The sequence below is a fragment of the Ambystoma mexicanum genome, chromosome 3q (genome assembly GCF_040938575.1).
Source record: "Ambystoma mexicanum isolate Mex_15411 chromosome 3q, UKY_AmexF1_1, whole genome shotgun sequence".
In the NCBI taxonomy this organism is placed as follows: Eukaryota; Metazoa; Chordata; class Amphibia; order Caudata; family Ambystomatidae; genus Ambystoma; species Ambystoma mexicanum.
Window position 1 is genome coordinate 591,032,175 of NC_090926.1, and position 1,153,433 is coordinate 592,185,607.

The following is a 1,153,433-nucleotide window of genomic DNA, read 5'->3' on the forward strand; positions in this document are numbered from 1 at the left end:
AGTCTGCGCTTCTGGATTCCAAACAAATGGTTTCTTGGCACTAGTCAGAGCCGCGAGGGGAGCTGTCAAGCCAGAGAAAGAATGTTTGAAGCACCGATAGAAATGTGCAGATCCCAGGAATGACTGCAGTGTTTTGATGTTCGCGGGCACAGGCCAGTCCCAAACCGCTTTACCTTGGAGCGACTCATCTGGATACCATGAGCCATCAAATCATAACCCAGGAATTCCACTTCTGGAGAAGAAAAAACACATTTCTCCGCCTTAACATATAGCTTATGATCTTGCATGCGTTGGAGTACAGTGCACACATGTGTTGCATGTAGTTCACGAGAGGAGGAAACAAATCAGAATATCATCAAGATAAACAACCATATATTGATTGATGATGTCCCTAGCGGCCCTGAGTGGGCTTGAGGCCAACAAGCTCCCCACACTAGCCTTAAAGTGGGAGCCCACCTCCTTTAAATATCTGGGTATCACGATCCATCGAGACCCCAATACGGAGCACGCTCTCAACACAGTAAGGGCAAAGGAAGGCCTAGCGAAATCAATGGACTTTTGGGGCAGGCTCCCGCTTTCGGCGGCTGGCAGAGTGGGACTGCTCAAAATGGTGGCGTTACCCAGGCTACTTTATCATTTTACCAACGTGCCATACAATATACCACATCAATTCTTTAACGACCTGCATAAGCTCTGCAGGAAATTTCTGTGGCAAGAAGGAAGGCATAGAGTCGTCCTGGACACGATGCAGAGACCCTATGACAAAGGCGGCCTGAAGGTTCCCAACTTTGAACTTTACTACCTGGCTGGACAGCTAAAACATGTGATCCAATGGATGGCGGACGACGCCTCTACAGACACCCGCCTGCTGCAACCGGGAATCACCCAAATGCTACTAAGGGACCTGCTGTGGGCCGAGTCAGGCCATAAACACCGGTATCCACAATTGGCCCAACTCGGAATCCAGATTTGGAAAAGAGCCTGCAGAGCTATGGACTTGAAAGACCCTTACTCCCCACAGATTCCGATAGCTGCAATCATGGCAAACAGATCGGAGAGTCGGAAAATAATAAGGTACACATGGGAGTAATGCGGCGTTGCCACCGTGGGGGACCTGGTGGACGAACAAGGCATCCTAAGCTTTGCTGAACTACAGGAATCCTCAGGTTTACACACGGGACAGTTCCTGCTACATAATGCTGTGGTAAAAAGATTAGCCGCCCGCTGGCCATCAACGGAGAACTTAGATACCGGCCACAAAATGATTGAACGCCTACTGGCGGCAGCTGAAGGGGGCCATGAGACCTCTAGGGTCTATGAAACACTGCTCTACAACACTGCCCAGCACAACCTTAAGTGCAAGACGAAATGGGAAACGGAACTTGGACAGCAATTCACAGACGCAGAATGGGAAACCATCACTAGTTACCACAAAAAAGTATCTAGAAACGCCAGGTTTCAATTAATACAATTGTACATAATGAACAGAGCGTACCTCACTCCGGGGGTCATCTCTAGATTCAGCGACGCCAACACCATGGGATGCCCCAAGTGCTACGAACCCCAGGCAAACATGACCCATATGTTCTGGGGGTGCCCCGCTATACAAACCTTCTGGGCACAAATCAAAACCAGAGTTGCCAAGGCCGACATCACCCTGGAAGTGCAAACACCCATAGCATGCATTCTGGGAAGATACCCCAGGAACAGTAAAAATAAGCCGCTGAATAGGCTGAAGGACCTAATGTACATACTTGCGAAACGACGCATCGCCATGTGTTGGAAATGCCCCCAAGCACCGAGCTTAGCAACATGGTGGGAAGACCTCCGTATATGGACACAGGCCGAAACAGTAGCCTGGGAGATCGCCCAACGTCAACAGGGACAGGACACCTCTAATGATCTACTACAATGGGTGGAGCTCACAGTGACGCTATTCAGCCCCAAGATGGTGGCCTCTTCGAGCGAAAGCACAATCTTTGCAGAATGAAAAGTGGAAAAAAACATATATACCTTATGGTGTAGTTTGCAACGGTCTTGACGGGAGAGAGGGTGGGAGGGAGGCTAAGAAGGGAGGGAGGGTTTCCTAAGGGAGTTATATGAGGCCGGGTTAAGGCCCTGTTGGTTGTATTGTTATATAATGCAATAAATACATTTTAAAAAAATATATATATATTGATCGATGATGTCATGAAAAATGTCGTTCATGAATGCCTGGAAGGTAGCTGGTGCATTGCATAGGCCGAACGGCATGACCAGGTATTCAAACAAGCCATACTTGGTTTTAAAAGCAGTCTTCCATTTATCACCCTCTCTCGTGCAAACCAAATTATAGGCGCCTCTGAGGTCCAGTTTGGTGTAAAAGACTGAAGAGCTCAATCTGTCTAGCAGCACTGACATCAGAGGCAAGGATACTGATTCTTAACAGTTGTGGCATTTAGTGCTCTATAGTCGAGAAGAGAGGAGAGGCTGCCATTGTTTTGGATGGATGGATGAAGCCCATGGCAAGGGCTTTGTCAATGAAGGCTTTGAGAACCCTGTCTTCCTTCAAAGTGAGAGAGTAGACTCTGCCCGATGGTATCTTAGAACCCAGTACCAAACCAATCAGGCAATCATAGAGCCGATGTGGAGGTAGTGTCTCTGTTTTTTCCTTGTCAAGCATATCAAGGAAAGTGTGGTACTCTACAGGTATGCTAGAACCAGGCCTGGTAGTGACCGCGCTGATGAGCGACAATGTGTTGATCATGTCTCGACAGGATTTTCTTTGAATAACACTATGAGTAGGGAAATAGGTATCATAACACACTGAGGAAGGACACTGGACCTGTCTAGAGGCCCAATCTATGGCTTGATTATGATACTGCAGTGAAGGTAGGCCTAACATGACCTTAAACTGTGGGACAGTGATGAGATCAAACGAGATGAGCTCAGTGTGTCCGCCTTCAGTGTTCATGTGGATCTGGGCGGTCTGCTGAGTTACCAGACCCGAGACTAGAACAGTACCGTCCTCAGCCCTCACAGATTCTGGTTTGGATTTCAGAAGAGTTGGTATACTGGAGGTTGGAGGTAAGAGCGTATTGTAGATCCATGTAATTACCTGTTGCTCCAGAGTTAATGACTGCCAAAGCAGTGAAAAATGTGGTGGAGGATATGGAATAAAAACACAAGAAGGGAAAAAGGGGCTGAGGAAACGTGAGATTCCTAGCTTTACACATATCTCTCAATTGATCAACAGTTAAAGTGACTAGGGTCTCCTGTCTGTAGCTTTCCATATCAGTCATGATAAAACAATTGCTTGTCTAGTGTTGCTTAGCCTTGTGAGGGTTATTTGAACAAAGGTAAGAGTAGCACTCTAAATGTAGCAAGTATACTTTATCCTCACCACTGTACACCAGTGTTAGGCAGAATCACATGCAGTACCGTTGGGGAACACTACATGTAATTAAGACTACAGGTGTCAGTACAATTTCACCTTTGGTACAAGCCTATACTACACAGCTATGTGGTAGCAGTGGCTGAGCAGCCAAACGTATCTCAAGAGTTGAGTGAGCAGTAGAACAAGTTACACACAGGGCCAATAAATACAGTGATTCAAACAAACACTTATTCAAGGTTTCTTGGTAAAGGAATATACATTTATTTACACAGTCAGTTTGAAAACATTACACTAGCAAGAGCACCTCAATATCATACACTAATAAACCACAAATACACAACCAATAAGTTACTGAACAAGTTCAGCTCCCCTAAAGTGGGAGCAAAATGGCACTTCAGATACTTTTCAAAGTGGTAAAAAGACAAGGTTATAAGAATCAGCAGCACAAATACTTGCATAGGCAGGGGAAAGGGTTTCAGTAAACTACAACCAGCAATTCAGTTCATAGGCCTGGGCCAAAGTCAATGGTTCAGAGTCTTTGTATTGGATAGCACAGTTCTGGTAGTAAACGGTTAAGTCTTTGCCACAGATCTTAGAAGAGTTTGGCTAGTCAAAAGTTAGATGAATGTTAAGGGAAGGACAAGCCTTCGAAGTCGAGAAAGTTTCACAAACTTCCACCGTGGCTGAAAAGATTTCCGGACCGCGTTTACACCGTACCTTAGAAGTGAAGAAGAGCTGTAGCTGTGGAAGTTGTTCCTGGCAGTTCAAGCAGATCTCGCTGTTCCTGAGCTTCAGTCGTGGGGACAAGAAGGAGGACGTCAGAAGGATCCTGCACTGCCCAGGGATGAGGCCACAAGCTTAACAAAACGTTGGTTCAATGTGTGAGTGCCTTAAAGTCCACAAGCTGGTTTCCTTCCCCCTGGGTATGCGGTTTTCAACAGCACTCTGAAGAAAATTCGACCAGGATGGGGACGGTGTCCAGGTGGCTTGCGAGTTGGTTATTCCCACCAAACTCAAGGGAAGAAGTTAACCTTGAAGGGCTTCTCTCTCGATGGAGTTTCAGGCAATTCGGACCTGCAGCAGGGCTTCACCGGTCATCCAGGAGTTGCAGCAGTCCTCTTCCTTCAGCTCGTCTTCGGTTCTTTCGTTCCAGTGGTCGACTGCGCTTTTCAAGTCCCATAGACCTGCTTTTAAACAGTTTTCCCCCATTCATTCCAGCCTGGGTGTCACTGTCATGCCGTTTGCAAGAAGGATGCCCTGGCGTCTAGGAAGCCGATGTCAACTTCTCCGCCATTAGAATGTTCCACCTTGATCTTTTACTTCCTGTTGTGTCACTCTAGTATTTCTGCTTACCTGTCCCCTGCTTCCGTATTTAACCACACCTCCTTCTTTGGTTCAGCGAACAGGTTCAGGGACTTTTTGCCATAACGCTCCGTATCCCGCACTGTGCTTTGTTTATAGCTTTGCTTAGTTTCGCTGCCTTAACGGTCCCAGTCCGGTACCGATACTTCACTCCCCACGTTCGTTTTTTTTGTCCTTTCAGCCTGCGGCTAGAAGTTCCTTTTCCCTTATTTTTGGCTTTATTTCCCGTCTGTATCCTTCCGCTTATACTGTTTCTTCCTGCTAGTCTCTCCCCTTTCTTTCGGCTCCTCGGCCCCTCCCTCTCCTGTTCGCTTTCCTGCACTGTGACCTATTCTTGGGTTTTCCACCTCTTACCTCTTTCTTCCCTTTTCTTTCTTGATTTACTTCTGTCTTCCTTTTTCTCTGGCTTCTTTTAGCCGTCCTTCTTTCAATCCGGGTTTCCTTCTCTTTGGAATCCCGATCTGCCGGTGTTCCACTTACACCGCATTCAGCTCCTTTCATCACGTGATCCTTACTGCGGTCACAAGATCCCTCGCTTACCTGGAGCTACAATACACCTGGAGTCAGCCTTTACTTGGAGTCAACACTTACCTGGAATCAGCCCCTGTCTGGAAATACAGCTACTCTGCAACAAGACTCAACCCTCAAGAGAGGTTTTTTTAAGCACCCGCTTTTTTCCTCTCTTCGTGGCTTCTTCGGGAAGAGGTCCCTTGCATTCCTGTTCTATCAGGGAGACAGGGTGGCTTCTAACCGCAGAAGGCCTTTTCTCTTCACTAAAAAGAAAAAATCAAGGAGAAAGGGGCGAAGACACGAATCATCTACAGAAGATTCAGGTGAGGAGGAATGGGTTCAGGCTAAAGACAGTTCTAGTTCCGAGGAATCCTGTGATAAGTTTGACAATCTTGACAGTTTGCAACGCCATACCAATCCTACAATGGCTACAGCTGAACAGGTTCAGGAACTACTGACTGCTGGTCATAATCTCACTCAGGAACTCCACACCGTAAAGGCTGAGAACGTTGTTCTTAAACAACGGGTGGACAATCAAGAAAGAGCCTGCACGGAACTACCTCCTATCTCCTTGGCCTCAGGTAAATACGATGGGCTCCCCGCACAAGTTCAAAGAATTCATGGATGCATGCATTATACACTTCACCTTCCGACCCCAAACATATGCCTCTGATAAAGTTTGCATAGGGTTTCTCATCTCAAATCTCACTGGAAACGCCTTGGCTTGGGCAACACCACTAGTTACCAGTGCCAGCCCGCTGTTACAAGATTACAGTGGATTTACTGCTCAGTTCAAAGAGACCTTTGAGAGACAGAAAATAGCCTTGGTTGCCAGCGAACAGTTGCTTGACATCCGTCAAGGTAACTCCGATCTGCTATCCTACATCTCTCGTTTCAAGCGAGTCGCTGCAGAGACCGAGTGGCAAGAGACGGCCCAGTATGCCATATTCCACCGGGGCCTCAGACAGGAGTTGAAAGACGAACTGGCAAAGGTTCCCAGACCCGCAACCTTGTCAGAATTGTGGTCAACCGTTCTTCAGTTGGATTTCCGCCTTTCTGAGAGGCGGTCAGAACGACGAAAAGGCCGAACCCTTCCAATATCCTCAGAGCCCTGTTTTACCACTTACTCCTCATTTCACCAAATCAAGGAAGAATCCATGCAGATTGGTACCACAAGGGGGCCCGTTACTCCTGATGAACGGAAGAGAAGGAAGGACAAAAATCTGTGTCTGTATTGTGGATCTAAAAAGCACTTGCTAAGAGACTGTCCGGAGGTACCACCACAGCGGTCGGGAAACGCCACTCCTCGGAACTAGTAGGGACAAGTTACCGAGGGGGATTGCCTGGTCCCTACGTCTCAATGTCAGTTACTTCTGTTTCATCCACTGAGGACAATCGTTTTATGGTCCTGGCCATTCAACTAACCCTTCGCCAAAAAACCTATGACGTCTTGGCGTTACTGGATTGTGGTGCAGCAGGGTGCTTTATGGATATCTTGTGGGCAGAGAAGACCGGTATCGAACGTCTTGAGAAGGACGAAGACCAAAAGGTGGAAGGGGTGGATGGCAAGTCCTTAAGTTCCGGTCTGATCACCCATACTACACCTCCTATGACCATGAAGTTGTTGCAACATACTGAGACAATCCAGTTTGACCTCATCAGAGCTGCCCACTTTCCAGTTATTTTAGGGGTTTCTTGGCTTCGCAAACACAACCCTACCATAAACTGGAAAACCAATCAAATGTCCTTCTCATTCGACTATTGCCTAAGAACATGTGTTCGTGAGACCAATTATGCCACTGTCCAGGCTATTACTGATTCTCCTACAGCATCCAATACCTTGGGTAGCCATACCATTCCCATCGACGTTGCCCAGTACAGCGAAGTCTTCCAAGACAAAGAACCCCAAGAGTTACCGCCACACAGACCCGAGGACTGCGCCATAGACCTGGTTCCAGAAGCCCTGATGCCGTTTGGGCGTATGTTCTCACTTCCCCTTAAGGAAAAAGAATTACTCAAGAAATACCTGGACTCCAACCTGCAAAATGGTCTGATCCAACCTTCACGCTCCCCTGCCGGGGCGTCTTTGTTCTTCGTTCCGAAAAAAGACACAACAGAGCTAAGACCTTGCATCGACTACCGAGGTTTGAACAAAGTTACTACCAGAGATTGGTATCCGATGCCATTGATCAAGGAAAGGATGTACTAGAAGCCATGCAGGGGGCCACTGTCTTCTCCAAGATCTGCCTACATAGGGCATATCATCTATTACGCATTCGGTCCGGAGACGATTGGAAGACGGCCTTTAGGACCCCTTTCCGTTACTTCGAGTACCGAGTGATGCCCTTCGGCCTGGTTAACACCCTGTCTGTGTTCCAGAGATTTATGGATCATGGTGTGCAGTCAATAATTCGAAAACATAAAGTCGAAAGTCATAATCTCGAAAAAAATAAAGTAAAAAAAATAAGTCGAATCATTTTTTTAAAAATGTATATATTTCTTTTGGGGTCCGGGGGTAAAAAAAAGGGGTAAAACAAAAAAAATGAATAAAAAAGAGGGTTTGGGGGGAACCCCCCCATTTCGAATAAAAAGCAACCTAAAAAAGAAATTTGACATTTTTTTTTTCGACTTTATTTTTTCGAGATTATGACTTTTGACTTTATGTGTTTCGATTTTATGACTATAAACCATGGATCGTACCTTCTCCGACCTGTTGTACCATTGCGCAATCATCTACTTGGATGATATTTTGGTGTTCTCAAGATCCCCCGAACTACATTCACAACATCTTCACCAGGTCATTCAAAGACTTAAAGACGCTCACTTAAAGGCCAATCCAGACAAATGTGTATTCCAGGTTTCCACAGTTTCCTACCTGGGGTTTATCCTGTCTGCCGAAGGCATCCGAATGGACCCCCGCAAAGTAGAAGCCATCTTACAGTGGCCAAGCCCTAATTCAGTAAAGGAAGTCCAGAGATTTTTAGGACTGGCCAATTTCTACCGCAAGTTTATTTCTGACTTTTCTTATAAGGTTCTGCCCATCACCAACTTGTTAAAGAAGTCCTCATCTCCATTTGCATGGTCCGACAGAGCTGAGGCTGCTTTCCAACAACTCAAAGAAACCTTTTGCTCTGCCCCGGTGTTACACCAGCCAGACCATGGTCTGTCTGTTATAGTGGAAGCCGATGCATCATCTGCAGCATTGGGAGCAGCGTTGTTACAAGTACATGAAGGGATTGAATATCCTGTGGCGTACGTTTCCAAAACTTTGACACCTAGTCAAAGCCACTACTCAGTGATCGAAAAAGAGCTTCTGACTATGAAGGTAGCTTGTGAAGAGTGGCGACATCTCCTGCAAGGGGCTGTTTATCCTTTCGAGTTATGAACAGACCACAAGAACCTAAAGGTTATACAAAACATGGAGTGCATCAATTCTCGGAAGGCCCGATGGGCCCATATTTTCTCCCAGTTTGATTTCGTGCTGACCTATTTACCTGGTACAAAAAACCTGCTTGCAGACGCTCTTTCCAGAAGGCCCTCTCTGGGAGATCAACCTGAGCATCAGCCAAATCTCATGTTACCCCAGAAGAAGGTGATATGTACTCTGAATTCTTTCCTAGAAGGGGTACGCAAAGCTACTGCTAACCTCCAAAAACCCCCTTCGGTTAAACCTTCAGAGGATCTCATTCTACAGGATGGCTTATATATCTTCAAACAACGTTTGTATCTACCAGACCCTAAATCCTGACAAAGCGTCTTAAAATGGTGTCATGATAATTCAGTGGCAGGACATAGAGGGGTTAAAAGCACTCTGGACCTGCTCAAACTTCAGTTTTGGTGGTCTGGAATGGAGAAGGAGGTGAACGACTACGTGTTGTCCTGTCCAGTCTGCTCTAGGTCAAAATACAACAAGAAAATCCACCCAGGAGACCATGGAAGGTGATCTTAACTGACTTTATCGTCAATCTACCCCCCTCGGAGGGTTGTTCATGTGTTATGGTAACTGTGGACAGTTTTACCAAAATGGCACACTTCACTCCATTGGCCGGACTTCCTAAAGCTGCGGAAATGGCTTCCTTATTCGCCAAAGAGATATTCCGGTTAGATGGGATTCCGGAGAAAATTATTTCTGACAAAGGATCCCAGTACGCCTCACGCTTCTGGAAAGAACTCTGTAAAAGATTGGGGATAGAAAGAGCTATGTCCTCAGGTTTCCACCCACAGACGAAAGGCCAAACGGAACGGATCAACGCCTTACTAGAGCAATACCTTTGTTGTTTTGTTAACTCTCAACAAGACAACTGGGTGGCTTTATTGCCCACAGCAGAATTTGCCTATAACAACTCTACTCATAGCGCCACCAAGCTTAGCCCTTTTTTTGTACTTATGGTTTTCATCCACGTTTTTTACCAACTATTACTTTTCCTCCAGCTGATACTCCATCCATCGATGTTTTGCTTACCAACATTTCCAAAGCTCACAAGAAGGCATTTGAATGTCTACAAGACAGCAAGACTCGGTACTGCTCTTCCAGTAATCTCCGGCATCTTCCTTCCCCCCAATGGCAAAAGGGGACTAAAGTTTGGCTGTCCACGAAGTATCTTCCCTGATGTTTACATCCCTCCAAACTTACCCCACGCTATTTGGGTCCGTATACCATCCAGGACAGGATTAACCCAGTTTCCTACCGACTTCGGTTGCCCGACTATATGAAGCGCATTCATCCAGTATTTCATACCTCCCTGTTAAAGGAGTACCGGGAAGAGAGATCAAACACCGAAGGACTTGCCTCCTGAAGAGTATGAGGTCGCTGCCATCCGGGATTCCCGATATAAGGGAGGTAGTCTGGAGTATCTCATACATTGGAAGGGGTATTCACGATCAGAGGATTCATGGGAACCCGTGTCACACATTCATTCCCCTCGTCTGGTGCAAAGGTTTAATCGTTTGCAACCTGGCAAGCCGGGTGGTGTGTCCCTCAGGAGGGGGCATACTGTCATGCCATTTGCAATAAGGATTCCCTGGCATCTAGGAAGCCGATGGCAACTTCTCTGCCATTAGAATGTCCCAACTTAATCTTTTACTTCCTGTTGTGTCGCTCTAGTCTTTCTGCTTACCTGTCCCCTGCTTCCGTATTCAACCACACCTCCTTGTTTGGTTCAGCGTGTTGCAACTTTTTGCCTTAACGCTCCGTATTCCGCGCTGTGCCTTGTTTACAGCTTTGCTAGTTCCGCTGCCTTACCGGTCCCAGTCCGGTGCCGATACTTCACTCCCCACGTTATTTTTTTTTGTCTTTTCAGCCTGTGGCTGGAAGTTCCTTTTGCCTTATTTTTGCCTTTACTTCCCATCTGTATCCTTCCGCTTATTCCGTTTCCTCCTGCTAGTCTCTCCCCTTTTTTTCGGCTCCTCGGCCCCTCCCGCTCCTGTTCGCTTTCCTGCACTCCGACCTATTCTTGGGTTTTCCACCTCTTACCTTTTTCTTCCCTTTTCTTTCTTGATTTCCTTCTGTCTTCCTTTTTCTCTGACTTCTTTTAGCCGTCCTTCTTTCAATCCGGGTTTCCTTCTCTTTGGAATCCCGATCTGCCGGTGATCCACTTACACCGCATTCAGTTCCTTTCATCACGTGATCCTTACTGCAGGCACAAGATCCCTCGCTTACCTGGAGCTACAATACACCAGGAGTCAGCCTTTACTTGGAGTCAACACTTACCTGGAATCAGCCCTAGTCTGGAAATACAGCTACTCTGCAACAAGACTCAACCCTCAAGAGAGGTTTTTTTAAGCACCCGCTTTTTTCCTCTCTTCGTGGCTTCTTCGGGAAGGGGTCCCTTGCATTCCTGTTCTATCAGGAAGACAGGGTGGCTTCTAACTGCACAAGGCCTTTTCGCTTCACTAAAAAGAAAACATCAAGGAGAAAGGGGCGAAGACACAAATCATCTACAGAAGATTCAGGTGGGGAGGAATGGGTTCAGGATAAAGACAGTTCTAGGTCCGAGGAATCCTGTGATAAGTTTGACAATCTTGACAGTCACTCACACAGCAGGGTGGCTGTCGTTGCCGGACAGCCAGCTGGCCAATCACGCCAGAGTGCATTCAGATCTCCTAGGAGACTAAGCACAGGGAGTTTCGGGCACCTCCCTCACATTCTGTCCATCCCAGACAATCAGGCGCCAGAGGAGGGCTTCAGCACTGAAGCCCGCCAAAGGCCCATGAACAAAGGGACCAAACCTGGTTTGGCGCATAGAGACAAACACAAGAAGAACCTTTCCTAAAAGAAATGGCGAAAAAAGTCGACCGCAGTCTGTTTTTACAGATAGGTCTTGGGCGCCATATTGAAAAAAATGGTTGACCCGATTTTTAGCTACCGTTGTTAGCGGTCGGGAAACATCATGGTAGTTGGTTCTAAACCACTGCCACCAGCCATTTAAAGTAGAAAAGGGTAACGTTTGAGTGTTACATGAGTGTTTTGACTCAGGGGAAGCTAGGCAACCCCTCCAGCACTCTATTGGAAGATAGTGTGTGCTGGGACTGTAAATTTAAAGAGACTAGTAAAGTCAATTTAACTTTACATGCTGTGGGAGACAGTAGTCAGTCCCAGAGAAGGTATTTAAACCTTGGGAAGTCTGAAAGACATCCCTGTGCCACTGCACTGAAGGTGCTGTGTGACACATGGAAAAAGATGATGCCTCTGGAGTTGTTTTAAAACTCCATAACCAAAAGAACACAAAAGTAAAACACACATAAAAATACATGGAAGAGTGGGAATAAAGGCTCACACTCTTCCCAGGTAAAAAAAATAAAATCCTAGAAATCCAGCAGAGTTGCTGGGGGTCTCAAAAGGTAAGGGAAATAAGCACATTCTTGAGAATTCTCCCCAACAATAACGTGGGGCCCTTGGCCTTTCCTATCCTCGTGGGCAGCCCCCCGGGCATTTCGCAATTTGTGATCCAATTCTTGGGCTAACCGGTTACTGTTGCCCTTTTCACCGATCTTCCAATACACTGCCACCGGCATCATGGCCTTCTCATGCCACTGCTGCTGCATTGCTCTTTTCTCGGCCCAACTCTTGCCAGGCCAGCCGAGTGGATCTATATCTTAATTTTCGAAAGGGGGCGGTGGACAACCAATTCTCCTCGAGGCATTTTATAATTTTGGGTATTATCGCCACATCGGGCCCTACTACCAGAGGTTCAGGGAGCACAGGTAACACGGCTACTCTTACTTTCAACTGTTCCCCAGCCAACTTAACCCTGGCATTCTGGATAGGATATGCTTTCACATCCCCATGCACACACCGGATTGGGATAGTTTCTTCCCCTGCTTTCACGCTACCTACCAATTGTGCACTGATAGCAGTTTCTAGACTTCTGGAGTCCAGCAGTGCTCTTGTAGGAACCCCCTCTACATCTGCTTCACCTAAAAAGGGGTACTGTGGTCTTGCTGTGAGTTGCTGCTCCTCCGGGTAACTCTTCTTCTTTATTAATTTTGTCTTGTGTAAATCCTAATCCCTTAGTTATATTTTGAGTGATAAGACTAGTTTCCGCTTTGGGTTCGACGCTGGGGTGATAAGGATGAAGTCGTGAATCAACCTTGGATCTTACTGTATCCCGCTTTGGCGGTGTAGTCTGAATAGTCTAGTTTAAAGTAAACCTGTTCTTGTCTCAACTGATTTTCTTTCCTATTTCACGGCTTCATTTTACCCAAATTGACCCTTTTTCTATCTTGCATATCTCATCCAGTTTTTTAGCTAGAGACCTCTTTTCACTTTTGTCTTGTCCCTGTGATATATATCTTTCCCCCAGTCCCAAAACAGAGTATTCCACTCGTTTTTATTAAAAACTGTTTGGGTAATATAAAGCGGGAATTTGCGAAAATTGCAAGTTTTCCAATGTGTCATTTGGCTGCAGCATGCTCTAAACTTTCCACTCCTTTTCGAATTGTATGCCTTTTGCTGATCCATTGCCTTGTGATTGTCAATGATATAACATACATGTATTGTGCTAAGACATATGTATATTATCATTTAACCACACATTAATAAATTATTTGTAAAATTTGAGTGTTATTTTAGGCCTTTGCTAAGGGTTTAAAGTCTGTTTTTGCCTCTTATTCTGTTAGGGAAGGTCGGATTTTGATTATGTTTTCTGCCTCTTATCCCTGACTACCTACTGCTTCTTTCTATCTGATTATTTGTCGGTTGAGGGAACATTGCAGGGGGAAGCCTTAACTTGGGTGCTATCTATCCTAATCCCAAAAGTGTTCCTATTTCACTGTGCTTTGAATATGTGCATGTAGGAGGTTAACCAAGTGCATTGCTTCCTTTCCCATTGTAAATATCACCCCATTGGTGATTGCTGCCCCATAGTAAAAATTGTATGATTTCTTTTGAATTTTAAAAATAAATAAATATTGTATTTTCACCAACCGGCCTGGTTCATGGTCCATTGTGACACGGGGTATTTGAAAAAGAGGGTGTGATACGAGTTGTGTACCATCTCAAATTGAATTCGCATAAAATAAAGAGAAAGGCATATCAATTGAGCGCTACATCCTAGGCTGAGACCAAGGTGTGTGTCACCTGATTGAAATCCTTAATAAATTTGGGGGCTCGTGCCGGGGATTGAGTTTGGTTGCCACCCGTGGCAGTCTAACACAGCAGACTAACCTGCAAGGTAGTGATACTTTGTATGGGTGGTAGGCACCCCGGACAGGTAGTGAGGGACAGGGCAACTCCTGATCATAGTATGATGACCTCTATACTGAGGGACTCACAACAATTTAATCCTTTGCGCACTGCTGTCTTCATGGCTGCTGGTTCACATGTGCCGGAAACCATGAGGCCATCAGAATTTAACAGGCCAAGCATAATGGAGCTGACAGGTCAGCGACCCCCAGAAATTGATAGAAGGGCGTCCCTTTGCAGGTACAAAAATATAAAAACTGATGTCTCTGACAAGGAAACCTCCTATGAGGAGAGAGTCAGGGAACCAGACCTGCAGGAGCACTACCTTCAAAGGGACCAGTTGGTTCCATTTGCTCAGGAACAATAGGAAAAGAGGCCCCATAAGAGCATCCTGAAGACCACACCCAATCAGGGCAGTGGGGGGATACTCTACCAACACTGGGAGCAGGGAGGAGTCAGAAAGACTACTCTCCTGTACGTCGCAGGAGTGAGGACACTAGGCCCCACCATTCTGCAGGCCCCTCTCAAACCCACAGAATCAGGGAGCGCCTAGATGATCAGGAGGGGACCTCAAGCAGCAGCGCCTCTGAGTCTGAGGGCAAGTGGACTCGGGTGCCTAAGCCTAAGAAGGCAAATAAACTCAAGAGAGGTATGACAAAGACCCCATTAGGCAGATTAAGGCCATTAGGAGTTTCATAACCCCATTCCACAAAAACGCAAAATATTCAGCCTGGGAACACTTGCAATTCTATGAGCAGATGATGGGCACTTTCCACCTGAAAGACAACCAGAACTGCATAGAGTATGTTAAATGGACGTTCTCTCCTGAATACTCCAGCTTCTTTGCTGGACTGGAGGACCAGAAACATTCAAGATGGTCCACCTACAGGACTTCATGGTCCATGATGCACCGCGGTGTAAACTCCGCGGTTCTACCAACATGGCCAACGCTTCCAGAGCGCTGCACACCAGCCTCTTCAGGCTGCGATCGGCTTCCTAGAAAAAGGCCACGCCTCCGAAGCACCGCGCTTCTCAACGCTACTGCTTGGTGTAGCTAGACGTGCGTTTCCGAAGTTCGCTTCGCTCTCTCTGTTATATCTTGTTTCCTTTCATCCTTCCTGGTATTCATTCATTCCTTTCCCCTTACCTTATTCGCGTGGCTATTCTCCTAGAAATTCCCCGTGCTCGGAGTCGGAGCTCCGTCTCCTTTCGAGCCGACTCGTCTGCTTCCTGGTTCCTCACCCGGAGACTGAATGCTTCCAATTGGAAGGCTATAACATCACGCTGGACTCCGAAGACCGGCATCCAGGGTTATACAAATCCCGGACATTAAGAAAGAAGGAAGCTACGTCCAAGAACGTCACAAGAAAGGAAAAACAGGTGAGAAGGGGAGAAACTTGTGACAGGACGGCCATCTTGAAACACTTTTCTGCCCACAGAAACCCCCAAGAGGCTCGCAAGGCGGCCTACAATCTGCAGTGCGGGGAAGATAAGGCCCCACGAGAATTTGTGCAGGAGCTAAAACGCGCCTTTGCACAAACCACTAGGAGGGTGCGCACAGATAGCAGGGAATTTATAACTACCTTCTTTCATGCGCTCCCAAAGTATATTATGACCCAGCTGGTGAGGGACTTCCACGATAAAAGATCTCTGGACTGGGTCATTGAGTAGGCGACCCGCATTTATGAAGTCCAAAAACCTACAGAAAACAAAAATCAGACCAAAAACCCCAAGCCAGCCAACACCAATGCTGCTGCTAAAGTAGCGGAGGTGAAGTTTGCCCCCATTTTAGACCCAGAGATGGGTGAGCCTAAAAATGTACCTACACAAAATCAGCAAAATCAGAGACCCAGAAGGTCTTCAGGCCAATCACAAACCAGTGGCCGTCAGGGAGGTAATTCCACCAATGGGACCCCAAACGCCCCTGATTATATAAATTCCAGATACAAAGACAACCAACCAATCTTGGGGTATGTATGGACTCCCCCAGCCCAAGGGGGTGATCCAATCAGGTAAGTACCGCCCCTGGAAACTTCCCTCCTAACTTCCCCCAGGAGGGCAGTAATCCCCCTATGCTGGGTTAAGTTCCTTTCCCCGGTACCCACAAAACCCCAACCTGCAGGACAACCCTCCTTTATTTCCCCGCTTACAGGAAACCAGACAACCCAATCCGGGAGAGGGGGTCGAAACGGGTGTCCCAACTGGAGCGCCAGGTCCAAAACCTTACCCAGGATCTGGGTTGCATGTTGAGGGCTCAACAGAACCCTCAGGTGAACATGGCAGCTCAGAACCCAACAAACCAAGGGTCTGGCACCCCAGAACAATGACGGGGAGCGAACCCTGACAACTCACCGGTTCCAGAGGAGGAGGCACGGGGGGAGGTGGGTGTAAAGCCCTAGGGGAAGCTTCCTTCCTCACTCATGAAAAGCCCCTGGATACCGAGGAACCGGAACAAAAATCTCTTGCCCCTGAAAATCTGCAACCCAGGGAACAGCGGGTGGGCAGGAGAAATAAAGACAGCAAAAAGGCCCATTTTGTGGAGGAGGTTAGTGTCCTCCAGTTTGAAGGGGAAGAATCCTTAGAGGATTCCGTAAAAGAAATCTTCTCCTTCAGGGACGGGGAACCCCTGCCAAAGAAAAATGGGTCAGAAGAGATCTAAATGAAGACTGGGCAGATGTGGGGACTGATTCAGAATCGCCCATCCTTGAACCCCAGAATGAGCATCCAGAGAATCAAGTATTGAAAGAGGATTCCCAAACTCCCCAAATCAATTCTGGTGACTGCCTCCAAAAAGGGGGACAGCCCAGAATCAGAAAAGAAGGAGCCCGAAACTCCCCAAATATCAGAATGCGAAATTTTGCTTTCAGATTCCCAAACCCCAAAACAGAATTATGCCCAAACTACCCCTGTATCGGAGTCTAAAATAAAGAAACTGACCACCCAGCTTAGCCGGAGTACCCATTACCTTTGCCCATTGCAGGAGAAAGCGGGAAGATTTGATACCCCGGTCCAAGTGCAGGGGCAATGCACATTTTCAGCACTGATGGACACTGGATCCCAAGCCACTCTTTTGTTAAAAGGGCCTTTGATCAGCTAAATTCAGGAAGGGGGAGAGATACCAGATCCCTCTCAACCCTCTTCCTGGACAACTGCAAAACTTCGACGGGAATTAAATTCCTATCTAGGGGAGAGTGGATTTGGAAATAAAAATTGGGCGACACAAAGTGAAACACCCGGTCATAGTTGTGATTCCAGAGGGCACACCCTGTCTACTAGGGAATGACATCTTGAGCAGGTACTCCCCCCTAATAGACGGTGTGAACAAGCTCCTCTGGACTCAGACAAACAGGCCAATCAAATTAAACCAGAGTGTCAACCATGTTTGTTTAAATGACACATGCAACATGGTTGAACAAAAACCTGATCATATTGAGTTTCATTTCCAGAACAATCAAATACCTGCCGTACCAGTAATTGCTGTAGGACAACAACCGGGTGATGGGAACTCCTCTCCATTCCTGAAAACCAACCTTCCTTCCAGTTTCAAGTGGCATTCCACACTGCAAGGAAATACTTTAAAATTATATACCAATTCACAATCTGAAAATCCCAATTCTATAGTCAGAAGTGATGAGAAACCAGCTCAAAGTTTAGATGACATTCAGAAAATTAGAGAACAGTTGTTCATCCCTATTCAGTTAAATGAGGGGAAGGAGGCTGTTCTTGCCCAAGTGTGCATGAACAATGGTAAGATCTCAATAGCGAAGCCATGTTCCGAAAGCTCCCAAAAGATCCAGCCATTCCCACATTTAAATTGATCGATAAGTGGGAAATGGGCCTATAAACTCCCAATTCCAAACATCTCCTGCCTAGCAGGTGCATGCTCAAAATTGCTATAGGTAACAAAAGCATAGAACATAATTGTTGGGTTGTGCGAGATGTCCCTGCTTCATTCTATTTAGGCGGTGACATTCTCAATCGTTTTGCCATTAATTTGGCCCTGATAAATTACAAAGCCTGTTCCCGACTAGGGGGAAATCCCATGGACGTTGATGATTCTGAAAAAGCATTACGGTCAGCCCAATTGCTGCCGTATGCAGTTGAAGTTCAAATTGGAGAGGAGGTCACCATTAGGGATGTAACGGTATAACTGTATACCGTTAAAGATACCGTGAACCACTTAATTGAACAATAATAACCGTCACATTGTTTATACCGTTATACCGTTCATACCGTTAAGTGTGCTTTTCAATCTGATTTGGAAAGGCTGCAGTAAGCAATTGCTGCGCAGTCTTGGTTTTGCACTGTTGGATGTGCCGTCTGCCAAGTAGTTTCAGTTGGAGCAGTTTTTAATGCCATTCCATAAACCACACGTGCCTTACACAAAATCAATATGTTAGCAATAGGAAGAATAGATACCGTGCCAAGAAGGAAAAGGGTTTACTTTGGGGTGGCGGCTTTGGGGTTTATATATTTATAATGGATAATGTTCTTTAAACATATGGCAATGGGGGATTTCCCTGGTTCTATCATTGAATTTACATATAATAAGTCACACTGCGAAATTCACTCATCTCTGTGAGTATTCACTGCTGCCATACCAAAGGGTAACATGTCAGTGATTACTGAACACCTTTTGGCCCGCAAGTAAACTAAAGGCTGTAACGTAAAGAGAATGTGTGTGTGTGTGTGTGTGTGTGTGTGTGTGTGTGTGTGTGTGTGTGTGTGTGTGTGTGTGTGTGTGTGTGTGTGTGTGTGTGTGTGTGTGTGTGTGTGTGTGTGTGTGTGTGTGTGTGTGTGTGTGTGTGTGTGTGTGTGTGTGTGTGTGTGTGTGTGTGTGTGTGTGTGTGTGTGTGTGTGTGTGTGTGTGTGTGTGTGTGTGTGTGTGTGTGTGTGTGTGTGTGTGTGTGTGTGTGTGTGTGTGTACAAGCGTATACTACCATCAGCCTCCATTGATCTGTGGCATGCAGGTTATCAAGATGGCAACATGTTCATCTTCACCAGTAGCCAGTGGGGAAGCAAAAAGCCTAAATGACCACTTAAGAAAAGCTATTCAGTTTGCTTTGCCAGTTGCAGCAGGCCTCCACCCCACCCCCTCCTCTCCACACGTGTGTTTGTGTTTGGAGGAAGCAAGGCATTTCAGTGGGGAAAGTATGTTGAAAAGCCCAATTCTGGCCCTGGGTGCCTGGTTTTGTTTGTGATGATACATCTGTCCATTTATGACCTTTTAGAAAATATTTGTTAAGATCAGTTAACTCCACCTGCTATACCGCGATAACCATGATATACCGTCATTTGGCAAGAAGGTTATCGTACCGTCATAAAACGAATACCGTGACACCCCTACTCACCATCCAAAGATGGACCCGACTATTCCCACTTGAATTAAAAATTAAAAGAGGACAGAGGACAGAAACTGCAGAATCCTGCCGCATATGTACACCTCAACGCCCATCTCCAACAGCTGGTCAATGTAGAACACAACACCATTCCAATATTGATGGATAACAGCGACCTTAGGAGTATCACTCTGGGCGCAGGCACCATTATTGGAATGGCGGTTGATGACCAAACTTTTTCCATGGATCTAGGTAATGAACTGATAGGGCCAATTCCCAATGACTGTTTTGACAATGATAGTGACAATGACCTACCACCAGACAGGATCTTTACCTGACAAGGGGGGAATTTCCTGGTGTACTCATTCTGCCCTTACGGTGAGGAAGAGGTGACCTGTGACATCAGACAGGATGAGGTGATCTTCCATGTCCAAAATGACAGCCTCTCCTACCTGAAATCCTCTGTCCAGGTCAATACTCCAACCAGGGACCTCTCCACCTAGCTGGAGGAGGCCGCTGAGATTGCCAAACCGGAAGTCTTTCCAGGCTTTAGGCAAATGGTTGAAAAGCGAGTCAACCTAGCTGATGCCTGTGAGACTGCGGAGCAAAAGCAAAAGTTGAAACAACTGTTCTTAGATTTTCAAGATCTCTTTGCGGTGAACTCTTATGACTGTGGTCGCACTGAAATCCACACCAAAACAATTCCCACGGACCCTGGATTTACTCCAGTGTTTGTGAAGCAATACCGCTTGCCTCTCGCATCCATGGAGTCCCTGACAGAAATAATAAAAAACCTAGAGTCACGTGGGATAATTCGTCTAGTCCACAGCACCTTTAACAATCTGGTACTGGGGATTTTAAAACCGAATGGCCAGTGGAGACACTGTGCTGACCTTAGGGAGCTAAATAAAAAGGGGCCACAAGTCCTGATAGCCTCTCCCATACATTGACCAGGGGCTGGCCATGATCCAGGGGTCAAAGGTATACACTGCCATTGACCTGACCAATGGGTACTGGACCGTGCCTGTCAGTAGGGAGGACCAATACAAGCTGGCCTTTACCTTCGGGGGGCAGCAGTACACCTAGACCCGCACTCCCTTCGGATACATCAACTCCAGCAACAAATTCAACATCTTCCTACATAAGGCCATGCCCGACTTCGGTGAAAGGGGTAACTTGGCCTATGTGGATGATGTTCTGTTAAAAATCTCATCTGTGGAGGAACACATAGCAGAAATCTGTTATGTTCTGACACAGTTGAGGGTTGCTGGAGCAAAACTATCCTTCCAAAAGGCACAGTGGTGCAGGACCCATGTCAACTTCTTGGGGCATGAGATAACTCCTGAGGGTCTCTGTCCCAGGAAAAGAAAGTGGAAGCACTCCTAAAACTAAAAGACCCCACAACTCTGCGTGAGCTAAGAAGTCTCCTTGGACTGACTAATTAGGGTAGGACGTTCATTGAGGATTTTGCAGAGGTCACAAGACCCCTGATCCATCTATTGAGGGGGATCAATTGGGAGTTGCATCCAGAACAAGCCGAGGCAGTAAAACAACTCAAAAGAGGCCTCTCACAAGCACCTTGTCTAGCTTACCCTGCCAAAAACAAGGAGTTCTTCTTGGAGACAGGGTTTTCAAATACATGCTTGACTGCAATATTATATCAAAAGCATGACAAGGTCAATAAAGTCATCTCCTGTGAGAAGCAAGACTTTATCCTCTGTGGAGGAAAAATTAAACGATTGTGAGAATGCACTCCTGGCAACTTTGTGGACATTGAAAAATTACTCATTTATCCAGGGAGAACACATCATGGTAGAGACTGCACACCAGCCTTTGCAATACCTCCAAAGTGGCAGAATCCAGGCCGAAAATGTGAGTAATTCCGGAATTACTTCCTGGATTCTGTCAATGCAAGGCTTTCTTGTGGAGCTCAGATATGGCCAAAACAAGAAGAGTCCCGTCGTGCAAGGTCTGGCTGACTTGCACGATTGTGCCAGAGAAAACTGTCTCGAGGACATGAGTCTTAAGACCCAGGACAACATGAAGGCGTACCTGAATTCCCCGCACAAAATCTATGAAGAAGACAAGTGCGAGGGAATGCCCACAGTTTATGTGGACGGGTGCTCCTACCATGTTGACAACAATGGGGAAAAGGAACTGGTGGCCGGCGTTGGGAATGCCTGGGTGAATGATACCCGCAACCCTCCACCGGGTACAAAATCGGTCCCCATAGTAGTCATGTGGTGGAGTTGATAGCAGTTCATCATGCCATCCTCACTGCCGCCCAACACCAACTCCATGAACTGGTCATAATCACCGATTCTGATTATGTCCAGAACGGGTTTGTGGAGCACCTGGTTAATTGGAAAACCAGAGGCATGCTATGTGCTAACAACAAAACGCTTAAACATGGCAAGCTAATCCAAAATATTGATGATCTGGTCACCTCTAGTGGGATGACCATATATTGGAAAAAGATTAAGGGTCATTCCAGAATAGAGTGGCAAAACAAAACTGGGAATGACGTAGCTGACCAGCCGGCCAAAACAGACCCATCCAGGGTGACCTCCTTGAGATCGAGTCCCTGTTGGGGGAAATCCATGTCACTGTTATCACTAAGTCCCAGACAAATGCTCATAATGATCTCTCAACAGCCCAGTGGAGTAAGGAGACCCCAGATGCTGATTTAATCACAGCACAAAAGGGGATCAGATGATCAGTACATTTTATCAACACATTGAGGACCCTGAGAACTTTCTCCTGACGGATACCGATTACATTGGGAAAGAGGACCTCAAAGTGTTGATGAAATGTCCAAAAATGTTCAGAATCCAAGACAGTTTGTTGGTAAGGAGATCCATATCTGGCTGTGACCAGTGGGTGGTCCCTACCTCATTCTGAAGCCTGATGCTAAGTCACACCCATGATGCGGCCACAGCCAGTCATCAGGGGTTTCACACTACTTTAGAAATCTTGCGGGAGGTTTACATTCTGGCCACACATGGGGCAGGACCGCGACCAATATTTGAAGGGGTGTCTTGTGTGTGCACAATTTCATCCAACTTCACTCACACACCGAGCTCCCCTCCAGAAGAGGAGGATGACACTGCCTTTGTCAGATTTACAAGTAGATTTCATCGAGCCCATGATTTGCTCCTCTAGGGGGAACAAGTACATGTTAACCGTAACATGCTTGTTTACCAAATCGGTGGAATGTCTCCCGGCCCCAAATTGCAAGGCAGAAACAGCAGCTACCCTGATGATCAACCACATCTTCTCGCATTTTGGCCTACCCCAAAGGATTGAGTCAGACCGAGTTAGTCACTTCACCAGCAAAGTGATGACAGAGATGTGGGAGATACTTGGGGTAAAAAGGAAACTTCACATTGCATAACACTGTCCTCTAGTGGTGGAGTTGAGAGATACAATCAAACAATTGTGAGCATTCTAAAACGGTTTGTGGCAGACTCTGGGACAGGTTGGGACATCCGATTACCACTTGTCCTGATGGCCATCAGATCTACACCTTCTTCTGCAACTAAGAGGTCTCCATTTGAGCTGATGACTGGACGAAGGATGGTGCTACCTCAGCATCTGCTCTATAGAACACAAGAGCAGACACTGATAAACGCCTCCACAAATCATGAGTATGTTGAGAATCTAAGAAAACACCTTCAACATGCTTTTGCGTACGCTCAGCAGAATCTGGAAAGATCTGCAGAGGGTATGAAGACTCAATATGATTTCAAAACAACCAGAAAGGAATACCAAGTAGGAGACAGGGTCTACTTGTACAATTTCCAAAGGAACCGGACCAAAGAGCGTTCATTTTTGCCAAGCTGGTGTGGTCATTTTGAAATTGTAGATAAAATTTCACCTGTCGCCTACAGAACCCGCATCGCCAAAGGCGAACTGACAGAAGAGAAATGGATCCATATTAATCAGTTAAAACATTGTCACCCTAGGCACGCTTTGCCGCTTATTTAGGAGCCAAGAGAAAATCAAATAGAGGAGACATCTGAAGCATGAGAATAAGAAAAAGAAGAACCAGAAGGGAACACATAGATTTATAGGTATAATTATGTAACAGGGAGTATTTTTCTTCATTATCAATTGTCATTATTGAATGCATGTGTGTCCCACTGCTGTCATCCTTGCGGGGGCGCAGTCAGTGGGAATTGTAGTAACCGGTTTGTGTTTGTTTCATAGATTCGTACTGGTTGCACCTTTATCACCAAGGAGGACCTCCCCGGGGACTGGGACAGGAAAGAGCCAAGGAAAAGCTGGAGGTGTCGCTCAACACCACAAAAGAAGACCTCAGGGAAAGCTGTGGGTGTCGTTCCACGCTCCAACAAGATACAGTGGGAGGAGTGTGTCATACCGCTCCCTGATGGAAAAATTACTCCTAACTGATGAAGCCCACTTTGCCCTACTCTCCCTCGACAAGGATCTCAGAAGAGTCAGGGGGGAGGGAATTTGTGGGCTACATTGACCCACTGAACAGAATTTCTCCATAACCTAGCTGCACTTCAGCAGAAACAGCAAAATGGCTGTGCTGGCTCCAGTGATCACCATTGCACCAAAACTGTGTTTTGCAGCAAAAAAAGATGGCTGCACTGTTTTGCCAAGTGGCATTGGGCAAGATGGAGCAGGAAGCACCCTGAGAAAGGCTACTAGGGTGTGTTCTTGTTTGTCTTAAAGAAATGGAGTGAAAAGGCAGCGCTGCTTTGCTGCAAGCCCAAAATTCCCATTGAAAAAGGGAATATGTCACCTCTAAAATGATGCCTCTCTGATGCTATTTTTCTCTGTTTTCACCAAACTGCTTTTATCAAAAAGACCATGTCACGCCTAGCCATATTCACCTTGTGCTCCATCAAAAAACAGCCTTGTTCCTGAATGACAGGCTGTGCCAGCCAAACCTGAGAAAATCAACAAAGGATTTCCTTCAGCTACTCAGGAAATGCTTAAATTGTGCTACAAAATGTCACAAATCACTGCTTGAAAAGAAAATCGGAGCTTTCTGTGCACATGTCAATTTCATGGAGACCCTTGCTTGGTACAGGCTGTTGGGTAAAACAAGCTGGCTACAGCTATAGAACCATATTGGAAAGGCAGATGCAAAAACCGGCTTTGAAAGGAATATGCCCGCTTTCACCACATGTGTCAAAATGGGCCTTGGCAAACTAAAGAAGAACATGCCTGTTGGAAGGTACTATGTTAAACAAAAATGTCTCCCTGCCTAGCAATGTGAAAGGGGATTGTGCTGTGAAAATACATGTATGTGATGTTCTATTCAGCAGGTTTGCTTCCATGTCAGAGCATAAATAAATTACATTAAATCAAACTGCAGTGGCTGCATGGGGGGATGTCAGCCCAAAAACAGGATTCTGCTGAGAGGATACCAGAAACAAAAGGCCCCTCACAGTAGATAATGGCACACAAGTGATAATTGCTACTTGGGGCAGACTTTGGTCTGGGATGAGCCCTCTGACAATGGAACTTCTAGGATACCAAAGTGCAAAGTGAAATATCACACCTATTCGTGACTTCCACCAGAAGCTTCAAAGGAAATCTCTTTGACAACCCTGGGGTGAGGGGGTAACCTTGGAAATGCATGCCCATATATGGAGAACAATACTGACATTTGCCTCCAAGGACTATGTTATTAATAAAAATGTTAAGACTTTTATCTTTGCCACAGGACTTTGCAAAAATGACAGCATTTAGCAGTTTAAATGTGATTTTGTGGACTTCAATTTAAGACATTGTAGCTTCCACTGACACCTTGGGAATAGAAATGGCAGAGAATTGGGTATTATAAGGAAAGTATCCATGATGCCATTGGGAATTTTAATACTTACATGCCTAATGATAATCCACACCAATGGATAAAGTTATGGAATTTTAAGGAATATAATTCTCACTGAAAAGTGCAAAAAACTGGTAGAAGAAGACGAAACAATGTCTCACAGATGGCTGAGTTGGACTGGCATGGTCTGCATAAAATATGTAACCTGTTTATGTAATTTGCTAAGAGACTTCAACTGTATAAATGTACCATTTCGGGCAAAATCGTATTTTGGCTAAAGTAACTGTGGGAGGTTTTGAACATTACAAAACTCACATCATAAATCTGGCATCCTGCCCTTGAAATCCAACAAGCTGAGAGTGAGGCGGGGACTAGCACCCCTGACCAATCCAGTGGTTTAGAGGCGTGTTTAGCTAAGCTTGCCCAGCCATATAGTCTATGATGTCACTATGCATTATAAATAGGAGCCCCTAGCAGAACTAAAAAAAGACAGACACTCTCTCCTGAATTTCTTGCGCCAGCGTTCCTGATCTCCATTCATCTTGCTGATTCCAGATTTTCCCTACAAGGCCAAAGCATTGCTGACCCTACTCCAGAGCCCACTGCAAAACCAAAGCGTAGCTGATTCCTACTCCAGCAAGGCAATTGATCCACAAAAAACCCACTAATATCCCATTAACAAAAAGGGGAAAGTGGCAGTACCTTTTGCATCCTGAAATCAGACCGGCTTGCAGCCCACTAACTGCATGCCCGCTGCAATCCTGCCATCCAGCTGTCCATTGCGTCCGGCAGCCAGACCTTGCCAGCTGTCTTTTGCCAGGAGAGTCCATTACCTGGTGACCCGAGCCCTGGAGACCAGAACCTGTTGACTGTCCAAAAATCCCAAAAGCTCAAAAGTGGACTCTGAGTATAATCCCCACCCCACAAAAACACATAGCTACCTTGCCTTGCCTATACTTTATCCTACTCTCTAAGCAGTCATAGTTATAGCCTAGTAACTTGTTGAAACTGTTAGAATTATCCGTGTACCTGTCCTTCACTTTCTAAAGTGCTAGCACCATCTCTTTATTAATTTTGTCTTGCATAAATCCTAAACCCTTAGTTATATTTTGAGTGATCAGACTAGTTTCCGCTTAGGGTTTGACGCTGGGTTGATAAGGTTGAAGTAACAAATCAACCTTGGATCTTACTGTGTCCCTCTTTGGCGGTGTAGTCTGAATAGTCTAATTTAAAGTAAACCTGTTCTTGTCCCAACTGATTTTCTTTCCTATTTCACGGCTTCATTTTACTCAAATCAACCCTTTTTCTATCCTCCATATCTCATCCAGTTTTTTAGCTAGAGACCTCTTTTCACTTTTGTCTTGTCCCTGTGATATATATCTTTCCCCCAGCCCAAATACTCCAAATCAGTGTATTCCACACGTTTTTATTAAAAACCATTTGGGTAATTTAAAGCGGCAATTGAGAAAATTGCAAGTTTTCCAACGTGGAAATTCCATTTGGCTGCAGCATGCTCTAAACTTTCCACTCATGTTCGAATTGTATGCCTTTTGCTGATCCATTGCCTTGTGATTGCCAGTGATATAACACACATGCTATTGTGATAAGACATATGTATATTATAATTTAACCACAGAATTTGATTATTCGTGGGTTGAGGGAACATTGCAGAGGGAAGCCTTAATTTGTGTGCTATCTGTCCTAATCCCAAAAGTGTTCCTATTCCACTGTGCTTTGAATATGTTCATGTAGGAGGTTATATACAAATGACTCGGAGTCAGAGGCTTCCTTATCCTGTCTTCGCCTTACTGCTTTTTAACACCATTTAGACAGAAACTAATTATTTGACTTACTTAATCCTATGGTCTGAGTCCCTATGTCTAACTAAATGTCCCTATATTCGCTAATTGGCCCTCTCTACAGGTAAGGGGCTTGCCCTCGGTGGTTACTAATATTACACCTGTCAAGGGTACACAAAAGGAGGTGAAGTCTATCCCTAACCTTGCTCACTACTTTCCTGTATGCTAAAATGTTGCACACATCATCAAGGTCGATATTTTTACTTTATTATCATCTCCTTGGATCTGTGTGGCTTACAGTACTCAAAGCCTTGATTTTACTAATCAAGGAATTTCTAAATCCAAAAAACAGCTACCAATCTTGTTGGGGCTGCTTATCTTAAAAAGATGCTACTATGTCTGTGCCATGTCTACCACTTCCGTTTGTATCGAACACGGGATCTAGGTCATCACTCCTGGATCTGGTGTCTACCGGTTTCAGCAGTATCTCATTACTTCCTGCTTTCTTCAGGACATATACTGATTTTAGCATTAGTGGTCTCAATTATTAATAACAGAACAGCAGAGCAGAAAAACAACAACAACAAGAATGGTGACTATTCTTGTCCTGTGTGGCCACATTTATAGGTTGTGGATCCTTTTTCCCAATTTTCCCAATTTTCTGTAGGCCGTGGCATTCTGGTGTAATTCGGGTATCTGTAAAACATTCATATATTTGTTTTATATTTATTTTGTTATATAGGAATATCCTTTTTGTCTCACCACTGCTTACATGGTGTGTAACTGTATCTTCCAGGGTCTGTAATTTTCTATTCTCCAGTTCTTTTCATCTCCCCGCCCGTGTACGTGGTTATGTGTATGCCCGGATTCTGCATATAATTATAGCACCAGTTCTATGTGTATCCACTATTCTTATAGCCTGTGCCCAGTCCCGCTATATTTAACTTCTGTTGCTCTTACCTAGCGTTCAAGTTCACATTCACCGCTCTGCTGTCTCTGGTGCGGCCGCCATTTTGGAAAAGCTCCTATTTATATGCACAGTGGTCACGTGATTGCGGGTCATTCGGTGTTTTGTATCGCTATGAATCTAAGTAATTTGTTCTCTCAAGTAATGCCTCTGATTCCTACTTCTAAGGGTTTGATTTCTACATCACGTTGTCCTGTTTTTTGCCTTGTTTGCGGTGTTTGTGTCAACTAGGCTTATGAACTACTGCTGACTCTAGGTGTCATGGGAAATGTAGTTTTTGGCAAGGGCTATTTCGTTTTTTATCTATTAGTGCCAAGGATCTCCTCTTAGTTACTTGGTGCAATTCCAACACTTAAAAGCCCCCATGCTTAATTTTCATCACGTTGTCCTGTTTTTTGCCTTATTTGCGGTGTTCGTGTCAGCTAGACTTATGAACTATTGCTGACTCTAGTCATGACTCTAAAGTCATGCTTCTGCTCCCTTGACCACTCTGGTGGACAGCTACTATATGCACCACCAGTAGTCTGCAAGATCACTGTGGTAGCATGTGTCCTGCACAATGTTGCAACACGGCGTGGCGTACCGGTGGACATGGTGGTGCCCCCACATCCCCAACCACATGCACCTCCGCTGCCCATGCGAGGGGAAAGGGCACGAGGTGAGCCTGCCCATACCCAGCTTGTGGCACAATTTTTCGCCTAAAATCCAACCCCTGCAGAGTGCACACAGCCCTGGCACATGCCAGACCACAATAGATGATGACAAAGGGACAAACATCTGTCCAAGCCTTACCACCCTGTGAATGTGGTCTCGGAAGTGCCACATTGTGTGCATTCCCTAGCACTAAAAGCAACACAATCTGGCGTGTACAAAAGGGACTCATGGAAGAACGAGCTTTCCAATCACCACCATACCAGAGCAACCATCTAAATGCTGGTATGTCACCCAAACCCCCACACAATTCATGTCACCTGTTCCACACAACTTTCCATGGCATGCAATTCCCAAGCAGAGAAACAAATGGCCAACACATAACACCACTGTCACAAAGTGATCAACAATCAACGGACCAAGTCCATGATTCAACCCACCAAGTCAACTAAATCCAGTAATGTACACAGGAACAACAATTGGCCAGTACAACATACAAGACACGCAGCACCCAGCAGTGAAGCCCTCCTCCCGTGACCACACACAACTGCACTCGTGCTACATTGTGCAGAGACTTGCGCATGCCACTCTTGGACATACAAAGGGATCATCAAATTGTATACAGCTATAAGGCCAACACCAATGAAGACAGACAAGCAAATACATGAAGTTAACACACCGACAAAGTATGGGGGTAAATGCACAAACCAAAAGGGACAAACAATCATGATTACCACTAGGGATGTTTACACATGTTGCACTTGAGACTGCCTACAGATATCATGGAAGCCCATTGCCAATGTGTAAGTTACTTTCACACAATGCACTCCTTGCGAGCGCATTGAAAGGGGAATCAGGAGGCGCACATGTGTCTGGACCCCAGGGCAAAAACAAGAAGGGTACCAACACGAGACAAGAGACAATCCTGCATGGGTCTGGCTGGAAACCACAGTGGATGCCTTAGGATGCCACAGAAAGCAACACACTGTCACATAAATGCACAAAAGACACAAAAAGAAAAAAAAGAGAAAAGGAGAAAAATGTACACATGTGTGGATGATACGTGAAAAAAAAACCCTCCATGGGTTAATAGGCTGCATGGCTATCAGGGATCAGGAGACCTGTCGCTGCTGTCGTCATACTCTGGTGGTGCATCTGAATGTGGAAGTGGCGAGGGAGGATCACCATGTATGGCCCTGGTCTGGTCCTCGATGGCAGTGGCCATGCGGGACTGAGATGTCTGCAGCTGTAACCTGATGGCTCTGAGGTCTCCATGCAACACCTCACGGGATGCACGTAGTTCCTCCGTGATGGCACGAGTCATCAGTTGCAACTGCTCTTCAGACCGCCTACTGCTGGATGCCCCAAGTGCAGCCAGTATTGTCTTGCGGGACCTATACTCCAACCTCAGGGCTTTCCTGTGTGCCTGACCTCTGCAGCCAAGGATGCGCGCAGATCCCTCAGGTCCACCCGTCGGCTCCTGTTGCTGGCCAGCATGTTCAGCCTGTGTGAGCCTGCTGCTGGTGCTCCACCTGTCTAGCCGGGGGATCATGAAATTGGCCACCCTATCCATGCACTGAGACAACATTTCCTGTGAAGCAGCCTGTTGTCATGCAACAGCATACATGGACTGCTCCCACACAGTAAAGCCAGTCAATGCATGGCCACCGCGTACCCCACGCCCTCCCTGGCCAAGGGAACCTGGCCCTTTATGTGAAGATGCTGCCTGTGGCTGCAGGACTGAATCCCTCCCCTGATCAGCTGGACCTGGCCCAGGAATCAAGACTGTGGAGTGTGGCCCTGAAGCCATAACCACCACAGATGGATGCACCAACACTGACTGGCCTTGTGAGGGGTTTCCCCCCTTCAGATGCTTGGGATGCAACAGGATCCACACTCCATGAACTCACCTGCAACATCACAGGGGCATCCATGTCTGTTTCACCACCGGAGCCATAGGCTTCTTCAGAGGCTGACTCAGACTGAGTCACGTCCAGGATGGCTTGAAAAACCAGTGGATTGTCATGGGCTACCACCCCACATCCTCCACTGGTGGTTGGTCGTGGCTCACTATGCTGAACGTCCTCCACCTCCTCCTCTACCTCCAGTGCCTCATCACCTGCACATAGACAGAAAAACACATGATTAGTCATGGAAACAGCGTGGACCATACACATAGCCACCACAATGTCGACATGCAAGACATCAATCTACCCTGCACAATCTCACACACATACGCAGTGTCAATGCATGTGATGGACAGCATGAAAGAAGACATGGACATATGTGGGAAGGGCAAAAGCACATTTGGTGCATGGTGCCCAGCACCTGCTCCAACCATGAACACACATGCCACGTAGCATAGCCATGCCTTGATCTGTTAAATGTATCAGATGTAACATGTATACCACTGTCACAGAGCCATGAATGAGGGATGTGACATAACATATAATACAAAAACTCCATACACACAAGTCCCAAGGTGGCAAGGTGCAAGGCTGTAGTGAAATGTTGAATGTGGACACACATGTCCCATGAGTCCATGTCTCATTGACATCAGTCAAGTCAAAATGCACGTTGGAGGTGATTCCAGTGGATGTAAGTGGGAGTGGCCCGTGCACCACAGGTGAACGTCACACAAATCAAACACAACACACTGACAACCCATGGGAATGTAGCGGCCAGGTGGAAGTGGAAGTGCATACAACATGTGTCAATAGCATGAAGAGGGTTGTAGGTGTACATCCAACCTCCCCCAAATGTGGTGTATGGCATGGATGCAGTGCACGTGTGAAACTGTCATCTCAGAGGCCTGTGCCTGAGGACAGAGTTTGGGCAGGTGACTAGTGCATTCCATCATTTATTGTGGACGTCAGCACGGGTGAGGAGTAGTGAAAGGACAACACATGTCCAATCACCATAAGTGGCACCTGACCTGGATAAGGATCACCTCCAGTCCAATTCAGGCACAGAGCCCATACCAGAGGGAGGACACTGCCAAAGAGAAACCCTCACCACCAAATGATTGCACTGTGAGAAGTGATTGACCCTGAGTGAACAGTGAAGGCATGATCACAGTCCATGATAGGTAAGCCAATGTGGAAGATGGATCCGAAGTAACTGTGTCCACAGCTTCCAAATGTCCCTGTGGACATTGCAACGTGAAGGAAATCAACAGCCGTACCCTTTGTGGCCCAATGCCAATATCACAGTTCTATGACGATACAACACCTGCCCCTAAGACAAAAGAACAACCTACACAGTCTGGCTTCCGATGAGTTGCCGAGCACAGTGAGTAGGAGCCCATATAATTTTGCTAGAGGACTTTGCAGTAGTACACCACATGTATGACCAGTCCCCTGGAGACTGCAGGCTACCGTGGGGAGGTGGGTAAAGGGAGGCCACCCCAGCAGAGGTTCCGCTGGCAGGGTGAACATTTAGAGACGTCAGAGATGAGCAGAGAGAGGGACAATGTTGAGTTGCATATGGTCACAGCCCATCAGACATCATGGGTCTGATCAGGAAGAGGGCCAAGAGATGCCAGACAGAGGGTGTAATTGGAGGGTTGAGCAGGTGTGCAGATGTCCATTGTCAGGGAGTGCAGCACATCGTGTATGTGTAGGCTGCAGGACAAGTATGTGTCAGACCAACATGACATGGTGCACCCATGATAGTCATGTGAATGCATGCAGGACTGGCAGACAATCAACACACAACCATGATGCAACATACACATGTCCTTGACACACACCCATCACCACTCACCAGACATTGCCTCATAATTTGGAAGGTCCCCCATGTCCTGGATCAGCTCTGCATCAATCATCTGACTAGCGATGTCCTCATGTGGAGGGAGTACTTCTTCCTCCCCTGCTGGTCCACGTGAGGTAATTCCAGCGCTTCATTGCCTCAGAAGCTGTGCGCCTCTCAATGCCCAGGGCGCTGATGCGATCGGCGACACACTGCCAGTGGGCCATACGCTGGGCGGTGGGGGTGATGACATAGGTGTGGCTGCTGCAGTCCAGGGTCAGGGGCCAGAGGCAGAGCAGCTCGCTGTGGAGGTGCCTGTGCCTAATCCTGTCCCTGGTACTGCAACTGCAGCAGTATGCACCTGCAGGCATGCCCCATGCTGTACCCGTCCGCAGGTGGTGGATGTATCCATGGAAACGGATCTTCCACTACCTGTGGATGAAGCAATTTGTGACTGGGTGGAACCGGTGCTAGCCGGTATTGCGGGACGCATAGGCAGCATTCGTGATGATGTGCAGGCTTTCAATCGGGGGTTTGCACATCATAACAATGAGGTCTGTCGCCTCATTAACTGGCTAGCGCAGTTCATGGTCACGAATGTGCTACGTTTTCTGGCTACTGCTGTGACCCCCTCCTCCTCTTCCTCTTCAGTGCGCTAGTCGTCCTCCCTGCCGTCTTCCGGCCCAGATACCACCAGGGCCCCATGTGTACCTGTCCCAACCCAGGCGGCCATTCTGGTGGAGACCACATCCCTGCCACAGTCAGGAGTCGACAGAGGATCAGCAGAGGTGGGCACCGGAGCAACAGGACCAATGGCAATGGAGGAAGTTCAGGCACCAAGCAGCGGGGTGGTGGGGGGGGCATGAGTTGGGGCCTGCCTGCAGGTTGCTGTCACTGGTGGGGGGGTATGAGTCAAGGCCTGCCTGCAGGTTGCCGTCACTGGTGGGGGGGGCATGAGTCGTGGCCTGCCTGCAGGTTGCCGTCACTGGTGGGGGGGCATGAGTCGGGGCCTGCCTGCAGGTTGCTGTCACTGGTGGGGGGGCATGAGTCAGGGTCTGCCTGCAGGCTGCCGTCACTGGTAGGGGGGGACATGAGTCGTGGCCTGCCTGCAGGTTGCCGTCACTGGTGGGGGGGACATGAGTCGGGGCCTGCCTGCTGGTTGCCGTCAGTGGTAGGGGGGGCATGAGTCGGGGGCCTGCCTTCAGGCTGCTTGTTGTGCTAAGATTTAGACAGTTAAGATTCTACTTTGGAGCTTGAGCTTACCTTAAATATTGATGTCCGTAGTTTGTTGCTCTCTCCGTTTCGATTGCCGTTAGTTGTGAAACACGAGTGTCACAGGTTTCCCCCCTTCTCACCTGTCTATGTTGCCTGATGTCCTCTTTAGGTGGAGTCTTCTTTCGTATGGTTCGGGACTTAAATAAGCCTGCTCGGCCGTCCTCGGCTTCCAGATTACGTTCAGCTTCGATGTCCAGGATCACGGGAAACTCCGGGAGTATTCAAGAAGGAATAGGGGGGCACACGGAAGCGAAGCAGGGATTCCGGGAAGTTAGGAAAGAGGGAAGAAGTCGGGAGAAGGGAATCCAGGGGCCAGGGGATAGCAAGTAACACTAGAGAAGGTTCGGAGCACATGTCCGATCAAAGCTAGTAGCAGCGTTGAGACGCGCAGGGCCACGGGGGTGTGGCTTCTTTATAGAGGACGCTGCGTAGAATGTGAAGACTGGCGAGCAGCGTTCTGAGCTTGCTGCCATGTTGGTAGTATTATGGAGTGTAAGGCCCGACGTGTCTGGGACCAGGAGGCCCAGAAGGGGCGAGTTCGATGGTTCATGACAGCATGCCTCCTCCGGAAACTCGTTCCACCGGGTTTGCCCGGGTGTATGAGATGGAACCTTCTGAGTAGCCTGGGGGTATTTAGATTTGAGATAGGTTCCCAAGTGCGTTCACTGGGGGGATATCCTTTCCATTCCACCAGGTACTGGAGTTTGCCACGTCTATATCTAGAATCGCAAATCCTGGAGACCTCATACTCCAGTTGGTCATTGATGAGTACTGGTTTGGGCCGAAGGTTAGTTCGAGAGGTCTGAACATATGGCTTCATTAAGGACGTGTGAAAGACTGGGTGGATTTTCTTCCAGGAGTCTGGAAGCTTGAGTCGGTAGGCCGCTGGGTTGAAGATTTCCTTTATAAGGAATGGCCCATAATATAGAGGAGACAATTTATTTGGTCGCAAATGCCGTGGTAGCAGTTACGAGGACGGCCAAACCTTATCCCCTATTGTGTAGGAGGGGCTTGGTCTTCGTTTGGAGTCCGCATACAGTTTGGTCCGGGTCCTGGCCTTTTCTAATTGTTCTTTGGCTTCTCTTTGAACATTAATGAGCATTTCAATCCAGGAATCGACTGTTGGAACTGGTGTAGGATGAGGAAAGATGGAGAGTAGAACTGAAGGGTGGAATCCTTGGCTACAGAAAAAAGGACTGGTCTTAATCGCAGAGTGGTCCGAATTATTATAGACGAATTCTGCCACTGGTATTAAGAGGGACCAATCGTCCTGGACCTTGGTAGCGAAGCAACGGAGGTATTGTTCCAATGTTTGGTTTACGCACTCTTTGGCTCTGTTGGTTTGGGGATGATATCTTGAGGAAAGAGTGCGTTGGATTCCTAGTATTTGGCAAAGATGTTTCCAGAACTGAGAAATGTATTGGGGCCCTCTGTCTGATATGATCTTGGAAGGAAGTCCATGAAGTCGGAATATGTGTTCCAGGAAATTTCCAGCAAGTTCTGACGAGGATGGCAGTTTAAACAGAGGTGTAAAATGGGCCACATGGGTGAACAAATCAATGGTGACCATGATGGTTGTGTATCCCCTGGAAGGTGGTAATTCCACAATGAAGTCTGTTGCTATGAATTCCCAAGGCCTTGTTGGAAGTGGAGGTTGCTGCAATAGACCCGCTGGTCTCTTGTTGTCATGTTTGTTTTGATTACAGACAGAGCATGCCTGGATATACCTTTGTACATCAGCTTTCACTCCAGACCACCAAAATTGCCTTTGTATTAATCGGAGGGTATTGGTAATACCACGATGCCCGGAGTAAAGAGTATCGTGACAGAGGTTTATTATCCTTTGCTGTAGTTTTTGTGTTGGGATGACCAAGGCATTGTCTTTGAACAAGTATCCATTTTTGGTCTTCAGTTTCCACTGGTTCTTGTCCGAGATATCTTTCCAGAGTTCCGAGGATTGAGTCTGAATGCGGACTTCATCTAGGAGGCTGGTCGCCTGGGCTACAATTATTGTGTGGGGAAACATCTTGGGAAATGTTCGGTCATCAGGAGGTTCATAGTCAGGGCGCCGAGGCAAGGCGTCAGCAATTACGTTTTGTGTTCCCGGAACATGGTGAATCTGGAACTGGTATTGGGCAAAGAAGAACGCTCAACGGGCCTGACGGCTGTTCCTGCATTCCAGGGCCCGTAACACTTGGAGATTTCGATGGTCTGTCCGAACCTGGACAGGATATTTAGCTCCTAGAAGTAAATGACGCCACTCGATGAAATCTTGACGGATGGCTAGAAGTTCCTTTTCTAAGACTGAGTAATGAGTTTCACTGGAAGTCAATGTCCGAGAAAGATAGGCAATGTGATGTTCCAGCCCGTCATCGAGTTCCTGTTTCAGAACTGCTCCGATGGCATAGTTAGAGGCATCTGTTTCCACTAGGAATGGTCGATTTATATCAGGTTGAACCAGGATGGGGGCTTGTGTAAATTCTGTTTCCAGGCATTGGAAGGGCTTCTCCTGGGCTGGGGTCCAATGATAGGGAGTATCTTTCTTCAACAAGGAGATGATCGGTTGAACAATCTCGGAGAAGGATGGTATAAACTTCCGATAGAAATTGGCCAAGCCCAGGAAAGATTGGATCTGTTTTACGGAGGTGGGAGTTGGCCAGGATAATATGGCCTTAACCTTGGATTGATCCATGCCTATGCCATCTGGGCTAAGGACAAATCCTAGATAGTGAACAGTGGAAACATAAAAAAGGCATTTCTCGGGTTCTGCTAGAAGCTTGTGTTCACGTAGCCATTGTAACACTGATTTAACATGTTCTTCATGCTTGAGAGGATCCTTAGAGAATATCAAAATATTGTCCAAGTAGACAATGACGAAAAGAAATAGCATATCCGAAAACATCCAGTCCATAAAGCGTTGGAAGATTGCTGGAGCATTAGAGAGTCCAAAGGGCATGACCAAGTATTCGTAATGACCAAAGGGTTTTCTGAAGGCTGTCTTCCATTCGTCACCTTCTCTAATACGAATCAAGTGATAAGCACCCCTCAGATCCAATTTGGTGAATATTACGGCTCCTCTTAAGGCTTCCAGGATATCTGAGATCAAGGGTAATGTATAGCGATCCTTAAGGGTGCACTGATTACGACCTCGATAATCAAGACAAGGTCTGAGTTCCTTGGTGTCTTTTTTAGGAACAAAAAATAATGAGGCTCCATCCGGAGACTTGGATGGGCGTATGGTGCCGTTTTTTAGGTTGGTATCTAGGTATTCACGAAGGGCCTTTTTCTCTGGTTCAGACAGGATAAACATCCTTCCAAAGGGAATCACGGCTGAAGGTTCGGTTTCAATAACCCAGTCCTCAGGCCTATGGGGTGGTAGGGCTTGGACAATAGCAGAAGAGAACGCATCGGCGTATTCCTGGTAGGTTTTAGGAAACTGGATGATGTTGGAGACCATAAAAGGGTCTTGCTGAGTTGTTGAACGTTCTTCTGATGTTGTCGGTGAAGGATCCTGGAGCATGTGACATGCAACATTCGGAACCTAGGAACAGGGAACCAGCTGTCCAATTGATGTATGGGTTGTGTTTTTTGTAGCCAGAGCATTCCCAATACCATTGGGTAATGGGCAGATTTTATGATGTCAAACTTTATCCTTTCTCGGTGATGGTTTATAGCAAGCTCAATTTCCTTAGTCTGAAGGGTTATGGTTCCAGAAGAAAGAGGTCTTCCATCAATTGCTTCTACAGGTTGCAGGACGTTCCGGGATTCGTAAGGAATATAGTGTTTAAGGACCCATTCCTGATCTATGAATATTCCCATGGCCCCACAGTCCACTAGTGCCAGAATGGGGTAGGATTCCTTCTTGGATGACGATAGAAAAGCCTGTAAGAATACCAGGGAGTTTTGTCCAGGAGAGTTCAAGGATGGTATTGATGTGGAGCCTGCATCTCTCTCCCAAAACTGAGCTCCATCTAGGATCGGGGGCTGGCGTTTCCCGAACGCCGTGGAGGGGCTAATGGACATTCTCTGACTAAATGCTTGTCCGAGGCACAGTACATGCATAAGCCAGTATGGATCCTACTCAGCATTTCTTGAGGGGATATGGGTCCACGGAAGGCCCCTAGCTGCATGGGTTCGGGTTCATTTGTAGGAACAGGAGAATCTTCGGATTTTGAAGGGCCCACAAGAGGATTTTTTTGGATGGTTGACTTGGTCTTCCTTTTCTCTGCCTTCCTTTCCTGGATGCGGAAATCTGTATAGCAAGATCCATAAGTGCCTGGTAAGAACTAGGACGTGCTACCCTGGCTAATTCATCCTTAACATCTTCATTTAGCCCTCTTCGAAAGAGGGTGAAGCAAGCTTCAGAAGGCCAACCCGCTTCTTTAGCCAATTGCTTGAATCGAGTTACGTAGGTGAGCATGTCCTGAGAGCCTTGCTGGAAATCGAGTAAACGTTCTTGAGCACTAAAGACCTGTTCTGGGCGGTCAAACATAGTCTTTAGTGCTTGAATGAATCCATCATAATCATCCAAAAGGGAATCTCCGGTGTTAACTAATGGTGTGACCCAGGCTAAGGCATTCCCGGAGAGGTGAGAAATAATAAAGCCCACTTTAGCCCTAGGGGTGGAAAAATAATAAGGTTTAAAGGTAAAGTGGACCAAACAAGAATCCAGAAATCCTCGGAGGGTCTTTGCACAGCCGTCATATTTGTCAACAATGCCGCCCAATAGCACGCTGTCCTTTGAGGCAGAGTCACGTGAAAGTACCAATTGTTTCAGCGCGGCGTTCTCCGCTTTCAAGTTCTGTACTTCGGTCGATAGTTCTTGCATGCTACGCATAAGATCCTGGATGGCCGCTTCCATGTCTGTATCGACTTTGATCAGGTGGCGTCTCAATCTGTCACAGGTTTCCCCCCTCTCACCTGTCTATGTTTCCTGATGTCTTCTTTAGGTGGAGTCTTCTTTCGTATGGTTCGGGACTTAAATAAGCCCGCTCGGCCGTCCTCGGCTTCCAGATTACGTTCAGCTTCGGTGTCCAGGATCACAGGAAACTCCGGGAGTATTCAAGAAGGAATAGGGGGGCACGCGGAAGCGAAGCAGGGATTCCGGGAAGTTAGGAAAGAGGGAAAAAGTCGGGAGAAGGGAATCCAGGGGCCGGGGGATAGCAAGTAACACTAGAGAAGGTTCGGCGTACACGTCCGATCACAGCTAGTAGCAGCGTTGAGACGCACGGGGCCGCCGGGGTGTGGCTTCTTTATAGAGGACGCTGCGTAGAACGTGAAGACTGGAGAGCAGCGTTCTTAGCTCGCCGCCATGTTGTTAGTATTATGGAGTGTAAGGCCCGACGTGTCAGGGACCAGGAGGCCCAGAAGGGGCGCGTTCGATGGTTCATGACAGTGAGAGCGTTGTTTATATTTGGCGTAGTGACATCATGCGTAAAAAACATAATGACGTCACGCTGTGCCGCCATATTGAATTGGGATGAATTTAGACGGTTATTTGTCTGTTACTGGAGTAGTTGCTTCCTCTATTATATTGTCATGATGCCTACCCCAGGCATCCGGACAAAGCCCATCAGCCCCAGGAGCAGGCATTTAGACATTTAGTAAAACCTCAGCAGCCCCGGCTAGGGGCTATCTGGGTTCAGTCCTGGTGCCTTAGGCGCCAGGCTCATAGTAGAAATCAGTCTGGCGCCTAAGGCGCCAGGCTCATAGTCATTACTTACCTCAGGCAGACCATGCTGCAAATGACTCCAATCCAACATGAAGCCTGAAAGGGACTATTTTTCTACAGGGACTATTTTTTACTCGGGTGTGGTTCTAGGGACTTCTTACCTGGGACTACTTTTGAGGCTATTTAAACCACACCCGACGAGCAACACACGCTTCGCGTTATCTGCATCCAGCAGCGTAACGCTCACCGTACCTGCAGCCTGCATCCAGTCTTCTTCCTCGCCCGCCTCGAATCCGGAGCTCCTAAAACAAAGAGGAAAGAAAGGGACAAGGTTAGAAAACTAACTTATTTCTATTCCACACCTGATTCTGGATCCATCACATCTCCGGACCTGTAAAGAACATCATTTCTGCACGCGCCGCACCTTCAGCTGCAGCGCTGCGCCATACTCACCAGTCTTCACAGCATCCTTCGGGTCGGCGCTGCCTCCATCATTTCTTCGCCGAACTTCGGCACCGAGGAGACAAAAGAAAACCACAAGGTGAGCCGAGGGAACCAACAAATATAATTCTTACCACCATAGACTCACTTGATTTACCACCGGAGGCATCCTTTTGTGACTCTCCATATTTTCACGTGCCGCATCTGTAAAGAGAGACAAAACAACACGTTTTCCACGTGCAACATTTACCGGACAGCGCCGGGTAATACAGACTCTTACCTGAGCGCCACCAGCTGCCACAAGAGCATCTTTTCATGAGCCAGCAGCAAGACAAGAAAGGAAGGGGGGAACAAGAGTGAACATCGGACATATTGAATTCTATGAACTTAATACTTTTTGGTCCTCACCAGGAACCTCAGAGTCAATACTCTCCGGAACTCTCCCGATCCTTCAAACCAGTGAAGTAACTGGAATCGACGCGCCCCTGCAAATACACGCAGGATGGAGAGCTCATCTTTCAAGAATATAAGGTGAGATTGCTGTGAGGGCATTCCGGAGGTGATTAGTTGGGGAGGACTGTGGGGGTGCCATCACTTGAATCCACAAGTGGCTAAATCCATCTCTCCACTTGCAGGAGAATATTTCTATGGGTTAAGCAGACAAGATTAGGAGGGCAGATCCAGTCAGTCATCGCTGCACTACGCATCACGTGGGTGGAGACAGCAGCTGTCCGGGTCCGACCGACGCCCCTGTGGGAGCCAGGTGAGCGTGACAGAACGCGAAGCCTATCTACAAATCCCCACCCGGGCGTTATGGAAACCTCAGAAACCGACCAACTAGCCCTATTGTTAGGGGAACTTAGGGCAGAAGTGCACTCCGCGCGCCAAGAGACTAATGCCCTCAGGAGAGAACTGATTGTGTCAAAGGAGCACACTGATGATCTTGCTAGACAATTACTGCAAAACCAAGCTGGGCAAACACCATTACCTGGATTCCGAGGGAATCCAACTCCTGTTTCATCGAGCAATCCTGTGCAAGTGGTTCTACCAGGGAGCATTCCTTTAGCTCCACCTGAACGTTTTGCTGGGGACCCAAAAAAGTTCACTGTGTTTATGAACCAATGCCGCTTGCACTTTTTATGCAGACCTGGAGCTTTTCCGAATGACCAAACCAAAGTAGCCTTTGTACTATCATATCTTAGTGGCAGCGCAGCGGATTGGTTAATTCCATTAGTTAACCAGGATGACCCTCTTCTTCAGGATTTTCAAGGTTTTCAATTGAGCATGGAAAGACTATTTGCCAGACATTCACAGGGACAGGCCCTGGATAACGAACTTTTATCATTACAACAAGGTAACCAGGATCTACTAACCTATATCGCCACTTTCAATAGGTTAGTGGTGGAAACCGGATGGCCAGAGGTAAAACGAATTACATTATTCGTGGACTTCGGGGTGAACTCAAAGACGTTTTGGCCCAAGTTGTGAACCCACCTCAGGATTGTGCAGAATATATAGACTTAGTGGTCCAGTTATACCACCGACTTCAGAATAGAAAGGCTGATCGAGCTAAGTTCGAGAGTCGGGTATTGGTTAAACCCAATGTAACTCTCAAGGGAACAGATGTATTAGAACAGATGCAGATCGGGGGGGTCAAGGGACCCTTAACTCAAAAGGAAAGAGAAAGAAGACGGCAGATGCAATTGTGTCTGTACTGTGGGGCCTCAGGATATTTTCTACGGGATTGCCCAATAAAAACATCTAAAAGAGTAGTCAGAGTTGCTGATAAAAATCAAACAGAGCCTGATTCGGGAAATGACCACACCCGACAAGCATAGAGGTCCGCTTGCCGAGCTTGAATAAGGATACTCAGACCTCGCACTTCATCATACCAATGGTCCTTATAGATCCAAGGCAGCCATCACGTATGCACGCAGTGAGGGCATACATTGATAGCGGGGCCATAGGAAACAATGTGGACCACGAGTTGGCTTCTAGGATGAATCTATCTCTCTGCAAAAAGACCACTTCGGATGTCATCACCACAGTCGATGGGACTGAAATTGCCTCTGGGCCTGTAACTCATTCCACCGCAGAGATGACACTATTGGGTCAGGATGGGCATCGAGAGACTATGGTGTTTGATTTAATCAAAGCCCTGCAGTTCCAAATAATACTGGGAATACCTTGGTTGGAAACACATAATCCTTGTATTGATTGGTGAGAGAAAAGAATAACCTTCCCGGATTGTGCACATACTTGTTACCCGAAAAAACCCTTGAACCAAGGCCTGGCCACAGTCGCTACTCCAGTCGTGCAGTTACCTCAGGAATATCAAGAATTCCAGGATGTTTTCCAAATGGAACAGGCAAACACCCTACCACCTCACAGATCATACGATTGTCAAATCGATCTCATACCCGGTGCACAACCTCCATGTAGTAGGATCTACGCCCTTACGGAACCCGAAAACCTTCACCTACGAAAATACTAGGACCAATACCTTGCTAATGGCTTCAATCGTCCATCCAAGTCCCCTGCATCTTCAGCTTTGTTCTTCGTGCCTAAAAAGGAAGGTGACCTCAGAACGTGCATAGACTACCGCACATTAAATCAGATCACGGTTAAGAACCGATACCCATTGCCTCTGATCCCCGAATTACTAGACCAAGTAAAGGACGCTTGCATCTACCCTAAATTAGATCTCCGAGGGGCATATCATCTGGTACGTGTAAAGAAAGGCGACGAATGGAAGACTGCTTTTCGCACTAAGTACGGGTTATTCGAATACCAGGTGATGCCCTTCGGGTTGTGCAATGCACCAGCAGCCTTCCAGTATTTTATGAACGATGTCCTTCGTGAACTCATTGACGTCTGTGTTGTTGTATACATAGACGATATTCTAGTGTACTCCTCTTCAGAATCAGACCATGTGAAGCACGTTCGTGCAGTCCTTGAGAAACTACGCCAGCACAAGTTATATGCAAAATTAAATGCGTTTTTCATGCTACGGAAGTTGAATTCCTTGGATTTATCCTGACTCCAAAAGGAGTCCGAATGGACTCTCGAAAGGTGGATGCAATCCTCAAGTGGCCATCATCCAGTTCAGTTAAAGGGGTACAAAGCATGCTCGGATTTGCTAATTTCTACCGCAGATTCATTACGGATTTCGCACATGTTGTACACCCTATCAGAGCACTTTTGCGAAAAAACAAACGCTTCTTGTGGACCGAAGAAGCTGAAAAGGCCTTCCAAGAGCTGAAAGCAAAATTCACGTCTGCACCTGTCTTAAAGCATCCACGCCCCGAACTTCCATACATAGTTGAAAAGGATGCATCCAGTTTAGCCATGGGAGCTGTCCTGTCCCAGAAGGATCCTGAAACCGGTCAACTTCACCCAGTAGCATTTTGGTACAGAAAGTTCTCGGCACCCGAGTTAAACTATGCGGTTACCGATAAAGAATTATTAGCCATCAAATCCACCTTCAAGGCTTGGCGGCATTATCTTCTCTCTGCCAGACATACCATTACGGTAATCACCGATCACCGGAACTTGCAGTATTTAAAAACAGCCAAGGCCCAATCGTTGCGTCAACTTCGATGGGCATTGTTCTTTGCCGAGTTCGATTTCGTGATCACTTATCAACCAGGTTGTAAAAATGGCAAGGCAGATGCCTTATCCCGAATAGGGATGGGAGAAGCATATGCGAACCCGGAACTGGTGCCTATAATTTCTGAACAAACAATTCTTGGCATAACCACTCTACAGACACTAGAGCAGAGGTCTTCAATCTGTGTATTTTTTTCTGCCGCACTGAACTGAGCATGTGCAATGGGGAGCCACTGGCTCCCATGCACATGCTCAGCCAGTGCGATGTGGTGGGGGCGTGGCCATGGAAACAAAAAATAAACGCAGCCTGGATGCGCGCTTTCCTGCATTTGGATCACGCGTCCAGGCTGCGTTGTGGTGTCCTGTGTTCCCTGTTGTTGCTGCTGCTGCCGAAGTGTGCGAGTGCGAGGTAAGTCACCCGTTCCGGCTTTATTTTTAACACGGCTCCCCTGTGGCAATCTGCCACAGGTGAGCCGCGTTATTAATGCAGCACCGGTCCCCCTGCGCCCTTTGTCCCTGCATCCCCCACATTGGGGGGCATGCATGGAGGAGAGGAGGCGAGCGGGGGACCGGAACTGCTCTGCCGGTGTTTTTTTACAACGCGGCTCCCCCATGGCAGATTGCTGGACCCACATTGGGGGGCATGCATGGAGGAGAGGAGGCGAGCGGGGGACCGGAACTGCTCTGCCGGTGTTTTTTTACAACGCGGCTCCCCCATGGCAGATTGCTGGAGCCCAGCAATCTGCCATGGGGGAGCTGCGTTATTAATGCAGCACCGGTCCCCCTGCGCCCCTCTCTCCCTGCATCCCCCACATTGGGGGGCATGCATGGAGGAGAGGAGGCGAGCGGGGGACCGGAACTGCTCTGCTGCTGTTTTTTTACAACGCGGCTCCCCCATGGCAGATTGCTGGAGCCCAGCAATCTGCCATGCGGGAGCTGCGTTATTAATGCAGCACCGGTCCCCCTGCGCCCCTCTCTCCCTGCATCCCCCACATTGGGGGGCATGCATGGAGGAGAGGAGGCGAGCGGGGGATCGGAACTGCTCTGCCGGTGTTTTTTTACAACGCGGCTCCCCCATGGCATATTGCTGGAGGCCAGCAATCTGCCATGGGGGAGCTGCGTTATTAATGCAGCACCGGTCCCCCTGCCTCCCCCAATAGCGATAACCCCACATTCAGGGGGAAACGGGGTGCAAAGCTCCTGCTCCCCTGAGAGAATTGAGGGCCTCTGCCAGTGGAGTAACTTTGCTTAAAATGTTGGGGGGGACATGACATCTGAAGAAAAGGTGCCCCAGCTAAATGAATGAGGACAAAAAGGTATGCCATGAAAGTTGGGGGGACAAACACCCCTGCCCCCCTAAAATTACACCCATGGCCTCTGCCCCCAGGTCTGCCAGGGGCATCACTACTGGCACACCAGAGGCCCCCCCCCAGAGTCTTTCCAAGAGCCGCTGAAATAATGTAAAATGGAAGTAACACCAGGGCACTAAACCCACAATTAGCAAGAGTGCTTCGGGGCACCACAGCAAAACAGGAAGTAGCATTGTTCCCAAGTACTTTAATTTTCCGCATAAATTTGCTGGACTTCCAGTCCAATTTATGCCCACCTGTCCATTCCATGCACCCCCAGTCCCCTCTCCAGATATTGTAGTCCGAAGCGTTCTAATCTTGTGGCTGTGCAGTAGACAAGGAAACCACAAGCAGAAATTATTAAACTATCGAGTGATGAAAACATTAAGGGTCAGGTGGGCTCATGAATTAAGTCGCTTGCAGCATCAGATCAAGAGGGATGAGTTGAGTCCGCTAGATGTTTTTAAAAGAGGGACTGGACCGGAGCTGCTCACCTTTGCTGTTGTAAACCACTATCTGGGGGAATGGGGTGGCAGCGCCATGCGGGTCATGTATTTGAATCAGGGATTTTAACCCTATCTACTTCTGGGGCTGTACCTAACTCTGATGCATTTTACCCAAGAGCTGGGTTTAGTGCATGCTCATCTAATCCTAATTTGAAGGCTCAGGAAGACCCATATATCATTGTCTAACTGTTCTGTTTTCATTGCAGCCGCATTGCTCCAAGCGTTAGTCTATCAACCAAACTACCTGTGTTCCGGCAAGAAAAACCCAGTGAAGCAGTTACCCCAGTCACGCAGGTAAGGATTTATTTTCCCTGTGTGCCATTGGATGAGTAAATATGCTGATGTTTTAAATCCACCCTGTGCAAGGTTGCACCTGCAACCTAGTCCGGGGCCACACTGCAAAAAGAAATTAGAACTGGGCCTGCATGATCTGAATAGTAATTCTTCTGAGACTTGTACCAATGTATTTTAATCCAACCAGTGTTTCTGACCCATTTTTGGTTTTTTAAAATCTCCCCTCCTTTTTTTCCCCACCCCATATTTCTGACCCTTTTTTGCATGGGGTGTTTCCCATCAACCCCAACATTTTCACATGGCTCAGTTCAACTCTTTGCATGTGGTGTTTGCCATGTTTATGCTTTTTTTGAGGAGCATTTTTACTTTTTTAAAACCGTTTGTAATGTTTCGACAGGTTCAGGCTCCTTTTCTCGATGGATCGTTTTCTAGTGCACAAAGATGGTAGGGATCTGAAACGTAAAGCGGAAGGAGAGGTGGGAACAGACAAAAGAAATGCAAAAACACGGAAATATGATCACTCTTATTTGGACTTTGGGTTCACATGCATCACAGTCGCTGGGGAAGTGAAGCCGCAGTGTGTGATTTGTGGTGCTACATTAGCAAATGACAGCCTGAAGCCAACAAAATTAAGGCGAAACCAAAACATTAAGGAAACCAAACATGCCGATTTAGCAAAAAAGACCAGGGATTTCTTTGTACGGCAGCTGCAAGGCATGAAAAAGCAAAAGGAGACTGTTAAAAGTGTGGCATCCGTACCTGCAAATGCTTTGAAAGCATTTTACCACATTTCGTACTTTCTTGGCAAAAACAAGAAGCCTTTTACAGATGCTGAGAAAGTGATTCTACCAACCATTCTCGCTGTCAACCGGGTAATGCTTGGTGAAAGTGCAGCAGAGAAATGCAAAAGTATCCCTATGTCAGACACAACAATTTGCCGCCGTATTGCTGACCTGTCCTCTGATATCAGTACAGAATTGATAGCGCGCTTGAAAGACAGCCAGTTCGCCCTACAGTTGGATGAGGCCACTGACATATCAAAAGAAGCTCACTTGATTGCCTATGCGAGGTACTGCCACGGAAAGGAGATGTTGGAGGACTTCCTGTTTTGTAAGCAAATTAAGGGCAGAGCAACTGCACCTGAACTCTTTGAAATTTTAAACAACTTCCTAAGTTCCAACTGCCTAAAGTGGGAGGCGTGTGTTGGTATTTGCACGGATGGTGCTCCTTCAATGTATGGTGCTAGAGCTGGGCTAAAAGCAAAAGTATTGGCAGTAGCTCCACATATTGTGTGGACACACTGCATGATACACCGAGAAGCTTTGGCTGTGCGCAATATGGGGCATGAACTGACACAGGTTTTGACTTCTGTTGTAAAGATCATACATTTTATTAAGATGCACCCCGCAAGAGCCCGTCTGTTTGCCACCTTATGTGCAGAAATGGGAGCTGACCATGATGCTTTGCTGTTTCACACAGAGGTCAGGTGGCTATCCAGGGGAAAGGTTTTAAATCGCATCTATGAACTCAGAAACAAAGTGAGACACTTTCTCCTGGAGTTAGACCAGACAAAGGCAGAGCCTCTGTGTGATCCACGCTGGCTTATACTGTTGGCTTATCTTGGCGACATCTTTGAAAAGCTAAATTTTCTAAACCTCTCCCTGCAAAGCACAGAAACCACATAATTTGCCATGATTGCAAAAATATCGGCATTCAAGAAGAAGCTGGAGCTTTGGAGGAGGAGGGTTGATATTGGCATAGCCGATGCGTTCCCATTATTAGAAGATGCTCTTGAGGAGACGGAGTATGATCTTTCATGTGTTTCTGAAGTAATTGGAAACCATTTAAATGCTCTCAGAACCAGTCTCGAAAAGTACTTTCCTGACGACAATTGCAACATGAATGACTGGGTGGTTCAGCCTTTCCTAGCTGACGTAGGAGCCCATCTCCCAATACAACTCCAGGAGGAACTAATGGAGGTCCAAAGTGACCGCCTACTAGAGAGCCAATTCAGAAAATTGTCTTTGGGTGCATTTTGGCAACATGTGTCTGCAGAGTATGCAACTTTATCGAAATGTGCAGTCAATGTACTTTTACCTTTCAGCACCTCATACCTGTGCGAAATTGGGTTCTCTGCACTTGCACCCCTAAAGACAAAATATCGGTCAAAGCTGGAGGTGGAAGAAAGCCTGCGGTTGGCTATTGGAAAAATTTAACCCAATATTGACAGACTGGCTGGTGAAAGGCAGGCCCACCGTTCACACTAGTTCTCCAGTATGTCACTGTCCAACTTGCAAGTGACAGCATTGACAGTACGCTGTTGTACTTCAGAAACAAATTGTTACAGCACTTGCATAGCAAATGTTACTACAGGACAGCAATATTGGGTGTTTCCGTTTGTGTGAAATAAATATCCAACACTATTTTTAGTCGAGTCCTCTGTATTATAGCAAAATAATCGGAATGCTTTGTTCACAAATATTTGTCCTCATCTGATTTGAATCCTTGCAAGCAATGATTTTGAAACAACGTGGTGTTTGGCATGCACTCCTTCGTTGGGGGCACCATTGTACTCCAGCGCGTGATAACCGTTCGCAACCGAGTACAATTTTGGAGAACATGTGTATAGGTGGGGCCTGAGCCAGAGAAATTTTTCTTAGGCGGGGCTCGGGGTCAAAAAGTTTGAAGACCACTGCACTAGAGGATATTTAAGTAAAGATCCAACAACTCTTCGATCCAACAGCCCTGCAGGACTGGGTGAAGAAAGGCTCGGACTACTCAGTCATGAATGACCTACCTTATTATCAAGGGCGACTATTTCTACCACACAAGGAACTACAAGAACTAGTCATCTCCAATTATCATAACATCCTGATGGAAGGACACCCAGGTATCGCAAAAACTGAAGCTAAAATTAAGAGACAATTCTGGTGGCCCACCTGGCGAAAAGACGTAAAGTCATTTGTAATTTCTTGTGGCATTTGCACCCAAAACAAAAGTCAGAAGAAAAAAACCAGCTGGCCTCTTACAACCTTTGGATATTCCACCTACACCATGGCACACCTTATCGTTAGACTTTATTACAGATCTACCTCCATGTAATGGATTTAACAGCATTAGTTATTGAGGATCTTTTTTCCAAGATGGCCCACTTTATTCCTCTAAAGGGATTACCTTCTGCTTCAATTCTGGCCAAGGAGTTCCTCGAAAACATTGTTCAAATACACGGATTTCCTTCCGCATTGGTCTCTGACCGAGGTAGTCAATTCATTTCACATTTTTGGAAGAAATGTTGTCAACTGGCGCAAATCGACGTGAGGTTATCAACCAGTCACCATCCCCAGACCAATGGTCAGACGGAGAGGACCAACTAGACCCTTGAACAGTACCTACGTTGCATGCTACACCAGACCGAAAGTAATTGGAAAGATATTTTATGGATTTCCGAGTATGCATACAATAACTCTGTACATTCAGGAACCGGGCAAAGTGTAACGCTCACCTGATTCTCGCAGAGGCGCCGGTCTTGACTGGGCGACTACCGTATCTTCAAAGGTGATGTGTAGCACCCGGTTGGCTCTTTGGGCTGGACCTCTGTGCACTGTATGCCTGACGTGTAGAGTAAGATGTCTGCAGATAGAAAATATGGGGTTAATGAACTGGGGTTATTGGGGTGTCCCTATCTCTTTCCTCTTCTCCTCTCCTGTAGACCCCCAAAGGTTAACGCTCTCACCTTAGGTAAGTGAATGCCGAACTCTCCATCTGCCTCGGGGCAGGGTGCTGTAGCCAGTTTCTTCACTGGATAGGTAGCGCAGGCCTCTTGACTTCAGAGGACTGCTGTCCGTCGTTTACTGCACGAACTGTAAGTTTCGAGTCATTCAAATGTCTTTTTAAAGTCTTTAGTAATGATGTCTCTTGTTTTGCAGGGTTCCGGCGATGGCGGATGACGGGCTGAAGTGAGTTGAAGATGGAGCCCGTGTGATGAATAGAAGCGCCTGGAAGCACGTGAGTAAGCGCTTGATGCCTGCTTCACGATGCGCTCCAACTGTCTTTTTATTTTGCAGGTACGAGTTCGGAGCGGCTGCAGGGTGCCGGAATACCCACTGGATTAGATGTGGAAAGGAGTAATGGCACGTGAGTATTAAAGTTCCCCAATGTCTTTAAACGCACCTTGTTTTGTCTTTCAGATGCGGATGCAGCGCCGAAGGCCTCCGGAGCGTGCGAAGAGTTGGTAAGCTTTTGTCTTTGAGATGCCGGAATGCAGTATGAAGACCTCCGGAGCGCACGAAGAGTAGGTAAGCCTTTGCCTTTCAGATGCCGGAATGCAGTGTGAAGACCTCCGGAGCGCACGAAGAGTAGGTAAGCCTTTGCCTTTCAGATGCCGGAATGCAGTGTGAAGACCTCCGGAGCGCACGAAGAGTAGGTAAGCCTTTGCCTTTCAGATGCCGGAATGCTAACCTGTTCTTTCTTGTCTTTATAGGTGTTGCTGAAGACTGGATTCAGGATGGTAAGCCTTTTTCCTTAGGCCCAGGACTGGATGCAGAAGACACGATGAGCGTCCTGCTGCAGAGGGTGCAGAATAACGCAAAGCAAGATTCATCCACCGGGTGTGGTTTAAATAGCCTCCTGTAGTGCTTAGGTGTCTCCTTCCACAGCCACGCCTAAGTAAGAAAAGAGTTCCTGGTAAGAAAAGAGTTCCTGCCTTCCAGAAGAGTTCCAGTGTTCTAAATCTAGGGAGTGGCTCCAGCCCCACCCAACAGGAAAAGTAGTTCCAAACAGAAGAGGATCAGAGGCTCAACTGGCAGGCAAGTAAGCAGCATGGTCTGCTGCAGGTAAGTCCACCCAAGCATTATGAGCCCGGCGCTTCCAGCGCTGGGACTGGGCATATTTATGAGCCTGGTGCCACTGGCGCCAGGACTGGGTCCAAAAGGTCCCAATTGGGACTGGTTGGCACTCGGAACCTGGGTTATGGATCTGCTTCCAAGGGAGTTGGGAAAACCCTGACCTTTTGGAAGCAGAGATCATGACAGTACCCCCCCTCAAGGCCCCTCCCAAACCGGGCTTCTCCGGGGGTTTTGGCTTGTCAAGAAATGTTCGGTGAAATCTTTTGATTAGGCGAGGAGCGTGGACATATTCAGCAGGTTCCCAGGATCTCTCTTGGGGGCCGTAGCCTTTCCAGTCAATTAGGTAGAATAGTTTAGATGTGGAGATCTTGGAGTCCAGAATGCTTTTGACTTCAAACTCGAGTTCTCCATCCACTAGGATAGGTTTTGGAGATTTGGTTAGTCGGGTTTGAGGTTGCACGGGTTTTAATAGAGAGACGTGGAAGACCGGATGTATCTTCATGTGCGGGGGCAAGTCCAACTTGACCGCTACTGGGTTTACTATGGTAGTGATGGAATACGGACCAAGGTATCTTGGGTTGAATGTGCGTGGCCCTTTTAGAGATAGATATTTGGTGGATAACCAGACTTGATCCCCTACTTGATAGTGAGGGGCTTCCTTCCGATGTTGATCTGCTCCTTTCTTGTATTGTTCTTTAGCCCTTTGAAGGTGAGAAACAGCTTCCTTAAAGGCTTGGGTGATTGTAGAATGCAGGTAGTCTACTGCTGGTGTTTCAAGATCTTGGAGGGGATCCAACTCCGAGGTTCGAGGGTGACTGCCGTACAAAAGAAAAAACGGGGTTTTCCCAGTTCCCGAATGGACAGAGTTATTGTAGGCATACTCGGCTATCCAAAGGGTATCTTTCCAAGTTTTTTCAGTTTGTTGCAGCATGCAGCGTAAATACTGTTCCAGAGTTTGATTGGTCCTCTCGGTTTGTCCGTCGGTCTGAGGGTGGTGACTGGTCGATAGTCTCACATCAATTTGAGCCGACCGACAGCAACTTCGCCAAAAATGAGAAATAAATTGACTACCTCGATCCGAAATTAGAACCGAAGGAAAACCGTGCAGTCGGACGATGTTTTCGAGAAATTCTCGGGCCAGAGTTGCTGCTGTTGGCAAGCCTTTGAGCGGAATGAAATGCGCCATCTTGGAGAATAAGTCCACGATTACTAGAATCGTATTGTATCCGGAACATGGAGGTAGATCGGTGATGAAGTCCATAGAAAGCGTATGCCAAGGGCGAGGTGGGATGTCAATAGGGCGTAAGAGGCCTGCTGGTCTTTCCTTTTGACTCTTGTTTTGGGCGCATACTCCACAGGACATTATAAAGTCTCTGATATCTTTTTTCCAAGACGGCCACCAGAAGTAGCGCTTGATCTTTTCTGAGGTCTTGGCTATACCGGGATGACCTTCCATTAAAGAGTCGTGATAACAAGAGATTACTTTTTTCTGTAAATCTGTGCTGGGTAGGTATAATCGTTCTTGGAAATACAATAAGTTGTCCTTTACTGCAAAGTCCTTTCCCTGCAGATGCCAATTCTGTATATCTGCTGGAGTTACAAGTTGCCTGGCTTTATCCTTAACTTCCTCTATGGATTCTGTGGCGATTACACCCAGAATTCTTTGCTCGGGAATGATTGGTACAGGTTTAGGGTTGATCAAGTGTTCTTCCACTCCCATCCGAGAAAGGGCTTCGGCTTTACCGTTCTTTGTACCAGGCCGATAGGTAATTATGAAGTCAAACTCGGCAAAGAATAATGCCCAACGGAGTTGTCTAGAGGATTGGGCTTTTGCGTTTTTCAAATATTGCAGGTTTCGGTGATCCGTAATCACAGTAACGGTGTGTCGGGCCCCCAGCAGATAATGCCGCCAAGCCTTAAAGGCAGACCTGATAGCCAGAAGTTCCTTGTCAGTAATCGTGTAATTGACTTCAGGAGGCGAGAATTTGCGGGACCAAAATGCCACGGGATGCAACTGATTGGTTACCGGGTCCTTTTGTGATAGAACTGCCCCCATGGCAAGGCTTGAAGCATCAGTTTCCACGATGTAGGGGAGTTCGGGGCGAGGGTGTTTTAAGATTGGTGCAGAGATAAATTTAGTCTTCAAATCCTGGAAAGCTTGTTCCGCCTCGGTAGACCATTCAAAACGTTTGTTTTTCTTTAACAAGGCAGTGATGGGCTGGACTATTCGAGAGAACTCGGGGATAAACCTGCGGTAAAAGTTAGCGAAGCCTAACATGCTTTGCACACCTTTTACGGAGGATGGTGATGGCCATTTGAGAACTGCATCGACCTTCTTTGAATCCATACGCACTCCGCCAGGTGATAATATGAATCCCAAGAATTCAACTTCAGTCACGTTGAAAACACATTTTTCCAACTTAGCGAAAAGTTTGTGTTGACGCAATCTTTCGAGGACCATTTTCACGTGTTTCCGATGTTCAGATTCCGATGAAGAATAAACCAGGATGTCGTCAATGTAAACAACAACACATACATCTATGAGCTCTCTGAGGACATCGTTCATAAAATATTGAAAGGCGGCCGGGGCATTGCAAAGTCCGAAGGGCATGACCTGATATTCAAATAGCCCATACTTGGTGCGGAAGGCCGTCTTCCATTCATCGCCCTCTTTTACTCGTACCAAGTGGTAAGCTCCTCTAAGATCCAGCTTTGTATATATGTATGCTTTTCTGACTTGGTCCAGGAGTTCAGGGATCAAAGGTAACGGATATCTATTCTTAACGGTGATCTGGTTCAGGGAGCGATAATCTATACAAGTTCTAAGGTCTCCTTCCTTTTTTGGAACGAAGAACAAAGCTGAAGAAGCAGGGGACTTGGAAGGACGAATAAACCCATTTGCCAGGTATTGATCCAGGTATTGTCGAAGGTGAAGGTTCTCAGGCTCGGTGAGGGCATAAATTCTACTACAAGGAGGAGTAGATCCAGGTATCAGGTCTATCTGGCAGTCATAAGACCTATGAGGAGGTAGAGAGTTAGCCTGATCCTTCCGGAAAACATCTTGGTATTCTAGGTATTCGGGAGGTAACTGGGGAGTCTCTGAAGAAATTGCAGCCAGTGCAACACCAGGTGGAGGGTGACAAGTAGAGACACATTCTGGAAACTGGACCGTTCTTGCTCGCCAATCGATCAGAGGATTGTGTTTCTCTAACCAAGGTATTCCTAGAATAATCTGAAACTGAGGGGCCTTGATCACATCGAACACGATCTTCTCATGGTGTCCATCTTGACTTACTAGCGTCACTTCTTGAGTGGTATGCGTTACTGGCCCGGAGGCTATCTCCGTACCATCCACCGTAGTAATGACGTCCTTTACAGCCTTGGGACAAAGAGTTAGATTCATCCTCAAAACCATTTCATGATCCACATAATTGCCGATGGCACCGCTGTCGACGTAAGCTTCAATTGCATGTAATCGATCCGGATTATCAGGGCTAATGAGGACCATAGGTATCACGAAATGCGAGGTCACGGAACTGGTTTTTACGCTCGGCAAGAGGACCTCTATTCTTGTCGGGCGAGGTCGTTTCCCTGCTCAGAGTTTGTAACTTTGGTAACTGCAGCTCCTACTGCCTTCTTGGCGGGTTTCACCGGACAGTCTCGAAGAAAGTGCCCTGAGTTTCCGCAATATAGGCATAATTGCAACTGTTTCCTCCTTTCCCGCTCCCGTTGTGTTAGAGGACCTTTCAGACCCCCTATTTGCATGGGTTCCCCGGAGTCTACTCCTTTGGAAGGAGTTGGCGGTTTGGAAAATACTCGAGCATCAAACTTGGAACGATCGGCCTTCCTGTTCTGCAGCCTGTGATCTATTTGAACGACCAAGTCTATGTAATCCGAACAGTCTTGTGGGGGATTCACTACTTGGGCTAAAACGTCTTTGAGCTCTCCACGTAGACCTCTATAAAACAGCGTAATCCTTTTGTCCTCAGGCCATTGAGTTTCCACTATTAGTCTATTGAAAGATGCAATATAAGCCAAAAGGTCTTGATTACCCTGTCGCAACGAAAGAAGCTCATTGTCCAAGGCCTGCCCCTGTGAATGTCTTGCGAACAGTTTTTCCAAACTAAGCTGAAAGGCTTGAAAATCATGGAGAACCGGATCATCTTGATGAACTAGAGGGATCGACCAGTCTGCCGCATTGCCACTAAGGTACGAAAGTACAAAAGCTACTTTAGCTTGATCAGTTGGAAAGGCTGCTGGCCGGCATAAGAAGTGCAACCGGCACTGATTGATAAATACTGCAAACCTCTTTGGGTCACCAGAAAATCGCTCGGGCGGAGCCAGAGGTACATTCCCAGGTAGGTTGATCTGCACTGGATTCATAGAGGATGTTGAAGGAAGATTTGCCCCTGATGCGGTTAACGGGGTCTGTCCGGCTTGTGACTGTAGCACTTGTCTAGCAAGATTGTCTGTTCTCTCCTTGGAAATAATTAGTTCCCTTCTTAGAGCATTCGTTTCCTGACGAGTTGCATGCACTTCTGCCCTTAGTTCCCCAAGTAACCGGGCTAGGGGGTCAGTATCCGAGGTTTCCATAGCGCCTGGGCGAGAGTTTTGCGGTAGGCTTTGCGTTCTGTAACGCTCACCTGATTCTCGCAGAGGCGCCGGTCTTGACTGGGCGACTACCGTATCTTCAAAGGTGATGTGTAGCACCCGGTTGGCTCTTTGGGCTGGACCTCTGTGCACTGTATGCCTGACGTGTAGAGTAAGATGTCTGCAGATAGAAAATATGGGGTTAATGAACTGGGGTTATTGGGGTGTCCCTATCTCTTTCCTCTTCTCCTCTCCTGTAGACCCCCAAAGGTTAACGCTCTCACCTTAGGTAAGTGAATGCCGAACTCTCCATCTGCCTCAGGGCAGGGTGCTGTAGCCAGTTTCTTCACTGGATAGGTAGCGCAGGCCTCTTGACTTCAGAGGACTGCTGTCCGTCGTTTACTGCACGAACGGTAAGTTTCGAGTCATTCAAATGTCTTTTTAAAGTCTTTAGTAATGATGTCTCTTGTTTTGCAGGGTTCCGGCGATGGCGGATGACGGGCTGAAGTGAGTTGAAGATGGAGCCCGTGTGATGAATAGAAGCGCCTGGAAGCACGTGAGTAAGTGCTTGATGCCTGCTTCACGATGCGCTCCAACTGTCTTTTTATTTTGCAGGTACGAGTTCGGAGCGGCTTCAGGGTGCCGGAATACCCACTGGATTAGATGTGGAAAGGAGTAATGGCACGTGAGTATTAAAGTTCCCCAATGTCTTTAAACGCACCTTGTTTTGTCTTTCAGATGCGGATGTGGCGCCGAAGGCCTCCGGAGCGTGCGAAGAGTTGGTAAGCTTTTGTCTTTCAGATGCCGGAATGCAGTATGAAGACCTCCGGAGCGCACGAAGAGTAGGTAAGCCTTTGCCTTTCAGATGCCGGAATGCAGTGTGAAGACCTCCGGAGCGCACGAAGAGTAGGTAAGCCTTTGCCTTTCAGATGCCGGAATGCTAACCTGTTCTTTCTTGTCTTTATAGGTGTTGCTGAAGACTGGATTCAGGATGGTAAGCCTTTTTCCTTAGGCCCAGGACTGGATGCAGAAGACACGATGAGCGTCCTGCTGCAGAGGGTGCAGAATAACGCAAAGCAAGATTCATCCACCGGGTGTGGTTTAAATAGCCTCCTGTAGTGCTTAGGTGTCTCCTTCCACAGCCACGCCTAAGTAAGAAAAGAGTTCCTGGTAAGAAAAGAGTTCCTGCCTTCCAGAAGAGTTCCAGTGTTCTAAATCTAGGGAGTGGCTCCAGCCCCACCCAACAGGAAAAGTAGTTCCAAACAGAAGAGGATCAGAGGCTCAACTGGCAGGCAAGTAAGCAGCATGGTCTGCTGCAGGTAAGTCCACCCAAGATTATGAGCCCGGCGCTTCCAGCGCTGGGACTGGGCATATTTATGAGCCTGGTGCCACTGGCGCCAGGACTGGGTCCAAAAGGTCCCAATTGGGACTGGTTGGCACTCGGAACCTGGGTTATGGATCTGCTTCCAAGGGAGTTGGGAAAACCCTGACCTTTTGGAAGCAGAGATCATGACACAAAGCCCCTTTTATACCATATATGGACATCACCCTCGAACTTCAGAACTAGATTCACCTCAGCATTTAGAAATGCCTGCAGTTAGTCATTTGCATTCTACTATTACACAAGCCTTTAAAGAGGCAACAGAACATTTGAAACAAGCAAAAGAGAAATATAAGAAAAATGCTGATCAACATAGAAGTGAAACTCCACAATACCAGATTGGGGATCAAGTTTGGCTGGCTACAAAACTCATACCTCTGAAGGGAACTCAGACTTTTAACCCTAGATATTTGGGACCTTACACTATTAAGGCCATTATCAACCCGGTAGCCGTCAAATTGGAATTACCCTCTAATATGCGCATTCATCCTGTCTTTCATGTTTCACTTTTAAATCCAGTTCAACCAGGAACAAGATTAACCAAACCACCCGACCCCATCTTGATAGATGGAGAACTTGAATTCGAGGTAAAAAATATCCTGGACTCAAAGATGGTTGAATCAAAACTTTTTTATTTAATCGATTGGAAGGGCTACGGACCACAAGAAAGGTCATGGGAACCTAGTGACCACGTCCATGCACCTCGGTTGGTGAAAAGATTCCATCAGAACTTCCCAGACAAACCAGGGCCCAGGGGAAGAACAACTTTAGGAGGGGCCTTGGGGGGAGTGCTGTCATGATGCCTACCCCCAGGCATCTGGACCAAGCCCATCAGCCCCGGGAGCAGGCATCTAGACATTTAGTAAAACCTCAGCAGCCCCAGCTAGGGGCTATCTGGGTTCAGTCCTGGCGCCTTAGGCGCCAGGCTCATAGTAGAAATCAGTCCTGGCGCCTAAGGCGCCAGGCTCATAGTCATTACTTACCTCAGGCAGACCATGCTGCAAATGACTCCAATCCAACATGAAGCCTGAAAGGGACTATTTTTCTACAGGGACTATTTTTTACTCGGGTGTGCTTCTAGGGACTTCTTACCTGGGACTACTTTTGAGGCTATTTAAACCACGCCCGACCAGCAACACACGCTTTGCGTTTTTCTGCATCCAGCAGCGTAACGCTCACCGTGCCTGCAGCCTGCATCCAGTCTTCTACCACGCCCGCCTCGAATCCGGAGCTCCTAAAACAAAGAGGAAAGAAAGGAACAAGGTTAGAAAACTAACTTATTTCTATTCCACACCTGATTCTGGATCCATCTCGTCTCCGGACCTGTAAAGAACATCATTTCTGCACACGCCGTATCTCCAGCTGCAGCGCCGCGCCATACTCACCAATCTTCACAGCATCCTTCGGGTCGGCGCTGCCTCCATCATTTCTTCGCGGAACTTCAGCACCTAGGAGACAAAAGAAAACCACAAGGTGAGCCGAGGGAACCAACAAATATAATTCTTACCACAATAGACTTACCTGATTTAACACCGCAGGCATCCTTTTGTGACTCTCCATATTTTCACGTGCCGCATCTGTAAACAGAGACAAAACAACACGTTTTCCACGTGCAACATTTACCGGACAGCGCTAGGTAATACAGACTCTTACCTGAGCGCCACCAGCTGCCACAAGAGCATCTTTTCACGAGCCAGCTGCAAGACAAGAAAGGAAGGGGGTAACCAGAGTGAACATCGGACATATTGAACTCTATGAACTTAATACTTACTGGTCCTCACCAGGAACCTCAGAGTCAATACTCTCCGGAGCTCTCCCGAGCCTTCAAACCAGTGAAGTAACTGGAATCGACGCGCCCTGCAAATCCACGCAGGATGGAGAGCTCATCTTTCAAGAATATAAGGTGAGATTGCTGTGAGGGCATTTCGGAGGTGATTAGTTGGGGAGGACTTGGGGGGTGCCATCACTTGAATCCACAAGTGGCTAAATCCATCTCTCCACTTGCGGGAGAATATTTCTACGGGGTAAGCAGAAAAGATTAGGAGGGCAGATCCAGTCAGTCATCGCTGCACTACGCATCACGTGGGTGGAGACCGCAGCTGTCCGGGTCCGACCGACACCCCTGTGGGAGCCAGGTGAGCGTAACATATATAGATATTGGTGACCCTTTTTGGTTGATGTTGTTTATCTACAACCAGCTGGTTTTGCTCAGTTGTTGTTTGTTATTGAAATTGCTGAGGTTTTTATGTTGCTTTTATACTTGGAGGCGTTTTACTAAATTATTCATTTTTAACACTAAAGGTGTTTACCTTGTGTTATGTATACCTAGTGTTGTGTAAATGTGTCATTCCAATAAAAATTCTCCTCAATTAGTATATGTTAATATGCTTACCCATAATCAATCAGGACAATAATAGAAAAAACATGCATAGATCAATGTAATGTTCATTTTTTGAAAAGTTTTTCACAGAAAACGGTGCATCTCTTGGTCAATGTTCAAACCAGTATGGCTTGTGTCCATACTGCATATCCAAAATGCCTCTCTTCTGCATAGTTGTATTTCCATGTTGCCTCCTCTTGGTGGGGTCCAAATTTTCTCAATTCCAAAGCATTTTAATTGCGTGATTTCTGATTGCTTGTGCCGTTCCTGGAAGTGTGTGGCAAGAGGCGATCTAGTGTCTAGGTTGGTGATTGCTCTAAAAATGTTCTCCTATCCTTATTTTGAGTTTTCTGATCGTGCTGCCTATATATAGTCTGTGGCAGGGACATTCTATGCCATATAAAATGTACTTGCTGTTACAATTGATGTGGTTCTTTATAGTTGCCTTAGTTCCGTTAGGTTTAGAAACGTCTAATTTGGCATTGATCATGTATCTGCAGATCTGGCACTTGTCATAAATCTGCCCCCGTCTCACCTGGGATTGCTTCTTGCTCTGTTCCACGGGAGGATTCCTCTTGTGGACGGATCGGGTCTTGTATAGACTCGCTCGAGTCTCGCCCGGCTGCAGAGCGCGTTCAGAGTTCCGGGAAGGCCGCTGTTCCAGGATGTCCAGGAAAGTAGGTAGCGGTCGATAAGAATGGGGATTCCAGGAGTCGAATAGAGGGAAATGGAGAAGGAAGGAGGAAGGAAACCAGGATCTTGGATAGAAGATTCGCCGAACAGCACACACACGTCAAGTCACTACCTAATGATAGCGTTGAGACGCGCGGGGCCGTGGGGGCGTGGCCAATTTATAGGATATGCCGTGTGCGACGTGAAAGCTGGTGTGAGGCAAGTCGCTTGTTGCGGCCATGTTGGGAGTAACAAGGAATACAAGCCCCGGCGCGATAAGGACCAGGAGGTCCAGAAGGGGCAAGTTCTATGGGTCATGACAGCACTTGCCACACCTGTAGTTTCCTGTGGTTGGTGATTGGAGCCATAGCTTTGGGTCCTGGTGTTGGGATTTCTTGAATTTTTCGAATTTCATGTTGTCAAAAAACAAAGGGCTCAATATTTGTTTCAGATTTTTACATTTCCAAAAAAGTGATGCTCGGTTGATTGTCCAGAATTGTGTGCATGACTGTATCTGCACATAGTATATCCAGTTTTTTGTAGAATGTTCTTGATTGTAGAATTGTTTGTACTGTAAGTTGTTATACATCTTATTTTGGTTGATTCGGGTGGTGTTTGTGGTTTAGACTTATTTTGAAGGAGATCAGATCTCGATCGTCTGGTTGTTTTTTGAAGTATTTTGCTTAGATGTTTGGGACTGTATCCTCTTCGTTCAAATTTTGCAATTTCTGTGGTTGCATGCTTGCTGAATTCCTCTTGTGTTGTGCAATTTCTTTTTGTCTGTATTAGTTCTCCATATGGTATACTCAGAAGCGTACCAAAATGTTGACCTGACAATTGCGAAGGCCGAAAATGCAGACTTTTTTTTGGTCCCCCCCTTACACCACATATATATGTGGGGGGTATAGAATACAATATTAATATGGAAGGGTGCAGGGGGTCTCACCCCTAATATATATGTGGTGTAAAGGGTTAAAAAAAAGTCACCATTTTCGCCCATCGCAATAATCACATAGATCGTATATTCTGTGTGGTATGGTACAGATGGTTACTAGAGGCATGTAAGATACTGTTTACGGCGGTTGGTTTGGTATACAAAGTGGTGTGTATGGTGTGTTCTTTGATATAAAGATGAAGATCCAAAAAGTCTATAGGTTGTTGGTTGTAGTTGATGGTTAGTTTCAGATTGTTAGTGTTATTGTTCAAGTATTTGTAGTAGCCCATGAGTTGCTTTTCTGTGCCATTCCATATGATAATAATATCATCGATATATCTGCCCCAGAAGGCGATTCTATTGTGTTGAAAAGTCTGGATGTTGCCACGCGTATTGTGTCTCAAAGTGTCCCATATAGAGATTGGTGTATTTTGGGGCAAATTTTGCTCCCATCGCTGTCCCTTGGGTTTGTTTGAACAAATGACCTCCAAAGCAGAAAATGTTGTTTGTAAGGGTGAAATTAAGCATCTCTAGAATCATTTGGTTCTGGTCGTGAAAAGATATTGAGCGTGCTTTTAGAAAATGATTGGTGGTGAGAATTCCTTTTTCATGTATTATACTTGTGTACAATACTGTGACATCTAGGGTCACAAACCAATAGTTGGTTTCCCAATGGATGGTTTCTAGTTGTTGAATGGTATGAGTAGTGTCTTTGGTATAGGAAGTTAGTCCTGCTGCAAGCGGTTGTAAGTGGTGATCTATGTATTGTGAGATTCTCTCTGTCAGTGAGCCAATGCTGTTTATTATTGGGCGACATTGTGCTAAATCTGAAAAAGGTTTTGAATTTTTGGTACAGAGTATATGGTTGGGAGTATTGGATATGACACACTCATGTACAGGTATTCTTCTTCCATCAAAAGACCTTGAATATTCCAGTATGAGCTCATGAGGTGCCAATCCTGCTGTAGTTCAGTTATTGGGTTTGAAGTAAGATTTTGATAGCATTAATTGTTGTTCAGTTGTTCCATAGCTATTTTCACATAATCTTCAGTCTTGAGCAGGACAACATTTCCTCCTTTGCCTGCAATCTTGACAGTAATTCTATGATTGTCTTTAAGTTGTTTGAGGGCTTGTTGTTGGAGTTGCCTGAGATTTTGTTTGATTTTGGGTGTGGTTCCCTTTAGATAGAGTTGTCTTAGTTCTTGTTGGCTCGCCTTGAAGAACAGATCTATGGTGTTGTCGGTTTCCAATACTGGGACAAATCGAGATCTTCGTTTTAACTTGGTTTCCTGAGAGAGTCCCAATGTGATGTCTTGTTCTACTGAAAAAGATTCCATGGTGTGAATGTCCTCTGTTTCGTCCAGGTTCAATAGATTAATGGTGTTTTCCACATGAGTTGTTGATAGTTCAGAGCTTATTTCTTTGCTGGTGGGTTTGCGTTGAATAGGGGTATTTAGAAAGTATTTTTTCAGTTTAAGTTTCCTGCACAAATGGTATAGATCAAAAATTGTCTCAAAATAGTCATAAGTGTTGGTTGGACAAAATGTTAGCCCTTTGTTAAATACTGTAATTAAGTGTTTGGGCAGGTCCTGCTTTGTTAGATTAACTACTAGGTTTTCTTCACTCACGGTTGGTTCTTTGATCTTGTTTGCATACCATTGTTTTTGTTGGTTTGATCTTCTTTGTTTGTTGCCTTGTCCTCTTTTTCCCCTCCTGGTGCTTTTTTGTTTTGAGTGTGTGTCGAAGTATATCCCCGTTTTTGATTTTGCTTAAAGTTTTGTTGAGTTTTTTTTAATTGTTTGTATTCTTCTAAAAAAGTTGAAGAGGTTTATTGGGATGGATAATGTTCCTTGATCTTGTGATCCTGATGTGCTCTTTTCTATTGAATCGTGGTCTAGATCGCTCACTCAGCCTGTTTCTGATGAGGATGGTGTTGTTTGTTGAGGTTTTGTGGTCAGTGTCTATTTTTGTGGTTTTGTACTGGTGTTTTTTTCTCCCCAGTGTTTTGTTGGATGTATATACTTGTTTAAATGTGTAGTCTTGTTCATCCCTGATGAACTGTCTTTTTTTCTTAATTTTGACTTCTTTTGCAAATCTGTCTATGATGTCAAGTATTTGGTAGTTCTTGAATGTTTTTTCCAGTATATTAAGTGACTCTGTGTTGTCTTTGATTGTGGTGATATCTTTGATGATTTGATCATGTTCATTTAATGTATGAATCATTTGTCTTGAGGTGTTGGTCAGTACGTCTTCCCAATCCTTGAGACTCTTAACATCTTCTTCATCAAAAGGTGGAAATATACAGATTCTAAGAGCTCTGGGTATTCGTCCTACTTGTAAGTACTGTTTTAAAGTTCTGATTTCCCACCAAGGTGATAGTTTTGATTTGAGCAGTTTCTCTTGTTGTTCAAATAGTTTCCTTAGAGACGGTATTGTTATGCTGTTTGTTTCCGATGTTGGTTTAGAGAGATTTGAAAATAGTGTTTCCGCCTCCTTGTCTCGGTTTGAAAAATTCCTTAACATTTTCTTTTTTTAAATGTTTTGTTTGTGTTGTTGTCTGTTCAAAGATGTCCTGGTTTTTATTATTTTAACATTTTATTGGATGATGCTGCCTTGTGCTGCTTATATGACAAACTAACATATGAAGACGGTTTTGTCTTTCTTGAGTAGGTTCATAACAGAAAAACATCCAAGACATGGATATGATTTTTTATTAGTATACCCCTGAAGAATGTCGAATAGGTGAGCAACATCAACAGAAACATGTTGGGTCTTGATGTATAAATTGTATATACATTAGCAATAGGGTTGAGCCAATAACCTTGCATGTCCTCTCATTGTTATATGAAAATTCTCTTTGGACACTTCTTTTGGTCATCTAATGTATGGATTGTCTAATTCATGTAGTGTGCTTGATTGTTTTATACATGTCAAAAAAATTTTGGTGTAATGTGTGTAAATTATATGTGAATACATATTGTATTTGTCATCGTTGAGGCATAGAGTGTAGGGCCATACAAATCTGAATAGATTGGTAGATAGAATTCAGTGTGCATTCAATCAGCATGCCTCACCCACACAGGTGTAAAGTGCCAACCAAATGGAGATTAACACTGTCTAACTGCAGCACTTAGCTGTGTACCACTTGATGTTTACTTTCTGTCTCCTAAAATATCACTTTTTTTATTTTTTATTTTTATTTCTTGCTTTTTAACCATTTAAAAGGTTTTTACAAGTGTCTTGTTGTCTTTGAAGATTTGATTTTCCTGTTAATCACCTCACCACTTATGTGAAGAGAAGTCACGCAGAAGACTTTGGGCGGTTCATGACTTAGGTGGGGTCTGGAACTAATGCCGGGGTGTTGATTTTCTTTGGTGCTGCGTCTAGAAATTTCGCAGCTGCCATGGTCCATCTTGAGGATTCTCCAGACATTAACCGACACCAAATCGTTGCTTCATATATTACCAGTGGATCGAATATAAGTGGTGTGATGTAGGCTTCTCTTTCCTTGGTCAGTTGTGGGCAGGTCGTAAGGAGGTGCTTTATTGTTTGCAGTTGTCCTTGATTATTACAGAGGCGGCAGAGGCTAGATGTTGCCAGTCGTCTAAAGGCTTGAACTTCCCTAGTGTGAAGTTGATTTAACCTGGCTCTCATGAAGAGCTTTCGCAGCATTTTGTTTGGGAATTTTTCACAGTACTTTATTGGTTGTTTTAGCTTGTTATAGACTGGCGGCAGGTGTTGCAGCAGTTTGTTTTCCAAAGCTTTGTCATTTGTGGTGATCCAGTCTTGGAGTTCGATCTTAGTTGACACTCTAACTGGGTTGGAGTTGTTCTTCAGTACAGGCAAGATCTTCTAGTTTTCTTTGAAGGCTTTTTACCCAATTATTAAGAGGTTTACAAGTTCCACTTTCGATTTCTGCCGCAATTACTCGGTACACTGGAAGAGTGTCAGTTTGTAGGATCTTCCTTTACAGCTGCATAGCGGTCTTTTCCACCACTGCCACTAGTGAAAGTAGGCCCAGTTCGTGCCGGACTGCTGCCATAGAGGTTGATTGCGGAAGGCCAAGGACCGATTTCCACAAGTATCCTTTCAACTGTAGCCAGATCGAGGCAGGTATGGTTAAGGAGGCGTTCATGCCATATGTCATGGTCGGGATAAGTTTTGACTTGTAAAATAGTATAGCCGGAGAGAGTGAAAATATGCCAAATTTTTTGTCTACCTCTCTTGTCTGTGCGGCGAGGTTTCTTATTTTGTCCCATAGACATTTTTGCATTTAACATTTTATTGGATGATGCTGCCTTGTGCTGCTTATATTACAAACTAACATATGAAGACGGTTTTGTCTTTCTTGAGTAGGTTCATAACAGAAAAACGTCCAAGACATGGATACGATTTGTTATTAGTATTAGTATACCACTGAAGAATGTCGAACAGGTGAGCAACATCAACAGAAACATGTTGGGTCTTGATGTATAAATTGTATATACATTAGCAATAGGGTTGAGCCAATAACTTTGCACGTCCTCTCATTGTTATATGAAAGTTCTCTTTGGACACTTCTTTTGGTCATCTAATGTATGGATTGTCTAATTCATGTAGTGTGGTTGATTGTTTTATACATGTCAAAAAAAAGTTTGGTGTAATGTGTGTAAATTATATGTGAATACATATTGTATTTGTCATCGTTGAGGCATAGAGTGTAGGGACATCCAAATCTGAATAGATTGGTAGATAGAATTCAGTGTGCATTCAATCAGCATGCATCGCCCACACAGGTGTAAAACGCCAACCAAATAGAGATTAACACTGTCTAACTGCAGCACTTAGCTGTGTACCACTTGATGTTTACTTTCTGTCTCCTAAAATATCACTTATTCGAATGCAAGTAAAGCGGAAATTGTTGTTTTCCTTCCAATCTCTAAATCTGGGTCAATATAAAAAAGAACCAACCTATCCAGATGTATCATCAGTGGATTCACTGTCTTTTGGTTTTTATTATAGGGACAATTAGCTCTTTTCCGTTTACGAATTTTATTATAGGTTCTATTGCAACCTCCCATTAGCCCATTTTCCATTTTGCCCTTTTTCGCCGACATAAAAAATACGATGCTGGCCTCCCTTTAAGGCACCGTCTGACAGTTTTGCAGCGTGCTTTACTGTGAGCCAATTACCGCTTGTTGTTTTTGGCACATGACTTGACCTTAGACCCCGCCTCATAGGACTCCAATCCAATGGACCAACGCGCCGACTGTGTCTGAACATCCGGCGTGCGCACGACCCCCACCCCCCCTCCCTCGATTGCTTTCCCCCCCTCCGCCCCCCACCGTGCGCCGCCGCCCTGCGTCACTTCCGGCCGCTGCTACCGAGGTTGCTTCCCCGAAGCGGAGCCGAGAGAGGAACAACAGCCGCCATTTTGTTTGTGTGCGAGCGGCCGAGTCGAAACGGGCAGGCCGGGCCCCGGGCAGCCGTGGACGGGGAAAGGGTGCAGCGCGGAGCCCGCGGGAAAGTAAGGATCCCGCGGGAAGGCGCCTGTAACTGACAGACATGACTCGCCGCACCCCCCTCCCGGGGCCCAGATAGACACCGCCGGTAACAGGATGGTGCCGCCCCCGGGGGAGGCAAGCGGGAGGGAGCGCCGCTGAGATCCAGGGAGGGGGGGAGCAACCAGCTCCAAGTCTTGCAGAAGCCGCGATCTCCAGGCCTACACAGATTATTCCCCGAACAGGCCTGCCTTCATAGACCTGTAAGAAAGACCCCAATGACTGCAGAAAAACAACCCCCCGGTAATGCACCTGGAGAAGATCATATCCCCAGGCTTTCATCAAGAACATACGTTTTCAAGCATAGCCTCGTATTAAGGAACTGTCATATCTGCAGCAGGAGAGTCATTGCTTTACCTGCAAGTAGTCCTGCACCCTGGTCTCCTCGGTCTGCCGGGTGAGAAGAGACGGCCCTGCTTCTTGATGAACTCCCTCAAACGAACTGGGTGAAAACATCCACCATTTGGATATCAGAAGGGAATACGCATAGGCCTGGATTAAGGGGAGACCGTGAACCAACTTTTTACCTGGCACCTGATCTTCATCCGCGGCCGTGGCAAGATACTGTACCTACCAGACACCCTGGAGCAAAAACAGAACACCTATAGGAACTGCAGCGCACTGGGTACACGGGAGGACACCATTGACCGAACCCCACCGGTTTCTCTACAGTTAGACGACTCCAACCCCCGTGTTTGCCAGGGAGTGGATTGTCTTTTTACATAGTGAGAAAAGGAGCCTCCCTTTTACGCTGCAAGGGCAGCTTCTGTGGATCGAGGATGGCGGATAATGTGGTGGAGCAAGGCCCCCCCTCCGCTAAAAGGCCGAAGCTCAGCTCGCCCGCCCTGTCGGGCTCCAACAGCGACGGGACAGGTGAGGATATGACACTTAACCTAGCCATTGACAACTGGTTGAAGTCTGTCAAATGCTCCATACGTGACCTTTCGTGTAATCATTTCAAGTAAATAATTATTTATGTCATCGTTGATCATGTTGCCATATATCAGTATTTTCCACCTTACCTGAGACCAGGTGAAATCATCCCCACTGTGACCTATTGTAAATATCCTAATACTTATTCCCATACACTCCTCCGTTGTTATTCCAGCCCGACCCTAAGAGCCACGGAATAGCTACGATGGAGGTACTCCCATTCATAATCTGCCCCCGAAAGACACCGAGCAGTATAAAAACACGCTCTATTATTGTTTTGGGCACCCAATTCTGCTTCAACCGGTCCACGTGTAAAAACGCAGTACGTATGAATATACGTATATACATCTAAGTACTATTGAGCATTTCAAAAATACATCAGTCCTAAAACCGGGTGATCTGTAATGGAATATCGTTAATGAAGTTGGTCATAATGTTCATATCACGTTCATTCATTCCGTTCTTTGTTATCCGTGCTAATCCAGATCACCTTCACGCCCGTTTTCGGTGGTTTCTCTAAAACACCATAAGTGGTGGTGTTGTAGAAGTTTTCTACTACTGTTTAAATTATTACAGAATACCGTAGCTTATCTTCATCGAATGGCCAATGGTGATTGAACTGACGACTGAATATCGGTGCACCCTGTCACGTCAAGACCCACCGGGTCTCGCACAACATTCTAATTTTCTATACTCGCACCTAGCAATTTCATCTATGTCGCTATGGCTGAGCACACCCACATTAACTCGGTCCATGCACCCTGGGAACTCGTTGTTACCGCCTGTCTTTACACCCAAAGCCTTCGGTATGTTGTAAAATGCTAATGTTGTTCATCGTGCTCACTTTTTTGTTATGATTTTCGCGGGTCACTTTGGCATGATTTTTAGTCTTTTACTTCTGGTATCTATCATTTGCTTTGCGGTGAAGATTTATTGTCTACAGGCACGTGCTTTCTACGTAGGTTAACAGTTTGGGGCGTCTAAAATAACTTCGCACGAACCCCAGAAATGGGGGTGGGATTTGCCTTTTCCTGTTTGGATTTTTTTTTTTAAAGGGCGCCTCTCGTATTTTCTGACAGTGGGACGTACCTGTCATTCGGAACTTTTGGATGCTTTTGTGTACATTTTCAACTCGCTTTCATTTTCTAGCATCTTAGTCTGACACCCACACCCTCCTTGCGCCCCGCATCATGCAGACACAGGTTCCTTTTTAATATCTGTCAATCTTTACTGCTGCCCCTACAGGAATTAACCTGGCAAAAAAAGGACCATCTGCCTGTGATGTCCACCCCTCGGGTATAGGCCATGTAAGCATGTTTCAGGGGACCATGTCTGCATTATTATCCCTCCACTATCAACACTGGTCGCCACCTCTTGCCAAAACCTGCTGGTGACGGGGCAGGACCAAACCATATGGGGAAAAAAAATCAGCAATCTCATGTTCGCATCTGGAGCAATTCATGACTCCTGCACCCTTACGTTTCAAGTCCTATGGGAAGGTCCAGCAACAGCTCTGTGCAATACATACAGCTGAATAAGGTTAATTCTTCAACGCTATACCAGTGCCCACAACCATTCCGTGAAGGTTCGTCTAACATCCTTCTCCCACACTCTTCCAGTGTTCTCCGTGTACACAGCAGCATTTAATATAATCTGGAAACCATGTGTCCGCCCTCTGCTACATTGTACAGTTTGCCTAGCACCATATCACCCTCTATACCTTCTTTGAAGATTGCCCATCCCCTTTGAGTATTTTAGAACAAACCGCTGTTACTCTCCTCCACGCGGTTAGCACATCTTGTTCTGCTCAAAACATTTACGCGTCAAAACATCTAAGACTCAAACTTAAATCTGCACTCTCCTGAAGCTCTTCCTCTTGAGCCTAGGAGGAGCAACTTGTTTCCTATCGCACCATTCATCCCCTGGATTACTCTATCCATACCACCATTGTGTATATATACCGCCCTGTCTGTGATTTTTGTACAGTCCCTGCTTGATATCGACATCACTCAGTCGCTAGTGTTTGGGCATTGCCACAACTGTAATTTTTTTTTCTTCTTCTGGTTGACCTATTTTATCAGTAACTCAGTGGCTCATTGGAAATTATTAAAATGTTACAGTATATTTCACCTGTTAACCCGTTTGTATACATACACAACTGTTGACGATCTTGACTATCTGGGTGTCACATACACAAATTATGCGGATGGCACTCAGATACTCATCCCCATCACTGGTGACTGCACTGTAGACAGTAGGACGCTCAATGACTTTTACCTCACTCTACAAACCTGGATGGCGAAACATGGGCTCTGCCTTAACGACGATAAGATGGAGCTGCTCCTCCTCCTGTGGTCTCCAGTCTACCTGAACAAACTGGATGTGCTTTTCGCATCCTTCAATATTGACGGTAATATAATTCCAAGTCTCCAATGCTGTGAAAACGCTGGGAATCTACATTGATTCACTTGACCCCAACTAGAGAAACCAACGCCCTTGGCCGCCTCCTCTGCTTATACCTGTAAGCTCATCACTGCCTGCTGTCCTTACTTGACAACTGCATAACAATAGCAAGGGCACTTGCTCGATTATTGTAATGCTTTCTATCTTGGCACCTCACAACTAAATGCGGGTCATGCAAAATGATGCCATTAGAGCAGCAATACATCTCCCTAGGAATCAACACCTTTTGGACACTAGAGATACTCTAAAATGGCTTAACACCAACTAAAGAATTGCTTACAAATCATTGTCCCTTACACACAAGTGCTTATCGAACCAAGCCCCTATCTACCTCTCCAAAACGATCTCCCGCCACACTTCCACACAGCCTACTAGAATAGCCCAGACTCATTGCGTCAAAATACCTCACTTCAAACTACAAAGAGCAGGCAGGGTCAGTTTCCCAGTCCTCACTGCTAAGAAATGGAATGCCCTACCTCAATCCCTAAGAGAGTAACTTTCTTAACCACTTTTCCTGCTAAAAGGTCAAAGCATGGCTCCACGAGCAGTACATTAACTCAACCGCATAACTGTCATGTTCCTGTACATACATTGTATACCCTATTATTAAGCCCGATATTTGTAACTCTGTATAATACAACTGTACTCTGTTGCTTTCTATTGTAACTTGTAAACGCAGCTCCCAGATGGCTCGGTGCGCGGTACAAAATAAACTCAACTACAAAATTCCCAATTAGAAAACTTTGCCTTCAATATTGATGATCCTGGAAGAACGAGCACATTCTCCTTGATGGATTTATAGCCTGTCCGGTATTTTCTGTTACAGATGTGTAGACCCTTCCTGTCATTTTAACTTCAAACTGCCTTTAAAGTGTCATAAATAACCGAGGGGGATGGGGGCGGACAAAACAGAACAATGCACAGTGATTACCCAGGCTGCTGGGTAGCAGTGGCAAAGTTGGTACAGATGCACATTTTCTCAAGAAATGTAAGGTTTGTGGCAAAGATCTGCTGGTTGGTGCTAATTGCATCACCACACTTGATTTCCATATAATCTGTGTGTGCCACTCTTGTAGCTGCATATATTTGCCATTTCAAAGGATACCCACTTGCGTGTTAATGGAAACATGTGACATTGTTACTACCTACCTGGGCATCTCTGCTTCGCCACCTTTTATCGCACAGCTAGATACCAGAAGGAAAATGCACTAGCTTTTGTACTTGCATCTGGTTATTGCTAAGATAGCATAGTTATTTAATTTCTATGCTTTTGTGCATCCCTAGATAGGTGCTCCTGTTGGTGTCCTCAGCCGCATTTCTTAATTTGCAATCACCACAAGCCATTGACTCTTTGCGTGTAAGAAAGTGTGCTGTGTTTGTTTATAGAATTGTGGCTTTTTATGGCTGGGTAGTAGCTTGGAACTTTAAATTGTACACCAGGCAAATAGAATTGAGAGGGCAGACATACTTTTAGGGTCTCACTCACTACCCTAATTAAGCTGAGTGACTTTCCGTTAGTACATATTACTTATTTAGGGTCTGTGTACAGTAGCTTGTTTATGGATAGAAGATGCCCCACAACCAGCCTCTGCAATACTTTAAACCCGAAAAGGCCATTCCCGAAAAGGCCATTCCAGTTTTAAATGTCTTTTTTTGGCTTTGAGTGAAATGGGTGTAGTATTGCAGAGTCAATGCATATAATATGAAGTAGTTTGCACACAGAGGGCTGTAAGTGACTTCAATCCAGCAATCCAACTAAGTCAATGTCTAGTCTGGGATGCCCAATGGAAGCCCTTATTAATATATTTTTATGTCAAATTGTTTGAATCTGGATGATAAACCCTTATAGAATCCCCCTGACCTCACTGAGCCAAGAAGAAAGTTTGTTTTGCAAATTAAAAGATTTATTTGAGGAATAAAACAATATATATCACACTTTTATGAATAAATTAATAATTGATAGTACACTTATGAATATAATGGTGATCAACAATGGATAATATTAGAATAATTCTTTGATCACTTAGGAGTTGGTATAGAAAGAATAAGGTAGCAGAGAATGCTTTCAAGGGAATGCAAGATGGGAAAGAATGCAATCGGAAGATAATATAATCACTTTTTCCCCCTGTGACTACTCACTCCCCCCCCCCCCCGCCCCCTCCATGCAATATGGAGAGATGGAAAGGAGGGCACACAGGTTTCCAGAATACAATCGAATGCAGTTCAGTTCCAGTCCCCCCTACCCCCCAGCAAGTTTGGAGAAAACCGGGATGATTTTAAAACACAGGCCAAATGCTTTGAAATGTGGTTGCAATGGATGAGAAAATATGCTAAAAATGATTTTAATTCACTAAAGCAGATTCAGGATAAGTGATAGCTACTTTGGATTAGTTCAGGTCAACACTAGCAATGGTTCATGAATGATATCAGGTTGAAAACAAATTTCAGTAGTTGCAAGCAAAAAGCAGTTTTGGGTTTGTTGGACAGCTTAGGATCTTAGCTTTAAAAGGACAGTTAAATATTCCTTCTAGTACGTGCGGTTAAAAAGATATGGACGTTTTTGTGGACAAATAAAGTCAATCTTTCAGAATGACAGATGACGCTTTTACAGATTTGAAATTGCAGGATAGACACAATTCTAAATGCAGTTCTGGACAGGTTGAAATAGATGGGATAAGATTACTGTAGACTAAGAGATTGGTTCTGTACAGTTCTTGGCTGGATACTCGCTGCTAGTTTTGGACTGGACTGGGCCGGGCCTGGGACGGCACTCCCGCCACCGGACGGTCTCTGGCACTGGTTCTGCTCACAGCGTGGCCCAAGTGATGTGCCGTGCCGATAACAGACGTCTGGTCTGGGTCTGACTGGTTCTGGCACAGAATTCTAGCCAGAAGCAAAACGGCTCGCCCGGCTGTTGAATAGTTTATTTAGGTTGCTCGATTCTGAGGCCTGCTGAGAAGAGTACAGCTTTTTGGGTTAGGCCCCTGCTTAATGTTCCTGAGTCTGATCTCAGGATCTATCTGGAGTCTCAATCTGGAGTCTTCTGGCAAAGTGCTGCGCAATAAATCGGTTGAAGAGTGGAAAGAGAAGTCCCTATCTCGGTTTCAGTGGTTCCTTTTATGTGTTTCCAAAGGGGTGTGGAGGCTGACTTTCCATGCCCAACCCTCTGCGGATCCTGATAGGTTAGAGGATTTTCTGTCCTCTGACTGGAGAACGGAGTAGTGAGTCAGAATGAGTCATCAGGTATCATCTTTATGGCTGAGGAAAGCCCCTTGCATTTACTTAGAAAACAATTTTTCATAACCAAACATGCTTCCCAGATACACAAGTAGTTGTAATTACATGTACACATCGCAAATTAATTAAGACTGGTCTGTGTTCAACCCTGATCTTTCTAAGAGCTTGGGTTCAGAAATGACAACTTATTTGCAATTTTAGTGAGTTTCGCAATATTGGGTTTGCACCAAACCTTACACAGAGGTACACTCGCTCTCTGCGCATATTACTGTATGTTTTCATTTTTTCTAGTATACACAGTGTCTACAATATTAATAATTACGGGGCTTGGCATCAGAACATCCCACAGCGTCCAACTTAGTCTTGTACAGTGAATGTATTTTTCATATTAAGAATCCCCAAATTGTACTTTTTTGCCAGCTTGGTAAAATTTGTTACAAGCAATTCTAACATACATTTGCTCTCAATGGAATTCACATCTCAGTCTGGTCTGCCCCTAGAAGCTTGGCTTGCCGCAGAGGTCGCATGTCTTGTTTTTCCCAGAGCAGTGTTGACAGTTACACCCAAATCAGCATATCCTATTCAGCTAAAATAATCCATTGTCTTGTGTTCCTGCTAGCATACCAGGGTGCCACTCTCCATCTGATTAACAGGAACATGCAATTTCCTGCTGTTGTAGAGGCCAGAGAAGAGTAGGTGTGAAAGCTTCCCAGAGACAGCAAGCCTTTTTAAAGTCTTAGCTAACTCAGGGTTACTGTTTAGCTTCTGAAATACAGGTCTCCTGTCAGAATTTAGGTCGCCGGCGCCGGTTGGTGGCGAGCACCGGTACTGCACCTATTTTTGACTGCTGTTTACCAGTAAGCAATACTCAAAATATACTTTGTTCAAATATAGATACACTTCTGTGGACCTCAGATTCATGTAGATGCTTGCGGGAGAATGATGTTGACCCCCCAACAAGGAGGTGGGACCTTTTTTATTGGTTTTGGTGAGCCATGATTTTAGCAGTTTTGACATCAAATAAAACGGATTTTGAACAGCTGCATATTCCTTTGCACTGATTTTGCTGTGTGCAGCCGAAGGATGGGGTCTGGCAATGGTCTCCTGTATTAACACTGACGGAGGCAAAAGAAGATGGCAACCTATCTTTCAGATTTTTACTGCACATTTTCGGATGATTTCTGGCGAGCAGCATGATTTCCGGTGGCCACTCTGTTTCTGCTGCCAACGATGTTGTAGGGCGTGGATGCATGGGTGAAAACATCCCACAGGGCAAAGATTCAAGGTACTAGCCAAAGTCACTTGTCAATTCTTATTCGACAGGAGTCCAATATCTCAAGCCAATGGCTAGTGTTGTGGCAAGTGCACATTTTGCATCCTGGATCGTCCAAGGACAACCCCAGCATGGTGAAGAACCAAATACAGACATCTTGGGGGGGGGGGGGGGGGGTGGAAAGAAAAGTATTGGCGCCTGCTTTGGCCATCGTTTTGTTGACTTTGTCAAGTCATATTGGGCGGTATGAGCTACATAGAGATGCTGTATTATCTGGATTCCGCTGAAGTGATAGCGGTGCATCTCCTGTAGTGTCAAGAGTCGATCCGTGCCAGCTGTCTTGTCCATAGACAAATCAAGGTGGAGCTTAATTGGCTGTGCCCGAACAGTCGTTTGGGTAGGTTATAGGGGCTGATAAAATGCTTGAAATACACCATTACGCCCGCAAAGGTTAGTCTGCCGTCTGAGTGGCTGATAGCCGCAATATTATCAAAACAACATGCTCATAGTAGGAGCATTGACGGCCAATGCCCTTGTCATCCCCTTTGCTCTAGCAATGAGCTGACTTCTCAAGGAATCTAATTTAATGGTCCGCTGCGAACCTAAAGTTCTACAAGTGAAACTGTCAGACTGCATCTGTGGATGATTCATATTTTTCCTCTTAGACATTAAGAGGCATAACGCTTAGTCAGGGTTCACCAAAGAAACTGAAGAATTCCAGCCTTGTTTCAAATAAATATACCCCTTCTTGATCCCCTTTAATGTCTCCCAAACAAACCTTCAGGCCTGAATGAGGGGGGGTATTGGTTGCAAAGGCAGTGATTTTCTTGACGCCTCCGAGAAAGCCAGGCCATGAACACCATCTTCTTGAAATCTCCCAACTCGCCTCACCTGCCCCACAGCGCATCAAAGCTGAGATTGGGTATCCACAACTGGTGTGTGATCCGGTAGTGTTACAGAACCCTCCGCCCAGCGTATTCCCAATTGGATGTGAACAAGAAGTCTATCCTTGAAGAAGAGCGGTCGACTGAATAAAAAGTATATTCCCTGCTGTAAGGGTGACTTGCATGCCACATGTTCTGCAGTCATGACACTTCTGTATATGGAAAGAGTCATGACGGGAGGAAACAAACTATTCAATACACACTCGCCAAGACGGATGCACTAGGACGCCACATCAACAGCACTCCCACCCTGAACCTTTCAAAGCCACAATTGACCAGTGCCACATTAGATAACAAGAGAATAGATATTACCAACCCAGTCCCACACATGAAGAAAATGTTCAGACGCACCTATCACTCCATACAATGATCACTACGATACAGCTGGATCAGCGCAGCACCACCAAAGTGAGACAGCCCACAAGGAATCGGCAACAACCCAACCCACAGGGATACAACTAACGGAACCAGATGTACCTGAATCAGGATACATACCCCACTAACCAAATCCTCAATCTTTTGCATACTTGACACACAAAGCCACACAACCATCTGTCTCCCAGCAATCCGCACGCACGTTACCACACAGCATCAGCAACACATAAACATCACTTAAAGCACTTGAAGTCTCGTCCGATACTAGCACCAAAGCTCGGCACTCGGTGTATACCGGGCTGAAGCTGCCAAAAGCACACCACTTCTCCCCTCCTCCCGACTAACCCTACCCGTCCTTTCGGTTTACAGATCCGCCAGAGCACCTTGAGACCAATTCCGTTGGTGACAGTGTGCTATATAAGTACCTATAACATATGCCTCATGACTGGAAGTGCTATTGGAATCGGCTGCATAATCCGTGTGCACTGTCTAGATGTCTGTTGGGAGCCAAATGAAAGTAGCCGCCCACTATACTCAGAATTCTAGAAGGTGTTGCATCATGTTTCATTAAAAAAAGGACAGATTAATGTTCGGGTCATATAGGGAGACTAGCAGAAACATCTGTGTTAAAAGCAACTCCGCCACCATCACTAATCTACCCTCTAGGTCTGTATCTGCAGAGCACATTTAAACTGCAAAGCTTGGGGAATTAATGTTGCAGTTTCCCAGGACTGACTGCAAAAAACGAGCTGGTCCCCCATGCAGGCAGTGTCTTGTTTAAGGTTCCTAAGGTGAGGCATTTTATTTTGATGTGGATAAGAGAGGGCTTTTTTTTTTAAAGGGGTAATCTAGCCTTCAAACATAACTTTAAAAGCATTGGTTACCAGAGTTCAATTGTCTGTAATGTAACACCCTTTTGAATATGTAAAAAAATTGAATCGTGCAACTATATGGACCAACTGAAAAATCAAGGCCGACCCATTCATGGCGCACCACACACCTCACTACCCCCACCCAACTGAAAACAAGCAGTCCCTCTGAGCCTACCACTGTGTTAAATGAGAGGTTTTAAGAGAGCAATGATTTTGAACCACTCAACAAGCGACGAAGTAGTTTACCATAATGCTGAGCAGAGACTTGATTTAATAAGGGGATGGTGTGAACCAGTTCGGATTACCCTCTTCAGCCGTTATCCTCTTGTTCTTGTTGTTGGCGATAAGACTGAAGCTTTACCCATCAAGGTTTTCTCATAGCCTTTGCCCTCAATGTCGAGTCTGTCCCTATACATCGGTGGTGGGTGAGGGGACAGGGAGAGACTGACCCTGTTGCTCTGGGTTGTCCTAAAGACACAATGAGACACTTCACGCTGTGTCCAGTTTTCTAATGGGAATCATTTATCTTACTTATCCTGTTTTATAGAACTCAAATCATTTTGAAATATAAAATTTCTTTTATGCACATGCTTGTAGATGCTGCGCATCTATGTTTGTGAGACGCACAGCATCTACAAGCCCATATCCTGTACGATGCATCGTGGGAACTATCAGGGTCTTGCTTCAATAAAGGAAAGAAAAAGAAAGATAAGAAAGGGGGGGGGGGGGGGAAAGAGAGGCCTCCGGCACCTGTGTGGGGTGCAGTGCCAACCTACTGAACCAGTTTTTCTACTGGTGCGAACTGTGGTACCAGAGCAAAGGGGTTTTAACACACACCTGAAACCTGTTGCCCATGTTAATCTAGGTAAGTGTAATATCGGAAGACGCACTGGTGTGGTAAAATTGACCCACGCGTTAATGTCCTTTAGGTTGTCACCTCTCAGGTTTCACATGGAAGCAAAGGAAAACTGGTAAGTACACAAAGACACGACGTTCAGACAAGCAACCCTGGATCCCCACACAGCCAGCTCCCTTCAGTCAACTCTCCAAACGTTAACCCTGGAAAACACACACACACACACACACACACACACACACACACACACGCCACATTACAACACTTCTCCCTCCATCAGCAAACACACAACACAAAGGAACTGAGTAGTGACCAGCATACACTACACACACCCCTGACATTTCCTACCAAATGGCCAACAATGGCAGAAAATACCCAGAGCCCATATAAGGGATAACTCAACCTAATGCAACAACCAAAACCCGGACCTCACAAAATGCCAGGACTGAACACCCTACAGCATCGTACAACCACATTGTATGTCTATCGCATCTGAACGCTGTGATGCAGACACAAACCATGTCTGACACCTCAAATGCTGTGAACAACTGCAGATGAAGACACTCGACCTGCACTCCACATCCTCCTTACCCACAACATCGTAATGCCCATTGTAACCAGGACCAACGCCTGCTGCACCTCACCGTCAGACAGGCACACTCTCAAACTGAAAACAAAACTGCAACTGCCTGTCATGGGCTGCCCTCCAGGACCCCGGACCTGCCACACCCGAGAGAGCACATCCTACCGACCTAGCCATCAAGACACCAAACACCTCCCACCCTGGGCTGCCCCCCAGGGCCACAGGCCAGGCACGCCTGAGCACAACCACAACTCCCATGCAGTGAAAAAAAAACAACCAACAAATCTCGCCGAACAACAAACTCCACTACTCCACCCATAAACTCATAACCATTTCACACAAATAACAGCCACACTGCACCTTAAACATCCCATGACCAATGCTGCGGGAAACTACTCGTGTGCCTTAACGCTAAAAACCACGGGCCTGAACTATGGTACCCCTCCCCCGGCATGCCATAAAACATCGACACTTGAAAACTGTAACATAGTCAGTGCCACTTCCTGTAACCACACCATAACCCGTAGTTCAGGCCGTGGTCGCAATGAAAAAACACATAGCCCACCCCTGCGATGCAACCGCAGAAACTCGTGTCCCCACAACGGACTAAACATACAGAAATACCCTTAAACATGACTCGCCACACAAACCCTGCACACATTCACTGCACTGTCACTACTTCTAAACACTGGCACAATCGCGCAACTCTCACACACACATGCGCACTGGCTCGTGACTTGAACGTTGCACACACTTGATTTCACACAGTGGTCAAAAGATCTTCCCACACATGGATGAAGAACTGGACACCTCAATTATTATTGTGCTGCTACACCCCAGGAAGCAGTACTCCCAAAACCACCATGTCCCATGAGAACAAAGAAAATCGTCCCCTGTAATGCAATAAACACTCCAATTGTGCTATTCAGTACACCAATGATGAGCCCTCAAATCCAGTAACCTGCAGAAATGAAACATACTCTGGTGAAGGAAATCTCCATAAAATATCCGCTATTAGAACACCCAAACTCCTCCCTCATGCCTGAAAAATGGATTGAATTGGGGCAGGGTTGATCCCCCCCCTGGGTGGTCACTGTAGCCCACTACAGTGACCACCCAGGGGATCGACCCCGCCCCCCCCCTGCATCCCTCCAACTAATTACCGGGACAGGGACACACTATACGCCCTAAAACAAAAGGCCACAACACCAACCCTAACACGCAGACACAGCGGCCTAGACGGCTACGCCCCTAAACCAATCCAGGAAATAATCCTATCCCTCTAACAGCAGGGCCACAACATGATGCACAAGACACGGGCACGATGCAGTCCTACCTTGACCCAGGAACTATTACGGCTTGCACCCCCCAGGGTCCAGGAACTCTCCCAAAACACGGTCCAGAAAGCTCCACTCTTGGGAAGCGTTGCACTCCTCCGTACTCGACGAGCCTCTACACTTAGGTCGATCCACTGCTAGCCGACCAAAATGCAGTATTCTCCCAGACACCATTCCGGAAGGGATCACTTCTCATATGCCCTGAGCCGGGCAGCGTCCACACGCACACCAACGACCGTTCCTGCGTGCCAGCATTGCTGGGGTTGGCCGCGCTGACCTCATATCACCAAACGACTCCGTAATGTGGGCCATCCCTTGACTGCAAGGAAAGTCCTGTCCCCTGACACCGAGCAGATGTACCTCGTGCGTAGCTCTCGGGAGGCAAGACACATCTTTGTCCGACCTCTGGGCGTGAAACTGATCGGGAGGCGCACAGACCTTTCCTCTGTTTCTGTGTCAGACGTGCTTCTGACGTTGCTTAAAGGTGCCGGCTCCGTACTCTCCTTGGCATCCTCCTCAGACTCCGACCAGACAGGGCAACTGGTCAGTCCTACCCCGCCAGTCCGCAAGATGGCACAGCCTCAGCGTTCCACTTCGCTTTGCTGAACCACGCTGGCTCCCAGCTGTTCACACGGCCGGGACAGCGACACACAGCAGGCTAACTCCTTTGGTTGTCACCTCTCAGGGTTCACATGGAAGCAAGGGAAAACGGGGAAGTACACGAAGACATGACGTTCTGACACCCAACACTGGATCCCCACACAGCCAGCTACCTTCAGTCAACTCTCCAACCGTTAACCCTGGTAAATAGACATTCCTCACTGGCTCTGACATACAGCAGGCACGCATTCACGCCACATTACAACAGATCTCCTGCTACCTAAGGGACACCATAGTTATAAAACATGCACGCATCACATGCATAAAATAAATTCTATGTTTTAAATGAGTTCTATGAAATGGGATAAATAAAGTAAATGTGATTCCCGTTAGAACCAAACACGCTGCATACAGCGTGAAGTGTCTCGTCTCTTGTGCAACCCAGAGCAATAGGGCCTGTCTCTCCCTGTCCCCTCAACCTACATAGGCAGTCTACCACTAATGTCTATGGACGGACTCTACAGTGGGTTCAGTTAGTATCGTTGAATGGCCAGTAAGCTTGTAAATCACTACTAAACAAGCATGAATTGATAAACGTTACCTGTACTGTTTGAGAATATTAGGGATCGTGTACAGGTTACACCCATCCCATGGTCCTTTGTCTTTACTTTCTCATAGCCTTTCCGGGGCAACTGTCCAGAAACTGGCTTGTGCCAGAAGGGTTTGTAAAGTAACATGCCATGTTGCAGGTCTAAACTAGCTCGGTATAACCTTGAATACTGCAACAGTGTCTCTCAAAGGATTTTCCTGATGCCTGCACTACGGCCGTGTAATCTGGGTGGATGACCGTGGCTCTGATAATTGTGATCGGCCCTTCTCTTTCACCCTTCTTGAGACCGCACCTGTCTTTGTATCTTCACTATAATCGACCTCTTTGGCGCACAGGAAGTGGCAGAGGACTGTATTGTATATGTTCCAACTTGGTATTGTTGGAAAATGCACAAACTTGCCCAAAGATGCCTTTCCTATCTTGCTCTACTGACGGAGAGGGTGGCTGCAATTCTGTGCCTGCCAGCAGAATTTTAGTGTAGCTGCCCCAGCACCATAGTTGAGTATCGAGATACATAGGAAACCCCAAAAATAAATTGCGATTAACCTTTGTTTCACATGATGGATTTGGCTGAAATGTAGCCAACAAAAAGTTAGTTGCGGGCCCTGGAGACTGGAAAGTTTGGGAAAGATCAAGTAAAAAATAAACTTATTAAGAAAGGCAAAAAAATTGCTGTTTCGGCTTTCCATAGAGGAAAAATAACATGGGCACAGATCGTTTTGATTTCGTTTCCCAGAGGGATGGGAAGTTTTGGGGGTGCTGTGGTTATTCCGCCCAGTAGTTTTTAAAATATTTGACATGGAGGCGGATGCTCCTTCTCTCAAAATTATAGCAATATCTCCTATGGTGCTTTGCAGGAGAAGATGGAAAGCCAAAATGTTTTTTGTTCGATGCTGGAGAAGTTATTACAGGCACATCTGCGACTATGGAAATGAAAAGAGAAAAAGAAATGCTATTTGGTGGGGCGGGGGAAACAATGCGATGGCATCAAGCTTGAGAGGGTGGGGGGGGCTAAGAGTACACGGTGCAATTGTGGAAGAGGGCTGGAAGCTAGGTTCAGAGCAAGTTTTCTCAAAGCTGCATACATTTGGTGGGATAACCAGGTTCTCTTTCATAGCCGCGACCAGGGGGTTAAGTGCATTGTGTTTGGAGGGGGAGGGCAATTGAAGGAAAGGGGAGTTAAAGGGGGTGGGGTGAGCACACCAAAGGGAGGGGGCTCTTGGTGAGTGCCTGGGAAGCAAGAAAAACAAATTCACTGTTTTTATGGATACCGGCTGTTCTTCCAAGTTGGCAGGCACATACCACAGGTATTTGTAGTGAAAAGGCGACAGTGGTTATGGGGAAAAAGTTAAACCAAGTTTTTAAAATATTGGATTTTTACAGCTTCAGCCATGTCCACTGCTAGTGGCCCTTTTAATGTTTTAAAATATATAGTGGCCACGGCTGAGGCGTGCTCTATGGCCAGGGCCGAAGTGGGCCCAAATGACATGCATATAATGTCCATGGTTAGTGACCCGTAGAAAAACTATGGTATAACAAAACCTTTGCAATTCAGTGGATATGGGAAGTCATGGACAACTTTACTCGGCACATCCCCGTTGATGTCACCCCATAATGCCAGTCTGTATGTCATTGTGACTCCCTTCCTTTAGAATATGTACGTGCTTATGGGATTTTCAACGGGAATGTGCAGAGTTAAGCTACTCATGACTTCCCTCATCTGCCTAATTTTGGATGGTTTTATTGCATTAAGTCTGCTCAACTGTACTTAAAGTTTTTTGTGGTTGTGGGCCCTCGAGCACCAGCCTCAGCCCTCTTAATGTATTCTTTAATTCCTCGATTTGTTACAGGCTTGTCAATGGGGTTAATGACCTCGAGTGGATTGTTGTGCCGTTTTTTTTTTTTTTTATGACCCTCTGTTTTTCCTTTTGAATATTTTTTGTGTAGGTTTCTAAAACGGGCTGTTTGACCATTATTACTAGCTATATCGATCTAACTTTAATCTACAGTTCCAGAAGGGGTTGCTGTCTGTTGCATCTTGTCTGGTCCAATTTGCATGTTAACTCCACTTTTTCTTTATTACTTTTTTGCATTCCCTGTGCGTGCAGATATATTTTGAGCAAGGTTCACTGACTCCTTGCGTTTTAGGATAGAACGGTTTCAATTTTTTTTAAAAAACATTGCCCCTCCCCACCCCCCAAAACCATGTATCCTTCTGTTGCACTTTTCTTTGTATATTTTTAAAACGACATTTTTTACTTGTGAGCCTATTGTTGCTCTGACTTTTTTACATTTGTCAACATGGTTTGTGTGGGTTGAAGGTTTTTTATAGAAGACGTTGTATCCCTGGAATAGCGAGCATAGATGAATGTGTCTATACTGTCTTCTATCCAGCGAAATGTGGACATTGGGGAGGAGTCTGGTGTTCGTTTTCTTTGTAGTAGCTATTCTCGTTTGTTTGTTCAGGGCTGTTATAATGAACAGAACCAGTTGACCATGCTTTGAGAGTGGCAATTGCTCTTCGACAATTGCGAACCATTTCAAAGGGGGCTCTGAAAGCATGATCTATTATGCTGCTATCATGAGTCGAATTTGAGGGTAAACTGAGAAAGTATCACCCTTTGTTTGCAGACCTACACTCTTGCACAGGGCCATTACTTTTTGCTATTTGTTTTAATGGTGGTGTCCTAGAAATTTCTGTGTTCATCGACTATCCTGGTAGGATGTATGCCCTGAGAAATGGGTGTTTAAAAGAACATGCAGTCCTGAACCCTTACTGGGGTATGAATGCACACGGAAGATTTTTTTTTTTTTTTTGTTCCTGTCTTTGAAGCTGGTCAGTAGGATCCACCTCACCCGATTCACTGGTTTCTGTGGTGGAGTGTGGTTCCGGCTTACTAGCAGTCTTGTTCTATCTTGAGGATTTCTGCCTCTCTCAGAGAAAGGGTTCCCCCCCCGAGAGGAAGTCACCATGCCCAACTAAGGGACCTAGCTGCATGGCATAAATTAGTGTCAACAAATTGATTAGCAGAGTTTTAACATATCTTGATTAGCAAACACTTGTACTAATATTTTTAATGTCTCCAGAAGTAGTTTGCATTTAAAATGAGCATCAATACAGCATTTGTGTGTACCGCTGAAGTAGGATATATTAGTGAACGAATCAGGCCTTGCAAATTCTTTAAAATTTCACTAGACCTGCAGGTTAAGTAATTTAGTTTACCTACTCGACCTAAAAGAAATTGCCTCAACCCATAGCAACGGGTGTCACAAAATGTAAATGCGCACGCCACTTTGTTTAACACACTGCTGCCAGCTATGTGCAGTGAAACGTATTTGACATTTACTGGAAAAAAGTAAATGTGACATCCCCTGCAAATGATACTCGCCCCTTCATAACAATCTACTTGACTATGTGAGTGGACTTGGCGATCTTTGGCTGAGTCTTTTTAAAATGTAAAAGGTTAGCTGTATGAGTGGACACAGATATGATAGTATTTAATGCAATCATCGTAGATCAAAGTGAGTTCTGGAGGCAAACTACAGTGTGTGGTATTGCAGTAAATGTTTCGCTGCACAATCTGGATGGAACAATTGATCATTTTTTGCGTAACATCGAATTACCCTTGTGTATTGATTTATGTAAGAGACTAAGCTGTGCAGATGGGATAGCAGGCAGAGATCTGGTACAGCTATGTGCAATATTGAAGTTTGCTACCATCTCTAGGGTAACTGGTATAAAACCGCTCGTGTTGAGCACCAGCACAGATAAATGCAACCAGAAAAATCTAGTACTAGATTCGACATTAAAAGCAGTTGACCGTGTGATCATGTTCACTTTCAAAAGTGTTAACTATCAATGTGGTACATCTTACAACAAAAAACAAATCTATTTGACACTGAGATTCTGATCCACTAACCTAAACTTTACTGTAAACCTGGGGTCTTGGGTATTACAACTTATGTGGCAAGATCATCCAAATGTAAATCCTAAAGCCTTGGTGCTCAGTGTGCCTGAGTAATGCAGAGAGAAATGTTAAGGCTCCCAATAAAGATGCCCTGTGAGAAAAGGGAATCCAATAAAGGGGGACACCAGGTTACGACACACTACGGCCAATCCTGTTTAAATAAACTCAATAAAAAGGTATAGAAGGACCGCTTCTCTCCATCTCTGAAATCCCTCCATTGCCTCCTGGTGGCTGAAAGGACCAAGTTCAAGACCCTCTGCATCGTCCACAAGGCTTTTTGGGGCCGGTGCCCGAACTACATCCAACTCTCTCTTCCAAAATATCCTCCTCCTCGAGCCCTTTGCTCAGCTACCTACAACTCTGAGTGTAGAGTAAACTGGGCGATGGCCAGCTTTTCCAGGAGTTTGCCCAGGAATGGAGTAGTAGAGATCGGGTGATGAGTTTGCCGGACATGTGGGATTGGCTGAAGTGTTTATAAGGAGGGAGGGGTTGCTTGTGGTGAGAGGGTAAGATCCAGCGGTGAAAGAGTGATTGCAGAAATGGGCCAAAGCTGGAGCGTGGATGTCAATGTGGTCCTTGATGTTTCTGGAGGAGCAGAGGGCCACCTGTTTGGATAACACTTTGATAGATCGCACTTGTTTAGAAACTTGTCAGGTGCCTGACAGTAAAGAGAAGGGAGATTGAGAGGCAGCCAGAGAGGGGGACGAGAGAGGTAGAGGGCAGTGACCACATGATGTCCTGGGTTTTAGTGGTGAAGTGAGAAGCCAGCGCCGTACAGCGGGCCTAGCAGGGAACAGGAGAGGTGGAGACTGCAGAAGGATTAGCCAGCTCCTTGCAGATTTTAGAGTTTCCCGTGTTCGAGGCCGCAGCGATGCAGGCTTGGATGTGAGCGCTCTTCTTGGACAGGACCGAGTCTGTATTGCTTTTGGAGCAGACGGCAGGACAGTTTGTCAGAGGCTGTGCCCGCGGCACTCCACTTCCTCTCAGCCACTCTGCACCTGCGTTTCAGAGTGGCGAGGTTGGAGTCGTACCAAGAGATGCACTTGGAGGTAGGCTTCAGGTGGGGGCAGCAAAGTATGTCCAGAGTGTTGGAGGTGGAAAGATGCAGGTTAGAGAGGGCTGTGTTGGTGTTAGTCAGCCACAGGAGGTGCATAGTAAGTAGAGGCAAAGGCATCCAATAACGTTGACTGAGAAGGTAGGTGGTAGTGCTGGTGTTGGCTTTGCCTGAGGGACATTTTCGGGTGAGAGGAAAGCAGAAAGTGGTCAGTCCAAGAGGAGTCGTGAGAGGGTTAGTTGGGTGGGTGTGGGGGGTATGTCTGAGGAAATGAAAACCTTCCAAGGTGTGTCTGGCAGAATGTGTCGGACCAGAGGGTAGAATGGAGAGCGAGCGAGTCACATAGGTTGCGGAAGAGCCCAGAGGAGGGATTGGAAGCATCTAGCTGCATGTTGTGGTCTCGGAGGTGAATGTCATGATCTCTGCTTCCAAAAGATCAGGACTTGCCCGACTCCCTTGGAAGCAGACCCATAACCCCGGTTCCGAGTGCCAGCCAGTCCCAATTGGGACCTTTTGGACCCTGTCCTGGCGCCAGTGCCACCAGGCTCATAAAGATGCCCAGTCCCAGCGCTGGAAGCGCCGGGCTCATAATGCTTGGGTGGACTTACCTGCAGCAGACCATGCTGCTTACTTACCTGCCAGTTGAACCCCTGATCCTCTTCTGTTTGGGACTACTTTTCCCCAGGAGCCACTCCCTAGGTTCAGAACACTGGAACTCTTCTGGAAAGCATGAACTCTTTTCTTACCTAGGCGTGGCTGTGGAAGGAGACACCTAAGCACTACAGGAGGCTATTTAAAACACACCCGGTGGATGAATCTTGCTTTGCGTTATTCTGCATTCTCTGCAGCAGAACGCTCATCGTGTCTTCTGCTTCTGATCCTGGGCCTAAGGGAACAAAGGCTTACCATCCTGGAATCCAGTCTTCAGCAGCACCTGTAAAGACAAAGAAAGAACAGGTTAGCACTACGGTCTTCAGTGGCAGCGCATCTCTTACCTGGTCCATCGGCTGTCACCAACGCCTCGCGCTGCATTCCGGCATCTGAAAGACAAAGGCTTTCCTACTCTTCGCATGCTCCGGAGGTCTTCGCACTGCATTCCGGCATCTGAAAGACAAAAGCTTACCAGCTCTTCGCACGCTCCGGAGGCCTTCGGCGCTGCATCCCGCATCTGAAAGACAAAAGAAGGTGCGTTTAAAGACATTGGGCAACTTTATTACTCACGTGCCATTACTCCTTCCCACGCCGAATCCAGTGGGTATTCCAGCACCCTTCAGCTTCTCTAAAGCTCCGAACTTGTACCTGCAAGATAAAAGGGACAGTTAGTGCGCATCGTGAAGCAAGCTACAAGCGCTTACTTACGTGCTTCCAGGCGCTTCTGTTCCTCACGCGGGTTCGATCCTCAACTCTCATCAGCCCGCCATCCGCCATCGCCGGAACCCTGCAAAACAAGAGATATCATTACAAAAGACTTTTAAGACATTTGAAGTGCCCAGAACTTACCGTTCGTGCAGTTAACGACGGACAGCAGTCCTCTGAGGTCAAGAGGCCTGCACCCTTATCCAGTGAAGAAACTGGTTACGGCACCCTGCCCCGAGGCAGATGGAGAGCTCGGCGTTCACTTACCTAAGGTGAGGGTGTTAACCTTTGGGGTTCTACAGGAGAAGAGAAAGGGAAGAGGAGAGAGGCACCCAATAACCCCAGTTCATTAATCCCATATTTTCTATCTGCAGACATATTACTCTTCGAGTCAGACAAACAGTGCACAGAGGTCCAGCCCAAAGAGCCAACCGTGTTACACATCACCTTTGAAGATACGGCATTCACCCAGTCAAGACCGGCGCCTCTGCGGGAATCAGGTGAGCGTTACAGTGAAGTTGTGAGGTAGAGAAGAGATCAGCCCATTTTGAGAGGAATAGGGCAACCTGCCCAGGTGGCCCGTAGATGGTGGTCCCAGTTGGAGAAAGGACAGGTGGGAGGTAGGGGAGAGGGAGAGACTGCGTAGGAATGACGGGGGAGAGAGAGAGAGAGAGAGACTGCGTAGGAATGACGGGAGAGAGAGACTGCGTAGGAATGACGGGGGAGAGAGAGAGAGAGAGACTGCGTAGGAATGACGGGGGAGAGAGAGAGACTGCGTAGGAATGACGGGGGAGAGAGGGAGACTGCGTAGGAATGACGGGGGAGAGAGGGAGACTGCGTATGAATGACGGGTGAGAGAGGGAGACTGCGTAGGAATGACGGGGGAGAGAGGGAGAGAGAGACTGCGTAGGAATGACGGGGGAGAGAGGGAGACTGCGTAGGAATGACAGGGGAGAGAGGGAGACTGCGTAGGAATGACGGGGGAGAGAGGGAGACTGCGTAGGAATGACGGGGGAGAGAGGGAGACTGCGTAGGAATGACGGGGGAGAGAGGGAGACTGCGTAGGAATGACGGGGGAGAGGGAGACTGCGTAGGAATGACGGGGGAGAGGGAGACTGCGTAGGAATGACGGGGGAGAGGGAGACTGCGTAGGAATGACGGGGGAGAGGGAGACTGCGTAGGAATGACGGGGGAGAGGGAGACTGCGTAGGAATGACGGGGGAGAGGGAGACTGCGTAGGAATGATGGGGAGAGAGGGAGAGACTGCACCATACAGGGGGCAAGAAGGGAACGTGAGGGAGGAAAGAAACGCAGCCCAAAGAAGAGCACCACAGGAGGTAACAAGCAGGTGAGCACAGGATCAGTGTGGACAAAAGACGGGTGTGTGTGTGGGGGGGGGTGGGGGATGCCGTAAAAACACCCAGATTCAGCTGTCCTACAATGAGGGGGAAAGGCGTAGTTTCAACACAAACAGCATTGTAAAACAAAAAGGAAAAGAAAACTTTCCTAGAGAGATTGCCAGGCAATACAGTTCAATACCTCACGAGGAGTGGATCAGTTTACGGGGCTGCAGTGATTGCTGCACCCCCTAACTCACTGCACTTATTTTGACGGCTGCATGCTTCTTGCTTCCCCGGCTGACACCAGCAGCCACCGTCTGGAGCTGTTTGAAGGGGAAGCTGTCCTTTGCCTCAGGGTCCTTCACCGGAAGGCGGTTGCACCAGGCAGTGGGGCTTCACTGGATGGTCCATTAAAGTAGAGCTGTACCCTCAGTCAGGTGCCTTGGGAGGAAAGAGGAAAAAAGTAGGGACTTCACACAAACGGGCTGCCATGCAGTGTAAAGCGAAGACTAAGTTCACCATCAAAGTTAACTTCAAATGAGTGCCGGAGCACTACAATGGAACTGATCACATCCAGCTGCAAAGTAATGCCGCATTGGCAAGGATAAACACCACCAGTAACTTCAAACGAGGGCAGTTAGCCCAATCAGCCGTCTGGGAAGGGATGGGGGTAGGGGGCAAGGAAGAGAAACAGGTAAGGATTGCACAGAAACGGGGGGGGGGGGGGCCCTTCTGTTCGATCTCCACTCTGGAATAAATGAGGATCGTTGTTCCTTCTCTGTTCATGGTGTATGTATGGATCCGTGTGATAAATTAATAGTCTGTAGTTGGGATGGTACTCTGCTGTATGTTGTGCCCTTTCTGTTCCTATGTTGGTTTATTTGCGTTTGTTTTGGGGGCGCCAAATTGCTGCTACTCTTGTTGATTCATTGCTCTGGGTGTGCCTTGTTGCAGTGGTTTGTCTTAGAGGCTCTCGATCAAGGACTGTCTTTCCGTGGCAGTGTGAACTGTGCATCCCTGGTATTCTTGAGAAGTCTTTAGTGCTATCTCTTGGTTAATGCTTTTATATGGTGAAACAAACTAAAACCAAAAAAGTGATGGGTGGAAGGTTTCAAATTAATCTGAACTACTGGCACTGCTCTGGGCAACCTTCCCGTTTGGGCAACTTTAGCCCGTCTGCACATGGCTGTACCTTTTTTCAATTGCACAATCAGTCAAGTACTGCCACAAATGGGAGCAACCCTGCCAGAACTGCTAGGCAGGTCCCCTCTGCATGGTGGTGTGGAAGGTTGTCCGAGCAGTGCCCTTGGTTCAGATTAATTAAAAACCATCCAACTACCACTTTTTGGTTATAATTTATATGTGAGGGCTGTGGTCTCTTCTTGGGAGCAGACTGGAAAGTTTTATCTTGGTTGATCGAAATCTGCTGCTGGGGCGTTTGAGAAGTTCTTCCATTGCTCCCATTTGTTGCAGATCTTTGCTCCCTGTATGCATTTCCCCACCCCACTATGTGACAAAAAACGTAACCTCAACCAACTTTCCCTGATTTGTAGCCTTCTGGGCCCAAGTGCCACCTTCCTCCTTTTTATATGAACATGGCTTGAACCCACACACTAATAGTTAACAAAGCACTATAGGAGAAAAGAGAAATGTGGCTTGGTCTCCACAATCGAAATAAAATCGAACCCGTACTTCCACAACATTCAAGGATGTGACGCACAATTGGTTTGCATCTGGGTGCCACTGATATGCAATTTCCTTTTTTGGGTTCCTCTATTCCTCAAATAATGTCTCCCATATCATACACACACCTCTCCATATGGCAACCAGTCCCCTGCCACATCTACATTAATTATGACAAAACTCGTCTCTCGTTATCACTCCATTCCTGCTGCTTGTCTTTCTCCCTCTCATCTTTCACATATTTTTCCCACTCACTGATTCAGAAACTGCTGGCCCCTCTTACTTGTGGTCTCCCTACTGCTTACCCTGTGAACCTCTTATGTCTTCCCTTGCCCCTTCGGTGGATCCTGCCCTCATTCCCGATTTCACCCGTCTTCTGATTACATCTTGCCACATCTTCCTTTCCTTTCTTATTTCAGCATGGCATAGTAACTTCTCTTGACCCGGCATCACCTGGTAGCTTTGCCCCTTTATTCAAAAAAGTCATGAGCATGTGGTCTACGATGTTTTCTTCCTATCGTAATCTTTATTCACTCCTTCCTTTTTTTAAATTGGGTTCTCTCTGTCCCACTCCACTGAGTCAGCTGCCCTTCATTTTACCCTTCTTTCTACTTGCTCCACTGGCTATCTTGTTTACTTACTCTTTTGGATCTATCTGCTTGTTTAAAAACGGTTACTCATCCTCTGGTATCTTCACTGTCTTCTCTTGGCTTTTCTGGTTTTGTTAAGTGGTTCAAATCCTAACTGACGGCTTTTTTTTTCTTCTCTTGGTTTGATAGTATTTCTCCCCCCCCTCCCCTGCCCCCCTGTCCTGTGCTTCACTGGATTCACCACAAGGTCTGACTTGGTCCTCTGTTCTCACTATTCTATTCCTCTATCTGAACACATCTTTGTCTTTTCTTAGTTAACGACATGCACATCTCCTCTTTCTGACTCTTCACACGGTTTCTACCCTTCTCTCTGCCATCAAATCTTGGCTGGCCTGTCACCAACTTCACCTTGGTCCTGCTAAAAACCGAGCTAGTCTTCCTGCAAATACCTGACCTCCCTTCCAGGCTCCTTGGCTCTCATACCCCCTCCCCCCTTCATCTCTACCCTTATCACCCACTGCGAAAAACCTGTGCATCATATTTTTAGTCTTCTCCATCCTGCTGCATCCTTGCACATCTCTCACATATCTAATACCGCTGACAAGTGTCACTTTCATCTCTCTAACATTCGGCATGCTCGCTCTTTTCACTGCCAATAAACTCATCTTCTCTCATCTTGACTATTGCTCTGCTGCTTGGTCTGCCTATCTCTTACCTGACCACTCTATGCTCAGTCTCTAATTCTACTATACACCTCCTTTTCTTTCTTCCCACACTTCGATTACTCTCTCCTTCCTTATTCTACTTTTCTGCTTTTCCCACTATTGTCTACAAATGTATCCATGGTCTTGCCCCCTTTATCTCTCCTCCCTCATTTTTCTATACATTAATTTTAATTTGCTGTTTTTCCAATCTCCGTTCCTGCTCACCACTCCTGCCCCTCCATGTGCTGCCTCTCGTTACTGTTGTCTTACATCTTCTAAATGATACCCTCCCATGCCCCATTTGCTCTGCTGCCCCTTTTTGTTTTCTGCGCTGGTCTTAAATCTGACCTGCTCTATAATCAAACTGATTATTGTGATTGTGGCGCTGATTTATTTGGATGGATCCTTATATAGAAGACACACCCATTTCAAAAAGCCTTGACCAAGTCGCATTTTCTCCAAGCAATTAAAAAGAAAGGCCCATTCAATATGGTCAAACGCTTTTTTGGCGTTTATGGATACCACAGCTGCAGCAGTCGCCTGTGCATGCCCATGTTCAATTGTTAGTAGTGAGCACCTCATTGTCAGCTGCAGACCTCCCGCTGACAAAGCCAACCTGATTATTATGGATCAACGATGGTATCGCTGGGTCCAGTCTTTTAGCTAGTATTTTAGCCAAGATCTTACAGTCCGTCTTGATTAAGCTGATTGGCCTATAATTGGCACATTGAGTATGTGACCTGTCCCTTTTTTTTTGTTCTTTTTCTGGTAGCAGTTATCAAGGCGTGCTGCATAGTATTAGGCACCAATGCTACTGCTTCCTGAGAGGCAACTCTTCTGGTACTACTGATCCTGAACATATATGTGGGGATGTGTGGGTGAAGACAATATTCAGGCTCCTGTGTCTCCCTTTTCTTGCAATATGTTTATTTCACTTGAAGTGTTTAAATGGTTTTGAGGAGTAAAAGTGGCCAGAAAACAGTTTCTGTAGGTTTGAATGCAGTGAGATGAGAAAATGGGCTTATGCATTGGCTATGGTTTACTAGGAAGAGATGGGTAGCACAGTACTCAGAGATGGCTTTGATCACCTAATTGCATAGCTTGGGGTAAAAACATATGCCCATGGCGAAGTGTTATCAAAACATTTGAACATGGAACCCAAACAATGTTTGTTGTAAAGAAAGGATGGCCAATACAGACCAGACTAATGACCGACATAAAGATTTGATTAAAGCAGCGCCTTGCTATCTGAAATTGCTCAGGAAGATTACTTGGATTGCCTCAAATCTAACTTCTGCTTGAGATGCAAACTATAACACTGATTTTGCCCATATAACTGGGTCTGTCACAAATAACCCCCAATCCACTAGGCTGCTTGCACACCAAGCTTCGATTGTGTATCTCAAATAAGGGGCCTGAAATATTTTGGCACAAAGAAATTGTGCACACCCTCGCGCTGCTCTGCTATGAGCATCTTGAAGTACATTGATTGTTTGCACTTCTAGGCAGCACAGAACATGTTCTTTCATTTGGTGGAAAGGGGGGTTGGGGCGTTGTCACAAATGGACAGAAAGTAGATGACGCTTATTGCAGGACTTGGGGAGGCGGTGGGGGGCAGATGCAGGAGCAACATGCAGAGGAACCCAAATACCTGTGGGTGCAATCGTAAACAAAGTCGGTGTGCACTGCTAGGATTTGAGAAAAAAACACTGCACAAAAGCCCTTAAGCAAATTTGATCCTGCTCCTGCACGTTAAGTTCTAACCAACCATCAGGAACGGTAAATGTGAGGAGGCTGCAGAGCTCCATGCAAAGCGGAATGATGTATATTTTCAGTTGTATGAAGTGGCATTCAGGTTTTCGTTGTGAAAAAACATTCCCGTCTTGTTGTTAAAGCCTATCTGAACCTGTTAATTCATGTAATTGTTTTTTTTTTTTTTAAAGGATACCTTGTTCATTGGTTGCGCAGAAACATTTCTCCATTCATGACTTGTACATGATCTATAGACTTTTGATTTATAACCTTTATATGGGTTCTCTGATAGGATTGTACAGCAAGCCCTTTGTTTTAATGGTCTTTCATGGGAGTTCCTTTTCAGCATAGTTTTCTCAGGCATCATTCAATTCTTGGTTCTTGGATTGAAAGATTTTTGATCTTGTACTCCTGATCATCATAGACCATGGTTGGAATGCTCACAGCAGACTTGCTCCCGTGATTGGGTCTTGTATTGCACTGTTATATCACGGAAGGGTGCCCCTCCCAGACAGTGTATATAATCAGTACATTATTGATGGGGTGGACTATCTTATACATATTAGTCCTTTACTGATGTTGGGTATCTGTATTGTTGCCACTTGGGTCAGTTCTATGGTCTGATTTGCTGAAACAGCACTGGGTTTTCTCTAATGCCACCCCTTTTCTTTTATGTTTGATTTGTTCCAAATGGGTTGACCAGTAGTGCAGCATGGAAATTGTGAGTTATGGTGCATCACAGAAGCGGTTTGCACCATTTACAGTAGTCTTGTAAGGCATCCAGAAATTGACATGGCGAATTAACCTGCAAACTAGAACTGGATAACCACAAATTGAAATTGTACTCCCTTTGTAATTACGCGAAATGTCTTAAGGGTTGGATTTTTATTGCTGTGTTTTCAAGTTATTAGATTTTGCTGTGCATACATTTTAGATGGTTGAAGTTTCTGATCACAAATCATTCAATATAATAAGGCCAGCTGTACTTTTGTCGGATGCAGTCCTGCATTTCTCTCCTTGCCAGTGGTCGAAGTGTAAGAGAAGTAGTGGAACTATGTTCCCTGCTAGCCTGCCCAGCTTCTCTCAAACCCCATCGCCCTGCCCACTCCCACACACAATACAAACCCCCAAAAACATTTGCCTGCTGTTTAAGGGAATGTTCAGTGCAGTGCACTGAATTGTAAGTTTCAACCAGTTCCTACACTGTTTTACAACGAAACCGTTCCGGACCGTTTTCTTTTTAAATTAAAAGTATAGGAGCTGTAAAACTTAATTTAAAAAAAGTAGAGGAGCACCACTCCCGCTCACTTCGACAACTGCTCCTTGCGCACTATGGCTCTTGCACCCGGGCCTTCACACTACTATAGTATATAGTGCTTTGCATTAACCTCCAGGCGGATGGAAAATTGAGTGGTTGCCTGTAAGGCTAAAGCATTTTAGTGAATACTTTTTAATCATCGTGATTGCTAAATGGGTGGGCACTAGTTAAATGATCATTGTTCTTAGCGTGGAAAGTTGTTATTGCTGACAACTTTTATTTTTCGGATCTTTGTATTTGAATCTCATTAGCTTTCTTGTTTTTTTCATTTTACGATGTTAGCTGTGCAGCGTTATTTTTTTCTTTGAGTATTTTCAAAATATTGGTGGATTTGTGGCCTCTCACTGACCCTGACTGAAAAAAGTAAAGCTTATGGGAACGGTTACTCTCCCTCGTTAGTTGCGTTTCTAGGAAAGTTGCGACTTTTCACCTGCATGTGATGTCGCTGTGCCTGCTTCATGTTGTCTTGACCACACTGTAGATAGCCCCTAGTCTCTGCTGCCACCCTTATATTTTGGGTTACAGCTTCGTTTCTCTCGTTTTTGTATGCAAATGAAGCCATCCTTTGTATACACCCGATACCATTGCTGTTTTGCTAATTTTGATTTTTAGCTTTGGGATTGTCAGCTCATTGATGATCATTGCTTTGCATCTTCATATAGCGATGGGGTGGGTACACTTTAACATACACTGCTACCACCCCTATGACTAGCTAGCTTTCATTTTCTTTGGAGTGCTTGGTATAGACATTTAAGTTTGCAGTATGCAAGGTTTAGTTTAGTTGGCCCATGTACATCATGTAAATGATTACTACGACAGCAACTGATTTGGTGGTTTCTCAGAGCCACGAGTTGTCTGGGGTCTGCCATTGGACCCATTCCTTTTGTATCCAGAGCAAAGTCTGATAGTCGAAGGAATGGGTGAAAGGATGAAAGAAGGAAAGGAATAGACGCTAAATAGTTGTAGCAGGAAGGTGGGCTTGTCATTTTTATTTTTTTGCGGGGGCGTGTGAGACATTGATAGTTTCGAGTGAGTTGTGTTGAGGTAGAGCCTTTCCAAAGGTTGCCAAGTGTAGATTTTTGTGACTGTTACATGGAGCACTGCCACTGGAGTACTATGGCAGCAGAATTTATTATAGTTCTGGTTTGATCTGAAATCCAAGGCTAGGCTGTCTAAACCCGCGACTGCCATGGCTTGGATGTAAGTAAACTGATTCTGGGCAGATGAATGAGAGGACAAATGCGAGAACTGAAAACTGAAGATTGAAATCAGATCTTCAGTACCAGACTTGCAGGGAAGAGGTCCACAGGGAAGGCGAAGAGGTGAAGCTAGTATGGCAGTGATGAGGAGCACCATGTTGCCCTCTCCATATTGACTGCAGGGTTCGAAGTTGATGGTAGCCAGGAACAGTTTGTAGCCTAGAAGAGCCTGGTTAGCTTGACACCAACAGCTACGTTTTGGCTTCTAAAGCCAACTAATGGTGAACAAAGAAACACCTATATGATTTTCTCTGTGCATTTGGGACAATCTATAAATATTAGGAGAGATCTATACAGCATTTAGAGGTGAAGGTCACATACATGGACAAAATGGTATATTTCCATCTTAGTGAAAGGTAAGATTCTTAAGTACTAGCTCCTCGTTCTGCAGTGTCCCCTTGTGGTCACTGGTTAATGCTTGGTAAACGGGTTGCTTTTAGGTCTGTTTATCAAATCTCAATTTCAATCCCTTGATTGTTCAAGTGGCCTGAGGCTGTTCTGGATTTAGTGCATGAACATGTAGGCAGATCATCTGGAAAATGACCAACAATGGTAAGGATCATGTTAAGTGCAGCCATATCCTTGGGTGAGTGAGGTGGGAGCAACATTCTTAATGAGGTTTGAGTGTGCAGATTTATCCCACCTGCCACCTCCTTCCCATTGCCTGGCACCTACTTGCCCTAACTTGGCAGACTCTTATATACCCTTAGTAGTTCTAATTTTAAAATCTGTGTGTTTTGTACTATAGCTTCATCAGCCCAGCCTGCCTAGTCAATGGTGAGGTATTATGGGAGCCATAGTCCAGAATATCTGGTGAGGTATTATGTGAGCCATAGTCCAGAATATCTGAACAGTCACAGGTTGCAGACGCCTGTAAGATCTGAATACTTGCCCCTCCCCCACCCTGCCTGGGGGTCTTACACCCCACACTGGCGATTACAAGTATACTTGTAATGTAGAACGGAAAATGAATCGTTGATACTGAAAAAGAATTCTTATGTACACCTGCAAATTTATAACCATCAGGCAACCCTCATGCTGACTGAGGCACAAGCTTGTGGCACATGAGACGGTGTGAGAAAGGTGGCTTGGCAGTAGCACTAAGGAAAAGGTGTTGATGCTACAGTTCCAGGGGTGAATGTCCAGTAGACTTATTGCCTCCGTTTTCGTAGATTTGATTAAATGGGAGTCCCTTAATTTTCTAAATCATTTACCTGACTTTGGCGTTAGCAACCCTTTACTGTTTGCAATTGCACTTCAACATGAGTTGTGACTTCTAAAAGTACTCATCTATGACAAAACTTTGGAAGAACTGGACAGCAGACGTTTGTTATACTGTAGCGCCAATTAATGTTGGCTTAGGGTGGTCTTGCTGCTCATCTATACCCACATTTATATTGTCTGCCCAATATGTTGAATGAACTGAGAAGAATACAATGTTTGGTAAGTTCCTGATGTTTTTGTTTTCCTTTTTATCCTTGCGTCAATGAAACATACATTGCTTAGCAGGGTACACTCAACGTTGTACTGTGAAGAGTTAATTGCTCCTTGAATTTCTTGTATTGATATTTTCCATTCATTTTGTTCAATAGCTCAATATTCCTCGTTTTTATCAAGGTAAATTATATCAACATCTGATGTTTACACTTCTTTTGTTTAAAACCTGTACACGTTTGCGTGTTTCACAGAGTGGCTCTTTAGGCGAGTTTTGAGAAAAGGCTCTGGATACATTGGTCTAGACGGCGTTCTGCTCCACGCTCAATCTTGAATACTCCTTGCGGATTGATCGTGGAACGGAACGCTGTCTGAACCATTGTATCCAGAGCTTGATGGTATGGCCACATATGATCTACGAATGAAGTTATTTCAGTGTTTTGTCTACTGATGAAACCCTAATTTGTGAAAACATTTGGCATAGGTTATTAAATGGGAGTCAAACTTCGCTGATTTAACTCTGGTCCAGCGCTTAAGAGAGATTCACTCTTTTGGGAGAATGTACACATTATTTTTTGGGTATTGGTATATATATATATATATGTGTTTTTTTTTTTTAAAAATTGTTTGTCATTTCTTGGGTTACATACCAAAGAATCCCCCACACCCCTTTCCCCGCGACCAGCAGTACCTTTAGTAGTGTAACAAGACTTTGGTAATGCATTCATCTTATGGTCCATACATTATTGGGACCTTAGGCAATGTCTAAAAATAATATTCTGTTGGCATAGATACATTCGATAGTCCAGCAATATGCCCCAGTCAGACCTAAACGTACTACCATCCCCTTGTAAGTTGTAGGTCACCTATTCCATGGCTAATATTTTCCAAGTTTGTATAGCCACCCAATGGTAATTTGTTGCCTACTCCTTCTTCCTGTTCCGTGCTATCACAAGTTTGGCCGTTGGCATCAGAATGGAAGAGGCAGGTCAATGGGGATGGGGTAATGGTACAATCCAATATTTCAGATACGGTAGCACATACCACCTCCCAGAACAGGGAGATGCGCGGACAGGACCATATCATGTGTATATAGTCCGCGGCATCCGATCTACATCTTGGGCATATGGGAGGATGGTATTTCCACATGTTATGTAGTCTGATCGGAGTGTAGTGGAATCTATTGAGTACCTTAAATCTAGAGTTAAATGAGATTTAGTGTGTACGGGAACACGTGGTCCCAGCGTTGCGCTGTTATTTCAATCCCTAGATCCCCACCCCAGGTGTCTGAGGTTAACGAATGAGGGGGCTGCCCTAGTCTGGAGGGTGCAGTACAATCTGGAGACTTTTCCCCTGAGGGTCGTGGTATGCAGGATTTCTGACTTATTGAATCATCCGGACAGATCGAGGGGAAGTCTGGGCACCTATTCTTGAGAGAATGGCGTAGGCTGCCATAGTGGAGCTAGTGGGAAGGCCTACCTCACAGGGGTTCTGGTAGGTCAGGCCATTCAGGAAAGCTACCATAGGTGAAAACATCCAGATGGTGCCGAGGTCTGTATTAGACCAGAAACGTGGTGTTGTGGCGTCTACTCGGGTATATTCAGGGTGGAAGTTCCGGAGGGGAATGTCGCCATGGAAGGGGCGTGGGGTGCTGGCCTGTTTCCACAGTTTATTCATAGCTAATGCTGTGGATCCGGTGGTATCAAGGGGTTCAAATTTGATGCTATGGGAGGGTAGAACTAAAGATCTGATATCCTGACCATCTATTGTTAGACGTTCAAGTTTAACATGGAGGGGGGGGGGATTGGTAGATTCGAACCAGTGTGATGCGAAGTGGGCCCTAGTCGGGGGCGCCGAATCCACCCCTTGACATTGAGGTGGTAAGGGTTTTCAGTTTTGGACGGACCGCTTCAGAGTGCGATAAAAAGGTGTTAATGGTTCGGGTCAGTACTTTAAAGAATTTGCGTCCTGGCCATAGGGCGACATTCAGGAATTTGTCTGAGTTGGGCAGAACTATCCTCTTAAGGATGGCGAGCTTACTGTCCAGCGAGATCAGCAGCTTAGCCCAGCCTGTGCATTTTCGGATAAGGGTGGATAAGTATTTCCCAAAGTTAGCTTTGTACGAGGAGATCTGATGACTTGTACAACTATCCCAAGGTAAGTAATTTCAGATTGTGACCATGTCAACCCCAGAGGGTCAGGGGGGTGGCTTTGGTCAATGGGAATAATACAGATTTGGAGCAGTTTAACTATATGCACAACTTAAAAAAACATTTACCTGCACTGAGCGATCTGCTGGCTGCACTTCTCCCCTTCTATTTCCCTGCACTTGTGGGATCTAAATGACACAAGGCCTAGTAAGATCATTTTGTCATCTTTCCCCCTCCTTGTCGCGCCTTGAAACACTTGTAGGCACGTTATAAATGCTAGATCATATCTCTCTAAACTATGAAATGAATACCACAAACTATAGTGTAAATTAGCAATTGTAAACCATTTTACCAAATGGTTGTCTAATCTTTCAATTCCTTAGGAGTGGGGGCCTATATTTGTTGTTTAATGGTACTCCACAGTTCGCTATGTACATTGGTGTACAACTTTGCAAAGCTGCCTTATTTTTGTAGACACTTATTTTTTTTTTCCTTCATCTCTTCTTTTACCAGTTTTACAAAGGGCCTTATGCCTCCATCAGTATGCGACTAGCCAAGAGTACCCTGCATTTCACCCTTTTGTTAAGGGAAAGTTGCTTAGCAGGAGCATCTCCTAATTTTGAATAGCAAGCTGAAGAGCAAACAATTGGTTTATTTTGGGCTGCCTGACCCTCGAGTGGTGCTGGCTAGTTTACCAAATCGCAGCACCTCTTTCAAGGTGTTCTAGTTTGTAAGTGTAGATCTCTTCAGTGGTGGCCACTGAAAAGTGTTAACAAATAGCATCCACTATATTTTTGAGCATGTACTGGGTTCCATAATGGGTCATTTTTAAGATTCTGATTCCCTCATGTTTTCTTAATGCGGCCTCCATGGACAACTGGGGTGTCACCTTTTATTAGGTTGAGTCTGATGGTGTTTTTTGATGGGGCGGGGGAGTGGTGGTGGTTGCATAGGGCGGGGGCTGGAACCTGCTTGTGGAGAAAGTCTGCCTTCTTAAGACTCCTCTTTGTTACGAGACAAGTACGTTTCAGAAGACTGGCATTACGTAAACATGAATCCTGCAATGAGATGAAAATTCTTGCTGAGCTGGAAACTCAGGCTACGATGGGGGAATTATTTAAGCTAAGAACTTCCTGTAGAAGGGCAGCAATATAAAAATGCTATGACCTCGACTAGCTGGCTGTTGAATAGTGACAAAGCCAGTGCGAACTATGAAGAGGTTCTGGATGATTGACAACTCGGTAACCAATTGAGTGGGTGGTACGGAGTACAGTTCTACCCCGGAACAAGTACAAACTGGTATCCTTAAACCAGTTGTCTGTCAATTCTGCGAGAGGTGGGAAGTTTTCCCAATAGGGTGGAAGATATTCAATTCACGGTGAAAGATCTGAACCAGAAAATGAGAAATAAGTGGATTAATTGGTCAGATTTCTTTCAGGCGTGTAAGCAAATAACCCCACTGCATGTTCTGATTTTGTTGAACCTGTTGAGTGCTTCAACCCCAATGTTACACGGTTTCATTGTAAGACCTGTGACAGATAATTCGTAATCACCATGTACACTTGACGAATCTTGGTCTGGAATTGGACGTGTATGTGGACAAACCTGACCCAACTGTGGGAAACTTAAATCTTAATGGTCAATCGTCGCTCAGTAATATAACCTTGCAGTGGGGGTTGCAAGCCTTGAGGATGTGCACCGGGTCTTAAAATGCTATTCTCAAGACTAACTCGCATTGATGCCGTTCTGTGGTGTCCTGGAACACTCTGGGTTTGAGGCACTGCTGGGCTCGAAGGAATCCTTAAAATTGGCGCAAAACCTTATATTCATACTGCAGGAAACTTGGTTGATGACTGAAATTTATGTTGATGGTTATTGTAGTTTTCAAACGCTGGCCAGAAAGGGAGTGGTGGGTAGTCCCTATGGGGCTAATAGTGGGTGTGAAACATTCCTTTTTGGCCCATAGGGCGAATGTCTCAAACTGCAAGGACTACATATCAGTAGAGGTTAAGACTCTGATTAGATGCCACGCGTTGGTTATTTATGACCGTCTGGGTGGTGACTCCTCGGAGGCTAACTTTTGACACTTTAGCAGAATTGCTAACGTGATGGATCAAGGGAGACAATGATGACTTTGTGTTGGGAGATTAACGCGCACTGCAAAACTAATTTGAAGAGTGTGAAGGTTTAAGAGTTAAAGTGCGGTGACACAGTGAATTTCTAATATGCAGGGACGGAACAAGCTGAGGTATGTGGGCGAATGGGATTTAAGGATGTTGAATGGCCGTACGAAGGGAGATGGCTCAGGGATTATAATTGGGAATTGGGAAATAAGAGGGCCGCTTTGTATTATTTGTTAGCTGCCCTTCAACGAATCCAAGTTATGAGTGTTAAATTAAATGATTTTAGCGATCGCACCACCAATCCTGTCTCCCTTAGCCTAAATGGGGTGAATGTCCAACGGAAAGTTGAAATCCATAGAAATTGATTTTTTATTGAGAACTGGTTTCTGAAGCTGTAGTGAAATTGCTGTTCATTGGACCACTAATATCGTGTGATAGTAAAGGAAGTATGGTGTTTATTATATTTTAACAACGTCCAAGACCAGATCCTGGATCTCCCATTGGAAGGGGGAGGAGAGCAGTTCTTTTCCATTCATCGATTGACTAGGAGCTGGATAAGAAAAACCCTTTACAAAACCGCCAAATACTTGGCTATTCTTGCAAAGCCAGTAACCAGGACGTTAGGGGCAGGGACAAACCCGTTCCGATAGGTGAAGGACCTTCGGCTGATTCAGGGGCTTCCAGGATCGCAAGGCAGCCCGACCGGTCTGGCAGCAATACACCCAAAACAAAGGCTTCTTCCAGTGTCCGCCCCCATCTCAGGCACCTGCCTCGATAAAGAAGCAATGACTACCCCATCAAGGTCCACAATTCTCCGGTGTGGGGGCAGGCTGGCTTTCCATATTCAGTTCGGGCGGACTCTTTGCTTTTGCAGATCAATGGATACCATCAGTGGTTTTCGTCTACCTCTTCCTCCGGAACCACTTTATTCTCCTCTCCCTCCCTCAAATCGCGACATCAGCACCCCTCCCAGAGATTTGCTCGCATGTACAAAGTGCGGCAGCGGAGGAAGTTCCCCCCCCCCCTCTCAAAGATGCTTGAGGTTCTACTTGCAGATTGATGCAGAAAAAGAACCAAGCACACCTGCGAGTGTTCTGGATCTGTCCTTCCTGAACATACTCCTACTCTGCCAAAAGTGAAAGAGGGTTATGCCGGCTCTGCTAGCAGTCTTTGTTGAGGAAATTGGACATGCTGTCTGGGCGATTGGACATTCTTTCTGGGCTTGAAGGATGCATACCTGCACGTCGCGATTTGGCAGCCTCATCGCTCCTTCCTATGGTTCCAGGTGATGGGCTTGCATTTCCAGTGCACAGTACTCCCGTTTGGGCTCCACTCGGCCTCATTGCTGTTCACAAGGATTATGAATGCAGTGGCAGCATTACTCATGTCGGAGGGACACCATGTATACCCATACCTCGACTGGCGAGCGTGAAGTGAGCAAAGTTCAGGCTCTTGTGGAGTGGATGCGGAACCCTTACCTTATACTATGTTCCATCGAGACCGCACCCCCCCCCCCCTGCGTTTCTTCCCAAAGTGGTGGTGGTTCATCTCAATGAGGAGATGGCGATATCGACTTTCTTTCATAGCCCAAAGAAAGGGTCAGAAAGGGTGTTGCAATGGCATGAGGAGGGCCCTTAAGTTCTACTTAACCGTACTAGAGGCTTCCATATATCGAAGGTGCTATTCATCCCTTTTGGAGGGTCTAGACCAGGCGGTAAAGCATCAAAGGCCTTCTTAGCCACGTGGATGGTTGCAGCCATTCAGGGGGCAGTCTTCAAGTGTCAGGAAAAGGAAATTCCAGCAAATGACCTTGCTCCTGCAGTGAGGGCCAAGGCAACGGTGGTTGCATTCCAGAGGCACGTGCCCTGGCAAACGATCAGCAGAGTAGCTACATGGGCTACCACCTTCAGCATTCTGCAAGCACTGTTGCCTAGATGGCAGCGCAAGATCAGACGCGGGCCTTCAGGCAGGCGGTCTTGAGGAATCTGTTATCATGGAGTATGTCATCTCATCTCCCAGGGGTGTAAATCAGTCTGTTATTGCCCATGCATTATAAGGGGACGGAAGGTTGGAGTAATTAGAAGTTACTCACTGGAGTGACTATTCTAGTCCACAGTCCCCTTTCCTCCATATGGCCACCATCCTCCCCCCATTAAAAGGTACGCAGTTGAGCATTTTAATCTGACTGACGCATCAACGGGGACTGAGGTGTGGCGCTGGCAGGTGAAGTCGAGGGAGTCCATGCTCCCGTGACTACGCCCCAGCGCCCGACTACATTTAAAGGGGTAAATGTTTATTTCTTTTGATAAAGGTTAGATCCTGTCCCTAGCGAGGGACGCTCATGCAGTATGGAGGAAAAGGGACTATGGATTAGGAGTACTTTAGTCACTACAGTGAGTAAAAATGTAACGCCCCCTCCCCCTGCCCCCCCTCACCCTCCCAGCCAGTATCCTGCCAGTTTTGGGGAAATCCACCAGATGTGTCCAGTCGCCAATTCCACCCCCCCCCCCCCCCCTCCTTTAATCCGCTGTAGGGCATCTTGGTATTCATGTGTAACCACGCCAGTATATTGTGCCATTGGGTCATAACCTTCTCCAGCATGGGGTCTGGCATGGATTCACATGCTCATGAATATTCCCCGTCAGGCTGGGAATCCTCGGTAAAGAAAAAACCAGTATCAGTTTCGTTTCTGATCTGTCTTTCGTAGTAGTAACCAATCACTGATCTCTGCGTCATACTGACCACAGCCAATGACTGCCCTCTACCTAAGCCCCGCCTCTGGCAGCCATCTTCAGTTTTTTACCGCACGTTCAAGTGTTGGGATCCTCGTGCTATTGCTCTTGAGCGTTAGTGCTATTTTTAACGTTTTTTCTCAAAAACTTCGATTTTTCGGTCAAAAAGAGCCTCAAGCTCCACCGTTTCTTCATCCGATCAACGGGGACCCGTGTCGGATTCGTCTACGCCCCTCAAGGGTGAAGATTTCGTCGAGCCACGCTTTTGGAGGACTCCAGAAGTTTCTCAGGCCCATCTCGGACATGGCCCAGGAGAAGGGAAGCTCGACGCCCGGAAAGCTGTTCAGGGTCTGCCCTGGATGCCAGCTTCAGAATGTCTTTAAGGAGGACAAACACTCCTTTTGTCTTTACTGCCTACATGAGGACAAAACGCAAGTGGAGAAGGACTGTGCGTTTTGCAACAATATGTTGGAGCGGACCATGAAGGACCGCCATCAACGTCTCGCCAACTGGCTGGAAGGGAAGAGCCCGTCGGGCGAGAAGAAGAAATCCGAGCGGTCTTCTAAGACCTTTGAGGACGCCCCGGCGACGGGGGTCCAACACAAGGCCAAGCACCGCGTGTCCGCTGGCACCGGGAGCGCCGAACGGTCGGGCTCTACGGGTGCCAGGCAGGGCGCATCCTCCCCGGCACCATCAACCACGAGTCACCGCTCTGGTTCGGGTAAGAGGAAGGCCGAGCACCCGGCGAAGCTCCTGGAGAGGCCCCGGTCGAGCTTGAAGGCCTCATCGGAGGGAGAGCGAGGCAGTGTCCCTCCCCCAAGGAGAAGGCGGTGAGCGCACCTAAGGTGGTGAAAGCCTTAATCCATCTGGCCAAGGCCTCTATCGAGACAGTCGCGGCGACCTCGGGGCTCAGTCTCCCTGCCACCGCGGAGGGAGTCCTCTTTTATGCCCATCGACAGGACCCCCGTGAAACCTCCGACGGAGAAGAAAAAGAGGGGGGGCAGGAGGTCGTCGTGGATTCGGCCTCAACCTCTGAGGAAGAGCTGATCGAAGTCTTAAGCCACAGCGTTGGCGTGGAAGAAGACCAGCCCGTGGGGAGGGATCCCGACGTAGGAGACGACGATAACGTCGAGGGTGCCGACGAGGCCCCTGACCGCCCGTCGGACTCCCCTCAACCAGCGCCGCAAGACAACTCGGCGGCCATTTTGTTGGCTATACAGTCCTTCTGCTCGGAGATGAGGACGAGACTGCCGTTACCACCAGCGGAGGAACCGCTCCCGACGGTGGACCCGGAGCCAGGCCCTTCTGGGAGCCCTCCCCCTAAGAGAAGGATTCATCCTCCACCTCCTTTTCAGCCATCGCGCCCTGTTCAGCCCTCCTCCCCGTCCACCACTCGTGGGGATGATACGGGGACTGACACGGCCGCGACGGGTACGGACGACTAGGTTTACGACGAGGATCTGCCGTCGTCACCTCCCACCCGGGCTTCTCTGCCCGGAAGAGAAGAAGGAAGGTTTCCTTTATCAACGGCGCGAGGCCAAGAGGAAGACGGTCCTCTCTGTGCCTCTACTGGACGATATTTGGGATGAGGGCCTCGCCCTCCTCAAGAACCCATCCACGACGCCGGCTAGAAGGGATTGGTACGAGAAGAAGTACCGGGTCCCGGACGCGGCCCCCTTATGCCTCCGGGCACAGCCGACCCCGGACTCCGTCGTCTCTGCGGCGGCCAGGAAGAAAGCGGGGGACGGCGAGTGAAAGAAATTGGATACGATGGGACGCAGGGTCATCTCGTCTGCAGCGACGACGATTAAGGCGGCCAACGCCTTGGCTATCGTAGCCCGCTACGACAGGCAACTGTGGTACAAACTGGCCCCCCTGCTGGACTTCCTACCGGACGACAAGAGGGCGGATGCCCTAGAGATCTTGCAGGAAGGAGAGGTGGCGTCGGACCACGCCATTAAGATTGCGACGGACATCACTGACACTGGATTTCACCACTTGGGCAACGGCGTGTGCCTTAGGCGGCGTGGATGGCTCAAGGCTACTGACTTCCGTCAAGACGTGCAGACCAGAGTTTTGGACATGCCGTTCGATGGAAACAACCTGTTTGGGAAAACAGTGGACGATTCCCTTCAAGCCATCAAGGTTGACACTGAGACGGCCCGGGCTCTTGGGGTTCTCCAGCAACGGCGGCCGCCCTTTCGGAGCGGCGGAGGCAAACAGGGTGCCTCCAAAGGTTCCGGCGGCGGATTTTCTACCTACCGTCAATCGGCCCGTTCGTCGTCGCAGGAAGCTTACAGGGGACGAGGCAAGTCAGGCGGACCCCGCCGTCGTCGTCAAGTTGGCAAAGCCTCGTCGAAGCAGGACTGAACCGGCCGTGGGGTCGGGCCCCCACCGAAGCACCCCGGTGGGAGGCCGGCTGGCGAGCTTCGTCAGCGTGTGGTAGTCCATCTCCACCGACCGTTGGGTGCTGGACGCCCTAGCCCAGGGTCACGCGCTCGAGTTTCAAAAAAGGTGCCCCCGCGTCCCCCCCCGGTGACCAGGAAAGAACATCACGTCCCTCAACTTCTCTTGGAGGTAAAGGCGATGCTCAGGAAGGGCGCCATCGAGCTCGTCCCAAAGAGGCTTCGGGGCTCCGGAGTTTACTCAAGATACTTCCTCGTGAAGAAGAAGACGGGAGGATGGCGTCCCATCCTGGACCTACGACGACTGAACAAATTCATCAAGGCACAGAAGTTCCGGATTGTCACCCTCCAACACGTCCTGGGTCAGCTGGAGGAGGGCGATTTCCTGTCGTCGTTGGATTTGGAGGATGCCTACTTCCATATTCCCATCCTAAAGGGACACCGAAAGTTTCTCAGGTTCGTGGTCCAAGGGCGTCAGTATCAGTTCAGAGCCCTTCCCTTCGGACTAAGGTTGGCACCCAGGGTGTTCACCAAGTGCCTCGCACCGGTGGCGGCGCAGCTGCGCCAAGAGGGGATCCACGTCTACCCCTACCTGGACGACTGGCTCATCCGAGCCAAGACGAGGGAGCTTGCCGTGGAGCACACGGCAAGGACCGTCCAACTTCTCACGGACCTGGGATTCTCCATAAACTACGCCAAGTCCCACCTGGTGCCCGCGCAAGACACACTGTTTCTGGGAGCGAAGCTCGACAGTGTCGCTTCTGGCCTCTCCATCGGAGGAAAGGACGAGGGCCATTTTGGGCAAGGTGCAGCGGATGCTGGTTGCGGACGCGGCCAGAGTGAGGTCCATCAAGTGCCTCCTCGGAATGATGTCTTCTTGCATTTACCTCATCCCCCTGTGCAGGCTCCGGATGCGCCCGTTGCAGGAGTTCCTGGACGCGTGCTGGATCCAGACGACGGGCAGCTTCGAGGAGAGGATCACACTCGACGAGGGTTTCCGACGAGCAATCCGGTGGTGGGGCACCCGCCCACATCTGACTGCGGGAATGGACTTCCAGACCCCCGGCCACCAGGAGACAGTGACCACGGATGCCTCCCTGGAAGGGTGGGGAGCGCACACCGAAAATCTGCACGCGAGAGGCCTTTGGCTCCCGACGGAGAAGTCCCTCCATATCAACGTCCTGGAGCTCTATGCAGTGTTTTGGGCCCTCAGGTCCTTCCTTCCGTCCCTCAAGGGCAAGGTGGTGAGGATCTTCACCGACAACACCACCACCATGTTCTACATCAGGAAACAGGGCGGAACCAGGTCCCCAGCCCTGTCCAGGGAGGCGCAGGATCTGTGGCATTGGGCCGTCGCCCAAAGGATGTTTCTGGTGCCGTTTCATCTGGCAGGGATAAAAAACACCATCGCCGACTCACTCAGCAGGGAGCTGCGCTCGTGCCACGAGTGGGAACTACGACAGGATCCAGTGGCCGCCTCTTCCGACGGTGGGGGCACACCCCAGATCGATCTGTTCAAGTGCTCCAAGTGCCGGAGCTTCGCCAGCAGGTTTCCCCAGCCGAGGAGCATGGGCGATGCATTCTCGTTCCCCTTATACACGTTCCCTCCATTGCCATTGCTGATCCAGCTCAAGAGGTCACGGTGCAGGATGATCCTCGTCGCACCTGCGTGGCCGAGACAGATATGGTTCCCGGACCTTCTGGACTTGTCAGCGTCCCCGTCAATCAAGCTGCCAGTGGACGCGGATCTTCTCTCCAGGGAAGGAGACGCCATCCTCCATCACGACCCGAAGTCGCTGAACTTGCAGGCCTGGCTCCTGCAGCGTTAGAGTTTGGAGGATACGACATACCGGCCGACTGCGGAGAGGTTCTTTCAAAGGCCAGGGCGTCCTCAACTCTTAAATGCTACGGACACAAATGGAAGAGGTTCTCTGTCTGGTGCCACGCACAGAAGATTAACCCTCTGCGGATTACGGCTCCCCAAGTACTGCCGTACCTACTGACGCTGGCCAAAGCTGCACTGGTGCACGCGTCCATCAAGATTCATCTTGCTGCGATCTCCCGATACACCAGAACCACGGGGCGGACGTCTTTGTGGTCTCATCGTCTGGTGAAAGAGTTCATGAAGGGACTGTTCAGATCATTCCCGCTGGTGAAGGCTCCGGCCCCGGCGTGGGAGCTCAACGTGGTGCTGACCAAGCTCATGGAACCTCTGTTCGAGCCTCTGCACTCGGCTCCGTTGAAGTTCTTGTCGTGGGAAACAGCGTTACTTGTGGTCATCACCTCCGCACGACGGGTGGGAGAGTTCCAGGCCCTTTCCTGCAAGGCCTCATACTTGACTTTTCACGACACGAGGGTAGTGCTCAGGACGCACCCCTCCTTCATGCCCAAGGTGCCGTCGGACTTCCACCTCAACGAACCCTTGGTGTTGCCTGGTTTCTTCCCGTCGCCTTCGTCGCCGGCTGAAAGGACTTTGCACTCGCTGGATGTGGCTAGAGCGCTGAAGATCTATGTGGACCGCACAAAGGGTTTTCGGAAGACGTCACAACTCTTTGTGAACTTTGGACCTGTCAATCAGGGGAAGGCTCTCTCGAAGGCTTCCATTTCCAGATGGCTCTCCGGCTGTATCATGTACTGTCATCGGTTGGCAAACCGACCCCTGCCTGGCCGTCCGAGAGCCCATTCCACCAGAGCGATCGCAGCTACCACGGCGTTCCTATCTGGTGTGCCCTTGCTGGACATCTACAGGGCTGCTAAGTGGAGGTCGACGCACACCTTAATGAAATTCTACTGCGTCGATCGGGATTCCAGGGAGGAGTCCAGGGTCGGCCAAGCAGTGCTGCGCAACCTGTTCGCCTAAGGTGAGCCTGGTGAGGAGGTAAGATTTGCTTAATGTTCAGTTTGATGTGATGCTTAATGTTGAGCCTTTGCCACCTCCCGTGGTTGTGCATGTGTGTACTGCTATGTATTCTTTATTCATGAGCATGTGAATCCATGCCGGACCCCATGCTGGAGAAGGAACAAGTTACTTACCTGTAACTGTTGTTCTCCAGCATGGGTCTGGCATGGATTCACATGCGAACCCTCCCGCCTACCCCTCTGCGGCTCTTCACTTGGTCATACTGCCACTTCACGTGCTACCAAATCTGAAGATGGCTGCCAGAGGCGGGGCTTAGGTAGAGGGCAGTCATTGGCTGTGGTCAGTATGACGCAGAGATCAGTGATTGGTTACTACTACGAAAGACAGATCAGAAATGAAACTGATACTGGTTTTTTCTTTACCGAGGATTCCCAGCCTGACGGGGAATATTCATGAGCATGTGAATCCATGCCAGACCCATGCTGGAGAACAACAGTTTCAGGTAAGTAACTTGTTGCTTATCCCAAAATTCCCTAATCTTTATGGCGCGTGACTTTGTGAATGTTCATAGTTGCTCCCACTCCTCCCATACTATATGGCATTTGTAACATGCCTATACACAAGTGTTTCAAGGTGCGCCGAGGCTGGGAAGGGGGACCAGAGGGAGGACAAAGAACGATCTTACTAGGCCAAGTGACATTGAGATCGTGCAGGGGAGGGGGCAGGGGAAAGGGGGGGCGCAGTGCTGTACATGGGATCAAAACAATAAATGGGGGCAGCCCGCAGGAAATCGGCAGGGGAGAAGATGAGAGAAGGCAGAAGCAAAGGGGAAGGTCTTGAGCTGTTCCAGAACCGAGATGGTTCTCCAGGTTTCAGAAAGACAAGGAGGCTGTTCCAGAGGGAGGCCCCAGCCGAAGGAGATCTACCACCAACTCGTTGCTTGGAGAAGCGACTGACCATGAGGGAGTTGGAGGTGGTGAAGCGAAGAGCTCTCGTTTGAAGGTATTTGTGAAGAGTGTTGTAGGTATGAGGACCCAGGCTTGGAAGGCCTTGTGGACAATGCAGAGGGTCTTGAACGTAATCCATGCAGCCTCCGGGAGCCAATGCAGAGATTCAGTGCTGGAGAGTTACATTCCCTGGGCTTGAGGCCAAGGACAAGCCTCACAGTCCTGTTCTGGATGAGAGAAGGAGGCAGATTTAGAAAGGCTGTTGCACTAGTCCAGCCCAGAGAGAACCGGAGCTCTAGAGACAGTGAGCTTCTGGGGAAGGCAAGGCAAGGAATGGAAGACTACCTCTGAGGTGGTGAAATTGGTAGTTTGACTTCTTAGAGACGTCAGAGATGTGAGGAGAAAAGGAGTGTGGAGTTGAAGATGACCCAGAGGTTCTTGGCCTCACAGGTGGGAGTAGGAAGAGGGCCCAGGGAGGCCTCCCAGAGAGTGACTGGAAAGGAATGTGCAGGTGTGCCGATGAGTAGAATCTCCTTCACCGGCATTGAGGCAACGCTTGTTGGCGGCACACCACTCCTGGATAGCAGGCAGTCTGAGATGTGATAAGAGGTGGCAGAGGGGTGTCTGACAACAAGCGGTCATCCGCATAGCACTGAAAGTTGGAGCAGAGAGTGGCAATGCGGTCGGCGAGATGTACTAGGTATTGGTTGAACAGCCAGGGAGAGAGGTTATCACAGACGATTGAGCAGGATGGCATGGTTGACTGTGTCAAAGTAAGAAGAGAGATCGAGTAAGATGAGGCCGGAGGGGAGATTGGAATCAAGGTTATGCAGCATGTCTTCACGGATGTTCAGGAGAGCAGTCTCCGTGCTTCTGGGTGCTCATAAGCCAGACTGATGGTCATGGAGACAACCATCAGTTTCAGTGTGAAGAGTAAGCTGGGATATGGCCAGCTTTTCCAGGAGTTTGCCCAGGATAGGAGTGATGGAGATCGGGTGATAGTTAGCCGGACCGGATGGTTCGGCTGAGCGTTTCTTGAGAAGAGGGTGTACAAGAGTGCTTCGGGGGGGGGGGGGAGAGAAGGCTCCAGTGGCGAAGGAGTGGTTGCAGAAGTCAGCCAGTGTGGGAGCAAAGGTGGTCCTTGGTGGATTTGGAAGAACCGGGGGAAAAACCTGTTTTGACAGGACTTTCATAGATCTGACTTGTCTATAAACCTAGTCCGGGGAGAGCAGCAGAAAGTAAGAGGGAGGAGAGGTGGCCACAGTGGGGCCGGAGGTAGAGGAGAGGGTGGACAGGATGTCCTGGTTTTAGAGATAATTGAGAAGCCAGTGCTGTGCAGAGGGCCTGAGAGGGGACAGGAGAGGTAGGGACTGCAGCAGGATTGGCCAGCTCCTTGCAGATTTTAGAGAGTTTGGCCAAGTTGTCGAATGCCGCAGAGATGCAGGCTTGGATATGGGCTCTCTTCTTAGTGCGGACAGAGCCGGTATTGCCTTTGAAGCAGGTGGCTGGCCAGTTTGTCAGAGGATGCACAAGAAGCTAGCCATTTCCTCTCAGCCACCCTGCACTTGCGTTTAAGGGTGACGAGGTCAGTCATACCAGGAGTTGCACTTGGCTTTGGGCTTCAAGCGCATCCTCATTACATGTGCAAGAACATCAAGAGTATCAGAGATGGAAGAGTGGAGCATGTAAAGGGCTGTGTCGGGATGTGAGTTAGCAGGAGGAGTAGGAAGGTGAGAGAAAGTGGTGGCGAAATCCTCAACTGTCATGGGTCGGATGACCGAGAAGGTAGGTGGCAGTGCTCGAATTGGATTGGCTTCAGGGGTAGAGGGGGACAGATGGGAGGAAAGGAGAAAGTGATCACTCCAGGAGAGTGGTGGTGAGGGGGATAGAGAGGAGGAGGAGGAGGGTCTGAGGAGATCAGAACATCCAGAGAGTATGGTCTCCCCCAGAACGCGGCCCCATTTCCGCATATAAGAGCAGTTCATGTTGGGGATTCCGTCCACTATTGGTTTGTATAGTCTGGAGATGAGACGTTTATCAAATGGATTAGAGATGAGGAACTTTTCAAATTGCGTCAGTGGTCTAGTAGCTGCCCATCTATTGGGTGGGGCCCATCAACCAGTTTGAGTTGAAGATACTGCATCTGGCCTCTCACACCCCAACCCCCTCTCCCCCAGTCCCAATTCTTACAGCCAGAGGATCTCCACCAATGGGGCTCCCACCACTGCTTTATCTATTTGTGTCCAACGTTTGTCAGATTCCCCAGTGAACCAATCTGACCTGAAATTGAGCCGCTAAGTAATAACCGTGAACATTTGGAGGCCCAATCCTTATGCTTTTAGCACCGTCCGTGGAGCGTTGTTAGATATCCAGGAGAAAATAATTTTATTAAGTGTTTGGATCCGGGATTGGGAGTGCTTGAAAATAATAGAGAATCTTGGGAAAGACCACCATCTTAATTGTGTTTATTTGCCCGAGACTGATAGTGGGCCCCATTTGCACAGTTGCAGCTTAATTGTTTCCAACAACGGCTGATAATTCGCAGTGTACAGTCCCCCCCAATGTCTTTGTTATGGTTACACCCTAACAGTCTTGCCTTCAGGGTCCCACCCAAATTGAGTAGCCCCCTTGGCGTGCGCCAACCCTTGCCCTTCAACTGATACATTCAAGATTTTGGATTTTGTAAAGTTAACTTTCATCTCAGTTATGGTCCCAAATGCTTTGACTTCTCTGATCACCCAACGCGAGAAGCAAATGGCGTATTCCATCACCTTGTACGCCCCGTCCTCCAAAGGGATGCCCTTAATGGACACTGTCGTACGGATCCTAACTAGGATTGGTTCAAGGTGTAATGCATATAGGGGGGTTAAGCACTGTTTGGTGCCTCTACGCAGCGGTATTGTCTGGGAGATTTGACAGTTTATTAGGAGACAGACCACTGGGTTGCTATAGTTTGCTCGGATCTTGTTCCGAAACTGACCCAATCCCATCCTTTCTATGGTTCAGAACAGAAGGGACCACTCAACCCTGTTGAAGGCTTTTTTCGGCACCTAACGAAAGGAGGGCCGCTGGGACCTTCCTCTGGGATATTTTTTCTGTGAGGTGCTATACCCTCCGAATATTGTCGTACGTTTGACGTTGCTTAATAAACCTTGACTGATTTTGGTTGGACAAACTTCGTAAGAATGATCTCCAATCTGTTTGCTAGGACTTTGGTGTACTTTTTTTTGCATCCGTATTATTTATAAGGGCAATTAACTTAAAGGATCAGCACATAGTCGAAGCCCAGCTTTGCTTCCTCCAAGGTATAAATTCGTTTTCAAAAATTGATTTAGCAGAGTATGCTAATTGCATCTTTTTTGATTAGCACGGGCCCATTTTATTAGCAATTTTGTATTAATATTAATGTCACCAGAAGTTGACATGAAATGAGCAACAATACAGCAATTTGGCGTACTGCTGAAATAAGACATTAGTGAGAGGAGGTAGGCCTTGCAAATTATTTAAACTTCAGTTAGACCTGCAGGTCAGGTAAATTAGTTTACATATTTACCATGAAGAAATGCTTTCTACCCATAGCAACGGAGTACAATGCATTTAAAATGTGATTTCTGTAAAACGGTGCATTTCAGTACAAACCCACTTTGTTTGGAACACTGCTGCCACCCAGAGGTTAGCCATGCACATTAAAATCTTTGATATTTACTGCTAACAAAGTAAGTGTTGCATAAAAGTTTGAAGCATCTCATGCAAATGCTATTAGCCCTTCATAAAATCTACTTACTATGCATGTTGGCGAAACGACTTTGCGAGACATATGAGTGTCTGTAAAATGGAGGTTAGCTGCATGAATGGACACAAATACATAAGATGGAAAGACTCAGTTTAGCCGGCTGTCTGCTGCGGGTGGGAATATATAATACAATCCTAAAGCTAAACGAGCTCTGTAGGCAAACTGCAGTGTTTGGTATGGCAGATCTGTACATGTACAGACTGGATGGAGCTATAGATCACTACTTTGCGCAAGCATGTAGTTTGCTTTGTATGTTCCAAGAGGCAAATATTATGCAGAATGGATTGTGTAGCAGGCAGAAACTGGGCAAACTATGTGGAATATTGTAGTTTGTGGTCATCTCACTTTCAGGGTAGCTGGTATAAAGCAACACAGTGATAAATATAGAATGCCATAGAATGTCAAGTAGTATGGGTTCGCTCATGGGAGCACCAGTTGCAAGATGTCAAAAGTATTTGATCATGTGATCATTGTGACATGTACATTTTCAAAAACGATCACGGGTCAATATAATGCATCTTCAACAAACAAAATGAAATAGTTGACACTATGAAATTTAGATGCACTAACCTAAACGTTGCTGTGAAGCCTGGAGATGCATTGGTTTACAGTATCCAAACTGAAATACATTAGAGTAATGGGATTGCATGATTGTCTTAAAAGAACTATATAAAGTTGACACATAGTGGTATTTTCCAGACAGGATATTGAAAGCTTAATAAAAGTATTGTCCTGATTACTTCTGGTTTATCATTTGAAAAAGAAAAATATTTTCTTGTCTAGCACTCCCACATGTGCCTTTGGCACCACTAAGAGTGGAAGAGATAGTTGCTCTCCATTAGCACTTGCAGTGAACAGAGAAGAGATTGAAGAGAGCGCCGAGGGCGAGAGTTATGTAGGCTGAGCTGTGCTTTAATTGAAAAGGGCAACTTAAATAGCTAACTTTGCTACACAAGTAGCCATTTGAGTAGGAAACCTACAGAATTGCATAGCAAATTGCTGTGCGATATTGCTTATTTTATGCCTTCACCATTGTCGGTGTGGTATGACCACGCTTAATAAGAGTTCCATAATTGGGGCCCAACCGCGATTGAAAGGTCTTGTTAAAATATGGCCGGGAAACCATCTGGGCCATGGGTTTTCTTTTGTGGGAGGCTGCTTATCGCGTCCAGCATTTCTTGGGTGGTATCAGCCTCAAGTGATTCCTGCTCCACTGGGGTGATCTTTGGGAGCGGTAGTGAGTGCAAATATAGCCTCTGCCGGGATTGATCAGGATGATCCCATGTGTATAGGGAGGAGTAGTAGGCCCTACACGGCTCGATTTCATGGGTAGTAGTCAGTTATCCCATAGATCATTGATCCACCAGATTACCTGTGAGGACGTTCTGTTTGAGCTGCTGGGCTAGCAGCCAGTCAGACTTATTGCCTTTCACAAATTTCGGCCTTGTGCAACATGCTTTTCTCTGCCTTTATCGTCTGGAGCAGGTCCAGTTTTCCTCTGTTCCTGTATGCCTTGGCCCGGCCCCAGGGTCAGTCTCCATCTTTAGCATGACCATTCACAAATCCTGCTCTAGTTCTTCTTCTAGGGCGTTTACTTTCACCGGAGTGCCCTCATCGCAATTCAATCTCCCCCAGTTGTGGCCTTAAAGGCAACCCATTGGGTGCTATTTCGATACCTTTTGGAGGAAGAATTGGACACAAAGTAATCCTTGATTTTGCTTTTCAACTTTTCACACACCACGTCTACGAGCAATTCCTATTGAACACTCGGCTCCAGAGTCCCCTCTCGTGTGGGAGGTCAATCATCGTAATTGGGGTGTGATCTGATAGTGTCATGCTGTGCAGGTCCACCCCAGTGATTATACCCAGCAGAGTTACTGATGACCATATGTAGTCGATCCGGGAGAAGTGTTTATGTACATGCGAGTAATGGTTGTAGGCCTTCTTCCCCGAATCAAGGTCCAGGCGTCTTTCAGGGCTAATGGTTCGATCCTCACTTTGAGAGCACGTGAGGGGGACATAACTGCCCATCTTAAGTAGTGGTACTTCTAGCCCTCTGCGGGTCCCACGTCAAGTTGAGGTCTCCCATCACGAGGATCTACCCCTTTCCGAACGTCTCCTGAGTCAGTGAGGGTTGTCTTCAGGAAGCCATCTTGGCCGGAGTTTGGGACATATATTGCTGCCACCGAGAGCGTGGTCACCTCTATTTGGATTGTAAGGAACAACTATTCCCTGTTTTTTAAAGTTGGGAGTAAACTGATTTTTTTTAGGCAGTAAGCCCAATTCCCCATGAAGTATTTTATAAGCGAGTAAACCTGTTTTAACAGGAAAATGGAAATGTATTTGTTTAGAAGTACTAATTTGTACCTAGTTATTCATGCACACTTAAAGATACATAATTACTTCCGTTCACGCAGGTATAATGGTACTTTCCGTAGTACCACGAGCACTATTGGGCCAAACATATCCATGGAGTTGTTAGTGGCAGTAGGGGCACATGATTCAACGTGTTTCCTATTTTTGTTGTAAGTATTTTACTCACTATTTTTATTTTCTGGGAGTATTTGCCTAGTTTTAGGGAGTTAAAGTGGCCAATACACCCCTTATTTATCTGTAGGGCTGCTTGAATTATTTATTGAATATTTATAAGGCGCACTCTATACAGCAAAATGATGTTTCTAGGCACCACCAGACAAAGGGGTGGGTGTACAGGGGAGATGAACAGACCTACTAGGCCTTGTGACATTCGGATCATCAAGTGCAGTAACAGGAAGTGCAGGGGGGGGTGGGAGAAGAGGAGAGAATCACGGCACACCTTTGAGGGTGCCATGATTGGCCATGTCAAAGGACGAGGACAAATCGAGGATGAGAACATGAGTTGGAATAAAGATTTGAGAGCAGGTCTTCACTGGTGTTCAGAGAGCAGTTTCTGTGCCTCTGGATGCTCTTGCCGAGGAAGGGGGTAGTGGAGATGGGGCGGCGGTGAACTGGGCTGTAGGTGTTTGCAGATGGCTTTTTTAGGGGAGAGTGCACGAGGGAGTGCATGCTTGAGCGATGGTGGGAAGACGCCCAATCACTACGGAGGTGAAAAGGGCTAGGACTGCTTTGGGAGTGTATGGAGCAAGGGTGGGGTTTCCCTAGGTGGAAGGGGAGAGCAATATGTCGGTGGCGGTCTGCGATGAGTACAGCCTGTGTGATTTGCGCTTTGCTTAAAGGGGACGACAGGGGTGTGCTGACAGGGTTGTGTTAGCAGGGCGGTTCATGCTGCTCTGAGGGAGGAGGTGATGTGTGTGTTGGGTGTCCGAGGGGGTGGAGGGAAGTGAGGCAGTAGCCAAGGGATGGTGCAACATTGCAACGGGTGGGGGTGAGTGTGGGTTCAGTGGGGATGGGTTGTTTATAATCCAGGATGAATGCTGGGGTGTCGAGATGGAGGTTTTGGGTGGGTTGCACGCCAGCGAGCTGCCCGAGCTGTAGAGCGGGGAGATCTAACGATGGCTACAGCAAAGGAAAACAACTCAGAATTGACTTTGGCACAGCAATGGACACCCTGAATTAAGTTTGGCACAGTATTCTGAACTCCTAGATGTGGCTACCTTACACAATTTAGGCTAAGTGCGAAATATGGCTACCTTATACAATTGAGGCTAAATGCATGTATGCATATATTAGGAAGAAAGAGTGGTGGGGTTTTACTGGAGGACAGTAATGGCTGTACTCCCCACCCAGACTGCACTTACCTTATTGGCCGCTGCTGGTTGATTGCGGCAGGCGTCCCATTCAAACACAAAGTGGAGCTGCTCAGTCAGGAGCTACCCTTTGCCTCTGAAAGAGGCAACACTGTCCAATCAGAGTACAGGGGCGGTATATATGTGGGGGGGGTGGGTCATCAGAAAGAGGGCATGGAGGACAGGGTGGATGGGAGAAAAAAATGCAAAATATTAAAATAAGTCTGAGGGAAAGAAGGAAAAATCAGAATAAGCCTACCTACTGGATGGCTTTACTCACCCCTAAGCACAATGGTAGGATTGTTGTGATCGGGTACATTGTGCAAGTAGTTAAGCTCTCCTGGGTGCATAGTTCTCCACCCACCAACCGATCCTAACCTACTAAAAGTAGTCTTGAGTTTGACTGATCTAGCATGGCTTCTATTACACGGTAAGTGTCTTGTAAGTTTGATTTCACTTTACTCCTACGTCCCGTCCCCTTTCCTCCATACTTATGGGACATTTCTCCATCCTGTGGGACGGGACCGGAGCACTTTGTAAAAAGCTTCCAATTTTTTTTCAAAAATGTGTCCCTCTTTCCTGCGCGGGGCCCGGCACGTGGCCGTAACCCCGCTCACCTTGGCTCCGCATCGCCCATCGGTCCTTTTCTCCACACGATCGGGGCCGGACGCACTTGCATCCTCGGAAGTTTTTCTTCCGTTTTTCCCTCTCTGGCTCTCGCTAGCGTTCGTTTACTAGTCTGTCTTTTAAACTAGATTTTCCAGACTGTTCGTGTCAGTCTTGCTTCGCAAGGGCGGATCCCCACACCGTTGGGAATCCTGTTTTTACTGTGACTCCCTTTCGGTCCGGGCTCTTTAACGTCGGTTGGATCGGTGGGAGGAGGTGTTCGGTCGGACTCCTCCTTCGCGTTCATCGATGAGAAGAAAAAACGCCCGGTAAGTTCTTTGATTTTCAGAGCACCCCGGCTGGGGGATACCTTCCCGGGTTCTTCTCGAGCCGGGAGGGGCGTCGATCGCTCTGTTACCGGGGTTTGCCCTGAGGTGCCCGTCGGGCCTAATAATTCTACCGGAGTTTTCTCCGAGGGTCTCCGTAAGGGGCCTGTGTTCACCGGAGTACACTCCGAGGCCCCTCCTGTGGGGGCTGTGTGTAGACCCAGTTCTACTGAGTCGTGGGGTACCGGAGCTTGCTCTGAGGCCGTTCTTTCGGCTTCCCTCAAACAAAACCGGGGTACGCCCAGAGGTCGTGGCTGGGCTTGAGGTTACCGAACGCATGTTTGAGGCCCGTGCTGGTAAGGCTTCTACCGGGCCTAGGTCCAAGGTTCCTTGTACAGAGGCTAAGGCTACCAACAGTTCTGAGGGGCTGGGCAAGGCCCTGTCGGTGACAGCCCACCGTTCACGCTCTTGTGGTGACACCAGATCTGTTGAGGGGGCAAAGAAGGTGGTTTCCTCTTTTACCGGCAGTGCCGAGGCTCTTCCTTCGAAGGCTCAGTTGGCGGTTGGTATGTCGCAGAAACATTCCAGGCCTCATAGTACCGGCTCAGCCGAGGTTCCTTATTTTGAGGCTAAAATTAAGACCCCTAATTGTTCGACGGGGACCCCTGCCTCACTTCCTCATGTGCAGCAGTTCCCCTCAGATGAGGACAAAATGGCGCCCGTTCCCGCCACGACCACAGTGGCCATTTTAGGTACTACCCCTACAACTAGGCCATCGGCCCCTTGTGGTGAACCTAAGGTTCCTTATGCGCATCCTTACTGGCCAGTTTTTGATTGGAACGCCCGGATGCCTCTTCCGCACAATGTTTGGTTGCCTGCGGGGGCGGCTCCCTTGATTTATGTGGCTATGTCGGCGGAGGGGCCGGTGTGGCACCCGTCCCCGTGCGCCCCCGGATTCGTCCACCTCATGAGAGGCCTCCTCTGGTTCCGAAACAATCTCCTGAGGACGCCTTTTTCGGTAAGTTTCAAGCGCTTATGCGCACCGATCCCATGAGGGAATATTTCAAGGGGCTTTTCAGGGAGATCTGTCCACCCGCGCTTCCGGCTCCAACCGTCCCTCTCGGTGGTTCCGCCGGCGCCTCCATTGCCCGGGGTGCCTCCCCCTGCGCTTCCGCCTGTGCCGCCATTGTCCCCAGTGGACAAGGCAGTGCCTGATTTGCCTCAGCAGGAACCGGACCTGTCAGATGACCCTCAAGGTGATCAGGCAACGAGGACCTGCCCCGCTCTACCAGAGCTTTCCATGACCGGGTACTGGACATGATGAGCTTCTTGGATGTTCCGGTGCCCGAGGCACCTGCTCCGCAGGAGGGTGTGCTTTCTCGGGCGTTCACCTTGTCTCCTTTGTAGCGTACCGGCCTGGTCTTGCAGAGGGACGTTCTGGCTGACGTCCGAAAGCCACACTCGGGACTTATTGTCAATAAAAAGATTGACGCGAGGTACAGGCTACATTCCTCGGAAGAAGTGGCCTTGTCGTCTTGTCCGCCTCCCTCCTCCACAGTGGTGGCTGCGGCCACGTTGCAATCCAGACCTGCAGCTTCCTCCTCCGCGACGGCGACTCGGGTCTTGGGAAAGGAGGACAAGCTCCTGGACTCCCTAGAGAGGAAAATCTTTCCCAATTCGGCCTTGCAGCTCAGGCCGGCCAATGCAAAATTGATCTTGGCTGGAGCTAACATGCGGATGTGGGTGGAGAGGTCTGTCGGAGTTTGAGGAGCATATCCCGGTCGAGAAGCTGGAGGATTTCAGAGGAGGCCTTTCCGATGCCAGGGTCTTGGCCCAGGATCTCCTGGAGGCTGCGGCTCATCACGTAGACACCTCGGCTCGGGGTCTGATGTTGGGGGTTGATACCTTGCGGCAAGCATGGCTGCAAGCCACTAAGTTTTCAAAGAGGTGCAAGACAAGGTCCTGGACCTTCCATTGGATGGTAAGGAGCTTTTTCACTCTTCTGCTGACGTAGAGCTCAACCAAAGACAGCACTCAAACGGCTAAATCTTTGTCAGTTCTGTTTAAACCTCCCTGCAAGACTCAAAGGCCGTTGCTGCAAGGTCGACCTTCCTCTGGTTTTGGGGGCTTCCTCGACTGCAAAAATCGCAGAGTGGATACTCCTGCAGGGAATAACCACCGTAGACAACAGCGTACGCGGTATTTCTCACGCTCCTCGGCCTCCTCATCAGGTTCAGGTGGCACTGCCACCGATAAATCTGCCAAATGAGGGTTTTCCGTGCTCGCGTGAGACCCCGGTGGGAGGACGCATTGCGTCTCATTGGGAGGCGTGGCAGACCATCACAGAAGACAGATGGGTCTTTTCAGTCGGGCGGGCTTCCGCTTACCTTTACCCTCTACCCCACCCCTGAACCCTCCTTTTCAGCTGTCGGGCTCACCCTCCCTCAAGGCCGAGGTTCAGAAACCTCTGCTCCTCAGAGCTGTGGAACCCATTCCTCTTGGGGAGCGTGGGGAGGGCTTCTACTCCCGGCTGTTAACGGTGCCCAAACCCAACCAGGCTGGCCTGCGCACCATCCTAGACCTTTCCCAGTTCAATATTTCCTTAACACAAGAGAAATTCAAGATGATCACGCCCGGCCAGATTCGCTCCTCGTTGCAGGCGGGCGATTGGGTCAGCGTGGTGGACCTTCAGAATGCGTACATGCATATCCTGATTTGGAACCCACACAGGAGATACCTCTGTTTCTCTCTGGGAGAGGAGCACTTCGTTTCGGGTGCTTCCTTTTGGCCTCAGTTCGGCGCCGCGTGTCTTCACGAAGATGTCGGGGACCGCGGCCCATCTTCGTCTCCAAGGTATCCATGTGTATCCCTATTTGGACGACTGGCTTCTACACAGCCCTCGGCGGCAGCAGGCAACCTTCAGCTCCTGTTCCATCTTTGGCTGTCGGTGAACTGGCGGAAATCCTCCATGACGGTCTCACAGGACCTGACTTTACAGGGTTTTCGTTGGAACACGGTAGACTGCCGTGTGTATCTGACCGGGGACAGAATGGCGGACCTGTTGGCCACGTGTCAGATGTTTACGCAGTCGGAGAGCATGTCGGCCTGGTGGTTCCGAGGCTGCTGAGCGTCATGGCCTCGTGTGTTGCTCTTCCTCGTCTTAAGATGAGGCGGACTCAGACAGCTCTTCAGCGTTCTTGCGTCCGGCTGTGGATCCGGATTCCAAGTTGATAACGATTGCGGCTTCCATGAGAGTGGACCTGGAGTGGTGGTCATCTCCCAGCAACCTGTTGGTGGGTGTGGGGTTTCAGGACCCAGCCCCTACGGTGACGATCACGACTGACTCCTCCCTTCTGGGGTGTGGTGCGACGTTGGATCATCTTCAGGTCTTGGATCTCTGGTCGCCTCAGGACAAGCTTCTCCACATAAATGTAGAGCTTCTGGCGATCTTCCTAGCGCTCAGGGCGTTCAGACCAATCGTTGCCAACAAAGTGGTCCGCATACGCACGGACAATGTGGTGTCGATGTATTACATCAACAAACAAGGGGGAACCAAGGCTTCCCCCTCTCGTGGACCTGTCAATCCAGATTTGGGAGTGGGCTGTACTTCATGGTGTCTGGCTGCTTGCAGTGCACATCCCGGGGTCAGCTGAATGTCGCAGCGGATGCCCTCAGCCGGCTGACAGTTGTCAGCTACGAGTGGGAGTTGAAGGCGGGGGTCCTCTCATGGATTTTCCTGCGTTGGGGCACACCGTCGGTGGACCTCTTCGCTATGGTGGTAAACAAGAAGCTTCCTCAGTATGCCTCCAGAGGGGGGCTGGGAGCCTCCTCTCCTGGGGATGCTCTCGAGATTCCATGGCACAACATGACAGTTTACGCCTTCCCGCCTCTGCCTCTAGTTCACTGAGCAATTTGCAAGTTGAAGAACTCGGTGAACTGTTCCCTTCTGCTCATAGCTCTGTGATGGCCGGCCAGGTTTTGGTTCTCAGAACTTCTACACCTGTCTGTGTACCCGCCGATCAGGTTACCAGTGACCCCCGATCTTCTTCACCAGGGGGAACAGCAGCTGTGGCACCCCTCCCCACATTTGCTCAGCTTGGCGGCATGGTGCCTGAGTTCAAGTCTTAAGAATATCTTAACTTGTCTGCGGATAACATGCGTATTATCCTGTCAGCCAGGAAACTTTCGACTCGGTCCCAGTACAGGAGCAAATGGCTCAGGTTTTGTCATTGGTGTTCAAGCAAGCAGTTGGACGCAACGGGGGCTACGATTGACACGGTGCTGGCCTTTGTATCCTTCTTAGCAGAGTCGGGTGTCCATGTTCTGTCCATGTTTCTACAGACCAATGATCTTACTCTGTGTAACCCAGTGGTTAAGAGGTATTTTGCAGGCTTGACACGCCTCTATCCTCCAATTCGTAGTCTGCGCCCGTCGTGGGACCTAAATGTAGTCCTGACGGCGTTGTGCCACAAGCCGTTCGAACCAATGGCCACGGTGGACCTCAAGTACCTATCCTGGAAAGTGTCCTTTTTGGTCGCCGCTACGTCGGCAAGGCGGGTGAGTGAGCTCCAGGCCTTGTCGGTGGAGCACCCCTTTTTGGTCTTTCACAAGGAGTCCTTCGGACAAATCCTGCTTTCCTGCCGAAGGTGGTATCTGTGTTCCACCTGAACCAGTCGATATCCCTGCTGGTCTTCTTTCCGAGCCCTACCTCAGAGGCAGAAAGGGTTCTGCATTGTCTCGATGTTAGAAGGGCGCTTAAATTCTATCTGGACAGAACATCCAAGCTTAGTAGTTCTTCTCAACTGTTTGTGACCTTTGGTAATCCTCAGGGTAAGCGGACATCTAAGGCGACTATTTCCCGGTGGATCGCCGCCTGCATTAGTCTTTCACCGTCCAAGGGCTGAAGCCTCCTAAGAGTATTCATGCACACCTAGTGCGGGGAAAGGCAGCCATGGTTGCTTTTCAGAAATGTCTCCCGGGAGTCCATCGCTAGGGCAGCTACTTTGGCCTCCCCGTCTGCTTTTTTGTAAGCATTATTGTCTTGACATGAGCTCAAGAGCTGATGCTCAGTTTGGTCAGGCTGTGCTGAAGAACCTTTTTCAGTAAGGGCTATTTCCATCCACCCGTAGTTCCTGTAAGGAGTGCTTTGGAATCTCCCTTAAGTATGGAGGAAAGGGGACGGGACGTAGATGTATAATCAGGTTACTCACCGTAGTGACCACCTTACTCATAGTCCCCTTTCCTCCTTACGCCCGTCGTCCCCTCTAATAAGGTTCCTCTGTTATTGCTAATCGGTCTTTGACCTGGCGATAGAAAAGGACTGGTTGGCGCTGCACTGGGTGCAGGCTTGACTACTACAACAGCCTTTCTCAACCTCCATGCCCCTGCGCCCTCTGCAACTCATCCAGAAGACTTATCCTTTGCCTCAAGCCCAGGGACCGCATCTCTCTGGTGCTGAAATCCCTACACTGGCTCCCCGTGTCTGCGAGGATCAAGTTCAAGACAGTCTGCATTGTCCACAAGACTTTCTAGGGGCTTGGGACCCACTTATCTTTACAGATGACTTACTAAATACTGCCTGTCCCGAACCCTCTGCTCATCGACCTCCAACCTTCTGCGAGTGAGCTGGTTATCTAAGAGATTTGGAGGGCGATCATTATCCCGATTAGGGGCCTCCCTCCGGAATAGCCTCCCTGCCATACTTCGTCTTGATCCTGATCTTAGGTTTCTGGAAACTCTTTAAGACATTACTTCCTTCTCTCTCGCTCTACCCTGATAACCCCTTTCCGCTCTGTCGCTCTCTCCCTCCTTTCCACACAGCATGCCGACTGGCCGCGCAGTCTTGTATTTTTTTGGTTCCTCACAAACTTCCCCGTATATATTTGCAGGGCCTGAGAAATGGGCAGAGGGACTTGTATGGGGATGGTTATGAGGTGGTACAGTAGTCGGGGTTGCGCTGACTTCTTAAGCATGTTAACTGTACCCATCCACGCAACATTCAGCAGACCCCAGTCTACTAATTTTGTTTTTTATGGTTTTCAGGAGTGGCAGGTAGTTTGCTCCTGCCAACATTTCCAAGGAATTTGTGAAGTGAGTGCACCCCCATGTATTTTATATCCTTTTCTGCCCATCTGTACGGGTGCTCCCTTCTAATGGGGGACTGTCAAATATAATATTTCGGATTTATGGGTGTTAATTTCTAACCCTGCTACCCCCCATAATTCCTGCAGTTCGCCCTCCAGTTCCTTCAGCGACTCTTTGGGGTCCTGAATCTCTAGCAGCATGGCTTCCGCAAAGGTGGCTACTTTGTGTTACGTACCTCCATAAGATATTCCCCTCATCTCCCTGTTAGTGGACCCAGTAAGGGCTCCAGGTGAATCGCGTACAGGAGGGGAAACCGAGGTCAACCCTGTTTTGTATCTTGCTGGACTTTGATGGCGGGAGACAGCTGGTCTCTTTTGCCAGTCGTATCAGTGGGTTCTTGTAGTTATCCTCAATTCTGGACAAAAACCTCTCTCCAAACCCCATCTTCTGCATCGTGAGTAACAGGAATTGCCATTTGACCCAATCAAAAGCCTTTTCGGCATCCAGGGCGAGCAGTAGGGCGGGCGCTCTGCTTTTACTGGCTTTGTCTATAAGATAGGCAATCCTCCTTGTGTTGTACCAGTTTGCCGGCCCTTTATGAAACCAGACTTTGGCTACAGGGTGTTCCTGTATATCCAGACTTGGACAATTGGCTCCTATGCAGCCCTTGTCCTCGGGCGGCTTTGAGCAATCTCCAGTCCCTCCTTCAGCTACTGTTCCATCTTGAGCTGTTGGTGAATTGGCGGAAATCTTCCATGACTTCTCCCAAGACCTGACCTTCCTGGGTTTCTGTTGGAACACAATGGACTCCAGGGTGTATTTGACGGCAGACAAGATTGCCTATTCACCACGTGTCAAATCTTCACCCATTCAGAGTACATGACGGCTTGGTGGTTACAGAGACTTCTGGGGCTCATGGCCTCGTACATGCTTGCTATTTCTATGGCGCGTCTCAAAATGAGGCGTACGCAGCTAGCTCTTCGGAGCTATTGGTGTCAGGCTTCGGACTCTGATTCCAAGATCCCAGTTCCATCCTGCATGATGGCGAACCTTCTATGGTGGTCCTCGCACCCCCATTTCAGGAGCCCTGCCCACAAGTGACAATTAGCACAGACTCCTCTCTAATGGGGTGGGGCACAACGCTGGATCATCTCCAGGTCTCCGATCTATGGATGCTGCAGGACAGGCGGTTTCATATAAATTATTTGGAACTCCTGGCTGTTTTTCTGGTGCTGAAAGCTTTCTAACCACCCATCTTGAACTGGGTAGTCTGCGTCCGCACGGACAACTCCGTCGATGTTTTATATCAACAAGCATGGTGGTACCAAGTCACCACCTCTTGTGGACCTTGACATTCATACTTGGGATTGGGCCATCCAGCACGGCATTTGGCTGCTGGCGGTTCACATTCCAGGGCAATTCAATGTGAGTGCAGACTCACTCGGCCGACAGTCAAGTCAGCTGCGAGGTGGGAACTGAACATGGAGGTCCTCCAACATCTTTCGCCAATGGGGCTCTCCAGATGTGGACCTTTTTTGCGACCGCTACAAACGGAAAACGTCCTCTTTATGCATCCAGGAAAGGTCTCGGGTCCTCCTCTAGGGGATTCTCTTCAGATTCTGTGGCACAACATGAGGGCATATGCCTTTCTGCCTCTTCCTCTGATTCCTCGGTCACTCTGCAAGCTCAGGAATGCGTCAAATTGCACTCTCCTGTTCATAGCTCTGTGGTGGCAAGCCAGATTCTGGTTTTTGTAACTTCAATATCTGTCGATTTGTCCTCCGATCAGACTGCCATTGTTTCCGAATCTGCTTCACCAGTGCGATCAGCAGATGTGGCACCCCTCCCCACAATAATTCAGTTTGGCGGCTTGGTGCCTGAATTCAAGTCCCTAGCGCAGTTTAACCTGTCCGAAGAGAATATGCGCATTATCCAAGCGACCAGGAAGTCTTCTACGAGGTCTCAGTATAGGAGAAAGTGGCTTTTATTTTGTTGTCATTGGTGTTTAGCTAAGCAATTAGACCCCAGACATGCTACGATTGACACTGTCCTTTCGTTCATTTCTCATCTGGCTGCTTCGGGCATTCATGTCTTGCCCTGTAGGACTTAGTTGTTGGCTATTGCTGCCCACTGACACCTGTTCATTTTTCTTTGACGAATCCAGTCATTTAAAGGCATTTCCCAGGTCTATTACATCTTTTTCCACCTGTGTGCAATCCTCATGAAAGTGGGATTTAAATGTGGTCTTGACCGCCTTAGTCCATAAACCATTTGAACCCATGGCTACGACGGATCTGAAGTACCTTTCTTGGAAGGTTGCATTTTTGATTGCAGTGACTTCGGTGAGGAGTGTAAGCTCTGTCCGTGGAACATCCGTTCCTTAACTTCCATATGGATAAGGTTGTGCTCTGCGCTGCTTTCTTTCCTTCCTAAAGTAGTGACTGATTTTCATTTGAATCAATCTATAATCAATCTATATCATTACCTGTCTTTTTCCAAACTTAGATGTCAGACGGGCTCTCAAGTTCTATTTGGACAGAACATCTGGACTCAGGTGATCCTCAGCTCCATGTTACGTTCGGAGACCTGAAAGAGAAACCTGCTTCAATGGCTATCATCGCCCGATGGATTGCCTCCTGTATTTCAGAAGCTTATACCATTTCAGGGCATTCAACCCCCCGAAGGGCATTCATGCCAATCTTGTACGTGGCAAACTAGCTGCTGTTGTCTTCCAAAATATGTTCCCTGGGAAACCATTGCCAAGGCAGCTACGTGGGCTTCCCCATCAGCTTTTTGTAAGCAGTACTGCTTGGACTTGAGCTCCAGGGCTGATGCTCAATTCAGCCAGGCTGTCGTTAAAAACATTCAGTAGGGAAGTTCCATCCGTCCTGTATTACCTTCGAGGAGTGCTTTGGAATCTCCCACAAGTATGGGGGAAAGGGGATGGGACGTAGGACTACCTTACTTCTAGTCCATAGTCCCCTGTCCTCCATATACAAGCCCGCCTTCCCCTCAATATGTATCCTCTATTATTGCTTAAATGGTTGAAGACCTGGCGATAGAAAATGACTGAAGGGCGATACGCGGGGCAGAACTCGGGAGGGTGGGGTTTACAGCAGCGTGCAGTACCATGCATACAAAGGACAAACATTTTAAATTTGTTATGCTTTTTAACAAAAAGTGCTCTGGTCCCGTCCCGAAGGACGGAATGTCCGACAAGTATGGAGGAAAGGGGTCTATGGACTAGGAGTAAGGTAGTTCCTATGGTGAGTAACTTTGTTAATTTATACACCCCTCTAGACATTAAACCTATTTTTTTTTCTCTTTTGCATCCTGCATTTTCATGGTGCCCATGTCCTCTGAGGATGCGATTCCTTCAGTGGGCCCTCCGATTTCAATGGTAACAATTCTTCAGCAGGATGACGGACCACCTCCAGGTCCCAACAAGGTTGCACAGGATCTCCTGTGGTGGCCCTGCAAGGAGAATGTGTTGAAGGGAGAACCTTTTTGGCAACCATGGCCGGAGATAACGGTAGTTACAAACTCCTTTACAGTTTGGGTTGTTGGTTTCTTATCTAAGGTGCTATCCATGTTTAAGCGCTCGCCTGAGCAAGGCTCTTTAATTTTAAACGTACTATTGGTATCCAGTTCCTGAAGGGACCGACTAACATGTTCCCTGCTGGTTCCTTGTATTCCGGTTTGGGACCTTAATTTGGTGTCCCATTGAGTCTCCATTAGTGTCTGCTTAGGATGCTGACTGCCAGCAATCAAATTGGCTCATAGGGTGAGCGAGCTTTAGGTTATTTTGAGGGTTCATCCTTCATTTCACCAAAACAGCGAAACAAACACACAGCCTCGCCCAACAGCACATGCCTGTCAACATGTCAATGGAACTGAAGCTGCCAGCAGCACATCACTAATCTTTTCTCCCGCTCGGTCCTACAAGTTTGCCCCCTCTCTCCCTCGCTTGGCAAGAACCCATGCAGTTGGCAACAGTGCACAATAAAAGAATCCATAACACAACATTTCGAAGGGATTGTGTCCTCCGACGTATTCCTTATCTTTGATAATTCGTCTCCAGCTTGCTGGCCTCGGACATTTTTTTCTCAGTAGAGGGCGCTGCGCATCAGCATCAGTCAAGTTGGTGTCCCTCGATAGCCACCGTATCGGCGCCAACGTCACCATGCCCATAAATAGCCACGCGCAGCGTCCGCTGCTCAGTTCCGTTTTCCACGCTCCATGGTGCCTCGGAATATCGTTGCTCAGTTCTTCAGTCAAATAATACTTCATTATTCCTCGAATACCGACTCATACTCGATGGCTTCCTCATCCGAACCGACGACTCCACGGTCCGGCTTCAAAAAATGTCGAGAATGTGGAAAGAATGTCGTGGACAGATCCTCACAAGATCAGTTTGTGGTGCCTGGGAGCCGAGCACCACTGTTCGGAGTGCGAGGACTGCATGTCCATGATGGCGAAAGCCTTGAAGGAGCGTAAGGGGAAGCTTGAGAGAGGTAAGGCAGTTAAAACTTCTTCGAAAGTTTCCTCAGCAGTGTCAAGACATCTGTCGTCTCGCCATCACAAAAGACATTCTTGTTCTAGGTCTCGAAGTAGTTCCCATCACTCTTCGAGATATAAGCATTCAAAAAAGAGACGACGAAGATCCCCCTTCCTCGTTTTCTTCTTCTTCCGTTTCCCCAAAAAGGGTCTCCTGCCCCACAAAACATAGCGCTCAGGCTAAGTGGGAGGAATTCAGGAAAAAGATGCTTAGCGTCTTCGAGAAAGCGGCCTCGACCCCCTCGAAGACTGCTGAGGGTGATACCCTGGGTGAAAGACCCGAAAAATCAAAACGCCGCGAGTCGCAGCACCCGGCGAAAGAAGCTACTCGAGCGCCATGAACCCTCGAGCAAAGGCAAGGTCGCGTCTTCGACGCCATCGTTGAAAGTCCCGTTGACGCATAGATTGGCGTCTTTGACGCCATTATCAAAGGGTTCTTCGACGCACAGGTCAAGGACAAACCCACACCCACCTCACAGCCAGAAAGGACAAACCCACGGCCACCTCACAGCCAGTGGCCATACCCAGAGCCTCGATCACGAGAATGTCGACAACCTCGAGTAGAATTCTGATACTCTCGAGTTCCTCGAGGTCTCTACCAACTTTCTCGATGCCTTTTTCGATGGCTTCGAAGCCTGTAACGTCTACGTTTTCTCAGCCAATTATGACGAATTTAGCCCCTTCTGCCCTGGAAATGGGATTTATATCAGTCCCAAGATCTGATCATCCCAGAGCCTTATCTATTTATGAAGAAGGGAGAATTCGGATCAGGAAAGACCTTTTGAGGTGCAGGGATCTACAACTCCTGTACCAGAGGAATCTACCTCTGAGGAAGGTAGGTTAAAAGACCTCCAAGAATCCTTACATGAAGCAAGTGGGTTGGACACTTCCCTAGAAGTGGAATTTGCCAAACCAGACCCAGGGGAACATGCTGAAACCCCTTATAGAACCTTGATGGCAAGTTTATGGGGTGGTCTACACCCTCACCTGCTTTTCAGCAAGACTACCTCAGACATCTTGGTTAAAGGTCCGCAGGAGGATCCTGTGGTGCCATTTCATGCGGCATTACAAAGGAAAATATTGGCAAACTGGGAAACCCCTGAGGTTACCCCGGCGGTTAAAAAATTATCAGCCAAATATAGGGTGTCTACTGCTGACCCTGAATATTTATCCAGACACTCCACTCCGGAGAGTCTGGTTGGTCAGGCAGCAACTTCATCAGGTAGTAAATCAGCGTACCCTACTGTTCCACGGGACAGGGCTGACGAGAGAGATGACTCTATGGCCAAAAAAGTATTTTCTGCATATGGCCAAAAAAGTATTTTCTGCATGTAGCATGGCGTTGAAATCCATCAATGCTACTTGTATGCTCTCAAGGTTCAGCCACACACTTTGGGAGTGTGCTTCATCAGCATTTGACTGCCTCCCGGAGGGAGAAGAAAGGGAAGCGTTTCTAAACATCATTAAGGATGGTAAAGACGCAATGTGGGAATCCCTTCAAACTGGCATCTATTCTGCTGACAGCATCAGCAGGGCCATGGCGGCAAGTACAACAACCCGGAGGTTTGCTTGGTTGCGGAAGTCTGGTTTTGCTCCAGAACTGCAAAGCAGATTCTTGAATATGCCCTTTGACGGCTCTTCTTTGTTTGGTAAGAAGGTGGATGACAGTTTAGAACAACTACAAACATCAAAGGCAGCAGCAAAATCCCTGGGAGCTGCAATCCGTCAGACACCAGATCGTCCCTCAGGAACATCTTGGAGAGGTTAGTCCTTTCGCTTCTATTCCGCAGTCGGAAGACAGCCGGTTCAAAGGGGTCAGAAAAGATTCACCCGAGGTGGACGGGTTCAAAATACAAAAGCCGCGGCAGCCACAGGTGTCTCTTTACCCTCGGCATCTGCATCCGCCGCCTCCAAACCGCTCTGAGGACTCTCCTCACAAGACACCAGTAGGGGGCAGGTTAACTCAACATCTGACGGAATGGCAGGCTATTACGTCAGATGCTTGGGCATTGGAGACAGTTGCCCAAGGTTCCTGCCTGCCTTTTCTACGCATCCCTCAGTCATCCACCGGGGAACAGCTCTCTGAAAGTTCCAGATCTGCTCCTCTTGCAGAATATTGTAGACCTACTAGAGAAAGGTGCCATAGAACCGGTACCTGTAGCGGAGAGGAGCAAGGGCTAGTACTGTGCCCCCCCTCGCCCCCCCAGTTCCTCAGGAAGGACAAGTTCAAGATGGTAACTTTCTCAGATCCTTCAGGCCCTCGAGCTCCAGGACTGGCTGGTATCTCTGGACCTCCAGGATGCTTATTTCCATGTGCCAATCCATCTCAAACACAGGAAATACCTGAGGTTCGCAATTGGCAGCTCTCATTATCAATTTTTGAGTTCTGCCATTTGGGCTGACTTCCGCCCAAGTTAAAGTCGGTAGTGGCTGCAAGTCTAAGGAGGGGAGGGATTCATGTCTACCCTTACCTGGATGATTGGCTGATCAGAGCTGTAGCTCCGGAACAAGCTCAGATCCAGCTAGATTATGTCTGCCACTTCCTTCACAAACTGGGCTTCTCCCTCAATTTAAATAAGTCACAGATGATACCATCACAGAGACTCCAGTTCATTGGAGTGGTCCTGGACACTTCCCTGGGAAAAGCCTCACCACCAGAGGTGAGGGCTCAAGATATTCTGCAGATGGTCAACAAGTTTCTAAATGCCCAACGTCTCCCAGCCTTCGACTTTTTGAGGTTGCTAGGCCTCCTGGCATCCTGCATCTTCCTTGTGCCAGAGGCTCGCCTGAGAATGAGATCTCTTCAGTGGGCACTGAACTCAGTGGTCGCAATTCTCAGGGAGAATTGACAGACCTCTTTCAGGTCCCGGACAAGGTGGCTCGAGACCTTCAGTGGTGGGCCTGCCAGGAAAACATCTTGAAGGGAGAACTGTTTTGGCAACATGGCCGGAGATGGCAGTAGTCACAGATGCCTCACTCATGGGGTGGGGAGCCCATACCAACGACTTGACCATCAGCGGTCGTTGGTCTCCATCGGAGTCCAGACTACATATAAATAACCTACATCATATCATATATCAACCTGTTAGAGCTGAGAGCAATCAGACTAGAGCTGAAGGCTTTTCTGCCATCTGTACAGGGAAAAAATGTCCGATAATGACGGACAACAGTGGCCATGCACTACCTCAACAAAAGAGGTGTAGGATCACTGCCACTGTGCAGAGAGGCAATGCAGCTCTGGTTTTGGGCAATTCAAGAAGGAATCTCTCTATCAGCAGTTCACCTAGCCGGAGAGAAGAACTTGACGGCGAACGCTCTGAGCAGGCAGGGCACAGTCTCCCACGAGTGGGAACTAGCTCAGGAAGTCCTTCAGGAGATCTTCGCCCTTTGGGGAATCCCTCAAGTGGATCTGTTCGCCACCAGTACCAACAGGAAGTGCAATCTGTTTTGTTAAAGGGAATTTCCCCCGAGAGGAGCTCTAGGGGACGCGTTCGTAGTGGACTGGGAGTTTCCACTCCTGTATGCGTTTCCACCAGTCCCTGTCATTCCTCAAATGATCAGGAGGTTGAGAAGATTCCGGAGGACAATGATCCTAATTGCCCCAGACTGGGCCAGGAGAACGTGGTACCCGGACCTTCTGGACATGTCCATCTGCCCTCCAATTCGCCTTCCACTCAAGGAGAATCTTCTCTCACAGAAGGGAGGTCAGGTTCTCCATCCAGACATCAGAACCCTCAACCTTCACGCTTGGCTTCTGAAAGGTTGAGATACAAGGGTTGGGACCTCCCTGATGACTTCATGCAGGTGTTGCTTTCGGCCAGAAGGCCAGCAACAAAGTCTTTATACCGCTGCCGTTGGAACAGATTTTGCAGCTTGCGTAGAGAAGAGAATATCGACCCCTGTTCATGTGGTACACCAACAGTGTTATCCTTTCTACTCTATTTAGCAAATTCAGGCCTTCAAGTTGGCACTATCAAGGGCTATCTCGCAGCGCCATCAATCTTCAAGCGCACTGCAGAGGAGCAATCGTATTTCAAATTACCCATAGTAATACAATTTCTAAAGGGATTAACTAATGTCTATCCTCCAAGACCATTCCAAGTTCCCTTCTGGGACTATTTCTTACATTTCCTGATGGGTACTCCTTTCGAACCACTACTCTTGTTCGCTTAGATTTCTCACCCTTAAAACTGTTTTATTAGTGGCACTAACATCTGTTAGAAGGGTGAGCGAATTACAAGCGCTCTTGTAAACCCCCTCATACAATATTTCATAAAGACAAAGTTGTCCTACAGGTAAAGCCTAATTTCCTCCCAAAGGTGGTTTCTGAATTCCACATCACTCAGAAAATTACCTTAGCTTCATTCTATCCTCCCCATCCGGGAAAGAGGAAGAAAGGCTACATAGGTTGGACCCAAGGCGGGCTTTAAGCTTTTACATCAGCAGACTTGCTAGGATTTGGCAAGCAGACCAACTGTTCGCAGGTTACTCGGGACACAAATTGGGACTACCGATAACAAAACGGACCATTTCCAGATGGATTATTTTGGCCATTCTGGAATGTTACAAACTAGCAGGGAAAGAGCCTCCTCCAAAAATCTTAGGGCTCATTCAACCAGGGGTATCGCAGCCTCTTCGGCCCTCCAGAGGGGGGTTCCGGTTCGAGACATATGTGCGGCTGCCACATGGTCGTCCGCACGTACCTTCACAAGATTTTACAACAAGATTCCTCCTAGTCCAGAGATTAGGTTTGGCAAAGCTGTATTACATTCTGTTCATTCCTAAAGGGAAACATGGCGTTTTTACTCCCACCTTAATTACACACCACTGCTATGGGAGTCTATCAAGGATAAGGAATACGTCGGAGGACACAATCCCTTCGAAGAACAAGTTACTTCTTACCTGGTAACCTTCTTTCGATGGGATGTTCCTCCGAAGTATTCCTTATCGCCCCTCCCATCCATCCCCGCAGTAATACTTCCCTTGTGGTTGCAGCTTACGCTCCTTCAAGGTCAATAACCAATTTATGCAGGACTTATCTTATGCTACAAAACGGAACTGAGCAACGGACTCTGCGCATTACTTTTTATGGGCATGGTGACATCGGCGCCTATACCGTGGCTGTCGAGGGACACCAACTCGACGGACGCCGATGCGCAGCGCCCTCTACTGAGAATTTATTCCGAGGCTAGCAAGCTGGAGACAAATTATCAAAGATAAGGAATACGTCGGAGGAACATCCCATCGAAAGAAGGTTACCAGGTAAGAAGTAACTTGTTCTTTTGCCTAAGGTGGTGTCAAGCGTTTCACCTGGCACAAAGTCTTGGCATCTTTTTATCCACCGCTGCATCTTTTAAGGATGAAGAGGCTTCATAGATTGGATCCCAAAAGAGCGCTGAGCTTTTACACTAGCAGGCTCGCCAAGGTTGGACAAGATGATCAGCTCTTTGTGGGCTATTCTGGTCAAAGCCTGGGACAGTTTGTTAAACAGCCTGTCACTGTGGATCGTTTTGTGTATTTTCAAAAGTTACTCTGGCTGGCAAGGAAGTCCCTGATGCTCATGAGCGCATTCCACAAGAGGGGTAGCTGCTGCTTCAACTCTACAAAGCTGGGTGCCAGTGCAGGACATTTGCAGTGCTGCAACCTGGTCTTCGCTGCACACCTTTACAACACATTACTGCCTTGATGCGGTATAGGGTCAGGTGGCTTAATTTGACAAAGCTGTTAATTGCAGCGTAGATCAGAAGTAAATTCTCTTACTCCTTCATCCTGTCACCTTTCCTCTATACTTTTGGAACATTCTGTTCTTTGGGACGGGACCAGAGCACTTTTTGAAGCATCATAAATGTTGTCCTTTTTATGTGGGGCCACTGTGCGTGGCTGTAGCCCCACCTTCCTTAGCCCCGCTCAGTGCATCACCCTTCAGGCCTTTTCTCTGCGTGGTCTGGGTCTGACACACTTGCATCATTGGGATCTTTCTTGTTTTCCCATCTTGTCCTTTCGTATCCTGTTCTTCTTGCGGGTGGCACTTCACGAGGGCGTATCCTCTTTCTCTTTGGCAAGAGTGCTTGGACCTGGAACATCGGTGGGATTCCTGTCTTTGGATGCCTGTCTTCACTGTGACTCTCGATCCTTTCAGGCACTTCAGTGTAGGCTTGTCGGCTGGTAAGATGTGTTCCATCGATTTGCCTTTGCTTCGCCTTCAGCAGTTTGAGAAGAGGAACAACCCCATAGGTTCTTTACTTTTTAGGGCACCCAGGCCGGATGATTCCTTCTTCCTGGGGTTGTCCGATGCTGGGAGTAGCCTCAGCGGCTCTAGCCTTACCAGGGTCTGTCCGGAGGTATCCCGAAAGGGATGTAATCTGTATACTGGTGTCGCCTGCGAGGATCCCCTTCAAGGGGATACATGTACTGGGTCACCCCCGAGGTATCACGTACAGGGACTAGTGGTACCAAAGATTTGCTCGAGGTTCCCCAGTAAGGGGCTAAACTTAACTGGTATTTTTCCTGAGGTTCCCCGGAAAGGGGCTAAAAGTACCGGGGTAATTCCAGAGTATCCCCAAATGGGGGCTATAAAAGAAAAACCACAGGACTGACGGTCCCCATTCTGGGGGTCTTACTGAACTAAATTCAATACTGGTTCTGCTGAGGGAGCGTATAGGTCTGGCTGGCAAAGGTGCATGGTGTTCGAATGCAAGTGCTGGCGAGGTTCCCTCACAAAGGGTTAAATCGATTACAAGGCTACTAAAAATACTGTCACAACAATGGTTTCAGATAGTCCTGTGACGCGTGTTTCTTCTGAGAGTCACAAAATGGCCGCTCAGCCTGCAGTTTCGGAGGCGTCCATTTTGTCGGGCCTGGCCAAATCCGCCAGCTTAATGAGTTTGTCAGGAGGATACTGGATAGTGACTGCACCTCACCTTTCTTTGCCCGAGCTGGATAACGGAAATCCTTTTTCGGCCGGTAATCGACTGGAGTGCATGATTCCCTTTTCCGCCAACCATGTCCGTCCGTCATCATTGGCTCCTCCTGAATTTTGTTAATACTGTTGGGGATGGGCCATCTTGGCAGCCAATTTCAACAGAGTCGTGGAGGTCTGGTCTGTTGGATGGGTCACTGCCCGCCCCTCAGTGGATGCTTTTTTATTGCAAATTTCAAGCCCTCATGCACTCAGACCCAACAAAGGTGTATTTTAGGGATCTGCAAGGATTTGTGCCCCAAGCCTCTAGCCTCAATGCGCTCCTCCACTGCATCAGAATGTGCTGACTTTCCTCCTCAGTTTCCAGCAGGGGGGCCGCCTCTTCCGTTGCCAACTCCTGTTGTGCAGCCTCCAGAACAGTGTCCGATCTGCCACATGTTTCGGAACAGCCTGCATTTTCCACCAAAAAGGATGAGGATGTGTGTGAAGACCACGACGACCTGCCCTTTTCTGCCAAGCGTTCCATGACAGTGCTGGATTTGTTGGCATTTAGAAATTCCAACTCCAGGACCCCTTCACAGGCTGGAGCTCTATCGGGGTCCCTGACCTTATAATCACAGGAGCGCTCTGGTCTTTTTCTACAAAAGTACGTGCTGGCAGAAGCGCGCAAAACTTTGGAGAAACCCCCATACGGGGCATCACATTAACAGAAAAATTGATGCTTGTTGCAAACTAGTCATCTGAAGACATTACTTTTGGTTTCCTGTCCCCTTCCTTGTTCTACAGTAGTGGCGGCTGCTGCACTTCCAAGCCTTCTTCCACTATCGCGTAACAAGGGTTGTCTGAAGACAAGAGCCTCAATAGTATTTGCCAATGCGTGGCTTCAGCTACGTCAGGCAAATGGATACTTGCCGCAGCTAACCTCAAATTATGGAAGGAATTGTCTGAATGTCAGGACTGTATTTCTCAGTAAAAGCTAAAGAACTTAAAAGGTCTTTCTGATGCCAGGGTGTTGGATCCGGGCGTGCTTGTGGAAGTGGCACATCATGTGGACACTCAAGCTCAGGGCCTCATGATTGGGATTGATGTGTACTCCCAGACGTGGCTCCATGCTACCAGGTTTTTCGAGGTAGGTTCAAGAAAAGGTGCTTGACCTGCCTTTTGAGAGCAAAGAACGTTTCCATTCCTCCACAGATGAGCTAAATCAATCAAAAGATAGTACCCAAACAGCCAAGTGATCTGTTTTTAGTAAATCTGCTCCTTTCATGCTGTCCTATCCTCAGAAATCAAACTCCTGATGTTTTGGGGAGTCATGCCAACCAGATCATTCCTCGACTCAACCAAAGTGGCGTTTTTTTCTCCAGGTCCATGGCTGCTTCTGCTACAGTTGCCCTCGCCTCCGAGAAGTCTGCAAAATGTTTTTCATCTGTCCCATGAGTCTTCGGTGGTAGGACGGATTTCTTATCTGAAGGTGTCTTCTAATATGAAGGTGTGGAAGACCATTACCAGTAGGTTTTGTCTGTCCCCCATGTAGGCGTTGGGCTACCACTTCCAGATAAACCACCTTTACAACAGACCAGGTCTCTCTCTTTGGGCCGAGGTACAGAAGCTCCTGGACGTCAGTGTGCTGGAGCGTATCACTCCATCGGAACAAGGGGAGAAGTTTTATTCCCGTCTGTTGTGCCCAAACACAACCGGGCCGGCCTGGACACTATTATAGATCTCTCCCATTTCAACCTTTACCTTCCTCAGGAAAAATTCAAGATCATGCCCAATCCGATCATCCCTCTTGGGGGTCGATTGGCTCTGCGTGGTTGATCTCCAAGATGCTCACATGCATATTCCAATATGGCCTCAACACAGCAAATTCCGTTCCTACTGAGCAACAAATGAGCATTTTCAGTATAGAGTCCGCTCCTTTAGTCTCAGGTCTTTACGAAAATGATGGCTGTTATTGCAGCATTCCTCAGGCTCCAAGGAGTCCATCTATCCATTTTTGGACTGGCTGCTTTGATTGTTGCAGTCTGCGGACAGTGACTCAATCTTCAGTTCCTTCTCCAACTGCTGTTCAAACTTGACTGTCGGTGAACTGCTGAGTCGCCCGGCAGTTTCCCAGGGCCTGATTTTTCTTTGTTTCGCTGGGATACCATCAAAGCGAAGATTTTCTGACATTGGAAAGGATTAGATTTCAGTCACGTGCTGCCTGTTTCTCAATTCATCCCACAAGTCGGCTTCAGACCTAGACTCCTGAATGATTCCAATTTCCTCGATTATGGCTACAGATCTCCAGTGGTGGTGGTTCCCACACCAACCTCTCGGTGGGAGCCCTCACCACAAGTCACGGCAGACTCCCCTTCTGGGCTGGGGTGCTATGTTGGATCACCTGGAGGTTTTCAATATGTGGTCATCCCAGGACGGGATGACTCGCATCAATTACCTCGAGCTCTTGGAATTTTTCTGGCGTTGAAATGTTTTTGGCCTGCCATCTTTGGCAAGGTAGTGTGAATACGCACAGACAATTTGTGAACCTACTGGGAGGTACCAGGGCTCTGCCACTTTTAGACCTAGCCGTTCAAATTTGGGAATAAGCAGTGCAGAAAGATGCAGGCAGTACACATTCTGGGGCGGGACAATATTGCAGTGGATTTCCTCAACCGTCGGTCTGTGGCAAACCACGAGTTGGAGATGAGGTTTTTCTTCACGTTTTCTCGCCTTGGGGCACTCCGACAGTGTACCCGTTTGCGTCATCGGGCAACAAGTAGCTTCTGAGCTATGCCCCCAGGGACTTTCCTTGGGGGTGGGGGGGGGTTCTTTTTGTTATGCAGAACTTGTCTGCCCTTGGGGCTCACCTTAGCACAGATTGCTCTTTCACTGACAAATCTAGTCATAGGGGCATTTTGCTTGGCTGCTTCACCTTTTTTCCCTCCGTTCAAGCCACCACACCCTAAATGGGATCTCAACGTTGTCCTTACTTCTCTGTCGCAAACCTTTTGAGCCACTGGCGACTACATAGTTCAAGTTCCTAACCTGGAATGTGGCTTTCTTAATAGCTGTTAAAAGCCCTTTCTATTTAGAATCCCCTTTTGATTTTTCTTAAATATATGGTGGTGCTACAACCATCTTACTCCTAGTATTTCAGGCTCGTACCCTTTCTGCTCCCTTTGATACTAAGAGGCCTTAAGCGGGGATGCCCACTGGCACCCCTGTTGATTTTAATATTCATCTGAGTTAGTGGTGGCCCTTAAAAGCGTACGTAATGTTCCCCTTTATTATGCTAATGAGGCACTTCTTTGAATTACAAATGCAGAGGATACAGTCGTCATTCACCAACCGCCAATAGGGTTGCAAGGCTCTTTAGAGGCCTTCATTATTTATTCAAAAGAGCTGGCACTGAACCTCAACCTTACAAAAAAAGATGATTGTGGGAAGAAGGGCAAATCGAGCGCCACCATTACATTGGAAGCTAGCTGGGGTATACGTAGAACAAGTGGAAGAATACAAATATTTGGGGGTGAGTATACCGAGAATGACTTTTGTCCACATATACCAATCTATTGGTAATAAAGTAGGGAAGAAAAGGCTGGTATTAAGACGTGCCCTAAACTTCCATGTAGGGCGCTCTATAGAGGCGAAGATCAGTGCATATAGGTGTGCTATTGTCCCGAGTATCTTGTATGCGCACAATTCAGCGCAATTGTCTAGGTTTACAAATGGGGGTGGGATGACCGGAAGACTATACCCACAACTGTGCAGATCATTTTGGAGGTATGTAATCAAGAATTATCTTTTGGTAGCCTTGCATCTGGCTGATTACCTTATTTTCACTGTGGACCACTTTATCTAAATCAATCCAGTCCCCAATGAATTGGAGCCTTCCAACTCTGTTCGATCCAAACGTAGGTTAGCCCAGTGTGCACCCCTCACAACAGTAAATGGGCAGAGGATGCCACTTGGGGAAAGCGAAGGAGAATAATTTAATTGGGTGGTCACCTTCCTGCATCGGGAGGGCATGTTCCTTTGACTTTGCTGCTTTCTCCCCGATTGCGAAAGTAACTCACATTTTGTGGTGCAGGTGGGCCTGCTACATGATCTTGACTGCTCCCTGGTGTCCCAACGGTTTCTGGCACTCTGACCTGCTGGCTCTCACAATATCCTCCATTGTATCTCCTACTATGGTGCAACCGCTTATCATGGGCAGGAGACCTCGTTCTTTGTCCCTTCCCTAAATCAGTGAGCTTAGCAGACTGATCCTGAAGACCAGGACATGGATACCTTTTGTTTTTCCAAAGATGGGACCTCTTAAAGGCAGCTCGGAAAGACGCCACTAGAAGTCAATACACCAGCAAATTAGAGCATTAAGTTGAAGTTCGCCTGGCTCTTGAGTGCCTACTACATGGCAGGGCCTGTACATGTATTCATTGTTTTAGCAAGCCAAGACATTTTAATGGTGTTTAAAATTGTTTCTGTATGTTCTGCCTCCTCCTTTTGATCATATGCCATTTAACTCATGGCATATGTTAACTATGTTGCAATGGAAACTGCTTTTCTAGTGTCCTTTACCCCAGAATGCAGGGTTAGCTAACTGCAGGAATTTTGTGAGAAATGAGGAAGGGGCAGTAAAGATTAGGAAGGCAGACAGGGCACTGACTACCTCAAGTGTGCAGTATTTGTATTTCAATGTGGAGATCAAGTTCCTTTCTTCTCACCAAGATGGAGTCCGAGTGCACACTGCACCCAAACAGATTTCTCAAATTCTGTCTTGAAGAGCAATGGACGTCATTCCTACAATCCCCTTTTTGGTCACTGGTTGTGCTACCCCAGGACAAAAACCTGAGGCCACTATCCCCTGCTGTTTCTCCACAAGGAAAATGAACCCCCACGAAGCGCTTAATGCCCATCTTGTCCTAGCAAAAGCAGCTATACTGGCATTTCAGAGGCATGCCCCTCAAGGGGACACCTGTAACACGCCAGGCTACGTGAGCTACTCCACATGCCTACTACAAACATTACTCCTTAAAATTCTGATCTAAGGCAGACGCCAAGGCTGTCCTTTGAATCATGTTTAGCACGTTCCTAATGCTTGTTATCCATCACCTTCCTCCACCCTCTAAAAGTGGGGTGCTTTGCAATCTCTCAGGTATGGAGTAAAGGCAGTGATGTAGGAGTAAGAAGTTACTTTGCAGTGCCGGTTGTCGCCTTGGTTTCCTGCAACTCCCACCTACCACTGGGTTTAATTATAACCCACTCTATTTATGCTGATGAAACTGGGGCCAGGAGCATGTGGGTGGAAGTTACATTCAGGTCTCGGCAACAGTTTTTATTTTATATCTAAATGCTGTTTTTCACCACTCTGGTGTTGATCCTTCCCGGGGATGACACAAGTTTTGAGGAAAGGGGCCTACGGACTTGGAGTACAGTATTAACTATAGCATGCAACTGTCAGTCTCCTGCCTGTTCTTTACTACCATCATACCCATCTCATGCTTCACCTGTGCTCCAACAGCATTAATACGTCATTTTTGCAATGGTTCTTCACCTTGTGGAATTTGTACCCTATTCCAGGTCTTCTGCTCCACCACAATGTTTTTGTAGCAAGAAACGCTGCTGTTTAAAAAATAAAATAAAAACGTTTGTTATGCTCCATTTGTGCTTCGCCTTACCACCTCGCTTATTACCCAGTTGCCTATTTGCCACTTTTGGTACCCAGTTTCACTTCTGCTACTACAACACAATCCCTTGTATCCCATGATTTTAGAGCTGCAAGTATAATCTTGTGAATTGTGAAGACTAAGCCCTTTTATTTTTCTTTGTTGCAGATTTTGGTTCTTTATTTGACCTGGAGCACGACCTGCCAGATGAGCTAATCAACTCCAATGAACTGGGCCTGACGAATGGTGGGGACCTGAGCCAGCTGCACACCAGTTTGGGCATGGCACAGGATGCAGCTTCCAAGCATAAACAGCTGTCGGAGCTACTTCGAGCTGGCAGCTCCACGAATATTAGCATGGGAATGGGTCCTGCAATGGGGGGGGCTCCCCAGCAGAATAGTCCTGGCATGGGCCTTCTCAACAGCATGGTGAAGAGCCCAATGTCCCAAGGGGGGCTCAACTCGCCGGGCATGGGGATAAGTGGTGGGTCCAGTCAAGGTGGGCAGGGCATGAGTGCTGTGCAAGCTGCAGGATTGATGTCTGGTGTCAACAGTCCAGGGAGTCAGTCAAGCATGGCCATGAACTCTAGTATGATGGGTGCAGGGAATGGACAAGGCGTGATGCAAGGACAGGTTCTGAACGGCTCCCTTGGTGCTGGCAGAGGACGTTCCAACATGCCCTACACAAATTCTGGCATGGGCAACACCGGTAATCTTCTGGCAGAGACACTGCAGCAAGGTTCACCCCAGATTGGCCAGACGGGACTCAGAGGCCCACAGCCCAGTGGCATGAGCAAGGTAAGGAAGAGGTTGTTTTTGTTTAGTCTTGTTACCATGTCCACCTTAAATTCGAGGAGACTAATGAAGCAATCAAGAAAGCATTTGGGCCCCAGGACTGGGACACCCAGTGTTGGTACATCACACTCCATTGAAAAGGGACACATGCCTGATCAGACAGCAGAGCCTCCACACTCTTCCAGAAACCGCATTACTACTGCTTTTATAGTGCAGAGAGAAGGGACTGATAGAAGGATGAAGGCAACATAGCCTATGTACAAACTGGAATGGCATTTGTATAGCCAATAGTGTGCATATTGGGAGAGTGGGACATAGAGTTGCAAGATTCTTTTACTTTAAAAAATAGTATTCATGCAGCTTGTTTAGCAGCAAGCAGATGACTCTGGAAGCCACAGGAAAAGGAAGGCATGAAAATCTTAGCTCTCTTGACCTCGTTGTTGGTTATAAACACCTGATGAGACGCATGTACTAAAGAGAATGTACAGGGAACTGCATGTCAGTTGCTCATTTCATCTATGAATGCCAGATATTGGGGTGGTTTTATATTCCATGTAAATGGTTTAGCCCCACTTGATTGCAGCACTGAGCACAACCCTTTTGTATTCTTCATGCTCAAGGCGTTTGGACCAGTTTCAGTGGAACACACCACACTTCACCTTCCCCTTTTTAATCTGAACAGAAGACTATTTAGCCCTTCTGAAGAATCCAAAAAATTCTTCGTACTGCTTTTTTTCGCAAGTGTATTTTATAGGATGCTAGTATTTGACTGTCAGTCCGAGGCATTTTCACCAAGATCTCTGATTACAACCCGAATATACTTCCATTCCACAAACCACCCCTTGCCCAAAATAGTGGATCTGGGGTGAAGAGCAGATTGACATCACACAATGTTACAAATACAACTGACGCGTAGCATCTGCAATAAATCTATTTCTAGATGGGTAGACTCTTATACCAAAGGGTAAGACAAAATGACAGTGATGGGTGGGCGCGGGGGAGATGGTGTGTGGAGATGGTCAGTATGAATAGTTTAGGAGGCTAGGGTTCAGGACCGAATTAAGCATCGCACCCCATACTTGTGTGTCGTGTCCCCTTTCCTCCATCCTTGTGGGCATCCTCTAACATGGGAACATTATCGAACTTTTGGGAGCGAAAAATTTAGCTTCCCCTTTAAATTTAGTATAGCGTGCTGGGTCGCAGCCCTGGGAACGCCCTGTCCTTTGGCGCCTCACCTCAGTCCCTTTTTCTGCACAGACTGTCAGACCTGGCAGCCAGTGCAGAGACTTGGCTTTCGCTTTTTTCCCGGTTCGTCTGATTTCACTTCAGTGCCTTGCCTTCCCCGGCGCATTTCGGCCGCAGGAGGATTCATGAGCTGTGCCTCATAAAACTGCTCGTTCCCGGCCTCAGAACCCTATGCACTCTGCCTTGAGTGCTAGGGGCTTGACCACCGCTGGGACTCATTCGGCCTGCAGCGCTCTCGGTCACAGGGCGGTGAAGAATAGTTTGTCACTGTGGAGGGAGATCTCCCTCCCCCCACCTTAAGGATTTAGTCTCCAGGGCCTCTTGTCAAGACCAGATAGGCCCTCTTTTCAGCACAGCTCCACAGCGTGGCGAATCTTTACCTGGGGTTCCTCCGATTCAGGTTCTTTCAGGCCTGAGGCCGTTAAGGCTATCAGCTCCCAAACCCAGGGGCTCTACCAGGCTGTACTTGGAAGGGCGATCAACTTAATCTTAAATCCTGTCCCTTTCCTCCATACTGCTTCGCGTCCCTTCCTAGGGACGGGAGACAACCTTTTTCACCAGAAAAACCTTCCCCTTTAAATTTAGAGGCGTGCGGAGGGGGCACCCTGCGAACATGCACTACCCTGTCTCCGCCCCCCCCCCCCCCGTGCCAGACCTCAGTCCCCTTTTCCGCATCGATGGGAACAGGCTGATTACACCAGTGCTCCTGGGTTTGGCCATGTAATAACACATGCTCTTCCCCGTATTCTGTCTTTTGTCATTCAGGTACTTGGTCCTCCGGCATCGCGCTCCTCCCCCGGCTAATGTCGACTTCAGCGGGCTTCAGCAGGTGTCCAGCCTGTGAGGGGCTCTTTCCTACGGCTGGGAAGGTTGTACCGCGTGCCACGCATTGACTCCACGCGGACTGAAGAACAGGCTGGTGGAAGCTCTTCGAAAGGTCGCCTCCAGAGAGATTGAGGCCCAAAGGAGGGCTGTTATTTTCCATCGCACCCCATAAGGGCGACTCCTTCCCTAGGAAATGCCTGACTGGGAGGAATCTCTCGTGTTCTGGTACCAGCACACATACACCGAGGCTAGTCCAGCTATCAGCCTCACGGCCGAGGGAGGGGGGGGTGTGTCTTCAGACCCTCCCGGGCACTGTGCTGAGGGATCGCAAGGTTCTTTTACCAGGTGTACATCCAATGGGCCACGCCATAGTACCGGCTCAATGTCTGAGGGGGTGCCGGCACGCAGCACTACATGCGACACCTCAGAGGGCAATACGCCTCCCAGGCCTACGCCTGAGGTGCAGGCTAGGCCGCTCGCGCCACCACCAAGAGTCTTGGAGGAGGCTGGGCCCAGGGAGCCAGGCACCACGACTTTGGCACATGGCATGACAAAATGGCTACCGTGCCAGACCACATGGCTGCTCGTCCGATGCCATTCCTAGGAACAGAGCAGGCCGGTGAATGAGTTTCAAGGTGGCACTGGTGTCAACCAGGTACATAGCCTACAGTTTATCCATCAGCAGCGCAGGGCAGGTTCTCCCTGCAACCCAGCCATTGTGCTGTGTGCTCCAGCAGCCCCCAGCCGCTCCGTCAATATCTCCTGCCACCTTCAGCCTCCGAAGGTGGGTTCTTCGAAAGGTTACTGACACTGATGCGTACCCCCAGATGGGCGCCATCCTGCGGGATGCAGTCAGGGACTTGCTCCCTCCAGGTCGCTCCACCAGCGCTCAGTCATTCCTCCCATGGCTTCGGCGCCACAGGCCCCAGCGCATCGCCCCACCCCCCTGCTGACTTCTTTGATTCTGGCTCCCCTGCCTCCCACAGTACAGGCGGTTCCACACCAGCCTCCGCAGCAGCCTCTGGTCTCCACACCGCAGCCAATGGCTCCCAGCACTCCTCCACGTCCACTCAGGTGGACACAGACGAGGAGGACCCTGACGCCGTCATCAACGAAGGCCTTCCACGACAAGTTTGCAGGTTTGGCAGAATATTTGGGCCTTCCTCTAACCGAGGTAGAGCAGCCCCAGGAGGGGGTCCTGGCAGAAGTCCTCACCCTAAGACCCTCTAACAAGACTGTTATCCTGATGCAGGAGTACGTTGTGGCTCTGGCCAAGAAGGGGTGGCTCGAGCCACACTCAACCCAACCTGTTAATCTGGGCCTCGAGGCCAAGTACAGACAGACAGATGGAAGGGGATACACTCTTGCTGTTGGTGCACCCTCTGCCTTGTTCTTAAATGATTGCTGCAGCGTCACTACTAGAAGCCTCAAATATGATCTCGCAAATGGTCTGGAGTAAACGTAAAGCACTGAAGACCTTGGGGTCCCGCCTGGTGGAATTATCCTGTTAAGAAAATTACCTTTTTGAATTCGCTGCCACAACCAGAAGCAACGATAATGCCTATATTGGAAATTAAAGGTGTGTTGGAGGGATACGGACATGGAGACGATTGGGCTTGACTGGAAGGGGCGATGCAGATGTTGAAAAAGGTGAACCAATTGGCACCTTTAAAAGAAAAAAAATAATCAGGTAACATTGAACATGTGGCTTTCAGAAATTGGTAGGAAATACCACAATATCCCTCAAGTTGGCAAACATTATTGCTTTACAAGACACTATGGCGGTGGGCTCCTTTAAACTATTGGGATTTTCAACATACTTTGAGCCAGCAACGCTTGGCGCAAAGGGACAGCCAAAACGAGGCCTTGCAGTGGCCATAGATTTAACCTGGGATTGCTCTCATTATGAAGTAGTGGTTGATTCACCGGATCTAATGGCTACTTCACATTGTTACCTCACAGCCCAAATTAATTCTCCTGTGTACATATTTTATGAAAGCCAAGGCAAGGCACACAATGACCCTACAGGCTGTTATGGATACCCTGTTAGGCAAATATGAGAATGTTAATGTAGTTGTGGCAGGAGACTTTAATGCAAATAGTGTGCCGTCTTGGCTGACAGTTAAAGGGAATGACCAAATCCTTGGGCGTACAAACCAGAAGGTGGTGGAACACCTTCATGACTGGGATGTTAGTGCTTGTATTCCAACAGAAGCACACTCAAACGATTTCTTCACCTGGAAAAGAGGAAACGGGATATCATGGATGGACTAAATCTTCCTCTCCCAGGAATTGAGTTGCATAAGTGGCTGCAGAACTACCGGAGACGATTTGGGAAGTGACCATCTACCCAATAACCTTAAGTTACTTCTGAAAGTTGAAAATCAACATCTTGTCCCTGCTCTGGCTTTCACTTTCGCAACGAGGTGTGGGAGAGTTATCAGATGGAAAGGGGAAGATCCAAGTAGGTTACCAATGTAAGGTGAAGTTAATTAGGAGGGTAACCTCAATAAAGAAAAATCAAGAGGTGGTAGGCACAATTGTAAAAAGACTACGCCAACCTTTGGGCTTTGATGCGAGGAACCGTGGGGGGAAAAACCTCCCTATGATAGGTAACTGCTACATTCCGGCACAGTTGTGGGATCAATACTCACAGCAGAAATGTGCTATATCGGAAAATGAGCCTAAATGGAACATAGAAGTAGAGGGGATACATATGAAAATGGTCTGCTCCTGGGAGGATGTCGCCTTATGGGCAATTCCTAAAGCTAATCCCTCTGGAGCGCCAGGACCGGACAACATCCTGCCTATTCTCATAAAGAAGAATGGGGAAATCTGGGCCCCTCCTTTATGACGGCTCTTGCAACATGTATGGGTAACACATGATGTGCCAGATACCTGGAAACAATCTTTAGTAGCCCCCATACACAAGAAGGGGGACAAACTAAATCCTTCAAACTACAGGCTCATCTCATTGCTGGACTCTTCCAGTAACATTTTCAGAACCTTGCTGTTGAGGGATCATAACACCCAAATTAACAAACGCAATCTCTTGTCGAACTGTCAATGGGCTTTCGAGCAGGGATAGGTACCCCTCTAAATTCTGTGGGCACAGTATACATGTTATGTTAAAGGTACTTATTTAGCACAGTCACCAATGGAATTGGTCCCCAGGCGCTCTGGCGTATCTGTAAACAAGAGGGTGGGTAGGGTTCGTTGGGTGGCACGTGGGTAGGAGAGCGAGAGAGATGGTGTGCTGTTGGTAGCTTCAGCTCGGTATACACCGGGTGCTGGGCTTTGGTGCAAGTTACGGATGTGGTGAGACCTTGTATGCTGGATGTGTTGATGCGGTGTGGTAAAGTGCATGCGGATTGATGGGAGAGAAATCGTTGCCCAAGTTTTATGTGGGTTTAGTATGCAGAGATTAGAGGCTTGGGTTAGTGGGGTCTCTATCTTGATTCTGATACTTTTGGTTCCGTTTGAGTTGCATCCTTGTGGGTGGGGTTGTTGCTGATTACTTATCGGGCGTCTCGCTGTGGTGTGTGATTGTGCGTCACGATCCAACTCTATTCTAGTGAGTATTGTGTGGGGTGATGGGTATGTCTGAACTTTCCCTTTGGGTGGGAACTGATGTTGGTACTAGCTATACTCTTATCTATTGCGACAGTGGTCTGTTTCAGCTTGGAATGGTTCAGGGTCAAGTGTGCTGTTGATGAGGCCTCCTAGTGCTTCCGTCTCGGTCAGCCTGTGTATTCAGTCGTTCGTTTCCTCCTATCATGTCTATCTCTTAATTAGTTCTTCGATTTTCCGTGGGGTGACTTCCTTAAGAGCTATTGTTTGGTTGTTGTTTGTGTGTGATGGCGCATCATCCTTCCCGGTGTATCTTGATGAGCATTGTGCACTGTGAATTCTTATTCTGTCTGTCACCCTCTGGTTTGGGGCTAGTGGATGGGAGTTCCCTATTCTCTAGCTATCTGCTGTTACTAGTTGTGTTGGGAATGGCTATGGTTTAGGGCCAGGGTGTTATCGATGAGTCTTCCTGGTGTTTCCGTCTTTGTCTTGCTATGTATTTGGTCTAAGGTCCTATTACGGCTGTCTCTTGGTTAATCGTTTGGTGTGTCGTGGAGTATTTTATTCATCTTTTCCCCGTCGATTGCTTGGTGTGGGTCAGGGTCTGTCTCTTCGTTCTTCAATGTTTTAGTTGTGTCCCCCTGTTGGCGGTCTTCTAGTTATGATGTGAAAAGCCAAGTTTTTGAGTAGTTTCCTGGATAGTAGGGGGTTTCTTGTGTTACGTATGTACTTTGGAAGGTCGTTCCAGGTTTCTGTGTTTGGTGAGAGGAGGAGGATCCAGCGAGTTTTCTTTTGTTGTAGCGTTTCGGTTCCAGGCCGATGTCATTGCTTGATCGGAGCGTTATTGTTGGTTTATGAAGATGCAGTGTCTCTCAAAAACTCGGCACCTTGATTGTGTACTGCTCTGTGCGTGATGCACATTGTTTTGAATTTTATTTGTTGTTTTATTGGTAGCCAATATAGTGTTTTTAGCACTGGTGTGGTATGTTTTCTTCGGGCTAGTTTCAGAAGCAGTCTGGCTGCCGCATTTTGTATGCGTTGTTTTTAGTAGTTCAGGCATATCTGTATACGCTGTTGGCGTAGTCTACTCTAGAAATGATGAGAGCGATGATGGTGGTGGTTTTGTTGGCGAACCGTAGGATCCTCTTTGCCGCTCGCAGGAGAAAGAAGCATTTCTTGAGTATGGCGTTTACTTGTGGCTCTAGGGTGAAATTATTGTCCATCAGGACCCCCAGGTTTTTTACAATCTGCGAAGGTGCCGGGGTTGTCCAAGTTCCCTTGGCCAAGGGATGAGGTGGTTTTCGCCTTCACTCTTTGTGACTATCATTGGTTCCGTTTGATTTTTGAGGCTGTCCATCCAGTTGAATATATCGCAGAGGCAGTTTTGTAGCGTTGAGTTTATTTCTAGGTTGTCTTATATTTTGGAGATAATTTGTGTATAGTCAGCGTAGTTGTAGCAGGTGAGGCCGTGACTTTTGATGATTTTGATTAGTAGATATAGGAAGATGTTGAATAGTAGCTGGGAGAAGGGTGATCCTTGTGGTACTCCACAGGTGGAACCTCAGGCTGGATTTGAAGGGTTTCATCCATACGGTTTCTGTTCTGTTTGTTAGGAAGGATTTTATCCATAGTAGGGCGGTATCTGTTATTCTGAGTTCTAATCTCTTTATGAGGGTGTCGTGATTAACTGTGTCAAATGCTGCATATAGGTCTAGAGGCAGAGCTGTTTGTGTTCATTTTTAGGTCCCATATTGAGAGGAGAGCTGATACCGTTTGTCTCATTGGTCTGAAGCCAACTTGTGCCTGGTCTAGTAGGCAGTGCTCTTCTATGAATTCTTGGGTCGTTTTGTAAATGTACGCTTTGAGCAGCTTGGCTGTCTACGGGATGTTGGAGATGGGTTTCTAATTGGCGAGGTCCTCTACGGTTCCAGCTGTATCTTTTGAGTAGTGGCCTGATGTATGCTGATTTGAAGGCTTGTGGCACTTTCCCAGTTGCATTTGAGAGGTTGAGGATGCTCCTGTGATATTCCATGGGTGTTCTTGTTTAATAATAGATTTGTATATGTCTGGGGGCAGGGGTCCTCGCGAGACCCTGAGTTATTGCTTTGGTGCACCAGTTTGACAAAGGTCTCTACTGATATTTCTGGAAAGCTTTAATTTATTCGGGTGTTCCTCCTGGGTGTGGGTCGTAGCAAGATTGGGTGGTCTGCTTTGTATGGCTTGTTGGATGCTGGTGATTTTGTTTTTGAAGTGGTCTGCAAGGTCATTGAATAGGTACGTAGATGAGTTGGTGTTGCATCCCAGTGGATTTTTAATTTATGATTTTGAAGAGTTCTTTTTGGGTGTATGGTGCTTCAAAGATTCGGTTGTCGTATTTTCTCTTCGCTTTTTTGTATTTCCCTTTTGTATGCACGATTGTGTTGCAGGAATTTCAGTTTATTCGCAGTGTCGTTTTAATGAGCAAACTCTGCAAATCAATTTTTGAAAACTAATTTATCCCTTGGAGTATCAACCTAAAAGCAGCTAGATTTGAGTGTCCTGTATAGTTGTAGAGAGGTCTACACCTAACTGTGCAATTTGAGTGGCCACAATCGACCTGACTAGTGACTTTGAAATGGCCAGCCGAGGGAGGCTGTGGCAAAAGTTGTCGGTTGGGTTGCCATTCCATCTAGTTAGGTTGCTAAGATGTTAATGTGGAGACAGAAATAAGAGTAAGCCTGGATAGGGGTGGGGCCGCGAATGCACCGAAAGACATTCTTGGGGCTGAGGCAGGGCTGTGTGGTGGCACCAACTCTCTACAACGTATATACTGCAGATCTGGAGGGAGTGTGGAAGGGAGGCATTACCAATCCAGTCAAGCTATATCCAACCAAGGTTAAAAAAGCTCTTAAAATAGGGTTGGGGGAAAACAGAAGATTAATCAGAGAATATTCCCTCTACAAAGAATACTCTAATTTGGGGTACAAAAGGGAGCATGTAGCTAAATATATACTTATCTTTCCGTGCTCCAGAAGAGCACTGTACCTTCGCTTCAGATTAAACCTGCTACCCACATTGGAAAGAGTGAATAGGTGGAAGATGTGGGGCAAGGCAACAGGAGCTGCAGATTGTGCTGGAAGGAGGGATGGATAAAAACCTTGACAAATCTGGTGATGGGTTGCGAGTCCCTGAGGCAAGAAAGGGAGGTACATTTTGACTTCAAAATAGGTAATGAAGCATGGTTGTGTAGCCTGATGGGTGGTCAATCGCAGAGCTTGATTTTGGTGTTATGCGATTTTTCTCTTTAAAGCACTAAAGAGGCTGAAAGAAGCTATCGTGGGTACATAGTTTGTACCATTAGTCCCAAACGCCCAATGTTGGTGTCCAACAGGCTTTCCTTTTGGCTAAATCTATTGTCTCTTGTATGATACACCGTTAAGTAGTACTAGTAGAATTGAAAATGTATTTGTTTTATTATTCACATCTTCTGTATTTTTGTGTACTAAATATTTTTGACCTGTATTGAGTTTTTTATAATTTTGTTTTGTGCTTTGTATCTTAACATATGGGAATATAAAACACAAAGTGCACCCAGCCCGTCGGGCCTGGGTTAAGTGTAGAGAGGTTTTAGAGGTTGTTACTCTAATGGAACGTATTCCAAGTGCAGTAGTGCCAGGCAGAGTGCAGAGGCCCGGAGGCAAATGTAGGACTGGCGGGGGAGCCAGGGACCTGTGAGGCTCTTATGCTGCACCAGGTGACCAGTCGGCGAAACTGTGTGCAGAGTTTAGGAGGATAAAGGAGGAGGGAAGCGGGAGAAGAGAAAAAGGAAATTAGCAGGGAAGAGGAAGGTCTTGAGTTTCTGGAACTTGAGGAGGTCCGGCTCTAGACCGATTGAGGCACAGAGGCTGTTCCAGAGGGAGGCACCTGCAGAGGATGGAGATCTAACCCCAAATCTGTTCGACGAAACTGCTCACCCGCAGAAAGTTGGAGCGGAGGGCTCTAGGAGAGGATTTAGGAAGAGACTGTTGTAGATGGTGAGGGCCCCACTAGGCCTTGGACATATCGAACTCTAATCTACAGCTTCTTAGGCGTATTTTCCCTTATTGCACCTATCCACATGGCTTCTTGGCCATCATCCTCTCTCGGGTAGACCACACAAACTGCCTCGATCTCGGCGTTCCAGCTAAGGAAACTCCACAAAGAATGCAAAACGCGGCAGCTTGCCTGCTCATTAACCCACCCCCCAGAGAACACATCAACCCTACGCTAAAAATCATCCATTGGCTTCCGATTGGTCGACGCACTATCTTTTTAAAGCCATCTGCATCTCACACTGTGCCATCCACAACACAGGTCTGGAATTCCTCCAACAAAATCCTGACCTACCAGCACTTGAGGAATCTGATCTTGCACAGCATATCGCCTCTGGATCCCACCTTACAACTCCTCCAGACTGGGCAGATCCACATTTTCCGCCCAAGCGCTGACCATCTGGTACTCCCTAGCATTACACATTCGCAACATGGAAAATCACCTGAAATTCGGAAAGGCCCTAAAAACCTGACTCTTCCCAACATCCTCCTGAACTTCTCCCCCTCACTAAATTACACTGCTGAACCCAACATTCCTATACAATTACAGCTCAGATGCTGGCAGCATTGGGAGCGGCTCACTTAAACTGCCCTCCCCATGCACAACAACACCCCTACCCAATAATTACTGAATGCAGCTAGCAACATTCGCTGTGGCACACTGCAATAAACTTTACTCATCCCCCAACCACAGGATGGATAACCTCTGCATTGACATCGGCTCATCTTGACAAACTACTGCCCCATGCACATCCTACCCGACAAATACACCATGGAAGCCAGCAGCATTCGCTGAGGCACACCGCAATCAACCTCACTTGCTGCTCAGACCATCACTCCAGAGAGACCATGAATAAAGAGACCAGATGCCCCCACCGGACAAAGGACGCTGCAACTGAACTACATTAAAGCATACGGTGCGTCCAAACATCCATGCATTGTAGAATGCAGCTACGGCTATGCCAATCCGCTCTAGCAGCGCACATAACTGGCCTCACTGAAACACCTGATGTACCTCAACACCTCTGCCACTAGCATACAGCAACTACCAACGAAAAGAAAATTCAGTATAGCTGGACACATGGAATCTTCAACAATAGCATTCGAGGGGATTGGGTCCTCCGACGTATTCCAGATCTATGACGGGTAATCCCCACAGCTGTGCTGCTTCGGAAAATTTTTGGCATCAGCGTCGATGACGTTGATATGCTGTCCTCGAGGGCCTCCGTTGAGCCGACGTCACTGTTATAAGTAGGATGCACGACGCCCGTAGCCACAGTTCAGTTTTTTCCGTGAACGTGTTCGCTTCGGAGAGCTCGGCTCGCCTCGGTTCTTCTGAGTTCTGTTCTTTCGGTTCTTCAAACCTGTTAGTTTGTGACGATTTCCATGATGTCTTCATCGTCTTCTACCCCACAGCCGGGTTTCAAGAAGTGTCGGGACTGCGTTTCCAAGATGTCACTGACGTACCCGCACAACGCCTGCCTCTAGAGCCTCGTTGAGCACCATGCCACGGACGATTGTGACGATTGCCAGTTAACTTCGAAGGCCTTGCTGGAGTGTATGAAGCTTTGTCGGTAAGGTGGCCAAGCCCCGGAAGTCGAAATCCACTGGGCTTTCGACTGACGATTTGAGGGTCGACTCTGCATCGTCGGCGTAAGTCTGGGGGGAGGGGCCTCGGTCCCGGAGTGGGTCCCGCCATTCCTCTGCCTCTTCGAGGCACTCACGGAAGCGGCGTCACCGGGCGCCTTCCCCTTCCTCGTCCGAGGACTCCACCCGTCGGCGGGTTGCTTATCCCAACAAGCATTCCACTCTGCGGAATGGGATTCATTTCGGCAGGAGATGTTGGTGATTTTTCAGTCACAGGGCTCCGTTCGGTCCGCGTCGTCGAAAGACGCTGGCCGTGACCGTGCTAGAGCCACCACTCGCAAGCCTTCGGGCTCAGGTGGTCGGCGCAATCATCGAGCACCTTCGAGTTCTCGATCGGCCAAGGTGGATCGCTCTAGACATGCCCGCTCCAGGTCCCGGTCCTCGACGCCCTTGAGACCGTCGGAGCCTGTGAGGTCTTTGAAGAAGACATCGACGCCTTCGGCACCGAGGTCATCGAGGGACTCTCTTGAGGCTCCGCCTCCTAGGAAGCCATCAGCGCCCAGCCTGTTGAAGGACACGCTCGGGGATCTGCCCTCGAGGACTGTGTTGAAGCCGTCGGCGCCACGCTTAACGCCGATTGCATCGACGCACTCGACTCCATTCGAGGCTGTTTTGTCAGAGGCACCCCGTCGCACGGTGGAACCCCCTAGAAAGGCTCTGGCCAAGTCGAAAAAAGGCCTGTCCCTTTTTCTGTGCCCCATTTCAGCCTCTGGATTATATTTCTGAGGTGGAAGAAGGGTCTGAGGAAGGTTTGGTTCCTGATGAGGTACCAGAGGAGATTTTGTCTGGTCATAGCCAGATTGAAGACCTGCGTCAGTCGCTGCACGACGCCAGTGGTCTGGACACCTCTCCGGAGGTTGAGTTTGGTAGGCCTGAGCCTGGCACGCATGCAGAGTCCTCGTACCGGCCCCTTATGTCGAGGGTATCGGAATACTTGGGGTGGTCTGCGCCACCAGTGGATTTTCTGCAGGATGACCTGACGGATATCCTTGACCAAGGTCCACCAACTGACCCGGTACTGCCATTCCATATGGCGTTGCAAAGAAGGGTGGCGGCGGCTTGGGCTGCTCCGGAGAGTCTCCCGGCAGTGTGCAAGTCTTTGTCGAAGAAATATCGTCCTGCCAGTAGCGACCCAAGCTACTTGACTACGCACCCCACTCCGGAGAGTTTGGTGTTGCAGGCAGCTACGGCCCCGGCAAAACAGGCGTTGTACCCTACCATCCCTCCTGAAAGGGGTGACAAACATTTTGATGGCTGGGCGAAGAAAGTTTTCTTCAGGGGGTATGGCTTTACAGGCGGCCAACTCTGTGTGTGTCATAGCACGTTTCACTCATACTCTGTGGAATTGTCTCGTTGGCAGCTGAACATATTCCCAAAGGGAAGGAACAGGATGGCGTTTTTTGCTCTTGTTCAGGATGGCAAGGATGCCATGTGTGAATCCATTGGGTCGGGACATGGTAGATTGCGGCAGCCGGTCCATGGCGGCGAGCACCGTAATGCGCAGATTTGCGTGGTTGCGGAAGTCGGGGTTTGCTCCTGATGTACAATCCCAGCTTCTCCACATGCCCTTTGATGGTGAACCTCTTTTGGCAGCAAGGCTGACGAGAGCCTTGAGAGGTTGCAGACCTCCAAAGCTGCAGCAAAATGGTTGAGCGCTGCAGTTCGCCAACCTCCGCCTTTTCGTCCCAGGGGACAGCAATGGAGGGGAGGTTCCTTTCGATATTACTCATCCTTTGGTAGATCGAGAGGAGCTGCAAATCAAAGGGGCCACCGTAGGAGTACCAGAGGTGGAAAGCAAGGTACTCGAGGTGCCAAGGCCGCTCGGGCAGTTGCCGCTTTACCCTCAGGCAATGCTGCAGCCGCTTCAGCTCAGTCATGAGGCCATGTCCCATGGTTCGCCGGGTGGGGGGGAGGGGAAGGCTGGCGCAGCATCTTGTAGAATAGCGTGCCATTACTTCAGATGTGTGGTTTCTTGAGATCATAGCCCACGGCTACTGTCTTCCTTTCCGGCAGAGGCCTTGCGACAATCCACTGGGGAATCTTTGAAGAATCCGGATCTGCTCCTTGCGCAGGAAATACAATCCCTGCTGGAGAAAGGCACCATGGAACTGGTGCCTGTAGCGGAGAGGAACAAGGGATGGTATTACCTTTTTATTTTTTAATCTCGAAGAAAGACGGAGGATTGAGACCATCCTGGACTTGAGTGGTTTGAACAAGCTCCTCAGGAAGGACAAGTTCAAGATGGTTACTCTCTCTCAAGTCTTCCAGGCCCTTCAACCTCAGGACTGGTTGGTGTCTCTCGACCTGAAGGACGCTTACTTTCATGTGCCGATGCATCACAAGTACCCGAGGTTCGCGGTTGGCAACTCGCACTTTCAGTTTTGGGTCCTGCCGTTCGGATTGACCTCCGCCCTGAGGGTTCTCATCAAGCTCATGGTGGTGGTGGTGTCAGCGTTTCTTAGGAATGGTGGCGGGGGATTCACGTCTACCCCCTACCCGGACGATTGATCAGGGCGCGCTCTCCCGAGCAAGTCTTGGATCATCTGTCCGTCACCTGTCACTCCCTTCACAACTTGGGCTTCTCCCTCAACTTAAAGAAGTCCCATTAGACGCCAACCCAGCGGCTCCAGTACATCGGAGCAGTGCTCAACACATCCCTGGGGCAGTGTTTCCCTCCCTGGGTGAGGGCTCATCACATTCATCAGATGGTGCACAAGTTTCAACATGCCCAGAGTCTCCCTACATTTTTGAGGTTCTTGAGGTTGCTCGGCCTCATGGCATCCGGCAGTCTTCTGGTGCCAGAGGCCAGGTTGCGGATGAGATCTCTGCAATGGGATCTCAAGATGCAGTGGTCAGTCCTCCGGCAGGATGTCGGACTCCATTCAGGTGTTGCCCTCGGTCACCCAGGACCTTCTGTGGTGGGCCGTTGACGGCAATCTGATGAAGGGTGCTCCATTTTGGCTGCCCTGGCCGAAGGTGACGATTGTGACCGACGCTTCCCTCACGGGATGGGGAGCTATGCCATCGAGTTGACAGCGGTCGTTGGTCTCCGTTGGAGACCAGACTCCATATCAATCTGTTGGAGCTGCGGGCCGTCGGGCTTGCCCTGAAGGCTTTTCTGCCGACTGCGAGGGAAATGTGTCCTGATTCTGATTGACAACACAGTGGCCATGCACTACATCAACAAAAGGGGGGGGGCAGGGTCACTTCCTCTGTGCAGGGAGGCGATGCAGCTCTGGTTCTGGGCCATTCAGCAGGAAATTTCGGTCTCGGCAGTTCATCTGGCCGGAGACCAACGAGACGGCGGACTCTCTTAGCAGGCAGAGCGCAATCTCACGAGTGGGAGCTGACTCGGGAGAATCTTCTGGAGATCTTCGCCCTTTGGGAGACCCCACAAGTGGATCTCTTTGCTTCCAGTGTCAACCGAGTGCGAAACGTTCTGCTCGCGGGAATTTCCTCCAAGAGGAGCCTTAGGGGACATGTTCATGGTGGAGGAGTCCTTTCCACTGCTGTACGCATTTCCTCCAGTCCCCGTCATCCCCCAAGTGCTGCAGAGGTTACAGAGGTTTGGTTCCCGTATGATCCTCATTGCTCCGGCATGGGTCTGGAGAATGTGGTACCCGGACCGTCTCGACTTGTCCATCTGACCTCCACGTCGTCTTCCCTACCGACGATCTGCTCTCACGGGAAGGAGGGGGAGGAGGGGGGGGTCAGGTTCTCCATCCAGAGGTCAGATCCTTCACGCGTGTCTTCTGAAAGGTTGAGGTATAAGGATTGGGACCTCCCTGAAGATGTGATGGAGGTGTTGCTTTCGGTCAGACGGCCTGCAACAAAGTCCCTGTACAGGTGCAGTTGGAGAAATTTCTGCGACTGGTGCAGGGTTAAGAATGTGGATCTTTTTTCACGTGACATTCCTGTGGTTAGTTTTTTTTTTTTTTTTTTGCTTTCCTTGGCCCACAAGGGCCTGCAAGTGGGTACCATTAAAGGTTACCTGGCGGTGTTGTCTATATTTTAGCGCTCGTCTGAGGAGTGTTCTTATTTCAAAATTCCTTTAATTTCTCAGTTTCTGAAAGGGCTCCCTAATGTGTTTCCTACCGTCACCTTTCCAGGTGCCCGGTTGGGATTTGAACCTTGTTCTAAAATTCCTAATGGGTGCTCCATTTGAGTCTTTAAATTCTTGTCCTTTGAGACTGTTAACCCTTCAAACTATATTTTTAGTTGCGGTTACTTCCGCTTGCAGAGTGAGTTAGTTGCAGGCACATTCTGTTAAGCCACCCTTCAGTGTTTCATAAGGACAGGGTTGTCCTTAGAGTCCGTCCTTCGTTTCTTCCGAAAGTTGTATCCGAATTTAATTTAAGCCAGAAGGTCATTCTTCTGGCATTCTATCCTTCACATCCTGGTAAGGACGAGGAGAGGCTCCATAGGTTGGATCCTAGGAGAGCTTTAAGTTTCTACTTTTCACGCAGGTCCCGGGTCAGAGTGGACGATCAGCTCTTTATTGCTTATGCTGGAAGGCGTTTGGGACAAGCTGTTACTAAGCAGACTTTGTCTAGATGGATTATCTTGGCAATTTCTGAATGTTACCACTTGGCGGGTCAGGACCCTCTGTTAGGCTTACGAGCCCATTCTACTAGAGGCATGGCTGCCTCTAATGCCCTGCAGAGGGGTGTTTCTATTCGTAACATCTGTGAAGCAGCCACTTGGGCTTCGGTCCATACTTTTGTTAGACACTACTCCCTAGATTTTATCCATGTTCAGGATATGGCCTTTAGCAAGGCGGTACTTTACTCTGCAATTTAATTGGGCATTCTAAATTTCTATATTCTAAATTCTTTTCCCTCCTCCATACATTGGTACTGCTTTGGGAGTCTGTCATAGATATGGAATACGTTGGAGGACCCAATCGCCTCGAAGAACAAGTTACTCTCAACTGATAACGTTCTTTTGATGGGGATGGTCTGACGTATTCCATATTGCTCCCTCCATACCTGCCCTGCTACAGAATTTCTTATGCGATTGCAGCTTACGTTTCCGCAAGGCTTTCTGTGGTCACACTGGCAGACGATTGGTGCCACACGTTCTGGGGGGGGGGGTGCTATAACTGAGGCTACTGGTGTCGTGCGTCCTACTTATAACATCCGGTGGCGTTAGCTCGACGGAGGCCCTTGAGGACAGCATATCGGCGTCATTGGAACAGGACGCAGACGCCGAAAATTTTCCAAAGCAGCACAGCTGTGGTGATTACCTGTCATGGATATGGAATAAGTCGTCGGACCATCCCATCGGACGTTACCAGGTAAGAATAACTTCCTCTATCCCAAACCACCAACATCTTCCACCCACGTGCCTGTACTTGGACTGCTTAGAGGGGCCTAGCCAGCCACTTAAGTCCTATGCTGGTGAAATGCACACTCTCATCTCTTGAACTAAACGCTTAGAACCTCCCACATTGACTGCGATCACTGCAATGTGCATTGAGACCATACAAATGGGGGGAAAGAGCGCTATATAAATAGCCGAAAACAATACTATGCCGAGGGATGTGAACTTGATCCTTGCAGCCACGGGAAGCCAGTGGAGGGATTTCAGCGCTGGAGAGATGTGATCCCTGGGCTTGAGGCCAAGGATAAGTCATGGGGTTCTGTTCTAAATACTTCTGAGAGTAGAAGTAGGAAGATTGAGACAAACTGTAGAGAACCAGGGCTCTGTAGACGGTGAGCCTCTGGGAGAAAGTGAGAAAAGGTCCTGAGGTGCAACTGGTAGTGGGACTTTTTAAGAGGTGTCCGAGATGTGAGAAGAGGAGGAGAGTGGAGTTTAATATGACCCCCAGATTTTTTGCCTGACTGACTGGTGGGTGAGGGTGGAGGACTAAGAGAGGCCGGCCATGTGAAACCAGGAGCAGGGGCCCCAATGAGGACAATCTGTCTTACCTGCATTATGGCAGAGATCATTAGCACTACATCAGGACTGAATTGCAGACAGTCTTGGATGAGTAAGAAAGGCTTGCAGAGAACATATCCTCAGGGGAGAATCTTTTTGGCAACCATGGCCGGAGATAACGGTAGTGATGGATGCCTCACTCACAGGGTGGGAAGCTCACGAGTTGACAATCAGCGGTCGTTGGTCTCCATCGGAGTCCAAACTCCACATCAACCTATTAGAGCTGAGTGCAATCAGACTAGCTCTGAATGCCTTTCTGCCCTCTGGGGAAAGAAATGTCCTGATAATGACTGACCACACGGTGGCCATGTACTACCTCAACAAAAGATGAGTAGGGTCACTACCACTGTGCAGAGAAGCAATGCAGCTCTGGTTCTGGGCGATACAGGAAGGGATCTCTCTATCGGCAGTTCATCTAGCCGGAGAGCAAAACAGAGCAGCGGAAGCTCTGAGCAGGCAGAACAGTCTCCCACGAGTGGGAACTCTCTCAGGAAGTCCTTCAAGAGATCTTTGCCCTTTGGGGAACCCCTCAAGTGGATCTGTTCGCGACCAGTGTGAACAGGCAGTGCGAACAGTAATGCTCAAGGGGAATTTCCTCAGAGGAGTTCTAGGAGACGCATTTGTGGTGGCCTGGGAATTTCCACTCCTGTACGAGTTTCCACCAGTCCCTGTTCAACCTCAAGTAATCGGGAGGTTGAGAAAGTTCAGGAAAACCATGATCGTAACTTCCCCGGATTGGGCCAGGAGGTGGTAGTACCCGGACCTTCTGGACATGTCCATCTGCCCTCCAATACGTCTTCCACAAAGAGGATTTTCTCTCGCAAGAGGAAGGTCATGTTCTCCATCCAGAGGGAAAGACACTCGACCTTCATGCATGGCTTCTGAGAGGCTGAGATACAAGGATTGGGACCTTCCGAATGACGTCATGGAGATTCTGCTTTTGGCCAGAAGGCCAGCAACTAAATCTCTGTACCGGTGTCGTTGGAACAAGTTCAGTAACTGGTGCAGAGATGGGAATGTGTACCCTTTTCAGTGTAATATTCCCACAATATTGTCTTTTCTGTTATACTTGACTAATCTAAAAGGGAGTGGGAGGAGGCCGACAGGCGAGGCCGACAGGCGAAGCCGTCGAGAGAAGGCCAAGGGAAAAGGCCTCCCCCCCCCCCCCTCCCTCTCCGCAGCTCCGCTGCGAGGGAGACTGCCAGCGATCCAGAAGTACGGCCCCAAACAGCATGAGAAGCCCTCATCCGCTCCCCGTCCACGGCCGCTACCCGCCCAGCACACATGGTCCGTGTGGGGGCCCGGCAGCAAGATGGTTGCCCTGGTTGCCTAGGTAACCAACATCAACATGCCCTTGCCCGGGAATACGGACGAAACGCCCGCGAAACCCAGCATCCTGAGCCAGGCCTCTCACTGGTGCACACAGCCTGCCAGCCCCTCCCCTCCTGCTTTAAAGGGAGTGGGAGGAGGCCGACAGGCGAAGCCGCCGGGAGAAGGCCAAGGGCAAAGGCCTTCCCCCCTCTCTGCAGCTCCCGCTGCTCGTCGGCACGGCTGGCCACATCACTAAAGGTAAGGCTGCAAGCATGAGCCTCAACGCTTTCACACACCACCTGATGCCACCCCTACCCGCTGCAAGGAACGCGCGATTTAGATCGCGCATAGCCCTGGCCCCTCACACCTCCCTCGCTCCGCATCTCCACACGCGGAACAAATGCCTGGGGGGGGAGAACATTCTGCCTTGCGCAACATCTGCCGATCCAGGCCACCATGCGCCACCCGCCTGCCCTCCGTCACATGCCTCCTGCGGCTACTGCAGCACCACAACGCCCTCCAGTAGCAACGCTACTAGCAGATGCTGCCCCCACCGATGGCCATAACCCACTCCAGGCTGGTGTCACACCACCTCTTGTCTCTACCATACCCACAGAGCAAGCGCTAGTTGACGTCTTTGCGCCCACTGTTATTGATGTGCCTGATGCCCCCACTGCTACCAAACTGCTTGCGCCTGATGCGCACACTGTTAGCACTGTGACTGTTGCCCCCACTGCTACCAAACTGCTTGCGCCTGATGCGCACACTGTTAGCACTGTGCCTGTTGGCCCCAAGCTTGTACATGGATCTGTACCTACCACTTCTCTGAAATGTGGCCTGGTCAATGCCCGATCTATCCCAGCCCATGCCCTGGATATTCATGACCTCATACTCAAAAACAAGACAGACCTCCTTATTATCACTGAAACCTGGCTGAATGAAACCTCGGGCCCAGCCCTCGCCATCCCAGATGCTTATACTATCCACAGGCAAGATAGACCCCTCACGAGGGGCGGCGGAGTAGCTCTCATCGCCAAAGAAAGCCTTGCTATTAGAAGAACAGAAGGCAACCTTGGCCACAAATGTGACTACCTCCCACTCAAAATCAATCTCTCCCCTAATATGACTTTGGCCCTCCACATCGTTTATCGCCCCCGGGGCCTATCACTAAATTCCATGAATCCCTTATTCACTCCCTCTCTGGCAACTTCAAAAAGACATCCAAAGTCCTACTCGCAGGTGACCTTAACCTTGGCCTTAATGAGCCCAACAACGTCCACGCAGCCACCTTGGAAAAAGCCCTATCCACCATAGGATTCATGCAAGCCATCTCCCTTCCCACGCACTCCAAAGGACGCTCACTGGATTGGTTTAGCCACCACAACGGCCCAGTACTTATTACTGAGAACTCACCCATACCGTGGTCTGACCATCACTACATCCAATTCAACATCGTTACCTCCAAAGAGCCCCCCTTGCCCACTATCCCCCTCCCTCCAGGGCTCTCCAGAAGCTCCCGTCAACTCACTGCAGAAAACATTACCCCACTCCTGAAAGTGCCCGCACTCCAGGCTCCCTTCTCGCAGGACCCAGAAACCCTTGCCAGATCCTTCAAGCTAGCAATCACCCAAGCAGTTGACGCTATTGCCCCCCTCACTCTCAGGAAAACTAAGAAAACCAAGCACACCAATGCCTGGTTCACCCAGGATCTGCTCCAAAGGCGTGTAAAGAAACGAGCCGCCCTTGCAGCCTGGAAAGCCAACCCCAATAATGCAACCAAACTAGCTTTCAAGACCATCTCCAAAGACTATGAACTAAGCATAGTCCATGCTAAAGCAAACTCCTTTAACACTAGGATAGCCAACGCCAAATCCGACACAAAGGAAATCTTCACCATTTTTAGGGAGCTGGAAACCCCTTACACCCCAACACCCACCCTCCTAAAGGATGAGAAATGGTGCAACGACATCCAATCGGCCATGCTTAACAAACTAAATGCCCTACAAACAAAAATCCAAGCTCACCAAAAGGCCCTTACTCTCCTAATTGCCACTCAGAATAGCAAACAGAATAAAGAGACCAAAATCAAATCCTCCCGGTATTCAACTTCAAGGACGTGACGGAATCTGAAGTCATTTCCCTCCTAAAAACCATTAAACCATTTAACTGTAAGGGCGACGCCTGCCCCTTTCAGCTTATTAAGGACTGCAGCGCGACACTTGCACCCTTCCTGACAGCATGCATCAATGCCGCCTTCCAGTCTGGCCATGTCCCATCTGACCTCAAGGAGGCCTGGGTACGACCGCTCCTCAAGAAGCCCTCCCTTGACCCTGCGGCACCAGGGGACTACAGGCCCATTACCACTGTCCGCTACCTGCTTAAAATTCTGGACAAAGCAGCCTACCGGCAAGTCCAGAAATTCCTTGAGGATCACCACCTTCTTGGCCTTCGGCAGTCTGGCTTCAGGCCACGACACGGCACCGAAACTGCCCTCCTCGATTTTAAAAAATCAAATGGACGACATCAGAGACGCTGGTAAACCAGCGCTCCTTCTGCTCCTTGATTTACCGGCCGCGTTTGACCCCGTGGACCACAATACTCTTTGCCATCACCTCTCCATCGCAGCAAACTTCTCCCCTAATGCATGTGCATGGATCACCTCGTTTCTACAGGAAAAGGCCATCAAAGTCTTCTCCGACTCAGCATGCTCTTCCCCTAGTCAGATCAAATGTGGGGTGCCTCAGGGCTCCTGCATTGCGCCCACCCTCTACAACCTATTTACTTGGCCCCTTTTCAACCTTCTTGACACCCTGGGTATCTCATATACCAACTACACTGATGACACCCAGGAGCTCATCCCCCTCACAGGTGACAGAGGCAGATAGGATCACCCTCAACTCCATCTACTGTACCATCCAAGCCTGGATGCCTGAAAATTGACTATGCCTAAACCGTGACAAAACTGAGCTTCTGCTCATTGGGTCACCTACCATCCTGGGCAACCTCAACAAGAACTATCGCTCCTTCACCATCGATAATATACCCATTGCCGTGTCCCATACAGTAAAAACTCTGGGTGTCTACCTAGACTCTAATCTCACCATGAATAGACAGATTAACGCCATTGCTTCCTCTTCAGCATACCACTCAAAACTGCTTAACGCAGTAAGACCCTTCCTAACGACACAGAACTGCCTTACTATCGCTAGAGCCACTATCGGCTCAAGACTGGACTACTGTAATGCTCTCCTCGGAGGCACCTCCAGCAAAAACATTGTCAAACTCCAACTTGTCCAGAACAATGCCCTTAGGGCTGCCACTGGATTCCCAAAAAAGGACCACATATCGGACCGAAGGAGACAGGTTCACTGGCTTCCTGTCAAACAGAGAATCATCTTTAAAATCCTCCATCACTCACAAATGCCTCCATGATCTGGCACCCCCCCTACCTTGCCCAGCGCATCGCCTTCCCCACTTCCACAAAGCCATCTAGGCTAGCCTACACCAACATGATCACCAAGCCCAAAACCTGCAGAGTGCATGCAGGGGGCTCCAGCTTCCCAGCCATCGCTGCCACCCACTGGAACGCACTACCTTCACACATTAGGGTAATCGACTCTCACCTGGCCTTCCGCAAGGCCATCAAAACCAGCCTGTTTGTCTGAAATGTCAGGCGCCGTATGCCCATCTGTACTCTGTAACCTAGCACATATGATGTAACCAAGTAACCGCATGTCCTAATGTACTCATGCCTACGTACACTTTCATGTAAACAGCACCTCAATGCCTTGGTGCTGTAGTGCGCTTTACAAATGTAATATAAATAAAATAAATAATCTGGGGCTCCATGTTGGCACGATAAAGGGCTATTTAGCAGCGCTATCTATTTTTAAGCGCTCCTCAAAGGAAGAATCTTACTCCTAAATATTTAGTACTAAAGTTCCTCACATGCATCCCATTTGAGCCTTTACATGCTTGTCTGTTAAGGCTCCTTACTTTAAAAAACATACTTTTAGTGGCAATTACATCAGCCCGCAAGTTAAGTGAGTTGCAGGCACTTTCTAGCGGGCCTCCTCACACCATCTTTTATAAAGATAAGTTTGAATGGATTGTGTCCTCCCAAGTATTCCTCATCTTACATATGGAGAACGCTCCGTGCCAAGATTACGAATCCAGGTACCCATAGAACCTGGATTCGCTCCAAGGGAATGGGCTCTGGATAACCTGGTCAGGGAAATTTGTTTACGCTTCCCCCTTTACCCCTCCCCCCAACTCCCTTACTCAACAAGATTAGATTATGCACAAGATGCAAAAAGAGCCAGTCACCATAATGGTGGCCCCCATGTGGGCCTGCCAACCCTGGTTCTCATCTGATGGAGATGTCCTCCCCTCCAATGAAACTGCCCTGCCTGTACAACATGTTGTCCCAGAACAGGGCAGACACACTGCACCCATGCCCACAAATTGTGAATTTAGCAGCCTGGCTCCTGAGGTCATAGAGTTCGAACACCTTCAACTCCCTCGGAGATGTATGGGCATACTCGGGGAAGCAAGAAAACCCAACACCCGATACTTCTATTCCAGTACTGCTATTCCAGTAAATGGAAACTCTTTATCTGGTGTAATGCCAAGGGCGTCAATCCCATTGACTGCTCTCCTACTCACATTGTATGGTACCTGACCCACTTACTGAATTCAGGCCTGATTTTTAATTCCCTAAAGGTTCGCCCAGCTGCTCTCTCAGCCTACACTACGTCACAGCAAAAGGTGTTGTGGTGGAAAATACCAGTTATTGAGGATTTTATGGTAGGGGTTCACAGGATTAACCCCCCCATTTCAAATCCATCTCCCGGATGGGACTTAAATGTGGTCTGATAAGACTCATGGGGTCCCCCTTTGAGCCGATGCACAAATAAAGTCTAAAAGACCTTACATAAATAACAGCATTCCTAGTGGCTATCACTTCTATTAGAAGGGTTAGTGAACTGCAGGCCCTTTCATTACTAGACCCTTTTGTTAATGTTCAGAGATGGTGGTTCTACGCACCCTCCCTCGATTTGCGCCTAAATTGATTTCCAAGTTTCACGTGAACCAATCAACAGAACTGCCCACTTTCTTCCAGAACCCCAGTAACCTGGCCGAAAGGAGCCTACACACGTTAGATGTGCGCAGGGCAGTCATGTTCTACCTTGAAAGGACAAAACCACAGAGGAAAACAAACCAATTTTTCGTTTCAGTGGTAGCTGGCAGAGAAGGGGATCCTGTCTCTAAGTCAGCCATCTCAAGGTGGATAGACACACTCTCTTGCTAAGAGAACTGCTCTTCAAGCCTAGAGCACATTCTACTTGCGGCACTGGGGCTTACATAGCATTCATTGAAAATGTTCCCCTAGAGTCCATTTGCAAAATGGCAACCTGGAGGTCTGTACACACCTTTTCAACACACTATTGCCTAGACACTCATTCTAGGTCTGATTCTCAGGAGGGACAAGCCTGCCAAAAAGTGGAACACAGAAGAGAACACAAACGCCATTTTAGAATCAAGTTTTGGCAAAAAATACCAACCGGAGAATTAATATTAATTAAATAAACCGGCGGTGTTCGAGGCTACTGTAAATAATTAAATAAAAATAGTAGCCTAAAACAGTGGGAAATCCCATAGGAAAATATTTGCGGTTGAATATATAGTATCCACTGCCACCAGCCCCCGGGGCAATTGAATTGCCCCAGCCAGTACGTCCACAATATGATGGTTTGTACTGGTTCTGGTCAGAATTTAAGACTAGTAAAGTCAATGGTGACTTTACATGCCCTGGGAGACAGTAGTCAGTCCCAGGGTATGGAGTCTATACTGGGGGGGTCACTATGACACCCCTGTTACTGCACTGAGGGTGCTTTGTAACACACATCACAAAAACACATGAAGCCCTATGGGGTAAAAGACCCCATAGCCCATTAAACACACCTAGATTCAAAAACACACTCAAATCATGTCCAAGTGTGAGGGTAAAACAGTCTCACTCTTGGCAGGAGAAAAAAATAAACCCCAAAAATCCAGCAAAGCTGCTGGGGGACTCACTATGTTAGGAAATTCAGCCTAAACAGAGAATTCTCCCTAACACCGCACATGCAGTTCTGGGAACCGAAATATGTGGGGGCATCCATCTTGTCCCCATCAATGCACTACAAGTCCAATCCCCAATGTTATCCTATGGGAGTGAGTGAGTCTCGTGCCACAAGCGCCAAGTCTGACTCCAAGTGGGTCTTTGGAGGGATGGAGAGGCCCTTGAGGGCCATGTAGGTGATCGTGGCCTGGCTCCAGCCCGTCATCTTGGAGGGCCTTGGACATGAGGGGCAGGAATCATGACAGACGTTTAGGGAAACCATATGTAGGTCAGCCATCAGCCAATCCCTGTTCGAATCCCTAAAATAAGACCTTTCAATGACTTTCCCATGAGTGTCAAACCGGGCTTCTCACACCACCATCTCAACCATCCCATTGAAACCAAATGTTTTAACTGAACCCCCTTGCCCACTCACCCATCTGTTCCATAAAATCTTAGCCATCCACCGCTGGGTTTCAAGAACACCCAGGATGATGGCTATTTCAGTCCCCCCCCCCCCCTTATTTGTGTAATGTCTGAGTGTCAAAGTGTGGGTCCTATTATCTTTTGCCAATTGTTTCGTGAAATTGTCCCCTCTTAAAAGCACCTGGTACTTGCTTGCAGTTTCATTCTGGACGGCTCTCCAACTTTTGCTACTTTATTCCTCCCCTTCGGCTGCAGGCGTGCCGATCTCAGTAGTTTTCTTCCCTGACGGTAGGGCTGCTTACCTATCCTCCAGACCCTTCTTTGGTCCAGAGGGGTGCCCCCCCCCCCCCATCAAGTCGGCCGTTTCCTCTTCCTTGGAGATCGTGTTTTGTTGCCCATGCCATTCAGATCGCATAGCGCACAGGAACGACCATCGATAGCAGGTCTTGTTGAGCGAAGCCAATTTGTAACCACTCGTAAGCGCTTTAGTTTTAGTGTTGCTTATGCCATGTCTTGGTATAGAGAGAATGGGGTGTCTCTAAATCTCACTGGTTCCTGTTTATGGGCTTGCCTCATTATTTCCTCCTTCGTGGGGTTAGGTTTCTATTTATTTGGAAAGCGTACACCCGGTGGGTACAGCCGAGCACTATCTCTGGCTCATTCTCTGTTCCCAAGAGGGTCTGGAACAAGCTCTTCACATATTAATGCAAGTAAACCTCTGCTATTGTCTACGGAACCCCCCTGGATCCGTATGTTCAGTCGCAATCTGTTCAGTCTCTTTTTCTTTTGTCCAAGACTACTTGGGTCTGTCCCATGGTGTCAATTTGTTGCGCCAGCCCCTGGTCACATAATGGCGTCTTGTTTGTCCACTCGTCTCTCCACCGTCATTGCATTTTTGTTGTGGTCTGAGATGGCCTTTGTTAGGTCAGTGGTGCTCTCTTTAATGTCTAACTCGCACATGGCCATCGGATCTGACCTACTTGGGGAGTGGGGGGTCGTCCTCAAAGTGTGAAGAGGGTATTTGTTTAATATTTATATCGCACACCAAACCCAGAGGTAGTAAGTGGATTTGGACATTGGTTTGCTGCTGTGTGCATCTTTGTGGATCTGCACACTGCATGAGTACTTTAATGTCCCCTGATTGTGGTCCCTTCTGTTCTGCTGGTTGTTTAGCCGCCATGCTGGATTGTAGGGCTTTGCAGGGCAGGGAGAAATCCTGCCTCTGCAGATTGCAGTGATCTGCTGGTGCCTCCAGCCTCCTCACTTAGTGTCACTTCTGTGATGTTAAAGGATTTTTGTACTGTGCACTATCACCACCGGAGTGATTGGCTGGCGGTTCTGAAAGAAAGGGAGGGTGGGGGAGTTAGTGGGGATGAGCTGGAGAAGTGCAAGAGAGCAGTGATGTGCTGTTGGGGGCCTCAGCCCGGAATTCCGTCAGCTGGGCTTTGGGTGGTATACTGTCAGAAGACGTTCTGTGCTGTTGTGCGGGTCTGTGTGTTTTGTTTGTTGCAGTGTGGTCAAGTTTGTGCGGATTGCTGCAGTGTAAGTTTGTGGTTTGGTTAGAATTTGAGGTGTATGGAGAGGGTGAAGTTGTTAGTGGGTGAGTGAGTGATGGTGAGGCATCCTCCCTCGCTACTGCATTATGTATGCAGCGCTATACATGTTTTTTTCTGCGTGGCAACCAGTTTGGCAGCTTTCTTGTCTGCTCTCCGCTGCCTACGGCTGTGGGGGTATTCGCTCCCACCCTCGCCAGTGGCACCGGACTCATCCACGAACTGCGCAGGCCCCCCAATGTGGGTCGCTGCATTTCAGTCCTGGATTGGGACCATTGCCATTTTTTCTTAGTGGGAGGGGAGATTCTCTGCACTGGTGGCCTTTCCCCTCCTCCCAACCTCGGGCGCCGTCCCTGGTCCGATTATGTATAATTCTTAGCCCCACTCACTGCAGGGGTGCTATTTTTTCTCCAGGCACTCGCAATCAGTGTCTGGGAGCTCGAACGCAGGAGGCGACCCACCTGCGCTCCTCCAGCTCCGAGCTGCCTTCCATTTTTGTCCGCCGCAGGAACCTTCAACGTGCCCGTGCCCCAGTTCCGGCGCAGGGAGTAGCTTGAAGGGCGGGGAGCTCAGCGGAGCAGCATCTGCTGGTGTCTGCTGCTAGCCATGCCCAATGAAGAGGAATTTTATGTTAAAATGCACACTTAGATTTTCTTTAGTAGTTACACTTTATAGTTTAAATATTATTTTACTCCCCTAAAAATGCCTCAATTGGTTGAAGGAATTATTTAAATTTGTGCTTGCTATAAAAACAATCTTTGAATTCCCAACTTCAAAATAGCTAATTAAATGGTCACTCCAAAGCCATATTTAATTACCTACCAGATAGTATCTACCTTTTCTTGATTGAAAGTATATTTTTCGGCCCTGTTGCTTACATATACTTGCTTGGGTTAGGCTTGGCGGACCATATGAAATCTCAGGTTTGTGATGAGCATGCAGTCTTGAATGCAACCCATAGGATTTATCAAAGTTATGTATTCGGAGGCAGTCCTTTTGGTAAACTTGTTTATCCTCCCTTTCTAGCGTGCTACATATGGTGCTTGTCCGGGCACTATTCTGGACTTTGAACTAACATTAAAACAATTATCCTCAATTACGTCTTGCTTTATTCATTTGGGAAAGCTTATACACTTGTTTCCTTCTCATATTCAGATTACCATTATACATGCTTTAGTTTCATCACACCTAAATTCAGAAATGCCATTTATTTACATCTTCCCAATCACTTGCTGAATTAACTGCAGAGTTATCGCAATGAGGCTGTAATGCTTGTACTCTCACCGTTTCAATCGCATCTCGCCAGGTTTGAGCTAACGGCACTGCCTGCTTATTAAACAAAGGGTACTTTTTTAAAACCGATTTGCCTTCTACATAAATCTGGAATACCCCTTTGTTCTGGAGGCTTAAACGCTAACCTGCAAAACAACTTGGATTTAAGTCCTCATTCCTCTTTTAGGACCCTCTTTGTAAAGGAGCAAAAATCGGGTCATGCTTTCTATGTTCCATCTTCTAATTATTGGAACCCCCCCACGCCCCCACCGAAGAAATAATAAATCTTATTGAGGAAAGATCTTAAAAACGCTTAATTCTTTATTTGTCTCTTGTGAATTGCTACTCGCTTCTTGAGTCCATCCTTAAATTCTTACATTTGGCGACTTATGTCCATTTGAAATTGCAGTTTTTGTTATAGTGGCCTGACACCTTTTTGATTGTTTGCACTTTATAAAACCACCTAACTATTTTGAAATGGATATCTGCCTTAACATTTTTGGGCTTACTAGCTCCGTAGTTTGTGGCTTTCCCTTAACAGTTTATGCTGGCTTTTTTTTCTACACAGAGGATTCACCCAGCTCCATTGGCTGTCCTCTGAATTTATCCCCCCCATCACTGTTCCCACAAAATAACTAGAGAAGACACAAAATATCTACAATCGGGATAAATAAGAATGCCATCTTAGTCATTGGGCGGCCAATGAGTGGAGAAAAGCTTCATCCGAATACACATCCAATATGGCAGCCGCTTCTGACTTCTGCTTGAAGATTGGCTTACAAGAACGTGTCATTTACTCTGCGTGGGTGGCCATGTCCAAAACCTTCTGTTGCTTGTCCCAGATGTGGAAGCTGATTAGAGCTTCTTGCATTGCCACAGAGCTGTTAAATTCATGGCAAGAGCAGCCCCTTTCCACTGTGTAGACCTGAATGTTGTCTTACTGATAGAACCGTACCTGGCTGTCTCAACCAGATAAATTCTGGTAATCCTAATGCTTGAGCAAAGCTTTCTACGAGGTTGATGGAATATTAATGTAATGATTCGTCACCAGAATGAAAAAGGGTTGCCCAGTGTACAATGTTAAATTGCCTTGATGTGCTCAATGCAGGGCACCAGCGTAGTGTCCTTTTTTGTTTTTATAATCACTCCCGCCCCCACACTGGAGAAACACTTGTTAAACTGTTTCCCACCAAACAACCATAAACTGGATATGCCAGGCTTGTGGCTGGTAGGTTAGCACACTATACATTGGGTCGCATCAGTTTCCCTGATAAGTTCAGAGTCCAGTTTCATCCACTATGGCTCTACAAGGTCCATTATGTCCTTAAAGGATACCTACTGGGGGCAGCTTGTTCTCTATTCTAATGGTCACGTTGGTGTCTTTGCTTTTCTGATTTTGTCGTAAAAACAATTGCCAAGTATGCCTTCCTCGTGCAGCTTTGGTGTTCGCCTCATTTGGGGGGGGGGGGTTTGCGTGTCCCGAGAGAGCTGGAGTGTCTGTTACTACTTTTATTTAGCATGTTTGTGCGTAGTGTTCCGTCCTGGTGCACAAAGAACCACTGTACATTCATGAGCTCAGTGTTTGGTCCAGGAGGCAGGGAACTTTTTTGTTAACTCTGTATAGGCCGCTTAACCATCCTTCATTACATCGAACCTCCATTTCCCATAGAATTCTGAGACCGGTTTCTTATACGCCATTACACCGTACAATAGTCATTGCTGAAGAAATCGCATAACCTGTGGATTATTGCATCACCCCTTGGTCTATGTCTTTTTGTTTGTACAGCTTCCCTGCCACTTGCGCAGGATCCTTTGCAGTACCCATGTACATCTTTGTGCCCCATGTTCAGCCTCCTAATGGGCCCCTTTTTGCTCTGTCCCCTGTAATGCCGCTTGTCTCGCCTGTCTTTTGCAAAGGCCTCATGTCACACCAACCACTTTAACATCGCATTGCCCCTATTCATCCTATCCAGAACAGCCTTTTTTCTATCGCCCTACCCCACACCCTACATCTTGTACAATCCCACCCTGACCCCTTAAATTCCACCATCTACCTCGCATGGCCTTCTATTTCTCCATTTCTCTTCCAAACACAATTATCCCTTCCCTCTTTCTGGACGTGCCCCACAGCATGCATATGCCGACGTTGATTAGATTAGGATGTTCTTGCTTCGTGGTAGTGCATAAAGTCATGCTGTTAAATTTGCTATTTTACAAAGTTTTTTTTGTTTGCAAGGGGGCGGTGGTCAGATATTGGCTGCCCCATCCTTCAAGTATACAAACTTACTAGCAGGATTTTATTGAAACTACCCCGTATTACAGCAGCACTCGGTTGCACTGGTTGCCTTTTGGTTGGTAGGATCAAATTGAAGGCATACTAGTCCATAATTGTATCCATCAAAGTACCAATATTAGAAGAAATTAATTCTGTGTCCCTCCGTACTTCGATTAGCTAAGGAAACTGTTCCAGGGGCATCACACGTTTGTGAGATGTTATGTTAGCGGTACTTGTATAGCGCACCGTCACCAATGGAATTGGTCCCCAGGCGCTCTGGCGGATCTGTAAACAAGAAGGGGTGGGTTAGGGTTAGTCGGGAGGAGGGAAGGAGAGTGGGAGTAGTGGTGTGCTGTTGGCAGCTTCAGCTCGGTATACACCGAGTGCTGGGCTTTTGTGCTAGGATCGAAGGAAGGCCTCGAGTGCTGTGGGTGAAGTTTGTGTTGCTGCAGTGTTGTAAAGTGCGTGCGGATTGCTTGGAGAGAGATGGTTGTGTGGTTTGTGTGGGTTTAATTATGCAGAAGATTGAGGGTTTGGTTAGTGGGGTCTGTATCCTGGTTCAGGTACTTATGATTCCGTTAGAGTTGTATACCTGTGGGTTCGGATGTCGCTGGTTCCTCGTGGGCCGACTCGATTAGGTGGTGGTGCGCTGATCCAGCTGTATCCTATTGAGTATAGTTTGGCTTGGTGGATGCGTCTGAACCTAATCTTCAGGTGTGGGACTGGGTGGGTGATATCTATTCTCAGGTGATCTAGTGTGACCTTGGTCGGGTAAGGCTTTGAGTGGTTCAGGGTCGGGGTCGTGTTGAAGTGTTGTCCTAGTGGATCCGTCTTGGTGAGCGTGTGCATTCAGACGTTCGTATCCTTCTTTCCTGACTGGTTCTTTGATTTCCATGGGGTGAACATCCTTGGGACTGTTTAGTTGTAGTTTTGTGTGGTGGGGCATTGTGCTTCCTGCTTTGTATTGGTGGACCGTGTAGTGATGAAACATTCTGTTTCTCACCCATTGCATTGGGCCCGTGATGCAGTGCTTCCTTTCCCTCTCTGTTTGTTCTAAGGGCAATTGGGGAAGGTCATAGTTGGGTCCTGGTCCACTTGATGATTTCTTCTAGTCTTTCTGTCTTAGTTTGCTATGTTTACTGTCTTTAGTTGTATTGCGACTGTCTCCTGTTTGGTCCTTTTTAGTATGCCGTGGGATATTTACCTCAGCTTTTCCCATTGATCGGTGCGTATTGCGGTTGCTCTACGTTCATTGATGTTTTTAGTTATGTCAGTGCCCCTGTGGCCAGTCTTTCTAGTTATGACGTGAAGAGCCAGGGTTTGAGTAATTTCCTGAATAATAGGTGGTTTCTTGTATTACGTATGTACTTTGGAAGGTCGTTCCAGGTTTTCGGGGCTTGGTGAGAGGAGGAGGATCCTCCCAAGTTTTCTTTTGTTGTAGGGCTTTGGTTCCAGGCGGATGTCCATGCTTGATCTGAGCGTTCTTGTTTGTTGATGTAGGCGCAGTTTTTCTCTTAGGAACTCAGCGCCTTCGTTGTGTACTGCTCTGTGCGTAATGCACATTGGTTTGAATTTTATTAGTCGTTTTATTGGTAGCCAATGTAGTGTTTTCAGCGCTGGTGCGGTGTGTTCTCTTCGGGGTAGTTTCAGAAGTAGTCTGGCTGCTGCGTTTTGAATGCGTTGTAGTTTTTTTAGGAGTCGTTCAGGCATGCCTAGGTATAGGCTATTGGCATAGTCTACTTTGGACATGACAAGGGCGATGATGGTGGTCGTTTTGTTGGCGAATGGTAAGATTCTCTTTGCCGCTCGCAGGAGGTAGAAGCATTTCTTAAGGAGAGCGTCAACTTGTGGCTCTAGCGTGAGATTATTGTCCATCAGAACCCCCAGGTTTTTTACAATCGCCGAGGGTGCTGGGGTAGTCCCGAGTTCCCTTGGCCAAGGGATGAATTGGTTTTCTCCTCGCATTTTTTTTGTGACGATCATTATTTCAGTTTTGCCTGGGTTGATTTTGAGGGAGTTGGAGTTCATCCAGAAGAATACATCGCAGAGGCAGTTTTCTAGCGTTGAGTTTATTTCCGGGTTGTCTTGTATTTTGAATATTATTTGTGTATCGTCAGCGTAGTTGTAGCAGGTGAGGCCGTGGCTTTTGATGATTCTGATAAGTAGATACAGGTAGATGTTGAATAGTAGCGGGGAGAAGGAAGATCCTTGTGGTACTCCACAGGTGGATTCTCTCGGGCTGGATTTGAAGGGTTTCATCCATACAGTTTCCGTTCTGTTTGTTAGGAAAGATTTGATCCATAGTAGGGCGGTGTCTGTTGTTCCAAGTGATTCTAATCTTGTAATGAGGGTGTCGTGGTCGACTGTGTCAAATGCTGCCGATAGGTCTAGGAGTATCGAGGCAGTGCTGTTGTCCGAGTCTGCGTTGATTTTTAGGTCGTCCCATATTGAGTAGAGCTGATTCCGTTCCTCTCAGTGGTCTGAAGCCAACTTGTGCCTGGTCTAGAAGGCCGTGCTCTTCTATAAAACTCTTGGGTCGTTTTGTATATGTACGTTTCGAGCAGATTGGCTGTATACGGGATGTTGGAGATAGGTCTGTAGTTGGAGAGGTCCTCTACATCTCCCGCTGTATCTTTGAGTAGTGGCCTGATGTATGCAGTTTTGAAGACTTGTGGCACTTTCCCAGTTGCAATGGAATAGTTGAGGACGTTCCTGTGATATTCCATGGGCGTTCCTTGTTTAAGAATTGATTTGTATGTCTGGTGGGCATGCGTCTTCGGAGGACCCTGAGTGGTTGCTTTCATTCACCAGTTTGACGAATGTCTCCACTGATCTCTCTGGAAAGCGTCATAGTTTGTTTGGGTGTTCCTCCCGGGTGTAGGTTGGGGTTGTGGTCAGATCAGACGGTCTGCTTTGAATGGTTTGTTGGATGTTGGTGATTTTATTTTTGAAGTGGTCTGCAAGATCATTGCAGAGTTTCGCGGACGGGGTTGGTGTTACATCCTGGAGGGTTTTTGATTTCGTTTATGATTTTGAAGAGCTCTTTTTGGGTGTTTGGTGCTTTCAAGATTCGGTTGTCGTAGTGTTTCCTCTTTGCTTTTTGTAAGCCCGGTTGTGTTGTAGGAATTTCAGTTTGTTCGCCGTGTTTTGTTTTCTCCAATCAAGTTATAGTCTTAGTTTTATTTTTTATTTTTTTATGTTTTTTGCATGGTGCAAAGTAGTGGGGTGAACCATTTTGCCATAGACTGTTTATTAGAGAAGCAAAGGGTTTGTCTTTGGCGATGTTGTCTATAGTAGTGATGATCCAGGAATGCAGCATGGCAACCTTTTTGTCCAGGTCAACTTCTTCCATGAATGTTGGGTGTAGTTTGTTTAGCTCCAGGAGTTCATGCAGGTTGGAGTTTTTGATGGTTCTACAATTTCTTCACCTGGTTTTTGTTGTTTTGTCCGGTTGATTGTTAGCCTGGTCATTTTGATTACCAACGGGATGATGAGGTGGTCGCTCCAGGGTATTTGAACGAGGAACAGCTTTGTGTGCAGCTCCTGTGGAAACCTGTTCCTTTTTTTTTTTTTTTTTTTTTTTTAACTGTGGGCCATATGTAACGATCTTGTGTAGAACATTTTAAAACCCACCTTGTATACTTCTTCACACTACCATCTTTACAATCTCATTTTCTCAGCCATGCATGGGACCATTGCCACGTTCGCAGATTTGTTATAAAGGCCACTGGCCTCTTATGTGCGTCAGTGATGCCAAAGAACCACCATGGGTCATTGGGCCTAGGGATCAACTACCAGATTGGATAAAAGAACCAGAGTGGCAGTTGTCGGAAGTCTAATACGACCAATGCTATCCTGGGCACCTTTGTTTTTCCTTGTATGGCGCTAAATATTGAGTGCTCTGGAGCAGCTGCTTTGTTCTTCCCGTGATTTCCCATGTCCTGGGTGAGATGCTGGTGAGTTTTCTTTTGTCTCAGACAATCCCGTTGTGCAATTTTCCGTTGTCTTGACTGGTTTGATGCAGTGATGCATTTAGTGGTCTTAGGGGTTTTTAATATTACTTTCCCTGATTTGGCAGCAAGTGATAATGATTCTATGATGGCTCATAAAGCATTTTAAAGAAATGGGAGTATCAGTTTGTTTCTTCAGTGATGCAATTGTGTATGTCCTCTTGTGACATCTAGGGCAACCCATCTTTCAGAGGTCAATTTTGTGCTCTTCCATGAGTGTGCCTTTCATAAACTGAATTTTCTTGGTTGTGAAGAGTGCCTCTATTTCTTGAATCTACTTTACGCTTGTAGCAACAGGTAACGTTTAAACCATGTGTCCCCGTAGCCTTGTAAGGTGCTCCCTTGAAACAACTTTTGGCAAAGGCTAGAAGTGTGGCTTTTGTGGACATAGAATACGCTTGCCAGATACTGCCACAATATCTGTAGCAATGGCTGCGAAATGAGAACCGGAGCACGTGAAAGCAGTGCTTAAAAAATGTCAAAACTGTCAGTTTTGCCATTGCTTGTTTTTAACAGGACTTCAGAGCCAGGAAATCATTTCTGCTTATAAAGTGGCTGCAGGCCCATCTGGTGTAGATTTTAATTACACAAGTAGTGCATTTATAGCTGTAATTCAGCTATTCACTCTGGAGACTACTGTTAGGAAAGCTTCCTCTTTACTGCACCTTTCCTCCCATTTCTATGGACCCCCAAACTTTTTGCTTTTATTTTTGTATCTGAACTGTTTTATTTGCAGTGCAGTGAAGCCTTAAGCTTCACTGCGCTGTCTTTTGCTCATCTATTAAGGGGAAACTGTCATGTCCTTCAGGCTGTCCGTACTGGGAAACATGGTTTCCCTTAGTCTTTTTTACTTTACTACTTTCAGTAACTTGTCATCACATGTGGTAACTTTGATAAATGTTAATGCATTCTTACAATGCAGTACAATGGGTTACACGTTTTTGTTTTGCCCTAGACTAACTCGGAGGATTTTTGGTTACTCTAGGTGTTCTAAATGGACAAGCTGGTGGCAGCTGTGACTTTTTACAATTTGGTGCATTTCGTTTTTAGCCTTACCGTGTTTGGCTTCTAACTGTGAGTAGTGTAAAGCAGAGGCTTTTGTCTGGCTACTAGAGGGCTATGTGTGTTTGCTTGTTTGCTGCCAGCAAGTGGGATGCGACTGTCTGGTCCCAATCCACAAACTGGTGTGAGTGGTATGCATGAGTTTTGGCACCGGTGGTCCTGATTGGACCACTGTTGGGGTGTCTCTGGGGCAGCCAATCTGTCATTGGCTAGGGGGAGCTGCTGCTCTTACCTGGCTTTTAGTATAAGAGGACGACCTCTGCACCCACTCTAGAGAGATCCTTGAAGAAACTGAAGGAGCCAAGACTCCTGTCCAGCTACAAGACTTGCAAGGAGATCGTGGACCTGTCGGAAGAAGCCTTGGTGACTAACCTCTGCTGCTGCCCTAGTAGAGCGCTGTCCTGTGAAAGATCTCCAGCTGTCCTGTGGAAGATCTCCAGCGGTCCTGCGAAGGTGGTGTGACCCTTGGAGTGGAGGGGGAACAACCATTCTCGGCGTTAATGCAGAGTCCTATGAAGAAGAGCCCCAGGACCGCCTTGTGGCTGACCAGCTCTGGGGACTGTGCTGCAGACCTCAGTGTTCTGAGTTGAGGTCTGGAACTTTGGGGGTGGGGGGGGGGGGTTGGTTCTTCAGTTTATGCAACTATACTTACCTCTGCGAAATTCCGTGGTCCTAGCGTTAAGGGGGCCCTAGATAGGCGGGAAAGTCTGCTTACCTGCGTCCATTCCTGTCCTGAGAGGTGCCCTGCATAGTTTGGCTTCATTCTTCAAATGGAACACCTTGCACCAGCACCATGACTCGCAAAATGCTTTCTCCAGCATGGGGTCTGGCATGGATTCACATGCTCATGAATATTCCCCGTCGTCAGGCTGGGAATCCTCGGTAAAGAAAAAAAAAACAGTATCAGTTTCGTTTCTGATCTGTCTTTCGTAGTAATAACCAATCGCTGGTCTCTGCGTCATACTGACCACAGCCAATGACTGCCCTCTACCTAAGCACCGCCTCTGGCAGCCATCTTCAGATTTTTACCGCACATTAATGTGTTGGGATCCTCGTGCTATTGCTCTCGAGCGTTAGTGCCATTTTTTCACGTTTTTTCTCAAACTGTTTTTTTTTCGGTCAAAAGAGCCTCAAGCTCCACCGACTCTCCATCCGATCAACGGGGACCCGTGTCGGATTCGTCTGCGCCCCTCAAGGGTGAAGATTTCGTCGAGCTACGCTTTTGGAGGACTCCAGAAGCTTCTCAGGCCCGGACATGGCCCAGGAGAAGGGAAGCTCGATGCCCGGAAAGCTGTTCAGGGTCTGCCCTGGATGCCAGCTGCAGAACGTCTTTAAGGAGGACGAACACTCCTTTTGTCTCTACTGCTTACATGAGGACAAGACGCACGTGGAGGACTGTGCGTTTTGCGGCAATATGTCGGAGGGGACCATGAAGGACCGCCATCAACGTCTCGCCAACTGGCTGGAAGGTAAGAGCCCGTCAGGCGAGAAGAAGAGGAAGAAATCCGAGCGGTCTTCTAAGACTTTTGAGGACGCCCCGGCGACGGGGGTCCAACACAAGGCCAAGCAGCGCGAGTCCGCTGGCACCGGGAGCGCTGAACGGTCGGGCTCTACGGGCGCCAGGCAGGGCGTACCCTCCCCGGCACCTTCAGCCACGAGCCAACGCTCTGGGTCGGGTAAGAGGAAGGGCGAGCACCCGGTGAAGCTCCTGGAGAGGCCCGGTCGAGCTCGAAGGCCCCATCGGAGGGGGAGCGAGGCAGTGTCCCCCCCCTCAAGGATAAGGCGGTGAGCGCACCTAAGGTGGTGAAGGCCTTAATCCATCCGGCCAAGCCCTCTATCGAAACTGTCGCGGCGGCCCTGGCTCAGCCTGTGGAGGCTACACCAGTGGTGGCGACCTCGGGGCTCAGAGTCTCCCTGCCACCTCAGAGGGAGTCCTCTTTTGTGCCCATCGATAGGACCCCCGTGAAATCCCCGGCGGGGAAGAAAAAGGGGGGGGGGCACGGCGTCGTCGTAGATTCGGCTTCAACCTCGGAGGAAGAGCTGATCGAGGTCTTAAGCCACGGCCTTGGCGTGGAAGAAGACCGGCCCATCGGGATGGATCCCGACGCAGGTGACGACGACATCGTCCAGGGTGCCGACGGGGCCCCTGATCGCCCGTCTGATTCCCCTCTGCCAGCGCCGCAAGACAACTCGGCGGCCATTTTGTTGGCTATACAGTCCTTATGCTCAGAGATAAGGACGAGACTACCGTTGCCGACGGAGGAACCTCTCCCGTCGGGGGATCCTGAACCGGGACCTTCTGGTGTTCCCCCGCCCAAGAAAAGAAGGATTCACCCTCCACCTCCTTTTCAGCCGTCGCGCCCCGTCCAGCCCTCCTCCCCGTCCACCCGAGGGGATGATACGGGGTCTGACACGGCAGCGACGGGTACGGACGACGAGGTATACAACGAGGATCTACCGTCGTCACCTCCCACCAGGGCTTCTCCGCCCGACGAGATTGGATCGTTCCACTCCATGATCGCCAGGGCATCCGAGCTTTTCCAACTCTGCCCTGAGGAGAAGAAAAAGGAAGGATTCCTTTATCAACGGCGCGAGGCCAAGAGGAAGACGGTCCTCGCGGTGCCTCTACTGGACGACATTTGGGATGAGGGCCTCGCCCTCCTCAAGAACCCTTCCACGATGCCAGCTAGAAGAGACCGGTACGAGAAGAAGTACCGGGTCCCGGATGCGGCCCCCCTGTGCCTCCGGGCGCAGCCTACCCCGGACTCCGTCGTCTCTGCGGCGGCCAGGAAGAAAGCGGGGGGGGTTGCGGCCTCCACATCGACTTCCCCACCGGACGACGAGGGAAAGAAATTGGACGCTATGGGACGCAGGGTCATCTCGTCTGCAGCGACGACGATTAAAGCGGCCAATGCCTTGGCTATCGTGGCCCGCTACGACAGGGAGCTATGGTACAAACTGGCTCCCCTGCTGGACTTCCTACCGGACGACAAGAGGGCGGATGCCCTGGAGATCCTACAGGAAGGTGAGGTGGCGTCGAACCACGCCATCACTATTGGACGGACATCGCCGACACTGGGTTTCGCCAGTTGGGCAACGGCGTGTGCCTTAGGCGGCGTGGATGGCTCAAGGCTACGGACTTCCGTCAAGACGTACAGATCAGAGTCCTGGACATGCCGTTCGATGGGAACAACCTGTTTGGGAAAACAGTGGACGATTCCCTTCAGGCCATTAAAGCGGGACGGCCCGGGCCCTTGGGGTTCTGCAGCAACGACGGACGCCCTTTCGGAGCAGCGGAGGCAAGGGCGCCTCCAAAGGTTCCGGCGGCGGTTTCTCCACCTACCGTCAAGCGGCCCGCTCGTCTCAGGAGGCCTACAGAGGACGAGGCAAGTCTGGAGGACCCCGCCGTCGTCGCCAAGGAGGTCAAGGCGGCAAAGCCTCGTCGAAACAGGATTGAACCGGCCGTGGGGTCGGACCCCCACCGAAGCACCCCGGTGGGAGGCCGGCTGGCGAGCTTCGTCAGCGTGTGGGAGTCCATCTCCACCGACCGTTGGGTGCTGGACGCCTTAGCCCGGGGCCACGCGCTCGAGTTTCAAAGAAGGTGCCCGCACGTCCCCCCCGTGGCCAGGAAAGAGCTTCACGTCCCTCAGCTTCTCCTGGAGGTAAGGGCGATGCTCAGGAAAGGTGCCATCGAACTCGTCCCAAAGAGGCTTCGGGGCGCCGGAGTTTACTCGAGATACTTCCTCGTGAAGAAGAAGACGGGAGGATGGCGCCCCATCCTAGACCTGCGACGTCTGAACAAGTTCATCAAGGCGCAGAAGTTCCGGATGGTCACCCTCCAGCACGTCCTGGGTCAGCTGGAGGAAGGAGACTTCCTGTAGTCGTTGGATTTGGAGGATGGATACTTCCATATTCCCATCCTAAAGGGGCACCGAAAATTCCTCAGGTTTGTGGTCCAAGGGCGTCACTACCAGTTCAAAGCCCTCCCCTTCGGACTACGGTCGGCACCCAGGGTATTCACCAAGTGCCTTGCACCGGTGGCGGCGCAGCTGCGCCGCGATGGGATCCACGTCTACCCCTACCCCTACCTGGACGACTGGCTCATCTGAGCCAAGACGAGGGAGCTCCCCGTGGAGCACACGGCAAGGACCGTCCAACTTCTCACGGACCTGGGATTCTCCGTGAACTACGCCAAGTCCCACCTGGTACCTGCGCAAAACGCACTGTTTCTGGGAGCGAAGCTCGACAGTGTCCCTTCTGGCCTCCCCGTCGGAGGAAAGGACCAGGTCCATCCTGGGCAAGGTACAGCGGATGTTGGTTTCCGACGCGGCCAAGGTGAGGTCCATCAAGTCCCTCCTCGGAATGATGTCTTCTTGCATCTACCTCATTCCCATGTGCAGGCTCCGGATGCGCCCTTTGCAGAAGTTCCTGGACGTGCGCTGGATCCAAACGACGGCGGCTTCGAGGAGAGGATCACACTCGAGAGTTTCCGCCGAGCGGTCCGGTGGTGGGGCACCCGCGCGCATCTGACGGCGGGCATGGACTTCCAGACCCCAGACCACCAGGAGACAGTGACCACGGATGCCTCCCTGGAAGGGTGGGGAGCGCACACCGAAAATCTGCACACGAGAGGCCTTTGGCTCCCGACCGAGAAGTCCCTCCATATCAACGTCCTGGAGCTCCGTGCAGTGTTCTGGGCCCTCAGGTCCTTCCTTCCGTCCCTCAAGGGCAAGGTGGTGAGGATCTTCACCGACAACACCACCACCATGTTTTACATCAGGAAACAGGGCGGAACCAGGTCCCCAGCACTGTCCAAGGAGGCGCAGGACCTGTGGCATTGGGCCGTCACCCAAAGGATGTTTCTGGTGCCGTTTCATCTGGCAGGGATAAAAAACACCATCGCCGACTCACTCAGCAGGGAGCTGCGCTCGTGCCACAGTGGGAACTATGGCAGGATCTAGTGGATTGCCTCTTCCGACGGTGGGGCACACCCCAGATCGACCTGTTCGCGACGGCGACGAACTCCAAGTGCCAGAGGTTCGCCAGCAGGTTTCCCCAGGCGAGGAGCATGGGCGATGCTTTCTCGTTCCCCTGGGAGGGCCTGTTCCTCTACGCGTTCCCTCCTTTGCCACTGCTAATCCGGCTCGTCAACCAGCTCAAGAGGTCACGGTGCAGGATGATCCTCGTCGCACCTGCGTGGCCGAGGCAGATATGGTTCCCGGACCTTCTGGACTTGTCAGCGTCCCCGCCAATCAAGCTGCCGGTGGACGCGGATCTACTCTCCAGGGAAGGAGGCGCCATCCTCCACCACGACCCGAAGTCGCTGAACTTGCAGGCCTGGCTCCTGCAGCGCTAGAGTTTGGAGGATACGACATACCGGCCGACTGCAGAGAGGTTCTTGCAAAGGCCAGGGCGTCCTCGACTCTTAAATGCTACGGACACAAATGGAAGAGGTTCTCTGTCTGGTGCCACGCACAGAAGATTAACCCTCCACGGATTACGGCTCCCCAGGTACTGCCGTACCTGCTGACGCTGGCCAAAGCTGGACTGACACATGCGTCCATCAAGATTCATCTTGCTGCGATCTCCCGATACACCAGAACCACGGGGCGGACATCCTTGTGGTCTCATCGTCTGGTGAAAGAGTTCATGAAGGGACTGTTCAGATCGTTCCCGCCGGTGAAGGCTCCGGCCCCGGCGTGGGAGCTCAACGTGGTGCTGACCAAGCTCATGGGACCTCCGTTCGAGCCTCTGCACTCGGCCCCGTTGAAGTTTCTGTCGTGGAAAACAGCGTTTCTTGTGGCCATCACCTCCGCACGACGGGTGGGAGAGATCCAGGCCTTTTCCTGCAAGGCCCTGTACTTGACTTTTCACGACACGAGAGTAGTGCTCAGGACGCACCCCTCCTTCATGCCCAAGGTACCGTCGGACTTCCATCTAAACAAACCCTTGGTGTTGCCTGTGTTCTTCCTGTCGCCTTCGTCGCCGGCTGAGAGGACTTTGCACTCGCTGGATGTGGCTAGAGCGCTGAAGTTCTACGTGGACCGCACGAAGTGTTTTCGGAAGACGTCACAACTCTTTGTGAACTTTGGACCTGTCAATCGGGGGAAGGCTCTCTCGAAGGCTTCCATTTCCAGATGGCTCTCCGGCTGTATCATGTACTGTCATCGGTTGGCGAACCGACCGCTGCCTGGCCGTCCGAGAGCCCATTCCACCAGAGCGATCGCAGCTACCACGGCGTTCCTTTCTGGTGTGCCCCTGCTGGACATATGTAGGGCTGCTACGTGGAGGTCGACGCACACCTTCACGAAATTCTACTGCGTTGATCGGGATTCCAGGGAGGAGTCCAGGGTCGGCCAAGCAGTGCTGCGCAACCTGTTCGCCTGAGGTGAGCCTGGTGAGGAGGTAAGATGCTTAATGTTGAGTTTGATATAATGCTTAATGTTGAGCCTTTGCCACCTCCCGTGGTTGTGCATGCGTGTACTGCTATGTATTCTTTATTCATGAGCATGTGAATCCATGCCAGACCCCATGCTGGAGAAGGAACAAGTTACTTACCTGTAACTGTTCTCCAGCATGGGTCTGGCATGGATTCACATGCGAACCCTCCCGCCTACCCCTCTGCGGCTCTTCACTTGGTCATACTGCCACTTCACGTGCTTCCAAATCTGAAGATGGCTGCCAGAGGCGGTGCTTAGGTAGAGGGCAGTCATTGGCTGTGGTCAGTATGACGTAGAGACCAGTGATTGGTTATTACTACGAAAGACAGATCAGAAACGAAACTGATACCGTTTTTGTTTTCTTTACCGAGGATTCCCAGCCTGACGACAGGGAATATTCATGAGCATGTGAATCCATGCCAGACCCATGCTGGAGAACAGTTACAGGTAAGTAACTTGTTCCTTAACCTGCAACCCCTGGGAATCGAGGGGTGCGGCTGATTGGGGGGGGGGTGAGAAAGTGACCACGGACCTTCTTCAATCGACCTGTCAAATCTCATTAAGAATGAGTTCGGAGTGGGGGGGTGAGTTTTGGCAATACTTACCTGCACCCCTAACTACCCTTTTAAAATTTTGATAACTTTTATCAAACATTTCAAACACTTTGGCTTTGCCATTGCTTGTTAACACAAGCACTCTGAAAGTTGGGAACACGTTTATTAGATTAACTTGTACCCTGACACTTGGAACTGTTCACTATACCCCAGAGACCCTACCTTCATTTTTTTCTAGCGTCATAAACTGTGTGGCACTTTGCTGTACTTTTGGGCACACGGCCCCATACATTTTAAGGATGGACCTCCTGAAGTTATGGTTGATTCTCAGTGGACTTGTAGTGCTAATACTAATTGATACTGTTCCTTTCAGAGACTCTCTGAAGAGGTCTTTCTTTTCTGAATTGTAGGAGCGTGTGCACAAGTTTAATGCTGACTGGGTGGAGGGTCCAGGGTCTTGGGGCATAGTCAGAGGGCTTGTTTTCTGGTCCTTTACTTTTTTGCAGTGGTGGATTTCAAGTCTGCACATGTTCTGGTTTCTGGTTGTGGGCTGTCCACCGGAGATGCAGAGTTTCTCTGTGAGGTAGCTGGGTGACTGGAGGGTGACTGCCTTTATAGTTTGTAGATTATAGATTGTGAGGAAGAGGATCAGAAGGATCCAAGTTACACCGGTATGAAGCCGGGTATACACTTACCCAAAGCCAGACGGAATGGCAGGTGTCAAGAAAACGCCAGTCACCTGAGGCGAGGCAATGCACAATGACATTCAACGGAGGGACGCCTGACAGTGGAGACACTGCAGCGATACCTGACTGGATGCTGGTGCGATTCCTCATAGCAGAGCCAAGGATGTGAATGATGCCCACAAGGGTCGATGACTGGAATAAATCCCCGAACCACACACAACATGCCGTACTCTAACGGCGGAGTTCAGGAAGGAAACGGAAAGACTGTGGAAAATGATGTGTCATGGAAATAACAGGAGATAACACATAACGGCTTGTACTCTTACATAGTGCCTCTGCTTCAAGGGGGTATCTGAGTGTCCGGCTGCTCTCACGTGCATGTGGAGAATTTCGAGGAAGGATGGCTCCTAATTGGTTGATGGCTGGGGAAATCATATAAAAGGCTACTGGAAGATGGATACAATGTTGCATATCGGGCACTCAATTGAGGGAGACCATCCAATTGCGTTTGACATAGGAAAGCGACATAGACTGTGACCTTTCTGAGTTTCAGGTATGTATAACCTGCATCACGTCTGTGAATAAATGCTGCAGGCACAGCCAGCCGTCCATGCACTATAGAATGCAGCTATGGCTATGCAAATCCAGTCTAGCAGCCCGCATAGCCGACCACACTCAAACCCCTGACGTGCCCCAACACCTTGGCCATGAGTATACAGCGACAACCTATGAAAAAATATCAGTCTACCTGGGCAGTCACATGCACTAGCACTCTATCATAAATCACCAACAGCACACACCCGTGTGCCCGACTGGAGCCTAGCCAGCCCTCCCAAGCCCTAACCTTGACGCAATGCTCTCGCTGTGTAGGCAAGTCAACGCCATCTCTTAATCTGCAGCCCACACCACCAAGCTAATGCCTGTAAGACCCTTCATCTACGCTGACAGTGGACTCGCCGTAGCCTGTGCACTTGTGCGATCTAGACTGTAGCACTATAACATCTTGTTTGCAGGATCCTCTGCCTGCACCATGAACAAATTGCATGTCATGCAAAATAATGCCCTTGGTATGGAGTCACTAAGACTGGAGCACCTCTCTGGCCAGACGGATGGCGCACTGGCTTGCGGTCCGCAAGCAGAGCTTATTCAAAACACACTGTAACGCACCCACCCCAGCCCCACCTCTCTCTCTCTCTCTCTCTCTCGAACGCTGCACCTAAAAACAATCTTGCAAAAACTCATCGTCCAGACCTATTCGTACCACCTACATTCACTGCCTAACTATTCTGAAATGTAGGTGCCAGAGAGTGGGGCTAAGCTTTCCGGTCATTGCAGCCAAGAAGTGGAACACCCTACCCCATAACCTAAGAGCAGAACAATCTTGCTGGACTTTCGCCAGCAGCTTGACTCTTAATCACACAGGAGGCTTCTACGACCAAGCTCATTTCTGAAAATGACACTTTGTCTGAATAGTTTCTGATAACCTTTCTGTATTTGCCAGCATAAGTATGTAATCTGCAACCAGCACCTAGATGCCCCAGGGCTTGGTGCGCTTTACAAATGAAAAAATAAACCTGTACAAATGGGGAAAGGGTGCTATATAAATAAATGACCAATACAATACAGATCTTAACTTGCAGGGTGACTGGCAGCAAGAGAAGAGAATGGAGGACTGGTGGGCCTATTCGAATTAAGAGCAGAGATGCAGCTGCCCCCTTAACCATCCAGAAGAGACTGGAATTGCTTGGGAGGGTGGAGTACACTTTTGTAACCCAACTGAATAAAAATAACTTTCTGGAAAAAAATGAGTGGTGGCAGCGGTGGGTTGCGACAGTATCATGGAGTGACTACTTGAAGCATTAACAGATGGGCAGCAGCAGTTACAGCAAATCATGAAGGTTCAATCGCAGCAGCCAATTGACAGGCTTTTCAACAATCCATACAGTTACAAGGAACAAAGCTGAAGATGAACAGAAAAACAATTCTTCTGCTGGCCGATGCTGTCTACAACTATGAGCCAAACCATGCCTCTATCCTCCAAGTACAAAGATGGTGTAGACCAGCGTCATTCTTCACTAGCTTCGAGAGATTTGCCTGAAGTGCCTCACTGGCCACTGGAGCGATGGCACCCCTACTATCGGGGACTATGCAAGGAACGCATCAGACTGGTAATTCTAATGGGGACATGCCATACGGAGAAATAAAGAGCCTTTCTAGATCGATTGTGGATGGATGAAGAGACATATTGGCTCTAATTCCAAGCAACCAGTCTGAAGCCTGGTGAGACCCCTCAGCAACTATACTGCAGAGTGAAGGATCTAGCAAGAAATTGTTACAGCCTCTGTCTGCCGCTGTACAAGAGGTGCATGACTAAGTCTGAAACTATTTTTAGATGCCTTTCCCAGGCTGTTTTCAGCGGTGGGTCATACATCAGAGACCCAGCTTGGCCGATGCGATCAACATAGCATTGACCTAGAAGACGGCAGGAACCAGTAATGTTTTTCCCAGGAGCACAAGGCTGAGCAGTACATCTAACGACCGAACCCTTCATGGTACGATCACTACGACATGGCATACTCAGAAGGAAGGGCAACGAGAAGTCATTTCAGCCAGAAAAGAAGGTGGGAGAGAGGGGAGGGAGTCTGATCCCTGAATCGCCCCAGCAGGCCCTACATATCGACAGCCAGTGTTGTGGCAACTGGGGCATATCGCCCATGTGTCCTACCCGAAGGGCTGCAGACCTCTGCTTCTTGCAGAGAGGAACTTCAGCAACCTATCCTGTAGACGTTGACTGAACGCTGACCTACGCGATGTTGGACAGCCAGTCGGTAGACTGCTATAGCCCCACAAGTGAGTGGTTCTATTGTGCACCTTGAGGATTATCTACCCATTTGTTCTCTACACGGGAATAATAATAAATAATAATAATAATAATAATAATAATTAGGCTTTTATATAGCGCTACAAACCCTCAGGTATCTGAGCGCTGCTTATTATTACCCACGGTGTGTGGTGCTCATTTATCGACCTCGGAAGGATGAAAGGCTGAGTTTGGCCCCGCCGGGATTCGAACCTGCGTTAACAGGCTCTGCACGGGTGTCAAAGCGAGCGCTCTACTCGCTGTGCCACTTGACCGGTTTTATCATATCTAACCACTTAATGTTTTATCATATCTAACCAAAGTGGTACACTTAGCGGAGCAGGCTAAGATTATGGACCTTAAGGCTGCACTTTTTCCTTCCTTGCACACTCCAGTGTTGGTAGGGTCCAATATGCCCCATTTGAAGTAGGTGGTAGATTTGGTTAATGGTGTAAAGAAGCCCCTTATTCCACAGAAAGGGTTGAATGACACAAGTTTAGATCACAGAAATCCAAGCTGGAAACTAGAGCATGTGAACAGATGTGGAATCGAGCTGTGTATGTCTCTCGACCAATAGATTGGAAGTTGGAGAAACGTGTGACTTCTGTAAGGACAAACCATAAGACCCTACGTTAATAGGGGCCAGAAAGGTGGCAAACAGATAAAAAAAAACCTTTGAGAAGGCGACAACCATCACATTTCATCACAGGCTATCACGTCACCTTTACAAAGCAGAGGATGAAACGGATAAAGAACAGCTGCTACTATCCAGGCCACACCATCAATTGGTGATGCAGTTAGCCCACAGCCACCCATGCAGAGGACACGCAGCCTCCCCAAAAATCCAGAAGAATGTGACCAAGTGCTTCTATTAACCTGGGGTATTCAGAGATGTAAATAGATATTGCAGGGGATGCCCCGCATGCCAAGCAATCAGTGGAACAATACCAGCAAAAGCTCGACTCCAGAAAATATCCTTGGCGATGGGATGAATATAGAAGGCCAGTTGGATCCAACCATCAGGGTGTTCAAATTACCTGTTGGCGATTGTGGGTTATGCCACAAGGTACACCTAAGCTTTCCCGTTGAGGGGTACCTCAGCAATACAAATATGATCAGTTAATTCCTTTCTTTTCACAAGTGGGATTTACTGACACAATACTCGCCAACCAGTGCATACGTTTCAGGTCAACAGTCATGACCCAAATCTGTCAAAGTTTACAAATTAACCAGATAAGATTAGTGTATCTGATGACACGGTCTGGATCGCTACAACACCACAATTAAGCAAATTCTAAGAGTTGGGGATGCAAAGAATTGTGATTGAGCTATACCCCTTATCCTGATGGTACACTCCAGTGTCCTGCTGGATTTTTCCCATTCGAGTTGCTATTTGGTAGACCACCACAAACCTTATTGGATGATGTGAAGGAAGAGTGGGAGAAAAATTAGGAATTGTCACTCGGAGGACCTCAAGAAGCACCTAGACGGCTTACGAACATTTCCCCACGAAAATCTGGGGAAAGCCCAAAATGCACAGTATAACGAAGTGTTGGATGAGGACTCATAAAACTGGCGATAAGTGCTTGTTTTGTTGCCAATAAATTTAGCCCGCTGGAGGGGGACCGATGTGGCAACAGTCAACTATCGAAGAAGCTGGACAGGAAAGAACCAGAGAAAGTGGATCTCGTGAAACTACTAAAGGAATGGATAGAGCGGAGGACCTTGACATTAGTGACAACATATCTTGACGAGGAAAAACAGTTTGCGAATACCAGAGATTCAATCTGGCGGATGTTCAATGGGGAATGAATTGAACGCTTGATCAGAAAGAAGGGGGTGCTAAGGAAATATACCACTACTTTCTGCACTGTACTGGGTAACACAGTACTGGCAGAACACGTCATCAACACCAGGCCAGATAGTACGGCTTAGACTTGATCGTATACCGGAAGCCAAAAGATAGGTGGTGAAGGATGAAATGGAAGCAATGTTACACAAGGATATTATAGAGCCATCATCAGCCTCTGGTGTTCTCCCATTGAACTGGTACCAAAGTCAGATGGTTGAACCAGGTTTTGAATGGATCTTTGGCAATTTAACCATATTTCAAGGTATGAATTGTACCATGTTCCTAGAGTGGATGAACTACTGGAGAAACTAGCATCCGCCCGCTAGACCAGTACCATCGATCTGATGAAGGGATAGTGGCTGATCCCTTAAACTGCAAGCCAAACAGAAGACTGATTTTTGCCACCCCTCTTGGCTTATATCAGTTCAATGTCTTATCGTTTTGGTGCCCTGGGGCACCTGCAACTTTCCAGCGATTAATGGATCTGGTGCTGAGACCACACAAGGAAAATGCTGTCACTTATCTAGGCAGTGGGCTTTAGTGAGTCCTGGAGAAGTTGCGTCATGCATCTCAAAGTAGTGGAAGCATTGAGGTCGGCAGGTCTGCATATAAAATCCCAAGAAAAGACAGTTGAAACAAAATACTTTGGATAGGTTGTTGGGAGAGGGATTATTCAACCCCAAGCCAACAACGTAGGAGTGATCGAAAAAATGGCCATTCCATGGAATGGACAGCCCATTGCACTGTCCAAACTTAAAGAAACCCTTCTTTGTATAAACGGATGTATCCGGGCAAGGCATTGAGGCAGTTGTCTGATTGGTTTTCTCAGTAGGAAGTTGCTACAGCTTGAAACTACCTATTACACCGGCTACCAGGAATGCCTTGCTATCAAGTGGGCGGTCGAGGCCCTTAGGTACTTTCTGCTGGGACAACGGTTCACTTAATTTACAGACCATGCCCCGCTTCAATGGCTGGCTAGACACAAGGACTCCAACCACATGGCATTGCGACAGTTTCTGTTGCAACCCTTTGACTTTTCATGATTCATTAGCTGGACAAGTTAGATAGTGGCAGACTCTGTCCAGGTTTGACCCCATGCCTGATCTGCCTGGAGTTGGTGTGGGGGTTGTGAGGAAGAGGCTCAGAAGGATCCGAGATACGCTGGTCTGAAGCTGGGCATACGTTAACCAAAAGCCGGATGGAATGACTATGCCGGTCTGAAGCCGGGTATACATTTACCAAAAGCAAGATGGAATGACGGCTGTCAGGAAAATGCTGCAGTCTCACCTTGGGTTAGATATGATGGCAGTGTGGCTTTCACTGGAGGGACAGTGGAGACGCTGGCGAGATACCCAATTGCAAAGCTAAGGATGTGATACCCACAAGGGTTTGACTGGAATAGATCACAGAACCCTGGCCGGCTGTACCCTCAATCGGCGGAGTTCAGGCCAGAAACTGAAAGACCGTGTGAAACTGTGTAGCATGGAAATAACAAAGAAAACAGTATAACGCATACCGGGATGTACTCTTACCTGGTCAATGCCTCAACCGAAGGGGGCTTCAGAGGGCTGGGCCACTGCCGCGTGCATGCCGAGAACACCAGAGGAGGGAGGATGAACTGCAGCCATGTCTGGGGCGGGGGGTGGGGCGCCGAGGCAGAACTTGATCTGTACATGGGGTACAAACTATAAACAAGGAGGCTCCTGATTAAAAGGCTACCGGAAGATAATTACTGGCAGCAAGAGAAGAAAATGGAAGACTTGTGGGCCTATTCCAATTAAGTGAAGAAGCAGCCCTTTATCCATCCAGAAAGAACAGAAGACGAATTGCTTGGGAGGGTGAAGTAACATTGCTGTTTTGGAGTGCACCGGTGTAACCCAACTGAATAAAAGGAACATTCTGACAAACATCGAGTGGTGTCCATCTCACAATGATACAGCAAGACTTGAAGGTGATTTGTGCGTGCAGTGGGAGCCAGTGAAGGTTTGAGGGTTGGGATGATGTGGTAGTATCTGCGTAGACCCGTGCAGTTTCTTGTAGGACAATTATCATGGGAACAAGAGGGCTGACTGGTGACTTTCGAGGAGTGCATTGCCCCATCCAGGTGGGTTAGGGCCATTGCTTGAATGGTTGATATAAAGCTGTCCGAAGGGAGGAAGGGCTTGCCTTTCAGAAGGATGGAGAGCTGATGCTAAGCTTCCTCAGTTTTTAGCTGTGGGTCTTCCAGGAGAGGTGTTTGTCGTTCTGGAACCCGAGAGACTAGGGCGCAGGAGATGAGCTCTGGTGTGAATGCCTCAAGTGTTCATGGTTGATAGCCAGGCTGTTTCTCTGGGTGTTCGTTGTTGGTGAGGAGTAGAAATTCAGTCTTGGTGGGGTTGAGCTTCAAGTATACACTGGACATCCAAGACTGGATCTGCGAGTGGCAGGTTTTGAGGGTATCTGATAATGTCCCCATACATAACATTGCTGGGAAATGCCACTGGCGACATAAATGGTAACATTGTGTATGGAGACAGGTTGTGGGGATGTCCCCTGCTCCCCTTGTAAAAAATATTTTGGGGGTTGCAGGTGTGTCCCCACTTGTTCAATGTAATTGTCTCTGCAAAGACAGCAACTTTTTTGTCTGGAGAAATTGTTGCAGGGACATTACATGGAATCCTTTTGAGCCTATGGATGTCCTTGATGGAGTTGATCTTGAGGTATAGATGTGGGTGTGCATATTGGTGGATGTTGGGTGTCGCTGAGAGGGCTCATGTATAGATTGAAGAGCACTGGGGAGAGGCTTGGACAATGCAGGACTCCACAGGTGAAAGGAACCATGCGGGACTCCTCAGGTGACTAGTAGCATTGGTGGTCTAGAGGAGTCCATCTGAACAAATTGCTGGAAGTTGGCGAGGTAGGACTTAAACCAGCATAGGATAAGGTTGCCGATGTAGGATGGCCATAGGGTGTTGTCGACCGCCCCCCCCCCCCCCCCCTCCCTGCCGCCCTCCCCCGGTATGGTTGCTGTCTACATGCTGCATCTGGGTCTGAACCTGGATTGTTAGGTTTCGAGGAATGTTGGTTGGTTGGTTAGTTCTTTGGCTAGCACCAGGTCGGATGCGGTCCTGGTGCATCACCAGGTTTTCTCTTGTCTAATGATGACTCTCTTGCTGAAGTTGAGTTTTTGTATGTATCAGGGTGCTGACTGTTTCAGCTTGCAGGCGCATTGTTTCAGAGGCGCTTGTCAGTTTTATGGAGAGGTTGGCGTTGAGTGCTTACAGTAGTGTTGCGGTTCGGTTGGGGTTCTTCAGTCCATGTAAGGTGGAGGTTGGCAGTGTCTTCTGTGATGACTTCCACCCAGAAGTTCTTGAAGCACCTGAACATTTGTTGGATGGTTTTCTGCTAGGAATGCTTAACTATGGTGGTGTGCAGGATGTTGAAAAGCACAGCCTGGTGGTCAGACCAGTTAAGCGAGAGAGCTCTGTAGTGAACGCAAGACAGTGCAGTGATGATTAGGTCGAGGATGTGACCTTTATCGTGGTGTGGATCTTTTGTGTGCTCTGAGGGTGTCTGAGGCTGGTGAGAGCTTCCTTCAACAGTTTGGTGGCCTTGTTGGTTGGTAGGTTGAAGTTGCCTAGGATGATGTTGGCTTGCGTGAGGGACATGGTGGTGACCAGGTCGGTGAAGTCTCAGAAGAAGGCAGTGTTGGGTTTGCATGGTCTGTAGATGAGATGGAAGGTGACTGTCTTTTTTTGTAGAGCCGGAGGTGACAGGAGAGGACTTCCAAGGAGCCAATGTTGCTGGAGTCCAGTCTGGTGCAGGGACACAAGGTCTTGTGGATGACTGAGGCCTTGCCTGTCTTGGTCAGCAGGTCAGTGTTGGATGCTGTAGTCGTCTGGGACACTGATGTCCAGGATGTGGGTGTCGGCCAGGTCTTGTTGATGAAGATGGCGTCAAGGTTGTGTAGTGATGAGGTCAGTGATGTCTACTGCATGGGTAATAGCTGAGCGGACATTGGCGAGCATCAACATCTGTGTTGTGGACTGTGAGGGCGTGGTTTGGGTGAGTCTGCATTGCTGAGGGAATGTCGTTGTTGCCTGGGGATGGAGGGAGAAAAAGCATGTTGCCTGCTTACTTTTCTCACCAGGGGCTCGGGCCCTGGGTCCTCCCGATCCAAAACAGGAATTCCCTCTTCATCTGCCCTTAACTTCGGATGCCTGGGCCTCTTTCGTATTTTATTTCTCTTGGATTGAATATTGACGTGGTTCTCCCCTTTTCCTAGGGTGTTCTACACTGTTCCTTCATTCAGCTTTTTAATAATTCTTTCTTTGACCACATTTAGAATTCAATTACTTCCAGGTTAACTTGGTTTCATTTCTACTGAGACTAGTTGCTTGTGCAGTAAGATTCCCTTTAGGCCTTCTGTACTTTCCATGCTCCCTGTTACCTTTGTTCTTGAAGGAAAATCTCTTTGGGAGCCCGCTACATGCGGGACCATCTGTCTGGTCCTGTACCCTGGGCACCTTCTCTACTATTGCGTCTCTACTTGCGCTGCCTCATTTCATCGCGCTGTTCTGGTTTTGCAGCTTGATTGGACACCCTGTGACACTGATGCCGTAGCTTCTCGCTTGTGGTCTCGCCACCACCACCACCTGGGCTCCTACCTGCAAGTTCCTCTCACTTTGGGTCGGGCATCACGCTCTGCCACATCAGGCGAGTTTGAACCTTGCAGGCTTCTTGGTTTCAGTCTTCTCCAGCTACTACCCTGCTTGGCACCTTCCCAGCCTTGTGTTTGCATTCCTCTTGCTTGTCTCAGAGTGCATACTTCTCATCAACGTACTTGTCCCAATGCACTGTATGTACTGACTTCAAGGGACATGTTCTTTTTCCGTAAGATAACGGCGTCTATTCTGAGTTTCCTCGTCCCAGTCTTGATACTTCAGTTTCTGGTATTTTAAAAATCCCATGTATTCCAAAGTATGTCCAGTTATATAGATTTTCTCATGGCAGCAAGAGTCCTTGTCCCTTAAGGCACAGTCTCTCCCGGTGACGTCCCACTTGCCTCTACCCCTAGGGAGGGTATTGCAAAGTGCGCTCACCTCTGTAGCCTCACGTGTGGAGGGGTTGGGGGAGGGGCCCCCTCTTGGGGAGAAGGGATAGATTCCCAGGATTTGTCAGAGCTCTCCCTTAGGATGTACGTTCCTGATATTTCGGTGGATATGGCGAAATAAGGACCACTGTCTAATCTGCCACCCGACCACTCTTTGAGCCGCACTTTGTCCATGAGTGGAATAGCAATCTTTGGTCCCTGCATAGTCAAAGGTTGAAGGTTGTGCCCTTTTTTTAAATGATGTCCCATGCTACATCTGATGGATGAAAGTCCTACCACCTAACATTAAACTCTGTTTTGGGGGGGAGGAGCACTAAACGTTGTTCTGTGTATGTCTATAATTGAGATGGTTAGTGACTTTTATGGCTGACTAGTAGCTTGATTTCTGCCTCCCCCGAGTTGCACCTTGTGAATGCCATCTGTCCCTACTGGGTTTTCAAGCCTAGGCCTAGTTCCTAGATTGTAATTCATTCACATGTAGAGCATCCCGACTGGCTGTGGCTAGTTGACTCTGTCCTACTTCATAGTGGTGATTGCTATCTTCATGAGGCTAGTTGTGTGCATCATGTGGTCCTGGAGGGCAGTGGTTTGCTTGAATGCAAATCTGGGGGTTGAATATTTGTCCCCAATATTCATGTTGCAGTTGATTAGCTTGCTTTTTCCTCTTGCTGTCATGTTTTGGGCCTTTATCCAGCCTCTTTGCTAGGCTACCCACTCTTTAAGTTGTCTAGTTTCTTTTGGTATGTAAGAAACTGGCAACAGGTTTTCCCCATGAGTGAGTTTTGGTGTTGGCTCCCATACTTGGAGTGAATTATGGTCCTTTTCTTTCTTGAAGTGTGTTGTGGTAGATTTTTTTTTCTACATCTAGAAAATGCAGTGCGCGTCTATTGTTTTTGTAAGGAAATTTGAGGTCTGTTGATCCAGTTGCAAAGGTTTGCTTGTTGATCAGACTTCATTTGTGGACTACAGTTAATGTATTTTACCATGGAGTTTATTTAGTCACAAGCTGATTCTGTGAGAGATTACATTGATTGCAGAGGTTGACCACACTAGATGCCAATTCCATCCAACCCCAGTGCTTGTCCTTGAGGTCTCATATCCAGTTGATATTTCAACATCTCTAAATGCAAATAAATTATAGCTAGTTCTGTGAATTGGAAAATAATGGTCATTTGGATTTTGTCATGGAGTGCCTCCTATATCCACCGTGACCAATATTTGTTGTCCATTAAATATTTGCAAGGCCAAGCAATAACAATGCTGAAGGTAAATAACTTAAAGGGTTAATTGTCATATTGAACGAAAGTTCTTCTACTCTATTAAGTTCTTCTGTTTGTGGTAATTTTTAAGCTATAGATAACTTTTCTTTGATTAGGCTGCCTGTAAACTGGACATGAGATTGGTAGGTTAAAAAGAGGGTCAGAAAGACGGCACCATGTCAGATATCAAAGGTAGTGCTGAAAACCTACAGCATTTTATGAATTTAAGTAGGCCTGGATCTAGGCTGATTTGGATTAATAAGGAGTTTACAAGTACTTGCATCAAATATCGTATGCTTCTGGAACCAGGGATCCCCATCCTGCATGACTCCAGTCTTAGATTTTTGTCTTCAGTCCTGAAACCCACAAGCCCAAGGGAGAAAGTGTCTAGGTGGCAGTGTTGGGAAAGATTTCTCTATACTGTACCTTTCTTTCCATTTTTATGGACCCCCCAAACATTTTGCTTTTATTTGTTCTGGAACTGTACTGTTTACAGTGCAGTGAGGCCTAAAGCTTGACTACACTGTTTTTTGCTCATCTGTTAATTGGAAACTGACATGTCCTTCAGGCTGTCGCTACTGAGAAACAGTTTCTTAGTCTTGGGACTTTGTTACTACTTTAAGTAACTTGTTACCACTTGTAACATCATTGTACAATGTATCTTACAATGCAGTACACTAGGCTGTGGATAAAGGTTCTGTTTGCCTCTGTTCGCCGCGGAGAGAAGCGGGCGCTCTCCCTACCCAGCCTACACATTCAGAAAGCTTCTTCTGGTTCACTATAGGTATGCGCGCAGCATATGCCCCAGGCAAGTAACCCAAAGCGATCGCTTCAATCATCACCATCACACACCTGACATAAGGTAACTCTTTGCACAACGGGCCCTCGCCTAGTCCCCTATCGCCCCATGCTCGACCTAATCCTCTATTCCGGCATTTACTAGTGTTCACATGTTCTTGTCCACCCTGTATGCTATACGTTGTGCACCCTATCTCGTCGATCCATCCTAAACCTTCGTATACCAAACTCACCTGAACCTGCCTATGCCATTGCATACTGTATTCTTACTGTTTTACTGTATTCTTTTGATCCAGCGTTTACTGTACTCATTTGAATTAACCTACGCAACTGCATACCGTCTTCTGAACTAGCCTATGCCATTGCTCACCTGACTTGTTGAACTAGCCACGGCCATCTGATGCACCTGAATTTACTTGCACTAGCCCATGAGATCTAGTGCACTTGATCTAGCTGGGCAGCTATTCGTTCCACGCACTGCCCTGATTCGGACAACTGTGCCCTTGTTGCATATCTGAGACATGACATTTACTATGACTAAGATCCCCACCTATTCTGTGCACACCCTCATCAGATCTGCCCTCCTCGCCTTAACTACTATGGCAGCCATCTGCAACATCTCCCCTCTAGTATGGGAAGTGAAAACCACTGCAGCACACGTAAAAGCCATCCTACCATACATAAGAAAACCACTACCCCCTTGCAAACTAATTGAACCCACATACTTCCTACCGCCTTTCATCCCCAGTCAAAAGCTAACCAGTAGCAGGAGTAACTATGCAAGTTTCTTCTGAATCCCAACAGATTCTGCGCTCTACCAACACCCGTCCGCGCCATACACTCATGACTGGAACGCTCGGATGCCCCTACCGCACAATGTCTCACTTCCTGTGACATCGGCGCCCTTGATTTATGTAGACGCCAGTGGGGGAAGGGCCTTCTTGGCAACCCTCTCCCTTACGCCCCTGGAATTACTCCGCTCATGAGGCCTCCTCCTGTTGCCCCAAATCGGCGGAGGACGCCTTTTTTGGCAAGTTTCAAAAGCTGATGCGTTCTGACTCCATGGAGTACTTTCGAGGCTTTTTAAGGGAGATATGCCCGCCTGTGCCGATGGTCCCAGCTGCGGTTCCTGTGGCTCTGCCGGCGCCGGCCTTACCAGCTGGGCCTCGCCCAACTCTTCCACCCCTGCCTCCGTTGTCCCCACTGGACAAGGCTATTGTGGTGCCGGATGTGACTCCGCCTGATCAGGACCTGTCGGACGATGTGCAGGGCGATCAGGACAGTGAAGACCAGCTCCGCTCTGTCAGAGCTTTTCACGACTGGGTGCTGGACATGTCTGTTGGATGTTCCAATACCCGAGGCACCAGCTCCACAGGAGGGCGTGCTTTTGGGGGCGTTCACCTTATCTCCTTTGGAGCGTACTGGCTTGTTCTTGCAGAATGACATTTTGGCCGAGGTCCTTCAAGTCTTAGAGAAACCACACTCTGGACCGTTTGTCAACAAGAAGATTGACGCACGTTACAGGCTCCATTCTTCGGAAGAGGTGGCCTTGGCGTCATGTCCGCCCCCCCCCTCCTCCACAGTAGTGGCTGCAGCCACTTTGTAATCCAGACCTGCGTCATCCTCTTCTACGACGGCTACACAGGTTCTGGCCAAAGAGGACAAGCTTCTCGACTCCCTTCGGAGGAAGATTTTCGTTAACTCAGCCCTGCAACTGTGTCAAGCCAATGCAGAACTGGTGTTCGTGGGGGTGAATATGAAAATGTGGAAAGGTCTGTCGGAGTTTGAGGAGTTTATTCCCGCTGAAAAGCTAGAAGATTTCAAAGCAGGATTGTCGGGATGCCCGCGTCTTGGCACAGGATCTGCTGGAGGCTGCGGCGCATCATGTCGGCACCTCGGCCAGGGGCCTTAAGCTTGGTGTGGATACCTCTCGTCAGGCTTGGCTGCACGCCACCAAGTTCTCTAAGGAGGTGCAGGATAAGGTTTTGGACCTGCCTTTTTATGGCATGGAGCTCTTTCATTCTACAACAGACGGGAAGCTGACCAAAACTAAGGACAGCACTCAGACCGTCCAGTCCTTGTCTGTCCTGGTAAAACCTCCTTTCAGGACAGAGATCGTCGTCAAACCCTCGGCCGTCCTCTGGTTTCAGGTTTTTTTTAGATCGGAAATCCCATAGGGTTGACACCCCTTCAGGAAATTGACGCCGAAGGCAGCAACAGTCGGTTTTCTCCTGCTCCTTAGCCGCCTCCTCAGGTTCAGGTGGTGCTGCCACCGAGAAACCAGCTAAATGAGGGTTTTCTGTACTCGCACAAGACCCCGGTGGGAGGGCACATTTCATCTCTTTGGCAGGCGTGGCAGACCATCACCGAGGACCGGTGGCTCTTGTCAGTCACGCGGGCTTCCGCTTAACCCCTTCCCGTTACCCCCACCCATCAATCCTCCCTTCCAGCAGTCGGCGTCACCCTCCCTCAGAGCAGCAGAGATTCAGAAGTTACCTGATCTCAGGGCGGTGGAACCCATTCCTTTAGGGGAGCGAGGGGAGGGCTTTTATTCCTGGTAGTTTACGGTGCCCAAACCCAACCAGGCTGGCCTGTGCGCCATCCTATACCTTGTGATTGGCTCAGCGTGGTGGACCTCCAGGATGCGTATCCTGATCTGGAATCCGCATAGGTGATACCAACGGTTTTCCGTGGGGGAGGAGCACTTCCAGTTCAGAGTGCTCCCTTTTGGCCTCAGCTTGGCACCACGTGTCTTTACAAAGATGTCAGTTATCACAGCTTATCTTCGGCTTCAGGGTAATCATGTGTATCCGTATTTGGAAGATTGGCTGCTGCGCAGTCCCTGTCCGCTGAAAGCCTCGAGCAATGCTCAGTCTCTCCTCCAGCTCCTGTTTCACCTTGGGCTGTCCGTGAACTGGTGGAAATCTTCCATGATGGTCTCTCAGGACTTCACTTTCCTGGGTTTTTGTTGGAACACGATCGACTGCAGAGTCTACCTGACCGCGGACAGAATGACGGATATGTTGGCCACGTGTCGGATGTGTGTGCAGTCGAAGGGCATGTCGGCCTGGTGGTTCCAGAGGCTTCTGGGCCTCATGGCCTCGTGCGTACTGTCTCATCCTCTTCCTCGGCTCAAGATGAGGCGGACGCAGATGGCTCTTCGGAGTTCTTGGCCTCAGGCTTTGGATCCGGACTCCAAGATAATATCGATTCCAGCTTTCATGAGAGTAGACCTGGTGTGGTGGTTGTCTCTCAGTAACCTGTTGGTGGGTGCAGGGTTTCAAGACCCTGCTCCGGTGGTGACTATCACGACAGACTCCTCCCTTCTGGGGTCGGGTGTGACGTTGGATCTTCAGGTCTCTGACCTCTGGTCACCCCATGACAATTTCCTTCATATAAATCATCTGGAGCTTCTGGCGATCTTCCTGGCGCTCAAGGCGTTCAGGCCGTTCATTGCCAAAAAAGTGGTTTGTGTCCGCACGGACAATGTGGTGTCCATGTTTTACATCAACAAGCAGGGGGAACCAAGTCTCCTCTTGTGTATCTTGCCATTCAGATTTGGGAATGGGTGGTTCAGCATGATATCTGGCTGGTGGCAGTACACATCCCGGGCCAGCCGAATGTCATGGCAGATGCCCTCAGCCGTCAAACAAGGGTCAGTTGCGAGTGGGAATTGAAAGCGGAGGTCCTCTTACAGATATTCCTGTGTTGGGGCACTCCAGAAGTGGACCTGTTTGCAACATCGGCAAACAAACTTCCTCTGTATGCCTCCAGAAATGGGCTGTGAGCCTCCTCTCTGGGAGATGCTCTCGAGATTCCATGGCACAACATGGGGGGCCTATGCTTTTCCGCCTCTGATTCATTGGGGGTGATGGCCGGCTAGGTTCTGGTTTTCAGAGCTTCAACTGTCGGTGTGTGCACCGATCAGGCTTCCGCTGGTTCCCGATCTGCTTAACCAGAGAGATCGGCAGCTGTGGCACCCTTCCTCACAATTGTTCAGCTTGGTTGCATGATTCCAGAGTTCAGATCTTTAGAACATCTCAACCTGTCTGCTGACAACATGCGTATTATTCAGGAAGCCCTCGACGTCTCAGTATAGAAGCAAGTGGCTTCGGTTCTGTCACTGGTGCTTAGCCAAACAGCTGGACCCCAGGGTGGCTACGATTGACAGTGCTGTCATTCGTCTCGTCTAGCAGAGTCGGGCATCTTATCTTTGGGCTGTGGCAGCCTACCTATCCACGGACCAGTGCTCTTTTTCGCTTTGTGGGTCTACTGCATCTTCACCGCCCCCCCCCCCCACCCCGTTCGCAAACCGCATCCGACGTGGGATCTGAACGTGGTTCTTACGGCCTTGTGCCATAAGCCTTTTGAAAACAATGGCTACGATAGATCTTAAGCACCTTTCGTGGAAGGTGTCTTTCTTGGTCGCGGTTACCTCGGCAAGGCGTGTGAATGATCTCCAAGCTTTGTCGGTGGAGAATCCTTTCTTGGTTTTCCACAACAAATCCATCTTTCTTACCAAAGGTGGTTACCGATTTCCATCTAAATCGGTCAATCTCGCTGCCTGTCTTCTTTCCAAACCCGGCTTTGGAAGCTGAGAGGGTTTTGCATTGCCTGGATGTTGGAAGTGCTCTTAAGTTCTATCTGGACAGAACATCTGAATTTAGGAGTTCTCAACTATTGGTGACCTTTGGTAACCCGCAGGGCAGCAGGCCTCCAAAGCGACTCTCCATGTCAGGACTGCTACAATCTTGTCTGGCGCAGAGGCAGAGAAAACTCCTGCCTCCCAGTAAGGTCTTGGCACCTGGACCTTGTAGGAACCAAGGGGTAACCGCGACCCGCCGGGGAAAGAGGTTAGGGTCTGTAGATTGGATGGGTAGAGGGTAGCAGGGTAACCGATAAAAGGGTTGGGGAGAGGTTGTGGATGGGGAAGGGTAAGTAGGGAAAAGATGCTGCTCAGCTCCTGCCGCCTTATCCACTGGTTCAGCTTATGGTGTTCTCCGCCCTTTCAAACCACCATCTCACTAAACACTTTGCCCAGCAGTTATGAAGCCTTTGTGGTAGAGCCTCTTTGAGCTTTTGCCTGGAGCTCTAACCACTGCTTATTACTTGTTACATCTGGATAAACTTTGCATGTACCCCCCAAATTCCTCACTGCATTACCTTCATGCAGTTCTAAAAGGTACTTGCTATCACACACATTGCACCATGTGAGATTACAGATTGCAGTGAAACAAGAAAATGCATTTAGCTGCAGATCGTAGTCCTAGGTCCTTTAGTGCTGCACGGGAAGTCCTGAATGTTCTGCGATGAAGCTCTGCTGGAAAATACCAAAAATAACAATGAGCGAGGGCCGAGCTAATTCTAGCGTTCTCAGCACTCTGGTTTCTACCCCAAGTAACGGGTAATCATGAGTGGAACCTGCGCGCAGTACGGGTTAATTTCACCCGAAGCTCCGCACACATGTTTCCTGAATGTCTCCGTTTAAGGCATCGGAGAGCGTGCGTTTCGGGTTGCTTTCACCCGGAACGTTGTAAAGCATTTAATTCTGTCACTCCCAAGAATGCATTCAACATGCAGATTAGTGTCTGCCATGCACTGCGGTCTCTACCTCTAAGTAAACATGCCCTCAAAAGGATTAGTCTTCTCTTCACACGTGGGTTCAAACAAGATGGCACTTATCTGTATTCTGGCACGGGGCCTGTGAAGTATTCAGCCGTGCCGAATGCCCTGCGCAGGCTTGCCCTGGGCAGAGCGCTGGAAAAGAGGTCCGTTCCCTTCTGAAGCCGGAATAGCAAGCAGGAGCGAATGGGCGCGGCTCGCGCATGCGCAGTTTGTCTGGCGTGGCTCTTTCCATCCCAGCGGGCTTGTGAAGCACACAGCCTGCTGGGAAATGTAGTTTCCTGATGTTCATTTGTCACTGAGTGTTCTGCCTGCAATAAGGATGGAATAGCCTCCTTATGTAACAAATATAGGGCTTGTGCAAGGGGTTAGTGAGACCAGGGTGTTTCTGGGGGGGGGGGGTTTGCATGACACACATAGTACTATTAACATGCCTAGCCCTGACACTCCAGATGGATTGCTGCCTGTATTCCGGAGTCCTACACTATTCAGGGTCTCCAGCCTCCTAAAGGGATTAATGCACATCTGGTACGGGGAAAGGCAGCGGCTGTTGCCTTTCAAATGTATGTCCCCTGGCAGACCATCGTGAAAGCGTCTACTTGGGCTTCCCCATCGGCTTTTTGTAAACATTACCGCTTGGACCTGAGCTCCAGATTTGATGCTCAGTTTGGCCAGGCTGTGCTGAAAAACCTTTTTCAGTAGGGGGTTTCCATCCACCTGTAGTTCCTGCGAGGAGTGCTTGGGAATCTCCGATAAGTATGGAGGAAAGGGGACAGGACTTGGGAGTATAACCAGGTTACTCACCGTAGTGACCACCTTACTCCTAATCCATAGTCCCCTTTCCTCCATACGGCCGCCCGCCGTCCCCTCTAATAAGGTTCCTCTATTATTGCTTAAAGGTCTCTGACCTGGCGATGGAAAAGGACTGGTGGGGGATGCGCTGGGCGGAGCTAAGGTCAGGGTTACGGCCGCGTGCGGTATCCCAGGTAAAAAGAGGGACACATTCTTTAAAAATGTGGTGCTTTTTACAAAGTGCTCCCGTCCCACCGGACGGAGGAAGGTCACAAGTATGGAGGAAAGGGGACTATAGACTAGGAGTTAAGGTGGTCATTCCGGTGAGTAACCTGGTTATTCTGACTGGAGCCCGCATATGAAATGTTTGCGGTTCTCTGGAGCCCGCGGATGAAATGTTTGCGGTTCTCTGGAGCCCGCGGATGAAATGTCTGCGGTGCTCCGTGGGAGCAGAACACTTCAGTTTCAGTTAATCCTTTTGAGCTCAGCGAGACGCACAGGAAACTACTCTGAGGGGCCCGTAGCAGTCCCTCAATACCAGATCTTCCAAGGTTCCCCATTTTGGGCTAAGGCTGACCCCATTTCTGCTGTGGCTTCTAATACCAGGGTTCGCCCTGAGGCTTCTCCATCTGGCGCTAGCTGTACAGAGTCTTGGTCGAGGCCCCTCTCGAGGTGGCTATAAAACCAGGGTTAAACCTGAGGTTCCCCTGCTTGGGACTAAATTGATCACCAACAGAATTGAGTCCCTCATCGAGGGTCCTGGCTGTAAGGTATATCCCTAAGCCTTTTTGCCCGTGCAGCCGTGGTGATACCAGTTCTGTTGAGGGGGTGAAAGAAGGCGGTCACGTACCACAGACCTTCCAATGCTAAGCCGAGGATCCTCCACTAGACTAAATCTGGGGAAACCCCTGATGTATCGAGTAAACACCCTTGATCTTCCAGTATCGGCTCTGCCAAGTTTCCTTGTTTCAATGCTAGGATTGCACGCAAGGCCCCGGACTTCCCTGTGGAGACTATTGCTTCACTTGCTCCTGTGACACAGTTTGCCCCTGGTGTGTGATAATGGCGGCCCAACCTCCGCAGGCCATGGCAGCCATTTTGAATAACTCCATTAGAGCGAGGTTTTAAATCAACAAGCAGGGCACCACAGACTCTCCTCTCATTGTGGAATTCGTCATACAAATTTGGGCTGGGCCATCCAGTATATGGTTTGGCTCCAGGCTCCACACATCCCGGGTCACCTTAATGACCGCAGACTAATTCAGTCGCCAGTCGGCATTAGTTACGAGTGAGATTAACAGCAATATCATCTCCAACTTTTCCAGAAATGGGGTATGCTTGAGGTGGTCCTCTTTGCAACTTGTGGGTCAACATGAAAGCTTATGCTTTCCCCTCATTGCCTCCTTTCTATTGGTCGCTCTGTAAGCACATCAAACCTTTGCCGAAGCAGCTAGGTGGGCTTTCCCACCAGCTTTTGGTAAGCATTACTGCTTATACCTGGGCTCCAGAGCTGATTCTCAATTCAGCCAGGCGGTTCTTAAAACCTTTTTCAGTAAGGAGGTTCCATCCACATGTATTTCCTGTGAGGAGTGCTTGGTAATCTCCCAAGAGTATGGAGGCAAGGGGACGGGACGTAGGAGTATAACAAAGTTACTCACCGTAGTGACGATCTTACTCCTAGTCCATAGTCCACTTTCCGCCATACGCACGCCCGCCGTCCCCTCTAATAAGCGTCCTTTATTATTGCTTAAATGGTCTCAGACCTGGGGATAGAAGAGGACTGAAGGGCGTTGCGTGGGGCGGAGCTAAGAAGGGTGGGGTTATGGCCGTGTGCAGTACACTGCATAAAAAGGACACCTTTTCAATTTGATGATTTTTTACGAAAAGTGCTCAGGTCCCGTCACACAGAACAGAATGTCCCCAAAGTATGGAGGGAAGGGTTCTATGGACTAGGAGTAAGGTAGTCACTACAGTGAGGAACTTTATTTTACAATGTATAGTTTCTTTTGACCATATGCATGTTACAATTTCTTTATACCAGCTACAACCCTCTCTCCTATGATATGCCTGGCTGCTCTATCCATGCTACCAACACATTCTCGGGTGGTACAGCCTTCTACTGAGAGTGGATCTAATGTACTGCCTCAGGTATGGTTTATATGAAGATTGGTAGGACTTAAGAAAAAAACTATCATGCCACAATGTTATCAAATATTGGGAAAGACGCTGTAAGTAATCGATAGAGGCACTCACTCAGGTGTTTAACTTAATCGATGACTCCACTGCTCCCCTTCAACCTACACATCCCAAGAAATACTCCATGGTTTTCACCAATACCAAAAGCCTTAAGCAGCCATACTGAAAGGAACAGCCTGGAGAAAAACCAGAAATGTAACCACCTTGGAGTATGCAATATCTGCAATGATATAATAGTTTATTTATATAGCGCCTATACAGTGTTTCAAAGTGCTTTAAGGCAAGGGAGGGAACAAGGGAAAATACAATGACATTCTTACAGGCCATGAACAGTAAGGATGTGAAATTAACTATCATACTCGGCCTGACGACATTTCAGATAGTGCAAGAGCTAAGACATGGATAAGAAAGGGAGTGGGGAAGGAAATGGAAACACAGGCAACTACTGTACTAGGCTTGATGACATTTCTGGTAGAGCCGGAGAAAAACAAGAGTTGAGGGAGAGGGGTGCAGAAAGGTAGGGGAGGAACAAAAAAAGCGACTATCATACTAGGCTTGACGGCATTTCAGATAGTGCTGGGGGGGGTTTGGGGGGGGGGAAGGGGTGGGGGGGGAGACAGACGAGGTTGCTATCATACTAGGTCAAGGGACGTTTCTGATAGAATAAGTGCATAGAAGAAAGTAAGGGGAGGAGATGGGGGTGGGGGGAGAAGGGAAAGGAGGAGAGAAGTTAGCAGTCAAGAGTGGAGAAGTAAGAGGGGAGAGTGAATACAATTGCAGAAGTCATTAGTAACACAATGTTGCAGGCCAGGATACAAGGTGAAGATGGGAACAACATGATTCAGGGACACCATGAGTACAAGATGCAAAGTAAGTCCAGCATGAGAGTTGAGAAAGGGTGACGCACCGTGAATGAATGAAGTCCATAAAAGTAAAATCCAGCATTGGTCACAAGACGATGGTGAAACCAGAATTTATCAGGACAGCCTCCTGCAAAAGTAGGCTTAAGAGGGATGAGGGGTGAGCAGGGTAGAAGAATCGAGCAAAACAGGCAACACCTCTGCGCGAGAATGGTGGGGGCACAAGGGAACATCACGGGGGGACCAAAAGGGGGTGAGGCTGACCTGTGAGGACAGAGGGAGTAACACATTTTGGTGCATGCTTACCTGCTGTCTCAAAGGGCAGATGGGTCATCCTTCCTCTGGCCTGTTAACACTCAGAAAATGTGATGCTGGGTATGAGGTGTTGGGTCATCTAACCCCCAATCCCTATGTCCAAGCTATATCATGACATCGCTCTGGTAATAAACAACTAGAAATCCTGTTGCTCTTGAATAAATATTGGAGAGTCAATTGTGCCAAGGAAGTGAACTTTGTCCAATCTGTCATGAAGAAAATTGACAGAACTCTTGCGGAATGTGAAAATGTCGTGGTGATGCTGTGGGGATTTAAATATCCACTTGTGGAATGAAAATAGTATACCGAAACGAGTCGGTGAATTAAAGGATAGAGCCATGGAATGGTTATTAGAAACAGGTGCGAGAGACCTACACATGTGGAATGGACTGTCCTGTGGGGATATACCGGGGTCCTGTACTTGGCATTGTGCACCGAAAAGATAGTGTATCAACAATTTTGTCTCTGGCTCTTTCAGAGACAAAATAGATAACTTAAAAATTGTTCCTCGGTTTGAAAGTGATCATGATTTGGTTATTAAACGGGTCACCCCAAAATTGAGACAAATAATCCAGTAGAAGTGACCTGGGCCAGGAATATAGAGTAAGGGTGTTTAAGGATGATCTCTCATATGTGCATGTTATATGAAGAGTCAGGTGACATGAACTCTCCTTGTGTTGAATATTATTGTATGTCAAAAAATTCCAATATTAACAATCGTCCAACTAAGCACCCCTTCGATCCAACCATTAGGAAGGCCAAAATTCAACTTTGTGCAAATATTAGGGATATTAAAAAAAAAATCAGTCCATCATACCCATGAGCTTTGTCGTTCGTGGAGGAAAAAATATAAAAATTGGCATCAAAAGCCAACGTTTGCAAGCGGCTGCTGAACACATGCTCAGTGGTATGTCGTAAAAATACCAGGGATTTATGGGAACTGCTCAATAATGGTCACTTTAAATCCCAGAGTATGATTGGTGAGCAAGGCCAGCTGGTGTGCCCACTTTTCCAACTTGTTCACAGATTCTTGTGATTCTGTGAACATGGCTGCCAGGTGCACCGCCCCGCCTTGGGACATCCAGGTGGATAGGAAAGATTTGGAAATGTGAGTTAGAGGGCTCAGCGACCCGAGAGCCGCTGGTCCCGACGGTATTTCAAATCTGATGCTTAACCTCCTGAGGACTGGAGTAATCTAGTGTTCTGTCATGATGCCTACCTCCAAGGAGCCAGGTCCGACCCAGCGACCCCAGAGGCAGGCATCATTTCCCCCAGGGGAGTGCCAGCGGGCCCAAGCTGGGGCCTTTTGGACGCAGTCCTGGCGCCTTAGGCGCCAGGCTCATGTTGGACCTCTGTCCTGGCGCCTTAGGCGCCAGGCTCATAAAGCTAGACATGTGTTCAAGTGTTTTCATGTGCACTTACCTGATGCAGACCATGCTGCCACATCCAGGCCCTCTTGAGGCCTGAATGGAACTACTTTACCTGTGGGACTACTTTCCACCCGGGTGTGGTCGGTGAAGGATACATACCTGATCGGAGGAAGGATACACACTTGGGACTTCTTCCAAAGCTATTTAAACCACGCCCGATCAGCAACTCACGCTTCGCGTTGTTCTGCTCCTCGCAGCTGGACGCTCACCGTGTCAGCTCCTGCATCTGGACTTCAGCCACGCCTGTCAGCATCCTGGGTCACCTGCAAAGGGAGACAAGAGACCTTACCAGCTAAATCTGCACCACGGAGACATCACCGACGATCCTGAAAGGGAAGACATTATTTTTAAAAGCATTTCGTTACGATTGCTGCAGCGCTGCATTTCACTCAACTTTCCTGGGTTCCTCCATTTTCAGCAGCGATCATCCGGATACACAGCCACTTCCCAGAGCCTAGAGAAAAAGACAAGAATAAGAGGTGAGAAGGAAGGGAATAAGACTTACCTCATTTCATTTCGGGTCTTGCCGCTTCCAGGCATTTTCCGGACCCCGGCCCCTAAGGGGAAAAAAGACGTAAACATTAGCGCTTGCTGCAAAAAGACAATGAACATTATTATTAAGCTTGGACTTTTGAACTTGCAACAGAACTTTTACAGAGCCTTACCTGAATAGTCAAGCTTACCTGAACTCCCATCAATCCTCAATCCAGTGAAGTAACTGGGTTTCAACGCGCCCCTGCATCAGAAGCAGGATGGAGAGCTCATCCTTCCTGACCCTAAGGTGAGACTTCACGGGGAATCGTGGAAGGGTATCGTGGAGGGTTGGAAGAGAGTGGGAGGCTTGATCATAACTCAGTCAGTAGGTAATACTCCCTTTTCACGCACAGGGGAATATTCCTGCGAGCCGGAGAAGCCAGGGTAGAGGGCCCTTCCTGTCCATCTTCAGAGTCCTGCGCTTCACCATTGAAGAAGCATCAGCACTCGAAGCCAGACCTGCGCCTCCGTGGGAATCAGGTGAGCGTTACATGTTCTTGATCATTAGACAAATCATGGAAACAAAACAAATTCCAACCACCTGGCGAGAGACTCTCATTGTCCCAATATACAAGAAGGGTGATCGTGCTGATCCCAAGAACTATCAGCCAATTGCCCTCTTTGACTCCATAGGACTCTTTGCCGTACTTTTTACGTTATTTTACAAGGTGGGCCAAAAAGACTGGAAGAATCTGATCCCTGTCAGACTGCGTTTAACGGGGTGGGCACTGGACTGAATCTCCTCATCATTGGGATACTTAAGCAAGAGGCTTTGAGAATTGGCACTTGTGTATATATGGCCTCAATGGATCTTGAACAAGCATTTGATTGCGTCAACAGATCAAAACTTTGGGGCAAATTAAAACCGTGGCATTGTCCCTCAGATCTGTTAGACGCTATTTGAGCCTTATATTCAGAGACATCAATTCAGATAAGGCTGAATTCTTCAGGAGTCTTGTCTGAAAAGATCTTAACCCAGCGAGGCCTAAAGCAGGGATGTGCCTTAGCCTCTTTTTTGTTTAATTTGTACATCTTTGACTTGAGTGATTCCCAATATGAAGTGGGAGCCTTTCACCTAGGATTAATGGTGTCCAATTTCTGTGGATCATTTATGCGGAGAACATCCTATTTATGGATCCTACGCAAGTGGGCCTGCAGAGGTGTATTACATGTTTCATGGAGTATTTAAAGCAAAACATGAAAATCATGGTGTCTAAGGTCTTTAACATGTCTGCTCTTAAACGCCAAAAAATCTAGCATGGTGGGCTTTAGGCGTGTAAATTGAAGTGGTACAAACATTTGTGTATTTGGGCATCATAATTAATAGAAACATTGACCGCGCCCATTATCTTTCACTGCATTTAAAGACCATTCGGCTAGCAGTTCGAGCCATGGCAATGTCATGCTGCCATTTAAATTTTCTCTTTCCCCCGTGCAAACATTTAATCGCCAAAAGGCAATTCCGATCTTAACAGACGGAATGCTCAAGTTATCTTGGAAAAGGGTGGGCTCTTCTACAAGGCCTATTCTGGCGCAAGGTTCTTAGGATACCGAAGTCAATAGCAATATCGACCATACGACACAAGCTTAGACTGCAGTCTCTTGAGTCGGTTGCTTTATTATGGAAGTCCATCATGATGTATCGAAAATATACGATGGCAGAGAAAGGCACTCCATTGGAAATACTAACTCTACCAGTTAAAGGTGACTCTAATACATTCAAATTACGGGTGGATATGAACACATGGTGGATAGAGACAAGCTAATCTGCAATCCAACCAAATGGCAGATTAAATTCCAAGAATCTGATTGGATAGAAACCATACGAAAACGAAATTTAGATGTAATAAGAACTTGCTTAGAACTTGAGCGAAAAGGCTTAAATAAACCTCTACAAAATCTATTAGAATTTACCACCTATCACTATCAGGATTTATTGATTAGTTTGATTAAATTTACTTGCCACTGGTGAAGTAAGACCGGGCAGAAATTAAATAACACATGAGCAGTCATATTGTTGATTTTGTGGCTCACAAGCCCAACCTGAGACTATCGTTTGGTAACCGCTTGCTCAGCTCTAAATCAGTTGCGCATTAAGTACTTGCAAGTTCATAGTCCCCAACATAGTACTTCCCTAGATCGGTGGCTATGGGTCTGGGAGTGTATGTATAGCGGCACTCACATTTCTTGATCTCACTCACTTATGTCTAATGAAACATGTGAATAATTTGGCCGGAGGAATGTAATTTGTCTTGGACAGTTTAGTACATCTTGTGGAGTAATCAAAAGTGCTGTTGGTTTTAGATGTGAAAGTCCTGTGTAAGGCCTCGAAGTTTGATGGTGAATTATGTGATGTATTTTGATGTTTTGAAGATGAATGTAGATGTTCTGTCTTAAATGGTTCAGTAATCTTGATTTTAAATGTAAACTGTAATAAAATTATTCAGAACAAGAAACAACCTGAACAGGACCCAGAGTGGGAGAAAGTTCAGCCAACAGATCAGGGGCCTTGGCTCTCACCCACTCATACCCAAGACATTATTTGTCTAGACCTGCCTTCAACTCAACAAAGGCAGTCATTGCCAATAGATGACCAAATGGTATTTAATGCCATCCTAAAGAGAGCCGCAGATTACTTTCAGATCGCTACACAGTAGGCTGTCCGGGACTCGGACTTCGTTGATGACCTTCTCAAATGAAAACTCTCCCACTGGCTGGCTATTCCTCTGCTCAACTCCATAAAGAAACTCCTACCTCCTTCTTTATTGTCCCCTTCCCTCACAAGGGCAGTCACCCCTCGGGTTGAGATGTTTTTTGCTTCCCCCCCATCTGACCCTATGTATATTCGAGGTCATGCCATACCCGACTCTCTGGTTGTTACAAGCACCAGAAAGAGCGGGGTGCCACTGTCCACAGCGGAGACTCCCCAGATAAGGATTGCAAGAAACTCTATGCCCTCAGCAAACGTATTACCACGTCTGCAGCTTATTCTAACAGGATCGCAAATAATATGACCCTTCTTGCTAGTTACAGCGACATAGAATGTGGCCTGCTCCAGGAAGGCCTCGAAGAGGTTCCTGAACTCATGCAATCATGCCTGCTTGCGGTAGTCACTGAGGGTAGATGGGTGACCCATAATATTTGAAACACTATAGACGCTGATGAAACTGCAGGACGCACTCTGGCACAAGGGACTCTCCTCAAGAGACACGCCTGGCTGAAAAATGCGTGCCTCAAACTAAAGACTCGGGCCTCCCAGATGGACCTGTAGAGGAGTAAAACTTATTTGGTGAGGCTGTCGATGACACCTTGGAGACAACTAACAAAGAATGAGACGCTGGAAAAGCTCAACCAGATTACAACCAAGCCTTTCCAACAGCAGGGAGGTACTAACTCACGGTTCCTTTCGAGGCCAGTCCTTCTCCCGATCTCCCCATGGTCAATATGTTGCTTGAGGCACCCCATGGTCCTCCAGGCAAGGCTTATCTGGCAACAGCCAATATCGGCAGAGGACAGCGCAAGGGCAGAGGCAGGAACTCTACCACAAGGGGCTCCCCAGCCTCTGCATTAAAGTGACTCGCCAGTCTTGGTCTCCTCCCAGGTTTCCTTGGTTGGTGTACGCTTGTCATAGTTAATTCACGTGTGGGAGGGGAACACTTCAGACCAGTGGGTGCTCAAGACAGTCGCCCACGGTTATTGCATCGAGTTCCACCGGCCACCTTGATACCCACCAAAGAGCAGACTCCGATCACCAGCATACCTGTAAATCCTGCTGGAAGAGGTGCAAATCCTTTTGGAAAAGGGTGCCGTAGAAGTTCCCCATGTAAACAAGGGTGTATGTATTGGTGTAATTCCTTGTACCCAAAAATGATCTCACCATACGCCCTGTGTTGGACCTGCATGCAGCGAACAAATGTCAAACCGCAAAAATTCAGAAACATTGCAGGAGGTAATCCAACTGCTGGTGCAGGGTTATTACATGGGCATATTGGATATGAAAGATGCATACGTTCATGTTTCAATGTTGCCAGCACACAAAGTACCTAGTTCATGATAGAGGACACACTATCAGTTCAAGGTTCTTCCCTTCGGCATCACCTCGGCACCAAGGGTGTTCACGAAGTCCTGGCGCTAGTAGCTGCTCACTTGCACAGGCAGTCTCCAGTCTATCCTTACCTCGATAGCAGGGGTTTTGTGCGGACATGCCTACCAAATACCCAGAAGAACTTGGATCTCTTAAGCCTAGGCTACTTGATCAATGAGAAAAAGTCCCCAGCCAAGTAAAACCTTTTCGGGGGCTCCAATTCGGACCAAACACTGCCTAGTCTTTCCTCGACGAGAGGGTTCAAAACATGCTGTCTTGTTGCCTCACTATGTAGCCAGTCACAAGATGACCTACGTAAAGCCATGCGACTGTTAGGAATGATGGCCTCCTGCATTTACCTAGTTCCACGTGCTCGCTTGCGCCCCATGCAAGAGTGGCTCTCGAGCCAATGGTGTCAGGCCATCGGACAATGGGATAATCTAGTGGTAGTGGTTGTCTCAGCAGTCCTTGGTCAGTCTCTGCAGTGGTGGTCAAGGAAAAACCTTATGCAGGGGAAAACCTTCACCACCCCTGCAGTAGAAGCCATTCTTACCACAGACTCATCTCTGACAGGCTAGGAGGGTTGGGGGGGGGGGGGTCCCCCTCTCCTTCAACAGTGCTCAGCGTGTGGTCCCAGCAGTAGCATCCAATCACATAAACTTGTTGGAATTGCTAGCAGTGTTCAATACCCTGAAGGTTTTTCAAATGCGCCTCAAGGCGAAGACAGTCCTAGCCCTCACGGACAGCACTACGGCCATGTATTAAACAAGGGGCACTTGCTCTCTAGGGCTGTCCAAACTGTCCCAGAACATTTGTAAATGGGCTCTCAAACACAAGATGTTCCTCGTGTCACAACACGTTCCAGGGCGACTCCATCTTCTGGCGTATCTGTTTATGATTTGATAGTTATATTTCACACTCTGAACTGTTTCAAGGACCTTTAAGAATGGAACAAATTTTTTCTCATGTTCCTCCCTCCTTGAAGCGCTTTAAAACACGTTATTTGTATAGCGCCTATACACAATGTCAGTCACCCCTTCCAGGAAGCTGCCATGCCATTACAACATGCTATCTCAAGACAAGGTAGAGACCCTAGATCCATGCCCTCAAACTCTCAACTTAGCAGCCTGGCTCCTGAGTTCATAGAGTTCGGGAACCTCAAACTCTCTCAAAGATGTATGGACATAATCAGGAAGGCACAGAAACCTAACATCAGACATTGCTACTCCAGCAAATGGAAACGCTTTGTCATCTGGTGTAATGACAATGGCATCCATCCTGTTGATTGCACACCAAAACGTATTGTCCTGTACCTAACTTAGTTGGATTCAGGTCTGGTTTTCAATTCCCTAAAGGTCCACTTAGCTGTGCTTTCAGTGTACACTGCTTCCCAAAAAAAGGTTTTGTGGTAAAATCCAGTAATTAAAACATTTATGTAAGGGATAAAGAGGATCCATCCCCCTATTTCAAACCCAGCTCCTGGATGGGACCTGAACGTTTTACTTACCCGAATAATGGGGCCTCCCTTTGAACCAATGCACAAGGCTAGCCTTAAAGCACTCAACTACGCGATCGCATTCTTGGTGGCGATCACATCAATAAGGAGAGTTGGTGAACTGCCAGCCCTTTCAGTTCAAGACCCTTTCATCCAAGATTAGGTGGTCCTGCGAACTCACCCAAGATTTGCACCTACATTTATATCAAAGTTCTGTGTAAACCAGTCCATTGAACTACCCACGTTTTTATCAACACCTCACTAACGTGGCAGAAAGAAGCCTCCACACAATAGATGTGAGGATAGCAATTATCTATCTATTATCTGGAAAAAGCAAAGCCTCTAAGGAAAACAAACCAGTTCTTCGTTTTAGTGGCAGCCGGTCGAGGAGGTGACCGGTCTCTAAATCGGCTATCTCCAAAGTGGAACGTGAACTGAATCACTGTTTCTCTTGCTAAGAGACCTGCCCTTCACGCCTAGAGCACACTACTCTGGGCACAGGGGCTACCCTAGCATTCATTGCAAATGTTCCTCAAGTCCATTTGTAAAGCAGCAACCTGGAGTTCTGTACACAACACTACTGCAGTTTCGACACATGCTTCGACAAGCAGCCTCAGTCGACTGCAGATTTCGGCAAATTCCTCTGTGAAGCGATGGCAGGCTTCTTCCTACACCAGACTTTAGCTTTGTAGTAGGTAGTCGGGATACTGATTATGTTCACTAATTTTATAGAATGCATCTTTTCACGCCCCTTGTACACTGCTTTTTTCTAGCTGCTTTTTATTTTACAAAATGGAGAGAACACCCTTTAAATTATGTTGTGTAACAGAAAATGGCCATGGAAGCACACTCCTAGTGTTAGCATTGCCTCCTCTGAGAGCTAGAAGGGTGTTGTGCGTCAGGCAAACTCTTTAAGCCTAAGGCGCTCAGATAGTGGCACACCAGAAGTTGGGCGGCCTACACTATGATGGCTGAATTACGAGATCACCCCCTGGTGTCTTTGAATCAGATCCGAAAGGCCACAGCAGCTGCAGCTCCAATCAGGATGCCAAAGACATTTTAGATAAGCCTTCTTGCTCCCGCTTATCGGTCCCCAGCCCCGAACGGCAAGCCCAGCGCGCTGCTAGGGGGAAAACATCTGGCGACAAAGACATGCACACCACAGACATTAACACACAATGCCTAGCCGGCTTTTGACAGGTACGCCGAAAGGCCATATGGTAGTGGAAGATGCAGCAAGGCCTACAGATTCCACGCGCCACAAGCCCGCAACACTAATGCCCCCCTAGCCAGGCATGGGGGGGATAAAAGTGAACCAGCTCAGATTACCGTGCTTTCCAAACCTTTGACAGAACATATTTTGCTATTGTCGAAACACAAGTTACTCAAGTCGCCTAAAGGGAAACACTTGGAAACGTCTCAGGAACACCCTAAATCAGCACCAGCTACCCCACAAGAGGTCCCTATATATGCTAAGGTCACCTACCCCATGTTTGAATCTTTACAAAAAAAGTCAAAGGGAAGATACAGAAGCTATAGTGTTCCCATTAGCAGAAACACCTAAAACTGGTAATTGGACTAGAGAATGGTTTGAGGACACAATGGATACGGTTTCATTCTTTCTCATTTATGGACAAATCACCTATTGGACAAAAAAATACTTTATTGGGAAATGGGGAAAACTCAGTTTAATTCCCCCAGGCCTTTTATGTCTCCAACACATATGGTAATTGACGTTACTGAGCCACCACAAAACGACACATTACAGGACTCTCAAAAATCCTCTGGTATCAAGACCAGGATGATTACCAAGGGACTCAGTATGACCCTATAGGTGCTGAACCAGATCCTGACATTTCCTTTTTACAGTCTCCTAATGTTGCACTGGAACCCAGACATACTCCCCACCCCCCCCAAATTGATCAGCTCTTATTTTACCATCCTTAAGAGTTGCAGATCCCTTTTTAAAATCCAAACTCAGGACACCGTTGAGGACACTGATTTTGTAAATTACATTCTGGACTAAAAGAAAGTGGTCGGGCAATACCTTTTCTACAGTCAATTAAGAAAAGGATTGCCCCGCATTAGTTTCACCTTCTCTAACATGGGCAGTGAACCCAACAGTTGCGGCGAATGTTTTGCCTGCACCATCAGACCCCTGCTACATTAGGGGCCATGTGAAGCCAGATTCTTTTCACCACAACAAGGAAAATGCTGGGGCATACCATTGTCCCACACTGAAGCACCACCAGACAGAGCGTGCAAGAGACTATATGCTCGAGGCAAAACGGTGACCACTTCTGGGTCTTGCCCTACTCGTATAGCCAACAACTCTACACTACTTGCCAGTTAAAATACTGCTCAGTGAGATCTAGTACAAAACCATCTGGACTCCGTTGCTGGGACGATTAAGTCCCAGTTACTTAAAATTACTAATGATGGAAAACCGGTGGCGCACAATTTTAAATACCCTCGATTCAGCAGACCCCTCTGGCAGAATCGTAGCTGAGGGGAACACCCTTGGTGGCTTTGTAATTCGGTATTTAAACAAACTCGGGCAACACTAATAAACATGCCCATAGAAGACTGTCCTCTTTGGAAAGACTGTAGATGATGCTTTAGAAACCACAAACAAAACATGAAACATTGGTAACACTAGAGCCAAATATCCAACAAACGCTTTCACTAAGGGTAACTTCAATATCCAGCATTCATTTCGGAACGAAGGGTTCATAAGGTCCACTTCATCCTCGTGGTACAGTCTTCCTCTTTTCAAACCAGCCAACAAAGGGGTTTTAAAAGGGGTAAAGGTCGGGTCAGAATTCCAGCCTCTATAGCAAGCGTGCACAACATATAGGCCGCATGCCAGATGCGTTCTTTCAGATGATCCATGGCCCTCCACGCCAGAGTATAGAGGCACACTTTATACGTAATTTCCACTCAAAGTTGGAGAGCAAACTCAGCAACACAGAAATAAGAGACTGACACCTTCATACTAGTTTATTTATATACATCGAAGTCGAAATAAAATCACCAAACCAAGTGAAGGAAAAATATGTAGACATTGCATAATTTGTACCTTGAAAAAGAAATGGGGCCTTGAATTTTGTACAAAGTGAATGGCAAAAGTTTGCATGCTTGCCTTATGTGAATTGCCAACGTCTTGAACAGTGGCTTTTTCTTAAACATGTTTAAAATCTTCAAAAGCACAAACTAGGGATAGCAGTTTTTTCTTCAGATAATATTTCATTTATGATATTGTAGTTATGATGCAGCATGGCAGTTGACTTGGAACATGGTATTAGGCAAACAGTACCCCTTTGGCTTGGGGTTATGTTAGTGTGACAAATCGATTCCCCCGGGGTGAATATCGGTTTCTAAATCATCAATCAGCCTTGCACCAGAATGGATCTGAACAGATTTGGAATAAACAAGCATACAATTAGAATTTTATATACCTCCTTGTCCAATTTTGGTAATCTGGATGGGAACGGCAGGTATCTCCTCGAAAGGTCGTCTCTTTGGTTAGTTGCAACACAGCAGAAATACAATTACCCAATGATAAATGGGACTGTCCAGTCAAGGTTGTATCAAATATCGACTTTATTATCACAATTTATAATCTTAACAATATGTAATAGAACCCCACCCTGTACAGGAATGCAGAGGACAGACCGTTTCGAAGTAGGAAAAGGGGTACACTCTGGATACTGACAGGAGGGTAGTCAGTTTGGTTAATAACCACAAGTTTTGTTAGGGTTTCTTGGATTTAGCACAAAGGGGGAAAAAGGTCTTATAATGTCTCTATGGTGTTTCTGGGAAGGAGCATGGGTGGTGCTCGACAAGGTTTAAGTTGGTTTAAGGGCGCTTTGTGACAGTTCTAGACTGGAGTCAGCTGCGGCTATCAGATGGGCAAGAAGGTTTGGCTAACGGCTTGATGAAATGCTGCAGGCGGCTTACACTGAGGCTCTGGAATCGTCTGCGCTGATTGGCTTTTCTAAATCACTGGTCGAGACGTCTTGGATGTCTAAGCGACTGAAGCTTGACAGCAGGCCCTTTGCAGTCAGTTGTGGATAGAGGAACTTGACAGGCTCAAAAATGTCCTTTAATGCAGACAGCGATAGATGCTAGTTGTATTAGTCCCAGCTTCAATGGGCTTGTCCTTTAAGGTGGAGGGCCCACAGCTGTGCAGTGTTGCCGGCAGCTGCCTTCTCCTTGATGGTACGTTCTGAGCACTTCTGCCACTTCCTGCCCAGGGAACTTGCTGTAGAGCCTAGCAGGGCACGCTCTGCTGACTGGGTACCTGTTCTGAAGTAGCTGGTGGGTCCTCGGAGTTCTTTTCTCCCTCGGTTCCCTGGGAGAAGTTCAGGGGAGGGATCTTGCTTCCTATGCACTTGCGTGTTCTCAAGCACTCCCTTGCGATACGAAGTTCCATCTTCCTGTCTGTTGTGTTCAGATTCTCTCCTCCCTGTGTGGTTCCTGTTAAAGCGACAGGCCTCCCTTGAAGATGAGACCACTCTCTTGCTCCTGCAAACCACATTCTCGTAACTTATGGGGTCCCTCGATACTGGCCTACTGTAACAAGACCCAGGCATGACTGTTTACTGCCATCAATACTGAGTCGGAAGCTAGCTTTATGTTGACTGGCAACCCAACAACCTTTCATGTTTCTCCTTTGTTCTTCTCTGCAGCCAGTCTGTGTGGGCCTGTTTGAAATACCCCCTGGTATAATAACTGCCATCAGCTGCAGGGCCTAACAGAAGGGCAGGGTGGTTCCATGGAGCCGTTGTTAATCAGACAGACGATGACTGGGCAAGGCTGGTCCTCCCCCTTCCTTGGGGTTGCCATCCTGCGCAATCTCATTCCAACTAAATATAAGGGGCACAGACTGTCTGCAGGCGGTGTCCAACCCTTAGTACACTGGTCTATGCCTTGTGGTGTAAGCATAGGAGAATGTGTGTGGATTAGCCCCACACATTTTCATGACCGATCTACCATCATTGCATTTAATTAAGAATTTCAAAATAGCCCAGGCAAGCACACTCCTACCACGCTGATGGTCGAATTCCTCAGTCGGCATCCTTGTTTTGGAAACCACAGGCCTCCAGACTTACTCTGACAAACCTTGTTTTCATAATGTTCCATTGAAATTATACAGTATTTTCTCAGAAAACTAAGACCTAGGAAAAGTCAATGAGTACATTTCAGAATGCACCTACTCGGTCATTAAATTTTTCTGGTGCAAAATGCCTACACTACCACCCATTTATTTAGACAGTCCCGCCCACCACAGTAGACTTGTAAATTACAACCAGCCCCCCAGGAAAGCAAGTAGAAAAAACTTGCCTCTATCCTCCAACAGCAAGAAGGTATCCAGAGCATCACCTCATGTTACAAGAGTAGATGCAAACACTACCATGGAAGGAAGCGATGGAACTGGTTACACTTCTAGATGTAAACAGGTATGTATGACATATACTTCCTTGTTCCAAAAAAGTATCTAACCATGCACCTTGTTTTAGAGCTGTGTCCTGCAAACACGTATGTTAAGCCACAAAAATTCAGGACAGCAACGCTTCAGGAAGTAATCCCTCTTTTAATACAACGGAATTACATGGCAATATTGGACATATTTCAATGTTGTCAGCGCACAGAAAGTATGTAATTTTCAAAGTAAGGAAAAGAACACTACCTATTCAGTTACCCTTCGGCATAGCCTCAGTGCCACATGTTTACAAAAGTACTTGCGTTCGTAGCAGCGCTCCTACGCCACCAGTCCAACCCAGTGTATCCTTACAGAGACTACTGGCTAATAACGGGACACTCCTCAAATGTGCCTTCAAAACACTCAATCTTCTTTTTTAAATTAGGCTTCTCAATAAACGAGAACAAATCTAGTATTGTGTCCAGTCAAGTGAAACAATTTCTAGGGGCGCCAATTTGAACACAAGATGCTTCTATCTCCGTGAACGAGAGGGTCCAAAACATGATATTTCAAATCCCACAGTTTGTAGCTGGTTGTCGGGTCACTGTGCAAAAGGTCATGCGCCTTCTGGAAATGTACCTTTTTAGATGCCATTTGTAAAGCTGCTACTTCACCTTCTCACACCTTCACACAGCATTGCTGCTTAGATACACATTCACAAGGTGACACACCTTCTAACAACCCACCACCTTCTCCAGGTACTGCTCGCTAGTCTATAAAAAGCATGTGATTTTTAGAAGATCCACAAGCCCCAAAAGGCACAATTACTTAACGTAATCATATTTCTGATGCTTGTCTGCTTAGATTCACATGTCCTCCCCCTTAACCTCCAATCTTGGAGTTGAAGGCACATAAACACTTTTTTACTTCCTGTACTCACGTGTACACTTCATGCTCCATGTCAGAAACAAAAATATTTGAGGGACCTCAGCGCGTGAAGCACCATTGGTACAGTACACGCCCCACTAGGGATAGTATTACAAACACGCCCAGTCGACACCCCTTTTCGAACTTCGAAAACAAACTATGCAATACTCTGCACCTACCACTTGATGTCGGCCTATGAAACACATGATACAATCATCTGAAATAAGATCACGGTAAGTATTGTGTGCCACAACATAGTTGGGTATCTGTAAAAGAGCCCTAACACTTGGTATAAATTGCTTACCTGTAACTGTAGATACCCGGTGTTGGTGTCTTTTTGTAAAGCTGAACATATGCATGCCTCCTTCCCTTCGAGGCTGAGGTTAATTCATATGCAGTGTGACTGTGTCAAGATTCAAAGTTTAACTGTAGGCTTAAGCATGTAGGCTGGCAGCATTAGGCGTAGGTAGTTGCCCAGCTGTACATGAGCTCATAAAGGATCAGAAGTCTGCTGGGGGAGGCGGAGTGTAAAATGAAGACCAACAATGAAGATGTTCCGGGAATCACAAGCAGACTGATAGAAATATTCTCAAGTATCAGTATATCAAAGACACCATTAAAGGTGATCTGCACTTACAGGTGAGTAAATAATTTTTCAGGGGTGCAAAGAGCAACCAGCCTCCCTTTTTGGGCACCCACACGCTGAGAGGTTAAAGCACTCTTGACACAAATCGGCACTCTTCGTGTGCTCTTGGATGACAACTTAGAGCTAGGTTTGTACTAACTGCTATGTTTATAATGTGCCTAATCGCCACTGTTGTAGTTTGATTGCCTAGGCTTATCTGTGGAATGGTGCGCTGTGCCCACACTTTGGTTTCCAGACCTTATTCTGCTAGAGCAAAACAAATTGGCAAGGCGAATATAAGCAAATGGGAAATTGTGAGGAAAAAAAGCTATAAGCCGAGGGAGGGAGGGAGGGAGGAATTCAAAGGGCAGAAAATGATTTGTGATAACATTGGGTGTATATCAGTCCTGTTCTGTGAACCATAGTTTAGCAAGAGCGGATATGTTATTCAATGTTGATGGTTTTGTTGTGTTCCCAAGGCAAATCTGGATAGTTTAAGTTGGTACTCAAAGTAATATTTGATGCATTAAATAATTGTCCCGTCATCTCTATTTGTGCTAAGCCAGGTAAACTCCAGTGTGCTAATTCTGGTAGTGCCAAACCAGAGCCAACAGTGCCAATAGACTGTAAAAAGGTGAATGCTGTCTGTTATAAAATGTAAGGCAATGAACCAATTGAATGAATACGATAAACTGAAGAAACTTGGCACCTTGATGTCAAAAAGGTTAAGGGTGTTTTCTGCCACGTTGTTATAGGATACGTATGGTGCATTACTTGGGAATAGGCTATCTTACAATAGTTGAGTATCCATCTATATTGTAAATATGTACCTTGCACTTGCTGGATGTATAACAAGCCAGCTAGGTAAGGAGAGAAGGGGTCAGATGTCTGTCCTTTACACAATAAGCACCTTTTTATGTGTGATAAAGTAAAGTCTTTTGGCTAGAGGTCGGACAGGCTTTAAAACCTGGGGGTGCTAGTGTGACTGTTTAACTTATGCACAGGGAAGAGCACATGCCTAATTTCGATAGAGGCCCTGAATGTCAACAAAGGGCTAGGTTTTGCAGTACGGAAAGCCGGGAGGAACAAGGGCACTTTATTTTTTTTATTTAAAATGTATTTTTATTTAAAATGTACATATCCTGACCTATAACCAGTAGCCTGCCAAAACTACCCTGTAACCCACCATAAACCACTTCCAGGGGCCCGAAAATGGGCTTTCCAACACATAGTGCTGGGCATACGAATAATGACTCTCTGATCGTGCAATTGTAACTTACTCGGGTCCAACCTATGAATCTACCTCAGTCCCACTACTGCGAAACATGAGGATGGTCACTGCCAGTTCAGCCAGACCCAGAAGGTATCCAGGAACAGTAGGCTCTGAAGAGTACACTATACATTCCAGACACTCGCCTCTCCTACCACTATGCTCACTCTCCACTTTACACCAACAAACAATAGAGCCTAACAATACTCTATCAATTTCAGCCTAGCTGCACACATACAAACAATTCTCCTTGAACACCTCAATAACCTGTTTGAACGCAGCTATACCCTGTCTCTGCCTGTCCGGGCCATAACTAAGCCGATGGGCCTGCCACGCTGCCCTAATCGCCTTCAATACCAGCATTGCATATCCGGGTAAGCCACCACTGTTCCTCTACCCTCCTCCGTATTACTTTCCAACAGTCATCTCAGCGACTGACACTGTACTCCACCCCAGCGCCACAAACCCCTGCCACCTATCGCTTGTCGCGGAAAACACTATTGAGTCGATATAGCCGATTATTGCACCGCCAGGTGTAACCAGCCTACATTGTACTCTATTAACCCATTATTCACGTGCGCAGGACTCCAGGCCCACCACTGCCTCGCTATCCACAGTATTTGCATCTAGCATTGGCTGCATAGCACGTCATTCTGCCTTGTACTAATAACCTTCACCAACTCGAGCTGCATTGTACTAATTATTACTATCGGCACTGTAGCTCGGGTAGCCAACTCTGCTCCAACCTTTTCCTTCTAAAACTGGCCCTGCACACCACGATTGGTTTTCTGCAACAGACACGCCCCGCACCACGTTATCTGCATTTTGCCATTGATATTCCTGCATAGTGTTCTGTATAGTGCCATATATTTGCCCCGCATTGAGTATTCTGCCACACACATGCCCTGTATTGTGTAATTTGTACCCTGCCTTTCATGCCTGCAATTCAGTGCAATCCCAACTTTGATCCTTAACTCATGTGGCTTCAAGCGCCCAGCCATTCTTGCACTAGCAGCTCCTTGCTGTCACTATGCAGTCATTACTCTGCCCTTTAGCACAAAAATCTTATCATATATCGGACCCTAGTTTAAATCACTAAGTGCTCAGCCATGCGCTTCCCCTTTACAGCCTGTATCCAAATATTCATCATGTCCACACTCATGTCTACCAAGAGCAGCAGTAACCCTCTGCCATCAGACATGTACGGTAATTCCAATCTGATTGCCATGCATCCGCTTATCCATGTCCTTGAGCTTACCTCCTTCGGACCGCATAACTCTATCAGGATTCCTACCACCATGTCTCCTTGTAGCACCTGCAGCCACACCGCTAACATCGCTGAGCCCACACACGGTTCGCACACCCCCGTAAGCACTACCTCAACACTGTCCACAAATGGCAACTAAACTCCTACCAACATCTCCAACTCCATTTGATAACCCTACACCTTCCATACCCTGCCCAAGGCATAATCAACCACTATACCCAGAACTAACATTCCATGCCTAACAACAAATGGAAATCTTAGACTAAGCTCAAGATTACCGTCGAGACACTCTCCTCATAATTAGTCACACCACCAACTCAGTCAGCCCCTCAAAACAAAAACAGCGAACGATGCACCCTCACCTAAAGACTAAAACACACAATCCAAATATAAATTGGACAACACCCACTCCTCAATCAAAGGGGCTCTCATCAATGCCAGATCACTGCCAGCCCATGGCCTTGACATTGCTGACTAAATAACCACACAAGCTCGACTTCCTAGCTATTCGAGACCTGGCTCGATTCTGCCTCAGGACCCTCACTTGCTCTTGCTGTCCCAGATAAATACTCCATCATCCGCAATCCAATCTAACCAAAGGCAGTGGTATTGTCTTTATCTCAAAAACATCACTTGTCCAAGGAATTGCTACCAATCGGACCTTGCCTTCAGTTGAACCATTATCCATTAAGTTACCTACATCACCCTCCTGCACAATTACCATCCACCTCATTTATAGACCCCCGGCCTCGCCTCAGTGTTCGAAGATGACGACATCTCCCTCCTCCTATCATCCAGCACTAAAACCAACTCACGTCATCCTTATGGGTGATATGAATCTAGGCTTTCAGGACCCAAACAATTCCAAGGCACTTGCCCTCGCCAACAAAATCACCAAACTAGGTTTCCTACACAGCATAACAAAGCAACTCACAACAAAGGCAGAACCTTAGATTGGCTCGCTGACCTCAAATTACAACACCACTATTGTCCAATTAACCTTGTGCTTGGTCAGACCATCACACAATCTCTTGCATCATAAAGGATGATATTCGGCCCAACCAACAAATCTTTGCTCCACCCTTGAATACTAGAAACAAACGCAATAGAACGTCAGAGTACCTATTATCTCTACTCCAGCCAATCATCAATCCCTCAACAACACTCCTAAACCCAACTGCCTTAGACCTCTATAATCACACATTACTTAATGATATTACCACCGTTAAAATTGCATATATCTAAACCGCGAGCGCATTCACCCTGCAGCTTAGATCCTTACACAAACTCAAAAGAAGTGCAGAAGCCCTCTGGAAAAGCCTACAATCAATAGCCAACAAGGATCACTAAAAAAATAATTATAATGAGCGCTTCAAAGCCAATTCCAGTACCAAGGAACGTTTCAACATTCTCAGCTTTGGTGCATGGGGCAGGTGATTCTATCTCTTGGTGCACCAATATTCAGAAAGCTCTACACGATAAGATTTCCATGCTTCAAAGTAAAATAGAATCTAAAAGCCACACTTGCACCAGATCCCCTCAACCCCCCCCCCCCCCCCCGCCGACACCCGACATTCATGCCGCATCTATTTAAATTCTCCCCCTCTATCAAAGAAGTGTTTAGGACATAATCATGAAACTAAAACCTTCTAAATGGCAGGGGGAGATATTTGCCCTCCTCCTAGCATTAAGTAAGCAGCTAAGGAACTTGCCCCTTTTATCACATCCCTTATCAATACATCCTTCAGATCTAGCATTGTACCCAATAACCTAAACGATGCCTGGGTACTTCTGCTACTAAAGAAACCTACTCTAGACCCTAGTAATCCATCCAACTACAGACCCAGCACCACAGTACCGTTCCTATTGAAAATGTTGGATCGAGCAGCATAACTGCAGATTCAACATCTAGAAAGGAATAATCTTCTTGGTTTCAGACAATCGGGGTTCAGACCTAGACATGGGACTGAAAACGCACTAGATTCAAGCCTTAAAAGACGAAGGCAAATTAGCCCTTCTACTAGATCTGTCGGCAGCGTTCAACCTAGTAAATCACAAAGTCCCATTCAACCATTTAAAATTTGCAGGGGTCTTCTCAGACAAAGCCAATACTTGGATCCAGTTGTTCCTAAATAACCGATCTATGAGGGTCTTTGCACCATCAGCTTCTGCAGAGTCGTCACCTGTGGAGACCCCTATGGTTCATGCATGTCCCCTACTTTATATGATGTGTTCACAAAGCCTCTGTTTGATCTTCACTATCTGGGTGTCACCTATACCAACTAAGCTGACACCCAGAGTCTCATCCCCATCACTGTAGACTATGCAATTAACATAACACTCAATAACATCTCATCATACAAGCCTGGGTGGCCAACCATGGACTCTGTCTTAACGGCGATAAGACAGAGTTGCTCCTCGTAGGGTCTCTAGCTAACCTCAACAAATCAATTTACCTCAGTCATCATTGATGGTAACATGATCAAAATCTCAGAGGATTTAAAATCCCTCTGCGTTTACATAGACTCCGCTATCAAGTTAACACGACAAACCAATGCAATTGCCGCCTCCTCGGGCTATACTTGCAAATTAATCACTGCCCGCTGACCATCACCATCGCAAACTGTATCGCAATAACCAGAGCCCTAGTCATATCAAAACTGGACTATTGTAATGCGCTATATTTAGGAACATTCCAACAGAACCTAAACAAAATGAGTCATACAAAATAATGGCATCAGATCAGCTATGAACCTCCCATGGGCTCAGCACATTTCTGAAATCGGATGCAATCTGAATTGGCTATCCAAGCAAAGAATTGCCATCAAAACCCTATCACTTACACACAAGTGCCTTGCCAATAGGGCGCCCTAATATCTGACGAACAGCATATCCCGCGACATATCTGCCCGACCTACGAGATCCGCTCAGACACACACTGCCTTACGATCCCCAGGTATAACCTACAAAGAGCAGGATTTGATATAAGGCATTTGTAACGTGCCTATACACAAGTGTTTCCATGCGTGACGAGGCAAGGTAGGGGAACAGGGGGAAGATGGACAATGATCCTACTTGGCAAGGTGTCATTCACATCGCACACGTGCATGGGGAAGGGGAAGAGTGTAGGGGCGAGGGGAAGAGTGTAGGGGGGAAGGAGAAGAGTGCAGGGAGGGGGGACAGTGCAGTACATGGGATAAAGAATAAGCAATGGTAGAAGTGCGGCCAGCAGGTGGTAAAGGTAAGTGTAGACAAGGAGGGATTAGCTTCCGGTATTAGCAGCCAAAAGCTGGAACGCTCTCCCTTTAACACTTAAGATCTGAACCCTCTCACCACCTGTTAAGGACGAATGTAAAGCTATGGCTGCACGAGCATGAATGCAGTAGCTTTGTGGAACCATCCATATTGAAAATGCTCTGCAAGCAGCACTGCAACCAGGTTTTGTACAGTTCCTTCATATCTAACTATTTGTAAATTTGTAATTTTGTAAGATAAAGCCCCAACCCGGCCACACCAATGTACCCTTTTTATGCGATACTACATGTATGCTAATTTTGTAAATTGTAATGATAAATGTATGTAATGATGTAAAATGTAAGCAAAGTGCCCAGATCCCTCAGGGCTTGGTGCGCTCTACAAATAAACTAAACCCCACGAAAAAATCGACCTACCTGCACACGTGTGCTCGGTCGATTTGGGGGCTGTACTTTATGCATGCCAGATAGGCTTTAAAGGGTTGCCAAATGTCATTCTGGTTCCCAGATGGCTGCAAAGAGGCCCATTGTTCTGTGTTGCTGGCTCGAGGGATGGCACACACCCATTGTTTGTTCGGTGGTGTAGTGGTCCTTGACAGATTGCATCGCAAGAATCGGGCACACGTTAACAAGCTTTACGCCCCCCGCCCCACTTGATCTTTGAACCCATGAAAGACATTCCATGTGGGTATCTTGTAACCTGATACCAGTTATGTTGGCGTTGAAAAAACACTTGTCCAGTACCTTCCTAGTTTACAGCAGCTTCATACCGTTTGAAAGTAACCTACACTATCCCCCCTCCCCGCACCTAGGGCAACAGCCTGCAATGGTTTGGGTAAAGAGTTTTGGGGCGGTGTATAATGGTACCTGTGTAAAACTTGGAGCTGTTAGGTGGAACTGGGAGTTGTCAGACTTGTCACCCCAAACCTCATCTGTGATCTCAACATTCATATCAAACGCCCATTTGCAACGGAGTTTAGGGGGGACATCACCTGGTCTTGGATTAAATTATACAGAGAAGACACAATGCCCCAGGAGCCACCCACATCCAAAATCGATCCCAGCAAGGGGCCCCCTTCTGGTTCAACAGGGAAACTCGCCAATGTCCCTTGAATGCTCTACGGATGCTGATATGCTGAAGCCATTGTAAAGATTTGTACTTTGTGTGGGTGTCCCCTGCAGAGATAGTTCCCATCGACAAATGGCACCTATTGTGCTAAAACCATTCTGAGGCCAGCAGCGCTCAGTAACCACATCCACTCTGGGAATAGTCTGAATACAATTCCATTGCGGGAACCTCCCATGATAGGGATGAGTTACCCCTATGAGTTTCAACACTTTACACCAGGTCGAGGCCCTAGCGCTCGCAGGGCCGTATGTTGAGGTTGGGGGGGGGGGGGGGTGTCTGCAAACCTAGGTGGGACTACCAGAGACCTACCACGCTCCCCATCAGCAATTTATTTTTCACACGCTTGACTTTAGGGATAGCCATTTTCCTGGCGAGCCAGAAAGTAGTGTACTGTACTGAGCGATCGAACATAAGAGACAAACTGGGGAACAAACCTCATTTCTCCAGCACTGCATACATAAAGTGCCACTTGACAGTCAAAGGCTGTCTAGTGTGGCTGCAGCGGCCTGGGTCTCTGGACCGATTTGAGAAAATATATTGCTCAAACTGTGCAGGTTGAGCGCAGTATAATGCCCAGGTATGAAGCCCGATTGGTTGAGGTGAACGATGTATGATATATAGGTTGTGAGGCAGGTAGCCAAAATCTTGGCAAAAATTATAACATCTGTTTTTCTGGAGAGGGGGCGGTACGAGCCACACTGTTCAGGTCTTCTATTAGGCTTCTGTACCACTGTGAACACTGCTTCCCGCATGGTGCTAGGAAGCTTGCGCGATTAGAGCGCTTCCACCCATACTTTGAGACATTGAGGCACCATGAGGGCGGCCCTAAAATGTTTATACAATTTGTCACTAAGACCGTCCGGGCACAGTGCTTTCCCAGTAGGAAGTGTATTGATTGCTCAAGAGATTTTCTCCGGAGTGATGGGGCGATCCAGCTCGGCACTGGCTCCCAGCGATCACTGTTAGTGGAAGACTTCTCAGGAATCAGTCGATGTCGGCATCCAAGCATATGTCCCTATTCATGTAGAGGTCTAAGTAGAATGCTTAAAATACGCCATTAACCTTGGCCCGTGTGTGGATAAGGTGCTAGGTTTGTCCCTAATCGGATGCAGCAACCATCCCTCATCTGGCGGACCACACAAGCAAGCAGCCTGCCTGGGCGCTCACCCTCACCATACCTCCTCATAGTCAAAGGAGTCTGCAAAAAACTTCAGCTCTCACAGCGCATGCTCTATAAACTTATCTAAGGCCACCTTGCGAGATTGGAAGGGCGGAAGGGGTCAAGGCGCCGACTGCTGCCGCTCCAAACAGCAGATTCTCATCACTATCCCTTATATCCCGTCTAATGGTTTTGAGGACTCAAAATTCCATGGACATTGCAATACCTCAAATGTAGGCTTTCTACAAGGTACCCACCGAGGCCACGGACCCCACATTTGTCTGAAAGAGCTTTACATGCTCGTAAAGGTTGGTTTCAAATGCGACGTCTGGCAAAGGCTGTGATTTAAATCGCCAGTGAGCCCAGTATATAGGGAGATCCAGCAAGGCAAAGGATGAGCAGAACCGGGGAGTTATCGGAGTATGTCCTGAGTAGCATGTGCGCCTTGGTGATCCCACCCGGAAGTGACACGCAAGTGGGCTGTTGGGCTGGGAGGATTTTTCTCAATCAAAGTCAGTTTTTTGTCTGTTTGGATCCCGCCTCCCGCACACAGCATTTAATCACTGGTACTAGCGCACAAGCGCGCACCCGGAAGTGGCACGCAAGTGGGCTGTTGGGCTGTTTGGAGGAGCGGAGGCGGAGAGAGACGGCTTTACTCTTTTGTTTTTGGGGTAAGAAGTGTACATAAAAAGGAAAAAAATATATATATACCCCCTATAGAACATTATGGCAACTGTGTTGCGCAACAGGAAAGTTTGCGCTATAAAGACTCCCGGGCCTACATTGGCCGTTGAAAATAGCTAGGACTCTTGAGTGTCGTTACAGAGATAAAATCTAGTATGGATGTGCAAGTACCATACGAAACCACTCCAATGCGAGATGGGCACAAAGATCAGAAATCTGTGATCCCCCTCCCTGGGTTACTACTATTCAAGAGGAGAACCTAGAGGGGGGAAAAGTGGAGGAGGATGAAAGGGAAAAAATGGACGTCATTAAACAGGAAGTGGAATTTCCCTACATGCACTCGCAAAAAATGGGAGCTCAATCTTTGGGGGAGGAGGATATTTCCTTTGTGCCTGCGGGCCTGTCATTTGATATCCAAATTCCAATTCAATCAAGTGTTCTGAGTATAAGAGATCCACTCAGTCAAAAGCTGACTGAGGGGGACAGAAAATCGGTCAGAAGAGAGGTGTCTGGTCATTTGGTCGAAAATAAATGGTCGAATGACCATTTGATCGAATCAAAATGGTAGAAAAAAAGGTTGAATTTATTTATATATATATATTTCTGATGTTTGTTAATCTGCTTAGAATCACATGCTGTGCATAGGTCCGACATCCAGTGGTCACTGCAGAGTATTGCATTTTGTTTTTCGTAGTCGAAAAGGGACGTCGACAAGGCGTGTCTGAAATACTATCCCTATAGTGACGTGCGTTGTACCCACAATCCCTCACGCGTCGAGGTCCCTCAGATTGTTTTTTTACGCCCAGCTACTGGTCGCCTTTACACGGAGCTCCTTGAGAGACATTGCACATTCCATCTCCTCGACCTTTGGTCGTTTTTCCTGTTTAAATATATAACATATCGATCCCTCACTCGACGCAGTTGTGAAGCTGTCTCCGCCGAGCAAGATCTTCGACGGAGGGGGCGAGCGGAGGAGATCCTTCGGCGTTGCCGAACACGTGGCCCGGCCTCGCAGGCCAAATACAGTAGGGAGAGTGGGGTCGTGGGACATCTCTGGTTCTTTTCTGAGAATGCCTTTCCTTTTCCCCTTCCTTTCCCTTGGGGTAGTTATCACGATTTATTGCCTCGGCTATGGAGAGGACACCCTTTAGGTTTTGCCCGCTTTGCAAGGGCAAGTTTACTTGGAAGGACAAGCATTCACGGTGTAACCGCTGATTGCCCCTTGATCACAAAGGAGGGTTGCACGGCTTGTCGGCTTCTGAAGCCAAAGACTCTAAAAGACCGTAGAGTCAAGAGGTGGGCGGCCTACGCTAGGTCGAAGGCCGATTCTTCACCCGCCGCTGCTACCACCGACAGTGACGAGGAACGTGATAACACGACCTCCGCTACGGAAGTCGTACACCCCTTTAAAGAGCGCTCGCGCTCTTCGTCGTCTGTCCCCGGCCCTGACGGGCTCGGCTCACGCCCTGCTTATGGGGTTGAACACCCCGGCGACACTGACGCACACGATACCACACATAAGCACACAACCCATAGCTCTTCTTCGTCGAAGACGAAGAAAGCATCAGCGCCCAAGGAGACGCAGGTTCCACCGGCGGCCTCCTCGGACCGTTCAGGTTCGAAGCCCCTCTCGCAACCGCAGCCGCGACCAGCGACTGGGCTTTCGGCAAATAAGGGTGCCACCCCCAAACCATCGGCCGGCGCGCACCAGCAGAGCGCACGCCGCCGTAGAACGATCGACACCCGTAACATCGAAACCACAGCCCTCCGCTGACAAACGAGTCGCAGAGAGCTTGTCGAGGATCGTTGTAGCCGACGCCCAGAAGCGTACGCCGAAAGACATGTCGAGCGCTACGCAGAGGTCGAAAGACACGCCGAAAAAGCCCGAAGAAAGACAGGGACTACCCCCTTCAGTCGGGGGGACCCCCAGCACGACGGAAGGCTTTTCGGAAGGCGACGGGACACTTTCCTCGACGTTATGGGAGAGGGCGAGCTGTTTTCAGCTAGATTACACTAATTTTCCCCCGCTAGACCGCTCAGGGGTACCCCATGAAACCATGGAAAGGCTCCATCTCTGCATGGAGAGAATGGAGAGGTTTATGAAGACCCAGAACTCTCCCACTCCCAAGAGAACAAGAGAAGGGCCTCGGGAGGACCCCAGAGCCAAATATCCGAGACTAGTCAATCCCCAGCAGGACACAGACTCAGACTTCCATAATGTGTATGACCTCACTGGTGAGGATGAATTTGTGGACAATGAAGAGGGACAGAACCAGGAGGAAGGTCTGGAAGACAGCCCAGACATGGTAGGAGAAGGAAATCCAGAAGGACCTTCTCATCCCTGGCAATCCCCATCAGTATATTCGGACACTGATGTCCTGAACCTAAATCCTCCTGACAATTCACCTGTTAGAAACACGTCTCCCATTGACGATCAGCCCACATTCAATGCCCTGTTGCGCAGAGCAGCAGCACATTTCGAACTGGACACTGGGGAGATCTCTCCTGAAATAGACTTTGTGGAAAGAGTAATTAAGGAGAAACCCCCAGTCAGCCAGACCATTCCCCTCCTCGCTTCAGTGAAGAGAAGAATCATCCCTTCGCTATCCACACCCGCACTAATCAGAGGAGTTAATCCAAGAATTGAAAAACTTTTCACTCCTTCACCCTCAGACCCGCTGTATATCAGGGGACATTCCATTCCGGATTCCCTTGTAGTAACTAATACAAGGAAGAGGGCAGGGGTGCCGCTGTCCACCAGCGAGGCACCAACTGACAAGGAGGGCAAGAGGTTATATGCCCTTGCAAAGAGTCACATCCTCGGCTGCCTTTTCGGCAAGAATTGCGAACAACAATTCTTTGCTAGCTAGCTACACGGACGCGCAGTGGGCCAAACTGCGCAAAGACGCCGAAGAAGCGCCGGAACCACTACGTACACGCCTGCTATCAACTATTGGCGAAGAAACACAGGTCAACCAGAGTATTGTAAAAAACTCTCTGGATGCTGCTGAGACAGCGGGACGTTCCCTGGTTCAGGGAATACTCCTAAAACGCCATGTATGGCTGCGCAACTCAGGGTTCAAACCGGAGACACAGGCGTCTTTATTAAATAAACCTGTTGAAGACTCAAACCTCTTCGGGAAAGCGGTGGATGAGGCTCTGGAGATGGCTAAAAAAGATTTCGATACTATCAAAACTCTTCACCAGATCTCTAAGCCCACTACCAGACACGGCTATGGCAACAAACGCTTTTTTCGTGGCCAACGCCAACAGCAGAATCAGCAGCAACAGTACCCTGCCACCAGTTACCAGACCAATAGTGGGCAGTACAGCCAAAGAGGCCAGCGCCGGGGCAAAGGGAGAGGTCGGGGGTCCACCCCCAGAGGCTCCCAAGCCCCCAACAACACTAAGTGACACGAAGATTCGCGTCCCCTCCCATGCAACACCGGTCGGGGGCTGGATAACATCCTTTCTTCCAGCATGGGAGGGAATAACGTCAGACCGCTGGGTACTTTCCACCGTAGCCCACGGATACTGCATCGAATTCAACATTTCCCCAACATACAGACCCCCCAGGGGACGACGCATGACACCGGAACACCTTGCCATCCTTCTCCAAGAAGTACAACTACTGCTGGAAAAAGGAGCCATAGAGGTCATGCCTCTATCTCAGGTAACGGAAGGTATTTATTCAGTGTACTTCCTTGTACCCAAAAAGGATCTAACCATGCGCCCTGTATTAGATCTGCGCCCAGCGAACAAGTTTATCAAACCCCAGAAGTTTCGTATGGTGACCTTACAGGAAGTGATCCCACTGCTATCACAGGGAGATTACATGACAACATTGGACATGAAAGATGCATACTTTCATATTTTAATGTTGCCAGCGCACAGAAGATACCTCAGGTTCATGATAGAGGGCAAACACTACCAGTTCAGAGTGCTACCCTTCGGCATAGCATCAGCACCAAGGGTATTCACAAAGGTACTGGCAGTGGCAGCGGCCCACCTGCGCAGGTTGTCCATCCCAGTTTACCCTTCCCTCGACGACTGGCTCATAACAGGGGATTCTTACGAAACATGCTTCTCCAATACCCAAAAGACCATAGACCTTTTGTTCCAGTTGGGCTTCTCCATCAATGAAAAGTCCAGCCTAGACCCCAGCCAAGTCAAACAATTCTTAGGGGCTCTAATTCAAACAAAGGACGGCCTCGTCTTCCCCTCCGAGAGGGTCCAAAACATGCTGTTTCAGATCCCTCAATATGTGACCGGTCGAGAGGTGACGGTACGCAAAGCAATGCGCTTGCTAGGCATGATGGCATCGTGTATTTATTTGGTACCTCACGCGTGCCTGCGCATGCGTCCTATGCAAGAGTGGCTCAACAGCCAGTGGTGTCAGGCCAGCGGACTATGGGACGATCTAGTGGTGGTCTCGCAGGCCTTGGTTCTCTCGCTACGGTGGTGGACAAAGGAAAACCTGGAAAGAGGGAAACCTTTTGCCACACCCGTGACCACAGACACATCCCTCACAGGATGGGGGGGGCTCACCTATCCCATCAGACTGCTCACGGAGTGTGGACTCCGAACGTAGCATCCAAACACACAAATCTACTGGAGCTACTAGCTGTGTTCAAGGCGCTAAAAGCCTTCCAGGAACACCTACAAGGCAAGACTGTGTTGGTCCTTACAGACAGCACCACAGCCATGTACTTCTCCAGCATGGGGTCTGGCATGGATTCACATGCTCATGAATATTCCCCGTCGTCAGGCTGGGAATCCTCGGTAAAGAAAAAAACAGTATCAGTTTCGTTTCTGATCTGTCTTTCGTAGTAGTAACAAATCACTGGTCTCTGCGTCATACTGACCACAGCCAATGACTGCCCTCTACCTAAGCCCCACCTCTGGCAGCCATCTTCAGATTTTTACCGCACGTTCATGTGTTGGGATCCTCGTGCTATTGCTCTCGAGCGTTAGTGCTATTTTTTCACGTTTTTTCTCAGAAACTTTGTTTTCTTTTCGGACAAAAGAGCCTCAAGCTCCACTGACTCTCCATCCGATCAACGGGGACCCGTGTCGGATTCGTCTACGCCCCTCAAGGGTGAAGATTCGTCGAGCTACGCTTTTGGAGGACTCCAGAAGTTTCTCAGGCCCATCTCGGTCATGGCCCAGGAGAAGGGAAGCTCGACGCCCGGAAAGCTGTTCAGGGTCTGCCCTGGATGCCAGCTGCAGAATGTCTTTAAGGAAGACGAACACTCCTTTTGTCTTTACTGCCTACATGAGGACAAGGCGCACGTGGAGAAGGACTGTGCGTTTTGCAGCAACATGTCGGAGCGGACCATGAAGGACCGCCATCAACGTCTCGCCAACTGGCTGGAAGGGAAGAGCCCGTCCGGCGAGAAGAAGAGGAAGAAATCCGAGCGGTCTTCTAAGACCTTTGAGGACGCCCCGCGACGGGGGTCCAACATAAGGCCAAGCACCGCGAGTCCGCTGGCACCGGGAGCGCCGAACGGTCGGGCTCTACGGGCGCCAGGCAGGGCGCACCCTCCCCGGCACCATCAACCACGAGCCAACGCTCGGGGTCGGGGTAAGAGGAAGGCCGAGCACCCGGCGAAGCTCCTGGAGAGGCCCTGGTCGAGCTCGAAGGCGGAGGGGGAGCGAGGCAGTGCCCCCCCCCCCCCCCAAGGAGAAGGCGGTGAGCTCACCTAAGGTGGTGAAAGCCTTAATCCATCCGGCCAAGGCCTCTATCGAGACAGTCGCGGCGGCCCTGGCTCAGCCTGTTGAGGCTACACCAGTGGTGGCGACCTCGGGGCTCAGAGGCTCCCTGCCACCGCGGAGGGAGTCCTCTTTTATGCCCATCGACAGGACCCCCGTGAAACCTCCGACGGAGAAGAAAAAGGGGGGGCAGGAGGTCGTCGTGGATTCGCCCTCAACCTCTGAGGAAGAACTGATCGAGGTCTTAAGCCACGGCGTTGGCGTGGAAGAAGACCAGCCCGTCGGGAGGGATCCCGACGCAGGAGACGACATCGTCGAGGGTACTGACTGGGCCCCTGACCGCCCGTCGGATTCCCCTCTGCCAGTGCCGCAAGACAACTCGGCGGCCATTTTATTGGCTATACAGTCCTTATGCTCAGAGATAAGGACAAGACTGCCGTTACCAGTGGAGGAACCACTCCCGTCGGGGGACCCGGAACCAGGCCCTTCGGGCAGCCCCCCTCCTAAGAAAAGAAGGATTCACCCTCCACCTCCTTTTCAGCCGTCGCGCCCCGTTCAGCCCTCCTCCCCGTCCACGACTCGAGGGGATGATACGGGGACTGACACGGCCGCGACGGGTACGGACGACGTGGTGTACGACGAGGATCTGCCGTCGTCTCCTCCCACCCGGGCTTCCCTGCCCGACGAGATTGGATCTTTTCACTCCATGATCGCCAGGGCATCCGAGCTCTTGCGGCTCTGCCCGGAGGAGAAGGAAGGTTTATCAGCGGCGCAAGGCCAAGAGGATGACGGTCCTCGCCGTACCTCTACTGGACGATATTTGGGATGATGGCCTCGCCCTCCTCAAGAACCCATCCACGACGCCGGCTAGAAGAGACCGGTAAGAGAAGTACCGGGTCCCGGACGCGGCCCCCTTGTGCCTCCGGGCACAGCCTACCCCGGACTCCGTCGTCTCCGCGGCAGCCAGGAAGAAAGCGGGGGGGGGGGGGTGCGTCCTCCACGTCGACTTCCCCGCCGGACGGCGAGGGAAAGAAATTTGACACGATGGGGCGCAGGGTCATCTCGTCTGCAGCGACGACGATTAAGGCGGCTAACGCCTTGGCTATCGTAGCCTGCTATGACAGGGAACTGTGGTACAAACTGGCTCCCCTGCTGGACTTCCTATCGGACGACAAGAGGGCGGATGCCCTGGAGATCTTGCAGGAAGATGAGGTGGCGCGGACCACGCCATCACGATTGCGACGGACATCGCCGACAGTGGATTTCGCCAGTTGGGCAACGGCGTGTGCCTTAGGCGGCGTGGATGGCTCAAGGCTACTGACTTCCGTCAAGACGTACAGACCAGAGTCCTGGACATGCCGTTCGATGGGAACAACCTGACTGGGAAAACAGTGGACGATTCCCTTCAAGCCATTAAAGTGGACACGGAGACGGCCCGGGCTCTCGGGGTTCTCCACAACGGCGGCCGCCCTTTCGGAGCGGCGGAGGCAAGGGCGCCTCCAAAGGTTCCGGCGGCGGATTTTCCACCTACCGTCAAGCGGCCCGTTCGTCGTCTCAGGAAGCTTACAGGGGACGAGGCAAGTCAGGCGGACCCCCCCGCCGTCGTCGCCAAGGAGGTCAAGACGGCAAAGCCTCGTCTAAGCAGGATTGAACCGGCCGTGAGGTCGGGCCCCCACCGAAGCACCCCGGTGGGAGGCCGGCTGGCGAGCTTCGTCAGCGTGTGGGAGTCCATCTCCACCGACCGTTGGGTGCTGGACGCCCTAGCCCAGGGCCATGCGCTCGAGTTTCAAAAAAGGTGCCCGCGCGTCCCCCCTGTGGCCAGGAAAGAGCTTCACGTCCCTCAGCTTCTCCGGGAGGTAAAGGCGATGCTCAGGAAGGGCGCCATCGAACTCGTCCCAAAGAGGCTTTGGGACTCCGGAGTTTACTCAAGATACTTCCTCGTGAAGAAGACGACGGGAGGATGGCGCCCCATCCTAGACCTACGACGGCTGAACAAGTTCATCAAGGCACAGAAGTTCCGGATGGTCACCCTCCAGCACGTCCTGGGTCAGCTGGAAAAGGGCGACTTCCTGTCGTCGTTGGATTTGGAGGATGCCTACTTCCATATTCCCATCCTAAAGGGACACCGAAAATTTCTCAGGTTCGTGGTCCAAGGGCGTCACTATCAGTTCAGAGCCCTTCCCTTCGGTCTACGGTCGGCACCCAGGGTATTCACCAAGTGCCTTGCACCAGTGGCGGCACAGCTGCGCCGAGAGGGGATCCACGTCTACCCCTACCTGGATGACTGGCTCATCCGAGCCAAGACGAGGGAGCTCGCCGTGGAGCACACGGCAAGGACCGTCCAACTTCTCACGGACCTGGGATTCTCCGTGAACTACGCCAAGTCCCACCTGGTACCCGCGCAAGACGCACTGTTTCTGGGAGCGAAGCTCGACAGTGTCCCTTCTGGCCTCCCCGTCGGAGGAAAGGACCAGGGCCATCCTGGGCAAGGTACAGCGGATGTTAGTTGCCGACGCGGCCAAGGTGAGGTCCATCAAGTCCCTCCTTGGAATGATGTCTTTTTGCATCTACCTCATTCCCATGTGCAGGCTCCGGATGCGCCCGTTGCAGGAGTTCCTGGACGCGCGCTGGATCCAAACGAGGAGAGGATCACACTCGACGAGAGTTTCCGACAAGCGATCCGGTGGTGGGGCACCCGCGCGCATCTGACGGCGGGCATGGACTTCCAGACCCCAGGCCACCAGGAGACAGTGACCACGGATGCCTCCCTGGAAGGGTGGGGAGCGCACACCGAAAATCTGCACGCGAGAGGCCTTTGGCTCCCGACGGAGAAGTCCCTCCATATCAACGTCCTGGAGCTCCGTGCAGTGTTTTGGGCCCTCAGGTCCTTCCTTCCGTCCCTCAAGGGCAAGGTGGTGAGGATCTTCACCGACAATACCACCACCATGTTTTACATCAGGAAACAGGGCGGAACCAGGTCCCCAGCACTGTCCAAGGAGGCGCAGGACCTGTGGCATTGGGCCGTCGCCCAAAGGATGTTTCTGGTGCCGTTTCATATGGCAGGGATAAAAACCATCCCCGACTCACTCAGCAGGGAGCTGCGCTTGTGCCACGAGTGGGAACTACGGCAGGATCTAGTGGATCGCCTCTTCCGACGGTGGGGCACACCCCAGATCGACCTGTTCGCGACGGCGACGAACTCCAAGTGCCGGAGGTTCGCCAGCAGGTTTCCCCAGCCGAGGAGCATGGGCGATGCTTTCTCGTTCCCCTGGGAAGGCCTGTTCCTATATGCGTTCCCTCCGCTGCCACTGCTGATCTGGCTCATCAACCAGCTCAAGAGGTCACGGTGCAGGATGATCCTCGTCGCACCTGCGTGGCCGAGGCAGATATGGTTCCCGGACCTTCTGGACTTGTCAGCGTCCCCGTCAATCAAGCTGCCAGTGGACGCGGATCTGCTCTCCAGGGAAGGAGGCGCCATCCTCCACCACGACCCGAAGTCGCTGAACTTGCAGGCCTGGCTCCTGCAGCGCTAGAGTTTAGAGGATACGACATACCGGCCGACTGCAGAGAGGTTCTTGCAAAGGCCAGGGCGTCCTCGACTCTTAAATGCTACGGACACAAATGGAAGAGGTTCTCTGTCTGGTGCCACGCACAGAAGATTAACCCTCTAAGGATTACGGCTCCCCAAGTACTGCCGTACCTGTTGACGCTGGCCAAGGCTGGACTGGCACACGCGTCCAAGATTAATCTTGCTGCGATCTCCCGATACACCAGAACCACAGGGCGGACGTCCTTGTGGTCTCATCGTCTGGTGAAAGAGTTCATGAAGGGACTGTTCAGATCGTTCCCAGCGGTGAAGGCTCCGGCCCCGGCGTGGGAGCTCAACGTGGTGCTGACCAAGCTCATGGGACCTCCGTTGGAGCCTCTGCACTCGGCCCCGTTGAAGTTCCTGTCGTGGAAAACAGCGTTTCTTGTGGCCATCACCTCCGCACGACGAGTGGGAGAGATCCAGGCCCTATCTTGCAAGCCACCATACTTGACTTTTCACGACACGAGGGTGGTGCTCAGGACGCACCCCTCCTTCATGCCCAAGGTGCCGTCGGACTTCCACCTCATGAACCCTTGGTGTTACCTGTGTTTTTCCCGTCGCCTTCGTCGCCGGCTGAGAGGACTTTGCACTCGCTTGATGTGGCTAGAGCGCTGAAGTTCTACATGGACCGCACAAAGTGTTTTCAGAAGACGTCGCAACTCTTTGTGAACTTTGGACCTGTCAATCAGGGGAAGGCTCTCTCGAAGGCTTCCATTTCCAGATGGCTCTCCGGCTGTATCATGTACTGTCATCGGTTTGCAAACCCCGACCGCTGCCTGGCCGTCCGAGAGCCCATTCCACCAGAGCGATCGCAGCTACCACGGCGTTCCTTTCTGGTGTGCCCCTGCTGGACATATTCAGGGCTGCTACGTGGAGGTCGACGCACACCTTCACGAAATTCTACTGCATCGATCGGGATTCCAGGGAGGAGTCCAGGGTCGGCCAAGCAGTGCTGCGCAACCTGTTCGCCTGAGGTGAGCCTGGTGAGGAGGTAAGATTGCTTAATGTTGAGTTTGATATAATGCTTAATGTTGAGCCTTTGCCACCTCCCGTGGTTGTGCATGTGTGTACTGCTATTTATTCTTTATTCATGAGCATGTGAATCCATGCCAGACCACATGCTGGAGAAGGAACAAGTTACTTACCTGTAACTGTTGTTCTCCAGCATGGGTCTGGCATGGATTCACATGCGAACCCTCCTGCCTACCCCTCTGCGGCTCTTCACTTGGTCATACTGCCACTTCACGTGCTTCCAAATCTGAAGATGGCTGCCAGAGGCGGGGCTTAGGTAGAGGGCAGTCATTGGCTGTGGTCAGTATGACGCAGAGACCAGTGATTGGTTACTACTACGAAAGACAGATCAGAAACGAAACTGATACTGTTTTTTTCTTTACCGAGGATTCCCAGCCTGACAGGGAATATTCATGAGCATGTGAATCCATGCCAGACCCATGCTGAAGAACAACAGTTACAGGTAAGTAACTTGTTCCTACATCAACAAGCAGGGGGGCACCCACTCTCCAGGACTGTCCAAACTGTCCCAAAATATATGGAAGTGGGCTCTCAAAACATGTTCCTACAGTCACAACATGTACCAGGGGAACTCAATCTGCTGGCAGACAAACTCAGCAGAGATTTCCCCCTGCCCGAAGAGTACGAATGGCGACTGCACGAAGACATCGTCTTCGACGTCTTCACACAATGGGGATTCCCAGAAATAGACCTATTCGCAACCCTGGAGAACTCGCAATGCCTAAGTTACGCCTCCAGGTACCCCCAGAACCAATCCAAGGGGAACGGTCTGTTGATGCAATGGTCAGGGAAATTTGTTTACGCTTTTCCCCCCCCCCCGACTCCCCTTCTCAACAAGGTGGTGCACAAGATGCACCAGGAACAAGTGACCATGATACTGGTGGCCCCAATGTGGGCCTGACAGCCATGGTTCGCTCACTTGATGGAGATGTCTCTATCTCCCCCAGTGAAACTCCCCTACCCGTACAACATGCTGTCACAAGACAAGGGCAGGACTCTGCATCCATGCCCCCAGAACATGAACTTAGCAGCTTGGCTCCTGAGATCATAGAATTCGGACATCTACAGCTCCCGCAGAGATGCATGGACATCCTCAGGGAAGCCAGAAAACCTAACACTCGCCACTGCTATTCTAGCAAGTGGAAGAGATTTGTCATCTGGTGCAGAGCAAAAAGCATCAACCCGATTGACTGCTCTCCCACACATATATTGTTCTATACCTGACCCACTTATTGGATTCAGGTCTAGTGTTCAATTCCATTAAAGTCCACCGAGCGGCACTTTCTGCATACAACACTTCACAACTCAAGGTGTCGTGGTGGAAGATCGCTGTTATAAAGGCCTTCATGGAGGGATTAAAGAGAATACACCCCCCGATAGCTGACCCAGCTCCCGGATGGGACCTTAACGTGGTACTTACCAGACTCATGGGCTCACCTTTCGAACCCATGCACAAAGCATCTATTAAAGACCTCACTCTTAAGACTGCTTTTTTAATAGCTATCACCTCCATCAGGAGAGTAAGTGAACTACAGGCTCTTTCTGTTCTAGACCCCTTCGTTACAGTTCAGAGATAAGGTGGTTCTACGCACGCACCCAAGGTTTGCTCTGAAATTCATCTCAAAATTCCACGTAAACCAGTCTATAGAACTGCCAACGTTCTTTCAAAATCCTTCCAACTTGGGAGAAAAAACTCTGCACACACTAGATGTGCGCAGAGCGGTCATGTTCTACATGGAAAGAACCAGACCACTGAGGAAGAGTAATCAGTTCTTCGTCTCAGTGGCAGCAGGAAGAGAAGGGGATGCAGTTTCAAAGTCCACTATTTCTAGATGGATTGTTCAATGCATCACTCTCTGCTATACTCTTGCTAAGAGAGAACTGCCCTTTAAGCCAAGAGCACACTCTACTCGAGGCACGGGGGCGTCCATAGCATTCATTGCAAATGTTCCCCTTGAGTCAATCTGCAAAGCGGCTACCTGGAGTTCTGTGCACACCTTTACAAAACAATACTGTCTAGATGCACACTCGAGATCTGACTCCCAGGTGGGACAGGCAGTATTAAGACATCTTTTCTCTACTGTTCCTTCTCATAACCCACCGCCAACTCCGGGTACTGCTCGCTAGTCTATGCACAGCATGTGATTCTAAGCAGATTAACAAACATCAGAAGACAATGCATTACTTACCGTAAAAGCATTTCTGATGGTTGTATCTGCTTAGATTCACATGCGCCCACCCTTCCTCCTCGCTCGGATGGAAGGAACATAGACTTCCTTTTATATCTCTCTTTTCTGTACTCACTCACGTCTAGAAGGCTCTCTCAGGGCAGAAAAATACAAACAGAGGGACCTCGACGCGTGAGGGATTGTGGGTACAACGCACGTCACTATAGGGATAGTATTTCAGACACGCCATGTCGACGTCCCTTTTCGACTACGAAAAACAAAATGCAATACTCCGCAGTGACCACTGGATGTCGGACCTATGCACAGCATGTGAATCTAAGCAGATACAACCATCAGAAATGCTTTTACGGTAAGTAATGCATAGTCATATATTTTAGTTTTGGTTGCTTAAATATTTGTTAATAAAGAAAAACAGGGGTTGGGGGGGGGGAGAGACCCCCACATAAAAAAAATAAAGAAATTCCACCTTTTTTTCCCGACCATTTTACATCGATCAAATGGTCATTCAACCATTTGGTTTTCGACCAAATGACTGGTAACCCAGAAGAGATAAATATTGATGTATCCATGATGGGACAGGAAGTAAGAACGGAATTGGGAAGCGAGCTAGGCTCTCAAGGGGCACCTCTACGCCTGTAAATGGGATTGATCAAGTGCACCTATTTAATGGTAAATTTCCGTTACAATCTGCCTCAATATTTACTAACATACAAGAGGGCTGGGGAGTGGAAGACAAATATGTTAGAGGCGCAGGTGGGCCACATACCAAAGGGGAATCTGCCGATCCCCGCTCTGCCAACTCACACTGATACTGCCCCAATTTTAGGAGCTTCCCTCACAAGTTCCCCCATTAATGATAGTAATGCCAAATTTGAGGAATCACTGCCAGTAATATCTAGAATATTAAACCTTCTAGATAAAGGCCATGAGTTTACCCATTGGGAGATGAGACGTGAAAAGGGTTGCTCTGGATATCCAATTAAAACTAACCAGTGTGGAAGGTTTTCTCATGGGCAAAGATGATGGGATGGAATCCTCAAAAAAGACAGATCACACCAATTCCTAAAATAACTAACTCCCAAGGATCTCAAACCTTGGATGGCGGAAAGGAAGCTCTGAGCTATGCCACTGTGATACCTGTGGGGATTGCAATGAACCTATCAAAAAAAAAAAATTGATAAAAATGAACAGAAATTTGACTCAGAGGGGGGAAAAAAGGATCATGGAGGTCCTGAGAGCTATCAGTGAAAGTGTTATCACTAGAAAAGGGCATGTTAGAGTTACCAGGCAAACTTGCATCTATAATGCCTTTGAGACCGGCAAGGTCTGTCCAGGATGAGGACCCTAATTTCACGGTTACCCCAGACAGCCCATCCGTTCTGATAAAACTGATGGATTCTGCTGATGGTGTAGGAGTCAGAGATGATGATGCAAAAAACCAAAAGGGGAGGAGGGGAGCCCGATGGGAAACGGCTTCTTCCTGTCAAGGAAACAAACGATTGGCTCTAAACGCAAAAAAAAGGCTGATGAAAAGGAGACTGACCTCTAAGCCAGAAAACCTTTAAGAAAGAACCCAAGGTACCCTCGAATGAAGTTGCACTATCCGATTTAAGACAACTTAACAAGGAAGTAGGATGGCCTTGCAACTAAATGTTGCTGATACCTCGCAATCCATTAAGGGAAAAAATGTTTTTCAAGGAAAAAATGGGGAAAATAAACATGATTCAGAGGGGAAGATATTAGACCAAAGGCAAATGATAAGACGGAAGGAACCGAGAATGAGAAAGTACAACCTCCACAAATGGATGGGGAAAACAAAGAGATAAAAAAAGTCACAACTGTCTAATGTTTACAAGGTTCTGGAGAAGTCGACATACCGACAGGTATTACCACAAGATATCCAACGTTTTGGTCTAACATCCTACGACCTCAGCAGAATCTAACAGATTAGGTTTTTCCTCCCTACCCCCAGCTCCATACTTTGCACCCACAGCAATGGTGACTGTAAAGACCCTTGGGGTGGATGCAATTGAGGCGAAAATGAACTCTAATTCTGGGATCTCCCTACTGGATGGAACTAGTGCCCAAAACTATCCCTGAAGGAAGTCCAACAACCCCGGCCTGGGGTGGGAGGGGTAATTGCGAATCTCCCCGACACTATAAAAAAGATCATGATGGTCCTCCTTCCTGACCTGTCACGGTTGTGTAATGGGGGGGGGGGCATGAGATAAAGGAAAGTCGACCTCTGGTTATGAATGAGATACCTACCTCTTCCTCATTCAGGGGAGGGGTGGGGGACACAATGTGAGCAACCTGAAAGAGACCCCTTACAATTGCCTGTGGGACATGGGGATTCTTACCCCAATGGTCCCCTGGATATGTTATGTTATTTTGCATTTATATAGCGCCTTAAATACCATTTGTATGGTCTGAAGGCGCTGGTAGGTTGAACGCCCTTGGGAACCGAAGTTCAGGTCAGTAGAGAGTCCAAAAGTGCGTTTGCGCACCAGGTATGTGTGCAGCTGGTGCAGAATTCAAGTGGTAGCTGCTTCTTAGCTGTAGGTGTGGTGGTTGAGAGATCAGGTGTATGTGTTCGCTCTGGTCGGCTTTAGCCAGAACCAGTGTGGCTGCGTTAGGCCTGAGGAGAGCGCCTGGCTGGGGGTGTGAAACCAGCAATGTTTACTTAGAGTGATGTGGAGTAAGCGGGAGATGTAGATATGAGAACAGTCATAGTATCTGTGTTCTAGATGAGTGGTGGTGTAAGGGAGAGAGGAAGCGTGGGGTGTGGTATGATGTATGTTTTCAAGTGTTTCCTTCATTCCAAAGCATATTAAGTATGTCACGCTGTTGAAGTCTCCGCAATATGAGGAATCCTACACAATATGAACCGGCAAGACCCTTGCATGTGAAGGATAGCAATTTAAGGAGAATAATGTGGCGAAACATCTCATTTCCGGAATACCCAAGTATCCTCCTTTATAATTTGTGTGACATTGGAGGCCCATACTCGCTGAATAGACCACGCATTTTGTCATTATTTAATGAGGTCCCCCGACTTAGGATGATTGGTTCAGCGGATATTAGTCTGGTGGATTTTATCCATCCCTCTCGCTATGACCATGTCTGTATTATTCCCAACTCCCAAAGGATCTTTGAAATGATTATTCAGGAGACGGAACAATTCAATAGAATGGGTTACGATATCCTGATCTTCAGTAATGGTTGGGAGAAAGGAAATGGAAAAAGTAAGTACTAATCTATGTAGGGATGAGGCAGATGCACGAAAAGTAAACACACTGCCTCTCAAAGGAGGGGATGGGCAGGACTTGGTTTGGCTAGGCCAAACACTTAGGCAATCAATATCTGAAATGCAAATAATGAAACAAAAGCTTTAACGTTACTAAAGTAGTGGACCACAGAAAATTCCTTTCATGGAACTCCAGGGGCCACTCGAATTTGATGAATTCTTGGATCTTATGTGCAAAACTTAAATCTTTTGATCTTATCTGTATAGATGAAACGTGATTGACTGCCCCGATACAACTTGATGGTTTCATATGTATACATCTTTTAGCTAAAGTGGGATTACGTGGCAGACCCACTGGAGGTTTGCTCGTTGCAGTCAAACTTGAGCTAAGTACACGCATTCTAGAATCAACTGAAATAATGAATTTTGCAGTTGTAGTGGAATATGGAAGTGATTCTCACTTTGTTGTTCTGAACATTTATTGGAACTCACAAGTACCACTGGGCAATGCTGTCGCGCATTTGGACAATTGTTTATCCGCCATGTTTATTAAATACAGAGGAATTGACATCATAATCTCGGGTGATTTTAATTCTGAAATCAAATATGGTCTAGGGATTGGGAAAAAGATGGGCGTATCAGCATTAAGATCAGCATTAAGGTCTACGCTGAATGCGGATAAGGGGGTGGTAGTCGCTTGGGCCATTAAGCAAATATCCATTAACATTGAAATTTGGAGGAACTTGTGGGGTTTGGACCATGTTAATGGCCTTTTCAATTCCTCTGTGTATGAGCACACATGGTCGAATGGCCTTTAGAAATCACATTTTGACCATATTTTCATGTCAAAATTTTTCAGTAATATGTTCAGAATTCCATATTACTGACACAAATATGAGCGACCACAGATTTGTGGAAATCAAAATGGTACTAAAGACTCCCTAAACAAAGTATAAAGCAGATACACTCGATAGTGTCATGCGGTGGAAATCGCATAATTTGGCACAAAGGAAGCGTTGATAAACTCAACAGTCTTCATCCAAGACTATGACAGAATGTCTGTCAAATTAAAACCAAGTGCTATTCGGTCATGAATTCTACTGAGCATATTAAAAACTTGATGGTGAGATCAGTTAAACCAAGTAAATATGGCACTCTGAAACCTATTCACATACGTATGACCCTTTGGTAAGGCAAAAAAAAAATCTTGCAAATCGTCAAATTAGATCTATTTTGAAAACCAATATGACAGACGGATAAAAAGATTCTACAAATTAAGCAAAAAAAAAACTGGTTGAAAAATAAGTGTCCTGCAAAATAATGATAATCTCAATATGCTTGCAGCTCTAAAGGGGACTTCGGGCCGTGAAGTTTGGGGGGCTAATAAACGCACTTGAAAAACAGATTTATACTTCAATCGGCTAATGTACAGGCGGATACCTGGGGAAAACACTTTGCAATTCTCTACAAGGGCAAAATGGCTATGACGCGTTAACTTTTGCTCATAAAAAGGGCTCTTGGGGCTTCGACTTTACGATTGAGCATATTGAATCCCAGATCAAGAGGGCAAATAATTCAAGAGCGGCCAGCCCTAACGGGCTAACAAATACCCTGAAGAAAACTCCGGAATATTGGGCGAAATCCCCATTTATCCTCTAACTCTATTATACAGTCCAAGACATTCCTCAGTCCTGGACGATATTGTATGTCGTGCCCATATATAAAAAGGGGGATAGAACTTGCCCGACAAATTACCGTCCGATCTCAATGCAGGGTTAGCACTACAGAGAATAGAGGAATGGGCGGAATACAATCGCATCCTACCCTTACAGCAGTTCGGTTTTCGTAAAGGGATGGGAACTGAAATAGGAGGACTGATTATTTGTTTGCTCTTAGAAAAGGCATGTAAAAAAACTGCATCCCCTATATACTTGGCATCAGTAGATCTGTCGCTTGCCTTTGATAAGGTGGACAGGGTGAGACTTTGGACAAAACTAGCCCAAATGGGGCTGCCGTCTCCTCTATTGACCGTCCTCATCAATCCCCATGACGATTCGGCAATTCAGGTGAGACTAAACATGTCTGGTGATCGTTAAAAAAAAATCCAAACTAATAATGGTCTCTGACAAGGGTGTTTATTTGCCCCTACTCTCTTTAATCTTTATACTACTGATGCGAATGCCCCCCTTACGACCTTTTCTTTGGTTTCTCCGAAGATTGAGGGAACGAAAATGTTGGAACGCCTATGCTGACAACCTGCTTTTGGTCGATAATACCCCAGTGGTTTTACTTCAAACTTACGGCACTAACAATATATGTGCAAGAAAATGCATTGGTGATAAATGAAAAGAAGTCTGTCGTGATATCCTTTACCTCCAGGACGAGAATTCCAAAATACAAATGGCGAATAAATACATGTCTTCTAGTAAATGTAAGATCATTGTGCTACTTGGGATTCCCTGTATTTGGGACTATATCGATACACTCTTACTGTAACTCTTATTTGGAGAAAACAGATAAGCTCATTCTCCAAATGAGGAAGATCTCAGGCAAATATAGTAAATTCTCTCATTCCCTTCATTAGGTTCTATAACCTGAAAGTTGTACCAAAACTGACATACGGCATGGACCTTTTACTGTTTGAAACATCTCGTCTGGTACAAAAAATTGAATCTAAGATCTGGCGGAAAATTATTTTTTACCTGCCCCAGAGTGTTCCTATATCTGCAATTCGCTATGAATAAGGCCTTATCTCAATAAATGAGTGAAATAGAAAAAAAATGGCACTATATCGGAATCTAATGGTATCTAAAAACAACTCCCTTTTATTCACTACTGGGAGATACTTGGAAGGGGAATTAGTGAATCAGTATGGATGCTGAGACTACAGAAAGATTGTGTAAATCTCCTTAATACCACCAATGTCTCACATGAAATGCTATTTGTTAATCCAATGGGTGTGAAAAAACGGTTGCAATGGTCAGACTGGGTCACCACCACGGAAAAGGTGGCTGCCTCTAAGATCTATAAACAACTGGTCGCAGAGGGAAAAAAGCTAGGTGCGTTGGAGTCCTATCTAGTCACATTTCCAGATCCTATAAGGAAAGCCATCTACTTCCGTTTCAATGTCCTCCCTACTGGGGAAATTCTCGAGATTAGATCGGCTACGGGCCAAAAAATTTCCTGTCGCTTTTGGCACTCTGCTTACACGACCGAATCACTTGAACATCTTCTTTTACACTGCGCAACAATAGTCAAACAGAGAATAAATGTGTTTGGAAAATGTGTTCATGACCCATCTAGGGTCCATAATGAATTACTATGGTGGTACATGCTACATGGAAAGTCAAATTCACTAAAGCTAGCAGTGGTCACCTTTTTAGTAGAAGTGTGCGGTCTGGCAACTTAGAAAGAACAAACTAGTACTGTAAAGAACATATGTTAAGAGCCCTAATTATCTACTGAAGACACTTTTGGGCCTTTCTCTCTCACGCTCTAACAATATGTATAAGTCTTGAAATATGGAAAACACAGTAGAGGGATTCTAAAAAGAGAGAATAAAAAAAGAGGATATCTGTAATGCAATATGGACTGTACTTTATATTGTGTACTGTCTGAATTTTATAATTGGAATAATGTAATTGTTTTTAATACCGTGAACATTTTACTTTAAATTTTGTAAAGGTTTAATTTGCATAAACCAGATGCAAATAAAAAAAATATCCCACCCAGAAGCACATCGGAGATAATCCAGAGGTCTATATGGGAAAAGGAATAATGTACGGAGGAATAGAACGAATGGGCACTGTTTGGGTTGAGAGCCCTCCACATATCCACCACACCCAGATCAGCCATTCTGTCCCGTATCATTTGTGCGGCCTTAGTAAGTGCCTGATATGACTGGCCCAGTCTATCCAAGGTGATACCTTAGATCGTTTGTTTGGGATAGGTGACTGGGTTTGAGGTGGTAGTGACAGGATTTTGATACATTGATCCGACAGGTCTGAGTCAATAGTGTAGCCAAGGTTTTTGACTATTTTGGAGGAGTGTGGGGGGGGGAGGGGCGGCGGAGAGCGGCGGAGGGCGGTTGCCAAGGGAGGTGGTCCATGGGAGTGGTTGTGGGAGAAGCAGTATTGCTGCACACCATGATTTCAGTTTTATCTGGATTCAGAAGGAGGTGGTTTCTTGTCATCCATCAGTCAATATCACTGAGGCAAGCTTCAAGGTCAGGACGTGGGTTTGGGCTTGTTTTGGGAATTCTTAGGATAATTTGGTTGTCGGCGTAGTTGTAACAGGAGAAGGTGTGCGCACGGATGATTCCTGGTAGAGTGGCCAAATGGAGGTTGAAAAGGAGAGCAGAGAGGTAGTTGTGTTGCAGCGAAATCAGTTGAGACAAAAGGGGCGAGTTAATCGATTTGTTTCCTGTTGCTGAGGAATTAGGAAATCCATTTGAGTGCCGAGCCCCAGATTCCTAGGGAGTGGAATAGTTTACGGTGTCCAAGGCTGCTGACAGATGAAGGAGAATCAGCGCTGTGCAACCCTCAGTCTGCCGCGACCTTGAGATCATCCCTGATCGAGATCAGGGTGGTTTCTGTTCCATGGTGGGGCCTGAAGCTGGATTGCGCGGCGTCAAGTAGTTTGGATTCTATGAAGCGGTTGAGTTGGTAGTATGCAGCCCTGTCAATGAATTTCACGAGAGATCTGGTGTTGGAGATTGGCCTGTAATTCTCAGGGTCAAGGGGGTCGAGGGATGCCTTTTTTAGAAGCACTTTGACATGTGCAGTTTAAAGGCTTCTGGAAAGGTGCCAGAAGTGAGGGAGTAGTTTAGTATGGACCTTGCGTGTTCCCCTGTGTCAGTAGAGGCTAATATTTCTTTCAGAAGAGGCGGGACAGGTGTCAAGGGAGAGGGGGGATACAGAGAGCCTGCTGCTGGATAGTGGATATAGGAACTGGTTTCTCCAGAAGGGTTGGAAAGCGTTGAAGGCTGGCAGTGTGGTTGTCCAGGCAACTGTTTTGGGAGGGATAGGGGGTGATGGAGGGTTTGGTGTTAAAGGTTGCCGTCCTGTCAAGTGCAGTGTTGTAGAAATGTTGCAAGAGGGAATCGGAGCGTTTATGTGGGGGTGGTTTGGACAGAGGTGCAAGTAGGTTTCAGGAATTCGGAGAGCTTGTGGAGTTCTTTGCTGCTGCTGCCGCCCCAATTCAGCATTTGCTTATTGTAGGCCTTTTTTGGCCTTTCGGATCTTGGATTTGTAAATATGGTGGTGGGTTAATATAGATCTGCTGAGAGCGGTTTTAGATGCTCGCTATTTTAGCTAGTTATTTTGACTTTTGAAAGTCTTCAGGTGGGGAGTGAACCATTTGGGGGACGATCCTTTGCGTGAAGCTGCGGGCGTGATGGTGTGAGGAATTGGTGATTCCTTCAGCCAGGAGTCAAAGGATTTGATGGTTAAGGGTCTACCGCAGGACAGCGTCGCTGGGTGGGTAGTGGGGGCGTGGGGCAGAGTAACAGCTTCTGCTAGATCGGGGAGTTCCATGACTTTGTTCCAGCATTTGTGATAAAAAGTGAGGACAGGGGGAGCCGTAGGAGGCGGCGCTGGTGTGTGGGTAGAGAAAGATGGCAGTGGTCTGTCCAGATAAGTGGTTTGGGACTGGATATAGAGCAGAGGTCCTAGGTGCTGAATATCACATCTGGGGTGTGACCACCTGAGAGAGTTGGTCCAGTGGTATGTCGGGAGAGGTTGAGAGCCTCAAGACTGTTGACCAGAGGTTGTCATGGGGTTGTCGCTTATCTCGAACCAGATATTTAAATATCCCAATAGTGTGATGTGATTTACCTGAATTGTAGCTATTGAGTCGGAGATTGTTGGCAAAATGTCATATCCAGGGGGTCTGTATACGAGTAGGAAGCTGTGAGTGAGTGTTGATGGTAGCAAGAAGGGATTGCATGTCTTGGTTTCAATGAGTGATGAAGAAATGAGGTTATAGATTGCTACTCCACCACCTCTGGAAGGTCTGTTGTGGGAAATAAGCCGAGGGAGGCCTTGTGCGCGACTGGGGCAAAGTCGTCAGAACCAAGTTTCAGTGATAAATGAGAGTTCATGATTGTAAGAGGATAGGTCAAAGATGCAGTATCTGTTTATTTGTCACAGAGCTGGCATTGAAAAGGAGGCATGTGACTTCATGAGGGGATTTTCCTGATGCTCGTTGTTGGGGGTGCTCTGTGGACATGGGTGAGGAATGAGATGGGAGGCGTGGTCGTATCAGTTAGGGTGGTTGAGACTGACTGGGGGTAGTGGGGTATCTGGATGCATATACTCTGTGGGTCGTGTGAGTGGGTTAGGTCGCTGGGGCGCGGGAAGATTAGGTGGGCATTGGTAGGTATGTGAGACGTGAGGTGGGAAGGGTCGGGGTGGGGGAGTGGTGCATGTGTGGGGTGGTTGGGCAATTTTTTTGTGGTTCGAGTCTGGGGTGCACCAGGGGTTTGGGTATAGTGGTCTAGAATAAGGGGATGGAGACTGGGGGAGAGGGGAAGGGTCTGGTAGGGGTGGGATCGGATGGAAGGTTTGATTGATGGAGTAGTGGTGAAGCATAGAGGGTCGAGTGAGAGGGTCGGTCACCCTTTCCGCGTTTTGTGGGTTTGACTGCCAGATGGGTGAGGGGGAAGTAGGGTCAGAGGGAGATGTGGATGAAGCAACTATTTTAGAAAGGGCAAGACATGCTACTTCAAAGGAAGTAGTGTGAAGAGGGAGGTCTGTGGGCGGGGGTCGAGTAGTAGCTGAGGGTTGAGGCGGAGTGGGCGGTCTGGGAGTGGGGGAATTGTTAGTGTGGATGGGGGTGCGTCAGGTTGTGTGAAGTTTGCAGGTTGCGGTTGTCCTCCAGGTATCGCGCTGTCAAGGAGACGCTGGGTTTTCGAGGGAGAGGTGTTTGGGGGGGGTTCAGGAAGTGTAGGGCTTACGTAGAGGGCAGGGATGGGGAGCGTGCCGGTACAGTGACTGTTGGAATGACATGCGCTCCATGAGTAGGTGTGTGCCAGCAGATGCAATATTGGTGTCTAGATTTGGGACGACTGGATAGTGGGAGAACTGGCCTAACACGGGGGTGCTGTATGAAGTATAATAGCAGCAGTAACAGGAGCACAAAGGCAATTACGTAAGGCAGTGTAAGTGTTTTGGTAGAAGGACTCGACAGGAGGGGTTGCAGTGTATTTCGTCAAGATTGCGCACTTCAGATGGGCAGCAGGTGTTGGTCTCCTACCTTGTTGGTTGCTGCTGGTTGACTGTTGCGGGCACCACAGGCTAACATGGGCCAACACGATCTGAAGCTGCTTATTCAGGAGCTGCTGTCCTTCACCACAGGGCTGTACTGGCAAGAGCTGCCCTCGGAAGTGTACTCGGAGTGGGTTTCAGATGGCCAATCAGGGGAGGGGGAAGGCTGGGTGGCGGGAGAGGAAGTAGAATGGGGAGCGCTTTTGGTGAGGGGCTAAAGAAATATCAGGCGGTCAAAACGGGGCCCAGGGAATGTTGAAAAGGCGCACGGAATAGTGAAGCGAATTGCGTAGAGTTCCTGGTGTAGTCCGTATTTTTGTCTCAATTCCTATTAAACTCCTCGCATCCAGCAGACAATGCATGGGTCTACTGCAAGAATAAAAACTCTTATGGCCCTGCACAAAGAGCATGATTTTCTCTTGCTCAGTCGGGTTCCCAAGCCACCACACATTCAAGTTCACCCATTGTGCCTGCATCCTGCTAGCAGTCTCACAAATCTGCATTTCTCCTCTGGAGCACCTTGTCAGTAGCTGACCCCTCACCGACTGCTTATAAAGCAGATCTCTAGATCATTACCAAGTGCTATTTGAATCTTCAATAAAACGTCCTCCCACACCCTCTCTGTCCCCGACCCCAATCGGGAGGATCGTTCCCTTAGAATAACTCACCGACTGAACACTGCAACATTTTATGGGGAGGCCACTGCACGGTCAGCGAGCCAGGACTCATAACATCCATTGAAAACACAGTACGGACAGAAATATTTCTTCTACATCAAAAAAAGTCGAAATAAGGATCAGGGTATAGATTCCCAACAGCACCTGAAGTGGCCATTTCGGACTAGTAAAGGTACATGGGGCAGAGCCCCCCAAATGTCACAGGACTCATTGAGATGCACTTCCTGAGGGGCGTAATGAACATGCAGGTAAAAAGTAGGTTCATGGCCTGTTTACATTCAATGTAGAGCATTTTTCATGCCCAGGTCTCTGAGCCTCTTCATGGCCATGAAGGTTTTCCTCTCCTGCTGTACTGCGACAGACTGGGTAGATGGGCAATCTACTAGATCCTAGGAGTTTGCCTTTCTCATGAGCAGCCCTCAGGATCGCATCTGCCTCAGCAGTTAAGGCTATTATCGGGCAGGGCGGTGCTCCAGGTTTTGGCTTGGCCACAAAGTATTGATGGGCACGCTCAACAGCAAACTGCAGTGACAGCCTGGGCAAGTCGAGCAAGACTAGGATGGTGTACTCCACAAACTCTTCCATATATCCCTCCAAGTTGTTCTCCAGGGCACTGATTATCTGGATGTTATTGCGAGTTGATCTGGACTCTAGCTCGGTCTTTCTGGTGACCGACTGGACCTGCTTGATCAAGGCGGCTACATCTGCCTTCAGTACGGGGACATCATCCACTACTCCTACCCTACTTTCTGCCTCCATTAGACGCAAGTCTGCCGTGACTTGATGGAGCTTATCGTGCCATTGATATCGTCCAGCTTCCTGTGAATAGCAGAAAATCCTTTGTTCCTGCATGCAGGCCATCGTATGCTGCAACTGGGTAAGTTCGGGAGGCTCCACACTTTCTTCTGTAGACCTCATGTTGGATGCAGGAGCAGGTCTTGAGGGCAGCTTTGGCGTACATGGCCATGGAGCTTTGCTTTCTCCCAGCCCCCTTAGTAATGTCTGACCTCGGTCTACCGTAGCAGCACCGCCGCAGTGAAGCATAGACCTGTACCGCTGGCAGTCTGGGGGTGACTGGCCTCAGAGCTGATGGACCGCCTTATAGTTTCAAGCAGCCAGCGAAGAGGGGCAGAACTCCAGTGCAGATACACAAGGGCAGTCTCCCAACGTGGTAAGCGGTGGCACAGGGTATGTCTCTTATGCAAGGCTCCCCCAGCGGTTATGGGCCCTATTATGTTCAGCACTCCCTAGGGTGCAATCTGTAGTTTTGTAGCGGCAATGTGCAGCAGTGATGTTGGTGCAACGCTGCGCGAATGGGGCGCGAGTACCCGAGGGGACCCACACCAGTATTACACGGTCTGGGGAACAAGCAAGGCAGATCAGGATCTACACGTTCTCAAGCTCCATGTCACACAAGGTTAGGAGCGTTCCAAACTGTAGGCACGTGTTCCTCACTCCAGGCATGGAGTTTAGGAAGTTTTTGGAAGAGCCCCAGGTTCAGCCCTGGCAGGTTCCAGCCAAATCCCTTGCATATGCAGGACTGCGCAGCAGGTCGCGGTGCCTCCTCTGGCAAATTACCAGCCACTTTGATGCTTGGCAAGCGCCCGTCACTAGCGCTGCCGGCTCCCGCAAATTAGAGAAGGATAATGCGGATATGCCAGCCCTCCGCCGGTAGAGGCCGTGGCTCAAGCCCACAGACAGCTCAGCAAGTCCCACACGGTCTGGCCCGGTTCACCGCTCGCCTGCCTCCCACACGTCCTCCACTTTCCTTCACTGCTTCCAAAGCGGCAACACAGTGGTGGGAGGGCAGCAGCAAGTCTCTGTATGAAGCCCTCACACGCGTTGTACCCTACAAGGGGTCACAGCATCTACCTCGCAGCAGCGGGCGCATTCAGCCACCATCTCCACTGCAGATGTGTGCCCGGCCCACAGGCATTGAAAGTGGGTCGGGAGGCAGATTTAATGGGTTATCTGCCTCACTGCAGCACAAGATCGCCACCCAGCAGCAATTAATGACATATAGAAACAGTGATCGGCAGCTGCAGGCCCTGGGTTGCAGGAGCTCTAAAACAGAGCTGCCATTCTGATCTGCGCACAACAGCACCCCCTCTGCCCAATCATTAGGGGCACTTTTAAACCATAGTGGGTTTTGAACATGGCTGTTGGGGGCAAACTTTGGGCCATGCTTTCGGGGAGTTATTGAAGCCTGCTATGAACTTCCTGGCGATTCTAGTTTTGTGGGAAGGCAGGTTTACTCTTCAGCAGAGTCTTGGCTTTTCTGAGGGTTAGTCGCCATACTTAAACATTGTCTACCCTTCCCAACTATGTGGAATAGTTTGAGAGTTCTGGGTTATCTAATGGTTCCAGGGCTCCGGGCAGGACAATAGCTTGAAGCTTTCAATATAATTCTGGATTTGTTTGCATTAGCATAGTTGGTATGTGCAGTACTAGTACTGGAATAAAAGCTGTTGGTGGCCAAAATTGAGGTGAATTGATAGAACTTTGTGTCAAGTTATTACGGGAGCTGCTAAAATACTTCCTTATTGTATAAAGCAGAGACTCCCCTAACAGGGTTGTACCGTGTCTTATTCCACAATTTGTGCATTTGAGGCTATTTCTCTGTATTTCAGATGGGCATGGTGAATGCCTCCAACCCATATGGCTCTCAGTACAACCAGCCCTCAGGGCAGCAGATGGGACCAGGAGCGTTGGGGCAGCAGATGCAGAACAAGACCGGAATGCAAAACAGTTTACCACAGTTCAGCTTGGACAAGAAGAATGTCCCTGGCACGGGCATGTCAAACATGGTGAGTACTCGTCAATGTGCCGTCTCACCATCTTGGTGACAATCTGGTTATTGCCGTTGTTGACTCATACCATCATGTTGGCTCCCTTTTCTGTTAGCAGGTATTGTAAAATTAGTATTTGTCCCTTCAGCCATCAGGGTTATGTTACTTGGCTGCCACGTGACGCCATAACAGCAGTAGTTATGTCCACTTTTTGAACTGTACATAATCTTGTAGCTCCATAGTACACTTGTAGTTTCTAGCTTCTATTCGATTGTAATGTATAACATGATATGCTCCACATTGTTCTCCCCCCTTTAGGCTCAGCAGCAGTCTCCTCAGGTCCAGCAGGCTGGCTTGGTTTCTGCTGCTCCAGGTCTGGGATCTGGAGCGCCCACCGCTGACCCAGAAAAGCGCAAACTCATCCAGCAGCAGCTTGTGCTTCTACTGCATGCACACAAGTGCCAGCGGCGGGAGCAAGCAAATGGTGAGGTACGGCAGTGCAACCTCCCACACTGCCGAACCATGAAGAACGTCCTCAACCACATGACTCACTGTCAAGCCGGCAAGTCCTGCCAGGGTGAGTGACAGTTTTACTTCTGCATCATTTTGTCACTCCAAACTGAACTTAAAATCAGTTAATTGATAAGAAAAAACCCTATTTGGTTTGTGCATTTATCCCTGTTTTTTCGTATTCTACCACAAAAGGATTTTTTGTATATTGTTTAAGCATTATACTGCAAAGCGCTTAACAAGTAAATGAAATAGTACAAATTGATTGGTTAGATAAAAATCAATTAGGCAAACCAGTAAATGCGTTTTGAGACTAGAACTGAATAAGGGAAAAGGGGATTGAGAACGAAGGGGAGTGCGTTCCAATGTTTAGGGGCTAGTTGGGGAAAGGGACGGTTGCGAAGTATAGAACATGGAGGACGGGAGATTACAAGTAGAAAGGGGTGTCAAGGGGAATATAAAGAGATCAAGGAGAGGTATGTAGGAGGGGGCAAGCTGTGGCGACACTTGAATACCAGACAAGGTTGGAGTATATCAATTTTGTTAGATCAGCTTTAGCTATTGTGCCTCCAGAGTAGTGCCTCCAGGATTTGCTGATTTTTGTAAATTCTTTGTACCTCTGACTTTAAGCCGGAGCACTGTGGAGCTAGTCAAGTAGCAAAACCCAATGGGCATCAGGCAGTTTATTTAAGTTCCACTTTTGTGCCCTCTGAGGATTTTGTACTTGCAGGTTCATTGTCTCAATACATTTCTTGGGTCTCCATTAGTAGTTGAATCTACCTCTGTAATCCAATCGTAGGCCCCAGCAGGAAAATTCATGGGACTATTGCATGGTTAGGGGAGGAGGCACAACCTTTAAGATTGTCCTCACTCCTGATTTCTCAATATCTGATAGAATTTTTGCCATTTAAAAGCTTTTTTCACTAGCATTCCTTCAGTCTTCCCATCTGGTTGTCTGATAATTCCTGTTCTCATGACCTACTGTGTCCAGATAGTCACCCTTGTGTTGCACTTAACTGGAGGAGGAAGTGTAGATACATTTGGCAATGAAGGACTGAAAAAAACAGTGAAATAAAGTGGAACAGTTTGCTTGTGTAGCACTTTCTGCTGTAGTTTTGTTTCAGAGCACTGAGGGAGCATTAAGTGGCTGAAAGTTCAAATGGGATGTAGACTAGAAAATAGCAGGGAACAATGGGGTGTTGTCATTTAAGTCGCATATATGTTTCTTATGCTGGTGTAGAGGTGCTACAAAAATGTTTTGCCAGGTGCCCAGCCACACTGGGTGACTAACTCTATCCTCTATGCATCCATCTTGCTCTGTTTCTTCTTTCTGTAGCCCAACTCATCAAAGTGTGCTTTGTGCATCTCGAGAATCTGGGAATGATGGTGGAAGGGCCTGGGATCTCACCTCAATTCTTTCTCTTGTAGTCCTTGTGTGCAATTTTAGGATTTTCATGGCTGGTACTCCTGACTTTTAAGCCTCACAAATGACCCTTTGTTTGGGCTTGCGGACACCTAACGGGCAAAGAGCTTGAAGGCCCTTTGCCTTACTTTCAGAGAATAGCATTTTTAAGATATTCATTGGGCAATTACAGATAGATCCACGGTTCCTGACTAAAAGCACCATAATCTGCAGCACTGTCTGCTGATTTAGATAGACTGGCTCTCCAGGCCCACCAACACGTCCGCAGAAAGATGTCCTAAGGTTCCAGCCAGTGATTCCTAGGAGTATTCATTACCTTAGATTCCTGTCTTTCTGGTTGGACTCTGAAAAACATCAGACATACATTTAGGAAAGGTTTTCTTTTTCCGTTTTTTATTTCTTAATCCTGCCTGAATAAAATATTTTTCAAATGCCGTTCCCAGAAAGGGAGTGTTCCCCATTTACAATGTTGATAAGGAACAGAGAAGGTGAATTAATGCTAAATTGCCTAGCAAAGAGAGATAGTAGAGGCATATTGGTGATATTGAACAAGCAACAGCCACACAATCCAATTGCATTCTTGAACAAATCTGGGTTGCACATTTTTTAGGAGGTATGCAAAAAGATCCGTTACCATTTTACTTGGACCTAATCTGTGGTCATTACATTTTGAACGCGATGAACTTGAGCAAATGTTGGGCTGCTTGACCTCCAGGGCTTGTGGTCCGGAAAGGATTATCTAAGTGTCTATAGATAATTGATATTATATTCGTATGACTGTATAACAACAAATTGAGTCACCACATGAGCGCCTGGAGTCTGCCCCTGGGTGGTAGTGGTGTGTGGTATAAGTCAGCACAACCATTTTCCTAAGCCAATTCTGCTTGCACCAACATTTTAATGTTTGGCATGAAGGAAGCCATCTTTGTGCTGTATTATCACTACTAGAAACCGGTAGGAAAGACTAAAGACACCTCTGCATGAGATCTATTTTATTTGCATTTATTGCACAAAGCCTGGGGGCATCAGGACACTGGTTACAGGTTAAACATTAATGATACATAAAATGAGCATAAACAAGTGGAAGGGTCATGGCAGATGGGGACTGAACAAGGGCAGGTAAGGTGTTTGCAGGCTCAGGAGAGCAGCGATTCTTGAGAGCAAATGGCACAGTTTTAAGATGTCTCCTGAAGGCTGTTGGACTGTTCAGATCTTAAAGTAAGGGGAGAGCATTCCAGTTCTTGGGGGTGGTTACTATGAAGCCAGTACCGCCTGATCTCTTCCTCCTGAATCTAGGGATGGCCAGCTGGTGGGGGGGTATGCAGAGCGGGTAGGTCTTGTTGATTGAGATATGGAGAATTTTTTTGAGGTATTTTGGCGCAGAGTTAGTCGGACATTTGTGCATGATGGCCAGGGATTTGAAGATGCACTTTTTGATGGGTAGCCAGTGAACACTCATTCGAGTGGATTGTCCTTCAACGTATTCCTTATCTTAGATGTATTCCATCCAGATTTGCTGCTCTTCGGAAAAAAATTTCAGCAGACAGCACCGTGCGTCGATGTTGAGTTGATGGTCCCTTGAAGGCCTCCGTCGAGGGTGACGTCATCGGGTGTATAAGTAGCACGCGCGGTGCCCGTTAGCCTCAGTTCCGTTTTTCCACAGTATACGTTGCTTCGGAGATTCGGCGCACCTAGAGTTCTGTGAAGAATAGTAAATAAACGAATATGTCCTTGTCATCGACGCCGACCCCGAGATCGGGTTTCCAAAAGTGCAAGTCGTGCGGTTCAAAAATGTCGATCACAGACCCGCACAGAGTATTTGTGGTGCCTCGGAGAAGGCCACGACATCGAGGCCTGTACGAAGTGTCAGGTGATGACGGGGAAGGCCTTGCGAGAAAGGAGAGGAGAACTACCGGCAGGTTGCAAACCCGACCGTAAAGCCTTTAGCGCTGAGGTCCCGTGAGGAGAAATCTCCTCGATGCGAAAGGCATCGGTCCAGGTCCCGAAGCGATTCCCATCACTCGTCTTCGACGAAAAAGTCGAAGAAATGACGCCACAGGTCTCCCTCCACCTCGTCCTCAGAGGAGTCCCCAAAAAGGATGAAATGCCCCACGAAACATTAGTCTTCCGAAGAGTGGGATGCATTCAGGGTCAAAATTATGGAGGTGTTTGAGAAAATGGAGCCTCGGTCCGCACCTTCTTCGGAAGCCGGCCGGGAGCGGCATCGCTCCGACACTCATGCGCCTTCGAGCCCGGGTGATCGAAAAAGGAAGGATAGAGAACCTTCCAGGACGCTAAGCGAAAAGGACCGCTCGAGGTCACCACCGTCCGAGACCTAACGCACCTCGAAGGGCAAATCTTCAAAGAGTACCTCAACGCCCTCGAAGCAAACTCCATCGGCCACTATTTCGTCGACGCCATTGACCCCGAAGCACTCGGCGCCAAAGGCTCCAGCCTGGCCAGGCCAGCCAGAAAAAGGGAAAGATGGGGTTACAAGACCTGTAATACACTCGGAGCCCTGTAATACACCTATTCCTCCTCCCCCAGAGGTTTTCAAGCCTCTCCCTAGGAAGGAGTTTTTCAAGTCCTGGACCTCAATTTTTGAGGAACAGGAAAGATCTGATGAGGAGAATGTACCTTTTGGGCTAGAATATGGCACCCCAAATGTCCCAGAATGCCCGATTTCAGAAGAAAGCAGAATGAGGGACTTGGTGGAATCATTACAAAATACAAGTGGCATTGACACATCTCCTGAAAATGACTTGGGCTGGCATGCTCTCCGGGTTCTGGTCTGCCAATCATACCTTCAGATATTGACAAAGGTAGTAGATTACTTAGGATGGGCTAGACCACCAGCCCAATTCATCCAGGATGATTTGACAGATATATTGGACCATGGTCCCACCAAAGACCCAGTACTACCCTTTCATGTAGCCCTGCAAAATATGGTGGCCAAGAATTGGGAAACTCCGGATTCTATTCCTCCAGTAAATCCCTCACCTCAAAATACCGCCCTGCCAGTAGCGACCCCCGCTATCTATCCAAACATCCCACTCCCAAGAGTCTGGTCATACAGGCAGCCACAGCTTCTAACAAACTTGCGTACCCTTCTATCCCTCCAGACAGGGACGATAAGTGTGGATGGCTGGGCACGGAAGGTATTTTCAGCTGGGAATATGGCTTTAAAAATCTGCCAACTCCACATGTGCCTTGGCAAAGTTTTTTGTACGCTCTGTGGGAGTGCATCGCAATGGCGGCGGAGCACATACCAGAAGGGGACGAAATGGAAGGGTTCCTAGCCATCGTTGGAAATGGAAAGGAAGCCGTGCAGGAATCCCTTCAATCTGGATTGGACAATGCGGGTAGTGTAAGCAGGTCCATGGGCACTAGCACAGTAATGCGCAGATTTACTTGGTTACGGAAGTCTGGTTTCGCACCGGACGTACAGAACTGCCTTCTGAACATGCCTTTTGACGGGTCTCACCTTTTTGGCAGCAAGGCTGACGAGAGCCTTGAGAGGTTGCAGACCCCAAAAGCAGTTGCCAAATCTTTAGGGGCTGCTATTGGGCAACATCTGCCTTTTCGTGCGCCAGGACAATCGTGGAGGGGACGATCCTATCGTTACTACTCATATGGAAAGGCGAGAGGAATGGCCAGTCAAAGGGGCCAGATAAAGGCTACTCACGGTGGACGAGCAAAACGTGCAAAGCCAGCTCCAGCTGCAGCCTCTTTGCCATCATCGGCTGCAACAACCGCCACAAACCCACTTTGAGGACTTGCATCACAAAACACCTGTAGGAGGCAGGCTGTCATAGCATCTGCAAGAATGGCGAGCCATTACTTCAGATGTTTGGGCTCTAGAAATAATAGCCCAAGGTCACTGCCTTCCTTTTCTAACGCAACCTCAAAGCAATCCACCAGGGAGACAACCTTTGAAGTTTTCAGACCCGCTCCTACAGCAGGAAGTTCTAACGCTGCTGGAGAAATGTGCTATAGAACCAGTACCTGCAGCGGAGAAGAACAAGGGATGGTACTCCCCGTATTTTTTGATCCCCAAAAAGGACGGAGGACTGAGACCCATCTTTGACTTCAGAAACTTGAACAAGTTCCTGAGGAAGGACAAGTTCAAGATGATTACCCTTTCTCAGATCCTTCAGGCCCTTCAACTTCAGGACTGTTTGGTGTCATTGGACCTCCAGGATTCTTATTTTCATGTGCCGATTCATCTCAAGCACAGAAAATACCTGAGGTTTGTAGTTGGCGACTCACTATCAGTTTCGATTCCTGCCATTCGGATTGACCTCCGCCCAAGGGTCTTCAAGTTAATGGTAGTGGTGACAGCGCACCTCAGGATAGGGGGGATTCACGTCTACCCCTACCTGGATGATTGGTTGATCAGGGCACGTTCTGCTGAACAAGCACTGGATCATCTGAAAGTCACCTGCCACTTCCTCCACAGACTAGGCTTCTCCCTAAATTTCAAGAAGTCGCAAATGACACCTTCATTACATAGGAGCTGTATTAGACACATCCTTGGGAAAGAGCTCGCCTCCCAAGTCGAGGGCTCAAGACATTCTTTAGATGGTTTCCAAAATGCCCCAAATCTCCTGGCTTACGACTTCTTAAGGTTGCTCGGCCTCATGGCATCCTGCATCTTCCTGGAGGCACGTTTGAGGATGAGATCCCTTCAATGGGCTCTAAAGACTCAGTGGTCCCAGTTCTCAGGTCAAATGACAAATCTTCGCCAGATTCCGAACAAGGTTCGACAAGATCTTCTATGGTGGACTTGTGCAGAGAACATCCTAAAGGAACCTTTTTGGCAACCATGGCCAGAGATTGCAGTAGTGACGGGCGCCTTACTCATGGGGTGGGGAGCTCATGCCAACTATCTGACAATCAGCGGCCGTTGGTCTCCATTGGAGTCCAAATTACACATCAACCTTTTAGAGCTGAGAGCAATCAGACTAGCGCTGAAAGCTTTCCTGCCATCTGTCAGGGGAAAGAATGCCCTGATAATGATGGACAACACAGTGGCCATGCATTATCTATACAAAAGACGAGGTGTAGGGTCACTACCTCTGTGCAGATGGGCAATGCAGCTCTGGTATTGGGCAATTCAGGAGGGAATCTCCTTAATGGCAGTTCATCTAGCCGGGGAGGAGAATATGACGGCAGATGCTCTGAGCAGGCAGAGCACGGTGTCCCACGAATGGGAACTGGCTCAGGAAGTCATTCAAGAGATCTTTGCCTTTTGGGGAATCCCCCAAGTAGACCGATTTGCGACCGAAATCAACCGGAAGTGCGAAAGGTATTGTTCGGGGGGAATTTCCCCCGAGAGGAGCCCTGGGAGACGTGTTCATGGTAGAGTGGAATTTCCCACTATTGTACGTGCCCGCAAACACCCCCCGCCTCCCCCCCCGCACCCACCCATTCCCATCATTCCTCAGGTCATCAGGAGACTGACGGTTTGGGAATCGCATGATCCTAATTGCCCCGGATTGGGCCAGGAGAACGTGGTACTCTGACCTTCTAGACATGTCATCTGTCCCCCGGTACGTCTTCCTCAGAGAGAGGACCTTCTCTCACAAATGGAGGGTCAGGTTCTCCATCCAGAGGTCAAAACTCTCAACCTTCATGCTTGGTATCTGAAAGGCTGACGTCATGGAGGTGTTGCTTTCGGCAAGAAGGCCAGCAACAAAATCTCTATACCTATGCCGTTGGAGGAAGTTTTGCAACTGGTGCAGAGAAAAGAATGTCGATCCTTTTCTATGTTCTATCCCGGAAGTACTGTCCTTCCTCTTGTCCCTAGCGCATAGAGGTCTAAATGTTGGTACCATTAAAGGTTATCTTGCAGCGCTTTCCATCTTCAAGCGCTCGTCGGAAGAATGCTCCTATTTCAAAATTCCTTTGGGAGTGCAATTCTTAAAGGGACTCACTAATGTGTTTCCTCCTTACCCATTCCAAGTGCCAATTTGGGATCTCAATGTGGTTCTAAAATTCTTAATGTGTGCTCCTTTTGAGTCATTGAAAACTTGTCCATTAAGATTACTGACATGGAAAACAGCTTTCCTAGTTGCTTTAACATCTGCAAGAAGAGTGAGCGAATTGCAGACACTGTCTTCTGGGCCACCCTATACTGTGTTCCATAAGGACAGAGGGTTGAGGGTTAAACCCTCATTATTACCTAAAGTAGTATCTGATTTTCATTTAAGTCAGAAAATGTTTACCCGCATTCTATCCTTCACCCCATCCTACTAAGGAGGAGGAAATATTGCACAGGTTGGCTCCAAAAAGAGCTTTAAGCTTTTACATCTCTAGGCTTCTCAAACGTAGAGTGCACAACCAACTGTATCGGTTACACTGGAAGGAAACTGGGTCAATCGGTGACAAAACGGACAATATCAAGCTGGACTGTGCTTTGCATTTCAGAATGCTACAGATTAGCACAAAAAGACCCACTAGAAGGGTTAAGGGCTCATTCTACCAGAGGCATCTCCTCTTCGACAGCCCTTCAAAGAGGTGTTCCAATAAGGTCCATTTGTGAAGCCGCAACTTGGTCTTCACTGCACACCTTTTCAAATTTCTATAGTCTGGATGCTTCCCAGTCTAAGGAGCGGAGTTTTGGTAAAGCAGTACTAAATTCAGCCATCTTAGGACATTGAAAAATCTAACCCCTCCTCCAGAGAAATTATCCATACTGCTTTGGCAGTCTAGCTAAGATGAGGAATACGTTGGAGGACACAATCCACTCGAAGAACAAGTTACTTACCAACTGGTAAAGTTCTTTCGATTGGATGTTCCTCCAGCGTATTCCTCATCGCCCTCCCAGCCTACCCCTCTGTAGATTTTTACGGGTTATTGCCAACTCAACTCTCGCAAGGCTGATACCGGTCAGCCGGCACAATCTACACAGTACAAAATCAAAGATAAAAAGGGGAAAAACGGAACTGAGGCCAACTGGCGCTGTGCGTGCTTCGTGATGACGTCACCCTCGAAGGAGGCCTTTGAGGGACCATCGAATCGATGCACAGCGCCCTCTGCCGAATTTTCTTTTTCCGAAGAGCAGCAAAGCTGGATGGAATACATCTAAGATGAAGAATACTTTGGAGGAACATCCAATCGAAAGAACGTTACCAGTTGGTAAGTAACTTGTTCTTCTTGCTGCTGAGATGTTAGCGTCTTGGTATGTTAAGAGCTGCTCTGGGGGCGATGATTTGTAGTTTCCTGATGTTACGCGAGGAGGTTTCTATAAATGCGGTATTATAGATGTCTAACATTGAGCCTAAGATGGCTCTAGCAATAGTGACAGTTTTCCGGGGTCAGGAGTGGCCTGCAAGCGTTAATACATTTCGCAGTGTGGGCGGCAGAGGAGGTGACTGCATGGACCTGCTTTGAGAGGCACATAGTGGAATCCAGGTAGACACCCAGGGTCTAGACTCTTAGAGACCGGGATGGAGATGGCCTCAATGATGAAGGCTTTGTTGTAAGGTCTGAGCTTGTAGAGGGAGGTGAGAGCCAATCAGTAGGATTTCTCTCATTTCATCATTGAGGCAAAGGTGATGAGAAGCCATCCAGGCCTGGATGATGTGATAGATTGAGTGAAGGTTGAGAGAGTCAGTGTAGTTTCCTGTCGGAGGGAGCAGGATCTGTGTATCATCCGCATAGTTTGTGTAGGCAATACCTTTTCCTTCATTATAGGGGAGTATTGTTTCCTTCTCCAGCAAGGTTCCCTCCTGCATTCATTGTAGATTACACTTCACTGTAGCACCACTCTGATTGCAGGTAGGAACTGAATGCCCCCTGAATATCCAATGTTGGTCAAATCCATTTGTAAGTGAAGCCTGACCTTTTGAGGCTGAACGGGGCATACATGTCCGAAATCAAGAATGGCAAAAGAAATCTATGGAAACAAATGGCAACAATTCATGCAAGGAACTCCACAAAATCCTATGGTAATTAAAGTCCCCTGTCAAACCCCACCTATCATGCAAGCATTCTGAGACAGACTATCCAACCACTCTCCTAACATTGCGCTTTTAAGACATCACACCATCACCTCAAAACTAGCTCTGATCACCCCCTGTCCCCTCAACCTCCTGCCCTCCATCAAACCCAACCCTTCCCCTCCTTACCAGCCTGCTCTTAGTTTACACCCATCTCCCAGAATGAGTTCTACAACCTACTAGCACTTAGCTGACCCTCTGGCTTTTCTGGAGACCCATGCTCACCCTCCCTTCATAAAGACCCTTACCACCTGTGCAGGCAGTTTCCCCCCTCTTCATCAATAACATCCCCCTCATCTGGCATCTTCCCAGAGGCCTTCAAAACCGGTCACCTTTCTTTTCCTCCCCCGTGCCCTATCACAAAATGGGTGTCCCACAATGAGCCTGCCTTACCCCTCCTTCACATCTACCGAAGCCCACTGCCAGCTCTCATCCGCTCTAATTTTTAAAAATAACAAGACTCTGGCCTCCCTCCAGAACCTCTTCCCTTGGCCTATGGATGACGACCAACCGCCATGTCTTAAACCTAGGCAAATCGGTCATACTTTTATGCACCAAAACCTCTCTCGTTCCTCAACTGATAACCTGGCCACAAGCCCTGGGAGCCCCACCAACTGCATCCACCTGTGTTAAAACCTTGGATGCACCATGGTTGCAGACCTATCTCTCTCTCTCTCCAAACACCTCCATATCCAAAACTTGCCCTGTACCCTTATGCCTACTAAAGTACTAAAATACCTGTACCTGGATGACTGGCAGATATGTGACCGCTCGCGGGAGCTGGCCGATGGATGGGCACACACCTCCACACCCACCCACACACACATGTCCGGCTATTGACAGATCTGGGATTCTGTCACCTGTCTGAAGTCCTGCTTAACACCATGGCAGAACGCGCTGTTCCTAAATGTGAGACTCCTTACGGTGTCTTTCCTGGGGTCATCCTCGGAGGGTAGGCTAGCAGCCATTGAAGGAAAGGTGCAACAGCTGTCGTCGACAGAGGGCCGCGCTGCGGGCCATCAAGTTGTTAATGGGCATGTCGTCCTGCATCTACATCATACTTCTCTGCATGTTGCAGATGCGACCCTACAGGAATTCCTGGACGCCTGCTGGCTTCAGGTGTCAAAGCTGCTGGAGAAGGATCTGCATATCAACTTCCTGGAGCTGGTGGGGAGGGAGTGGGGGGCGGTAGTGTTCTGGGCCCCTATATCGTTGCTACCGTCGCTGAAGGGCAAGGTGGCGAGGATCTTCACAGACAACACCACCATGTTCTACATCAGGAAGCAGGGGGGGGGGCTTCTATCGCCGGCCCTCCAAGGAAGCACAGGAATTAAGGCACTGGGCTTTAGGACAGGGGATGTTCCTCATCCCTCTCCACCTGGCAGGAGTGAACACCATTGCAGACTCCCTCAGCAAGGAACTGCGCTTCTGCCACGAGTGGGAGCTTCATCAGGATCAGGTGAATCACCTGTTAGTCAAATGCGGCAGACCCCAGATCAATCTGTTTGACGGTGGCCAACTCCAAATGCCAGACGTTTGCCAGCAGATTCCAACAGCCAAGCCTGGGGGACTCGTTCTCCTTCTCATTGGAAGGGCTCTCTATACATGTTTCCTCTCCTGCTACAAGTCATCAACACACTGTTCATGCAAGATGATACTCATCGCCCCAGCGTGGCCGAGGCAGATGTGGTATCTGGACATTCTCAGCATGTCTGCGTCGTTTCCAGTCAAAGTTGCTGGTGGTTCCGGATCTTCTCGCCAGAGAGGGAGGTGCAATCCTTCACGACCCGGTATTGCTGAACCTGAGGGCTTGGCTCCTGAAGCCTTAGAGTTTGGAGGTTGTTGACAGCAGACTTCAGGGAAGTTTTCGCCAAGGCCAGTGCGTTGTTGACTTGACTGATATGGCCATAAGTGGAAGAGTTTTGCTACATGGTGCCGGTTGTAGAAGATTATCCCTTTTGAGGGTCACAGCCCCACAGATCCTTCCATACTTGCTATCCCTGGCAAATGGCTGGGCTGGCGCATTCCTCCATCCTCCATCGTGCATATGGTAGCTATCTCCTGCTACACCAGGTCCCCAGGGTCCCCAGGAAGATCTTTGCTTTGGTCCCACCGACTCATCAATGAGTTTCTCAAAGGACTTTTCCGATCTTTCCCACCGGTGAAGGCTCGTACCCCGGCGTGGGAACTAAATGTGGTTCTGACTAGGCTCATGGGAGGGGGGGGGCGGAGGGTGCGGCCCTTCGAGTCTATGCTCAGGCCCCACTCACGTTTCTTTTGTAGAAGACTGCTTTCCTTGTGGCAATAATCTCCGCCAGACGTTTGAGATCCAGGCCCTATCCTGCAAGAAACTGTACCTGACTTTCCATGAATCTAGGGAGATGCTGCACACACCCCTCTTTAATGCTGAAGGTTCTGTCGGAATTCCACCTCAAGACTTTGGTGTTCTGTTTTCTTCTCGAAACCTTTGTTGCTGGCAGAAAGGGCACTATCTGTACGTTGCTCGTGACCTCAAGTTCTACATGACGCGCACCGAGTTGTCGGAAGACTTCACATCTATTTGTGAATTTTGGTCCGGTGATTCCCATTTCAAGGTGGCTCACCGGCTGCATCAGGTTTTGTCATCAGTTGGTGAACCGACTGCTGCCTGGCCTTCTGAGAGTCCACTCCACCAGAGCGATCGCTGGGTCGTTGGCGTTCCTGTCTGGTGTGCCCCTGATGGACATCTGCAGGGCTGCTACATGGAGGTCCACACAGCTTCATAAAGTTCTACTGCGTTGACAAGGATTCCAGGGAGGATCTGAGAGCGGGCACACTAGTGACCTCCCCCAGCACCCTGCCTCATGCCTGTCCTTGGGTTGCTTACAGGAGCCCGCCCAGCCCACCAAACTCCTTATCTTCCCACCAGAAGCGCATTGAGACTATAATAATGGTAGTATACGCTATACAAATGACATCTACAATATAAGAAATAAAAGAAAGGACTCTACCTGTTTCATGAGCAATACTGTGGGTCTGCAGCAGGTGCTTTTCATAGGCAGTCATGGTCCATATTTTGTCGGCAAACTTCGATTCCAGTGACACACTGGTGCAGTTGGATACCAATATATCCTTGGGACGAGCAATGGATTGAGTGATTTTCCAGATCAATGGTCTGTGTCATTGAAGCTGAAAGATGAAGTAATCGCAGTAGGCAGAAATTCTGCAAGGCAGGGTTCCCCCATTGACCTCAGGCACAGAATCCAGTCCCTGAGGCTGTGGTTGGTTTGAGGCGACCCAATTAAGATTGATAGAAAAAAGCATGCAAAGTCGCATAAGATGAGGGAGATGAAACTAGGCCACCTGCCTGATAAACTGCGATAAAATAAAAATGGGTCCGTTTGGCACTGAGGTTGAGTCCTGGCAGCAGATGTCTTCTGGATCTAGTGATGCAGGCACGGTCCATAGCTTCAGAGATGAGGCCCTCAAGCAGGAGTGGTGATCCAGTTCCTATGTTACTCCCAATGGCTGCAACATGTTTCAGGTTCTGAAAATAAGGAAACCATGTGCAAAAACGTTTTGAAGAATGTTTGCAAAATACATGCCTTTGGCTATTTAAAGATTACATGATGGATAATAAACCATGTTTACACGTGAGCGACTTGGTATGTTAATGTCTGAAGATGGATAACTGCGATTTTTCATTTTTGTGGTAATCGATGTTTGTTGAAACTCATTTTGATCTCAAATATTTTCCATTGCAGTGGCACACTGTGCCTCATCTCGGCAGATCATCTCCCACTGGAAGAACTGCACTAGAAATGACTGTCCCGTGTGCCTGCCGCTGAAGAACGCTGGTGACAAGCGCAATCAGCAATGTAAGATGATGGCTCGAGTTAATTGGGTGTTGTGGGCATCAGTACTGCTATGACGGGTGAAGGTGTCTGTTGTGCCATCATGGTAGACCACAAGACAAACCCTGACTTTTGGGGAAACTTTTCTTTCTGGGCCAGCATAGTTCCAGACTCCAGGATGACCGAGTCTTTATTTGAATCTGAGTTACCTGCATGTGCCACTCAAGAATACATTTAGTCTGAATGGGGAAACATTTTGCTCAAACCTTGTGTTGGAAGGGTTCTCATGGACTTTGGTTGTGCTTTTCTTCTCTCCTTTACAGCGTTACTAGTGGGAGCAGCGGTTGGACTGGGCAGTGCCAGCTCGGTGGGCGTGGGGCCCCCCAACAACCAGAATATAAACACCACTAGCCAGATCGACCCCAGTTCCATTGAGAGAGCCTATGCAGCACTTGGGCTCACCTACCATGGGAGCCAGATGCAGACGCAACCCCAGGCTCAGGTGAAAGGGCAGCCACCTGGACTGTCACCCCAGGGGATGCGCTCCATGAACTCCATGGGTAAGTCAGATATAATGTCTTGCTCAACATGCACCTAGTGTACCTTTGCTTTCTTGTCTATGGATTTTTCTTATTGCGGTCCACACCACCTATGCCAATGTTATCTCTGACTGCAGTTCAGTTGTCCATACATGCCCCTTTTGCATTCATCTTTGCCGTTATTTAGCCCTTTCTTTGGTACAATTCTCCCTTTGTACTTCTAATGGGCTGAGCATAATTCTCCTCTCTCCAGCGCTTGTATGTTATCGCTATATGTGATGAGTTTGAACTCTCCTTTAAAGGAGGAACCCAAAAGAGAAGCACACTACTCTTGTAAAAAGTAAAGACCTTGGTGTGATGCTGCAAATGCATCGGAGGGACAGGGCTTTTTCGTGTATGTTCTGTTATTTTCTGCCCAGGAGTCCATGTGGGACTCCTGTCAGTGCAGCTCTTCCTCTTTTTGGTTTGATGAACAGACTTTTGGGGTACCCTTATGGCACCCATGGGTGGGGGTACAACCCTGTACCCCTAGTGTATGTTTTTGGGCACCTTTTTGTGGCCCACAGAGCAGGGTACGGGCTAGTGGCAGCTCCATGCTGAATTGACAGGTGCCCTGCGCATCCTCCATCAGTGGATTCCTGATGGGAAACAAGATGGCCCCGTGGCCTTGTGCTTTCTATCACCTGTTATCTTACTTTTCCCGAAGTCCTGGGAAGCCCTGACTGTCCCTTCACCCTGACTGGGTGTTGCGTGGAAGTTCCATATATGGTGTTGTGAGGAAGTCCAGGCCAGACTGGCTGGAGCTTTCCCAATGACTGTATGTTGTGGGTACGCTCGTGGGATGGGACCTGGGTGAGTGGAGTGTGACGAATACACCTTCCATTTTAAGGGTGTCTAGTATCTGGTGGTTGACACAATGACTGAGATAGCCTTCGGCGAAACTGGTATGAATGCACTGTGTAGTGCTGAATGTCAGAGTGCTTGTCCGAATCAACATTCTGTGTTGAGTCTCTGGATGGAGAAGAATGGCCTGAATGAACTTTAAAGCCCACTGGAAGAACTGTTGCTGCTGTCCTTCGCTAATCTGAAAGCTGCTGGTCCAAGGGAGGACCTGGTTAGGAGACCCCTTCCCGAGCTACGAGGGACCATCATGCACCAGCTGATCTTTGCCAAAGCTCCCTGGCCGTCAGACCCTTGAAAGGCTGCCGACCGGAGACTGGGACCGCCAGGAATCGCAAAGAAAAGCGCCTGGACATTGAAGTCCATCACCGTTGACAACTGCCGCAGTGCTCCTTTGCCTACGAACATTGAAACAAGGACTCCCTTGCTCATCCTTGTTGACAGCTTTCGTTCTGCTGGAGAAAGTGAAGGCTGCCGACGACCGAGGAGAATCCACAGGTGGGTTTCCCGGCACCCGAAAACTGCAGAGACGCTGATGACTCCACGCCCTTGCTTGACCAAAGTTCTTCATTGACTCCTTGCAGCAACGAACACTCATCGTTTAGGTGCCCCGCACGTCTCGGCTTGCTGGACGTTTTCGACCGATCACCAACGAGCACTGCAAAAACTGAAGCTGCTGCCGCAACAATAGGTTTCACCCTTTTTCCTCATGGGATTTCGATACATCTTTATTTACAGGTTGCCCAGGTGGATCCTCATACAGAACTGCCCCTGCTGGTAGGGGCTCAGTATTCTGCCCATTGTTCTAACCAACTGCTTTCCACCTATGTCTATTGTTGGTTCCTTTATTATTTGATTTGTGACATTTAAACTAAGTACAGTTGATGCACTTTAATGAAATCTGATTGTAATTGTGGTAGCAGGTAGAACTGTGTATGTTTGCCATTGTAGATCAACTGTGCACAAAGTGAGTTATTGTGATTGTGTATATTACCTTGAACCTTAATTATGTTGTGTTGACATTCCTTGGTGTGTGCTTGGGGAATACACTGTATTTGAGGAGAGGGAGAGATCTAGTGGAAGCTGCACAGTATTAGTTGTTTTCGAAACTCCAAAGGGAATGTCGACAGGGTGTGCCAGTAATGCTATCCCTAGTGACGTCCACTTATCGAGGTCCCTCATATATTTTTCCCCGCCATACTAGACAGACGCGTATAGAAGAGTTCCTTTCGGAGATAAGCCATTGAATTTGTATAATTATGATAGAAAGAAAAATGATCCTTTCTTTGACTGGCGTAACGCTACGCCGAGGAAAGGGAGAGAATACTTCCGTCGGAGACCATCGTGATGGACCATACGGCCTTGGAAGGCTGCCCGGGCCTTGGCCCAGACAGCAGGCAGAGAGGGGAGGCCATTGTTGGGAGGCCATTTTAGAATGCATATTCTCCCCTTCCTACACTGTTTGCCCAGCTGTCATCCCCTTTAACCAGAATTATGGAAAACACGAGTGTTTTCCATAAGTGCAACCGTAAATTCCCCTGGGTGGACAAACATTTAGTTTGCAACTTGTGTCTCCCGAGAGACCACGTCGAAACGTCTTGTCGAGTGTGCAGGCTCTTCAAGCCTAAAACGGTGAAGGACCGGTCCACTAAGTGCTGGGCCCACTACGCCAGGCAGATCGAGGCCATGGAGGTAGGAGTCTTCAGCGATGGCAGCGACACTGCACTTTCGGACGGCGAGGGCACCAGTAGCTTCAGCTACCCAAGTGCATGCCCCCGACCCCGTAGGACAGGCCGGCGGCCATGTTGTGGGGACTACACCCGGCGGTGGAAGCGCTTCAAAAGCACACACCACAAAACACATTGGCCCCAGTCGACATTCGATAGATGAGTCGAATACTCGACAACATTCGACACCCCGTGAACTGTCCACAGAGTCCCGGTCCTCTGGACGATCTTGTTAAGAACGCCACACGACAGGGCTCAGGTATTGAAAGACAGCAAGGGTGTTGCATGAAAAACGCCTTCCCCTTTGCCCCCCACACTCTTACGTTCGTTCTTCATCTAGTAAAACGTCAGGCCTCAAAATGTCAGTTACACACGCCTCTGTGCCCCAGGGTGGGGGGAAAACCTGATAAGAAATCCTCTAAAAACCCCCATAGGGACATGAGTCCTACTAGGGACAGGCCTTCACAAAAGGGAATCTTATCCAACCTATAGAGAAACCTTAAGACTCTAGGCCAAAGCTTATACCTCCTACTAATGAAGACATGGGTATTCCGACACTGTATTCCCAAGTTCAAAGGAATGGTTTTCGCAGGATATCGACAGTTGTGCGAAGAATGACCTTTATGGGGATTACTTGAAAAAAATCCAGATTACCATTAAGCTTTCAGACCAACCGTCCCACCGCAGCCCCTTCTGGCTCTCAACCTCCTACCAAGAGGGCTCGTTCTGATGTCCCAACACAGGGCAGAATTATAGATCTATATGACCCTGAAAAAGATCCAGGCGACCAGGATGATCTTTCATTTGTGGAAACATCTGACCCTCAATTTATGAGGACACAGGCAAACTTTATTATGGAGAGGACCTGTACCATTAGGGGAACATGTACTCCTTAGATTCCCTTTTTATTCAGGACCCTCCAGTGGTAGATTCCCCTGTATACCATCAACCCCTTCTCAATGAAGTCTTAACCAAAGTGGCAGAACATTTCCACATTGACACAAACGAGGTACAGGAAGACTGACTTCTCTGAACAATTGTTGAGAGACAGTAGGGTAGTTGATCCCACTGCTAAAATCTGTGCAACGCAGAATCCAACCACCTTTGGAGGCACCGAATCTCACACAAGCTGTTAACCCGCGTGTGGAAAAACTGTGCCTGTACCCTCAGACCCCCTATACATAAGAGGCCAGTTAAAACCAGACTCTTTGTTGGTTACCACCACACGACAGAGCAGGCACACCCCTTGCTTGCTCCGTGGCTCCTCTGGATAAGGAGAGCAAGAAGATATATGTAATGGGCAGAAAAGTAGCCTCTTCTGCAGCCTACCAGACAAGAATTGTGAATAATGCTACACTTTTAGCAAGTTACAACTGCCATAAGTTGGAGGTGGTTTCCCGCGTTAATCTCATCCGTACCTGAGCCACTTAAATCTCAATTAGCCGAGGTGGCAGCAGACTGAAAAGCTGTCTGCCCGTCTCCCCAAGTGAAATTTTGACGTGCCTGACAATGCAGGGAGAGTTATAGCAGAGGGTACTATTATAAAGAGGCACGCATGGCTTCGCCAATCTGGCTTCAGGCCAGAAACACAGGCCACCTTAATATGCTAGTGGAACCTGATGTGCTCTTCGGCAAGGCTGTAGAAGACGCCCTTAAGACAACAAAGGATGAATACAACACTCTTAAGTCTTTAGGTCAGCTCACGAACAAGCCCACGGGGCAAAGAGGTAACGGCTTTTTTTGCCGCTTTCGGGGCCAAAATTCTCAGAGGGGGAATCGGGATACAACCAAGGCCAAGGTTCCTATGGCAACAACCAAGGACAAACCTTTCAGGGCAATCCACGAGGACAACGTAGAGGTCGTGGTAATCTGGGCAGGGGCCCAGCTCGAGGTGGCACCCCACCTCAGAGCAAGTGACATTCCGCTCCAGGTACCCTCCCATGCATCTCCAGTGGGAGGACGCATTTCCAACTTCACCCACGCTTGGGATGGTATCACCTCAGACAGATGGGTGCTGTCCACAGTAGCAGGAGCTACTGCATTGAAGAAGTTCTATGTCCTCGCGATCACCCCCGATACAAAAGGCACAGTCAGAAGAACATCAGCGGATCCTTCTAGAAGAAATAACAGTGCTTCTATTATAGAACGCCATAGAAGTGGTCCCAGCCAACCAGGTAAACAGGGGTATTTATTCAACTTACTTCCTTGTGCCCAAAAAAGATCTAACCATGCTCCCAGTATTAGATTTGAGGCCTGCAAACAAGTATGTCTAGCCACAAAGGTTTTGCATGACTACGCTACAAGAGGTAATCCCGCTTCTAAAAAAAAAAAATTACATGGCAACACTGCATATGAAAGATGCACAGAAGATTCTTGCGTTTCAAGATGGCGAACCTGGTTACAGACTGGGCAGCCCATCGCCATTGTGGGGCACCTCACAGGGACAGTCCTTTTTCCAATTTTCAAAGCTGCTCCAAAAAGTCCAGCAGCAGTGGTAGAGCCTCCTCAGCCAGAGGCTCCACTCTGCCCAAACAATGACACCCCGCTCCAGGTCCCCTCCCATGCCACTCCAGTTAGAGTTTGCATCTGTCAATTCACCAACGCCTGGGAGGGTATAACGTCAGATAAGTGTTTTAGCCACCGTGGCAAGCGGATATTGTATAGAATTTATTCAAAGGCCATCCAACCACCCGCCAAAACACAGAAAAATTACTCGAAAGGTGCATGTTACTGGAGGAAGTTAAAGCCCTGCTGGAAAACGACACCATAGATATCGTACCAGCAAACCAGGATAAACAAGGGTATTTATTAAATGTACTTCCTTGTGCCAAAGAAAGACCTAACAATGTGCCCGGTACTAGACCTGCGCCCAGCACACACCTATGTCAAGCCTCAAATTTTGCATGACAACGCACAGGGGATTATTCCTTTCTTAAAACGGGGGATTACATGGCCACATGGGACATGAAAGATGCATGCTTTCATATTTCAATGTTCCGAGCGCATAGGAAGTATCTGTGCTTCCAGATAGCAGGAGAACACTACCAGTTCAAGGTGCTCCCTTTCATCATATCCTCGGCCCCAGGGGTATTCACAAAATAATAGAAGTGACACATCTACACAAAGTTGATCCCAGTGTACCCTTATTTGGACTGGCTAATAATGGGGGTGTCGACTCAAATTTGCAAACACAAACCCAAAGAACAATCAACCTTCTGTTCCTATTGGGATTCTCCATCAGCGAGGAAAAAATAAATCAAGTCTCGTACCCAGTCAAACAAAACAATTTGTGGGAGCAATCGTAAAAACAGAGGAACGGCTAGTATTCCCGTCAAACAAGAGTTCAGAACATGCTGTTGCAAATACCTCGCTATCTAGCCGGTTGCCAGATAAAAGCAATGCGCCTGCTGGGAATGATGGCATTGTGCATTTACCTAGTTCCACATGCGCGGCTGCGCATGCTCCCAATGCAGGAGTGGTTAGCAAAACAATGGTCTCAGGCAAGCGGTCAGTGGGACAAGCTAGTGGCTTCTCTAACCTTAGTACAGGGTCTTCGCTGGTGGTCCAGGGACAACCTGCTAAAAGGAAAACCCTTTCACAATACACCAGTTCAAGATGTACTAACTACAGATGCCTAACTCTACAGACGGGGAGCCCATTACCTTCACTACATAGCTCACGGCCTGTGAAAACACACCACAGCCCAAAACCACATCAACCTACTTTCTGGCAGTTCTCAAGGCTCTGCAGGCTTTTCAGCAGCATCTAGTAGGCCAGGCAGTGTAAGTGCCCACAGACCCATTGTTAGGTAGAATTCTCAGACATTTGCTAATTCCCTGCTACCTTGGAGCACCCCAGCTCTTTTGCTGGACTTGGACTTTGTTTTTATCCAGAAGAGAGTGACCTTTTTCCCCACGCATGCATTTTTCTTTGATTTGAACTGTTTTTTAGTTTTGATGTCCGACAAACTCCATAGACAGAAGCGTTTTACATTGTGATGCACAGCACCCCCACTGCAATGGCATAGAGAAATCCTTTGAATTTCTGCTAAGGTTTACTGGCTTATTAAGGCTTATTATTTTGTTATATATATAAATCCTTGAAATATGGTAAAACGAGGAGAGAGGCGCACTCCAGTTCCCTGCACAACCTTCTCAGCCACTGGTGTTCTCAGACGACCGGTTTCTGTGCTCTTGCACGTCATCAGGGAGGCAGTCTTAACTTGCAGCTCACAGCAAAGTGCAGGTGATGATAATCAATGATTTCTGCTGCAAGGGCTTCTGGTAGATGTAGTCATCAGGTTATCAAGGAAAAAGCTCACGCCCAATCCCACAATGGAGAAGGGGGTGCAGGGGGGAGAGTAGCCTGCAGTGAGGCACTCCAAAGCAGGGCATATATCACCCTGGTGCAGCACCCTATCAGGTCTTGAAGATTCCACCCTTCAAAATCCTGGAAATATGGTAAAACGAGAAGAATATATAAAAAATATTACTTGCTTATTAAGCTATCCAGCTTGGAGCAGGCACCTTTAAACAGGTGGCTCTCAGACCACCAGATTTTTCTTCCAGCATCCATGTTCCAAACCTATGTCTGCCTTGATAAAGACTTCGGTCGAAACACACGTCCGCTCCTTGTTTCACCCAGAAGGCTACCATTGCCAGTATTTATCATGTTATTTAGTACATAATAAATATGTACAGAAACAACCCTTGACTGATGTGCCTACATTCCTCAACCACGCACAACTAGTGCTCAGATAACCGCACAGGAAGTGCACATCCACAAACTGCCAGCCCCAATTAGTAAAAAGGTTTGTCACCCCCCCCCCCCCCCTATACCCCCCGTACACAAACTTCTGAGAACCCTTGAGTTTGGTTCTATGACAAACCGTGTGCCAGGCAACATCCATTTTCTGGACTAAAACAGTGCGCAGGGGACCGCTAATTCCCAACCCAAACTCTATCCCTTCTGAAAACATGACTTAACTTACCATTTATAACATTCTAGACCCAGCACACACTATCTTACAATAGGGTGCTGGAGGGGTTACTTAGTATCCCCTTGGTCTAGTTTCTCATCTAACATTTGTTACCCTTTCTACAATTAATGGCTGGTGGCAGTGGTTTACTTTTAACTACCATTGGGAGTTTTTACCGCAGGCTGCATTCCCAGCTGCAGTAAAGCACCCATGGGTGCCCACTTTGTCGAAATGGCCCCAGTCGTCTTTTTTCACCATTTCTTGCTGGAAAGGTCCTTTTTGAGATTTACTCCAGTATGTCTGGCAGGGGCAGGAAGTGAGGGACGGTTGGTTTGCCCGATGAAGCCCTGCTGCCGTGCTGAAGCTCTGAATTCACCTCGACTAAAGAAGCCCTGCGAGGACTAGTTTTATCCTTGGGTTGCTGGCACCACTCAACTGTGGACTCGTTTGGACATACTCTCGGAGCTGGCTGTACTTCTGCTGCTGCTGCAGAAACCGAAGTGCCAGGTAGTGGACCACCAAATGGAGTGCATCACTTTTAAAACAGACCCAAGCTGCTGGAAGATCCTCTGGACTGCTAGTCTAGTAAGCAGGACTGACCAAGCCTGAACCACCTAACAGAGTGCTTGAACCCGAGATGCAAGGAAAGTCCAGAGTGATATCCGTGAGACTGCATTGGTGCTAATTGCTGATACGTGAGGAGCTGAAACCGTGACTTGCTGCTGAATAGAAGTTGGTCCTTTTCTACCGCTGACAGTTGCAGGAGCCCCAAGAAGTCCTCCCTCTTGTCCCCATGACTGAGGCCCAGGAATGGGATCTACAGGGCACACAGGAACCGAAGCAAGCTGGAACCATTTCTTCTAACCAAAGGTACTGTGCAGTCTGAAAACTTACCTCTTGTCTTGTAGCTTTACTTGATCTCACTTGGGACTTACCTTGGTTTCTGCTTGCATCTTCTACCTCTCACAAGCGTCCCAGCTTGTGACCCTACATCGATTCTATTTTTTTATTGTAAAAAAACTATTTTTACAAAAGACTTGAAGGGAAGGAAGAGAAGAGAAAATAGCTCAAAATGAAGAAAGTAGAGAACTTCTGACGGTCACTCCTCCCGCAAAAAGAGCTCGAAGATTCTGGGTAGCCAAATTGTTCATGTAGCTTCTCGTTGAATCTCCAGGAGCCCTCCAGTTTCCTCATCTACACCAAGTTGACCAAAGAAACCCACCACGGCAATAACCCAGCTGGTCTTTTCCCCTTCAGTAGGCGCGCCCACCAGTCATCCTCGCTGTAAACATGGGGGTCCTTGAAGAAGTGGCCTAGCCAGATATATCTAATCTTCTCAAAGCCCACACATTCAAGTAGTAAGTGCCTTCTTGTCTCCACGTGGGTGGAGGCAGTACAGAATCTGCATTTGTTTGATACGGCTTTCCCCTCTTATAGCCAAGATTTAATTTGTGTTTACCAGATTCAGTCTGATACGCAAGAAGGCTCGACGAGTTCGCTGTTCAGGGCATTTTACTAAATAGGGTATCACCTCCTTTTAGTTTTTTGCGATTCCGTGGGAGATCTTCAAGCAGTTTGTACTAGTTTGCTAGATCACCTGTCTCAATCCAGTCCATTTCCAATAGCTTTACATTTGTCTTTGTAGGATTAGATAAATTCCTCCTCCGTACTTCCAATCTTTTCAAGCAACAGACGGTTTCAGGACCTCCATGTAAGTAACATCCCATTTTGTTCTTTCCATTTCTTTTTTAATGATTTTCAGAATGAGTTTTGCAAATGGATCAATTACCTTTCTGAATAACATCATGGAGTTTTGTTCCATGAGAACTTTCATTGAATTTAGGCTTAATTCTCTCCTTATTGCAACCATGGGAGTAGATTTTGGCAAGTTTAAAACGTTCCGCCAAAAATGGCCTTAAATCTTTGACCATAGATTTGATGGTAGTGCAGGCATTGCTTCAACACCGTAAATTACTGTTGGGAGGACTTTAGCCTTGTAGAAATTCACAATGGAGAGAAGTGAAAAATGGCCGAACCTTTGACTATTTTCGACTGGCTGATCAAGGGTTTGAGTTAGTCATACAGATGTTCCTGCATCGAGAATTCAAACCTGCTATTTATTCAGTATAATTCCTAAATATTTAAAGTTTGTTACTTTCTCCAGGCATGTTCAATCTGCAAATAGCTTGATGTTATTTTTAGGGTTTCCTCCTTTTTCAAATGACATTGCTGTTTTTGATTTGTTTAGTTCTAATTTGTTCTTTTCCAAGTAGGTGAGTAAATTGTCTAACTGCCTCTGCAGGCCCACTTGCGTCTGATCTATTAAGATAATGTCTTCTGCGTAGATTACTCTTGAAATTTTCTTGTTTCCTAACGATGGAGGAAAAGTTCTGATCGAGCTCTGGGTGTCCATGAAATCCGATGTATATAGAGTGCAGGTGCCAGGGGGAAACCCTGTTTTACCCCCGGGTGGTGGGAATTTCTCTTGATGGGTCTCCCGATCTGTTAAGTCTGACTCTTATTGAAGTTTGGGAGTACAGTGCTTTTATTGGCCCCAAGTTTGCATTTGGGCAAGGTCGATTTTCCAGCTTTTTCCAGAGAATTTTCCCACTCTAACTGGTCAAAGGCCTGTACCAAGTCGATGAATATTAAGTACAGCCGCGGATTACCTTTTTACTTTTGCTTTCAACGTGCTCAATAACAGGATATTAACCGATGTGCCCAGACCTCTGATGAAGCCTGTTTGTAATGGGTCAGAATTTTCTATTTTGTTTATCCCACCCTTGTAGGTTTTCCAAAGCTATTGAAGCAAAGATTTTTCCTATCGTATCGAGCAAAGCGATATGTCGATACTGGCGTGGGTCCTCTTTATTTCCTGTTTTAAAGATTGGCACAATATGTGCTTTTCTCCAAGATGATGGAATGTCTCTGGCCTTTACTGCTCCCTTTAAAATTGTACTGATAAAAGGTGCCCAGAATTCCGGATTCCGTTTCAGTTTGAGGTTCGGGATCCCATCTGGGCCTGTGGCCCAGGGGGGGGGTTGTTCAAATTTTTGATTTTTACCTAGATTTCCTCTGTAGCACACGTGATCATCCATTTTCCTTCCCTTTTTGCGTTAGTGTTGGCAAGGGTGAGTTCTGATTTATACAATTCCTTGTAATGGGAAACACACCTTTCCTCTGCAACACTGTTTTGCAACTACTCACTGGTTTCTCCTCCGGTTGTTTGTATGAATGTCCAGAAATCTCTAGATTTTTTTCTGCTCAGGAGCGGAGCATAGCTTCGGAATCCTTTTCATATAATATATGCTTATGGTTTCTCTCCGATGCTCTCTAACTTCGCTGTTCCTGCTTCAAGATCGTTGTATCACTTCCCTTTTTAGCTTGCCTCTTAAGCTTTCTCAGTTTTAACCTTTCTGCCACTAATGAGGCGTTGTACACATGTGGTTTCGGTTTTTGGAACCCTGTTCTTTTTTTTTTTTAGGTTTAAAAAATTCTAGCAGAGGCTGGGAATCCAGCTCTGTTTGTTGGTTTGGACCCCTTGCCAGCTGGATCAGTTATTTCTGTTAGCATTTTAATAGCTTTTTCATTTAGGCGCAGTCGATTGTTCCCATTTGAAGCTCCAAGGCTGTCATTTTTTTCTAGGGGTCTCTGGGCGGATTTCCACATTAACAGCATGTTAGGATAGCTGTTTAGCGTTCTTACCACTTCAAACTTGTCAATTAATAGCAGTAGTTCCCTTGAGACAAATGTGTTTATCACCATCCCTCGACCGTTACTTTCCGAAGTCAGCACTATAAGGCCTGTTTTATGTCTCGTACTGTGGAGGTTGTGAAGATCATACGCCTCCATTACTCGGGTCCATTTCTTTCCTCTTTTGAACGATGGTAAGATTTTGAGCCTTGATTCAATCTGCTGATCCTTTTCTTCGCAGAGTGCGTTCAGATCACCGGTAATTATATTGTGTTCGATCTTTTGAGTTTATTTTTTCAAAGATGTTTTCCATTGATTGAATGTAGGCATCGTCCTTTATTCTACTTTTTCTACAAAGACTTCTAAATCCTTGTGCAAGACTTTTACTTACATGCAAGAAGTACTTCAGCTCACCTAGACTTTTGCCCAATTGAAATTGGCTGGCCTGGCTCCCTGAATTGACTTCGCTACTCTGCGTGTTTGACTTTCCCTCCAGGAAAGGGTTAACTTGCTTTGCATTGGGGGGGTTCAAAAGTACTTACCTACTTCAGAATATTTGTGTGGTCTCTTTTTTTATTCTGAAATCTTTGACATTATTGGCTGATTTAAAGAAACTAAGTGTTTTTTTGCAGTGTATTATTGTTACTATATTTCCCCTTTTGAAGGCTTATTCAAACTGACTGTTAAAGTTTTGATTAAACAATTAATGTATTTAAGTGTTTGTCACTGAATCTCTAACTCCCCTACTGCTCACATTGACCCATCTTGAGATAAGCCGGGCTGCTCAGCCACACTAGCAACCTGTGTAGTACAGACATATACCAAAGGTTGGGTGCCTATTGCCAGGAGGTCCAGGTTATTGTAGTGCACCCAAAGGGTACTGCTCCAAATATTGCCTAACAGCTCTAGTAAGAGTGGAGTAGACCAAGAAGGAATGAGAAGTAAGACTGTAACAGTGGGATTTGTTGCTGTTAAGTCAAGTTTCACATATTGCTGTTTTACCTCGATTTCTGGAGCCCCACTCCCCCCAACCACCTTTTACTTTTGTTTCAGCCTTCTATCCTGACTTTCTGCCAGTGAAGTGCAGCCTTCAGCTGCGCTCCACGGGGCTTTTGTTCATCCTGGGGAAACTGACTTGTACTTCTGCCAGTCAGTACTGGGAATTGTTTCCCTTAGTCTTATGACGTTGCAACTGTATTTCAGTGCGCACTGGGGTCCTTGCGTTTTCGGACCCTAGACAGCCCTTAAGGATTTTTGGGTAACTGGACAATGTGCCTAGGAGTAGTATCGTGGCAGCAGAAGCTTTTTGTGTATTTTTTATGCACTTTTACGATAAGTGCAGGCTTGTCATTCGTCCTAGGCAAGTTGGTGCCCGAAGGCAAGTGCAGGGGGAGGGTGGATGCTGCAGGTGATTGGACGTACGGCCATGACCCAGAAGGGCACAGGCCACCAATCAGTTACTGTTGGTGTTTAGCATGCGAGGGAGGGAAGGAAAAGAGTAATGTCTTGAGGTGCTTGTGGAACTTTAGTTCCGGCTCAAGGCAGAGGGAAAGGGAAATTGTTCCAGAGGGAGACAGCTGAGGAAAGAACGGTCACCCTTTCTCTGCTTAGAGAAGCACTTGACGAGCAGAATTTGGGCCGGAGGATGGGAGTAATCCGGAAGGAGAATATTTGGTGAGAGCAAGTTGCAGATAGTGTGGTCTCAGGACCCAGACAACCTTATGGATGATGCAGAGGGATTTACATTTGATCCTTGCAGCAACAGAGAGCCAGTGGAGAGATGGGGTGGAGAGATGCAGTTCATGGGCTTGAGGCCAAGAATAAGTCTTGAAGCCCTATTCTGGATTAACTGGAGGGGGCAGAGAGAAGGTAAATTAAGGAAGAGGCTGTTACAGTAGTCCAGCTTGGAGAGTACCAGCGCTCTGGAGACATTAAGCTTCTGGGGAAAGGCTAGCAAAGGAATTTTGGTTCTGAGGAGGTGAGTTTGGAAATGGGCCTTCTTGGCAAGGTCCAAGATGAGAGAGAGGAGTCGAAGATGACCAGGTTTCTGGTTTCAGAGGGAGGGGCCATGCCCATTCAGGGTGGCCAGAGTGAAGGGAGACAGGTGGGAGCAGGAGTCCCAATGGGAAGAATCAGCCTTGCTGGCATTGAGACAGGTCATTGGAGGTGCACCAGGATTGGATGGCGGACAGGCAATCAGGAATGACAGTGGGAAGAGATGCAGAGTGTAGTCTGAAGAGTTGGGTGCCTTCTGCATAACACTGGAAGTGCAGGGAGAAAGTGGAGATTGGGTGAGGAATATGGGATAGATAGATGTTGAAGAGCCAGATGCACCAAGAGGACGAGAATCCTGCCAACAATTTCCCATCTAGTGCCACCATTAATGGGCGAGGAGAGAGTGGAGATCAGATGTTGAGGTAGAGGTCTGGAGGGGACAGTAAAGAGGTTGTCTGTGGTGATTGTCTGGAAGTAACGCTGACATAGGTGTCTTGCGATGGCTAAGCCAGGATAAAATGAAAGGAGATCTTAAGCTTTTTTATTACAGATATTGTGAGGGAGGATAGGTAACAGTATAGCAGTTTTCTGGCATGGATTCACATGCTCGTGAATATTCCCAGTCAGGCCGGGAATATTCTGTAAGAAAAAAGAGCATTATTGCTTTAAAAGCTTGAATACTGCCTTTTGTCTTGTTATCCAATAACTGTAGGCTGGATCATACTTCACCCATCCATTGATGGGCTCCCCGAGTCCAGCCCCAAGTGATGATCTTCAGATTTTTACTGCATGTTTCGTGCAGGGAGTCCTTGAGGTTTGCTCAGCTTTTTTTTGTAATATTTTTTTTCTATGAGAAATATTAATTATTCAGTTCCAGTAACGGGGCTCCATTGCCAGTGAAGTTCGACGTCTCCACATCGTGTTAACTCTGGGAGGCCTAGTGAGGCCTACTTTGTGCCTTGCCATGTTGGAAGAAGGCAGGAGAAGTCGGTTCAGGCTCTGCTCCCAGTGTGGCTTGGACATCTACGTGGAGGAGTGTTAGGCAAGATTGTGTGCAGTACCCTTTGGGAGACGACAGCACCTTGTCCTTCTGGCAATGGGTAACCCAACCTTTGGTAGCCCAACCTGTGTGGTACAAGTCTGTACTACACCGGTTGGTAGTGTGGCTGAGCAGTCAGGCTCATCTCAAGAGGGGTCAATGTGAGCAGTAGGGTTTTTACACAGATTCACAGTGACAATTACTCACTCTTGCACTCAAGGTTTCTTGATTAAAACATTTTTAATTTAGTCAGTTGAATAAGTCCCCTTCAGAAGGGAGCAATATATAAGTAAAACAAAAATACACTTTGAAATACACATTCTTTCTCTAAAGCAGCAAGTACCCATTTGGGATGGTATGCAGATGGTTCCTACACCCTGAGGTATGGTATGATATTATTTATAACGTGCTTAATACCCAGAGGATTCTAAGCGCGGACCCGGGGATCGAACCTGTATCACTCAGTCATCTTGCTTCCAAGGCGAGCATGTCACTGAGCTATCCTCTCGGGACCCCGTGACTTAAATAACTGGGGCACTGTGGACATTAATATATCACTGGTACATTTAGAGCAATACTGAGTTTGGTGTCAAAAGGGTTTGGGAATCAAACAAAGGTTAAACAAATATTCTGAAGTAGGCAAGTACTTTTTTAACCCCCAATTCAAAGTAAATGAACCCTTTCCTAGTGGAAAGGTAAAGCACAAATTCACAGGTAAGAAAAGTATGTCCGGGAGCCATTTCAGCCAAAGTTAATTAAGCAAAAGTTTAGGTGAGCTGAAGCACTTCTTGCAGCCAAGTAATTGTCTTGCGCAATGTTTTCAAGTCTTTGTAGAAAAAAATAGGATCACTGTAGGGCTGGGAGGCTTGAGGGGCAAAGCTGCAAGCAACTCTGCAAAAGCAACCAAGACAAGCCTCAACTGAGAACAAGCAAGGCTACACAACAAGAGTTAAGGCCCCTTAGTTTTACAGTACCTTTGGTTAGAAGAAATCGGTTCCAGCTGGCTTTTGCGCCTGTGTAGTTCTGCAGATGTTGTTCCTGGGCCTCAGTCTTGGGGACAAGAGGCAGGACGTCTGGGGACTCATGCACTACAAATTGAAGGAAAGCGGCAGCAATGGGCAAACTTCAAATCGGGCAACACCGTGGTTCTCGGATACGGTCCACTTTGGACTTTCCTCGCATCTTGGGTCCAGCACTCTGTTGAGGTGGCTCAGGCTTGGTCAGTCCTGCTTCCTGGAAGTCCGGAGGATCTTCCTGGAGCGCGGGTCTGACTTAGACACTCACTCGATTCTGGTGTTCCTCTCCCTGGCACTTCGGTTCCTGCAGCAGCAATGGAAGTACAGCCAGCTCCGAGAGGATGTCCACATGAGCTCGTCGTGGGTTTGATTTAGTCCTACCAACCCATTGGGAGATGTCCTTTGCAGGTCTTCTCTAGTCGAGGCGAATTCAGAGCTTCAAAGCAGCAGGGCTTCACTGGGCAAACCAACAGTCCAGGAGTTGCAGCAAGCGTCTCTTCCAAGTTCTTCTTTGTATTCCTTGGTCCAGTGGTCGACTGCCTTCCAAGCAAAAACTCTCGCCTTTTGTGCAGGTTTCTCGCATTCATTTGCAGCCTAGCTTTCAATCACAAAGCAGGGTGACTGTCCTCTGAGGACAGCCCTCCAGCCAATCGCCCTTGGGTACTTTCCTGTAACCAAGGAGACTGAGCACCGGGAGTTTCGGGGCACCTCCTCGCTTCCTGCCCTGCTAAATATGCTGGAGCCAGAAGCGGGCTTCACTAGTGAATCCCGCCAAAGGCAAAACAAAGGGACCAAACCTGGTTTGGCGCACAGAGTAAATCTCAAGGACCTTTCGAACAAGAAGCGGCAGAAAAAGACCAGGGCCATTTTGATAAAATGGACACATATGGGTTGCAATTGCAGCCTACGGTAAAAACACACAATGGTAGTCAAAAATAAACTGCCACCTGCCATTATTTGTAAAAAGGGTAACATAAAAATGTTACATGAGAAGCTAGACAAAGTGGCTAATAAGTGACCCCTCCAGCACCCTGTGGTAAGTATGTGCTGGCTCTAGCAAGCACCAAGGGTATTCACGAAATGCTTGGTCCCGGTAGCGACACATCCAAGTATCAAGGGCATACCCATTTACCCTTACTTAGATGCCTGGCTTATCCGGTCACGTTCTCAGAGCCCAACACAACCCACAGGAAGTTTATTAACAGCTTGGATTCTCTATCAATTATCTGAAATCCTGCATAACGCCACCAAAGGACATTCTGTTTCTATGGTCCCGGCTCGACATAGTGGCATCTCTAGCTTTTCTCTCGGTGGGCCGAGGGCCGGTCATCCTTTTGAAGGTGCCTTGCCTATCCACCATCGGTTCAGCAACCATCCTCCCTGCTGAGCATGTCATCCTGCATACATCCTGCATACATCTGATCCCATCCTGCAGGCTGCAAATGAACATGTGGCACCAATCCACGAGCGGAATTCGGGCAATCCAACCAATGGTGGGAAGTAAGTTTGCACCTAGCTCGGGGGTCCACATTCCAGATCTCTCAGTTCAGGCAACAGTCGCCACAGATGCCTCGTTAGACGGCTTGGGGTCGGGGGGAGGGGGGGAGAAGTCGGGGTCCCACGCCAGAGGTCTTTGGCTGGTGGAGAAGAATCTGCACTTTCACTCTGGCAGCCTGAGGTCAGAGGTCACAGGCCCTAGCCTTCAAGACCTCTGTGAGGCCATCCCTTGGCTGCATCCTTAATTTATTATTTGAATCCAAAAGCCATCTGTGCTCTGTGTGCCTGCCCATACCTCCTAAAACGTCCTTGTTGCTGTCTATTCCCTCCTGCATCCATCCCGCCCACTTCCCCTCATTAGCTGCTACTGCGGCAACCGGTAGACCTCAGTGATTGGAGAAGCCATCCCACTCTAGACAACCACCCATGGCAGCATCTGCCAGTACAGCCCCTGCAGTGAAGGACCCCCAGGCAAAGGACAGCAGCTCCTGAAAAAGTAACTCCAAATCGTTTTTGCCCTGGGAGTCTATGGAGCCGCAGCCGCCAACCAGCAGCGTCCGAGCGAGCTTGTAGGAGACATACACCGGATCTCCTGTGACATGTAGAATCCCATCGCAACCCATTTTAAGACCCCCTTCTGAGTCACTGCTGTTAGTCCAAACTCTAAACACATAATGCCTAAGTAATTGACCCAGCAACTTATCCTGCATCTAATTTACCCAACACTCCTAGCATTATTGCATATTGCTGCATTTATTGTTGTCCCCCTGTTAGGCATTCTCCCTCTTTCCAGGTGGCCCAATTCTAGGCGCTGATGATTCATCTGGGTAATTGCAAACTGTACTCCTACATCTACTGTTGTGTCATCTTAAAGAACCCCCCCCCCCGCTCTCTCCGAGTCTCCCATATCTAGGCGCTCCTACTACACCTTGGTTATTAGTCTGTTACATTTACTGTTACCCCTGTATTAGGCTTTTCTCAGTCTACCTAAGCATCCCAAATCTCTAGGCACTGCTATTACACCTTAGATTACTGCATCCTCTATTGTCCCTTGTTAGCTTGTCCCTTTCTGCATCTATCAGATATCCTAAATCTAGGCACCACTACTACTTAATGTAGGGTCTCTGCATTATCACCCGTTACATCTGCGGCTTCCCCTCTATCAAGGTCTAGCCAATCCCAAGTGCTGCCCTTGTCCTGAACTCTGGGGTGGAGATGTCACATCTACAAAGACCACCTCCCCGACCCCTGGTCACTCCTGTCCGTTCTACACCGCATTCACCCCTCCCAGCGCAGAACCTCAGTTCTAGCACCGAACTTCATGAACTTCCCCTGTATCCCACATCAGGTCGTCACCTACAGTTCTTGTCCTGTACAATGATGCACAGATCTCCCCGTCTGCCCCCCAATCATCTTTCCAACTATAACTCTTAAGATCAGAGGAGCACTCTGGCGTGCCAAACACTACTCTCCTCAAACCCTCACCCCGCACACCTCAACCCACCCAAACACATCCACATCCCCCTCCTAGCATCTATTGAGAACAACCCCACACTTCCTGCTCCTACACCCTGCCCAATCTCAAATTCAGAAGCCAGAGGAGCTCTGGCTCTCCCAACATCAAGTCCCCCACCACACCATCCTTGTGCCCACTGAGGAACCCCTCAGCCTACCTTGCATGCCCACTCTCCCTCACTTGACCCCCCCCCTGCCCACAGGCCCCCCTCATATCCCTTTCACGTCTCTGAAAGTAGTCAGTCTTGCCCTTTCTAGAACACTAGCTTCATCCTTATCCCCCTCTGACCGACCCTCCTTCCTACCCTCTCCCACACACATATGGCTCCAAAACCCACAACGCTGAAAGAATTACTGTTCCTCTCCCTCGATGCTACATAACTCGCCACTTCTCCATCGGTCCCAGCCTCTCCCTCCCCTACCCTCAGACCCTCCCCCACCCCCCTCCAAATCCTGACTCTTGATTTCTCACGCAGTACACCTAAACCCCAGCACCCTCCAGACCTGAACCAGAAACATCCCACCTAACCCCCACACCTCAAGTGCTCCACTCACCACCCTCCCAATCCCCCTTACCCTCCCCACTTAGTCTCATACCTACCAGTGCCCACCTACTTTTCCCGCACCCCATCGATGTAACCCTCTCACTAAACACTCAAAGAGCACAGGCATCCAGTCCACCCTCTACCCCCCCACCTCAGTCAAGCCTAACTACCCAGAATGTTCCTACACATCCCCCACCTGATCGGGCACTTGTGTCCACCAAGCACTCCCAGCAATGAACGTCACGAAAACCACCTCCCCCTCACAAAGTCACATGCATCCTTTAATGCCTGCTCCGTAGCAAGAAACAAACACAGCATCATTGACCTACTATCCTCTGACAATCCCAGCCTCATTTCTATCACTGAAACCTGGTTCTCAGATTTTGCGGCAGTCGCGCATGAGCCCCCCCCCTTCCCCACGGCTACTCGCTTGTTGCCCACGATGGACCCGCTTCCTGTGAGTCCCTCTACTCATCTACAGACCCCCTGATCACGACAAATATTTCGCCAACAATCTGACTGGATAGCTACCATTCAGGTAAATCACCCAACTCTTAAACTCCTGGGAGATTTCAATATCTGGTTCGATATGCCCAACAACCCCATGACCAATCCTCTTGTCGACAGTCTTCATGCAATCGACCTCTCCCAACATACCATTGGTCCAACTCGCTTTGGTGGGTACACCCTTGATGTGATCTTCAGCTCTTATGACCTGGTCTCTATATCCAGTCCTAAACCGCTTAGCTGGACAGAATACTTTGCCATCCCTTCCTCTATCAACACACCAGGCCCTCCACCTAGAGCTCCCCCTACCCCCATTGCAGATGCTGGAACAAAGTCAAGGTACTCCACGACCTAGCTGAAGTCGCTGTCTCCCCTGCGACCCTGTCCTGTGGTAGATCCCTAACCATCAAATCCTTCGACTCCTGGCTTAAAGAATCACAAATTCCTCACCCCCTTGCGCCCCGCAACCTCACACAAAGCACTGTCCCCCAAATGGTTCACGCCCCATTCAAAAAAACATAACTCTCAAACCCAAAGTGCGCATCTAAAACCGATCTCAGCAGATCCATGTTCGCCCTTCACTACTGTAATTACAAATCTGTGATCTGAAAGGCCAAAAAAAGCCTATTACAATAAATAAATTGTGAACTGTGGCAGCAGCTGAGAACTCCACAAGATCATCTCGGAATTTGTGAAACCTACTTGCACCTCTACCCAATTGACTCCCACACAATCACTCTGATTCCCTCTCGCTACATTTCTACAACACCGTACTTGAATCCTTGATACCAAAATATCCTCGCTCACCCCTACACCGACGACGCCTGATCCATTGCCCCGACGTCCAGTTTACCAACCTTTGACTCTTTCAGACCCATCTCCAGAGAAAAGTTCCTTGACCTACTATCAGGCAGCAGACCGTCGGGGTCACCCCCCCCACCCCAGCCTACCTCTGTTCTGAAAGAAATACTCTCCTCTACCTGCACAGGAGAACATGCAAGAGCCATACTAAACCACTCGCTCACCTCTGGCATCTTCTAGCATCCCTTGACCACCTTAACCCCAAAAATTACAGACCGATCTCCAACACCAGATTTCTCGCGAAACTCATTGACCGCAATGCATACTCCCAGCTCAACTGCTTTGTAGAATCCAACAAACTCCTAGACCCCTGTTGGGCAAGACTGTATGCAGTACCCATAGAGTGCACTACAACAACCCTGACCTCCTGGCAGTAGTAACCCAACCTTTGGTATAAGTCTGTACTACACAGGTTGGTAGTGTGGACGAGTAGCCAGGCTTATCTCGAGAGGGGTCAAATATGAGCTGTAGGAGGGTTGCACAGAAGTTCAGTGAGAAGTATCCAAGCAAGCACTTAAACACAGGGTTTCTTGATCAAACAAGTATTATTTTTTTTACCAGTCAGTTAATGTAAGTCTTCTTCAGAAGGGAGCACTGTAAAACACCTAAATATACTTCAAAATTACACAATCTTAGTTCCGAATCAGTAAATACCCATTTGGGATGCCATAAAGCAGAGACCTACACCCACAGGTGACTTCAATTGCTAGGGTGCTGTTGACATTAATGCATTACTGTTGGCATTCAGAATTAGTTAAGAGCAAGTAAAAAATAAATGATTATTAGAACAAACAAGTTACCACAAATATTTCTTAAGCAGGCAAATACTTTCAGATCCCCCAATAAGTCATTCAGTTACAACGGGCTAAGCCAAAGTCAATGGGCACGTTTTTTTTTCTTGAGGTATGCTTTTGGTTCCAGGTGGATTTTGTTGCTTGACCTGAGGAGTCTTGTTGGCTTGTAGATTTTCTTTTGTAGGAATTTGCGTCCTTGGTTGCTGATTGCCCTGTTATGCACATGTTTTGAAGGTGATGAGATGATTGACTGGGATCCAGTGTAATGTTTTTAGGGCTGGGGTGATGTGGTCTCTTCAGGATAGTTTGAGGAGCAGTCTGGGTGCTCTATTTTGGATCTGTTCTAGTTTCTTCAGGAGGTATTCTGGTATTCTGAGAATAGAGGCTGTTTGCATAGTCGATTCTTGACATGAGGGTGAAGATTGTGAGTGTTTTGTGGGTGAAGGAGAGGAAAGGTAAAGGTAAGATTCTTCTTGCCATGAGGAGGATGAAGCATTTCTTGATTATTGCATTTATTTGTGGTTCTAAGGTTAGGGTGTTCATCAGCACTCAGATTTTTTACTTCCTTAGATGGTGGTGGTGCAGTTCCCATTTCCGTTGCCCTTGGAATGTAGGTGTTTTCTTGGTTTTTGGATATAATCATGATTTCTGTCTTTCCTGGGTTGATTGTCAGGTTGTTGGCGTTCATCCAGCTAAAGACTCGATTAGGGTTGAGTGATGGGTTTGAGTGTCTTTGATTTTGTAGATGATTTAAGTGTCATCTCCTTAGTTGTAGCATGTAATTTTGTATTTTTTGAAGACTCTGATTACTGGAGTCTGGTAGATGTTGAAGTACAGTGGTGATGGTGAGGACCCTTGTGGTGCTCCAGTCGCTAACTTGTGGGGTGGATTTGAAGGGATTTATCCATAATTTGTTCCGTCTGCTAGGAATGATTTAATCCAGAGTAGTGCCATGTCTGTTATGCCTATGTCTTGTAGCCTTTTGGTTAGGGTGTCATGGCTAACTGTTGAAGGCTGCGGAGAGGTCGGGCAGAATCAGGGCTGAGGTTGTGTTGGAGTCCGCATTTGTTTTTAGACTGTCCCAGATGGATAACCTCTTGCGGGTCTGAAACCGACTTGTTTGGTCTAGCAGGTGGTGTTTTTCTACATGTTCTTGGGGTTAATTTGTATACGTAGGTTACAAGGAGTTTTGCTGGGTAGGGAATGTTTGAAATCGGCCTGTAGTTGGAGATGTCTTCTATGTCGCCACTTGTGTTTTTTAAAAGCGGTTTGATATAAGCTGATTTGAAAGCTCTTGGTACAGTTACTGTTGCTAGTGAGATTTAGGTTTCTGTAGTATTGTGATGGCATTCCTTGTGCGAGGATTGATTTGTAGATGTCAGGAGGGCAGGGATCCATGGGGATCCTGCTTTCTTGCTGTTTTACCAGCAAGACGAATGCCTCTGCTGATATTTCAGGAAAGTTTTGGAGTTTGTGCTGTGGTTCTGTGCTAGGACCAGTTGGTTGAAAGTTATGGTTTGTTTTGTATGACTGGTCGGATGTTGATTTTGTTCTTGAAGTGGTCTGCCAGGTTGTTGCAACGTTTCTCTGAGGGGGTTGTGGTGTTGTCGCAGCCTGGTGGGTTTCTCATTTCTTCAATGAACATTTCTTTTGGTGGCATTGGTGATTGTCATCATAATGCCTACTCTTTGCCTTTTTGCGTTTCCTTCTTGTATGCACAGATTTGTTTCTAGAAAGGTTTTTTTGTGTGGGTTGTATTCTTTCCTCCATTCCAGTTCCATCTAGTCTTTTTTTTTTTCATGGTGCTTAATAGTGGGGTGAACCATTTTGCCATTATCTTTTTTTTTTGATGGGGTGAATGGTTTTTCTAGGGCGATCTTTTCAATTGTATCAACAATCCATTTGTGTACTAGCTCCGCTGTCCCGTCTAGGTCAGCCAGCTCTAGTTCTGTAGTTGAGGGTTTGCTCCTCTCCAGTTGTTTGAATAGGTTGCTTGCTTGCTTTGATGGTTTTCCAGTTTCTTTTTGTGGTGGTTGTGTTTGGGGGGGGCTGGATACAGACTTGGGTTTGTAGTCTGATCACGAATGGGATGCGATGTTCACAATATTTGTATCGGTGTTGCCGTGGTGATACGTTTTTCCTTGGCGAAAATTGTGTCGAGGGTGTGTCCTGCAGAGTGTTACCCCATTGACCAGCTGTCATAGTTTCGTGGTTGTAAGTTGACAATCGGTGAGTTTTGGGAGTTGGCGTGATTTGCTTCAAATCAGATGAAGTCCCCCAGCATAATGAGATGTTTGTGCTTGATGGCTACGTTGGTGATGGCTTCTATGAAGTTATCAACAAAGGTTGCACCGTATGTCGGTCTGTACACCAGGATGAATGTGATGTTAGTTTTTGGGTTCGCTGATGGTGTATGACCAGGTTTCACAGTTGAAGAGAGGTTTGTGTTTATTTTCAGGTGTCCTTTGAATGCTATTGCGAGGCCTTCTTTTTTTTTTTCCCTGTTTACTTGAAGGCATTTCAAGTTGATTGGTTGGCAGTTTTGGAGTGTGATTTGTGTAGTTGTCGTCCAGCCATGTTTCTGTGAATAGGATGTCAATGCCATTGTCATAGCGAAGGTCAAAGATCTGTTTTTTGTCATGGATCTTGCTTTTATTAAATTGCAGTGGAGTTTAGTGGTGTAGTTTGGTTTGGGCTTTATATTTGGGGCCGTCTTCTGATCGGTGTTGAGGTTTTCTTTCAGGTTGATCTCTGGTTGAGGTGTTGGTGCAGGTGCGTCTGTCGTCGAAGAGTTCTTCTAGGTTCTGTCTTGGGTTTTTGTTTTAGTAGGTTTCTTCTTCCAAGAGTTGTGGGGGTCGAGTGTAAGTTCCTCTTGTTTTGGTGATGTAAGCTGTTATTGTTTCGATTACGTTTTTGTTGTCTAGCATTGTCTGGTCTTCGGCCTGGTTGTTTAGTTGTCTGCTGTTGCTGATTCTCGCGTTGGGCTGGTTCGTTCTGGTGACCGGTTGTTTGCCAGTAAAGTAGAGGGATTTGTCTCTTCTCTCAGCATTGGTTTAGTTGTCATTTCTGTTTGTGGGAGTGTTCTGCAGTTGTGAATCTTTGTTGCTGTTCCGGTGTTTGTGTTCTTTCTGCTCTTTTTCTTTCCCTTGGTATCGGTAGATTGCGTGGCATTTTGACCTTCAGTTGTTTTGGGCTTTATTTTGTTGGTTGATGACGAGTAGTTTTTTTTTTGGTTTGATCTGGCTGTCTTGTGGTGTAGTCCTGGGTGTAGGGAATGTCTACATGAGAAGTTAGACACAAACGGATACTAGGTAACCCCTCCAGCACCCTATTGTAAGATGGTGTGTGCTGGGTATAAATAGTTAAAAATATAAGTAAAGTAAATTTCACTTTATTGCTTTGGGAAACAGGAGTTTATCCTAGAGAAGATATTTAAACCTTGGGGAAATCTGACTTCCCTGTGTCGCTGCACTAAAGGTGCTGTGTGCCCCAATGTAAAAGATGCCTATGGAATTTCAGACTCCACAACCAAAAGAAAGTGTTCAAAATCACATTAGAATACGAGAGTTTGGGGGGGGGAAAAGGGCCTCACTCTCTCCTGGTTAAATAAAATCAAGTCCTCAAAAACCGGCAAAGTTGCAGGGGTCTTCAAGTTAGAGGGAATTGGCACATTTCTGAAAATTCTCCCTAACAACCCCACAATATCGGGCTTCAGACATCAACATGGAACTGAAATCACTCTGATCTCGATCTGGGAGGATCTCCAGGGCATGGCAGACTGAGGGTTGCCCAGCGCTGATTCTCTTCGATCTCTCTGCAGCCTTTGACACCGTTAACCACTCAATCCATGACCGCCTCCACTTGCTAGGAATCCGTGGCTCGGCACTAAAATGGATTACCTTTTTCCACAGCAACAGGAAACGTATCACCTTCCTCTCCACTTTTGTTTCAACTGCTCGCACTGTGACCACTGGAGTGCCCCAAGGCACCTGCCTCTGCTCTCCTTTTCAACCTCTATCTGATCTGTCTACCAGGAATTATCCTTGCGCGCAACCCCTCCTGTTTAAACTACAGATACCCACATTTTCCTAAAAATCCCTAAGACAAGCACAAACCTACGTCCCGACCTTGAAGCTTGTCTCTGTGATATTGACCAATGGATGATAAGTAACCATCTCCTTTTGAACCCTGATAAAACCGAAATCCTGGTGTGCAGCAATACTGCCCTTCTCCCACAACCGCTCCAATGGCCCCCTTCCCTCCAATATAGTCAACATAGGCTGCACTATGGACTCGGGCCTAACCCTCTCCCGTCAGATCAATAATCTTTCAAAATGCTGTCACTACCACCTCGAACTTCTTAGACCCATTTTTCTTTACCTCTCCTACCACTACAGGCTCGCTGCTGTTATGTCTATCGTTATGTCGAGACTGGACTATGCCAACTCCTTATACCTGGGAGCTCTGGCATACCAACTCGGCAAACTCCAAAGAGCCCAAAATGCTGCTGCCAAACTCGTCCTCGACCTGGGACACAGACCACATATCACCCGCTCTCTGCAACCTCAACTGGCTCAGTCGGTCAAAGTGCCACCATCAAGACCCTGTGCATTACCCACCAAGAAGTGCACAAGACAGGCCCAACGCACCTAAAAGAGAAGATAAAACCCTACCTCCCTTCTCGCACCTTAAGTTAAAGCGCCGCCCTGTTTCTAGATATTCCTACCGCTAATTCTTTCACAGTAGGAGGATCTGCCTTCTCAACCTTGGCCCCAACTCTGTGGAACCCACTCCCCCCACTTATTCCACACACCCAAGATTACATGGCCTTCCGGAAAGCTCTAAAAACATGGCTCTTTCCATAAATGCGTATTAAGATCTAAGGCTGCGGAGACCTTGCACCCTGATTATTCAAGAGATCCTGAGCAATGAAGCCTCTGAATGCGACCATTACATCACTAAACTTTATTCTGTACGCAACAATCACAAACATGTACCTGAAATCCGAATAACAAGCTTGTTGGACCAAAATACTCCAACCAAACACTCACCTCTCCTATCACCATGCTCACTCTCTATAACACACAATTAGAACGCAGCTACACCCCCTCGATCAATTTCGGCCTAGCTGCTCACATATGAACAAAACTTCAAGAACACCTCAACATTCTGATAAAACACAGCTACATCCACGAAAATCGGCCTAGCTGCACATGTCCTACATAGGCCTAACGCAGCCAGAACTCAGTCTTGGTGACCAACCTCCAGACTGCACACTTTCAACTGATATCCAATACCACCCATCGGGCGAATCTAATCGGCTGCGCACATAATCAGAGCACCCGGGCCCCCTACGACACCTATTCTCTCGACTGACCTGGACTACGGTCGCCAAGGGCGTTCAACCTACCAGCGCTTTGAGGTCATACCAATGATATATAGAGCACTATATAAATGGCAAATTACAAATTAATGTGCTGGAGCTTCGGGCCATGTTCTGGCCCTCGAGTACTTCTTGCCTCTGCTCAAGGGTCTAGTGGTAAGCATCTTCATGGATAACACCACCATGGTGTTTTAAATCAGGAAGCAGGGCGGGACCCAACCACCTGCTGTCTTTGGAAGCGCAAAGCCTATGGCACTTGGCGATCCTTCTGAACTTGTTTCTCGTGACTTTTCACCTAGTCTGCATAAAGAACACCATAGCGGATGCCTTCCAGCAGGAACTTCGGCCTGATCATGACTGGCAGATGCAGCAGGACCAAGTAGCCCTCCTGTTATGCCTGTGTTGTCTACAAATTGATCTGTTTGCCATGGCAGCAAACTCCAAATGCAAGCAGTTCTCCAGCAGGTTTCCTCAGCCAGGGAGCTTGGGGGGCACCTTCTCACTTGGATGGGAGGGCCAATTTCTGTACACCTCTCCGGCTACGTGTCATCAACACGATGAAGCGATGCCACTGCAAGATGATCCTCGTTGCCCCAGCGTGGCCCTGCCAGATATGCTACCCGGACCTGCTCTGCCTATTGGTGGTCATGAAACTGCCTCTTCTTCCTGACCTACTCTCCAGAAAAGGTGGAATAATCCTGCATCACAATCCAGTGTCATTGAACCTCAAGGCATAGCTCTTGCGGCCTTAGAGTTTGGCCACTACGACCTTCGTGTGGAATGTAAAGCTGTTCTTGCCAAGGCCAGCGTGCTCTCTATTCTATCGTGCTACAGTCACAAATGGAAACGTTTCAGTGTGGTGCAGGACTCTGGGCATCACACTGCTGCATGTCACTGCTCCTCAGCTCTTGCTGTATCTGCTCTCGCTGGCCAAGTCTGTTTTAGCCCACACCTCCATTAAAGTGCCTCTGGCAGCGATTTCGCGATGGACCCATTCACCTACAAGTCATCTTTGATCACACGGGCTTGTCAAGGAATTCATGAAAGGTGTCTTTAGGTCTCTCCCTCCAGTAAAGGCTTTTACCCCGGCATGGAAGCTGTCCTCACCAAGCTCATGGGACCTCCATTTGAGCAGCTATATCATGCTCCTTAAGTTTTTAATGGAAAGCTGCGTTCCTGGTAATTTTCACTTCGGCCAGGTGGATCGGGGAGATTAAAGCTCTATCCTGCAAAGTCCCCTACTTATTGCAACCTACCAGGGTGGAACTCTGCACGCACACCTTCATGCCTAAAGTTCCGTTTGAGTTTCACCTTAACGAACCTTTGGTACTTTCTGTCTTCATGAATCCTGTTTTTGCGGCTGAACGGTCACTGCACATGTTGGAAGTTGCTCATGCCTTGAAGTTCTATGTGGCCTGCTCGAAGGATTTCCAGAAGGCTTCTCAGCTCTTTGTGAACTTTGGTCCTGTTAATCGGGGGAAGTCCCTGTCCAAGGCTTCCTTATCCAGATGGCTCTCAGGCTGCATCATGCACTTTCATAGTCTGGCCAACAGACCCCTTCCAGGCCAGAGGAGAGCCCAGTTCACCAGAACCATCGCTGCTACAATGGTGTCCGTCTGTCGTTCCCCCTCATTCCCCTCCTCACCCCCAACTCCCCTGGTGTTCCCCTGCTGAACATTTGCAGGGCTGCTATGTGGAGATTGAGGCACACCTTCATGAGATTCTGTCAACTGGGATTACAGGGTCTGCTAGGCAGTGCTCGGCATCCTGTTTGAGTAGTCTCTATTCCAGGGGTAAGTGTTGTGCTTCTGTCGAGTCTTGCCACCTTGTGTGGTTGTTTGTTACTTCTGTGAATCCATGCCAGACCCCATGCTGGAGAAGGAACAAGTTACTTACCGGAAACTGTTGTTTTCCAGAATGAGTCTGGCATGGAATCACATGCAAACCCTCCCTCTGTCCCAGCTGTGATTCTTCTGGGTTGATACTGGCACCATGCGTGTTTCCAATCTGAAGATGGCCACCGGGTGCGGGACTCGGGGAGACGATCATCATTGGGTGGGTGCAGTATGACCCAGTCTAGTGATTGGATAAGAAGACGAAAGGCAGTATTCAAGCTACTCTTGGGTCCCGTCCCCTCCATACTGCATGGGCGTCCTTTCCAAGGGACGGAAGACAGAACCTTTTTTTTCTCCAGGAAAAAAAACGTCTGTAAATTTAGAGGCGTGCAGGGGTGCGGCCCTGGGAGCATGCACTACCCCGTCTATGCCCTGTGGCAACACACCTCAGTCCCCCCTTTCTGCGACGATGGGAATAGGTCAAATTCACCAGCGCTACTGGGTTTGTCTTCGTCCATGTAATTCCATGCGTGTATACTTCCCCTCTTCTGTCTTTTTTTTCCTTCCCAAGAACTCGCCCGCGCGGGATGTCTGTTCAGAGTCCTCATACCCCTGGCTCCTATACAGCCCCAGCTTCCTGCTCCAGCCCCCTAACCGATCGTGCAGATGGTTCCGTACCAGCCTCTGCTGCAGCCTAAGGCTCTGTTCTCCATTCCCCTGCCTTCGGCTTCCAGCACCCCTCCACCGGTGCCAGACCAACTGGACCCCCAGGTGGACATGGATGAGGAGGACACAGACACCCCGTCGTCAACCAAGGCCTTCCACAAACGTCTTGCAGGGATGGCAGAGTATTTGGGACTTCCTCAACCAAGGTTGAGCAACCAGCAGAGGGGGTCCTCGCAGAAGTCCTTACGCTGCGTCACACAGCAACAACTGGCATCCCGATGCAGAAGGACGTGGCCTCCTTGGCCAAAAAGGGCTTGCGCAAACCCCACTCGGTTCAGCCAGTCAATTGACACCTGGACGCAGAGTACAGGCAGATGGTGGGGCTGGGGGGGGGGGGTAACTCTTGCTATCGGCCCCCCCTCGGCTGCACTCTTCGGAGATCGCAGCGGCATCACTATACTCCAAGCTGCCGTTGGCCTCTGCCTCTTCCTCTGTGGCGCTGTTAGGCAAGCAGAAGGCCTTGGAGGCGTACAGGAAGAAGCTGTATTCCAACGCGTCCCTGCATCTTCGTCAAGCCAACGCGTATGCCATGCTGGCAGCCGTTAACCAGAGGCTTTGGCAGGAAATTGCGGATTTCCTCTGAGCCAATTACGATTCAAGGCGGGACTGGCAGAGGCCAAGATGGTGGCTCAAAACATCATGGAGTCCACCGTGGCCGACATCGTCTCTGGCCGGGCCATCTGCATTGCCACAGACATGAAGAACAGCCTGGCTCTGTGCGACTAAATTCAACCTGGGCATCCAGGAGGAACTCATATTAGACCTTCCGTTTGAAGGGGGTGACCTCTTCCACCCCACCTTGGACGAGGAGCTACACAAAAAGAAATCACCTCGGCTCCAGAGTCAGTGAAATCCAGGCGCTGGTCGTCTCGCAGCCATATGCTACTTGTCACAGGGGTAAGGTAGTCCTGCGGACACACCCTGCATTCCTACCTAAGGTGCCTTCTGCATTCCATCTGAATGAAAAAGTAGTACTGCCTACGTTTTTTGCTGAGCCTAAAGACGAGGCACAGAGTTCAGCACTGCCTTGATGGCAGATGTGCCCTGAAATTATACTTGGACGGGACCAAGGGCTTCCGCAAGTCAGATGCACTTTTTGTCACCTTCGGCAGATCAAGACTGGGGTATCAGGCCTCAATAGCCCGTTTGGTGGTCTCGGCCATCAAAGAAGCTTACGAGGGACAGCATAAGCCACTGCTGGCCAACGTGCACGCCCACGGGGTCAGAGCCAAGGCAACGGCAATTGCTTTCCAGCGGCATGTCCCCAGGCAAGTCATAACAAGGGCGGCCAAAAGGGGCACGCCTTCGGCTTTCTGCAAGCACTACTGTTTGGACGCAGAGTTTAGATCAGACGTGGCCTTTGGACAGGCGGTTCTTGGAAACCTATTGGCTTAATGAGGGTCTGCATTCCACCCTGGGGCTACTCTCAGTTGTAATTGCCCATGCAGTATAGAGGAAAGGGGATGGGACGTAAGACTAAGTTACTCACCGTAATGACAAATGTACTTGGCCCTTAGTCTCTCTTCCTCCATATGTCCCACCCCCCTCCCCCCACTCCCCTAATGAAACTGGTGTCATTAGGCAATGTTAATCTATCGTTGACTCGTCTATGGGGGACTGTGGTGTGGCACCAGAGTCAGGGCAGCGCATGCTCCCAGGGCCTCAACCCAACGCGCCTCTAAATTTAAAGGGCAAGATGTAGGGGTTCCGCCTCCCGTCCCTTGGAAGGGACGCCCATGCAGTATTTAGGAAAGAGGACTAAGGGTGCATTAGTCACTACGGTGAGTAATTTATCATTTTTAAAGCAATACTGCTTTCTTTTTTCTTACTGAGGATTCCCAGCTTGGTGATGAGGAATATTCAGAAGCATGTAAATCCATGTCAGACCTATGCTGGGTAACAGTTGCAGGTAAATAACTTGTTCCTACTGTTGGTTCCCGTCACCTTTTCTCCATACTGCATGCAATCTAACATAGAATTCCATTCTCACACGAGCAAGCTGACCACATTTCAGGAAATGCTGGAAGATTGTGAAGTTGGCATTAAGAAACATGTAGCACATGCTATGATAGGTTATTTATAACGTGCTTAATACCCAGAAGTTTCTAAGCGCAGACTAGGATCGAACCTGTTTCTCCGTGTCGTCTTGCTTCCAAGGCGAGCACATTGCCCGCTGAGCTATCCTCCCGAGACATGACAAATGCCTTTTTAGTGGAAACCTCTTGAGGGCAAGAGCAGCTTATTTCAAATGCGAAGGACCATAGTATATCTGTTTCGAGGGGATTGGGTCCTCCGACGTATTCCATATCTGACAGTAATCGCCACAGCTGTGCTGCTTCGAAAAATATTTCGGCGTCCTGCATCAATGACGTCGATACGCCGCCCTTGAGGACGGCCGACATCACTGGATGTTATAAGTAGGATGCACGATGCCCGTAGCTGCAGTTCCGTTTTTTCCGCTAATGTGTTGGCTTGGGAAATCTCAGCGCGCCTCGACTCTTTGGAGTTTGTCGGTTCTTCGAACCTGTTCGGTTGTAAGAAGATGTTTTCCTCTTCATCCACCCTGCGTCCGGGCTTCAAGAAATGCGGTGACTGCAGGTCCAAGATGTCGGTGACGGACTTGCACAATGCCTGCCTCTGGTGCCTCGGGGAGGCCCACAACACGGATGATTGTGTCTGCCAGTCGCTTACGTCCAAAGCCTTGCGGGTGCGCAAGAAGAAACTGTTGGTCGGTAAAGTGTTCAAGCCCTGGAAGTCGAGGTCCACTGGGCTTTCGACGGACGATTCGAGGGGCGACTCTCTGCAGCGTCGTCGTAAGTCTAGGGGGTCTTGGTCCCGGAGTGGGTCCTGCCACTCCTCTGCCTCTTCGAGGCACTCCCGGAAGCGCCGTCATCGGTCGCCTTCCTTGTCCGAGGACTCTGCCCGTCGGTGGGTAGTTTATCCCACCAAGCATGCGACTCCGGAGGAATGGGTTTCTTCGGTAAGAAAATGCTGGTGATTCTTGAATCGCAGGGCACCGGTCCGTCCGCACCTCCGAGTGGGGGTCAGGCGTGACCGTACTAGAGACACCGCTCGTACGCCTTTCGGGCTCGGCTGGTCGGCACGAATCACGGGAAAGGTCCCGCTCGGACAAGGGGAATCGTTCTAGTCATGACCGTTCCATGTCCCGGTGCTCGACGCGCTCGAACCGTGTGCACCTGTGATGTCTTCGAAGAAGACGTCGACGCCTGTGGCGCCGAGGTTGTCGAGGGACTCTCTTGAGGCTCCACCTCCAAGGAAGTCGTCGATGCCATCGGCGCCCAGGCTGTCGGACACGCTTGGGGGCTCCGTCCTCAAGGCCTGTGTTGACGCTGTCGATGCTGTCGGCGCCGCGTTCGGCGTTGATGCCGATTCACTCTATGCCCTTGACACCTTTTTGAGGCTGTTTCGACGGGGGTACCCCGGGGTACGGTGGAACCCCCTAGAAAGGCTCTGGCCAAGCATGGCTTTGTTCCCCATTCTGTGCCCACTTTCCACCATCTTGATTACATTTCGGAGGTGGATGAGGGCTCTGATGATGGCATGGTTCCTGATACGGTGCCAGATGAGATTATCTCGGGACATAGTCAGATTGAGGACCTGCGTCAGTCACTGCACGACGCCAGTGGTCTGGACACCTCTCCAGAGGTGGAGTTTTGTAGGCTTGAGCCTGGCACCCATGCCGAATCCTCGTACCGGCGCCTTATGTCAAGGGTCACCGAGTACTTGGGGTGGTATGCACCCCCAGGGGATTTTCTTCAGGATGACCTCCCGGATATCCTCGACCAAAGTACACCAACTGACCCGGTACTGCCGTTCCATATGGCTCTACAGAGGGTGGCGGCGGCTTGGACTGCTCCGGAGAGTCTCCTGGCAGTGGGCAAGTCTTTGCCGGGAAAATACCACACAGCCAGTAGCGACCCCTGCTACTTGACCAAGCACCCCACTTCGGAGCGTTTGGTGGTGCAGGCGGCTACGGCCGCAGCAAAGCAGGCGTTGTATCATACCATCCCTCCTGATGGGGACGACAAGCGTTTTGATGGTTGAGCGAAGAAAGTGTTTTCATCAGGGGGTATGGCTCTTCAGGCTGCCAACTCCGTATGTGCCTTATCACGTTTCAAGCACACTCTGTGGAATTGTTTCCTTAGCGGCTGAATATATTCCCGAAGGGGACGAACGGGATGGTTTTCTTGCTATGGTCCAGGATGGCAAGGATGCCATGTGTGAGGCCATTCAGTCGGGTTTGGACACGGCAGATTGCATCAGCCGGTCCATGGCGGCGAGCACCGTAATACGCAGGTTTGCATGGTTGCGGAAGTCTGGGTTTGCTCCTGATGTGCAGGCCCGGCTCCTCAACATGCCCTTTGATGGTGTCCATCTTTTTGGCAGCAAGGCTGACGAGAACCTTGAGGTTGCAGACCTCAAAAGCTGCAGCGAAGCCGTTGGACGCTGCAGTTCGCCAACCTCTGCCTTTTCGTCCTAGGGGACAGCAATGGAGGGGAGGTTCCTTATGTTATTACTCATCCTTTGGTAAAGCGAAAGGAGCTGCTAGTCAAACGGGCCACCGTAGGAGTGCCAGAGGTGGAAAACAAGGTACTCGAGGTGCCAAGGCTGCTCGGGCTGTTGCCTCTTTGCCCTCAGGCAACGCCGCAGCCGCTTCAGCTCAGTCATGAGGCCATGTCCCATGGTTCGCCGGTTGGGGGAAGGCTAGCGCAGCATCTTGTCGAATGGCGTGTGGGTTCTGGAGATCATAGCCCATGGCTACTGTCTTCCTTTCCGGCCTCACGACAATCCACCAGGGAACATCTCTTTGAAGAGTCTGGATCCGCTCCTTGCACAGGAAATTCAATCCCTCCTGGAGAAGGGTGCCATAGAACTGTTGCCTGTAGCGGAGAGGTACAAGGGATGGTATTCCCCTTAATTTTTGATTTCAAAGAAAGAAGGGGGATTGAGACCCATCATGGACCTGCGCGGTTTGAACAAACTCCTCAGGAAGGACAAGTTCAAGATGGTTACTCTTTCTCAAGTCCTCCAGGCTCTTCAACTTCAGGACTGGTGGGTGTCTCTCGACATCAAGGATGCTTATTTTCATGTGCTGATCCATCCAAAGCACAGGAAGTACCTGAGGTTCGGGGTTGGCGACTCGCACTTTCAGTTTCGGGGTTGGCGACTCGCACTTTCAGTTTCGGGTCCTGCCGTTCGGATTGACCTCCGCCCCGAGGGTCTTCACCAAGCTCATGGTAGTGGTGGCAGCGCATCTCAGGAAAGGGGGGAATTCACCCCTACCTGGACGATTGGTTGATCAGGGCGTGCTCTCCCGAGCAAGTCCTGGATCATCTGTCAGTCACCTGCCACTCCCTCCACAAGCTGGGATTCTCCCTCAATTTGAAGAAGTCACATTTGACACCAACTCAGCGGCTCCAGTACATCGGAGCAGTGCTCGACACGTCCCTGGGGCAGTGTTTTCCTCTCCAGGTGAGGGCTCATCACATTCAGCAGATGGTGCAAAAGTTCCAACATGCCCAGAGTCTCCCTGCGTTTGAGTTCTTGCGGTTGCCCGGCCTCATGGCATCCTGCATTCTTCTGGTGCCAGAGGCCAGGTTGCGGATGATATCTTTGCAATGGGCACTCAAGCTCCAGTGTTCTCAGTCCTCCGGCAGGATGTCAGACCCCGTTCAGGTGCCACCCTCTGTCGCCCAGGACTTTATGTGGTGGGCTGTCTAAGGCAATCTGAAGGGGGCTCTATTTTGGCTACCCTGGCCGGAGGTGACAATCGTGACTGACGCATCCCTCACGGGATGGGGAGCTCATGCCAACGAGTTGAGTCAGCGGTTATTGGTCTCCGTCGGAGACCAGACTCCATATAAATCTGTTGGAGCTGAGGGCCGTCAGGCTTGCCCTGAAGGCTTTTCTGCTGACTGTGTGAGGAAAGGATGTCCTGATTCTGACGGACAACACAGTGGCCATGCACTACCTCAACAAAAAGGGGGTGGCAGGGTTACTTCCTCTGTGCAGGGAGGCGATGCAGCTCTGGTTCTGGGCAATCCAGCAGGAAATTTCGGTCTCCGCAGTTCATCTGGCCGGAGAAGAAAGACAATGGACGCTCTGAGCAGGCAGAGCGCGATCTCTCACGAGTGGGAGTTGGCTCAGGAGATTCTCCTGGAGATCTTCGCCCTTTGGAGGACCCCTCAAGTGGATCTCTTCGCCTCCAGTGTCAACCGGAAGTGCGAAAGGTTCTGCTCGTGGTAATTTCCTCCAAGAGGAGCCTTAGGAGACGCGTTTGTGGTGGAATGGTCATTCCCACTGCTGTACACGTTTCCTCCAGTCCCCGTCATTCTGCAAGTGCTGCGGAGGTTACCGAGGTTCGGTTCCCAGATGATCGCATTGCTCCGGCATGGGCCAGGAGGACGTGGTACCCGGACCTTCTCTACTTGTCCATCTGCCCTCCACGTCGTCTTCCCCACCAAGACTACCTGCTCTCACGGGAGGGGGTGAGGGGGTCATGTTCTCCATCCAGAGGTCAGATCCCTCAACCTTTACGCTTGGCTTCTGAAAGGTTGAGGTATAAGGATTGGGACCTCCCTGAAGACGTGATGGAGGTGTTGCTTTCAGCCAGACGGCCGGCAAAAAGTCCCTGTACCGTTGCCGTTCGAGAAAGTTCTGCGACTGGTGCAGGGTTAAGAATGTGGATCCTTTTTCATGTGACATTGCTGTGGTTCTGTCTTTTTTGCTTTCTTTGGCCCACAAGGGCCTGCAAGTGGGTACCGTTAAAGGTTACCTGGCAGCGCTGTCCATATTCAAGCGCACATCTGAAGTGTTCTTATTTTAAAATTGCTTTAATTTCTCAGTTTCTAAAAGGGCTCACTAATGTGTTCCCTCGTCACCTTTCCAGGTGCCTGGTTGGGATTTGAACCTTGTTCTCAAGTTTCTGATGGGTGCTCCGTTTGAGCCTTTGCATTCCTGCCCTTTGAGACTGTTAACTCTTAAAACTGTATTTTAGTTGCGGTCACTTCCGCTCGCAGAGTGAGTTACAGGCACTTTCAGTTAAGCCACCCTTCACTGTGTTTCACAAGGACAGGGTTGTCCTTAGAGTTCGTCCTTTCTTCTGAAGGTGGTGTCGGAATTTCATTTAAGCCAGAAGGTGGTTCTTCCGGCATTTTATCCTCCTCCGTATCCTGGTAAGGAAGAGAGGCTCCATAGGCTGGATCCTAGGAGAGCTTTAAGCTTTTATATTTCACGCATATCCCGGGTCAGAGTGGACGATCAACTCTTTATTTGTTACGCTGGAAGGCGTTTGGGACAAGCTGTTACTAAGCAGACTTTGTCTCAATGGATTATCCTGGCAATTTCTGAATGTTACCGCTTGGCGGCTAAGGACACTCCGAAAGGCTTGCGGGCCCATTCTACCAGCGGTATGGCTGCCTCTACCGCCCTGCAGAGGGGTGTTCCTATTCGTAACATATGTGATGCAGTCACCTGGGCTTCGGTCCATACTTTTGTTCGTCACTACTCCCTCGATTGTATCCGTGGGCAGGATCTGGCCTTTGGCAAGGCGGTCCTTTACTCTGCAATTTGATTGAGCATTCTAAATTTCTATCTTCTAAAAAATGTTTCCCACCTCCTTACGTTGGTACTGCTTTGGGAGTCTGTCATAGATATGGAATGCGTCGGAGGACCCAATCCCCTCGAAGAACAAGTTATTCTCTTACCTGGTAACGTTCTTTCGATGGGATGGTCCGATGACTTATTCCATATCGCTCCCTCCCCGCTACAGAATCTTATGCGATTGCAGCTTACGTTTCCGCAAGGCTTTATGTGGTCAGACAGGCAGACTGGTGCCACACGTTCTGGGAAAAAACTACAACTGAGGCTACGGGTGTCATGCGTCCTACTTATAACATCCAGTGACGTCGGCCGTCGGAGGAGGTCCTCGAGAGCGGCTCATCGACGCAGGACGCAGACGCGGAAAGATTTTCTGAAGCAGCACAGCTGTGGTGATTACTGTCATAGATATGGAATACGTCGTCGGACCATCCCATCGAAAGAACGTTACCAGGTAAGAGAGTAACTTGTTCTATTGGGCTTGACACACCGCCCACAAGGGAGTTTATGAACTTGTATTGTATTGTTATATTTATAAAACGTTCTTTTCCCACTTGTGGGCCTCAATGCGCTTTTTCCTTGGTTGAACGCTCTTGGTGACCGTAGTCTGTCGGAGAGTTCTAGGGGGCTATTTTAAGTGCTGCATGTGTGAAAGTTGCCAGTCTACGACTTGGGTGGCTGACGAGGCTTGACTAAGCAGCCCGAGAGGTGTCAGACACATGGGTGTTGAGGGTTAGAGATTGCTATTGTTGAGTTTGTGGGTCAGCTATACCAAATTCCTTTCAGATGGTGGGCACTACATGCAAATGGTAGAGGTGTTGAGGGAAGTCTGGTGTTTGTCTGGACGGTTATGTGTGCACTAGGCCAGATGTGCTTAGATGTAGGTGTATTCGGTCATGCATGGATGCTTGGCCATGCCTGAGGCCTGTGTCCATGCTAGTTGTGAGATCTACGTACCGTAGATTCGAGAGTCCTGCATAGTGGGAGAGAGGCCTACACCAGACAATGCAATTGAGTACAAGGCTAAACAAGCTAGAGCCTACACTAACAGTGCACTTTAAGTAGAGGGCTAAGCTGGGAGTCCTTGAGATGAGAGTCCCGGGTATCCCCCCTGCAGTATCTTGAGCAGCAGGTGAGTGCATGTCATCAGTGGCCCTCATAGGCATGTTCCATTCTTTTGCCCTTGGCTCCAGCCCCCTGACACGGCCTCCGCACTCTGCCCCTGTGAGCCTGCTTCACTCTCGCCTCCCAGCCCGGCCTCCCCTGATTGCGATTGGCTATTCAATTTCCTCGTTGGTATACCCATGGCACAGCTCCCTGCTAGCTCGTTCAATCTTGAGCAGCAGGTGAGTGCAGCCACTCAATTTCTAATTGCGGACCACCCACTCTTGCTAGGCGCCCACCATTCTCCCTCTCCCTCCCCCTTCCACTTGCTTGTCTCGTTGATTGGCCGCCTCCTGTTGTCCCTGATTGGCTGCTTAGGTGTTTAAACACACCTCGCCAAGGCAGACTCCTGCCTGGCAGCCCCTTCGGCTAAAGGCCCCAAGGCAAAGGGCAGCTCCAACAGAGTTGGCTCCAGAAAGTGTCAGCAGGTGTCCACAAGGTAAGCCAACGACCAGCCGTCAACCAACAGCAGCCAAAAAGTGAGTGTGGCCTGGGTAAGGAGTAGAGCAATTACTCTACGACGGAAAACCCTACCACTCAACATTACCCTAACTCAGAATTGTGAACATTAGCCTGCCCAAACCATACTAGATTGTGAATGTTATCAATGCTGCACTTAGCTAGAATTGTGAACATTAGCCAACGGCGACCCAGACAGGACAGTGAATGTTAGCAGTGCCGCATTTAGCTTAAAATTGTGAACATTAGCCTGCGCCAGACCAAGACAGGATTGCGAATGTCATCAATGCCACACTCAGCTTGAATTGTGAACATTATTCAGCGCCAACCCAGATTAGACTGTGAATGTTATCAATGGAATTGCGAATAGTAGCGTGTGCCACACCTAGATGTAATTGTGAATGGTAGCATGTGCCTCACTTGGAGATGAAATCATGAACATTCATTATATATTACGTCAAGATCCCTACTAAAAACGGAACTGTAAATGTCGGCATGTACCACAATTAGATGGAATCGCAAACGGCCTGAGTCACTTCAAGATATGTCGATCACAGCCAGAGTAGGTTCTTGATGGAAGTGCGAATGTTGGCATGTCCCTTAGTTTGGTTGAGTAGCGAACATTAACCTGAATCGCATCTGTATAGAAATGCAAATGTTATCACGCCCCACATGTGCATCACTGTGTACCCTGTTTTCCTGTTCCCCATGCTGATGCTATATATCCTGTCTCCGTAAACCCAGGCTACTGTGTCGCTGTGTTCCCTGCCATCCTTTTCACATGCTTGGTCTCGGGTGTTTTAAAATAACCATCACATCACTACTTTTACTCTCTACTATATGTTAATGTTAAAGGACCTTTGCACCGTGCACTATCACCACCGGAGTGGTCCCTGACGCTCTGAAAGAGGAGGGGAGGTTGAGATAGTGGGAGGAAGCAGGAAAAGTGCAAGAGAGCAGTGATGTGCTGTTGGCGGCCTCAGCCCGGTGGGTCTGTTGGCTCGGCCTGGGGTGTTTGCAGCCGGTAGTCGTCGTGTACTGTTGTGCGAGTCTGTGTTTTTGTTTTGTTGTTGCAATGTAGTGAAGTCTGTGTGGTTTGTTGTGCTGTAGGTTTTGGTTGTGTTTGGTTTGGAGTTTGAGAGGTGTATGCAGAAGGGGAAATTGTTAGCAGGGTTGGTTAGTTTGCATCTCTATCCTGAATTGAGGCGCTCGGCTTGCGTAGTCTCCCCTGATGCAGCTCTGTCCTGATCTTGGTCCGACTGGCATACAAGGTTCCTTACTCCTCTGGCCCCCACCTCAACATGCTCTCTCATAGCCCCCCCCGTATCCTCCCTTCATACTCCTGTGGCCAGTGCACCTGCCAGTGTCAACATCTCGGGTAGTGTGGTGATTTCTAATATCTCGACAATTCCACAACACTGTGGTACCTGGCGGTAACTAAGGGGCGGGCGAAAGTGTTGGTGGGATTATTTGGGGTAGTTGACTCAGTCTCTGTGTGTCGCCTGTGTTAGTCTATCCGTTGTCACCAGTGCGGGTGCCGTGGGAGCCACCCTGTCGGGTCGGGGATGTCGGTGTCCTTTCCAGTTTAGTCATCTTTTTTCCAGTTTTGGTTTTCAGATTTAGTCTATGCTGTTGAAGAGCCAGGTTTTTAGTGATTTCCTGAAATTTAGGTGATCATCAGTGTTTTATTTCTTTTGGGATGTTCCAGGTTTTTGCGGCTAAGTGGTAGGAGGTGCCTCCAAGTTTTTTCTTAAGGTATGGTTTGAGTTCCAGGCGGATTTTGTTGCTTGATCGGAGGGGTCTTGTTGGTTTGTAGACTTATTTTCTTTTTTAGGAATTCTGCTCCTTGTCCGCTGATTGCTGTGTGCGTTATGCACATTGTTTTGAAGGTGATGCGATATTTTACTGGGAGCCAGTGTAGTGTTTTCAGGGCTGGAGTGATGTGGTCTCTTCTGGATAGTTTGAGGAGTAGTCTTGCTGCTGCATTTTGGATCGGTTGCATTTTCTTCAGGAGGTATTCTGGTATTCCGAGGTAGAGGCTGTTTGCATAGTCGATTTTTGACATGATTAGGGCGACAATAGTGAGTTTTGTGCGTGAAGGAGAGGAAAGGTATAACTGCTTGCTGTGTGGAGGAGAAAAAAAGCATTTCTTCACTGTTGAATTTATTTGTGGTTCTAGGGATAGGGTGTTGTCCATTAGGACTCCCAGATTTTTTATTTACTACCTTCGATGGTGTTGGTGCGTTTCCCATTTCCGTAGGCCACGGGAAGGTGGTTTCGTTCTCTTGGTCTTTGGATACGATCATGATTTCTGTCTTTCCTGGGTTGATTTTCAGGTTGTTTGTATCCATCTAGTTGAAGACTTCTTTTAGACAGTCGTTTAGGGTTGAATGGTCTGCATCAGTGTCTTTGATTTATTTTGTAGATTATCGGAGTGTCATCTGCGTAGTTGTAGCATGTAATGTATTTTTTGAAGATTCTGATGACCGGAGTCTGATAGATGTTGAAATATAGTGGGGATAGTGAGGATCCTTGTGGCACTCCAGTCGTTACTCATGGAGTGGATTTGAAAGGTTTGATCCATACAGTTTCTGTTCTGTCTGCTAGGAATGATTTGGTCCAGCGTAGTGCTGTCTGTTATGCCTAGGTCTTTTAGTCTTTTGGTCAGGGTGTCGTGGCTAACTGTCAAGGCTGCAGAGAGGTCAAGCAGAATAAGGGCTGAGGTATTGTTTGAGTCTGTGTTAGTTTTGAGGTCGTCCCAGATGGATAGTTGTGCTGTTTCTGTTCCTCTCGCTGGCCTGAAACCGATTTGAGCTTGGTCCAGCAGGTGTTGTTTTTCTACGTGTTCTTGGGTTTGTTTATATACGTAGGTTTCTAAAAGTTTTGCTGGGTAGGGGATGTTGGAGATCGGCCTGGAGTTGGAAAGGTAATCTACGTCACCACTTGTGTTTTTCAAGAGTGGCTTGATGTATGCTGATTTGAAGATCTTCGGTACCGTCCCTGTTGCTAGTGATAGATTTAGAAAGTTTCTGTAGTGTTCGGCTGGCGATCCTTGAGCGAGGATTGATTTGTAGATGTCTGGGGGACAGGGGTCCATGGGTGATCCCGCTTTCTTCCTTCGTTTTACCAGAATTGCGAATGCCTCTGCTGATATTTGGAGTTTGTGCTTTGGTTCCGTGTTAGGTCCATTGGGGTGTGTGTTGTGGTTGGTTGGTCGCTTTTGTATGGTTTGTCGGATGTCATTGATTTTTTTAAGTGGTCTGCCAGGTCGTTGCAGATTTTTCTGAGGGGGTTGGGGGTGTTATCGCAGCCTGGGGGGTTTCTCATTTCTTCCATGATGCTAAACATTTCTTTGTGTGTGTTGGTGGCATTGTTGATTCTGTCATCGTAGTGGCTTCTTTGCTTTTTGAATTTCCTTCTTGTATGTGTGGATTTGTTTCTGGTACAGTATTTTTTTCCCTGGGTTGTATTCTTTCCTCAATTCCAATTCCCTCTTTTTGTTTTCCTTTTTCATGTTTAATAGTGGGGTGAACCATTTTGCCATTGCTTTTTTTTTTGATGGGGTGAACGGTTTTTCTGGTGCCATCTTGTCTATTGTATTGATCCATTTGTGCCGTATCTCTGCTTTCCCGTCTAGGTCCGCCAGCTCCAATTCTGTATTTGAGGGTTTCGTTAATTCCAGTTGCTCGAATAGGTTGCTTTCTTTGACGTGTTTCCAGTTTCTTTTGGTGGTGGTAGTGAGTTTTGGATGTTGGATGTAGCCTTGGATAGGCAGAGTGATCACGAATGGGATGATGAGATGGTCGCTCCACAGTATTTGTGTCGGCGGTGCCGTGGTGATTTTTTCTTTGGTGAAAATTGCGTCTAGGGTGCGTCCTGCCAAGTGCGTTGCTCCTTTGACTAGTTGTAGTTTCATGGTGCTGAGTTGTTCAATTGGTGAGTTTTGGGGGTTGGCGTGGCTGTCTTCAAACCAGATGTTGAAGTCCCTCAGGATGATTAGGTGTTTGTGGTTGATGGCTAAGTTGGTGATGGCTTCTATGAAGTTATTGATGAATGTTGCATCGTATGTTGGCGGTCTGTATACCAGGATGAATGTGATGTTGGTTTTTGGGCTCGCTGTTAGGTGTATTACCATGGTTTCGCAGTTGAGGATGTTGAGTGGTTCGCAGGTTTTATTTTCAGGTGTTCTTTGAATGCTATAGCGATGCCTCCTCCTTTTGTTTATCCTGTTTATTTGTAGGCATTTAAAGTCGGTCGGAAGGCAGCTTTGGAGTGTGATTTTTTAGTTGTCGTCCAGCCATGTTTCTGTGATGAACAGGATGTCAATGCCGTTGTCGTCGAGTAGGTCAAAGATTTCTGTTGAGTGTATTGACATTGCATTTTTGCACACGTACTTACCTAGTCAGCGTAGTTGAACCATTGCTTTGCATTTCAGGCCAACTCCACTTCTGCCCAGAGTGGAACCTTACCACGTACCAGTCAGTGCACTCACACCCCTTCCCACAGACGGCTAGGACACTGGGTTCACGACATGCGGCCACTGCCAATTGTCAGCTACCTTATTTGCGCTATCATAGTAGGACTCACCCTTACCACATCCTTTTGTTCCCCTACTTCCAGCATTGCTAAAATGTATCCACATCACTCCACCTCACTTTCACACCATGTTCGTCAGCAACCCATATCTCAATGACCCCGCCTTATGGCTCCAACACTTCACCACTAAACCTACACCTAATCAACCTTGCTTGCTCAAAGATAGGAATCTCCGACTTGGATCTAGACTGCCTCATGCCCCTCCTGCCCCTGGCACTCGACATTTCCACACCACCACTACCCTCCCTATTACGCAGAAGACACCACCCTCTCACAGCACCATCTCCACCAAAGAACTCAAGGGCGCGCCCTCATTAATGCCAGATCTATCACGGCCCACGCGTGGATATCTCTGATCTTATCACTGCTCAAAAACTCGATTTTGTGGCCATCACCGAAACTTGGTTACACGCAGCCTCTGGCCCACTTCTTGCACTCGCCATCCCCAACGGATACTTGATTATTAGAGCGGACCGACAACCAACCTCCAAAGGAGGTGGATTCGCATTCATATATAGAAATAACATTACACTTGGAACTATCCCTAACACTGAGCTTAGCTCGGCAGAATCCCTCTCCGTGAAACTTACCCTTTCCCCGACCAACACTGCTACTCTCCACCTCATCTATAGACCGCCAGGACTTCTTGGCTCCTTCCCATATGAGATCACGGCCATTCTGACTGTCAATACAAACCCAACTCTCAGGTACTGCTTCTAAGCGACCTTAACCTTGGCCTATCCGACACCAAGGACCACCTGGCTTCTGAGGTTGCTACTACACTAGCTAACTTAGGCTTCCAGCAACGTATAGACAAACCTACCCACATCAAGGGCAGAACGCTCGACTGGATAACCGATCTTAATTGTAACACCGCCATAAGTGCCAATTATGCCTGCGCCTGGTCTGACCATCACACCATCTTCCATATACCAGCGACCAACCCACACACCATTCTTACGATAGCGCCTGCTGTCCCCACAAGGAACAAAAAAGACATTACCAGGGATAAACTATTCCCTCTCATCCTTCCCATCTTGAATGATTGCGTGTCCCATTACGACCCCACAGTCCTAGTAGATATCTTCAATGAAACACTGCTTAAAGCCATTGACAATATAGCGCCACTCAAACTACGGAAAGCTAAACAACAAGCCCACCTGAACTCCTGGTTCACCCCGCAGTTACGAACCTTACGTAAAGAAAAGCGTAAAGCTGAATCACTCTGGAAGAGCCACCCATGTGACTCGAACAAAGTCACCCACCCACAACTACAAGGCTGCAATCCTACAAGCCATAAAGGACTTACTATTTACGTATTTCCCAACACTAAGGAGCTATTAAAAATCCTTAAAGAACTGGAATCCCCTTCCCCTGCTCCTGATACTTGCATTAAAGACCGCAAGTAGTGCAACAACATCCAAAACGCTCTCCTCAACAAAATCACCACCTTGCAAACAAAAATTAACGCCAAACAAACCACCTTACTCAACAACCCCCCCCTACCAAAACACCCATAACCCCCTTGACCTCCTTTTCTCACACCCCTTTTAGCTTTACCCCACTCACCATCCTCGAGGTCGAAAACATCATTCGCAACTTAAAACCTTCCAACTGCCAAGGCGACTCCTGCCCAGCATTTAAGGAAGCGGCACATGACCTCGCTCCTTTTTATAACCACCTTCATTAACTCCTCATTCTTAACTGGAACGGTACCCAATAATTTAAAGGACGCATGGGTTATCCCTCTCTTAAAAAAAGACGACTCTAGACCTGAAACACCAACCAACTACTACCGTACCGTTCTTACTCAAAATACTTGACGGAGCAGCATACCTGCAGGTTCAGAACTACTTGGAAACCAACGACCTCCTCGGCTCAAGACAGTCGGGTTTCAGACCTAAGCACAGGACTGAAACGGCTCTTAGACGTCAACACCCAAATTGAGGACATTAAAGACAACGGTAAACTGGCCCTTCTACTTCTACTGGACCTATCCGCGGCCTTCGATTTGGTCAATCACCAAATACTATGTCGACATCTGAAGTCTGCCGCCCACTTTTCAGACAATGCATCCAATTGGATCAGGTCATTCCTTGACAATAGACACATGAGTTTTCTCTCCGTCCTCATCGGCAGATCCCACACCAGCCCCTTGTGGAGTCCCTCAAGGGCCTTGTGTCTCCCCAACTCTCTACAATGTCTTCACCAAACCACCATTTGATGTGGTTGACCATCTGGGCGTCACCTACACAAATTATGCCGATGACACCCAGATACTCATACCCTTCACTGGTGACTACATTGCAGACTCCAAAGCCCTCAATGACATCTACCTCGTCATCCAAGCATGGATGGCCCAACACGAGTTGTGCCTCAACGATGACAAGACTGAGCTTCTCATCTTAGGTACGCAACAGAGACTCAACAAACTGAGTTCTCTATTAGGTTCCTTTAACATTGACGGTAACCTAATTAAAGTATCCAAAGATACTAAAACTTTGGGCATTTATCTGGACTCCTCCTTGACTCCCACTAGACAAACCAATGCAGTAGCTACCTCATCTGTTTACACATGCAAATTGATCTCAGCCTGTCGCCCATTCCTTAACACTCAGAACTGCATCACCTTGGCCAGGACCTTGGTTATGTCCAAACTGGACTATTGCAAAGTTTTGTACCAAGGCACTAACTAGGGTAATCTTAAACTTCAGATTACCCAAAATAATGCCATCAGAGTGGCCCTCAATATCCCTCGTTCTGCTCACATCTCAGAGACCAGGAAGAACGTAAATTGGCTTTCAGTCGCCCAAAGAATCTCATTTAAAGCACTGGCCCTCATATACAAATGCGTAAACCATCAAGCCCCAACGTACCTTGCCTCACGATTTACACAGCATATTCCATCGCAAGCACTTGGAGCTGCACAATCCCAAGGTCTTGCGATCACTAGATTCAAGCTCCAATCTGCTGGAGGTGCCAGCTTCCCAATCCAGGCGGGCAAGTTTTGGAACACCGTACCTCTTTCTATCAGAACCCTACCTTCATTCAACCTATTCAAACACAAAGCCAAGCACTGGCTAGCCACATCTCACTAACAATCATTCCTCTGATCATGGCTGGCCCATTGGGTCCCTGTTATGCTCTGCTCCTTCACTACTGCTTTGTGTGTTGTGTTGCTCTGAATTGTAACGCCATTGTAGATTTTGTTCACAATTGTAACCACTGCAACTATGTCATGCCTGTAACGTTCTTCTAAGATATGCGCCTGGTTGCCCTTGGGCCTGGTCTGCGCTATATAAATATAACAAATACAAATACAAATGGATCTTGCGTTTATTAGATTGCAGTGAAGTTTGGAGGTGTTGTTTGGTTTGGTCTTTGTTGAGGTTTCCTTCCTGGTCGGTCAATTGTTGGACTGTGGGATTCGAGGTGTCAGCGTCTTCGAAGAGTTCTTCTAGATTTTGTCTTGGGTTTTTTGTGTTTTCATCGCATTCGTCTTCCGGGAGTTGTGGTTGTTGTTTGGAGGTTCCTCTTGTTTTGGTGATATAGGAGGTTATTGCGTTGGTCGTCTGTTTGCTGTTTTTGTTGGTTGTCCCTCTTCTGCTTGCTTGTTTTAGGTTGTTTGAAGTTGCTGCTTCTAGTGTTGGGTTGGATTGCGGTGGTGGCCTGCTGTCTGCGAGGTATGGAGTTAGGTAGAGGGATCTTTCTCTTCTGAGTTGCCTCGGTTTGTATTCCTGTCTTTGGGGGTCCAGTCTATGGTTGATCTTCTAAGATGCTGTTCTGGAGTGTTTGTTCTTTCGTCTCCGTCTTTTCCTTGGAATGGGTCGTTTGCGCAGCATTGTAAGATTGATAGTTTGTCTTTGTTAGGTGACGTCTAGTTGGTCCTGATTATTTGGTTTGGTTGTCTTGTGGTGTAGTGGAAGGGGGTGGTAAGGGTTATTAAGTTGGGTGTTATCGGTGGGTCTCTTTACTGTCATCTCCCTGAGCGCGGTTTACTGTGGTGAGCAGGCTGCGTGGGTTGGGGAGGGTATCTGTTGGTTGGAGGGTGGCTTGGACGGGCACTGTTTGGACTTTCGCCTTGTGATGCGAGAGGCCCTAGTTAGTGACCCCCCACCGTAATTCACTGGTGACTTGAGTTGGCTAGATTTGAGTGAGCTAGATTTGAAATACCTGTATAGTGGGAGAGGCCTATCAATGCAGTCTGGAGGTCACACAATACAATTTGGGCACAGAGGCCCTGCTATCAATGCAGTTTGGGGCAGTGGGTGGTGATTACATTGACCGACATTGGTTTTGCCTAGTGGTCTGGTATCTGGGGTAGAGTTGTACCTCTCCCCAACCCAAGCCACCCTACCTTACGGGTCCTTGTAGTTGCTGGTTGGCGGCTGGCCACTGGCTTCCCCTGCGGACACCTGCAGACACTTCCTGGAGCTGCCTCTGTTGGAGCCGTCGTTGGCCGCAGGGTCGTTGGCCGCAGGGTCGTTGGCCGCAGGGTCGTTGGCCGCAGGGTCGTTGGCCGCAGGGTCGTTGGCCGCAGGGTCGTTGGCCGCAGGGTCTGCCCTGTGAGGACCAGTGATGAAGGGCTCACCAATGCCCAATCAGAGCAGGGATGGGCGGGGTTGGGAGGCAGGAGGGGAACCGAGACCAGGAAGAGGGTGGGCGGGGGACGCTTCGGGGCCTGAGGGCCTGCTTTAGGCCCCAAAAATAAACAAAATTCACGAACTCCCAGAGATGGGCTTCCTCACCTTGCACCGGCTGCCTGCAAGTAACATAACTTCTGATGTTTGTTAATCTGCTTAGAATCACATGCTGTGCATAGGTCCGTCATCCAGTGGTCACTGCAGAGTATTGCATTTTGTTTTTCGTAGTCGAAAAGGGACGTCGACAAGGCGTGTCTGAAATACTATCCCTATAGTGACGTGCGTTGTACCCACAATCCCTCACGCGTCGAGGTCCCTCAGATTGTTTTTTTCCGTCCAGCTACTGTTCGCCTTTACGCGGAGCTCCTCGGGAGACATTGCAGATTTCTTCTCCTCGACCTTTGGTCGTTTTCCTATTTAATATATAACACATCGATCCCTCCTTCGACGCAGTTGTGAAGCTGTCTCCGCCGAGCAAGATCTTCGACGGAGGGGACGAGCGGAGGAGATCCTTCGGCGTTGCCGAACACGTGGCCTGGCCTCGCAGGCCAAATACAGTAGGGAGAGTGGGGTCGTGGGACATCTCTGGTTCTTTTCCGAGAATGCCTTTCCTTTTCCCCTTCCTTTCCCTTGGGGTCGTTATCACGATTTATTGCCTCGGCTATGGAGAGGACACCCTTTAGGTTTTGCCCGCTTTGCAAGGGCAAGTTTACTTGGAAGGACAAGCATTCACGGTGTAACCGCTGCTTGCCCCTCGATCACAAAGAGGAGGGTTGCACGGCTTGTCGGCTTCTTAAGCCAAAGACTCTAAAAGACCATAGGGTCAAGAGGTGGGCGGCCTATGCTATGTCGAAGGCCGATTCTTCACCCGCCGCTGCTACCACCGACAGTAACGAGGAACGTGATAACACGACCTCCGCTACGGAAGTCGTAGACCCCTCTAAAGAGCGCTTGCGCTCTTCGTCTGTCACCGGCCCCAACGGGCTCGGCTCACGCCCTGCTTATGGGGATGAACACCCCGGCGACACTGACGCACACGATACCACACAAGCACACAACCCATGGCTGCTCTTCGTCGAAGACGAAGAAAGCATCAGTGCCCAAGGAGACGCAGGTTCCACCGGCGGCCTCCTCGGACCGTTCAGGTTCGAAGCCCCTCTCGCAGCCGCGACCAGCGACTGGGCTTTCGGCAAATAAGGGCGCCGCCCCCAAACCATCGGCCGGAGCGCACCAGCAGAGAGCGCACGCCGCCGTAGAACGATCGACACCCGTAACGTCGAAACCACAGCCCAAAGCTGACAAACGAGTCACAGAGAGCTTGGCGAGGATCGTTGTAGCCGACGCCCAGAAGCGTACGCCGAAAGACACGTCGAGCGCTACGCAAAGGTCGAAAGACACGCCGAGAAAGCCCGAAGAAGGACAGGGACTACCCCCTTCAGTCGGGGGGACCCCCAGCACGCCGGAAGGCTTTTCGGAAGGCGACGGGACACTTTTCTCGACGTTATGGGAGAGGTCGAGCCGTTGTCAGCTAGATGACACTAATTTTCCCCCGCTAGACCGCTCAGGGGTACCCCATGAAACCATGGAAAGGCTCCATCTCTGCATGGAGAGAATGGAGAGGTTTATGAAGACCCAGAACCCTCCTACTCCCAAGAGAACAAGAGAAGGGCCTCAGGAGGACCCCAGGGCCAAAATCCTGAGTCTATTCAATCCCCAGCAGGACCCAGCCTCAGATTTCCATAATGTGTATGACCTCACTGGTGAGGAACAATACTTGGAGGAGGAGGATGAATTTGTGGACGATGAAGAGGGACAGAACCAGGAGGAAGGTCTGGAAGACAGCCCAGACATGGTAGTAGAAGGATTCGGAGAAAATCCAGAAGGACCTTCTCATCCCTGGCAATCCCCATCAGTATATTCGGACACTGATGTCCTGAACCTTAATCCTCCTGACAATTCACCTGTTAGGAACACGTATCCCATTGACGATCAGCCCACATTCAATGCCCTATTGCGCAGAACAGCACATTTCGAACTGGACACTGGGGAGATCTCTCCTGAAATAGACTTTGTGGAAAGAGTAATTAAGGAGAAACCCCCGGTCAGCCAGACCATTCCCCTCCTCGCTTCAGTGAAGAGAAGAATCATCCCTTCGCTATCCACACCCGCACTAATAAGAGGAGTTAATCCAAGAATTGAAAAACTTTTCACTCCTTCACCCTCAGACCCGCTGTACATCAGGGGACAGACATTCCATTCCGGATTCCCTTGTAGTAACTAATACAAGAAAGAGGGCAGGGGTGCCGCTGTCCACCAGCGAGGCAACACCTGACAAGGAGGGCAAGAGGTTATATGCCCTTGCAAAGAGAGTCACATCCTCGGCTGCCTTTTCGGCAAGAATTGCGAACAACAATTCTTTGCTAGCTAGCTACGCAGACGCGCAGTGGGCCAAACTGCGCAAAGACGCCGAAGAAGCGCCGGAACCTCTACGTACACGCCTGCTATCAACTATTGGCGAAGGAACCCAGGTCAACCAGAGTATTGTAAAGAACTCTCTGGATGCTGCAGAGACAGTGGGACGTTCCCTGGTTCAGGGAATACTCCTAAAACGCCATGTATGGCTGCGCAACTCGGGGTTCAAACCGGAGACACAGGCGTCTTTAATAAATAAACCTGTTGAAGACTCAAACCTCTTCGGGAAAGCGGTGGATGAGGCTCTGGAGATGGCTAAAAAAGAGTTCGATACTATCAAAACTCTTGACCAGATCTCTAAGCCCACTACCAGACGCGGCCATGGCAACAAACGCTTTTTTCGTGGCCAACACCAACAGCAGAATCAGCAGCAACACTACCCTGCCACCAATTATCAGACCAATAGTGGGCAGTACAGCCAAAGAGGCCAGCGCCGTGGCAAAGGGAGAGGTCGGGGGTCCACCCCCAGAGGCTCCCAAGCCCCCAATAACACCAAGTGACGCGAAGATTCGCGGCCCCTCCCATGCAGCACCGGTCGGGGGCCGGATAACATCCTTTCTTCCAGCATGGGAGGGAATAACGTCAGACCGCTGGGTACTTTCCACCGTAGCCCACGGATACTGCATCGAATTCAACGGTTCCCCAACATACAGACCCCTGAGGGGACGACGCATGACACCGGAACACCTTGCCATCCTTCAAGACGTACAACTGCTGGAAAAAGGAGCCATGGAGGTCGTGCCTCTATCTCGGGTAACGGAAGGTATTTATTCAGTGTACTTCCTTGTACCCAAAAAGGATCTAACCATGCGCCCTGTATTAGATCTGCGCCCAGCGAACAAGTTTATCAAACCCCAGAAGTTTCGTATGGTGACCTTACAGGAAGTGATCCCACTGCTATCACAGGGAGATTACATGACAACATTGGACATGAAAGATGCATACTTTCATATTTTAATGTTGCCAGCGCACAGAAGATACCTCAGGTTCATGATAGAGGGCAAACACTACCAGTTCAGAGTGCTACCCTTCGGCATAGCATCGGCACCAAGGGTATTCACGAAGGTACTGGCAGTGGCAGCAGCCCACCTGCGCAGGTTGTCCATCCCAGTTTACCCTTACCTCGGCGACTGGCTCATAACGGGGGATTCTTACGAAACATGCTTCTCCAATACCCAAAAGACTGTAGACCTTTTGTTCCAGTTGGGCTTCTCCATCAACGAAAAGAAGTCCAGCCTAGACCCCAGCCAAATCAAACAATTCCTAGGGGCTCTAATTCAAACAAAGGACGGCCTCGTCTTCCCCTCCAACGAGAGGGTCCAAAACATGCTGTTTCAGATCCCTCAATATGTGACCGGTCGAGAGGTGACGGTACGCAAAGCAATGCGCTTGCTAGGCATGATGGCGTCGTGTATTTATTTGGTACCTCACGCGCGCCTGCGCCCTATGCAAGAGTGGCTCAACAGCCAGTGGTGTCAGGCCAGCGGACTATGGGACGATCTAGTGGTGGTCTCGCAGGCCTTGGTTCTCTCGCTACGGTGGTGGACAAAGGAAAACCTGGAAAGAGGGAAACCCTTTGCCACACCCGCGGCAGAAGCCACTCTAACCACAGACGCATCCCTCACAGGATGGGGGGCTCACCTATCCCATCAGACTGCTCACGGAGTGTGGACTCCGAACGTAGCATCCAAACACATAAATCTACTGGAGCTACTAGCTGTGTTCAAGGCGCTAAAAGCCTTCCAGGAACACCTACAAGGCAAGACTGTGTTGGTCCTTACAGACAGCACCAAAGCCATGTACTACATCAACAAGCAGGGGGGCACCCACTCTCCAGGACTGTCCAAACTGGCCCAAAATATATGGAAGTGGGCTCTCAAACAAAACATGTTCCTACTGTCACAACATGTACCAGGGGAACTCAATCTGCTGACAGACAAACTCAGCAGAGATTTCCCCCTGCCCGAAGAGTACGAATGGCGACTGCACGAAGACATCGTCTTCGACGTCTTCACACAATGGGGATTCCCAGAAATAGACCTGTTCGCAACCCTGGAGAACTCACAATGCCAAAGTTACGCCTCCAGGTACCCCCAGAACCAATCCAAGGGGAACGGTCTGTCGATGCAATGGTCAGGGAAGTTTGTTTACGCTTTCCCCCCCCCCCCGACTCCCCTTCTCAACAAGGTGGTGCACAAGATGCACCAGGAACAAGTGACCATGATACTGGTGGCCCCAATGTGGGCCCGACAGCCATGGTTCGCTCACTTGATGGAGATGTCTCTATCTCCCCCAGTGAAACTCCCCTGCCCTTACAACATGCTGTCACAAGACAAGGGCAGGACTCTGCATCCATGCCCCCAGAACATGAATTTAGCAGCTTGGCTCCTCAGATCATAGAATTCGGACATCTACAGCTCCCGCAGAGATGCATGGACATCCTCAGGGAAGCCAGAAAAACCTAACACTCGCCACTGCTATTCTAGTAAGTGGAAGAGATTTGTCATCTGGTGCAGAGGAAAAAGCATCAACCCGATCGACTGCTCTCCCACACATATTGTTCTATACCTGACCCACTTATTGGATTCAGGTCTAGTGTTCAATTCCATTAAAGTCCACCTAGCGGCACTTTCTGCATACACCACTTCCCAACTCAAGTTGTCGTGGTGGAAGATCCCTGTTATAAAGGCTTTCATGGAGGGAGTAAAGAGAATACACCCCCCAATAGCTGACCCAACTCCCGGATGGGACCTTAACGTGGTACTTACCAGACTCATGGGCTCACCATTCTAACCCATGCACAAAGCATCTCTTAAACACCTCACTCTTAAGACTGCTTTTCTAATAGCCATCACCTCCATCAGGAGAGTAAGTGAACTACAGGCTCTTTCTGTTCTAGACCCCTTCGTTACAGTTCAGAGATAAGGTGGTTCTACGCACGCACCCAAGGTTTGCTCCGAAATTCATCTTGAAATTCCACGTAAACCAGTCTATAGAACTGCCAACGTTCTTTCAAAATCCTTCCAACTTGGGAGAAAAAACTATGCACACACTAGATGTGCGCAGAGCGGTCATGTTCTACATGGAAAGAACCAGACCACTGAGGAAGAGTAATCAGTTCTTCGTCTCGGTGGCAGCAGGAAGAGAAGGGGATGCAGTTTCAAAGTCCACTATTTCTAGATGAATTGTTCAATGCATCACTCTCTGCTATACTCTTGCTAAGAGAGAACTACCCTTTAAGCCAAGAGCACACTCTACTCGAGGCACGGGGGCGTCCATAGCATTCATTGCAAATGTTCCCCTTGAGTCCATCTGCAAAGCGGCTACCTGGAGTTCTGTGCACACCTTTACAAAACACTACTGTCTAGATGCACACTCGAGATCTGACTCCCAGGTGGGACAGGTAGTATTAAGACATCTTTTCTCTACTGTTCCTTCTCATAACCCACCGCCAACTCTGGGTACTGCTCGCTAGTCTATGCACAGCATGTGATTCTAAGCAGATTAACAAACATCAGAAGACAATGCATTACTTACCATAAAAGCATTTCTGATGGTTGTATCTGCTTAGATTCACATGCGCCCACCCTTCCTCCCCGCTCTGATGGAAGGAACATAGACTTCCTTTTATATCTCTCTTTTCTGTACTCGCGTCTAGAAGGCTCCCTCAGGGCAGAAAAATACAAACAGAGGGACCTCGACGCGTGAGGGATTGTGGGTACAACGCACGTCACTATAGGGATAGTATTTCAGACACGCCTTGTCGACGTCCCTTTTCGACTACGAAAAACAAAATGCAATACTCCGCAGTGACCACTGGATGTCGGACCTATGCACAGCATGTGAATCTAAGCAGATACAACCATCAGAAATGCTTTTACGGTAAGTAATGCATTGTCATATCGTAAACCAAGAGAGCCTGCGCTAAAATTGAGAATCCTCGTAGGTCGGCAGGCGGCCCCGGTTTCGCTGCGCTGGGGGGGGGGGGTGTCTCTCCATCTAAAATGAACCAACTGAGGGGGCTACTCCACGATTCGTTGGGGGTGGGGGGGCAAGGCATGTAAGGCCGTAGGTTCCAGCCTATTGTATAGAAATTATCCGTAATGCAAGTCCTCTAGGGCTTGTTGGACCTAGCTTGGGGAGTAGGGATGTGAGGGTATTGGAGGGGGTGCTAGTGGTGGGAGTTTCCCAGGGTGACCGTTGCGGGTTAACAGTGGCAGTGAATAGTTAATGATGTGCGTGTGCTAGCCAGGGCCCCCATCTAATTGTCTCTCATGTGGACTGGTGGGCAGGGTTTTGCAGTGAGTGTGATGCGAGTGTATCCACAGCGAAGGCTGCTGGCTTAGCTTGGGTGTTTGTAGGGTTGGAATGTTGTGGGAGGGATCTTGGTGGATCAGTAAAGCCACAACCAATGCTGCTGGCTTACCTGGAGTTCTAGACGGCGGGCAATGTTGTTGAGGAGTGTGATGGTGTCACGTGAAGCTGCTGCGAGAGCTGCCGGTCCCAGAGTTATGATCGAAGGTGGATATTGGTGTAGTATTCACGGGGTGCAGTGGCTTAGAGTATTTGGAAGAGCCAGGTTTTAAGGGCTTTCCTGAATTTCAGGTGGTTTTCGATGTGAATGTGTAGGGGGATGGAATTCCAGATGATTGGTGCTTGGGCAGAGGAGGAGCAGCCGAGTCTTATGGAGTTATACAGTGGGATCACTAGGCAAAAAAAATGTATTGCGAGATCTGAGGTTCCTGGAAGGTCGGTAAGGGACAATATTGTCTCGTAGGAATTCAGGACCAGTGTTGTGGATTACGCGATGGCTGATGCACATGGCTTTGAAGGTGGTGTGTCGAGCAGTGGGGAGCCAGTGGAGGACTCTCGGGGTAGGGCTGATGTGTTCTCTGGCGGGAAGGTTAATGAGCAGGCGTGCTGACGCATTTTGGATTCTTTGGATTTTCTGTAGTTAAGATGCGGGGACTCCTAGGTAGAGTCAATTTGCATAGTCCTAGCGGGAGCGGATGATTGAGTTGATGGCTGAGAAATCGTAGGGATAGGTGAGGTAGGGGGAAAATCCTCCCGAGGATACGTAAATGAAAAACAGGTTTTGGATATGTTGGTTGTATTTGGTGAGGGATAGATCTCAGTCGAATTTCCATCCAAGATTTTTAACCCCATTTGAGGGTGCTGGTGGTTGTCCTAGTGATTCGGGCCAAGGGATAGGTTGGCGGATGCGGGATGTTTTCCCACAGAGTAGGATTTCAGTTTTTCTAGGGTTGAGGATGAGGTGGTTGGTCGTCATCCAGTGATCAATGTCAGAGGCACAATGCTAGGTCCGGGCCGCCGGATCCTTTGGTATTTAGGATTTTGAGGATGATCTGGGTATCTGTGTAATTGCAGCATGTATGGTTGTACGAACGGATGATTGTGGGAATTGGTTGTATGTAGAAATCTAAGATTAGGGGTGACGTGGATGCTCCTTGGGGTGGGGGGTCACCTTTGCAGACTGGACGTGGTATGGATGTGAATTGGTTGAGGTCCATGATTTGCGACCAGGTAGAGATGAAGGAATAGATCCACGACAGAGCTGTGTTTTTGATTCCTAGTGTTTGTAGTCTAATAAAATGTGATCGATGGTATTGAAAGCTGCGGACATGTTGAGAAGGATGACTACCACACAGCCGTCTGCATCCCAGATGGAGACTAGAGAGGCTTTTGTTCCCTTAGTTGTCTGAAAGCTTATTGGGCTGGGTCTAGGTTATTGGATTCAGCAAAATGGCCAAGCTGTATGTAAACCGCGCGGCCAGTCTTTTTAGTGATGGTGTGTATTGGAGATCAGTAGTTTTGGGGAAGAAGTGGGTCAAGCATTGTTTATTTGAGAATGGGTTTGGTGTAGGATGCTTTTAGGCCTTTCGGGAAGGTTCCTGAAGTGAGTGAGTGGTTAAGGATTGCATCAGCGACGTTGCCTGCACAGGTGGCGCTTAGTATTTTCTTGAGCAATGTCGCTGGGCATGGGTCTTCCGGGAAGCCTGATGGGCGGCTGGCTGCTAACAGTGAGAGGAAATCTTGGCGTCGGGGAGCCGAGTCTTTAAAGTTTCCACTCATTCAGTCAGAAACTGTTCTGAGAGACAGGCAGTCCTCTTTTGTTGTCTTTGCTATAAAACCACAGACCGCGGAGTCGGAGCTATAAAAGCGACCGCGGAGTGGGCCGTAGAGTCAGGGAGCAGAGTCTTTGGGTCTTCAGCCTCTGCAGGCTATGCAGCTTACTGGTCTGCATCAGCCTCTCACCTTCACTTTTTACCAAACTTTTTCTTGGTCCCCGGATTGGGACATGGATTGTGACACGGAACGGGTCCGGGAGGACACCTCCTCCCAGCAGTGCGAACAAGGTATCCCAGAACAGAGAAGCTGGAAAACGCGAGCGAGAAGGGGAGCAGCCAGAATAACGCGCTGTGCCGACAAGCGGCGCCGAGCAGACGCCTGGTTCCATACAAACAAGTAAGCTATTTTGGTAAAGTACATTAAGGGAAGCGTGCAAAATGGCGAGCGGGAGACTGCAGGGATTACCCTTTGATCCTGCTTGCTGGCCCAGGGGCCATTTGCTATATATTCCCTAGCCTCGGGCTTTAAAGCTTAGCAAGGGTAGGGGGGGGAGTGAGAAACCTACTGCCCGAGCTCTAGGGAGACAGCCACCCAAGCCAGTGACATCACCCCCTCCATATCCTGGAGCTCTGATTCGGCTGGTTTACAGAATTTCCCTCGGAAGTGATTGGGACTCTGCCGGGGCTCCCTGGGACAGTCGCTGCACTCTGGGATGGTCGCCTCATATGGGATGCAGCCCACCAAGGCCAGGAACATTACCCCTGAGTAACCTGGAGCTCTGCCAGGATTGCATTACAGCTTCTCCCTCCGGGAAAGGTCGGGGACCCTGTCTGTGCTCCCTGGAGCTGCTGTGGTGCTTGGGGATGGTGCACCCACATGGTCAACGGATGTCCAAGGCCGGAGACATCACCTCCAACCGTCCTGGAGTTCTGGCTGGGCTGCGTTACACGGGTCACCAAGAATTCCAGGATGGTTGAATATGATGTCCCCAGCCGTGGGCATCAGTTTACCATGTGGGTTGACCATCCCCAAGTGCAGCGCCAGTACCAGGGAGCCTTGGCTGGGTCTTCTTCCTTTCCCAGAGGGAGAAGCTGTAACGCAACCCTGCCAGAGCTCCGGGGGTCGTAGGGGAGGGCGGTGTCCTATACCTGGCCTTGGGCAGCTGACTCGCATGTGGATTGAACATCCACAAGCCCAGCGGTGGTTCCCGGGAGGCCCGGGACATTCCCTGTACATTCCAGGAGGGAGAATCTGTACCACATGCCAGCCAGAATACCAGGATGGTCGGAGGTGATGCCTCTCGGCTTGGGAGCCTTGTTTACCATGTGGGTCGACCGTCCCCAGGCCAGCTGCAGTCCGGGGAGTACCGGCAGGATCCCCATTCCCCCCCCGGAGGTGACATCTGTAATGCAGCACAGCCAGAGGTGCAGCCTGGGCTTGCGGACGGTCCACCCACATGGGAGACGGCCGGTGGGGGTCAATTTGTGGCCTGACACCGCAGTTCTGTCCCTGCCCACCAAAATATCTCCCTAGACGGCCCACTCCCACCCACACCAACAATCTAGCCCCAGTCACCCCACTGACAATGGGCCCTAACCGTAGAATTACAAAATATACTACTCGCATAATGTTGTAGCTGCTCGCGTAGAAAAAGCTGTAAACGAAACAGAGCATTTATTACCTATGGTCACCCCAGCAAAAACAAATCATTACTACTCTCCAATCAACACCCCTTTCAAACAATGCCTGGTAGTCTACTGATCCTCACCCACCAGTAAAAACACATTTGACCCTTCCTAGGGGCAGATTACAAGATTGCACTAGCAATCTGCCCTCAGGGAGGGCTTCATGAGAGCCCCCCCCATCCATTTGGGGTGGGGGGAGAGGGCCACCCCTTTCATTTTGGCAAAAATCCTGGTTGTCTATTGGCCCCACACCCAAATCTCCTTTATTTTTTTGAAGTGGGGGCAGATTATCACCCTTCAGGCCCCGGGGGGGGGCCAAGCCTGCAGCCCCATCCTTTAGGAGGCCTGTCCCATCATTTCTGGTGCCCCCCCAAATGGATGGGGGCATTTCATGTAGCCCTCCCTGGGGGCAGATGCCCCTTCTTAGGAGCAGAAATCTACATGAGGTGGCCCCATCCACGTGGGGTGAGAGGGTTACCCCTCTTTCATGACCTAAAAAATCCTGGTGGTCTAGTGGTCCCCCCTAACCTCCCAAACAAAACATTTTTGTTTTTTTTGTTTGAGTCCCTTCCCTATGGACATATGGGTACCCATCTGCCCCAGGGGGGCCCAAACCTGCAGCCTCATGCTTTGGGGGGCCTGGGGTAGAGGGCTGCTTACATAGTAAGCAGCCCCCCATGTCGCAGATCCCTGGTGGTCTGGTGGCATTGATGGGTGCGGATCGAGCGCTCTGCACCCAATCTGTGCCCAGCAATGCTTCCAACAAAGGTGGTGTTGGAAAGGGGTGAGGTTCCCCTTTCCAACGACTCGTCCCTCGATCTGAACGGCACAATAGTGCCGCAGATGAAGGGAGAGAAAGGTGGAAACTCACCTTTTATTTTCACTGCGGTAGCCGCAGTAAAAATTACTTTGCTTCACGTCAGCCCGCATTACCTCTTCCTCACATAGCCTGTGGGTTGGATTTCAGCTTTGCACACGTCCAACGCCATTCCAGGAATTCGGGGAAGAACGAGTGTCAAGGTGGGACTAGACTGGGTGGGAGTACAGCTGAAGGCTGTGCTTCTCTAGCAAAGTCAGTCAGGGGGTTCTAAACAGCAGCAAAAAGTTTGGTGGTTGACACGTGGAGGGAAAATTACATGCACATGAAATCTTTCCTAACACTGCCCTCCTTCCTATGCTGCTGCCGCTCATTGACCTGTTTGATGTTGCCTGTGTTGCTGCTAGGCCGCCTGGTGAGTTAATTGTGCTTTGTGCCGTCTCCTCTCTCGCTCTTTCCCCACCTCCTTGCCCTCTCCTTCTCCATTTCCACTATCTACTGTTACTCCATCACTTATCCTACCCCTCTTTCGAAGTCTGGTAGGAAGACGTTCAAGGAAGATCTGATCTCTAACCAAGGCCTGCCCATCAGTGACACAGAAGTCAATGCTTCTTCCAGGCAGACTTTCACCGACATACTCTGTTGCTCCCTTTCTGGATCTATGGACTTCCCACATGGGCCCTGCCCTCTCCCCTTTCTTTGTCCCCCATTAATGGTGGTTCCAGTTGGGGAAGTACTCTTGACATGCTTATCTTCTAGGTGCTTATTGTCGATCAGAATGGCACTAGCCTGGCCAGGGCTCTCGACCCAACCTCCTCCTTGATGGGTGTCTTCTGTCTCTGATCAACCTTCCTCCCTTCCCATGCCTCTCTCTGCCACCCCCCCTTGTCACTTCCCCTTCACATACTGGCTTATCACATCTTTATAACCCTCCCCGGAAGACCTTCAAAGGTGGCAACTGGCTTCACCAAGCTGTCAACTCTCGCTCTGCTGTTAAACACTACTGATATCGGTCTCCTTCTTGAAGACTTTGATGTTCTCGCTCTTACTGAGACGTGGTTCACGGCCAGCTCGATCACAGCTTTTGACACACTACTCCCTGAGGTCTACAAGATCCTTTCCAAGCCCAGCCCTAACCGGTCTGGAGGTGGAGTGGCCTTGATCTTCCTTTAGTGGGGCCCTGCTACTATCATTCCCACTCAGACCTATTCTTCCTTTGAATACCTCGTCTGTAGGCTCGGTGTCTCTCCAACCACCATGACTCTCGCCACCATCTGCAGGACCCCTGGTCCAGTCTCTTTTCCTCTGAGTGGTCTGACCACTTCTTGCCTCCACCTCAGACTTCAGTTTTAACTTTGACTCTCCTGATACGGCCACTGGATGCTTCTGCAACCTCTGACTTTTTTTTTTTCTTTTCCCTCACCATTCATCCCTCTGGTCCAAAGCACTCAGCAGGACTTAGCTTTGAGGCTCTCATCTGGGCAGTCACCCCCCCCCCCCCAACCCCCCCATCTCCAACCCTCTTGACTACACCTCTCCTCGTCTGACCATGTTCGATCACCAACACCCTGGACAATCCTGCCCCATCATGAGGATCCGCATGAAGCCTGCCTTCAAGTGCAACAACTGGTATGACTCGGACCTAGCCTCAAACAAAAGTGCTGAGTTGATTTGATGTGGCGGGCATCAGGCTCATCCTCTGACTGGCCTGACGCCTGCTCAAAAGGCAATACAGCCTCTCCATCCACTCGAAGACTAGGGCCCATAGCCAAGCCTGCATCTGCATCGGCCATTCACAACACAGGCAAATAGTTTAAAATCTGCAAGGAACTTGCCAATCCTACTGCAGTCTCCACTTCTATTTTGCTATCCCTGTCCCTCTGTACTTCATTGGACTTGCACTTCTTGGCCACGTTGTATAGATGGGAAGAGCTGGAAGGAAATATGGGCACATTTAACTGGTGGTGCTTGATTTCAACCACTGGTTCCATGTTGTCAGGAGCTCCATTCTGGCCTTTCTGGGTCCGGCTAGGGCCTTTTAAGGGTAATGGTTACATTGGTGTTCGAGGCAGGAACCCTCTTGGGCTGGGCACTTAAGGGAGTACATTTACATGAGCCAGCCTTTGACTAGCCTTCTCACCATGGGCTGCAGCTACTGTCATTTTAATAGAGGGCGTCATGTGAACGTTGGGTCAACACAGGAGTTTCGTCTAGTGAACAGATTAGATGTCCAGGTCTAACTTTCTGTTTATTGTGTACACGTGTAAAGGGGGTGTCTACCTGCTCTTATATCTGCTTCAAAGGATCTTGAAAACTAGACATTTTAAAGCAAAACAGTATTCTAAAACCTCAACTTAAAACTAGCTAGTAGAAAATGAAAATACCATCATATTCACCTCTCACCCCCTTGCATAGGAGTGAATGAGTACATACATTCGGAACCCCTAAAGATACTAGTTAATGTGCACTTAGCATTGGGAAAAGATCACATAGATCCCAACCGAAGAAGACATTAAACATGTTTGTATAGCTTAAAAACGGACATGGCATTGCATTACATAAGTGTACCATACGCAATCTAACTTTTTGTAGCACTTCAGGGCATAGGTAACATACCTCGCAGACAAAGGAAAGCATGCCATCGCTAGGTATCCCAAACAAATGATGATGCATCCCAGCAGAAACCACTGCAAAGGTCTGCACATGCGAAGGCCATGCGTCTTCAAAGGCAAGGGAATCCATCCCTCGCACGCTCTGCAGATTGCCGTTTCCTTTCGTTAAGAGGTGCCATTTCTTAATTAACACTTATCTATATTGGCCAGAGGAAGGAACATTTGGGTCCTGTTTTGGTGGGTGTGTCATCCTTTGAAAAATAACAGGTGACGTCCATAAATGGAGTTTTATTTATTTTACCTTGCCAAACTGTACGCTTGTCCTTCTTTTCAAAGTGTTTAAGTACACAAGTCATGTCATTGGCTTACCAATGGCCAGAGTGTTGATTCTTCCATGGTGTCATTGTGAGCCAGACCATGTTGAAGCCCTACCAAGAAAACCGATGGCAAAACCCTGGGGCCTCCAAAATTAGGAGTTGTTGATTGTCAGAATTTGCCAATTTTGCAACAGATTTCTGAAAAGTGAGCAAAACCACTCATTTATTTGGGGCTTTTCCACCGTGATGCCATGGTTACCAAATTACTTTTTTACCATAATGTGCTGGCTGTCTCCCTTATGGTTAATATGTATTCTATGTATAGTGCACACTTGTACCACCCATGTTGTGTCTTAGGGAGTCTGAAATACTGTGATTGGATGCTGCTAATGAGTGAATGTAATGTTTTACTGTGTCTAGGTGGCCCTTCCAACCCCCCCCCACCCCCCCCACTCCAACTTCCGCCTTTGGGCTATATATTCAGTGTGTATCACCAATACGGGTGTCATATGTTAGTAGGAGGTGTGGATTGGATTTAAACTGATATCTTCAGTTTTTCATCCGTAAGCCGTTTCAGTCAATCTTGTGAAAGTGTTGCGAAAGTACTTGATTTAAAATGTTAAATGTTAAAGGTATCTGTACCGCGCACTGTCGCCAATGGAGTTGGTCCCCAGGCGCTCTGGCAGATCTGCAAATGAGAACGTGGGATGGGTTAGTAAGGTGAAGAGGGAGTAGGATAGTGAGAGGAGTGGTGTTCTATTGGCAGCTTCAACTTGGTATACACCAGGTGCTGAGCTTTGGTGCGAGTATCAGATTGATGGCAGTCCTTGTGTGCTGTTGATGCAACTTATTGTTGCAGTGTTAAGTGTGTGCAGGTTGTTGTGCGAGAGATGGTTGTGTGAGTTTTTTGAGTGAGACAAGTATGCAGAAATGTTGAGCTTTTTTTTGGTTAGTAGGTTATATATTTAACACGTTAACATTTACAATTCTTTCTGAGTGGGGCACTTGCTAACCTTCACAATCCCATCAAGAAGTAACTCAGGCTAATGTTCAGAATTCTATACAAGACATGCTAACATTCCCAAATCCATTTAAGTGTGGCACTTGCTAGCCTTCATAATTCCATCTATGTATGGCACATGCTAACTTTCACAATCCTAGCTAGGTGCGACGCAGGCTAATGTTCACAATTCTAGGTGTGGCACTTGCTAACCTTCATAATTCCATCTATGTGTGGCACATGCTAACTTTCACAATCCGGTCTAGATGCGGCGCAGGTCAGTGTTCACAATTCCATCTAAGTGTTGAATATGCAACATGCAACTGTCTCGATGTGACGGACTAATCTTCACAGTGCTCTCTAGGTGTGGCACTTGTAAACATTGGCAATTATGTTAGTATGTTATGCAAGGCAACATTGAGAGTCCAGCCATGAATAGATTTAGGCTGGTGGTCACACATCTCTCTAAATGTGCATGGTGGAAGTCAATAGCACTCTACGTTGTAGGGGAGAATTCTCATAAATGTGCTAATTCCCTTCATCTTAGAGACCCGCAGCCACTTTGCTGGATTTTGAGGACTTGATTTTTTTTTACCTGGAATGAGTGTGAGCCTCCCTCCACCCCATACACTCGTATTTTGATGTGTTATACTCTTGTGTTCTTTGATCATGGGGTTTTAGAGAACTCCCATAAGCATCATCTTTCATGTGTTACACAGCACTCAGTGCAGTGACACAGGGAAGCTTTTTAGGCTGTCCCAAGGTTTAAATACATTATCTGGGATAAACTGTTTCCCAGAGAAAGTAAAGTAAAGTAAAATTGACTTTACTAGTCTTTTTAAATTCCTAGACCCAGCACACACTATCTTACAATAGTGTGATGGAGGGGTTACCTAGTATCCCCTATGTCTAGAAACTCACGTAGCAGTCAAATGCTAGCCTTTCCTATCAAAATGGTTGGTGGCAGTTGTTTTACAAAGAACTACCATGATTTATCCCGACCGCGAACACCGGTAGCTAAAAATCATGGGAGCTATGTTTTTCAAGATGGCGCCTAAGCCCCCTTTGTTTGAACAGGTCCCGGTCGTCTTTTTTCGCAATTTCCTTTTGGAAAGGTCCTTCTAGAGTTTGTCTCTGCGCGCCAAACCAGGTTTAGTCCTTGTTTCTACGCCTTTGGCGGACTTCAGGACTGAAGACCGCCTCTGGCGCCACGAAGTGAAGGAGGTGCCCAAAACTCCCTATGCTTAGTCTCTTAGGAGACCCAAATGCACTCTGGTGTGATTGGCTGGCTGTCCGGCAAGGACAGCCACCCTGCTGGGTGAGTGGCAGCTAGGCTGGAATGAATGGGAGAGCACTGTTTAAAAGGCGTGTCTCTTGAACTGAAAGGCAGTCGACTACTGCAACGAAAGAACCAAAGACCAGCTTGAAGAGATCGGCTGCTGCAACTACTGGACCATTGGTTTGCCCGGTGGAGCACTGCTGCAGGTCTGAATCCGCAAGTTCATCTCGACAGAGAAGTCCCTTCATGGACGACTTCTTCCTTTGAGTTGGTGGGACCAATCAACTCGTAAGCCACCTGGATTGCATTCTCTGAGCTGGTTCGGATTAACCAGAAGGAAGGACACCAGCTTGTGTGCTTGAAGATCAACCGGAATTAAAGATTTGCCAATTTGTCCGCTTTGTGACCCGTCCCCATGCAGTGCAGGAGTCCTCTAATGTCCTCCCTCTTGTCCCGCCGACTGAGGCTCAGGAACATCGAGATTGGCAGGAACTGCCAGGAACAAAACTCTTCATCTGCATATTTTTCTTCAATACAAGGTACTGTGAAAACCTGACCAAGAGAACTTACCTCTCACCGCGAAAGTTTGTGGAACTTTGGCAATTTGCAGGCCAAGTCAGCTTGTGACCCAACAATAAACCTTTCTTCTGTGAACTACTTCTAAGAACCGTGGCAAAGACCTTTCCGTTTTAAATACCAGAACTGTTTTTACTTAAACAAGACAATAGCCCATTGACTTTGGCCTACCTATTGCATTGAATCAACTCATCTGGTGAACTCTTTGCAATGTTTTAGAGTAACTGTAATATTAGCTTTATTAACTTATGCCTTTTTGCTCCTACTTCAAGGGAGCTCAACTGCTTAGTAATCAGTACTGTAGTATAATTTTTGTGATATTGGTTGCCTCATTTAGTGAATGCTTTTATAAATTGTGTAATAAATTAAGTGTATTACCAAGCAACCGTGAGTAGAAGTGTCTATCTGAATACTTGTCATTTTAGACCTTTGTGTAACACCCTTAAAAGCTCACATTCCCTCTTGAGATGAGCCTGGCCGCTCAGCTCGCTACCAAACACTGTGTGGTACAGACTTATACCAAAGGTTGGTTTTGCTTACACCTGTAGTCCTAGTTGTGTGTAGTGGTCCCAGAGGGTGCCGCATGCAAACTGCCTAACGCACGTTATGGAAAGGTAAGGTGGAGTGGCAGGGGCTTTCTGGAGTAGAGCAGTTGCTCGATACCCCAACCATGCCACACTTTGTTTTTGTCTGTTAGCTGCTGCCGTCACTGGCTTCACCTGCAGACTCGTCCTGGAGCCGCCAATGAAGTAGCCGCCCTTTGCTCGGCCCTTAGCTGCAGGAGCTGCCGGTGAGAGGGCTGACCTGGAAGGTTTAGTTAAAGGAGCCAATCGGACCGTGGGGGAGGGCTTGGAGGTGGTGTGAGGGAGGTGAGGGGAAGCAGGGACACGGGGCGAGCAACGCTGCTGGCTGGGCCCGGGGGGCTCAAGGATTAAAACAATGCCCAAATAACGGCCAGGAGGGTTGGGGCCTCATCCACGCTCATGGTCTCTGGTTAAGTTAACCATGTGGACTAACTTGCATTTCTTACCAGCCCTCGTCCCTCTTGAAATTAAGCCTGATCACTCGGCCATTGCGACCCATTAAGAGCGGTTTGGCTTCCCTTTTGCATTCATAGTTTCAATGTTGGGTTACATAATTGCACATCATTCATCAGATGGCTGTGTAAACCTCTCCCTAAAAAGTAGCAAAAAGACCTAATTAAAATGGGTGCAATATTGAGTTTTACAGACTTCAAAACTTCAAAACAAAATCTTCTGAGATCCTCCGTTTGAAGCTAGAAGCCATTATATATAATCCCTAAATGCATAGAATCTCCAAATGCTTGTGTGCTCTTTATGTCCTTTCTTTGAAGCCTAACTAGGTATGGTGGGTGATAGGGAACTCTTTCCATCTCAAGCTAGGATGTGCTGTTTTAGTACCTTTGGCTTGGCACCTTGCTTCATTTCCCTGCGCTGTAGTCTTTGAATTGTAATACGCTTGGACTCAGTTTGCAGTGTTTGATATCCATCTCCTTATTTCTCTTTTACAACAGGTGCCAGTCCTCACGGCGTGAATGGAGGTGTTGGGGGGCCATCTTCCGGTTTGCTGCCAGATGCCATGCTGCACTCTGCCATGAATTCACAAAGGTACGTTGATCCTTGTAACCTAATTTCCGATTCCTTTGCACGTTTGCTGTCCCTTTTGGGTGTACAAAACCTAACTGCAAGAAATTGTTCTGCTCAGTTATTTTTCATTTCAATTTAATTGAGTTTAGAGACAAGATGTATGTTAAAATATATGTTCAGAACCATCCCTGGCGAAGGGTTCTGAGATGCTCCCTAGTTGAGGATGGTAACCAACCCTTGGGGTTTAGCCAGACTCCAGCAAGGCACTGTTGTAAAGATATAAGGCAAGACTTCAGGTGCTATGGGGCGGTGTAAACGTACAATGAGCTGAACATGGATCACTCAAGTAAACAGTTGGACAGAAGTGCAAGAGTACTATTATATTTAGGCATTCAGAAACACTAAGCAGGTAAAATCTAAGGTTATTAACTATAACTCTAACCCTATAAACACACATGTACACAGTTGATCACAACTGGAGATCACCCACACTTCACACTAATAAACAATTCAGTAATGAATAAACTGTATAATTGTAGGCAGTAAATTAAGAGACCGTGCAAAGCCATTGAAACATATACCCTGCTTTATAAGGCCTTTATCACTTAAGAAGTCCTTCCCTGTTAGGTAAATGGGCCTAGTGCCTCACTCAGATTCAGGTAAGTATCTGTTGTGTGAAGTTGTAAGTCACAAGGCAAGTGCTATGAAGCCAACAGTTAAGTAAATGTAAATCATCCGGAAGCACAGCACTTAAAAGGTTGTACAGGTAAGTAAACCAATTTAGACATACTCTCCTAATCCAGCACCACTGTTGGTTCCTTTGACGAGGATCTTTAGCCAGAACTGACCGATCATTAACAATTATGGGAGTAAATCCAATCCCTTAGTCCCGTCCACTATCATTCAGGGCTTACAAAATCTATTAGCCCATTTGCATTGACAGAGATCGGCATGCGTTGACTATGGGGTTGTTTGAAACTTTTGACATGTACTGCAAACAATGGCAGAAATTGTCAAATATGTTTCACTGTGCACAAGTGGCAGCATTGCACTATATTTTAAATGTGCTTTTGGTGACATGCGTTTTTAAGATGAATTTATAAACTGGTCTGGTGGACAGTGTTTTAGGCGGCCACCCTAGTTATTGTCAACAGGGGAAATTCTGCGAGTTTAGCCAAACCAATCAAGGTAGCATGGAGAAGTGGTCAAGGCTTAATTTCAGGAGGGGCGAGTATGGTCAGGGGTCCACACAATGAGAAATCGGGGGTTACACTAAGACAGGCAACTATAAAAATACTATATTATAGGCCAAAGAACACTGTAAAAATGACTTGGAACAGGTAATATCATACAACACTAATAGTATTAAACATATATACAATCAGTGCAGAATAATAAATGTACCCCCACAACGCCTGTAAGGTAAGTAATACATTTTCTGATGGATGTTAATCTACCTGGAATCACATGCTGTGCATAGTCCGACATTCAGTGGTCACTGCAGATTATTGCATTTAGTTTTTCGTAGTCGAAAAGGGGACGTCGACAAGGCTTGTCTGTAACACTATCCCTATAGTGACGTGCAGTGTACCCACAATCCCTCATGCGTTGAGGTCCCTCAGATTGTTTTTTTTCAGCCCAGATATTGGTCGCCTTTACGCGGAGCTCCTCGAGAGACATTGCAAAAACATTTATTTGACCTTTGGTCGTTATTAACTTATAATACTTTACATCCCTCCTTTGGCGTCGTAGCTGCAAAGCTGTTTTACCGCCGATCAAGATCTTAGACGGCGGTGCCTTCGGAGGTTGTTTGGCGTTCGCCGAACACGTGGCCTGGCCTCGCCGGCCAAATACAGTAGGGAGAGTGGGGTCGTGGGACATTTGTTTCTCTTTGAGAATGCCTTTCCCTTCCCCCTCCCTTTCCTTCGGGGTTATCACATGCAATCGTTTCCTCAGCTATGGAAAGGACACCCTTTAGGTTTTGCCTGTGTTGCAAGGGCAAGTTTACCTGGAAAGACCAGCATAAACGGTGTAACCGTTGCTTGCCCCTCGACCACAAAGAAGACGGCTGTGCAGCCTGCCAGCTTCTTAAGCCTAAGACTTTAAAGGACCGCAGGGTCAAAAGCTGGGCAGCCTATGCCATGTCTAGGTCTGATTCCTCACCCGCCGCTGCCGAAAGTGACGAGGAATGTGATAACCCGACGTCCGTTTCGGAAGTCGTAGACCTCTCTAAGGAGCGTTCACGCTCCTCGTCTGTCCCCAGCCCCGACAAGCTCGGCTCACGCCCTGCTTATGGGGATGAACACCCCGGCGACACTGACACACACAAAAAACACTCCCATAAACACACGACCCACGGCTCTTCCTCGTCGAAGACGAAGAGAGCATTAGCGCCAACAGACGCAGGTCCTACCGGCGAGGACCTGAGACCGTAAGAGTCTTCAGCCCCCCTCGCAACCGTGACTAGCGACTGGGCTACCCCAGATGAGGACGCTATCACTAAACCGCCGGACGACGCGCACCGTCAGAGCGCCCGTCGGCGTAGAGCAAGCGACGCCTGTAACGTCAACGTCAGAGGTACCCTCGACAGACAGATTAGTTGTCGTGAGCCTGGCGCGGTTTGTTTCCACCGATGGCCAGAGACGGACGGCGAAAGAAACATCGATCACCGCTCACAAGGCCCAGGAGACGCCGAAAAGGTCAGAAGGAAGGCAGGAATTGCCCCCTCTGTCGAGAGGGACTCCTAGCCTACCAGAAGGCGATGGGAACCTTTCTTCGACGTTATGGGATAGGTCGAAGCCTTTTCAAACTGAAGGCCCTGCCTTCCCCCCTGACCGCTCTGGAGTACCTCAAGAAACCCTAGAGAGACTCCAGTTTTGTATGGACAAAATGGAGAGCTTTATGGAGACTCGGAACCTTCCAACACCCAAGAGATCAAGAGAGGGACCTCAGGAGGATCCCCTAGGCTGTTTAATCCCCTCCAAGAGGATGTAGATTTATGACCTCACTGAAGAGGACCCCCACTTTCAGGAGGATGACGAATTCTTAGGCAACGAAGGGGAACAAAACCTAGAGGTGGAAGGTTTTGAAGATAACCCAGATATGGGTGGTGGGGCTTCGGAGAAGAATCAGAAGAAGGCGCTTCACAGCCCTGGCAGTCCCATCAGCGTTTTCAGACCCTGACGCCCTAAACCTGTCCCCCCCTCCCACCCCCCCAAGGACTCGCCTATTAGGAATACGCCACCTATAGCTAATCAACCTACCTTTGATGCACTACTACGCAAGGCAGCAGCGCATTTCGAAATCGAGACTGGGGAAATTTCTCCTTACATAGACTTTGTAGAAAAGATCATCAAGGAGAAACCCCGTCAGTCAAACCATTCCCCTCCTCGCCTCAGTAAAGAGACGAATTATTCCTTCGCTATCTACACCCGCGTTGGTCAAAGGGGTCAACCCGAGGATAGAAAAATGTATTCCTTCCCCATCGGACCCGTTATACGTCAGCGGCCACTCTGTACCAGACTCCTTAGTAGTGACAAATACAAGGAAAAGAGCAGGGGTCCCGATGTCAACCAGCGAGGCACCACCAGATAAAGAGGGTAAAAAATTGTATGCCCTAGGAAAGAGGATTTCGGCCTCGGCTGCCTTTTCCGCAAGAATTGCCAACAACAACTCTTTGCTGGCAAGTTACGCAGATGCACAATGGAGCAAACTACGTAAGGACATCAAGGAGGTACCGGAACCCCTGCGTACTCTGCTTCTGGCCAGTTACTGAAGGGACCTTAGTCAACCAAAGCATCATTAAAAATACTCTGGGTGCTGCAGAAACGGCTGGCCGTTCCCTAGTCCAAGGAATCCTCCTCAAACGCCATGTGTGGCTATGTAATTCAGGTTTTAAACCTGAAAAAACAAGCATCCCTAATTAACAAACCTATAGAAGATGCCAACCTCTTTGGGAAGGCGGTGGATGAGGCACTAGAGACCGCAAAGAAGGATTTTGACACCATCAAAACCCTAGACCAAATTTCAAGGCCTCCCAACAAACGTGGTTATGACAACAGATGCTTTTTTCGAGGCCAACGCCAGCAACAGCAGCAGCAATACAGGTAACAATACAGGTAACTTGTCCTCTAACCAAGGCACCAGTGGACAATACAACCAAAGAGGACAACGTCGTGGCAAGGGAAGAGGTCGGGGTCACACCCCTAGAGGTTCCCAAGCCACCAACACCAAATGACTCGAAGATTCGGGTCCCTTCCCATGCATCGCCGGTCGGGGGGCCGGTTAACATCCTTTCTTCCAGCATGGGAGGGTATAACATCAGACCGCTGGGTACTATCAACCATAGCCCGCGGTTACTGTATAGAATTCAACAGTTCCCCTACGTACAGACCCCCAAGGGGACGACACATGTCACCAGAACACCTCGCCATCCTTCTTCAAGAAGTGGACCAACTACTAGAAAAAGGAGCTACAGAGGATGTGCATCTCTCTGGTAACGGAAGGTATTTATTCAGTGTACTTCCTTGTACCCAAAAAGGACTTAACCATGCGCCCTGTACTAGATCTGCGCCCAGCGAACAAATTTGTCAAACCTCAAAACTTTCGTATGGTGACTTTACAGGAGGTGATCCCCCTGCTTTCACAGGGAGATTACATGACACTGGACATGAAAGATGCATACTTTCATATTTTAATGTTGCCAGCGCACAGAAAATACCTCAGGTTCATGATAGAGGGCAAACACTACCAGTTCAGAGTGCTACCCTTCGGCATAGCATCAGCGCCGAGAGTATTCACGAAGATACTGGCAGTGGCAGCAGCCCACCTGCGCAGGTTGTCCATCCCAGTATACCCTTACCTCGACGATTGGCTCATAACAGGGGATTCTTTACGAAACATGCTTCTGAAATGCCCAAAAGACTGAAGACCTTTTGTTTAAACTGGGCTTCTCCGTCAACGAGAAGTCCAGCTTAGACCCCAGCCAGATCAAACAATTCCTAGGGGCTCTAATTCGAACAAAGGACAGCCTTGTCTTCCCCTCCAACGAGAGGGTCCAAAACATGCTGTTTCAGATCCCTCAATATGTGGCTGGTCGAGAGGTGACGGTACGCAAAGCAATGCGCTTACTAGGAATGATGGCGTCCTGTATTTATTTGGTATCGCACGTGCACCCAATGCAAGAGTGGCTCAACAGCCAGTGGTGTCAGGCCAGCGGACAATGGGACGATCTAGTGGTGGTCTCGCAAGCCTTGGTTCTCTCGCTACAGTGGTGGTCAAAGGAAAATCTGGTAATAGGGAAACCATTCGCCACCCCCGAAGTGGAAGCCACTCTAACCACAGACGCATCCCTCACAGGATGGGAGGGGCTCACCTATCCCATCAGACTGCTCACAGTTTGGACTCCGAGCATAGCATCCAAGCACATAAACTTACTGTAGCTACTAGCTGTGTTCAAGGCACTGAAAGCCTTCCAGGCACACCTGCAAGGGAAGACAGTGATGGTCCTCACGGACAGCACCACAGCAATGTACTACCTCAACAAGCAAGGGGGCATTCACTCTCCGGGACTGTCAAAGCTGTCCCATAACATCTGGAAGTGGGCTCTGACGCATGCTCCTATTGTCACATGTACCAGGGGAACTCAATCTGCTAGCAGACGAACTCAGCAGACACTTCACTCTGCCCTCGGAGTACGAATGGCGGTTACACGAAGACATCGTCTTCAACGTCTTTACACAATGGGGATTCCCAGAAATGGATCTGTTTGCAACTCTGGAGAACTCCCAATGCCAAGATTACGCCTCCAGGTACCCCCAGAACCAATCCAAGGGGAACGGTCCCTCGATAACATGGTCAGGGAAATTTGTTTACGCTACTCCCCCCTGCCCCCCAACCACCCGACTCCCGTTCTCAACAAGATAGTGCACAAGATGCACCAGGAACAAGTTACCATGATACTGGTGGCCCATATGTAGGCCCGACAGCCATGGTTCGCTCACTTGATGGAGATGTCTCTATCTCCTCCAATGAAACTTCCCTGCCCGTACAACATGCTGTCACAGGACAAGGTCAGGACACTACATCCATGCCCTCAGACCATGAATTTAGCAGCCTGGCTCCTGAGATCAAGGAATTTGGACATTTACAGCTCCCGCAGAGATGCATGGACATTCTAAGGGAGGCTAGAAAGGCTAACACTGGTCACTGTTATTCTAGCAAATGGAAGAGATGTCATCTGGTGTAGAGGAAGGAACATCAACCCAGTTGACTGCTCTCCCACACAAATTGTTCTGTACCTGACTCACCTACTAGACTCAGTGTTTAACTCTATTAAAGTCCATTTAGCTGCACTTTCCGCATAAACCACTTCCCAATTTAAAGTGTCATGGTGGAAAGTCCCAGTTACTAAAGCCTTCATGGAAGGAGTGAAGAGGATCTACCCTCCCATAGCTAACCCTGCTCCCGGATGTGACCTAAATGTGGTACTAACCAGGCTCACGAGGGCACCCTTTGAACCCATGCACAAAGCAACACTTAAAGACCTCACTCTTAAAACTGCTTTTCTAATAGCCATCACCTCCATTAGGAGAGTAAGTGAACTAAAAGCTCTCTCTGTACTAGACCCCTTTGTAACAGTTCACAAGGATAAGGTGGTTCTACGCACACATCCTAGGTTTGCACCAAAATGTATCTCTAAATTCCATGTCAACCAGTCAATAGAACTACCAACGTTCTTTCAAAACCCTTCAAACTTGGGGGAGAAGAGCATGCATACACTGGATGTTCGCAGAGCCGATATGTTTTATATGGAAAGAACTAGACCATTGAGAAAGACTAATCCGTTCTTTGTCTCGGTGGCAGCAGGAAGAGAAGGAGATGCAGTTTCAAAATCCACTATTTCTAGATGGATTGTACAATGCATCACTGTTACACTCTTGCTAAGAGAGAACTACCCTTCAAGCCAAGAGCACACTCCACTCAAGGCACCGGGGCTTCCATAGCTTTCATTGCAAATGTCCCTCTTGAGTCCATTTGCAAAGCGGCAACCTGGAGTTCTGTTCACACCTTTACAAAACGCTACTGTCTAGATGCCCACTCTAGATCTGATTCCCAGGTGGGACAAACAAGATCTGATTCCCAGGTGGGACAAGCAGTATTAAGACATCTTTTCTCTACTGTTCCTTCTCACAACCCACCTCCAACTCCGGGTACTGCTCGCTAGTCTATGCACAGCACGTGATTCTAAGCAGATTAACAAACAGGCAATGCATTACTTACCGTAAAAGCATTTCTGATGGTTGATTCACATGTGCCCACCCTCCCTCCCCGCTCGGATGGAGGGAACAAAGACTTTCTTCTATCTCTCTTCTCTGTACTCACTCACGTCTAATAGGCTCCCTCGGAGCAGAAAAAATGCAAACAGAGGGACCTCGACGCGTGAGGGATTGTGGGTTCACTGCATGTCGCTATAGGGATAGCGTTACAGACATGCCTTGTCGACCCCTTTTTGACTACGAAAAACAAAATGCAATACTCCGCAGTGACCACTGGATGTCGGACTATGCACAGCATGCGACTCTAAGCAGATGCAACCATCAGAAATGCTTTCACGGTAAGTAATGCATTGTCATACCACGAACAGGCCACAGGAATTACTACACTATTTTAGAAAGTCCAACCCAAGTTGATCAGGGTCTCGTGCAAATATCTGACTATTTGGAATCGTCCTCACTTGCGGTTGCTTGCGGAGGTGCGACTTGACATGTGCAGCTTGACCTGTCCATCACTCTGATGGGTCCTTTCCTCCTTGGGCTTCTGCAGCTGTCTGGTCGTTTGTTGTGCTGCATGAGTCGCAAATTGAAGAGGATTCAGCTGGCTTATGTTCTGGTTGCAGTCTTGCAGATCCTGGGTTCCTGGGCCTCAGTCATGGGGACAAGGGGGAGGACGTTTAGTGGACTCCTGCACTGCAGTTCGTAGGGCTGCAGCTATGTCTCAATGTCTAAAGACCATCCTAGATCTTCGTCCAGCCGGAACTCGGCGAAGCACCGCTCTGGCTCTTCCAAGAAGTCTGCTTAACTGGAGAAATCTGAACACGTGGAGGACTCGGTTCAGACAACGAGAGTGTCGTTGACTGATGTTCCCTTGTCGACGGTGGTGGTCCGCCCCATCCACGGCTGTTGGTGACAATGGGCTGCCGCTGTTGTCAGCGCAGATGGATTCGGAGGGCTTGCTGCCGACTGGAGGACCGTGGCAGTCTGCCGACTTTGGGCCCATGCTTCCAGTGGACATTCTACAACAGGAACCGGCTGCGTACTGTTTCCTTGGGACTGGAGGAGGAACAGGAGCCGATTTTCGATCCGTCGCCTCTGGGTCTGCAATGTTTATGCCTGTCGATGTGGGGTGGGGACTCGGCCGCCCCTTTACCTGTTGGTGAATCAACAGTCCCTACTGTTATTGCAGGTGTTGAATACGCTCCAGTCATCGTTGGGGCAACTGGATGCAAGGCATCCACCTCCGCCGAGCCCGGTGGCTCTGGTGATTGTGCCTGGTGAGGCCTTTAAGCTCACATTACCTCTTGAGATAAGCCTGGCTGCTCAGCTCGCTATCAAAAACTGTGTGGTACAGACTTGTATCAAAGGTTGGTTCTGCTTACACCTGTAGTCCTAGTTGTGTGTAGTGGTCCCAGAGGGTACTGCATACAAACTTTGCCTAACAAATAATTATTTATTAAAGTCAGTTTTTAAATAAGCCGCCTTTAGAAAGGCAAATATGCAACAAAATACACTTCAAAACATACTCATTTAGTTTCAGTTAAATAGATGCCAGTTTGGGTTGTTACACACTTGCTTCCTACACCGCGAGGTGATAGCTAGGACACTGGACATTGATATATCATTGACACTTAAATGCAATACTGGAGTTATGGAAAAAAGGCATAGGTTAGAGAAGGAAACAAAAATTAACACGTTCTCTGAACAGGGGAGCAGTTTTCAATCCCCCAATGAAGTATGTTAACCCTTTCCAGCTCTACAAGTAACTGATGTATGACATTTTGAGGGACAGATGAACACAAAGTTAGAGGGTAAGAAGAGTTTCCAGGGGAACCAGGACAGCCTATGTCAATTGAGCATAGTTTAGGGGAGCTGAGACATTTCTAGAAGATGGCACAAAAGTCTGCACAATGTTAGTTTGTGGTAAAAAATCAGTGTTGTACCACAAGCTGGGAGGCTTGTGAAAAGAAAAGATGCAAGCAACCATGCAAATGGCAGCAAATGCAAGTCTCTAGAGAGCAAACAAGCTACACACAGCCAGAGGTCAGTACCCATAGTTACACAGTACCTTGAGTCTGAAGAAAAGGGTCCAGCTGGCTTCTGTTCTGTTGTAGTCCTGAAGATCCTGTTATTCCTGTGCCTCAGTCGTACGGACAAGAGTTTGGACGTCTGGGGACTCCTGCGCTACTGTTTGAAAGTCAGCTGCAGCAATGGGCTTACTCCAGATCAGTGGCACTTCGCGTTTTCAGCAACTTGTCAATAGTACCACTGCGGTTCCTGGACGCCTTGTGGGCTCTCCTTGCTTCTTGAGTCCAGCACTCTGTTGTGGCTCATTCTTGGGTCGTCCTGCTTGAGGGAGTCCTTAGGATCTTCTGAAACTCTGGTCCAGATTAAAGGCAATGCACTCGTTCCTGCTGTTCCTGTGCCCTGGCACTCAGTTCCAGCAGAAGCAAAGAAGTCCAGCCAGCAGGAAGAGGTATTCGATTCGAATTCGTCTTGGGGTCAGCTGGTCCCACCAACCCAAGGGAAGAAGTCGTCTGTTCTGGGCTTCTCTAGTCGCTACGAAAATTGGAGCTTCGGCACTGTAGCAGGACTTCACAGGGCAAACCAAGGATCCAGGAGGTGCAGCAAGCTTCTCATCCAGTTTCTTTCTTCGGTTCCTTCATCCAGTGGTCGACTCTGCCTTCCTTTCAAAAGACCTTGCCTTTTATGCAGGTTTCTCCCATTCATTCGCAGCCTGGCTGTCACTCACAGCAGGGTGGCTGTCCTCAAAGGACAGTCAGCCAACCACCTTTGGGTGCATTCCTGTAACCAAGGAGACTAAGCACAGGGAGTTTCGGTAACCTCCCTCACTTCCTGCCCTGCCAGACACGCTGGAGCCAGAGGCAGGCTTCACCCGTGAATCCCGCCAATGACAAAACGATCAAAGTACCAAACCTGGTTTGGCGCGCGCAGGGTAAAAATCAAGAAAGACCTCACAAGCACGAAATGGTGAAAAAAGGCCAGTGCCCTGGGTGCAATACTGCAGCTGAGGATTCAGCCTTGAGGTAAAAACGCACAATGGTAGGAGAAATAAACCACTTTGAAGAGATGCCTGCTGCAACCTCTGGTTCGTTAGTGTACCCCGTGAAGCCCTTCTGCTGTCCTGAAACTCTGAATTTGTTACGACTAGAGAAGCCGTGCAAAGAGGACTTCTCCCCTCGAATTGGTTGGACCAAGCAACTCTAAAATAATCCACCTGGACATCCTGTCGAAGCTAGTTGTGATTAAACTGCAGTTGCTGCCTGAAACCGAAGAGCCAGGGAGGTGAACACCAGATTGTGTGCGTTGCTTTTAAGTTGGCCAAGAGCTCCAAGAAGATCCTCCGGATCCCAGGAAGCAGGCCTGAGCCACAGAGTTCTGGACCCCAGATGCAAGGAATGCCCATCTCAACAGCCAAGAGTCCGTGTTGGTGCTATTTGCTGACACACGAGGAGCTGAAACCACGAATTGCCACTGAATAGAAGTTGGTCCTTTTCTGTCGCCGACCGTCCCGTTGCAGTGCAGGAGTCCTCCCTCTTGTCCCCACGACTGAGGCCAAGGAACACAGGATCTGGAAAGCTGCACAGGAGCAGCAGCCAGCCAAAGCAGTTTTCTTCTAACCTGTAAAGTCTAAGGGAACTTACCTCTTGTTGTTTAACCTCACTTGTTCTCATTTGAGACTTGTCTTGGTTGCTCCTGTAGAGTTGCTATCAGCTTCTTTACCTCACAAGCCTAATCGGCTTGTGGCCCTACTTTGATTTCTTCTTATTCTACAAAGACTTCTAAATCATTGCAAGACTTTTACTTACCTGCAAGAATTGCCTCAGCTCACCTTGACTTTTGTCCAATTGACTTTGGCCTGGCTCCCTGAATAACTCGTCTACCCTCTGACTTTGTGTTTAGCCCTCCTCCTTCCAGGAAGGGGTTAACAGTCTTTGCATTGGAGGTTACCAAAAGTACTTGGCGGCTTCAGAATATTTGTGTGATCTCTTGTTTTATTCTAATCTTTTTCTTTAATATACTCCTAAATTTTGATCTAAATGCAACAGTGAAATATTAATGTCCAGTGTCCTAGGTACTAAAGTCACCTGAGGGTCTAGGAAGTGTCTTTGTGCCATCCCAAATGTGGATTTACTGATTTAGAGAAACTAAGTGTATTTTGGAGTGTATTTGTGTTACTATTAGATTTCCCTTCTGAAGAAGGCTTGCTCAAACCGACTTATACATTAATACTTGTACATTCAAGAAACCTTGTGTATAAATGTTTACTTGAATACTTGTCACTGTGAATCTGTCTAACTCCCCTAAAGCTCACATTGACCCCTCTTGAGATAAGCCTGGCTGCTCAACACGCTACCAACCTGTGTAGTACAGGCTTATACCAAAGGTTGCGTTCCTATTGCCAGGAGTTCAGGGTTGTTGTAGTGCACCCAAAGGGTTCTGCGTAAAATCTTGCCTAACACCAAGTATCCCCCAGCACTCCATGTAAGATGGTGTGCTCTCGGTCTACAAAGAGAAAAAGGTAAACTCAATTTCACTTTACTGCTCTTGGAAACAATAGGTTATCCAAGAGATGGTATTAAACCTTAAGAGAAATCCAAAGGACTGATGTGACACTGCACTGAGGGTGCTGTTTTATAATACAAAAGGTGATGCTTATCGAATTTGTCAGACTCCAAAACCAAAAGAAACGGAGTTCAGATCAGATAAAAATACACGTGTGAGTAAAAGGTCTCGCTCACTCAGGATAAAAATTAAAAGTCCTAAAGTGCAGCAAAAGAGCTGGGTGTCTCTAAGGTAGAAGGGAATTGACACAGAAAATGTTCCCTAACAGACAAATGCTTTGTGTTTACTTACCCCCCTGACTCCAATTTTGCACAGAGGACCGGATGGGTCAACTGGGGGTTGCTGGAAAGTTGCTGAAAGAGAACTTGCCCAACACATGTAGACACTGGTAAGTCCCACCAGTCCAGGGGTTGAGGAACTGTGCAGATCAGGTAGTCCAACAGGGCCTCACTGGGTCAGATGCAGGAAGGCATGCTTGGGCTGTTCAGGCGTCTTCAGATCGGCTGCTCTACACATTATTCTTGGCTCCAACACTAATCTAAAGAAAGGGCTGCATGTGTCCTTGTAAAGATGTGCCAACACGGTGAGCTTATTTTAAACTTTAAGTTTATTGGTGCGGGCCCGCAGGCAAGACCTCCCACAGCTACACCGCTAACGGATGCTGTGTCACACGAACCAAGCTCGTGAAAGTAAACAAAGAGAATGGCTTGTGCGACACCGCGTTCTGACACATAATCACTACATATCTCTGTCCTTAAAGAAACAGAAATAAATTAAAATCATAGATAAAGAAATGGATTAAAACAAACCAATCAAAATAACATATAAGAGGAAACAACCACATAATCCTACAATTAACACCCGAGGATGTGAAACGCAGAGATAAAATAACTTGCAGTAACTCAAGACAGTCTTTCATCCAGACAGGCTTAGATCTGGACCTCTGAAAACAACCCAAACTGTTTTGTACACACACATCCTCCTCCCTGCTTACCACACCTTCGTCATCATCCTCCTCCCTCCTTACCACACCTTTGTTGTCCTGGCCTCCTGCCTCCATTCCACTCCTCACTCCATGTGCTCTAGCAATCTTCCCTTTCGACCAGACTTCTCCGCCCTCCAGGATGACTACCCCTTTCCTAACTGCAGAAATTCTGCAAGGACCTATGTACTTGCTGTCCAAACATTTGTTGACCAAACTTGGATTCTTCACATACACCAACTCTCCCACTTTCCACTCGCGATCTTACGAGAATCAAAACTAAACTTATTCTTGTCCTGGCTCTCCTTGATACATTTCATAATTTGCTCTGTCCACTTGAACCACTTTGGCTATTCCTAACCATCCCAGACACAGTTTTGTCCCTGGCTCTCTACCTTTGAGGGATACAAAAGGTGAAATCCTAGTCACCGAGTGCGGCGTGGTCACATAATTCCACGTCATGAATTTCAACATCTCTCGCCACGGCTGTTTCACTCTCATAGCCAACTGCAAACCCTCTTTCAAAAAACGTATTAACTCTCCACCAGGCCATTGGCCCTGGGGTGGTACATTGCCGTCTTGACGTGCATAATTCCATAGCTACTGAGAAACTTTTTCATTGCTAGTGAAACAAGCTGAACCCCATTATCCGAAACAAGCTCAGTGGGCACACCCTCTCTAAAGAAAATCTTCTCTAAAAATGCAATGAGTTGCCTAGCCGTGACCTCCCTCATCGCTTCCCATTCAATCCATTTTGTGTGAAAATTAACCAGCACAAACAAAAACCTCAATCCATCTCCCAAACCCATAATGGGTCCCATGATATCCACAACAACTTTAGACCACGGCTGCTCTGGCACTGTATTGGGAACTAAAGGAGTTTTCCTTGTCACTTTTCCTTTGTCACTCATTTGACACTCAATGCAGTCCTTCACCCACATCCGCCATTTTGTCAATTTGCGGCCACCAGAAATTTTGATGGAGTTTCCTCTTCATCGCCCCTTCCCCTGGGTGACCCTCATGAGCCAGCCTCATTAGACTCTGCCTGATTGACTCTGAAGGAACCACACATCGTCCTCTCCTCAGTCTGTCCTCGTGCATGTTCAGCTCTTCCTTGACTTCCCACCATATGTCAAATCTCTTATCCAAACTATTCTTATGGGGCCATCCCTTCACAGTCCACTCTTTAATTAATTTGAGCTCTTCATCGGAATCTTCCCCTTGCAACCACTTCTCTTGAGCAACTGCCTCATTCACTTCAGCTACCACCGCTTCTGCCACTGTCTGATCCTCCACAATCTCTATCACTTAAAGGCATCCTAGAAAGGCAATCTGCTACATTTTTCTTCCCAGGCAAAAAACTCTAAATCAAAGTTGTACTCTTGAAGACCCAAACCCCACCTGCTTATCCAGCCCACCTCCCACTTTCAAACAACTGCACTAATGGCTTATGATCAGAGCGAACTACAAATTGTCTGCCCCACAAGAAAAATGTAAAGTGCATAATGGCCCAGAACATGGCTAGTCTCTCTCGATCACTGAATATTTGGACTCCCCCACCTCCCCCCGACCCCCTCAATGCTCTTGAAGCAAAGGCAATAACTCTCCCTATTCTTCTTATCCAATTGTACCAATGTAGCCCCCAACCCCATCAAACTGGCATCTACAATTAGAACCGTCTTGTCCATGGGATTGAACCTTCCAATAGATGGTGCCTTACTGATTGCTTCCTTGATACTTTCAAAAGCCGTACCACACTCTGGAGACCCCTCAAACCTCGACCCTTTTTTTGAGTATCATTTTTATGGGAGCCGACACCATAGCATAATCTTTAACAAATCTATGGTAATATTCAGCAAGGCCTAAAAAAGACCTCACCTGGTCTTTGTCAGTCGGCACAGGAGCTTTTTTCACTGCCTCCACCAAACACCTTTTCGGCCTCACCCCCAATTCATCGATCTCATGTCCAAGATACTCCACTTTCTCTACCGCAATCTTAAACTTGTCTCTCCTCAGTCATACCAGCTTTTGACAATCTACTCAACACTTGCCTCAAAACCTCATCATGTTCAGACTTTGAACTCGCAAACACAAGCACATCCTGGAATACCACAATGTTCTTCACACACTCCATAACTTTGTCCATCACCCTTTGCAATACAGCCGCTGCCGAGGCAAGGCCGAATGGCATTCTCCGATATTTAAAAGTACCAAAAATTGTAATGAACGCCGTCAGATGCTGGCACTCCTCCTTCAAGGGAATCTGATGATAAGCCTGAGAAAGGTCAATCACGGAGAATACCTTGGCCTTATCGAGAGTCTATAATCAGTGACAGGTTATCGGCAAAGGGCGTCTGTCCACAAGAATGTTCCTGTTGATGTCTCTCATATCTACAGTCTTATATCTCCACGTGCCTTTGCTGCTACAATGACCGACAACCATTCTGAACTCACACTTTCTTCAATAATTCCTTTCTGCAATAAGGACTCAATCTCAGTTTTTAGTTTCTCTAAGATCATGAGGTATCGGTCTCACTTTATGCACTTTAGGGACTGCTCCTGCTCTCAAGCGAAACTCATGTTCAAAATCTCTAACCATCCCCAATTCTCCTTGGAAAACTGTCGGAAACTCTTATCACTTGTCACGAATCTCAGCTACTGAATCTGGTTCCTCGGCACTTGCTTGTATTCTGATCCCAAGTTTGCGCTGCTCCTCCCAGCCTAACAAGGACGAGCCTTCCTGTGTGACATATACCTCTGAATCACAGCTCCTGCCTTTATACTTAATAACAGCTTGAAATTTGCCCAATAAGTGGATTTTGACATTGCCATAGGCATATGGCTCTATTTTGTGCTCATTCAGCTCACTCGCACTTCCTTGTAAACAAACCTCATATGTCTTCCTTGATATCAGAGTCCATGGAGAGCAACTATCCAGTTTTAAAGCCACTACCCTTCTATTCATCAGAAATACATCAGTTGGTGCACTACGCTTGCTGGACACTTCCGAAATCTCCAGTACATGTTTGGCTTGAGGTAGTTGAACAATATCTGCATTCTCTTCCTGCTCCGAGATCCTTGCACCTGACCCAATGCATTGCACTTGCCCTGATTCTCTACACACTCTGGCGAAATGTCCTTTCTTTTTGCACTTCAAGCAGAAAATGTTCCTTGCGGGACAAAACGCGCTTGTAGAGATGACGATTGCTGCCACATTTGTAGCACTTGACTTTACTCAAATTCATTTTCTTGAATGCCCTCGCTGTCGCTACCTCACCCTCCTGTTTATCACCCTTCATTGTGGACATGTATTTGTGGGTCTGTTCCATGCCTCGGGCAGTCTCAATTGCTACTTCCAGTGACACATCCTTGGTCAACAACCTCTCCTGTATCTTCATGTTATTAGTGCAACATACTAACTGATCCCGAATTAGTGAATCGGTGAGCGCTCCAAATTCACAAGTGTGACTTAAGGATCTTAATGCTGCTACTGGCTCCTGTGGGTCTTGTACCCTCTGAAAGAATTTGTCTTTCAAATGTTATGTTCTTCTTCGCCTCAGTGAATTTCTAGTTTTCTCTCAGTTATAGTGTACTGGTCCACATCTCCTTGACCCTCTAGTGGGGGCTGAGGCAATCCATTGTAGACACTACGACCTTCAGTGCCCAGATTGTGGAGAAGCGCTTCTTTCCTTCCTGCAGCAAATTTGTCGCCCCCAATTGCCACTAGGTAAGTATCAAAAATCCTCTTCCACCTGTCCCATCTTATGGGCGGTGCTCCTGGTTCAGATAAAAAGGGCGGAGGCGGGGCCATGCTGGCTGCAGCCATGATGGATTCGTAGTGTCCTGCTAAACTAGCAGTGATGTTATTAATATTGCTTTCAACTACCACACTTAAAGTGAACATGTGTCAAATCCCTTCAATTCTTCCCACTGCGTTAACTGGAGATGAATTTCAATAATTGCAAATTTCCAATAGTGTATCACCTCGTTTTGAATATCACTGGCACAGCACGTTCAGCTGCACAATAGCTGTCTCTTAATCTACCGGCAGGTTGGGCTTTTTTTGATGAACTTTGTTGCTGGCTCGTGGGCGGTTCAGGTAACAGAGCTGTAGCCACGCCCAAAATGAGTGGACCGCCCCCCACGTCACGCGTCTGCTCCTCACTGCCTCCCACTGCCCCTCCTCACCTCGTATAGTGTAATGAGGTGTGGCAGCTGAAGGACGTTGTCACTCCCCTTGCTGGGCCTGCCAGGAGCGATCAGCAGTTCGTCAGGAGCATTCTCCTGCGACGCGCTTCTCTGCTGTCAAGCCTGGGGATACGGAGGACTTTCCAAGTCGTCGGAGGTCCGTATGCGACGGCGATGCGCTTCGCCACGCAGCCTCCAGCCGTGCAGGCCCTCAACAAACTATCTTGTTGTCAATGTAAAGATGTGCCAACGCAGTGAGCTTATTTTAAACTTTTAAGTTTATTGGTGCGGGCCCGCAGGCAAGACCTCACACAGCTACACCGCTAACGGACGCCATGTCACGCGAACCAAGCTCTCGTGAAAGTAAAAGAGCATGGCTCGCGTGACACCGTGTTCTGACATATAATCACTACAGTCCTCTTATCCAAAATAGTCTGGCAGCAAGTCCAAGCTCACCAATGGTAAACATCTGAACCATTCAAACAGCCAGCAGTGGTCCAATCGGGGCCACTGTTGGTTTCACTCTGGTCCCACATCCAGACTTTCAGATACCACAGATGTGGAGTGAAGCATGACAGTCCCACACCCTTCCTGGGCCACATAAAAGTATCACTAGCCTGTGAAATCTGGGGCTTTCCCGAGCAAGTGCATGACTGTATTTTGGATTTCCTGGCAAGGCAGAAAGGCCAAAGAATATATGGGCAATGAACAACCGAAAATCTCGTGGTGTGCCCATTTTAGGGCTCTGCCCACTTTTAGTAGCCGTGCGTGGTAAACGTGAATGTGCACATTAAAAACACAAACCTGATTAAAATATAGGCTGATACAAAAGGTTCCCCATTGCACTGTATTGTCTGTGTGCAAACCTACCTTAACAGTACTGATGGTCTGAAGGACAGATCAGTTACCCCATAGCAAAATGAGCAACAGGTCAGTGAAGCTGAAGGCTTATCTTCCTGTAAAAAGTCAGGACACGTTCAAAATGGTAAAGCAAAATGTTTGGGGGTCCATAGAACTATTTTGCTATGGGCCAAATTAATGAAATGGAAATGTCCTATGGCCCTTCTTAACCCAATAATGGCCTTACGTACGGACACCTCTTTTAGAGTACGCCTTAACAAACAAGGCATATTATCTGACAGCATTCCAACGACAAGGGGTGTTAAGCAAGGCTGCCCATTGGCTGCTGATTTGTTCAAACTATTTTTGGCAGATCACCTACTATTCCTGGAGCAAGCTCATTGTTTTCCTCCACGTCTAAACGGAACTCCAGTTCGGTATATTGCCTATGCTGACGATCTCGTTCTGATCGATAGAACTCAAATCGGCCTTCAACGTTTGTTAAGTTGCCTCTATGAATATATAGTCGCAAATGAATTGGCCATTCTCACAGATAAAACTAAAATTGTGTCGATTGGTTCGCTATCGAGTAGAAGAGATCATGCATTTAAATGGGCGGTAGGCGGTCAACAGTTAATGTCTGTTAATTCGATTCGCTATCTAGGCATCGAATTTAACAGTTCAATCGGAGAAGTCCAATGGCTAATTGCGTTGAAATTGAAAGCAGTAAGACTGGCACTGCAAGCAGCCCAGATCAATAAAAACTTTGGCAAATTTTCCTTATCCCCGGTGATAACCTTCTATCATCAAAAGGTTATTCCTATTTTAACGTTTGGTGCTGAAGTGGGATGGAATATCATTGAACAAAATGGAAATACTGTAGAGGGTCTTTTTTGGAAACTGGTTCTCAACCTCCCGAAGTGTATTCCAATTATAGCATAACGTCACGAACTTTCGTTAAATTCCCTTTTTTCAAATGTGGTCTGGAAGTCCATCTCGCTTTGGCGCAAGATGAGAGAAGTGGGTGGAGCGCCAGCGTATAGAATATTTACTGCCTCCGATGATTCGAAAATTAGTAACCTGTTGGCCCAATGGAGCTCTAGAGTGCAAGAGTGGATTGCAGCAGCTGACATTAATAATTTCGACCTGTTTTGATGCCCAAAAGTGGCAAAAATAAAATGTGAAACTTGGGCATGGATTATAAATGTTGAAAGATACTCAAATCTCGATCTTTCTAATAAGTTACGTACTGTTAAAAAAAAAAAATTAAACTTTCAACAACTTGACCTCCTTCAGTGATACAATCGTCATTATCGGGAACAATTTCTTCGTTTCCGTTTAAACACGCTGAATACGAAATAAATTCTTTTTCAAAGAATGCAGCCTGCTATAAACAACAATCTGTGTCGATTCTGTGAGGTATCGGTTGAATCTTTGAAACACCTGATTCTAAGCTGCCCAGCAATTGTTGATCTGCGTTCTGTTCACCTAGGCGAATATGCCCCCGTCGAATGGTGACATGATCACCTGGTGGTGTCTGATATCTTCAGGCCAAAACATTAAACCTGTTTGTGCGATTGTAAATTTTATGAACGCTCTCCTGAGATTTCCTCTAATCAGAAGGGGTGCTAGGCTGATGCTCGAAAATGGCAGAGTGATTAATGAACTGCCTAGTGCGTAATTGTTTAATTTGTTAAGTCGAATGTTTAGTTGACTTTGTCTGTCTGTTTGCTTGTCTACTAAGTGTACTGTATGATACGATGATGCTTAGAAGATTTTTGTTGAAAGCATAGTAAGACACGATGATGATGATGTGTTGGATGTGTAGATGATTTGAAACAAGTTTTTTTTTTTTTTTTTCCATCTTGACGATGGTGGGAGAAAGGAGAAAACTGTAGTTTTTCAATTTAAAAAAAGAACTATTTTGGGAAAGTTACCAAAATTTATTTCCCAACATCCTTCCCTCATGTTAGTAATAAAAGGATGATTTGTTGCACTAAAGTGCAGTTCTACACCTTGGAAGTAATTTACTTTTGGTGATCTACGTTATGTGCTTGAAGTTAGTTTTTTAATTGTTTGCTTCTTTTTAAGCCCAATCATGTCTGAGAGTGCGGGAGTGGGCAATCTGGGCTCCATGCCCACTGCAGCACCACCATCAAGCACTGGGGTACGCAAGCAGTGGCATGAAGACATCACGCAAGACCTTCGCAATCATTTAGTTCATAAATTGTAAGTATTTGAAGATGGTGGATGGAGCGTTTACATTTTTATTTTGCTGGGATTTGTACCACACAACACTGCCTTTTTCTTGATCACCATGCAGTCGAATGAATCTGAAATGGGGGAAAAAGAGGAGTTTTTGGGGAGTAGAGGGAAAAGACATGGTGGTGTTGAGCTGTTCTGTGTAGAACAAGAGCAAGTGGCCTCTGTGTGGGCGTGTTCTAGGTGCATAGTGATTCGTACACCTGAGGTGTTGGTTTCCGATCTGGAAACCTAGTCTCTGGCCATCTGTTTTTTTTTGGTTAGTGGACAGGTTTGAGCAGAGTAGTTGATTCCTTGGTATGTTGATATGATAGGATATGGCATTTGTAACGCGCCTATACACAAGTGTTTCAAGGCGCGACGTGGCAGGGAGGGGGGGAACAAAGGGAAGACCGACAACGATCCTACTAGGCCAGGTGTCATTCAGATCGTGCAAGGGTAGTGTTGGGCGTTCTTTAGAAGTTTGCATTGTTGCGCTTGGTGTGCATGTTGTGAGGGTGGATGAATCATGTGTTTAGTGACTATGATGGCATGTTTTTCGAGCAAATCTACTTTTTATGCGGTTGGGGTGAAACTTAGAGATGCGTCATGTGTGAGGTTACTATGGATGATTTTGGGGGAAGGAGCCCTTATTAGCTGCTATAGGCAGGAGGAATTCTGATGCTCATTGTGGTTGAATGGGAAGATTGAATGACTCGGATGCACTGAACATGAAGCCTACGAAACAGATCTGCTTGCATTGGACATTGATCACATTACTATATTTCTGGTTTCAATGGCTATGCAAAGCACATCAGATCAGGGCCCTAGCTTGTTTGGGGGGAGGGGATTATTGAGTATTTCTTAATTTGCATTGTGCTTTAGAATCAGCAAGAGACCGGTGCAAAATGTGAGGGCAGCACGATTCTAATTGCCTTTCGCCCACTTCTATGGGTTAGGAGGGAGAATACAGTGCTGCTAACAAGGTAGGTGATTGCCTTTGCAAAGATTGATCCTGTTCCCTTGCCGGTGAAAACAAGCTGTAAGATGTACTACTATCCACTACTGTCTAATTTGTGACCATGCTAGTCACAGGCCCTGATTATTCTTGTTGTCAATTCGATATAATGGTTCAGCACCTTGCGTCAATCTTTGGGATTAATATCAAGAAGTGTTGTTGACTGGGGACACTTGTTTAATTGCACACAATTCTCTTCCATCTTCCAGAGTACAGGCTATATTTCCAACACCAGATCCTGCAGCACTGAAGGACCGGCGCATGGAGAACCTTGTGGCCTATGCACGAAAGGTGGAGGGCGACATGTATGAGTCTGCGAACAGTAGGGTAAGGCTTTGCTTATGCACAATGAGCAACATCGCGGCCACTTGTGGGAGGGACTTGGGACAGATTTGTCATTTCTTTTAATAGAGCATAAAACAATCTGTTAGAGAGCACCTATAGGGAGCAATTAAATCTTAAAAGCAAATTTGTTAACATTTAAAAAAGGAAACTTCTGATGGATTTTCAGTATCAGCACTCGACGGATTCTGAGAGGCAACCCTACTCCGATGAAAGGGTTTGGATATGAATGTCTGGCCAAACTCTTATCTGGATAGTGTGACTGAGCAGCAAGGCTTAGATTAGGTGGTGCGAGTCGTGAAGGGCATGGTTAAGCACAAATCAGTGTACGGTCGCCATCAACACAACTATAAATCAGAGATCCGTAAGGCCAAAGAAGCCTACTGCAATGACATACATTTTTTTTATTGTAAAAGTAGATTTATCACACCTTTTTTACATATATCATCTCATAGTCTTCAGTTTCCAGTCAAACAATTAACTCCACTTCATCGCCTGAAGAAAAACCCATCAAATGAAAACATAAGGTTGAGCAGTTGCTACTAACCACCGATCTAACTATCCCCTTGATTTTCTTTACAGCCTATCACCGCAGTTTGTTCCTCAGGTGGTTTTAGCATGTTATCAAAATAGTCAACTACTGAACATGTCCACCTAAAACCCCCACCCAATGTCATACGTGACCACCACGTGTCCATGTCGTCATTTAGCAGGGCAAGATTCCCTAAAAACAGAGACCTCTTTACTTTTAATGCTCCACATGCTGCGCCTAGATGTTTAAGAGATTCCACTTCCTTGGCGCAATATCGGTACAAATTGTCACTGACATCGGAATGATGTTTTAAGAATCCCATTTCCTTTGTAGCATACAAATTCAATCTTGACCATAAGAATTGGTTTCGATGGTAACGCAAGGGAAACATTTCCATGTATTTTGGCAGGCTGTTTATGGCTCTTACCTCGCCACCAAGGTTTATAGCTGTCACAAATTTGCCTCCGTCTTGTGTTGCGATCCAGTCTCTTTCCAACAGTTTTCTCTTTACAGCACATGGGTTAGTCAGTAACATGTCCATATCGATGTTCAAAATGGCCAACTGAGCTTGTATTTGAGTCCATTTCTCAAGTAGCCCTCTGTAAGGCAGCCCTAGTTTGGGGGCAAATAGCTGATAGTCTTGTTGCTGGATTTATTTGAATGTTTCTCCACATGGCGATTGATTTGCGTCAGCATTATGGAGTGGAGTAACTGCAAACTAAGTTTGTAGCCGATTCAAGTCGTGGAGACCCCCTTTGGTAAATGCAGCACTTTCCGCCAGAATTGGCCTTTGAAGACTTCCCAAAAGGTATTTCTGATGTTATAGTCAGCCTCACTACCAAATGTCATTGTTGCCATAACCTTTTGTTGATGGAACATAATGATTGGTTTCATGGTAAACTTACCATAAGCAGCATGAACCTTCGTTCCTTGTAGAGCGAGATTTTTCGTCCATTCTTTAGGTCTAGTATCCAATGCTGCTCACACCTTGACATATTGAAGAAGACACCCAAATACCTAATGTAGTCTACTCTCTCGTATTTCTTCAGCTATGTGCCACTAAAACTGCCGCCCTTTTTTGCCCCATTTGTTGCCAAAGGCCATGATTTTAGATTTGGCCACATTTATCTGTAAGTTATTTTGCAGATACATTAAGTCATTAAGTAATCTTTGAAGTCATATTTGTGTGGTGTCCATTAATACAAGGGAAATGGCCCACACAATATGTTGATAGTTAAAACTTGGCGGAAAGGAGTTCGTTTTTTCAAAAGCAGTCTTTAGGTCTGCCATGTAAAGTTTGAATAATAGTGCTGCAAGTGGACAAGCTTTTTTAATTCCCTTCTCAGTTTCTATGCTCGCAGATAGGTCTCCTTCTGCATTTAAGCACACTTATATCGAGGTATTGGTATGTAGCGCTTTCCAATTTGCTCCAGAGCCTGTCTGGTTATACTTTATCAAAGGCTTGAAGTAGGTCAATAAAGGAAAGGAAGAGCTTCTTGCCGTCTCTCAAAACCTCAAGCTTTAACCGATTTTAATATTGCGAGGTTAAGCTCCACTCGCACACCCTTTGTGAATCCCGTCTGCCTAATGTCTACCCATACTGACCTCTTCGGCCCATTTTGCAAGTCGTTTCTGCCGCAAATTAGCAAAGATTTTGCCAATTACATCGAGGAACGCAATCGGCCAGTAGTCGTTCGGATTTGTCTGGTCTCCTTTTTTGAAAATCTGAACGACCACCACCAAATGCCAATAGGGAGGAATTGTCGCAGAAGCTCCAATCTGTGTGAACAGGATTTGTATAAAGGTTTCCCATTGTTCCTTGTTCTTTTTAGCATTAGATTGTTCAGCCCATCAGGCCCAGCTGCACCTGAATTTTTCCACTTACAAATGGCCTCAGAACGTCTTGTTTCAATTGACCATGGTGGTTTAGCTTCGCAGCTGTTCTGGAGAATTGCCATATTTGGAGCACTGAAGGCTGCAGAGTGATTCTGTTGCTTGCCGGTAAGATAGCTCCGCGGGTTGAGCGGCTGCTGTTGAGATCTGAGCGTGATCTGCAGGTTTGAATCCCAGCAAGGCCAACTCAGCCTTTCATCCTTCAGAGGTCGATAAATGAGTACCAATTTCGGTTGGGTGATATTGTATGTAAATGTGCTCTGTAAAGCGCTTTGGATTAAGGCGCTATATAAATGACATTATAATTATACTTCAGCATTGATGGACATTGTCATGTGCTTTCTGAGATATAACCTTTGTTAAGAATTGTGCAAGTATCTGCTGTGTTTTGCAAAGATTGTTCTAAACATGAACTCTCATCTCTTGGTCTCAGAGCATCTTGAATGCAGTAAGCCAATTCCGATAGGCTTGACTACATTTTTTAATTGCAATCCCTGTGCTCGGGTTTTGGTTTGATTTTAGCGCTCGAATGTCTTGCCTAATTGTTTTCTTTTTCTTGTCCACTTGTTTACTGAATTGATGTCGAGATGTGGTCTGCCTTACCTTGCTCCAGGTTTTGAATTTTGGAACTAATAGCAGTGAAGTATAGCTAATAACTGCCTGCCATGTCGTTCACTGCCGCTATTTTCTTGCACAATGGCTCCGTGTCACTTTGGTTGATCCGTAATCGATAAAGTCCCATGTTTATTTGAAGGGAATTTTCTATACGTCTTGATGAGCCTGTGGATTTTCAGTGACCCAAGTCAAATGCAGCGGATAGTGATCACCATTTGCCATGGCTACTACTTCAAAGAGGTTTATTTGGGGAATCGGATCTTTTGAAACCATATATAGTCGATTACTTTTTGATTTCGTTCATCTGCCATTTTGGACGGGCAGGCATATCACCTAGAGTATTCCCATTTAACATCTCGCAGTTCCTTGCCGTTAAATCTTGTACCCAACGTCGACGTCGCTCAGCATCCTTGCTAGTCGATTTGGGGACTGCAGGTTTTAAGTCTTTCCTAATCAACCCATCTGAAATTCAGTTTGCCGCATATGATCAGGGCTAAATCTGTATAGGAACAGATACAGGCATCAATTAGCCAGGTGATTGCAGACAGTCATTTGTTACCATCACTGGCTTCTTATATGTATTAATAATAAGTTTTGATTGTTTTACCTCTTGTTCTATAATGAAGTCTTGCACAAAAAGGTTTGGATTTGATGATTGTTGGGGAGAATTCTCAAAAAATTGCTAATTCCCTCCACCTTAGAGACCCCCAGCAACTTTGCTGGATTTTGAGGACTTTTTTTACCTGGAGTGTGACCCTTTTTCCCACTCATGTATTTTAATGTGATTTTATACACTGTTTTTTTTTTGGTTATAAAGCCTAACCAACTCAATAGGCATCATCCTTTCAATGGTGTCACACTGCACTTTCAGTGCAGTGCCACAGGGAAGTCTTCCTGATTGCCCAAGGTCTAAATACCTTCTCTGGGACCAACTACTGTTTCCCAGAGCAGTGCAGTGAAATTGACTTTACTTAACATTTACATTTACTAGACCCACCCCACCCCATATTCAAATTGTGCTGGAGGGGTTACTTAGTATCCCCTGTGTCTAAATGCTCATGTAACAAATGTTGTTACCCCCTTCCTCAAAGGACTGGCTGGTGGCAGTGGTTTAGTTTTGAACTACCTAGGTTTGCTTTTACCGCAACCTTCTACGGAACCGGTAAAGTAACCACAGGAGCCATCTTTTTCAAAATGGCGTCTAGCCATCTTTGCTAAAATGGTGCCCGGTCTTCTTTATTCGCCAGGTCTTTGTTGGAAGGTCCTTCTAGGGAGTTTTTCAGTGTGCCAAATCAGGTTTGGTCTTTGTTCGTTTTGCCGTTGGTGGGTTTTCTGAGAGAAAGCCGCCTCTGGCGACCGTGTGTCTTGGGTAGGCAGGAAGTGAGGAAGGTGCCCGAAACTCCCTGTGATTAGTCTCCTAGGAGACCCAAATGCACTCTGTGGTGATTGGCTGGCTGACTGTCCAGCAAGGACAGCCACTCTGCTGGGTGAGTGACCGCAAGGCTGGAATGAATGGGAGAGAACTGAATGAAAGGTGAGTCTCTTGGCTTGGAAGGCATAGTCGACCACTGGAACGAAAGACCGAAGACCAGCTTGAAGAGGGCTGCTGCTGCTACTCCTGTACCGTTGGAGAAGCCCTGCTGCAGTTCTGAATATTCAAGTTCATCTCTACAGAGAAGCCCCTTCAAGGACAACTTCTCCCTTTGAGTTGGTGGGACCAATCAACTCGACCCGTAAGCCACCTGGATACCATTCTCTGAGCTGGTTGTATTTTCCAGAGTGCTGCAGGAAACCGAATAACCAGGGAGAGGGACACCAGTTTGTGTGCTTGTCTACAGCTACCCGAATTGAAGATTTGCCTTTGCCAGCTTTTTGAGCAGTCCCTGTGCAGTTCTGGGGTACCCAGATGTCCTCCTTGTCCCCATGACTGCGGTTCAGAAACAGCGAGATCTGCAGGAACTGCCAGGAACAGACTTCTTAAGCTGCCTCTTTTTCTTCATTGTAAGGTACTGTGAAAACCTGACCGAGAGAACTTGCCTCTAACTGCGAAAGTGCTTGAAACTTTGTAAACTTGCAGGCCTAGTCAGCTTGTGACCCAACATATGAATCTTTTACGAACTACTACTGAGAACTTTGGCAGACTTTTCCATTTAACTACCAGAACTGCCTATCCTATACAAACATTATCCCATTGACTTTGGCCTAACCTATTGCATTGAATTGACTCCCCTGGTGAACTCAAACCATTTGTACTGTCTAAGAGTAACTGTAATCTTTTTTTTTATTAACCTATGCCTTTTTGCTCCTACTTCAAACGCTCTGAATGCCACTTTACTCCTCCTTCAAAGTAGTTTAAATTCCTCAAACTGATAGTGTGAAGTAATGAAGTTTCTGATGTTTGTTAATCTGCTTAGAATCACATGTTGTGCATAGGTCCGACATCCAGTGGTCACTGCGGAGTATTGCATTTTGTTTTTCGTAGTCGAAAAAGGGGACGTCGAAAAGGCGTGTCTGTAACACTATCCCTATAGTGACGTGCGTTGTACCCACAATCCCTCACGCGTCGAGGTCCCTCAGATTGTTTTTTTCCGCCCAGCTTCTGGTCGCCTTACGCGGAGCTCCTAGAGAGACATTGCAAATACTTACTACGGACCTCGGTCCTTAATTATACTTATAATATTGTTAAAGATCCCTCCCCTCGACGTTAGCTGTGAAGCTGTTTCTCCGCTGAGCAAGTTTTCGACAGAGGGGAAGAGACGGAGGAGATCCTTCGGCGCTGCCGAACACGTGGCCTGGCCTCGCCGGCCAACATACAGTAGGGAGAGTGGGGGTTCGAACTTTTATCTTCTCTTTGAGAATGTCTTTCTTTCTCCCCTATCTTTCCCTTGGGGTTGTTCTCACCAGTTATTATTGCCTCAGCTATGGAGAGGACGCCTTTTAAGTTTTGCCCACGCTGTAGGGGCAAATACACTTGGAAGGACAAACACAAGCTCTGCAATCGTTGCTTGCCCCTCGATCATAAGGAGGACAGCTGCGCGGCCTGTAAGCTCTTGAAACCAAGAACTCTTAAAGAACGAAAAGTTAAGAGGTGGGCGGACTACGCTATGTCGAAGTCAGTTTCCTCACCCGCAGCCGCTGTTATAGAAAGTGACGAGGAGGGTGATAACTCGACGTCCGTTACGGAAGTCATTAACCCCCAGAAGGAGCGCTCGCGCTCCTCGACGTCCGGCCCCGACGGGCTCTGCTCACGCCCTGCTTATGGGGATGAACACCCCGGCGACAAGGACGCACATAGACCCCATAGGCCTAAGCAGACAACCCACGGCTCTTCTTCGTCGAAGACGAAGGATCCATCAGCGCCGAAGGGGACGCAGGGCACTCTGGCGTCTACCTCAGACCGTAAGGGTCTCAAGCCCCACCCGCAAACGCAGCTGCGACCAGCGATTGGGCTTTCATCAAACACGGGCGCTACCTCAAAATCATCCGACGTAACGCTCCATAGAGCGGCCGTCGAGGAACAACGCGTAACGCAGGCAACGTCGACACCAGAGCCCTCTACTGACAAACTCGTTGTCGAGAGCCTGGCGAGAATTGTTTCCGAAGACAAACGTAAGCGGACGACGAAACAAACGTCGAATACCGCACAAAAAGCTATGGCAACGCCGAAAAAGCGCAAGAGTAGCCAGAAACTGCCCCCTTCATCTAAGGGCACTTCTGAACTACCGGAGGGCTTTTCCGAGGGCGACGGAAAGCTTTCTTCGACGTTGTGGGAGCGTTCTAAGCGTTTTGAAGGTGAAGACACTGATTTCCCCCCTCTAGACTATTCAGGGGTCCCCCATGAGACCCTTGAAAGACTCCATTCTTGTATGGAGAAAATGGAAAGGTTTTTGGGAAGCCAAAACCCACCCACACCCAAAAGACCAAGAGAATGGCCCCAGGATGACCCTAGGGTCAAGATTCCTAGGCTGTTTCCCCCTTCTACAGACGCATATGACCTCACTGAAGAGGAGCAATACCTCCAGGAAGATGAGGAGTGTTTGGGTGGAGAGGAAGAACATGAGGAAGAGGGGTTTGAAGAAGATCCTTACACTAGTGCAGGAGTTTTTGAAGAAGATACAGCTACCTCGCAGCCCTGGCAATCCCCATCAGTGCAGCCTTGGCAATCCCCATCAATGCACTCAGACCCTGATGTCTTTCACCCTTCTCCTCCCAAGGATTCACCTATTGGAAACACCTCTCCCATAGATGACCAACCTTCACTTAATGCACTATTGCGCAAGGCAGCAGCTCATTTTGAAATAGACACAGGGGAGACTCTTCCTGACATAGACTTTGTAGAGAAAGTTATTAAAGAAAAAGCCCCTGTTAGTCAGTCTATTCCGCTCCTGGCTTCTATAAAGAGAAGAATAACTCCTTCCCTTTCCAATCCTGCCTTAGTCAGAGGGGTCAACCCTCGGATAGAAAAGCTCTTCAGCCCTTCGTCCTCTGACCCTTTGTACATCAGAGGACATTCTATTCAGGACTCCCTCGTAGTTACTAATACAAGAAAAAGAGCGGGGGTACCACTATCCACTAGTGAGGCACCACCTGACAAAGCGGGCAAGAAGCTCTATGCACTTGGGAAGAGAATCACGACCTCCGCCGCCTTCTCAACTAGGATTGCAAATAACAATTCCCTACTAGCTAGCTATGCAGATGCACAGTGGAGCAAGCTGCGCAGCGAAGCAGAGGACGCACCAGAACCCCTGCGTTCACGCCTGTTAGCTATAATCTCAGAGGGAACTCTTGTAAACCAGGGCATCGTAAAGAACTCCTTAGATGCCGCAGAGACGGCTGGCCGTTCCCTGGTTCAGGGAATACTTCTCAAACGCCATGTCTGGCTGCGCAATTCGGGATTTAAGCCGGAAACCCAGGCTTCCCTGATAAATAAGCCCTTAGAACAAACACATCTGTTTGGGAAAGCAGTTGATGAGGCCCTAGAACATGCGAAGAAAGAGTTTGATACCATCAAGACTCTTGACCAAATTTCTAGGCCCCCTAACAGACGCAGCTATGGCAATAGACGCTCCTTTCGTGGCCAACGCCAGCAGCAAAACCAACAGCAATTTTACTCTGCTACCAACTGGCCCTCTAACCAGGGTAACAATACCCAGTTCAGTCAAAGAGGCCAACGCCGTGGCAAAGGAAGAGGTCGCGGCTCCAGCCCCAAAGGTTCCACGCCCAATACCAACAAATGACCCGAAGATTCGGGTCCCCTCCCATGCATCACCGGTCGGGGGCCGGCTAACATTGTTCCTTTCAGCATGGGAGGGAATATCGTCAGACCGCTGGGTATTATCCACCATAGCCCACGGATACTGCATCGAATTCAACGGTTCCCCGAAGTACAGACCCCCACGGAACCGGCGCATGACACCGGAACACCTCACTATTCTTCTTCAAGAAGTAGAAGAGCTACTGAAAAAAGAAGTTATAGAGGCTGTCCCCCTATCTCAGGTAACAGAAGGTATTTATTCAGTGTACTTCCTTGTACCCAAAAAGGACTTAACCATGCGCCCTGTATTAGATCTGCGCCCAGCGAACAAGTTTGTCAAACCCCAAAAGTTTTGTATGGTGACCTTGCAGGAAGTAATCCCACTGTTATCACAAGGGGATTACATGACAACACTAGACATGAAAGATGCATACTTTCATATTTTAATGTTGCCAGCGCACAGAAAATACCTCAGGTTCAAGATGGAGAACAAACACTACCAGTTCAGAGTACTACCCTTCGGGATAGCATCTGCACCAAGGGTATTCACGAAGGTACTGGCAGTGGCAGCGGCCCACCTGCGCAGGTTATCCATCCCGGTATATCCTTACCTCGACGACTGGCTCATAACAGGGGATTCTTACGAAACATGCTTCTCCAATGCCCAAAAGACCGTAGACCTTTTGTCCCAACTGGGCTTCTCCATCAACGAAAAGAAGTCCAGCTTAGACCCCAGCCAAATCAAACAATTCCTAGGGGCTCTAATTCAAACAAAGGACGGCCTCGTCTTCCCCTCCAACGAGAGGGTCCAAAACATGCTGTTTCAGATCCCCCATTATGTGGCAGGTCGAGAGGTGACGGTACGCAAAGCAATGCGCTTGCTAGGGATGATGGCGTCATGTATTTATTTGGTACCTCGCGCGCCTGCGCCCAATGAAAGAGTGGCTCTACAGCCAGTGGTGTCAGGCCAGCGGACAATGGGACAATGGGACGATCTAGCGGTGGTCTCGCAGGCCTTGGTTCTCTCGCTACGGTGGTGGACTAAAGAAAACCTGTTATTAGGGAAAACTTTTGCCACACCCACAGTGGAAGCCTCTCTAGCCACAGACGCATCCCTTACAGTTTGGGGGGCTCACCTATCCCATCAGACTGCTCACGGAGTGTGGACTCCGAGCTTAGCATCCAAGCATATAAACCTGCTGGAACTACCAGCGGTGTTCAAAGCACTGAAAGCCTTTCAGGAACACTTACAAGGAAAGACAGTGATGGTCCTCACAGACAGCACCACAGCCATGTACTACCTCAACAAGCAAGGGGGCACTCACTCTCCAGGACTGTCCAAGCTCTCCCAGAATATATGGAAGTGGGCTCTCAAACACATGTTCCTACTATCACAACATGTACCAGGGGAACTCAATCTGCTAGCAGACAAACTCAACAGAGACTTCCCCCTGCCCGAAGAGTACGAATGGCAATTGCACGAAGACATCGTCTTAGACGTCTTCACGCAATGGGGATTCCCGGAAATAGACCTGTTTGCAACTCTGGAGAACTCACAATGCCAAAGTTACGCCTCCAGGTACCCCCAGAACCAGTCCAAGGGGAACGGTCTGTCGATTCAATGGTCAGGGAAATTTGTTTACGCCTTTCCCCCGACTCCCCTTCTTAACAAAGTGGTGCACAAGATGCACCAGGAGCAGGTTACCATGATACTAGTGGCCCCAATGTGGGCCCGGCAGCCATGGCTCGCTCACTTGATGGAGATGTCCCTATCTCCCCCAGTGAAACTTCCCTGCCCGTACAACATGCTGTCACAGGACAAGGACAGGACACTGCATCCATGCCCTCAGACCATGAACTTAGCAGCCTGGCTCCTGAGATCATAGAATTTGGACATTTACAACTCCCACAGAGATGTATGGACATCCTCAGGGAAGCCAGAAAACCTAATACTCGCCACTGCTATTCTAGCAAGTGGAAAAGATTTGTCATCTGGTGTAGAGGTAAGAGCATCAACCCGGTTGACTGCTCTCCCACTAACATTGTTCTGTACTTGACCCATTTACTGGATTCAGGTCTAGTCTTCAATTCCATTAAAGTCCACCTAGCGGCACTTTCTGCATACACCTCTTCCCAACTTGTGTTATGGTGGAAGATACCAGTTATCAAGGCCTTCATGGAGGGGGTAAAGCGAATATACCCTCCGATAGCTAACCCAGCTCCCGGATGGGACTTTCTAGACTCATGGGCCCTCCTTTCGAACCCATGCACAAGGCAACTCTTAAAGACCTCACTCTTAAGACTGCTTTCCTAATGGCTATCACCTCCATTAGGAGAGTAAGTGAACTACAGGCTCTTTCTGTACTAGACCCCTTCGTAACAGTTCACAAGGATAAGGTGGTACTACGCTCACACCCAAGGTTTGCACCAAAATTCATCTCGAAATTTCATATAAACCAGTCAATAGAACTACCAACGTTCTTTCAAAACCCTTCCAGCTTGGGAGAAAAAAGTCTGCATACACTAGATGTACGCAGAGCTGTCATGTTCTACCTGGAAAGAACCAGACCACTGAGAAAGACTAATCAGTTCTTTGTCTCTGTGGCAGCAGGAAGAGAAGGAGATGCAGTTTCAAAGTCCACTATATCTAGATGGATTGTTCAATGCATCACTCTCTGTTACACTCTTGCTAAGAGAGAACTACCCTTCAAGCCAAGAGCACATTCCACTCGAGGCACTGGGGCTTCCATAGCGTTCATTGCAAATGTTCCCCTTGAGTCCATCTGCAAAGCGGCTACCTGGAGTTCTGTGCACACCTTTACAAAACACTACTGTCTAGATGCACACTCTAGATCTGGCTCCCAGGTGGGACAGGCAGTATTAAGACATCTTTTCTCTACTGTTCCTTCTCATAACCCACCGCCAACTCTGGGTACTGCTCGCTAGTCTATGCACAGCATGTGATTCTAAGCAGATTAACAAACATCAGAAGACAATGCATTACTTACCGTAAAAGCATTTCTGATGGTTGTATCTGCTTAGATTCACATGCGCCCACCCTTCCTCCCCGCTCGGATGGAAGGAACATAGACATCCTTTTCTATATTTCTCTTTTCTGTACTCACGTCTAGAAGGCTCCCTCAGGGCAGAAAAATACAAACAGAGGGACCTCGACACGTGAGGGATTGTGGGTACAACGCACGTCACTATAGGGATAGTGTTAGACACGCCTTGTCGACGTCCCCTTTTTCGACTACGAAAAACAAAATGCAATACTCCGCAGAGACCACTGGATGTCGGACCTATGCACAGCATGTGAATCTAAGCAGATACAACCATCAGAAATGCTTTTACGGTAAGTAATGCATTGTCATATTTTTTGTGTGATATAGATTGCCCCCTTCTAGTGAATGTTTTATGACTGACTGAAATAAATTGAGAAGTGTTTTACGAAGAAACCTTGAGCGTAAGTTTATTTGACTACTTATAATCATAGACCACTGTGTAACATCCTTACAGCTCACATTTCCCACTTGAGATGAGCCTGGCTGCTCAGCAATGTTACCACAAAAATGTGTAGTACAGACTTATACCAAAGGTTGGTTTTGCCTACACCTGTAGTCCTAGTTGTGTGTAGTGTTCCCAAAACAAACTTTGCCTAACACCCCTAGAAACTTGGCTGGATTTTGAGGACTTGAATGTTTAACCTGGAGAGAGTGCAACCCTTTTTCCCACTTTCTCATGTATTTTAATGTGATTTTTAACTTTCTTTTGGTTGTGGAGTCTGACAAACTCCATAGGCATCATCTTTTACATTGTCACACAGCACCTGCATTGCAGAGGCACTGGAAGTCTTTCAGATTGATTTCCCCACGGTTTAAATACCTTCTCTGGGATAAACTACTGTTTCCCAGAGCAGTAAAGTGAAATTGACTTTACTTACATTTGTAATTTTCTAACAATTGGGTGCTGTAGGGGTTACTTACTACATCCCCTTTGTATAGCTTCTCATGTAACATTTATATGTAACAGTTTCCTCGCTGAATGGCTGGTGGCAGTGGTTTGCTTTTTACTACCACTGTTTTATTTTTTTACGTCAGGCTGCATTCGCAGCTATGGTAAAGCACCAATGGGTGCCATTTTGACAAAAATGGCCCTGTTCTTCTTTTTTTCACCATTTCTTTGTTGAAAGGTCCTTCTTGAGATTTACTCTGCGCGCCAAACTAGGTTTGGTCCCTTCGTTCATTTTGCCTTTGGCGGGAATTCATGAGTGAAACCCGCCTCTTGCTCCAGGGTGTCTGGCAGGGTCAGGAAGTGAGGGAGGTGCCCGAAACTCCCTGTGCTTAGTCTCCTTGCTGGGTGACTGACAGCTTGGCTGGAATTAATGGGAGAAACCCGCATAAAAGGCGAGGCTTTTTGACTTGGAAGGCAGAGTCGACCACTGGACAAAGGAACCAAAGCAGAACTTGAAGAGGGCGCCTGCTGCAACTCCTGGACCATTGGTTTGCCCGGTGAAGCCCTGCTGCTGTACTGAAACTCAAAATTTGTATCGACGGAGAAGCCCCTTGTTAGGCAAAGTTTGTATGCAGTACTCTCTGGGAACACTACAAACAACTGATTACAGGTATAGGAAACCCAACCTTTGGTATAAGCTTGTACTACAGTTTTGGTAGCGTGTTGAGCAGCCAGGCCTAGCTCAAGAGGGGTCAATGTGAGCAGTAGTGGAGTTAGAGATTTACAGTAACAAGTATTCAAATAAACTTACACTCAAGGTTTCTTGAATACACAATAAATTTATCAGTTAAAATAATCCTTCTTCAAAAGGAAGCAATATAACCGTAACACTCGAATACACCATGAAATACGGACCTTTTTAAAAAAATTTATTTACACAATCTATCACAAATCATAAGACTATCAACATAGAAATACACTCTTATTATCTCTAAATCGGCAGATACCCTTTTGGGATGGCCCACAGACGCTGCCTACACCCTCAGGTGACTTCAATTGCTGGGGACATTAATATGTCACTGTTGCATTTAGAATCGTGGAGTAAGATGTCAAAGGAAAAGATTTAGAACATGCAAGAGACAACAAATATTCTCAAGCAGGCAAATATTTTTGTATCCCCCCAGAAAGTCATTCAATACAATAGGCCAAGCCAAAGTCAATGGGCCAAAGTCTTATATGGGATGAAGCACCTCTGGTAGGTAAATGGAAAAGTCTTTGCACAATGTTTTAGAGGTTTTTGAAGAAAAGAAGAATCAAGTGTTGGGCCACAAGCCAATTAGACTTGTGTGTAGTAGAAGGTGCAAGCAACTCTAAAGTAAGAGGTAAGTTCTCTCAGACTTTGTACAGTACCTTCAAAGATGAAGAAAAGATGCAGCAGATGACTGGGTCTCAGTCGTGAGGACAAGAGGGAGGACGTCGGGACTCCTGCAATGCACTGGGATGGTTGAAACTTGCAACCAGCAAACTTCACTTACAGTGGCTAGTCAGTGTTGCAGCTCCTCATGTCTACCGCAAATGGCAACACTGCGGTTCCTGGCTGTCGAGATGGACTTTCCTTGCTTCTAGGGTTCCGCACTGTTTAGGGGGCACAGGCTCGCTCAGTCCTGCTTCCTGGGAGTCAGGAGGATCTTCCTGGAGCTCTGGGCCAGCTTAAAAGCAATGCCCACAATCTGGTGGTCCTCTCTCTGGCTATACGGTTTCCAGCAGCAACTCTGTGGAAATTCAACCAACCCCGTGGCTTACTTTGGAGTTGATTCCAAACTACAACACCTCCAGCCAATTGATGCTGCTTGTTAGGCAAAGTTTGAATGCGAACACCACAAACTACTATGACTACAGGTATAGGAAACCCAACCTTTGGTATAAGCTTGTACTACAGTTTTGGTAGCGTGTTGAGCAGCCAGGCTTATCTCAAGAGGGGAAATGTGAGCAGTAGTAGAGCTACACAAATATTCAGTTACAGGTATTCAAATAAACTTGCACTCGTTTTCTTGCGTAAACCATTAATTTATCAGTCAGTTATAAACCTTTCAGAACGGAGCAATGGAATATACGCATAAATACACTTAAATACTGTACACTCTGAGTTTCTGAATCAGACAAGACCCTTTTGGAATGGCCCACAGACAAACAAGGGGGCTGGGGACATTAATATCTTACTGTTGGCATTCAGAACACTCTTAAAAAGTTGGTAAAAGGCAAAGGTTATTGGAACACAAGAGACCACACATTTCTTAAGCAGTGCAGATGCTTTTAGCGTTCACTAGAAGAGTTATTCAATTCAGTAGGCTAAGCAAAAATCTTGGATAGGATAAAGCACTTCTGGTAAGTAAATGGAGTAAGTAAATGGAAAAGTCTTTGCACAAGTTCTTGGGAGTCCGATTGAAAGAATCATCAAATGTAGGGCCACAAGCTGATTAGACTTGAGTTGTGGAAGTTACAAGTACTCCTGCAGCAACTCTGAGGAAATTCAACCAGCTCCGAGATGGGTGTCCAGCTGGCTTACTTGAGTTGATTTGTCCCACCAACTCAAAGGGAGAAGTCGTCCTTTCAGGGACTACTCTGTCGATGCAAACTTGGCATTTAGGCACTGAGGCAGGGCTTCACCGGGCAAAGCAACGGTCCAGGAGTTGCAGCAGGAGTCTTCAAGCTCTTCTGTTCCTTCGTCCAGTGGTCGACTCTGCTTTCCAAGCCAAAAGACTCTCCTTTTTTTCAGTTATTCATTCCAGCCTAGCTGCCACTCACCCAGCAGGGTGGCTGTCCTTGCCGGACAGTCAGCCAGCCAATCATCCGAGTGCATTTGGGTCTCCTAGGAGTCTTAGCACAGGGAGTTTCGGGCACCTCCCTCACTTCCTGCCTACCCCAGACACTCTGGAGCCAGAGGCGGTCTTCACCCCTGAAACCCGCAAAAGACGAATGAACAAAGAGACCAAACCTGGTTTGGTGCGCAGAGAAACTCTAGAAGGACCTTTCCACAAAGAAATTGCGAAAAAAGACCGGGACCTGTTTAAACAAAGGAGGCTCAGATGCTATTTTGAAAAACATGGCAACCGCGATTTAACTTTTTCCGGAGCTAGGAATAGTGTGCGGTTGGGAAAAATCATGGTAGTTTGTTGTGAAACAACCGTCACCAGGCATTCTGAGAGGAAAGGGTGACATTTGACTGTTACATGAGTATCTAGACCTGGGGGGGATACTAAGTAACCCGTCCAACCAGCACTCTATTGTTAATGTTAAAGGACATTTGTACCACGCACTAGCACCACCGGATGGTCCTCTGGTGGCTCTGAAAGAGGAAAGGAGGGAAGGTAGTGGGAGGAGGCTGGAAAAGTGCAGGGGAGCAATGATGTGCTGTTAGCGGCCTTTGCCCGGTTGGTCTGTTGGTTAGGCCTGGGGTGTTTGCGGCCAGTAGTCGTTGTCCAAGTCTGTGTGTTTTTTGTTGCAATGTAGTGAAGTTTGTGCGGATTGTTGTGCTGTAGGTTTGTGGTTGTTTGGTTTGGAGTTTGAGAGATGTATGCAGAGGGGGAAATTGTTAGGAAAGATGCCAACTAACCAATTGCACTGACTTGAGGTGGTGGGCTTCTGTAATCTCCCCAGATGGGTTCAGGAGCACCCCTGCGCCTCTGTCCTGATCTGGGTCCTTCCGGCCTTCAAGGTCCCTTTAACATCTGGCCCCTTCCTCCCCCAGCCTCCCTCGCAGCCCTACCGGTCTTCCCTCCCCACTCATACGGCCAGTGCACCTGCCAATGTCCACAGCTCAGCTATTGTGGTGATTGCCAATATCCCAACAATTCCACAGCACTGTGGTACCTGGTGGCAACTAAGGGGCGAGTGCGGGTGTTTAGTTTATTATTTGTAAGGCGCGCCTTGCCCTGGAGCATCAGGGCGCACAAGACAAGAATATGCTCACCTTTGTTACAGGTACATCTGCATGGTCATAGTACAGTATGCAATAGAAAAAAAGAAAGGAATATGTACATGTGCGTGGTCATAATACAGTATATAATAAGCAAAATATGTACAAGGCAGGAACTAGGACCAGAAAGCAGGTGAAACAGGTGAGGGTATACTTAAAAATATAAAGGAAATATACAGTGGAATAAATACAGTAATATACATTGGTGTAAATGCCGACTGAGGTAAGGTACTGGGGCATGAAGGTGGATCGCCAGTGGGGACAGTCGGTTCCAGTAGGTCAGAGTAATTAGTTGTCATTGGCTCTCAGCCACTTGGTCACATTCGCCTGAATTTCAGGAAGGGCTGGGGTTCTCTTGTGTCATGTGGTGATGAGTTCCATAGCTGAGCTGCTTTGACTGCGAAGCTATGACCTCCAATAGTGGTGCGTTTAAAGCGAGGGACATGAAGGCAGTTCGCATTGGCCATTCTTGTAGGTCTAGATGAAGTTCTCAAGTGTAGCCTGTCCATGAGGTAGGGTGATGCCATGTTATTAAGACACTTGTGAGTAAGGGAGGCGATTTTGAGTTGGATTTTGTCCTGAGTGGATAGCCATTTATAATCTCTTCTTATAGAGGAGATATGCTCTTTTCTGTTTATCTTGAGAGCAGCTCTCAGGGCATTATTCTGGAGGACCTGGATTTTGTGGATGGTCTGTTTGTTAGCCCCAATGTAGAGACCATTACAATAGTCCAGTTTGGACAGTATGAGGGCTCTGGCAAGTATGATGCAGCTGTCTGTGGAGAGGAATTGTTTGCTGGCTCTAATGAGTTTGCAAGTGTATGCCGTCGTAGAGGCTAGGGAATTAACTTGCTTGACAAAGTTTAAGGTGGCGTCAAGGTAGAAACCTAGGGTCTTGACTTCCTTTGCCACCTGGATATTATTACCGTCTATGATGGAGCTTGCATAGTCGGGGTTGAGTTTAGTTGTGTGTGTCGGGGTGCCTAGGATTATGAGCTCGGTTTTGTCGTCGTTCAGGCATAAGCCATGAGTGGCCATCCATGCCTGAACGATGCTGTAGATTTTATTCACTAAGGCCAGGTCCACGACGTAATGGCCTGAGAGCGGGAGGAGGATCTGGGTATCGTCTGCGTAGTTGGTGTAGGCGATACCCAAATGATCCATTTCGTCGAAGAGTGGCTTTGTGAATATGTTGTAGAGGGTTGGTGAAACACAGGATCCCTGGGGCACGCCGCACGTTATGGGGATCGGGTCAGCAGAGGCTGATGGAGAGAAGACTCATGGTGTGGTTACTCGAGAAGGATTTGATCCATATTATGGCCTCTTTGGAGAAGTGAGCAGCCGAGTCTAGGTGGCTACATAAGACTATATGGTCGACTAAATCGAAAGCTGCTGAAAGGTCTAGCAGGAGGAGTAAGGCTGCTTGGCCATTGTCCCTATTTGATCTATTTGGGCCTTGAGGTCGATAAGGGCAGTCTCGGTACCATGCTGTGGGCGGAATCCAGATTGGCGGGTTCCGAGCAGGTGGTTGGATTCAAGAAAGTTTTGTATTTGCATGTATGCCACTTTGTCTAAGATTCTTAGGAGAAAGGGCACGGTCGTGATAGGCGTGTTGGGTGGGATTAGGGTGGGGTTGTTGACTCTATCTCCATGGGTGTCACCTATGTTCCACTCTACCCGGCGTCACTCGTCCGGGTGCCGTGGGAGCTTCCCAGTCGGTTCTGGGAGTTGTCCATGTCCACTCTAGTCATCCCTTTTCCTTTCTGTTTTGGTTTTCAGTTTGAGTCTGTGGTTTTGAAGAGCCAGGTTTTTAGCAATTTCCTAAATTTAAGGTGATCTTTGGTGTTTAATTCTTTTAAGATGTTGCAAGTTTTTGTGGTTAAGTGGTAGGAGGTACCTACAATTTTTTTCTTGAGGTATGGTTTTGGTTCCAGGTGGATTTCGTTGCTTGACCTGAGGAGTCTTGTTGGCTTGTAGATTTTCTTTTGTAGGAATTCTGCTCCTTGTCCACTAATTGCCCTGTGCGTTATGCACATTGTTTGAAGGTGATGGAATGTTTTACTGGGAGCCAGTATAGTGTTTTTAGAGCAGGAGTGATGTGTTCTCTTCTTGACAGTTTGAGTAGTAGTCTGGCTGCTGTATTTTGGATCAGTTGTAGTTTGTTCAGGAGGTATTCTGGTATTCCGAGGTAGAGGCTGTTTGCATAGCCTTGACATGATGAGGGCGACGATAGTGAGTGTTTTGTGCGTGAGATAGTGTGGTAGGTCTAGGAATTTAAAAGACTAATAGTCAATTTCACTTTACTTACTCTGGAAAACAGTAGTTTATCTCAGAGAAGGTAGTTAAACCTTGTGAAAGCCTGAAAGGCTTCCCTGTGTCACTACACTGATGGTGCTGTCTGACACCATTGAAAAAGATGCCTATGGATAAAAACGGAGGTATAACATATATCAAAATACATGAGAGCAGGGGAAAAAGGGTCACTCTCTCCAGGTAAAAAATAATCAAGTTCTCAAAGTCCAGCAAAGTTGCTGGGGGGTCTTTAAGGTGACGGGAATTAGCAAATCTTTGAGAATTCTTCCTAACATATCCTCTCACACTGCTCCTGTAACATTTCTCTTACAGTGACGAGCATAACTTTATGGCTTGGTTCAGTGGACGTGTTCTAACAACTTTTGTGAATTTTATTCGCAGGCTTTCAACCCAGCTGCGGTAATGCACAGAAGGTTCACCATTCATCTAGAATGATGACTGTATTCTTTTTTCAGCATTTTTCGTTTGCTTGTCGTTTCTTGGTCCTTCTGCCATCCTGGGAGGGGAAGGCCGGGTTTCTTTTTTTTTTTGGGGGGCGGGAATTCTCCGTGAAGCCCGCCAAGGCTTCTGTGAAGACCAGAAACGAGGGAGGAGTCCAACTCTGCAGCCCGTTGTCTTTGGGCATGCCTGCCTGGAATCAGCCTTAACTGGGAGGCTGGCTCTCCTGAAAGAACAGCCACCCCCCAAAGTTTGAATGTAGCATGTGTGCTGATTGGCTGGGTTCCTTGAAAATTATGGCCTGGATCTGGAAGCTGAAGACCAGTCTACTACTGGAGCTGAATCTGACAAGGAAGGAGAAGACAGCTGTGGCTGATTTCAGTGACTGGAGATGCCTGCTGTGTAACTGCTGGCTGTGCTGACCCCTTAAAATGACCTGCATTTCGAGTGGTCCCATTACGAGCTGCGACCTTCCTGGGCTGCAAACTGCCAATACCCTGGGACCTTGAGGCTGAGTGCTGTGCAACCTCTTCCCGTGAACAAATCTTGTTGAAACTTTGCTCCTCACCATAGTGCTGGAGCAAGATAGCGAGGCAAATCAATAGGATAACCATTCTTTATTTGATACTTTGTCAAGAGTGCCAAATCCACAGAGCTGTGAGAAACACTGAAGAATCCTCTGCTGGTAGCCTCTCGACTGCTGCTGCAAATTTCCCCTCCAGTGTTCGTTCTTTCATCACCATGACCAAGAATCCACAGACCGGGTCCTGTGCCGCTGCATCGTGAAGGCATTCATCTGCAAGCGCTTATTCACTGCTGGGGTACTGTGTGGCTTGAGGTAATATTTACCTGAAGTCTTGGTGGCGCTCCTGTGTGGCTTGGATGGTTATTCGTGTAGTTAGGAGTGCGCTCATAGCGTTCGCCCAGGCCTACTGCTGGATGGCATCTAGGGTGTTTTCTACTGACTGACTATTCCCGCTGACTACAGCTGGTCCTTGCACCACTGGGATCTCCTTTCTGCCTCTGAGAACACTCATGAATAAATTAGGGAAGGACTGCTAAAGTATAAGTAAAATATAACAAGTGTTGCAACGTATGCACTTTCTATGTGTTGGTGCTGTAACTGTATATTCCTAAAATAGAATAAGTTAGAAGTGTTACATAGTTAACTGTGAATGGCTTGATGCCATTCTAAAAAGTATTACAAAGTTATTTACTTTTGAATTGTGTTCCACTAATTTAGAATATAAGATTAGTATAACAGTATTTTTGCTTGAAACAGAAGTAAAACAGTTTGCTAACAATAGGTTCTGCTTATCTTGAATTGCATACTGCAATTCCAAATCTGGTTTACAGTTGGTTTACTTACCAAAAGTATTGGTTTTTATATTGTTTGACTTATAGTACTCCTTTCTTTGCATGTGTATATATAATATAAACAGTCAATTTTACAATACATTGGTGTATACGTGTTTCTTTGGAACATAAGTGTGCTGCAAGTTCTTTGAACCTTCCTACAGCCCTCTGTCCTTCCTAAGATGAACCTGACTGGTCTGTCATTGCTACCATATTACTAAGTGGTACAGGCCTGTGCTAAGAGTTGCAGTTTCTGTATTGCCCATGGTATAGTTTTTGTGAAGTACGTTAGGGTGGACTTTAGAAAAACTGTCCAGTGGCTAGTTGGGTAGCACATCGGAAAGATAGTGTGAAGAGAGTTTCGGCATCTGGCCATAAAAATGAAGCCTAGAAAGCAAAATGTTTAGGGAACCCATACAGTGGGTCTGACGAATACCAAATACAGAATTCTGTCCTAACTTTGTCCATATAGGTGCAGTGAATAATCTCTGAAGACATTTCTTTCGTGCGTTAGTCCAGTTTGGAGTCCTTACCCTGTCTTATTTTTTTTTCCCTCAGGCTGAATATTACCACCTGTTAGCTGAGAAGATCTACAAGATTCAGAAGGAGCTGGAGGAGAAAAGACGTACACGTCTGCAGAAACAAAACTTGATGCCCACAGCCCCTGGCATGCCAACATCTCCAATGAACCCAGGAGCAGGCATGGGTCAGCCATCGCAAGGTTTGCCAGCCAGTAAGTACACATAAGCATTGGTGTCAATGTTTTAATTCACCGTTTGGAAGGGTTAGACCATTCATCATCCATGGGTCCGGCAAAGTGGGTGTGATGGGCCCTAGTGGTTAGAGGAGCTACTTCCCTTGTGATGCCAGCCCCAGAGGTTGCGCATGGAGGATCTCACAGGACGACATCCCCATTTGCTGAACTCTGCAGCTTGACTTCGTGAATAAACCCGAACCTCAGTCTTGAAGGGTTTTAGATTGACAATAGCCACATGCAGCATCTCTGGGGGAGAAAAGCACATGGTCCACAGAGCATTAAGCAAGCCCACCTGGTAATCGTATTTGCAGAAGGGATACTAGTTGCACCCTGCACTTGAAATCGAGGATGGCGGGCAGCAACTGAATCATGTGGCTACCCTGACAAGGCTTTCTAATTCTAAGATGGTTATCCTAGTTTTGAAACTCTCTGCCTCTGGAGCTGCAGGCTGATAATTAGTCCATAGATTTGTAGCAACCATACATGGGTTAGTTCCGACACTTACGCCAGTCCATAGACGTCATTGAACACACAAAGGTGTCGCCATGCATGTCCTCCTCCCTTTCCCCACTGCAACTGGAATGAAAAGGGGCAGTCTGCATTGAAGTTTGGCAACAAGGAAGCCAACGTAGACAAGTGTCGAATGTAAGGGTAAAGGAAGGAGTCTAAGGGGAGGAAATGGAAGCAGTTGGACGAGAGACCTGGAAGGAGGCTGCGGAGTGGGCAAGCAAAGGATGGTACCAAGCAGTAGTGAGCAAAGAACATCGGGAAAGTTATTTTTGCAGCTTTCCTTTTTTCAGTTGGTCCTCCCTCCAAAACTGCTGATCTTTTGTGGACCAATATGATTTTTGAGACGTATTTTGTGTAATCTCGCTCCCATTTATTACCTAATTTTGTTGTGGGTGGGATCTGTTTTGTACTTAAGGGCCTACTTGTGAGGTTTTACAATATCCCCCATTTGTCTATATGATAGCACTATATCCTCCCAAATGGATAGTAGAGCAAGACTAACCCTGTTTCCCCTTTCTGGTGGCTGGATGGGCATTTTTCCCATACTCGAGGCCATAACAGTTTGGTGACATTGATGCCTTTTTAAGGTGGTTCATTTTGGATGCACTTCTGTGCTGCTTCTAATTTGTTTACCCCATGGCATTTGTTGACTACAGTACCTAAAATGGCTTTTCTTATTGTTTACAGATGAGTAGAAAATGGACCTTCATTGTAAATTTCTTTGTAGGCTCTGGCCAGAGCCCATGAAGTAGTGCTTGTGTAGAACTGATTTAGGGTTGTATAAGGGCTACAGACGGCGCCAATAAACTTTCCAAACCATGTTCCAGCTTATGAGCTAACATGAGCGTCTTGATTTCTCAGCTGGCCAGAGTTTGAATGTTGCAGGTCCCCTTGTTTGGGTATGATTTTCATAATTATGATAAATCTTACTGACCTGCGTCAACCCCAGAACATCGTGCTTAAACTTAACTATTTTATCTTGTCCCAAGGTGAGTGGGAATCTTTTTCCCCCCTCTCACCTAGTCTTTTACACTTTGTTTTTTTTTTTAAATTGGTGGTCTTTTTATCCCTCAACATAGCGTGATATTGTTGGGTAAGATTTTACCGTAGCGCTTATTCACCTCTTGTTAGAACCCCAGAACCTTTTGCTTTACTGGTGGATTGTATTTCCCTTTGCCACAGTGAGTGGGAACCTTTTTCCACACTCGCTGATCCTTTCACTCTGTTTTATGGATGTTTTTTTTTTAATTGTTTGGCAGAACTGCATGCAGTACCCTCTGGGACCACTACACAATTAGGACTACAGGTGTAAGCAAGACCAACCTTTGGTATAAGTCTGTACCACACAGTTTGTTGGTAGCGAGCTGAGCAGCCATGCTTATCTCGAGTGAATGTGAGCAGTACAAGTAGTTACAGAGGACTTTCCATCACAATGGTTCAAGTAGACAATTATACTCAAGGTTTCTTGGTAAAAGACTTATATTAATTTATTACACAATCATTTAGAAAACATTTCACTAGCAGAAGACAACTTAATAATATATACCAATACACTTGAATACAAAACTCTAAGCTTTTTAGACAGTTGGCGCTCCCCTGAAATAGGAGCAAAATGGCAGTTCATTTACTTAGCAGTGAGCAAAAAAGACAAAATTAAGTAGAATAGATTACATCTACTTGCTAGGCAGTGCAAATAGTTATAGTTCACCAGAAGAGTTAATTTCAAGTCAGTATGCCAGGCCAAAGTCAATGGGCTGGAATCAAACGGTAAAGTCTTTGCAAAAGTTCTCAGAAGTAGTTTAGGCGAAAAAGGATAATTTGTGGGGTCACAAGCTGATTAGGCCTGCAAGTTGGGAAAGTTTCACAAACTTTCATCGCAAGAGTGCCGTTCTCTCAAACGGGTTGGCACAGCACCTTTGTATGAAGAAACAAATGCTGCTGAAGTCGTTCCTGCAGATCTCGCTGTTCCTGAGCCTCAGTCGTGGGGACAAGAGGTAGCACGTCGGGACTCCTGCACTGCACAGGATTGTTGAAGAAGGCAAACAAAATTGAGTCACTTCAGTGCCAGTAGCTGTAGATTCAAGAACACAAGTTGGTGTCCCTCTCCCTGGTTAATCCTAACCAACCTTCACAATGGTATCCAGGTGTCTTAAGAGTTGATTGGTCCCAGCAACTCTAAGGAAGAAGCCGTCCTTGAAGGAGCTTCTCTGTCGAATGGAGTTTGGCAATTCGGACCTGCAGCAGGGCTTCACCGGGCAAACCAACAATCCAGGGGTTGCAACAGCTGTCCTCTTCCAGCTCGTCTTCGGTTATTTCGTTCCAGTGGTCGACTCTACCTTTCAGTCCACAAGACTCACCTTTTTAAACAGTTTTCTCCCATTCACTCCAGCCTAGCTGCCATTCACCCAGCAGGGTGGCTGTCCTTGCCGGATAGTCAGACAATTACGCCAGAGTGCATTTGGGTCTCCTTGGAGACTAAGCACAGGGAGTTTCGGGCACCTCCCTCACTTCCTGCCCACCCCAGACACTGGGGCGCCAAGGGCGGACTTCAGTCTTGAAGCCCGCCAAAGGCACACTAACAAAGGCACCAAACCTGGTTTGGCGTGCAGAGACAAACTTTAGAAGGACCGTTCCAAAAAGAAATGGTGAAAAAATGCCAGGACCCGTTTAAACAAAGGGGCTTAAGGCACCATCTTGCAAAACATGGCTCCCGTGATTTTTAGCTACCGGTTTTCACGGTCGGGAAAAATCATGGTAGTTTGTTGTAAATCCACTGCCACCAGCCTTATCAATAGGAAAGGGTAGCATTTGACTGCTACGTGAGTGTTTAGACACAGGGGATACTATGTAACCCCTCCAGCACTCTATTGTAAAATGGTGTGTGCTGGGTCTATGAATTTGGAAAAGACTAGTAAAGTCAATTTCACTTGCATTCTCTGAGAAACAGTAGTTGATCCCAGAGAAGGTATCTACACCTTTGGGAAGTCTAAAAGACATCTGTCACTGCACTGAGGGTGCTGTGTAACACAAATAAAAAAGATGCATATGGAGTTGTTTAAAACTCCATAACCAAAGAAAGAAACGCAGAAACCAAGCAGAATTAAAAGGTTCAAAGCCCCAAAGTGTAGCAAAAGAGCTGGGGGTCTCTAAGGTAGAGAGGAATTGGCACATTCGGAGAATTCATCCTATCGTTCAATATTCAAACTTTTACACACATACATTACAAAAACCTAAAATTAACGGATCATATAATTTCAAAACAAAATACTTTCATCATTTTAACACAACATATTTACATCATATTCTTAATACAAATTACAAAATTCTAAAATCTCACATATTAGCAATTCAATAGCAATCTAAAAATCAGTAGGAAAAAAGGAAGCGAGAAAAATAAAACATGGAATGGGAACATTTAGGACAAGTATCTCGACTAAGTCAGACCGAGCTCGTCCCGCATTCCTATCACCGCTGCTGTCAAAAATACCTCATTGCCTCTGCTCAATCTATACCAGATTTCCTGTGCCAGATCCATCCTTCCCATTGTGTAAAATCTACTCTGCACATTCTAATTCTTTCTAGTGCTGCGCATTTGACCATTAGATGGAATAAGGTCTCCTTTCGCTATTTGCGATAGCGATGCCTATATATTTTCAAATGTCTGAACTGAGCTGTTAACTAATATTTCTCCTGTAGGCAATGGGTTGAGACGGAAGCACAAGAATGGACTCCTTATTCTGGGACACGGGAATTGCTTTAAATATGTTGGTAATGTTTCTAATGGTTTATCATTTCTGGCCCAAGTAATGTCTAACCATAGTGATGGTCTCAATCCAGTCAAACTCTTAACCTATTTTTAATTTGAGTCCAGATTTTCATGTAATTCTCTCCTGCGCTTATTAAATTCAGATAAAATGTCAACAGTATTGGCTATATTCATGAGAAAAGGGGAGTTGTGTGACTCCAAATCATTCAAATTTCCAAAGGTTATTACTCATCGGAATAAATATTTTTCCATCATTCAGGTATTTACATTGGAACCAGTATGCAAGATACAGTAACCCAAATTCAAATCTAATTGCATTGGTGTCCCCATGGTAAGGTTCAGAACCCTTTTCCATATGTGGCCCTCTGTTAACCCACTGGAGAGTTGGGCTCATCAGGTTAATTTCCATCCCATACATAATCTTCTGGACCACTTTACCTACATAGTAGGTCAGTAAAGGGTTTGTTGAAAACATACAATTTACTGTGCATCTTCTTCATTTGGTTAATCAGTTGCACACTGTTCATTATTAGCTTGATGCTGCCCTCATGAGAAGTTTAGTCCCATAACTGAAACCCTAAATAAATTGGCTCCCTCTGGGGTACTATCTTAATATTACCTGCCAGTTATGTTTTTCTCTGGCCATCTTTGGGTGGGTTAGCTGAATAATCTGGCACTTTTGATTGATAACTAAGCCATTTGCTTCAGCATAATTGGTCATTTTTGTTATCAGGCGCTGTAGGCCTACATCTGTAAAATCTAAGGCCTACAGGTGTATAATCTAACAGAGCCAGATCATCCACATAAGCCAGCCAGATCATCTGCATAAACCAGCCAGTTTATTGTTCTCCCCCCAATTTAGGCGAGACCAGGCCAATATCTTTCATTGGCCTGGTAAAAGTCTTCCATGAAATGGTTAAATAGGCATGGTGCAAATATGATTCCCTGCATTAACCCTTTAAATGTTTTAATTTGTGCTCATAGTACGCCTTTAGAGTTCAGTCTTATTTTAATGGAGGCTTCTGGTGGATGTGTTAAAGCATTCCAAATAGCAATGCAGGATTCCGCAAGCCTTTAACTTCTTCTACAACAGTTATCTGTCGATGAGATCAAATGTTTTATAGAACTGTATTAAAGCCACAAATACCCATTTCTGGCTACCTCTGTGACCCTTGACAATTCTATCCTTTAATGCAGATAAGATTAAGCGATTCAACCTTGTTCCTATCCCCTTTTGAAACTGTTTGTGCTTTGGGTAGGAGCTTTTTTCCTCTCATCCAATCATTCAGTTTCTCCAGGACAATTGAGGCAAATATTTTGCTATCCGGGTCCGGCAAGTCGATTGGACGGAAATTCAATGAATCGGACTATTCTCCTTTTTATGAATCAGCACTATAATCGATTACATCCAAGATTGATGGAGTCTTGGGTTTCCAAAGGATATCCTTAAATAGATCCAGTATTACAACCCATCATTTTACATTTTTGAGCACTGCTTGCCTAACGTACCCAGGAAATCACACTACCATCTCTCGCTCAGCAAACCACACCGCAACAACAAACACATAAACTGCATCAACAGCACACAAGGTCTCACTCAGATACGACATCTACACCAAAGCTCAGCGCACAGTGAAAACCAAACTGAAGCTGCCAACACCAGACCACTCTTCTCACTCTGCTTATCCCTCTTAACCCTAATAACCTAACACCCCACCACCCTCTTTTTACAGATCCGCCTGACCGCCTGGGGACCAACTCCGTTGGTGACAGAGCGCTATATAAATGCCTTTAACTTTGCGTTGGATAAACAAATCAAACCACATGCTGCCGACCTACACTTTGACTATTATTTTTTCAATGTCTCGTGCCTCAAATTATACTATCCATGGTTTACCGTTAGCAATCTTGCTGGACCCTTCAAAGCATATACTATTCATATTTGTCCAATATTTAAACCACAAATCCTCAGACACGCCCGTTGTTTGCAATTCACATTGGGGATGTTCATTGTCATTTATTATAGGCCAAAATTGCCTTGATCATTTTTTGAGTACCTCCAACATCTTCTCCCCAGTTTTATTCATAAGTTGTCTATGGCCCCTTAGCCAATGCTTACAGGTAAGTTGGATTTCCTTATTTTTTGTTTTTTTTTTGTTTTTGGTCCTATAATTTCCTATACTGTTCATTAATTCTGAGTTTTTTCAGTTGGTACTTCATACCCCCCTTTTTTATTTTTTAGCCAGACATCTTTGTCAAGAGTATTTGTGCCAATTGTCTGTTGCACATATTTTGTTTGGAGTTTACTGATCCCAGAGAAACTCATTGAAGTGCTTAACTGAGCAGTTATCTACTAGGGTCTCTCTACGAGCAAGCTCCAGATAATTCAACTTCTGATGCTTGTTAATCTGCTTAGAATCACTTGCTGTACAAATGGTCCGACATGAAGTGATAACCGCAGAGTATTGCATCTTGTCTTTCGAGGATTGTTAGGGAGAATTCTCATAAATGTGCCGATTCCCTCACCTTGGAGACCCCCAGCAACTTTGCTGGATTTTAGGGACTTGATTTTTTTTATCTGGAGTGAGTGTAAACCTTTTTCCCCACTCTCGTATTTTGATGCGTTTTACTCCTGTGTTCTTTGATTATGGAGTTTTAGACAACTCCATAGACATCTTTTCATTTGTGTCACACAGCACCCTCATTGCAGTGACACAGGGGAAGCCTTTTAGGCTGTCCCAAGGTTTAAATATCTTCTCTGGGATAAACTACCGTTTCCCAGAGAAAGCAAAGTGAAATTGAATTTACTAGCCTTTTCAAATGCCTAAACCCAGCACACACTATCTTAGAATAGAATGCTGCAGGGGTTACCTAGTATCCCCTATGTCTAGAAACTCATGTAGCAGTCAAATGCTACTCTTTCCTCTCGAAACGGCTGGTGGCAGTGTTTTTACAACAAACTACCATGATTTTTCCCGACTGCCAACACTGGAGCCATGTTTTTCAAGATGGCGTCTGAACCTCACTTGTTTAAACTGGTCCCGGTCTTCTTCTTTCGCCATTTCCTTTTGGAAGGTCCTTCTAGAGTTTCTCTGCGCCCCAAAACAGGTTTGGTCCCTTTGTTCCTACGCCTTTGGCGGTCTTCAGGACTGAAGACCGCCTCTGGTGCATGAGTGTCTGGGGTGGGCAGGAAGTGAGGGAGGTGTCCGAAACTCCCTGTGCTTAGTCTCCTATGAGACCCAAATGCACTCTGGCGTGATTGGCTGGCTGACCGACAAGGACAACCACCCTGCTGGGTGAGTGACAGCTAGGCTGAAATGAATCGGAGAAAACTGAATAAAAGGAGTCTCTTTGCTTGGAAGGCAGACCACTGGAACAAAAGAACCAAAGACGAGCTGGAAGAGGACGCTGCTGCAACTCCTGGACCGTTGGTTTGCCTGGTGAAGCCCTGCTGCAGGTCCGAATTGCCAAGTTCATCTCGACAGAGAAGCCCTTCAAGGACGACTTCTCCCTTGGAGTTGGTGGGACCAATCAACTCGTAAGCCACCTGAATATCATTCTCGGAGCTGGCTGTATTTTCCTCAGTGTGGCAGGAAACTGAATAGATAGGGAGAAGGACACCAGTTTGTGTGCTGGACTACAGCTACTGGAATCAGATTTGCCTTTGCCAGCTTTTTGACGAGTCCCAGTGCAGTGCCGGAGTGCCCCGACGTCCTCCCTCTTGAGGCTCAGGAACAGCGACCTCTGCAGGAACAGACTTCTTCAGCTGCATCTTTTTCTTCATTGTAAGGTACTGTGGAAACTCGACCGAGTGAACTGTCCTCTGAGAAAGTGCGTGAAACGTTGGCAACTTGCAGCCTAATCAACTTTTGACCCGACTTGAATCTTTTACAAACTACTTCTGAGAACTTTGGCAAAGACTTTTGCGTTTAACGTCTAGAACTGATTTATCCTATACAAGACTTTAGCCCGTTGATTTTGGCCTAACCTATTGCATTGAATCAACTCCTCTGGTGAACTCAAACTTTTTGCACTGTTTTAGAGTAACTATTTATTTGTTTTATTAATGTATGCCTTTGTGCTCCTACTTAAAATGCTCTGAATGCCATTTTGCTCATCCTACAAAGTAGTTTAAATGCCTCAGAACCTGATCTTGTGATATTCTGAAGTATATTTTGTGTGATATAGATTGCCTCCTAGTGAATGTTATATAAATGACTGTAAAATAGTTTTACCAAGAAACCTTGAGTATGAGTCTATTTGAATATTTGTTATTATAGACCTCTTTGTAACACCCTACAGCTCACATTCCCTCTTGAGGCAAGCCTGACTGCTCAGCAGCACTAACACAAAACTGTGTAGTACAGACTTATACCAAAGGCTGGTTTTGCTTACACCTGTAGTCGTAGCTGTGTGTAGTGGTCCCAAAGGGTACTGCACACAAACTTTGCGTAACAGCAGGCTCCTTGGCAGCCAGAGCGCATCCGGTGTCTCCAGCCACTAGTCAACGCTCAGGATCGTCGTCCATGAGACTATACGGGCAAACTCAAGGTGGCCCCGCAGACGGTCGAAGAACTCCAAAGCCAATCTGCCGGAGAAGGTCAAAGGGGAGCGAGGCTCTGAGCCTCCCCCTAAGGAGAAGGCCAAGCAGGACAAGGGACTGGTCCTCATGAAGGCCCAGGTACACCCGGCAAAGGCCCCACCTTCCATCAAGGTGGCGGCGGCGGCGTCCCTTTGGAAGGCCGCAGAGGCAGGGAATCTTCATTCCAGCCCATTGAGAATGAGAAGACCCCGGAGAAGATGCCGGCCATCTCCTTGACTGTCCCCTCTGGACGCAAAGAAAGGGGGGGGCAGGGGGAGGCACGTAGGTCCTCCGGGGCACGGCTATCCCATCTGAGGAGGAGCTCCTCTACCTTCAGACCATCCAGGAGGACAAACGTTGGGATCATGCCCTACGACGAGGGCGCCGATTAAGGCGACAATGGCAGTGATGACACCGATACCGTTGAAGGCGACGGAGAGCCGCAGATTGACAAGGGCCTGGGCGCTCTGCCTGCACCCAGTTGATTATTCCATGTCCGCCTCAGCTGCCACCTCTGCGACAACAGCTGCCTAGAGACCTCTCTGTGGACTCTCTACTCTACATACTCCGGTTTGAGATACAGATGAGGATGCCTATTGACCCGCAGCCACTCCCGCGGCCTCTCCTCCCCCGAGGGATGAGACCGAGCATGACATGACGATGGGCACAGACGACGGTGGGATGGGGGAACCGCCCATCGCTGCCTCCCAGATCCTCCCAGCCGGACGAGCTAGGCTCATTCCACGCGATTATCTCCAGAGCTTTTCCAGCTCGCTCCAGGGGATGAGGGCTTCTTATACTAGTGCCACAAGGTGAAGAGATCATCCTTTCAGTCACGCTCTTGGCTGACGTTTGGGACAAAGGCTTCTCTCATGAAGCTTCTACGGCACCGGAGAAGAGGGATTGCCTTGAGAAGTAGTACAACGTGCTGGACTCTGCGCCAAGTGCTTGCAGGCCCAACCGTCACCGAACTTGGTGGTCTCTGCAGCTGCCAAGAAGTCATCGGGTGCTTCGTCCTATGCAGCGTCCACCCTCCGGACAGCGAGGGGAAGAAGTTAGATGCCATGGGACAACGTGCTACCTACTCTGTGGCAACGACCAAGGCCGCCAACGCCCTTGCAGCATGCTATGACCGGGAGCTGTGGTTAGATTGCTCCCATTCTGGACTTACTGACGAAAAGAGGTCGGAGGCGTTGGAAATTCTGAGAGAAGTCAAATTGGCGTTGGACTATGCCATCACGGTGGCCAGACATTGCCGACACAGGGTTCCACCAGATGGGCAACAGCGTTTGCTTTAGTTGTGGCTGGCTGAAGGCCACCATCTTGCGGCAGGACATCAAGACAAGGGTTTTGGAGATGGCATTTGACAGACAATCTGTTTGGGAAGGATGTAGATGAGCCTCTCCAAGCCATCAAGGTGGACACAGACTGCACATGCCCTGGGCACGCTACAGCAGCGATGACCGCCCTTTCAATCTGGAGGAGGCAAGTCTCTCCATTCTTCCAAGGGTTATGGCGGGAGCTCCTCTTCGTACAGCCAGCCCTCCCCCTCCTCGGTCCAAGAGGCCAACAGGGGACGTTCCAAGGCTTTCGAAGGACGACGTCCTTGCCAGGGACCCCAAGGCAGCCCGTCTACATCCAAGCAGGTATGAACCGGCTGTCATGTCGAGCCCCCACCCATGCACCTGGTGGGAGGCCGGCTGGTGAACTTCATCGGCGTGTGGAAGACCATCTCCACTGACAGTTGGGTGCTGGATGCTCTTGCCCATGTTCACACCCTGGAGTTTCAACGAAAGTGTTCCCAAATACCACCGGTGACCAGTCAGGAAAATCACTTCTCTCAGCTGCTGCTGTAGGTTCGGGCCATGCTAAAGAAGGGGGCGATAGAGCTTGTCCCAAAGCGCTCCGGAGTGTACTCAAGGTACTTCCTTGTGAGAAAAGACCAGGGCCTGGGGGCCCATTCTTGACCTCGGACTACACAAATCAAGACGCAGAAATTCCAGACAGTCACTTCAACACATGCTCGGACAGCTAGAAAAGGGACACTTTCTGTCATTGTTAAACCTCGAGGTTGCGTACATCCACATCCTAATTCACAAGGGCCACCGCAAATTTCTGCGCTTTGTCGTTCAGGGGAAGCATTACCAATTCAAGGCCCTTCCCTTGCGATTGAAGTTGGTGCCAAGGGTCTTAGCCAAGTGTCTGCGCCGGTGGCGGCGCATCTGCAAGGAATCCACGTCTACCATTACTTGGACTGGCTCATCCGGGCCAGCTCGAGGAGCATCGCCGTTGACCTCACGGCGAGGACCGTCCTCCTACTGGCGGATCTAGGATTCTCTGTGAATTATGCCAAGTCATGCTTGACTGCATCGCAGGACGTGCTGTTCCTGGGATCCCGGCTCGACGCAGTATCATGCCTGGGGTCACCGTCGGAGAAGAGGGTGGCAGCCATCCTGGGCAAGGTGCAACAGCTCTGAATATTGCCACAGTGGGGGCCATCAAGTCACTTCCCGGCATGATGACATGCATTTATCTCATCCTACTCTGCAGGCTACGGATGCGGCCACTGCGGGAGTTCCTCGACGCCCATTAGGATTAAAGTGTCTGGAAGCTTCCAGGACAAATTGCTCTCAACGAGGGGTTCCGTCGGGCGATAATATGGCGGGGTGTGCGCTCTCATCTGACCAGAGGCATGGATTTCCAGGCCCCACCACATCAGGAGACAGTAACGAAGGACGCCTGGAGGGATGGGGAGCCCACACTGGAAGTCTTCACACCAGAGGCCTGTGGCTGACGTAGGAAAAGACGTTGCACAACAACGTTCTGGAGCTACGGGCAGTGTTTTGGGCCATCAAATGGTTCCTGCCGTCCCTCAAGGGAAAGGTGGTGCAGGTCTTAACGGACAATACCATCACAATGTTTTACATCAGGAAATGGGGGCACCAAGTCCCCGGCGCTCTACAAGGAGGCGCAGGATTTATGGCACTGGGCCGTCGCCCAGGGGATGTTCCTTATCCAGTTTCATCTGGCAGGAAGAACACGATTGCTGACTCCCTGAGCAGGGAGCTTCGCTCTTGCCACAAGTGGGAACTTCGGCAGGACCTAGTGGAGAACCTGTTCCTCAAATGGGGCAATCAATCCGAAGATCAACTGGTTTGCGATGGCTAATAACACCAAGTACAGAGGTTTGCCAGCCGGTTTACCTAGCAGGGTAGTATGGGGGGACACATTTGCATTCCCTTGGGCAGGCCTCTTTCTGTATGCATACCCTCCATTGCCACTTCGAGTAATCAGTTAACTCTAACAGCGCCAGTGCCTCATGATCCTCGTTGCCACGGCGTGGCCGAGGCAGATTTGGTACCCGCATCTCATCATAGTCTCCACCAGTCAAGCTGCTAGTGGTTGCGGATCTTCTCACCAGGGAAGGAGGTGCCATTCTTCACCACGATCCAGGGCCTCTGTACCTGAAGTCCTGGCTCCTGCAGCGCTAGAATTGGGTGGCTACGATCTACCGGCGGACTGCAAAGAAGTTCTCGCCAAGGCTAGAGCATCATCTACTTTGAAATGCTATGGACTTCAGTGGAAGAGATTTGCTATTTGCTACCGTGCCCAGAACTTCGACCCGCTGAGGATCAAGGCTCCTCAGGTACTTCCATATTTGCTGACATTGGCCAAATCGGGGCTGGTCCACGCCTCCCAAGTTGCATCTGGCGGCTATCTCCCGGCTATCTCCTGCTACACCAGATCCCCAGGGCGACCATTATTGTGGTTGCACCGATTGGTCAAGGAATTCGCCAAGGGACTATTCCTCACGTTCCCACCAGTGATGGCTCCGGCCTGGTGTGGGAGCTCAATGTGTTGCTTACAGGGCTCATGGGTCGTCCGTTCGAGCCTATGCATTCTGCACCACTCGTGTTTTTGTCAAAAGAAATCTGCTTTTCTCTTGGCTATCACATCCGCACGACGAGTGGGGAGATCCAGGCTGTCTCGTGTAAAACAACTTACTTGACTTTCCATGAGACGAGGGTGGTACTATGGACGTACCCCTCCTTCATGCCCAAGGTGCCATCTGACTTTCATCTCAACAAGCCCTTGGTTTTCAAAGACCTGTGTGTTTCCGATGCCTTTGAAAGGACTTTGCACTCGCTGGATGTGGCTAGAGCACTGAAGTTTTGTGGCCTGCACAGTGGTTCCCGAAAAGCTCTCGGCTCTTGTGAACTTTGGTCCTGTGAACCATGGGAAGGCCCTGTCCAAGGCTTCCATTTCCAATTGACTCTCCTGCTGCATCACCCATTGTCACAGGTTGGCAAACCGACCGTTGCCTGGCCGTTCGAGAGCCCACTCGACCAGAGCGATCACTGCAACTACAGCTTTCCTGTCTGGTGGGTCCCTGCTGGACATCTGCAGGGCTGCTACGTGGAGGTTGACGCACACCTTCGCGAGGTTCTACTGTGTCAACAGGGATTCCAGGGAGGAGTCCAAAGTCGGGCAAGCAGTACTGCGCAGCCTGTTTCTCCAGCATGGGGTCTGGTATGGATTCACATGCTCATGAATATTCCCCGTCAGGCTGGGAATCCTCGGTATAGAAAAAAATCTATCAGTTTCTGATCTGTCTTTCTCAGTAGTAACCAATCACTGGTCTCTGGGTCATACTGCCCCCAGCCATTGACTGCCCTCTCCCTAAGCCCCGCCCCTGGCAGCCATCCTCAGATTTTTACCGCACGTTCAAGTGTTGGGAGTCCTCATGCTTAGCTCTCAAGCTTTTGCTGCGTTTTTGCGCTTTTTCAGGAGATTTTCTCATTTTTTTGGTTAAATAGAGCCTCAAGCTCCACAAGCTCCACCGTTTCTACTTCCGGTCAACGGGGATCCGTTTCAGTGTTTCTATGCCCCTCAAGGGTGGGAACATGTCGGAGCGGACCATGAAGGATCGCCAACTCCGTCTCGCCAACTGGCTGGAAGGTAAGAGCCCGCCAGGCGAGAAGTAGTAGTCCGAGCGGTCTTCTAAGTCCTGTGAGGGTGCTCCGGCGACGGGGGCCCAACAAAAGGCTAAGCACGGCGAGTACCGAGAGCGCTGAACGGTCGGGCTCCTTGGCTGCCAGGAAGGGCGCACCCTCCCCGGTGCCATCGACCACGAGCCAACGCTCTGGCTCTGGTAAGAGGAAGTCCAAGAACCCGGCAAAGCTTCTGGAGAGGCCCCGGTCGATCTCGAAGATTCCGGCAGAAGGGGGGGGGGGGGCGAGGCTCGGACCCTCCCCCCCAAGGTGAAGGCCCCAGGCATACAGAAGGTGACGTTGGCCTTAATTCACCCTGCTAAGACCTCGATTGAGGATGTTGCCGCGGTCCTGGCTCAGCCTGTGGAGGCTACGCCAGTGGAGACGCCCTCAGGTACTAGTCTCCCTGCCACTGCGGATGGGGGGAGTCTTTCAGGTCCATCGAGAAGACACCCACAAAGTCCTCGTTGGAAAGGGGGGGAGGGGTTGGTGGCCGTCGTGGATACGGACACGACCTCTGAAGAGGAGCTCATCCAAGTCGTGGAGGAGGCCCAGCCCATCGGGAGGGATCCAGATGAGGGTGACGGTGACGCAGACGAGGCTCCTCAAGAACCCTCGCTCCCGTTGTTTCCGGCGCCGCATGACACCTCGGCGGCCATTTTGTCAGCCATCCAGTCCTTATGCTCGGATATAAGGACTAGGTTGCCCCTTCCCCGACGGAGGTGCCTGAGCCAGACCCGACGGAGGAGCCGGAGCCAGGACCTTCGGGGAGCCCACCACTTAAGAGGAGGACGCAGCAGCCTAGGCCTACTCTCCCGCCTCTGCGGCCTTCTCTACCTTCCCCCTGGTCCACTACCCACAGGGATGATACAGGCATGGACACGACTACGACGGGTACGGATGACGACGGAGGCGATGACGGGACGTGTCCCCCGTCGCCCCCTGCCCAGGCGTCCCCGCCCGACGAGATTGGATCCTTCCAGGCAATGATCTCCAGGGCATCCAAGCTCTTCCAGCTCTGCCCCGAGGAAAAGGAGGGGTTCCTTTACCAGCGGCGCAAGGCTAAAAGGAAGACTCTCCTCGCCGTACCGCTTCTTGATGACATCTGGGATGAGGGGCTCGCCCTCCTCAAGAACCCTGCCACGACTCCTGCGAAGAGGGACCGGTACGAGAAGAAGTACCGGGTCCCCGACACTTCCCCCTTGTGCCTTAGGGCGCAACCTACCCCAGACTCGGTCGTTTCGGTGGCGGCCAAGAAGAAAGCGGAGGGGGGGGGGGGCGCATCGGCCTCGACTTCAACCTCCCCTCCGGACGGCAAGGGTAGGAAGCTGGATGTGATGGGACGACGGGTCATCTCATCTGCAGCGACGACCATCAAGGCAGCCAACGCCCTGGCCCTCGTAGCCCGCTACGACGGAGTTGTGGTTCAAGATCGCCCCTCTGTTGGACTTCCTTCCGGATGCCAAGAGGGCTGAGGCCCTGGAAATCTTGCAGGAAGGTGAGATTGCCTCAGACCACGCCATTACGGTGGCTACGGACATCGCCGACACCGGTTTCCATCAGTTGGGTAACGGCGTTTGCCTGAGACGACGAGGATGGCTCAAGGTGACGGATTTCCGCCAGGACGTTCAGACCAAGGTTTTGGACATGCCCTTCGATGGAACAACCTTTTTGGCAAGGCGGTTGATGAATCCCTTCAGGCGATCAAGACGGACACGGAGACGGCCCGTGCACTGGGTGTGCTCCAACGACGTCGGCCGTCCTTTCGGAGCTCCGGAGGCAGACAGGGTGCCTCCAAGGGAGCCGGCAGCAGCTCCTCTATGTACCGTCAAACGGCAAGGTCTTCGTTGCAGGAGCCCTACAGGGGACGTGGCAAGTCGGGTGGATCCTGCCGTCGTCGTCAAGGTGGTCAAGGAGGCAAAGCGGCCTCCAAGCAAGATTGAACCAACCGTCGGGTCGGGCCCCCGCCGAAGCACCCCGGTGGGTGGCCGGTTGACGAAGTTCGCCGGCGTGTGGGAGTCCATCTCCACCGACCGTTGGGTGCTGGACGCCCTGGCCCTGGGGCACGCCCTCGAGTTCCAGAAGAGGTGCCCCTGCATTCCTCCTGTGGCCAGGACGGAAAATCACGTCCCTCAACTGCTGTTGGAAGTACGGGCGATGCTCAGGAAAGGTGCCATCGAGCTCGTCCCAAAGAGGCTTCGGGGCTCCAGAGTTTACTTAAGATACTTCCTCGTGAGGAAGAAGACAGGAGGATGGCGTCCCATCCTGGACCTGCGACGACTAAACAAATATATCAAGGCACAGAAGTTCCGGATGGTCACCCTCCAGCACGTGCTGGGGCAGCTGGAGGAGGGCGATTTCCTGTCGTCGTCAGACTTGGAGGATGCTTACTTCCACATCCCTATTCTAAAGAGGCACCGAAGGTTCCTCAGGTTCGTGGTCAAAGGGCGGCACTACCAGTTCAAGGCCCTCCCGTTCGGATTAAAATCGGCGCTCAGGGTGTTCACCAAGTGCCTAGCACCGGTGGCGGCGCGGCTGCGCCTGCAGGGGATCCACGTCTACCCCTACCTGGACGACTGGCTCATACAGGCAAGGACAATGGAGCTCGCCGTGAAGCACACTGCGAAGACCGTCCAGCTGCTCACGGACCTGGGGTTCTCCAACTTCCAAAATCCCACCTGGTCCCGTCGCAAGTCGGCCTGTTTCTGGGAGCACAGCTCGACACAGTGGCGCGGCGGGCCTCACCGTCGGAGGAAAGGATAAGGACCATCCTAGGAAAGGTGCAACGTCTACTGGCCACGGATGTGGCCAGAGTGCGGTCTATCAAGTCCCTCCTCGGAATGATGTCCTCCTGCATTTATTTGGTGCCCCACTGCAGACTTCGGATGCGGCCCTTGCAAGAATTCCTCGACACCCACTGGATTCAGACGGGCAGCTTCGAGGACAGGACCCCGCTTGACGAAGCGTTCCGTCAGGCGATACGATGGTGGGGTGCCCGTGCTGATCTGACAGCGGGAACAGGTTTCCTAGCCCACCAGGTGACGGTGATGACGGATGCCTCCCTGGAAGGTTGGGGAGCGCGCACCGGGGGTCTCCACGCGAGAGGCCTTTGGTGCTCGGAGAAGACTCTCCACATCAACATCTTGGAGCTCTGCGCACGCTGGGCCCTCAGGTCCTTCCTTCCTTCCGTCCCTCAAGGGCAAGGTGGTGAGGATCGTCACCGACAACACCACCACGATGTTTTACATTGGGAAGCAGGGCGGAACCAGATCCCCTGCCCTGTCCAAGGAATTTCAGGATCTGTGGCATTGGGCCGTCGCCCAAGGGATGTTTCTGGTACCCTTTCATCTGGCAGGGATAAAAAAAAACATCGCCGACTCACGAGTGGGAACTGCGCCAGGATCAAGTGGACCGACTCTTCCGACGATGGGGCGAACCCCAGATCGATCTCTTCGCAATGGCAGCGAACTCCAAGTGCCGGAGGTTCGCCAGCCGGTTTCCCCAACCGAGGAGCATGGGCGATGCTTTCTCGTTCCCCTGGGACGGCCTGTTCCTTTATGCATTCCCGCCGTTGCCGTTGCTACTCCGGCTCGTCAACCAGCTCAAGAGGTCCCAGTGCAGGATGATCCTCGTCGCACTGGTGTGGCTGAGGCAGATATGGTTCCCGGATCTTCTGGACTTGTCAGCGTCCCCGTCAATCAAGCTGCCAGTGGATGCGGATGTTCTCTCCAGGGAAGGAGGCGCCATCCTCCATCACGACCCGAAGTCGCTGAACTTGCAGGCCTGGCTCCTGCAGCGTTAGAGTTTGGAGGTTACGCCATACCGGCCAACTGCAGAGAGGTTCTTGCAAAGGCCAGGGCGTCCTCAACTCTGAAATGCCATGGACACAAATGGAAGAGGTTCTCTGTCTGGTGCCACGCACAGAAGATTAACCCTCTACGGATTACGTCTCCTCAAGTACTGCCGTACCTGCTGACGCTGGCCAAGGCTGGACTGGCGCACGCTTCCATCAAGATTCATCTTGCTGCGATCTCCCGATACACCAGAACCACGGGACGGACGTCTTTGTGATCTCATCGTCTGGTGAAAGAATTCATGAAGGGACTGTTCAGATCGTTCCCGTCGGTGAAGTCCCCGGCCCTGGCGTGGGAGCTCAACGTGGTGCTGACCAAGCTCATGGGACCTCCGTTCGAGCCTCTGCCCTCAGCTCCGTTGAAGTTCATGTCGTGGAAAACAGAGTTTCTTGTGGCCATCTCCTCCGCACGACGGGTGTGAGAGATCCAGGCCCTTTCCTGCAAAGCCCCGTACTTGACTTTTCACGACACGAGGGTAGTGCTCAGGACGCACCCCTCCTTCAGGCCCAAGGTGCCGTCCGACTTCCACCTCAACGAACCCTTGGTGTTGCCTGTTTTCTTCCCGTCGCCTTCGTCGCCGGCTGAAAGGACTTTGCACTCGCTGGATGTGGCTAGAGCGCTGAAGTTCTACGTGGACCGCACGAAGAGTTTTCGGAAGACGTCGCAACTTTTTGTGAACTTTGGACCTGTCAATCAGGGGAAGTCTCTCTCGAAGGCTTCCATTTCCAGATCGCTCTCCGGCTGTATCATATACTGTCATCAGTTGGCAAACAGACTGCTGCCTGGCCGTCCGAGAGCCCATTCCACCAGAGCGATCGCAGCTACCACGGCGTTCCTATCTGGTGTCCCCTTGCTGGACATCTGCAGGGCTGCTACGTGGAGGTTGACGCACACCTTCACGAAATTCTACTGCGTCGATCGGGATTCCAGGGAGGAGTCCAGGGTCGGCCAAGCAGTGCTGCGCAACCTGTTCGCCTAAGGTGAGCCTGGTGAGGAGGTAAGAATTGCTTAATGTTGAGTTTTGGATGTAATGCTTAATGTTGAGCCTTTGCCACCTCCTGTGGTTGTGCATGTGTGTACTGCTATGTATTCTTTTATTCATGAGCATGTGAATCCATGCCAGACCCCATGCTGGAGAAGGAACACGTTACTTACCTGTAACTGTTGTTCTCCAGCATGGGTCTGGCATGGATTCACATGCGAACCCTCCCGCCTACCCCTCTGCGGCTCTTCACTTGGTCATACTGCCACTTCACCTGCTACCAAATCTGAAGATGGCTGCCAGAGGCGGGGCTTAGGGAGATGGCAGTCATTGGCTGTGGTCAGTATGACGCAGAGATTAGTGATTGGTTACTACTACGAAAGACAGATCAGAAACGAAACTGATACTGATTTTTCTTTACCGAGGATTCCCAGCCTGACGGGGAATATTCATGAGCATGTGAATCCATGCCAGACCCATGCTGGAGAACAACAGTTACAGGTAAGTAACTTGTTCCTTACTACCCCCATAGGGGTCAGAAGCACGGAAAGAATAGAGGCAGAGGCTCCAATTCCAGAGGAGCGTCAACTTTGGGTCAGAAATGACCAAGTCCAGGTCCCCTCCCATGTCTCCCCGGTCGGGGGGCGATTAACATCTTTCCTCAAGGCATGGGAGGGGATAACCTAAGACCAGTGGGTCTTAAAGGTCGCCCACAGTTACTGCGTGGAATTCACCCGACCTCCACAGTGCATACCGCCGAAACATCAATGCCTTTCACTGGAACATCTGCAGAATCCTGATCCAAGCGGTGGAAGCACTGCTGCGAAAGGACGCCATAGAAGCCGTCCCGATTCTTCAGGTAAACGAGGGTATCTATTCAGTGTACTTCCTTGTACGCAAAAAGGATCTCACCATGCGTCCTGTTCTAGACCTTCGCCCAGCGAACAAGTTCATAAAGCCCCAGAAGTTTTGCATGGAGGTGGTCCCATTGCTAAAACAGGGGGACTTCATGACCACATTGGATATGAAAGATGCATACTTGCATATTTCAATGCTGCCAGCGCATAGAAAATTCCTAAGGTTTGTGATTCAGGACAAACACTACCAGTTCAAGGTACTCCCCTTCGGCATAGCCTTGGCGCCAAGGGTGTTTACCAAGGTCCTGGCAGTGGCAGCGGCACACCTGCGCAGACTTTCAGTTCCAGTTTACCCTTACCTCGACGATTGGCTCATCACGGGGGACTCGTTCGACGTTTGTTTTTCGAACACCCAAAAAACAGTAGACCTACTGTTCAGCCTGGGACTTTCTATCAATGGAAAGAAATCCAACTTAGTCCCCAGCCAAGTAAAACAGTTACTGGGGGCTCTAATTCGTACGGAAGACTGTCTAGTCTTCCATTCCAGCGAGCGGGTTCAGAACATGCTCTCACGTTCCTCAATATGTAGCCAGTCGAGAGGTGACGGTACGCAAAGCTATGCGTTTGCTAGGGATGATGGCGTCATGCTCAGATAGTCACTGAAGGACAATGGGAAGCTTACTCTTCTCCTTCTCCTCGATCTCTCAGCGGCTTTTGATCTGGTCAACCACCAAATACTCTGCCAGCATCTCAAATCCGCAGCCCACTTCTCCGACTCTGCCAATGCCTGGATCCACTCATTCCTGAGCAATAGATCCATGAGGGTCTTCTCACCGCTGGCATCAGCGGATCCCTCCCCCATTCACTGTGGGGTTCCTCAAGGCTCCTGTGTATCCCCTATGTTGTATAACGTATTCACCAAGCCCCTCTTCGATGTGCTTGACTATCTGGGTGTCTCCTACACTAACTACGCGGACGACACCCAGATACTCATCCCTATCACAGGAGACTACACAGCTGACAACAAAGCCCTTAACGATGTTTACTCGGTCATCCAGGCCTGGATGGCACAGCACGAACTTTGCCTTAACGATGATAAGACTGAGCTCTTACTTTTAGGATCAAATCATCGGCTCAACAAACTAGACCAAACCTACAAGTCCTTCATTATTGACGGCAATGACATTAAAGTCTCCAAAGATACTAAGACGCTAGGGGTCTATCTTGACTCCTCGCTTTCTCTGAACAGGCAAATAAATGCTAACTGTCAGCTTCGGCCTATACCTGCAAACTTATCACTGCCTGTAGACCCTTCCTAAACTCCACCAACTGTATCACACTCGCCAGAACTCTTGTTATGGCCAAAATCGACTACTGTAGTGCTCTCTACCTAGGGACCAGTCAGTCTAACCTTAATAAATTGCAAACTGTACAAAATAATGCCTTAAGGGCAGCCTTAAACATCCCGAGACGCTCTCATATCTCCTCCGTCAGATTGGACTTACGCTGGCTCACGGTAAAACAGAGAATTGCCCTGAAAACCCTAGCTTTGACTCACAAATGTCTGAACAACAACGCCCCACCTTACCTGTCCACTCGCTTCTCACGCCACACCTCCACTCGGCCTACCAGAGCAGCCCAAACTCACAGCCTCATCGTGCCTAGATGCAAACTCCAAAAAGCTGGTGGGGTGAGCTTCCCCGTCCTGGCCTCCAAACTCGAACACCTTGCCCACACCCATCAGTATTGAACCATCATTCCACTCTTTCAAGAACAATGCTAAAACATGGCTGCTCTCCCAAGACTCATGAGACCTTGACACAGTCCAGACTCCATGTGGGGTACAGAACTGAATATACATTTTCTCTCTGTTCTGTCCCTGTATTATACGTTGTTAATGGTACCCTTCGGTACATGTATATATGCTGTATATATTTGTAACTGACTAACTACTGCTTTTTGTAACATGTTTAAGAGTATGCGCCCGGTTGCCCCTGGGCCTGGTTTTTTGCGCTTTATAAATAAAATCAAATGCATATACTTGGTCCCCCACGCGCGGCTGCGCATGCGTCCCGTGAAAGAGTGGCTCAACAGCCAGTGTGTCAGGCCAGCGGACAATGGGAAGATCTGTTGTCTCGCCAGCCCTAGTTCTCTCTCTGCAGTGGTGGTCGAGGGAGAACCTCTTGTAGGGGAAAATCTTCACCCCTGCAGTGGAAGCCACTCTGACGACAGACACATCTCTCACAGGGTGGGGGGCTCACCTGCTTCAACAGACAGCGCACGGAGTGTGGACCCCTCAGATAGCATCCAACCATATAAACCTACTGGAGCTACTAGCAGTGTTCGAAGCATTGAAAGCCTTTCAGGAGCAACTGCAAGGGAAGACGGTGCTGGTCCTAACCGACAGCACAACAGCAATGTATTACCTGAACAAACAGGGGGGCACTCACTCTCCAGGGCTATCCAGGCTGTCCCAAAACATCTGGATATGGGCTCTCAAACACGAGATGTTCCTGATATCCCAACATGTTCCAGGGGAACTCAATCTTCTGGCAGACGTACTCGGCAGAGATTTTCTTCTGCGAGAAGAGTACGAATGGCGACTGCACGAAGACATTGTATCCAGCGTCTTCGCAGAATGGGGGTTTCCAGAGATCGACCTGTTCACTACTCAGGAGAACGCCCAATGCCAAGATTACGCCTCCAGGTACCCCAGAACCGATCCAAGGGGAACAGTATCTGGATAACTTGGTCGGGGAAATTTGTCTACGCTTTCCCCCCTGACTCCCCTTCTGAACAAGATAGTACACAAGATGCACCAGGAACCAGTCACCATGATTCTGGTGGCTCCCATGTGGGCCCGCCAACCTTGGTTCGCGCACCTGATGGAAATGTCCCTCTCCCCACCAGTCAAGCTGCCCTGCCCGTACAACATGTTGTCTCAGGACAGGGGCGAGACTCTGCACCCATGCCCACAAACTCTGAATTTAGCAGCCTGGCTCCTGAAGTCAGAGCTTGGACATCTGCAACTCCCTCAAAGATGCCTGGACATACTGAGGGAGGCAAGAAAGCCTAACACACGTTATTGCTATGCCAGCAAATGGAAACATTTTGTCATCTGGCGCAGTTCCAAAGGCTTCAATCACACCGATTGCTCACCTTCACACATTGTGTTATATATAACCCATCTGTTGGACTCTGGGGTAGTCTTCAATTCCTTAAAGGTTCACCTAACAGCGTTGTAAGCCTACACCACGTCACAGCAGAAGGTGTCGTGGTGGAAAATACCTGTGATTAAAGCCTTTATGGAAGGGGTTAAAATAATTTATCCCCCCCCCCCCCATCACTCACCCAGCCCCTGGGTGGGATCTAAATGTGGTTTTAACTAGGCTCATGGGACCCCCTTTTGAGCCTATGCATAAAGCTAGTCTGAAAGACCTGACTTACAAGACAGCCTTTCTAGTAGCTCAAACTTCTATCAGAAGAGTTAGTGAACTACAGGGCCTCTTGGTCTTGGACCCCTTTGTTACAGTCCACAAAGATAAGGTAGTTCTGCGCACTCATCCCAGATTGCGCTGAAATTTATTTCGAAGTTCCATGTGAACGAGTCAATCGAACTACCCACGTTCTTCCAGAGACCTACTAACATGGCCAAAAGAATCCTTCACACACTAGATGTGCGCAGTGCAGTCATGTTCTACATGGATAAAACTAAACAATTCTTTGTTTGCAGCTGGTAGAGAAGGGGATCCTGTCTCTAAATCGGCAATATCAAGGTGGATTGTCAAATGCATCACACTGTTACACTCTTGCTAAGAGAGAACTGCCCTTCAAGCCTAGAGCACATTCTACTCGAGGCACTGGGGCATCCATAGCATTCATTGCAAATGTTCCCCTAGAGTCCATTTGCAAAGCGGCAACCTGGAGTTCTGTACACACCTTCACAAAACACTATTGCCTAGACACTCCTTCTAGGCCTGGTTCGCAGGTGGGACAAGCAGTACTAAGACATCTTTTTTCTACTGTTCCTTCTCACAATCCACCTCCAACTCCGGGTACTGTTCGCTAGTCTATGCCCAGCATGTGATTCTAAGCAGATTAACAAGCATCAGAAGACATGCATTACTTACCGTAAAAGCATTTCTGATGATTGTATCTGCTTAGATTCACATGCGCCCTCTCTGCCTCCCCGCTCGGGGTGGAAGGAACATAGACTTCTTACTACTTTCTCTCTTCATGTACTCACTATAGCCTTGGGCTCCCTCATGGCAGAAAAAATACAATCGGATGGACCTCGGCGCGTGAGGGATTTTGGGTACTACACACGTCACGATAGGGATGGTGTTTCAGACACGCCTATGCCGATGTCCCCTTTCGGTCCCCGAAAGACGAGATGCAATACTCCGCGGTTACCACTGGATGTCGGACCATATGCACAGCATGTGAATCTAAGCAGATACCATCATCAGAAATGCTTTTACGGTAAGTAATGCATGTCTTATTCATGACCGTGAACACCGTTAGCTAAAGATCACGGGAGCCATGTTTTTCAAGATGGCGGCTGAGCCCCCTTTGTTTAAATGGGTACGGGTCTTTTTTCGCTCTTTCTTTTTGGAAAGGTCCTTCTGGAGTTTCTCTGCGCGCCAAACCAGGTTTGGTCCCTTTATTTCTATGCCTTTGGTGTGCTTCAGGACTGAAGACCGCCTCTGGCTCCTGAGTCTGGGGTGGGCAGGAAGTGAGGGAGGTGCCTGAAACTCTCTTTGATTAGTCTTCTAGGAGACCCAAATGCACTCTGGCGTGATTGGCTGGCTGACTGTCCGGCACGGACAGCCACCCTGCTTGCTTGGTGGTAGCTAGGTTGGAATGAAAGGGAGGAAACTGTTTAAAAGGGGAGTCTCTTGGACTGAAAGGCAGTTGATCACTGGAAACAAAGAACCGAAGACAAGAGGACGGCTGCTGCAACTACTGGACCGTTGGTTTGCCCGGTGGAGCCCTGCTGCATGTCCGAATCGACAGAGGAGCCCCTTCAAGGACGACTTCTTCTTTTGAGTTGGTGAGACCAATCAACTCGTAAGCCACCTGGATACCATTTGTGGTGCTGGTTAGGATTAATGAGGGAGAAGGACACCAGCTTGTGTGCTTGAAGAACAGCAACTGGAATCAAAGATTTGCCAATTTGCCAGCTTGGGGATCCGTCCCCATGCAGTGCAGGAGTCCCCCGACGTCCTCCCTCTTGTCCCCATGACTGAGGCTCAGGAACAGCGAGATCTGCAGGAACTGCCAGGAACAGAAGTCTTCAGCTGAATCTTTTTCTTCAATATAAGGTACTCTGAAAACCCGACCGAGAGAACTTTACTCTCACCGCGAAAGTTTGTGGAACTTTAGCAACTTGCAGGCCTAGTCAGCTTGTGACCCGACATACAAACCTTACTTCCGTGAACTACTTCTAAGAACGGTGGCAAAGACTCTTCCATTTCAAATACCAGAACCGTTTTTACTTGTGCAAGACACTAGCCCATTGAGTTTGGCCTACCTATTTGCATTGAATTAACTCCTGGTGAACTCAAACGATTTGCACTATTTTTAAGTAACTATAATATTCGTTATATTAACTTATGCCTTTTTGCTCCTACTTAAATGCTATTTTGCTCCAACTTCATTGGAGCTCAACTGCTTAGTAATCAGTATTGTATACTTTTTGTGTATTGGTTTCCTCAGTGCTAAGCAGAATTGCATGCAGTACCCTCTGGGACCACCACTTACAATTAGGACAGGTGTAAGTAAAAACCAACCTTTGGTATAAGTCTGTACTGCAGAGTTAGTGGTAGTGAGCTGAGCAGCCAGGCTTATCTCAAGAGGGAATGTGAGCCGTACAAGAGGTTGCAGAGGTCCTACAATCACAGTGGTTCAAATAGACACTTGCACTCAAGGTTTCTTGGTAAAACACTAATTTATTACATAATCATTTAGTAAACCTTGACTAGAAGGAGGCAACTTAATATTATACGCAAACACACACTTCAATATCAAACCAATAAGTTTCTGAACAAATTAGGCTCCGCTGAAATAGGAGCAAAATGGCATTTCAGTTTCAATGGAAGTAAAAAGGCACAAGTTAACAGATCACAAATACTTTCTTAGGCAGTGCAAATAGTTTTAGTTCACTAAAGGACTCAATTAAGTTCAATAGGCCTACGCCAAAGTCAATGGAATAGGGTCTTGGATAGGAAAGAGCAGTTCTTGAAGTAAACTGTAAAGTCTTTGCCAAGTTCTCAGAAGTAGTTTGTACACAAAAAAGAATATGTTGGGTCACATGCCTGCAAGTTGCGCAAGTTCCACGAACTTTCACATTGAGAGTAGCGTTCTCTCAATCGGGGTGGCACAGTACCTTAATATGCTGCAAAAGATGCAGCTGAAGACGTTGGTTCCTGGCAGTTCCTGCAGGTCTCACTGTTCCTGAGTCTGTCATGGGGACAAGATGGAGGACGTCTGGGGACTCCTCCACTGCACGGGATCGTCGGAAAACGCTGACAAAATGGTGTCACTTCAGTTCGAGTAGCTGTTCATCAAGCACACAAGCTGGTGCCCTTCCTCTTGGTTAATCCTAACCAGCTCTGAGAATGGTATCCAGGTGGCTTACGAGTTGATTGGTCCCACCAACTCAAAGGAAGAAGTCGTCCTTGAAGGGGATTCTGTGTCCACGTGAACTTGGCAATTTGGACCTGCAGCAGAGCTTCACCGGGCAAACCAACGGTCCAGGAGTTGCAGCAGCTGCCCTTTTCCAGCTTGTCTTTGGTTCTTTCGTTCCAGTGGTCGACTCTGCTTTCCAGTCCAAGAGACTTGCCTTTTAAACAGTTCTCTCCCTTTCATTCCAGCCTAGCTGCCACTCAGCCAGCAGGGTGGCTGTCCTTCCCGGACAGTTAGCCAGCCAATCACGCCAGCGTGCATTTGGGTCTCCTAGGAGACTAATCGCAGGGAGTTTCGGGCACCTCCCTCACTTCCTACCCACCCCAGACACTCAGGCGCCAGAGGCGGTCTTCAGTCCTGATGCCCGCCAAAGGCATAGAAACAAAGGGATCAAACCTGGTTTGCGCGCAGAGACAAACACTAGAAGGACCTTTCCAAAAAGAAATGGCGAAAAAAGACGACCGGAATCTGTTTAAACAAAGGGGCTTAAAGCGCCATCTTGAAAAACATGGCTACTGCGATTTTTAGCTACCATGTTCGCGGTCGGGGAAAATCATGGTAGTTAGTTGTAAAACCACTGCCACCAGCCATTTCGATAGAAAAGGGTTGCATTTGACTGCTACATGAGTTTCTAGACACGGGATTCCAGGTGACCCCGCCAGCACTATGTAGGAAGATGGTGTGGGCTGGGTCTAGGGATTTAAAAAGACTAGTAAAGTCAATTTAACCTTACATTCTCTGGGAAACAGTTTATCCCAGAGAAGGTATTTAAACTTCTCGAAGTCTAAAAAGACCTCCCTGTGTCACTGCACTGAGGGTGCTGTGTAACACATGAAAAGATGCCTATGGAGTTATCTTAATGTTCCATAATCAAAGAACACGAGTAAAACACACATCAAAATACATGAGTAGGGAAAAAAGGCCCACACTCTTTCCAGGTAAAAGAAATCACGTCCTCAAAATCCAGCAAAGTTGCTGGGGTTCTCTAAGGTGAAGGGAATTGGCACATTTTGAGAATTCTCCCTAACACTCATTTAGAGAATGCTTTAAAAATGTTATGTTAGCGGTACTTGTATAGCACACCATCGCCAACGGAATTGGTCCCCAGGTGCTCTGGCGGATCTGCAAACAGGAAGGGTGGGTAGGGTTAGTCAGGAAGGGGGGAGGAGGAGAGTGGGAGAAGTGGTGTGCTGTTGGCAGCTTCAGCTCGGTATAAGACGAGTACTGGGCTTTGGTGCTAGTATTGGGCAAAGGCCTAGAGTGCTGTGGGTTAAGTTTGTGTTGATGCGGTGTGGTAAAGTTTGTGCGGATTGCTGGGAGAGATGGTTGTGGTGTTTTGTGTGGGTTTAAGTATGCAGAAGATTGAGGGTTGGGTTAGTGGGGTCTGTATCCTGATTCAGGTACTTATGGTTCTGTTACAGTTGTATACCTGTGGGTTGGGATGTTGCTGGTTCCTCATGGGCTGACTCGCTTTGGTGATGTTGCGATGATCCAACTATATCCTATTGAGTAGGCTCAGTCGCACCTACCAATCCAAACTATAATCTTCCGGTGTGGGACTGGGTGGGTAATAACTATTCTCAGGTTATCTAGTGCGACCCGGGTCGGTTAAGGCTTTGAATAGTTCCAGGTCGGAGTTGTGTTGATGTGTTGTCCTGGTGGATCTGTCTTGGTCAGCCTGTGTATTCAGACGTTCGTATCCTTCTGTCCTGACTGGTTTGTTGGTTTTTGTGGCGTGAACATCCTTGGGACTATTGTTTAGTTGTAGTTTTGTGTGGTGGGGCATTGTGCTTCCTGCTTTGTATTGGTGGAAAGTGTGTTGTGATGTAACATTCTGCTTCTCACCCATTGCATTGGGGCCTGTGGTGCAGTGCTTCCTTAACCCCTCTGTATTTTGTCCTTGGGGCTGTTGGGGAATGTAATAGTTAAGATCATGGTCCTCTTGATGATTCGTTCTAGTCTTTCTGTTTTAGTTTGCTATGTTAATGGTCTTTGGTCGTATTGCGGCTGTCTGCCGTATGTCGTGGGATGTTTACCTTGGCGTTCCCATTGATTGATCGGTGAGTATTGCGGTCACTCTACGTTCATTGATGTGTTTTTTTTGTTATGTCAGTGCCCCTGTGGCCAGTCTTTCTAGTTATGACTTGAAGAGCCAGGTTTTGAGTAATTTCCTGAATAATAGGTGGTTTCTTGTATTACGTATGTACTTTGGAAGGTTGTTCCAGGTTTTCGGGGCTTGGTGAGAGGAGGATCCTCAAAGTTTACTTCGAGGGGATTGGGTCCTCCGACGTATTCCATATCTGACATGTAATCACCACAGCTGTGCTGCTTCGGAAACTTTTTTTCTGCGTCCTGCGTCGATGACGTCGATGCGCCGTTGTCGAGGGCCTCCTCCAACGTCATCCGATGTGATAAGCAGGACACACGACGCCCGTAGCCTCAGTTCCGTTTTTTCCGCGAACGTGTTGCTTCGTGAATCTCGGTTAACGCCTTGACTCTTTGGAGTTCTGTTCTTCTCGGTTCTTCGAACCTGTTCGTTTTGTGAAAATCCTTCGTGTGAAGATGTCCTCTACTTCGTCTTCGACCCCGCGTCCGGGTTTCAGGAAGTGCGGGGTAGTGTGGGTCCAAGATGTTGGTGACGGACTCGCACGACGCCTGCCTCTGGTGCCTCGGGGAGGCCCACGACACGGATGACTGTATCGACTGCCAGTCGCTCACGTCCAAAACCTTACGCGAACGTAAGAAGTTGTCAGTAGGTCGGGTGTCCAAGCCCAGGAAGTCTAAGTCTGCGGGGCTTTCGACGGATGATTCGAGGGGTGACTCTCCGCGTCATAGTTGGAAGTCTTGTGGGTCTCCTTCTAGGAGTCTGTCTCGCCACTCCTCAGCCTCTTCGAGGCATTCTCGGAAGCGCCGACACCGGTCGTCTTCCAGGTCCTCTTCGGAGGACTCTGCCCGGCACGTCGCTTACCCCACCAGCCGTGCAACGCCGGAGGAATGGGCTTCCTTCGGGAAGAAAATGCTGGCGATTCTTGAGTCGCAGGGTACTAAGCCTTCCGCGCCCCCGAGTGGGGTCGGTCATGAGAGGTCGAGAGACACCGCTCGCAAGAGTGGTCGGCACGAGTCACGGGAGAGGTCCCGTTCGGACAAGGAGACTCGTTCTCGACGTACCCGGTCCAGGTCCCGGTCCTCGACGCGTTGGAGACCGCATGCACCTGTGAGGTCTTCGAGGAAGACATCGACGTCTGAGGCGTCGAGGGCGTCGACTGGCTTTCTCGAGACTCCGGCTCCGAGGAAGTCGTCGAAGCCGTCGACGCTCAGGTCGTCGAGGGACACGCTCGGGGCTCCGGCTTTGAGGGCTGTGTCGACGCCGCCGATGCTGGAGGCGCTGCATCTGACGTCGACGCTGATTTCCTCGACGCCGATCCTCTCGGCGCCGACGCCATCGACGCCTTTCGTGTCGGAGGTACCCCGTGGCACGGGAGAACCCCCTAGGAAGGCTCTGGTTAAGAGCAAGCACTCTCGGGTGCCTTCTTTTCGCCACCTGGAATATATTTCAGAGGCGGATGAGGATTCTGATGGCCTGGTTCCTAGTCAGGTTCCAGGTGAAATTGTCTCGGGCCATAGTCAGTTTGACGATTTGAGACAGTTACTGCATGATGCCAGTGGACTGGACACCTCTCCGGAGGTAGAGTTTTGTAGGCCTGAGCCTGGCTCTCATGCCGATTCCTCGTACCGGCGCCTTATGGCTAGGGTTTCTGAGGTCTTGGGATGGTCTGCTCCCCCAGGGGAGTTTGTGCAGGATGATCTAACGGACATCCTTGATGTTGGTCCCCCAACTGATCTGGTACTGCCGTTCCATATGGCTTTACAGAGAAGGGTGGCGGCGGCTTGGACTGCTCCGGAGCGTCTCCCGGCGGTGGGCAGATCCTTGTCGCGAAAATACCGTCCAGCCAGTAGCGACCCCTGCTACTTGACCAGGCACCCCACTCCGGAGAGTTTGGTGGTGCAGGCGGCCCCGGCAAAGCAGGCGTCGTACCCTACCATCCCTCCTGATAGGGACGACAAACGTTTTGATGGCTGGGCGAAGAAAGTGTTTTCTTCTGGTGGTATGGCGCTTCAGGCGGCCAACTCCATTTGTGCCTTGTCTCGTTTCACACACACTCTGTGGAACTGTGTTGCATTAGCGGCTGAACATATTCCCGAAGGGGACGAACGGGATGGTTTCCTTGCTATCGTCCAGGATGGTAAGCATGCCATGTGTGAGTCCGTTCAGTCGGGTTTGGACTTAGCTGAATGCGTCAGTAGGTCCATGTTGGCGAGCACCGTAATACGCAGGTTTGCCTGGTTGCGGAAGTCGGGGTTTGCTCCTGATGTGCAGTCCCGGCTCCTCAACATGCCCTTTGACGGTGAACACCTTTTTGGCAGCAGGGCTGACGAGAGCCTTGAGAGGTTGCAGACCTCAAAAGCTGCAGCAAAGTCGTTGGGCGCTGCAGTTCGCCAACCTCTGCCTTTTCGTCCTATGGGACAGCAGTGGAGGGGTGGTTCCTTTCGCTATTACTCGTCCTTCAGTAAAGCAAGAGGAGCTGGCAGTCAAAGAGGCCAACGCAGGGGTACCAGAGGTGGTGCCAAGGCCGCTCGGGCAGTTGCCTCTTTGCCCTCAGGTAACGCCGCAGCCGCTCCCATTCAGTCATGAGGGCTTGTCCCATGGTTCGCCGGTTGGGGGAAGGCTGGCGCAGCATCTTGTAGAGTGGCAAGCCATTACTTCAGATGTGTGGGTTCTGGAGATCATAACCCACGGCTACTGTCTTCCTTTTCGGCACAGGCCTCGCGACAATCCACCGGGGAACCTCTTTGCAGAGTCCGGATCCGCTCCTTGCGCAGGAAATTCAAGCCCTGCTGGAGAAAGGCGCCATAGAACTGGTGCCTGTAGCGGAGAGGAACAAGGGATGGTATTCCCCTTATTTTTTGATTTTGAAGAAAGACGGGGGGATTGAGACCCATCATGGACTTGAGCGGTTTGAACAAACTCCTCAGGAAGGACAAGTTCAAGATGGTTACTCTCAAGTCCTCCAGGCCCTTCAGCTTCAGGACTGGTTGGTGTCACTCGACCTCAAGGATGCTTACTTCCATGTGCCGATCCATCCCAAGCACAAGAAGTACCTGAGGTTCGCGGTTGGCGACTCGCACTTTCAGTTTCGGGTCCTGCCGTTCGGATTGACCTCCGCCCCGAGGGTTTTCACCAAGCTCATGGTGGTGGTGGCAGCGCATCTCAGGCAAGGGGGGATTCACGTCTACCCCTACCTGGACCATTGGTTGCTCAGGGGGGGCTCTCCCGAGCAAGTTCTGGATCATCTGTCCGTCACCTGCCACTCCCTTCACAGGCTGGGCTTCTCCCTCAATTTAAAGAAGTCCCATTTGACGCCAACACAGCGGCTCCAGTACATCGGAGCAGTGCTTGACACTTCCCTGGGGCAGTGTTTTCCTCCCCAGGTGAGGGCTCTTCACATTCAGCAGATGGTGCACAAGTTTCAGCATGCCCAGACGCTCCCAGCGTTCGAGTTCTTGAGGTTGCTCGGCCTCATGGCATCCTGCATTCTTCTGGTGCCAGAGGCTAGCCTGCGGATGAGATCTTTGCAGTGGGCGCTCAAGACGCAATGGTCGCAGTCCTCCGGCAGGATGTCGGACCCGGTTCAGGTGCCGCCCTCGGTCGCCCGGGACCTTCTGTGGTGGGCCGTCGAAGGCGACTTGATGAAGGGGGCTCCATTTTGGCTACCCTGGCCGGAGGAGACGATCGTGACGGATGCATCCCTCACGGGTTGGGGAGCTCATGCCAACGGGCTGACAGTCAGCGGTCGTTGGTCTCCGTCGGAGTCCAGACTCCATATCAATCTGTTGGAGCTATGGGCCGTCAGGCTAGCCCTGAAGGCTTTTCTGCCGACTGTGCGAGGAAAGAGTGTCCTGATCCTGACGGACAACACAGTGGCCATGCACTACCTCAACAAAAAGGGGGAGGGGGGCAGGGTCACTTCCTCTGTGCAGGGAGGCAATGCAGCTCGAGTTCTGGGCCATCCAGCAGGAAGTTTCGATCTCGGCAGTTCATCTGGCCGGAGACGAAAACGTGACGGCGGACGCTCTGAGCAGGCAGAGCACGATCTCTCACGAGTGGGAGTTGGCTCAGGAGATTCTCCTGGAGATTTCCCCCTTTGGGGGACCCCTCAAGTGGATCTCTTCGCCTCCAGTGTCAACCGGAAGTGCGAAAGGTTTTGCTCGCGGGAATTTCCTCCAAAAGGAGCCTTAGGAGACGCGTTCGTGGTGGAGTGGTCATTCCCGCTGCTGTACGCGTTTCCTCCAGTCCCCGTCATCCCGCAAGTGCTGCAGAGGTTACGGAAGTTCGGTTCCCGGATGATCCTCATTGCTCCGGCGTGGGCTTGGAGGACGTGATACCCGGACCTTCTCGACTTGTCCATCTGCCCTCCGCGTCGTCTTCCCTACCGAGACGATCTGCTCTCACGGGAGGGGGGTCAGGTTCTCCATCCAGAGGTCAGATCCCTCAACCTTCACGCTTGGCTTCTGAAAGGTTGAGGTATAGGGATTGGGACCTCCCTGAAGACGTGATGGAGGTGTTGCTTTCAGCCCGAAGGCCAGCAACAAAGTCTCTGTACCGTTGCCGTAAATTCTGCGACTGGTGCAGAGTTCAGAATGTGGATCCTTTTGCATGTGACATCCCCATGGTTCTGTCTTTTTTACTTTCTTTGGCCCACAGGGGCTTGCAAGTGGGTACCATTAAAGGTTACCTGGCGGCGCTGTCCACCTTTAAGCGCTCGTCTGAAGAGTGTTCTTACTTTAAAATCCCTTTTAATTTCACAGTTTCTGAAAGGGCTCACTAATGTGTTCCCTCCGTCACCTTTCCTGGTGCCCGGTTGGGATTTGAACCTTGTTAAGTTTCTTATGGGTGCTCCGTTTGAGCCTTTACATTCTTGCCCTTTGAGGCTGTTAACTCTGAAAACTGTGTTTTTAGTTGCGGTTACTTCCGCTCGCAGAGTGAGTGAGTTACAGGCACTTTCAGTTAAGCCACCCTTCACTGTATTTCACAAGGACAGGGTTGTCCTTAGAGTTCGTCCTTCTTTTCTTCCGAAGGTAGTGACGGAATTTCATTTGGCCCAGAAGGTTGTTCTTCCGGCATTCTATTCCTCCTCCGCATCCTGGTAAGGAAGAGGAGAGGCTCCATAGGCTTGATCCTAGGAGAACTTTAAGCTTTTATGTTTCACGCATGTCCCGGGTCAGAGTGGACGATCAACTCTTTATTGGTTACGCTGGAAAGCATTTGGGGCAAGCTGTGACGAAACAGACTTTGTCTCGCTGGATTATTTTGGCCATCTCGGAGTGCTACCGCTTGGCGGGTAAGGACCCACCGGCTGGCTTGCGGGCCCATTCTACCAGGGGTATGGCTGCGTCTACTGCCCTGCAGAGGGGTGTTCCTATTCGCAACATCTGTGATGCAGCCACCTGGGCTTCATTACATACATTTGTACGTCACTATTCCCTCAATTCCATCCAAGCACAGGATCTGGCCTTTGGCAAGGCGGTCCTTTGCTCTGCTATTTGATTGGCTATTCTAAATTTTGATTCTAAATTCTTTCCCTCCTCCTTGCTCTGGTACTGCTTTGGGAGTCTGTCATAGATATAGAATATGTCGGAGGACCCAATGCCCTCGAAGAACAAGTTACTTTCTTACCTGGTAACGTTCTTTCGATGAGATGGTCCGACGACGTATTCCATATCGCTCCCGCCCTGCCTTCCCCGCTGCAGAATTTCTTTTGCGATTGCAGCTTACGTTCCGCAAGGCTTTGTGTCTGACTGGCAGTTGACTAGTGTCACACGTTCTGGGGGAAAAAACTACAACTGAGGCTACGGGCGTCGTGCGTCCTACTTATCACATCGGATGACGTCGGACGAGGCCCTCGACGACGTCACATCGACGTCATCGACGCAGACGCCGAAAAAAGTTTCCGAAGCAGCACCGCTGTGGTGATTACATGTCATAGATATGGAATACGTCGGACCATCCCATCGAAAGAACGTTACCAGGTAAGAAAGTAACTTGTTCTTTTTTTTATAGAGCTTCGGTTCCAGGCGGATGTCCATGCTTGATCTGAGTGTTCTTGTTTGATGTATTCGCAGTTTGTCTCTTAGGAACTCGGCGCCTTCGTTGTGTACTGCTCTGTGCATAATGCACATTGTTTTGAATTTCATTCGTTGTTTTATTGGTAGCCAATGTAGTGTTTTCAGCGCTTGTGTTCTCTTGGGGGTAGTTTCAGAAGTAGTCTGGGTGCCGCGTTTTGAATGTTTTGTAGTTTTTTTAGGAGGCGTTCAGGCATGCCTAGGTATAGGCTACTGGCGTAGTCTACCTTGGACATGACGAGTGGGATGATGATGATGGCGGTTGTTTTGTTGGCGAAAGATAGGAACGGTAAGATTTTCTTTGCCTCTCGCAGGAGGAAGCTTTTCTTGACAAGAGCGTTTACGTGTGGCTCTAGCGTGAGATTATTGTCCATCAGAACCCCCAGGTTTTTTACAATTGTGAGGGTGTTGGGGTTTTCCCGAGTTCCCTTGGCCAAGGGATGAATTGGTTTTCTCCTCCATTTTTTGTGACAATCATTATTTCAGTTTTGCCTGGGTTGATTTTGAGGGAGTTGGAGTTCATCCAGAAGAATACCTTGCGGAGGCAGTTTTCTAGCATTGAGTATATTTCCGGGTTGTCTTGTATTTTGAAGATTTGTGTATCGTCAGCGTAGTTGTAGCAGGTGAGTCCGTGGCTTTTGATGATTCTGATAAGTAGATACAGGTAGATGTTGAGTAGTAGCAGGGAGAAGGATGATCTTTGTTGTACTCCACAGGTGGAATCTCTCGGGCTTGATTTGAAGGGTTTCATCCATACGGTTGTCTGTTATTCCAACTCCTAATCTTGTTATGAGAGTGTCCTGGTCGACTGTGTCAAATGCTGCCGATAGGTCTAGAAGTATCAAGGCAGTGCTGTTGTCCGAGTCTGCGTTGAATTTTAGATCGTCCCATATTGAGAGTAGAGCTCATTCCGTTCCTCTGTGGTCTGAAGCCAACTTGTTCCTGTTCTAGTAGGCCGTGCTCTTCTATCAACTCTTGGGCTGTTTTGTATATGTACGTTTTGAGCAGCTTGGCTGTATGCGGTATGTTGGAGATGGGTCTGAAGTTGGAAAGGTCCTCTACGTTTCCCGCTGTATCTTTGAGTAGTGGCCTGATGTATGCAGTTTTGAAGGCTTGTGGCACTTTCCCAGTTGCGATCGAATGGTTGAGGACGTTCCTGTGATATTCCATGGGCGTTCATTGTTTAAGAATCGATTTGTATATGTCTGGTGGGCAGGCGTTTTTTGGGGGACCCTGAGTTATTGCTTTCATTCACTAGTTTGACGAATGTCTCCACTGATATTTCTGGAAGGCTTCGTAGTTCATTGGAGCGGTCTGCTAGATTGAAAGCTTGGCTGTTCGGTGGTGTTGCTTCTTTGTGCTGGTTAGGTGAAGGTCCGTGAAGGTTTCTTCGTTGAATTGGTCAGTTAGGTTCATGTTTTGGGTTGTTGGTTATGAGATTGTCGCCGTTATGTCCGGTATGGCGCGGCTGTCCTGTTCTTGTGATGTATGGGGTTGGACTCTAGCCACATTCTTTTTGGGTGTTCCGTCTTTTTCCTGGTTGTCCCGGGATGATGTTTGTTTCTTGATGTCTGTGTCGTTGGGGTATTCTGGTTCTAGGGTTGTTGGAGGTATGGTGTGAGATGTAAGGAATTTTCCCTTTGGAATTCTTTCCTGGTTGTTTTGGATTTTGGCGTAGTTTCCTCTATTTAAGGTCGTTGCTTTGGTGGTAGGTTGGATTTGTGTGCCTGTGTCCAGTGCGGCCTTGTCTTGTGCCTTTCTCGGCGTCCCTTTCTGGTCCTGGGGCTTTTTTGTTCTCAGTGCGGAGGAGCTGGTTGAGTAGTTGGCTGCTGTCTTGTGGTGGCCATGCTGGTATTTCTTCTTGTGTTGGTAGGATTTGGTGCTTTAGTGTTGTCTATTCTTCTGGTGGGTTGGTTTCTGTATCCTCCGAGTGCTGTCCGGTGGGGTTTTGGTACTGGGCGTACTATTGTCAGGGTTGTAGGTCAAAGTACAGTGCTGTCTATGTAGGTCTCTCGGAAAGGGTGAGGGCGGTAGAACTATTTTATCACGGTCTGGTCCTCGCTAGGAGTATGTTAAGGTGGTTAAGCTAGGTTTGTGCTTGAGACTAATTCTGACTATGTTCTTGAGTCTCGTATGGTAGGAGGGGCCTTAAGGAATATTGTAATCCCTATGAATCAAAGATTGGGAGCTGAGTCTTTGCTAAATTTGGGAGACCTGTATAGTGGGAGAGAGGTCTATCAATGCAATCTGAATATCATACAATACAGTTTGGGGACATAACCCCTGATAAAATTGGGAGACCTGCACGGTGGGTTGAGATGCCCCCTAATGCAATCCAAATATCACACAATACAGTCCAGTGACAGAACCCCTGCCAAATTTGGGAGACCTGTATAGTGGGAGTGAGGCCTATCCATTCAATCTTAATGTCCTACAATGCAATTTTGGAGTAGTCTCCATAATAGTTTTGGGAGACCTGTATAGTGGGAGGGAGGCCTAACAATGCAATCTGAATATCACACAATGCAATTTTGGGGACATAACCCCTGCTAAATTCGGGAGACCTGCATAGTGGGAGAGAAGCCCATCAATGCAGTCCAAACATCGTGCAATGCAATTTTGGGGACCGAACCCACGCCAAATTTGGGAGACCTATAGAGTGGGAGAGAGGCCTATCAATGCAATCTGAATATGATGCAATACAATTTGGGAGTAGAGCCCCTGATACATTTTTGGAGACTTGTATAGTGGGATGGAGGCCTATCAATGCGATCAGAATATCATAGTATACAGTTTGGGGACAGAACCCCTGATCAGTTCAGGGGGACCTGTATAGTAGGGGAGAGAGCTATCGGTGCAATCTGAATATCATGCCATACAATTTGGGAACAGAGACCCTGCTAAATTTGGGAGGCCTGTTTATTGGGAGAGAGGCCTATCAATGCAATCTGAATATCATACAGTTTGTGTACAGAACCTCTGATAGATTTGGGGATTCTGTATCGTGGGAAAGGGGCCTAACGATGCAATCGGAATGTCATGCAATTCAATTTCAATTAAATGGTTGTGTAATAAATTAAGAAGTGTTTTTCCAAGAAACCTTGAGTATGTGTGTATCGGAATACTTGTTGTTGTAGACCTTTGTGCAACACCCTTACATGCTCCCATTCCCTCTTCAGATAAGCTTGGCTGCTCAGGTCGCTACCAAAAACTCTGTGGTACAGACTTATAACAAAGGTTGGTTTTGCTTTTCTCAAGCATGGGGTCTGGCATGGATTCACATGCTCATGAATAGTCTCCATCGTCAGGCTGGGAATCCTCAGTAAAGAAAAAAATCAATTTCATTTTCGTTTCTGAACTGTCTTTCTACTAATAACCAATCACTGGTCTCTGGGTCGATAGGCTGGAAATATGATTCCCTCCGGAGTGGCAGGGAAACTCTAGGCCCGGAAGTAGTCTCCACTGGGGTAGCCTCCACAAGCTCTGCCAGGGCCGCCATGACTCTTTCATTTAGTCCTTCGCCGGGTGAATCAGGGCCTTCACGACCATGGGTGTGTCTGGGGCCTCCACCTTCGGGGGAGGGTCACTGTCTCGCCCCCTCCTTGGCTTTCTCTGTCGGGATCGACCAGGGCTTCTCCCGAAGCTTACCCGGGTTCTCAGACTTCCTTTTCCCCGAGCCAGAGCGTTGGCTCGTGGATGTCAGTGACATTGCGCCCTGCCTGGCAGCCGAGGAGCCCGAACCAACAGCGCTCACGGTGCTTTGCCTTTTTTTGGGCCCCCGTTGCCAGAGCACCCTCAAAGATCTTAGAAGACCGCTCAGACTTCTCACCTGCTGCTGGGCTCTTCCCCTCCAGCCAGTTAGTGAGTCAAGTCTGACGGTCCTTCAATGTCTGGACGGACATTTTCTTACACAACGCGCAGTCCTCTTCCACGTGTGAATTGTCGTCGTGAAGGCAGTAGAGGCACCGGGAGTGCTCATCCTCCTTGAAGATATTCTGTAATCCACATCCTGGGCAGATCCTAAACAGCTTGGATCCAACCGGCGTCGGGTCTCCTTTGTCCCGGACATGTTCACGGAGGCTATGCCTCAAAGGCTTTATGGAATCCTCCAAGAAGAGAAAACGTGATGAAAATTCGCCCTTGAGGGGCGTAGAAAAATTCCAAAACGGGTCCCTGTTTATCAGAAGAAGAATCGGTGGAGCTTGAGGCTCGAATTGACCGAAACAGAAGAGTAAACTCTTAAAAAGCAAAACGCAGTAAAAGCTTGAGCTATAGCATGAGGACTCCCAACACTTCAATGTGCGGTAAAAATGTGAAGATCGCTGCCAGAGGGGCTTAGGTAGAGGGCAGTCATTGGCTGGGGGCAGTATGACCCAGAGACCAGTCTTTGGTTATTAGTAGAACGACAGTTCAGAAACAAAACTGATTCTTTTTACTGAGGATTCCCAGCCTGACTGGGAATTTTCATGAGCATTTGAATCCATGCCAGACCCATGCTGGACAACAGTTACAGTTAAGTAACTTGTTACTTTTACTATAAAACCTTGAGTATAGGTGTTATTTGGATACTTACCATTGTGAATCTGTTACATCTCTACAGCTCATATTTACCCCTCTTGAGATAAGTGTGGCTGCTCAGTCACTCTACCAACTTGTGTAGTACAGACTTATACCAATAGTTGGGTTACCTATTATCAAGAAGACAAGGCTGTTGTAGTCTCCCACAGGGTTACTACATACAATCTTGCCTAACGATGTGTGTGATAATAGTTGTGTGATAATAGTTGTGTGATAATAGTTGTGTGATAATAGTTGTGTGATAATAGTTGTGTGATAATAGTTGTGTGATAATAGTTGTGTGATAATAGTTGTGTGATAATAGTTGTGTGATAATAGTTGTGTGATAATAGTTGTGTGATAATAGTTGTGTGATAATAGTTGTGTGATAATAGTTGTGTGATAATAGTTGTGTGATAATAGTTGTGTGATAGTTGTGTGATAATAGTTGTGTGATAATACATAACCTGAGGTTTTCATTGCTTAGAGCAGGGGACTGAGACCTGGTCTACGCTACCCATGACCACTACCTATCGATTATGCTGGCTAGGGTTGTTTGCATAACATCTGGAGAGCCAAAGTTTGCAGACTTCCCTGGCCTTGAAGATTTACAAAGACCAAATAACTATTTGTCTACCTTTTTGGGTCTAACTAGAATTATTTGAGTGCTTGGTTTGTCTTTGTAGGCCTAGGCACTCCCACAACCTTCCTAAGCCTTTCTGCTCTGCTACACTATCTTGACTGTTTGGCTAGACCTCAATGTCCTTCCTGTGTCTTTGCTAATCTTTGTCTGTGGCTTCCCACATATCTGTTTCTTGCTGTAGCTCAGCCAAGTGAAAAGATCCCCGAACACGAGTATGTCCCATTCACTGTGGGGTCTGAACAGGACTGCTGTCTCGAGGGGCGCTAACCATCTGTATTGTTGCTAGTGTCTGAGAGATCCCATTCATGATGGCGATTGACTGGTTAGTTTTCTTTCAGATGGTCCTCTTCCTGACCCAGGTATGATTCGGGCTAATGTACCCAGTCAGATGATGAACCGCATTCAGAGCCAGCAAGGTAAGCTTGAATTGACATGTCCTTGCAGCATCTCTGTTCAGGTAGTACGCCAATCCGATCAACCTTGACTACATTCTTATGTATGACGTGACCCACCTGTATCCACCACATGATTTTGCATGTCTTTGCCTTCACCATAAGTCTGTTCATGATTTTACCCTGTTGACCTTCAACCAAGATACCTTGTATGCCTTCACAGCATGTTATGTCTGTTCCTGAATCTGCTTTCTTTTTCATAATTTTGAGGGTGAATGTCCTAAACTGATATTTGTTGGGTAGGAATTGGTGCAGTCGCACTGTGAGACTACATAACTTATCTGCATGGTATTAGGCAAACCACCTTTTGGTATAGGTCTGTACTACAAAAGTTGGTAGTGTGATTGAGCAGCCAGGCCCATCTCAAGAGGGGTAAATGTGAGCTGTAGAAATTAAATCCATAAATACAAATAGCCAAGTAACCCACTGAAGGTTTCAGTTATAAATATCAAAATTTCAGACAGGCTTCCGTAGGGCCCATTCCATGTCTCTACATGGCCTTGTGTTTAGAATTATGCAAGAAACAACTTGGGTCTACCCCTGAAGCTTCTATGTATATAGCATCTATTGGCCAGTCATCTGCCATTGAGCGTGCAAGACTTTGGGGAAATTTGAAAATGCTGGGGCATTCCAAGTGGTTTATTGGAACTTGTTAGGACAGTTTTTCTGAAGTCCAACTAAGGGCTTGGTAAAGATTTAACTGAGGCAGTACAAGACTCCACTCTTAGCGTAACGCTGTTCCACCTAAATTCAGGGTAGCATAGACAGAGCAGCCAGACTTATCTTGAGAGGGCTGTAGAATCCGTACAAATGAAATTGTAACGCATGGTTCAAAGAAACACAAACACAATAATTGTACAAATATCTTTTTACATTTTTTATTTATTGATTTCATTTTATTGCAATTTTTACAATAAACTCAATCCCATAACATTCCTCCTCGCTCCCTCCCCCGAACGTCTCAAGTCCATACAGTTTGTATTTCCTTTCATCAGAATCTCTTCTGTGACCTTAAATCGTTTGCCTTTGGGTCTTTAAATCTTTAGCTCTTTCTCAATGATCATAGCTTTCGGTTCCGATGAGCTAGTCATATTGTAGAGCTGTTCTTCACCCACACAAGTTTTGAGCGGACATTTTTTTTTTAAAAACTTTCTTTATTAGCATTTTGCTTAACTGCAGAACCAACAATTCCCATACCCCCAAACACCCCTCAACCCGGTACTCCTACACTGGTGCAGAACTTAACCATGACAAGGCAAGCAACAAATGACTTGCAAACCTGATGCTATTAGCGCGAACGTGGCACTAATCTGAACTCGATGGGTTCAGTAGTTCATGGACAACAAACTCAGGAGGCTTAGGTTCCAAAAGGCTATCTGTCCAGCTCCTTGCGTCCCAGTATTCCCCAAAATCCCATGCCCATGATGGTCTCAGCTCGGCCACCAAAGACGTGAAATCCCCCTCTATGGGGAGGGCGCACGCACGGCCCCCTGCGGGGAGCATGGTTCAGAGCCCCCCCCCCCCCCTCTTGGCTGCCTGAGGAGATATAGCGTGTATGCATCCCATATATGGCGACCTCCCCAAGCACTCCTTTGCATTGCGCCCCACCTGGTCTCCATGTCATTGCAGTACAAAATGTCCTCGGACCACTGGGCCGGCAAGGGGCTCCGTTTCTTACCCCACCCCATAGCTATTCTGCTCTTTGCCAGGATGATAAGCAGACCCGCCAGCTTCCGAGTCTCTTTAGGAACTTGTTTAGTATACCCCTGCAGCGCCATCATGGGGTCCGGTGTGAGCTGCTGCCCCATAATTTCCCCAATCACCTGAAGCACATGCATCCAGAATTGCTTGAGTTCCCTGCACTCCCATGCCACATGGAGAAAGCCTGCATCCTCCTGTCCACATCTGACACAGGCACTGGACCTCTGGGGGAGGTATTCTTTCAACTGGGCCGGAGAGTAATAGTATTGGTGTAGGAACTTGAAATGGATCCATTTAAAATTGTATTGATTGCACCCCTATGGACCATTTCACAACAGTAGTCCCATGTGATCTCTGGTATTTCCCTCTCCAATGTCTTCTCCCACATCTCCCGTGGTGACCTCACAGCTAACTGTCTGTTTCCCAAAACCATTGCATACATCCCAGAGACTACCCTCCGCCCCAGTCCCCCCCTATCACCTTGTCAAGCATTACCACCGCTTGGGGTTGCAAAGGAAAGGACGGAAACAGCCGCTGCAGCGCCACCTTCAACCTAAAGTACAAAAACATCCAGCGCTGAGAGAACTCCTTTCTTCCTCAGCTGAGCGAGGGATATGAACTTCCCCTCCGGGAACAAATCTCCAAACTCAGTTACTACCAACCTCTTCATCAACGCCACAAACCGAGCTTCACTAGTTAGGGGAACATCCGAGATAAATATGACTGGGAGCTTTGGTGAAAACAGTATACTGCCCCCTAGGCTTACGTTCCAGACTTAACCAAGCTCCACACGTCAATTCGATCGGATTTCGGGTTCTCTGTGGGCGGTTCGGAGCAGTTAAAATAATTACCTCAATAACGCTCGAGATGCAATAGATCTCTCTATTTCCACATGCCTGCGCTCAGCCGCCATCCCATACCAATACCGGAGATAACTTGCTTGCACCACATTGTAATATAATTCAAAATCTGGCAGGGCCAGCCCCCCTTTCCGAACAGGTGCAATGAGTTTATCCCGCGAGACCCATGCCTGCTTGCCAACCCAGATAAATTTCAACACCATCGAACGGAGATCTCTGAAGTATCTCCCGGGCACTTTTATTGGTGCATTAAAAAACACATACGGAATCTGGGGAGAATAGACATTTTGATGACAGAAATCCTCCCGAGCAAGTTAAGGGGGAGTGAGCCCCACCTCTGTAACGCCTACCTGGCCGACTCAAGTGCCTCCCCATAATTACTGCGGTAGACCACCCCCTCATCTCTAGCTATTGTGATTCCCAGGTATCTGGTGCTAAGTAGGTCCCACTGAAAGCGCCACCTATCCTGAAACCTACTCAATCCGTCTGCCAGCGGAAATATGACGGATTTGCTGGGATTCACTAACAGCCCTGACAGTTCCCTGAATTGTTGAAAGTCTAGCATGATCGGGTCCAGGTTGACTTCCGGTAGTCGGATGAACAAAACCATGTCATCCGCATAAAACAAAATTACTACTGTGTGGGTATGGAGCTGAATGCCCCGGTGTAGATACCGCTTTCTAACCATTTCAGCCCACGGCTCTATTGCTAGGGCAAATAACAGAGGGCATAGGGGGCAACCCTGGCGTATCCCCCTCTCAAGTGGGATTAGTTCGTTTGTCTGCCCATTCACCCTTATTCTAGCCTTTTCCATATAGTAGTGACACTAAGGAGATGAAGGACCCTCCCAAGCCCAAACTTCGCAGCACCGCGAACAGAAACAGCCAGATCATCTCTCAGCAGAGCCGCCATGAGCCCAAACATCCCCCGCAGCCCATATGACCTCGACCGTTCGGGGAATAAATCCCGCCTGATCAGCCCTAACTAAGGTTGGCATCAGCGGCGCCAATCTTGCTGCTAGGATTTTGGCCAAGATTTTATTCAGGTTAATATGCGATATCGGACGATACGAAGAGTAGTCCTCCCCGGGTTTCCCAGGCTTCAACAACACAACCACTACTGCCTCCCGTAAGGAGTCCGGCAACCGACCCATAGACAGCCTCTTGATATACCCGTAATAAATATGCTGCCAGTTTGTCAATATAGAATTTATAAAATTTGACTGTAAAGCCGCCAGACGCCGCCCCCCCCCCTCCCCAGGCAGCTCCTTAATGGCGCCCACTACTTCCAATGTCAACGGCCTATTCAACCACTCTCGCTGCTCCTCTGAACACCAATATAGCTCCATGGTCAAGATAAGCATTCATATCTGTCAGACTAGACCGCACTTGGGTGGAGTATAGGTGGCCATAACATTTTTGGAATTCGCAGAGTATTGCCTCATCTTCAAAGTGATCTACCCCCCGCTCGTCTGTGATCACTGCAACTCTGCCCCCCCCCCCTTTACGCATTCCAATGGCTTTGGCTAGCGATCGTCCTGGGGCCTGACCCTCGCCATATCTCCGGGGTGCCGCTCTGTCCCATCCATACTTAACCGCCCGCTGGACTAGGGCATGAAACTCCTGAAGCTTCCGCATTATGCCCCCTTGTTGGGCCTGAGACTGGATGGGGGCTGCCTCCTGCAAGATACGTATCTCCTCCTCAGCTAGATCCCTTTGTATCACTGCTTCTTTTGCTATACATTCACCCCTAATCACACACTGAAAACCTTCCCATAAGGTGCCCACCGAGGATACCGACCCCTCATTAAGTTCAAAGTATTTATGGCACCCGATATTTCCTCCCTAAAAACGACGTCTGTAAGCTCTTCACTTTTGAATTTCCACTGGGGCCTTGTCCATGCACGCCCTCAAGTGAATAGTCAACAGAACGGGGGAGTGATCTGAAAGGGTGCGAACCAGAATTTCCACCCCCAAGGTCTGACCCATGAGCTTGTGGGATACCAGAAAATAATCCAGCCGTGCGGCTGAGTCATGTGGGGCAGAGAAGTGTGTAAACTGTTTTCCCAGCGGATTTCTCACCCTCCATACGTCCTGCACTCCCCACACAGTGAGCATACCTTGGATCCGGGCAGAGCTTCTGCTGCGCACGCGTAGGGCATTCCCCAGCCGATCCGTGGTCGATTCAAGCACCGAGTTAAAATCTCCCGCCCATAGGATTACTCCCTCGGCGATAGCTCCCGACTGCCTTTCGACCCAGTCTAAAGATTCCGTAGTGTCGTGATTGGGGCCATAGTAACAGATCGATGTATACAACCTCCCCTGGATGACCCCCTGCACCACCAGTGCTCTGCCTTCTTGATCCTTCAGGATGTTAGTCTGTCTAAACCCCACCAAGCTGTGCACCAATATGCATACACCCCTAGAATATGAGAAATAGGAGGAGAAATACCGCTGACAACCCCAGGTTTTACCAAAGTGAGACTCTGATTCTAACGTCAGATGGGTCTCCTGGAGAAAGGCCACTCCCACTTGGTGTCGTCGCAGATATTTTAGAACTTTCCGGCGCTTAGGCAGACTGTTAAGGCCTCTGACGTTCCAGGTCATGAATTTAAGTGTCGCCATTATTGAACAGCACAACGTACACCTTCCACTTGTCTCCTGTCCTCACAATTACCTGCACCCTCTGTACCGTTAAGTTCTCCCCCCCCCCCCCATTGAGCGGACATTGTAACTTAACCTCGTTCTAGTCTGGAGCCAGCCTTCCCTGACTCCATTCGAGGGGATGGCCTTAATCGTCCGCCATATAGTTGGTGTCTCATAAGTTGATTGTTTTTTCTGTCAGTCGGAGGATCTTGTTTATGAAAGAAACCGCTCCCATGACCCACGTTGTACTATCCCTGTTGATCATGGCCGACCATCTGCTCTCTGCATCTAATGTGCTGAGGTTGCGCAATAATTGTGTGAAGAAGAGTTTGTACTCTGTTCTCAACCCCAAGCACGACGTTGGTATGTGTCGAATAGTTTCCACCTGTCCTGGAGTTTGGCAGAATACATTCATTTGTTAAACTGACTCCTCGAATTGACTTAATCTTATTTGTCAGGATCTGGTTGAGGTGCATCCTCAAAGGTTTCTCTATTTTCTATTGGTAAATTTTACGAGGTAGGGCCGGAGCTGATTAAGTTTTCGGGTGATCGATGGAAAATCACCCACAAGTTTGTAAGCCTCCGCTTTTATCTTCTGTGCGGATCCAATTCAATTTGTGGAGTTTCTTCTTCACACTCATCCGGCTAGTCCTATAAGATCTTCTGTACAGGCTAGTTGTTATAGTTTCTTTCTGCTACGTTAGCCCACTTTATCAGCATCGGGCAGGTTTCTTTTAATGACTCCTGGTTAACAAGTTTCAGTATCTTTACAGTATCTGGAGACAATATTCTTCTGAACAGTATCAATTCTTTACTTTCCACTGCCGCTTGCAGTGAGGAAAGGCCCGATTCTCTATGAATTACGCAGATTGGTGTTAGGCAAATTCAGGATTTTTTTCCAGATCGATTCAAGCCTTTTACCAGAATTTCAGTGGGATATCTGGTGTTGCTTCCGCACCATAGGTAAGTGTAGGCGTGATTATTTTCTTTATAGAACTTGATTGCTGCCATCATGGAAAAACAAACATAATTCTTATCCAGCATTTTTGCCTGGGTTGCTAAAGCTTTCTTTCCCCATCAGTGCTTCTGGGGGGCAGGGGTCCTCTACCAAGCTGTTGCCGATGATAACTCCCAAGCATTTAAATGTCTGCACTTTTTCAATTTTGTTAGGGCCCAAGGTCCATGTGAAAAGTTCTTTGAGTTACCTTGTTGGAATGCCATTATTTTAGTTTGTTTGATTTATCTCCAACTTATTTTGATTCACATATCTCTGTAGGCTGTCCAGCTGCTGTTGCAGTCCTATTTTGGTCTGGTCGATCAAAACCAGATCAGCGTATAGCAATATGGGTACTTTCGCCTCACCGATTGTAAGAGGGAAGGTTCGCAGCTGGAGTTCGAAGTGCTGTATATCTGAAATGAAGAAATTATAAATTCCAGGGGCCAGTGGGCATCCCTGTTTTACTCCTTGTGATGTTGGAAATGCAGAGGATAGTAAGCCAGCACGATTTGGACACTTATCTTTGTGATGGTGTGCGAGGCAATTAACAGATTCAGCACTTCGTCCGAACACCTTGTGTTCAATTTTTAGCAAAGCAGGTTTCGATCCACCCAGTCGAAAGCTTGCGTAAGATCTACAAATGCAATAATGATTTTCCCTTTGCCATGGTGTGCTTTATTTTTTAGAAGGTTCAGTACCATGATGTTTGCCGATGTCCCAATAAATTTCATAAACCCAGTTTGAAATTGGTCAATTGAGTCTGACTCCCTAGTCCAATTATTGAAAAGACCCAAAGATTTTACCGATCACATCTAATAATGTGATCAGTCTGTAACTTCTTGGGGTCGTCATTATTGCCTTTTTTAAATACTGGCACTATTGTTGCCATTTTCCATGACTCAGGAATTTTTCTTTGTGCAGAAACTTTTTTTAATAGGGCGTGGATGAAGTGGGCCCATTCGTTTGGGAATTCTTTTAACATGATATTCATAAGACCATCCGGGCCTGGGCTCTGGACGGGTTTAATTTCATGATTTCGGCCACAATCTCGTCATCTTAATGGTCGAATGGCCACGGGTTCCCTTTGTCCACTGGTGTATCTGATTGGACCAGCTGAGTTTCTCCCGTGTAGAGTTTTGTGAAATGTTCTTGCCAGGTATTGACGTCATCCTGCCTATAAAGGCCGCGCGCAGCGTCCGTTGCTCAGTTCCGTTTTTCCGCGCTTACTCAGTGCCTCGGAATACCGTTGCTCAGTTCTTGTCAGATTAATCCTATTTACCTCGAGTCATTCGATCCGTACTCGATGGCTTCCTCGTCGGAACCGACAACTCCTCGATCCGGCTTCAAAAAATGCCGAGATTGTGGGAAAAAGATGTCGTTGACTGACCCTCACAGAGTTTGTCTGTGGTTTTTGGGAGCTGAACACCATTGTTCGGAATGCGAGGACTGTATGTCCATGACAGCTAAGGCCCTGACGGAGCGTAGGGGGAAGCTGGAGAAAGGTAAGACTTTTAAAGCTTCTTCTTCGTCGACGAAGTCGAGACACTCGTCTCCTCGTCACCATTCGCGCTCCAGGTCTCGGAGTGGGTCTCATCACTCCTCGAGATCGAAGCAATCGAAGAGGAGACGTCGAAGATCCCCCTTCTCCGTCTTCCTCTGTTTCGCCAAAAAGAATCCCTTGCCCTACGAAACATAGTTCCCGGGCTGAATGGGAGGAATTCCGCAAAAATATGATGAGCGTCTTCGAGAAAGCTGCCTCGACCCCCTCGAAGACTGCCGAGAGCGATGCTCTGGTCGAAAGACCCGAAGGTCAAAAACGCCACGAGTCGCAGTACCCGGCGAAGGAAACCTCTCGAGTGCGTCTCGAACCCTCGAGTAGGACTATGACCTCAAACCTTCCTCGAAGGTTCCGTCGACATCGTCGACGAGGGTTCCGTCGACGTCGATGTCTTCGACGTTGTCGAAGGGACCTTCGACGCACGGGTCTGTCGACTCGACGCCAGCTTCGACACCGGCGTCGACACCAAGAAAAGTCACGGTTACGACACACCCAGTGACTATCCCCAGGTCCTCGACATCGATGGCTTCGAGATTGTCGAGTAGAATTCCAATTCTGTCGAGGTCTTCGAGGCCTCCGCCTTTGTTTTCGACGCCACGCTCGAAGCCTTTGGCGTCGACGACATCGACGTTTTCGAGGCCGATAATGACAAGTTCGGCACCCTCTGCCTTGGAAATGGGATTTACTCCCTTTATGAGTTCAGAACAATTGAGAACTATGTCCTCAATTTTGGAAGAGGGTGAATTGTCTGAACAGGAAGACACATTTGAGTTGCAGGGACCTGTAACCCCAATTAGAGAGGAATTTTCCTCTGAAGAATGCAGGTTAAAGGATCTTCATGATTCCTTACATGAGGCAAGTGGGTTAGACACTTCCCCTGAGGTGGAGTTTGCTAGGCCAGACCCGGGGGAGCATGCTGAAACCCCCTATAGAGCCTTAATGGCCAGGATCAGAGTTCATGGGGTGGTCTGCACCTTCACAATCTTTCCAACAAGATGACCTCACGGATATTCTTGATAAAGGCCCACAGGAGGATCCTGTGGTGCCTTTTCATAAAGCTCTTCAGAGGAAGATCATGACAAACTGGGAAACCCCAGATGTCGTACCAGCAGTAAATAAAAAACTGTCTACAAAGTACAGGGTATCTTCTACAGACCCGGAGTTTTTGTCTAAACACCCATCCCCAGAAAGTCTGGTGGTACAGGCAGCATCCTCTACCGATGTCAAGACGGCTTATCCTACCGTCCCACAGGACAGGGACGATAAAAAATATGATGCTATGGCAAAGAAAGTCTTTTCAGCATGTAGCATGGCGTTAAAATCTGTTAATGCTACTTGCACCCTTGCTAGGTTCAGCCATACACTTTGGGAGTGTGCTTCTACAGCGGCTGACTGCATCCCAGAGGGAGAAGAAAGGGATGTGTTATACAGGACGGTAAAGACGCTATGTGCGAATCCCTCCAGACGGGCATTGATTCGGCTGACAGTATCAGCAGAGCAATGGCGGCAAGTACATCAACCAGGAGATTCGCTTGGTTGAGAGTCTGGTTTTGCCCCAGATGTGCAAGCCAGGCTCTTGAACATGCCATTCGATGGCTCTTCTTTGTTCGGGAAAAAGGCGGATGACAGTTTAGAGAAACTGCAAATTTCAAAAGCAGCAGCAAAATCCCTAGGAGCTGCAATCCGTCAGACTCCCTTTCGTCCCACAGGAACCTCTGCGAGGGGCAAGTCCTTTCGCTTCTACTCCGCATTCGGAAGAGGTAGAGGACGACCGGCTCAAAGGGAACAAAGAAGAACTACCCGAGGTGGACGGGGTAGATATTCAAAAGCCGCAGCAACAGCAGGTGCCTCTTTACCATCGGCATCTGCATCAGCCGCCCCAAAACCACTCTGAGGACTTCCCTCACAGGACACCTATAGGAGGCGGGTTGACTCAACATCTGGCGGTATGGCAGGATATCACGTCAGATGCTTGGGCATTGGAAACAGTTGCCCAAGGTTACTGCCTGCCTTTCCTACGTATACCTCAGTCATCCACCGGGGATCAGCTCTCAGAAAGCTCCAGATCCGCTCCTCTTGCAGGAAATTTTGGACCTGCTAGAGAAAGGTGCCATAGAACCGGTACCTGTAGCGGAGAGGAACAAGGGCTGGTACTCCCCTTACTTTCTCATTCCAAAGAAAGACGGAGGACTGAGACCCATCTTGGACTTGGGAGAATTGAACAAATTCCTCAGAAAAGACAAATTCAAGATGGTCACTCTTTCTCAGATCCTCCAGGCCCTTCAGTTCCAGGACTGGTTGGTATCTCTGGACCTTCAGGACGCTTATTTCCATGTGCCTATCCATCTCAAACACAGGAAATACCTGAGGTTCGCAATTGGCAACTCTATCAATTTCGAGTGCTGCCATTTGGGCTGACCTCCGCCCGAGGGTCTTCAAGTTAATGTCGGTAGTGGCTGTAAGTCTAAGGAGGGAAGGGATTCACGTCTACCCCTACCTGGACGATTGGTTGATCAGGGCTGTTTCTTCGGAACAAGCTCAGATCGAGCTAAATCACGTGTGCCACTCCCTTCACAGACTGGGCTTCTCCCTCAATTTAAAGAAGTCACAAATGATACCATCGCAGAGACTCCAGTTCATAGCAGCGATCCTGGACACTTCCCTGGGAAAAGCCTCGCCACCAGAGGTGAGGGCTCAAGATATTCTACAGATGGTTACCAAGTTCCAACATGCCCAACGTCTCCCAGCCTTCGACTTTTTGAGGTTGCTAGGCCTCATGGCATCCTGCATTTTCCTAGTGCCAGAGGCTCGCCTGAGAATGAGATCCCTCCGGTGGGCACTGAGGACTCAGTGGTCACAATTCTCAGGGAGAATGACAGATCTTCAGGTTCCCGGCAGGGTGGCTCGAGACCTTCAGTGGTGGGCCTGTCATGAGAACATTCTGAAAGGAGAACAGTTTTGGCAACCCTGGCCAGAGATAACAGTAGTCACGGATGCCTCACTCACGGGGTGGGGAGCCCACGCCAACGACTTGACCATCAGCGGTCGTTGGTCTCCATCGGAGTCCAGACTACATATCAACCTGTTAGAGCTGAGAGCCATCAGACTTGCGCTGAAGGCGTTCCTGCCAGCTGTACAAGGGAAGAACGTCCTGATAATGACGGACAACACGGTGGCCATGCATTACCTCAACAAAATAGGAGGCGTAGGATCACTACCCCTGTGCAGAGAGGCGATGCAGCTCTGGTTTTGGGCAATCCAAGAAGGAATCTCTCTATTGGCAGTTCACCTTGCCGGAGAGAAGAACTTGACAGCGGACGCTCTGAGCAGGCATAACAGTCTCCCACGAGTGGGAGCTAGCTCAGGAAGTCATTCAAGAGATCTTCGCCCTTTGGGGAACCCCTCGGGTAGATCTGTTCGCCACCAGCCTAAACAGGAAATGCGACCTGTTCTGCTCAAGGGAATTACCCCCGAGAGGAGCTCTGGGAGACGCGTTCATAGTGGACTGGGAGTTTCCGCTTCTGTACGCGTTCCCACCGGTCCCTGTCATTCCTCAAATGATCAGGAGGTTGAGAAGATTCCGGCGAACCATGATCCTAATTGCCCCGGATTGGGTCAGGAGAACGTGGTTCCCGGACCTTCTAGACTTGTCCATCTGCCCTCCAATTCGACTTCCACTCAGAGAGAACCTACTCTCACAGAAGGGAGGTCAGGTTCTCCATCCAGACATCAAAACCTTCACGCTTGGCTTCTGAAAGGCTGAGGTACAAGGATTGGGACCTCCCTGATGTTTATGGAGGTGTTGCTTTCGGCAAGGAGGCCAGCAACAAAGTCTTTATACCGCTGCCGTTGGAACAGAGTTTGCAGCTGGTGTAGAGAACAGAACATCGACCCTTTTTCATGTGGTACACCAATGGTTTTGTCCTTCCTACTATATTTGGCAAATTCAGGCCTTCAAGTTGGCACCATTAAGGGCTATCTCGCAGCGCTATCCATCTTTAAGCGTACTGCGGAAGAACCATCCTATTTCAAATTACACTTGGTAATACAGTTTCTAAAGGGGTTAACCAATGTTTATCCCCCAAGACCATTCCCTATGGGATTTAAACTTAGTACTAACTTTCCTGATGGGCACACCTTTCGAACCTCTCCATTCTTGTTCGTTAAGATTCCTTACCCTTAAAACTGTTTTATTAATAGCACTTACATCTGCTAGAAGGGTGAGAGAATTACAAGCTCTTTCTTGTAAACCCCCTCACACAATATTTCACAAAGACAAAGTTGTCCTGCAAGTGAAGCCTAATTTCCTCCCAAAGGTGGTTTCTGAATTCCATATTTAGTTTTTACATCAGTATACTAGCCAGGATAAGACAGGCAGACCAGCTGTTTGTAGGTTACGCAGGTCACAAGCTGGGGTTGCCAATAACTAAGCAGACCATTTCCAGATGGATCATTCTAGCCATTCTGGAATGTTATAAACTGGCAGGGAAAGAGCCCCCTCAAAACCTTAGGGCTCATTCGACCAGAGGTATTGCAGCTTCATCGGCCCTCAAGAGGCGTGTCGGTTAAAGACATCTGTGCGGCCGCTACATGGTCGTCTGTCCATACCTTTACACGTTTTTACAATTTGGATTCCTCCTCCAGTCAAGAGACTAGGTTTGGGAGGGCTGTACTGCATTCTATTCATCAATAGAAGACAGCGTGAAGTCAGTACTCCCTCCTCCGATAATAGAATACTGCTATGGGAGCCTATCTAAGATGAGGAATACGTCGGAGGACACAATCCCTTCGAAGAACAAGTTACTTCTTACCTTGTAACGTTCTTTCGGCGGGTGGTTCCTCCGTATTCCTCATCGACCCTCCCATCCATTCCCGCAGTTTTACTTCCCTTGTTGTTGCAGCTTACGTTCCTTCAGGGTGATTAGTTTAGTTCAGAAAGTATTATTGTGGGCTACAAAACGGAACTGAGCAACGGACGCTGCGCGCGGCCTTTATAGGCAGGATGACGTCGATACGGCGGCTGTCGAGGGACATCGACTCGGAGGATGTCGACGCGCAGCGCCCTCTAGAGAAAAAAATTTCCAAGGCCAGCAGAGCTGGAAGGAGATATCTAAGATGAGGAATACGTCGAAGGAACATCCCGTCGAAAGAACGTTACAAGGTAAGAAGTAACTTGTTTGTCTTTTTGCCATAATCCAAGTTTTGTAGGTCTTACATGCGTTCTCTGCTTGTTTTTTATCTCCTACTGATCTGAAGCTGCAGCCGCATGTTTTAAACGTCTCATATTCCTCCTTTTCATCACCAGTTCCCGATCGTATATTTGAGACCCAGATCTTGCTGACTTATTAACCACGCTCCACGTTCTGTTGAACGGGTCTAAGAGCGGTCTAAAGTCAATCAAGGCGGTGTTGGTTTTCTCTCTCTTGCTTGGTTACTTGTGTACTACTTTTTTGAGTTTGAAATCTAGAGATATTCCAATCTAACGGTTTGTCGTTATTCAGTGATTTGTCATACCATTGGCTACTGGCTTCGATGGTAGGGCTAGTGTCAAAATGATTAAGTTGTGATCATTACTGGATGTTATGACTGTATAGTTTTTCAAGATTAATAGCAATTTGTGTGTCATGAACATATGATCTCAATCCGCCCTCTGGGAGCCTCTTTCCCAAGTCAGGATTTTGCTGGTGCTACTCTACTCTGCTCTTTCTCTTTCAGTTGGTGCATATCCCATGGCCGCTTAGCTTCCGACGGAAGCCTTCCTCGTTAGTTTGCTTTGTTGTTTGTTGGGTTCACACTCTCGTTTGAGGATGTCTGGCATATTGCGTTCAAGTCTCCACAGAGCACCATATGAGTGACGTTGTGGTTTGCCCAGGCCTTTTCTATTATCTTGGCAATTGTGTCAATAAAGCTTTTATCCAAATGGATTGTGTCCTCCCACATATTCCTCATCTTGTGATAATTCGTTATCTCCCGCTTCGCTGCTTCTTCCGAAGCAGCGAAGCTGGAGATAACGAATTATCACAAGATGAGGAATACGTGGGAGGAGGAACATCCAGTCAAAAGAAAGTTACAGTTGGTAACTAACTTGTTCTTTGATTTAGTATTAGGATTCCAGTAGCATGTTATGATGACAATATTTCCCAAGTCTCTTGTGTTGGTGCTGTCGACTTTGATGACCCAATTCATCAGGATCACCAGACAATACAAGTCAGCAGAGAGAATCTTCTGTAGGGTCAGTCCTGATCCTGCTTAGGCCAGAGAATGGATGACCTTTGTCTCCTTTTGCAGCTGGAGCAACGATTACTTTGTAACATTCCAAACAAGGCGAGCCCAGCAACCAAGGTTCCTGGAAGCATAGTACATATTAAGCGCCCAAGTTGACGTCACTTGCTCTTAAGTGCTTGAATCCTCTGGTATTCCATGATACTAGTTTAAAGTCCTGCTTTGTAGATTGACATCGTCCAGTTTGTTGGTCCGCTGGATCCTTGAACTTTTTAGTCAATGTCTTGGGTGGCTATTTCTGATTTCCAGCCAATGCTTCTGCGAACCCGGACCAATCTTCTTCCTTAGCCTGTTATGATAGAGTACTTGTTCCGCCTCCACTGTTTTAGGTTCACCTTGTGGGATGTCTATATCGAGTTTGATGTTGAAATTTGTTCTGGGGCCACTGGGGACCCTCCCTGTATCTAGAGGATCCATGTATTTAACTGGCATCGTGTTTTTGGAGATCCTCTCTGCCGATAGTAAATCAATTATCGGTTCCCCTTTGGAGCCGGAGCGTTAAGTTATTTTGAGAGGTGATTGTAATTTTTTTTGTGCTACACCACTATTAAGTTGAAGCAGAGGATCCTCAAGTTGTCTGTGGCGTTGATCATTCCCTTCACAATTGTGGATGGGATATGTAGGAAGACCGTGTCTAAGCGATGCATAATTCCAAATTCCAAAATCCTCAAATCGTCTGACAACTGGCGCCGCGACGGTATACATTGAAGAATCTGCATTAAGGTTTTTCTGTTGAGAATCAGCTTTTCTCTGTTGCTCAGCAGGCTTTCAAACTTAAATGTTAGTTTGCTTTCTTGTCCTGAATTTTGTCGGTTTGAGCGATAACTGTTCGTTGAGTGTTTCCTCCTCTGTGGCGAATATATACATAGTTTTTTTTTGAGTGGTCATTGACCTCTCCTTTACTGGTCTCTCTTTTTCCTGGCCGATGTAATGGCTGTCGTTCTGTTATCAGGTGTATTGCTATCGTTTCTTTGTTGTTTCAAGCTCTTATTTTTTTCATTCACTCTACTTGATGTAAATGGGACTCTTCTTTGCTTGTTAGATATCCTGGATAGCGTAGACACTATGGAACTATGAGCATCAGTTTCTGTGATCCTTCTTTCTGACAGGATCATAAAGTGTGGACTGCTGTTATACGTTTTTTATCGGAGGCGTCGCCCTATTGATTGCTGGGACTTGGTTCAAGTTACCTTGGGTCATACCTTTCACTGAAGGGAAATCCGACTGAGTTTTCTATTGAATATTGCAAAAGCTCAATCAAATCAATGGATTCTTCAGACCCGTTGCTATGGTTCTGGACTGTGGGTTTCACAGAATCCTAAGCTCTGGAGTCCAAGGATGTGGCTTATTATTATTAGTTGAACTGTTCTAGCTTTGCAAGATCTGTTATGCGTTACTACCATTCCAGTTTTGACATTATGATGTTGTCATCATACTTGAGCTACTTTTCACTTGCTCCCTTATTTGATACCTTTTTTTAATGGTGTCCTCGTGTCCCTTTCTTTTGTTGTTTTTGATGGAGTATTCTTTATTTTCGCACTCTTGTTCAAGTTCTTAAGAGTTGGCTTGTTTACTTTCCTAGGCATCAGATCTGTCGTTCCACTAGTGGAGTTTGAGTCAACCTTCTCAAGCGAAGTTACAGTTCCTTCCAGAGAGGGTTTATTGAGGTTATCGCCCCTTTCTGCTCATTCGATTGGGGCTCTAGAGTTTGGAGGGTTTGTTTTCCTTTCGAAAGGGCTTGTTTATGAGCACCTGTGGTGAGGTCTATGTAATCACTCCTGGAAAATTGTTCCTTCTCATGACGTAGGTTAGGGAGAAGGTTGAAATCCATTGTCTGGCAACCCCTTTCCGCTTGTTGCGGCCTTGTTTAGTGTTGTGACTTGTCCATAGCTGTAATGTACCCCTCGAGAAATATCAATTTAGTCTGCATCATGGCAATTAGGGTTGTGTTGTCCTTAATTGCCTCGTTCAAGCCTTCGTATTTTCAGAAAGGCGCCAATGCTATAGTTACTGTTGACATAATAGATAATAAGTCCTGTTTTTTTGAGTTGTCGTTTGTTTTGTTCTCGAGTCACCAGATCTATCTTTAGGTTGAGGGGAGAATATGTGAGCGTCGTAAGCCTCCAGACTCGGCCTCTTTCTCAGGCGGCGGCCTGAGTCTCTGGTGGAATATTTGGGAGTTGCCGGTTGTAATAGTTTACCATCATTCTGTAGTAAACTACCTATAGATAAACATTCCTCGGGTATCAATTGGTCGTATTCCCTTCCTTGGCTCTCTCTAGTGATGGAGGTGATCGGAAGCTCACCTCTCCCGGGCCTCGATATTTAGGATTTGATGCAGTATTAGCCAGGGCTCGCGATTTGATCTGTATATTCCCAATCGTCTGTTTCAGGACCCTTCCCAGTGTCCAGTCTTACGGTATCAGTGTTGGAGTCTATACTCTTTGCGAACGGGGGAGTGGTTGTAATCATCCCTGTTAAGGAACTCCGTGGGCCTTTGGTTATCCCCTGCCCCCCCTCCACCAATATCTGGTTTGAGCTCTGGTTCGTATATGGTTGCCTTTAGTCTGTATTTCTATTCTGGGTTTTTTCCCTAGGTTGCTCTTTCCTGGCATATCCATACTTGGGAGGGTAGCCCTGCAGTCCAGTGATCTTTCTAGAGGGCCACCAGACTCCTCGTTCGGCCCTCTTCCCAAGTTCTGTGTTTTTGGCGTGGAATCCAGGGGTGAGACTCTAGGCAGTTGTGAGGGAGTGGTGTCTTGATCCTCATAAGCCCCTTCCAAAATGTCTGCATCTGAAAGTTTGTGCGGTGAGTCTTTGAATAGCTCTTCTGCATTTACCTTCTGTTTCAAGAAGTAGTTTATCAAGCTTTTGGAGAGGAGAGGCCCTTTTGGTTTGATTTTCCTGTATGTTCTTTTTGAGGGCCGGTGTAGATCTTCCCGTCCAATAATTCACTCTTTTTCAGATGCGTCATCCGGGGGCAGGTTTTTTCGTGGGGTTGCTTGTTAAACGTTGCCCTTCAGGTTTGTTTTTTGACATTCCCCAAGTTCCTTTTTTTTTCAATTTTGGGGTCCTTTTCGTTATTTTTGTCTGTTTATAGAGAACAATGGGGAGTATAGGATTTGATTGCACATTATTTTGAAGACGTTGGTTCCCTCTCTGATACGATACCGTGGTCTGTTGCGTCCAGGATTGTGTATCCCCCGTCGGACTCTAGGACTATAGGCATTGCCTTGGTTGTTGCTCTTGTCTCACCCTCATTGTTCTCTTGGGGATGGTCTGATGCTGTAATTGTAGTTTCTCCCAAGCTTACTGATACAGGGGCATAGGGTTCTTTCATCAACCCTGTCTTTTCAGTGAAGAGTTCAGGGAGATTGAGGTAGAGGCAGTGTTCATCATGGCTTTCACCACAACGTAGTTTCGAGGGATTATGGCAATGCCACTCAATGGCCACCTCCTGCAGCTGGACGCCAGTAGGTGCCTTGCACAGTAAAGGCTACGGGGACCGGGACTCAAGATGATGGTCTCCTCCTCTGTACCCTCTCAGCACGTCCTTCCCACACTAGGCGCTGCTCCCTCTGCACCCCGCAAAACGGTGGGCAAAGTCCAAGATACGCCCCTGTGCCAGCATGAGCTCCACCCCAGTGTCTCAAGCAGACGAGAGGGGGCTGAGAGGAGGGGAAGGTAAGTGGGCGGGAAGTACTGTCTGGGGACTGCGGAGGGGCAGTAGAAGGTGTGGTTGAAGCCCTGACAACAGGCATTGCAAGTCTTGACCACTAAGAGTCCTACCTTCTGCCCGCTCCTTCAACTCCTTCTTTCTTCGATTCTGTTGTCCTCGCATCTCCCATGGACCAACAGAAAAGGTGTCAACAGCGTCTTATTCCCTCGCTCTAGTTCCTCTTCAGTGTTAGTAGCTCCGTAAGAGGCAGCCCTCATCCATGCCTCGATAGATCGTTGCGTAATGATGTTTTGTTTGCCGGCAGAGTTTATAGAGTGCAGAGTTTACAGACTGTAGTCGCATGAGACGTACCAGACTGTAACTCGCCGTAACTCCGGAGCCTCACTGCGGCACAGAGGTTTTAGTAGTGTAGGTCCTCCACAATAGTAGCAATGGCAAACCGACTTCAGCAGGTAGAGACAGGATTCAGACTTTACTGCCAGACTGTAACTCGCCGTAAATGGTTTATTTTAAAACCAGTAGGCCCAGATAAATCTAGTTGTAAATGGGTACTATCACGTTATATGTAATCACAATTATAAAAACACAACACTATGCTTGGAAGTACACACCAAAACATAAACCTTATTTAGAACACCTAACCGTACTTCAGGGAAGTCAAACCTTTTCATATACATTCAGTATAGATCGCACCTATTCTTGGGGATTAAAAACCTATGGTTACTTTCAGATTACATTAAGTAATTTGAGGGTAGTAGAACCCTACCAGTTTTACAGTGATGCTCAGTAACAAATCACATAATCATTCAACTGGACAATATACGTTTTGGGAATCGTGGAACACTTATTCAAGCTTCAGTAAAACAGATAACTACTTTTGGGATAACACACCGATAACGCAAGTTAAGTAAAACCCATATACTTTTTCAAGGAGCTATCGGCAACTTGGGGCAGGTATCAACCGTAGACTCGTGTCTGTCTAAAACAGAACAGGGAAATCAAAACCCAGTATTACACTATATTGAATGACTGAAGGTTATTCTAGGTAGGTAAAACCTAATGCAGACTTATTCTGGACAGGCTAACCGCAAGTCGGGGAAGCAAGACCCCGTTGGGGTACACTCATACAATTATCCCAACAGGCATAATCTAGTGAAACCAATATTAATTTTGGGAAGAGGCACAACCAAATCACAGGTGAATAATATACCCTTACATCTACTTTGTTAGAATGGCAAAACAGTTTCTAAGGAAAGAAAGATGTTAAACATACTTTTGAGAATAATGCATCACACATCCTAAGTAGGAACTTTTTTTAATTGTTCACTCTGAGTTTACCAACCTACTCTTTTAAAATTAAGTAACTTTTAAACACTTATTTTCTTGGCAAAAGGCCCAATCCCTTAAGTCTTTCCCTCATTCTTGGAGCATGGGTGTTCTCAGTGGCGAAAGGGGGGGGGGGTCACGAGGGTCTAGTGTGCAACAGTCTCGGGTTCTTACGTAGCAAAAGCCAGAGTTCCTCTGGAAGACTGGGTACACGGGTGATTATTTTACTTCTAGAGTCAGAAGAAGGGCCCAGGGGCTTCCCAGAAGACACTAGCAGGATTCTAGCAGTGAAACTGGGTGCACTGGACGAAAGGCCTCGCCATCACAGAAACAGCCCCACAACTACACAGGAATCCCAACAGACTTAAGGCAAGTACATACCCAAGCCAACACAGTACCTCCGCATTGGAAAAGATTTTGCAGCAGGAGGATTTCAGGGTCTGCAGCCAAATACCCGGTCAGTGGATTCCTTGTCGTGGTGACTGAAAACTGGACCTTGGAAGGGTACTTTGCAGCAGGGATCAACAGAGAAGGCTCTAGACAAAGTTTTCCTCACGGCTGTATGCGGTTCAGTGGATTTGGCGCCTTTTACAGGAGCACAGAAGAAGACAGAGAATCACGGTCAGATTCTTGTCCAGAGTGCTGGACCTTTGTTTATAAAGTGCACCACACTATATGGCTTGAGGTCCCAAGGTATTTGGTTATTGCAGCCCTGCAAGGTTGCAGCAACATGTGGAATGGCTCGAAATGCAGGTCTTGAGTCTAGTGGGTCTCACCAGGCTCTGGATCAGGGACGTCATTTCTGGAGTCCCCATTTCGATTGGAAGGAAGGGCTATAGCAGGCTCGGGGTTGCACAGCAGGGTCGCTGGTCATCTGAAATCGTCTCGGCTACCTTTTCTTAATCATCCTCTTCGGTTTTGGTTCCAGTGGTCGACTTGTCTTCAGCTTTCAGGTTCTGAATATTTAACAGGAACTGCAGCACAACTTCTGCATTCTCGCCCTGCATTTTACATCAATGGGCGGTCTGGCTGTCCAATCAGGACAGCCAGCCCCCCCCCCTCCCCCCTCCCCCTCAGGGATTTGTCCCCATTGAGGCAAGGAGGTAGACAAAGGGCTGTGCAGTTTTGGACTCCTCCCTCGCTGCCTGCCTTCAGACTGGAGCCGGGGTGGAGGGAGTCCAAGGGACTCCCAGCGAAGATAAAAATCATACAAAGGAATTTCCTGTGAGGGAGAATAAAGATTTTCCATAATAACTTACTAGAAAGTCTTAATTCTATTAAAGACTCGGAGGCGAGCATTATGCTTTTTCTTTTATTCGGCAATAAAGAAAAGAGCTCAGCAGCAACATTTTTGTGCACCGAAAGTGAGTGTGCCATGAGTAATGTGCAGAAAACAGGTGCACCAAATATATATAATAAACATAGCAATATAACAGTAATATCTTAACATAAAAGGTAAGAGTCTCTGAAGAAAACTACATTTCCCAGGGAGCTTGGCTCCAGTTCATTTTGAGGCCATCAACACGTGACCTAGTCCACCAATCGTAGTTCAGATCCCTGCATAAACAGTCCTAAACATGATGACACTTCCTCTTTCTGGGCTGCGAACTTGGCTTTCCATAGTAGGAGATAATTGTAGCTAACTTGAAGAAGAACTTGTCGGGCCGAGATCAGGCGGACTTGTCTGCAGGCGCTGTCAAGAAAAAGGAAAATTTTAGTCTCTTGTATATGACCACCCTAGATCCCTTATCAGCGTGGGAGAAAATCTTGGAGTTATTCCAATAGGGTACATGTAAATTTCAGAACATTAATCTTTTCATTACATCTTTAATTAACATCAGGTAACATATTTTCTCGCCGGGTGGGATAATGCTCGCCTCCGAGTCTTTAATAGAATTAAGAATTTCTAGTAAGTTATTATGGAAAATCTTTATTCTATGTCAAGACCGGAGGCTCCCATTATGCTTGTTTAAAGCTTACTTACCACAATAGATGCCGGCTGATCTACTGGTTTTAGGTACAATTGTTTGAAAACTGATTCACTAGCCCAGTCTGCCATCCTCATAACTTCTAGGCAAACTCCTGCCTGAAATGCTTTAGAGGCCATGGCTCCTCTAACTGAGAGGGCTCCGAAATGCTTGGTGTCTATCCCTGCTTGAGCTAGCGTCCACCGGACCCAACGTGCGAAGGTCAGTGCTGATATTGCTTTGTGCGGTTTACGCAGAGCGATCAGTAGCTGCCCGTTAGGGGAGGTTCTGAGTGGAGCCGTCTTTTCTTCATATAACCAAGTAGAGCTTCGGTTGATCTCTAAAGGCGGGATAGGAAATCACCCTGGAATTGCACTTTGTTCTTCTATGAATATGGAATACAATGCCATCAGGAGAAAATCTTCTGCCTGCTAGATCTAGAGCTCGGATGTCTGAGACTCTCCTGCAGGAGACCAAGCAGAGTAGAGAGTTTGTCAGATAGGGCTGTATGCGATAGTTCTTTGTTATTAGGCCATGCCAGAAAAAGGTTCAGTATTTTATTAACGTCCCAAAGCTTGTCATAGTGAGCTGGATTTGGGATGGTAAGCCTTACACCCTTGAGCAACCTGCAGACGAGGTGGTGTTCTCCTGTTGGTACTCCTTGGATAAGGTCATAACCTTCGGAAATTGCTGAACGGTAGGCGTTCACAGACCTGTAGGCGAGCCCTTTTTCCGCTAGGGATGCTAGAAAATTCAAAATCTCTTCTATAGGTGCTGAAATTGGATGTAATCCTTTCTCACGACACCAGGAGCTCCAGATGCTCCAAGAGTTGGAGTATCTCTTCCGGGTACTAGGAGCCCAGCTCTCGTCGATAAGGTTGATCGCTTTGTGAGACATGCCTGGGACTCCCATCTTGACCTGAAATCCTCCAGGCTGCTAGGGTCAGAGATCTGTTGAGGAGGAGAGGATGACGTTGACCTGATGGATCTAATAGGAGATCCGAAAACTGGGGTAGTAGGATTGGAGAATCTGTAGAAAGTTCCAGAAGAACTGGATACCAAGTCTGAGATGTCCAGACCGGCGCTATAAGGATCAGATTTGCATGCTCCTGACGGGCCTTCGCCAGGGTCCTCGCTATCATAGTGAAAGGAGGAAAGGCATACAGTATTCCCTGGGACCATGACTGTAGTTATGCATCTGTTGCAGCTGCTGCTGGGTCCGGCCTCCAGCTGTAGAAAGCTGATAGAGTTGAGTCTGGAAGCAATGAGGTCTATGGACATCGGACCCCCGATCTCCTGAATGCGGAGGAAAATCCGTTGATTTTCCAATCGTAATCTGTCGAGTGGCGTGAGTACTAGTCCGCTACTGCATTTGAGAGGCCAGGAAGGTACTCCGCTGTAACTGAAATCTGGTGATCCAGACAGAAATGCCAGAAGTCTTTGGCTAATTCTGCTAGGGGTCTCGACTTGGTGCCGCCCAGATGGTTGATGTATCTTACCGCTGAGATGTTCATCTTTAGTAAAATACAGCAACTCGCTTTGTCTTTGTCAAAAAAGCGCACTGCAAAGGAACCTGCAAGAAGCTCTAGACAATTGATATGAAGGTCCAGCTCCTGTGGGGACCAAGTCTCTCCCGTGGCTATGGGACCGCATCTCGCTCCCCAACCGGAGCGACTGGCATCCGACTCGATGTTGATAATATCTGGAGCGGAGCCGAAGATGGCTCTGCCGTTCCAGGCTTCCATGTGAGAGAGCCACCAGTTGAGCTCTGTCCTTGGTTGAGGAGACAGTGTCAGGAGTTGAGAATAAGAAAGGTTTCTCCTTAAGTGTTGGCCTTTTAATCTTTGCAGCTCTCGATAGTGAAGAGGGCCGGGAAATATTGCTTGGATGGAAGATGAAAGTAGCCCTATCACTCTTGCTAGTTCTCGAAGGGAGAACATGTTCTTCTGTAAGTCTGCGTATTTCTCTTTTGGTAGTGAATCTTGGCTGATGGGAGTCGAAGCTGCGTATTCTGTGTATCCACTATGAATCCTAGAAATTCCATATTTCTGGATGGAAGTAGAACTGACTTCTCCCAGTTTATAAGAAAACCTAGGCTGTGCAGCAAGTTTATTGCCAGTTCGGTTTGTTTCTGAACTAACTCCTGTGATTGGGCCATGAAAATGTCGTCTAGATAAATTATGAGACAAACACCTTGCTCTCTTAATTGAGCTACTACAGTTCTTAAGAGTTTGGTGAATACCCAAGGTGCCGAAGAGAGTCCGAATGGGAGACTTGTGAATTCCCAATCTCGGTTTCTCCAGGAGAATCTGAGCTAACTGATGTGTGTTTGATGAATTGGTACTGCGAGGTAAGCGTCTCTTAAGTCTAGGCGCATAAGCCAGTCGTTCGGTCTGAGAAGATCTCTGAGCATGTGTATACCTTCCATTTTGAAACGGCGGTAAAGGATGAACTCGTTGAGCGCTCTGAGGTGTATGACTGGGCGCACTTTTTGCTTCCTGCGTACCAGAAAAATGGGACTGAAGAAACCTCCCTGACTTGAGCAGGGGCGAATCGCGTGTTTCTGATGGAGACTGAGTATTTCGCTGTCTAAGGCGGTTTGGTCTGATAGAGACATTACTATGGGAGTGGGGCGACAGGTCTGAACGGGCGGTGTAAAAAAACTCTAGGTGTAGACCCCGAGCTGTGTCCCTGACCCAGGCATCTCCCGAAAAGGTATCCCACGCATTTGCAAACATTCTTAACCTCCAATAGGTGTTAGTGGCGCTGGCGCAGTTATCAGTACACTGACCTGTGGGTTTTTGCTGGGCTGGGTATCTGGCCGCTCTCCTCCAGGGACGCCCTCTACCATGACCTCTCGAGGGGAAGAAAGTGTCGGGGCGTTCTTGCCAGGAATTATGCTGACCTCGAGATTGTTGAGGTCTCTTGTCGAAAAAGTAACGGCCGGAAGAGCGACCTCTTCCTCGTCCAGCCCTGGAGAAAACCTTGGTTGCAAATACTTTTTTTTTTTATTTAAGCCTGTGCTTTGTCTAACGCCGTGAATGTCCCGACGAATTTTGTCATCTCCTTCATGAAAGGGTCTCCGAAAAGCTGGCTTTGCGCCGTTGGGCCGGATTCTGTGTCTGCCAGTTTGTTTAATTTGGCATCTATCTTGTATGGGATGCCTTTCCGTCGCTCTGAGATGGCGCAACTGGCGTTGCCCAAGAGGCAAATAGCCCTCTGAACCCAACCGGACAGTATCACTGGGTCGATGGGGTCCGATGAGGAGATGGCTGTATTCGCAAGATCGGAGATTTTTGCTAGTGAACCTGCTATGTCCAATACTTTGTCCTGGCAGGCTTTCCAGGCGCAATCAATACCCTTCCTGGGGTCTTTAACGTTTTTACCCAAAAAGGTAATCATTTTAGAATCGAGCTCTGGGGTCAAAGCTACTTTATCCGCAATGTCTACGTGCTGAATGTCCACGACCAGTCTGGCGCGAACTTCTTTATCAAGCGGCTTGCGCAGCCTAAGGTGGATGTAACTTGATGTCTTGGAAGATGGTTCCCAGTCGGTGGACCTGGGGTGTATTAAGTCTTCCGGGGTAAATGTACCTTCAGTAGAAGGTTTGGTCCTGGTTGTGTCATTAGGGATGGGGTCTGCCGCAATCCCTGACGCAGAGGGTCTTGAATCCTCGAAATGAAATTCCTCATCTGAAGAGTGAGAAAGATCAGCGTCATAGATGTTTTTGTTATGATCTTCTTCTTCCGAGCCCTGTCTGTGTCCCTCCGGGCTTGAGGGTCTAGTTCCCCTGGTTTCCTCCTCGGGGTAAGAGGGTAGGTGGGAAGGGGTTACTTTCCTATTCATGAAGGCTTGTTTCAGCCTTGAGAAGGCGTCCGTTACGGCAGCTGTGGCATTAGATGGCTGGCTCAGGGGGGGGGGGGGGGGGCGTCGTAGAGCTTTTGCGAGCCGGTATACATCCCCCTTCTGTAAGGTGCTTCCTTTTGTGTTCTCTTCCTCCCAGGAGGGGAGGTCCCTCTGAAATGCTCCTCCATAGTATCTAAACGATTTTGTATGGGAATGAGCATATCCGTTCCAGCTTTCTGAACACTGGTCTCCACAGAGGATCCCAGAACCTTCTGAAAACTATTAGCCATTGCCACTTCATCTATGTAACAGTGATCTCCCTCAGACCAAGCCTGATCTGATTGAGGCGAGTACTGTTCTGCCATTATAAAATAAATACACCTTACTCACTTTTTATTTTTCACCTTTTCTTTTCTGGGCTTCCGAACGCCTTCTCTCACTGCCCAGTAATGTTGTTTCAGTTCAGCTTTGTAATTGTTCTTAAATGCTGAATAGAGAATTTCTTTGCTATATGTGCGGTGAAAATCAGCGAGAAGAAACGGTCGCTTTTGTCTGAGGAAAAATTCCGGCGCTCGAGCTGCAAGAACCGTTATATTATAACGGGCATGCGCGCTCGAGTGCCGGAATGTAGAGGAAAGGACTTAGAGAGCAGGAGCTCCCCTGGCGGCCTGCATGCGGTGCAGCGTGGTCCGACTAGGCCGTGCCGGATCCCCAGTACCTCAGAAGCGCAACGATGTTGCGGCGAAGCCGGCGCGAGCCGTCGGCGAATCCGCTGGACGAGCGGAATAAATAACTGATAAGTTGTGACCATGTGAAGCGGTCTCCGAGGTCAGAGGAGTGACGTCGGAGCCAAACATAATTGTACAAATTATTATAACATTTTTTAAATGAATATTAAAAGTAAAATTCGTATAAGTCTATAACTATGCAGTAAACATATTATGACATTTTGTAACGTTATCTTTTAAATGATAAAATCATGACGTAAGAGGTGCTAAACATGAAGTACTTATCTCTTGCTGTGAGCAGCAAAGAAAGAGGAAGTGTCATCATGTTTAGGACTGTTTATGCAGGGGATGATCTGAACTACTATTGGTTGACTAGGTCACGTGTTGATGGCCTCAAAATGAACTGGAGCCAAGCTCCCTGGGAAATGTAGTTTTCTTCAGACTCTTACCTTTTATGTTAAGATATTACTGTTATATTACTGTTACATTGCTATGTTTATTATATATATTTGGTGCACCTGTTTTCTGCACATTACTAATGGCACACTCACTTTCGATGCACAAATATCTTGCTGCTGAGCTCTTTTCTTGTCGAATAAAAGAAAGAGAAGCATAATGGGAGCCTCCGGTCTTGACATAGAATTCTCAGAAATGTGCTAATCCCTCTCTATCTTGGAGACCACCAGCAACTTTGCTGGATTTTGAGGACTTGAATTATTAACCTAGAGAGAGTGAGACCCTTTTCCCCACTCTCTCATTTATTTTAAATGTGATTTGAACCCAGTGTTTCTTTTTGGTTGTGGAGTGTGACAAACTCCATAGGCATCTTTTACATTGTCACACAGCACCCTCAGTGCAGTTCACCAGGCTCTTGTAATGTGAGATATAGTCTCAAACAAAAGGCAGTTATGTTGCTTGCCCTGGTTTTGGTAATAAATCGTAAATTCAATTCCTTCTCCATTATACCAGCTTTAAAATTCTAAGTGGGAAAAGTGATTCCTGTCGGAGAGAATTCTCAGAAATGTTTTAATTCCCTTCTACCTTAGAGATCCCTAGCTCTTTTGCTGGACTTTAGGACTTTTAATTTCTATCCTGTAGAGAGTGCAACCTTTTTCCCACTCATTTTTTTTTTATTTGAACTGTTTGTTGGTTTTGGAGTCTGACAAACTGCATAGGCATCCTCTTTTTACATTGTGACACACAGCACACCTTCAGTGCAGTGTCACATAGAAATCCTTTGGATTTCTGCTAAGCTTTAAATACCGTCTCTTGGATAAACTACTGTTTCCAAGTGCAGTGAAGTGAAATTGACTTTAGATTTGTAACTTTCTAGACCCAACACACCCAATCTTATAATAGGGTGCTGGAGGGGTTACTTGGTATCCCATTGGTCTAGCTTCTCATGTAACATTTTGTTACCTTTACTCGATGAATCGCTGGTGGCAGTGGTTTACTTTTTACTAACGATATGTTTCTACTGTGGACTGCTATTGCAGCTGCAGAATTGCCCCAGTCTTTTTTTCGCCATTTGTTGGAAAGCTCCTTTTTGAGATTTATTGTGCTAGCCAAAATAGGTTTGGTCCCTTGGTTCGTTTTGTCCTTGGCAGGATTCACTGGTGAAGCCCATCTCTGGCAAGGTAGGAAGTGAGGTAGGTGCCTGAAACTCCCTGTGCTTAATCCCCTTGGTTACAGGAATGCACCCAAAGGTGATTGGCTGGCTGCCCTCAGAAGACAGCCACCCTGCTGGGTGATTGACAGCTAGGCTGCTAATGAATGGGAGAAACCTGCATAAAAAGCGAGGTCTTTTGCTTGGAAGGCAGTTGACCACTGGACGAAAGAATCGGAAGAAGAACTTGGAAGAGATGCTTTCTGCAACTCCTTGACCATTGGTTTGCCCGGTAAAGCCCTGCTGCAGTGCTGAAGCTCCGAATTCGCTTCGACTAGAGAAGCCCTTCAAAGGACGACTTCTCCCCTTGGGTTGGTGGGACCAATCGACCCCAAGACTAACTTATCTGGAATTCCTCTCGGAGCTGGCTGCACTATACATTGCTGCTGCAGGAACAGATTGCCAGGGAGAGGAACACCAGAATAAAGTGTATCGTCTTTAAGTCGGATCCAAGCTCCGGGAAGATGCTCTGAACTCCAATGAAGCAGGACTGACAAAGCCTGAGCCACCTCAGCAGTGCTTGACTCCAGAGGTGAGGAAAATCCGTAAGGTATCCTAGAACCGCGGTTGTGCTATTTGCTGAAATCGCGAAGTGCTGCTGGTCTGAAGTTTGCCCATTGTTGCTGCCGACGTTCAATTCGTAGTGCAGGAGTCACCAGACGTACTCCCTCTTGTCCCCACGACTGAGGCCCAGGAACAGGATCTGCAGACCTACAACGGGAACAGAAGCCAGCTGGAACCAATTGCTTCAGACCAAAGGTACTGTAAAATTAAGGGTTACTTGCCTCTTGTTGTGCAGCCTTCCAAGCTCTCAGTTGAGACTTGTCTTGGTTGCTTTTGCCGAGTTGCTTGCAGCTTTGTCCATCACAAGCCTCCGAGCTTGTGGCCCAACAGTAATTTCATTTTCTACAGAGATTTCTAAAACATTGTGCAAGACTTTTTACTTACTTGAACTCACCTAGACTTTTTGCTCAATTGACATTGGCTGTCCTGGCTACGAGAGACACTTCTAGCCTGTGACTTTGGGCTTTAACTATCACTCCAAAAAGTCTCCCATTTCATAACTTGTGTAGCTGGAAAGGGGTTAATTTTTTGCATTGGGTGGGTTTAAAAAGTACTTACCTGCTTAAGAATATTTGTTAACCACTGTTTTATTCCCTAACTTATTTTCCTTTTACCAAACTCAGTATTGCTCTAAATGTACCAGTGATATATTAATGTCCTACTTATTTAAGTCAACTTAGGGTGTAGGAAGTGTCTGTGTGCCATTAGTGTCTGTGTGCCATTTCAAATGGAGATCTACTGATTTATTGAAACTGTATTTTTGGAAGCATATTTTAAGTCTTATATAATGGCTACCTTCTATGGATGGCTTATTTAACTGACTGACAAATTAATAAATAATTGTTAATCAAGAAACCTTTGGTGTAAGTGTTTGAGTACTCGTCACTGTGAAGCTCTTATAACCCTTCAGCTCACATTGACCCCTCTTGAGATGAGCTTGGCTGCTCAGTCACTCTACCAACTTGTGTAGTACATGCTTATACCATAGGTTGGGTTAACTATTGCCAAGAGAACAAGGCTGGTCTAGTCTCCCACAGGGTTACTGCATACAATATTGCCTAACACTACACAGAAATATATTCCTTACATCTCAATTAACATATTGCCAACTAATTAAATCCCCTTACATCAAGTTTTTCAGGCCTCACTGCTGCTATTTGAACTAGCCTACTGCTTTCTAGGCATCGATGCTGAAATTTGAATTAGCACACTGCTGCTTTTTAGGCCTCAATGCTGACATTTTGATATAGCCCACTGGTGTCTTCTAGGCCGTACTGCTGAAATCTGTTTTAGCCTACTGCTGCTTTATGGCCACCCTGCATACAATGCTGCCCATAGCCACCAGAAAAACTCTACGTCCTCCCACCACATTGCTCACACTTCTTATCGCACTCTATGCTCTCACTCCTCACCGCACCCCCCCACCCTCCCTAAACAAACACCACTCAGCCCTGCCTCCACTCCCATTCAATGTACAGCCATGAATACCTCATCAAAAACCGACACATGACTTGCACCACCCTGCATCACAACTATATGCAGACTGGAAAGACTGAGTCCGCACGCTAACTGCAGAACTCTGCACGCAACCCATCTCCACAGCAATCAAACGAGAGACTAGGCTCTCACACCACCTATAAACACCACCCTCGCCCTGAACACCTGAACACCTGAACACATGCAAACAATCACCCACAAACTACAACAGGCCCATCACTGCCACTACACCCGCATCACCAGACGTCACCATCTCAAAAAAATCGCATACACCACACATCAAATGTGCGCTCATCAATGCACGCTCCCTCTCACCCCATGCAACTGAGATTCATGACCTTATAACCGACAACAACATTGACCTACTAGCCATAACACAAACCTGGCTCCATGAAGTATCAGGCCCTGCTGTCGCACTTGCGCTACCACCAGTCTTCACCATCCTTAGACAAGATAGACTAGCCCAAGTGGGAGGCGGAGTAGCCCTCATCCACAAAGAAAGCTTCCACCTTCGACTCATTAGTCACCCATGTATCAGCAACTCTGACCTCCTATCTGGTAAACTCACACTGTCACCCAACAGCACCATCAACATAATATACCGACCCCCTGACCTCCCCATAGACTCCCAGGAACACCTCACCCACCTACTCAGTAATAACATTAAAAGCTTCACCAAGACCCTCCTGTTAGGAGACCTCAAATTAGGATTTAATGATGAAGACAAAAACGCTGTTACCTTCTCCAAGGAACTCAACGACTTAGGATTCACCCAAAAAGTACTAAACCCCACTCACTCCAAAGGCTGCATCCTAGATTGGATAGCAGACCAGAACTGCCTCTCCACCATCACCTCCAATACCATCCTGCCATGGACCGATCATAACTATCGAATTCACTATCCCTATCACTAAAAACGCCAAAACTCTCATCCCTGCTACTGCAGCACAATTGGGAAGCTCCAAAAAACTCAGCAGACAACCTGCGCCCTTACCTCAACATCCCTGAACTAGCTCCCCCCATTCGCCAACGACCCGAACACCCTAGCAAACATAAAGATCACCAAAGCGATAAATGAGATGGCACCTCTCGAATCCAAAAAGATAAGAAATCGCTACACACCAACTCCTGGTTCACTGAAGAACTTCAGTCACTGCGCACATGCAAAAGAGTAGCACTGAAAAATTGGCAAACCAACCCTAGTGTCACCACTAAAAACGAGTTCAACCTCATCTGCCACAAATACAAAGCAGCCATCACCTCAGTCAAAGTTAATGCCTTCAACACACACGCATCTCCAATGCGTAATCGCACTCCAGAGAGATCTTCTCCATATTCAATGAGCTCATCTACCCCGATGAAATAGTCAAAGATGAAGCTTGGTGTGCAAGCATCCAATCGGCCATGCTACACAAAATTGACCTCCTCAAAAAGAAAATTAAGGACCATTGCAAAGCCCTACCCCCACAGACGGGTACAAAACCAACCAACCCAACTCATGACTCCACCAACTCTACCAAACCGGAGTTCTCCTTCAGGGACATCACTGAACAAGAAGTTCTAAACCTCCTCAAACCCTCTCCCTGCAAAGGGGACATATGCCCACCCAAGCTCATTAAAGACTGTGCAGACCGCATTGCTCTTCACGGCCTTCATCAATGCGTGTTTAAAATCGGGCATCATGCCAGCCAGCCTCAGAGGCCTGAGTCCGCCCACTACTAAAAAAAAACGACTTTAGACCCTCTACAACCTAATAACTACAGACCAATAACCACGGTGCCTTTCCTCCAGAAAATACTGGACAATGCTGCCCACTGCCAAATCCAACACTTCCTGGAAACCCTCTCCATCCTATGGACTAGGCAATCTAGATTCCGGAAAGGACACGGCACTGAAACCGCTCTGGTAGACCTTAAGAACCAGATCACACAAAGGAAAGCCAGCCTTGCTGCTCCTCCTAGATCTCAGCCGCCTTCGATCTGGTTGACCACAAGACTCATCACACCTCACACACTCAGCCAACTTTTCCAAAGAAGCAGCTCTCTGGGTCACCACCCTACTCGAAGGAAGAGCTATGAAAGTCTTCTCGGATATAGCTAACACCACACCTACCACAATCCACTGCGGAGTACCGCAGGGATCTTGCACAGCACCCACTTTATCACGATCAACAGGGACTGTACCGAAGTTCTTCAAATCAGCTTACATCAAGCCACTCTTAAACACAAGTGGTGCCGTAGATGACCTCCAACTACAGGTCGATCTCTAACATCCTCTACCCAGCATAACTTCTAGAAACCTACGTATATAAACTAACCCAAGCACACATAGGAAAACGCCACCTGCTGGACCAAGCTCAAATCGGTTTCAGACCAGTGAGAGGAACGGAAACCACGCTATCCATCTGGGACGACCTCAAAACTAACGCAGACTCGAACACTACCTCAGCCCTTATTCTGCTCGACCTCTCTGCAGCCTTTGACATAGTTAGCCACGGCACCCTGACCAAAAGACTAGAAAACATAGGCATAACAGACGCAGCACTACGCTGGACCAAATCATTCCTAGCAAACAGAACAGAAACCGTATGGATAAAACCTTTCAAATCCACCCCACTAGTCAACATTTGTGGAGTACCACAAGGATCCTCACTATCTCCACTATATTTCAACTTCTACCAGACTTTGGTCATCAGACTTCAAAAAATACAACATTACATGTTACAACTACGCAGATGACACTCAAATCATCTACAAAATCAAAGGCACCGATGCCGACCATTCAACCCTAACCGACTGTCTAAAAAAAGTATTTGACTGGATGGATGCCAACAACCTGAAAATCAACCCCGGTAAGACAGAAATTATGATCGTAACCAAAGACCAAGAGAACGAAACCACCATCACATGGCCTACGGAAATGGGAAAAGCACCAACACCATTGAAGGTAGTAAAAAATCTGGGAGTCCTAATGGACAAAAACCTAACCCTGGAGCCACAAATAAATGCAACAGTGAAGAAATGCTTTTTCCTCCTCCGGGCGGCAAGAAGAATTCTACCTTTCCTCTCCTTCGCGCACCAAACACTATTGTCGCCCTAATCATGTCTAAAATAGACTATGCAAACAGCCTCTACCTCGGAATACCAGAATACCTCCTGAAGAAACTGCATCGGTTCCAAAATGCAGCAGCAAGACTACTCAAACTATCCAGAAGAGAACACATCACTCCAGCCCTAAAAACACTACACTGGCTCCCAGTAAAACATCACATCACCTTCAAAACAATGTGCATAACGCACAGGGCAATCAGCCGACAAGGAGCAGAACTCCTACAAAAGATAATAAGTCTACAAACCAATGAGATCCCTCCGATCGAGCAACAAAGTCCGCCTGGAACTCAAACCATACCTTAAAAAACTTGGAGGCACCTCCTTCAACCACTTAGCCGCAAAAACCTGGAACAACATCCCAAAGGAAATAAGAAACACTGAAGATCACCTAAAATTCAGGAAATCACTAAAAACCTAGCTCTACAGCACCACAGACTAAACCTGGAAACCGAAACTGGAAAAAAAGGATAACTAAACCGAAAAGACACGGACATCCCTGACCCGGGAGAGTAAGGCCCACGGCAGATGGACGGGTGACACCGGATAGACAGGAACACAGGCACACACTGAGTCAACTAACCCAGACAATGATATGATATGATAGGTTATTTATAACGCGCTTAATACCCAGAGTTTTCTAAGCGCGGACTCAGGGATCGAACCCGTGTTGCTCCGTGTCGTCTCGTTTCCAAGGCAAGCACGTTGCCACTGAGCTATACTTCCGAGACAATCCCACCAGCACTTCTCTCGCCCCTCAATCTAAGCACCGCCAGGTACCACATTGGTGTGGAATTATCGAGATATTGGCAAGCACCCCACTACCTGAGAGGTTGTCATTGGCAGGTGCACTGGCCACAGGAGTATGAATGGAGGTTAAGGGGAGCTATCAGAGAGCATGTTAGAGGCGGGGACTAGAGGAGTATGGAACCTGTATGCCAGTCAGACCCAGATCATAACAGAGCCGCAACAGGGGAGACTACGCAAGCCGAGCGCTTCAATTCAGGATAGAGACGCAAATTAACCAACCCTACTAACAATTTCCCTTTCTGCATACACCTCTCAAACTCCAAACCAAACACAACCAAAACCTACAGCTCAACAAACCGCACAAACTTCACTACATTGCAACAACAAAACAAAAACACACATAGCCTTGCACAACAGTACACGACGACTACCGGCTGCAAACACCCCAGGCCCAGCCAACGGACCCACCGGGCTGAGGCCGCCAACAGCACATCACTGTTCTCTTGCACTTTTCCTGCTTCCTCCCACTAACTCAACCTCCCCTCTTTCAGAGCCGCCAGAGCGACAAAGGGACCACTCCGGTGGTGGTGATGCGCGGTACAAATGTCCTATACAACCTGTATACGAAGCCCCTCTTCATCAAGCTTGACACATTTGGTATTGCGTATACAAACTACTCTGATGACACAAGTACTTCTACCCCTCTCAGGATCATACTACGACGCCAAAGCACTTCACACAATCTACTCCACTATCCAGGCCTGGATGGCGGTAAATGGACTTTGCCTCAATGCGGACAAGACAGATTCTGATACTAGGCCAAAAAAACACCTTAGCTAAGCTTGACAAACTGTATGCCAATTTCACCATTGACAATTCCACCATCCCTGTCTCTACAGCAGTCAAGACGCTGGGAGTGTACCTAGACTCTTCACTAACCATGACCAGGCAGGTCAGCGCTATCACCTCTGCCTCTGCACATACCACCAAACTAAAACGCCATAAAACCATACCTATCCAAACCCAACTACCTATCAATAGCTAGAGCAACCATTGGAGCACAAACTAGACTATTGCAATGCCCTTCTGGCAGGCACATCCGCTAAAAACCTCAACAGGCTTCAGGTCACACAGAAAAACGCCCTCTGTGCTGCCTTAAGCATCCAAAAAAGGGAACACATCTCCCAGGTTGGACAGTCAGCTCACTGGCTCCCGGTCAAAGATCGAATCGCATTCAAAATCCTCAACCTCATACATAAATGTCTCACCCTCTCCGCACCCTCATACCGATCTGAGACTATTTCTAAATCGTAATCTACATGTCCCACCAGGACACAATACACAAACCAACTCCACATCCCACGTATCAATAGAGCCAGTGCCGGTGGCTTAGGCTTCCCCTATATTGCGGCTAAAGCCTGGAACGCATTACCTACAGACATCAGAGCAGAAATGTCATTCCCTGCATTTCGTAGGAAACTCAAGATCTCACTCCTTGTGCAGTAAAAATGTAACCACCTCTGTAAATATGTAAATATCACACTGCCTGTAACTTTCTTGTATGATCATGTATTTGTAACCAAGCCATGTATGTAACAAACGCCACAATGCCCTAGGGCTGCTGTGCGCTTTACAAATCCAAATAAATGAATAAATGAACAAGGCATTATTGGACCTGAAGTTTCTGGGTATAGATTCTCCAACAATAAAGATATCATTTAATCTACTGAACATTTACTTTCCCTCTGCACAGCGCTAAATGAAAAAGCTGCCATCAGTGGTGTAACGAACACATTTGGCATAGATGTGTAAGTGGGAGAGACATCCCAGACGCAATAGCGGTAGCAGACTTTTTCAATTCTCCAACTAAAAATGGATATATAAATATAGGGTGTAGTTTAATCTATTCAGTAGTTTATTCTACATACAACGGAACCTAATATTGAGGGAAACCTTACGTGTGTGAGAGCACAGCGTCGTCCACAGTTCATTTGAAATCACAATCAATTTCATCCGCCCACTTCTTTCATGCTTTAGGAGGCTGATTGGGGACTTTTGCTATGAGCATCTTGTTTGCTACGAGCATCTTGTAAAGAGAAGAGACCACCCCTCGGGCACCGTGTGAATTCGCTATGTAATGAACTTCGGGTGTATCAGGGGGTTCGTCCCAGTAGCCCGACCACATGGCACGGACAAAAGCACGAAGTCTAAAGTATTTTATCATTTCAAGTGCCGACGCTGAATGTCCCGAGCGCCAGGTTTGCAGAGTAAGGAATTCTCCCTTAGGAAACTGGTGCCCTCCACTTGATATCCCCGCGCCTGCCAATGCTGAGAAAGGAGCCTATGTGTAGGTTTGAGACCAGGAAATCTCGAGATAGCAACCAGCTCGCCGCCTCCTTCATTTTACTTCCAAGAAGCAAGTGAGTGCAGCCGTCCCCATTGCGGCCCCATCTGCCCACTTTAAAATTTTAAAAAGTGCCCCAGGCCTTGTGCGCCTCTGTAGCCCCCGGTGACCATTTCCTGGTCTCCCCTCTCCCTCCCGCCTCCCAACCCACCCATCGCTTCCCATTGGTTAATATTATCCCGTTGTTTCGGGTCTAGCAACCCACTCGCCGCCACCTACCTTCCTCCCGATTCCACCCCCACCCTGCGATTGGTGCTATTGACTGTCTTAACCGACCTTCCCTGGGCAGCCCTCTGCCCGGCAGCCCCTGTGGCTGGGCCTCAAGGCAAAGGGCGGCTCCTACAGAGCCTGCTCCAAGATGTGTCTGCAGGTGTCCGCATGGGAAGCCAGAAGCTAACCGACACCAACAAAAACTGTAAGTGTGGCAATGGTGGGGTGCAGAGCAATTATTCTACACCAGAAAACCCCTGCCACTTTACCTTACCATCCCATAAAATAAACTGCCATAGACTTAGCCCATGCATACCTAGAAAGCTGTGTGACCACCAGCCGGATATCAACCATGACAGGGTTTGAAATGTTGCCTTGCACTGCATCCTAACATACTAGTCAATGTTAACAAGGGTCACACCTGGAGGGAATTGGGGACGCTGGCCTGCGCTGTATCTGGACAGAATTGTGAATGCTAGCAGGTGCCACACTTAGACGGATTTCCTAACTTCGCCCGGCATCATATCTAGATAATATTGTGAAGGTTAGCGAGTTCCACACCTAGATGGAACTATGAAGATTATCAAGCACAACACTTAAAAGGAAATAAGAATGTGGGCATGTCCCACACTTGGATGGAATTGTGAACATTGGCCTGTGCAGTATCTGGATAATATTGTGAAGATTGGTGAGTGCCACACACAGACTGAATTGAGTAGGTCAGCGGGTGCTACACTTAGACAGAACTGTGAAAGCTGGCATGTTAAATGTCACATAAACAACTAACCTATATAAACTCAAACTCTCTGCACACTTAAAAAAAAACTCACACTACCATCTCTCTCGCACAACAAGCTGCACACACTTCACCACACTGCAACACCACAAGTCGCACCAACAGCACACGCTGACTGACACCGATCCAATACTCGCACCAAAGCTCAGCACCCGGTATCTACCGAGTTGAAGCTGCCAACAGTACACCACTCCTCTCACTATCCTACTCCCTCTTCACCTTACTAACCCACCCCACCTTCTCATTTGCAGATCCTCCGGAGCACCTGGGGACCAATTCCGTTGGTGACGGTGCGCTATACAAGTACCCTTACATAAGTACAAGTAACACAACATGCAGTAGTGTGGCCGCAGTGGGGTCGAATGGCTAGTCATCCTTATAGGTATTATGCAGGATTAACGTCTTGGTGTTCAATTTGACCGCAGCAAGTCTCTCCAGTTTGACATGGGGAGGAGTGGTTGAGTCGGATAACCAATATGTGGCATATTGGGCTTGAGCGGCGATCCAAATCAATTTCAGGTTGGGGCCTGTGAAGTCCCCCCCTCTCATATGGTAGTCATGTACCCATTTTTTGCGAACCTCCCCGGCATACCATAGGAATTGTGCACATGCTTTGTGTATTTCGTCGAATAATTTATTTCTGGGCCAGACCGGTACGTTCGCAAAAATATAGGTGAGTTTGGGAACCAGTATAATTTTCACCAAAGACAATATCCCAGCCCATGTGAGCGGGAGGGCGCGCCATCTCTTTTTTTTAATGTCTACATAACGTGCAGCAGTAGTGTAATTATCAGTTAGCAAAGTAGATTTGGATTGAGTCCTGTACCCCTAGATTTCGGATTACCCCCGGCGACCACCGGCGGGAGTATTCGCATGTGGGCTGTTGGGTTGTTCTGGTGAGCGGGAATATCTGTAATTTGGTGTAGTTGATTGTGAACCCAGAGAAATTGCCTATCCAGATCACGTCCCTTAGTCATGGGGTCCAGATTTGTGGACGGGTCCTTGACCTATAGCAAGACGTCCGCATATAACTAGATTATCTCAGGGCTATCTTTCAGGCGTATTCCCTTTCTGGCGTGCCACACTCTGATAAAGTCCGCCATAGGTTTGATGACCAGCGCGAAAAGGATGGGGGAGAATGGGCAACTCCGTCTGGTGCCCCTATGCAGTGCGAAGGATGCAGAGGTTTGGGAGTTCACCAGGACTCTCGCTGTGGGGAGTGTGTACAGCAGTTTAATATGCATTATCATGTTGGGCCCACGCCCATTCTCTTCAGAACTTCCCACATGTACTGCCATGAGACCATATCAAAGGCCTTTTGGGCATCCAACGTAACCGCCACTGCCTCTGCACTCTGGTCAATTCTGGACAGTACGTTAAAAAGTCTCCTGATGTTGAGAGCAGTGGATCGCCCAGGGACGAATCCACCCTGATGCTCTTGGACTAGATGGGGCATTATTGGGAGGAATCTGTTTGCTATTTTTTTAGTGAAAATTTTGTCTAAATTCATGAGCGACAGATGTCTGTTGGATCTGCATTCATCGCTAGGTTTGCTGGATTTCAGAAGTACGGTTGTGGTTGCTTCGTGTAGGGTAGGAGGGAAAATAGACTTGCGTAGCGACTCAGTCCAAACCTCCAGCAGTTTAGCTACAAGGAGTGCTACATGCTCCTGGTAAAATTCTGAGGTGAGACTGTCCTGCCAGGGGGCCTTGCCCTTTGGAAGCCTGGTTATGGCCTTGACAATTTCGTCGAGCGTGATCGGGCTATCAAGTTAATTTCTAGTCGAGTGGGCAATGCAAGTCAGGGATATGGTCCATTAGCTCACGTATGTCCTTTGCACAGTGTGATATGTACAGGTCAGTGTAGAACTTGGAGAATACTTCAAGTATTTGCTGGTCCACCTAGTGCAAGGTACCATGGGCGTCCTTGATGCACTCAATTTGGGACCGACCACCCTCCTAACGGACCAATCCTGTCCTACCCGGCTTTTCGCATTCTCCATATTTCCTTGCTGCCCGAGGGTGTATTGTATTTCTCGCAGGGCATGTGACTCAAACGTCTCCAATTCATCCCTGATCTGTGCCAATTTACTAGGGGTGGCTGTCGCACAGTCTTGCTCCAGAGCGTACAGTCCAGCCTCAGACCGATTAGTCGTTCCTTATTGCTTTCAGTAGCCCACAGGCCCTTGAAATGGACACGCCTCTTATGTACACGTCAAAGGCCTCCCAGCGCACCCTAATGTCGTGTCCTGTTGTGAATTGCATTCAAAGAACGTCTCTATCAGACTGGATCTCGGCTTTGTATACTATATCCATTAGGGCCTCTGACTTAAAACGCCAGGCAGAGCGGTAGGGCGGGGAGGAACCCAACACCAGGGACAATGTCACCGGGCATGGTCCGATAGTGGGAGTGCGAGTATCTTAGCATATTCGACTTTGCCGGTTAGATCCCCAGATGTCAGGAACAGGTTGAGATGAGCCATCGTGAACCGATGAGTAATATGTACATCTCCACCTGCTCTGGCCTCTCCGCCTGACGAAACTGGCTCCTTCCATGCCGTGATCGCCAGGGCATCCGAGCTCTTACAGCTCTGCCCCGAAGAACAGAAGGACGGTTTCCTCTATCAATGGCGTGAGGCCAAGGGGAAGACGGTCCTCTTGGGGCTGTTATTTAACGACCTCTGGGAAGAGGGGCTGACGCTCCTGAAGAACCCGTCCACGACCCCTGCTAAGAGAGACCAGTACGAGAAGAAGCATCGGGTCCCGGATTCCACCCCCATGTGCCTTAGGGCGCAGCCGACCCCTGGATTCGTTCGGCTCAGCGAGGGCGACGGCTTCAACTTGGACCTCCCCACCGGACGGCGAAGGGAAGAAATTGGACGCTATGGGACGACGGGTCATCTCGTCAGCGGCGACGATTAAAGCCGCTGACGAGATGACCCGTGGCCCACTACGACGGGGAGCTGTGCTTTAAGATAGCTCCTCTGCTGGACTTCCTCCTGGGGGACGAGGGCTGAGGCCCTGGAGATCCTGCAGGAAGGCGAGGTGGCGTCGGACCATGCCATAACGGTGGCCACGGACATTGCTGACACCGGCTTCTGCCAGATGGGCAACAGTGTTTGCCTTCGCCGGCGTGGTTGGCTCGGACGTGCAAACCAGAGTTTTGGACATGCCTAGGCCGACACGGAGACAGCGCGGGCCTTGGGAGTTTTGCATCAACAGCGGCTGCTCTTTCGGTACTCCGGAAGCAAGGTGCCTCACAAGGATTTGGCGGCGGCTCCTCAACGTACCGCCAGGTGGCCCGCTCCTTGTCGCAGGAGGCCTACAGAGGACGCGTCCAGTCAGGAGGATCTCGTCGTAAAGGAGGCCAAGGCCGCAAGGCTGCTACCAAGCAGGACTGAACCGGCCGTAGCTTCGGGCCCCCACCTAAGCACCCCTGTGGGAGGCTGGCTGGCGAAGTTCGTCAGCGTTTGGGAGTCCATCTCCACCGACCGATGGGTGCTGGATGCCCTGGCCCGCAGGCACTCTAGAGTTTCTAAAGAAGTGCCCTCGCATTCCACTCGTGACTAGGAAGGAAAAGCACGTCCCTCAACTGCTGCTGGAAGTAAGGGCGATGCTGAAGAAAGCCATCTAACTCGTCCCAAAGAGGCTCAGGGGCGCGAGTGTACTCGCGATACTTCTTAAGAAAGACCAGCGGCTGGCGACCCATCCTAGACCTTCGTCGTTTAAACAAGTACATCAAGCCCCAGAAGTTCCGGATGGTCACTATCCAGCACGTGCTGGGGCAGCTGGAGGAGGGCCACTTGCTATCGTCGCTGGACTTTTGGAGGATGCCTACTTCCACATCCCCATTCTTAAAGGACATCCAAAGTTTCTCTGATTCGTAGTCCAAGGACTGCACTACCAGTTCAAGGCCCTCCCCTTCAGATAGAAATCGGCACCCAGGGTATTCACCAAGTGCCTAGCACCAGTGGCGGTGCGGCTGCGCCTGCAGGGGATCCAAGTCTACTCCTACCTGGACCTACCTGGACGATTGGCTCATCCGAGCAAGGACAAGAGAACTTCCCGCCAAGCACACAGCGAAGACCGTCCAGCTGATCACGGATCTGGGATTTTCCATCAACTTCGCGAAATCCCACTTGGTTCAGCCGCAAGTCGCACTGTTCTGCGAGCCAGGCTCGACAGTGGCACGGTTGGCCTCACCATCGGGGGAAAGGACAGCCATCCTGGGCAAGGTGCAACAGCTGTCGACCATGGACGTGGCCAGGGTGAGATCCATCAAGTCCCTTCTCGGCATGATGTCGTGTATCTACCTCGTGCACCTGTGCAAGCTGCCGATGCGTCCACTGCTGGATGTTGGATGCAAACGGCGGTTGGATGCAAAAGGCCGGCAGCTTCGAAGACAGGATCTCGCTCAACGAGACCTTTCGTCAAGCGAACCGATGGTGGGGCACCCCCGTGCATCTCACGGCAGGTATGGACTTCCGGACCCCAACACATCAGGAGACGGTGACGATGTCCTGGAGCTCTGAGCCGTGTTCTGGGCCCTCGGGTCGTTCCTTCTGTCACTCAAGGGCAAGGTGGTAAGGATCTTCACCGACAACACCACCACGATGTTCTACATCCGGAAGCAGGGAGGCACCAGATCCCCAGCCCTATCCAAGGAGACTCAGGATCTGTGGCACTGGGCCGTGACCCAAGGGATGTTTCTGGTACCCTGCCACCTAGCAGGAATAAAGAACACCATCACCGACTCACTCAGCAGGGAGCTACGCTCGTGCCACGAGTGGTGGCTGCAACAGGATCACGTGAATCTGCTATTCCAACGATGGGGCAGTCTCCAGATCTACTTATTCGCGATGGCGACGAACACCAAGTGCCGGAGGTTCGCCAGCAGGTTTCGCCAGCCGGGGAGCATGGGCGATGCCTTTTCATTCCCCTGGGACGGCCTGTTCTTCTATGCGTTCCCACCGTTGCTGCTGCGACTCATCAACCAACTCAGACGGTCCCGGTGCAGGATGATCCTTGTCGCACCGGCGTGGCCGAGACAGATCTGGTTCACGGACCTTCTGAACATGTCCGCGTCAAGTCAAACTGCCGACGGACGCGGACCTCCCCTCCAGAGAAGGAGGCGCCATCCTCCACCACAACTCGGGGTCGCTGCCCTTGCAGGCCTGGCTCCTGCAGCACTAGAGTTTGGAGGGTACGATATCCCGGCGGATGCAAGGAGGTGCTTGCAAAGGCCAGGGCGTCCTCAACTCTCAAGTGCTATGGACACAAATGGAAGAGGTTTTCTGTCTGGTGCCGGGCACAGAAGATAAATCCTCCATCAAGATCCATCTGGCGGCTATCTCCCGCTACACCAGAACACCGGGGCGCTCATTCCTGTGGTCCCATCACCTGGTGAAGGAGGTCATGAAGGGACTGTTCCGATTGTTCCCGCCGGTGAAGGCTCCGGCCCCGGCGTGAGAACTCAACGTGGTGCTGATCAGGCACATAGGCCCGTCATTCGAGCCTCTGCATTCGACACCGTTGAAGTTCCTGTCGTGGAAAACAGCGTTTTTTGTGGCCATCACCTCCGCACGAGTGGGAGATCTCCAGGCCCCCATACCTGACTTTCCACAAGACGAGGGTGGTGCTGAGGACGCACCCCTCCTTCATGCCTCCTGGAGGAGGTGTGCGTCCTCAGGTGCTGTCTGACTTCCATCTCAATTAGCCCTTGGTGTTAGCGGTTTTCTTCCCGTCGCCGGCCGAGAGGACTTTGCACTCGCTGGATGTAGCTAGAGCGTTGAAGCGCTGAAGTTCTACGTGGACAGCACAAAGTGTTTTCAGAAAACATCACAGCTGTTTGTGAACTTTGGACCTGTGAACCAAGGGAAGGCCATCTCAAAGGCCTCCATTTTCAAATGGCTCTCCGGCTGCACCATGCACTGTCACCGGTTGGCAAACCGACCGTTGCCCAGCCGTCCGAGAGCCCATTCGACCAGAGCGATTGCTGCTACCACGGTGTTCCTATCTGGTGTGCCCCTGCTGGACATCTGCAGGGCTGCTACGTGGAGGTCGACGCACACCTTCACGAGATTCTACTGCGTCGACCGGGATTCCAAGGAGGAGTCCAGAGTTGGCCAGGCTGCGCAACCTGTTCGCCTGAAGGTGTGCCTGGTGAGGAGGTAAGAGATGCTTAATGTTGAGCCTTGCCACCTCCCATGGTTGTGCATGTGTGTACTGCTATGTATTCTTGTTTCTGATGTTTGTTAATCTGCTTAGAATCACATGCTGTGCATAGGTCCGACATCCAGTGGTCACTGCGGAGTATTGCATTTTGTTTTTCGTAGTCGAAAAGGGACGTCGACAAGGCGTGTCTGAAATACTATCCCTATAGTGACGTGCGTTGTACCCACAATCCCTCACGCGTCGAGGTCCCACAGATTGTTTTTTTCTGCCCAGCTACTGGTCGCCTTTACGCGGAGCTCCTCGAGAGACATTGCAGATTACTTCTCCTCGACCTTTGGTCGTTTTCCTAATTAATATATAACACATCGATCCCTCCCTCGACGCAGTTGTGAAGCTGTCTCCACCGAGCAAGATCTTCGACGGAGGGGACGAGCGGAGGCGATCCTTCAGCGTTGCCGAACACGTGGCCTGGCCTTGCAGGCCAAATACAGTAACGAGAGTGGGGTCGTGGGACATCTCTGGTTTTCTGAGAATGCCTTTCCTTTTCCCCTTCCTTTCCCTTGGGGTCGTTATCACGATTTATTGCCTCGGCTATGGAGAGGACACCCTTTAGGTTTTGTCCGCTTTGCAAGGGCGAGTTTACTTGGAAGGACAAGCATTCACGGTGTAACCGCTGCTTGCCCCTCGATCACAAAGAGGAGGGTTGCACGGCTTGTCGGCTTCTGAAGCCAAAGACTCTAAAAGACCGTAGGGTCAAGAGGTGGGCGGCCTACGCTATGTCGAAGGCCGATTCTTCACCCGCCGCTGCTACCACCGACAGTGACGAGGAACGTGATAACACGACCTCCGCTACGGAAGTCGTAGACCCCTCTAAAGAGCGCTCACGCTCTTCGTCTGTCCCAAGCCCCGACGGGCTCGGCTCACGCCCTGCTTATGGGGATGAACACCCCGGCGACACTGACGCACACGATACCACACATAAGCACACAACCCATGGCTCTTCTTCATCGAAGACGAAGAAAGCATCAGCGCCCAAGGAGAACCAGGTTGCACCGGCGGCCTCCTCGGACCGTTCAGGTTCGAAGCCCCTCTCGCAACCGCAGCCGCGACCAGCGACTGGGCTTTCGGCAAATAAGGGCGCCGCCCCAAAACCATCGGCCGGCACGCACCAGCAGAGAGCGCACGCCGCCGTAGAACGATCGACACCCGTAACGTCGAAACCACAGCCCAAAGCTGACAAACGAGTCGCAGAGAGCTTGGCGAGGATCGTTGTAGCCGATGCCCAGAAGCGTACGCCGAAAGACACGTCGAGCGCTACACAAAGGTCGAAAGGCACGCCGAAAAAGCCCGAAGAAAGACCGGGACTACCCCCTTCAGTCGGGGGGACCCCCAGCACACCAGAAGGCTTTTCGGAAGGCGACGGGACACTTTCCTCGACGTTATGGGAGAGGTCGAGCCGTTTTCAGCTAGATGACACTAATTTTCCCCCGCTAGACCGCTCAGGGGTACCCCATGAAACCATGGAAAGGCTCCATCTCTGCATGGAGAGAATGGAGAGGTTTATGAAGACCCAGAACCCTCCTACTCCCAAGAGAACAAGAGAAGGGCCTCAGGAGGACCCCATGGCCAAATTCCCGAGACTATTCAATCCCCAGCAGGACAGAGCCTCAGATTTCCATAATGTGTATGACCTCACTGGTGAGGAACAATACTTGGAGGAGGATGAATTTGTGGACGATTAAGAGGGACAGAACCAGAAGGAAGGTCTGGAAGACAGCCCAGACATGGTAGGAGAAGGCTTCGGAGAAAATCCAGAAGAAAGACCTTCTCAATCCCCAATCAGTATATTCGGACACTGATGTCCTGAACCTTAATCCTCCTGACAATTCACCTGTTAGAAACACGTCTCCCATTGACGATCAGCCCACATTCAATGCCCTGTTGCGCAGAGCAGCAGCACATTTAGAACTGGACACTGGGGAGATCGCTCCTGAAATAGACTTTGTGGAAAGAGTAATTAAGGAGAAACCCTCGGTCAGCCAGACCATTCCCCTCCTCGCTTCAGTGAAGAAAAGAATCATCCCTTCGCTATCCACACCCGCACTAATCAGAGGAGTTAATCCAAGAATTGAAAAACTTTTCACTCCTTCACCCTCAGACCCGCTGTACATCAGGGGACATTCCATTCCGGATTCCCTTGTAGTAACTAATACAAGGAAGAGGGCAGGGGTGCCGCTGTCCACCAGCGAGGCACCACCTGACGAGGAGGGCAAGAGGTTATATGCCCTTGCAAAGAGAGTCACATCCTCGGCTGCCTTTTCAGCAAGAATTGCGAACAATTCTTTGCTAGCTAGCTACGCAGACGCGCAGTGGGCCAAACTGCGCAAAGACGCCGAAGAAGCGCCGGAACCTCTACGTACACACCTGCTATCAACTATTGGCGAAGGAACCCAGGTCAACCAGAGTATTGTAAAGAACTCTCTGGATGCTGCAGAGACAGCGGGACGTTCCCTGGTTCAGGGAATACTCCTAAAACGCCATGTATGGCTGCGCAACTCAGGGTTCAAACCGGAGACACAGGCGTCTTTAATAAATAAAGCTGTTGAAGACTCAAACCTCTTCGGGAAAGCGGTGGATGAGGCTCTGGAGATGGCTAAAAAAGAGTTTGATACAATCAAAACTCTTGACCAGATCTCTAAGCCCACTACCAGACTCGGCTATGGCAACAAACGCTTTTTTCGTGGCCAACGCCAACAGCAGAATCAGCAGCAACACTACCCTGCCACCAATTATCAGACCAATAGTGGGCAGTACAGCCAAAGAGGCCAGCGCCGTGGCAAAGGGAGAGGTCGGGGGTCCACCCCCAGAGGCTCCCAAGCCCCCAATAACACCAAGTGACGCGAAGATTCGCCTCCCCTCCCATGCAACACCGGTCGGGGGCCGGATAACATCCTTTCTTCCAGCATGGGAGGGAATAACGTCAGACCGCTGGGTACTTTCCACCGTAGCCCACGGATACTGCATCGAATTCAACGGTTCCCCAACATACAGACCCCCGAGGGGACGACGCATGACACCGGAACACCTTGCCATCCTTCTCCAAGAAGTACAACTGCTGGAAAAAGGAGCCATAGAGGTCGTGCCTCTATCTCAGGTAACGGAAGGTATTTATTCAGTGTACTTCCTTGTACCCAAAAAGGATCTAACCATGCGCCCTGTATTAGATCTGCGCCCAGCGAACAAGTTTATCAAACCCCAGAAGTTTCATATGGTGACCTTACAGGAAGTGATCCCACTGCTATCACAGGGAGATTACATGACAACATTGGACATGAAAGATGCATACTTTCATATTTTAATGTTGCCAGCGCACAGAAGATACCTCAGGTTCATGATAGAGGGCAAACACTACCAGTTCAGAGTGCTACCCTTCGGCATAGCATCGGCACCAAGGGTATTCACGAAGGTACTGGCAGCGGCCCACCTACGCAGGTTGTCCATCCCAGTTTACCCTTACCTCGACGACTGGCTCATAACAGGGGATTCTTACGAAACATGCTTCTCCAATACCCAAAAGACTGTAGACCTTTTGTTCCAGTTGGGCTTCTCCATCAACGAAAAGAAGTCCAGCCTAGACCCCAGCCAAATCAAACAATTCCTAGGGGCTCTAATTCAAACAAAGGACGGCCTCGTCTTCCCCTCCGAGAGGGTCCAAAACATGCTGTTTCAGATCCCTCAATATGTGACCGGTCGAGAGGTGACGGTACGCAAAACAATGCACTTGCTAGGCATGATGGCGGCGTGTATTTATTTGGTACCTCACGCGCGCCTGCGCATGCGCCCTATGCAAGAGTGGCTCAACAGCCAGTGGTGTCAGGCCAGCAGACTATGGGACGATCTAGTGGTGGTCTCGCAGGCCTTGGCTCTCTCGCTACGGTGGTGGACAAAGGAAAACCTGGAAAGAGGGAAACCCTTTGCCACACCCGCGGCGGAAGCCACTCTAACCACAGACACATCCCTCACAGGATGGGGGGCTCACCTATCCCATCAGACTGCTCACGGAGTGTGGACTCCGAACGTAGCATCCAAACACATAAATCTACTGGAGCTACTAGCTGTGTTCAAGGCGCTAAAAGCTTTTCAGGAACACCTACAAGGCAAGACTGTGTTGGTCCTTACAGACAGCACCACAGCCATGTACTACATCAACAAGCGGGGGGGCACCCACTCTGCAGGACTGTCCAAACTGGCCCAAAATATATGGAAGTGGGCTCTCAAACAAAACATGTTCCTACTGTCACAACATGTACCAGGGGAACTCAATCTGCTGGCAGACAAACTCAGCAGAGATTTCCCCCTGCCCGAAGAGTATGAATGGCGACTGCACGAAGACATCGTCTTCGACGTCTTCACACAATGGGGATTCCCAGAAATAGACCTGTTCGCAACCCTGGAGAACTCACAATGCCAAAGTTACGCCTCCAGGTACCCCCAGAACCAATCCAAGGGGAACGGTCTGTCGATGCAATGGTCAGGGAAATTTGTTTACGCTTTTCCCCCCGACTCCCCTTCTCAACAAGGTGGTGCACAAGATGCACCAGGAACAAGTGACCATGATACTGGTGGCCCCAATGTGGGCCCGACAGCCATGGTTCGCTCACTTGATGGAGATGTCTCTATCTCCCCCAGTGAAACTCCCCTGCCCGTACAACATGCTGTCACAAGACAAGGGCAGGACTCTGCATCCATGCCCCCAGAACATGAACTTAGCAGCTTGGCTCTTGAGATCATAGAATTCGGACATCTACATCTCCCGCAGAGATGCATGGACATCCTCAGGGAAGCCAGAAAACCTAACACTCGCCACTGCTATTCTAGTAAGTGGAAGAGATTTGTCATCTGGTGCAGAGGAAAAAGCATCAACCCGATTGATTGCTCTCCCACACATATTGTTCTATACCCACTTATTGGATTCAGGTCTTGTGTTCAATTCCATTAAAGTCCACCTAGCGGCACTTTCTGCATACACCACTTCCCAACTCAAGGTGTCGTGGTGGAAGATCCCTGTTATAAAGGCCTTCATGGAGGGAGTAAAGAGAATACACCCCCCGATAGCTGACCCAACTCCCGGATGGGACTTTAACGTGGTACTTACTAGACTCATGGGCTCACCATTTGAACCCATGCACAAAGCATCTCTTAAACACCTCACTCTTAAGACTGCTTTTCTAATAGCTATCACCTCCATCAGGAGAGTAAGTGAACTACAGGCTCTTTCTGTTCTAGACCCCTTCGTTACAGTTCAGAGATAAGGTGGTTCTACGCACGCACCCAAGGTTTGCTCCGAAATTCATCTCGAAATTCCACGTAAACCAGTCTATAGAACTGCCAACCTTCTTTCAAAATCCTTCCAACTTGGGAGAAAAAACTCTGCACACACTAGATGTGCGCAGAGCGGTCATGTTCTACATGGAAAGAACCAGACCACTGAGGAAGACTAATCAGTTCTTCGTCTCGGTGGCAGCAGGAAGAGAAGGGGATGCAGTTTCAAAGTCCACTATTTCTAGATGGATTGTTCAATGCATCACTCTCTGCTATACTCTTGCTAAGAGAGAACTGCCCTTCAAGCCAAGAGCACACTCTACTCGAGGCACGGGGGCGTCCATAGCATTCATTGCAAATGTTCCCCTTGAGTCCATCTGCAAAGCGGCTACCTGGAGTTCTGTGCACACCTTTACAAAACACTACTGTCTATATGCACACTCGAGATCTGACTCCCAGGTGGGACAGGCAATATTAAGACATCTTTTCTCTACTGTTCCTTCTCATAACCCACCGCCAACTCCGGGTACTGCTCGCTAGTCTATGCACAGCATGTGATTCTAAGCAGATTAACAAACATCAGAAGACAATGCATTACTTACCGTAAAAGCATTTCTGATGGTTGTATCTGCTTAGATTCACATGCGCCCACCCTTCCTCCCCGCTCGGATGGAAGGAACATAGACTTCCGTTTATATCTCTTTTCTGTACTCACGTCTAGAAGGCTCCCTCAGGGCAGAAAAATACAAACAGAGGGACCTCGACGCGTGAGGGATTGTGGGTACAACGCACGTCACTATAGGGATAGTATTTCAGACATGCCTTGTCGACCTCCCTTTTCGACTACGAAAAACAAAATGCAATACTCCGCAGTGACCATTGGATGTCGGACCTATGCACAGCATGTGAATCTAAGCAGATACCGTAAAAGCATTTCTGATGGTTGTAAGTAATGCATTGTCATTCATGAGCATGTGAATCCATGCCAGACCCCATGCTGGTGAAGGAACAAGTTATTTACCTGTAACTGTGAACCCTCCCTCCTACTCCTCTGCGGCTCTTCTCTAGGTCCTACTGCCACTTTACGTGCTACCAAATCCAAAGATGGCTGCCAGAGGAGAGGCTTAGGTAGAGGGCAGTCATTGGCTGGGGCAGTATGACCCAGAGACCAGTGATTGGTTATTAGGAGAAAGACAGTTCAGAAACTAAACTGAAACTGATGTTTTTCTTTAGAGGATTCCCAGCCTGACAACAGGGAATATTCATGAGCATGTGAATCAATGCCAGACCCATGCTGGAAAACAGTTTCAGGTAAGTAACTTGTTCGTTCCTGCCGATCTTGCTGTTCCTGGGCCTTATCATGGGGACAAGAGGGAAGGATGTCTGGGGACTCCTGCACTGCACAAAAAGCTAGCAACTTGCAATTCATCGATTCCGGTAGCTGTAGTAAAGCACACAAACTGGTGTGCCTCTCCCTGGTTATTCGATTTCCTGCAGCACTCTGAGGAAAATACAACCAACTCTGAGAATGGTATCCTGGTGGCTTATTGTCGCGTTGATTTGTCCGACCAACTTAAAGGGAGAAGTCGTTCTTGCAGGGCTTCTGTGTCGAGATGAACTTAGCGATTCAGACCTGCAGCAGGGCTTCACCGGGCAAACCAACGGTCCAAGAGCTGCAGCAGCCGTCCTCTTCAAGCTCGGTTCCTTCGTTCCAGTGGTGGTCTCTGCCTGCCAAGCCAAGAGACGCACCTTTTATTCAGTTCTCTCCTATTCTTTCCAGCCTAGCTGTCACTCACCCGGCAGGGTGGCTGTCCTTGCTTGACAGTCAGCCAGCCAATCACGCCAGAGTGCATTTGGGTCTCCTAGGAGACTAAGCACAGGGAGTTTCGGGCACCTCCGTCACGTCCTGCCCACCCCAAACACTTGGGCGCCAATGGGGGGGGGGTCTTCAGTCCTGAAGCCCGCCAAAGGCGAATGAATAAAGGAACCAAACCTGGTTCGGTGCGCAGACACTCTAGAAGGACCTGTCCAAAATGAAATGGCGAAAAAAGATCAGGACCTGTTTAAACAAAGGGGGCTCAGGCGCCATCTTGAAAAACATGGCTCCCGCCATTTAACGCTGCCGGTGTTCGCGGTCGGGAAAAATCATGGTAGTTCGTTTTAAAACCACTGCCACAAGCCATTTCCAGAGGAAAGGGTAGTATTTGACTGCTACATGAGTATCTAGACACGGAATATTAAGTAACCCCTCCAGCACTCTATTGTAAGATAGGGTGTGCTGGGTCTAGGAATTTAGAAAGACTAGTATTTATGCAGCACTTACTTGTACCATGGGACTGCATACACTGGCGTAGTGCCTGATGCAAAAGGCGGATGCAGCACAAACCCTGGGCAAGCGCGTCTGCACCTCCGTCTCAGAAGCAGTCACAAGTCTGTGATAGTGTTCTCCTGGCGGCAGTGTAGATGATCGTAGATAACCTCAATCTGTAAAAGTTATGAGTCCAGGATCAAAGGGATGTACTGGGATTCTGTCTATATCCGTGATGTAGGTAGTTCTGTTAGTTGTGTAAACGTTTGCCTTTGATGCTGGACTCATCACTCTTATTGATTGAGGAGATTATCTACGATCATCTACTTTGGCGCCAAGAGAACACCATCTAGATGGCGATTGCTCCAACATAAATCAAGATGTCATCCACGCGGGTTATAACGAAACATTAACTTAAGAAGATTATCGAATAGCTGTTGGATCTAAAGACTAAGCGCAGAGGGGATTTGTCCGAGAATATCCATACTCCTCCAACATTTTGTATTTAGGAGATTGCGTTGCTCACCCCATCCTTATGCGAGGCAACATAGTCGGCAGTTGAACTCTGTCCTGATGAAGGTCTGCAGAATTGAAGGTCAAGAGATGTGATGCCCCATTTAATATCAACCTAAACACGTGTCGACTCTTAAATCTTCTTAACAGATATAGAGGGATACACTTGTAAAATAGAATGGGACTAAATGTTTTATGTATTTTGCTTTGTATGATATGGTGACACATGACACTGTTTTTTGAACATATTAGCGAGTCCATGTGCATGAAGAGTGTGAATAAACATGAATGGGTTATTATTGATGTGCCTTTAGATAAGAATTTTTTGTTTTATTGACTTGTGATGAATTAAAATCATTATCTGTGAACTACTGAAACCTAAGACTGAATATATTGTCATCTTTCATCTATTGGTCCATCTTTTGTTGTAACAGTGTTAAGCCACAACCTATGGGGCGAAGCAATACCAAAGTCAATGGATGTAGAAGAGTGCCTTTAGGGAGCGAGGACGGCCAAAGTAATTTGGACAGTCTATGGGTCTGAACTTTTTGGAGAGGTCTTGCACAATGTTAGTTCAGAAAAATTCCCTGTAGGGCCACAAGCAGTTAAGCCTGTGTAAAATAAGTTGAAATCAACTCATGGTAGGTGCAAGCCTCAAGTGAGACAGCACGACTTAAGTGAAGAAGGTAAATGCTCCCCACTCCCAACAGTACCTCTGGTTAGAAGAAAAAGGTGGTCCAGCTGGATTGCCTCCTGCTACAGCCAGGCAGACCCTGGTTACTGAGCTTCAGTCGTGGGGACCGGAGGTGTAGGATGTCTGGAGGGCTCCTGCGGAAGTACTCGGGAAGGTAGTCTGCAGCTACGGGCTCTTTTCATTTCAACGGTACTTTGTGGTATCAGTGCTTGGTAAACACCAGTGATGCAGCATGCTGGAAATCGGTTGGACTTTCCTTTCTCCCTTGGTCCTGCACTCTGTTGAGGGGACTTCTGGATCGGGATTTCCTGCGTCCGGAAGGTCCTTAGGAGGTTCCTGGGGCTTTTGGCTGGATTCGTTCCGCAACAGATGTTGCAGTCTACTTTGGACACTCGATCCCTGGCATCGGGCTTCTGTAGAAACGAAGAGGCACAGCAAGTCTGGTATGGTGCCAAGGGGAGTTTGTCTCGGTGGGGGGAGAGGGGGGGTTAGTTGGTCCCACTAACCCAAGGGGGAAAAGTTGTTCCAGCGGATCTTCTGTGTCGAGGTGAAATAGGTCAGCACAGCAGCATGTCTACACCGGGCAATTGAAGGACCAGGAGGTTGCAGCGTGCTTCATTCACGGTTTCTTCATCAGATGTTCCTACAGTGGTTGACTCTGCCTGTAGTCCCCAAACCCTTGCCTTTTAAGTAGGTTTCCCCCATTCATGCACAGGCTAGGATGTCAATTACATAGTAGCGTGGCTGTCTTTTAAGGACAGCTAGCCAATCGGGACTAGTTTCATTCAGGCATTCCTAGAGACAAAGGACGGGAATTTCGGGACCCTACATCGCATCCTGTCCTTTCAGACATAATGGAGCCAGTGCGTGCTTCAGGGCTGAAGCCCGCCAAAGGCAAGACAAAGTGCTCAAACCTGTCAACGCACAGAGTAAAACCCAAGAAAGACCTCAAACAAAAAATGTCGAAAAGGGACGACCGGGCCATGTGACAAAATGGTCACCCATTGGTTCTGTACTGCTGCTGAGGGTTCAGTCTGTGGTACAACAGCACAATGGTAGTAACATTTAAACCACTGCCACCAGCCATTTAAAGTAGTGAGAGTAACATACAAATGTTAGTCTCGGGAGGATAGCTCACCAGCAACGTGCTCGCCTTGGGAGCAAGATGACACAAAGCAACACAGGTTCGATTCCCAGGTCCGCGCTTAGAAACCTCTGGGTCTTAAGCTCATTATAAATAGCCTATCATACCATATATACATGAGAAGGTAGGATAAGGGGCTGCTAGGCAACTCCCCCCAGCACTCCACATAAAATGGTGTGCTGGACCTACAAAGAGAAAAGGTAAGTAAAGTCAATTTCACTTTACTATTCTTGGGAGCAGTAGTTTACACAAGAAATGGCATTTAAACGTTATGTGAAATCTAAAGGCTTTCTTTGTGACGCTGCACTGAAGGTGCTGTGTCACCATATAAAGTAGATGCCTATGGAATTGGTCAGACTCCAAATCCGGAGGAAACACATAATCCAAAATCAGGTCAAAACATGCGAGAGGGTGAGCAAAAGCGTCTCACTCCAGGGTAAAAAAAAGTCCTAAAGTCCAGCAAAAGAGCTGGGGGTCTCGAAGGTTGAAGGGAATTAGCACAGAAATGAGAATTATCCCTAACAAGCGCCACATTCTGAATTTATATATATGCATAGTGTGGATTTAGTGGTATTGCTTGCCTACCATTTTCATAGGCAAAGTGTGTTCATGCCTAATAACATAGTTTTTGTATACTTTCATGCCTAACTTGCATTACTAGAGTGGTCTCTTTTTGAACCAATATGCCTGCCCCACATTCACCTAACTCTAGGCCTTACTCCTCAGCCATCTACCTTCATAGTTTGGCTAGGCCTTGGTGTATGTTGCCTGTTCACTAGCTAAGGTTGGCCTCTCAATCTTCCCCCAGCGTTGATTCTGAAAATCCATTTTAACACCATTGCAGTCTAATTTCTTTTGAGTGATATATTTTTCTACCAATAAGTTAGATGGTTACATGGCCCCCACCAGAGGGTTGTGCAAACACATCCCTAAAATTGGGATTTAGTGGCATTTTGAGGTAAAAAAAAAGATGGTGCACAAGGAATGCCCTGGATAAATTTACAAAACACGGTTCACTGGGCCTGTACTATGCACTTTAAAATAAGATGAACAAAAATGTTAATAGAAACAAAAGAAATGGCAATGCCAATTGCCCCTGCTGCACTTTACTGGTAAACATAAGGGCTGACCAGTGTCTCCAAAATGAGTTGAGCAAGGCATGCAAAACTAGTCTTTACTTGCCTCGAAAGTCAGGTCCCTGTTAAAGCTGTTGGGTATGTTTTTCTAATGTTCAACTGGTGTGACTTTCCAAGACAAATCTCTTAGTATTGGGGACCCAATTCTTAATATAGGTCTGTTCTACACAAGTCTATACTCTTACCTTAGGGGGTAATGTGAGCTGTAGAGCAGTACACTGAAATCAGGAAACACAAGGATCCAAGTAAACACTTATACACTTAGTTATATTAAATTATTTATATACAAACACAAGAGGCAAATCAGACTAAAAAAGGCAGCTAAAAATAACATACAATGGAATGAGCTTTCTATGCTCCACAGTTCAGCACATGGAGTGACATCAATAAAGGTCATCAATAGCATATATCTTTTATATAATCTATATCCTTTACACATTTGAGTTTGGGAGGGAAATTTTGAGTTGGATCGAACACACTTTAGCAACTGTCTTTTCTCCCAGAGGGATGCAGGTAGTCTGTTTCTTAGCAGAAAAAAAGTATTAAACAATTTAAAACCTATGGAGGAACCGGCACCGCCGAAGCCAGAAGGGTTGAGAAGAGACGACTTCAGGGTACCTGGATAACCCAAGTCTAGTGGAGAGTTCTAGTTCTGATGCAGTTCAGAGAAAGTTAATTAGTTCTTGAATTCCAGGAGCGCAAGAGGAGCCTATGTGATGGTGCACAAGCTGCACGGCCTGCACGAGTGAATTGTTGTGAACTCTAGATGGGTGAAAACAGCACTTCCCAAGCCAGGAAGCACTGGAAATGGCACAAGGTAGTTGCACCCCAAACCCCACAGTACCTTAAAGCTGAAGACCATTTTCCAGCTGGCCTCCTTTTTGATGCAGACCCCAATTCTTGCTCCTTGGTCATGGTGATGAAAGGGGGACCTTTGGCAGGCTTTTGCGACCGGTCTCAGGAGATGGTCTCGGCAGCAATGGATTCCACTCACATAAGTGGCTTTGTGATTTTGGTGCCTTTTTCTCGGCGCCAAGGATGAACAAATATCTCCAGTTGGATTTTTCTCACTCGGTCCGGATCTCTGGTGAGGGGACTTTTACTCAAGAATTCCTGCTTCTGTAGGACCCCAAGGATACCTGCGAAATTTCTGCCGGATTCGTTCTTTGGAAGACTATGCTCTTGGTGATGGTCCAGGTATCCCAGGTTTTGGGATATTGCAGCCCAGGAAGGCCCCCGCAAAGTCGGTGGTTAATCCATTATGAAGCAGGCCTGGAGGCTAGCTGGTCCCACCACCTAAAGGGAGGAAGTTTTCCTAACCGGATCTTCCCAGTCCCCTTCAAGGCTTCACCATTGCTTTCCTGGTCCTGGTCGGTGCTGCTGTCGTCGCTGCTCGTCCTTTTCGTTGGATGTCCTGTTCCAGTACTCGACTCTGCCTGTAGTCCCAAATCCTCAACTTTTATGCAGAATTTCGTTACTTCAGTCATACAGCTGTCAATCACCTGGGGGTGGCTATACTCCGGGACAGCCACCCTGTTAGAGTTGGTTTCAGCCAGGCATTCCTACAAAGGACAGCAACGTTTTGGGCTCCTCGATCACTTCCTGCCTTCTCACACGCTGAAGCCTGCCAAAGACAAAACACACAGGACTCAAACCGAGTCTATACGATAAAGTAAAAGCCCAGAAGGAACTGAAGAATGAAAACTGGCGAAAAAAGACTAGGGCACTTGTTAGGCAAGATTGTTTGCAGTACCCTTTGGGAGATTACACCAACCCTGTCCTCTTGGCGATGGGTAACCAAATCTTTGGTACAAGTCTGTACTACACAGGTTGGTAGTCTGGCTGAGCAGCCAGGCTTATCTCAAGAGGGGTCAATGTGAGCAGTAGGGTTTTTACAGATTCACAGTGACAAGTATTCAAATAAATACACTCTAGGTTTCTTTATTAAACAATTATGAATGTATTTAAGTTGAATAAGCTGCCTTCAGAAGGGAGTAATATATATGTAACACAAAAATACACTTCAAAATACACTTTTAAATACACGCTCTTAGTTTAGCTTAATCAGCAAGTACCCATTTGGGATGGCACACAGATGGTTCCTACACCCTGAGGTGACTTGTAGAACTAGAATACTGTGAATATTAATAATCACTAGTACATTTAGAGCAATACTGAGTTTGGTGTGAGAAGGGTTTGGGAATAAAACGAAGGTTAAACAAATATTCTGAAGCAGGTACATACTTTGGAACCCCCCCCCAATGCGAAGTAAATTAACTCTTTCCTGGAGGAAAGGTAACGCACAAAGTCGGAGTTAAGAAAAGTCTCTCAGGGAGCCAGGCCAGACAATCTTAACTGTGCAAAAGTCTAGGTGAGCTGAAGTACTTCTTGCAGTAAGTCTTGCACAATGTTTTAGAAGTTTCTGTATCAAATGAAATCACTGTAAGGCCACAAGCTGGGACACTTGTGAGGGGCAAAGCTGCAAGCAACACTGCAAAAGCAACCAAGACAAGTCTCAACTGAGAACTAGCAAGGCTACGTGATGAGAGGCAAGTCCCCTTAGTTTTACAGTACCTTTGGTTCGAGGAAATTGGTTCCCGCTGGCTTATGTTACTGTGTAGGTCTTCAGATCCTGTTGTTCCTGGGCCTCAGTCGTGGGGACAAGAGGGAGTACGTCTGGGGACTCCTGCACTACGAATGGAAAGTGGGCGGTAATTTGCAGTTTCAGCTCCTTGCGACGCTCGCAAATAGCACCACTGCAGTTCTCGGATACCACTATGGACTTTCCTCTAATCTGGGGTCCAGCACTCGGTGGTGGCTCAGGCTTGGTCAGTCCTGCTTCCTGGGTGTCCGGAGGATCTTCCTGGAGCTTGGTTATGAATTAGTCACTCACTCGATTCTTCTGTTCCTCTCCCTGGCACTTCGGTTCCTGCAGCAGCAATGGAAGTACAGCCAGCTCAGAGGATTTCCAGAGGAGCTCGTCCTGGGGTCGATTTTGGTCCCATCAACCCAAGGGAGAAGTCGTCCTTTGCAGGGCTTCTCTAGTCGAGGCGAATTCATAGCTTCAGCACTGCAGCAGGGCTTCACCGGGCAAACAACCGGTCCAGGAGTTGCAGCATCCGTCTCTTCCAAGTCCTTCGTATTCCTTCGTCAAGTGGTCGACTCTGCCTTCCGAGCAAAAAGCCTTGCCTTTATGCAGGTTTCTCCCATTTATTTGCAGTCTAGCAGTCAATCCCACAGCAGGGTGGCTCTCCTCTGTGGACAGCCCTCCTGCCAATCACCCTTGGGTTCATTCCTGTAACCAAGGAGACGAAGCACAGGGAGGTTTGGGCACCTACCTCGCTTCCTACCCTGCTAGACACTCTGGAGCCAGAGGCAGGCCTCAGTTGTGAATCCTGCCAAGGACAAAACGAACAAAGGGACCAAACCTGGTTTGGAGCGCCAAGTAAATCTCAAGGACCTTTCCAACGAGAAATTGTGAAAAAAGATGAACGGGTCCATTTTGACAAAATGGGCACCCATGGATGCTTTACTGCAGCTGCAATTGCAGCCTGCGGTAAAAACACACAATGGTAGGAAAAAGTAAACCACTGCCACCAGCCATTAATGGTAGAAAGGGTAACATAATGTCACATGTGAAACTAGACAAAGGGGATACGAAGTAACCCCTTCAGCACCCTATTATGAGTGTGCTGGCTCTAGAAAGTTATAAAATGTAAGTAAAGTCAGTTTCACTCCACTGCTCTTGGAAACAGTAGTTTCACCAAGAGACAGTATTTAAACCTTTGGGAAATCTAAGACTTCCCTGTGCCACTGTACTGAAGTTACTGTATCACAATGTAAAGCTGATGCCTATGGAGCTTGTCAGACTCCAAAGTCAAAAGAGAAACAGTCCAAATCACAGAAAAATACATGAGTGGTAAAAGGGTCTCACTCTCTGTTACAAATTAAAGTCCTAAAGTCCAGCAAATGAGCCTGGGGTCTCTAAGGTAGAAGGGAATTGACACATTTCTGAGAATTCTCCCTAACATCACTTTTGGTAAAATGGTCAGCCATGGGTGCTGTATTGCAGCTGATAAATCAGCCTGCTAGTTCCCTGTAGTAAATGTAGTAAAAAGTAACCACTGTCACCATCCATTTAAGTTGGTCAGTTTAACAAAAAGTTACTTGAGAAGGGTGGTGTGTGCTGGAGCCACAAAGGAAAGGGTAAAACAAGTAATCCTACTATTCCTGGTACTGCAATTCTCACAAGAAAAGGTATTAAACCTTAGAGAAGTCCAAAGGACCTCTCAGTGGCACTGTACAGAGGGTGCGATGTGGTGTTATGCAAAAATCGGGTGTCTATGGAGTTCATCAGACTCCATAAAATAGAATCCAAAAATCCTAGTAAGTGAAAATAAATGCGTGAGTGGTAAAAAGTCCCACTCGCTCATGAGTTGAAACATTAAAAGGTCCGGAGTCCAACAAAAGTGCTGAGGGTCTCTACGGATAAAGGGAATTAGCACAGAACTGAACATTCTCCTTGACACAAGGCATAGCCAAATGGCTGGTGGTTCCATTAAGGTCAATGGAAGGAAAGTTGCCCAAAAAAAAAACTTTTGAAGCACTTGCTTGTAAGGTAACTCTCCTGTCAGAATACACCAAATCCACAGAACTAACCTCCCTTGGTCTCTCTTCATACTTTCTGACATAGATAGACCTTTTTTCTTAACTGTGATTGCATTTTCTCTTCTAGGAAAAACTCTTTACTGACCTCTCGTCTTTTATCCATCAATATTTGCACATTAGTTGTCCAAACATGTACACAGGTTACTCCCCTGTTAGTGTGGTGACTTCTCTCATACCTTTTCTTATAGAAAGTTTATATTTTTATGAAAGTTTGTGGGCATATTTGGTATTCATGAAAATGTGTACTGTACCGGTTGACCACCTCACTCCATGGGCTGAGTTATACCTGTGCAGATGTGCCACCACTTAGAGCCTTGTGAGCTTAAGGTAATCATTGGTACCATGAGTCATGAAAAAATACCTAATGACCCTGACCACAGGTCTTACCGAAAATGTCCAGAAGAGCAGGTCACCCCACACCATGATTATGATTTCTGTATACTTGAATGAGGAAAGCTTGATTGTATAGTCAAAGTAGCTCGATTTGTTTAAGATATGAATATGTATTTGCCTGCCTGCGCCCACGTTGCAACATTAAGTTTAGATGCACATGATGGAGAGACTTAATTTTCCTCATCACCTTCCTCACCCCCCCCCCCCCCCCCCACCCCGGCATGCACGTGTTCCCATCAACTCCTACTAGCCAGATTCCACTTTCTCCCATTGTCTTATTGCTATGCTCCTGCTTTGCTAGTCTAAGTCTCCTGTATTTGTTCCTTTCAGGGATGAGCCAATTTGGACAGATGGCGATGTCAATGCAGTCTATGGGACCCCGGACGGCAGCTCCTCTTCAGCACCCTGGTTTACAGCACACTGGACCCCAGCACCAAGGGCCGATTGGGCAGGTGATGCCCATTACCCAACAGCAGGTCTGTTTTTCTGACGGAGTGACTTTAAACCTAGTATCCATCCGGTAACCAGAACACATGTCTTTGCCACAGGCCCATTGATTTGCAATTATACACAGATAACCAAAGGGTCATGATGAAGCCAAAAGCTAGTCAGTTAACAAAATGTGCTGGACAAGCGTGCTTTCTTCCTCTTCCTATTGTCAACTGTTAAGTAATAATTGGTGCAGTCACACTGTGTGAGACTACATAAGACTTATATGCTTGGTATTAGGTAACCTACATTTTGGTATAAGTCTCTAGTACACAAGTTGGTAGTGTGACTGAGCAGCCAGGCCTATCTCAAGAGGGATAAATGTGAGTTGTAGAGCGGAAATCAGTCAATACAAGTAACACCTACACTCAAGGTTTGTTATAAATAGTTATTTAATTAACATTAATTTTAAATAAGCATTTTTTTAAAGGCAATTTGTTGTGACAATTCAAGTAAGCTTTTGGAAATACTTGACAATGAATAAAGCTGGTGAATATATGGATATGCACAATACACTTCTCCACCATGAAGTGACTTGAATTACAAGGAGAGTATCTGCATTTATATATTACACCAATACTTTGTAAACACATGGTTGCACAACAAAATGGTTGTTGGGTAAAGTTTGAATGCAGTACCCTCTGGGAACATTACAAACAACTATGACTACAGGTATAGGCAACCCAACCTTTGGTATAAGCTTGTACTACACCGTTTTGGTAGTGTTGAGCAGCCAGGCTTATCTCAAGATGGGAAATGTGAGCAGTAGTGGGGTTACACAAAGATTCACAGGTATTCAAATAAACTTACACTCAAGGTGTCTTGCATACTAAACCATCAATAATTGATCAGTCAGTTAAAAAGCCTTCTTTAGAAGGGAACAATATACTAGTAACACACAAGTACACTTCAATACTGTACATTCTGAGTTTCTGCATCAGACAAGGCCCTTTGGGATGGCCCACAGACACAACCTACACCCACAGGTGACTTAAATGATAAGAGTGCTGGGAACATTAATACCTTATTGTTGGCATACAGAATACTCTTTAAAAGTAAGTAAAAGGCAAAGGATATTAGAACACAAATTTTTACAAATATTCATAAGAAGGGCAAATACTTTTAGATAGCAATAGAAAAGTCATTCAATTCAGTAGGCTAAGCCAAAGTCAATAGGCCAAAGTATTTGTATAGGATGCAACACTTCAGGTACGTAAATGGAAAAAGTCTTTGCACACGTTCTTAGGAGTTTTTGAGAGAAAGAATAATCAAATGTAGGTCCACAAGCAGATTAGACTTGAGTTGTAGAAGTTACATGCACTTCCACAGTAAGAGGTAAATTCTCTTAGACTTGTTTTACAGTACCTTAGTAAAGAAGAAAAAGATGCAGCTGAAGACTTCTGTTCTGGTACAGCTGATCTCACGGTTCCTGGTCCTCAATCGTGGGGACAAGAGGGAGGACGTCGGGGGACTCATGCACTGTATTAGCACCGTCAAAGCTGGCAACCGGTGTTAGGCAAAGTTTGTATGCAGTACCCTCTGGGAACACTGAACACAACTAGGACTACAGGTGTAAGCAAACCAACCTTTGGTATAAGTCTGAACTGCACAGTTTTGGTAGCGTGTTGAGCAGCCAGGCTCATCTCAAGAGGGGAATGTGAGCAGTAATAATGTTACACAGAGGTCTACAATCACAGGTGTAGAAATAAACTTACACTCAAGGTTTCTTTGATAAATACTTTTCTGTTTGTTAATCTGCTTAGAATCACATGCTGTGCATAGGTCCGACATCCAGTGGTCAAAAAGGGGACGTCGACAAGGCGTGTCTGTAACACTATCCCTATAGTGACGTGCGTTCTACCCACAATCCCTCACGCGTCAATGTCCCTCAGATTGTTTTTTTCCGCCCAGCTTCTGGTCGCCTTACGCGGAGCTCCTAGAGAGACATTGCAAATACTTACTACGGACCTCGGTCCTTAATTATACTTATTATATTGTTAAAGATCCCTCCCCTCGACGTTAGCTGTGAAGCTGTTTCTCCGCCGAGCAAGTTTTCGGCGGAGGGGAAGAGACGGAGGAGATCCTTCGGCGCTGCCGAACACGTGGCCTGGCCTCGCTGGCCAACATACAGTAGGGAGAGTGGGGGTTCGAACTTTTATCTTCTCTTTGAGAATGTCTTTCTTTCTCCCCTATCTTTCCCTTGGGGTTGTTATCACCAGGTATTATTGCCTCAGCTATGGAGAGGACGCCTTTTAAGTTTTGCCCACGCTGTAGGGGCAAATACGCTTGGAAGGACAAACACAAGCTCTGTAATCGTTGCTTGCCCCTCGATCATAAGGACAGCTGCGCGGCCTGTAAGCTCTTGAAACCAAGAACTCTTAAAGAACGAAAAGTTAAAAGGTGGGCGGACTACGCTATGTCGAAGTCAGTTTCCTCACCCGCCGCCGCTGTTATAGAAAATGACGAGGAGGGTGATAACTCGACGTCCGTTACGGAAGTCAACCCCCAGAAGGAGCGCTCGTGCTCCTCGACGTCCGGCCCCGATGGGCTTGGCTCACGCCCTGCTTATGGGGATGAACACCCCGGCGACAAGGACGCACATAGACCCCATAGGCCTAAGCAGACAACCCACGGCTCTTCTTCGTCGAAGACGAAGGATCCATCAGCGCCGAAGGGGACGCAGGGCACTCCGGCGTCTACCTCAGACCGTAAGGGTCTCAAGCCCCACCCGCAAACGGAGCCGCGACCAGCGATTGGGCTTTCATCAAACACGGGCGCTACCTCAAAATCATCCAACGTAACGCTCCATAGAGCGGCCGTCGAGGAACAACGCGTAACGCAGGCAACGTCGACACCAGAGCCCTCTACTGACAAACTCGTTGTCGAGAGCCTGGCGAGAATTGTTTCCGAAGACAAACGTAAGCGGACGACGAAACAAACGTCGAATACCGCACAAAAAGCTATGGAAACGCCGAAAAAGCGCAAGAGTAGCCAGGAACTGCCCCCTTCATCTAAGGGCACTTCTGAACTACCGGAGGGCTTTTCAGAGGGCGACGGAAACCTTTATTCGACGTTGTCGGAGCGTTCTAAGCGTTTTGAAGGTGAAGACACTGATTTCCCCCCACTAGACTATTCAGGGGTCCCCCATGAGACCCTTGAAAGACTCCATTCTTGTATGGAGAAAATGGAAAGGTTTTTGAGAAGCCAAAACCCACCCACACCCAAAAGACCAAGAGAATGGCCCCAGGATGACCCTAGGGTCAAGATTCCTAGGCTGTTTCCCCCTTCTACAGACGTATATGGCCTCACTGAAGAGGAGCAATACCTCCAGGAAGATGAGGAGTGTTTGGGTGGAGAGGAAGAACATGAGGAAGAGGGGTTTGAAGAAGATCCTTACACTAGTGCAGGAGCTTTTGAAGAAGATAAAGCTACCTCGCAGCCCTGGCAATCCCCATCAGTGCAGCCTTGGCAATCCCCATCAGTGCACTCAGACCCTGATGTCTTTCACCCTTCTCCTCCCAAGGATTCACCTATTGGAAACACCTCTCCCATAGATGACCAACCTTCACTTAATGCACTATTGCGCAAGGCAGCAGTGCATTTTGAAATAGACACTGGGGAGACTCTTCCTGACATAGACTTTGTAGAGAAAGTTATTAAAGAAAAAGCCCCTGTTAGTCAGTCTATTCCGCTCCTGGCTTCTATAAAGAGAAGAATAACTCCTTCCCTTTCCAATCCTGCCTTAGTCAGAGGGGTCAACCCTCGGATAGAAAAGCTCTTCAGCCCTTCGTCCTCTGACCCTTTGTACATCAGAGGACATTCTATTCCGGACTCCCTCGTAGTTACTAATGCAAGAAAAAGAGCGGGGGTACCACTATCCACTAGTGAGGCACCACCTGACAAAGAGGGCAAGAAGCTCTATGCACTTGGGGGCGACCTCCGCCGCCTTCTCCACTAAGATTGCAAATAACAATTCCCTACTAGCTAGCTACGCAGATGCACAGGGAGCAAGCTGCGCAGCGAAGCAGAGGACGCACCAGAACCCCTGCGTTCACGCCTGTTAGCTATAATCTCATAGGGAACTCTTGTAAACCAGGGCATCGTAAAGAACTCCTTAGATGCCGCAGAGACGGCTGGCCGTTCCCTGGTTCAGGGAATACTTCTCAAACGCCAGGTTTGGCTGCGCAATTCGGGTTTTAAGCCGGAAACCCAGGCTTCCCTGATAAATAAGCCCATGGAACAAACACATCTGTTTGGGGAAAGCAGTTGATGAGGCCCTAGAACATGCGAAGAAAGAGTTTGATACCATCAAGACTCTTGACCAAATTTCTAGGCCCCCTAACAGACGCAGCTATGGCAATAGACGCTCCTTTCGTGGCCAACGCCAGCAGCAAAACCAACAGCAATTTTACTCTGCTACCAACTGGCCCTCTAACCAGGGTAACACCCAGTTCAGTCAAAGAGGCCAACGCCGTGGCAAAGGAAGAGGTCGCGGCTAAAGCCCCAAAGGTTCCACGCCCAATACCAACAAATGACCCGAAGATTCGGGTCCCCTCCCATGCATCACCGGTCGGGGGCCGGCTAACATCGTTCCTTTCAGCATGGGAGGGAATATCGTCAGACCGCTGGGTATTATCCACCATAGCCCACGGATACTGCATCGAATTCAACGGTTCCCCGAAGTACAGACCCCCACGGAACCGACGCATGACACCGGAACACCTCACCATTCTTCTTCAAGAAGTAGAAGAGCTACTGAAAAAAGAGGCTATAGAGGCTGTCCCCCCTATCTCGGGTAACAGAAGGTATTTATTCAGTGTACTTCCTTGTACCCAAAAAGGACTTGACCATGCGCCCTGTATTAGATCTGCGCCCAGCGAACAAGTTTGTCAAACCCCAAAAGTTTCGTATGGTGACCTTGCAGGAAGTAATCCCACTTATCACAAGGGGATTACATGACAACACTAGACATGAAAGATGCATACTTTCATATTTTAATGTTGCCAGCGCACAGAAAATACCTCGGGTTCAAGATAGAGAACAAACACTACCAGTTCAGAGTACTACCCTTCGGGATAGCATCTGCACCAAGGGTATTCACGAAGGTACTGGCAGTGGCAGCGGCCCACCTGCGCAGGTTATCCATCCCGGTATACCCTTACCTCGACGACTGGCTCATAACAGGGGATTCTCACGAAACATGCTTCTCCAATACCCAAAAGACCGTAGACCTTTTGTCCCAACTGGGCTCCATCAACGAAAAGAAGTCCAGCTTAGACCCCAGCCAAATCAAATAATTCCTAGGGGCTCTAATTCGAACAAAGGACGGCCTCGTCTTCCCCTCCAACGAGAGGGTCCAAAACATGCTGTTTCAGATCCCCTATTATGTTGAAGGTCGAGAGGTGACGGTACGCAAAGCAATGAGCTTGCTAGGGATGATGGCGTCATGTATTTATTTGGTACCTCACGCGCGCCTGCGCCCAATGCAAGAGTGGCTCTACAGCCAGTGGTGTCAGGCCAGCAGACAATGGGACGATCTAGTGGTGGTCTTGCAGGCCTTGGTTCTCTCGCTACGGTGGTGGCCAAAGGAAAACCTGTTATTAGGGAAAACTTTTGCCATACCCGCAGTGAAAGCCACTCTAACCACAGACGCATCCCTTACAGGATGGGGGGGGCTCACCTATCCCATCAGACTGCTCACGGAGCGTGGACTCCGAGCTTAGCACCCAAGCATATAAACCTGCTGGAACTACTAGCGTCGTTCAAAGCACTGAAAGCCTTTCAGGAACACCTACAAGGAAAGACAGTGATGGTCCTCACAGACAGCACCACAGCCATGTACTACCTCAACAAGCAAGGGGGCACTCACTCTCCAGGACTGTCCAAGCTGTCCCAGAATATATGGAAGTGGGCTCTCAAACACATGTTCCTACTATCACAACATGTACCAGGGGAACGCAATCTGCTAGCAGACAAACTCAGCAGAGACTTCCCCCTGCCCGAAGAGTACAAATGGCAATTGCACGAAGACATCGTCTTAGACGTCTTCACGCAATGGGGGTTCCCGGAAATAGACCTGTTCGCAACTCTGGAGAACTCACAATGCCAAAGTTAGGCCTCCAGGTACCCCCAGAACCAGTCCAAGGGGAACGGTCTGTCGATTCAATGGTCAGGGAAATTTGTTTACGCCTTTCCCCCGACTCCCCTTCTCAACAAAGTGGTGCACAAGATGCACCAGGAGCAGGTTACCATGATACTAGTGGCCCCAATGTGGGCCCGGCAGCCATGGTTCACTCACTTGATGGAGATGTCCCTATCTCCCCCAGTGAAACCTCCCTGCCCGTACAACATGCTGTCACAGGACAAGGGCAGGACACTGCATCCATGCCCTCAGACCATGAATTTAGCAGCCTGGCTCCTGAGATCATAGAATTTGGACATTTACAACTCCCACAGAGATGTATGGACATCCTCAGGGAAGCCAGAAAACCTAATACTCGCCACTGCTATTCTAGCAATTGGAAAAGATTTGTCATCTGGTGTAGAGGTAAGAGCATCAACCCGGTTGACTGCTCTCCCACTAACATTGTTCTGTACTTGACCCATTTACTGGATTCAGGTCTAGTCCTCAATTCCATTAAAGTCCACCTAGCGGCACTTTCTGCATACACCACTTCCCAACTTAGTGTCGTGGTGGAAGATACCAGTTATCAAGGCCTTCATGGAGGGGGGTAAAGAGAATACACCCTCCGATAGCTAACCCAGCTCCCGGATGGGACTTAAATGTGGTACTTTCTAGACTCATGGGCCCTCCTTTCGAACCCATGCACAAGGCAACTCTTAAGGACCTCACTCTTAAGACTGCTTTCCTAATAGCTATCACCTCCATTAGGAGAGTAAGTGAACTACAGGCTCTTTCTGTACTAGACCCCTTCGTAACAGTTCACAAGGATAAGGTGGTTCTACGCACACACCCAAGGTTTGCACCAGAATTCATCTCGGAATTTCATGTAAACCAGTCAATAGAACTACCAACGTTCTTTCAAAACCCTTCCAGCTTGGGAGAAAAAAGTCTGCATAAACTAGATGTACGCAGAGCTGTCATGTTCTACATGGAAAGAACCAGACCACTGAGAAAGACTAATGAGTTCTTCGTCTCTGTGGCAGCAGGAAGAGAAGGAGATGCAGTCTCAAAGTCCACTATATCTAGATGGATTGTTCAATGCATCACTCTGTTACACTCTTGCTAAGAGAGAACTACCCTTCAAGCCAAGAGCACATTCCACTCGAGGCACTGGGGCTTCCATAGCATTCATTGCAAATGTTCCCCTTGAGCCCATCTGCAAAGCGGCTACCTGGAGTTCTGTGCACACCTTTACAAAACAGTACTGTCTAGATGCACACTCTAGATCTGACTCCCAGGTGGGACAGGCAGTATTAAGACATCTTTTCTATACTGTTCCTTCTCATAACTCACCGCCAACTCCGGGTACTGCTCGCTATTCTATGCACAGCATGTGATTCTAAGCAGATTAACAAACATCAGAAGACAATGCATTACTTACCGTAAAAGCATTTCTGATGGTTGTATCTGCTTAGATTCACATGCGCCCACCCTTCCTCCCCGCTCGGATGGAAGGAACATAGACATCCTTTTCTATATTTCTCTTTTCTGTACTCACTCACGTCTAATAGGCTCCCTCAGGGCAGAAAAATACAAACAGAGGGACCTCGACGCTTGAGGGATTGTGGGTACAACGCACGTCACTATAGGGATAGTGTTACAGACACGCCTTGTCGACGTCCCCTTTTTCGACTACGAAAAACAAAATGCAATACTCTGCAGTGACCACTGGATGTCGGACCTATGCACCGCATGTGAATCTAAGCAGATACAACCATCAGAAATGCTTTTACGGTAAGTAATGCATTGTCATTAATTCACGTCAGTTATAAAACATTCTTTAGAAGGAGGCAATCTGATAATAACACACAAATATACTTCAATACTATTTCAGAATACTTTTCAAGAGTAAAGGGCAAAGGTTATTAGAACATTAAAGGTTACAATTATTCTTGCAATGCAGATACTTTGAGTTCACCAGAAGAGTCAATTCAATAGGCTAGGCCAAAGTCGAAGGGCTAAAGTCTTCGATAGGATAAAGCTGGTAGCTAAACTGAAAAGTCTCCTAACACGTTCTTGGAAGTAGTTTGTAAAAAGGAGCATCATATGTTGGGTCACAATCGGATTAGTCCTCAGAGTTGCAAAGGTTTCAAGCACTTTCACTGAGAGGTAAGTTCTCAGTCTTGTTTTACAGTTCCTTACAATGAAGAAAACGATGCAGCTGATGACTTCTGTTCCTGGCAGTTCCTGCAGATCTCGCTGTTCCTGCGCCTCAAGTCGTGGGGACACTGGAGGGCATCAGGGGACTCCTGCACTGGGACAGGTCAAAAGCTTGCAACTGGCAAACTTCAATTTCAGCTGCTGCACTGGTGAGGGGGGGGAGTTCAGGCTCAGTCAGGCCGACCTTGGATTCCGGAGGAGCTTCCAAACGTTTTTGGCCAGCTTACAAGTAATGCACACAATCTGGAGTCCCTCTCCCTAGCGCTATGGTTTTCTGCAGCACTGTGAGGAAATGCAACCAGCTCCGAGATAGGTGTCCAGGTGGCTTACTTGGAGTTGATTGGTCCTACCAACTCAAAGGGAGAAGTCGTCCTTTGCAGGGCTTCTCTGTCTGTGAATTAGGTGATTCGGACCTACAGCAGGGCTTCACCGGGCAAACCAACAGTCCAGGAGTTTCAGCAGCCGTCCTCTTTAAGCTCTTCTTCGGTTCCTTCGTTCCAGTGGTCGACTCTCCCTTCCAAGCCAAAAGACTCGCCTTTTATTCAGTTTTCTCCCATTATTCCTGCCTAGCTGCCACTCACCCAGCCAGATGGCTGTCCTTGCCGGACTGTCAGCCAGCCAATCACCACAGTGCATTAGGGTCTCCTAGGAGACTAAGCAGAGGGAGTTTCAGGCACCTCCCTCACTTCCTGCCTACCCCAAACACTCTGAAGCCAGAGACGGTCTTCACTCCTGAACCCGACAAAGGCGAATGAACAAAGAAACCAAACCTGGTTTGGCATGCAGAGAAACTCTAGAAGGACCTTTCCACAAAGAAATGGCAAAAAAGACCGGAGACGCTATCTTGAAAAACATGGCTCCCGTGATTTAACGTTACTGGAGCTACAAATAGTTTGCAGTTGGAAATAATCATGGTAGTTTGAACACCACTGCCACCAGCCATTCGAGAGGAAGGGGAACATATGACTGTTACATGAGTATCTAGACATAGGGGATACTAAGTAACCTCTCCAGCACTCTATAGGAAGATGGTGTGCTGGGTCTATGAATTTAAAAGACTAGTAAAGTCAATGTCTCTTTACTTACTCTGGGAAACAGTAGTTTATCCCAGAGAAGGTAGTTACACCTTGGGGAAAGCCTGAAAGGCTTCCTTGTTCCACTGCACTGAGGGTGCTGTGTGACACAATTGAAAATGATGATGCCTATGGAGTTGATTAGGCTCCATAACCAAAGAAAAGTTAAAAAGCATATCAAAATACATGAGTGGGGGAAAAGGGTCACACTCTCTACAGGTAAAAAAAATCAAGTCCTCAAAATCCAGCAAAGTTGCTGGAGGTCTCTAAGGTAGAGGGAATTAACACATTTTTGAGAATTCGCCCCAACAATGGTTAGGGAAAATAAAAAGGTTAGAACAGATTCTTAGAAAGGTGAGGGCAACTGAATCCTCCAATTAAGTCTATGCAAGCCTTTCCCAGCAGTAACAGTATTCAACAAGCTACAACCTATGGAGGGACAAGCAATGCCGAAGTCAATGGATTTAGAAGAGTGCCTTTAGGGATCCAAGACAGCCATTCGAACAAAGCCAATAGTTCTGATGTACTTCTTGGATCAAAGTCTTTCACAAAGTCAGATTGTTCAAAAGGAAATCACTGAAGACGCACAAGCTGTTAGGCGTGTGCAAAGCAGAGTTGAAATCAACTGAAATTTAAGCAAGTACAAATCTCAAGTTAGACTGCACGACTTAAGGCAAGAAGGTACGTAAGCCCAAACAGTACCTCTAGTTAGAGTGGTCCAGCTGTATTACGTCTTGCTACAGCTATGCAGAACCTGGTTCCTGAGCCTCAGTCGTGGGAGAGATGTCTGAAGGGCCCCAGCGGTGGTACACGGGAAGGTCGGCAGCAACAGGTTCTTTTCGATTCAGCAGCACTTCACGGTTTGTGTTTCGCAAACAGCACTGATGCAGAACAATGCTCTGGTTGGACTTTCCTTGCTCTCTTGGTCCTGGACTCTGGTGAGGGGGGACTCTGGATCGAGAATTCCAGCTTCTGGAGTGTCGAGGCCCCTGGAGCTTTTGGCAGGATTTGTTCAGCGATTCGACGTTTTCACTGTTGACACAACAGAGGCACAGCAAGTCGGGGATTGTGCCAAAGTGGAGTTTGTCTCAGGGTTAGTTGGTCCCACTAACCCAAGGGGAAAAGTCTTCTGCCAGAGCTTCTGTCGAGGTTAAAAGTCAGCCACAGCTGCAGAGCTACACAGTGCAATTGAAGGTCCAGGAGTTTGCAGCGGTCTTCTCTGCCCAGTTTCTTCGGATGTTTCTTCCAGTGGTCGACTCACTCTAGTCCCAAAACCCTTGCTTTTAAAGCAAGTTTTCAATTCATGCACAGCCTAAGCTGTCAAGCACACAGCAGAGTGTCTGTCCTTTCAGGACAGCCAGCCGGCCAATCAGGACTGGTTCAGTTCAGGCACACCTAGAGACAAAGGACAGGGGTGTTTCAGGAGCATCCCTCACTTCCTGCTCTCCCAGACAGACTGGAGCCAGGTGCAGTCTTCAGGGCTGGAGCCCACCAAAGGCCTCAAATCTGTCTCAACGCACAGTGTTAGAGAGAATTCTCATAAATTTGCTAATTCCCTCTACCTTGCAGCCCTCAAGCTCTTTTGCTAAACTTTGGGACTTTGAACTTTTTAATTCTGGTTGTTTTCTGTGTTTCTTTTAGTTACGGAGTTTTAGATAACTCCATAGGCGGCATTTTATGTGTTACACAGCACCCACAGTACAGTGACACAGGGATGTCTTTTAGACTTCCAAAAGGTTTAAATACCTTCTCTAGGATTAGCTACTGTTTCCCAGAGAATGTAAAGTTACATTGACTTTACTAGTCTTTCCAAATTCCTAGACCCAGCACACACCATCTTACAATGGAGTGCTGGAGGAGTTACATAGCATCCCCTGTGTCAAAATACTCATGTAGCAGTCAAATGCTACCCTTTCCTATTCAACACGAACACTGGTAGCTAAAAATCACGGGAGCCATGTTTTTCAAGATGGCGCCTTTAGCCCCTTAGTTTAAACAGATCCAGGCTGCTTTTTTTCGCAATTTCCTTTTGGAAAGGTCCTTCTAGTGTTTGTCTCTGTGCACTAAACCAGGTTTGATCCCTTTTGTTGTTGTGCCTTTGGCGGGCTTCGGGACTGAAGACCGCCTCTGGCGCCTGAGTGTCTGGGGTGGGCAGGAAGTGAGGGAAATGCCCGAAACTCCCTGTGCTTAGTCTCCTAGGAGACCCAAATGCACTCTGGCGTGATTGGCTGGCTGACCGTCCAACAAGGACAGCCACCCTGCTGGGTGAGACAGGCTTGAATGAACGGGAGAAAACAGTTTAAAGGGCGAGTCTCTTGGACTGGAAAGCAGTCGACCACTGGAACGAACGGAAGAAGAGCTGGAAGAGGACTGCTGTAACTCCTGGACCGTTGGTTTGCCCGGTGAAGCACCGCTTCTGGCCCGAATTGCCAAGTGCATCTCAACAGAGGAGCCCCTTCAAGAACAACGTCTCCCTTTGCGTTGGTGGGACCAATCAATTCGTAAGCCACCTGGACACCATTCTCAAGGCTGGTTAGGATTAACCAGAGGGAGGGATACCAGCTCATGTGCCTGAAGCTACAGCTACTGGAACTGAAGTGACTCCATCTTGTTTGCCTTTTCGGCTATCCTGTGCAGTGCAGGAGTCCCCGACGTCCTCCCTCTTGTCCCCACGACTGAGGCTCAGGAACAGTGAGACCTGCAGGAACTGCCAGGGCACCGACGACTTCAGCTGCATTTGTTTTTTCATACTAAGGTACTGTGCCAACCCGATTGCGAAAACGCCACTCTCGCAGTGACATGATTCTTTTTCGCCTAAACTACTTTTGAGAACTTTTGCAAAGACTTTACCGTTTGATACATAACTGCTCTTTCCTGTCCAGAACACTAGCCCATTGAGTTTGGCCTGGCCTATTGACTTTAATTGAACTCTTCTGGTGAACTGAAACTATTTGCACTGTCTAACAAGCATATGAGATCTATTCTACTTACCTTGTTCCTTTTGCTCACATCTAAGTAACTGAACTGTCATTGTGCTCCTATTTGAGGGGAACTCAAACTGTCTCAAAATCTTAGTTTTGTGTTGAAGTGTATTTGTATACAAGTGCCTCCTTCTAGTGAAATGTTTTCTAAATGATTGTGTAATACATTAATGAGTTTTACCAAGAAACCTTGAGTATACCTGTCTACTTAAACCACTGTTATTGAAAGTCCTCTGTGTAATTTCTTGTACTGCTCACATTCACTCTTGAGATAAGCCTGGCTGCTCAGCTCGCTACCAACAACTGTGTGGTATAGACTTATACCAAAGGTTGGTTTAGCTAACACCTCTAGTCCTAATTGTGTGTAGTGGTCCCAGAGGGTACTGCATGCATTTCTGCCTAACAGAGTAAAACCCAAGAAAGTCATCTCAAACAGAAAATGGCGTAAAAAGATTGGCCATTTTGACAAAATGGACACCCATGGGTGCTGTATTGCAGCTGAGGGTTCAGCCTGCAGTACAGAAGCACAATGGTAGTAAAGATTACACCACTGCCACCCGCCATTGAAAGTAGTGAGGGTAACAAAAATGTTACATGAGAATGTAGAATAAGCAAGCACTCCAAACCAAGCACTCCAAACAAGATGTGGTCTGCTGGACCTACAAAGGAAAAAAGTAAGTAAAATCAATTTCAATGTACTCATCTTGGGAACTTCACCCAAGAAAAGGTATTTAAACCTTATGAGAAATCCAACGGATTTCTCAGTGACACTGCACTGAAGGTGCTGTGTCACCATACAAAAAACAGATGCCTATGGAGTTTTAGACTCCAAAAACAGTGCAAACACAACATTCAAATCAGCGAAAAACATATGAGTGAGAAAAAGGTCAGTCTTACTCGGGTCTTAAAATTAAAAAGGTCCTAAGTCCAGCAAAAGAGCTGGGGGTCTCTAACGTGGGAGTAATTAGCACAGAAATGAAAGTTTGCCGTAACATGAATTTGCTATAGCTGCCTCGCAAACATGAGGGACAAGAAAGAACATTGGAGTACCTTTTCTTGTGACTTGCAGGCTCATTCCTATTCAGAAAAGCCTCCTGTCTGACATTAGTGGGGTCCATGGAAGTAAGCAATTTCAGGTGCCTGGTAATGTTGTTCTCAAAGCGCTCCATTAAGATGGGTTTTTAGAACAAGCCCTGGGGGAGTGCTGCGAGCCACCATATTTAGTGAACAAGGATAAGGAGACTTGGGCCTAGCCAAACTTTCAAGATAATTTAGCTCTGCAGTAAGGGTCAGACTTCAGGAGATATGTGGTATTACACTAAGACACTTACAGAGAAGTCCAATAAATCAAATTACAAAGCAAGTATACAAATCACAATTTCTTTTAGGTCTTAACAGTCTCTTAGCAATTCAAATCAGATTTGGTCATCTGCTTAGATTCACATGCTTTGCATAGGCCACCATCTAGTGATTAGCTGGGTGTATGACCTATGTCTTAGAAATCAAAAACACTCGACCGGGGCTTTCCTGTCACTGTCCCTATCCTATGTGTATAAGGACCCATGATCCTTCACACACAGATTTCTTGAGATTGCTTCATTTTTATCATTGGTTGGCTGCAACTGTGGGAAGTACAAAATCAATCTTAAGACGATCAACGTCAAGGGAGAACGAAGCCTTCAATACAGTTCATCCACAACTGCCTCTGCTACAGGTAGTTGATTTACAAAAGCTACACGCAATCCCCGAGACCCATTGAAGTTCTGCCCATGGTTGAATAAATGGAATGTCAGGCTCAGTGTTCAATAGTTTTTTTTTTACCCAGGCATTGCGTTGAAGATCACTGCTGGATCTGCACCATTCACACTGGCAGGGTTGTTAGGCAAGATTGTGTGCAGTACCCTTTGGGTGCACCACAACAACCTTGTCCTCCTGGCAATAGGAACCAAGCCTTTGGTATAAGTCTGTACTACACAGGCTGGTAGTATGGCTGAACGGCCAGGCTTACCTCAAGAGGGGTCCATGTGAGCAGTAGGGTTGTAACAGTTTCACAGTGACAGCTATTCCAATAAATACTTACACTCAAGGTTTCTTGACTAAACAGTCAGTTATATAAGCCTTCTTCAGATGGGAGCAAAACATATAACACTTATAATACACTTCAAAACGCACTTAGTTTCTCTAAATCATATGATACCCATTGGGGATGGCACACACACTTCCTACACCCTGAGGTGACTTAAATAGCTAGGACACTGTGGACATCGATTCATCACTGGTACATTTCGAGCAATTCTGCATTTGGTGCAAAGGTTAGATATGGGAATAAAACAAAGGTTAACAAGTAATTCATATACTCCTACGTACCGTCCCCTTTCCTCCATATTTTTGGGACATTCCGTCCTGTGGGACGGGACAGTAGCACTATTGTAAAAAAAAAAGCCTCAAATTGAAAATGTGTCCTTTTTACACTGTGTACAGCACGCGGCCGTAAACCCACCCTCCTTAGCTCCACCCATCGCCTTTCAGTCCTTTTCTCTGCGCGGTCAGGGCTGGACGCACTCGCATCACCGGGAAGACCTTTTATCTTTCCCGTTGTCCTACTCTCCTGCTCCGGTTCTGCAGTCGCATAGTCCTCCGTCTATGCCGGAGCGTCTGGGATTTGCCACTTGTTCTTCTTGTGAGCGTCGCTTCGCTAGGGCAGATCCCAATTTTCTCTGCTTGGAGTGTCTGGGACTGAATCACCGTTGGGACTCGTGTTTCTTCTGTGATTCCCTTTTGGTCCTGGCACTTCAATGTCATCTTCGTAGGTGGGAGGAAATCTTCCAGAAGGTTCCTGCATCGCATTACCATCTGACAGAAAGAAGAGACGCCCGGTAAGTTCTTTACTTTTCAGGGCACCTCAGCCGGGGACTCGTTCCCGGGGTCCTCAACGTCCGGGAGTGGCTTCAAAACTCTGCTACTGAGGTGCCTCGCAGGCCTAATAGGCATACCAGGGTTTTCTCCAAGGGTTTCCGCAAGGTTCACCGATCAGATGCTAATAGCCACCATAGTCTTGCCGAGGCCTTGGGTACTGGAGTTTGCTCCAAGGTATCCTTGTCTGGAGCTTCCCACACAGACACCGGGGTGCGCCCTGAGGCTTCTGTTGAGACTTTCTGTACCGAACCATGGTTCCAGGCCCCTCTCGAGGGAGCTGTTAAGACCGGACTCTTTTCCGAGGTTCCTCTTAACGAGGCTAAGGTGTGTACCAACAGAACTGAGGCCTGTAAAGGCCTTGCCTGTGAGGTGGATTCCTCAGCTTTCCCGCGCTCGCGGAGGTACCGGTTCTGTTGAGGGGGGCACAGGGAGATGTCGTTGACCGTAACTCCTGTTACCAGCGTTGCCGAGGTTCCTCCTTCGGAGGCTAATTCAAGGGACAGTATATCCAGTAAACATCCAAGGCCCAATATTACCGGCTCTGCCGCAGATCTTTGTGTCGAGGCTAAAATTTCAGTCAAGTCCCCTGACCAATCTGTGGAGTCAACTGCCTTATCTACACATGTGACGCAGTTCTTAGATGTTCACAAAATGGCAGGCTTTCGTGCGTGGTCTACGGCGGCCATTTTGGATTCTTCCCTCACCCACATGATGGTCAGCGGGTGCTGGGAACTTTCTTTTTGGTGGACAACCTTATCCACGCGACAGTGTGAATCCGTTCCGCCCTTCCTATGACTGGCGTACTCGGATGCCACTACCGCATACGGTCTCTTCCTGGCAGCCTCTCCATCAGAGGATGCCTTTTTCGGGATGCTTCAGAGAGTTATGCACTCTGACCCCAAGAGGGAGTACTTTAAGAGACTTTCTTGTAGCTCTGTCACCAGGGTTTTCCCTGAGGTGCCCCAAGGGCCTAACGGGCGTACCAGAGATTCCTCTGAGGGTTCTGACGGACCTGCCAGTACCGGACATTGTTCCGAGGTTCACCATCACAGTGCTAAAGTTAAGCCCAGTTCGACTGGGTGCTGGGGTACCAGGGTTCACCCTGAAGGCTCTGTTTCTGGAGTTTCCCTGCTGTATCCAGGTTAAAACCTGAGGTTCCTTTTGTGGAGACTAAAGTCTATATCGACAGATCTGAGAGGCCTTCTCTGAGGGTCTTGTCGGTGAGGTATTGTCCTCAACCGTCCCTCGCTCAGGGTTGTGGTGGTACCAGTTCTGTCAAGGGGCAAAGAGGGGGGAGGGGTCATGGACCGCATTCCCTCTGTTACCGGCTAGTCCGAGGTTCCTCCGTTGGAGGCTAATTTTGAGACTGGTTCGAAGATGTAGACTAAGCATCCGAGTCACCCAGTATCGGCTCTGCCGAGGTTCCTTTTAAGGCAAAAGTGTTAGGTAAGCCCCTGACTCTCCTGAGGAGGCAATTGCCTCAGCTGCTACGCATGTGACGCAGTTCTTTTCAGGTGGCTACAAATGGCGGCCCAACTTGTGTGGCCTACGGCAGCCATTTTGGATACCTCCCTTACACATACGTTAGCAACGTCTGGTGCTGGGAGCATTCCTTTCTGCAATAGTAACCCGTTCCCACCTTCTTTGACCGGCGTGCGTGGGCTCTGCTGCCTCATATTGGGAAGTTTCAGATGCTCATGCACTCTGACCCTATGAGGACGTATTTCAAGCATCTTTTCACTCCTTTTCCACCCCATCCCCGGCAGCTCCGAATCGGTTTTTCTTTCAAAACCTGAGGTGATAGGCATGCGGACCAGTCTTCTGTTTCCGCCTCGTTGGGATGAGCCTTAAGCAGATGAGGACGGTGATGAGCAGCCCCGCTCGGTGAAAGTATTCCATGACCCGGAGGGGCTTGTGTAGCTTTGTTACCAGGGATTCCTTTGAGGTGCCTCAAGGGCCTAATGGGCGCACCAGAGTTTTCTCCGAGGGTCCCTGTGACTTGTCAAAACCGGACGTGGTTCCGAGGTTCACTATTTGGGTGCTAAGGTTCTGCTCAGTTCGCCTTTGGCTCTGGATTCGGGGGTTCGCCCTGAGGTCTCTGTTTCTGATGCTTGTTGCACCGTGCCACTACTCGAGCTCCCTCTTGAGGGAGCTATATGTCCCTCTAAATACAGTACTGACTGAGTTGAGGGATCCTCTAAGGGTCCTGTCGGTAGAATATATTCCTCAACTGTCCCACGCTCGGGGTGTGGTGGTACCAAATCTGTCGAGGGGGTTAAAGGCTATCAGCAGCAGGCCTTCCAGTACCGGCTCTGCCAAGCTTCCTCCATTGGAGGCTAATTCTGGGTCCGTTCCTAGGATGTCCACTAAACATCCTAGATCTGCCAGCAGCGGCTTGGCCGAGGATTTTTATTTATTGACTTTATATAGCGCTTTAAGCCAAAGCGCTTTAAAGTATAACGGGTACAAAAGAGAGAAGCATATTTACAAACATGAAACAAGTCATTGGAGCAATATGTAGAAAAACTTACTAGGAGGAGGAAGGGGAAAGGGGGGGTTACGTGATGGGGGGGGGTTACATGTCATTTTTGTGGTCAGGGAAGGGGGAGTGATCTGGTGTCCTCAGTACCCCTAAGTGGTTTCAGTGACCAATTTAAGGTCATTAGAAAAGAGGGAGTGAGGGGAAGGGTTAGAAGGGGGGGAGGGGAGGGGGAAGTCAGGGGAGGTGGGGGAGTTAAGGTCTTTCAGGGAGGAGCGGAAGGATGAGTAGGTAGGGGTGGAGCAGATGGAGAGTAGTAGAGCGTTCCAGTGAAGGGGGGGGAGAGTTGGAACGAGCGGAAGCGTGAGGTAGAGGTCTGTGGACCTCTACCTCCTCAAAGCTAAGTGTTTCAATGCAAAGTTTTTCTCAAGTCCTCTGACTCCCCTGAGCGAACAGTTGCCTAATTTCTCCTATGACGCAGTTCTCTTCAGGTGATGAATAAATGGCGGCCCAGCCTCCTTGGGCCACGGCAGCCATTTTGGATATCTCCCTTATACCAACTTTCATGTCGACTGGTGCTGGGATCTTTTCCTTTGGGGCCGAGCAGTTTTTTCCACACTGTGGGCAACAGGGGCCCGTTTGTTGGTCCTGGCGGCAGCTTCAGCTAAGGCCCCTTGTACAGAGATTAGGGTCTCAGACTTGGCCCTTCTCTGGGGTCAGGGGGTTTCAGGGTCACTGTGCGCATCGATCTGAAACTCCTTTTGGTAGCCCCAATTTAAGCGGCAAGGTGGTTGGTTTTTCTCTCTCATCCTACTCTACAGGGACAGGTAATCTACCTGCCGACAAATCACAAAATTATTTTTTTTGTCACACTACACTTGGGTGGGTGGACGAATCTCTGGTGGGGTTTGTCCATCGTTTAGGCGGGTTTTCGCATGCCCTTTACTCCTACCCCACCCTTCAAACCTCTTCTTCCCGAAATTCAACTTGATCACGCTTTGCCAAATAAAGTCCTCTTTCGAAGGGCAGTTGCCTCAGTGTGGTGGTCTTCCAGGATGCGTAAATGCACATTCTGACTTGGAGCCCGCATATGAAATATCTGCAGTTCTCTGGAGCCCCCACCGGACAACACTCGGTTACATAGCCAACCCACCTCAAGAAAAGACCACACTAAAAGCACCCAAGCTTACCAACACAAGATGAAACGCCAGCCAGCACCGCCATCACAATACACCACAGTGAACCACCCAACAGGCATATCCGCACAGAGCACCAAAATGCCCCGGACCAGGAAGGGGCGCCGAGAAAGAGCACAAGACAAGGCCACATTGGACATAGATGCACACATCCAACTCGCCTCTAAAGCAACAGCAAATGAAAAAAACACACTGCCAAAAACTAAAACGACGAGAAGGAACGGCCAAAGGGAAAAATCCTCATCTCACACCTTACCTCGCAACAACCCCTGAACCTGGATACCTTGACGACAGACACAAAGACACACAAAGAATAGCCAGAGACAAAAAGGAAAAAGACGGGAGCACCCAAGAAAAGTGTGGGTAGACTCCGACCCCATATATCACAAGAACAGGACACCATCAACACCCACGGCACACCGAACAAAACGACAAAGCTCCAATAAGCAACAACCCAAACATCAAGCTAACTGACCAATTCAACGAAGAAGCCTTCGCGGATCTTCATCGAACCGGCATGAATAGAGAAGCACCGCTATTGAACAGCCAAGCTCTCAATCTAGCAGACCACTCCCATGTAGATACAGCTTTCACTGATCTTCATTCTCCCCCATTCAACCGCAATAAAGATGCACTGCAACCAAACCACTGAAAACCAAGCAAAACCACACCAAAAAGATCCACTGCAACCTAATCCATGCTATGTCAATGTCCAAACATGCCACGGAAATATACGATCTGCTCTGCGACGAAACATGGCTAGACGACAACTACAAGATCACCCTCAACTGCCTGCCTGAATACTTCAAATGCTTCCAAGCAAACAGAAAAACCAAAAGGGTGGGTGGGGGGTGGAACTGGCGATCATCCACAAGGAACACCTGGATATCAAATTGGAAGACCCACTAAACATCGATAAATGCAAATCCTTAGTCATACGCCTATCAGTAAGCCCCAAAACAAACCTGAAATTCATACTGATATACAGACCATCAACCTACGATGCAACCTTCGTAGACGCCTTCACAGAAGCAATCGCCATCGTAGCCATCAAACACAATCACCTGATCGTCCTCGGAGAGTTCAACATCTGGTTCGAAGAAGAAACCACGACCATACAAAAATCTCTTAACCAGCCAACTAGCAGCAATGAATCTACAACAACTAGTCAAAGGAACGACCCACTCGGCAGGGCATACACTTGACGCAATCTTCGGGAACAAACTCCTTACCACAGCACCCCCAATTCAAATACTCTGGAGCGACCACCTCATCATCCCCTTCGTAATCAAAATGACTACTCCAGTAAACAATCAATCCATCCACCAATCACCATGAAATGAAACTGGAAAACCATCAAAAACACCAACCTTATTGAACTCCTGGAACTCATCAAACCACACCCATCGTTTATGGAAGACGACTACCTGGACCAAAAAGTAGCCCTGCTGCACTTCTGGATTGCAACAACTATAGACAACATCGCCAAAGAAAAACCTTTCACTCCTTCTCATAAACGGGCAACAGCAAAATGGTTCACCCCACTGCTCGGCACCATGAAAAAGGAAAAACCGTAAACTAGAACTTGATTGGCGAAAACAAAACAACGCAGCTAATAAGTTTAAATTCCTAAAACACAACCGCGCATACAAAAAGGAAATACAAAAAGCAAAGAGGAAACACTATGACAACCGAACCTTCAAAGCACCAAACACCCAAAAAGAACTCTTCAAAATCATAAATGAAATTAAAAACACTCCGGGATGCAACAATACTCCAACTCAGTCTATGAAACTATGCAGTGACCTTGAGGACCACTTCAAAAACAAAATCACCACCATCCAACAAACCATACAAAGCACACCACCCGATCTGACTACGACCACCACCTATACTCAGGAGGAACACCCGAACAAACTACGAAGCTGGAAGCTTTCCAGAAATATCAGTGGAGAAATTTGTCAAACTGGGGAATGAAAGCAATAACTTGTGGTCTCCCGAAGACCCTTGCCCGCTAGACGTATATAAATCTATCCTTAAACCAGGAACGCCCATGGAATATCACAAGAACGTCCTCAACCTTTCAATCGCAACAGGGAAAGTGCCACAAGCCTTCAAATCTGCATACGTCAGGCCACTACTCAAAGATACAGCAGGAACCAAAGAGGACCTCTCCAACTACAGACCCATAGCCAATATCCCATACACAGCCAAGCTGCTCGAAACAACAAACATACAAAACGACCCAAGAATTCATAGAAGAGCATGGCCTACTAGACAAGACACAAGTTGGCTTCAGACCAATGAGAGGAACGGAATCAGCCCTCCTCTCAATATGGGACAACCTAAAAATGAACGCAGACTCCGTCAACAGCACTGCCTTGATACTCGTAGACCTATCAGCAGCATTCGACACAGTTAATCACGACACCCTCATTATGAGATTAGAAGGACTTGGAATAACACACCGCCCTATTATGGATCAAATCTTTCCTAAACAGAACGGAAACCGTATGAATGAAACCCTTCAAATACAGCCCGAGAAATTCAACCTGTGGAGTCCCACAAGGATCATCCTTCTCCCCGTTACTATTCAACATCTACCTATATCTCCTCATCAAAAGTCACGGCCTCACCTGCTTCAACTACGCCGACAATGCACAAATCTTCAAAATACAAGACCACCTGGAAATAAACTTGGCGCTCAAACTGCCTCTGTGATGTATTCATCTGGATGAACTCCAACTGCCTCAAAAGCAACCCAAACAAAACGGAAATGATAATGGCCACAAAAAAATGGAGGAGAAAACCACTTCATCCCTTGGCCAAGGGAACTCTGGACAACCCCATCACCCTCGCCGATTGTAAAAAACCTGGGGGTCCTGATGGACAACACTCTGATGCCAGAGCCACACGTAAACGCTCTCCTCAAGAAATGCTTCTTCCTCCTGCGAGCGGCAAAAAGGATCCTACCGTTCCTATCATTTGTCAATAAAACAAGCACCATAATCGCCCTAGTCATGTCAAGAGTAGACTACGTCAACAGCCTATACTTGGGTATGCCTGAATGACTATAAAAAAAACCAACTCATTCAAAATGCGGCAGCCAGACTGCTTCTTAAACTGCCCCTAAGAGAACACACGCCAACGCTGAAAACACTACATTGGCTACCAATAAAACAACGAATAAAATTAAAAACAATGTGCATCATGCATAGAGCAGTACACAACCAAGGCTTAGAGTTCCTGAGAGACAAACTACGTCTACACCAACCAACAAGAATGCTCAGATCAAGCATTGACTTCCCCCTGGAACCGAAACCCTAAAAAGCACATACGTAACACAAGAAACCACTTAACATTCAGCAAATTACTCACATTGGCTCTTCATGTCATAACTAGAAAGACTTGCCACAGGGGCACACTCGCAACCAAAAACATCTATGAATGAAGACGGACACCAAAGCCCCTAAGGAAAAACCCCAAGACGTACCAAATGTTTAACCGAGAGACAGCGATAATAGGACCGCAAGACAAAGACCAACACCAGGACAACCCATCAATAGGACCCTGACCCTAAACTATAGCCATTCCCAACAGACCTAATCACAGCAGACAGCTAGGGAATAATAAACCCTATACCATTAGCTCCGATCCAGAGGGTGAGAAACAGAATAAGCACCCACTCTACACAATGCTCATCAATATACAGCGGGAAACACAATGCGCCATCAGGCACAAACTACAAGTAAACAAAAGCTTAAGGAAGTCACCCCAGTCATGATGGGAGGAAACTAACAGAATACACAGGCTGACCAAGAATGATGGACTAGGATGCCTCATCAACAGCATTCTGGGCCTGAACCATTCAAAGCTTCAACTGACCAATGCCACATTAGATAATAAGAGAATAGATGGTACCAACCCAGTTCCGCATCCGAAGAAATGGTTCAGACACACCTACCATCCCATAGAATACTCACTGACACAGCTGGATCCGCGCAGCGTCACCACAGCTAGACAACCCATAAGGAACCAGCAACAACCCCAACCACAGGGATAGAACTCAAACGGAACCAAAAGTACCTGGACCAGGATACAGACCCCACTAACCCAACCCTCAATTTTCTGCATACTCCTCCCACAGGAAACTCGCACAACCATTTCTCTCCCAGCAATCCGCACACTTTACCACACCGCATCAACACATTGAGCACACCTACAGCACACAAGGCCTTGCTCGATCCGATACTTGCACCAAAGCCCAGCACTCGGTATAGACAGAGCTGAAGCTGCCAAAATCACACCACTTCTCCCACTCTCCTACTCCCCTCCTCCTCGACTAACCCTACCCACCCTCCTTGCTTACAGATCTGCCAGAGCGCCTGGGGACCAATTCCATTGGTGACGGTGTGCTATATAAGTACCTTTTTAACATTACATATGAAATATCCGCGGTTCTCTGTAGGAGCAGAATACTTCAGATTCGGGTACTCTTTTTGCTCTCGGCTCAGCGAGATGCACCGGAAACTACTCAGAGGGGCCCCACAGCGGTCTCCCAATACCATATCTTCTTCCAAGGTTCCCCATTTGGGGCTAAGGCTGACCATAGTTCTGCTGTGGCTTTGGATACCAGGGTTCACCCTGAGGCTTCTCCATCTGGAGCTAACTGTACCAAGTCTTGGCTCGAGGCCCCCCCTCTCGAGGTGGCTATAAAACCAGGGTTCAACCTGAGGTTCCCCTGCTTGGGGCTAAATCGGTCACCAACAGAATTGAGTCCCTCATCGAGGGTCCTGGCTGTAAGTTATATCCCTAAGCCTTTCCACACGTGCGGCAGTGGTGGTACCAGTTCTTTTCAAGGGGGCGAAGGAAGGCAGTCGCATAGCACAGACCTTCCAGTACCAGCTCTGCGGAGGATCTTCCACTAGAAGCTAATTCTGGGGAATTCTGACGTATCTAGTAAACACCCCAGATCTGCCAGTACCGTCTCTGCCGAGGCTCCTTTTTCAAGGCTAGGATGGCACGCAAGGTCCCTGACTCCTCTAGGGAGACTATTGCTTCACTTGCTCCTGTGACGCAGTTCGCCCCTGGTGTGTGATAATGGCCACCCAACCTCTGCGGGCCACAGCTGCCTTTTTGAATACTGACCTTAAAGTGAGGTTTTACATCAACAAGCAGGGTGACGGACTCTCCTCTCCTTGTGGATCTTGTCATGCAAATTTGGGCTGGGCCATCCAGTATCTTGTTTGGCTCCAGGCTCCACACATCCCGGGTCACCGCAATGTGACCGCAGATTAATTCAGGCACCAGTCTGCATCGGGTACGAGTGTGATGAAGAGCAATATCATCTCCAACTTTTCCAGCAATGGGGCACGCCAGAGGTGGTCCTCTTAGCAGTTTGTGGGTCAACATGAAAGCTTATGCTTTCCCCCCCTCATTGCCTCCTACCTTTTGGTCGCTCTGTAAACACATCGCCGTTGCCAAAGCAGCTGTGTGGGCTTTCCCACCAGCTTTTGTGAAACATTACTGCTTAGACCTGAGCTCCAGGGCTGATGCTCAGTTCGGGCAAGCTGTTCCCAATACCTCTTTCAGTAAAGGAGTTCCATCCACCCGTTCTGAAAGGAGTGCTTGGTAATATCCCAAAAGTATGGAGGAAAGGGGACGGGACGTAGGAGTATAGCAAAGTTACTCACCGTAGTGACTACCTTACACTCGTCCATAGTCCACTTTCCTTCATACGTCCGCCCGCCGTCCCTTCTAATAAGTATCCCCTATTGCTTAAATGGTCTCGGACCTGGCGATTGAAAAAGGACTGAAGGGCGATGCGTGGGGCGGAGCTAAGGAGGGCGGGATTACGGCCGAGTGCGGTACCCTGTGTAAAAAGACACATTTTCAATTTGATGCTTTTTTTTACAAAAGTGCTCCGGTCCTGTCCCACAGGCACGCGGACGCTGAATCGAGACAGCGAGGCCCAACGGAGGCCGCAGAATGTCGGTGTGAGGGGCCGTGAGCAAGAATAAGCAATCCACAATGTATATTTTCGCCAAAACGCAACATTCTCCTGCGGCCATCGCGCCCAAAGGCTCGATGGCACCAGAGGAGGGCACCACAGTGGTTGATACCCATTACATTTTAGAGGCCATCACAGAGCTGAAAGACTCTTTGGGGGGGGGGGGGGCTGCGATGTCAGACCTGCGCACTTCCCTGGAGGCTAAAATAGACGCAGTGGTCATAGAAGTCTCCCTGCTGAGGCAGGATGTCAGGGGACTGGCGGAACGAAGCAGCCTGGAAGGTGCAGTGGAAACCAACACGGACACCAGCACTAACAACGCAAAGGAGATCCATGTACTCAAACAGGTAGCTAACTTGGAGTCTCGAGCAGAGGAAGCAGAAGGGAGAGTTAGGAGGAACAATATTCGCGTTATGGGCTTGCCGGAGGGCGAGGAGGGACAGGACCCGACAGACTACGTCGAAAACATACTCCTACAGGGAATTGGGGCTGGCAAACTCTCGCAGGGATTCGCAGTGGAGCGTGCACATAGAGCCCTTATGAGGAAGCCGAGACCAGGGGCCCCTTCGCGGGTGATAATCGCCAAAATATTGAACTACAAAGACCGAGAAAATACTGGAGTACTTCCGAAAAGGTGGAGCAATCGAAATGGCCTCGAGCACCATCATGGCGTATCCGGACTACACTGTTGGTCCAGAGGCAACGGTACAGCTATGTGGCAATCAAAAGAAGGCTGCACGCGGGTGGGATAACATATATGCTTCTGTACCCCGCGAAATTGAAGGTGGTGCACAAGAGTAAAACGTATTTTTTTGACACTTCGGAAGAAGCAACGACGTGGCTGGATCTGCAGGGCTGCCCGGAACGAGACACGGAAGAGACCCAAGAGGGACACGATAAGTGACTGGGATACGGTATGCATACTGTTAAGGCGTCGAGTGAGCACCCCAGGGGGTGCCTAGATGAAGATTAAGAACAATGGGCGCGGCTGTAGGAGGCTGATATTCTGATAAAATACCACTGATTGTAACGGATTTGAAGGACTGGAATATAGTAGCGTGTACATATATGCATAATTGTATCGCAATGTGTAGTTAACCCGAAGAGACATAGAGCGGCAGGGCGAAAGCACCCTACCCGCCGAATTATAGTTGTAGTAGTAGTAGGTTGGCCTCTAGGGCGGCCTCAACCTGCGGAGCTTCCAGTACAGGCGAGAGCCAGAAAGAGCTACATGCGGGGGAGCCTGAGATCCAGGGATGGAGCTGGGCAACAGTTGGGGGGGGGGGGGGGTGTGATGTTGGGGAGGGGACTGGAGGCGGGGGGAACGGGAAGTTTGGTGTGTTTTTGGTTAAAGGGAATTTAGAATGGGAAGCGAGCCTATACAGATTGGATTGGAATTCAAAGTGAGACTGCACCTGGGGGAGAAGGAACGGAACTGGTACAGGCCATGGGGGACCTTAAGATACTTACATGGATCGTGCGGGGGCTCAACAGCTACTTAAAAAGGAACAACGTTATGTTGTACCTGCGCAGGCAGAAAATAGATATTGCATTGCTGCAGGAAACCCACCTTACACGAGAGAGGATGGACACGATCGCTGGGAAGTGGAAAGGAATGTTGGTGGGCTCATCGTACTCTGCTTATGCAAGAGGAGTTCTTATTTGGTTGGCGCCACATGTCCCTTTTCAGCGATTGCAAGCGGTGGCTGAGACAGACGGGAGGATGGTTATGCTGAGGGGACTGGTGGAGAACAGGGAGATGAGCATTGTTAACACGTATGCCCCGAGCCAGAACACAGCGGTGTACATTAGAACATTGAGTGCGAATTTGAGCCTATGCGTAGGAAGCGCGATGATCTGGGGAGGGGACTTCAACTGCGTATTGAACCCGAGGGAGGACAGATTGGGTGGGAAGATGGATAGACCGGCCGCTGCAGCCAGGGCGTTACAGACATTGCTGGATGACTTTGGTTTGGAGGATGCATGGAGAGTGAGGCACCCCCAGGAAAGGCAATATTCACATTATTCTGCCCCACAGCATTTATCAACGAGGTTGGATTATGTCTTCACATCACCCGAAATGATAGCAAAGATCGCACAAATGGAGTACAAGGCCAGGATCCTTTCGGACCACTCGCCCCTGATTCTCGCATGGCAATACTGCCCCCGAGAGCGAGGATCACGACATGTCGCCTATGAGCGGAAGTGTTGCGAGACCCCTTTTTTAGGGAGGACTTGAGGGAGGAGATTGTAAATTATTTTGAAACAAATACTGGGAGCGTGGATTCCGCTGGAACACTATGGGAGGTCTTTAAAGTTGTCATGAGGGGTGGGTAGCCATAGCGAAATTCAAGGGCCTACAAGGTGGGGTTTTAGCTGAACGGCAGGAGACGGAAGAAAAATTAGAAGAGGCCTTAAGGGGCGGAGACGATACAGCAGAGAAGCTAGAATTGACACTTGGGCAACAGCAAAAATGTGCAGAATATTGGGAGAGATTGTGTAACCTTAATTATAAAAAAATACAGAGACAGCATGCGAGAGGTGATAAACGGGGGAGACATTTGGCGTAGTTATATAAGAGTGAGACCCCCAGAGTCACAATCAGGACTATAGAAGTTAAGACGGTAACGTAGAGGACACCCAGGAGGGAGTTAATGAAGAGTTTGTGGATTATTATAAGGTATTATACGGAGATGACGGGGAAGTAGTTGCTTTATGATGGAAGAAACGCTTGAGGACATGGGGTTGCCCAAGATAAGTGAGGAGGAGAGAGGAGAACTAGACACCCCGATCACCTTGGAAGCATTAGGGGAGGTGGTGAGGCAGCTGCCTACTAGCAAGTGAGTTTTACAAAGTATACATGGAAGAGGTCCTCCCCCCACTGTTAGAGATGTTAAACGAAGCGTTCGAGACGGGGCGCTTACCAGAGTGACAGAGAGGCAGTCATAATACCGCTCCCCAAACCTAACAAACCTGGGCACAGCTGTGGTTCCTATAGACCCTTGTCAATGCTGAATCAAGACGGCAAGATATTAACTGCTGTCTTAGCAAATAGACTGAAGAAGGTTATTAGCAAATGAATACACCCGGATCAAACGGGCTATGTCCCTCATAGAAACATTTCCAATAATCATAGGCGACTCCATAGAATCATTTAGTTTGGCAGAGAAAGAGATGAGGAAATGGCAATTGTCTTGGGATGCAATCAAGTCCTTTGACTGCGTTAAATGGTCATGGCTGCTTGTGGCCCTGAAGCACTACAGGTTAGGGCCTGGATATGTAAGGTGGGTGAAAATTTTATATAGCGAACCGCTAGCTAGAGTTAGGATAGGATCTGTGATATTGGAAAGGTGGCAGCTCAGCAGGGTACTAGACAGGGATGCCCGTGGTCTCCAATGATCTAAATACTGGCCCTGGAACCTCTAGCAATATATCTGAGGCAGCAATGTGTCACCATAGGCATTGAGGTGAAAGGGGAGCGGCATCTGATCTCCCTATATGCAGATGACATGCTGCTGTACTTGCTATTCCCAGAAGAAAATCTCCAGTACATCCTAGAAGTGCTGGAGAGATACGCTGTGCTGTCTGGTATAGCAGTGAACCCCCAGTAGTCCAGCATGTTCCCATTAGGGGGGTACATGGGGATTCCAGCGGAGCGGCTACCTGTATTGCAAGTGCTGTGGGCGGTTAGCACATTTCGGTACCTGGTGATAGATATATACCACACCGTGGAGGAAGGGCATAGGTGCAATACAGAAGTAGCCACTAAAAAAATTCAGAAGTGCATGCAATTTTGGGCAAAGCTGCCCTTGGCGATGATGGGGCGGGGAGCAATGCTAAAGATGGTGGTCCTGCCAAGGCTCCTCCACTACTTCGGGAACATACCGTACCTGATTCGTAAGAAGTTCTTCACCAAATTGAACAGCATGTGTAGGGACTTTTTGTGGCATGGCACGTGAAATAGAGTGGCGTTAATGAAGCTACAGAACTTCCATGACAAAGGAGGGATAAAGCTGCCCAACTATGAGGCGTACTATGTGGCAAGCCAGTTATAGTATGTTTCCAAATGGCTCTCTGACGAAGAGACCTCGGAATTTAGGCTGTTTGGGCATGAATGTGCACCTTTTTATTTGAAAGATGTGGGTACCCAGGGCGGAAATGGTGGGGCGTCCTAAAATGATGCTATTGGGGTGGAAGGTGTCGCGCAGGGCATGTCAAATGATGGAGAACCCGTCCCCATGCTCACCGCAGATACCACTGGTTGCATTGACTGGGGCAGACGCGCAGCTACGAATGATACTCAGGAACCACTGGGAACCGGCTGGGGTGGCAACAATGGGTGATATTTGGCGGGAGGGCTCTAGTATTACTTTTGAGGGGCTGCGGGGAGAAACTGGGTTGCACGAGGGCCAGTATATTACGTATCATAGAGTGGTACAGAGGATTAAGAGAACATGGCCTGAAACTGTGTTGGAGGAAGAATCAGATGCCACCATAGACATGATATGACATAGCTGAGGGGGGTCATGAGATTTCCAGATTGCATGAAATGCTGATGTCTAAAGTGGAGAAGGAGGTCACGCAGTTGAGACTAGACTGGGAAATGGAGGTTGGAGCCCCGATGGGAGACGGGGTGTGGGAACGGGTGCAGGGGTATCCTAAGGTGTCTAGAAACGCAAGGCTGAAACAGATTCAGCTGTACGTAACGCATAGGGCATATATGACGCCTTGGAGGATATTGAGGTTTGAAAATGCAGGACGGCAAGCATGCCCCAAGTGTGATGAGAATACGGCATGGTGCATATGTTCTGGTCATGCTCGATCAGAGAGCGTTTCTGGAGGGGAGTGAAAGGGAAACTGGAAGAAAAAGGGGTCGAGATTGTAGTGGATACAGTGTGGGCCTGTCTGCTGGGGGGGTTCCCCAGACCACAGAAGCTCAGGCATGTGAGTAAGCTGAGGGATCTGGCTTATGTGCTTGCAAAGAGGATTGCCATGGAATGGAAGTCATGTCTTGTGCCAAAGGTAGAGGTGTGGTGGAGGGATTTGCAAAAATGGGCGGAAGCCGAAACCAGGGCATGTCAAGAAGCGAGTAGCACAGGGGGGGAGGAGGAGACTGAGTCCCTGATGGCCTGGAAATCACTGATAGCCGAACTGTTTGGGTCATTAGATGACCCGGCGGAGCCTGTAGAAGGAAACCGAACCACAGGATGCGAAAACTGAAGATTTAACGCAATAGACTCGTAGAGGGGGGTGGGATAAGGGAAGTAGTGGTTAGAAGTTAGTGTAATGAAACTGTTGGAACATGCACTGTTTGTTTGTTTTGTATTGTTTGGTTGTTTTTATAATTCAATAAAGGGTAAATCATAGTCCAGGCCCACTCTTGGAGAGAGCAAGGTGGAATGTGCCCAAGATCACACAGTGGAAATGCACTCAGTCTTTGCAGAAAAGTCAAGAGGTTGGATCAAGTCAGAAACGTAATGTTAGCAGGTCTGAAGTCACCCCAGGATAGAGAGTCAAGGATTTACAGGACACCTTGGACAGTCTGTACCGGGCGGGGGACAGTACCTGAAATGGTGAGAAAGCACCAGCGGGGGCAGTTGTTCCTGGCAGCGCGTGCAAGTCGGGGCTTCGTCCAGAGGAAGAGTATCTCGACGTGGAGGAAAGCTGGAGGTCGTTTCACTGCCAGGGAAGAAACCAGCCGCGGGGTTTCACGGTTAAAAGGTACGACCGTTTATTCGCGGTAGTGGTGAAGCGTGGCTATCCAGCCGCCGGGGTGCTTGGCACGGGCGATTCGACCACGCGACGATCCAGGAAGGCGAAAAAGGCGAACTGGTTGGTCCCACCATCTCAAAGGGAAGAAGACTCTCCTGGAAGAAGATCTCCTCTGTCGGGAAAGTGGTGAGTTTCGTACAGCAGGGCTCCACCGGTGGTGTCGCCGTTGTAGATGGCTCAGCTTCTCCCCTCTTCGGATTCTTTAGGTCCTGTGGTCCACTTCTGAAGTTTCAGTCCCCAAAGCCCTGCTTTTATGCAGAAAACCCCCCATTCATCAGCCTAGCTGTCACTCAAACATGCTAAGTGGTGAGCCGGGTGGCTCACCACTGGGCCAGTCACACAAGAGTGCGACTTGAGTTGCCAAGGCAACTCAGTCCAGAGTGCCTAATCCCCCCTCCCACACATCCTGTTGACCCCAGACAGAGTGGCACCATTTGGAGGGCTTCTGTGGCGAAGCCCGCCAAAAAATGGAACAAAGGGCTCGACTTGGGTTAGAGTTTCAGAGGCGAACGCAAATGCCATTTTAAAACAAGTCCTGGCAAAAAGACCCAACCGGGGAATAAATATTAAATAAATAACCCGGCGGTATCTTTAACATTGCACCAAAAAGTGGTGCGTTTAAAATGAATGGGAAAATCCCATAGGAAATATTCCGCTGGAATATTTTGCTTGGTATCCACTGCCACCAGCCACAAACTCGACACGGGGGGGCGGGGGCACTGGACAGTGCCCCCTTGGAAAACAGACCCAGGGGCAATCGAATCACCCCTACCAGTAATTCCACAATATGATGGTTTGTACTGGTTCGGTTCACAATTTGAGACTAGTAAAGCCAATGGTGACTTTACATGCCCTGAAAGACAGTAGTCCGTCCTAGGGTATGGAGTCTATGTTTGGGGGTCACTAGGACATCCCTGTGTTACTGCACGGAGTGTGCTGTGTAACACACATACCAAAAACACATGATGCCCTATGGAGTAAAAGACCGCATAGCCCATAAAACACATTACCTAGTCAAAGGACATTCTCAAATCATGCTTAAGAGTGGGAGAAAGAGTCTCACTCTTAGCAGTAGAAAAAAATAGACCCCAAAAAATCCAGCAAAGCTGCTGGAGGACTCACTAGGTTTGGGAAATTAGCCTTAACAGAAAATTCTCCCTCACAGTTTTGATGTCTCCGTTCAAAGTAGTCTTTTGCCCATGACAATGTTCCAATATAGAGAGATCAATTTCCAGTTTTCAATGCAATAGTGATCTGAGACCTAGCTCGAAGCGCAGGCACCAGGATGGAGTACTTGCCAGCAGAGCGAGAACCCTCTTCCATAACCGTCCCTCAAGCATACTCCAATCTATTTGCCAGAGCCTTGGCTTTGCCTTCAGGCCATAGAGGATCACATGGACGGCCTTTGCCATGTAGAATTTTATTAATGGTACTATGGAGAATTTGCAGTATGTGTTTTAGTTTTATCTGTGCCGTTGTGCAATTTTCTCCACTATATTCTGCTTAAACCTTAAAGGCGGAAGACGCATAGACTTTATAACCCAAATAGGTCAATACCTCCACTCTTGGAATAACTTCCAGCACCCAGTTTGTAAAGCAGATCTTTTTCTGTGGGTGCCTGAAGACCATTACCCTTGATTTCAATGGATTTATGGATAGATTATTTAACTGTGCGTACTCATCCAATTTGGTCAATAGATGCTGCCCATGTATCAGCGTCTTGTACTGCAACAAAGACGCCCGCATTGACCACCCTATGGCTCCTGACTCAATTTACCTCGGGGCTGACCAATGCAGACGACTCCAGAAATTCGCCCATGTCTGGCAAAAACAAATTTTTAAAAAAGAGGGGCTCCCAGGCACCCCTGCCGGACAACTCTCTCCATTCTAATCCGCTCAGATAGATGACCCTGGTTGTCGAGACGTACCCTTAGATGTGTAGCCTTGTAAAGTTCTACCAACGTTGATTAGTGTTTCTGGAATCCCACATCCCCTAAATTTGCTACAGAGTAACTCCCTGTCCACCTGTTCGAATGCCTTGGAGAGGTCAATACAGGCACCATATAGAGGTGCGTGGTCTTTTTCCACGGTGTACTCGCTTGCTAGGTTTAGAACTAGACCATTCACAACAGTGGAGAGGCCTTGTCTGAAGCCTGTTTAATGACTGGGTAGTACTTGTGCCTTTTCGACCCATGATACTAGTTCATTTAGAATGAGTTTCCTAAATATCTTGCTGTCAGTGTCAAGGAGGGTGATGGGCCGGTAATTTACAGGATTTAATCTCCCCCCACACCCCCCCCACCCACCACCCCCTTGAAAAAAGGTATTACTAATGCAATTTTCCAGGAGGTAGGAAAAAGCTGCCTCCTAAAGATCTTACTCCTACGTCCTGTCCCCTTTCCTCCATACTTATGGGACATCTCTTCGTCCTGTGGGACGGGACCGGAACACTTTGTAAAAAGCATCCAAAAATATTTTTCAAAAATGTGTCCTTCCTCTTTCTTGCACGGGGCCCGGCACGCGGCCGTAACCCTGCCCACCTTGGCTCCGCAACGCCCATCAGTTCTTTTCTCTGCTATTTTGGGACTGGACGCACTTGCATCTGTGGAAGATTTTCTTCCTTTTTTCCTCTCTGGCTCACGCTAGCAATCGTGTTCTAGTCTGTCGTTCAAACTAGACTTTCCAGATTGTTCGTGTCACCGATGCTTCGCAAGGGCGGATCCCCATCCTCTTTGTTTAGAGTGTTTGGGTCCGGATCAACGTTGGGACTCCTGTTTTACTGATATTCCCTTTCGGTCCGGGCTCTTCAGCGTCGGTTGGAGCATTGGGAGGTGGTGTTCCGACAAACTCCTCCTTTGCATTTTCGAGCGTTCATCGACGAAAAGAGACGCCCGGTAAGTTCTTTACTTTTCAGAGCACCCCGGCCGGGAGACATCTTTCCGCGTTCCTCCCGGGCCGGGAGGGACGTTGATCGCTCTGTCATCGGGGTTCGCCCTGAGGTGCCCATTGGGCCTAATAATTAGACCAGAATTTTCTCAGAGGGTCTCCATAAGGGGCCTGTGGATACCGGAGTACATTCCGAGGCCCCTCCTGTGGGGACTGCTTGTAAACCCAGTTCTGAGTCGTGTGGTACCGGAGTTTGCTCTGAGGCCCCTCTGTCGGCTTCCCTCAAAAATAAGACTGCGGTTCGCCCCGAGGCCTCGGCGGGGCTTGGTGTTACTGAACGGATGTTTGAGGCCTGCGCCAGTAAGGCTGTTACTGGACCTGGGTCCGAGGTCCCTCGCACAGAGGCTAAAGTTACCAACATTTCTGAGAGGCTTGGCAAGGCCTTATCGGTGAAGGTTGTTTCTCACCGTTCACGCTCTTGTGGCAACACCAGATCTGTTGAGGGGGCAAAGAAGGAAATTTCTTTTACGGGCACTGCCGAGGTCTTTCCTGGGAAGGCTAATTTGGCGATTGGTATGTCACAGAAACATTCCAGGCCACATAGTACGGGCTCTGCCGAGGTTCCTTAAGTTAAGGCTAAAGTTAAGACCCCTGATCCATCGACGGGGACCCCTGCCTCACTTCCCCACGTGACAAAATGGCGCCCGTTCCCACCACTACCATGGCAGCCATTTTGGGTGCTACCCCCAACAGCTACGCCATCGGCCTCGGGTGTAGGGCTTGGTTCCGTGGGTGAACATAGGGTTCCTTGTGCGCATCCTTATCGGCCAGTATGATTGGAACGCTCGGATGCCCCTTCCGCACAATGTTTCGTTGCCTGCGGGGTCGGCACCTTTGATTTATGTGGATACGTCGGTGGAGGGACCGGTGTGGCACCCTTCCCCGTTACGTCCCTGGAATTGTCCTCATGAGAGGCCTCCTCTGGTTCCAAAACAGTCCCCAGAGGACGCCTTTTTCGGCAAATTTCAGACGCTCATGCGTACTGACCCCATGAGGGAATATTTCAAAGGGCTTTTTAGGGAGATATGTCCGCCCGCACCTCCAGCCCCACCCGTTCCTCTGGTGGTTCTGCCCGCGCCTCCCTTGCCTACAGTGCCTTCCCCGACTCTTCCGCCTTTTCCCACATTGTGTCTCTTAAAAACGTGGACAGGGCAGCGGCAAACACAGTTCAACAGGTTCCTGACCTGTCGGATGACGTGCAAGGCGATCAGGACAACAAGGACCTGCCCCGCTTTTCATGACCGGGTACTGGACATGATGTGCTTCTTGGATGTTCTGGTGCCCGAGGCACCCGCTCCGCAGGAGGGCGTGCTTTCTGGGGCGTTCACCCTGTCTCCTTTGGAGCGTACCGGCCTGTTCTTGCAGAAGGATTCTGGTCGAGGACCGCAGGGTCTGGGAAAAGCCACACTATGGACTTTTCATCAATAAGTAAATTGACGCACGATACAGGCTACATTCTTCGGAAGAGGTGGCCCTGTCTTGTCCGCCCCCCTTCTCCACAGTGGTGGCTGCGGCCACTTTGCAGTCCAGGCCTGCAGCATCCTCTTCCACGACGGCTACTCAGGTTCTGGGAAAGGAGGATAAGCTCCTTGACTCCCTTGGGAGAAAGATTTTCGCCAACTCGGCCTTGCAGCTCAGGCAGGCCAATGCCAAACTGGTGTTAGTGGGGGCTAATATGCGGATGTGGAAAGGTCTGTCGGAGTTTGAGTTCATTCCGGTCGAGAAGCTGGAAGACTTCAAAGCGGGATTATCAGACGCCAGGGTCTTGGCCCAGGATCTCCTCGAGGCTGCGGCTCATCACGTAGACACCGCGTCTCATCACGTAGACACCTCGGCTCGGGGCATTATGCTGGGGGTTGATACCCCACGGCAGGCGTGGCTGTATGCTACTAAATGCTCGAAAGAAGTGCAGGACAAGGTGTTAGAACTTCCGTTTGATGGTAAGGAGCGCTCTTTCATTCTACAACAGATGTAGAGATGACCAAGACCGAGGATAGCACTCGGACAGCTAAGTCCTTTTCGTTCCTTGTTAAAGCCCCTTTCAAAACCCAGAGACCGTTGTCGCAAAGCCGACCCTCCCCTGGCTTTACGGGCTTCCTAGACCGGAAATCTTGCAGAGTGGATACCCCTTCGCGGAGTAACCGCCGGAGGAAACAGACTGTTTTTCTCCCACTCCTCAGCCTCCTCCTCAGGTTCAGGTGGCAATACCACCGAGAAACCTACAAAATGAGGGTTCTCCGCGCTCACATGAGACCCCGGTGGGATGACGCATCGCGTCTCATTGGGAGGCATGGCAGACCATCACCGAAGACAGATGGGTCTTGTCAGTCGCTTGGGCGGGCTTCCGCTTACCCCTACCCCACCTTTGAACCCTCCTTTTCAGCTGTCGGGCTCGCCCTCCCTCAAAGCCATGGTTCAGAAACTTCTGGACCTCAGAGCTGAAGAACCCATTCCCTTTGGGGAGCGAGGGTATGGCTTCTACTCCCAGCTGTTTACAGTGCCCAAACCCAACCAGGCTTGCCTGTGCACCATCCTAGACCTTTCCCAGCTCAATCTTTTCCTACCCCAAGAGAAATTCAAGATCACGCCCGGCCAGATACGGTCCTCCTTGCAGATGGGCGATTGGCTCAGCGTGGTGGATCTTCAGGATGCGTACATGCATGTTCTGATTTGGAATCCACACAGGGGATACCTCAGTTTCTCTTTGGGAGAGGAGCACTTCCAGTTTCGAGTGCTTCCTTTCGGCCTCAGCTCTGCGCCGCGTGTCTTCACGAAGATGTCGGTGATTGCGGCCTATCTTTGTCTGCAGGGTATCCATGTATATCCGTATTTGGACAACTGGCTCTTACGCAGTCCTTGCCCGCTGAAAGCAGCGGGCAATCTTCAGTCTCTCCTTCGGCTCCTGTTCCATCTTGGGCTGTCGGTGAACTGGCAGAAATCTTCCATGACTGTCTCGCAGGACTTGATTTTCCTGGGTTTTCGCTGGAACGCGATCGACTGCAGAGTGTACCTGACCGGGGACAGAATGGCGGAGTCGGAGAGCCTGTCGGCCTGGTGGTTCCAGAGGCTTCTGGGCCTCAGGGCCTCGTGCGTGTTGGCTCTTCCTCTTGCTAGTCTCAAGATGAGGCGGACTCAGATGGCTCTTCGTAGTTCTTGGCGTCAGGCTGTGGACCCGGATTCCATGCTGATGATGATTCTGGCTTCCATGAGAGTGGACCTGGAATGCTTGTCATCTCTCAGCAACCTGTCGGTGGTTGCTGGGTTTCAGGACCCAGCCCCTATGGTTACGATCACGACGGAATCCTCCCTCCTGGGGTGGGGTGCGACGTTGGATCCTTTTCAGGTCTCGGATCTCTGGTCGCCTCAGGACAAGCTCCTCCACATAAATCATTTAGAGCTTCTGGCGATCTTCCTAGTGCTCAGGGCGTTCAGACCGATCATAGCCAACAAGGTGGTCCGCATACACACGAACAATGCGGTGCCGATGTATTAGATCAACAAGGAAGGGGGAACCAAGGCTTCCCCTCTCGTGGACCTGTCCATCCAGATTTGGGAGTGGGCTGTACTTCATGGTGTCTGGCTGCTTGCAGTGCACATCCCGGGCCAGCTGAATGTCACAGCAGATGACCTCAGCCGGCGGACGGTGGTCAGCTACGAGTGGGAGTTGAAGGCGGGGGTCCTCTCATGGATTTTCTTGCATTGGGGCACACCGGAGGTGGACCTGTTCGCTACGGCAGTAAACAAGAAGCTTCCTCAGTATGTCTCCCGAGCGGGGCTGGCAGTCTCCTCATTGGGGGATGCTCTCGAGATTCCATGGCACAACATGAGAGCTTACGCCTTCCCGCCTCTGCCTCTAGTTCGAGCAATTTGGAAGCTGAAGAACTCTGCGAACTGTTCCCTTCTACTCATAGCCCCTTGGTGGCCGGCCAGGTTTTGGTTCTCAGAACTTCAACACCTGTCGGTGTATCCGCCGATCAGGTTACCAGTGACCCCCGATGAAGGGGGGAACAGCAGATGTGGCACCCCTCCCCACAATTGCTCAGCTTGTGGCATGGTGCCTGAGTTCAAGTCTTTAGAACATCTTAACTTGTCTACGGATAACATGCGTATTATCCAGGCAGCCAGAAAACCCTCGACTAGGTCCCAGTAGAGAAGCAAATGGCTCAGGTTCTGTCATTGGTGTTTAAACAGGCAGTTGGACCTAACAGGGGCTACAGTTGACACGGTTTTGTCCCTTGTATCTTTTCTTAGCAGAGTCGCAGTGTCCATGTTCGGTCGTCCAGAACTTACCTTTCAGCGGTTTCTGCTTACCTTTCTACAGACCAATGCTCTTACTACCTGAGTAACCCAGTGGTTAAGAGGCATTTTTCAGGTTTGACACTCCTCGATCCTCCAATTCGTAGTCCTCACCCGTTATGGGATCTAAATGTGGTCCTGACGGCGTTGTCATAAGCCTTTCGAGCCAATGGCCACGGTGGACCTTGAGTACCTGTCCTGGAAAGTGTCCTTTTTGCTCATCGTTACGTCAGCAAGGCGGGTGAGTGAGCTCCAGGCCTTGTTGGTGGAGCATCCCTTTTTGATCTTTCACAAGGATAAGTTCGTCCTACGGACGAATCCTGCTTTCCTGCGAAGGTGGTAACTGAATTCCATCTGAATCAGTCGTTCTCCCTGCCAGGCTTTTTTCCGAACTTCTCAACTGTTTGTGACTTTTGGTAACCCTATTGTATTTCTCGGTGGATCGCCGCCTGCATTAGTCTTTCAACGTCCAAGGGCTGAAACCTCCTAAGGGTATTCAAGCACACCTGGTGCAGGGCAAGGCAGCCGCGGTTGTTTTCAGAAATAACCATTGGGAGTCCATCGCTAGGGCAGCTACTTGGGCCTCTCTATCTGCTTTTTGTAAGCATTATTGTCTTGACATGAGCTCAAGAGCTGATGCTCAGTTTGGTCAGGCTGTGCTGAAGAACCTTTTTCACTAAGGGGTATTTCCATCCACCCGTAATTCCTGTAAGGAGTGCTTGGGAATCTCCCATAAGTATGGAGGAAAGGGGACAGGATGTAGGAGTATAACCAGGTTACTCACCGTATTGACCACCTTACTCCTAGTCCATAGTCCCCTTTCCTCCATAAGCCCGCCCCCGTCCCCTCTAATAAGGTTCCTCTGTTATTGCTAATAGCGCTTTGATCTGGCGATAGAAATGGTCTGATGGGCGATGCGCGGGACGGAGCCAAGGTGGGTGGGGTTACGGCCACGTGCCGGGCCCCGCGCAAGAAAGAGAGGAAGGACACATTTTTGAAAAACATTTTTTGGATGCTTTTTACAAAGTGCTCCGATCTCGTCCCACAGGACGCAGAGATGTCCCATAAGTATGGAGGAAAGGGGACTATGGACTAGGAGTAAGGTGGTCACTACGGTGAGTAACCTGGTTAAATTTATATAAGCTCGACCACAGCCTGCTATCATTGTTGAAGTCCGGCCATTCGGACCAGCGGCTGTCGATGTTGAGGATTTGAGGATATCCTCACAGATATCCTCTTCATCAAAGGGTAGGCGCCAATGAGTGTTCAATTCTGAACTGGAGACCCCTGGGATTCTCAAAGACCTTCGAGAGATATGCCACCCAGCTTGATTCAGGTACTAAATTGCAGTGTGTACTGTTGGTTTGGGGCTCTAACTGACTTGTAACAGACCCAAAGTATTGAGTTATCTTCATTCATTAGCTGCAGCATAATTTCCCATCTTTTTGTAGTCTTGCTGCTCTGTGGTTACGTGACCAATGCTTACAACTCACTTGCTTGCCTGGCCACTTTGTAATTCTGAGTCACTGAGGCAATCTAGTTTTTTTTAAATCTCTTAAGCATTTTCTGTGTGCTTTTTTTGTTTATTTTTGGCAGGATAACTTGTGACGGCTATGTAGATGTTTTAGTTTTTTCTCTGATGGTTCACTGAGAGGTAAGGTGGACCAAATACATTTGACAAGTTTGTCCGGCTGGCATTCAGCCTGCCAAGTATGGTTGAGGATCTTCAAACGGTTGTTCAGATTTCTCCCCACCTGACCATGTTTTACCAGCCTGATTTTCCCTTTTGTGCCATTAAGACGCTGGTTGTGTACCATTGCAGGGGCAGCTAACAAATCTGGAAAAGTTGTCTCCAAGCGTCCCCTATGTCCCCACAGTCGTCCTTAATTACCAGTTTGGATGAACTAGAGAGAACTGGAGAAACAAATATATAGTCCAAGACAGACAAGGATGTGTCTCTATGCCAGGTGGCAGTAATACTGAAGTCCCCCCTCAGAGGACCCATTCAATGTCTCCTTACCTCACGTGACTCCATCTCTTCCTCGCTCTCACCTTGGCTGGCTACCTTTCCACTTACAGCTAAAATTTTACTTTCTCTGCCTGATCTTCAAATCCCTCCATGGTCTTGCTCCTCCTTATCTCTCCTCCTTTTTCTCCTTCTACTCCCCCTCTCGTTCCCTTCATTCCACTGACCATTTCATTCTCACTGTACCTTCTTCCCCCTGGTTCCGCTCCTTCCAACTCCTTACTCCTCTGCACTGGAACTCGCTCCCTCTCTCAATCCGCTCTACCACGACCTTCACCTCATTTCGCACTTCCCTTAAATCCCTCCTCCATTCTCCACCTTGAAAACTCCCACTGCCCTCTCTACACCCCCTTTTTTCCCACTCTTCTAATTCCTCTCTCCCCTCTCCTACTACACTCTCTCCCTTCCATTTTCCCTTGTCCAATCCATCTCCTACCCCCCTCCCCATACCTATTCCCACTCCCCTCTCCCTCAGTTAATTGCTCTTTGCACTGTTTTGTTGAATGATTCAAGATGTCATTTTTGCTCCCAATGTTATTTGTTATTACTCTGTATTATGTTGTTGTAAAGTGCTCTATAAAAATAAAATCAATCTTCAGATCCCATGAATCTAGGATATCTTGCCAAATGTGCCCCTTTTTTGAGGTTTTTCCGGAACCTGACCTATTAATCTTCTTTAGAGCCTGAACACATTCTGTGGTCAGGTCACCTGCGAGGACTGTTATCACCTCCATCATCCAGTTTAATTGTTCCCAATAATGAGTCCAGTCTTGATAGGAAGTCTGTTAGTTTGGAGCAGGCGGGGTTCCAGTAAATATTAATGATGACCCAAATGTGGTCCGGTAATCTTGCAGCTTAGATGTATTCTACAAGCCCAAATACCCATAGCATCATTAAAGATTGGTGTAACATTTTTTTCTGCTAGATTGTTTTTAATGCCATCGGGAGACCGCCTGATGGTCTTCCCTTCGGCTTTTGTAGTGCTGGTAGACCGTGGAACGTATAGCCCTATGTCTATGGGGTTAACCAGCCATGTGTTATATCATAAAGATCAAACAAATAATCCTGCATTCTGATAGCTTTAAAAGTACAGGAACCCTGCATGTTCCAACTCACCAAATAGACCCCTATTTCTAAAGCTGCTGTGACCCTACTCAGTTTGTTGAATATTTGGGACAGTATTTCCGGTAGGAGTGACAAGGTTTTTTCCTGTAGTCACTCCACTAAGATCTTTACTTCTTGTGATGTGCTTTCCCTCTAAGATTTCTTCTTCCCTTTGACGATTGTCTTTTGCGGCCCCCTGAGAAGTGGAGTCCCCTTGGGAAACTGTTAGGCAAAGTTTGTATGCAGTACCCTTTGGGACCACTACACACAACTAGGACTACAGGTGTAAGCAAAACCAACCATTGGTATAAGTCTGTACCACAGTTTTTTGTAGCGAGCTGAGCAGCCAGGCTTATCTCAAGAGGGAATGTGAGCTTGTAATGTTACACAGAGGTCTACAATCACAAGTATTCAGATATAATTCAACTCAAGGTTTCTTGGTAAAACACTTAATTTATTTACAGTAGGTAAACATTCACTAAAAGGAGGCAATCAATATCACACAAAATATACTACACTACTTCACACTAACCGATTCTGAAACGTTTAAACTACTTTGAAGGAGGAGCAAAATGGCATTCAGAGCAGTTGAAGTAGGAGCAAAAAGGCATAAATTCATAAAACGAAAAATAGTTACTCTTAAACAGTGCAAAGAGTTCACCAGAGGAGTTGATTCAATGCAATAGGTAGGCATAAGTCCATGGACTAGTGTGTTGTGTAGGTAAAAACGGTTCTGGTATTTAAACGGAAAAGTCTTTGCCACGTTTCTCAGAAGTAGTTCACGGAAGAAAGGTTCATATGTCTCATCACAAGCTGACTAGGCCTGCAAGTTGCCAAAGTTCCACAAACTTTCGCGTTGAGAGATGTTCTCTCGGTCGGGTTTTCACAGTACCTTATATTGAAGAAAAAGATGCAGCTGAAGACTTCTGTTCCTGCAGATCTCGCTGTTCCTGAACCTCAGTCGTGGGGACAAGAGGGGGGGGGGGGGGCAATCTCACCCCCGCTTGGGCCGCTGCATGCAATTTGCGTGCTTTGAGGGCTTATTTCAACTGCTACCTGCAAGCAGAATTAGGCATCCACCACAGCGCTGCACGTGGATCCACCGTCCTAAGATGGCCGCCAGGAAAGCAAAACACCTTTAGCGAGTACCACTGAGACCCACCCACCCACCCTCCCCGTACTCCGGATTGGCCAGCCATCACCTCAACTGGACCAACCAAGAGCCAGGAGGCATAGCCGGACCGCAATACGAGGGCCGCAAAGTGAGGACATCGCCTGTCCCGTGCCTGTCCAGTACAACCAGTCGCCTTCACCAGAGATCCTGCCCAGTTGCCCACATATCCTGCACCTTGTGCCAACTTAGAGTAAGTACTCTGCAGAACCGCCATCACATTGCAGACTAACCACAAGAACCGTCCCATCTAACTATAACCCTGCACGTCAAATGCCTGATCGTCGGCCGGCGTGCAACACCCCCAGGCTCCGCACAGTACTTTGAACCTTCTCTACAACCAGCCAATGCATAACAGTCCCATATGCAAAACCATTATTAGCACTAGGCTGTTATCTGCATAACTGTATTTCCTCTTTGGCATACTTGTTAATAAATGCTTTATACAATGCCTGTTTAATGCTTAACACACTGCCCACCTATACTGCACTATGAGTAGCCAATGAGAAGTAAGCGCACTTTCCTGTAGATGTCTATTTGAGTGAGACTACCAGTCTAACAGACTTGCAACTGTATGCCGCCAACACTGCACCTTGCAAGCTGCTGCACTTTAATCTCCCTATTACTATGTCAATGCTGAATTTAGCCTTATGCTCCTCCCACTGAACCCATTTGAACTCAGCCTAACGAGTCTGTTGTACTTGCTGTGCCTCTGCTGAAACTAGACCATTGAGCCTCCTGCCTGCCTTTTCTGCTTATTGACTTGTTAGCCTACAGTGTTTACACCAGTTTGCCCAACTACCACCAACTTGAAGTATTATCATTAAACAGCGCAATTATTGGTTGCTGCATTATGGTCACTCCCAGATCACACCGCAACCTGGTTGTGCCTTACGTTCGCCTAGTAACCCTGCTGTGCCTTATGGTCGCTTAGAGACCACATTGTAATTTTGTTGCACCTTTTGTTCGCTCACCTGCACTTCTGCCTCCGCTACTCGCCAGTTACATTGACATCCCCTAGAATGCCTTCTAGCCCACTCAACTGTTCCTGCCCTCCTCAGGCCAGGACCACCCTACCCAACCTGACTGTGCACCCCACCACCCACAACCCCTCCCAACATACAATCATGCTCCTAGCTACCACCACCACGCTACTCACTTGCCTTGCAACACTCACTGCACTCCAACTCTACATATCTATCCATCCCTTCGCACCCACACCACTTAGCCCACTCCCCACACAACTCGCTGCCACACAAACTCACTCACCTTGCGCAGACGCACCCTCTGCACTCAGGACTGCAACAATGTATAGACTGGATAGACTTGGAGCTCGCACACAGACCACTAAATTCAGCACACAACCCCCCTCCCATAGAATATAGAAACTAGACTGAGCTCCCGCACACCGAATACCCACTTTCACACAAACAACCACCCACTAACCAAACCACCCCCATATCACCACACACAACACAACAGACACATCCACCTCCCATGCATCCACAAACAAACTTCACACACCTCACATCAAATGTGCCCTCCTCAATGTCCGCTCCCTCCCAGCTCATGCTTCTGATATTCATGACCTCATAGCCAACAACATTGACCTACTAGCCATCACAGAAACATGGTTACATGAAGCATCAGGACTCACCGTAGCACTTGCACTACCACCCCGCTACATCATACTCAGACAAGACAGAACCGAACGAATAGGAGGCGGAGTAGCCATTTACAAGGAGAACCTCCAGCTCCGACTTGTCAATCACTCCTCGACCAACAACTCCGACCTATTATCGGCCCAACTCGCACTATCACCCAACAGCACCATTAACATTCACCCACTATGCCGCCCCCCAGGCCTCAGCCCAGACCCTCAGGAAAAAATCACCCACATCCTCAGCAATAACATCTAAAGCTCCACCAAAACCCTTCTACTAGGAGACCTCAATTTAGGATTCAATGATACTAAAGACAAATCTGCAGTCACCCTCACCAAAGAACTTAGTGACCTAGGTTTCACCCAAAAAGTAGAGTCCTAACCATGCCAAAGGCCGCATTCTAGATTGGATCGCTGACCACAACTGTCTCTCCACGATCACCTCCCAACTCCCCACTACCCTGGACCGACCACAACTGCATCGAATTCTCTATTCCCATCACTAAAAAACACAAAGCTCTGACCCCAGCCATCGCTGCACAAGTCAGAAGCTCAAAAGAACTGAGGATAGCCTGCGCCCATACCTCAACATCCCCGAACTACCACCCCATTCGCTAATGACCCCAATATTCTAGCTGACATCTACAAAGATGTTACTAAAGCCATCAATGAAATAGCACCACTCGAATGGAAAAGAAAAGAAATCGCTACATTCAAACTCATGGTTCACCGAAGAACTGCACTCAACACTCTCCCAAAAAAGAGCCATTCTAAAAAACTGGCAATCCAACCCCTGCAGTAGCTCCAAAAACATATTCAACTCAATCTCACCAATATAAAACGGCCATCACCACTGTCAAAGCCAACACCTTCAATACACGTATCTCTAATTAGAAATCACATTCTAAAGAGATCTTCACCATTTTCAACGAGCTTATCTCCCTCCCCCCTAATAAACCAGAGGAAATAACCAAAGATGAAGCCTGGTGTGCCAGCATTCAAGCTGCCATGCTACACAAAATTGACCTTCTCCAAAAGAAAATCAAAGACCATTGCAAAGCATTACCCCAACAGACCGGAACCAAGCCTACCAAGACCCCACCCACCTCGTCCAAGCCCACCATACCCGACTTCTCCTTCAGGCACATCACCGAACCTGAAGTCAATCTACTAAAAAATCTCAAACCACCCCCCTGCAAAGGCGATATCAGTCCACCAAAACTCATCAAAGACTGTGCAGACTGCTTTGCGGCGCTCTTTACAGCATTCATCAGTGCGTCTTTTAAAACGGGCATCATCCCAGCGAGTCTGAGGCCTGGGTCCGGACCCTCCTAAAAAAAAAAAAAAACATACTCGACCCTCTACAACACATCTACAGACCAATAACCACAGTGCCATTCCTCCTGAAACTACTGGACAAGGCCGCGCACTGCCAAATCCAACACTTTCTTGAAACCCACTCCATCCTCGGGACAGGCAATCAGGTTTCCGGAAAGGACACGGCACAGAAACCGCCCTGGTGAATATAAAGAAGCAGATCACTCAAATCATGGACACGGGCAAGCCAGCCCTTCTGCTCCTTCTAGATCTCTCAGCCGCTTTCGATCTGGTTGACCACAAGACCCTCACATCACACCTCACTCTGCCAACTTCTCGAGAGAATCAGCCCTCTAGGTCTCTTCCTTCCTAGAGGAAAGAGCCATGAAAGTCTTTTTGGACATTGCCAACGCCACCTCCATGACAATCCACTGCGGGGTCCCTCAAGGATCTTGCACTGCACCCACCTACAACTTGTTCACTAAGCCTCTTTTTGACAAACTCGACTCATACGGTATCACATACACGAACTACGCGGATGACACACAGGTACTTCTACCCCTCTCAGGCTCATACCACGAAGACGCCAAGGCACTCCACACGATCTACTCCATCATCCAGGCCTGAATGGCAGTTAATGGCCTCTGCCTAAATGGAGACAAGACTGAAATCCTATTAGGTCAACAGAGCACCCTGGACAAACTGTACGCTAAGTTCTCCATTGACAACTCCACCATCCCGGGAGGATGGCTCAGCGGCAGCGTGCGCGTCTTGGAAGCAAGACGACATGAAGCAACAACAGGTTCGATCCCCGGGTCCGCGCTTAGAAACCTCTGGGTGTTTAAGCGCGTTATAAATACGTAACTAAGACCAAAAAGAAAACAAACCCAATTACGCAACTAAGAAAAACAAACAATTCCTGTAACAGCGCCTCGATGCCTGCGGGCTGTGTGAGCGCTTTATAAATGTAAAATAAATAAATAAAATAAAATAAATCCCCGTATCCTCAGCTGTAAAGACACTGCGAGTATACTTAGACTCCTCACTATCTATGACCAGGCAAGGCAGCGCAATCACCTGCTCTTCGGCGCATACCACCAAACTCTTAAACGCCATCAAGCTATACCTCTCTAAACCCAACTGCCTCTCCATAGCTAGAGCAACCATTGGAGCCAAACTGGACTATTGCAATGCCCTCCTAGCAGGCACATCAACAAAAAACCTAAACCGACTTCAAGTCACTCAGAACAATGCTCTCTGGGCCGCTCTCAGCATCCCAAGAAGAGAGCACATCTCCCATGCCAGACACTCAGCCCAATGGCTCCCGGTCAAAGAGCAGATCACGCTCAAAATCCTCACTCTTACACACACATGCATCTCTCCGTCCCGTCCTATCTATCAGAGACTATCTCCAAACCCTCCTCCCGTCCCACCAGAACACAATACACCAACTTACTCTACATCCCACGCATCAGAAAAGCCAAAGCCGGTGGCCTAAGCTTCCCCTACATTGCCGCCAAGACCTGGAATGCCCTTCCTGCAAACATTAGAGCGGAAACCTCACTCCCGAGATTCAGTAGGAAACTGAAGACCTTTCCTTGCCCAATAAGATGTCAATCATCAAACTATGTAAATACACTGCATCGCACATTTGTACAAATTTCATATCTATCACTGTAAATAACATATTGTGTGTGAACTATGTATTCTGTGTAACTAAGACATGTCTGTAACAAGCGCCACGATGCCCCCGGGCTGACCCGCGCTCTACAAATCTGAATAAATAAGAGGGAGGATGTTGGAGGGGGTTGGGAGGTTTAGGGGGGGGACAATACACGGGGACTAGTCAAACAAGCTGGCAAAATTTAAAGATCTTCGGTTCGAGTAGCTGTTCATCAAGCATACAAGCTGGTGTCCTTCCCCCTGGTTAATCCTAACCAGCTCCGAGAATGGTGTCCAGGTGGCTTATGAGTTGATTGGTCCCACCAACTCAAAGGAAGAAGTCCTTGATGGGGCTTCTCTGTCGAGATGAACTTGGCAATTCGGAACAGTAGCGGGGCTTTACCGGGCAAACCAATGGTCCAGGAGTTCCTGCAGCTGTGTCTTCAAGCTCGTCTTCGGTTCTTTCGTTCCAGTGGTCGACTCTGCATTCCAAGCCAAGAGACTCGCCTTTTAAACAGTTTTCTTCCATTCATTCCAGCCCAGCAGGGTGGCTGTCTTTGCCGGGCGGGCAGCCAGCCAATCACCACAGAGTGCATTTGGGTCTCCTAGGAGACTAAGCACAGGGAATTTCCGGCACCTCCCTCACTTCCTGCCTACCCCAGAAACTCTGGAGCCAGAGGCGGGTTTCACTCTGAAACCCTGCCAAGGGCGAAAAGAACAGAGACCAAACCTGGTTTGGCGCGCAGAGAAACTGTCTAGAAGGACCTTCCCACAAAGACCTGGCAAAAAAAGACTGGGCACAATTTTAGCAAAAATGGCTAGATGCCATTTTGAAAACGATGGCTCCCGCGGTTACTTTACAGGAGCCGTAGACTGTCGCAGTAAATGCAAACCTAGGTAGTTCAAAACAAAACCATTGCTAGTCAATTAAGGAAGGGTTAACGTAAAATGTTACATGAGCATTTACACACGGGGGATACTAAGTAACCCCTCCAGCACTCAATTGTAAGATGGGGTGTGCTGGGTCTAGCAAGCACAATTCTAAGTAAAGTCAATTTCACTTCACTGCTTTTGGAAACAATAGTTTCTCCAAGAGAAGGTATTTAAACCTTTGGGAAATCTAAGACTTGTGGAGTTTGTCATTCTCCAAAGTCAAAAGAAACAGTCCAATTCACAGAAAAATACATGAGTGGGGAAAAAGGTCTCTCTCCCCAGGTTAGAAATTAAAAGTTCTAAAGTCCATCAAAAAGAGCTGGGTGTCTCTAAGGTATAAGGGAATTGGCACATTTCTGAGAATTCTCCCTAACACAGCCTCTGCTGGAAGTGTGTGGGTACTTCAAAAGACCTGAACGCCCTCAATGAGCAGGAGGTATTGGTGACGGTTGTGACTAGGGACAATACCTTTACGCTGGCATTTTTGATGGACCTTCTCAGGACCCTCTGCTGGGCTGATTTCCCGAGCTTGGCACTCTCAACCCAGGGGCTACCTGAAGTGCCCTCACACACCACATCTTGTTTTACCGACGCTGGAGGAAGGCTTAACTGAGGTTGCCCCTTAAACCAGAGGTTGCTGCTTACAGCCATGAAGTGAGGTGGCAATGTGTTTTTTTGAAAATTCAGAGGGAGTGGTGATTGAGGCACATTTCTGAGAATTTTCCCCAACACCGAGGTGCTTCATGCTGCTGAAGAACTGATGGCTGAAGGTTGGGGTGAGCTACCAAGTAGTTTATTATCAACTGAGGACGTAAATGGACCTACTGGGGCTTTTCCGATCTTTAATTTACCATGTACTAAGAAAACCAAAACACTGCATAGGGGAGCGAAGCCTAAAGAAAAGCAGCTCACCCTAAATTCTCCCCCAGTAATTTTGAGAAAGCCCTCAAACAAAAAGGGCGGAAGTAAGAACGCAGGGAGAAGCTGCAAACAATTCCTGGGGAAAATGATTAACTCCATGGCTCTCTAAGGGGAAAAGATCCATGATAACTTTGCCTCCTGCAATCGCAGCTGAGCCGGCAGGTGGGGTTATGATGGAAACGAGGCAGGCAAGTGATCTCTATGGGGCCTGTGCTCCTCACCCTGCAATGGCGAGGCGGTTCAGCAATTGCAGGTCCTCAGTGGGATCAGCCTCCGGCAATTCCTCTGACGGAAGAACTACGGGCCAGGCCCCTGGCGCTACCACCACCACCACTACTACTCCTCAGGAGGACTTTCCTGAAGTCTCAGGCTTTACTACTATGGAAGATAGGTGGCAAAGCCCTCTCAATGGGCAGTCTATAACACCGCTGAACAAAGATATAGCTTCACCCCGAACATTGGTTGTAGAGTGGTCCCTCAGTGACCTGTGTCCAGTTAACACTGAATAGATCTTGTGTTATGAGGCTTCTGACCTATTCCATCTCAAGAGCATCTTACTTCAGCCCACATTGTCTAGGTGGAATTCTGTAATAATATCAGGCTGGACAAGGTCATCCTGCATTTTGGGTCCCGTCTGGCATTGGACCAGGTCTTACTAGCATCAGACAAGCTGCAGATCTGTTTTTTTTTCGGTTGTTGCACCCGATTTATCTAAAAACCTGCTGGAGTCTAATGTTCCAAATAAACCCCCACCCCTCTCCAGGTATGATTAACAATTCTCTCCCTTCCTCACTTTTAACAGTAAAATGCCCAACTGGTGGGGATGGGGGAGATATGTCGTCAATCACATATCTGAAGATGCAGAGTCATCTAATGGTTTTGATTGGAGTTGGGTGGCTGCTTGTTTAAATGCTCGTAAAAAGTAGCTGGTCCCTGTATCAAACAGGGACTCCTCTGACACTCATGTGTGTATCTTGGAACTCTAGGGCTTTGACAATTTGTTTCTCGTCAGGGATCATTAATATTTGAGGTGATATGTTCTGTATACAAGAATCATGTTCGAGAACTCCTCCCTCAGTTGACTGCTATGAATGTTTGTTTAATCCCGCCTATAAAGGAGAGAAAGGGAGACCGGCCTCTGGTCTGCTTTTTGGGATTTATAATGACCTGAAAATATCAGCTTCCAATTTCGCATTTGTTGGGTAAGATATTCACAGAACTGGTAAATCTTCTTGACCTGGGTGAACGCCAGAACTTGTTTGCTTTACTAGTGAGATTTTTCCTTAATACCTCTGTGTGAGAACTTTTTTCTACACCTACAGAATCTTTTACTCTTTTTATGGGTGTCAGTTTTTAGAATCTCCATGGTGTCTTTTCACAGGCTCCCCTTTTAACTTTCTCTTGATAACCTTGAGTGAACTACAGTTCCCAAGGGTAGAAAAGATCTTTGGATCCCTTTTACATTTTATTCTGTGAAGCCAGCACAACCCACTTTATGTGGACTGCTGGGGAGATGCAATTTATCCCCTTTCACATTAAAACTTACTATTCTGTTACATGGACAAGCTTACTTTCAATGGCTGGTGGCAGTGATACCTTGTATTACTTTGATGCACCTTTACCGTGGGCTGTGTGCACAGCTGCAGTACAGGTACCTAAGGGTGCTCATTTTATCAAAATGGCCCTTTTTCTTTTTTGGCATTTTAGTGTTTGTTGTCCTTTCTTGTTCCTTCCCCTGACATCCAGCGTGCGAAAATCCTTTCTGTAATTTTTATCTTCCGTGGGAGTCCCCTAGACTCCCCACCCTGGTTCCAGTCTGTCTGTGAGGACAGGAAGTGAGGGAGGTGTCCAAAACCCCACAGCCCTTTGTCTTCCTCCTTGCCTGAATAGGCACAAATCCCAGTCGGGAGCTGGCTGTCCTGATTGGACAACCAGACCGCCCCTTCTTGTAGAATGCTGGGAGAGAATGCAGAGGTTGTGCTGTAGTTCCTGTAAAATACTGCAACCCTGGAAGCTAAAGAGAAGTCGACCACTGGAACTGAAACCGAAGAGGATGGTGGAGACTATTTCCAGCGACCAGAGAGCCTGCTGTGTAACCGGAGCCTGCTGTAGCTCACGACGACCCCGACCCAGAGCCTGGTGAGACCCACTAGACTCAAGAAGACCTGCATTTTGAGCCACCCCACACGTTGCTGCGACCTTGCGTTGCTGCAATACCCCAATACCCTTGGACCTCGGGCCACTGTGCAGTGTAGTCTTTCGAATCTTGCTGAAACTTCGTGGGCATCCTGGTGGAACTCCAGAGACACGAATCGTGTCTGGAAAGTCCCCTCAACAGAGTGGTGGACCTTTGTAACAACGAGAATTCAACCACGATTTTCTGTCTTCTGTGCTCCTGGAAAAGATGCCAAATCTGCAGAACTGCATTCAACTATGAGGAAAACCTTGCCCAAAGCCGCCGTCATCGATCCCTGCTGCAAAGTTCCTTCTGATGTCGCCTTTTCAGTCACCACGACAAGGAATCCACTGGCCGGGTATTTGACTGCAGATCCTGAAGCCCTTCTGCTGCAAAAATCTTCAATGCTGAGGTACTGTGTTGGCTTGGGTATGTACTTAACTTAAATCTGTTAGGTTTTCTGGGTAGTTGTGGGATATGGTCTGTGATGGGGAGGCCCCTCATCCAGTGCACCCAGTCTCACTGCTAGAATCCTGCTAGGGTGTCTTCTGCGAAGCCCAAGGACCCTCTTCTAACTCAGAAGTGAAGTACTCGCCCATTTGCCCAGTCTTCCTAAGGAACTCTGACTTTTGCTACTTAAGAACCTATCCTGACACTGCCTGTTGATCATTAGTCCTAGTGACCCCCCTTCTGCCACTGAGAACACTCATGCTCCAAGAATAAGGGAATGAATTTTAAAAGATTGGGCCTTTTTCCTAGAAAAGAAAATAAGTGTTTAAAAAGTTACTTACTTGTAAAAGAGTTGGTTGGTAACTGTTATTCTAAGAGTGAACCGTTAATTTCTTACTTACCTTGGATGTGTGATGCACTATTCTTAAAAGTATGGTCAACATCTTTCTTAGAAACTGTTTTTCCATTGTAGTACAAAGTAGATGTGAAGGTATATTACTTTTGGGAACATGCACAACCTAATCACAGGTGAGTAATTTCTTGGCTTCACCAGATTAATCCTGCAGGGTAATTGTATGAGTGTCCCCAACTGTGTATTGCATCCCCTGACTTGCTGTTAGCCTATCCAGAATAAGTCTATTAGGTTGTTGCCTACCTAGAATAACTGGGTCATTCAGCAAAGTGTAACATTAGGGTTTACTTTCCCTGTGCTATCTAACCCACAGTCTGTGGTTCCATCTGTCCCTTAGAAGTCCTACATCATTCACATGTATAGTTGGGAAAGATCTAAACTGGACTCTTGTGAGATTAAAAAAGTGTATGGGTTTTACTGATCTTCAGTTAGCTGTGTGCCATCCAACAATGTTACCAGAGTTGCTGCTTATCTCAATCTGTGTTTCACTAATCTAAAAAGCACCTCCAATTGAAAATTACATCCATAGGTTTTACTCATCTAGTAGAACTGTTGTAACAAAAGTATTTATAGGTTTTTACTGTACCTGGAATAAGTGTTCCACTATTCACAAAGTATATTGTCCAGTAGACTGATTATGTGATCTGTACTGAGTCACTGTTATGATATGGTCAACTGGTAGGGTCTACTGCCCTTCATTACTGAATGTAATTGTGAAAGTAACCATTGGTCTTTACTCCCCAAGAATAGGTGTGACCTATACTGAATGTGTATGAAAAGGTTTTGACTTCCCTAGAACTACTGTTAGGTGTTCTAAATAAGGTTTATACATTGGTCTGTATACCTTAAAGTATAGTGTTGTTTTTATAATTGTGATTTCATATAATGTTAGTACTTATTTTCCCTAGATTTATCAGGTCCTACCTGTGTTTAAATAAATAATGTATTTTTTACGTACATAGTGTTTCAGTGTTTCTTTGTACCATTTGTATTACTATTTCATTTGTACTGATTCTACAGCCCTCTCCCTCCTAAGATCAGCCTGGCTGCTCTGTCTACGCTACCCTCAACTCGGGTGGTACAGCCTTTTAGGGAGAATTCTCAAAAATATGTTAATTCCACCCTTCAGCACTTTTGCTAAACTTTGGGACTTTGAACTTTTCAATTCAATGTGTTTTCTGTGTGTTTCTTTTGGTTATGGAGTCTAACCAACTCTATAGGCATCTTTTACAATTGTCACACAGCACCTTCAGTGCAGTGGCACAGGGAAGTCTTCCAGACTTCCCAAGGTTTAAATACCTTCTCTGGGACCAACTACTGTTTCCCAGAGCAGTAAATTGAGATTGACTTTACTTCGCATTGTACTTGCTAGACCCAGCACACCCTATCTTACAATAGAGTGCTGGAGGGGTTACTTAGTATCCCCCGTGTCTAAATGCTCATGTAACATTTCGTTACCCCTTCCTCAATTGACTGACTGGTGGCATTGGTTTTGTTTTGAACTACCTAGGTTTGCATTTACCACAGCAGTCTACGGCTCCGGTAAAGTAACCGCAGGAGCGATCTTTTTTAAAATGGCTTCCAGCCGTCTTTGCTAAAATGGTGCCCGGTCTTCTTTTTTCGCCAGGTCTTTGTTGGAAGGTTCTTCTAGAGAGTTTCTCTGTGCGCCAACCCATATTTGGTGTCTCTGTTCATTTTGCCCTTGGTGGGGTTTCTGAGAGAAAGCCGCCTCTGGCGCCCGATTGTCTGGGGTAGGCAGGAAGTGAGGTAGGTGTCTAAAACTCCCTGTGCTTAGTCTCCTAGGAGACCAAAATGCACTCTGTGGTGATTGGCTGGCTGAATGTCCGTCAAGGGCAGCCACCCTGCTGGGTGAGCGACAGCTAGGCTGGAATGAATGGGAGAGAAGTGAATAAAAGGCGAGTCTTTTGGCTTGGAAGGCAGTCGACCACTGGACGAAGGAACCGAAGAAGAGCTTGAAGAGGACAACTGCTGCAACTTCTGGAACGTTGGTTTGCCCGGTGAAGCCCTGCTGCAGGTCCAAATCGCCAAGTTTGCATCGACAGAGAAGCCCCTGCAAGGACGACTTCGCCCTTTGAGTTGGCGGGACCAATCTACTCCCAAGTAAGCCACCTGGACACCCATCTCGGAGCTGTTTGCATTTCCTCAGAGTTGCTGCAGGAAACCATGGAGCCATGGAGAGGGAAACCAGATTGTGTGCGTTGCTTGTAAGCTGGCCTAAAGCTTTTGGAAGATCGTCCAAATTCCCACGAAGCAGGACTGACCAAGCCTGACTGCCAAACCCCCCAAGGCCCCACACCCTCTCCCTGTCCCTCAGTTGAGTATGGGACTTCAGATGTGAGGAAAGTCCACCTTGACCGCCAGGAACCAAGCTTACTGCTATTTGTTGTAACGCAAGGAGCTGAAACGTGAAACGGCCACAAAATAATGTTTGCCGGTTGCCAGTTTTGACATTGTCAGTACAGGAGTCCCCTGACGTCCTCCCTCTTGTCCCCACGACTGAGGCCCAGGAACAATAAGATCTGCAGAGCTGCACAGGAACAGAAGTCTTCAGCTGCATCTTTTCTTCTTTACCAAGGTACTGTAAAACAAGTCTAAGAGAACTTACCTCTTACTGTGGAAGTGCTTGTAACTTCTGCAACTCACAATTCAATCAGCTTGTGGCCCTACATTTGAATCTTTTTATCAAACACTCCTAAGAACCTGTGCAAAGACTTTTCTGTTTACTTAACTGCTGCATCCTATACGAGGACTTTTGTCTACTGACTTTGGCTTAGCCTATTGAATTTAACGACTGTTCTATTGCTATCTGCAAGTATTTGCCCTGCTTAAGAATATTTGTAATTTCTTGTGTTCTAATAACCTTTGGCTTTTACAAACTATTGAGTATTCTGTATGCCAACAGTAAGGTATTAATGTCCCCAGCACTCTTGTTACTGAAGTCACCTGTGGGTGTAGGTTGTGTCTATGGGCCATCCCGAAAGGGCCTTGTCTGAATCAGAAACTCAAAGTGTACAGTATTGAAGTGTATTTGTGTGTTGCTAGTATATTGCTCCCTTCTAAAGAAGGCTTTATAACTGACTGATAAATACATTATTAATTGTTTATGCAAGAAACATTGAGTGTAAGAGTTTATTTGAATACCTCTAACTATGAAACTTTGTAACTCCACTACTGCTCACATTTCCCCTCTTGAGATAAGCCTGGATGCTCAGCACGCTGCCAAAAGTATGCAGTACATGCTTATACCAAAGGTTGGGTTGCCTATACCTTTAGTCCTAGTTGTTTGTAGTGTTCCCAGAGGGTACTGCATTCAAACATTGCCTAACACAGCCTTATACTAAGAGTGGAGTCTTGAACTGCCTCAGTTGAATGGTTTTATTAAGCCCTTAGTTGGACTTCAGAACAACTCTCCTGGCTCCCTGCAGACTTCTATTCCATTTGACTTTGAGTCTTACTGTCCCTCATAAGAGATGCATTGGTTTTAAACTAATATTGTTGGGAAAGTTTTTTGTCTAGACTTCATAGGAAGATTAAAAGTGCTCACATGCTCTTAGAACCTGTTTGACCTGTTTCCTTCCTCTAAGCTTTCCTTTCTGCCTACCTCAGAATCTACTAAGTGTACTAGTGATATATAAATGCATTTACTGTCCTAGTTAGTGAGGTCACCGCAGGATGTTGGAAGTGTCTAAGAAGCATCTCTAAAGAGTATCTGCTAGCCTTGTACTGATTCTGAAAAAGTATTTTGAAGTGTATTTAATTGTTGCATTTATTGCCCTTTTTAAAGAATATTTATTTAAAAACGACAGTTAAATAATTATTTTAACTAAAAACCTTGAGTATAAGTGTTATTTGGCTACTTGTATTAGTGGTTTTCATTGCCAAAGCTCACATTTCCCCCTCTTGAGATGAGCCTGGCTGCTCAGTCACACGAGCAATTTGTGTAGTACGGACCTATAACAATAGGTGGTTACCCAATACCAAGAGGACAAGGGTTGTGTAGTCTCCTACAGGGTAACTACATCAATTCTTGCCTAACACCTGCAATGGCCCCTGGGTCAATTGGAGTGCAGGGAGTGAGGAAACATGCTGATTTTGCCCCCTCCCTGTCATCATAGGGTTCTGTGATTGTGAAAGTACTAACCCTATCTCTCCCTGGCATAGCCTTGAATGGTGATGTCCTGATCTGGTAACCTCCCCTGTCCTTCCTTTATGTTGGCTTGAAAGAGGGTCTCTTAAAGACTTTCCTCTTGTTCCAAAGTATAAGTAAACACTAAGGGCCCGATTCACAGAACGTTTTCCTATGGGATTGTGCCATTATTAAACACTACAATGAATCGGGCCCTTAATCAGCTTCTTGGATCAAGCCAACACTTGTGTAATGTTCCTAAAGAGACTGATATTTGTATTTATTTGTTATAGCCTCCTGAAAAGACTGTTACTCTGAGGATACTGGCACCCTTCTTTTCTAGCTAGGGAAGTACTTATGCCTTAATTTTAAGGTTGTGGATATTGTCTGATAACTTATTTATTCTAAACCTAACAGTTTTCAAATGGATGTATCTGGTTCAATTTCTTTATTCACTTGCTTTGCTACACTTAGAGTACATTGAACAGTAATTCTTAACTGTATTAAAAAGTGGAGTGTTAATGCCCTTAGCAGGGCACAAGGTGAATATGTACATTTTAGGGAATGTCTGTTACCTGTGATTTTTTTTAAATATTTGTCTAAAGACCAGTTAACTACATTTGTATACATTCTGCCTAACTTGTAATTTTAAGGTGGCTCTCGTCTATTTAACTGAGCCCTTCACCGCTCACGCCCTCCTGTGTAAGCCTTACTGCTCAGTCACACTGCCTTGATAGTTTGGCTAGACATTAGCGTTTGTCCCTATTCATCAGCATAGTGTGACCTCTCAGAATCTGCCAACAGAGCTGATTCTGAAATCCATATTAACCTTTATGGGAAGTTGATACTCATTCTAATCACTGAACTTAATCTCAATGGCAGCTTCTCTCTCCTCAACAGATTGGCTTTGCACAGCGCTTGCAACAACCTGGAGTTGGTCAGACCAGTGGGCACCCCCAGTTTTTACAGCAGAACCAGTTTCAGTCGTCTTCACCAGGATTGAGTGCCCAGAGCATGCAGAGTGCCCAGAGCATGCAGAGTGCCCAGAGCATGCAGAGTGCCCAGAGCATGCAGAGTGCCCAGAGCAGCAGCCAGACACCAGTGCAGCAGGTAAGGACTGAACAGTCTGTTTTCAACTCTCGCCTTGTGCTGTAAACGCTCATTTCTTCTTTACCAGTCGTATTAAATTTGTCATCTGCGTATGCGGTTGTGGATTATGTATTTTGCTCATCCAGTTGCTTCATCCCTCTGGACATAGACCATCTCTTTTGACTAGCACGATGTATTATGTTGAGTGCACAATTTAAAGAATATCCTATTCTAAAGTTCTGTGAATCTTGCTTCCTTGATGTTGATGGATCACACAACCATGCTTGATGTAATTTGTTTTCTGATGTTTGTTAATCTGCTTAGAATCACATGCTGTGCATGGGTCCGACATCCAGTGGTCACTGCGGAGTATTGCATTTTGTTTTTCGTAGTCGAAAAGGGGACGTCGACAAGGCATGTCTGTAACGCTATCCCTATAGTGACGTGCGTTGTACCCACAATCCCTCACGCGTCGAGGTCCCTCAGATTGTTTTTTTTCCGCCCAGCTACTGGTCGCCTTTATGCGGAGCTCCTCGAGACATTGCCAAATAGTTTCTTCGACCTTTGGTCGTTTGTTATTAATACCAATAACGAAAGATCCCTCCCTCGACGCAGAGCCGTTTCTCCACCGAGCAAGATCTTCGACGGAAGGACGAGCGGAGGAGATCCTTCGGCGCTGCCGAACACGTGGCCTGGCCTCGCCGGCAATACACAGTAGGGAGAGTGGGGCTTTGTGGTCTTTCTTTTCTTTAAGAATGCCTTTCTCTTTCCCCTCCCTCTCTTTCGAGGTCGTAGTCACACCCATTACCCTCAGCTATGGAGAGGACGCCATTTAGATTTTGCCCGCTTTGCAAGGGTAAATATACCTGGAAGGATAAGCATAAACGATGCAACCGTTGCTTACCCCTCGATCACCAGGAGGACGGCTGTGCGGCCTGCAAAATACTAAAGCCCAAAACTCTAAAGGGCCGCAGGGTCAAAAGGTGGGCGGTCTACGCTATGTCTAGGCCTGACAACTCGCCCGCCGCCGCCGCCGGGTGTGACGAGGATAGTGACTACAAGGCCCCCGTAACGGAGGCTGTAGACCTCTCAAAGGAGCGTTCACGCTCCTCGTCGTCCGGCCCCGACAAGCCCGGCTCACGCCCAGCTTATGGGATGAACACCCCGGCGACAAGGACGCACACAGAAAAACACCAAAGCACATACCCCCAGGCACACATTCGTCGAAGACGAAGACAGCCATAGCGCCAACGGGGACGCCGGGCCCACCGTCTTCCACTGACCGTAAGGGTCGTCAGCCCTCCCCGCCACCGCTTCTGCGACAGGCGACTGGGCATTCTAAAAATAAGGGCGCTAACACCAAAATTTCCGGCGACATGCATCGCAAGAGCGCTCACGTTGCCAACAAGGACTCGACGACCAATGACTCGACGACCAAGGACTCGACGAGCAAAGGCTCGACGCTCCATAGCGCGACGGCGACCGAACCCTCGGAAGAGAGAATGATCGCCGAAAGCCTCGCGCGCATAGCATCGAAGGACGGCCAAAGACGTACGGCGAGTGAAACGCCAAAAACCGCGCACAAGGCTAAAGATACGGCGAAGGCGCCGGAAAACAGATCAGGTCAGTTCCCGACGCCGTCGGAAGGCCCTAGCCAGCAAGAAGGCTACTCAGAAGGCGAAGGCTCTCTTTCTTCGACGTTATGGGACAGAACCAGACAATTACAGGAGGAAGAAACCCCCTTTTCTTTCCCAGACTGTCCTGGCCGCCCTCAGTGGACCTTTGAAAGGTTCCAGACCTGTATGGACAAACTAGATGGGCGCCCTGTCTTCTGGGATGAACATGAACCTAAGAGACCAAGGGAGGCACCCCTTGAGAGTCCAAGGGCTAAATACCAGAAGTTTTATAACCCCATACAGGCGGACATACTCTTACAATCCCTCTGAGGAAGACGCCTTCTTCCAAGAGGAAGATGAGTTCACCTATGTTGAGGACCAACAAGAAGAGGAAGGTTTTCACGAGGAAACTAACCTATGTGAGGAAGGATTCCAGGAAGACACAGGCGAGGGCGACCAAAATCCCTGGCAGTCACCGGCTAGGTCGACTGACACAGGCAGTAGCAGTATATAGCCATCAGGTCTACTGAAACTACACCAGTCAGGAACCCTTCGCCTGTCGATCAACCCACCTTCAATGCACTGCTGAAGAAGGCAGCAGCGCATTTCGAAATCGAAACTGGTTACGTCACCCCAGACACCGATTTTGTGGAGAGGATTATCAAAGAAAAACCCCCCACTAGCCAGGTTATACCTATCCTCGCCTCAGTTAAGAGACGTATTGCACCTTCTCTTTCCACTCCTGCATTGGTGAGAGGGGTCAATCCGAGGATTGAGAAACTGTTCTCTCCCTCTCAATCAGACCCATGATATATTGAGGGTCACTCAATCCCGGACTCCCTGGTCGTGACCAACACCAGAAAAAGGGCAGGAGTCCCACTATCTACTAGCGAGGCACCCCCAGATAAAGAGGGGAAGAAGCTGTATGCTCTAGCCAAGAGAATCACCACCTCTGCAGCATTCTCTACCAGAATCGCCAATAATGCCCTATTGGCAAGCTACGCCGATGCTTAATGGGCTAAGCTCAGACAGGACATCGAACAAGCTCCCGAACCCCTAAGCACTTGTTTACTGGCTACAGTTAACGAGGGCTCTCTGGTCAACCAAAGCATCGTCAAGAATACCCTGGATGCAACAGAGACGGCGGGCCGCACTTTGGTACAAGGAATTTTACTAAAGCGTCACGTCTGGCTTCGCAATTCCGGATTTTAGGCGGAAACACAAGCATCCCTTATTAATAAACCCATAGAGGAATCCAACCTCTTTGGGAGAGCAGTGGATGACGCGCTGGAGAACGCGAAAAAAGAATTTGATACTATAAAGACCTTAGACCAAATTTCTAAACCTCCTAATAGGCGGGGATTTGGTAATAAGCGCTTTTTTCGTGGACAACGCCAGCAACAAAACCACCAACAACAACAGTACTCTGCCAGCAACTACCAGAGTAATAGCGGCCAGTACAATCAGAGGGGTCAACGTTGTGGCAAGGGAAGAGGCCGGGGTTCCACCCCCAGAGGCTCCCAAGCCAACAACACCACCAAGTGACGCGAAGATTCGCGTCCCCTCCCATGCAACGCCGGTCGGGGGCCGGTTAACATCCTTTCTTCCAGCATGGGAGGGAATAACATCAGACCGCTGGGTACTTTCCACCGTAGCCCGCGTCTACTGTATAGAGTTCAACAGTTCCCCAACATACAGACCCCCGAGGGGACGCCGCATCAGACCATGAACTTAGCAGCCTGGCTCCTGAGATCATAGAATTTGGACATCTACAACTCCCGCAGAGATGTATGGACATCCTCAGGGAAGCCAGAAAACCTAATACTCGCCACTGCTATTCATCTATTCATCTGGTGTAGAGGTAAGAGCATCAACCCGGTTGACTGCTCTGCCACGAACATTGTTCTGTACTTGACCCATTTACTGGATTCAGGTCTAGTGTTCCAATTCCATTAAAGTCCACCTAGCGGCACTTTCTGCATACACCACTTCCCAACTCAAAGTGTCGTGGTGGAAGATACCAGTTATCAAAGCCTTCATGGAGGGGGTAAAGAGAATACACCCTCCGATAGCTAACCCAGCTCCCGGATGGGACTTAAATGTGGTACTTTATAGACTCATGGGCCCTCCCTTTGAACCCATGCACAAGGCAACTCTTAAGGACATCACTCTTAAGACTGCTTTCCTAATAGCTATCACCTCCATTAGGAGAGTAAGTGAACTACAGGCTCTTTCTGTTCTAGACCCCTTCGTAACAGTTCACAAGGATAAGGTGGTTCTACGCACACACCCAAGGTTTGCACCAAAATTCATCTCGAAATTTCATGTAAACCAGTCAATAGAACTACCAACGTTCTTTCAAAACCCTTCCAGCTTGGGAGAAAAAAGTCTGCATACACTAGATGTACGCAGAGCTGTCATGTTCTACATGGAAAGAACCAGACCACTGAGAAAGACTAACCAGTTCTTTGTCTCGGTGGCAGCAGGAAGAGAAGGAGATGCAGTCTCAAAGTCCACTATATCTAGATGGATTGTTCAATGCATCACTCTGTTACGCTCTTGCTAAGAGAGAACTACCCTTCAAGCCAAGAGCACATTCCACTCGAGGCACTGGGGCTTCCATAGCGTTCATTGCAAATGTTCCCCTTGAGTCCATCTGCAAAGCGGCTACCTGGAGTTCTGTGCACACCTTTACAAAACACTGTCTAGATGCACACTCTAGATCTGACCCCCAGGTGGGACAGGCAGTATTAAGACATCTTTTCTCTACTGTTCCTTCTCATAACCCACCGCCAACTCCGGGTACTGCTCGCTAGTCTATGCACAGCATGTGATTCTAAGCAGATTAACAAACATCAGAAGACAATGCATTACTTACCGTAAAAGCATTTCTGATGGTTGTATCTGCTTAGATTCACATGCGCCCACCCTTCCTCCCCGCTCGGATGGAAGGAACATAGACATCCTTTTCTATATTTCTCTCTTTTCTGTACTCACTCACGTCTAATAGGCTCCCTCAGGGCAGAAAAATACAAACAGAGGGACCTCGACGCGTGAGGGATTGTGGGTACAATGCACGTCACTATAGGGATAGTGTTACAGACAAGCCTTGTCGACGTCCCCTTTTCGACTACGAAAAACAAAATGCAATACTCCGCAGTGACCACTGGATGTCGGACCTATGCACAGCATGTGAATCTAAGCAGATACAACCATCAGAAATGCTTTTACGGTAAGTAATGCATTGTCATCTTAACCAATCCTGCTAGCTATGTGCTTAGTACAGCTTAGCCCGATTTTAAAACATGTAAAAAGTGTTTACCTATGACTTGGTCCGGTGTACATCAAGCTGGAAGCCTCTTCCATCAACCTAAGTGTCCGGTCTTCCAAGTTGTGCATGTGGATTCAATTGCTCTGTTTTTCTTTCAGCAGGCACAGATGTCTAACCAATCTCACCCGGCTCATTCGCCCATCATGGCTTCTGGGCAACCTGGGAACCAAATACACTGCCCTTCGCAGCCTTCCATGCACCGCAACTCCCCTTCCCCTGCTCCCAGTCGCACGCCGACCCCACATCACACACCACCTGGGCTGGGTGCGCAGACTTCTCAGGCACAGAGTGCACCTGCTACTTTAACCCCCCTGCAGGCCATGCCTTCAGCATCGCAACTGCAGCAGCATCCTATGCAGACTCGCCTGACACCCACACCACCTCATGGACCAGTCACACCATCGTCTGACTCTTTGCTGCCATTGCAGCAACCACCACCACCACACCACCAACCTCAGCATCAGCCACCCCTTCAGCTCCAGCACCAGCCACTGCTTCAGCAAATGCAGCAGCTGCAGCAGCACCCACCTCCTCCGCAACATCAACCGGCTTTGCAGCAGCATCACCAACCCTCGTCACAGCAACTGCAGCAGAACCAGACTCCACCACAGCCACTGCAGCACCACCAGCCACCATCGCTACAGCATCAATCACAATCGCAGCTTCAGCATCAGCCAACAGCACATCAACTACAGCATCAACCATCACAGCAGCATCAAGCACCATTTCAGCAGCATCAATCTCCGTCTCAGCAACAGCCAACACCCTTGCAGCAGCTGCAACCCCATCGCCCACCGTCACAGCAGGCGCAATCTCATTTGTCACCACTACAGCAACAGCATCAAACCCCCACCCAACATCAACCCCAACCATCCCCTCTACAACAGCCTCTCAAATCACCACTGCAGCAACCACATCAGTCCCCACTTCAGCAGCAGCCACATCAGTCCCCATTACAACAGCCACATCAACCAGCAATTCAGCAGCACTCGCCAATGCAGCAACACCAGATTCCGATACAGCAACAGTCTAGGCCCCCATCGCAGCCACGGCCTCCATCCCAGCCAAGGTCACCATCTCAGCCACCGTTGGTATCGGTACCTACTCCACCACCAGCTGCGCACCATCCCAACTCACCAGTAAGCATTGGCTGTCTTTAAAAAGTGTCTTGTTTTATAATGTTTTTCTTTTAATAATTGGCAATCCTTTATTTTTGGATTTTAAATCCGACACAAGTGTATGGCAGGTGGTGTATGGCCACTAAGAGCTCAAGAATAATAGTTGCCATGGCTGGGGTTTGTGCACATTGTGGTGACAGTGTTTCCAATAGAAGTGAACTTTAGCATCTCAACTGTGATGTGTGGTTTTGCAGCGGCAAAATTGCAGCTGGAAGTTGTCCCCGAATTAAAGGCAGATGAAAGTGTTGGGGGTACTACCAGAGTTTCAGCAATGTGCAGCAAGGTTTGTTACATGATTTGAGAATGGTATGATGCTCATTCTTGAATATTGTCCCCTAGCTTTCCCCGTCCACTACAAACATGGATGGACCTGTTTCTAATCCGCCGTCTACCAGCAGTACGGAGGTTAACTCTCAGCAGACACTGCCAGAGCAGGAGGTGAAAACTGAGATTAAACAAGAGGAAGAGGAGCCAGAGGCAGAACCATCCGAACCAGAGGTGGAGGAGAAGCCAGAGGTGAAGAATCCCTTACCCCTGAATGGGAGTATCATATATTTTCTAAGTTGTTTGTAATAGTTGTATGAACCACTTTGCCAAGGATTGCCTTCAGATTTTGGATGCTGTGGGGTGTAGGCAGCGGAAAGTTGAGACGTTTTATTTCGTGCACTGGGTCCTTCTCACCTAGTATTCATGTAGGCTTGATCTGTGGAGTCTCTTGCTTTGTGGTTTGGGTGAGAGTATGAAAGCGTACCAGCCTGTTATGTTAAATATTTATCACTACAGTGATTTTGTGCCAAGAGTTTGGATTATACATGACTGACTTCCTCTGAGAACATTTATTGTGGTTGCTGGCTGGTTGGGTGAAGGCTTAGCTTGCCCAGTTAGATGATTGAGGAGTCTCGACTCACACTTTGAAATGTGCAAGTGAATCGTTGGGTTTGCCCATTTGAGGGAGCCTCTCAGTGCTCTGTTGGTGTGAAGAGCCCTACTGTTTGACTTTCTCTTCTTTTCGAGTGGCCTCTGAGCTTCATTGAGGTGATTTGTGTCATGAGATGGTGTGTGTGAGTGGTAGAGGCAGCTTCTAAGATGAATAAAGGACATATTGTGCTGATTCCAGGTGAAAAGCGAGCCCCCAAAGGACGAATGCAAAACAGAGCCCATGGAAACAGAGGAGAAGAAACCCGAAGTCAAAGCTGAAGCAAAGGAGGAGGAGGAGGAGGGAGATGGTCCAAGCACGCCAGCCACTCAGTCTTCCCCTGCACCTGCAGGCCAGTCAAAGCGAAAAAGTAAGGATGTATTAGTCTTGGTAATACCCATTGGTACCTGTCACTTTCAGTTCATGGTATTAAAGATTCTTAACTTTATGAAATGTTTTGGCTGCTATAATAGCTTTACATGTTATAGAAAATGTCTCTTTGCTGCACCTTTCGTTCCATTTTTATGGACCCCCTGAACCTTTTGCTTTTATTTTTTATCCTGACCTGTACTTTGTACCACTACACTGCCTTTTTTTTTCATCATCTGTTATGGGGAAACTGACATGTCCGACTGTCAGTAATGAGGAACATTGTTTCCCTTAGTCTAGTTACTTTATTACTTTGGTAACTTTTATCATTGTAGGACAATGGGGTTCACTTTTTGTTGTGCCCTAGACTATCACTCAAATGATCTTTGGTTACTGTAGGTGCGCTAAATGAATAAACTGGTGGCAGAGTGACTTGTTACGATTTGTTGGTGCTTTGTCACTTTTATGACCAAACATGGCCATGCCACAAGGTTGTTTGCTTCTCTTTTGGCATCTTGACTTTTAGCAATCTTCCTAGCCTGTGAGGCTAGGAAAATCCTTATATGGACTTCCTGTGCCCGGGAAAGCAGAGGCTTTTGGCAGGCTACTGGAGGGCTGTGTGTTTGCTGGCAGTTTGTGGGCTGGGACTGTCTGGTCCCAATCCGCAAACTGGTTTCAGTGTGTTTCAATGTGTCTGAGTGGTATGCATGAGTGTTCCCCCCAGTGGTCCTGATTGGATCACTGCTGGGGTGTGTGGGGCTTGTTCTGCTATTGGTAGTGTTAGGCAAGATTGTATGTAGTAACCCTGTGACGGACTACACGAGCCTTGTCCTCTTGGCAATAGGTAACCCAACCTTTGCTATAGGCCTGTACTACACAAGTTGTTAGTGACTGAGAAGCCAGGCTTATCTCAAGAGGGGTTAATGTGAGCTGTAGAGGTGCCACATAGAGATACAGTGACAAGTATTCAAATAACACTTCTACTAAAGGTACACCGCCACGCTGCCCCCCTGAGATGTTTGTGGCCCCGCCCCCTCACTCGCCCCCCGTATATGGTTGTCCCCCCACCGCCTGTGATGGTTGTGCCCCCACCCCCTGCCCCCCCGATGGTTGTGCCCCTGCCCCCGCGATGGTTGTGCCCCGCTCACCCTCTCCTACATGATAGTTGCCCGTCTGTGCGCAACTCCCCCCTCCCCCAATTCTTGTTCTACCCATCCAGCACTACTCTGAAAGGTTGTCTGGCCTAGTACGTTGGTCGCTTTTCTTGTCATTCTCCTCCTCCCTCACCCCCTCTTGTTAAATTCCGGTACTACCTCAATTGCCGTCAAGCATAGTAATTGTAGCCGACTGCCTCACTCATCCACCTGCCCTCTACTCCTCCCCTCCCTTTTACTGGTCATTAGCACTTTATCATTTGTCTTGTGACCTTTGTGATAGCTTGTTTATCTCCCCCCCATTTACTAGTCCTCTCCTCCCACTTCCCTCCCCCCTCCGGCACTACTCTGAATCGTTGTCAGACCTGGTATGTTAGTTGCTTGTGTTCCTCTCCTTCTCTCACTTCCATTCCCCCTTCCCCCACCCTCCCTTTGTTAATATTCCCACACTACATCATTTGTCAGGCATAGTAATGTAACCACTTGTTTTCTCATTTCCCTACCCCCCGCAATGTTCCTTGTGCTAAAATGCCGCCAGTCTGATTAAGATAGTTATTTTTCACATTCTGATTTGTTTCAAGGACTTGTAAGAATGTAACTGTATTCTCCCATGTTCACTCCCTCCTTGAAGCACTTTGAAACACATTGCGTATAGGTGCTATACTAATAACAATCAATTCTTATTAAAATAATTAATTTGTCAGTTTTAAAATAAGCATTCTAAAGAAAGGGCAATTGGCAACAATGAAATACGCTTAAAAAAATATACTCCTTCAGTTTCACCTTGTGGGCTCTCCTTGCTTCTGCGGTCCAGCATTGTGTTGAGGTGGCTGAGGCTTGGGTTGATCTTCCTGGAGCTTGGGTCTGGCGCAAAGGTGAAGTACTTATTCCTGTCCCCTGGTGCTCAGAGTAAAACACCAGAAATAACTTAAAAAAAAGAAATGGTGAAAAAAAGAAATGGTGAAAAAAGAACAGGTCTATTTTGACAAAATAGGCACCTATGGGTGCAATACTGCAGCTGGGGATTCAGCCTGTGGTAAAAACGCACAATAGTAGGAAAATCAAAACACTGCCACAAGCCATTAATTGTTGTAAGGGTAACATAAAAAATGTTACATGAGCAGGTAGACAAAGTGTGTGCTGGGGGTCTACAAAGAGAAAAAGATAAGAAAAGTCAATTTCACTTTATTACTCTTGGAAACAGTAGGTTATCAAAGAGAAGGTATTTAAACCCTAAGAGAAATCTAAACAACTTCTGTGATACTGCACTGAGGGTGCCTATGGAGTTTGTCAGACTCCAAAACAAACTGAGTCCAAATCAGATACAAAATACATGAGTGGGAACAAGGTCTCACTATAACCAGGATACAAATTAAAAGTCCAGCTAAAGAGCTGGGGGTCTTTAAGGTAGAAGGGAATTAACACAGAATTTAGAATTCTCCCGAATAGAATGCCATTATTGTCCTAGTTAGTGAAGTCACTTCAGAGTGTAGTAAGTGTGTATGAAGCATCACTAAAGAGTATCTACTTGCTTTGACTTGATTCTGAGAAAGTATTTTGAAGTGTTTTTATTGTTGTACATTGCCCTTTTTAAAGAATGCTTTTTTAAAAACTGACCATTAAATAATTATTTTACTAGGAAACATTGTCTAAGTGTTATTTCGATACTTGTATTGGTGGATTTCATTGCTACAACCCTTCAGCTCACAATTACCACTCTTGAGATAAGTATTGGCGCTCAGTCACACTAACAACTTGTACAGTACAGACCTATACCAATAGATGTTACCTTATAACAAGAGGTAAAAGGTTATGTAGTCTCCCACAGGGTTACTACATCAATTATTGCTTAACACTAACTTTCTAGGGTTTTGAGATCCCTTAATACTTGAATCCCTTTTGATTGGATGTAAAGTCCTACTTATCTTGGCACTCTACAGGGCGGGCGTGGGACACTGGTGTCTTGGTGAGTACTAGTGAGAGTACTCCTTTGCGTACCCTGTGGGTGGTGGCTGCGCCTTCATTTTCTGGAAGTCTACTTAAGACACTTAAGTTTCGATTTCAAATGTTTGCGTTAGAAAATAAATGTTCTCTGGTTTTCTATTTCTGTGACTTATGTGCTCCTATTCCTTGGTCCCTTATGGAGGAAAGGGGATGGGACGTAGGAGTATTCCCTGCAGTAACTGAACATCAGTACTTTACCTGCACTAGCTGGGTGTACCCTCCTGGCTACTCGCCTTTTCCCTCGGGGAACCTTTTGGGTCACGTAAAAGACTATGAATGATTTAGTACAGGCTAGGCCTAGACTTCTGAAGTTGTATATGCTACTGGGTGCCTTGCAATTATAAGGTCTACGCATTGATGTGTGCTTAAAAAATACATTCACTAATGGGATAGCAGTTGTCTGAATAACTACTTGTGATTCTAAAGCTGTTGGTAACCCATAGTTGGTTACTATTAGGCAATGTTTGTATGCAGTATTCTTTGGGAACACTACAAACTCTCGACTACAGGTATAGGAAACCCAACCTTTGGTATAAGCTTGTAGTACACAATTTTGGTAGCGTGTTGAGCAGCCAAGCTTATCTCAAAAGGGGTCAATGTGAGCTGTAGGGGAGTTGCACAGAGATTCACGGAGACAAGTATTCAAATAAACATTTACACGCAACGTTTCTTGAATAAACAATTATTCATTTATCAGTCAGAATAAGCCTTCAGAAGGGGCCAATATGATAGTAACACACAAATACACTTCAATACTGTACACCCTTAGTTTTTAAATCAGTGAAGACCCTTTTGGGATGGCCCTCAGGTGACCTCAATAGCTAGGGTGCTGGGGAATTAATATCTTACTGTTTGCATTCAGAATACTGTTATGTTGGTAAAAGGAAAAGGTTATTAGAACAAGAGACCACACACATTCTTAAGCAGGCAAATACTTTTGGATCCCTACAGCAGAGTCATACAGTATAACGGGCTAGGCCAAAGTCAATGGACAAAAGTCTTACATAGGATGAAACACTCTTGGTAGGTAAGTAGAAAAGTCTTTGCACAATGTTTTAGAAGTCTTGGAAGAAAAGAAGAATCATATGTAGGGCCACAAGCTGTTAGAATTGTGAGTAGTAGAAGATGCAATCAACTCTACAGCAAGACGTAGGTTCTCTCAGACTTCATACAGTACCTTTTGAATTGAAGAAAAGATACAGCAGATGACTTCTGTTCCTTTGCAGCTCTGCAGATCTCACTTGTCCTGGGCCTAAATCGTGGGTACAAGAGGGAGGACGTCTGGGGACTCCTGCACTGCAATGGGACGGTCACCGCTCGCAACTGCCAATCTTCAAATCAGCGGCTGTTCAGTGTTTCAGCTCCTCGCTGTTAGGGAGAATTCTCTCTTTAGGCTGAATTTCCTAATCTAGTGAGTCCCCCAGCAGCTTTGCTGGATTTCTGGAGTTTGTTTTTTTGCTCCTGCCAAGAGTGAGAGACTTTCTCCCACTCTTGGACATGATTTATGGTATTCCTTTGACTGGTAATGTGTTTTATGGGTTATGGGGTCCTTTACTCCATAGGGTCTCATGTGTTTTTCCTATGTGTGTTACACAGCACCCTCCGTGCAGTAACACAGGGGTGTCATAGTGACACCCCACCATAGACTCCATACCCTGGGACTGACTACTGTCTTCCAGGGCATGTAAAGTCACCATTGGCTTTACTAGTCCCAAATTATTAACAGAAACCAGTACAAACCATCATATTGTGGACGTACTGGTCAGGGCAATTCTATTGCCCTGGGGTCTGTTAGTCGAGGGGGCACGTCTCCCACCCCCATGATCGAGTTTTGGCTGGTGGCAGTGGAAACTACTTTTTATATTCGCCCACGAATATTTTCCTATGGGATTTTCCCATTGTTCGATGCTACCAACTTTAATTATTTAATTCTCATAGCCTCAAACATACCGCCGGTTTATTTAATTAATATTAATTCTCCGGTTGGTATTTTTTGCCAAGACTCGATTCTAAAATGGCGTTTGTGTTCTCTTCTGTGACTCCAACCCAAGTCGAGCCCTTTGTTCCACTTTTTGGCGGGCTTCTCCACAGAAGCCTCCAAAAGTGGTGCCACTCTGTCTGGGTACCACAAGGGGTGTGGGAGGGGGTTTAGGCACCCTGGACTGAGTTACCTTGGTAACTCAAGTCGCACTCCTGTGTGATTGGCCCAAGTGGTGAGCCGGCTGGCTCACCACTTAGCATGTTTGAGTGACAGCTAGGCTGAGTGAATGGGGGTTTTCTGCATAAAAGCAGGGCTTTGGGGACTGGGACTTCAGAAGTCGCCACATGACCTGAGAATCCGACGAGGGAGAAGCTGAGCCGACCTGCCACGACGACACCACCAGTGGAGCCCTGCAGAACCGACTCACCACCTCCCGACGACAGAAGATCTCCCTGCTGGAGAGGCTTCTTCCCCTGACTGGTGGGCACAACCAGTTTACCTTTCTTTCTTCGCACCCCAGCCCGGTTTGTGGTCGAACTGCCCGTGTCAAGCACCCAGGCAGCCGGATAGCCACTCACCACTGAACCGCGAATCACCGGACCGCTCCTTGTACCTGAGAAACTCCGCGTCTGGTTTCTTCCCTGGCGGTGCAACGGACTCCTGTCTTCCTCCACGACGAGATCCTCTCTTCCTCCGGACGAAGCACCGACTTGCACCCGCTGCCAGGAACTGCCGCCCCCGCTGGAGCGTTCTCACCACTTTAAGGTACCGTGTCCGCCAGGCCTCCCTTTCTAAAGATTGCTGCAAGGTAATAACCCCTTAACCTTCTGGACTGGGCTGGCCGCCTTGACCCTCTAACTGGTCTTTCTTTCGTCCAACTCATTTTTGAACCTTTACAAGACTTTTGTGCAGTGCAACCGTGTGACCTTGGACACATTTCCTTTGGATCCTCTGAAAGTGGATCCGGCCTCTTGAACTCTAACTTCACGGTTTTACTTTGCCTTCCTCTCTTGTTATGTTCTGATAAAAGTGTTGGGATCTGTTTCAACTTGTGTTCTGCTCGTCTCTCCCTTTTTTTTTTAAAACAAATTATTAGAGTGCCATCTACGTTAAGCGCTCACCGCTGTCTGAAAATAAGTGGGGCTTTACTTAAGACTTGTCTAATATTCTTTTAAGGGAGTGTATATCTTTTAGTGACCGTGTTTTTGAATTGCTTACTATTAGTGCCTGTGTGTTTTTCTAGATGTAGTTTTAAATAATTATATCTCTTTTAGACCAAGCCCTGGTCAGTGTTTACTTGTTCTACTGTGTTCTCTTGACCTATTGTGAATACTCTGTATACTGCCTAACTCTTCTTGAGGGAAGTCTGACTGCTCAGCCACAGCTACCAAGTGAATCTGTGTGGTACAGACTGCTACCAAGTGGGTTTACTGCCAAACACCTGTAGTCCTAAATCTTTTGCAGTGGTCCCAGAGGGAACTGCACAGGTTTCTGCCTAACACTCAAGTCTTACGCAAATAGCAAAACTGTGGTTCCTGGCTGTCAAGATGGACTTTCCTTGCTTCTGGGGTCCCGCATTCTGTTGGGGCTCAGGCTCTGTCAGTCATGCTTCCTGGGAGTCCGGAGGATCTTCCTGAAGCTCTAGGCCAGCTTAAAAGTAACTTACACAATCTGGTGTTCCTCTCCCTGGCTATATGGTTTCCAGCAGCAACTCTGTAGAAATTCTAGAAGCTCCGAGAAGGATGCTTACTTAGGAGTTGATTGGTCCCACCAACTCAAGGGAAGAAGTCGTCCATGCAGGGTCTTCTCTGTCAATACAGATTTACAGTTTCAGCACAGCAGCTGGGCTTCACCAGGCAAACCAACGGTGCAGGAGTTGCAGCAGACGTCCTCTTGAAGTTCTTCTTCGGTTCCTTTGTCCAGTGGTCGACTCTGCCTTCCAAGCCAAAAGCCTCGCCCTTATTCAGTTTTGTCCCATTTATTCCAGCCTAGCTGTTATCACCTAGCAGGGAGGCTTTCCTTGCCGGACAGTCAGCCGGCCAATCGCTACAGAGTGCATTTGGTCTCCTAGGAGGCTAAGCACAGGGAGTTTCAAGCACCTCCCTTACTTCCTGCCCACCCCAGACACCCTGGAGCCAGAGGCAGGCTTCACCTGTGAGTCCCGCCAAAGGCAAATCGAAAAATGAGACCAAACCTGGTTTGGAGTGCAGAATAAATCTCAAGAAGGACCTTTCCACAAAGAAATGGAAAAAGACTGGGCTGTTTTGACAAAAATGTCACCCATGGGTGCTTTACTGCAGCAGAGAACGCAGCCTGCGGTAATTGCACACCACGGTAGTAAAAACGAAACCACTGCCACCAGCCATTCAGTGAGGAAAAGGTAACATAAAATTGTTACATGAGAAGCTGGGGATATTAGGTAGCCCCTTCCGCTCCCAATTGTAAGATAGTGTGTGATGGGTCTAGGAAGTCACAAAGGTAAGTAAAATCAATTTCACTTTACTGCTCTGGGAAACAATACTTTATCCCAGAGAAGGTATTTAAACCTTGGGGAAATCTGAAAGACTTCCCTGTGCAACTGCACTGAAGGTGCTGTGTGCCACAATGTAAAATATGATGCCTATGGAGTTTGTCAGGCTCCATAACCAAAAGAAACACAAAGCTCATAAATCGCATTAAAATACATGAGAGCGTGGGGGAAAAAGGGGTCTCGCTCTCCGGGTTCAAAAAATCAAGTCCTCAAAATCCAGCAAAGTTGCTGGAGGTCTCTAAGGTGTAGGGAATTAGCGCATTTCTGAGAATTCTCCCTAACAGTTAACCAACTGAGTCATATATGTATTTTTACTTGCCTTGAAATATTTAAAGGGCGCTTTGGTGTAGTATTGTAATAAACTATCACTTGTATAACTTGCCTGTGTGGGTCTTTATCTTGCACAGTCTTAAGTGTAAGCCGTAGTACATAGTGCCCCTTTCCTCCTCAGTTCAACATTGCTGCTCTGCCCGTGCTAATTAGAAGACTGCTCTCAACTGGGGGTTGTGAATAACTTTGCTAATTCAAAGTTGGCTTTTCCAAGGCCTGCTACGGGTAATTTATGATTTTAATGAATGGCAAACTGTCTTCCAACAGATTCATAGTTAAAGCGTAGTTCAAGTTGCATATAACATGCTCTCTCCAGCACTATATTCGTTCTGATGCTTTCTTTTTACTGTTCCCAAGTTTTCAAGCCGGAAGAGTTGCGACAGGCTCTTATGCCAACACTTGAAGCACTTTATCGCCAGGATCCGGAGTCCCTCCCATTCCGTCAACCTGTGGACCCCCAGGTCCTGGGAATCCCGGTAAGTGTTTCCATCTCGAGGAGTCAGTTTGCTCTAGGTGGTAGCGGGGTGAAAGAGTTGTAATGAAAAGTGACTCACTGATTTGTGTAGTCCTTTAGAGGGTTTGCACGTGGTGCCGCACAAGTTCAGCTAAAACCAGTCTCCACTGCCCACAGGAAAGGGAATGTAAATTGTTGGGCGTAGCTTTGCTTCTCTTAACATGATCTCTGCGGAAGCTGGCTGCTTTGACTGGAAATGTCTTAAGTTTTGGTATGGGATGGAAGAATTGGAAGTGCAGCTGATTTTGACACGTGTTCTGGGATAGGATTAATAATTGATGAACCCAAATGTGGCAGGGCCGAGTAGGACATTAACATCTGTTGGGTGCACTGCTGAATTAACTCTTACCCAGGAAGTGGTTTAATGGGGGTTGTGTCGTGCAGTAGCAATGTTTTGTTGATGTGGGGGCGGGGGGGGGGGGGGAGTCGTGCAACTGTCAATGATGCATCTTGTCCCCTTCCCCCCCACCCCCTCCTCCTGCCCTGCATATAATCCCTCAGCTTGGCTTCTTGTCCGTTGTGTTGGGGCTTGTTATGGAAGGGGGAGCTACATGTGCTGGGTGGAGGAAAGGTGCCAGGGAAATGTGGATGGGGTGGTGTTAAAGGGTGGCGGTTACTTTCGTGTTTATGTATTGTGTGTCAAGCTGCATCTCCTGTGGTGTGACGTCTGCTGCCTTCCGCTCATTGCCTTGTCTGTAATGTGGAGTTGCACGCCTGGGTCACCTTACCTACCACCTAAAAGTCCCCCTGCATACCCCCACATTAGTTACGTGCTCTTGGGCTGGGCATTCATCCATTGCTTCTGTGCTTTGTGCCCCCTCCTGCCCACCTGTGCCGTTGTCATGGTAACGCTGGCATTTCATTTAGTTTTCAAAGCTACGCTTGCCTGATGAAGAGACTCCTTTTTTTAATGCTCAAGTCTGTTCTCTTCCATAGGGATTTGTAGTTGTGCCAATGCCCTGTCACTGTGTGGCACAATTTGAGTCATGGCCACCTGTTTACCTGGTGTCTAGCAGATACTTTCAGGCAAAAGGGGCTAGGATCACATGATGCACAAATACCAGGAAATAAGGGGACCTGAGCAATCTGATATAGGCAATCCCCCCACACTAGTCAAACCAAAGCAGCATGCCACACATTATCAAGTCCGACCAAGAGGTTATATAATCTCAAGCATCGAGACCCCAGATGTTGGGTCAGTCATTGCAATGTTCTTTACAAAAACCTAAGGTAAATAGGTTAACTGAACACGTACTGTGTACACACACCAGGCAGGAATGGTGACCAAGGAAGGTGAACACCACACAACAGGCAGGAAGGGTGACTGGGACAGCTTTCGACACAAACACACAGATGGCACAAACTGTCATTTCTGTTTTTCTCGATATATATATTTTATTTATATCCACATCTCCGCTCAGACAGATTCAGTAATTCCTTAACCTCTTATGATTCAGAAAAATGCCTCTGTCCTGCAGGATTACTTCGATATAGTGAAGAATCCCATGGACCTTTCCACCATCAAGCGCAAACTGGACACTGGTCAGTATCAGGAGCCGTGGCAGTACGTCGACGACATCTGGCTCATGTTTAATAATGCCTGGCTGTACAACCGCAAGACGTCGCGTGTCTACAAGTACTGCTCCAAGCTGGCTGAAGTGTTCGAGCAAGAGATCGACCCTGTCATGCAGAGCCTGGGATACTGCTGTGGAAGGAAGGTGAGTCTTGGATGGTGGAATGAGGTCTCCCATTTATGATGGCAGTTCTATGTTACTGTTGAGCATAATTGAGATATTTGCATGTGGGGGAAGGAGCTATACTCTTGCCATAGAAAAGTGTGTTGCACATGTTGGGGTTTGGGGAGGGGGGGCGTTTACTTTACTTGATAAATAATTTTGTGTTGGGTTGCGAAGTAAAGTGATAGATGGGGCCTGTATTATTCATTGGCAAATGTTCAAGCTAAGGAACTATGTTTTGGTGACTTGAGAAATTGCAACTTTATTGGAGAGAGTGATCCCTGTAATGTGGGCGTGTCTGACAGAAGTTCAATCTATGGTTGGCATTTTGCTGCAAAAGGTTGTGTTCCATTTTACAGTATGGCTGCTGCTGGAGAACTGTTTAACAGTGGTTAGTGAAGGAGGAGCATTACTGTGATGGGAGACATTTAAATATATGGGGATCTGTGCTTTTAGAAAAGCCTTTATGCGTGTGGGTGTTCAAGTGCTATGGTTCTGGCAGAGAGAACATATGCGATGAAGACTTTTCGATAGAGGTATATTATTGCATTGTCAATGACTAATATACAAGATGTTTCACTGTTTTGGAGGCACTGCATTGAGGGGTGTGTGTGTGTGTGTGTGTGTGTGTGTGTGTGTGTGTGTGTTGGGGGGGGGGGGGGGTTTGGAAGGTCAAGAAGAGGTGCTGCCTGTATTGTGCTGCAAAGGTGAAATATATTTCGGCCATTTAGACGAGTTATAATGTGCAGGGGAACTCTTTTGTGGTGATAACCTGTAATGTCATGCTGTAAAGTTGCTTATTAATAGTGGATGTCCATGGGAAAGAGGATTGCACTGGTGACTGGGCAACTATAGCCCCAGACTAAAGTGCTTGCATATTCAAGATTTCAGTTTTGTGGATTCTAAAATATTCCTAAAAATGTTTTTTACTCCCTATACAGTGTTGGAAATGGATGTCAGTAGCATTAGTTTAATACTATAACATTTAGTCCAATTGCAAATTTCTTGACTTCCCTGTATATTTGTCATTACCGTGTGCAATGCAGTGGTATTGATGATTCTACAGCTGTCCAGGCCATAACTTTAAAGTAAAGATCAATTGCTCACTTAGATCTGTATTGCAATGATTATGCCTGGTACACTCTTGGGTTGTGACGTTACTGTAGTGGAGTTTGACCTGGCGCTGCTAATCTTTCAAATGATTGTCGTATTTGCAGAAATGTGAGTTCTTCCACAGTTACCGAGAGTTCGAGCCCATTACCTGCTTTGTCTGACAGTGTTTTGGTGTGTAGCTCATCTGTGGTTTTCTGGATGAGCATTCGCTTCAGGTTCTGGTTATTGCTACATATTTGATTTGTACACAGTCATTGCATATTTCGTAGTAGGTTGAAATGAAAGATCTGTCTGTAGCTACCAGTATTCTGCCATTTGAGCTTCTGAGTGTTGATCTGGATTGGCTGATAGTTCTTTGGGGGTTTTGTGTTTCGTCAAGATCTGGATGCGCATCTGCTGCAGAAGGAGCCTGATTGTAAGAGATTCTAATTGAAAAGCTTTGAAGTCCTTGTCTGTCCAACCTCCGATCTGAATCTGTTTTGTATCTTTTAGAGTACACAGATAAAGTTGAACTCTTGCTGCAGTTAAGTCTTCTTACCTGATATACTGCCTTGGAAAGAAGTTTTGAGGCTCGTGTCAACCCAGCCGTAGTGTACTGCCATCTTTCTTTAGACTTTGATAAAACAGCAAGTGCACATCTGGCATGCTTGATCTGTTTAAAAAATGATTAAAACTAAAGTTGCCTTTTCATCTATCCCAGTGGATGATCGTTGTCCGCCATATTGTGCTTGAGCAGCTGCAGTCTCATGTCACACATGCTTCCAGTCCACTTGAACTTAGACTGCTGTCTAGTGTTTTAGTGTTGGGAAATATTGTATGCAGTACCCTTTGGGTGCACTACAACAACCCTGACCTCCTGGCAATAGAAACCCAACCTTTTGGTATAGGTCTGCACTGCACAGGTTGGTAGCGTGTGGAGCAGCCAGGCTTATCTCAAGAGGGGTCCATGTGAGCTGTAGGTGAGTTAGTTCCACAGTGACAAGTATTCAAAAACCCTTACACACAGTTTCTTGATGAAACCATTATTTATCAGTCAGAGTAAGCCTTCTTCAGAAGGGAGCAATATAAAACGCCACACAAATATATTTCAAAACGCACTCTTTCAGTTTCTAAATCAGTAAATACCCTTTTGGAATGGCCCACAGACGCAACCTACACCTTCAGGTGACTTCAATAGCTAGGGGGCTGGGGACATTCATGTGTCATTGTTGCATTTAGAAGAATTTAGGAATTAGGATAAAGAGAAAAGGTTATTAGAACATACAAGCAATCACACATTCTCAACCGGGTAAATACTTTAGGATCCCCCAACAAGTATTCAGTGGAACAGGCTAAGCCAAAGTCAATGGGCAAAAGTCTATATGAGCTGAAGCACTTCTTTGCAGGTAAGTAAGAAAAGTCTTTGCACAATGTTTGTAGAAGTCTTTGAAGAAAAAGAAAAATCCATGTAGGGCCAAAAGCTGTTTAGACTTGTGAGTAGTAGAAGATACAAGCACCTCTACAGTAAGAGGTAAGTTCTCTGACTTTACAGTACCTTTTGGATTGAAGAAAAAGTACAGGAGATGACTTCTGTTCCTGGGCATCTCGGCAGATCTCACTGTTCCTGGGCCTCAGTCGTGGGTACAAGAGGGAGGACTTCTGGGGACTCCTGCACTGCAATGGGGACGGTCACCGCTCGCAACCGTCAAACTTCAAACAAGTGGCACTTCGGTGTTTCAGCTCCTTGCGGCTACCGCAAATGGCAACACTGCCGTTTCTGGCTGTCGAGACCGGCTTTCCTTTCTTCTGGGGTCCTGCACTCTGAGGCCAGCTTAGAAGCAATGCATACAAACTGTTCCTCTCCCTGGCTATTCGTTTTCCAGCAGCAACTCTGGAAATTCAACCACTCCAAGAGGATGTCCAGGTTGCTTACTTTGGAGGTAATTGGTTCCACTAACGCCTTTTATGCTGCTTGCTCCCATTCATTCCAGCCTAGCTGTCAGTCACCCAGCAGGGTGGCTGTCCTTGCTGGACAGCCAACCGGCCAATCAACAGAGTGCATTTGGGTCTCCTAGGAGGCTAAGCGCAGGGAGTTTTGGGCACCTCCCTCACTTCCTGCACCCGCAGACACCTTGGAGCCAGAGGTGGGTTTCACTTGTGAAGCCCGCCAAAGACGAGACAAACAACGGGACCAATCCTGGTTTGGCATGCAGAGTAAATCTCAGGAAGGACCTTTCCACAAAGAAATGGCGAATAAAGGAGACCAGGGCTATTTTGACAAAAATGGCACCCATGGGTGCTTTACCATGGCTGCGAACGCAGTCCGCGGTAAAATCCCATAATGGTAGTAAAAAGTAAACCACTGCTACCAGCCATTCCACAAGGAAAATGTTACTTGAGAAGCTAGACATAGGGGATACTAACTAACCCCTCCAGCACCCTATTGTAAGATAGTGTGTGCTAGTTCTAGAAAGTTACAAATGTAAGTAAAGTCAATTTCCCTTGACTCCTCTGGGAAACAGTAGTTTATCCCAGAGAAGGTATTTAAACCTTGGAGGAATCTGAAAAACTTCCCTGTGCCACTGCACTGATGGTGCTGTGTGAAACAATGTAAAAGATGCCTATGGAGTTTGTCAGACTCCACAACCAAAAGGAAACACAGAAAACACATAGAATTAAAAGTACAACGTTCCAAAGTTCAGCTAAAGAGCTGGGGGTCTCGAAGGTGGGAGGCATTTAGCATTAAACTGAAAATTCTCCCCAACACTGACACATGCCAACATATGTTAATCTTGATTGCTTATTGAGTGTGCAAACCTCACAGGAATATCTGATAGCCCCAAATGATAACATTTTGGTGCCTAGAATTAATGGCAAGGTTCAGGCTTCTGTCAGTCGATCGCTGTGGAAACAACCTTCTTGCATGGATTGTTTCATTATTTTGTGCTGGATCTTTTTCATAAGCGTTATATCCTTGGCAGGTTGAATAGGGAGTAGCATTTGATCTTCGTACAAGGTGTAGCGTTGTACTATTCTCTGGCCCCTGATCTCCTCTGATTAGTTTGTGGATAGGATGACGTTTATTTTTACTGAATTGGGTTGCTGTAGTTAATTTTTACCTTAGCTGAAACCATGCCAGTGTGTGCATTCCTCAGAGACCCTTACACACTCTTGGTCAGGATAGCCACAAAATGACCATTATTTGCCTATGCAGGTCTACTTGCTAGCTGACCGTGTGGCCTCACTGTTATTGGCATTGTCTTTGATTGTGGTTGGGTACTGCCTGCTGTAAACTGAGGTCTCCCTACAGGGAACAGTGCATAAATCCTGTGCAGCGGCTAGACATTGTTCCTATTTGAAAGTCAGTGATATTGGTTACTGTACATGGTCATGGCTACTGCTTTCCTTGATGAGTGAGGACTGAACATTTCTAGCCAGATGTGGTCTGTTTGTGAATTTTTTGTTTTTGTTTTCAATTGTGAATCCCCACTTAATCAAAAGCAAGGCAATGCCAGAAAACTTTGAATTTAACACCCCAATGAGTGGAGGGTGCAAATGTTTGAATCATTTCTGACGGTATAACCGCTCTCAATATCTTGTTAAAGCAGAGTCTGCAATCCCTTGTCAAACCTAGAGACAAATATCAAAGCACAGAATCCATCAAACCTGAAGGTATTTGCGAGGTAGAAAGATTGCTCCTGCCATCTTCTAAACAGGCTTGGTCTACAAAGCTCTTCCTGAAATCTTTGGACAGTGGGTATTGATTAGTTGAATGCCTCTTAGATTCGTTTCTCCTGTAAAAGCCTTTGTGGCATGTCATTGTCCAGACTCTAGACAGAGGAACAAACCCTGTACACAGATCATTGGTGGAAAACAGTCCAAGCCCAGTGTTATAGACCAGAACTATTTATTTTGGTGTTTTGTCTGTAGTTGCTTGCAGAGTGCAACTTCAAATATGTAAATGTCTATGTAACTGTGTAATTCATGTAATCGTTAGAAATGTGCCCAGATCCCTCCGGGCCTGGCGCGCTATATAAATCAAATACAATGCAAGAGTGAGCCTCTTCAGAGTGCAACAGGAGAAAAAGCTAGATATTTAGTTGAGTCAGTAGCATGCCTGAATAATCTCTGCATCACGTTGTGCTAGACCGGCACCTACAGAGAAATGGACTGCTTAACCTCAGCAGTTATCCTCTTTTTGGCACAGCATCTACAGCTCCACAGCAGTTATTTTTGCCGATCCCATTCATCACTGGGCCTGCAGCTGGAGACCTGAGCACAGGAACAGTAGCCTGGAACCTCCCAGTATTATGCCTGAATACCTATGGCCATCTTCAGTAATTGGCATTAGCAATGATAACCATGTGCAAAGTTCCATATACTCAAGTGTTTCGAAACAAAATCATATCTTTAAAATTGGGTTCCATACTTTGGGGAACAGTGCTGCATTAGTATCCTGCTCAGACAATGACAAGCTTGTGTCCCTCCTTCTCATTTCTTCATGAGACTATTCTCACTTGAGCCTTTACGATATCTCCAAGGGTAAAAACTGTGAAATGTGGTACTTTAAGCACCCTTTTACCTCCCCTTCTTGAGTTACCCAAACTAATTATGGCCACAATCTGCAGACTATCTTATATACTTTCTGAACCTGATTTACTTCCTCTACGCTGCAGCAGCTTTTCTTACTTCTGAGATATAAAGTGTTTTATTAAGAGCTCTGTGGATCCTTTACTCAAGTTAATTCTGAAGTAAGGTTACCACACTATTTCCCTGATAGTCAACCTTGTATGCTTTAACACAGCGACCACTAGGTAGACCAAGGATAACTTTGGGAACACCTATTTCTCCTCTGCCCCCTGGTTTGAAAAGGTTGCACCATAACCCGACGCAGCTGGGAGGAGCCTCAAAACAAAGCTAGTTGGATAATCAAGCAATGGAGTCGCTGTAGTTTTGTGTATTTATTCATGGGCATATATTGAATCTTCTCTGACCTCTGTCAGATTTTGGTAATGTCTTTAGGGACTGCACATACATTACCACATGTTCTGAAGAGAGGTTATGATCAAACATTCAAACTCTGGGCTTGTATGCATGTTTGCTAAGAACTAGACTACAGGCCTCCCAAGCTATGTCAGAATTGCACAGAGTTTCTCTGGAGGCCTTCCACTGATATTGGCTAATCTTGTATTTAATCCTTTCTTCAAAATGTGCCTTTACCAAGCTTATCACTTGTCTTAAAATTAGCCGGTTATGTTGTCCAGTAGATCATTACGTTTATAGCAATTTAGATTATTAATAGGACTCCTTGAATTATTTTATTGTGGTTTAAACCTTTCTGAAGCAAAAGGCAATTTCCTGGTTCGTGTGGCATTGTGGGGATTTAAATGTCTTTAGGATTTTTGCCACCTCATACTAATGCATTTTAGGCAAAAAAAGTGGTTGCATTATTTGGTTTTCTGAAATCAGCTTTCAAGGTATCAAGAACATGCAAGAATGGGAAACTAGGGATAACATTATAGTAGAGCTAGATCAGCAGATTGTAACTTGCCTTCACCATAAGTGGGGGTCCCGCCACAGGGTGAAATGTGTGTAATGTTACCCACCCTCGAGAATGACCTGCAAGGTCTTCCATATGGTGGCTAGTTCCCTACACTTGCGGCTTTTGGTAAGTTGATCCTCGGAGAGAGTTAGTGTAAGATGCAGTTTAAGAACATTTTGTATCGCCTGCATTTTAGATGGATTTCTGTGCAGCTCTGCCTCTGTCAATTCCTCTTGTTTTTCTCCCTTTTAGCTGGAATTCTCTCCACAGACTCTATGCTGTTATGGTAAACAACTTTGTACCATCCCTCGGGATGCCACTTACTACAGCTACCAAAACAGGTAAGAGCCATGCCATGGCCTGGCTGCTGGCATTTGTGCTGCTAGTAACAAATACCTCTTCCCTCTGCTAACTCTGAGATCTAGACTGCGTCCATTTGCAAGGACCCCGTATCCACCTCTCTTAGCTATTGTAGCAAAGATGGCTTACAGTGAAATATGACAGTTAATGGCTTACGTGCCAACACATACATACTGCAGAGAATATGTATATTAATCTTGAGCATGCACATCAAACTTTCTATCAGAATTGGGCAGCTGTGCATAATTTTTGAGGGTGATGCCTTACAGGCATCAGTGAAAGAGTAGGATGGGCACATTTCTTTATTGAAAGTCCATTGACTTAATTTCCAGTCCTTAAACTGTTCTTGCCTTCAATGCTGAACAGCATGGATGTACTTGCTTTATCGCCTTGTCAGCAGCGTGCCCCAACAAGTAAATTAATAGTTTGTGGTTGGAAGCACTTTGCAAGAGACACTTGTCTAAGCACACTGCTTCCAACCACAAACTATTTGTTTATTGTGGTCAGGAAGAGCCATGTATGGTTGCATATCCAGAATGGACCATTGTGTTATTCCCCACTTGTAGGCTAAGGATGTCTGTGCTGCTTTGCAATTCCATTCTTTTGGCTTCCGCATTAATATGTACAATGCCTGGATCAGAAGTTCTGTTAGTAAAATCAGTTGACCTCACCCCCACAGAATATCCATTTGCTCCCCTTCAAGGGCTAACTCAGCCAAAATATTAATGGATAGAGCGTTAATATATTGAGTGGCTCTTCTTGCACCAAAGACTGTATAATCCCAACCACTTACTTTTTAACCCTGTGCTTTTTGCTCTTACTAGATTCCTATTTGATTGGCTCCTAGTCTCTCCTCTCCAAATGGTGCGGGGAGCCTTGCTAGTGAGCAGGCTGTGACCATTCCTACTTTTAGATATCTCTAATACATATTGCTTAAAAGCAGGCCCATGACAGGCTCCTTTCTTTTAGATGTTGTCCAACAGCCCTGCTTTTTGAGGACACTGACTGCTGTGCTCCCTCATGCAGAAGTTGCTCAAAGACACTGCCTTTTAATGGAGCCCTGTAAATCGTGTTCCCAGTCACATGATTCAACTTGGAAATGGGGAAGGTTTTATTTTTTCATTGAAATGCCTGTGAGCAGTTTGTCTATGAGTGTCTTTATTGTCCATTAAAGGGTTCTGGCTTGTGAAATGGGAGGATCTTGGACATAGGAGTTGCCCATTGAGGGGGCCTGATCTAGTAAGTGTTTTCCTCCATTAGAAGGGTCATTCTGGGATGAGAGAGCTGGGGGGAATTCTAGAAGTTATTTGATTTTATTGAAGTGGCCTTTTATGAGATGGTTGTCTAAGGGGTCCTTTAATTGTGTGCTAAAAGAAGGCAGGAAGAGGGTAGTGGACTGTATCTGTAGTCTGAAGGAACTGGTGGTCTTATTTACTGTCCAGTTGACATGGGGCTGGTACTGCCATGGTCTTTGAAGTACTCGGGAACTCCTAGGTGCACATCATATCCTGGGGTGTCCCGATTAAAGGAAACCGAGGGTGATTGTGGGAAGTTCCCTATCTTGTCCTAATTTGCTTTTGATGATTTGCTGCTTGTAAACCCCCATTGTGAGAATCAATGCTAATCTGTGCTTTGCTTGGCTTTCTGCTGTTGTCTTCTTGTCCTGCTTTTGTTTGTCCCCCCACCCCTCCTCTCCCTCGTGTCTTTTTTCCTCCTATCTCTTGCTTGTCCTGTCCGGCACTGGCTTTTGATTGCAAATGTTCCAAAATCTTGCAAATGCCACCCAAAAATTACTCGACGCCCTCCGACAAATCGTGAATTTCCCTGTTGGCGTGGCGACCTGGTGTGTGCTCCTGTCCCCCTCCCGCGGCGTGCTGTGATTGCTGGCTTTGGCTGTGGTTGTGTGGACCGAACAGTTCACCCAAATATGGCCTTATTGCTGACAGGTACCACTTCTGTGAGAAATGCTTCAACGAAATCCAGGGGGAAAGCGTTTCTCTGGGGGATGACCCCACCCAGCCGCAGACGTAAGTATTTCTGATATTACTATATATGTGCATTTAGATGCTGTCTGTTACTGTCCTGTTTGATGGCTTTGTGTGCAATAATGGTATGTCAGTGGATAATGTCCTAAGCGTGTCAGTAGCATGTGAAGAGGGATTGTTATTAGATTAGCTTTGTCAGGCCCTTATGGATTTTGAACTGTTTGTCCTTCAAAATGCTTGTGATTGGAATTTTTCTCCAGCAAATTCAAAACCCCTAATGTACCTTTTGCACAGTCTGAAGGATGCTAGAATGCTAATTTCTTTTAATACAAAGTTCAATGAAAACAGATCAGGCTATCTAAAGCAGAGCTGTCGGGTGAGAACACTTCATCCACTGTTTTGCTTCTTAAGACATTTAATTTATTTTCCTGTGTTGTGAGAAGCCTTGAAAACCACTGCTGATTATGAGGTTATTTGTGTCTATTGGTTGATTTTGTGAGACCTCAACTTTGTGTGATTTCAGGTGTTATTTTATTTCTTCTTTTTTTCCTATCCTGTGATCTGCTTTGTAGACTTTTTTAACTTTATGCATTTGATTGAACATAAATGTCAGACTCCAAATGTTCTTGGAACCTGTAACTCAATTGAAACACATGAAACATTCTAACACATGGAATAGCGGACATACTGTTGGGACACTTTTTTTCTGAAGTCCATCGAAGGGCTTAGCAAAACCATTCAACTGTGACAGTACAAGACTCCACTCTTAGTAGAAGGCTGTTAGTAGAAGGCTGTACCACTTGAGTATATGGTAATGTAGACAGAGCAGCCACACTTATCTTAGGTGCGAGTGACGAAAAGTACACTGAACCTGTAGTATATCAAGGATTCAATAGAAACGCTGACAACCAGAAGTATTATAAAGATGTTTTTTTAATACAAGTAGGCAAGTTAAATCTTGAGGCAAGTACTGGTCATAGTCAGAAACACATTTATAAAAATACAACACAATGATTGAAGGTTCACAGACCAAAGCATAAACCTTCAGAATACCTAAAAGTAATTATAGGTAAGTCAGACCTTTTACACGCTTAGTATAGGCCACGCCTAGTCATGGGGAGTAAAACCACAAGTTGCTTTACAGTAAGTCAAGGGTAGTAGACCCTGTCAGTTATGCAGTGACAATCGGCAATTAAATCACATAATCAACTTACCCTGTTACCAGGATACTTTTTATGAATACTCTGCGACTACCACTAGATGTCAAACTATGCAGAGCTTGTGAATCTAAGCAGATACAAGCATCAGAAAAACGATTACGGTGAGGAATGTATCCCTTATGATAAAACAGTTCTATTGGGTACGTATGACCCTTTTGGTGTAAGATACAATTGCTTTTCGGCTCAGTGGAACATTCGAAGATAAGCAGGAACTCTTTACACTACTCTTAAACACTTTTTAAAGAATGACACACAGCTATTCCAGGCATGTAAAACCTAAGGCTGTAATGTCCTATTGCAGTTTCTTTTCAGATCAGTGGAACACAGATTAAGGTAAGTATTAAGTCTTAAACTTTATTTTAGGATGGCATGCATTTTTTTTTTTAATTTCATTTAGTTTTGGCAAACTTTTTGAAAACATTTTTTTAAAAAAACGAAAGAAGACAGAAAAAGACTTCAGAAAAACTCATCACTTTTCATCTGCATCTTACAGCAAATGGTCCAGTTCCTTTTTGTGTTAAAACGCTATTTAAACATCGAGCATTTCTATTCTATATAGAAACTTGATAGATGCACTTGATACTTAATGTCTTTGTGGCCTTTCTGGCGTCATCAGCTCTCAATTCCATCTTGCAGGGGGACCTCATCCTCCAAGTGTGCTGATGTCGCCCCCAGTCGAATTTGTATCTGCTCTCTGTATCTTCCTCTCCTTCCCTAGACATTTCTCGCGTTGGTCTTTTAGTTCTGTGCAAAACAAGACCAGATGTTTTAAATATTCTTCTTTTGTGCACATCCTACATTTGGAATTTCTTTCTGAGATCATCCTTCGTTGCTTTAAGATTTCTTTTGTTTCGTAGATGTTCAGATGAAACTTTAAGTACATCCTTCTTAACAGTTTACAGGGTGATGGGATTAGATAGTTCGGGAGCGTGTTGCATCTTTTTGCTTCACTCGGAGTGTTTTGCATGCATTTTTGAGTTGATCTTTTCTCACTAATTGCTATCCAGTCCAGTTCTAATTTCGTTTTCACCAGGTCTGGGTTGTCCCATAGTTTTCTCGTCTGAACCCAAAAATATTAGGATCTCTTTGCACTGTCGCTTCCAGTCATTCAGCGCCGATTGTCTTTGTATCTTTTTTTTCTATCAAGATTTTGACGGAAGGCAAATTTGCTTCTTTGTACGTCTTCCAGAACAGTGCTAATTTGTTCCAGGTGATTCTTGTGTTGAGTGAGATCCCTACTTCATACAAAACACATGCTGTTGGTGTACTTTGTGGAATCTGTAGAATTCTCTTCCAAAAGAGACCTTCACACATGCCCATATTTTATGGTCACCCAAACATATTCTCTGTACCATATGTGAGGATTGGAGTGACTTTGCTTTGGTAAAATTTTCTTACAGGTTCGCAAGAAAATTTCCCGTATTTATTCTGTATAATGATGTCTTGTGCTGTTAGTAATTTGCAACTATTTAGAAGTTTTTTTCGTCATTGGATCATCATTTATGCTGGAGTTGATTGTTCCTAAGTATCTTGTGTGCGGCACTTTGTTTATTTTCTTTGTCCCTATAGACCAAGTTGATTTTGATATTTTTGACTTTCCTCTTTGATTTTCAAGTACTAGAATGTCCAATTTCGCCACATTGATCTCTAGACCCAGGTCTTCGATGAAAATTCTTAACGCTGTCCGTTTTCTTTGGAGGCCAATGGGTGTACGGTCTAAGATTACATTTCGTCAGCATACAAGATGTGGTTTATTTAAACTCCATTTATGAGTGGTGGAAATGACACCACGGATGCCAATGCCGTTCCAACTTCCGATATATAGAAGTTGAATAGAGTAGCTCCTAATGGGCATCGTTGTTTCACTCCTATCACCGTTGGTATGGGATTTGTTAAATTTCCTTCACAATCTAGCCGCACTTGTATGTCGGTGTCAGAGTATAGGTCTTTAATAGCTTGGATGAGACTTGCGTTGCACCCTCTTTCCTTGAGTTTCTTCCACAATGTTTCTCTATCCACTCCGTCGAAAGCGTTCGCCAGGTCAATGAATGCCAAGTATATTTTTTGGCCTGATCTAATGGCGTCAATTTTTAGCAGATTCAGTATGAGCAGGTTTACACTACACCCTACTTCCTTGATGAACACCGACTGGCGTTCGTCATAGATTTTTTTGTTGACGGATCCACGCAGTCAGTTGAGCTAATAGCAGAGATGCAAACACTTTCCCTACTACATCAAGTAGGGCTATTGGTCGTTAATTCGCAGGGTCAGGTCGAATGCCCTTCTTGAAGATTGGTACAATGATCCCATATTTCCATGTCGCTGGAATTGGTCCTTCCCTTGCTATTGAACTAAAAAGGGTGTAGCAGAAATGTGACCATTCTTCAATGTTTTCTTTCAAATCCGCATTTGACAGGCCGTCCGGCCCTGATGCACGGGAGGAGTTACTTTTTTGTATGGTTGCTCTAATGTCCTCTCTCTCCATTTCGATTTCCCACAGCTGTCTTGGTTCCACTTTTGTTGGACTTTGGATTTTTCTTTTTTGGAATCGGTTTATGTAGTGGCTTTCCCACTCCTTTTCTTGCACCGAGCTTGATAGTAGTGCCTTTTCGGAGTTCCAAGTGTCATTTATTATGGCCCAAAAACCTCGATTCATTTGATTTAAGGCCTTCAATATTGACTCCGCGTCCCTTTGTTTCATTGCTGCTGTGTTGTTTGCACCAGTTATTATGTTGATTTTTCACTTTAAGTTGCATTTTCACATCCGCAGATTTTAAGGCGAGAGTTTTCCTTATCGATTTCGTTAGCTCTCTTTTCTTGCCACCTCTGGATCATATTGATGCTTTTGGAACTCAGGCCTAGTCAGGGAGGACCTCTTTTTAGTTTTGTAAATCTCAAGGAACTGCTGATAGTCTAACATAAGCGGGCTCTGTTCTTGGGTTTGTTGTAACAGTTCTGTTACTGTCACAATGTCGCTCTTTTTCATACGCAGTCTATTTCGGCCTGGAGCCACGGAGATATCTTGTCTCCAGTGGCTACGTTCCGCCGACTTGATCCTGTTCCATTCAGCTAACACAATGTTGTGTTCACTTTGATTGGTCATGTTCACTTGAAATTAAGCTATTTCGTGTAGTAGGCTGTCTGAAACAAAAATGTAGTCCAATATCGATTTTTGACAGCCTCGTTCCCATGTTGGTTTAGCTGGTATGTCACCTCTTGTAGCTCCATTCAACATTACCACATTTCTCAGGGTTGTTTCTTCTAACCAGCGATCACATTTTAATATCTCTCCGTGGTTCACTAACGCCTTGGATGGCGTGATCTCAATCAGTTTCATATTAAAGTCTCTGCATATTATCAGCAGCGCCTTTGGATCTTCCAATAGTATGTTATAAATTTCATCTAAGAGGTCGTCCTCAAATTTTGAATGATTTCAGTGTTGTGTTCCAATACACATTTAGAAGATAAATCGTTTGTTTATTCGGCGCTGTTTGGATCACTGGTTCAATGCAGATCTTTTGGAGATGGGGCGATAGGTTCAGAGCCGACTTGATTCTCAAGCCACATTTCCTTTTTATGAGGGTTAGTTGACCTGCCATTGGGCGGCCTTTTTTTTTTTTTTTTACTAATAGCTGGATTGAAAGCTTTTTCAAATCCCTCAACACATGGGATACATCTTAACCACGTTTCTTGCATACAAATGAGATCGGCTTTTGCTAAAAGTTCTGGTGCTGAGTTCAGGAGATGGGGGGGGGGGGGGGAACCTCTAGTGTTCCAGGAGGTTACCAGTTTTGACCTTTGGACTTGGCATTAACTCATCTTCGGTCCATTTAGGGATTTTGCTATCCATCTCCCGATTGAGACTCTTCTTCTTGGGGCGTTGTCTCCACATTCCTTGATCCATTTGGCCCTTTGGAGTTCTCAACTATTATTTTGATGTTCTGTGCCTTATCTCCTCAATTGAGCGTTGTAGTCTCGCTTCTTCTTCATCCAGGACTATTGAACCCTTTTCCCCGACTTCTTATTTTGGCGAGTTGCTCCACTGGTATTCCTTCTCATTTCCAGTTTGCATTTTTTGTCATTTGAATTGTCGCATTCGGTTCCCACCAGCGCATTGTCTACCTCGTATACTTGGTAGCCTGCATCCAATAACTCTCTCACATATCATAACCAGTTCCATGACCTTTTTCTCTATGATGTGTAGCAACACGAATTTCTGATTTGAGTCTGCTATGATTTGCACCCAATCGATACGGGGGCACTTTATTGTTCTTAGCACTAGGATCTTTTGAAACAACTGCAGTATCGTGCATCTGTTTAAGGGAGCGTCACTTTTCTTGTTTTCAATTTTCTCCACCAGCACCCTGTAAAGTTGAGGACTAACAGCGGTATCAGGATTGTTACAGGAGGTAGTAGGATTCGAAGCATTTCCTGATTGTTTCGAGGGGCATGATTTCACCTTCTGCACCCTAACAATCGGGCTACCCTTCGTTGAATCCGCGCCGGGTTTATACAGTAGGCCACCCAGACTATAATCGTCATTTTTTGCTTGCTGTGAGCTGCTCCTCACGTTTCTCCTCTAAAGCATAGAAGATTTGAGCTTTTTCGTCATTTGGACTTTTGTTCTTTTTTGGAGATTCTCCTTTTATTGGAGTCTGAGGCCACAAAAATACTTTTTTCCTGTAGGAGTCAACTCTCTTTTTCTCTGGTGAGGTCTGACTCGGGATAAATACGTCTTTCCTTCTTGCCTTGTTGATTTTACTCTTCTCTTTCTTGTTCAAACTCACCCACATTTTCCTCCTCCTGGTCCTCCTCTGGAGAACTATAGGTTGACATATTTACTAGTCCATCCTCATCAGCATCATTGACATCAATCGCCAACGGAGCATTTGTAATCTTTTCTATTTTACTTGTCTCCGAGTGAGGGGCCTTATTCTTAGGTTGAGATTCTGGATTTACCTTTTCAGCTGCCACACTGGGATCCCGTCTACATTTTTTGCTTTTTGTAGCCATGGGCTCCGTGTTTACAGTAATGTTTAGCGCTTTAATGTTTCGGAGAAAGTTTGCTGAGCTTCGTGGATTTTTGGACTTTTGTACTTGTTGATTTTTAGATTTTTCTTTTTGCTTTTACTCTGTTTCAAGTCAGCAATCTTGCCTTGGGGAGCTTTCCCTGTGCTCACTTTCGATTTTGGGTTCTCGAAGATGTCAAACCACTCCGCCTCGTTGTTCTTTCGATCTATGGAGACGGTTTTGGCTCCCGCTGTAGCAACTTTGTCTTTTTCTCTAGACTTCAAGTCGAAAGGTGCATCCTTCCCCCCTCCTCCCTCATTTTCTTTTTGTATGGTCTCTTCAGGTACCACTTCATGGCATGCATTTTTCTCAAGGTAAGTAAACCATATACCTAAAGGAGCCACCAGTAACTTAAAGGTAAGCAAAACCTAAGGCACACTTATTCTGGATAGGCTAACATCAAATCGGGAAGCAAGATTCAATTGGGGCACATTTATATCCTAACAGGAATAGTAAAGTGAGGCACAACCAATTCACAGGTGAGTAAGATAACCTTCCACATACTTTTCAAAATGGCACACCACATGTTCAATGTAAGTAAGAACTTTTGTAACTTTTCGCTCCTAGTTACCAACCAACCTCTTCACAAGTAAGTGCTTTTAAATACTTGTTAAACTTTTCAAGACAGAATCCCTTAATTATCCACTCTTCTTTCCCTATTCTGTAGCATGAGTTCACATGAGGGGGGGCAGGAGGGGTGGGTAGAAGAGGGATCCTAGTGGTCTAGGAGCCAGCTGTATGAAGGGTGAGATAGGCTTCTGTTCCTGTGGAAGACAGTTTAAGTAGTTCACTTTTAAGTTAGTTAGGGTCCATGGATTTCTAAGAAGACACTCTAGGATTCCAGCAGTGGCCTGGGTGAATTGGACAAGAGGACTCCAATCACAAGAACACCCCAAAGCTTTACAGAAATCACACAGGCTTAAGTAAAGACCCCAGCCAACACAGTACCTTAGTATAGATTTCCAGCAAGAAGATTTAAGGATCTGCAGCCAAAAACGCTGTTGAATTTCTTGATAATGCAGACAGAAGACTGGATGCTGGAAGGTCTTATGCAGCTGGGTGTTAGGGGGAATGCACATTTCTATGCCAATTTCCTTCAACCTGAGACCCCAAGCTCTTTTGCTGGACTTGGATTGTTTAATTTTAAGCCTGGAGTGAATGAGAACTTTTTTCTCACTCATGTTTTACCTGATTTGGATTGTGTTTCCACAATTTTTGGAGTCTGACAATTGCCATACGCATCTTTTTGTATGGTGACACACAGCACCTTTAGTGCAGTGTCACATGAGAACTCTAAAGGATTTCTCTAAGGGTTAAATACCTTTTCGTGTGTGAACTACTGGTCCCAAGAATAAGAAGTGGAATTGACTTGACTTAGCTTTTCTCTGTGTAGGTCCAGCACAAATCTTATGTGGAGTGGTGGGGGGTTTACTTGGCCCCTTTTCCTACTTTCTCATGTAACATTGATTACCCTCACTACTGTATGGCTGGTGGCAGTGGTTTAATATTTCCTACCATTATGCTTTTCTACTGCAGGCTGAACCCTCGGCTGCAGTGCAGCACACATTGGTGACCATTTAGTGAAAATGGCCCGGCCTTCTTTTTTCACCATTTTCTGTTTGTGAGGTCTTTCTTTGGTTTTACTGTGGCTCCAGTGTGTCTGGAAGGACAGGATGTGAGGGAGGGTCCCGAAACTCCCCTGTCCTTTGTGTCTAGGAATTCCTAAATACAGCCACCCTGCTCTGATCGACAGCCTAGGCTGTGCATGAATGGGAGAAAACTACTTAAAAGGCGAGAGTTTTGGGACTACAGGCAGAGTCGACCACTGGGAAGAACAACCTGGTGAAGAAACAGGGAACATAGCTTGCTGCATCCTCCAGGGCCTTTGAATTGCCCGGTGAAGCCCTGCTGCTGTGCTGAAACTCCTTTTTCAAATTGACAGACGCTCATGAAGGGACGACTTCACCCCCTGGGTTAGTGGTACCAACTAACCCCAAGACTAACTCCACTGGACCATCTTCCCCAACTGGCTGTACTTCATTGCTACAGAACCAAGTGCCAGAGGTAGAGTAATCCGTAGTAGAGTGAAATGTCTGCAATCCAGCTAGAAGCTCCTGGAGTTTTCGAAGGATCCTCCAGAAGCAGGATGACCAGAGCTAGAGTCTCCTCACCAGAGTACAGGAGTGAAGGAAGCCCAACCGGTATCCGAGATACGCATCAGTGCTGTTTGCGAAGCGCTGAAACCGCAATGTGCTGCTAATCCAAAAAAAGCCTGTAGCTGCCGACCACCTCCAAAGTACCGCCGCAAGAGCCCTCCACACATCCTCCCTCTTGTCCCCACGACTGAGGCTCACGAACACGAGGTCTGCACCGCTGTAGCAAGACAGAATCCAGCTGGGCCACTCCTCTTCAAACCAGAGGTACTGTTTAGACTTAGGGTACTTAACTCATTGTCTTTTAGCTGTGCTTTTCTCAGTTGGGAATTGCAGTGGCTTACTTTAGAGTTGATGGCAACTCTTTTCACAGGCGTAACAGCTTGTGACCCTGCTAGTGATTTTCTACATGCGTTCTAACTTTGTGCAAGACCGTTTCTGATGTAAGTGCCTCAGCTCCATAGATTGTTCATATTGACTTTGACTGTCCTAGATCCCGGAAAAGACTTCTAGTCCATTGACTTTGATATTGTTTGTCCCTCATAGGTGGTAGCTTGTTGGGAACTGTTACTGCTGGGAAAGGCTTGTCTAGACTTCATTGGAAGCTTTAGGTGTCCTCACATTTCCTGGAACATGTTTAACCTTTTTCCTTCCTTAAACCTTTCCTTTCTGCAAACTCAGAATCTACATCGTATAGCCAGCGTGATTATATAAATGCCATTACTATCCTTATTGAGGTCACCTCAGGGTGAAGAAATTGTGTAAGAAACATATCCAAAGATTATCCTTGAACTTATTCTGAAAAGTAATTTAAAGTATATTTACATTGTTGAATTGTCTTTTAAAGAGTACTTATTTAAAAAGTGATGTTAAATAACAAATTTTAACAAACCTTCAGTGTAAGTGTTAATTGGCTACTTGTATTTACGGATTTTATCTGTACAGCTGTACAGCTTACATTTACCCCTCTTGAGATAGGCCTGGCTGCTCAGTCACACTACCAACTAGTGTAGTACAGGCCAAAAGGTTGGTTACCTAATACCAAGCAGATAAGTGTTGTGTAGTCTCACAAAGTGTGACTACATATATTCTTACCTAATACAGGGATCAGGTGAAAGGCTCTAGGCAAGAGTATCCTTGCATGGTTTACTCGGCATAAAAGAGGAGGGTGCAACTGGGGATAGGATCTGCAGCCAGAAACCTGGTCGGTGAATTCATTGTCATGAAGCTAGGACACTGGAAGGGCTTCTGCAGCAGGTATCAACGGGGAAGGCTTCAGGCAAGGGTTTCTTCGCAACTGGATGCAGCTCTGTGATTTTGGCGCCCTTTACAGGAGCCAAAAAACGGAATATCGCTGTTCTTGTTCTCATCACTTGTAAGGCCCAGCACTCTGGTGAGGGGACCGTTTGGACTAAATTCTTGTCTCTGGAGGTCCAACAGGATGCCCACTAAGTTTCTGTGATTCGGAAGACCATGCATTGCACAATGGCTCAAGGTTTCAGCGTATTGCAGCACTGCAAGGTCGCAGCGCAGCTTGGGATTCTGAAAGCCAAATAGAAATAATACGTGTTGGGTAAGAATGTATGGAGTCCAACTGATGTGGGACTACACAAGACTTCTCTTGGTATTGGGTAACACACCTTTTAATATAGGCCTGTACTACACAAGCTGGTAGTGAGGCCTAATGTGGCCTGTAGTGCTGTACAATGAAATCTGTAAATACACCTATAAACACACTTTTAGTTATTATAAATATTTATACACACAGATATTTAAAGCATTGTTTAAAAAGCAACAACTAATAACATTAATCCCAAAGTTAGGATTCAATTTCTAACAGAAGCATTTAAGGCAGGTGAGTAGCTTTTCGTGTTATACATTTTCTAGCACATAGTGTGGTGTCATTTGAGGTCAGTAAGAACACTTGTTTGTGATCACCATTGCAGTATTGAGTTATAAGGAGGCAAAGTTTATAGTTCGATAAGAACATACTTAGTACTTTAAAAAGTTTGATTATCCCAGAGGGATGTAGGCAATCTATCCCAGCAATAATAGTGTTCAACAATTAAAACCTGTAAAGGAACATGCCAAAGCCAATATGTTCAGAAGGGGGGCCTTTAGGCAACTAGGACAGCCAAAGTCAATGGGCTTGTTAAAAGTGCTGATGCTCTTGTTCGAAAATGTTTTAGCAAAGTCAGTAGTTCAAATAGAAAATCACAGCAGCTCAAGGGTCACCTCGAAGCAGCACAGGCTGAAATGCCAGTGCAAGTGAGATGAGGTCAACTCTAAAGAGGGGAAAATGACACTCCCTAAGGTTGGAAGCATCACAAATGGGAAAAGGTTGATGTACTCTGAGCCCCACAGTACCTGTGAACTGAAGAATTTGTTACAGCTGGATGTCTTCCTATTGCAGTGTAGCAAACCCTTCTTCCTGGTTCTTGATCGTGGTGATGAAAGAGGATGTCTTGCCTGCTTCTGCTGCAGCACTTGAGAGTGGGGGGGGGGCTTGGCAGCAATGGTTTCTCCTTGATTCAGCGTCTTTGTCGTTTTGGCGCCTTTTTCGAGGGGATTGTCCTCTGACGTATTCCACATCTATGACAGGTAATGTCCACAGCTGTGCTGCTTCAGAACAATTTCGGCAGAGGGCATCTTGCGTTGATGGCATCGATCCGCTGTCCCTCGAGGGTCGACGTCACCGGATGTAATATAGGGCGCACAACGCCCGTAGCCTCAGTTCCATTTTTTCCGCAAACGTGTTTGCTTCGGAATCTCGGCACGCTCGATTCTTCTCTTCGAACGAGGTCTTCATCTTCCTCTACCACCCGAGGTTGGGTTTTAAAAAAATGTCAGGATTGCAGTTCGAAAATGTCCATCACGGACCCGCACAACATCTTCCTCTGGTGCCTCGGCGAAAGCCATGCCACCAACAACTGTGAGGACTGCCAGTCCCTGACCTCTAAGGCCGTGCAGGAGCGTAAGGGGACATTAAAGGTAGGTAGGGTGTCTAAACCCCGTAAATTGAAGTCCGCTGGGCTTTCGACCAATGATTTGAGGGGCGACTGTCGACTAAAATTCAGGGGGGGCAGGAGGGGGGGTTCTTGGTCTAGGAGTGGTTCCCACCATTCCTCTGCCTCGACGAGGCATTCTAGGAAGCGCCGTCACCGGTAGCCTTCCTCGTCGGAGGACTCCACCAGATGATTGACTTGTCCCACCAAGTGTTCGTCGCCGGCCGAATGGGATTAATTCTGCCAGCAGATGTTAGTGATTTTTCAGTCGCAAGGCACAGTTCCATCAGCGCCTTCGGAAGAAGCCGGCAGGGAATGGGCTCGGTCCGCCACTTGCACGCCTTTGGGCTCGGGCGGTCGGCGCAATCATCGGGGAGCTGTTGAGGTCCCGCTCGGACAAGGGAGATCGCCATAGCTGTGCCAGGTCCAGGGCGTCGACACCATCGGCGCCGTGTCCATCAAAGGACTCTTGGGGCTCTGCCCTCGAAGTGGTCGACGCCGTCGGTGCTGTCTGTCGAAGGATTTTCTCGGGGCTCCACTCTTGAAGTTGTCGGTGCCTCGATCGACGTAGACGCTGATTCCTTCGACACTGTTTGTGGGGGATTTTCCAGAGGTGCCCCTGAGGGCTGTGGAACCTCTGAGGAAGGCTAGCAGTAAGTCTGTGAGGCCTGTTTTTGAGCCCTATTCTGTTCCTCCTAGATTGGATTTTTTTCCAACCTTTACAAGAAATTTCAGAGGTTGATGAACTGTATGATCAGGAGATGGATTTAACTGTGCATCCTGAAGTCCCTGATGGCATTTTGTCTGGCTACAGTCAGATGGAGGAACTCCGTCAGTCATTGCATGACGCCAGTGGCCTCGAGACCTCTCCGGAGGCGGAGTTTGGCCGGCCTGAGCCTGGGGCGCATGCTGAATCTTCCTATCGGCGTCTCATGTCGAGGGTGACTGAGTTCTCGGGGTGACTTGCCCCCTGCACTCCTCCCCCCCCCACCCCCCCCACCACGTGGCGTTTTGGTCAGGATGACTTGACAGATATCCTGGATCAGGGTCCGTCCACTGACCCGGTATTGCTGTTTCACATGGCTGTGCAAAGGAGGGTGGCGGCTTGGACTGCTCCGGAGAGTCTGCCAGCAGTTAACAAGTAGTTTCTGAAAAAATACCGCCCATCCAGTAGTGACCCCTGCTACTTATCGGCGCACCCTACTCCGGAGAGTTTGGTGGTGCAGGCAGCTACGGCCACCTCGAAGCAGACTGTGTACCCTACCTCCCCTCCTGATGGGGACGACAAGCGATTCGATGGTTGGGCGAGAAAAATATTTTCTGCTAGGCATATGGAGTTGAAGGCAGCCAACTCCACTTGCGCCTTGGCGAAGGTTAAACACTCTGTGGAACTGTGCGTCTTTGGCGGCTGAGCATATTCCCGAGGGGTAAGAAAGGGGTGGCTTTCTGGCCCTTGCAAGACGGCAAGGATGCTATCTGCGAATCCCTTCAGTCGGGGTTGGACACAGCAGATGGTGTCAGCCGGTCCATGGCTGCAAGCACTGTGATATGCAGGTTTGCGTAAGTCGGGTTTTGCCCCGGATGTGCAATCCTGTCTTCTGAACATGCCCTTTGACGGCCTTCATTTGTTTGGCAGCAAGGCTGAGGAGAGCCTTGAGGTTGCGGACCTCCAAAGCTGCAGCGAAGTCTTTGAGCGCTGCAGTACGGCGGCCTCTGCCTTTTCGTTCTAGGGGACAGCAATGGAGGGGAGCTTCCTTTCGGTAGATAGAGGGGCTGCCAGTCAAAGGGGGCAGCAAAAAAGTACATATGGTGGTCGGAGAAATGGTGGTGCCACTGCCACTCAGGCAGTTGCCTCTTTGCCTTCAGGCACTGCCGCAGCCGCTACATCTCAATCATGAGGCCATGTCCCATGGTTCGCCGTTTGGGGGCAGGCTAGCACAGCATCTCGGGGAATGGCGTGCCATTACTTCAGATGCGTCGGTCTGGATACCATAGCCCACGGCTACTGCCTTCGATTCCTTCAGCGGCCTCAACAATTCACTGGGGAAGCTCTCTTTGAAGTATCCGTATCTGCTCCTTGCACAGGAAATCCTATCCCTGCTGGAGAAAGGTGCCATTGAACTGGTGCCTGTGGCGGAGAGGAACAAGTGATGGTATTCCCCATATTTTTTTGATTCCGAAGAAAGACTGAGGGTTGAGACCCATCATGGACTTGCGTTGGTTGAAAAAACTTCTCAGGAAGGACAAGTTCAAGATGGTTACTCCTTTCTCAGGTCCTCCAGGCCCTTCAACTTCAGGATTGGTTGGTGTCTCTCGACCTCAAGGACACGTAATTTCATGTGCTGATTCATCCCAAGCACAGGAAGTATCTGAGGTTTGTGGCTGGTGACTCGCACTTTCAGTGTCGGCTCCTGCCATTCGGTTTGACCTCCGCCCGAGGGTCTTCACCAAGCTCATGGTGGTGGCGGCAGCGTACCTCAGGCGATGGGTGGGGGGGGATTCACGTCTACCCCTACCTGGACGACTGGCTGATCCGAGCGTGCTCTCCCGAGCAAGTGTTGGATCATCTCGGTCTCACCTGCCGCACCCTCCACAGGCTGGGCTTCTCCCTGAATTTCAAGTTGTCGCATTGGACACCGTCCCAACAGCTCCAGTGCATCTGTGCTGTTAAACGCGTCCCTGGGGAAGTGTTTGCCTAACCGTGTCAGGGCTCATCACATGGTGCAGATGTTAGACAAGTTTCATAGTGCCCATTGGCTCCCGGCTTTAGACGTCCTACGGTAGCCGGGCCTCATGGCATCCTGCATCTTTCTGGTGCCGGAGGTCAGACTACGGATGAGATCTCTGCAATGCGCTCTCAAACTGCATTGGTCCCTGTTGTCGGGCAAGATGTCGGATCCCGTTCAGATTCCGGTCTCGGTCGCACAGTATCTTCTGTGATGGGCCAAGGACAGGAACCTGCTGACGCGGGAACCGTTTTGGCAACCGTGGCCAGAGGTGACGATTGTGACGGATGCTTCTCTCTCAGGATGGGGTGCTCATGCCAACAAGCTGACTGTCAGCGGTCGTTGGTCTCCTTCGGAGTCCAGGATCCACATCGACCTCTTAGAGCCATTAGGCTTGCCCTGAAGGCTTTTCTGGCTGTATGGGGGGGGTGGGAGTGTTCTGATCATGACGGACAACATAATGGCCTTGCATTACCTCAACAAAAAAAGGGGGGACAAGGTCACTCCCGTTGTGCAGGAAGGCGATGCAGCTCTGGGCCATTGAACAAGGTCTTTCGATCTCGGCAGTTCATCTGGCTGGAGACAAACGCGGTGGCGGACGCTCTGAGCAGGCAGAGCGCAGTCTCTCAAGAGTGGGAGTTGGCTCAGGAAGTCCTTCTGGAGATCTAAACCCTTTGGGAACCCCGCAAGTGGATCTCTTCAACACCAGTATCAACCGGAATTGCGAGAGATTCTGCTCAAGGGAATTTCCTCCGGGAGGAGCCTTATGAGATGAGTTTGTGGTGGATTGGTCATTCCCTCTGCTGTATGAGTTTCCTCCAGTCCCTGTCATTCCTCAAGTGTTGCGGAGGTTCGGGACCAGCATGATCCGTGTGGCTCCGGATTGAGCCAGGAAAGCGTGGTACCTGGACTTTCTAGAATTGTCCATCTGCCCTCCACAACTTCTTCCTTACCGAGAGGATCTGCTCTCGAGGGAGGGGAGCCAGGTTCGCCATCCAGAGATCAGGACTCATCTTTCACGCTTGGTATCTGAAAGGTTGAGATACAAGGTTTGGGACCTCACAGATGTGATGTAGGTGTTGCTTTCGGTCAGGCAGCCAGCAACAAAGTCCCTGTACCGTTGCCGATGGCGCAAGTTCTGCGACTGGTGCAGGGGACAGAATGCTGATCCTTTCCAATGTTCCATTCGTATGGTTTTGTCTTTTCTGCTTTCTTTAGCCCACAAAGGCCTTCAAGTGGGTACCATTTAGGGTTACCTGGCTGTGCTGTCCATATTTAAGCGTTCGTCTGAAGTGTTCTTACTTTAAGATATCTTTGAATCTGCAGTTTCTAAAAGGGTTGACTAATGTGTTTCCGCAGTCCCCTTTCCAGGTGCCGGTTTGGGATTTGAATTTGGTTTTGAAGTTTCTGATGGGTGCTCCGTTTGAGCACTTGCACTCTTGTCCTTTGAGACAGTTGTCTTTCAAGACAGTGTTTTTAGTTGCGGTTACTTCCGCTCACAGAGTGAGTGAGTTGCAGGCACTTGCAGCCAAGCCACCGTTTTCCATACCTCTCCTCGCCTCCATCAAGAGGCGCCTCGTTCCCTCTTTTTCTACACCTGCATTAGTGAGGTGTCAATCCAAGAATCGAAGGTTTTTAGTCCCTCACCTTCTGATCCCTTATATATCAGGGGTCATTCCATACCAGATTCCTCCCGGTGGTTACTACCAGGGAAAAGGGCAGGTGTTCTGCTATCTGCTAGCGAAGCACCTCCGGACAAAGAGGGGAAGAAGCTTTATGCCTTTGGGAAGAGGATTACATCCTCGGCAGCTTTTGCCACGCATATTGCCAACAATAAACTTTGTTGGCAAGCTAAGCCGATACCCAATGGGGACTCTTGCGCGAAGGCCTACAAGAAGTCCCTGAGCCCTTGCGACCCCACTTATTAACCACTGTGATAGAAGGTACTCGGGTAAACCAAAGCATCATCAAGAACACCTTAGATGCTGCGGAAACGGCTGGCCATTCCCTAGTCCAGGGCATGCGTACTTGAGCGAGATGCTTGGCTCAAACTCAGGTTTCAAGCCAGAAACACCAGCGTCCCTCATCAACAAACCCCTTGAAGACTCAAACTTGTTTGGTAAGGCGGTTGATGACGCACTGGAGATCGCTAAGAAGGAACACAAAACATTAAAAACCCTGGACCAAATCACGAGACCTCCTAATAAGCGAGGTTATGGCAACAGGCACTTTTTCCGTGGCCAACAACAAAATCAACAATACACCTCAGCCAGCAACTGGTCCTCCCCTCAGGGAACCAGTGGACTGTATGCTCAGAGGACAACTTCGTGGCACTCCGAGAGGCTCCCCGGTTACCATCACCAAATGACCCGAACGTTCGGGTCCCCTCCCATGCATCTCCGGTCGGGGGCAGGTTAACATAATTTCTGCAAGCATGGGAGGGAATTACCACAGACCGTTGGGTACTGTCAACAATAGCCCATGGTTACTGCATCGAGTTCAGTCGGTCCCCAACATTCAGACCCCCAAGGGGAAGAAGTCTATCACCAGAAAACCTCTCCATCCTTCTTCAGGAAGTTGAACTGTTGCTGGAAAAAGGAGCCATAGAGGTCGTACCTCTATCACAGGTAAAGGAGGGTATTTATTCAGTGTACTTCCTTGTATCCAAAAAGGATTTAACCATGCACCCTGTATTAGAGCTGCGCCCAGCGAATAAATTTGTAAAACCTCAATTTCGTATGGTGACTTTGCAGGAGGTAATCCCCCTGCTCACACAGGGGGATTACATGGCAACACCGGACATGAAAGATGCATACTTTCATATTTCAATGTTGCCAGCGCACAGGAAATACCTCAGGTTCATGATAGAAGGCAAACGCTTATCTGTTCAAAGTGCTACCCTTTGACATAGCCTCAGCGCCAAGGGTATTCACGAAGGTACTGGCAGTGGCAGCGGCACACCTGCGCAGGTTGTCCATTCTGGTCTATCCTTATCTCGACGACTGGCTCATAACAGGGGATTCTTCAACCTGCTTTTCAAATACCCAAAAGACTGTATACCTCTTGTTCCACCTGGGCTTCTCCATCAACGAGAAGAAGTCAGTCTAGACCCAAGTCAAGCAATTCCTAGGGGCTCTAATTCGAACAAAGGACGGCCTAGTCTTCCCCTCCAGCGAGAGTCCAAAACATGCTGTTTCAGATCCTCAATATGTAGCCGGTCGAGAGGTGACGGTACGCAAAGCCATGTGATTGCTAGGAATAATGGCATCATGTATTTATTTGGTCCCCCAAGCGCGGCAGCACATGTGCCCAATGCAAGAGTGGCTCAACTGTCAGTGGTGTCAGGCCAGCGGACAATGGGACGATCTAGTGGTTGTCTCGCAAGCCTTGGTTCTCTCGCTGTGGTGCTGGCCGAGGGAAAAACTTGTGTTGGGGAAATCCTTCACCACCCCCGCAGTGGACGCCACTCTAACCACAGACTCACCCCTCACAGGATGGGGGGGGCTCACCTATTCCATCACACTGCACACGGAGTTTGGGCTCCAAGTGTGGCGTCCAAACACATAAACCTGCTGGAATTGTTGGCGGTCTTCAAAGCACTGAAGGCCTTCCAGACACACCTACAAGGGAAAACAGTGCTGATCCTCAGACAGCACCACGGCCGTGTACTACCTGAACAAGCAAGGGGGCACTTGCTCTCCAGGACTGTCCAAGCTGTCCCAGAACATCTGGAAGTGGGCTCTCAAACACATGTTCCTGTTATCTCAACATGTACCAGGGGAACTCAATTTTCTGGCAGATGGACTCAGACTTCCCTCTGGCGAATGGCGATTGCACGAAGACATCGTCTCCAACGTTTTCGCAGAATGGGGCTTCCCAGAGATCGACCTGTTCACCACTCTGGAGAACACCCAATGCCAAGATTACGCCTCCACTTACCCCCAGAACCGCTCCAAAGGGAACAGTCTCTTGATAACATGGTCAGGGAAATTTGTCTACGCTTCCCCTCCTCCCCCCCAGCCACCCGACTCCCCTTCTCAACAAGATAGTGCACAAGATGCACCAGGAACCAGTTACCATGATACTGGTGGCCACCATGTGGGCCTGCCAACCCTGGTTCGCTCATCTGATGGAGATGTCACTGTCTCCTCCAGTGAAACTACCCTGCCTGTACAACATGTTGTCACAGGACAGGGGCCAAACGCTGCATCCATGCCCACAGACCCTGAACTTGGCAGCCTGGCTCCTGAGGTCATAGAATTTGGACATTTGCAGCTCCCTCAGAGATGCATGGACTTTCTCAGAGGCAAGGAAACCGAACACTCGTTACTGCTACTCTAGTAAGTGGAAACGGTTCGTCATCTGGTGTAACTCGAAGAGCATCAACCCCGTTGACTGCTCTCCCACACATTGTTCTATACCTAACTCACTTGCTGGACTCGGGGTTAGTCTTTAATTCTATTAAAGTTCACCTTGCTGCACTCTCCGCCTACACTACGTCTCAACATAGAGGGTCATGGTGGAAAGTTTGTTATTAAAGCCTTCATGGAGGGAGTGAAATTAATTCACCCTCCTATATCTAACCCAGCTCCCGGATGGGACCTGAACATTGTTTTAATCTGGCTAATGGGCCCCCCTTCAAGCCCATGCATAAAGCGACCCTTAAGGATCTCACTCTTAAGACTGCTTTCTTGATAGCTATCACCTCCATTAGGAGAGTGCGTGAACTACAAGTGCTCTCTATCTTGGATGCCTTTGTAACAGTTCACAAATATTAGGTGGTTTTATGCACACACCCTAGGTTTGCACCGAAATTCATTTCAAAGTTTCATGTCAACCAGTCTATAGAGCTACCAACATTCTTTCAAAACCCATCAAACATGGGAGAAAGGCACCAGCACACACAGCATGTGCGCAGAACTGTAATGTTTTATATGGGAAGAACTCGACCACTAAGAAAGATTAATCGGTTCTTTGTCTCGGTGGCGGCAGGAAGGGAAGGAGATGCAGTTTCCAAATCCACTATATCTAGATGGATTGTCCAGTGCATCACTCTGTTACACTCTTGCTAAGAGAGAATTGCCGTTCAAGCCTAGAGCACATTCTACTTGAGGCACTGGTGCATACATAGCATTCATTGCAAATGTTCCCCTTAAGTCCATTTGCAAGGCAGCAACCTGGAGTTCTGTACACACCTTTACAAAAGACTTGTCTAGATGCCCATTCTAGATCTGATTCTCAGGTGGGACAAGCAGTACTAAGGCATCTTTTCTTTACTATCCCTTCCCACAACCCACCTCCAACTGCGGGTACTGCTCGGTAGTATATGCACAGCCTGTGATTCTAAGCAGATTAACAAACATCAGAAGACATGCATTACCGTAAAAAAGCATTTCTGATAATTGTATCTGCTTAGTTTCACATGCGCCCACCCTTCTTCCCCTCTCGGATGGAAGGAACATAGACGTCTATTACTTTCTCTTTCTGTACTCTCATGTTAGTCATAAGGCTCCCTCATGGCGGAAAAATACAAACGGAGGGACCTCGACGCGTGAGGGATTTTGGGTACACTACACGTCCCTATAGGGATCGTATTACAGACACGCCTATGTAGATGGCCACTTTTCGACTTTTGAAAAACAAGATGCAATGCTCCGCAGTGACCACTGGATGTTGGACTATGCACAGCATGTGAATCCTAAGCAGATACAATCATCAAATGCTTTTACGGTAAGTATTGCATATCATACACTTCAAATATACACTCCTTCAGTTAAATTAAAGTAGATACCCCTTTTGGGATGGCACACAGTTACTTCCTACACCCTGCAGTGACTTCTATAGTTGGGACACTGTGGACATTAATATATCCCCTTTCACAGTAAAAAGGTAATTACTGAGGTTATGGCAAAAAGGAAAAGGTTAGGGGAGGAAACAATGGTCAACAAGTTCCTCAAACAAAGAAGCACATTCGAATCCCCCAATGCAATGTAAGTTAACCCTTTCCCAGTTGTACAATTAAGGTATGTATGACTTTTTGGAGGGGCAGTTAAACGCAAAGTCAGTGGGTAGCGAGAGTCTGCAGGGAGCCAAGACAGCCAATGTCAATTGAGCAAAGTCTAGGGGAGCTGAAAGTCTTGCACAATGTTAGTTTTGTTGCAAAAAGAAATCACTGTTGGGCCACAACCTGGGATGTTTGTGAAGGGCAAAGCTGCAAGCTACTCTGCAAAGGGCAGCAAATGCAAGTCTCCAGTGAAAGCAAGCAAGCTACACACAACAAGAGGTTCACAGTACCTTGTGTCTGAAGAAATGGTTCCAGCTGACTTCTGTTCCTGCAGATCCTGGGTGTTAGGCAAGATTGTATGTGGTACCCTTTGGGTGCACTAAAATAACCTTGACCTCTTGGCAATAGGGACCCAACCTTTGGTATAAGTCTGAAGTACACATGTTGGTACTGTGGCTGAGCAGCCAGGCTTCTCTCAAGAGGGGTCAATGTGAGCAGTAATGTTGTGACCGAGTTTCACAGTGGTAGTTATTCAAACCACCCACTCTCTCCCACACTCTCTTGACCACCCACATTACAAGGAAAGGGCAAGACCGCAGGCACCTAATCCCCCCCCACCCCCCCGACTCCCCTTGCATCACCCATTTTCAGACAGACCGCAATCTCTGCAACCACAATATAGGAACAAACTCAACCCCCCCCCCCCCCCCCTTTTCCCGGCACCCAACCCAGTTCTAGCTCTTGTCACTGCCGCCCCCTCCCCAATTGTGACTCCACACACCGACCCCACCTCTCCACTGTCAGTCCTCTGTCCCCCCACTCCACTTGCTCCAACATCCCCCGCTTCCCACCGCCAGTCCGCACATCAGACCCAAGCCCCCTCCCATCCACCCCACCTTCCCATTACGCTCAAAGGCATCCCACCAAATATCTTGCACCCTCATGAACGCCAGGTCAGTCTCCAAAAATAAACTCAACATCGATGACCTCATCACAGATGAAAATCCAGACATCCTATTGATTACTGAGACCTGGTTCTCTGACTACAAACCCCTCGCACACAAGACTTTCCCACCTGGCTACACCCATAACGCCAGGAACAGATCACAAAGAGGAGGAGGAGGAGGGCTTGCAATACTAGACCAAGACCAATTCAAGCTAATTGCTAAAGACCCCTCCAACACCACTACAGATTACGAATACCTCCTGGTAAAACTCCAAATTGCACCATCCGCCTCACACACCTTCCTACACATCTACAGACACCCAGGCTATAACCAACTTTGTAGACTCATTTGGCGAAGCTTTGCCACCAACCTCATCCGAAACCCAACTTTCACTACCCTAGGAGATTTCAATATATGGTTTGACTCACCTTCTAACCCCATGACCAGGTAACTCAGTCTAGATCCACTCAACCTGAAACACCAGACCACCACTCCCACCCACACAAGAGCCACACCCTCGACGCAGTTTTCACCACCAAAAACATACCTACTCAGCCCCCTCTTCCCATCTCATGGTTCGATCACTCCACACTCTTTCACCATACAACTCACCACTGCGCTCAGCTCACCACTGCCGCTACTTTCTCATTATGGAACAAAGTGGTAATTAACCCAGGTCTTGAAGTCTCACTCCAACTCCCTCAAATCACTCTTCCTTGTGAAAGGACCCCCAGCAATAGACTCCTTCGACCTCTGGCTCACCAATGCCCTTTAGCCCCCTCACCCTATCAAAACGTACATCGCAGAGATCTGGACCAACGCCGTGGTGGTTCACCCCCAAACCTCCCAAAACTTTCAGGCACTGCCTGGAACGTACCTGGAGAGCTGACCCCTCAGCCCACAACAAAACTGCACTTGTAAGGGCAACTAGAATTTACAGATCAGAAACCAGGAGCGGTAAGAAATCATTCTATGGGAACAGAATCCAAAATGTTTGCAACCCAAGTAAGGTACTACATAAAATCATAGCAGAATTCAATTCCCCTGCATGCTCCTGCCCGTTCACTCCTAGCTCTCAAGCCTTATGCAGCACCCTCTCGCTCCACTTCTACAATGCCACCAACGAAGGTCCCAATGCCATTATCGCCAAACTAAAAACTCTAACGCCACTTGCCCAGAGCCCCCATCCATACCCTCCTGCCCCCCGCAATCATAACCCTCAATGATTCCTTGCCCATCACACACCAAGAATAACTCTCGCTGGTAGCAGCCAGCTGGTCGTGAGGCTCCCCGGAAGACCCGTGCCCACCCGCAATACTAAAAAAAAAAAAGAACCTCAACCTGTGCAGATAACTTTGCAAGCACAATCCTGAATCACTCATTCACATCAGGCTCTTTCCGGAGAGCACTAAAATCATCCTACACCAAACCCATTCTCAAAAAACAAACCCTCAAACCACTCCTCCCCCAAAATTATCAACCTATCTCCAATACGCGTTTCATCGCCAAAATGATTGACCCTGCAGCTTACAAACAACTTGGTCAATTTGCTGAAGCCAACAACCTCCTAGACCCAGCGCAATCGGGCTTCAAAACACTAAGGTGAACAGAATCCTCCTTAGTCTCCATCGGCCGTTCTTTTTAGGTCGTCCCAGATAGCGGTGCGTTCCTCATTGTCAGTCTGATTGCTGTCGGATCCTACAGGAGTGAAGCTGGCCCTCCAGACCCCCTAAGCCTGCCAGCCCAACAATCCTGTAACTTTAAAACTATTGGTCAGGCAAACCCAAGGGGAAAGGGGAATGGAGAAAATAACAAACTCGGGAACTTATACTGCTTGTATTTCAGTCTGTCATTACTGGAATGGTTGTTCAGTAGTGATCCTAAAAGGAAAGTACAATTTTTAAATACAAATTTTTCAATCTCACTACTTGACTAAAATCTATCTACAGTAACTACTTCTCTTGTTACCTGTTGCCTAAGCTTGATTGCCCTTAGGCTGCTGAATGAATTCTAATGCCGAATGTTGATGATTTTTTAAATATGGTCATCTCAGCTTGTAATAGTTTATGCTGAAAATTCTCTTTAAAACAAACTTTCTCTTCAATTTGTTTCTTCTTTCTCTTAACTTCAAGAAGTCCTTTAAAAATGATAGCCCAAAATATTACTATTTTTATTGCCTTTCAAAATAAAATTTCGGTGTAATCTTTAAAAATAGTCTCTTATCTAAAGATTACCTCTTGCTACTTCTGAAGTCTATTATAATATCAGTATAAATATTCAAATTCCAAAACGCTGCGTGTCCCACAAAAGAATGTCTCTCATTCAATGCTTTTCGTTACGGAGCGCTACGCAGAAAACGAAAAAATACATAACATCCAAAATGGCCACGATGCACGCGCGACGTAATGAGGTCCTTTCTTCTAACGCACGCTCATCGTAGATCCACAGTAATACGCGCCGTAAGCTCGCTATCAATACAAACAATTATCTACTGTTAGTAAGTTTTCGATTCTATTACTCAAATACACAGTTCCAAGTCTTTAGATAAATATTCTGAACAATAGATAAAGTTTCACTGTAAATAAAGTTCACTTAGCTCAGTCTGTGTTCATTGGACAAAGCAATTCTGCTGCAAAGCAAACTGGTTCTCTCAGGCAAATCTTCAACTGCAGACTTCTCCAACTTCCTTCGTGACTAAAATACTAAGATTGGGCTAGAACTAACAGTAAAATATTCTACACCCTTTAAATGGTAACTTTAAACTTTATTTAACTGGAGCTAACAAATATGACCTACTCAGATAACTTAAATGAAAGGCAGTTTAGAATTGTACTGAAAATTCCAAGTGACAACACAATGATAACTAAAGTAGTCTGAACCAATCACTGTTGAAAGTCATCTCCACCATCTTGGCCTGGGAGAGTTACATCATTCTGAATGATGAACAGTTGAGGAAAACAAACCTTAACCTGCTACAGACTCAATTTAGTACTAATACTAAACTCTCCCACTACTTTTCCAGAATGAATGCTTGAAATGCCCACATTTCCTAGGACCCTTGAAAATGTGAAGAACATAATGTGGAAACCTGACAATCGTCCTGCAAGACCGTTCCGCAGCCTTCGATACCATTGATCATTCGATCCTACTAGTCAGATTAAAAACACAAGGAATAAAAAGCACAGCCCTTTTGTAGATCTCCTCCTTTTATCTCCAACCGGTCGCAAATCGTGCACCTCGACCAGTTCACATCCATATCACGGCCAGTCTGTAAAGGTGTACCCCAAGGAGTGTCCACGTCCCCTTTAATCTTCAACTTCTACATACAACCCATTCCTGCAATTATCTGCTCATATAACCTCATCTGCTATAATTACACAGATGACAACCAGATCAACCTCATAATCCTAAACTCCGAAGGCTCAGGCAGCCCGGAACGGGCATCATGCCTCTCTGACATTGATCACTGGATGACGACCAACCACCTCATCCTCAACCTTGGAAAAACCGAAATCCTGGTGGGGCGGGGGGACATCACACATCCCCCCCAACCAATCCTGTGGCCCGAACCTCTAGGACAAGCACTGGCACCCTCTAATGTGGTCAAAAACCTTGGATGCAAATTTGACTCAGATCTATCACTCCCCATCACACCCCCTCTGTATCCAAAACCGGTTTCTTCCACCTAGGTATCCTCAGGCAGATCTTCACCTACCTCACTTATCCTCACTTTCTCGTCCATCAACTCCATCCTCTCCTGCCTAGACTACGCAAACTGCCTCTACAAAGGAGCCACAGCATCCAAACTAGGAAAACTCCAAAGAATCCAAAATGCGGCTGCATGCCTGCTCATTAATCTGCCCGCCAGAGAACGCATCAGCCCGACTCCAAGTCCTCCACTGGCTCCCTGTTGCCCGACGCATCACTTTCAAAGCCATGTGTATCACCCATCTCGCAATCCACAACATCGGCCCTGAATTCCTCAAACAAAATTGTCCCCTACCTTCAAGGAACCTCAGATCTCGCACGACATCTCGCCTAGTGATACCACCCCACAACTCCATAAGGCTTGGCGGTTCCTCTTTCTCCGTCAAAGCGCCAATCATCTGGAATTGCCTTCGCCTACACATCCACATCATTGAAAACCACCTAAAATTTAGAAAGGCCCTCAAAATCTGGCTCTTCCAAATTCTCTCCTAATCCTCTGCACCTTGTGAATATATCACTAATAAACTCCCCCGTATCTATCACATTTCAGGGGCTGGCAGCTCTCGTAGCGGTTTCACCTGACACACCACCACATCACTCATCCACCCTGCCAGCCGCCTGGTACCCCAGGTAAGCAAGCAGCTTTCGTTGTGGCACACCTGCTCCAATATCAACCCACCCACAACACCCCCAACCACCTTGAGATTCCTAGCCCCCCACCCCCCCACCACCACCACCAGGCAGGATTCTCGAATTTAGGTGAAGCATTGCATAAAACCTAGGCCTATCGGTATAGGTTTCTCCACTATAGACCTGGACAACTATCACCCCAGCAGAGCAACCTCTCGGCCCATGGTGTGTATCTTACACCAGTAGTGTGGACACAGGCCACAGGCACGGCCATGCATTCATGCACGATAGAACACGGCTATGGCTAAGCACATCCGGCGTAGTTCGCACATAGCCGTCCAGACTGATACACCAGACGTACCCCAACAACCTCTTCCACTAGCATACAGCGACCACCACCCGAAAGGAACCTGGTATAGGTATATCTGGTATATCTTCAATTGCATATTGAGCATTCAGGCCGGCTACACGAAAGGCAATCTGGTTTTCGCCGCTTTCATGACAGAGTGCCCTGGTAGACCTCCAAACCCACATGCTAACTTTAGTGGAAAGGGGCAAACCGGGCTTGCTAATACTGGTAGATCTCAGTGCAGCTTTTGATCTTTTGGATCACAAGATATTTCTAAAGAGGCTGTCAGATACGGGTGGTCTAGCCACCAAGACCATAAATTGGGTTAGATCTTTTCTGCAGGGCAGAAGATCTAGGGTGCACTGGGGAGACGCATTCTCTGAGATAGAAATCATCATGTGTGGCGTTCCCCAGGGAGCATGCCTATCGCCCTTACTCTTTAACATCTATATTGTTCCTCTCTGTCGAGAATTGGAAAAGTTGGACTTTTTCTTTGCTAATTATGCAGACGATTTCCAGTTGTCTATGGAATTGTCGGGAGATCACCAGGATGATCAAAATAAACTTAATGAAGTCTACAAAGTGATAAAGAATTGGATGACTACCAATTGGCTGTGCCTTAACGCCGGGAAAACAGAACTCATGATTTATGGTTCCAAAAAATCGAGAGAGGCATTAACACCTGCGTTTTCCAATTTCCTGGTGGAGGACAGCCCTATCACAGTAGTTGACAAGGTAAAAACCCTGGGTGCATATCTGGAGGCCTCACTGGACGCAGGAGCACAAGTAGATGCCATTGAGAAAAATACTCCTCGGCGTGTCTTGAGACAAGTTGCTCCTCTAATCTCCAAAGAAAATTGAGCTAAGCTAGTAAGGGCAGTTATTCTGCCACGACTGGATTACTGCAACGCGTTACTGGGGACTGCCAGTATAGCAGCTGTTTTAAGACTGCAGAAAATTCAGAATACCTCGGTGCGAATAATTTATGGCCTGAAAAGGCACGAACCTACTTCCTCTGCCAGAAAGGAATTACATTAGCTTCCATTATCGGCCAGGATCTCCTTTAAAATGTTGACCTTGTGCCATAAATGTACATATGGGACAGCCCCGTCCTATTCAAGGGACAAAATAATATATATCAACCAACAATAAATCTTTGCTCCACCTCCTCCTGGCTTTTACAGGAGGTAAGGACTAAGAGCTTGTGGAAATGGACGTTCCTTCCCAGTGCTTGTGTCTAAGGCCTGGAATAACCTACATCTGGGTCTCAGAACAAAGCAACCTTCTGGCCTTCCGAAAATTGCTGAAAACGACGCTCTTTAATTAAACTTCGGCTCAACTTCACTGAACCTCTTTTCTGCTTGTGAAGGAGCGCTTGGATGCCTGAGGACTTTGGCGCTATAGTAAGCGTTGTAACATAACATATAGCTGTCTGCACATAGACTCTCAAAAATAGCAATCTATCTCCAACCCTCAACAGCGCCAACACATGTCTGACCTCCCTTGGGTTGCTTAGTGGAGCCTTGCCAGCCACACAAGTCTTAGATCAGCAATATGCACACACGCATCCCCTAAATTACACTCCCTAGAATCTCCAACCACATTGACTACGGTCACCAAGGGCGTTCAACCAAGAAAAAAGCACATTGAGGCCACACAAGTATGCAAAGAGCGCTATATAAATAATCAAATACAATAAAACAATTAATTTATTTCAGTCGGTTGTGTAAGCCTTCTTCAGAAGGGAGCAAAACATGTAACAATTAGAATACACTTCAAAACACACTTAGTTTCTCTAAATCAGTTGATACCCATTGGGGATGGCACACACACACTTCCTACACCCTCAGGTGACTTAAATAGTACTGCGGACATTGATTTATCACTTGTACATTTAGAGCAATACTGAGTTTGGTGTAAAAGATAAAATAGAGGAATGAAACAAAGGTTAACCATTCACAAACGGGTAAGTACGTTTAAAAACCTTCCAGTGTCAAATAAGTTTTACCCCTTTCCTGGGGGTAAAGATAAAGCACATTCAAAGGCAAGAAGAGTCTCAGGGAGCCGGGACAGCCAATGTTAATTGCACAATGTCAAGGGGAGCTGAAGATCTTCTTTGCAGGTAGGTAAAAAGTCTTGCACAAGGTTTTTAGAAATGTTTGTAGAAAATGGAACACTTGAAGGGCCAAAAGCTGGGAGGCTTGTGAGGGGCAAAGCTTTAGCAACTCTGCAAGGTAACCAAGACCGGTCTCACCTGAGAGCAAGTAAGGCTACACAACAAGAGGTAAGTTCTTAGACTTTACAGTACCTCTGGTTAGAAGAAATGGTTCCAGCTGACTTCTGTTACTGTACAGCTCTGCAGATCCTGTTGTTTCTGAGCCTCAGTCGTGGGGACAAGAGGGAGGACGTCTGGGGACTCCCGCATTACGATTTGTAGTTCGGCGGCAGCAGTGGGCATGTTAGGCAACATTGTATGCAGTACCCTTTGGGTGCACTACAACAACCCTGACCACCTGGCAATATGAACCCAGCCTTTGGTATTAGTCTGTACTACAGAAATTGGTAGTGTGGTCGAGTAGCCAGGCTCATCTCAAGGAGGGGGTCCATGTGAGCTGTACCGTGATTCACAGTGACAAGTATTCAAATAAACGTGCACACAAGGTTACTTGATTAAACAATTATTTATCGGTCAGTTATAGAATAAGCCGCCTTCATAAGGGAGCAATGCAAAGCCATACACATACACTTTGAGAAATACAAACTTAGTTTTCGAAATCAGCAAATACCCATTTGGGATGGCATACAGGCACTACCTACACCCACAGATGACTTCAATAGTTAGGGTGCTGTTGACATTAATATATCACTGTTGCATTTAGAATAGTCTTGAGTGTCAAAGAGAAGAAAGTTCAGAATAAAACAAGTATTCACACAGTTATCCTTAAGCAGGTAAGTACTTTCAAAATAACCCCCCAATGTAGTTAGTTAACCCTTTCCTGCAAGGAAGGCTGTTGGGGAGAATTCTCATGTGCTAATTCCCTTCACCTTGGAGACCCCCAGCAACTTTGCTGGATTTTGAGGACTTGATTTTTTCTACCTGGAAAGAGTGTGAGCCTTTTTTCCCCACTCTCTCATGTATTTTCATGTGTTTTTTACTCTTTGTGTTCTTTGTGGTTTTAGATAACTCCATAGGCATCATCTTTTCATGTCACATAGTACTCTCAGTGCAGTGACGCAGGTAATCTTTTTAGGCTGTCCCAAGGTTTAAATACCTTCTCTGGGATAAACTCTTTTCCCAGAGAATGTAAAGTTAAATTGACTTCACTAGTCTTTTTAAATTCCTAGACCCAGCACACACTATCTTCCTATAGAGCACTGGAGGGGTTACCTAGTATCCCCTATGTACAGAAACTCAGGTAGCAGTCAAATGCTACCCTTTCCTATCGAAATGGCTGGTGGCAGTGGTTTTACAACGAACTACCATGAATTTTCCCGACCGTGAACACCGGTAGCTAAAAATCGCGGGAGCAATGTTTTTCAAGATGGCGCCTAAGCCCCCTTTGTTTGAACAGGTCCTGGTCTTCTTTTTGCACACTTTCTTTTTGGAAAGGTCCTTCTAGAGTTTGTCTTTGTGCGCCAAACCATGTTAGGTTTCTATGCCTTTGGTTTCTATGCCTCAGGACTGAAGACCGCCTCTGGCGCCTGAGTGTCTGGGGTGGGCAGGAAATGAGGGAGGTGCCCGAAACTCCATGTGCTTAGTCTCTTAGGAGACCCAAATGCACTCTGCCATGATTGGCTGTTTGACTGTCCGGCAAGGACAGCCACCCTGCTGGTTGAGTGGCAGCTAGGCTGGAATGAAAGGGAGAAAACTGTTTAAAAGCGGAGTCTCTTGGACTGGGACGGCTGCAGCAACTCCTGGACCGTTGATTAGCCTGGTGACGCCCTGCTGCAGGTCCAAATTGGCAAGCTCATTTCGACAGAGAAGCCCTTCCAAGGACGACTTCCTTTGAATTGGTGGGATCAATCAACCGAAGCCACCTGGATACCATTCTATGAACTGGTTAGGATTAACCAGGGGGAAGGACACCAGCTTGTGTGCTTGAAGAACAGCAGCCGGAATCGATGATTTGCCAATTTGCCTGCTTTTGTGACCCGCGCAGGAGTCCCCCGACGTCCTCTCTCTTGTCTCCACGACTGAGTGTCAGGAACAGCGAGATCTGCAGGAACTGCCAGGAACAGAACTCTTCAGGTGCATCTTTTTCTTCAATATAAGGTACTGTGAAAACCCGACCAAGAGAACTTGCCTCTCACCGCAAAAGTTTGTGGAACTTTGGCAGCTTGCAGGCCTAGTCAGCTTGTGACCCGAAATCCAAACCTTTCTTCCGTGAATTACTTCCAAGATCCGTGGCAAAGACTTCCGATTTAAATACCAGAACCGTTTTTACTTGTACCAGACACTAGCCCATTGACTTTGGCCTACCTATTGCATTGACTCAACACCTCTGGGGAACTCTCTTTGCACTGTTTTTGAGTAATTGTAATATTCGTTTTATTAACTTATGCCTTTTTGCTCCTACTTCAAGGGAACTTAACTGCTTAGTAATTAGTATAGTATTGTAGTATTCTTTTTATGTGATATTGGTGTCCTCATTTAGTGAATGCTTTATGAATGATTGTGTAATAAGTTAATTGTTTTACCAAGAAACCTTTATATAAGTGTCTATCTGAATAATTGTCATTGTGGATCTCTGTGTAACACCCTTACAAATTCACATTCCCTCTTGGGATAAGTCTAGCTGCTCAGCTCGCTACCAAAAACTTTGTGGTACAGAATTATAACAAAGGTTGGTTTCGCTTACACCTGCAGTTCTAGTTGTGTAGTGGTCCCAGAGGGTACTCCATACAAACTCTGCCTAACAAAGGCAAACCCATAAGCAAGAGAGAACAGTCCTTCAGGGAGCCAGGCCAGCCATTGTTAAGTTGGCAAAAGTCAAGGTGAACTGAAGCACTTCTTGCAGGTAAGTAGAAAGTCTTTCACAATGTTTAAAAAGTCTTTGTAGAGTAGAAGTAATCAAAGTAGGGCCACAAGCTGATTAGGCTTGTGAGATAAAGAAGCTGATAGCAACCCTACACATGTGATCAAGCAAGTCTCCCATGAGGACAAGTGGTTACACAACAAGAGGTAAGTTCTCTTAGACTGTACAGTACTTTTAGGCTGAAGAAAAAGTGCAGCAGATGACTTCTGTTCCTGTGCAGCTCTGCAGATCCTGCTGTTCCTCTGCCTTAGTCATGGGGACAAAAGGGAGTACACCTGCACTGCAATGGGACGGTCATCCCTCGCAAAAGACATTCTTCAAACAAGTGGCACTTAGCTGTTTCAGCGCGTCTACCGCAAATAGCAACATTGCGGTTCCTGGTTGTCGAAATTGTCTTTCCTTGCATCTGGGGTCCCGCACTCTGAGGGGGCTCAGGCTCGGTCAGTCCTGCTTCCTGGGAGTCCGGAGGATCTTCCTGAAGCTCTTCGCCAGCTGAAAAGCAACACACAAACTGGTGTTCCTCTCTCTGGCTATTCGGTTGCAGCAGCAACTGCAGTGGAATTTCAACCAGCTCAGAAGATGTGAAGATGGCTTACTTTGGAGTTGATTGGTTCCACCAACTCAAGGGTAGAAGTCGTCCTTGCAGGAGCTCCTCTGTCGATAGGAATTTGGAGTTTCAGCACAGAAGCAGGGCTTCACTGGGCAAACCAACGGTCCAGGAGTTGCAGCAAGCATTCTCGAAGTTCTTCTTCGTATTCCTTCGTCCAGTGGTCGACTCTGCCTTCCAAGCCTAAAAGCTTTGCCTTTTTTTTTGCATGTTTCTCCTGTTCATTCCAGCCTAGCTGTCAGTCATCCAGCAGGGTGGCTGTCCTTGCCGGACACCAGACGGCCAATCACCTAAGAGTGCGTTCCAGTCTCGTAGGAGACTAAGCACAGGGAGTTTTGGGCACCTCCCTCGCTTCCTGCCCCCGCCAGTCACCCTGGAGCCAGAGGCTTCACTCGTGAATCCCACCCAAGACAAAACTAACAAGGGACCAAACCTGGTTTGGTGCGCGGAGTAAATCTCAAGAAGGACCTTTCCACAAATAAATGGGGAAAGAAGAAGACAAAAATGGCACCCCCGAGTGCTTTACCGTGGCTGCGAACACAGCCCGCGGTAAAATCCCATAATGGTAGTACAAGGTAAAACATTGCCACCAGCCATTCATTGAGGAAAGGGTAAATTAAAAAGGTTACATGAGAAGCTAGACAAAGGGGATACTTAGTAACCCCTCCAGCACCCTATTGTAAGATAGTGTGTGCTGGGTCTACAAAGCTACAAATGCAAGTAAAGTCAATTTCACTTCACTTTACTGCTCTGGGAAACAGTAGTTTATCCCAGAGACTGTATTGATATATATTTTATTTGTATCGCGCTCATACAGAAGTGTTTCAGAGCGTGACAAGGCAAGGGAGTGGAACAGGGAGAACACAACAACGATCTTACTAGGCCCAGTGACATTTAGAACGCACAAGTGCATGGGAAAGGGAAAGTGCATGGATGTGGGAGAGTGGAGAGTTTGGAGCAGAGGAGAACAGATAAAGAATAAATAAATCGATAAGGCTATAGTGGTAGTGCGGCCAGCAAGTGACAAGTGCTATGTTTACTGCAGCAGACTGGGTAAGTCTGTATAAGTCCAGAAAAGGAAGGAAATGTGTGGTGGGCTTTATGGGTACAGACAGTCCCCAGTACAAGGGTTGGCCAGGAGGGTGGCAGGGTGAGCAGGTAACTGGGGACAGAGGGTGACCAGGTGCACAGTGCCAAGAGAGCAGATCAACAGGGGAGAGGGGGAGCGATGGTTCTCATGTTTTAGAGTCGCAGGAAGGCTATTCCAGAGGGAGGCGCCAACCAAAGACTGAGAACTCCCCCAGCTCATTTCTTTGAAAAACGACTGACCCTGAGGGAGTTGGAGATAGAGGAGCAAAGAGCTCAAGTGGGGAGATATTTGCGGAGGGATAGCTGAAGGTATTTTGGACAAAGGCACCAGAAAGCCTTGTGGACAATGCAGAGGTTTTTGAATTTAATCCATTTACTCATTGCATCCATTGGGAGCCAATTGAGAGATTTCAGAGCTGGAGAGATGCGATCCCAGGGCTTGAGGCCAAGGACAAGTCTTGCAGTCCTGTCCTAGATTAGTTACACAGGGCGGAGAGTAGAGGCAGGTAGATTTAGAAAAAGGCTGTTAATAGTCCAACCTAGAGAGAACCAGAGCTTGAGAGACAGTGAGCTTATGGGGGAAGGAGAGGAAAGGCAGAGTACCTCTGAGGAGGTGCAGTAGGAAGTTTGAATTTTTAGAGACCTCCGATGTTGGCGGAGGATTAAAGTGTGGAGTCAAAGAAGACCCCGAGGTACTTAGCTTCGCAGGTAGGTGTAGGAGGGGGTCAAGAGGCCGACCAGAGAGTGGCGGGGGGGGGGGGAGGATGGTGAAGGTGTGCCAATGAGGAGGATCTCCGTCTTGCAGGCATTCAGACAAAGGTCATTGGCAGCACACCAATCTTGAATGGCATTTAGGCAATCAAAGATGAGAGGGAGAGGATGTGGCCAAGTGCAGCCTGAAAATGAGTTGTGTCATCAGCGTAGCACTGCAAATTTGACCAGAAAATGGTAATACAGTGGGTGAGAGTTGCCAGGTATTGGTTGAAAAGCCAGGGCGAGAGGGTAGACCCCTGGGGAACACCGCAGGTAGAGAGTAAGATGGATGTTGGGAGGACCCAAGTTGGACATGGGAGGGTGGATCAGAGAGGAAAGAGGTCAGCCAGGCCAGAGCCCGATCAGTGATGCCCAAGTTCTCCAGCATGGGGTCTGGCATGGATTTACATGCTCCTGAATATTCCCAGTCGTCGGGCTGGAAATCCTCGGTAAAGAAAAAATCAGTTTCAGTTTCACTTCTGAACTGGCTTTCTCCTAACAACCAATCACTGGTCTCTGGGTTATACTGCCCCCAGCTAATGACTACCATCTACCTTATCCCCTCCTCTTGCAGCCATCTTCAGAATTTTACTGCACGTTCAAGTGTTGGAGTCGCACTATTTTTTTATATATATTTATTTATTTCTCCTGAGTTCTAGTCTATTTTTCCAGTCAATCGAGCCTCAAGCTCCATAGATCCATCTTCCAATTAACGGGGACCCGTTTTCGAATTCTTCAGCGCCCCTCAAGGGTGATTTTTCGTAGAGTTTCTTCTTGGAGGATTCCAGAAGCTTCATCAAGGCCTACCCCACCTGGAGATGACAGAGGACGACTCAACGCCTCAATTCAGGATTTGTACAGGATGCTGCCTACGGAACATCTACTTGGACGATGGGCACTCTGTGTGCCTCTACTGCCTGCATTCAGACCAAACGCATGTGGAGGATGTCTGCGATTTGCCAGGATATGGTCCCGCACCATGAAGGACCAGCGCAGGCGCCTCCTCGAGTGGCTCCAGGCCAAGGCACCTGCTACAGGTGGGTCCCAGCAGCATGCCTTCCCCCAGCCACAAGAAGTCTGAGCAGTCTTCTAAGACCTTTTGGGGGTGCCCTGGCAATGGGGGCCTAACAGAAGGCCAAGTACCGCAAGTCCGCGGACACCAGGAGTGTTGTTGTGACGGGTTCCCCGGCAGCCAGGGCTGGCACAACCTCTCCGGCACCTTTGGCCATGAGCCAGCGCTCCAGTTTCGCGAACAAGTCTGATCACTGGGGTAAGCTTCTGGAGAAGCCCCGGATGGACCAGTCAGAAGGCCAAGTGGAAGCGAGGTACGGAAACCCCCTCCCCCCTCCTCCCCTCTCCCCAAGGTGAAGGCCCATACCTCGACCAAGGTCGTGCAGGCCCAGATTCACCAGGCGAAACCTTCTATTGAAAGCATGGTGGCGTCCCTAGCGAAGGCCGCTGATGTGGGTCTCAGGGTATGGTCCCCCAAGGCGCGAGTTTCCCTGCCTGCCAGGAGGGCATTGTTTCAGCCCTTCGAGAAGACATTGGCCATCATCTCCCTGAAACCGTCTCCCTTGGTCGAAAAGAGGGGTCGGGGGGGGCACAGTAGTCCTGCAGGGCACGTACATCTCTGAGGAGCTTTCTACTCCAGATAATTTGAGAAGGCCAAGGCCTACGGGAGGGACCCCGACGAGGGAGAAGTCGAAAGTGGTGATGAAACCGACTAGGAGGAGCAGGCGGTAGAGGAGTTGGAGATCCCTACACTGCTGCCTGTCGCTCCCCCCTCCGCCACCTCAGCAACCACCTCAACCCCCAGCTGACATTTCGGTGGACTTTCTCCAGGCACTCCACACCTTGTGTTGGGAGATTCGGAAGAGGATGCCCCTTATGCCGACAGATGATCCTGCGGCACCAAAGATCCCGCTGCACTGGGGCTATCAAGTGCGCCCCCTACCCTAAGAAGAGTTCACCCTCACCTCCTTTTCACCTATCACCCCCATCCTCTCCACTGAGCGAGGATATGGACCCAGACACGGCGACGAGAATTTGCACGGACGACGGTGTGTTAAGGGACCTCCCGTCCCCGTCGCCCAGAGCCTCACTGCCCGACTAGATCGGCTCGTTCCATGCCATGATCTCTTGGGCCGCAGACCTGTTTCTGCTGACCCCTGGGGAAAAGAGGGTAGGGTTTCCTACGCCGCAAGGCAAAGAGTAAGACCGTGCTTTCAATTCCTCTGTTGGGCGACATTTGGGACGAGGGGCTGTCCCTTATGAAGAACCTGTCCTCGGCTGCGGCAAAGAGGTACCGGTATGAAAAGTACATGGTGTGGGACTCTGCACCTAAGTGTTTGTGGTCCCAGCCTTCACCAGATTCAGTAGTCTCGGCAGCGGCGAGGAGGAAAGCCGGACAGTGAGGGGAAGAAGTTGGACACCATGGGACGAGTCATCACATCGGCAGCGACTACCATCAATGCGGCCCTCGCCACAGGGAGCTCTGGTTTCAAATCGCTCCTCTCCTTCCCGATGACAAGGGATCGGAAGTACTGGAGATCCTGCAGGAGGGCGAGGTGTCCACAGACATTACCGACACAAGATTCCACCAAATGAGCAACAGCGTTTCCCCTTAGTCGGCGGGGACGGTTGAAGGCCACCAACTTTCGCCAGGAGGTGCAGTCGAGGTTATTGGACATGCCCTTCAATAATTTGTTTGGAAAGACCACAGACTGGTCCATTCAGGCCATCAAGGCGGACGCCGAGACGGCTCGTACCTTGGGCATGCTTCAACAGCGACGGCCGTCCTTTCGGACCTCTGGAGGGAAATCCCAAGGTTCCTTCAAGGGCTTCGGCAGAAGCTCATAGTCTTACCGGCAACCATCCTGCTTTTCTGCCCAGGACGACTACAGGGGCCGCAGCAAGTCCAGAGGAGGTTGCTGCTGTCGTCGTCAAGGTCCCCAAGGTGGCACCTCCACGGCAAAGCAAGATTGAACCGGCCGTGACGTCGGGCCCCCCACCGGCGCACCCCGGTGGGAGGCCGGCTGGCGAACTTCATCAGCGTGTGGAAGTCAATCTCCACCAACCGTTGATTGTTGGACACTCTGGCCCACGGAAACATGCTGGAATTCCAACAAATGTGTCTGTGCATACCACCAGTGGCCAGGCAGGGAAACCAAGTCCCTCAGCTTCTGGAGGGCCATGCTGAAGGGCTCAATAGAGCTTGTTCCAAGGAGGCTCTGGAGTTTACTCCCAGTACTTCCTCGTCAAGAAGACTGGCGGTTGGAAGCCTGTCCTGAACCTCTGCCGTCTGAACAAGTACATCAGATCCCAAAAGTTTCGCATGGTCACCCTTCAGCATGTGCTGGGACAGCTTGAAGAAGGGGATTTCCTATTGTTGCTGGACTTGCAGGATGCCGACATTCACATCCCCATTCACAAGGGACACCGCAAGTTTCTACACTTCATGGTTTAAGGGCAACATTATCAGTTCAAGGACCTTCCCTTCGGATTGCAGCTGGCTCCACAGGTCTTCACCAAGTGCCTGGCACCAGTGGCGGCACAGTTACATCTACGAGGGATCCACGTTTACACCTACCTGGACGACTGGCTCATCCCAGCGAAATCAAGGGAGACACGGCGGAAACCGACAAGCTGCTGACGGAGCTGGGGTTCTCGGTGAAATATGCAGTCTTGCTTGGTGCCATCGCAAGACGCACTGTTTCTGGGGTCTCGGCTCAAAACAGTGTCATGCCTGCCGTCTGTCGGAGGAGAGGATAGCGGCCATCCTGGGCAAGGTACAACGGCTGCTGACCATGAAGATCGCAAGGGTGAGGTCCATCAAGTCCATTCTTGGCATGATGTTGTCATGCATATACCTCATTTGGCTGTGCAGGCTGCGTATGTGGCCGCTGCAAAAGTTCCTCTACTCCCATTGTATCCAGGTTTCTGATGTTTGTTAATCTGCTTAGAATCACATGCTGTGCATAGGTCCGACATCCAGTGGTCACTGCAGAGTATTGCATTTTGTTTTTCGTAGTCGAAAAGGGACGTCGACAAGGCGTGTCTGAAATACTATCCCTATAGTGACGTGCGTTGTACCCACAATCCCTCACGCGTCGAGGTCCCTCAGATTGTTTTTTTCCGCCCAGCTACTGGTCGCCTTTACGCGGAGCTCCTCGAGAGACATTGCAGATTTCATCTCCTCGACCTTTGGTCGTTTTCCTATTTAATATATAACACATCAATCCCTCCCTCGACGCAGTTGTGAAGCTGTCTCCGCCGAGCAAGATCCTTCGGCGTTGCCGAACACGTGGCCTGGCCTCGCAGGCCAAATACAGTAGGGAGAGTGGGGTCGTGGGACATCTCTGGTTCTTTTCTGAGAATGCCTTTCCTTTTCCCCTTCCTTTCCCTTGGGGTCGTTATCACGATTTATTGCCTCGGCTATGGAGAGGACACCCTTTAGGTTTTGCCCGCTTTGCAAGGGCAAGTTTACTTGGAAGGACAAGCATTCACGGTGTAACCGCTGCTTGCCCCTCGATCACAAAGAGGAGGGTTGCACGGCTTGTCGGCTTCTTAAGCCAAAGACTCTAAAAGACCGTAGGGTCAAGAGGTGGGCGGCCTACGCTATGTCGAAGGCCGATTCTTCACCCGCCGCTGCTACCACCGACAGTGACGAGGAACGTGATAACACGACCTCCGCTACGGAAGTCGTAGACCCCTCTAAAGAGCGCTCGCGCTCTTCGTCTGTCCCCGGCCCAAACGGGCTCGGCTCACGCCCTGCTTATGGGGATGAACACTAAGGCGACACTGACGCACAAGATACCACACATAAGCACACAACCGATGGCTCTTCTTCGTCGAAGACTAAAAGCATCAGCGCCCAAGGAGACGCAGGTTTCCGGCGGCCTCCTCGGACCGGTCAGGTTGGAAGCCCCTCTCGCAACCGCGACCAGTGACTGGGCTTTCGGCAAATAAGGGCGCCGCCCCCAAACCATCGGCCGGCGCGCACCAGCAGAGAGCGCACGCCGCCGTAGAACGATCGACACCCGTAACGTCGAAACCACAGCCCTCCGCTGACAAACGAGTCACAGAGAGCTTGGCGAGGATCGTTGTAGCCGACGCCCAGAAGCGCACGCCGAAAGACACGTCGAGCGCTACGCAAAGGTCGAAAGACACGCCGAAAAAGCCTGAAGAAAGACAGGGCCTACCCCCTTCAGTCGGGGGGACCCCAGCACACCGGAAGGCTTTTCGGGAGGCGACGGGACACTTTCCTCGACGTTGTGGGAGAGGTCGAGCCGTTTTCAGCTAGATGACACTAATTTTCCCCCGCTAGACTGCTCAGGGGTACCCCGTGAAACCATGGAAAGGCTCCATCTCTGCTTGGAGAGAATGGAGAGGTTTATGAAGACCCAGAACCCTCCTACTCCCAAGAGAACAAGAGAAGGGCCTCAGGAGGTCCCCAGGGCCAAATATCCGAGACTATTCAATCCCCAGCAGGACACAGCCTCAGATTTCCATAATGTGTATGACCTCACTGGTGAGGAACAATACTTGGAGGAGGAGGATGAATTTGTGGATGAAGAGGGACAGAACCAGGAGGAAGGTCTAGAAGACAGCCCAGATATGGTAGGAGAAGGCTTCGGAGAAAATCCAGAAGGACCTTCTCATCCCTGGCAATCCCCATCATATTCGGACACTGATGTCCTGAACCTAAATCCTCCTGACAATTCACCTGTTAGAAACACGTCTCCCATTGACGATCAGCCCACATTTAATGCCCTGTTGCGCAGAGCAGCAGCACATTTCGAACTGGACACTGGGGAGATCTCTCCTGAAATAGACTTTGTGGAAAGAGTAATTAAGGAGAAACCCCTAGTCAGCCAGACCATTCCCCTCCTCGCTTCAGTGAAGAGAAGAATCATCCCTTCGCTATCCACACCCACACTAATCAGAGGAGTTAATCCAAGAATTGAAAAACTTTTCACTCCTTCACCCTCAGACCCGCTGTACATCAGGGGACATTCCATTCCGGATTCCCTTGTAGTAACTAATACAAGGAAGAGGGCAGGGGTGCCGCTGTCCACCAGCGAGGCACCACCTGACAAGGAGGGCAAGAGGTTATATGCCCTTGCAGAGAGAGTCACATCCTCGGCTGCCTTTTCGGCAAGAATTGCGAACAACAATTCTTTGCTAGCTAGCTACGTGGATGCGCAGTGGGACAAACTGCGCAAAGGCGCCGAAGAAGCGCCGGAACCACTACGTACACACCTGCTATCAACTATTGGCGAAGTAACCCAGGTCAACCAGAATATTGTAAAGAACTCTCTGGATGCTGCAGAGACAGCGGGACATTCTTTGGTTCAGGGAATACTCCTAAAACGCCATGTATGGCTGCGCAACTCGGGGTTCAAACCGGAGACACAGGCGTCTTTAATAAATAAACCTGTTGAAGACTCGAACCTCTTCGGGAAAGCGGTGGATGAGGCTCTGGAGATGGCTAAAAAAGAGTTCGATACTATCAAAACTTTTGACCACATCTCTAAGCCCACTACCAGACGCGGCTATGGCAACAAACGCTTGTTTCGTGGCCAACGCCAACAGCAGAATCAGCAGCAACAGTACCCTGCCACCAATTACCAGACCAATAGTGGGCAGTACAGCCAAAGAGGCCAGCGCCGTGGCAATGGGAGAGGTCGGGGGTCCACCCCCAGAGGCTCCCAAGCCCCCAACAACACCAAGTGACGCGAAGATTTGCGTCCCCTCCCATGCAACACCGGTCGGGGGCCGGATAACATCCTTTCTTCCAGCATGGGAGGGAATAACGTCAGACCGCTGGGTACTTTCCACCGTAGCCCACGGATACTGCATCGAATTCAACAGTTCCCCAACATACAGACCCCCGAGGGGACGACGCATGACACCGGAACACCTTGCCATCCTTCAAGACGTACAACAACTGCTGGAAAAAGGAGCCATAGAGGTTGTGCCTCTATCTCAGGTAACGGAAGGTATTTATTCAGTGTACTTCCTTGTACCCAAAAAGGATCTAACCATGCGCCCTGTATTAGATCTGCGCCCAGCGAACAAGTTTATCAAACCCCAGAAGTTTCGTATGGTGACCTTACAGGAAGTGATCCCACTGCTATCACAGGGAGATTACATGACAACATTGGACATGAAAGATGCATACTTTCATATTTTAATGTTGCCAGCGCACAGAAGATACCTCAGGTTCATGATAGAGGGCAAACACTACCAGTTCAGAGTGCTACCCTTCAGCATAGCATCAGCACCAAGGGTATTCACGAAGGTACTGGCAGTGGCAGCGGCCCACCTGCGCAGGTTGTCCATCCCAGTTTACCCTTGCCTCGACGACTGGCTCATAACAGGGGATTCTTACGAAACATGCTTCTCCAATACCCAAAAGACTGTAGACCTTTTGTTCCAGTTGGGCTTCTCCATCAACGAAAAGAAGTCCAGCCTAGACCCCAGCCAAATCAAACAATTCCTAGGGGCTCTAATTCAAACAAAGGATGGGCTTGTCTTCCCCTCCAACGAGAGGGTCCAAAACATGCTGTTTCAGATCCCTCAATATGTGACCGGTCGAGAGGTGACGGTACGCAAAGCAATGCGCTTGCTAGGCATGATGGCGTTGTGTATTTATTTGGTACCTCACGCGCGCCTGCGCATGCGCCCTATGCAAGAGTGGCTCAACAGCCAGTGGTGTCAGGCCAGCGGACTATGGGACGATCTAGTGGTGGTCTCGCAGGCCTTGGTTCTCTCGCTACGGTGGTGGACAAAGGAAAACCTGGAAAAAGGGAAACCCTTTGCCACACCCGCGGCGGAAGCCACTCTGATCACAGACGCATCCCTCACAGGATGGGGGGCTCACCTATCCCATCAGACTGCTCACGGAGTGTGGACTCCGAACGTAGCATCCAAACACATAAATCTACTGGAGCTACTAGCTGTGTTCAAGGCGCTAAAAGCCTTCCAGGAACACCTACAAGGCAAGACTGTGTTGGTCCTTACAGACAGCACCACAGCCATGTACTACATCAACAAGCAAGGGGGCACCCACTCTCCAGGACTGTCCAAACTGGCCCAAAAATATATGGAAGTGGGCTCTCAAACAAAACATGTTCCTACTGTCACAACATGTACCAGGGGAACTCAATCTGCTGGCAGACAAACTCAGCAGAGATTTCACCCTGCCCGAAGAGTACGAATGGCGACTGCACAAAGACATCGTCTTCGACGTCTTCACACAATGGGGATTCCCAGAAATAGACCTGTTCGCAACCCTGGAGAACTCACAATGCCAAAGTTACGCCTCCAGGTACCCCCAGAACCAATCCAAGGGGAACAGTCTGTCGATGCAATGGTCAGGGAAATTTGTTTACGCTTGCCCCCCTCCAACCTCCATTCCCCCCCCCCCCCCCCCCCCCCCCCCCCCCCCCCCGAGTCCCCTTCTCAACAAGGTGGTGCACAAGATGCACCAGGAACAAGTGACCATGATACTGGTGGCCCCAATGTGGGCCCGACAGCCATGGTTCGCTCACTTGATGGAGATGTCTCTATCTCCCCCAGTGAAACTCCCCTGCCCGTACAACATGCTGTCACAAGACAAGGGCAGGACTCTGCATCCATGCCCCCAGAACATGAACTTAGCAGCTTGGCTCCTGAGATCATAGAATTTGGACATCTACAGCTCCCGCAGAGATGCATGGACATCCTCAGGAAAGCCAGAAAACCTAACACTCGCCACTGCTATTCTAGCAAGTGGAAGAGATTTGTCATCTGGTGCAGAGGAAAAAGCATCAACCCGATTGATTGCTCTCCCACACATATTGTTCTATACCCACTTATTGGATTCAGGTCTTGTGTTCAATTCCATTAAAGTCCACCTAGCGGCACTTTCTGCATACACCACTTCCAAACTCAAGGTGTCGTGGTGGAAGATCCCTGTTATAAAGGCCTTCATGGAGGGAGTAAGGAGAATACACCCCCCGATAGCTGACCCAGCTCCCGGATGGGACCTTAACGTGGTACTTACCAGACTCATGGGCTCACCTTTCGAACCCATGCACAAAGCATCTCTTAAACACCTCACTCTTAAGACTGCCTTTTTAATAGCTATCACCTCCATCAGGAGAGTAAGTGAACTACAGGCTCTTTCTGTTCTAGACCCCTTCGTTACAGTTCAGAGATAAGGTGGTTCTACGCACGCACCCAAGGTTTGCTCCGAAATTCATCTCGAAATTCCACGTAAACCAGTCTATAGAACTGCCAACGTTCTTTCAAAATCCTTCCAACTTGGGAGAAAAAACTCTGCACACACTAAATGTGCGCAGAGCGGTCATGTTCTACATGGAAAGAACCAGACCACTGAGGAAGACTAATCAGTTCTTCGTCTCGGTGGCAGCAGGAAGAGAAGGGGATGCAGTTTCAAAGTCCACTATTTCTAGATGGATTGTTCAATGCATCACACTCTGCTATACTCTTGCTAAGAGAGAACTGCCCTTTAAGCCAAGAGCACACTCTACTCGAGGCACGGGGGCGTCCATAGCATTCATTGCAAAGGTTCCCCTTCAGTCCATCTGCAAAGCGGCTACCTGGAGTTCTGTGCACACGTTTACAAAACAATACTGTCTAGATGCACACTCGAGATCTGACTTCCAGGTGGAACAGGCAGTATTAAGACTTCTTTTCTCTACTGTTCCTTCTCATAACCCACCGCCAACTCCGGGTACTGCTCGCTAGTCTATGCACAGCATGTTATTCTAAGCAGATTAACAAACATCAGAAGATAATGCATTACTTACCGTAAAAGCATTTCTGATGGTTGTATCTGCTTAGATTCACATGCGCCCACCTTCCTCCCCGCTCGGATGGAAGGAACGTAGGCTTCCTTTTTATATCTCTTTTCTGTACTCACTCACGTCTAGAAGGCTCCCTCAGGGCAGAAAAATACAGAGGGACCTCGACGCGTGAGGGATTGTGGGTACAACGCACGTCACTATAGGGATAGTATTTCAGACACGCCTTGTCGACGTCACTTTTCGACTATGAAAAACAAAATGCAATACTCTGCAGTGACCACTGGATGTCGGACCTATGCACAGCATGTGAATCTAAGCAGATACAACCATCAGAAATGCTTTTACGATAAGTAATGCATTATCAGGAAGCTTCGAGGACAAGATCTCTCGACGAGGATTTCCGTCGAGCGATGGCGGTGGGGAGTCGTGCACATCTGTCGACGGGCGCGGACCTACAGTCCCCACCTCATCAGGAGACTGTCACGGCGGATGCCTCCCTGGAAGGAGGGGGCGCGCACACCGGAGATCTCCACGCAAGAGGCCTGTGGCTACCGGAGGCAAAGTCGTTGCATATTAATGTACTGGAGCTGCGGGCAGTGTTTTGGGCCCTCCAGTCTTTCCTTACGTCCCTCAAGGGCAAGGTGATAGGGGTCTTCACAGACAACACCGCCACTATGTTCTTCATCTGGAAGCAGGGGGGCACCAGATCCCCAGCGCTCTCCAGAGAGGCACAGGACCTATAGCACTGGGTTGTTGCCCGGGGGATGTTCCTTGTCCCGTTGCATCTGGCAGGAGTGAATAACACAATCACTGACTCCCTCAGCAGGGAGCTGCAATCTTGCCACGAGTGGGAGCTTCGGCAGGACCAAGTGGATCTTCTGTTCAGTCGATGGTGCAATCCCCAGATCGATCTGTTTGCGATGGCGTCAAACACCAAGTGCCAGAGGTTTGCCAGCAATTTTCCCCAGCAGCATGTGGGGGGGGGCGCATTCTTATTCTCCTTGGATGGCCTGTTTGTGTGCATTCCCTCCGTTGCTTCTTCGGCTAGTCAATCAACTCAAGACGGTCCCGGTGCAGGATGATCCTCGTCGCCCCAGCGTGGCAAAGACAGATATGGTACCCAGACCGTCTGGACTTGTCAGCGTCCCCTCCAGCCAAGCTTCCGACTTCCGCAGATCTTCTCACCAGAGAAGGTGGCGTGGTCCTGTCCCACAACCCAGGGTCGCTGAACTTGCAGGCTGGCTCCTGCAGTGCTAGAGTTTGGAGGATACGATCTCCCAGCAGACTGCAAGGAGGAGCTTGCCAAGGCCAGGACTTCGTCTGCACTGAAATGCTACGCCATCAGTGGAAGAGTTTCGCCGTCTGGTACCGGGCACAGAAGATCAACCCTCTGCGGATTACAGCTCCGCAGGTGCTGTTGTATTTGCGATCACTGCCCATCATGGTTCTTCTGGCGGCTATCTCCGGCTACACCAGAACGCCGGGACCGTTGTATTTATGGTCACACCGCCTGGTCAAGGAGTTCATCAAAGGACTTCAGTTAGTTCCCGCCGGTGAAGGCTCCTGCCCCGGCGTGGGAGCTCACTGTGGTGCCGACTAGGCTCATGGGTCCTCCGTTCGAGCCTATGCTTTGAGCCACTGAAATATTTGTCATGGAAAACGGCGTTGCTTGTGGCCATCATCTGCACGAGTGGGAGAGATCCAGGCCCTCGCTTGTAAGCCTTCACCGCTGGCTGAGAGGACTTTGCACTTGCGGGATATGGCTAGAGCGCTGAAGTTCTACGTGGACCGCACTAAGAGGTTTCGGAAGACGTCACAACCTTTCGTGAACTTTGGTCCTGTGAACCCAGGGAAGGCCCTCTCCAAGGCTTCCATTTCCTGGTGGCTCTCTGCTGCATCACCCATTGTCACCGGTTGACAAGCCGACCGTTGCCTGGCCGTCAGAGCTCATTCGACCAGAGCAATCGCTGCAACTATGGCGTTCCTGTCTGGTGTGCCCATGCTGGACATCTGCAGGGCTGCTACTTGTAGGTCTACGCACACCTTCACGAGATTCTACTGCGTCGACCGGGATTCCAGGGAGGATTCCAGATTCGGCCAAGCAGTGCTGCGCAACCTGTTCGCTTGAATGTGAGCCCGGTGAGGACGTAAGAAATGCTTAATGTTGAGCCTTGCCACCTCCTGTGGTTTTGCATGTGTGTACTGCTATGTATTTTTTCATGCGCATGTGAATCCATGCCAGACCCCATATTGGAGAAGGAACCAGTTACTTACCTGTAACTGTTCTCCAGCATGTGAGTGGCATGGATTCACATGCAAACCCTCCCGCCTACCCCTCTGCGGCTCTTCTTTGTCCTACTGCCACTTTACGTGCTACCAAATCTGAAGATGGCTGCCAGAGGTGGGGCTTAGGTAGAGGGCAGTCATTGGCTGGGGGCAGTATTACCCACACACATGTGATTGGTTGTTAGGAGAAAGCCAGTTCAGAAGTGAAACTGATTTTATTTTTCTTTACCGAGGATTCCCAGCCTGACTGGGAATATTCATGAGCATGTGAATCCATGCCAGACCCATGCTGGAGAACAACAGTTACAGGTAAGTAACTTGTTCCTTATCACGGAGACAGTTGAGCAGGATGGTATGGTTGACGGTGTCAAAGAGAGCTCGAGTAAGACGAGGACAGAGGGAATGTTAGTCAAGGTTGGAGAGCATATCTTGACGGATGTTCAGGGGAGCAGTTTCTGTGCTTCTGGCTGCTCTGAAGCCAGACTGGTGGTCACGGAGACCGCCAACAGAATCAGAATGAAGGTTAAGCTGAGAGATGGCCAGCTTTTCCAGGAGTTTGACCAGAAAGGGAGTAATGGAAATTGGGCGATAGTTAGCCAGACAGGAAGGATCAACTGTGGTTTTCTTGAGGAGAGGATGCACAAGGGAGTGCTTCAGACGGGAGGGGAAAGATCCTGAAGCAAAGCAGTGGTTGCAAAAGTCAGCAAGGGCCGGAACGATGGCGTCAATGTGGTCGTTGATGGTTTTAAAGGAACAGGGGTGAACCTGTTTTGATGAGGCTTTCATAGATCGTACTTGTCTAGCGACATCAGGGGAGAAGAAAGGAAGAGGAGGGTGGGGGAGTTAAAGGGGGTCAGCAAGCACAGATTGAGAATAGGAGGGGGTGGGGAGGGTGCAGTGCCTTTGGGAAATCTGAGACTTCCCTGTGCCACTATACTGAAGGTGCTGTGTGACACAATGTAAAAGATAATGCCTATGGAGTTTGTTTCTTTTGGTTGTGGCGTATGACAGAGATCAAAATCACATTAAAATACATGAGGGAATGGGGAAAAAAGTGTCTCTCCAGGTAAAAAATACATGGAGTCCTCAAACTACAGTAAAGTTGCTGGTGGTCTCGAAGGTTGAGGGAAATGTGCTAACAGGGCCAATTCAGTTCAGCGGCACTTTGCGGTTTCATCTACTCGCAAATAGCACCACCACGTCCCTCTGTTGAGGTGGCTCAGGCTGGGTTATTCTTGCTTCGAGGGAGTCTTGAAGATCTTCCTGTAGCTTGGGGTTTGGCTTAAAGGCGATGCACTCGATTCGGGTGTTCCTGTCCCCTGGCACTCGGTTCCTGCTACAGCGAAGAAGTACAGCCAGCAGAGAGAGGGGTTCCAGTCGAGTTTGTCTTGGGGCTGATTGGTCCCATCAACCCAAGAGCTGAAGTTGTCCTTTCAGGGCTGCTCTGGTCGAAATTGGAACTTCAGCACTGCAGCAGGGCATCACCGGGCAAAGCAACGGTCCAGGAGGTGCAGCAAGCTTCTCATCCAGTTTCTTTCTTCGGTTCCTTCGTCCATTGGTAGACTCTGCCTTCCTTTCAAAAGACCTCGCCTTTTATGCACGTCGTTACCATTAATTTGCAGCCTAGCTGTTACTCGCACAGCAGGGTTTCTGCCCTCCAAGGACAGGCAGCCAATCACCTTTTGGGTGCATTCCTGAAACCAAGGAGGCTAACCACAGGGAGTTTTGGGCACCTCCCTCGCTTCCTGCCCTACTAGACACGCTGGAGCCCGAGGCGGGTATCACCATTGAATCCCGCCAAAGACCAAATGAACAAAGTGGCCAAACCTGGTTTGGCGCGCAGAGTAAATCTCAAGGATCTTTCCAACTAGGCCCATTTTTACAAAATGGGCACCCATGGGTGCAATGCTACAGCTGCAAATGCAGCCTTCAGAAAAAATGCACAGGTAGGAAAAAGTAAACCACTGCCACCAGCTTTAATTGTAGAAGGGGTAACATTAAAATGTTACATGAGAAGATAGACCAGGGGGATACCTTTTCCAGCACCCTATTGTAAGATAGTGTGTACTGGGTATACAAATTGAAAATTAAGTAGTCCATTTCATTTAACTACTCTTGGAAACAGTAGTTTATCAAAGAGAAGGTATTTAAACCTTAGAGAAATCCTTTGGATTTCTCCTGCGACACTGTAGCACAATAAAAAAGATGATGCCGATGGAGTTTGTCAGACTCCAAAACCAAAAGAGAAACTGGGTTCAAATCAAAGAAAAATACATGAGTGGGGAAATAGGGCTCACTCTCTCCAGGCTAGAAAAGAAGTCATAAAGAGCAGCAAAAGAGCTGGGGGGTCTCTGATGAAGAAAGGAATTGGCACATTTCTGCAAATTCTCCTTAACGGGGGCTGATACTTCTGAAGAACCCCTCCTCGGCCCCGGTGAATAGGGACCGGCTAGAGAAAAAAATATTGAGTGCCGGAGTCTGCACCCAAATTTCTGTGCTCGCAACCATCGCCCAACTCTGTGGTCTCGGCTGCGGCATGGTAGTATTAGTCTAACCCATTGTCAACTACTGTTCCCCCAGACAGTGAGGTGAAGAAATTGGACGCCATGGGATGGATAGTCATTTACTCGGCGCCGATGGTCAAGGTGGCCAACGCCTTAGCGATCCTGGCCAGATACAACCAGGAGCTATGGTACAAGAGGGCTCTGATCCTTGATTTTCCTCCCCAAGGACTAGCGGGTAGAAGCAATTGAGATTGTTCAAGAAGGCCAAGTGGGGTCAGACCACGCCATCACCGTGGCCCTGGACATTGCAGACTCAATGTTCTGCCAGATAGGAAACTGGGTTTGCATCCGTCATCGTGGCTGGTTGAAGGCCACCAATTTCAGCAAGAGGTCCAAACGAGGGCCTTGGACATGCCGTTTTACAGAGATTACCTTTTCGGCAAGGCAGTCGACTAGTCTCTTCAGGCCATCAAAACCGACACAGCCCAGGCCCCAACAGCACCATCTGTCCTTTCCTCCCTCAGGAATGAAGTCTAGCAGTTCTTCGAAGAGTTTCAGTGGTGGGTCGTCCTCTTACTGCCAACCCTCCCATTTCACCGCCCAGGAAGCATACAGGGGTCGTTCCAAGGGTTTTGGGGGTGGCCACCGGCGTCCAGCCTCCCAGGGCGGCACGGCAGCCTCCAAGCAGGACTGAAACGGCCAGGATGTCTGGCCCCCACGCTTGCACGTCGTGGGAGATCGGTTGGTGAACTTCGTCATCGCATGGGAAAACCTCTCCACTGATCGATGGGTGCTGGACGCTCTTGCCCACGGACACACTTTGGAGTTTCAGGGAAGGTGTCCACGCATACCACCTGTGGCCCCGGCAGGAACAGCACCTCCCTCAGCTGCTGCTGGAAGTTTTGGTCATGTTGAGAAAAGGGGCAGTAGAGCTGGTTCCGCAGCAACTCCGGGGCTCCGGAGTTTACTCAAGGTACTTTCTGATAAGAAAGAAGACCGTGGGCTTAGAGGCCCATTCTTGACCTGCGACGACTCGGCCAGTTAATCAGGTCCCAGAAATTAAGGATGGTCACGTTGCAGCACGTGCTCGGCCAACTGGCGGAATATAGACTTTGTTGTTGGATCTGGAGGACCTTGCAAGTTCCTGCACTTCGGCGTACAAGGGAAGCACTAGCAGTTCAAGGCTCTCCCCTTTCAGACTGAAGTCGGCGCCCAGTCTTTACAAAGTGCCTGGCTACGGTGGTGGCCCATCTACGTCTACATGGAATTGATGTCCACCCTTAGCTCGACGATTGGCTCCTCAGGGCCAAGTCGGAGGACATCGCTGTCCATCACACTGGAAAGACTGTCCGGCTGCTGGCGGATCTGGGGTTCTCAGTGAACTATGCAAAATTCTGCTAGACTCCATCGCAGAACTGTTCCTGTGGTCCAGGCTCAACACGTGTCCTGTCTAGCAGCTCTGTCGGGCGAGAGAATAGTGGCCATTTTGGGCAAAGTGCAACAGCTGTTAGCACTAGAGATCGCCACAGTGAGGACCGTCAAGTAGCTGCTTGGCATGATGTCCTGCATCTTCCTGTTCCGGCTCTGCAGATTGCGCATGCAACCACTCACAAGAGTTCCTGGACGCCCGTTGGATCCAAGTGTCCGGTTGTTTCAAAGACAGGATCATGCTCAATGAGTTTCGTCGAGCGATAAGGTGGGGTGGGGGGACATGCACCCCAACATCACCGGGGGCACAGACTTCCAGAGCCCCCTATACCAGGAGACGGTCACGACAGACACTTCCCTGGAAGGGTGGGGAGCACACACAAGACGTCTCCACGCCAGACGCCAGAGGCCTGTGGCTGCCCGAAGTGAAGGCGCTACACATCAATGTACTGAAACTACGGGCTGTATTTTCGGCCCTCAAGTAATTTCTTCCGTCCCTCAAGTGTAAAGTAGTGAGGGTCTTCACGGACAATACCACCAAGATGTTTTAGATCCTGAAGCGGTGGGGGGGGCACTAGATCCCCGGCTCTCTCCATAGAGGCACAGTTGTGGCACGGGCCATCGCCCAGGGGATGTTCCTTCTTCCTTATCACCTGACGGGAATGAAAAACACTGTTGCCAACTCCCTCAGCAGGGAGCTGCTTTCTAGCCACTAGTGGGAGCTTGGGCAGGATCAAGTAGATATCCTCTTCCTCAAGTGGGGGCAGTCCCCAGATCGATCTGTTTGCGACGAACACCAACTGCCAGAGGTTTGCCAGCAGGTTTCCCCAGCCGGGGAGTATGGGGACTCCTTCCCTTGGGAAGACCTGTTCCTGTACGCCTTCCCTCCTGTTGCCGCTTTTATTAAGTCATCAGTCAACTCAGACTGTGTCGGTGCAGGATGACCAAAGCAAATCTGGTGCCCGGACCTTCTCAGCATGTCTGTGTCCCCTCCAGTCAAGCTGCCAGTGGTCGCCAGGGAACTTCTCGCCAGGGACGGAAGTGCAATCCTGTACCATGACCCAGGATTGCTGAACCTAAAGGCTTGTCTCCTGCAGCACTAGAGTTCGGTGGTTAAAAGCTGCTTGCGGACTGCAGGGATGTCCTAGTCGAGGCTAGGGCGTCTTCAATGCTGAAGTGCTATGGACACAAATGGAAGCCTTTTGCGAGTTGGTGCCGGTCGCAGAAGATTAGCCCTCTGAGGGTCACTGCCCTCCAGGTCCTTCGGTACTTGTTGTCGTTCGCTAAGTCAGGGCTGGCGCACGCCTCCATCAAGGTGCATTTAGCGGCTATCTCCTACACCAGGTATCCGGGAAGGTCTTCTCTTTGGTCGCACCGTCTAGTGAAAGAGTTCATTAAAGGACTGTTCCGTTAGTTGACTTTACTTACATTTTGTAACTTTCTAGACCCAGCACACACTCTTACCATAGGGTGCTGGAGTGGTTACTTAGTATCCCCTTTGTCTAGTCTCTTATGTAGCATTTTTGTTATACTTTCTAAACTTACTGGCTGGTGGCAGTGGTTTACTTTTTACTACCATTGTATGTTTTTACCTCGGGCTGCGTTCGCAACTGCAGTAAGGCACCCATGTGTCAAAATGGCCCCGTCTTCTTTTTTGTTTTGCCATTTCTTGTCAGAAAGGTCCTTGAGATTTACTCTGCGCACCTAACCAGGTTTGGTCCCTTTGCTTGTTTTGTCTTTGGCGGGATTCACGAGTGAAGCCTGCCTCTGGCTCCAGTATATCTGGCTGGGGCAGGAAGTGAGGGAGGTGCCCGAAACTCCCTGTTCCTAAACCCCTTGGTTACTGGAATGCATCCAAAGGTGATTGGCCAGCTGGCTGTCTGGCAAGGACAGCCACTCTGCTGTGCGATTGACAGCGAGGCTGGAATGAATGAGAAACCTGCATAAAAGGCAAGGCTTTTTGGCTTGGAAGGCAGAGTCGATGACTGGACGAAGGAATTTGAAGAAGTACTTGCAAGAGACGCCTGCTGCAACTCCTGGACTGTTGGTTTGCCCGGTGAAGCCCTGCTGCTGTGCTTAAGCTCCAAATTTGTTTAGACTAGAGAAGCCCTCCAAGGATGACTTCTCTCCTTGAGTTGGTGGCACCAATCAACTCCAAAGTTAACTATTTTGGACATCCTCTCGCAGCTGGCTGTACTTCTGCTGCTAGAACGGAAGTGCCAGGGTGAGGAACACCAAATCGAGTGAATTGCTTTTAAGTCCGACCCAAGCGCCAGGAAGATCCTCAGTCCCTGAAGCAGGACTGACCAAGCCTGAGCCATCTCAACATAGTGCTGGACCCAAGATGCGAGGAAAGTCTGATGTGGTATCCGAGAACCGCAGTGTTGCTGTTTGCTGTCAGATGCGAGCAGCTGAAACACCAAAGTGCCACTGAATTGAAGTTTGCCCATTGCTGCTGCTGACCTTCCCATTGCAATGTAGGAGTCCCCAGACGTCCTTCCTCTTGTCCCCACGAACAGGATCTGCAGCGCTGAGCAGCAACAGAAGACAGCTGGAACCATTTCTTCTCACCAAAGGTACTGTAAAGTCTAAGAGAACGTACCGCTTGTTGTGTAGCCTTGCTTGCTCTCAGTTGAGACCTGTTTTGGTTGCCCTTGCAGAGTTGCTTACAGCTTTGCCCCTCACAAGTACTTGCCAGTACATGAATTACTTAACCTTTGTTTTATTCCCGTATCTAACCTTTGCACCAAACTCAGCAGTGCTCTAAATGTACCAGTGATCAATGTCTGCAATGTCCTAGTTAATTGTCACCTGATGGTGTAGGAAGTGTCTGTGTGCCATCCCCAATGGGTATCATCTGATTTAGCGAAACTGAGTGTTTTGAAGTGTATTATAATTGTTAAATATTTTGCTCCCATCTGAAGGCTTATATAACTGATTGTTAAATTAATAATTGTTTCATCAAGAATCCTTGAGTAGAAGTGTTTATTTGAATAATTGTTACTGTGAAACTGATACAACCCTACTGCTCACATTGACCCCTCTTGAGAGGAGCCTGGCTGCTCAGCCACGCTACCAACCTGTGTAGGTACAGCCTTTTACCAAAGGTTGGGTTCCTATTGCTAGCAGGTCAAGGTTGCTGTAGTGCACCCAAAGGGAAATGTACACAATCTTGCCTAACAGTGAGCCTGGTGAGGAGGAAAGAGGAATTGCTTCTGTTGAGCCTTGCCACCTCCTGTTGTGTATGTATGTACCGCTGTGTATTCTTTACACACGAGAATGTGAATCCATGTCAGACCCAATGCTGGGGGAGAAACAAGTTGCTTACCTGTAACTGTTTTATTCCTCCGTCCCGTCCCCTTTACTCCATACTGTATGGGCGTCCCTCGCTAGGGACGGGAGACAGAACCTTTTTCACCAGAAAAAACTTTCCCCGGACGCGGCCCTGGGAGCATGGCTCCCCTGACACCACCCACCAGCGCTACTTCTCAGTCCTCTTCCGCGTTGATGGTATCGGACCGCTTACACCAGCTCTCCTGGGTTAGGCCTCGGGCCTTGTAATTTCCTGCACTCTTCCCTGGATATGTCTTCTTTTTATCTTCTTGTCTTTAATCAGACACCTCTGTCCTCTGGTGCCATGCTCCTCCGCAGCACAGTTAGACATCAGCAGGTGCTCATCCTGAAAGGGGCTGTTCCCTACGTCTTATCACGCTCGGTAACTCCGCTGCCCTGACCACGGCTGGGAGTCTGTACCGCGTGCAATGCACTTAAAACACACTCTGAAGATCAGGTTAGCCCTGTGGACGGGGCTCTTCGGAAGCCCATGGACTCAAAGGAATTTGTCAGGTAAAGTCCAGCCCCAAGGTAGGGGCACTGTTTTCATCCGCACATAGTGGGAATGACACCTCGGGTTCTTGTTCCAGTGCAGATACCGAGGCTACTACAGCTATAGGCCGCCAGGCCGAGGGGGGTCACTAGATCCTACTAGTGACTGCGATAAGGGGTCACAAGGCTCTATTACCGGGTCCACACCTGAGGGGTTTCGCCCCAGTACCGGACAGAGATCCGAGGAGGCAACTGTATGCACCACAAAAGCAGCTCCTTCCTCTAGGAAGTGTAGAAGCGGGAGGGACCTTTCATATCCTGGTACCAGGGCAGATAAGGCTGCGTGCTTCAGCTCCAAGCCATCAGGCCGAGGTGTCACAAGATCCTACAGGTGATTATGCTGGGGAGCTGAGAGGTTCAATTGCTGGGTCTACACCTCAGTACCGGACAGTTGTCTAATGGGAGGGGAGGTGTCTGTATGCACCACACACCCGCAAAGTTGTCTCCGTCCAGGAGGCACAAGCAGGTACAGAGGCTGCTACTACTGCTACGGGCCGCAAAGCTGAGGCGTCGCAAGATCCTACTGGTGACTGAGCGGAGGGGCCGCAAGGTTCTTTTACCGGGCTAAGTCCCGGAGGGCTATCCCCCAGTCCCAGACAGACGTATGAGGGGGCGCCTGTACGCAGCACTACCAGTGACAATCTGCCTACCAGGCCCCGTCCTGAGGTGCAGGGTAGGCCTCAACCTTGACCGCCAGGTGTCTTGGAAGAGGCGGGGCCCAACGCGGTAAGCACCACGACACAGGCCCGCAGCCCGACAAAATGGCTGCCAGGCCAGATAAAATGTCGGCTCGTCCGACACCATCCCCCTTTGGGGAACAGGTAGGGGAACAGGTTTCCAGGTGGGACTAATCTTTACTAAGTATGTGGCCCATGGCATACCCTTCATCGTCGCAGGGCTGATTCTCCTCAGACAGTAATTCAAAGTGGGTTCAGGCCGCAGCACCCTCGGGGCCCTGCGCCTCGTAGCACTCCACTGGCCTGTGAAGACTGGTTTTCTTAAAAAACCATCACCCTCAGGCACATACTCCCTCCGGTTCTGTCGCTAGCACCGATGGCCACTCCTCCCTTGGTTCCAGCGCCTCCGGATCCTGTGCAGCTCCAGCTGCCCATGCAAGTACCCACAACACCGGCTCCTGCGCCTCCAACGGTCTTGGCAGGCCCACGGCCTCCTTCTCACCAGCCGGTTTTAGTCAGCATGTCACAGCTGAACCCCATTCGGTGCAGCCTACCAACAGGCGCTCTGACGCCAAGATGAGGCAGCGGGAGAGCCCCCCCCTTGCTGTTGGTACTCTCTCAGCCACACTTCGGCCTTCAAGGCAGGGCTGTGGCGGCCCAAAATAGTTGCATGCTGTTTGCACTGCTACTCTCATGAGAAGCACTACCGGGTTACGGGCGACCAATTCAAACCGGACACCAAGGAACGCATACTGGAATTACCCTGGGGGGGAGGGGGGGTTAGCGTGACCTGTTCCGTTCCACTACAGATTAGGAACTTGGTAAGGAGGAACAGCCCCCAGACCGCTGAATCTTTATCCATCCTCACTAAAGCCACCCCTAGGGCATATAGTCAATGCGCCCATGCGGGCGAACGTAGTCCTCCGTGCAGTGTGCTCTGGCTTCTGCCTACTGATCCCTCCTCTGCCTCTCCTCTCCTACCATAGATTTGGACAATAACTCTGTGGGCGGAAATTTGCTTGCACGTAGAGGGGCAGGCAGTGGAGGAAGGTCCGGCCTCCCCGCTGGGTCTGGTCACATATTCACAGTTCTTTGCCATACAATGGTTACCCCAGTGCGTATTGCAGAGAAATGGTGCACGGGAGACTGCATGTGCTCGCTGGATCTGAAGGATGCTTACCTTCACGTACCGATCGGCAGCCCCATCAGTCTTTTCGTAGGTCAGGATCATGGGCTTCCATTTCCTATGCAAGTTTCTACCCTTTGGCCTTAATCCGGCCCCCAGGGTCTGTACAGGATGGATGATCGCGTGGCAGCCCCACTTGGGGCTCAGGGTCCCCACGCCAATCCATACCTAGACTGACTCATCAGGTCAAGGTATCCGAAGACTATCCTCCACACTGCCTCTGCCCTTATGCTCCCACTAAACGAGTTGGGATTTCCCATCAATCTCAAGACATCACAGATGGAGCCCAGGCACTCTAACGTTCCTGGGCCTCATCTGGAATACAAGCTCCCCTCAGTGGACCAGTTCTTAGACATCAGTGGCCCCGGGGGCATTTTCTCAGCAGAACAGTGACCTCGGCATGGTGGTACCAACGCCTAAATTGCAGTTACACTACACAGCCTTCTGGAATCGGGAGAAGGTTTCCCAGGTGGAGCCGGTCAGTATTCCACCTCCTCTCGGTCACAACCTAGTCTGGTGGAGCATGGACAGCAATTTACGGATAGGCAGGCCCCTTAGTCAGTCTGCTCTGCAGATTACCATCCCTACACTCCCTAGCGGGATGGGAAGCTACCTTGGACAGCCACAGGTTCCCTGGAAATGGTTCTGTCGGGAGCAGGCAGCCCTCATCGACTGGCTCGACTGGGTCGCCATCTGGCTCGCCGTCAAAGCCTATATGGCGGCAACCAGAGCCTACCGGAACTCCGAGGAGGATGTTTTTTTCTCCTCCCCCAATCCGGTGGTTAAGACATTTGACAGGCCTCTCCAGAATCTACTCTCCCATCAAGAAGCCACACCTCGTGTGGGACCTCAACATAATGGTGGGTGCCTTGGCGCATAAACCCTTTGGGCCAATTGTGTCTGCAGACATCCGCTTGCTAGGCTCCATTAAGACAGCCCTCTTGGTGGGCCTTACGTCTGCACGCTGTGTCAGCAAAATCCAAGCTCAGATGGCACCCTAGCCATACACTACCTTTCACAGGACAGAGTGGTCCTCGGAACGCATCCGGCATACGTACCTGGGGTAATCTGTGTTCCATCTAAATGAGGAGATGGTACTCCCTATTTTCATCGCTGACCCTAAGGTGCTCGGACTGTTCTGCACTGTGCTCATGCTAGACGAGCGCCAAAGTTCTATCTGGACAGTACTTAGAGCTTCCGCAAGTCTGAGGCTTTGGTAATCATCCTCGGAGGGGCAGGGCCAGGATATCGGGCTTCCAGGGCCTCCATAGTAAGGTGGATGGTGGCCTCCTGAAGGAGGAGCCCACACATTCAGAGCCAAGTCCACTTACGATCATCTGCCAGAGACACGTACCGTGGCAGATCATTAGCAGGTTGGCCACTGATGCCACCCCCTCTGCTCTTTGCAAGCACTACTGTTGGGATGCCGGCTACATGTCCGAAGCGGCATTCTGGCAGGCAGCATTAAGGAACTTGTTTTCTTAAGGAGGGTGTTAAGCAAAGTTTGTATACAGTAACCTCTGGATACACTACACACCACTAGGACTACAGGTATAGGAAACACAACCATTGGTATAAGCTTGTACTACACAGTTTTGGTAGAGTGTTGAGCAGCCAGGCTTCTCCTAAGAGGGGGTCAATGTGAGCTGTAGTGGAGTTAGAGATTTGCAGTTCCAAGTATTCAAATAAACTCTTAAACTCAGGGTTTCTTTAAACAATTATTCATTTCAGTCAGAGTAAGCCTTCTTCAGAAGGGAGCAATATAACAGTAACAATGAAATACACTTTATGAAATACACACTCTTAATATCTCTAAATCAGATGCACTTTTGGGATGGCCCACAGACGCTACCTACACCCTCAGGTGACTAAAACTGCCAGGGTGCTGGGGACATTAATATATCACTGTTGCATTTAGAATCATATAGTAAAAAGTCAAAGGAAATATTATTTCGAACAAACCAGAGATTACAAATATTCTTAAGCAGGCAATAGTTTCAGATCCCCCAACAAGAGCCATTCAATGGAAGAGGCTAAGCCAAAGCCAATAGGCAAACGTCTGTGAGCTGAAGTACTACTTTGTAGGTAAAAAGAAAGTCTTTGCACAATGTTGTAGAAGTCTTTGAAGAAAAGAAGAATCAAATTGTAGAGCCACAGTCTAATCAGACTTGTGAGTAGTAGAAGATGCAAGCAACTCTACAGTTAGAGGTAAGTTCACTCAGACTTTGTACAGTCCCTTTAAAATGAAGAAAGGATGCAGCAGATGACTCTTGTTCCTGTGCAGCTCTGCTCACTGTTCCTGGGCCTCAGTCGTGGGGACAAGAGGAAAGACTTTGGGGGACTCCTGCACTGGGACGATCAAAACTCGCAACTGGCAAACTTTACTTTGTGTTTCAGCTCCTTGCGTCTACCGCAAATAGCCACACTGCGGTTCCTGGCTGTTGAGATGGACTTTCCTTACTTCTGGGGTCCCGCACTCTGTTGAGGGGACTTGGGCTCAGTCAGTCCTGCTTCCTGGGAGTCCGGAGTATCTTCCTGGAGCTCTAGGCCAGCTTAAAAGCAACGCACACAATCTGGTGTTCCTCTCCCTGGCTATACGGGTTCCAGCTTGAAACAAAGGGTGGCGTCCTGCCACATACATTTCGGTATTTACAAACATGTTATTGTAAATGGTCCTTACTTTATTGTGCTTTTAATTTTTACAAGAAAGTCCATTAAGACATTTGGAAAAATAGAGGAGCAATAAAACTAATCTCGCACAGCTTTGTGAAGCAGTGCAATGTTCATTCAAAGCATCTATATTTTTGATTTTATTTTTGTCTTTTTCAATTGTATACAAAACATCTTCAGTGCGTAAGTGTTCAAAACTGGTGTAGTAACAAAAACATACAATCACATATAGAAGTGTGGCCACTTTCAATTGATCATTATTATTTTCAATTTGACAAGTAATACAATGGCAAGCAAGTGTATCTAAGGCTTGTATTGATGTCTTTCTCAAAGTGCCATTACATGGTCAATGAAGCCAGGCTGTGGGGTGACCTAGTCAACGTCTCGATGTGAATCAACTAAAGGTAGTTCTAAGTGGGGAGTGTTCATACACCTGAGACGTTTTGTCCCATGACGTTTCGGCAGATTGGTCAGTAAGCCTTCATCTTTGGCCATGACTGGGTCTCCCTAGAGGAGGGAACATACAAGATGGATTTGATTAGAGTGTGGCGCTTCTAAAGTGCTGCTAATTCATACACAAAAGCACGTAAGTATATACAAATCTAAAAACCGTAGTCTGGAAAATAGGAGGTAACCTATTTACCAAAGGCTGCCCGGCCATAAAACTGACCTGATCTAATTAACTCTTAAGCACGTCTTCCTGAGGTGGGGAAGCAGAGTGTCTTGAGTCTTTTTGTACTCCGGAGCACCAGTGTTTTCCCCCCATGCCTGCACATTTCTTTGCAAATGGGGACATATGCCCCTGTCTCACATCCACCCCTAGTTGCTGTTTCCACATCTGTGAATCACTTCACACGGCTCTAGCACATACGCATCTCTCTAGACGCCAGGTAACAGTGGTCTCGGCCCGGAGTTCCATGTCGCTTTCTCGGCTCCATGGCGTCCTGCATTCCGCTCATCCAAAATTGCCGCCTGTTCATGCGACGGATGCAGGAATTTCTCACCTACCGGTGGTCGCAGAGTCTGGGGTAATGGTCGGACAAAGTGGTCATCTCCCGTGTTGGTGGAGGCCCTGCGATGGTGGGCTTCCTCGGAAAATCTGGTACGGGGCATTTTAGGGAGTTTTCTCATAAATGTGCTAATTCCCTTCACCTTAGAGATTCCCCAGCAACTTTGCTGGATTTTTTTAGCACTTGATTTGTTTACCTGGAAAGAGTGTGAGCCTTTTTTCCCCCCATTTCATGTATTTTGATGTGTATTTTACTTTTGTGTTCTTTGATAATGGTATTTTAAGATAACTCCATAGGCATCTTTTCATGTGTGTTACACAGCACCCTTAGTGCAGTGACACAGGGTTTTCTGTGTAGATTTCCCAAAGGTTTAAATACCATACCTTCTCTGGGATAAACTGTTTTCCAGAGAATGTGAGGTTAAATTGACTTTACTAGTCTCTTTAAATTCCTAGACCCAGCACACACTATCATCCTATCGAGTGCTGGAGGGGCTACCCAGTATCCCATGTGTCTAGAAACCCATGTAGCACTCAAATGCTACCCTTTCCATCGAAATGGCTGGTGGCAGTGGTTTTACAACGAACTACCATGTTTTTTCCGCACCGCAAACAGCGGTAGCTAAAAATCGCGGGAGCCATGTTTTTCAAGATGGCACCTTAAGTCCCTTTGTTTAAACAGGTCTCTTCTTTTTTCGCCATTTCATTTTGGAAAAGTCCTTCTAGTGTTTGTTTCTGCGTGCCAAGCTAGGTTTGGTCCCTTTGTTTCTATGTCTTTGGCGGGCTTCAGGACTGAAGACCGCCTCTAGCGTCTGAGTGTCTGGGGTGGGCAGTAAGTGAGGGAGGTGCCTGAAACTCCCTGTGCATTGTCTCCTAGGAGACCCAAATGCACTCTGGCGTGATTGGCTGGCTGACTGTCCGGCAAGGACAGCCACCCTGCTGGATGAGTGGCAGCTAGGCTGGAATGAAAGGGAGAAAACTGCTTTCCAGTCCACGAGGCACTCCTTTTAAATAGTCGACCACTGGAACGAAAGAATTGAAGACGAGCTGGAAGTGCACATCTGCTGCAACTCCTGGACCGTTGGTTTGTCTGGTGAAGCCCTGCTGCAGGTCCGAATTGCCAAGTTCATCTAGACAGAGACGACGACTACCTTTTGAGTGGTGGGACCAATCAACTCGGAAGCCACCTGGATACCATTCTCGAAGATGGTTAGGATTAACCAGGGAGAGGGACACCAGCTTGTGTGCTTGAATTACAGCTACTGGAACTGAAGTGACTCCATTTTGTCAGTGTTTTCTGATGATCCCGTGCAGTGCAGGAGTCCCTCGATGTTCTCCCTCTTGTCCCCACGCCTGAGGCTCAGGAACAGTGAGATCTGCAGGAACTGCCAGGAACCAATGTTTTCTGCTGCATCTTGTTCTTCATATTAAGGTACTGAGCCAACCCGATTGAGAGAACTTGCCTCTTGTGGTGAAAGTTTGTGGAACTTTCCCAACTTGCAGGCCTAATCAGCTTGTGACCCAACATATGATTCTTTTTCGTACAAACTACTTCTGAGAACTTTCGCAAAGACTTTACCGTTTACTACACGAACTGCTCTTTTCTATCCAAGACACTAGCACATTGACTTTGGCCTAGGCCTATTGAAGTGAATCGAGTCCTCTAGTGAACTAAAACTGTTTGCCCTGCCTAAGAGAGTAATGGTGATCTATTCTGCAATCTTGTGCATTTTTTACCCCCATTGAAAGTAACTGAAATGCCATTTTGCTCTTATTTCAGGGGAGCCTAATTTGTTCAGAAACTTATTGGTTTGGTATTGAAGTGTGTGTGTGTGTATATTAAGTTGCCTCCTTCTAGTGAATGTTTTCTAAATGATTGTGTAATAAATTAATAAGTCTTTTACCATGAAACCTTTAGTGTAAGTGTCTGCTTGAACCACTGTGATTTTAAGACCTTTGTTTAACTTTTACTGCTCAAATTCCCTCTTGAGATGAGCCTGGCTGCTCAGCTCGCTACCACAAACTGTGTAGTACAGATATAGACCAAAGGTTGGTTTTTGCTTACACCTGTAGTCCTAGTTGTATGTGGTGGTCCCAGAGACTACTGAATGCAATTCTGCCTAACAAGGCATGCCCCTTCTGGAGCCAGACTTTCAGTTCATGATAGTGATAACCGTTTCCTAGGTGGGTTCAGAGGCGCACCTAGACCATTCGCAAGTCCAGGGCATATGGTCTCTGGAGGAAAACATTGTTGTGCATCAACGTGTTGGAGTTGAGAGCGGTGCACTGGGCCCTGAAATCCTTTCTACCTCTCATTCAAGGTGCAGTGGTTCGCGCAATACCACCACAATGTTCTATTTGAGGAAGCAGGGTGGCATGCATTCCTGGTTCCTTTCCAGGGAGGCTCAGGTCTGGCATTGGGCCATTGCTCACAGGATTCACATTGCTGCTTACCATTTGCCAGGGGTTCAGAATGTGCAGGCAGACTGTCAGCAGAGACGTGGGTCGGTTGCCCGAGTGGAAGCTGAAGGAAGAACAGGTGACGAGGATCTGCCAGAAATGGGGATTCCCCTCCTCCCCCCCCCCCCCTCGACTAGTTTGCCACGCGAGAGAACAAGCAGTGCCCGTTTTCCGGCAGAGTGGCTCATCCGGAATCCAAGGGAAATGCATTCTCGTTCCCTTGGACGGGCCTATTCCTGTATGAGTTTCCCCAGTTTCCTCTGATTCGGAGAACAATCCAGTTGGTGCAAAGTGATCTTGATTGCCCCGTTCTGGCCCAGGCAGACATGGTTCTCAGATCTCATTCATCTCGGGGTGGAAGAGCCAATTCGTCTTGCAGCCGACCAGGATATGCTTTCGCAGGACGACTGAAGAGTGTGGCATCACGATACAGCATCTCTCAGCCTGGCAGCGTGGCTCCTGACCACTCAGAGTTCGGTCATCTAGGTATCTCGCAGGAGTGTCGTTGGATCCTGGAGGCGGCAAGGGCACCTTCCACCAATATCTCTTACTGTAGAAAATGGGTGATGTTCTGTGCCTGGTTTGAGGAGCAACCGGACATGCAGCCGTTGTAAGTTTCTCCATCCCAGATGTTCCCTTACCTGCTGCAGCTGGCGCAGGGGAGCCTGGTATTGTCATCGATCAAAGTGCATTTTGCAGCCATTTCTGGTTCACAAGACGGCGCCATGCTACTCTGGTTAGTGACCGAATGGTTAAGCATTTTCTAAAAGGACTTTTTCGGATGTTTCCCCCAGAGAAAAGGTTTGCTCCGGTATGGATTCTCAATGTGGTTCTCTCTGCTCTCATGAAGCCGCTGTTTGAGCCCATGTCAACGGCGTCCTTTAAGTTCCTCTTGTGGAAAGTCGCATTTCTGGTTGCAATCACATCTGCCCGAAGGATATCGGCGCTTCAGGCGCTGGATATTGATCTGCCATATCTGCGATTCATGAGACAAGGTTCTCCTGTCTACTAATCCGCACTTTATACCGAAAGTGCTGTCAGCGTTTCATAAACACGCTACAATTGCCTTGCCCTCATTCTTCGCTAAGGCGATCAAGCCGGCGGAAGAGCCCTGCATTTACAGGAAGTCAAGAGGGTGTTTAAGTTTTATCTGGACCGTACTCTGGGCTTCAACAAGTCGAAAACAGCTGTTAGTGGCTTTTGGTCCCTCCAACAAGGGGCAGTCTTATTTCCAAGCAAGGACTTTCCAGTTGGTTCTCATATACAGTTTCATTTTGTCACGGGAAGGCTGGCAAGCCTTTGAGGGGCACTCCTAAGGCCCATTTTACAGGTTTCACGGCGTCGGCGGCGCTATGGGCTGGAATACTGCTGACATTTGCCAGGTGGTTTCTTGGGATGTGCCACATAGCTTTAACAGACTGGGGCAGCAACATATTGAAGATGTGCAGGTGGGACAGCAGTCCTCCAATGCCTGTTTCAATAAGGTGGGCCCCACAGCTTTTGGGGTTTTTTACTCACTTGCTGGTTTTGTTCTCATGCATGTTGTATGTTATTGTTTGTGTTCATGGCTATGGGGTTGGTTTGCCTGTCATGCAGCTGTAGTTGTTTTTTCATTCTGCTATGTAATCTATTCACATGCGCCTGCAGGCAAACCTTGGTTCGGGTTTCCTCTACTTTGGTGGTTAAAATCTGAAGGGAAGCCGTGGGGGCTATTGGTGTAGCCCAAAGCACTCAAAAAGACGTCGATAGGACACTAAGGTGTCAACATTTTCCATAGGAAAGCGCTAGGTTAAAGTTACTGAGGGTTCCCAGCCTGACGGGCAATATTCATAGCATGTGAATTCTTGAAAGATACCAACGCTGGAGAAATTGAGTTACAGGTAAGAACTAATCCCTTAACATTGGCTGGCCTGGCTCCCTGAATGACTTCTTTCTTGTTTGTGTTTTGCCTTCCTTCCATGAGAGGTGTTAGGGAGAATTCTCAGAAATGTGCTAATTCCATCTACCTTAAAGACCCCCAGCAACTTTGCTGGATGTTATTTATTTTTTTAACCTGGAGAGAGTAAGACCCTTTTTCCAACTCTCTCATGTATTTTAAATGTGATTTGGTACACTGGGTTTCTTTTTGGCTGTGGAGTCTGAAACTCCATAGGCATCATCTTTTACTGTGTCACACAGCACCTTCAGTGCAGTGACACAGGGAAGTCTTTAAGGTTCCCCAAAGGTTTAAATACCTTCTCTGTGATAAACTACTGCTACCCAGAGCAGTGAAGTGAAATTGGCTTTACTTGGGTTTGTAACTTTCTAGACCCAGCACACACTATCTTACAATAGGGTGCTGGAGGGGTTAGTTAGTATCCCCTTGGTCTAGCTTCTCATGTAGCATTTTTGTTACCCTTTCCTCAATGAATGGCTAGTGGCAGTGGTTTACTTTTTACTACAATTATGGGATTTTACCGTGGGCTGCATTCGCAGCCACGGTAAAGCACCCATGGGTGCCATTTTTGTCAAAATGGCCCTGGTCTTATTTTTCAGCATTTTTGTGGAAAGGTTCTTCTTGAGATTTACTCTCCGCACCAAACCAGGTTTGGTCCCCTTGTTCATTTTGCCTTTGGCGGGATTCACGAGCGACGCCCGCCTCTGGCTCCAGGGTGTCTGGCGGGGGAAGGAAGCAAGGGAGGGGCCCGAACTCCCTGTGCTTAGTCTCCTTGGAGACAGTTATCCACTCTTAGGTGATTGGGCGGCTGGCTGTCCGGAAAGGATAGCCACCCTGCTGGGTGACTGACAGCTAGGCTGGAATTAATGGAAGCAAGCTGCATAAAAGGTGTGGCTTTTTGCCTTGGAAGGCAGTCGACCACTGGACGATGGAATCTGAAGAAGAACTTGGAAAATATGCCTGCTGCAACTCCTGGACCTTTGGTTTGCCCGGTGAAGCCCTGCTGCAGTGCTTAAACTCAAAATGTGTATCGACACAGAAGGATGATGGGACCAATCCACTCCAAAGTAAGCCACCTGGACATCCTCTCAAAGCTGGTCGAGTTTCCACTGCCGTCGCTGCTGGAACTGGATAGCCAGGGAGAGGAACACCAGTTTGTGTCCGTTTCTTTTAAGCTTGCCAAGAGCTCCAGGAAGAACCTCCAGACTCCCAGGAAGCAGGACTGACCTAGCCTGAGCCCCCTCAACAGAGTGTGGGGCCCCAGATGCAAGGAAAGCCCACCTAGACAGCCAGGAACTGCAGTGTTGCTATTTGTGCAAGGAGCTGAAACACCGAACAGCCACTTGTTTGAAGTTTGCCGTTTTTGAGCGGTGACAGTCCCATTGCAGTGCAGGAATCCCCAGAAGTCCTCCCTCTTGTCCCCACGACTGAATCCCATGAACAGCGAAAACTGCAGAGCTGCACAGGAACATAAGTCATCCGCTGCACTTTTTCTTCAACCTAAACGTACTGTAAAGTCTAAGAACTTGCCTCTTGTTGTGTAGCCACCTGTCCTCGTTGGAGACTTGCTTGGTTGCATGTGTACAGTTGCTTGCAGCTTCTTTACGTCACAAGCCTAATCAACTTCTGGCCCTACTTTGATTACTTCTATTCTACAAAGACTTTTTAAACATTAGGAAATACTTTTTACTTGCCTGCAAGAGCTTCAGTTCACCTTGACTTTTGCTAACTTAACATTGGCTGACCTGGCTCCCTGAATGACTCTTCTCTCTTCTGCTTATGTGTTTTGCCTTCCTTCCAGGAAAGGGTTAATTAACTTTGCAAGTTGAAAGTACTTGGCTACTTAAGAATAACTGTGTGAATACTCGTTTTATTCTGAACTCTCTCCTCTTTTACACTTCTCACAAGAATATTCTAAATGCAACAGTAATACATTAATGCCAATCGCACCCTAGCTTTTGAAGTCACCTTAGGCTGTGTAGGTAGTGCCGGTGTGTCATCACAAATGGGTATTTGCTGATTTAGATAACTAGGTGTATTTTTTAATATTAATGAGCATGTGAATCCATGCCAGACCCATGCTGGAGAACAGCAGTTACAGGTAAGTAACTTGTAGCATCTTTATCCATGTGCGGTTTGTCTCCTGCACCTCCATGCCCCTAACGGTCCCTACTACGTGACAGTTACTTTTGTTGGCACGGGGCTGGTTCTTCCTGGGCGATTGCATCTTTTCGCCTGGCTTTGCGGATTTCTGTTTACCTCTGCTCTCGCTTTGCAAACCTTCTGGGTCTCTTCATCGATGGTGTGGGCGCTGTTATTTGACCGTTCGGTCACCTCCTCAGGGTCGCGCCACTGTCTGCCAGGCTCCAGTCAAGACCCTGTCCTGCTCCACAACACCGGGCAAAGGACTCCAGTCGTCGGCCTTTTGCCTTTGGGAGCGTACTGGTCTTTGTTTTCCCACCACGTCCTCTGCATATCCTTTGAACATCCTAGTGTTGGGAATGTTTTTCTGAAGTCCTAGTAAACAATTCAGCTGAAGCAGTACAAGACACCACTCTTAGTATAAGGCTGTACCACCTGAGTATACGGTAATGAAGACCGAGCAGCCAGGCTTATCTTGGAAGGGAGAGAGGGCTGTAGAATCAGTACAAAGATTTGTATTAAACATATGGTCCAGAGAACTACTGACACTATCGTAAAATAAAGGGTTTGTTTTTATATACAAGCAGACAAGATTTGTGGGGGAGTACTACCATAAAGCATATAAACACATTATAAAATTATAACACTATGCTTTAAATACAAAGATCAAAGCGCAGACCTTATGTAGAACACCTAACAGTATTTCTAGGGAGGTAAAACCATAGCTTACTTTTTGTCAGTAATAAAAGGGTAGTAGACCCTAGCAGTTGTAGCCTGACACTCAGCAAGAAATAACTTGGTAAACTGGACAATATACTTTTGTTTGGAAAATATACCTGAATTACAAATATTCTAGGTACAATAAAAACCTATAACTTTTGTGATAGCCCTCAGTTATATTAGATGAGTAAAGCCGAAAGATGTAATACTCTATTAGAGGTGCTTTTGAGATCAGTAAACCCCAGCTTGAGATAAGCAATAGCTCTTGTGACTTACTTTAGGATAGCAAACCGCTACCTCAAGTTAAGTAAAACGTATATACTTAATAAACGAGCTCTAAGCAATTTAAAGGCAGGTATAAACCTTAGACTGTTTGTCTGAAACAGACCATGGAAAGCAAAACCCAGTGTTCTACTTTATGATTGACTCATGGTTAATTTAGGTTGGTAAAACCTAATGCAGACTTATTCTGGACAGGCTATAACGGCAGGTCAGGGGAAGCAAGACCCAGTTGGATACGTATACACCTATTCTCTGAAAGGAATAGTTGGTGAAGCCAACCGCATTACTTTTGGGAAAGAGGGCCATTCAATTTACAGGTGAGTAAAATAACCTTGCATCTACTTTTTATTAGAATGGCAAAACAATTTCTAAGGAAAGAAGTATGTTGCATATACTTTTCAGAATGGCAGAACATTTCTAAGATGAGTAATAACTTTTGTTAACTGTTCACTCAGTTACCAACTGACTTCTTTTGCAAGTAAGTCACTTTTAAACACTTATCCTCTTCTCTAGACAAATGGCCCAATTCTTGGAAGTCTTTCCCTTATTCTTTGAGCGCGGGTGTTCTCTGTGGCAGAAGGGTGGTCACTAGGGTCTAGTGTCCAACAGGCAGGTCCGGATCGGTTCTTGAGTAGCACAAGTCGGAGCTCCTAAGGAAGACAGAGCAAGTAAGTACTTTACTTTTAGAGTTAGTTGAGTGTCCTGGGACTGCACAGAAGATATCCTAGGATTCCAGCAGTGGTCTGGGCGTACTGGGTGAGGGGGACTCCAAATCACAGAAAACACCCCAAAACGACACAGGAATCACAAGGGAATTAAGGTACTCGCATACCCAAACCAGCACAGTACCTCGGCATAGAAGATTTTGCAGCAGAACTTCAGGATCTATAGCCAAAAATATTGGTTGTTGAATTCCTTAAGACAGAAGACAGGATACTGGAAGGACTTTTGCAGCAAGGATCACGGGGAAGGCTCTAGGCAAGTTGTTCTTCGCGGCTGGATGCGTCTGTGGATTTGGCACCTTTTTAAGGAGCACAGAAGACAGAATATCGCTCTTCAGAATCTCGTTGTTTGCAAGACCCAGCAGGATGCACATGAAGTTTCTGCGATATTCGGAAGACCGTGCCCCACACAATGGTTCGAGGTCCCAGGGTGTTGGGGTTTTGCAGCCCTGCAAGGTTGCAGTATGGCATGGGATGGCTCAAAATGCAGATCTTGAGTTTAGTGGGTCTCAGCAGGCTCGGTCGTAGTTTTCCGAGTCCCCATTTTGATTTGAAGGAAGGGTTACAGCAGGCTCTGGTTACACAGCAGGCTCTCTGGTTGCTGGAAATCGTTTCAGCTGCAAGTTCTTCATTTTACTCTTCATTTTAGGTTCCAGTTGTCTCTTCAGCTTCCAGGATCTGACTTTTATGCAGGAACCCAGCCAATCGAACAGACCGGCACCATTCACACCTGGGGAGGTGGTATTTAGGGGGGTGCTGGGAGGGGTGTTTGGCAGTCTTCGGGGCAGCTAGCCTCGCAAGCAGGCTGGAAGACAAAGGGATACAGAGTTTTGGTCTCATGCATCGCTTCCTGCCTTCGTATACACTGTGGAGCCTGGGCGGGCTTGACCGAGGTCCCCCGCCGAAGATAGAAATTGCACAAAGGAATTTCCAGGACTGGAGGGCAGGGGAAAGAGCAACAAGGGGCAAGGGGTGCAAAAATGGCAAAAAAGACAGCCCATTTTGGTAAAATCGGTACCCATGAGTGCCTTTACTGCAGCTGTGAAAGCTGCTTGCGGTACAGGTACACTGAATTAGTAAAAATGTTCACTGCCACAAGCCATTTAAGGTAAGCTTGCCAATTCACAGAATAGTTAGTCTGTGTGAGAACGGGGATACATCGTTTCTCCCCAGCACACCACATAAGGTGGGGTGTGCTGGTTTCACGTAAACCATGTAGAAGGGATAGAAATATCCTTTCTTCCCTTGGGAAATGTAGTTCTCACAAGGTTATCCAGAGAAAGTAAAAGGGGAGCCCCACAAGGCAACCCTGTGACAATAAAAGGCTATATACCAAAAGTTGTCAAAGATGATGCAATTAAAAGGACACTATGGAGAGTCTTAAAAATGACACCCATAAAAAGAATAACTGGATCTGTGAGTGTAGAAAAAAATTCCCACTCAATGAGGTATAGGGAAAAATAATCGGCCAGTCCAGCAAAAAGTTCTTGGCTTCTCAAAAGTGAGCTAGATTTGGCTCTAAAGTGAAAATCTTACCCAACGGACCGAATAGGAGACTTGAAATTATTTTCACGTTTGGTGCTGAGAATGTCTATGGTTTGCTTGGATTGCCTGCCTGACTCAACGGTAGGCTTCTTTGAGTCCGACACACAGGCCTGTGAGGTGGCATAGATGACCAGTATTTTAAACTGGGAAGTGGTTGTCTTTTCCTCCTGGGCTTTCCCAAGGCTGTGGATTAAGTGATTGGTTTGACTGTGTGATCCAACAATTACTAAACTATTTTGATTACCAATGTATGGGCAGACAAATAGTTTAATGTAATTTTTTTCTTTTTGCCTTCAGGACTATTGGCAAGGAGCAGTTTTCCAAGCGCAAGAATGACACCCTGGACCCTGAACTGTAAGTGATGTGTGCTTCTGGGCTCTCTCTAAGGGAAGTGGGAGGTTGTGTACAGGGCATGCTTTGCTGGTGTTGGTCGTTGAAGCACTTACGGATAGCTGGTATCTGGCTGCAGTGATGTCTGAACTCTACAATATTGCATTATTTCAATGTTCTAATGAACAGGAGCAGCGTGCCAGATTAAATTCATGTCTGTTAACCATCTTTCTTACCTCTGCAGCTATGTTGAATGTACGGAGTGCAGCCGGAAGATGCATCAGATCTGTGTGCTTCACAATGACACTATTTGGCCAACAGGGTAAGGCTTCCATCTCCTCGTTCCTACGTCCCTCCTACCCCCAATTTCTATCGTAGTTAACATCTTAACTTATGCCTACTCTCCCACCAGCCCTCTCGCTCAACCCCTCCCTCCTGCCAACTGTCCACACCATTTCTTCATCCTTCTTTCTCATCCCTACTATGCCTTTGCCCTCTTACCCTTTATTTAATCCCCTGCAAAGCCCTTTGCAATAATGCGTCACTTCCCTTGAGTGCCCTCCATCAACCCTCCTCCTTCCCCCAAAACCACTTTCCCACCTCACCACGTACACTACCTCCCACTGAGCACTCTCCCTCAACGGGCTGCTCCCACTCCACCATCTAGCTTACTTGCACAATCCATTGACTCTTCTTATTCTTACCACTCCACTAACCATCTCCACTACTCTGGCTGTTGCTTTCCCAAGAGACCTGCTGTAACATGAGGTCTGCATCTTTCTTCCAGTTTTGTATGTGACGGTTGCCTAAAGAAGAGTGGTCGTACGAGGAAAGAAAATAAGTTCTCGGCAAAAAGTAAGCTTTGACAAATTTATAAAAATATTGATAATTGCTTTGCATGCAACCTTACAGAAGACATCTTGTGATCTTGCATCTTTCAATTTGGCTCTTGTTTTGTGCCACCACTGTGCATTTTATCACCACAGAGATATTGTTCTGAGCTTGCATTTTTGAGTTGTTGTCCGGGGCACAGCCACCTGTTGGGCAGAGTTTGTATGCCGTACCCTTCGTGACCACTACACACAACTATGACTACAGGTGTAAGCAAAACCGACCTTTGGTATAAGTCTGTACTACACAGTTTTTGGTAGCGCAGCTGAGCAGCCAGGCTGATCTCAAGAGGGAATGTGAGCTGTAATGTTACACAGGGGTCTACAATCACAGGTGTTCAAATAGACTCTTACTTCCAGGGTTTCATGGTTAAACACTTAATTTATTCAACAGTCAGTTATAAAACATTCACTAGAAGGAGGCAGTTAAACATTTTACACAAATATACTTCAGTACTATACTCACTAAGTTTCTGAGGCATTCACACTACTTTGAAGGAGGAGCAAAATGGCATTCAGAATACTTTGAAGGAGGAGCAAAAAGGAATAGGTTCAGAACATAAAAGAATTCCAAGTTTCTTAGACAGTGCAGATACTTTGAGTTAACCAGAAGAGTCAATTTGATAAGATAGGCCAAAGTCAAGGGGCTTAAAGTCTTCCATATGATAACACGGTTCTGGTAAGTAAACTGTAAAGTCTCTGTAGAAGTTCTCAGAAGTCGTTTGTAACAAGAAGAATTATATGTTGGGTCACAAGTTGATTAGGCCTGCTAGTTGCAAAAGTTTCAAACACTTTCACTGCAAGCGGTAAGTACTCTCGTTTCACAGTACCTTCCAAATGATGAAAAAGATGCAGATGAAGACTTCTGTCCTGGCAGTGCCTGCAGATCTCGCTGTTCCTGAGCCTCAGTCGTGGGGACAAGAGGGAATATGTTGTGGGACTCCTGCACTGCCCTGGGATGTTAGGGAATGTTTGTATGCAGTACCCTTTGGGACCACTACACACAACTAGGACTACCGGTGTAAGTAAAACCAACCTGTGGTATAAGTCTGTACTACAGTTTTGGTAGCGTTGCTGAGCAGCCAGGCTTATCTCAAGAGGGGAATGGGAGCTGTAGTGATGTTACACAGAGGTTTACAATCGCAAGTATTCAAATAGACTCCTATACTCCGTTTCTTGGTAAAATACTTATTAATTTATTTCAGTCAGTTATAAAACATTAACTAGGAGGGAGCAATCTATATCACAAATATACTTCAGTACTTTACACAGTACAGGTCTGAGGCATTTAAACTACTTTGAAGGAGGAGCAAAAAGGCATAGGTTAATAAAAATAATATTACAGTTACTCTTAGACAGTGCAAATACTTTGAGTCGACCAGAGGAGCCAATTAAATGCAATTGGGTAGGCCAAAGTCAATGGGCTAAAATCTTGCATAGGATAAAGCAGTTCTGGTAGTTAAATGGAAAAGTCTTTGCCAAAGTTCTCAGAAGTAGTTCGTAAAAGAAAGGTTCATATGTTGGGTTACAAGCTGACTAGGCCTGAAAGTTGCCACAGTTTCAAGCACTTTCGCAGTGAGACGTAAGTTCTCTTGGTCGGGTTTTCATAGTACCTTACATTGAAGAAAAAGATGCAGCTGAAGTTTGTTCCTGGCAGATTCTGCATATCTCAATGTTCCTGAGCCTCCGCCGTGGGGACAACTGCACAGGGACTGGTCACAAAGCTGGCAAATCGTACATTCAGATAGCTATGGTAAAGCACACAAACTGGTGTCCCTCGCCCTGGTTATTCGGTTTCCTGCAGCACTCTCAGGAAAATACAACCTGCTCAGAGAAAGGTATCTAGGTGGCTTACGGGTCGAGTTGATTGGTCCCACCAACTCAGAGGGAGAAGTCGTCCTTGCAGGGCTTCTCTGTCGAGATGAACTTGGCGATTCGGACCTGCAGCAGGGCTTCACAGGGTAAACCAATGGTTCAGGAGTTGCAGCAGCCGTCCTCTTCAAGCCCATCGTTGGTTCTTTCGTTCCAGTGGTCTACTGCCTTCCAAGCCAAGAGACTCACCTTTTATACAGTTCTCTCCCATTCATTCCAGCCTGGCTCCCACTCACCCAGGAGGGTGACTGTCCTTTCTGGACAGTCACCCAGCCAGCCAATCGCGCCAGAGTGCATTTTGGTCTCCTAGGAGACTAAGCACAGGGAGTTTTGGGCACCTCCCTCACTTACTGCCCACCTCAGACACTGGGGCACCAGAGGCGGTCTTCAGTCCTGAAGCCTGCCAAAGGCATACACATAAAGGGACCAAACTTGGTTTGGTACGCAGAGACAAACACTAGAAGGACCTTTCCAAAAAGAAACGGTGAAAAAAGACGACCGGGACCTGTTTAAACAAAGGGGCTTAAAGCACCAACTTGAATAACATGGCTCCTGTGATTTTTAGCTACTGGTGTTCGCGGTCAGGAAAAATCCTGGTAGTTCGTTTTAAAACCACTGCCACCAGCCTTTTCAATAGGAAAGGGTAGCATTTGACTGCTACATGAGTTTCTGGACATAGGGGATACTATGTAACCCCTCCAGCACTCCATTGTAAGATGGTGTGTACTCGGTCTAGGAATTTGGAAAGACTAGTAAAGTCAATTTCACTTTACATTCTCTGGGAAACTGTAGTTTATCCCAGAGAAGGTATTTAAACATTTGGGCTGTCTAAAAGACATCCCTGTGTCACTGCACTGAGGGTGCTGTGTAACACACATGAAAAGATGCCTATGGAGTTATCTAAAACACCATAATCAAAGAACACAAGAGTAAAGCACACATCAAAATGCATGAAAGAGTGGGGAAAAAAGCTCACTCTTTCCAGGTAAAAAAAAAATCAAGTCCTCAAAGTCCAGCACAGTTGCTGGGGCTCTCTAAGGTGAAAGGAATAAGCACATTCATGAGAATTCTCCCTAACGACCAACTCGTAAGCCACCTGAATACCATTCTCAGAGCTGGTTGTATTTTCCTCAGTGTGCTGAAGAAAACCGAATAGCCAGGGAGAAGGACACCCGTTTGTGTGCTTGAAGACAGCTACTAGAATTGAAGAATTGCCAGTTTGCCAGCTTTGTGACCAGTCCCCGTGCAGTGCAGGAGTCCCCCGATGTCCTCCCCCTTGTCTCCACGACTGAGGCTCAGGAACAGCGAGTCAATTTCACTTTACTGCTTTTGGAAACCGTAGTTTCACGAAGAGAAGGTATTTAAACATTTGGGAAATCTAAGACTTCCCTGTGTTACTGTACTGAAGGTGCTGTATGTCAAATTGTAAAGATGCTTATGGTGTTTGACTCCAACGTCAAAAGAGAAACGTAGAATAAATCACTTTAGGACTTTTTTCTCATGTAATTTTAAAGTCCAGCAAAAAGAGCTGGGGGTCTCTAAGGTAGAAGGTAATTAGCACATTTCTGAGAATCCGCCCCAACAATCTCAAGAAGTCTCCGCTGCAACCCATGCAGACCCTGGCCTTCCTGTGCCTCATCTGGGACAAGAGCTCAGTCTTTCCCTCGTAGGACAAGATAACGGCCATCAAGAAAGCCACCTCTCCCTTCCTCTCCAGGGCAGTGACCTTGCCCTGGTGGTACTAACATCTTTTGGGTATAATGGCAGCAGTCCTGTTGTCCGTACCCCACACAAGGCTCAAGATGATTTTAGCTGCACTTAGCAGCTTAGCAGCCTCATGGAACCAGAAGGGCTCCCAAGCAGTCAGTCGACATTCCTCCCTTTCTCCACCCAGACCTCATGTGGTGGTCCGGACTTAAACCTGCGGCAGGGCAAGCCCTTCTGGCAGCCGGCCCCTCAGGTCACCGTTACTACAGACTCTTCCCTAGAGGGCTGAGGAGCCACTCTGGACAGCCACAGCCTCCATGGTGTCTGGACTCAGCAGGAGTCCCACATCAATTGGCTGTAATTGAAGGCCATATGGCTGGCTCTCAGGGCCTTTCTCCCTCCAATAGAGGGCAAGGCAGTTCTTTTCCAGACTGACCACTTCACCAGCATGTACTATGTCAACAAGCAGGGGGGGTACCAGATCCCCCCCCACGCCCCTCCCACTGTGCAATCTAGCTGTCAGCATGTGGGAGCGGGCACTGGAGTACAAGATCTACCTCACCGCAGTCCACCTCCCGGGGAGTCAAACCTGGAGGCAGACAGGCTCGGCAGACTACTGGCGGACAATTACGAGTGGCAATTGAACGACCTGGTACTGAAGGAGATCTTCCTCAGGTGGGGGCATCCCTAAGTGGATTGGTCTGCCTCCGGGGACAACCGGAAATGCCAGAAGGTCGTCCACAGGGTGATCCGCAAGGTAAAGGAATCTAGTCCCCTCAGCATCATTTAGATGGCCCCATGGTGACCGGCGAGACCGTGGTTCTCCGATCTACCCAGCCTATCGGACTGACCACCCATTCACGTCCCGCTGGGCCCGGCCCCTAACCTGGCCCAGCAGGCCTGCAGAGTACTCCTGCAGAGTACTCCACCCCGTTCCTCGCAGCCTGGTCCCTGAGCAGTTCACGTTGAAACACTTTAACCTCTCTCATGCTAACCTACAGATCATTCAGGGTGCTAGAAGCAAGGCTGCTAGGAGCCAATATAGGAGTAAATGGTCTAGATTCTGTCATTGGGCCGAATCTAAGGTGCACCTTGGACGACATGCTCTCCTTCTCAGCACACCTCGCCCACTCTGGCGTACAGGTGGACACATGCTACACTATCTGGCAGCCATAGGGGCTTACAGGAATTCGGAGGAGGGCCTCTTCTCTTCCAACCCAGTGGTCAAGTGACATATGGCAGGCCTCCACACTCTACCCGCCTATAAAGAACCCACACCCTGCCTGGGACCTCAATGTTGTGTTGGGCACCTTGGCGCTCAAACCTTTCGAGCGAATGGCGTCCGCGGACATCAGGCTGGTCACCATAAAGACAGCTCTACTCGTGAGCATCACCTCCGCTCACAGAGTCGGCGAGATTCAGGCTCTGGTGGCATCAGAGCCTACACCAATTTCCACAAGGACAAGGTGGTCCTGCAAACGCACCCTGCGTTCCTACTCAAGGTGACCTCCTCCTTCCATTACAACGAGGAGATTGTCTTACCCACATTCTTCGCAGACTCCAAGGACGAGCCTTGGAGGCTCTTGCACGGTCTGGACATCAGACTCTCTGAAATACTACCTGAACAGGACCAAGGACTTCCGCAAGTCGGACACCCTGTTTGTCACTTTCGGTGGGTCAAGGCTCGATTATCAGGCTTCTAAGGCATGCATAGCAAGGTGAATGGTCGAGGAGGCTTATGAGGGGCAACACAAGCTGGTGCCAGTTAACTTGGATGCCCATGCGGTCGGAGCCAAGGCCATTGCATTCCAGCGGCATGTGCTGTGGCAGGTCATCAACAGGGCGGCTACCTGGTCCACCCCTTCGGCTTTCTGTAAGCACTACTGTTTGGACGCTGCCTCTCGCTAAAACGCGGCTTTCACGCAGGCGGTACTAAGACCGGTTTTCTTAAGGAGGGTCTACTCTCCACCCTGGGGCTACATTCAGTTGTAATTGCCCATACCTTATGGAGGATAGGGGACGCGAACGTAAGAGTAATTAATAGTACCTCACCGTATTGACTAATGTACTTAGTCCATAGTCCCCTTTCCTCCATACATCCCACCATCCTCCCCCTAATTATACTAGTGTCATTAGGCAATTCTGAATATTGTCAACGCATCCATGGGGACTGAGGAGTGCCGCCGATGGGCGGAGGCAGGTGAGCGCATGCTCCCAGGGCCACGGCTCTAAATTTAAAGGGGAAGAAGATTGTACTGGTGAAAAAGGTTGTCTCTCGTCCCTTGCGAGGGACGCCCATACAATATGGAGGAAAGGGGACTATGGACTAAGAGTATGTTAGTCACTACGTTGAGTAACTATTAATATTTTTAACCTGTAGAGAGTGAGACATTTTCCCCACTCATGCATTTTTCTGTGATTTGAACAGTTATTTTTGGTTTTGGAGTCTGACAAACTCCATAGGTGGCATCTTTGCATTGTGACACACAGCACCTTCAGTGCAGAGGCACAGAGAAGTCTTAGATTTCCCAAAGGTTTAAATATCTTCTTTTAGTGAAACTCTTTCCAAAAGCAGTGAAGTGAAATTAACTTTACTTGCATGTTGTAACTTTCTGGACCCAGCACACACTATCTTACCATATGGTGCTGGAGGAGTTACTTAGTATCCCCTTTGTGTACTTTTTCCTGTAACATTTTTGTTAACCTTTCTACATTTCATGGCTGGTGGCAGTGGTTTACTGTTAACTACCATCGGGTGTTTTTACCGTGGGCGGCGTTCGCAGCTGCAGTAAAGTACCCATAGGTGCCCATTTTGTCAAAATGGCCCTGTTTTTTTTTCACCATTTCTTGCTGAAAAGGTCCTTCTTGAGATTTACTCTGCGCGCCTAACCAGGTTTGGTCAGTTTGTTTGTTGTGTCTTTGGCAGGGATTCACGAGTGAAGCCCACCTCTGGCTCCAGTATGTCTGGCAGGGGCAGGAAGTGAGTGAGGCGCCCGAAACTCCCTGTGCTTTATCCCCTCGGTTACAGAAATGCACCCAAAGGTGATTGCCCGGCTGGCTGTCCGGCAAGAACAGCCACCCTGCTGTGTGATTGACAGCTAAGCTGGAATGAATGGGAGAAACCTGCATAAAAGGCAAGGTTTTGGCTTGGAAGGCAGTCAGCCACTGGACGAAGGAATCCAAAGAAGAACTTGGAAGAGACGCATGCTGCAACTCCTAGCCCGTTGGTTTGCCCGGTGAAGCCCTGCTGCTGTGCTGAAGCTCCAAATTAGTTTCGACTAGAGAAGCCCTGCATGGACTAATTCTCCCCTTGAGTTGGTCGGACCAATCAACTCCAAAGTGAACTAGTTTGGACATCCTCTCGCAGCTGGCTGTACTTCTGCTGCTGGAACCGAAGTGCCAGCGAGAGGAACAACAAATCGAGTGGATCGCTTATAATTCAGACCCAAGCGCCAGTAAGATCCTCCAACTTCCCTGAAGCAGGACTGACCAAGCCTGAGCCACCTCAACAGAGTGCTGGACCCCAGATACAAGGAAAGTCAAACGTGGTATCCAAGAACCGCGGTGTTGCCATTTGCTGTCCGGCGCGAGGAGCTGAAACACTGAAGAACTGCTGAATTGAAGTTTGTCCCTTGCTGCCGCTGACCTTTCCCATTGCAGAGCAGGAGTCCCCAGATGTCCTCCCTCTTGTCCCCATGTCTGAGGCTCAGGAACAACAGGATCTGCAGAGCTGTACAGGAACAGAAGCCAGCTGGAACCATTTCTTCTAACCAAAGGTACTGTAAAGTCGAAAAGAACTTACCTCTTGTGGTGTAGCCTTACTTGTTCTCAGTTGAGACTTGTCTTGATTGACCGTGCAGAGTTGCTTACAGCTTTGCCCCTCACAAGCCTCCCAGCTTGTGGCCCTACATTGATTCTACTTTTTCTACAAAGACTTCTAAAACATTGCAAGACTTTTACTCACCTGTAAGAAGTGCTCCAGCTCACCTAGACTTTAGTTAACGTAACATTGGCTGGCCTGGCTACATGAAAGACTTCTTCCCTCTGTCTGTGGTTTACCTTTCCTCCAGGAAAGGGTTAATTGGCTTTGCATTGGGGGATGTTGGGGAGAATGCTCAAATGTACTAATTCCCTTTACCTTAGACCCCCAGCAACTTTCCTGGATTTTGAGGACTTGATTTTTTTACCTGGAAAGAGTGCGGCCTTTTTTTCCCACTTTCGTATTTTGATGTTTTACTCTTGTGTGTTTTTGATTATGGAGTTTTAAAAACTCCATAGGCATCTTTTCATGTGTTACACAGCACCCTCAGTGCAATGACACAAGGATGTCCTTTTAGACTTCCCAAAGGTTTAAATACCTTCTCTGGGATAAACTAGTTTCCCATAGAATGTAAGCTTAAATTGACTTTACTAGTCTTTTTAAATTCCTAGACCCAGCACACACTATCTTCCTACAGAGTGCTGGAGGGGTTACCTAGTATCCCCTGTGTCTAGAAACTCATGTAGCAGTCAAATGTTACCCTTTTCTATCGAAATGGCTGGTGGCAGTGATTTTACAACAAACTACCATGATTTTTCCCGACCGCGAACACTGGTAGCTAAAAATTGCGGGAGCCATGTTTTTCAAGATAGCGCCTTAAGCCCCTTTGTTCAAACAGGTCCTGGTCTTCTTTTTTTGCTATTTCTTTTTGAAAAGGACCTTCTAGTATTTGTCTCTGCGTGCCAAACTAGGTTTGGTCCCTTTGTTTCTATGCCTTTGCTGGGCTTCAGAACTGAAGACTGCTTTTGGTGTCTGAGTGTCTGGGGAGGGCAGGAAGTGAGGGAGGTGCCCGAAACACCCTGTGCTTAATCTCCTAGGAGACCCAAATGCACTCTGCCATGATTGGCTGTCTGACTGTCCGGCAAGGACAGCCACCCTGCTGGGTGAGTGGCAGCTAGGCTGGAATGAAAGAGAGAACTGTTTAAAAGGCGAGTCTCTTGGACTGGAAAGCAGAGTCGACCACTGGAACGAAAGAACCGAAGACAAGCTGGAAGGACGGCTGCTGCAACTACTGGACCGTTGGTTTGCCCAGTGAAGCCCTGCTGCAAGTCCGAATTGCCAAGTTCCTCTCGACAGAGAAGCCCTTCAAGGACGACTTCTTCCTCGGAGTTGGTGGGACCAATCAACTCGTAAACCACCTGGATAACATTCTCAACGCTGGTTAGGATTAACCAGGTAGAAGGACACCAGCTTGTGTGCTTGAAGAACAGCTACTGGAACTGAAGTGACTCCCTTTTGTTTGCGTTTTCCGACGATCCCGTGCAGTGCAGCAGTCCCCCGATGTCCTCCCTCTTGTCCCCACGACTGAGGCTCGGGAACGGCGAGATCCGCAAGAACTGCCAGGAACCCAATGTCTTCAGTTGCATCTTTTGCTTCATACTAAGGTACTGTGCCAACCTGATTGAATGAATGCCGCTCTTGCGGTGAAAGTTCGTGAAACTTTCCCAACTTGCAGGCCTAATCAGCTTGTGACCCAACAAATGACTCCTTTTCATACAAACTACTTTTGTGAACTTTGGCAAAGACTTTACTGTGTACTTCAAGAACTGCTCTTTTCTATCCAAGACATTAGTCCATTGACTTTGGCCTGTGCCTATTGAACTGAATCGAGTCCTCTAGTCAACTATAACTATTTGCACTGCCTGAGAAAGTATTTGGGATCTATTCTATTAACGTGTGCCTTTACCTTCCCATTCAAAGTGATTGAAATGCCCATTGGCTCCTATTTCAGGGGAGCTTAAATTCGTCAGAAACTTATTGGTTTTGTGTTGAAGTATATTTGTGTATAAGTTGCCTCCTTCTAGTCAATGTTTTAAGTTGCCTCCTTCTAGTCAATGTTTTTTAAATGATTGTGCTATACATTTATAAGTGTTTACCAAGAAACCTTGAGCGTAAGTGTCTACTTGTACCACTGTAATAGTAAAACCTCTGTGTAGTTTCTTGTACTGCTCACATTCCCTGTTCAGATGAGCCTGGCTGCTCAGCACGCTACCACAAAACTGAGTAGTACAGACTTATACCAAAGGTTGTTTTTTGCTTACACCTGTAATCCTAATTGTATGTGGTGGTCCCAGAGGGTACTGCATGCAATTCTGCCTAACAGTCCCACCAACACAAGTCGAGAAGTTGTCATTGCAGGGCTTCTCTAATCAAAACGAAATCTTGGCTTCACCGGGCAAACCAATGGTCCAAGAGTTGCAGCAGTCCTCTTGTTGGGGAGAATTCTCAGAAATGTGCCAATTCCCTCTACCTTAAAGACCCCCAGCAACTTTGCTGGATTTTGAGAACTTGATTTTTTTTAACCTGGGTAGACACCCTTTTTCCCACTTTCGTATTTTAATGTGATTCTCTTTCTCTTTTGGTTGTGGAGTCTGACAAACTCCATAGGCATCCCCGTTTACATTCACACAGCACTTTCAGTGCAGTGACGCAGGGAAGTCTTCCAAATTTCCCAGAGGTTTAAATACCTTCTCTGGGATAAACTACTGTTTCCCTGAGCAGTAAAGCGAAATGTACTTTACTTACCATTATAACTTACTCGACCCAGCACACACTATATTACAATAGAGTGTTGGAGGGGTTACCTAGTATCCCCTTTGTCTAGTTTCTCATGTAACATTTTTTTCTGATGCTTGTTAATCTGCTTAGAATCACATGCTGTGCATATGGTCTGACATCCAGTGATAAACGCTGAGTATTGCGTGTCTTTCGGGGCCAAAAGGGGACGTTGGCATAGGCGTGTCTAACACTATTCCTATCGTGGCGTGTAATGTACCCAAAATCCCTCACGCGCCGAGGTCCCTCAGATTTTTTTTTTCCGCCCAGATAACTGGTCCCCCTATAGCAGAGCTCTTGCGTAAGAGACATTGTTTATTCTAAACCGACTTGCCGGTTATTCCCCCTTAAGTCATTTCGACGGCAAGAACAACTTCGAAGAAGACTGCAGGGAACTTGTCTACGGCAGTGGATTTCGGCGCCTAAGATCTGGCGGCTGAAGAATCCACCTGGCCGGCCTTTACAGTAGGGAGAGTGGGGTCGGGGTGGCCATATTTCCGTTATGTCTTTCCACTTTCCCCCTCTTTACCCTCTAGGTATAGTCATCTTTCCCTTTTGCTATGGAAAGGACTCCTTTTAGGTTCTGCCCCAAGTGTATACCCTTGGAAGGACTAACACAGGACGTGCAAATTCCGTCTCCCCTTAGATCACAACGAGAAACGGGGTGCGGCTTGTATACTCCTTCGGCCTAAGACCTTTAAGGAGCGCAGTGTAAAGCAGTAGGCCGCGTACGGTATGAAACGGGTGGAACCCTCTTACACCCCCCCCCCCCCTCCCACCACCACACCCGCTGAAAGTGACAAGGGCACCGCGATGACCAAACTTCCGTTGCGGATTGGATAGACCTTGAGGCGGACACTTCTAGGTGCCACGACCGTCCCAGACCCTTCAAGGCCTGACTCTGGTCTCGCTTCAGGGACAACACCCAGCAACAGGGGCGTACAAGCGCATTACATTAAACACACAACCCCTACACCTATTTTGACGGGTATGTCGAAAAAGGTGAAAGCGCCAGCAGGGCTGTCAAATTTCGGCGGATTCCTCTGATCGTTCAGATCAACAGCCTTCCCTGCATCCGCAGCAGCTTCTAGCGACTGGGCATTCCAAAACAAACAAGGGTGCTACCCTTAAATCCGGTTTGCATGTCAAAGCACGGAAATCCAATGGTCCCGAAAGGCCCGGTAGGCCCAAAAATTACGACTAGGCCTCAAGGCGAAAAACCGACCGCTAGGCCCTCTAACGCCACGGTAGGTGGTAAGTCTACCGATAGACCTTTGGACCCACTAACGCCAATTCGGCGGTAATAGAACACAGTATCGCAAGAATTACTTCGACGGTTGGGCTTATGTCCGTTCCGTCGAAAAACATGGGGCAGGCTGCGGACAAATCTTTAAATACGCCATGGTGCCCCGATTCTCGCAATACCTATGAGGACAGTCAAGAGCCTCTTTCCAACACCCTGAGACAATTTTCGGCGCCAAAGGGCGGAAGACTACGCTTTTCCACCCGTAGGCCCTTCTGGTCCCTCTAAATGGACAAGGGAGAAATTTGAAGGGTATGGACCGTCTTGAAAAGATTATCAATTTTTCTGAACACCCTTCCCCGAAAAGATCTTGTGGAGAACCTAATCTTCAATCTGCTTCACAATGCCAAGAAGATCAGCCCTCTGTCAACGTCCATCATGAAGACATCGTCCAGATGGATACTTATCAGGGCATTTACAGTGAAGGTAAATGCGCATTGATTTTTCAGTCTGTCTAGACAGACGACCAGCTTTAACCGCAATTGCGAAGCCTTCAGAGTACGTTTTGGGCATTGTCCCTTCAGCTTAAATTTCAGGCTCCAGCCCTATTAAGCCTCCGATGAAAAGCCGTGGAAGGCTCGAAACGTGTTAGGCTGTTGCTTGTACGAAACCCCTCCCATGTCACCCCATCTGGGGGCGCTTAACATCTTTCATCACGGCATGGGAGGGGATAACTTCAGACCAGTGGGTAATAAAGACGGTCGCCCCACGGGTACTGCGTGGAATTCGCCCGATCTCCACAATTCAGACCCCCGCGCTCAGGGCGCCTTTCACCGGACCATCTGGAGATCCTGAATCAAGAGGTGGAAGTGCTGCTGGGAAAGGACGCCATAGAAGCCGTCCCTATTCAGGTAAATAAGGTTATTTATTCAGTGTACTTCCTTGTACCCAAAAAGGACCTCACCATGCGCCCTGGTCTAGACCTGCGCCCACCGAGCAAGTTCATAAAACCTCAAAAGGTTTGCATGGTAACGCTACAGGAGGTGATCCCACTGTTGAAATAGGGGGTCTACATGGCAACATTGGACATGAAAGATGCATACTTTCATATTTCAATGTTGCCAGCGCACATGAAATATCCAAGGTTCATGATGGAGGACAGGCATTACCAATTCAAGGTACTCTCCTTCAGCATCACCTCGACGTCAAGGGTGTTCACGAAGGTCCTGGCGGTAGCTGCAGCACACCTGCGCAGGTTATCCGTCCCGGTTTACCCTTACCTCGACGACTGGCTCATAATCGGGGACTCGTACGACGCATGTTTTTTGAACACCCAAAACACCGTAGACCACCTGTTCAGTCTGGGGTTCTCTATCAACAAGAAAAAATCCAGTCTTGTCCCCAGTCAAAACAATTTCTGGGAGCTCTAATCCGGACGAAAGACTGCCTCGTCGTCCCCTCCAACGCGAGGGTTCAGAACATGCTTTTTCAGATACCTCAATATGTAGGCAGTTGGAAGGCGACGGTGCGCAAAGCCATGCTTTTGCTAAGAATGATGGCATCGTGCATATACTTGGTTCCCCACGCGCAGCTGCACATGCCTCCCATGCAGGTGTGGCTCAACAGCCAGTGGTGTCAGGCCAGTGGGAAGATCTGGTAGTTGTCTCGCCAGTCCTCGTGCTCTCTGCAGTGGTGGTCAAAGAACTTCTTGAAGGGGAAAACCTTCACCACCCCTGCAGTGGAAGCCACTCTCACGACAGACTCATCTGTTACGGGGTGGGGGGCTCACCTGCTTCAGCAGACATCACATGGAGTGTGGTCCCCACAAGCAGTGTTCAACCATATACATTTTCTCGAGCTATTAGCGGTGTTCAAGGCATTAAAGGCCTTTTAGGTGCAACAACAAGGGAAGACTGCTGATGCTAACAGACACTCACTCTCCAGGGCTATCCAAGCTGTCCCAAAACATTTAGATATGGGCTCGCAGACACAAGATGTATGTTTGTCCCAACATGTTCCAGGGGAACTCAATCTTCTGGCAGACGTGCTCAGCAGAGATTTTCCTCTGCCCGTAGAATATGAATGGCGTCTGCACGAAGACATTGTGTCCAACGTCTTCGCTGAATGGGGCTTCCCAGAGATCGACCTGTTCGCAACTCAGGAGAATGCCCAATAAAGACTACACCTCCAGGTACCCCCAGAACCGCTCCAAGGGGAACGTTCTCTGGATAACATGGTCAGGGAAATGTGTTAACGCTCCACCCACTGACTCCCTTTTCAACGAGATAGTGCTCAGGATGCACCAGGAACCAGTTATCATGATACTGGTGGCCCCCATGTAGTCCTGCCACCCTGGTTCGCTCATCTAATGGAAATGTCCCTCGCCCCACCAGTAAAACTACCCTGCCCGTACAACATGTCTCAGGACAGGGGGGGGGAACTCTACACCCATGCCCACAAACTCTGAACTTAGCAGCGTGGCTCCTGAGGTCATAGTTTGGACACCTACAGCTCCCTTAGAGGTGCATGGACATACTCGGGGAAGCTAGAAAACATAACACACGTTATTGCTATGCCAGCAAATGGAAACGTTTTGTCATCTGGTGTAATTCCAAGGGTGTCCATCCCATCGATTGCTCACCTACACACATTGTACTGTACCTATCCCATCTGTTAGACACTGGGTTGGTCTTCAATTCCCTAAGGGTTCATCTGTGCTCTTTCAGCCTACACCACAACAAAAGGTGTTTTGGTGGAAGATACCAGTGATTAAGGCCTTTCTGGAAGGAGTTAAGAGGATTTATCCTCCTATTTCTCACCCAGCTCCTAGATGGGATCTAAATGTGGTTTTAACCAGACTCCTGGGATCTCCCTTTCAGCCAATGCATAAAGCAAGTCTAAAAGACCTGACTTATAAAACGGCCCTCCTAGTGGCTATCACTTCTATTAGAAGGGTTAGCGAACTACAGGCACTTTATGTTCTAGACCCCTTTGTTACAGTCCACAGGGATAAGGTAGTTATGCGCACTCACCCCAGATTTGCCCCTAAATTCATCTTGAAGTTCCATGTGAACCAATCAATTGAACTACCTATCTTTTTTCCAGAATCACACTAGCATGGCCGAAAGAAGCCTACACACACTAGATGTGTGCAGGGCAATCATGTTCTACCTGGAAAGAACCACTGAGGAAAACAAACTAATTTTTCGTTTCAGTGGTGGCTGGTAGAGAAGGAGATCCTGTCTCTAAATCAGCTATCTCAAGGTGGATTGTTAAATGCATCACACTGTTTCCCTCTTGCTAAGAGAACTGCCCTTCAAGCCTAGAGCAAATTCTGCTCAGGGCACTGGGGCATCCATAGCATTAATTGCAAATGTTCCCTAGAGTCCATTTGCAAAGCGGCATCCTGGAGTTCTGTACACACCTTTACAAAACACAATTGCCTAGACACTCATTCTAGGTCTGATTCTCAGGTGGCACAAGCAGTACTAAGTCACCTTTTCTCTACTGTTCCTTCTCACAACCCACCTCCAACTCCGGGTACTGCTCGCTAGTCTATGTACAGCATGTGATTCTAAGCAGATTAACAAGCCTCAGAAGACCTGCATTACTTACCGTGATAGCATTTCTGATGATTGTATCTGCTTGGATTCACATGCGCCCTCCCTACCTCCCTGCTCTGGGTGGAAGGAACATGGACGTCTTACTACTTTGTTTCTTTGTGCTAACTCACTATAGCCTTGGGCTCCCTCATGTCAGAAAAATACAATCGGAGGGACCTCGGCATGTGAGATTTTGGGTATACTACACATCACGATCGAGATAGTGTTAGACACGCTTATGCCGATGTCCCCTTTCGGTCCCCGAAAGACCAGAGGCAATACTCGGCGGTTACCACTGGATGTCGGACCATATGCACAGCACGTGAATCTAAGCAGATACTATATTCAGAAATGCTATTACGGTAAGTAATGCATGTCATATTAATGTCAACAGCACCCTAGCTATTGAAGTCACCTGAGGGTGTAGGTAGTGCCTGTATATTATCGCAAAGGGGTATTTGCTGATTTAGATAACTAAGAGCGTGTATTTTTGAAGTATATTTGTGTAGTGTTTTTTCTCCAGCATGGGGTCTGGCATGGATTCACATGCTCATGAATATTCCCCGTCGTCAGGCTGGGAATCCTCGGTAAAGAAAAAAACCCAGTATCAGTTTCGTTTCTGATCTGTCTTTCGTAGTAATAACCAATCACTGGTCTCTGCGTCATACTGACCACAGCCAATGACTGCCCTCTACCTAAGCACCGCCTCTGGCAGCCATCTTCAGATTTTTACCGCACGTTCATGTGTTGGGATCCTCGTGCTATTGCTCTCGAGCGTTAGTGCTATTTTTTCACGTTTTTTCTCAAAACTTCGTTTTTTTCGGTCAAAAGAGCCTTGAGCTCCACCGACTCTCCATCCGATCAACGGGGACCCGTGTCGGATTCGTCTGCGCCCCTCAAGGGTGAAGATTTCGTCGAGCTACGCTTTTGGAGGACTCCAGAAGCTTCTCAGGCCCGGACATGGCCCAGGAGAAGGGAAGCTCGACGCCCGGAAAGCTGTTCAGGGTCTGCCCTGGATGCCAGCTGCAGAATGTCTTTAAGGAAGACAAACACTCCTTTTGTCTCTACTGCTTACATGAGGACAAGACGCACGTGGAGAAGGACTGTGCGTTTTGCGGCAATATGTCGGAGCGGACCATGAAGGACCGCCATCAATGTCTCGCCAACTGGCTGGAAGGGAAGAGCCCATCAGGCGGGAAGAAGAGGAAGAAATCCGAGCGGTCTTCTAAGACCTTTAAGGACGCCCCGGCGACGGGGGTCCAACACAAGGCCAAGCACCGCAAGTCCGCTGGCACCGGGAGCGCCGAACGGTCGGGCTCTACGGGCGCCAGGCAGGGCACACCCTCCCCGGCACCTTCAGCCACGAGCCAACACTCTGGGTCGGGTAAGAGGAAGGGCGAGCACCCGGCGAAGCTCCTGGAGAGGCCCCGGTCGAGCTCGAAGGCCCCATCGGAGGGGGAGCGAGGCAGTGTCCCCCCCCCTCAAGGATAAGGCGGTGAGCGCACCTAAGGTGGTGAAGGCCTTAATCCATCCGGCCAAGCCCTCTATCGAAACTGTCGCGGCGGCCCTGGCTCAGCCTGTGGAGGCTACACCAGTGGTGGCGACCTCGGGGCTCAGTCTCCCTGCCACCTCGGAGGGAGTCCTCTTTTGTGCCCATCGATAGGACCCCCGTGAAATCCCCGGCGGGGAAGAAAAAGGGGGGGCAGGGCGTCGTAGATTCGGCTTCAACCTCGGAGGAAGAGCTGATCGAGGTCTTAAGCCACGGCCTTGGCGTGGAAGAAGACCGGCCCGTCGGGATGGATCCCGACGCAGGTGACGACGACATCGTCGAGGGTGCCGACGGGGCCCCTGATCGCCCGTTGGATTCCCCTCCGCCAGCGCCGCAAGACAACTAGGCGGCCATTTTGTTGGCTATACAGTCCTTATGCTCGGAGATGAGGACGAGACTACCGTTGCCGACGGAGGAACCTCTCCCGTCGGGGGATCCTGAACCGGGACCTTCTGGTGTTCCCCCGCCCAAGAAAAGAAGGATTCACCCTCCACCTCCTTTTCAGCCGTCGCGCCCCGTCCAGCCCTCCTCCCCGTCCACCCGAGGGGATGATACGGGGACTGACACAGCAGCGACGGGTACGGACGAGGTATACGACGAGGATCTACCATCGTCACCTCCCACCAGGGCTTCTCCGCCCGACGAGATTGGATCGTTCCACTCCATGATCGCCAGGGCATCCGAGCTTTTCCAACTCTGCCCTGAGGAGAAGAAAAAGGAAGGATTCCTTTATCAACGGCGCGAGGCCAAGAGGAAGACGGTCCTCGCGGTGCCTCTACTGGACGACATTTGGGATGAGGGCCTCGCCCTCCTCAAGAACCCTTCCACGACGTCAGCTAGAAGAGACCGGTACGAGAAGAAGTACCGGGTCCTGGACGCGGCCCCCCTGTGCCTCCGGGCGCAGCCTACCCCGGACTCCGTCGTCTCCGCGGCGGCCAGGAAGAAAGCGGGGGGGGGGGTGCGGCCTCCACATCGACTTCCCCACCGGACGACGAGGGAAAGAAATTGGACGCCATGGGACGCAGGGTCATCTCGTCTGCAGCGACGACGATTAAAGCGGCCAACGCCTTGGCTATCGTGGCCCGCTACGACAGGGAGCTATGGTACAAACTGGCTCCCCTGCTGGACTTCCTACCGGACGATAAGAGTGCGGATGCCCTGGAGATCCTACGGGAAGGTGAGGTGGCATCGGACCACGCCATCACTATTGCGACGGACATTGCCGACACTGGGTTTCGCCAGTTGGGCAACGGCGTGTGCCTTAGGCGGCGTGGATGGCTCAAGGCTACGGACTTCCGTCAAGACGTACAGACCAGAGTCCTGGACATGCCGTTCGATGGGAACAACCTGTTTGGGAAAACAGTGGACGATTCCCTTCAGGCCATTAAAGCGGACACTGAGACGGCCCGGGCCCTTGGGGTTCTGCAGCAACGACGGACGCCCTTTCGGAGCAGCGGAGGCAAGGGCGCCTCCAAAGGTTCCGGCGGCGGTTTCTCCACCTACCGTCAAGCGGCCCGCTCGTCGTCTCAGGAGGCCTACAGAGGACGAGGCAAGTCTGGCGGACCCCGCCGTCGTCGCCAAGGAGGTCAAGGCGGCAAAGCCTCGTCGAAACAGGATTGAACCGGCCGTGGGGTCGGGCCCCCACCGAAGCCCCCCAGTGGGAGGCCGGCTGGCGAGCTTCGTCAGCGTGTGGGAGTCCATCTCCACCGACCGTTGGGTGCTGGACGCCTTAGCCCGGGGCCACGCGCTCCAGTTTCAAAGAAGGTGCCCGCGCGTCCCCCCCGTGGCCAGGAAAGAGCTTCACGTCCCTCAGCTTCTCCTGGAGGTAAGGGCGATGCTCAGGAAGGGCGCCATCGAACTCGTCCCAAAGAGGCTTCGGGGCTCCGGAGTTTACTCAAGATACTTCCTCGTGAAGGAGGATGGCGCCCCATCATACACCTGCGACGTCTGAACAAGTTCATCAAGGCGCAGAAGTTCCGGATGGTCACCCTCCAGCATGTCCTGGGTCAGCTGGAGGAAGGAGACTTCCTGTCGTCGTTGGATTTGGAGGATGCCTACTTCCATATTCCCATCCTAAAGGGGCACCGAAAATTCCTCAGGTTTGTGGTCCAAGGTCGTCACTACCAGTTCAAAGCCCTCCCCTTCGGACTACGGTCGGCACCCAGGGTATTCACCAAGTGCCTTGCACCGGTGGCGGCGCAGCTGCGCCGCGAGGGGATCCACGTCTACCCCTACCTGGACGACTGGCTCATCCGAGCCAAGACGAGGGAGCTCGCCGTGGAGCACACGGCAAGGACCGTCCAACTTCTCACGGACCTGGGATTCTCCGTGAACTACGCCAAGTCCCACCTGGTACCCGCGCAAAACGCACTGTTTCTGGGAGCAAAGCTCGACAGTGTCCCTTCTGGCCTCCCCGTCGGAGGAAAGGACCAGGTCCATCCTGGGCAAGGTACAGCGGATGTTTTCCGACGCGGCCAAGGTGAGGTCCATCAAGTCCCTCCTCGGAATGATGTCTTCTTGCATCTACCTCATTCCCATGTGCAGGCTCCGGAAGCGCCCGTTGCAGGAGTTCCTGGACGCGCGCTGGATCCTAACGACAGGCGGCTTCGAGGAGAGGATCACACTCGACGAGAGTTTCCGCCGAGCGGTCCGGTGGTGGGGCACCCGCGCGCATCTGACGGCGGGCATGGACTTCCAGACCACCAGGAGACAGTGACCACGGATGCCTCCCTGGAAGGGTGGGGAGCGCACACCGAAAATCTGCACGCGAGAGGCCTTTGGCTCCCGACGGAGAAGTCCCTCCATATCAACGTCCTGGAGCTCCGTGCAGTGTTCTGGGCCCTCAGGTCCTTCCTTCCGTCCCTCAAGGGCAAGGTGGTGAGGATCTTCACCGACAACACCACCACCATGTTTTACATCAGGAAACAGGGCGGAACCAGGTCCCCAGCACTGTCCAAGGAGGCGCAGGACCTGTGGCATTGGGCCGTCGCCCAAAGGATGTTTCTGGTGCCGTTTCATCTGGCAGGGATAAAAGACACCATCGCCGACTCACTCAGCAGGGAGCTGCGCTCGTGCCACGAGTGGGAACTACGGCAGGATCTAGTGGATCGCCTCTTCCGACGGTGGGGCACACCCCAGATCGACCTGTTCGTGACGGCGATGAACTCCAAGTGCCGGAGGTTCGCCAGCAGGTTTCCCCAGGCGAGGAGCATGGGCGATGCTTTCTCGTTCCCCTGGGAGGGCCTGTTCCTCTACGCGTTCCCTCCTTTGCCACTGCTAATCCGGCTCGTCAACCAGCTCAAGAGGTCACGGTGCAGGATGATCCTCGCCGCACCTGCGTGGCCGAGGCAGATATGGTTCCCGGACCTTCTGGACTTGTCAGCGTCCCCGCCAATCAAGCTGCCGGTGGACGCGGATCTACTCTCCAGGGAAGGAGGCGCCATCCTCCACCACGACCCGAAATCGCTGAACTTGCAGGCCTGGCTCCTGCAGCGCTAGAGTTTGGAGGATACGACATACCGGCCGACTGCAGAGAGGTTCTTGCAAAGGCCAGGGCGTCCTCGACTCTTAAATGCTGCGGACACAAATGGAAGAGGTTCTCTGTCTGGTGCCACGCACAGAAGATTAACCCTCTACGGATTACGGCTCCCCAGGTACTGTCGTACCTGCTGACGCTGGCCAAAGCTGGACTGGCACACGCGTCCATCAAGATTCATCTTGCTGCGATCTCCCGATACACCAGAACCACGGGGCGGACATCCTTGTGGTCTCATCGTCTGGTGAAAGAGTTCATGAAGGGACTGTTCAGATCGTTCCCGCCGGTGAAGGCTCCGGCCCCGGCGTGGGAGCTCAACGTGGTGCTGACCAAGCTCATGGGACCTCCGTTCGAGCCTCTGCACTCGGCCCCGTTGAAGTTTCTGTCGTGGAAAACAGCGTTTCTTGTGGCCATCACCTCCGCACGACGGGTGGGACAGATCCAAGCCCTTTCCTGCAAGGCCCCGTACTTGACTTTTCACGACACGAGGGTAGTGCTCAGGACGCACCCCTCCTTCATGCCCAAGGTACCCTCGGACTTCCATCTCAACGAACCCTTGGTGTTGCCTGTGTTCTTCCCGTCGCCTTCGTCGCCGGCTGAGAGGACTTTGCACTCGCTGGATGTGGCTAGAGCGCTGAAGTTCTACGTGGACCGCACAAAGTGTTTTCGGAAGACGTCACAACTCTTTGTGAGCTTTGGACCTGTCAATCAGGGGAAGGCTCTCTCGAAGGCTTCCATTTCCAGATGGCTCTCCGGCTGTATCATGTACTGTCATCGGTTGGCAAACCGACCGCTGCCTGGCCGTCCGAGAGCCCATTCCACCAGAGCGATCGCAGCTACCACGGCGTTCTTTTCTGGTGTGCCCCTGCTGGACATATGTAGGGCTGCTACGTGGAGGTCGACGCACACCTTCACAAAATTCTACTGCGTCGATCGGGATTCCAGGGAGGAGTCCAGGGTCGGCCAAGCAGTGCTGCGCAACCTGTTCGCCTGAGGTGAGCCTGGTGAGGAGGTAAAATGCTTAATGTTGAGTTTGATGTAATGCTTAATGTTGAGCCTTTGCCACCTCCCGTGGTTGTGCATGTGTGTACTGCTATGTATTCTTTATTCATGAGCATGTGAATCCATGCCAGACCCCATGCTGGAGAAGGAACAAGTTACTTACCTGTAACTGTTGTTCTCCAGCATGGGTCTGGCATGGATTCACATGCGAACCCTCCCGCCTACCCCTCTGCGGCTCTTCACTTGGTCATACTGCCACTTCACGTGCTTCCAAATCTGAAGATGGCTGCCAGAGGCGGTGCTTAGGTAGAGGGCAGTCATTGGCTGTGGTCAGTATGACGCAGAGACCAGTGATTGGTTATTACTACGAAAGACAGATCAGAAACGAAACTGATACTGGGTTTTTTTCTTTACCGAGGATTCCCAGCCTGACGACGGGGAATATTCATGAGCATGTGAATCCATGCCAGACCCATGCTGGAGAACAACAGTTACAGGTAAGTAACTTGTTCCATATTGCTCCCTTCTGAAGAAGGCTTAATCTAACTGACAAATAATAATCGTTCTATCAACAAACCTTGTGTGTAAGAGTGTATGCAATAAAATACTAAAAAATCTTCAAATTGACATTAAAATGATGCATAATAATCCAAAAACACTCTGGAGGCGAGACTGGATCTCGACTGGAGAACAAAGGCGGAATCAAAGGCTAATGAAGAATGTAACAAGTGAAGCTAAAGCAGTACTTGAAACACTGGGATATCTAATGAAATTCCCTGATCGGCATCAAACATCACTGTACATGATGATTCGACTCAGTATGTTTAAGACCAACGAGAGAATAAGCCAATGGGCCAAACACGCTGGGATGAAACAATCTTGTAGGTTATGTGAGCAACAGGATGAAACACTAAAGCATCTGACCCCACACTGCTCAGCCCTCCCCTCAGAAAGAACAAAACACCTGGGGCTCTTACTTGCAGAGAGGCAATTTTACAATGCTGAGGATTGGTGGAAAGTGCTTTACGATGACGCAAATAGGAAAATAACAATTGCCTTGATCAACTTTCTGGACGAGATGACAAACCGCCTAGCAGCAGTGAAGGAATGCACTTAAAAAACAGTGGTTTGCGTGTTCCCCGTAGAGGATTCATTCTTGGCCTTACCAGGAAATGTACTAACTGAATTGTTTAATGGAATGATTTGTATTGTAAATGTTTGTAATGAACCGTATGAAATCAAAATAAAAAGTAAGAGTTTATTTGAATAGTTGTCACTGTGAATCTGTGTAAATCCCCTACAGCTCACATTGACCCCTCTTGAGATAAGCCTGGCTGCTTGCTAGGCAAAGTTTGAATGCAGTACCCCCTGGGAAACCTACAAACAACTATGACTACATGTATAGGCAACCCAACCTTTGGTGTAAGCTTGTATTACTCTGTTTTGGTAGCGTGTTAAGCAGCCAGGCTCATCTCAAATGGGAAAATGTTAGCAGTAGTAGAGTTACACAGAGATTCAGTTACAGGTATTCAAATAAACTCTTACACTCAAGGTTTCTTGCATAAACAATTATTAATGTATTTATCAGGCAGTTATAAAGCCTTTTTTAGAAGGGAGCAATATAATAGTAACAGACAAATACACTTCAATACTGTACACTTTGCGTTTCTGAATCGGACAAGACCCTTTTGGGATGGCCCACAGACGCAACCTACACCCACAGGTGACTTCAGTAACAAAGGTGGTGGGGATATTAATATCGTACTGTTGGCATTCAGAACACTCTTAAAAGTTGGTAAAAGGCAAAGGTTATTAGAACACAAGAGATCACCAATATTCTTAAGCGGGGCAAATACTTTCAGATCCTCTTAAGAGTCATACAATTCAATAGGCTAAGCCAAAGTCAATGGGCAAAAGTCTTTGTATAGGATGCAGCACTTCAGGTAAGTAAATGGAAAAGTCTCTGCACAAGTTCTTAGGAGTCTTTGATAAATCAAAGAATCAAATGTAGGGCACATGCTGATTCGGCTTGTGAGTTGCAGAAGTTAAAAGCGCTTCCACGGTAAGAGGTGTTCTTAGACTTGTTTTACAGTACTTTAGCAATGACGAAAAGATGCAGATCATGACTTCTGTTCCTATGCAGCTCTCACTGTTCCTGGGCCTCAGTCGTGGGGGCAAGAGGGTGGACGTCAGATGTCGGGGGCGCTTCTGCAATGCACTGGGACTGGCAAAAACTGTCAACCGCCAACTTCACTTTCTGTGGCTGTTTACCATTTCAGCTCCTTGCGACCACCTCAAATGGCAACAACGTGGTTCCTGGCTGTTGAGGTGGGCTTTCCTTTCTTCTGCGGTCCCACACTGTTGAGAGGGCTCAGGCTTGGGCAGTCCTGCTTCTTGGGAGTCCGGAGGACCTTCCGAAAGCTCTAGGCCAGCTTAAAAGCAACGCAGAGAGTCTTGTGTTCCTCTCCCTGGCTGTACGGTTTCCAGCAGCAACTCTGTAAATTCATCCAGCTCCGGGATAGATGTCCAGGTGGCTTACTTTGGAGTTGATTGGTCCCACCAACTCAAAGGGAGAAGTCGTCCTTGCAGGGGCTTCTCTGTCAATGTGAACTTGGCAAGTTGGCACTGCAGCAAGGCTTCGCCGGGCAAACCAACGGTTCAAGAGTTACAGCAGGCGTCCTCTTCAAGCTCTTCAGTTCCTTCATCAAGTGGTTGACTCTGCCTTCCAAGCCAAAAGACTTGCTTTTTTATTCAGTTCTCTCCCATTCATGCCAGCCTTGCTGTTACTCACCCAGCAGGGTGGCTGTCCTTGCCGGACAGTCAGCCAGCCAATCACCACAGAGTGCATTTGGGTCTCCCAGGAGACTAAGCACAGGGAGTTTCAGGCACCTCCCTCACTTCCTGCCTACCCCAGAAAACTCTGGAGCCAGAGGCAGGTTTCACTCAGGAACCCTGCCAAAGGCGAAATGAACAAAGAGACCAAACCTGGTTTGGTGCGCAGAGAAACTCTCTAGAAGGACCTTTCCACCAAGACATGGGGAGAAAAGAAGACTGGGGGCCATTTTATCAAAGATGGCTGCGCCATTTTGAAAGATAGCTCCCGCGGTTGCTTTACCGGAGCCACAAACGGTCGCGGTAAATGAAAATCACGTTAGTTCAAAATGAAACCACTGCCACTAGCCATTCAGTGAGGAAAGGGTAACATAAAACTCCTCCAGCACTCTATTGTAAGTTAGTGTGTGCTGGGTCTAGAAAGTTACAATGCGAAGTAAAGTCAGCTTCACTTTACTGCTCTGGGAAATAGTAGTTGATCCCACAGAAGGTAATTAAACCTTGGGAAATATGAAAGACTTCCCTGTGTCACTGCACTGAAGGTGCTTTGGAACACAATTGTAAAAGATGCCTATGGAGTTTGTTAGACTCCATAACCAAAAGAGGAACAGTGTAGAAAATCGCATTAAAATACATGAGTGGGGAAAAAGGGTCATACTCCAGGTTAAAATAAAATCAAGTCTTCAAAATCCAGCAAAGTTGCTGGTGGTCTCCAAGGTGGAGGGAAATGGCAAATTTCTGAGAATTCTCCCTAACACTGCTCCACACGCTACCAACCTGTGTAGAGCAGATGTATACCAAATGGTTGGGTTTCCATTGCCAGGAGGTCAGGGTTGTTGTAGTGATCCCAAAGGGTACTGCATACAATCTTGCCTAACATGTCTCTTCCTAGTTGTTCTTCGGATTGCTTCGTCCATTTGTCGACTCTGCCTTCCAAGCCAAAATGCCTTGTCTTTTATGCAGGTTTCTCCCATTCATTCTAGCCTAGCTGTCAAACACACAGAAGGGTGGCAGTCCTCCACGGACAGCCAGCCGACCAATCCTCTTTGGGTGCATTCCTTTAACCAAGGGGATTAAGCACAGGGTGGTTCAGGCACCTCCCTAGCTTCCTGCCCTGCTAGAAACACTGGAGCCAGAGGCTGGTTTCAGTACTGCAGCCTGCCAAAGTAAAAACAAACAAAAAGCTTAAACCTGTTTGGTGCAGAGTAAAACCCAAGAAAGACCTCACGCAAAAAAAAGGCGACTAGGCCATTTTGACACAATGGGCACGCTACTGCAGCTGAGGGTTCAGCCTGCAGTAGGAACTCACAATGGTTGTAAAATGAAACCACTGCCATCCAGCCATTTAAAGTAGTGAACGGTAACATCAAATGTTTTACATGAGTGAGTCGGAAGATGGGCTACTAAGTAACCTCTCAGCACTTGAACATAAAATGGGGTCTGCTGGATCTTAATGGGAGAAACTGGTAAGTAGTCAATTTCACTTTACTATTCTTGGTTCACCCAATAAAAGTATTTAAACCTTTTGAGAAATATAAAGGATTTCTCTGTGACACTGCACTGAAGGTGCTGTGTCACCATACAAAATGTAGATGCCTATAGAGTTTGTCAGACTCCAAAAACAAAGGAAAACACCCAAATCACATCAAAATACATGTGTGAGTGAGGAAAAGGTCTTGCTCACTCTAGGATAAAAATGAAAAGTCCTAAAGTCCAGCAAAAGATCTGGGGGTCTCTAAGGTTGAAGGGAATTAGCACATAAATTAGAAATCTCCCCGATGAACCCTTGCCTGTGATCCTTGCTGCCAAAGTCCTTCCAATGTCCTGTCCTCTTAATGAAGTAATTAAACGACCGGGATGTTGGCTGCAGAACCTGAGGTGGTCCTGCTGCAAACTCTGAGGTACTGTTTTGGCTTGGGTATTACTTACCTTAAGTCTATTGTGATTCCTGTGTAGCTTTGGGGTGTTTCCTGTGATTGGGAGTATTCTCGTCCAGTTGACCCAGGACCCTGCTGGAATCCTCCTAGGGTGTCTTCTCTGAAGTCCCTGGACCCTCAACTAACTTTGAAAGTGGAATTCTTACTTGTTTGAACAGTTCATCGGCAAATCTGACTGCCTGCAACTGACCCCTATCTCGCCAAGCCTATAGAAGGCTCCTAGACCACTAGGGTCTCTCTTCTAACTCGGAGAACTCATACAATAGGAAAGGTCTGGATACTTAAAGGGGTCTGCCTTGAAAAGTAAAACAAGTGTTGGAAAGTGTACTTACTTGTGAAAGTTAGTTGGTAACTAGCTCTTAGAGTGAACAGTTGCAAACGTTCTTTTTTACCTTGCAAGTTACTCGCCTGTGAATTGGTTGTGCCTCTTCCCCAAAAGTAATGCTGTTTCCGTTTGTTCTGTTTGGATAAATACATGAGTGTCCCCAATTGGGTCTTGCTTCCCCTAATTTGTTCTTAGCCTGTCCAGAATTGGTCTGCTTCAGGTTATAATTGCCTCTTTTATGTTACTGGTAGGTCCTTTAAAAAGTATATAGATTTTACTTACCTTGTATTAGCTGTGTGCTATCCTAAAACAAGTTGAAGTTATTGCTTACCGCAATCTGTTTTGCACTGATCTGAAAAGCAACTAACAGTATGTTAAAACATTAGGTTTTACCTGCCTAGTGTTCCTTTAGGTGTTGCTGACCTTTGTCTGACTGGTGCATCCAAAATTAGTGTAGTGTCCCTGCTTATCTTGGACTGTTCCACTAAGTTGAAAAGCCACTGTAATTAGATCTTATACCAAACAGGCCTTATTCACCTAGTATAACTGTGTTATCACAAATGTATATACTGTGCCTTCAATGGTTGTTCCACTATCCAGAAAAGTATACTTGCAAGTTGGTTTTCTATGTGGTTTACCTGTTGGTTGTCACTTCATAACTGACAGGGTCTACTACCCTTAAATTAATGTAAAGTAATCTTAAAGGAACATCTGTTTTTTTCTCTGAATAGGTGTGGCTTATACTAAATGTGTAAAGGTGTCTTACCTAGAATACAGTTTGTTTTCTAAATAAGGTCTATGCTTTGGTCTTTGTACTTTAAAGCATAGTGTTGTGGTTTTATGTTTTTTTTATTTTTCTATTTGTTTTGGTTTTAAATGAAAAACCTTTACAAACCAAATTTATGCAAAAAACAAGACATCTAAAAGTGAACATACAGGAAACATAATAAAATAGAAAATACTAAAGAAACCAGGGGCTACAAGGGGGACGGATCAAGGCCATGTTGCGCTCATCTAGGTGGCAGATGTCTAACACTTACAAAAGGATTGAGAATTTTTTCAAGACCTTTACTATTGTTGCCGTGAGCATAATCTCTTGACATGCGATCAGCCTATTCCAAAAAATGTCATGCATTAGGCTCTCTACTTTAGCCACAAATCTCCTAAATAACAGTCTTGTTTCCCAAGTACCTTCGCACTCCATTAACAAGTGTCTTAGGATTGTTGGTTTGGAGAGACACATTGTCTACATAACTTTTTTGCTTGGTCCCCCAGATTTCTTCTAACCAAAATTTCCCCTGTGTGAGCTAGATTAAGTCTCAATCTCAGTCATTTCTTACTCCCTTCTCGGGAAACATTTGGAGATAACGAGGGAGAGTATCAAGTTCTTTATCCACCATTAGAAAAAGATTTGGGGGGATTAAGGTTCCTTACTCTGTCAATAGTGGTAATCCAGCCTCTTATTTCTAATGACTTTTTTTACTTTCATGGGGTTGCAAACTAAGATTTCTGATGTCAAATCAAGCCTGAGCAGGATACCTCTCACTTTTTTCTCCAGCCCAGAAAGTAGTTTGGACTTTGCATTTCCCAGGTGTTCTTTTACATCGAAATAGAGGGAGGATGGCCTGCTGTATTATTACACGGTATAATGATATGAGTTTCCACTTGCTCGACAACCGGGGTAGGTCAGACCCAATTCAAACCGAAGGCTCACAAGCGGGGTGCGCATTGGGAGGGCTAAAGATTTTTTTCCACAGGAGACCCTCCAGTTTGTTCCAATCAAAATGCCAAAGCAGAGGCTTCGCTTCCAGACCATACAGAAGGACTGGAACAGCTTTGCCCATGTTATACTTGATAAGCAGGAGTAATGAGAATTTACAAAATCTTCCACTCAGTTTCTTCATATGAGGGATGATTTTAATGGCTTTTTCCTGGATGGTTGTACTCACTTTGTTCTGAGCAGGAGAGGTGAAGATTTGATAGCCAAGATAGGTAAGTTTATCTACGCGGGGGACTGCTTTTCATTCAAAACCCAGTTACCAAACCTAGTTTCTTCTTAGGATGTTTAAAGATAAGAATCTTGGATTTTGAAGGATTGATTGAGAGCCCATTTAGGGTGGCATATTCCCCCAGTTTGGCCAAAAGCCGCTGAAGACCAATTGCCGATCTATCCAACAGGACCAAGTCATCCACGTAAGCGAGCCAATGTGTTCTCCTTCCGTTAATCTCAGGGCTGGCTAGTGATGATGAAGCCAGGAAGTCTCCCAAATCTGACAGGAAAAGATTGAAAAATAGGGGGGCTCCTAGATATCCTTGCCTCACCCCTTTGAAGACCTGTATGATATCTGATAGGTGACCCTGGTCGTCCAGCCTCAGTTTTATGGTAGTGTTCTTATGAAGCTCAATGAGCATTGCTAGAAGTTGAGCTGGAATCCCCAACTATGGAGTTTCTGCCATAGTAGAGATCTGTCCACTAAATCTAATGCCTTGGACAGATCAACCCATGCCCCATAAAGGGGAGTGCCCTCTTTCTCTTTTGACTTTTCACTCAGCAGATTTTAGATGAGCCCATTAAGACTGGTAGAAAGACCTTTTCTGAATCCTGTTTGGTGCTGTGAGAGGATCTGCTTCGAATCCACCCAATGTGAAAGTTCTCTTAGCAGCAACCGCATGAAAAGTTTACTATCGATGTCAAGGAGGGCGATTGGGCGATAGTTTGCAGGACTTAGTTATTCCATTCTTTAAGGGGGCGATCGACTAAAGCATTGTTCCATGATTGAGGAAAAACCCTAGTATTAAGAATTTCATTACAAAGGCGATTTAACAACTTGGCCCATAGTTCCGGATTGTTTTTTAGGACCTGATAGGTTAGGCCATTGGGGCCAGCAGCTTTCGATGAGGAAGTTGATACTAATTCCACGATGTAATGTTCGCCAAAAGTGAGAGACCAAAATGGGTCTCCTGGCATGATGAAATCTGTGGACCCTGTTCATCCTAAGTTCTCTGAAAGATGTGCAACTCATCTATGCCCTGGGACTAAATTACAAAGGTAACTGTTACACCCAGTCTCCAATTGCCCCAGCGCCGCCCAGAAGTTTCTGGAGTTGTTTCCGTTAAGTAGATGAAGCATTTTCTCGCCAACTTCTTGCATTTTTTGATATTTTTGGTTTTTCGACCAGTTTCTATAGGTCTGTTGGGCCCTTCTTGATTCATGCTTACGAGTGATGGGGGTCATCATATTTTTTTTATATGGCGCAATGTTTGTCGCAGGGTTCTTTTTTTCTTTTGTGTTTCTTCATCGAACGTATGAAGATGTTCTTGTTTACTAGCGACCTTTGTTTCACTTGGAGGATGTATAGACCAGATGAAGTTCCCAAATTTCTCCGGATGGAATTTGTCGTCAATTGAGGGCGAAATTGCTTCAAGTAGTTTGTTCAGCCTTTTTCCCCCCTTGATTATATTTTACAACTCTCAATTTCCCCTTAAGACCCTCCAGTTCTTGGGTATTTTTAACATGCCAATACTTTTGCATGTTAGGAAACGAGAGTTCCAGACTTGCATGGTCACTGCCCCCTCCCCCCCCTCCCAATTTATAGTGAGGCAGGAGCAGAGACTAGATAGACCAGAAGAAACAGATCTAATCTAGGGTAGACTCTAGGGTTCCTTGACGTCAAGTTGCTCCTGTTTTATCCGCTTCCTTGAGCTTTTCGTGGAGCATTTCGAGATCCCAGGATGTCAAAGTCCCTCCACAATTTTCCTTTCTGCTGCGAACTCTACTTTTTGTCCTGACTTGCCACTATAGGAGATATGATCTGCATTAAAATCCCCTGCTAGTTTGCTCCCTCATACTGTTTTCACCACTGTTGGGAGGGAATCCAATATATCTAGGAGATACTGGAGTTTTGAACTGGCAGGGTTCCAGTAACTATTGATGATTACCATGATAGGTTGAGGGGTGCCCATTTCCAGTTCAACCTTACAGGCTTGGATTCCCACGTCGTTAGTGGCGTGATCCTTTTAATGTTGGAATTTTTTAGGGCAATTATCAACCCTCCCGCTGGTCTCCCTTTTAACTTTTGCAAAGCCCGAAGGTTTTGGATTGTAAAACCCTCTATCTCTCTAGGATTAACAAACCATATTTCCTGTAGTAACAGAATGTTATTCTGCCCCAAAAGTTCCTCTTTCAGTTTTTTTTTCTCCAGGAAACTTGGGCCTCGTGTGTTCCATGAGACTAATTTCAGGCCCCTTTGACTAAAGGCTATTTTCCTCCACTCCTAGTTTTAGGAATATTTGGGAGATGATCTCTGGGAGTTTTGCTATTAGGTTCCCATTTGTGCTTGAACCTGCAGCCATGAAAGAAAAACCTCCCACTAGCCAAACCATTCCCCTCCTTGCCTCAGTTAAGAGACAAATCACTCCATCGCTCTCTACACCGGCACTGGTCAGAGGGGTCAATCCCAGAATTGAAAAACTGTTTACTCCCTTTCATTCAGACACATTATATATTAGGGGTCACTCAATTCCAGACTCCTTGGTGGTAACTAACACAAGGAAAAGAGCAGCGGTTCCGCTGTCAACCAGCGAAGCACCCCCGGACAAAGAAGGAAAGCAACTCTACGCCCTGGGTAAAAGAATTACAGCCTCGGCAGCTTTCTCAACCAGAATTGCCAATAATACTACCCTACTGGCAAGTTATGCTGATGCCCAATGGGGCAAATTACGGCAGGACCTCGAAGTCCCTGAGCCTTTAAGAACTCGCTTATTGGCCACAGTAACAGAAGGAACTCTGGTTAACCCGAGCATCATTAAAAACTCTTGATGCTGCAGAAACGGCTGGCCGTTCTTTATTCCAGGGAATACTTCTGAAGCGTCATGTCTGGCTCCGCAATTCCGTGTTTAAGCCAGAAACACAGGCGTCACTCATTAATAAACCAATAGAGGATTCTAACCTCTTTGGGAAGGCAGTGGACGACGCACTGGAGACTGCGAAGGAGGATTTCGACACCCTCAAGACTTTAGACCAAATCGCAAGGCCTCCAAATAAGCAAGGATTCGGCAACAAACGCTTTTTTCGAGGCCAACAGCCGTACACTGCAGGCAACTGGTCCTCTACTCTGGGAACCAGTGGCCAGTACTCAGAGGACAGCGCCGTGGCAAGGGTAGAGGTCGGGGCCCCACTCCCAGAGGATCCCCGACTACCAACACCAAATGACCCGAAGGTTTGGGTCCCCTCCCTTGCATCGCCGGTCGGGGGCCGGTTAACATCTTTCCTACCAGCATGGGAGGGAATAACATCAGACCACTGGGTATTGTCACACATAGCCCACGGTTACTGCATAGAATTCAGTCGGTCCCCCAAGTACAGGCACCCAAGGGGACGACGCTTCTCTCCGGAGCACCTCGCCATTCTTCAAGAAGTGGAACTGCTACTAGTAAAAGGAGCAATAGGGGTCGTGTCTCCATCACAGGTAACAGAAGGTATTTATTCAGTGTACTTCCTTGTACCCAAAAAGGACTTAACCATGCGCCCTGTATTAGATCTGCGCCCAGCGAACAAATTTGTCAAACCTCAGAAATTTCGCATGGCGACCGTACAGGAAGTAATCCCCCTACTTTCACAGGGAGATTACATGAAAACACTGGACATGAAAGATGCATACTTTCATATTTTAATGTTGCCAGCGCGCAGAAAATACCTCAGGTTCATGATAGAGGGCAAACACTACCAGTTCAGAGTGCTACCCTTCAGCATAGCGTCAGCGCTGAGGGTATTCACAAAAGTACTGGCAGTGGCAGAAGCCCACCTGCGCAGGTTGTCCATCCCAGTATACCCTTACCTCGACGGCCTTGGTTTTCTCGCTACGGTGGTGGTCCAAGGAAAACCTTGTAATAGGGAAACCATTCGCCACCCCCGCAGTGGAGGCCACTCTAACCACAGACTCATCCCTCACAGGAAGCGGGGGGCTCACCTATCCCATCAGACTGCACACAGAGTTTGGACTCCGAGTGTAGCGTCCAAACACAAAAACTTGCTGGAACTGCTAGCAGTCTTCAAAGCACTGACGGCTTGCCAGGCACACCTGCAAGGGAAGACAGTGATGGTCCTCGGACAGCACCACAGCCATGTACTACCTGAACAAGCAAGGAGGCACTCGCTCTCCAGGACTGTCCAAGCTGTCCCAGAAAATCTGGAAGTGGGCTCTCAAACACATGTTCCTGTTGTCACAACATGTTCCAGGGGAACTCAATCTGCTAGCAGACAAACTCGGCAGAGACTTCCCTCTGCCCGCAGAGTACGAATGGCGGTTACAAGAAGACATCGTCTTCGACGTTTTCACACAATGGGGATTCCCAGAAATGGATTTGTTCGTAACTCTGGAGAACTCCCAATGCCAAGATTACGCCTCCAGGTACCCCCAGAACCAGTCCAAAGGAAACGGTCTCTGGGTAACATGGTCAGGGAAATTTGCTTACGCTTCCCTGCCCCTTACACCCCTCCCCCCCCCCCCCCCCCCGACTCCCCTTCTCAACAAGATAGTGCACTAGATGCACCAAGAACCAGTCACCATCATACTAGTGGCCTCTATGTGGGCCAGGCAGCCATGGTTCGCTCACTTGATGGAGATGGCTCTATCTCCTCCAATGAAACTTCCCTGCCCGTACAACATGCTGTCACAGGACAAGGGCAGAACGCTAAACCCATGCCCACAGACCCTGAACTTAGCAGCCTGTCTCCTGAGGTCATAGAATTTGGACATTTACAACTCCCTCAAAGATGCATGGAGATTCTTAGGGAGGCTAGGAAACCTAACACTCGTTACTGCTATTCTAGCAAATGGAAGAGATTTGTCATCTGGTGTAGAAATGAGAGCATCAACCCCGTTGACTGCTCTCCCACACATATTCTTTACCTGACTCACTTATTAGACTCAGGATTGGTCTTTAATTCTATTAAAGTTCATCTATCTGCACTTTCCGCATACACCACTTCTCAACTCAGTCGTGGTGGAAAGTCCCAGTTATCAAATCCTTCATGGAGGGAGTAAAGAGGATACACCCTACTTTACCCAACCCAGCTCCCGGATGGGACCTAAACGTGGTACTTACCAGGCTTATGGGCTCACCCTTTGAACCCATGCACAAGGCATCCCTTAAGGACCACTCTTAAGACTGCTTTCTTAATAGCTATCCCCTCCATTAGGAGAGTGAGTGAACTAGACCCCTTTGTAACAGTTCACAAAGATAAGGTGGTGCCTATAGAACTACTAACGTTCTTTCAAAACCCTTCAAATTTAGGAGAAAGGAGCCTGCATACACTAGATGTGCGCAGAGCCGTAATGTTTTTTCTGAGGCTTGTGGAATCTGCTTAGATCACATGATGTGCTTAGGCCGACATCTAGTGGAAGCTGCGGAGTATTAGTTTGTTTCTCGAAACTTGAAAATGGGCGTCGACACAGGGCGTGCCAGTAATACTATCCCTAGTGTGACGTCCACTGTACCCAAGATACCTCACGCGTCTAGGATCCTCAGATAGTTTTTTTCCGCCATACTGGTCGGAAGCATTTTGCGGAGTCCCCTGGCCTTAGCCATACTTTTGCTAAAATATTAATTTATTTACATCCTTCCCCATCCCAACGTCTAACTTCGACACTAGACGCCTGCTGGAGAAGAAATCGACCGTCGGCTGCTGCACGACGTATTTGGGCCTCGGAAGGCCTCTGGCCTCGGCCCTGCAAGTAGGGAGAGTGGAGGGTTGTACATACTCTACACTCTTGGTATATAGGTACACCTTATACATTTCCTACACTTAACAGCCCGCTGCCTCAAGGTGCGTATGGAGGGTACCCCTTTTCAATTCTGCCCCAAGTGCAATCGCAAATACCCTTAGGTCGACAGGCACGCCACGTGCAATCTCTGCTTGTCGAGGGACCACCCCGAAGCGAACTGCAGAGCGTGTAGTAGGTTTAAACCTAAGACACTTAAGGGCCGTTCGACAAAGCGTTGGGCCCACCACGCCAGGCAGGCGGCCATGGCAGCGGAGGGCGCCTTCAGCGACGCCGTACTTTCGGACGGCGAGGGCATTACGGCGTCGAAAGACAGCTGAGCGAAAGTCCCCGACCTCGGAAGATAGTCCGGCAGGGCGGCTATTGGGAAGACCCCCGGCGACACAAGCGCTTCACACACGACACACACTAAACACACGAAGTCCAACCGAGACTCGACGACGTCGAGTTCTCGAAAAAAGGCACAAACAGAACGGTCCGATTCGGTGTCCTCTGGGCGTGCTCGATAGAGATCGCCGCATGACTCCAGGCAATCACCCACTCTTGCCAAGAGTGCCTCGCTCCCTAGGCTAACAGAAGTTCGATCGTCGGAGGACGAAGACAACTTCCACCCCCAGGCCGCGCTCCAGGAGTCGGAGCCCGCAGTCAAGATCAGCGAGGCCCCACGCTCGAAAGACAGGGACCCTACCCCCGATCCTCGACGCCAGGCGTCGAAAACCTCCAGAGCCATAAAAGGACAGGGAAAACATTTTTCCACTCACAGGGAGGGGTGAAAACAGCAGAAGCAGCCTTTGCACTCTTCCACACCTGTGAAACACACCACTCCCCCTAAACAGACAGACAAAACCAGGTCTGCTGATATGTCTAAAACCAGCAAATCTACTCAAGATAAATCCCCGAGACTTGCTGAGTGTGTCATTACCAGTTCCAAAAAATGGTTGAGTGAAGACATTGATAGGGTCATGTCAAGGATGTCTTCTTTGGCTGATTCTTACGATAAAAATCCAGAACATTTCCTTTCGTATGATCCACAAGGGGCGACACCCTTAGGCTCTAATGATCCTCCCCCCCCCCCCCCCCCCCCCCCCGAGTAAAAAGCCTCGGTTTGAAACATCGATGAGGTCTACAGACCCCTTCGAGGTACAGCCATACTCAACACCATACTTGCGGTATCAAGGGGAGGCTTCCTTTGGGGAGGACCAAGAATTTGGCATGGTAGAAGAGCAAACCGGGACGGGCTACTATGGGGATGATGAGGACCAGGAAGAGGAAGACCCTGAAACCTACAGAGTAGATTCCCCGGTAGAAAACGAAGCCCCGGTTACCGACTCCCCTGTCGATAACCAACCCCTCATAAACGAGGTTCTTGCAGAGGAATTAGTGGGAGAAAGGAGGCCTGTTGCCCAGACCATCCCTATCCTTAAATCCATTCAGCGAAAAATAGACCCGTTCTTGGTGAACCCGAACCTCACCAGAGCAGTCAATCCCAGGGTTGACAAACTTTTCAGGGCAGCCCAGTCTGACCCTCTTTATAGAAGAGGACATCTGAAGCCAGACTCCCTAGTTGTCACTAACACTCGTAAGAGGGCTGGAACACCCTTGTCATCGTCCGAAGCTCCTCCCGACAAGGAGAGCAAAAAACTATATGGTTTCAGCAGGAAAGTAGCCTCAACGTCCGCCTATCAAGCAACGATTGCAAACTCCACCACCCTGTTGGCCAGCTACAACTGCCATCAGTGGGAAGAAGTCGCAGCACTCAGAGCCTCTGCTCCTGAACCCTTAAAGGGCCAGTTAGCTCGGATTTCCGCAGAGGGTAGAGCCGTGTCTGGTTGCATTTTGAAAGCAACCTTTGACGCCGCGGACAACGCAGGCAGATTGATAGCAGAAGGCACTGTTATCAAGAGACATGCATGGTTACGGCAGTCTGGTTTTAAGGCAGAAACCCAGGCATCATTGTTGGACAAACTGGTGGAAGCCGATCTGTTGTTTGGTAAGGCGGTCAAAGACGCACTGAAGAATGCCATGGACGAATACGAGACACTCAAGTCCCTTGGCCAGTCAACCAATAAACCCCCTAACCAGAGAGGGAATAGTAATTTTCATCGCCCACGCGGCCAAAATTCCCAGAGAGGATCTAACTATTCCCAGGGGCAGGGTACACAGTGGAACAAAAGCCAACAGTCTACCCAGGGTTACGGCAGGGGTAATAGGAGAGGTCGTGGTAAAGGGAGGGGCAGCCCCAGCAAGGGAGGCGGCACGCCTCCACCAAAGCAGTGACTCTCAGTTCAGGGTCCCTTCTCACGCAACCCCAGTAGGGGGACGCATTTCCAACTTCACCCAGGCTTGGGAAGGGATCACATCAGACAGATGGGTGCTGTCAACAGTATCCACAGGGTACTGTATAGAACTACTGCAGCGTGCCCGGAACCATCCTCCACGACAAAGAGTACACTCTTTAGAACATCAGAAGATTCTCCTCGAGGAGATCGCCATTCTGCTAGAAAAGGACGCGATAGAACTCGTCCCGGGACACCAGGTAAAAAAGGGTATTCAACTTACTTCCTTGTGCCAAAGAAAGATTTGACAATGCGCCCAGTATTGGACTTACGGCCTACACACAAGTATGTCAAGCCCCAAAAGTTTCGTATGACTACGCTACAAGAGGTAATCCCCCTTCTAAAAAAGGGGGGATTACATGGCAACCTTGGATATGAAAGATGCTTATTTTCATATTTCCATGTTCCCAGCGCACAGAAGGTACTTGCGCTTCAAGGTGGACAGTCGACACTACCAATTCAAGGTACTGCCCTTCGGGATAGCTTCAGCACCAAGGGTATTCACCAAGGTACTGGCGGTGGCGGCTCAACACCTACGCAGGGAGGCAATCCCGGTGTACCCTTATCTGGACGACTGGCTCATAACGGGGAAACCCCAGTAATTTGCAGGACAAACATTCAAAGGACTATCGACCTCCTCCACGAGTTAGGCTTCTCAATCAACGAGAAAAAGTCAAGACTGGTGCCAAGCACCTCCAAACAGTTCCTAGGAGCAATCCTAGATACTCAAGAGGGGTTGACCTTTCCTTCAGAGGAAAGAATTCAGAATATACTACTGCAAATTCCGCATTATCAGTCCGGTCACCAAATAACAGTACGCAAAGCAATACGTTTACTGGGCATGATGGCGTCATGTATTTACCTGGTCCCCCACGCGCGCCTGCGCATGTGTCCCATGCAGGAATGGTTGGCGAAACAGTGGTCTCAGGCAAGTGGTAAGTGGGACGATCTAGTGGTCGTTTCGCCAACACTAGTACAAAGCCTTCACTGGTGGACAAGAGAGAATCTCGCACAGGGGAAACCCTTTTACGACCCCGAAGTACAGGCAGTAGGCACTACCGATGCATGTCTGACGGGGTAGGGAGCTCACCATCTCCACCACACAGCTCAGGGTCTCTGGTCTCCCTCAGTGGCCAAGAACCACATCAAACTGCTAGAGCTTCTGGCAGTATTCGGAGCGCTTCAAGCGTTCGAGCCCCACCTACTAAACCTATCAGTGCAAATCCGGACGGACAGCACAACAGCCATGTTCTACCTGAACAAGCAAGGAGGACTCGTTCGCCAAATCTGTCCAAGCTTGCCCAGAAAATCTGGATATGGGCACTCAGACGGAACATCTTCCTGTCATCACAACATGTTCCAGGGGAGCTCAATTCCCTAGCGGATGCTCTGAGCAGAGACTCCCTCCCAGAGGAACACGAATGGGTTCTACACAGAGAGGTCGTAGAAGATATCTTCTCTCAGTGGGGTTTCCCCACTATAGACTTATTCGCCACAAGCGAAAACAGACCATGCCCAGGATTTGCATCCAGGTTCCCCCAACCAGAGTCCCAGGGGAACGCCCTGTGGATGAACTGGTCAGGGATGTTTGCGTACACTTTTCCACCAACTCCTCATCAGGAAAGTGGTGAACAAGATGAACAGAGAGTCGATGACGCTCGTCCTAGTTGCTCCCATGTGGGCAAGACAACCGTGGTTCCCACACCTATGCAGGATGGCGGTGTGCGAGCCCATCAAACTTCCAGCCTGGTACAACCTACTGTCCCAGCACCAAGGTCAAACAGTACACCAGCAACCCACCTCAATGAACCTGGCAGCATGGCTCCTGAGGTCATAGAGTTTGGACATCTTAATTTGCCACAGAGGTGTATGGACATCCTAAAGGAATCTAGGAAACCAAACACAAGGCACTGTTACTTTGACAAGTGGAAGAGGTTTGTTATCTGGTGCCAGAGTAGACAAATCAACCCTGTTGATTGCACTCCTTTCACTGTTACATACATGCTCCACCTGCTAGATGCAGGATTGGTTTTTAACTCGCTGAAAGTACACCTGGCAGCCCTGTCGGCATACACCTCTTCCCATAGCAAGGGCTCGTGGTGGAAAGTACCAGTAGTTAAAGCCTTCATGGAAGGAGTAAAGAGTCTTCACCCTCCTATTTCAAACCCACCACCAGGGTGGGACCTTAATGTGGTGCTAGCCAAGCTCAAGGGACCCCCTTTCGAGCCCATGCATAAAAGCAGTCTCAAACAACTGACTTATAAAACAGCCTTCTTAGTAGCTATTACTTCTATAAGAAGGGTCAGTGAAATTCAGGCTCTGTCAGTGCAGGATCCCTTCTTTACTGTCCATAAAGACAAACTGGTTTTACGCACACACCCTAGGTTCTCACCTAAGTTTATATCAAAATTCCATGTAAACCAGTCCATAGAGCTTCCGGCTTTCTTTCAGGACCCTCAAAGCTCGGCTGAGGTGAAACTACACACCCTAGATGTGCGTAGGGCGGTCCTCTACTATGTAAATAAAACCAGAACGCTAAGAAAAACAGATCAACTGTTTGTCTCCGTAGCTACAGGCAGAGAGGGGGATCGCGTCTCTAAAGGTGCCATCTCGGAGTGGATTATTAACTTTATCCAGCTGTGTTACTCACTCTCTGAAAGAACTCTGCCTTACACGCCAAGAACCAACTCTACTAGGGGCATTGGGGTCACTCTGGCTTTCATTGCAAATGTACCCCTTGACACCATTTGCAAAGCAGCTACTTGGAGCTCTATTCACACTTTTACTCAGCATTACTGCATTAACAACCATTCCAAGGCAGATACACAAGCGGGACAAGTGGTTCTAAGACACTTATTTGCTCATGACCCTTCTCACATCCCACCTCCTTCAGGTACTGCTCGCTAATCTATGCACAGCATGTGATCTAAGCAGATTCCACAAGCCTCAGAAGGGATACATTATTCGGCGTAATCGTATTTCTGATGCTTGTATCTGCTTAGATTCACATCCGACCCACCCTTCCTCCCCTCTGAGAGAAGGCGCATGGTTGCTTGTAGTCTTATCTATCTGCTTGGATTATCTGTACTCACGCTACTCCTCATGTCAGAAAAAATACAATCTGAGGATCCTAGACGCGCGAGGGATCTTGGGTGCAGTGGACGTCACACTAGGGATAGTATTACTGGCACGCCCTGTGTCGACGCCCATTTTCGAGTTTCGAAAAACAAACTGTAATACTCCGCAGCTTCCACTAGATGTCGGCCCATGCACAGCATGTGAATCTAAGCAGATACAAGCATCAGAAATACGATTACGGTGAGTAATGTAGTCCATAAGGAAAGAACTAGACCTCTGAGAAAGATTAATCAGTTCTTTGTCTGTGGCAGCAAGAAGATAAGGAGATGCAGTTTCAAAATCCACTATATCTAGATGGATTGTCCAATGCATCACTCTGTTACTCTCCTGCTAAGAGAGAACTACCCTTCAAGCCGAGAGCACATTCTACTCGTGGCACTGGGGCTTCCATAGCATTCATTGCTAATGTCCCTCGAGTCCATTTGCAAAGCGGCAACCTGGAGTTCTGTACACACCTTTACAAAAGACTGCTGTCTAGATGCCCACTCTAGATCTGATTCCCAGGTGGGACAAGCAGTATTAAAACATCTTTTCTCTACTGTTACTTCTCACAACCCAACTCCAACTCCGGGTACTGCTCGCTAGTCTATGCACATCATGTGATTCTAAGCAGATTAACAAACATCAGAAGACAATGCATTACTTACCGTAAAGCATTTCTGATGGTTGTATCTGCTTAGATTCACATGCGCCCACCCTTCCTCCCCGCTCGGATGGAAGGAACATAGACATCCTTTATCTATCTCTTTTCTGTACTCACTCACGTCTAATAGGCTCCCTCAGGGCAGAATAAATACAGACAGAGGGACCTCGACGCGTGAGGGATTGTGGGTACAATGCACGTCACTATATGGATGGTGTTAGACACACCTTGTCGATGTCCCCTTTTTGACTACGAAAACAAAATGCAATACTCTGCAGTGACTACTGGATGTCGGACTATGCACAGCATGTGAATCTAAGCAGATACAACCATCAGAAATGCTTTTACGGTAAGTAATGCATTGTTATATGAATGTTATGTTTTTGTTTTTCTTGACACCTTTCTTGAGACCCCAACTTTTGCTCCTGTGGGGGATCCCACTTATCACTAGATCGCCTCCGAGTCCTGTATTCAAGAATATGCTTTATTTGATGTCGACCACTGGTGAACTGCAACTATACCAAAGATGCAGCTAATAGCCCTAGACTCTGGATGCAGTATACAGAGGCTGCCACACAATTACCTTTTATACGCGCTCCTCCTTTGCCCTCCAGTGCCAAACAGCAGACACAGTACTGCAGATGCTGCACCCTTGTCCCCGCTGCGGGTTTAACGCCGCAAGGGTGATTGGGGCTGCACTATATGCTCAGCAAGGGTCACGTGACCGCAGGCAAACTCTGCCTCCTCCGGGAAGCGAACGCTGCTCAGCAAGAGCCTCTGGCAGCTCGCAGTGCTGAGATAAATGCAGCTGAAAAATAAACGTTCTTTGCATGCAGCGGTCCTGCTTAGGGTTCACAGTAATGGGTTTATATGATCTATGATGGTGTTTATTTCCCCCAAGATTCTTCTGGGCCTGCTTTTATTTAAACTATTTATGTTTACAATACTTAGTGTTAGTTTCTTTGGACCATATTTGTATTACAATTTCTTTGTACTGATGCTACAGCTTTCTCTCCCACCTAAGATGAGCCTGGCTGCTCTGTCTACGCTACCATATACTCTGGTGGTACAGCTTTATACTAAGAGTGCAGTCTTGTACTGTCTCAGTTGAATGGTTTTACTAAGTGGGACTTGAAAAACTGTCTTAACGCGTTTGCTGTGTTTCACATTTACTGGTGGGTGGAGCTGTTGGTGAACATTTTCATAGGTGTAGGGCCAGCACCCTGACTGGCAGTAGGGTACTATCATGCACATTTGAAAAGGAGTGATCTTTTTGGACATTTTGTGGGCCTATGTGCTGCTTGCAATAAACAATGTAAATGAGAGGTATTGTAAGGGCTAAGAAATAAAATGTACATGAAAGTAATTTGTCCTGATCGCACAGTTAGCGGTGACATAAGGAAGTCTCTATAGAGGTATTCCTTTTACCATGCTAACCTTTAATTCAAATTGCTCTGAGATGTCAGGTTGTCACATGCAAGTCTAAACACTAGTTTACATCATGGAACTGGAAGTTAACAACATTGTTGTGTTTTAGGGCTCCCAACTACCAGGCTGGGGACATTCTTGGAGAACCGTGTGAATGAATTTCTTAGACGACAGAGCCATCCGGAGGCTGGGGAAGTGTCAGTCAGGGTGGTGCACGCCTCAGACAAGACTGTGGAAGTGAAGCCAGGAATGAAAGCCAAGTAAGTAGATGAACATGTTTAAAAAAGCTCTTGGGGTTTTGTACCTACTATTCATTTTGCTTAGATAAAGTAAGTTCCAGAAGCATATCACTGCAGCCCTTAAGTAATCTCTCTAGACAGGGAGAGTGAGAGAGACACGCATACACCTGAATCTGCATGTAATGCACTCTCATACTGCTTTTAATTTGCACAGTCACTGTTGGGAAGGTTTTCGTTTTGCAGATTTCCCTCCTGTTAGCACATTTCGGAGAATTCTTCCTAATTCCTCTCTACATTGGAGACCCCTAGCTCTTTTGCTGGACTCTAGGGCTTTTAATTTCTAACCTGGAGGGAGTGAGACCTTTTTTCCCCACTCTCTCATGTATTTGGTTTTGGAGTCTGACAAACGCCATAGGCGAGCAAGTTACTTACCAACTGGTAACGTTCTTTCGATTGATGTTCCTCCAACGTATTCCTCATCTTAGACGTATTCCATCCAGCTTTAGCTGCTTTGGAAAAAAATATTAGGCAGAGGGTGCCTGTGCGTCGATGTCATCGAGTTGATGGTCCCACGAAGGCCTCCGTCAAGGTTGATGTCATCGGGCATACAAGTAGCACGCGCAGCGCCCGTTGGCCTCAGGTCTGTTTTTCCCCTCTTGTTCTACTGTGACAATTGTGCTGGTAGTCAGGTGTTAGCCTTGCGAGAGTTGAAGTGGCAATAACCCGGAAAAATCTACAGAGGGTAGGCTGGGAGGGCGATGAAGAATACGTTGGAGGGAACATCCAATCGAAAGAACGTTACCAGTTGATAAGTAACTTGTTGTTCGAGTGGATTGTGTCCTCCAACGTATTCCTCATCTTAGATAGACTGACTCCCAAAGCTGTATGGACAATTCTCTGGAGGACGGAGTAGATTTTCTGATACCCTTAAATGGCTGAATATAGTACTTCTTTACCAAAATTTAGCTCCTTAGACTGGGAAGCATCCAGACTATAGAATTTTGAAAAAGTATGTTGCGAAGACCAAGTTGCTGCTTCACAAATGGATTTTATGGGAACACCTCTTTGTAGGGCAGTCGAAGAGGTGATGCCTCTGGTGGAAGGAGCCCTTAAGCCTTCTGGTGGGTCTTTCTCCGCTAATCTATAGCATTCCGAAATGCAAAGCACAATCCAACGTGATGCGGTTTGTTTCGACGCAGATTGACCCAATTTCTTTCCGATGTAGCCAATGAAAAGTTGATTATCCACTCTAAGCTTGGAAAGCCTAGAAATGTAAAAGCTTAGTGATCTTTTCAGATCCAACATATGCAATCTTTCCTTTTCCTTACTAGGATGAGGTGGAGTATAGAATGCACGTAGAATAATCTTCTGTTTCAATTGAAAATCGGACACAACTTTAGGTAAAAATGTGGGTTTAACCTTTTAATACCACTCTGTCCCTATGGTGGCCCACGAAGACAGTGCCTGCAATTCGCGCACTCTTCTTGCAGATGTTAAAGCAACTAGGAAAGAGGTTTTCCATGTCAGTAATCTTAATGGACAAGTGTGCAAGGGTTCAAAAGGGGAACACATTAAGAATTTTAGAACAAGGTTAAGATCCCAAATTGGTACTTGGAAAGTGTAAGGAGGAAACGCATTGGTGAGTAGTTTTTAAGAATTGTACTTCGAAGGGATTGTGTCCTCCGACGTATTCCTTATCTTTGATAGATCTCCAGCTTTCTGGCCTCGAATTTTTTTTCAGTAGAGGGCGCTGCGCGTCGACGTCTCTCGAGCCATGTCCCTCGACAGCCTCCGTATCCGCGCCGACGTCATTGCGCGTATAAATACTCACGCAGCGTCCGTTGCTCAGTTCCGTTTTTCCGCGCTTCGTGGTGCCTCGGAATATCGTTGCTCAGTTCTTCAGTCAAATATATACATTCTCCAGCATTGGATCTTTCATGGATTCACATGCTTAGAATATTCCCCGTCGTCAGACTGGGACCCCTCGGTACACATATATAGCCTTTTCCAATAGGAAAACTTCCGACACTTTTGTGTCCTATCTACGTCCTTTTAGGACCCGCCTACGCATGCTCCGTAGGCCGTCCCCGTATAAGAGGCCCGCCCCCGTGGTTCCCCTTCAGATTTCAACCGTCTCCAAAGTAGTGGGATCTCCTTGCGTTGTCTTACTATTTTGTACAAGGTTGCATTACTGGAATTTGAGTACAGAAAATGTCCTCCGTGTCAGGAAAAGCGCTGTTCCGCCCATGCGTGACGTGCGGCTTGAAAAAAGTTTACGAGGGGGACGGACATATGGATTGTATATATTGCCTCCACCCTCATCATTCGGCGGATAACTGCGACATATGCAAAGGGTTTTCTCAAAAAACCCTCAGACCGCAGTCGACGACTGGTGGCATGGCTGAATGATGGAGCGGGGGCATACCCCCCTTCGGAGGTAGGCTCCACACAATCGGCGAAAACATCACGCCGCGCTACCTCGTCGGAACCACCGGCGAAGAAATCTCGACCGACGGAAAAAGAGTCGTCTGGAAGTCACTCAACTAGAGACTCCTCGTCAAAAATCATCTTCATCAAAAAAGCATGAAAAGGAAAGAAATCCTCCTCGGGCGATCATCATAGATCGACCACGAGTCGAGAGTCGAGTAAAAGCAAGCCAAGTGTGGAAAAGGCGGGACCGCCAAAACCACCTGCTAAGTCACTGTCGTCGTCGACGACGGCCCAGTCATCGGCCTCCACCCTGCCACTTAAGCAGGTGGCATCCACTGTCACAACGACGTCGACGATGACCTCGTCGACGGGGGTTCTACAGGAGGCCTGAAGTTTTTGATCCGATCCCCCCCGGATACTTTACTACAAGAACAGGCTGTGTTGCTGTCCTCGGAGGACGAGAATGAGAGAATAGCTGGCCCAGCAGACCTAGGGCTACGAGTGGCTGACAAGTCGTCGACGAGGGGATCCGTTATACCGGTATCTGCCCCTCTTCTCAACCCTCAATCTGTTTTGTTGTTGGAATTTCTGTCCACGCTTCAGTCGTTGTTAGTCGTTGGACCAGAGACTACCTCAGGCAAACCTGCCACAGTCGCCCGTCCCGTCAACCGACGCACCTACGCATGCCAATCTCAGCACTGGCACAAGAGGAAGGTGTGCTGCCAGATTCGGAGTCTGACAGGGGAGCCATGTCGGCTATCTCATCATCCCCCTCCAGGGATCCAACCTGGGAGTTAGAGGTGGAGTTGGAAACCCCTAGAAGCCCAGCTCACCCGTCCCCTCCGGACGACATTGCGTCATTCCATTCTATAATGGAGAAGGCATGCAAAGAATTTGGTTGTCCCAGGAAGAACAGAAAAAGGACTGTTTTTTGTTCGACCACATGGGTAAGAGAAGGAGGTCTGTGTTCTCGATACCAATACTAGACCATGTATGGAAGGAGGGGTTGCAGACAATGCGTCACCCGTTTTCAGAGCCGGCAGTGAAAGGACGCCTGGAAAAAAATTTTAAGGCTCCAGAGTCTACCCCCAAGTGTTTATCCTCCCAACCAACGCCAGACTCGGTGGTGTCGGCGGCGAGGAAGGCGAAGGCCCAGCACAAGTGCACGACGACTCCTGAGAACGAAGCGAGACGCCAAGATGCCTTTGGCAAAAAAGTGCTATCCGTGGGAGCGACCACAGTAAAGGCCGCAAACTCTCTGGCAATTGTTGCCAGATACGATAGGGAGATGTGGCACAGGCTAGCTCCGTTGCTTGATCATCTTCCGGAAGAGCATAGGAAGGCAGCGATGTTACTCGTCCGAGAAGGTGAGGAAGCCTCAAATCACGCAATAAACATCGCGGTGGACCTCGCTGAGTCAGGCTTCAAGCAAGTCAATAATGGGGTCGTATTACGTCGACAGTTATGGCTTAAGTGTACCTACTTCAGGCCAGAAGTACAATACAAAGTTTTAGATATGCCCTTTGAGGGAGACCTTCTTTTCGGTGAGAAGGTGGACGAAGCCCTAAAGGGAATGAAAGAGGACTCGGACACGGCACGTTCATTGGGTGCCCTCCAGAGTGGCAGAAACTACAAGTCTTTTCGTCCCTTTAGAGGGGCTTCAGGTAATTCAAGATTCTCTGCATCTGGAGACAGATCCTTTGGCAGATCAGCTTACCCCTCCCAGGGATACAGACGTGCCTCCCAAACTGCAAACTGTCGCCGGAACTTCCAGACTTCCAGGAAAAGACCATCATATCCGTCGTCGTCGAGAGACAAGCAAAATAAAGATCAGCAGTGACATACAACACACCGTTCTGGGGGGAAGAATTTCAGCATATGTCAACGAATGGGAACGAATAACGACGGATCAATGGGTGCTGGATACTATAAGAAACGGACACACTCTCCAATTCAAACACCACCCTCCGCAAATTCCACCTGCGTTCACCGCTCATTCCCATCTGAAGATACTGCAACAAGAGGTAACACTCATGTTAGCAAAGGGCGTGATAGAATTAGTTCCAACATCACAGAGAGGTCAAGGAGTCTACTCAAGATATTTCGTCGTAAAAAAGCCGAACGGCAAATGGCGTCCCATTTTAGACTTACGTGATCTCAACAAGTCTTTAAAGAGCCTAAAATTCAAGATGCTCACTCTGCAGGAAGTGATCCGCGCCGTTCAAGAGGGGGATTTTCTAGCGTCCCTGGATTTACAGGACGCGTATTTCCATATTCCAATGTGTCGGAAACACAGGAAATTCCTAAGATTTGTAATAGGGCGGACTCGCTACCAATTCACGGTTCTTCCTTTTGGGCTTAAGACCTCCCCAGAACGTTCACGAAATGCCTGGCTCCAGTAGCGGCCTGGCTAAGGAAGCAAGGCCACCATGTATACCCATACCTCGACGACTGGCTGGTAAGGGGATCCTCCCCAGCGTCGACCAACACAAGTTTACAAGCCACCATGCAGCTTCTACAACAGCTGGGATTCGCCATAAACTTCGAAAAATCCTCTCTGCAGCCATCGAGATCGCTGGTATTCCTGGGGGCACAGTTCAAGACCCAGTTAGGGCTAGTGAAACCTTCTCTCGACAGAACCTCAAGACTCAATCAACAAGCATGCCGACTACGGCGAAACACCAAGATCTCAGTGAGAAAATACGTTTCAGTCCTAGGGGCCATGGCATCCTGCATACATCTGGTGGAAAACTGCCGCCTATTCATGAGGCCAGTCCAGGAATTCCTCGCGGACCGATGGACGCAGGCTCAAGGATCGTGGTCAGACAAGATAACCATCGACGACGACAAGCTGCTTCGGACCCTTCAGTGATGGCAGAGTTTCCACAATATGAACAACGGCGTATCCCTACAGGAGCCGGAGTTTCAGCGAACCATAGTCACGGATGCGTCCCTAACCGGATGGGGAGCTCACATGGGTGCTCTCCAAACGCAAGGTCGCTGGTCTCCAACAGAGTCACTCCTACACATAAACGTGTTAGAGCTCAGAGAAGTACGATGGGCCTTGAAGGCATTCCTACCACACATCAAAGGCTCGCGAGTACGAATACTGACCGACAATACAACGGCCATGTTTTATCTGAGGAAACAAGGAGGGACGCGATCAAGAACTCTTTCCATAGAAGCCCAGAAAACATGCCATTGGGCATTAAAGCACGAAATTTCCATCGTGGCTCATCACCTTCCAGGAGTGAGGAACTCCCAAGCAGACTCCCTCAGCAGAAGCATGGCCCAGATACACGAGTGGGAAATGGACACAGTTCACCTGATGAAAGTGTTCGAGAAATGGGGTCACCCCCCTCTGGACGCCTTCGCGACCAAAGACAACAAGAAATGCGAGCAATTCGCAAGCAGATGGCCTCGAGGGCTCCAGGGGGAGGCTTTCTCCTTCCCATGGACGGACATGTTCCTCTATGCTTTTCCCCCGTTCCCCCTCATACGGAGGACAATACAGTGGATACGTAGATACAATTGCCGGGTAATTCTAGTGACACCATACTGGCCAAGGCAACCGTGGTTCTCCAACCTGCTTCACCTGTCGCTGGAACATCCCATAGGGTTTCCCAAAGTCCCGAACCTACTATCCCGGGACAAAGGCACGGTGTGGCATCACGACCCGGACAGTCTCAACCTTACAGCCTGGCTCCTGACTTTTCGGAGTTCGGTGCTTTAGACGTTTCGGAGGATTGTCAAAAAATTCTGCAGGCGGCTAGAGCCCCTTCTACAAACAAATCCTACTCCTATAAGTGGCGGAGGTTCTGTGAATGGTGTAGGGGACAAAAGGGCCTACAACCGTTATCGGTGACGCCGGAACAAGTTCTACCTTACCTGCTCCTCTTGGCGGAGAGGGGATTATCCTTCACATCGATAAAGGTGCACCTGGCGGCCATCTCGAGGTTCACAGGGAAAGGGCAGTCGTCTCCTCTATTTAGCGGCAGACTTGTAAAACACTTCATGAGGGGTTTATTTCGAGCTTTTCCCCCGGAAAAACGTTTCCCCCCGACTTGGAGACTCAACACAGTGTTGGCAGGCTTAATGAAACCGCCTTTTGAGCCTATGGCCACGTCTGAACTAAAATTCATTTCGTGGAAGTTGGCATTCTTGATTGCTATCACATCAGCTAGAAGAATCTCGGAACTGCAAGCGCTGGTCGTAGACCCGCCATACCTAAGATTCTTTGAGGACAAAGTAGTCCTGGCAACTAATCCTATGTTCGTCCCAAAAGTTCTGACAGTGTATCACAAACACTCGTCCATTGTTCTCCCTACTTTCTTCGTCACACCATCATTGGCAGCAGAAAAAGCTCTTCATACCCTGGACGTTAAGAGGGCTCTGAAATTTTACCTACATCGTACACAGGAATTCAGGTCTACTAGACAACTGTTCATCGCATATGGTCCGTCGACGAGAGGAAAAGCAATCTCTAAACACGGATTGGCTCGATGGGTCTCATCGACGATTGCGTTTTGTCACTCTAAGGCCAGAAGGCCACTGCAAGGACATCCTAGAGCCCATTCTACAAGATCGATGTCCTCCTCAACAGCTTTGTGGGCAGGAATTCCGTTGACGGACATATGCCAAGCTGCGGCATGGTCAGTGCCCCACACGTTTACCCGCCACTTCTGCCTTGCTAGGCAGCATGCGGACGAGGTGCAGATGGGAAGAGCTGTCCTGCGCCATCTGTTTCAGTAAGGTAAGCCCCACGCTGTGGAGAATCTGTTGTCTACCTTTTTAATGACAGTTCATTTTATGTGGGTAAGGTTATATGAGGTAACTTATTCCTACTGTACATATGCATTGTGTAGTATGTTGAGGGTATATTACATTACATTCTCACCACCGTCTCAAGTGTTACTGCTATACAATCTATTCTAAGCATGTGAATCCATGAAAGATCCAATGCTGGAGAAGGGAATAGTTTCTTACCTGTAACTCCATTTCTCCAGCATTGGTATCTTTCATGGATTCACATGCGCCCACCAACCTCCCTGGAATGTAATGTATTTAATGGATAAAATTAACCCTTCCTACTTTGGAAGGGCCGAAATCTGAAGGGGAACCGCGGGGGCGGGCCTCTTATACGGGGACGGCCTACGGAGAATGCGTAGGTGGGTCCTAAAAGGACGTAGATAGGACACAAGTGTTGGAAGTTTTCCTATTGGAAAAGGCTATATATGTGTACCGAGGGGTCCCAGTCTGACGACGGGGAATATTCTAAGCATGTGAATCCATGAAAGATACCAATGCTGGAGAAATGGAGTTACAGGTAAGAAACTATTCCCTTCTGGGGTTGTATACAAGAGCCGGACACACCTGAGGAAGTATTGACCTAATCCGAACCGTTTGAGCACTGCAAATAAGTAGGACCATGACACGGGGTCAAAAGCTTTCTCGCCATCTAGAGTGGCAATTACCGGATCAGCTTTGGGATTAATCTGTGCCATCACACCAAAGAGGCGTCTTGGGTTTAAGGCCGTGGACCGCATGGGGGCAAAGCCCGCCTGGTCTGGATGGACAGCGAGGGCATATGTGGTAGAAGTCTGGTCGCAAGTATTTTAGCAAAAACCTTGGCATCTGTGTTAATAAGGGAAAGGGGTCTGTAGGAGGATAGGTCGTGTGCTGGGTGCCATGGTTTGAGCAGCCCCGTAATTACATCCTCTCTCATTGACGGTGGGAGCGAGTCCTCCTCCCATACTTTCAATAAAATCGGGGCCAGCTTGTCGCAGTAGTCCTTATATAGTTCAGCCCCCAAGACATCCTAGCCGGGGGCTTTACCTGAAGCTAATGCCTTTATAGCTGCTGTGACTTTGTCTAGTGTTATGGGCGAGTCCAACGCCAACCGGGATTCGGGGGCAAGGGCATGGAGTTCTATATCGTGCAGATAATCAGTGATCTCGTCAATGAATTTAGTGTCTCGGTTGGAATATAAGGCTTTGTAAAAGTCGACAAATGTAGCATTAATGTCCGCTTCCTGATTGACTGTGTCACCCACAGGGGTTTGTATACTAACAATTGGGTTTCTATGGCTCTCTGCTTTAAGCATGTTAGCTAGAAACGTCCCCGCCTTATTACTTTCACCATACCTCCGAGCTCTGGCGGGAGGGGCTATGTATAGAATCTCTGTCGGCTAGTTTGTGAAATTCACCTATCTCATTATGAATTATGGACAGAATCTCTGTGTTGTGTGGTACTGTATTCTGCTTACAACCCAGCCAGTTCGGTTTGAGCCGTTCCCAGTTCCCTCCTGACAGTAGCTAGTAGATCGTGGATTTACCTATGACGCCCGGTATCCATACCTTGAATGTTTCCCACAACATAGAGTATGTGTCAACCGTTCCTTCGTTTATAACAAATAATTCTTCTATTTCTGTGTGGAGTGCCTCGCATATATGGGGATCTTTAAGCATGGCTGAGGGCATCCTCCATCGCCTAGTGCGTGGAGCGTCGTCCTGTGGGGCTAGGGTGATGGATATCAGAGAGTGATCTGATAGGGTACAGGGATATATGTTGTAATCGACAACCAAACACACCAAGGATGAGCTCACAAGCCAACAATCTATACGTGATTCTATACGTGATTCCGAGTCATGTACTGACGAGTAAAATGTATACTATAGTGGATGAAGTGTGCGCCAGGCATCTGTAAGGATTACCTGAGACATATGTCTTATCATGGATGCAGCTTTGGACCCCGGACCCCGGGGAGTTGTGCAGGAGCGGTCCAACAGTGTATCTAGGATTGTATTGAAGTCACCTCCCCACAATATCAGAGCATTATCCTTTGCCTCCAACATGTCTAGGATCGTGCGATAGAACTCAGGGTCATCTATGTTGGGTCCATACGTATTTACTATGACCACGGCCCGCCCAGCGATCTCTCTCTCCCACACCAGTACGTATCTGCCCTGGGCGTCTATCATGCTATCCAGGTCTCGAAAGCCCACTGAAGGGTGTATAAGTGTAAGGACCCCCCTAGATTGGGCTGAGTATTCCGTCCCATATCTCAGAGGTCCCCAACTTGAAAGGAAACTAGAAACCATCTTTTGAAGTGCATGTGTCTCCTGAAGTAGAAGCACTTGAGGATTGTCTGGCGACGTATGCCACAACCTTCCCGGCCTTAATCGGGTTGTTTAGCCCACGTACATTCTAGGAGAACAGTTTAATCTTTATCCCCTTATGACCATGTGTTGTGTGTGCCATTTCGTAGAAGTATTGGTCCGGGTGCCTTGACACCGTTCGGGCAATATTGTAGCTCTAGCATTGGTGAAACTCTCTGATTTTGTAACCACAACAGTCCCAACATTCTCCGGGTTATGCCCAACATTTCCCAACTTAATACTGAATGAACCGGTCGTCCCCAACATCGCTCCACCTAGTGTGGAGCTTAGACCGTCTTCTACATTTCCACCCTTCCCCCACCCGCACCATCAAACCCAACCTGATGATGAGCCCCATTACCCAACTTCTGGAACCTTCCAGGAGAGCAGAAATCGCTGCCCACAACTGCCATGATAGGCTATCACTTTGGTTTATAGGAGAAAGATAGTTTATAAACTAATCACTGAGCTCTGGGTCACACTGCCCCCAGCCAATGACTGCCCTCTCCCTAACCCCTCCTCTGACAGCCAGCCTCAGATTTGTACTGCACGTTCAAGTTTCAGGAGTCATCACATTTTGCAATTTGAGCTTCTGTGGGGTTTTTCGCTTTTTTTTTTTTGGGGTCAGTCGAGCACGTGTGCTCTATCGTTATCCATCCGATTAACGGGGACCCATTTTTTAGCAACTTTCATCGCTGCTCAAGGGCAGAAATCGTTGAGTGTTCCTTCTTCGAAGTTTCCAGAAGCCCACCAGGCTTACACCGCACTGGATCATGTCAGAGGAGGCAGACAGAGCTTCCCTCTTCAAGCTGTGCACCAGCTGTGGTTTGCGGAATGTTTTCAGACTAGCATTCCCAGTGCATGTATTGTCTACACCCGACGCATAAGGAAGATTGTGAGATCCGCCGTGGCTTCTCCAAGCGCACGATGAAGGATTGACACGTCCGACTTGCAACGTGGCTCAAGGCCGGGTCTCTTCCCCAGGTGGTGCACAGGGGCATGCCTCATCAGGATCCAGCGAACCAGAGCGGGCTTCTAAGTCCTTTTGAGGGTGCTCCATCCGTAGGTGCCCAAGACAAGGCCAAGCATGCAAGTCTGGTTCCGTCGGGGTTCGCCACGCAAGCACGTCCCACGACGGTCAGGGTGTGCTCGTCGTCTCAATCTGCCTCTATCGCCAGCCACTGCTCCAGCTTTTCGTCCAAGAGGAAATCGGCTACCCCAGGGAAGCTGCGGGAGAAACCGGAGAAGGCCAAGCAGGACAAGGTGTCTGACCTGCCCGTGAAGGCCCAGGTGATCCAGGCCAAAACATCCTCTTCCATCGAGATAGTCGCTGCCGCCCTCTCGAAGGTGAAAGGGGCTGACTCGGTCCAGAGTACCCTGGTGGTGGCCAGAGTGGCTCTTCCTCCCAGGAGGAAGGCTTCTGACAAGCCAGTTCAGAAAACTCCGGAGAAGAGAATGCCAGACCTTAGCCCGAGGCTGACCCCTCAGGACCCGGAGCAGCAGGGGGGGGGGGGGAGAGAGGGGTGGAACTCCAGGGCAACAACGTTTCTTCATCCGAGGAGACGCCTGCCGGAGGCGGCAACGATGGGCGCTGGGGCCAGCAACCCTGTCCCCAAGGTACCTCCTGGGGATTCAGAAAAGGATGCTGACTGCACCACCAGTGCCGCCACTGGCGATGACCCTGTTGACACCGGGGCCACTGTTAGCCAAGGATTGTATGCAGTACCCTCTGGGAACACTACAAACAACTCTGACTACAGGTATAGGAAACCCAAGCTTTGGTATTAGCTTGTACTACAGTTTCTGTAGCATGTTGAGCAGCCAGGCTTATCTCAAGTGGGGTCAATGTTGGCTGTAGGGGAGTTGCACAGAGATTCACAGTGCTAAGTATTCAAATAAACTGTTACACTCAATAATTTATCAGTCAGTTAGAATAAGCCTTCTTCAGAAGGGAGCAATATAATAGTCACACACAAATACACTTCTATACTGTGCACTCTTAGTTTCTAAATCGGTTAAAACCCTTTTGGGATTCCCCACAGACACAACCTACACAGTCAGGTTACTTCAATAGCTAGGGCCTGGGGACATTAACATCTTACTGTTCATTTAGAATACTGTTATAAGTTGATAAAAGGAAAAGGTTATTAGTGCAAGACCACAAATATTCTTAAGCAGGGAAATACTTTTGGATCCCCACAGCAGAGTCATTCAGTATAACGGGCTAAGCCAAAGTCAATGTGCAAAAGTCTTATATAGGATGAAGCACTCCCGGTAGGTAAGTAGAAACGTCTTTGCACAATGTTTTAGAAGTCTTTGAAGAAAAGAAGAATCAAATGTAGAGCCACAAGCTATTAGACTTGTGAGTGGTAGAAGAAGCAAGCAACTCTACAGCAAGAGGTAAGCTCTCTGACTTTGTACAGTACCTTTTTGAATTGAAGAAAAAGTGCAGCAGATGACTTGTTCCTGTGCAGCTCTGCAGATCTCACTGTTCCTGGGCCTCCGTCATGGGGACAAGAGGGAGGACTTCTGGGGACTCCTGCAGCGGGACGGTGACCGCTCGCAAACAGCAATCTTCAAATCAGTGGCTGTTCAGTGTTTCAGCTCCTTGCGTCTACCGCAAATAGCAACACTGCGGTACCTGGCTGTTGAGATGGACTTTCCTTGCTTCTGGGGTCCCGCATTCTGTTGAGGAGGCTCAGGCTCGGTCCATCCTGCTTCCTGGGAGTCCGGAGGATCTTCCTGGAGCTATTGGCCAGCTTAAGAGCAACGCACACAATCTGGTGTTCCTCTCCCTGGCTATCCAGCAGCAACTCTGTGGAAATTCAACCAGTTCTGAGGATGTCCAGGTGGCTTACTTTGGAGTTGATTGGTCCCACCAACTCAAGGGGAGAATTCGTCTTTGCAGGGGCTTCTCTGTTGATACAAATTTGGAGTTTCAGCAAAGCAGCAGGGCTTCACCGGGCAAACCAACAGTCCAGGAGTTGCAGCACGCATCCTCTTGAAGTTATTCTTTGGTTCCTTCGTCCAGTGGTCGACTCTGCTTTCCAAGCCGAAAGCCTCTCCTTTTATTCAGTTCTCTCCCATTCATTCCAGCACAGCTGTCAGTCACCCAGCAGGGTGGCTGTCCTTGCCAGTCAGCCGGCCAATCACTACAGAGTGCCTTTGGGTCTCCTAGGAGACTAAGAACAGGGAGTTTCGGCACCTCCCTCACTTCCTGCCTACCCCAGACACTCGGGCGCAGGAGGCGGTCTTCAGTCCTGAAGCCCGCCAAAGGCGGAGGAACAAAGGGACCAAACCTGGTTTGACGCGCATGTAATGGCGAAAAAAGACCAGGACCTATTTAAACAAAAAGGGGGCTCAGACGCCATCTTGAAAAACATGGCTCCCGCGGTTTAACGCTACCGGTGTTCGCGGTCGGGAAGAATCATGGTAGTTGGTTGTAAAGCCACTGCCACTTCGAGAGAAAGTGTAGCATTTGACTGCTACATGAGTTTCTAGACACGGGATGGTGTGCTGGGTCTAGGAATTTGAAAAGACTAGTAAAGTCAACTTCTCTTTACTTTCTCTGGGAAACAGTAGTTTATCCCAGAGAAGGTATTTAAACCTTGGGACAGCCGAAAAGGCTTCCCTGTGTCACTGCACTGAGGGTGCTGTGTGAAACAAATGAAAAGATAATGCCTATGGAGTTGTCTAAAATTCCATAACCAAAGAAAACAAGAGTAAAATTCATTCAAAATATGAGTGGGAAAAGAGGCTCACTCTCTCCAGGTAAAAAAAAATATCAAGCCCTCAAAATCCAGCAAAGTTGCTGGGGGCCTCTAAGGTGAAGGGAATTGGCACATTTATGAGAATTCTCCCTAACACCTCCCATTCAACGACCCAGGAAGCCTACACGGGTCACTCCACGCCCTTTGGAGGTCGCTGCCGTCGTCGTCGTGCCGGCCTCCAAGCAGGACAACCAGCCAGGACGTTGGGCCCCTATCACTGCAGCCCGGTGGGAGGTCGGCTGGCAAACTTCGCCAGCGCGTGGGCTAACATCTCCACCGATTGCTGGATGCTTTCGCCCGCGCACACACTTTGGAGTTTAGGCAAAAGTGCCCGCAAATACCACCAGTGGCCCACAACACATCCCTCAGCTGCTGCTGGAAGTTCGGGCCATGTTAAGAAAAGGAGCGATAGAGCTGGTTTGCCTAAGCCCTAGCAAAAAGAGACCGACTGGAGAAGAAATACTGGGTGCCGCAGTCTGCACCCAAGTGTCTCAGATCCCAACCGTCCCCAGACTCGGTGGTCTTGGCGGTGGCGAAGAAGTCCTCCGGATCTTCGGTGTCAACAATCCTGAGAGAAGGCGAGATGGCATCGGACCATGACAGAGGCTTCCGTCAGATGGGCAACAGCTTTTGCCTTCATCGACGGGGTTGGTTGAAGGCCTCTAGCTTCCGCCAGAATGTACATTTGAGGGTGTTGGACATGCCCTTAGACGGGGACAACTTATTCGGCAAGACAGTGGACATGTCGTTTCAGACCATCAAGGGGGATACCGAGACGGCCCGGGCGTTGGGCACGCTCCAGCTGCGACAGCCGTCTTTTCGGGCCTATGGAGGAAAGTCCCAGGGATACTCCAAAGGTTTCGTGGTGGCTTGTCATCCTATCGTCAACCGTCCCGCTCTTAGGCTCAGGAAGCCTACAGGGGCCGCAGCAAGCCCGGAAGAGGTTGCAGTCGTCGCCAGGGTCCCCAAGGTGGCGCCCCTATGGTGAAGCAGGATTGAACCGGCTGCAACGTCGGACTCCCACCTGTGCACCCTGGTGGGAGGCTGACTGATGAACTTAGTCAGCTTGTGGAAGTCCATCTCCACTGACCGTTGGGTGCTGGACGCCCTGGGCCACGGGCACACCCTGGAATTTCAACGTAAGTGCCCGCACATTCTACTGCTGGCCAGGAAGGAAAACCTTGTTTCTAAACTTCTGCTTGGGGTACGGGCCATGCTGAAGAAGGGCACGAGCGAACTCGTCCCAAAAGGGCTCCGGGTACTTCCTCATCAGAAAGACAGGCGGTTGGAGACCCATACTAGACCTCCGCCGCCTCAACAAGTACATCAGGTCCCAGAAGTTTCGTGTAGTCACCCTTCACCGCGTGCTGGGACATCTGGAATAAGGGGGGAGAATTCCTATCGTCGCTGGACCTGGAAGATGCCTATTTCCACATCTCCATTCTCAAGGGACACCACAAGTTTCTGCGCTTCGTGGTCCAAGGGCAGCATTACCAATTCAAGGCTCTTACCTTTGGACTGAAGTCAGCACCAAGGGTTTTCACCAAGTGTCTGGCGCCAGTGGTGGCGCGGTTGAGCCTGCAGGGGATTCACATCTACCCCTACCTTGACCATTGGCTCATCCGAGCAAAGTCAAGGGAGAGCGCTGTCGAGCACACAGCAGGGACTGCCCAGCTACTCACGGAACTGGGTTTCTCGAACTTTGCGTAGTCCTGCTTGGTGCCGTCACAGGACGTGCTGTTTCTGTTCTGGGGTCCCGGCTCAACAGTGTTGTCTGGCGTCCCCGTCGGAGGAGAGAATAGCGGCCATCCTGGGCAAGGTACAACGGCTGTTGACCCTCGTTAGGCAGAATCATGTGCAGTTCCCTTAGGGAGCACTACAGAAGATTAGGACTACAGGTATGAGCAATAAATCCCCTTTGGTATCAGTCTGTACCACAAAGATTTAGTTGATAGCTGTGGCTAAGCAGTCAGGCTTATCTCAAGAGGGAGATGAGCAGTATTCAGCAGGGTTTACACAATAGGGCTACAGTACAAGGAAACACTGACCAAAGCTTTTGTATTAAAAAGAATATATATATATTTATTTTAAACACTTCTAGTTCAACACATTAATCACAGTTAATAAAGCAAGATAAAATCTGTGAAGAAAAGTATACACAACTCCCTAGTTAAATTGTAGACAAGTTTGAGGAAGAGTAAAAACTGAGCAAAACGGCATAGTGAAAACCAAACACAAATGGCACTCTAGGGCCTGCATCTCACCCAGGGAAAACACAAGTTATACAGGAATATCTTCTTGCACACCCTAGCAACACTTCCCATAAATTTGTGAACAAGTTTAGGCAAGGCAGTACTTTAGCATAGAGAATACTTAAATGAAAACTGACCAAAATGGCACTTCACAAGTTTTAAAAGTGGGAAGGAAAAGGTGGTTCTAAAAATTGGGTCCATCAACACAGTTCTAGTTGAGAAGCAATCTAGAGAAGGCAGTTCTAACAAATTCAGCCAGAGTCAATAGACCTGTTCCAGAGTCAGTGGTACAGGGCAAAAGGGCCCAGGAGCAAAATGTTCTAGTAGCTGCAGTCAAGTCTTTGGTTAACGATTCGAAAAGGTGGATGCAGAAGGTGAAAGACAATGTTGGAGGATAGGGGCGGCCAACCCAACAGGTAGTTGAAGGATTTAAAACACCTTTAGCACTACCACGCGAAAAGGGCAGCCTGGCGGAACAATGTACCATAAAATGAAAGGGGCTCCTGCGGTGGCGGTTGTTCCTGGTAGTTCCTGCAGTTTGGGGAGATCCAGCAGAGGAAGAGAGGCTCTCGTGGAGGAAGGTTCGAGTTACTGCACTACCCAGGGATGAAACCAGCTGCGGTGCTGCCCAACGGATAAAAGGTACGCTCCTTTAAATCTGATTCGGCATGGGCAGTTCCAGGAAGGCGATTGGCAAACTGGTTGGCCCCACCAGCTCAAGGGAAGAAGGCTCTTGCAGATGAAGATCTTCTCTCGTCGTGTGGAGAAAAGTGGTGAGACGCTGCAGCAGGGCTTCACCGGTGGTTGTCGTTGCAAATGTCTTTGGCTTCTGAAGGTCGCAAGGGTGAGGTCCATCAAGTCTCTGCTCGACATGACGTCATGCATATACCTCGTTCGGCTGTGCAGGCTACAGATGCGTCCACTACAGGAGTTACTCTATGCCCGTTGGATACAAGTATCGGGAAGCTTTGAGGACAAGATCACACAACAAGAATTTCCATCGAGCGATACGGTGGTGGGGAGTTTGCGCACATCTATCCGGAGGTGTGGATTTCCAGACCCCAGCTCACTACGGATGTCTCCCTGGAAGGATGGGGATCTCACATCGGAAGTATTCACACAAGAGGCCTGTGGCTACTGGAAGAGAAGATGTTGCACATACACGTATTGGAGCTGCGGGCAGTGTTTTGGGCCCTCAATTCTTTCCTTCCGACCCTCAAGGGCAAGGTGGTGCGGGTCTTCACGGACAACACCATCACAATGTTCTACATCAGGAAGCAGGGGGGCACCAGGCGTGCTCCAAAGAGGCGCAGGAACTGTTGCACTGGGCCGTCGCCCAGGGGATGTTCCTCATCCACTTTGATCTGGCAGGAGTGAAGAACACTGTTGCAGGCTCTCTCGGCAGGGAGCTGCGTTCTTGTCACGAGTCGGTGCTTTACTAGGACCAATTGGATCACCTGTTCCGCAATCCCCTGATCCATCTATTTGCGACAGTAATTAACACCAAGTGCCGGAGGTTCGCCAGCAGGTTTCCCCAGACGGGGAACATGGGGGACGCATTCTCATTCCCCTGGGACGGCCTGTTTCTGGATGGGTTCCCTCCGTTGCTGCTTCGACTAGTCTGTCAACTCTGGTCCCGGTGCAGGATGATCCTCGTCGCACCGGCGTGGCCGAGAAGGATATAGTACCCTGACTTTCTCGACATGTCGGCAGCCCCTGCAGTCAAGCTTCCATTGGTCGCAGACCTTCTCGCCAGGAAGGGAGGCGCAATTCTGCACCACGACCCAGGATCGGTGAACCTGCAGGCCTGGCTCCTGGGGTGTTAGAATTTGGGGCCTATTATCTCCCAGCGGACTGCAAGGAACTGCTTGCCAAGGCCAGAGCATAGTCTACTCTTAAATGCTATGGACATAAATGGAAGAGGGTCGCCGTTTGGTGCTGTGCACAGATCAATCCTCTACGATCACGGCTCCGCAAGTACTATCGATTTTGCTGTTGGCCAATGCTGGTCTGGCCCATGCCTCAAAGTTCCATCTGGCGGCTATCTCCCGCTACACCAGATCTCCTGGACGGGCATCGCTGTGGTCACACTGTCTGGTTAAGGAGTTTGTCAAAAGAATGTTCTGTTTGTTCCCGCCGGTGAAGGCTTCAGCCCCGGCGTGGGAACGCCATGTGGTGCTGACAAGACTTATGGGTCCTCCGTTCAAGCCTATGCATTCGGCGCCACTACATTTTTTGTCGTGGAAAAGAGCTTTTCTTGTAGCCATCACCGCCGCACGACGAGTGGGAGAGATCCAGGCCCTCTCATGTTAACCACCTTACTTGACATTCCACAAGAGTAGTGCTACAGACGCATCCCTCTTTCATGCCCAAGGTGCCATCAGACTTTCATCTAAACAAGCCCTTGGTGTTGCCTGTATTCTTCCCGACGCCTTCGTCGCCGGCTGAGAGGACTTTGCACTTGCTTGATGTGGTTGGAGTGCTGAAGTTCTATGTGGACCGCACAAAGTTTTCGAAGGACGTCACAACGTTTCATGAACTTTGGCCCTGTGAACCATGAGAAGGCTCTCTCCAAGGCTTGCATTTCTAGGTGGCTCTCCGGCTGCATCCCCCATTGTCGCTGGTTGGCAAACTGGCAGTCCGAGAGCCCATTCGACTAGAGCGATTGCTGCAACTACGACGTTCCTGTCTGGTGTGCCCCTGCTGAACATTGCAGGGCTGCTACGTGGAGGTCGACACACACCTACATGAGATTCTACTGCGTCAACCAGGATTCCAGGGAGGAGTGCAGAGTCGGCCAAACAGTGCTGCGCAACCTGTTTGCTTGAAGGTGAGCCTGGTGAGGAGGTAAGAAATGCTTATGTTGAGCCTTTGCCACCTCGTGTGGTTGTGCATGTGTGCACTGCTATGTATTCTTCATGAGGATGTGAATCCATGCCAGACCCCATGCTGGAGAAGGGACAAGTTACTTACGTTTTGTTCTCCAGCATGTGTCTGGCATGGATTCACATGCAAACCCTCCCGCCTACCTCTCTGCGGCTCTCCTCTTGGTCCTACTGCCACTTTACGTGCTACCAAATCTGAAGATGGCTGCCAGAGGAGGGGCTTAGGTAGAGGGCAGTCATTGGCTGGGGCAGTATGACCCAGAGCACAGTGATTGGTTATTAGGAGAAAGACCGTTCAGAAATGAAACTGATTTTTTTCTTTACTGAGGGTTCCCAGTCTGACTGGAAATATTCATGAGCATGTGAATCCATGCCAGATCCATGATGGAGAACAGTTAAAGGTAAGTAAATTCCTTCTCTTAGACTTTACAGTACCTCTGGTTAGAAGAAATGGTTCCAGCTGGCTTCTGTTTTTGTGCAGCTCTGCAGAGCTTGTTCCTGAATCTCAGTAGTGGAGATAAGGGGGGGGGGGGAGAGTATGTCTGGGGACTCCAGCTCTGCAATGGGAAGGTCACCGGCAGGAAGGGGCAAACTTCGATTCAGCGATTCTTCGGTGTTTCAGCTCCTTGCGTCTGACACCAAATAGCACCGTCCTCACATCTGGGGTCCAGCACACTGTTGAGGTGGCTCAGGCTTGGTCAGTCCTGCATCAGGGAAATCCAGACGATCTGCCTAGCGCTCGGGTCCGACTTAGAAGCAATGCACACCATCTGGTGTTCCACTTCCTCGAAGTGCCAGGGAGTGGAAGTGCAGCAGGGCTTCACTGGGCAAACCAACATTCCAGGAGTTGCAGCAGGCGTCTCTTCCAAGTTCTTCAGATTCCTTCGTCCAGTGGTAGACTCTGCATTCCAAGCCAAGACTCCTCCTTTTATGCAGGTTTCTCCCATTCATTCCAGCCTAGCTGTGAATCGCCCAGCAGGGTGGCTGTCCTTGCCGTATAGCCAGCCGACCAATCGCCATTGGGGTGCATTCCTGTAACCAAGGGGCTTAAGCACAGGGAGTTTGAGACACCTCCCTCACTTCTGCTCCTGCCAGACATACCAGAGCCAGAGGCAGGCTTCACTCGTGAATCCTGCCAAAGACAAAAAAAACAAAGGGACCAAACCTGGTTTGGCACGCAGAGTAAATCTCAAGAAGGACCTTTCCGACAAGAAATGGCAAACACAATGGGGCCATTTTGACTAAATGGGCAACCATGGGTGCTTTACTGTGGTTACGAATGCAGCCCGCGGTAAAAACACACAATGGTAGTAAAAGGTAAACTACTGCCACCAGCCATTAATTGTAGAAAGGGTAACATAAAAATGTTCCATGAGAAACTAGACAAAGGGCATAATAAGTAATCCCTCCAGCACCCTATGGTAAGATAGTGTGTGATGGGTCTAGAAAGTTGCAAAATATAAGTAAAGTCAATTTCACTTCACTGCACTTGGTAACAGTAGTTTCACCAAACCTTTGGGAAATCTAAGACTTCCCTGTGCCACTGTGCTGAAGGTGCTGTGTGTCACAATGTAAAGATGATGCCAATGGAGTTTCAGACTCCAAAGTCAAAAGAAACAGTCCAAATCAGAGAAGAAATACATGAGGGAGTGGGGGAAAAGGTTTCACTCTCTCTAGGTTAGAAATGAAAAGTTCTTAAGTCCAGCAAAAGAGCTGCGGGTCTCTAAGGTTGAAGGGAATTGGCACAGAAATGAGAATTCGCCTTAACACCTACGCATCAGGCACCTCTCGTTCCTCTCATGGTAAACATCTTTCCTCGTGGCCATCCCCTCTGCCAGGAGGTGGGTGAGATGCAGGCCCTATCGTGCAAACTGCCATATGACTTTTCACGGATTGAGGGTGGTGCTACAGACACTTCCCTACTTCATGCTTGTTAGGGAGAAATGTGCCAATTCCCTCTACCTTGGAGATCCCCAGCAACTTTGCTGGATTTTGAGGGCTTCATTTTTATTTTATTTTCTATTTTTATTTTTTACCTGGAGAGAGTGAGACCCTTTTTCCCCATTCTCTCGTATTTTAATGTGATTTTGTACACTGTTTAATTTGGTTGTGGAGTCTGAAAAACTCCATAGGCATCATCTTTTACATTGTCACACAGCACTTTCAGTGAAGTGACACAGAAGTCTTTCAGATTTCCCAATGGTTTAAATACATTCTCTGGGATGAACTGTTTCCCAGAGCAGTAAAGAGAAATTGACTTTACTTACTGTTGTAACTTTCTTGAACAAGCACACACTATCTCACAATAGTGTGCTGGAGGGGTTAATAGTATCCCCTTTGTCTAGCTTCTCATGTAAAATGTTTGTTTCCCTTTCCTCGAGGAATGGCTGGTGGCAGTGGTTTACTTTATACTACCATTATAGGATTTTACCACGGGCTGCGTTCGCAGCCACAGTAAAGCACCCATGGGTGCCTTTTTTGTCAAAATGGCCCGCTCTTCTTTTTTTGCCATTTCTTTGTGGAAAGCTGCTCCTTGAGATTTACTCTGCACGCCAAACCAGTATTGGTCCCTTTGTTCGCCTTGTCTATGGCCGGCTTCACGCGTTAAACCCGCCTCTGGCTCCAGGTTGTCTGGCGGGGGCAGGAAGTGTTGGCAGTGACTGACAGCTAGGCTGGAATGAATGGGAGCAAGCTGCATAAAAGGCTAGGCTTTTTGGCTTGTAAGGCAGTCGACCACTGGATGAAGGAATCCGAAGAGAACTTGAAGACGCCTGCTGCAACTCCTGGACCGTTAGCCCAGTGAAGCCCTGCTGCTGTGCTGAAACTCCACTTTCGTATCGACAGAGAAGCTCCTGCAAGGATGACTTCTCCCTTTAAGTTGGTGGGACCAATCAACTCCAAAGTAAGCCACCTGGACTTCCTCTCGGTGTTGCTTTTAATCTGGCCGAGAGCTCCAGGAAGATCCTCCGCACTCCCAGGAAGCAGGACTGACAGACCGACCCTGAGCCCCCTCAACAGAGTGTGGGACCACAGAAGCAAGGAAAGCCCATCTCGACAGCCAGGAACCGCGGTGTTGCTATTTGCGCTAGTCGCGGGGAGCTGAAACACCGAAGTGCCACTTGTTTGAAGTTTGCCGGTTGTGACTGTCCCATTGCAGAGCAGGAGTCCCCAGAAGTCCTCACTCTTGTCCCCACGACTGAGGCCCATGAACAGAGAGCTGCAGAGCTGCACAGGAACAGAAGTCATCTGCTGCACTTTTTCTTCAATCCGAAGGTACTGAGAGAACCTACCTCTTGCTGTAGAGTTGCTTGCATCTTCTACTACTCTAGTCTAAACGGCTTGTGGCCCTACATTGATTCTTCTTTTCCTTCAAAGTCTTCTACAAACATTGTACAAAGACTTTTCTTTCTTTCCTGCAAAGAAGGGCTTCAGAGCATATAGACTTTTGCCCATTGACTTTGGCTTAGCCTGTTCTACTGAATACCTCTTGTTGGGGGATCCAGAAGTATTTGCCTGGTTGAGAATATTTGTGATCTCTTGTATGTTCTAAGTTTTTTCTAAATGCAACAGTGACACACTAATGTCCCCATCCCCCTATCTATTGAAGTCACCTGAGGGTGTAGGTTGTCTGTGGGCCATCCCAAAAGGATACTTCTTGATTTAGAAACTTAAGAGTGTGTTTTCTGAAATATTTGTGTGGTGTTTTATATTGCTCCCTTCTAAAGAAGGCTTATTCTAACTGACTGATAAATGTATAATTGTTTTATCAAGAAACCTTGTGTAAGAACTTATTTGAATACTTGTCACTGTGGATCTCTGCGTAACTCCCCTACAGCACACATTGACCCCTCTTGAGATGAGCCTGGCTGCTCCACACGCTACCAACCTGTGTAGTGGACTTATACCAAAGGTTGGGTTTCTCTTGCCAGGAGGTCGTGGTTGTTGTAGTGCACCCAAAAGCTAGTGCATACAATCTTGCCTAACAGTGGCCCATGTTCAGTCAGAGGTCCACCTCAACGAGCCTTTGGTGTTGCCTGTGTTCTTTGCCAAACCTTTGTCACCGGCTGAAAGGAATTTGCATTCGCTGGACCTTGCTTGGTCTCTGAAGTTCTACGTGGCACGCACAAAGCGTTTTCGGAACACTTCTCAACTGTTAGTGAACTCTGGTCCTGTGAACCATGGAAAGCCCTTGTCCAGGGCTTCCATCACAAGGTGGCTTTCCGGCTGCATCACACAGTCATCTGTTGGTGAACCGACCACTGTCTGGCCGTCCGAGAGCCCATTCCACCAGAGCGATCGCTATGACAGTGGTGTTCCTGATGGTGTGCCCCTGCTGGACATCTGCAGGGCTGCTAGAGGTCTGCTGTACACGCACACCTACATGAGATTCTGTCTCTCCAGGGAGGAGTCCAAGCAATGCTATACAACCTGTTTGCTTGAAAGTGAGCTTGTTCCAGAGGTAAGAGTAATTGCTTCTGTTGAACTTTGCCACCTCCCGTGGTTGTGTAATGTTGTACTGCTAAGTATTCTTTATTCATGAGAATGTGAATCCATTCCAGATCCCATGCCAGAGAAGGACAAGTTACTTACCTGTAACTTGTTCTCCAGCATGGGGTCTGGCATGGATTCACGTGCAAACCCTCCTGCCTAACCCTCTGTGGCTTTTCTCTTGGTCCTACTGCTACTTTAAGTGCCACCAAATCTGGAGATGGCTGCCAGAGGAAGGGGCTTAGGGAGAGGGCAGTGATTGGTTGGGTCAGTATGACCCAGAGGACAGTATGACCAGAGGACAGTGATTGGTTTAGAGGAGAAATAATTTGTAAGTGAAAATGAAACACTTTTTTTTTTCTTTTACTGATTTCTGGTCTGACGGGGAATATTCAGGAGCATGTGAGCCCATGCCAGACCCATGCTAGAGAACAATAGTTACAGGTAAGTAAGTTGTCCCATGTGCATTTGTGTCTTGATTGTAAAAGAAAAAGCAAGTCCCTCTATCTGTAACAGCACCTCGATGTCCCAGGGTTGTTTTTGCACGCTATATAAGTGAAATAAAATAAATTAATTACAGATGCCATAGAAAAAGATGGAGGAAAGCGACTCCATCAAAATAAATCCCAAAAGAGGGGCCCAGAGTACAAAAACAAATTGAGTGAGGAAAAATATTCCCACTCAATCATGAGTCAGGAAAACCCAATAGTCAAATCAAAAAGTGTTGTGTTACTCACCAGGTGAGGAGAGTATCGCACAAGAGGGTAATTCTAACTAACAAATGTTCAGTAGGATTACAAGCTTTTCTCAGAAAGTTGGGTGATTGCAACAATACTGTTGATTAAATAGTTCATTCTCAGACCATTGTTACAGACTAATAACTAGTTGTCTTTATGTACATGACAGGTGAAATTCCAGACTGATTGTCATTTTTCTCTTGCTTCCCCACAGGTTTGTAGATAGTGGTGAGATGCCCGAATCTTTTCCTTACCGAACAAAAGCACTTTTTGCCTTCGAGGAGGTTGACGGGGTTGAGCTGTGTTTCTTTGGCATGCATGTGCAGGAGTATGGTTCTGACTGTCCACAGCCCAACCAGCGGTGAGAATCTCCTAATTTCCACAATGTTATTCCAACCTTTTTGGGGGATTTGCCCCTTCTCCAACCCAGTGTTTGACGACTCAGCTGGTCTAGACATGAAATCTCCCCCATCTCCATTTTAACATAACAGGTGGCCAGATTGAGATTTGCCCTTTCACACCCCAAATGATGATCCACAGGCAATCGTAGATAGTTCTCTGCCACCTCCTTCCTCATGTGACACGACAGTCTATCCAGAGTTGGATTACCTCCCCTCTTTTCTTTGCAAGAAAAAACTCGGCCCTTCCCAAGGTCAGAGCACCTACCACCATCTCTCCATTAAAGGATCCAACAGGACAGATAGCGGGTAAAGTTCCCATCTTCAACTATTTCCATGTGAGTGTCCACTACTCATTAAGGTTAGAATGACACACATCCTCCTTGTTCCCCAGCAGAGATGTTTGAGCTTTTCCTGTCCATGCCCTCATTGTCCTCTCCCCATTCTGCCCTTTCCTTCTTGCCTTCATTGAGGTGAAGTCTCAATTTATCTGCAAATTTAGCTGATATGTCTTTTCTGTCTACCTCTAGGCGGGTCTACATCTCTTATCTCGACAGTGTTCATTTTTTCCGCCCCAAGTCTTTGCGAACAGCGGTGTATCACGAGATCCTCATTGGATACCTGGAGTATGTGAAGAGGTTGGGGTGAGTATCTGCCCTGAGGTGATTGTCCTGTCTTGCCTCTGCTGTTATGTGCATTTTCCCTGGTCTACATTTTGATGGATTGAGCATCCCATGCTGTTGAGGTATCTTTGGTAGAGTGGTGTTTTTGCTTCCAATTGTATGTATTTAAATATGTTCCTGCTCTGTAAACGGTCCTTGGTGTGTTAAGATTTTTGCACAGCCATGTGGCGAGGACTGCTCACATCTAACCTAATGGTTTGCTCCTTGAAACACATTGTGTATAGACGCATTATAAATACCCAATGAATAACTAAAGAAATAAAACTGAGTTTGCTGAAAAGGAAAGACAAAACTCCCGAGCAGTAAGCTTAGCAGGCTTAACATCAAAAGGAAGGAAGTAAGGCTAGCAGGGAGGTACAGTTAACCCCCAATAGACACAAAACAATTCACCACGCTGGTATACTTACAAAATATACATAGGGGTGCTCTAGTTACACAGAACCCGTAGCAGGGTGTAGTGTAAGTAAAAACTGACTAAATGGCCAGTTAAGGCTTAATTCTTTCGTTACCGTAAAATATAAGCTGCATAACTGGTGGCAGACAGTACATATAAACTTTCAGGGATGAGTTAAGAATTTACCCTAGGCGAGGTTGCACACAGTAATAATTACCAGTCTGGATCCAAGGGTAACCCTTCTTAGGACAGCTTTTCTGAAGTCCAACTAAGGGCTTAGTAAAACCATTCAACTGAGACAGTACAAGACTCCACTCTTCGTATAAGGCTGTTAGGGAGAATTATCAGAAATGTGCTAATTCCTCTCTACCTCATAGACCCCAAGGAAATTTGCTGAATTTTAGGACTTTACGTTTTTAACCTGGAGAGAGAGAGACTGTTAGGCAAAGTGTGTATGCAGTACCCTTTGGGACCACTACACACAAGAACTACTACAGGTGTAAGCAAACCAATCTTTGGTACACGTCTGTACTACACCGTTTTGGTAACGGAGCTGAGCAGCCAGGCTTAGCTCAAGAGGGGAATGTGAGCAGTAATGATGTTACACAGAGGTCTACAATCGCAAGTGTTCAAGTAAACTCTTACACTCAATGTTTCTTTGATAAATACTTATTAATTTATCTGTCGGTTATAAAACATTCATAAGGAGGAAATATAATCACACACAAATATACTTCAATACGATTTCAGAATACTTTTCATGAGGAATAAAAAGGCAAAGATTATTAGAACATGAAAGGTTACAATTCTTTTTAGCCAGTGCATATACTTTGAGTTCACCAGAAGAGTCAATTCAATGGGCTAGGCTAAAGTCTTGGATGGGATAAAGCGGTTCTGGTAAGTAGATGGTAAAGTCTCTGCACAAGTTCTTGGAAGTAGTTTGTAAAAAGAATCATATGTTGGGTCACAAGCTAATTTTGCGAGTTGCAAAAGTTTCATGCACTTTAACCGCGAGAGGTAAGTACTCCGTCTGATGTCACAGTACCTTACAAATGTCATCGGGGGGGCGGGGACTCCTGCAATGCACTGGGACTGGTCCAAAAGCTGGCACTTGGCAAACTTCAATTCCGGTAGCTGTAGTAAAGCAAACAAACTGGTGTCCTTCTCCCTGGTTATTTAGATTCCTGCAGCACTCTGAGGAAAAGGCAAACAGCTCCGAGATTGGTGTCCAGATGGCTTACTGTAGAGTTGGTTGTTCCCACCAACTCAAAGGGTGAAGTCATCCTTGTAGGGCTTCTCTGTCGAGGTGAACTTGGCGATTCTGACCTACAGCAGGGCTTCACCGGGCAAACCAACGGTCCAGGAGTTGCAGCAACCGGCCTCTTCGGTTCTTTCATTCCAGTGGTCGACTCTGCCTTCCAAACCAAGAGACTCACCTTTTATTCACTTCTCTCCCATTCATTCCAGCCTATCTGTCGCACACCCAGCATGAGTTTGACTTGGGGTTGGTGGGGGGGGTGTAGGGGCGGGGGGGGAACCAGCACAAATCTGTCGGATGCTTGTCTGGAGCACTGTTTTGCGCAATCGCGCAGTCTGGTCAGCGGAACGCTGGATCCTGAAAGGGCTCATGCAAACTGACTCCAGTACCAAAGGGGGTGAAGGTGTTCGCCCATGTTGTCTAATGCGAAGGCATGCTGAAACCATAATTTATTTCTGATTACAACTATGGTCCTGAAGAAGGTGGCTTAACTTGACCTGCCATCGAAACCGGTCGATCTCTCGGGGCATGAGGACGCTCATGACTTTGTTGATAACCCTAACAATAACATAGGGACACAAAGACAAAATGCAGCCAATACTCATGCAGAGTGAGCCTTTTAAAGACTCGATGAACATGAGCTTTTTTAATTAGCCTAATTTATGGAACTCACCGATCGTACTTGGTGATTCGAATACCAATGGGTGTATTAAACTGGAATTGGACAATCCTCCAAGTGAGAAGCTGCTGCGCCAGCGTTTTGAGCTGTTATCAGCAGAATCTAATAACCAGTTATATCGAGTAACTTACTGCCAATTGGATGTGTTCTTGATGAGAGATTAACAATTTTTGTTGTATTGGATTTGTATGTTACAATTGTTAGCGATAAGGAACAGACCCTCCCTGCTATCCCTGTTAGATGGGCGTTACACCACACGCTACCTAGGGCCAGGTTCTTCCATTGGGGACAGCTAGCACATTCTTGAGTAAACTCAACCATGTTGGCCTTCTGGTCATACCAATGTTTGACCAGAGCCTTACCTGCTGTCAAGTTATCGGAAGCTTCTGTCATTGTGTCATTCTCCTTCGGAGACCTAACACAGTCAGTGACTCTCACTGGCTTGTGGGAAGGAGCACTCTCCAACCCTTCCTTGATTAGGGCCAAAGGACCTCTAACCGGATGATCATAGAGGAGCTCAAAGGGGCTGAATCCAACCCCTTCCTGAGGGACTTCTCTATAAGCAATGAGAAGGAATGGCAGTAGAAGGTCCCACTTTCTTCTCAGTGGTTCGTCTAAAGCACCTACCATGCTATTCATTGTCCTATTAAACCTCTCCACCAACCCATTGGTTTGGGGATGGTAGGCTGTTTAGAACTTGTAGGTCACTCCACAGTTTTTCCACATGGCTTGTGTTAGGGAGAATTCTCAAATGTGTAAATTCCCTCTACCTTAGAGACCAACCAGCAGCTTTGCTGGATTTTGAGGACTTAACCTGGAAAGAGTGAGACCCTTTGTCCCACTCGCTCATGTATTTGATTGTGATTTGAGATTTGTTTCTTTTTGCTATGGAGCCTGGCAAACTCTATAGGCATCATCTTTTACATTGTCTCACACAGCACCTTCAGTGCAGTGGCGCAGGGAACTCTTTCAGATTTCCCATGGTTTGAATACCTTCTCTAGGATAAACTGTTTCCCAGAGCAGTAAAGTGAAATTGACTTTACTTACATTTGTAACTTTCTAGACCCAGCACACCCTATCTTACAATAGGGTGCTAGAGGGGTTACCTAGTATCCCCTTTTGTCTAGCTTCTCATGTAACATTTTCATGTTACCCTTTCCTCACTGAATGGCTGGTGGCAGTGGTTTCGCTTTTACTACCGTGGTGTGCATTTATCGCAGGCTGCGTTCGCAGCTGCAGTAAAGTACCTATGGGTGCCATTTTTGTCAAAATGGCACCGGTCGTCTTTTTTTTCACCATTTCTCTGTGGAAAGGTCCTTGAGATATGCTCTCTGCGCCAAATCAGGTTTGGTCCCTTTGTTTTGTCTTTGGCAGGATTCATGAGTGAAGCCCGCCTCTGGTTCCAGGGTGGCTGGGGTAGGTAGGAAGTGGGGAAGGTGCCCGACACTCCGTGCTTGGTCTCCTAGGAGACCCAAATGCGCTCTGTGATTGGGCGTCTGACTGTCCGGCAAGGACAGCCACCCTGCTGGGTCACTGACAGGCTGGAATGAAAGGCCGAGAGCTGTATAAAAGGCGAGGCTTTTGGCATGGAAGGCAGTCGACCACTGGACTAAGGAACCGAAGAAGAACTTGAAGAGGACGCCTGCTGCAACTCCTGGACCATTGGTTTGCCCGGTGAAGCCCTGCTGCAGTGCCGAAACGCCAAGTTCGTGTCGACGGAGAAGCCCCTGCAAGGACGACTTCTCCCCTTGAGTTCGTGGGACCAATCAACTCCAAAGTAAGCCGCCTGGACATCCATCTCAGAGCTGGTTGAATTTCCACGGAGTTGCTACTGAAAATCGTAGAGCCAGGGAGAGGAACGCCAGTTTGTGTGCGTTGCTTTTAAGTTGGCCAAGAGCTCCAGGAAGATCCTCCTGACTCCCAGGAAGCAGGTCTGACCGAGCCTGAGCACCCTCAACAGTGTGGTACCCCAGTATCAAGGAAAGTCCATCTCGATAGCCAGGAACCTCAGTGTTGGTATTTGCGGGAGACTCTAGGCGTTCACACACTGCGCAGCCACTGAAAGTGAAGTTTGCTGGTTGCAAATTTTGACCATCCCAGTGCAGTACAGGAGTCCCCTGACGTCTTCCCTCTTGTCCCACTACTGGAACATTAATGTCACCAGCACCGTGGCAATTGAAGTCACCTGTGGGTGTAGGTCTCTGATTGATCTATGGCATCGCAAATGGGAAATTACTGATTCTGAACTGAAGAGTGTATCATTTTGAAGCATATTTGTGTGGTGGTGTGCAGTGCTCTCTTCTGAAGAAGGCTTATATTAACTTACTAGTAAATAATTATTTTATCAAGAAACCCTGTGTGTAAGTGTCTGCTTGAGTACTTGACACTGTGAACCTCTGTGTAACTCCCCTACAGCTCACATTGACCCCTCTTGAGAGAAGCCTGGCTACTCGTCCACACTACCAACCTGTGTAGTACAGACTTATACCAAAGGTTGGGTTACTACTGCCAGGTGGTCAGGGTCGTTGTAGTGCCACCCTAAGGGTACTGGATACAATCTTGCCTAACAGCTTGCCTGTAGTGGGTATAAAATTGGTCCCCCTCTCTGAGATAACTGCCTTAGGAAAACCAACCCTGGTAAAAATACCAAGGAGTGCCTTGGCCGCTGCCTGAGCACTAACAGTACTCATATGTATGGCTTCCGGATACCTGGTAGCATGGTCTACCACAACCAATATAAATCGGTTGCCTGAATATGTGGGAGGGTCTAGGGGACCAACTATGTCAATCCCTACCCTCTCAAAAGGAACTCCCACCACTGGGAGGGGCACCAAGGTTGCCACGTTCTTGGCTCCTCTTACCAGAAGTCTGAAAAGTGTGACGGCTTCTACAGAATGTATCTGCATCAGACCCCATCTTGGGCCAGTAGAAATATGGAGAAATCTTTTTCCTTGGCCTTCTTGAAGCTTAAGTGACCAGCCAAAGGAATCTCATGGGCTTACTGTAGAAACTGAGATTTAACCACATGAGGCACTACAAGTCTTATGTCGTCCTCTTGGGTAGAATCTATAGGCACACAGTAATAGAGGCCACCCTTCCAGTACAGCCTGTGCTTCCCTGGCTCTTGCCCTTCCAGCTGGGACGCTGCCTGTTGACGAAGTTTTAAGAGCAGGACACTTTGACCTCTGCTGAAGTCTGCCCTACAGTGTCCACTTTCTGCAAGTAAAGTCTGCCGCTCAGGGTGGTCTTTAGGATCCATATTTCCAACGGGGATTGGGGGGTTCTTCAGCTCTGTTTCACCAGTATTTGGTTCACCTTCTGGTTGGTCCTCCACTCAGCTGGTGGAGGGGTCACAGGTGTGACCTTTGACTGTCCTCCCGAAAATGTCTTTTGTCCTGTGTACAGGTGTGATACATTTCTTCTTTCCTAAAACCGGGGCTTTCCCCTTAGTTTTTGTTTCTTCCTGGAATTAGAAGGGTGTCATTGCTGTGGACAGAGTTATAGGTACTTCAGTAACAACCCACTGAGTCATCTAAAGTTGCCTCTCTTGCCAGTCTAGTCTGTTCCTGCTTCCTTTTACTGGGAGGCCTGTGGGTGCTCGATACGCCAAGAGTTTTTAAGTCATTCCCCAGCAGGACTCTCCCAGGCACCTCATTGTGTACACTGACCGGTATTCTTAGTCATGTTGTTGCACTGGATGAGATCTGGTAGCATTGGAACTATCTAGACAGGTACTTCAACAAGCTTAGTGTGGCCTTTGGATGTCTTAGCAACATCCTCCGTTTGGAAAAGGTTTCATCCACCACTGTAATGCTGGCCCCAGTGTCTCTAATGGCAGGGGTTTCCTGCCCCTTCTCATGTACACTGTCCTTGTAATATTCTTTGGTGTTATCTGGAATAGTTATACACATCTACATTCTGCTGTTCCCACAGATCCAGGGACTCCTCTGGCTGAGATTCCAATGGGGTCTTGAGCTAATAAATGAGTTTTCCCTTGCCATATGAACCTCTCCCTCAGGGATGAAGGCTTATGAGGCAGTGTGGACCCCTGGAGGTTTGCCGTTGAATCTGGGATCCTCTTTCACATGGTCAGTTGACCCACAAGCATAGCATTTTCCTAATATTTTCCTGAAGGGGGCTTCTGCTGACCTCCCTCTGGTTTGGCAGCAGAGGTTTCACTAGACTGACCTGGTTTCCCAAATGGCTTACCCTTCTTATGTTTGTGGCCCTCTTTTGGGTGGGTGGATTTAGAAGTCTCGTTATCTTTCTTGCGCTGCTTCCCCTCCTTTTTGTGAGTGGCTCCGGAATCCTTGAGTGGCCCTGTTGGCAACCCACAATTCAGCAGCTTTTGCTAGCTTCTTGGGATCAATCTCTTTTGAGTCAGCCAATTGCTGTCTCCGCTCAGGCAAGCAGGCATCACAAATAGATTCCAACAAAAACAGATTTCTCATTCCTTCAAAGGAGTTCAATCTGTAACCCTTATCCCAACCTTCTAAGTTTTTCATACATTCAGACACCCAGGTATTCCTAATCCTACACATTTCTTTCAGTTCTACTGTTATAATGATCACGGCGTCCTGACTGGGGTTAATCATATTTGGCACTTTACAATTGCTGTTATAGTGGTAGCCTTGTGAAGGCTTTAGTTGAACAAAAGCAAAGCAAATACTCAATCTAACAACTCTAGAATAGATCCTCACCGCCTGCCACCGGTGTTAGGCAAGATTGTGTGCCGTACCCTTTGAGAGACTACAGCAACCGTGTCGTCCTGGCAATAGTAACCCAACCTTTGGTGTAAGTCTGTACTACACAGGTTGGTAGTGTGGCTGAGCAGCCAGGCTCATCTCCAAGGGGATCAGTGTGAGCCGTAGGGTTTTTACACAGATTCACAGTGACAAGTATTCCAATAAACTCTTACACTCAAGGTTTCTTAATTAAACAATTATTAATTTAAGTCAGTTGAAATAAACCTTCCTCAGAAGGGAGCAAAATAGAAGTAACACAAACATACACTTCAAAATACACACTTAGTTTCTTTAAATCAGCAAGTGCCCATGTGGGATGGCACACATATGGTACCTACACTCTGAGGTGACTTAAGTTACTAGGACACTGTGGATATTAATGTGTCACTGGTACATTTAGAGCAATACGGAGTTTGTCAAAGAAAAGGGTTTGGGAATAGAAGTTTAAACAAATATTCTGAAGCATTGAAGTACTATTTAACCCTCCAAGGCAAAGTAAATTAAACTTTTCCTGGAGGAAAGGTAAAACACAAAGTCAGAGGTAAGAAGAGTCTTTAAGGGAGCCAGGCCAGCCAAAGTTAATTCAGCAAATGTCTAGGTGAGGTGAAGCACTTCTTGCAGGTAAGGAAGTCTTACACAATGTTTTATAAGTCTTTGTAGAAAATAAAATAGAATCACTGTAAGGCCACAAGCTGGGAGGCTTGTGAGGGGCAAAGCTGCAAGCCACTCTGCAAAGCAACCAAGACACGTCTCAACTGCGAACAAGCAAGGCAACACAACAAGATCCTGGGCATCAGTTTTGGGGACAAGACGGAGGACATCTGGGGACTCCTGCACTACAAATTTAAGGTCAGTGGCACTTCGTGGTTTCAGCTCCTCGCGTCTCTAGCAAATAACACTCTCGGGTACCACTTCAGACTTTCCTCTCTTCTGGGGTCCAGCACTCTGTGAGGTGGTTTAGGCTTGGTCAGTCTTGCTTCCTCGGAGGATCTTCCTGGAGCTCTGTTCCGATGTCACTAGATTCTGGTGTTCCTCTCCCAGTTCCTGCGGCAGCAATGGAAGTACAGCTGGCTCCGAGAGGATGTCCAGATGAGCTTGTCTCTGAGTCGATTGGTCCCACCAACCCAAGGGGCGAAGTCGTCCTTTGCAGGTCTTCTCTAGTTGAGTCGAATTTGGAGATTCAGCACTGCAGCAGGGCTTCACCGGGCAAACCAACGGTCCAGGACTTGCAGCATTTCTTCTTCCAAGTTCTTCTTCGGATTCCTTCGTCCAGTGGTCGACTCTGCCTTCCAAGTCAAAAGCCTCGCCTTTTATGCAGGTTTCTCGCATTAATTTGCAGCCTAGCTGTCAATCACACAGCAGGGTGGCTGTCCTCCGAGAAACTAGACAAAGGGGATAATACTTAACCCCTCCATAGTGTGTGCTGGGTCTAGAAAGTTACAAATGTAAGTAAAGTCAGTTTCACTTCACTGCTCTTGGAAACAGTTATCCAAGAGAAGGTATTTAAACCTTAGCGGAAATCCAAAGGATTTCTATGTGACACTGCACTGAAGGTGCTGTGTCACAATGTAAAAAGATGATGCCTATGGAATTTGTCAGACTCCAAAACCAAAAGAAACGCAGTTCAAATCACAGAAGAATACATGAGTGGAGAAAAGGTCTCGCGCTCTCCAGGATAGAAATTAAAAGACGTAAAGTCAGGCAAAAGAGTTGGGGGTCTCTAAGGTAGAAAGGAATTTGCACATTTCTGAGAATTCTCGCTAACAGCATCTACAAGGCAGTCTAGTAGTATTAGTAAGAGGGTTAAACCAACAGACACAAGTGAAAAAATTATCAGACTTCGCCTCCACCCTTACATTTGGGACGTCAGCTTGCATGCCTAGCAGGTGTCGTACATGAGCTCATACCTATGCAATCTTCGTTATGCAACGCCCCAACTATTTGCTTCACTTTGCTTGGTCCTTTAGTTTTTGGTTTGCTCAGACTGCTCATATCATAACAGTCCTCTCACAAAGAATTTTCAACAGCTGATCCACTTGTATTTTACATTACCTGTCTGAGGAAAAGCCACTCCATTCGAGCTTGATCAATGCATCAGCTTTTAGTAGGTTGACATGGTTCTTTCTGTTTTTTTAAAAAAAAAGTCACACCAGCCTATTTCTCTTGTCTTCAGACTTGGATGGTCTTCTATCCTCTGCCTTCCTTGATTTTCTGTTATTCTAAATGCATAGATCGGGAGGGCAGACTATCTTAATCTTTCTACTGCCCCTATTGTTACAGAGAAGTTGCTTTTCTATGCATACGTAGAAGCCTGAGGAGGAACCTTCAGGATGTTATTTTTGGCTACTTGTCTTACTGAATTTTTCATGGTCTGTTTAAATGAGTGGCTGAACATCTTCCAGCTCAGTTTTGTCTTTCGTACAGATTCACTGGCCTTAACTTGTTTTTTCTAAGTGGTGTTAAAGATGATTTCCTTCTAATCAGGTACACCACTGGGCACATCTGGGCCTGCCCACCGAGTGAAGGCGACGACTACATTTTCCACTGTCACCCTATGGACCAGAAAATCCCCAAGCCTAAGCGGCTGCAGGAGTGGTACAAAAAGATGCTTGATAAGTGTGTTTCTGAGCGCATCGTTCATGACTATAAGGTATGTCATATCTACTAAGGTGCAGCTGTTCTACAAAATATACTGTCTTCAGTTCTCGTTGCTACGAATTTGAAGGCCACCTCAAGATCAAATGCATTTTGGTCATGATCCTTTGTAACATTCATGGAGCTTTCATTTGTTTCCTCGGTCTGCAATGATGCTGATGGACAGTCATATCCCTGTAAACAATTTAAGGGTGTCTGTGATCCATGTAATAGGTGTGATGATACTTTGCACTTTTTGCTTGATATTCAAGGGCACACATTATAGAATGTCTCTTCCCCAAACAGTGTTTACTGCATCTGCTAATGCACACAATGTAAGCAGTTTTGCAATATTCTTGCTTTTTCTTCTGCTGCCTAGGATGTACTGTCACATCCTGTATGGTGCATCCTGAATCTGCTGGTAATGTTCTGTCAGCCCTCTTTCTTCCTATCTGAAAGGAGGAAACTTGGAAAAACCTACTGTATTTTTGCACACAGTTATTAGCTGTTTGTACAATCTTTGTTTTCTACTTTTATTATCTTGAAAGAGACGTAGTTATGAGTTCTTCTAAAGTCCAACTATGGGCGTCATAAAACATACACCAGAGGCAGTACATAAACTCCAATCTTAGTATAAGACTGTACCACCTGAGCCTGTGTTAACATGGACCGAGCAGCCAGGCTTATCTTAGGCGGGAGAGAGGGCTGTAGCTTGGTAAAAAGAAAGTGTAGCATACATATGGTCCAAGGTAACACATACACTATGTATTATAAAAAAGTAAAGGGTTTATTTAAATACACGTAGACCAAGATAAATCTTAAGTACTATTCACATCATATAAACGCAATCATAAAAACCAAGGCAGTTCGGAGAGGGCTCAAAGTCTTGACAAGTAGCAGAATATGAAGGGTTCAACGGCTTTCCTCCAGTTTCTAGTGTTATAGAAACAGGTTAACAACTAACGAAGGTGACCGTTAAGGACTCGATAAAGGGACTTAAGCAACAGCTTAAGTCGTAGATAAGCGATTTGTTAGGACTGATTTTCTATGCTGTGGCCTGATGTATAGAAGCCAACCTGTATTGTGACAGGGACGACTCTGGGGAGCTGTGGTCAAACCAGTTCAGGGAGCAGTGACAGGTGGTCTAGGCAAAGTTCTTCAGAGGTGATGAGCTTGTAAAGTGTCCACAATGAGATTACACAATGGGAATCTCAGATTGCATGTTGACAGGATGTTTAATAAATAAAATTTATTGGTCAAAACGCACTATAAAAAACTACTGCTGGCAAGTAGTTATCACACATACTAGCAAAAATAGATGCATATATACATTCACTTATTAAAAGGACATAATATTCAACACAAACTCCTGCAAAGGAAGGTTAAGATATTATGCACTTATAGGTCCACAGAAAAGGATCCCTTATTCAAATTGTCCAGCCGTTAGTTGGCTGGGGCCTTTTGACCAATAGTTCAGGTAAAGTTCCACAGAATCTTTAAAGCAAGAAAAAATGCAGGTATTGTCTCTGGGGTCCAGTGAAGGGTTCTTATGGTTAGAGTACAAGTTAAACTAACTAACAGAAGTAACCCCAACTTTCATAAGTCTTGTATGAGCAAGCAATGGCTAAGCCAATAGTGCTAGAATAAAGTTTATTATAATTTCGTTGACTTATAATGGGAGTATAGTGGTAGGAACTCTGTAACTTAACCCAGTACTCTTGCTTTGTCCCGACAAGTCTGGGGAAGAATCAGAGGGTCCGAGGTTGCCTTTCCTGCCAAGTCGCAGTCCTGGATTCGCAGGGGTTGCAGGTTCTAGGTGATCTCTGGTTGGTGTCTTCCACTGTTGCAAGGACTTTCGATTGATAAATGCAGCAAACTCGAAGTGGGACCCATCTCCGGACTGGCCACAGGTCAGGAAAGCCATTTCGGACAGTGGTCCTTCGCAACACAGCAACGCAAAGGGACTCCACTGCCGTAGTCAGAATTTCCCTCCTATCTTGGGCCCCCTTGAAACTAGGACGCTGATATTTCAGATGTTAGTCTTTGTTCCGGGGTCGCTTTTCCTGCTGTCAGCCTCAGCCCTTGATTCGCATGAGTTGCTGGTTCGAGCTGATCTGCAGTTGTCTTTGGTTGGTGCAAGGACTCTTGGTTGAAGAATGCAGCAAAACACGATGCAGGACCCCTCTCAGGACTGGGCTGGACTCAGGTGAGCTGTTTCGGACAGCGGACAGTGCAGCACGGCGACGCAAAGGAACTTGCTTGTCACGGTCAGATTTTCCCTCCTATCTCGGGTCCCCAACGCGAGGGCTCTGAAATGTCATTGAGGTAAGTCTTGTAGGACAAGCTTAGGATACCTCAAGTTCCAGGTCGGATCTGTGACGCCGGTAGCACGGTAGCCCAGAATCGGAGCTGGTTAGTAACAGGACGGTTCTGAGATACTTTTGAAGGCTCTCCTTTGCAGGGTACCGAGCAGACATCTGGAATGGATGTTCCCTCCACTCAAAGGGTTGCAGCTCCCTCACAGGACTGCTAATGTTCTCCAGCATGGGGTCTGGCATGGATTTGCATGCTCATGAATATTCCCCGTCAGGCGGAAATCCTTGGTAAAATAAAAGTTTCACTTTGACTTACAAACTGTCTTTCTCCTATAAACCAATCGGAGCTCTGGGTCATACTGCCCACACACTAAGCCCCTCCTCTGGCAGCTATCTTCAGATTTTTACCGCACGTTCAAGTGTTGGGAGTCCTCGTGTTTCCCTCTAAAAGCTTTTCTGCGTTTTTGCGCATTTTTGCTAGAAAATTCCTATTTTTGTTCGAGCCTGTGTGCTCTAGCGTCTCTTCATCTGACTAATGGGGATCAGTTTGTCAATATCTTTCGACGCTCAAGAACAGAATCGTCAAGGGTTTTTCTGTGAAGATTCCAGAAGGCCATTGGGCCTACACCACACCGTCCATGTCGGTGGAGGACGGGGGGGGGGGGGGATTGTGCGGGGGAATTCCCTCTTCAGGCTCTGCACTAGCTGCGGTTTGAGGAATGTGTTCGTGGAGGACAAGCATTCCCAGTGCATTTGTCTTCATCCAACGCACAAGGGGGAGGATTGCGAGATCTGTCCTGGCTTTACCAAGCACACCATCAGGGATCGGCACAGCAGATTGGCAGCATGGCTCAATGCCAAAGCTTCTACCTCTTGTGGTTCACAGGGGCATGCCTCACACAGATCCAGTTTTAAGTCCTTTGGGCGCTCCATCCATGGGGATCCAAGACAAGGCCAAGCACCGCAAGTCCGTTTCTGTCGGGGTTGCCGCTCAATATATTTCTTCCTCCGATGAAGAGGGCATGGTTTCTGTCCACCCAGTCCAGGAGGACGCTGGGGGCGACGGTAACGTCCAGGGGAAAATCGACGAATGGGGTGACTATGATGGCGCTGAGCCCAGCAAGTCTGCTCCTCCCCCCTGACACCTGCCAGAGATGTCTCTGGACATTCTTTCGACTACAGAAGAGGATGCCAACTCCAAAAGGAAAGGAAGTGGTACCCTACCCAGCCTTCTCTTCACCCCAGGATACGGGGACACACACAGTGGCATCTCTCCGCCTCCAAGAGCTCATTTCCCAACACCCGTCCCTCCCCTTCATCCGCCCCCCCACCCCCCCGAGGTTGGGGGTCATTCATCTATATGGTCGCCCGCGCATCGAACTGTTCCAACTCACGCTGGAGGAGAATAAGAGGGAGGGCTTCCTTTGTCAAAGCTGGGAGGCAAAAACGGAAAACCATCCTGGCAGTACCTCTCCTGGACGTCTGCGATAAGGGCCTGGCGCTTCTGAAAAACCCTGCTTCCGCCCCAGTGACAAGAGACTGGCTGGAGAAGAAATACCAGGTGCCTGCAGAGTCTGCACCCAAGTGTCTACGGTCTCTACCATCACCATACTCTCTGGTCTCGCCGGCTGCGCAGAAGAATGCATCCAACCAGCCGTCGTCCTTATCCATTCCCCAGACAGCGAGGGGAAGAAGTTGGATGGAGTAGGTAGAAAGGTAATCTACTCAGCAGCTAGGATGGTCAAGGTGTGGGAATCATTTAAACAATCCTGGCCAGGTACAACCAGGAATGAGTGTACAAGATGGCCTGCTACTGGAATTCCTCCCCGAGGACAAACCGGTCCAGGCTTTGGAGATCCTCTAGGAGGGTGAGACTGCATCACCGTGGCCCTGGCTATTGCACACAGGGTTCTACCAAATGGGGAACAGGGTTTGCCTCCATCTTCGTGGCTGGTTATCAGCCACCAACTTCAGGCAAGATGTTCAGACTAGGGTCCTGGACATGCTGCTCGACGGGGACAATCTCTTTGGAAAGGCCGTCTGAGTCACTACGGGACATCAAGACAGACGGACGGCCGGTGCCATGGGCACTATGCAACAGCAGAGTCTGTCCTTTCGTTCCTCTGGAGGGATGTCAGGCAGATCATTGAAAGGTTTCCGGCAGAGGAACGTCCTCGTACTGCCAACCCTCCCGTTCCTCGCCCCAGGAGGCCTACAGGGGTTGCTCCAAGGCCATCAGAGGTGGCTGCCGCCATCATCCAGGTCCTCAAGTCATTGCGCCGGCCTCCAAGCATGATTGAACTGGCCGAGACGTGGGGCCTGCATCCCGGTGGGAGGCTGCTGGCGAAATTTGTCAGCGTGTGGGGAAAACATCACCGATCGTTGGGTGCCGGACGCTCTTGCCCACGGACACACTTGAGTTTCAGCAAAGGTGTCCGCAGATATCACCGGTGGTTCGACAGGAACAGCACATCCCTCGGCTGCGGCTGGAGGTTTGGGCCATGTTAAAAAAAAAGGGGGGGGGGGGCGATAGAGCTGGTTACAAAGCGACTGGGGCTCCAGAGTTTACTCCAGATACGTCTTAGTAAGAAAGACGGCCGGGGGCTGGAGGCCCATTCTCAATCTACGATGACTCAAGTACATAAAGTCCCAAACATTCAGAATGGCACGTTGAAGCACGTGCTCGGCCAACTCGAGGAGGGAGACTTCTGGATCTGGAGGACACGTACTTCCACATTCACGGAAAACGTTGCAAGTTCCTGCACTTCGCCGTACAAGGGAAGTGTACTTCCAGTTTTCAAGGCCCTCTCCTTCGGACTGAAGTCAGCGTTCAGAGTTGGCACCAGTGGCGGCCCATATGTGGCTACAAGGGATACATGCGTATCCTCGACAACTGGCTCATCCGTGCCAAGTCAAGGGAGATCGCTGTCAATAAGAGGGGACCATCCGGCTGCTCACAGATCTGGGTTTCTCTGTAAACTATCCAAAGTACTGCTTGATTCCATCATAAGACTCTGTTCCCAGGGTGCAGGCTCAACAGTCTCTTGCCTGGTGGCTCCGTCTGAGGACAGGATAGCCTCCATTCTGGGCAAAGTTCGACAGCTGTTAGCACTGAAGATCGCCACAGTGTCACACTCACCTGGTCTCCGCGGGGGCGTAGCACGTAGCCGCACGAATGATGTCTGCACTGGCGTTGCACAGCTTGAGTGATGATGCCTGCCCGCGTCTTCTCCCTCGTTATCACCCCAGGAGGCATTTGCCTGCAATATGGAAACAAGATATTAGCTAACTGAGTGGAGCTGGATTGGTTCCACTTCCTTTAACCTTCTGATTCCCTTCTCCTCTTCTGTCTCACCTTGGAGTTCTTAATGGTAGACTCTCTGTCTTGCAATCTCAAGCAGGGGTGCGGTATGCAGTCTTTCCCAGGCCCAAGTTACTTCACTGATCCTGCGGGGCTGTTGCAGAGTTTTGAATAGCTGGATTGAGCAGGTAAGTCTCTATGCCAATGGATGCTTGGTATAGGTGCTTAATGTCCTTATTGCCCAAGTCAGATTTCCTACAGGTGAGTATTAGCGCGGTTGAGTGGCGCTGAATGTCTGTATAGCTGTTTCTTTTCCGTGCGCGACTAACCTGCTGTTTTCTTTTCCTTTTCTGTCGGCGCGGCGAGGCTCCGGAACGGCGATAGGAAGAACCGCTTCAACGAAATTCCTGAAGAATGCAGACCCAGGATGAGTATTGGGTGTCCGTGCAGATACCTTCTTCTCTGCAGGTGCGGCGGCCCTGAAAGCAGCTGAAGGCGCGGCCGATTGGATGGAATACTGCAGGTAAGGCCTTTGTTGCTGTACTAACTCCTGTTCTCTTCCTTTCCTTCTCTCAGGTGCCGCTGGATCGGGATCTCTTCACGGGCGTGGCTGTAGAAGTTCGAGTATTGAGCAGACACGGTGAGCGTTATGCTGCAGGAGTGCAGAATAACGCGAAGCGTGTTCTGCCTGTAGGGTGTGGTTTAAATAGCCTTGTAAGTAGTTCCAGGTAAAGTAGTCCCTCAGCCACACCCAGGATATACAGAAAGGCTCAGCCCTATTAGGCTGTGAATGTAGTCCCATGCAATTAGCACATGTTATGAGCCAGGCGCCAACGGTGCCAGGACTGAGTCCAGGAAATCCTAGGACAAACTTTTGGGGCTTGATAAGCCCCTAAAGGTGCCAGTGACTGGGGTAGGCCCATAAACTCCAGAGGTTTGGGAGTTCGTACCATGACACACGGTGAGGACCATGAAGTCACTGCTCTGCATGATGTCATCGTGTATCTACCATATTAGACTCTGCAGGTTGTGGATGCAACCCCTCTAGGAGTTCCTGGGCGCTTGTTGGATACAGGTGTCCGGAAGCTTCGCCAACAAGGTTGTCCTCGACAAGGAGTTCTTTCGAGCTGTTAGGTGGTGGGCGTGTGCTCCAACATCGCCAGGGTCACTGATTTCCGGAGCACCCCCCACCCCCTCTTACCAGCAGACAATCACCACTGGCGCTTCTCTGGAGGGCTGGGGAGCTCACACTGGACGTCTCCACGCCAGAGGCCTGTGACTACCTGAGGAGAAGGGTCTCCACATCAACGTCCTGTAACTACGAAGGGTGTTCTGGGCCCGCAAGTCGTTCCTTCTGTCCCTCAAGGGCAAGGTGATTAGTCCTCTCGGACAATACCACTACGAGGTTCTACATCAGGAATCAGGGAGTGGCCAGATCCCAAGCACTCTCCAGGGAGGCGCAGGACTTTTGCCACTGAGCTATCGCCCAGAACATGTTTCTCGTTCCTTTTCACCTGGAGGGGGTCAAGAACACCATCAGACTCCCTCAGCAGGGAGCTGCGCTCCTGCCACGAGTGGGGAACTATGCCAGGATCAAGTAAGTCTCTTCCTCAAGTGGGGCAGACCCCAAATCGACCTCTTCGCGACGGTGAAGAATGCCAAATGATTCGCCAGCAGGTTCCATCGGGCAGCTAGCATGGGATACGTGTCGTCCTTCCCGTGGGAAGGCCTGATCCTGTACGTGTTTCCTCAATTACCCCTCCTGTGAGTCATCAGTTCACTCAAACAGTGCTGATCCAAGATGATCCTCGGTGCCCCGGTGTGGTAGAGGCAGATTTGGTACCCAGACCTTCTCAGCCTGTCTATCGCCACCAGTCAAGCTACCAGTGGTTGAGACTAAGGCGCAATCCTACATCACGATTCAGGATCGCTGAATCTGAAGGCTTGTCTGCAGCAGAATTCAGTGGGTAGGAGCTCTTGGCAGACTACAGGGGAGGTCCTTGCCAGGGCCAGATAGTCATCGACTCCAAAGTGCTATAGGCACAAGTGGAAGCGCTTTGCAACATGGTGCCAGACACACAAGATCAGCCCTCTGAGGGTCATGGGCCCGCAGATCCTTCTGAACCTATTGTCGTTGGCCACGGCAGGGCTAGCGTACGCCTCCATCATGCATTTAGCAGATAACTCCCGCTACACCAGGTCTCCGGGACGGTCTTCTTTGGTCACACCGTCTGTTGGAGTTCAGATCACAGCATGGGAACTTGACGTGGTTCTTATTAGGCTCACGTGGGGGGGGGCCCTTTCGAGCTTATGCATCAACCGCCTCTCATGTACCTTTCATGGAAGACTGCTTTCCTCGTGGCCATCACCTCTGCCAGGAGAGTAGTTGAGATCCAGACCCTGTCCTGCAAGCGTCCTTATCAGACTTTCCACAATACAAGGGTGGTGCTGCAGACAACTATGGGCCTGGTGCAGGATGATCCTCGTTGCACCTGCGTGGCCAAGACAGATATGGTACCAGGACCTTCTCGACATATCGGCAGCCCCTCCAGTCATGCTTCTGGTGGTCACAGATCTTCACGCCAGGGAAGGAGACGCAATTCTGCACCACGACCCAGGATCGCTGAACCTGCAGGCCTAGCTCCTGCAGTGTTAGAATTCAGGGGCTAAGATTCCGATCGCCCAGCGGACTGCAACGAAGTGCTTAACAAGGCCAGAGCATAGTCTACTCTTAAATGCTATGGACATAAATGGAAGAGGTTCGCTGTTTGGTACCGTGCACTGAAGAACGATCCTCTACGAGTCACGGCTCCGCAAGTACTGCTGTATTTGCTGTCGTTGGCCAAGGCTGGACAAGCCCATGCTTCCAAGGTCCATCTGGCGGCTATCTCACCAGGTCTCCGGGATGGGCGTCTCTATGGTCACACAGTCTGGTTAAGGAGTTTGGCAAAGGACTGCTCATTCGTTCCCGGCGTGGGAACTCAATATGGTGCTGACTAGGCTTATGGGTCCTCTGTTTGTGCCTATGCATTCGTCACCACTAAAGTTTTTATTGTGGAAAACAGCTTTTCTTGTGGCAATCACCTCCGCACGAAGAGTGGGAGAGATCCAGGCCCTCATGTAAACCACCTTACTTGACATTCCGCGAGAGTAGTGCTACGGGCGCATCCCTATTTCATGCCCAAGGTGCCGTCGGACTTTCATCTAAACAAGCCCTTTGTATTGCCTGTATTCTTCCCAATGCCTTCGTCGCCGGGTGAGGGAACTTCTCACTCTCTGACTGTGGCTAGAGCGCTGAAGTTCTATGTGGACTGCAGAGTTTCCGGAAGATGTCACAACATTTTGTGAACTTTGGCCCTGTGAACCATGGGATGGCCCTCTCCAAGGCTTCCATGTCCAGGTGGCTCACCGGCTGCATCACCCATTGTTACTGGTTGACAAACCGACCGTTGCCTGGCCGTCTGAGAGCCCATTCGACCAGAGCGAACGCTGCAACTACGGGGTTCCTGTCTGTGCCTCTGCTGGACATCTGCAGGCCTGCTACATGAAGGTCGACGCACACCTTCACAAGATTCTACTGCATCAACCAGGATTCCAGGGAAGAGTCCAGAGTCAGCCAAGCAGTGCTGCACAACCTGTTCGTTTGAAGATGAGCCTGGTGAGGAGTTGAGATGCTTATGTTGAGCCTTTGCCACCTCCCATGGTTGTGCATGTGTGTACTGCTATGTATTCTTCATGAGCATGTGAATCCATGCCAGACCCCATGCTGGAGAAGGAACAAGTTACTTAGCTGTAACTGTTGTTCTCCAGCATGGGTCTGGCATGGATTCACATGCCAACCCTCCCACCTACCCCTCTGCGGCTCTTCTTGGTCCTACTGCCACTCTACGTGCTACAAAAATCTGAAGATGGCTGCCAGAGGAGGGGCTTAGGTAGAGGGCGGTCATTGGCTGGGGGCGGTATCACCCAGAACTCAGTGATTGGTTATAAGGAAAAAGACAGTTCAGAAATTAAACTGATTTGTTTCTTTACTGAGGATTCCCTGCCTGACGGGGAAATATTCATGAGCATGTGCATCCATGCCAGACCCATGCTGGAGAACAGTTACAGGCAAGTAACTTGTTCCTTTTCGCCCCTGTGATGTGGCTGTGCCTCTTCCCCAAAAAAGAATGCTTTTTGTTTCACTTCACTTTTCCAGTTCAGATAAATGTATGAGTGTCCTCCAACTGGGTCTTACTTCCCCTGACTTGTGTAAGGGTGTCTGTTGGGGAAGATTTTCATAGAAATGGTAAATCTTCCTGACGTGGGTCAGTCAACCCCAGAACGTTTTGCTTTACTAGTGGGATATTTGTCCTTAATACCTCTGTGGGTGTGAACCTTTTTCCACACTCGCAGTATAATTTACTCTTTTTATGGGTGTCATGTTTTTGACTCTCCATAGTGTCTTTTTAAAGTTATCATCTTTAACAATTTATTGGCAGTACCTGCCTGTTGTAGCTGGGTTTCCCCTAGGGGCTCCCTGTTCGCCAAAGTTTGTGTGCAGTACCCTCTGGGACCACTACACACAACTAGGACTACAGGTGTAAGCAAAATCAACCTTTGGTATAAACATGTAACACACATTTTTTGGTAGCGAGCTGAGCAGCCAGATTTATCACAAGAGGGAATGTGAGCTTGTAAGGGTGTTAAACAAAGGCCTACAATGCCAAGTATTCAGATAGACGCTCAAGGTTTCTTGGTAAAGCACTTCTTAATTTATTACATTATCATTTATAAAGCATTCACTAAATGAGGCAACACATTTCAGACAAAAATAATGCTACAATACCGATTACTAAGCAGTTGAGCTCCCTTGAAGTCGGAGCCAAATAGCATTGATAAAAAAACGAATATTACAGTTACTTTAAAACAGTGCAAATAATTTGAGTTCACCAGGGGAATTCATTCAATGCAGTAGGTAGGCCAAAGTCAATGGGCTAGTGTCTTGTACAAGTAAAAATGGTTCTGGTATAAAAAAGGGAAAAGTCTTTGCCACGGTTCTTAGAAGTAGTTCATGGAAGAAAGGTGTGTATGTCTGTTTGCAAGCTGACCAGGCTTGCAAGTAGCCAAAGTTTCATAAACTTTTGCGGTGAGAGGCAAGTTCTCTCGGTCTGGTTTTCACAGTACCTTTATATTGAAGAGAAAGATGCAACTGAAGACTTCTGTTCCTGACAGTTCCTGCAGATCTCGCTGTTCCTGAGCCTCAGTTGTGGGGACAAGAGGGAGGACGTCGGGGGAACTCCTGCACTGCACAGGGACGAACCACAAAGCTGGCAAATTAGCAAATCTTCGATTCCGGTGGTTGTTCTTCGAGCACACAAGCTGGTGTCCTTCTCCCTGGTTAATCCTAACCAGCTCAGAGAATGGTATTCAGGCGGCTTACGAGTTGATTGGTCCTGCCAACTCAAAGGAAGTCGTTGTCCTTGAAGGGGCTTCTCTGTCGATTCGGACCTGCAGCAGGGCTCCACCGGGCAAACCAACGGTCCAATAGTTGCAGCAGCTGTCCTCTTCCAGCTCGTCTTCGTTTCTTTCAATTCAGTGGTCGACTCTGCCTTCCAAGCCAAGAACCTCGCCTTTTAAACAGTTCGCTCCCTTTTATTCCAGCCTAGCTGGCACTCACCCAGCAGGGTGGCTGTCCTTGCCGGACAGCCAGCCAGCCAATCACGCCAGAGTGCATTTGGGTCTCCTAGGAGACTAAGCACAGGGAGTTTCGGGGACCTCCCTCACTTCCTGCCCACCCCAGACACTCAGGCGCCAGAGGCAGTCTTCATTCCTGAAGCCCGACAAATGCATAGAAACAAAGGGACCAAACCTAGTTTGGCGCGCAGAGATTAACTCTAGAAGGACCTTCCCAATAAAAAGATTGGGACCTGTCTAAACAAAGGAGGCTTAGACGCCATCTTGAATAACATGGCTCCCTCGAGTTTTAGCTACCAGTGTTCGCGGTCGGGAAAAATCATGGTAGTCTGTTGTAAAATCACTGCTTGCAGCCATTTTGATAGGAAAGGGTAGCATTTGACTGCTACATGGGTTTCTAGACACGGGATACTAGGTAACCCCTCCAGCACTCTATTGTAAGATGGTGTGTGCTAGGTCTAGGAATTAAAAAAAAAAAAGACAAGTCAATTTAACTTTACATTCTCTGGGAAACAGTAGTTTATCCCAGAGAAGGTATTTAAACCTGGGAGAACCTAGAATGGCTTCCCTGTGTTACTGCACTGAGGGTGCTGTGTAACACGCATGAAAAGATGATGCCTATGGAGTTATCTTAAAACACCATAATCAAAGAATACAAGAGTAAAACACACAATACATGAGAGAGTGGGGGAAAAAAGGCTCACTCTCTCCAGGTAAAAGAATCAAGTCCTCAAAATCCAGCAAAGTTGCTAGGGGTCTCGAAGGTGAAGGGAATTAGCACATTTATGAGAATTCTCCTCAACACTCCCCTTTCTCTTGCTAACCTTGAGAGCTACAGTTTCCAGGGGTTGAAAGGCACTTTGGATCCCTTTTTTACATTTTATTTTGTGAAACCAGCACATAACACCTTATGTGGAGTGCTGGGGAGATGCAATGTATCCCCTTTCACACTAAAACAGTAACAATTAAGTTACAGGGACAAGCTTGCAGGTACAAAATGGCTGCTGGCAGTGATACCTTGTATTAATTTGGTGCACCTTTACTGCAGGCTGTCTTCACAGCTGCAGTACAGGCACCTAAGGGTGCTCATTTTACCAAAATGCGTCTCTTCTTTTTTCACCATTTTAGTGTTTCTTGTCCTTTCTTGTTCCTTTCCCCGACATCCAGGGCGGGAAATTACTTTGTGATTTTTTTTTATCTTCGGTTGGAGTCCCCTGGACTCAACGGCCAGGCTCCAATCTGAGAGGGCAGGAAGCGAGGGAGGCATCCAAAACTCCAGTGCTTTGTCTTCCTCCTTGCCTCAGTGGGGACAAATCCCAGTGGGGCGGGGGGGCGGGGTGTCACGATTGGACAACCAGTCAGCCCCTTCTTGTAAAATGCAGGGAGCAAATACAGAAGTTGTGCAGTAGTTCCTGATAAATTCTGCGAAACTGGAAGCTGAAGACAAGTCGACCACTGGAAGCGGCAGAAACAATTTCCAGCGACCAGAGAGCCTGCTTTGTAACCAGAGCCTACTGTAGCCCTTCCTAACAATCGACCTGGGGACTCTGAAAACGACGCCCCTGACCCAAAGCCTTGTGAGACCCGCTAAACTCTAGACTTTCATTTTGAGCCATCCCACGTGTTGCTGTGACCTTGCTTTGCTGCAATACCCTGGGACCTCGAGCCACTATGCGGTGCACGGTCTTCCGATTTCCAGATCTCGCTGAAACTTCGTGGGCATCCTGGTTGCTCTCCAGAGACACGAATCGAGTACGAAAAGTCCCCTCAGAGTGCTGGACCTTTGTAACGAGAATTCAACCGTGATTTTCTGTCTTGATCTGTGCTCCTTAAAAAGGCGCCAAATCGGGGGGCGCTGTTGCGCCGAAACAAGATGGCCGCCTAACTGCAGTGCTCCGGACTGGGAGACCGCAAAAACCTAAGTGTCCTAATATACTACGATTCTACTCTACACTGGCAGTGTTTGTGGGTGAACCTCCAACCTACCCCTCTGCCAACTCCTGGACCTGGGCTTCCCCCGGGGGCTGAGCTTTGAGCCCTGCTCGGATTGGAGCTGTGTAGTCATCTCCGCGCCGCGGCTCCAGAAACAGCAGCTCTCTCTGACACCAGAGAGCGCGGCCCTGCAGGCCGCTGTGGGCGAGGGGCATTGGAGACCTCCCGAGCGAGCCGCCGCGGCCGGCGGATCCACCCGGCATCTCCCGGATCCAAGCTCCTGCTCACCACTGAGGACCCCACTCTGATACGCCACCACCCCTGCCGATCGACTTCGTGGTGGCCTGGGGGTCCCGGAGTCCCTGCTTCCCGGCCTCACACGGCGGGCAAAGAAGACATTGACGCAGGTTCTACTTCCTTTACCCTGCTTGCCTGCTGTGAGCCCCGTTTGGACTGGGGCCGCGGATCGCTAGCCGTTCCTGGATCTGTGGCTCTCCCTGACACCGGAGAGCGCGGCGCTGCGGGCCGCTGCGGGGGAGGGGCATCGGGGCCCTCTCGTGCGGCCCAAGCAGCCTCGGCCGGCTGTTCTGCCCGGCGCAGGACCGAAGCCCCTGCAAACTACTGGGGACTCCACTGGCTATTACGCCAACTGCAGCCCGCTAACTTCGTGGGGGCCTGGAGGCCCCGGAGTCCCCCCGCCTCTTGGTCCCACACGGCGGGGGACGGAGACACCACCGCAGGTCCTCTCTCCTCCAGCTTACTTACCTGCTCTCCCTCCGTTGCCCCTCCCCCCCCATGGAACACAGAACTCTGCCTACAGCAAGGTAGGGGACACGGGAGGGGGGGGGGGGGGTTTGTCTCACTAGCTCCGGTGATCCCGTACTGCCTGTCCCGCTCACTACAGGCGCGCCTCGCGGCCAGCCACGCCTCTACTCGGCAGCGGTTCTGCACCGAGCCCCCCCCACGCTGGGGACGCCTCTCCTGAAATTGCTCAACCACCCCCCCACCCCCCCCCCGTGCACTGTTGGGACACATACTGCGGCTGTGGGCCCACGCCGCACTGCACTGCTGCCGTTCCCCCCCTTTCCATACCACTTATCGCAAGCTGACTGAACCGGCGTGCTGCATCAAGCCTGCGTCCACCAGCACTACAAACTTTTGGCTTCCCTGTGCTCTTGCAGCCCAGGGGCAACGTGACTGGCTTACTGGCGTGACCCTGCCGGCCACCATCTCTCTGCTCCGGGCGGATCACTCCCCTGGTCCCATACCGCCATTGCTGGGTCTCACGCGTCCAGCTCGAGGTTGGCCTGTCCCCTGTCCCCTGGTGCTGCCCTGCCTCTGTCGGCCCATTGCAACCTAGGGGAGCATAGCTTGTTACCTACTGGCTGGCTGGCTCCTGCTATATACCCATACCTATACACGGCGACGTGCCTGGGCTGCGTGGGGAAGTGATACTGTGAGCTTTGTGCATCTCCTGGTTCACTTGTACCTGCACCGGCGGCCGGCCTGTACTACTGCTGATGCCCTCCCGCATGTCGCGGGTGCATTGTCTGCTCACCTTCCCCCCCTTGCAGTGTGGCATCCAACCTGTACTACAGGAGCTTTGTCTGCTCCCCTTATTCCTCCTCGCAGTGAACCGCCTGCTCTAAGCTTCTCACGACTGTGCTCCCACTGCTCCCCATTAATAGCACTCCTGAACTTATAGCTCTGCTCTCCACCATGACTAAGGGAGCCGGCTCCAATAAGAAGCAAAGTTCACTAAACATGTTCGCTCACCGACCACCACTGTTCCCTCCACCTCTGACGACTCGCAGAAAATGCTAGAGTACATGCGAGAGGGCTTCACTACACTCCATACTAAGTTAGACGATATGAATGGGACCATCTCGTCTATAAAGGCCCATATGGAGAGGACGGACAGCAGGGTCGCTGAAATTGAGACAAGGGTTGGCACCACAGAGGATGACCTGATTTCCTTGCGTACCGCTGTAACTACCTTGACCAACCGGGTCTCTGCGGTCGAGAAGAAAAATGATGACCTCGAATCCTGCTCCAGGAGGAATAACCTCTGCATTGTAGGTATACCGGAGGACAACATTCGAGAGCCTATGGAGGAGTACGTGGAGCGCACCCTCCTGACGCTTCTGGACAACCCCAAGCTGTCAGCACAATTTGCAGTGGAGAGAGCCCACCAATCCTTAACTGCCAAGCCCAGGCCGGGTGCCCCGCCCCGTCCCATCATAGCCAGAATCCTCAACTTCCGCGATCGCGACTCCCTGCTCCGAGCGGCCAGGGCCAAAGGGGAGCTACATCTGGGGGCGGCTAGAATACACTTGTATCCGGATTACTCGGTGGCTGTTCAACAAGAGCGTAAAACCTTCCTTGCGGTGAAAAAAAAGACTGAGACTTGGGAGTCAAGTACTCCATGCCTTTCCCTGCCAAACTGAGGATCGAACACTCTAATCAAACGTATTTCTTTACCATCCCAGAAGAGGCTTCGAAGTTTATAGACAAACACATACCTGGCTGATCTAAGCAATGTTAATGTATCACATGCTTCATCATCTATTATCACACCTGTGCCATGGGATCGGACCGCCACGGCGCTCCCCTCACTATCAGGACTATTCATCGTAGCCCACTACTGCACAGGTTGCTTCTGTTACCCCTTCACCTTTCCGTATAGGCGATGTTTCGTTACCATGCTGTCTCATCATAGTACCTATTATCTGTTTCTTGTTGGACTCACAACCTGGACCTACCCTGGTTTCTCAACCCATCCACTTCTGTATAATGTCCCTGCACCCTCCCTGGTCCCTCATTAACCATGATTTTTGCCTGTTCTTTTCTTGCGCTGTATCGGATCGCACGGCCCCATCCTGTTTCTCTGCGGGCCCTAGCTTATGGTTTTGGTACCGTGGTTACCTGCACCCGCTCTATGTGCTCCACCTTTACCTACCACGTAGTATAAATCTCCTTACGCTCTCCCCAGTCCGGCGGCCATTGGCCAGCTGCTAACAGTCCCCCAGGCGCTGATGCCTAAAAGTTTACGGTTCTGGTTTTTGTTCGGGTTTCGTCCCTCTGATTGGGGGAGGGATGTGGGTGGGGGGTTGGAAGGGAACATTCTGGTTTAAAAATGTCTTGACAGCCTCCTACCCCCCCACCTCATGTTCGCCTTGAGAAGCTGGCTGTCTGTGACCGAGTGATCGGGTCCCTGGTCCTCCGGCCAATCTCCCCTTCCTTAAACTCTGCGAATCCGGTGGCTTGTACGTCTCTGGCATTGACTAAACTCTGGTCCATGGTCTGCTCACCCCGTCCGTTTCACAGGGACCTGCCTCTGTGGAACTTCCTTCCCGATGTTCCACACATCCCACTCTCGGTGGTCACCCGCTGGGCCACTGCTGGCTTCCTGACTTTACGCAATGCCTTTGTACAGGGGAACTTCATAGAATGGTCTGACCTCTCCCTCCTCCCCCCACCTCAAGTCCACTTATCCAGACTTTCCCGCCTTGCCCACTGATGAACCTATAGTGGAGGAGCTCTGCTCCTATCTCTCCTTCAGGGGTAAAGTGTCGAGGCTCTACTCCTTACTGCAGTCCAGAGCGGCCCCCCACTTTACCGAGCTGAGACGCAGATGGGGGGAGGACCTTGATACCGAGATCACTGACGAGAGGTGGGCTCGGATGTGCGCCCGGACCCACAAGGTCTTCTACAATACTAAATTTAAACTCATTCAGTTTAAAGTCCTACACAGGTACCATCATACTCCCATGAGACTCCACCGCATGTTTCATGCCAACCCCCCCCCTACTTGTCCTCGGTGCGACGCAGATCAGGCCTCCTATATACACATGCTGTGGCTATGCCCCCATTTGTCCCAATTCTGGCTAGACATTTGCTCTACATTATCAGACATTCTAGATCACCCAATCACCCCCACTGCATTGCTTATTCCACGATCTCCCACAGCTCCCCCGCGATGCTAAGAAATTGGCAGGCCTCTACATGCTACTGGCAGTTCGCTGTATATTACTCTGTTGGCTTCGCCCTAGAGCGCCTACCTACGCCCAGTGGCTCAGATCGGTCACATGGGCTCATGATACTGAGCAGTCCTGGAGTGCCATGCAACATCCCCACTCCAGACCAAGGGACATCTGGCCGAGATTCCGTGACTATATCTCTGCCATGACTTCGCCCCCCACCTCTTCTACTTCCCCAGATGCTTCCCCCTAAATGGCATACTATCCCGGGGCATGTATTAACTCTCTGTATATTGCCGGTTATTGATATGCTACATTCATGCAATTGTATGTTTCTTCCTCATACTGTTTGTAAATTGCGCTGGTGCCTTGTGGTTTTCCTCTGGTCCTTTGTTGTGCTGTCAAGTCAATAAAAAAGTTTTTAAAAAAAAGGTGCCAAATCCTCAGAACTCTCCATTCCGCCGCAAGGAAAACCGTGCCTAGAGCCTTCATCGATCCCTGCTGCAAAGTTCCTTCTGAGGTCTTGGTGTCAGTCACCACAACAAGGAATCCAGTGACCGGGTATTTGGCTGCAGACCCTTAAGTCCTCCTGCTGCAAAATTTTCTTCATAGCTGAGGTACTGGGTTGGCTTGGGTATGTACTTACCTTAAGTCTCTTAGGATTTCTGTGTAGCTGTGGGGTGTTTTCTGTGATGCGTAGGCCTCTCGTCCAGTGCACCCAGTCAAACTGCTAGAATCCCGCTAAGGTGTCTTCTCTGAAGCCTCTGGACCCTCTTCTAGCTCAGAAGTAAAGTACTCACCTGTTTGCCCAGTCTTCCTAAGGAACTCTGACTTTTGCTACTTAAGAACCTATCCTGACACTGCCTGTTGGACTCTAGAGCCCATTGAAACCCCCCTTCTGCCACTGCAAACACTCATGCTCCAGGAATAAGGGAGGTACTCTTAAGGGATTGGGCCTTTTGCCTAGAAAAGAAAATAAGTGTTTCAACATTACTTGTAAAAGAGTTGATTGTTACTGTTCACTCTGAGTTAGTTACCAAAGTTCTTACTTACCTTGGATGTGTGTTGCACTATTCTTAAAAGTATGGCCAATATCTTTCTTTCCTTAAACTGTTTTGCAATTGTAATAGAAAGTATATAGGAAGGTATATTACTCACCTGTGATTAGGTTGTGCCTCTTCCCGAAAGTAATGTGTTGGTTTCACCAGATAATTCCTGCAGGATATTTGTAAGTGTCCTACAACTGTTGGTATCACCAGATTATTCCTGTTAGGATAATTGTATGCGTGTCCCCCAACTGGGTCTTGCTTACCCTGACTTGCTGTTAGCCTGTCCAGAATAAGTCTGTTTCTGATGTTTGTTAATCTGTTTAGCATCACATGCTGTGCATATTCCGACATCCAGTGGTAACCGCAGAGTTTTGCATCTTGTCTTTCGAGAATCGAAAGGGGGCGTCTACATGGGCATGCCTGTAACACTATCCCTTCGTGACATGTAGTGTACCCAAGATCCCTCACGTGTCCAGGTCCCTCAGATTGTTTTTTTCCACCCAGATAACTGGTCGCCCTTATGCGGAGTTCGTAAAGAACATTGCTATTGTCCAACCGACCTTTGGTCGAATAGTTCTATAAAATAGTTAAGATCATCCCCTTCTGTCCCTTATCTCGACGGCTGTCCCAGTCTCCGCCGAAGACCTGCGAGAACTTCGACGGACGGTGATCATGTCGACGTTGCCAACCACGTGGCTGGGCCTTCTGCCAGCCTATACAGTAGGGAGAGTGGGGTTGGGGTGGAAATTTCTTTTCAAACTGAAAATGCCTTTCCATTTCCTTCCTCTTTCCTGTTTGGTCTTAGTCACTCTGTGTACCCTCGGTTATGGAGAGGACTCAATTTAGATTTTGCCCTATTTGTAAGCGCAAATTCCCATGGAAGGATAAGCACAGATGGTGTAACCGGTGCTTGCCCCTCGATCAGAGGAAGGGTGTGCGGCTTGTAAGCTCCTCCGCCCCAAGACCTTACAGGAGCGTAGGGTAAAACGGTAAAAGGGCTGCCTTCGGTATGTCCAAGGCCGAGGTTTCGCCCACTGACGCTACCACCGAATGTGACGATGGCGAGATGACTATCAGACCTCCGAACCGGAGGTTGTTGACCTTTTGACGGAACGCATGCATTCAGCATCGTCTGTCCCCAGCCCCGATGAGCACAGCGTACGCTCTGCTATGGGGAAGTAACGCCCCGGCAACAAAGACTGAAACGTGCACGGCACTAAACACACAACTCCAATCCTTACTTCAACTACGTCGAAGAAGACTCTGGCGCTTACGGGTACACCGATAGCTCCGGCGATAACCGCCGGGATCGGCAGCCCTCCCCACAGCCTGTGCTACTCCAAAAAGACTTAGTTCTGTCAACACTTATCACAAGAAGGCGTACAGCGACGATAAGGTTCTGGCTTTGCCGAGGACTGCGATAACTCAAGACAAGGCCTTACCACCATCGAAAATTACGGCGCTACTAGAAAAGGTGGCCGATAAAGGCAAGGCACCAGCTCTGTGGAAAAAGACTCCCTTACAATCGTCGAGTGTAACTACGGGCCTCCCGTCTGAGGAGGACATCGAAGACAGCATGGTAAGAATTGTCTGCTGATTCTCAAAGACGGCAGTTTAGGGACTCTTTGAAAGTTTCCGAAAGGCCCAAGGATCCGCCGAGATCGAAGGAAAGGGTTCATAAGTCGAGAGACAGACACAGGGGATACCCCACCTTTATCAGTCCCGCCAGAGGAATTCTCTGGAGAAGGACTTGCTTCGACGTTAAGGGGAAAAAACACAAGCCCATTGAGGGCTGGGCGGAGGACACAGATATGGGTGACCCTCAACCATAACCGTCCCCAGATCCTCCAGATAGTCTGGCTTTGGACTCCCCTACAATAAACCCCTCTCCAATTGATGTTCAGTTGACATTTAGCGTAATGTTACTTAAGGCAGCTGAACACTTTAAACTTGCCACTGAAGAGGCAGCCCCTGAAGCCGACTTCGTGGAAGATGTACTCAAAGAGAAGCCGCTAGCCAGCTAGGCTATCCCTCTCCTCAATTCGATAGAAAAAAACGCCTGGCTCCCTCCTTAGCAACACCTGCTTTCACAAGAGGTGTAAACCCAAGAATTGAAAAACTGTTTCGCCCTTCTCCCTCGGATCCTCTATATATTAGAGGTCATTCCACCCCAGATTTTTTGGTACACTACCACAAGAAAAAGAGCAGGGATCCCTTTGTCAACCAGCGAGGCACCCCCTGACAAAGAAGGGAAAAGACTTTACGCCCTTGGGAAGAGGGTTACCACAGCAGCAGCGTACTCTACGCGTATGCGCCATGGGCTTAATACAAGAAGGCCTACAAGAGGCTCTTGAAGTAGGGTCATGTCACGGATAGCAGAAACAAACCGCACTGTCAAGATACGCATCCTGCTCCCTGCACTCCGGTTTTTACCTGGACATCCGAGTACTGCACTCAATATCTGGATGCCACAGACTCGTGCAGTATTTCCATACTGCCTACCACTAAGGACCTACTTCCATGAATCACCATCTTGCAAATAACCTCCAACTCAGTCAGCATCCCCGACAGTGTCCTCTTCCACAGACATTTACAAAAAAAACAGCTGGCTGCACTGTTCTCTAGAGCCCTTCTAACGATCAGTGAAGTGTACTGCATCACAACCATGATGGATGGGCAGCCGTGAACAGCTTGTGATGCACACAGACTGTACTACAGAACCACACACCGCCTTGCAACATTATTAAGTGCCCTGGATCCTACCAGAGCTTTTATATGGCTGGCTGAATCAGATGGTATAAAGAGGATACCAGGCCCTGGTTCTCGTTCACTGTTAAAATGTACCCCAATATCGTATCCCTCTCTGGTTCCACAGGGAACCCATCCCACCGCTCTCTGCATGCCCTGCGCAGGCCTGCATATTTATTTTATTTTTATTTATTGGCCATTTGTATGGTGCCTATACACAAGCACAAGAGTTTCGGGGTACCACAAGGCAGTCTCCTCACCACAGTCTCTGAGGGTAGGGAAGTTAACCAGAGCATTTTAAAGAACACTTTGCATTCTGCCGAAGCGGCCAGTCGGCCTGGCTCAGGGCATACTCCTCAAAAGACACGCTTGGCTTCGGAACTCAGGATTTAAACCTGAGACACAACCATCGCTTATAAACAAACCTGTGTAGGAATCCAACTTGTTTGGGAAGGTGGTCGACGAGGCTCTAGAGCCCGCAAAAAAGGAACATGACACCCTAAAGAGTCGGCACCAAATTACTCAGAGATCCTCCATAGAACGAGGATTTGGAAACAGGTTTTTTCATGGCCAACGCTTCACTGATAAATACTGTTCAGGAAACAACTGGAACTCTCCACAGGGAACCAACACTTACACCACCCCGTACCCTCAAAGGGGACAGCGTCGTGGTAAAGGAAGGGACAGGAGCCCTACCCCCAGAGGTTCTCCAGCCTCAGGTTCCAAATGACCCGAGGATTCGGGTCCCCTCCCATGCCTCCCCAGTCGGGTTCCGGCTTACATCGTTCCTTCAGGCATGGTGGGAGGGAATAACCACGGACCAGTGGGTGCTAAAAACCATAGCCCATGGGTACTGTGTGTAGAGTTAAACCGGTCCCCAAAATTCAGACCTCCACGACAACGTAGAGTAACACCAGAACATCTTTTCTTACTTCAAGAAGTCGAGATACTGTAACAAAAAGGAGCCATAGAAATCGTACCTCTGTCACAGGTAAAAGAAGGTATTTAGTCAGTCTACTTCACAGTTCAAGGGTGTTTATTGAACTTTAGACCAAATACCCTCGTAGCTGGGAGCACACCTATTTGCTTATGTTCTAAAGAAAAATTGTTCAAGAACGTTAGGGGGTGCAAAGGAGACAAACCAACCCTGACACTAGGTGGTATACAAAAGTAGAACAGTAGATGTCCACAGTCTTGTGGAACACTCCCGTCCCTCGCACACCCAATGTGTGTTGCAAAAATACAACCAAATATTTATATAGTTCAGTAAAGATTCTTAATACATATCACGTTGCTTGTGCAGTGTGTATTTTTATAAATTTCAAACATGATTTTCAAGCATGATTTTTCACCAACAATAATTAAGTGACAGCATGTGAAAATTCAAGAAAACATTATCTTCCAACTAAAAATATATCTAAATTGGTAACAATAATACAAATTTTTCTACTCATATTCAGTATTCCAAATATGTCTCTATCCTGCTCGACGCGTTTCGGGAATTATTCCCTTCTTCAGGAGCTGCTAGTTGCTCTTGTGTAGTTCTTTTCTTTCTACAGATAATTAAACCAGAAAGTAATGTTTCAGTTATTCTACTTGTATATGGTTTCAAAAAACCATATACATGGTTGTATATGGTTTTAAGTCATTTTATGGATTGAGTAGTCACCTGGATGATGCTCCAAAATGTTCAGCTTTCTATCGCATTTAGGGCGCTGTAATATGTGGCATATTCTGGACAATTGTCCCAGCTGGATCTGTATCCACCTACGGGTATAAAAATATACAAAGTATTCTTATAGTAGGATTGGCTACATTTTAAGGAGCCAATTGCATTAAAAAGGTTAAAAACAGAGTAAAGGTTATAGTTATACCTCTCTCCGGTTGGTACTCTGGTAAATTCCACAATCTTCTGTCTAAATTGGTCATGTAGCCACAACTGCTCTGCAAATAGTTTTTTTTTAAAATATTTTTTCTTGAATTATTCACACACCAAAATAGAAACCAAACAAGCAGTGCAATCTTCAACCTCTTCATTATACATCCATGATTTCTAGTCGCTGCTTCCCTTTCCCTCCCCCATTATAAGTCTATTTCCTTTAACTTTCTGTTTCTGCATCCTGTGGTACAGTCTCCCCTTCTATAGCGTCTGCCGGGTCTACAATCAGTCTACCCCCTCCTCGTTACTAGCCTCTTGCCACACAATGGTTTCTGACTCTGCCCATTTTTGTAAATCTCTCCACCACACCTCCTCTTTTGGCATGTGGCAGGTCTTCCAACCCATGGCAATTCTCCTTTTTGCAAGCACATAAGCCAGGTCCTTCAGTTTACTCGCATGCTTGAGCTGCCGTGACAACCCCCCCAACAAACAGGCCGACACTGTGTCCACTACGATCTTAACCCCTTTTTTCTCCAGTTTCTCTTTTACTGCACTCCAGAAACATTCTATGACCGGGCATGACCAGAACATGAGCAATGCCCGCGTTATTTATTGATTTATTTATTTTGCATTTGTAAAGCGCACTGTAGCCCTCAGGCATTAAGGTGCCATGAGATGGCTTAGGGAGGCTTGATTCAGGGTTACAAGAACGCGGCCCCAGCAGAGACTTGAAAACAGAATAGTTACGGTTAACAACTGACGTTTTCACGAGTTACATTGTCAAAATCATGTTACAGAATGCATAGCAAAGGTTGTCTTAGACAGTCTAGTTTTGATGGCCTTCCTGAAAGTTGCATGGGAGTCAATTCCCCTGATGGATGGGGGAAGGGAGTTCCACAGCGTGGCTGCCATGTTGGGGAAGCTTGAACCCCCCGCTTTCACTCTGCAGGTGGAAGGTACAAGGATTCTGTTGGTATAGGCCACTCTGGTGGGCCTAATAGGTGTGTGCAGGCCGATTCTTTGAGCTAGGATCGGTGGAGCGCGACCATGCAGGCACTTATGCCCCAGGGCGAGAGTTTTGAAAGTAATTCTCTACTTAACGGGGATCCAGTGGACCTTTCTTCTGGCCTCAGAAATGTGGTCACGGAGATGCCGGTTGCGGCCCTGAGGGCATTATTCTGCGCTAGTTGTAGTTTGGCCAACTTTTTTTGGGAGGTGCCTACTAGGAGGGCATTACAGTAGTCCAACCTTGACCCAATTATTGCCCTAGCTATGGTGAGGCAGTTGGGTTGGGAAAGGTAAGGTATGGCTGCATTGAGGAGTTTAGAGTGGTACACTGCAGAGGATGCAATTGCGTTGACCTGTCTGTTCATGGATAGGTCAGGTTCAATGTAGACGCCCAACGTCTTGATAACTTTGGACACAGCGATGGGGATGTTATCAACTGTGAAGGACTGGTATTGTTCATCTAGTTTCCTCAAGGTGGAGGGAGCCCCAATCAGCAGGAGTTCAGTTTTCTTGCTGTTGAGGCAAAGCCAGTTTTTGGACATCCATGATTGGATTGTGGAGTAAATGGCATTGAGGGTTTTGAGGTCAGATATATATAGTCACCAGAGAGGGGGGATCAGCACCTGGGTGTCATCAGCATAATTTGTGTATGAGATGCCCAGAGCGTCAAGAATTTTGAATAGTGGTCTTGTGAATAGATTATAGAGTGGGTGCTATGCACGATCCCTGTGGGACCCCACACTTGATGAGGCTGGGGTTGGCGCATGAGGATGCTGAGAAAACCTTCATGACTCTGTCCTGCAGGAAGGAGGTTATCCAGGCACAGGCCTTCGGGGAGAAGTTGGCTGCGGTGGGGAGGTGGTGGTATAGGGTCTTGTGATCCACCAAATCAAAGGCAGCAGAGAGGTCGAGGAGTAGGAGCAATGCAGGTGTGCCCGCGTCTCTAAGGTCATCCATTTGATTTTTTAGGTCGAGCAGAGCTGTTTCCGTGCCATGTCTTGGCTGGAAACCGGACTGCCGAAGACCTAGGAGGTAGTTGTCTTCAATACATTTTTGAACTTGCAGGTAAGCTGCTTCTCATCGCATTTGGGGCATGCTTGCCGTCCTGCATTCTCAAACCTCGATATCCTCCCAGGTGTCATGTATGCCCTATGCGTAATATATAGTTGTATCTGTTTCAGTCTCACGAATTTATTCAGTGTACTTCCTTGTACCCAAAAAGGATCTAACCATGCGCCTTGTTCTAGATCTGCGCCCAGCGAACAAATTTGTAAAACCACAAAAGTTCTGCATGGTCACCTTGCAGGAAGTAATTCCCCTGCTCACACAGGGGGGATTACATGGCAATTCTGGACATGAAAGGTGCATACTTTCATATTTCGATGTTGCCAGCGCACAGAAAATACCTTAGATTTATAATACAGAACAAACACTATCAGTTCAAGGTACTACCCTTTGGCATAGCATCTGCACCAAGGGTATTTACAAAGGTACTAGCAGTAGCGGCAGCACACCTGCGCAGGCAATCCATTCCAGTATATCCTTACCTCGACGACTGGCTCATAACGGGGGACTCTTACAAGACGTGTCAGTCAAATACCCAAAAGACGATCGATCTTTTATTCAGTCTGGGATTCTCGATCAATGAGGAAAAATCCAGCTTAAACCCCAGTCAAGTCAAACAATTCCTAGGGGCTCTAATTCGAACAAAGTATGGCCTTGTCTTCCCCACCAACGAGAGGGTTGAAAACATGTTATTTGAAATCCCTCACTCTGTAGCAGTCGAGAGGTAACAGTACGCAAAGCTATGCATCTGCTAGGAATGATGGCGTCGAGTATCTACTTAGTTCCTCACACGCGCCAGCGGCCAATGCAAGAGTGACTAACTAGCCAGTGGTGTCAGGTTTTCGCATAATGGGGCTTTCAAGAGATCGATTTGTTCGCAACTCTGGAAAATGCTCAACGCCAAGATTACGCCTCCAGGTATCCCCAGAACCGCTCCAAGGGGAACGGACTCTGGATAACATGGTCAGAGAAATTTGTCTACGTAGCCCCCCCCCCCCCCCCCCCGACTCCCCTTCTCAACAAGATTGTGCACAAAATGCACCAGGAACCAGTCGCAATGATATTGGTGGCCCCCATGTGGCCCTCCAGTCAAACTGCCTTGCCCGTACAACATGTCATTAGACAGAGGGGAGACACTTCACCCATGCCCCAAGACACTGAACTTAGCGGCCTGGCTCCGGAGGTCATAGAATTTGGACACCTGCAGCTCCATCAAAAATATATGGATACAGGGAAGCAAGAAAACCAAACACTAGATATTGCTATTCTAGTAAATGGAAACGGTTTGTCATCTGGTGTAACCCAAAGAGCATCAACCCAATCGACTGCTCTGCCACTCACATTGTTTTATACCTAACACTTGACTCAGGCCTAGTCGACTGCTTTTTTAATAGCTATTCCCTCCATTAGGACGGTAGGTGAACTAAAGGCACTCCCTATTCTAGATCCCTTTGTAACAGTTCACAAAGATGAGGTGCTTTTGCGCACTCACCCTAGATTTGCGCCTAAATTCATTTAAGATTAAAAAAGTATATGGGTTTTACTTACCTTGAGTTAGCTGTGTGCCTTCCAAGAATAAGTTACCCGAGTTACTGCTTATCCCAATCTGTTTATCACTAATCTCAAAAGCACCTGTAATTGAATATTACATCCTTAAGTTTTACCTGCAGTTATAGGTTGTTACTGTAACTAGAATTAGGTGTTCCACTATTCACAAAGTATATTGTCCAGTTGAATGATTGTGATTTGTACTGGGTCACTGTACAACAGGTAGGGTCTACTGCCCTTGCATTACTGAATGTAATTGTGAAAGTAACAATTGGTTTTTACTCCCCAAGAATAGTGTGACCTATACTGAATATGTATTAACAGGTTTTGACTTCCCTAGAACTACTGTTAGGTGGTCCAAATAAGGTTTTTACTTTGGTCTGTGTAACTTCAAGTATAGTGTTTTTTTTATAATCTTAATAAATCATTTATTTGTACATACATAGTGTTGCAGTGTTTCTTTGGACCATTTGTATTACAATTCATCTGTACTGATTCTACAGCCCTCTCTCCCTCCTAAGCGAAGCCTGGCTGCTCTGTCTGCGCTACCATGAACTCGGGCGGTACAGCTTTATAGTAAGGGTGTCTTGTAAGGCCTCAGTTGAGTAGTTGGACTTCAGAAAAACTGTCCATAATTGCAAGGGTGTCCCTAATTACGCTCACACAGAATAAATACACCCCTGTAGGGAAATAAGGTCAAGAGTCTATCTTTTAAGGATAGTTTTATATTACAGAAATGAGAATGGTAGCCATGAACTCTGTTCCCTGAGTGGTCTTCTGTCCCTCATCCGTTCCTTTCTCCTGCCAGAGTGGTCCCAGGCAGGTAGTTATATACGCCTATCTTGATGTAGCGGCGTCACTGGATACAGGCCCTGGCTCCATCACAATCCATCCTTGTTAGGCAAAATTGTGTGCAGTACCCTTGGGGAAACTACACCGATCTTGTCCTCCTAGCAATAGGTAACCCTACCTTTTGTATAAGTCTGTACTACACAGGTTGGTAGTGTGGCTGAGCAGCCAGGCTTATCTCAAGAGGGGTTAATGTGAGCAGTAGGGTGGTTAGAGATTCACAGTGACAAGTATCCAAATAAACACTTTCCGTCAAGATTTCCTGATTAATAGTTGGGACACTGTCGACATTAATATATCACTGGTATATTTAGAGCAATACTGAAGCTGGTGTCAAAGAAAAGAGGTTTCAGAATAAGACGAGATAACATAAATATTCTGAAGCAGGTAAGTACTTTTGAACCCCTCCCCCACCCCCAATGCAAAGTGAGTTAACCCTTTCCTGGAAGGAAGGTAAAACCACACAATCTGAAAAGAGAAGGGCATCCAGGGAGCCAGGCCAGCCAATGTCGATTGGGCAAATGTCTAGGTGAGCTGAAGCACTTCTTGCAGGTAAGTAAGTATTGCACAATGTTTTAGAAGTCTGTGTAGAAAAAGTAGAATCAAAGTAGGGCCACACGCTGGGAGGCTTGTGAGGTGTAGGAAGACGCAAGCAACTCTACAGGAACAACGAAGACTAGTGTCAACTGAGAACAAGTAAGGCTACAAGACAAGAGGCTAGTTCTTAGACTGTGCAATGCCTTTGGTTAGAAGAAATGGTTCCAGCTGGCTTCTGTTCCTGTGTGGCTCTGCAATCATTTTTATTCCTGTGCCTCAGTGTGGGGACAAGAGAGAGGATGTCTGGGGACTTCTGCAACGGGCAAACTTCACTTCGGCATTTCAGCTCCTCGCGTCTGACAGCAAATAGCAACACCACGATTCTTGGATACCACTTCAGAGTTACGCTGCTTCTGGGGTCCTGCACTCGGGTGTGGCTCAGGCTTGGTCAATCTTGCATCCGGGAAGTCAGGAGGATCTGCCTAGCGCTCGGGGTCTGACTTAAAAGCGATTCACTCAATTTAGTTTTCCTCTCCCTGTCAGTTTGCTTCCTGCAGCAGTGGAAGTACAGCCTGCTTCGAGACGATGTCCAAAACAAGTTCACTTTGGAGTTGATTGGTCCCACCAACTCAAGGGAAGAAGTCGTCCTTGCAGGGCTTCTTTAGTCTAGGCAAATTCGGAGCTTCACCACAGCAGCAGGGCTTTACCGGGCAAACCAACGGTCCCGGTGTTGCAGCAGGTGTCTCTTCCAAGTTATTCTTCGGATTCGTTCATCCAGTGGTTGACTCTGCCTTCCAAGCCATAAAGCCTTGATGTTTATACAGGTTTCTCCCATTCATTCCAGCCTAGCTGTCAATCACACAGCAGGGTGGCTGTCCTTGCCATACAGCCAGCCGGCCATTCACCTTTGGGTGCAGTCCTGTAACCAAAGGGATTAAGCACAAGGAGTTTCAGGCACCTTCCTCACTTCTTGCCCCTGCCAGACATGCTGGAGCCTGAGGTGGGCTGCACTCATGAATCCCGCCAGAGACCAAACGAAAAAAGGTCCAAATATGGTTTGGCACGCAGAATAAATCTCGAAGGACCTTTCCACAAGGAAATGGCGAAAAAAGACCGGGCCATTTTGACAAAAATGGCACCCTTGGGTGCTTTACTGCCGCTGCGAATGCAGCCCATGGTAAAAACTCCCAATAGTAGTTAAAATTAAACCACTGCCACAAGCTATTAACTGTAGAAAGGGTAACAAAGTTACATGAGAAGCTAGATAAAGGGGATACTAAGTAACCCCTCAGCACCCTATTGTGAGATAGTGTGTGCTGGGTCTAGAAAGCTACAATGTATGTAAAGTAATTTTCACTTCACTGTTCTTGGAAACAGTAGTTTATCCAGGAGAAGCTATTTAAACCTTTGGGAAATCTGAAAGACTTCCCTGTGTCACTGAAGGTGCTGTGTGTCACAATGTAAAATGATGCCTATGGAGTTTGTCAGACTCCATAACCAAAAGAAACAGTTTAAATCACAATAATAAATGAGTGGGGAAAAAGTTCTCACTCTCTCCAGGTTAAAAATTAAATGGTTCTAGAGTCTAGCAAAAGTGCTGCGGGTCTCTAAGGTATAGAGGAATTGGCACATTTCTGAGAATTCTCCCTAACAGAATGAATGGGAGAAACCTGCATAAAAGACGAGGCTTTTTGCTTGGAAGGCAGAGTCGATCACTGGACGAAGGAATCCGAAGAAGTTGAAAGAGGCGCCTGCTGCAACTCCTGGACTGTTGGTTTGCCTGGTGAAGCCCTGCTGAAGCTCCAAATTCGCCTCGACTAGAGAAGACCTGCAAAGGACGTCTTCTCCCCTTGGGTTGGTGGGACCAATCAACCCCAAGATGAACTCATCTGGAAATCCTCTCGGAAGTGGCTGTACTTCCATTGCTGCTGCAGGAACCGATTGCAAGGGAGAGGAACACCAGAATCGAGTGTCTCTTTTGTTGCACCCAAGCTCCAGGAAGATCCTCTGGACTCTCAGGAAGCAGGACTGACTAAGCCTGAGCCACCTCAACAGAGTGCTAGACCTCAGATGCGAGCAAAGTCCATAAGGTATCCGAGAACCGCAGTGGTGCTATTTGCGAGAGTCGCAAGGAGCTGAAACCGCGAAGTGCAGTTCACCTGAAGTTTGCCCATTGCTGCCGCTGACCTTCAATTCGTAGTGCAGGAGTTCCAGGCGTCCTCCCCACGACTGAGGCCCAGGAACAAGATCTGCGGACCTACACAGGAACAGAAGCCAGCTGGAACAAATTTCTTCAGACAGAAGGAACTTCAAAATTAAGGGGACTTGCCTCTTGTTGTGTAACTTTGCTAGTTCTCAGTTGAGACTGGTCTTTGTAGAGTTGCTTGCAGCTTTCCCCATCAGAAACCTCCCAGCTTGTGGCCATAAAGTGATTCTACTTTATCTACAATCACAACTAAAACATTGTGTAGGACTTTTACTTACCTGCAAGAAGTTGTTCAGCTCACCTAGACTTATGCTCAATTAACATTGGCTGTCCTGGCTCCCAGAAAGACTCTTCTATCCTCAGACTTTGTACTTTAACTATCCCTCAACAAGTCACACATTCTATTACTTCTGTAGCTGGGAAAGGGTAAATGGACTTTGGGGGTTCAAAAAGTACTTACCTGCTTAAGAATAGTTAACCATTGTTTTATCCCTAAAACCTTTTTTTTTACACCAAACTCAGTAGTGCTCTAAATATACCAGTGATATATCAATGTCCAGTGAGCTAATTATTTAAGTCACCTCAGGGTGTAAGAAGTGTGCCATCCCAAACGGGTATCTACTGATTTACAGAAACTGTGTATTTTGAAGTATATTTCGAGGGGATTGGGTCCTCCGACGTATTCCATATCTATGACGGGTAATGTCCACAGCTGTGCTGCTTCGGAAAATCTTTGGCTCCTGTGTCGATGCGCCGTCCCCGAGGACCTCCTCCGACGGCCAACGTCACCTGATGTGATAAGTAGGACACATGACGCCCATAGCCTCAGTTCCGTTTTTTCCGCAAACGTGTTCGCTTCGTGAATCTCGGTACGCCTTGACTCTTTGGAGTTTGCTGTTTTCTTCTCGGTTCGTTGAACCGGTTTGGTTTTTTGTCAAGACCTGTTCGTGGCGATGTCTACTTCGTCTTCAACCCCGCGTCCGGGCTTCAAGAAATGCGTGGACTGTGGGTCCAAGATGTCGGTCTCGTACTCTAACGACGCCTGCCTCTGGTGCCTTGGGGAGGCCCACGATACGGACTGTCGAATGCCAGTCGCTCACGGCAAAGGCCTTGCAGGAACGCAAGAAGCTGTTGGTAGGTCGGGTGTCTAAGCCCCGGAAGTCGAGGGCTGCGGGGCTTCCGACGGGTGACTCGAGGGGCGACTCTCCACGTCATCGTCGGAAGTCCAGTGGGTCTCCTTCCAGGAGTCGGTCTCGCCACTCCTCTGCCTCTTCGAGGCATTCGCCTTCCCCGTCCTCTTCCGAGGACTCCGCCCATCGGCGGGTCGCTTGTCACTCCATGCAAGCGATACCGGAGGAATGGGCTTCCTTCGGGAAGCAGATGCTAGCGATTCTTGAATCGCAGGGCACCGGTCCGTCCGCGCCTCCGAGTGGGGTCGGTCGGCACTGGTCGAGAGACACTGCTCGTACGCCTTTGGGCTCGGGTGGTCGGCACGGCTCGCGGGAGAGGTCCCGCTCGGACAAGGGTAGCCGTTCTCGCCTTGCACATTCCAGGTCCCGGTCCTCGACGCGTTCGAGACCGCGTGATCCTGTGCCGTCTTCGAAGAAGACGTCGACGCCTATGGCGCCGAGGTCGTCGACGATTTCTCTCGAGGCTCCGCCTCCGGTCGGCGCCTAGGTCGTCGAGAGACATGCTCGGTGCTCCGGCTTGGAGGCCTGTGTCGATGCTGAGTCGAGTGTTCCCTCTGTCGAGTGCCCATCTTTGCAGTGGGCACTCAAGCTCCAGTTGTCTCAGTCCTCCGGCAGGCTGTCGGACCCTGTTCAGGTGCCGCCCTCGGCCGCCCAGGGCCTTCTGTGGTGGGCCGTCGAAGGAAATCTGATGAAGGGGGCCCCATTTTGGCTGCCCTGGCCGGAGGTGACGATCGTGACGGACGCATCCCTCACAGGATGGGGAGCTCATGCCAACGAGTTGACAGTCAGCGATCGTTGGTCTCCGTCGGAGTCCAGACTCCATATCAATCTGTTGGAGCTGAGGGCCGTCAGGCTTGCCCTGAAGGCTTTTCTGCAGACTGTGTGAGGAAAGAGTGTCCTGATTCTAACGGACAACACAGTGGCCATGCACTACCGCAACAAAAAGGGGGGGGCACTTCCTCTGTGCAGGGAGGCGATGCAGCTCGAGTTCTGGGCCATCCAGCAGGAAGTTTCGATCTCGGCTGTTCATCCGGCCGAAGACGACAACAAGACGGCGGACGCTCTGAGCAGGCAGAGCACGATCTCTCACGAGTGGGAGCTGGCTCAGGAGATTCTCCTGGAGATCTTCGCCCTTTGGGGAACCCCTCAAGTAGATCTCTTCGCCACCAGTGTCAACCGGAAGTGCGAAAGGTTTTGCTTGCGGGAATTTCCTTCAAAAGGAGCCTTAGGAGACGCGTTCGTGGTGGAGTGGTCATTCCCACTGCTGTACGCGTTTCCTCCAGTCCCCGTCATCCCGCAAGTACTGCAGAGGTTAGAGTTTCGGTTCCCGGATGATCCTCATTGCTCTGGCGTGGGCCCGGAGGACGTGGTACCCGGCCCTTCTCGACTTGTCCATCTGCCCTCCACGTAGTCTTCGCTACCGAGACGATCTGCTCTCACGAGAGGGAGGGGGTCAGGTTCTCCATCCAGGGGTCAGATCCCTCAACCTTCACGCTTGGCTTCTGAAAGGTTGAGGTATAAGGATTGGGACCTCCCTGAAGACATGATGGAGGTGTTGCTCTCGGCCAGCCGGCCGGCAACAAAGTCTCTGTACCGTTGCCTTTGGAGAAATTTCTGCGACTGGTGCAGAGTTAAGAATGTGGATCATTTTGAATGTGACATTCCCATGGTTCTGTCTTTTTTGCTTTCCTTGGCCCACAGGGGCTTGCAAGTGGGGACTATTAAAGGTTGCCTGGCGACGCTGTCCATCTTTAAACGCTCGTCTGAAGAATGTTCCCATTTTAAGATTCCTTTAATTTCTCAGTTTTTGAAAGGGCTCACTAATGTGTTCCCTCCGTCACCTTTTCTGGTGCCCGGTTGGGATTTGAACCTTGTTCTTAAGTTTCTTATGGGTGCTCCGTTTGAGCCCTTTGAGACTGCTAACTCTTAAAACTGTGTTTTTGGTTGTGGTTACCTCCGCTCGCAGTGTGAGTTACAGGCACTTTCAGTTAAGCCACCCTTCACTGTGTTTCACAAGGACAGGGTTGTCCTTAGAGTTCGTCCTTTTCTTCCGAAGGTGGTTTCGGAATTTCATTTGAGCCAGAAGGTTGTTCTTCCGGCGTTCTATCCTCCTCCACATCCTGGTAAGGAAGAGGAGAGGCTCCATAGGCTTGTTCCTAGAAGAGCGTTGAGCTTTTATATTTTGCGCATGTCCCAGGTCAGAGTGGACGATCAACTTTTCATTGGTTACGCTGGAAAGCGTTTGGTAAAAGCTGTGACGAAACAGACTTTCTCGTTGGATTATTTTAGCTATCTCCGAGTGTTACCGCTTGGCGGGTAAGGACCATCCGGCTGGCTTGCGGGCCCATTCTACTAGGAGTGGCTGCGTCTACTGCCCTGCACAGGGGTGTTCCTATTCGTCACATATGTGATGCAGCCACCTGGGCTTCAGTACATACTTTTGTACGTCACTAATCCCTCGATTCCATCAGAGGGCAGGATCTGGCTTTTGGCAAGGCAGTCCTGTATTCCGCAATTTGATTGGGCATGCTAAATTTGTGTTCTAAATTCTTTTCCCACCTCCTTGCTTGGTACTGCTTTGGGAGTCTGTCATAGATATAGAATACGTCGGAGGACCCAATCCTCTCGAAGAACAAGTTACTTTCTTACCTGGTAACGTTCTTTCGATGGGATGGTCCGACGACGTATTCCATATCGCTCCCTCCCTACCTTCCCTGCTGCGGAATTTCTTTTGCGATTGCAGCTTGCGTTCTGCACGGCCTTGTGTGTCTGACTGGCAGAAAACTGGTGGCACACGTTCTGGGGGGAAAAAAACTATAACTGAGGCTATGGGCTTCCTGCGTCCTACTTATCACATCGGGTGCCATCGGAGGAGGTCCTCGGGGACGGCGCATCGACGTCATAGACGCAGACGCCGAAGATTTTCCGAAGCAGCACAGCTGTGGACATTACGTGTCATAGATATGGAATACGTCGTCGGACCATCCTATCGAAAGAACGTTACCAGGTAAGAAAGTAACTTGTTCTTTTGTAACATATGTTTGCTCCCTACTAAACAAGACTTATTCAACTAATAATTTTTTAATCAAGAAACATTGAGTGAAGGTGTTTATTTGGATACTTGTCACTGTGAATCTGTTAGAACCCTACAGCTCACATTGACCCCTCTTGAGGTAAGTCTGGCTGCTCAGTCACTCTGCCAACTTGTGTAGTACAAGCTTATACCAAAGGTTGGGTTAACTATTGCCAAGAGGTCAAGGCTGGTGCAGTGTCCCACAGGGTACTGCATGCAGTCTTTCCTAACACAAGGATGCTCCAAAGCCTTCCTTTCTTCATTGTCAGTGGTTTTTGTCAGAACATGCTACTCTACATTTGGCTAGCGTATGCAAGAATACACTGTAGGTCATGCGTTTTTTCATTTTGCGACCTATGAACATTTATATATAAAAACATTTCCTGTCATTCTCCCCATATTTCACTCATTCTACTCATTTCTGTATCTGGTCCTGTAATCTCCTTTAAACCTTATTTTCACAACACAATTCTGCAGTTTGTCACACAGAGCGTGTCAAATCCATTTTTAGCCTGTATAGGCCCTTTACAGACAACTGGTGAGTCACGTTTGCTCTGCCAGTGCTTGGCTTTAGTGACAAAACACTTCATGATCGTGTATTTCATTTTTTGCACAAGCTGCATTCTTTCCAGGAAGGGAGGGGGAGTTTGCCTTTTTAACTGTGCTAAGATATTTACAAATGCATAGGATCTAACATTTACAAATGTATTCAGCTAAGAGTTAATTGTGCCTTTATATTTAAACAAGAATTGCCTTCTTCAGTGTCTGCCCATGTTCTCCTTCAGTGCCTGCCCATATCTGGGTATGTGATTATTTCTGCATGAGAGCCTTCCCAGTGCTTATAGCACCTAAAAGACTTGCCTAATTCTAAAGCACTTGGGGGGTGCGGGAGGACACTAGTTCCTTCCCAACATTTGCTTTTAGCCTTGCCAGAAGAAGTCTGCATTACGTTTTACCTACCTAGATTAACTGAGTCATTCATAAAGTGTAGCACTGGGTTTTGCTTTCCCTGGTCTGATTTAGACGGACAGAGTCTTAGGTTTATACCTGCCTTTAATTTGTTGATGGCTTTTTTTTAAAAAAGTGTATAGGTTTTACTTTGAGTATAACTGTGTTATCCTAAAATAAGTTTGGTTATTGCTTCCCTTAGTCAACATTAAATGCAACTGTAATTGAATATTACACCCCAAAGTCCAACTCACCCAGAATAACTGTTATACTTAATCAGAGTTATATGTATTTTACTGTTCCTAGAATGTGTTCCACTATTCACAAAAAGTATGTTGCCACGGTTGGTTTACTAAGTGGTGATTTCTGAGCTTCGTGGTACAACTACTAGGGTCTACTGACCCTATTTTACTGAAAGCAATCCATCTTCCCTATAACTCCTGCTAAGTGTTCCAAATTAGGTTATATACTTTGGTCTGCGTACCATCTAGCATAATGTTTTCTTAATTGTGGTTATATGTAATGTGATGGTACTTATTTCCCTCAAGATTTATCTGGGCCTACTCATATTTAAATAAACAATGAATTTTTTTACAATACATAGTGTTTCAATGTTTCTTTGGACCATTTGTATTACCATTTCATGTGTATTGATTATACAGCCATCTCTCCCTCCTAAGATACACCTGGCTGCTCTGTCTACATTACCATGTACCACGTGCTCGAGTGATACATCCTTATCTTGTACTTTCTCAGTTGACTCATTTTACTAAGTCCATTGGACTTCAGAAAAACTGTCCTAATAGGAAAGTATTACAAACACGCCCAGTTGACTTCCTTTTTCAAGTTTCAAAAACAAGTCATTCATTACTCTGCGACTACCACTAGATGTCGGCCTATACATAGCATGTGAAATTAAGCAGATACAAGCATAAGAAATACAGTAATGAGTGCCACACACCATCTTTCGTTTGGGGACACTATCACAAGTCACTTTTTGTCTGACTTGTACTACTTATCTCTGCAGGATGTGTTCAAGCAGGCCACAGAGGATCGGCTGACCAGTGCAAATGAGCTTCCTTACTTTGAGGGAGACTTCTGGCCTAATGTGCTGGAGGAGAGCATCAAGGAGCTGGAACAGGAGGAGGAGGAGCGGAAACGGGAGGAGAACACCAGCATTGAGAGCATTGATGTAAGAATGCATGCTTAAGGTTTTTGTGGCTTAATAATGAGCACGTAAATTTGATGTTGCCTGTTTTACTCCCGATGTTTATTTCTGGTGTAAAAATATTTTGCATTGCTTTTAGCATGGGTATATGACCTTACTATTAGGTGGGCCGCAGATCTATGAAAGTGTGTGGTGAATACGACCCAAGTGTTGTGTTTTGTTCTAAAAGCAGATTTGGAGACTTGTAAATTAAGACACAATGTAATATTTAATGCAACGGTGGCTTGTGTGCACTTGGGCAATTCACAAAGTTTTTTTTTTATTTTTTTTATTTTTTTTGCCTGGGCAGTTGGATATGTTGTACCTCAAATGCCAGAATGTGTCTGGTGCTGCCAAGCTTGACCCTAGAATGGCATAATTATCGATAGACTGTCTATAAAGCTGTGTTCTGGTTATTGAAGGCAAGGGAATGGAGTGTTCAAATTAGTACTGTAAAATTGAAAAGGCCTGCCATCTTGATGTCAAGTTAGTTTATTCTGTCACTTTGTGCTAGACTTTTAGTTCAAGGTTTGACGATGTGGTGCTTTACTTGGGAGTAGGTGTGATAGTTAACAGGGATTTTTAAAAACAGCCCTGGGGGAGGGTTCTGATGGACCTCCCTTTTATAGTGAACAAAGAGAAGACGCTTATGCTCAGCTAAACTCAAGGTAGGGTCGCATAGTGTGGAGATGGCTTTCCAAAATCAACCCTGGCGGTGGATTTTGGGAGGCCACCCTATCTATTATGGTGACCAGAGACGCTGAGATTTTAGTCATACCCAATCAAGGTAAGGTAGCAGAGTGACATTGCTTAGTCTCAGGAGGGCTGTGAGGGTGGTCTAGGGCGACAGAGTCCACACATCACCAATAATTCATGCTTAACAGGTCGTTAGAAAAAATCTACAATGATTTATTAGGCCTTTAAAATACACACTAAGCAATTAAACCTCTATTCAAATATTGTCACACACTTGTAGTACTATAAAACCAATATACACAAGTATCACAAACCTAGATGTTACTGCATTTACTGTTGTGCCCCCATTTTAGGCGCTTCTTCCTGTATCCAGATATCCCAAACCTTGGTGTTTCAGCATTTACTGTTGTCACCAGGTTTCTTCTTCCATTCCTATCTCAGTTACCACCCTGCCACTCTCGTGACGCTATTAACAATCTAGCGGTCGATACCAACTACTGTTCTCAATTTTTGCACGCTCTGTGTTAGGGAGAAATTTCATTTCTGTGGCAATTCCCTTTAACCTTGGAGATCGCCAGCTCTTTTGCTGGACAATGGGCTTTTTAATTTTTACTCGTGAGTGGGACTAGTGGCTTACATACTAACTCCTTATCCCACTTCTCATGTAACATTGTTACACTAACTTGAATGGCTTCTGGCAGTGGTTTCTTTTTTACTACCTTTTGCAGGCTAATTTCTCAGCTGCAGTATTGCGCACAAGGGTGACCATTTTCCCAAAATAGCCCTTTTTTATTTTTTTTTATTTTAGCCAGTTCTTGTCAGTTATTTCTTTCTGGGCTTTTACTCGGTTTGAATCGGTTTTGAGTCCTTTGTGCATTTTTTGCTTTTGGCAGGCTACAGCCCTGAAACCTGCCCAGGCTCCAGTGTCTGGAAAGGCAGGAAGTGAGGGAGGTTCCCGAAACTTCCCTGTCCTTTGTCTATGGGTGTGCCTGAGTGGAACCTAGTTCTGATTGGCTGGCCGTTCACGAGGACAGCCACCCTGCTGGGTGATTGACAGCCTAGGGCTCTGAATGAATGGGAACTTAATTAAAAGGCACCGTTTTTGTGACTAGAAGCAGTCGACCACTGGAGGACAACATCCAACGAAGGCATGAGATGCCAGCAGCACCCTCCTGGACTGCGTAAGTTCCCGGTGACGCCATGCAGCTGTGCTGACCCCGTTTTCGTTTTGACGAGGAAGACCCACAAGGTACAACTTCCCCCTTGGGCTGGTGGGACCAACCAGCCTTGAGACGAGCTTCATTTAGATGAAACCCCCTGACTTGCTGTGACTTTCTAAGGCTGCAGAATCCCTATGCCTGTGGACCCCTGACATCAAACCAGTGCATTGTCTTTGGAAGTGTGAATCCGGCTAAAACTTCATGGGCATCCATTGGACCCTACAGAAGCATGAAATCTTCATCCAGAGTCCCCTCACCAGAGTCCCGGACCGAGGGATCAGGTAACTACCAACCGGAGCTGTTCGTTCTTCCTTGATGCTGAGAAAAAGGCTCCAAAACCACAAAAGGCCGCTCAATGAAGGAGAATCCATTGCTGCAGAGTCCCTCTCTCGAGTTCTGCTGCAGATGCCGACCAAGGACCCAGAACAAGGGTCTGCTATACTGCAACCGGAAGGCATCCTCCCGGAAATTTTTTTTTCAGTTCTCAGATACTGTGGGGCTTGGGGTACATCTACCTTTTGCCAATTGTGGTGCTTCCTAACCTGGGGAGTACTATTTTAAACCCTTTAGAATTGACCTCAACTCACTTGTAATGGCCTCCCGGCTTGTGCTTCAAGGTGTCTCCTCGTGATCTTCTGTGATTTTCTACTGAACTACTGACTATTTTAAAAACATTTTCTAAGAAGAGAGCATCAGATCTTTCAACTAGCCTATTGACGTTGGCTGTGCTGGCTGCCTAAAGATCCACTTCTGTACATACTGGCTTTGGCAGTGCTTGTACCCTTACAAGTTTTAATTGTTGAATACTATCATTGCTGGGAGAAGACTGCCTACATCCCTCTGGGAGAATCAAACTTTTTCTACTTGGAAAGTATTTTCTGATCTGACTAACTTTTCCCTCCTTAAAACTCAATATTGTAATGGTGATCCCAAATAAGTGTTATTACTGACCTCAAATGACTTCACTCAGTGTGCTGGAATATGTATAAAATAAGAAATGTTTACTTGCCTGCTTTATTGCTCTTGCTGGACTGAATCCTAACGTTGGGATTCATTTTACTAATTGCTGCTTTTTAAAGATGGTCTAATTATCCTTGTGTAAATATAAATCTGAGGCTTGTGGAATCTGCTTAGATTGCATGCTATGCATAGCCCGACTGTTAGGCAAAGTTTGTATGCAGTACCCTTTGGGACCACTACACACAAGAACTACTACAGGTGTAAGCAAACCAACCTTTGGTATAAGCCTGTACTACACAGTTTTGGTAGCGGAGCTGAGCAGCCAGGCTTATCTCAAGAAGGGAATGTGAGCAGTAATGATGTTACACAGAGGTCTACAATCACAGGTGTTCAAATAACCTCTTACACTCCAGGTTTCTTTGATAAACACTTAATTTATCTGTCAGTTATAAAACATTCATAAGAAGGAGGTAATATAATCGCACACAAATATACCTCAGTACTATTTCAGAATACGTTTCAAGAGGAGTAAAAGGCAAAGATTATTAGAACATAAAAGGTTACAATTATTCTTGGACAGTGCATATACTTGGAGTTCACCAGAATTCAATTCAGTAGGCTAGGCAAAAGTCAATGGGCTAAAGTCTTTGGCTAAGATAAAGCGGTTCTGGTAAATAAACGGTAAAGTCTCTGCACAAGTTCTTGGAAGTAGTTTCTAAAAAGAATCATATGTTGGGTCACAAGCTGATTAGGCCTGTGAGTTGCAAAAGTTTCAAGCACTTTCACCGCCAGAGGTAAGTACTCTGTCTGATTTCACAGTACCTTACAATGAAGAAAAAGATATTGCTGTTCCTGTGCCTCAGTCTTGGGGACAAGAGGGAAGACATCGGGGGACTCCTGCACTGGGACTGGTCAAAAAGCTGGCACTTGGCAAAACTTCAATTCCGGTGGCTGAAAGTAACGCACACAAACTGGTGTCCCTCTCCCTGGTTATACGGTTTCCTGCAGCGCTCTGAGGAGGATGCAACGAGCTCTGAGATAGGTATCCAGGTGGCTTACTGTTGAGTTGATTGGTCCCACCAACTCAAAGGGAGAAGTTGTCCTTGCAGGGCTTCTCTGTCGAGGTGAACTTGGTGATTCAGAACTGCAGCAGGGCTTCACCGCGCAAACCAATGGTCCAGGAGTTGCAGCAGCCGTCCTCTTCAAGCTTGTCTTAGTTTTTTTCGTTCCTGTGGTCGACTCTGCCTTCCAAGCCAAGAGACTCCTTTTATTCAGTTCTCTCCCATTCATTCCAGCCTAGCTGTCACTCACCCAGCAGGGCGGCTGTCCATGCCGGACAGTCAGCCAGCCAATCACCACAGAGTGCATTTGGGTCTCCTAGGAAATTAAGCACAGGGAGTTTCAGGCACCTTCCTCACTTCCTGCACACCCCAGACACTCTGGCGCCAGAGGCGGTCTTCACTCCTGAAGCCCACCAAAGGCGAATGAACAAAGAGGCCAAACCTGGTTTGGCGCGCAGAGCAAAACTCTAGTAGGACCTTTCCACAAAGGAATGGCGAAAAAAGACCAGGTCCTCTTTAAACAAAGGGGGCTCACATGCCATCTTGCAAAACATGGTTCCCGCGATTTAATGCTACCGGCGCTCGCGATTGGGAAAAATCATGGTAGTTTGTTGTAAAACCACTGCCACCAGCCATTCTGAGAGGAAAGGGTAGCATTTAACTGCTACATGAGTTTCTAGATACGGGATACTAAGTAACCCCTCCAGCACACTATTATAAGATATGGTGGGCTGGGTCTGGGAATTTAAAAGACTAGTAAAGTCAATTTCACTTTACTTACTCTGGGAAACAGGAGTTTATCCCAGAGAAGGGATTTAAAACTTGGGAGAGCCTGAAAAGGTTTCCCTGTGCCACTGCACTGAGGGTGCTGTGTGACACAAATGAAAAGATGCGTATGGAGTTGGTTAGACTCCATAACCAAAAGAAACACTAGTAAAACACATTTAGAAACACAAGAGAGAGTGGGGGGGAAAGGGTCAGACTCTCTCCAGGTAAAGAAAGCAAGTCCTCAAAATCCAGAAAAGTTACTGGGGGTCTCTAAGGTGAAGGGAATTGGCACATTTATGAGAATTCTCCCTAACACCGACATCTAGTGGAAGCTGTGGAGTGTCAGTTGTTTTCGAAACTCAAAAAGGGACGTCAACAGGGCGTGCCAGTAATACTATCCCTAGTGACGTCCACTGTGCCTATGGTCCTTCACGTGTCGAGGTCCCTCGGATTGTTTTTTTTCCGCCATATTTTTTGAATGCTGAAAGCAGAGTTCCTTTCTGGCTAACACCATTTATCATCAGAAATTAGAGCTAGTTAATCTTTCTGTCCTGTCATAGCCGTTCCCCGACAACGGCTTCGAGGACTACCTTCGTCAGCTGCAGAACTTGCCTCGACGAACTTCCACGCGGCCTCGCAAGGCCGCTCCCGGCTTCGGCCCTCACAGTAGGGAGTGGGGGGGGGGGTACATATTTTAGCTGAACTAAGAGCATGCATATTTCTCCAGAATTAGATCTTTCATAGATTCACATGCTTGAATATTCCCCGTCAGACCGGGAATCCTCTGATTTAAAAAACAAAAATATGATATATACATTATTTCCATAGAAAGATAGGCCATTAGAATTGCCTATTATGTCCAATGAGATACTCACTTGTGTAGTCCCTCCACTTCACTTTGGTCCTTTATGACCCTCACCAATGAGGTCGCAGGGCTTAAGCTCCACCCCAGGCAGCCATCTTCAGATTTTTCACCTCAGTCTGACGGGATATCCTCCAGCTCTCTTAGCTTTCTTCGAGTTTACTATCTTTAGCTGTTTAAGCTACATTTGTTCATCTAGTCAAGGACTACTATTTGTGACTTTATTGGATCAGAAAGCACAAGATTTCCTACCCTTTTTCGTAGAGTGAAGGATTACTTCACACCATGGCTGAGGAAACGCCAACTACCAAGAAGCCTTCCTTGTTGGGGATTGCAGCAGATGCAGAAAGAAGCTAGTGTACATGAGGGATCCACATGAACAGTATATGTACTATTTATACCCTCATGATATCCACCAGTGTGAAATTTGTGGAACTTTCGCCAGCAAGACTTTACAAGACAGGCACAGGAGGCTACAATTAATCTGGAGTCCAAGTGCCACTCCTCGGGTGAGGAATCTGCCAAAAGAGCCCTTTACATCTCACAAACCATCTGAGACACCAACCTCTAAAAGAAGGGCCTCTTCAGTGGAAAGGAGGACCTCACCTACTCACAACAGCAAGAAAAGGGTATAGAAGAGCTCCCTCACACCTTCCTTGAGCTCTGGGGCGTCAGAAAAAGCATCATACAGAACAAAGAAGAGAGATTAACTTTTGAGGTATTTTTGAAGTCTTCTTCGGAGGAACGATCATCCAAGGGACTGCCATCTACGAGCGATATGGGGTCGTCGATGTCCAGGCAGTCTAAGGAAAAGCCACCTACGACCACACTACAAATGTCATCGTCGACGAGCAAGTCCTCATCGAAATCATGCTCGACGAAAGTCGTCGGCGAAGGAAACGCACCTTTCGTCCATGAAAGCTCTCGTCGACTGAACCAAAGTCACAACACTCGTCCACGAAATTGTCGACAAAGCATCAGTCATCCTCAACGAACCATTGACCTCAACGTCGACTGGGAAGAGCAAGCCTGAAGACCTGTCCATGGGCACCCCATCAGCGGCAGGAACCCTGTCCATGGAGGATAACTCAAACAAGGCTAAAAACACGACTCCAACCACTTCAGGAGTACAGGAAGAACCTGTGATAATAGTGATCACCAATCAAGAAGATGGTAGACTTACAGATATCATTCTACAAGAGGAATTCTCCAACACTGAAATCATAGGGAAACAATCCATTGATACACTTAAAGAGAATAGTCCACCATGGCACCCTACAACTGAAGACGTCACACTTATTACCCAATGCTGATGTAGTCCATGCTAAGGATGATAGAGGTGTTTAATAGACGCCACAGATCCCAGCCACTGGCACCATCTGCCCCGAGACATAGAAATGCATTGGCAAGCACGAGGAGCACAAGATCTCCACAAAGGGACAAATCGCCACATTACAGTACACCAAGAGGCTCTCCCACCAATAGTAGCGCCCATAAACGGCCGTGCTCTCCTGAACTTCCTCACGGGCCAGAGACTGACCACTGTCACGCATTGCTTCACTGACCAGTCTCACCACCAAGATCCTCACCTAGACCGAGGAAACACTCGTAGACAAGGGATCCAACTAAAGTACCTTCAACTGCGTCAATTTCAGATTGTCAAGAGGACCTGTTCAGAGAGACAGTGGAACCAGAGGAAGGAGAGATTACACACAACTCAGACACGCGCAGGGAATGGGGTGACTATATAATAGAGAAACCAAGAAAGCGTGATTCCCTAGGGGAAACCTCACCACCGGATGACCTGGTATCCTTTCACACCATCATTGGCAAGGCAGCAGACCTTTTCAAAATTCAGGTAACCTCGAATGAGAAGATATCGGTCCTATACGAACACAGGGATAAGTGAAGAACTGCCACTACTATCCTCTCTTAGACAGTCTGGGATGCAGGAGTGGGAATCCTTTATACACCTTGGTCTACACCCACTCTGGTATCACGACCAGAGAAGAAATACAAGGCCCCAGACACGGCTCCCCTATGCTTAAGAGTGCATACAAAACCAGATTCGGTCATCAAGTTTGCGTCAAGAAAGAAACTAGCAAACCCCTTGTCACCATTGACAGCACCACCTGACAAGGAAGGACGACCTTTCCCTATTGAGTTGGTGAGACCAATCCACTCCAAAGTAAGCCACCTGGACCTTCTCTCGGAACTAGTTGCCTTTCCACAGAGTTGCTGCTGGAAACCGAAACGCTAGGGAGAGGAACACCAGATTGTGTGCTTTGCTTTTAAGCAGGCCAGGGGCTCCAGGAAGATCCTCTGGACTCCCAGGAAGCAGGACTGACCAAGCCTGAGCCCCCTCAACAGAGTGCGAGACCCCAGAAGCAAGGAAAGCCCATCTCAACAGCCAGGAACCGCAGTGTTATTTGCAGTAGACGCGAGGAGCTGAAATGCCGAACAGCCACTTGTTTGAAGATTGCCGGTTGCGAGCGGTGACCGTCCCATTGCAATGCATGAGTCCCCAGAAATCCTCCCTCTTGTCCCCAAGACTGAGGCCTAGGAACCGTGAGATCTGCAGAGCTGCCCAGTAACTGTGAGATCTGCAGAGCTGCTCAGGAACAGAAGTAATCTGCTGCACTTTTTCTTCAATACAAAAGTACTGTAAAAGTCTAAGAGAACTTACCTCTTGCTGTAGAGTTGCTTGCATCTTCTACTACTCACAAGTCTAACCGCTTGTAGCACTACATTGATTATTCTTTTTCTTCAGATTTCTAAAATATTGTGCAATAACATTTCTTACTTGCCTGCAAAGAAGTGCATCAGCTCATATAGACTTTTGCCCATCGACTTTGACTTAGCCTGTTCCACTGAATGACTCTTACTGGGGGATCTGAAAGTATTTGCCTGCTTAAGAATGTGTGGGCTCTTGTATGTTCTAATAACCTTTTCCTTTGACGTACTCCTAAATGATTCTTCATACAACGGTGATCTATTAATGTCCCCAGCACCCTAGCTATTGAAGTCACCTGAGGGTGTAGGTTGTGTCTATGGGCCATCCCAAAAGGGTACTCACTGATTTAGAGATATTAAGAGTGTCTATTTTGGGAATTATATTTGAGTGTTACTGTTATATGGCCCCTTCTGAAGAAGGCTAACGGCCTAATAAATTAATAATTGTTTAATCAAGAAACCTTGTGTGTAAGAGTTTATTTGACTGTGTCGCTGTGAATCCCTGTGTAACTCCCCTACAGCTCACATTGACCCCTCTTCAGATAAGCCTGGCTAGTCAACCACACTACCAACCTTTGTAGTACAGACTTATACCAAAGGTTGGGTTCCTATTGCCAGGAGCTCAGGGTTGTTGTAGTGTACCCAAAGGTTACTGCATACAATCTTGCCTAACACTTGGCCTCATGCATTTTATTTTTCTGGTGCCAAAGGCTCGCCTGAGAATGAGATCCCTTCAATGGGCTCTCGGGACCCAATGGTCTCAGTTCTCGGGAAGTATGTCAGATCTCCTACAAATCCCACAGTCGTACTGGACCTTCAGTGGTGGGCTTGTCGGGAAAACATCTTGAAAGGAGAACCCTTTTTGCAACCATGGCCGGTAATAACAGTAGTGACGGATGTCTCGCTCGTGGGGAGCTCATGCCAACGATTTGACCATCAGCGTTTGTTTGTCTCAATCGGAGTCCAAACGACATATCAACTTTTTAGAGCTGAGAACAATCGAACAATCAGACTAGCGCTGAAGGATTTCCTGCAATCGGTACAGGGAAAGAATATCTAGATAATGACAGATAACACAATGTACTGCCACAACAAAAGAGATGGTGTAGGGGCCACTACCACTGTGCAGAGAGGCAATGCAGCTCTAGTACTGGGACATACAAGAAGGAATCTCTCTATCAGCAGTGCTCCTAGCTGGAAAGAACACACCGGCAGATGCTCTGAGCAGGCAAAGTGCAGTTTCCCACAAGTTGGAACTAGCTCAGGAAGTCCTTCAAGAGATCTTCACCCTTTGGGGAACCCCTCTAGTGGGTCTGTTCGCGGCCAGTGTGTTAGGCAGAATTGCATGCAGTACCCTCTGGGAGCACCAGATACAATTAGGAGTACAGGTGTAAGCAAAACGAACCTTTGGTATAAGTCTGTACTAAAGTTTTTGGTAGCGAGCTGAGCAGCCAGGCTTATCTCAAGAAGACATGTGAGCAGTAAAAGGATGTTGGAGGTTTTACAATCAGTGTTTCAAGTAGACACTTGCACTCAAGGTTTCATAGTAAAACGCGTATTCATTTATTTAGTCATTTAAAAAACATTCACTAGGAGGCAATTTAATATCATACGCAAATACACTTCAATACCAAACCAATATGTGTTTGTAATTTAGGCTCCCCTGAAATAGGAGCAAAATGGCATTTGTCATTTTAAATAGTAGTAAAAAGGCACAAGTTAATAAAATAGATGACAAATAATTTCTTAGGTAGTGCAAATAGTTTCAGTTCACTAGAGGACTAGATTCAGTTCAATAGGCCTAGGCCAAAGTCGATGGGCTGGTTTTTATGCTCACCTGGCTCCCACAGAGGCGTCGATCGGAACTGGACAGCTGTGGTCTCCACCAGTGTGACGCGTAGGGCCGAGATGACGGACTGGACTGGCCCACCTAGCTTAGTTTGATTGGCCCGTAGGAATATTCTTCTGCAAATGGAGAAAGGGCATTAACCACCCGTGGAGTTGAGCGTAAATCCCCCCACCCCCGGTGTTCTCCCCACAGATCACCTTTGATGTCCCCTCTTATAGTCTCACCTGATGGTTTGAAAAGATGAGCTCTCCATCCTGCATTGAGCGCAGGGGCGCGTTGAGAACCAGTTGCTTCACTGGCTCGAAGGAATTGGTGAGTTCCAGAACAATATTGACTCTGAGATTCCCGGCAAGACGCCGTAAGTATAAAGTTTGTAAGGGTTCAAATGCCTGACTTTCACTCTTGTCCGATTCCTTGCAGGTTGCAGCTTGACCCTAATGAGAAAAGTTCCTCGTGGCAACCGGTAGTATTCTGGTAAGGATTTGTATTTTCCAACAGTTCGATAAATAATGTCACTATGTAACCTGTTGCTTTCTCCCTTATTCAGGTGCTGAGAGAAAGTATGAAGTCTCGGAATAATACCTCTGGCAGTAAAATCTAAGTCTATTGTGGTGAGGAGGGTTCCCCTTGTTAGTCCCTTTGTTTCACCTTGCTGCCCTTTTGTTTCCCCTTAGGGGCCGGGGTTCGACGAAGATGCAGTGGAAGCTGCGCCAACCCGTGAAGAGGAATAGTACCCACTGTGGTAAAATCAGTTATGTCTTCTCCTTAGGTGCCGGAGTGCGACGGGAACATGCAGGAGGATGCAGTGGAATGTGAAGATGCTGCCAAGGCCGGTGAGTTCAGCGCCGCGCTGCAGCAGGCGAGGCGACGCGCATAAAATAACTTTTTTTCCAGCTCGAAGGTGCGATGGATCGGGAATTCAGGTAAGGATCAAAGGTATTGCTCTTGTTCTAACCTTTTCTTCTTTCTCCCTTTTTCTAGGAGCTCCAAACTCGAGGCGGGCGTGCCAGAAGGCTGGATGCAGACTTGCAGGCACAGTGAGCGTTACGCTGCTGGATGCAGAATAACGCAAAGCGTGTGCTGCTCTTCGGCGTTGCTTAAATAGCCTCCAAAGTAGTCCCAGGTAAGTATTCCTCCCCAGCCCCGCCTGAGTAAAAAAATAGTCCCTAAGTAAAGTAGTCCCTTCCAAGCCTCTTTTGGCTTGGAGCTCTTGCAGCATGGTCTGCATCAGGTAAGTTTGCAGCATGGTCTGCATCAGGTAAGTTTTAATCTATGAGCCTGGCGCCTATGGCGCCAGGACTGACTCTCCATATGAGCCTGGCGCCATAGGCGCCAGGACTGGACCCAAATAGCCCCTAGCAGGGGTTGTTGGGCTTGCTTAGGATAACTTGATGCCTGCTTCCAGGGTTGCTGGACTTGGCCTGGGTCCCTGGGGGTAGGCATCATGACACTGGTGTTGTGGATGGGAAAGAGCAGTTCTTGTAGTAAATGGTAAAGTCCTTGCCAAAGTTCTCAGAAGTAGTTTGTATGAAAAAGAATCATATGTTCGGTCACAAGCTGATTAGGCCTGCAAGTCGGGAAAGTTTCACGAACTTTCACCGTGAGGGGTAAGTTCTCTCAATCAGGTTGGCACAGTACCTTAATATGAAGCAAAAAGATGCAGCTGAAGACGTTGGTTCCTGGCAGTTCCTGCAGATCTTGCTGTTCCCGAGCCTCAGTCGTGGGGACAAGAGGGAGGACGTCGGGAGACTCCTGCCTGGTGACTGGCCAAACAAGCTGGCAAAAAGGAAGATCTTCGTTTTGTGCATCTGTCGTCAGGTTAATCCTAACCAGCTTCGATAATGGTATCCAGGTGGCTTATGAGTTGATTGGTCCCACCAACTCAAAGGAAGTAGTCGTCCTTGAAGGGGCTTCTCTGTCGAGATGAACTTGGCAATTCGGACCTGCAGCAGGGCTTCACCGAGCAAACCAGCGGTCCAGGAGTTGCAGCAGCCGTCCTCTTCCAGCTCGTCTTTGGTTCTTTCGTTCCAGTGGTCGACTCTGCTTTCCAGTCCAACAGACTCGCCTTTTAAACAGTTTCTTTCTTTCCAGCCTAGCTGTTTCCTCCGTCACTTCCTGCCCTCCCCAGACACCAGAGGTGGTCTTCAGTCCTGAAGCCCGCCACAGGCATAGAAACAAAGGGACCAAACCTAGCTTGGCGCGCAGAGGCAAACACTAGAAGGACCTTTCCCAAAAAAAACTGTGAAAAAAGACCGGGACCCGTTTAAACAAAAGGGCTTAAGGCGCTATCTTGAAAAACATGGCTCCTGCGATTTTTAGCTACCGGTGTTCGTGGTCAGGAAAAATCATGTTCGTTGTAAAACCACTGCCATCAGCCATTTCGATAGGAAAGGGTAGCATTTGACTGCTACATGAGTTTAGACTCGGGGGGATACTAGGTAACCCCTCCAGCACTCTGTAGGAAGATAGTGTGCTGGGTCTACGAATTTAAAAAGACTAGTAAAGTCAATTTAACTTTACTTTCGAGGGGATTGTCCTCTGACGTATTCCACATCTATGACTGGTAATTTCCGCAGCTGCGCTGCGGACATTACCCGTCATAGATGTGGAATACGTCGGAGGAACATCCCATCGAAAGAACGTTACCAGATATGGTAAGTAACTTGTTCTTCTCTGGGGAACAGAAATTTATCCCAGAGAAGGTATTTAAGCCTTTGGGAAGTCTAAAAGACGTCCCTTTGTCACTGCACTGACGGTGCTGTGTAACACACATGAAAAGATGATGCCTATGGAGTTATCTAAAACATATAATCAAAACACGAGTAAAACACACATCAAAATACATGAGTGGGGAAAAAGACTTTCCAGGTAAAAAACAAATCTAGCAAAGTTGCTGTGGGTCTTTAAGGTGAAGGGAATTGGCACATTTATGAGAATTCTCCCTAACCGAATCCATGCCATACCCCATGCTGGCGAAGGAACAAGTTAGTTACCTGTAACTGTTCTCCAGCATGGATCTGGCATGGATTCACATGCAAACCCTCCCACCTACCCCTCTGCGGCTCTTCTCTTGCTCCTACTGCCTCTTTATGTGCTACCAAATCTGTAGATGGCTGCCAGAGGAGGGGCTTAGGTAGAGGGCAGTCATTGGCTGGGGGCAGCATGACCCAGATCTCAGTGATTGGTTATTAGGAGAAAGACAGTTCAGAAATGAAACAAACTGATATTTTCTTTACTGAGGATTCCCAGCCTGACGGCGGGGAATATTCATGAGCATGTGAATCCATGCCAGACCCATGCTGGAGAACAGTTACAGGTAAGGAACCTGTTCGTTCCATGATTGTCCGTGCGTCAGACCTTTTCTAGCTCACCCAGGAGAAGGAAAAAGGAGGGCTTCTTGTACCAGCGCCAGGAGGCGAAGAGGAAGACCATCCTGTTGGTCCCGCTCCTGGACGACATCTGGGAGGAGGGTCTGGCTCTGCTGAGGAACCCCGCCTCAGCCCTAGTGAAAAGTCCTGGGTGCGACTGTGTTCTCGGCGGCCGCCAGGAAGAAATTGTCGAATGTGTCTTCATCTGCACCTCCGGACAACAAGGGGAAGAAATTGGATTCCATGGGTAGAAAGCTCATCTACTCTGTGGCGACGGCGGTCAACGCAGCCAACGCCTTAGCGATCATGGCCAGATATGACCAGGAGCTTTGGTGCAAGATGCCTGCGCTCCTGGATTTCCTACCAGGTGACAAACTGGTCGAGGGTTTGGAGATATCCTCCAGGAAAGCAAGGTGGTGTCAGACCATGCCATCAGTGCCCCTGGACATTGTGGACACAGGCTTCTTCCAGATGGGATACAAAAGCCTTCGCTGTTGTAGAGAAGGAGCCACGTGCTCCCACTTTCACAGTCTCGCCCATATGTTAGGAACCATGGTGTGAGACGCGTGCAGTACCAGTGAAAATACAGATACCAAGGAGAATACTGGATGCAAGGTTCCCATTAAGAAAGCCACATCTGCATACGAAACAGTAAGATGGCCTTTTGAATGAAATCCCAGAAGAAGCAAGACAAATTAAAGAGCAGATTATGGACGTCACACAAAGCCAGACTCATGTACATGGAGGAGATGCAGAGACAAGAAAAGTCTGTAAGGTATCAAAGATAAGTGACATCTCTGGCTCGAGATGAAGAAACTTAAGCTACAGAAACGATGAAGATATCAAGTTGTTTTACACGTGTACAGATACAAAGAAACGCAAGCAAACCAAATATTCTTGAGGGTAGCTATGTAGTGAAAAGATTGCGGCATCCACCAACGTATACATACATAGGAGTAAGTAAAGAATGGATGTTTCCACAACGTGTTGTAGCACAGCTGGACCAGTAAAGGAAGGCCTCTTTTCCAGTGTGTTGCAGTTGAAAAAACAATTGAATTAACAAGGTTGACACTCAGAAAGGCGAGGTTGAATGAGACAAGGTCCTATCAGAAGAGGGTGAGCTGACATTGGATACAAATCATGTGAAAGAACAAAGCTCCTGTTCAGAAAGGCATGGCCAAAAACAAGACAATGTCAGAAGTCTATTGAAGTGTTTTAATACACTGAAAGCTCAATTTCATGGTCGCTAGTCACATGGGGAAGAGAAGCTGGACAAGCATGATGGTCACACCTACGCACAAGGGCAGAGCGTGCCTTCACTGCCCTGAATACCCGGAGCCATGAACATGTTCAAGGCCGAGTTCAAAGACATAATTGACAGTGGACCACTGAGGTGATGATGGATGAATATGCCAATTGGTGGGAAGCTATGGTTAAGACGAGCTAATCTTCACCTGGACTGTCAGCCTGCGTACCGTCAACGTAGGTTGGGAGGATACTGATGGAGGCTGAAAAGTAACCAATGATAGAGGATTTCATGATCAAGGGTCCTATAGTTGTGTAGCCAATGAGATGACGTGTATTTAGTGACGTTCATAGCGACATATTTTAAGGGAATAACTTAGTTGCCCCACCGGATGTGAAGAAACTAATAATTTTCTTACACTGCCCTAAACAAGTATGGATTGTATACCTAGATGATTTATTTTTGTATAGTGCCGGGTGGCCCTGGGGCATCGTAGCGCTTGTTACAGTAGGCTTTAGTGAATACATTGTTTAGTACATACAAAATTGCAGGCGTGAAGACTAGTTACAAGTTACTTACAGTGGACCGGTGAGTTAGTATGACTTGAATACAGGTAGTTGTGCTGAGTGATTAAACAGTTTAGTTTTGAGAATTTTCTGAAAACAGTATAAGTTTTTTCATTTCTCAATGCTGTGGGGAGGGCGTTCGCACTGAAAAATTGGAAGTATTGGAAACTGGCGCCACCCGCTTTGGTTCTTTTGAAGGAGGGGATGTAGATCTGGCTTGTGAGGTGGGATCTGGTAGGTCTGGAGGACGTGCAGGGGGTGATCTTTTCGGATAGGTTTGGAGGTGCATTGAGCGAGAAGCATTTATGTGTAATAGCTAGTGTTTTAAAGATAATGCCCTCTTTGACTGGAAGCCAATGCGCGTCTTTTCTTGCTTGGGATATGTGTTCCGTTTTAGGGATACTGTGTGCGGCTCTAAGGGCATTGTTTTGCGTCACTTGTAGTTCTAAGTTTTTGGCAGAGGTGCCCAAGAAGAGTTCATTGCAGTAGTCAAGTTTAGTGCCGACAGTGGCTCTGGCAATGGATAGGCAGTTTTGTGTTCATAAGAAGGGTTTGACTGCATTGATTTTTGTGGTGAGTGCTGCAGATGAGGCTATGGCATTAACCTGGCGGGTCATAGATAGGGAGGAGTCAAGCTATACCCCTGGTGTTTTTACAGCCGAGGATACCGTAATGGTGGTGTTTTTGGTGGTGATAGTTTGTTTAATGTCTCTTTGGTGCCTACAACTAGTATCTTTGTCTTGTCTCCATTAAGACAGTCCATTGGCTGCCATCCAGGTTTGAATTGCAGTGTAAATGTTGGTTAGAGTAGCTGCATCTTGGTCATAGGAGCCGCTGAGAGGAATTAAGACTTGGATGTCATCAGCATAGTTTGTGTATGCTATATTGCGACTGTCAAGATCATTAAATAGAGGAAGAGTGTTGGGGGTGTGGCTTGGAAGCCATGTGAAAAGACGTGTCTGTACGGGGGCTCCCGCAGATCCGTACATTATCCGCCTGAAAACCGTGCAAGGACCGAAGCGATTTGGTTGGGAAGGTGCTGACTGCTTACATGAAGTTCTGCTGCACGTGCGGATACATTTTTATCCGGGTCCGCACTGCGGAAGTGTGATTAGAGGCCGGAAGAAGAATTTGAGACGAGACCTCGACGGATGAGAAAATGGCCGCCGCCGCCGCTTGACTGGGAGACAAAGAAGTGAGGGATCGGGACCCCAGTGGCGATTTTCCACAACGCACGTGCGCCCTCGGGGCGTTACGAAGGGTGTAGCACAACCCGGCCCACCTTGGGACAGCGGTGGATAACGACAGTCGTGAAGATGGTCGGGTGAGCCGGAGAACAAAGGATCCCCAAGAAGGAGTCCCTACCTTGGACCTGAGTGTGGCCCTTCTGACGGGATACATGTCGAACAAGCTCCCGAGAGCAAAGAACAAACAACCCACGCTTGACGAATACGCCAAGACGCTGCCCAGACGGAGCAAGGAGAGGGCTCAGGCTCAGGCCAAGGAGATGGCCGTCGGCGATGCGAACCAAGAGGTCCTCGCTGCGATCGCGGACCTGAAAGCGACGTGGGAGACCAAGCTCCAGCTCGCTGGGGCTGAACTGAAAACCGCGATCGAACTACAGGTTGGGGCGGTGCAGGAGGACGTGAACCTCCTAAGGCACGACGTGCGAGCCCTGGCTGAGCGCACAGAGACCTTAGAGAAGGAGATGGGCCCTACCGCGGCGGACTGCACCGCGCACAAGTTTGATCTCCATGCCTTGGTGCAACGTGTGGGTAACTTGGAGAGTAGGGCTGAGGAGGCGGAAGGACGCGCCCGGAGAAACAACGTCCGCATTGTGGGCCTGCCGGAGGGGGCTGAAGGCCAAAGTCCCACGGAGTTTATTGAAAACTTGTTGCTGCAGGAGATCACGGGGGGTGCCCTGTCGCAGGGGTTTGCGGTGGAGAGAGCGCACAGGGCCTTGACTAGGAGGCCACCGCCGGGAAATCCACCCAGGCCTGTGATCGCTAAGATCCTCAATTACCGGGACCGGGAAAGGATCCTTGAATATTTTCGCAAGGGGGGGCACTATACGACGAGGAGAGGCGACCATAACTGCTTACCCTGATTATACCCTGCAGGTACAGCGCAGTCGCATGAACTTTGGAGCGGTTAAGAGGCGATTGCGGGAGGCTGGGTATAAATACATGTTACTTTATCTGGCCAAACTGAAGGTTCTCTTTAAGGGCAATATGCTGTTTTTTGTTACTCCAGAGAATGCCATGGAGTGGCTGGATGCGCATAACTGCCCTCAGGAGCCAGATGTTCGGATGGCTGATGGAACGGGACGAGATAAGTGACGCTGCGGGCCCGGTTGGGCTAGGGACATTGGGACTGGAATATAGTCTGACTTTGGGTGAGAACGTGTACGCGTTGTGTTGGAAACATGGTCCGCGTGCACGGATACGAATGCGAGGGAGTGGAGCTTCCAGGGGCCGTTCTTTGTACCCCAGTTTGAGTTAAGGTTAGTGACACCCCGTCGGGTTCTCTGTTTGGGTCTCCAGAGAGAACCGAACACAGGGATGCCTGAGATCCAGGGATGGAGCTGGGCAGTTGGTTGGGTTAGGGGTGTGGGGTGTGTTAGTTTTTATGAGCCTGGGGGTGGAAATGGGAATGGGTGTCTGTGAGGCGGGGGGGGGGTGGGTATCCCCGGAAGGGAGGTGGGAGCTACTGATAGACCATGGGGGACCTTAGGATGCTAACGTGGAACGTTAGAGGGCTTAACAGCTACCTAAAGCGAAACAAGGTCATGTTGTACCTGAAGAGACAAAAGATAGATGTGGCCTTGTTACAGGAGACGCATCTGACACGGGAAAAATTGGAACTGGTGGGAAGGAAATGGAAGGGGACAGTAGTGGGATCTACATATTCTGCCTATGCTAGAGGTGTGCTGGTTTGGGTGGCACCACATGTCCCGTTTAAGCTGCTGGGGGAGGTTGTGGAGTCTGATGGGAGGCTGGTTTTGGTAAGGGGGCTTGTGGAGAACAAAGTAGTGTGTATTATAAACACTTATGCTCCCAACCAGGACACTGCGACATACTTTAGGACGCTGTGCACGAGACTTAGCGATGGGATGGGGGGCACGGTGATTTGGGGCGGGGACTTCAATTGTGTTCTGAACCCCAGGGAGGATAGATCGGACGACAAGATAGCCAAGCCCAGCCCGGCGGCCAGAGTATTGCAGACGTTGCTGGCAGACTTTGGCCTGGTAGATGTTTGGAGAGTGAGTCACCCTGGCGTGAGGCAATACTCGCATTATTCGGCCCCGCATCAGCTGCACACGAGGCTGGACTACTTCGTCACTCCGGACGTTGTCGCGGAGTGCGACCAGATAGACTACAGGGCGAGAGTCCTCTCAGACCACTCGCCCCTGGTCTTGCGATGGCAGCTTTACCCCCCACGAGCGCGCATTCCAACATGGCGCCTTAGGGTGGAAGCGCTCAAGGATCCAGTCTTCCGAGAGGATATGAGGGAGGAGATAACTGCTTACTTTGAGGTGAATACAGGGAGTGTCAAGTCGGCTGGTACTTTATGGGAGGCCTTTAAGGTTGTAATGCGTGGGGTCGCCATTGCGAAGTCCAAGGGGTTGATGGGGGGAGTCCTGGCCGATCTGCACAGGGCCGAGATTGAGTTGGAAAGAGAGTTGGAGGAGGGTGGACTCGATACGGAGGCGGTCTCTACCCTGCAGCAGAGATGTGCGGAACATTGGGACAGGCTATGTAATCTAAACTACAAAAAGTATATTGAGAGACTACATGCAGGGGGGGGACAAAACGGGCAGGCTTCTAGCTTGGCTCTATAAGAGCGAGACCCCGAGGTCCCCGATCCGATCGGTGATCACTGAAAAGGGGGAAGAGGTGGATACCCAAGAAGGTGTAAATGGAGCATTCGCAAAATATTATCAGGCGTTGTGTGAGGATCGTGAGGGGGGGAGCCGGGAGGAGATAGATGAAGTACTCGGAGACATAGGTCTGCCCAGGATAAGTGATGTAGAGCGAGAGGAGTTGGATGCTCCGATCACTCTGGAAGAGCTGGAAGAGATTGTGAGACAGTTACCCACTTGCAAGGCCCCAGGGGCGGATGGGTTCCCCAGTGAATTTTATAAAGCGTATGGAGAGGAGGTGCTCCCGCCCATGCTGGAGATGCTTAATGAAGCGTTCGAGGTGGGTCGGCTGCCTGAATCGCTCAGGAAGGCGATAATAATACCGCTCCCCAAACCCAATAAGCCGGGACACGATTGTGGCTCCTATCGGCCCTTGTCGATGCTGAACCAAGACAGTAAGATCCTAACAGCTGTCCTGGCGGCCAGAATGCGGAGGGTGATCGGCAAGTTGATCCATCCTGACCAAACGGGTTACGTCCCGAACAGGAATATCACTCACAATCATAGACGCCTTCACAGGGTGGTTGAGGGGGGATGTAGTGACGAGAGCGAAATGGCGATAGTGGCGTTGAACGCGGTTAAAGCGTTCGACTCTGTTCGATGGCCGTGGTTGCTGGCGGCTTTGGGACGGTTTGGACTGGGACCAGGCTACATTAGGTGGGCCGAGATGTTATATAGTGCACCTCTGACCAGGGTCCGCACGGGCGCAGTGGTGTCAGACAGATGGCAGTTGGGCAGAGGCACTAGGCAGGGGTGTCCTTGGTCCCCAATGTTGTATATATTGGCCCTTGAACCCTTAGCGATCTACCTTCGGCAGCAGTATGACCCGGTGGGTATTGAGGTGGGAGGGGAGTGTCATCTTATATCCCTGTATGCAGACGATATGCTGCTATACCTGAAATACCCGGAAGAGAATTTGCAGTATGTCTTGGAGGTAATGGAGAGGTACGCCTGGCTGTCCGGCATAGCGGTAAACCCCCAGAAATCCATACTATTTCCGCTGAGCGGTTATGTGGGGACTCCAGTGGAGAGGTTGCCAGTGCTGCAGATCCCGTGGGCAACGCGCTCCTTCCGGTACCTGGGTATTGACGTATATCACACGACCGAGGAGGAACATAAGCATAATACCGAACTAGCCGTGGGGAAGATTGAGAAGTGCATGAGGTTCTGGGAAAGATTGCCCTTGGCGATGATGGGCCGGGGAGCTTTACTCAAGATGGTGGTGCTGCCCAGGCTTTTGCACTACTTCAATAACATCCCTTATATGATACCTAAGAAGTTTTTTGTAAGGTTACATAGTGTTTGTAGGGAGTTCCTATGGCACGGAACACGCAATAGAGTTGCACTGTGGAAACTGCAGAACTTTTATGAGAAGGGTGGCGTGAAACTGCCGAACTTCGAGGCCTATTATGTGGCTGCGCAATTGCAATATGTGGCCAGGTGGCTCTCGGATGACGAGACCCCTGAACACAGGCTGCTGGGAAAGGACTGTTCCCCCTTTTATTTGCGGGAGGTGATCTGGGTGGCCGATGCCTGTATGAGGGAACGTCCTAAAATGCTGGCCTTGGGTAGGAACATGTGGCGGCGAGCCTACCGGATGATGGGTTACCCCTCGCCGTGCGTGCCGCAGTTACCACTGGTCGCACTGGCGAAGGGAGACGGGCAGCTAAGAGCAATCCTTCGGACGTACTGGGAATCAGTGGGGCTGGTCACCATGGGAGACATCTGGCAGGAAGGGGCCCTAAAGGATTTCGAGGAACTAGAGGTGGTGTCGGGGCTGCACAGGGGTCAATACGTAACATATCCTAGGGTGGTGCGTGAGATCCGGAGTATGTGGCCTGAAGCTACCTTGGCCGATGAACCGGATGCTGCGTTGGAGATAATATACGACACATCGGAGGGAGGGCATGAGGTCTCCAGGTTGTATGAGATGTTAATGACAAAGGTTGGGAAGGATTTGGGGCGCTTGCGACTGGAATGGGAAGCAGAGATGGGGGCCCCGATGGCGGATGGGGTGTGGGAGCGCGCCCTGGGGTACCATAAAATGGTGTCGAGGAACATCAGGTTTAAGCAGATACAGCTCTATATTACGCACAGGGCATATATGACCCCCCTGAGAATATCCAGGTTTCGGGATGCTGGGCGCCAGGCGTGCCCCAAGTGTAATGAGGAGAATGCGGACATGATACACATGTTCTGGGCGTGCCCAGTGATCGCAAGTTATTGGGGTGAAGTGGCGCAGAGGCTGGCGGGAAAGGGAATTACACTCGAAGTGGATTCAGCCTGGGCCTGTCTGCTGGGGGGGTATCCCAGGGCGCGTAAGCTCCGACATGTTGAGAAACTTAAAGATCTGGTTTATGTGCTTGCCAAACGTAGGATTGCCATGGGATGGAAGGAATGTCAAAAGCCACTAGTCGAGGTCTGGTGGCGGGATCTCCAAAAATGGGCAGATGCTGAGACAGCGGCGTGGCGGGATGCCAGTATGGCAGGGGAGGAGGAAGAAATGGGCTCCCTCACGGCATGGAAGGCATTGATAGCCGAGCTGTTTGGGACAGGGTCGGCCTCGGCTGGGTCCGAGGGCGATGGGGCCCCATCGCTCGGAGCGGATACCGATGGCGGACACCACACAGGCTCATAGGGGGGAGGGTTGGGGATTGTATTTTTGTTGTTGTGTGGTGTGTTTTATTTATGTTTTGTTGTATTGTTGTTTGGTTTACTTAAAATAAAAATATTTAAAAAAAAAAAAAAAAATAGAGGAAGAGTGAAGATGTTATAGAGAGTGGGTGTTGTGCACGAACCTTGTGGTACTCCACAGTGTATGGTGGGTGGGACAGAGGCAAAGAATACTCTCATGAGTCTGCCACGGAGGAAGGAATTATTCCAAGCCGTGGCTGCTGGAGAGAAGTGGGCAGCGTTTTTTAGTTGTTTGCCTAGAATATCATGGTTAACAAGGTCGAAGGCAGCGGACAGATCTAGTAGGAGTGCTGCTTTGCCTTTATCCATGATGTCTGAGAGTTGTATTTTTAAGTCTAGTAGAGCAGATTCTATTCCATGTCCGGCCCGGAAGCCGGATTGCCTTTTGCCTACTATTTTGTTTTCTTCTAGGAATTGTTGCATTTGTGTGTATGCCACCTTGTCCAGAATCTTAAGCAGAAATGGTACGGTGGTGATGGGCCTGTAGTTGGTGGCTATTTTGGGATCCAGTGTAGGTTTCTTCAGTAGTGGACGTACCCAGGCTTCTTTTAGGCAGTCTGGGACTGAGTTAGAGTTAAAGGAGGCATTGATGAAAGTTTTAAGAAATGTGGCTAAAGTTTCGTTGCAATCTTTGACTAGTTTGGCTAGACATGCATCGCCTTTGCAGTTGGAGGGTTTGATTATTTTTTTTTGGACAATTTCTATTCAAGTGTTGTGATTTCACTAAATGATAATGGTTAAATATATTTTGGGTTGGTCTTGGTTTGTGGGCATGAGGAGAGATTGAGGAGTTTGGAGAGGTCTTTGTGGTGTTGCAAGATCTTGACCTGTAGAAGTTCAATTTTATTTATTAACGCTGATTGCACACTGGTGCACCATGCTACATCTTTGGTAATTTCTAGAGATTTGGTGGCTGGGCTGGAGAGTTCTCTGTATATAGCAAATAGTTCTTTGGATTCTGAGGTGGCGTTGGTGATTGTTGTTGTAGGAGGCGGATTTAGCCGTTATAACTTTTTTGTAGCTAGCGGCAATCGATTTATAGGCAGAGCGCATGGCATCCTTTGGGGAGCATAGCCAGTTTTTTAGTGCTTTTCACTTTTGTGTTCGCAGTTCCTTGAGTTCATTGGTGAACCAAGTGTTATATTGTGTTATTTTTTTTTGTTGCTTTTTTGTTCTGGAGGGGTGCAATGGCTTGAATGGCGGATTCCATAATGAAGTTGTATGTCATTGCGAGTACAGTGGGGTCTGTGGAGGTGGGAAGACGGAGGGGTGGTATGCCTATGAAGGGAAGGATGTTTTCTTTGGTTAGATTGCAGGTGCTTCTGGTTAGTGCTTCTGGGAGGGGTGGGTGGTTTTTTGGTGTATTAGGGCAGGTCGGGATGAAAAAATGGATGAGGTGGTGGTCAGACCAGGAAACGGGTGTGTTGGAGCTGACATCTATTTTGCAGTTGTGGTCCACTATCCAGTCAAGCGTGCGACCTTTGCAGTGTGGGTGTGACATTTCTTTGCTGGAATCAGAGTGCCGAGAGGGCTTGGGGTAGGTCTTTGGCTGGTTTGTCTTTAGGGTCATTGAGGCCCAAGTTGAGGTCACCTAGGAGGAGTGTTTTGGAGGATGTTTTGAGATCCTGGACCTGGAGGGCGGTAGACTAGGTGGATGGTGATGGTGATGGTGTTTGCTGAGGTAGCGATCTTGACAGTGAGGCATTCAGCGTTCTCCAAGGTGGGATGAAGCTTCTCTTATGGTCAGGGAGTCTTTTACTATGAGGACTACGCCTCCACCTTTGGTTAGAGCTCTATCTTGTCTGTAGAGCGAGTGACCTTGTGGGAGTGCTAGCAAGATGGCCAGTCCTGCAGCTTGATGGAGCCAAGACTCAGTGATGGCCAAGATATCTAGGTCGAGGTTGGTTATGAGGTCATAAATTTCCGTGGCATGTGCTGGGAGGGGATCTGGCATTGATGAGAGCGCATTGTAGGTGAGGGGGTACAATTAGGTTGATGGGCTTTTAGTGTTAGGGGGGTGGGGCCTACTGTAGTAGTGGCGCTGGGTTGTGTGGGCTGGTGCTGGGTTATGGCATTGGTGGCTGTTTTGTGGTTAATGGTGGTCTTACTGGGCAGTGGGGGGCGGAGGTGTAGTTTTGTTGAGTGCAGGATATGTTATGTTTTGAGAAGTGGCTGAGTGTTTGGAGAGATTGGTCCGGGTGAGTGTTACGTGAGCGTAGCCTGAGAAACTTGTTTCTGCTGTAGAGTGGTCTAGGTGTGTTACTAAGAGGGTGGTGTATCTGTTTTGTGGTCACTGCGGGGTTGTGAGGTGGTGTGGAAGACTTTTGTTGGGCAGCAGTATGTTTTGTGTTGGGTTGAGAGAAGGAGGGCAGAAATGTTGTGGGAGGGATGTAATGTGATGGTGTAGTAGTCATCATGTTAAGTGTTGTGCTTACGTGGGGGAGCAGGAGTGTGTGATGGTGAGGCTGGTGTGTTATCAGTAGAGGGGTGAGCATGGAGGCGCGCAGACCTGTGAAGTGTGCTGGGTGTGGGGAGCGGTGGCTGTGACTGAGGGGAGGTGGTGTGTGTTAGGCGGTGGATGCGGGGCACATTAAGTGAAGATGGGTGCGGGGAGGTTGGGCCCGTGTTGGTAAGAGTACGGATACAATATGGCTGTTTGCTGTAGCACTTCAAATACAGTTGCTAGCAAGATGCAGGAGGGTAATAAATGGTTGTTGGCTATAGCGTCAAAACAGTTTTTCCAATTTGTATACACGCTATGCAAATTTAGGAGCATTAGATACTGGGGGCAGCAGCAATGACTGGAAGCGCAGTGTGTCAATAGGCAGATAATATACTTATAAGGCAGCAGAATTAGTTCCTATCAATGCGACACGGTTTTGTTTGGTAGTAGTATTGCTGATATGACATGTGAGGGGCAATTTACGTTATGCACATTACAAACAACAGCACGAGAGTATGAACAAGCTATGGGCTAAATCTTACCCCTTGCGGAGCTGGTGCAACATAGGAGACATAACGTCCTGTGTAATAACGGCAGAGTGCAGGTGGAGTTCTTGTTTTGCAGAGTTTAGATGCAATAGTCCTGGGCAGCCCTCAGCCCTTCAGGCTCGGACAGGGGGAGCCTTTGTTCTCCGGCCTTCGTTGCGACGGCCGGCTCCGCCTGCCGGCTGGTTCCAATTGGCCTTCGTTAAGGCAAGGAGCCAATCGGCAGGCCGTGGCTCTTCTGGACGGAGTTGCTGGTTTCAGGCAGCAAAGACGGCGGCCATTAGTTTCGGTGCAACCCTCGTGGTTGTCAATGGCGCCGAGTGTTTGGCGACGCTTCTTAGTGTTATTCCAGTGCACTTATAGCAGCGCAGGACAAAGATGATGAAATGCAGCAAAAGCAGAGCTTCTGGAGATATTGTGCGCACTCACCATTAGGTTTTTGTAGTTTGCCACATAGGATGGCGTTAGTAATACGGAAGTTAAACTTCATCTATGATGATTTTTTTCTATAAAAATGAAATTTTTATGATATGTTTTGAGAAGTCTCGAGCGAGATCATGAGGGATGTCTTATCAGTTGTACTCCCTGTTTTAGATAATTGATATTAAAATAGTATCCTTTGCCAACTATCTGAGTTTCTATTATTGATGTTTGAGTAAACTCTTCATCCACGATCCATCTCTAAGGTATTGCTAACCCATCTTAAAGGGCTGAGATGGAACCTCAGTTCACTGTCGTGGCTGGCTGAAGGCCACCAACTTCATACAAGAGGTCCAGACGAGGGTCCTGGACATGCCATTCGACAGACAACCTGTTCGGGAATGCAGTCTATGAATCACTCCAGGCCATCAAGACCGACATGGAGATGGGCCCATGCCTTGGGCACTCTGCAACAACACCGGCCGTCTTTTCGTTCGTCAGGAGGGACGTATAACTGGTCTTTGAAGGGTTTTGGCAGGGGCTCACCCTGCATTCACCATTCATATCTCACCCTCTTACCGCCAACACTCCCGCTCTTCGACCCAGGAAGCCAATAGTGGTTGCTCCAAGGCCTTCAGAGGTGGCCGCCGTCGTCAAAGGCCCTAGGGCAGCAAGCTGACCTACCAGCAAGATTGAACCTCCCAGAAAGTCAGGGGGGAAAGGGGGTGGGGTGCGGACCACTCCCATGCACCCTGGTGGGAGGCTGGCTAGTGAACCTACTGTGCGGGAGACCATCTCCACCAATCGATTGGTGCTGGACGCTCTCTCCCACGGACACACTTTAGAATTTTGATGGAAGTGTCAGCGAAGACAACCGGTGGCCCGCTAGGAACAATACATCCCTCAGCTGCTGCTGGAAGTTCGCCATGTTAAGAAAAGGGGCGATAGAGCTGGTTCCACAGCAACTCCGGGGCTCTGGCATTTACTCAAGATACTGTCTCGTAAGAAAGAAGACCGGGGGCTGGAGGCCCATTCTCGACCTGCAACGACTCAACTACATAAAGTCCCAGAAGTTCAGGATGGTCACGCTACAGCACATGCTCGGCCAGCTGGAGGAGGGAGACTTTGTCGTTGTTGGATCTAGAGGATGCGTACTTCCATCTCCCCATACACGAGCATTGCAAGTTCCTGCGCTATGTTGTTGGGTAAGATTTGCACAGAACTGGTAAATCTTCCTTTCCTGGTTCATCCCCAGAACGACTCTCCATAGTGTCTTTTTAAAGTTATCCTCTTTAACAAGGTATTGGCAATAAGTGCCTTTTGTTGCTGGGTTGCGCTAGGGGCTCCCTTTTTAACTTTCTTTGGCTAACCTTGAGTGAACTACAATTCCCAAGGGTAGAAAGGATCTTTGGATCCCTTTTACATTTTAAGTGGAACCAGCACACCCCACCTTATGTGGAGTGCTGGGGAAATACAATGTATCCCCTTTCACACTAAAACTGTAATAATTCTGTTGGTGCCGAGCTTACCTTCAATGGCTGGTGGCAGTGATACCTTGTATTAATTTGGTGCACCGTTACCGGGGGCTATGTTCACAGCTGCAGTAAAGGGGCCGAAGGGTATCCATGTTTACCAAAATGGCCCTTGTCGTCTTGTTTCGCCATGTTACTGTTTCTTGTCATTTCTTGTTCCTTCCCCGGACATCCAAGGCAGGAAATTCCTTTGTGTGATGTCTTCGGCGGGACTCCCCTGGATCTAGATAGAACTGTAAATATTAGCATGTGCCACACTTGGAATCCTCAACCTAGCCTCCATCGCATCTAGATAGAATTGTAAATGTTAGCATGTGCCACACTTAGATGGAATTCCTAAGTCTAGCCTGCGTCGAAATCTAGATAGTAATGTGATTCAGTGATTGACATACGATTCGCCGGCCACGCCTGGACCAAGCGTGCAATCATGAATCAATAACCGACTCCCCAACAATTTCACCCCTCTGCATACACCTCTCAAACTCCAAACACACACAACCACAACTGTATAACACAACAAACTGCACAAACTTCTCCACACCAACAACAAAACAAACACACAGACCTGCACAACAGTACACGACAGGTACCGAACGGAAAGCACCCCAAGCCCAGCCAATGGACCCAACGGGCTGCGGCCGCCAAAAGCACATCACTGCTCTTACACTTCCCAGCTTATTCCCACTAACTCACCCCCCCCCCCTTCCCTTTTTCAGAGCGGCCAGAGCACCAGGGGACCACTCCGGTGGTGATAGTGCACGGTACAAATATCCTTTAACATTAACATTTGTATTACATTTTCATTTGTACTGATTCTACAGCCCTCTCTCCCTCCTACGATAAGCCTGGCTGCTCTGTCTACGCTACCATGAACTCAGGTGGTACAGCCTTATACTAAGAGTGAAGTCTTATACTGCCTCAGTTGAATGGTTTTACTAAGCCCTTAGTTGGACTTCAGAAAAACTGTCCTAACAGTCGTACAGGCTAAGCATTACCGGTTCAAGGCTCTCCCCGTCGGACTGAAATCGTCACCCAGTGTTCACCAAGTGCCTGGCTCCAGTGGCGGCCCATTTAGGGCTACAGGGGAGTCATGTGTATCCTTACCTGTACAATTGGCTCATCCGGGTTAAATCAAGGGATGTTGCCGTTGATCACTCAGCGAAGACTGTACGGCTGCTGACAGACCTGGGGTTCTCTGAATTGCGCAAAGTCCCATTTGGCTCCATCGCAGGACGTGCTGTTCCTGGGGTCCAGGCTCGATCGTGTCCTGCCTGGTGGCACCGTTGGAGGATAGTTGTCATCTTAGGCAAGGTGCAACTTCTGTTAGCACTGAAGATCGCCACAGTGAGGACCATCAAGTAGTTACTCGACATTATGTTGTCCATATACCTTATTCGACTCTGCTGATTGCGGATGCATCCACTCCAGGAGTTCCTCGAGGTCTGTTGGGTCCAGGTGTCCGGAGGCTTCCAAGACAGCATGGAGCTCGACGAGTAGTTCTGTCGAGCGATAAGGTGCTGGGGTGTGTGCTCCAACATTGTAAAGGAGAATTCTCAAAAATGTGCTATTCCTCTCACCTTGGAGCCCTCCAGCTCTTTTGCTAAACTTTGGGACTTTGGACTTTTCAATTCAATATGTTTTCTGTGTTTTTCTTTTAGTTATGGAGTCTAACCAACTCCATTGACATCTTTTCCAATTGTATCCTAAAGCACCTTCAGTGCAGTGGCACAGACGTCTTTCAGACTTCCCAAGTTTTAAATACCTTCTCTGGGATCAACTACTGTTTCCCAGAGCAGTAAAGTGAAATTGACTTTATTTAACTTTGTATTTGCTAGACCCAGCACACCCTATCTTACATTAGAATGCTGGAGGGGTTACTTAGTATCCCCTGTGTCTAAATGCTCATGTAACATTTTCTAGGTTACCCTTTCCTCAATTGACTGGCTGGTGGCAGTGGATTCTACCTTGGTTTGCATTTACCGGGACTGTTCGCAGCTCCAGTAAAGTAACCGCAGGAGCCATCTTTTTCAAAATGGCTTACACCGGTCTTCTTTTTTCGCCAGGTCTTTGTGGGAAGGTCCTTCTAGAGAGGTTCTCAGCGAGCCAAACCAGGTTTGCTATCTTTGTTCATTTCGCATTTGGTGGTGTTTCTGAGAGAAACCTGCCTCTGGGGTAGGCAGGAAGTGAGGGAAGTGCCCGAAACTCCCTGTGCTTTATCTCCTAGGAGACCCAAATGCACTCTGTTGTGATTGGTTGGCTGACTGTCCGGCAAGGACAGCCACCCTGCTGGGTGAGTGACAGCTAGGCTGGAATGTATGGGAGAGAACTGAATAAAAGGCAAGGCTTTTGGCTTGGAAGGCAGAGTCGAACACTGGATGAAGGAACCGAAGAAGAGTTCGAAGAGGACGCCTGCTGCAACTCCTGGACCGTTGCTTTGCCCGGTGAAGCCCTGCTGCAGTGACTACTTGCCAAGTTCGCATAAACAGAGAAGCCCCTGCAAGAATGACTTCTCCATTTGAGTTGGTGGAACCAATCAACTCCAAAGTAAGCCCCCTGGACACCCATCTCAGAGCTGGTTGAATTTCCTCAGAGTTGCTGCAGGAAACCGTATAGCCAGGGAGAGGGATACCAGATTGTGTGCGTTACTTTTAAGCTGGCCTAAAGCTTTTGGAAGATCCTCCGGACTCCCACGTAGCAGGACTGACCAAGCCTGAGCCCCCTCAGCAGAGTGTGGGACCCCAGAAGCAAGACCAGTTCACCTTGACGGCCAGGAACCGCGCTTATTGCTATTTGCTGTACCACAAGGAGCTGAAGCGCGAAGCGCGAAACAGCCACTGAAAATGAAGTTTGCCGGTTGCCAGTTTGACAGTCCCAGTGCAGGAGTCCTCCGACATCCTCTCTTGTGCCTACGACTGAGGCCCAGGAACAGTGAGATCTGCAGAGCTGCACAGGCACAGAGGTAATCGGCTGCATCCTTTTCTTCTTTACCAAGGTACTGTAAAGTAAGTCTAAGAGAACTTACCTCTTACTGTAGAAGTGTTGTAACTTCCACAACTCGCACGCCTATTCAGCTTGTGGCCCTACATTTTGTTCTTCTTTTCATCAGACTCCTGTGAACTGAACTTGTGCAAAGACTTTTCCATTTACTTACCTGAAGTGCTGCATCCTATACAAAAACTTTTGTCCATTGACTTTGGCTTAGCCTATTGAATTGAATGGCTCTTCTAACTGATATCTGAAAGTATTAGTCCTGCTTATGAATATTTGTTATTTCTTGTGTTCAAATAACCTTTGCCTTTCACCAACTTTTTAAGTGTTCTGAATGCCAACAGTAAGATATTAATGTCACTTGCGGGTGTAGTTTGTGTCTGTGGGCCATCCCAAAATGGTTTTGTCTGATTCAGAAACTCAGTCTACAGTATTAAAGTATATTTGTATGTTACTAGTATATTGCTCCCTTCTAAAGAAGGCTTTATTACGGATAAATACATTAATAATTGTTTATGCAAGAAACCTTGAGTGTAAGAGTTTATTTGAATACCTGTAACTCCACTACAGCTCACATTTCCCCTTTTGAGGTGAGCCTGGCTGCTCAACATGCTACCAGAACTGTAGTACAAGCTTCTACCAAAGGTTGGGTTGCCTATACCTGTAGTCATAGTTGTTTGTAGTGTTCCCAGGGGGTACTGCATTCAAACTTTGCCTAACAAACCTCGCCGGAGGCACGGGCTTGCAGAGCCCCCCTTAACAGGAGACTGTCACGACGGACGCTTTCCTGGAAGAATGGGGAGCCCACACTGAACGTCTTCACGCCAGAGGGCTGTGGCTGCCGGAAGAGGAGACTCTCCAGATCGACGTACTGAAACTATGAGCAGTGTTTTGGGCCATTAGGTCGTTTCTGCTGTCCCTCAAGGGCAAAGTGGTGAGGGTCTTAACGGACAATGCCACCACAATGTTTTTACATCCGGAAGAAGGGTGGCACCAGATCCCCAGCCCTCTCCATAGGCGCAGGATTTGTGGCACTGGACCGTCGCCCAGGGGGATGTTCCTCATTCCGTTTCACCTGGTAGGAGTAAAGAACAATGTTGCCGACACTCTGAACAGGGAGCTGCGCTCTTGCCACGAGTGGGAGCTTCGGCCGGATGAAGTGGACCACTTTTTGCTTAAATGGGGCAGTTGCAAGATCGAGCTGTTTGCGATGGCAACCAAGTGCCAGAGGTTTGCCAGCAGGTTCCCCCAACCGGGGAGCTTGGGAGACGCATTCTCCTTCCCTTGGGGAAGGCCTGTTTCTATAAGCCGCACATCGACTTGCACAACAGCACACGATGACTACCGACCGTAAAAAAAAGAAAGCCCAGCCAACTGACCCACCGGGCTGAGGCTGCCAACAGCACATCACTGCTCTGTTCACTTTTCCAGCTTATTCCCACTAACCCCCCTCACCCCCCTCCCTTTTTCAGAGCCGATAAGAGCACCTTGGGACCACTGCGGTGGTGATAATGCACGGTACAAATATCCTTTAACATTAACATAAGTGTTCCCTCCGTTGCCACTACTACTTCGAGTCATCAGTCAACTCAGACGGTACCAGTGCAGGATGGTCCTCGTCGCACCAACATGGCCAAGGTAGATCTGGCACCTGTACCTTCTCAGCATGTCGATGTGCCCTCCAGTCAACCTGCCAGTTTTCGTAGGTCTCCTTGCCAGGGAAGGAGGGGCAATCCTGCACCACGACTCGGGATCGCTGAATCTGAAGGCCTGGCTCCTGCAGCATTAGAGTTGGGTGGTTTCGAGCTTCCGGCAGACTTCCGGGAGGTCCTCGCCAGGGCGTCGCAGACTTTAAAGTGCTACAGACACAAATGGAAGCATTTTGCAACGTGGTGCCGATCGCAGAATATCAACCCTCTGAGGGTCACGCCCCCCTCAAGTGCTTCCGTGTTTGTCATTGGCTAAATCTGGGCTGGCGCACGCCTTCATTAAGGTACATCTGGCGGATATCTCCTGCTATAACAGGTCTCAGGGACGGTCTTCCCTGTGGTGGCACCGTCTAATCTGAGTTCATCAAGGGACTGGGCCACTCTTTACCACTGGTAAAGGCTCCGGTCCCAACGTGGAAGCTCAACGCGGTGCTCACTAGGCTCATGGTGACCCCATTCGAACCTATGCATTCAGCTCTGCTTAAGTTTGTTTCTGCAAGAAGAGTAGGTGAGATCCAGGCCCTGTCCTGCAAGCAGCCTTATTTGACTTTCCACGAGACGAGGGTGGTGCTGCAGATGCACCCCTCCATCATCCCCAAGGTCCTGTCGGAATTTCATCTCAACAAGCCCTTCGTGTTACCTGTGTATTTTCCAGCGCCTTTGTCGGCAGCCGGAAGGACTTTGCACTCGCTGGATGTGGCTCGAGCGCTGAAGTTTTATGTGGTCCGCACAAATTTTCCAGAAAATCTCTCCACTTTTTGTAAACTTCAGTCCTGTGAACCATGGGAAGGTCATGTCGAAGGCTTCCATTTGCAGGTGGCTCTCGGGCTCCATCATTCATTGTCACCGGTTGGCAACTCGGCCGCTACCTGGCAGTCAGATAACCCATTCTACCATAGTGATAGCTGCTACGACGGCTTTCCTATCTGGTGTGCCCCTGCTGGACATTTGCAGGACTGCTACGTGGAGGTCGATGCACACCTGCATGAAATCCTTCTGCGTCGACTGAGTCCAGAGTCGGCCAAGCAGTGCTGCGCAACCTGTTTGTTTGAAGGCGAGCCTGGTGAGTAGGTAAGATTGCTTCTGTTGAGCCTTGCCACCTCCTGTGGTTGTGCATGTATGTACTGCTATGTATTTATTCACAAGCATGTGAATCCATGCCAGACCCCATGCTGGAGAAGTTACAAGTTACTTACCTGTAACTGTTGTTCTCCAGCATGGGTCTTGAATGGCTTCACATGTGAACCCTCCCGCCTGCCCCTCTGAGGCTCTTCTCTTGGTCCTAATGCCACTTTAGATGCTACCAAATCTCAAGATAGCTGCCTGGGGAGGGGTTTACGTAGAGGGCAGTCATTGGCTGGGGGCAGTCTAACCCAGAGCTCAGTGATTGGTTTATAGGAGAAAGACCGTAACTTGTTCCTTACTGTCCTTGTTAATGAAGTCCTCTCTGGGTGCAGGAAGTGTTTAAAAAGAATATCCAAAAATATCCACTAACTTGTGCTGATTCTGGAAAAAGTATTTGAAAGTAAATTGGATTGTTACCAATCTTGCCCTTTTTAAAGAACACGTATTTAAAAATGTATGTTAAATAACTATAAGTGAAAGCTTGAGTGTAAGTGTTACTTGGCTACTTGTATTTGCGAATTTCATTGCTACAGCTCACTTTTACCCCTCTTGAGAAAGGCCTGGAATTGGTTTACTTATGCCATGTTCTGCTGTGTGTTCTGACGAACCGGAGTACTACTTTTTCCCCTTCATAAATATTATGTCTCGCCTCCCCCTTAGATATTGTTTATTTTAAGTATACCGATGTGTAGTCCTTTTTAGTGTTTTTTGGGATTCATTCTACCTCCCTGCCAACCTTACTCCCTTCTGAAGTTGACTGCTTTTCCTACAGCTACCATTGCAGAAACTGGTCCTTCCTTCGGGGTGATATACTTTTTCCCTATTAGGTTAAATGAATACCCATTAAATGAATACCCAACCCTCCCCGTAAAAATCTGCATAAATTACTTTGGGCTAATGGTGCAGTAACTAAAGCGGTACTAATTCACCCCTGGTGAAGCAAAAGTAAAGTTGCCACCTGTTTACTCCGCAAAACCATTGTAGTCTGATAAAATCACCCTAGGCTCAAAACAGAGTGATTAAAAAGCATCCCTGTACTAGGAGCCATATGGGCCACCATTGGACAACATTGTTATAAATGGTTGTAATTGCAACATTATTTGTGTATGTCTTTCTGTCCACAACAATAATGCATAGATCCTATAATAGCAATTGGGAAGGTGTTTAGTGTTCCCTTTAAAAATATATATAGCAGAACCCCAAAAAGTGGAATCTTGTCCTAAAGGTGTCTCTTTGGGTGAAGATGTGAGAGTAAATAAAATGGATTCTACCAGTCAGTGGCTGACTTAACCACACAGATTCTGAAGCATTTGTTTACTTATACATTCCTGACAATGTGTTCTTGCTGATCAGCAGGTAATCAAGGGAGACAGCAAGAATGCCAAGAAAAAGAACAACAAGAAGACGAGTAAGAACAAAAGCAGTCTGAGTCGGGGCAACAAGAAGAAGCCTGGGATGCCCAACGTGTCGAATGATCTGTCTCAGAAGTTGTACGCCACCATGGAGAAACACAAAGAGGTGCGGCTGCGGGTGCCAATCAATCCTTCAAAGCTAGATTACAAATCCTTTCCACACGAGACAAACCCATTCCACTTGCACTGTAAACTTAGATTTATAGCCGCACACACTGTCAGTGATGTCGTTGGACAGGATGTGCTCCAAATTCTGCAATCTTGTCATGACCGCATGCTTCCTTTACGAGTCCTGTTTGCACGAAATCCTGCTCCAACCACATGCTCTTTGTGCTGCCAGTCATATCGACATACTTTGCACACGTAGCTAGGCTACAGGGCTGGCCGGGCAGCGAGAAGCATGTGTTCAAGCTATCCCTCTGTTTCCTCTGTTGCAGGTTTTTTTCGTGATTCGTCTGATTGCTGGTCCAACTGCAAACTCTCTACCCCCGATTGTGGAACCTGACCCACTGATTCCCTGTGACCTTATGGATGGTCGGGATGCCTTCCTCACCCTAGCCCGTGACAAGCACCTGGAGTTCTCATCCCTCCGTAGAGCCAAGTGGTCAACTATGTGTATGCTTGTGGAGTTGCACACACAGAGCCAAGACCGCTTTGTGTATACATGTAATGAGTGCAAGCACCATGTGGAGACACGCTGGCATTGCACGGTCTGTGAGGTGAGTCACCTGCCTACCCAACCCCCTGCCCATCGACCTGTAATAACTGTTGGTATTATACAGCCTTTGAGGGAAGTCAAATGCCAGTCTTTAATGTTTAATTTTTATAGTACTCATCTGCCATTTGTATGAATTTATAATACTTTGAGCAATCTGGATATGCCAGCTTGCACAGTACTGGATTTCTAAAAGGTCTGTAGTTTAACATAGTATACTCATTGACTTTATGTAGGTCAGTTGAGTAATACTTTGCAACTGTGTAGTAACTTAGCATTGCATGCAAATAGCACACTAAATTTGCAGAACATAGACTGCCCTTGTCTGGTATCTGGCCATATGGTCATGCTCTGGTTATAATGTGTTTGAGATTGGGTTTTTGGCTAGCTATGGCATTTGCTTGTGTATGTCAGGAGCATTTTGTCATGTCAGGCTGAGTGATGCTGTTGTTTGAGCATCTGCAGTGTGTCCCTATTCGAGAGGAACAGAACACTGACACAGGTGTATAAATAGTTTGCAAAAGGTATATTTTAGATGCCAAGGTTGGGAATCAAGCAAGGGAAAAACTAAAGATGCCTTATTGGGCTTTTACCCATGGGTGTTTTCTCTTTTGAACGAGTATGCAGAAGCCCAACAACTCTCACCCTCCTGGGATCTATAAAGCCCCGTTTGGTTTCTTAAGAGTATGTTGTAAAACCAGCAACAAGATAGGGCACCTTAAGAGGATAGATTTCTAACCAAAATTGTGCAAGATGTCACAAGAAACTAGCCCTGTGGAGGTACTTTGTTGAAAGGGCCAGAAGTCCTTGCCTTTTGTAGATAATTGAAAGGTTTCTTGGCTTTCACCCAGGATTGGTTTTCAGCCAAACTCAGTCGCAATTAGTTATGTCCCCTCACACTTTTCAAGATGCTTGACTTCATTTTGTGATCCAGACTGTAGATGTGGTCCTGACCTGATATGTAGCTGGTGTGGAAGGTGTCTTTGTCCCAAATATACAAACTGCTTCCTATAGCTACCTGGGCAAGACCTTAACCCTTTTTCTAATTTTGTGAGTTCCGTAAAACATTTGCTTCCTTTCTTGGATTTTTGGTTTTTTTGAGACCATATGGGCTTCACTAGATGTTGTCCGGCCAGACCATTTTTGTATTTGCTGCTATTGGTATCTGTTAAAGAATTCCACCACCCTCAGAGCCATGTGACACTATCAAACGTAAGACCAGACCTCTATATAATGGAAGAGCACTGATGCTTAATTCAAGGGAGGTAGGAAGACTAGTAGTGAAGTACAATTAATCCCCACAGTTTTCCCCAAAGTATACGCCACATTGGTGTACTGAAAAATATGCTTCCGATGCTTGTTAATCTGCTTAGAATCACATGCTGTGGATCCCCAATCTTCCACCGATAAAGACAGGAGAAGCAGTTCGAACTGTGGAACGTATCCGGACCAAAATTGGCACAGGACCGATCCTCGTAAGTAGTGGACAAAAGGGTAGAAATGAGAAGCCCGCCAGAGCCCGGAACGAAAGCCTGATTGGAAGCGGCAAACTAAAAGGAGCCGCCCACCATCTCAGAGGATGGTATCGGGGTGAGGGCAGCACAGAGGACCGCAGTGGAGCTTCCTACACACCAGGCGCCCCAAGCGAGGACAAGCTGCGACCCCGGTCCCAACATCAGGACTCTGAGCAGAGGGAGGACGACGGAGGAGTGACAGGGGTGGAGCCGGCAGAAGCACCAACACTGGGGCCCAGGGCAGCCCCTCCCCCCAGAAAACGAGATTGCAGCTCCCTGCCTTGGAGGAAGGGAGTCCCACGGAATCACTCCCCCCACGAGCCAAACATTACGACCAGAGTCTGACTGAGCACCCGCAACGGTCGGGGGAGGCGCTTGACATCCTGCGTCCCTGCTGCTGCGGTCCCACGCCCACCCGTAAAGAACAGCGCAACGAACAACGGAGCTCCTCCTGAGGAACCCTTCTCCTAATAAAGGTATGGCATAAGTAAAGGGGGACAACGCACTTTGGCTCTGATACACAGCCGCTACTCCATTAGAGAATGGAGGGTGAAGGCACACAAGCTCCCCACATTAAAGATACTGCCACTGAACCCAGCCGCAGCTGAGCCCATGGGAACCCATGCTTAGTGGTTAAAGCAGACAGATAGAATCGGAGGAACAGGTGAAAAGGACCATACCGGAAAGTCCCGAGACACAAGGGGGGGCTAAAACCAACACAACGGGACCAACGGTGGGCACGGAGAAAAGCGTCAGGAAGCCCCGGAAGTAGTCCATCCCTCCTCCAATGGCACGTGAAGACATTATTGCGACACTGGGTCACCCATATCAACCTACCAGGCCTTTGAATACCACCATAGAAGAGTACACCCGGCTCCACCGTGGCCGTATCCCCAAGGAGACCCACACTACAAGCAAATGCTAGATAACGCCTCCTACAAAAGCAACCTTCCAAGACCCAGCCCCACACCTCACTCAAGCCCGGAAGAAAGGGACCGTAACTAACACCTACCAAGGGACATCCATCCAGGCTCTCCCACCAACCGAAGGGCCTGAGCTGAGGACACAGATGCCAGGGATCAAAACCAAGAACACTCTGCTGAGAGCTAAGTCTTTAACCAAATCGCATGCAGGGCAACGAGCACTACTGGAGACGGCGCAAATAATAAGGACACCACAGTGAGGAAACCATTAGATAAGAACCCCTCTGAAAAAACACGGCAGTAGGCACGAATTTTGCGCTCAATAAGGAAGAACTGCAAGAGTGCCTGAAAAGCATGGAATCCAGAATGATGGGCTCCCTCAACTCCATTGAGCACTATAGAGAAGACTTGAGGTCCTCCCTGCAAGAGGTATAGAAAGACATTACTGAACTGGGGGACAGGGTGCACACCACAGAGGCAGGCCTCCTGGAGGTTGGCGAAGAGAAAAAACAAAACCGCATCCTTTTGCAACAGATCGCCAGAGCGACTCACAACTTAGAACTTGAGGCAGAAGACCTGGAAAACAGACACCGAAGATCTAACATCAGGATCAAAGGCCTGGGAGAAAAAATCGAGGACAAGGATCTGAGAGAAACAATGCAACACTGCTTCAGCAGCCTTCTCGCAGGCACACAACCGGAAGAGGTACTAATGGACAGGGTGCATAGAGTGGGACCCAAGAAAGGAGACCCTGAAGCAAGACCGAGAGACTTCCTATTGGCAATGACCTCGTATGTAATGAAAGAAGAGATCGTACGAGCAGCAAGCAAGTAGCAAACTGTCACCATTAACGGAACACGAGTCCAGCTATACCAGGACCTAGCCCTCAGTCTTCACAAGAGGAGGCTGATGCAGCCGGTAACCAAAGCACTGGCAGCCAAAGGAATTTCTTAGATAGGCGTACCCCTTCGGCCTGACATCCATGTGGGAAGGCAAGCATCAGAGAATCTCCACATGCGAAGAGGAAATAGACTTGCTGCAAATAGAGGTGGGGCTCACCCGCATGGACAGGTGGGGACTCCCACAACCAGAAAGGGGAAACGTCCAAACAATGGGAATGGTTGTCAGTCCCTAAAAGGAAGCGAGGCAGAGACACCAACATGAGGGGACCCACATCGAAATGAGAACCGGAGGTGGAACACTACAAAAGACAATAGATGATTGGAATTAACGAAAAGACCCATTTGAGAGATCAAGAGATGAAGATGGCCATCCCGAGCGAGCAGAGCGGGGTGAGACGGATGCACCGGAATCGAACTTCAGGACATACACATGTCCTGGCAGGGAAGAACTTGTGAGGCCTATAGGACCCAATGCCCCGGGAGGAATCCGGGGAGGTACTAAGATACCTCGGTCCAGCAACACAGGGAAAGGGCAAGGGAGAGGAGGGAGGCTGACGGGGGGGGGGGGGGGGGGGTTATTTTAAGGTAAAGTTAAAGGGGAAGACGGGTACAGTTCATGTTCAGTTAATGGGGAAAGTTTTACGGTATGATCCACTAAGGGGAAGGAAGGGTGGAAATGGCGGTGGGGGGTTCCATTGCGCACACCCAGGGAAACGCCGAAATGGGAGGAAGGACTGAGTTGAAAATCAGAACCCTGAACATACAGGGTCTGACCTCCCCTGTAAAGAGACTCTCTATTCTAACGAGGTTGTAGACCTCCAGGCATCAATAGTGTTTTTACAAGAAACCCACCTACTCCCAGTAGACACAAAAGGATGGCCCACAAAGCATTCCCCAAACAATACTACGCCTCTGGTGGGAAAAAGACCAAAGGAGTAGCTATCCTGGTGGGGGCTAATGTTCCACTTAAAAAGCAGGCCTTATACAAAGATGAAGAGGGCATATACCTGCTGCTCAAAGTTACGCTAGACAGTCAGGTATATACTTTAATCACGATCTACGCCCCAAATGAGAGACAGGACCTATACCTGGGGGAAATTTTGCAGAAGCTATGGGGATGGTTTGAAGACCAAATACCGATTGGCACAGACTTTAACTGTGTGATGGACCCGTTTCTTGACAAAACATTGCCGCCCACAGCCGCAGATGGCAGAAACAGACAAGCCCTGGGTAAACTCTTTAGAGAACTGGGAGTGATCGAAACAGCAGAATCGACATGATCTCTATCTCGGCCATTCTGATCCCTCTCCCCTACCCCTCCCCCTCCTCATCCCCCCCCCCCCCCCCCCCCCCGTAGAAGAGGTACAATTGGGGGTCAAGTATCTCTCTCATCACTCTCCAGTCATAGTGCAGTTGATGATAGCAAACATGACCAAACCCCGTAAACAATGGAGATTGAACAAAATGATACTGAGACACATTGCACTCAGGACACATGTTGGGTAGAATTCTCATAAATGTGCTAATTCCCTTCACCTTAGAAAAACCCCCAGCAACTTTGCTGGATTTTTGAGGACTTGATTTTTTTACCTGGAAAGTGTGAGCCTTTTTTTCCCACTCATGTATTTTGATGTATTGTTTAGACTTGTGTTCTTTTATTATGGAGTTTTAAGATTACTCCATAGGTATCATTTCATGTGTGTTACACAGCACCCTCAGTGCAGTCTAACAGAGATGCCTTGTTAGACTTCCCAAAGGTTTAAATACCTTCTCTGGGATAAAATGTTTCCCAGAGAATGTAAGGTTAAATTGACTTTACTAGTCTTTTTAAATTCCTAGACCCAGCACACACGATCTTCATATAGAGTGCAGGAGGGATTGCCTAGTATCCCCTGTGTCTAGAAACTCATGTAGCAGTCAAATGCTAACCTTTTCTTTTGAAAAGGCTGGTGGCAGGGATTTTTAGAACAGACTACCATGATTTTTCCCGACCACAAGCACCAGTAGCTAAAAATAGCAGGAGACCGGTTTTACAAGAGGGCGCCTTAAGCCCCTTTGTTTAAACAGGTCTGGTGGTCTTTTTTCACCATTTCTTTCTGGAAAGGTCCTAGTGTTTGTCTCTGTGCGCCAAACAAGGTTTGGTCCCTTTGTTTCCATGCCTTTGGCGGGCTTCAGGACTGAAGACCGCCTCTGTCGTCTGAGTGTCTGGGGTGTGCAGGAAGTGAGGGAGGTGCCGAAACTCCTTGTGCTTAGTCTTCTAGGAGACCCAAATGCACTCTGGTGTGATTGTCTGGCTGAATGTCCGGCTGACTATCCGGCAAGGACCGCCACCCTGCTGGGTGAGTGACAGCTAGGCTAGAATGCATTGGAGAAAACTGTTTAAAAGGCAAGTCTTGTGGACTGGAATGCAGTCGACCACTGGAATGAAAGAACGGAAGACAAACTGGAAGAGGACGGCTGCTGCAACTCCTGGACCGTTGGTTTGCCCGGTGAAGCCCTGTTGCAGGTCTGAATTGCCAAGTTCATCTCGACGGAGAAGCCCCTTCAAGGACGACTTCTTCCTTTGAGTTGGTGGGACCAATCAACTCATAAGCCACCTGGATACCATTCTCGAAGCTGATTAGGATTAGCCATGGGGAAGGACACCAGCTTGTGTGCTTGATGAACAGCTACTCGAACTGAAGTGACTCCATTTTGTCAGCGTTTTCCGACTTTCCCTTGTAGTGCAGGAGTCCCCGATGCCCTCCCTCTTGTCCCCACGACTGAGGCTCAGAAACAGTGAGATCTGCAGGAACTGCCAGGAACCAACGTCTTCAGCTGCATCTTTTGCTTCATACTAAGGTACTGTGCCAACCCGATTGAGAGAACGCTTCTCTCACGGTGAAAGATCGTGGAACTTTCCCTACTTGCAGGCCTAATCAGCTTGTGACCCAACATATGATTCTTTTTCGTACAAACTACTTCTGAGAACTTTGGTAAAGACTTTACCATTTTACTTCAAGAACTGCTCTTTCATATCCAAGACACTAGTCCATTGGCTTTGAGCTATGCCGATTGACCTAAATCGAGTACTCTAGAGAAATATAACTATTTGTACTGCCTAAGAAAGTATTTGTGATCCATTCTGCTAACTTGTGACTTTTTGCTCCCATTGAAAATAACTGAAATTGAATATTTTGCTCCTTTTTCAGGGGAGGCTAATTTGTTCAGAAACGCTGCTATTGAAGTGTGTGCGTGTAATACTAAGTTGCCTCCTTCTAGTGAATGTTTTCTAAATGATTGTGTAATAAATTAATAAGTGTTTTACCAAGAAACCTTGAGAGTAACGGTCTACTTGAACCACTGTGATTGTAAGACCTCTGTGTGACCTCTTATCAGCTCAGTCGCTCTTGAGATCAGCCTGGCTGCTCAGCTCGCTACCACAAAACTGTCTAGTACAGACTTGTACCAACGGTTGGTTTTTGCTTACACCTGTAGTCCTAATTGTATTTGGTGTTCCCAGAGGGTACTGCATGCACTTCTGCCTAACAGTCCTCAAAATCCAGCAAAGTTGCTCAGGGTCTCTGAGGTAGAGGGAATTAGCACATTTCTGAGAATTCTCCCTACGACACACTTGGGGCTAGCATGATCTACTCACTGGTGACCGTCTCCATGTCAAAAGCAGGGGCTACAGAATGTCTGCTCATGTCGGAACTCTCATAAAGGAAGAGGTCAACAAGATGCTTGACCTTGGGATTATAGAGCCATCTAACAGTCCGTGGGCTAGTCCAGCCGTTCTAGTGCTAAAAGCAGGAACCAAGCAATTGAGATTCTGTGTAGACTATAGGGCTCTGAATGCAGTCAAAAAGACTGATGCTAATCCTTTACCAAGGACAAATGCGCTGGTGGATAAACATGGAGCCGCCTAGTTCCTCCATACATTTGGCTTGATCTCAGGCTATTGGCAAATAACACTGACAGACCATGCCAAGGATAAACATGCACTAGTAGGCTTATACAAGTTTAGGGTTATGCCCTTTGGACTAAAGAATGCACCTGCTACATTCAAAGAATGGTGAATCGGCGTCTGAATGGGTTAGAGGACATCTGCATGGAATACTTGGGTGACATTGCAGTGTTCAGCCCCATTTGGGAAGTCCATCTTCACCTTGTATATGTATTGCAGGCTCTTGAACAGGCCCATCTGACCATCAAGGCCAATTGGTCAGAGCAAAGTGGTCTACCTTGGACATGAAGTAGGGGGAGGTGAGATTAGGCACTGGCCTAGTAATGTACAAGCTGTACCGGACTGGACCACCCCCACTACTCAAACCCAAGTAAGCCTTTCTAGGTCCCACTAGGTACTAAAGAAATTAATTACGGGAGCATAGCTTCTCCCCTGAATGTCATCTCCTCTCTAAAGTTTCCTAAAAAGGTCAGATGGAGTGAGGAGTGTCAAGGCATTTGAAGGGCTGAAATGAGCCCTCTGCAAAGCTCCTGATTCTCCAGCATTGGGTCAGGCATGGATTCACATGCTCATGAATATTCCCCATCGGCAGGCTGGGAATCCTCGGTAAAAGAAAAGTTTGTTTTGTTTCTAAACTTTCTCCTATAAACCAATCGGTGAGCTCTGGGTCTTACTGCCCCCCAGCCCATGAATGCCCTCTGCCTAAGCCCCCTAAGCCCTGGCAGCTATCTTCAGATTGTTACTGCACGTTAAATGTTGGGAGTCCTTGGTCGTCACTCTTTGAGCTTTTTGCTGCATTTTTCACTTTTTGAGAGTTAAACACTTTTTCGGTCAATCGAGCCCATGTGCTCCATCGATCATCCTCCCGACCAACCGGGACCCGTTTTTTTGATTTTTCAGCACCCCTCGAGGGCTGTTTTTGTCGAGGTTTCTTCTTGGAGGCTTCCAGAAGATTCTTCAGGCCTACACCACGTGGATCATGTCGACGAGAAGGGCGACGCTTCCCTCTTTAGGCCTTGCTATGACTGCAGTTTGTAGTATGTATGCAGAGATGACAAGCATTCCCAGTGCCTGTATTGCCTGCACCCGACACACATGGGGGAAGATTGTGTGATTTGCTCTGGCTTCTCGAAGCGCACGTTGAAGGATCTGCACTAACGGCTGACATTGTGGCTGCAGGCCAAGGCCTCTGCACCGGGTGGTACCCTGGGGCTTGCCTCTCCTGGATTCGGGAAACGAGAACAAGTCCTTTGAGGGCGCCCCACCTATGTGTGCCCAACACAAAGCCAGGCACTGAGATTCCGACTGTCAGGTTGCCGCTGCTGCAGGACCTGCGACATTCGGGGCTGGGATTGTCAACCCCATCTAAATCGATCTCCCGTCAACGCTCTGGCTCTTCATTCAAGAGGAAGTCGGATAACCCGGAGAAGGCCATGCTGGAGAAGTCCAAGCAGGGTACGGTGATCGACCTACCCCCGACGGAGAAGCTCAAACAGGACAATGTTTCCAACACGGCCGTAAAGGTGAAGGCCAAGCATGATGAGGGGGTCATGCCTTTCCGTGCAAGGCCAGGTGCACCAGGCGAAGGAATCGCCCTCCCTCGAGGTGCTGGTGTAGCTTTCAAAGGCCCTAAGGGCAGACCCGCAGGGTGCCCTGACGATGGCAAGGGTGTCCCTTCCTCCCAGGAGGGAGGCTTCGCATAAACGGGTTGAGAAGACCCCCGGAGAATAAAGGGCTGGAACCTACTCCTATGCCCCGGATACCGCCTAGAGACCTTCCACTGGACATCCTCTCGACACTACGCATGCTGGTGTCCGAGATTCAGAGGAGGATGCAGGCAACCCAACAGCTTGCTCCTCCAGCGGCACCAGTGCCGCCCACCCCATTGTCACCCGGTGAAGCACCCCCCATATCCGAGGTAGACTAAGTCGGATACAGCGACAACAGACATACATGAACACGGCGGAATGGGTGACGAGATGGGATCTTTCCATGCTATGATCGCCTGAGCATCACAGCTTTTCCAGCTCACACCGGAGGAAAAGGAAGGCTTCTTAGATCAGCGCCGGGAGGCGAAGAGGGAGACCATCCTTTGGGTACCACTAATGGACAATGTTTGGGATGAAGCGCTGGCTCTGATGAACCCCTCAACAGCCCCAGCCAGCCCCCCACTGGGATTCGTCCCCATTTAAGCAAGGCGTAAGACAAAGGGCTGGGGAGTTCTGGACTCCTCCCTCACTTCCTGCTCTCACAGACAGACTGGAGCCTGGGCAGGGAGTCAGGGGACTCCCTCTGAAGACAAAAATCACACAAAGGAATTTCCCACCCTCAATGTTAGAGGATAACTTTAAAAAGACACTGTGGAGAGTCTTAATAATGACTCCCATAAAGAGTTAAAGGTTATGGGAGTGTGAAAAAAGGTTCCCACTCACTGAGGTATTATGGAAAAATATCCTGCTAATAAAGCAAAAAGTTCTGGGGTTGACCCAGGTAAGGAAGATTTACCATTTCTGTGCAAATATTACCAAATGGGCAGGTTCTGTGGCAAGTCCTAAACAGGGCGGCCACCTCGGCCACTCCTTCGGCTTTCTGTAAACATTACTGTTTGGACGCCGGCTCTAGGTCAGGCGCGGCCTTCGGACAGGCGGTTGTAAGGAACTTATTTGCTTTAGGAGGGTCTCCTCTCCACCCATAGGGCTACATTCAATTGTAATTAGAATCGCTCTTGTAAAAATCTTATTGACCAGTAATAAAAATAAAAAAAAAGTGTAATCACAAATGCAGTATGGAGGAAAGGGGCTGGGACGTAAGAGTAATTAGAAGTTACTCACAGTAGTGACTAACCTACTCTTAGTCCCCTTGCCTCCATGCGTCCCACCATCCTCCCCCCCCCCCCCCCCATTCCTCCTCCTGCCGACGCGTCAATGGGGGACTGAGGTGTGGCGCTGGTGGGCGTAGTCAGGGTAGAGCATGCTCCCAGGGCCGCACCCACGCGCGCACGCCTCTAAATTTAAAGGGGATGGTTTTTTTCTGGAAAAGGTTCTGGCTCCCGTCCGTAGGAAGGGATGCCCATGCATTATGGCGGAAAGGGGACTAAGAGTGTGTTAGTCACTAATGTGAGTAACTTATAATTTATCAACAGAGGCCCAAGCTGAGGCAAGGGTTGAGGCAGGAACTCTACTCCTAGAGGCTCCCTGGCCCCACCTCAGTGACTCGCCGGTTCGGGTCCCCTCACACACTTCCCCGGTCGGGGGTCGCTTGTCATTCATCCACGCCTCGGAGGGGATCACATCAGACCAGTGAGCGTTAAAAGACCGTAGCCCATGGCTAATGCAAAGTTTCACCGGACACCTCGACACCACCCACCGATAAGCAGACGCCTGTCTCCAGAACACCTGTGCATCCTGCTTGAAGTTCAGGTCCTGCTGGAAAACAGTGCTATAGAAGTCGTCCCTGTTAGGCAGGACTGTATGCAGTACCATTTGGGTGCACTACAACAACCCTGACCTCCTGGCAATAGGAACCCAACCTTTAGTATAAGTCTGTACTACACAGGTTGGTAGTGTGTTGAGCAGCCAGGCTTATCTCAAGAGGGGTCAATGTGAGCTGTAGGGGAGTTGCACAGGGATTCACAGTGACACATATTCAAATAAACTCTTACACACAAGTTCTCTTGATTAAACAATTATTAATTGAACAGAGTAAGCCTTCTTCAGAAGGAGCAATATAAAGCAACACACAAATACACTTCGAAAATAGACACTCTTAATGTTCCTAAATCAGTAAGTACCCTTTTGGGATGGCCCACAGACACTACCTACACCTTCAGGTGGCTTCAATAGTGTGCTGGGGACATTAATGTATCACTGTTGCATTTAGAACCTTCTTGAGAGGAGTGTCGAAGAAAAGGAGATTTCAGAATAAGCCAAGTATTCACACAATTATTCTTAAGCAGCTAAGTACTTTCAAAAGAACCCCCAGTGCAAAGTTAGTTAACCCTTTCCTGGAAGGAATGCAAAACACATAAGCAGAAGAGTCATTCAGGGAGCCAGGCCAGCCAATGTTAAATTAGCAAAAGTCAAGGTGAACTGAAGCACTCCTTGCAGGTAAGTAAAAAGTCTTGCACAATGTTTTAGAAGTCTTTGTAGAATAAGAAGAAATCAAAGTAGGGCCACAAGCTGATTAGGCTTGTGAGGTAAAGAAGCGGTTAGCAATTCTACAGATGCAATCAAGACAGGTCTCCAACGAGGACAAATGAGGATAAGTGAGGATACACAACAAGAGGTAAGTTCTGTTAGACTGTACAGTACCTTTAGGTTGAAGAAAAGTGAAGCAGATGGCTTCTGTTCCTGTGCAGCTCTGCAGATCCTGGTGTTCCTGCGCTTCAGTTGTGGGGACTCCTGCACTGCAATGGGACGGTCACCGACCGCAACCGGCAATCTTCAAACAAGTGGCACTTCAGTGTTTCAGCTCCTCGCGTCTACTGCAAATGGCAACACTGCGATTCCTGGCTGTCGAGATGGGCTTTCCTTGCGTCTGGGGTCCAGCACGCTATTGAGGTGGCTCAGGCTTGGTCAGTCCTGCTTTCTGGGAGTCGCGAGGATCTTCTTGAAGCTCTTGGCCAGCTTAAAAGCAACTTGCACAATCTGGTGTTCCTATCCCTGGCTATTCGGTTCCAGCAGCGACTGCAGTGGAAATTCAACCAACTTCGAGAGGATGTCCAGGTGGCTTACTTTGGAGTCGATTGTCCTACCAACTCAAAGGGAGAAGTCAATCTTGCGGGGCTTCAATACAGCAGCAGGGCTTCACTGGACAAGCCAACAGTCCAGGAGTTGCATCAGGCATCTCTTCCAAGTTCTAGTTCGGATTCCTTTGTCCAGTGGTCGACTCTGCCTTCCAAACCAAAAATCCTCCCCTTTTATGCAGGTTTCTCCCGTTCATTCCAGTCTAGCTGCCAGTCACCCAGCAGGGTGGCTGTCCTTGCCGGACAGCCAGCCGGCCAATCCCCTAAGAGTGCATTTCAGTCTCCTAGGAGACTGAGGACAGGGAGTTTCGGGCACCTCCCTCGCTTCCTGCCCCTGCCAGACACCTTGGAGCCAGAAGCGGGCTTCACTCGTGAATCCCGCCAAAGACAAAACTAACTAAAGGACCAAACCTGGTTTGGCGCTCGGAGTAAAATTGGCGAAGAAGGAAGGCCGGGCCATTTTGATAGAAATGGCACCCTTGGTTGCTTTACTGCAGCTGCGAACGCAGCCTGCGGTAAAAGCACACCACAGAAGTTAAAAGTAAACCACTGCGACCAGCCATTCATCGAGGAAACAGTAACATCATATTATTAAATGAGAAGCTAATCAAAGGTTATACTAAGCAACCCCTCCAGAACCCTATTGTAAGATGGTGTGTGCTGGGTCTAGAAAGTAAAAAATGTAAGTAAAGTCAATTTCACTTTACTGCTCTTGGAAACAGTAGTTTATCCAAGATAAGATATTTAAACCTTTGGGAAATCTGAAAGACTTCCCTGTGCCACTGCACTGAAGGTGCTGTGACACACAATGCTAAAGATTATGCCTTTTTGAGTTTGTCAGACTCCACAACCAAAATAAACTGTTTCTCCAGCATGGGGTCTGGCATGGATTCACATGCTCAGGAATGTTCCCCGTCAGGCTGGGAATCCTCGGTACAGAAAAAAATCAGTATCAGTTTCGTTTCTGATCTCTTTCCTAGTAGTAACCAATCACTGATCTCTGGGTCATACTGCCCACAGCCACTGACTGCCCTCTCCCTAAGCCCGGCCTCCGGCAGCCATCCTCAGATTTTTACCGCACGTTCAAGTGTTGGGAGTCCTCGTGCTGTAGCTCTCTAGCCTTTGCTGCGTTTTCGCGCTTTTTAAAAGAGAATTTCTCATTTTTCGGTTAAATTGAGCCTCACGCTCCACCGTCTTTACATCCGATCAATGGGGACCCGTTTCGGAAGTTTCTACGCCTCTCAAGGGTGAAGATTTCGTCGAACTATGCTTTTGGAGGATTCCAGAAGTTTGAGGCCTACCCCGGACATGGCCCAGGATAAAGGGAGCTCGACGCCCAGAAAGCTGTTCAGGGCCTGCCCTGGATGCCAGCTGCAGAACATGTTCAAGGAAGACGAGCATTCCTTATGCCTCTACTGACTTCACGAGGACAAAACGCACGTGGAGGAGGACACTGCGTTTTGTGGTAACATGTCGGAGCGGACCATGAGGAACCGCCATCTTCGTCTCGCCAACTGGCTGGAGGGAAAGAGCCCGTCGGGTGAGAAGAAAAAGAAATCCAAGCGGTCTTTTAAGTCCTATGAGGACGCCCCGGCGACGGGGGCCCGACAGAAGGCTAAGCACCGTGGGCACCGGGAGCGCTGAACGGTCAGGCTCCTCGGCTGCCTGGCAGGCCGCATCCTCCCTGGCGCCATCGACCACGAGCCAACGCTCTTGCTCGGGTAAGAGGAAATCCGAGAACCCGGCCAGGCTTCTGGAGAGGCCCCGGTCGATCTCAAAGATTTCGGCTGAGGGGGAGCGAGGCGGGGAGCCCTCCCCCAAGGTGAAGGCCACAAGCACACAGTCGGTGACTAAGGCCTTGATTCACCCAGCCAAGGCCTCTATCGAGGTGGTCGCGGCAACCCTGGCGCAGCCTGCAGAGGTTACACCTGTGGTTGCGGCCTCGGGGCCCAGAGTCTCCCAGCCACCTCGGAGGGAGGCCTCTTTCAAGCCCATCGAAAGAACCCCCACGAAGCGCCCGGCTGGGAATGATGTGGTGGGGGGATGGGGGCAGTGGCCGTCATGGTTTCAGACACAACCTCCGAATGCCTGCTCAACCCTCCTCCCCGTCCACGGGGATGACACGGACACGACGGGCACAGACGACGAGGGCGGCGACGGCGGGGTGGACCTCCTGTCATTCCCCCCGGTCCCCCGGCTTCCCCGCCCGATGAGATTGGATCCTTCCATGCGATGATCTCCAGGGCAGCCAAGCTCTTCCAGCTCTGCCCCGAAGAGGAGGGGTTCCTCTATCAACGTCGAGAGACCAAGAGGAAGACGGTCCTCGCAGTACCTCTACTGGATGACATCTGGGACGAGGGGCTCTCCCTCCTCAAGAACCCGTCCACAACGCCAGCAAAAAGGGACCGATACGAAAAGTACCGGGTCCCCTCCGTGGCCCCTCTATGCCTTAGAACACAGCCGACCCCGGATTCAGTCGTCTCGGCGGTGGCCAGGAAAAAGGCGGGGGTGGCATCAGCATCGAAATAGACATCACCGCCGGACGGCGAGGGAAAGCAGCTCGACGCGATGGGACGACGACAATTAAAGCGGCCAATGCCCTCGCTATCGTCCGTTACGACCGGGAACTTTGGTATAAAATCGCTCCCTTGTAGGGCTTCGCTGACACCGGTTTCCGCCAGTTGGGCAACGGTGTTTGCCTCAGACGGCGCGGATGGCTGAAGGCGACGGATTTCCGCCAGGACGTACAAGCCAAAGTGTTGGACATGCCCTTCGACGGGAACAACCTAGTTGGGAAGACAGTCGATGAGTCCCTGCAAGCCATCAAAACGGACACGGAGACAGCCCGGGCCCTGGGAGTTCTCCAGCGACGACAGCCGTCCTTTTGGAACACCGGAGGCAAGCAAGGGGCCTCCAAAGGTTCCGGTGGCGGCTCCTCTACCTACCGTCAAGCAGCCTGTTCCTCGTCGCAGGAGGCCTATAGAGGACGGGGCAAGTCTGGAGGTTCCTGCTGTTGTCGCCAGGGAGGTCAAGGCGGCAAAGCGGCCTCGAAACAGGACTGAACCGACCGTGACGTCGGGCCCCCACCGAAGCACCCCGATGGGAGGCCGGCTGGCGAAGTTAGTCAGCGTGTGGGAGTCCATCTCCACTGACCCTTGGGTGCTGGATACCCTGGCCCAGGGGCACGCTAAAGAAGTGCCCTCGCGTGCCACCCGTGGCCAGGAAGGAAAACCATGTTCCCCAGCTGCTGCTGGAGGTAAGGGCGATGCTCAAGAAGGGTGCCATCAGTCTCGTCCCAAAGAGACTTCGGGGTCTACTCAAGATACTTTCTCGTAAAGAAGACGGGAGGTTGGCGTCCCATCCTGGACTTGCGGCGTCTGAACAAGTACATCAAGGCTCAGAAGTTCCGGATGGTCACCCTCCAGCACGTGCTGGGACAGCTGGAGGACGACGATTTCCTGTCGTCGTTGGACTTGGAGAATGCCTACTTCCACATCCCCATTCTAAAAGGACACCGGAAGTTCCTCAGGTTTGTGGTCCAAGGACGGCACTACCAGTTCAAGGCCCTCCCTTTCGGATTAAAGTCGGCACCCAGGGTATTCATCAAGTGCCTAGCACCGGTGGCGGCGTGGCAACGCCTGCAAGGGATCCACGTCTATCCCTACCTGGACGACTGGCTCATTCGAGCAAGGACAAGGGAGCTCGCCATAGAACACACAGCGAAGACCGTTCAGCTACTCACGGACCTGGGGTTCTCCAACTTCCCCAAATCCCGCCTGGTCCCTTGGCAGGTGGCCCTGTTTCTGGGAGCCAAGCTGGACACCGTGACACGGCTAGCCTCGCCGTCTGACGAAAGGACGAAAGCCATCCTGGGCAAGGTGCAACGCCTGCTAGCCACGGACGTTGCCAGGGTAAGATCCATCAAATCCCTTCTCGGGATGATGTCTTCCTGCATCTATCTGGTATGCCTGTGCAGACTTCGAATGCATCCACTGCAAGAGTTCCTCGACGCACGTTGGATCCAGGCGACAGGCAGCTTCGAGGACAGGATACCGCTCAACGAGACCTTCCGACGAGCGATCCGGTGGTGGGGCACCCGCACTCATCTGACGGCGGGCGCAGACTTTCAGACCCCAGCTCACCAGGTAAGTGACGACGGATGCCTCCCTGGAAGGGTGGGGAGCGCATACCGGAATTCTCCACACGAAAGGCATTTGGCTCTTGGCTCCCGGAGAAAAGAACAGCTTCATAACAACATTTTGGAGCACCGCGCAGTGTTTTGGGCCCTCAGGTCCTTTCTTCCGTCCCTCAAGGGCAAGGTGGTGAGGATCTTCACCGACAACACCACCACGATGTTCTACATCAGGAAGCAGGGTGGAACCAGATCCCCAGCCCTGTCCAAGGACTCCCAGGATCTGTGGCACTGGGCTGTCAACCAGGGGATGTTTCTGGTACCTTTTCATCTGGCAGGGATAAAGAACACCATCGCCAACTCACTCAGCAGGGAGCTGCGCTCGTGCCACGATCAAGTGGATCGACTGTTCAGGCTGTGGGGCAGACCCCAGGTCGACCTCTTCGCGATGGCGGCGAACTCCAAGTGCCAGAGGTTCGCCAGCAGGTTCCCCAAACTGAGGAGCATGGGCGATGCTTTCTCGTTCCCCTCGGACAACCTGTTCCTCTATGCTTTCCTGCCGTTGCCACTGCGGCTCCGGCTCATCAACCAGTTCAAGAGGTCCCGGTGCAGGATGATCCTTTTCGCAGTGGCGTGGCCGAGACAGATCTTGTTCCCGGCCCTTCTGGACTTATCGGCGTCCCCACCAGTCAAACTGCCCGTGGACGCGGATCTTCTCTTCAGAGAAGGAGGCGCCATTCTTCATCACGACCCGAAGTCGCTGAACTTGCAGGCCTGGCTCCTGCAGCACTAGAGTTTGGGGGATGCGATATACCGGCCGACTGCAGAGAGGTTCTTGCAAAGGCCAGGGCGTCCTCAACTCTCAAGTGTTACGAACACAAATGGAAGAGTTTCTCTGTCTGGTGCCAGGCACAGAAGATTAACCCTCTGCGGATTACGGCCCCTCAAGTACTGCCGTACCTACTGTCGTTGGCCAAGGCTGGACTAGCTCACGCCTCCATCAAGATACATCTGGCTGCAATCTCCAGATACACCAGGACAACAGGACGGGTGTCCTTGTGGTCCCATCGCCTGGTGAAGGAATTTATGAAGGCGTTCCCGCCGGTGAAGGCCCCAGCCCCGGCGTGGGAGCTCATCGTGGTGCTGACTAGGCTCATGGGGAATCCGTTAGAGTCTATGCATACAGCACCCTTGAAGTTCCTATTGTGGAAAACAGCTTTTCTTGTGGCCATCACCTCCGCACGGCACGTGGGAGAGATTCAGGCCCTATCTTGCAAGCCTCCATACTTGACTTTTCACGACACGAGGGTGGTGCTCAGGACTCACTCCTCCTTCATGCCCAAGGTGCCATCGGACTTCCACCTCAACGAGCCCTTGGTGTTACCAGTTTTTTTCCCGTCGCCGGACGAGAGGACTTTGCACTCGCTGGATGTAGCTAGAGCGCTGAAGTTCTATGAGGACCGCACAAAGAGTTTTCGGAAGACGTCACAGCTTTTTGTGAACTTTGGCAAGGGTCTATCGAAGGCTTCCATTTCCAGATGGCTCTCCGGCTGTATCATGCACTGTCACCGGTTGGCAAACCGACCGCTGCCCCGGCCGTCCGGGAGCCCATTCGACCAGAGCGATCGCTGCTACTGCAAGCGCTATTGTCTGGTGTGCCCCTGCTGGACATCTGCAGGGCTGCTACGTGGAGGTCGAAATTCTACTGCATCATTCGGGATTCCAGGGAGGAGTCCAGGATCGACCAAGCAGTGCTGCGCAACCTGTTCGCCTGAAGGGCCGGGTGAGGAGGTAAGAGTTGCTTAATGTTGAGCCTTTTGCCACCTCCTGTGGTTGTGCATATGTACTGCTATGTAATCTTATTTCTGATGTTTGTTAATCTGCTTAGAATCACATGCTGTGCATAGGTCGGACATCCAGTGGTCACTGAAGAGTATTGCATTTTGTTTTTCGTAGTCGAAAAGGGACGTCGACAAGGCGTGTCTGAAATACTATCCCTATAGTGACGTGCGTTGTACCCACAATCCCTCACGCGTCGAGGTCCCTCAGATTGTTTTTTTCCGCCCAGCTACTGGTCGCCTTTACGCGGAGCTCCTCGAGAGACATTGCAGATTTCTTCTCCTCGACCTTTGGTCGTTTTCCTACTTAATATATAACACATCGATCCCTCCCTCGACGCAGTTGTGAAGCTGTCTCCGCCGAGCAAGATCTTCGACGGAGGGGACGAGCGGAGGAGATCCTTCGGCGTTGCCGAACACGTGGCCTGGCCTCGCAGGCCAAATACAGTAGGGAGAGTGGGGTCGTGGGACATCTCTGGTTCTTTTCTGAGAATGCCTTTCCTTTTCCCCTTCCTTTCCCTTGGGGTCGTTATCACAATTTATTGCCTCGGCTATGGAGAGGACACCCTTTAGGTTTTGCCCGCTTTGCAAGGGCAAGTTTACTTGGAAGGACAAGCATTCACGGTGTAACCGCTGCTTTCCCCTCGATCACAAAGAGGAGGGTTGGACGGCTTGTCGGCTTCTTAAGCCAAAGTCTCTAAAAGAACGTAGGGTCAAGAGGTGGGCGGCCTACGCTATGTCGAAGGCCGATTCTTCACCCGCCGCTGCTACCACCAACAGTGACGAGGAACGTGATAACACGACCTCCGCTACGGAAGTCGTAGACCCCTCTAAAGAGCGCTCACGCTCTTCGTCGTCTGTCCCCGGCCCCGACGGGCTCGGCTCACGCCCTGCTTATGGGGATGAACACCCCGGCGACACTGACGCACACGATACCACACATAAGCACACAACCCATGGCTCTTCTTCGTCGAAGACGAAGAAAGCATCAGCGCCCAAGGAGACGCAGGTTCCACCGGCGGCCTCCTCGGACCGTTCAGGTTCGAAGCCACTCTCGCAGCCGCGACTAGCGACTGAGCTTTCGGCTAATAAGGGCGCCGCCCCCAAACCATCGGCCGGAGCGCACCAGCAGAGAGCGCACGCCGCCGTAGAACGATCGACACCCGTAACGTCGAAACCACAGCCCTCCGCTGACAAACGAGTCGCAGGGAGCTTGGCGAGGATCGTTGTAGCTGACGCCCAGAAGCGTACGCCGAAAGACACGTCGAGCGCTACGCAAAGGTCGAAAGACACGCCGAAAAAGCCCGAAGAAAGACGGGGACTACCCCCTTCAGTCAGGGGGACCCCAGCACACCGGAAGGCTTTTCGGAAGGCGACGGGACACTTTCCTCGACGTTATGGGAGAGGTCGAGCCGTTTTCAGCTAGATGACACTAATTTTCCCCCGCTAGACCGCTCAGGGGTACCCCATGAAACCATGGAAAGGCTTCATCTCTTTATGGAGAGAATGGAGAGGTTTATGAAGACCCAGAACCCTCCTACTCCCAAGAGAACAAGAGAAGGGCCTCAGGAGGACCCCAGGGCCAAATTCCCGAGACTATTCAATCCCCAGCAGGACACAGCCTCAGATTTCCATAATGTGTATGACCTCACTGGTGAGGAACAATACTTGGAGGAGGAGGAGGATGAATTTGTGGACGATGAAGAGGGACAGAACCAGGAGGAAGGTCTGGAAGACAGCCCAGACATGGTAGGAGAAGGCTTCGGAGAAAATCCAGGAGAAAGACCTTCTCAATCCCCAATCAGTATATTCGGACACTGATGTCCTGAACCTTAATCCTCCTGACAATTCACCTGTTAGAAACACGTCTCCCATTGACGATCAGCCCACATTCAATGCCCTGTTGCGCAGAGCAGCAGCACATTTAGAACTGGACACTGGGGAGATCGCTCCTGAAATAGACTTTGTGGAAAGAGTAATTAAGGAGAAACCCCCGGTCAGCCAGACCATTCCCCTCCTCGCTTCAGTGAAGAGAAGAATCATCCTTTCGCTATCCACACCCGCACTAATCAGAGGAGTTAATCCAAGAATTGAAAAACTTTTCAATCCTTCACCCTCAGACCCGCTGTACATCAGGGGACATTCCATTCCGGATTCCCTTGTAGTAACTAATGCAAGGAAGAGGGCAGGGGTGCCGCTGTCCACCAGCGAGGCACCACCTGACAAGGATGGCAAGAGGTTATATGCCCTTGCAAAGAGAGTCACATCCTCGGCTGCCTTTTCGGCAAGAATTGCGAACAACAATTCTTTGCTAGCTAGCTACGCAGACGCGCAGTGGGCCAAACTGCGCAAAGACGCCGAAGAAGCGCTGGAACCTCTACGTACACGCCTGCTATCAACTATTGGTGAAGGAACCCAGGTCAACCAGAGTATTGTAAAGAACTCTCTGGATGCTGCAGAGCCAGCGGGACGTTCCCTGGTTCAGGGAATACTCCTAAAACGCCATGTATGGCTGCACAACTCAGGGTTCAAACCGGAGACACAGGCGTCTTTAATAAATAAACCTGTTGAAGACTCAAACCTCTTCGGGAAAGCGGTGGATGAGGCTCTGGAGATGGCTAAAAAAGAGTTCGATACTATCAAAACTCTTGACCAGATCTCTAAGCCCACTACCAGATGCGGCTATGGCAACAAACGCTTTTTTCGTGGCCAACGCCAACAGCAGAATCAGCAGCAACACTACCCTGCCACCAATTATCAGACCAATAGTGGGCAGTACAGCCAAAGAGGCCAGCGCCGTGGCAAAGGGAGAGGTCGGGGGTCCACCCCCAGAGGCTCCCAAGCCCCCAATAACACCAAGTGACACGAAGATTCGCGCCCCCTCCCATGCAACACCGGTCGGGGGCCGGATAACATCCTTTCTTCCAGCATGGGAGGGAATAACGTCAGACCGCTGGGTACTTTCCACCGTAGCCCACGGATACTGCATCGAATTCAACGGTTCCCCAACATACAGACCCCCGAGGGGACGACGCATGACACCGGAACACCTTGCCATCCTTCTCCAAGAAGTACAACAACTGCTTGGAAAAAGGAGCCATAGAGGTTGTGCCTCTATCTCAGGTAACGGAAGGTATTTATCCAGTGTACTTCCTTGTACCCAAAAAGGATCTAACCATGCGCCCTGTATTAGATCTGCGCCCAGCGAACAAGTTTATCAAACCCCAGAAGTTTTGTATGGTGACCTTACAGGAAGTGATACCACTGCTATCACAGGGAGATTACATGACAACATTGGACATGAAAGATGCATACTTTCATATTTTAATGTTGCCAGCGCACAGAAGATACCTCAGGTTCATGATAGAGGGCAAACACTTACCAGTTCAGAGTGCTACCCTTCGGCATAGCATCTGCACCAAGGGTATTCACGAAGGTACTGGCAGTGGCAGCGGCCCACCTGCGCAGGTTGTCCATCCCAGTTTACCCTTACCTCGACGACTGGCTCATAACAGGGGATTCTTACGAAACATGCTTCTCCAATACCCAAAAGACTGTAGACCTTTTGTTCCAGTTGGGCTTCTCCATCAACGAAAAGAAGTCCAGCCTAGACCCCAGCCAAATCAAACAATTCCTAGGGGCTCTAATTCAAAAAAAGGACGGCCTCGTCTTCCCCTCCAACGAGAGGGTCCAAAACATGCTGTTTCAGATCCCTCTATATGTGACCGGTCGAGAGGTGACGGTACGCAAAGCAATGCGCTTTCTAGGCATGATGGCGTTGTGTATTTATTTGGTACCTCACGCGCGCCTGCGCCCTATGCAAGAGTGGCTCAACAGCCAGTGGTGTCAGGCCAGCGGACTATGGGACGATCTAGTGGTGGTCTCGCAGGCCTTGGTTCTCTCGCTACAGTGGTGGACAAAGGAAAACCTGGAAAGAGGGGAAACCCTTTGCCACACCCGCGGCCGAAGCCACTCTAACCACAGACGCATCCCTCACAGGATGGGGGGCTCACCTATCCCATCAGACTGCTCACGGAGTGTGGACTCCGAACGTAGCATCCAAACACATAAATCTACTGGAGCTACTAGCTGTGTTCAAGGCGCTAAAAGCCTTCCAGGAACACCTACAAGGCAAGACTGTGTTGGTCCTTACAGACAGCACCACAGCCATGTACTACATCAACAAGCAGGGGGGCACCCACTCTCCAGGACTGTCGAAACTGGCCCAAAATATATGGAAGTGGGCTCTCAAACAAAACATGTTCCTACTGTCCCAACATGTACCTGGGGAACTCAATCTGCTGGCAGACAAACTCAGCAGAGATTTCCCCCTGCCCGAAGAGTACGAATGGTGTCTTCACACAATGGGGATTCCCAGAAATAGACCTGTTCGCAACCCTGGAGAACTCACAATGCCAAAGTTACGCCTCCAGGTACCCCCAGAACCAATCCAAGGGGAACGGTCTGTTGATGCAATGGTCAGGGAAATTTGTTTACGCTTCCCCCCCTCCCCCTGCCCCCCCCTCCCCCTCCAGTCCCCTTCTCAACAAGGTGGTGCACAAGATGCTCCAGGAACAAGTGACCATGATACTGGTGGCCCCAATGTGGGCCCGACAGCCATGGTTCGCTCACTTGATTGAGATGTCTCTATCTCCCCCAGTGAAACTCCCCTGCCCTTACAACATGCTGTCACAAGACAAGGGCAGGACTCTGCATCCATGCCCCCAGAACATGAACTTAGCAGCCTGGCTCCTGAGATCATAGAATTTGGACATCTACAGCTCCCGCAGAGATGCATGGACATCCTCAGGGAAGCCAGAAAACCTAACACTCGCGACTGCTATTCTAGCAAGTGGAAGAGATTTGTCATCTGGTGCAGAGGAAAAAGCATCAACCCGATTGACTGCTCTCCCACACATATTGTTCTATACCTGACCCACTTATTGGATTCAGGTCTAGTGTTCAATTCCATTAAAGTCCACCTAGCGGCACTTTCTGCATACACCACTTCCCAACTCAGTGTCGTGGTGGAAGATCCCTGTTATAAAGGCCTTCATGGAGGGAGTAAAGAGAATACACCCCCCCCAACCCCCCCCCCCCCCCCCCGATAGCTGACCCAACTCCCGGATGGGACGCTCTTTCAAAATCCTTCCAACTTGGGAGAAAAAACTCTGCACACACTAGATGTGCGCCGAAAGGTCATGTTCTCCATGGAAAGAACCAGACCACTGAGGAAGACTCATCAGTTCTTCATCTCGGTGGCAGTTTCAAAGTCCACTATTTCTAGATGGATTGTTCAATGCATCACTCTGCTATACTCTTGCTAAGAGAGAACTGCCCTTTAAGCCAAGAGCACACTCTACTCGAGGCACGGGGGCGTCCATAGCATTCATTGCAAATGTTCCCCTTGAGTCCATCTGCAAAGCGGCTACCTGGAGTTCTGTGCACACCTTTACAAAACACTACTGTCTAGATGCACACTCGAGATCTGACTCCCAGGTGGGACAGGCAGTATTAAGACATCTTTTCTCTACTGTTCCTTCTCATAACCCACCGCCAACTCCGGGTACTGCTCGCTAGTCTATGCACAGCATGTGATTCTAAGCAGATTAACAAACATCAGAAGACAATGCATTACTTACCGTAAAAGCATTTCTGATGGTTGTATCTGCTTAGATTCACATGCGCCCACCCTTCCTCCCCGCTCGGATGGAAGGAACATAGACTTCCTTTTATATCTCTCTTTTCTGTACTCGCTCACGTCTATAAGGCTCCCTCAGGGCAGAAAAATACAAACAGAGGGACCTCGACGCGTGACGGATTGTGGGTACAACGCACGTCACTATAGGGATAGTATTTCAGACACGCCTTGTCGACGTCCCTTTTCGACTACGAAAAACAAAATGCAATACTCCGCAGTGACCACTGGATGTCGGACCTATGCACAGCATGTGAATCTAAGCAGATACAACCATCAGAAATGCTTTTACGGTAAGTAATGCATTGTCATATCTATCTACATGTGTGTGTATATATATATATATATATATATATATATATATATATATATATATATATATATATATATATATATATTCAGTAAAAAAAACTTTGTTAAAGGGACGTTATGGTTCAAAGTAAAACCGAAAAACCCCTAGAATTCGGCAGTTATGGTAAGATAAGCAACCATAACTCGTGCCACTGTGCACTGCTAACACTAACACCCAGGACATCAAAGATGACATCACAAATGTCATTGACATCACTGATGACATCACGTGTGCATTTACTTTTCATGAAAACTCTACAAGGGATTCTTATAATGCTGACCAAAAACTGTCAATCATTGTGATAAATATCATGAGCTAATTAGTGCATTAAGCAATGCATTGATATAAATGGCATTCTATTATGAAGTTCTATCCAGTATAGTAAGCTACTTATGCAGAAACATAGGCAGTGTGTGCAGCATACATGATGGTGCAATATTCATGATCTTGCCATGTTGAATAGTGAAATAACAACTGCTTTCTTATTAGAGTTTTGCGTACTGTGCAGGTACCGTAGCACCAAGGTCCCTTTGTGGGTCCAATCCTTAACGGCTGGTACAACCAGCCGTTAAGGTGGGAACCCGCAAAGGGACCTTGTAATCGGGCGCTAAGGGATTACCGGTACCCTTACCGGTAATCCCTTAGCGCCAGGGTCGTAATGAGGCCCCCTGACTGTTACTGAGCAAAACCACGTGGCCTTGATATGTCAGTAAAGGGACAAAAAGGTGGAGCCAGACATGTGATGTCATCAGTGATGTCATCAATGACATTTGTGATGTCATCTTTGATGTCCTGGGTGTTAGTGTTAGCAGTGCACGGTGGCACGAGTAATGGTTGCTTATCTTACCATAACTGCCGAATTTCAGGGGGTTTTCGGTTTTACTCTGAACCATAACGTCCCTTTAACAAAGTTTTTTTTTTTTTTACTGAATTTCATAGGTTTTTATTAGTGCAACTTAACCATAAAGTCCTTTTCAATGGAGGAAGACCACTAGCATCCTAGGTTCTCAAAGTAGGAACCCAGGGTGGTAAAAAAAGATTTTTCTTCCCAAACCAGGACATCGCAGGCAGGCGTCCCGGTGTAGGAAGGAAAATCTTTTACCAAGATGGACACCAGGAAAAGGGAAGGCAGGGTGTATAAAGAGAACACAACAGGGCATCGGCAGGGGGTCGGGAAGACCAGGAGAGAGACGCAGGGCATGAGTGGGGGGTAACACGGAGACACGGGGCATGAGCAGGGGGTGGAAAGAAGGGAGACACGGGGCATGAACGGGGGTGGGTGGCGGGAGGGGTAGACAAACGGGGCATGAGCAGGGGGTTGGGCGGCGGGAGGTAGAGACACACGGGGCATGAGCGGAGGGTGGGCGGCGGGAGGGGTAGACACACGGGGCCTGAGCGGGGGGTGGGCGGCGGGAGGGGTAGACACACGGGGCCTGAGCAGGGGGTGGGCGGCGGGAGGGAGAGACACACGGGGCATGAGCGGGGGTTGGGCGGCGGGAGGGAGAGACACGCAGGTGTTGGGTGGGGAGAGACACACAGCGTTCGTGTGCAGGTGGCAGATCCCGCTCCTCGGCCCTCCGCTGGCCACCGTGTGCCGATGGCGTCAGCGGGGGCTGGAGGAAAAGGGAAGACACAGAGCATGAGTGGGGGTGACGAGAAGGACACACGGGGCATGAGCGGGGGGTGGGCGGCGGGAGGGGTAGACACACGGGGCCTGAGCAGGGGGTGGGCGGCGGGAGGGGTAGACACACGGGGCCTGAGCAGGGGGTGGGCGGCGGGAGGGAGACACACGGGGCATGAGCGGGGGTTGGGCGGCGGGAGGGAGAGACACGCAGGTGTTGGGTGGGGAGAGACACACAGCGTTCGTGTGCAGGTGGCAGATCCCGCTCCTCAGCCCTCCGCTGGCCGCCGTGTGCCGATGGCGTCAGCGGGGGCTGGAGGAAAAGGGAAGACACAGAGCATGAGTGGGGGTGACGAGAAGGACACACGGGGCATGAGCGGGGGGGTGGGAGGAACAGGAGACAGACACGGGCATGAGCGGGGGTGGGGGACTTACTGTGTAGGCGGGATACAAAGCCTCTCATGCGAGGAACAAAGATGGCGGGTGTCTCGGAAGCCAGACGCACTGCACGCTTTCACCGCATCCAATGAGAGAGCACGTCCGATGTCCGCGGACATCACGCAAGCTGCTTGCCCATCACCGTTCTGTCCGCGGAGCGAACAGGGAAGTGTGTCCGCGAAGCGAACACAGATATCACTAATTTTTTCACTTACATTTTTGTCATTTTTTTAAAAACTACTGGACGGATTTACACCAAATAAAGCAAAGCATGCTTTCGGGACCAAGTCGCCAATCCTGCCGCAAATTTCGTGTAAATCCGTCCAGCGGTTTGGGCTGCGGGCGTGAGCAAAGTTTTTTCCCATTATGTCTATGGGTGCAAAGTTTGGTGAGGATTCGTCCAGGGAGAGCGAAGTTATAAGCCGCCCAAAAAGTGCTCTTCCTATGGAAACAGCAACTTGACCATTACTACATGCCCACTACCGTGGCCATGTTATTTTTATATATATATATATGTGGCCATATATATATATATTCCGTCCTCCCAACCTTGTGATCCAGTGAACATGATTGCAATTACTCTCCACACCTAAAGTTGCACCAAAGCACTTTGCCAGTTTGTTGTTTGCGCCAAATAATTTTTTGCCAGTCATTTAAGTTTGCTGCAAATGGCCTGGCGACTGACATTTTATGAATGGGACAGTAGCTTATAACTTGGAATATTGCACTTGTACAGGTTTTATAAACTGACATCATACTCAAAAATCCAATACATGTGACTTAAGCCTCACCCCTGCTTGTGTCCCCTTCCCCTGTCTTTGGGGAGTGCCCTTCCTCACTGCCCCTTCACAGGTAAAATCTCACCTCACTCACTTTTCTTTTTTATCTTGCAGGACTATGACTTGTGCATCACCTGCTACAACACTAAGACGCATGAGCACAAGATGGAGAAACTTGGCCTTGGACTTGACGATGAGAGCAACAACCAGCAGGCGGCTGCCACTCAGAGCCCTGGTGATTCTCGACGCCTCAGCATCCAACGTTGCATCCAGTCCCTGGTGCATGCCTGCCAGTGCCGCAATGCCAACTGCTCCTTGCCATCGTGCCAGAAAATGAAACGTGTGGTGCAGCACACCAAAGGCTGCAAGCGAAAGACCAACGGTGGCTGCCCCATCTGCAAGCAACTCATTGCGCTCTGCTGTTATCATGCCAAACACTGCCAGGAGAACAAATGCCCTGTACCCTTCTGCCTCAACATTAAACACAAGTTAAGGCAACAGCAGCTGCAACATCGACTGCAGCAGGCGCAGATGCTCCGCCGGCGCATGGCCAGCATGCAAAGGACTGGCATAGGTGGGCAGCCACCACAGCAAAACCTCCCCTCCCCTACCTCTGCTGGGCCCACTACTCCCACAGGCCAGCAGCCAACAACGCCTCAGACACCACAGCCTGCACCCCAGCCTGTCTCACAGCCAGCTCCACCTAACAGCATGTCGCCTTACACCATGCAAAGGACTCAACCTTCAGGCTCTGTTTCACAAGGTAAAGCCGGTGGCCAACTTACTCCACCTACACCACCACAGGTGCCACCGCAGCAGGTGCAGGGTCCACCCCCAGCAGCTGTGGAGATGGCACTGCAGATTCAGAGAGCAGCAGAGACACAGCGGCAAATGGCACATGGACAGATCTATCAGAGGCCCATCATGAACGCACACCAGATGTCCTCCATGAATGCCATGGCACCTGTGGGCATGAACCCACCACAGCAACCCCGGGTGCCTGTCCATGTCGAGCAAGGAATGGCAACACAGACAATGATGCAGCAGCCACAGCAACAGCAGGCACAGTGGGTGCAAGGGGGACTTTCACAACCCCAGCAGATGCAACAGGGCATGCCACGTTCTTCCATGATGGTACCTCAGCAAAGCCAACCAATGAACATGCACCAACAGCCAGGTATGGGGCCTGGGTCTGGACAGCCCAAGCCTGGCTCTGTGCCTCAAGCTGCCCTACAAAACCTTTTGAGGACACTCCGGTCTCCCAGCTCACCAATGCAGCAGCAGCAAGTGCTCAACATCTTGCACTCCAACCCCCAGCTTCTGGCTGCCTTCATCAAGCAGCGAGCTGCCAAGTATGTGGGCAACCAGAACCCCCAAGGCATGCCACAGGGCATATCTCAGGGAATGCCTCAGGGTATGCCCCCGGGGCTTCAGCAGCAGGCGGCCATGCAAGGACAACAGGGCATGAGCCCAATGCAGGCAGCTGTTCAGAGGCCCAACATGCCCCAGCAGCCACAGGCTTCGCAGCCACCACCTCAGCAAAGCATGGGAGGCATGAACCCCCAAGGGCAGCCTATGAGCATGAACCATGCTGCCATGTCCCCGCAGTTCCGAGAACTTTTAATGCGGCGGCAGCAGATGATGCAGCAGCAACAGCAGCAGCAGCAGCAGCAACATCAGCAGCAATCGTCTGGGCCAGGGCTGGGTCCTGCAATGCAAAATCACAGCCAGTTTCAACAACCACAGGGCCTCAGCTACTCCCAGCAACAACAGCAACAGCAGCAGCAACGAATACAGCACCATATGCAGATGCAACAGCAGCAAGGTGGCATGGGACAAATGGGGCAGCTGCCTCCGGGCATGAGTGCTGAGACTGGGGCCAGCCTGCAACAGGCGTTTCAGCAACGACTTCTGCAGCAGCAAATGGGCTCCCAGGCTCAATCTAATCCTATGAGCCCCCAGCAGCACATGTTGTCTAACCAGGCTCAATCCCCGCATCTACAGGGCCAGCAACTCCCTTCTTCGCTCACCAGCCAGGTGCGCTCCCCGCAGCCTGTGCCCTCACCCCGTCCCCAGTCGCAACCACCCCATTCCAGCCCCTCTCCGAGGATGCAGCCCCAGCCCTCACCTCACCATGTCTCCCCTCAGACAAGCTCTCCCCATCCAGGCCTGGCTGCTGCCCAGGGGCTTCCCATGGAACACTTTGCTAGCCCGGACCAGAATGTAATGCTCTCGCAGCTTGCAGGTAACCCTGGCATGGCTGGCCTGCATGGGCCTGGACCCTCTGAACTGGACAACTCAGACTTGAATTCCACCCTTTCACAAAGCACGCTAGACATACACTAGACAGGTGGCGCCATAAAAATCAGTCCCTGAATAAGGGGCATGGACGGAGACGCAAACCTTGTTCTTGTCAAGCAGACTTTTTATACCGAAGACAATTTTTTTTTTTTTTGAATCATTCATGTGCAAGAACATCCTTTTTTTGTTAAGCCTGTCCCCACAGCACCTCTGTTCCATCTCTGCAGACGGAGCATGCAGAAGTGGCCCCCATGGGCGGAGGTTAGGCCCTCCCCACCCCAGCACAGACCGTTACACAAAGTCTATTTTTGTTATGACGGGTCGGTGGGAGTCAGCCTCTTCTCCCACATGGAAGGGGTGTTTTCCTGGAGGGGAGGGGGCTTGGTGGGTTTAAGAGCACGCTCTAATTTCCTTGCTGGCAAACCTCTTCCTGTCTACCCATGTCTCGTTACGTTTTACTTATTATTATATATTTTTTTTAAATTAATGAAAAAATGTTATATCAATAGCTTTTATGGACTGTCTGTTGAATATTTTGGGTTTCGCCCCCTCCCCCTTTGCTCTCCTCTAATTTCCATTCCCCCTTCCACTCCCTCCTCCCTTTTCACGGTTTTTGCAGGAAGAGCCTTTCTGAAGAAAGAAAGGGGAAAAACAGTATATATGTATAAATATATATATCAAAGAATATTTCTCTTGGTTGGAAAAAATGATGTCAGCTCTTGAGCAAAATATGTACACAGCAGATACCAACCCCAGACACAACACAATTGGCCAAGCTGAGTCACCTTGGATACACCACTCACCCCCCTCCTTTTTTGACATTTTCTATATAAAGTTGTCTGAGAATGAAGTGTGAAGTATTAAATTTGTAAATGTAGAGAAGACGCCCCCTTTCCCTCCAAGTCCTCTGGAATACTATGGCAGCTGCCAAACCGATGGAGAATATATATATTGTGGATTATTCTGTTTCTTGCAAATATTTTTTTGTTATTTTTACATCTAACAACGAAAAAAAGAAAAAAAAATCTCCCCTCAAGAACTGGGTAGGGGAAGGGGCTGGAGTCGGGTGGAGTAAAAAAAGGATTCTGAGGGAATGGATTTCCAGGGGGACATTTTGGGGGACGTGGGCAGAGCCCGACGGGGGTTGTCGGACATGTCAGACCCCGCCCCCTTGCCCCATACCCTCCCTTCCACTTTCTGAAAAACTTGAACAGCAAAAAACTTAAAGGCGCAAAGCCTGAACTGGCTGTAAATCATGCAGTGCGAACGATTACCTATAAATATGAACTTTGAATCACTGTATAGATGTTGCAATTGATTTCTTATTACCTATTGCTAAATAAACTGTGTGAGACAGACCGAAACTCTGGATACCAGTGGTCTCTTTCTTCCCCTTTCTGTACAGCCTGCCTCGATCTGGTATTGGCATGAGGAGTTCTGCAACGTTAGTATGTCTTGACAGGAAAATGCATTTTCACGGATTCAACCTGCAACCCTCCTGTATGCTACTCCATAGAGCTGGGAGATTAATCAAGTTTTGGAGATAAATCAATATATTTTCAAAAGTGATATAGGATTAGACTATCGTTAACATTTAACTATACATGTTTGTGTGTATATTTCTGAGGCTTGTGGATTTGCTTAGATCACATGCTATTCATAGGCTGACTTCTAATGTAGTCGCAGAGTATTACATGATTTGTTTTCGAAACTCAAAAGGGACTTTGACTGGGCGTGTCCGTAATACTATCCCGAGTGTGAAGTCTACTGTACCCATGGTCCTTCACGTTTCTGGGTTCCTCAGTTTTTTTTTTCTTTTTTTTCCTGCCATCCAGTTTGGTTGTATTTTTGTATAGCGCACCGGGCTGTTAAGCAACTGGGCGCGTGTGAAGTCTTAGGTTACAGTTACATAAGTATCTTACATTTGTTAGGTTACATTTACATATATATCTTACATTTACTATCAACGTTATATTTACATATATATTTAACATTTACCATCAAGGTATTAGTTACAACTGAAGATTGTATTTGTTTTTACATAGGCAACTTGACATAGCCATAAGCAGAGGTATGCAGAGTGGAGATATGCATGTTGGCTTCATAGGTGAGGTTACGGATACATATATATGGTTCACATTTACAATTATTGGCAACATAAAGGATTGCCAGAGGTATACAGAGAGGAGAGTTAACATGGGTGTGCTTATCTCAACACAAGTGTCTTGGTGGATGGGAGCTGGCCAGTTAAGGGTAATGCGTCAGCAGTCGTTGGTGTGTAGCCAGAGTTTAGCATTGGATTTGAAGGAGTGGAAGGAAGATGTGGCTCTTATGGAATCCGGGATAGAGTTCCATAGGTGAGCTGCCAGTACTGGGAAGCTTGAGCCTCCAGTTCTTTTCAGATTGAAGTTGGGGATTCTAATACTATTGGCTTGAGCCTTTCTGATGGGGCGTTCGGATGTATGCTTGGTGAATTTCTCTGTGAGGTATGCAGGTGCTTTGTTATTGAGACAAATATGTGTAATGTTCAGGGTTTTAAGTTTGATTCTGTCATTGATGGCCAACCAATTGATGGCTCTTCTTTGGTCAGATATGTGCTGTCTTTTGGGAATGCCTAATGCTGTTCTAAGGGCGTTGTTTTGCAGGGTTTGGAGTTTGTATTTTTGCTATTGCCTAGATAAAGTGTGTTGCAGTAGTCTAGTTTCGATGGGATTAAAGCCTGTGCTACAGTGATGCAGCTGTCGGTGGTCAGAAATGGTTTACATGCATGAATTAGTTTACAAGTGTAGCTTGTTGCTGACGCTATGGCATTTACTTGCTTGTAAAGGTTGAGGGCTGAGTCTAAAAAGAAGCCTAAGGTTTTAACTTCCTTGGCTACGTTGATTTTAATACCATCAATGGTGATGGATTTGTACATGTGGGAGTTTGTTCACTGGTGGATCCAATGATTAAAAGCTCGGTTTTACCGGCAAGACATAAACCGTGTGGCCATCCAGGTTTGTATGATTTGATAGATTTTGTTTATGAAGTTAGTGTTTTTGTCGTCTCCTTGGATTGGGATGAGGATCTGGGTGTCATCAGCATAATTAGTATATGAGACACCCAGTTTGTCCAGGATATCGAAGAGTGGCTTTGTAAAAATGTTATACGAAGTAGGGGGGGAGACAGATGATCCCTGAGGAACGCCACAGGTGATGGGTAATGGGTCAGCAGCTGAAGTGAGTGAAAAGACTTAGTTCTGTTATCCAGGTAGGAGTTTATCCATCCAGTGGCCTTAGTGGAGAAGTTGGGAGCTGATTTGAGATGGTTGCATAGTACTTTATGATCTACCAAATCAAAGGCAGCTGACAGATCTAGGAGTAGAAGAATTGAGGTGTCTCCTCTGTCTTTATGCTCATCTAGTTTGTTCTTGAGATCAAGGAGTGCCATCTCGGTTCTGTGTCTCGGTCTGAATCCAGATTGTCTGGTGCCCAGTAAGTTATTAATCTCCAAGTAGGATTGAATCTGTAGATATGCAGCTTTATCTAAGATTTTAAGGTGGAACGGTCGTTATGGGTCTATAATTCGTTGGGACACTAGGATCTAGGTTAGCTTTTTTTAAGAGGGGTAATATCCAGGCCTCTTAAGGTTGGTAGGCACAGAGCATGATTTAAAGGATGAGTTGATAAAGGAGGTAACGAAAGGAGCTAGTTCTTGTGCAGCTTCTTTGATAATGGTGGCTAGGCAGGTATCGCCAAGACATCGAGAAGGTTTAAGAGATGTAATGATATTCTTAGCTTCTGCAATGGAGATGGCTCTAAAGTTGAATTGGTTGTTTGCTTTAGTTTGGTTGATGGCGAGTTCATGTAAGATGGCTTCTTGAGTGGAGAGCGCAATGTGGAGGGAGGATCTTTTGGCTGATATTGTCTTGCAGCATGGTGATTTTAATGCATAAGCATTTAGAATGTTAGTGCACCAAGCTTTCTTTGGTGCAAGAGTCTACCGGTGCGATAGGGGATTCTAATTCTCTGAGGATAGAAAAGATTTCCCTGTGTTTGAATTTGCCTTTTTGATTCAGTCGTTAAGTTTCTTTTTTTTTTTTTTTTTTTTTTGCATGTATGATTTGTTTCTTGTATCTATTAGTGTGAGATTTTTTTTGGGGGGGGGGGGGGGTTTCCCGCAAGCTTCTGCTTGTCTTTTTTCTTTGCGCAGGTCTTTTAGGCTAGGAGTGAATCAAGTGTTAAGATGGGCAATAGGTTTAGATTTGCTCAGTTTCAAAGACGCAATGGCGTCTATAAGCTGAGTTGATAATGTTATTGTACAGGTCAACCAGATCATTAGGGTTGGTGATCAGATTGGAATGATTGGATTGCTGAATCAGAGGGAGAAGATTCGTGACTGATGTTTTTTTTTTACAGCGGGGTGAGGGCTGGTGGTGCCGGTAGTTTGGTTGTCTTTGATTGAGGTAAGTCAGATAGTAAGCGAGATCAGATAATGATCAGTCCATATGCATGGTTCTATGGCAGTTATGAGTTTGCACAGTTCTTCTGGCCAATGCCTTTCATTAGATAGTTTAAATTTAGACTTTCTTGCTATTCTTTCTACAACCGACCATCGCCCGCTGTTAGCACTGATTTTCTATACTCTGGCCTTGTGGATAGATGTATAGAAGGCCAACCTATTGTGACAGGGACAACTCTTTGGGAGCTGTCAAGGTAGCAGTAACGAGTGGTCTAGGCCAAGTATCAAGAGGTGGTGACCTTGTAAAGGGCCCACAATGAGTTCATACAATGGGAGTCATAAATTACACTTGGACAATGTTTAAAAATATTTATGTATGGCCAAACAGCACTGGAAAATGACTGAGTTAGGAGTATCACACAACACTAAAAATAGGATACATATATACAGGATACATATATACAGTCACTAGAGTAGGGCATAATACAGATCAACCCCTTGTAAAGGAAAGTATGAATTTGATTATGGACTACAGGTCCACAGAGAATTAGCCCTAGTTTCACAAGTCCTTCCCTAAGTTAACTGGAGCCTTATGCCCAAAAGTTCAGACAACGTTCTAATAACGCTGGAAAAAATGAAGGTAGGGTCTCTGGGGTCCAGTGAACGATTCCACGGGTTAGAGGAGTTATTCTAACAAGTGTCCCTAACTTTCGGAAGGCGTGCGCAAACGAGCAATGGCAAAGCCAAAATGTTATCAAAGTTTGTACAACTTGGCAAAACTTGTAAAAGGAGTTTAGGGGGACAGGCAAGAACCACTGTAACTCACCCATGTACTCTGATTCTTCACAGGACTTGGCAGGTCGATAGAACAATGGCGTGGTCTCTTTTCCTGCCGTCGCCCTTAGTTCGTAGGGGTTGCAGGTTCAAACAGATCTCCGGTCAGTGTCTTTGGCTGGTGCAGAACTCTTGGTTGAAGAATGCTGCAAAACAAGATGCAGGACCCCTCTCAGGACTGGACTATATTCGGGTGAGCTGTTTCGGGCGGCGGTCACCGCAGCATGGTGATGCAGAGGGGCTTGCTTGTCACAGTCAGACTTTCCCTCCTATCTCGGGTCCCCTTGACACTAGGTCTCCAATATGTCACTGAGGTAAGCCTTGTTGGACAAGCTGAGGATCCCACAAGTTCCAGGCCTTACCTCAGAACGGTGGCATCGGCAGCATGGTAGCCCAAACTCGGAGCTGGTCAGCCACAGGGCGGTTCCAGGGCACTTCCGAAGGCTCTTCTTCGCAGGGTACAGAGCAGATGTCGGGAATGTATGTTCACTCCACTGAAAGGGTCGCAGCTCCCTTACAGGACTGCTTGCGATGGACAGCAAAATGGGGCTCTTCCAGGACAGCAGCAGAAGTTGGTCGCCAGGTCTCCTTCAGATTTCTCCAGGGTGGGTGCGCAGGGGTCCTCCTTATCCCAAAAGCCAGGTAAGCGCAGAAATTCCCACTAGCCAATAGTGGATCTAGCCCCCATACACCCCAGCAGTGGTCCAATCAGGACCACTGGTTTGAACACTCATACATATCACTCGCACACTGAAACAAGTTGGTGGATTGGGATCAGACATTCCCAGCCCACTTCCTGCCAGCAAACACGCATAGCCCTCCAGTAGCCCACCAAAAGCCTCTGCTATCCCAGGCACTGGAAGCCCATATAAGGATTTTCCTGGCATCACAGGCCAGGAAGAAGTCTAAAAGACAAGATGGCCAAAGGACAAGCTTAAAACCTTGTGGCATGGCCATGTTTGGTCACTAGCCACAGTTAGTAGCCAAACGCGGTAAGGCTAAAGCGAAAGCACCAAAAAATGGTAAACCACTGCTGCCACTTGCTTGTCCTTTTGGCACACCTAGAGTAACCAAAAATCCTCAGTGTTAGACTAGGGCAAAAACAAAAGTGTACCCCATTGTACTGCATCGTAAAATGCATGGTATAATGAGAAGTTACAAAAGTTACCAAAGTAGTAACCGTATCAAGGCTAAGGGAAACAATGTTGCCACGTACTGACAACATGAAGGACATGTCAGTTTCCCCATAACAGATGAGCAAAAGATGGTGTAGTAAAGCTTAAGTCTTCACTGCACTATAAAACATGTCTGATTCAAAAGCAAAAAGTTTAAGGGTCCAAATAAATGGTACGAAAGGTGCAGTAAAGAGATTTCTGATGCTGGTTAATCTGCTTAGAATCACATGCTGTGCATATAGTCTGACATCCAGTGGTAACCGCAGAGTATTGCATCTTGTCTTTCTATAATCGAAAGGGGACTTCGACATTTGCGTGCCTTTAACACTATCCCTACGTGACATGTAGTGTACCCAAAATCCCTCAAGCGTCGAGGTCCCTCAAATTGATTTTTTCTGCCCAGCATACTGGTCGCCTTATGCGGAGCTGGTCCAGAGACATTGCTATTGTTGTCCTTTGACCCTCTGGTCGTATATTGTAAAATTATTGATTATCCTACCGTCCATTCCATCAGTCTGTTTCCTTATCTGCGCCGAAACCGGTTCCACAGACCTTCGACTGACAGTGGTCGGTCAGTGCTGCCAACAACTTGGCCTACACAGTAGGGAGAGTGGGGTCTGGGTGAACATTTCCTTTTCTGAGATTGCCTATCCCTTTCTTCTCTCTTTGTTCCCTGGGTCTCTTCGTCACTATATTTTTCCTCGGCTATGGAGAGGACTCTGTTTAGGTTTTGACCTTCTTGCAAGGCCAAATTGCCTTGGAAGGATAAACAGGTGAATCACGACAAGACGGCTTGTGCGGCTAGCAGGCTCCTGCATCCAAAGACACTAAAGGAACACTGTTTACTGTTGGGTGGCCTATGGAATGTCACAGGTCGAGTCTAGTTCTCCCGCTGCCACAACCGCCGATTGTGACGAGGGGCTTAGTGATGAAGAGGCTGCCGATTCGGAGGCCATTGACTTCTTGACGGAGCAGTCCCTCTCTGCGTTGTCCGTCCCCAGCCCAGTCAGGCAAGACTCGGGTCCTGCTATGGGGACTGTACTCCCCGGTGACAAGTATGTATACTCTCTACACATTAAAGACACGAGACGTCTTCGACAAAACGGTCAACAGCCCATAGCGCCAACAGGCACACCAAATATTTCGCCCGTGCCCGCCGGTCGTCCGGATAGGCAGCCCTCCCTGCAACCGCAGGTGCACCTTGTGAAAGGGCATTCTAAATCGAAGGGCGCTGCCCCCAATACTCAGACCGTCGAGACTCTTTGGAAGAAGGCATCCACGGTCGAGAAGGCCCCGGTTCTGCCGAAAGCATCGCTAGGTTTATTTTGGCGGATAATTGGAAGCAACGGTCTAGGAATTTGTCGATACCCAAGGAGCGCCGGTTGAAGTGGTTGGCCGTGTACTGAATAACGCGCGTGGAGCCTCCCTCCCCTGCCGCGACACCAGCCGAGAGTGACGGGGGTACATCGGATGACCAAACGTCCAACGCGGATGTTGTAAACCTTGAGGCGGACAATTCTAGAGCCGCCACGCCAGTCCCCGACCCTTCCAGGCTCGACTCCAGTCTTGCTACAGGGACCACACCCGGTGACAGGGGTGTACAATCGCACCACACAAAACACACAACCCAAGCGCCCTCCTCAACGACCTCGTCGAAGAAGGCGCAAGCGCCATCGGATCGATCTGACCCGAAGCCTTCCCCGCATCCGCAGTAGCGCATGACTGGGCTTAATAAACATAACAAAGGCGCTACTCCCCAAACTACACACGCCGAAGTTTCTGAACAAGAAACTTTGACGAGTTTCAAGGTTTCCAAGGCCCGTGCAGGCCCGAAAACTACGAGTAGGCCTCTACCCGAAAAGCCATCATCGGAGGCTTTGTCCCCCAAAGATTCGGTAACAGAGCATCAATGGGATTGCTACGGCGGTGGGCCTAGTACCGATTTCGCCCACAGTTATGGGCCAATCCGCCAAAAGGTTTTCCACGGTTTTGGAAGACGATCCTGAGGACTCTTACGAAGAGAGCCAGGTACCCCTCTCAAGCACCCTGAGGAGATCCTCTGAGCGCCTTAGGGCGGAGGACCCGGTTCCTGCTCAGCTAGGTCCATTTGGGTCATCCAAGTGGACCACGGAGCAATTTGAGGGGTATATGGATCGGCTGCAGCAGGTTTTCGGGGCTTCTGATCAACCTCCGCCGAAAAAAGCTCGGGTAGACCCTAACCCTCATACACAAGTTGCCCAACACCTAGATGTTCAACATTGTTGATTAAGATGATTTCCAGAAGGGCACGTATAGAGACATTCTATACAGAAGAAGAGGAGACTTCTTTTCTGGACAATTATGGGGAAGATGAAGGCGCAACGGACAACTGGGAGGACACCCAGCAGGACGATCACAATTCTGATATCGTTTGCCTCGACTCTCCCCCATCCACACTGGTTCGTCAAACTCCCCCGGTGGATGATCAAATGGCTTTCAACAACACGTTGAAAAAAGCAGCCGAATGCTTTAAAATTGCCACGCTTGAGGCATTGCCTGAACAGGATTTCGCGGAAAACATTATTAATGGCAAGCCAGTGTATCCCTCTCTTGAGCTCTGTAAAGAGATGGCTGGCCCCTTCTTTACTCACACCCGCTCAGACTAGGGCTGTGAACCCAAGGGTCGAAAAACTCTTCGGGCCCTCCCCCACCAACCCGCTTTATATCAGAGGGCACGCAATCCCAGACTCGCTGGTGGTGACCAACACTTGCAAGAGAGCAGGGGTGCCCCTTGCCACGGGAGTCACCCCCGGACAAGGAATCCAAAAGGTTGTATGCCTTAGGCAAACGGGTCACGTCTGCGGCTGCTTATACCGTCCGGATTGCCAATAACACAACGTTACTGGCAAGCTACGTCGATGCCCAATTGAACCTACTCCAGGAAGGCCTTCAGGAGGTTCCGGAACCAACCAGAGCCAAGCTTCTCGCCATTGTCTCGGAGGGCAAACTTGCCAATCAAAATGTTGTAAAGAATACCCTGGACTCCGCAGAGACAGCAGGCAGGTCTCTCGCACAGGGTACTCTCCTGAAGAGAGACGCGTGGCTGCGCACGTCGGGTTTCAGGTCTGAGACCCAGGCATCCATCATCAACAAACCCATAGAAGAGGCCAACCTCTTCGGGAAGGCAGTAGACGATGTGTTGGAGACAGCCAAGAAGGAGCATGAGACTATTAAGTCGCTGCACCAGATTTCCCAAAAACCCTCTTCACAGAGGGGCAGCAATTCTCGGCGGTCCTTTCGAGGACAAGCCCACGCCGCTCAAAATAATTTCGGCACAGGCAACTTCAACTCAAGTCAACCGGCTGCAAGCCCCACTTACTACCCCCAGAGGGGTCAGAAGCGCGGAAAGAAATAGAGGCAGAGGCTCCAATTCCAGAGGTGCATCAACCTCGGGTCAGAAATGACCACCAAGTTCAGGTCCCCTCCCATGTCTCACCAGTCAGGGGCTATTAACATCTTTCCTCAAGGCATGGGAGGGGATAACTTCAGACCAGTGGGTATTAAAGACGGTCACCCATGGTTACTGCGTGCAATTCGCCCAACCCCTACAGTTCAGACCGCCGAAACATCGACTCCTTTCACCGGAACATCTGCAGATCCTGGTCCAAGAGGTGGAGGCGCTGCTGGGAAAGGACGCCATAGAAGCCGTCCCGATTTTTCAGGTAAACGAGGGTATTTATTCAATATACTTCCTTGTGCCCAAAAAGGATCTCACCATGCGTCCTGTTCTAGACCTGCGCCCAGCGAACAAGTTCATAAAGCCCCAGAAGTTTCGCATGGTAACACTGCAAGAGGTGATCCCATTGCTAAAACAAAGGTACTCATGACAACATTGGATATGAAAGATGCATACTTTCATATTTCAATGCTGCCAGCGCACAGAAAATTCCTAAGGTTCGTGATTCAGGACAAACACTACCAGTTCAAGGTACTCCCCTTCGGCATAGCCTCGGCGCCACAGGCGTTTACCAAGGTCCTGGCAGTGGCAGCAGCTCACCTGCGCAGACTTTCAGTTCTAGTTTACCCTTACCTCGACGATTGGCTCATCACGGGGGACTCGTTCGACGTTTGTTTCTGGAACACCCAAAAGACATAAAATCCTAGGCTGAACAGTAGGTCTACTAACAACGAAAAGAAATCCAGCTTAGTCCCCAGCCAAGTAAAACAGTTCCTGGGGGCTCTAATTCGCACGGAAGACGGTCTAGTCTTCCCTTCCAGCGAGAGGGTTCAGAACATGTTCTCTCAAGTTCCTCAGTATGTAGCCAGTCGGGAGTTGACGGTACGCAAAGCTATGCGTTTGCTAGGGATGATGGCGTCATGCATATACTTGGTCCCCCACGCGTGGCTGCGCATGCGTACCATGCAAGAGTGGCTCAACAGCCAGTGGTGTCAGGCCAGCGGACAATGGGAAGATCTGTTAGTTGTCTCGCCAGCCCTTGTTCTCTCTCTGCAGTGGTGGTCGTGAGAGAACCTCTTGAAGGGGAAAACCTTCACCACCCCTGCAGTGGAAGCCACTCACAACAGACGCATCTCTCACAAGGTGGGGGGCTCACCTGCTTCAACAGACAGCGCACGAAGTGTGGTCCCCTCAGGTAGCGTCCAACCATATAAACCTACTGGAGCTACTAGCAGTGTTCAAAGCATTGAAAGCCTTTCAGGAGCAACTGCAAGGGAAGACGGTGCTGGTCCTAACCGACAGCACAACAGCAATGTATTATCTGAACAAGCAGGGGGGGCACTCACTCTCCAGGGCTAGCCAAGTGTCCCAAAACATCTGGATATGGGCTCTCAAACACAAGATGTTCCTGATATCCCAACATGTTCCAGGGGAACTCAATCTTCTGGCAGACGTACTCAGCAGAGTTTTTCCTCTGCCAGAAGAATACGACTGGCGTCTGCACGAAGACATTGTATCTGTCTTCGCAGAATGGGGGTTTCCAGAGATTGACCTGTTCGCTACTCAGAACGCCCAATGCCCAGATTACGCCTCCAGGTACCCCCAGAACCGATCCAAGGGGAACGGTCTCTGGATAACTTGGTTGGGGAAATTTGTTTACGCCCCCCCCCCCCCCCCCGACTCCCCTTCTGAACAAGATAGTACACAAGATGCACCAGGAACCAGTCACCATGATTCTGGTGGCTCCCATGTGGGCCCGCCAACCCTGGTTTGCGCACCTGATGGAAATGTCCCTCTCCCCACCAGTCAAGCTGCCCTTCCCGTACAACATGTCTCAAGACGGGGGGAGACTCTGCACCCATGCCCACAAATTCTGAACTTAGCAGCCTGGCTCCTGAAGTCAGAGTTTGGACATCTGCAACTCCCTCAAAGATGCATGGACATACTGAGGGAGGCAAAAAAGCCTAACACACGTTATTGCTATGCCAGCAAATGGAAACGTTTTGTCATTTGGTGCAGTTCTAAAGGCGTCAATCCCACCGATTGCTCGCCTTCACACATTGTGTTATATCTAACCCATCTGTTGGACTCTGGGGTAGTCTTCAATTCCTTAAAGGTTCACCTAGCGGCGTTGTCAGCCTACACCACGTCACAGCAAAAGGTGTCGTGGTGGAAAATACCTGTGATTAAAGCCTTTATGGAAGGGGTTTAAAGTATGTATCCCCCCATCACTCACCCATCCCCTGGGTGGGATCTAAGTGTGGTTTTAACTAGGCTCATGGGGACCCCCTTTTGAGCCTATGCATAAAGCTAGTCTGAAAGACCCGACTTACAAGACAGCCTTTCTAATAGCTATCACTTCTATCAGAAGAGTTAGTGAACTACAGGCCCTCTTGGTCTTGGACCCCTTTGTTACAGTCCACAAAGATAAAGTAGTTCTACGTACTCATCCCAGATTTGCGCCAAAATGTATTTCGAAGTTCCATGTGAACCAGTCAATCGAACTACCCACGTTCTTCCAGAGACCTACTAACATGGCCGAAAGAAGCCTTCACATACTAGATGTGTGCAGGTCAGTCATGTTCTACATGGATAGAACTAAACCCCTGAGGAAAACTAAACAATTTTTGTTTCAGTGGCAGCTGGTAGAGAAGGGGACCCTGTATCTAAATCAGCAATATCAAGGTGGATTGTCAAATGCATCACACTATGTTACACTGTTGCAAAGGGAGAACTGCCCTTCAAGCCTAGGGCACATTCTACTCGAGGCACTGGGGCATCCATAGCATTCATTGCAGATGTTCCCCTAGAGTCCATTTGCAAAGCGGCAACCTGCAGTTCTGTACACACCTTTACAAAACACTATTGCCTAGACACTCATTCTAGGTCTGATTCTCAGGTGGGACAAGCAGTACTAGGACATCTTTTTTCTACTGTTCCTTCTCACAACCCACCTCCGGGTACTGCTCGCTAGTCTATGCACAGCATGTAATTCTAAACAGATTAACAAGCATCAGAAGACATGCATTACTTACTGTAAAAGCATTTCTGATGATTGTATCTGCTTAGATTCACATGCGCCCTCCCTGAACATAGACTTCTTACTACTTTCTCTCTTCATGTACTCACTCACTATAGCCTTGGGCTCCCTCATGGCAGAAACAATACAATCGGAGGGATCTCGGCGCGTGAGGGATTTTGGGTACTACACATGTCACGATAGGGATAGTGTTTCAGACACACCTATGCCGACGTCCCCTTTCGGTCCCCCGAAAGACAAGATGCAATACTCCGCGGTTACCACTGGATGTTGGACCATATGTGAATCTAAGCAGATACAATCAGAAATGCTTTTACGGTAAGTAATGCATGTCTTATGACATCACTGAAGATGATGATCCTGTGGACCAATACAATCAGCATGAAGATCCCTTTGCTGACACTGTTCATATTGACCCCACAGAGGGTTGGGGGAGGCGCCCAACCTAGATGATCCTAATCCAACACCGGAACCTGATGCCTTGTGCATGGATTGCCCCATTCCTCCCCCCCGACCACACCCACTCTCGACAGGCCTCCCCGGTTGACGACCAAATGGCGTACAACGCCATATTAAGGAAGGCAGCAGAAGATTTCCATATTGGTACCCAGGAAGCTGTACCAGAAGTTGATTTTGTTGAGGAAATCTTAAGAGAAACCACTGGCCAGCCAAGGTATTCCTCTGCTAAACTCTATCAAAAAGCGGTTGGCCCCTTCATTGACACCTGCCCTAACTAGAGCAGTAAATCCTAGAGTAGAAAAATGTTCAACCTTCCCCCTCTGACCACCTTTACATCCGGGGCCATGCTACTCCATACTCACTGGTTGTAACTACAACCAGGAAGAGAGCGGGGGTTCCCCCATCAACTGGGGAGGCACCCCCGGACAAGGAGTGCATGAGGCTATACACTCTGGGGGGGAAAAGGGTCACGGCTGCCCTGTCTTTTTCCACTTGCATCGCAAATAACACAACTTTGTTGGCTATTTATGCCGAAGCACAATTGGCCATGCCATTGGCCAAGAAGTCCCTGAACCACTGCGGGCTCGCCTGCTCTCCATGGTAGCAGAAAGCAGACAAGTTAATCAGAGTATTTTAAAAGATACTTCGGATGTGACAGACGGCTGGCAGGTCCTTGGCTCAAAGTACCCTCCTGAAGAGACACGCATGGATACGAAACTCTGGTTTCAAACCAGAAACTCAAGCTTCTCTAAGGAATAAGCCAGTGGAGGAGACAAATCTATTTTGGAAAGGCAGTAGACGAAGTGCTCGAAACTGCTAAGAGCACGACTCCCTCAAGACTCTGGATCAGATCACCCAGAGGCCTTCCCCAGGGAGGGGGAGCGGATAGAGACGTTCCTTTCGTGGCCAACGTTTCCCTCCGAACCAATACGGCTCGGGAAATAATTGGTCCGCTCACCAAGCAACCAGCAGCTACACTGCACCGTATCCCTCAAGAGGTCAACGACGTGCAAAAGAAAGGGGCCGGAACTCTACCCCTCGAGGCTCCCCGACCTTGGGCCAAAAATTACCCACAGATCTGAGTACCCTCCCTTGTCGCTCCGATCGGGGGCCGGCTAACATTTTTCCGAGCATGGGATAATTACAGACCAGTGGGTACTGAAGACAGTCGCCCACAGGTACTGTATAGAATTCTGCCAGTCCCCCCAATTCAGACCTCCACGTTCAAGACTCCTAATGCCAGAACATCTGTGCATCCTGCTACAAGCAGTCGACACCCTGCAGGAATAGGGCACCATAGAACACTTACCTCTTCTACAGGTAAACAAGGATATGTATTCAGTGTACCTCCTTGTACCGAAAAAGGATCTCACCATGCGCCCTGTACCAGATTTGCGTCCAGCAAACAAATTTGTGAAACCTCAAAAGTTTTGTATGGTCACCCTGCAGGAGGTCATCCCCCTGCTCACACAGGGGGATAACATGGCAACATTGGACATGAAAGATGCTTACTTTCATATTTCAATGTTGCCGGTGCACAGAAAATACCTCAGGTTCATGATACAAGACAGGCACTATTGGTTCAAAGTACTACCCTTCGGCATAGCCTCAGCACAGAGGATATTTACAAATGTACTAGCAGTGGCAGCAGCACACCTGCGCAGGCTATCCATCCCGGTTTATCCTTACCTTGACGACTGGCTTATAACAGGGGACTCTTACGAGACATGTCTGTCCAATACCCAAAGGACAATAGACCTTTTATTCAGCTTGGGATTCTCCATCAACTACAAGAAATCCAGCTTAGACCCCCAGTCAAGTCGAGCAGTTCCTAGGGGCTCTAATTCGAACAAAGCACGCCCTCGTCTTCCCCTCCAACGAGAGGGTCCAAAACATGTTCCAATGCAGGAGTGGCTTAAAAGCCAGTGGTGTCAGGCCTGTTGACAATGGGACGATCTAGTGGTTGTCTTGCCAACCCTCATTCTCTCGCTGCGGTGGTGGTCGAAAGAGAACCTCTTAAAGGAAAAATCCTTCACCACCCCCGCAGTGGAGGCCACTCTCACTACAGACGCATCTCTCACAGGGTGGGGAGCTCACCTGCTTCAACAAACGGCGCACAGTTTGGTCGTCCGGCATGGCATCCAACCATAGCATCCAAGCAATCCTCGCAGACAGCACCACGGTCATTTATTATCTAAACAAGCGCGGGGCACTCACTCTCCAGGGCTGTCCAAACTGTCCCTGAACATTTGGAAGTGGGCTTTCAAAGAAATGTTCCTGTTGTCACAAATCTTCTGGCAGACGTACTCTTGAGATTTCCCACTACCCATGGAGTACGAATGGAGATTACACAAATACATCGTCTCCGTTTTCACAGAATGGTGGGGTTTCCCAGAGATTGACTTCTTTGCAATTCTGGAGAACGCTCAATGGCAAGACTAGGCCTCCAGGTACCCCCAGAACAAACTCTGGATCACATGGTCAGGGAAATTTGTTTACGGTTCGACCCCAACCCCCCCCCTCATCCCTCCTCCTACCCCCCCCCCCCCAAGCACCAGGAACCAGTCCTCATGATATTGGTGGCCCCCTTGTGGGCCCGCCAACCCTAGTTTGCTCCTCTGATGGAGATGTCATCCTGCACCCCCATTCCACCCCCCCCCCCCCCCCCCGTGAAGCTACCTTGCCCGTACAACATGTCGCAGGACAAAGGGCCGACACTCCACCCATGCCTGCAAACATTGAACTTAGCGGCCTGGCTCCTGAGGTCATAGAGTTCGGACACCTGGAAATCCCTCACAGATGCATGGAAATACTTAGGGAAGTGAGGAAACTGAACACCCGATCTTGCTATTCCAGCTAAGGGAAGCAATTTGTTATCTGGTGCAATTTCCAAGGGTGTCAATCCCATTGACTGCTCTCTCACGCACATAGTATTGTACCTGACTCAATGCTGGTTTTTAATTCCCTTAAAGTTCACTTTGCTGCTCTCAGCTTACACCACGTCACAACAGAAGGTGTCTTGGTGGAAAATACCAGTTATTAAGGCTTTCACGGAAGGGGTCAAGAGGATTCATTCCCCCCCCCCATTTCTAATACAGATCCTGGATGGGACGTGAATGTGGTGTTAACCAGACTTATGGGGTCTCCATTTGAACCTATGCATAATGCAAGTCTCAAGGATCTTACCTATTAGACAGCCTTCCTAGTGGCTATCGCTTCTATTAGAAGAGGTAGTGAACTACAGGCCCTCTCAGTTACAGACCCTTTTGCTACGGTTCAGAGATAAGGTGGTTCTGGCTACTCACCCTAGATTTGCGCCTAAATTTATCTCTACGTTTCATTCGAACCAATCAATAGAACTGCCTACTTTCTTCCAGAACCCTACTAACATGGCCGAAAGAATCTACACACATTAGATGTCAGGGCAGTCATGTTTTACCGGAACAGAATTAAGCCACTGAGAAAGACGAACCAATTTTTTGTTTCAGTGGCAGCTGGTAGAGAAGGGGATACCGTCTCTATATCAGCAATGTCAAGGTGGATTTTCGAATGCATCACACTGTTACACACTTGCTAAGAGAGAACTGCCCTTAAAGCCTAGAGCTCACTCTACTCGAGGCACAGGGGCTTCCATAGCATTCATTGCAAATGTTCCCCTAGAGTCTATTTGCGAAGCGTCAACCTGAAGTTCTGTGCACACCTTTACAAAACACTATTGCCTAGACTCTAGGTCTGATTCTCAGGTGGGACAAGCAGTGCCAAGACATCTTTTCACTGCTGTTCCTTCTCACAACCCACCTCGGGTACTGCTTGCTAGTCTATGCACAGCATGTGATTCTAAGCAGATTAATAAGCATCAGAAGACATGCATTACTTACCGTAAAAGCGTTTCTGATGATTGTATCTGCTTAATTTCATATGCACCCACCCTTCTTCCCCGCTTGGGTGGAAGGATCATAGACTTCTTACCACTTTCTCTTTTCTTTACTCACGATAGTCATAAGGCTCCCTCACAGCAGAAAAAAAATACAATCAGAGGGACCTCGACGCGTGAGGGATTTTGGGTACACTACACGTCACGTAGGGATAGTGTTACAGGCACGGCCATGTCGACATCCCCTTTAGATTCTCGAAAGACCAGATGCAATGGAAAACACTTGGTTTAAATTTTGACCTTGCTGCAACAGGAAATACCTCTGGAAAGACGTGCACAAGGTGTGCAGAACTGCCAGTCCTGCAGGCTTTTCTGGCCAAAAACCCTTAAGGACCGTCAAACCAAATGCTGGGCTGCCTACGCCATGCAGGCTGAGTCCTCGGTAGAGGTGGCAGAGGAATCCAGTGAGGATAGGATCAACTTTATTGGTGAGGCCAAAAGCGATCAGGGTTCAGTGGAATGTGCGAAACCCGTCTCCAACAAGCAGACCAGCAGTCCTGTGACTGAGACTGAAATCACCAGCGGCTCAGGCGCGCACACACTTCTCCAGCATTAGATCTTTTATAGATTCACATGCTTGATTTTCTGCCATCAGACTGGGAATCCTCTGTGATTTAAAATATATATATTTCTGATGTTTGTTAATCTGCTTAGAATCACATGCTGTGCATAGGTCCGACATCCAGTGGTCACTGCGGAGTATTGCATTTTGTTTTTCGTAGTCGAAAAAGGGGACGTCGACCAGGCGTGTCTGAAACACTATCCCTATAGTGACGTGCATTGTACCCACAATCCCTCACGCGTCGAGGTCCCTCAGATTGTTTTTTTCCGCCCAGCTTCTGGTCGCCTTCACGCGGAGCTCCTCGAGAGACATTGCAACCCTCGACCTTTGGTCGTTTTTTTATCATAATATTAATAAACCCTCCCTCGACGCAGTTGTAGCGGTTCTCCGGCGAGCGAAAATCTTCGACGGAGGGTCGAGTGGAGAAAATCCTTCGGCGCTGCCGAACACGTGGCCTGGCCTCGCAGGCCATATACAGTAGGGAGAGTGGGGTCGTGGGACATCTCTGGGTCTTTATGAGAATGCCTTTCCCTTTCCCCTTCCTTTCCCTTGGGGTGCTTATCGCGATTTATTGCCTCGGCTATGGAGAGGACACCCTTTAGGTTTTGCCCGCTTTGCAAAGGCAAATTTACTTGGAAGGACAAGCATTCACGGTGTAACCGCTGCTTGCCCCTCGATCACAAGGAGGAAGGTTGTGCGGCTTGTCGGCTTCTTAAGCCTAAAACTCTAAAAGACCGTAGGGTTAAAAGGTGGGCGGCCTACGCGATGTCGAAGGCCGAAGGTTCACCCGCCGCTGCTACCACCGACAGTGACGAGGAACGCGATAACACGACCTCCGCTACGGAAGTCGAAACCCCCTCTAAAGAGCGCTTGCGCGCTTCGTCGTCTGTCCCCGGCCCCGACGGGCTCGGCTCACGCCCTGCTTATGGGGATGAACACCCCGGCGACACTGACGCACACAAAGACACACATAAGCACACAACCCACGGCTCTTCTTCGTCTAAGACGAAAAGAGCCTCGGCGCCCAAGGAGACGCAGGTTCCACCGGCGGACTCCTCGGACCGTTCAGGTTCGAAGCCCCTCTCGCAGCCGCGACCAGCGACTGGGCTTTCGGCGAATAAGGGCGCCGCCCCCAAACCATCAGCCGGCGCGCATCAACAGAAGGCGCAGACCGCCGTAGAGCGTTCGACACCCATAGCGTCAAACACAAGCTTCCGCTGACAAACGAGTCGCCGACAAACAAGTCGCCGACAAACGAGTCGCCGATAGCTTGGCAAGGATCGCTGTAGCCGACGCCCAGAAGCGTACGCCGAAGAACACGTCGAGCGCTACGCATAAGTCCAAAGACACGCCGAAAAAGCCCGAAGAAAGGCAGGGACTACCCCCTTCAATCGGGGGGGTCACCCGGCACACCTGAAGGTTTTTCGGAGGGCGACGGGACACTTTCCTCGACGCTTTGGGAGAGGTCGAGCCATTTCCAGTTAAATGACTCTATTTTTCCCCCGCCAGACCGCTCTGGGGTACCCCATGAAACCATGGAAAGACTCCACCTCTGTATGGAGAGGATGGAAAGGTTTGAGTACCCAGACCTCTCAAACTCACAAGAGGACTAGAGAAGGGTCTCGGGAGGACCCCAGGGCTAACAATCCGAGGCTAGTCGATCCCCAGCAGGACACAGCCTCAGACTTCCATAAGGTATGACCTCACTGGGGAGGAACAATACTTGGAGGAAGAAGATGATTTCATGGACAATGAAGAAGGACAGTACCAGGAGGAATGTCTGGAAGACAACCCAGACATTATAGAAGAAGGCTTCGGAGAAAACCCAGAAGAAGGACCTTCGCACCCCTGGCAATCCCCATCAGTATATTCCTACACTGATGTCCTAAACCTAACTCCTCCGGACATTTCTCCGGTTAGGAACACGTCTCCAATCGACGATCAGCCCACTTTCAATGCACTGTTGCGCAGAGCTGCAGCGCATTTCGAACTGGACACTGGGGAGCTCTCTCCAGAATTGGACTTTGTAGAAAGAGTTATTAAAGAGAAACCCCCGGTCAGCCAGACCATTCCCCTCCTCGCTTCAGTGAAGAGAAGAATTATCCCTTCGCTGTCCACTCCCGCATTGATCAGAGGGGTCAATCCGAGAATTGAAAACCTTTTCACTCCTTCACCCTCAGACCCGCTCTACATTAGGGGACATTCCATACCGGATTCCCTAGTCGTATCTAATACTAGAAAGAGGGCAGGGGTACCACTTTCCACCAGTGAGGCACCCCCTGACATGGAGGGCAAGAGGCTATATGCCCTTGCAAAGAGAGTAAGGCTGCCTTCTCCGCAAGAATTGCGAACAACAATTCCTTGCTTGCTAGCTACGCAGACGCGCAGTGGTCCAAACTGCGCAAGGACGCCGAGGAAGCACCGGAGCCTTTACGTACACGCCTACTTTCAACTATTGGCGAAGGAACCCAGGTGAACCAGAGCATTGTAAAAAACTCTCTGGACGCGGCAGAAACAGCGGGACGTTCCCTGGTGCAGGGAATACTCCTAAAACGCCATGTATGGCTGCACAACTCAGGCTTTAAACCGGAGACACAGGCGTCTTTGATAAATAAACCTGTCGAAGACTCTAACCTCTTCGGGAAAGCGGTGGATGAAGCTCTAGAGATGGCTAAGAAAGAGTTCGATACTATCAAGACTCTTGACCAGATCTCTAGGCCCACTACCAGACGCGGCTATGGCAACAAACGCTTTTTTCGTGTCCAACGCCAAAAACAGAATCAGCAGCAACAGTACCCTGCCACCAATTACCAGACCAATAGTGGGCAGTACAGCCAAAGAGGCCAGCGCCATGGCAAAGGGAGAGGTTGGGGGTCCACCCCAGAGGCTCCCAAGCCCCCAACAACACCAAGTGACGCGAAGATTCGCGTCCCCTCCCATGCAACACCGGTCGGGGGCCGGCTAACATCCTTTCTTCCAGCATGGGAGGGAATAACGTCAGACCGCTGGGTACTTTCCACCGTAGCCCACGGATACTGCATCGAATTCAACGGTTCCCCAACATACAGACCCCCGAGGGGACGACGCATGACACCAGAACACCTTGCCATCCTTCTCCAAGAAGTAGAACAACTGCTGGAAAAAGGAGCCATAGAGGTCGTGCCTCTATCTCAGGTAACGGAAGGTATTTATTCAGTGTACTTCCTTCTACCCAAAAAGGATCTAACCATGCGCCCTGTATTAGATCTGCGCCCAGCGAACAAGTTTATCAAACCCCAGAAGTTTCGTATGGTGACCTTACAGGAAGTGATCAACCTGCTATCACAAGGAGATTACATGACAACACTAGACATGAAAGATGCATACTTTCATATTTTAATGTTGCCAGCGCACAGAAAATACCTCAGGTTCATGATAGAGGGCAAACACTACCAGTTCAGAGTGCTACCCTTCGGCATAGCATCTGCACCAAGGGTATTCACGAAGGTGCTGGCAGTGGCAGCGGCCCACCTGCGCAGGTTGTCCATCCCAGTTTACCCTTACCTCGAAGACTGGCTCATAACAGGGGATTCTTACGAAACATGCTTCTCCAATACCCAAAAGACTGTAGACCTTTTGTTCCAGCTGGGCTTCTCCATCAACGAAAAGAAGTCCAGCTTCGACCCCAGCCAGATCAAACAATTCCTAGGGGCTCTAATTCAAACAAAGGACGGCCTCGTCTTCCCCTCCAACGAGAGGGTCCAAAACATGCTGTTTCAGATCCCTCAATATGTGGCCGGTCGAGAGGTGACGGTACGCAAAGCAATGCGCTTGCTAGGGATGATGGCGTCATGTATTTATTTGGTACCACACGCGCGCTTGCGCCCAATGCAAGAGTGGCTTTACAGCCAGTTGTGTCAGGCCAGCGGACAATGGGACGATCTAGTGGTGGTCTCGCAGGCCTTGGTTCTCTCGCTACGGTGGTGGACAAAGGAAAACCGGTTATTAGGGAAAACGTTTGCCACACCCGCAGTGGAAGCCACTCTAACCACAGACGCATCCCTTACAGGATGGGGGGCTCACCTATCCCATCAGACTGCTCACGGAGTGTGGACTCCGAGCTTAGCCTCCAAGCATATAAACCTGCTGGAACTACTAGCGGTGTTCAAAGCACTGAAAGCCTTTCAGGAACACTTACAAGGAAAGACAGTGATGGTCCTCACAGACAGCACCACAGCCATGTACTACCTTAACAAGCAAGGGGCACTCGCTCTCCAGGACTGTCCAAGCTGTCCCAGAATATATGGAAGTGGGCTCTCAAACACATGTTCCTACTATCACAACATGTACCAGGGGAACTCAATCTGCTAGCAGACAAACTCAGCAGAGACTTCCCCCTGCCCAAAAAGTACGAATGGCAATTGCACGAAGACATCGTCTTAGACGTCTTCACGCAATGGGGATTCCCGGAAATAGACCTGTTCGCAACCCTGGAGAACTCACAATGCCAAAGTTACGCCTCCAGGTACCCCCAGAACCAGTCCAAGGAGAACGGTCTGTTGATTCAATGGTCAGGGAAATTTGTTTACGCCTTTCCCCCGACTCCCCTCCTCAACAAGGTGGTGCACAAGATGCACCAGGAGCAGGTTACCATGATACTAGTGGCCCCAATGTGGGCCCGGCAGCCATGGTTCGCTCACCTGATGGAGATGTCCCTATCTCCCCCAATGAAACTTCCCTGCCCGTACAACATGCTGTCACAAGACAAGGGCAGGACACTGCATCCATGCCCTCAGACCATGAACTTAGCAGCCTGGCTCCTGAGATCATAGAATTTGGACATTTACATCTCCCACAGAGATGTATGGACATCCTCAGGGAAGCCAGAAAACCTAAAACTCGCCACTCCTATTCTAGCAAGTGGAAAAGATTTGTCATCTGGTGTAGAGGTAAGAACATCAACCCGGTTGACTGCTCTGCCACTAACATTATTCTGTACTTGACCCATTTACTGGATTCAGGTCTAGTGTTTAATTCCATTAAAGTCCACCTAGCGGCACTTTCTGCATACACCACTTCCCAATTTAGTGTCGTGGTGGAAGATACCAGTTATCAAGGCCTTCATGGAGGGGGTAAAGAGAATACACCCTCGGATAGCTAACCCAGCTCCCGGATGGGACTTAAACGTGGTACTTTCTAGACTCATGGGCACTCCTTTCGAACCCATGCACAAGGCAACTCTTAAATACCTCACTCTTAAGACTGCTTTCCTAATAGCTATCACCTCCATTAGGAGAGTAAGTGAACAGACTCTTTCTGTACTAGACCCCTTCGTAATAGTTCACAAGGATAAGGCGGTTCTACGCACACACCCAAGGTTTGCACCAAAATTCATCTCAATTTCATGTAAACCAGTCTATAGAACTACCAACGTTCTTTCAAAACCCTTCCAGCTTGGGAGAAAAAAGTCTGCATACACTAGATGTACGCAGAGCTGTCATGTTCTACATGGAAAGAACCAGAACACTGAGAAAGACTAATCAGTTCTTTGTCTCGGTGGCAGCAGGAAGAGAAGGAGATGCAGTTTCTAAGTCCACTATATCTAGATGGATTGTACAATGCATCACTCTGTTACACTCTTGCTAAGAGAGAACTACCCTTCAAGCCAAGAGCACATTCCACTGGAGGCACTGGGGCTTCCATAGCATTCATTGCAAATGTTCCCCTTGAGTCCATCTGCAAAGCGGCTACCTGGAGTTCTGTGCACACCTTTACAAAACACTACTGTCTAGATGCACACTCTAGATCTGACTCCCAAGTGGGACAGGCAGTATTAAGACATCTTTTCTCTACTGTTCCTTCTCATAACCCACCGCCAACTCCGGGTACTGCTCGCTAGTCTATGCACAGCATGTGATTCTAAGCAGATTAACAAACATCAGAAGACAATGCATTACTTACCGTAAAAGCATTTCTGATGGTTGTATCTGCTTAGATTCACATGCGCCCGCCCTTCCTCCCCGCTCGGATGGAAGGAACATAGACATCCTTTCCTATATTTCTCTCTTTTCTGTACTCACTCACGTCTAGAAGGCTCCCTCAGGGCAGAAAAATACAAACAGAGGGACCTCGACGCGTGAGGGATTGTGGGTACAACGCACGTCACTATAGGGATAGTGTTACAGACACGCCTTGTCGACGTCCCCTTTTCGACTACGAAAAACAAAATGCAATACTCCGCAGTGACCACTGGATGTCGGACCTATGCACAGCATGTGAATCTAAGCAGATACAACCATCAGAAATGCTTTTACGGTAAGTAATGCATTGTCATATATATATATATATATATATATATATATATATATATATATATATATATATATATATATATATATTTCTGAGGCTTGTGGAATCTGCTTAAATCACATGCTGTGCATAGGCCAACATCTAGTGGAAGCTGAAGAGTATTAGTTTGGTTTTCTAAACTCAAAGGGGCGTCGAACCAGGGCGTGCCAGTAATACTATCCCGTGTGACGTCCCCTGTACCCATGATCCCTCACGCGTGTAGGACCCTGAGATTGTTTTTTCCTGCTATACTAGTCAGACGCATTTTGCGGAGTTCCCTTGGCATTCGCCAATTATACTAAAATTATTGTTAAACTTCCCCGTTCTCTTCCACCCTACGCCGAAGATCAACGTCGGTGAAGATCGAGGAAGCCAGCCGTCGAGAACTCCACAATGGACTTAGGGCCTTGGAAGATCTCTTGCCTGGGCCCGGGCCTTGGAAGGCCTCTGGCCTTGGCCCTGTACAATTAGGGACAGTGGGGGGTGGTCATACAGGCTTTCCCACATTTATTTCCTACATATACCCGCCTGCTGCCAATTTGAGACATATGGAGAGTACTCCTTTCAAATTCTGCCCTAAGTGTAACAGGACATTTCCCTGGGTAGATTAGCACAATATGTTCAATCTGTGACTCCCACAAGACCATCCCGAGGCTACCTGTCGACCTTGCAAGCTCTTCAAGCCGAAAACACTTGAGGACTGCTCCACTAAACGCTGGGCCCACTAAGCCAGGCAACTAGAGGCCATGGACGCCGAAGCGTCCTTTAACGATGGCAGCAATGGCGCCGTATCGGGCAGAGGGGTGACTTCAGACAACCACGCGCAAGCCCCCAACCCCAGAGGACTGCTCGGCGGCCCAGTTATGGGGACAAGACCTGGTGGCATAAGCGCAACACATTGGCCCCGGCCGTGACTCGACACGCGTGTCGAGTGATCGGCAACGGGAGACCCAGAGAGCGGTCCAACGAATCTGTGTGTCCTGGGTGATCCCGTTCGCCTCATGACAAAGACCAACCGTCCGAGGTTGGAAAAGGTGTCGCACTCCCAATAGTACCAGAGGCCCGATCGTCAGACGATAACAACGTCTATCCTCGGGCAAGACGCATAGCATCTACTCCCAAGATTCGACGTCCTTCCTCCAAGACCACTTCCGATTCTCGAACCACCTCCGATTCTCGACACGGGGTGTCAGCTACCACCTCTGAATCTCAACGCAACGCGTCAGATTCTTCGGAAGCCCCTAAAAGCACTGGGAAACATTCCTCTAGTCATGGGAAGGTGGAAAAACAATACAAAAAGCCTTCAGAACACCATGTTCATAAGGAGAAACAAAAGGCCCCTAAATCAGTAGGAAAGACCAAGGTCCCTGACCCTCCCAGTAAAGGTACAATCATCCCTCCCACTGCTCAAGATATGGGCATGGCGGAGGAAACAGAAGATGTTGTGGTTATCCCTAGCTCCAGAGAATGGAATTCAGCTGATATCTATAGGGTTATGAGAAGAATGTCATTTTTTGCAGACTTCTATGAAAAATATCCTAATTATTTTCATAGTTATGCCAACACACCAGCTACCTCTGCCACTTCGGCGGTCCAATGCCTCTCAACCCCCTGCTAAAAGACTCTGCTCTGATGCCCTGGCGCAGGGCTTGGTCACAGATCGTTTGGTCATTGAACCTTATCATCCCGAGTCATATCGTGAGGAAATGGAACCACGAATGCTTGAAGACCACACATGAGTCTCTTATTATGAGGATGAGGCTGAGGCCTAAAATCTTGACTCCCCAATTCCTTAAGACCCCCGGTTAACGACTCAAAAGTAGATAATCAACCACTCCTCAACGAGGTACTGGCTAAGGCAGCAGCCCATTTTGATATTGACACACAAGGTGTCCAAGAGGACAGGGATTTCGGGGAAGAGATCCTATCTGACAAAAGAGCCATTACTCAGGCAATCCCTGTATTAAAATCTGTCCAGCGTAGAATTGACCCCTTGCTGGGAACTCAAAATCTTACTCGTGCGGTTAATCCACGAGTTGAAAAATTATTCCGTGCTGCACCCTCCAATTCCCCTGTACATTAGGGGTCAATTAAAAACAGACTCCCTGGTAGTAACAACCACCAGAAAGAGAGCAGATACACCGCTTGCTTCGTCTGAAGCACCTCCCGATAAAGGGAGCAAAAGACTACATGCTCTGGGCAGGAAAGTTGCCTCCACTTCTGCCTATGAGGCACGAATTGCTAACAGTGCCACTCTTTTGGCAAGCTACAATTGCCATCAGTGGGAAGAAGTAGCTGCTTTAGTGTCCTCTGCACCTGAACCACTGAAGAGCCAGTTGGCAGCAGATGGTAGGTCCGTATCAGGATGCATACTGAAAACAAACTTTGATGCAGCAGATAATGCTGGAAGATTAATAGCCAAAGGCACTGTAATAAAGCGTCACGCTTGGTTGAGACTGTCGGGGTTCAACCCGAGACCCAAGCCACTCTTATAGACATGCCAGTAGAGCCGAACGTACTACTCGGCAAGGCAGTGGAGGAAACCTTAAAAACAGCGAAGGACGAGTACCAGACCCCAAAATCTCTCGGGTAACTCACGAATAAACCCTCAGGACAGAGGGGAAACACTCATTTTCGTCGCTTTCGGGGCCAAAGCTCCCAAAGTGGTTCTAGCTACTACGAAAATCAAGGAACCTCATGGGGCAACAATCGGTTCCAGTCATCACAAGGCTTCCACAGAGGGCAGCGCAGGGGATGCCCTAGGGGTAGAGGCAGCCCCGCCAGAGGTGGTACGCCACCCAGTAAACATTGACGTTCCGCTTTGGGTCCCCTCCCATGCATCCCCAGTAGGAGAGCGCATTTCCACCTACGTATGGGAGGGGATCACTTTGGACAGGTGTGTGCTGTCCGCAGGATACTGTTTAGAGCTACGAGGGCACCACCACGAGCATCCTCCGAGACAGAAGGTACAATCGTTGGAACACCAGAAAATCCTGCTCGAGGAGATTGCCATTCTGCTTGCAAAGAACGCCGTAGAATTCGTCCCAGGCAGCCAGGTAAACAGGGGTATTTATTCAACCTACTTCCTTATGCCAAAAATAATTAACAATGCGCCCAGTATTAGATTTGCGCCCTGCAAACAGGCATGTCAAGACACAAAAATTCTGCATGAATACACTACAAGAAGTAATCCCCCTACTGAAAAAGGGGGATTACATGGCAACATTGGATATGAAAGATGCCTATTTTCATATTCCAATGTTCCCAGCACTACCAGTTTAAGGTGCTGAAGTCAGAGTTTGGACATCTCAATTTACCTCAGAGATGTATGGATATATTGAAAGAGTCAAGAAAACCTAACACAAAGCACTGTTACTATGACAAATGGAAAAGATGTCGTGTTTGGTGCCAGAATAAGCCAATCAACCCAGTTGTTTGTTCCTTCTAATGTTGTCACCTATATGCTCCACCTATTGGATGCAGGGTTAGTGTTTAACTCAAAATGCACCTGGCAGCCTTATTAGCCTACACCACTTCCCATAACAAGGTTTCATGGTGGAAAGTGCCAGTTGTCAAAGCATTTATGGAAGGGGTAAAGAGACTCCACCCTCCAATTTCTAACCCACCAGCAGGTTGGGACCGTAATGTGGTACTTGCTAAACTCATGGGACCTCCTTTGAACCCATGCACAAATCTAGTCTCAAACACCTGACTTATAAAACTGCCTTCTTAGTAACTGTCACCTCCATAAGAAGGGTCAGTGAAATTCAAGCTCTCAGTGCAGGATCCTTTCTTTACTATTCATAAGGATAAACTGGTTACGCACTCACCCTAGGTTCTCACCTAAGTTAATTTCCAAATTCCATGTTAACCAGTCTATTAAGCTACCAGCGTTCTTCCAAGAACCCAAGAGCTCTGCTGAGGTGAAACTCCACACACTAGATGTGAGGAGGGCGGTCCTCTACTATGTAGACAAGACCAGACCGCTAAGAAAAACAGATCGGCTGTTTGTCTCCATTGCTCCAGGCAGAGAGGGAGATCGTGTCTCTAAGAATGCCATCTGTAAGTGGATAGTCTGATGTATCCCACTGTGCTTTTCCCTTTCAGATAAAACGCTGCCTTTTATGCCAAGGGCCCACTCTACAAGAGGTACTGGAGCCACTCTGGCTTTCATTGCAAATGTACCCCTTGACAGCATTTGCAAAGCAGCTACATGGAGCTTTATTCACACCTTTACTCTGCACTACTGCATTAAAACTCATTTCAAGACATACTCAAGTGGGGTAGGCGGTTCTAAGACACTTGTTCGCTCATGAACCTTTCATCCCACCTCCTAACACTGCTCGCTAATCTTGCACAGCATGTTATCTAAGCAGATTCCACAATCCTCAAAAGGGATACATTACTCACCGTAATTGTATTTCTGATGCCTTCACATGCGACCCACCCTTCCTCCCCTCAGAGAGAAGGCGCATGGATGCTTATGAGCTTGTCTGATACGTATCTGCTTGGATACAACTGTACTCTTACGTCCCATCCCCTTTCCTCCATACTGTATGGGCGTCCCTTCCAAGGGACGGGAGACGGAACCATTTTCACCAGAAAAACCTTCCCCTTTAAATTTAGAGGTGCGTGGCAGTGCGGCCCAGGGAGCATGCGCTGACCTGACTCTGCCCTCTGGCGCTGCACCTCAGTCCCCTTTTCTGCGTTGATGGGAACTGGCCGAATTGACCAGTACTCCTGGGTTTGGCTTCGGCCATGTAATTCCACGCGTGGATACTTCTTCTTTTTCTTTTGTCTTATCTGTCATTCAGGTACTCGCTCCCCAGGTGTTGCGCTCCATCCAGCGCATGTCGACTTCTACAGGGTTCAGCAGGTGTCCCAACTTCAGACCCCCACGCCCTCTTCCTACGTTGCCTTGGTCCAGACCACGGTTGGCAATCATGTTCGGCGTGTGACTTGCTGTCCTCGAAGGCGCTGAAGAACAGACTAGCCAGGTGGATGGAGTTCTTCCAGAGGTCACCTCCAGAGGATCTCAAGAACTTTGTGAAGCATCGAACTAGGCCCAAGGTAGGGCTAATACTTTCCAGCGCACCCCGCAAGGGAGACTCCTTCCCAGGGATTCTCCCGTGCAGGAGGGACCGGGCAGGTCCTTCTACCAGCACGTGCACCGAGGCTTCTTCAGCTACTGGCCTTCGGGTAGAGGGATCCTCTCGGGTGCATTGTCGAGGGACCGGAAGGTTCTTGTACTGGGTCTACACCCGAGGGGCTCTGCCCTTGCACCGGCACCATGGCCGAGGGGAAATGCCCTAACATTGGCAATACGTCCAAAGGGCTGTGCCCTAATATCAGCATTATGTACGAGGGGGGTGCCTAATCTCAGCTCTACCAGGTCGAGCGTGTCAACCTACCGGGTCGAGGCCCGATGAGCAGGGTAGGCCTCGTGATCCACACACTAGAGTCTTGGACGAGGCCAGGCCGAGCACCACGTCGCAGGCAGCTCAACAAAATGGCCACCACACCAGAAAGAGGCACCCGTCCGACGCCATTCCAGGAATTCGGCAAAGAACGAGTGTCAAGGCCTACCTCAACCAGGTACGTGGCCTACAGTCTACCCTTCATTTGCGCAGGGCAGCTTTCCTTTGCGTCCATACGGACAGGGTATGCAGTGGCTCCAGCAGCCCCCCACTAACCCGTCGGTACCCCCTGCCACCTTTTTCGCCAGCGAGGAGGTGCTCTTCGAGAAGTTCCTTGGTCTCATGAGGTCTCCTCAAATGGGGGCTATCATCAAGGATGCCATCAGGGAAGTCAGTCCTGCCATGTTAACGGCACCACAGCCGACTCCGCAACCTCTGCCGCCTCCTCAGCCTCCGGCTGCAGTCCCTGTACCCCAGCCTCCGGCTCATGTACTCTTCCACAGGATCCTTCAGACCCGCAGGATACGGATGAGGATGGGGGGGCCTGGACACGCCATCCTCAGCCAGGGCCTTCCACGAACGTCTTGCTGGCCTGGCGGAGTACCTGGGCCTCCCCCAACCCGAGGTCGAACAGCCGGCAGAGGGGGTTAGGGCAAAGGTCCTCACGTGACGCCCCTCTGCCAACACAGGGATTCCACTGCAAACCTATGTAGTCTCCCTGGTCAAGAAGTGTTGGCTCAAGCTCCACTCGGTCAATCGACGCCTGGACGCCAAGTACAGGCAGGAGGAGGGATATACTCTTGCCCTCAACCCATCCTCAGCCACACTCCGCAGTGATCACCATCATCCTCGGCCGCCTCTGCGGCGCTGCTAGGCAAGGAGGAGTTGATCTCGGAGGCATACGGCAAGAAACTCTATTCCAACGCCTCTTTACATCTACGTCAAGCCGATGCCATGCTGGCAGCAGCCAACCAGAGGTTATGGCGGGAATTTGTGGGCTTCCTCCCGGAACTCCCCACGCAGTGCCAATCACGCTTTAAGGCGGGGCTAGCTGAAGCCAAGCTCATGGCGCATGACCTCATGGAATCCACAGTGGCTCATATCGATACCTCAAGCCATGACATCTGCATTGCCACGGACATGAGAACAGCCTGGCTCCGGGCAACGAAGTTCAACCCAGATGTCCAGGAGCGCACCCTAGATCTACTGTTTGAGGGGGGGAGGGGAGAGAACCTCCTCGTTGACTCTACGGACATAGAGCTGGACAAAAAGAACAGCTCACCAACGGCAAAGTCTCTGTCCATTATTACAAAGGCCATGCCCAAATTGTACACCCAAAAAGGATTGTTCATATGGAGGGTTCCGCGGCTTCCAGGAACGCAGCTCCGTCTCAGAACTGGCGCAAACAGCAAAAGGGAGGGGGTAAGGGCTTTTTCCAGTCCCCCTCCTCATCAGCCTCATATGGAAAGAAGGCATGACACGCCCCTTTGGGTCCACGTGTCTCCGGTGGGGGGGCAGGCTTGCGCTCCATGCACAATTCTGGTGCCAGAATTTCGCGTACCCCTGGATCCTCTCCGTAGTATCCATGGGGTACCGTCCTCCTATCCCAGCCTCTCCTCCCTCCTCACCTCCCACAGGTTGGGACAGCAACTCTTTTGTCAGAGATCCGGTCGCTCGTAGAGAGCCAGGCAGTGGAGGAACTCCCAGTGAGGCTTTGGCTTTTACTCCAGGATTTTCGCTTTTCAGATGAGAACCAGGCGGGCTCGAGTTGTGCTGGACATTTCCACCCTCAACCTCTCCTTACCTCTGCACAAATTCAAGATGGTTACGCCAGCTTTTATGGCGGAGGCATTGGACAAGGGAGACTGGATGTGCTCCCTTGACCTGAAGGACACATACCTACACGTCCCGATTTGGCAGCCCCATCGTTACTTCCTATGCTTCCGGATCATGGGCTACCATTTTCAATACAAAGTCCTTCCCTTTGGCCTCAACTAGGGGGGGCCCCCCAGGGTCTTTACCAAACTCATAAACGCAGTGGTGGCCCTCCTCGGAGCACATGGCCTCCACATCTATTCAGACCTCGACGACTGGCTCCTCAAGGCTACATATCTGGAAGCGGTATCCCACTCTTCCCATGCCCTTATGAAGACAGTGCCCGATTTGGGCTTCTCGCTCAACCTCAAGAAGTCACAGCTGCAGCCTACGCAGACTGACATTCCTGGAACTCATTTGGGACACGTGCTCTGAGAAGGTCTTCCCTTCGGAGGACAAAATCTCGGCCATCAAGAGGGCCAATGCCCATTTCCTCAGCAGAGAAGGGACCTCTGCATGGTGGTACCAACATCTGGGTCTACTGGCGGCAGTCCTGTTACCCGTGCTGCACACCAGACTAAGGAGTAGAAGGATTCAGCTGCACTTTGCGGCCTTGTGGAATCAGTTGCGGGGCTCGCAATCCAAGATCAACGTTCCTCCATCTCTCCACCTGGACCTAACATGGTGGTCCATGGACTGCAACCTACGGAAGGGCAAGCCCTTTTGGCTATCCTCTCCGCAGCATCACCACAGACTCCTCGCTGGGGAGCCACTCTGGACGATCTATTGCTCCACGGCCCCTGGACTTGACAGGAGCAGGAATAACACATCAACTGGTTGGAGCTGAACGCCATCTGGCTAGCGCTAGGAGCATTCCTACCACTTCTCAAGGGCAAGGGTGTCCTCAGCCAGACAGAAAACTCGACCAGCATGTACTAGGTCAACAAGCAGGGAGGCACCAGATCCCCCTGCTCTGTGCAGGCTGGTGATCAGCATGTGGGAGTGGGCCCTGGAAAATGAAATTTACCTCTCGGCAGGCCACCTCCCGGGAGAATCCAATCTGGAGGCAGACAGGCTCAGCAGGCTGGGAGAGGACAATTACGAGGGGCAGCTAAACCTCGTTATTCAGGAGATCTTCAACAGGTGGGGTCACCCCAAGTGGATCTCTTTGCCACCTTGCACAACAAGAAGTGTCCCCAGTTTGCATCCTGGCAGGGTCAGGGCCCCGGCTCTCTGGGCGACGCATTTCACCTCCAGTGGACCGGCATGAAAGCCTACACCTTTCTGCCCACTCCTCGGATCCACAGGGTAATTTGCAAGATCAAGGAGTCCCACCAACTCCTCATCATTCTAATAGCTCCATGGTGGCCAGCCAGGCTATGGTTTTTAGAGCTTCTCAGCCTCTCGGGAGGTGCCCCTATACACTGTCCGGCGGGCCCAGCACATCTTCTGGCACAACGGGGGGGCAGAATCATCCACCCTGCGCCAGGGAAACTAGCCCTCACAGCGTGGTACCAGAGCAGGTAACGCTTCGGCACCTTAGCCTCTCGCATGCCAATCTGGAGATTATATAGGGTGCCAGGAGCAAAGCCACTGGGGCCCAGTACAAATGCAAATGGACCAGATTCTGCCACTTGGCAGACTCCAAGGAAATCGACCGCTCGGCCTGCAATTTGGACAACATGCTCCTTTTTTTCGGCGCACCTCGATCATTCGGGCATACAGGTGGACACCTGCCGCACATACCTTTCAGCCATTGGGGCTTACAGGAACTCGGAGGAAGGCATTTTTTCCTCCTCCAACCCCATCGACAAACATCTGACTCGTCTTGCTAGGATCTACCCGCCCGTCAAGAGACTGCACCAGGTGTGGGACCTTAACATAGTCTTGGGCGCCCTGGCGCACAAACCATTCAAGCCAATGGCGTTGGTGGACATCAGGCTTGTCACCATAAAGGCAGCCTTACTAGTCGGTCATACTTTGACTCTGTCTCGGCGAGATCCAGGCACTGATCGCCTCTGAACCATATACAACATTTCACACGGACAAGGTAGTCCTGCGGACGCACCCGACATTTCTGCCCAAGGTTCCATCTGCATTTCACTTGAACAAGGAAATAGTCCTTCCCATGTTCTTTTCCGATCCAGAGGATGAAGAACAGATTGCTGCACTGCCTGGATGGCATTGGACAGGACCAAGGGCTTCCGCAAGTTGGATACCCTGTTTGTCACTTTCAGAGGCTTTAGACCATGCCATCAGGCATCTAAGGCCTCCATATCCCACTGGATAGTCTCTGCCATCAAAGAAGTGTATGAGGGCCAGCACAAGCTGCTCCCGGCCAACATGAATGCCCACGCTTTCAGGGCCAAGGCGACAGCCATCGCATTCCAGCGGCATGTCCATTGGCAAGTCATAAGCAGGGCCTCTTCCTTGGCTTTCTGCAAGCATTACTGTTTGGATGCCAGCTCTAGATCGAAAGGCGCATCAGAACAGGCAGTTCTCAGGAACTATTTGCTTAAGGAGGGTCTCCTCTCCAGCCTGGGTCTACAATCAGTTGTAATCGCCCATGCAGTATGGAGGAAAGGGGACGGGACGTAAGAGTAATTAGAAGTTACTCACCGTAGTGACTAACATACTCTTAGTCCATAGTCCCCTTTCCTCCATACATCCCACCAACCTCCCTCATAACATTGCCTAATGACACCAGTAATATTAGATCTATTGTCGACATGTCAATTGGTACTGAGGTGTGGTGCCAGAGGGCAGAGTCAGGGCAGCGCATGCTCCCTGGGCCGCACCCCTGTGCGCCTCTACATTTAAAGGGGAAAGTTTTTCTGGTGAAAAAGGATCCGTCTCCCATCCCTTGGAAGGAATGCCCATACAGTATGGAGGAAAGGGGACTATGGGCCAAGAGTACGTTAGTCACTACAGTGAGTAACTTATAATTACGCTATACCTCATGTCAGGAAAAATAGCAATCTGAGGGACCTCGACGCGTGAGGGATCATGGGTAGAGTGGATGTCACACTAGGGATAGTATTACTGGCACGCCCTGTCGATGTCCCTTTTCGAGTTTCGAAAACAACTGTAATACTCTGCAGCTTCCTCTAGATGTCGGTCTATGCACAGCATGTGAATCTAAGCAGATACAAGCATCAGAAATACGATTACGGTGAGCAATGTATCCCATAGATTTGTGTGGCTTGTGGAATCTGCTTAGATCACATGCTGTGCATAGGCTGACATATAGTTGAAGTTGCAGAGTATTACAGTTGTTTTCGAAAAGGGACGTTGACAGGGCCTGCCAGTAATACTATCCCTAGTGTGACATCCACTGTACCCATGGTCCTTCACGCATCTAGGTCCCGCTGTTTTTTTAGCTGCTCTCTTTCCATTATGGATAAAACCCCTTTCAAATTGTTTCCTAAGGGCAACAACAAATTGCCTTGTGTCGACCAGCATCTGGTGTGCAACCCTTGTCTCCCTCGGGATCATGTCAAAGGTACCTGTCGAGCCTGTAAGCTCTTTAAACCCAAAGCGTTAAAGGACCGTTTAACCAAGCGCTGGGCCCACCATCCCATGCAGGTCGAGGCCACCATGGACGTGGAGGGGACTTTCTGCGACGGCAGCAACGCTGTGTTATCCGAAGGCGATGGGGATACTTCAGTTTCCCAAGCGCAGGCCCCTGACCGCATCAGGCAGGCCAACTGCCCTGTTACAGGGAAGACACCCGGCAGCAGTGGCGCTGTCACAACCTCTTCCACTAAGCACACAACCCACGGCCGTGACTCGTCACGTTTGTCAAACAAAGGCCCACAAACGATGTCTAGGGAGAGGTCCGTAGAATCACTGTCCTCTGGGCACTCGAGGTCCCGATCACCACATTACCTGCCCAGTCTGTCGAAAGACAGAACAGACTTTGTGACTAAATCCATTCGTGAACGTTGCACGTCCGTAGACGGGACTTGGGATCATTCTGTAGCCGAATTTCAAGGTTCTTAATTGAAAACGGTAAAAAAAAAACCTATACAGGTGGGACTAGCCCATTTTGTTAAAAAAACATGTCCCTGAAGGCCTAATAAAGACGACTTCTAAGACCCCTCACAGGGAAAGGTCCCATAAGGATAGGTCGCCGCACAAGGGTAAGGACTCAACGGGAACAGAATTCCTTGTCTACAGCCCTAAAGAAAAAGGGCCAGCCTTCACCACATGTCCCAATCACTCCTCAGGATCAGGGGTTTCCATTGGACCTTATGTCCATTCGTAGCTCTGCCCAATGGATGCGAGGATATTGATGGTCATGAGAAGGATGGCCTTCATGGCACACTTTTTTGAAAAAGACCCTAATTACTTCCAGTCTTTGGTCCAAACGGCGCCCTCTAGTTCTCAGGGCCCTGTATTGGCCACTGCTTCTCAACCCCCTTCAAAGATGTCTCGCCCTGATACCCTAACGATTCCATCGCAGCAAGTCCCTCCCGCCCCCTCAGTCATTGACCTGTATGACCCGGACACTGACACGAGGACCTCTATGTAACCCAAGAGGCCGCAGATCCTTACTATGGGAATGAAGAACCAGACCTGTATATCATGGACTCTCCCATCAACCAGGATCCCCCAGGCGCATATTCACCTATAGGTAACCAGCCACTACTAAACAACAAGCTCATCAAGGCAGCTCAGCGCTTCAGATAAAAACGCAGGAAACTCAACAAGACAAGGACTTTGTTGACTACATCTTGGGCGATAAGAAGGCTGTCACTCATTTCATTCCCCTCCTGCAGTCTATTCAGCGGAAAATACAACCCTCGGTGGAAACGTGTAACCAGACACGGCAGTTAATCCCTGCATCGAGAAGCTCTTCCGACCTGCTCCATCAGACCTTCTATATCCGGGGACAGCTCAAGCCTGACTCACTTGTAGTTACAACAAGGAAGAGAGCGGGAACACCCCTAACCTCTTCTGAAGCACCTCCGGACAAAGAGAGCCAGAAGCTGTACACGATGGGGAGGAAAGTGGCCTCTTCGGGTGACTTTCAGGCGAGGATAGCTAATAACACCACTCTTCTGGCTAATTTTAATTGCCATAAATGGGATGAAATATCATCTTTGTCAGCCCCTGAACCCCATAAGACCCAATTGTTTCTTGTGACTGCAGAAGGCAGGGCAGTTTCAAGCTGCATGTTAAAAAGTAATCTAGACACTTATGACAACGCAGGCTGCATTATTGCAGAGGGTACAATTATTAAGCGTCATGCTTGGCTACCTCAGTCCGGCTTCAAGCAAGAGACGCAAGCCACACTTCTTAATATGCCCATTGAGCCCAACTTACTTTTTGTAAAGGCCGTTGAAGACTCACTGCTAAATAAGAATACAATACACTAAAGTCGTTGGGCCAGATAACTAATACACCCATTGGCCAGAGATGCAATAGTAATGTTCGTCGCTCACATGGACAAAATTATCAGAGTGGTTCAGGCTGTAATCAAAATTGCAGAGCATCCTGGGGTAACAATTAAGGCCAGGCCTCACAAGGTTACCAAAGGGGGCAGCGCAGATCCCGCGGCTGGGGCAGGACCTCTTCATCTAGAGGTGGTACCACACCTCCAAAATAGTGACTACCTGTTTCAGGTGCCATCCCATGTGTCTCCAATTGGAGGTTGCATTTCAAACTTCACCCAAGCATGGGAGGGAATCGCCTCAGACAGATGGGTGCTATGCATCGTGGCAGGCGATTGTGTGGAGCTCATCCAGCGATCCTGGAACCATCCCCGTCGCCAGAAGACTCGCTCTAGGGAAAACAAACGCATTCTCCTCGAGGAATTTTCAACGCTGCTCAAACAGGACGCCATAGAAATCGTTCTGACCAACCAGGTAAGCAAGGGTATTTATTCAACCTACTTCCTTGTGCCAAAGATCGAACAATGCACCCAGTATTAGACCTACGCCCTGCAAACAAATATGTCGAGCCACAAAAGTTCTGCATGACTACGCTACAAGAAGTAATCCCTCTGCTAAAGCAGGGGGATTACATGGCAACATTGGATATGAAAGATGCCTATTTTCATATTTCAATGTTCCCAGCGCACAGAAAACTCTTGGGTTTCAAAATAGCAAAGCAGCACTACCAATTCAAGGTGCTACTCTTCGGAATAGCTTCAGCTACAAGGGTGTTCACAAAGGTACTGGCGGTGGTGGCATCGCACCTGCGCAGGGAGGCAATCCTAGTGTAACCTTACCTGGACGACTGGCTGATTACAGGGGAGACACCCCATCTTTGCAAACACGCAAAGAACCATAAACCTTCTCTTCCAATTGAGCTTCTCAATTAACAAGAAAATTAAGTCTTGTACCAAACACAACAAAACAGTTCCTAGGAGCTCTACTAGACACAAGAATAGAATTAGCCTTTCCATCCTTGGAAAGAGTGGAAAACGTGCTTCGCAAATACCCCAGTATCGAGCCGGTCTCCAGATAAGCATACGCAAAGCAATGTGTTTACTAGGCATGATGGCATTGTGCATATATCTAGTCCCACACGCACGTCTGCGCATGCGACCAATGCAGTGCGTGGTTGGCGAAACTGGTATCGGGCAAGCGATCAGTGGGACGATCTAGTGGTCGTTTCGCCCATACTAGTTCAGAGCCTATGCCGGTGGACAAAAGAAAACCTGTTAAATGGAAAAACCCTTCCACGATCCAGAAGCGCAAGCGATCGTTACAACAGACTCATCACTCTCCGGGTGGGGCGCTCATTACCTTCACCACACAGCTCATGGTCTGTGGTCTCACATCACGGCACAGAACCACATCAACCTGCTGGAACTACTAGCAGTATTCAAAGCACTTCAAGCATTCGATGCGCAACTAACAAACTAGTCGGTTCAAATTCTAACAGACAGCAACACTGCAATGTTCTATGTCAACAAACGGGGAGGGGGGGACACTCTCCAAGTCTGTCCAAGTTGGCACAGAAAATATGGAAATGGGCACTCAGATGGGAGATGTCCCTATCCTCCCAACACGTTCCAGGGGTACTCTGTGTTCTAGCAGACTCTCTGAGCAGAGCTCCCCTACCAGGGGAACACGAGTGGCAACTAGACTAAAGTGTCGTAGACCACATCTTCTCTCATTGGGGTTACCCCACGCTAGACCTGTTCGCTACAGGAGAAAACAAGCAATGCCCAGCCTTTGCGTCCAGGTTCCCCCAGCCAGACTTCAAAGGAACCGCTGTATGCATGAAGTGGTCAGGGAAATTATGCTTTTCCCCCCATACTCCATTAATGAGTAGGATAATGAACAAGATGCACAGAGAACAGAGGATGTTCATCCTAGTTGCTCCCATGTGGGCGAGACAACTGGGGTATCCACATCTGCGCAAGCTGGCGATGTGCAATCCCATCAAACTCCCATATCGGGCCAACCTTTTAACCCAACACATGGAAGTAACAGTGCACTTGTGACTTCAGGAGCCATGCTGCCAAGTTCATTGAGTTATGACACCTTAATCTACCACAGCGGTGTATGGGTATCCTCAAGGAGGCACGAAAACCAAACACTTGGCACTATTATTTCGACAAGTGGAGGAGATTTGTAATGTGGTGCCAGTCTGAACAAATAAACCCCATAGAATGTACTCCTTCACACATTATAAATTATATGTTCCACTTGTGAGACTTGGGGTTAGTATTACATTCCATAAAGGTCCACCTGTTGGCTTTATCAGCATATACCACCTCTCAAAGTATTGTGGTGGAAAATTCCAGTCATTAAGGCATTCATGGAGGGAGTAAAGATCTCAATGTAGTACTCGCAAAGCAGTGCTTCACAGACAAGAGTCTCACCTCCACCAAGGAGAACTTCACCATCAAGGGATCCAACAAAGGTACCCTCCACTGTCGGTTTCGGATTGGCAGGAGGACCCATTCAGGGATTTCACAGACGTAGAAGAACCAGAGGAAAGAGAGATCACACAGGACCTACAGCAGCATAGCAAATGGGATGACTGTGACAAAAAGACACACGTAAGTGAGATTCCCCAGGGGAAACATCGCCTCCGGATGACTTAGTATCCTTCCACGCCTTAATTGCCAAGGCAGCAGACCTTTTCCAGATAAAAGTGACTTCAGAGGAAAAGAAATCTGTGATCTGCGATCAGAGATAAACGAAGGAGGACTGTCACAACTACCCCACTATTGGACTCCATTTGGGATGCTGGGGTAAGGAATCTCTCTACCCCTCTATTGACATCCGCCTTGTATCACAACCAGAAAAGAAATATCAGGCTCTGGATACGGCTCCCCTAGCCTAAGGGGGCACACTAAACCCAACTCGGTCATCACTGTCGCAATGCGAAAGAAGTTGCCAAACGCCTAGTCACCACTAACAGCACCACCAGTCGAAGGCAGCAAACCCGAGGCCATGGGCAGAAAGGTCTCGTCATCGGCATCTCGAACTATCAGGGCAGCTAACACCTTAGCTATGACACCTTAACTTGACAGGGAACTCTGGCTACGTATGTCAAAACTAGCCAGACATCTGCTGGCAGAATTCCAGGAGGAGGCAAAATCAATAATGGCTCATGGGGAAACCACCTCGGATTGCAGCTGTGGATGTCGCTGCATCAGGTTTTCGAGAAATGGCCCATGGAACAGTCCTTAGAAGGCAGGCCTGGATGAAGGCAATCAATTTTAGACCAGAAGTACAGCCACACATCTTGGCTATGCAATTCGACAGACAAGATCTATTTGGCAAAATAATTGACTACCATTTAAAGGGTATTAAATCAAACACTGACACAGCCAGAGCTATTAGCTCGCTAAAGGAAAAAGATAAAGATTGCCGCCCCTTTCGGTCTTTTGCAGCTCATCTGCAAGATTTAGGGGATACAACTGGCCGTCGAACAACCAACGAACACAAAACAGTGCGTGTCAGGACATACCAACAATCCACTTCCAGATAAAACTCTCAAAGAGGCAGATGTGGTTCGGGCCACTCGGAAACCCAGTCTAAACAAAACTGACAATTCATGTACACCCCTAACCCCCCTACGCCTCACCCCAGTGGGAGGACGAATAAGCCAACACCACCATTGGCAAGACATAACATCAGACAAGTGGGTGTTGCAAGTCATATGTGAGGGACACACAATCGAATTCTTAGACCGACCGCCCTCTCTTCCACCACTACCACACAAAATCCATTTAATTGAAACATCTAAAAATGGAAATTCGCAAGCTGTTGCAAAAAGCAGCCATAGAACCAGTACCAGTAAACCAAAGAGGTTTCTACTCTTGTTTCTTCCTAATCAAGAAAAAGAACGGTCAGTGGCGACCAATATTAGACTTGAGGGCACTAAACAAGTTCGTTAAGCGCATCCAATTCAAAATGACGTCCCTTCAAAATGTGCTACCATGGCTAAACAAGAACTACTTTCTAGCACCCCTAAATTTGGAAGACGCCTACTTTCATATCCCCATTCACCCAGAACACATTTTCAATTCCGCGTCCTCCCCTTCGGCCTCAAGTTGGCACCAAGGGTCTTCACCAAATGCATAGCATCAGTGGCAGTGAACATCAGACGCACAGGAATGGAGGTCTTTCCATACCTAGACTGGCTAATAAAGGCCCACTCGTACAACCTTGCAACAATAGCTGTCGCAAAGACAACAAATTTACTCAAAACCATAGGTTTTTCCATCAACTAAACAAAGTCCTGCCCATTACTGGCCAAAACAGCACTCTTCCTAGGAGCAGAACTAAAAATCTCTATCCCCAGAGTGCGACCGCCTGCAGACAGAATATCCACGATGCTAAAAACTAATTTTGTGGTTTCTCGACAATGCCACAGCCATGGTACGACGCTTCAAGTCGCTCCAGGCATGATGTCCTTGTGTATATACCTCATACCTAACTGCAGACTAAGGATGAGGCCAGTACAGGAGACCCTGGACGCACCAATGGGCTCAAGTCTACGGGTCGTGGGAAGATGTCGTTCAACTTGCTCCGGCGTTTCACAAAGCACTTCACTGGTGGTCAACTCCACAAAATCTAACAAGGGATGCCATTTCAGGCACCCATGTCTACACTTCACGTCAGGAAAGCCGCATCACTATCCGGCTGGGAAGCACACCTAGCAGAACTCAAAACAAAGGGCACATGGTCAACCCAAGAGTCTCGACTCCACATCAACATGCTGGCGCTTACAGCAATCTGCTGTGCACTGAAAGCCTTTTAACCCATGCTAGCAGGACAGGTAGTCACAGTACAGACGGACAATAAAACCTTCATGCACTACACCAACAAACTCGACAGTACAAGAGCAGAGATCCTATCCAGAGAAGCACAAACTCTGGGCATGGGCTTTGCAACACAAGGTCCAGTTGAAAGCAGAACACCTGTCGGGAATAGACCATGTCCGAGCAGACAAATTAAGCTGGTTTTACTCGACATTCCACAAGTGGGAATTAGACAATGAAGAAACTCATCAGGTCTTCAGCATTTGGGGACGCCCGGAGATCGCCTCAGAACCATATGCTACCTTTCATAGGGACAAAGTAGTCCTGCGGACACACCCAGCATTTCTGCCCAAGGTGCCGTCTGCTTTCCACTTGAATGAGGAAATGGTCCTTCATACCTTTTTTGCCGATCCGAAGGACAAAGCCGAGTGCTGCGATGCCTGGATGTCCGGCATGCCCTCAAGTTCTACTTGGACGGAACCAAGGGCTTCTGCAAATCTGATGCCCTGTTTGTCCCCTTCGGAGGCTCAAGACCAGGCTATCGGGCCTCCATATCCCACTGGATGGTCTCGGCCATCAAAGAAGCGTACGAGGGCCAGCTCAAACCGCTGCAGGCCAACATGCATGACCACACATTCAGGGCCAAGGCAACGGCCATCGCATTCCAGCGCCATGTCCCTTGGCAAGTCATAAGCAGGGTGGCCACTTGGGCCACTCCCTCGGCTTTCTGCAAGCATTACTGTTTGGATGCCGGCTCTATATCTAACAGGCAGTCCTCAGGAACCTATTTGCTTAAGGAGGCTCCTCTCCACCCTGGGGCTACATTCAGTTGTAATCGCCCATGCAGTATGGAGGAAAGGGGACGGGACGTAAGAGTAATTATAAGTTACTCGCTATAGTGACTAACATACTCTTAGTCCATAGTCCCCTTTCCTCCATACGTCCCACCAACCTCCCCCCTAATACTGGTGTCATTAGGCAATGTTAATTCTATTGTCGACACGTCAACGGACTGAGGTGTGGTGCCGGAGGGCGGGATCAGGGCAGCGCATGCTCTCTGGGCCGCACCCCACGTGCCTCTAAATTTAAAGGGGAAGGTGGTTTTTTCTGGTGAAAAAGATAGTCTCCCGTCCCTTGGAAGGGACGCCCATGCAGTATGGAGGAAAGGGGACTATGGACTAAGAGTATGTTAGTCACTACGGTGAATAACTTATAATTTATTGGCTTATGCCTCACTGAGAGAACTGTGAATATTAGCCTATGACACACTAAGGTAGAACTGTGACTATTGGCCTGTCCCACACTAAAACAGAACTGCGAATCCATCGCATCCAGAGAGATTTGTGAATGTTACCTTGAGCCATACCTAGTGATTGTTAGCTGGTGCCCCACTATGGTAGAACTGTGAAAAGTGGCGTGTGCCACTTTAGGATAGAACTGTGAATATTAGCTTGCGTCGCATCCAGAGAGGATTGTGAATATTACCTAGAGTCCCACCAAGAGAGGACCCACAAAATGAGCGTACGTCCCTGCAGGCAACAATGCTAATAGCCAACACTACTAAAACCTCACCCATCTGCATACACCCCTCAAACTCAACACAACCACACCAAACCGCACGCACCTCACTTATCTGCAACAACAAATGACACAACCTTACACAACAGCACATGACGGATACCGACTGGATACCACGCCAAACAGCTCAGAGAACAGTGTTAACCGAACTGAAGCTGCCAACAGCACATCACGGCTCCATTGCTCTTTCTCCAAACTTTGTCCTACTAACACCGCATCCAACCCCCTTTTTTCAGATCCGTCAGGGGACACCTCTGGTGGTGATAGTGCACAGTATAAATATCCTTTAACTTTAACATCAGTCCACGGGTGACCCACTCCCTGGACCTCCGACAGCCCACTATACCAGAGGTAGAGCAGCGTCTGTCGCTTTCCACGCAGGAGTGATGATAAGACATATGTAGAGCAGCTACCTGGAACACACTGCACACATTCGCCAAGTATTACTGCTTAACAAAAAACACCAATAGGGAATCGGCAGTCGGACAGACGGTCCTCTGCAACCTGTTTAAGGTAGGAGCAGCCTATTTCTCCCACCTTCCCTAGGTATATGTAGCTTAAATTAAGTTGCTATACTCTATGGATGCTGAAGTTTAACCTTCAATGTGTAGCCATTTTTGGCATGCTTAACATTCTGGTATTCTATACAAGTGTGAATCTATGAAAGATCCAATGCTGGAGAAGTCTGTTACCTGTAACTGTATTTCTCCAGCATTGGTATCTTTCATAGATTCACATGTGTTGCTTCAATGTCCGGCAGTCATACATGCAGTCACTAGACGGCTCAAAATCTTGAGTGCTTTCTCGGGTGGAGCTTAAGCCCTGCCACCTCATTGGTTGGGGTCATAAAGGACCAAAGTGAGGTGGAGTGAATGTCTTATTAGACATAATGGGCCATCCTTATTGCCTTTTCCCATCGGAAATACAATTACGGTGAGTAATGTATCCCATATTGCTAAGGCTTGTAGAATCTGCCTAGCTCACATGCTGTGCATAGGCCGACATCTAGTGGAAGCTGCAGAGTATTAGTTATCGAAACTCAAAAAGGGACGTCGACACGGCATGCCAGTAATACTATCCCTAGTGTGACATCCACTGTACCCATGATCCCCCACGCGTCGAGGTCCCTCGGATTGTTTTTCTGCCATTCTAGACGGACGCTTATAGCGGAGTTCCTATTTCTGCTGATAGCCATATATTAATTCACAATTAACAATAGTTTTTGTTCTATCCTTTTTATCACCAACTATCAAAACATCACGCCGACAGTGAAGACAAGAATAACGACTGTCGTAAGACTGCCGCGACGGATCCGTTTCAGCCTTGTAAGGCCGCCCGGGTTTCGGCCGACACAGTAGGGAGGGGGGAGGTCATTTTAGAATCTATATGCCCATTTTCTTAAACTACATTCGCCTTGCTGCCGTATCTTTTCGTCATGGACAAGACCCCCTTTAAATTCTGCCCCAAGTGCAATAGGACATTTCCGTGGGTCGATAAACACCTAGTCTGTAACCTGTCTCCTGAGAGACCACATCGAGGGTTCTTGTCGGGCATGTAGGCTCTTCAAGCCCAAGACTTTGAAGGACCGATCTACCAAACGCTGGGCCCACTACGCCAGGCAGCTCGAGGAATTAGAAGGCACTTTCAGCAACGGCAGCAACGCCGCGGTTTCTGACGGCAAAGGTGACAGGGTGACTTTGGTTACCCAAGCACAGGCCCCGACCCCGGAAACAGGCCGGCAGCCTTGTTATAGGGACAACACCCGGAGGCGGAAGCACTATCACTTCATCCACCACTAAGCACACAACCCAAGGCCGAGACTCGCCACGTCCAGAGAAAGGTCAGTGGGATCTCTGGGCACTCTCGTTCGAGATCGCTGCATGACAGATCCTGGCCATCGAAGGCCGGTACAGACGTCATGCGAATAACTACCACTGAGGCCCAATCGTCCGCAGGCGAGGCTCAGGTTCAGCCCGCATCTGAAATTCAACACTCTGATTCAAATCAGGCACTAGGCCCCAAACAGTCAGGGAAACACATTCAGAGGGCCAGGGTAGGGAGGAGTCATCCAAAAAGAAGCCCTATAAGACCCCTCATAGAGAGAAAACCCATTATGGGGAGAAATCTCAGGAGGCTAGGCCCAAGGAGAAACTTCAAAAGGCCAGGCCCAAATAACCTGTATTACTTCCTCCAACAGATGAAGACTTGGGGCTTCCTTCCCAACCATTTCTCCCTTCCCAACCATTGGTCATCCCTAGTTCGGCACAATGGTCGGCTGAGGATATAGACGGTCATGAGGAGGATGTCTTTCATGGCTAATTTCTATGAAAAGGACCCTGCCTATTTCCAAAGTTTCCACTCCCCCACTACAGCACCCTCTGGGTCGTAGAGCCCTGCTCAACCCCCTGCTGAAAGGTCTCGCTCCGAGAATCAAGTGCAAGGCAGTCATTTATCTCTGACTCGGACTCCGACCATGGAGACCTCTCTATTCAAGAGGCAGCAGACCCATATTACGCGGATGATGAAGACCCTACGGTTGACCCTGAGGCAAATATGTATCCCATGGACTTTCCTTTTAATCAGGATCCCCGGTCATGGACTCGCCCATTGACAACCAACCCCTTCTAAATTAAGTGCCTGTCAAGGCGGCAAATCATTTTCAAATAGAAACTCAAGAAGTACAGCAAGATAAGGATTTTGTAGGAGTCCTAGGAGACAAGAAGACTGTTTGTCAGTTTATCCCTCTCCTCAAGTCCATTGAGCGAAAATTACAGCCATTGCTGGAAACCCCTAATCCCCCCTTACGTGGGCAGTGAACCCCCTGCACAGCGAAACTGTTTAGACCTGCCCCTTCTGACCCGCTGTATATCCGAGGGCAACTGAAGCCTGATTCACTAGTTCTCCACCATGGGGTCTGGCATGGATTCACATGCTCATGTATATTCCCCGTCGTCAGGCTGGGAATCCTCGGTAAAGAAAAATCAGTATCAGTTTCGTTTCTGATCTGTCTTTCGTAGTAGTAACCAATCACTGATCTCTGCGTCATACTGACCACAGCCAATGACTGCCATCTCCCTAAGCCCTGCCTTTGGCAGCCATCTTCAGATTTTTACTGCACGTTCAAGTGTTGGTAGTCCTCGTGCTTAGCTCTTGAGCTTTTGCTGCGTTTTCGCGCTTTTTCAGGTGAATTTTCACTTTTTTTCGGTTAATCGAGCCTCAAGCTCCACCGTTTCTACTCCCGTTAAGGGTACCCGTTGTGGGATTTTCCTACGCCCCTCAAGGGTGAAGATTTCGTCGAATCAACCTTTTGGAGGATTCCAGAAGATTTGCGGCCTACTTCGAGATGGCCCAGGACGCGAGTTTGTCACCCGGACCCAAGCTGTTTCGCAGCTGCCCTGGAAGCGGGCTGCAGAATGTGTTTAAGGAGGACGAGCATTCGCGATGCCTCTACTGTCTTCATGGGGACAAGACTCATGTAGAGAAGGACTGCCAGTTCTGCAAGAACTTGTCGGAGCGGACCATGAGGTACTGTCAATCCCGTTTCGCCAGCTGGTTGGAGAAGGGCTCAACGGGTGAGAAGAAGAAGAAAGGGTCCGAGCGGACTTCTAAGTCCTTTGCGGGCGCCCCGGCGACGGGGGCCCAACACCAGGCCAAGCGGCGCAAGTCTGCTGGCTCCGGGAGCGCCGAAAGGTCGGGCTCTTCAGTCGCCAGGCAGGGCGCACCTTCCCTGGCACTGTCAACCACCAGCCAGCGCTCCGGTTCGGGGAAGAGGAAGTCTGAGACCCCGGGTAAGTTTCGGGAGAAGCCCCGTCCGATCTCGGGAGAGGGGGAGCGAGGCGTCGCCCCTCCCCCTAAGGAGAAGGCCCGGGATGCACCTAAGGTGGTGAAGGCCCCTACCCAGCAGGCAAAGGCCTCTATCGAGGCGATCACGGCGACTCTGGCCAAGCCGGCAAAGACCCCGCCAGCGGAGACTGCCTCCGGGACTAGAGTTTCCCAGCTGCCAAGGAGGGAATCCTCTTTTCAGCCCATCGTCATGGCCACCATGATGGAAGAAGCGAGGGGGGGGCACGGTAGCCTCCTCGAGCTCGGAGTCAGCCTCGGAGGAGGAACTGACCGAGGCCGTGAGGAATCTCGAAGTCCAATTCGAGAAGGTTCGATCCCGTAAGGAAGATCCTCGGGAGATAACCGAGGAAGACGACAATGGCGAGGAAGAGCAGCCTTCCCTTCCGGCGCAGCCGGAACCTAGGCCTCAGGATAGCTCGGCCGCCATTTTGTCTGCGATCCAGTCCTTATTCTCAGAGATAAGGACGAGATTACCACGGCCCAGGCCGGAGGACCCGCAACCTGGCCCGTCGGGAAGTCCTCAGAACAAACGACGGAGGACCCAACCCTCTCCTCCACTCGCCCCCGTAAGGCCTGCAGTTCCCTCCTCATCCTCCCACGAGTCGGGAGATGATGGTGCGGTGGGTTCGACGACGGGTTCTGGCGACGACGACGGAACGGGTCTCCCGTCGCTCGGGCCTCTCCGCCTGACGAGATTGGCTCATTCCACTCCATGATCGCCAGGGCGTCCGAATTGTTCCAGCTCTGCCCGGAGGAGCAGAAAAAGGAAGGTTTCCTCTATCAGCGCCGGGAGGCCAAGAGGAAGACTGTCATCGCGGTGCCTCTATTCGATGACATTTGGGAGGAGGGCCTGTCGGTACTCAAGAACCCCTCCACAGCACCAGCCAAACTGGACCGGTACGAGAAGAAATACCGGGTCCCCGAGACCGCTCCCCTGTGCCTCAGGGCCCAGCCAACGCCAGATTCGGTCGTCTCGGTGGCAGCGAAGAAGAAAGCGCGGGGTCAGGAGCCTCAATGTCGAATTCCCCTCCGGACGGCGAGGGTAGGAAGTTGGACGCCATGGGGCGGCAGGTCATTTCGTCGGCGGCGATGACGATCAAAGCGGCCAACGCCCTGGCGATCGTGGCCCGTTAAGACAGGGAGCTCTGGTTGAAGCTGGCCCCCATATTGGACTTCCTACCGGACAAGTGGTCCGAGGCCCTGGAAATACTTCAAGAAGGCGAGGTGGCATCGGAACACGCCATAACGGTGGCAACCGATACTGCCGATACCGGGTTCCGCCAGCTGGGCAACGGAGTTTGCCTACGACGGGGTTGGCTCCGGGCGACCGACTTCCGTCATGCCGTCCAGACCAGGGTGTTGGACATGCCGTTCGACGGCAGCAACTTGTTCGGGAAGGCGGTGGACGAATCCCTCCAAGCCATAAAGACGGACACGGAGACGGCCCGCACCCTAGGAGCCCTTCAGCAACGACGGCCCTTTCGGAGCTCCGGAGGCAGACAGGGGGCCTCCAAGGGATCCAGCGGTGGCTCGTTGTCCTACCGCCAGGCGGCACGCTCCTCGTCTCAGGAGGCCTACAGGGGTCGCGGCAAGCAGGGAGCGCCTCGCTGCCGTCTGCAAGGTGGCCAGGGCGGCAAGGCCACCACCTCCAAGCAGGACTGAACCGGCCGTGGCCTCGGGCCCCCACCAAAGCGCCCCGGTGGGAGGCCAGCTGACGAAGTTCGTCGGCGCGTGGAAGTCCATCTCCACCGATCGTTGGGTGCTGGATACCCTGGCAGGAGGACACTCTATCGAATTCCTGAAGAAGTGCCCTCACATTCCACCTGTGGCCAGGAAGGAAAATCACGTCCCGCAGCTGCTGTTGGAAGTACGGGCGATGCTCAGGAAAGGCGTCATCGAGCCCGTCCCGAAGAGGCTCCGGGGCTCCGGGGTGTACTCAAGGTACTTTCTCGTCAGGAAGAAGACGGGCGGCTGGCGCCCCATCCTGGACCTTCGTCGTTTGAACAAATACATCAGGTCACAAAAGTTCAGGATGGTCACCCTCCAGCACGTGCTGGGACAGCTGGAGGAAGGCGACTTCCTATCGTCGCTGGACCTGGAGGATGCATACTTCCACATTCTTCCCATCCTCAGAAGTCACCGAAAGTTCCTCAGGTTCGTCGTCCAGGGACGCCACTACCAATTCAGAGCACTGCCGTTCGGATTGAAGTCGGCCCCCAGGGCCTTTACCAAGTGCCTAGCACCTGTGCCGGCGCGGCTGCGCCTGCAGGGGATTCACTTCTACCCCTACCTGGACGACTGGCTCATCCGCTCAAGGACGAGGGAACTCGCCGTCGGCCACACTGCGAGGACCGTCCAGCTACTCACAGACCTGGGATTCGCCATAAATTACCCAAAGTCCCACCTGGTGCCGTCGCAGGTGGCCCTGTTTCTGGGAGCGAAGCTCGATACAGTGAGGCGCCTGGCGGCACTGTCGGAAGAACGGACGAAGACCATTCTGGGCAAAGTGCAGCGCCTACTAGCCACGGACGTGGCCAGGGTGAGGTCCATCAAGTCCCTCCTGGGGATGATGTCCTCTTGCATCTACCTGGTGCGCCTCTGCAGACTATGGATGCGCCCTCTTCAAGAATTTCTCGACACCCATTGGATGCAGGCGACGGGCACCTTCGAAGACAGGGTCCCCCTCAACGAGGTGTTCCGGCGGGCGATTCAGTGGTGGGGCGTTCGAGCGCACCTCACGGCGGGCAAGGACTTTCAGACGCCGGCGTACCAGGAGACGGTGACGACGGACACCTCCCTGGAAGGTTGGGGCGCCCACACCGGAGATTTCCACGCAAGAGGCCTCTGGCTCCCGGAGGAGAAGCTCCTGCACATCAACATCCTGGAACTCCGAGCCGTGTTCTGGGATCTCAAATCGTTCCTCCCGTCGCTCAAGGGCAAGGTGGTGCAGATCTTCACGGACAACACCACGACAATGTTTTACATATGGAAGCAGGGAGGCACTAGATCCCCAGCCCTATCCAAGGAGGCACAGGATCTGTGGCACTGGGCGGTCGCCCAGGGGATGTTCCTGGTTCCCTTCCACCTGGCAGGAGAAAGAAACACCATCGCCGACTCGCTCAGCAGGGAGCTGCGCGCATGTCACGAGTGGGAGCTACGCCAGAATCAGGTGGATCAACTCTTCTGACGATGGGGCAAACCCCAAATCGACCTGTTCGCAACAGCGACGAACTCGAAGTGCCAGAGGTTCGCCAGCAGGTTTCCCCAGCCGTGAAGCATGGGCGATGCGTTCTCGTTCCCCTGGGACGGCCTATACCTGTATGCGTTCCCTCCATTGCCGTTGCTGCTTCGACTCATCAACCAGCTCAAGAGGTCCTGGTGCAGGATGATCCTCGCCGCACCGGCGTGGCCGAGGCAGATCTGGTTCCCGGACCTTCTGGACTTGTCAACGTCCCCTCCCATCAAGCTGTCCGCAGACGCGGATCTTCTCTCCAGAGAAGGAGGCGCCATCTTCCACCACGACCCGGCGTCGCTGAACCTGCAGGCTTGGCTCCTGCAGCGCTAGAGTTTGGAGGGTACGACATACCGGCCGACTGCAGAGTTTCTTGCAAAGGCCAGGGCGTCCTCGACTCTCAAATGCTACGGTCACAAGTGGAAGAGGTTCTCTATCTGGTGCCGAGCACAGAAGATCAACCCCCTACGAATTACGGCCCCTCAAGTGCTGCCGTACCTGCTATCGCTGGCAAAGGCTGGGCTAGCCCATGCCTCCATTAAGATTCAACTGGCGGCGATCTCCAGATATACCAGAACCAAAAAAAGAGTTTATGAAAGGACTGTTCCCGTCGTTCCCGCCGGTGCAGGCCCCGGCGTGGGAACTTAACGTGGTGCTGACCAGCCTCATGGGGCCCCCATTCCAGCCTATGCACTCTGCACCGATGAAGTTTGTGTCATGGAAGACTGCATTCCTGGTGGCCGTTACCTCCGCACGACGAGTGGGAGAGATCCAGGCCCTATCCTGCAAAGCACCGTACTTGACTTTCCATGCTTCGAGGGTGGTGCTTAGGACGCACCCCTCCTTTATGCCCAAGGTGCCGTCGGACTTCCATCTTAACGAGCCCCTGGTGTTACCTGTTTTCTTCCAGTCTCCTTCGTCGCTGGCCGAGAGGACTTTGCACTCGCTGGATGTGGCTAGAGCGCTGAAGTTCTACGTGGACCGCACAAAGAGTTTTCGGAGGACATCACAGCTATTCATGAACTTTGGACCTGTGAATCAAGGGAAGGCTCTCTCGAAGTCTTCTATTTCCAGATGTCTCTCTGGCTGCATCATGCACTGCCACCGGTTGGCTAACCGACCGCTGCCAGGCCGTCCGAGAGCCCATTCGACCAGAGCGATCGCTGCTACTACGGCGTTCCTATCTGGTGTGCCCCTGCTGGACATCTGCAGGGCTGCTACGTGGAGGTGGACGCACACCTTCATGAGATTCTACTGCGTCGATCGGGATTCCAGGGAGGAGTCCAGGGTCGGCCAAACAGTGCTGCGCAACCTGTTAGCTTAAGGTGAGCCTGGTGAGGAGGTAAGAGATGCTTAATGTTGAGTTTTTTGTATTGCTTAATGTTGAGCCTTTTGCCACCTCCCGTGGTTGTGCATGTGTGTACTGCTATGTATTCTTATATTCATGAGCATGTGAATCCATGCCAGACCCCATGCTGGAGAAGGAACAAGTTACTTACCTGTAACTGTTCTCCAGCATGGATCTGGCATGGATTCACATGCAAACCCTCCCGCCTACCCCTCTGCGGCTCTTCACTTGGTCATACTGCCACTTCACGTGCTACGAAATCTGAAGATGGCTGCCAGAGGCGGGGCTTAGGGAGATGGCAGTCATTGGCTGTGGTCAGTATGACGCAGAGATCAGTGATTGGTTACTACTACGAAAGACAGGTCAGAAACGAAACTGATACGGATTTTTCTTTACCGACGATTCCCAGCCTGACAGGGAATATTCGTGAGCATGTGAATCCATGCCAGACCCATGCTGGAGAACAACAGTTACAGGTAAGTAACTTGTTCCTTATCACTACAACAAGGAAGAGGGCCGGTACTCCCCTAGCTTTCTCTGAGGACCTGCCTGACAAGGAAAGCAAAATACTTTACATGATGGGCAGGAAAGTGGCATCCTCTGCGGCATTCCAGACTAGGATTGCCAACAATTCGACCCTGTTGGCCAGTTACAACTGCCACAAATGGGATGAGGTCTCATCCTTACTATCTTTGCCCCCGGAACCACTAAGGTCTCAGCTTGCCGCAGAAGGCAGAGCAGTGTCAAGCTGCTTATTAAAAACCAATCTTGATGCCGCGGACAAAGCAGGCAGGATAATGGCAGAGGGGACTATTATCAAGCGTTGCGCTTTGTTGCGCCTGCAGGGTTTTCAACCAGAGACGCAAGCTACCCTTATCAACATGCCCGTTGTGCCCAATGTGCTCTTTGGCAAGGCTGTCGAGGAAGCCTTAAAGACGGCCGAAGAAGAATCCGATACACTCAAGTCATTGGGCCAACTTACCAATAGACCTACCTGCCAGAGGAGAAACAGGAATTTTCGTCACTCACGCAGCCAAAATTCACAGAGGGGTTCAATTTAAACTCAGAGCCAAGATACCTGGGGAAACAATCACGGTCAGTCCTCCCAGAGTTACCCAAGAGGTGAACGCAGAGCCTGCAGCCGCAGTAGAGTCCACTCCTCCCGAGGTGGCACGCCACCTCAAAAGCAATGACTATCTGCTCCATGGCCCCTCCTATGCCTCTCCAGTAGGAGGGTGCATATCCACCTTCACCCACGCATGGGAGGCAATCACCACAGACAGATGGGTGCTGTCGACTGTAACAGGCGGATATTGCATAGAGCTCCTCGATCAACCCCAGAACCACCCCTCACGACAAAAGACCCATTCCAAGGAACACCAGCGTATCCTCCTCAAGGAAGTCGCCACACTAAAGGACACCATCGAAGTCGTCCCGGCCAGTCAGGTAAACAAGGGTATTTATTGAACTTCCTTGTGCCAAAGAAAGATCTAACAATGCGCCCAGCATTAGATTTGCGCCCTGCAAAGAAATATGTCAAGCCACAAAGGTTCCGCATGACTACGCTACAAGAGTTAATCCCTCTACTACCAATTCAAAGTGCTACCCTTCGGAATAGCATCTGCTCCAAGTGTATTCATGAAGGTACTGGCGGTGGTGGCAGCACACCTGCGCAGGGAGTCAATCAGTCTACCCTTACTAGGATGACTGGCTGATTACAGGTGAGTCCCCCCTAATTTGCAGGCAAAACATTCAGAGAACTATCAACCTACTCTTCCAATTGGGATTTTCCATCCATGAGAAAAAAATCAAGCCTTGTGCCAAGCACAACCAAACGGTTCCTAGGAGCTGTCTTAATCACTCAAGAGGGGTTGGTCTTTCAGTCAGAGGAAAGAGTCCAGCATGTTACTGCAAATACCACATTATCGGGCCGGCCACCAGATAAGGATGCGCAAAGCAATGCGTTTGCTAGGCATGATAGCATCTTGCATTTACCTGGTTCCTCACATGCAACTGCGCATGCGACCCATGCAGGAGTGGTTGGCGAAACAGTGGTCTCAATTAAGTGGTCAGTAGAAGGATATAGTGGTCGTTTTGCCAACACTAGTACAGAATCTTCGCTGGTGGACAAAAGAGAAAATCTGCTGAAGGGGAATCCCTTCTGCAATCCAGAAGTACAAGCAATTGTCACGACTGACGCATCACTCGCTGGGTGGGGGGCTCACTACCTTCACCACACAGCTCAGGGTCTGTGGTTTCACACGGCAATACAAAACCACATAAATCTGCTAGAACTACTGGCAGTATTCAAGGCCCTTCAGGCGTTCGAACCTCACCTAGCGAACCAATCTGTTCAGATCCTGACAGACGGCACTACAGCGATGTTTTAGATCAACAAACAAGGGGGCATACGGTCTCCAAATCTGTCCAGGCTTCCGCAACAAATTTGGAAATGGGCACTCAAACAAAATATTCCTATCGTTGCAGCACGTTCCAGGGGAACTGAACTCTCTTGCAGACTCATTGAGCAGAGATTGCCTCCCAGAAGAACACTAGTGGCAACTACACGCAGGAGTAGTAAAACACCCCTTCTCCCAATGGGGTTTCCCCACAATAGACTTGTTCACTACAAGCAAAAACAAACCCTGCCCAGACTTCACGTCCGGGTTCCACCAGACAGGCTCCAAGGGGAACGCCCTATAGATGAACTGGTCAGGGAAATTTCCTTATGCTTTTTCCCCCCCAACACCTCTAATGAGGAAGGTGGTGAACAAGATCCGCAAGGAACAGGTGATGCTCATTATAGTTGCTCCTATGTGGGCAAGACAACCCTGGTATCCACATCTGGGGAAACTGGCGATGTGCGATCCTATCAAACTCCCGTGCCCGTAAAATCTGCTCACTCAGCATGGGGGACTAACATTGCACCCTCAACCTCTCACAATGAACTTGGCAGCATGGCTCCTGAGGTCATAGTTTGGACATCTTAATCTGCCACAAAGATATGATAAGGCATTTGTAACGCGCCTATACACAAGTGTTTCAAGGCGCGACGAGGCAGGGAGGGGGGAACAAGGGGAAGACAGACAACGATCCTACTAGGCCAGGTGTCATTCGGACCGCGCAAGTGCAGGGGTAGGGTGAAGGGAAAAAGTGCAAGGGGAAGGGGGGGAGTGCAGTACAAATAGAATAGAAATAAAATAATAAATAGGGCCAGCTGGTGGCAAGTGAAAGGTAAGTGCAGACAAGTGCTGGGGGGGGGGGGCGCTGTAGTGATACAGAGACAGTCCCGCAGTGCAGGGGTTGCCAGGGAGGCAGTGCAAGTGAAGAGTGACTGGGCCCAGGACCGAGGTCGGTGAGAGTGGCCCAGTTGCAGAATCAGTGCAGTTATGGTGAAGAATTTAACAGGGGAGAGGGAGAGAGAAAGCAGAAGTGAAGAGGAAGGTTTTGAGGTGCTTCCGGAACCGGAGATGGTTCTCCTCAAGTTTGAGGGAGGCAGGAAGGCTTTTCCAGAGGGAGGCCCCTGCCGCGGAGAGAGATCTACCCCCAGCTCGTTGCTTCGAGAAGCGGCTGACCCTGAGGGAGTTGGAGACGGATGAGCGTAGGGCTCGGGAAGGAAGATATTTAGGAAGAGAGAGTTGAAGGTATTTAGGCCCCAGGCCCCAGAAGGCCTTGTGGACAATGCAGAGGGTTTTGAACTTAATCCTCGCAGCCACTGGGAGCGAGTGTAGAGATTTCAGTCCTGGAGAGATACGGTCCCTGGGCTTGAGGCCAAGGACAAGTCTCGCAGTTCTGTTCTGGATGAGTTGCAGAGGGCGGAGAGTGGAGGCAGGCAGATTAAGATAGAGGCTGTTACAGTAGTCCAGCTTTGAGAGAACCAGGGCTCGGGAGACAGTGAGCTTCTGGGGGAAGGAGAGGAAGGGAAGAATACCTCTGAGGAGGTGCAGCTGGTAATGTGACTTCTTAGAGACGTCAGATATATGAGGAGAGAAGGAGAGTGTGGAGTCGAAGATGACCCCAAGGTTTTTTGCCTTGCAGGAAGAGGGCCAAGAGAGGCCGGCCAGAGCTGCAGGGAAGGAGGGAGTGGGTGTGCCGATGAGTAGGAGATGTATGTATATCTTAACGGAATCAAGAAAGCCTAACACTAGGCACTGTTATTTTGACAAGTGGAGGAGATTTGTAACTCCATAGAATGTACCCCTTCCCACATTCTAACTTATATGCTCCACTTGGTAGATGCAGGGTTAGTATTACATTCCTTAAAGGTCCTCCTGGCGGCTTTGTCAGCCTTTACCACTTCCCACAATAAGGTCTCATGGTGGAAGGTACCTGTCATCAAGGCATTCATGGAGGGAGTAAAGAGACTCCACCCTCCTGTTTCGTACTTGCTAAGCTCATGGGACCCCCTTTCGAGCCGATGCACAAGTCTTGTCTCAAACACCTGACTTATAAAACTGCCTTCTTAGTGGCCATTACTTCCATGAGAAGAGTTAGTGAAATAGCATTGTCAGTGCAGGATCCTTTCTTTGTTGTACACAAAGACAAGCTGGTTTTACATACTCGCCCTAAGTTCTCCCCTAAATTCATCTCTAAATTTCACGTAAACCAGTCCACTGAGCTACCGGCTTTCTTCCAGGAACCCACCAGCTCAGCTGAGGTAAAACTCCCCACACTAGATGTGAGGAGAATGGTCCTCTACTATGTAGACCAGACCGCTAAGAAAAACAGATCAACTGTTTGTCTCCATGGCGCCAGGCAGAGAAGGAGACCGCGTTTCAAAGAATGCCATCTCTAGGTGGCTAGTCAGATGTATACATTTATGCTATTCCCTATCAGACAAGACTCTGGCTTCCATTGCAAATGTCCCTCCAGACAGAATTTGCAAAGCAGCTACATGGAGCTCAATACACACTTTCACTCAGCATTACCGCATTGACACACATTCCAAGACAGATACATAAGTGGGACAAGCGGTTCCAAGACATTTGTTTGTCCATGAACCTTATCACATCCCACCACTTTCTAACACTGTTCGCTAATTTATGCACTGCATGTGATCTAAGCAGATTCCACAAGCCTCAGAAGGGATCCATTACTCACCGTAATCTTATTTATGATGCTTGTATCTGCTTAGATTCACATGCGCCCACCCTTCCTCCCCTTGGAGAGAAGGCGCATGGATGCTAATGAGCTTGTCTGATACATATCTGCTTGGATACAACTGTACTTGCGCTACACCTCATGCTACCTCATGTCAGAAACATTACAATCTGAGGGACCTCAACTCGTGAGGGATCATGGGTACATTGGACGTCACACTAGGAATAGTATTACTGGCATGCCCTGTCAACGTCCCTTTTCGAGTTTAGAAAACAACTGTAATACTCAGCCGCTTCCACTAGATGTCGGCCTATGCACAGCATGTGAATCTAAGCAGATACAAGCATCAGAAATATGATTACGGTGAGTAATGTATCCCATAAAATTATTTTTAAAATCACTGAGGATTCCCGGTCTGACAGGGAATATTCAAGCATGAGAATCTACGGAAGTTACCAATGCTGGAGAAATTCAGTTAAAGGAAAGTACCTAAGACTTCTCGCAACACTAAACACACACCCCACGGTCGACTGTGTCTGCCGTTCAGAGCCACGCAGTATCGAAGGAGGGATCCTCTAAATCGTCTGTCTTCTGGGCCACCACGCTGGTTGCATGACCATCCTCTGAAACAGGCGCCGAAAGCAGTTTGACACTGCGCCTAAAAAGCTCTCATTTCACGTGCCAAAGAGCATGCGTCAAACCGTTTCAGCACCCCATGCTTCCATGTCCAAAATGAAGCAACTTATCAAAAACACATCCAATTACACTTTTAAATCAAAAACATTAAACGGCAATATCTTCGCCCCCTACCGTCCAAACCTTCTACCTCACAGGGTGGCAGCCTTTCTCCCTCTGAAGACACCATTTGAAAGGCCATGCATCACAAAGACCCTACATCCTTGCAACTAACCCGTACCCCTCAGTTTTTCCAAAGTCAATTGAGTGGACCCCAGAGAGCTTTGATGTCACGCCGTCCATCCCGGGCTCGTTGCAGTCCTCTTACCTGATGCGGCGTGCCACGTCCTGGAGGATGTACCCCGCTTTCGCCTGGGAAGTACAGGGCGGTCTGGGCACCGGGTGCTCCCGGGCCTTTGGGACACGTAGCCTCGCGCCTGCGCGGACGGCAGCTCCGGGTTCCTGTGGCGTGCCGTTCCACGCGTGCGCGGTCGACCGCTTTCCGCGCATGCGCGGTGTTCGATGCACTTAGCTGTGACAGGTCTGCTGTCCACTCCTCGCTTTGGGCCTCTCAATGCCTGGGGAACAACACGGCTTGCGTTCCAAGCCTCCCAGGTGTTGGGGGCCATATTTAAGGAGGCCGGCGGTTCAATCAAATCGCATCTCAATGCGGTTTGATTCGGATCGTCTTTTCGCTCCTGTATCAGCTTGTTCCTGTTCTGTCTGCCCTGCCCGCTCCCGGTTCCCTCCTTCTGTCCTTGGTCCTGTCCTTCCCTGCCTGGGTAGGGGGTCTTCCTGCTTCCTTGTTCTTGGGTTCCCCTCCTCTCTGCCTGGGGTGGTTCCCCTCCATTTCTGGTTCTCTGGGTTCCTTGGTCTTTCCTGTGTCCCTGCCCTCTGGCCTGCTCCTCCATTGCTGTCTGCAATCTACCTGGAGGTTTACCACTGGATTTCGGTTCGCCTTCATCTTGAACCAGCTGTCATCAGAGAACTTTGAACCTAAAACAACAAGGCTCCCCCTGTCAGTGCTTGCACTGTCCTGACGCCACGCTAATCAGGGGAGAGCGCACCCGTGACGTTGGGAGCTGGTTCACCTCCAGTCCAGTTCCTATTTGGGCAGGAGTTGGGCTGGTTCCCTGCGTCACCCACCACACCTGCTCAAGACTCCTGGTATCGTCTACAAAGTCAACTACTGGACGAACAGGTACGCTGCGCCCAAGTGACGCTATCTATAACGGATTGAGACGCCAGGCTTCAGACTCTTCGGAATCCGAGATGGATGAGGACCATGGACTTCCTGATGAGATACAAGCTTTGCGTGCTGAGATGACTGCACTCCACCAGGAGAACTTAACGTTACGCCAAATGGTAAAACAGAGCGCGAATGTTGTTCCACCACCTGAAAGTGCCATGGCTCACACCACTCCAATCAAGTTTGATGGAGACCCCAGACGTGTGGGGGAATTCTGCAACCATTGTCGGATACATTTCCTGTACCATTCAACCCACTTCAATAACGACAAAGCCAAGATTGGATATATTTTGGGCAATTTGTCTGGAAACTCTTGCTTGGGCAACACCACTCGTAGTTACAAACAACCCCATTCTCAGTGATTTCGTGGCCTTTGAAAAAGCATTTTTGGAAGTATTTCAGTCTCCCAATTTGGCCTCGGCAGCGCAGAACCAGCTAATGGATATTAAACAAGCCAATGCTGACATAATTACATATATTGGTCGTTTACGTCAACTAGCGACTAATTCCCAATGGCCTGAGGTAACACTGAAGACCCTGTTTCGCCGTGGGTTAAGAGAGGAATACAAGGATGAGCTGTTACATATCCCTGAACCTGAAGACCTACAGAAGCTCATTGAACAAGTATTGAAAATCGACCAGAGACTGGCCGAGGGAAGAGGCGAAAGGCGTAGTTTAGAGAGGACGTTCCTCAGGCCACCAATCCCGCCTACTGGAACACCAGTGACATCGGACACTACTCAAGAGCCTATGCAGCTAGGCGCCGTAAGGGGTCCATTATCCGAAGAAGAAAAGAAGCGAAGGAGTAGTCAACGCCTATGTCTGTACTGCGGAGCCGCTGGTCATTATTTGGGTACTTGTCCCCTGTGGCCAATCAAGAAAGGGGGAAACTAGGAGACCTGTCGTGCACTGGAAAGGCCCCGACGGGTCCAATTCTTCCTCCAGACCTTTCCCGTTCAGTATCTGTTTCTCCACCCATGCAGCCTGCAGTCCTGATGATCCTGAAGGTCAGTCTCAAGTGCTTGAATAAGACAGTCGAGATTCATGGATTACTGGATTGTGGAGCATCCGGAAATTACATCGATGAGCTGTTTGCCATCAACAACGGTTTACCGTTGCTTACCAAAGAAGATGCAATCCCAGTGGAAGTCATTGATGGAACTCCTTTAGCTTCCGGCCCCATACGATTGCATACTATCGGTATGTTACGCATCAAGGGGCATGAAGAAAAGATTGCGCTAGATGTGATAAAGACACCTTCATATCAAGTGGTGTTAGGACTACCTTGGCTTCAGCGACACAACCCCACAATCAATTGGGAGACACGCAATCTTGAGTTCACTTCCTCCTTTTGTCTTCAAGCATGCTGTAGTTCCAACACGTCCTCGGAGACGTTCATCTCGGCATCTCTTGTCCTGGGTAGGGAATCATCTGGTTTGTGTTTTTTGTCTCAGAAACCCTCTGAATATGCAGATTTAATGCCAGTATTTTCCGAACCAAAGGACATAGTACTTCCACCCCACAGGTCATTTGATTGCTCCATAGACTTGGTTTCCGGAGCCGTGATACCACATGGAAAAGTTTATGCCCTAACTCAGTCTGAAAAACAGGTCCTTCGGGATTATCTTGATGATTGCATCAAGAAAGGATACATCGTTCCTTCCAAGTCTCCTGCGGGTTTCCCGTTATTTTTTGTAAAGGAGGAAGGCACCTTACGGCCTTGTATCGACTATCGCCAACTGAATGACATCACCCTTAAGGACAGGTACCCGTTACCGTTGATCCGGAATATCATGGAGTCCTTACGTTCAGCCAAAGTCTTCACCAAATGAGACCTCCGCTGAGCCTACCATCTGGTCCGAATCAAGGAGGGGGATGAATGGAAGACGGCTTTCAAAACTCCATTTGGGCCCTACGAATATAGGGTAATGCCCTTTGGGCTGTGTAATGCCCCGGCCGTCTTCCAACGGTTCATGGACTACATTTTCAGTGATTTGATTGGCATTTCGGTTTGGGTGTATTTAGACGACATCTTTGTCTACTCAAACAACCTGGAGGAACACATTTCCCATGTTCGTGAAGTTCTTCAACCGCTATTACATCATCTGATTGCCAAGGCTGAAAAATGTTCCTTTCATCGGGGTGAGATGGAATTCTTGGGATATGTGATCAATTCCACAGGAATTCACATGGACTCTGATAAAGTACAGGCAATTCAGAACTGGAAACAACCTCAGGACGTGAAATCCCTTCAGCGATTCTTGGGATTCACAAATTTTTATCGGCGTTTCACCCTGCATTTTTCACATGCCACAGCTCCATTAACGCATTTAACCAGTGTGAAGAGACCCTACCTCTGGGATTCTGAGGCATCAGCAGCATTTGATGCTTTGAAGACAGCATTTAGTACAGCTCCTGTTCTTCGTCATCCTGAAGACGAGATGCCCTACATTCTCGAAGCAGAGGCTTCAAACTTCGCTGTTGGCGCAGTCCTGTTACAGAAACATCCTACAACTGGTGATGAACATCCTGTGGCCTATTTCTCACGCAAACTCTCTCCTAGTGAACAGAACTATGCAGTCATAGAAAGGGATCTTCTGGCCATCAAGACAGCGTTTGAAGAGTGGAGGCATCATTTGCTTGGTGGTAGTTTTCCTGTTGAAGTCTGTACTGACCACCGCAACTTGCAGTACTTGCGATCTTTGCAGTGTCATACCGCTCGTCAAGCTCGATGGGCCTTCTTCTTTTCCCACTACGATTTCAACATCACGTACATTCCTAGTGCCCAGAACCTAAAGGCCGATGCTTTATCCCGCTCTTTGGAAAGAGAGGTGGAGGACGTCGATCAAGCCACTCCATTGATTTCCCCCAAGCACTTTCTTCTAATGATATCTCCTCATTTGCAGAAGATCCTCCAAGAGACACAGATAGATCCAGTTCATGCTAACCTACTGAAACAACCACAAATCTCGGAACGTGAGGGTTTACTGTTCTTCCTGAATCGGTTATACATACCCTCGAGATCTCTTCGTTTGGACATACTCCATGGGTTCCATGATTCGCAAGTGGAAGGTCATCGTGGCATCAAGGCCACCCAGGAGTTGATTGCCAGACAATTCTGGGGGCCTGGTTGGGCTAAGGAGATCAAACAGTATGTGGAGAGTTGTCCAGTTTGCGCCCAGACCAAGACGCCCAGGACAAAGCCCTTAGGGTTGCTTAAACCAACTGAATCACCGCCCTATCCCTCGCATACCATATCCACGGACTTTATCGTCGAGCTTCCACCTTCGGAGGGATACACTTGCATCATGGTAGTGGTAGATTGTTTCACGAAGTCTGCGCATTTAATTCCTTTTTTCAAGATTCCTACTTCCTCTCAGATGGCTTTGGCATTCCTACACATCTACCGCTTACATGGGTTACCAGAGAAGATCATTTCAGATCGTGGATCAGTTCCTCTCTTCCTTTTGGCATCAGTTGTGCAATCACCTTGGAATTCGCAGAGCTCTGAGTTCGGGTTATCACCCACAGACCAACGGGCAGACTGAAAGAACAAATCAGACCTTGGAGCAGTACTTGTGTTGCTAGGCTAATGCCACTCAATCAAACTGGATGAAGTACTTGGATTTGGCGGAAGTATCCTACAACAATGCTACCCACGCTGCCACTGGTGCCAGCCCTTATTTTTGCTCTTCCGGACAACATCCCAAGCTGTTTCCTTTGTCCTGGGCCACCCACTGCCGTCCCGTCAGCTGACCAGTTGATCCTCAATATCCAGAAGCAACATGACTTGGCTCGGAGTGCCCTGGCTGAAGCATAAGAGCGCATGAGGGGGCAGGCAATAGGGGTCGGACCATTGAACCTAGTTTTCAAGTGGGAGATTCGGTTTGGTTGTCATCCAAGAACTTACCTGTACACAATCTGCCCACTAAATTGGCACCCCGATTTTATGGGCCTTTTCGGATTTCCAAACGCATTTCTGCAGTGGCCTTTCGATTGGTATTGCCCCAGTCTTGGCGAGTATACCCTGTCTTTCATGTCTCCCTTTTGAAGCCGTTTGTGAAAGTTGATTCTGGGCGTTCCAGTCCACGCCCAGCCTCGATCCAAGTCCAGGGGGTTCCTGAATTCGAGGTACAGGAGATATGTGACTCCCGGATTCGTCGGGGTGTGCTCCAGTTTCTGGTTGATTGGCAGGGTTACCCTGCTTGTGATCGTACTTGGGAGCCGCACAATTACGTGCATGCACCTCGCCTTGTCCGTGACTTTTTTTCTCCGGTATCCATGGAAGCCTGGGGCCCTGGTCTTTCTGGGAGGGGGCATGGTGTCACGCCGTCCATCCCGGGCTCGTTGCAGTCCACTTACCTGATGCGCCGTGCCACGTCCTGGAGGATGTACCCCCGCTTTCGCCTGGGAAGTACAGGGCGGTCTTGGGCACTGGGTGCTCCCGGGCCTTTGGGACACATAGCCCCGCGCCTGTGCGGACGTCCGCTCTGGGTTCTGGGTGCTTCCGGGTTACCGGGGCGTGCCGTTCCGTGTGTGCGCGGTTGACCGCTTGCCGCGCATGCGCGGTGTTCGATGCACTCGGCTGTGACAGGTCTGCTGTCCAAGCCTCATTTTGGGCCTCCCAACGCCTGGGGAACAACACGGCTTGCATTCCAAGCCTCCCAGGTGTTGGGGGCCATATTTAAGGAGGCCGGCGGTTCGATCAAATCGCGTCTCAATGTGGTTTGATTCGGATCATCGTTTTTCGCTCCTGTATCAGCTTGTTCCTGTTCCTGTCTGCCCTGCCCGCTCCCGGTTCCCTCCTTCTGTCCTTGGTCCTGTCCTTCCGTGCCTGGGTAGGGGGTCTTCCTGCTTCCTTGTTCTTGGGCTCCCCTCCTCTCTGCCTGGGGTGGATCCCCTCCATTTCTGGTTCGCTGGGTTCCTTGGTCCTTCCTGTGTCCCTGCCCTCTGGCCTGCTCCTCCATTGCTGTCTGCAATTTACCTGGAAGTTTACCACTGGATTTCGGTTCGCCTTCATCTTGATCCAGCTGTCATCAGAGAACTTTGAACCTAAAACAACAAGGCTCCCCCTGTCAGTGCTTACACTGTCCTGACGCCACGCTAATCAGGGGAGAGCGCACCCGTGGCGTTGGGAGCTGGTTCACCTCCAGCCCAGTTCCTATTTGGGCAGGAGTTGGGCTGGTTCCCCGCGTCACCCACCACACCTACTCAAGACTCCTGGCATTCTGGGATCGTCTACAAAGTCAACTACTGGACGAACAGGTACGCTGCGCCCAAGTGACGCTATGTATAACATTTGATAGGATTATGAGGAGAATGTCCTGCTTTGTGGACTTCATGGACCGGCACCCTGAGGAATTTAAGAACCTTCGGGGGCCTACACAAAGGAGTGGCCAGGAAGGAACCATCTGCTAAAAGGCCGCGTCTGGATTCTTCACAGCCCAGCACTTCCACCTAAACTCGGGCCCCCTCATAGTACCTTGAACCCTTGCAGGATCTTTATATTATAGACCCCTCTGGTTCTCAGGATCCAGCATCTCTGGGAGATCAAGGGGACCAGAATGGCCAGGACCAATACAATACAATGATGAGGACATCTAAGTCATCCAGTCACCAGACCATCAAGATCCGCCAGTGGCTGACTCTCCAGTTGATGATCAGCTCCAGTATAATGAGCTACTTCTCAAGGCCATCCAGCATTTTAAAATAGACACCCAGGAGCACAAGTTGGCAAGGATGTGTGTAGGACCTTCTTGGAGACATGAAATCCGCCACACAATGTATCCCCCTCCTACAGTCTATCCAAAGGCGTATTCAGCCTTCTCGTCTTACACCAAGCCTTACAAGAGTGGTCCACCCCTGCAACGACAAAATATCAGGCCAGCTCCCACCAAACCTCTGTACATCAGAGGTCAGCTTAAACCTGATTCCTTGTTTGTCACCACTACAAGCTAAATGGCGGGCACACCTCTAGCCTCTACGGAGACCCTGCCTGATAAAGCAAAAAGATCTTTACCTTTGGCAGGAAAGTGGATTCCTCGGTTGCCTACCAAACTAGAATAGCCAACAAAACCACCCTCCTGGCTAGCGATAGTTGCCATAAGTGGCAAGAAATTGAGGCAGGCAGGTGGCTAACTGTATTTTAAAAAGCAACCTAGATGCCGCTGACATTGCAGGCCGCATCATAGCCAAGGGCACATAAATCAAAAGCCATGTCTGGCTTTAGTCAGTCAGGGTTCAAACTAAACCCAGGCCATGTTGCTCAACATGCCCATTGAACCTAATGCCCTGTTCAGTAAGGCAGTCAAAGATGTCCTGAAAGTGCCAAAGAGGACTACGTCACCCTAAAATCTCTTGGACAACTATCGAACAAACCTTTTGTCTAAAGGGGGTCTTTCAACACTAGAAGGTTCCATGGCCAGGGCCCACAATGCTCCTCTGGTTAAAATCCAGGCAGCCAATCACAATCGTGGGGCACCTCACATGGACAGTCCTTCTCTAACTGTCAGAGAGGCTACAAAAGGTGTAGGAGCAGAGTTGGAGCCTCTGACAGAGGCTCCAATCCACCCAAGCAATGACACCCTGCTTCAGGTCACCTCCCATACAACTCCAGTAGGAGGTTGCATCTCACAATTCACCCTTGCATGTGAGGGGATCACTTCGGACAAGTGTGTGACACCAAAGGAAAGGTGCATATTATTGGAGGAGGTGAAAGCCCTACTGGAAAAGGGCACAATAGAAATCTTGCCAGCAAACCAGGTAAACAAGGGTATTTATTCAACATACTTCCTTGTGCCAAAGAAAGACCTAACAATGCGCTCGGTACTAGACCTGCGCCCAGTGAACACGTATGCCAAGCATCACATTTTGCATAACAATGCTTCAGGAGTTAATTCCTCTAATGAAACGGGGGATTACATGGCAACATTGGATTTGAAAGATGCATACTTTCATATTTCAATGTTCCCAGTGCACAGAAAGTATCTACGCTTTCAAATAACGGGAAAACACTACCAATCCAAGGTGCTCCATAATGTTCCAATTGGGATTCTCCAACGAAGTACATAGTCAAACAGAATAACACCTGGGAGCAATCATAAAAACAGGGCAAGTCTTCTCCTCAAACAAGAGTTCCGAGAATGCTGTTGCAAATACCCAACTATCTAGCTGGCTGCAAAATAACCGTACGCAAAGCAATGCACATGCTCAAGATGATGGCCTCATGCATTTACCTAGTTCCACCCGCGCAGCTGCTATGAGCCTAATGCAGGAGTGGTTGGCAAAACAATGGTCTCAGGCAAGCTGTCAGTGGGACGATTTAGTAGTGTTTTTGCTAACCCTAGTACAGGGTCCAAGGACAACTTGTTAAAAAGAAAACCCTTTTTGAAATCCATCATTTCAAGCGATGGGAAACGTCGGGTGCTTCTGCGACCAGCTGGTCTTTGCGTTAGCAGAGCTCAAGAGATTTTGTTAGGCAAATTGCTCATTTTCTGTGCTACACTCTTTGAACTCATTTTGCTCTTTGCATTCTGCATACTTGCTTAATTCAATTTACTTTGTGTATTGCGTATGATTGTGTTTGTTATTAGTGTTTGCCCACGCAGAGATAAAAGGCAGTCATTGGGAGGAACAGAGCTTCGATCCAAGCGGGAACTACATTCCACACAGTCTCATTTGAGGAAACATCAGGTGCTTCATCGCCGACCCTTGTGCAACCAGCCGGTCATCGACATTTGCGGCGCCACAGCGGTCTACTGGCTTCATTTGTACAGGTACCGGGCAAATTAATACCTGCTGTAGTGCGTATACACCACACAGTACCAAAAATAATTCACCATAGAAGGTGAATCCCTATCATTGGCTACACTCTGAGTGAATCGCGTTGCACTCATGAACAGACAAACTAACCAAAATGTATGCCATGGGCAATTCTCAGAGCCCAGTAGCTAACATAGATGTAAATACTCATGCCGGTGCTCTCATCGACTCCTTAACTATCCAGGCTGCCATTCCTGCTAAGGGCCGATTCCTACCACAAGTCTCCCACAATGCCCCATCTTCAAATATTACCAATATGACTGAAGATTTAAATGCTTCATGCTCAAAAGGACAGTCGGTACACAGACTAGGGAAGCAAGCTGAAACCAATTCTGGCATCACAAACGGTCCTTACGGGACTAAGGCACCACCAGGCAGTCTCAAGGACATGATCACACTAAGACACCAGCAACAAGAATCTGCGAGTAAAGGCAACGCCAAACCTAAAAACATGTTGGGAGCTCCGCTTACAATAGCACTAGATCTCTGAATAATCATGCCTGCAATATTCACAACATGATAGTTGATATAAATCTGGACATTTTGTCTTACTGAAACATGGATTAAGGACCCTAGTGGTCCTGCAATCAGCCTAGCAGTACCCCCAGGTTATTTGATTTTTTTTCTCAAAAAAAGGGAATTCGGAGTAAGAGGTGGTGTGCCAATAATCGCAAAAACCAATTTAGGTCTTTATGCGGCCTCTTGTCAGGACTGTCAAATTCTGCTTGTTAAAATGACTTCAAATCCCAATAGCTGCCTAAACATGGCCTGATATACAGGCCACCATCATCAATGCCCAACTTCAATGAGGAAATAATCCATATCCTGAACTCTCTAGAGGGCCCATATCGAGCCACTCTTTCATGGCAATATGAACCGCTGGAAGGGTGACAAATTAGACGGAGAAGCCATTGAATCAGAGAGAGCTTTGAACAACACAAACTTCTCCAGCATGGGGTCTGGCATGGATTCACATGCTCATGAATATTCCCCGTCGTCAGGCTGGGAATCCTCAGTAAAGAAAAAATGTGTTTCAGTTTTGTTTCTGAAATGTCTTTCTCCTAATAACCAATCACTGGTCTCTGGGTCATACTGCCCCCAGCCAATGACTGCCCTCTACCTAAGCCCCTCCCCAAGCAGTCATCTTCAGATATTTACCGCACGTTCAAGTGTTAGGAGTCCTCGAGCTTAGCTCTCGAGCTGTTATTGCGTTTTTGAGGGTTTACTCTTATTCTTCGGTCAATTCCAGCCTCAAGCTCCACCTTTTCATCTTCCGATTAACAGGGACCCGTTTCGGAAATCTCTACACCCCGCAAGGGTGAATTTTCATCGAATTTCACTTCTTGGAGGATTCCGGAAGATCTTTGAGGCCTACCCCGCGTGGACATGGCTGAAGACAAAGACTCGACGACCGTTGGATCCAAGCTGTTTAGGATCTGCCCAGGATGTGGACTACAGAACGTCTTCGAGGATGAGCACTCCCGGTGCCTCTACTGCCTGCACTCCAACAAGTCGCACGTGGAGGAGGCCTGTGCATTCTGAAAGGACATGTCCGTTCGTACCCTGAAGGACCGTGGACTTGCTGACTGGCTGGAGGCAAAGAGCCCGGCGGCAGGTGAGCCCGGCAACGTACTTCGCCCAAGAAGAAGTCTGAGTGGTCTTCTAAGACCTTTGAGGGTGCTCCGGCGATGGGGGCCCAACATAAGGCAAATAACCGTGAGTCCGCGGGCCCCGAGAGCACCGTTGGTACGTTGGTCAGTTCCTAGGAGCCAGACTCAACACGGTGGCGTGCCTAGCTTCACCGTCGGAGGAAAGGGTAAAAGCCATCCTGGGCAAGATACAACGGCTTTTGACCATGGAAGTTGCCAGGGTGAGGTCCATCAAGTCCCTGCTCGGCATGTCGTCGTCATGCATCTACCTCGTTCGGCTATGCAGGCTGCAGATGCGGCCACTGCAGGAGTTCCTCGACGCCCGTTGGATGCAAGTGGTGGGAAGCTTCGAGGACAAGATGGCCCTCAACGAGACATTTCATAGAGCGATCCGGTGGTGGGGTGTCCGCATGCATCTCGTAGCCGGCACGGGCTTCCAAACCCCAGCGCACCAAGAGACGGTGACGACGGATGCCTCCCTGGAGAGATGGGGCGCGCATACAGGAAATCTCCATGAAAGAGGCCTATGGAGAGGTTGTTACACATCAACGTCCTGGAGATCCGAGCTGTATTTTGGGCCCTCAAGTCATTCCTCCTGTCCCTCAAGGGCAAGGTGGTGCGGGTCTTCACCGACAACACCACCACAATGTTCTACATTCGGAAGCAGGGGGGCAGCAGCTCCCCAGCTCTCTCCAAGGAAGCGCAGAATATGTGGCACTGGGCCGTCGCCCAGAGGATGTTTCTGGTACCCTTCCATCTGGCAGGAGTAAAGAACACTGTCGCCGACTCGCTCCACAGGGAGCTGCGCTCTTGCCACGAGTGGGAACTTCGGCAAGATCAGGTGAACCTACTGTTTCGACGATGGGGCAATCCCCAGATCAATCTGTTTGCAATGGCGACGAACACCAAGTGCCGGAGGTTCGCCAGCAGGTTTCCCCAGCCCGGGAGCATGGGGCATGCGTTCTCATTCCCCTGGGACGCCCTGTCTCTACGCATTCCCACCGTTGCTGTTGCTTCTGCGACTCATCAGTCAACTCAGACGGTCCCGGTGCAGGATGATCCTTCTGGATGTGTCAGCGTCCCCTCCAGTCAAGCTTCTGGCGGACGCAGACCACCTCGCCAGGGAAGGATGCGCGATTCTGCACCATGACCGTGTGTCGCTGAACCTGCAGGCCTGGCTCCTGCAGTGCTACAATTTGGAGGATACGAGATCCTGGCAGACTGCAAGGAAGTACTTGCCAAGGCAAGGGCTTCTTCAAGTGCTTTGGACGCAAATGGAAGAGGTTTATCGTCTGGTGCTGTGCACAAAAGATAAACCCTCTACGGATTACGGCCCCTCAAGTGCTGCTGTACTTGCTGTCGCTGGCCAAAGTGGGGCTGGCACACGCTTCTATCAAGATCCATCTGGCAGCTATCTCCCGCTACACCAGAACTCCGGGGCGATAGTCGCTGTGGTCGCATCATCTGGTGAAGGAGTTCATGAAAGGACTTTTCCGCTTGTTACCGCCGGTGAAGGCTCCGGCCCCGGTGTGGGAGCTCAAATGTGGTGCTGACTAGGCCCATGGGTCCTCCGTTCGAGCCTCTGCATTCAGCACCCCTGAAATTCCTATCGTGGAAGACTGTTTCTGGTGGCCATCACCTCCGCACGACGAGTGGGAGAGATCCAGGCCCTCTCCTGTAAGCCTCCGCACTTAACTTTCCACGCAACAAGGGTCGTGCTGAGGACGCACCCCTCCTTCATGCCCAAGGTGCCGTCAGACTTCCGCCTCAACGAGCCCTTGGTGTTACCTGTTTTCTTCCCGTCGCCGGCTGAGAGGACTGCACTCGCTGGATGTGGCTAGAGCGCTGAAGTTCTTCGTGGACCGCACAAAGCGTTTTTGGAAGACGTCACAGCTGTTTGTGAATTTTGGACCTGTGAACCAAGGGACGGCCCTCTCCAAGGCTTCCGTCTCCAGGTGGCTCTCCGGCTGCATCACACAGTCATCGGTTGGCAAACCGACCGTTGCCTGGCTGTCCGAGAGCCCATTCGACCAGGGGGATAGCTGCAACTACGGCGTTCCTGTCTGTTGTGCCCCTGCTGGACATCTACAGGGCGCCTACGTGAAGGTCGACGCACACCTTCACGAAATTCTGTGTCGACCAGGATTCCAGAATTGGCCAAGCAGTGCTGCGCAACCTGTTCGCTTGAAGGTGAGCCTGGTTAGGAGGTAAGAGATGCTTAATGTTGAGTTGTTGAAATACCTAATGTGGAGCCTTGCCACCTCCCGTGGTTGTGCATGTGTACTGCTGTATTCTTTATTCATGAGTATGTGAATCCATGTAACTGTTGTTCTCCACCATGGGTCTGGCATGGATTCAAATGCGAACCCTCCTGCCTACCCCTCTGCGGCTCTTCTCTTGGTCCTACTGCCACTTTACGTGCTACCAAATCTGAAGATGGCTATCTGAGGAGGGGCTTACGTAGAGGGCAGTCATTGGCTGGGGGCAGTATGACCCAGAGACCAGTGATTGGTTATTAGGAGAAAGACAGTTCAGAAGCAAAACTGAAACTGATTTTTTCTTTACTGAGGATACCCAGCCTGACAACGGGGAATATTCATGAGCATGTGAATCCATGCCAGACCCATGATGGAGAATATAAGTTACAGGTAAGTAACTTGTTCCTTTCAAGTTATAAATGATGAACCCACTATAGACAAAAATCACACCCTAGATTGGGTGTCTACCAGAAACCTTGTAGCCAAGATTGGTCAAACGCGATCATGCATTTGGTCCGACCATTACATCGACTTTTACATACATCTTCGAGAAGGACATGCCAAACGACCTAATTTAGCTAAATTAATTCCTAGCTGGAACTTCAAAAAGATAGGCCACAAGGATCTCAGTTGAAAATCTTGCCTACATATATCAAAATAGGTTAACCTTTATGTTGGACGAGATATCCCATTTAAAACCAGACTGGTCAGAGATGACCCCAGCCATCAAAAATAGTTTGCTTTGGATTTGAGTGCTTTAAAAAAGGTAGAAGCGGAAACTGGAATTGACTTGCCTAAAACACTAATCTGCAAAAAACAGACAAGTGGAAAAAGATGGTTTACAGAAATAAAGTTGTAGATGGCAAGAATAACTTCTACAACCTTGAAATAAAGCAAGCAGCTAACAGTTAGGCGATTTAGGCTTTTTTTCCCAATCGGACATGCATGGACGGGATGGAAGAAAAGGGTAGGAAAGCTGAATGGGTGGACAGAAAGGTATACATTTCTGAAAATTAGACAAAATTCCAAATTTTGGAAGGGGTGATTTACGCAGGTCAGGCAACACCTATGTAGGGAAAAATTACATAGTTTGGGGAATAATCGGGAAAATGACAGAAAAAAAAGGTATTTGGTGGACATGGGTGGCCTGGTATTTTGAGAAAAACAATGTTCCACTACATTCCCCCGACTCTTCAGTTTGGAAATCACACATTTTCTGTAATGTTTCACAAAACAAGCAATACCACAAGCCAAAAGCAGGGCCATGGGACACAGGAGTGTTATGCTTACGGCCTAAACAGATGTACTTAACATGTGTAAATAAGGAAAACAAATGTGGTGAGGAAGGGCAAGCATACATTTTTCAAAAGGGCACAGGCAACCTTTTGAAGGGTAGGTGACTTGTGCAGGTTGCAAAAGTGTTATAGTGCCTAAAGCAGCGACTAAATGTAGGTCACATTTGGGAAATGAAAGGGCTGTGTGACAAAGGGCAGCAGCAAATGGGTTGAAACGTTATGAAAACCACGCAAACACAACAAAAGTACCTTCACGCGTTTCCACCGGTGTCCCAACAAAAACGGTACCTCGTGTGGGTGCACCTATCTGGGCGCAAAGGAAAAAGGCTAAAACACTGGTAACCCCAAGTCTTTTGGCAGAGCATATTTTCAGGAATTTTGCCCATGTGGACAACCTACAGATTTGGGCCTGGGGTGTCGCAGCCACCAAGGAAAACAGGGAACCCCATGCATTTCTGAAAGGAAGATACCATGGGAATCCAGAGGTCTGACTGTCATGATGCCTACCCCCGGAGCACCAGGCCAGGCCCAGCACCCCCGGAAGCAGGCATCATGCCCTTGGGTAAAGGCCCAGTGGCCCCTTATAGGGGCTCTTTGGACTCGGTCCTGGCGCCTTTGGCGCCAGGCTCATAAAAGGAGGTGTTTTGTGCACTTACCTGATGCAGACCATGCTGCACGCTTCAGGCCTCCCTGAGACCTGAAAGGGACTATTTTTTCATAGGGACTATTTTTTCACTCGGGCGTGGCCAGGGAAGGAAACATACCTAGTTGGGGAAGGATACAAACCTGGGACTTCTTTGGAGGCTATTTAAGCCACGCCCAGACAGCAGCTCATGCTTCGCGTTGTTCTGCTTCCTGCAGCTTAACGCTCACCGTGTCTGCTCCTGCTCCTTGACTCCAGCCACGCCCGCCTCGAACCTGGAAGACCTGCAAGGAAGGAAGAGAAAGGTGAAAACCAAGGACTATTTCAAACTTCTTACCTGCACCCGGAATCTTCTCGCCAGCATCCCTGAAGAAAGACTTCCATTTAAAAGCATCGCGTTGCTCGCTGCAGCGCCACGCTTCACTCACCTGTCCTCGAGACATCTCCCGGCACCATCGCGGCTGTCAGCATCGGACGCCACATCTCTGCACCTAGGGGAGAGAGGAAGAAACAAAAGGTGAGCAGAAGGAACACAGAAGGAAAGCCTGATTAAAAGCCATAATACTTACCGGCTTTTCTTCCACATTTCGGGTCGGCGCCGCCCCGTTGGCAGGTACCGTACCCCGGCCCCTATGGGGAAAGGACAAGAGACATTTCTGGGGAATGATAAGGACATTTAGAGGGATCGCCCTCATCACTAGTCACCTCGGCAGTTTAACCCCTCGACGCATCGCCTTCATTCTGCACCTGAAATAAAGTACAGATCACAGGTTAGAAAGACAACATAAAGGGGGCCTCACTTGAACTTTGAACTTTCATACTTACAGCTGCATCGCTCAGGAAAGTCAAGTGGATTTTGCCAGCGCCATTCTGAAAACCAGTGAAGTAACTGGACGAACGCGCGCCCCTGCACCAGAAGCAGGATGGAGAGTTCATCCTTCCAAACCATAAGGTGAGCTTAAACCGGGGTTTGGAGGACGTTAGAGAGGAACGAAGGGGGAAAGGGGGGAGCTAGCACACTATTCTGCAGATTGTTAATCCCCTTTCTCATCTGCAGAAGGATATTCCTACGGGCCAGGCAAGCACGATTTGGAGGTCCTGTCCAATCAATGTTCCTGGTCCTGCGCATCACGCTAGAAGAGGCCACAGCAATCCAGACTAGACCAGCGCCCCCGTGGGAACCAGGTGAGCGTTACAGAACGCGAAGCCTTCCTACAAATTCCCACCCAGGCGCTATGGAAACTTCCGAAACTGACCAGTTGGCCCAATTACTGGGGGAATTACAGGCCGAAGTACACGCCGCTCGTCAAGAGACTAGTGCCCTCTGGAGGGAAGTGATTGTAATAAAGGATAGAGCGGATGACCTGGCTAGACAGCTTTTGCAAGGTCAAGCTGGACAAACTCCTTTACCCGGTTCCGGGGGGAACCCCGTTCCTGTGGTTTCCAGTAACCCGGTGCAGATTAATCTACCTGGAAACATGCCGCTGGCCCCACCTGAACGCTTTGCTGGGGACCCCAAACGATTCGCTGTATTCATGAATCAGTGTCGTTTGCACTTCCTATGCAGACCTGGGGCCTTCCCTAATGATCAGACCAAGGCAGCCTTTGTGTTGTCATATCTCAGCGGCTGTGCTGCCGATTGGTCAGTCCCACTGGTAACTCAAGATGACCCGATTCTTCATGATTTTCAAGGATTTCAAACAAGCATGGAAAGGTTATTTGCTCGACACTCCCAGGGACAGGCTCTGGATGACGAACTTCTATCTCTGCGACAGGGCAATCAAGACCTTCTATCCTACATTGCAACCTTCAATAGACTAATTGTGGAAACTGGTTGGCCAGAGGATAAAAGAATCAGGTTATTCTATCAAGGTCTACGCAGAGAACTTAAAGATGTCCTGGCACAAGTTGTAAATCCGCCCCAAGAATGCACTGAATATATAGACTTAGTGGTCCAATTGGATCACAGGCTGCAAAACAGAAAAGCAGATCGGTCCAAGTTTGAAACCCGGATGTTGGCCAAGACCCACGCTAAACCCAAGGGGGCTGATGGCTCGGAGCCTATGCAAATCGGAGGGGTTAAAGGACCCCTAACTCAAAAAGAACGGGAAAGAAGACGACAGATGCAATTATGCCTTTATTGTGGGTCCTCTGGACACTTTCTACAAGATTGTCCGGTTAAGCCGCCCAAGAAGGTGGTAGGAGCTGCTGATAAAATCCATGGAAACTCTGTATCAGGAAACGACCACGCCCGGCAAGCATAGGGGTCCGCTTGCCGAGCTTGAAAACTAACTCTCAGACCTCGCATTTCATTGTGCCAATGGTCCTCGTACATCCGGAACAGCCTAAACGGTTGCATGCTATAAAGGCATACATCGATAGCGGGGCTATAGGAAACTATGTGGATCGAGTATTGGTCTCTAGGATAAACCTCCCTCTGCGTCCTAAAACCAACAAAGATGTCATCACCACAGTAGATGGAACCGAAATTGCCTCTGGACCGGTAACACATTCCACAGCTGAGGTGACACTGGTAGGTCTGGATGGCCATCGGGAGGCAGTTGTGTTTGATGTAATCAAGGCTCCACAGTTTCAGCTTATTCTCGGAATCCCTTGGTTAGAGACACATAATCCTCGAATTGATTGGCGAGCGAAGAGAATAACCTTCCCGGATTGTGCACAAACCTGCTACCCAGAAAATCCAAAGATTAATCTAGCATCAGTAACCTCTGTCCCCGTGCAACTACCTCCAGAGTACCAAGACTTTCAGGACGTCTTCCAAAAGGAACAGGCCAACACGTTACCTCTCCACAGATCGTACGATTGCCAAATCGATCTGGTGCCCGGTGCACAACCCCCTTGTAGCAGGATTTACGCCCTTACTGAACCAGAGAATCTGCATTTGAGACAATATTTAGATCAATACCTCACCAATGGTTTCATTCGCCCGTCAAAGTCCCCGGCATCCTCAGCTTTGTTCTTCGTGCCTAAAAAAGAAGGCGACCTTAGAACTTGTATCGATTACCGCGCATTGAACCAGTTAACTGTTAAAAATCGTTACCCTCTGCCTCTGATCCCTGAACTCCTTGACCAGGTGAAGGACGCTTGCGTATACACCAAGTTAGATCTCCGGGGGGCTTATCATCTGGTACGAGTAAAAGAAGGCGACGAATGGAAAACGGTCTTCCGTACAAAATATGGACTATTCGAATACCAGGTGATGCCTTTCGGGTTGTGCAACGCGCCTGCAGCCTTCCAATTCTTCATGAACGATGTCCTTCGGGAACTCATCGATGTCTGTGTTGTCGTGTATATTGATGATATTCTTGTGTACTCCTCTTCGGAATCTGATCACAGAAAGCATGTCAGGGCCGTCCTAGAGAAACTGCGCCAGCACAAACTGTTTGCCAAGCTGGAAAAATGTGTTTTCCATACCACCGAGGTTGAGTTTCTCGGATTCATCCTGACACCTAAAGGGATCCGAATGGATTCACGGAAAGTGCATGCCATCCTCAAATGGCCATCACCTAGTTCGGTGAAAGGTGTCCAAAGCATGCTTGGTTTTGCCAACTTTTATCGCAGGTTTATCCCGGAGTTTTCACGTGTGGTGCAACCCATCACTGCACTCTTGCGAAAAAAATAAACGTTTTGAATGGACCGAGGAAGCCGAACAGGCCTTTTAGGAGTTGAAAGCTAAGTTCACGTCCGCACCTATTTTGAAGCACCCGCGTCCCGATCTCCCATATATAGTCGAAACCGACGCGTCCAGCTTAGCCATGGGAGCTGTCCTGTCTCAGAGAGACCCTGAAACCAACCAACTGCACCCCGTAGCATTTTGGTCCAGAAAGTTCTCGCCGCCAGAGATAAATTATGCGATCACCGATAAGAAACTTTTAGCCTTTAAGTCCGCCTTTAAGGCTTGGCGGCATTATCTCCTCGGCGCCAGGCATACCATCACCGTGATCACTGATCACCGAAATTTACAATATTTAAAAACTGCCAAGGCTCAATCGTCTCGACAGCTCCGATGGGCTTTGTTTGCTGAGTTCGATTTTGTAATCACCTACCGCCCCGGCTATAAGAATGGCAAGGCGGATGCTCTATCCCGAATTGGAATGGAAGAAATAGACACAAACTCAGAACATGTGCCGATAATTCCCGAACAAAGAATTTTGGGGATAACCACTTTACAAACCCTTGAAGATATTCAAGCACGAGTGAAACAATTCCTGGACTCTTCAGCCTTGCAGGATTAGATCAAAAGGGGGTCTAACTTTTCAGTCAAGGATGGCTTACCTTACTTCCCAGGACGCTTATTTTTGCCAGAAAAGGAATCGCAAGAACTGGTTATTTCCCGTTATCATGATACCCTGATGGAAGGACATCCTGGCATTGCCAAAACAGAGGAAAAGGTTAAACGACAATTCCGGTGGCCTTCCTGGCGAAAGGATATTTAATCTTTCGTGATGTCCTGTGGAGTTTGTGCCCAAAACAAAGGTCAAAAGACAAGACCCGCCGGTCTTCTTCAGCCCTTAGACATTCCACCAGCACCTTGGCACACCCTGTCACTAGATTTTATCACGGACCTGCCCTCTTGTAATGGTTACAATACTATTCTGGTCGTGGTGGATTTATTTTCCAAAATGGCCCACTTTATTCCGTTGAAAGGATTACCTTCAGCCTTTGTTCTTGGCAAGGAATTCCTCGAAAATATCCGTTTGCATGGATTCCCATCCATACTAGTCTCCGATCGGGGAAGCCAGTTTATTTCTCATTTTTGGAAAAAGTGTTGTCAACTGGCACAAATCGACGTAAGACTCTCGACCAGCCACCACCCACAGACGGATGGTCTGACGGAGAGAACGAACCAGACCCTTGAACAATATCTACGATGTATGTTGCACCAATCGGAGGGGAATTGGAAGGACATTTTATGGGTGGCTGAATATGCATACAATAACTCGATACACTCTGGAACTGGTCAGAGCCCCTTTTATACCCTATATGGACATCACCCTCGTACTTCAGACTTGGACTCACCTCTGAGCCTTGAAATGCCCGCAGTGGACCATTTGCATTCTACGATTACTCAAGCCTTCAAGGATGCAACTGCACATTTGCAACATGCGAAAGGGAAATACAAAATGAATGCGGATCTGCATCGAAGAGAGGCGCCTCCATACCAAATAGGGGATCAAGTATGGTTGGCTACCAAACACCTATCACTCAAGGGGCCTCAAACTTTTAATCCAAGGTATTTAGGCCCTTACTCGATCAAAGCTATAATCAACCCAGTGGCAGTCAAGCTCGATCTACCAGCTAACATGCGGATTCACCCCGTTTTTCATGTGTCACTTTTGAAACCAGTGCACCCAGGGACCAGATTAACAAAGCCGCCAGAACCGATTCAGATAGATGGGGAGCCTGAATTCGAGGTGAAGAACATTTTGGATTCTAAGATCTCAAAATCAAAACTTTTCTATCTAATTGATTGGAAAGGGTACGGGCCTCAGGAAAGGTCTTGGGAACCCAGTGATCACGTACATGCACCTCGGCTGGTAAAAAGGTTCCATCTGAATTTCCCAAACAAACCGAAATCTCCAGAAGGAACGACCTTGGGAGGGGCCTTGGGGGGGGGAGGGGGGAGTGCTGTCATGATGCCTACCCCCGGAGCACCAGGCCAGGCACAGCACCCCCGGAAGCAGGCATCATGCCCTCGGGTAAAAGCCCAGCGGTCCCTTATAGGGGCTCTTTGGACTCAGTCCTGGCGCCTTTGGCGCCAGGCTCATGTTGGCCATCAGTCCTGGCGCCATAGGCGCCAGGCTCAGGCTCATAAAGGGAGGTGTTTTGTGCACTTACCTGACGCAGACCATGCTGCACGCTTCAGGCCTCCGAGACCTGAAAGGGACTATTTTTTCATAGGGACTATTTTTTCACTCGGGCGTGGCCAGGGAAGGATACATACCTAGTTGGGGAAGGATACATACCTGGGACTTCTTTGGAGGCTATTTAAGCCACGCCCAGACAGCAGCTCATGCTTCGCGTTGTTCTGCTTCCTGCAGCTTAACGCTCACAGTGTCTGCTCCTACTCCTGGACTCCAGCCACGCCCGCCTCGAACCTGGAAGACCTGCAAGGAAGGAAGAGAAGAGAAAGGTGAAAATCAAGGGCTATTTCAAACTTCTTACCTGCATCCGGAATCTTCTCACCAGCATCCCTGAAGAAAGACTTCCATTTAAAAGCATTGCGTTGCTTGCTGCAGCGCCATGCTTCACTCACCTGTCCTCGAGACATCTCCCGGCTCCATCGCGGCTGTCAGCATCGGACGCCACATCTCTGCACTTAGGGGAGAGAGGAAGAAACAAAAGTTGAGCAGAAGGAACACAGAAGGAAAGCCTGATTAACAGCCATAATACTTACCGGCTTTTCTTCCACATTTCGGGTCGGCGCCGCCCCGTTGGCAGGTACCGTACCCCGGCCCCTATGGGGAAAGGACTAGAGACATTTCTGGGGAATAAGGACATTTAGAGGGATCGCCCTCATCACTACTCACCTCGGCAGTTTAACCCCTCGACGCATCGCCTTCATTCTGCACCTGAAATAAAGGACAGATCACAGGTTAGAAAGACAACATAAAGGGGGCCTCACTTGAACTTTGAACTTTCATACTTACGGCGCATCGCTCAGGAAAATCAAGTGGATTTTGCCAGCGCCATTCTGAAAACCAGTGAAGTAATTGGACGAACGCGCGCCCCTGCACCAGAAGCAGGATGGAGAGTTCATCCTTCCAAACCATAAGGTGAGCTTAAACCGGGGTTTGGAGGAAGTTGGAGAGGAACGAAGGGGGAAAGGGGGGAGCTAACACACTATTCTGCAGACTGTTAATCCCCTTTCTCATCTGCAGAAGGATATTCCTACGGGCCAGGCAAGCACGATTTGGAGGTCCTGTCCAATCGGTGTTCCTGGTCCTGCGCATCAGGCCACAGCAATCCAGACTAGACCAGCGCCCCCGTGGGAACCAGGTGAGCGTTACACTGACTTGCGCAAATCTCCCCATAATGTATTGCCCACAATCCCCGGCAAAGTTCGAAATTTGGCGGAAAACCCCACAATTTTCAGACATTTCACTCTGCCCACCCACCGAAACACACCACCAACACCACATGTCCTACCTTCCCGCATTCCCACAGGTGTCCCGATGTAAACAGTACCTCACATGTGTGGGTGCACCTACCTAGGCGCAAAGGGAAAAGGCTAAACCACTGCTATCCACCAAAGGGTTTGGGGAGCCAGCCTACGGATTTGGGCCTGGGGTGTCGCAGCCATCAAGGAAAACAGGGAACCCGATGCATTTCAGAAAAGACACCCGTGGGAATCCACTGATGTCTTACTTGCACGAATTGCCCCAGAATGTATTACCCACCAGCCCCGGCAAAGACCCACATGGGAGACTGGTGCCCAAGGCCAGGGACATTACCTCTGACAAAACCTAGAGCTCTGGCTCGGCTTTGTTACAGGATTTCCCTTGGGAAAGGGATGGGGACCCTGCCGGGGCTCCCTGGGACAGCCACTGCACTTGGGCATGGTCGCCCCATATGGGAGACAGCCCACCAAGGACAGGGATATTACCCTCGACTATCCTGGAGCTCTGGCTGGCCTGCGTTACAGCTTCTCCCTATGGGAAAGGTCTGGGAGCCTGCCGTCCTTTCCCGGAGGGCGAAGCTGTAACGCAGGTCAGCCAGAATACCAGGATGTTTGGGGATCACATACCTGGCCATGGGCACCCGTCTCCCATGTGGGTTGACCATCCCCAAGTGCAGTGGCAGTCCCAGGGAGCCCCGGCAGAATTTCCATTCCTCCCTGTAGGTGACATCTGTAACGCAGCCCAGCCAGAGGTGCAGCCTGGGCTTGCAGACAGTCGACCCACATGGGACTGCTCCCGGGAAACACCAATGTTCTCCTGGCATGGGGAGCAATTTGTGGCCTGCCCCTGCAATTGTGTCCCAGCCCACCACATCTCCCCAGATGGCCCACTCCCGCCCACATCACCAACAATCCAGCCCCAGTCTCGCCCACCCCACTGACAATGGGACCTAACTGTAGAATAATAAAAAACAGTACTCGCATAACGTTGCAGCTGCTCATGTATAAAAAGCTGTAAACGAAAAAAAAACATGTTACCTACGGTCACCCCAGCAACAACAAATCTTAACTACTGCTCTCCGATCACGTCCCCCTTTCAAGCCATCCATGGTGGTCTACTGACGCTCACCCCCCAACCCCCAGTAAAAACACATTTGCTCCTTCCTATGAGCAGAAATCTGCCCCCAGGGAGGGCTACAAGAGGTGCCCTCCGATCCACTTACGGTGGGGGGAGAGGTCCACTCCCCTTTGCATGGTAAAATAAAAACCTGGTGGCTAGTGGTCCCCCCACCCAAATGTCCTTTTTATTTGCCTTTTATTTTTTATATACCTTTTTTTTGTGCCCCCTTCCCTGGGGGCAGATGACATCCCATCTGCCCCCAGGGGTCTCAATACTTGTGCCCCCATGCTTTGGGGTCGAAGGGGACTGCTTACATAGTAAGCAGCTCCCTTCCCCCCACGTCACAAACAGATCCCTGGTGGTCCAGTGGCATTGCTGGGCGCGGATCGAGCGATTTGCCCCCGATCTGCTTGCAGCAATGCTTCAAAAAAAGGTGTCCTAGGAAAGGGGAGAGTCTCCCCTTTCCAACGACCTCTCTCAATCTGAAAGACACAAATGTACCACAGATCGAAGTGGAGAAAGGTGGAGACTCACCTTTCATTTTCACTGTGGCAGCCCGAAATGGCTGCCGCGGTGAAAATTACTTTGTTTCATGTCTGCGTGCATTACGCACGCCGACTTGAAACTGAAAGAAATCCAACCCCCGGGCCGTGAGGAGGAACCTTCCCCTCACATGGCCCGGGGGTTGGATTTAAGTTTTGTGCCAAAAAGGATGAGCTATCTCATCCTTGGCACTGCGAATGTTCTGTCAAGGACTAGATAGCTCGTCCTTGGCATTTAAAAGGTTAACAAACTATCCAGACAGGAATACATTTGAAACCACAGACAAAACGTACACTGGCTTCCTATTGAGGAACGCATTAACTTTAAATTAGGAACCATAGTCCATAAATGTGTGTACGGAGCAGGCCCTGTTTATCGCAAAGCTCTAACCAGTACTGTCCAACCAGAGCACTACAGTCCTCTGACAAAAAAAGCAGGTCATATTCCGGAAGTAAAAGCGTGAAAATGGACTGGGAAGATCAACCACATCAACCTTCAGTTCTTAAGGCTCTGCAAACTTTGCAGCAGCATCTAGTAGGTCAGACAGTGCAAGTCCTTACAGACAGCACCACTGCCATGTTTTACCTAAAAAATAAAATGTACAAAAAAGCAGGGAGGCACACACTCCAAGTCTGTCCAGGCTATCCCAAAAGGTTTGGAAGTGGGCACTTAAGCGGAACATGTTCCTAGTCTCTCAGCACGTTCCAGGGGAGCACAATGCTGTAGCAGACACTCTGAGCAGAAATCCTCTACCCGAGGAACACAAATGGTTACTCAACAGAGATATTCTAGACGATCTTCTCCCTGTGGGGTTATCCTCCTGTAGACTTGTTTGCCACTAGCCAAAAAAACAATGCCCAGATTTTGCATCCATGTTTCCCCAAACAGAGTTCAAGGGGAACACCCTGTGGATGAGCTGGTCAGGGTAATGTGCCTACGGTTTCTCCTATCTTCTCCGGCCCCTTTCCCCACACTGCTCCTCAGCAGGATAGTGCACAAATGCACCAGGAACAAGCCACACAAATCCTCATAGCTCTATTGTGAGCAAGACAACCATGATTTCCACAGCTGCTCAAACTGGCGATGTGCAAACCAATCAAACTTCCGTGCCCCTCCAACATACTGTCCCAGCACAAGGTGACAACACTCCAGCCACATCCTCAGTCTGAACTTGGCAGCCTGACTCCTGAAGTCATAGAGTTTCGGCATTTAAACCTTCCTCAAAGGTGTATGGATATCCCAAAGGAGGCACGGAAACCCAACACCAGACACTGTTACTTCAACAAGTGGAAAAAATGTGTGGTATGGTGCCGATCATAATCCTTAAATCCAATTGAATGTTCACCATCCAACATTCTACACTACATGCTTGATCTACTAGACTCTGGCCTAGTAGTTAACTCCAATGTACACCTAGCAGATCTGTCCGCATACACCACTTAGCAGAACAAATTGTCTTGGTGGAAAGTTCCTGTTATCAAAGCTTTCATGGAGGCAGTAAAGAGACTATACCCTCCCATTTCTAATCCTCCACCAGGTTGGGATCTTAATGTTGTACTCTCAAAGCTCATGGGCCTATTCACAAAGCAGCCTAAAACACTTCACCTACAAAACGCCTTTCTTGTAGCCATCACCTTAAGAAGACTGGTTAATGAGCTAGAGGCATTATCTGTACAAGACCCTTTGTAATCCACCGGGACAAGGTGGTCCTTGTAACACATCCTAGCTTTTCACCAATATGTATATCCAAGTTCCATGTCACCCAATCCATTGAACTACCTTCTTTTTTCCAAGATCCACCTAACTGTCACGACCCTCGCCCAAAACCCCCTCTGGCAAACCCATTGGGCAGGTGGAGTCAGGGCTCGGGCCTCTAGAGCCTGGCATCCTCTTCAAAAGCCCTCATGGGGCCAGTCCTGGCGCCTATGGCACCAGGCTCCTACACCATGACAAACAATGTGCTTGGGAGCTACTTTATTGTATTGTCAGCCACAATGGAGGCATCCACATAGCTTGGTTCCTAAGAACCAAGCTATGCGGTCTAGTGTTTTGGGTGTGGTAGCTTAGGGACTACTTTACCTGGACTATTTTGTTGGGGCTATTTAAACCACACCCGAGCAAGACAACACGCTTTGCGTCACTTTGCAGCTTGCAGCGTGACGCTCATCGTGTCCTGCTATTCCCTCGAACCTCGGAGAAGCAGAACCTGCAAGGAGACAAAAGGAACATCATTAGCAGCAGCATTTTACCTGCAGTCTTCATCTTTAAACACTCGCAGCTACTGAGAACAGCTTCCTCGAATCTGCACGCCTCCTGACAGAACGACCTGAAAGAGGAAGATAGAGGCAACATTAAAGAAAGCAGTAGAGACATTTACAAATTACGAACTGCTCAAAAGGCTTACCTGGCTGGTCGCCCCTCGGCTGGCACCACTCTGGACATTCCACTCGCGCTAAAGAACACTGCGACCTACAAGGAAGGAAAACAGGTTAGCAAAAGGCAAGACTTTGCAGCGCATAGCGCTTACTACTGCATAATAGCACTCTTAATGCGCCATCATTTACCAGCGGGCCTCAACCAAGCCAGTTTGGCGCGCTGAAGCTCTGCATACCTAAGGGAGAAAAAAGAGACATTTTAAACAAAGAAAGGCATGCAGGATAGCAACAAAACTAAAGAACAGCAATAAGACCTACCTGAACAATATCAAACGGGCCGGCGTCAGTGAAGTAACTGGACCACACTCGCCCAAGAAAGACAACGCACCCCTGCAAAGAAAGCGGGGCGGAGAGCACGCCTATTTCTACCACAAGGTGAGGAGAGGCTGCCAGAGGGACTGAAATCCTATGGGGGTGGAGGGAGGATACTTACCCCAGTCGGTCAGTCTTGAACACAGTCCTCCTGTATTTTCATGCAGAACCTTCCCCGCAGACCACATCAGGGCAAAGCTGAGAGGCATAACAGCCAGTAACCTGGCTGGGTGGCTTCCCTGTGGATACCAGGTGAGCGTAACACTAACTCCACTGAAAAGCCTCCATACATTGGATGCAAGGAGGGTGGTGTTGTAATACGTAAACAAAACCTCTAAGGAAAAAAGACCAGCTTTTTGTTTCCATAACACCTGTAGGGAAAGGTGATCACATTTTTAAAAAAATCCATCTCCTGATGGATTGTGAAGTGCATACAGCTTTGCTATTAACTGTCAAAGAAAACTCTACCTTTCACACTGAAAGCTCACTCTACCAGAGGTACAGGAGCTACTTTAGCATTTGAATACGTCCCCTTAGATGCTGTTTGCAAAGCAGCTGCTTGAAGATCCATACATGTTTCACTCAGTGCTACTGCATTGACGCACATTGAAAAGAAGATTCACACGTGGGACAAGCAGTGCTAAAACATCTATTTTCCGCTGTAACTTCTCACAACCCACCTCCTTCTGCGATATACTTTTCGTCAATCTATGCATAGCATGTGATCTAAGCAGTTCCACAATTCTCAGAAGGCATACATTACTCACCGTAATCATATTTCTGATACTTGTATCTGCTTAGTCACACGCGCCCACCCTTCCTCCCCTCTTGGAGTTGAAAGGGGCATGGATGTTCTTGCTCTATCGCAATTTTCTCTGCCTTATGTACTTGTGCCACACTTCATGCAACCTCATGTCTGAAACTAAACAATCTGTGGGACCTCTAAGCGTGAAGGATCATGGGAACAGTAGACGTCACACTAGGGTTAGTATTACTGACACGCCCAGTCGACGTCCCTTTTCAAGTTTAGAAAACCAATCCTGTATTACTCTGACTACCAACAGATGTCAGCCTATGCATAGCATTTGAATCTGAGCAGACACAAGCGTCAGAAATATGATTACGGTGAGTAATGTTTGCCATTTATATATATTTTTGGAGCTTGTGGATCTGCTTAGATCACATGCTCTGCATAATCTGACTTCTAGTGGTAGTTGCTGAGTATTACAAGATTTGTTTTCGAAAGTCAAACGTATGTCGACATGGCGTGTTAGTATTACTATCCCTAGTATGACGTGTGCTGTACCCATGGTCCTTCACGCATCAAGGTCCCTCATATTGTTTCTTTCCGCCATCGTGACCGGTTGCAAGTTACGGAGTTCCTTTCCAGGCTGTGATGCCTTTGATTAATTCAAATTGTATTCGTAGACTTCTGTTTCTTTACTGTCTGCTTTCGCTGCAGCGTCATCTAACTGCTCGACGGCCCTCGGCGGACAACTCACATTGTCGACAAATTCACTGAATCGATGACCAGATGTCTTCACAGGGCTCTGCGGGAATCGACTGTTACTGTAGGAAGAGAGGGGGAGGTTTACCATACAGACTCCTTGCAGAGAATGCATATTCTGCCACCTATTTTCCCTTTTTCTCACCTAACTGCCCTTTCCATTTAGGATGGAAAAAAGTTTCAATTTTGCCCTACCTGCCATAGAAAATTCCCATGGAAGGACAAGTACTGAGTGTGCAATTGGTCCTCTGGATCACCCTGAAAAGCTTTGCAAATCCTGCAAACTTTTCCTCCTGTAAACTCTCAAAGACCGTCGGACCATGCGCTGGGCCGTACACGCAATGCAGGCCGAAGCCTCATCGGCCTGATGGAGGACTCCAGCAAGGGCAGTATCTGTGTCCTTGGTGACGCAGAGGCGACTGGGGTCCGTTGGAACCCCATGTGCAGGCCCCCCGACTCCAATTTGCAGGCCTGCGGCTCTGTAACAGAGACTACATCCGGCGGCCATAGCACATACAAGTCCAAGCACATGGACCACGGCTGACATTCGACAAAATCATCTAGCGTCGAGGCCCACGTGATGTCTGCGGAAAATGCCTCCAAATCTTCCCTGTCCTCTGGGCCATCGCTTATGCCTCATGACCTTAATGCCTGCCTTTCACCAGCCGAAAAACAGGCGGCAAAAGGCGCATCAGCGTCCCCTAAACAAATGCTGAAAATGCAAGAACTAATTTAAAAAACACGTCTCCGTTACCCTGTTCAAGACTAGAGGCCTCATTACGAGTCCGGCAGAAAAACTGGCAGGTTACCGCCGGACCCGTATTACCATTCCGCCTCTGTGATTCCCAGAATCACTGGGGCATTACGACCCCAGTGACCCGGGAATTCCGGAGGTGGAATTGTGTAAGTCCCCATTCCCATGGAGCCCCATAGGACTCCTTGGGGATGGGGACCTGTCATGATGCTTGCCCCCGGAAGACCAGACCAGGCCCAGCAGCCCCGGAAGCAGGAATCATCCCACTTGGAGCATGCCCAAAAGCCCCAGTTAGGGGCTGTTTGGATACAGTCCTGGCGCCTATGGCGCCAGGCTCATAAAGATAGTCAGTCCTGGCGCCATGGGCGCCAGGCTCATTATTGATAACTTACCTGAAGCAGACCATGCTGCATACTCACCTGAGGCAGACCATGCTGCATGAAGACTCAAGCCAAATGAGGCTTAGGAGGGACTATTTTACTGAAGGGACTATTTTGTTACTTGGTAGGGCTGTGGAAGAATACTTACCTGGATCATCTTCCAAGGCTATTTAAACCACGCCCGGACAGCCACACGTGCTTCGCGTTATTCTGCAAGGCCATACAAGCTACCCCCAAGGACTTACCTGATTTACTCACCTCATTTCGGGTTGGCGCAGTCAACTCTGCTTCATCGCCGTACCCCGGCACCTAAGGGGAGAAAGCAAGGACAATACCAGTTACCCCCCCCCCACAAAACTTACCTGATTTACCACGGGGGTCTCACCTCATCTCGGGTCAGCACAGTCAACTCTGCTTCATCGCCGTACCCTAAGGGGAAAAACACAATAGACTTACCTGAATCTTACCGAGTGCCATTTGGAAATCTTCGAGTGGATTAATCGGCAACCTGCAAGGAATCGGACAGAGTGAAGAGCAGACATTTGAACTCTTATGAACAATTGGACTTTAGAGTCAATACTGGAACTCACCAATTCCTCTACGCCAGTGAAGTAACTGGTCATCAACGCGCCCCTACGGTCGACGCAGGATGGAGAGCTCATCCTTCCAAACCATCAGGTGAAACTAAGGAGGGGACATCAAAAGTGTTCAGTGGGAAGACAACGGGAGTGGGGAAGGTGGGTTGACACTCAATTCCACGGGTGGTTAATTCCTCTTCTCCTTTGCAGAAGAATATTCTTGCGAGCCAGACAAACTAGGCTGAGCGGGCCAGTCCAGTCAGTCATCTCGGCGCTACACGTCACGCTGGTGGAAATAACAGCGGCCCAGTTCCGGTCGACTCCCCCGTGGGAACCAGGTGAGCGTAACAGGACCATGGAAACACTGGTTCAGTCTATGACAGAGCTGGTGTTTCCATGTCCGCCTGCAGGCGGGTGGTGTTAAACCTGCCAGGTCAGACCTGGCGGGAGTGACACCTTGTTAGGGAGAATTCTCATTCTATGGCTAATTTCCCTTACCTAGTGAGTCCCTCAGCAGCTTTGCTGGATTTCTGGTGTTTATTTTTTCCACTTGGTAAGAGCGTGAGCTTTTCCCCCACTCTTACCTGTGTTTTGCCATGTGTATTTCATCTGTTCTTGTGATTGTGGACTCTGGAGTACACCACTTCAGTAGCCCCACACTTTTGTGCGTTACACTGCACCTTCAGTGCAGTGACACGGTTGTCGTTTCGACTTCCCACCGACTCAATTTCTGGGGCTGACTACTGTTCCCCAGAAAAGGGTAAAGTTGCCATTAACGTTACATAGTTAACCACAGATCCAGTCCACCCCATCTTATATGGAGTATTGGAAAGGTTTAATTCTTAGCCCTCTTTATGTGTACCACTTGGAGCATTGTTTCGCTCCCTTAACATTAAGACTTGCCTGGTGGCAGTGGTATCTACCCTTATTTTCCTACCGCGATTATATTACATAACTTGGTATTGTTTTAGGCTATTTTAGTAGCCTCGAACTTTAAACCCGCTAGCCCAAATACTTTTTATTTCGGCTCCGGTTGGGTTTAATCGCCATTTCTTTTTGTTAACCTCCTTCTTGGGTCTTTCTTTGCGCGGCAAACCAGGTTGACCTCCTTTGTTCACCGACCTTTTGAGGGCTTCTTTGGTCGGCTTCTGACCAGAAGCCCTCCTTTGGCATCTGGATGTCTAGGTGGGCTGAATGTGAGGGAGGGGTGTAGTCACCCTCTGCACAGGGTCTCCTTGGAGACCCAAGCCGCACTTTGTATTGATTGGCTGAGGTGGTTGTCCGGGCTGGACAACCCCCCTGCTGAGTGATTGACAGCCAGGCTGTGTGAATGGGGATTTTGGCATAAAAGGCAGGACTCTTGAGCTAGAAGGCAGTCGCCTCTGGAACTGCAAGGAAACAAAGAGAAGTGGAGAAGAAGACGGTTTCTGCAACCCCGAGTCCCGGTGAAGCCCTGCTGCAGTCCTGAGCTATCTACCCCTTCAACGACTAAGAGAAGATCCAGTCCGGAGTCGTCTTCCCTTGAGCCTGGTGGAATCAACCAGCTCGTCTTTTCTTCAGACAGAATCCTCTCCTGGGTGGAAATCACTGCTGTGCTGTAGTGGTCCGGATAGCCATCAGAAGAGCCTTCTCCTGATTTAAAGGAGCGCACCTTTTATTCATCGTTTTCTTTCTCGCTGCTGCTGGCCTCATCCCTGGGTAGTGCAGATCTCTCCAGACGTCATCCTTCTTGTCCCCACGACTGAAGCCGCAGGAACCGTGAGTCTGCAGGAACTACCAGGAACAACTGCCGTGGCACCAGCTTTTCTCCAACGGAATAAGGTACTGTGCATTCTTAGATTTCTCTCCGCTTGACTAGCCGGAATCGGGGTGAACCCTTTACCTCCACAAATATTTGTTCTTTCTTCCCTCCTTCTTATAACTTTTCCTTCCATTTGACAATCTTTACGAACTCTTGGCATCTCGAATCTCGAACTGTTCACAGTGTGATCCTCGGCAACTGAGCATCTGCTCCATTGACACTGGCGCAGGCCTATTGACTGTAATCTGTATCTTTGAACTGGTCCTCGAGTCTCCTTACCTTGAATAAGTATTGCCTTTGATTTTTATCCACTTTTCCCTTGTTTTAAATTCCTAAGTACAAAGTGTGTTTTAACTTTGTGAGCATTTCTATCCGCGGGTACGCATTAGGATCGCAACACTGGTCTGTCAAATCCTAATGTGCTTACCTTGAATTTACTCGCACAAGTGGAATGGGTTGTGTGTGGTGTTTTTTACGTGTGGTTTCCAATCTATAGAGGTGAAGTGTTTTATAACAGATGGTTTAAAAATAAATGTACTTATATTCTTTACCTGAAACCTTGAGTCAGTATTTGCTTGAGTCACAGTAGTTGTGGTCCTTTGTGTAATCTCTGCTACTGCTCATATATTCTTGAGATTAGCCTGGCTGCTCCGCTACTGCTTCCACTTTAATATAGTAGTACAGGCTTGTACCAAAGGTGAACGTGTATTACCACTTGTAGTCTTAATTGTGTGTAGTGGTCCCTAAGGGCACTGCACAGGATCCTGCATAACACACTTCCCGCCTGCAGGACTCTTAATCAGCCAGTCCGGAAAGAACGGTGGCATTGGTTTTACCACCACCGTTCTTTCTGGACTGGCAGGGTCGTAATGAGGCCCTAGGTCACCAAAAAATTTGAAATCCTCGATGCCTTTGTCTTCCCAAAGCACTCGGGTTATGGATTCCTCCTCCCCTGTAGACAAACTCTCAGGGGTTATGCATCACAAGGATCAGACACCGTTCCAAACCACTCATACTCCTTCAGGCTTTCCACCTTCCTATGACGGGCCCCTGAACAATTGGACAGAATTATGAAGAGGATGTCATGCTTTGTTGACTTCATGGACAAACATCTAGAAGAACTAATGTCCCTCAGAGGCGCCTCCCAGTCAGGCGCTGCAAAACATCAACCCCCTGCCAAAAGGACGCGTCTTGGCCCACAGCCAAGCACTTCCACCCTAGGTCCCCAGGCCTCCACTTACCAAGGCACCTCTCAGGACACGTATGGTATTGATCTCTCAGGGTCGCAAGACGCCGGCTCTCAAGGAGACCTGTACATTCAGGACCAGTACATCTGTGTCGTCCAGTTGCCTAACCACCAAGGCCAGCCTGTCGCAGATTCACCTGTAGATAATCCGCTCCAATACAACAAACGGCTGCTAGAGGCTACCCAACATTTCAGTATTGACACCCAAGAGGCACAAGGAGACCAGGATTTTATGGTGAACATTCTTGGTGACAAGTCCGCCACTCAGTTTATCCCACTGTTACAGTCTATACAAAGATGTATACGGCCCTCCTTACTTACGCCTAACCTCACAAGGGCGGTTAACCCTCGATAAAAAAGTTATTCATGCCAGCACCCAGAGACCCCCTGTATATTAGGGTTCAGCTAAAACCTGACTCACTGGTCGTCACTACCAAAAAGAGGGCTGGCACTCCTCTGTCGGGTGAAGCCCTGCCAGAGAGAGTGTAATAAGAACTACACTTGCGGAAGGAGGTATGCCTCCTCAGCGGCATATTAAACTAGAATTGCAGATAATACTACACAACTAGCTAGTTATGGCTGCCACAAGTGGAAAGACTTAGAACAACAGGTTGTAGCGGTTCATGAACCCCTAAAATCACAATTACTAAGCGCCATCTCAGAGGGCAATCAGGTATCTAACTTCATTCTTAAGAATAATCTCGAAGCAGCAGACAATGCAGGGTGTATCATCGCAGAAGGCACACTAAAGTGCCACACCTAGCTCAGACAGTCTGGTTTTAATTTGGAGACACAGGCCACCCTCCTTAACATGCTGGTGGAACCTAATATCCTTTTCGGTAAAGCTGAGCGCGAAAGAAGAGTTGACACTCTCAAATCCCTCGGCCAGTTAAACAACAAACCCTAAGTACATCAGGGCTCCTCAAACTCCAGAATGTTTCGGGGTCAGGATTCACAACACTAATGGATACACTCACGGTGGACAGTCTTCATCTTGGGGCCCATCGCAAGAACAGTCTTCCTCTTTTGTTTTTCAAAGAGGAAATAAAATATCCAGAGGAAGAGGCAGAACCTCAACTGGGAGAGGCTGTACCGCTCCGAAACAGTGACTCACCGCTACAGGTCCCCTCCCAATAGGTCGGATTTCACACTTCTCCCATGCCTTGGAGGGGATAACATCAGACAAATGGGTGGTGCATCTAACTTTTACAAAAGCCACCCACCCAAACACCAAGACACAGAAAGATGACGCCAGAAGATCAGTGCATACTATTAGAAGTAAAGACACTGCTGCAAAAGGCCGTCATAGAGATTGTCCCAGCAAAGTAGGTAAACAAGCGTTTTTATCCAACGTACTTCCTTGTGCCAAAGAAAGACCTTTCCATGCGCCCAGTCCTAGATCTGCACCCTGCGAACAAATATGTCAAGCCCCAAAAGTGTTGCATGACCACGCTTCGAGGTGATCCCACCTCTTAAAATGGGGGGACTGCATATTAAAGATGCACACTTTCGTATTTCAATGCTCCCTGCGCACAGGAAATATCTGCGATTCAAGATAGCGAAAGTCCACTTGCAGTTCAAGGTACTCTCCTTCGGTGTCGCCTCAGGGTCAAGAGTATTTGCCAAGGTGTTGGCAGTAGTAGCAGCAAACCTGCGCAGAGTCAATCCATGTATACCCTTATCTGGATGACTGGCTAATCACTGGGGAATCTGTTCAAATTTGCAGACAAAATACACAAAAAACAATAGACCTTTTCAATTTGGGTTTCTTGGTCAACGAAAGGAAATCAAGTCTAGTCCCCAGCCAAATATAACAATTTCTGGGAGCAATTCTAAAGACGAAAGAGGAGCTGACTTTCCTGTCCAACGAAAGTACAAAACACTGTTGCAAGCACCACACAACAAGGCTGGTCGCCAGATAACTCTACGCAATGCACTTGCTCGGGGATGATGGCCTCATGCATTCACCTGGTTAAACACGCGCACCTGCGCCCAATGCAGGAATGGTTAGCGAAACAATGGTCTCAGGCAATCGGTCAGTGGGACGATCTAGTGGTTGTTTCGCTAACCCTGGTACAGGCTCTTCGCTGGTGGTCCAGGGACAGCCTGCTACAGGGAAAACCCTTCCGTGTTCCACCAGAACAAGCGATTCTAACTACAGACGTCTCACTCACAGGATAGGGTGGAGGGGCTCACTTCCAGTCATTAAAGCATTCAAGGAAAGGGTAAAGAGGCTATACCCTCCCATCTCTAACCTGCCACTGGGTTGGGATCTCAATGTTGTGCTCTCCATTAGGGGGTCAGCCCTTTGAACCTATGCACAAAGCCAGCCTAAAACATTTGACGTACACAACTGCATCCCTAGTAGCCATCACCTCTATAAGAAGAGTTGGTGCTTCAAGTTTTGTCCGAACACACAGTCCACAAAGACAAGGTTGTCCTCAGAGCACATCCTAGGTTTTCACCGAAGTCCATTTCAAAGTTCCATCTTAAACAATCCATTGAACTTCCTAACTTCTTTCAAAATACATCCAATTTAGCTGAGAGAAGCCTCCATACACTTGATGAAAGGGTGGTCTTGTACTATGTGAACAAACTAAACTGCTAAGGGAAACACACAAACTCTTTCTTTCCATAGCACCCGAGAGAGGGTGATCACATATCAAAAGAACGCCATTTACAAATGGATAGTCAAGTGCATACAGCTCCGCTATTGCCCATCCAGGAGTTTTACCTTTCACTCCCAGAGCTCACTCCACCAGAGACACCAGAGCTACCTTAGCCTTCATTGCAAGCATACCTCTAGACACCATTTGCAAAGTTGCTGCATGGAGTTCCATTCATACTTTCACACAGCATTATCGCATTGACACTCCTTCTAAAGCAGATTCACAGGTGGGACAAGCAGTTCTAAAACCTCTATTTCCACCTGTACCTTCTCACATCCCACCTCTTTCTCCAGATATTGCTCGCTAATCTAGCCTCAGAAGGGATACATTACTCACCGTAATTGTATTTCTGAGGCTTGTGGATCTGCTTAGAATCACATGCTTTGCATAGGCCGACATTTAGTGGAAGTTGCAGAGTATTGCACATGACGATTTCAAAGTTCGAAAAGGGACGTTGACAGGGTGTGACTAGTACTATCCCTTAATGTGACGTACTCTGTACCCATGAACCCTCACTCATCGAGGTCCCTCAGATAATTGGTTTCAGCCATTGCGGCAAGTCGTTATTTAGCAGCATCCGTAGCTGTGTGCTACCTAGGAGTTTAAATAATTCAAAACACAATAATTCGACGGCTTATACCTGGAGCTTCTTGGCAGCTGATTCCGGCTTCCAAACCAGACGTGTGCTCTGACAGCGTGCTGCGAGCCTACACCTGGCTTTAGCTTAACCAGTGGGGAGAGTGGGAGGGACTGATCCTTTCTTTTAGAGAATGCATGCCCCCATTTCCTGCCCCTACCACCTTAGTCTTGCTGCCTCTGTCCGCCTTCCATTATGGCGCGCCATCCCTTTAAGTTTTGCCCTAAATGCTACAGGAACTTTCTGTGGGTAGACAGAGTTTGTAACCACTGCCTTCCACATGACCATCTCGAATCCCGTTGTGCTGCGTGCAAGCTCTCTAGGCCCAAGATCCTAAAGGAGCGAAGAACTAAAAGGTGGGCGGCATATGCCAGGTCGGTGGAGTCGAAGACCACCAACAAGATCTTCGAGTCAGACCACGAAGGCTGAGGCAGCTGAGACTCTGATTCGGATCTCGAAGACACTACCATGGAACGATCTAGTTCCCACATGCCTGTTCCCAGCCTTAAAATGCAGTTGCAGCGCACTGGCATACCGCGCACCTCCCTTCCCATAAGTACCCCCCTCACCCCCCAAGCTGTCCATCGTTGGAGAGCCGTGCACTGTCAGTTGGGGCCTCTTGGCCCACTGACCGCGCCCGCTGTGGTTCCACCTACACATTTACACATGCCAATCGTACACACACTCTGGCAAAGGGTGCGCATAAACACTGTTCGACGGCGGAGGCATCTATCACACTTAAGCTCAGAAAAACACCATAAAGGGCCGTCTGATCACGGTCAACAGGCTTCTCAGACCTTTGGAGACTATGAAGATGAATCCTCAACTCTGGATTCTTCTCTTAACAAGAAGCGGCTTAGGGAGAGCCTGTGGCACTAAGCGGCATCCTGTTGTGCGCCCTGAGGCCTACGGACTTGTGACGCGTTAGAAGAATCAAAATAAATACCCACTGGACCCAGTCACAGTTTGAGGACACCATGGGGAACATGCCATTTGTTGTGGACTTTATGAGCAAGCTGCCCACTCCTCCAAAGCCTGCTGCGCAGCCTGCTGTCTATCCCCCAGTGCAGTCCACACAAGCTGACCAGGACATGTGGGCAGATAATTAAGGTGACCCCGGTCAGGATGGTGGTGATACCTACCTGCAGGACCAGGACGACCCAGACATCTTTGCCGACCCCTCCGTAGTTGAGGGCGCTCACTCTTCTCCCATTGCGGACCAGCCCCTACACAGTGAGCTGCTTAAGAAGGCTGCTCACCACTTTGGCATAAACATTGGTGAATCCAACCCCGGAGGGACTGACTTCTTTGAGGATATTCTCAATGAGAAGAAACCTGTTAGCCAAGCTATACTTCTTCTGGAGTGTATAAAAAAAGGGTGTCTCCATCCCGGTCTACCCCCTCCGTTACTAGGGCAGTCAACCCATGGCTGGAAAAGTCTTTGACGCCCTCTCCTTCAGAACCCCTCTACATTATGGGTTACGTTAACCCGAACTCCCTGGTGGTTGTGACCACTTCAAGGAAGAGAGCTGGTGTTCCACTCTCAACCTCAGAGGCACCGCCTAACAAGGAGTGCAAGAAACTGTACACGCTGGGAAAATGTATCACAACCTCTGCTGCAACCTTACGAGCATGGCAAACACCACCACCACCTTGCTTGCCAGCTACAGCAGCACCCGGTGGGTTGAGGTTTCACGACCTCTGAACTCAGTACCTGAACTGGCATGACCCCACCTCCTTAAGATCGCCAGAGAGGGAAAACTGGTATCTCAAAACATCCTGAAAAATTTCTTGGACTCTGCAGACACCTCAGGAAGAGTCATTGCAGAGGGAACCCTCCTTAAGACATTCCTGGCTTAGAGATTCAGGCATTAAGCCAGAGACACTGGCAGCCCTGACTAACTCTTTTGCAAAGCTGTCGACTAGCTGGAGACAGCAAAGGAGCATGAAACCATCAAGACCCGTGGTCAGATTTCCAACAAGCCCTTCGTCCCAAGGGGAGCGTTCAACACACGCCGAAACCTTTGGGCACAAGGCTCAGGAAAATGAAGCCAAGCTGGAGTAAGCACGTCAGGTGCCTCCTTCTATAGTCCACACGTTCAGATGTCCTATCAATACCGGCAGCGTGGGTTTTGCTGCAGTAAAGGATGAAGCAGGGTTGCTGCCTCTAGAGGCGCAGCAGCCCCTGCCGCCAAATGACATGCCAATCCACGTGCCCCCCATGCGTCCTCAATCGGGGGTCGCATAGCACTCTTTGCCCAACAATGGGAGGGAATAACGTCAGACTGCTGGGTCTTTGATACAGTGGCCAAAGGATACTCGGTGGAGTTCCTCGAAACACCTCGCCACCATCCACCCTGCCTAGGATGTATGTCCTCTGCACACCTAGACATCCTCAAGCAGGAAATCAAAATCCTGTTAAAGAAAAGAGCCATTGAGCTGGTGCCTTTCATGGAACAAAGGTTCCAATGAAAAATCGAACTATGTGCCCAGTGCTGGCCCTGCAAACAGTTATGTCGCACCACAAAAATTCAGGATAACAACGTTGCAGGTAGTCATCCCACTATTAAAGATGGGGATTACATGGCGACACTGGACATGAAAGATGCATACTTTCATATTTCAATGTTGCTAGCGCACAAAAAATACCTCAGATTCAAATTGGAAATTGAGCACAACCAATTAAAAGTACTACCATTCTGCATTGCATCAGCCCACTGGGAATTCCCAAAGGTCCTAGTAGTGGTGGCCGCACACTTGCGAAGGTAGTCCATTCCAGTGTACCCTTGCATAGGCTTGCTAATTACCGGGGACTTTCCCCAGAGTTGCTTTCAAAATAAGCAGCAAACAATCAATCTGCTGTTCCAAATGGGCTTCTCCATAAACGAGAAGAAGTGAAGTCTAGTGCCCAGCCAAATGATTTCTATGCATAGGCTGACATCTAGTGGTAGTATTACATTTGTTTTCGAAACGGGACATCAACTGGGCGTGTCAGTAATACTATCCCCCTAGTGTGACGTCCACTGTAGCCATGGTCCTTCACGTGTCAAGGTCCCTCGGATTGTTTTTTTCCACCATCATAGTGTAATGTGAATTGTGGAGTTCCCCTCAGTTTAACCCCTTTTGTTATCTAATTTTAATTGTAGACTTTCTTTTTGATCGCTGTCACCACCGCAAGATCTTCAGCGGCTTTCAAGGACGGAATCATAGTCTGTGACAACTGCATTTATCGTCTCAACAGACTTAGACTGTGGCCTACACAGGCCTCACCGGGCCTCGGCCCATTACAGTATGGAGAGTGGGTGGGGGAGGTCATAACTTTCTTCACTTTTAGAGAATACCTAATCTCTCCCTGTGCCCTCTGTTCCTTTTCCTCGCAGTGCTGCCATCACCCTGTATCATGGGGAATACACCTTTTGAATGTTGTCCTTCATGCAACAGAAAGTATCCCTGGAAAGACGCACACAAGGTGTCTAATCACTGTCTTCCTAGAGACCACCCCGAAAAACACTGCAAATCCTGCAAGTTTCAGCCTAAAACTTTAAAGGACTGTAAAACAAAACGGTGGTCCCATCACGCCATGCAGGCCGATGCTGCCATTGACATGGAGGTAGCTTCTAAGCAATGGCAGCGTGGGTGTCCTAAGTGATGCTGTGGGCGATTGTCACTCGAGAGATTCCCGGGTGCGAGCCCCCAACTCCATTAAGCAGGTTGGTAGTCCTGTTGCGGCGACTACAACCGGTGGCTCAGACACTCACACTCAACGCCACACCAAACCCACATCCCACGGGCGACAGGCGACCTTGCCGTCGACAGTTGAATCCCACGCTTTGCCACTTGATGCCCCTGAAACAGACGTCCGAGTCAGTTTTCTGACACTGCGTCTAAAACGGACCACCTTTCGAGTGCTGAAGGACGTGTGTCCAAAAGCGCTTTGCCCCCTTCCACTACTTGTAAGAGGAAAAAACTCATCAAGAAACACGTTCCGGACACACTTTTAGTCCAAGGTGTCAATCCTCAGCGTTTGACACCACCCCTACAATCATACCTCTTCTTCCCACTTCTCTTCCCAAAGATAAAGTTTCAGGGGCCATGCAACACAAACACTAATAGAGGGTACTCCAACTACTTTTATTTTGTTTCGTTTTGTATATGGTTTATTTTTAAACCTTTACAAAACAGAGAATAAGAACAGTATACAATATTTTCATTTGAAGAAGTTTAAAATTAGATTAAATCCTTAATACAATACAAACAACATTATACAGAACATATAAGCTGATGAGAACAAACCATCAGTCTTATTGATTATTACATTTACGCATACTATCATCTTTGTAAACGCTATTATTTCACAGATTCAATGTGCGCAAGAATGTATTTCTTTGTTTACTACCCACCAGATCACTAAAACAAACATTACATGGATGCACCTCATTTTGGCTCAATTCATTTAGACATATGCAGTTTGCGCTCTAAATTAGATTACATGAGTTCTTACATATAAGATGATTACATAAATACATACATATAAGGAGGTCTCGTCAATTCCAATTCAGACCATAAACCTCTCAATATCAAGTTAGTTTCCAATTGGAAAAATGGGCCTAATGTTGCCTGCTAAATATCAAACAATGTTCACTTAAGCGTAATATCATTACTCTTCAACAGTAAAGACAAATGTTGAGCCATTTCCCACTAAGCAACTTCACAACCACATTAAATTTGCTTTACAGACAGGCGGTTTCTGTGTAATCAATTGAATTTCAGATTATTTTCCATTCTAAGGGAGCACTGCAAGTAAATTCCTTTGATTAACTGGTAGAAGATCCAAATGACAGATAAATATCTGACCACTGCGATTTTTAGAGCCACTGTTGTGCCATGCAGCATATCCCCCCAAAGGTGGTCAAGATCTACTATATCCAGATTTACAATTTATTTTTTAAATAATCTGTGCGACTTGGTTTGAGAGCAACACAGTAAGTGCCTAAGACTTTCTTTATCTTCACTACTTTGACAAATTCTGCATACTGACACTCTACCACTGTTTCCCTCTTATTTCAAGTATCTCAGTGGCTGGCAGGACATTCAACCTGAACCTCACATAACCATGACGCCAGTTCTTATTTGGAAACTTGACCAAGTAGGTTTCTGGGTGCCCCAGCGTCTTATTGTGGGATACTAACTGATGACACATTTTGGTATTCCCCACCCTTTCCATGGTTTCTGCCCAATCCAAGCCCTTTTTTACTCGAGTTGGATTGTTAATGAGCATTTCTTTGTTTTAAGCCTAATTTATCAAATGTATGCATAGAGGTTGTCTGTTAGACAGAAACGGGGCTTCCGTGTTACCGTTTCTTATGCCGGTACCCATCTGTTTATATAGAGTGTTTCCTGTATTTAAGAGCATCTTTCTAAATATAGACAATCCACGCCATTCAACTATACTGGTCAGTGATTGGAGACCCGACTCATACCTGATTTCAAGAATGAGTACAGATTTTGCAAGACAGTAAAATATTGATTTCCATATCAGTGATTCCCACTTGTGCAGCTCCATCATCCATTCGGGATAAAGTTCTAGGCCAAAGATAATTTTTGGAATGACCTTTGAACAATCGGAGCGTAAGACTGGACTCAGGAAATATTTCCTAATTTATGATCCACCTTTTTCATCATCGACAACTGACTGCGAACCTTCTCCGACAAATACTGACGATACTGAGATTTGGTGTAATTATTAAATATAGGAATGCCCAGATATTTCATCATTGATCTAATGATGAGCCTTTCATGGTTTAAAAACCATGTGTACCCAACCTGAGTCATCCTATTGCTTAATCTCATTTTGACTTTTTGGTGTTTTTATCCTTAGCCCATTTAATGCGGTGTATTCAGAGAAAGACGCAATCGGGCGTTGAAGACCTTTAGGCGTGGGGTAAATGAGGAGGAAGTCATTGTAGGCGCACCACCTTAATTTCAGACCTTCTACTGTAGGGGGAACAAAGGAGGCATCATCCAAAATTTTACCTGAGTCAGATATATAGTGATTAAAAAGTGCCAGGGCGAAGATACAGCCGTGCCGTAATCCATTTGAGATTTTTATGGGATAGGATAACTGGCCCTCCGTATTCAGTCGGACTTGAATCTTAGAATTTTCATGTAAATGAATGAGAATTGATAGTTCTCCCGGCATGCCCAAGATGTTCGTTTTTGTCCACAACCTAGACCCATCCACTAGGTCAAAGGCCAGGGACAAATCCATTGCCACTATATAAATGGGTGTCGCCCCCCCCTCGCTGCCATGCCTTTACCTGAAGTAAGGAAACAAGGAGAGACCCTGCATCAGTCCCAACCCCCTTTCTGAGCCCTATTTGCTGCAATGATAAAATCGAGTTTCTGGACGACCATTCTTCGAGGCTTTGGAGAATGAGTCCCGCAAATATTTTGGAGTGTGCGTCCAGTATAGCAATCGGACGATAGTTTTGTGGGTCTTTCCTCTCCCCCTGTTTAAATATCGGGATCACATAGGTAAAGTGCCAAGAGCCCGGTATGCACCTTGTATGGACAATGTCTGCAAACAGTATAGATAAGCTCTTCACCCACTCTTTTGGTTTCCCTTAAAGAGCGTATTTGAAAGACGGTTTGGCCCAGCTGCTCTCGAAGAGCTAGCTTTTTGAATTTGAAGCAGTATGTCCTGCACAGAAAGGTTGATGGGCCATGCAAGCTGTTTTATAGAAGTCCAGTCCGTCTTACTAATGACAGGCTTGTGAAGGTTACCAAAATAGCCCTCCCATACTTCTTCTGGTATTGATGTTGACAGAGCATTACTTTGCACTGACTCCAGCCTATTTACCAGTAGCCAGAACGGTCTTGTCGAGCCATCTTTTAATGCTTCGAGCATAGGTTCTCTGCCCAATTGTATTAAAGATGCGCGATAGCCATTAAGCCAATTTTTTTGCATCTGTTTTACTCTTTTCACACTTGCCTTTTTCTCCTCCATTGAGGGCTGAATTTCTGATTTGTCGTACCTCTGTTAGAGATTTTTGTTTAATCTTACAAAGTTTTCAAAGGTGTGCTTGTGCTTACTCCTGTTTGTATTTATTTTCAAGCTCTTAATCGATTTACTGATTAGCTTATCTACAAAAAGGGAACATTTATTGTGTGTGAAAAGTGTCAGCTTTGTGTCAATGGTGGTTGTGGCTAATTCATCTGTAAACGCTGTTAAGTTTTGCCACGTTTACCCTTGTGCCAAACTATTCTGGACTTCAAATAGTTGGCCCTTATGTTTGCAGAGTTTTCCATTTTGGTGCGCACTTTCAGGTCGAAGTTCCAGCTTATTTCCAGCATTCTATGGTCGCTTAGAGGAGTTTTTACGAGATTCCACATGTCACTCCCATTAAAAAATGAGACAAAAACGTATAAATTGTGGGCAAATTACTTCCACTTGACCACATAATGGGGTCACTTGAATTCTCATCTGTTCCGTAAACTAAATGGAGGTCCCATTTTAGAAAGAAAGATCCCCAGGGGTATCCTTGGAGCGTCTTTCGCCTTGACCCCGGTGGTCCCCCTGTTACATGGCACTTTGCACTTGTGGATACCATTGAAAGTAGACCCCTTTATCTGGTTTCCAATAGAGCACATGGGATTTCAGCACTAAAATCGCACATGAATACAATCTGCAGCCCCGTATATGTAGTCATAGCGTCTGTAATTACTGCGTCTATTTCGTCTAAGGAGAACTGTAGATTTTTGTCCGGGGGCCAATAGACTTTTATGACGAGAATGGCTAGAGTTGTTAGACTTGTTTTAACTTCCAACACTATCGCAAGGGCATCATAAGAAATACGTATGTTTTTAATTATCTTAATGTCCTCAGCAATTTTGATAGCAATGAGGAGCCCTCCCGAGGGGCGTCCTCTTTGCCCCTTCTTTGCAAATTCACAGTGGGTATCATAGACGTCCAGAATAAACTGACTGGTCATCCAAGTTTATTGGATGGCAATTATCGTTAATTGGAAGAGCTTTGCACACAATTCTACAGAGCCCCTTAGTTGGGTGTGACCTCTCGAGTTCCAGGAGAGAATAGATATTTGCTTGCTGTAGTTAAAAATGTTGCTTTAGGTCCTTTTAGTTGGAGAATGGAGTTGTGTGATGTCGGCGCTAACCATCTCCAGCTAGAATCTTCCACATTTAAATCTTGATAGCTGCCGCTAGTTATATTCCCGTTTCCCTCGTGTGCTCCCTGTACGTGAGCCCTGTCTTGGCTAGCTTCAAACGCAGAATGCGAGTGAAACACCAATCTTACATGGTCAAAATGTTCTGGGTGAATAAATTCCACCTGCTTGAAGTCTGCCAAGGAGAGCATTCTCAACTGGGGGATTTCATTCAATTAGGCCAAGACCCTCCAACTGTTTCATGAGCCTGTCTCCCCGTAGCCAAACCTATAGTACAGTATAATACTAGGGTCCTCCGGTTAGCAGTGTTCTGGTCTGTACATTGTTTAGGTCACTGTTTTTCTATTTTTTAAAAAATATTTGTATTAATTATTCAAACAAACCATACAAACCAAACTTGCAGTGTATACAATAACATTTCAATTATACCTCCTTCAATCGTGTTCAATGCTTCCCCTGTCCCACCCCCCATTACAAGCCTACTTCTACTAATGTTCTATTCCTGCATCCAGTGATAGGGTATTCTCTTCTGTGGGATCCGATGGGTCTTCTAATGACCCAAATAGTTCTGCTACCAGTAACTTCCAGGCCATCAGGGTCTCAGTCTCTTCCTCCCCCCCCAGCGCTGCTAGCTTCTTGCCATACCATAGTTTCCGCCTCTGCCCATTTCTGCAGATCTTTCCACCATACCTCCAATCGTGGCTTGTGGCATGTCTTCCACCCCAAAGCAAATCTCTTCTTCGCAAGCGCATATGCCAGATCCTTCAGTTTGCTCTCATGCCGAAGTTTCCGCGGACTAGGGAACCCCCTAACAGGCAGGCCCACACAGTGTCCACCACGATCTTAATACCCTTTCCTGCCAGTTTGCATGCGATCTCACCCCAGAAGCACTCAATAACCGGGCAGGACCAGAACATATGCACCATGCCCGCGTTCTCCTCATCACATTTGGGGCATGCTTGCCGTCCCACATTTTTTAACTTGGCTATTCTCTGGGGTGTCAGATACGCCCTATGTGTAATATACAGCTGCATCTGTTTAAGTCTTGCGTTCCTCAACACCTTCTTATGATACCCTTGGACTCGCTCCCACATCCCATCCTCCATCGGGGTCCCCACTTCCTCCTCCCGTTCTAGTCTCAATTGCACCACCTCCTTCCCCACTTTGGACATCATCATCTTGTATATTCTAGATATCTCATGTCCCCCCTCTGCTATGTCATATATTATGTCTATTGTAGCATCTGATTCTTCCTCAAGCACCGGTTCGGCCCACATTCTCTTAATCTTCCGCACCAATCTATGGTACGTAATATACTGGCCAGTGTGCAACCCGGTTTCCATCCCCAGCTCCCCGAAATCTGTTAGGGTTCCCTCCTGCCAAATATCTCCCATTCTCGCTATGCCAGCCGGCTCCCAGTGGTTTCTGATTATCATCCTTAACTGCTCTTCTCCACCCGCTAGTGCAACCAGTGGTACCTGAGGGGAGCACGGGCATGGGTTCCCCATCAGTTGGCAGGCTCTTTGCCACATCTTCCATCCTTGCACCATCATCTTTGGGCGCCCATCAATCACTACTTGGGGCAACCAAATAATCTCCTTCAGATAAAATGGGGCGCAGTCCTATCTGAACAGTCTGGCTTCAGAGGTCACATCGTCTGAGAGCCATTTGGCTACATATTGCAGCTGACTTGTAACATAATAAACTTCATAATTAGGCAGTTTTATGCCCCCTTTCTCGTAAAAATTCTGTAGCTTCAAGAGTGCCACTCTGTTTCGTGTGCCCTGCCACAAGAAATCCCTACACATGCTAGCTAGTCTACTAAAGAACTTCTTTGGTATCATATACGGGATATTCCCGAAGTAGTGCAGGAGCCTAGGCAAGACCACCATCTTTAACATTGCGCTACGTCCCATCATAGCTGAGGGCAGTTTCTCCCAAAACCGCATGCAATTCTCAATGGCTACTTCTGTATTGCACTTATGCTCTTCCTCCACTGTGTGGTATATATCTGTACCCAGATAGCGAAATGTATCAGCTGTCCATGGTACTTGTAACACCAGTAAATATTTTGGGGGAATCCCTTTGTACCACCCAACGGGAACATGCTAGACTGCTGGGGGTTCACCGCTATACCAGACATTTCCACATATCTATCCATCACCTCCAAAACATATTGGAGGTTTTCCTCTGGGTATTGCAAGTACAATAGTATATCATCTGCATATAATATCGGGTGCCGTTCACCACCCACTTGGATGCCTATTGTGTCATATTGTTGCTTTAAGTAAATTGCTAGGGGTTCCAGGGCCAATATGTAAAGCATAGGGGACTATGGACAACCCTGTCTTGTTCCCTTACGGAGTTTCCACTTTTCCGATATCACTGACCCTGTTTTAACCCTGGCCAGCGGTTCACTGCATAACATTTTAGCCCACTGCAGATATCCTGGGCCCATCCCATAGCCAGCCAGGGACGCCAACAACCATGGCTATTTCACCGAGTTGAAGGCCTTTATTGCGTCCAACGACACGATTGCCAATTCGTCCTCAATTCCGTTTCCATATTCAATTCTTCTGTGGAGCCTTCTAAGATTATTAGATATGTTCCTATTAGGGACATAGCCCGTTTAGTCCGGGTGTATCAAATTACTTATAACTTTCCTTAACCTGTTTGCCAAAACGGCAGTCAGAATTTTACTGTCTTGATTTAACATCGACAGGGGTCTATAAGAACTGCAGCTATGCCCTGGCTTATTAGGTTTGGGAAGTGGTATTATAATCGCTTCTGAGCCATTCTGGTAGTCTGCCTAGCTCGTACGCCTCGTTCAACATATCTAGCAGCGGGGGGAGCACCTCATCCTTTAATTTTTTTATAAAATTCGCTCGGGAGTCCATCAGCCCCCGGGGTCTTAATAGTTGGCAACTGTCTCAACCACCTCTTCTAGCTCCTCTAGAGTTATCTGTGCGTCCAGCTCCTCCCTTTCTTCTGCACTAATCTGTGGCAATTCTATGTCCTCCAGTGTTTCCATTATCTTCGCACGGTTTTCCTCCTCCTCATCCCCATATAGCAGCCCATAATAGTTTGCAAACTCCTGATTGACTCCCTCTTGGGTATCCACCACCCTTCCGTCTTCCCTTATTATAGATCTAATCGGGGCTTTAGAGGTTTCGTTCTTATATAGCCATGCCAAGATCCTTCCTGGCTGATCTCCTCCTGCATGCTGCCTCTCTATATACTTTTTAATTAAGGTTACACAATCTTTCCCAGTGCCCCACGCACTTTTGCTGCAGTCTTGATATCAAATCAGCGTCTTGGTTGGTACCGTTTTCTCCCTGAAGTGCCTTTTCCAGTTCTCCCTCAGTTTCCTGCAGATCTGCCAGGATCCCTCCCTGCAATCCCTTAGATTTTGCAATAGCCACTCCCCTCATCACAACTTTCAAGGCCTCCAATAATGTGCCCGCCGAGTCCACACTGCCTGTGTTCGTCTCAAAGTAACTAACAATCTCTTCGCTCATGACCTCCCTAAAAAGGGGGTCTCTGAGCGCCTCTGCCCTGAGGCGCCACGTCGGGATTCTTACTCTCGGGGGACAACATTGCCATCTAAGGAGTTAAGGGCGAGTGGTCCGAGAGGTCTCTCGCTTTATATTCGACTTGCGTGATCTCTGTCAGTATCTCTGGAGTGACAAAAACATAGTCCAGCCTTGTGTGTAGTTGCTGTGGGGCAGAATAATGCGAGTATTGCCTATCATGAGGATGGCGCGCCCTCCATACATCTTCCAACCCAAAATCATTCAGCATCGTCTATAACGCTTTGGCCGACGGGTAGGTCTATCTATTTTCCCATCTGATCTGTCCACCCTAGGGTTTAATACGCAATTGAAGTCCCCCCCCCCAAAATCACTGCACTCCCCACACACATACTAAGATTGTCACACAGCGTTCTGAAATACGCTGCAATATTTTGGTTTGGGGCATATGTATTCACAATACTTATTTCCCTATTTTCAACCAGTCCCCTCACCATGACCATCCTCCCGTCCGCCTCCACCAGCGTCTGTAACAGCTGAAACGGGATGTGTGGCGCCACCCAGATAATCACCCCTCTGGCATAAGCCGAATATGACGAGCCCACCGCGGTTCCCTTCCGTTTCCTCCCAATCATCTCCATCTTATCTCGCGTCAGGTGTGTCTCTTGCAATAAGGCAATATCTATCTTCTGTCTCCATAGGTATAGCATAACCTTGTTTCTCTTCAGGTAACTATTTAGCCCCTTGACGTTCCAGGTAACTATTTTAAGATCCCCTATGGCATTACAAAGTCCCCCCCCCTGCTTAACTAGTCTATGTAGGCTTGTACCCCAACTAAAACCCCCTTAACTATAAACACAACAAGCCCCACTTCTCCCCCTCCCCCCACCCCACCTTTCCCCAACAACACCCTCCCCAACTGTTGCCCAGCTCCATCCCTGGATCTCAGGCACCCCGCATCTAGCCCTTTCTGGCAAAAAGCCTGTACTCCGGATCAGCAGGGTAAAGTCGCCCTAGTGGCTGCCCTACTACTAACTCTTGGGGGGGGGGGGGGGTAGGTTGCTCCCATACTGTTGCTCCTGTTCGTAGCGCTACCTAGTTCACTTGTGCAGTTTACTCACTATATTCCAGTCCAACAGTGTCATAGAGTCCAAGTGCACCCAATACCAATCAAATATTCCAAAGCGCCATACTAAGACTCTCCCTCCCGCTTATCCCCATAGTCTTCATGACACCTTCTCCTCACTTATCGTGCTTCTGGCGATCTTGCTCCGGGCAGCAGCCATGATGCTGCTTCCTTTGGGGTGTCAAAAAAGAGCGCTCTGCTTTTGTGTAAAACTTTCAGCTTCGCGGGGTACAAAAGCATGTACTTGATACCTGCTGTACGCAATCTTGTCTTGACCGCCACATAGCTATACCGCTGTCTCTGCACCAGCATAGTATAGTCAGGGTATACCGTGATGTTGATGGACGCTCTTTCTATCGTACGGCCCTTACGGAAATACTCCAGGATCTTCTCTCTGTCTTTATAGTTCAGGATTTTCGCAATTATTGGCTGCGGCGGGGCCCCAGGCCATGGTTTCCTCATCAGGGCCCGATGTGCACGTTCAACCGTGAACCATTGTGAGAGCTTGTCTGCTCCTATCTCTTGTAGGATCATGTTCTCCACATAGTCCGTGGGATCTTGGCCCTCTTCTCCCTTTGGCAAGCCGACCACCTGGATGTTGTTCCGTCTCGCTTTTCCCTCCGCTTTTTCCACTCGATTTTCAAGGTTAGCGATCTGTTGTTAGTACGTGGACCTCTTTCGCATTATTTGTGCTTACATCTGTGTTAGTCTTCACCGCGGTCTCCAGGCCACTTGTCCTTTCTGCCAGCGCCCTGACATCTTGCCTCAGCAGGGTGACTCCAATTCCTACGGCATCTATTTTGTTCTCCAGGGCCGTCCGTAGATCCGCCATTGCTGTACCCCACTTAGCGCTCAGTTCTGTTATAGCTGCTAGTACCGGATGGTTTTCTCCTTCTGAGGTACCATCCACGGAGGCCACCGCCACACTTTGTGCCGGAGTCGAGGGGGTCCGTTGTGCCTTTGCGAAGGTCTCCATTGTAGGTTGCTTTCTCTTGGCCCTCGCCCCTTTCACTGACATCATGCAATCCTTCCCACTTGTCTGATTCCGGCCCTTCAGTGTTATGTCTTCACCAGTTCTGTCGGGTGCTAGAGCGCCCTCCACAATGGGCTGCGTTATGTGGTGGCTCGCAAAGTTGCTCTTCGAGTGGGTTGTGTCCTCTCATGTCTCTCCTCTGACTACTGTAGTCCGTGTCCCAATAGCGTGTTTTGCTGTGGCATTCGTATGGTGTTCCCACGTCCCGTCGCCAGGCCCTGCTCGCCTGGGTCCGGACTGCGCACACCCAGCACCACGCCACATACAACACTATGCAGCGATAGTGCTTCGCTCACCCGCAACCACGTGCCTCCACCTCACCGGTGAGTCCTCGAGTAGCAGGTAGCATCCGACGAGTCCGGGGCGTGCCGCAATCCCCACCCACAACGTGCCTGGCCCACAAGCTGTTATCTCTTGTGACATAAACACCCTCTGTCTTATCCTCAATGTGATTCTGTTGTCTGGTGCTGAAATGCGGTGCACTCCAGCCAATGCTTGTAGCCAGTGTCAGGATTACATTAAGTTGCTCCCTTGCAGCCTTTGTGGGGTGCTTTCGTTAAGTTTATCTGAAGTGCTGCTTAATCTCAGTTGAGGCAGAGGCAGGAGGGCAGTGCCTGTCTAATGGGCGAAATGCACAACTCAGCTCCAGCCCGCAGCACCGTGGCAGCGGCAATCTCCTACTAGATTCAAGTCAGGGGCACGCACTGCGCGATGGTACACAAACACCAGATGGAGTCAGGATGAGGTTCATATAGTGTGCGTGTATGCTCGCACGCCGTGATACAATGTCCCAACGCAGCAGCTGAGCCCCAGCGTTCTGTTTCTTCCATGTGCCGCAGCGTCCTATTGTTACTATGTTGCTAGCCTCTTCCCTTGTGCCGGGTCTACGTAACTTTCATCTGCGCCTCGCCAGTCAGCAGCGCTTGCAGTCCTGCAGGTGCCACACTCTCACAATCTTCCCTCATACGAACGGGAATTGCTGTCCAGGCAGGCGAATCCTCCCGTTATATCGCCGGTGCCACACTCTTCAGCCCTTCACTTTGTTCTCTGGTGGATGCCATTTTGTTGCTTCGGTCCCCGGGTGCGCTCCAACTTCACTGCCTCCACTCTCTTTTCTTCTTGCTCGTTACTTGTCGGACCTTGCACCATATCATGCCCACCAACTTCATGGTGCCGTAGCTTTGAATCCATGTTTCTCAATTGGCATTAGAGAACGTATTGTGGACGGATCATCTCCAGATCACAGGAGTACATGGAAAGCACGTCCTAGTCCGTGGCCATGTAGCCACGCCCCCGTCACTGTTAAAGACCGATTTGGGTTCTATTGCCGAGTTTATTCCCAGACCTTCCCTCTCTGGTCTTCTTAGGGGGTGGTTTGTAGCAGAGAGTTTGATGGGAGTTGCCTCACCTGTTATTGTAAAGTGCTCCTTATTAAGAATTGGTCCACTGTTCCATCCCTCACGGTGTCCCTCCTTATTTGCTACCAGTATCTGAGCTTGTGGAAGATCACTGAGCCGTCCCATTTCCCTTTCCGGTGGGTGGTCTTTCTTGTGTTAAGTAGCAGTTATTTCAGTGTGAATCTTCCTTATCCTTCATGAAGTCTGTTCCCCTGTTGGGCGTAGTTATCCTCGTCGCTGGAGTCATGGCAATGAGTCCCCTATGATAGATGCAAGTGGTGGGACACCTCACTCCCTCTGTTTATGTACTTTGTCTTCCCAGTTTGGCTTGTGATACTTTCCATGTATAGTATTAACAGCTATGGGGAGTTTTGGCATTTCTAAGCTCTGCTGTGGGTTCCCCTTCCCACATCGGGGCCTCCAGTCTCTTATTTATGGAGTCTTCAGTTGTATTTTTAGCAACTTCTCCTGCCTCTGTTATTTCAGAAATACGCTCTATTAATGGAGGACAGGATATTTTACGGCTTTCCCCCGTTTCCACTGGGTTGGCATCCCCTTCCTTAGTAATTTTGGATTTGCTCTCAATGGTTATTAAGCAAGGTGTTTTGGAACCTTTGTTCTCCATTGACTTTGAGAATAGTTCATTAACCCCAGCCCCACACTTAGGTTTATTTTGCTCCAACCGCTGCATATTCCGGTTTTGGTTTGTCCCCTTTTTCTTTTTTTCACTTCGGTTTTAACTCTTCTGTTAATGTGTTGTTTGATGAAGGCCCCCTTCCTTGATCACATCGGATTGCCTCCTCGAGGGAAACGTCAAGTACCAGCCTTTTTTCTTTTTTTTACTAGGGAGGACTGTGGATTTAAAGTTGATCGTGGTACCATCTTCTATTACCTCTAGAAGGGATTTACTATCTTCATTGAGCTGCTGAAGATCCAGCAGCTCATCCTCGTTTGATATATTGCAAATCTTTTTCAAGTTTGGATTAATCCTGGGCATCAATTGATTTTTTTTTTCTTTCCTAGAGTTTTTGTTACTCAACCTGTTGGCCCTTCTTTTCAGAGCTCTTAGCTCTAACCTCTTTGCTCTCCATGAAAGAAATTGAGAAAGTACTGCAGATTCTGCACAAGATTATGGTGCACCTAGAATTACTTGCTCAATTGATTCTGATGGATTGTCAATTAATTAGATCAGATCAGTGTTTTATACAGTTTGGAACGTGAGGAGCTTTTATTTGTGTCTCAAATTCAGTAATGTTTTCAGCATTTGTTTTTATACATTGCCATATTTTTTTGAAGGTAGATTCATATGAGGTATCAGGCATATGTTTACTGTTGCCCACTATGGACTCATATGTCTTTTCTGTAGAAGGTGGAGTATTGATAGGTATTGTTTGTGTTGATTTACTGTAGAGACCCGTGACTGCGGTTTGACAAGTGCGTGAGGTTACCGGTATTGGTTTGTTGTCGGAGTTGGATTTTAAGAACATGACATTTTCTTGCGCAAAAATACAAAGCCTTCCAATTTATTCAGCTTTGCTAATATGTCAGAGGCAAGATTTTATTTCTCGGATCTCGTAATGGGTAATCTTGTCACCCTTGTCTAGTAAAATCAGAATACGGGTCAAGACTGGAAACAAGTAGATACCCGAGCAATTTGGATCTTGTGATACATTGATGCTTAAAGTAGATGTAGAGGACCCAAATGAAAGTCTTACTCACTTCCCAAGTTCAACCATAACCACCGGGGCCAACCAACATCCGATACAGCGTATTTAAACACTCAGGCAAATTTGTTACCAAAGAAGTATTAACAGTAGAACCTGGTAGATTAAAATGGACTTGGTGTAACAGGATTTCCATGGCACAAACCTCATGTAAGGAATATGATGGGGAATCTCTTGACTATGGGGGAATGGTGGATACATATATAGGTGTTTCATGTAGATTAACATCATTGCGTTCTTGCATTGTCTCACTGCAAGAGCCCTCAGGCTGTAAAGAAGCTTGATTAACTATGCGGCTTGCTTTAGTTGTTAATGAGATGTCTTCCAGTCCTCAATCCCCCCACCATTATATATTTAGAAAGCACGGGAAAAAATGGGTTTTTCTTTTTTTTTTGTTGGTTTTATTGCACCTGCGTTTGTATTCTTTATGCAAGTTAAACCTTCACGACAACTATTTTGGCTCTGTAAGAGCACGGAATTATTCAAAAATTGATGCTTAGAACAAGAGTAGTTCTAACGCGGCGATCTTTTGCCTACACAGGGAACAATTGTTATTAAATGCTGTTTTGTGTGTCTCCACACAGTGTGTTTTTACCAATGGAGAGCACCAATAGTGTCTGTCACTAGGGAGCTACTCGACTCTATGGCACAGATCACAAATGTAGAAAAGTAGAAATAATACCTATGTACTATTCTTAACCTACAAGCTGTTCTTAACACAATTCACCTTAGTGCAAAGTTTCCACTTGTTATCGTCGTAAAGCCTCTAATTTGTGCGAAGGCGAAATTAAAGTTATATCGACTGGACCAGAAAAAAACAAAGAAAAAAAAACAGAGTATCCGACTGAGGACTGCAAGTAGATCGTCCTTGCAGAATACTAGCTTAGTATGCAAGATGGTGCCAATCCCTCCCTAAGAACCTTACTAATACTAAGTGTGGATTACGTCCAATATCTTTCCAGTGAGGGATAACTAACGTGGGGTGCTCGAGAAATTTCCAAGGGCTAATCCCAGCAAGCACCAACAGTTTCAAGACAAGGATACAGAGACGTATAAATTCAGGTGGATAGTCATGCAATGCTACTTATTCCACAGCTAAGGAGAAAGTTTAAAAATCCCTGAACGCTATAGCAAAGTTAAACTATCGAATAATGCTAAAATAAGAAAGTGAAATGTTAGATAAAGAGAAAAGCTTCTCTCACTACCTGCACTGCTGAACAGTCACTTCCGTGCCAATTTATGCTGTGGATTGAGGCTGGTGGGCGGGGCTTAATCTAAATGGTGAAAATACACAAGTACGAACATATTAGCTATTTGTATATAATTTTGAATACTTTAAAGGCTTTTCAAGTCCAATGCTCCGTTCCCACCTAGGTTGGTAGGGTTAACTTCAAAGGGGCTGCAGCATGGCTCCACGGACAGTTTAACAGACCAGCAGCACTCCAGGCCTAACAGGCACTTCCAGGCACTTCGAGGTGCGTGCGGTACGCCTACTGCTCCTCTAGGAGAACCATGCCCGCCCCCGTGTTTCCTAGTTCCACTCAATGGACTCCAGAATGTTTTGACAGGGTAATGCAGAGAATGTTCTGCTTTGTGGACTTTGACCGCCACCCTGTTGCACTTACTAGCCTTAAAGGGCACTCTCAAGGGGAAGCAGCTAAGGATCAACCAGCAGCCAAAAGACCATGTTTCGAGCCCAGCACCACACAGGACACCTCTCAGGATCTATATTTTATAGATACCTCAGGTTCTCAAGATCCTGAAGCGCAAGGGGAACAATAGGATCCTGACTAATATTATGACGATGTTGGTCATACAATCTCCAGACCATCAGGATCATCCAGTGGCTGACTCCCCAGTAGATATCCAGCTCCAGTACAATGAGCTCCTTCTCAAGGCTGCAGGCCTTTTAGAATTGACATATGGCAGGCCCAGCTGGATAAGGACTTTGCGGAAGACATTCTTGGGGACAAAAAGTTTGTGACTCCAATCATTCCCCTCCTGAAATCCATTCAGAGATGTATTCAGCCTTCTTCACTCACTCCTAACCTTACAAGGTCTGTTAACGCCTGCATTTAAAAAAATTCAGATTAGCCCCTTCTGACCCCCCTATACACCAGGTGTTAAATAGAACCAGACTCCCTTGTTACCACCGCAAGGAAGAGGGGTGGGCACACTGCTAGCCTCTGCAGAGGCCCCTCCTGATAAGGAGAGCAAGAAAATGTACACTCTGGGCAGAAAAGTGGCTTCCTCCGCAGCCTACCGGGCATGACTTGCCAATAATACCACCCTTTTGGCTAGCTACAATTGCCATAAGTGGGACCGAGTACTATAGCAAATTGAAACAGTCCCAGAGCTGCTAAAATCACAGCTCCAAAACATGGTGTCTGAGGGTAAGCAAGGGGCCAACTGCATCCTAAAGTACAACCTGCTTGCCGCCGATAATGCAGGCTGGATAATAGCATTATCTATTAGCATAAATAACTTTGATTTAACCAGGCATGGCGTTTAATCAGGCTTCAAGCTCCAAACACAAGCCACCTTGCTAAACATGCCTATTGAGCCTATTGCCTCATTTGCAAAAGGGGTCGAGGATGCCCTTAAAAGTGCAAAGGATTAATATGATACCCTAGAATCCCTTGGCCAACTATCAAACAAGCTTTTTGTGCAAAGAGGTGCTTTTAAAACAAGGCGGTTTCGTGGGCAAAACTCAGTTCTATGTTCTTTCATCGCCTGTCATTATTACGACTGCAATTTAAACATGCATTAAATTACGAAATATGGGAGGCCCCGCGGGTGTGCAGGCGAGATGGCAGCCTAACTGCTGCGCTTCGTCCCCGGCTGGGAGAATACTGCAGTTATCAAGATAAACCAGTTCCCACGCTCTCAAATCGTGAAACCCATGCGTCGGAGCACAAAGTCTGCCGATGGTGCCTGAAACCAGAGTCTGAAATACCCTTGGCACCCCGGAGACAGCCTGCAGCCCGTTGGCACCCCCCCCCGCTCCCCCTCAGCTGAGCCTGGGGACTACAGCGAGGGAGAGTGAGGACGCCCGGCTCACAGGAGCGCTGTCGGTGACGAGCTGCAGAAACCCAGAGAGAACCCAAGGTGGTAGATTGCCAACTCTGGGGGAGCCGACGGGCGGCGGTTGCCGGCCCCGCCAAGGCCGACATGGGAGTGCGCCCTCCCCGGGCGGGGTAGACAACGACCCAGCTCCCTGCCGGACAAGAAGGTGAGGAGTGCTGCGGGGGACAAGTCCCTCCTTCCCCCGCGAGAGTGAATCGTTGTCCCCCACGGCTCCGGTGAAAGCTGCTATCCAGGCAGGTGCAGCGGGAGCCTTTGGGCAGCCAGAAGAAGAACGGCAGGCCCACGGGTGAATTCTGAAGGGTGAGGGAGCCCCCTCTCCCCCTGCACAAATGTGGATCCAGTCTGGGACGGAGCCTGAGGGCCATCACCATTCACAAACAAACAGGTAGCCCATAAGACGAGACAGGAAGCTGGGGGCGAGCTCAGGGCAGGGCACCCAGGAGACTAGCCTGCAGCACGATCATCCGTGCAATGTGTAAAACCTCATGTACCTGAAAAGCAGTGTCTTGACCTTAAATGTTCAAGTCAGCAAAGGAAATCTCTTCAACAGATCATACACCAAAAGTGGCTAAATATTCAAAAAGCTATTCCTGATACAAAAAGTGCCTCCAGGGAAGGACAGCACAAAGATACGTGCATGGTGTATTAAAAGATCCTAACATTTGCCACTCGACAAAGTAATCATCAGTGAACAAACCCAGCGAATTGTATATGTGGAGTCCTTACCATCTGGAGAAGTGGAGGGTCTTGGTTGAGGGCTACACATTGATAACCTGCCCCAGGGCCTGACAACAGAGGGGACGAATTAACACCAGCTGGGGGTCAAGATTCTGACAGGGGGGCACCGCGACGAGGCTGCAGGTATGGGTGTCGGACCTCTTTTTACAGTGGGACCCCTCTGCCCCCAGTGCTGTGGACATAGAGCTGATCCCTTTGTACTGTGAGACGACCCCCTGGCTGTGCCAGCACCCATACACCTCCTGAAAATAATTAGGCCACCCGTCCGAGGACAAGGGGCTTAACACCAGGTCCAGTGCCTGTGGGCAGAGGAACACGCACATGGAACCCCTGTAGGGTGGGGAAGAGAGGTGAACCAAGTGCCCTATGAGCTGGAGGGAACCCCTGGCCATGTTTCAGTTCCAAGTCAAAAATACTGCGATGGATCCTGGGAATGCCCCTGCGCCGCAGGCAGAGTTAGGCTCCATAAAACAGACATCCAGACTATTCTGGAGGAAATTCGAGGGATGAGAACTGACATGGGGGCATGGCTGGCCGACCTCTCAGCAAAGGTGTTCTCACTGGAAGACAGAATGGACGGGGTGAAGGCAAACCAAACTCCCACAGGGCTCCTGGAGACGCAGATCGAGACATGCTTCATGAAGATATGTCGTCTGGACGAGGAGCTACGCTGTAAGGTGGACAATTTGAAAACCATGAAAGGAGAAATAATCTCTGATTTTTCGGACTGATGGAAGCAGAGGGTGAGAAACCGGCAGACCTTGAACACTAGGTGCGGGATATAATTCGTATGGTCCTCGGAGAGGAGGCCGGTGAGATGGTCACGATGGACAGAGTGCATTGGGCAGGAGGCGGAGCATGTGGCCCCCGCACAGTCCTAGCAAGAATGCACTACTACAGCGACAAGGTGAAGATCATGGAGAGGGCCAAACGCCTCAAGGCAATAGAATACAGCGATTCATCTGTTGCTGACTTCCAGGACCTCTCGGCTCACACCCTACTGAGACGGAAAAAGTGTGGCCCCTCACTAAATGGCTTCAGGAGAAAGGGGTTGGGTACCGCTGGGGACACCTGTTCTCACTGACTTTCGAATGTAATGGGAAAGGGAGACACATAATCTTGTAGCCGAGGAAGACATTCAAAGGATCGCAGACGACCTGGTGGGGAGTCGGGAGGGTCCCTCAACGGAGCATCCTCCGTGTGGACTGGACCCCTCCTGGAGGCCCAATGGCCTGGAATCAGTTCGTGGAAAACGGTGTGCGAAGGAAGGACGGAAGTTTCTGAAGTTGAACACCCCGCCCCGCGGAAAGAGGACGCCTGTGGGGATTGGAATCTAAGTAATGCTGTTCACCTGCACCCTCTCTGGCAGTGCTTCAGTTTTTCAGGGTGCCCGATGGGGAGGGGGCAGCCCACGGAATTGCCACTGTTCGGAGGCCTCTGGTGGAGTGGAGAAAGGCTGGCGATATACGTGTTGTGAGGTTTTCACATCTTTAACTTTCTAATGGTTTATAATGGTTGACACTGCAAGGTTTTGAAGGGGGTGGTATGGACCAGGAGGGAGAAGAAGGGTTCTTATTAGACACCACTGCGGTTTAAGGGACCCCCTCCTCCCCCAGAATGGTCCAGCAAAAGCGAGAGCGATAGACAGGTTGAATGAGACATCCTAGGTTGGGGGTGAGTCCCTGTTGGTTTGTTGACCATGCCCAGCTCGACTGGGAGATGGAGACCAATGCCTCAATTTGGGGGGGGGCAGGGGGGGCGGGCAGAGGGGTGGGGGGAAAGAGGGAGCAGAGTTGAGTAAGCTATGGAATCTGACTGCTGAGGCGGCCTTGGGCCTTGTGGTTAAGGGCCTGAACTTGCAGAGTAAATGTTCTTTGACCAGTAACATGTTCAGCAAACAGAAGATGGTGGTTCTCCTCTTACAAGAGACACACTATAGACAGGGGGCGGAGTCTCAGATAAAGAGTAAAGAGGGAGACATTTTTGGGCCTCTCACAATATCTCCAAGACTGAAGGGGTGGACATACTACTGGGGAAATCATCATTTCGCCTCTTGGATATCGAGGTTAAAAGGGGCTTTGGGGGACGGTTCTTGGGCCTCCAAGGCACGTACAAGGGGGCACGAATCACGCTTGCCACCCTTTATGCCCCCAACGTGGGCCAGAAGGGATTCATTCGCCAGGTGTTGAGGGTGATGGACTGGGTAGAGGGGGGGGGGGGCGTTGTTAGGGGCGGGGGGAGAGTCAAACCTGATTACAAATCCCAAGTTAGACTTGTGGTCCGCAAAGGGACTAGGGGCAAAAGAGGAGACAAGGTACAATCAGATTCTGAGGGACCTGCTTCAGGACCACTTCTGGGTTGACATCTAGCGACGATCCTGGCCGGGACCCGGGGGTTGTACGTTCTTCTCCCCTCCACACCAGATTTATGCAAGAATCGATCTCCTGCTTATACCAAGGGAACAAGATGGCAGGGTGGCGAACCAGAGGATGGAGGCCGTAGCACGAATTAGTAGTGGCGGACTGGAGATTGCCGGATGTTAAGCGGGCATATAGGTGGAAGTGTAACGATACTCTGCTCAGAGACCAAGTCTTCAGGGACTTCCTGAGGGGGGAGATGCAGGCTTAGTTTGAGACCAAAGATAACGGGAAGACAAGTATGGCAACGGTGTGGGAGGCAGCAAAAGCCACCTTCAGAGGCCGGTTGATCGCCGAAGGATCCCGGAAGAAACGTGAAAGGAAATTGATTGAAAACAAATTACGAGGAGAATTGATAGCCCTCTGCCTCCGACTAACCCAGCAAGGGGCTAATAGAGAGACCCTACTGGACGATGTGAGGGCTAAAAGGCAGGAGCTCCATACAGTACTAATTGGGGAGGTTCTCCAGAAAGTGCAACACACCCGACAGAGTGGGTGTGAGAGGGGGACACCGCAGGGACTCTCCTGGCGCATAGGGTGAGGAGCAGTAGAGCGGAAAGGAGGGTGGATGAAATTCGGGATACAGGGGGTCGGACCCTGAAGGAAGGGGGTGATATAGCAGGCTGCTTTGAGGAATCTTATGAGGGGCTATATGCTGGGTCGGGTGGAGGAGATGCGACAATACCTAACTGAGTGAGGCCTCTCCAGGCTGATGGGTGCAGAGAGGGATGCCCTGGAGGGGGAGATTACGGGGGAAGAGGTGCTGGGAGCTATCAAGAGGTTGAAGGTGGGGAAAACCCCGGGGGAGGACGGATTCACAGCTGATATTTATAAACTGTTCCAGACATTCCTAGCGAAACCACTAGCTAAGCTGTTTAATCAGATAGCGGGCCGAGGGACAATACCAAAAACATTCCTACAGGCAATGATGGCAGTTATACCTAAACCAGGGAAAGATCTGACAGACTGTGCTTCCTATAGGCCGATTCCCCTCCTCAATGCGAAAAACTTTCCCAGAATCATGCATCGCGCTTAGAGGTGCACCTCCCCCAACTGAACCATCCAGACCAGATGGGGTTTGTGCTCAACAGGCAGGGAGTGGATAGCATGAGAAAAACCCATGTAATGTACTCCCAAACGGTAAAGGTAGGGGGGGGTGGTCCTACTCTCCCTAGACGCAGAAAAGGCTTTTGACCGGGTGAGTTGTGCCTTCATGAGGGGGGTCCTTGTATCCTTTGGGATGGGCCCACGGTGGATAGGTTGGCTGGCAGCCCTGTACCCGGAGCCCGCAGCTATGCTAAGGGTTAACGGTAATGAATCAGGGTCATTTCCACCAGCGGTGGGGTACACGACAGGGGTGCACTCTCTCCCTGCTGATATATGCACTAGTGATGGAGCCATGGGCAGCAAAGGTTAGAGGGAATGAAGGCATTATATGGGTTACGGTAGGAGGGATACAGTGCAAGATTAGTCTTTTTGCTGATGATGTTTTACTTTACATTACTAGTCCGTCCAAATCGATCCCTCATGTGCTGGCCAGCTTGAAGCAGTATGGGAAACTCTGGCTATAAAGTTAACTTGGGGAAGTCAGTGATGTTTCTGATGGGAGGACTTCCGGATGAGGAACATGAGTATGTGGATGGGCTGCTGTTCAGAAGGCAGCGGGAGATGTTCCGGTATTTGGGGATACAGGTGGCACGGCAACCTGGGGATCTTTTCTCTAGTAACTTTCTCCCCCTGTGGACGGCTGTAAAACGAGACATGGAAAGGTGGGCGAGATTGGGGTTATCCTGGATGGCACGGCTGAATTCTATCAAGATGGTGGTTCTCCCCAAATTCCTCGTTTTGTTTCAAATGCTACCTATACCGGTGCCTGCATCTTTTTGGATGGAGATAAAGCGTTGTATGCTGCAATTCCTTTGGGTGGGGAAGAAGCACTGGATCTCTTATGAGGTACTCACCAGGCTGAAGGAGGAAAGGGGGGGGGGGTTGGGAGGGCACGACTCCCAGACCTTGCTGCATACTATAAAGCGTCTCAATTACGAGTCCTGGTAGACCACTTAAACCCGGGATCAGGGCAACAATGGGTGGCTATGGAAAACAAAGTACTAACCCTGGTCACGCTGGATGAGTGGCTGTGGGTCCCTAAGGCATGCATCCCAAATGGGGTCCTGCGCCACCCAGTCCTGGAAGCTCTGTGGTCTGTATGGAAAGAGGGAGAGAACAGATGGCTTACAACATGGCCATCACCGCTAAGTTGTATATGGGCGCCCCCTCTTATGGATGGGATCGAGGAGCCTTCAGCATTTCAATCCTGGTATGAAACGGGCCTCAGGGCGGGACAACTGTGGGTGAGAGATGAGTTCATATCCCTGGTGGAGGCCTTGGGAATAGGTAGGCTATCACTTTTCGCTTCCTGCTATTGATAGGAGTCCTGACGGAAGGAAAGTGGGGGGTTAACCTCAGGATGTCACTGATGGATTTTGATCAATTTCTGATTACATAACAGGGGTCCAAAGGGTTAATAGGGGGCTTATATAAATTGATACTCTTGGTCAACCTGAGGGATCCCTCCTCCCCCCTTCGAGAGTCCACTGGGGTCGGGACCTGGGCAGGGATATCGAGGACTCACTTTGATTCCACATGTGTAGACGAGCGCATCACTGCACTAAATCACTGCAATAGACACACCAAGCCCTGCAACTGTTAAACAGATGGCACCACTCCCCGGCTACGCTAGCCCGGATGTGTGAAAGATACGACCCACATTGTTGGAAGTGCCACAGTGAAAAGGGAGACTATATACCTATGTGGTGGGGTTGCCCCTAGGTGCAGGTATATTGGAGTGAGGTCTTGTCATGAATGAAAGGGGTGGACGGAATCCAACAGAACCTTTCCCCCTGGCTTACGCTTTTTGGGGTCACCACAGAGGAGGAGCCCACACTTCGACTCGAGCCATATGTCTCAGATAATACTGGTTGCTGCACAACGTTTGGCACAAAAGTAGAAAAATGCACGGATGCCTGGGTAAAAGGAATGGGTTTCCAAGATCATGGCTGCCATATATGACATGGAGTATTTAACCCACCTCTTAGCGGAATCCAAGAATAATATTGATGGCATGTGTCTCCCTTTCTTCGAGAAATATAGACTGGCAGATTGAAAGGCCCGAGAAAGGAAGGGGGAGGAGGTAACCCACTTGACGAGAGGAGACTGAAGGACCCGGACTGTATGGGAATGGTGGAGGAGGCATACTCACCTGCCCTGCGTTTGGGCGTACCTGGAAGGAGAACCTTAATTCCCAATGGAGATGTTATTGCATGTCCACTCTTTGGTGGAGTATTGTGGTGGAATCCATAGCATGGTGGGTGGGAGGCAGGGGGATATTATGTAGTGGGGGTATTGAGGAGTATGTTGAGATTGTTTTACGATGTTACCACTAGAAATGCCAATACATTTTGATTTTCAAAAAATAAATGTCATCAGGGTTTTTGGGAAGGGGGGGGTTCCCCTCCCAAACCCCCTCCTCCACTACCTATTGTTTACTGTTCTCTAACCCCCGACCCCTTATTTGCCTTTTCCCACCCCACCAAAAAATGTCGATTACCTATTTTGTGATTTAATACATGTTTAAATTGCAGCCGTAATAATGACAGGCGGTGAAACGACGTCGTACCAAACTCACAACGCTCCTCCAATTATTATCAAGGGGGCAAATAGTCATCATGGGGTTCCTCACAGGGACAGTCCTCCTCACAAAACTTTCAAAGGGGCTACAAAAGGTCTAGAAGCTGAGGTAGGGCCTCCTCAGCCAGAGGCTACACCCCACCAAAACAATGATGCCCCGTTCCAGGTCCCCTGCCACACTCCAATAGGAGGTCGCATTTCACAATTTACCCACGCATGGGAGGGGATCACCTAAGATAAGTGGGTACTATCCACTGTAGCAGGCGGATACTGTATATAGCTTATACAAAGACCACCCACCACGACAAAAGATGATGCAAGTAGAGCGCATATTGCTGGAGGTGGTCAAGGCACTGCGGGAGAAGAAAGCTATAGAAATCATCCCAGCAAACAAGGTAAACAAGGGTATGTATTCAACCTACTTCCTTGTGCCACAGAAAGACCTAACAATGCGCCCGGTCCTAGACTTGCGACCATATATGTCAAACCACCAAAGTTTTGCAAGACAACGCTGCAGAAAGTAATCCTCCTACTAATACAAGAGGACTACATGGCAACATTGGATATGAAAGATGCATTCTTTCATATTTCGATGTTCCTAGAGCACAGGAAATATCTGCGCTTCAAGATAGCGGAACACTACCAGTTCAAGGTGCTCCCCTTCGGCATAGCCTCAGCTCCAAGAGTATTCACCAAAGGGCTGACAATAGTAGCAGCGCAGTTATGCAGAGAATCAATCCCAGTGTACCCTTATCCAGACTGGCTAAATTTGCAAAGAACTATCAACCTTTGGTTCCAATTGGTGTTCTCCATCAATGAGAAAAAATCAAGTATTGTCCCCAGCCAAACAAATACATTTCTGGGAGCTATCATGAAGACAAGAGAGGGGCTAGTCTTCCTCTCAAAGGAAAGAGTTCAAAACATGCTGTTGCAAATGCCTGAATACCTAGACGGTCGCCAAATAACCGTGTGCAAGGCAATGCGCCTGCTTGGGATGATGGCTTCATGCATTTATCTAGTTACATACGCACTGCTGCGCATGCGCCCAATGCAGGAGTGTTTAGCGAAGCAATGGTCACAGGCAAGCGGTCAGTGGGATGATCTAGTGGTTGTTTTGCCAACCCTAGTACAGGCTCTTGCTGGTGGTCCAAGGAACATGTGTTAAAAGGAAAGCCCTTTCACAATCCATCAGTTCAAGCAATAGCTACCACAGACACGTAACTCTCCGGCTGGGGGGCGCCCATTACCTTCACCACACAGCTCATGGACAGAGTACTCACACCACAGCCTGAAACAACATCAACCTCCTGGAACTACTAGAAGTACTCAAGGCCCTACAAGCTTTTTGACTGCATCTAGTAGGTCAGATAGTACAAGTCCTCACAGACCGCACCACTGCCATGTTTTACATAAACAAACAAGGAGGCACACACTCTTCAGGTCTGTCCAGGCTTTACCAGAACATTTTGAAGTGGCCACTCAAGCGGAACATATTCCTAGTCTCTCAAAGCGTTCCAGGGGAACTCAATGCTCTGGGAGACACTCTGAGCAGAAACCGTGTAGGAGCGCAAGTGGCAATTCAACAAATAAATTCTAAACTAGGCAGCCTGGCTCCTAAGTTTGGACATTTAAACCTTCCACCAAGGTGTATGTATGGACAGTCTAAAAGAAGCACAGTAGCCTAACACAAGACACTGTTATTTTAAAAAGTGGAAAAGATTTGTCGTTTTGGTCCAAAACACGAAACATCAATGCAATAGACTGCACTCCCTTACATATAGTCCACAATATGCTTTATCTTCTAGACTCTGGTTTAGTCCATAATCCTCTCAAGGTGCACTTAGCAGCACTGTCTGATTCTTCAGCATGGGGTCTGGCATGGTTTTACATGCTTGTGAATATTGCCAATCGTCCGGCTGTGTAAAAGAAAAAAGTTTCAAACTGTATTACTGTATACACGCCTCTGTGATTGTTTTGCTTTGCTGGAATAGTGCCTTGTCACCAAGGATACTGCTGGAACTAATTACCAACTTAAACTTTTGCAAACAATTATACTATCTCTCTGCATTTAAACTGTGTGGAGTCATGTGCTGTGATTTTATAAAGCAGCGTGTGCTTCATGTGATATTTGTGTTGATCTTTGTTTTGTTTTGCTGACTGTTTTACTGACTAACTGCGCCAGTGATCAGTGTCAGGGGCTTGCCTCGACCTACTCCTCACTTAGTGCAGAAAATTAACGCAACTCAGCCTAATTAGGCTACTTTGAGTATTCAGGACTACAAGTCCCAGAAGCACCGGCACCCTTCATCTAGATACGTCAGTCGCTTCTAGTGACAAGCCGGTCTTGCGCCGTCCCTCAGCATCGGCTCAGAACCCTGGTTCTTTCACCCAAGCCTCATCCACAGCTCACGGTAAGAATGGGCATTGAAACCATGGGCAATCTATTGGTCGAACTTCATGTGTTTGGAGGCAATCCAACAACACGTAATGCTGGTCATGGTGCAGGGCAGGACACAGCCTCAGAAAGTAATGGTGCTCGCTACTAAAAAGCAAACACTCCCAAGCACAGGCATAAAAACGTAAAGCAAACAAGACTATTAGTACCCCACCCAAGACTATACCTAAAACAAACCTAAAGGTATGTCTGCTAAACACACGCTCCAGAGCGTACATGATTTTATTCAGGAGGGGATAATATTGACGTCATGTGTCTCACTGAAACATGGTTGCAAGACCCGATAGGCCCTACCTGCAACACTGCGGTCCCAACAGGTTACACCATACATTACTCTAATAGACACACTGGAAAAGGGGGTGGAGTAGCAATGATAATCTGGGACTCGCTTCTTATGTTTCCATCTACCTTGACATGTCAAGGTTGCGAAATTGTACATCTGAAACACTGGCCTACCGACACTAACTGCCTGAATTTCGTCCTGATCTACAGACCCCCATCCCTCTCGTCAGAGTTCAATGAGGAACTCACGGGACTACTCAACCTGCTTAAAAGTCCAAACTCATCTTCACTGGTCCTAGGTGACCTCAATCGCTGGCGGGGTGACACTAAAGACAAAAAGGCGTTAGACCTAGAGAAAGCCCTAACTGACCTTGATTTTCAAGTCAAAAACTCTGACCCCACAATGGACAATGGCCACCATCTAGACTGGATCATTACGAAACCAACAACCACGTGACTACTCCATGCATCTGGTCCGACCATCATAAAATATCTTTCACTATGACGATGCCCACTCCACTTAAAGGTCCAAATGAACCTAAAAAGACATCCTGTAGGAACTTCAAAAAAATTGAAAGAGCACACCTGGTGTCATGCACCAGTAACATCCCAGCACATCTCAAAGACGATAAGTGCGAAAAAATTATACATAAATATGAACAACACACTTTAAACCTTATTGATAAGAAAGCTCCCATTTGCCCAAAACTAGTCAGACCCTAATACCAACCATCAGAAATGGTACACTCAGGACTTAGCAATTCAAAATAAGAAAAAGACCGGTTGAAACCAAATGGCTGAAGAATCCTCATTCTAGCAACAAGAACAGCTGGAAAGAATTTGAGAGGTCCTACAAAAGGAACCTTGTAGAAGTAAAAAAGTACTACTTCAACACTCAAATCCAGAATGCCGACAATACCTCAGCTAAACTGTTCGAGATACCTAAATCCTTTGACAAACCTGAATCTCTGACCCCGGCATTTGAAGCATCCCAAACAGAATGTGAAAACACTCAAGCTGCTTTCAGCAAGAAGATCACTAAAGCTAGGGAAGTTATAGCAAGTGCCCAAATTAACATATCTAAGTACCAACAACCTCACATGAGCAAGTCACTAGACCATCTTGATGAATTCTGCTTTCAAGAGATCTCGCCTGCCGACATGCTCAACACCCTGACATCAATGAAAACTTCATCATGCGCAGAAAATGTTCTCCCTCCCAAAATCATACTTGACAACAAGGATATTTTTGCACCGCTGTTCACGAAAATGGTTAGCGCCTCTTTCAGAGATCAAATGGTACCCATGAACATAAAAAAGGTGACAATCACCCCCTTGGTCAAAAAGCCTAACCTAGACCAATGGGAGCCAGGGAACCTAAGACCTATAACCACTGCAACTTCATTTTGAAAATAATGGACAAAATTGATACAACACAATTGCAGGCATATGTTGAAACCAATGGTATACTACATCACCAGAAATCGATGCTGGATTTACAGACAAACATTCTGAGTATCATTGAAAGGGGCAATACTGGTCTGCTCATCTTGCTAGATCTGAGTCCCACTTTCGATTTACTAGACCATCAGCTCTTGCAAGAAGCACTAGAGAAAATTGCCAACTATTCCAAGGAAGCTATAGGTTGGCTTACATCCGTCTTAGCAGAACAAATCTCTAGAGTACACTGGGGGGATAAGATCTCCAGAGAGTCTGACAATGTCTGTGGTGTCCACCACGGAGTTAGTCTCTCTACACTTCTCTTCAACTTATACTTAAGCCTCCTGTGTGAAGCCTTAGACAACATAAACGCCATTTTTACTAATTATGCTGACAAAACACAGCTGGTAGTAGAACTGAGTGGAGACTACACGAAAGACAACAAAATGGTGAACAAACTTTACAACACTATCGAACAATGGATGGATGACAACTGGATGTGTTTAAATGGGGAAAAAACTGAGCTGATTATATTTGGATCCAATCAAGCCAGGGCCAAACTGCCATCCAGCTATGAGTCTTTCACAATTAACGAGTCCCTGATCCAAGTAGTGGCTAGTATCAAAACCTTGGGCATGACACTAGAGGCCTCTTTGAGCTCATATGCTCAAGCCACCTATGTGAGCAAAAATTGTACCTACTACTTGAGATTACTTAATGCCACGAGATCCGTAATTAACGAATCCAACTGTGCTACCATAGCCAGACTGAACTATCGCAACGCTCTATTATTGGGTGCATGCAAGCACTACCTAACTAAACTCCAGCACATTCAGAATAGTGCTGTGCGTATAATCAAGCATAAGAAAAAATCTGACCATATTAGTGAAGCAAGGAACGAATTACACTGGCTCAAGGTTGAAGACCGTGTAATGTTTAAATCTATGACACACACAAGTGGCTATATGGGAAAGCACCGGCTTACCTTAAGGCTAAGATTGTGGGCTACACTCCAACCCGCTCACTCAGATCTGAGGCACATGGCCTAATTTCTACTAATCTCCACAGGAAAGCTAATGGGTTGGGCAAAGCCTTTCCAAACCGGGCCGCTCTCCACTGGAACAACCACTTCCGAGCCTGAGAGTTGAATCCATCCTCCCCAGATTCCGCAAGCAATTGAAAACTTTTCTATTCAAATGAATTAAACAACCTTGAGTAGTACCTGCCTTCCCCCCCTGTTCTTGACTTGTCAAGCGTCTTGTGCATCGCTGTCCAGCATGTCCACTTTATGTCAGTAACTGTCTCTCTGTGGCGCCCCGATGCCTGTGGGCTTTTGGCACCTTATAAACAAATAAATCAATATTCCTCCTCTAAACCTATCACTGTTTTCTGGGTCATACTGCCCCGATCCAATGACAGTCCTTTCCCTAAGCTCCACACCTGGTGGCTATCTTTGGATTTTTACTGCACGCTTCAGTGTTGCTCAAGTTGCTCTCTGGACCTATTTTTGTGCTATTTCGAATGTTTTCATAAAATGTTTTAGATTTTTGACAGATGTTTGCTTGATCATCTTTGATGAAGGACAGAGACCGGCAATGGGGATCCGCGGCTGCAAAGCTCTTCATCCACTGTCGGATCGTCTGGCAAAGTTTCGAGAAGGCCCGATCTTGGGCCTAATTCACACCTTTCCGCTATGTCTGAAGGAGGAAGGCAGTCGCCTCTTCAAATTCTGTGCGCAGTGTGGATTAAGCAACGTATTTATGGAGGATAGGCATCATTAATGCTTATTTCGAATGGATTGTATCCTCCAACGTATTCCACATCTTTGACATGTAATGTTCACAGCTGTGCTGCTTTGGAAATTTTTCGGCAGAGGGCGTCCTGCATCGATGATGTCGGGCCAATGTCCCTCGAAGGCCTCTGTCGAGGGAGACGTCACCGGATGTTGGCCTCAATTCAGTTTTTCCGCAAACGTGTTTGCTTTGAGAATTCGGTGTGCCTCGTGTATTCTTCGTGAATGTCTTCTTCATCTACCCTTCTGACTCTGCGGTCTGGCTTTACGACTTTCCGGGACTGTAAGTCTAAGATGTTGATTATGGACCCGCACTGCATTTGTTTGTGGTGTCTGGGCGAGAGTCATGACACCGACGACTGTTCGAAATGCCAGTCACTGACTGCTAAGGCCTTGCAGAAGCGTAAGGGGAAGTTACGGGTAGGTCGTGGTAGGAAACCCAGTAAGTCCCGTAAATCTGTGATGGGGGTGTCCATTGACGATTCTAGGGGTGACTCTCCTTGTCGGAAGGAGTCCCAGGGATCTCGATTACCAGAGTGGGTCCTGCCACTCGTCCTCGTCTTGGCTCTCCCGGGAAGCGGCGTCATCAGTCGCCTTCCTTGTCGGATGATGGCACCGCAGGGAAAGTGGCTTGTCCCTCTAAGTCCTCGACTCCGGAAGAATGGGAGACCTTCAGGGAGCAGATAATGGCGATTTTTCAATCCCAGGGCACAGTTCCATCCGCGCCTCCAGAATAAGCTGGTAGCGAACGTCTCGGTCCGATGCTCACATGCGTTCGTGCCCGGGTCCTCAGCGCGATACTCATCGGGAACCGCCAAGGTCCCGTTCGGACAAGGTTCAGGTTGATCGCCAGAGACATGCTAGATCCATGTCTTTGTCTTCGTCCCTGGTGAAACTGCAAAAATCTGGTAAGGGCTCGAGGTCGGCGTCAACTCAGTCGGCCAACTACACTTGTGCCTTGGCAAGATTTTCACACACTGTGGCATTGCGTCTCTCTAGCGGCTGAGCATATTCCCGAGGTGGAAGAAAGGGATGGGTTCCTTACTCTCAGGCAGGATTGCAAGGATGCCATGTGTGAATCCCTTCAGTAAGGGTTGGACACGGCCAACAGTGTTAGCCAGTCATGGCTGCAAGCACCTTTATACACAGGTTTGCGTGGTTGCGGAAGTGTGGTTTTGCTCCAGATGTACAGGCTAGTCTTCTGAGCATGCCCTTTGATCTTTGATGGCTCTCATTTGTTTGGCAGCAAGGCTGATAAGTGCCTTGAGAGGTTGCAGACCTCCAAAGCTGCTGCAAAATCTTTTAGTCCGTCAACCTCTGCCTTTTCGTCCTACGGGACAACAGTGGAGGGGAGGTTCCTTTGTTTACTACGCCTCTTTTGGTATGACGAGAGGAGCCGGCAATCAAAGGTGTAACGAAAATGTATTTGTGGTGGTCGGGGAAATAGAGGTGCCAAAGCCGCTCAAGCAGCAGCCTCTTTTGCCTTCAGGCGCTGCTACAGCCGCTCCAAAACAACTATGAGGCCAAGCTCCATTGTTCGCCGGTTGGGGGCAGTCTGTCTCAGCATCTCGAAGAATGGCGAGCTATTACTTCGGATGCGTGGGTTCTGGAAACAAAAGCCCACGGCTACTGTCTTCCCTTCCTAAAGCACCCTCACGACAATCCACCAGGGAGTCTCTTTGAAGCTTCCGGATCCGCTCCTTGTGCAGGAAATATTAACCCTGCTGGAGAAAGGCGCTATCGAACTAGTGCCTGCTGCGGAGAGGAACAAGGGATGGTATTCCCCATATTTTTTTTATTCCAAAGAAAGACGGGGGACTGAGACCCATCTTGGACTTGCATTGGTTGAACAATTTCCTCATGAAGGAAAAGTTCAAGATGGTTACTCTCAGGTCCTTCAGGCCCTTCGACTTCAAGATTGGTTGGTGTCTCTGGACCTACAGGATGCTTACTTTCATGTGCCGATTCATCCAAAGCACAGAAAGTACCTGAGGTTTGAGGCTGGCAGCTCCTACTTTTAGTTTCGGATCCTTCCATTCGGATTGACCTCTGCCCGAGGGTCTTCACCAAGCTAATGGTGGTGGTGGCAGCGTATCTCAGGCTAGGGGGGGATTCAGATCTACCCCTACCTGGACGACTGGCTGATCCGAGCACGTTCTCCCGAGCAAGCTCTGGATCATCTGTCTCACCTGCTGCTCCCTCCACAAGCTGGGCTTCTCCCTCAATTTCAAGAAGTCGCATCTGACACCTTCTCAATATCTCCAGTACATCGAGGCTGTGTTGGACACGTCCTTGGGAAAGTGTTCGCCTCACAAGGTGAGGGCTCATCACATTATACAGATGGTGGACAAATTTCAACATGCCCAGAGTCTTCTGGCTTTCGAATTTTTAAGGTTGCTCGGCCTCATGGCATCCTGCATTTTTCTGGTGCCAGAGGCCAGACTGCGGATGAGATGCCTGCAGTGGGTCCTCAAGATTCAGTGGTCCCAATTCTCAGGAAAGAAGTCTGATCCCGTTCAGGTTCCACTATCGGTCTCGCAGGATCTTCTGTGGTGGGCCAGCGAAGGGAATCTGATGAAGGGGGAGCCATTTTGGCAACCTTGGCCGGAGGTGACGGTGGTGACGGACGCCTTGCTCACTGGATGGGGGGGCTCATGCCGACGATCTGACCGTCAGCGGTCGTTGGTCTCTGTCTGAGTCCAGACTCCACATCAACCTGTTGGAGCTGAGAGCCATCTGGCTGGCCGTGAAGGCTTTTCTGTCATCTGTGCGGGGGAAGAGTGTCCTGATCATGACGGACAACACAGTGGCCATGCATTCTCAACAAAAAAGGGGCAGGGGGATTGGGTCACTGCCGTTGTGCAGAGAGGCAATGCAGCTCTGGTTCTGTGCAATCCAGCAAGTCATTTCACTCTTGGCAGTTGATCTGGCTGGAGAGGAGAATGCGGCGGCAGATGCTCTGAGCAGGCAGAGCACGATCTCTCACGAGTGGGAGTTGGCTCACGAAGTCCTTCTGGACATCTTCACCCTTTGAGGAACCCAAGTGGATCTGTTCGTGACCAGTGCCAACTGGAAGTGCGAGAGATTCTGCTCAAGAGAATTTCCTCCGAGAGGAGCCTTAGGGGACGCGTTCGCTGTGGATTGGTCATTTCCACTTCTGCATGCGTCTCCTCCGGTCCTCGTCATTCCTCAGGTGCTAAGGAGCTTGCAGAGGTTCGGATCCCACATGATCCTCATTGCTCCTGATTGGGCCAGGAGAGCGTGGAACCCAGATCTTCTAAAGATGTCCATCTGTCCTCCACGCCGTCTTCCCTAACGAGAGGACCTCTTCGCGAGCGAGGCAGGGAGGGAGGATGATCATCATCATCGTCGGGTTCTCCATCCAGAGGTCAAGACTCTCAACTTCACGCTTGGTTTCTGAAAGGTTGAGATATAAGGATTGGGACCTCCTTGATGACATGATGGAGGTGTTGCTTTTGGCCAGGCGGCCGGCAACCGAATCCCTGTACCGTTGGCGTAAGTTTTGCGACTGGTGCAGAGGACACAATGTCGATTCTTTAAAGTGTTACATTCCCATGGTTCTATCGTTCTTGCTTCCTTTGGCCCACAGGGGTCTTCAAGTAGGTACCATTAAAGGTTACCTGGCGGCGCTGTCTATCTTCAAGCGCTCATCTGAAGAATGTTATTCTTTTAAGATTCGTTTGATTTCCCATTTTCTTAAAGGGCTCACTAATGTGTTCCCACTGTTCCCGTTTCAGGTACCGGTATGGGATTTGAATTTGGACCTGAAAGTCCTGATGGGGGCTCCTTTTGAACCTTTGCACTCTTGTCCTTTGAGACTGTTGTCTTTCCAGACGGTTTTCTTGGTTGCGGTTACATCTGCTCGCAGAGTGAGTGAATTGCAGGCACTTTCATCTAAGCCACCCTTTACTGTGTTTCACAAGGATTGTGTTGTACTGAGGGTACGTCCTTCCTTTCTACCTAAGGTAGTGTCTGAGTTTTATTTAAGCCAGAAAGTGGTACTTCTTTCTATCCTCCTGGTAAGGAAGAGGAACGACCCCATAGGTTGGACCCTAGGAGAGCTCTGAGCTTTTATATTTCTAGAATGTCCAGGGTCAGAGTGGACGATCAACTCTTTGTGGGGTACGCTGGACACTGATTGGGCCAGGCTGTTACCAAACAGACCTTGTACAGGTGGATTATCCTCACCATTACTGAATGTTACAGATTGGCAGGCAAGGACCCTCCTGTGGGTTTGCGGGCTCATTCCACTAGAAGCATGGCTACTTCCACTGCCCTACAAGGGGGAGTTCCTATTAGGAATATTTGTGACGCAGCTAAATGGGCTTCTAGCCACACCTTTGTCCCTGGATACGCTCCATGGTCAAGATATGGCCTTTGGTAAAGTGGTCCTTTATTCTGCCATCTGATTGGGTATTCTAAATTCTTCTCCCTCGTCCATTTTCTGGTACTGCTTTGGGAGTCTGTCAAAGATGTGGAATACGTTGGAGGACAATCCATTCGAAGAACAAATTACTTACCAACTGGTAACGTTCTTTCGACTGGATGTCCCTCCAACATATTCCACATCGCCCTCCCGACCTGCCCCTCTGGAGAATTTCCTTTGCTATTGCAGCTTGCGTTCCCACAAGGGCTATGTGCAGTCGAGCAGGCATTGTGTACGAGCAGGTACACGTTATGGAGGAAAAAACATAAACTGAGGCTACGGGCACCGTGCATCCTATTTATAACATCCGGTGACGTCTCCCTCAACGGAGGCCTTCGAGGGACATCAGCCCAACGTTATCGACGCAGGACGACCTCTGCCGAAAAATTTCCGAAGTAGCACAGCTGAGGACAACACATATCAAAGATGTGGAATACTTTGGAGGAACTTCCAGTCGAAAGAATGTTACCAGTTGATAAGTAACTTGTTCATTGCCTGCATCCTGACCATGATGAGGAAGGATGCAAGGTGTGCCGTGGTTTCTCAAAGAAAACCCTCCAAAAACAAGAACAGCGGACTGTCAGCGTGGCTTAAGTCGAGCAAGGCCACTGACGCAGCCTCCGGGCAGGTTCAGGACTCATCTAGGACCGGCCAGTTCAAGGAGCGAACTCCCTCAGGCAGGAGTTCGAGATCCTTTGAGGACACCCCGCTCACGGGGGTCCAAGAGTAGGCCAAGCTCTTCGATGCTGGCTTTGCCACTGATGCGGGTCCCGAGTCGGGCAAAACGTGATCACCATCAGCCTCACGGTGAGCCTGCTGATGAGATGGGCCTCTTCTAAGAGAGAGTCCCTAACCCCATCCTAACTCTGTGTGTCAGCGGATAAAACGATGAGGGACAAGTCCGGAGAGGACTCGTCAAAGCTAAATAATAACTTGCAGCCTGCCAAGTCAACTATGGTGCCATCAGCGAGGACCTCGATGAACACATCGTCGACAAAATCCACCACAACAGCGTTGAAGTTCAGTGGATCTGCAAAGGAAGTGTCTGCCACAACCACCACACGGTGTCCTTGCCTTTGAGGTGAGATAAGGCTGCTAAGGCAGCAGCCCCTCAGGGAAAGACCTGGTGACCGCATTGACCCAACAGCCACCCACAGGCTGCTCCAGATAGTTCAGAGCAGATTTCCTCAGGTTCCGACAAGGGAGAAGACCATCTGCCTGACGGTTACTACACAGATCATGAAGGAGGAGGAACTGGGGCATGGCCCCAAGTGCCATGCTCACACAGTAGCTTCTGTCCAGACCCTACGCCACTGGCTCCTTTCACCCCTAGACCGAGGGTCCTGTCTCTGGATGTTTTAAAAGCTCTGCACACACTGGTCCTGGAAATCCAGCAGAGGATGCCCCTGGCACCGGTGCCTACACCTCCACGGGACCCTCAAGGTATAGCCCACTAACGCAGAATAGAAAGTTTAAGGGAACATTGGTCCTCGGAGTCATCCCACCCCTCCACCACCTCATCACCACACTAGCCCACCCGGAGTCACGCCTCCGCACATGGACATGGATTTCACAGCTATATGGCTTTAAGGCTGACGGAGAAACACCACACGCGGACGAGCCCCGTAGGGCCTCCCCACCGGATGAAGTTGGATCTTTTCATTCCATGATGTCAAGGGCCTCTGTGCTGTTTCAGTTGGTTCCAGAGGAGACTAAGAAAGAAGGGTTCCTGTACCAGCGACGCGAGTCAAGAAGAAAGACAGTCTTGTCCATTCCCTTCCTGGACAACATCTGGGAGGAAGGCCAGGCGCTAATGAAGAACCAGAGTACCGCCCCGCGCAAGCGTGACAGATTGGAGAAAAAGTACAGGGTACCAGATTCTGCGCCCAAGTGCCTAAGGTCTCAGCCCTCGCCTGACTCAGTGTTCTCGGCCGCAGCCAGGAAGCGCTCGGCGAATCCATCGTCGGCAGCCATGGCAGCTCCAGACCAGGAGGGGAGAAGCTGGATGCAATGGGCAAGAGAATAATGTATGCAGCAGCCTCTACCATCAAGGCAACGAACGCCCTAGCCATTTTGTCCCGATATGGCTGAGAACTATGGTACAAGCTGGGCCCTATTCTAGACTTCCTGCCAGAGGACAAGAAAGTCGAAGCACTAGAACTTTTTCAAGAAGGGGAAGTGGTCTCGGACCATGCCATCACAGTGGCAGTGGACCTTGCGGACACAGGTTTCTGCTAGATGGGGATCGGGGTGTTCCTACGTCAGCAAGGTTGGTTGAAGGCAAACTTCTGCCAGAACCTTCAGGCTAACGTGCTGGATATGCCGTTTTACGGCATAAACCTCTTCAGCAAGGCATTCGACTAATCTTTGCAACCAATAGTGCTCCCTGCGAACCTTACAGCAACGACAGCTGTCGTCCTATCGTTCATCCAGAGGAAAACCCGGCAGATCTTACAAAGTTTATACTACCCTATACCGGCAGCCTTCATGCTCCTCCATGCAAGAAGCATACAAGGGTCGCTCTCAAGGCAGCGGAGGACAGTGCTGCTGCGGTCCAGAGCTCCGGCCCCCAAGCAGGCCTGATCTGCCCATGGCCTCAGGCCCCCACTTATGCCCCCAAGTGAGAGGCCAGCTGGCAAAGTTTGTCAGCATTTGGAAAAAGATTACCACAGACAGATGGTTGCTGGATGCTCTCGGACAGTTACACACCTTGGAGTTCCAACGCAGGTGTCCTCATATTTCGCCGATACCACTACAAGAACAACACAGACCACAGCTTCTGCAAGAGGTGCAGGCCATGTTACAGAAAGGGGCCATAGAACCCCCCCCCCCCCCCAGCGTCTCCGCGGCTACCAAGTATATTCCAGATACTTTCTGGTTCAAAAGAAACCTGGGTTGGAGGCCAATTTTTTTTAAATGTATTTAAAAGTTGTTTATTAGTTTGTACAACAAACTTTTACAATGTCAAAAGAAACTGTTACATCGTAAAACTATTGTTACTAATTTCACTTTCTTAAAAGAACATTTTTTAAAAACATTTTTACTTTGTTCAAAATAAGCTATTATTCTATTTTAAAATTTTCATCATGTTACAATAGCCTCGTAGTTTTACTTAATCAGTTCTTATGCATCTCGTAAATTCTCATTTTGGATTTTTATCATTTGGAGGCAAATCCTGGATCTGCATCGTCTCAAGAACTTAAAGTCCCAAAAGTTGCAGATGGTCACGTTGCAACACGTGCTCGGCCAACTGGAGGAAGGGGATTTTCTCAAGTCGTTGGATCTGGAGGACGCCTACTTCCACATCCCCATACACAAGAAACACAGCAAGTTCCTACGATTCGTGGTTTAGGGTCAGCACTATCAGTTCAAGGCTCTGCCCTTCGGCCTGAAGTTGGCCTGAGGGTCTTTACGAAGTGCCTGGCCCCTGGTGGTTGCAGCGCATCTTTGTCTGCAAGGCATCCACATGTACCCTTACCTGGATGACTGGCTGGTGCGTTCCTGCTCGCAAGCTCTGGAGGACCGCACCCTGCTGACGGAGTTGGGGTTTTCCATAAACTATCCAAAGTCCTGCTTGACGCCATCTTAGGATGCGCTTTTCCTAGCTGCCTGACTCAACACAGTGCCGTGTTTGGCGTTTCCCTCAGACGGGATGGTAGGAGCCATACAAGGCAAAGTGCAGCCCTCGTCATCGGCACACAGCGACGGTGCGATCCATCACGTCGCTGCTGGGCATGATGTCCTCCTGCATTGGCGTCATGCGCCTGTGCAGACTTCATTTAGGGTTGTAACGGTATACCGAACACCGTGAACGATTGAATTATCATGAAATAACCGTCATCTTCTTTGTAATGGTATACCGATATCGTGTTTGTAGTGCACGTGTTCAGTGCACTTTACAATATGCGAACAGGGCTGTGGAGGCACTGGCTTCTGCTTGCAGTCATTGAGCCTGGGATTGGGGGAGGAGTTTGCCCAGGGGCCCTGGCTTCTGTCTGCTCTCCAGTCCATGAGCCTGGGACTGGAGGAGGAGTTTTCCCCGGCCCGGATTGCTTAGAGTAGATGTGCCGACAACCGACACGTGTGCTGTGACTGAATAAAGTCGGCAGCAGTGCCTGCAGCGCTCGTTCGGGCTCAATAAAACAAGACTGAAGCATTCACGGCCGGTGCTGCTGTGGGTGCAGCTGATTACAGGATTATTTAACAGGAGCTCTTTTGACTTCTGTGCTGCGACTCGAGTGACAACAGAAAGCAGATGACAGGCGGGTGTTGGAGCGGGCTAATTACATTCGTAGCCCTTTGCCACTCCGACATGGTGCTCTGAATTCAGAATCGGACGCAGTAGCAGGGCAGCAGTCAGCACAAAAAGAAAGGTATGCGTTTTCCCTATTGGCATGAAAATGCAATATAAATAAACAGGTCATTTACACCTTCTCCTGGGCCAAATGGGCTCAAACTGTACATTCAAACACTGAAAGTTTCTTGGCTATTCAGGTCGGCAGGCATGGGGTGTGTGGGGGGGGGGGTTCGGGTGGGGGTTTCGGAGGTCTGGGGCCAGTAATGAGGGGATAGGTAGGCATTATAAGACGTGACGTGATGAGAGGTGGAAGAGGCAAATAGTGACAGTGTGGATTAGTAGAGGAAATGAGACCTCGGGTAGGCTTTGTGGAATAATACAAGTAGGGTGGTGCAGATTGGCAAGCGGGTGGGTGTAATTAGGCGAAACGGAGGGGCAGCCATGAGGTAAAGTAAAGCTATGAGTGCATAGGGTCTGTGTGGTCAACGAAGGTATCCCAACCTTTGTTGTAGTGAGGGATGTTGTGGGTGGGGGGGACAGTCCTTTGGGACAGTGAGATGTTTCAGCCACTGTTTTTAAATCGGGCAGGGGTCAGAAAAAAGCATAAAAAAGCATAGGGGAGTCACGGAGCCTGGCATTAAGCCTTTTCCTGTGGGGGTGAGTAAGAGATCTGCAGCATTTTCCTATGGTGGGGGAGGGTGCGTGGGAGCCTCTAACTCCAGCATTTAACCTGGGTGGGTGTGACTGTGAAACCTGCAGCCCTAGCCTGCGATGGGCATCGGGGGTTAAATACAGTCTTTTCCTGAAGGGGCTGGGGTGGGTGTCTTCTGACCTTAACCTGGTGGGAGAACTGCCTGCAACCTTGAAACTGTATGGGGATGAGGGGGAGGGGTATAGTTCTTTACCTGGCAAACAGCTGCAGCCTGGGGAGGGGCATGCGACCTAGTGCGTGTTTGTAGGGTGAGCTTGACAAGCTACTAGTTGGTGTATTAAAATATGGGTGCTGTGGAAGGGGGGGGTCGGAGGCAGCAAGGCACTGCGAGGGCAGGTGCTCAGGTTGCAAAAACATTTCTTTTATCAGTGGTATGATGGAACGTTTCCAACTCAGCGGTCACAAAGCACCAGTTACCTTGCAAATCTGTGATAGTTAAAGTGAGCAACACAAAGCACCCATTTAAAGACATCTTGAAATACAAAAATATAAAGTTGCTTTATGGCACTCACTAATCAAATGTTTTCATGATGATGAATAACGACGAGCTGGAGGTTTGTTGCAAAGAATCTCTGTACCTATCTGAGTTTACAACCTTTTTATTACATGTCTTAAATCACTGAAAGTACACAGTGGGTTTAGATAGATTTTTCACCTTGACTGACATCTTGCATTCTGGGATGGATTACCATTCGTGATGTAAAAATTAAAGCCATAATGATATGCATGTGGCTTTATTATGCAACTGTAGTTTGCATTTTTTGTAAGTAAACTCGTAACTGTAGGCCTTGAAATCCAAACTATTTTTACTGAGTAAAGCTTGGAAAGTTGGTATATGGTAAAATTTGAAGAATGGATTAAAATCCCTTCTTCACTCACTGTTCTGCCAACGTTTGTGATCCTGGTCTGTCCCCGAGCACTCCCGCACCCACTCCCTCGCCATATGTCTGGCAATCACACTCCCTCCTTTTTGGATGCAGGCAGAGTACCACTCGTTCCTTTTTTCACTTCCACCACTACCTAACTAGAAGTTTCATGTACATGGAGCTTCCCAAGGGCAGCTTGTTGCAAAAGTGCCCAAGTGTTTCCTGCAAAAATTGTAACCTTCTAAAATAAAAAGAATGCTCATGTTGTTCAATTAGTACTATTTTTATAAAACATAACGTGGGGCTTGCAGCAGTCTACTCACACCAGCCCTGTGTCACTCACCGTGACGGCCTGGAACTGCAACTGGAAAACGAGTTGATCTGATCTTATTTGTAAAGATCAGCTCGTTTTCCATTTTGCACAGTGTAGATGCACAGCTCACTCGAATTCCCATGCAATTGCTTGCAAGTTCACTGGACCATCGCAAGGTGGGATCACAGGGCTGGAGTGGAGGTCTGCTGCAAGGAAGGCACACCCCATGTTTAATTCCGTTAGAAGCATAAAATTAAACATGGCTTTTTTTATTTAACACAAAGTTAATTCTGTCAGCCAGGCCGTTGCTTTGGGATCCCTCCCCAACCCCTACCAGTCCAGTACCACCAGATATTCCAGCACGTGCAGTGCCACGTTAATAGCCCTGCTTGCACTTGCAGTGAAGAGCACACAGCAGCACATGCTTTGCAAGGGCTCATCAGAGGGGAGATGGTGTAACACCAGAGGTCTAGTTCTACCATCCAAGGTAGAGAAGACTGAGCTATTAACTGCAGGAGTCCAATAGTCTACACATTACATAGCCAAAAAATAAACTCACTTGCGGGTCAGCATTCCTTGCATGGCAACGCTATTCAAAAGCCGTTAAGCTAGCAGCAGGCCCTTAACTTGCTGAGCTATCTGTGTGATCTGCAGGTTCCAATCCCTGCTAAATCAACTCTGCCTTTCATCTTTCTAAATGGGCTTTAGTCCCAGCCACACAATTCCCCTGCATTGTTGGATTACAGTGACTTGACTGACCATGGCAGAACAGGACAAGACACACACTGCAGGCCCAGTAATTGCTAATATAACGCATGCATGATGATGCCGAATCAATTGCAAGTCCAGGGCTATTACCCACTAGTACTTTAGCAATGAACCTCACTTTGCCCCCATAGAAAATAAATGTTGCCCAATTTCCAGTTTCTGGACGTACCTCCTAAGTGCGTCTGTGTCACTGTACTAGGAAATGTGGATAAAATACTGTTAGTCATAGATGTCGGGTGAACTGCACATAATGCAGTGATTTTGCTCAGTATCACTATCGGGTATTTGGCATCCCCAATCCATTCAGTGTATATTAAGTAATCAGGCAATACCTTTGGGGAAAGAGGGCCTACATTTTATTACTGAGCCGAGTGTAATGCATCGGCTTGCACACAATCACAGATGTCATATAAAGTATAACTTTATTATATGGCCCTGTCGCACCCTATTATGCTTTAAATGTCTTCTAGATGTGTTCTTCCGTGGTAACCAGGCTCTTTCAGCCTACAAGCAACAGCGCTATAGCTTCTGAACCTTGCTTGTATTTCTGACACCAAGCATCAGTGACTAAAGCTTCCTTCCTCCTCCTTGTGACTTATGTTGTTTATACGCGCGTGTGTGCTATATCGCGATAATCGTGGTATACCGTCATTTCAAATGAAGGTTATCATACCATCAAAAAATCTATATCGTGACATCCCTACTTCACACTAGACCTGTCCAGGAGATCCTGGATGTGAGGTGGATGCAAATATGGGGGACTTTGCAGACAAGATATCCCTCAACGAAGAGTTCCGTCGGGCGATTCAGTGGTGGGGTCCCCGCATCTCGTCCAGGGGATCCAGTTTCAATTTCGCACTTTAACAGGAGACCGTCACCACTGACGTCTTTTTAGAAGGATGGGGAGCCCTTAAGTTTTTTCTGCCGTCACTGAAGGGAAAGGTGGTGAGTATCTTCACAGACCAACACCACCACAATGTTCTACATCTGGAAGCAAGGGGGGGGGCCCCGCTCACTGGCACTCTCCAGATAAGATAACCCATGCTCTGTGGCTCTGGGCCGTTCGGCAGGGCATGTTCCTCATCCCTTTTCACCTGGCAGGCATCAAGAACACCATCGCGGACTCGCTCAGCAGGGAGTTGCATTCCTGCCACGAATGGGACCTTCGCCAAGACCAGGTGGATCTTCTGTTCGGCAAATGGGGTGAACCCCAGATTGATCTCTTCGTGACGGTGACGAGCGCCAAGTGCCAGAAGTTCCCCATCATGTTCCCTCAGTGTTCTCATTCCCGTGGGAGGGGATGGTTCCTATATGCTTTTCGTCAATTTCCACTCATGCTACATGTGATCAACACACTCGGACAGTACCACTACAATATATACTCGTTGCCCCTAGGGGGCCGAGGCAGATCTGGTATCCAGACCTGCTGCGTCCGTCAGTGGCCCTGTCCATCAGGCTACCTTCTCACCAGAAAGGGAGGGGCGATTCTGCACCATGACCAGGGGTCGCTGAACCTGAGGGCATGGCTCCTGCAGCCCTACAGTTTGGGAGTTATGCTTTACCAGCGTAATGTAAGGAGATCCTGGCCAGAGCCTAGTCTGCCTTGAAAAGTTACGGCCATAAATGGTAGCGCTTCTCTGTGTGGTGCCAGACTCAGACGATTACCCCCTTTGAGGGTCACGGCCCCTCAACTCCTACCCAATTTGCTTTCCTTAGACAAGGTCTGATTGGCACATGCCTCTATCAAAGTGCATCTCGCTGCCATATCCCGGTACACCAGGTCCCTGGGTAGACCCTCCCTGTGGTTGCACAGACTTGTCAAAGACTTCCTCAAGGGGCCATTCAGGACTTTTCCGCCAGAGAAGGCTCTAGCCCCGGCTTGGGAACTCAATGTAGTACTGGCTAAGCTCATGGGAGCTCCTTTTGAACCTATGCATCAAGTCTCGTGCAAGTTCCTCGCGTGGAAGATGGCTTTCCTCATGGCTATCACCTCAGCCAGGTGGGTCGGGGAGATCCAGGCCTTGTCATGCAAGCAGCGTTACTTGTCTTTCCACGCTTCAAAGGTGGTACTGCATACGCACCCCACCTTTATGCCAAAGATACTGTCAGAATTCCACCTCAAACCTTTGGTGTTACCAGTCTTCTTCCCAAATCCTTCGTCGCCAGTGTAGAGTGCTTTGCATTCACTGGTTGTTGCTCGTACCTTGAAGTTCTACGTGGCACGTAAAAATAATTTTCGGAAGAGTTCTCAGTTCGTCAACTTTGGGCCTGGAAATCACGGAAAAGCCTTATCGAAGGCTTCCATCTCCAGGTAGCTCTCCGGCTGTATCATCTACTGGTGAGCAGGCCCCTGTCTGGCTGGCCGAGAGCTCACTCCACCAGAGCCATCACAGCAACAACAGTGTTCATCTCTGGTGTGCCCTTGCTCAACATTTGCAGGGCTGCTACGCAGAGGTCCATGCACATCTTCACAAGGTTCAACTGCGTTCACAGGTATTCCAGGGAGGAGCCCAGTGCCAGACAAACGGTGCTATGCAACCTGTTCACTTAAGGGGAGTCTGTTTTAGAGATGAGTGTGTTATTGCTTCAGTGGAGCCTTGCCGCCTCCTGTGGTTGTGTATATGTACTGCTGTATAATCGTTATTCATGAGCATGTGAATCCATGCTAGACCCCATGCTGGAGAAGGTTTAAGTAACTTACCTGTAACTATTGTTCTGCAGCATGGGTCTGGCATGGATTAACATGCAAACCCTCCCTTCCTTCCGCTCTGTGGTTCTTCTTGGTTCATACTGCCACTTTACTTGCTTACCAAATCTGAAGATGACCACCAGGGGTGGAGCTTACAGAGAGGCTGACATTGGATGGGGGCAGAATGAATCAGATGACAGTGATTGATTTAGAGGAGAAATACAGTTTTAAAGTGAAACAGTTTTTTCTTTTACCGAGGATTCTCAGCCTGACAGGGAATATTAATAAGCATTTGAATCCATGCCAAACCCATGCTTGAGAACAATAGTTAGAAGTAAGTAACTTTAACCTTACACTACATCTCAAAACAATCTCATAGTGGAAAGTACCAGTCGTCAAAGCATTCATGGAGGGAATTAAGACTAAATCCTCCCATTTCAAATCCACCACCTGTTTCAGACCGCAATGTTGTACTCACAAATCTCATGGGGCCAACTTTTGAAGCCATGCACAAAGCCAGTCTGAAGCATTTAACCGAACAGCAAAAAGAACCACAAACTTCCTACTGCTCCTGCATTTGGCTGATTATCAATTATCAGAACCACGTGCACACCCTGAAGTTATAAACCATATAAACTTCTTATAGACCAAACCATACTTTTTTAAAACAGGACATCATATTTTATTATTGACTCATCTTGAGTCCCTGTTTTTTGCAAGACCAGGTTTTTCTTTTATATTAAAGCACATAAAAAACATATGCCACAAACTATTTTATCACATTGGAAATATTTTCATATAGACAACATTTGATTTGGGTTCAAACAATAACAAAACAGTCAAGTACAATACATCAAAGAGTACCAGCTCATTTGATTTCCAACCAGTTTTGAAAGGGAAAAAGGACAGGTAGTTCTTTTGTTGACTTTAAGGTGCTACCTATCACCTCTGAGGGTTTTATTAGTAATGGATGAGATTGCAAAAGTAGTGTCAACCGGTGCGTTTCGACCCACATGGTAGAGATAGACCGCATCCAACCTTGGTCTTCTCTTTAATCAAGCCAGGCCTTTATCAGGACAGATATAAATGGTCTTTTAAGATATTTAATCTTCTAAACCCAGTGGTGCTTCTACTTTCTAAAATTAAAAACAGATAAAACATATCAGAAAAGGGGGTCTATGGTTTGCTCAAAAATACTATCATATAGTAGAGCATGTGTGGGTGATTACTAGGTCGTCGTCCACTCATCTTATTATGATGGACAGAGCAGGGACAGACTATTTATTTTGGCGTCATTCACAAAGTTCTGTGACCGTCGGCCCTGTTGGACATAATCACAAAACAGACCTACTAGTACCTTAGGCAAAAGAATGCAAGTATTCCAAGGTTATGCAGCGTGTCACAATCAAGACTGTCATGTAACACAGAGATTACAATTCATACCTTCTCTGTGACAGAATATATGTTTTGTTGCAGGCGATCTATTTCCTGCCCGGAATCTTCATGGGGAAGCGGGGATCAAGTGCCTATTCATGCACCAAGAGTAACACGTTTCTGGGTGGACCCAGATCCTGCAGGAACCAGAGAAACACCTGGTTTAAATTTGGCTGTGCAGTTTTCCCAAAGTTTAAAGCAGACACTCTAACCTTATATTGATATGTGAGAACTGTGGACATTTGTTTCTCTTATGTACACCGTACAAAGAGCGCTAACTGGCTGCTCTCAATGCGTCTACAACTGTTCAGACAGTCCATAGTCGCGGTAATCGTGGACTTACTTGTTTTAACCTCCAAATTACACGGGACTGGCTGCTGCAGCCCGGCACGTCCGAAGAGGCTGCTATGTTGCGCTGCTTGTTATCTCCGTGCCTGCTTGCTGTGATAAAAAGTTTTCAACACACGGACGCAGTGCGACCGTAACTATTTTAAAAGACTTCCTGGTTTCAGCTGCTGCGGGTCAGCTGATTACACCACGTGGGATCTCATACAACAGAAACTAGCGTGGGGTCCTTTACTGTTCTGAAAGGAGAAAAAAATGTAATGGCTGTGAACTCTATGGTGGAGCATAACTACATCTCATTAGATATTAAGAATTTATAAAACAGCACTCGTGTTTGGCTGTATACTCTTGTTCATGGAGACAGAAAGAGGACTTGCGCTCATACATCAGGTGCTGTGAAACCAATGCCTGTATATGATACACAGCCCTCCTGGGTCCCTTTATGAGTGGACCAGGGGAGGAAAGGGAAGGATGACGACATTACCTTGATAAATCGCAACCCTACAAACAACAAAAGGCTTTTGTCCCTCTCCGTTGTAAATTGCCACAAAATATAATGGCCGATAATCAAAAAATGAAACATTGATGAAATGAAAACTCAATGCGGGACCTAATACAGATACACAAAATCATTCTACTTGGGGCACAGTATTACATGGTGCACGCCCTTATTTCATGATCTACAGCCCTTACATCATAATTGGTTTATCATGTGGCGCCACTATGGCAGATGTTCTAACATTTTCAACTATCACAGAATCTGTGATCTTAACTTGTACTCAGCTGTATTCTACCTAATTATGACACAATTGTGTTATTTCTTTCACACATGAATGGGGACAAACAAAGTGTGTGTTTCTCTTCAACTGTTTACGGTAGTATGTCAAACAGAAACAGACCCAAATCTGCCACTTTGCGATATGCATATGACAGAACTGATTGAACATCCACCAGTAATTTTATATCTAATGTGGATTATTTCATGTCATATCTGATATTTCTGGCATAGGCATCTCATCAGCATGCCAGTGGCTAAAAGTGATTTAAAGCTCCTACAGGAATAAATTCCATTCAATACATGGGTTTAAGCCATTGTTCACACTGTCCAGTTTCTGGATCCATCTTTGTTCCAAACGTCTTAGGGTAAGATCCCTGTCGCCTCCACGTTGTTTCATTGGTACTGTTTGAATGACGAACCACTTAATGTCCACTTCGGTATGTTTTTTTTCCTGGAAATGTTCTACCAACGGTTTGTCCGCTACTTTGTTTTTCACACATGATCGATGTTCACATATGCGCTGCCGGACTTCTCTTTTAGTTTTGCCAATATATAGCAGAGTACAAGGGCAGTGTATTCCATATATGGTCCATGCAGTTTTGCAGTTTGTAAATTCTCTGCAAACCCATTTGATGCTTTTTAGGTTAATCGTTTTCAAGTTGTCTGTCGGCGCACACACAGAGCAATGACCACATTGAAAATGACCCACTACAGGGGGAAGGCCCCACAAGTTTAGTTGGTCATTTTTAATGTTCTTCTCTTCAAAGGTGTGGACCAGCATTTGTTTTAGATGATGTCTTCATAAAGGCAAATCTAGGTCTCTGTGGTTGGAAATCCGGGGTCATAATGAGGCTAATGTTTTAGAATAGTTTTCTTAATGGCATTACTTACGGGGCTGTACGTCGTAACGCACGTGATCGTCTCCTCCTTTGTTTTGACATGTTTTGTTAGGCATACTTCACAAGCGGTATTTCTTGCCCTTTTCTTAGCACTTTTTATGACATTTATCATCTCGGTCATGTCACGCACATATGATGTCATTTTCATCACAAAAGGCCTCAGGAAAAAGGCAGCGTACTGTAGAAGAGGCTCCAGAATGGATCCAATTGCTGACACGATGGGTCTGCCTGGTGGAGCTAGGCAGTTCTTATGGACCTTGGGCAATATATATAAAGCAGCAGTGGTAGGATGGGCTTTGTTGAGAAATTCTCTTATTCTCATCAATCCAGCCTTCTCCAGTCGCAAAAGTAGTAAGACTCCTGATTTCTTCTTGTAGCCTTTTAGTTGGATCAAGGCTCAAAGGTTTGTAATGTTCACGATTATTTAGTAGTTTCAAGGCTTCGTTGCGGTATTCTTCTCTTCCCCATAGAACAATCCCCCCTCCTTTATCGGCGGGTTTTTTCAGGAACTCCACACTACTATCAAGATGTTTTATAGCTTTTCGTTCCTCGGTGGTGGGATTATCTCTGATGTAGTTTTTAGTTTTAATGTATTTCTTAACCTCATGAAGTACCTTATTTTCAAAGGCTTGTATCGCTGGACTGATGGTCGCCAAAGGGGGAGTGAAAGTAGAAGGAGGTTTGAGACTTGGCACGCTTTCTGTTTTATCTTTGTTTCTGCTTGACTCTTCATGATTTCGGAAAAAATATTTCAATCTAACAGTTCTGAAAAACCACCTTAGTTCCATCTCTGTTTCAAAGTCATCTGCAAGCTTCATGGGCACATAACTTAGACCTTTCATTAAGACTAGTTCTTCAGTCATTGTCAGAACGTGTTTAGTCAAATTGAAAATTGGAGCTACCATGTCTCATCGCGGCGGTTGCTCCATTGTCTGGTACGTATTCCGCTGCTCGTCTTGGTCATCGTACTCTTCCCCGTCGCCCCCCTCGTCCTCGAAAAAACCTTGGGGAGGTACATTTTGTACACCTGATGTTGAGGGGATGATATTGCGTCCTTGTTCGGAGTCACTACCACTTGAGGTATTCGATGTCTCAGAGAATGTCACAAACGATTTATTGTGCCCACCACGTCTGTTGAAAGTTTTTTGTTGTCTTCCCCATGAAGATTCCAGCCAGGAAATATTTCGCCTGCAACAAAACATATATTCTGTCACAGAGAAGGTATGAATTGTAATCTCTGTGTTACTTGACAGTGTTGATTGTGACACGCTGCATAACCTTGGAATACTTGCATTCTTTTGCCTAAGGTACTAGTAGGCCTGTTTTGTGATTATGTCCAACAGAGACGGCGGTCACAGAACTTTGTGAATGACGCCAAAATAAATAGTCTGTCCCTGCTCTGTCCATCATAATAAGGTGAGTGGACAATGACCTAGTAATCACCCACACATGTTCTACTATATGAGAGTATTTTTGAGCAACCATAGACCCCCTTTTCTGATTTGGTTTTATCTGTTTTTAATTTTAGAAAGTATCACCACTGGGTTTAGAAGATTAAATATCTTAATAGACCATTTATATTTGTCCTGATGAAGGCCCGGCTTGATTAAAGAGAAGACCAAGGTTGGATGCAGCCTATCTCTACCGTTTGGGCCGCAACACACCGCATCAACACTACTTTTGCAATCTCATCCATTGCTAATAAAACACCTAGAGATGATAGGTAGCAACCACCTTATAATCAACAAAAGAACTATCTGTCCTTTTTCCCTTTCAAAACTGGTTGGAAATCAAATGAGCTGGTACACTTTGATGTATTGTACTTGACTGTTTTGTTATTGTATGAACCCAGATCAAGTGCTGTCTATATGAAAATGTGTCTAATGTGATAACATTGTTTGTGGGATATGTTTTTTATGTGCTTTAAGATAAAAGAAAAATTTGGTCTTGCAAAAAAACAGGGACTCAAGATGAGTCAATCATAAAATATGATGTCCTGTTTTAGAAAAGTATGGTTTGGTCTATAAGAAGTTTATATGGTTTATAACTTCAGGGTGTGCACATGGTTCTGATAATTGATAATCAGCCAAAATGCAGGAGCAGGAGGAAGTTTGTGGTTCTTTTTGCTGTTCATAGAACCAGTACCCTTATATACCACAAACCCCTCGTAAAATAAAAACATAGGGTACAACCTGTTGTATAGATGGAGCAGTTAACCTACAAGTCTGCTTTTCTAGTGGCGATCACTTATACAAGACGAGTCAGTGAATTCCAAGATCACTTCACTATCGTTCATAAAGACAAGGTGGTTCTTGAAACACATCCTAGGTTTTCACCAAAGTTCATATCGAAGTTCCATATTAATCTATTGAACTTCCTGCGTCTTTTCAACATCCTCCATATCCTTTTCATTACTCTTGCACATTTTTCTGTGGTCCATTCAGTGGATTTGATAAAGGGTCTGACCCTGAGGGAAAGGGTCCCTGGAGAGTAGCCTGTCTTTTGTGATGTAAAGCCTCTGATAAGGTATCCTCAGAGGGTGTGCAGTCATTTTCTTAAGTTTTGGGTTTTGTGCGATTTGGGGGACCAAAATTGTAGAAGGTTTTGATGTTTTGCCCATAACCAGCGTCTTGGGGACATGTTTTTGTATAAGTTGCTGCATTTTTGCCGTGCATGAAGAGTGTGCCAAAGATTTCTCTTTCGAAGTGAACTCTTCAGCACGCGAAAGGAGGGCATTGTCAACTTTATGGACGGGCATCCAGAAGAGTTCACTTACCCTCAAGGTACTGCACAAGGTAGTGGGGTAACTAGTGAGGAACCAACTGCAAAAATACAAAGAATGGACAGTTCCTAGTACAGCACTTCCACACAATAACCCTTTACTACTCTTTTAGAAATACTCTGATGACTTGTACATTGTTGACTCTTCCTACGAAGGTGATCAAGTATCACAAGATGAGCAATTTAACCAGGGTCAAGATCAGTTCTCCAATGACGATCCGGACATTTACACCTTACACATTACACCTTCTGTCCCCAGAAGACCAGGATCATCCAGCCTACTGCTGGCTCCCCAATTGACAATTAGCTCAATTCAATGAGCTTCTCATTGAAGTTGCATATCATTTTAAAATAGATACACAGGAAGCTCAACATGACAGACTTGGTGGACGACATCATAGAGGATAAACAATCTGTCAACCAGCTTATCCCAAATCTAAAGTCAGTGAAGAGACTGATTCAGCCATCTCTACTTACACCCAGCCTATCAAGAGCGGTCAACCCCTGCATCGAAATTTAAGCCGGCTCCAACTGATACCCTTTATATTAGAGGCCAGCTAAAACCTGGCTCATTAGTAGTAACTACAACCAGGAAAGGGGCAGGCACGCCGCTGGCTTCCGCAGAGGCGCCTCCAGACAAGGAGTGTATATAGATCTAAACTCTAGGCAGGAAGGTAGCATCCTCTGCTGCATCCCAAACCCAAATTGCCAATAACACCACCCCACTTGCCAGTTAGAACTGCAATGTCTGGGATACAATCCAACAACAAATTGATGCTGTCCCTGAGCACTTAAAAACTCAGCTCCTTAAGATCATCTCTGAGGGAAACAGGTCGCCATCTTCATCCTAAAAAAATTATTTAGAAGCAGATAACGCAGGACGCATTATTGCAGAAGGCACCCTGATCAAACGCCACGCCTGGCTGCTTATTCCAGTTTCAATCTGGAAACCCAGGCCACACTTTTAAATATGCCAAGAGAGCCTAACATATTATTTGACAAGGCAGTTGATGACGCACTAAAGAGTGCAAAAGAAGAGCATGAAGCTCTTAAATCTTTAGGCCAGATAACAAGCAAGTCTTTCGTACAACAAGGAGTGTTCAACACCCGATGCTCCTTTTGTGGGCAAGGTTACCCACGATTTATGGGATATAACCAAGGACAATCCTCATCTTGGGCCAACAGACAGGGTCAGTCGACCGGATACCAGCCCAACTTTCAAAGAAGGTATATAAAAACTAGAGGTAGAGCCTCGGCCACCAGAGGTTCCACTGCCTCTAAGCTGTGACGCTCCGATACAGGGTCCATCCCATGCAACTCAAGTTGAAGGCCGCGTCCGTCAATTCACCTAAGCATGGGATGACATCCGATCAGTGGGTGTTATCCACGCCTAACCCCAGTCAAATAAAACAATTTCTGGGAGCAATAAAAAAACTCAAGACAAATTAATCTTTCCCTCAAGCGAAACAGTATAAAACATGGTATTTCAAGTACATCTCTACGGAGCTGGTCAGATAACCGTGTGCAAGGCAATGCCCCTGCTTGGGATGGTGGCTTAATGCATTCATCTTGATCCACAAGCGCAGCGGTGCATGCACCCTATGCAAGAATGGCTAGCGAAAAACAATGGTCTCAGGCAAGTGGTCAGTGGGACAATTTAGTGGTGGTTTCGCTCACACTATTAGTCTCTACCCTGGTGGACAAAAGACATGTTAAAAGGGACATCTTTTTGTAAACCACCATACAAGCCACTCCTCCCACCAATGTCTCACTCAGGATGGGGAGCTCATTACCTTCATCATACTGCACACGGCGTGTGGACACAAACTACAGCATAAACCTCCTGGAATTGATAGCAGTCCTCGAAGCCTTGCAAGCTTTTCAACAACACTTAGGACAAACAGTGCTAGTCCTCGCAGACCGTACCACTGCCATATTTTATCTATACAAACCAAGGGAGACGCACACTGTAAGTATGTCCAAGTTCTCCCAAAAGGTTTAGAAGTGGTCACTCAAGCGAAACATGTTCCTAGCGTCACATGTTCCAGTGTAACACAATTCACTAGCAGACACTCTAAGCAGAAGTCTGAAATTAGCCGCAGAACAAAGCTATTTTAAACGTTATCTTCACCCAATGGGGTGATCACCTGTAGACTTGTTTGCAACTAAGCAAAACACACAATGCCCAGACTTTGCATTCAGGTTTTCCCAACCAGGATCCAAAGGGGAACGCCCTGTGGATGAGTTGGTCAGGGAAATTTGCTTACACTTTTCCACCAACACCACTCCAGAACAAAATGTGCAGAAGATGCACCAGAAACAAGTCGCGCTAATCCTGATAGCTCCAATGTGGGCACGACAACCATGGTTTCCACACCTATTCAAACTAGCAACGTGCAGACCAATGAAGCTTCCGTGCCCATTCAACATACTGTCCCAACACATGGGGACAACATTCCTTCCAAATCCTCAGACTATGAACTTGGCAGCTTGGCTCCAGAAGTCATAGAATTTGTGAATTTAAATATTCCTCAAAGGTGTATGGATTTTCTTAAAGAAGCACGGAAGCCTAACACTAGACACTTATTTTACAAGTGGAAAAGGTTTGCAGATAATAGGTTATGTTACTTGCCCTTTATATAGCGCTCTATATATCATTGGTATGACCTCAAAGCGCTGGTAGGATGAATGCCCTTGGGATCCGTAGTTCTGGTCATTACAGAGAGATAGTGTTGTAAGGTGCGTGGGTGCACCAGATATGGGTGCAGCTGATGTAATTGCCGACTGGTAGCTGCATCGTAACGTTAGGTGTGATGCTGAAGATATCAGTTGGATGTGTGTAGTCTGGTGGGTGGACACCCAGACTGGGCTCTGGCTGCGTTAGGCCTGAAGGACGCATATGTGAGCAACTAGGCCGGAATGTGCTCGGCTAGCAGCTTTTTATTAGGGTAATGAGGTGTTCATGGGGTTGTATTTGTATGTGAACAGCTAAGCCGAATTAGTCAGGGGTATAGCTGTGTTCTAATTGAATGATGGTGTAAAGTAGAGAGTAAGTGTAGTGATGTGATATGATGGTTAACTTTAAAGCACCCGATACCAGGCACGTGAACAGGATGGCAGGGAACAGGGCGACACACGGACACATAGAGACATAGGGCTGGGCTTACAGTGACTGGAGGGGGGGTACAGATATATAGCAACAGCATGGGAAGCAGGAAAGCAGGGTACACAGTTATAGACGTGTGGGGCATGTTAACATTTACATTCCCATTTCTATCTAAATCCTATTCATGCTAATGTTTACAGCTCCACCCAAGTGTGGGACATATCAACATTTGCATTTCTATCAAGAATCGACCAAGGCTAACGTTCACAATCCTGTCAGGGTCTGGCGCAGGCTAATGTTCACAATTCCAGCCAAGTGTGGCCAACCTTCACAATCTAGTATGGGTCTGGCGCAGGCTAATGTTCACAAGTCTACCAAGTGTGCCATTTCTAACATTCACAATCCTATCTAGAAGTGACGCAAGCTACTGTTTACAAATCTAACTATGTGTGGCATTGCTAACATTCGCAATCTAGAAAGGGTCTGGGGCAGGCTAATGTTCACAATTCTAACTAAGTGCGGAAGTGTGGCATTATTAACATTCACAATCCTGTCTGGGTCTGGCGTAGGCCAACGTTCACAATTCCAACCAAATGTGGCATTGCCAGCAATCACAATCCTGTCCTGGTCTGGGGCAGGCTAATGTTGATAATTCTAACAAAGTGTGGCATTGCTAACATTCACAAATATAAGTCCTATTGACTGTTCGCTATGACACTTGCTTCACTATATGCTTTACCTACTAGACTCAGGTTTAGTATTTAATTCTATTAAAATACACTTAGCAGCTCTATATTACTTACACTACTTCTCAAAACAAAATATCCTGGTGGAAAGTACCAGTTATCAAAGCATTCATGGAAGGAGTAATTTGACTATACCTTCCCATTTCAAATCTACTACCAGGTTGGGACCTTGATATTCTCAAAAAACTCATGGGTCCACTTTTTGAACCTATGCTCAAGGCCAGTATGAAGCATATAACTTGGAAGATAGACTTTCTAGTGGCTTTCACTTCTATAAGACATGTCGGTGAACTACAAGAACTTTCAGTACAAGATACATTCATGATCATCCACAAGGTGTTTCTTGGAACACATCCTGGGTTTTAACTTGAATTAATATCAAAGTTCCATGTTAACCAATCTATTGAACTTCTTACTTTTTTCCAAAATCCTTCAAATTCAGTATAAACGAGCCTATATACCCTAGATGTAAGGAGGGTGGTCTTGTACTACATAAAAAGAAAAACTAAACCACTAAGGAAAGCAGATCAATTGTTTCCATAGCAGTTGGCAGAGGAGGAGATGCAGTCTTCAGATGGATAGTCAAATGTATCCAACGTTGCTACTCGCCATCAAATAAAACATTACCTTTTACAGAAAGAGCTCACTCTACATGACACACAGGAGCAACTTTGGCATTTATTGCAAATGTTACTTTAGATGCAATTTGCAAAGCTGCTACTTGGGGTTCCATTCATATTTTTACTCAACATTACTGCCTAGAGGCACACTCTAAAGCAGAATGCACAGATGTGACAAGCGGTATTAAAACATCTTTTGGCTGCTGTACCTTCTCACAACCCACCTGCATCTCCAGGTACTGCTTGCTAATCTATGCATAGCATGTGGTCTAAGCAGATCCACAAGCCTCGGAAGGCATACATTACTCACTGTAATCCTATTTCTGATGGTTGTATCTTCTTAGATTCACTTGCACTCCCCTCCTAGAGCTTGAAGGAGGTGCATAGATGTTTTTCTATCTTTACCTTTCGACTTTATCTTTCTTGTACTCATGCAAACACTTCATGTACCCTCATGTCAAACAAAACCATCTGAGGGAACCCCGACACGTGAAGGACCATGGGTACAGTAGACGTCATGTAATACTTTGCAACTACCACTAGATGCCGGCCTATGCATAGCATGTGAATCTAAGCAGATACAAGCATCAGAAATACGATTACGATGAGTAATGTATGCCATATTTTAGTCACCCATTAAATTAAGATGACACATCAACATGACAAAATGTCAATAAGTGCCTATTTCAGTGCATATAGGGATTGGTATTCTACTTTTATGTTTTTATTGCCATTATTGTTGGTCTTTTTGAATCAGTTTCAATTTTAGGATGAGGTTAACTGACAGTTGTGTTTTGCATTTACTGTTCAATATTAGTAATATTGGCATCTCACATGTAATTGTCTTACAACTGAGCATTTAACCCACTTAACCAATATCGAGATATATATCGTATAACGCCATTCAGCCCAAAAATATTGAGATCCGACTTTTGGTCCATATCATCCAGCCCTACTACTCCATCAAAGAATAGATCTTTAGCTATCCTCTTTCGAATTGTTGGTCTCCTCCCACGTGTTCCTCATGTTAGATATATTTGTAAGTCTCCTTGCAGTTTAGAAACTTTTTTTCATAGTATCAAACATTGTTGTGGCGTAGCCCTCGACGGCCTCCGTCCTGTCCTCGGCCGTGACATCAACGCTGGTATAAATTGCTTGTGTGACACCTTTGCATTAGTTCCCTTATCTGCATGCTCAGCACGCGCCGTTTCAAAATGTTCAACGTTCATAGATAATGTCCACACAGAAGACCGGTTTCAAGCGGTGCTCTGATTGTGGCGCTTAAATGTCCATTACAGACCCACATTGGATCTGCATGTGGTGTAGACCAGAGTCAAGAATTTAGTTTCTTGTCCGTCAATGACAGTGAAGCTCTTGAGGAAGGGGACACTCGTGGCAAGTAGACCCCTTTGAAAAAGGGGTCATCGGACGACTCGAGGGAAGTTTACCCTGTTAAAAAGCAGTGCTCGAGATCCAGATATCGACATTCGTCCTTGTCCTAGATGAAGAAACTATGCCATTGGTTGCGGTCGTCTTCGTTGGCCTCCTCTCCTGACAAACTCGTTAACTTTCTGAGCAAGTCACTGTCTTCTGCTGACTAGGATACATTTTGTCTACAAATGCTGGACGTTTTTCAAAAGGCGGCTCCAAGCGCCCCTTCAAAAGGGCCCAAGAATGCTTCTGAACCCCACCGTGTCTGGTTAGACCGGCAGGGTATCTTCTGAGATGCTATTAGTGTGCCAAGGAGCCCGGGCAGTAAGTTGCCTCGACATTCATCGAAGGAGTCTTTCTCTCGACAAAAATTGAAATCTAAGCCTTCCTTTTCGACTCTTGTAAAGGAGTGGGTACCTGTCCCATCGAAGTCAGTGCTGCCATCAAAGCCTTTTAAGCACCCTCTGCGTCTTTGACGCACTCAGCGCCTTTGACGCCTTCAAAACAATCAACGTGTTTGAGACCTTCTGTCGAAATGTCATTCTTTTAAGCCTTTACAAGAGGCTGATTTCTTTAGGACCATGGGATCCATATTTGAGGAAGTGAATGTACCTTTTTGTTTTGAATATGGTACCCTCAATGTGCCTGATGAAATCATCTCAGAGGAGTTCAGTATGCAAAATCTTGTGGACACTCTTAAAGATGCTAGTGGGTTAGACACTTCTCCTGAGATAGATTTTGCCACTCCCGACTCTTCAGGCGTTCTGACCCCTCATAAAAGAGCAGTTATGGGAAAAGTCTAAGAATAGCTAGTATAGAGAAACCCAATGGCTATCCTGGAAAAGGATGATCTTACATCCTCAATAGCGGACCCCCAAGGGAGCCTGTGTTGCCCTTCCACACTGCTTTAAGAACCAGAGTTTTAGAAAACTGGTTAAAACCGCTACCACACTGGCGGTCAACAAAAATCTGACCACAAATTACAGGGCTGCCTCAATAGACACATATTTCCTGCTAAAGAAAACTACTCCTGAGAGTTTAGTGGTCCAAGCAGCCACGTCAACTTCTGAGGCGGCTGCGTACCCTACCAACCCCCTGGAAAGAGATAAAAGGTTTGACGCCTTTACGGAAGAGGGTCATTTTCCGCAGGCAGCATGGCGCTCAAGGCCATGAATACAACTTGTGCCCTGGCCAAGTATATGCACACCTTGTGGGGTGATATAGCCTTGGCCGTAGACCATATCCCTGAGGGGGAGGAGAGAGAGAAAGGTTTCTTAACCTAGTGCGAAATGGCAAGGATGCCATGTGCCTATCTCTCCAGTATGCGCTGCATTCTGCAGACTCGGTTAACAGGGCTATGCCGGCGAGTACTGTCGCTAGAGGATTTGTTTGGCTAAGGAAATAAGGTTTTGCACCTGCCATCCAGTCAAGGGGAAGAAGCTGGACGCCATGGGACGTCGGGTCATCTCATCGGCGGCGACGACCATTAAGGCGGCCAAAGCTCTCGCTATCATGGCCCACGCTCTCGCGGCCCGCTATGATAGGGAGCTGTGGTTTAAAATCACCTTCTTCCTGGACTTCCTCCCAGACGACAAGAGGGCAGAGGCCCTTGAAATCTTACAAGAAGGCATCAAGACGTGCAGGCGAGGGTACAGGGCATGCCCTTCGATGGGGACGACTTGTTCGGCAAGGCAGTGGACGAGTCACTGCAGGCCATCAAGGCAGACACCCGAGACGGCCTGTGCCTTGAGCACGCTCAAACAATGACGGCCGTCCTTTCGGTCCTCCGGAGGCAAGTCACAGTGTGCCTCCAAAGGGTTCTGTGGCAGCTCTTCTTCATACCGTCAAGCGGCCCGTTCTTCATCCAAGGAGGCCTACAGAGGCCGCAGCAAGGCCGGAGGACATCGTCATCGTCGCCAAGGGGCCCAAGGTGGTGAGGCCTTGGCGAAGCAGGACTGAACCGGGCGTGACGTCAGGCCCCCACCTGAGCACTTCGGTGGGAGGCCGGCTGGCGAACTTCATCTGTGTGTGGAAGTTCATCTCCACCGACCGTTGGGTGCTGGATGCCCTGGCCCACGAACACACTCTGGAGTTCCAAAGGAAGTGTCCCCATTTCCCACCTGTGGCCAGGAAATAAAACCACATTCCTCAGCTGCTTCTAGAGGTGCAAGCAATGCTCAAAAAGGGCGCAATACAACTCGTCCCAAAGAGGCTCCGGGGTCCCGGAATATACTCGCGGTACTTCTTCATCCGAAAGAAGACCGGCGGTTGGGGGTCCCATTCTAGATCTTCGCCGCCTCAACAAATACATAAAATCCCAGAAGTTCCGGATGGTCACCCTTCAGCACGTGCTGGGACAGCTGGAGGAAGGCAACTTCCTGTTGTCGCTGGACTTGGAGGATGCCTATTTCCACATCACCATTCACAAGGGACATCGAAAGTTTCTGTGCTTCGTGGTCCAAGAGCGGCACTACCAATTCAAGACCCTTCCCTTCGGTTTGAAGTCGGCCCCAAGGGTCTTCACCAAGTGCCTGGCACCGGTGTCGGTGCGGCTGCACCTGCAAGGGATCCACGTCTACCGCCATCTGGACGATTGGCTCATCCAAGCAAAGTCAAGGGAACTCGCTGTCGAACACACAGCAAGGACTGTCCGCCCTGCTCTTGGAACTGGGGTTCTCGATAAACTATGCAAAGTCCTGCTTGGAGCCATCACAAGACACTCAGTTCCTGGGAGCCAGACTCAACACAGTGGCGCGCCTAGCTTCACCATCGGAGGACAGGATAAAAGCCATCCTGGGCAAGGTACAACGGCTGTTGACCATGAAAGTTTCCACGGTGAGGTCTATCAAGTGCCTGCTCGGCATGATGTCCTCATGCATCTACCTAGTTCGGCTGTGCAGGCTGCGGATGCGGCCGCTGCAGGAGTTCCTTGATGCCCGTTGGATGCAAGTGACGCAAAGCTTCGAGGACAAGATCATCCTCAACGAGACATTCCGTCAAGTGATTCGGTGGTGGGGTGTCTACGCGCATCTCGCGTCGGCACAGACTTTCAAACCCCAGTGCATCAGGAGACAGTGATGACTGACGTCTCCCTGGAGGGATGGGGCGCACATACCGGAAATCTCCAAGAGGCCTGTGGCTCCTAGAGGAGAGACCGTTGCACATCAACGTTCTGGAGCTCCGAGCCGTGTTTTGGGCCCTCCAGTCATTCCTTCCGTTCCTCAAGGGCAAGGTGGTGCGGGTCTTGACCGACAACACCACCACGATGTTCTACTTTTGGAAGTAGGGGGGCACAGATCCCCAGCTCTCTTCAAGGAAGCGCAGGACCTATGGAAGATGTTCCTGGTACCCTTTCATCTAGCAGGAGTGAAGAACACTGTCACCGACTCACTCAGCAGTGAGCTGCGCTCTTGCCTCGAGTGGGAACTTCGGCAGGATCAGGTGGACCTGCTGTTTCGACGATGGGGCAATCCCCAGAGCGACCTGTTTGCGATGAACACCAAGTGCCGGAGGTTCGCCAGCAGGTTTCCCCAGCCGTAGAGCAGGGGGGATGCGTTCTCATTCTCCTGGGACGGCCTGTTTCTGTGTGTTCCCATCGTCTGCGACTCATCAGTCAACTCAGTCGGTCCCGGTGCAGGATGATCCTCGTCGCACCCGCGTGACCGAGGCAGATATGGTACCTGGACCTTCTGGACATGTCATCGTCCCCTCCAATCAAGCTTCCGGCAGACGCAGATCTTCTCGCCAATGAAGGAGGCGCGATTCTGCATGGGTCTGGCATGGATTCACATGCGACCCCTCCCGCCTGCCCCTTTCCGGCTCTTCTCTTGGTCCTACTGCCACTTTAGGTGCTACCAAATCTGAAGATGGCTGCCAGAGGAGGGGCTTAGGTAGAGGGTAGTCATTGGCTGGGGGCAGTATGACCCAGAGACCAGTGATTGGTTATTAGGAGAAAGACAGTTCAGAAACGCAACTCAAACTGATTTTTTCTTTATCGGGAGAGTTCCAGCCTGACGATGGGGAATATTCATGAGCATGTGAATCCATGCCAGTCCCATGCTGGAGAACAACAGTTACAGGTATGTAACTTGTTCCTTCCTCCACAGGCCGGGCTTTTCCCTGAATTTCAAGAGGTTCTTCTTGACACCTTCTCAGAAGCTTCAGTTTATTGGAGCGTTCCTAGATTTGTCCTGGGGGGATCGCACAAGGGGGGTGCGGGCAGCGATCTTGTGCACACCACTCCCCCTCCAAACCTCACATCAACCTTTTAAAGCTGAAAGCAATCGGACTAGTGCTGATGGCTTTTTAATGGATTAGTTTTCTCCCTCAGATTCCTCATCCAGCTCTGCTGCTCGGAAACATTTCGACATGGGGCTTAGTGGACCTGGACTCTGCCGTTGATCCGTCTTTCCCGGTGCTCAATAGTCGGCTCCGGAGGTGACTACAGGCATTGTATATCCATTGCTACACCCCATACCTCAGTTCCTTTTTTATGCACACTTGCAGGCCGCTTCAGGAACTCTTGACTAAAATTTGTAAATTAAATTCATAAAACCTCAACCTGATTTCAGGCTTTAAAAGGTGCACTGGCTGCTGTTCCAAAATGTCAGTGACCGACTCGCACAACACTTTGTCTGTGGTGACTGGGTACGGATCACGACACAACGGGATGTGTGTTGTGCTCCAATATGCATTCAAAATCCATTTGTGAAAGTGCCACCAAACTTACTTTGGGCAGACCGTCCCCGAAATCCCCAGTGCGGTCGCTGGTCTGGTCCTCTGAGGCTGAGACGGAAGGGCCCACCCCCAAAAAGAAGGAAAAGCATAGGTGGAATGCCAAAAAGCAGTCACACTCGAGGAGCCACTCATCCTCCTCTTCGTGTAAGAAAGAGGCGCCATCAACACAAGTTCGACTCGTAGTCGGAAAAAGGTAAGCTCTTCAGCTGTGTCGACCACTCGAGATGAGTGTGAACATTTCAAAAAAGAAACGGTGGACCGGTTTAAAATGCAGGGTGTAGGTGCGCCCCTGAACAGCAAGCCTCTGCTTTAAAAGCGGCGCTCGGCACTTCCGACCCCATGCATTCGTCAGAGAAGCCTTTGGGCTCGAAAAAAAATACATAGAAACCATTGATGCCAGGTCCTTCTCGAGCGTCCACAGGCTGAGGTTCCCGACGTCACAATAATACCCAAGCATCGACCGGCGCCGACGGCTGTTCTATCACCATTGAAAGAAAAGCCCTTGCCGCCGACTATCAGTGATGGATCCTTTGTCCTATTCTCCAGATCTAGATTGCACGGCGCCAGCGGCCTGGGCACCTTTACAGATGTCGGATTTCAGAAGGGTCACCCCTACACGCACACTCATGCTAAATTTAGGACCTTAGTAGAAAGGGTAGTAGACACCCTAGGTTTGAAGTCCTCTCCAGCACCTATTCAGGGCTACGAATTGACAGACATCTTAGATGAATGTCCTGTGACAGAGCATAACATGCCACTTAATTCGGCCATTGCAGACCCCTTTGCCTCCTTGTGGCAACATCCCTGCTCCATTCCCCCGGTTAACTCTAACTTTATGGGGAAGTACAGGCCGGCAAGAGGAGATCCATCTTTCCAGGCAGCCACCATCGCCATCAGACCTGCGGCATCCACTTTGTATCTGCCTCTTGACAGGTAGGGTAAAATGTTGGATGCAATGGCCAAGAAGGTCTTTACTTCTGGCAGCATAGCACTTAAAGCCATGTGACATGTGGATTTTAAAAATATTCTTTTGGTTTATGGAAAGCTGTGGAGAAGGCTACGAAATACATCCCCGAAGGTGAAATGCGGGATGGTTTACATGGCTGATGTGAAGGAGGTAGCCAACCAGTTATTGCAAACCGGCCTGGGCGTGGTGGTAGTGTTAAGGAGACAAGCCTATCTCAAAACCTCTGGCTTCTCCCCAAATGTCCAGAATAGGCTACTGGACATGCCTTTTGTACAAAAGGCTGATGACTCTCTGAAAAAGTGTAAGGAGTCTTAAGTTAGCCATAAAATTGCTGGGCTTGGCTGCAAAGCCGGGCAAACCTGCCTTCAGCTTTGCCTGGGCAAACCTGCCTTCAGCTTTGCCTCTAGGGGCAGAGGCTACAGGCACTATGTGCCTTACCGCATGAAAGCACTGCTCCCACAAGCCAGGCAGGGGCAGAAGCATTTCTCACGCCCTGAACGGGGCAGAGGGACTTCCAGAGGCCAACAAGCGGGGGTGGCACCACCCTCTAAGCCGCTTTGATTTCTCCTCCCGCGTATTACCGGTTGGTGGACAGTTGGCACAACTTTGGCCCCAGTGGCAGGAGATTACCTCCCATGCCTGGGCCCTGCAGGTCGTTCGTGGGGTTGTCTGCCCTTATAAGCTAACGACCGGACAGACCCCCAATCGAACCAGGACAGGGGTGCCATTAAAGAGGTACCATCTGATCAAAGAGGGTTGGGTTGCTATTCCCGGTATTAACTGGTAACCAAAAAGGGAGGTCTCTGTCCCATTCTGGACCTCGGGGACTTGGGCAAGTTCCTGAGGAAAGACAAATTCATGATGGTGACGCTGAGAGAAATTCTCCACTCTCGAACATCCAGGAAGGAGTGAATCAGGAGTTTGCAAATTATTACGGGTTGTTGTATGGAGATGACGGGGAGGATGATCGCGAGAGGATAGAAGAAACACTGGAGGACATAGGATTGCCGCAGATTAGCGCAGAGGAAAGAGAGGAAATGGACGCACTGATTACACTGGAGGAGCTGGGAGAGGTGGTAAGGCATTTGCCGACTAGTAAGACCCCGGGGGCTGATGGGCTTCCGAGCGAGTTCTATAAAGCATTCAAACTCCTCCCCCCGCTGTTGGACATGCTAAGTGAGGCGCATGAGCGAGGCAGACTGCCAGAGTCACTGAGAGAAGCGATCATAATACCGCTCCTCAAACCTAATAAGCCTGGGCATAGCTGCAGTTCTTATAGACCCCTGTCAATGTTGAATCAAGATAGTAAAATTCTGACTGCTATTCTGGCAAAAAGACTGCGTACAGTTATAGACAAATTGATACACCCGGATCAGACGGGCTATGTCCCTAACAGGAACATGTCTCATAATCTCAGAAGGCTCCACAGAGTCGCTGAATACGGGAACAAGAGCGAAGATGACCTGGCAGTGGTGTCGCTGGATGCAATAAAGGCCTTCGACTCGGTCAAATGGCCGTGGCTGATGGCGACCCTTGCTGGCTACGGGATGGGTCCGGGATACCTACGGTGGGCCAAAATGTTATATAGTGAACCGCTCGCTAGGGTTAAAACAGGGTCAGTGGTATCGGATAGGTGGACAGTTCGCAGGGGTACCAGACAGGGCTGCCCATGGTCTCTTATGCTCTACATATTGGCTCTAGAACCCCTGGCTATCTATTTAAAACAACAATATGACACAATAGGCATCCCTGTGGGCGATGAACGACACCTGATATCATTGTAAGCAGACGATATACTACTGTATTTGCGGTATTCAGAAGAGAACCTTCAACATGAATTGCCCATCTCTGTGGTCCTAACTGCTTGGTGAGTCTATCAGATGAGGAATCTGTTGGAGAAAAGCAATCCATTGAAGGAGAAATTACTTACCATAATGATTTTCTATGGATTCTTCTCCCACAATGCAGCTCTGGTTTTGGGCACTAAGAGAAGGAATCTCTACTGACGGTTCATAGCGGCGGATGCTCTGAGCAGGCAGAGCAGTATTTCCCACAAGTGGGAACTGGCTCTGGAAGTTGTTCTAGAGATATTCGCCCTTTGGGGAACCCCTCATGTGGATCTGTTTGAATCCAGTTCCAACAGTAAGTGCAACCTATTCTGCTCTAGGGAATTTCCTCAGAGAGGAGATCTAGGAGACGTGTTCATAGTGGACTAGGATTGTCCACTTCTGTATGCATTTCCACCAGTCCCCGTCATTCCTCACGTCAACAGGAGGTTGAGGAAGTTGCGGAAATCCATGATCCTGATTGCTCTGGATTGGACCAGGAGAATGTGGCACCTGTAACTTCTAGAGATGGTCGTCTGCCTTCTAGTTAGTCTTCCCCGAAGAGGAGATACTCTTGCAAGAGGGGGGTTGTCTCCGTCATCCAAAAATCAGTACTCTGAACCTTCACGCCTGGTTTCTGAGCCTAAGCTACAAAGATTGGAACCTTCCGGAAGATGTAATGGAGGTATTGCTCTCAGTCAGATGGCCAGCAACAATCTCTGTACTGCTGTCGCTGGAATACATTTTGCAGCTGGTGCAGAGATTAGAGTATTGATCCTTGTAAGTGAAACATATCTACAGTATTATCATTTTTGCTACATCTGGCCCATCGGGGGCTTCAGGTTTCTACAGTAAAGGGCTATTTGGCAGCGCTTTCCACTTTTAAGCAATCGCTGGATGAGGGTTCCTATTTCTAGGTCCCTATTGTAATTCAGTTTTTAAAGGGATTAACAAACTGCTTTCCCCCAGTTCCATTATTGTACCATTTTGGGACTTGAATTTGGTGTTGGGGTACCTAATGTGGGCATCTTTTGAACCCTTAAACTCTTGTCCACTCAGAATGTTAACCCGTAAGACTATTTTTCTGATGGCAGTTACATCAGCCATAGTCATTGAGCTTCAATCTTTCTTCAAATACGTCCTTTAATACCTTTTTTAAGATTAAGGTGATTTTGAGGCTAAGTCCTTTCTTACCGAAAGTAGTGTTGGAATTCCATTTAGCTCAAAAGATTGCGTTGGCTGCTTTTTACCCACCTCATCATCCCTTTGAGGAGAGGACAGATTACATTGCTTAGGCCCCAATTGGGCATTGAAGGTCTATATTTCAAGAATGTCCAATATCAGGCAAGATGGCCAGCTCTTTCAAGGCTATTCAGTTCACAAATTGGTCCAGTCTGTCACCAAACAAACCATCCCTCGCTGGATAGTTTTATGGATTTCAGAATGCTACGCATTGGCTGGCAAAGTTCTGCCCGATGATTTAAGAGCGCATTCCAGCCGAGGAGTGGCTACTACTTCTGCTCTTCAGAGAGGGGTGCCCATACAAGACATTTGTAGTGCGGCAACTTGGTCCTCTTTACACACTTTCAGAAAATAATATTGCCTAGATTCTATGTCTGGTCGGGAGACAAGATTTGGTAAGGCTGTACTTCACAGCATTAATCAGCAATGCATGATCTGTTCACACCTCCTTCTACATACTGCTTTGGGAGTCTATCTAAGATGAGAAATACATGGGAGGACACAGTCCATTCGAAGAACAAATTATTCACCCCATATAATGTTCTTTCGACTGGATTTTCCTCCTATGTATTGCTCAACGCCCTCCCATCCTTCCCCTCTATCTTGCAGAGAATTTCTGTGCTGTACCTAGATAGGATTGTTAATGTTAGCAATCACCACACTTAGAACTGTGAATATTAGCACATGCCACACAGAATTGTGAACATTAGCCTGCACCGGACCCAGACAGAATTTGAAGGATAGCAAATACCACATTCAGTTAGAATTGTGTACAGTAGCCCGCGTCACATCTAGATAGGATTGCAAATGTTAGCAAGTGCCGCTCTTGGCTAGAACTGCGAATGTTAGCAAGTGCCGCACTTAGATAGAACTGTGAAGTTTTTGCATGTGCCTGCGTCACATCTAGACAGGACTGTGAATGTCGGTCAGTGCCACATCTAGGTACAATAGCAGATATTAGCCATTGTCACATTTAGATCGAATTATGAAAGCTAGCTTACTTCGCACCGAAATAGGATGTTGAAGGTGGCCCAGTGCCACATTTGGATATAATTGTGAATATTGCTGTGCATCGTATATAGACAGGATTGTGAATATTAGCCAGTGCCAGATCTAGATTAAAATGCAGAGTTATTCACGAGCCACATCCGTAAAGAATATTGAAATTCACCACTTCTAGATAGCGAGGCCAATAAGCAACCCGCTTACAATTTCACCACTCTGCATACACCTCAAACACTAGCCAAACACAACCATAACCCTAAAGCACAGCAAACCGCACAAACCTCACTACACCACAACAACTAATCAAACCACATACAGCCTCACACAACGGTTCCCGACTGGAAAGCACCTCCAAGCTCAGCGAACAGTGTTAACCGAACTGAAGCTACCAACAACACATCACTGCTTTCTTGCACTTATCCCGATCGTTCTCACTAACTCACCCCCCCCCCCCCACCTCATTCCTTTGCAGATCCGCCAGAGCACCAAGGGACCACTCCGGTGGTGATAGTGCAAAGTACAAATATCCTTTAACATTCATCTCTCAACATCTGGGTAATTCCTTTAAGCTTGCTGAGCATAGCGAGGAAAAAACGAGAACTTAATCAACGGGTGTCACACACTGTACTTGTACCAGCATCAATGTCACGGGAGAGGGCAGGATGAGGTCGTTGGGGACCACGACTCGACGACACATGGCGCCCCATCCAATGAAAAAGGTTTCCGAAGCTGCAAGCAGAATAACAAAAATATTTTAGATGATTAATACGTAGGAGGAACATCCAGTTGAAAGAACATTACCAGGGGTGAGTACTTTGTTCATTTACAGGACCCAGATTTGTTCTCCTCTCACTAACACATTCTGCAAGTATTGTCTGTATTCCAGCAGATTCCATGACCTCAGTTAGACAACTGTATTTTACAGAATTGCATCTTGTATACATTCACATGCTTTGATGACTTTTCTGTTGACAGCCTGGGGGTCCTTGGTACATGAATATTAACACATTTTAACTAATTGTGGATACGCCTAACCTACTTCATGGTAAGCTTTCTTTAGTTTTAATTCTTAGCAGAGGACGTGTGCTTTGGCAGCCTTAGTTTATGCTCGAGTTTTTTCTCATAGATTATTTATGTTCAACTTTGCATTTTTAAAACTGTTGAAAGCCTCAGTTTTGCTCCCTGCCTGTGCTATTTTGTCTTTCACTAGCGCAGCTGTTTTATGACAATGTGTAACCACCATGTTGTGTAGCACAGCTGTTTCTGCGCTCATTGGCACTGGTACACTTCCTGCACCGGACATCAGGGCCCCTATATATATATGTGTGTGTATATATATATATATATATATATATATATATGAGAGAGAGAGACACCATGCCCAATTACCTCAGTTCCTTTTTTCCATAAACTCTGCACACTTGGGGAATGGGAAACATTAGCTTTCTCTGTGTCATGCTTAATTCCATGAAGTCCTCCGTTTCCATGTCCTGTGTGGAATATGGATGGTCTATTTCTGTTTCCGACCCCCCACAGAATGTTTATTTTGAATGGACTGTGTCCTCCCACGTATTTCTCATCTTTGATATTCGAAATACAGCTTTAGCTTCTTCGGAAAGAAAATGTCGGTAGGGCTCTGTGCGTCGACTCAATGTCCCTCGAGGGACTCCTTCTTGATAATGTCATCGAAGGTATATAAAGCACGAGCAGCGCTTGTTGGCTTCAGATCAGTTTTTCCGCGAATCCTATCACTTCTAGAATTACGGCGCGCTTCTTTACTTCAAGTAAAAACTTAATTGCTTTGAGAAATTGAGTACGTCGTCTTTGTCGACACTGACTACCCCGAAGACCGGGTTCAAGAAGTGTTGAGATTATGGGTCGAAAATGTCATTTTCCGATCCACATCGTATATGTTTATGGTGACTTGGGGTGGAGCATAACACCTCGGACTGCTCCAAGTGCCAGTTGATGACAGGAAAGGCCTTGAAAGAACGAAAGCGGAAATTGACTGTAAATCGAAACCCCAAATCATCTACCTGACCAAAAAACCAAAAAAGTCGAGAGGCGACTCTCCTCGGAGGAAGAAAGCGGAGATCAAGATCGAGGAGTGGCTCCCGCCACTCCTCCAAGAAGTTCAAGAGGCACCGTAGGTCACCTTCTTCGACTTCATTGTCGGATGCGTCCCCTGAGAGGGTATCTTTCCCCACAAAAATAAACCACTCCGGCCAGGTGGGAGACTTTCAGAGCAGAGATGCTTAAAACATTTGAAAAACAAAAGCCCTTGAACCCATGCTCCTACCGCGCCTTCCAAAGATGCCGGGAAAGAAAAGGCTCGACCTAAATCCTGCACTCCCTCGAGCCCGGGACGAAGGCCTTATCCTCATTGGGAGCCAAGGTGTCAACTTCAACCCCGAAGGCATCGACGCCAGCTGTGCCATCATTGCCGGCTGCGCCATCAACACTGAGCGCCCCATTAAAACCTATGGCACAGGTAAAAAAAGTTTTGACGGCTATTACAGCGTCTAATCCATTGTTCACTGAACCCTTGATGCTTAAAAAAAACGTATGTTCCTTTACCAAGCAATTACTTTTTTAATTCCCTTACCTCAATATGTGAAGAGAATGAACCCTCAGATAGCGAGGCACCATTTGACCTCCAGTTTGGTACGCCAAATGTACCAGAATGTTTTATCTCTGAGGAATTAAGATAGAGAGTTCTTTGACAACCTGCAGACGGCCAATGGGGTCTACACCTCACCTGAGCTAGAGTTTGGAAGACCAGAGGCAGGGGAGCATGCTGGTGCATCATACAGACCGCTCATGTCCAATGTAGTGTAGTATATGGGGATGGAGTAGGCCTAGTTACCATTTGAACAGGATGATCTAATAGACATCCTGGATAAGGGTCCTCAATCAGATCCTACATTACCTTTTCACATTACTCTGCGAAAAAGGGTGGCAGCGAATTGGGAAACACCAGGAACCAATCGGGCTGTGAATTACAATGTATCAAAAAGTACCTTCCTTGCAGTAGGGACCCAGACTACCTGTCAAAACACTGCACTCCAGAGAGTCTTTTGGTACAAGCAAGCTACAGCAACTTCTAAGCAAGCAGCTTGCCCTACCATCCCTCCAGATGGGGACGACAAGAGAGAAAATGAATGGGCAAGGAAGGTATTTTCTGCAGGGAGTATGGTGCTTAAATCAACCAACTCCACGTGCCCTTGCAAAATTTACATTCACTCTATGCAACTGCATTTCCATGGCGGCAGAGCCCATTCCCGAGGGGGATGTAAGAGGCGGGTTCTTAGCCATAATTAGAGACTGCAAAAAAAGCCATGTGAGAGACTTTTAAGTCAGGTCTGGATTCTGCTGACAGCGTCAGCCGAGCCATGGCTACTAACACCCTTATACGTAGATTTGCGTGGTTGAGGAAGTCGAGGTTTTCAACCAGATGTGCAATCCAGACTCCTCAACATGCCGTTTGTCGGGTCACAGACCTCAAAGTCGGCAGCCAAATCTTTAGTTGCCGCTATTAGGCAGCCTCGGCCTTTTCGCCCTAGTGGACAGCCTTGGCAGGGTAGAGCTTTTCACTACTCATCCTCAGTTGGAAGAGCGAGGGGAATGGCTGGTCAAAGAGGCAAAAGAAAGTTCCCTTGTGGTGGACGAGGGAGAGGTGCTAAGTCAGCTCAAACAGGGGCATCTTTATCATCTGCGACTGCATCAGCCACCTCACAACCTCTCTGAGCTCTTCAGTCACAACTCACCAGTGGGGGGCAGACTATCTCAGCATCTAAAAGAATTGCGAGTCATTACTTCAGATGCTTGGGCATTGGAAACCATAGCCCGTGGGTACTGCCTTCCTTTCTTACAGAGACCTCAGAGCAATCCACCGGCTAGCCTCTTTGAAGAGTCCAGATCCGCTCCTTGTGCAGATTGTTAACCCTGCCAGAAAAAGGCGCTATAGAACGAGTGCCTGTAGCAGAGAAGAACAAGGGATGGTAGGCCTCTTTTTTCTAATACCGAAGAACAACGGAGGATTGAGACCCATCTTGGACTTGAGATACTTGAACAAGTTCCTCAGGAAGGACAAGTTCAAGATGGCCACTCTCTCGGATCCTTCAGGCCCTCCTACTCCAGGACTTGTTCGTATTACAACTGTTCGAATATTACAACTGTTCGAATGACAATTGACCTTTTCACAATTGACCGAATTGTGAAGGTCAATTGTAACATGTATGAAACCCCCCGCAACTCCCCCACCCAACCCAAACCCGCCCAAAACCCTATATATATATATATATATATATATATATATGGTCAATTGTGAAAAGGTCAATTGTGACCCTTTAAATTCATTCGAACAATTGTAAACGAACAATTTGGGTAATATCAGACTGGATGGTGCCATTGGACCTTCAGGATGCTTATTTTCATGTGCCTATCCATCTCAAGCACAAAAAATACCAGAGGTTCACATTTGGCGGTTCTCATTATTAATTTCGAGTTCTGCCATTCAGGCTAACCTCCACCCTGAGGGTTTTCATCAAACTGATGGGGATGGTGGCAGCGAGTTTTATGAGAGGGGGGTCACGTCTACCCCTAGCTAGACAATTTTCTGATCAGGGTGCATTCTCCCGAACAAGTCCTGGATCATGTTAACATCACCTGCCCCACTCTTCACAGACTGGGCTTCTCCCTCGTTAACAAGAAGTCCCATATCATACCTTCTCAAAAGTTCGTTAATCAGAGCTGCACTGGATAAATCCTTGGGAAAGAGCTCACCACCCGAGGTGAGGGCTCAAGACATGCTACAGATGGTCTCCAAATTTCAAAGTGCCCAGCGTCTCCCGTCCTTCGATTTTTTGAGGTTGCTTGGTCTCATGCCATCCTGCATTTTTCTGGTGCCAGAGGCTCGCCTGAGCATGAGATCCCTTCAATGGGCCCTCAGGACACAATGGTCACAGTTCTTGGGAAACCTGTCAGACCTATTTCAGGTTCCAAGCAGGGTTGCACAGGATCTCCTGTGGTGGACCGACGAGGACAATATTCTGAAGGAGAACCTTTTTGGCTACCATGGCCGGAGATAACAGTAGTGACGGATGCCTCACTTGCGGGGTGGGGAGCCCGCAGCAACGATCTAACAGTCGACGGTCGTTCGTTTCCATCAAAGTCCAAACTACATATCAGTCTTTTGGAGATGAGGGCAATCAGACTAGTGCTGAAGGCCTTCCTGCCCTCTTTACGGGGAAAGACTGTCCAATGATAGTGGCCATGTACTACCGCAACAAGAGAGGTGGTGTAGGGTCACTACCACTGTGCAGAGAAGCAATGCAGCTCTGGTACTGGGCAATTCAAGAAGGAATTTCCCTATCAGCAGTTCACCTAGAGAACACAGCGGCGGAAGCTCTGAGTAGGCAAAGCAGTCTCCCACGAGTGGCAACTAGCTCAGGAAATCCTTCGAGATCTTCACCCTTTGGGGAGCCCCTCGAGTGGATCTGTTCACGACCAGTGTCAACCGGAAGTGTGAACTGTACTGCCCCAGGAAATGTTCCCCAAGAGGAGCTCTAGGAGACGCCTTCGTGGTGGACTGGGAATTTCCACTCCTGTACGCGTTTCCTCCAGTCCCTGTCATTCCTTGTGTAATCAGGAGGTTGAGGGAGTTCGGGAAACGCATGATCCTAATAGCCCCGGATTGAACCAGGAGGACCTGGTGTTAGGGAGAATTCTCTGTAATGGCTAATTTCCTAAACCTAGTGAGTCCCCCAGCAGCTTTGCTGGATTTTTGGGGTTTATTTTTTTCTCCTGCTAAGAGTGAGTCTCTTTTTCTCCCACTCTTAGACATGATTTGAGGTGTTCCTTTGACTTTGTGTTTTATGGGCTATGGGGTTCTTTACCCCATAGAGCTTCATGTGTTTTTGGTATGTGGGTTACAGAGCACCCTCCGTGCAGTAACCCAGGCTTGTCGTAGCGACCCCCAAACATAGACTCCATACCCTGGGACTGACTACTGTCTCCCAGGGCATGTAAAGTCACCATTGGCTTTACTAGTCTTAATTTGTGAACAGAACCAGTACAAACCATCATATTGTGGACGTACTGGTCGGGGAAATTTGATTGCCCCGGGGTCTGTTGTTCGAGGGGGCACAGTCCAGTCCCCCCCGACCGAGTTTTGGCTGGTGGCAGTGGATACTACTTTTTATATTCGACCGCGAATATATTCCTATGGGATTTTCCCATTGTTCGAGGCTACCACTTTTTAATATAGCCTCGAACATACCGCCGGTTTATTAAATTAATGTAAATTCACTGGTTGGTATTTTTTGCCGAAACTCGGTTCCAAAATGGCATTTGTGTTCGCTTCTGTGACTCCAACCCAAGTCGAGCCCTTTGTTCCACTTTTTGGCGGGCTTCTCCACAGAAGCCTCCAAAAGTGGTGCCACTCTGTCTGGATACCACATGGGGTGTGGGAGGGGGTTTAGGCACCCTGGACTGAGTTGCCTTGGCAACTCAAGTCGCACTCTGGTGTGATTGGCCCAGTGGTGAGCCGCCTGGCTCACCACTTAACATGTTTGAGTGACAGCTAGGACTGATGAATGGGGGTTTTCTGCATAAAAGCAGGGCTTTGGGGACTGGAACTTCAGAAGTTGCCACAGGACCTAAAGAATCCGAGGAGGGAGAAGCCGAGCCGACCTGCAATGACGACACCACCGGTGGAGCCCTGCTGAACCGTCTCACCACTTTTCCCGACGACAGAGGAGATCTCCAGTCCGGAGAGTCTTCTTCCTTTGACTGGTGGGGATAACCAGTTTGCCCGTCTTTTCGCCTTCCTGGAGTATCTTGTGGCCGTCTTGCCTGTGCCAAGCACCCCGGCAACTGGAATACCATGGTTTACCACTACCACTACCGCAAAGAAAAGGGTAGTACCTTGTAACCGGAAAACTCTGCGGCTGGTTTCTTCCCTGGCAGTGCAACAACCTTCATCTTTCCTCCACGTCAAGACCTCCTCTTCCTCTGGGCGAAACACCGACTTGCACCCGCTGCCAGGAACAACTTCCCCCACTGGAGCGTTCTTCCCATTTCAGGTACTGTGTCCCACCTGGCTTCCCTTGCGACAGATCGTTCGGGGTGACAGTAAATCCTCGACTTTCTAACCTGGGTTAGCCTAGGGCCTGTTAACTATTTTTTCCTGACTTGATCTCAATCTTTTGTGAACTATCTACAAAGACTCTTTGGGCATAACCCCACTGTGTGATCCTGGACACATTTCGCTTACTCTCTCTAAGAGTGGGCCTGGCATTTGAACTTTTTTGCTCTCCAGTAGACTTTGCCTAACCTGCCCCACTGTGGTTCTTTGAAAAGTATTGAAATTGTGTGCTTTCATAACACTGCCTTTTTCCTCCCTTTTTCTATAACTTATTAGAGTGCCATCTTAGGTTAAGCGCTCACCTCTGTCTGAAAATAAGTGGTGTTTCTCACTAAGACTTGTCTAATAAGTAATTAGGGTTGTATATATAATAGTGGCTGTGTGTTGAATTTACTTACCTCTTTTTGTGCTAGTGTAATTTACAAGTGTGTCTTTAAATAAATAATTATATAGTTTTACACCAAAGCTCTGGTCAGTGTTTGCTTGTGCTACTGTATCTCTGTACCTATTGTGTATACTCTATATACTGCCTAACTCATCTTGAGAGAAGTCTGACTGCTCAGCCACAGCTACCAGGTAAATCTGGGTGGTACGGACTGCTACCAATTGGGTTTACTGCCAACCACCTGTAGTCCTAAATCTTTTGCAGTGGTCCCTAAGGGAACTGCACAGGTTTCTGCCTAACACCTGGTACCCGGACCTTCCGGACATGTCCATTTGTCCTCCAATGCGTCTTCCACAAAGAGAGGACCTTCTCTCGCGAGAGGGTTGGGTTCTCCATTCAGAGGTCAAGACACTCAACCTTCACGCTTGGTTTCTGGAAGGCTGAGACACAAGGATTGGGACCTCCAGGATGACGTGATGGAGATTTTGCTTTCGGCAAGGAGGCCAGCAACTAAGCCGTTGCTGTTGGAACAAATTTTGCAACTGGTTCAAAGACAAGAAGTAGATGCCTTTTCTGTGTAAAAACTAGCTGTTATCCTTTCTACTATCTTTAGCCAATCTGGGGCTCCAGATTGGTATTATTAAAGGCTATTTGGCGGCGCTTTCCATCTTTAAGGGTTCATCAGAGGAATGTTCATATTTCAAAATTCCACTGGTGACACAATTTCTAAAGGGGCTCACCAATGTGCTCCCCCATTTCCTTTCCAGGTTCCACCTTGGGACCTTCATCTGGTATTAATATTTCTTATGTGTGCACCCTTTGAACCTTTACATTCACGTCCTTTAAGGTTGTTAACCTTTAAAACCATTCTCTTGGTAGCCCTAACTTCAGCCCGTAGAGTGCGAGTTGCAGGCACTTTCATCTAAGCCATCCTTTACTATTTTCCATAAGGATAGTTGTTCTGAGGGTTAAGCCTTAATTCTTACCCAAGATCGATTTCTGACTTTCACGTAGTACAGAAAATTGTTTTACCTGCTTTCTAGCCTCCACCTCACCCTGGTGAGGAGGAGAGATTACACAGGTTGGACCCTCGCTGACCTTTGAGCTTTTATATATCTAGGCTGTCCAAACTTTGCATTGATGATCACCTTTTCATTGGATGTACAGGCCACAAACTGGGTCAGGCTGTTACGAAACAGACCTTATCCAGGTGGATCATTTTGGCTATTTCAGAGAGTTACAGACTGGCAGTCAAGGATCCTCCTGAAGGGCTAAGAATCCATTCCATCAGGGGCATGGCTAGCTCTACAACCCTGCAAGGGGGTGTACAGATAAAAAGTATTTGTGAGGCAGCAATGTGGTCTAAGATTCACACGTTCACAAAACATTACTGCCTAGAGTCCCTCGGTCAGGATAGGAGCTTTGGAAAAGCAGTCCTGCATTTGGTTCATAAAAACCGATAAGAAACTGAAATTCTTACTCCCTCCACCAAATCCAATACTGCTTTGGGAGTCTATCAAAGATGAGGAATATGTGGGAGGACACAATCCCTTCGAAGAACAAGTTACTTACCCCTGGTAACGTTCTTTGCACTGGATGTTCCTCCCACGTATTCCTCATCGCCCTCCCAACCTACCCCACAATATAATTTCCCATGCTATTGCAGTTTTCGTTCCTTCAAGGCTGAGTACGGTAATTCCTGTGATTATGGGTGTATTTCTACTGTAAGAAAAACCCCAGAACTGAAGCCAACAGGCGCTGCGCGCGCTATATATACCTTCGATGACATCCTCGAGACAGAGGCCCTCGAGGGACATCGAATCTATGCACAGCGCCCTCTGCCAAAAAAGTTTTTACAAAGCAGCTAAAGCTGGACATCGAATATCAAAGATGAGGAAAACGTGGGAGGAACATCTAGTCGAAAGAACGTTACCAGGGGTAAGTAACTTTTTCATTGTTTGAGTAGGGACATGATTCCTAGGATCGCGGGTCATGCCAATCCATGCACACCCAGGCCCTCCAGGAGAGTGTGCTGCAAAACGCTTCAGCTACAAGGTGGCCAAAAGGGATGAAAAGAGAACTCAGTTGAAATTCTGGGGCATGGAACACAAGACAACAGATCCCGGACGATAAGAAAAAACATGACTCTCCTGCTCCCTTAGCTGCTCCTGTAGGCACCATTATTAATATTGTTCACAGGAGGTACCCTGCCAGACGCTCTTCAGAGGAGTCTGCTATGCTGGTTACTTTTCATACCCAGTACACACAGGAGTAATTGAAAAAACTCAGGCTGAAGATGCTCAACATCTCCACCAAGGCCTCAGTGAAGCTAGAGTCCATAGGGTCCACCTCACTTGGAAGAGCTGGCAGGTGCCCTTTGTGAAACTGCAATTTCATGCTTATGGTCTTAGTCTCGGCTCTGGTGGACTCTGACCTGCTATTGTCACCCTGCATTTAAGTGTCGAGTGACCAATGCCGGCTCCACCCACTACAGCACTGAATTCCCTTAGAGGTGTGCCCCCCTTCCTATGGGCACATGTAATTAAGAAATTGGTTCAGCCTGTTTGCAACTGTAGCGAGCTACCTTGGTATTCTGAGATAATGTCAGTGCTTTTGTTGAACTATTTGTTTGCTGCATGTGGAGCTTAGGACATTGCGACTGACCAATGTCAGGAGACGTATGTAAAGAAAGAAGAACCACAAAGACTCCACTTGTTGCGCTCCAAAACAGAATTGTATTCAAAAAGAAAATTATACAGAATTACTTCATTCCATTTTTTTATGCTTTTTTTCTGCCCTGGATGCGGATTATATAACGTTTTCAAGGAGGACGAGCATTCGCGATGCCTCTACTGCCTCCATGGGGACAAGACGCACGTGGAGAAGGACTATGCGTTCTGCAAGAACCTTTCAGAACGGACCAAACAAGATCGTCGTTCCCGCCTCGCCACCTGGCTCGAAGGGCACAGCAAGTGAGAAGGCGAAGAAGAAGTCTGAGCGGGCTTCTAAGTCCTTTGAGGGCGACCCGGTGACGGGGGCCCAACAGAAGGCCAAGCAACGCAAGTCCGCGGGCTCCGGGAGCGCCGAAAGGTCGGGCTCTTCGGTTGCCAAGCAGGGCGCTACTTCCCCAGCATGTTCGACCACGAGCTAGCGCTCTGGTTCAGGGAAGAGGAAGTCCGAGAACCCGGGTAGGCCGCTGGAGCGGACCCGGTCTATTCCGAAGGGGGAGCGAGGCGCTGATCCTCCCCCAAGGCGAAGGCCCAGGACGCACCTAAGGTGGTGAGGGCTTTGATCCACCCGGCTAAGGCCTCTACCGAAGTGGTCGCTGCGACCCTGGCGGAGCCGGCTGAGACTACACCAATGGAAACAGCCTCTGGGCCCAGAGTATCCCTGCCGTCTCGGAGGGAATCCTCTTTCCAGCCCATCGCTAAGACCCCCGTGAAGCCCCCGGCTGAAAAAGAGGGGGGGGGGGCCGGTGGCCATTACAGACTCGGAATCAGCCTCTAAGGAGGAACTGGTGGAGACCGAGGAGGGCCTCAACGAAAGGTCCATAGGCCTCAACGAGAGGTTCAGAAACCTCAACGAGAGGTTCGAGAAGGTTCGATCCCAGGGGACGGTACCTGCTGACGTGATCGAAGATAGCGACGACGAACAGGGCCCAATGGAGCGGCCCCCGTCCGTCGCAGCCATTGCCCGAGCCCCAGGATAGCTCGGCAGCCATTTTGTTGGCAATCCAATCCTTATGTACCGAGATAAGGACGAGATTACCACGCAGCCCGACGGAGGAGCCAGAACCAGGCCCGTCGGGAAGCCCGACGGAGGAGCCAGAACCAGGCCCGTCGGGAAGCCCTCCGAACAAGCAGAGGAGAGCCCACCCCGCTCCGCCCTTCGTGCCTGCGAGACCGGTGGACCCCTCTTCCCCCTCGCCGGGAGAGGATACGACGACGGGAACGGACGATGACGGCGGTTTGTTTGTTTGTTTGTTTGTTTATTTATTTGTAGAGCGCTCCGGACCCGTGGGTAAAAGGGCGCTTAAGGAATCGGTTACAGGCGTAAGATAAGCATTTACAGATACAGAGTACAACAAGTTACAAAAAGCATTTACAATTACAAAGTACATCAAATAGTTTTACAACGTACAACAATTTACGTATAATACAGGTGTGGTTACGGCTGTTAGAGTTTCGAGATGAGGTTAAAAGCTACTCTTTGTTCAGTAACCAGCCTATAACAAGTTTCCTAAAGATAGGGAAGGACTCAGTGGTTTTAATGTTGAGTGGTAGGGTGTTCCAGAGTTGGGAGGCTAGTACAGTGAAGCTGGCGCCTCCTGCTCTTTTTAAGGCAAATCTGGGCACTAACAGGCATAGGGAGTTGGACGATCTGGTGGTTCTGGGTGTGGGTTTTAGAGTGAATTTGTCAGAGAGGTACAGTGGGGCTAGGTTATTTAAGGCCTTGTAGGTGAGGCAAATAGTTTTGAGGTCGATTTTTTGCTGTATGGAGAGCCATTTACACGCTTTCCTGGTAGTGGAGATGTGCGCACGCCATGGGATGTTCAGTGCTGCACGCAGCGCATTGTTCTGAAGAACCTGGAGTTTGTTAGTTACGGATAGGTTGGCTCCTAGGTACAGGCTGTTGCAATAGTCTAGTTTGGATTGAATGAGTGCTCTGGCCAGAGTGAGGCAGCTGTCGGGGGATAGGAAGGGTCTGCTAGCCCTGATTAGCTTGCCCGTATAGGCGGTGGCCGAGGCAGTTGAGTTGATTTGTTTGGAGAGGTTGGTGTTGGCATCAAGGTGAAAGCCTAAGGTTTTCACACTTTTAGCAATAGGGATGGTGTAACCGTCTATGATAATATTCTTGTAGCTAGGACTGAGTTTAGACAGGTTATGAGGAGAGCCGACCAGCAGAAGCTCCGTCTTCTCATCATTCAGGCAGAGGCCGTGGGTGGCCATCCATGCCTGAATGATGAAGATTTTGTTGATCCGGGAGATGTCCGCGTTGTAGTTGCCTGAGATGGTGAGGAGGATCTGGGTGTCATCTGCATAGTTGGTGTAGGTGACACCCAGACGGTCCAGTTTGTCGAATAGGGGCTTCGTAAATATATTGTACAGGGTGGGGGAGACACAGGAGCCTTGAGGGACTCCACAGGTAATGGGGATGGGGTCAGCAGCGGCTGTAGTTGAGAAGACTTGCATGGTTCTGTTCGCCAGGAAGGATTGTATCCAAGCGGAGGCAGAGGAGGTGAAGTGGGCTGCGATAGATGACACCGCAGACATCCCGTCGTCACCTCCCCCCCCCCCCCCCACGGGCGTCCCCAGCCAACGAGGTTGGCTATTTCCACGCCATGATGCCCTGAAGAACAGAAAAAGGAGGGGTTTCTGTACCAATGACGAGAGGCTAAGCGGAAGACGGCCCTCGCGGTGCCTTCACTCAACGACATCTGGGACGAGGGGCTTGCGGTCCTCAAGAACCCTGCCACGACACCCGCCAAGAGGGACAGGTACGAGAAGAAGTACCGAGTCCCGGATGCCTCCCCCCTGTGCCTCAGGACCCAGCCCACGCCGGACTCAGTCGTCTCACCAGCGGCTAAGAAGAAGGCAGCGGGCACGGTGGCTTCAACTTCCACTTCCCCGCCGGAGAGCGAGGGCAAGAAGTTGGACTCTATGGGACGAGTCATCTTGTCGGCGGCGGCGACGACGATTAAGACGGCCAATGCCTTGGCGATCGTGGCCTGCTACGACAGGGAGCTCTGGTTCAAAATAGCTCCCCTGCTAGATTTCCTGCCTGATGACAAAAGGGCGGAGGCCCTAGAAATTCTGCAGGAGGGCGAGGTGGCGTCGGATCACGCCATAACGGTGGCGACGGACATCGCCGATATCGGATTTCGCCAACTAGGCAACGGAATTTGCCTCCGACAACGGGGATGGCTCAAGGCAAAAGACTTTCACCAGGACGTCCAGACCAGGGTGTTGGAAATGCCGTTCGACGGCAACAACCTCTTTGGTAAGGCGGTGGATGAGTCTGTACAGGCCATCAAGACCGACTCGGAGACGGCCCGGCCCCTTGGGGTGCTTCAGCAGCGACGGCCCTTTCGGAGCCCCGGAGGCAGACAGGGTGCCTCCATAGGATCCAGTGGTGGCTCCTCCGCTTACTGCCAGGCGGCCCGCTCCTCTTCCCAGGAGGCCTACAGAGGTTGCGGCAAGCAAGGGGATCCCGCCGTCGTCGTCAAGGAGGCCAAGGCGGCAAGGCCTCCTCCAAACAAGACTGACCCGGCCGTGTCGTCGGGCCCCCATCGAAGCACCCCGGTGGGAGGCCGGCTGACAAAGTTCATCAGCGTGTCGGAGTCCATCTTCACCGACTGTTGGGTGCTGGACACCCTGGCCAACGGGCACTCACTGGAATTCAAAAAGAAGTGCCCTCGCATTCCTCCCGTGGCCAGCAAGGAGAATCACGTCCCTCAACTGCTGTTGGAAGTAAAGGTGATGCTCAAAAAAGGTGCCATCAAGCTCGTCTCCAGGAGGCTCCGAGGCTCCGGAGTGTACTTCAAGGTACTTTCTCGTCAGAAAGAAGACCGACGGTTGGCGTCCCATCCTGGACCTGCGTTGGTTAAACAAATACATCAAGGCGCAGAAGTTCAGGATGGTCACCCTCCAGCATGTGCTGGGACAGCTGGAGGAAGGCGACTTCCTATCGTCGTCGGACCTGGAGGATGCTTACTTCCACATCCCCATTCTAAAAAGGCACAGGAAGTTCCTCAGGTTCGTGGTTCAGGGACGCCACTACCAATTCAGAGCCCTACCGTTCTGATTAAAGTCGGCACCCATGGTTTTCACCAAGTGCCTGGAACCAGTGGCGGCGCGGCTGCGCCTGCACGGGGTCCACGTCTACTCATGGAGCCAGGGTTTGCCATCAACTACCCGAAATCCCACCTGGTTCCATCGCAAGTAGCTCTGTTTTTGGGGGCGAAGCTCGATACTGTGGAGCAATTGGCCTCCCCTTCAGAGGAGAGGACCAAGACCATCCTGGGTAAAGTGTGGCACCTGCTAGCCATGGACGTGGCCAGGGTGAGGTCTATCAAGTCCCTTCTCGGGATGATGTTCTCATGCATCTACCTTGTGCCCCTGTGCAGACTTCGGATGCATTCGCTACAGGAGTTCCTCGACGCCCACTGGTTTCAGGCGAGGGGTTGCTTCGAAGACAGGATCCCCCTCGACGAGGAGTTCCGTCGGGCGATCCTATGGTGGGGCACCCGGGCTCACCTCACGACGGGCACGGACTTTCAAACCCCGGCGTTTCAAGAGACGGTGACTACGGACGCCTCTCTGGAGGGTTGGGAGATCTTCACGCAAGAGGCCTTTGGCTCCCGGAGGAGAGGTCTCTTCACATCAACATCTTGGAGCTCCGAGCAGTGTTCTGGGCGCTCAAGTCGTTCCCCCCGTCCCACAAGGACAAAGTGGTGAGGATCTTCACAGACAACACCACCACGATGTTCTACATACGGAAGCAGGGGGGCACCAGATCCCCAGCCCTATCCAAGGAGGCCCAGGATCTGTGGCACTGGGCCGTCGCCCAGGGGATGTTTCTGGTTCCCTTCCACCTGGCAGGAATAAAAAACACCATTGCCGACTCACTCAGCAGGGAGCTGCAGTCGTGCCACGAGTGGGAACTGCGCCAGGATCAAGTGGATCGACTCTTCCAACGATGGGGCAAACCCCAGATCGACCTGTTCGCGACGGCGATGAACTCCAAGTGCCAGAGGTTCGCCAGCAGGTTCCCACAGCTGAGGAACATGGGCGATGCTTTCTCGTTCCCTTGGGACGGCCTGTTTCTGTATGCGTTCCCTCCGTTGCCGGTCCGCCTCATCAACCAGCTCAAGAAGTCCAGGTGCAGGATGATCCTCGTCGCACCGGCGTGGCCGAGGCAGATCTGGTTCCCGGACCTTCTGGACTTGTCAACGTCCCTGCCAGTCAGGCTGCCGGCGGACGCGGATCTCCTCTCCAGAGAAGGAGGCGCCATTCTCCATCACGACCCACAGCCGCTAAACTTGCAGGCCTGGCTCCTGCAGCACTAGAGTTTGGAGGGTACGATATCCCGGCTGATTGCAGAGAGGTTCTTGCAAAGGCCGGGGCGTCCTCAACTCTCAAGTGTTACGGTCATAAATGGAAGAGGTTCTCTGTCTGGTGCCGTGCACAGAAGATTAACCCTCTGCGGATTACGGCCCCTCAAGTGCTGCCGTACCTACTGTCGCTGGCCAAAGCTGGTCTGGCTCACGCCTCCATAAAAATACATCTGGCTGCCATCTCCCGATATACCAGGACTACGGGACGGGCGTCCTTGTGGTCTCATCGCCTAGTGAAGGAATTTATGAAGGGACTATTCCGATCATTCCCGCCGGTGAAGGCTCCTGCCCCGGCGTGGGAGCTTAATGTGGTACTGACCAGGCTCATGGGACCCCCATTCGAGCCTATGCATTTGGCGCTTTTGAAGTTCCTGTCATGTAAGACAGCATTCCTCGTGGCCATCACCTCTGCACGACGAGTGGGAGAGATTCAGGCCCTATCTTGCAAGGCTCCATACTTGACTTTTCATGACATGAGGGTGGTGCTAAGGATGCACCCCTCCTTCATGCCCAAGGTGCTATCGGACTTCCACCTCAACGAGCCCTTGGTGTTACCAGTTTTCTTCCCGTCACCTTCGACACCGGCCGAGAGGACTTTGCACTCGCTGGATGTAGCTAGAGCGCTGAAGTTCTACGTGGACCGCACAAAGAGTTTTCGGAAGACGTCACAACTGTTTGTGAGCTTTGGGTCTGTGAATCAAGGGAAGGCTCTCTCGAAGACTTCCATTTCCAGATGGCTGTCCGGCTGCATCATGCATTGTCACCGGTTGGCAAACCGACCGCTGCCCGGCCGTCCGAGAGCCCATTCGACCAGAGCGATCGCTGCTACCACAGCGTTCCTGTCTGGTGTGCCCCTGCTGGACATCTGCAGGGCTGCTACGTGGAGGTCGACGCACACCTTCACAAAATTCTACTGCGTCGATCGGGACTCCAGGGAGGAGTCCAGGGTCGGCCAAGCAGTGCTGCGCAACCTGTTCGCTTAAGGTGAGCCTGGTGAGGAGCTAAGAGATACTTAATGTTGAGTAGTTGTATTGCTTAATGTTGAGCCTGTTACCACCTCCCGTGGTTGTGCATGTGTATACTGCTATGTATTCTTTTATTCATGAGCATGTGAATCCATGCCAGACCCCATGCTGGAGAAGGAACAAGGTACTTACCTGTAACTGTTGTTCTCCAGCATGGGTCTGGCAAGGATTCACATGGGAACCCTCCCTCCTGCCCCTCTACGGCTCTTCACTTGGTCATACTGCCACTTTGCGTGCTACCAAATCTGAAGATGGCTGCCAGAGGTGGGGCTTAGGGAGAGGGCAGTCATTGGCTGGGGGCAGTATGACCCAGAGACCAGTGATTGGTTACTACTGAGAAAGACAGATCAGAAACGAAACTGATACTGATTTTTTTCTTTACCGAGGATTCCCAGCCTGACGACGGGGAATATTCATGAGCATGTGAATCCATGCCAGACCCATGCTGGAGAACAACAGTTACAAGTAAGTAACTTGTTCCTTCATTCACATTTCATATTATGAAGAAAAAATATTTTCCTTTGTTTACATTCAATATTGTGGTTAGTTGTTTAGGCTAACTCCCTCTGTAGTCGGTTATTTGAGCTGACACCCTCAAGATCCTCTACATCATCTTCTTCAAAGGCTGGTAGGATGCAGATACGTAGTTATCTCGGTATTCTTCCTACTTTTAGGTATTTTTCCATGGTGGTTATTTCCCACCAGCGGGATAGTTCCTTCTTGGATAATGATTCTAGTTTCTCAAATGCCTGTTTGAGTGATTTGATTGGTGATGCATCACTTGCTTTGTTTATTGGGGGTACACCTGAAAATAGATGTTCTGCCTCTTCCCTTTGTCTGAAACGTTGTTCCATTTTGTACAATTTGGTGTATATCACTCCTGGTACTCAGCTTTTGTTGCTGTATTGACTCAAGGTAATTAAGAAATTGGTTCAGCCTGTTTGCAACTGTAGCGAGCTACCTTGGTATTCTGAGATAATGTCGGTGCTTTTGTTGAACTATTTGTTTGCTGCATGTGGAGCTTAGGACATTGCGACTGACCAATGTCAGGAGAAGTATGTAAAGAAAGAAGAACTACAAAGACGTCACTTGTTGCGTTCCAAATCGGAATTGTATTCAAAAAGAAAATTATACAGAATTACTTCATTACATTTTTTAATGCTTTTTTCTTCCCAATTTTTCAATTTGATCCATTCCATTTGTTTTCGTTATTTACTGATGTTTGAACAATGCAAATTAATTTTCATTCACATTTCATACTATGAAGAAAAAAGATTTTCCTTTGTTTACATTGAATATTGTGGTTAGTTGTTTAGGCTAACTCCCTCTGTAGTCGGTTATTTGAGCTGACACCCTCAAGATCCTCTACATCCTCTTCTTCAAAAGCTGGTAGGATGCAGATATGTAGTCCTCTCGGTATTCTTCCTACTTTTAGGTATTTTTCCATGGTGGTTATTTCCCACCAGTGGGATAGTTCCTTCTTGGATAATGATTCTAGTTTCTCAAATGCCTGTTTGAGTGATTTGATTGATTGGTGATGCATCACTTGCTTTTTTTATTGGGGGTACACCTGAAAATAGATGTTCTGCCTCTTGTTCCCTTTGTCTGAAACGTTGTTCCATTTTGTACAATTTGGTGTATATGGGCACATGTATGTTGTCATCCCGGGAGGAAATCTTAGCGGCAACGTGTTCTCCTTGGAAGCAAGACGACATGAAGCAACACACGTTCGATCCCCGGGTCCGCGCTTAGAAACCTCTGGGTATTTAGGCGCATTATAAATACGCAACTAAGAAAAAAAAAAACAATTCCTGTAACAGCGCCTCGATGCCCACAGGCTGTGTGAGCGCTTTAAAAATGCAAATAAAATTAAACAAAAAAAAATGTTACTCAGCATTTGTACAGTGCCTTTTTACCACTGTCAGATTATGGGGCTCTTTGATGATGAGGGTGACCATGTCCCTTTTGAGATGAAACATCCGTGCTCCAGGGAAATAAGGAATTTTCTTGAGGAATTCTATTGCAAAGGAGAGGATTTATTGGACATGGACTCACATTTACTGGAGGCCAGCAGCCTCCTCCTCACCTTCCTGGAGCGGGACTGCCTTCCAGCACGTATTTGAATGAAGCCTCATGCTTCCTTCCATTAGATGATGGCCACTGTGGATGACACACTTGGCTTGTCAGCTCCTTCAAGTCCGAAGGTGCAGTTTGAACTTAGACAACCTGCATAAGTGCCACATTGTGACCTGGTATTGATGGCTTGGCAGAAGCTGGCCTCTATCGCTGATTTGAACTGAGACCGGGCAAAATGAAAACACTGTCTGGCACCCTCCTATCAGTCCTTCCTTTTCACTCATGCCTGCCCGAGAGCTTGGTGGTCCAAGATACAACACCCAACCTCAAGACATCCTCGTATCCCTTTTCACCTCCTCATGGGGGAGAGCAAAAGATTGGATGGCTTGGGACATAATCATTTGCCTCAGGTAGCCTTGCCTGAGTGCAGTGAACACTTCCTGTGCCTTGGCCAAGTTTTCTTTTTGTCTCTGAGCAGTGGTTTCTGAGGCTGCTGAAAGCCTACTGGCTGACAGATGAGAAGGCTTTGGTGCCGTAGTTCAGTATGACAGTGAGGCTGCCTGCCAGGTATTGCAGTCTGGTCTTTGCATGGCACATGCCATGGCCACTGGGACTGTCATGAGCATACACTAAGGCCACAGCAAAGTCACTGGGGCTGACGGTTCAACAGCCCATACCTTGTGCCAATAGATGAAGGGATTTTCAACCGCCGCCCTTCTGTGCCAATCATGGGAGAGGGCAGGCAAGTTGTCATGCTGAGCCCCCAAATCACCCCCGGGAAGAGGCTGCGAAGCTCTGAGAGGGTGCATTGCTGCATCAACTGTGTCCTGTTCTGCCCCAGGCCCGAAGCCTCTGTAAAGAAGACCTTATTGTATTGCAGTTGGGAGGGAGGTGATTTCCCTATGCATTGATGACTGGAATCGTGTCACGTCCAATGCATGGGTCTTGCATGTTGTATATCCTTCTTTCCAGCCTTGTTTTGCCTCCAAATCCTCCTGTTATAGGTTTGTCAGCTACTGGCAAAATGTGCCATAGAAATCATACCCTGCTTGGAGCGAGGCAGGGGCAGCTATTCCCTTTACTCTGGTTATGAAGAAAGACTTTGTTCTGCGCCCCATTCTGCATCAGAGGCTCTTGAACTTTGACCTGCACATGAGCATGTTCTAGATGGCCACCATGGCAGAGATCCCTTCAGGAATGGTTGGTGTCCTTGGAGCTTTAGGACACCATCTATGTGTGCCTATTCTCCAGCATGGGGTCTGGCATGGATTCACATGTTCATGAATATTCCCCGTCGTCAGGCTGGGAATCCTCGGTAAAGATAAAATCAGTTTCGTTTCTAATCTGTCTTTCTCAGTAGTAAGCAATCACTGGTCTCTGGGTCATACTGCCCCCAGCCAACGACTGCCCTCTCCCTTAGCCCCGCCTCTGGCAGCCATCTTCAGATTTTTACCGCACGCTCAAGTGTTGGGAGTCCTCATACTTAGCTCTCGAGCTTTTGCTGTGTTTTTGCGCTTTTTCAAAGAGAATTTCTAATTTTACGGTCAAATAGAGCCTCAAGCTCCACCGTCTCTTCATCCGATTAACGGGGATCCGTGTCAGATTTTTCTATGCCCCTCAAGGGTGAATATTTTGTCGCGTTACGCTTCTTGGAGGATTCCATAAGTTTCTGCGGCCTACCCGAACATGGCCCAGGATAAAGGAAGCTCGACGCCCGGAAAGCTGTTCAGGGTCTGCCCTGGATGCCAGCTACAGAATGTGTTCAAGGAGGACGAGCATTCAAAATGTCTCTACTGCCTTCATGAGGACAAAAAAAAATGTGGAGAAGGACTGTGCGTTTAGCAGGAACATGTCGGAACGGACCATCAGGGATCGACACCTTTGTCTCTCCAACTGGCTGGAAGGAAGGAGTCCGTCAGGTGAGAAGAAGAAGAAGAAGTCCGAGCGGTCTTCTAAGTCCTGTGAGGGCGCCTGGCCCAACAGAAGGCAAAGCACCGCGAGTCCGTGGGCACCGGGAGCGCTGAACGGTCGGGCTCTTCGGCTGCCAGGCAGGGCGCGCCTTCCCCGGCACCATCAACCAAGAGCCAACGCTCTGGTTCGGGGAAGAGGAAATCCGAGAACCCGGGTAAGCCTCTGGAGAGGCCCCGGTCGATCTCGAAGGATTCAGCCGAGGGAGAGCGAGGCGGTGACCCTCCCCCCAAGGTGTGAAGGCCTCAAACGCACCTAAGGCGGTAAAGGCATTGATTCGCCCGGCCAAGGCCTCTATCGAGGGAGTCGCGGCGGCCCTGGCGCAGCCTGTGGAGGCTACACCAGTGGAGGCGACCTCGGGGCCCAGAGTCTCCCTGCCTCTGCAGATGGAAGCCTCTTTTAGACCTATTGAAAAGACCCCCGTGAAGACCCCGGCGGAAAAAGAGTGGGGGGGCGGTGGCCATTGTGGACACGGACACAACATCCGAGGAGGAGTTGGCAGGAGTCCTAGAGGGCCTCGATGAGGGCGTCGAAGAGGCCCGTCCCCACGGGAGGGATCCCGACGAGGGTGACGATGAAAGTGACGGCAGCAGTGGCGAGGGTCCTAGTCAGCCGTCGCTTCCGGAGCCGCAGGATAACTCGACGGCCATTTTGTTGGCAATACAATCCTTATGTTCAGAGATAAGGACGAGATTGCCCTTGCCACCGACGGAGGACCCGGTACCAGGTCCGGCGGAGGAACCAGAGCCAGTCCCAGCAGGAAGCCCCCCGAACAAGAGAAGACGGATCCACCCAGCCCCGCCTTCTCAGCCCTCGCGGCCTGCTCGGCCTTTACCCACGTCCCCCATCCCTAGGGATGACACGGGAACAGACACGGCCATGACGGGACGGAGCTCCCATCACCAGCCCGGGCCTCACCATCCGATGAGATCGGATCTTTCCACGCAATGATCGCCAGGGCATCCGAGCTTTTTCAGCTCTGCCCCGAGGAGAAGGAAGGTTTCCTTTACCAACGGCGTGAGGCCAGGAAGAAATCAGTTCTCGCTGTGCCTCTGCTGGATGACATCTGGGACGAGGGTCTCTCCCTTCTCAAGAACCCTGCTACGACACCTGCCAAGAAGGATCGGTACAAGAAGAAGTACCGGGTCCCCGACGCGGCCACTCTGTGCGTTAGGGCACAACCTACCCCGGAATCGGTCGTCTCAGCGGCGGCCAAGAAGAAAGCGGGGCGGGGGGCGTCGGTCTCAACGTCAACTTCCACGCCAGACGGCGAAGGGAAGAAGCTGGACGCAATGGGATGACGAGTTATCTCGTCGGCGGCAACATCGATTAAGGCGGCCAACGCCCTCGTGATCGTGGCCCACTACGACAGGGAGTTATGGTTCAAGATCGCCCCCCTGTTGGACTTCGTACCAGATGACGGCACCGGTTTCCGCCAGCTAGGCAACAGCATTTGCCTTAGACGACGAGGTTGGCTCAAGGTGACAGATTTCCGCCAGGATGTGCAAGCCAAGGTGCTGGACATGCCATTCGATGGGAACAACCTGTTTGGGAAAACGGTGATGAGTCCCTTCAAGCCATCAATGTGGAGACAGAGACTGCTAGGGCCCTAGGCGTCCTCTGGCAAAGGAGGCCGTCCTTTCGGAGCGCCAGAGGCAAGCAGAGTGCCTCCAAGGGATTCGGCAGTGGCTCCTCTACGTACCGCCAAGCGGCCCGCTCGTCGCAGGAAGCCTATAGAGGACGAGGCAAGTCCGGGGGACCCCACCGTCGTCGCCAGGGAGGCCAAGGCGGCAAGGCGTCTGCCAAGCAAGATTGAACAGACAGCGGGTTCGGGCCCCCACCGAAGCACCCTGGTGGGAGGCCGGCTGGCGAAGTTCGTCAGCATGTGGGAGTCCATCTCCACCGACCGTTGGGTGCTGGACGCCCTGGGCCAGGGGCACGCCCTCGAATTTCTAAAAAAGTGCCCCCGCATTCCACCCGTGGTCAGGAAGGAAAATCACATCCCTCAACTACTCTTGGAGGTGAGGGTGTTGCTCAGAAAAGGTGCCATCGAGCTCGTCCCGAAGAGGCTCCGGGGCTCCGGAGTATACTCAAGGTACTTCCTAGTAAAAAAGAAGACAGGAGGATGGCGCCCCATCCTGGACCTGCGACGGCTGAACAAATACATCAAGGCACAGAAATTCACCCTCCAGCACGTGCTGGGACAGCTGGAGGAGGGCGAGTTCCTCAGGTTCGTGGTCCAAGGACGGCACTACCAGTTCAAGGCCCTCCCGTTCGGATTGAAGTCGGCACCCAGGGTGTTCACCAAGTGCCTCGCACCGGTGGCGGTGGGGCTGCGCCTGCAGGGGATCCACGTCTACCCCTACCTGACCGACTGGCTCATCCGAGCAGGGACAAGGGAGCTTGCCGTGGATCACACAGCAAAGACCGTCCAGCTGCCCTCGGACCTGGGATTCTTCATCCCAAATCCCACCTGGTCCTGTCGCAAGTCGCACTGATTCTGGGAGCAAAGCTCGACACAGTGGCAACCCTGGCCTCACCGTTGGAAGAAAGGACGAAGGCCATCCTGGGCAAGGTGCAGCGCCTGCTGGCCACGGATGTGGCCAGGGTGAGGTCCATCAAGTCCCTCCTCGGGATGATGTCCTCCTGCATATATCTTGTGCGCCTGTGCAAGCTTCGGATGCGCCCTCTGCAAGAGTTCCTCGACTCCCGCTGGATCCAAGCGACGGGCAGCTTCACGGACAGGATCCCGTTCAACGAGACCTTCCGACGAGCGTACCGGTGGTGGGGCACCCGTGCTCATCTGACGGCGGGCACAGACTTTAAGACCCCATCCCACCAGATAACGGTGACGACGGATGCGTCCCTGGAGGGGTGGGGAGCACACACCAGAGAACTTCACGCGAGAGGCCTCTGGCTCCCGGAGGAGAAGATGCTCCACATCAACATCCTGGAGCTCCGTGCAGTGTTCTGGGCCCTCAGGTCCTTTCTCCCGTCCCTCGAGGGCAAGGTGGTGAGAATCTTCACCGACAGCACCACCACGATGTTCTACATCCGGAAGCAGGGAGGAACTAGATCCCCAGCCCTCTCCAAGGAAGCCCAGGATCTCAGGCATTGGGCCGTCGCCCAAGGGATGTTTCTGGTGCCCTTTCATCTGGCAGGGATAAAAAACATCATCACAGACTCACTCAGCAGGGAGCTGCGCTCGTGCCACGAGTGGGGAACTACGTCAGGATCAAGTGGATCGACTCTTCCGACGATGGGGAAAACCCCAGATCGACCTGTTTGCGACAGCGACGAACTCCAAGTGCCAGAGGTTCGCCAGCAGGTTCCCACAGCCGAGGAGCATGGGCGATGCTTTCCCGTTCCCCTGGGAAAGCCTGTTCCTTTATGCGTTCCCTCTGTTGCTGCTCTGACTCGTCAACCAGCTCAAGAGGTCCCGGTGCAGGATGATCCTCGGCGTGGCCGAGGCAGATCTGGTTCCCGGACCTTGTGGATTTGTCGGCGTCCCCGCCAGTCAAGCTCCCGGCAGACGCGGATCTTCTCTCCAGAGAAGGAGGCGCCATACTTCATCACGACCCGGAGTCGCTGAACTTGCAGGCCTGGCTCCTGCAGTGTTAGAGTTTGGGGGGTACGATATCCCGGCTGACTGCAGAGAGGTCATTGCAAAAGCCAGGGCGTCCTCAACTCTCAAGTGCTACGGACATAAGTGGAAGAGGTTCTCTGTCTGGTGCCGTGCACAGAAGATTAACCCTCTACGGATTACGGCCCCTCAAGTGCTGCCGTACTTACTGTTGATGACCAAGGCTGGACTGGCTCACGCCTCCATCAAGATGCATCTGGCTGCGATCACCCGATACACCAGAACCACAGGACGGGTGTCCTTGTGTTCCCATTGCCGGGTGAAGGAATTTATGAAGGGACTGTTCCGATCGTTGCCGCTGGTGAAGGCCCCTGCCCCGGTGTGGGAACTCAACGTGGTGCTGACCAGGCTCATGGGGGCACCATTCGAGCCCCTGCTTTCGGCGCCGCTGAAATGCCTGTCGTGGAAGACTGCGTTTCTTGTTGCCATCACCTCCGCACAGCGAGTTTGAGAGATCCAGGCCCTATCCTGCAAGCCTCTATACTTGACTTTTCATGACACGAGGGTGGTGCTGAGGACGCATCCCTCGTTTATGCCCAAGGTGCCGTCGGACTTCCACCCCAACAAGCCCTTGGTGCTACCTGGTTTCTTCCCGTCGCCTTCGTCTCTGGCCGAGAGGACATTGCACTCGCTGGATGTGGCTAGAGTGCTGAAGTTCTACTTGGACCGAACGAAGAGTTTTCAGAAGGCTCTCTCAAAGGCTTCCATTTCCAGATGGCTCTCCGGCTGCATCATGCATTGTCATCGGTTGGCAAACCGACAGTTGCCCGGCCGTCCGAGCACCCATTCCACCAGAGCGGTCGCTGCTACCACGGCGTTCTTGTCTGGGGTGCCCCTGCTGGACATCTGCAGGGCTGCTACGTGGAGGTCGACGCACACCTTCACGAGATTCTACTGCGTCAACCGGGATTCCAGGGAGGAGTCCAGAGTCGGCCAGGCAGTGCTGCGCAACCTGTTCGCTTGAGGTGAACCTGGTGGGGAGGTATGAGATGCTTAATGTTGAGTTTTATGTAATGCTTAATGTTGAGCCTTGCCACCTCCCATGGTTGTGCATGTGTACTGCTATGTATTCTTATATTAATTTTCTTTACCGAGGATTCCCAGCCTGACGATGGGGAATATTCATGAGCATGTGAATCCATGCCAGACCCATGCTGGAGAACAACAGTTACAGGTAAGTAACTTGTTCCTTCATCACAATTACCGTATGAGATTTGCAGTGGGATCGTCCCACTGCCAATTCAAGTTCCTACCGTTCATCATTTCTTCAGTGCCAAGTATCTTTGCCAAACTGCTGGTTGCAGTTCCCCTCTCTATGGATAGCATCCCATGTCTTTGCCTATTTGGATGCCTGGCTCGTCTGAGCTTTCTCACCCAACAAGGTCACCCAGCAAGGCATCAGCACAGCTGTACTGCATGTGCAGGCTGTTACACAGTTTGGGTTCTAAGACGTTCTGCCTCATTTCCTACTATTCATCTGTGTGGTCTTGAATACTGGCATGGGCAGTGCTGTCCTGTTGAGATGGATTTCCAAAATCAAACTTGGGGGTGAATTTTGGGAGGGCACCCTATTACTATGAACACAGAGACACTGAGAATTTAGCTAGGCCAAATCAAGTGAAGGTAGCTGCAATGCGTAGTCTCAGGAGGCATGTGAGAGTGGTCTAGGACTACAATGAGTCCACACAGAACATCAATAATTCAAGCTGGGCAGATAAGTACACAAATAAACAAAGATTAGGCCTTTGAAATGCATGCTAAGCAGCTAAAAACTGTAGTGAAATATTGTTTAAAACAGATGCGTACATTCCACCTTACGAGAAGAAAGCATATACTTTGATAACCACTGAAACACAGGTAAATACTTATATGCATGAAATTCAGTACAGACACTTAGATTAACAACAGAATAGCTCCCCTAACACTTAATGAGTCCAGTCCCAAGATGGTTTGGGGACATGTGCCCTAAAGTAATCAGATTCAAATTTATACTTCACGGATGGGTTAAGAGATTTGGGCGATGCCAGTGGTTAAGATCAAAAAGTCATAAAGGTAAGTAAAGTTCAGTTAAGCAAACTAACTCTATCCCAGTCACAAAGATAGGCCTAGGAAGGGATCCTTGACCAAGCCTCCACCAACCAAAGTCAGGAAAGAATAGTTTAGGGACAGGACTTTGCACCCATGTAACTAAGAGGAATCGGGGTGTCCGTGGAGGGGGGGTAACATGTTTGTTAACTTGCCTCACTTGACCACTGCTGAGCTTCTGGAATCGGTTGGACATTCTTCTGTGCTTGATTGGGTAAGGCCCATGGGTTACGAGTGCAGATGTCACTTTCAGATGCAGGATTTAGTTTTGTTTGCTCGCGGTGCTTGGGAATCTGTTCCAGATGCTTTCCAGGTGAACGCACAAAAGAAGAAAAGACTTCTGTAGTGCAGGCAACCTCTGGGCATCTCTAGGATGCGAAGATAGATTGTAATGGGAGTCACTATGGTCAGGTGACGAAGGGTGATCTTCCATGTACAACCGAAGGACCTTGTCCTGCATGTCTTCTGTTGATGAAAATGCAAGAGCATGGTTCTTGTTGTACAAGTTGAAGATCCTCTTCAGTCCCAAGAACGCACTGAAACGATGACAGCTGCAGCAAGGTAGCCCAGGGAAAAGCTGGTCAGTTCACCGGTTGAGGCACGGAATCTCGAGCAGGGGTCTATAACGGTTATTCCAATCGGTCCCGTGGTTGAAGCACTGACTAGGGTCTTCTTGATCAGGCAAAGGGAGCGGGGCTTCACCAGGACTTACTGGAGTTGGTGCTGGTCAGCTGTGTAGTCATTGTTGTCAGGTGATAGTGGGCTGTTCTTCTTTGTTAGAGGACTTTGCTCCAACGGTGATCTGAAGAATGACTTCAGGAGTCCTCCTTTTATGTCAGATCTGGACTGGAAACACACCCAAGCCCACCAATGTTAAAGATCTGCACCATTAAAACAGGCAGTGGCTATTCAATCCTGGATAGCAACAGGCCATCACATCTTCCCTGCAACAGACATTCGGGCACCTGGATCTGTACTTGACCAGACAGTCCCACACCCCACATCTGGGCTTGCACAACAAACCGCCCCTTTAACTGCGAAAGGGCCTTCTGTATATGGCATTTCCTGGCCTAAGAGGGCCAATGATACATGTGTTTTCAGCCATCTGAGAGAGTTTACCTAATCCTTGCAGGCAATGGAAGATTTTTGTGCAGAGGAAGAGCTGTGGTATATTTTTACAGAGGTGCAGTTTTTTCATTGCATACTTCTAGGTCAAAAGTGTTTTAAATGAAGTTTTTTTTTTTTATTGGTCACTGTGTTGTCAACTTTCTGCTGTCTAGAACTTTTAAGAAACATGCATATTAGGGACCAGCTGCTCATAGGCAGTTATAATGGGGAGGGCTAGTTCATTGTCGGGGGTTGAAAGATTCCAGGAGGGTACGCCTTTTTCCAGTCTAGTGGATACGGGCATTTGCCAACTTTATCCCTATGTCCACTTAGATTGGTGTCAGATTATCTGTTTTTTAAAAGTTTTTTGTTTGCATTTGTTTTTATTTTTCATTAAAAGGTTAAACTGGCAACTTGACATTGCTCCGTGGGTACATCCATCATTGATGGAAACAAAGTGCATGCGTTCTGGAGAATATTACTGGTTGGACCCATGTGTCCACGCATGATCAAGCAACCTTACATTACTTACAACCTTGCATCCCCACCTGTGGGTTTACTGTACTATGAGCCTGTGGTGATCATTGTCACAACAAGGTCATATAACTAGCAGAGATATAGGGACCGTCGCTTGTAGTGACCTGTGGAATGATAGTTGATTGAAAATCACATACAGTGGTGCCCAATCATTTCCAGTTCATCCTACCCCATTACGCCAAATCCTCCCGTTTATGCCCAATTTTATTGTGCTTTTGTGGGCATCCCCGTACCCTGTAAACCTGTTCCTACATGGAAATACAGGTGTCTACATCAGTTTTCCATTTTGAGGTGCCAGGTACTTTTTCAGTGCCCCAACATAGCCCAATATTATTCCTGGCAACCCCGAGAGCCACTGTGAGGAGCAGTTTAGTGGTTTTCCCCAAATGCGTCTCACCACAAATGCCCAATAAAAATAACTTGGGACTGACTTTGATTAGTTCATCAAAGACCTTGGATAAGTAAGTCACTAAATGAGCACCAAGAAACCAAGCAGGTGGCAACAGTGTGTGCGGTATAAGAACCTTTAAAATAACTGGACCAATACTCTCTATTGCTGGACATTGACATATTAGGTGTATGAATGTTTCCACAGCTGTTTGTCATCTTTTTTGTTTTTTTTTTAGCACTGTCTCCTTAACGTGAAGTACCCGGTTTGAGGTCCCGGGCAGCGCGGCCACCCGTCCTCCACCGTAAAGTAACTGGAGCTCTGTATCCGGCTGAATTCCAGATGGTATCACATATGATATGCCGTAGCGAGTTCTGAGTGTGGATATTCATTGGCGACAGCCAAGTGCGAACCCTTAAAATATGCAAGAAAATTTAGTAGCCTAATACTGCCATCCCAGTCTGAGCGGCAGAGGGTTTGTAGGGCGATGCATGGCTGAGAATTCTGTCATTGCAGCTTCTTTTTTTTAGGGAGGTGTCTATTTTGTTTAACTCTGTGTCTGGGATGTAGTATTATATAGGACATATAACTATCTAGGGTATGTGAGCAGCCTTACAGCTAACGGGTGTATCGGCCACTTTTACTCCCTAAAGTAGGCAATTCTCCAGCATGGAGTCTAGCATGGATTCACATGCTCATGAATATTCTCTGTTGTCAAGCTGGGAATCCGCAGTAAAAAAAAAAAGCAGTTTTGTTTTAGCCTGAAAACTGCTGGTATCCTCGATTACCAATCACTGTCCTTTGGGGTCCTACTGCCTCCATCCAATGAGAGTCTTCTCCCTAACCTCCACCCCTGGAGGCCATCTTCATATTTGTACCTCACATTTCAGTGTTGGGAGTCCTCTCACTTTGCTCTTTGAGAATTGTGATATTTTTTCAGGTTTTTGGGCAACTTTGATAGTTTTTCTCCAGTCCTTTGCATTGTCACACATTGCGGTCGACTACCGGCAGTAGGGACCTGTTGTCTGCAAAGATCTACTTTCATCAACAGATCTTCTCTACACGTTCAGAAGATTCAGGCTTGGGCCTACTTCGCACCTCAACGATGGCCGAGGCGGGCAAGAGGACCGGGTTCACGGCCTGTAAGAAATGTGGCCAAAAGAACATCTACATCGAAGATCAACACCCCAAGTGCCTGTTTTGTCTGCATCCAGACCACAATGAGTACTGATGTGGTTTCCCGGCAAAGACAAAGAGAGGCGGTTATCGCAGGTTGGTGGCTTGGCTCAATGAAGAGAAGGCCTCTGACTCAGCCTCCGCGCGCAGTCACAACTAGTCTAGGTCTGACCAGTTCCATGAGCGTGCTCCCTATGAGAAAGAGGTTGAGCTACTTTGAGGTTGCCCCTGCCCAGGGGATCTAAAAAAGACTAAACACCACAGGTCCAATCCTACTCGGTCGCAGTGACTGCAGGACCTAGTTCAGGAAGGACCTATTCCCCAACCCCATATCGGTCCACGGTGAGCCTGCCGGTTAGGGGGGGTTGCCTTCTGCAAAGTACCTGACCCCTTCAAAGCACAGATCCTCTTCCAAGGACAAGGCTACAAAGCAGAGGCCTGCGGGAGGCCCATCGACAGCCCAGTTAACAACACCATTATCCACCAGGACCACAACTTTGTTGACGGCTGCCCTGTCGGTGACCATGACCTCATCGACAACCTCAACTGTACTGTAATCCCCCTGTCGACGGTCCCGTTGACGACCACATGACCACCACCATCACTACTTAATCGATGAGAGACCCAATGACAACCATAGTTTCTACGGTCATGACTGCAACTTTGAGTGGCCCTGTCTCCACAGCCTCTATCTGCTGCAGGCCTCTGATGGCCTCAGACGGTGCAGGCTCCCATCATTGCATAGTTTCCGAAGGACTTGAGTATGTCGTCACAGAAGGACTGCCTGCCTAGGCCCTTGAGTTTGTCCCCTCTTGTGCTGGTGGGGTCTCCCTCACGTTTAAACTAGCTCTGATTATGGGCACTTACCGAAGGACTATTACTCAGACCACAAATGGGTCCTCGGGCCCATGTCCGAGGAGCGATCTCCACGTGAGGAGCCTGATAAATCCTTTGCCCCTCTGAGGCGTTTCAGCCCAGATCTGTTGCTGGCAGCACCGTTCGTACCGCCGCAGGCACCCAGGGACATGTCGCTGGACATTCTCACCACCCTTCACACCTTGGTGTCAGAGATCCAACAGAGGCTGCCTGCTGCCCCGGGCCATAGCCCTCCCAGGCCTAAGCATCTACCTATCCGTCCATAGCCCTCCCTAGGCCAAACCATCATCCGAGTCCTTCTAGGCCGCAGCGCAGGGCAATGCCTCCCCGTTGGCCCTTAACCCCGGTGGTGTAGGAGCCAGTGCATGCCAACACTCTTATGGACACGAATACTACTGTCACTCATATAGAGTATGACAACACTGTTCCTGCTGATGGGGGAACCTCTGGGCACAGACAAGCCCACCAGGACTTTGCCTCCGGACGAGATTGACTCATTCCCTGCCATGATTTTGTGAGCATCCAAATTCTTCATTCTGGTGCCAGAGGAAAAGGAGGCCCTTTGAGGGGAACCATTTGTTTGGCAAAGCTATGGACGAGATGCTCCAAGCAATTAAAACAGATACAGTGACGGCACACTCACTGGGGACACTGCATCAGAGGAAATCGTTGTACTTTTGGTCCTCAAAAAGGACATCCAGCAGATCCTCCAAGGGGTATACTACTGCCTATCGTCAGCCCTCCCACTCCACGACCGTGCGAACCTACAGAGGCTGCTCACATGCCTAAGGCAGTGGGGGACAGCGTAGTAGTCGCACGAAGGCCATGGCGTTGATGCCCAAGAAAGCCTGAACTGGCCGGGAACCCGGGCCCCTGAAAGGTATGATATGGCATTTATAACCCGCCTATACACAAGTGTTTCAAGGCGCGACGAGGCAAGGGAGGGGCAACAAAGGGAAGACAGACTATCTTACTAGGCCACGTGTCATTCAGATCGCGCAAGAGAAGGGAAAAGTGCATGGGGAAGGGAAGGGGAAGTGCAGTACATGGGATAGTAGAATAAATAAGATAAATGAAAAGCGGCCAGCTGGTGGCAAGTGCAAGTTAAGTGCAGACATAGGTGCTGATAGGGGACTGTAGGGATACAGAAAACAGTCTCCAGGTGCAAGGGTTGCCAGGGAGGCAGTGCAGGTGTGTAACGGGCGGGGCCTGGGCCCGAGATCAGAAGGGTGGCCAGGTATCCAGTGCAGTTTCAGCCAGGAATTCAGCAGGGGAGAGGGGGCGAGAAATCAGAAGCAAAGAGGAAAGTTTTGAGGTGCTTCCGGAACCAGAGATGGTTCTTCTCAAGTTTCAGGGAGGCAGGAATGCTGGTCCAGAGGAAGGCCCCTGCCGAAGAGAGAGATCGACCACCAACCCGTTGCTTAGAGAAGCGACTGACCCTGAGGGAGTTGGAGGCGGATGAGCGAAGAGATCGAGAAGGAAGATATTTAGGAAGAGAGAGTTGAGGGTAACGTGGCTCCAGGCCCCAGAAGGCTTTGTGGACAATGCAGAGGGTTTTGAACTTAATCCTCGCAGCCACTGGGAGCCAGTGCAGAGATTTCAGTCCTGGAGAGATACGATCCCTGGGCTTGAGGCCAAGGACAAGTCTTGCAGTCGTGTTCTGGATAAGTTGCAGAGAGTAGAGGTAGGCAGATTTAGAAAGAGGCTGTTGCAATAGTCCAGCCTAGAGAGAACCAAGGCTCGCTCTGGAGACAGTGAACCTCTGGGGGGAAGGAGAGGAAAGGAAGAATACCTCTGAGGAGGTGCAGCTGGTAGTGTGACTTCTTAGAGACGTCAGAGATGTGAGGAGAGAAGGAGAGTGTGGAGTCGAAGATGACCCTGAGGTTTTTAGCCTTGCAGGTGGGGCAGGAGGAGGGCCAAGAGAGGAGGCCAGAGAGCTGCAGGGAAGGAGGGAGTGGGTGTGCCGATGAGTAGAATCTCAGTCTTACTGACATTAAGGCATAGGTCATTGGTGGCACATCACTCCTGGATAGAAGACAGACAGACAGTCAGAGATGAGGGAAGGAGAGGAGGAGGCTGAGGGTAGCCTGAAAATGAGCTGGGTATCATCTGCATAGCACTGGAAATTGGGGCAGAGAACGGTGATGCGGTGGGCAAGGAGTGCCAGGTATTGGTTGAACAGCCAGGGGGAGAGGTTAGATCCCTGGGGGACACCAGAGGTAGAGAAAAAGATATCGGAGAAGAAGGACCCAAGTTGGACCTGGGAGGGTCGGTCAGAGAGGAAAGAAGTCAGCCACACCAGAGCCTGACCAGTGATACCCAGGTTATCACGGAGACGGTTGAGCAGGATGGCATGGTTGACAGTGGTGAAGGCAGAAGAGAGATCAAGCAAGATGAGGACGCATGCGGTGTTAGAGTCAAGGTTAGAGAGCAGGTCTTCACGGATGTTCGGGAGAACAGTTTACGTGCTTCTGGCATCTCCAAAGCCAGACTGATAGTCATGAAGACAACCAACAGATTCAGTGTGGAGATTAAGCTGGGAGGTGGCCAGTTTCTCCAGGAGCTTGCCCAGGAAGGGAGTGATGGAGATTGGGTGATAGTTTGCCAGGCAGGAGGGGTCGGCAGAGGGTTTCATGAGAAGAGGGTGCACAAGGGAGTGCTTCAGGGGGAGTTAGGCCCTAATTACAGGGGTACCCCTTAATTATACAGGTACCCCTAATCACGTTCACACCAGATTAAAGTTCACCCATCTAGGGAATTAAGGCCAATAGTCTTATCTTGCAAGGATAGCAAGTTTAATCTTTACAGAAATGTGGATGGAGGGGCAAAGAACTCTGCTTCTTGAACAGCCTTCTGTCCTTCCGTTCCAAGCTACTCCAGACTGATGCCAGGCAGGAGCTTTTATACTCTTTTCTTACTTCAGTGGCATCTCTGGATATGGGCATGGCTCCATCCAAAAGCGTCCTTCTTCCTTACAAGGGATGCTGCAGTCTTCCTTCCTTCATGGCCGGCGATTTCTGTTTTAGGATATGTTACTTAATATACTGCTAGCCTATGCAAGAATACACTGTAGCTCCTGTTTGTCATCATTTTGCTACATTATGAACATTTATATATAAAAACATTTTCCCGTCATTCTCTCATATTGTATTAATTCAACTGATATTATATGGTCTAGTAATTCCCCTTAAAACCTTGTTTTCCATATTTCTGCATTGCGCATGTTAAAATCCCCATTTAACATACATGCGCTTAGCCTCACTGACGCAACACTTCATGCTGTGCGACCCATTTTTAGCGCAGGCTACATTCCTTCTGGGAAGGGAGGAGGGGAGTATTTTTGACTTTTTACACATGTATTCAGCTAATAGTTATTTACACCTTATATTTAAATACTATCTTCATTTAGTGCCCACCCATGTCTGTGTGTGATTATATTTGCATGAGACAGTCAAAAGAAGTCTTGCCTAATTCTAAAGTACTTGGGAATGAAGTAAGGCTCCTTCCCAACACCCCCACATTCGCACCACAGTGCGCAGCCGACTAGTGAAATTTGTCGACCAGTGGAAGAACATCACCACAGACAAATAGGTGCTGGACATTCATCAAGGGCACACCTTACAATTTTAATGCAGGAGCCCTCGCATTCCTCCATTGTGGCACCAAGAACTGCACATGGTCAAATTGCTGCAGGACCTTCAGGCCATGTTGAGGAAAGGTGCGATAGAGCGGCACCCTAAGCGCCTCTCTGTCTCCGGCGTGTACTTCCAATACTTTCTGGTACGTAAAAAGTCAGGAGGGTGGCAGCCGATCCTAGACTTAAGATGCCACAACAAGTACTTGAAGTCCCAGAATTTCAGGATGGTCACTTTGTAGCATGTGCTCGACCAGCTGGAGGAAAGGGGATTTCCTGGCAGCCTCGGATCTGGAAGTCGCCTACTTTCAGGTCCCTATTGACCCAAAACATCAGAAGTTCCTATTGTTTGTGGTCCGGGGGCAGCACTATCAGTTCAAGGCTGTGTCCTTCGGCCTGAAATCGGCACAAAGGGTATTCACAAAGCGCTTGACTCCAGTGGCAGCACATCTACACATCAAGGGCATCCATGTCTACCCTTATCTGGATGGCTGGCTCGTCTGCTCCCGCTCTCACGCGCTGGTGAACCAACACACAGCGGAGACCGTGAGCCTTATGACAGAGCTTGGATTCTACATCAGTTATCTGAAGTTCTGTGTGGAGTCATTGCAGAACGCTCTGTTGCTAGGAACCCGTATCACCACGGTTGCAGTCCTGGCTACCATCTCAGAGGAGAGGATGTCTGCCATCCTGGAGAAGGTGCAGTGCCTGTCTGTGCATTCCCCAACAGTACGAGCCTTCAAGTCTCTGCTGGGCATGATGTCCTACATCTACCTTGTTCCTTTTGCAAGCGCCACATGAGGCCTCTTCAGGAGTTTCTGGACGCCTGTGGCGGCAAGTCACGGGCGCTTGGATAGACAAGATCGTTGTCACCCACGAGTTCCGGCAAGCTCTATGATGGGGCTCCCTCTCAAACCCCACCGTATCAGGCCACGGTCAACCACGGATGCCTCCCTGGAAGGTTGGGATGCTCACACCAGCCAATCGCACGCCAGAGACCTCTGGCTTCCGGAGTAAAAAACCTCCACATCAATGTCTCAGAGCTCCGGTCGGTCTTCTAGGCCCTTAAATCATTCCACCCTCAACTGCGGGGGTAGGTGCTGCGCATATTCACAGACAAGACCACTGTGTTCTACATCCGTAAGCAAGGTGGGCGCGCTTCCCTGGGCTCTCCCTGGAAGCCCAGTTCCTTTTGGCACTGGATCATTTTTCAGGACATGTTTATGCCAAAGGTTCCTTCAGAATTCCATCTCACTGAGCCTTTCGTACTGCCAGTCTTCTTCCCGAGCGTTGCATTCGCTGGACATTGCTCTTGTCTTGAAGTTTTATCTGTAACGCACAAAGGATTTTCTGACGACATCTCAACTCTTTGTGAATTTTGGACCTGTGAATCACGGGAAGGCCCTGTCTAAGGCTTCCATATCCAGGTGGCTCTCTGGTTGCATCTTGCACTGTCATCGTCTGGCCAACAGTCATCTTCCACCCCGGCCGAGAGCCCATTCCACCAGGGCCATCACAGCGATGACGGCTTTTCTCGCTGGTGTTCCCGTGCTCGAAAACTGTGAATCACGGGAAGGCCCTCTCTAAGGCTTCCATATCCAGATGGCTCTCTGGTTGCATCTTGCACTGTCATCGTCTGGCCAACAGTCATCTTCCACGCAGGCCGAGAGCCCATTCCACCAGAGCCATCAAAGCGATGACAGCTTTTCTCGATGGTGTTCGCCTGCTCGAAATCTGCAGTGCTACTAAGGTGAGGTCCACCCACACCTTTACGAGATTCTACTGCATCGACCGGTATTCCAGGGTGGAGTCCCAGGTCGGCCAAGCGGTGCTACACAACCACTTTGTTTGAGGTGAGTCTTTTCCTGGGGTAAGTGTATTACTTCTGTTAAGCCTTGCCACCTACCCTGGTTGTGTATGTACTGCTGTGTAAACTTATTCATTAGAATGTGAATCCACGCCAGACCCCATGCTGGAGATGGAAAAGTTAATTATCTGTAACTCCTGTTCTCCAGCATGGTTCTGGCATGGATTCACATGCAAACCCTCCCTCCTTCCCCTCTGTGGCTCTGCTTGATTCATGCTGCCACTTTACATGCTCTACCAAATATGTAGATGGCCACCATAGGGAGATGACTGTCATTGGATGGGGGCAGTATGTCCCAAAGGACAGTAATTGGTTATAGAGAAGACTAACAGTTTTCAGGCTAAAGCAAAACTGCTTTTCTTTTTTACAGAGAATTCCCAGCCTGACAGGGAATATTCATGAGCATGTGAATCCGTGCCAGAACCATACTGGAGAACCAGAGTTACAGGTAAGTAACTTGTTCCATACTCCCAAAAAGAAATGGCCAGTAAAAATACTCCGAACAGCAAAAAATAGGAAACGGGCAAGTAGAATCTTGTGCCCCTGCTTTTACCCACAGCTCCATGTATTTGTTTGGTCCAGTAGTAAATAGTGCCACAGGAAGAAACTATTACTGCCCGATTGGAAGAAGTAATGTGAATGAATAACTAGTGTCACAGGTCTGTCTGTCAAGGGATATACAGGGCACCCAAGTAGTTTTTGGGTGGCTATGTCAATATAAGTGGACATGCAAGCGCATACAGAAAGAGGGTAAAAAAAGAAGCAAGAACAGACAAGGTAAATCGCAAAAACAGAACAGGAAGAAAGGGCATTCCTCAATGGTCAACAAGGAGGGGTGGGACCCATACACTGGATAAACAATGAGGAATCCCACTAGGGGTGGTAACAGAAGTTGGACTTGAGACTACCCACAGAAATAAGGGATGCTCACTGCCCCTCTTTAAGTTACTCTTACTGGTGCCACGCCATGCATGCCCATGGAAGCGGGTAGCAAGAGAGACTTCTGTAGTTGGACTCTAGGGCACAAACGGGGAGCGTACGTCTCCAGCATTGGGTCTTGTACAGATCTGCATGCTCCTCGGTAGTATAAAGCAGTATAGCATTCAGCTAAAACTGCTTGTCGCTTGCATAGCGTATTGCTGTCACTTTGGGTCATACTTCCCCCGGCAAGTGACATTGGTCCTCCTTAGCTCCACCTTTGGTTGTCACTTGCAATTTGTACTACAATTTTTCATGTTGGGGGTGGGGTGGGTCCTTGAGTTTTGCTACTCGACTTTCTTTGCTTATTTTTGATTAAAAATTGTTTATTTTTCTTTATCCGTCACCATAGTGACCTGCCAGCCTTCTGTCAGATTTCCAGTTCGTGTGGTGCCGGAATCTGCATTTTGGTCCTCCTGCACGCACCACGTCAGAGGCAGAGATGTGCCTCTTCCAGGCTTGCTCAAGATGTGGTCAGAAGAACATTACATGGACTACCACCATCAGAAGTGCATCTATTGCCTTCACCTGTACCACGTTACAGAAGGATTTCCCATCTGGCAGACCTTCTCCTCAAAGACTAGGAAGGATCACCATTGGAGGTTGGTGGTGTGGCTAGAGGAAGGTAAAGCCTCTGAGTCAGCATCTGTACGCAGTCATGCTTCTTCCAGAGCTAGTAGGCTCAAAGACCGTGCCCCCTCTGACAAGTGGTTGAGGGCCTTTGAGGACGCTGCCAAGGGAAAGGTACCTAAAAAGGCAGTCATTGAATGCTTTGGCTTCCCCTATGACAAGCATCGATGAATACGAAGGGCACCCCGTCTTCTGCGGGCCAGAGATTGTCCACTCCTTTGCCGTCGACAAAGGAACACTCATCGTCAAGATCCTCATCGACGACCCCAAGACCAGTGGTGTCCAAGAAATCATCAACGAGAACTCAGTGGACATCGTCCACCACCCTTGCGGTGCCAGTTATTGTCCCGTCAACTGACTCATGGACGACTATGCTTAACGTCTCTACTTTAACAATGGCTGCTCCCAGAGTGGCATTGCCTCCAATTCCAGGTCAGCCCCGGCTGTGACTGAATCGCTATCACTACCTTCTCTAGGTTCGCCTGTGTTAGCCACCTTCCCGAGAGATTTCAGCATGGAGATGGAGTTTCCACCATCACTCCTTTTTTTGGCCTATGCCCACCAGGGCTCCTCAGCTGCAGGCCACATCCCCTGTGAAGCCACCCCAACGCATGGGTTTCAACCTTCCACCCTTTTGGAGGAGAAGGAAGAATTTCCAGAGGACATCTGCCCACACCCAGAGAAGGGTCATGGTGGCCTCGTCCCACACCCAAATCATCCAGCTCGCCTCCGAGTCCCTGGCATCATGCACCAATACTGACACCTCCAGCTCCAAGGGATGTCTCCTTGGACATTTTGACGACTCGCTACACTTTGATCAGAGATTCAGCAGTGCTTACTACCTGTGGCTCCTGGTGTTCCAGTAGTTCCTGGCCCGTACCTGTCGCCAGTCCGCTGAGGCCTTCTTGACCCTTCCCGGTGCCACCTCTCCCAGTGCCTGGGGTGCCGTGGCAGCCACTAGTCCTGCAGCCCCCTGTTGTGGTGGAGCTGGAACTGACACAAGCACAGATATCAACCCGGATCCGGATGGTACTCTGAACGGATGAGTTTGAGGACTACATCCCAGCAGATTGGAAGCCACCAGATACAGATTTTCCATCTAGATGCTCCCCTCCAGATGAGGTTAGATCTTTCCAGGTGATGATCTCCCAGGCTAATAAACTCTTCAACCTGGACGGCAAAAAAGGAGGGATTCCTTTTCCAACAACGTGAATCCTCCAGAAAGACTGTGGTTGCATTCCCACTACTAGACAATGTCTGGGAACACAGATTAGTGGTAATGAGGAATCCTTACTCTGCTCCTACTAAAAGAGAGAGGCTGGAAAATAAGTATAGGGTCCCGGACACTGCCCTTAAATGCCTCAGAGGCCATCCAACACCGGACTCAGTCTTAGTTGCTGTGAGGAAAACCCATCATCCTCTTGCTCAGTTCCACCTGACCTCTCAGGTTCCTCCATCTCTCTCCCCTGCTAACCTCCTTTCTTTTCTCTCCCCCCTCCTTTTCTTCCCTACCACTATTTAGTTTTTGCAGACTGGTTGCCTGGGTCACTTAAAGAGCCTACAGGTCCCAGGCTCCCCCCAGTCTTTTTGCACTGTCCTTGGGGCTGCTGCACTTTGTGCTACATTACAGCACTTCAGTTTATGCTCCTTGAGTGGGGCTTCCTCTCTGCACTCAACCCAGGGCCCTGCTGGACCGGACGCTTTGTCCCTCCCCCACCATCTCTGGACCTCCATCTGTACATATGCATGACCTAAATGTACTAGGACTAGTTGGTCTGTTCTGTAGCCCCTCCCCCCCCTGATTTTCGTCCCTTCACCCCCCTAAAGCTTGGTCTCAACTTTACCACTTCATGCACTTGCACACTAGTTTTTTTGTTGAGATCATTCGGAAATGTTCATGGCCTAAGAATGATTACTGTGTTCCCTTGTTCCCATCCCGCTTTGAAGCACTGCACCTGTGTATGAGCTCTATATAGATAAACAAGAGGACAAGAAGCTAGATACGGCTGGTAAACGCATCGCTACCACTGCAGCATCTACAGTCAAGGCTGCCAATACCCTAGCTATCCTGGCAAGCTATGACAGGGAGCTCTCGTACAAGATGGGGCCCATTATTGATTTCTTGCCGGACAAGAAAGCGGAGGCCATGGCCAATTTTCATGTGGCATCAGACCGTGCATTTACTGTCACCTTGGACATTTCCGGCTTCAGGCAAATGGGCCAAGTTGTCGCTCTAAGACGCCAATGTTGACTGAAGGCCACTAGAACGGGTATTATAGCTCAGTGGCAACGCACTCGTCTTGGAAGCAAAACGATGCAGAGCAACACAGGTTCGAATGATGGGTACAGCGTTTAGAAACCTCATCAGTATTAAGTGAGTTTAAAACAAATAAAGGCAAGAAGTGCAAGCCAGGGTTGACGACATGCCTTTCGACGTTGAGAATCTATTCAGCAAGGCAGTGGACAAATATCTCCTAGCCATTAAAATGGACATACAGACCTCATGCTCTATGGGCTCACTTCAACAGAGGAAGCAGGCCTTTCGCTCCCGAAGGGGGAAGGTCTCTTGAACATCTAAGGTCCTACTGCCAGACCTCTTGCTCCTCTATGCACAAAGCATATAGAGGCCACTCCTAGGCCTACAGAAGGGGTACCCAGCATCGCCCCCAAGCTGCTATGACAGACGCCAAAGGATGCCATGCCTGACCAGGCCCAGATCCCAAGCCCCCACTATTGCAGTTTGTCGACAAGTGGCACAACATCTCCATGGACACAAATGGGTGCCCAGCATCATCGAGCAAGGTCACACCCTAGAATTCCAGTGCAAATTCCCTTGCATTCCTCCCGTGACAAGAGAAGCACAGTGACCCAACTCCTCAAGGAAGTACAAGCAATGTTGCGAAAAGGGCCCATGGAACCTGTCCCTCTGCTCCTCCATCAGATCCGGCGTATACTGCAGATACTTTCTGGTTCGCAAGAAGTCAGGTGGGTGGAGACCCATCCTATACCTAAGACACCTCAAATTCCTGAAATCCCAAAAATTCAGGATGGTCGGTTTACATCACGTGCTCAGGCAGTTGAAAGCCCCATTCATCCAAAACATTGGAAATTCCGGAGGTTAGTCATCCAAGGAAGACATTACAAATTCAAAACGTTGCCCTTCGTCCTCAAATCAGCCCCAAGGGTTTTCACAAAGTGCTTGGCCCCAGTGGCAGTGTACCTTCACCGCAAAGGAGTGTATGTCTACCCCTACCTGGACAATTGACTGGTCCGGTCCCGTACTCGCACCCCGGCGGCGCTCATACAGCGGAGACGGTCTACGCTCTAGTCTCTCTGGGATTCTCTATAAACTATATGAAATCATGCACTATTCCTGGGGGCCCAACTCAACACAGTATCTTGCCTTGCGACCCCATCTGAGAGCAGGATCAGGAACATCCTAGGGAAAGTCCAATGGCTTTTGTCAACAAGCGTTGCTACAGTCTGGTCCATCAAATCCCTGGTGGGGATGATGTCCTCGTACATCCATCTGGTCCCTCATTGCAGGCTGCAAATGAGAGCACTTCAGGCTTCCTGGACGCCAGGTGGAAGCAGATCTCCAGCTAATGGAATGATAGGATAGCCCTCAATCAAGCTTTCCACCAAGCCCTACAATAGTGCTCCATTTACCCTCCCATCTCACAGGGAACTCCCTTTAGGCCCCCCTGCGCATCAGGAGACGGTTGTGACCAACGTCTCACTGGAAGGTTGGGGCACCCTCACTGGCCAAATATCTGCCAGAGGGCCTATGGCTCCCGGTGGCGAAGGCATTGCATATCAATCTACTAGAACTATGAGCAGTTTTCTGGGCTCTCAGTCTTTCATGCCTCAGCTCTTGGGAAAGGTGCTCAGGGTCTTCATGGACAACACAACCACCATGTATTACATCAAGAAGCAGGGTGGGACGAGGTCGCCCGTCTTCTCTCTGAAGGCACAGAACCTGTGGGGCTGGGTCATTGCTCACCAAATGTTTGTAGCCCTGTTCCATCTTGCTGGTGTTCAAAACACCATTGTGGACTCAGCTGCGGTCCTGCCACGAGTGGGAGCTGCAGCAGACTCAAGCCTCTGGGATATGGGCAAGTGGGGCCAGCCCCAGATCGACCTGTTTGTGACAGTAGCCAATTCCAAATGCCATAAGTTTGCCAGCAGGTATCCTTGGGCAAAGAGTCTGGCCGACTACTTCTCGTTCTTGTGGAAAGGACTATTCCTTTATGCATTCCCGCCAATTCTGCTGCTTCAAAGTGTGATCAACACACACCTACTATCCCACTGCAAGATGATCCTCATTGCACCAGTGTGGCCCAGACAGATCTGGTACCTAGACCTTCTTCATCCGTCAGTGGTTCTGGCCATCAAGTTACCTCCTCTTCCGGACCTGCTGTCCATGGACGGGGGGGGGGGGGGGGCAATCCTGCACCACAACCCAGAATCCCTGAACCTGTCGGCCTGGCTCCTGCAGCAGTTTAGGCATTTTGCGCTGCCGTTGGAATGCAAGAAGATTTTAGCCAAGGTCAGTGCTCCGTCTACACTTAAATTCTACAGGCACAGGTGGGCATGCTTTACAGTGTGATGCCAATCACCGAAGGTCTCTCCACAGCGTGTCACAGCGCTGCAACTTCTGTCTTACCTGCTCTCGCTGGGTAAGGCTGGCCTTGCACACATGTCGATCAAGGTGTGCTTAGCTGTGATATCCCTGCATACCCGAGCTCCTGGCAAGCGCTCCCTGTGGTCTCACAGGCTTGTGAAATAGTTGTGAAGGATCCTGCCCCGGCATGGATGTTAAATGTGGTCCTGTCCAAAGTGAAGGGTTGCTCTTTTTGAGCCTATGCATCGGACATCTTTTAAGTTCTGCTTGTGGAAGACTTCCTTCCTAGTCGCAATCACCTCGGCCAGATGTGTTGGAGAAATCCAGGCTCTATCCTATAAGCCTCCATATTTGTCTCTCCCATCCAAGGTGGTTCTACAAACTCATACGTCCTTTATGCCAAAGGTCCCATCTGATTTTCATTTGAACAAACCTTTCGTCTTACCAGTTTTCTCTGAAAAGCCTTCTATGCCTGCTGAAAGGTCCTTGAATTCACTGGACGTGTCACGTGCCTTGAAATTATATATGGCACACACTAAAGGTTTTTCAGAGACTTTTAAATTTTTCGCTAACTTTCGATCTCTGGGGCATGGGAAGGCGCTATCAAAGGCTTCCATTTGGGTGGCTCTCCAGCTGTATCATGCATTTCCATCAATTGGCCAACAGACCATTGTCAGGCCGGCTGAGAGCCCATTCCACCAGAGCCGTCGCTTCTACTACTGCATTCCTCTCTGGTATTCCCCCGCTGGATATCTGCAGGGCTGCTACGTGGAGGTCTACCCACACCTTCAACCATTGTCGACAAGGATTCCAGGGACGAGTCTCGTGTCAGCCAAACAGTGCTTTGCTACCTGTTTGTGTGAGTGAGTCTGTTCCAGGAGTGAGTGTATTGCTTCTGTTGAGCCTTGCCACCTCCCGTGGTTGTTTAGGTGTACTGCTGTGAAATCATATTCATCACGTGAATCAAAATAAGGTCCCCATGCTGGAACGATGTAATTACTTGTAACTCTTGTTCTCCAGCATGGGTCTTTCATGGATTCCTACTGCCCCTTTATGTGGGCAACCAAATCTGAAGGTGGCCACCAGGGATGGAGCTAAGGAGGACCAATGTCATTGACTGGGACAGTATGACCCAAAGTGACCCCAATGGGCTATGCAAGCAACAAGCAGTTTTAGCTTAAAGCGATACAGTAAGGCTGGGAATCCATGTGTAAAACCCATGCTGGAGCACAAGAGTTACAGGTAAGTAACTTACACGAGACAAGCTGGTGTGAGTCCAGCTGGAACATACAGTGGATGCCCTCTGTGGAAACAGAATGCAAAGCACGGTTATCTTAAATACACTATAGACTACAAGTAAAACGAGTCAAAGGAGAAGGGGCAGGTATTGCCTCTATGGTATAGGAGCCAATCTCTGTACATAGGAATACAGAGGCATGGGTGCAGACACCATACAACACTTAGCAACGGGTCAGAACAGGGAAACAGGAACTAGGAAGGCAGAACACTGTAGCACGGAATTGGTGCAAGGGAACAGAGGCGGATAGTAGTACAAGGTAACAGAGCAGGGTACTGGTACAAGGTAACTGAATCTAGGTAACAAAAGCAGGTTGGAAAACTGGACTGGAAACACAAACTACACAAGGACATGGTAAAACCTAGGAAAACAGGTCTAGATCAAAGGGGAAAGGGTTCAAGCAGAAGAAAAGCTAAACCGAGACTGACTAATGGAGTAAAGCTTGCAAGTAGAGTGACCTGAAAGTAACGAAATGGCAGAGCAGGAAGCCGAGGATACAAACTGGAAACAGGACAAGTAACAGAGACTGAAATCTGCAGGGACACAGTACAGGTGCTGGAGCTGGGTGCTTCAGGAAATTAGGACAAGAAACAGCTAAATTAGTAAACTAGTAAATTGCTGCAGGGTGCCGCACAACGGCAAGTAGCACAATGCTGGCAGCAAGAAGAGGGTGCAGAACAGAGCCTGCAAGGCAAGGGTTTAAGAATTGGACCTAGGCAGCAGAGGAGCATGGAAGAGTCGCAGGCAAAGCACAAGTCAAAATTCAGCAAGGCAGAGAGATTCCAAATGGGTCACAGCTGCACAGGGTTCAGAACGCAATGCAAGAACAAGGAAGGGCGTGGCAGCTTATAAGCAGTGCTAACACGGTGGAAAGCCAGGGCGGCAGTGCATGATTGGGCTGAACGCAAGCAGTCAGAGGTGAGGTAAATGGACATCTCTGGCATGGACTTTGTTAAGCACTGTATCCTCTCCCAAACACCAGGAGTTTTTGTATGGAAACAAAAGCACAATATTTGCTGTGGAATTGTGCATGTCAATTGAAAGGGTTCTGTTTGCTTACAGTCTTAGTGAAAGGCATTTGTATGCAACTCCAAATTGAGCCTTTCAGGTATCTTCCAGGTGCATTATGGGCATTGAAGTCCATGTTTTTGGAAATACAGATTTATGGTAGGAAATGTTAAATAATGATTCAAGGTCTTCTCTGGAGATTGTGGACCACACCCTGCATGTCTGCAGACACTGCCACCGAGAGGCAGAGTTGCAGAGACATGAATACTAGATGAACTAAATAATCATTGCAAAAACATTTGTTTTCTAGATTTATACTTGCTTTTAAAATATTCCCATTGGGATTGGACTTGTGGTGGCATCTTAAAGAGAGCAGCTTGGCTCAATAATGGCAATGGAAGAGATGCCTAAGGTAGCACATCTCCTTGAAAACAACTTCTTGTAATGTGTTCTAAATTTTGTTTAAGGAAGTCATCCCTCATTCTGCAGACCTGTATCCCCAACTATTTGAAATATTTGTGCGCTGTCCGTAAACCTCAAACCTCCCTGTCAATTCTCTTGTGGTGAGAAAGGGGTAGTTTAATCCCAATTTACCTTTAGTTCACTGTAGGTGCCAATGTCTGCTAGAATATCCTTGGTATGGCTGTGGGCGGTTTCCCCACGAATAGTAGTAGGTCATTGGCATAGAACGCCACCTGGTTCTCATGACTGTTGGGCCATCTCATGCCAGACCCTTCCGTGTCTGATCACAGCCAGATTGCCAAAGGTTCAATTGCTAGGTTAAAAAGGAAGCAGGGTTAAGGGGCAAATCTGCCTCATGCCCCGTTCCAGTGGCAATGAGCGGGAGGTCTGGCTATTGACGTCCATCAAGGCTATGTTATATTTGTGTTTAATAACTTCTCCCAAACCCGATATTCTGGTCAAAACCCCATCACGTCCCAGAGGAAATGCCATGATATAGAATCAAATGCTTTTTCAGAATCGACTAACATGGCAGTGGGGGGGGGGGGGCATCATTGTGCACCTGGCGTATGGGGATCTTCCAGGGGTGAAGCCACACTGATCCAGATGCATCAGATCCAATATTGCCTGGAGCAGCCGGTTGTAGAGCACCTTAGCGAGGATCATAGCTTCTGCGTTTATCAATATTGTTCGGTAGTAGTCTCTAAATTCGGGCGATTTATCCTTTTTAGGAAAGAATACTGTAGATCCCGTCCGGAGATCTGAGATCTGATGGTAACTCCCCATCGGCCTTGCATTGATTGAACATCTGCAGCAGCGGTTCAACTATTATGGCGCCCGCGGTTTTCCACACTTCGATCAGGTAGCTGTTCATGCCACAGGCATTCCCGAACTAGATCGAATATGGCTGCTAGGACATCATTTCCTCCCACCAGATCATCTCTCTATTGATCCAGCACTTTCCCGAGGCCACCAGTTTGGATTAGGGAACTGGCTTCCGCTGTCTCTAGGGTGCATAATAATCACTAGTAGTATGTTGCAAATGCCTCTGCAATCATTCCGGCATCAGACATTTTCGCCCTGATCATTAACATGTTGGGACGCTTTGTCTCCCTGCTTCGTAAATACACCCCTTGGTTACCTCAGTATGCCTGTTTAGCATCATCAATATGGCTTTTCCGGCATAGACTGTTGGATTACAATAGGGGTTAGCAAAAAGGTCTCCCCCCCCCCATTCCTTAGTTTTCACCTCCTGCTCAGTGAGGGTCTCACTCCTCTTTATCTTCATAGCCGCTGGTGTTATCAACTTTCATCGTAATACCGTTGCATACCCCTCCCATTAGATCTTTGGGTAATTTATTGACGTGTTACTGAGTGCATAGTATTATGTAGTCTGGTGTGAATGTCTGCAATTTATGGTGTATTCAAGTACTATGAATGTAACCATAAACCCCCTTTGGGTGTAGGGTGTTCTGTCCCGAGTATACATCACTAGAGGGGCATGGTTGGCAATCCCGTAAGGCAAAGATTTCACAGCCGTAAACCTATGCGAGTAGCAGTGTGTCGTGAGGAAGTAATGCAGGTAAGATATCTAGATATGCCTGCCTGAGTGAAAGGAGTATTCATTCTGATCCCCATGTTTCTGCCATAGATCTACTAGGCTGGCTCAATATGTGAAAGTGGATAATTTGGTATGTCCCCCCAGTTGCTCAAGCATTTCTAATAGTGATCCCCTGCATGACTTCATTGAGTTTGTGTTCCCAGCACCCAATGATCCACACATTGGTGGTTTCTGAGGTCAGTAGCTCTTGTATTTTATTAAATACATTTATCTGAAGGGTATATTAATATATATTAAGGAGACCCCATGTCTCTCCCTATGATCACGAGAAAGCCACTATGGTCCCTTTCTGTTTTGGGTTACACCCGAGAATAATTAGTCTAAGAGAATTTGCAATCTTCCCCCGGTGAAGGAGTTTCCTGGAGGAACCGCCATGTCCAGTTTAATTCTTATCTAAAGTTGCAGCTAAGAACTCTGGGGCTTAGATCAACCAAAGTGACATTAGCCCTTTCCAAAAAACGTTTCCTCCGATTTCCTCCTCCTTCGATCGGCTACCGACAGTGGGGATCCGTTGTTGCCAAAGATCTGCTATATCGCCAGTTCTTTCAATGTATTCGACAGGGTGTGTAGTGGACTTCGACTCGGCCATCAATCTGCCTTGATTCAATGCTCAGTCGACGGTTTCAGATGTGACGTTGGTTGTCGTACATATACTGTGTCGCTCAGCCCCATAACTTTCTTTTTTCTGCACGCTCAGCATGCTGCTCGTAGGGAACACTGCTATTCGAATCGTAGAAAATCAACCATATCTGTAACTCGGATCTGGGATTACAAGCGCTGTGAAGACTGCGACTCGAAAATGTTGGTGACCAACCTTCATGAGAGATCCATGTGGTCCTTCAGCACGAGTCACGACACGAGTTGCATGTCATTTTGCGGTAAGATGTGCCCTAAATCTCTGAGGTAGGGGGTGTTGAAGTTTGCAGTAGGCCAACCGCCCACCAAGTGCCCTGTGCGGTCGACCATTCGGTCTTCAGAGGCTGCAACGGAAGGGCCTAACCCAGAGAAGGAAGAAAGGCATTGGCAGAAGACCAAGAAATGGTTGCATTCTGGAGCCACTAGTCATAGTCTTTCTCTCACAAGAATAAGTGACGCCACCGGCGCACATCTGATTCTTCTCCCGAACGCGGTAAGTCGTTGGCAGGGCCGGCGCCAAGAGTCAAATAGGAAGACGTCAAGTCCCAAATGTTGGAAGTGTTCAAGAAGGCAGCTGTGGGTCTGGGCGAGTCCCCGAAATAGCAGGCCACAGTAGCTCCAGCGGTGCCCAGTGATTCCGGCCCCAGTGCAACACCACTTGCGGCGCAATCTGCGTCAACTGAGCAGTCGGGATCGGCGCTGAGAAAAACAGTGCCGCCTTTGGTGCTGGGACCTTCACGTGCACCCTAGGCATTGATTACCTCCGAAGCCCCCTCAGTGCATAAGACACGATCAGGGCGATGTCGACACTGCATACTCTGGGGCTGGGGGTACCAACTATTTTGGTGATCAAGCAGATATTCTAGCCTTGGTTGAGGGACTCCATGATGCCAGCGGGCTGGACACATCTCCGGGCACCGAAATGCAACAGGTCCACCCCTATGGCCATACCAATGGTACGTTTAGGGCCTTAAGAATGATGGGTACCTTGGTGTACAATGCCCCGGCTCAGCCAGTGGCAGGTTATGATCTGACAGACACCCTCGATGAGGATCCTGCCACAAAAAGGGCTATGCCTTTCAACACAGCCATCACCAACCCCATTGCCACCTTGTGGTGGCATCCTTGCACCATACTCCTAGTCAACTCGGACCTTATAAAAAAAATATAAGCCGACCAGGGGAGATCCCTCTTTCCTCTCCTCTCATCCAACACCAGAGGGGTTGGTGGTGCAGGCGGCCACAGTGTCCACCAGGACAGCCTCTTCCACATCCAATTTACCAACCAATAAGGAAGACAAGAAAGTAGATGCTTTGGCAAAGAAAATATTTTCCTCTGGTGGCATGACCTTGAACGTGTTCAAATGTCTCCTGTGGTTTTACTTAATACTCCTTAGGCTTGTGGAAGGTGATTTGAACAGGCTTCCCAATACATCCCTGAGGGCGAGATGCGGGAATGGTTCCTGCAATTGGTGGACTGAAAGGTTGTGGCCAGACAGTCCTAGCAGATGGGCCTGGACGGGCAGACTGTGTTGGTCGTTCAGTGGTTTGGGCCGTGGTTCTCAGGAGACAGGCTTACCTGCACTCCTCAGGGTTCTCACCAAATGTCCAGAATAAGCTTCTTGACATTGCTTTTGATGGTGAGAATATCTTCGGCCCGAAGCCCAGCGACTCTTAGAAAAAGTTCAGAGTCCAAGCTTGCCGCAAAGTCACTCTGCCTAGCTGTGCAACAGCTTGCCAATCCTGCCTTTAGTTTCTCATCAAGGGGTAGAGGGTATAGGCGGTACGTGCCCTGCAGCGGGAAGGCTTATCTCCCACAAGCCTGGCAGTTGCAGAGATGTTTCCCATGCTCCAGAAGGGGCATGGGGTCTTTAGAGGCCAGCAGAAGCAACGTCTGAGGCGGCTCTGCCTTCAAAGCCACTTTCATTTATCTGACCACAATTCCCGGTTGGAGGGTGGTTGACCGAGCATTGGGTCCAGTGGCAGTAGATTACCTCAGATGCCTGGGCGCTATAGCTCGTGCAGTGGGGGTTACTGTCTGCCTTGCCTGAAAAGGCCACCAGAAAAAACACCAACTCCTTGCCAACCAGAGCAGGAGCTCCAGGAAGAACTGCGGGCCCAGCTGTTGAAGGGTGCCGTGGAAGAGGTACCTCCCGAGCAGAGAGGAGTCGGGTTGGTATTGGTGGTATACCTAGTACAGAACAAGGGAGGTCTCCGTCTCATCCCGGACCTCAGGGCTTTGAAGAAATTCCTGAGGAAAGCTGATGATATTGGGAGAGATTATTCACACTCTCGAGTTACAAGACTGGCTGGTATCCATAGATCTTCAGGATCCACAGCCTTGGGGACCACTAATGGCGTCTCCTCTGCCCCATTTGTACTCCACTTGGGCACCAGACAGGGATGCCCACTCCCCCCCCCCTTCTGTATGCACTTACAATCGAACCGCTGGCTGAAAAACTCTGCACTGATCCTGAGTGGTCAGGCATGCTGCAGTATGGGGAGGAGCACCGAATATCACTGTACGCAGATGAACTTCTGGTCTATATCAGCAATAATGCGACTTCACTTCCACGATTACAACAGCTACTGCGTGACTTTGGCCCCATGACTAGATATAAGGTTAACTGGTTTAAGTCAGAGATCCTCCTGCTCAGAACCGACATTCCATGGGACCCGCATGGGGGTTGACCCATTCTGTCTCCAATTGCACTATGTTAAGTAATATTAGCCCCTCATTGAGGGAAATCCTGGAACTGACTTGCCCCTTGATCCGTCAGAGGATTAAACTAGAAATGGCCAAATGGAATGTCTTACCTCTATCCCTCATAGGCTGGATTTACGCCTTTAAAATGAATTCCCTACCAAAACTAATCTACCTATCACTAATTTGTCTTCTGCTCCAACACGACACATGTACAAAGACCCAGAAGCCTATCTTACTAAATTTATCTTAAGGGGCAAGAAGGTGTGGCTCAGGTTAGTTCTACAGGCCACCAGCGGCGATGGCAGACTGGCTATGCCGGCTTGGCGGACCTATTATCAAACCGCTCAAATATGTTGGGCTAAACGGTAGCTTGATACGATGGACACATCAAACTGGAGGACTATGGAATTGTCCCTGATGGTACCATACTCTCCATCTGAAATCCCCACCCCGCCAAACAAACTACCAGAGCAATTGAGAAACACCTCATACTGGGCCCAACACTTTGTGGCACACAATGAGGGTGCTTCTGGGGTCTGACGTTATGGCTGCACCGGCATGGATTAGTATACACATAGTCTTATCGATCGGCCTAGATTATAAACTACATGCCAACCAAGATACTCTCTAGTCAGAGTGATGTACCTATATGATCAAGGATCCCCCATTGGCTCCCAAGAAGCCAAACTGATGCTTCAACTAAGAGGGACTGACTGGCTCCGATATCAAACATTGCTTGCGGTGATACGCTCGAACATGACAGAACAAACGGTTGAGGCCAGACCGACAACTGGTGAAATGGAGTTGGAACAGAACGTGTTGATTTCCCTGTGTCTACGCATATTTTATACTATCTAATCCCAACAATGTCAAGAGTAACCAAGCACACTCGTCGTTATGGTCTAGCGACCCAGGTCCGTGCTCGACTAAAGCTACACATGCAACTTTTTCGACGACATACCAACGGTATCACACAAAATTCACAACAGGGAGATCCAATTCAAGATGGTTCAAAAACTATATCACACACCTAGCAATCTCTTTAGGAAAGGCCTCACACAGACATCTACATGTTGTAAGCCTTGTGGGAGGTTGGGTGAGGATCTACATGATCCGACCACGGCTGATTTTACCGCGCCCGAACAGTTTGCATGTGAAATGTACGAACCACAAAGTTTTGTGCATTTCCCATGCAAACACACATAGAAAACCCCCACATACCCACACCCACAATACACCCACAACACCCCCCCCACCCACGCCCAAACATAAACAAACCCTACTTACCTTCTCTTCATGCTCTCTCCCTGCGCCGCCAGGCAGCCCTGCAGTCTTTTTTTTTTTATACACTTACCTACAATGCTACCACCAAAGGTCCAAACTTTTGGTGTTCGAACCTTTGGTGGTAGCATTTTTCAGTCTTCTTGTACGGTCGGACCTTTTGTTTTCGGTTTGATCGTACAATACCGCTGAGCACATTGGGGCACTGTGACGAATCAACATCCGTGGCCCCAGTGGTCCAGGGATGAATATCGGTTTCTAAGTCATCAATCAGCCCCACACCTCTAGTACTCTAGAAGGTATCCAAGCTAATTGTAAACACAAATTATAAACCTCCTTGTCCAATTTTGGTAACGTGGACTGAACGGCAGGCTTATCTTCCCAAGGTGTGGATTGTTGGTTAGTTGCAACACAGCAAAAATACAATTACTACCCAATGATAAAAGGGACTCTTCAGTCAAGGTTGTATAAAAATATCTACTTTATTATTATTACAACAGAGAGTTCTAGCACACTACAATATACAGCCCACCCTGCGATGCAGTAGAGTGATGCACTCTGGGTACTGACAGGCGGGTAGTCAGTAAAGCAATCTTTCTTAACTGTTCAAGGTTATTTGGATTCAATACCAAGGGAGCAAGGGGTTTTAAATGTCACTAGCACCCTTTGGAGAAGGACCAGGGGAACAGAACCACGATGTACCTGGTACTTGAGATGATCTCGATGCTAGACATGCTTCCAGGACACTTTGCAGCTCCTATGACAGAGTTTGAGATGGGAGACAGCTGTGGGTATCCGGCGGAAGGCAGTTTGGCAAACAAGACTGGACGGATGGCTGTAGGCTGGCCTACACTGTGGCTCAGGGTCAAGAATTGTTGTCTCTGTGCTGGTTGGCGGATCTGGAACGCTGGTCAAGGCCTCTGACGACTTTAGTGACTGCAGCGTGACAACAGTCAGTGGTGCAGCTGGTCATGATTCAAGGGCTCGATTGTCTCAAAAATGTCCTTAAAAGATGGACTTTGATGCTTGTTGTGGCACTCCTCCTAGCTTCTTCTCAGGGCCTGTGTCGTCCTTTAAGGTGGACGGCCCAAAGCTGAGGAGTGTGTTTGTTAATTAGGCTGGCCATGGCAGTAGGAAGGTGTTGCCTTCCCGAGGTGCTTTGATGTACCTGTGGCTGTCACATTTCAGCGAAATTTGAGAGGGAGGACTATGCCTGTTGGCTGTGTCCCAGCGGAGTACACTTGACTATTTGTTGTCTCACAAGCATAGGAAAATGTGTGTGGATTGGCCCCACACGTTTTCTGAGGTTGATCTCCCATATTTTTTAAAAAATTTCAAAAAGGCCCATCTCGAACACACACTCCCAATGCGGATGGTCGAATTCCTCACAATACACATCCTCTAAACTTGCCCGAAGATCAAGGTATAATGGCTAATGGTTCACAGGCACATCACCCACGCTCATGGCATCACTGTGGGGCTAGCCCCTGGCCCAATGTTATTTGGCGCCTCACCCACTAAACAGGCCTGCCTGACCCTATTAACTAAGATATGCTCATTAGGACACTGTTCTCAAACGTAGAACCAACCCATGGCAGGCTGCCCATTTCAGGGATTTGGCGGATGCCTATATCTGACACACAGGCTGGGCTAAGTCACCAGAGAGGGGGCAGGGAGTTTGTTCGAGGTTCAGGTTGGGTCTCGGGGTGTGCACGTTCGGGGAAGTTCTATGCATGCAGGCATGATGTGCAGGGGGCTGACGGGGGGGGGCGGGTGTGGGTCTGTTTCATCTAGTGATATAACCCTAGTGGGGGTGCCTCCTATGCCATAGCTACGACACCACAAATAATGGGCATGATGACTGACTATTGGATCGTTTGATGGATCAACTATGAGATGGTTTCCCCCTCTGCAATGATCAATGAGACTTTTATAACTCGACTTGTACAGACTAATGCTTTTCGTTCTGCCTTTGCTTTGCTGTTTGTATACATACTTTTAGTGCATTTTCTGCCTTTTAGTTTGCTAGTTTCCCTTGGATTTTTGTTTGGAGCCTGCTTTCTCATTTGGGGTTGTGTCCCCTCATTGCCCCCGCCCTTCTAGCCCCTGATTGACTCTTGCAGCCCTTTTAGGCCATCCTTCCAGTGCAGCCTCTGCCCAGGTAGCCCTCAGCTAAGGGCCCCAATGCAAAGGGCTGCTCCTGTAGAAGCAGCTCCAGACCTTGTTTGCTTGGGAAGCCTGCCACCATCAATGACTAGTAAGTTAAGAGTGGTCCAGACAGGGCCTGCAGTAATTACTGTATTCCCGAGGCCTACAGGCCTACCACTCTTCTTAGCTACACAACATAGTGCACCAAGGTTCGCCAGCTAGAAAGTGTTGTGCCAATCATTGTTATACACCAATGATTAGATGGTTATCGTTTTACTGTTATGTCCCAATTAAGCTTTTCTCCCACTTCAGATATCCCAAATCTAGGTGGTTTTGTATTTACTGTTCCCAATTACAGGCTTTTCTCCCACATACAGGTATCCCAAATCTAGGCGTTCATTCATTTGCTGTTGTGCCTCAAATCTACTTGTTAACTAATCTACTGCCTCTAGTTTTCTCTGTGGGCTGTCTGTTAGCATTGCAAAAATGCAGTACCAAAATTCTTTTCATGGTGACTACCCTCCGTCAGCGCCCGGGCATGGTGGCCAAGGTCATACCGGACCCTGCCCCACCCTGCGCCTTACAACATCCGAAACCCGGACATATTCCTATGCAGCCTCTGCCGATCAGCTGACACCTCACCACAGAAAAAAATGAGACTAGGACTGCCCATTGGCACTCCACTCTCCACAACCCACTCAGTACCCTCCAGCCCCCCACCTCTTTCCTTGCCCATCCAAATCCTACCCCCAACCACGCTGGCATGCAAACACCCTTAGCCCCATCTCTACAGGCCTTTAGCCTTCTCTCTCTGTTCACCTCCTTCTTACACTGAACCCCTTTCACCCCCACCTGTGGCAATGCTACTCCCTTCGGCCACCATCCTACCCACGTCCACCCCACCCATGCAGCCATCTAAATCTAACTTACCCTCCCTCAGCGCAGCACTCGTGGCCTTGGCTAACACAACCCTTCTGCATACCCTAGTGTCCCTTAAGTGTCTCGTAGGCCCTTCATACTCTAGTGATGACAACAGACCATCCCCGCATTGCTCCTCGTCACCAGGTCACCCCCGGCATGCCAATCCTACTCTCTACAGCCTTTCCCTCCCAACCCTATCCTAGCACTTTTGTTGTCCCCTCCAAATACACCCTTGTCCGACGAGCACTCTGCTTGCCCCACTGAACCACCAACCAAACAATCAGACTACCAGACCCCCCTCACCTCAACACACAACAACCTCCCTCTCCCGAGGCATACCGCACAGCAAAACGCTTTTCTATTGTGCATGCTCATCAACGCAGGATCGGTCGCCAAAAATAAACACATTTCTGACCTCGTCTCAGCTGAAAACCCTGACTTCCTATTCATCACTGAGACCTGGTTCTCTGATTTCTACCCTACCGCATAAAAAGCCTTTCCTCCCGGCTACTCCCTGCTTGTCGACAACAGGCTCAGCAGGCCGGAGGGGCCTAGCCATCCTGCACAAACCACACCAGTCCGTAATTTCCACAGTGTCTTCCTGGCAACTCCAAATGCAAATCCTTCACCGCTAAGTTCTGCCTCAGCAAATCAATTACCCATAGTTTCCTTCTCCTAAATAGACAACCTGGCTATGATTGCCACTTTGCCGATGCGCTTTGTGACTCGCTCTCACCCACGCTGATCCAGCATCCTGAACTCACCATGTAAGGAGATTTCAACATATGGTTTGATCTCACCGTTAACCCCATGACTTGATCCCTCACTGACAATCTGAAAGCTCTCTGCCTCTCTCAATTGATCTCACACCCGACTCACATCGCATGACACACCCTTGATGCACTTTTTTGCACAACTGACCAAGATTCCCCTCTCACACCTCACCCTCTCATCTGGTCTCATCACCACGCTATCCTTTTCAGACTTCAGTTTTCTCCCCCCAACCACAGCCCCATACAATCCCCTCATCCACCCCGGCCACCGTCCCTCTTTGGATAGACTTATTCCAGACCTGGCCAATTCCCTCCTGCTTACTCTTCCAGACCTTTCCCTCAAGGAAGGACACCCCTCCATCGATCTTTGACCGTTGGCTCGGCAATGCTGTGACTCCCCTCACACCATTTCGCCACCCTGCCAGACGATCGACCCACAGGAAAAAGATGTGGGTTGCCCCTTTTAAAGTGGTACAGCTATGGTGGGGACTAATATCATGAAAAACAAAGAATCCAAAAAGCTGTAAAATGAATCAGAAAATGAAATCCTCATACTTATTCTAGGCTGGTATCAAAAGTTATCCTAATTGTGTTGCCCTTTTGAACAAAACTTAATGGTAAGAGAGAGCGAATAACAAACAACAAGACTGGTTATATAAGAAATAGTACTGTATTTCAATGAATATGATAATTAACAAAGTCATGGAAACAATAGAAATATATAATGTAGTTTGTGTTTTAACAATGAATAAACAACAAAAGCAACTTCAGAACAAAGAGTGTACAGTAATAAATAGTCCATATGTTACAGTTGTGGAATCAATCTACAAGTCTGGAACAATAAAGAAAATACATTGCCAGAAAATGGATGAGTATGTCTCAATACATGTGGGAAATTAATAAAGTAGACAGTAAGCGATCGACCCACACAAAAAGCGGTACAGCCTTGTCCTCTAAGTGCTCAAAACCCTCAAGCATCGCCTAGAGCGAGCCTGGAGGTCAACCCCCTCTCTCCTTAATAAAACACCCCTTGCAAGTCTGAACAGGATATACATGCATGAAATAAAAAAATTAAAAAAAAGATTATGGAAACAGAATCTCCAACTCCAAAAACCCATGCTGTGAACGCCACAAAATCCTATGGGAATCCCATTCCCCCAGCTGTCAACGCCCCATCCCCGAACTCTGAAGCTCTCTGTGATGAGCTATCAAACCACTTCCATGAAGCTGCGCTTGAAAGATAACACTGCATAACCTCAATATTAGCTCTTATCCTGCCACAGATATCTGGACACCCCTCAAACTCTAAACCCTCACATCCCACCTGACTCTCCTTCTCGTCCTTAACCCCTCTTTCGCCGACCGATTTCAGCAGCCTTCTAGCAGTACGGCGACCCTCTGGTTCGCGTGGAGACCCGTTGCCCTCCACCCCTTCTATAAAGAGATTCTTTCATCCACCTGTGCTGGCAGAGTAGCCCGCTCCATTCTAAATTGCTCACTAGCACCAGCCATCAACCCAGAAGTCTTCAAAACCTCATGTAAAAACGCTTCTTAAAAAACCCTACCTCGACCCTCGCTTTCCATCTAACTGCTGCCCAGTCTCCAACACCTGCTTCATTGCCAAACTAGTTGACTGTGCGGCATATAAGTAACTTCACCTCTTCACAGAATCCAAAAATCTCTTCAACCCTACCCAATCGAGGTAGCAACCTCTCTGTGGTACGGAGCCTTCCCTGGTCTCCTTCTGAGACAGCCTAAAAAGACCTCAGAAGCGTGTGCCACACTCATCCTCCTGTATCTGTCTGTGGCCTTTGATACAATCAACCACACAGTACTGAGGAACAGGCTCCTCACCCTAGGCCTCAAACACTCTGGCCTTCATTGGATCTCCTCCTTCATCTCCAACCGCTCACAAATTGTTCTCCTTCCCCTGTTCTCCAGCCAGTCACAAAAGGAGTGCTGCAGGGCGCCTCCCTCTCACCCCTCCTTTTAAAACGCTTCCTTAGCCCACTGCCAGCCCTCATACGCTCACACAACCTTACCTGCTTACAACTATGCAGACAATACCCAGATTTTTTTCTAAATCCCTAAAAACCAAGCTTTGCCACATCCTGATCTCCCCTCCTGTCTCTTAGAGATCGATGATTGGATGACTAACCACCACCTAATCCTTAACCTGGGCAAATCTGAGATCCTAACATGTGGCAAAACCTCTTTAATCTCGCACCTTTACTGTGGCCATCTGCCCTTGGAGCCCCACCTGCCCCGTCAGCCTCGGTCAAAATCTTGGATGCTCCATGCACACAGACCTATCACTCTCAAAGCACACAAATTCTGCATTCAGAACCTGCCACTTCCACCTACACACCCTAAAACGAATCTTTCAGTACCTCACATAACCTCAAAGAATTTCTGCTATACTAGCCATTATCAACTCCCGCCTGGACTATGCTAACTCCCTCTACCTTGGTATCCCAGCATGCCAGCTAAGAAAACTTCAAAGTATCCAAAACGCAGCAGCCAGACTGCTCCTCGCCCACATCACCCCTGCGCTCAGAACTCGGAAATGGCTCCCAGTTAGCCTAAGAGCAACCTTCAAAGCCATGTACATCACACACCAATCTCTCAATTTTTCGGGACCCAATTTCCTCCAGAACAAAATCATCCACTACCAGTTCCCCAGAAAGCTCAGATCGGGCTCCGATCTCCTTGTTATTCCACCACACCACTCCACCAGAGTTGCCGGCTCAGCTTTCTCTCTCCTTGCACCCACCATCTGGAAGATTCTTCCTCTCCACATCTGACACAATCGAAAACTACCTCTCCTTTATTCCGGTGTATCCTGAATACCTCGTAATCACAAAGTATATGAACTGTTCTCCCCAGGCAGGGCCGGCTGTGATCGTGGCATCCTCGACCCTTGCTCCAAACACCTGACTGTGCCGAATGTGTTTGCGGTGGCCCGGACCCCACACACTCATACCCATCATAAAACTGCCTTCCCTCGAGCGCCACTAGCGGATTCACAGCACTCTCATAGGCAATATCACAGGATTGATGAACGGCTGCAATAGGCAAACTGACAGAAAACCGGCTAATCAATAGTAGTACATGCGCAGTGGTGATTGAACAAAGACCTCCTCAACTGCAGTCGAAAACCTAACCCACATAAAAAACTTCTGGCCTCCCTTGGGGACTAGTTGGGACATAGACTATTGCTGCAGCAAAACAGTGTTTTTTTTCTTCCAGGTGCCCTAACATCACAGCGTCTCCAAATTGATGGATTTCGGTATGTAGATTACACCACTCCACTGGCCGCAGGCACGGCTAACCGCACACATCGGTATAGAGCAAGGACTACGACAACAATCCGGCTATGCTGTTCACATAAACTCTCCACCTACCTACACCATACTACGCCTCAACAACTCTTGATAGCAGAATGTGGCGCAGTCCTACGATAAATTCGGGATTGCTGAACACATGACTAGTCACTAGCCCTGACGCCACCCCTATCCTTCTCGACATCCATCCATGTGCCTGAACTACATGGGTAGCTTTTTCTACCAGAACATGGCTAGCCATCCTAAGCTTTTTTTTGGGAAAATGCATACATGCATCATAATTGTCTCCAACTCCCTGGACTTCGGCCCTCCAACGGTGTGCCCACTAACGGTGCATTGAAACTATGGTAATGGTTAAATTGTGTCTATACAAATCAATGACAAGTACAATACAATAATATTGATAGGCAGTTGCTAGGGTCAATTAAAAATACCTGGTTGAAGGATCATAGAAAGCCATTCCCAATTTCAATTAGCTCCCTCATCCTCACTTTCCATCCAGAGCGAGTGCAGGTGAGTTAAGCAGGTCAGTGACCGTCCTGGGCATGTTTTACTTGTTTTTGGCCCCATTTTGAGCCTCTGGCCCACACTCCCCGCAGTCTCCGGCACCTTCCATTTCCCTCTCCCTTCTGCCCCCGGACCTTGATTGGGCAGTCTCTATAACATTTCCTGGTGTATCCACCAGCGTATCCCTGCACGCTCACTTTCCATCCAGAGTGAGTGCAGGTGATTTAAGTAGGCCAATGACTTTCCTGGGCCTGTTTTACTTGTTTTTGGGCACTGTTTGAGCTCCCCACCCGGCACGTGCCCCTTGGAGTCCCTGGTACCTTCCATTTCCCTCTCCCACACACTGCTCGCCCCCTGACCCTGATTGGCCAGGTCAGGACTCAATACACACCAAGCCAGGGCAGCCCCTGCAGTGAAAGGCCCAGAGGCAAAGGCCGGCTCCATATCGTGTCTGCAGGTGTTAGCTGGGGAAGCCAGTGGCCAGCCGTCAAAACCATCAGCGACTAGGGCTAGTACGGTAGATATGGCCTAGAAGCCCGTCCACTTTCAAACTTACCTACACCCGTACAATACTGCGATTACTTCCACTGCTTCCCTCTGACCCACTATACAGGACTATCAATTCTAGCGGTGTCTTATCCTCAAATTGCATGGTCTTGTATTCAAATTGCACTGACTTGTATTCAATTTGCATTGTTAGGTGTACGCCTCTCTCCCACTATACAGGACTTTCAAATCTAGCTGTGTCTTATATTCAAATTCCATGGTCTTGTATTCAAATTGCATTGGTAGGTGTAGGCCTCTCTCCCACTATACAGGACTTTCAAATCTAGCGGTGTCTTCTATTCAAATTGCATGGTCTTGTATTCAGATTGCATTGTTAGGTGTAGGCCTCTCTCCCACCATACAGCACTTAAACATTGTTTTTTATTTAAAGTGATTTAAATGGATATACAATTGACAACCTTTAACCACAGAATCATCCTTTGATATAAAAAAGAAAACAAGACATTAAAAAGGAAAGAGAGAGAAAAGGAAAATAATGCAATTCATCAGTCATCTGCTAGTTTTTTCTGAATGACAATTATGAATTTCACCAAGCCCAGGGTTATTGGTATTTTGTCACCTGACAACATCATCTTCCACCATAGGTCCTTTGGTCTGTGCCCATATTTTGTTATGACAACAGTTATTAGTAACTCTCTTTGGGATGACAGAGCCGTGCAATCCATTACCAGATGTTGCAAATTTTCAATCGACTCATCTTCTTTACATAAACAACATGTGGGGGGACTGTATTTGCGGGCTCTACACCATGAAGTTTCCTTTGTCTTTATTAGATTCAATCGAAACCTTAAAAATTGATCTCTAAAAAACAGTGAGGGAATAGTTTAAGATAACTTGGTAACAAGTTTGGCTTCCTACTTGTCAGGACTCGCACCCCGATTGGTGCTTCAAGGACCATGCAACAAGTCACTCAGCGCCCCTTCTCCTTCGCTAGGAGGGTTGCCTTCAGCCGTTTTGTTGCCCCGTTCCTGCAACGCTGGTGGTTGCCATGGCACCGTCTAACAACACCACGGGCTGGTTGCCATGGACGCGTTCTGCATCACGTGATTTTGCGTTGCATTCAGACGCGCACTACCAGAAATAAAGCCGGCTCATCAGTACGCCGCAGTGCTTCTGACTGAGCCTCTGTTACGTTCTGTTTCGACTTCTTGATTTCTGAACTGCCGTGCCCTTAACTTGCCTGTCCCAGGATTGCCTCACCTTGCCCTCTGTTACCTGTTTGCTGTTGCTTACTTGGATTGCCCCCTGGAACTGCTTTTCTACGTGACTTTGTCTCTCGATTGCCCACCCGTTACCGACCTCAGTCTGCTACTGGATTTCTTTCTTCGTAGTATATTTTGCTGCCCAGCTATCACCTGGATCTCCCTTCACTACAGGTGCAGCCTAGGACTAGAGACACAAACCAGAGTGCTGCACATTAGGCGTCCTCGTGCCGTCAGGATAGGTTCCCCTCTCTTCTACATCAGCCCGGAACTAGAGAGACTTACCTGTTTGCTGCAATAGGCATCCTCATGCCGTCGGGATAGGTATTACCATCTGGACTCTCAATTCTTGCTGTGGGACTGATGGATTATCTGCTTCTCCGACGCCTCCGGAACAACTCTGATACATCTTCCCCCGGGAATACCGGTAAGACATCTAAGGTTTCTCTGGGTGGGGTTTTACTCCATTTTGATTAGAGTACACTCCTTAGTTAACTCTTGGATTGTTCCTGTTTTCCTTAGACATCTCTGGGGGTTCTCAGGACACCACGATTGTCATCCTTTCCCATTTTACGAAACACCATAGGAAGCAACTGTTTATTTCAGGTGGGCTATCTTCTAGTGTTGTGCTAAGAAGTCATAGTTGTATTCTATCCGTTGTTAATATTGACCTCCTTCCTCTACAGCTGGTGTATCGTGGGGAGGTTTCCTGTGTTCCGACTACAGGATCCCTCTGATTATCAACTAGCACAACAGAGGGTTACAGTTGTAGGAATAATTCATCGTCAACTGATTTCCTGATACAAGGTTGGACTGGTACTCTACGGAGCACGGTTTGATTCATGACAGAATCAGAAGCCTCTACTATGGAAACAGTTGACGCTTTGGACAAGCTGGTACAGTTGGTGTCTGAGCTACGTGCTGACATGTCTGCTGCCCATGACGCCACACATTGCCACATTGATGCTTTACAAGCGGCTCAGGATACTGGTGGCCAGCCTACTCCATCTCCTTCTTCAGGATCCGGAGACCCGATGCCCAGGCAAGAGCCGGTACCAGTGTTAATGTCCACTGTGTTCTCTTTAGCGGCCCCAGAGAGGTTTTGTGGTGATCCAAAGCATTTCCGTACTTTCGTCAACTAGTTTCGACTGCACTTTTTGTGTCGTCCGGCTTCCTTTTCCGGATTCTACCACAAAGGCTGCCTTTGTTCTTTCGTATTTAGGAGGGACTGCGGCGGCTTGGGCTAATTCCTTGCTAGAACAAAATAGTGTAGAGGAGGTCCCAAATAAAGCCTGCGCTCCAGTTGCCCATTTTGAAGTACCAGGAACGTTCACACCAAAATATGTGACGTATGATGAGTAGATAAATCAGCAGAGAGCTGCAGTAAGGCTCTGCCCAGTACCTATCAGAAGAGCAACACCTATTGAAGTACCGATACCAAGAAAACCATGGACAGTAAGGTATCCACTAAGGAAACCTTACCAGCAAATAAGACGAAATGAAGATTGCCTAAGTACAGTCCCGGAAGAAACCAAAAAGGTCTTAATGGAAGACGAATGGTGACATCACAAGGACCCGGATTGACGTACAAATAGAAGAAATGACAACCCGAGAATGACACACGAGACGAAACGCCATGAAAAAGGATATTGTGAACCTAAAAGGGGAAAACGATGTTGAAATACCAAGAAGCTTAGCTGTAAACAGGATGAAGATATTCAACCAGCTAACACCTGTACATATGCTTGGAACCGCAAGAAAGCTAAGAAAACAATGTGACTTGCAATGCTTAGTTGAAGAATAGTGCGGCAAGCGCCATTATACATAATCTACCTCAAAACGAAGCACAGTATTATAAGTGCTATTCCACTTTGCAAACAAAGCGGAACCAACCCAGGTTACTAAAGGCCGAATGAGCAGAGATTTATATTCTAGCAAAACGTGAAGAGACGGCTGAATCGAAACTCGGCAGATTCAACTCAAGCCAGGAGAGCCAAGGTCATACCAATGGAAGGAACTAACAGTAGCTACATATAATTGAAACTTAACAGAATATACTGACTCTGAAAGGTCAAGATAAGGAGGCGTAGGCAGGTGGCAAGCTGAATAAGAATCAAATCCACAAATTGAGAGAAACTAGACAAATTCACGGTGTGGGAAGCACATGACCAGCCGAGCGAGGAGAAGCACGGGTTCACACCTACGCTTGGCATCCGCCCAGGCAGAGATATCAGGACTTTTTCCAGACAGAAAATGCAGTTTCGAGGCCAACCACAGTAAAATAATTGACACATAGTTGCTGAAGCGATGATTAATTGTAACCTTAATTGGAGAAAGGCCAGGTAACTAGGGGGCACCCTGGACCTGGCTGACCATTCTGCGTGCTGCTAAGCAAAGTGGAAATTTATGCATGGGGTTGATGCCAACCCAATTACAATGGACCAAATTATCTAGGGTCCTATAGTTAGTAGAACCAATGGGACGTCATACTTTTAGTGACGTCTACAGTAGTCATTTTTGAAGGAAGGGCTTAGACGCCCACCTGACAGTGTTTACCCAATCCCCTCACTCCGTTACCATGTACAGATATAGTACCGATATTAAAGTTTGTTTGTTTATTATTTATAATGCGCATCATACCCTGAGGTAACAGGGCGCAACAGTACAAGTATATGCGAAGCTTAGTTACGCAGAGATATTAAGATTACATACAGGATAAATTAGAAGGTGTCTTTTCCTAACCAATAGAATTGCATATTAACGTATGAGTGTTATTGTAAAGACGCTGGTGGGGGGTGTCTGTACTTCCGCTCTCTATATGGTAGAGGAGAGGCACAGAGGACCCCTGCCAAGATTCTCTATTATTGGTAAACGTGGTCACACAATCAAGGCCTAGCTTCTCGGGAGGTGATGCAGGCTCGTTCTTAAGTACAGTGTAGTCCCCAAGCACCCACAAACGAATGTCCACTCACTGTATCGGTTAAAACACAGTCTTTATAAAATTAATATTCAAAGGTATATACAATATCACGATAACTCACTTTGTACTCTGAAAATCTGCAATGGTAAATTAACGTTATCCGATCGCATTAAAGTGCACACGGTCCGAATGACACACAGATCAAAATAAAGAGATGAAACCAATAGTAGAGAGAGGAAGGAAAGTAAGATGGTTGATCAATTGGCAGAATACTGGCCCCGTACCACTAGACACAGTTCTGTGTGGAGATCCCCCCCCCACCTGGGCACCTGTAAAGCAAAGATGGATCACAAGCCCAGTCCATATATTGTTTCCACTAGACTTTCCAATAGTTCTGCAACCCCAAAGTACCTTGGCGTTGTAGCGTTCCTCATCGGGGAATCGACGGCCCTTCTTGAGTGTCCTCCCTTTCAGGCAGGAGTCACGGGTCGTCCAACGTCCGACGGAGAACAGGTCAAGCTACGACGTTAAAGTGGCCGTGTCATTCCTAGCGGTGCTCGTTGACGGGGAAGCGTAAACGTCCTGCAAGGAAGAGGCGTGCGGGGTACCTCTGTGTTGATAGTTCTGGACCGCAAAGAGTTTGAAGAACTGTGGCCCAGCACGGGCGGAGAGTCGTTGGTGTCTCTGTGGTCATTGGGTGGCAGGAAACCCACCGGCGGATGCTCCTCGGTGCGTTGACGGTCAGGCCTTCTCCAGCAGGATACAGCGGCGATGATGTGGACGAGAGCGTCCTTGGATCAATGAAGTTCTTAGGCAAACGGGAGCATGGCGGCTCTGGTCGGCAACGGTGGTCGTCGACAGAGGCGGACAACCATTCGGGCGCTTCTCCTTGGAGTTCCGCAGCAGTCCCCATATCAGGTCGGCAGGCCTGTCAAAGGTCTGTCTACCAGGGAGCTTATGCAAAGATCAGCTGTGCACGATGGTCACTCGTAGCTCGGGAAGAGGGCGCCTTACCAGGTCCTCTATTGGTCAGTTCTTGGAGGCACAGCAGCTTTCAGATGGTGGAGAGCAACAGCAATTCTTCTCTTCCAGCCGGGCTTCAAGGTCAAGCGTCAGTTTCACTCCAGTTACACTTCGTAGTTTGGACTTCAGCTCTGAACACTTCTGAACACGATTCCTAGCAGTAAGAGGTCCCCAGATATACTGTTGATCTCCCATTCATTCCTCTGGGTCACACTGATGCATGCAATCACTACGAAGGGCATTCATGCAGGCAGGCAACCAATCAGGCACACAGTGCATTCAGGCCATTCACTTCTCTCCAGACACTCACAACAAGTTATGTGTATTGGGACAAGTACCGAGCCCTTGAACACTTCATACTGCATTCATACCGGTTTCGGGCAGGGCTGTCTCAGTCATTGTGTCAACCACCAGATACCAGACACCCACAACATAGAATGCTTATTCATCACACACTCCATTCACCCAGGTCCCACCCACAGGCGTACCCACAGCATACGGTCGTTGGGAAGGCTCCAGCCAGTCTGGTCAGCATTTCCCCACATTACCATATATGGAACTTCCACCCAACAGCCAGTCATGGGGAAGGGACAGAGGCAGGGCTTCCCAGGACTTCGGGAACACCAAGGTAACAGGCGATGGAAGGCAAGAGGCCAGGGGGGCCATTTTGTCTCCATCAGGAATCTACCGATTCCAATGACGGGGCCTGGGCATCCCAAAATCGAGGACGCTGAGGGCACCAATCATTTCAGCACGTAGCTGCCACCAGCCCATACCCTGCTCTGTGGGTAACCCACAGGTGCCTAAAAACATACACTAGGGGCACAGGGTTGCACCCCTACCCATGTGTGCCATAAGGGTATCCCATGGGTCTGTTCACCAAACCAAGAAAGAGAGCTGCACCGCCAGGAGTCCCACACGAACTCCTGTGCGGAAAACACAACAGAACACGATAAAAAGCAGTAAAGGAGAAGGATACGGAGGCCCTGTCCCTCCGATGCATTTCCAGCATCACAGTTATACATCAATCATGACACGTTTTCAGTATAAATGCTATGATTTATATGAAGTTCATTGGAGTTGAAGTGAGAAGGATGATCGCATCACTGCCGATTTCCATGACTCCCTGTTTTTTGTACTTGTCATTAAATGGACTCCCTTTGCCAAACCATTGAGTTTTCCTTATTTATTGGTTATCGATTATTGATTAGAATAAGACTCCCATTGACCGTCGACATAAAGTACCTCTAGGTCTTCAGCAATATCACAAGTCTTTTGCTATTCAGCTGAGTAGACCATGAAGCTCCCCGTGGAAAGTGGTAGTGTAAGAAAAACTGCAGACCAGGGCCTGAAGGGACCCACATTCCCCACGCTATCCCTTCCCATTCCTACGGGCAACTGAGCGGGTGAAAAGCCAAAGAAGGCGGTAACAAAGGCAGTGATCCCTAGGGTCCAGAGAAGAAATATGAGAATGGTGACTAAAAAAGATTGAATGTTTTGGCAAAAGTGCATGCCTTAGAACAAGTAAAGGGAAAAGGTAACAGAGGGAGGTGGGAAAACAAAATATACTTAGAAGTAGAGAAGAATGTGTATATAAATATATACATATATATATAAGTGGATAATGACTCAAGAATAATTCAGTAAATAAAGGTTACCGCGGAGGACACCTGATAAGAGAGAGGTTACCGGGGAAAACACTCGAGAAGAGAGAGGATTCGCCTTATTCCTTTTAATACAAGCGGCTAGAAGAAACGTGTACCCAGAGTCCCAGCTAAAGGGGGAATCATTAGACTACCACGACGGTTAAAGATGTTGTGAAAGGGGTACGTTTAGACTCCATGAAAGGGTAATGATTAGAGGCAGGGATACCTGTGACCAGCTGGTGTTCGTCTAGTCTGTTAAGCGTCAGTCTTAAATGTTTTTGTTGTGACGTCATACATCGAAACATTTTCTTGGAGAAAACTGATTTAAATTGTATGCAATTGAATAGCTAAGATAATATTGCATATGAATTTATGTTTTTTGAGTAAAATAGAAGGTATAAAATTTTGTGAAAATTTGGGATTGGAGCTTGCTGTGTTTGGTGCTCGCTCATATTGTTGGAACTGTTTAAGTCACACAAAAGTGTTATATAAGAGGAAAGGGAACAGATGTCAGCATGGAGGACATAACTCCACTGACACACTTATGCAAACAGTTGCCCAAACACGCACCCAAACTGAAGAAATACAGTACAGAGTGGGTTAAAGATGTTTATGCCATGGCCACAGGGTGGGTCCTTATCTGAAGCCATCTTGCAACACATGATGACATATTTGCATGCCACATAAACGGGCAAAAAGCTAGACAATGCCTAGCTATTTTAGAACTTTGGAAAATGTATGAACAAGAGAAGAGAGAGGAGCCGCCAATAGATTGGATACTTAATACATGCTCAGAGGGGGGTGAGACGCCTACCGCACCACCCGCCCCATCCGAAACAAACAGTGAAGAAAGTAAGGACGAGGGATTATACCCGCTGAGAGAGCTTATAGCAGCCATGTGGTACAGCAACCCGGCATATGAGTCACCTACACATAGTAGTGACGAAAATCAAGGGAAAGATGAGGATAAGGATATTTCCTCCACGGTCCCAAGGGACAAGGGGAGACGCGATGACGAAAGAAGGGATCAAGCACAGACAAGCACATCTCTCGACAAAGAGAGAGAAGGGAAGAGATGGAAGGGAAACGAAGATAGAACTGATGAGATGGCATTCGCAAAAAACAAATGGATGGGAGGACACATTTTATTGAAGCTTGATGGCAAAGGCATTGATGACGCGAAACAAAAGGAAAGGATAGAGGATGTATAGAGAAAGGGAAAAGAGAAGAAGTTGAGAGACGAAAAGATAAGAAAGAAAGACAGACAAAGGCGAGAACAGCTATATCGCAAAGAGCAAGAAAGACAGCTCGATTGCAGACAAAGCAGCAACTGATCATGACAGACAGGAACAGCAAAGGTCAGAGGAAGCACAAAGAATACGAGAGAAAAGAATAAAGAGACTAAGAGATGAGGAAATTCAAAGGGCAGATGAACGTAGAAATAAAAAGAAAAAGGAAGAAGAAAGAGTAAGAGAAGAGGCTTGGAAGCGCAGAGAATTCGATGACGACATAGAAAGTAAGCAGAGACAGAGAGAACACGATCTTGAATATCTGGGGAGAGAGGTTAGAAAACCTGCTGCAGTAGTAGATTGGGAAGACATAGATTTGTTTCCTGCATACGATTCAGTACAAGCCACGTCTACAGCAAATATGGAAGATGACTTCGACACCAGAAGCATCAGAGAAACAATCGATAAAATAAATGATGAAATGGGGCTGGAACAAACACCCCGAGGGGAGGGGGAAGACGAGCGCCTGGAGAGCACCCAGCTCTGCGACACTGAGGATGTCACCCGAAGTAGTGGAAATAGTGAACTATCCCTGGATAGATTAGAAATCAGTAGAAACAATAAAGATACAAGAAGTTGCACGAATTGGGGACAGACAATGTCTGATTTGGAAAGGGAGGAGCGTGAGGAAAATGAAGGAAGAAGGAGTGAAAGACGACTCCCAAGAGAGAAAGGAATAAGATGGTTAGACACTAGTGAATCTGTACCAAGGGCATCAGAATCAGCCACGCAGTCAGACCGGCATGAAGAAGTATCACACGGCCAGAGGGGGGGTGTCTTCACCACCCTAAGTGGACAGACTTAGGTCCCTACCAGGCAGGCGACATGCAGGAATATTACCCCTGCCATAGATAGAAGAACCATGAGGGAAGAGAGAGAGAACCATACATCCCAATTTCCGTTACTCGAGAAAGGGGGAGTAAGACCACAATATATTCCATGGCCACACAGGGATCGAGAACATTTGAAAAACAAGCTTCCAATGCTGACATCTGGAGCCGGAAAGTGGATACACGAGTTGGAAAAAATGACACGAGGAAACACTCTAGCCATAGGGGACATCAAAGGTCTCCTAATCGCCATACTTGGTGAGAGAGCAGACGATCTGTGGGCCCGAGCAGGCTACCCTGCTGTAACCACAATTAATACCTCAACGGAGCTCCATTTAACAATTGTAGAGCCGCAGTATGGAAAGCGCTACAAGTGCTATATCCAGATACTTCCGAAAATGGAGCTATGATGACACGAAAAATGAAGGAGTCTGAGGATCCGTTAATTTATATACAGAATTTTCAAGAGGCATGGGTGCTCAAGACTCATTAATCTTGGATGAAATCTATACCTGTGTTCTACCATATATTGTGCCAAGGGTTGCCAGAGCCGGTGCAGAAACAGCTCAAGAAATTGGTGGGAATTGAGGCCAAGCCTTGGGCTAAAATACAGCTGACCATAACACACTATTGCTGATTGCTGCAAGAAAAGAATCACAAAAAGGAAGCTGCATGTAAGGGTGAGGAAGTGAAATTGGTGAAGAAGAAATTGTCAAAATATGCTCTTGAGGGAGCCATGATAACTAGCACAGCTGAATCAAGCATGTAACTGTCATGATGCCTACCCGCAGGCATCCAGACCAAGTCCATCAGCCCCGGGAGCATGCATCTAGACATTTAGTAAAACCTCAGCAGCCCCAGCTAGGGGCCACCTGGGTTCAGTCCTGGCGCCTTAAGCGCCAGGCTCATAGTAGGACTCAGTCCTGGCGCCTAAGGCACCAGGCTCATAGTCATTACTTACCTCAGGCAGACCATGCTGCAAATGACTCCAATCCAACATGAAGCCTGAAAGGGACTATTTTTCTACAGGGACTATTTTTTTACTCGGGTGTGGATCTAGGGACTTCTTAACTGGGACTACTCTTGAGGCTATTTAAACCACACCCGACCAGCAACACACGCTTCGCGTTATTCTACATCCAGCAGTGTAACAGTCACCGTGCCTGCAGCCTGCATCCAGTCTTCTGCCACGCCCGCCTCGAATCCGGAGCTCCTAAAACAAAGAGGAAAGAAAGGGACAAGGTTAGAAAACTGACTTATTTCTATTCCACACCTGATTCTGGATCCATCTTGTCTCCCGACCTGTAAAGAACATCATTTCTGCACTCGCTGCACCATACTCACCAGTCTTCACAGCATCCTTCGGGTCGGCGCTGCCTCCATCATTTCTTCGCCGAACTTCGGCACCTAGGAGACAAAAGAAAACCACAAGGTGAGCCGAGGGAACCAACAAATATAATTCTTTCCACCATAGACTTACCTGATTTAGCACCGGAGGCATCCTTTTGTGACTCCATATTTTCACGTGCCGCTTCTGTAAAAAGAGACAAAACAACACGTTTTCCTCGTGCAACATTTACCGGACAGGGCCGGGTAATACAGACTCTTACCTGAGCACCACCAGCTGCCACAAGAGCATCTTTTCACGAGCCAGCTGCAAGAAAAGAAAGGAAGGGGGGGGAACAAGAGTGAACATCGGACATATTGAACTCTATGAACTTAATACTTACTAGTCCTCACCAGGAACCTCAGAGCCAATACTCTCCGGAACTCTCCCGAGCCTTCAAACCAGTGAAGTAACTGGAATCGACGCGCCCCTGCAAATCCACACAAGGATGGAGAGCTCATCTTTCAAGAATATAAGGTGAGATTGCTGTGAGGGCATTTCGGAGGTGATTAGTTGGGGAGGACTGTGGGGGTGCCATCACTTGAATCCACAAGTGGCGCAGAAGAATATTTCTACGGGTTAAGCAGATAAGATTAGGAGGGCAGATCCAGACAGTCATCGCTGCACTACGCATCACGTGGGTGGAGACCACAGCTGTCCGGGTCCGACCGACGCCCCTGTGGGAGCCAGGTGAGCGTAACAGTAACAGGTGACTAATCCACAGCAGAATAATCAGGGCAATACAGGGTTTTACCCCAGGGGAAGAGGATATAGGGGAAGAGGATGTCAGAGTAATTAGGGAGGTTTGCAAAAAAATCAAGTTGGTTTTCAAAATATGCAAAATGGTAATCAAGATATGTCAAACGGGCAAATGATCCGACCACTGCCAGTATGTTGGTTGTGTGGAATGACAGGGCACTTAGCTCACACATGCAGAAACCAAGGCATGATGCAGAACGGCCAAGGGACAGGAGCAGGCATGGCGAATCCACCTGCAGTTTTACAGCAGGGTATTGCACAGAATCACACGGTACAACACCAAGTGCCAGGAACGTAACAAGGCTTGCAACCTCAGAGCATGGGGAATTTTCCACAAGGACAATCCCAACAGGCACATTTGCAACTATCGCAGACGATGAGCACAGGGCAGACCACAAACCCTGGAATGGGAAGGAACAATGGGAATGGGGGAAATCCACCAGCACGCAGTGGGCCAAATTTGTATATGGACTAGGACAGCTCACTGGGAACCCTTATTTGTTCTATCCTATCAGTGACAATAGACCCTCACAGAGAACCTAGGGTGGATGCCATTATAGGGGTTAAAGAATATTCCTTCCTAGTTGACACGGGTGCAACACGTGTTTTACAGGAGCTACAAGTCGTGTTCCCTTCACAAATGCACTTAGTCTCCATAGGAGAATGTGAAATGAATGTGCCTTTACTATACTCACGTCAGACCCCCAGTAAACATAATGACGAAGTTAAACATGACAATCTCATTCATGGAGGAGGGCATAATATGTTCAACTTCAGGAATGCACTATTCAGATGTATGCAAAATGATCAGAGCGTACGCAGGACACACAGCCATGAGGGCAATACCATTAGAGCCAGAAATATTCTCATATGGTATGTGTGTGCTTATGGCAGGATTGCCAGGCCTTGCAGACAGAATCATGAGAACCCCTGATGAATTCCTATTCAGGCCAAGAATACCGATGCACGAGGAAACGGGACAAGTATTTCCCTTGATGATACGCACAGCTGCAGTACGAGGGAGGATGGCCTTGATTGACGGTTGTGATGATGAGGGCTGACAATGGTGCGCAGTAATTGCCATTGAAGAAGGATATCGATTGACTGACATCACCGATGATGATCTGTTTGAAGAACAAGCAGGTATGGGAGAGACAATGGTGGAAGTGAGTCTCAACTTTTGGGTAAAAATTGTCAAAAGAGAAGTACCTCAGAGAATGATGTTGGTATGAAACCGTCCTGAATATTTTGATGACGACATGGCCCAAGTGCCTGTCTCAATATGGCCTACAGGACCCTATGACATAGGCTTCTTGAAAGGGTCAGAGAAGTGAAGATTAAACTGAAACCAGGAGCAATTCTACCAAAAGCCCGACAATATCCCATGTCCAGAGAGGCAGATGAGTGGATTTTTAAGACAATTTCTGCAATGATGGAACAGGACATTTTAGTGACGTCAGAGTCATCATGCAATACCGTGGTTTATCCGATCAAAAAATCAAAGGGAGGGTCTTGGAGGCTAATTCAAGATCTAAGGCCAATAAATGATATTGTTGAGGCCGAGTTCCCTCTAGTCCCTAACCCGTCCACAATTCTATGTAATATACCCGTTGAGGCAAAATATTTCACAGGCGTTGACTTGAAAAATGCATTTTTCTCAATCTCGTTGCACTGTGACTCAAAAGATCTGACGTCATTCACATTCAGACAGATGCGTCTGAAAAGCACGAGACTACATATTATGAGTCTCCATCTATTTTTAACAGATGGACTTGAGCAAGATTGCACTAAAAAGTGTTGTCCTACAATACGTGGATGACATCTTAATTTGCAGCACAACAGAAGAGCAATGCAGGTACGATTCTGTTCAGCTATTGACTATACTGGCTGAGAAAGGATATAAGGTTGACAAGGAAAAGTTACAATATTGTCAACAAGAAGTGCTGTACATAACCCAGCTGATCTCACATGAAGGAAAGAGAGTGACCCCAGAAAGGGCTGAAGCCATACTGAAAACGCCTAGGCCACACACAATAAAACCGATGCAGAGCTTTCTAGGCCCATGCAACTACATTAGGGCATGGTTCTTCGACTACAGCTCTTACACTAAGCCTTTACTTCAGGCCCTAAAGAAGGCCCACGTGACGAAAGAAAAGATTGAATGGTCTGAGACCATGGAGAAAGGATTTGCTGAACTCAAAAGAGCTATTTGCACAGCACCAGTTCTAGGGATCGCCAATTATGCAGAGGAATATTACCTGTTTTCACACACGAATGGCAGCGTTATGACATCAGTACTCACACAGAGAACCACGTTGGGGTACAAGCCCCTGGCATACTACAGTGGGAATTTGGACGCAGTAATGAGAGGTCATTTTCCTTGTGAACAAAGTTTAGCTGCCGCAGCGTTCGTCATAGAGAACACTACAACCATTATAATTGGATGCTTCATGACGTTGTACGTTGAGCACTCTCTATTTGCCATTCTAGAGAAACCAAAGGGCATATTCACATCTCGGAGAGCTTCTGCTTATGAAGTGATCATATCAAATCCATCGATTAACGCAGTCCAATGTAAGATAGTGAACCCAGCTATGTTTATAGCAGAGCCAGTCACTGAAGGAGAGCCAACACATGACTGTGCAAATTATGAAGAATTCTATGAAATCACCAGGGTAAAAGAAAATTCCTTGGCAGGAGGAGAGATTGTCTTCATGGATCGATCAAAGTGACGGACAAAGATATACTGGCATTGCAGTGGTGAAGCACACAGCAAATGGAGAATTTCGAGTGCTTATTAGTGCGCGAATACCATCTCATTACTCCGCATAGGCTGCAGAATTATTGGCGTTGATACTCGCCATTGTGAATTACGCAGACTAGGAAGTAACGGTGTACAGTGACTCCGCCTATATGACATCAACAGTGCATGCAGGCTTAGCGCGCTGGAAAAGGAGGGGCTACTTCCGAGCGGAAGGCACGCTAGTGCAGCACTCATCCTTATTGGACAGACTCACTAAGGCACTACAGCTACCAGTGGGCGTAGGGGTCATGAAATGTCCCGCCCACAAGAAAGAGACAGATTTTATATCATGTAGAAATCAAGCAGAAGACACGGAAGCCAAACGTAAGGCATACAAAAGTGAAATGATCATGGAAGTGGAAGTTATCCATGCCAACGAGCGAATGATGGTTACACAAACTGCACCTGGAAGTTACAGTAATTTGGGGCAAACGCAGCTAATGAAACTCCAAGGGGAGGCGCCACAGGAAGAAAATATTTGGAGGCGTTGAGGGTGTTCTTTAAACCCCTCTGACAGCTTGTGGCGACAAGACGGCACTGGTAATTCAGTAATGCCTGTAGCCCTATTAAAAATAGCACTGGAGCAGTTACATTACCCAGCACATATGACAAAAGAGAATCTAGCAGCAACACTTGCAGAAGACTGGTTTATACCGAATTTAACCAAGCACGTTGCATTCTTTATAGTGAACTGTATAATCTGCCAGCAATTCGCGGCTGGGCACACATTAAAACATTAAAAGTAATGAGTCATCATCCCAAGGCGAAATGGGCCTTTTCAGCACTTGCATGTCGATTATGATTCAAGTATGTAACGGGTACAGATACTTAATTGTTGTGGTATGTATATTCTCTAGATGGATTGGGGCAGGTCCATGTACACACCCAGACTCTACCTGTGTGGCCACATTTTTAGTGAGAGAGGTGTTCCCCAGGTGGGGGGGGGGAGGGTGTGAAGTCATGAGATCAGATAACGGTGTTCATTTTGTAAACGAGACATTTGGACAGATTAGCTTGCTGCTTGGTATAAAGCACAAGTTCCCATCGGTGTATCATCCACAAGGTAACGGGCTCTGTGAGAAGCTCAACGTCTTGTTAAAGGAAAGGGTAGCGAAGTTGAAGGTGACTCTAAGAAAGGGATGGTTGCACTGGCTTCCTTTGGCACTGTATGCACTTCGGAACCAACCTGGTTCTGATCATCATCTTACGCCACCGTAAGAAGAATGAGAACTCCCTTGACACCCCGAGAAAGAGCTAGATGTGATGCCCAGTCAACAGGAGAAGTTTTAGGGTCTGAAATGCAAAACTATCTGAACTGCATGACATCTTGCCTTACTGTAATTTTAGACCAGCTGCAGTGATGACAAAAAGGGTGCAGGGCAGCATAGAACACAGAAGGAGATACTACAACAGACCAAGTTCAGGGTTTACGTGTTCTATTTGTCTTCCCTGGAGACACCATCCTTGTGAGGAACCATACAAGGAAAGAGTGGGACGAGCCAAGATTTAACAGTCCCTTCACAGTGGAGGACTGCACTCCATCCACAGTGAAACTACAAGGCAGGAGAGCTTGTTTTTTTCTTGGCGATATCAAACCCTACATCGGAGAAGGCCTCCTGCTTGCACCCCAACGAGAGGAACCGAAGAGCGATGGGGAAGAACCACAGCACGTGCAAACGAGATCAGTGACGAGGAAGAAGGACGCATGACCAGCCAGACAAAGACAAATAACTTTTTGTAAGTTGTGGCTTAGATTGGACACTTCCTCTAAGCAAAAAAGGGGATAAGGACATAATAAACGGACACTCTATGCATCCTAGTTGCATGGTGAAGAAGAAAATTGCGCATATAAGCCACAACACAGTCTGTTGACTTTGAAATTTTGACTGAGGCACACTTAAGCCTTGATGAGAAAAGAATATGCCAAATTTTGACCGAGACCACTTACATTGGAAGCAAATACAGTATCCTGACTCATTCCACACCAAGACCCGATTCGGAATCCCTTATGGTGTCCCGCAGTAGCGACATTGCCAAGGATGTGGTCACCTATTGTGATCTATTGCTAAGATCATACCGGTCATTTGTAGGGAGGCTCCCCAATGTCACTGACTTTCTTCAAGATCCTGAAAACAAAAAGACAATAAGAAGACTACTTACTGTCATTTCCGAAAAAGTTCATCTACTTTCTGAGTACAGTGAGAAGGAACCAAATGTCCCAAACACAGACGGAAATAAATGAGCTTATCAACACATTCTTTCGCATAATCGAAGATTGTCCAACTCTTGTCGGAAGAACAACAGACACACTCACGTTTCTTTGAGACCCAGCAAATACAGAACTTTTAAGCCAATTTTTAAATAAAATTGTAATCTTATTCACACTCCACGCGACCGAACAGTGCAGACATTGTTTACATCAAGGAGAGAACATATAATCCTAAACCTCAGCAAGACAGGACAAATGTCCCTGTCATCAGAGGACAGCAGATTGGCCCACAACGTCCTCTTTCGCCTAGTCGCTGACTTTCCACAGCTAGTGGGGAGACCGATCGATGTTGAGGTCCTCACATTCATCAGAGATCCAGCTAATGTTGCACAGATGGGCATGCTCTTGCATGGAATTGTGCTCCAAGTGGAACTCTCAAACCATCAGCAGAACTATTTTAGGAGATTCTAAAAGCCTTCCACCGAGGGACAGATCGAGGAAGCAGTGTCAAGGACTTCACTTATTGTATTTGTTGTTAATTTGTCCTTATTTCTTCATACTGATCAGCATACAATATGTCCTCAGGCGTTGACTGGGAGCTTACTTACTTTGATCATGCACACTAAAAGGACTGACTGAAGTGTTATTTAATTAAATTTTTTCCATAGTCTAGCGAAGGAACTGTATCCTGAAATAAGAGACTATTTGTCACCCGCAAGAGGGGGGAGACTTGTGGAACACCTGAGACCCTTAACCACAGAGTCCGAAAGACAATATTGTGTAAAGGAAAACAATAAAACATTGACATTTGGTGAATGATCGAGATGGGGATCCAGAGCAGCAATTGGGTCCTCCCACAGGAGGTGAGACGACCACGCTTCTCTCGAAGTAAATGCTGCCGCCTGACCTACAGGGGCATAATGTATTTATGTATCATATTCATCATTGTTTTACTGTCAACTGAATTTTTTATTGGTGCACAAAGCGTTACAATTCCAGTGATGATCATGCACGCATGAAACCCACAAAAGCACCCGGACCTTACATAGTCATTCCAGTACCTAGAAGATCTGACGGAGGAATGAATGAACTTGAAATGGATGTGATTAGCAATGACACACACACACTTGTGGTAACAAACAAACAGAAAAGCCGGAGACAGGGTCAGCAAGGAAAGAATGAAGAAAGGTTACTGACAACTACACGCAGGCAAACACTGAATGCACACGAAACAGGCCTAGTGTCAATGACTGCAGAACCACAAGCCAAAACAGTAGAAAAGAAGAGACTGTTTGCCATAAGAAACTCCACAACAGATGTTGTGGAAAGACAAGGAGAGTTGGGAAGAAAGCTAACGGAAGCAGCCACGTCTGAAACTCTTAAGAAAACAAGAGCCAACTCTGAGAAGCTCTCTGCATGAACACAACTGATAGTCGACTCATCATGGCCGTTCATAGCCAAAGCAAGGAAAATACAAGAGGAACTGATGAATAGAACTGCAGAGACTGTATTACCAAGCATATATGTTCCAACACAGGGGACAAGTACCAGTTCCACAGTACAACCATATATTAGACCAATTCCAGAATGGATACAAACATTTCTAGCCTGACAGAAAAGGATGTATGAAGAGAGGGAAAGAGCTGCCAGACTCTTATCCACTCAAATGGCGCAGATGAGGAAGCCTGCTCCATGGACCGGGATACCTGAAAATCCTCCAGCAAGAAAGAGCCATACAGATGCATTTAGGGATGTAGTTATAGCAAACTACAGGAAAACACTAAGAATCAAGAGAAGCATGCATGGAGATGACAATGAACTAAACGACTACCTGGACAGCACTGCACATTTGGGAAACATTTGGTACCAGCATATGAAAGATGTTGGAAGACGAAATTCAGAAGGGGAATGCTTTGTTTGTGCACTCCTACCATACAGCATGGAGAAATACAAGATGTCTGTAGCTGTAGAAATTGATGTACAGATAGCACACTGTCCCACGTAGCAATGTGCAAAACCAGAGGCCAGTTCATGGGTAGTGATGCCTCATTAATATGGGCAATTGAAACAGCCTATTCGACGAAGATGATTATGTTCAAGACATTAAGACAAGAAACAGAGCTCATACTAGGAATCATGTGATCAGGTATGAGAAGCCTGGAGTTAAAGGAGCAGGAATAAGATGGGAAGTGAACCCAAGATTAAATGTCCAAGGAAATTCCAGAGGAAGCTCGAAAGTGGAAGAATAGAGCCCAAATGCAGATTTGGGGAACAGTGCTTTCACCAAATGGGTGGGAAAAAGGAGTGGTGATTTGCAGAGCCTGGGTGGTCACTGGACTCTACAAAGAAACTGTTGACATCGTGCAGAATGGCTGCAAGCCATTGTGGCCGAAACTTGCAAAACTATTGACATGGGTCGAAGACAGAAGAGGACCCTTGCAGATAGTGCCACTAGAAAGCCCAAAATTCTGCTTCAGGAATAATGGCACTAGAAAGATGGGAGAGAATAAGAACTGTGGACGAGTTTTTGACACTCCAGGAATGGTGCATGGAGCTGCAGTAATTATGGATCATTATTGGCCATGCAGATCCAAGCATACATCAGACTGCCAAGAGACTGGGGAGGTATATGCACAATAGTGAACGTCCACGTTCCAGCATTAGTGACCCCGAAAAGTGACCTGAATATTATTGACAGTTTCTTGAAATCAGACGCTCACCTTAGGAAGAAGAGATCTGTGGAACTGATAACTCGAATGAAGAGATAGAATTACTTCTCTGCTAAATCAGAAGAAGCCTTTCATGCAATCCCATATGAACATGGGCTATTTAGCCTCACCTAATCAGTGTTCACAACGATTTTTATGCCAAGAATCCAAGTTGGAGTAAATACTAAATGGTTGCAGATAACCAGATGGGAGCTACTGCAGACCATCAACACGACCATAAAAGGATTCAATGCGATTAAAGAAGAGTTAAGAGCCATCCGACTGATGACTCTCCAGAACAGATATGTACTTGACATGATCACAGCCATGGATGGAGGAGTTTGTGCAAAAATTGGAGAATCATGTTGCACATTCATACCTTCTCACGATGAGGAGAATGGAACCTTAACTGAAGCCATAAGTATGCTAACAAACCTGCAGAACCAGTTGATCAATGAAACTGACAAAGTTGATGATGACAGCTGGTTTGAATCACTGTTTTCATGGGTTCCACAATGGATGGCAGATGCATTCAAGTTCTTGGGATATTGCTAGGATTTTGTGTTATGAAGATAATCTCGCAATGCCAGAAGACTGCGAAGAAAACCATAGGGATGAAGATCATGATTGATGTCAAGCCAGGATGGAAGCCCAAAGACCTGACTGATGAAGAAATAAGAGACTTTGTGAAGACCAGTATTCACGCACCAGAAGGAACAAAGTTTCTCTATCCCAGGAAGCACAGAAATTATTTGGGAATATGGGTATACTGTAGCCCAAATGGACAATGTCAACTAATGACATGGAATAAAGACGAACATGTAAGGACAGCAGGAAGCCTGAAAGGAGTAATAAAAATATGGCCTCCAAAGAGACACTTCTTCAAACCATCATGTACAGACCCAGAAAATGAAGAAGGAATGAACCCAGGCGATGGAGTGAAGATAAATACAGAAGAATCGAGTAAGTTGAATCCAAAGACGGAGGTGAAAGTGGTCGATGAATCGCCCAGAGAGGGGAGTGTAGAGGAGGTCCCAAATAAAGCCTGCACTCCAGTCACCCATTTTGAAGTACCAGGAGCGTTCACACCAAAATATGTGACGTATGATGAGCAGATAAATCAGCAGAGAGTCGCAGTAGGGCTCTGCCCAGTACCTAACAGAAGAGCAACACCTATTGAAGTACCGATACCAAGAAAACCATCGACAGTAAGGTATCCATTAAGGAAACCTTACCAGCAAATGAGACGAAATGAAGATTGCCTAAGTACAGTCCCGGAAGAAACCAAAAAGGTCTTAATGGAAGACGAATGGTGACGTCACAAGGACCCGGACTGACGTACAAATAGAAGAAATGACAACCCGAGAATGACACACAGAGACGAAATACCATGAATAAGGATATTGTGAACCTAAAAGGGGAAAACGATGTTGAAATACAAAGAAGTTTAGCTGTAAACAGGATGAAGATATTGAACCAGCTAACACCTGTACATATGCTTTGGATCGCAAGAAAGCTAAGAAAACAATGCGGCTTGCAATGCTAAGTAGAAGAATAGTGCGGCAAGCGCCATTATACATAATCTACCTCAAAACGAATCACAGTATTATAAGTGTTATTCCACTTTGCAAACAAAGCAGAATCAACCCAGGTTAGTAAAGGCCGAATGCGCAGAGATCTATATTCGAGGGGATTGGGTCCTCCGACGTATTCCATATCTATGACTGTAATTACCACAGCTGTGCTGCTTCAGAAAATGTCTGGCTCCTGCGTCAATGACATCGATACGCTGTCCTCGAGGGCCTCCGTTGTGCTGACGTCACCGGATGTTATAAGTAGGACGCACGACGCCCGTAGCCTCAGTTCCATTTTTTCTGCGAACCTGTTCGCCCTCCAGATCTCAGAGCACCTTGTTCTACTTAATCCTGTTCTTTCGGCTCTTCGAACTTGTTTGTTTGTGTTTGAGAATGATGTCTTCGGCTTCTTCCACCCCGCGGTCGGGTTTTAAGAAGTGTCGGGTTTGCGGGTCCAAGATGTCGTTGACAGACACGCATGCCGCTTGCCTCTGGTGCCTCGGGGAGGACATGATACGATGACTGTGTCGACTGCCAGCCGCTTACATCGAAGGCCTTGTGGGAGCGTAAGAAGAAGCTGTCGGTGGGTAAGGTGGCCAAGCCCGGGAAGTCGCGATCCACTGGACATTCGACGGACGATTCGAGGGGCGACTCTCTGCATCGTAGTTGTGAGTCCGGGGGGTCTCGGTCCAGGAGTCGGTTGTCAAACTCAGCCGTCTTAGAAGAATTATCCACAACCTCCTCCCCTTCCTCCTCACCTGAATCCTCAGGAGAAGTTAAATGGCGGACGGACTTCTTGGTCTTCTTTTTTGAGAAGAGATAGGGCCGTCCGCGGTGGGAAGCCGCCCTGGTTCCCTGCCAAGCAGGGAAGCAGGAGGCTTCCTTTCCGCAAGGACCGAAAATAAGAGGGGAAAAAAGCGGATGCTCAAAAAAACCCTCTGTGAGTAGGAAGACAGTTCAACAGGTCCGGAAGATGAAGCGAAGAGATTCTGCAGACCCAGTGACAGACAGAGGCTGCCTGATGGAGCTTTTCTGGACTGAAGACCGAAGATGAAGCAAGTCCTTCAAATGATTCCAGGAGAGACGGGTGATGGAATCAATCCGAACGTTGGAGCAGGAGAGTAAACTGTAACAAGTAAGGAAGAAAGAGAAAGCAAACGGAGCAAGCGGGAAGACAGGAGGACCAGAACGGCGAAGAAACGCCACGGGAAGAAGGTAAGAAAAAACAGAGCAGCGAGGTAGAAACAGGAGAGAAGGAACGGCAAAGGGACGTCATCAGAGGCACAAGGGGCTGAATGAGAAGCATGGAGGAAAAAACACACGGAGCAAGCAACGAAGTAGAAAAACAAAGTTGCAACGCGCCGAACCCAGAAAAGGGCAGAGCTTAAGTAGTGAAAGCCAGGAAAACAGAGCAAAGACTAGACCGGGGAAACCCGGAAGCGGACAGAAAACCCGGAAAATTCTAATGGCACTGCCAGCGCCAGGCGTTCCATAGCCCTTACCGGCGACTAGAAACCGGTGGCATGACAACATGCCCCCTCCCCATGGAGACCCCCCAGGTTTGCCCGGAAAGAGACGGTGAAACCTCTGAACCAAAGATGGGGCATGAACATGAGAGACCGTTTCCCAGGAGTCCTCAGAATGGGAGTACCCCTTCCAATGGATGAGATATTCCAGGCGACCTCCCCGAAAGCGGGAGTCCAAAACGGAGGCCACCTCATACTCCTCCGGGGGTAAAGCAGCAGGAATCGGCACAGCCGGTAGGGAGCGATGATAGGGGTCCTGCCTATACTCCCTTAAGAGAGAGGAATGAAAGACACGGTGAAGGTGGTGCATATGTTTGGGTAATGAAAGCCGATAGGCAACAGGATTGATCCTGCGCAGTATGGGAAAAGGTCCTAAGAACCTGGGAGACAATTTAGAGGGATGCAACCAACGCGGGAGGTATTTGGTGGATAACCATACCTTAGTCCCCTTCTTCCAAGCGGGGGAGGGCAAGCGCTTGTGGTTACTCTGATTGCAATAGTGCTGGCTACTAGCCCGTAGACTATGGACAGCAGTCTTGTGGGCCTCTGTCAAAGTAGTAAGAAGAGAATCTACAGAAGGAACTGTAGAAGGAGCAAGAGACAGGGAAGGAGTAAAGCTGGGATGATACCCATAGGAACAGTAGAAAGGACTAAGACCAGTGGCACTGTGTACAGAGTTATTGTAGGCAAACTCGGCAGTAGGGAGAAGGCTAACCCAATTATCCTGCTGATTGTTGGTGAAGCAGCATAGATATTGCTCAAGGGTGGCATTTGTTCTTTCCGATAAGGCACGTTCAATGCCCAGCCTCTCACATAATTCTCGCCAGAAGCCTGATGTATATTGCAAACCCCTGTCAGAGATTATCTTGTCAGGAGTGCCATGCAGGCGGAAACTCTCTCTGGCGAACACGGTTGCCATCTCAGCAGCAGTGGGTAACCCAGCCAGAGGTGTGAAATGGGCCATTTTAGAAAAACAATCAACTGTAACCATGATGCAGGAACATCCCTCGGAAGCTGGCAGATCAACGATGAAATCTGTCGAGATAAGACTCCAGGGTCTTTTCGGCACCTCACCTTGCTGAAGGAACCCAATGGAACGTTGAGTAGAATACTTAGATCTACAGAATATAGGACAGGACCGAGCATACAAGACCACCTCTTTAGACATGTTAGGCCACCAAAAACTTCGCAGAAGCAGTTCCAGGGTCGTCTTTACTCCCCTGTGCCTGGCCACAAGATTGTCATGACACCATTTTAGCCCAGTGCGCCGAGTCTGTGAATCGGGTAGGTAAAGACGTTGTTGTTTGAATCCCAAACCATCCTGGAGCGTAGAGTAGTGAGAGGAAGACCATCAGACTGAGTGACTTGACGTACCTTCTCCAAGAAAGCATCGACGGTACATATGATTTTGACGTCAGAAAGCAACAAACTGGGAAGTTCCTGGGCAGGACCACCGGGACATGGTCTCCTGGAAAGGACATCTGTTAGAATATTCTTGGATCCCGGCAGGTAGGTCAGAAGAAAGTCATATTGTGAAAAAAAAATGGGCCCATCGGGCCTGGCGGGTGTTGACGCACTCCATATTCTGCAGGACTTTGAGATTTTTGTGGTCTGTTCTGATCTCGAATGGATGAATAGCCCCCTGCAGAAGGTGTCGCCATTCTTCACAAGCACTCTTCATGGCCAGTAGTTCCTTCTCGATGACTGAGTAATGAGTCTGTCTGACATTCAGGGTCTTGGAAAGGTAGGCCACCGGGTAATCGAGACCAGCATGTTCCTGTAAGAGAACTGCCCCCAAGGCAGCTGAAGAGTCATCGCTTTCCACTATAAACCTTAACCCTTGGTCCGGTTGCCGGAGAATGGGTGCAGAGCAAAACTTCTCCTTTAACAGTAAGAAGGCTTGGTCAACTTCTTGAGTCCAGGAAAAAGGATTGGAAGTCTTCTTAAGTAGTCTAGTAATGGGAAGAACCGTTTCCGAGAATCCCTGAATAAATTTGCGATAAAAGTTTGCAAGACCAAGGAACTTTTGAATCTCCTTCACTGATCCCGGAGGAGGCCAACGCAAGATAGCTTCGGTCTTGGCTGGATCCATGCGAATGGCTTCCGAGGACAGTATGAAACCAAGGTAAGATACTTGAGGGACTCTAAAGACACACTTTTCTGCATTAGCTTTGAGGTGGTTGTCTTGTAGCCTTTTAAGAACTTGGAGGAGATGAGTGTTGTGGATCTGGGCGGATTTCGAGTATATCAGAATATCATCGAGGTAGACAATAACACAATGAAAGAGAAGATCCGAGAAGATTCGATCCATAAAGCGCTGGAAAATTGATGGCGCATTGACCAAGCTGAAAGGCATGACACAGTACTCATAATGTCCAAACGGAGTGCAGAACGCAGTCTTCCATTCGTCTCCTGAATGGATGCTCAGAGATGGTAGGCTCTTCGGAGGTCTACTTTGGAAAAGATCTGCGCTCCCTGGACCGCCTCCAGAATATCCCTTATGAGAGGCATGGGGTAACGGTCTCTTATCGTTACTTGATTGAGGCCCCGGTAGTCGATACAAGGTCGTAATTCATCAGAACCTTTCTTCGGCACAAAAAACTGGGATGCCCCTGCAGGAGAGTGGGGTGTTGTATGAGACCGTGTTGTAGGTTGGAGTCAAGGTAGTCCTTTAGTACTTTCTTCTCCTTGAGGGAAAGAGAGAACATTCGTCCAAATGGTACCACCGCATTGGGTACCAGGGTGATGTGGCAATCCTCAGGCCGATGCGGACGTAGTTCTTGTGGGCCCTGATCAAGAAAGACTTCCTGATAGAGAAGACACTCCTTGGGAATGTTGTTCACAGATAACACATCTGTCAGGGTATGAGGATCAGGCAGTGTGTGGACTGTAGCAGCCAAAGGTTGTATTGAGCAGGATTTTTTTACAAAAACTAGAAGAGAAAGTCAATTGGTTCTTGGTCCAATCAATTGTAGGGTTATGTTTCCGGAGCCAGGAAACCCCCAGAATGACGGGGAAATGAGCTGCTCGGATCAAGTCAAATTAGATGGTCTCGGTATGATGGAGCACCTTCATTATTATGGGAGAGGTAGCGCGAGTGATGAGACCGGAGCTTAAAGGCGTGCCATCAACACCCTCAACCTTTTGGTCTTCTTCATTCTCCAAGTGACTAATACCTGTCTTGTCTGCCCAGTCGACGTCCATGAAACATCCTGCCGCCCCGCAGTCTAGTAGCGCTAGGACTTCGAATGTCTGATGTGAGTGGTTCAGCTGGACTGCGATAACCATGAGACAGTTGTCTTCGGTGGCATTGACTGTTGGTGTGATAGACAACGAGACGTAGGGACCGGAATATCCCCCTCGGTAACTGGTCCCCACTAGTTCCGAGGTATGGTGTTTCCCAACCTGCGGGGTGGTACATCTGGGCAATCCCTTAAGACATGGGTGTTGGATCCACAGTACATGCAGAGATTGAGGTCTCTGCGCCGCTTTCGTTCTTCGGCCGTAAGTGGGCCTCTAGTGGTTCCAATCTGCATGGGCTCGTCTTTGGTTGAACCCTTAGGAGAGGGGCAAGACGGAGCTGGGTCAGCAAAACTTTGAGACCCACGTTGCCTCCGACGCTCAGACCGTCTTTCAGATTAGCCGGAAGTCGAGCTAGATGACAGTAGCCCAGAGTTCAGAGACTGTGGAAGGACGATTAACTCTGGCTAGTTCATCCTTAAGGTCTTCTCTCAGACCTGCCAACCTGCATCAGCGGCCACCCTCTTAAAGCGGGATATGTAGGACAAAAGGTCCATGTTTCCCTGACGAATGTCTAGTAGCTGTTCACTGGCTACTAGAGTAGTCTCTTGTCGTTCAAACGCCAGCTTGAACTGGGCTGTAAACCCAGCATAATCCTTAAGGAGAGGACTGGCACTAGTCACCAAAGGGGCTGCCCATGACAGGGCATTCCCGGTAAGATTAGAAATCAGAAACCCTATGCGGGCTTGGTCTGCAGCATAAGTATGGGGTCTGAATGTGTAATAGATCACACAAGCCTCCATGAATTCCTTGAATTTGTTAGGTGATCCGTCCTATTTACCGCAGGATAAAGGCATGGGAGGAAGGTCACTGCGAGACTGCTCGAAACGGTCTAACCTCTGTCTGAGGGTAGTATTTTCCGTTTTGACTGCCTGTAAATCCAGTGTGAGAGTATGCACAGCTGTGAGCAGTTCTTGCACTTGCTCGGGAGAGGCCATAGCTCTTAACTGTTGGCATTGCAAACTGTCAAACTCAGCCGTCTTAGAAGAAGTATCCACAACCTCCTCCCCTTCCTCCTCACCTGAAACCTCAGGAGAAGTTAAATGGCGGACGGACTTCTTCTTGGTCTTCTTTTTTTAGAAGAGATAGGGCCGTCTACGGTGGGAAGCCACCCTGGTTCCCTGCCAAGCAGGGAAGCAGGAGGCTTCCTTTCCGCAGGGACCAAAAATAAGAGGGAAAAAAGCGGATGCTCAAAAAAACCCTCTGTGAGTAGGAAGACAGTTAAACAGGTCCGGAAGATGAAGCGAAGAGATTCTGCAGACCCAGTGACAGACGGAGGCTGCCTGATGGAGCTTTTCTGGACTGAAGACCGAAGATGAAGCAAGTCCTTCAAATGATTCCGGGAGAGACGGGTGATGGAAACAATCCAAACGTTGGAGCAGGAGAGTAAACTGTAACAAGTAAGGAAGAAAGAGAAAGCAAAGGGAGCAAGCGGGAAGACAGGAGGACCAGAACGGCGAAGAAACGCCACGGGAAGAAGGTAAGAAAAAATGGAGCGGCGAGGGGGATGCCGCGAGGTAGAAACAGGAGAGAAGGAACGGCAAAGGAACGCCGTCAGAGGCCCAAGGGGCTTAATGAGAAGCACGGAGGAAAAACACATGGAGCAAGCAACGAAGTAGAAAAACAAAGTTGCAACGCGCCGAACCCGGAAGAGGGCGGAGCTTAAGTAGTGAAAGCCAGGAAAACAGAGCAAAGACTAGAGCGGGAAACACGGAAGTGGACAGAAAAAACATTCTAATGGCGCCGCCAGCGCCAGGCGTTCCATAGCCCCCACCGGTGACTAGAAACCGGCGCCATGACATCGGTCTCGCCATTCCCTCTGCCTCTTCGAGGCACTCACGGAAGCGCCGTCACAGGTCACCTTCCCCGTCCTCATCCGAGGATTCCGCCCGTCGGCGGGTTGCTTGTCCCAACAAGCATTCCACTCCTGAGGAATGGGATTCCTTCCGAAAGGAGATGATAGCGATTTTTCAATCGCAGGGCTCCGGTCCGTCCGTGCCATCGAGCGCCGGCCGTGACCGTAATAGAGACACCACTCGTACGCCTTCAGGCTCCAGCGGTCGTTGCGACCACTGGGCGCCTTCGAGGTCCCAGCCGGACAAGGATGGTCGCTCTAGACCTGCCCGTTCCAGGTCCCGGTCCTCGATGCCCTCGAGACCGTGTGAGCCTGTGAAGTCTTCGAAGAAGACATCGATGCCTTCGGCGCCGAGGTAGTCGAGGGACTCTCAAGGCTCTGCCGTCGAGGAAGCCATCGGCGCCCAGGCTGTTGAAGGACACGCTCAGGGCTCTGCCCTCGAGGCCTGTGTAGACGCCGTCAAAGTTGTCGCCCTCGATGCCGATTCCGTCGACGCCCTCGACGCCTTTCGAGGCTGGTTTGTCGGAGGTACCCCATGGCACGGTGGAACCCCCTAGAAAGGCTCTGGCCAAGGCTAAAAATGTCTTTGACCCTTTTCCTGTGCCCTCTTTCCAGCCTCTGGATTATATTTCTGAGGGGGATGAGGGGTCTGAGGAAGGTATGGTGCCTGAGGAGGTGCCTGACGAGATTTTGTCTGGTCATAGCCAGATTGAAGACATGCGTCAGTCACTGCACGACGCTAGTGGTATGGACACCTCTCCGAAGGTGGAGTTCTGTAGGCCTGAGCCTGGCACCCATGCCGAGTCCTCGTACTGGCACCTTATGTCGAGGGTCACGGAATACTTGGGGTGGTCTGCGCCCCCTGTGGATTTTCTTTTTTTTTTAACTTGTTTATTTTTCGGTGGGCATACAGGAGAATGCATTAGCATGTCAGATTAACACTATCTCAGCATTATTATACACTTATTAATACCCCAATACCCACCCCCCCATCTTAGTCTCGGGCTCATTCGCTCCCGGCTCCTCCTGTCTCGATTCGCCTTCCTCCTTCTTCTCCCGACTTACGTCCTCAAATCCTGGGTTTGGCTATCCTCTGGGGCCTGCTCCTCTATCAGCTGAGACTGTTCTCTGTCTGCCGCCTGCTGGGCCTGTTGCACCAGGCGCGGTTTGTATGTCAGGGCCGGGAAGCGTAAGTCATAGTCTATCACCGGCGACCAAATGTTCGTGAAACGATGGAGGCGGCCTCTGTTTGCTGCCATCACTTTCTCAGCGATGAAGATGTCCCAGATTTTCAACCACCATAGCACCGTTAGGGGGCCCTCCGGGGTCTTCCATGTCCGAGCTATTGTGATTTTGGCGGCTAGGAGTAATTGCGTGATGAGGGCTGCGGATGCGCCCGCCTTCGGGTATGTGTCTGGGATCGGGGTCCCCAGCAGTAGCGGCTCCGGTTCCAGTGGCAGTGAGATTTGGGTTATGTCTGTGATGGTAGCTATACATTGGGACCAGAAGACCTTCACCACCGGGCATGACCACCACATGTGTAAGTAGGAGCCTGGCGAGCCGCACCGACGCCAGCACTGTGGGTCCAGCGACTGGTTGAAGTGGTGTAGTTGTAGCGGCGGGAAATACCATCTCATGAGCAGTTTATATGCACATTCTCGGTTGGTGATGCAGAAGGACGATGAGTGTGTGCGGGCCCAGATGTCGGTCCAGTCTTGGTCCTGGATTGGGTGCCCTAGGTCCTTTTCCCACTGCGCCATGTATGTCGCTCTATTGGACAGGAGGTTCTCCTGGAATAGTCGATGCAGCGTCGAGATCCGCCCTCGGGAGGGAGGGTCCGCCACTGTTAATTCCAAGGCATCTAGGGTCCTGGTGGCCGCCTCTCGCGTCTGGGGGTGAGAGCACCAGTGTCTGATTTGGCAATATGCGAACCTGTCTGACTCTGCTAGGTTGAACGTACTTTTGCATTGGGCGAATGTCAGCGGCTGTGTCCCCTCAAATAGTTGGCTTAGGGAGGAGAGGCCTCCGGTGATCCAGTTCTTGAAGTTTGAGGGGTGAGCTCCCGGAGAGAACGCCGGATTGTGGAAGACCGGGGCTGAGGGGCCCAGAGCTCTCGGGATACCTCTGGATTTGCGGGCCCAATCCCATGCCTTCAGTGTTTGCTTGGTTGAGGATAGTATGGCTGGCCATGTCCGGCGCAGCGCGGTTGGCAGGTGTAGAAGAAAGCGCAATGGGAGGGGTGCTCGGGATTGCTCTATGTCCATCCATTTGGGGCGTCCTGACGTTATAGTCCAGGCCCTGGTATGCGCTATCTGCGCCGCCATCTGGTATTTTTGGAGGTCAGGGACCCCTAGGCCTCCCCGATCCGGAGCACATAGCATTGTCTTCCGTGGGATGCGGGCCTTCTTCCTCCTCCATATAAATCCGAATATCTTCCTTTGAAGTCTCTGTAGTTGGGGACGAGGGACTATGATGGGGAGAGCTGAGCAGGCGTATAGGAATCGTGGCAACAGATTCATTTTGCAGGCTGTGATGCGACCTATTAGGGATATTTCCTGCTTGTGCCAAGAGTCTAGGTCTTTTTCCAAAGTTTTCATCAGGGGCGGGAAGTTTATCCGATAGATGTCTCCCGGGTTGGCGGGGATCTGCACTCCGAGGTAGGGGATGGATGTGTCATTTAGCGGAACCGTGCACTGGGCACAGAAGGATGCCTTATCTCTCTGATTTAATCCTATCCCCAGAGCTGTCGATTTCCTCAAGTTAATGGCAAATCCGGACACCTTCCCAAATCTGTGGATTTCCGCTAGGGCGGCTCTTAAGGATTGCGAGGTGTCTGTGATGGATAGCATCACGTCGTCAGCGTAGAGCGCTATCTTGTGCTGGGTAGAGCCTACTTGGAGGCCTTTGATTCTGGGGTTAAGGCGAATCCGCTGGGCCAACGATTCCATCACCATAGCGAACAGTAAGGGGGAGAGGGGGCAGCCCTGTCTGGTGCCGCATGTTAGGGAGATCGGGTTAGTCAGGAGGCCGTTCACTCGGAGCAGGGTGGTCGGGGATTGGTAGTTCGCTAGGGTGAACTTCAAGAAGGTGGGCCCAACGCCGAACGACTCCAGGGTAAGGCGGAGGAACGACCAGTCCACTTTGTCGAAAGCCTTGGTCGCGTCTAAGGCTAGCAGGGCGAGTTTCTTCGAGTCTTGTCTGGCTATCTCGATCAGGTCGAGGACTCTGCGCGTATTATCTGTGGTGGCTCTGTTTAAGATAAATCCCGTCTGGTCTGGGTCTATGATGTCAGGAAGAAGCCTCGCTAATCGGTTTGCCAGGACCTTCGAGTAGATATTCGCATCCAGGTTTAGTAAGGAGATGGGTCGGTATGCCGCTATATCGCTGGCTTCTTTTCCTGGTTTCAGCGCTAATACTGTTATTGACTCTTTCATTGATGGGGTTGTTGATCCAGAGGTGGCAAAGGAGTTAAAGAGGGTCGTCATTGGGGCTAGTAGCTGAGGCCGGAAGAGTTTGTAGAATCGGGACGTGAAACCATCTGGGCCTGGGGCTCTAGTTCTTAAGCTTTTAATGGCTTCGTCGATCTCCTCGCTGGTGATCGGGGCCTCCAACTCTTCCCTACTCGTAGTTGAGAGTTTAGGCAGGGCGGCTTCCCTCAGGTAGGACTGCTGCTCTTCCTGGGGTTTTTGGGTAGCTGACATAGTTTCGGTTACGTGAGCTTCTGCAATTCTCAGCTTATCCCGATCTGCGAATTGGGCTGCACCCTGAGGGTCCTGGAGGCTTAGTATAGTGTTGCTTCTCTTGATTCTTGCGAGTTTTTCCACCAGGAATTTATTTGCTTTGTTTCCCCTGGCGTAGTAGCTCTGCTTCGTCTTGGTTAGCAACTGGGCTGTGTCCTCCGCGTAATGAGCCTCTAGTTTCCTCCGTGCCGTCTGCAAGACTCGGTAGGTTCTCGGGGACCAGTTTCTAGCTTTACATGCCGTCTCTGCCTCAAGGACCTTGTCTTCTAGGATGCGGCGGGTCTGTTGCTTTTGCTTATGGTAGGCCGCTCCCCGAGAGATCAGCACCCCTCGCACTACGGCCTTTATCGCGTCCCATGTCGTCGCTGGGGAGGTATCTTCGTTTTTATTGACTTCAAAGTACTGTTTGATGGCTTTAGCTACTACGTCTCTCGTCGCCATGTTATTTAGGATCGGGTCATAAAGAGACCATCTGCGTCTTGGGGGCGGGTCCGGGTTATAGGCTCTTAGCGTCAGTATTACGGGAGCGTGATCTGAATGGATTCTGGGGCCTATGAGGACATCGTCCGTGTACGACAGGATCTGCGGGGATGTCAGCAAGAGGTCTATACGTGAATAAGTCCTGTGCACATAGGAGTAGCATGAGTAGTCTCGTTCCTCTGGATGGAGGATCCTCCAGGCATCCACCACTTCGAAGGTTCGGAACAGTTTAAGCAGAGCGATCGCCAAGCCAAAGTCTCCGCGGACAGGGGGGTGTGATCTATCTACTAGTGGGTTGGGGACTCCGTTGAAATCTCCCCCGATGATGGTCTGACCCTCCACAAACGGAAGAAGGGTGTTTTCCAGGGTCGAGTAGAATGCCTCTTGTTCTTGATTTGGCGCATATACTGAGATCAGCGTGTATAGTTGGCCGAGAATTCGGCATTTCACCGCCACGAAGCGGCCATCTGGGTCCCGTTTAGAGTCTAGGATTTGAGGCTTCAAATCTTTGGCGATTAAAATAGCTGTGCCACCTTTCTTCGCTCCATTCGAAGCTAGAAACTGCGTTGGGAATTGCCGATCTCTGAGCCTTGCGAAGTCCGCTGGGATCAGGTGTGTCTCCTGTAGGAAGACCTCGGAGGCCCTGTCATTCTGGATGCGTTGTAGGATCATTTTCCTCTTCTGTGGGGCGTTGAGGCCTCTAACGTTCAGCGTTAGGAACCTTAGTTTCTGGATCAGCGGGGGGGCCTCCTGGGTGCCTTGTGTGGTGGGACACTGTTCCTCGTGGGTGGGCTTGGGGGTATTCAGTCTTCATTTCGAGATTTCGAGTTAGCTAGGTCCTCCTGCAGCCAGGTTTTCTGCGTCCTCCAACGGGAGGGCAACATTTTATCTGAGTGGGTCCACCAACGGGTGGGCAAACTTAAACGGGTGGGAAAACTCCCGACTGTGCGGGGGGCTGGGATCTTCTGCGCCGCCACCATCACGGCCAACGTGGCCCAAACAGTTTCCCTCGCCAACGGGTCGAGGGTCGAACCATACAGATCGGCTCGGCTCCAAGGGTGGGTAGGTGACATACGCCTTGGAGAGGGGGACTGGGCCGTTCGGGGCCCGCGACATTGCTATGCTTCGTTTTGGCTTCGGCGTCGGTCTTAGAATCATGGCCGCAAACCTCTGAATTACTTCATCTTTCGGCGTCTCTGCGTCTTAGACCAGGGTTGTTGCTGTCTTTGAGGTGACTGATCTGGTTCCTCTGGCGGGAGGAGTGGACTGGGGGTGGTTGAGGCCTCTGGAGAGTTCGGGTGCAAAATCGATTTCGCGTCCTCCAGGTGGCTAATTTTGCGTAGAGTCCCTTGGTACGAGAATTGTAACGTAGCGGGGAAGAGCCAACGGTAGCGAATCTGCTGGTTCTGGAGGAATAGGGTCAAGGGCTTGAGAGCTCTCCTTTTTTGTATGGTGATCGGGGAGAGATCTTGGTATATCTGCAGGGGGGTGCTCATGAATGACAGTTCATCCTTAGAGCGGCTTATTGCAGAGATGGCTTCTTTGGTAGCGTAGAAGTGTACTCTAGTAATCACATCCGGAGGGCTGTCTGAGTCTACTCCTCGTCTCGGGCGTAGTCTGTGGGTTCGGTCCAGGGCGAGTTGGGTTTTGTCCATGAGCGGGAGGAGAGCCTGGAAGAAGTTGCCTATGTACTCCGGGAGCTCTTTATCTTGGATCGTTGTTGGGACCCCACGGATGCGCAGATTATTCCGTCGGGCCCTGTTTTCTAAGTCCTCTTGCTTGAATGCGAGGATCTCATTACTGGACTGAAGCGCTCGGATCTCGCGTCGCATTTCTATTATTGCTGCATCGTGGTTCTGGGTCAAGTCTTCGACCTCTCCTATTCTCTGTTCCGTTTCCGTGAGTCGTTGGTCCATTTGTGCTAGCCGTGTAGTGAACTCGGTCATGCAGGACCAAATTTCGGCTTTGATGTCCCTCATGAAGGCCATTAAGTCATCTCTGGTGGCGAGGTTACCCTGTTCTTCTGGGGGCTTTTGCGGGGTAAATTTAAGTGAGGTGTCCGGTTTTCTTGTCTTGTCTGTTACTAGAAGCATGGTGGAAATGTCCGCGGTTTTGGCTGGTTTGGTGAGTCTCGACATTTTGCCAGGGCTGGGGCTCTGGGGATCCTCTTCTGGCTGGGGGCCCCTGGGAGGGGGCGTTTTGCGGGGGATGATTGGTTTCGGATGAATCTGCTGTAGAAGGCGAGAAATCCGCCCGCCGTATTTGTTGTCAGAGTTGTAGTGGTTATATCTGGGCCTTGCCACTCTTGGATGAAGAGGAGGGGTCGATTCAGCTTGAGGTAGATGTCCACCCTGCCAGGGGGCTGAAGCTATCCAGGGTGATGGGCCTGGTGGGTGAAGTGGGCAGGAGCGCCCCAGGATATTATGGCGGCTGGGGATGTGGGGGTGTCTTCAGAAGGAGGTTGGGGAAAGCTGTTGCGCCTAACTTGACCACTCTCCCCAGCCGGTGAGGTATCTGGTGGGCAGTGGCGCCCCAGGAAGCTGGAAGGGGGCTCCGGATTCAGCGCCGGGGGGCTTATGGGGGGCGATGGACACTCACCCGCTCAGGCCTCCGATATCGCTTCCGGGGTGCTGGGCTGCGGGCCGATGCAGAGACCTGGGGGCCAGGAAGGAGCCGCCGACTCTCCCACCCGGGTTGATCGTTGCCAGTGAAGGAGGTTGGGGGGGCGGAACAAGGGCCCCCGCCCCCACAGCTGTTCCAGTAGCCGGAGGGCTCCGGGGGCTTGGTCGTCTCTCCAGCGAGCCGGTCCGCCGCACTGGCGAGCGTCGGGGAGCTCCGGGGGCCTCTCCCTGAGGTCTGTTTATCAGGTCTGGAGGCCGGAGAGTCAGCCGGACGGAGTGGCTTCGCAGGGGGGTCGAGATGGTGGTGGCGCCAGCCCCGTACTCCGCTCCGTTGGAGGGGGGGGCGGGTGGGAGGAGCACCCGAACCCGCGCTGCGGCCTCAGGTGTAAGGGCCCCGGGGACCGGAGCGGACGTCTCTCCAGAGATCTTCGATGGCGAGGCTCAGGATCGGGGCGGAGGGCGGGAGCAGGAGGTCCTATGGGTGTCTCGTCACTGGGCGCCGGCGGAGGCGAGGGGCCTGAGTCGCGGCCGCCATCTTGGCTCGGCACGGAGAGGCATCCGCGTCAAGTTCTTCCGCCGCGTTTTCAGTGTTCCCGCCACGTTCGCCTTTCAAAATTGGAGGGGTGGGTGCACAAGTGGTTCCGCCAGCTTCTCCCGCCAGAGGGACAGCAGCGGCGACGCCGGGGCCGGTTAAATTTCAGATGAGGCCGCGGGTCCTTGCGGAGGCCATTAGCGGAGCAGCCTCATCGGTGGCGCTCCAGGCCACGCCCCCCCCTGTGGATTTTCTGCAGGATGACCTGACAAACATCCTGACGGACATCCTCGACCAAGGTTCTCCAAATGACCCGTTACTGCCATTCCATATGGCTTTGCAAAGAAGGGTGGCTGCAGCTTGGACTGCTCCGGAGAGTCTCCCGGCAGTGAGCAAGTCTTTGCTGCCAAAATACCGCCCAGCCGGTAGCGACCCCTGCTACTTGACCACGCACCCCACTCCGGAGAGTTTGGTGGTGCAGGCGGCTACGGCCCCAGCAAAGCAGGCGTCGTATCCTACCATCCCTCCTGATAGGGACGACTAGCGTTTTGATGGCTGGGCGAAGAAAGTGTTTTCTTCAGGGGGTATGGCTCTACAGGCAGCCAACTCCCTCCGTGTGTGCCTTGTCTCGTTTCACGCACACTCTGTGGAACTGTATTTCATTAGCAGCTGAACATATTCCCGAACGGGATTGTTTTCTTGCTATTGTACACGATGGCAAGGATGCCATGTGTGAATCCGTTCAGTCGGGTCTAGACATGGCTCATTGTGTCAGCCAGTCCATGGGGCGAGCACCGTAATACGCAGGTTTGTGTGGTTGCGGAAGTCGGGGTTTGCTCCTGATGTGCGGGCCCGGCTCCTCAACATGCCCTTTGATGGTGTACATCTTTTTGGCAGCAAGGCTGACCTGAGCCTTGAGAGGTTGCAGACCTCCAAAGCTGCAGCGAAGTCGTTGGGCGCTGCAGTTCACCAACCTCCGCCTTTTCGTCCTAGGGGACAGCAATGGAGGGGAGGTTCCTTTCGATATTACTCATCCTTTAGTAAATCGAGAGGAACCGCAAGTCAAAAGGGCCACCGTAGGAGTGCCAGAGGTGGAAAACAGGGTACTTGAGGTGCCAAGGCCGCTCGGGCAGTTGCCTCTGTTGGGGAGAAGCTGGACCCCCACCAGGTTAGTGGGGGGCCAGCAGCCATACACTCACCATCTATGGGAGACCCCAAAACCTCCCATATGGCCCCCAGAAATGCAACAGAGACCCCAGCAGGCAGCCACATGTTCCAAACTGCGTTTATTCCTGGGCAGCAAAAAAGAAAAAAAAACACGCATAGCATCGTGCACATCGAGAGTTCTGGCGCCGTCTCCCCCGGGGCTGGCTTGCAAGCCAGCTTTGTAATCACACTGCAGGCTGACCTCACAGAATTGGATCAGCTCCCAGAAACCTATCTCCTCCTGCTATTGGCTGCTAAGTGATAGGTTACCTATGTAGCCCTTATAGAGAGCCTGACAATTGGATGTTAGCCGTTTGTGTCAGTGGGTTGGTTTAGCTGTGCCAGCCCCCCATTACCTAATTCTAACTTGTTGCATTATGACTTTGTTCCCATAACATTTTAGCTGAAGCAAGCAGTTTGCACCTGAGCTCTGAGCGCTCATTGGCTGGGCTGAGCCATTCTTGTTACAATTATGTTTCAAATGTTGTGCAAGTCTTTGCGAAAATGTCTTTCTTTCCCAGAAAGAAAAGAAAGAAACACACTGGGTTGCCGTGGCTTATTCGCATTTGTGGAGAATTAAAAATGTTTGTCTGCAGAAAGCAATCTTATCTTGAATGCGCGACCTTGGCTGCTCGTGGGTTTTGCGAGGAGCATTGCTGAAGGCTTCTGCAGCCAGTGTTCAGTGAGAGAAATGAACTTGGCTGTAATTTTCCTGAAACATGGCTTTACACTGTGCAATTAGACCATGTGAATTCATATAGGCATTTGCAAGCCTTTAAACAGGGATTTTTGTGTTTATAGATTCTGATATTGCAGCATTGATTCTAATGTAGCATGGAAGTTGCACTGTTGGTGAAGTGGGTGTGTTTCGGCATATTTGTCACCCATGGGTGCGCTGGGGTGAGGGGGCATGGGTTTGATCTCGATTTTCCCTCTTCACCTCTTTGCCCTCAGGCACTGACGCAGCCGCTTCAGCTCAGTCATGAGGCCATGCCCCATGGTTCCCCGGTTGGGGGAAGGCTGGCGCAGCATCTTGTAGAGTGGCGTGCCATTACTTCAGATGTGTGGGTTCTGGAGATCATAGCCCATGGTTACTGTCTTCCTTTCCGGCAGAGGCCTCACGACAATCCACCAGGGAATCTCTCTTTGAAGAGTCTGGATCCGCTCCTTGCACAGGAAATTCAATCCCTGCTGGAGAAAGGCGCCATAGAATTGGTGCCTGTAACGGAGAGGAACAAGTGATGGTATTCCCCTTATTTTTTGATTTTGAAGAAAGACGGGGGATTGAGACCCATCATGGACTTGCACGGTTTGAACAAGCTCCTCAGGAAGGACAAGTTCAAGATGGTTACTCTCAAGTCATCCAGGCCCTTCAACTTCAGGACTGGTTGGCGTCTATCGACCTCAAGGACGCTTATTTTCATGTGCCGATCCATCCGAAGCACAAGAAGTACCTGAGGTTCGCAGTTGGCGACTCGCACGTTCAGTTTTGTGTCCTGCCGTTTGGATTGACCTCCGCCCCGAGGGTCTTCACCAAGCTCATGGTAGTGGTGGCAGCGTATCTCAGGAAAGGGGGGATTCACGTCTACCCCTACCTGGACGATTGGTTGATCAGGGCACGCTCTCCCGAGCAAGTCCTGGATCATCTGTCCATCACCTGCCACTCCCTTCACCATCTGGGCTTCTCCCTCAACTTAAAGAAGTCAGTCCCCTTTGACGCCAACCCAGCGGCTCCAGTACATCGGAGCAGTGCTCGATACATCCCTGGGGCAGTGTTTTCCTCCCCAGGTGAGGGCTCATCACATTCAACAGATGGTGCACAAGTTTTGACATGCCCACAGTCTCCCGGCATTCGAGTTCTTGAGGTTGCTCGGCCTCATGGCATCCTGCATTCTTCTGGTGCCAGAGGCCAGGTTGCGGATGAGATCTCTGCAATGAGCCCTCAAGATGCAGTGGTCACAGTCCTCCGGCAAGATGTCGGACCCTGTTCAGGTGCCGCCCTCGGTAGCCCAGGACCTTCTGTGGTGGCCCGTCGAAGACAATCTGATGAAGGGGGCTCCATTTTGGCTACCCTGGGAGGAGGTGACAATCGTGACAGACGCATCCCTCACGGGACGGGGAGCTCAGGCCAACGAGTTGACAGTCAGCGGTCGTTGGTCTCCGTCGGAGTCCAAACTCCATATCAATCGGTTGGAGCTGTGGGCCATCGGGCTTGCCCTGAAGGCTTTTCTGCTGACTGTGCGAGGGAAGAATGTCCTGATTCTGATGGAAAACACAGTGGCCATGAACTACCTCAACAAAAAGGGGGGGGCAGGGTCACTTCCTCTGTGCAGGGAGGCGATGCAGCTCTGGTTCTGGGCCATCCAGCAGGAAGTTTCAATCTCTGCAGTTCATCTGGCCAGAGACAAAAACGAGACGCGGACGCTCTGAGCAGGCAGAGCGCGATCTCTCACGAGTGGGAGCTGCCTCAGGAGATTCTCCTGTAGATCTTCGCCCTTTGGGGAACCCATCAGGTGGATCTCTTCGCCTCCAGTGTCAACCGGAAGTGCGAAAGGTTCTGCTCGCGGGAATTTTCTCCAAGAGGAGCCTTAGGAGACGTGTTTGTGGTAGAGTGGTCCTTCCCACTGCTGTACGCGTTTCCTCCAGTCCCCGTCATCCTGCAAGTGCTGCAGAGGTTACGGAGGTTCGGTTCCTGGATGATCCTCATTGCTCCGGCTTGGGCCCGGAGGACGTGGTACCCGGACCTTCACGACTTGTCCATCTTCCCTCCACGTCTTCTTCCCTACCGAGACAATCTGCTCTCACGGGAGGGGGGTCAGGTTCTCCATCCAGAGGTCAGATCCCTCAACCTTCACGCTTGGCTTCTGAAAGGTTGAGGTATAAGGATTGGGACCTCCCTGAAGGCATGATGGAGATGTTGCTTTCGGCCAGACGGCCGGCAACAAAGTCTGTGTACCGTTGCCGTTGGAGAAAGTTCTACGGCTGGTGCAGGGTTAACAATGTGGATCCTTTCTCATGTGACATTCCTGTGGTTCTGTCTTTTTTTGCTTTCGTTGGCCCAAAGGGGCCTGCAAGTGGGTACTGTTAAAGGTTACCTGGCGGCACTGTCTATATTTAAGCGCTCATCTGAGGAATGTTCTTATTTCAAAATTCCTTTAATTTCTCAGTTCCTCAAAGGACTCAATAATGTGTTTCCGCCGTTACCTTTCCAGGTGCCTGTTTGGGATTTGAACCTTGTTCTGAAATTCCTTATGGGTACTCCGTTTGAGCCTTTACATTCTTGTACTTTGAGGCTGTTAACCCTTCAAACTGTGTTTTTAGTTGCGGTCACTTCCGCTTGCAGAGTGAGTGAGTTGCGGGCACTTTCAGTTAAGCCACCCTTCACTGTGTTTCATAAGGACAGGGTTGTCCTTAGAGTTCGTCCTTCCTTTCTTCTGAAGGTGGTGTCGGAATTTCATTTAAGCCAGAAGGTTATTCTTCTGGTGTTTAATCCTCCTCCACATCCTGGTAAGGAAGAGGGAGAGGCTCCATAGGTTGGATCCTAGGAGAGCTTTAAGTTTCTGCATTTCTCGCATGTCCCGGGTCAGAGTGGACGATCAGCTCTTTATTGGTTACGCTCAAAGGCGTTTGGGACAAGCTGTTACTAAGCAGACTTTGGGCCTCATTACAACCTGGCAGCTTCGGATCGCGGTGATTCCGTGACGGCGGTAATAATGTTTCTGTGTCCGCAAGGTTGCAGAAAGACCGTCCGATTACGTGCTGTCGGTCGCGCGCACCACACGGACGCGGAAACGTTGTTACCGCCGTCACGGAAAAAGCCACGGAAATGGACATAGCGCTGCCACAAGTAGTGCAAAACCCGTGTCCGCCTCCATCGCCAAAAACCGGAAACAGAGAGGCGGCCATCATATAAAGCACAATCCATTGCCATCCAGAGTCAGCACAATCCATACTGTGAGAAGGCAAAAGGGACCACCAGCATGTCTGCCAGGATTCCAGCGCAGAGTCAGCGCAAACAGCGCTTCAGTGAGGCGGAGCTAACTGTGCTCGTGGAGCACATAGTGGAGCATGCAGAGATGCTGTTCAGTGCCGATCAACGGCGTGCCACACAGCAGCGGAGGAAGGAAGTGTGGGCAGAAGCAGCACGCAAGTGCACCGCTATGGGCGTGACAGTGAGGAGCGTCAAGGACTGCCACAAGCGGTGGGACGACCTCAGGCTGAGGGTTCGTAACTTCATCTCCACACACCGCCAACGCAGCAGTGGGACAGGTGGAGGACCCCCTTCCCCACTGAGGCTGCAAGCATGGGAGGAGCGTTGCAGCAGTGTCCTCCACCTTGAGGGCATTCATGGGATCGGGGAGGCTGAGGCAGGAGTGAGCCCACCTGCAGATGCTGGTAAGTGGTCAAACATGAATGCCATATGAGAATATGTTGATGCCATTACAGTGCCAAAGGACCCATTAATAACCCCCCCCCTCCCGGCAGTGCATGACTGGCCCAAAGGACCCATTAATAACCCCCCCCAGGCAGTGCATGACTGGCCCAAAGGACCCGTTAATAACGCCCCCCCGCCCCAGGCAGTGCATGACTGGGCCAAAGGACCCATTAGTAACCCCCCCCAGGCAGTGGATGACTGGCCCAAAGGACCCATCAAGATCCGTATGGCACCCAATATCACAACAATGCATACCCCCAGCAATCAGATGCATGTAACGACCACTATACAATGACCAACCTGTATGATGTATGTGATGCACCCATCAGCCAGCACCACAACACTAATTGCATGTCCTCTGTGTCCCCGCAGCCGTATCCAGTGACAGTGGCACTGCACAACAGGCCAGGCAATCAGCACCGGCACGTGCCCAAGCCACCGCCCCCACACAAGAGGATGCTGCCAGCAGTTAGGCATCTTAGCCCCCACTACCAACTGCAACAGATGTGCCGGCCACCACCACCGACATCCCCACCGTCTCCACGCTGCCTGAGGCAAGACAGGTGCCACGGGAACCCACCATGCCCACCCAAACCAACACACCAGCACTGCAGAGGAGGCGGCCTGTAGTGACAACAGTGCCCCGGTAGAGCACTCTGATACTGGGCCACAGGGGGAGATGCCCACATTTGATGACCTGGGTTCCTACCATCAGCTGGAGTTTAGCCCCACGTCATTCAGAAGTCCCATGAGGTCACCCACCTCATCCATGGCAGAGCTGAATCCCCGCATGCAGCGGATGGAGGAGCAGCAGGCAACCCTCACCCAGCTGGTGGAGAGGCAGCTTGAAGAATCTAGGCTGCAGAGGGAGTGCTATAGCACGTCAGTGCGTCGCCTCTCAAGGTCTATTGGACGCTTTGCAAGCACAATAGTCACCCTGGCATGCCATGTGCGGGAGGGTAACAACAACACCTCCAGGCTCATTGAGACCATGTTGATTGGGCAACAGGCAAATCCTGCACGGATGCCATCCATACCGGATTCTGTGCCATCAAATACCACCACCCCATCAAGCTCCACTACTGCCAGTCCATAGAGGCACTCAAGTCAGCTAACGGGGCTCTCGGGCAAGGATGCACAGGCACAGAAGCGCACACGGAAGTGATGATATGTGTGTGGGGCACTGCAGGACACACATGGACTTGAAGGGTGTGAGGGGTGGGTACGTTTGGGTGGTGGGGGAGGTTGTTTTGGGTGTTTGAACATTGGGGCCTGGGTGGGGGTGGGTACGTTTGGGTGGTGGGTGGGCTCGGGTGTACAGCTTCCCTAACCATTTCACCTCCTTCCCTGTTGTGAATTCATCAATATATCATTTGAAAGCAAAACATACATGTGTGGACATCTATCATTTCATTTGCAGTACAACAAATAATTTATTGTCATCACTCTATGCAATGCTGTAAAAGTAAATGCGAATCAGCTCATCCCATGCTCTTTGGCCATCAAGTGCACCCCCAGGGGGAGGTGGTGCCATCCCATCTCCATCCCCATCTCCATCTTCGTCTGGGGGCATTGGGATGTTCCTGCGCAGGCACAGATTGTGCAGCATGGCACATACGAGCGTGATTTTACCCGTCTTCACTGGGCTGTACAGCAGTGATCCCCCAGATCTGCTCAGACAGCGGAAACGGGCCTTCAGCAGTCTGAATGTCCTCTCAATCATTCCACGTGTGCGGACATGTGCTCTATTGTATGCCTCTTCATGCCTGTTCCTTGGTCTCCGTACAGGTGTCATCATCCATGGCGTGAGTGCATATCCAGCATCACCTACATGGGATGAAGATGGGGGGACATGTCAGTGTTTGTGGTATCATGTCTTAATCTGATGCTGTGCTATCTTGTATCATTGTTCATTCATGCATATGTGCCATGCAGTGGTTTGAAGTGTTCATTGGGTATCACAGTGGATGTCCCCAACTGCATATTGGCCTACACATTTATGTGCATATGTACTGTGCCCTGCGGGTGACATTGGATTGTGAGTATGTCATAGTGCAGTGATGTGCACACATGGCAGAGTGACTCCACTGTACTGAAGTAGTCCATGCACGACGTCTCATTTACAGGCATCTCGTGCATTGGGAGGGCAGTGTTCCATTTGTGGGTGGGTGTCTGCAGTGGCACAAGGTGTATGGGACAGTGACAGGATGGGCTGCGGCACGGTGTGTACAGGCACATTGTGGTGACCTGTCATGTCTTCCTTTGTGATGTTTGGTATCCGCTGTCTATTTGGTAGATGGGAGGGGGTGATGCATGTGCGGTCCAGCGGCACACTCACATTGCTCATTGGCCTGGACACATACATAACGCTTCAACAGGGTCAGAGCATTGTCAGCTGTACTCACCCAATAGCCATGTGCTTTGTCCGGCATAGCATTCCATGTACCGTGGCAACATGGAATTCAGCAGTACCATTGAGTCATGGGTTGAGCCTGGGAAACGTGTGCAGCAGTGTGTAATCAGTAGCGTGGCATCACATACCATCTGTACATTCAGTGAGTGATACTGTTTCCTATTGCGGAACACCATCTCAATTGCACGTGGTACTGTCAGCTCAATGTGGGTGCAGTCAAGTGCACCTATGCAATTTGGCATGCCTGCTATGGCATGGAAGGCCAACTTTGTGGCAATGACCTCGGGGAGGGTACGGGGTAGGGCTATGTGTTCCGACACATGGCGCAAAAGGGCATCCAGTACCTGTACCAGGATTTTCAAGAAACAGGGTTGTGATATGCCGTGCAGCTCACCGACCGTGTGTTGATAGGTGCCGGTGCCAGGGAAATGCAGCACAGACACAGCCTTCAGGAGGGGGGATGGCAGTGGGGGTGTCTATGTGGCTGCTGATGTCGTCCTCAATCATGGCAGTGATGTACAGGATTGTTGGGCGGTCCAGCCGGTATAGTGTGTGGATCTGTCCTGGGGTAAGGTTCCAGGGTGAGGCCCTGATGCGTGGTATTGCAGGCTGCCTGCGGGGTAGTGGCGGCTGCCCAATGGGGTTTGCCATAGGTGCAGGGTTGGCTGGTTGGCGCCTGCGCCTCCTCCGCCGCCTCCTCTGCACCATTACTGCCATCATGTGTAGTGCTACCTGTTGGTTGAGTAGCCCCAGTCCAAGTGCTACTAGAGCTGCTGCCTGCATGGTTCTGTGTTGTGTTGGGCTTGGTGTGGCCCTTTTGTGGGCTCCCAGTGTTCTGCTGGGTCCAGCTGGGCTGATTTGGTGCACCTGTGCCCTGATTCTGTTCAGCGGGCACTGTTTAACGCCATGTTCACGGTGGCAGCAGTACCGCCACCGTGATCACGGTTTTAACGCCATTTTCCTGGCGGTGTTTCCATGTCGGCGCTAGTTGTGATGCTTGTGGTGTTTCGTGTTGCTGGAAACAGAGGGGTTTCCGTGCAGGTAGACTTTACGGGACCCTTAACTCCGTGGTGGCGGTTTGAGGAGGTGCTATTTCCGAGGCCGCGGGTCATGATTGGGCGGACATGGAAACGCTACCGGTATGGTTTTACCGCCGGCGTTAACTCCGGACCGGTGTACTTGTAATGAGGCCCTTTGTCTAGATGGATTATCTTGGCAATTTCTGAATGTTACTGCTTGGTGGGTAAGGACCCTCCGGTGGGCTTACGGGGCCATTCCACTAAGGGTATTGCTGCCTCTACTGCCCTGCAGAGGGGTGTTCCTATTCGTAACATCTGTGAAGCAGCCACATGGGCTTCGGTCCATACTTTTGTACGTCACTACACCCTAGATTCCATCCATGGGCGGGATCTGGCCTTTGGCAAGGTGGTCCTTTACTCTGCAATTTGATTGGGCATTCTAAATTTCTATATTCTAAATTCTTTTTCCCTCCTCCATACTTTGGTACTGCTTTGGGAGTCTGTCATAGATATGGAATACGTCAGAGGACCCAATCCCCTCGAAGAACAAGTTACTCTCTTACCTGGTAACGTTCTTTCGATGGGATGGTCCGACTACAAATTCCATATTGCTCGCTCCCTACCTGCCCCGCTACAGAATTTCTTATCCGATTGCAGCTTAAGTTTCCGCAAGGCTTTCTGTCGTCATACTGGCAGTGGTTTGGTGCCACATGTTCTAGGGAAAAAACTACAACTGAGGCTACGGGCGTTGTGCGTCCTACTTATAACATCCAGTGATGTCGGCTTGACGGAGGCCCTCGAGGACAGCGTATCGACGTCATTGACGCAGGACTCAGACGCCGAAAATTTTCCAAAGTAGAACAGCTGTGGCGATTACTGTCATAGATATGGAATACGTCGTCGGACCATCCCAACGAAAGAACGTTACCAGGTAAGAGAGTAACTTGTTCTTCTAGAAAAACGAGAAGAGATGGCTGAATCGAAACTCGGCCGATGCAACTCGTACCAGGAGAGCCAAGGTCATACCAATAGAAGGAACGAACAGTAGCTACATATAATTGAAACCTAAGAACAGAATATCCTGTCTCTGAAAGGTCAAGATAAGGAGGCATAGGCAGGTGGCAAGCTGAATAAGAATCAAATGCACAAATTGAGAGAAACTAGACAAATTCACGGTGTGAAGCACGTGACCAGCCGAGCGAGGAGAAGCACAGGTTCACACCTACGCTTGGCATCCACCCAGGCAGAGATAGCAGAACGTTTCCAGACAGAAGGTGCAGTTTCGAGGCCAACCACAGTAAAATAATTGACACATAGTTGCTGAAGCAATGATTGATTGTAACCTTAATTGGAGAAAGGCCAGGTAACTAGGGGGCACCCTGCACCTGGCTGACCATTCTGCGTGCTGCTAAGCAAAGTGGAAATGTATGCATGGGGTTGGTGCCAACCCAATCACAATGGACCAAATAATCTAGGGTCCTATTGTTAGTAGAACCAATAGGACGTCATACTTTTAGTGACTTCTACAGTAGTCATTTTTGAAGGAAGTGCTTAGATGCCCACCTGACAGTGTTTACCCAATCCCCTCACTCTGTTACCATATACAGATATAGTACCTATATTAAAGTTACAATTTCCTAACCAATAGAATTGCATATTCTCTAGCATGGGGTCTGGCATGGATTCACATGCTCATGAATATTCCCCGTCGTTTGGCTGGGAATCCTCAGTAAAGAAAAAATCTGTTTCAGTTTCGTTTCTGAACTGTCTTTCTACTACTAACCAATCACTGGTCTCTGGGTCATACTGCCCCCAGCCAATGACTGCTCTCTACCTCAGCCCCTCCTCTGGCAGCCATCTTCAGATTCTTACTGCGCGTTCAAATGTTGGGAGTCCTCGTGCTATAGCTCTCGAACTTTTACTGCGTTTTGCCTTTTTCCTAATAGTTTTCTCTTATTTTTCGGTCAATTCGAGCCTCAAGCCCCACCGATTCTTCTTCCGATCAACGGACTTGTTTTGGAATTTTTCTACGCCCCTCCAGGGCAAATTGTCGTCGAGTTTCTCTTCTTGGAGGATTCTGGAAGGTCTTTGAGGCCTACTCCGTGTGGACTTGGCCCAGGACAAAGTAGACACGATGCCTACTGGATCCGAGCTGTTTAGGAACTGCCCTGGATGTGGATTGCAGAATGTCTTTAAGGAGGATGAGCCCTCCCGGTGCCTCTACTGCCTTCACAACGACAAGTCTCACGTGGAGGAGGGCTGCTCATTCTGTAAGAACAGGTCCACCTGGACATTGAAGGACCTCAGACTCGACTCACTAACTGGCTGGAAGGGAGGAGCTCAGCAGCAGGTGAGAAGAAGTCATCCGAGCGGTCTTCTAAGACCTTTGAGGGCGCTCTGGCGACAGGGGCCCAACATAAGGCAAAGCACCGCGAGTCCACGGGCACCGGGAGTGCCGTTGGTTCAGGCTCCTCAGCTGCCATGCAGGGCGCAATGTCCCCAACTCCATCAACCACAATCCAATGCTCTGACTCAGGGAAAAGGAAGTCGGAGAACCTGGTTAAGCTTTGGGAGAAGCCCCAGTCGATCCCGACGGAGAAAGCCAAGGGGGGCGAGGCGGCAACCCTCCCCCTAAGGTGAAGGCCCCAGACGCGACCAATGTCGTGAGGCCCTGATTCACCCGGCGAAGGCATCGATTGAAGGAGTCGTAGCGGCCCTGGCGAAGCCTATGGAGGCTACCCCAGTGGAATCGACTTCTGGGCCAAGAGTTTCCCTGCCACCCCGGAGGGAATCATCTTTTCAACCTATCAAGAAGACCTCCGTAAAACCCCTAGGACCCCCAGGGTGGGGGCACGGTAGCTGTACGGACACAGATACCACCTCCGAAGATGAGCTGGCTGGTGTCAAGAAGATCCTGGACAAGAAGTTCGAGGAAGTCTGGTCCTACGGAAGGGATCCCGACAAGGCGGATGTAGAGACCAACAGTGGAGCCGACGAGGAGCCGCGGGCCGCAGAGGAGACAGAGGATCGCACTCCCCAGCAGTCACTCCCGTCGCAACTGATGCCTATGCCACAGGACAACTCAGGAGCGATCTTGATGGCTATCCAGACCCTGTGTATGGAGATAAGGACAAGGTTGCCCTTACCCCCAGCAGTGCCTGGACCGTCAGGGATCCCACCGAACAAGCGGAGATGAATCCATCCTCCCCCCTCGTTTCCAGCCTTCACCTACTTCCCCTCCACCGAGGGTTGAGACGGGCACGGAGACGGCGACGGACGACGACGGTGGTGACGACGGGATGGATCTCCCATCACCCCCTGCCCGGGCCTCCCCTCCCGACGAAATTAGCTCCTTTCACGTCATGATCGCCAGGGCATTGGAGCTTTTCCAGCTTTGTCCCGAAGAGCAGAAGAAGGAGGGTTTCCTCTACCAACGGCGGGAGGCCAAGAGGAAGACAGTCCTCTCAGTCCTGTTACTGGACGACATCTGGGACAGGGGACTATTGCTGCTCAAGAACCCATCCACGGCTCCTGCGAAGAGGGACCAGTATGAGAAGAAGTACCGGTTCCCAGATTCCACCCCGATGTGCCTCAGAGCTCAGCCGTCCCCTAATTCAGTGGTCTCAGCAGCAGCCAAGAAGAAATCGGCTGGGGTGACTGCATCAACTTCCACTTCCCCACTGGATGGCGAGGGGAAGAAGCTGAACACCCTGGGACGACGAGTCATCTCGACAGCGGCGACGACCATCAAAGCAGCCAATACCCTCGCGATCGTGGCATGCTATGACCGGGAGCTGTGATTCAAGATCGCTCCCCTCCTGGATTTCCTGCCAGACGTCAAGAGGGCGGAGGCCCTTGAAATCCTACTGGAAGTTGAGGTGGCGTCGGACCACGCCATCACGGTGGCCACAGACATCGCTGGCAACAGGGTTTGCCTCCGCCGGCGCAGGTGGCTCAAGGCCCCGGACCTCTGTCAGGACGTTCAGACCGGGGTACTGGACATGCCCTTCGACGGGAGCAGCCTGTTCGGCAAGGCAGTAGACGAGTCACTGCAGACCATCAAGGCGGACACTGAGACGGCCCGGCCGGCCCTTGGGCTCTCTCCATCGATGACGGCTGTCCTTTCGGACCCCCGGAGTCAAGTCTCAAGGTGCCTCCAAAGGATTTGGTGGGGGTTCTTCCGCGTCGTAACGCCAAGCGGCCCGCTCATCGTCGCAGGAGGCATACAGAGGCCGCAGCAAGGCCAGAGGACATCGGCGTTGTGGCCAAGGCGGCAAGGCCTCGGCAAAGCAAGATTGAATTGGCCGTGACGTCGGGCCCCCACCCAAGCACCCCTGTGGGAGGCCGGCTGGCGAATTTCATCAGCGTGTGGGAGTCCATCTCCACCGACCGTTGGGTGCTGGATGCTCTGGCCCATGGGCAGACTCTGGAATTCCCTAGAAAGTGTCCCAGTCTGCCACCCATGGCCAGGAAGGAAAACCATGTGCCACAGCTACTTATGGAGGTATGAGCAATGCTGAAAAAGGACGCGATAGAACTTGTCCTGAAGAGGCTCCAGGGCTCCGGAGTATACTCGCGGTACTTCCTTGTCCGAAAGAAGGCGACCCATCCTGGACCTTCGCCGCCTCAACAAATACATCAAGTCCAGGAAGTTCCAGATTGTCACCCTTCAGCATGTGCTGGGACAGCTGGAGGAGGGCGACTTCCTATCGTCGCTGGACCTGGAGGATGCCTACTTCCACATCCAATACACAAAGGACATTGAAAGTTCCTACGGTTCATAGTCCAAGGGCGACACAACCAGTTCAAGGCCCTACCCTTCGGTTTGAAGTCAGCGCCGAGAGTCTTCACCAAGTGCCTGGCACCGGTGGCAGCGTGGCTGCGCCTGCAGAGGATCCACGTATACCCCTACCTTGACGATTGGGTCATCCGAGCGAAGTCTAGAGAACTCGCTGTCGATCACATGGTGAAGACCGTCCAACTGCTCACGGATCTGGGATTCTCGATCAACTTCGCAAAATCCCATTTGGTACTGTCGCAAGACGCCCTGTTCCTGGGAGCCAGACTCGACACAGTGGCGCAATTGGCTTTGCTGTCGGAGGAAAGGACGAAGGCCATCCTGGGCAAGGTACAACAGCGTTGACCATGGACATGGCCAGGGTGAGGTCCATCAAGTCCCTACTCGGCATGATGTCATTGTGCATCTACCTCGTGCGCCTATGCAGGTTGCGGATGCGACCACTGCAGGAGTTCCTCGACCCCTGTTGGATGCAAGCAGCGGGCAGTTTCGAAGACAAAATCTCCCTCAACAAGACCTTGCACCAAGCGAACCGTTGGTGGGGCACCCGCGCGCATCTAGCGGCGGGTATGGACTTCCAGACCCCGACACCCCAGGAAACGGTGATGACGGACACCTCCCTGGAAGGATGGGGGGCGCACACCGGAGATCTCCACACAAGAGGCCTTTGGCTCCGGATGAGAGGTCACTACACATCAACGTCCTGGAGCTCCGAGTCATGTTCTGGGCCCTCGGGTCGTTCCTCCCGTCCCTGAAGGGCAAGGTGGTCAGGATCTTCACCGACAACACCACCACAATGTTCTACATCCGGAAGCAAGGGGGCACCAGATCCCCAGCCCTGTCCAAGGAAGCGCAGGATCTGTGGCACTGGGCTGTTGCCCACAGGATGTTCCTGGTACCGGCAGGATCAAGTGGATCTGCTTTTCTGACGATGGGGCAATCCCCAGATAGATCTCTTCGCGCCGGCGACAAACACTAAGTGCCGGAGGTTCGCCTGCAGGTTTCCCCAGCCGGGGAGCATGGGCGATGCATTCTCCTTCCCCTGGGATGGCCTGTTCCTGTATGCATTCCCACTGTTGCCGTTTCTTCTGTGACTCATCAGTCAACTCAGACGGTCCTGGTGCAGGATGATCCTCGTTGCACCGGCGTGGCCGAGGCAGATATGTTTCCCGGACCTTCTCGGTTTGTCAGCATCCCCCCCAGTCAAACTATGGACAGACACTGATCTTCTGGCCAGGGAAGGAGGCACCATCCTACATCACAACCCAGGATCACTGAACCTGCAGGCCTGGCTCCTGCAGCACTAGAGTTCGGAGGCTACGATATCCCGGCGGACTGCAAGGAGGTCCTTACAAAGGCCAGGGCGTCCTCGACTCTTAAGTGCTATGGGCATAAATGGAAGAGGTTCACTGTCTGGTGCCGTGCACAGAAGATCAACCCTCTACGGATTACGGCCCCTCAAGTGCTGCGGGACTTGGTGTCGCTGGCCAAGGCGGGGCTGGGACATGCCTCTATCACAATCCATCTGGCGGCTATCTCCCGCTACATCAGAACTCCGGGGCGGTCGTCGCTGTGGTCTCACCGCCTGGCGAAGGAGTTCATGAAAGGACTGTTTCGCTCGTTCCCGCTGGTGAAGGCTCTGGCCCCGGCGTGGGACCTCAACGCGGTGCTGACCAGGCTCATGGGCCCACCATTTGAGAGCCTCTGCATTCCGCACCGTTGAAGTTCCTATTGTGGAAAACATTGTTTCTCGTGGCCATCACCTCCGCATGACGAGTGGGAGATATCCAGGCCCTCTCCTGTAAACCCCCATATCTGACATTCCACGAGACAAGGGTGGTACTGAGGACGCACCCCTCCTTCATGCCCAAGGTGCCGCCGGACTTCCATCTCAACGAGCCCTTGGTGTTACCTATTTTCTTCCCGTCACCTTCGTCGCCGGCCGAGAGGACTTTGCACTCGCTGGATGTGGCTAGAGCGCTGAAGTTCTACGTGAACCGCACAAAGAGTTTTCGGAAGACATCACAGCTGTTTGTGAACTTTGGACCTGTGAACCAAGGGAAGGCCCTCTGGAAGGCTTCCATTTCCAGATGGCTCTCCGGCTGCATCATGCACTGTTACCAGTTGGCAAACCGATCGTTGCCTGGCCGTCCGAGAGCCCATTCGACCAGAGCGATCGCTGCTACTACGGCGTTCCTGTCTGGTGTGCCCCTGCTGGACATCTGCAGGGCTGCTACATGGAGGTCGACACAAACCTTCACAAGATTCTACTGCGTCGACCGGGATTCCAGGGAGGAGTCCAGAGTCAGCCAGGCAGTGCTGCGCAACCTGTTCGCTTGAAGGTGAGCCCGGTGAGGAGGTAAGAGATGCTTAATGTTGAGTTGTTGAAAGGCTTAATGTTGAGCCTTGCCACCTCTCGTGGTTGTGCATGTGTGTACTGCTATGTATTCCTGTATTCATGAGCATGTGAATCCATGCCAGACCCCATGCTGGAGAAGGAACAAGTTACTTACCTGTAACTCTGGTTCTCCAGCATGGGTCTGGCATGGATTCACATGCGAACCCTCCCTCCAACCCCTCTGCGGCTCTTCTCTTGGTCCTACTGCCACTTTACGTGCTACCAAATCTGAACATGGCTGCCAGAGGAGGGGCTTATGTAGAGGGAAGTGATTGGCTGGGGCAGTATGACCCAGAGACAAGTGATTGGTTAGTAGTAGAAAGACAGTTCAGAAACGAAACTGAAACTGATTTTTCTTTACCAAGGAATATTCCCCAGCCTGACGACGGGGAATATTCATGAGCATGTAAATCCATGCCAGACCCATGCTGGAGAACAACAGTTACAGGTAAGTAACTTGTTCCTTAACGTTTGAGTGTTATACGTCAATTATGATGAGTTTTCAGTATAAATGCTGATTTTTATGAAGTTAAGTGGAGTTGAAGCGAGAAGGACGATTGCATCACTGCTGCTTTCCATGACTCCCCGTTTTTTGTACTTGTCATTAAACGGACTCCCTTTGCCAGACCATTGAGTTGTCCTTATTGAATGATGTTGGAGTAATAAATCTGCATCCCATCCATCGCAAGGGTGCAGCTATCTCGTCTTAAAGTACTCTGGAGCAAATCACGGCTCTATGGGCCGGCCGGGGGTCTCCGGAGTACAATATCTTCATGTTATATGACTGTGATGCTTTGCTTTCCGCTATGGGGAGTCTTTTTGATACTTGACACAAGTCTCAGGTTACTGATTTGGAGCTGCCTAACCTCCAACAAGGAAACTCCCCTCTCTTGTCCTATGTAGCCAGGTTCAATCGGTTGCAGAGACTAACTGGCCAGAACATAAGAGAGAAAAGGGGAACATAACCCTATGATTCCGATTGTTCCACGCATGGACACTGGTGGTACCAATGATCCGAAACCCATGCAGATAGGGGCTGTATGGGGTCCCTTATCTCCAGACGAGCGAGAAAGACACAGAACTAATAACCTGTGCTTTTATTGTGGTTCATCTGAGCACTGAGCACTTCATCAAATCATGCCCCAAGAAACCAAGTAGACCTCAGGGAAACTCCAAAGCACGGCGCTAGAAGAGGTCCACGTGCCGAGCTCAATCTGTAAGGATCTCCCTACCTTTGGTGGCTTTTCTCCCTTCACAGTAACCATGATCTTCTCGTATCCTTCGGGTATGTCATGGACGGCATTAGCTGTCATTGATTCCGGGGCTACAGGGAACTATTTGGATATCCAGTATGCCCGGGATAACAATATACCTACTGCAACAAAGAAACACCCTGAGGTCGTCAACGCTGTTAAGGATACGTCTTTGGTTTCTGTTTTGATCACTGAAAAAACTGTGGTTTTAACTATGTCATCAGATAATGGTCATTTAGAAATGCTGGACTTCGATCAAATAGCCGCTCCACAATACAAAATAATTCTCGGACTACCTTGGTTGTCTCAGCATAAGCCTTGGATTAAGGCGCTATATAAATACAAATATAAATTCACAAAATAACCCGTGTATCGAGTGGCAGAAACAAGAAGTTTGTTTTCCTTCTGACTTTTGCGAATCTCATTGTTTTGATGAAGAACATCCCCCTCCTAGGGGTCCCTGCAAATTACTCCTTGAAGCCAACCCAAAACCCATTCCAATTTTGGGGGCTGTAGTTGCGACCACATTACCTGTGGAATACAGCGAATATAAGGACGTATTTGACCAGGCCGACGCGGAACAGCGACCACGCCACAGACCATATGACTGCCCCATTGATTTGGAACTTGGGGCAACTGTTCCTAATGGTCAGATCTACTCCCTTACACCTAAGAAAACACGGTCCTAAAGGTGTATATTGACCATGCTTTGCATATAGGCTTTATCCGCCTGTCCCAGTCTCCAGCCCCATCCCCATTATTTGGTGTGCCTAAAAAAGAAGGGGATTTAAGGCCCTGCATTGACTACAGGGCCTTAAACGCCATCACCATTCGGAATCAGTATCCGCTCCCGCTGATTTCCGTACTCTTAGATCAACTGGGTAAATCCACTGTGTTTACCATACTGGACTTACGCGGAGCATACAATTTGGTCCGTGCACGGAAGGGTAATGACTGGAAAACCACTTTCAAAACTAAGTACGGCCTCTTTGAGTACTGTGTGATGCCGTTCAGGCTATGTAACACCCTGCTACCTTTCAGAACTTCATCAATTATATCTTCCACGATATGCTGGATCGTTACGTTATAGTCTATTTAGACGATATCTTGGTCTATTCCACGTCCTACCAACAACATATAGAGCATGTCACCTCCATCCTTCGACGTCTTCGTGAGAACCACCTCTTCGCCAAACTGGAGAAATGTATCTTTCACACCACTGAAGTGGAATTTTTAGGATCCAATTTGACTAATACGGGTATCAGGATGAATAGGTCTAAAGTTCGTGCAGTTCTCGTTTGGCAGAGTCCTACAACAGTAAAAGAACAGCAGTCCTTTTTAGGTTTTGCCAATTTTTACGGGCGATTCATCCGATCTTTCTCAGAGGTGGTGTCCTCGTTGACAGCCCTGACTAGTAACAAGCAGTCATTCTTTTGGATGGAAAAAGCACAACAGGCTTTTGTGACCCTAAAATAGACCTTCACTTTCGCACCTGTATTGCAACACCCTGATCCTTCCTCTCCATTTCAAGTGGCGGCCGATGCATCGGGGATCGCTATAGGAGCTATATTGTCTCAACAGTGCAAAGATACTGGCATTTTGCACCCAGTAGCCTTTTTCTCGCGGAAACTCACCTCGTTTGAGAGGAATTACACCGTCACTGACTGAGAGCTTCTGGCCATTTGTGATGCATTTAGGCAATGGCGTCATCATTTGTTGGGGGCTGTACATCCCATCTAGGTCTTTACTGACCACCGCAAGCTTCTGGCAATGAAATCGGTGTAATGTTCCATGTCCAAGCACGCTCGTTGGCACGAGTTCTTCTCCATGTTTGACTTCACCATCACTTACCGTCCAGGCAGCCAACATTCCAAGGCTGATGCACTCTCCCGTCTACATGGTACGGTTCCGCCAGCAAATCATGCAAATATGCCTCTTACCACATCAGGTGGTTTGCGGTTGCACACTTCAAGAATGGGTTATAGAGAAGCACCTGTGGAGATCAATGGCAAGCATTTGGATATAGTGAATGTACTACCATTCATACAAGGCTGTCTGTATTTACCCGATGTCAGAACACGTCAAACTGCATTACAATGGTGTCATGATTCGGTCTTTTCAGTACATCCTAGCCGTCGAAAGACCTTCGATCTTCTACGTCGCTGGTGTTGCTGGCCTACTATGAACCAGGACATGGCTGCATACATTGAAACCTGTGCGATCTATATACAGTGCAAGTCCATTCTTGCAAAACCAGTTGGGCTGCTTCGCCCTCTTCCGATCCCTCTACGTCCTTGGGCTATGGTGTCCATGAATTTCATTGTGGATCTACCGCCTGTATCAGATTTTAACACCATTTGGGTGGTGATCGATTATTTCACGAAAATGGCGATTTTTGTTCCCTGTCGTGGTCTGTCTACTGCCCCGATATTGGCGGACAAGTTTTTTGAAACATGTCTTTTGTTTTTTTGGTTTGCCCTCGATTGTGGTATCTGACAGGGGTACGCAATTCACTTCGCTTTTCTGGAGGGCACTTAGAGCCTCGTTTGTTATCGATGACCATTTTTCAAGCTCCTATCATCCCCAGACAGACTGTCAGACCGAGAGTAAATGCCACGCTCGAGCAATATCTCTGTTGTTTGTTTCTCAGGACTCTTGGCTCACGGTCCTGATTGCTGCTGAATTCGCTTACAACAACTCTGTTCATACTTCGACAGGTTCTTCTCCGTTACATGCACTGTATGGTCAACATCCGAGGGCTCTGCCTCTGGATCCTTCCACTAGCCTGGACAACCCTGCTGCACTTTCCTGTGTTCGGGACATTGCGTCGGTTCACAAAAGTGTGGCGGAACATCTTCAGAAGGCTCAGGACTCTGCCAAGAGATATGCAGATCTTCATCATGCACCGGCTCCTGCTTACCACCCTGGTATGAGGGTTTGGCCTTCCTCTAAGAATGTGCGGCTGCCGTAGTGCCGGGCCCTGCTCGCGTTTTGTGGGCCCTTACAAAATGTGCAAAGTCATCAATCCTGTAGTTGTTAAGCTGACCCTTCGGTCCTCTTGGAAGATCCCCCCGGTGTTCCATGTCTCGCTGCTCAGGCCCTTTGTACCTGGCACCCGTTTATCCTCGGGTCCTTCTTCCTCACCCGTTCCTGTTTATGATGTGTATGAGGTACGGGCCATCCTTGACTCCTGGGTTTGGCGGGGTGTCCGGCAGTTCCTGATCGATTGGAAGGGCTATGGGCCTGAGCACCGGACGTGGGAGCCGCTGGCGAATATATCCACTCCTTTGCTCCTGTCTCATTTTCTTCATTCTCGTGCGGTGCATGCACCTTTGGGGAATTGAACTGTCAGGACTCTCATCCCGATTGGTGCTTCGAGGACCTTGCAACAAGTCACTCAGCGCCCCTTCTCCTTCACTAGGAGGGTTGCCTTCCGCTGTTTTGTTGCCCCGTTCCTGCACCGCTGATGGTGGCCATGGCGCCGTCTAACACCACCGCGGGCTGGTTGCCATGGGCGCATTCTGTGTCAGGTGATTTTGCGTCGCATTCAGATGCACACTACCGGAAATAAAGCCGGCTCATCAGTACGCCACTGTGCTTCTGATTGAGCTTCTGTTACGTTCCGACTTCTGGATTTCTGAACTCCCGTGCCTGTCCCTGGATTGCCTCGCCTTGCCCTCTGTTACCTGTTTGCTGTTGCTTACTCGGATTGCCCCCTGGAACTGCTTTTCTACGTGACTTTGTCTCTTAATTGCCCGCCCGTTACCGACCTCAGTCTGCTACTGGATTTTTTTCTGCTTAGTATATCTTGCTGCCAAGCTATCACCTGGATCTCCCTTCACTACAGGTGCAGCCTAGGACTAGAGATGCTTACCAGTGTGCTGCACATTAGGCGTCCTCGTGCTGTCGGGATAGGTTCCCCTCTCTTCTACAGAAGCCCGGAACCAGAAACACTTACCTGTTTGCTGCAATAGGCGACCTCATGCCGGCGGGATAGGTATTACCATCTGGGCTCTCAATTCTTGTTGTGGGACTGATGCATTATCTGCTTCTCCAATGCTTCCGGAGCAACTCTGATACATCTTCCCCCGGGAATACCGGTAAGAAATCTAAGGTTTCTCTGGGTGGGGTTTTACTACATTTTGATTAGAGTACACTCCTTAGTTAACTCTTGGATTTTTCCTGTTCTCCTTAGACATCTCTGGGGGTTCTCAGGACACCATGATTGTCACCCTTTCCCATTTTACAAAACACCATAGGAAGCAACGGTTTAATTCAGGTGGGCTATCTTCTAGTGTTGTGCTAAGAAGTCATAGTTGTATTCTATCCGTTGTTAATATTGTCCTCCTTCTTCTACAGCTGTGTATTGTGGGGAGGTGTCCTGTCTCCCAACTACTGGATCCCTCTGATTGTCAACTAGCACAGCAGAGGGTTACAGTTGTAGGAAGAATTCATAGTCAACTGATTTCCTGATACAAGGTTGGGCTGATACTCTACGGAGCACGGTTTGATTCATGACACTACTGTCCTACCTCGATGTACAATAGGCCTTGTAGATTAATCTTTCTTCCTCTCTTCTGAACCAGTCTTGGGAATATAGTAGTTTCTTGACTTTGTCAGGGTTGTTGATCAAAATGTCATTTTCTTCGCCTAAGTTTTGTAATAGGCTTTGACACTTGGCTTCCCACTGGATCAATGCCGGCTCCCTGTGTTCAACCAAGGCTTTTTTCAAGCACTCAAATCCTCCCTTGGGAGATTCATCTATACGTTTCCTATAAAGAGAAAGCATCTCCCATTCTGCGACTGCTGCCAAAGAGGTCAGGCCCAGTTCCATTCTCACCGCCTGTATTGGAACGACCTTGGATTTGTAAAATGTAATTAAAGGGATGAGGCTGAATCCACAATTTCTCCAGAATTGGATCTTTCATAGATTCAGATGCTTGAATATTCCCCGTCTTCAGACTGGGAATCCTTATTGATTTCAATAATTATTAGAAATGTTAAATATATACATTATTTCCATAGAAAAATGATTGTGGATAGCCCAATATCGTCTGAGTCATTCACTTGTGTAGTCCCTCCACCTCACATTGGTCCTAACCAATGAGGTGGCAGGGTTTAAGCTCCGCCCCAGTCAGCGGTCTTCAGATTTTTTACAACAGTATAACAGACAGAGGGAATCCTCCAGCTCTCTGAGCTTTTTGAAATCTTTCTCCTTTAGATATATTTTGTTTTTCCCAAAATATATCTTTCTGCAATCTTCTGATCAAGCACTTTCTGCTTTGTTTCTGGGATCAGAAAACACTTTATTTCACCTGAAATTAGTCAAGTGAAATCCTCTTCAAAAAATGGCTGAACTTCCAACTGCCAAACAGCCTTCCCTGTTCAGGGACTGCACGAAGTGCATGAAGAAACTAGTCTACATGAAGGATCCTCATGAGCAATGCATCTACTGCCTGTATCCTCATGATATAAATAAATGTGACATTTGCAGGACTTTCTCCAACATAATCCTGCAGGACAGGCACAGAAGACATCTGCTCCATTTAGAAGCCAAAGGTCATTCTTCTGACGAAGAATCTGCCAGGACAGCTCCTGTACATTCTTCTATACCATCTGAGAGGCAAACTTCTGAGAGAAGGGCTTCTTCAGTGGAAAGGAGTGTCTCTCCCTCTCACAAAAGTAAGAGGACGGTGTAAATATCCCCTTTGGGCTCTGGGGATCACAAAAAAGCAGCATCCTGAGGAAGAAAACTACCTCCAAAGGTAAGGAGGCATTATCAAAAGGGGGGGGGCAATCATCAGTGGATAAGCCGCTAGGAGTGGATAAGCCGCTAGGAGCAGCCATAGTGATAGAGACCCATCGACGACCAAGCCGTCGACAAAACCCGTATCGTCCACAATGACGACACTCCAAACATCGTCATCGACGATCAAATCTTCGTTGCCGAAGTCAGCCTCCACGAAACATTAGTCGACGGCATCGCATTGCCCATCCACAAATCTCTCATCGATGGATAAACACACTCAACCGTTGATGAAGTCATTGCCCACGAAACCACCGTCGACAAAGTCATCGTCCACAAAGCCACCGTCGACGAAGCATACAACGGCGCCGTCGACGACAACGTCAATTCCTTCATCCTAGGAGAATACAAAGCCGAAAACAGCCACTGCACACGCCACTGTTACACCAGCCAATGAAAAACTCTGCCTCCTATGTCAGACTCATGAACCAATAGGAGCACAACTTTCTCCTTCAGGAGCGATGGCAGAACTCACAGACATCATTCTTCAGGAGGAGATTTCAGACACAGAATTTGTTTGCGATCAACTTTGTCTCACCCCCAAGGAAACCAGTCCTCCCTGCCAACCAACTGCAGAGGAACCTGCCGATCCCTACCATCCAGCTCTCATAGAGTCGACGCAAAGGATCATTGAAGAATTCAACAGACGTAAAGTGGAAAAGAATAAGTCATCCATACCGAAAGAGATAACACCTCGGCATAGCACACCTAGAGTCTCCTTCCAGACCAAACCACATAAAAGGGCATGCTCACCTGAGCCGCCTCGCAAATCCAGGAGCAGGACACGCAGTGCTTCACCGACAAGGGTCCCATGTCCAAGATAATTGCCTAGGCCAAGATCACCTGTTTGTGATCCTACAATTGTGCCTTCAACCGCATCGTTCTGAGACTGGCAAGAGGATCCTTTCAGAGATTTTAAAGACCCCGAGGAAGGGGAGATTACTCATGAGCCTGACACTCATAGCGAATGGGATGATTACATATTTGAAAAACCTAGAAAGAAAGACTCTCCAGGAGATTCTTCACCACCAGACGATTTGGTATATTTCATACCATTATCGGCAAAGCTGCAGACTTATTCAAGTTACAAGTCACATCGGAAGAGAAAATATCAGTGCTTTATGAGCACAGGGACAAACTTAGAAGGATAGTCCCGACCATCCCTCTTCTTGATACTATATGGGAATCTGGATCAAAGATATTGGCTACACCTTTATCTACTAACACCCTGATTTAAAGACCGGAAAAGAAATACAAAGCTCCTGACACGGTGCCACTTTGTCTAAGGGGATATACTAAGCCATATTCTGTTATCACGGTGGCAGCCAGAAAAAAAGTTGGCCAATCCTTCATCACCCTTATCAGCACCTCCTGACAAGGAAGGCCGTAAATTGGAAGCCATGGGCAGGAAGGTATCCTCGTCAGCCTCTCTCACCATCAGAGCGGGCAATGCACTAGCCATGACAGTGCGTTTTGACTGCGAACTATGGTTACGTATGTCCAAACTAACCAAGCATTTACCAGCAGATCACCAGGAAGAAGCCAGAACAATCATAGCAGACGGGGAAGCTACCTCAGATCATATGATTGACGTTGCAGTGGATGTGGTGGAATCCGGTTTCAGGCAAATGGCTCACGGTACTGTACTGAGGAGACAAGCCTGGATGAAAGCCAAAAACTTCAGACCGGAGGCCCAAGCTCAAATATTGGACATGCCCTTCGATGGGCAAGACTTATTTGGTAAGAAAATCGATGACCACCTAAAGGGAATAAAGACAGACACCGCTCGAGCCATCGGTTCCCTTAAAGACAAGGACAAAGACCGTAGGGAGATACCACCAAGCCTCTGGCAGGTACTCCCAGAGAGAAAAGCGTGGCTCTACCCAGGGCAAGACCCAGAACAAGCAAAATTGACAGATCATATCTTTCCCCTCAACGTCCCACCCCGGTGGGGGGAAGAGTATGCTGATTTCTCCAACGTTGGCAGTCAATAACATCGGACAAATGGGTGTTGCAGGTGATCCGCAAGGGTCACACCATTGAATTTCTGGATCAACCTCCAGCCCTTGCTCCCATCTCTCACAAGGTACATCTTTTAAGAAATGTCCTGTCAAAAATCCAAAAACTGCTTCAAAAAGCAGCTATTGAACCAGTCCTAGACCAACAGAAGGGAAGAGGCTACTACTCACGTTTCTTCCTGATCAAAAAGAAAAACGGTCAGTGGAGATCTATACTGGATCTAAGAACGCTCAACAAGTTCATCAAGCGCATCAAATTCAAGATGATATCCATGCAAAGTGTTTAACCTTGGCTAAACCGGCACGACGTCCTGGCCACTCTAGATTTGGAAGACGCCTACTTCCACATTCCCATTCACCCTGCCCACAGACAGTTCCTCAGGTTCGCAATAGGGGAGTTACACTTCCAATTCCGTGTTCTCCCGTTCGGCCTAAAGTCAGCACCAAGAGTTTTTACCAAATGTCTTGCACCAGTAGCAGCAAAACTCAGAAGGACAGGAACAGAAGTCTTCCCATATTTGGATGACTGGTTGATAAGGGGAAGCTCGTACGCCTGGCAGTTTCAAGAACAATAAACCTCTTTAAAGGATTAGGTGTCTCAATAAACGAAATGAAATCCTGCCCAGTGCCCACTAAGACAGTTCTCTTCCTGGGTGTGGACTTCGACACCAACAGCCCCAGGGTAAGACCCTCGGCGGACAGAATAGCAGCTATTCTCCACTTGACCTCATGGTTCCTAGACAGAGCGGCAACCTCAGTACGCTCTTTCAAGTCTCTCCTGGGCATGATGTCCTCATGCATATTCCTTATACCAAATTGCAGACTTCGTATGAGACCAATCCAGGAGGCCCTGGACCTCCAATGGAAACAAGCACTCGGTTCATGGGAGGATACAGTCCAACTACTGCAAACATTACACAAGGCACTTTGATGGTGGAAAACACCTCAAAACCTGTTACAGAGAATGCCCTTTCATGCACCAACATCTACCCTTATCCTCAGGACAGGTGCATCTCAGTCGGTCTGGGGAGCTCACCTAGAGGACCTCCAAACCAAGGGCACATGGAATCTGAACTGCATATCAATGTCTTAGATCTCAGGGCAATACGGTGGGTGCTGAAAGCCTTCCACCTGGTATTAGCTGGGCAGGTCGTGACCATCCAGACAGACAATACGACCTCCATGCATTACACGAACAAACAAGGAGCCACCAAGTCGGAGATCTTGTCACAAGAAGCTCAACTGCTATGGGCGTGGGCATTGCACCACAGAGTCCAAATCAAAGCGGAACATCTTCCAGGAGTGGACAAGGTCCGAGCAGATAAACTAAGCAGAGAGTGCATGACATTTCACAAGTGGGAACTAGACTAGAAAGAAGTCCAACGGATATTTTCCGAATGGGGTCATCTGCGGATCGACCTTTTTGCCACCAAAGCTAACAAGAAATGCCACCAATCCGCCTCCAGGTACCCGGAGCATCGGTGGATTGGACAGGGAAATTCCTGTATGCTTTTCCCCCCATCCCTTTCATAGCGAGAGTGCTACGCGGACTGAAGGAACAGAATTGTTCTATGATCCTGATATCGCCGGTTTGGGCCCAGCAGATCTGGTAGCCAACCCTACAACACCTCTCCCGTTGGCTCCCGATTCACCTCAAAGCTCATCGGGAGCTTTTGACACAACAGAACCGCAAGGTCCTCCACCACGACCCAGCAAGCCTATCTCTCAAGGCCTGGTTCCTGAGCAGCGGAAATGTATGAATCTAGATCTCTCTGCAGATTGCTGGGATATTATCACGGTATCTAGGGCGGCTCCTACTTGCATCACCTATATCCGAAAATTGACTTGTTTTTCCAAGTGGTGTGAAGCATCATCAGTGAACCCACTCACTGCATTGGTCGAGCAAGTGCTACCTTACTTACTGCACTTGGCAAAAGCAGGATTATCTATACCCTTTATCAAGGTTCATCTATCGGCCATAGCGGCATATACAATGAATCCAGATAAACAGTCATTGCTCACTCTACCAGCTTTTAAGATCTTCCTGAAAGGGCTGATGCGTACTTTCCCACCAATGCCAACATCGGTCCCATCCTGGAGCCTAAACACGGTACTGACAGCTCTAATGGAACCACCTTACGAGCCTATTCATAGATGTGACATGAAATTCTTATCTTGGAAAACAGATTTCTTGATAGCCATCACATCTGCCAGGAGGATCAGTGAGTTACAAGCTTTATCATCAGAACCTCCATTTACTTTGTTCCACAAAGACCGAGTAATTCTGAGAACTCATCCAAAATTCCTTCCCATGGTTTTGTCATGGAGCGCATTGTCCTCCCAACTTTCTTCCAGAATCAGACTTCTGAGGCAGAAAGGTCTTTGCATTCGCTAGATGTGGTGAGGGTTCTAATGTTCTACTTACAGAGAAATAATTGCTTTTTCCGGACGCACTAAAGGTCAACATATTTCAAAACAAAGTTTGGCACGTTGGGTTTCTCAATGTACCGCACACTGTCATCAGTCTAAAGGCGACCCCCTCACCAGGCCTCTGTCGGCGCACTCCACCAGAGGGAGGGCAGTTTCAGTGGCTTTTCTCGCGGGGGTAGCATTGAAGGACATTTGCAGAACCGCTACCTGGAGCATTCTGCACACGTTCGACAAACATTACTGCTTGACCGAAGATACCAACAAAGAATCTGTAATCAGCCAGGCAGTGCTCCGCCACCTCTTTACATAAGGTAGGATCAGCCTTTCTCCCGCCTTTCCCTGGGTATGTAACCTTGGTGTTGCTGTATGGCAAAGGCTCGCAGAAATGTTCTCCATATCTATGCATACATGATGTGGGCATGTTTTAACTGCTTGGCATTCTATTCAAGCATCTGAATCTATGAAAGTTCCAATGCTGGAGAAGTCTTAGTTACTTACCTGTAACTGTATTTCTCCAGAATTGGTATCAGATTCACATGCGCCCACCCGCTTCCTCTAGAGGCTGCTCTTGCGTTCAGCTTCCATCATACTGTAGTCTATACGGTTTAAAATCTGAAGATGGCTGACTTGGGTGGAGCTTAAACCCTGCCACCTCATTGGTTAGGGCCATAAAGGACCAAAGTGAGGTGGAGGGACTACACAAGTGAATGACTCATAGACCATAATGGGCTATCCACAGTTTTGTTTCTATGGAAATAATGTATGTATTTAACATTTTTAATTATTTAAATCACAGAGGATTCCCAGTCTGACGACGGGGAATATTCAAGCATGTGAATCTATGAAAGACACCAATGCTGGAGAAATACAGTTACAGGTAAATAACTAATACATCGCTTTAATAAGATCTTGGCTAAGCCTGCCAGATTTGTAGCTTTTTTCACTAGTGCCTGATACCGTGGGGCATCAACCCTGCTAGAGTTCAGGCATACTCACACAAGTGAATGGACCACCAGAATATTTCCCCCAACAAGGAACAATGCAAGTTTTTCACTCTCATTTGTCCCTTTTGAATGGCCAGGGGCATAATAACAGATTTTCTTGGATTAATGGTGAGTCCGTTTTTATCTAAGTAGGCTTGTAGGGCGTTTAATTTTCTCTGGAGGCCCACCGAGGTCTGGTCTATAAGGACCACATCATCTACGTATATATGAGTCTTCCCAATTTCATATTCGCTAGTGATGGAGGGAAGCATCTAATGTCCTCAAATGCAGAATCTACATCAGAAATGAAGAGATTGAATAGTTCTGATGCCATCGGACATCCCTGCTTTAGACCTTTGTTAGTGGCTATTGATCTAGTTAGGAAGCCTGCTTTATTTTGTCGTATTTGTAGAGTGGTGTCTTGATGGAAATCCTTAATGGGAGCTACTAGCGAAGGAGGACACCCCCACTGTGACAGTTTTGCCCATAGTAAAGGGCGCGAGACACTGTCAAACACTTGCGTAAGGTTGATGAACGCAATATAGATTTTCAGCTCTTTTCTTCTTTCAGTGCGACTCTTAACAAGTTTAAAATGAAGATGTTGAGGGCAGTCCCGATTCCTTGCACGAACCCTGATTGCCAAGGGTCCAAATGACCAGAGTTTTGCCCATGCCCATAAAGATTTTAATGTTAGGGTTCCAAAAAATTTCCCCGGGTGTCCAGCAATGCTTTGGGATGATAATTAGATGGTTGCTGCCTGCTTCCCTTCTTGTGAATTGGTATAATTATAGACTGCTTCCATGAGGAGGGAATCTTATGAGCTTTGGAGATATAGTCAAAAAGAATTGACAAAAACTTGGCCCATTGGACTATATCTTTTTTTAGAGTCCTATTATTGAGGCCATCCGGGCCACACGCTCTTGAGCGAGATAGTTTTTTATTGACATCCGTAACTGCTTCCACAGAAGTATCTATTAGTCTCCACTCCACGTTAGGAGTACTTAATTTTGAAGCTTTTTGATCTTCGTCAAAAGAGGAACTAAAATAAGAAACCCACGTTTCAGGTAGAATTGGACTCATCATCAGTGAATCTTGTTCGGTGTTTAACTGATTTATCAGTTTCCACATTCCTGCTGTGTTGAAATTTTTTTATGAGTCCAACATCCTTTCTGCATTGTTCCTTCCTTGCGTCTTTTTATGGCGACATAACCAGTTACGATAATATTGCCGGATTGTTTGTCTTTGTACTGCCGCCGTTGGAGAGATGTCATGTTTCAAGATGTTAAGGCGTTGTCTCTTGAGCTTCTTTTGAAGCACAATCTGGTCATCATAGTTGTGACAATGAGGGGAACTCCTCAACCCAACTTGCTTTGATTTCCTCTCAAATGATTTAAAGAGACTCAAATAATCCAATGTTTCAGCTGCCCCTTCAGATTGAAGAAGCTTCACCGAGGTGATTAGACTATTGGTCAACTTGGGCAATTTCGACAGAGGGATTTTTATTCGGTTTCTTCCCATCGTGACTTCCATTGATGTCAAATTCATATAACTGGAACTATTTGAGACTGGCATCAGTGTAGCAGAACGTAAGTTATGATCACTGTCATTCATGAGTTCCACTACCATCTTGTTTTTCGATGACATCTCATCTGAGATGCATATGTAGTCAGAAATTTGGCCTCCACTGCGGTTTCTTCTTGTAATCTTTGCAAGTATGTCACCCACAGTGATGCCATTGAGAATGAACAGATCTTTAGCTTCCATATTCGTGATCCAGTGATACCCTTTTTTTTCAGCAGGAGTAGCTCTAAGAGAGTCATGGTTAATGAGTTCTTCTCCTCCATCAAAGCACTTTGAGTTCAATTCCCCACATATGATGAACCACAGATTCGACCACTTTTGCCTGCAGTAATCAATCCATCTCTCCACCTGATCTGGGAATCTAAGGCTAGCAATAGATCATGGATTCCAGTACAGATTGAAGATGATAAATGTCTTGTGTACATGGCCGTTAATGGTTTCCAATTTTCCCACTATTATTTGAATTAGTGGAGTGGGAATTCTTCCAATTCTGTGATCTGAAGGTGATTTTTAAAAGGAATTGGAAACCGGACATATGTCGTCCTTTGTCACCCTTGACTGCAGGATTTAGGTGGCTTGAGTAACCCTCCACGACTGGAGGATCGCGCAGCCAGGTTTCTTGTAGACAAAATATGTCATGCTCTTTAATCTGATCACTTCCTTTGATAAAGAGTTGAGTGAAGCCTCTTGTGTTCCATGAGGCAATTGTTAGGGGCTTCTAAACTGTCGAGGACCTGGTCTACGGCATTTTGATTTTATCTGCCACCAGGCCCATCAACCACTTCCAGTTTTCTTCAGTGCCCTTCGTCGACAGTGTTAGGCAGAATCCTGTGCAGTGCCTTTAGGGACCACTACACACAATTAAGACTACAGGTGGCAATACAAGTTTTACCTTTGGTACAAGCCTGTACTACTAAGTTATAGTGGTAGCAGTAGCAGAGCAGCCAGGCTTATCTCAATAGTATATGAGCAGTAGCAGAGATTACACAAAGGGACCACAATTACTGTGACACAAGCAAACACTGACTCAAGGTTTCAGGTAAAAAAAATATAAGTACATTTATTTTTAAACCATCAGTTATAAACAGAAGACCTCTATTAAATTTTAAACAAAACCACACGTTAAATATACTACAACTAACCAATTCACTTTGTACAGTAAGTCTCAAGGTAAGTACCCTGTGTTTGAATGAACCGGTGTTATGAACAAAACACGATACCGCGGATACGGTTGCGGTCACTTTTTGACAGTTCGGTCTACTAAATAAACGCATATCCGTGACATTAAATGCTACCGGGGTAAAAACACACTTAGCACCTGAGATACCCAGAGGGAGTTGGAGGCAAAAATCACAGGCAATATTTAGGTTAGGCAGACAGTAGCGAGAAACACTCAGAAACAGGAGTTCAAAAGTCAAAGGGTCGGAGCCATGTTTAGATGACACAACGGAGGCCTGTGCCGAAGATCACACCGTTAGACAGTTCACGATTCCGTATAGCCCAAGAGTACTTGAATATTGTCAATGTTTGGAAGCAAAAGTTACAAGAAGAAGGGAAGACCAGGACGAGCCTGGGAGATGAAGAAAAGGGGTTCACGCAGTTTCCTCGAGTAGAACACAGTACCTTATTTCCACGATGCAGCTAGAGCCCTGGCAGTTCCTGTTGGTTTCCCGCAGGCCCACGATTCCTGGAGCTTAGTTGTGAAGGAGGACGTCTGAAGGGGGGTCTGCACCAGGCAGGGATGAAGCCGGCAGCAGCCACAACGAAAAGGTGTGCTCCTTAAAAACAGGAGTGGCTCAGCAGTGTGCAGCGATTTCGACCACGGCGGAGATCTCTGGCTGAAGAAGGTGAGCTGGTTATCCCCACCAGGCTCAAGGGAAGTAGACTCCGGACTCCGGACTGGATCTTCTCTTAGTCGTCGAAGAGTAGATGGCTCAGGACTGCAGCAGGGCTTCACCAGGATGGGGTAGTTGCAGCAGCCGTCTTTCTCTCTGCTTCTCTTCGGTTCCTTGTAGTTCCAGAGGCGACTCTGACTTGTAGCCCAAGAGACCTGCCTTTTATGCGCAAACCCCCAATAACACAGCCTGGCTGTCAATCACGCAGCAGCGGGGTTGTCCAGCCGGGACAACCACCTCAGCCAATCATGGCAAAGTGCGACTTGGGTTTCCTAGGTGACTACACCCCTCCCTCACATTCAGCCCACCTAGAAACCCAGGCGCCTTGAGGAGGGCTTCTCTGCAGAATCCTGCCTAAAAGACGATGAACAAAGAAGGCGAACCTAGTTTGCCGTGCAAAGTAAAACACAAGAAGGACTTTAACAAAAAGAAATGGCAAATAAACCCAACCGGAGGCAAAAGAAAGACAATTTGGTCAAGCGGGTTTATGTTCGAGGCTAATATAATAGCCAAGAACAGTACCACGTTTATCTAATATAATCGCGGTCGAAAAGTTAGGGTTGATACCACTGCCACCAGCCAAGTCTAGATGTTAAAAGAGCAAAACAATGCACAGGGAGGTACAGACAGAAAAGGGGTACAGATTAGCCCTTTCCAGTACTCCATGTAAGATGGGGTGTACTGGGTCTGTGGTAAAAATGACTATGTAAAGTAAATGGCAACTTTACCTTTCTCTGGGGGACAGTAGGCAGCCCCAGCGAAATGGAGTCAGATGGAAGTCTAAAAGACAACCCTGGATTACTACACTAAAGGTGCTGGGTAACCCGAACAAGAACAGGGACACCTGGAGTGGTGTGCTCCAGTGCCCAAGATCACACAATGAGTAAAAACGCATAGGCCAAAACACATGTAAGAGTTGAAAAAGATGTACACTCTTACCAGGTGGGAAAAAAGTAAACTCCAGAAATCCAGCAAAGCTGCTGGGGGACTCACTAGGTGAGGGAAATTAGCTCCAGAAGGAGAATTCTCCCTAACAGCCTCTAATCTTCTCTTCTAGGTGAATTTTCATGACGGTCTGATCTTCTCTGTACAGGCAATCTCTGTTCTTCTCTTCTGGCGGAACCTCTGTCGCTCGGTTCTTGTGGTTGGCGATAGTCGACAGGGAGACATGATAAGAGTCGTCTCGCCCTTCTTTCTTATAGGGTCGCCTCTCATAGATACCCCTTTTTCCGTCATGTTTCTTCTTGGAGACCACCTTAGTTTACTAATGGGGCTTGATTTTTGCGCAGACTTGTAATCTGTCTTTGATGGAGCATACAGAGGTTTGGATGGACAAGGTGAAATTTTAGGCTTTGTAAGGTAGAAACCCCATGATATTAGTTGGGAGACTTCCAGTCTTAATAGCTGGATTATGAGCGGGGTCATTGGATAGATGAGTACTCTATCTAACCGCCGTTCATCTAGGAACTCCACTATGGTCAAATCGCTAGATGCTAGTGGTTTTAGTGAGGGAACATGATGTAACAATCTTATTACATTTGCTCGATTTAAGATCAATCCGTCCTTTTCTGGACTGGTCCTTTCTAACAATAATCCGTCTTCATAGTTGGTAAACTTATTTGAGCCCTGTCTTCGATCACATTTCGATTGCTCCTCATGACCTCTTGGAAGGGGTGGTAATTTTAGTGGTGAAATTCAGTGTAGATCCATGCCAGCTGCGGCATGGATCATGGAGTATACCTCTTTAGTTTCCTGTGCAACTGTTCGTTCAGTCTCCTTTTCTTCAATGTTGGCGACCTCCTCACCTCATGCCCTCCTATGTTGACTATGGCAATGGTAGGATCAGGTCCATTCTGATGGCTTTTCAGAGGTTGTTGAGTGCCTTGTGTTAACAGGGGCATGTGTGGGGGCTTTATTTTGTTGACTTTTGTGCCATCTTTGTCACGCAGAAAGTTTGTCATGATCTTTTACACATGTACATAGAGGGTGCCCATAGGTACTCCCTTCCATTCAGGTTTGGTATTCATTTTCAAGTTCTCATCCTCATCAGAGGAGGAGACTTCAGTTATCCTTTCCTCGACATCTTCAATGTCCTCCTCAGCCACACTCTCTACGTCAATAGAACACGTCCAAAAGTCCAATAAATCCATCGATGGAATGCTCCCTGCTTTAGTGACCCATTTTGTATCTTGATTTTCTACTACGATCGAAATTTGAGGAGCCGCTACCATTGTGCTTTGATTGTTGGGTTTGTCTTGATGATTGTCTCTCTCGATGTAAGATTTGCACTTTGATTATTTTTCAATAATTTATTTGAGGTTCCTGTATTTAGTAATCCCAAGTCTTCCTTGTGTTTCTTGTTATCTAGGGCCTGCTTAGTGCTCATCACTACTTTCTGTTTTGATGTGTCTTGATTTTTTGCTTCTTTTGTGGTTTGAATGATTATAGATGTGGGTTGAGTCACTCCAGTTTTTTTCCTTTGTTCCTTTTTGAATTTTGCCAGATTTTTTTCAGATTTGGGCTTTGACGTGGTTGCACCTTTGACGAATATTGGGCACACTTGTTGCTGACATTTCAGGTTGCGCTCGCTCGGCGGGCAGATCGCCTCTCGGCTCATCTAATTCGACACCAAAACCTCGGTGTTGTTTTTACCCGACGTCCACTGCACCTGCGGCTGACGATGACCTCTTGTCAACAGCTAATTGGCCATTCTCTTCCTTTCGGGTCATTCCCTTTTCTAACAAACCGGGCTCCACAGCTTCAAAAGGGTTCTCAATTTGGTCTTGAGTCTTCCCTGTCAAGCCCCAAAGTCTACTGATTCCAGCCGACTTGAAAGACGTGATTTTCTTTCTCTTTACTCACTGGGTCTAAAATCGAGTGAAGAAGGGCAGCCACTTTTGCTCGACTCATATCCATATCCTTTTATTTGACGGTTACAAATGCCTCCACAAATATTACTTTTGAAGTGAGCATGGCCAATACAGTCGTTTGGTCTTTTAATTGTTCGGCCATCTGTTCGTGCAATTTCATGAACTGGGCCATGATTGAAGTCAATGTGGTAATCACAGTGAAATCCTTCTCTGCATTAACCCCAAGTGTAGTGTCAATCATTGGGGCTGCACACATCGTGTTTCCAGTTTGAGGTGCGGCTTCTTCGGTCCTTGGAGTATCCGACAGAAATGCCCCCAGCTGAACAACAGAATGTCCCTTGGCTTGTGAAGTTCTGCCCTTCAAGGAGCAAAGTCGGTCATTGGGAACAATATTGTAATCAGCCCTCTGATTTCTCTCATCAGGATTGAAGTTGTCAGCACATTGGACTCCCATCTTGATGCCTTCTCACTGAGGGCATGGTGGTGTTTTTCATCTTACTTTCTAATGCTTCTAACGAAGAAGCAAATTCTAATAATAACTGGTCAAAGACTTCCAACCCAAGGGGGCCTCCAGAGTTAGGTGCCCCAGGGTAATGGTACTGTCTGCTTTGTCGGTTTTCGTGATGATTATGCCTTCATTTCTCGGTAACTCCTGGTTTCCAAATAGATTTTTCCAGTAGATAATACGGCATGAAAGCTGTTCTCTCAGAAAGATGCAGCGTTTTTATCTTTCCACCAGCCATCAGATCTTCTAGGGTGTTGGGAGTGATCAGATGTAAGTAAGGGTTCATGCCAGAAAATACACCATTCATGAGTCAGGTACTTCCTGCCCCTCCCCCAAAGGGTTGGGATATTTTGGTCATTCTCTGTGGAAGTTAAATCCTGCTCTCTTATGGTTGAAGTGTCGAATAATACGTTTGGAGTGCTGTATAAAGACATCTCGTTAGTAATCACCCGAATAGTTCCGGGGGGGTGGGGTTGCATGCTTTGCCATTGTTAAACTGCATGGTGTTGAAGTTTCATCATAAGAGGGGGGCGCTATGTGCACGATGGAATCAGATTCAGGCACAAGCTCAATTGCGGAGGCCATCATACGGTGTGACACTGTAGTAGCAGTAATGACTACATTGACGGAGTTCAACGGGCACGAGGGGAACTGAGAAATGCTTTTTAATACAACTCCCGTGCCACTCATCTCGTTTTCTAAAACATCGAATGCGGAATTCTCCGTCAACACGTCCCAAAGGCGGGGGTTGATGATTGATCGCTCCATGCCAGGTTACAAGTTTATGGCGTTACGCTCAAACGAAGGATACTCTGCGCCACTTTTTGCCAATGCTGACTGAAGTCACTGCACCACCTCACAGGCTCCACTCTGGCCAAACACTCGGCCAAACACTCGGCCACGCTCTGCTTGTGGCGAGTGTTTTGGCTAACAGGCTTCTCCTTTTTTCGTTAGGCAGAGTGAACAAACTCTGCAAAACAGCTCAGTCGGCAGTAGCAGGAGGATTCCAGCCCTAGCCACACTCGGCCAAACACTCCACCACATTCTGCTTGTGGTGAGTGTTTTGGCTAACGGGCTCCTCCTTTTTTCATTAGGCAGAGTGTACAAACTCTGCAAAACAGCTCAGTCAGCAGTAGCAGCAGGATTCCAGTCTTAGCCACACTCGGCCAAACACTCCGCCACGCTCCGCTTGTGGCGAGTGTTTTGGCTAAAAGGCTCTTCCTTTTTTCGATAGGCAGAGTGAGCAGACTCTGCAAAACAGCTCTGTCAGCAGTAGCCAGTAGCAGCAGGATTCGAGTCTTAACCACACTCGGCCAAACACTCTTTCAAATCTAGCGGTTTCTAGTCTTGTATTCAATTTGCATTGGTAGGTGTAAGCCTCTTTCCCAGTATACAGGATTTTCAAATCTAGCGGTGTCTTGTATTCTATTCAAATTGCATTGGTAGGTGTAGGCCTCTCGCCCACTATACAGGACTTTAAAATCTAGCGGTGTCTTGTATTCAAATTGCATTGTTAGCTGTAGGCCTCTTTCCCACTACACAGGACTTTCAAATCTAGCGGTGTCTTGTCTTGTATTCAAATTGCAGTGTTAGGTGTAGGCCTCTCTCCCACTATACAGGACTATCAATTCTAGTGGTGTCTGATATCCAAATTGCATTGTCTTGTATTCAAATTGCATTGCCTTTTAGTCAAATTACTTTGCTAGGTATAGGCCTCTCTCACTATAGAGGACTCGCAGATCTAGCTGTTTCAAATCTAGCCGTGTCGTACCTTGTATTCAAATTGCATTTGTAGGTGTAGGCCACTCTACCACTTGACAGGACTCTCAGATCTAGCTGTGTTTCTTCCCGTTCACAAAGGTAGTCCTGTCCCACCTTCTACTTAAACTCCATTGTGAATCCTAGGCCTCTACTGCGCTACATAGTCAACTAGGTGCCATGTCAATCACAGGCCACAATAGTGCAGCTCCCTGGCGCACCTCTAGCCGCGAGACCCACAGCAGCGCCTCTCTACATCCCCCCATCACACAGCCCACCCGACTTCCACAGCACTCAATTAACCTGCTTTCCCCACCACCTGCCCTGACCATACCTACAGGCCTCAAACTGTCACTCTCCCCCACCCGCAGATCCCGCTCTGCACAAAGAAGAACCGCACGATGGAGAGATGGATTAAAGCGCACCCCCCCACAGAACACACCACAGTTTTCAGCAAGACGTCGATCACACTCCATCCTCTCCAGCAGCCAACCACTGACACCTCCCACCCACTTCCCCACCCTTCACGCAGCAAGAGAAGCTCTAGCCAATACCCCATTCACCAGAGAACCACTCACTCTCTCCCACACTCCCTCGGCCGCACACAATAGAAGGAAAGGACAAGACTCCAGGCACCTAATGCCCCCCCTAGCAACACCCATTCTCTGATACAGTTCACTACCACTGCCACCACAATATAGGAGCAAAACTTCACCCCCGCACCCAACCCAGTCCTAGATCTTTTCACCCCCGACCCCCTCCCAACTGCTTCCCTACCCCCAGATCCCTCCTCTTCACTTCAAAACCCCCCACTGCCAGTCCCCACATCAGACCCTGATCCCCCGATGAACCCCACGAACCCTCTACCCACAAAGGCATCCCACCAAATATCTTGCATCCTATCAATGCCAGGTCAGTCTCCAAAAATAAACTCCACATCTATGACCTCATCACAGATGAAAACCCAGAGATCCTATTCATTACTGAGACCTGGTTCTCTGATGCCTATAAACCCCTTGCATTCGAGACCTTCCCACCTGGCTACACACTTACCGTCCGGAACAGATCACGAAGGGGAGGAGGGCTTGCAATACTACACAAAGACCAATTCAAGCTAATAGCCAAAGACACCTCCACCAACACCACAGGCTACGAATCCCTCCTGGTAAAACTCCAAATCACACCATCCGCCTCAAACACCTTCCTACTCATCTACAGACCCCCTGGCTATAACAAAAAACTTTGCAGACTCACTTGGCGAAGCACTGGCTGCCAACCTCATCCTACACCCAACCTTCACCATCCTAGTAGATTTCAATATATGGTTTGACTCCCCATCTAACCCTATGACCAGGTTACTCATTCTAGATCCACTCAATCTGAAACACCACACCACCACTCCCACCCACACGAGAGGCCACACCTGCGAAGCAATTTTCAGCACTGAAAACATATCTACCCAACCCCTGGGCCCACTCTCATGGTCCGATCACTCAGCACTCTTTCACCATACAACTCAACACTGCGGTCAACGACCAATGGCCATCACGCCCACCACCACCCGCCGCCTCTACTTTCCCACTATGGAACAAAGTGGTAATCACTCCAGATCTTGAAGTCTCACTCCGCAACTCCCTCAATTCACTCTTCTTTGCAGAAGGACCACTATCAATAGACTCCTTCAACCTCTTGTTCACCAATGCCCTAATATTCCTCACCCCATCAAAACGTACCTCACAGAGGTCTGGACCAATGCCGAGGTGGTTCACCACCAACCTCAAACCTCCCAAAACTCTCAGGCACCGCCTGGAACGGACCTGGAGAGCACACCCCTCAGCCCATAGCAAAATTGCCCTTGCAAGGGCACCAGAATTTACAGATCAGAAAGCAGAAAAAAAAATAAGAAATCATTCTATGGGACCAGAATCCAAAATGCTCGCAACCCAAGTAATGAACTACATAAAATCATAGCAGAATTCCAATCCCCCGCATGCTCCCACCTGTTCACTCCTAGCTCTCAAGCCTTTTGCGACCTCCTCTCGCTCCATTTCTACAAGGCCGCCAACGATAGACACACCGCCATCATCGCCAAACTAAAAATCCTACCGCCAATACCCAGTCACCTGCAGCCCCCCATCGAAACCCCCCCCATCCAATCACTACCATCTTTCAACTCCTTCTCGCCCATCACACACCAAGAATTCCTCTCGCTGGTAGGAGCCAGCCGCCTGTCAGGCTGCCCGGAAGACCTGTGCCCACCCTCAATGCTCAAAGAAATACTAACCTCCACCTGTGCAGGTAACGTTGCACACGCAATCCTTACTCACTCACATCAGGATCCTTCCAGAGAGCCCTAAAAACATCCTACACCAAACCCATTCTCAAAAAACGGACCCTCGACCCACTCCTCCCCCAAAACTACTGACCTATCGCCAATACGCGTTTCATCGCCAAACTGATTGACCGCACAGCCTACAAAGAACTTGGCCAATTTGCTGACGCCAACAACCTCCTAGACCCAGCACAATCAGGCTTCAGACAAATAAGGGCAACAGAATCCTCCTTAGTCTCCATCCTGGATGACCTAAAAAGAACATCCAATGCAGATGGCTGTGCGGTCCTCATCCTGCTAGACCTTTCCACAGCCTTTGATACCATTGATCACTCGATCCTATAAACCAGATTACAAACACTATGAATAAAAAGCACAGCCCTCTCGTGGATCTCCTCCTTTATCTACAATCGGTCGCAAATCATGCACCGCGACCAGTTCACATCCATATCACGTCCAGTCTGTACAGGTGTACCCCAAATAGCGTCCACGTCCCCGCTAATCTTCAGCTTCTACATACAACCCATTCCTGCAATCATCCGCTCATACATCCTTACTTGCTACAACTACTCAGACGACACCAGATCATCCTCAAAATCCCAAACACCGAAGACTCAAGCAGCCCAGGACCTGGCATCATGCCTCTCTGACATTGATCACTGGATGACGACCAACCACCTCATCCTCAACCCTGGGAAAACCGAAATCCTAGACTGTGGGAAAACATCACTCATCCCCCAACCAATTCCGTGGCCCGAACCACTAGGACAAACACCAGCACCCTCTAATTTGGTCAACAACCTTGGATGCGAATTTGACTCAGATTTATCCCTCACCCATCACACCACCACCGTATCCAAAACTCGTTTCTTCCACCTATGTATCCTCATGCGTATCTTCCCCTATCCTCACTGTTTCTCAGCCATCAACTCCATCATCGTCTCCTGCCTAGACTACGCAAACTGCCTCTACCTAGGAGCCAAAGCATCCCAACTAAGGAAACTACAAGGAATCCAAAACACAGCAGCACGCCTGCTCATTAATCTACCCACCAGAGAACACATCAGCCCTACCCTGAGAGTCCTCCACTGGCTCCCTATTGCCCGACACATCACTTTCAGAGCCATGTGTATCACCCATCGTGCAATCCACAACATCGGCCCTGAATTCCTCAGACAAAATTGTCCCCTACCTACCAGTAACCTCCGATCTCGCACGACATCTCGCTTAGTGATCTCACGCCACAACTCCATAAGGCTTGGTGGTTCCTCTTTTTCCGTACAAGCGCCAATCATCTGGAATTCCTTTCCCCTACACATCCGCAACACTCAAAACCGTTGAGTTCGCACATAGCCATCCAGACTGAAACACCTGACGTACCTCAACAACCTCTGCCACTACCATACAGTGACCAACACCTGAAAGGAACCCGGTGTATCTGGCCGCACATAGATTCTCTCAACAATAGCAATCTATCTCCAACCCTCAACAGCACCCACCCATGTGTCTGACCTCTCTTGGGCTATTTAGTGGAGCATTGCCAGCCACACAAGTTTTAGATCGGCAACATGCACACATGCATCTCCTAAACTAAACTCCCTAGAATCTCCAACCACATCGACTACGGTCACCAAGGCCGTTCAACCAAGAAAAAAGCGCATTGAGGCCACACAAGTGGGGAAAGAGCGCTATATAAATAACCAAATACAAAATACAAATATTGTCTATGCAAGCAGTTCTATTACCATCTATTTTAACCGTGATCATATCATCTTTGGAATTAATAGTATGACATCTATGAAGAAGGGGACCAGGCCCCCTTTGGGTTGGAACTTTGGTTTCCTGGGAAGAGTGTGACTTCCCATAGGAATTCTCTGAGGAAGGTGAATTTGTCCAGGGGCCTGGCCTCGGATCCTCAGGAGGCTGTTGTTCTGGACACCTCCACTGAACTGAACATTCTTCCAGCTCCCATTCCTGGTAAGCATCAGGCATCTTTTCAGAAAGTGATGTCTAATGTGGCTGGGCATATCTGTTCCATCCAGGACCGAGATTCAATTCAAATTGACTAACAATTGACTAACAATCATGGACGAAGTTCCCAAAAGGGAAACCCTGCTACCATTAATTTTAGCAGTTGAGTGCTACAGGTGTGAGAGGGGCCTTCCTTTACACCTGCAGTTGACAGTATGTTGGCTAGGAAGCATTGTCCTATCCCCTCATATCCGGCCTTACTGTCCACTCATGCCTCCCCTGAGAGCTTTGTTGTACAGTCTGCGACTGAACCTAAAGTCCTCCACCTTTTCTTCTCTCCCCCCTGACAGGTGAGAGTAAGAGGCTGGATGCCTGCGGCAAGAATATTTCTGCATCTGGCAGCCTCGCCATTCAGCAATTACTGCCTCTTCTACCCTGGAGAAGTTTTCTTTCAGTCTTTGGTTCTCAGTGGCCAATGTTGTCGATCACATTTCTGAGGGAGCGGGATAGGGGAGAACTTCCTGTCTATGATGGCATGGAATCCCCTTGTCATATTTTGCAGTCTGGATTAGACATGGCTGATTGTGTCAGCAGGTCCATGGCCACAAGCACGGTTGTAATGGGTCCCTCCGGGTGAGGACGTTGGGCTTCGCACATGATGTCCAGTTGAAGATTTCAGACATGCCTTTTGATGGACAGAGCATGGTTGGGGCTAAAGCTGATGACACCCTCGAAGTTCCATTCATCAACAGTTCAGCAATGTGCTTGGGTCTGGCTGTACAACAACCCTCTATGCCTTCAGCAAGAGGTTGGGGGTATCGCCCCTCAGCCTCCTACGTCCCCGGGAAGACTGCAAGGCAGGCCATTTCCAAATGGAACGGTGCGGCCACCGTCCCTTCAGTGCCACATGGTGCGAATCTGTGATTTTTGCCACAAATCCCCTGTGGGAGGGGAGGGGGTTGAGGCTCTCCCTGTTAATCTTGGAATGGTCCAAGATCATGTCCGTTGATTGGGCCTTGCAGGTCATCTGACAGGGATACTGTCTCCCTTTTCGTGCAATGTCCCTGGCCATGGCTCTCACGCCCCCTTGCCCCCAAACCCCATCATCCTGAAGGAGGTCCATCACTTTCTCTCAAAGAGCACAATGGAACTGGTGCCACACTCGGAACGATTCAGGGGTTGGTATCCACCTCCTTTCTGGTGACCAAGGAGATCTGGGAATTGCATCCAATACTGGATCTGGGGCTACTGAATTAGTTCCTATGCAAGGGCAAATTCAAGATGGGTATTCTTACTCAAATCCTAAATTCCCTTGCTGCAGGTCTGGCTGGCTGGTATCACTGTAACTTCAGGATAAACTATTTCCATGTTCCCATTCATTGAAAGCACAGGAATACCTGGAGTTGGTGGTGGGCCAGCATCACTACCACTTCAAAGTTCTGCTGTTTGGTTTTTCTTCGGCTTCCGTGGTTTTCACGAAGCTGCTAGGAGGGGAGGGAATTCACAATTGCACAGTTTGGGCTTTTCCCTGACCTTCAGAAAGTCTCAGGTTTTGCCGTTCCAGCGTCTCCAATTTATCTGAGCAGCCTTGAACACTCACCTGGGCAGAGCATTTCCACCCATGGACCGAGTGGCGAACATCTCTCAGATGGTCAATATCCCAGGAAAAAGTCCCTTCGTTAGCCTTTCTGCGCGAACGGGGCCTCATGACCTCCTGCATTCTAGTGGTTCCGGATGCGAGGCTACGCATGATATCGCTTCAGTGGCTCTTCCATTGCCAATGGTCACAGTATCCGGGTCACATGTCAGACCTACAGATGTTGTACAGTGTGGCTCTGGATATTGTGTGCTCGGCTGTAAGAGACAACTTGCTTAGAGGTGCATTTTATTTTCTACAGTCCTGACCCCAAGTGACTGTGGTCACTGATGCATCCGACAAGTTTGGAATGGACAGTGAGCGGACTGTGGTCTTTGCTAGAGGCAAGTGTCATTAGACTGGCCCTGGTCGCCGTCCTCCCCTCTGTTAAATGCAAGACTGTGCTGTTGCAGGTGGACAACACAGTAGCCATGCAATACCTCAACAAGTGAGGTGGTGTGGGGTCCTTGCTGTTATACAGAGAAGCAATGTGACTGTGGTTCTGGTCTCTGGATAACTGCATCTCTGAACAATGCCCTTCTGGCCAGAAGAGATAATGTTGCAGCGGATGCCTTGAGCAGACAGACCTAGGCCTCGCACAAGTCGGAGCACTGCAGGGATGTTCTGGAGGAGACTTTCTCCTTATGGGGAATTCCTCAGGTAGATCTCTTCACTTCCAGTATGAACAGGCAGTGTGAGTTCTGCTCCAGGGAATTTCCTTGTCAGGCAGCTCTGGCAGACACACGGACGGTCATATGGACATTTGACCAACTTTGTGTTCCCACCGTTGATCTTGATCGCTCTGGACTTGGCCCAGAGGACATGGTATCCGGAATTGCCAGACATATCCATCTGCCTTCTTTGGTGCCTTCTGAGGAGAGTGGACTTGCTCTCCCAATCAACGGGGTGGGTTCTCCACCCAAACCGCAGCAGCCTGAACCTTCATTCTTGGCTACTGAAAGGCTGCGATATGTGGAGTGTGACTTGTTGGACAATATCCTAGATGTGCTACTCTCAGCGCAGAGGCCTGCAGCAAAGTCTGTTCATGCCTGCAGGTATCATACATGTTCAGGTTGGTGCTGGAAGAGGGATTTGAACCCTTTATCTTGTGCATTGTCCCCAGTTTTGGTAGATGTCCTTGGTCCAAGCAGGCCTGCAGTTTGGCACTGTTAAGAGATACCTTGCTGCTATTTTGCTTTTTTAGCAGTCCCTCAAAACAGGGCCTCGTTCTTCACCAGACCCACCGTTATGCAGTTCTTGCAGTGTGTAACCAGTTTCCTCCACACCATATTGTGGTTCCGGCGTGGGATTTAAATTTGATTTTGACATTCCTTATGGGAGCTCCGTTTCAGCTCCTCCAATCGTGTTGTTTTAGCGTCCTCCCCTTATGGTGATTTTCCTGGTTGCCATCACTTCCACGAAACTTGTGAGTGAGCTCCAGGCTATACCTGTTAAACCCGCCTATTTGGTTTTTTCTTAGGGGAAGGTGACATTGAGAGTGAAACTCTTTTATGCCAAAAGCGGTTGAGGATTTTCAGCACTCTAAAAAGATCCATATTCCTGTGTTTTTTCCTCCGCCTCATCCATCTAAGGCAGAACATTCTATGCATCTCAGAATGCTTTGATCTGGCTGGAAAGGATTTACTTTATGGTCTTAGAGTCCATTCTACCTGAGTGGCGGTTGCCACCTCTACCCTGCAGCGAGGAGTCCCTGTTCTGGACATCTGCCAGGTGACAACATGGGCATCTGTGCAAATGTTGTGCTTGGATTCCTTTTCAGGCCAGGATGCTTATCTTTGTAGGGCGGTCCTCTGAAGTTTCCTGTTCCTGGTTTAGATGGTGTCCTTGCTTTCCACCCTCCTCCAGATCTATGTACTGCTTTGGGAGTTTATTATAGATGAGGACTCCATGGGAGGAAGGATTCCATTAGAAGAGCAAATTACTTGGCTCTTTAATGTTCTTTCTGATCGATGTTCATCCCTCTGATTCCCCAGCGCTCTTCTTACCTGCCCCTCTCGGTGGATAGCCAGTACACCATGTGCGTCGGAGAGCTAGGGGAAAAGGGAGGAATTGAGGTGACTGGACACAATGTCGCAATATTTACTGGCCCAGACTTCATGTCTGGCGTGGGGCGCGTAGTGGCGTCGGACAGATCTAACTCGGAGCAGCACTGCTCAGCCTGGTGAATAGGATATCTTAGATGAGGAATCAATGGGAGAAAGATCCATCAGAAAGAACATTACCAAGCGATAAATAATTTTCTCTTCCAATGGATTAATTCCTCCCACAAATTCATCCTCTACGATATGCCTATCCCAGCAGAGCTGTTAGTCAGATACCTTTCCACCTCCACGGGGTGTAGCGCGGCTATGGCCGACATGTCTATGCTCCATGCACCAGACATGTCAGGGCCAGTATATATTGAGGCGATGCGCCCATTGACCTTAGTTCCTTTTTTCCACACAGTGTTTGCTAATTGGGAACACGCTCATTGAACTTTTAATAATTTTTCTTTGTGCCATGCCTACTCAGTCTAACGCCTCAGGCTTCAAGCCATGTGCGGATTGTGGCTGACATATGACGGGCTTGGGTCCACACCTGATTTGTTTGTACTGCTTGATTGAGGATTCACGACACCCAGGATTGAGGGTTGTGCCAGCCCATGCACCAAAAGGCCCTCTGGGAATGGCTGGCGAAAATCTACATGTTCGTTCACGAGACAAAGGGTGAGGCGTCTCGGTCGAGGTCACACTGCAGGGACCGCACTCAAAATACAGGGTGGCTCAGTGTAAGGTGAAGAAACAGGTCAAGAAGAAGCATCAGAAGAGGTCCTGCTCCGGACTGAGTCCTTGCACTGAACACCCCAAGGATTCTCAGGAGCGGCTGGGGCAGGTACCTTTTCCTACCCAATCCTCCACCCCGGAGGAATGGGAGAACTTGCGATTGAAGGTCTTGACATCTTTTCAAACGCTCCAGCACCTTCGGTTCAGGCATAGACACACCAAGTCAGTTGCGACCAGCAGGGTACCCACTGGGGACCACTCATGCACACCTATGGGCTTGGGCCTGGACCAGAAGACTGGTGAGTATCTTCAGCATTGATGGACCCACCGTTGGGTGCTGACAGGGCCCGCCTTTGTACGCTGATGCCTCGGTGCTCCATCCCTGTCCAGATCTAAGGTTCAGTACAAACTCTGCGATATATTGGATGATGCCCCCAAGAAGGCGACACTCCTGCCCTTTAATGTGGCAGTATAGGCCCCTGTGCTGAAAATGTGGGAGAAACCTACCTCTGTGCTAGCAATGGACAAGAAACTGGTGAAGAAACAGTCCCTCACCTCTCATGCCTCACCATAGAGTCTTGTGGTTCAGGCTGCTATGGCTAGCTTGAGAACCTCTATCTTCCCTTCTATCGGACAGAGTAAGGAAGAGGCTTGACGCCTGGGGTAAGGTGTTTGCATTGGGCAGTCTTGCCAAGCCTGCTGTGAATATCTCTTGCACCATGACAAAGTGCTTTGGCTTTTGGGCAGCTGTGGCCAATGCGGAAGAGCACGTCCCTGGAGGAGAGATGAGGGACGGCTTTATGTCAATAGTTGCTGATCGCAAGGAGGCGGCCCACCAGATGTTGCCATGAGGACTGACTGAACGCTGCATTTTCAATGGGCAGGTCCATGGCCACGACCACTGTGATCAGATGCCACTCTTGGCTGTGCGCGTCAGGATATGCAGCCTTTTTTGAGACCAAAATATTGGGCAATGTTAATTGACAAATTACATTTTAGTAACCTGCGGGCTGAATACAAGGCAGTGCTTGACACTAAGAAAGTGCAATATGTTAAAGGTAAATGGGACGAATTATTGTCTTGCGCAACCCAACCAAACAGGTTTTTGGAATCTCAGAGAAGGGTGAGAGTTGAATTCTGTGGGGCCAGTTTCAAGTCATATTTACCCTACCGATTGGTTCCAACACTTCAGTAATTTATATAACAGAGGCACGGGACAGACTGATGAAGTGCTACAGTGTCTAACCTTTGAATACCCTGGTGAGGACTGTGGAATCTTTCTCAACTGAGCATACTCAATCTGTCTTCTTTTAGTTCTTCTCCTCTACCTCTTTCTTGTGGGGTTCCTCAGGGCTCTGCCTTGTCCCCTACACTGTTTAACCTGTATATTCAGCCCTTTGTCATTCACTCCCATGGCCTCTGGTGCTACTCGTGGGCTGATGATACGCAGATGATTTTCCGGATTGATCTTCATCAACAGAAGCTGTGTCTCAGCAGCAGGAGTGCCTGGGAGCGGTGCGGGGGGTGGTTGAGTGATAATTGGCTTGGGCTGAATGGGGACAAGATGGAGATCTTGGTGGTGGGTCCCCCTTCTCTGGTTTCGCTCTGGATGTCTGATATCTGGCCTTCCTCTCTTGGCAGACTTCCACTTCCTGTTCTAGTGGTGAGGGATCTTGGTGTTAAATTATGCGCTTCACTTTCTCTTGACGCATATGTGGCTGCCGTCTGCCAGTCTGTGCATTTTTAACTTAAGATTTTGCAGAAAGTTCTTCTGTTTATCCACACTCATTTTCATGCTCCTGTGGTCGCCTCTTGTTTTGAGTGGAGTAAACTACTGTAACCCACTATACTTGGCTCAGCCAAAGTACTTGTTTCAGCGACTCCAGGTTGTACAAAATTCAGCAGCGTGAGTGGTGTCTCCCTCCCCGTTTCTCTCTCCTATCTCACCTGTTCTCTGTCAACTTCACTGACTTTCTATTGAGAAACATGTCCAGTTTAAATCTCTGTGCATAGAGCACAAGGCTTTCTATCGCCTGGGGGCTGATTATCTGCAACAGAAATTCCAACCAGATTATCCCTGCCCTGTGCTCTGCTCCCAGGATAATGCTGTTATCACCATCCCTAGGGTTCGGCTTTCCATGTTGGCGGCTGCTCTTTTTCAGTAGCGGCTGCCAAGCTTTGGAACTCACTGCCACTTGAGTTGCGGGTTATGGAGAATCATTTGGCATTTCGTCGATCTGTAAGAACTCTTCACTTTTAGGTAGACCAGTGGATGGCATGTGCTCTGTTGGATATTTTTATAGCGCCATGGTGCCTACGGTTGTACGTGCGCTCAATAAATATACTAATCAATCATTACATTTTTCACTTGTAGAGGTGGGGAGGGGGTCATTAAAGAGTTGGGGAGTGGAAAGGCGCCAGGCCCCAGATGGAGTCCCTATTGATTTGCTCAAGGATGAGCTTACTATATGGGCCCCTTTGTTGACCCGTATATTTGACTACGTTGTTAGTTCTGGAAATGTAGCACAATCTTGGCGGGAGGCAACTATTTTACCTATTTTTAAGAAGGGAGATGAGAAGCATCCTGGGAATTATAGACCCATCTCCTTACTGGATGCTAGAGGTATTGTGTACGCTAAAGTGTTGCTAACCTGCCTCCAAATTTGGACATCTGAGGGAGGACATATTAAGCATATTCAAGCTGGGTTTCAGGCTGGGATCAGCACTTTGGATCAGTGTCTCAGGCCAAGTATGTTCCCTTACTGCATTGTAGAATGTGTGCAATATTTGTGGACTTAGGCACTGTGTTTGATTGAGTTTCACGCAAAACGTTATGGTCAGTTTTACGAAATAAGGGTGCTCCTGGGTATCATTTTGCAAATATTCAATCCTTATACACTGGTAACAGGACATCCGTAAGGTGGGGACAGGGTGGGGAGACAACAGATTCCTTTGTGGTAGAGGGAGGTTCGCCAGAGGTGTGTGCTGGCCCCTCTTTTCTTTTGTATATACATCAATGTAACCATAGAGGATCTGTTAGTCTGTAGCCTTGACTCACCAAAACTGGGGAATGATAGGCTCCCTGCATTATTCTATGCTGATGACGTGGTATTATCAACCACACCTATGGGCTTGAGACATAACCGGCAAACATTTGTTGAAAAAATCAAGGAACTTTCTATTGTGGTGAACTCTGGAAAAAAACAAAGTGATGGCATTTGGCCAAAAGTTCAGCAAGAAAATTAAATTGAAGATTGTAAACGAAGGCTGTGCTCTGGAACACGTGAACACCGATTACTATTTGGGGATCAGGTTTTCCGAGGATCTTACCTGGTTGGCTCACCTTACAAAGGCAGTTGTGACCCTGGAGAAATATAGTGGTGGAGGTAGTCGCTTCTACTATAACCATGGCAGGGGTGTAGTCTCACCTGCTATAAAATTGTACAGAACACAAGGCTGGGCGGCAACTTTGTACAGGGCTGAACTCTGCTGGCTTTGCTCCATTGACCAGCTAAATGTGGCTGACAATTTCCTAAGAGCTCTACTAATGCAACCAAAAGGAGCACCTGTGGCCAGCCTGAGATGGGAATGTGACCTCAAGCTAATATCTGTGGTATTGGCGAACAAACCACTGCTATACTGACGAGAATTTGGTGCGCACCTGAATTCTCTAAATACAGAGATGCGATCACTAGCTTGTTGAAGGTATCTGGTTTGGGCCCCCTGCCCTAGCTTAGGTTTATCCGTAAAGGTCTAGCGTTCCTGAATATGGATACGCTTTGAACAAGCCCTGCTGGTATGATTCCCGGTAGAAAGGAGTAGGTGAAAAAACGGTGCTATGAAGTAACCATCAATAACATGAGACGGGCTTGCAACAAACTGAGCACCGGCTCTCTGTATATCTAACTCAAACCATCAGACGGATTTGAACCCTATCTAGACTGTGTTGGTCTGGGATATGCACAAGCTTTATATATTCAGCTGCGTACTAACACATTGAAGCTCGCTAGGTTCACAGCTAAGTGGTCAATTTCAATGTCTGTCAATGCAAAGTTTGTGTTTCACCACAGGAAACGATAACCCACTTTTTACTATTTTGCTCAGGTTACAGGGACCGGAGGGAACGCTATTTGTTACCACTCTTCAGGCTGAGGGAAATTCAAATAATTGCTATACTCCTCTGTAAAACTACAAATGACTTGAATGCAGTTTATTTCATATCGAAATGTGTTTTCTGAGCCTGGCTTAGAACAAATACTCTTAGAGCGTTGTGCTGAACATAATTCTAAACTATTGCTGTTAAGTTGTCAGGAAAGTATCCATGCTGGGTTTGGTTTTTAATGTACATTATGACAATTCATTTTATAGTTGTATTTTTTTCATTTGTGGTGTTGCTTTTATGGATTTTACAGCCAAGTAAAGATATATTTGAACACAAAATATTGGACATGCCTTTCGATGGCCAAAATCTTGTTAGAGTGAAGACTGATGACGCCCTCCAGAAGGTCCAGTCATCAAAGGCATTGGCTAATTCCTTGGGGCTTGCCATGCCATGCCATGGCTTGCCATCCAATTCCTTGGGGCTGTCCAGAAGAGACCACATCACCCATGCCCTAAAAACATTACACTGGCTCCCAGTAAAACATTGTATCACCTTCAAAACAATGTGCATAACGCACAGGGCAATCTGCGGACAAGAAGCTGAATTTCTACAAAAGAAAATAACAATCTACAAACCAACGAGACCCCTCAGGTCAAGCAACGAAATCCACCTGGAACTAAAACCATACATTAAGAAAACATTTGGAGGCACCGCCTTCTACCACTTAGCCGCAAAAACCTGGAACAACATCGGAAAAGAAATAAGAAACACCAAAGACCACCTAAAATTCATACCACAGACTAAAACCGAAACTAAAAGGAATGACTAAACCGGAAAGGACACTGAACCGACTGAGAAGCACCGATGGCACCTGGACGGGTGACGCAGGGCAGAGTGGAACACACGCAACACCCAGGGAGACGGAGTCAACATCCCCAGCCAACCCTAAACCAACATCTTCAACCGCCCCTAGCTGCTACTAGATACCACTGGGTTGTGAAACTTTTTTGAGACTAACTGAAGTGTGGACACTGACAGGTGCACTAGCCATATAAGTGGGAGTGAGGAACATGTGGGGTTGTTGGGGAGGCTGGTGGAGGTGGCAGCGAGATGTGAAAGGGGCCTTGAATTCAGAACGTGCCCAGAACTAACCAGAGGCACAGGGTCCACACGCACCCCATCTGTGAGAGATTTCAACTAACCAATGAGAGATTTCAACTAACCAATTCCACTAACAATTTCCTCCTCTGCATACACCTCGCAAACTCCAAACCAAACACAACCACAAACCTACAGCACAATAAACCGCACAAACCTCACTACACTGCAACAACAAAACATAAAACACACATAAACTTGCATAACAGTACAAGATGACTACTGGCCGCAAACACCCCAGGCCCAGCCAACGGACCCACCGGGCTGAGGCTGCCAACAGCACATGACTGCACTCTTGCACTTTTTCCATCCTCCCCCTACTAACTCACCCTCCCCCCTCCCTCTTTCAGAGCCGCCAGAGCGCCAGGGGACCACTCTGGTGGTGATAGTGCGCGGTACAAATGTCCTTTAACATTAACATGCAACAGCCCTCGGCACAGTAGTCGAATAGTGGTAGGGGTTTTCGTCCCTTCCCTGCTTATGCCACAAGAGGCCATAGTCCGTCTGCCCCTGGAAGTATGCAGGGCAGTGCAGTCACTTCCTGAGGGGGAAAGGTCCCCAGAAGGATGCTACGGCAGCTGCCGCTACCCCTCCACCCCCCAGGGTGCAAAATATCTGTGACTAGCTATGCCACTCAATGCCGGTGGGGTGGCCCGGATGCTTTGCCTGTTCCGTAATGGTCTAGCACCCCTTCCGAGGCTTGGGCCTTACAAGTCATCCAACAGGTAGATTGCCTCCTGTTCCCACACTGCTTTCTGGGCCATGGCTTCAGGCCAACCCTTTGTCTCCAGATCCCATTCTCCCGGAGGTGGTCAGTATCTCGATCAAACTGGTACCGCTCTCAGACTGAGGAAGGGAGTGGTACTCCACTTATTTTCTGGTGCTGAAAGAGGACTGAGGCTTGTGTCCCCTTCTGGATCTGCAGCTTCTGAACTTGTTCCTGCGCAAGAAAGTTCAAGATGGTTACACTGGCTCAGATCCTGCAAGCCCTCGATCTGCAGGACTGGTTGGTAACACTGGACCTCCAGAATACTTACTTCCACATGCTGATTCATCGAAAACACAGGAAGCCTTAAGTTTGTGTTGGGACAACATCATGAACACATAAGCAATGAAGACTTCCTATTTACTTATCAAAGTGCTTGTGTTGCACCATCTTTCCCTGTGGTAGAATTACACTGTTCCTTGAAGGACTAGCCCTAGGATTTAGTGGTGCTCTGTCTGTCTAAAATGGGTAGTTAGATGATTATCTCATAGTTTTATACAAAATAAGCTTTTGTCCGATTTTCTCCCCATTTTTATTAGAAATTATTAGCAATTAATGCCTGCCCAGCAAAGAGTTATTTGAAATATTGGAAACTACTGTTGGCTCAATATTCTACCTCAGACTAGACCCCGAGGTTGAAGAGAACAGTGCATAGTACATTCAAAAATGTATATCAAAAGCAAACATTCGTGCTACATTCATATGGAGATTTGTAATTCTTATTTAACCCGCACATGAATATGTAGCAACTTCATATTCGGTCATGAATTGCTTATTATCATCTTCTTTCTTATAAGAGCATCCTACAAGATAAAAGGATATCCCCAAACAGCACAGTAGACTGGTTTCAGCGACTGGCAAGGATTCTGTCGCTTTCATCGGGACCACACGTTTAATTTTCAAATAAGTTTCTGGGTCTCCGAAGTGTATTTTCAGTCAAAATTTGAAATACTGTGTTGGCTTATATCTGAAGAGGAAAAGCAGAAAACTAATCATGTATACTTCCTTTTGAGAAACTACATGTGTATATTACAGTACTGTGGCGAGTCAGAAGCAAAACACAGATTCTCAAATGGCATGATGTATGATATTTTATTAAAGTAACCCTTAAGACCTAACTTTCCCTATCGTTATGGGTGGTCCCCACCTATGTTACTAACTAAGGTGCTAGTTATCATTCGGGAGTGTCACAAAGAAAAAGATTTAATGTCCAAAAACTATCTTAACACACTTATGAAAACTAACTTAGGTCAGGAGACTAACTCCTTTGTCCTGAGGGTACCTCCAGTACCAGTCTTTAATATCCAATCCGCTAATAGTCTCTTGTGACTTCGCTGATCAGTCTCTGAAGTTCTTCATTTGGGTTATTGAGTTTTCCCTTCTCTCTGTAGTTCCCTTTTGGGGTTTCCGTAGTAGCTGTATGTCCTTGGCCCTGGCCCTAATCGTATTCTTGGCAGCTAATCTTAATTTGATATTCTTTCTCTCTTGGGTAATAACAGTTCTACTTATCTTGGTCAATTTGGCTTTGTGTCTGGTCTAATTGCCTAGTTCCTTCGAACACTGGTTCATTTCTTCCTTTCTATTATCTGTGTCTTGTACAGAATGACAAGTTACCTCCCTCTTTTCCTCTAGGTATTTTTATGCATTGGTTTTTTCACACTATTCAGCTTTTCAACAATTCATCTTTTCCTATGTACTGGATGACAAGTTATCTCCCCCTTTTCCCATTGTATTTGTATGCATTGGCTTTCTCTCACACTCTTAATTTCATCTCTCCTTCTTTCTATTACTATCTTTGTTTTGTACTGGATGACGAGTTATCTCCCCCCTTTTCCCAGGGTATTTTTATTCATTGGTTTTCTCTCACACTGTACAGCTTTTCAACAATCCTTTCTCTTGATTCACAACCTTTGTAGCTAATTTGTTTCAAAGTCAACTTTTTTTCCTAGCTTCTTCTGTGACGAGTAAACTGTGTGATATGGATCCCTTGAATCCTCCCGGGCTGCTTGTTCTCCCTGTTAACTTTGTTCTTGAAGGGGAGCATGTTTGGAAGCTGCCTTCCTCAGGAGCTCTCTCTGCTCCTACGGGCGCCTTCTCTTCTCCAGTCCGTCTCCTCTCATTCTTAGTTTCGTTACGGTGTTGTGGTGTTCAGCTACTCGCCTGCACACACTGTGACCACGTCTTGCTGGTCCAATCAGTGGATTTATCCAGACCATTTGTCCACCATGTACTTCCCTCTGTAACACAAATTTCACCCCTCTGCATACACCTCTCAAACGCTAACCAAACACAACCACAAACCTACAACACAACAATCCACACAAACTTCTCTACACTGCAACAACAAAACAAACGACACATAGACCCGCACAACAGCACACGACGGATACCGGCCGTAAAACAGCCCAAGGCCAGTCAACGGACTTCCGGGCCGAGGCCGCCAAAGAGCACAATACTGCTCTCTTGCACTTTTCCAGCTTATTCCCACTAACTCTCACCCCACCCCTCCCTTTTGCAGAGCCGCCAGGGGACCACTCCAGTGGTGATAGTGCGCGGTACAAATATCCTTTAACATTAACATTGTTTAGACCATAATGGTCTATCTTCAAACAGAAAATACAACTTCTCCAGAATGGGGTCGGGCATGGATTCACATGCTCATGAATATTCCCTGTCAGGCTAGGAATCCTCGGTAAAAAAGAAAAGCAGTTTTGCTTTGGCCTGAAAAACAGCATTTTTCCTCTAAACCAACCACTGTCCAATGACAGTCTTCTCCCTAAACTCCACTTCTGGTGGCCTCCTTCAAATATTTACTGCACGTTTCAGTGTTGGGAGTCCCCTCCTCTTGCTCGTAAAGTTTTTTAGCAATTTCTTTGAGCTTTTTCGGATCAATTTACATTTTTTCTCAGATTGTTTCTCTATTGATCGTTGTTAGATTACCGGCAGTGGCGATCCGTTGTCAGCGAAGATCTGCTTCATCGCAAGTTCTTTCTTCATGTTCGGAGGCCCAGGCTTGGGCCTACTTCACGCTTCAATGATGTCCGAAGAGAAGAAGTGTCTTTTCAAGATATGTGCTAAATGTGGATTACGGAATGTCTACATTGTGGATCGGCACCTGAAGTTGTTTGTATTGCCTACATCCAGACCACGATAAGGAAGGATGCAAGGTTTGCAGTGATTTTTTGAGGAAGACGAGAGAGGACTGTTACAGCAGGATAGCGGTGTGGCTCAAGTTGGGGGAAGGCCTCCGGCCATGGTCATGCCTCATCCAGGAATGGCCGGTCCCATGAGCCTGCTCCACCTGAGAAGAGGTTTCCCCTTCCCTGGGGGTCCAGAAGAAGGCTCAACACCACGCTACAGATCCCGCCAGGGTTACCTTGGCTGCAGGGGACCAGTTCATGAAGGACACATCCCCTGTCTCAGTTGGTCTATGGTGAGCCTGCCAGTTAGGAGTGCTCCTTCCAAGAGGAATACCCTGACCCCTTCGAAGCTTTGGTTGTCCTCAGACAAGGCTACTAAGTAGAAGTCGTTGGGTGGAGGCTCTCGCCATTCCTCCCTCCGGTAGACGACACCTTCGACCTACACCACGACTTTACTGACTGCTTCGTCTTTCAGGACGTCCATCACCGGCCACTTCGTTGATGGCCATCACTACTTCCTCAAAAGGGGTCTGGCATTGGTTTTTTGATACAATGACTATAAACCCCTTAAAGGAATAGTGCGCTCAAAAATATTATTGTCCCGAGGGTTCAGGCATGTGTTTTTAAGCATACGTTGTTTGATCGTACAGACATTTCCTATGCACCTTACTGTAGTTTTCCTCACTTTTACACATGGGAAATCAGGTAGCAGGGCGTGGCCATCTTGTGCTAATCTTTTCCGTTGCCGGATCGCCCTAAGGTGAACTGCCCTGGCAGCACTAAATCATATCCCCCGCCCCTGAAGTTGACATCACTAGATGCGTTCGACCCATTTCACAATGCCAATGTACGTCTCGTGTCAACGTTCTCTGCGCTCCAGGTAATGACATGTCGCCATGGAAATGGCAGGACGCCTCTTTCCTCAATAAGTATAAACAGACCGCTTCTCATCAGACAACATTAGAGTTGCTTTTTCAATCGTTTCACTGTCTTTTTTTGTTTATCCTGTGGCTCGTTTCTGCTCTGTTCAGCTATCTTCGTTGCTCGTAGCCCGGGCAAACAGATACTAGTGCTATCACTACTATTTATTTTAATTTTGTCGCATTCCGAGGTGGAATTAGTCGAAAGAGGAAGATGCGGAAACGATGGAGCTTCGGACGACAGTTGAGAGGACGAATCACCGGATCAAGAGCCTGAGCCTGGTGCGAGGTCATGCCAACCGAGGAGGAGAACTGCTGCTGCCGAGAAAACTGGATGCTTGGCATACATATCGGAAGACGGGACACGGCCGCAATGCGTTACCGAGCTGCATGACTTCAGGGCAGCCTGCCTCACACGGTCCGTGTTGAGGATTATGATGGTGCTTATGCACGAACTTCGCGCAACAGTTCACCCTCGTAATCCAAGTAACGAGTAAGTGTACTCTAGATTTGATGTCACTTTGACCACCGAGGCCACTAACATTTCTTGTTTGTCTCCTATATTGTCGTAACTTTGTTCTATCACCGCCAAATTAATGTAGTCTTGCATTTCCATACATCACTTGCGATTTGGGGAAATCATACTGGTCATCTTTTGTGTCTTTCAAGTACAACCAAGAAACAATATTTCTCTGCGCCTGTTATGCTTGAGATAAAACATGGTGCTGATGCGCAGTGCATTCTGGGGGCACTCAGAGCTATAATTGATATTTATTCCATGCCTCAGTGAAAACTGCACTTGCTTTGCTAAAAAACATGCTTTCAATTTTATTCTTTGCTGAGCCTGGTATGCAGGCCTCAGTCAAGGACACTTTGCTGGGGAAGCTGCTGGGATCCAAAGGTGCCGGGTGGCACCAGATATAAAAAGGTTTTTGTTATGTCTTGCTCAGGATGAGTTATGGAATTGTTTTCCGTGGTGCTTTAGAAGAGGGAAGCTTTGCTCCTTGGGGTTACTGTCGGTTGACCCGGCCGGCATTCAACAGTCACTCAGCAATGAGCAAGCGCTAATGCCAGAAGGTTTGAGAAATTGCCACCCCTTTTTCAGGAGGGCATATATGCGGAGCTCTGGAAAGGTCAGGTGGGAAAAAACACAAAGACCTCAGTCAGAGGGGGGACGCCTTGTTCCGACCTTCCTGTGGGCTGTTCTGCTCTTGCCTGGCTGTTACCGGGGACTTCCAGCCGCTTCTGGCAAGATGAGGGATTCAGTTACGCCCATGGTGATGTATTTCCTCTTGAATTCTCTATTTTTTCTGTGATTTATCTCTGTTTTATCACTTGTTGCTTCTTAGCTATGAATAAATAACCGTATAAGTGCTCATTATTTTGCTAACTGTGTGTCTGGTTGTGAGTTATTGCTCCGTCTACCTGCGTTCAAAGTATTTGCTCTGCTCTGTAATTGTACTGGTGATAAATAACTGTCCGTGCACTCTTGGCGAGCAATACATTTTGGCGACGAGGATGGGATATTTGTGATGAATTGTTCCCAATATAAAAGAATCTGTTTGAACGCAGATAGGCTTTGCTTTCATTGCAAGCAAAAGTTTGTTTTCATTTGGCAGTGAGCGTTGGACTGTGTTGTTGTTTTTTTTGTTTTTTTTTGTGTGCGTGGCTGCGCGAGTGTCTGCACTGTGGAAAGAAAAGAAAATTAAAGAGGTTTTGCAAATTACTGTAATGATGAATAATTTGTTCAGGAAAAAGGGGTGTCCCTGCTGGCGGTGAATGCCCCAAGGTTATGATTCCAGGTTGGGCTAAAAGCCCATGTGATAAATTAGCCCAGGTGTGGGCGTGTGGAGCGGGTATGAACGAAACATGGGAGTGTAGTTTGGGAGAAGCTGCTCCGTCAGAAGTAATGCTTTGTTTACAGCAGAATTCAGTAGAAAGGGGACGGGAATGCATTGCGTTGGGCAGGCGGGGGTGGGTCCTCCTGCATGCTTATAGGAAAATACATTAAAAAAAATGTAGAAATGAAAGAGCATATTTTACAATTGGAAAAAGAGTTAGCTGCCAAGCAGCAAATAGCTGGGATGCAGGAACTTCCGATGAAACTTTTTAAAGACAAAGCTGATAAAGATCAGGCTGTGGCAGAGCGAGCAGCGGTTAGGGTAGCTCGCTATAAATATAAAAAGAGGCAAGGGGGGTCAACCAAAGGAAAGTGGCAACTGTAATCGCTACTGCAGGTCTGGATTGGGACCCTGATAAGTGGGATGGAAACATTTTTGACTCAACAAGCCCAGAGTAGCTCGGCAAATAAGTCTGATTCTAAGGCAGAACTGAAGCAAAAGACAGTGGCAGTGAAGCCGGTTAGGAGACGGCATGCCGGACCCCACCCGCAGAATCCTGCAGGCGGGGTTGTGGATTTAACCACGCTGGAAGATTACACCCAGCAGGAGGTTGGGGAAATCATTATTCATTTGAGGCAAAAGTCAGGGGAACCTTTACTGACATGGATGGTGAGATTGCTTGATGGGGGCAGTGCAGGTTTGTTGGTAGATTCCACAGACTCACCGCGCTTTTTGCCTTTGTCAACTGACTCCAATGTACAGGAGGTCATAAGGGCAGGGCCGCCCCCTGATGACAATGGGCAAGATTCACAGGTGTCTCTGTTGCACCTAGCAGCCCAGGCATGTAACTGTAAGTATCCCATTACCACAGATTGGCCTAGTGAGGAAAAGAAGTGGTACAATTTGAAAGAGGCGATTCAAAAGGTCAGAGAGCATGCTATGAAGGAGGCAATTCATGTAGATGCTCCAGGACACATGGGGGCCGTGCCGCTCTCAGTTTCAACCAGGAATATGGTGATCAGAACTGCATCGCCCGCATACAAAAGTGTTATTATGACTTGTAGGTATGACAGGCAAACCCACTGATGAAGCAGTGGATGCCATCCGGCAATTGGCAGATTTAGGGGAGTGGGACAAGAGTGATGACAAGCCTCAAGAGAGAGAGGCATAGTGAGTGAATAACTGAAGGCAGAAGGCAAGATAGTCGAGACTCCCAATGTTTTTGGCTTTGTTAAAAGATGGTGTGCCACGAGAAGAAATTGATGGCATTGAAACCAGGGTAATGTATGAACTATACAAAAAGAGAGGGCTTGCAGCCAAAGAGCGCTATAAACAGGTTAAGAAACAGGTGGTGACTAAGCCACAGAGGGACACCTCACCTTCTGCCCCTCCTGAGGAAGAACAGGAAGAAGGGCCTACGGGGACACCTTCCCCGCACCAGCCAACACATGCTGATTTGAGGAAGGTGGTGAGTGCAATGTTAGAGGCAGAATCAGGTTACACTCATTCAAAATTTGACTAGGGTTATGGCCTATCCCCGGCAGCGTCCGCTCGCATAAAATTTGATAAGCGGCCCCATGTTAATGTTAAGAATTTTTGAGGGCCGGGAAATACACAAGGGGTGCGAGCATTGATAGACACAGGGGCGGAGGCCTCTCTGATTCATGGAAATCCAACACGATTCAAAGGCAGACACTTTACCATTACTGGGCTAGGGGGAAGGAGACCCCCGCAGTACAAACAGAAGTGGATATCAAAATAGGCAATTTGACTAGGCAGAAATACCAAGTGTTCATTGTCCCGATACCCGAGTACATAATTGGCTTTGACATTCTAGAAGGATTGACTTTGGGACTTGGAGGTAAAACGTATCAGTTTGGGGGGTGAGTGCATTGACCTGCACACCCATTACCGTAGGCAAATTGAAGATGCCCCCAGTGCAGGTGCCTCTGGCGACCAACCGGGTAGCGATGAAGCAACACTGCATTCCCGGGGGGGGGGGCACAAGGAAATTTCAGACAACATCAAAGAGTACGTAGAGGCGGGTGTGTTACGCCCTATTACTACCACGTGGAACAACCCACTCTAGCCTGTCAGAAAAGGGGATGGGTCTTGGAGGATGAGGTTGGATTACCGCAAGTTAAATAAACACACTCCTCCCTTGGTGCCCGCAGTCCCAGATGTCATTACCCTGATTGAGAATGTCCAAAAGTTTGAGGGGACCTGTATGCAGTGGTAGATTTAGCCAATGCATTTTTCTCTGTGCCAATTGCTGAAGAGTGCCAAGTGTAGTTTGCATTTTCTTGGAGCAGGCGTCAGTACACCTTAGGTTACCTATGGGGTACATACATAGCCCGACTATCTGTCACCGGCTGGTGGCAGAGCTCTTAGACAAGATACCGTGTAAAATTGACATACAAATCTCTCACTACATTGATGATATTTTGATTCAGGGTAAGGATAAGCGAAGTGTGCAAAACCAGTTAGAAGTCATTATGGAAGGATTGAAGAAGGAAGGGTGGGAGATTAACCCAAACAAAATTCAAGGCCCTGCTGAGACAGTGATATTCCTAGGGATTCAGTGGCATAATGGGCATCGAGAGATGGTGCCAAAGGCCAGACAGAAAATTCTTGAGTTCACCACTCCATTGAACAAAAAGCAAGCTGAGCAGTTCATAGGGCTGTTCGGGTTTCGGAGACAGCACATTCCCCATTTAGGGCAGATACTGGCTTCCCTCTACAAAGTGACCCGAAAGAAATATGAGTTTCAGTGGGGGGAAGAGCAGCAAAAAACATTTGATTTGGCGAAAGACACTGTGCAGGAGGTGCTTTATTTATGGCCATTGAAGGAAGCCGAAGTAGAAATGAATGTGTCTGTGCAAGACAATTACGCTAACTGGAGTGTGTGGCAGAAACAGGACAGGAAACGTGTGCCATTGGGGTTTTGGAGTCGTAAGTTGCCTGATGCTGGTAACTCATACACTCCATTTGAAAAAGCAGTTGCTGGCATGTTATTGGGCCCTGGTCCATACTGAGCAAATGACAGTGGGGCATGATGTGTTGATGAGGCCTGAAATCCCGATTATGCAATGGGTGCTGAGCTCTCCTAAAACACACAGAATAGGACACGCTCAAGAAGCCAGCATAATCAAATGGAAATGGTACATTCAAGACAAAGCTAAATCAGGGAGGGTGGGGTTGCCAAATTACATGAGCAAGTGGCCAACATACCACCGTCAGATTACATACCACCGGAAGTGTCTAAAAAATGCGAATCTCCCGTGAAATGGGGAGTACCTTATGGCGATCTGACCGTAGAGCAGACAGAACATGCCTGGTTTACAAATGGCTCGGTCCGATATGTGGGAACTGAGCAATACTTAAAAGCGGTGTCTTACAATCCTAAAACAAAAAAAGATTTTGATAACGTCAGGGAAAGGGAAGAGCAGTCAGTTTGAAGAACTTTATGCAGTTTACCAAGCATTGAAATAAGAGAACCCTGGTTGATGTCATTTGTACACAGATTCATGGTCAGTGGCGAATGTTAGGCAGAATCCTGTGCAGTTCCCTTAGGGAGCACTACACAAGTTTAGGACTACAGGTGAGAGCAATAAATCCCCTTTTGGTATCTTGTCTGTACCACAAAGATTTAGTTGGTAGCTGTGGCTGAGTAGTCAGACTTATCTCAGGAGGGAGGTGAGCAGTATTCAGGGTTTACACAATAGGCCCACTAGACTATGGTACAAGGAAACACTGACCAAAGCTTTGTATTTAAAAAGTAGATATATATTTATTTTATACACTTCTAATAAAACACATGTATCACAGTCACCAAGCAAGTTAAATTAAGTCAAAGGAAAAATATACACACTCCCAAGTAAATTGTAGGCCAAGTGAACCAGAGTGAAAACTGAGCAAAACAGCACAGTGACAGCTACACACAAGGGATCCTCTATCAATTCCTCACAAGGGAGGGAAAGCACAACTTATAAAGAAATAAGTTCTTACCCTAGCAACGCTTCCCATCAGTTTGTCAACCAGATTAAGCAAGGCAGTGTATCAGTATCAGCAATACTTAAATGAAAACTGAGCAAAATGGCATTTCACAAGGTTAGAAAATGGGAACGAAAGGGTAGTAAAAAATGAAAACTGAGCAAAATGGCATTTCACAAGGTTAGAAAATGGGAACGAAAGGGTAGTAAAAAAAAAAGTAGGTGCACCACACAGTTCTAGCTGAGAATCAATCTAAAGAAGGCAGATCTAACAAATGTGACCGGAGTCAGTAGACCTGTGCCAAAGTCAGTTGGTACAGGGCAAGGGCCAGGAGCAAAATGTTCTTGTAGCTGCAGTCAAGTCTTTGGTTAACAAAGTAGAAAAGCAGATGCAGACTTTGAAAAGACAATGTTAAGAGAGGGGGGAGGCCAACCCAACAGGTAGGTAAAGGATTTAAAACACCTTTAGTGCTACCGCGAAGAAAGGGCGGCCTGGCGGAACAATGTACCTTAAAATGGGGAAGTGGCTCCTGCGGTGGCGGTTGTTCCTGGTAGTTCCTGCAGTTTGGGTGATCCAGCAGAGGAAGAGAGGCTCTCGTCTTCGAGTTACTGCACTACCCAGGGATGAAACCAGCCGCGGTGCTGCCCGACGAATAAAAGGTACGCATTCTTTAAATCGCGGTCCGGGTGGACTGGTGCCTGGCTATCCGGCCTCTGAGTACAGGGTATGGGAGAGTCGACCAAGGCAGGTCCGGGAAGGCGATTGGCAAACTGGTTGGCCCCACCAGTTCAAGGGAAGAAGGCTCTTGCAGGTGAAGATCTTCCCTTGTCGTGTGGAGAAAAGTGGTGAGACGCTGCAGCAGGGCTTCACTGGCAGTTCAGTCGTTGCAGATGTATTTGGCTTCTCTCCTTCTTAGTTCCAGTGGCAACGTCTTGCTCTTCCAGTCCTCAGGACCCTGCTTTTATGCAAAAAGATCCCCATTCATACAGCCTAGCTGTCACTCACACAGTAGAGTGGTAATATTGGCGGGAGACCCTCCAGCCTATCAGGATAGAGTGCGACATGGGTTGCTGAGGTAACCCTGTCCAGGGGTCCTACTCCCCCTCCCACACAATGGACCCACCCCAGACTCAGTGGTGCCGAAAGGAGGTCTTCTCTGCAGAAGCCCGCCAAAAGGACAAACAAAGGATTCCCGACCTGGGTTAGGAGTTTAGAGAAAGACATGAGAAAGAAGTTATATTAAAGTTCTGGCAATAAAAACCTACCGGAGTAAAGTTAATATTAAAATACACCGGCGGTATGTTAGAGGCTGTCAGTAAAAGTGGTAGCCTCGAACAATGGGAAAATCCCATAAGGAAATATTTGCAGTTGAATATTTACGGTAGTAACCACTGCCACCAGCCAGAAACTTTTGAGAGAGGGACTGTACGGTACCCTCTCGAAAATGAACATAGGGGAAAAACTATTAACCCCTTCCAGTACCTTCATAGTAAGATGGGTTGTACTGCTTTAGTTAATAGTATTCGACTAGTAAAGTCAGTGGGGACTTTACATGCCCTGGGAGACAGTAGTCAGTCCCAGGGTATGGAGTCTATGTTTGGGGGTCGCTACGACACCCCTGTGTCACTGCACTGAGGGTGCTGTGTAACACATGTGAATAAAGATGGTTCCTATGGGGTTGAGAGAGATCCCATAGGCATTAAACACAAAAATAGCCTAGAACACACATAGCAAAAATGCCTAAGAGTGGAAAAAGAGTCTCACTCTTAGCAGAAAAAAAGAAACAAACCCTTCAAATCCAGCAAAGCTGCTGGGGGACGCAATAGATAAGGGAAATTAGCCATAGAATGAGAATTCTCCCTAACACTCGCCCCACTCACCCCCCAGACTAAGGGACAGGAGGATCTAATCCACTCCTGGATGAGTCTCTTACCTCTAGTCGGTTATAAACATCCTAGAGAGACCATCAGCATTTTGGTGGTGACATCCTGACTTGTGCTCAATGGTAAAATCAAAGGTTTTCCTTTGTAAGCTATATGACCTACAAACCCTTTGAGAAACATCTTTCTTTTTAAATCTATAGGGGATCTGGTTGACCTGTCCCTCAGAAGTTGGTACAACTCCTGAACCTGTGATAGGCTTTTTCAAGGGGTCCTTATAAAGGATTCCCTTAGATCTAGAGGGGCCTCCAGGGTTCCTCCCCACCTCTCTGTTGGGAGCAGGTTGGGTCTCAGGCCTCTTGGGTGGAGGGGTTGGGGTTAGGCAATCTACCTGCTTCCCCTTCCTCTTAGATCTAACCTCACCTACTTTAGGAGCTTCCCTCCTAATACTAGGATTTGGGTTGGAGTCTTCCATAGACGGTCCAACAGTCTGAAGGTTTTTGGCCTTAGATTTTTCTTTTCTGGTTTTCCACCAACACTGAGAATTACCAGTTCTCTTAGGCCTAGAGAGGGGCCCAGTTGGTCTGTCCACCTCTTCCTCAGAAGCAGCGGGGGGGGGGGGTCAGAGACTCTTAAACTGGGAGAACAATAATGGAGCTTGGTTGGGGCTCCCATTTCCCTAACATACTAGCCTGAAATTTGCCTGGGTTAGAGGTCAACTTACTAACACCAGGGCTTGTAGTGGGGTTCTCTGTAGAGGTTCACACAGGCTTAAAGTGGTCCCTTAAGGTGGCCTCTCTAGCCAATTTGGTTTGTTTCTGCTTCTCCATACTGGGAGGCCTGGCGGTACTGGATACTACTCCTAGAGCTTTTAGATCATTCCCCAACAGGACTCTTCCAGGCACCTCAGTCTGAAAACTGACAGGAATCCTCACTGTCATGTTATTACACTGAATGAGGGCTGGTAAAATAGGAACATCTGGACAGGACCTGCAGAAAATTTTGTGGGGCCTTTGGGTGCCTTAGCAACATCCTCAGGCTTGAAAAAGCTTTCATCCACCACTGTTCTGCTTGCCCCAGTGTCTCTCCTGGCAGGAGTATCCTGGCCATTGACAAGAACACTGTCCATGTAATATACTTTAGAGTTTTCTGGAAGGGAGTCATATACACCCCTTATTCTGTTTGCTAACCAGACCCATGGACTCTAAGGATACAGTTGCTTGAAGACTCAAGGGTTCTTCAGCAAAAAATTCAAAGTGAGCACTAGCCATTTGTACTTCCTCCTCCGGAGTGAAGGCTAAGGAGAGTGTGCTGATCCCTGCAGGTTTACCCTTGCACCTGGGATCTCCTTTGATATGGTCAGTTTACCCACAGATATAGCATGTTCCAAATGCTCTCTGGAATGGGGGTTTCTGCTTGAACACCAGAGGACTCACTAGCCCTATTTGGTTTCCCTTGGGGCTTACCCTGGTTATTTTGTTGTTTTTGGCCCTCTTTGGGATGGGAGGTATTAGAAGTCTCTTGGTTCCCTTTTGGTGGCTGCTTTCCCTCATCGTTTTTCTGAGTGACCCTTGAATCCTTGTGAGTAGCCCTGTTGGCAACCCACAAGTCAGCAGCCTTGCCTAACTTTCTAGGATCCATTTCCTTAGAATCAGCCAAGTGTTGTCGGAGCTCAGGAGAGCAGGCATCATAGATAGACTCCATCATTACATGATTTCTCATCCCTTCATAAGTGTTAACTCTATAACCCTTAATCCATCCCTCTAAGTTATTCAAACACTCATTCACCCAAGTAGCACAAGGGGTACTATCATGCTTTTTGAGGGTCCTAAACCTCTTAAGGTACTGGGAAGGAGTCTTCCCAAATCTAGCTATCAAAGCTAGCTTTATACATTCATAATCCATCCTATCCACCTCTCCCAACTCCATTACCACATCGGATGCAACAGGGGGGAGCCTGGAGAACAACCAGGGGATCAACTGATTCCCTGTGCTATCCTGGAGCCCATGATTATATTCAAACATAGTAAGCCAATCTAATGCATCCAAGTTAGGTTCATACATACCCACAATCTCTTTAGGCATCTGGGGTCTTTTTGGACTGGAAGATCTAGAGGATTCGGGTAGAGAAGCATTTTCCAAAGACAATTTCTTCATCTCAAGCTCATGGTTGAGCTCCATTTCTTTGAGCCTTAGTTCTTGATGTCTCTGTTCAGTTTGGGCACTAATTCTTTTGAATTCAAGTCCAAGTCTCATTTTTTCTAGTGAGATAAATTCAGGACTTAATGTGGGACCTGGTAAGGGTCCAGTAGCCATAGGTTGAGGCCTTTTAGCAGGTAGAGGGCCAGAGGGGGTGACATTGTTATCCTCCTCTTCCTCATCTGTTTCAACAATAACATCTTCAACATTATTTTCCTCAAGATTTGCTACATTTGCTGGAGTAGGGGCCACTACAACACCACTATCCAGTATTTGTTTCTCTAACATTCTATCAATCATTTCTAATTTCTTGCCTTTGACAGGAAGACCTTTCTGTCTACACAGATCCCTTAAATAATCAGCAGTATTAGTAAGGAGGGTCTCCTGGCTGTAACTTTCCATAATTTTGACTTTTGTTTAAAATAAACTTGTTGTGATAGTTAGCTTTGTGGTTACTTGAACCAAAGCACTAGCAGAACTCTAAAATGTAAATCCAATACTTTTATCCTCACCGCTGTACACCAGTGTTAGGCAGAATCCTGTGCAGTTCCCTTAGGCAGCACTACACAAGATTAGGACTACAGGTGAGAGCAATAAATAACCTTTTGGTATCGGTCTGTACCACAAAGATTTAGTTGGTAGCTGTGGCTGAGCAGTCAGACTTATCTCAAGAGGGAGATGAGTAGTATTCAGGGTTTACACAATAGGCCCACTAGACTATGGTACAAGGAAACACTGACCAAAGCTTTGTATTTAAAAAGTAGATATATATTTCTTTTATACACTTCTAATAAAACACATGTATCACATTCACCAAGCAAGTTAAATTAAGTCAAAGGAAAAATATACACACTCCCCAGTTAAATTGTAGACCAAGTGAACCAGAGTGAAAACTGAGCAAAACAGCACAGTGACAACTACACACAAGGGATCCTCTAACAAATCCTCACAAGGGAGGGAAAGCACACGTTATAAAGAAATAGGTTCTTACACACCCTAGCAACGCTTCCCATCAGTTTGTGAACCAGTTTAAGCAAGGCAGTGCATCAGTATAAGCAATACTTAAATGAAAACTGAGCAAAATGGCATTTCACAAAGTTAGAAAATTGGAAGGAAAGGGTAGTTAAAAAAAAATAGGTGCACCACACAGTTCTAGCTGAGAATCATTCTAAAGAAGGCAGATCTAAAAAATGTGACCGGAGTCAGTAGGCCTGTACCAAAGTCAGTTGGTACAGGGCAAGGGCCCAGGAGCAAAATGTTCTTGTAGCTGCAGTCAAGTCTTTGGTTAACGAAGTGGAAAAGGCGGATGCAGACATTGAAAAAACAATGTTAAGAGAGGGGGCGGCCAACCCAACAGGTAGGTAAAGGATTTAAAACACCTTTAGTGCTACCCCGAAGAAAGGGCGGCCTGGCAGAACAATGTACCTTAAAATGGAGAAGTGGCTCCTGCAGTGGCGGTTGTTCCTGGTAGTTCCTGCAGTTTGGGTGATCCAGCAGAGGAAGAGGGGCTCTCGTCATGGAGGAAGGTTCGAGTTACTGCACTACCCAGGGATGAAACCAGCCACGGTACTGCCCGACGAATAAAAGGTACGCTCCTTTAAATCGCGGTCCGGGTGGACTGGTGCCTGGCTATCCGGCCTCCGAGTACAGGGTACGGGAGATTCGACCAAGGCAGGTCCGGGAAGGCGATTGGCAAACTGGTTGGCCCCACCAGTTCAAGGGAAGAAGGCTCTTGCAGGTGCAGATCTTCTCTCGTTGTGTGGAGAAAAGTGGTGAGACACTGCAGCAGGACTTCACCAGCGGTTCATTCGTTGCAGAAGTCTTTGGCTTCTCTCCTCTTCGGCTTCTTAGTTCCAGTGGCGACGTCTTGCTCTTCAAGTCCTCACGACCCTGCTTTTATGCAAAAAGATCCCCATTCATACAGCCTAGCTGTCACTCACACAGTGGAGTGGTCATCTTGGCGGGATCGAGTGCGACATGGGTTGCTGAGGCAACCCTGTCCAGGGGTCCTACTCCCCCTCCCACACAATGGACCCACCCCAGACTAACTTGTTTCTCGTGTCTTCCTCTAAACTCCTAACCCAGATCAGTTCTCGGCAGAAGCCCGCCAAAAGGACGAACAAAGGATCCCTGATCTGGGTTAGGAGTTTAGAGGAAGACACAAGAAAGAAGTTATATTAAAGTTCTGGCAATAAAAACCTACCGGAGTAAAGTTAATATTAAAATACACGGCAGTATGTTAGAAGCTGTCAGTAAAAGTGGTAGCCTCGAACAATGGGAAAATCCCATAGGGAAATATTTACGGGCGAATATTTACAGTAGTAATCACTGCCACCAGCCACAAACTTTTGAGAGAGGGACTGTACGGTACCCTCTCGAAAATGAACATGGGGAAAAACTATTAACCCCTTCCAGTACCTCCATAGTAAGATGGGTTGTAATGGTTTAGTTCATAGGATTCGACTAAGTAAAGTCAATGGGGACTTTACATACCCTGGGAGACAGTAGTCAGTCCCAGGGTATGGAGTCTATGTTTGGGGGTCGCTACGACACCCCTGTGTCACTGCACTGAGGGTGCTGTGTAACACATGTGAATAAAGATGGTTCCTATGGGTTTGAGAGAGATCCCATAGGCATTAAACACAAAAATAGCCTAGAACACACGTAGCAAAAATTCCTAAGAGTGGAAAAAAGAATCTCACTCTTAGCAGGAAAAAAGTAACAAACCCTTCAAATCCAGCAAAGCTGCTGGGGGACACTATAGGTAAGGGAAATTAGCCATAGAATGAGAATTCTCCCTAACAGCGAATGGATTGGTGGTGTGGCTGCCAACCTGGCAAAAGAATGGGTGGATGATTCATTCAAAAGAGTTGTGGGGAAAAGAACTGTGGCAAGATATTGCTGAAATGTTATCACAAAGTGAAGTCACTGTGTATCATGTGGATGCGCATTGTGCTGCAGATTCATTAGAACGTTGGGTTAATTCTGTTGCAGATGAACACACCAAGATTTCATCTGTGGATGCGGAGGCTCAGGAAGACGATTTGGAGGGTTTGGCCAAGTGGGCTCACCAGAAATGTGGACACCTTGGAGAAAAGGCTACTACCAGGTGGGCACAAGCTTGAGGAATTAGTATTCCTTTAGAGATAGTGAAAACAATCATTTTGCAATGTCCAGTGTGCCAACACCAACAGCACATGCCTATCCCTCAGATTGTCCAGGGTACATTGCAAAGAGGAAAATTACCAGGTCAAATTTGGCAGATTGATTACATCGGTCCCCTGCCAATCAGTAAAGGCTGTCAGTATGCATGCACCATTGTGTATACATACTCTGGATATATGATGGTTTTACCGTGCAAACGTGCCATACAACTGAACACCATTAAGTTGTTGGATCAAATCATGTTGCATTACGGGGTGCCTTTGCAGATTCAAAGTGACAATGGGTCACACTTCAAAGGCAAATTAATTCAGGAATATTGTCAGGAAAAAAGTATTGAATGGCTCTACCACATGCCCTATTACCCTGCAGCTTCAGGATTAATTGAACAAATCAATGGTTTGTTGAAAGATCAGCTGCGCAAATCTGGAGATGGCAGTTTAGCAGGCTGCCATGATTGTGTGTTTGATGCGGTGCAAGTGTTAAACAATAGGCTTGTGAATAATCATGAAACTCCTTTGATGCGGCTAATGATTCCTGCTTTACAGATTCAATCCAACTCAGTCAGAGAGACCCTATTGTTCTGGGAAATTACCCCGGGTTCTTTAGCTCCCTATCGGGCGACTCCAGAGTCAGCAGGAGTAGACTTGCATTCTCATGAGGAAATCAGATTAGACCCGAGAGGGATTGTTGTGATTGGAACAGGGATCGGAGTACAAATTCCTCCAGAGCATATGAGATGGATTGCCCCTAGATCTGGCCTAGCATTGAAGGGAGTTCAAGTGCTGGGAGGGGTCATTGATGCCGATTACCAAGGCGAGATCAAAGTCACCTTGATGAATAGTGGGGACCAACTGTTACCGATCCATAAGGGCGATCGGGTGTCCCAGTTGATTATTGTTCCTGTTAAGTTGTCCATGATTAAAAAGGGGGAGCCTCCCACAGTGTTAACTACCCCAGGGGATCGTGGTGTTGGCTCTTAGGACAGTATGGTACCAGGTGCGAAGGTGTGGGTTGAAAGACCAAGTGGCCCACCAGTGCCCGCAGATGTTATTGCATCAGGCAAAGACCAGGTAGTCTTAGTGATGGAGCCCGGCGAAAGAAATGGCAGTATGTGCCCGCAGACAAATGTTACCTAAGAGAGTGATTTTCAACACTGATATCTCTTTTCTGGGTTTGCCTTGTAGATCCTGTGTCCGGCTGGTGTGATTGTGGGTCTAAATGGACTCCGTTTGGGAGAGTCAAACGGCATGCTGCTCCCCGCGAAACATGTCACATCTGTGCCAGCGATCCATGGTAAACCGATGATGATGAGCAATGATGTCCAAAAACAGCCGTATGCCGATGCTGAAAAGCCAGCCAGACCAACGAAATGGATTAGTGGAATGCGAAAATCACGTCCGGTGCAAACGCAAACAACGTTGATGTCAGCTATACAACAGATGTCTTTAGGATGGCGAAAATATTCCCCGATTATTACCCAAACAGAGAATATGTGGACATATTTGGCACAGCAAGTACTCAACATTACACACTTTTGCCTTACTGACGTGCAACATACAGAAGCTTTGCTGAATACATGTTTAGTAGCGGTACCAACACCAGTTCCGGTTCTAAAGCACATTTTTGGTGTCACGCACAATGATTCTTTGGTTCAGGATTCCGATATCAGACAATCCTTTTCAGTCTGAGTACTGCAGGCTTTCCTAGGAAACAGATCGCAAGTGGAGAAACTTGACACATATTATAACATACAATATAACTCAAGGCGATGTGTGTTACTTTATGACCTGCAATGTAAAAGAAATTGGCAAATGCCAACAGCTGAATTTAACCAAACAGAAAAATCAAACTGCGTTTGAGAAAAGGATGTGTTCACGAGTTCCAAGCACATGTACCAGTGAGAATAATACTATGTCTTGCAATCATACAGTGATAGCTGCCAGTCATATGAATCACGTAAAATTTCCAACAGGATGGCTCTTCTCATGTGGCAACATCACATACACTTACATTCCAGCTAACATTTCCGGAGGTCAATGTGCCTTAACTCGATTAGGGCTAATGATGTTCCCCTTACACCTAGCAATGTCTCGAAGCAAAAGGTCAACTTTTGAATCTGTGGGTTTATCCCCAGATTGTGATTCACATGTGCATTTATTATCAGAGACTGAAGTTCTAGCGTTAGCCCTTTCATTAGTGGGAGTCTGGGGTTTAGCTGCTGGGGGTTACAAATCTCTGATTAAACTAGCATGTTTAGTGGTAAAGGGACTGAATCATACTTCTCAAGCATTAGAAGAGTTGCTCCTTGATAGCAAAGTTATTAGAAAAGCAACTTTGCAAAACAGGGCTGCCGTTGATTATCTCTTGCTGAAACATAATTTGGGCTGTAACGCAGTTGAAGGTATGTGTTGTTTCAATCTAAGTGACCATTCACAATCCATTGAAAGTCATATTAGAGGTTTAAGGGACCTCATTTCCCAAGTATCTCAAGATCATACTGGGAATTGGTGGGATTGGTTATTTTCATGGATTCCTGACATTGGGGGTACACTGTGTTAATGCCTTTGCTTGCATTTGTATTATTTTGGCTATTATAATAATTGGTTGTTGTTGTATTCAATGTATTCCCAACTTGGTTCTAATGTTTCGTCGGTTTCAGAGACCGGCTCCTCTACCACTGGGCTATGGAAGATAAATATCCAAGGGTGGATTGTTATGCTTGGGCTAAAACATGGTGCTGATGCGCAGTGCATTCTGTGGGCACTCGGAGCTATAATGGATATTTATTCCATGCCTCAGTAAAAACTGCACTTGTTTTGCTAAAAAACATGCTTTCAATGTTATTCGTTGCTGAGCCTGGTATGCAGGCCTCAGCCAAGGACACTTTGCTGGGAAAGCTGCTGGGATCCAAAGGTGCCGGCTGGCACCAGATATAAGAAAGGGTTTTGTTATGTCTTGCTCAGGATGAGTAATGGAATTGTTTTCCGTGGTGCTTTAGAAGAGGGAAGCTTTGCTCCTTGGGGTTATTGTTGGTTGACCCAGTCGGCATTCAGCAGTCACTCAGCAATGAGCAAGCGCTAATGCCAGAAGGTTTGAGAAATTGCCACCCCTTTTTCAGGAGGGCATATATGCGGAGCTCTGGAAAGGTCAGGTGGGAAAAAACACAAAGACCTCAGTCAGAGGGGGGACGCCTTGTTCCGACCTTCCTGTGGGCTATTGTGCTCTCTGCCTGGCTGTTACCGGGGACTTCCAGCCACTTCTGGCAAGATGAGGGATTCAGTTACGCCCATGGTGATGTATTTTCTCTTGAATTCTCTATTTTTTCTGTGATTTATTTCTGTTTTATCACTTGTTGCTTCTTAGCTATGAATAAATAGCCGTATAAGTTCTCATTATTTTGCTAACTGTGTGTCTGGTTGTGAGTTATTGCTCCGTCTACCTGCGTTCAAAGTATTTGCTCTGCTCTGTAATTGTACTGGTGATAAATAACTGTCCGTGCACTCTTGGCAAGCAATACAGTGCCCCCAATGTTACGGAATGCATAGCTATTCACTTTTGTATTGTGTCTACACTTTAAAGCCCAAGTTAATGGATCCATGAAGTAACATTTGTACTGGCAACTATGCCATAGGGTACAAGATTGCATTTTAAACTATCGTGCGTTTACATGGTGCCTTCATGGGTGCCTTGGATACCGCGTTGGACGAGTAATACCCGCCTGTGTCGTTGGTGCCATTAGAGCCACATTCCCCAGTGACATCGGTCATTACAGGGGATTTTCCCACACTGTGCTGCAACCTGAAGTATATAATGTGTAGTACATTTGTGCCATCAACATCAGCACAAAATAAAATACAACTGAACTTTTATGAATGGTGGTTTCAATTTTTGAGTGAATCAAGGACACGCTCACTTGTTCTGCCAGGGCTGGGTGGGAATGGCCGAGGGGCCAAACACCATGTACACTTCAAAGGTATCTTACGCGCAGAGGCCATTGTTCATATGGCCTAGCCAGACCCAGTGTCTCCAGGCAGGCTCCCCTGAAGCAGGCCTCGCCCCTGCTATCCACATAAGATCACGCCATATACACGCCACTCATTCACATACAGACTCACTTTTCTAATTCTTTATAAACCCCTTGATATTTATCATGAGAACATCTGTGAGCACTGCAAGTCGACTCGTGATCTTGCTACCTGAGAACATCTGTGACCACTGAAAGTCAGCTCGTCATCGTGCTACCTGTGAACATCTCTGAGCACTGGAAGTCAATTTGTGATCGCGCTACCTGTTCTCCTGCTACTAACTACCCTGCTTGCTGAATCTGTTTGTTGGTCAATCATCTCTTCTTGATCTCTATATTTCTATCTATTTCGAACGAATGTACCCAGTAGTGTAATGTTCATTCAGTTCAATGCCATTACCATTGACCTCTGTTTAATTTATTCTGTTCTCGATATATAGCAATTGTCATCAGTGTCCTGCACATTACCCCGGATATGTGCAACCAGTCGCAAAGAAGCATCGACTCAGAACGTCTCGTAAATTGCTTCCAAATTCTGCATCCATTTCTTTTCCAGAGTCAACAACAACTTCGAGCGCCTATCAGGTAGTTTTATTTCGCTTTTTGATTACAGAAATGTATTATGCATGGAATTTTAGATAATATGAAATAGTTTACGTATCCTGTCGTTTGTTTACATAATGTTTAATTTATGGGGTTTTATTTATATATACCATTGTCTGCATCCGATTGTCTCTGTTCAATTTCACTGTTTTTATCCATACTAAAACAAGTACTATGTTACAGGGGGATGCTGGTATTTCGACTACAATTACACCATCCTTTGGAGCTGGTCCAGAGTATGAGTTATGCGTACTGACAGTTCCTTTGAATGAAAGAAAGTAAATCCTACATCTGATACTATTAGACAGTGACATTCATATAAACGTGCAGTTTTTCAAACGTTTATCATTTCAGTTCTAACGTTACAACTTCTAACCTAATACCGAATACAATACAAAATGCTTGAGTGCAACATTATAATCAGTAGGTTTGCACGGTGATCTCTGATCGAGTACACTTGCCATTAATCAGGTTAAATTCGAAATGTCTATTTTGACTAAATGACGTACACTGTTTACGAGGGTATGTATGTAAGTGATGTGTGCGATGAAAGAATTTGATTTCAATTACCATTTACTTTTTTTAAGGAATATTCTATTCAATGGTTGTATACAAAGTCGGGAATTAGAAGAGGAGGCACATGGATCAGAGGTGGCGGACCAGCTTGCTGGTGCGGTCGTTACAGCGAAGAACGCGGTTTCACAGAAAATCAAGAAAACAAGAGTAACTTACAAACAATTTCATTTACAAAAAGTGGTTTGGGCTGGTGTTGCCGTTAAAAAAGAAGAACAAATTCACCACTAACTTCCCTCCTTTCCCACACAAAGGCCGTGGGATGAATATTCCCTGAATTATTTTGACTTTCACTCAGTTATGACTTTCAACATCAGTTCAGGTAGCAAAAAGGCATATTTTAATATGTATACACAATCAGACCACATGTAACAAAAATGTGTGGACAATCAACTAAAACAAACAGACAAAATGCCTGTTCAAGGCCAATACAACAAATAGCATTTTCATGAAGAGAGTTGAACCAAATGCATCACTCAAACAGCATGTAAAGATAATCTTCACAGCTGCAGGCAGTGAAGTAGACCTGCATACAGTTTTTTAACATTGAACAAAGTGTGATGTTAGTAACACTTGTAGGTTTCAATGGTCATGTATCAGTTGCTATTTATCATGACGTGTCAACACTTAGTCGTGCTTCTAGGGGTGTAACGGCATATAGACAGGTTGAGTCTTGATGTTATTGTGCAGTCAGCCCCCGTCTTCAGGACGATATCAAACAATCATTACAAGGAAGATATGGAAATGTGCACTGGACCATGAGCACTACCAATTCTGCCTAAAATTAAAAAAATGAACACGTTTTAAAATCTAGGATACCACTGTGTTGCTTGTGTCAATAATTGAAACACAGCAAAATGAATACACAACCACTAACCTGCTACTTTTGTAGTTTTTTTCCGTGTGGGAAGGGCTGGTGTTGTCCTCATAACATGTTTAAAAAAAATCTAAATTGCTATATACTGTATGTTGGATTTACATTGAACATGTTTTTACAAGCCACTTTACAAGCTACTTTTGTAGTTTTTTTCCGTGTGGGAAGGGCTGGTGTTGTCCTCATAACATGTTTAAAAAAAATCTAAATTGCTATATACTATATGTTGGATTTACATTGAACATGTTTTTACAAGCCATCTCCTAGAGGCCCAGAAGGACAAGAAGTATAAAGATACAGACAACAAATGAAACCAAAGATGCTGCTTGCCAAACTGCTTTCACCACGTAGCAACTATTATTTGAGGCGCGGCGTAGTCCATTCAATAAGCAGACTTGAGATGCTTATGCCCAATGGCCAGAAAATGAATTAAATGTGACCGGCGAAGCAAGCAAAGTGTTTTTGGACCATTGCTACAATGTGAAAACTCGATAAGATGAAGAAGAAACTGAATATAAGGAAGATGCTTTTGAATTACTCAGTGACCACTCCACACAATCTACACCTGAAAGAAAAGGGCCACCCAATAAACAATCGACATTCATGGTTCCTCCAATTCGTGTGCAAATAACACAAGCTGAAATAACAGACGCTGAAGCCTCAACGCAATTGACCAAGGAACTTGCCAAAGATCTTGACTTCAGTGTGTCCTGTTCGGCCGATATGTCTATCACAGTTGAGTCACAAACCATATTCATGCTGGACGATAGTCTAATAAAGGAGCACAAATACATTCTATTCGACAGCTGCTTGGTAGAGATTATACTGATGCTGAAATGTGTCCATCCAGTGAGGGGGAAAGTATGCAGGGAGCCATTGGTGAATGTGACTCATGTATCACAAGGCACTAACCTGAAAATCCAAGCCACCTGTGCCCTGCTCCATGGTACATTTTCATAGTCCGCTCAACCGATGCTCGGCAAAGTGCCAGCTGGAAATCTACTGTGTGCAGCAGCTTTACTTTTCAGTGGCTCTACTTTTAGTAAGTTGTCCAGCTTCTGTCAATTTGTGGGACTTCAGTTCCTTTCTAAAACGCAGTACTATATCAGCAAATTTGTATTCCCCGCTATTAGTCAAGCCTGGAAAATTGAACAAATGTCTATTGAAAGGACATTCTCTGGCAAACGGTTCAGGCTAGCTGGTGATGGACAGCGTGACAGCCCCAGATTTTCAGCAAAGTACTGCACATACCACTTTCAGGACATGGAAACTAAAGAAATTGTGAGTTCTGTGGTCGTGCAGGTGTCCCAATGTAAATCCTCATTGGCCATGGAGAAACATGGTTTTATACAATCCCTGGAAAATCTTCAATCGAGGGGAATATGCAAATATACCTCATAGCCACCAACAGACATGTTTCAATAGCGAAGGCCATTCGAGAGCAGTTTCCAAACATTTGCCATCAATTTGATGTATGGCACGTTGCCAAATCAATCAAATAAAAAATCACAACTGCTGGTAAAAAAAAGGGTTCTGAAAATATTTTACAGGGGTCCCAGTCTTTCAGCAACCATCTTTGGTGGTGCTCCAAAACTGTGATGGGTCTGTGTAAATTCTACTTAAAAAATGGCACTCATTGATGCACCACTGTTCCAACGTCCACTCGTGGACAGAAAACATACACTTTCACCAATGTGCACATGGACCATTATCGGAGGAGCAGGAACGCAGGAAGAAGTGGTTGGTTCCATCTTCACCTCCACACAAAGCTCTTGAGAAGATCGGGTTTGATAAAATTCTATCAATAGATCTGAAGGGACTCACAGAATTATGTCACAAAGGAGATTTGAGGTGTTCCACAATATGTGCCTAAAGTACAGTCTCAAGAGATTGCCTTTCGGCATAGATGGGATGCAATCCCGAACACTACTAGCGGTATTAGCGCATAACGAGAACATAGGGAGAGAACAATCGAAGAACTGCAGGAATCTTTGGGATGCTTCGTTACACAATGGCCTTCGCAAAAAGAAGCAAAAAATGGGTGGTCAAGCCAATATACCAGGAAATGGAATTCAAGTTTGTGAAAGATCTCACTTTGACTGTGTTGCACATGCATACTTGTGGAATCGCTCATGATTTTGTTCCTAGGCACACATACATTGCCACAAAACATTGCAAACGTGCCCTGTCCACCGAAAGCAGACCTTGTGAAACAGTTCACTTCCCGGTTCAAATGATTATCTGCAATTTATATGTTCAACAATGTTTATACTTTGTACATGACCAATGGAAATCTATTCAACTTTAATTTCAAAGCTATTAAAAGTATAAATTGTCCAAATAAAGCGTCCAAATTGTCTTTTCATATGTATCCCCTTTTTGTCAAATGTACAAATAAAGCATCCCAATTGTCTATTCAATTGTATCCTCTTTCTCAATTTCTTTTTGCAAAAAGTGCCAGTTGGAGGATGCCATACAGTGTAACTCTGTGCTTTCACCCTCCCCACTTTCGTTGAGCTCTTGTGGGTCCTTCACTGATCGGGGGAGGATCTGATTGGTCAGCATGAAAGCAAATGCAGGGTCTGCAGTTGCCTTAGCAAGCACGTGTCCAAATTGCTGAATAAGTAGGCGTCCCACTAAGGAATAAGACCTAGGCTAGATAACAAACTTGGCATGCAAGAACTACTGACTGTAAGCTAAACAACGCATGAAAGGGTGCTGTTGGTGTGACATAGGTGCATTCTGACATATATGTTTTTATGGGGGCATGTGTTAGCGGTCGTTGCTATCGGATGCCTTATCAGATGGGCCTATCTTTGATTTGCGGCCTTTGGAGTCTAATGATTTGAAACACAATGGGGATAGTTGTTAGTGTTACCAAAATATATGACCACTCCAGATTTGGTATTTTGGGAGGTGAATTCAAGGTAGTGCGGGGGTAGGGTCTGGGGAACAGATGCGTTCAAAGGGAACAGGGGACCGCGGCCTGGAACGAGGGGGTTGGAGATGGCATGAGTCAGTTAGCAGAGACGGATTGTGCACAAAGTTTGGAGCAGGGCTTCATCACATTCCTCGGCGAAAAACAGGGCGCACGCAGATGTGACAATGGGGAGGACACTAACTGGAACTGTTTTCATAAAATAAGTAAATCACTATAAACTTTGTGCTGTATTGGTAGATGCCAGCAAACAATTTGTTTCTTTTTCTAAAATATTTCAAGTGACACGTTGATCTGCAGGGCTAATCGCTCCCATGGGAATGAAGGTCACGCGTTTGATTTTTGCTTGTGGACTATGCACACCCAAGCATCATACACTGCATGTTTCTGATTTGTGGCTTCCCTTCACCAAAAGCAAACTTAGCATAGGCAGTTCTAAGAAGGGTCGATTGTTTTTCGTCCTTGGAAGAAAGGGAGGATTCGCAATGGAATGAATGAAGGGAGGTGTGTAATACCGTAAAATATGATGAGGTTCATTATTCCAAAACTGGACAAAGGAACATGTAATTTCATTTTATGAAAATTCATTGATCTGAACGGACACTCTGCGTTACGCCGAGAGAATGAAAATGGTGAATACTATGTAAGTTTTACTGTAGATGAGTTTATAGACAAACGAGTCAAGGTTTCATTTTATGACCGGTATTGCTGGCTAACATTGTAATGGGTTGTTGTTTTTGGCATATTGTAACGACACGCAAAAACAACCTGTGTGTACTTGTTTTTGTCCCGGTCAAACGGGCAGTTCTGCATTGAAATACATGTAGTCCACATCTGGTTTCCCACAGGTTCCACAAATGCCAAATTCTACGCTAATATTCCATTAAAATACTCTGTGTTCTTCGAATTTTTCCATCAGCTTCTGCATCGGCATCCCATTGCGAGCTAAACATACTCCACAGCACTAACCTCTGAAGCACATTTTAGACTCCAACACAATGTTTTCTCTGCGTTTCCAATTTTTCACGTTTGTGTTCATCATTAGTTTTCACACGGTACATAATTAATCTGTAAATTGATAAATTAGAATAAAGAACGGCTACTGAGACATGTCTATTATGTTTTCTACACAGCTATATCCTGCCATTCTGTGAATGTCATCAGTTGCAGATACCAATGGACGCTTCTTCAGCAGGCAGTTGCAAATACACCTAAATGGCTGGCTTTCCATCACGCTGTTTGGGACGATCGCCCCGGGCCGATATGCCCTTTGGGGGTACCAGTGACACTGAGCAACTTGACTTCATTTACGGTTGTCTAGCAAGAAGCTGATGCCGAAGCTCTGCGATTCACGGTGCGCCCAATGCGCTTCTTATACCCAAAGGAACACTGTGTGACTCACGATAAACATTGGTGGATCGAGAACAAAGTAAGAAATTACCAATGTGGTTGAATATGGAAATCGGCTTATGTTCTCGGAGCGTTTATTGTGAAATAAAAGCACATTCTAAATTGCAGAGTATTGCGGTTTCCATTAAAAATAGTGTTTTGTAAATAGTGTTTTGTATTCAGAATTGGGACGCAATATGCTGTGAGAGGATGTGTTGATATTCCGGGTTCTGCGTCAACTGACATCAAGATGTAGATGATGACTGGGTGCATTAGGCTAGGCTGCACAGCAACGTCAAGGAGATAGGTGGAGAATATCGATAGGAACGGTGATGTCAGCTTCAGGAGCGGGGGATATGATTTAGTGCCGCCAGGGCAATCCACCTTAGGGCGATGGATAAACAGATAAGATTAGCACAAGATGGCCATGCCTGCTGCCTGATTTCGCATGTGTAAAAGTGAGGAAAACTAAGGCAAGGTGCATAGGAAATTTTTTTACAATTGATCAACGTACACTTAAAACCACATGCCCGAACGCTCGGGACAATAATATTTTTGAGTGCACTATTCCTTTAAGAGCAGCAAGGACCATGCCAGACATGAAGGAGAAATTAATCAGTTTTGTGATCCATGTCAAAAAGGACGTCCAAGGAGTTGTTTAGGATGTCTGGTGGACATATATCTCCAAGACAAGATGTGGATTTCATGTTTATAATAATGTCTTTGATTTCAGGTTCAGTGCATATATGAAATTCAAATTGGGGCGTGTTATCAGCCTGGATATTACTTTGGCAATTTATATTCTGACAGTGCTTTTTTATCAAGTTTCGCCATTTATCTAGCAATCGCTTGGCGGTCTCCACTTATTTTATGTGTGAATTCGTCCTGTGTTTGCTGGCACCATGCAGAATACTAAGAATAGGGAGAATGGAAGAGTAATGATTTTCAAAATCTTTTAATGCCTTGAATAATTCCTTAGAGCTGGATTTTGTACTATCTATACGGGCGTTATAAGAGTTCTTTTTAGGATCTACTATAGTCATCTTATGTTTTTGAGCAGATTTCTTATATTCTTCTAAAGTCATCAGACCTGGATTCTTTCTCCATTCTCGCTCATTAGATCTCTTAATTTGTCTGGCCTCTATAATCTTGACAGAAAACCAAGATTTGTTAATAGTTTCTGCTTTAATGGTCCTAGACTTTTCCGGAGCTAACATCTATAGTGTCGTTAATAGCCGATGATAAGTGGTGGAAGAGTTTGGAAGAGTCTCCATCATACTGATTGATATCGCCCAATTTCATGGATACCAAAGCAGAGAAAGAAGACGATGTAACATTTTGAAAATTCCTACAAATTATTGTAGATCTATCATTGGTATCAGGTTTTAAAGGTGGGCTGTGTAGTATAATGATGGTATTAACTATGGAGTGATCAGACCATGGACACGCCAAGGTACCGATTGTAGATGTTTGCATACTGTGTAATAGTAACCAGTCCAGCGTGTGTAGGTGCATTAACCAGCTATGTGTATCCAATTGATTCTAACGCTAGTAAGAGAGTTGAGGCGGGTAAGTCACGTGGGTCCTCCGCCCATTAATTGAAGTCACCCATAACAATAACAGGTGAGTTAATTTTAGTTATGTTATTCAGAATGTCAAGTAACTGTTGGGGGTGCGGGGGGGCATTGTAAAGCATCATTAACGTGTGAGAGAGGTATTTTGATGAATTGTTATCTTTACTATGAGAAGTTCACCATCATCGAAGTGATGTACCTTAAGCTCATGACAATTCTGTTTTTTTCACTAATGTTGCAACGCCCCCACCCCCGTTGATTAACCCTATCCATCCTGAAGATCTCGTAATTAGGCGGAATTGCATTATTTACTGCTATCTGAGCAACGCCTGATAACCATGTTTCAGACAATGCAAGTACGTCTGGTTTCTGGATATTTAAGCAGTCCTCAATTTCCACCGCATGCTTAACCAGCAATCTTGTATTTAACAGGGAGATAGAGAGGAGATTAGAGCTCGGTGTGTGTAACTCTATCCAGCATACAAGTGATGTTACAATTTGCTACCAGCGATCCACTCCAAGGAGAGGATTGGAGCTGTGGGCTGAGTACTGAGTGCATCGTACTAGTAGTAGTACTAGTACGGATACAGACTCTACTGTGACTCATACTAATGAGTCTGATGACTGTCCCAGCAGACGAGGAACTGCTGGGTGCTGACGAGCCTGCAAAGGCCTTGCCACCAGATGTTTCTTTCATGCCATGATCTCGTGGGACTCTGCTCTCCAATTAGGTACCGGAGGAGACGAGGAAGGTAGTGTCTCTCTTCCAACACTGGGAGTCCAGATGAAAGACCGTCAAGTGGATCCGTCTGTTGAATGATTTTTTGAAAGGAAGGTTTGGCCTTGAGGAAGATGCCAAGTACTGCACCCCCTAGAGAGAGAGGCTGTAGAAAAAGTACTGGGTCTCAGACTTGGCCCCCAAGTGCTTGAGATCACAGCTTTCTGCGGACTCCAAAGCACATCAATTACATAGCGGCCTCCACCGTCAAGGCCCCTAATATCCTGGGCATCTTATCCTACTATGACGGGAAGCTGTGGTATAAGCTCAGGCCCATTTGGACTACCTGCCAGATGACAAAAGGCTGAGGCCCTGGCCCTGTTCCAGGAAGGAGAGTTGGCCTCGGATCACACCATCACGGTGGATTTGGTAATTGCAGATTCTGGGTTCTGTCAAATGGGCAATGGGGTGTCCCTCCAGAGCCAAGGCTGGCTGAAGGCCAATATTTCAGGGCAGATGTCCAGTCCAGGTGGTGGACATGACCTTTGATGGGGACAATCTAGTTGGCAAGACCCTGGATGAGTCTCTCCAGACAATTTAGGCAAACAGAGGTGGCACGCTCGCTGGGGACATTGCAGAAAAGGAGGTTGTCATCCTTTTGGTCCTCATGGGGAAGTCTGGTAGGTTCTCCAAGGGGTATAACAACCCGTATCGTCAACCATGCTGTTCCCCGGCCCAGGAAGCCTATAGGGTCGGTTCACAGGCAGCTGATGACTGCGCTGTCACCCGCAGACCAGGACAGACTCCCAGGCAGGCCTGACCCGACTGTGGATCAGGGCCCCCACTTTCACACCATAGTAGACGGCCAGCTAGCAAACTTTGTCGACAAGTGGAAGACCATCACCATGGACAAATAGGTACTGGACGTTTTCCATCAGGAGCATCCTCTTATTCCACCTTTGGCACATCAAGAACTGCACGTAGCTTAGAGGCTGCAGGAGTTTCAGACCATGTTAAGGAAGGGAGAACTAGAGCCCATCCCTCAGCGTGTCTGGGGCTCTGCTGTGTACTCCAGATACTTTCTGATACGGAAGAAGTCAGGGGGGTGGCGACCTATCCTAGACCTAAGGTGCCTTGAAATCCTAGAAGTTCAGGATAGTCACGTTGCAGCACATGCTCGACCAGCTGGAGGAAGGGCATTTCCAGGCAACTTTGGACCTGGGGGACGCCTACTTTCACATCCCATTCATCCAAAGCATTGATCGTTCTTGCAGTTTGTGGTCCAGGAACAGCACTATTCATTCAAGGCCCTGCCCTTTGGCCTGAAATTGGCACTGAGGTTGTACACAAAGTGCTTTGTGCTGGTGGCAGTGCATGTTCGTCTCAAGGGCATCCACGTCTACCCATATCTGGACTGGCTCATCCGCTCTGGCTCTCATGCGCTGGCAACCCAGCACATTGTGGAAACCATTTACTTTCTCACGGAGCTCGGATTCTCCCATCAACTATCTGAAGTCCTGCATGGAGCCATCGCAAAATGCTCTGTTCCTAGGTGCCCGTCTCATCACAGTCTCATGCCTGGCTACCTCCTCGGGGGAGAGGGCGATGCCCATCCTGGGGGCGGTGCAGCACCTGCCAGTGCAATACGCAACAGTGCGAGCCATTAAGTCGCTGTTGGGGATGATGTCTTCCTGCAATCACCTTGTACCATTCTTCATGCTCTGAATGAGACCTCTTCAATAGTTCCTGGAAGCGCAGTGGCTGCAAATCACAGGTGCTTGGCCAGACAAGATTGCCCTCTGGCTCTGCAATGTTAGGGTCTGTGCCCACTGCTGATGCAGGGAGCATCTTTTCAGATCCCATTGTACCTGGCCACAGTCACCACGGATGCCTTTCTCGAGGGGTCCCACACTGGACAGTCGCACGCTAGAAGCCTCTGTCTCCCGGAGGAGAAAGACCTTCACATCAGCGTCCAGAAACTTTAGTCAGTCTTCTAGGTCCGCAAACCATTCCTGCCTCAACTGCAGGAGAAGGTGGTGAAGACCTTCACAAACAACACCACCATGTTCCACGTCTGGGAAACAGGGCGGCACACACTCTCTGGCACCCTCCCTGGAAGCTCAGTCCCTGTGGCACTGGGCCATTATTCAGGGCATGTTCCTCGTCCCATTTCACTCGGCAGGCTCCAAGAACACCATTGCAGACTCTCAACAGGGAGCTTCAGTCCTACGATGAGTGGGAGCTTTGTCAGGATCAAGTATCCTTTCTTTTCAGCAAGTGGGGTCAACCCCGAATTGACCTCTTCGTGACAGCGGCTAACTTTGAGTGCCAGAGGTTCGCCAGCAGATTCCCTCAGCTGAAAGGTCTGTGGGACGCCTTCTCGTTCCTGTGAGGGGGGCTCTTCCTGTACGCCTTCCCTCTGATCCTGCTTTGTGTGATCAACACAATCAGGTAATGTTACTGCAGGATGATAATCATCACTCTGGCGTGGCCATGACAGATCTGGTACCCGGACCTACTCCGTCCATCAGTGGCTCTGTCCATTCAGCTGCCTCCACTTCCCGTTGTTCTCTCCATAGAAAACAGAACAATACTGCATGTTAGGCAGAATCACCTGCAGTACACTTTGAGAACACTACAGGCAATTAGGACTACAAGTGTAAGGACAGTTTTACCCTTGGTACAAGCCTGTACTACACAGTAAAGTGGTAGCGATGGCTGAGCAGCCAGACTTATCTCAAGAGTTTGTGAGCAGCAGAACAAGTCACACAAAGGACCAACCAATACAGGGATTCAAGTAAACACTTACTCAAGGTTTCTTAGTAAAAGAATATTTACTCAAACATTTATAAAACATTAGACTAGCATAAGCAGCTCAATATCACACACTAATACACCACAAAAATCCAACCGGTAAGTAAAAATGAAGTGTGAGCAAAATGGCACTACAGTTACTTAATAAAGGAGGGAAAAGACAGGCTTATAAGAATAGACAGCCCAAATACATTCATAGGCAGGGCAAAGGGATTCAGTTAAATACAACCAGCAATTCTTCTCAACAGGCCTGGGCCAAAGCCAATGGTTCAGAATCTTTTGGCACTTCAGTTACTTAATAAAGGAGGGAAAAGACAGGTTAAAAGACAGCAATTCTTCTCAACAGGCCTGGGCCAAAGTCAGTGGTTCAGAATCTTTTGTATAGGATAGCACAGTTCTGGTATATAACGGTTAAGTCTTTTCCACAGATTTTTAAAGAATTTGGCTAGGCGAAAAGTTTGACGAATGTTTAGGGAAGGACAAGCCTTCATAGTTGAGGAAAGTTTCACGCACTTTCTCGATGGTCGAGAAGATTTCCGGACCGCGTTTGCACAATACCTTTTTAAATGCAGAATGCTGTAGCTGGGGCAGTTGTTCCTGGCAGTTCGAGCAGATCTCGCTGTTCCTGTGCTTCAGTCGTGGGGACAAGAAGGAGGACGTCGGGAGGTTGCTGCACTGCACAGGGAAGAGGCCAAAAGCTGTAGCAAGACGTCGGATTTAAGGTTGGAGTGCCTTAAAGTCCCCCTGGTTTCCTTCCCTCTGGCTATCCGGTTTTCAAAAGCACTCTGATGAGAATTCGACCAGAATAGGACGATGTCCAGGTGGCTTGCGAGTTGGTTGTTCCCACCAAACTCAAGGGAAGAAGTTAACCTTGAAGGGCTTGTCTGTTGTCGGAGTTTCAGGCAATTCGGACCTGCAGCAGGGCTTCACCGGTCATCCAGGAGTTGCAGCAGTCTTCTTCCTTCCTCTCCTCTTCGGATCTTTCGTTCCAGTGGTCGACTCTGCTTTCCAAGTCCCAGAAACAGTTTTCCCCCATTCATTCAGCCTGGCTGTCACTCACCCTGCAGGGCGGCTGTCCTTGCCGGACAGTCAGCTAGCCAATCACACCAGAGTGCATTCAGGTCTCCTAGGAGACTAGGCACAGGGAGCTTGGGCATCTCCCTCACATCCTGTCCACCCCAGACACTCTGGCAGCAGAGGAGGGCTTCAGCACAGAAGCCCGCCAAAGGGCATGAACAAAGGGACCAAACCTGGTTTGGCGCGCACAGTTACACATCAGAAGGACTTTTCCTAAAAGAAATGGCGAAAAAAGATGACTGTAGTTTTTACAGATAGGTCTGGGACACCATATTAAAAAAACATGGCTACCCCTGATTTTGAGCTACCGTTGTTAGCGGTTGCGAAAAATCACAGTAGTTGATCTAAACCACTGCCACCAGCCATTTAAAATAGGAAAAGGTAATATTTTACAGTTACATGAGTGTTTTGACTCAGGGGAAGCTAAGCAACCCCTCCAGCACTCTATAGTAAGATAGGGTGTGCTGGGTCAGTACATTTAAAGAGACTAGTAAAGTAAATTTAACTTTACATGCCCTGGGAGAGAGTATTCAGTCCCAGGGAAGGTATTTAAACCTTGGGGGAGTCTGAAAGACACCCCTGTGCCACTGCACTGAAGGTGGTGTATGATACACAGAAAAAGATAATGCCACTGGAGTGGTTTTAAAACTCCATAACCAAAGAACACAAAAGTAAAACACACACAAAATACATGGAATAGTGGGAAAAAAAGGCTCACGCTCTTCCCAGGTAAACAAAATGTAATCCTAGAAATCCAGCAAAGTTTCTGGGGGTCTCAAAAGGTAAGGGAAATTTGCACATTTGGAGAATCCTCCCTAACACTGCACCACGACCCAGCATCGTTGAGCCTCACGGCCTGGCTCCTGCAACCCTAGAGTTTGGGCCTTATGCCCTTCCGCTGGAATGCAAGAAGATCCTGGCCAAGGCCAGGGCTTCTTCTACATTGTCTGCTACAGCCACATGTGGAAACACTTCTGAGTGTGGTGCAGTGTTTGGAGGATTACGCCACTGCGAGTCACAGCCCTGCAGCTCCATTTCGTATCTGCTTTCCCTGGCCAAGGCTTGCTTGGCTCATGTCTCTATCAAGTTACACCTGGCTGCCATATCCTGTTAAACCAGGATGCTTGGTAAGCCCTCCCTGTGGTCGCACAGGCTTGTAAAGGAGTTCCACAAAGGCCTCTTTGGGTCTTTTCCACCAGTGAAGGCTCCTGCTCCTGATTGGGAGCTCAACTTGGTTTTGACTAAGCTCATGGGGGCCCTTTTCAAACCAGAGCATCAAGCCCCTTTGGATTTTCTCTCTTGGAAGACGGCTTTCCTAGTGGTGATCACCAGGCCCTCTATTGTAAGCAGCTGTACTTGTCCTTCCACGCTAACGAGGGTGGTGCTGCGGACCCATCCCATCTTTATGCCAAAGGTTCCTTCAGCATTGCACCTCAACGAGCCTTTGGTTCTACCAGTCTTCTTCCAGAGCCCTTCCACACCAGCGGAAAGGGCTTTGCATTTGCTGACTTTGCTCGTCCCTTGAAGTTCTATATGGCATGCTCAAAGGATTTTCGGAAGACATCTCAAATCATTGTGAATTTTGTACCTGTGAATCACAGGAAGGCCCTATCTAAGGCTTCCATATCGAGGTGGCTCTCTGACTGCATTATGCACTCTCATCATCTAGCCAACAGACATCTTCCAGTCCAGCCGAGAGCCCACTCCACCAGAGCCATTGCTGCAACAACTGCCTTTCTCTCTGGTATTACCAGAGCTGTGCTGCTACGTGGAGGCCCACCCACACATTCACGAGATTCTACTGCGTTGACGGGGATTCTATGCAGGAAGCCTGGGTCGGCCAAGTGGTGCTATGCAACTTGTTTGCTTAAGGTGAGTCTGTTCCACTGTTAAGTGTATTGCTTCTGTTGAGCCTTGCTACCTCCCGTTGTGTATATTTACTGCTGTGTAATAGTTTTCATGAGCATGTGCATCCATGCCAGACCCCATGCGGGTGAACAGGAGTTACAGCTAAGTAACTTGTCCCTTTGTTCTCTTTGTAGGAGCATATTTTCTTTTTCCGGGGCCATCCAATGTAATTGGTCTGCTGTGTGGTTGTTTCTGATAGTCTTCAACCAATGGAACAATTTTCCTCTTGAGTTTTAATGCTGGACTGTTCAGTGTTCCTCTTTTTTTTTTTATAGGTCTTAGTCATGCCAATGTATCTCAGATTGCATGGAGAGGTAATGATGTATATAACATTCAATGTATTGTTTTCTCCTGCAGATTCATCAGACAGATATCCCTTGAGGCGTC

The 1,153,433-nt window shown here is 48.3% G+C and overlaps 1 protein-coding gene across 9 annotated transcripts; it reads left to right on the plus strand.

The window, feature by feature from the left end:
- The first annotated feature begins 65,535 nt into the window (after nucleotides 1-65,535).
- On the plus strand, nucleotides 65,536-810,341 carry EP300 (E1A binding protein p300). Of its 9 annotated transcripts, none has more exons than XM_069654423.1 (31): nucleotides 65,536-66,605; nucleotides 141,317-141,945; nucleotides 256,202-256,378; nucleotides 256,679-256,937; nucleotides 270,040-270,153; nucleotides 270,453-270,689; nucleotides 336,544-336,637; nucleotides 356,579-356,716; nucleotides 357,956-358,073; nucleotides 378,977-379,151; nucleotides 419,124-419,201; nucleotides 478,502-478,647; nucleotides 535,538-535,765; nucleotides 540,790-541,830; nucleotides 542,209-542,385; nucleotides 542,987-543,155; nucleotides 551,511-551,629; nucleotides 553,125-553,385; nucleotides 560,290-560,378; nucleotides 562,314-562,424; nucleotides 631,244-631,300; nucleotides 631,521-631,598; nucleotides 632,064-632,131; nucleotides 673,804-673,954; nucleotides 697,867-698,013; nucleotides 698,581-698,694; nucleotides 708,295-708,460; nucleotides 744,776-744,940; nucleotides 779,016-779,180; nucleotides 779,512-779,793; nucleotides 806,791-810,341. In XM_069654423.1, the coding sequence occupies exons 1-31, from the start codon at nucleotides 66,512-66,514 to the stop codon at nucleotides 809,020-809,022; spliced, it is 8,079 nt and encodes a 2,692-aa protein (XP_069510524.1). In that variant the 5' UTR covers nucleotides 65,536-66,511; the 3' UTR covers nucleotides 809,023-810,341. The 9 variants fall into 9 exon arrangements, with proteins under 9 accessions (XP_069510524.1, XP_069510529.1, XP_069510528.1 ...); XM_069654428.1 differs by having other exon boundaries at nucleotides 562,344-562,424; XM_069654427.1 differs by having other exon boundaries at nucleotides 553,146-553,385.
- The last annotated feature ends 343,092 nt before the right edge of the window (nucleotides 810,342-1,153,433 follow it).

Bases quoted from the DNA above. Each gene is read 5' to 3' on its own strand.
- EP300 (XM_069654423.1), top strand. From the start codon at position 66,512: ATGGCGGATAATGTGGTGGAGCAAGGCCCCCCCTCCGCTAAAAGGCCG. The intron at 256,938-270,039 runs GTGAGTGACAGT...TTTCCATTGCAG, and splicing joins AGCCGGCAAGTCCTGCCAGG to TGGCACACTGTGCCTCATCT. The intron at 543,156-551,510 runs GTAAGGATGTAT...ACTGTTCCCAAG, and splicing joins AGGCCAGTCAAAGCGAAAAA to TTTTCAAGCCGGAAGAGTTG.